Genomic DNA, 1,049,724 nt, shown 5'->3' with positions numbered 1-1,049,724 from the left:
TGAGTGCTGTTTACTGAGTACTTACTTGGGGCCTGGCTGTGTACCCGCTAACACTGCAGCCTGTGGACCACTGTGGAGTCAACAGGGAAAGGTGCTGTGGGGATGGTGAGGGACTGGAGTACGGACAGTGACCACCTGGGTGGGCACTCCCTGGCACCGGGTGCGAGGATCCTGGGGGCCAGACGCCTCAGCACTGCAGAAATAACGTCGCATTGACTGTGCATACCCCCCAGTAAGCTCGTTTGCTCCTGCCTGCTACCTCCCTGCTCTCACAAACCAGAAACGAACCAAGCAGCACATTTTGTGGTCCTTACACACTTTCTTTGTAATAAGTACCATGCAATTTTTCCTATCTCCTGTTTGATAAAAATAGATATTTTTTGCCTAGGGGCTGCCTGAGTGAGAGGATCATTAACCACCATTGGTTATCAGATGAATGTTGACTTCAGACATTAAAAAATAAAGGATGTGCGCATCTTAGAACTGATGAACTAAGACAATTTCCTCTTTGGTATTGTATCCGCACTTTGGTATTTCCATTGAAAACTTTTTAAATGACTTAAAAGGAGCTTTGTTGGGTAAAATTTATATATGATAAATTTACAAATGTAGAGAGTATGATTCAGCGCAGCTTTTGGTACATTTATGGACTTGATGACTTTCCTATAATCAGATTTTAGAAAATATTTATTTCCCCTTGAAAACTCTTATATATCTTGGTAGTCTTCCCACATCCCCTGATTTGCCTTCATTCATTTGATAACACCATTTACTTATTTTTTTTTACCCATTGATTTGTTTATATCTTATTATAGCCTATTTTTACCTTATAATTTGTTGCTTAAAATATTTTTAGCTATAGAAATAGTTTTGGGGGCCAGGAGTTGTAATACAGTGGGTAGGGAGCTTGCCTTGCATAGAGCTAACTGGGGTTGGACCCCTGGCATTCCATATTGTCTCCCAAACACCTCCAGCAGTGATTTCTGAGTGCAGAGCCAAGAGTTACCCCTGATCATCGCCACAGTGGGCCCAACCACTCCCCATCACAGAGTTTTTGAAATCTGAAAAAATATTCATCCCTTCTCACTACTTTCTAAATCAAATATCAACTAGCTTGCTGGGATCGGAACAATAGTACAGTGGGAAGGGTGTTGCAACAAACTGACCCAACTTCAATCTCTCAGACTTCATATGGTCACCTCAGCCCACCAGGAATGATGTCTGAGTATGCAACGAGCAGTGAGCTCTGAGCATCACTGGGTCTGCCACCACCAGCTCCCCAGGTGGGGAAAAACCCCACAAAACAATTATCAACTAATTTGCTTGATAATTTCTCTATCAGATCAAGGATTCATATTGTATTCCAACTTCTATTATGCTGCATCCTTTCCTTAAAAAAAAATATTGCTTAGTTTTTTGTGGGAGAGGCGGAGGGAGCACACACCCAGCTGTATTCAAGGTTTACTTCTGGTTCTGCATTCAGGGATCACCCCTGGTGGGGATGCGGAACCCAGGTCAGTCAAGTGCAAGGCAAGTGCCTTACCCCTCTACTATCTTTTCTACTATTTTTATTTAGGGCATACTGTTTTAATAAAAATAGAAAGCCACTGTGTACATGATTTCCAATTCCACAAGGTTCTAGACTCCTTCCCCTGAAACTGGCATGTTCCTTTTGTTTGTTTTTTTATTATTATATTTTATTGAATCACCACGAGATGTAGTTATAATGTTTTATGATTGGGTTTCAGTCATACAATGTTCCAACACCCATCCCTCCACCAGTATACATTTCCCACCACCAATATCCCCCATAGCACAGCGGGTAGGATGTTTGCCTTGCACACGGCCGACCTGGCCGACCCTGGTTCGATTCCTCCGCCCCTCTCAGAGAGCCCAGCAAGGTACCGAGAGTATCTCGCTCTCACGGCAAAACCTGGCAAGCCCCCCCGTGACGTATTTGATATGCCAAACACAGTAACAAGTGTCACATTGGAGACGTTACTGGGCCCGCTCGAGCAAATTGATGAACAAAGGGAGAACAGTGACAGTGACAGTGAATATCCCCCATCCCTTGTGTCACCCCACCCCTACCACTACTTCAGCCTGCCTCAATGGCAGGCAGTTTTCTTCTTTATCTCTCTCTCTGTCTCTCTGTCTCTCTGTCTCTCTCTCTCTTTCTCTCTCTCTCCTCTTGAACATTACAGTTTGCAGTACAGATACTGAGAGGGCTATTATGTTTGGTCCATTACCCACGTTCAGCACACATCTCCCATCCAGAACTATCCCTTCCAGTCATCATTGCCATAATTGTCCCTTCTCTATACCAACTGTCCTCTCCCCCAGCCCTTGAGGCAGACTTCCAACTGTGGACCATTTGTACTTAGCCTTGTTTCTACTGTCCTTGGGTGTTAATCCCATACAATGGTTTGTTTTTTTTTTAATATCCCACACAGGAGTGCAGACATTCTATGTCTGTTACTCTCCTTTTTAAAATTGAATATAGTCTTATTTGTTTGTTTTTGGTTTTGTTATCCTTACAACTGGAATCATCTCATTGAAAATACCACTGAGGGCCATTTCCTCTAGACTTTTACTTATGTTTTCCTAAGTATATTGTATGGACTCTGATCTAATTTTTAAGTCTTTATTTAATTCACTCTGAATTAACTTTAACTCTGAATTAACTTTTGTAAATGGTGTGAGATACAATTTGAGTTTTCATTTCTTTTTTTCAAGTAACTATCCAGTTTTTCCTACCACCAATTTTGTTTGTTTGTTTTTATTTTTGGCCCACACCCAGCAATGCTCGCTCAGTGGTTACTTGTTTCAACATTCAGGAATCACTTCTGGTGTTGTTGGGGAATCATTTGGGATACTGGGGATCGGACTTAAACAGGCTTGTGACGGCAAACGTCCTACCCTCCTATCGTCTTCCCCACCACCACCACCACCACCATTTTTTAAAAGAGATTTCTTGCTCCACTTCACTCATTCGGCTCCTTTATCATACATAGATTAACTCTCCATGACTTTGAGGATTTTATTTTGTTTTGTTTTGGAGTCACACTTAGCTATGCCTAGAGCTTACTCTTGACTCTGGGTACAGGGATTACTCCTACCAGGGTTCAGAGGACCACATGGGGTACCAGGGATCAAACCCAGGTTGGCAGCACATAAGGCAAGCATTTTACAGACTGTATTCTCTAACCCCTAATGTGAGAATTTATCACTGGGCTCTCAATTTTGTTCCATTAATCTAGTAGTCAGACTTTATTCCAGTAAAGCTTTGATTATAGTAACTTTATAGCATAAAATGACTATTCAGAAAACACAATATTTCCCATCTTTTCCTCCAAATTGCTTTGATTACTTCGGTTTTACTGATTCCAAACAATTTTTCTGTGTGTGCGTCTGTGTGTAGGTGTGTGTGTCTGCGTGTAGAATTTTGTGTGTGTGTGTGTGTGTGTGTGTGTGAGTGTGTATTTTGGGGCAGGCACAATCAGCTGCGCTCGTGGTTTACTCTTGTTTCTGCACTCAGGGATCACTCCTGCGTGGTGTCACGAGACTCTATATGGTGCTTCTGGGGCCAAATCAAGGTCGGCTGCTCGCAAGGCAAGTGCCCTACCCACTTTGCCAACTCTTCAGCTCTTCCATACAAATTTTAGTAGAGTTCTTGAAGAGTGTTCCTTAAATTTGGATGGATTTTACTGAATTTCTATAATGCTTTAGATAATGTGGTTCTTTTAACCTTTTAAATTCTGCTAATCCAGGTACATGGAATATTTTCCCATTCCTTTGTGTTCTCTTCTACTTCTTTCAATTGTGACTTATAGTTTTTGATGTATAAATCTTTTCTATGTTTTGCTGATTCCAAGTATTTGTAGTTTGGGGACACTTATTTAATTTTAAATTTTTGCCTGTTTTAGGGCTACATCTAGTGGTGCTGATGAGCTACTGCCACTATGTTCAAAGTTCTTTCCCAGTAGTGCTCAGGAGATATAGATATAGATATATATAGAGATATAGATATAGATATAGATATAGATATAGATATAGTACCAGGATCACTCTCATCTAAAATCATTTTCCAATTTAGATTCTTTCATTTCCTTCTCTTGTCTAATTGCTGTGACAAGTAATTTCTAACTTGGCTTCACCAAAGTAGAAAAAGTGGACAACCTTGACTTGTACTTGATCTTAGATATTTTTTCCCCATTGAATATGATGTTGGCTATGGTTTGCTGTGAATGACCATTACTAACTATCTTGAAGTCCATTCCTTCTATCTCCATTTCATTGAGACTTTTTTTTCCCTTTTATTTTCTTTGGTCACACCCAGCAATGCACAGGAGTTACTCCTGGCTCATGCACTTGGGAATTACTCCTGACAGTGCTTGGGGGACCATTTGGGATGCTGGGAATTAAACCTGGGTAGGCCGAGTGCAAGGCAAATGCCCTACCCACTGTGCTATTGTTACAGTCCTGCTCATTGAGACTTTTTTTTTTTTATCATGAATCTATCTTGAGTCTTGTCAAAAGGTCTCTCTGTATCTATCTAAAAAGATATGGTTCTTATCTTTCCTTTTATTAAGAGGATCATATGAAAATATTGAGTCACCATTTACTTAACTTAGCTGAGGATTTGTTGTGCTGCAGCCCTGTTCCGGGTACCCGAAAATACGAAGAGCAATGTTTCTTCAGCTTTTCCTATAGTTCATGGAAGAGTCAAACTGTTTCAAAACGTGCCACGAGAGTAAGCTGAAAGTGTTTTAGACCTGAGAGATGCTCCTATTCCTGCTTTGGGGGTGTGGTAAAGAAAGGAATCCTGGGAGAGGAGGACCAACAGAGGCATATTTGGAGGATAAATTTTATAGTCCACTAATCATGGGGTGAAAGGCATTCCCAGTGTCGACAACTGCAAAGGCAGAGGCAGAAGAGAATTTCAATTCAGGGAGATTTGGTAATCCTGAATATCTAGAGTTGAGCAGTGATTGTGGAGGGAAAAAGATAAGTGCTGGAAAAAATAGGCAAGAGCAGAGTCATTCAGGCTTTGTGGAGTTCTCTGTTCTTGATTTGGGCAACAATAAGCAGTGATCCCTGCTCTATGTTTGGGTCCTTCTGAGTGATACTGACACTCAGAGGACCATTCAGTGTCAGGGATCAAACCCAGGTCTCCTGCATGCAAAGCACGCTCTCAACTTATTGAGCTGTCTCTCAGCTGCCTTTTGTGGAGTCTTAACTAAAGAACTGACAAGTTAGATTTGCATTTCTGATAGAACATAGGCAGCAGCAAAGAAGTAGATTAGACTCAGTGTGGCCAGACTGGAGGAAGATTAGTTGAAAGTCATCTCAGCCATAACAATGAGATTCTGTGTGAGACTGTCAGCAATGTTTTAACCTTTCCTGAGGAGAATCTCAAAGTGAACCTGAATAAGTTTGGTGCAGTAGCTTTCTCTGGGTTACTGATGTCTCATATGAGACTATTTAAAATGAAATTATCCACATTTTTGGAAATGAAGTAATATCAGTCAGTGTACAGTGCTGTGCTTGTCTTTGGAGCACTGGTTTATATTTCTCTTAGGGGAGTGCTAAAATTCTTGTCTACCATGAGTTTCAATTCTCTGTCAAACTAAGAATCTCACTGAAAGGAAAACTTACTCTTTTTGCTACCAAGCTCAGTCCAGAATGGATTCCAAGGTTTCAAGACTTCTAGGGTGTTTCCAGAAGGAAAGTCATGCTGGCCAGGGTGGGAGTTAGATGGCAATAAGGCTCCTGTGTTGACTTTTCATGTAGTCTGGAATTTCTGTAGGGTCTAGATAACTGCTTTGTCCTCTCTCTGTCCAATACTAAACATATGCGTGGAGTTTTTGTCAAGGTTATAGTCTGGGCTTGGTTGTACTGGAGGGAATTAAAAAAAGGTTTGTCTTGGACTGCAGAAAGATTTGTAAAGAAGTGAGCAGTGCCCTTGCCATCAGCATCAGTAGCAGCAGTTCTCTGACACTGACAGCCAGTGTCATCTTATAGAAGACTCTGCAGCATCCACATGCCAGACCCTGGGCGCTCTCAGAAGGTGGCAGGTTAATTGAAAAGAGCCAATTTCCGTGAATAAATTCAGACATAAAGTACTATATTTATTCAGTAAGATAACGGTATTTTATTTGCTAGCCACAAGTTCGCATCAGCAAAAATGAGGGCAGATGTAAGCAAAGGCCAACGAGAATAAAAACCAGCATGATGTAAGAAATAGTATAAAAAGTATTTCACTTAGGGTAGAAAGAAAGATCTGAAAGTCATAAACATAGATATGAAATTTGAGGCTATTAGTATAGATTATATTGTCAGGGAGAAAATGTCAAGAAATTGTTTTATGGGCATAAAGAAAACCATGAAGTGTTAGACATTAATTTCACGTGCTGAAAAGATGTGTTTTACAGAGGCATCATATACGTGTATATTCAGTGTGATTGTATCTACTATATGTCATGCTGGCCCTTGGAAGGCTTACCCCTGGTTCTGTGCTTGGGATCATTCCTGGTAGGGCCTGGAAAAATATATGAAGTGACAGGGATTGAACAGGGGTCATCTGTGTGCAAAGCAAGTGCCTTAAACCCTTAACTCTCTCTCCAACCCAGCATATTAACTTGGGTTTCCAAAATTTGCTTAGAGCCTGTAGTTGAGTGGAAGTCTTACCAGTGACCTAGATAGCTGATAAATGCATATTTTAAAGTTATTTCGTATTCCATATTGCACTGTTAAAGCAAGATAGAGGAAAGGAAATATTTTTTTTTAAAAAATAGCAAGGTGATCAGTAGCTTGAAGAATTTGCCTGGCCACGCCATATAGGCCATTAACGGCCATGATCCAGAGGCCCAGAAATAAATCTCTTGGAAGAGAGAACATGAGCAACACACTGCAGAGATGCTCCTGGACTGCACCAGACTTTCTCAACCAGAGGAGGGCGGGTGAGTGCCAACCCCACCTGCCCCACCTAGTCCGAGAAGCCAAAAACCTCCAGAACTCAATTGCCACCATGCTCATGACTGATTTCCAGTCTTGGATGAGCCTCATCCATGTGAGTGAATCTGCTGAAAATTCCAGGTATGCAGGACTTGTGACTGAAGTCTCCAGGCTCGTTGGGAGTTAGGAATGGGTGACCCACCCCATCTTTCTGTCCTTCTGGGATCCTGGCAGTCACACCCATGCACTGCCTCTGTGTCATATCAGTTCATCAATGGCCATGATCCAGAGACTTCAGAAATAAATCTCTTGGAAGTGATGAACACAAGAGTAACATGCTACAGAGATGCCTCAGATCCCAAAGTCACCATATTGTTAAAAATATTAATTAACAATATCATTAATAATTTTTTAATTTTTTTATCATTAATAATTTTTTTTTTAGGATACATTCCTTTTTATTTTTTTTCTCTTTCAAGATTTTTTTATGGGTCTCTGAACTTAAGACGTACATGGTGGAAGAGCGTACATTGTGTTGCTGGAGTTGGTTTGTGAGGGTGACTACCAGTGCTTCCAGGAATGGGGGGAGAAGTAACCCATCCCAGCTCCAAGAAAGCCTGGAGATTTCAGTCACAAAATCTGCATACCCGAATTTTCAGCAGATTATATCTCGGTGAATTCCATCCAGAGACAGTGGAGTCAGGTCAGGGACATGGCGGTGCTTTGGATTGTGGAAGCACCGCTTTTTAGTTTTTGTGAATAACGTTATGCTAAATGTTCACACACATGTCTTGGGACATATGCTTTCACTGGCTCATCATCCTGATTCCTAGGAGTGCAGTTACTGGTTTGTGTTTTGGTTTCTTGTTTGGGGTCACACCCAGCAGTGCTCTCTCACTTCTAAGGCGGCGTTGGGGTTCAAGCCAGGCCTCTAGCATGCCGAGCATGTGGCCCATTCCTGAGCCTGGGAATGTTTGTTTTCTAGAACTCTCCAGCTGTTTCCCAGCATGGCTGTACCATCTCCATTCTACAACAGATCATTTTATTTGCTTTCCACTCTCACTCACACTCGTTATTTTGTCCTTTTTATAAAAAGCCAAGTTAGAGGTGTGCATTGATGATCTCATGATGCTTTAAATTTGCATGTTCCTCTTTTTGGGGACGGGGTGGGGGGGTGTGTGAATGGGGCGGTGACACCACACCGGCTGTGCTCCTGGCGTTGTGCTCAGGGATCGCTCCTGGCAAGGCTTGGGAACTAAATGCGGTCCTGAGAATCAAACCCAGGTTGGCCATGTGCAAGGCAAGTACCCTACCTGCTGTATTATCTCTCCTGCCTCTTGATTAATGATATTGAACATCATTTTATAGGCTTAGTTTGCCAAGCATACATCCTTAGTGAAATGCTTTTTCTAATCTTTGCCCATTTTATTTATGTATTTATTTATTTAATAAGAGACTATAAAAACCAGCTCCTGGAACCTTATTATGACATCTTATTATGACATCTCATTCCTACTTTGACAAACTGGCAGGCTACCGAATGTAGCCTGCCCACATGGTAGAGTCTGGCAAACTCCCCGTGGTGTACCCAATATGCCAAATACCAGTAACAATGATGGGTCTCATTCTCCTAAAGAACCTTGAATATAATCTCAGGGCTAGGATGAAGGAGACGTTACTGGGGCCTGCTCGAGGCAATCAACGAATAACAGGATGATCTGTGATCTTAATAATTAATGTTAATTATTAATGATATTAATAATACTAATAATGAGATGTGTGCTGAAAGTAGACTATAGACTGAACTCGATGGCCACTCAATATCTCTATTGCAAACCACAACACCCTAAAGGAAAGAGAGAACAAAAGGGAATTCCCTGCCACAGGGGTGGGGTGGGATGGGGGGAGGATGGGATGGGGGTGGGAGGGAAACTGGTTTCATTGGTGGTGGAGAATGGGCACTGGTGGAGGGATGGGTACTCGATTATCGTATAACTGATACCCAAGCATGAAAGAATTATTTAATCAGACTTAAATACCTGGAAAGTTGTTTTTATTTTATTTATTTATTTATTTATTTATTTGGGCTGGAGCAATAGCACAGCGGGTAGGGCGTCTGCTTTGCACGCAGCCAACATGGCAGACCCGAGTTCGATTCCTCCGCCCCTCTCGGAGAGCCCAGCAAGCTACCGAGAGTATTCGATATGCCAGACACAGTAACAACAAAGTCTCCAATGGAGACGTTACTGGGCCCGCTCGAGCAAATCGATTTATTTATTTATTTTGCTTTGTGGGTCACACCTGGCAATGCACAGGGGTTATTCCTGGCTCTGCACTCAGGAATTACTCCTGGCGATGCTCAGGGGACCATATGGGATGTTGGTAATCGAACCTGGGTCAGCCATGTGCAAGGCAAACGCCCTACCCGCTGTGCCATCGCTCCAGCTCTGGAAAGTTTGTTTTTAATGTAATGATTTAAGCTTAGTGTATGAGTTGTTAAAATATAAATGCTAATTCAAAAATACTAAAGAGTTCTTTTAAAATTATTTCTTAAAGGTTAAAAAATTATTTTACTGTTTAAACTCTCAATTTATTGGAAAAGGAAAACTTACCACTATGTAATAACTGACCTACTTCAGTTTGGGTTCAACCTGAATATTGACAGATTTTCAAATCAGTTTGAAGCAGTTCTGTGCTACTGATACTAAGCTTTATTTGCTCTATAGGAAATGTAGTTCTGTTCGTATAGATGCTTGAGCATTGTATATAGAATGCAGGCAATTAGAAATAATTTTAGTAATAAAAATAATCTCATTAAAGAATCTCACAACGAGTTTAATGAATGTACATGGTAATACAGAGGTTCTAATGCAGGACTGTTTTTTTCACTATGGACTACCTGACAATGTCTTGAGACATTTTTGTTTGTTACACTATTGCGCAGAGGTGAAGGCTACCAGCATTTAGTGGGTGGAGAAGCTAGGGATGCTTCTTAACAGTTTACACAGCACAGACCATCTTTCACAACTAAGAATTATCTGGCTCCTAACAAAATATTAAAAATGCTACGATTGAAAAGCCATCCTGTAGCAGAAACTAAAGATAAAACAGTTTTTGTGAACTTATTAAAGGTTTTATAAAGTTTAGAATATAAAAATCTCCCTCTAATACACACATATAGAGATATATGTATATTTGTACATATTTGTACACACACATATATGGTGTTGACACTTAACATGAGTTTGAGTTTCAGCCAGGCACTTAATGTGTATATTCTTTTATAGAAACAGGTAATATAAATTTACCATATTTAACAGCACATCAGAAAAAGAGAAATAAAAATCATCTAGGTAGGGCGGGAGTGATAGCACAGCCGGTAGGACATTTGCCTTGCACGCGGCCCGAAACGGCTGACCCAAGTTCGACCCAAGTTCGAGTCCTCCGCCCCTCTCGGAGATCCCGGCAAGCTACCGAGAGTATCTCGCCCGCAGGGCAAAGTCTGGCAAGCTCTCTGTGACATATTCGATATGCCAAACACAGTAACAAGTCTCACAATGTTACTGGGCCTGCTAAAGCCAATCGATGAACAACTGGAGGACAGTGACAGTGACAGGCATAGAACAAAACATTCGTCAAGATTCAACAGCCTTTTGGGGTGAAACTGTCAACAGGATGAGTATAGAAACAATGTACCTCAAAATAAAGTCAGACATTTTTTTCTAGATTTTTAACCTTTTTGTATCCGAAGACTGGCAGTTACCTTTTAATCATCTGTGACAAAACCACAGCAAACATCATTCTCAAAAAACAAGTCTAGGTTGTGTACTCTTACCACTAAGATTGAATACAATGTAGAAAATCCTCAGAAGAGGAATTAGACAAGGAAAGGACATAAAAGGAAAATCCAAATGGGAAGAAGTAAAAATTGTCAGTCTCTGCTAATGGCATGTTTATCTACATAAAAAAAAAATCACAGGCTCCAGTTAAAAAGAAATAGTTATTAGAGATAATAAATACAGTAAAGTATCAAATTATAAAGTTAATATACAAAAATGTGTTAAACTTCTATATCTAAATAATGAGCCAGTAGAAAGAGAAATCAGAAAAATAATCTCATTTTCAATCACAACAAATATAAATTCCTTGAATAAATTTAACCAAAGAAGTGAAAGATCAGTATAAGGATAACCGTAAGAGATTGTTGAAATAGAAAACACAAAGAAAGGAGTACATATTCCATGCTAAGAGACTCGAAGAATTAACATTAAAATGGCTTTATTACTGTCACTGTCACTGTCCTCTCATTGTTCATCGATTTGCTCGAGCGGGCTCAGTAACGTCTCCATTTTGAGACTTGTTACTGTGTTTGGCATATCAAATATGTCACCGGTAGCTTGGCAGGCTTTGCGGTGCGGGTGAGATACTCTTGGTAGCCTGCCGGGCTCTCCGAGAGATACAGAGGAATTGAACTCGGGTCGGCCGCATGGAAGGCAAATGCCTTACCAGCTGTACAAACTTCGTTCAATTCCCATCAAAATCTCAAGGGCAGTCTTCACATAAATAGAACAAAAACACATGACACTTGGAAATAAGGAAGATTTTGAGAAAAAATCCTCTTGAGAAAACGGAACAAAGGTGAAAATATCCTTTGCAACTTCAATCTATACTACAAAATCAATAGTATTTACAACAGCATGATTTTGGAATAAGAACAGAAACACAGACTGATGTAACAAAATTGAGAAATAAAATCACAAAGACATGGACGGCAGTTTGACAACAAAGAAACCAAGAGCTTATAATGGCATAATTAAAGTCTTTTCAATACATGGTGCAGGCAAAAATGGAGAGCCACATAGAAATGAATGAAATGAGACCACTCTCTAACATCAGGCTCCTAAAAGATTTCAAATGGATTAGAGATTGGATGATTCAAGAACTGGAGCCACAAAATAAAGACAAAAAGAAAAACTTAGATGAGTTTCTTAAATATTAGCCCTAAATATGTCTTAAGGACTCATTCCAGTGGCAAGGGAAATGAAGCATAAGCAAACAGACAAATGACTCTGCATCAAATTAAAAACTTCTGCACAACGAAAGAGATGCATTAAAGGAAAAGGTAGCCTGGTGAAGATAAGGAGAAGATATGTATCTCCATCCATCCAGTACCAGGAATGATTCTTGAGCACAGAGCCAGGAGTAAGACCAGAGCATCGCTATGTGTGGCCCCCAAACCAAACAAAAGGAACAAAATTTGCAGATGAACAATAAGCACATGAAAATGTGTTTATAATTTATTAAAGAAATAGCACTGTAGCACTGTCTTAACATTGTTCATCGATTTGCTCAAGCAGGCACCAGTAACGTCTCCACTGTGAGACTTGTTATTATTTTTGGCATATCAAATTCGCTCCAGGGAGCTTTCCAGGCTTTGCTGTGAGGGCGGGATGCTCTCGTAGCTTGTCAGGCTCTCTGAGAGGGGCAGAGGAATTGAATCCCGGTCGGCTGCATGCAAGGCAACTGCCCTACCCGCTGTGCTATTGCTCCAGGGAAAAGCAATGAGACAATACATCAGCCTGTGGAAATGGCTGTTATCCAAAAGAGAAGAAGGAAGTGGGAGAGAATATAAAGAGAAGTGAACTACTGATGATCAAATGCAAATTTGCATAGCCATTCTGGAAAGTAGTGTGAAGATTCTCCCAAAGCTCTGAAAAGTCTCACATTAATTTGAGAAAATATGTGCACTCTCATGATTATTGCAGCATTTAAAATCGCCCCCAAAGGGGAAACATCCTAGGTACAGATCAACTGAGAAATAAATAAAGAAGATGGGATGTATTACACAACAGGATACAAATCAATTATAAGGAAAGATGAAATATTGTCATTTACAACAGTATTGATGGATTTAGAGAGTATCAGGTCTAGTGAAATAGGACAGATAGAGGGAAAAAAAAAAACAATATGTAGTTTAATTCCTATGTAGCATACAGGGGGAAAAGATCACTTAATTAAAACAAACAAAGAAAATGAGATATCTGTTGTTATTGAAAGGTAGTAGTAGGGAATGGGGGGAATTGCAGCTGAAGGGGAAGGGCCTGTGATTTTTCAGTGTTATACACCTGAAACTACATGGTGTTATAATACAGTATTACTAAATAAGACTTACTGTGCTGATAATTATAATACAGTTCTCGAAAGGTGTCTTCTCTTCTGAATTTAATTGCTTCCCTTTCAAGATCACCTTGGTACATGCAGGCACCAGAGTTAAAGTTTACAGCCCCACAATTGCTCTGGGCACTACTTAAGTTACTGAGTCTTCTTGATCCATTCCACCCAGGGTTGCAAACTGGACTACTGCAGTCATCCTGGTCACACAATGTGAGTTATGAACTCACAGCCTCACATTTGCCAAAGAAGTACTTTAAGCTACTGAATCAACAGTCTTTCAGAAAAAAAAATTCTGTCCACTAGCTTGCTTTAAGAATACAGTATAGAACACAAAATAACTTAGAAATATGTGTTCATCAACTATTTATGTCATTGGTAAAGCTCCCACTCAACTTCAGGTTCTAAGTAAACTTGCAGTCAAAATCAATACGCTGAAGCTAGAAAGATAGTTTAGAGGTTAAGGCACTTGCCTGGTACACAGCAGACTGTTGAATCCCAGCACCCTGAATGTTTGGTACTGATGGATCCAACCAGGGCTACATGCAAGGAAGGGACTTAACTATCTCCCCAGCCACTGTAGGCCTGTTGTTCAAATTACAAAATAAAACATCAGTTTTTGAAAACTTCTTTTTGGTTTTGAGTAAACATATTTCTTTCCTTCACCTTAGAGATAATTTCTCTATTTTTATGATATTATGTTCTATTTTTTATCCATACAACCTATGCATTCATCCCCAATAACAAACTGTTTTTTCTTTTTTTGAATTGTATATGACAGAATCATATTACAAAAAATTTATTTTTACTTGCTTCTGTGAATCAGTATTTTGTGAGATTCACTCACATTGCTGTGTGTTTTCATTTCTATATGGTACTGCATCATACGGAAAATTGCAGTTAATTTACTCTACTATAAATATTTTGAATTATTAAATTGTCATTGCTATTATATATGATTCTTAATGTATATGTGCAAGAATTTTATTTATTATATTGGCTTATATTTATTTCTTTAGTCTCTGCATTAGATGTTTGTCAGTATATGTATTATAATTTTTTCCAAGTTGTGATTTGTCTTAATTATTTATCATGTCTATTAATAAACAGTTCTTAATTTTAATGTAAAGATAAATTTTGCCTTCATGTTTTCTACATTTTGCGACTTGTTTCAAGAATTGATCTCCCTTATTACAGGAAACATTTTTTGCATAGTCAAAAAATTCCTTTTTTTTGCCAATATCACAAGATTTCAAAAAAATTTACTTACATTTGTATGTTTTTCTCACATTTAAGTAAAAATCACTTAAAGTTACCTTTGACATATTTGTGGGTGGGAAGTTAAAAATATTTTGTCCTCATGAGATCATTATTTTTCCCAGAAGCATTTATTAACTTTATTTTAGCCATCATATATTTTTATTTATGTGATCTGTTATATATTAGGTCTATTTATACATGCAGATCTATTTCTGGATTTTTCTGTTCTAGTCATATGATCTTGTAGAAAGTGTGGTCTTCTTTCTTGTAGAAGACCACACTTTCTATAAGATCATTGTTGGTGATTTTAATGCCAAGATAGGACCAAGAAGATCAGCCGAAGAACTCCACATCAGGACCCACGGCCTAGAATGGAATGAACAGGGTCAGAGACTGTCTGAGTTCATCATGTTGACCAAGGCCATCCATGGTAACTCACAGTTTCAGAAGGCCGAATCTAAACGGTGGACATGGGAGTCTCCCAGTGGATGGCTCCACAATAAAATTGATCACAACATATTCAATCCACAGTTTTGCCTGACCGATGCCACTATAAAACCCAGCTCCCGGAAGAGAACAGCGCAGAGTCTCCTGCCCCCGCACCTAGCTGTCCTCACCAGGGCCCCTTGGAGGGGAGCAGGGTGAGTTTCCCCCGTGTCCCAACCAGGGCTCCGGCAGCCGAAGACCTCCAGAATCAGCCACCACCATGCTGAGACCACTCTCCACAGGCATGAAGGTACCTGCAGAAGAACAAAAGCATGCGGGTCCCGGGGCTGAGATCTCCAAGCCTGCTCGGATCGGGGCTGAGCATCCTCCACCCAGATCCTCCACATTCCAGTAGGCAGGGGTCACACCCACCAACTGGCCCCCCAGCGCCGTGTAATCCCATCAACGGCCAAGACCTAGAGACTATAAAACTCAGCTCCTAGACGTGAATGTGGCCGCATGACATATTATTATCTCATTCTTACTTTGGACAAACCAGCAGGCTACCGAATGTAACCTGCCCACAAGGCAGAGTCTGGCAAACTCCCTGTGGTGTACCCAATATGCCAAATACCAGTAACAATGATGGGTCTCATTCTCCTAACCCTGAAATATCCTTTTTTTTTTTTATTTATTTATTGAATCACTGTGGGAAAGGTTACAAAGCTTTCAGGTTTATGTCTCAGTCATGCAAATATCAAACACATTTCCCTTTACCAATACTTATTTTTTACCATGAAGAACCCCAATAAAACCCCACCCCCCACCCCTCCCCGTCCCTGTGAGGCAGATGAATTCTAGTTAACACTCTATCTGCTTTGATTAGATTCATTGTTTCAATAAAAGATTCACCACTATTATTTAGAGTTTACCCCCCCCCCCCCAAATCAGACATGCTGAAAAAGCATTGTGAAGTGATTTGCTTTCTACGTCTGGGTTCAAGAATTAAATGTTGGTTTTGGATTTCTGCTATTTTACCTATTGACCCTGGAAGTATTTCTACTGAAAGTCAGATAGTTAAGAAATTGGTTTCTGTGTTCTGGAGTTCTGGCCGTGCTGGAGAGCCGCTCGCGGGGGGCAACCGGTGGCCTCGGTAGGGCGTGAAGGGCGGAGCGAAACGCCCCCCTTCCCATGAGGTTTTAGTCGCCCCCACACTCCCGGCTCATACCTGCTGTCCACAAGGCTCCCATGTGGCCGCCATCTTTCTTTCCAGAGAGGAGAGGGTGAACGGGGCAACACCCTTTCCCCTCCGGCAGACTTGATGGGTTGGATCAACGCATAGTCCGTTCACTTTTCTGCTCCAAGCTGCTGGGTTCTGCATTAAGTCCTTGTGCTTCTGGGGCCGTGGCCGTGCTGGAGAGCCGCTCGTGAGGGGTGACTGGTGACCTCGGTAGGGCATGAAGGACGGACTGGAACGCCCCCCTTCCCATGAGGTTTTAGTCGCCCCCACACCCCCGGCTCATACCTGCTGTCCACAAGGCTCCCATGCGGCCGCCATCCTTCTTTCCAGAGAAGAGAGGGTGAATGGGGCAACACCCTTTCCCCTCCGGCAGACTTGATGGCCTGGATTAACGCATAGTCCTTTCACTTTTCTGCTCCAAGCTGCCGGGTTCTGCATTAAGTCCTTGTGCTTCTGGGACTGTGGCCGTGCTGGGGAGCCGCTCGTGGGGGGCAACTGGTGACCTCGGTAGGGCGTGAAGGACAGACCAGAACGCCCCTCTTCCCATGAGGTTTTAGTCGCCCCCACACCCCCGGCTCATACCTGCTGTCCACAAGGCTCCCATGTGGCCGCCATCTTTCTTTCCAGAGGGAGGAGGGCGGAAGGGACCAACACCCTTTCCCCTCTGGGCAGAAATGATTGCCTGGATTAACGCATAGTCCTTTCACTTTTCTGCTCCAAGCTGCTGGGTTCTGCATTAAGCCCTTGTGCTTCTGGGGCTGTGGCCGTGCTGGAGAGCCGCTCGTGGGGGGCAACTGGTGACCTCAGTAGGGCGTGAAGGATGGACCGGAACGCCCCCCTTCCCATGAGGTTTTAGTCGCCCCCACACCCCCGGCTCATATCTGCTGTCCACATGGCTCCCATGCGGCCACCATCCTTCTTTCCAGAGAAGAGAGGGCGAATGGGGCAACACCCTTTCCCCTCCGGCAGACTTGATGGCCTGGATTAACGCATAGTCCTTTCACTTTTCTGCTCCAAGCTGCCGGGTTCTGCATTAAGTCCTTGTGCTTCTGGGACTGTGGCCGTGCTGGGGAGCCGCTCGTGGGGGGCAACTGTTGACCTCGGTAGGGCGTGAAGGACGGACCGGAATGCCCCCCTTCTCGTGAAGTTTTAGTCGCCCCCCACACCCCCGGCTCATACCTGCTGTCCACATGGCTCCCATGCGGCCGCCATCCTTCTTTCCAGAGAAGAGAGGGCGAATGGGGCAACACCCTTTCCCCTCTGGGCAGAAATGATGGTCTGGGTTAACTCATCGTCCGTTCACTTTTCTGCTCTAAACTGCTGGTTTCTACATTAAGTCCTTGTGTTTCTGGGCTGTGGCCATGCTCCAAACTTAACTCTGATTTTCAGGGAGAAAGATTGGGTGGTTTACTTCTCACTGATCACTTTGTATATAGAGAGATGTCCGCGGCCGCGCGGTTTTGAGAAAAAGTCCTCGTTCCCGCATACTCGAGCTGTGTTTGTAGAGGCTTCTGGTCACCAGGGTTCCATCTGGGGGAGGCTGGATGCGGCGCCTACTCCATCTGGAACTTGCCGGTGCTCTCGGCTCTTTTTGGAACCTGTTTTTTCTTTTTTCTTTTCCTCCGGGATCCCGCACCCTCCATGTGTTCCTTCTCTTATTCTGAACGCTTCAAAGATGGCGCTGGGGGGGCGGGCTGTGGGCGTGACTTCCGGAATCAGAGGTTACCTGGGAGGTGTAGTCCGGCAGATTTGAGAAAAAGTCCTCGTTCCCGCATACTCGAGCTGTGTTTGTAGAGGCTTCTGGTCACCAGGGTTCCATCTGGGGGAGGCAGGATGCGGCGCCTACTCCATCTGGAACTTGCCGGTGCTCTCGGCTCTTTTTGGAACCTGTTTTTTCTTTTTTCTTTTCCTCCGGGATCCCGCACCCTCCATGTGTTCCTTCTCTTATTCTGAACGCTTCAAAGATGGCGCTGGGGGGCGGGCTGTGGGCGTGACTTCCGGAATCAGAGGTTACCTGGGAGGTGTAGTCCGGCAGATTTGAGAAAAAGTCCTTGTTCCCGCATACTCGAGCTGTGTTTGTAGAGGCTTCTGGTCACCAGGGTTCCATCTGGGGGAGGCGGGATGCGGCGCCTACTCCATCTGGAACTTGCCGGTGCTCTCGGCTCTTTTTGGAACCTGTTTTTTCTTTTTTCTTTTCCTCCGGGATCCTGCACCCTCCATGTGTTCCTTCTCTTATTCTGAACGCTTCCTGAAATATCCTTTAATATGGCACTTTTTAAAAAAATCTCAGGGCTAGGATGAAGGAGACGTTACTGGGGCCTGCTCAAGGCAATCAATGAACAACAGGATGGTCGCGATCATGATCAGTCATATGATAATGTCCTAATTACCATAGGTTTGGGCTGGAGCGATAGCACAGCGGGTAGGGCGTTCGCCTTACACGCGGCCAATATGGCCAACCCGAGTTCGATTCCTCCGCCCCTCTCGGAGAGCCCGGCAAGCTACCGAGAGTATTTGATATGCCAGACACAGTAACAACAAAGTCTCCAATGGAGACGTTACTGGGCCCGCTCGAGCAAATCGACGATCAACGGGAGGGCCTTTACTTTACTTTTTTACCATAGGTTTATAATTATTTTCAGGAGTTCTAGGTTAACTGTCCTGTATTTTTATCTCCAGTTTGTCTTAGCATTGTACATTTCTTTTGTTTTGGTTTTGCTTACCTTTAAATTTTATTTTACCACTGTGGTTTACAATACTGTTAATTATAGGGTTTCATGCATAAACAGTCCTTCATTACACCCTTCCCCAAGTTTCAACCTTCACCCAAAATTATCCCAGTGTCCCCCCCTCCACTTTGATTCCCGCCCTTCCTTCCCCCTGTGGTATCTTCCAACCAGAGACAAATTCTCAGATTCTGTTATCTTTGGGCATTTGTCGTACCCCTAATATGTTACTTTATCTGCTACATATGAGAGAGATCATTCTGTGTCCGTCCCTCTTCTACTGACTAACTTCACTCAGTATGACACCCTCTAGATCCCCACATATATCAGCAAATTTCGTCATTTCATCATTTCTTTTATTCCACTGGGTATATGTTTCTTATATTCCACTGGGTAATGTATATCATGGGTTCTTTTCAATCCTCTCTTTTAAACCCTGGGCTGTTTCCACCAGATTTTGGCTAATGTGAATAGTGCTGCAATAATCACAGGAATTGATTTTTTTTTGCTCTTGGGATAGATATCAAGAAGTAGAATTGCTGGTTTATATGGGAATTCAATTTTTAGCTTTTTTTGCAGAGTATTCATATGGTTTTCAAAACAGCAAGGCCAGTCGCATTCCTACCAGCAGTGAATAAGGATCCCTTTCCTCACCTCCCCACCAACATTGTTTGTTTTACTCTTTGTGGTGTGCGACAGTCTCACTGGTGTGAGCTTACTATTTGCCTTTTCCTGATAATAAGTGATGAAGACTATTTTATCCATATACCTTTTGGCTATCTGATTGTCTTCTTCTTTTTTTTTGTAATTTTATTGAATCACCGTGAGACAGTTACAAGCTTTGATATTTGGGTTACAATCACACAATGATCAAACATCAAACATCAAACACCCATCCCTGCACCAGTGCACATTCCCCACCACCAATCTCCCCAGTATACCTCCCCTTCCCTACCTGGAAGCCTGTCTCATGAGTGGAGGGGAGAAGGCAGATTGAATAGGGAAGGGATCAATAAGAAAATGATGGCTGGAGGAGTTTTCAGGAGTTCTAGGTTAACTGTCCTGTATTTTTGTCTCAGTCGGGATGGGAGCTGTATGCCAAAAGTAGATAATGGACACACATGATGGCCTGTCAGTGTCTGTATTGCTAACCTGATTATCTTCTTTGAGGAAGTTTCTGTTCATCTCTCCCTCCTCAACGTGATTTTTTTTTTTGATGGAGTTGGTTGTTTTTCTTGAAAAGTCCTACAAATGCTTTATATTTCGAGTTTGGATATTAACCCTCACTCTTATTATTAACTCTTAAAATTGATACTAAAATTGGTAAGGATCTATGCTGGATGAGCTGTAGATCCTTACAGATTTTAGAATAAACTTTAGAAGTTTTTTTTGACTACTCTCAGTATTTTAATATTTTTTAATGTATCTTTTCTTTTTTTCTGGGAGTCCCAAATATGTCTCTCAATGTCTTTTTTAAAGTTCATTACATTTATGAATTTGTGGGAAAATGACATTTAATATTATTGAACTCTACTTATCCAAAAGTGTGGTTGAGTTCTCTGCTTAGAAAAATTTTTATTTATTTTTTCATAAAAATCTCACACATATTCTTTGAGGGGTGCCACTCCAGCAGTGCATGCAGTCTAAAATATGTGATCTGCTCCTTGAGTCAAGTCCTTGAAACCCTTTCCATGTATTTATTCCATGCTTTATTCTAATGCAGCTGTGCCAGATAAACCTATTCGCCACTCCATGTCGATCCTGTGCTCTTCTCCACTTTGCTTTCTACTCTAAAAAGCCTGACCTGTATAGACTATATCCAAGGCTTTCTATGGTCTCTGGTTCTATTCGATCCTAGCAATAGAATACCTCAGGAGTAGATAAAGGAGCAGGAAATCAAGGTGTCACCAACTGCTTCTCAACAAGGTTGCCCTGAGTTGACTAAGATCTACTAGGGATTAATTCCCAAAGTGCTATTGCTCTTTTCTAAGTCCCTCTTTTTATCCCTTTAAATAAAGAACGGTAATAATTTCTTATGGAATAAAGAATAGTAGTAGGAAGATTGGATACTAGGGTTATTTTGGTTTGTGACTGGAAAAAGAAAACATTTAAGTTTGAAGTGAAGTTTTTTTTTTTATATCTTTTAGTTATGCTATGAGAAATAAGGACTGAAAATTGTTACACACATTTATGTTGATCTTTATAAAAATTGAATGAAATAACTTATTATCCTGATTTCACAGACAATTTACATGTTTTCTCAAGATTAGAGAATTAGTTATAAGCAGAATAAAGATAAAAATATTTAAGTGTTTGGGCCACACTCAGCTATGCTCAGATACTATGATTCTGCTTTCAGGCATCACCCCTGTTGGGGTCTATGATCATATGAGATACTAGGGATCAAAACTGGGTCAGCAACATGCAAGACAAAGGCCTACCTACTATTCTATCTCTCTAGCCCCTAGAATCAATATCTTATTCAGGTGTGCTTGATTCCAAAGCTGTTTTATTACTTCCTCCCACATCTATTCCCTTTGTTGTTATTGTCATGACCGGAGTTTTCACATACTTGGCTGCAGTGTTAACATATTTGGTTCTGCTGTTCATACACAATTTGGTTGCAGAACTTCTCAGGCATCACACATGTGATTGCAATACTTGCACATTTAGTTGTGGTGCTCACCTGAGACTACAAACTTGAATGAAGTGGTCGTGCACTTTGTTAGGGCCTTTGGGCATTCCAAAGAACAATACTTCTGGGATTGTATTCAGTGATAAAGGGGCATGCTGGGTATCCAACTCGCAGCTTGGGACCAATTCTATTTACTACCTTGTTGTTATGTCTGCACAACATGAATTATGTCTTTGAAATGTATTTTCAGTGAAATTTTCAGAATATTTTGGAGGAGTGATCAGTCTAGGTGATCTCAAGGTTAAGGAACAAAGGATGAGAAAATAAAGACCACAGTGTCAGGTTAGCTCCTGGGTGAATCTAGTATCAAAAATATGAATATGTATAGTGTTTGTTGCTGAAAGTTCTGTTAAAAATATTCTGTCATGCAAAGTCTCACCTTCCTTACTGTAGGATAACATTGGTTTGCTCCCTGGCCGCTGGGAGCTTGTGTTTGTTGGTTGCTCCCTCAACCTGTCAGTTCCCTTTGTCTCCTGATCAGACTCTGACTTGCAAATATTGTCTTCTCTTCTCCTTGAGGGCTGGAGCAATAGCACAGCGGTAGGGTGTTTGCCTTGCACGCAGCCAACATGGCCGACCCAAGTTTGATTCCTCCGCCCCTCTCGGAGAGCCTGGCAAGCTACCGAGAGTATCTCGCCCGCACGGCAGAGCCTGGCAAGCTCCCCGTGATGTATTCGATATGCCAAACACAGTAACAACAAAAATCTCCAATGGAGACGTTACTGGGCCCGCTCGAGCAAATCGATGAACAACAGGAGGGCCTTTACCTTTACCTTTACCTTCTCCTTAATGTCCTTTGCATGGTTAGTTATTTTAGAGCAATTGCTTTTTGTATGGATACAGGAAGACAGTGAAAAGCACAAGCCTGTGGCTTGGGAGTTGATTAATTCCAGATAATATTACCTCCTGGACATCTACTCTCTTGACTTAAGCCTCAGTTGCCCTTACTTCCTAGATCCCCAAAAGCAGGGTCCCACTTCCCCTGGTGAGCTAGATACCCTGGCATCGAAACGGGCCTGGCCAAGGTACCATAAAGCTTAACTATAAGTTAAGAGCATGGTCATGGACAAATTCTGTCATGATCCAAAATATAATAACTGGATTTGGACCCCACTGGGGTTGGGAATGATTGATCCACCTGAGCACTGTAGTCTGAGTCCTTGGTGAGATGTCCCCAAGAGAGTCACCCTTCAAGCCTAAAAGTGTCTATTACTGTGCCCATACAGAATGGTAAATATTAGGAAGTAGAATTAAAGATTTTAATTAAGTTGCTGGTCTGGTCTAAGGAGAGGAGAAACATACCCTAAGGGCTATTTTGCCCTTGTGGCCTGCAGGTGGTCAGGAAGACTAGAAAAAATCATTTTGATTTGGCTTCCTATGGGGAGGTGTGGTGGGAGAAGATAAAAGAGCAGCTGGGGGGAGAGATGAGATGGTGACAGATGGACGAGTAGACTGAGTGAGACAGGGAGTTTGAGAAAGATTGAGGGAGAGACAGAGACACAGAGAAGAAGAGACACAAAGTTAGAGGAGAAGGTTGCAAGTTAGAGAGATGACTGAGAGCTAAGAGTAAGAGTGGCTGGGGAGATTGGAGAGAAGTCACGGAAAGAGTTGTAAAGCGAGTTAGAGAGAGCGTTGGAGAGAACTGGGAGAGACGAGAGATTGAATAAACAGCAACTAATCAGCAACCGGCTTGGCACTTGTTCTTCCATCGTCTGTGCAACAGTCATCCTGGGTGGGGAAGCAGTTCGAGAGCACTGAACGTGGGTGACAAGAGAGAGTCACCTGGAGAGCCCACGAACATCCTTTAATATGTATTCCTTGAACAAAGGGGTTTACACAGCTCTACGATAGAGGGGGGTTGTCACACCTTACCCTAATGGGTCCTCTTTAGGAGTTCTGCTAAACTATTCTAACAGTGATGCCCCAATTCTATTGGAGTTTTCCAATCCTGTAGGAAAAAAGATTGGAAACAGCATGATTAGTTCATCTCTGACTGCAGAGTTGATATATTTCCAGTCGAACATCGTGATTTGGGAGTCACTATCTGAGTCTCGCTGGTCTCTTGTGTCCTCTCATTAACAAGAATGGAATGACTGTCTTCTAGGTCACCTTGTACAGCAGCACAGGAGATATTTATGTCTGCCGTCCTTCTGGCTTTGCTTCCTAATAGCACTGCTACCGAACATTTAAGCACAGACATGTACCATTTAAAACAACACTTAGAAGAAGGTTGGGAAAATATTCAGTTTTAACCTTGGGCCAGCAACACTCAAAAGAGAAACCATTGCTATAACAGGAAAGAAAGAGGTACTTTGTGAATGGTAGTCACAATAGAAAATGGAAATGAATCCCCAGATTCCTCGTGAATATAATACAGCACTTACCCAAAAGCAATTTTTCCTTTCCATTATACATAGGCAAAGATCAAGAAAGACCTAGATCAACATCTTTCACTTAGGACGAGTCTTATAAGAAAGGTATAGGGCCTGCTTAAAAAAAAAAAGACTCCAGTTCAGCTAACTAAAACTGGCATCTTTCCTTTTTATATGTCTTTCTCATTTTAGTGCATATTTTATTCCCTTTAGTTCCTATATTTTATGCTCTTAGCATTTCTGATAGAAAGTCTTCACTAGAAATAACAATAACAGTTTAGTATCAAATACGACTTCATGGGAACCAATAATATTTAAATTGTTGGGGAAAGTAGCACTGTAGCACTGGCCTATAGCACTGTCCTCCCATTGTTCATCAATTTGCTTGAGTGGGCACCAGTAATGTCTCCATTGTGAGGCTTGTTACTGTTTTTGGCATATCCAATACACCACAGGTACCTAGCTTGCCAGGTTCTGCCGTATGGGCGGGATACTCTTGGTAGCTTGGGGGGCTCCCCGAGAGGGATGGAGGAATTAGATGCTGTCAACCGTGTGCAAGGCAAATACCCACTGTATTATAGCTCCAGCCTTGGGGAAAGTAACTATAAAAAAGAAGTGTGATCGTAACCCAAACATGAAAGCTTGTAACTATCTCATGGTGATTCAATGAAATTAAAAAAATAAGGTGTGAAGATTATAGTACAGGTTTATTAAGAATGTTCACATACGTTAACCTTGTAAGAGGGAAGGAATTAGCACAGCCTAAGTTGTACTTAGAAACACTGATAATAGTTATAATAATGATAACAATTTTAGGCAAAGCTTCTTTTGAGAATTGAAGTAAATAAGAAACCAAGAAAGATTGCCATGGATCGAAAAAATATCCCTCCCATGTAGCACTGTCCTTCCTTTGTTCATCTATTTGCTCGAGCGGGCCGAGTAACATCTCCAATGTGAGACTTCTTGTTACTGTGTTTGGCATATCGAATACGTCATGGGTAGCTTGCCAGATTTTGCTGTTTGGGCAAGATACTCTCAGTAGCTTGCCGGGCTCTCTGAGAGGGGCAGAGGAATCGAACCCGGGTGGGCCACGTGCAAGGCAAACGTCCTATAACTCCAGCCCTTCCCTCCCCTCCATGTATCTGATTTAAATCCTTAGAAAGTGAATTAAAAATATATTTAGAAAAGAGTAATTTTCTATAGTATAGACAAGGAAAAGGGATGTTTTGAACAAAAGTTCTGGCTTCTCATTTAAGTCTTCATAATCAGATAACATGCTTGAAAATAGTGCTTGAAAGTATCTAAGTGATCTAAGTGATGTTTGGGCAGTTTTTGCAAGACTTGAAGAAGAGTAGTATAAAAGTTCAAGATAAAATTGGATCCATGTACATTCCAGAGAAAACAAAATAGTTTTCTCAAATTATTTGTGACTAAGGTCTCCTTCAGACTTTGTTTCCTGATCCCCTGTTTTCACCTATAGCTCCATCAGAATATCCTGGGACCTACAGGGAGCTATACAACCTCCAGTCAAGATGCACAGTCAAGATGCATTGAACCATTTTTTAAATTTAAGAGAGATATTCTGAAAGTTAAACATGTGATGTTTTATTTCAGCAAATTAATTACATTTCAAATAAGCAAAATATCAGATAATTTGCAATGTATTCTTGTTATAGCATTTCTTCTGCTTAAAAAATAGTTTATCACCCTAAAGGGAAATAATATTTTTCCTAAATAATGGATAACAAACCTTTAAAATGTATTGTTTCTTATGTAAAAGACTAGTTGGTAGAAGTTTGCTTGCAACTTATTGTAAAACAAATTATAATTTTAAATTATCATTATAAAATATAATTGTATATTTATATCTATGATGTTATAAATATAATTTATAATTTCATTTCATTCATTTCATTTCATCATCCTGTTATTCGTCGATTGCCTCGAGCAGGCCCCAGTAACGTCTCTTTCATCCTAGCCCTGAGATTATATTCAAGGCTCTTTAGGAGAATGAGACCCATCATTGTTACTGGTATTTGGCATATTTGGTACGCCACGGGGAGTTTGCCAGACTCTGCCCTGTGGGCAGGCTACATTCTATAGCCTGCAAGTTTGTCCAAAGTAGGAATGAGATAATAAGATGTCATAAAAAGATGTCCTGATAAGACAGAACTATCCATGCTATCCCCTGTGGGACTCTGGAACACTTGAACACTTGTGAGAGGGGAGAGTAACCTTGGGTGCAACTGGTGGCTGCTTCCTATAGATTTCCAAGGGGTTACTGAAGAATATTCCTTTCTGAAAAAGAACAGTAGACCAAGTAAGTTTGAGGATCTTTGATCTAAAATGCTACTCTATTATCAGGATAATTTTGAATTATGACAGTAGCACATGAATAATTTACCATAAATTATTATAAATAATTTATTATTATTTTTTTTGTGTTTGGGGCCACATCTGGCAGAACTCAGGATTTACTTCTGGCTGTGCACTCAGGGATCACTCCTGGCAGTCCTCAGGAAACTATATGGGTTTCCAAGTCAGCCATGTAGCAACTGCCTTACCCTCTGTACTACCACTCTGGAATCAAGAATAAAATTATTTTAACAAAATTACCACGATAAGTGAATTCACACTGTGCATTGTTTTATATTAACTTAATCTGCTCCTCAATTTTGGTGGGTGAAAGTTAAAATCAGATCTCTGTTCTATGATTGGGTTAGAATAATAAATCTAAGTTGTATAGAAAATCATTAGCTACTATATGTGTGTGTATGCATGTTTGTGTGTGTATTTGTGTTATTTGTGTGTCTTATATAATGTCTGATGATAACAAATGACTATTATTACAAGCTCTGTAGAACAAAAATATCACAATTTATGCTTCCTTTCTCAGACATTGCAGCCCTCAGCATCTCATAAATCCTAGCTAATTACATGTCAAGAGAAAAGGTTAATTATAAGTTTAATATGCTTCCCTTTTCTATCTAATGAATCAAAATCACAAATGGAGAATTCTAGGGACATAGGAGAGAAATGCAAACACCTGAAGATAGCTATCTCAGTTGATTCTATATGTATGAGAAACTTCCTAAACCATGATGCTGCTGGTGGGGGAGGGCCTGGAAGGCAAAGGCTCCTGAGATCCCTCATGACTGAGCACAAACTCTGTTCCAGACATACAAAGAATAAGCACCTATAAAACATGGTTTCCTCTCTTTCATTTGTAAAAATTGAGTTACAGTGAATTTCAAAAGTACAGTTATTGATGACTGAGATTCATGCTGTGTTCCAGCATGTTAGTGGTCTCTTATAGAAGGGCTTAATAGTCCTTGGGTGAAATACAAGAATCTTCACTCTCTTTCCTCTGAGGATACTTTTTTGTAAGCATTTTCAGCGGTTTTTCATAACAAAAAATATAAAACATATTATTTCAGTTCTGCTTTGGGGCAGGGAATGGGGTTTGGGATGGAAAAATTTAAAATATGGTTGTGGGAAGGTGTAATGGTGGTGGGATTAGTGTTTGAATATTAAATGTAATGAAGTATTGTGAACTACTTTATAAAATAAAAAGTATATAAAAACAAAACAAAAAAGACATTCATATATATATGAATCACTGTGAGCTACAGATACAAAACTTTCGTGTTTGAGTTTCAATCATACAATGATCGAACACCCATCCCTCCATCAGAGTACATTTTTTTTTCAGGTGGCTGTCCAGTTTTCCCAGCACCACTTGCTGAAGAGACTTTCCTTGTTCCACTTCACATTTTTTCTCCTTATCAAAGATGAAGTGATCATATACTTGAGAGTCTGTGACAGAATATTCAACTGTGCTTCATTGGTCTGCGGGCCTGTTTCTAGCCCAATACCATACTGTTTTAATTACTACTGCTTTGTAGTATAGTTTGAAGTTGCGGCAGGTGATGCCACCCATCTTCTTTTCCCCAAAAATTGCTTTAGCCATCTGTGGGGGTTTATTCCTTCATATGAATTTCAGGAGTGTTTTTTCTATTTCTTGAAAAAAATGACATGGGTATCCTGATAGGTACCACATTAAGTCTTTATATTGCTTTGGGGAGTATTGGTATTTTTATAATTTTATCCTTTCAACTCATGTGCAGGGGGATATGGCTTCATTTCCTAGTGTCCTCTTTTCTTTCTTAAAGTAGTGCTTTGTAATTTTCTTTGTGTAGGTCCTTTATCTCTTTAGCTAAGCTGATTCTGAGGTACTTGATTTTCTGAGTCACTATTGTGAAAGGAATTGTTATTTTTTTTGGGGGGGGGTCATATCCAGCAATGCACAGGAGTCACTCCTGGTTCATGCACTCAGGAATTACTCCTGGCCGTGCTCGGGGGATCATAAGGAATGCTGGGAATCGAACCCGGGTTGGGCCATGTGCAAGGCAAATGCCCCACCTGCTAGGCCAGCCCCAGGAATTGTTTTATCACTTTTTTTCTTTCATTATTTGTATATAGAAAGCCGTGAACTTTTTGGTATTGATTTTGTAGTCTGCCAGAGCCTATATATATATATACTGCTAGGCCGGGTTGGGCCATGTGCAAGGCAAATGCCCCACCTGCTAGGCCAGCCCCAGGAATTGTTTTATCACTTTTTTTTCTTTCATTATTTGTATATAGAAAGCCGTGAACTTTTTGGTATTGATTTTGTAGTCTGCCAGAGCCTATATATATATATATATATGGATATATATGGATATATATCCATATATATGGGCTGGAGCGATAGCACAGCGGGTAGGGCATTTGCCTTGCAGGCAGCCAACATGGCCGACCCAAGTTCGATTCCTCTGCCCCTCTTGGAGAGCCCGACAAGCTACCGAGAGTATCTCGCCCACACGGCAGAGCCTGGCAAGCTACCCATGATGCATTTGATATGCCAAACACAGTAACAACAAAGTCTCCAATGGAGATGTTACTGGGCCCGCTCGAGCAAATCGATGAACAACGGGAGGACAGTGATATATATATATATATATGTATATATATATATATATATATTTGCTTTTTGGGTCACACCCAGAAATACACTGGGTTTACTCCTGGTTCTGAACTCAGGAGTTATTTACTCCTGGAAGTGCTTGGGGGACCTTATGGGATGCTGGGAATCTAACCCGGGCCAGCCGTGCGCAAGGCAAACACCCTACCCACTGTGCTATCACTCCAGACCCCAAGAACCTTTATATTTTTAAACTCAATATTACTCAAATACTAAAAGACTTTTCATACACAGGATTATAATTTTGTTTTACAACATGAAAGAGAATAACATGTCTTATTTGGTGTTTCTTTCTCTGCTAAATTATTTCAACATCGCTCCTGGATCAAAATTGTCAGTGACCAAATACCATTAGCTGGTATGCTAATTGCATCATCCTTTATTCAACTGTATGTTGCCCTAAAAACATCAATGAATTTGTCATCTTATTTACTTAATTTGAAAGGTCATAGTATCTAAGCCAAGTGTACTCCGTAATGTGCTGTGTATAACAACTCATTCATTTCAAGTACCTATACCATTAAAAGTAGACTCAAAAGTTACTGCTCACTCCAAGAAGCCTGGTTTCACAGTGAGGTGAAGGAGAAGGAGTATGTATGCTTCCCTAAAGGATTTTTCACCAAGTGGTTCAGGGTTTGGGACTGCTTATGAAAGCAAATAACATTAGTGTTAGGGTAACACATGGTACCCACTGATGCTTAGTGGCATCCAGGCAATGAACAGGTTTCATTGATTGTTCTACCGCCCAAATATTTGTAAGGTTATCTGTTTACAAAAGACAATACTTTCTAAAGTTAGCTATATTGCTCAATATTACAGGAAATAAAGGAACTAGAGCCAGCATTCAAACCAAACCCAGTCTGAATTTATATTTCCTTTTTTCATAAAGAACTGCCTTGCCAGCAAGTCTTTTGTGTAGGAATGGTAGTTCCACATTCAAACAAACCAGCTGAATACAGCAACCCTCGTACATCCAACAAAACTATGTCAAAAATCTTCATAAAGTATCATTATTAATGACATATTTATCAAAATATTTGCAGTCTCTTGGTTCTACTTGCTAAGTTTTGAAGGCAAAGTGAGCCTACCTTCTTCTGTTTAGTGGAGTGGTACATACACAACATAGAACCTGCCAATTGGACAATAAGTCACATCCTCTTTTGTCTTCTTTTCAAACCAGTTTAAAGAACATAAAAAGTGTTTATTACCAACTAGAGATAAATAGTCTCTCTTGATTTGAGTATGTTTAATTTCTAAATAAAATGCAATTAGTTGTTAATATTCACAACCGATTATTACTCTATTATTGTAATCTTAGAGCACTAGGGAGGCCAACATGTTTTGACCAATCATAAAGAAGGGGGTACAAGTGGCCCTACACCAATTTGATTTTGGACTTCTTGCTTCTAGAATTGTGAGAGCATAAGTTTAAGTTATTTTAATTCACAAAATGTGTGATGATTTGTTAGGGTCACTGTCACTGTCCTCCCATTGTTCATTGATTTGCTCAAGCAGGCCCGGTAACATCTCCATTGTGAGACTTGTTACTGTTTTTGGCATATCGAATATGTCATGGGTAGCTTGCCAGGCTTTGGCATGAGGGCGAGATACTCTTGGTAGCTTGCCGGGCTGTCTGAGAGGGGCGGAGGAATCAAACCTGGGTCGGCCATGTGCAAGGCAAATGCCCTACCCACTGTGCTAGCCACAATAAACAAATATAGCACTTAAAGATAATAAAGTAGATGGAGCCAGAGAGATAGTACAGCAAGTTGTAAGACACTTGCTTTGCACACAGCTGGCACAGATTAAATGCCCATCTCAGGCCATGCCAGAAGTGGTTCCTGAGCACAGATTTGGGAAAAAGTCCCGAGTACAGCTGGGTGGACGCTAGCACTGCAGCACTGTTATTGCATTGTTCATCGATTTTCTCAAGCAGGCACAAGTAATGTCTCCATTGTGAGACTTGTTACTGTTTTTGGCATATCAAGTACGTCACGGGTAGATTTCCAGGCTCTACCATGCTGCTTTATAGCTCCTGTCTTTCTCCAAATTTCTAAATAAGTCTTGTTTTTATGTGAAAAAATATTTAAGTTCTCAGCAGATAGTGCAAGGTGCTGAAATACATGCTTTATCTTTGGGAACCACCTGGAGCCTTCAGCACCACTGTGTGGCCCCAAACGAAGCAATAAAATCCCCACAAAATATATATGTCCTTATGCACTAAGAAAAGTTATACATTTGAATGTTAATTGCATAGTTATGAAATGATAGAAAAATCCAGCACAGTCTAATTAAACACAATTTGATAATGGTTCACTGAATTCTGATTTGTCCTTTTGATGGAATATTAAGCAACCATATTTATTAGGTAGCTACAAACATGCATTTTAGAAAAACAACATAACATAACTTCATGTTTCAGACCCTGAAAATTGAAACAAAACTGTATCTTTAGTAAACTTGCTTTTTAAATAACTTTGCACCTTAATAACAAGTTTGTTTCTCTATGTTCTCATTTGAGAAATAATTGGCTTAAAGCTTTATTTGTGGATCAAATGAATACCATCTTTCTTATAGTTTAAGAATATCTTTTCACATTTTAAAATTCTGATATTGGATTATGACTTAAAATGAACAATATCTTACTTTTTTGAGCTGCCAGTGTCCACACACAAGCTTGGCTATTGCTATTGATGTGACTATCATGTGGATCGATTAAATTAGATACAATGGGATACTTCACAGTTTATACTTAACTGTCATTTAAAATGCCTTAAATTTAATTTACAATTCAGCATAGAAATAAAAGTTACTGTGTAAGGACAAAGGAAGAAGTAGAGCAGAAAGAACTAAAATTGATGCTAGAAAAGCAAACATTTGTCTGGGAAGAAAAGATTAATTTGACTAGTTCTACACATTTATGCAAAACAATCTTAAAAAGGAAGGTGTGATATGTTTTGAGACTGAGAGATATGAGTATGGCACATCTGCCAATTTCATGCAGTGCAAAAGAAACTGAAATCCCTTGAACTAGATCAAAGACATTTCAAGGCAATAAAAGGCTGTTATGCCCAATTCATGTCTGACACAAACAATGTGTCAAAAATATCCTGTTGGCTTTACGAACTGATTTACTGCTGGAGATTTGTGGATCAGTAGAGGGAAAAGGGCTATGTGTTGTTTGTGTGAAAGTATTGTGAGCAGTTTTTCTTTCTAAATTCTTTCTTAATAATATACACTAATGAATATTACAGTCAATAACATCTAAGTTCCAATGAAATATGTTGAATAAAAGCATTAACCACCTTATCCGCCATGTGATAAGTGCTTTTTGTTAGTCATAGATATTCAGAAAAAAATCAAGTACTAAAAATAAATAAAGCAAGATGATAAAGCTATATGTAAAAAAATCTTAGCGTAAAATCTAACCAATAAAGATTTAAAAGGACTATCGTAAAACAGCTGTCATGTTATATTAGTGGGTTAACGCATTTTTTATCTGAAAAGTGTTACATAAACTCCATTTTCTTATAAGTTAAAGTTCTTTCATTAAAGATAATGTATTTCATGAGCACAGTGAAAAGAAAACGAATCCAAGGGAGATATAAACAAAAATTAACTCTCCTATTCCAGTCCCCATTTTGTTCCCCCAGAAGATACTACTGACTTAAATTTTTTTACTTTAATAAAAAAGTAATTCAAGAATACTTGGCCTATCAAGTAATTCAAGAAAATCTTGAATTCCTTTATTCATATATAAGCATACATGTGTGCATATGTACTAACACTCTCTATTCCTCCACATGAAAGTATTCATACTATTATTTATTTTCATGTTTTACTCCAGTGCTCTCACCTGGTTAAAACCCATATAAATGCTAATTCTCCTTGCCATCTACATAGCATTTGTGTGTCAGGATTTAGTGCAATAAACATAAATAACAAGATGTTCAAGTGAAGAGGACTATAAAGCTGGGCGTTAGGTACTTACACAATTGTAGGATGGGCTCAGGGGGCAGATGCTAGTGATCTGTGATAGGTCTGGATTTCCAGGGCACACCACTGTAATCCAGACGGCAACAAGATGCTGCTGCTTTACTGCTCCAGCTTCACAGCTGTCTCAGTTTCCCCTCAAGGTACTGGCCAGAAACTGTGGCTATTCCTTAGCTGCTGCCTGTGCAAAATGACAAAGCACATTGAGAGGACACTGGAATGCTGAGCCTTGCTGCAAACACCCATGAGTTGACAGCGCACTACGAAGAATGAGGCCACTGTTTACTTCAGACTTCACACCCCACACATACTCCTCAGGGGTGAGGCAATGTTCATTCAGAATCCAGCTGCAAGAGAACTAGAGAAAATTAGTTTTTCACTATGGGCAAGAATATGGTATGACCACAAATTAATTAATCAGAAAAAAAGACTAATCAATTGGCATGCACGTGAGAGTGTATTTGTGTGTGTGTGTATGTGAGCACTTATAGAAGGTACTATGTAGACACAACATTTTATGTTGTAAAGCATGTGCCAGTAGATTTCAGAATGTCTTTGCACATCCCTGAGACTTTTGCATTCTAAGAAATAAAAATTCATATTGTTGTTTGTGTATATCTTGACCTAAGTATGGATATCCCACATTGAGTAAAATTCAAAATGGCGTTAGTAGCTCAAATGTGGCATCAGGCAGCTGGACCAATAGTACAGTGAGGTGGGTGCTTTCCTGGAACCAGAAGACCCAGGTTCTTCTCCTCTGGCAACCCCCACCCCTGCACACACACACACACACACACACACACACACACACACACAATTTAAAAACCGTGGTTTACAAAGTTGTTCATGATTATTTGTTATAGGTATTCAATGTTACAACCCCAACCTCACCAGTGCTGTCACCTTCCCTCCACCATTGTCTCCATTTTCCCAACTACCCCTTAAACCCACTCTTGTGGCAGACCCACAATATTTTATTTTACATGCTTTGCTCGATTTGCTCGAGCGGGCCCAGTAACGTCTCCATTGGAGACTTTGTTGTTACTGTGTTTGGCATATCGAATACATCACAGGTAGCTTGCTAGGCTCTGCCGTGCTGCGAGATACTCTCGGTAGCTTGCCGGACTCTCCCGGACTTTCCGAGAGGGGCGGAGGAATCGAACTCGGGTCGGCCATGTTGGCTGCTTGCAAGGCAAACGCCCTACCGCTGATCAAAAAAATATTTTCATAAAAGAAAATTTGTGAAAATTGTATCTCACTGGGGGACATTAAGTCCTGTCTGAGGGCTTACTAAGCTGTTGTTGCAAGTTAATCCTTCTGTGTTAATGCTTATATTAATGAAGATGTGTTGGCTTCTATGCTACATCCCATCCAATCTAGCGTGTTACTGGGATGTCAGTGTTGGAGAGTGTGGAGAAGACTAGATAGTCTAGAATATTTAATAGGGCGGTTCGCTGGAGGCATGGTGGTGCCTTTGGTGTGTGGAAGATAATGGCAGTTTTGGTGTGTGGGAGCAGCTGCTGGGGCTTTTGTAGGGCAGGACTGGCCCACCCTCTTCAAGAGCACCCTGGGGTCTCAGCTGGGAGCAGTGCCTGAGAAATTTTTTTGTGGCTTGCTAGTTGATCTCTTGAAATGTGTTTATGAGTCTCTGGAAATAGGCCGGTAGAGGTAGATGAGCTTAGTTGGTGGCCGTGGTCATGATGAGGAGTGGATGTGGCTGCAGGTTTTCCAGAAGTATGGGGAGGTAGGGGAGGTTGCCCATCCCAACTCTGAGAAGGCCTGGAGTTTTTAGTCACAAAGACTGGTACCTAAAGTTTTCTGCATATTAAGTTCTATTTGGAGTCAGTCCTGAGGTGGCGGGGTCAGGCAAAGGGTTCCCGGTGTGGGAATGTTGCTGGGGCTCATTTGGGTGGAGCTGGCTCAGCTTTGCTGTGAGAGTGCCCTTGAGCTGTCAGCCTAGACCCTGGTTCTATTCCTGTGATCCCATATGGCCCCTTGAGACATCCAGGAATGAACCCTGAATGCAGAGCCAGGAATAAGCCCTGAGCACTGCCAGTTATGATTCCCACTCCTTTATAAAAAGTGGCACCAAGGATAATATTTAAGATTAAATGTCAATTATGTAACATTTTAATGGTATGGGTGGATATTCCCTGGTTCCCATTTGTTCCTTTGTCTCTGTTTTAGGGACACTATCATTCCTTTGTATTGAAACTTAGTAAAGGGACTGGAGAAACAGAGCATGGCCAACCCAGATTTTATTTCCAGCATCTCATTTGGTGCCCCCCAAGTCCATCAGGAGTGACCCATGAGCACAAAGCCAGGAGTAAGCCCTGAGCACTGTCAGGTGCGGTATCAAAACAAAATAAACCAAAAACCCTAGTAGAGACGGGTTTACAGATTCATCCCTCCCACCCCAATCTCTGCACTTGTTGACTTCATTGTGCTCTCAGCACTCCCCTCAGGATGGCGTAAGAAAGGGTGTGGTAAAGAAATTCAGAACAGAAATAACTGGGCCATCAGGGTTGGGCCCTATGAGTTCACTGGGGCAGCATTCTTACCACCTACTCAGGCACAGACAGAAATAATTACAATGATTAGCATCCTTGGAGTGCTCTTATGTAGGAGGTCAGGCATTGTTCCTTTACTTAATCCTTAGGATGAAACGATGGGGACACTATTAGGATCTTCTCTCACATGAATGAGGAGACTTGCTCAGCAGGTGAAGAGCTTGTTCTAACTGACAAGACTTCTTTCTGCAGGAGTCTGGATTTGAGTCTCAGTAGAGCCCCAGAGGCTTCTCTCACTACTCTCCTAAGGCTTGAATCTGTGTTCTCCCTCACAGCTAACAGGAGTTAATGGATCATGACTCAAGCTGAGATAAGGGAATGAATACTTGGTGAGCCAAACCTGGATGGAACCCCAACCTAGGAAAACCCAGAGTGTACCTCATGTTGATGTTTTCATTATAGAAAAAAATGAGAGCAAGAATTGTATGGTGTATTTGAATAAACTTATTACTGGAAAAGCAATGCATACAGTGTGTATATATCATTTAGACAGCTGGTCAGCCAGAGTCATTCATTAACTGGTATTTTTCTCAGAGTACTGAACGTCTGTCAGGACTAAGAAAACAATACTAAACATTGCCTCTTTTTTGCTTTCAAGGAATTTATAATTGCTTTGGAAGTAGTAGATAGATACACACCTAACATTTGAATAACAATTGAAGTACAAGATGACACAGCATCTTCGTAATGTCCTTGCAAAATTTATACTTTTTTTATTTCTAAGTGTATTTTTCCCAATTAAAAATTTTGTTGAAAAAAATCTTTTTATTTTAGGCACTGTGACTTACATTGAATTTAATGATAGGGTTTCAAGCATACAATATTCCAGTACCATACCCACCACCAATGTTTCCACTCTCAAACTAACTCTTTCATCCCTCATACTGGTAAGTGTAGTTTTAAATATGATTTGCTACTATGATATAATCATATCAGTATTATAGTTATTGCACTATTAATGTACCAATATTCATTGTATAATACAGAAAATATTAGAAAGGAATCCTGACATTGAATATACATTAAATGTGGCTTTAGCACAACTAGAGTAACTGGCAATTTATCATTACATGCTCAATTGAATTTTCAACATCATGAAAATTATGTGCACTTTTATTCTAATTCTGATTCTGATTATTAACTAATAATAAGGAGTTTTCAAAATAACACTAATAAAAAAAAATCCCTAAGCCCACAAACCACCTCCAGCGACATGTAAGCTCATCTACCAGCCTTCCTCCAGAGACTCATAAATAAATCTCAAAAGAGATCAACTTGCCATGAAAAATTTTCTCAGACACCAGCTCAAGATGATCCCTGAGGGGTTGGGTAAGCCCTTGGTCTGCCCAAACAGAGCCCTGAATCCACGTCTACACCCCAAAGCCTCAATCCAGTTAAAAATTCACCTTTGGCTATATCACCCAATTAAAAATTCTGATCTTCCTGGAGTGACATCTCCAAAGTCTACAACAGTGATTATCCAGTAGTAGCACACCAGATTCTATCATATGTAACATAGAAGGCAACAAACTGGACTAACCAAACAGTAATACATAAGTTTTAATAATACAGAAGTTTTAATAACAACATCTTATTAGTCCTTCGTACAGGACTTAATGTCTCCATGGTGAGATGCAACATAAAATGCAGGGAGAAACATTTACATAAGTAGAGGTCTTACCCGTTTCATGTAAACTCCAAAATATATTATCACAGAAAGTTTTTCTAATGACAGGTAAGGCATGATTATTACCATAATGAGATACAAATATAAAATAAAATTTTAATGCAACTTATATTCCAGAGTTGAAAACTTATATAAATAGAAGAAGCCTTTTATCATATTATATTAAATAGTTTTACTTTTCTTGTTTATGTTAAAATCATAGAGCAATCACAAATTGACTTATTGATTTATTTTCTGATCATTCTATTTGCCATTACTTTTGTTGGAACAAGTAATATAAAGTAAATTTGTTACATGCCTACTGGATCCATACTGTTTTCCAAAAGGGCTGAACCAGTCAGCATTCCCACCATTCCCACCAGCAGTGAAGGAGGGTTCCTTTCTTGCCATATCCTCACCAACACTGGTTGCTTTTGTTCTTTTGGATATGGGCCAATCTCTGTGGTATGAGATGATATCTCATTGCTGTTTTGATCTGCATCTTCACTCCTGTCTCTCCTCTCCTCTCTCTCCAACCCTCTTATCTTACCCAGGCTGACACTGCCCCCAGTCAGGTAGCCAAATCAACATAAGAAAGCCCTTCCTGAGGGCCCACCAGGTTCAAAGAGAACACCACCTAGGATATTCCAAAGCCTTTCCTGACTGCCCACGGGCAAAATATCCCTTAAAGTGTTTTTCTCTTTTCCCTAGTCCAATAACTATCAACATCTCACTACTAGTTACTTTTGTATGGACACAGTAAAAGATAACATTGAGGCTTGTAGGGCAGCTCTCCTGGGAACATCTTGCCACAGACTCAGACTACAGCGCTCAGGCCAGATTAATCTTTCCTAACCCTAGCATGGTCCAAATCTAGTTATTACTTTTTGGATCATGACAGCATTTTTCCATGCCCCAGCTCTTAACTTATAGTTAAGCATTACGGCACTTTGGCCAGGCCCATCTCGATGCCAGAGTAGCACATAGCTTACTGCTTGCCCTGGTTCCATCCAGTCCCTCGTCAGGACCTTGCTTTTGGGGATGCTAGGAAGTAAAGGCAGCTGAGGCTTAGATGAGAGAACAGATGCCCAGGAGGAAAATATCACTGACAGTCACATTTAAAAAGCATGTCTTCTTGTGTCTATACAAAAAGGACATTGCTCTGAATAAACTATGCAAAGGACTTAGGGAGAAGAGAAAAACAATATTTACAAGTCAACAGAGCACAAAGAAAGAAGTTACAGATAAACACAGAGGAATGGGAGCACTGTGATGGGAGCAACCCAATATACCTAAACTGCCTGAGGCTATGCAGGAAGGACAAAACAGTGTTATCCTACAGGTGAGTAGCACCTACTGAGGCTTCTGGACTCTTTACATCATTCTCCACTCATGGTGGGGATTTGTGTTGTTTCTTCACTTGCTGTGGAGTATGGAGACTGAGATGTTACACAAGATTGCTGGGTATGGATAAACTACCTGTGGCTGACCCAAAATTAGGCCATGCCCACTTCTGAAGAGGCCACGCCCACTTCTACAGAGGCCATGCCCCCTATGGGTACCTGGTGTCTGTCGGGGATACAACCTGGGGGTGGAAGAAGACCGGGAAAAGCGTTGGGGAAGAACAGGAAGAGACTCAGGATGTGTGAGCATCTCAGGGTCCTAGAGGACGCCTGGGGCATGTTCGCGGGGAAAGCCAAGTCCTGGGTTCAAGTCACTGACCTGGGGATGGAAGTCTTCATCCTCTTAACAACTTCTTTGACGCTCTTGAAGGCATTCCATGCCACTCTTTTCCTCCTGTGCAGATCAGATGCCAGGTCGTTCGTCATGTTGAGTTCTCAACCTAGGTACGCATAACTGCTGCATTCGGAGATTTTTGTTCTGTTGAGAGCAAATGGAATGCCAGGAACGAGTCTGTCACTCATGAACATTGTCTTTTTGAGATTCAGCTGCAGTCTGACCTTTCCACACTCACGTTCGAAGTTGGCCAGCATTCATGCTGCTTGGCTAATGTTTGGTGTTATTAGAACGATGTCATCAGCGAAGCAGAGGAAGTGTAGTTGCCAACCATCTATCTTCATTCCCATTCCAGTCATTGCATGACATTCTTGAGGGTGGCACTGAAGAGTTTCGGTGAAAGGGTATCACCCTATCGAACCCCTCTCTTTATGTCGATGATCACATCCTTGTAGAATGGTGAGATCCTGGTAGTGAATTCGTAACACAGCTCACGAAGGATCCTGATGTATTAAGTTTGAACGCCCTGTTTGGATAGGGCTTTGATGACCACTTCAGTCTCGAAAGAATCAAAGGCCTTCTTTAAATCAATGAATATTAGACAGAGCGGCATCTTGAACTCCTGAGAAACCTCAGTGAGCTTGGTTTCCATATGGATATGGTCAATCATTATGAATCCTGTTCAGAACCTGGCTTGCTTGCATGGTTGTCCTTCATCAAGTTTTCTGCAAATCTTATTCAGAATGACTCGAGTGAACAGCTTGTAGATGAAAGACCACAGGGGGATCAGGCGATAGTTGCCAATGTTGTGGATCTCTCCCTTCTTGTACAGTAGAACAGTCCTGCTGGTTTTCCTTTGGGACAGAACCTTGCATTCAGACAGGTAGCGTGTGAAAAGCCAAGTCAGGGTATTGATGAGTACTGACGGCAGATTCTTCAAGTGCTTGGGTCTGACCTTGTCTGGGCTGGGTGCTGTTCGCTTCTTTACCAACAAAATGACGTGTGGGATTTCTGAAGGGAGAACGTTGGGAACAACATATCCATCCTGCGGAATTTGATATGTTGGCAGTTGGACGTGGCTTCGAAGAGAACTGAGTAGAAGTTGTGGATAATCTTCTCTATTACCCTTCTGGAAGATGTGATAGATCCATCAAGACATCGGAGGGCAGTCATCTTGGTCTTGTAGTTGGTGAAGGTCAGGCGGGCGTAATGAAAGCTTTTCCCAGTTTCTGCTGCATTGGCCAGCATTGCTGCTCTTCTCTCTTTAAGGTCTTCTTTTATTGCTTCTCTTCACTGTTTTGCAAGCTCAGACATTAGCTATGGTTGCCAGAGGCTCGTGCCAAGCCACGTTGGCGAATGAGTTTGACAGTTTCTGACAACAGGCATCTTTTTTTTGTGGCTCTCTCTCTCGGCGTTCTTCGAACAATCATGGAGGTGCTGAACCAGTCGATTGTATTCTTCATTAATGTCATCAACGATGCCATCTTCTCATGTTGCTGCAATAGTGTCAAAGAGTTCCCAGTTGGTGGTCGTTCTGGGAGTTCTCTTCTTAAACTTTGCTGCCATTTCTCCTCACTCCATGAAGTAGAATTTTGCATGAGGGAGACGGTGGGCTGATTCTGTTTCGAATTTTGGGATCAAAATCATCAACCATGATTACAGACCTTGTTATAGATGGTCATTATTATTTTGGGAAAGGTTCCTTCTACCCTTATTTTGTTGAATGGATGTTGGATCTTGTCAAAGGCTTTCTCTTCATCAATTGACGTGATATGATTTGTCTTTCCTTTTATTAATGTTGTATATTATGTCAATTTATTTGTTTATATTGAGCCATCCTTGCATCCATGGGATGAATCACACTTGAGCCTGGTGTATGATTTTCATGAGTATTTTTGTTGATCTTTGTGATCAATTTCTGTTTCAATTTCATTACGATTGATAGGCCTATTTAGGCATTATATATCCTCCTCATTCATCTCTGTAAGATTACATGATGCTAAGAATCTGTCCATTTCTTCTAGGTTCCCTAGCTCTCTCTCTCTCTCTTTCTCTCTCTCTCTATATATATAACCAGGAAATAAATATATACATATATATATATACATATATCCTGGATATCAAACCCTTAGCTGATGTTTTGAATGCAAATATTTTGGTAGGGTTTCCTTAAGGATTTTTGTGTTCATGGAGATTGATCTTAAATTTTCTTTTCTGGAAGTGTCTATGTCTGCTTTGGGTATTAGTGTAATGTTAACTTCATAGAAAGTGTTAGGAAGGATTCCTGTGTCTTTAATATTTTGGAAAGTCTTTAAGGAGTATAGTCATTAAATCTTTTGTGAAGGTTTGATATGACCCACCAGTGAACTCATCTGTGGACTGGGACTTTTGTTCTTGGGGAGATTCTTAATTACTATTTAAATTTCCTTACTATTGGTGGGATTGTTTAAGTATTATATATCCTCTTCATTCAGCTCTGTAAGATTACATGATTCTAAGAATCTGTCTATTTCTTCTAAATTGTCAAGCTCAAGAGAATACTTTTTTTTATAGTAAACTTATTATATTTTGAATTTCTATTGGATTTGTTGTAATTTCTCTCATTTCATCTCTTATAAGTTTATTTGAACATTTTCTCTTTTTTTACCTCATGAGTCTAGATGGAGGCTTGCTTATCTATTGTGTAAACTCAAAAAAGGGGCACAGCACAGTGGAGGTGGCTCTATCTCTCCTGCCGCCCACATTCGGTAGTCTCACCCTTCTTCCCCCACCCTGGGGAGGTCGATGGCGACGGGCAGGCAAGGGAAGGAACGAGGGTCAGACTGGTTGGTCTTAGTCGCAGTTTATTCCAATTCACTCTCCATCCACTCCAGTCTCTCTCCTCTGCCTCTGCCTCTCGCTTCTTCCTCCCCCCCTGCTATTGCATTCTCCTTCTCCATCCCCCTTCATCCTCCTTCTCTGGAGTCTGAATTCTGATCCTGATCCCCTTTCTCCTCTTGCTCTGGAGTCTGGATTCTGATCCCCCTTTCTCTTCCTTCTGATCCCCCAGCCCACTCTTACAATCTAGTTAAATCCCAAAGAATGAGGGGTTGGGGTAATAATTACACATAGGTGCGATCACAATCAATAGGGGTAGAATTCTTTCCCTCAGGGAAAGCTGCTCCTAGGACAGATCCTCTCTCAGCAGGACGACCCACCCAAGAGTGGAATCCCATGGGTGTGTTTCTCCTCTCCTTGTCAGACAAGCATATAAGCATATATAATATAAATCATTTTGTATGGATACAGTAAGAAATATCTTAAACTTATAGAATTGCCCTCCTAGGGCCATCTCGATTTCAGACTACAGTGCTCAGGTCAGATAGTCTTTCCCACCCCTAGCAGGATCCTAGTCTCGTCGTTACTTTTGGATCATGACAGCATTTGTCTATATTCAAGCTCTTAACTTATAGTTAAAAATCGTGGCACTTTGGCCTGGCCCATTTCGATGCCAGGATAGCTCACTGCTTGCCCTGGGTCCATTCAGTCCCTCATCGGGACCCTGCTTTTGGGGTGTTAGGAACTAAGGGCAACTGAGGCTTAAGTCGAGAAAGCAGATGCCCAGGAGTGAATAATATTCAAAGCCAATTAAGTCCTAAGTTATAAAGCATAATGTTAACGGTCTTCCTGTATCTATACAAAAAGGGCATTGCTTTAAAGTAAACTGTTCACAAGGCATAAGGAGAGGAGAAAGGCAATATTTCACTCATACATATAAAATCATAGATTTCTGAGGAATCTAACCTTACAAGTTAACAGAGTCTGATTGGGGGAAAGTTGATTAACTGGTTGGGGAGGAGAGTATAGGGAAGAATTTACAGATAAACACAATGGAATGGAAATGCCTCAGGAGCACTGTGATGAGTGTAACCAGATAAACCTAAGCTCCTTGTGGAAGAAGGACAAAGCAATGTCATCCTATAATCTATCTTGTTAATTTTTTTAAAAAAAACACCTTCTGGTTTTATTGATTATTTGAATTGCTTTCTTGGTTTCTATGTTGTTGATTTCTGCTCTAATTTTTTTTATTATTTCTCTCCTTCTACTACTTTTGGATTTGTTTGTTGTTCTTTACCCAGATTTTTTATTTATTTTTTTTTTTTATTAATTCACCATGAGATACAGTAAAAAATTTCATGTTTGAACTTCGATCATATGGTCATCAAACACTCATCCCTTTACCAGTGCATATTTTCCACCACCAAAATCCCCAGTATTCCCCCACCCCACCCCACCCCACCCCCCATTCCACACCTCCCCTGCCTGTGTGGCAGACAGTTTGCAAAGTATTCATCTTTTACTTTAGTTACCTTCAATATTTCGAGACCAGTCCTACCACCCCTCATGCCTGCCAAAAATACAATGTCTAGACAGTGTGTTTTGTATTGCTTGTTATGGATATAATATAATGTTGCAGGACTGTGAAAATGGCTACGCACTCTAGGAATTCTAAGATTTTAATAATTAGGGTCTGAGGAAATCAGTGCCACAAGTAGATTGTGTCTGAGATTCTTGTGTGTGTCTCTGGATCGTGGCCACGTGGGAGCTGGTGCTTCCTGCTGGCTTTTAGAAAATGGTAACGACTAGAGGGCAGGTGGTGGGACAACGCCTGCACCCATCCGGAGTGGCTCAGTGGAGAAGGCCTATTGCAAAATCCTGGACCATCTCTGCAGCAAGTTGCTTGGGCTGAAGATTTCTGTGTGTGTCCCTTCCCCGGATTTTTGAGATGTGTGCTTAGGTTGCTGATTTAGGTTTTTCAATCTTTTTTAATGTAAACCTGCATTGCTCTGAATTTCCCCCTTAACTTTTGCTGTATCCCCTAGATTCTGGTAGCTTTTACCTTAGTTTCAAGGAATCCTTTTATTTCTTCTTTGATTTTACCTTTGATCCATTTTTGTTTATCAGTATTTTGTTCAACTTTCAACTGTTGGAAGTTTTTCCCATCTTCTTTCTGTGGTTAATTTCTATTTTCATGGCATTATGGTTTAAGAAGATAGTTTTTACCATTTCTTTTCTTATAAATTTATGTAATTTTGAGTTCTGTACTAATATGTGATTCATCCTGGCGAATGTTTTGTGTGAATTAGAGAATAATGTGAATTATTGTTTTGGAGGGATGCAGAGCCCTGCATATGTCCAATAATCCCAGTTCTTTCAGTTCCTTGTTTAGGGCTTTTGTCTCTGCTGATGTTCTGTCTAGTTAATCTGTCTAGTGGGTAAAGTGGTGTGTTGAAGTCTCCCACTACTATTGTGTTTCTATCAATGTGTTTCTTGAGGTTGAAGATTTCTTGTCACTAGAATTTTGTCTTCAGTATCACTGATAAGGTCCTCTGCATGTTGAATTCTGTTGTTGTGACTTGTATTTTTTAACTTCTTCATTTCCATTTGCATGGATTCTTTGATTTCCTGGATCTGTTTATCTTTAAATTGGTTGAATTTTTCTTCCAGAGATTTCTTTAGTTCCATGATAATTGTATGGAGCATTGACTTGAGTTCCTCATCAATGAAGTTTGAGGGTTTATTTGAGCTCAATGATTTGCCATGACTTCAGGCCCTCTCTGCCAGAGCAAGTGAAATCCTTTGTTTCACCATTGTTCCTTAAGATTTGTAGGTGGTAGGATTTGAATTTCAAATGCCAGATATCTGAGATTTGATCTATCTTGTTCTTTTTCATCAAGCTGTACTCATAATAATCTGTTATTCTAACAATGTCTGTGTCCATAGCATGTTATTTCACTGGTCATGCAGTTCAGTGTCTAATATTTCCATTTGCATATAAGCGTTAAAATAGACATATTTTAGGGATTATATAAGACTTAAGAACCTTTGAAATTGGAGATGAAGGGGTAATCCCTTGAAATTGGGGATGAAGTTTGGAGTTAAAGAGGGGTTTTGAAGGAGCTTTCTTTTTATTTATTTATTTATTTTATATATATATATATATATTTAAACACCATGAGGTACAGTTGTAGATTTACAATTTTTTGTGCTTGGGTTTAGATTATACAATGATCAAATACCCATCCCTCCACCAGTGCCCATTTTCCACCACCATGGATAATATCCCTCCCGCCCCCATCCCTCCCATCCCACCCTGCCTCTGTGGCAGGGCGATCCCTTGTGTTCTCTCTCTCCTTTTGGGTGTTGTGGTCTGCAAAAGAGGCTTTGAGTGGCAAACATGTTCAGTCCATAGTCTACTTTCAACATGCATCTCCCCTCCTGGGAGGATCCTCCAAACATCCTTTATTTAGTGCTCCTGAAGGAGCTTTCTTGATCCAGGGTCAAATTAAATTTGTATCAAATTTAAATGAAGAGGTCAAATTTAAATGAAGAGGTCAAATTTAAATGAAGAGGTCAAATTAAATTTGTATCAAATTTAAAATAACATACTAGAACTGGCTATAGTTCACATATATTGAAATGTTTATAGGTTAACCTAGCATTGCTCTGGGGAAGAACCCTCCATTGTTAACTGAGTAACTGCCTTTACTCATGCTGGAGATACTTACTCATGTGTACCTGTGATTGGGCAAATTTCAACATCTGAAGTTGTGCCAGGGGATACTTTTTCTGTCTATCAGAAGTACCATCCTAGCAGCCTCAGTCAGAATTGTGTGCACGTTCATGTAACCCATTTTTCTAAATCAGATCATCCCAAACGTATTCAACTAATTTGGTGGAAATATTGTTATTATCAAGATGGAGCAATAGCCAACAGAGACTTCACTTTATAGAGATTCAATTTTCTTTAATAAAGGTTTCTCTCTTTGCTTTGTTTTTGAGTGACACCAGTACGGTTCAGGGCTTACTCCTGGCTCTGTGCTTAGGGATAATTCCTGATGGTTTTCAGACTACCATTCGAGGTGCTAGGGATAGAACATTGGCCTTCCAAGTAAAACTGAACATCTGTACTATCTCTCTGGCCCTGTGAGGATTTATTTTGGAAAGGGCCATACTCTGGCAGTATTGGAGCCATCAGGGTTATACTCAGTCAGGTTTGGGAAGCCATGTATTGCCAGGGATTGAATCTGTGCATTCTGCATGCAAGGCTCCAGCCCTTTGAGCCATTACCCTGGTTGAGAGCCCTTTTCTATATATAGTTCACGAACTGATTTCAAAATGAAATAAGCTTAGGCAGTCAAGTCACAATTTCTTAAAGGACAGAGTTTAGGTTTATTTTATTTATTTTAATTTTTTTTGCTTTTTGGGTCACACCCAGCCGATGCTCAAAGGTTACTCTGGACTCTGCACTCAGGAATCACTCCTGGCGGTGCTTGGGGAACCATATGGGATGCTGGGAATCGAACCCAGGTCAGCCGCATGCAAGGCAAATGCCCTACCTGCTGTGCTATTGCTCCAGCCCCTAGGTTTATTTTCAAATCATTCATTTATCACCCCATGATAGTTTTGAATGAATTCTTAATCCCAGATTCAAACTAGTGTTATTCCAGACACACAGATGAATCTTGGACCTGAGCAACTTGCTGCAGAGATGGCTCTGAACTTTGCAATAGGCCTTTTTTGCCGGGCCACTCTAGTTGGGGGTAGGTGCTGTCTCTCCGCCTGCCCCCTAGGAATCCCAGTGGCCTCCATCTTCTAGAACTCAGCGAAAAGCTACAGGTGTGAGGGGCAGTGGTGGCAAATGCCAGGCCTCATGGGACAGGGAAGGAGTTGGCCCTTCTCCTTCCAGCTGCCCAATGGGACTTTGAGAATACGCCCACAGCTGGCCACCATCTACTTAAGCTCCCACACAGTCATGATCCAGAAACAACACAAATGAATCTCCGATCTGAGCAACTTGCTGCAGCTATCTCTCCAGACCTTAATTATTAAAATATTAGAATTCCTAAAGCATACGCCGCTCTCACAGCTGTGCAACATTATATTATATCCATAGCAAGCAATACAAACAAGTTATCTAGCATTGTATTTTTGGCAGGTATGATTGGTGGTGGAACTGGGATCAAATATCAAAAGTAACTAAAGTAGAGAAAAAGAATATTGTGTAAATTGCCTGCCACACAGGCAGGGGAAGGTGTGGAATGGGGAGGCATGGGGATACTGGGGACTTTGGTGGTAGAAAACATGCACTGGTGAAGGGATGGGTGTTTGATGATTGTATGATTAAAGCTCAAACATGAAAGCTCTGTTATTGTACCTCATGGTAAATCAATAAAAAGGGGGAAGGGAACAACAACAACAACAACAACAACAACAGAAAAAAATCAAATGAGTATTATACCTCTGCTTTTGTAACAGAAAGGGAAACGTTGGCACTTTCTATTTGATCACTTGATCACTTGATAACTTGACTTTCCATTAATCGTCGATTTGCTCGAGCAGGCGCAAGTAATGTCTCCATTTGTCCCTGTCCCATGCTACTGTAGCCCAATGGCGTCTGTTCGCTCTAGGAACACGAAGAGCCTCAAACCGATCGTTCATGATCTTGATGAAGAAGTCTGACCATCTGGTAGGTGGACGGCCACGTGGTCTTTTGACATCCCATGGAATCCAGTCGGTAACAGCTCTAATCCAGTGGTTGTCTTTATATCTCATTACATGACCAGCCCATCAGATGTTTGATGCCTTGGCAAATGAGACAGTGTCCCTGATTCTTGATTGTCTACAGAGGTCGGAACTCCGGATTCTTTCTCTCCTTTGAGTGAAACGTGATATTCCAAGCATAGCTCTTTCAATTCCTCTTTGGGAGACCTGAATACTGTTCTCATCCTGTTTCCGTAGGAACCAGGTCGCTGAGGCGTATGTTAATTCAAGAAGAACAGTGGAATCAAAGAGATGTGCCCAGAGCTGGAGGTTCTTCGTTCTTTTAGCTATTTCTTCGACGCTCTTGAAGGCATTCCAAGATGCTCTCTTCCTCCTGCGCAGCTCGGGTGCCAGGTCATTTGTCATGTTGACTTCTCGACGTAGGTACACATAGCTGTTGCATTCAGGGATGGTCATTAAGTTGAGAGCAAATGGGGCATCAGGAACGAGGCTGTTTCTCATAAACATTGTCTTCGTAAGATTCACCTGTAGTCCGACCTTTCCAAACTCACAGTCGAAGTCGGCCAGCATTTGTGCCACTTGGCTAATGTTTGGTGTCATTAAAACAATGTCATCAGCAAAGCGGAGGTGGTGTAGTTGCCGACCATCTATCTTCACTCCCATTCCTTCCCATTCCAGTCATCACATGATGTTTTCGAGGGTGGCACTGAAGAGTTTTGGTGAAACGATATCACCCTGCCGAACCCATCTCTTGATATCAATGATTACTTCTTTGTAGAATGGTGAGATCCTGGTAGTGAATCAGCAATACAGCTCATGGAGGATCTTGATGTATTGAGCTTGAATGCCCTGATTGGCTAGGGCTTCAATGACTGCTTCTGTCTCAACAGAATCAAAGGCCTTCTTTAAATCAATGAATGTTAGACAGAGCGGCATCTTGAACTCCCGAGAAACCTCAATGAGCTTGGTTATTGTGGGGATATGGTCGATGGTGCTGAATCCTTTGCGGAACCTGGCTTGCTCGCATGGTTGTCCTTCATCTAGTGTTCTGCCAATCCTATTTAGGATGACTCGAGTGAACAACTTATAGATGACAGGCAATAGACAGCTCCTTGCATTCAGACAGGTAGTGTGTGAAGAGCCAAGCCAGTGTATTGATGAGTACTGACAGCAGGTTCTTCAGGTGTTCAGGTCTGACCTTGTCTGTTCGTTTCTTTACTGATGAAATAGCGTGTTGGATTTTGGAAGGGAGAACATTGGGAACGACATATCCATCCTGTGGAATTTGGTATGTCAGTAAGTGGACATGGCTATCGAAGACATTTGAGTAGAAGTCATGGATAATCTTCTCCACTGCCATTCTGGAAGATGTGATAGATCCATCAGGACATCGGAGGGCAGTCATCTTGGTCTTGTAGTTGGCGAAGGACAGGCGGGCATTACGAATACTTTTCCCGGCTTCTGCCGCATCTACCAGCACTTCTGCTCTTCTCTCTTTGAGGTCTTCCTTGATCACATCTCTGCACTGCTTTGCAAGATCGGACGTTTGCTTGTGGTTGCCTGAGGCATGCACCAAACCACGTTGGCGAATAACCTCAAGAGTTTTTGAAGACAGGTGTTTTTTTGTGGCGATCTCTCTCTTGGCATTCCTTGCACAATCATGAAGGTGCTGAACCAGTCGATCATATTCCTCGTCAATGTTGTCAACAATGGCATCTTCCCATGTTGCCGCAATAGTGCCAAAGAGCTCCCAGTTGGTGGTCTTTCTGGGAGTTCTCTTTTTAAACTTTGCAGCCCTTTCTCCCCGCTCTGTGAAGTAGAATTTTGCATGAAGGAGACGGTGGTCCGATCCTGTTCTGTATTTTGGGACAACAGCAACATCGGTCAGGCAAAACCGTTGATTGAAAATGATGTGGTCTATTTCGTTGTGGATTCGTCCACTGGGAGATTCCCATGTCCAACGTTTTGATTCGGCCTTCTGGAACTGTGAGTTACCATGGATGGTCTTGGTCGACATGATGAACTCAGACAGTCTCTCACCCTGTTCGTTCCATTCTAGGCCATGGGTCCCGATGTGAAATTCTTCAGCTGATCTTCTTGGTCCTATCTTGGCATTAAAATCACCCACAATGATCTTGTAGAAGGTGTGGTCTTCTTTATAGAACTTCTCCAACTCCATGTAGAACTTCTCAATTTCTACTTTATCATAATTAGATGTTGGTGCATAGACAATGAAGATAGAAACTGCCGGCAGTGAGCCACATCTATTCAAATGTAAATGTCCGATTTGGGTTGTTAGGCATTCGAATGAATCAATGCTCATGGCTAAGTTTGTGTTGACAAGGACACCGACGCCTCCTGCACCTCTTTTATCACATGTTCCGAGGAACAATTCTTCTTCAGTATCCAAAACAGCATGATGAGATTGGTGCCTTCTTGTCTTGGTCAGACCAATGATGTCATACTTGTTCTTTCGCGCTCATACCATCAGGTACTTGATGGATGCATCTGATGCTAGCGTGCGTGCATTGAAAATACAGACGATCACTTTTGTCTTCCTTCGTTGTGGCAGCCTAGTTCGACCTTGAGATTTTATCGACCTCTCCTTTCTCATCCTTCTCAATGCTGCCTTATTGGTGAAGGCTTCAGGGTCAGGGGAATGAGATCCATTGTAATTACTGGTTTTGGCATATCGAATACACAATGGATAGATTGTGAGGCTCTGCCATGCGGGCGGAATACTCTCGGTAGCTTTCCAGGCTTTCCGAGAGGGACTGAGGTTTTTGGGGTGACCTCTAATCGCCCTTTTTGGTGTTACCATATTTTACCCCTATCAAATATGGTACGGCAATTCTGGAAGATGGGTATTTAATGTCTTATAATGTGTCGCATGGCTGCGGATCCGGAAAGCATCCTAGAGTGTGGCGGCAGCTGGGTAGTGGAGGTAGTGTCGGTAGTGGAGGTCTTCCAGTGAGGTACTTATCTGGTCCCGGTACGGGTAGGGTGGGTCTTCTGTGCGCAATCCAATCTCTTGGTCTCTGGTGGTTGTTGGAAGCAGACAGGGCAAGGTAGGGTGGGGCTCCTGATTTTAGTCCCTTCGTTACCTGTGGTTGTTGGGAGCAAGCAGAAAATCTCTGTCCCTGGGTCCATTGAGCCTGGAGTCCAAGGTCTCAGAGTTCAGCTTAACTTGTTCTGTGGGGCTTCAGTCGTGTGTGAGTCTCGGCTAGAGTGGCCGCATGGGTCTGGAAAGCATCCTATTCAAATAGGTATTCTATTTGAATATTGAATATTGTGTGACTTTATTATTATTGAGTTGAGCTCACAGGAGAGTTCAAAAAGACAATATGAAAAAATAAGACATTTTTTTAAGGAGAAAATGAGACAATTTCACAGCACTTTAGAAGTGTCTTCAAAATATGGAGTGAGCTAATAGAGATCTTGAGGAAAGATAAAAAGGTGAAGAGATGCCCACTCAGCATTTCTGTGTTCACCTGAGATTGTACTCCTGGAAATTCTCAATTATCATCATATCCTAGACTAAAAAATCTTTTAGCTTTTTAGCCTTGAGTTTATTTTCTATAAATAATCTCAGCCACTGAGTTTATTTAGTAGAGACTTCAGTTATTGCCTCATAAAAAGGAAAGCACCCACAATCTAGCTCTTTAAAGAGAGAGATTGATATTTAATTCAGCAATGGGTTTAGAGGACTAAAATCTTCAGAGTTGAAAAATTGAAAAATATAACTGATACGAGAAATACATGTTCCTCATGAAATTCTTTTTGTCTTCTAGCAAAAACAACAAACAGATTAAAATATGTCTTAGGGTGTGATTTTTATTTAATATGCAATTGTCACTAGAAATATTTCACTTAAATGTAAAAAAGTGCCTCAAAGCATAATTATATTGAATAATAAATTAGGAATGTATAAAAGAAGACTAGATCCTTTTCCCATTATTCTAAAGTCACACTTCTAATTTAACATTCAATGTTTAGAACATTCAGGTGGCCAAATTGGGGCTTGTTTTTTGTTTGTTTGCTTTACTAAAGTTCATTTGTCAAAAACTAAATCTAAAACCACAGGCTTTGTACCCTGTAAATATGAAGTTATTCTCTGTTGTGTTGTCTGTATTGATTTCTTAGGCCTCAGCTGTGTCTTATTTTAGTAATATAGTTACATTAAGACTCTAAAAATGAAGAAGCATTTTAACTTATATCATCTTAACTTATATCAGTGATTTAGAATATTGTTAATGATGGTTTCCAGTGCACATAATTCCAACACCATACCCCTCGCCAGTGTACCCACCTCCCTCCCTCAAGGACCCTATGTTCCTGCCTTTCACCCCAGCCCATAAACTCAGATGTATGCATTTGTTCTACCACTGTAGATAAGTATATTTTTGTATTTCTATCTTATATTCTTCTTCATTTCTTTCTTTCTTTTAAAAAACATTTCTTTTTTTTTAACCATTTTACTTAGGTGCCAGGATTTACAATACTACTATGCATGCTTTTAATTGGGATGCCCTTGAGGTATTCAGTGTGTTTTTGTAACTTTGGAAAGCTAGGGATGCTCTCCAAATGTGCTCATGTCTTTGAGGTAGTCCAGACCCTGCTTTGCAAAATATCATGCTTTGAAATTTCCACTTTTGTACTCTCCTGCCAGCAAGTGTTCCAAATCCCATAACACATTCTATAAAATTGTTCTTTTGCCATTGTTTTAAAACCCAGTTCTTCTGAAACATTAAAGATGGGTTGGGATCAGAAGCAAAGTTGTTCAAGGATAGACCTAGTGTGTGGGTCTATAGACTGGTCAGTGTGTGGAGAGCACAGAAGTGTGTGCTTGGTGACTTTGATGACCCAGCCCGCTTGGACCACAATTGGCTGAAAGCGTAAAAACAGGTAACTGAGAAACTCTCACTCTAAATTTCTTACTGAGAACATTTCTAATGGATTAAAGAGATCAAGAAATAGCACAAAATGTATTCCAGCACCAAACTTCTCTTGAGACATAAAGCCAAACTTTTAAAAATTAGTACAGATCTAAGGAAAAAGAAAAAAAATGGGCTAATTTAAAAAGAGAAAAGAGATGTCTATAAACCTATTACAAGTTTTATCTTACTGGCATAACTCAATTCCAGTAGAAATCAGGCTGCTTTATACTGGTATCTAAAGGTTTACTGAAAACAAAAGGGTTCTTATGATGTTTGTTTTTCCTCTGCATGGAATAACAAGGAAACAGGCCTAGAAAACTTGTGGTTAGAATTAATTGTAGTAAATAAAACTGTTTCAAAGAGAAATGGTTTTATTTAAAACATGCAGACCTCTAAAATCATAAAAATTGGGTGCCCAGCTTTGATCTTATCAATGTTTCATTGTCAGAATTGTATCAAGTTTCATTAAGGGAAATTGGACCCGATCTCAAGATATTTGACTAGCCAAAAGAGAAAAATTAAATTATTAATACTAGTAATTTTCAAGTCAGGCTCACTTGATTGAGAGGTAAATAAATAGACTGAAATGCTAAAATATTTAAGAAAGTATTTCATCTCTGGAATTATTGTTAAACTAAATATCACTTGATCACTTGACATCCCATTACTCATCGATTTGCTCAAGCAGGCTCCAGTAATGTCTCCATCCATCCCTGTCACGTGCTAGTGTAGCCCAGTGTAGTCAATGGAGTCATAGTTGGCTCGCTCCAGGACACGAAGAGCCTCAAACCTATCGTTCAGGGTCTTGATGAAGAAGTCTGACAATCTCATAGGTGGTCGGCCATGCAATCTTTTGACGTCCTGGAATCCAGTCAGTAATGGCTCTAGTTCAGCAGTCATCTCCAAATCTCATTATGTGTCCAGTCCATCAGATTTTTGATGCCTTGGCAAATGAGACAGCATCCCTGATTCTCGATCATCGACGGAGGTTTCTCATATCTGCCCTCAGACTTTCTTGTACTTTGCTGATTAACTGTGCCACAGTTTTTGAAAGCTCATTGAACACCCTTACCATGATGTCATTAAAGTATTCCTCTGAAAATTCGCAGGGATGATCTAACCTTCCTTGTTACTGTTTTTGCTCATTGACATTGGTGAGTTTCTGTGCATCTTCCTAATTGGGTTTCCTGTGTTCCTGCTGTGAATCCTGAGGTGAATCATCTCATAACTACAAAATTGTAGTTAGTGTCCCTTCACATATCATCTCCCAACATGCTGAGGAATTAGGCTGGAAATTTATCTTTTCCTTTCTTTCCTGTCTTCACCAAGTGATAGGATGCATATCTGTGAGCAGTGAAATTTGATGAGGACCTGTCATGCAGTTGCATATGTGACCACATATTTCAGAAGCTGTGGAGCTGGGCCCATTGCAATGGCAGCAGTCTAGAGTAGAGTCTGCCAGGCCTAGTGAGAAGGAAATATTTCCTGCCCATCCCTGTTCCCAAAAGGTCTCAGAGTTGTTAGCCAGGAGACCCATCTACCTCATAGAGTGTGCCGTCGAGCAGAGTTCCTCCTCCAAGTCTCTAGATTAATGCTGTTTCTTTCTTCTCTTGTGTGTTATTGTCAAATTTTCATCACTATTAATGTTGCACCTTATAATTTTTATAATACAACTGCTACCATCTTTCATATCAGTATCTTATAAAATATTTTGATTATTTCTCATTATCATTATTATTGATTGGGGGGTCACACCAGGTGGTTTTCAGGGCTAACTCATGGCTCTGGTCAAGAAGCACTCTTGGCAATGCTCAGGGATCATATGTGGTGTGGGAGAGAGTGTCAAGAACAATGCCTTAAATGTCTTCTATCTCTCAGGCCCTACAAGATTTTTTTCCTCTTTATTTATTTATTTATTTATTTATTAGTGAAACATCATGAGGTACAGTTACAGACCTACAAATTTTTGTGCTTGGGTTTCAGTTATACAATGATCAAATACCCATCCCTCCACCAGTGCCCATTTTCCACCACCACGGGTCCCAGCATCCCTCCCAGCTCCCACCCCCCCATCTCACCCTGCCTCCGTGGCAGTGCATTCCCTTTTGTCCTCTCTCTCTCTCTCTCTCTCTCTCTCTCTCTCTCTCTCTCTCTCTCCTTTTGGGTGCTGTGGTTTGCAAGAGAGGCATTGAGTGGCAATCATGTTTGGTCTATAGTCTACTTTCATTCTTTCATCCTGGGAGAATCCTCCCAACACCCTTTTTTTGGTGCTCCCTTCTCTATCTGAGCTTCCTTTTCCCCTAGCACGTGTGGCTGGCCTCCAAGTCATGGAGGAAAATTCCTGGTACTAATCTCGGCCACTCTTGGGTGTTAGTCTCCTATTTTGTTACTTTATGTTCCCCAGATGAATGCAATCTTTCTGTGTCTATCCCGCTCTTTCTGACTCATTCTGCTTAACATGATACTTTCCGTGTAGTACCACTTGTATGTAAATTTCATGACTTCATCTTTTCTAACAGCTACATAGTACTCCATTGTGTAAATGTACCAAAGTTTCTTTAACCAGTCATCTGTTCTCGGGCACTCAGATTTTTTCAGATTCTGGCTATTGTAAAGAGTGCTGCAATAAACAGGCAATTGCAGATGTCACTTCGAGTATACTTTTTTGCCTCTCTGGGATATATTCCCAGGAGTGGTATTGCTGGGTCAAATGGGAGCTCAATTTCTAATTTTTTGAGAGTTGTCCATACTGTTTTCCAAAAGGGCTGAACCAGTTGGCATTCCCACCAGCAGTGAAGGAGGGTCCCTTTCTCGCCACATCCGCACCAGCACTGGTTGCTTTTGTTCTTTTGGATGTGGGCCAGTCTCTGTTCTGTGAAATGATATCTCATTGTTGTTTTTATCTGCATCTCCCTGATGATTAATGATTTGGAGCATTTTATCATGTGCCTTTTAGCCATTCAGATTCCTTCTTTGAGAAATTTTCTGTTCATTTCATCGCCCCATTTCTTGATGGGGTTGGATGTTTTCTTCTTGTGGAGTTCAACCAGTCTTTTGCATATCCTTGATATCAACCCCTTGTTGGATGTGTATTCGGTGAATATCGTTTCCCATTCTGTAGACTGTCTTGCTACAAGATTTTTAAAGGAAAATAATAACTTATGAACGCACATATTTATCAATTATGCTGGTCTTGAGTTCTCCATCTGTATTCAGACTTCTGTCTCTGAGTTCCTTCTCAACATTGGCTTGCTCCACAGATTGTAATCTTTAACTTTTGAGACTGCTGGATTCTATTTTGGGTACACTTAACCAGACCACTCCCATGCAGTGAATTAGAGAATTGATAGGGTTTTTTTCCTATAGGTCACATTTCTGGACTACCCACTGTATGATGTGGAAAAGCATTGTCTTACATGCTTTGTCTGGTTTTTCAACTGTTGAATTGAGGACAGAGGAGATACAGGTTTGTGTAAACACAAAAGGGGCTGTGGTGCTCTATCTCTCTCGCCGCCTGCATTCGGTAGTCTCACACTGCTTCCCCCACCCCAGGGATGTCGATGGCGATGGGCAGGCAAAGGAGGAAATGAGGGCCAGGCTGGTTGGTGTCAGTTGCAGTTTATTCCATTCCCTTCTCCATTCTCCTCTGATTTCCTCCTGCTTCTTCTCCCAGCCAAGATATTTCATTATCCTTCTTGATCCCACTTCAATCTCTTTTTGCCTCTCTCATTCTCCCCCTGGCTCTGGAATCTGCTTCACTGTCTAGCTCTGGATCTCCAGCCCCCTCTTACAGCCTAGTTAAGTCCCAAAGCATGAGGGATTGGGGCTTACACATAGGTGTGATCACAATCAATAGGGGTAAAGTTTTTTTTCCCTCAGGGAAAGCTGCTTCTAGGACAGATTCTCTTTCAGCAGGACAACCAACCCAAGAGCAGAATCCCATGGGTGTGTTTCTTCTCTCCTTGTCCAAGAAACATATAAGCATTCATAATATTAATCATTTTGTATAGACACAGTAAGAGATACATTAAGCATATAGAATTGCTCTCCTGGGGTCATCTCGATCTCAGACTAGATTGCTCAGGCCAGATTAGTCTTTCCTATCCCTAGCAGGATCCTAATCTCATCATTACTTTTGTATCATGACAGTATTTGTCCATGACCATGCTCTCAACTTATAGTTGAGTGTCGTGGCACTTTGGCCCGGCCCATTTTGATGCCAGGGTAGCTCACAGCTTTCGTGGTTCCGTTCAGTCCATTGTTGGGACCCAACTTTTGGGGTGCTAGGAACTAAGGACTCCTGAGGCTTAAGTTGAGAAAGCAGATACCCGGGAATGAATAATATTCAAAGCCAATTAAATCCCAAGTTATAAAAGCATAATGGGCTGGAGCGATAGCACAGCGGGTAGGGCGTTCATCTTACAAGCGGCCAACATGGCCGACCAGAGTTTGATTCCTCCGCCCCTCTCAGAGAGCCCGGCAAGCTACCGAGTGTATTCGATATGCCAAACACAGTAACAACAAAGTCTCCAATGGAGATGTTACTGGGCCCGCTCGAGCAAATCGACGATCAACGGGAGGGCCTTTTTTTATTTTTAAAAGCATAATATTAATTGTCTTCCTGTGTCTATACAAAAAGAATATTGTTTTAAAGTAAACTATCCAAAAGACATAAGGAGAGGAGAAAGGCAATATTAACTTACAATACAAGTTCAGTGTCCTAGAAGGATCTGTCCTTACAAATTAACAGAAGCTGATTATGGGGAAAAGCTGATTAACTGGTTGTGGAGGAGAACATAGAGAAGAGCTTACAGATAAACACAATGGAATGGAAGTGTGTCAGGAGCACTGTGATAAATCTGAGCTCCTTGTGGCAAGTGAAACAGGACGTACCCATGTTATCCTACACAGGTTCTGCTCTTCTATCATGGCTACACTTTTTTCTCAACTCAACAAAAGCACTATTCATACATCAAAGGCAAATCTCAACATAGAGGAGATAGATTATTTGTTTTTCCTCTCCAACGTAAAAATATTTAGAATTTGAGCTAGAGAAATACAGTACAGTTAATAAGGTATTTGCCTTCCATTAGGCTGACCCTGGTTTGATTCACAGCACTAAATATGATGATCCCCTGAGCACCACCAGGAATGATCCCTGAGCGCAGAGACAGCAGTAAGCCCTGAGAACAGCAGGGAGTGACTCCAAAATCAAGAAAATGAAAATTGAGCATTTGAAATATTACCAATAACCGTTAACAATTATTTTTAAGTAAGTTGTTTGGGTTTTTTCAAATGATTGAGATTCTGTGATTTTCAAACTGTAAATAGTGGCTTTCATGTATATAACTCCAACATACATTTATCCCATTGATTTCTTAATCACCTGTCCCACTACCCTTGGCATTCCACGTTGCAGTTCCCAGGGCTGAGTTTCTCTCTCTCTCTCTCTCTCTCTCTCTCTCTCTCTCTCTCTCTTCTCTCTCTCTCTTTATCTTTCTCATCCTTTTCTCCTTCCTTCCTTCCTTCCTTCCTTCCTTCCTTCCTTCCTTCCTTCCTTCCTTTCCTTCCTTCTCCACATCAAACTTTGCTCATGGGACTGTACTTGATTCTGCACTCAGGATTGATTTCTGCTGCTGTTCCGGGGACTATGCATGGTTTTGGGGATTAAAATCTAGGTTTGTAGAATGCGAGGTATATCTCATAAACCCTTTACTATCTCTATAGTTTAATTAACAGGATTGAATTTCCTGGTCCTACTTCTTCTCTGTGATCTATGTGCCATGAACTCACTGACTGAGCTAGATATGGGTCAAATAGAAAATAGCTATCATGTATCTACTAGAAAAGTTTGCCATAGATTGAGGAAAATAGATTATGACCCCATGTCGCTGAACTACAATGTAAATTCATAGATTGGGAGCTACCACATTCTTTGTGGACCAAGGCAGGTTACCTATGGGCATTTAGAGAGAAGAATGTAGCAGATAGACACTAAGGAGCAGAGATTGCAGGACAGAGCTTTGGTTTACAATCATTTTCCTGTTCTTGAGTGTAATTAATGGCTTCTTGAATTTCTGCTATTGGGTCCTACTCAAGCTAGAACCTGAATCACCTGGAGCTAATTGTCAGGACTCTACGTTTCTGAGTCACATTTGCTGATGATCAAAGCAGAAGACTTCTGGTCTTCAGACTGAAGCTCTTCCCACCACATTGTGTACTGATTCCTGGAATTTGACTTTTCTCTCTGGTGCTGTTTCCCTTCTTCCCTTGTCAGTTTCTCTTGGGTAACTAAGTTCTTCAAACTCAGTGATTACAACCCTTCTATTTGGTCTGCAGTCTGCGTTCTACTATAGACCCATCAGAAGCAAAGATCATTGCCTGAAAGAGACTTACCTATTGCATTAAAAGGGCCATCATTCGTTCCACGTGTCAGACTTAAAGTCGCATAACTTTTAGGACACAGAAGTCTGCTGCATTTTGGAATGTATTTCCCAATCCAGCCTACATCATGAAAGCAGTTTGCAATGAAGAAAAAAGTATCATTTTTCACTTATTCTTCTTTCCTTCAAGAACACTCCTAGATAATGCCAACCTATATTCACAGGTATAATCATTGAACTCATGAACAATAGTTTCCATAATGCCGTTTCCATGGTTGCAGATGCACTTAAAAAATGGAACTTCCAGAATTTAAGTGGGAAAGATTTCCTGCTGCATCGTATTATTATTCAAACTTACCTTTTCTTCATACATCCATGTTTCTCTCCAGTTTTTTGTAAGAGAGCACATGAGGGAAGTTGTGAGTTATTAAAGCAGTCAAGAGAAACCTAAGTATTGTTGAAGAAGTAATAAATGAAACTTTAGAATAAGCAGTTAGGGACTGTAAATATATACGGAGGGCAAGATGCTTGCTTTTCAAGCGGTCAAATTGGCACTGATTCCTGGCACTACTTGATCCCTTGAGTCCTGCCAGGATGATTCCTGAACACTGTCAGGTGTGGCTCAAAGACCAGGAAGAAAGGAAGGGAAGAAGGAAGGAAGGAAGGAAGGAAGGAAGGAAGGAAGGAAGGAAGGAAGGAAAAAAGGGGAAAGAGAGGGAGGGAGGGAGGGAGGAAGGAAGGAAGGAAGGAAGGAAGGAAGGAAGGAAAAAAGGGGAAAGAGAAGGAGGGAGGGAGAGAGGTAGGGAGGGAGGGAGGGAGGAAGGAAGGGAGGGAGGGAGGGAGGAAGGGAGGGAGGAGGGAGGAAGGACGAAGGAAGGAAAGAAAGAAGGGAAGGAAGGAAGGAAGGAAGGAAGGAAGGAAGGAAGGAAGGAAGGGGAAAGAGAAGGAGGGAGTCAGGAAGGAAGGAAGGAAGGAAGGAAGGAAGGAAGGAAGGAAGGGAGGGAGGAAGGGAGGGAGGAGGGAGGAAGGACGAAGGAAGGAAAGAAAGAAGAAGGGAAGGATGGAAGGAAGGAAGGGAGGGAGGGAGGGAGGGAGGGAGGGAGGAAGGAAGGAAGGAAGGAAGGAAGGAAGGAAGGAAGGAAGGAAGGAAGGGGAAAGAGAAGGAGGGAGTCAGGAAGGAAGGAAGGAAGGAAGGAAGGGGAAAGAGAGGGAGGGAGTCAGGAAGGAAGGAAGGAAGGAAGGAAGGAAGGAAGGAAGGAAGGAAGGAAGGAAGGAAGGGAGAAAGGAAGGTAGGGGGGAGGGAGGAAGGAAGGAAGAAAGAAGGGAAAGAAGGAAGGAGGGAAGGAAGGAAGGAAGGAAAGGAGGAAGGGATGGAGGGAGGGAGGGAGGGAAGGAGGGAGGGAGGAAGGAAGAGGGAGGGAGGAGAGAGGAAGTGAGGAAGGGAGGTAGGGAGGGAGGAAGGGTTGAAAAAAGGGGGAAGGAAGGGAGGAAGAGAGGGAGGAAGGAAGGGAGAAAGGAAGGAACCTTACCAAGTAAATGTATTTGAATAATTTTAGCTGCAGGCACTAGAAATCTGGACACTGGCTGATTTAAGAGGAAATTATCTGATACACATTAAGTACAAAGAAGGCTTCAAAGTTATAATTTGTTGGTATTAACATCATAAAAAAAAGTAGGTTTCATTCATCTCTTCTGACATTTCCGGAGTTGGCAGAAAGATGACTATAATGGTACAATTCACAAAATCTGAAAGAGAAGTTTCTCTCACAACACTGTCTTCCATGCAGGAAAACACCAAATCTCTCCACTGAACTTCACTTTATACACTATTGGCTAGACGTGGCCACATCACATTTCTAACCAATCATTGAGATAGATATTGTATTAGTTTTTGACCAACCTGTTTCACTCCTGAAGCAGATTATGTCTAGTGGAATTATTTCTCTTTGATTAACACAGGTATGTAAAGTAAAGTAAGTAAAGGCCCTCCCGTTGATCGTCAATTTGCTCGAGCGGGCCCAGTAACGTCTCCATTGGAGACTTTGTTGTTACTGTGTTTGGCATATCGAATACTCTCGGAGAGGGGCGGAGGAATCGAACTCGGGTCGGCCATGTTGGCTGCTTTGTAAGGCGAACGCCCTACCCACTGTGCTATCGCTCCAGCCCCGTGAAGGACTATATTCTTGAACAAAATCATTGATATTTTTGGAAAATAAAAAGCAGCCCAAAGTGTACATTACAGAGAAAGTTTGCATTACTAAATTGTATTAGACATTTTAAAGAAATTTTATAGTTCAAAAGGCAAGAGGGCATGTTTTGCATTCGGGAAGCTCTTGGTTCATCCCTACCATGACATATTCCCCTGATGATTGTCAGGAAGGATTCTGAAGCCTAGCCCCAGAACACTGCTATTTGGAGTCCAAAAACTGAGAAAAAGTAATTGATTAGTGGTTTGGGAAAGTAAAGTTTAGTACATTTGTACAATATAGTAGAGGTTTGGTCATTATAAAGGTCATGTTTGAATAATACTTACCACTGGACAACAAGTGTTATTTTAGTCTTCATGGGATGCCATAGAAAATACCATAATCAGGGTAATTTGAGAAAAACATATACTTTTTCTTTTAAATCACAGCTCTGGAGTTTGTGAAGTTCAAGATTGAGGTGCTGGCTGATTCAGGTTCTGGTGAGCTCTCTTCCTTCCTGTCTTGTACATGGTTGCCTCTGTGTCCTGGGAGCCCAGGCTTCTGTGGCTGTGTCCTTCTTAGTTGGGCCATGAAACCAACTTTCAAAGCTATCTGTCATGTAATTTCTTTGCGCCTGGAGCAAGAATCCACTAGCTGGAAAATCATTCAGTTAACACGAACACCCCTGTTCGTTTAAGACAAGAAGTTGAAATATCCAGTTTGAAATGCAGTGAAGTCCTGAGAAAGCTCGGAAGTTGGTCTGTCTTGTCATGACTAGTTCCGTGAATGACTCAAGGCAAGAACACCACAGTGAAGCATCACTGAAAAGCTAGGCAACTTAAAAATGTAATAGCTTTTCATTTCCTGGTTCTCTTATTAAGATTTATTTTAGAGGTATAGTATTAAGATTTATTTTAGAGGTATAGTACACTTTTATTTTAGAGGTAACTTAAAAATGTATTTTAGAGGTAACTTAAAAATGTATTTTTAATGTATTTTAGAGGTAACTTAAAAATGTAAAAGTACACTTTTTATTTTAGAGGTAACTTAAAAATGTAATAGCTTTTCATTTCCTGGGTCTCTTACTAAGATTTATTTTAGAGGTATAGTACACTTTTTCTTGAACGCAGGTGATTATGGTTCAATTAGTGGCACCCAGTATGGTTCTCTGTGACCACCATGGGTGGTGACTTCAGAGTGCAGAGCCAGGAATAATTCCTGAGCACCTCCAGATGTGCCCCAACCTCCCCAAAAGACTCTGAAAGTACTTCAAGTTTTTTTCTATTATGTAACTTCTCACTAAAATAAAATATCACCACTATATGGAGGATAGGAAGAAGATTCTTTTTCTGAGTTTAAGTTGATGTCGCCTTATTCATTTCCGCCTAAATGAATAAGCTACCACAGAGAACATTCTGATTAGTTGCTTCCATGCCCATTTTAAGGCAGGTTCAAGTAATATTGGTTGAGACCAGAAGGGGCTATTCTCAATAAAGAAATAAATTACATTAATCACTAAAGTAATAAACAATTTTACACTATTTTTAATTAATCATTTTTATTTAGTCACTATGAAATGACAAAGTTATTCATGATCAGGTTTCAGGCATACAACGTTTTCACACCAGTCCCCTCACCAATATTCATTGTTAGAGGGATGTGTTCATGTCCCTCTAACAATGCCCCCCACCCCAATTTCCTCCCATCCACCTTCTACAAGAAGAAGTCTGCTTCTACAAGAGAAGCTTTATTCATACCTGAATTTTGCACTGTGAGTTACAGTAATGAGTTACTTATAGGAAGAGTTCCATGTATCACACCTTCCCACTTTTCAGCACCACCTCCTCCTCCAGCTGACTGCTTCTCTTCACCACAGACCTGACCCTCCCTATTCTACCCTCCCTCAAGCCGCATGTTTCCTACTGAGCACCACTTCTCATGGTCTTTGTTTCTGTTGTCTTTTAAACCCACTTTTTTATGAACATTTAGCAAGTTCCACATTGGGTGAATAAGAAAATGCATATTTTGAATTAGAGCGTATTGTTTCTGAGACAGAAAGCATTCTTGATTTATAGAAACGCAAATTCAGAGATCAGAGATCCTGTTCCAGAAGCCTGAGAATGCGGCTCAGTGGCAGATGCTTACCTCTCACACGGAGGTCCAGAGTTCTGTCCCGGGTACCCCATCACCTCACTGAGTGAGATGCTCCACTGTGCCAGTGTGATTTCCAGGCCACAGCAAATGTGCAGCCCTCAGGGAACGAGACTCTGGCAGACAAAAAGAAACATCAGCACCACCAGCGACAATGACACTAATAAAGGAAAGGAAAGAGGGAGAGAGGGAAATTTAGTGTGAGATCTGTGGCTAGGCTGTGGCTTCACCTGATCTCAGCTCGGCTCCTGTGGTGACTTGGCTTCTTACTTAGCCACAGCGGGGACTGGGAAGTGGGTGGGCTCTTGTCCGTGGACCTTTAACAATCCCAAAGGGGAGGGCCACCTGTCTCTAGTGTTGACTGAAAAAAATTCTGTTAATATGCTACCCTGTACTCAGCTTTATACTACGCTATTAAAAATGGAATTTTAAAATAATATTTTAATCTTTAGTCAAGGGAAACAGACTTAGAGGTGGGATGGTGATATTGGGAAACCTTTAGGAGGCAAACACAGAAAAGGGAGGAGTTATACTTACCCAAGGATCTCCGACAGAAAACTCATCCTGTAAAAATGTCTATAAAATTATAATATTTTATATATTTAGAGTAATCTAATATATTATATTTAATACATTATAAAATATAATAAAATTATTAAATAACATAAACAATATTTTATTTCTATATGTTCATATTATACTATTGTTATTATAGTTATATTACATTATTATATTTTATAATATAAAATTGTAGTACATTATAATATAAACATAATAAAACGTATGAAGTATGATGTTTTATATAAAATATAATAAAATTCAATAAAATGATATTCTATTAAATATAATATTTTCACCTATTATTAGGCTTACTGACCAAATTTTACTCTTTTTCACCACTTTCAGGTTTTAAGATTTTTTTTTTTGCTTTTTGGGTCACACCCGGCAATGCACAGGGGTTAGAAAACAAATTTTAAAAGAACTAGAAAACGAATTTTAAAAGAAATTCAGTCAGGGGATGGAGCGATAGTACTGTGGGTAAGGCGATTGCCTTGCATGCAGCCAATTTGGGTTCGATCCCTGGCATTGTCTGTGTTTTTTCCTGTACCACCAGGAGTAATTCTTGTGTGCAGAGAGAGGAGTAACTCCAGAGCACTGCCTGTTGTGGCTCCCAAGCAAACAAGCAAAAAACAAACCAAGAAATTAAAAGACAATGAGAGGAAAGAAATAATAAAAAAACTATGGGCTAGGAGATGGCTAAAACAGCTAGAGTGAATGCATGCCTTGAATTTGGGATTCCTGAGTTGAGCCCTGGAACCTCATAGTTTCCCAGCACCACCAAGAACATCTCTGAGCACTGCACTAGCACTGCACATAACCATCAAGAACCTAAAGGTAGGGAGTAGGAAGTAATTTTACAGGAATTTTTTTTTATTCTTTTCTTCAATTAATTGATTTATGAATTGTTAGACAAATGCTATTTTAGTCTCCACATGCTTGGTATTTTTCCTTTGTGTGTGCAGATGCTTTCCACTTTCATAGATTGTGGCTAGAAAAAAATCTTGATTTGATTGCAATCTATGTGTATTTTGTGATATTTTCCTTGTGCTCTACCATCTGCTTTATCCTTGTGAATGTCACATGTAGACTTAAAATATATACATCCATTCCATTTGCAAGGCAGAAACTAACTCACCATTATAAAACCAATACTCACTATTCATTTCCTTCAGGATGGAAATTTCTTTATGTTAAGCATACCTGATCAATTATTTCACTTCAAATAATAAATTCATGTTAATTTTTGTACAGATGATCCATTTTAAGACTTGTTAATAGCTGTTTTACATATTTATATGCACTTGTCCTTTGTGCATAGATACTAATTTTTTCATACTTTGAATATCAGAATCCATCTTCTATTATCAGCTGAAAAAATGTAACCACTTTTAGGACTTCACATGGTTACATTGGATAATCTAGAATACTCTTATTAAATATCACGTTTTTGGTAATCAAAGTTACATCTCTAGAACCCATTGTATCATGTAATCTAACATATTCACAGTAATAGCAACAGGGAAAAGAGATCCTGGAAACAAAAAATCTGCCTACCCTAGACAACTTTGAATATATTTTGGAGGTAGAGATGAAAAGACTTACTTCAAAAATGTAAGGTATACCTGTATACCTGACAAGACACTGTCACTGTCACTGTCCTCCCGTTGTTCATCGATTTGCTCGAGTGGGCCAAATAACGTCTCCATTGGAGACTTTGTTGTTACTGTGTCTGGCATATCGAATACGTCATGGGGAGCTTGCCAGGCTCTGCCGCGTGGGCGAGATACTCTCGGTAGCTTGCCGGGCTCTCCGAGAGGGGCGGAGGAATCGAACTCGGGTCAGCCATGTTGGCTGCGTGCAAGGCAAATGCCCTACCGCTGTGCTATCGCTCCTGACAAGACATGCTTTTCTTATTTAGGAACTTCTGAGAGCCACCTACCATTTCCTTGAGCACTTGTTTTATTAGTCCACAATGAAAAATTCTCATTTTTATTAGACACTATGATTTACAAGATTGATAGTGATATATTCATGCATGCTTCACCCCAACACTATACCCACCAGTAGAGTGCCCACTTCCCATCATACGAAGTCTTTGTGTGTGTATAAAAAGGAGCAAAAGCTTCTACCCAAGTAAAATTTTGGCCCATTCTGGTCCCATCCCCAGTGAACTTCATAAGGACTTTCTGCAGAACCAGCTGACACCCCCAATATATGTTCAGAAAGTGAATAGAATTTAGTCCTGCTCATGCTAGTCCCAACCCATGGTTGGATAGATTAAGAAACAAAAATTGAACTTTCTCCTACTGACAAAAAATGCATTTGAATTCTTTCACTAAACACAGTCTTGAAGAAAAGACTGAAAACAATCACATAGGCTAAAATAGAATTAAAAAGTTAGATGTGGACATATACATATCAGGCCAAATAGCATTCAAGCTAAAAAATAAGGGAGTAAGAAATAAGGATAATCACTGCAGGATGCTTAAGAAATCAAGAGGAGTTAACTCTGATCTTGCAAATATGCATTTTGCAAATTGTTAGCAACTTTATAAGACAACTGCTAATAGACCATAGAAGATGTATTGACAGCAATATGTTACTAGTGGGAGATGTTAACACTCCACTCCCATTGTTTGTTTTGATTTGGGAGCCACACTCAGAGGTGCTCTTGTGTTACTCCTGGTCTTGTGTTCAGGGATCACTCCTGATGGGGCTCAGGGAACCCTATGGGGTTCTGATCATTAAATTTAGGTTGACAGCAAGTAAGGCAAGCTCCTTACCTGCTGTTTCATCAAGTTATCATTAATTTACAATTTAATGAAATTCTAAGTAGCTCAATTTATCTGAATGTGTCACTTTCTATGTGTTGTCATCTCCACAATTTAAAAAAGAGAGAGATTTCTCCCATACATGGAATTCATAAAAAGAAACATAATAACAGAATAGCAAAGTCATAGATTGAAGATTTTGTCTATAAAACTGAGCTTTATGAGAAGAGGTGGTATAGGAGGGTTCCTTGGAATACTGGTAGAGGGAGCAAACCCTCTGTGGATATGGTGTTGGAATAACAACAAGAACGTGAATTTAAGGAAGGAAATAAAAATGTAAACAACACACAGATTACAGTAACAATTGAAATAAAAATAACATAACAGACAATAATAAAAATTGAATAAAAATTCAAGCAGAAAAAATATATAGAAATCTAGAAAAAAAACAAGAAGTGTCAGTAAAACCACAAGTTGATTTAAAAATATATAAACAAGATGGATAAACTTTAGCAAGGTTAAAAGTAAAAAAATAGAAAGAAAGCTCAAATTACTTGGCTCCAGATATGAAGGGGGAAAAATTAAAACAATACTCTCAAAAGTACAAATAGTATGGACGATTCTCAAAAAATTAGAAATTGAGCTCCCATTTGACCCAGCAATACCACTCCTGGGAATATACCCCAGAGAGGCAAAAATGTGTAGTCGAAGTGACATCTGCACTTGTTTGTTCATTGCAGCACTCTTTACACTAGCCAGAAACTGGAAGAAACCTGAATGCCCAAGAACAGATGACTGGTTAAAGAAACTTTGGTACATCTACACAATGGAGTACTATGCAGCTGTTAGAAAAGATGAAGTCATGAAATTTACATACAAGTGGTACAACATGGAAAGTATCATGCTAAGCGAAATGAGTCAGAAAGAGAGGGATAGACATAGAAAGATTGCATTCATCTGGGGGATATAAAGTAACAAAATATGAGATTAATACCCAAGAATAGCTGAGATCAGCACCAGGAGGATTACTCCATAGCTTAGTGGCCAGTCGGGCATTCTAGAGGAAAGGGCAGCTCAGATAGAGAAGGGAACACCAAATAAAGGGTGTTTGGAGGATCCTCCCAGGAAGGGAGATGCATGTCGAAAGTAGACTATGGACTGAACATGTTTGCCACTCAATGCCTCTTTTGCAGACCACAACACCCAAAAGGAGAGAGAGAACACAGGGGATTGCCCTGCCACAGAGGCAGGGGGGGATGGGGGCGGGAGGGATATTATCCATGGTGGTGGAAAATGGGCACTGGTGAAGGGATGGGTATCTTATCATTGTATAATCAAACCCAAGCACAAAAAATTGTAAATCTACAACTGTACCTCATGGTGTTTCACTAATAAAAAAAAATTTAAAAAAAAATTAAAAAAAATCAATGTGAAAAAAAAAAGTTCATAGGATGTTACTATGAATAAATCTATGCTACTTAGAAGGAGAATCTAGAAAAAGCAGATGAATTCTTAGAATTAGACAGCCACCCAAAATTGAATTAGTATAAAGTAGAAAGCTTGAACAGAATAATCACCTATAAGGAAATTGAAGGAGTAATTTTTTTTTTTTGCTTTTTTTGCGTCATACCCGGTGGTGCACAGGGATTATTCCTGGCTCTGAACTCAGGAATTACTCCTGTCAGTGCTCGAGGGATCATATGGGATGCTGGGAATCAAACCCGGGTCAGTCGCGTGACAGGCAAACGCCCTACCCACTGTGCTATTGCTCCATCCCCAAGAGTAATTAATATCTCTCCAAAAACAGAAGCTCATTCCTGGGTAACGGAGGAACTGTAGTAGTTGCAGAGGGCTCTTGCTTGTTACTCAGGATCATCATTTTGTGCCCATGTCAGGATCCCCATCAGCCATGAAGAGGAAAAGGAGGGGAAGGCTGCTTGTCACCCTGGAATGTGTCCACCCAACCCTCTTGCCTGAACACTGAGGAAGCACAGCAGCACTGGGGCCCTGCTGGTTACTTACATTTGCCATTTTGCCCTCAGGTCAGTATGCTCCTCTCCTGGGGGCAAAATGGCAAATATAAGTAACATTTGTGACTTACATGTGAGCAGAAATAGGAAACTAAAAACAGAAACGAAAGAACAGAAAAACCTGATAGACAAAATAAAAATCTCACTGGAAGGTCTCAGCAGCAGAGTAACAGCTACTAAGGGCAGAATTAGTGAACTCCAAAACGAGGTGCAGAAAATCTCCAGACAGGACAGCAGAAGATTGGAATAAAGTCTCAAAATAAACCAACAGGTGACAAGAGAACTTTGGAATGAATTCAAGAGCAATAACATAAGAATCCTCAAGGTCCTAGAAGGTCAGGAAGGCAGTTCTAATGAAGAAGTCAAAAAAGTCAAAGTCACCATTGCTGAGAAGTTCTTAGAGCTGGAGAGTGCAGGCACCCAGATCCAGGAGGCCCAAGGGTAGCAGCTAAAATAGATCTTATTTGATCTATTCTAGATTTCTTATTTGATCTATTCTTATTTGAATATTCTGAGACAAATTTTAATCAGAATTATGGAAACCACATAGAATACTGAAAGCAGCAAGATCAAAGAAAGAAATTATACAAAGGAGGGTCCTTAAGATTTATAGCAGATTTACCAAATGAAACCTCCAAACCTTAATACAATGGTGGGATACAGTGAAAAATCTCAATGAAATGAAAGCCTCACCAAGAATATTTTACCCAAAGCATGAAGAAGAAAGTAAGTAATGATATTTAGAACATAAAATAAAGAATTGGAATTCAAAGCAATCCAAAAGATCAATAAAACCAAGAGCTGATTCTTTGAAAAAATAAACAAGATAAATAAACCACTACCAATATTCACAAAGAAAGAGAGAGCCATAGTAAACTGAATCAGAAATGAAAGATGGGACATCACAACTGTCACCACAGAAATTCAAATGACCGTTAGATGAGTTTGAGAATCTTATTGACAAGGAAAGAGAGAACCTAGAGGAAACAGACAAATGCCTGGACTCCTATAACTTTCCAAAGCTGAAAAAAGATGATTTAGAATAACTTAACAGACCTATCAATATAGAAAGAATTGAAATTGCAATAAAAAAGTTTCCCCAGAAACAAAAATCTAGGCACAGTTAGATTCACTAGTGAATTCTTTCAAACCTACTGTCAATCCTTTTCATGTTCTTTCAGGAAATTGAAGAAACAGAAACACTACCAAACAGTTTCTATGAAGCAAACATTGTCCTGATACTAAAAGCAGATAGAGACAACACTAAAAAAAATCATTACAGGCCAATATTTCTGATGAACATAGATGCAAAGATTCTCAACAATATACCAGAAAATTGAATCAAAAAGATCATGCACCATGATTAAGTATTGTTCATTCCAGGAAAGCAAGGGTGGCTTAATATTCACTAGTTAGTTAACATAATACACCATATCAATAAAAGAGAAAATAAAACCATATGATCATACCAATAGGTACAGAGGAAGCACTTGACAAGATCCAGCACCATTTATGATTAAAAAAAACTCTTAATAAGATGGAAGTTGAAGGACCTTCAATCAATATAGACAAAGCCATCTACCATAAGCCCATAGGAAGCATTATTTTAACTGGGAAAAACTAAAAGCCTTTCCTCTAAAATCAGGGACAAGACGAAGTTGTCAACTCTGACCACTCTTATTCAATATAGTACTGGAAGTACTTGCCATAGCGGTTAGGTAAAAGGTATTAAGGGCATCCAGATAGGAAAGGAAAAGTCAAGCTTTCACACTTTGCATGTGACATGATACTATATTTAGAAAATCCTAAAGACTACCAAAAAGCACCTAGAGACAATAGATTTGTATGGTAAAGTGGCATGTTACAAAATCAATGCACAGAAGTTTATGTTTTTCCTATATAAAAACAATAAAAGAGATATTTTTAAAAAAATCCTGTTCACAATTGTGCCTCAGAGTATCAAGTAGCTTGGAGTCAGTTTAATTAAAGATATGAAGAACCCATACAAGCAAAATTTCAAAATACTACTTCAAGTTGTAAAAGGGGACATGAGGAAATGGAAACAAATCCCCTGCTCATGGATTTGGAAGATTAACATAGACAAAAATGGCAACACTCCCCAAGGCATTATACAGATTCAATGCAGTTTCTATAAAGATACTCATGAGATGTTTTAAAGAAAATGATCAAACACTCCTGAAATTTATATGTAATAACAACCGTATTCCCACCCCTGAATAGGTAAAGCAGTCCTTGTGGAAAAGAAGATGGAAGCCATCATCAACTTCAAACTGTACTACAAAGCTGTAATAATTAAAATAGAGTTATATTTGAATAATGACAAGTCTACAGATCAATGGAATAGAGATAAATATCCTGACACAGACCCTCAAATATATTATCATTTAATCTTTGATAAAGGAGCAAGAAATATAACATGTAACAAGGAAAGCCTCTTCAAGAATGGTTTTGGGAAAATTGGGCAGCTACATGCAAAAAAAGAGAAAAAAGGAACTCAGAACTATTTCTAACACCAAGAACAGAAGTCATATCATAATAGATTAAAGACCTCAATATCAGGCCTGAATCTATAAGGTACATAGAGGAAAACCTAGGCAAAATTCATGACATGGAAGCTAAAAGCATCTTCAATGATGAAATACCACTGACCAACCAAGTGGAAGCAAAGATAAACAAAAGGACTGCTTTATAACAAGAAGCTTTTGCACTTCTAATGAAACAGTAGTGACCAGGATACAAAAACACCCCTTGAAATGAGAAAAATTGTTTACCCAACACCAACCTGATAAGAGGTTAATATTCAAGATATATAATGCACTGGTAGAACTTTATAATTAAAAAAATCGTACAACCCCATCATAAAACTGGGGAGAAGAGATAAACAGATACTTCCCCAAAGAAGAAATACAAATGGCCAAAGGGCACATGAATAAAATGCTCTGCATCACTAATCACCAGGGAGATAGAAATCAAACAACGAATACGAGTTATCATCTCACACCACAAAGACTGGCACACATCAAAAAGTACAAGAACAGCTAGTGCTGGCAGGGATGCTGGGAGAAAGGGACTCTCATTTATTGTTAGTGGGAATGCCCACTAGTCCAGCCTTTTTGGGAAAGCAATATTGGCATTCCTCAAAAATCTAGAAATTGAGTTTTCATACAACCCAGCATTACCATTGCTGGGAATATACCCTAGAGGCCCCAAAACACAATGCAGAAAAGCCATCTGAACTCCCATGCTCATTGCAGCTCTACTCACAATAGCCACAATCTGAAAACAATGCAAATGCCCAAGAACAGATGAGGAATAAAGAAACTATGGTACATCTACACAATGAAGCCACCAGGACAAATGAAATCATGAAATTTTTTTATACATGAATGGATGTGGAGAGTGTCATGCTGAGTGAAATGAGCCAGAGGATAGAGGAACAGACATAGAGTGATTGCACTCATTTGTGGAATATATAAAAAAACAGTATGAGATTAACAACCAAGAACAATAGAAACAAGGGCCAGGAGTACTGAAGTGATGGGATCCCAGGATAAATTTAGAAATCCTCTTTTGCTACTGTTCTCCTTCCACTGGGTATCCTGGTTCAAGTGGGAGCAGAGGAAACGAGTGAAGCAGAAGGTGATCTGGTGCTTAGAATAATTTTTTCTTTGTATACGAGGAGATATGAGGAGGGGATAGACACTAACAAGGTAAAGAAGATTCAGAAAGTCCTAGATAAGAAGAGGGCAAAGGAAGGTGGAAAAGCATGAAGTCACACATCATTGATAAGTTAACCTAGTTGGAAAAAAATTGTGATTAATACATTATAAAAAAAACAGTTTTCATATAAAAATGATCTCACCATCCAGAGTCATCCCTGTCATTTCCTAATAACATTCAGCTACTTATGGAGACCTTTGTCAAGAACATCGTTATATGCTCAATACATTTATATACTTACATGTGTATATGTAAACCTATAGATAATATTAATATTATGCATGTAACTGTAGATATTTAAAAATATATGTGTAAATTATATCTAATATTATATATTTATCTTATAAATAATATATAAATATATGTATATATAAATTTGTGGGGAGCTCTGATGCTTAAGAGAGAAAAAAGTCCAAGTGAAGAACATGTAGATAGCTTGATAATCCTAAAGCAAAATAATCTGAACCAGGATCAATGATGTAGTTTAGTGATAGAGCACTTGACTTGCATGTGTGAGCCCCTGGGTTCAATCCCTAGCATTGCCAACAAGAACCCAAGCTGAATTAAATGTACTCTATTTTTGGAATGTACTCTATTTTTTGGTCACAAACTCAAGGTTTTTGCACAAAAATCATCGAACACTGTAGAAAATGCACATTTTTGTTCTGTTGCTTTTTCCAGAGGACACTAAGACTCTTGATAAAAAACAGACTTGCATCATGTTCCGCATTTTAAAACCTCTAGGTCACTGTGTAAGAAACAGACTAATAGATTTTGCTTCTCATCATCTTGGATCAGCTAAAACAATTATGCCCTCTAGCCTCTGAAATCTGTACTGCAAAGGCCAATTTAGCATTTGATTCAGTTTTATCCTTCTCAGCGTCTGTTCTTAAAGTCACACATCAGCAAGAATGTTCCTCTGGCTCACAAAGATTCCTCCAGGTGTAAGAAAGAGATTAGTTTCATTTTGCACATAAACATGTTATTATGAGGTTTATTTGCCCTCTCAGCTCTATTAGGAAAAGAGAATTTTAGATTACATCTTTTATGCTACCCTTTGTGCTCATAGTTTAAATTTTTACACATTATAGGAAACAACACCATAAAATATAGCTAAACAGGAGGTTATCTATCATTTCCTAATAAAGGCACACAATTAAACTCATAATGACAAAGTATGGAATTTGCCTGCCTGACCTTTATTAACCATCTGGCATTTAAACGAGTGATCTGTAAAATGCCACGTAGGTATATTTTAAAAATGCTTCGATGTGATCTATTTCTGCTTCCTTTTTTTGAGGCAATCAGGCCCAGAGTTCTGCAAGCACATTCTGTTTATTTGTTCCTTTGATCCCTTTCTATCCTGTTTGTATGCAGTGACATACCTCCCCTTAAAAGAACTCATCAGCAGTCCTCAGGCATGTGTAATTTTTTATTCTCTCCTGACCTCCCTTTGTTTTTGTCATTGTGATAACTGGGCACTGCACACATGCCTGATTATGGTGCTCACTGAGGGCTGTGCATCTAATTTCAGTACAGGCCCAGTTGGCCCCACTGCTCACCAAGATTTGTACTCCATTTGGGGCTTGTACATGTGTTTGCAAGGAGCCACATTTTCTTGTGGTGGCACACACGTTATGGTTGTAGTGCCTCCCAGGTGTTCACACATGTGCTTTCCAAGGCTCACACTTCCTGACTATGTGGTCATACACCTCTTCTAGTTGCAGTGTTTACTGGAGTTGCAGTTTAGTTATACAGACACTAGACTGCACTGACTGGCAGTAGAGATTACAAGCAGCAGAGCCATGAGACTGAAACAGGAAAGCTGGCAGGATCACAACTGGTATGCGTGGTGGCGTCATGGATTGAACTCTCGACCACATACCTGCAAGGTGCGTCCTCTGAACCACTGTGCCTCTGGACCCCAGGACTGTGAATTGTTAATGCTTATGATCTTGGATCCTCTTCATGGGTGTTTCATTTTTGTCATTTTGATTTTGAATGGGCTAGAGTGATAGCACAGTAGGTAGGGCGTTTGCCTTGCACGCAGTCAACATGGCCGACTTAGGTTCGACTCCTCTGCCCCTCTTGGAGAGCCCAGCAAGCTACGGAGAGTATCTCGCCTACACAGCAGAGCCTGGCAAGCTACTCGTGACATATTCGATATGCCGAACACAGTAACAAGTCTCACGATGGAGGTGTTACTGGGCCCGCTCGAGCAAATCGATGAGTAACAGGAGGAACGTGACCATGACCGTGATTTTGAATGATGAATCTGTTTAGACTTTACTGCAATATCTTGGTGAAATTTCCTTCTTGGAATTGGAATTCGGGAAAGGTTGTTAGATCACAGCTGCAGCGATAGCACAGCGGGGTAGGACATTTGCCTTGCACGAGGCCGACCTGGCCGACCTGAGTTTCATTCCTCCGCCCCTCTCAGAGAGCCCGGCAAGCTACCGAGAGTATCTCACCGGGTCCGCAAAGCCTAGCAAGCTACCGGTGACATATTCGATATGCCAAACACAGTAACAACAAGTCTCACAATAGAGATGTTACTGGGCCTGCTCGAGCAAATCAATAAACAGGAGGACAGTGCTACAGTGCTACCTTCCTACCACCTTTGGATCACTGCTAATTGTTCTGGTCAACTGTATTACATATTTATAAGGACAAAATATCAAAAAGAGACCCCTGTCAATGTACTTTTCAAGAAAAGTATATTGACAGGGGTCTCTTTTTGATCTTTCTTTCTTTCTTTCTTTCTTTCTTTCTTTCTTTCTTTCTTTCTTTCTTTCCTTCCTTCCTTCCTTTCTTTCTTTCTTTCTTTCTTTCTTTCTTTCTTTCTTTCTTTCTTTCTTTCTTTCTGTTCACTCTGGTTTCTCTTCAGATCATACAAATCTTTCGCCTTTTAGTTTTATTTCTTGAATGAAGGAAGATGGTTTCTTTCAGTTAGGGAGAGAAAGGAAAAAAGAAAATGAAAGTTTAAGGATGAAATGCTTTCAATGATCTGTTTTTGGGCCTTTAGACCCAAATGACTGATCTCCTCTGTTATTTCTAGGGATAGTATTGGGCCAGAGAAACAATACAAGGGTATGGCTATTGTCTTGCACATGGCGACCCTGGTTCTCTTCCCAATACTGAATATTGTTCCCTGAGCACCACTAGTAATCCATGAACACAGTCAAAAGCAATCCCCAAGCACCTCAAGATGTGGCCCAGCCTCCCCTACCTCCCAAAAAGAGCTAACCGGAAGTAAAATGGGAACCATTGAGAGATTGTCCTGGGTTTACAGAACATCTTATATTTTGTGGGATATAAGTTTTTACCTTTGACAACTCCACCAAGAGAAGAAACAAAAATCACCTTGAAGCTTTACAAACTTAAACCATCTTGGAGCTTTGAGACATCTTGTCTTTTCAGAAATGTGGAAGCGTGAATGGTCTGAGGGCATTTTAATGACTCTCCCTAAACCCCCAGATATCTGTCTCGCACTGACTTAATTATTCTTAAATTATTCATTTTCACCTTGCCTAAATTCTCATCAGTGAGAAATCAATTTTTAAATTTTAATGTCAAATTTTTATTTAATAGGATAGCAAACATCTTTGTCATTCAGCAAACATCTTTGTCATTCATACACTTAATAATATAATTAGGCAGAATGGACAAGAAAGGATCTATATGTCTCAATTTTTCAAAATCACATGGTGAAAAAAGAATATTTGTAGTGTTTCAGCACTTCTCCTCCTGTTTAGAATTTGTTATATGAGAATCCCAAATAGCTTGCATTGGTGGAAGACCCTGGGGAAGAAAGCTTGGTGTTGAGAATGTCACAGCTGTATTCTAGACTCATTGTTTGTACTTCTGTTGTTCTCTGCTTACATAGCATCTGTGGCATCTGTACCCAAGTTATCCACCAGCACAACTGTCAGCCTCTACACTCAGCAGCCCTTCACCTCTTGAATGGAAACATTTCTTTGAGGGGAAGGCTAAGTAACAAATCACACCAGTCTGGCTCCAAACAAAAGCTATACTTCATTTTTTATTCAAATGTGAGATTGGTATGACTCCACTATGGGTATGCAGTTTCCCTGGGGCCTGGTATACAGTTAAATAAGAACGTGTCTGGGTCCATGGTCTCACAATTGGCTTTTATGCTCATAACTGATACTTGTTCACAAGGTACAGTCTATCCTAAGCTCTGACACTTGTTCACAAGGTACAGTCTATCCTAAGCTCTGAATCACCCACCTGCAAAATAAACTGAAACATAAACCTAGTATAAATCAGATGTTGACTGTAATATCAAAGGTCTTTCTACATTAATAGTGATTAAGAAACAACTTAGAGCACAAATTATTTGTGGCACTTCTATTTAATGATTTTTAACTACAGTTCACAAAATCATGACAGATGTGATTCTTTTCAAGTTTAAAATTTTATAGCAATAAAATTTTTCCTCAAAGAAGCACTTATTCATTATATATAATTCAGTGAATTGTTTCAGCTCCAATAGGAAAAGCACCAGGAAAGCAATCTATTTTATCTTTCCACATTTCCACATATGAATCTCTTCACATTTCTTCTAGTTATTTTCTTAAAAGATAAAAAGGAAATGTAGCCTCAGCCAAGCCTCTCTTATTTGCCTGCAATATTGTGTGGTTAATAGCCCAGTCTCATATTTGCATGGGGCCAGCTGTCAAGGATGGCACCCTGGGGAATCCACTATAGTTTTAAGACATGTTGCAGAGTCACTTATACTCATAAATCTAAATTTGCTAGAATGCTTATGGGAACACAGTCATCATCAGATTTGAAAATAAATCCTTTATTGCTTTCATTTTGAACTTCACCCTTTACTTGACTCAAATTATCTTTATCAGATAATGAATGAGGGGCCTCATAATGAATGAATAACTTTTCAGGAGCAATCTCATTTGCAGAACTTCTTAAAATTCTTGTCAGATTCTTTTTTGAACTCAGTTAGGGCAATTTATGCTGTTCTCCTTAAGAAAATCTCCTTGACCTAGCTAATATCTATGACATATGACATATTAAAGTTAACATATAGGAAAACAACAGTTGGGCCCATAAATTCTCTTAATATGAATTAATAAATTTGAAACTCATATAGAATGCCAACAATACCATAAAAATGTGGTATCTCATTGCACATAGAGCAAATCTTGGCTTGCTGACTACAAAACCGGTCTCTTCTTGATTGGCAAAAATAATTCTTATTTATTTGTCAAATACCTCTGGTGTTTGGAAAAATAGAATTAATGCTAATCACATTCTCATCTGTTCTTGAAAAGTCAATGCAGAAACAATTAATTTAGACTTTTAACAATATAAGTTTCTTCTTGAATATTCATAAGAACCAGTTTAAAAGTTAAATAAGTATACATTCTTTATATATAAATGCTGCGGCTGGAGCAATAGCACAGCGGGTAGGGCATTTGCCTTGCACGCGATCAACCCAGGTTCGATTCCCAGCATCCCATATGGTCCCCCGAGCACCACCAGGAGTAATTCCTGAGTGCATGAGCCAGGAGTAAACCCTGTGCAATGCCAGGTGTGACCCAAAAATTAAAAAAAAATGCTATTTAGAAGGCATTTAAATATCTTCTTCCCCACAAATTCTAAGCTTTAACAAGGCTTAGCTCTTTTGAGGGGTTGGGGAGCAATAAGGATTTGGATCATGCCCATGGTTCTCTGGATTTACTCTTGGCTCTGCACCCATATGTCACTCCTACAGGTTCGTGGGGAAACATGTGGTTCTGGGGGCCAAATCCTGGTCAGTTGCAAGCAAGAAGCTTATCACCTAATCACTTAAGTCACTTAACTTCCCGTTAGTAGTCGATTTGCTCGAGCGGGCGCCAGTAACGTCTCCATTTGTCCCTGTCGCATGCTAGTGTAGCCCAATGGCATCTGTTCGCTCTGGGAACATGAAGAGCCTCAAACTGATCGTTCATGATCTTGATGAAGAAGTCTGACCATCTGGTAGGTGGGCGGCCACGCAGTCTTTTGACATCCCGTGGAATCCAGTCGGTAACAGCTCTAGTCCAGCGGTCATCTTTAAATCTCATTACGTGACCAGCCCATCTGATTTTTGACACCTTGGCAAACGAGACAGTGTCCCTGATTCTTAATCGTCGACGGATGTCGGAACTCTGGATTCTTTCTCTCACTTGAGTGAAACGTGATATTCCAAGCATAGCTCTTTCAATTCCTCTTTGGGAGACCCGAATAGCGTTCTCATCCTGTTTACGTAGGGCCCAGGTCTCTGAGGCATATGTTAATGCAGGAAGAACAGTGGGATCAAAGAGATGTGCCCGGAGCCGGAGGTTCTTTGTCCTCTTAGTTACTTCTTCGACCTTCTTGAAGGCGTTCCAAGCCGCTCTCTTATTCCTGCGAAGCTTGGGTGCCAGGTCATTTGTCATGTTGACTTCTCGACCTAGGTACACATAGCTGTTGCATTCGGAGATGGTCGTTCCGTTGAGAGCAAATGGGGCATCAGGAACGAGGCTTTTTCTCATAAACATTGTCTTCGTAAGATTCAGCTGTAGTCCTACCTTTCCACACTCACGGTCAAAGTCGGCCAGCATTTGTGCCGCTTGGCTGATGTTTGGTGTTATTAAAACAATGTCATCAGCAAAGCAGAGGTGGTGTAGTTGCCGACCATCTATCCTCACTCCCATTCCTTCCCATTCCAGTCTTCCCATGATGTTCTTGAGGGTGTCACGTAAGAGTTTCAGTGAAATGGTATCACCCTGCCGAACCCCTCTCTTGACATCAATGATTACTTCTTTGTAGAATGGTGAGATCCTGGTAGTGAATCCGCAATACAGCTCATGGAGGATCTTGATATATTTGGCTTGAATGCTCTGATTGGCTAGGGCTTCATTGACTGCTTCCGTCTCAACAGAATCGAAGGCCTTCTTTAAATCAATGAATGTTAAACAGAGCGGCATCTTGGACTCCCGAGAAACCTCAATGAGCTTGGTTATCGTGTGGATATGGTCAATGGTGCTGAATCCTTTGCGGAACCCAGGTTGCTCGCATGGTTGTCCTTCATCTAGTATTCTGCCAATCCTATTTAGGATGACTCGAGTGAACAACTTGTAGATGACAGACAATAGGCATATCGGGCGATAGTTGCCAATGTCATGGATGTCTCCCTTCTTGAACAGTAGTACGGTCCTGCTGGTTTTCCATTGGGACGGAACCTTGCATTCAGATAGGTAACGTGTGAAGAGCCGAGCCAGTGTATTGATGAGTACTGACGGCAGGTTCTTCAGGTGTTCAGTCTGACCTTGTCTGGGCCGGGTGCCGTTCGTTTCCTTACCAGCGAAATGGCGTGTCGGATTTCAGAAGGGAGAACGTTGGGAACGACATATCCATCCTGTGGAATTTGGTATGTTGGCAAGTGGACATGGCTATCGAAGAGATTTGAGTAGAAGTCATGGATAATCTTCTCCATTGCCGTTCTGGAGGATGTGATGGATCCATCAGGACGTCAGAGGGCTGTCATCTTGGTCTTGTAGTTGGCAAAGGACAGGTGGGCGTTACGAATACTTTTCCTGGCTTCTGCCGCATCTACCAGCACTTCTGCTCTTCTCTCTTTGAGGTCTTCCTTGATCGCATCTCTGCACTGCTTTGCGAGCTCGGACGTTAGCTTGTGGTTGCCTGAGGCATGCGCCAAAACATGCTGGCGTATAAGCTCAAGGGTTTTCGAAGACAGGCGTTTTTTTGTGGCTATCTCTCTCTTGGCATTCCTCGCACATTTATGGAGGTGCTGTACCAGTCGATCGTATTCCTCGTCAATGTTGTCAACAATGGCATCTTCCCATGTTGCTGAAATAGTGCCAAAGAGCTCCCAGTTGGTTGTTGTTCTGGGAGTTCTCTTTTTAAACTTTACAGCCCTTTCTCTTTGCTGTGTGAAGTAGAAAGGAGAGGCCGATAAAATCTCAAGGCCGAACTAGGCTGCCACAACAAAGGAAGACAAAAATGATCGTATGTACTTTCAATGCACGTACGCTAGCATCAGATGCATCCATCGAGGACCTGATGGTACAAGTGAGAATGATCAAGTACGACATCATTGGTCTGACCGAGACATGAAGTCACGAATCTCACCATGCAGTTTTCGACACTGGAGAAGAATTGTTCCTCGGAACATGCGATAAAAGAGGTGTCGGAGGCGTTGGTGTTCTTGTCAACACAAACTTGGCCATGAGCATTGATTCATTCGAATGCCTAACAACCCGAATCGGACGTTTACATTTGAATAGATGTGGCTCACTGCCGGCAGTTTCTATCTTCGTTGTCTTCGCACCAACATCTCATTATGATGAAACAGAAATCGAGAAGTTCTACATGGAGCTGGAGAAGCTCTATAAAGAAGACCCCACCTTCTACAAGATCATTGTGGGTGATTTTAATGCCAAGATAGGACCGAGTAGATCAGCTGAAGAATTTCACATCGGGACCCATGGCCTAGAATGGAACGAACAGGGTGAGAGACTGTCTGAGTTCATCATGTCGACCAAGACCATCCATGGTAACTCACAGTTCCAAAAGGCAGAATCTAAATGTTGGACATGGGAGTCTCCCGGTGGACGATTCCACAACGAAATAGACCACATCATATTCAATCGACAGTTTTGCCTGACCGATGTCGCTGTTGTCCCAAAATTCAGAACAGGATTGGACCACCGTCTCCTTCGTGCAAAAATCCCTAATACGTTTATTTAAAACATATTTTATTCACTTTATTTTTCATTGAAGTAACACTAGTTTATAACATTGTTTATGTTTTTGGTACAGAATGTCACTCTTTAGCGGATGTATGCCACATCACAATAACCTCCAAAAGTCTAGTGACCATTCTCCACCATCTAATCAACTCTTTCCTGTTCTATGCCTCCATTCCCACTTTTTTCTTCTTATTTGTTGATTTTCTTTTCATGCTTTATGCTGGGTACTGATCTGTGAAATAAATGTCATTGTATTTTGTAGCTCTACCATATGCTCTCCTTTTGCCTTTTTGCCCCAGTACTTCTTGTTTGTGATCTTCTATTGCTTTTCCTTATAGGTTCAAGACTGGCTGACCAGGATTCTTTACATAATTTTGCCATGCACCATTCACTCTTGATTGCAAAGTGGGTAATAATGTTGTAGATAACTTGCACATTGGTAGATTTTCCTTCTTTACCTTGTGTCAAGGCTATTCCCAAGCACAGCTATGTACATTTACTATTCCTTTTTAGTTTTTACTTACATACTTAACTGCTCAATAGCTAAATTTGACTTTTTTCTATAAATGGCAAGTCATGGATCACTTGATCACTTGACATCCCGTTACTCATCGATTTGCTTGAGCGGGCGCCAGTAACATCTCCATTCCTCCCTGTCAGGTGCTAGTGTAGCCCAATGGCATTTGCTCCTTCAGGTACACGAAGAACCTCAAACTGATCGTTCAGGACCTTGACGAAGAAGTCTGACCATCTCGTAGGTGGGTGGCCATGCAATCTTTTGACGCCCCATGGAATCCAGTTGGTAATGGCTCTAGTTCAGCAGTTGTCTCCAACATGTCCAGTCCATCTGATTTTTGACACCTTGGCAAAAAGGTGTCCCTGATTCTTGACCATCGATGGAGGTTGGAACTCCGGATTCTTTCTCTCATTTGAGTGAAGTGTGATACTCCAAGCATAGCTCTTTCAATTCCTCTTTAGGAGACCCGAATAGTGTTCTCATCCTGTTTTCGTAGGGCTCAGGTCTCTGAGGCGTATGTTAATGCAGGAAGAACAGTGGAATCGAAGAGATGTGCCCAGAGCTGGAGGTTCGTCGTTCTCTTAGCTATTTCTTTGATGCTCTTGAAGACGTTCCAAGCCACTCTCTTCCTCCTGTGAAACTCAAATGCCAGATCATTCGTCATGTTCATTTCTCGACCTAGGTACACATAACTGTTGCATTTGGAGATGTTCGTTCCATTGAGAGTGAATGAATGGAATGTCAGGAACGAGACCATTTCTCATAAACATTGTCTTTGTGAGATTCAGCTGTAGTCCGACATTTCCACACTCACGGTCGAAGTTGGCCAGCATTTGTGCTGCTTGGCTGATGTTTGGTGTTATTAGAACAATGTCATCAGCGAAGCGGAGGTGGTGTAGTTGCTGACCGTCTATCTTCACTCTCATTCCTTCCCATTCCAGTCTTCACACAACGTTCTTGATGGTGGCACTGAAGAGTTTCGGTGAAATGATATTACCCTGCCTAACCCCTCTCTTGACTTGGATGATCACTTCCTTGTAGTATGGTGAGATCCTGGTAGTGAATCTGTAATACATCTCACGGAGGATCCTGATGTATTGAGTTTGAACACTCTGTTTGGCTAGGGCTTTGATGACCACTTCAGTATCAATAGAATCAAAGGCCTTCTTTATGGATAGAGTCATAAATGCAATTTAAGTGATGATTCCAGTGCAAGTGTACTAGAGGTATTGGCTACTAGCTCACACAACTTAATTTGCCTTTTGGTCTTTCTTCTGGTTATAAGTGTTATTCAACAGGGGCTGGAGTTATAGTATAGTGGGTAGGGCATTTACCTTGCATGCAACCAACCCGGGTTCAATTCCCAACATCCCAATGGTCCCCTAAACACAGCCAGAAGTAATTCCTGAGTGCAAAGCCAGGAGTAACCCCTGTGCATCGCCGGGTGGGACCCCAAAAGCCAAAAAAAAAATAAGCAACACCAGCAAGTTTGGCTTTGTGGGATAATTAAATACACAATATTCTGTTGATTTGATGAACAATCTCTGAATTTAACATCCTTAACTGTCCCCTAAAGTTTGCTGGTTACTATGATAATGGAGTGGCTTAGGGACTGAATGTCACTCCACCTCTATTACTTCCCATCCCCAGTGAGACTCTACCTCTGTGCATACCTCTTAGTGTCATCCTGATCTGCAGAAGAGGCTACCCCTGTGAACAGTCTTCATGACCTTGGTTCATGTGTATCTTCTGGGTTCCTCCATGGAGCTTATTACTCTTCAGTGAATCTCTTAGCTTCACATAATATATCCACTCCAGTCTCCCACTTCCTTCAATCTATTTATTCTGGCTCCTACTTTGTGTATGGTAGTTTGGACATTTCCAGCTTGTCCAGGATAGGAAATAACTTTTTTCAGTCTTCTAAGTGTCTCCTTAGCTGGAGTTTGTCTATTTTCTGTTAGAATAGTAAATATCATACAGTGAGAAACTGTAAGAAGTCACAGATTAATTGCTTATTCAGTTTTATGCTTTGACCCTTTTTCTCAAGTGCCCTTGAAATTTAGTCCCTGGAGCATTCCCTCATCTCATGTATATACAAGGTATTAAAGTCTGAATGTCCTTACATATAACTACCTTTCTTTCCTTTGTAGGCCCAACATGTCGCTGGCTTAGTCTGGGGATTTAACTAAATTAATTATCCAGATGGCCAAGAATATAAGATGAAATAACTCTTTTTTGTTGTTGTTTTGTTTTGGGGCCACAGCTGGAGGTGGTCAGGGCTTACTTCTGGCTCTGTGTTCAATGATCACTCCTGATAAGCTTGGGAGATCAGCCTCTGGAGTTAACTCTTGATCTTATCTTTTAATTTTTGGGGAGAGGAATGAAGAATGATCTTTCTTCTTGGGATTTCCAACTCTTTCTCCGAGAGGTGAGCCACATCTCAAAGACCTGACCTTCAGATTTCTGGGCTTATGGACACTCTCAGCAGTAGTTTTCAACCTTCCTACACCTAAGGACCAACAACTGTAAGATCAGCAGACTAGTGGTTTAAAGCCACTGCTCTACAAAGCCAAAACTCAAAAAACTACCATCCAAATATTCTTTCCTGGTGGGGGCATGGGGGTAGAGGAAGAAATGGGGAGGATTTTCAATGCCTTCAAGTCATTTTATATAATATACTACGTCAACAAAAGGAAGAATAAAAATTACATTACAAGATCGAGGGTATGGTGCCACCAACAGGTCAACCTGTACCTGCAGGGCGAGTGCATCAGCAGCCTGATGGTTCCTTCAGGCTTCATGCTACCCAAAATTGCTTCTGTGCCTTTGGCCAGACCCCAACAACTTGGGACCAAGTTTACCAAGAAATTAAACAGTCAAAGGTTAGGTATGTGGGAGCCATGCCCACAAATCACCTCTGGCTCAGTTATACAAGCTCATTTATTGACCCTATTTTAGAGACCCATAGATAAATCTCAGAAGAGATCAAAAGCCACAATTAATCTCGAACCCACGCATGGCTCAACAGACTGGGGTAAATCAGAGTGGGTGGGTTGGCCTGTGCCTGCCCAAGTGGAGACCCCAGCAACTGCTTGTTTCCACAATCCAGAACCACCGCCATATCCCTGGCCTGACTCCACCATTTCAGGACGAACCTCACCAAGATAAAATCTGCTGAAAATTCTGGCATGCAGGTTTTGTGACTGAAATCTCCAGGCTTTCTTGGAGTTGGGATGAACTACCTTCCCCCACCTCCTTTTATTTTTAAAAGTCTCAGCAGTCATCTCCACAGCCTGAAACTGCCACCCAATTGAAAATCTACTCCAGTCTTACTGTCAAAATACCGAATGCCCTCAACAAACACCATGACCTCTTATCACCTGTGTTGCAAACCATAATGCATAAAAGAAAAATAGAGAGAGGAAGAAGGAAAGTGCCTCCCATAGAGGAATGCTGGAGTAGGGGTGGGAGGGGTACCAACCCCTCCATTTCTCCAATGGTGATGGGGAAATGGGGGACATCAGAGGTGGGAAATATGCACTGGTGGAGAGATGGGTGCTGGATCATTGTATGACTGAAACCCAATTATGAACAGCTTTGTAATAATCTATATCACAGATATCCAATTAATTTTTTTAAAAAGTGAAAAAAGACCCGACCCCAATGCTGCTCCGCCGGTCTCTTCCCCACCCACGTCAGTCCGCCTGCCAGCATTGGAAGCCTGGACTTGGCTTTCGCCCTGCAAAGAACCAGGCATCCTCTCAGATCCTGGAACAAAAGCGGACCTGAGCCCCTTCCTCCTGGTCCGCCCCCAATACTGCTCCACCGGTCTTCTCCCCAAAACAGCCTTCACCCCTCACACACACACCTCGTTGCCATGGGGGCGTGGCCTCTTCAGAAGCGATGTAGCTTCAGTAGAAGTGGGCTTGACTTAATTTTGGGTGGGCGGCCGTTCACGCTGCTGCAGGTATGCCAAGACATCTAGTCTGACACCATAGTTCCTATACCTACACACCAACATGAAGAAACAACGCAAATCCCTACCACATGGAGAGGATGATATAAAGAGTCCAGAAGCCTCTGTAGGTGCTACTCACCGAAGGAACCTCTCTGACAAAGAATTAAGATATGAAGTCATGAGGGTGTTCGATGAAGTCAATGAAACAGTCAGACAGATATCCAGTAAATTGAAAGAGGACATGAAAGAAACAATGGATCACACAACCGAGAAAATACAGGAAGAAATGAGAGCAGGAACTGGAAAGCTACGCACAGAAATGTCACGAATCATAGATTCCATAGATGAAATAAAAAACTCGGTTTGTGCCCTCCAAAGTAGAATGACCACAGCTGAAGAAAGAATCAGTGAGCTGGAAGATCAGCTGCATCAGCCAACAGGCAACAACAAACAATGGCATGAGACCTCAAAATAGCTCAAGAGCGAATCAGAGTCCTAGGAGATGATTCCAAGAGGAACAACATTAGAATCATAGGAGTCCCAGAAGCTCAGGGAAACAATCCCAATGAAAAAGCCATGGTCAAACAAATCATTGCTGAAAAATTCCCAGAATTAGACAATGCAGCATTCAGATTAAAGGAGCCCTAAGGTTGAGAGCTAAAAAAGACCCTAACAAAAACACTCCAAGACATATCATAGTTAGAATGATGGATGCCGACTATAGAGACACAATACTGCAAGCAGCAAGGGCAAAGAAGGAAAAGACATACAAAGAAGCACCCCGTAGATTCACTGCAGACCTATCAGAGGAAACCCTCCAAGCCCGAAAGCAATGGTGGGATATAGTGAAAAAACTCACTGAAATGAATGCTTCACCAAGAATACTCTATCCGGGTAAACCCTCCTCAAACTTGAAGGAACGGTACACTATTTTCTAGATACACAGCAGCTCAGGAACTTCATAGACTCAAAACCAAATCTAAAACAAGGGCTAAAGGGGCTACTATAAGATAAGACAAACCCTACAGGCACAACTGACCATTACAGAAAGATGACACAGAACCCAATAACAATAATATCTCTCAATATCAATGGCCTAAATTCACCAATTAAAAGACACAGAGTAGCAAAATGGATTCAGAAACAGAACCCAACATTGTGCTGCCTACAAGAAACTCACCTCAACAGTCAGAGCAAACACAGACTCAAAGTCAAAGGATGGAAAACAATCCTGCAAGCAAACAGCTCCCTCAAAAAAGCTGGGGTGGCCATACTAGTATCAGACAACATTGATTTCAGGTTGGAAAAGATTAGAAGGGACAGTGAAGGCCATTTTCTCTTCATCAAGGGATATGTACAACAGGAAGAAATCACACTCTTAAATGTATACGCACATAATAAGGAACAGCTAAATATTTAAAACAACTACTAACAAATTTTAAGGAGGACATTGCTAACAACACAATAGTATCTGGAGACTTCAACATCGCCTTATCACCTCTGGATAGATCAACAAGAACGAAACTCAACAAGGAAACATTGGCTTTGAAAGAAGAAATAGAAAAGAAAGGGCTTATAGACCTATACAGAGCTTTACATCGCAAAAAGAAAGAATACACATTCTTCTCCAGTGTGCACGGAACATTTTCCAAAATAGACCATGTGGTAGGCCACAAAAAATACCTCAATAGAATCAGGAAGATAGAAATAGTATCAACCATCTTTTCAGACCACGATGCACTGAGGAGAGCAGTGAATCACACACAGACACGGAGAACCAAATCAAACACCTGGAAATTAAACAACTCAATGCTGAACAACGAGTGAGTCAGGAAGGAAGTCAAGGACGAAATCAAAAGATACCTGGAAACAAATGAGAATGAAGACATGAGCTACCAGATCTTATGGGATGCAGCGAAAGCCATATTAAGGGGAAAATTTATAGATCTGCAAGCATTTCTCAGGACGGAAGAAAGGATGCACTTAAACAACTTGACTTTACAGCTCAAGACCTTAGAAAAGGATCAATAGAAAGAGACCAAATCAGGCAGAAAGAAAGAGATCATGAAACTTAGAACAGAAATCAATGACATGGAAACCAAAGAAACAATCCGAAAGATCAATGAAACCAAGAGTTGGTTCTTCGAGAAAATAAACAAGATAGATAGCTAGCAACACTCACAAAGAAACAGAGAGAGAGAGAGAAACTTAATATACCGAATCAGAAATGAGAAGGGAGATATCACAACAGAAATTCAAAATATCGTCAGAGACTACTTTGAAAGTCTGTATGCCACGAAACAAGAGAACCAAGAAGAAATGGATAAATTCCTGGATTCTTATAATCTCTCAAGGCCGAATCAAGAAGATCTAGAGTACCTAAATAGACCTATTAACATCAAGGAAATTGAAACTGTAATCAAAAGTCTTCCCCAAAAACAAAAGCCCAGGTCCAGATGGATTCACTAGCGATTTTTTCCAAACATTTAAAGAGGACCTACTGCGAGTCTTTCTCAAGCTTTTCCTGGAAATTGAAAAAAACAGAAACTCTCCCAAACAGTTTCTAGGAAGCCCATATCTCTCTATTACCAAAAGGAAACAAAGACACCACAAGAAAAGAAAACTACAGGCCTATATACCTGATGAACACAGATGTGAAGATTATCAACAAAATACTAGCAAATAGAATTCAGCAACAAAAGAAAAAAACCATATGATCATATCAATAGAAATACAGAGAAAACATTTGGCATGATCCACCACCATTTTATGGTGAAAACCCTCTCCAAAATGGGGATAGAGGGGACTTTCCTCAATATAGTTAAAGCCATCTACCACAAGCCTAGAGCAAGCATCATCCTCAATGTAGAAAAACTGAGATCCTTCCCTCTAAGATAAGGGACGAGACGAGATGAGGATGTCCACTCTCTACACTGCTGTTCAATATAGTACTGGAAGTACTTGCAATAGCGATTAGGCAAGAAAAAGATATTAAGGGCATTCAGGTAGGAAAGGAAGAAATTGAACTCTCACTATTTGCAGATGATATGATACTATACTTAGAGAACCCTAAAACCTCTACCAAGAAACTCCTAGAAACAATAGATCTGTATACTTTCTGGCTATAAAATCAATACCCAAATGTCCATGGCTTTCCTACACACAAAAGGTGAGAGAGAAGAAAGTGTCATGAAGAAAACAATCCCATTCACAATTGTGCCCAAGAAAATCAAGTACCTAGGAATCAGCTTAACTAAGCAAGTAAACGACCTGTACAAAGAAAGCTACAAAACACTACTTCAGGAAATAAAAGAGGACACCAGGAAATGGAAAAATATTCCCTGTTCGGAGATGGAACGGGAGAGTTAACATTGTCAAAACGGCAATACTTTCCAAAGCACTGTACAAATTCAATGCAATCTCTATTACGATACCCATGACATTCTTCAAAGAAATGGAGTAAACACTCCTGAAATTTACATGGAACAATAAGCCCTCACGAATAACTAAAGCAATTCTGGGGGAAAAGAAAATGGGAGGAATCAACCTCCCTTCTTCAAACTCTACTACAAAGCAGTAATAATTAAAACAGCATGGTATTGGAATAAAAGCAGAGCTACAGACCAATGAACAGGGTCGAATATACTGACATCTCCCTACAAGCTTATGATCATCTAATCTTCGATAAGGGGGCAAGAAATGTGAAGTGGAGCAAGGAAAACCTCCTTAACAAATTGTGCTGGCACAACTGGACAGCTACATGCAAAAAAGTGGGCTCAGATCTATCCCTAACACCAAGTACAAAAGTAAGATCAAAATGGATTAAAGACCTCAACATCAGACCAGAATCCATAAAATACATTGAAGACAAAGTTGGCAAAACCCTCCATGACATTGAAGCTAATGGTATCTTCAAAGATGTCATGCCACTGGCCAAGCAAGTGAAAACAGAGGTAGACAATGGGCCTATCTTAAACTAAGAAGCTTCTACACCTCAAAAGAAACAGTGACCAAAATACAAAGACAGTCTACAGAATGGGAAAGGATATTCACCGAATACACATCTGACAAGGGGTTGATATCAAGGATATACAAAATACTGGTTGAACTCCACAAGAAGAAAACAACCAACCCCGTCAAAAAATGGGGCAATGAAATGAACAGAAACTTTCTCAAAGAAGAAATCCGAATGGCAAAAAAGCACATGAGAAAATGCTCTACATCGTTAATCATCAGGGAGATGCAGATCAAAACCACACCTCAGAAACTGGCCCACACCCAAAAGAACAAAAGCAACCGGTGCTGGCGTGGATGTGGTGAGAAATGGACTCTCCTTCACTGCTGGTGGGAATGCCGACTGGTTCAGCTCTTTTGTAAAACAGTATGGAAGATCCTCAAAAAATTAGAATTTGATCTACCATTTGATCTAGCAATACCACTCCTAGGAATATATCCCAGAGAGGCAAAAAAGTATGGTCGAAGTGACATCTGCACTTGTTCATTCATTGCAGCACTCTTTAAAATAGCTAGAATCTGGAAAAAACCTGAGTGCCCGAGAACAGTTGACTGGTTAAAGAAACTTTGGTACATATACACAATGGAGTACTATGCAGCTGTTAGAAAAGATCAAGTCATGAAATTCATATACAAGTGGTACTACATGGAAAGTATCATGCTAAGCAAAATGAGTCAGAAAGAAAGGGACAGACATAGAAAGATTGCATTCATCTGGGGAACATAAAGTAACAAAATAGGAGACTAACACCCAAAAATAACCGAGATAGGTACCAGGAGGATTACTCCATGGCTTTGAGGACAGCCGCACACACTAGGGGAAAAGGTAGCTCAGATAGAGAAGGGAGCACCATATAAAGGGTGTTGGGAGGTTCCTCTCAGGATGGGAAATGCGTGACGAGAGTAAACTATAGACCAACAAGATTGCCACTCAATGTCTCTTTTGCAAACCACAGTACTCAAAAGGAGAAAGATAACAAAAGGGAATGCCCTGCCACAGAGGTAGGGGAGATGGCGTGATGGGGGGAGGGAGGGATACTGGGACTGGTGGTGGTGGAGAATGGGCACTGGTGGAGGGTTGGATATTCAATCATTGTATAACTGAAACCCAAGCACAAAAATTTGTAAGCCTACAACTGTACCCCATGGTGTTTCACTAATAAAAATTTAAGAAAAAAAAGTGAAAAAAGTACATGATCATATCAATCAGATAGAAAAGCACTTGATAAAATACAACATCATCGGTAGTAAAAATTCTCAACAAAGCCATAGACAACCTCATACTTTATGGTGAAAAAAAGTGAGGGGTGATCAAAGACAAGTATTTCAAGTTTGTTCCTTCTACCTGGTAGTGTTCTTCTTTGTCTGTTGTGGACTGTATGGTGAACTTGAATTTTTCTATTCCTGTTAATTGAAATCTACTTTATGAATGCTGCTCCTAAGACCTTTGGCTTTTAGCCTTGTCTCATCATTTATTAAATAAGATAACCATGCCTCCTCATATGGCCCTTGTAAAGCTCAAGTGAGTTAATTCCTACACGTTTTTATCAGTTCAAATAAAATATAGGAGAGAGAGGAAACTTATCTCTATTCTCTCTCTGAAGAGGAATGGCAAAGTGACATTGTGAAAAAGTGGGTGGGATGGGAGATACTATGGCCAAATCTTCTGAAACACAATCTGCCACAGAAGGAATCCATAAAAAAATTATAGCAGTGGTTACCAGACAGAGCAGGCAAGCAAAGTAGGTATTGACATCTAGCTATTCTTATTTTATGTTGCAAATTTTTCTATCTCAGCCCTTAGTATGGTGAACTCCAATTTTTCTTTTCCTGTTAATTGAAATCTACTTTATGAATGCTGCTCCTAAGACCTTTGGCTTTTAGCCTTGTCTTGTCATTTATTAAATAAGATAACCATGTAAACTGCTTTGCCTGAGGAATTAACTATCACCGAATTTCACCAACCTCAATATCACATTTTGATTTTGCTCTTTAGTTGTGATACTCTAAAGGCAAGAGATTAAGACATCTTTGTAAATTACTAGGTAAACCATCACCTGTAATCTTTAATTTTTGACTGTTTTGTTTCCTAATTATCCCTCAGTAGTAGCAATCATGAGTTTCACCGTAGGCTTTCCTCTCCTTAGATTTTTCAGATCTTTGTGTCAACTTAAAGATGAGTGCATGTAAGTAGATAAAGGACCAAATGTGATAGCCTCTCAGTTTCTGTATTGAAAACCATAATGGCCAAAAGTAGAGAGAGAATATGGGGAAATTTGTCTTCCATAGATGCTGGGGAAGGGTTGGGATGGAATGGACGGGATATTGGGGACATTAGCACTGTCCTCCTGTTGTTCATTGATTTGCTCGAGCAGGCCCAGTAACATTGTGAGACTTGTTACTGTGTTTGGCATATCGAATATGTCATGAGTAGCTTGCCAGGCTTTGCCATGCAGGCAAGATACTCTCGGTAGCTTGCCAGGCTCTCTGAGAGGTGCAGAGGAATCAAACCTGGGCCGACTGGTTCAGCTGCATGCAAAGCAAATGCCTTACCCACTGTGCTACTGGGGACATCGGTGGTGGAAAATGTGCACTGGTGGAGGGATGGGTGTTCGATTATTGTTTGACTGAACTCAAACATGTGTAACTGAAATATGTGTAACTGTATCTTACAGTGATTCAATAAATTTTTTTTAAATTATGAGTGCCTTTCTCTCCATTGTACATTTTCCAGGTCTCTTCTCTTCAATTACGACGAATCATGACCATCCTGTTATTCGTCGATTGCCTTGAGCAGGCTTGGAGATCTCAGCCCCAGGCGGGACCCGCTTACCTTTGTTCCTCTGCCAGTACCTTCAGGTATGTGGAGAGTGGTCTCAGCATGGTGGTGGCTGGTTCTGGAGGTCTTTGGCTGCCGGAGCCCTGGTCAGGGCGGGGAGGAAAGCTCAACCTGCTCCGCTCCAAGGGGCCCCGGCGAGGACAGCCAGGCATGGGGGCAGGAGGCTGCACTGTTCTCTTCCGGGAGCTGGTTTTTATAGTCTCTGAATCTTGGCCGTTGATGGGATTACACGGCGCAAGGGGGCCAATTGGTGGGTGTGACCCCCGCCTACTGGAATTTGGAGGATCTGGGTGGAGGATGCTCAGCAATACCATCTCTTCAATACCATCTCAAATTGCATTTCCAAGTTTCCAGTTTTCTCCTGCTCCCATCCTCTCACTCATGCCCCTTATGCTTCTCATTAATCTCTAAGTATTTTTCCCTATATCATGCCTAATATTCCATTGCCTGTAATATTGTATTTGTCTACAGTTATTGTTCTTCTTCACTTTTATAGACCATACTTCGAGCTTAACTCAAACATGAGCTTCTGGGAGATTCAGAGAGTAGACATGCACTTGACTTAAGATCAAACAGACCTGGGTTGTAATCTCAGCTCCATGACTGACTTCTGCAAGACTCCAACAGTTTCCTGAGGAGGAAATCTCTTCTGTTAGTGCTCAAATAGCAGGAATAATGGAAAGTCCCAGAGTGCCACTGTAGAGTATGGTAGGGATGTCCTAAAGTGGCCAATCTGGGTAAAAATAGGTGTTGAACTGGGGTTCAGGCCTTTTCACTTTTCAAGATGCTTCCATAATAACAAAAATGGATTACACTAAGTGAAGTAAGTTAGATGTAGAAAGACAAACACTGTGATTTTGTTCACATGTTGAAGATAAAGAAATAAAGCCGATGATGACACAGAATGGTGTCTCTATTATGAGGGGTATAAAAAAACACAGTTTGAGAAACAAATGCCCAAAGACAATAAAACAAAACTGAGAACTTGTCTTCAGTAATAAATTTGTCATGGGTGAAGAAGGGCACAAGGAAAGGAGGGATGGGAGAGAGATGAGGGAAGGAAACACTAGAGCAGTGGTGGAGGGAAGTGCTTACTTGGGGAAGGGGTGCTGAAAGGCGGTAAAATTGTATACATGATATCCTGATACACCGTGGTGACATTATAAACCACAGTGCTCAAAAGAAAAGAGGGGGAAAGAAAGTGCTTGACATAGAGGTAGACTGGAACAGCAAGAAGGAATCTGGGGGCATTGGCGGAGGGAAGTGGACACAGGTGAAGGATTGGTGTTGGAGCATTGTATGCTTGAAATTCAATCATGAACAGCTCTGTAATTCAAGGTGATTCAAATTAAAAAAGAAATATTTTTAAAAGCTAATGAATGAAAAAAACAGCAAAAATAAATTCATAAGAACAAATTAGTGGTTATAAGAAGAAAAGAGGGAAAGGGGGTGGATAACTTAGCTTAAAAGGGTCATTTGTCTCAGGCCCAAGAGACAGTACAGTGGATAGGATGCTTGATTTGTTTGCAACTGACCCAGATTTAATCCTTAGCACCCGTTGTTCCGCTGAGTACCTCTAGAAGTGATCCCTGACTGCAGAAACAGAAGCAAACCCCGAACACTGCCAGGTGTGACTCTGAAACAAGACAAAACAAAACAAAATGGGTCATTTGTGACTCAGAGAGATAATACAGTATATAAGGCTCTTGCCTTGCTTGTAGTTAACCTGGGTTTGATCCCCAGTTCTGCACATGGTCCCCCGAGCACAGAGCCAGGAGTAAGCCCTGAGCACTGCAAGATGTGACCCCAAAACAAAAATAAAAGGGTGGCTCTTATAGTATAAGATGGCAATGACACATTTGGTGCCTAAAGTATGTGTTATATAATATACATAAATGTTGATTTATAGTACTATATCCCTGAAACCTATATAATGCTATACACCAGTATGGCTTCAATAAAACATTTTTAAAAATTCTAGTAAGAGAAAATACACAGCTCAGGACTCCCAAAAGTCAAATGAGCTCTGTGGGCCTTGGAAACCTGGACCCAGAGCTGAGATGGTGATGGCTAAACATAAAGCAGGTGAATCACAATTTTGGAGTCTAATGGATCTAGACTCAGATCCAGACTCTGCAACTCAGATGAATGACTGGGCTATTTGCTTAAATTCTGAGTCAGCTTCCTCCTGGGAAAACCAGAAGCAGCAATCACAGTCGGTTTGCCACTGTCGTCGTGTCGTGGAGAGACAGAGGTCTAACAGTCTTGGAGCATTTTAGATCCTCAGGATTGCTGAGCCGCTGGCAGGCGCATTGCTGGAGCATTACTGAGCCCCAGGCCTTTTGCTGGAGCATTGCTGAGCCCCAGGCCCTTTGCTGGAGCATTGCTGCAGACGGGGGTCTGGCAGGCCTGACAGGCCTGGAGGTACGTTGCTGGAGACACTGGGCCGTTTCTCAGTGTCAGGCGGAGTGCCTGCCTTCCACGGGAACGGGAGGCATCCTTGCTGCCTCCTCTGTCTCTGTGGCTCTGCCCCTCTCTGCTCTTTCCTGTGTGTGTGTGTGTGGCACTCCATTTCTGCTTAGGTTGCTGAGCAGTTCTCCTCCGCTTGTACTCACTGTCTCGGATCTCATTTCCTCCCTCGTTTCATCAGCGTTTATCAGTCCCACTCACCCCACCCCCACCTTGATTAGGTCTTCGCTGGGAAACCACCTAATTAATCCGGTGCAGCTCTAAAGAGCCGCGCATTAGTGGCTAATAATGCTGCTTTCCTCCTGGGGACCCACTCTCCTTTAGCAGGCATCTCCTTAGCCCGATGCCAAGCGGTGACTAATGGGCTCATTCTGGGACATTTGCAAGGGCAACATCACTGGGGCAATGACCTACATAAAACCCCGTTGGAGAAACAAACTGGCGTGTGCTGGACGCTGAAAGGTGCAGGGCTGGCTCCCTCCGCCGAGGGCAGCCCAGCTAAGCAGCGCTGGGCACAGGCCCAGACAAGTGCGTCTCTGAGCCTTGGCTGGGACCCTACACTCTGGGTGCCGCTCCCGGCCGCCTAAGAAGGTTTCTCCCCCGTCTTTCTCGCATTGATGGGGAGACTGCAGAGGATACTATCCTGGGAAGTCGTCTCCTTGCTTACAGTCTCTGCAGGGTCTCCAGTACCTCTAACTCGGACACAGCCCCTGGCTGCGTCTCCTTCTGGAAGCTTACCTTCATAACACACTCCACACTAATGGAATGACCTGCTGCTCCCCAAACCCCAAACAATCCTGACCCCCACACTGTCCTCTCCCCCAGCCACTCCATCTTGGCTCATCCCTTCCTTCTCCTTAGGTATTTCACAGCCATCACCTCGTTTTCTTCAAGACTTTTCATTGCTTTTTGCGTTTGGGCCGCACCTTGCTGTGCTCAGGGTTTGCTTCTGATTCTGTGCTTGGGGATCGCTCCTGGCAGGTTCGGGAGCCACACAGGGTGCCAGCGAACAAAGCCAGTGTGTGGTCCCCTGCATAGGAGTCAAGCACCCAACTTGCGGTTCTCTCTCCAGCTCAAAACGTCTCATTTCTTTCCAGACTAAACTGTGGTTATAAGCCAGTGGGGTCTTTCCATCCTTCAGTCTCAGTCTGCCATAGTTGGCCCTTGGTTCTCGTGCCCTGTCGAGCAAACCTCTGTTGTAATATTATCACTTTTGAAATGCTATTTATTTAAAGTTTCATCCACACTAGGTGAAAGATTTTCAGGTATTTGGAGCATGTTCTATTTTGTTGAATCTTCAGCTTTAGTAATTTCACCTGATCTATAAGTATGTTCAGAATGAAATACATATGACTTTGACTAGCCAGAATTTAATTTTTATTCTATATCTACTGGGAAATTAGTTGGAAATTCATTTAGTCTTTCAATGCCTCTATTTCCTTTTCTGTTAATTGAGAATAAAACACTACCTGTGAGGATGGAAATGAGACTCTGTGTCCCAGTGTCCCATCTCGGTGTACTACTCCCCCCCCCCCCCCTACCATTCCCCACTTGGGCATATGTCTGAGCTGAGGTGAGTAATAGAACCTTTAAAGATACATGCCTAGGACCACAGGAAGCCACAAAATGGAAGGGAAAGCTATTGTTTGTGGAGAAGCTTCAGAAGACCTTGTCTTGTGTTTCACATTTTATACATGATCCCCAAGGGTCTGGTTTGCTGACTGCTTATAAGGAAAAATAATTGCTGCTCATTAAATGTATTCTTCTAAATTAGTTAACAGAATATTCTTTTCACTTAGCCTGAAAGTCTGAGGATCATTTTCTTCTACTGTATCTTCTCAGAAATTATGTTACGCATTTTCCTTGAATAACTACTATTATGCGGACATGTTGATTTGCTGTTTGTTACTGCTCATACATGGAAGGGATGAGTTCTTCAAATTGGAATAAATTTATTTGTCTCCTAGTTTTTTCCAGCTTTGCAAGTCAAGAATTTAAAAAATTAATATCTATTGCAAATTGACATTTTCTTTACCCACAACAAGCAGAAAGTATCTTACTAACCTGGTATTCAGGAATAGCTTATTTGTTAAATGTCAGGAGAATAAAGTGACTGAGAAAGAATTCAGATTGCTCTAAATTTATATCTTTGAGGCTGAAATTCTCTTTTACATTAAACTGACAAGGAAATATTTCAGATACTAGAACCAGAGTTTCTGAATATTAAAGTAAAAATATTAAAGTAAAATCAACACTTGGTTACAGAACACCTTTAAGCAAAGGGGGTGATAATAAAACACAGTTTCCTTGACTTCATGCAAAGTTAATGTTAGTATAGGGGCAATATTTATTTAGCCTTCACTACCAGATATAAAATGATATGTTACTATTGGGTCCAGAATGTCTTATCTTAGTAAATATATACCCAAAGAGCTCTTGTATAATATATTCCTCTAAAGTTAAATTTGTTTGCGTATTTATAATTAAGAAATTCTTCATGAAGTGCCTATGTTTCCCTAATAATGCTTAAGACATTGAGTATGTAGCAGAGAATAAGACAATGGAGTCTATTCTTGTGGAGTTTACATTCTGCAGGTTGGACCAGGGAATTGAAGGAGAAAGCATGGCTGGTAAATGAATCAATGAGTAAGAAAAATATCAGAGAAACTCGGTGTTATTTGTGGGAACATAAAGGTCTTGATAACAGGGATGGAATTGGCAATTGGAAGGCACAGACTTGGAAATGCAATGGAGAGGAGTGATGCGTAATATTACAGATGAGGAGGAATATTAGACTTGCAGTGTCTGTGTATAAAGTTTGAATTTTATTCTCAAAATGAGGTATTTGAACCAGATGATAAAACCTGACAAATGTTTATAAATACTGGCAAAGAACATTTCCACATTGAGGCAAAAGTGAAAGCAACAGTTACAGTTAGATGAGAAAAGAGGGCCCAAGAAATAGTACAGGGGGTAGGGCGTTTTTCTTGTTTAGGCCCAGGTAGGTTGGATCCCCAGCATCCCATATATTCCCTGAGCACCTCTAGGAGTCATTCCTGAGTGCAGAGTCAGGAGAAATCCCTGAGCATCACCGGGTATGACTCAAAAAAACAAAACAAAAAATAGCGTAGAAAGGATTGACATTAATGACAGAGGAGTCACATTTAACTTCTGCCTATGAATTGTTTGTAAAACTGTTTTGGACAAAAGTTTGGGCATGAGGATAAGTTCCCATGAGAGAATATTACATTGATGCTAAGGAGATGGCAAAGTGATTATCAATCTTCCTCATTTTGACATATAAATGCTAAATGTAAGCCAGACATTTAATCTATGCTTTTTTTCATGTCATCTTCACAAACCTAGGAATAAGAAATAATCATTATATTTGTATATTATGGGCTGGAGCGATAGCACAGCAGTAGGGCGTTTGCCTTGCACACAGCCAACATGGCCGACCCGAGTTCAATTCTTCCGCCCCTCTCGGAGAGCTCAGCAAGCTACTGAGAGTATCTCGCTCTCACGGCAGAACCTGGCAAGCTACCCGTGACGTATTCGATATGCCAAACACAGTAACAACAAAGTCTCCAATGGAGATGTTACTGGGCCCGCTCGAGCAAATCGATGAACAAAGGGAGGACAGTGAAAGTGACTTTATATATTATGAAATCAGAAAACTAATATCAAGAGGGTCAGGGTCACAGCTAATAAAAGCATAGTTAGGATCTGCAATCTAGGTCCAAATAAGTGAATTTAAAATTTAACTACTAACTTAAATGCTGCTATTCAAGAATGAAATATACAAATAACTTATTCTATGTATTTTCTTTCCTTCCATCATAATTTTCCTACAGATTATCAATTTTTACTGTGTAAATCTAACATGGGTTCAGATAACTTACCAACCATATACTGGACAGTCTTTTTTGGTGGTAACTTGCTGAATAACTTGTTTCTATTCAACTTTTAAAATCCTGATTACTCTATTTAGGCCTTATAATCTTGTAGTTATTTTCTATGACTTGTTAATATCCCTCTATTTTAGATCATATTATCTGGATATAATCAGAAAAATATTGGTATTCATTTATAGTTTATAAAACTTCTTTCTACATTGTTATTTCAACTCTCACAAAATTGTGAAGCAGATATATTATATTGGTTTTTAATGCATATGTATTTCTACATTTGAAATTGTAATGAGTTTTGTATTTCATGGCAGCTCAGATACTATTGGCTGCAGAGCAGTTGTCGTGGATTTATCATCACCTAAGCATACTCAGTCTGACATATTTTCCCCCTGGCATGAATGAAATTCACTGTTCTTAGTTGCTAGTTCATAATAGACTGTTTGAGGAATGTATTTGAGACTTGGTTAATGTTTTAAAAATCTTATATTTAACAGTCTGGGATATTTTTCAGTATCAAAAGTTTCAGAAAAAATGTGGTTTGAAAAGAACTGCAGAGATAGAAACCAAACTCTAAGACAAAGAAAATGATGCTGCAATGAACAAGGAGTACAGATTTCTTTTCTAAATGTGTTTTTGAGACCTTGGGAGTATTTTCCCGGGAATGGAATTGCTGAGTTGCATAAAAGCTCAATCCCTTTAATTTTATGAGGGATTTCATACTGTCTTTCAAAAAATCTGGACCAGTCGACAATCCCACTAGCAGTGAATGATCACTTGATCACTTGAGTTCCCGTTAATCGTCGATTTGCTCGAGCTGGTGCCAGTAATGTCTCCATTAGTCCCTGTAACGTACTAGTGTAGCCCAATGGTGTCTGTTCGCTCTAGGAACATGAAAAGCCTCAAAGTGATCGTTCATGATCTTGATGAAGAAGTCTGACCATCTGGTAAGTGGGCGGCCATGCGGTCTTTTGACATCCCATGGAATCCAGTCGGTAACAGCTCTAGTCCAGCGGTCGTCTTTAAATCTGATTACGTGACCAGCCCATCTGATTTTTGACACCTTGGCAAACGAAACAGCGTCCCTGATTCTTGATCGTCAACGGATGTCAGAACTCCGGATTCTTTCTCTCATTTGAGTGAAACGTGATAATCCAAGCATAGCTATTTCAATTCCTCTTTGGGAGACCCGAATAGCATTCTCATCCTGTTTGTGTAGGGCCCAGGTCTCTGAGACACATGTTAATGCAGGAAGAACAGTGGAATCAAAGAGATGTGCCCGGAGCTGGAGGTTCTTCGTCCTCTTAGCTATTTCTTCGATGCTCTTGAAGACATTCCAAGCTACTCTCTTCCTCCTGCGCAGCTCGGGTGCCAGGTCATTTGTCATATTGACTTCTCGACCTAGGTACACATAGCTGTTGCATTCGGAGATGGTCGTTCCATTGAGAGCGAATGGAGCGTCAGGAACAAGGCTATTTCTCATAAACATTGTCTTCGTAAGATTCAGCTATAGTCGGACCTTTCCATACTCACGGGCAAAGTCGGCCAGCATTTGTGCCACTTGGCTAGTGTTTGGTGTCATTAAAACAATATCATCAGCAAAGTGGAGGTGGTGTAGTTGTTGACCATCTATCTTCACTCCCATTCCTTCCCATTCCAGTCGTCGCATGATGTTCTTGAGGGTGGCACTGAAGAGTTTCGGCGAAATGGTATCACCCTGCCGAACCCCTCTCTTCACATCGATGATTACTTCTTTGTAGAATGGTGAGATCCTGGTAGTGAATCAGTAATACAGCTCATGAAAGATCTTGATGTATTGAGCTTGAATGCCCTGATTGGCTAGGGCTTCAATGACCGCTTCCGTCTCAACAGAATCAAAGGCCTTCTTTAAATCAGTGAACGTTAGACAGAGCAGCATCTTGAACTCCCGAGGAACCTCAATGAGCTTGGTTATCGTATGGATATGGTCGATGGTGCGGAATCCTTTGCGGAACCCGGCTTGCTCGCATGGTTGTCCTTCATCTAGTGTTCTGCCAATCCTATTTAGGATGACTCGAGTGAACAACTTGTAGATGACAGACAATAGGCAGATCGGGCTATAGTTGCCAATGTCATGGATGTCTCCCTTCTTGAACAGTAGTACGGTCCTACTGGTTTTCCATTGGGACGGAATCTTGCATTCAGACAGGTAGCATGTGAAGAGCCGAGCCAGCGTATTGACAGCAGGTTCTTCAGGTGTTCAGGTCTGACCTTGTCTGGGCCAGGTGCTGTTCATTTCTTTACTGACAAAATGGCGTGTCGGATTTTGAAAGGAGAACATTGGGAACGACATATACATCCTGTGGAATTTTGTGTGTCGGCAAGTGGACATGGCTATCGAAGAGATTTGAGTAGAAGTCATGGATAATCTTCTCCATTGCCATTCTGGAGGATGTGATGGATCCATCAGGACGTTGGAGGGCAGTCATCTTGGTCTTGTAGTTGGCGAAGGATAGGTGGGCATTATGAATACTTTTCCCGGCTTCTGCCACATATGCCAGCACTTCTTCCCTTCTCTCTTTGAGGTCTTCCTTGATCCCAGCTCTGCACTGCTTTGCGAGCTCTCACAGGCTTTTGTGTGTGTGTGTGTGTGTGTGTGTGTGGCTATCTCTCTCTTGACGTTCCTCGCACAATCATGGAGGTGCTGAACCAGTCGATCGTATTCCTCATCAATGTTGTCAACAATGGCATCTTGCCATGTTGCCACAATGGTGCCAAAGAGCTCCCAGTTGGTGGTCTTTCTGGGAGTTCTCTTTTTAAACTTTGCAGCCCTATCTCCCCGCTCTGTGAAGTAGGATTTTGCACGAAGGAGATGATGGTCCAATCCCGTTTGGAATTTTGGAACAACAGCGACATTGGTCAGGCAAAACCGTCCATTGAAAATGATGTGGTCTATTTCATTGTGGAATCGTCCACCGGGAGACTCCCATGTCCAACATTTAGATTCGGCCTTCTGGAACTGTGAGTTACCATGGATGGTCTTGGTTGACATGATGAATTCAGACAGTCTCTCACTCGTTCCATTGCAGGCCATGGGTCCCGATGTGAAGTTCTTCAGCTGATCTTCTCTGTCCTATCTTGGAATTAAAATCACCCACAATGATCTTGTAGAAGGTGTGGTCTTCTTTATCGAACTTCTCCAGCTCCATGTAGAACTTCTCAATTTCTCCTTCATCGTAATTAGATGTTGGTGCGTAGACAACGAAGATAGAAACTGCTGGCAGTGAGCCACATCTATTCAAATGTAAGCATCCGATTCGGGTTGTTAGGCATTCGAATGAATCAATGCTCATGGCCAAGTTTGTGTTGACAATGACACCAATGCCTCCGACACCTCTTTTATCACATGTTCCGAGGAACAATTCTTCTCCAGTGTCGAAAATGGCATGATGAGATTTGTGCCTTCTTGTTTCGGTCAGACCAATGATGTCGTACTTGATCTTTCACACTTGTACCATCAGGTCCTCGATGGATGCATTGGATGCTAACGTACGTGCTTTGAAATTACAGGTGGTCATTTTTGTCTTCCTTCGTTGTGGAAGCCTAGTTCGCCCTTGAGATTTTATCGGCCTCTCCTTTCTCATCCTTCTCAATGCTGCCATATTGGTGAATGAGGGTCCCTTTCTTTCCCCACAACTTTGGGGTCAGGGGAGGTGGGAGAGGTCATGGAAGGGTCCACTACAACAATTATAGAAGGAAGTTGTCACTCTGGACCCGGACTAGGTGCTGAAAGTAGGTAAAGTGGCATGCATGATACCTTATCTAAAATAACAGTATTATAAACCACAGTGCCTAAAAAGGGGTGGAGCGAGAAAAACAAAAGAAAGATAAAATTGCCTGTCAGACGAAGTGGGGGTGTGGGAGGGAAACTGGGTACATTGGTAGAGGTAAGAAGACCTTGGTGAAGGGACTGGAACATGGTATTCATGAAAACCAATCATGAATACCTTTGTAGCTCTGTAATTCATGCTAGTTTAACAAAAATAAATTTTAAATAACAAAAATGATGCAATACAATAGATCTATGGCACAGAGTATAGTCCATAGATTAAGCATAGATACAGACAACAACTAATCAGTGATCCTGAAGAACTGTATTATGAAAGTTAAGTTTTAGAACTATATAAAACCAGAGATCTCTCAAATTACTAGGTACATGGCATTTCTAAGATTTTAATACATTTTTCACTCTGAAAAGCTTAATATATTTTCACTTCTATTTTAAAAGAATTATTTAATTGTTCTAATTATCAAATAGATTCAATAGCTTAGGAGGTACTTAAAATATTCACTCTTAACAAACTGAAATTACTAATTAATGGAGTAAATATATTTTGGGGTGTCTGTTTGTGGCTTTCCCACTCTTGGCATTCCTTGAGCAGTCATGGAGGTGCTGAATCACTTGATCATATTCCTCATCAATGTTATCAACTGCGGCATCTTTCCACATTGCCGCAATAGTGCCAAAGGGCTCCCAGTTGGTGGTCGTTCTGGGAGTTCTCTTCTTAAACTTTGCAACCTTTCTCCCCACTCCGTGAAGTAGAATTTTGCATGAATGAGATGGTCCTATCCCGTTTGGAATTTCAGGACAATAGTGACTTCGGTAAGGCAAAACCATCAATTGAATATGATGTAGTCAATTTCGTTGTGGAACTGTCCACCAGGAAACTCCCATATCCAACATTTAGATTCAACCTTCTGTAACTGTGAGTTACCATGGATGGCCTTGGTCGACATGATGAACTCAGACAGTCTCTCACGCTGTTAGTTCCACTCTAGGCCATGGGTCCCAATGTGGGGTTCTTGGGGCGACCTTCTCGGTCCTATCTTCAAATTAAAATCACCAACAATGATCTTGTAGAAGGTGTGGTATTCTTTACAGAACTTCTCCAGCTCCATGTAGGACTTCTTCTTCATCATAGTTGTATGTTGGTGCCTAGACAAGGAAGATAGAAACTGCCGGCAGTGAGCCACATCTATTTAAGCATAATCGTCCAATTTGGGTTGTTGGGCTTGAATGAATCAATGCTCATGGCCAAGGTCATGTTGACAAGGACACCTGCCTTCAGAAACTCTCGAGCTCATTTGCCAACGTGGTTTGGTGCAAGCCTCAGGCAATCATAAGGTAACATCCGAGTTCACAAAGCCATGAAGAGAAGCGATAAAGCAAGACCTCAAAGAGAGAAGAGCAGCAGTGTTGGCCAATATGGCAGAAGGTGGGAAAAGTATTCACAATGCTCGCCTGTCCTTCACCAACTACAAGACCAAAATGACTGCCCTCTGATATCCTGATGGCTCTATCAGATCTTCCAGAAGGGCAATGGAGAAGAATATCCACTACTTCTACTCAGATATCTTTCATAGCCACGTCCACCTGCCCACATATCAAATTCCACAGGATGGCTATGTCATTCCCAACGTTCTCCCTTCTGAAATATGACATGCCATTTTGTTCATAAAGAAGCATACAGCACCTAGTCCAGTCAAGGTCAGACCCAAACACCTGAAGAATCTGCCACCAGTACTCATCAATACACTGGTTTGGCTCTTCACACACTACCTGTCTGAATGCAAGGTTCCGTCCCAGTGAAAAATCAGCAGGACCGTTCTGTTGTACAAGAAGGAAGACATCCATGACATCGGAAACTATCGCCCGATCTGCCTGTTGTCCATTGCCTACAGGTTGTTCACTCAAGTCTTCCTGAATAGAACAGGTAGAACACTAGATGAAGGACATTCATGCAAACAGGCTGGGTTCCAAAAAGTATTCAGCATGATCAACCATATCCACACAGTGAACAAGCTCATTGAGGTTTCTCGGGAGTTCGGGATACAGCTCTGTCTAAGTTTCATCAATTTAAAGAAGGCCTTTGATTCTGTTGAGACTGAAGTGGTCATCGAGGCCCTAGCCAAACAGGGTGTTCAAACTCAACACATCAGGGTCCTCTGCGAGCTGTATTATGGATTTACCATTATACAGCTAGGATCTCACCATTCTGCAAGGAAGTGATCATCCAAGTTGGGTTCAGCAGGGTGACACCATTTCACTGAAACTCTTCAATACCACCCTTCAGAATGTCATGTGACAACTGGAATGAAAAGAAATGGGAGTGAAGATAGATGGTCGGCAACTGTACCACCTCTGATTCACTGATGACATCATTCTAATAACACCAAACATTAGCCAAGCAGCCGACTTAGCTGGCCAACTTTGACCATGAGTGTGGAAAGATCGGGCTGCAGCTGAATTTCACAAAGACAATGTTCATGAAAAATGAACTAGCCCCTGATATTCCATTTGCTCTCAATGGAACGAACATCTCCAAATGCACCAACTATGTGTACTTGGGTCGAGAACTCAACATGAGGAAAGACTTGACTCCAGAATTGGGCAGGAGGAAGAGAGCTGCATGGAATGCTTTCAAGAGTGTCAAAGAAGTTGTTAAGAGGATGAAGAACCTCTGGCTTTGGGCACATCTTTTTAACTACACCGTTCTTACTGCAATAACATACACCTCAAAGACCTGGGCTCTACAAAAACAGGACAAGAATGCTATTTGGGTATCCCAAAGAGGAATTGAAAGAGCTATGCTTGGAGTATCACGCTTCACTCAAGTGAGAGAAGGAATCTCGATTTCCTACCTCCATCATTCATTGAAGATCAGGGACACTGCCTCGTTTGCCAAGATGTCAAAAAATCAGATGGGCCAGACCCGTAACATGACTTAGAGACTACCGCTGGACTAGAGCTGTTAGCAACTGGATTCCATGGGACGTCAAAAGAACGCATGGCTGCTCACCTACAAGATGGTCAGACTTCTTCATCAAAGCCCTGAACTAACGGTTTGAGACTATTCATGTTCCTGGAGCAAGCAGACACCATTGAGCTACACTAGCACGCGACAGGGATGAATGGAGATGTTACTGGCGTCTGCTTGAGCAAATTAATGATTAATGGGATGACAAGTGATACAAGTGGTATTTTGGGGTGGCATTGCACAACTTTCCAAACCTGGAAATCACTGTAGAAGTAGTCAAACTGATATTCTATTCTACATTATTTTTTATTTACATTATTTTTTATAGAACTGAGTTCTAAGAAGTCACAGCAATTGCCAGTAACCCAGATTCACAATATGATATTATCATAAGGAATGTATCCCCTTAATTGTTAAATTATAAATTATGAAACTGGAATTTATGTTTTTCACAAAGTTTTACAGTGTCAAGCATCATTATGTGTCCCTTGAATATATCAACTGTCCCATGACGCCCCTGCAACTTTATTGTGAATTCTTGTATGACCCAATATATGTTTAGGACATGGCCATAACAAATCCACTTGGCTCACTAGTTGGTTTTATGATTGCATTTAATTGGTAGGTAATAGTTATTAAATGTCTGAAGTATACAAGAGCAATTGAACATGTATTACATAAAATTTTATAGTTGATAAACAATTTTATTTAATTGTTTGAATAGTTGAATTGACAGGATTTTGGTGGTTGTGATACATAAGTACTTATAACTAAATATATTTTAGGTTCTGTTTTAGAGATAAGGATTATAAGATTCTGAATTGATCTCTTTGCCTTATGCCCTGCCTTGCTCTGTTGCCACATCTTTTGGACTAATTCATAATTTTTATTGTGTCATTTTCTTAAATAAAAATAGTCAATAATCTTCTTTTCCTGGTAAGATCAATTCTGAGTTTCTCAATGTGACAAGTTATGCCCTCTACATTTCTACTACTGAGTCTTGTAACTCAGTTGCATCTTTTGTTAATTCATAAGCCACTTCATTGTGCTCTAGCCCCTTTTCCCTGTTTATGCAATGATAGAATACATTAGATAAATGAATCCTAGAATTTGGGGGGAAATTGTAAACTGATGTAGTAGGATTACCTAGAGTTTTAGTCTGGTCAAATCTTACCTTTGTAGAGTTAATGCATCTTAATACTATTGTGTTTAAAATAAAGTAACTAATAATAAACTTACACAATATTGTATGATGATTATACCTTGATTTAAAAATTGCCCTACTAGTACTAGTGGTGGGTGTGGAAATGACATGCGCATGAAACCATCATTAACAGTATTACAAATACTAGTATCTTCATAAAGATTTTTTAAAATTGCTCCTATCATTAACAGAATTACATATAATAGTACCTAAAAAATTTTAAACTATACTAAATTGAAATTAAATTAAATCATAAGCATTTTAAAACTGTTACACCTTATTAAGATACTACTATGTTATGCATAATATGCCACATACTATTATAAAGTTTCCAAATAACAGTTCATTCAATCTTTACAACAGCCTTATAAAAATATAATTATCCCCCATTTTATGAGGCTATTGTGACATAAGTTGGAAAATCAACTGGTCACATATGAGGGAGATAATTCTTTATCTGTCCCTTGCCTTCTGATTAACTTCACTCAGCATGATTCTATTTTGATCTATCCACACAGCAGTAAAGTGCATGATTTTATTTTTATAGTCAAGTTGAATTCCCATTGTGTATATGTACCAGCATTTTTTTCATCTAACCATCTTTCTTGGACATTTGGATTTTTGGCTGCTGTGAATAGTGCTGAAAATGCACAGAAGTCAAATCAAAATGTATTAAAGACCTCAATATCAGACTCACACTGGAGTCCACAAATTGTATTGGGGAAAACCTTAGCAAAACCCTTTGTACTTTTGAATCTAGAGACATCTTCAATCATTCAATCGCATTGGCCAAACAAACAGAAGCAAAGATAAACAAATGGAATATACCAAGCTAAGAAGCTTCTGCACTTAAAGAAACCAGAATAAAAATATACCCCACAGATTAGGAATGTATATTTGCCCACTGTTCATCTGGCAAAGGGTTAATATCCAAGATATATAAGGCACAGGTAAAATTTTACAACTTCACATTTTTACTCTTTACCTCCTTCATCCATTTCACCTACCCACCAACCTCTCTCTGATAATCTGTTCATGAATTTTTATTTTTATTTGATTTATTTTGCTTCTTAGATTCCATACATAAGTAAAATCCTAACAGATTGGTCTTTCTATGCTGGACTGAGTTCACTTGATAGTGAATTTTGTGACCACCATAACCTTTTTGTTCTTACTGTAACAGTAACACAACAGTGTGAAAAAAAATAAAATTTTAAAAGTAAATGCTTTTGTGCACTGTAGTAATGTTTTAATTTGCAAGGCAATCACTCTGGGACTAGTGAGTGCACTAGAGTGAAAACTGGTGAAAGTCCTGCATAGTTCACGTATATTTATTTACACATAATGCCTTATGGCTATTTATGCATGTATTTTTCTGCTTATCAATCTCTAAATGCCTTTCTTCTATGTATACTCCCTTGGCACATGATATACAGTTGATATGCTGAAAGGGTAAAAGAATTTCCAGAAGTTGCTTTTTCAAGTTCTTTGCTCTCTCCTGTGAGGCTGATTTGCTGAAAGACATTTAAGCAGCCAGCTTAGATGAAGGTGTTCTCTGTTCCAATCTGGCACTGATGTCTCTGAATTACTCAGCTTGTCCCAGTTGTGGATACCTGCATTTCTAGTCTCACTATCTAAGTTTAGGTTTTCAGAAAGTTTACTGCTGAAAAAGTTAGATTGGTGCTGTTAGCACAGACTTCCCTTTTCCATGACAGTCAATACAACACCCATCCATTCTCTCTGACTTTCCGGTAAGACTTCTCTTGTAGCACCAGAAGACCAATCTTAAAAATAGCACAGAAATGTTTGTTTAAATATAAAAATATTTCTAGGACTGGAGAGATAGTATAGAGGGTAAGGCACTTGCCTAGCACATGGATGACCCAAATTCAATCCCTGGCACTTGCCTAGCACATGGCTGACCCAAATTCAATCCCTGGTCTCCCAAATCCTGTAAGGAGTGATTCTTGAGAACAGAGCCAGTTGTAAGCCCTGAGTACAACCAGGTGTGACCCAAAAACAAACAAAAAAGTATTTCTAGGGGATAGATAACTAGTTGAACAAATGGACGGTATAGGTTGTATTTTAGAAGTCTGGATTTGATCCCCAGCACCACATGGACCCCCATGCACATTAACGTGACCTCCAGGTATTGATTCAGGATTAACCACTGAGCACTACCAGGCATGACTCTGAAACATATTACAATATAAACAAAATGTTATTATATAATATAGTATTAATATTATTATATATAGTAAATAATATATTATGTTATTATAGAATATATAAATTTACATCATATATGAAAAATTACCATTATGTAGTTTTAGGAGGGTGATTTTCTGCCCTGTGATATAATTATGTAATTGATGCCCATTATCTTTCCATTACGTCACCAGGTTTGCTTTGGTGAAGCTAAGATAAATGCACTCTGAACTCTAACTCTGATTTGGTCAGAGCTTCCATGGCTCAATCTCCTAAAACCAGCTCAGTATGAGCAGAGAGGACTTGGGAAACAAGATTGTCTGGTTTACTAGATCAGCTTAAACTTAAACCTCCCCCAAAACTGTGTTTGCCCTTTCTCACTGGAGCCTTATCACCAATTTGCTGATTAGCTTCTCTTCCTATAAAGCTGCATCTCTCAGTAAAAAACATTCATGTTCTCTACAGTATCAAATCTGCCATCTAAATCCAAGATGCTTAGGGAGATCATTAATTCAGACATTTCACTGAACTGAGCCCTTTATCCTTTTATTCCCTCAAGTAGTAAGTTATACTATGTGCAGGGCAGGAAAACTCAATAACTCATGGCAAAGGCATTCATTTTACTTTAAAATTTCAGTCATCAGGGTAAAGGGTCAGGAAAGGCCATGCCAGAAATTCTTGCAGAGGAAAATCCCCCAGTTGCCCACAGCCAGTCATCTTCCTATTGCATAAATCATGACATTCTGTGGAGTGTCAGCTCCAGCTGTAATCAGAGTGCGGAAGAGAAAGGCTTTCTTCAGGGATTCCAACTGTGACAGTTGTATTTATTTTGGATCGCCCAGACAGATGAATGGCCCTTTCAAAACAGCAAGATTCATTAAAGAGTCTTTGCTATGCATGTGCTTGGAGCTTGCCTGGCTCCATGGAGAAAATGAGGACTCCATGGAAATCCACGTTGAAATCCACGTTGCTGCCTGGTCTCCTGCAACATACAGGCTGTGTTGCACTCTGAGGCCACCTCTGCTGGCTGTCCATGTCTTTCTTTCAATAAGATACTGCCAGACTTCAGAGAAGAAGAGGTGGGGCCCAAATGATAGTACAGTGGGTACGGCATTTTCCTTGCACGCGGCCGACCTGGGTTCGATTACCAGCATCCCATATGGTCCCCCAAGCACTGCCAGGAGTAATTCCTGAGTGCAGAGCCAGGAGTAACCCCTGAGCATCGCTGGGTGTAACCCAAAAATAAAAGTAAAAAAAATCAAAGAAGAGCAGGAATTTGACTCTTTTAACTAATATGGATGGAATGAACAAAGCAGAAAGTCTACTAAAGGTTGGTTTTCTTTTAGCTTGTTTTTGGTAAATACACATAGAGTTCCTTAACCCTTTTTATTATTTTCTGTTCTCATTGTCAGGAGTAAGATGAAAAGCCAGACTGGATGTCAGTCTCTGTTATCTAGAGAAGCAGCTCTGCGAACTTTGTCTGGCCTTTTCCTCTCTCCCCAATGGCACCATTTTCTACTCATCACCTCTTACCCCATCTCATTTGCTCCCCTGAACTTATAACCCCTTCTTTATTACTCACACTTCCATATCTACCTCTTTAATAGCATCTGGCATATTCTCATCTTTGTCATCTCCAAGGACAATATATGATTCCACAAACATTCCCTTCAGGAACGAAGATTGTTCATGGGAATCTCACACTGAGTTGCTCACTATATTCTTGCAAGATAAGACTATATATGCCTACATTTCTCCAAAGAAAGAAGTTAAAGGGGCAGGCTCAAGGGTAGAACTCATACCTCGCATGAGTGAGGTTCTGAGTCTGACTCAATACTTTGTGCCCCCCCTAAACAATTCAGGTGTGGTCCTGGAAGCCCACATCCTGATAACTACAAATGCAAAATATAAAAAACTTAAATGAGAAGATAGGAATATGTTTGGCTACAGATTCTCTATTATTGAGGTTCTCACAAGTGTACCAGAGAAGATCTTACTTCTATGGCATGTTGACTAGAAGGTTTTGTTCTAACTTTTCTAGCTGTGTTTCCTAAATCTTTGAAGTTGTTCATCTTTGGTCACTATAAGCATCTGTTACAGGCAGCCAGACCAGAGAGTTGCTAGTATGATAGAATTTGATAGAATCTATTATCTGTGACCCTCAGTGCTGCAAGCTATATCCAGTTGTACCACTGTGTATCACGAGTGTGCAGGCACCACAGCTAAGAAGTGTGAACCATACTGAACACTGCATCCAGGATTTGTGCAAACACTACAAATGAGCAGTATGAGATCCAGTGACCATCAGAGCCAAGTGTGTGAGCAACATCACCTGATGTGTGACCCTATGCTGATGCCACAACTGAAAATGAGAAAGCACCACTGCCAGGCATAGAGAGAAAAGGGGCAGGGAATACAAAAAGCAGTGTTGGTGAGGACACAGAGAAAAGAAAACACTTGCACACTATTGGAGGAAACATAAATTGTTACAGCTATAATGGGAAGGAGTATGGATATGCTTCAAAAGAACACGGTAGAAATGCCATATGATCCAGCTGGAAGAAAAGAAAACTTAAAATCCAAAGAAATGAATACACTAGAAACAACCTTCATGCCCACCTATAGAAATCTGATTGAATAAAGAAATTGTAGTATATGTATACATGAAATATTATTCAACTGTAAAGAAACAATGAAGTCCTATCATTTGCCCCAGTATGAAAGAGGTACAAAGTATCATGCTAAAATGAAATAAATCAGAGAGTAATAAGACACCTTATGCTTTCATTCACCTGTGATAGATGGAGGCCCTCCCATTGTTCGTCGATTTGCTTGAGCGGTCCCAGTAACGTCTCCATTGGAGACTTTGTTGTTACTGTGTTTGGCATATCGAATACGTCACGGGGAGCTTGCCAGGCTCTGCCGTGCGGGCGAGATACTCTCGGTAGCTTGCCGGGCTCTCCGAGAGGGTCGGAGAAATCGAACTCGGGTTGGCCATGTTGTCTGCGTGCAAGGATAGATGGAGATAGATAGATGGAGAAAAAAAAAAGCCCGATAGATGGAGAAACAAAGATAAGTTAATAAGTCAAACAAAATGAAGACAAACTCTTGGACTATCAGAACAATTAATGATTACTGGACAGGAAACGAGAACCCAGAGTCAGGAAAGCGGGTAAATGCAGTCAATTATATGGTGATAGATGAAAATAAGAAATTTGGAGACAATACCATGTGGTATATACAAATGATGACTCATACATTGGGAGTATAACTGTACCCCTGAAACCCTCATAATATTATTCATCAAAGTTTCTTCAATCAATAAAACAAAATGCCAGTCACTGGCCCCACCTCTAGTTTTGCTGACTGAGGGGGTCTGAGAAGGAGTCTGACTCTCTCTTTTTTTTCTGAGTTCCCAGAGGGTGCGGATGCTCTTGGAACTGAAACTACAACTATGCTATGAGAACAACTACTTCAGGTAAACACTGTTGACTAACACATGGTGAGGTGCTAGCCTGCCAGAGGTGAAAGAATCAGATATTGAGTTTGAGCATAAGACTGTTTCCTGGCCTTTGTCAGCCCAGACATTTGCTTTTGCTCCTTATAAAAGTGGGCAAAGCACACGGATACAGTAAATTTATTCCCTGTCCCCTTCCTCTGTATATACTTCCTTTTAAATTTCCCCTTTTCCCCACTTGTTCTTCATGATTGCACTCGTTCTTTTATAGTCATGTTTATATGGGACTGTAGTGATACGTGGTAATTTACTTGCCTTGCACACAGCCAGATCAGGTTTCATCACCAGCACTATATATGCTCCTCATAGATAGAAATGATCCCTAAGCACAGAACAAGGAGTAATCCCAGAGCACTGCTGGATATAGCCTCCAAACAAACAAACAAACATCATGTTGTCTCTGATAGGTTGGAAAAAGAGATCATTTCAAAACTAGATTTACAACTGAAGTTAGAATGAAATTTTCTGCAACAAATTTCAATTAAGATTGGAACACTAAAGGGTAATAATGAAGGAGGTTCTATAAGTAGAAAGGGGAAATTCAACAATAATGAAGATTGTCCACCTCTCCATATTCAAAATCTTCCCTCACAAATTGGTTTTGACTTGAAGTCACAATAGGGCAAAATAAATAGCAGCATTTACATGTATCTTACTAAACTTCACACCCAAGCCTGTGATGTGAGGTTTTTTTGGACAAAGAAAGTACTTTTGAAAGGCCACAGTCACACAGTGATCTCACAAGAGCTATAGAATGTGACAAAGACATGTATAATGGTCTCCCAAAGAACTATTTTGACAATGATTCAAGGTAAGCCAGGGGGAACACTAAGAAAAAAGTTGATCATACAAATAATCTGCCTTCTACTCATTCCTTATCTTAGTTACCTGCCTTTGTACAGCACACCTATAGAACTCCATGTGCAATGTCTGAAAAGGGACACTGAAATCAGCTACACTGGTATTTTCTGCCTATTCTATATTTGCTCTTTTCATACTGCCATCATTTAGTGTCTTGAGATTATCTGAATGTTTCTGCTATTATTTGTTTGGAAGATATTATTTTTGGATTTTACTCACACTTCATTTCCCAACTACTAATAAAAATTTCTTCTAAGAGCCTATTCATCATTCCAAACTAAACTCATACTTTAAACACTTTCCTTCATGAGCTCTGTGTTTCTCTTATCAGCCCAGGCAGGAAAGCAAAAACCATCTTCAATGCCTTATTTGGTCTTCCTTAGAATTCGGCCTGCCTGATCCCCTTCTTGGCTGACGAGGAGTGGACACGTGACACTTCCTCCTTGGCACACCTGCTGACTCAGGAATAGGCAAAAATTACTTAGCTCTAACTGAGTATCCACGGCTCAGTTTCTAGGATTGAGAAAAAACCTACTTTTCTTTTGTGGCTAATAGAAGAAACGATGAACAAGTAGAAAGCCAATGGAGAGAAGGAGGACATGTGGAAGTCTGGGAGGGAATCCCTGGGCCCAGCTAAGGGAGAAGACTGGATGTCCTCCTCGACTCACTAGGAAGTGAGACACCGGGATTCACTTTATCTAATTCTCTCTCTGCGACACACTTAGTCTGAAACCTCATGATCAATAATTTTTATCTTTTGTTTTCAACATCTCTTACACCTCCTACCATGATGCTGAATTTTTGCTTTCGTCTCAGAGCACAAATTTGCATATACCTGCTTTTTCCTGACTGAAACACAATCCTTAACCATGTCATCAGCCCAATCTTCTAAGGTCTTTTAGTTCTCTTCTATGGAGTCTTTTCTGCCTTTCAGCACATCAGCTCCTGTTCCCATTTGAATCACCTCCACTGGCATTTAATCTTCTTTGTCGTGAAATATTCCATGTCTATCAACAATAGTTCATATTAAGCAATTGTTTAATAAAATGATGTTAATTGACTATATAAAGGAGAAATGAAAGAAAAGCATGGGACTTTTCATGTAGAAATGAAGCTTACATTTGGTGGGTCAACATTGACATGAAGTCTTAAGGGGAAAGACAGTAAATGACTTGTTATCCTCCCTACATCAGACCTTGCTTTTATTTCTTCCAGCAGGTAGGCATTTTCACTGCTGCTTTCTAAATCACACATGCCACCATAAACGATAATTTTGCAGCATAAAAGCACATCAGTTTGAATCTGTAGGAAGCAACAGTACTTCTGGTTACAGGAAGGACTTTACTTTAATATTGATTGCTTCCTTTTACATATTCTTTGTTGTTATTATTCTTGCTTGATTATTTTTTCCTAAAAGTCAATAGCCTAAATTTATTTCACTAACAATATTTATATTTCTGAAGCTGTTGTATTGGTTTCTTCTTTAAAGCACTGCAAACTCTTTGAGCTTTGTTGGCTTAACTCTGACACTATTTGAAAGGAATGTTCAATTGTTTTCAGTGTTTATATAACACCTGCCAGTTTCTCCTCAGAATGATTTACAGCTCCGCTGTGGAAGAGGAAAGGAACAACACAGCAATCTAACAGGGGCTCATTCTAAAACAGCTAACCTGACTGGTTAAATATAAGAAACCCAGTCCAGCACCCTGAGTCTCTGTCTGTCTGATGCCAATGATCTTCTTTGTCCCTAAGTTAAAACAGTAGCTTTGATGATACTTACAAAGCATGGAATCAGGCATGAATTCAAAAGGAATTCTAAGACTAAAGTCTAGACCTTTCCCCCTTTACTGCTATCATTTACGTCGATTTTAAACGTTTATATCTTAGTAGAAAAAATAAATTTGAGTTATGCTTCTCTTCTTGAGTGACCTAGAAAAGGAACTCAAGGTTGCTTATGCTTTTCTTTCACATTCAGTTTATAACTCTTATCAGCAGGGGGGAGCTTGTGGATTTGGTTTTTGCGTGTGTGTGTGTGTGTGTGTGTGTGTGTGTGTGTGTTTCTGGATTCAAATATTTACTGTATCTATCTGATTTTATAATTCTATTAAAAGAATGAAATGTCTTTTGTAGCCACTTTGCTGCCAATGCTCGGGACTTGTTCTCCAAAGTGTTAGAGAAAATGTATATCTGCAGTGTCTTTCATATTGCAAATAAGAGTAAAATAATTCGAGCACTTTGGAGAACAACTTGACATTATCCTATAAAAGCGGGCACTACCTTGTGACTCAAACTCTATTTTTTAGTATGAATCTAAAGAAATTTGCACCAAGAATTATGTACAAAAATATTTGTGGTAAAATATAACAGCCGCAAAGAAGCAAAACCTGGAAACAACCAAAACTTGAGGCAACAAGTGAGATAATTGTTGAATATTATACAACAGTCAGAATGAATGAATTGTAACTATATAGAGCTGTTATATATGAATCTTGGTAATATATTATTAACTGAGAAAAAACATGTCTCAGATGATTACATATAACATAATAAAGTTAATAAGACAATTCCACTAAACAACATCTTAAAAGTTTATGATCCTGTGATAAATAAAAAGAAATCCGGATGGCAAAAAGGCACATGAGAAAATGCTCTACATCACAATCATCAGAGAGATGCAGCTTAAAACAACAATGAGATATCATTTCACACTACAGAAACTGGCCCACTTCCACAAGAACAAAAGCAACAGGTGCTGGCGCGGATGTGGCGAGAAAGGGACCCTCCTTCACTGCTGGTGGGAATGCCGGCAGGTCCAACCCTTTTGGAAAACAGTATGGACGATTCTCAAAAAATTAGAATTTGATCTCCCATTTGACCCAGCAATACCACTCCTGGGAATATATCCCAGAGAGGCAAAAAAGTATAGTCGAAGTGACATCTGCATTTGTTTATTCATTGCAGCACTCTTTACAATAGCCAGAATCTGGAAAAAACCTGAGTGCCCGAGAACAGATGACTGGTTAAAGAAACTTTGGTACATCTACACAATGGAGTACTATGTAGCAGTTAGAAAAGATGAAGTTAAGAAATTTACATACAAGTGGTATTACATGGAAAGTATCATGTTAAGCAAAATGAGTTGGAAAGAGCGGGATAGATCCAGAAAGATTGCATTCATCTGGGGAACATAAAGCAACAAAATGGAGACTAACACCCAAGAATGACTGAGATTAGTACCAGGAATTTTGCTCTATGACTTGGAGGCCAGCCACACGTGCTAGGGGAAAAAGAAGCTCAGATAGAGAAGAGAGCACCAAACAAAGGGTGTTGTGAGGATCCTCCCAGGGTGGGAAAGGCATGCTGAAAGTAGACTATAGACCAAACATGATTGCCACTCAATGCCTCTCTTGCAAAACACAGTACCCAAAAGAAGAGAGAGAACAAGGGGGAATGCCCTGCCACAGAGGCAGGGTGGGATGGGGGGATGGGGGGTGGGAGGGATGCTGAGACCCGTAGTGGTAGAGGATGGGCACTGGTGGAGGGATGGGTACTTGATCATTGTATAACTGAAACCCAAGCACAAAAATTTATAAGTCTATAACTGTACCTCATGGTGTTTCACTAATAAAAAAATAAAAAATAAATAAAAAAAAAGAAAAGCAAGAGAACAAGAAACCTTTAGCTTAGAAATGGGGTGTGACAGGGAAGTGAGGGCATATGGTAATTGGGGAGAGCATAAGGTAAATTATTGTAAATGTTCTTATCCTCAGATTGCACATATTTTTGGGGTACGCAATATTATTCTTGAACCAGGTTATAGTTTGTGGATATTTGTGGATATTTGCCATATTGATAAGAAATAGAATAAAACAGTTATTAATGAACCAATGTTGTTAATGTGCTACTAATAAGATTTACGATAAATTTAATTTTGTGCACTGGAAGTTCAGAGTTAAAATGTATATGTATATATGTATATATGTGAGTATGTATGTAACATTTATACTCTTGTAAACAACATTGTCTCAATAAACTAGTAATTAATAAATAAAAATCTAAATAAGGATAAAATGGATAACATGGAGAGAAACCTGGGTGTCAGTGCCTGCCTGCATCTTCATCAAGTCATCTCCAGTGTTTCCAATCTTCCCCTCATGAACTCCAAAGGACCAGACTGCTGGCAAAATCAGGACCACAGCCTAAAACCCCAGCTCAATACTTGCCCCAGAGAATTCCAGGCTGTCAGAACCTGCCTTCAGCTTCCTCCCGTGGTCCACAACAAAGCTGAAGGGTACAGAATTAGCCATAACTGCACCTTTCACTCATCAAATTCTGAACCATGCAGCCACAGTCACACAGTCACAAACACAGGAGAATTCTACTCCTGCAACTCCACACTGTAGACACCAATATCCTAGGGAAAGTTCACAGCCCTTCAGGACTCCCTACTGCATCTAGGAACTGAATGACTAAGGTCATCCTCACAGAGAACAGTAGATATGATGGGGAAACTGCTTAAAAGCCCACCAAGCCCAGCCTCAATACAGAGTGACAAGAACTGAGGGAAAACATAGTGACCTCCATGATAGAATGCAGGAAGCATCCATAAACCAACAGAAAATGAAAAAGACTGGAAATCAATGAACTGTACACCAGGGAACTAGGGGATGAGTTCGAGAATAATTTAAAAGTAATTGAAGTCCCCTAGCAACAGGAAGTAGAAATTGATGAAGACGAATTAGTCCCAGAAATCATATAAAAGATCTGCCCAGAGTTGAGGGATAAATGCACCCAGATTCAAGAGGTCCAAAAGGTCCCAGCATAGAGAGATTCAATTTTTAAAATATAATATATGTTGTAATCAAGATGGCAAAAGCTAAAGACAGAGACAGAATAATTCAAGCAGCAAGATCAAGAGAGATCTCATAGTCCACACACTGTGAGATTGAGAAGTTAGATTTGTGTGTTGGGAGCAATACCTGAGAGGGGTAAGATGCTGGAGGTCTAGGCTTCCCTTTGTGTGTGTGGGGGAGAGGGGGCTGAATTTCTCAAGAAACTTTATATACTTTATATAACCTTATAAAAAAAGATCTCCAACCCCATCAAAAGTGAGGAGAATAAATGAACAAAAATTTCCGGAAAAAAGAAATACAAATGGTCAAAAGGCACATAGAAAATGCTCTACATCGCTAATCATCAGGCAGATGCAAATCAAAGCAATGAGATATCATCTCACACCATAGAGACTAGCACACATCCAATTGAACAAGAACAACCAGTGTTGGTGTGGATGAATGGAGAAAAGGACCCTTTATTCATGGCTGGGATGGTGGGAAGGCCTACTGGTCCAGCCTTCTTTGGAAAACAATATGGCCATTTCTCAAAAAACTAGACTTTTATCTCCCATTTGACCCAGCAATATCATTTCTGGGAATATATCCCGAGGGTCCAAAAACACACAGCAGAAACACCACCTGTGTTTCTATGTTCATTGCAGCACTATTCACAATAGCCAGAATCTGTAAACAACCTGAGTGCTCAAGAACAGAAGAATGGATAAAGAAGCTATGGCACATCTACACAATGGAATACTACACAGCTGTTAGGAAAAATGGGGTCACAAAGTTTGCCTGTAAATGAATGGACCTGGAGAGTATAATACTGAGTGAAATTGTCAGAAAAAGATGATCAGCTATAGAATGGCTGCATTTATTTGTGAGACAGAATATATAATGAAATTATATATAATGAAACTAATACCCAATGCCAGGGAAATGGCTAGAAAGCACCACAAAGGATGGAGGATGGAGTGTAGTTAAGATTGAGGAGGTCCATAATGACATTAGTAGGAAATGATCACTTTGGACAGGAACTGAGTGTTAAAAGTAGGTAATGACATATTCATGATAACCTTTTAGCATCTATATTGCAAACCATAATGCCTAAAATGAGAGAGAAAGAGAAAGAGAGAGAGAGACAGAAGAGAAGTGCCTGTTATAAAGGCAGGCTGGGGCGGTGGCTTTTAGAGGGGTGGGAGGGAAACTGGGGTTACTAGTGCTGGGAAATTATATTGGTAGAGGGATGGGTGTCAAAACATTGTATGACTGAAACCTAATCCTGAACATGTTTATAAAAATTAATAAAAATTAATTAAAAACAATTTTTCAAAGATTCTGGACCAGAAAAGAATGAAGAAAGACAGTAAAAAAGGTAAATTAAATGAACACCTCACCAAGAATACTTTATCCAGCTAGATTATCACTCATGCTGAACAATCAGGGTAAACACAGGCCAAACCAAAGGCTGAAAAACAATCTTAGAGGCAAACAACTCCTTTAAAATGGCTGGGGTAGCCAAACATATCAGGCAACATGGACTTCAGATTCAAAAATGTCATCAGGGACAAAGATGGCCATTTCTTAATGATCAAGTGATCAACACATCAAGAAAAACAAACAACAAAGTATAATTGTCAGATACTCCAGCACTACTCTTTCACCAATGTAGGATAACATTGGTATGTCCTTTCTCCATTGCTGCAGGGAACTTAGGTTTATTGAGTTACAATGATGCATGCAGGTAAGTTAGGGAAGGATCCCCAAATGATGGAATGAAATTTTTGGAAAGGAAAGTTCTAAGGTTCACCCACCTTATGAATACAGAAAGAAAGACCTGAGATAAGACCTTCAGAGACCCTGAGAACATTAGACCCCTCCTTATGAAGGAAATTTCTCGAATACCCTCAGACCTCTCCCTTAATCTGATTAACTTTAGTGATTCTGCCAAGAGAAGACTTTATAACATTCCAGACCAAGACATCCCAAGATAATACCCAATTAAAGCCACCTTGGACAAAAGAGGGGTGTGCTTATGTTGCCTGAGCCATGTGCTTTTGTGCCCATGTGGCGGAGGACCTGTGTTGCCCGCATCTCCCTTCTTGAGATGTGGACTTTCATGCTTTCTTATCTATTTCTGGGATGTGTGTAGGGGTTCTCTCTCTGCCCTTTGAGAAACCCACGTTACTCTTTCTGTCTCTCTCTTCTCCTCCACACGTTCAAAAACCCTCCTAATAAAATCTGTTTTTACTTCACTGCTTGTCTACTCCTGAAATTCTTTTCTGCGAATGAGACAAGAGCCCCCAAAACCATGGGTAAAGCCTGAGTTTGGTTTCTCCATTCCTGCAAAGAGCAAATCCTCACTCTAGCCTGAGTCTGTGAGTCCCCAGGTTGGTGGCGATCAACCAACTCCTTAGCCTGGCAGACCAAGCAGACTTCAGATGTGGCCTGACAGCCCCCTGGTGCAGCTGGAGGGGCTCAAGCCCGTGTCAAGCAGTCCTAGACTTCTCAGCGGCACCCAGGTGGCAGAGGTAGAGTGGGAGGAAGTGCCTGTCTTTCTCCCCTCCCTGACTCACTTGAACCATGCATCAGGTCCACCAACATCAAGGCCATTCACAATGCTCCTGAAGCACTCCCATTTCCTTGGTATTCATCTTTAACTTCTCTGTGTGTTCTGCTTTCTCTACCTTTAAGTAGGTGTACTTCCCCTAAATAGTACCTGTGGCTTGTAAAGTCAAATTCCTCAGAAATCTCTGGATTTGTATTTGTAAGTGAAATATTGCTTTTCTCTTTCCCTTATGTCCTTTGCATAGTTTAATTCAGAGTAATGTCCTTTTTGTATAGACACAGAAAGACAGTTAATGTTATGCTTTTGTCACTTGAGAGTTAATTGACTCTGAATAATAGTCACTCCTGGGCATCTGTTTGCCTAACTTAAGCCTCAGTTGTCCTTAGTTCCTAGCACCCCAAAGCAGGATCCTGACAAATGGACTGGATGGATCCAGCTGTGAGCTACCCTGGCATCGAAATGGGACAGGCCAAGCACCATAATACTTAACTATAAGTTAAGAGCATGGTCATGGACAAATTCTGTCATGATTCAGGAGAAAAAAATGGACAAGGACCTGCTAGGGTTAGGAAAGACTAATCTGGCCTGAGCACTGTAGTCAAGGCTATATAGCAAGATGTCCCCAGGAGAGCCTCGCTACAAACTTAATATATCGCTTTCTGTGTCCATATAAAATGATTAATATTATTAAGAAGTAAGTCAGTCTAAGATTGTAGACTAAGGGAAGTGTTCTAGGATTGATCACTTGATCACTTGACTTCCCATTAATCATGGATTTGCTCGAGTGGGAACAAGTAACATCTCCATTTGTCCCTGTCGCATGCTAGTGTAGCCCAATGGTGTCTGTTCGTTCTAGGAACTTGGAGAGCCTCAAACTGATCGTTCATGATCTTGATGAAGAAGTCTGACCATCTGGTAGGTGGGAGGTCACACGGTATTTGACATCCCTGGAATCCAGTTGGTAACAGCTCTAGTCCAGCGGTCATTTCTAAATCTCATTACGTGACCAGCCCATCTGATTTTTGATGCCTTGGCAAACGAGACAGCATCCCTGATTCTTGATCGTCTACAGAGGTCGAAACTCCGGATTCTTTCTCTCATTTGAGTGAAACATGATACTTCAAGCATAGCTATTTCAATTCCTCTTTGCAAGACCCAAATAGCGTTCTCATCCTGTTTTCGTAGGGCCCAAGTCTCTGAGTCGTATGTTAATGCAGGAAGAACAATGGAATCAAAGAGATGTGCCCTGAGCTGGAGGTTCTTCGTCCTCTTAGCTCTTTCTTCAATGCTCTTGAAGGCATTCCAAGCCTCTCTCTTCCTCTTGCACAGCTCAGGAGCCAGGTCATTTGTCATGTTGACTTCTCGACCTAGGTACACATAACTGTTGCATTTGAAGATGGTCGCTTCATTGAGAGCGAATGGAGAGTCAGGAGAAGGCTGTTTCTCATAAACATTGTCTTCGTAAAATTCAGCTGTAGTCTGACCTTTCAACACTCATGGTTGAAGTTGGCCAGCATTTGTGCCACTTGGCTATTGTTTGGTGTTATTCAAACAATGTCATCAGCAAAGCGGAGGTGGTGTAATTGCCGACCATCTATCTTCACTCCCATTCCTTCCCATTCCAGTCGTCTCATGATGTTCTCAAGTGTGGCACTGAAGAGTTTCAGTGAAATGGTATCACCCTGTCGAACCCCTCTCTTGACATCAATGATTACTTCTTTGTAAATGGTGAGATCCTGGTAGTGAATCCATAATACAGTTCACGGAAGATCCTGATGTATTGAGTTTGAATGCCCTGATTGGCTAGGGCTTCAATGACCGCTTCTGTCTCAACAGAATCAAAGACCTTCTTTAAATCAGTGAATGTTAGACAGAAGGGCATCTTGAACTCCCAATCTTCTCCATTGCCCTTCTGGAAGATGTGATAGATCCATCAAGACGTTGGAGGGCAGTCATCTTGGTCTTGTAGTTGGTGAAGGTCAGGCGGGCGTAATGAATACTTTTCTCAGCTTCTGCCGCATCTACCAGCACTTCTGCTCTTCTCTCTTTGAGAGAGATTGCGCACAGAAGACCCATCCTACCCCTACCAGTACCAGATAAATACCTCACCAGCAGACTTCCACTATCTCCACTGCCTCCACTACCCAGCAGCTGCCACGCTCCAGGACACTTTCCAGATGCTCAGGCCGAGACACACTTACGACTGAAGCCCCACAGAACAAGATAAGCAGAACTCTGAGACCTTGGACTCCAGGCCCAACAGACCTGGGGACAGAGATTCTCTGCATGCTCCCACCAACCACAGGTGTCGAAGGGTTTAAAATCAGGAGCCCCACCCTACCCTGCCCTCTCTGCTTCCACCAACCACCAGAGACCCAGGGATTGGATTGTGCACGGAAGACCCACCCTACCCCTATCAGTGCCAGATAAATATCTCACCCGCAGACCTCCACTACCTCCACTACCTCCATTACTCAGACGCCGCCATGCTCCTGGACGCTTTCTGGGCACATTATAAGACACTAAATAACCTTCTTCCAGAATTGCTGTACCATATTCGATAAAGTTCATATATGGTTTGAACCATGGGAAAACCTACAAGGGCGATTAGAGGCCGTCCCAAAAGCCTCTATCCCTCTAGGAGAGCCTGGTAACCTACAGAGAGTATGCTGCCCGCAGGGCAGAGCCTCGCAAGCTCTCCGTTGTGTATTCAATATGCCAAAACCAGTAATTACAATGGGTCTCATTCCCCTGACCCTGAAGGCATCACCAATATGGCAGCATTGAGAAGGATGAGAAAGGAGAGGCCGATAAAATCTCAAGGCCGAACTAGGCTGCCACAACGAAGTAAGACAGAAATGATCACCTGTACTTTCAATGCACATACGCTAGCATCAGATGCAACCATCGAGGACCTGATGGTACAAGCACGAAAGATCAAGTACGACATCATTGGTCTGATGGAGACAAGAAGGCATCAATCTCATGACGCCATTTTCGACACTGGAGAAGAATTGTTCCTCGGAAACAATAAATGTCAGAGGTGTCGGTGTCCTTGTCAACACGAACTTGGCCGTGAGCATTGATTCATTCAAATGCCTAACAACCCGAATTGGACGCTTACATTTGAATAGATGTGGCTCACTGCTGGCAGTTTCTATCTTCATTGTCTATGCACCAACATCCAATTACAATGAAGAAGAAATTGAGAAGTTCTACATGGAGCTGGAGAAGTTCTATAAAGAAGACCACACCTTCTACAAGATCATTGTCTGTGATTTTAATGCCAAGATAGGACCAAGAAGAACAGCTGAAGAACTCCACATTGAGATCCATGGCCTAGAATGGAATGAACAGGGTGAGAGACTGTCTGAGTTTATCATGTCGACCAAGACCATTCATGGTAACTCAAGGTTCCAGAAGGCTGAATCTAAACGTTGGACATGGGAGTCTCCCAGTGGACGGTTCCACAACAAAATATACCACATCATATTCAATCGATGATTTTGCCTGACCAATGTCGCTGTTGTCCCAAAATTCCAAGTGGGATTGGACCACCGTCTCTTTCGTGCAAAATTCTACTTCACAGAGTGGGGAGAAAGGGCTGCAAAATCTAAGAAGAGAACTCTCAGAACGACCACCAACTGGGAGCTCTTTGGCACTATTGTGGCAACAAGGGAAGATGCCATTGTCGACAACATTGACAAGGAATACAATCGACTGGTTCAGCACCTCCATGATTGTGCAAGGAACGCAAAGAGAGAGATAGCCACAAAAAAACGCCTGTCTTCAAAAACTCTTGAGCTTATTCACCAATAATGATTTGGCGCATGCCTCAGGCAACCACAAGGGAATGTCTGAGCTTGCAAAGCAGTGCAGAGATGCGATCAAGGAAGTTCTAGGATTAAAATAAAGAAAAGCCCTTGAATGGATCTCCTGGACGAAGATTTTTGTCTTAGAAGAGCTTCCCGGAAGGAAGGATTTTACATATGTTGATTGTGCTACCTCACCTGGGGGTAGTTTCTCCCCCAACTTTTGGAAGGTTGAGCTCTAGACTAAGGCTGTGTGATGGCGTGGAGAGATGAGCATGGGGGACAGGAGGAATATGGGAGTGGGTGAGACTAGAAGGAGGCAGAGGGAGATGAGATTGAAATAAACTGCAACTTTTCACCAATCAGCCTGGTGTCCCTGTTCCCTCCTTCATGATTCTCTTGGTGGTAGCTGTAGGCCAGGGTGGGGAAATTGCTCATGGCCACCAAACACACATGGTGGGCAAGAGACCATGCCACCACTCACTCATTTATTTTGTGAACACACACACCAATACATGGATCATTTAGGCAAAATCTCAACTAAGAATTAATAGCCCTTAATGAAGAAATAGAAGACACAACAGACAAATATAGTTCACTCCACCTGCAAAAAATGAGTACACATTTTTTCCTCCAGTGCACATGGGACATTCTTCAAGAGAGGCCACACACTGAAGCATAAACATATTTCTGTAAAATCAAGAAGATAAAACTCAGACTACAAGGCTTTGTAAATGGAAATCAACTTGACACAGAAATGGAGGAAAATCTCTAATGCTTGGAAATTAAACAATTCTCTACTGAACAATGTGTAGACCAGCATCCTGAACAATTTACAGCCCTGAACACAGTCAGGGCCGAGTTATAAAGGCAAATATCACATCTTAGTCATACAACGCATACAACGTGCAGAAAGCTGCAGGAACCTGGATCCACCAAGCAAGTTGTAGAAGCAAAATGAGCTAGTCAATAGTTAAGCTTGGTCACTGGCTGGAGGAACAATTGGCTTGTAGTTATGGGGGACAATCATTATATAGGGTGATTCCAGAAGCTGATCAGTTTGTTTATGGGTTGTCCTTGTTAGTGGGTTACACCTGACCCTTGGAACAATAAAGAGGAGTTCTTTACTGTTGACAGGCTAGGACAGGAACAAAAATGGAGTCCCTTATGTCAGGAGCCTTTAGCCCACCTGAAGAGTTTCCAAACCAGTGGTTTTATTGATTAACTGCCATGAGTCAGCCACCTGGAGTCATATAAAAACACTTCGGGGAATATTTCTCTGTAAAGGGCTATGGACAGTCTCACATTGTAAATGGCCATAAATACAGCTAGAAAAGCAAAGAAATGATTGAGGGGGAGGAATTTTACTTCGTTCTGTTTCTCTCTCTCTCTCTCTCTCTCTCTCTCTCTCTGTGTTTAAATATGTAAAGGATTCTTGAGGGATATTCCTCTTTGAAAGATAAAAAGAAAGATGGATTTCATATCATTATGGATTTTTTCCTCTTCCTATATCTTTGCCATAATTTCTATGGGACATGCAGAATAAGACATAAATATAAATTTTCAGTTAACTTCCTGCACCAGAACAGAGCTCCTTCATTCTGATTATACTTATTCATCATCACTTGTATCCTTGAAAGCAGTACATTTCCACACAATAAGTCTCTCATTTTACGACATTGTAATTCACAGGAATTTTTTTAAGGTGAATTTTGGGAAAGACAGGGTTCAGACATTCCAGAGGACAGTAAGTCAATCAAATGCTATAATTAAATGGAGTTTTCAGGGTGTGGAGTTCCTCCTCCCCAGATGTTGAAACCAGCAATTAGTCCATTGGATTACTGTCCTCTGGAATGTCTGAACCCTGTCTTTCCCAAAATTCACCTTAAAAAATGCCTGATATGCATTATTTCTGGATACTTTTAGGATGGGCTAAAGTTAGTAAGAGGGAAAAAAAACAACAGAAGCAGCTCAGGTGGCCAGCAAGCAGTATTTGTTTTCTGGTTAATTACCATAGTGTTGTATTTTTTTATTTTTTACGTCTTCAAGTGGTACTGATGCCATTGTAGCACAACCAACAACAAGCAGAAAACTTCTCAAAACAAAAAGATTTAGTGATAATGCAAGTACCCTTTCCCTCATCTCTTACTACATTTTTCTTATTCTCAATGGTATCACAGGCTGTACTAAATCATCTCTAAATGATCTCTATGGGATCAGTTTAGTTCTTGCTCTAAAAGGCAGAAAACATTATTTGCAGGGCAGGGAGCTTGACCAATTCAACAATTCCTTTCCTGGCTACAGTCAAGGTTTCATCTTGGCGGGGGTGAGGGAGGGGGGAGGGGAATGAAAAAGGAAGCCTCAGTTTCTCTTCGCCAGTTGCTGTGAGCAGCCCCAGAACTATCTCTGTTCTGTACTTTCACTATTCCTGCAAAACCTGCACTCTTTCTGAGGAAGGGAAATTAGCAGTTTCTCAAGACCATGAATTCTTCTTCAGAGCTTATCAGAATCTGAGATGATGGCAATGCCTAAAGTAAATGGTCAAATAGAGAACCCCAAAGATCTAAATCAGCCAAACCTGTAAGATCCTTGCTTTCTCTATAACACTCTAGTAACTTGACAAGTAACACAAGACCCAGTTTTCCTATAAACCCCCCACAAAATGCACCATATTTGACTTAGTTCTATTCTTAGTTCCCCCTTACATGGGGAATTTCTTTTGCTTTCTCTTCTACTTGCCAATAAACTTTTCTGTTTTCTCACTCTGAGTGTGAGCATCTTTATCACTTAATATATTCTTTCTTTTATTGATTAATCTGGGAAACATAGACGACCACAGAGACCCACCTCACCACTCCCACATCAAAAGACAAAAATATGCAACTTGCTGCTACATGGATGAGACCCATATTTTAGAGAAATTCACAATGTTGTAGGTAAATACATAAGAAGCTGTCAGGTGAACTAAAGAAAGTGACTGTGTTTCCAAACCAGCCCAAAGACATGGAGGTCTGTGAGATGCAGAAACCCTCCTGAGAAGCTCGGAGACAATGTGAAATCCAAAAACTTGGCCAAAAACATTGGCTGGATCTCATGAGAAGAGAGGCTGTGAGAATAATTGTACAGGTTTAACGTGTCCCTTATAAGGTTACCCATGATATTTTTCAAATAAATAGACAAAACACTCCTGAAATTCATTTAGAACAGTAAAACCCCACGAATAGCTAAAGCAATCCGTGGGGAAAAGAAGATGGGTGGCATCACCTTCCCCAGCTTCAAGCTGTACTACAAACCAGTAGTAATTAAAACAACAGGTATTGGAATAGAAACAGATCTGCAGACCAATGGAACAGAGTTGAGTATTCTTTTACAGACTTTCAAATATATAATCACTTAATTTTTGATAAAGGACCAAGAAAAGTGAAGCAGAGCAAGGAAAGCCTCTAAAACAAGTGGTGCTCAGAAAACTGGGCCACTACTTGCAAAAACATGAACTCAGACCTCTGTCTAATGCCAGAAACAAAAATCAAATCAAAGTGGATTAAAGACCACAATATAATACCTGGATCCATAAGGTACATGGAGGAAAATGCAGGCAAGAACCCTCTATGAAATTGACACTAGAGGCATCTCTAAGGATGAAACACCACTGACCAAGCAAGTGGAAACAAACAGAAACCAAAGGGACTACATTAAGCTAAGAAGATATTGTGCCTCAAAAGAAACAGTGACCAAAATACAGAGAGAGCCCACTGAATGGGAAAAATTATTTACCCAATACCAATCAGATAAGGGATAAATATCAGGATATACAAAACATTAGTAGAACTGCACAAGAAAAAACAAACTTCCAACTCCATCAAAAAATGGGAAGAAGAAATACACAGAAACTTCCTCAAAAAGAAATACAAATGGCCAAAAGGCACATGAAAAAATGATTTATGTAGCTAATCATCAGGGAGATGCAAATTAAAGCAACAATGAGATATCATCTTATACCACAGAGACTGGCAGACATCAAAAAGAACAAGAACAACCAGTGCTGGCACAGATGTGGGGAGAAATGGACTCTCTTTCATTGTTGGTGGGAATGGTGACTGGTCCAACCTTTTTGGAAAACGATATGGGCATTCCTCAAAAAAACTATAAATTGAACTTCCATATGACTCAGAAAAATCACTTCTGGAACTATATTCTGGGAGTGCATAAAGGCATGATAGAAATGACATCTGCACCTGTATATTCATTACAGAACTGTTCACAATAGCCAGAATCTGTAAACTACCTATGTGCCTGAGAATAGATGATGGTTAAAGAAATTTTGGTACATCTACACAATGGAATACTATGCAGCTGTTAGGAAAGATGAAGGCATGAAATTTGCTTATAAGTGGATTAACATGTAGAGTTTCATGATAAGTGAATTGAGTCAGAAAGAGAGAAACAGACATAGAATAACAGCACTCTTTTGTGGAATATAAAAAAAAACATAATATTACACTAACACCCAAGGACAGTAGAGACAAAGGCCAGAAAGATTGTTGGACAATTGGAAGCCTGCCTCATGAGCTGGGGGAGAAGGCAGCTGGGATAGAGAAATGATCATTAAGTTAATGATAATGAAAGGGACCACTCGGGATGGGAGATGTATGCTGAAAGTAGATACAGTACTAAACATGATGACCTTTCAGTATCTATATTGCAAACCATTGCAAACCATAATGCCCAAAATTAGAGAGAGAGTAAGAAGCAAATTGCCTTCCATAGAGGCAGGGGGAGGGGTGGTGGTGGTGGTGGTCGAAGGGATACTGGAGACATTGGTGGTGAAAAATGTGCACTGTGGAGAGATGGGTGTTCAATCACTTTATGATTGAAAATCAATCATGGAAGCTTTGTAACTATATTTCATGGTGATTCAATAAAAAATAAAATAAAAGACTGAATATCTATTAGAAAGACAAGAGATAAAAACACTGCTACCTCCCACAGCACAGTGGCTGCTGTGTTGACTCTCACGCTGCCCCTCCTATACCCTATCCCAACTAAATCTCCCAGGAGATGCATGCCAGCAGCTTCAATTTTTGGAATGACCGGTTCCATGGCTGAAAACTCTTAGGTGTGCTTGGAAGGCAGGTGGGCTGAATATCCACCCAGCCAAACCCTGAGCAGCTGCACCCTCACCCCGCCACTGAGGCCATGCCAAGGGCTCAACTCCAACACTTTTAGAATACTCTCTGTAGAGACACCAAACTGTGAATACCATCAGGTGGACCAACAGTGAAAGATAGCTAGGCAACACGGCATGGGATGCACATTAGGAAAACATTGCTAAGGTTCTTCCATTGAGTTTCTAACGTGTGCATTCCTATAGCAGCCCAGAGAAGAGAAGCTCTCAAACAAGAACACTCAAGAACTCTCAGATTATCAATTCATAAGAATAAATGGAGGAATTCATAACACATCCTTTAAATTGAAGAAACTAATCTGAAAAATGCTATTGGTGCATAATTTTGAATATTCTGAATAAAACAAAAGCAGTGGATACCAAAAGAAAGAAAAAAGTAAGGAAGGAAGAAAGGAAGGAAGGAAAGAAGGAAGGAAGGAAGGAAGGAAGGAAGGAAGGAAGGAAGGAAGGAAGAAAGAAAGGGTATGGTGCTGCCAGCAGGTCAACCTGTACCTGTGGGGTGAATACATCAGCAGCCTGATGGTGCCTTCAGACTTCCAGATACCCCAAAATTGATGCTGTGCCTTTGGCCAGACTCCAACAACTTGGGGCCAAGTTTACCAAGAAACTAAATAGCCAAAAGTTAGGTATGTGGGAGACACACCCACAAACCACCTCTGGCTCAGCTATATAAGCTCATTTATTGGCTTTATTTCAGAGACCCATAAATCTCGAAAGAGATCAAAACCTACAGCTTGGGCCTGTAGCACAGAGGTAGACAGGAACCCTTGGCTGAGAGCTCCAGGCCTGCTTGGATTGGAACTGGGCCTCCCCCCAAGTCCCTAGTTTTCCAGTAGCTTGGCAGCCACACCCACAAACTGCCCCAGTGCCAAGTAATCCTATCGATGGCCAAGACCCAGGGATTATAAACTCCTGAAAGAGTGCACCGCAGAATGTCCTGGTCCATGCCAAGCTGTCTTCACTGGGGCGCCCCAGTGGGGGGGGGGGGGTGAGAGCTCTCTCTGCCCCAAGGGACCCAGCTCAGGCAGCAAAAATTTCCACAACCCAACTGCACCACGCTCAAGGCCGCTCCCCACACGCTCAGGCCGAATCTCATGCATGAGTGAAGTCCTACAGAACCCAGGTAATGTGGAACTTAGACTCTGGGCTCAACAAGACCAGGAGTGGAGATCCTCTGGCCACTTTCCCCAGTCTCTGGCAACCTAGGGATCATGCCCACAAGGCACCTTCTGTCGGTGCCAGATAATCTCGTCATCAGCCACCCTCCGGATCACATTGCTCCGGAGAGGGAGCATAACATGAGGCCCCCATAACCATGCCACCAGACTCCATGCCAGGCTCTTTCACATAGGGCGCCCCGGGGGGGGGGTGGTGAGAGCCCTCTCCACCCCAAGGGACCCAGCTCCAGCAGCCAAAAACCTCCACACAAAAACCTCCACAACCCAACCACCACCACACTCAAGACTGCTCCTCACTCACTGGGGCCGAGCCTCACATATGAGTAAACATATTCTTGGACCGCAAAAGCGGCCGAGTGACGCATCATAAAACACTCCATACCCATTCTCCATAATTACCACACCACATTTGATGGGGTTCAGATAGTAGGCAACAAATCATAGGGGGAAATATATATATGCATATATACATATTTTCAGATATGTATACCAAAACTCACATCACCCAAACTTTAACAACATGTTAGTAATATCCTATAGAATGTCTTAATGGCTCCTGCCAAAATAGAACAATCTTCACACTGTTTCCTATATGAACACTTTTTGTAAGCATGTTCAGCAGTTCTTCATAACAGACAATAACACACTATAACACCATAACACTGACCTCCCATTGTTCATTGATTTGCTGGAGTGGGCACCAATAATGTCTCCATTGTGAGACTTGTTGTTACTGTTTTTAGCGTATCAAATACACCACGGGGAGCTTACCAGGCTCTGCTGTGCAGGCGGGATACTCTTTATAGCTTGCTGGGCTCTCCGAGAGGGACGAAGGAATTGAATCCGGGTTGGCCATGTGCAAGGCAAATGCCCTACCTGCTGTGCTATCATTCCAGCCTCATAACAGACAATATGAAATATATTGTTTCGGTTGTGTTTTGGGACAGGGATTAGGGTTTGGGATGGAAACATACCGAATTTAGAGGTGGGAAGGTGTAATGGTGGTGGGATTGGTGTTTGAATATTGAATGTAATCAAATATTGTGAACTAACTTATAAAATTTTAAGAATTATAAAACAAAAGTAATGTAGAGTTCATGCCCAATTCAATCAGTTTAATAAATGGCGGAATAAATAGCAGTGCTCCTACCTGAATAAGTAACAGTGCTTCCTAAAGAAAGAAAGAAAGAAAGAAAGAAAGAAAGAAAGAAAGAAAGAAAGAAAGATGAAGGAAGGAAGAAATAAAGGAAGAAAAGAAAGAAAGAAAAAAGAAAGGAAGGAAGGAAGGAAGGAAGGAAGGAAGGAAGGAAGGAAGGAAACATTGGCAAGCTACTGGCAAGTATGTAGAATAACAAGAATTCATTCGGGGCTGGTGGGAATGTGGAACAGTGCAGATACTTTGCAAGACAACTGGGAAGTTTTTTCTCAAAACTAAACATGTTCTTATTAAATAGTATACCAGCTGTCCTCTTTGGGATTTACTCAAATAAGATAAAATCTTATGTCTATACAAAAACCTGTGTGCAGACATTTATAACAGCTTTATTCAGAGTTGTCAAAACTTGGAAGCAACCACGATGCTCTTCACTAGGTCAGTAGGTGAAAGAATTAAATAAAATATAGTACACCCTTATACACGAATAGTAGCCAGTGTTATAAAGAATAAAAAGACATGGAGGATACTTGAGTGAATGTTTCTCTATCAAAAAGTAAAGAAAACATTTGAAAAGATAGCACTATAGATGATTTCAACAGTATAATATTTTGGAAAAGCAAAACTGTGGAAACAATAAAAGAGTAGTGGTGGCCAGGAGTTAGCTAGGAAGGATGATGAATGGATAAAGCACAGAGCAATTTTGGCAGTGAAATTATTCTGTACTTGCCATGATGGTGGTACATGTCACTGTATATTTATTAAAACCAAACAGTACATCACACCAAGAGTGAACACTAAAACTATGAACTTTGGGTAATAATAAGGTGGGACTGTAGGTCCACCAATAATAACAAAAGGGGGTCAAAAATACTGCATTTGTTGTGGCAGATGCTTCATATGAGCCTGACCTGGGTTTGATCCCTGACACCACATAGTTCTCAGAGCATGACTGGAGGTAGCCACAAAAGTCAACAGCATCATTGGGATGGCCCAGGTCATTGGGGTGGCTGAGCCCTGGAACTCAGGCTCAGCATCTCTGCACCCTCAGGTTCATGCATTGAACTGCTGGGCCAGTTGGTGGAGAGCTGTTGGTGGGGATCCTTGTCACTGAGCAGTGCTTGGGAGCCAACCCTCACAGTAATAACTGTACCACTCTGCTGTGAACGGTTGATGGTGGGGAAGGGAAAGAGAGTGGAGGATAGAAGATTTATACTCTCTGCTCAGTTTTGCTACTCTTAAAAGAAGGTTGCTTTTTTTTAATAGGAGGAGAAAAGCCAAGATGAGGAGCTGAACATTTGGCCTGGAATCAGAGAGTGCTCTTATTTTTGAGTTGAACATAATGTGGGTAGGAGCAGTGTTTTCAGAAGAATCCATTGGCCAGGTCCAAAATGGCAGGAAGCCATGGCACAGTATAGAAAGAGGATCAGAAAAGAATGAAGGACTCAGTGATGAGCCATGAATCCCCGGGACAGAGACCTTGATGACTGACATTTCCTCATCTTGAGTCTTATGGTTCTCTTTTCAATATTCTCATGAATAAAAGTAGTGCTGAAGCTATCCAAAAGGGAAGGGAGAAAGTATAAAAGAGTTGAAATGTGTCCTAGAAACTGAAAGTCTGTGCTTCAGAATTAGACTACATGGTAGCATATGGGAAACACTTGAGTACATTAAAAAGCCACCATGTGAACTATTTAAAAAATTTAATTTGCAAAGGCCACTGGCATTGCTTGGGTGCATTTGTAAATCACCCAGTCGCTTATGTCATCTTGAACAGCTAGAGCTATAATTTTCATGAAAAAGCTTGAAGTATTAAAACATTAATTGAAAAAAAGCACTTTGAAAATTCTGTTTGCAGAGTTCATTTAACTGGGCAGGAAAGGGTCAGACTAGTATTTCATCTGCAGGATATGTTAAGCCTTTTTGCACGATTGCCCTGGAAAACAAATCCTTCATATGGTAAATGAATGACTCCTTGGTCTGTTTGCTTTATTAAAGGCTAGCACAATCCTTTTTATTTATTACGCTCTCCATTTCTACTGAACTCTCAAACTTGAATATAAAATGTCCTGTGTTATTTAATCTGCTAGCTATTGTTTATCCTCTTGTCTCCTGAAGCCAGGGCTGGCAGAATCAGCTTCAGTATAATAGCTGTAAAGTATCCCCAGCATCTGTGATAAGGATCAGTCTGGCAGGAGAGAGGTCTGTTGTTTCCTGCTCTTTGGGGTAGGCAAAGATGGTTCTCCAAGTTATTCTTCATCCCCTCATCCCTACCATTCCTGCCATTCCTTGGATCACCCACCTTTATAGCACAGAGGGTCACTCAATGTGAGATGCTCACATAGGCAGGTGACAGACAGGAAGGCAGAGGACACAAGAGTGAATGTGAGGTCCCTTTAGAAAGGTAGGCTGACTTCAAGGTCACTCTATTTCATGTGCACAGTGTCAAGAGCATTCACTATAGTACCTGGAAGGGAATAGATGGAAAGGAGGAAGAGAACTAATGTGCTCTATTCGATGGGTTGGCATATCTCCTACCATCTTGGGATAGAAGAAAAAGGTCCCTCATATTATAATGTGAAAAAAGAAAAAAAATGAAAAAGAAAATAGAGAAATCCAAAATCCCCGCAGGCAGGCAGACAGGCATCCAGAAATGTTATTAGTAAGTGACAGGATTGGATGTTAACTAGGTCTGCCCAACTCCAGAGGATTCTACAGACGCTTTCTCTGGTGTCCTCCTGAGTCCCCCAGGACTCCACACACCCCTGTCTGTGTGACCTTTCTGCATTGTTTCTGAGGTCCTTGCTGGAACAGTGAAGCGTAGGGGCTCACTCATAAAGGTGTGTCTCTGTGACTCAGACTGCAGGTCAGCTAGGCAGCCCTTCTTGCCACATCTAATCAGATATAGGATTAATTTAGTCATTTTTACTCTTCTTATTAGGCCAGATGCTAAGTGAGGTGCCAAAACTGGATGGTCAATATTTTTTGAATTTCGTTGATGTGTAGCTTCTTAGATCCTGTTCATAGCCCATGTTATAAGCAACTGGACACCTCCTTCTCTTGGAATTTATTTGCATAACAGCCAAAAACAGGTACAGAATGCTGACCAGATCAATATAGTTAAGCGCATTACCATAATCCACAGACATTAAATCATCAATACCTCATTCCCCTGGCAAAGCTTATATCAAACAGGAGACTCAAGGCATAATAGATCAATTCATTAAGTATTTACTTGTAGAACTGAGTTTAACAAAGCTTAGGTCACCTGAATAGATGGGTCGAATGGTATTAACTTTGCAAATTTTGTTTATTGGCATTTGGGCTCCAATCATAATTCAGTCAGGAGAGCATCTACTGCATACAAACGGGACACTCTGCATTTACCCCAATAAGCACATGATGTAAACAAATAACTGATTTGAACTTTGTGTGGCTGTTTTTCTGTTAAATTCTAAACTACCTACAAACATCGACTAAAAAACATGAATGACCTCATGAAGATATGAAGAATTAAAAACTCAGTGACTATTTCCCCAGCACTACTACTGCTTGCTTGGCACTATTCTGGGCCATTGGATAAATAGTAAGATTGCACATTAGACTTGAGTCAGAATAGCAAATACTGTTAAGGTAATTTTCAGGTAATTGTGGCTGATATGAAAAACAGGGACATGTATGAAGGGAATGAGATGGTGAGAGCAGAACTTTCTGAGGAGCTAGATCCAATATGTGATTTTAAAAAATGACCACACTTAAGTTAGAAAATTAGAGGATACAGATCTCCCTCTGACATAGCACTCCTTGCCCCAAGGAACCCAGCCCTGACAGCTGACCTCCACTACCCAATGGCCGCCACGCTCCAGGCCGCTTTCCACATGCTCGGGCCGAGCCTCACATATGAGTGAACATACTCTTGGACATCATAAGACACTCCCTACCCATTTTCCATAATTGCCACACCATATTTGATGGGGTTCAGACATTAGACAACAAATCATAAATGGAAATATATTTATATGCATGTATACATAGTTAAAGACATAAATACCAAAGCTCACATCACCCAAACTTTAACAACATGTTAGTGATATCCTATAGAATGTCTTAATGACTCCTGCCAAAATAGAACAATCTTTACACTGTTTTCTATCACTGTCACTGTCACTGTCCTCCCATTGTTCATCGATTTTCTCGAGCTGGCCCAGTAACATTGTGAGATTTTTACTGTGTTTGGCATATCGAATACATCACAGGCAGCTTGCCAGGCTTTGCTGTGCATGTGAGATACTCTCAGTAGCTTGCTGGGCTCTCTGAGAGGGGTGGAGGAATCGAACTCTGGTCGACTGTGTTGGCCGCATGCAAGGCAAATGCCCTACCTGCTGTGCTATTGCCCTAGCCCACACTGTTTTCTACATGAACACTTTTTTGTAAGCACGTTCAGCAGTTCTTCATAACAGACAATACAAACTATACTCTTTTGTTTGTGTTTTAGGACAGGGATTGGGGATTGGGATGTAAACGTCCTGAATTTGGTGGTGAAAAGGTGTAATGGTGGTGGGATTGGTGTTTTAATATTAAATGCAATCAAATATTGTGAAGTAACTTATAAAATTTTTAAAAATTTAAAAAAAGAAAATTAGGGGAGAGGGATCAAGATAGAAAAATCTCAAGTGCATGCCCTAACGTGAGTATGAGCTCATTTTCTAATGGGGAACAGAAATAAGGTCAATAGAGGTCTTCATATCAGAGAAGCTGGCGGAATCTGGATCACATGGGTTCCCTAGGATAATAAGTTTTAGGGAGCCACTGTATGTATTAATATAGGAAAATGACATGATCTTAATATTTATCATTTCTATTAAATAAGATTCACTAGAAATTGCTTTGGGTCTGGCTCAACATTAGTTCTCAACATGGGGTAATTTTACTTTCCAGGGATATTTCCTCAAATCTGGATGCATTTTTGGTTGTCAAAACTAGAGAGTGTTACTGACATCTAGTGGGTATGCACCAAGGATGCTTTGAATCTCCCTACATTGCCCAACAGCACTAGACAACTAATGGAAGTTGGCCTCTGTGGCTGAAAATCTTGGACCTGTGATCTGGCATGGCTCATTAGGGAAAGGGTCAATGGAAACAGTAAGCTAGTCAGCAACCCGAACAGCTGGGAAGAAGGGAGGTTCAGGAATCAAGCTATTGTCTATTTTGAACATTTCTGAGAGGTAACATAAAATGAGAACAAAAGAAATTCAGAAAAAAATAATGACCCAGAATTTGGCTGATGCAGTGGTGACATTTATTAGAGTCATTTCTCTGACATGACCAGACTGAACCCTGGCTGGGCTGAAGAGGCTACGAGAGTTAATGAAATGTAACCAATATTATTTAATTCAATAAATATGGCTACAAAGGGAGACAGAGAACTGGAATGATGACAGAATTTTGATTGCAGAACAACTTTTTTTTTCTTTATAGAATTTCTTTTTTTGGATAAATCCCAATGTGCTACACTCACTCATGAAACTAACTAAATAATTTAAATAAATGATTTCATGACTTCCTGGGCATATAATGCATGTGTTTTATTAAAAATCAGGACTCTTAAGAATGGAATTAAACAAAAATATTCTGTAATTACTAGACTAACTAAACCTCCAGAATAAAGATTATCATAAGAATATACTTGGAAAACAACAATACAAAATTAATTCAGTTCTGGAGGGAAGGGGGGTTGGGCCACACCAATCAGTGCTCAGGGCTTACTCCTGACTCTGTGCTCAGAAGTTATTCCTGGTGGGCCTCTGGAGACCAGATGAGGTCTCAGAAATTGGACACAGGTCAACTGCATATAAGGCAAATGCCTTACCCTTGTGCTGTACTATCTCTGTCCCCAATTAATTTCTTTTTAACAACGAAATTTACTCACCAATCAGTAGGACAATAAAATTTTCTTCCTTATAAGTTCTTTTTCTGGACAACAAAAATTTAATTTTGTTTCTGTCCCTTAACCTTTTGGGCAAATTGTTTCATCTCTTTATGCATTAGATTCCTCATTTATAAACCAATGTGAAGATTAAAGGAAAGAATATGTGCAGATTTTATGTGTACTACAAAGGGCCAATTTACCTTGCTCTTTTTCCAGGATTCTCCAGTCCAGGACTAAGACAAGCCTTGTAGCAATGTGATGCTCAATTATTATATGTGACAATACTGTTCAAAGTGGGGATCTCCCCTTCCTCCCAGCACCCCCTCTTTTGGTCCCAACCTTTACCTAATATCCCTGGTGCCCTCTCCTCTCAGCCACTGCATATCTCAGAAAGGAGCACATTTTGCAAAGGATAGCTATTGAATTCTCTGGAACTATCTAAGTGATGCTTAAACAAAATCAATATTTGTCTTTGTGGTTTCTAGATATAAGTATATGATTTACTGTGGAAAACTGAATATGTAAGTTGTGATGATTTTCAAGGTTTTTATCCACTAAATTTTTAGTTCATAGACCACAAGCAGATACTCATTCTTAGTCCCCAACAACAAATAAAAGATATCTTTAGGAAAGGAAAACAAAGTACTGCCCCCAATACAATAACTCTTGAAATATTTATACAAATGAGAAAAGACTCTTCAAGTTTTAAAAAATGTTGACCAGCCTAACACTTGAAGAGAAAAAGAAATTATTTGTTGACGTGTAGTGTCTTGTCAAAAAATGGGAATTGCTAACAGGAAATTTGAGGTGAAGATGTTGTGGTAATGACATCTTTGTATAATTTTTTTTAAAATTTTTATTAGTGAGACACCATGAGGTACAGATGTAGACTTACAAATTTTTGTGCTTGGGTTTCAACAAAGCAATTGACACTATATACCAAACCACTGGTCTCCTGGGTTCAGCAGCCGAGAAGAATGATATATTCACACATGAATATATTCACACATTAATATATCTATTAAAAGAGGTTGACCGATTCAGAATTTGGTTTTTCTTTGTTTTGGCTTTAAATGGCATGGACGAATAGTCACCAAGCAGTGTTTATCTTTCTGTAATTTAGACAAATGGATGCTGATAAGCTTATTCCAAATTATTTTCTGACCACAAGTGATTAGGGAATATCTTCTTACAAATCTGTGTTGCCTACTCTTTTCCATTTCTATGGATACACCTTAAAGGATAGAATTAATATGGCTATCTAATTAACTATATTTATTTTAAATATCTGCTAAATGTTACCTTCAATGTCTTAGATTGACAAAAGACATAGAAAAGTCTTAGGCTAGCGCTGAAAGGAAGCTGATAAAGTGAAAGACCTCTCCTTTCCTGGTGATTGTTTCCAACCGGTAGTCACCTGGAGCCCCTTTGCACCCTTTAGACATCTAGAAGCCTAGGACTTCTACAACCAGGAAGGACTGATTGCACACTTAGGACTGTACACCAAGCTTTATTCCCGGCTCTACACTCAGGAATTACTCTTGCTGGTGCTTGGGGAACTGTATGGGATGCTGGGGATCAAACCCAGGTCCACCATGCAAGTCAAAATGCCCTATCTGCTATACTATACTTTGTCCTCAGTATCTAATTAAAAAAATTAATGAATAACTGTGAGATACAGTTACAGACTTACAAACTTTCGTGATTACGTTTCAGTCATACATACAATGGTCGAGTACCCATCCCTCCACCAGTGCCCATTCTCCACCACCAATGTTCCCAGTATCCCTCCAACCACCCTCCACACCTCCCTCCTGCCTCTGTGGCAGGCACATTCCTTTTTACTCTCTCTCTCCGTTTGGGTGTTATGGTTCGCAGTATGGTAATAAGTGGTCTTCATTTTCAGCCCATAGTCTACTTTCAGCACGCATCTCCCATCCTGAGCGACCCCTTCACACATCATTTACTTGGTGGTCCCTTCTCTACCTTAGCTGCAGTATCTATATTTTTTATTACAGATTTGAAGCTGCTTTTATGGCTTTTAATTTCTTGAGATGTTGGAGATCAAACCAAGGGCCTTACACATCTGAAAAGTATGTACTTGCCCACTGAGCTACATCACTGTCCTTTGTGAATCTTTTTCTTTTTTTTTTAATGACAAAAAATAAAAAAATTAGAAATGAGAATGAAAGCTATGCTTCTCTTTCCAGGGGCAAGCCCCTCAAAGATGTGCCTGCGGCAGTAATAAGTAGAAACATTTTTCACCTGTATGTGGTTTTCAGCCATAAAGAACTGGGCAGACACTGGAACGGTGGGCAAATTCCTCCACTCAACTTAGTTGCCTGCCTGGAAGGGAGGGACCCAAGGGACGTCTCTTCCTGGGAACCATGCAGCATCACTTACTCCTGCTGTCTCGTCCTGGTCTCCCTTTCCACCACAGCTGTGATAACCTGCATAAAGCCAGAACTTCTACTACGTTTCTGTTCTGGCTCTTGCTTTGGTCACATCCATCATCTTTCTAACACTGTTGGCAGTTCAAGGTCACTTTCTTCTTCTATCTGTAGTTTTCATCCCTGTCTATATTCTGAATGTGAACTGTCTGAGGAAATGGCACTGCTCGTTGCTGCCATCTTTAGTCAAAAATCTTGGAATTCTCACCCATCCCTTAAAACAGCATCAATACAGTCTGAGTGCGCATATGATCCGAATTCTTTTGCAAAGAATGTCTTTATTTTTCATAAGTGAGTAGTTAATTTTGGTAATCTTTCAAACGATCTAGTTTTTATTTTTCATGATTTTTGCATGAACTATGTTTTGTTTTTAAAATAACATGTACTGTGTTCTGAATATCACCCGATATAGCCTCAGAGACTCCCAGCTTTCCTGGTACAACCCTGGTATCCCCCAGCATCACAGAACCTTGGTTCTGAACCTCCACCTGATTGGCCAAGTACTACTGGGGATCCTAGTACCCTGAGCATTGCTTGGGTGTAACCCCAAAAGCACATTGATTAAAAATTAGTGTTTGAAATGAGCTCTAAAAACTCATTATTATTATTATTATTTTAACTTTTTGGGTCACACCCGCCATTGCACAGGGGTTACTCCTGGCTCTGCAATGAGAAGTTACTCCTGGCGATGCTCAGAGGACCATATGGGATGCTGGGAATTGAACCCGGGTCGGCCACGTGCAAGACAAATGCCCTACCCGCTGTGCTATTGCTCTAGCCCTAAAAACTCATTATTAAATTTATAAGAGAAGTTATATATTTTCAGTGATAAACTAGATATTAACAGCATGAAAGGTTCCAATATTTTTGGATATGTCAATTTGAGTTAGATCCTGCAGTTTTTGGTGGACACTCTCAGGAAGGTTTTTAGGGTTCACTCCTCAGAGTTCTATGAGGAGGACCGTGTGGTTCTGGGGATCAAGACCAGGACTACTGTTTATGAAGCATGATCTCTAGCCCTTTAGCTAACTCCCAACCCCTGTCAGTTGTTCATAATATTATAAGGTTTCTTTTTATCCTCTCCTGTTTTCCTTTTAAATAAAGTAGCTAGCTATATTCATAGAACATCACAAATTGCCTACAAGCTGTTTTAATTTACATTTTTCTCAATGACTAATCTGGCAAGCCAGAGAGGATATTCTTGATTTTTTATTCCATTCTTATTTTTTTGTTTTTAAAATGCTAACGAAATATTTTGTTTCATTTCTGTAATTTGGGGGAAATACAGCAATGATAAGCAAGAAATAAAGAGCCCAATGTCTGCCTCTTCTCATTTTCAAGATGGTCATATTTTTCAGATTATCCATTTTGCAAAATGGCAGCCCACGTTTCCACTTCAGTAACTTTGCTGTAATGAAAAGTCATACAAGTCTTGCCAGAATCAATATTTTAGATTCTTGTGTCTGTCCAAGACGGCGGGATTTATGATGGTAATGTTGTATACCATGTGTTTCTATTGGAAACAGACTTTCTCATTTGTAGCTATGTTTCAAGATGGGGTGATTCCAGTTTACTCTTCTCCCCAAATGATACATGATTTTATTGCCTTGTTTTATTTTTCAGAAGAATGGATTTTCTTACTTTGAACAAAATGAGAAATTATTTCATTTCTCTGTATTTGTACCAAGAAGGAAGCCATTATCCACTTCCATTTCTTCTCCATCAACCTATTTCCCAGTTAGTCTTCCTTTGTGCCATTTGTCTCAACATTATTCATAGTCAACTTATGACCACATTTTAGCCTCTCATGTTTATGGCCTACATGTTTGATTATAATAAGCTGGCAAAACAATACAGTGAGGAACCATCTCACAAACTGACTTTAGGATTTCTACGTTTATTGTGCGTTGGAGATTGGATTCTGGCAAGATTTATTTTTGCAATTGTCATAACTCCAAGCACAGCAGGGAGTTATGGTAAATGAAGACATCTCCATGTCGATGGTAGTCTTGGTTCCAACAAGTACACTGTGTTTATAATTATGTGTTCTTACTGGGTGCTGCTGTACAGTAAGTAAATCTTGCTTTTGGATGAGAGGATTATCTTTCTAGGAACCTCTCATAATTGTGAGGAGTGGAACTCACAGAGTTCAAAGGGAAGTTATTGAGGTGAGGAGTAGTAAAAGGTAAAGGTAAAGGCCCTCCCGTTGATCGTCGATTTGCTCGAGCGGGCCCAGTAACGTCTCCATTGGAGACTTTGTTGTTACTGTGTCTGGCATATCGAATACTCTCGGTAGCTTGCCGGGCTCTCCGAGAGGGGCGGAGGAATCGAACTCGGGTCGGCCATGTTGGCCGCGTGTAAGGCGAACGCCCTACCCGCTGTGCTATCGCTCCAGGGCTGGAGCGATAGCACAGCGGGTAGGGCGTTCGCCTTACAAGCGGCCAACATGGCCGACCCGAGTTCGATTCCTCCGCCCCTCTCGGAGAGCCTGGCAAGCTACCGAGAGTATTTGATATGCCAGACACAGTAACAACAAAGTCTCCAATGGAGACGTTACTGGGCCCGAGGTGAGGAGTAGTAAAGATTGATAATGTAAACATTTCAATTTGGAAATACAGAAGTATTACAATATACAAGTGTGATAATTTAGTGTTTTTATTTTTTGTCTGTTTGGGGGGGCCACATGTGGAGAAGCTCAGAATTACTTCTGACTCTGCACTCAGGGCTCTCTTCCAGTGGTACTAAAGGGACCATATGGGGTGTGAGGAATCGAACCCAGATTGGTCACATGCAGAGAAAGCATTCTACCTAGTGCACGATTTCTCCAGCCCCAGTAGCTTTATTTGTAGGGTTTACTTGGCAAATTACGCAGAAGAGTCCAATCTGAGAATAGGAGAATGAGAGGTTAAACAGGCCCTTCAGACTGAGAAATAAAAGAACACCATTTCTAAAGTGGGAGAACTCGACTGTGTAACTCTACAGAAATATTTCTTAAGGATCTATTGTATGTGAACCATCAATAATATCACTGACCACCTATAATTTACTTCTAACGGAATTGTTCCTCCATGGATATAGCTATCTTTGGAGAACAGCATTCACTTCCCCTTTCCATAGGAATATTTCCTGTTTCCTTATGGTTTTATGTCTTCTATAAATGTCTTTGGTCCATTTGTACTCATTTTGTTGGAATGTACTGAATTTAATACCAAATATTTTTTTCATGTGTCTTTCCAATTTTCTCAATGTCATTGTTGTTTTCTATTTTAGTTTGGAGGCCAAGCCCAGTGGTGCTCAGGACTTATGCCTGGCTCTTTGCTTAGGAATCTTTCCTATTAGAGCTCTGGGGACCATATGTCATCCTAGGGATACAAGGAAAACTCCTTATCCCCTATCTCTTCAGACCCCCAATATCATTTGTTTTTTAAGAGGCATGCACTTCTCCATTGTATGCTCTTGGCTTCTAGGTCATAAGTTGTGTGTGTGCATTGTGCGTGTGTGTGTGTATGTGTGAAGAGGTGTTTGTGTGTATTTTGAACATCTCTTCTATTTTATACATTTGAGTGCCTTTCTTCCAATTCCATCTTATTTGGTTACTATTATCTTATAATATAATTTAAAGTCAGGGAGAAGAATTTCTTTAGCTCTGCTTGGTCTATGTTCCTAAAAAATGCCACTAGGACTTTAATAGAAATTGCATTAAAGTTGTGCATTATAAATACCTAATATGGTCATTTTAACACAATTTTCTAGTCATTAAACATGAGATAATTTTAACTTTTTTCGTATCTTCTTTTATTTCTTTTCTAAAATTCGATCACAATCACAATCATGATCATCACAATCACAATCAAGTTGTTCGTCGATTGCCTTGAGCAGGCACCAGTAACATCTCCTTCGTCCTAGCCCTGAGATTATAAAGTGCATATTCAAGGCTCTTTCCGGGTTAGGAGAATGAGACCCACCATTGTTACTGGTATTTGGCATATTGGGTACACCACGGGGAGTTTGCCAGACTCTGCTGTGTGGGCAGGTTACATTCGGTAGCCTGCCAGGTAACTTGTCCAACGTGAGAATGAATAATAAGATGTCACATGGCCGACATCTTTTCTAATCTTTTCTAAAATTTCTAATCTTTTCTAAAATTAAGCTTAGTTATTATAGTTTAGGTAACATATTTACAATAATGTTAATATTTGTGGTTTTGATGTACACTACCAAGCTTGGAGCTTCACAATAAAAGGCATGATTAGGGCCCAAGGAACAACAACCTAATTATGTGATTTTTACTTTTCTTTTTATTGATGTGATTTACATATTAATTGATTTGCAAATACTATTTTCATTTGGATGGGGAAGTCATACTTGGCTGTGCTCAGGTGCTATTCTTGACTCTGTGCTCAGGAATTACTGCTGGTGATACTCTGGGGGGTCCGTCCTGTGGTGTTCTGGGGACTATGTGATGCCAGGGATGCTGCATGCAAGGCAAGAGCCTTAACCTCAGTACTATCTCTCCAGCACTGATTGGCAACTATTAAACTATTCTGGAACTATTCTGGTACCCTGGAACAAATCCCACTTGGTATGGTATACAGTTATTTTGATGTGCTAATTTAACTCATTGAGATTTTGCTGAGAATTTTCACATATGTAATCATCAAGGATAAAATTTCACAGTTATATTTGTGCATACTGTACTCGTCAGGGTAAACTTGACCTTGCAAAATGTGTTAGGGAACATTTCTACCTCTTTAATTGTTTGGAAAAGTATGAGAAAGGTAATTATTTGTACTCTTTGAAAGTCTGGTAGAACGTACCGGTGAGACCATCTATTTGTATTTTTGTTTTAAAGAAAATTTTTTATTGTGTATTAATTTATGTATTGTATTTGGCCTATTCATGCTATTTCTTTCTGGTTCACTATGGGAAGGCTTTATGATTCTAAGAATTTGTCCATTGCATCTAAGCTGCCCAATGTTTGCATGTGGATGTTCAAGTATTCTCTTATCCTCATTTAGATATCTATAATATCTGTAGTACTTTTGCTCTTATTTCTGATTATTTAAATTAGGATTTCTCTCCTCTTTTTCTTGGTCAGCCTAGTAATTTTTTATGTTCCTTCAAGAATTCACTCCTTTGTTTTGTGGATCGTTTACATCTGTTGTCATTCAATTTCATTTTTCTTTCCTTTTACTAACTTTTGATAGATTTATTCTTTTCCTAGTTGACTTAGATGTTAGATCAGAGTGTTTGTTTGAGTCTTCTCTTGTTTATTGATGATGTGTGCCCATACTGCTATTAATTTATCTCTTAACATCACACCACTTTGGCGGATTTACATCATATTTGATAGTTTCTTTCATTTTTTTGTTTTGCATAGTATTTTCTCATTGGATAAATTATTTATTCGTTTATACAAGAATTTCTCTCAGAAATATGATTTTTCTTCATATATTTGAGTTTTTCTTACTTCTCCCAGGGTGTGTGTGTGTGTGTGTGTGTGTGTTTTCCAGTTTCACACTAGTATGGTCGTGAGAGATGCTTCAGAGTATTTTATTTGAGCTTTTTTTTATTAATCAAACTCTGAAAACCATGTTCATTTTCCTCCATAGAGCAATTCTCTCTTATCTAGGCTGACACCTGAGAGAAAGGGGGTGCACAGTTGTTAGTGAAGATGGGGAGCGTGGGAAGGGGGGATTCCAGGAAAGAACATGATTGTACAACTTCCTCCTATGCATTGTCTTCCTGCCTTTATAGGTGTAAGAAAGAACAGATTATCCTTCAAATACAAAATGGCTGTTGGATGATGTTACCACACAACTGACAGGCATCCCCTCATTCAAAGAGTCCCCACATCAAGGAAGTCTCCTTTGGCATGCCAACTCTACAGACAGACCCTAACCACCACTTTTGTGACCCAGCATAGTTGTCATTCCAACTCATTACGTTACTTCCTCTATTATTTTTCTAAGACATAAGCAAATAAGATATTTTCAAATTAAATCCAAAACAGGCCTTTAAGAATGAAGTAATGTATTAGGATAGTTCATTGTAAATCTGGGTTTACTTAGACTGTCTGGCCACATGCTCAGCTAAAAATAAAAAGTTTAAGAGGCACTGAGCTAGAAGAGTTTCTAAATTAGAAATTTCCCTAGGCACAGGTCCAATTCATTGACTCTAAGACTATAAAATTGGCAGAGGTGCACAGATGTCCTAGGGCATGTCAGGGGAAAATGTTCCTCCATATACTGGGAAGTTCCAAAACGGAAAGACAAGAAGAAAGGAAATCTGGAAAAGACAGTACAAATAGCTAAAAAATCATGACAAAAGTATGTTATATTTGGTAGCTCAAGTTTATAATTTTTTCCCCAAATGCCATTCCTTGGGACTATACATAGGACTATGCTTTAAATACAATCTTAAAAAATAAAATTACAATTCCAAAAGCAAACATAGTTCCTAAAGTTACTTCCTTTTTATTGTGATGCAGCATGTGGTACAAGGATTGGAATTAACACTTCACACATGCAAAGCAGGCACTCAACCATTTGAACCACATCCCTGTCCCAAAAGCCTCACCCTTTCCCCATCACAATACACACTGGAATTCTGGTGTCACAGCTTATATAACCTGAGTACCTTCCAGCTCTGGCAGGCTATCCCCTGTTACCTGTGGCTGGAGTGCAATAAGTGCCTCATCTAACCTGTTCCAAGCTCTGGGGCAATAGCACCTGGTGTCTTCAAGTGCCTCTCATTCCCCACCCAGGCAGCTTCCCCAAGGGGCTAAGTTGCCCAGGGATTTGATCCTGTGAGAAATATGTCAAACTTTGGGGCAACCCTCTTCTTCTTTATGATGAGCACTGGATGGGACAAACTTAAGGGAATAAACACTCAAAGGAAGAAATAGTTAATTGCTTATCACTGTGACAAAAAGCAGGTGGATACTAATCTGCACACTTCACTGCTTCATTTGGTTTCCTTCCTTTCCTTCGTGCAAGAATGTCTCTCTCTCTCTTCCATAATCTGCTTTGTATTCTGCTGGTAGATTTAAATACTTCCCCCACCCAAAGGGAAACTAAACTGTTTTTAGATAAAAATGTCATCTGCCTTCCTCAAAGTGGGAAATTCAATCATACAAATGATGCTGCAAATGATTTTGGAGGCTGGTTCCCAATTTGCAATGTGGTGTCACTTAGAACGAGATGTTCTTCAGCAGCTGTTGTACATTATCATAGAAGCTGAAAGCCCTTTCCACCAATCACCACAAAGGACACCCAAAACTGTGCTCCTTCCTACAAACAAATTACTTCAGCTGTAAAATCTTAATTGTCAGCAGCCACCAAGGGAACAAGCTGCATTTGCAAAGTCCAGTGCACCAAACTTGGAGAAATATGAAATAAGAAGGGGGGAGGGGTTGCTGTGTGGCCTGGGAGAAAATAAATAAGTACTTCTCCCAGCTATGACTTTTGCTTAAAATTGGAAAACTGTGAAAGGGAAGGATTACAAAGCCTGGTGACATTTCCACTGGCATCAAACCTTTGCCTCCTCTTTACACCAGGGTATTACCCTTATACTACTGTTCTTCTGTTTGGAATTTTTAAGGTCAAACTGATGTTTTTGTTCTTGCATGTGTGATGCCAGGATTAATGCCAAGAAAGTGTTCTATTGCAGAGATACCTATTGTGGAAGCAATGTTTTCAAGGTCAATTCGAAATATATCTTTAAATTCATCCCTTTTAGGAGGTGCAGTTTATAGACAACTTTAGTTTATGAAAGATCTATCTGGTATAGCCTCATGACAAGAGGAGAAAGGGCTAATCATTAAAACATCTACAAGGCAGCAATTCATTCTACAGTGCTCAGATAACTGTTGTTCCCCACAGAAATATGGGAATAATAATTTAAAGTGCATTAGCCTTATTATTTAGCATCCATCAAGATAGAAGAAGGAAGAGAAACATATTTAATAAGTGACTATATGGGGCTAGGTCTCATTGCAAGGAACTTGTATATCATTTCATACAGTTCTATGAAATCCTATTAGATCGGAATTATAATTTTCATTTTTTGCAGGTAACAGTATTGAGACTGGCAAGATTGAAATTGCCTGTTTTTTCACACAGAGAGAGAGTGAACTAGAATTTGGCCTGTCTGACTTTATTATCTTTTCATCTTATTTCAGTTTGGGGTATAAAACTTGAAAAGAGTAGATTTTCGTAAACCTTTCCCACGTTGTATCACTCAATTTTTAGAGCATGTCCTACAAGGGAGGAAATCTTTGGAGAGCAAATTATAAAGGGCTCAATTCATGAAATGTTCTCTTTTATACTTCCACTTCCACATCACTTTCCTCCCTCTTCCTAATTGCATTAATATAGAAATTCTAATATATAATTATTATAATTTATATAATAATTTTTATAAATATAAATTCTAGTATATAATTTCCTAGAGAAAATATTATGTGACTCCTCTAAGAAACAATGTATGATATTCCATGTATTTTCTGAAGGCAGCTTCAGAAAATGAGTACATTCCCACCCACCCTCCACATACAAAATAACAAGTAACTCAAGGAAGATGTACTCCCTCAACACACACACAAACACATACACAGTGATAAGCTCTTTATAAAAAAAAGAGAAATCACTGGGCTTAGGACTCTTCATGAACTAAGGATCAACTAGGGAAGGGAATGGAGATTCGGCTGCTGTCCTACCAGTATGATCTGAAGAAATAGAGCGGCATAGGCAGAGACATGACAGGCTCATAAAGAAGTCAGAAGAAGCTAGGCCTAGGTTTTGGTTCCAGAATTCCTGGAATTAAGCACAGATACCTGGAATTTAGTCATAATTTCCCCAAAGTGAGATAGCCATGGTAAGGTCAACTAAGGCTTACCAGTCAGATGCAGGTAGGGAAGCCCCCCACCCCTCCCATACAACCCTTATGTAATTTTATGCAACCCTTATGTAACTCTGACTTATAACCAATCAGCCAAGCACAAGTAGTGGAAAACCCCTCAGACTGCAGCCAAAAGGGTGATCTGCAAAAAGTAACTGTTTTGTTATGGTATAAAAGTCCCTCCCTTTTGAGACTCAGGGCTGCTCATTCTGAGAAGGCTGCCACTGTTGGTGAGCCTGATGAGAGCCCTAGCTCAAGCTAGCCAAGCAAGCCAATAAAGACCCTTTGCTTATTGCATTGCAAGTTGTCTTGGTGTGATTCCTCTGGGGAAATCTCGGCCCAGTTTTATAGCTTCAGGAATTTATTTTGTTTTTATTTGGGAGACACACCCAGCTGTGCTTAGGGCTTAGTCCTGGGTCTGTGCTTAGGATTCACTTTGTACTTGTGGGAGATCACATGTGATGCTAGGGATCAAACTGGGATGGGCTTTAACCCCAGTACCATCTCTCTGTCCCTGGTCTGAGAGTTTGTCATGAGGCATCTCAGAGATTAGAGACCTGGGAGACAAAGTTAGCCATGTGATAGTCTGAAAAAAAAAGGATTGGGCAAAGTGTCAGAAGCAGAACTGAAGTTGAAAGTCCAGGGTTAGAGTTTGGGAGAAGCAGAGATCTAGGCATAAGGATACCATGTATCACAAACAGCTAGCCCTCTTCTTCTCTACCTTTTGTTGTTGCAACAGCCATGAGTTTCACACATGTGGAGCTCCCAAAAAGCAGAGCAACTGGAGCCAGCGGATGGGGAAAGGAGTGCACAGCACCTGGGCACACAGTCACACACATTCAGGCAGTTTCTCCAGCACGGAGCATTTCTAGGTACTGACCTGAACAGTCTGAAGATCTTGTAAACCTCTCCACTTTGGGACTGCTCAGTTTGAAATTATCACATATTGGGTGGTAAGTAGCCGAGCAGGTGGTATGCAGTAGAATAGCTACCAAGATGGAGACACATCAATAACGTTCAGACTTGACAGAGCGTTGGTGCAGTGTTTCACATCAGCTCTAGCCATTCCTAATTAACAAGCCCTCCTTCCTCTGCAGGAAACATTGCGGTCTTCTCCTTTGTCAGCACATCTGATTGGATTCCCTCTGATACACACAGGCTGTAGTACTTCTATTTTGCATATCTCTTATCCCCCATTTCCTTCATGTTTTTCATTATCTCTATTATTCCAAGTGTGAATTGTGCATTATCCTAATTCTTATGTAGTTCTCTAGTCATTCATCTGCCTCCTTTTTACAAGATTTTCTGTAAAAACATTGTGTTCTATGGAAGCAAAACATTATTTCCTGAAAGGAAAAGACACCGGACCATCAGCATGCAGATAACCTTCTAGCTAATAAGCCCAGGAGAAACCAGTCCTTACACAATCACCTTCCATTCTTTTTGTTACACAAACAAGATACTTGTACGGAAAGAGTCCCCCTGGTAAATAAAGAAGCACTGACAGAAACTTGCTTTATAATACCTGTTGTAATTCAATCTTGAATAATAAAATGCCAAAGTACAAAATAGTCTCCAGCCTGATTTTATGCTCAAAGTAAACTTGATGCTGCTCTCAAGGTGAAACTCAGAGAGCAGGCTACTATAATTCATGAACAATGTGAATCTCTCTGGGAGTTTTCACTGATTCTCCATCCCTCCCTAGAGAACAGTGGCTTCTGGAATGGTCTTTTCTTGCCCAGCGCACTTATACTCTGTGAAGATAAATATATATATGTATATATATACACACATATATATTTGTGTGTATGTATATCTATGTGTGTGTATGTATGTATATATATATATAAATATATGCATGTCCCCTGAAGGAAATGTCCTGGAAGCAAACAGAGGCACAGCTTCTCAATCCTTCTCTTTGCACTTCTTCGGAGAATCAGGAGATACTAAAACTCATATACTAACAGGTCAGTTTCAGAAACTCTCTGAACCAACTCTGAATCTCACTGGAGACAGAAAGCCAGGGGTTGATATTTTATTTCTTTTGCAGTTCTGGACTTGCTTTTCTACAAGATCTAAAGATCATACAAGGTAGTCGCCTTCTCCTCTCTGGAAAGAAAGATGGCGGCCGCATGGGAGCCTTGTGGACAGCAGGTATGAGCCGGGGGAGTGGGGGTGACTAAAACCTCATGGGAACGGGGGCGTTCCAATCCATCCTTCACACCCTACCGAGGTCACCAGTTGCCCCCCACGAGCGGCTCTCCAGCACGGCCACAGCCCCAGAAGCACAAGGACTTAATGCAGAACCCAGCAGCTTGGAGCAGAAAAGTGAAAGGACTATGCGTTAATCCAGGCCATCATGTCTGCCCGGAGGGGAAAGGGTGTTGGTCCCTTCCGCCCTCCTCCCTCTGGAAAGAAGGATGGCGGCCACATGGGAGCCTTGTGGACAGCAGGTATGAGCCGGGGGTGTGGGGGCGACTAAAACCTCATGGGAAGGGGGGCGTCCCGGTCCGTCCTTCACGCCCTACCGAGGTTACCAGTTGCCCCCCGCGAGCGGCTCTCCAGCACGGCCACAGCCCCAGAAGCACAAGGACTTAATGCAGAACCCGGCAGCTTGGAGCAGAAAAGTGAACGGACTATGCGTTAATCCAGGCCATCAGGTCTGTCCGGAGGGGAAAGGGTGTTGCCCCAGTCGCCTTCTCCTCTCTGGAAAGAAAGATGGCGGCCGCATGGGAGCCTTGTGGACAGCAGATATGAGCTGGGGGAGTGGGGGCGACTAAAACCTCATGGGAAGGGGGGCGTTTCGGTCCGTCCTTCACGCCCTACCGAGGTCACCAGTTGCCCCCCACGAGCGGCTCTCCAGCATGGCCACGGCACCAGAAGCACAAGGACTTAATGCAGAACCCGGAAGCTTGGAGCAGAAAAGTGAACGGACCATGCGTTAATCCAGGCCATCAAGTCTGCCGGAGGAGAAAGGGTGTTGCCCCATTCGCCCTCTCTTCTCTAGAAAGAAGGATGGCGGCTGCATGGGAGCCTTGGGGACAGCAGGTATGAGCCGGGGGAGTGGGGGCGACTAAAACCTCATGGGAAGGGGGGCGTTCCGGTCCATCCTTCATGCCCTACCGAGGTCACCAGTTGCCCCCTACGAGCGGCTCTCCAGCACGGCCACAGCCCCAGAAGCACGAGGACTTAATGCAGAACCCAGCAGCTTGGAGCAGAAAAGTGAAAGGACTATGCATTAATCCAGGCCATCATGTCTGCCCGGAGGGGAAAGGGTGTTGGTCCCTTCCGCCCTCCTCCCTCTGGAAAGAAAGATGGCGGCCACATGGGAGCCTTGTGGACAGCAGGTATGAGCCGGGGGTGTGGGGGCGACTAAAACCTCATGGGAAGGGGGGTGTCCCGGTCCGTCCTTCACGCCCTACCGAGGTCACCAGTTGCCCCCAACGAGCGGCTCTCCAGCACGGCCACGGCCCCAGAAGCACAAGGACTTAATGCAGAACCCGGCAGCTTGGAGCAGAAAAGTGAACGGACTATGCGTTAATCCAGGCCATCAGGTCTGTCCGAAGGGGAAAGGGTGTTGCCCCAGTCGCCTTCTCCTCTCTGGAAAGAAAGATGGCGGCCGCATGGGAGCCTTGTGGACAGCAGGTATGAGCCGGGGGACTGGGGGGCGACTAAAACCTCATGGGAAGGGGGGCGTTTCGGTCCGCCCTTCACGCCCTACCGAGGCCACCAGTTGCCCCCCACTAGCAGCTCTCCAGTACGGCCACGACTCCAGAGCACAGAAACCAATTTCTTAACTATCTGACTTTCAGTAGAAATACTTCCAGGGTCAATAAGTTAAATAGCAGAAATCCAAAACCAACATATAATTCTTGAACCCAGCTGTAGAAAGCAAATCACTTCACAATGCTTTATCAGCATGTCTGATTCGGGGGGGGGGGCGGTAAACTCTAAATAATAGTGGTGAATCTTTTATTGAAACAATGAATCTAATCAAAGCAGATAGAGTGTTAATTAGAATTCATCTGCCCCACAGGGACTGGGAGGGGTGGGGGGTGGGGTTTTATTGGGGTTCTTCATGGTAAAAAATAAGTTTTGGTAAAGGGAAATGTGCTTGATATTTGCATGACTGAGACCTAAACCTGAAAGCTTTGTAACCTTTCCCATGGTGATTCAATAAATAAATAAATAAATAAAAAATAAAAAAAATAAAGACCATACAAGGTAGGATCAGATTATAGAATTCAATTTTAATAAAATTTGAGTAGGGCTAAATGTGCTTAAAAGCAGGTAGTCAGCATATTGTGAAGCAGAGTTTAAAAACTCCCTTTTCTTTTAAAAGTCCAGGAAGCCTGCTGAGGCTTTTGCACTGCTTCCTATCCAATGCCATTAGTGGGGTCACGCTTTGACTGGTTAAAGCAAACCTGAGTGCTACTGCTCCTGCTCTAGGATGTGTGAGCATGTGTGTGTGTGTATGTGTATGTGTGTGTGAGTGACTGTGTGTGTGTGCATGTGACTGATAGTGTCAGAGATCAAATGCAGTGTCACACATGCCCAGCGTGCAGGCTATACCACTGATCCATGTCTCAAGCCCTTAGGTTGACAAACTCATCATATTTATTGGTATTCTGAAACTCTTGGGTCTCATAGGATTGGAAATGAGAGTGCACAGCTGCAATATAGCAATCAAAGTGGGGGAGGTGATCGTTTATATTTTAACATAAGAGATTTCCTAATCAAAGTTACTTATGAATCAAATAGATGTCATTTCATAAATACCCCCAAACAACTGTACTCCATTACTGAAATGGGGGACTGTACTGCTAATGGGTATCTAAGGGCTAGAATCAATTTAACTTACCGGCACTCAGCTGCTGCTACAGTTGTGAACATGTCTGAATGTTAATAAACACTGATTAGAATTAATATCGTGCAAGATTCTATATGTGCTTGGCTTAAAATTCACCATCTAATGGACAGAGAAGCCTGTTGACAGAGATTCATTTTCTCTCTTCATTTGTCTAAATAAATTTTCCATAAGTCTGACAGGATTGCCATTAGCTTCACAAAAATATTATGGCACTTTCTGAGTTTTAGAGACTTTAATAGCCTCATGAAAAGAAAATAAAGTTGGGCATTCATTTGTACTCAGAAATGACTCAGAAATGATACAAACCCAGAAGCAGCACATAGACAGTGTAAATGAGGAGGAAAGATGGAGTGGAGAAATGCGGACTGGGACAATACAAAACAGCAGTGAGGAGTGAGGGCCATTCTAAGGAGAAGCTGGTAGCAGACTTGGCTGCAAATGACGGTAACACTGAGACATGGCTTTTCTCTGCTCCCTTTCATAAGTGTAACAAAGGAGAAGTCACTATCACTGTCACTGCCCTCCAGTTGTTCATTGATTTGCTTGAGTGGTCCCAGTAATATTGTGAGACTCGTTACTGTGTTTTGGCATATCAAATACGTCTTGGGGAGCTTGCCAGGCTTTTACGTGCGGGCAAGACACCCTTGGTAGCTTGCCGGGCTCTCTGAGAGGGGCCGAGGAATCAAACCCAGCTTGGCCGGGCTGGCTGCGCACAAGGCAAATGCCCTACCTCTGTGCTATCAACTCCAGACCGACAAAGGAGAAGAGAAAAGTAAAATAAAATTGTTTGGGATTGCAATGCTGACTGATTTTAGCAATTGAATCCAATGAGTTGATTGGATTCAAGTGGTGAATTAAGGTTCAGTTTACTGTAGATGGGTGGGCCTCACCTCAATAGTATCTGCTATCTTGATAATTATATTGAGAGCAGAGGCCCATCTGGCAGTGCTCAGTGGCTACTCCTGACTTAGGTGTTGCTTCTGCCCATGCTTAGATGACCACACGGTGCCAGGGATTCCTCTCACATTGAAAACATGTGCTAGTTAACTAAGCCTTCTAGTTAAGGCTCCAACCTGATTAGTTGTATGTTTTAAAGATTCTGTTGGGGTACATTGACAAAGATTGTTTATGTTTTAGGACTATAACTTAAGATTTCTCATTCATGCCCATATACATTATGAAATGATTACTTGAATCAAACTAATTAACATGTCTACCATTTCCTCCAAACTTGTCTAACATGTCTACCAAAATTAGATTTATCCTTTTTTTCTTTTTATATAGTACAATGTGATAAATTATAGCCACCACACTATATATTAGGTTTTCTGAACCCAGAATTTCTATACCAATTTATTGGAGGGCATTGGTGGAGGGAAATGGATATTGATGAATAGATTGGTGTTGAAACATTGTATTACTGAAACCCAATAATGAATAACTTTGTGATTGTGTGACTTAATTTTTGAATTATTTTTGAAAAGAAATAAGTTTGACTATTGAATCACATGAAAGAATTAGTTAAACCCTTAAGAAAACAACATGGACAGTTCACAGTAAACTTAGAATTGAGCCTCCATATGATCCAGCAATTCCACTTTTGGGTATCTATCACCAGGACAGAAAAGCTCTCATTCAAAAAAGGCTTATGCCACTGGTGGAGGGATGGGTATTTGATCATTGTATAATTAAAACCCAAGCACAAAAATTTGTAAGTCTATCAAGACACCTCATGGTGTCTCACTAATAAAAATTAAAATTAAAAAAAGGCTTATGCACACCATTATTCATTGTAGTACCAGTATAATAGCTAAGATATGGAATCAATCCCAATGTCAAATTATAGATAAGCGAATAGTGAAGATCTGAGATATATATATATACACACACAATGAAATATTATGCAGAACAATGAAATGATGCAATTTGGCTGCAACATGGATGGAATTTGAAGATAGGTTAAATAAAGTAAGCAGGAATAAGAAATACTAATACAAGGTGATCTCATGTGTATGTGACATTCAAAATGTTAAGTATTTCCACTACTCAGCTGAATAGAAGTAGAGTGGCAAGAGTGGGCAACCTTATTTTGTGCCTGATCTTAGAGGGAAGGCGTTTAATTTTTTCCTACTGGTGAGGACAATGTTTGGTGTGGGCTTGTGGTGGATGGCTTTCACTAAATGAGGGGAATGAAAGTTGAGAGTTTCTTTAGCTCTCTTTTTGTTAAGAGTGTTTAGGCATGAATGTGTGTTGGATCTTGTCAAGTGCTTTCTTTGCCTCTGTTATCATATGCTTTTATTTTTCTTTTGTTGATATGGTGTATTATGTTAATTGACTTTTGAATATTAAACCATCCTTACACACCCAAGATGAATCCTACTAGGTAACGTTGTATATCAAATACATTGAATATACCACAGGTAGCTTTCCAGGCTCTGCCATTTGGTGGGACACTCTAGGCAGCTTGCCAGGCTCTCCGAGAGAGATAGAGAGTTTTAGGGCGGCCTCTAAACATCCTTACAGGTGTTCCCATGATTCAAACCATATTTGAACTCCATCAAATATGGTGTGGTAATCTTGTACTAAGTGTTTTATGATGTGTCGCACGGCTGCAAAACGCGGTTAGAAAACAGTCCTGGGGTATGGCGGTGACTGGGTAGTGGAGGTAGTGGAGGCAAGAGGCCTGCTGGGCTGCTGGGAGCAGGCAGAGTATCTCTGCTGCCAGGACCTCCATCACCTCCACCATCCCCACCACCCCATATTCGATATGCCAAAACCAGTAAATACAATGTGTCTCATTCCCCTGACCCTGTAAGAGTCACCAATATGGCAGTGCTAAGAAGGATGAGGAAGGAAAGGCTGATAAAATCTCAAAGGCTGTTAAAAAAGGCTGATAAAAATCTAGACTGCGAAAATGAAGAAGGACAAAAAAACTGTCTGTACTTTTAATGCATATATGCAGGCATTTGATGCATCCATCAAGGACCTGATGGTGCAAGCACAAAAGATCAAGTACGACATCATTGGTCTGACTGAGACGAGAAGGCATCAATCACATCACGCCATTTTTGACACTGGGGAAGAACTGTTCCTCGGAACATGTGACAAAAGAGACGTCAGTGGTGTCAGTGTCCTTGTCAACATGAAATTGGCCATAAACATTGATTCATTCAAATGCCTAAAAACTCAAATCAGATGATTACACATGAATAGATGTGGCTCACTGCTGGCAGTTTCTATCTTCATTGTCTACGCACCAACATCCAATTATGATGAAGGAGAAATTGAGAAGTACTACATGGAGCTGGAGAAGTTCTATAAAGAAGACCACACCTTCTACACGATCATTGTCGGTGATTTTAATGCCAAGATAGGACTGAGAAAGTCGCCTGAAGAACCCCACATCGGGACCCATGACCTAGAATGAAACGAACTGGGTGAGAGACTGTCTGAGTTCATTATGTCAACCAAGACCATTCATGATAACTCACAGTTCCAGAAGGCCGAATCTAAACGCTGGATGTGGGAGTCTCCTGGGGGATGGTTCCAAAACAAAATTGACCACATCATATTCAATCGATGGTCTTGCCTGACGAATGTAACTATTGTCCCAAAATTCCAAATGGGATCAGATCACCATCTCCTTTGTGCAAAATTCTACTTCAAAGAGCGGGGAGAAAGGGCTGCAAAGTTTAAGAAGAGAACTCCCAGAACAACCACCAACTGGGAGCTCTTTGGCACTATTGCAGCAACATGGGAAGATGCCATCCTTGACAACAATGACGAGGAATATGATCAACTGATTCAGCACCTCCATGATTGTGTGAAGAATGCCGAGAGAGATAGCCACAAAAAGATGCCTATCTTCAAAAACTCTCAAACTCATTCGCCAATGTGGCTTGGTGCAAACCTTAGGCAACCACAAACAAACATCCAAGATTGCAAAGCAGTGCAGAGAAGTGATCAAGGAAGACCTCAAAGAGAGAAGAGCAGCAGTGCTGGCAGATGTGGTAAAAGCTAGGAAAAGCATTTGCAATGCCCTCCTGTCCTTCACCAACTACGAGACCAAGATGACTGCCCTCCGATGTCCTGATGGATCTATTACATCTCCCAGAAGGGCAATGGAGAAGATTATCCATGACTTCTACTTGCATCTTTTCGATAGCCACGTCCATCTGCCCACACACCAAATTCCACAGGATGGATATGTTATTCCCAGAATTCTCCCTTCTGAAATCTGACACGCCATTTTGTCAGTAAAAAAGTGAACATCACCCAGCCCAGACAAGGTCAGACCCAAACTTCTGAAGAACCTGCCATCAGTACTCATCAATACACTGGCTCAGCTCTTCACATGCTACCTGTCTGAATGCAAGGTTCCATCCCAATAGAAAACCATCAGGACTGTCCTACTGTAGAAGGAGGGAGATATCCACGACATTGGCAACTATTGCCTGATATGCCTGTTGTCTGTCATCTACAAGCTGTTCACTAGAGTCATCCTGAATGGATTGGCAGAACACTAGATGAAGGACAACTATGCAAGCAAGCCGGATTTCAAAAAGGATTCAGCACAATTGACCATATCCACACGATAACCAAGCTCATTGAGGCTTCTCAGGAGTTCAAGATGCTGCTCTGTCTAATGTTCATTGATTTAAAGAAGGCCTTTAATTCTGTTGAGACTGAAGCAGTCATCGAAGACCTAGCCAAACAGGGTGTTCAAACGCAATACATCAGGATCCTCCATGAGCTGTATTATGGATTCACTATCAGGATCTCATCATTCTACAGGGAGGTGATCATTGATGTCAAGAGAGGGTTTTGGCAGGGTGATACTATTTCACCAAAACTCTTCAGTGCCACCCTCGAAAACGTCATGCAATGACTGGAATGGGAAGTAATGGGAGTAAAGATAGACAGTTGACAACTACACCACCTCTGTTTCACTGATGACATTATTCTAATAATTCCAAACATCACCCAAGTGGCATAAATGCTGGCCAACTTTGACAGTGAGTGTGGAAAGGTTGGACCACAACTGAATCTCACAAAGACAATGTTTATGAGGAATGGTCTTGTTCCTGATTTTCCATTCAATTTCAATGGGATGGACATCTCTGAATGCAACAGTTATGTACCAAGGTCGAGAAGTCAACATGACGAATGACCTGGCACCTGAGTTTCACAGGAGGAAGAGAGCCACTTGGAATGCCTTCTAGAGCATCGAAGAAATAACTAAGAGGACAAAGAACCTCCAGCTCTAGGCACATCTCTTTGATTCCACTGTTATTCCTGCATTAACATATGCCTCAAAGAATATTCATATGCCTATGAATACAGGATGAGAATGCTATTTTGGTCTCCCAAAGAGAAATTGAAAGAGCTATGCTTGGAGTATCACGATTCACTCAAATGAGAGAAAGAATCCGGAGTTCCGACCTCCATCAATGGTCAAGAATCAGGGACGCTGTCTCGTTTGCCAAGGCATCGAAAATCAGATGGGCTGGACATGTAATGAGATTTGGAGACAACCGCTGGTCTAGAGCCGTTACCAATTGGATTCCACAGGACATCAAAAGATCACGTGGTCGCCCACCTATAAGATGGTCAGACTTCTTTGTCAAGACCCTGAAAGATCGGTTTGAGGCTGTTTGTGTTCCTAGAACAAGCAGACGCATTGGGCTACACTAGCATGCAACAGGGATGAATGGAGACATTACTGGTGCCTGCTCAAGCAAATATATGAGTAACAGGATGTCAAGTGATCAAGTGATCAAGTGAATGTTGTATATTTTGATGAATCATTGAATTCTATTTGCCAGTATTGTGTTGGGGATCTTTGCATCTATGATGATTCAACTGAAAAAAAAAAAAAAGAACATAGCAAGTTGTGGCGTCCCCGTGCCAGAAAAAAACAGGTTCTTCTTTGAGGAGCTTTCTGTTCATTCTTCTCCCCATTTTTTGGATAGGGGTTGTATGTTTTCTTCTTGTAGAGTTCTACCAGTACTTTATATATCTTGAACAGTACCCATTATTGAACGAGTGGTGGGCAAATAATTTCTCCCAGTTTGTGGGCTCTCATTTTATTCTTGTCATTTCCTTTGAGGTGCAGAAACTTTTTAATTTAACGTAGTCCCTTTTGTTTATCTGTGTTTCCACTTGGTCAGTGGCATTTCTTCCTTAAAGATGCCTCTAGCTTCAATGTCATGAAAAGTTCTGCCTATATTTTTCTTTATGTGCCTATGGATTCAGGTGTGAAATGGACATCTTTAACCCATTTTGATTTGACCTTTGTGCATGGCATTAGAGAGAGAGGTCTAAGTTCACTTTTTTCCCGAATGTGGCTGAATAGTTTTCCCAACAACACTTGTCAAAGAGGTTTTTCTTGCTCCACTCAGCAGTTTTTCTTTTTTAATCAAATAATACACCTAAGAATCTATTTCTAAGTTTTATTGTGTATTTCTTCCAGTATCTTCTGTTTTAATTACTATTGCCTTATAGGACAATGATGGAGGGAACAGTGCCTGCACAGAGGCAGGAGATGGGGGGCTGTTGGGTGCAGAGGAAAACTAGGAACACTGGTGGAGGGGAGGGGACATTGGTGAAGGGATTGGTGTTGGAATTTAATCATGAGTGTCTTTGTAACTTTGTAATTTATGATGATACAATAAAAAGAGTAAAAATAATTTAAAGGTACAGGTTCTTAGGTTGAAGAGAGTGTTCAATGTTCAGAGAATGTGCTTTATGTGTGGGAAGCTGCTTTCAATTCCCAGCATGACAGTCCTCTGAGCGCCACTGAAGCATCCTGGAGCAGAGAGCTAGTAGCAGCGACTGAGTACCACTAGGAATGGTCTCCAAATCAAGACCAACCAAACAAAAAGATAGTTTCTTAACAACTATCAATTCTCTTGTGTGGTGGCTGTTCTCTTCCCATGCTGGCTTAGAGAGGGACTTTCTTTAACTCCTGCACTGTGTACCTAACCTTTACAAACACCCATGGAGCCTGTGAGAGGAAGTGGTCTGACAATCCTGTGTTTGAGGCTTCCAGAGTGCTGTGTTCTTATCTGGGTCACTCTTAACTTTTAGCAACTCATTAAAACTTTGACATGCAATCTTACTTGCCATAGTGACCTCATCTTCCTCTGGATTCATATATTGTCTCTCCCTGGAGGTGGCCATTTTTCATTACTTTTCTCATTAGCTGGACACATTGAAAAAAATTAGCTTTTAGATGAATTCAATAAAATAGTGATTTATATGATACACAATATTTGCCTGAAATGGGGTTGGAATGACTCTCTTTCTTCCCAATATTTTATATATCCTAAGAGGAAGCAAAATAAATGCTCCTTTTAAAAATTAAATATGAAATTTTTCACAATTATTCATTTTTTTGAGGCTCGAATTGTCTGAGAATTCTAATTTAGCCAGTCACAATGTCTTCTAGCTGCTCTTGCAACCTTTTGACCTATTACCATTTGTCCTTGAGCATTTTCCTTCTAGTAAAAGATTCTTCAGGCTTGCCTAGTGTTTTTCCTGCCTCAGGCCTGAAATCAGTCATTTCTCTGTGGATATTGGGTTCCTTTTATAGCAGAGTAGCAATGAGAAACCTAAGCCCTAAATGTGCTCAGTGTCATCAGGGTGCCATTATTTCTGTTAGTGACAAAGTGAAAAAAATCCATGAATTTTATTTTTAATCACAAGTTCATAGAGATATTGCCTATTCCATTTCAATACCACATCCATTCCTTATTGCATTTTCCCTCCTACCATCAGAACTCTGCTTCTAACCATTGATATATTTAATGATTTGTCTATTTTATAATAAAAACAATTTTCTTCAGAATCGGTATACTTGTTATATTTGTCTATTGCCAATACTAACCAATTAAACCTAATCTCATATTTCTTTGCAGTTCTTAGGCCATATACTGCACACTGTGTCCAAATGCTGCTTTTATGGTGTAGGAAAAATTATATTAAAGGTATACTCAAGAGATGTCACTCTCTTCCCTTTTTCTTCATAGTTTTCATCCATCACTCTGAGGTAGTTGTTACCATTAGTTTCTGATTTAGAGATTTGCTTGGTTTGATGTGAACACATATTTTCTTTCTTTCATTTGAACTGAAACCCAACAAAATATCCAGAGGCTTTTCTAGTTACCTTGATTTGAACGCAAATTTGTTTATGAGAGGAAAACTTCAATTTTCTTTCAGAATGACAATTAACTTGAAAGGTTAAAAGCATGTGTTGAAAATAAAATGTGCAATGAATCACATTCTCTGTCAAAATATTTGATTTGATTCTATAAAACACAATAGAAAATTATTGATAGATAAAAACCTTTATCATTTTTTAAACTTTAAATTATATTATACAATTCTCCTATTTTTCCTCCTTTTTCTTTCTTTTCTCCTTCCTTTATTCTTTTATTACATAAATACTGGACTTTCCTCTATGCCTTGGGGTATAGAAATGAAAACTGTAGGCATAATTCCTGCCTTTAAGAAACTTTTTTGAGGAGGCAAATAGCAAATGAATGACAATATAACACTTTAGAAAGGAAAATTACCATTTTTCACCTTAAGTTTGAATGGTGACAGCAGTTAAGGTGATGAACAGTCCATGTTGACCTTGGTATCCATTTACCTAACTCTTCTTTTCCAAATTCCATATGAAGTCAGGAAAATTAACTAATATAATGAAGTTAATTTCCTTTCCTTTTTTTTAACAGACTATATTTCCATTGACATTATACATTAGAGATTGAAGCACTGGGAATAAGATTGCAGAAAAGAAATTTTTCAACAACCAGACAGATTTACTATTTAGGAATTTGGAGGACATGAACTACAGTTCCTGCTGGTGTGTTGCCTCAGGCCCCACTGCAGAGATAAGATTAGCAATTGTGTGGTGGTAATTGGGTCTTGGTTGCCAGCCCACAGCACTTTGTCACATTTCTACTTTATTTGCAGATCTGTTACAGACCATATACAATCCCACTAGTGCAAAATCATTGTTTTGTGGGTGTGTTCAGAAAAAGAGGTACATGATTATGAAGTCAAGGTAGTGTTAGCTGTACACAGATACTCATGTACTATGTATACAGCTATATTGTTCTCACCTAAGAAGTCGATGAGATTAGATTTCAGAATCTAACGTACGCATAACTATAAGAGGCTCTGAATTTTAAAACATGGGCATCAATTTTATCTTGAACGTTTATACATCTAGGCATACAGCAGCATAGGATTTTCAAGTGCTTTGTGGACGTTAGAAATCCTTTGTAGTCAAACCATTTGAAAAACAATTAAATGGTGTTTGTAAATGTCTATAAATAATACTTCTAGGGTCTGTGGAGTAAGCTCTAATGGAAGAGCACATGACTACTATTCATAAGGCCCTGAGTTTGATCTCGACCACCATCTGAGATGGCTCTGGTGACACCTACACGCTCCGCTATACCACTGAGTCCTAGTGACAGTGTTTTGCTGGACCGAGCTCTGGACCTTCACCCACATCACTGAGCTGAGTATCCCCAGGGGGAAGACCTAGATCCCCTAAACTCTGCTGGGGGTGGCACCTATAAAGAAAGGGAGAGTGAGTCCAAAGTTTGGGGACTATTGAGTCAGTCTTTAAAAAATTGGAGGGAGGAGGGACAAAACAAGCTCTAAGTGTAGGTGTACTGGCATTAAAATCATTCAGCCTTAAAGATGATTATCAAATCTCTAATTGAAGATGAGAAGAATGAGGATTCTAAATTGCCTTTTCTTATCTTTTAGATTGACTTTGTCTTTTAATAGCTGGAAGCAGAGTTATTTTTCACACTTGTTAATTTGTGTGTTCTTTTGAGGAGTAAATGGGGTATATTTAGAGAAGAAAGCAATTAGCCCAGGGCCTGCTGCATAGCATGTCCCCCGTGAAAAATAGAAACATAGTTGGAGTCTAAAATTTTCTCAGTCAGATACACATACACATTTAGCTTTTTTTAAATAATAGAGAAATCCGCAGCCTCCTGCTGCCTGTCATTTCAGATACACTGCTTCTGCCTCCACGCTGCTAATCTGCTGTCACACTCACACTTCAGGAAGTAAGTCTCAGGTGCCTTCAGTGAACTCACCCGGGGTTTTGTTGCCAAGAACGCATGGGAAATAAATGCATTTGGACAACCTGACTGAAGTACAGTAGTGTCCTTATCTGCAGTTCCAGGCATAATTAATCTTCTCTATCATTTCCAAATAAACGAGTTCCCCTTGGTTCTTCCCTACCTCTCCTGCAGAGTGTTTTTTGCTTAGTTTGCCATTGTTTTTTCTCAGGAAGGGAATATTCCATCTCTCAAAGGGTAAATACTTTGGAAATTATTTTCATTTCTAGTGATGAGATAGAGAATTAAAAACAAGAATAACACTCATTCTTAATTTTACTCACTCAAGTAAAAATTAATTTGGAAGTAGTGTATGCTTTTTCACTAAGCATGTGGGGAGCTAATTAAAGTGAACCCCTAAGAGAAGGGCTCTTTTGAAAATATTTTTATTATCAATTTTACAATTGAAGTGTGAATTTATTCTCTTTAATAGAAACATACAATATGAAATAGTGGAAAGATCATAATTCTTACCAGTTCTCCCAAGATCCTGTCTATTAGTCACAAACAACACAGTCTTTTTAACAGCTTTGTGTGTATTTTTTCAGACATATACCATTTTTTTTTTCATTCTTAGAGTCACACCTGGTGTGGTACTTGGATGTCATTCCTGCAAGTACCAGGAAACTATGTAAAAGATTCGCGGTCTACATGGGCTGGAGCGATAGCACAGCAGTAGGGCGTTTGCCTTGCACGCAGCCAACATGGCCGACCCGAGTTCAATTCCTCCACCCCTCTCGGAGAGCCCAGCAAGCTACCGAGAGTATCTCGCCTGCACGGCAGAGCCTGGCAAGCTACCAGTGATGTATTCGATATGCCAAACACAGTAACAAGTCTCACGATGTTACTGGGCCCGCTCGAGCAAATCGATGAACAACGGGAGGACCATATGTAAATTATTTACATGTAGGAATTTGTGTGTTGACTTTGTTATTTTTATGTATTGGTTTATTGTTTCTAGGAACTTTATCTTGAACTTTTTAGGGTCTTCTATGTATAATATAATGTCATCTGAACATAGTGATAATTTGACTTCTTTTCCTATTTGGAGTTTTGGATTTCTTTTTCTTGCCTGATTGCTGTAGCTAGAACTTCCAATATTATATTAAATAAAGTAGAGATGGTGGAGAAAAAAAAAAGATTCGCGGTCTATCTTTATTCTCGCATGTGTATGGTCATATAAATAGTATTTTTCTTTGCTTTTGTATCACAATACTAAAGTTATATAACAATACTATAGCTATATCATAATTTATGTTTTTAATTTTTTATTTAATGATGTCTTAGTAAAATTTATCTATGAAATACTCTGTGTTTTTCAAAATTATTTCACACAACATTTCATAGTAATTCATATGCTATATGCTCTAATATTAACTAATAGATTTTCAGCTATTTCTTATTTCTCATTATAAATAATGCATCAAATTTTATGATTTTGTCTCTTTATACACATATGTGTATTTTTCTACTGCGTAGATAAGTAAAATCCAAAGGTCTTTTTAGATACAAAATTGCTCCCAGAATTTACTTGATGGTAGAGTAAAATCTTCATGTATGAGAGGTTTTGTATTCAATTTTTGTACTAAAACCAAAACTTAAAGGATGTGGACACTACATAGTTCTCTCACATACTGGCTCTCAGCTTATTTGGCCTCCACTTTATGTTTTGGTGAATAAGACTGAAAATAAGTTATATCTCTAATTTTAATATGCATTATTCTTACATCACTGTGTCACTGTATCACTGTCATTCTGTTCTTCATCAATTTCCTCAAGCAGGCACCAGTAACATCTCCATTCGTCCTAGCCCTGAGATTTTAGCAAGTGCCACATTGGAGGCTCTTTCGGGATCAGGGGAATGAGACTCATCATTGTTACTGGGTTTTGGCATATTGAATACGACACGGGGAGATTGCCAGACTCTGCCGTGCAGGCAGGATACTCTTGGTAGCCTGCCGGGTTCTCTGAAGTGAGAACTAGACAATAAGAGGTCCGGGAGCTTAGTTTTATAGTCTCTGGATCTTGGCCATTGATGGGATTACATGGCACCAGGGATAGTTGGTGGGTGTAACTGTCTAGCTACTGGAAGATGGGGGATCTGGGTGGAGCAGACCCAGTCCCAATTCGAGCAGGCTTGGAGATCTCAGACCCGGGTCCTGCACATCTGGGTTCCTCTGCCAGTTTCTTCATGCGTGAGGCTTATCTGAGTGCATGGAAAGAGATTTTGAGCATGGCTATGGCTGGGTTTTGGAGGTCTTCAGCTGCCAGAGTGGGGAGGGAAACTCAACCTGCCCCCCTCGAAGGGGCCCCGGTAAAGACAGCCAAGCAGGGGGGGCAGGAGACTCTAAGTTGTTCTCTTGCAGGAGCTAGGTTTTATAGTTTACATATAAAAATTAATAATTAAAATTGCATTTACCTGCTCTTCATATATGTACATATATGTATATTTGCATTATTTTGTGTTCTTATAAGCTTGGATGTTTGCCTTTTCATTTCCTGAGGGACCACACCCAGCAGTGCTCAGAAACTGTTCCTGGTCCTCGGTTCAAGAGTGAGTCCCAACAGTATTCAGTGACCATGGAGTTATTTCACCAGAATCAGCTGCCAAACATTTACCTTTTTCTTAAAAATTCTTTTATAACTTGTTATCATTTTGATATTGTTTGAGGTTTATGTTACTCATATTTTAACTCTAAGATGTCTTTAGAAGTTTCTATATTTTATATAGGCAAGCCATTATGGCTTCTGGATTTAGGATGTTTAGAAAATCTTTACTCCAATGTTATAAAATATTACATATTTTTTCTAATACTTTGTAGCTATTTAATATGCACAATTCCTTAATCAATTAGAATTTCTATTGAATATCAAGTAGTTTAACCTTTTTATTTTTTCCAAATAGTTGATGCAACAGTCACTAAATGAAATATTCTTTCATTAGCCACTTAAACATTTTTCTTATTTTGCACCAATCACTTTTTTCAGTGCTTTATATATCTTGGATCTTAACCCTTTATCTGATGAGACAAATATCCTCCCCAGTCTACCAGATATATTTTTATTTTGGTATTGCTTCTTTTGCAGTGCAGAAACGTCTTAGTTTGATATAGTCCCATTTGTTTATTTTATTTCAGTTTACTTGGTCAATGAACAGTATTACCTCTAGCTTCAAACAAATGTTCTACCTATATTTTCTTCTGTTATTTATGGACTAATGCCTATTTTGGAGGTCTTTATTTCATTTTGATTTAACTTTTGAGTAGAATGTTAAAAAAATCTGAATTTTTTTTCTTGTATGTGACCAACTGATGTTGGTGGGCCCCGCGGGTGACTTATATGAAGTGGGGAGGAGAAAGACAGTCACTTTCTCCCCATCTGCGTCTTGTCACCCAGGACCCAGGGTTACTAGGTTCTTGTCTCACCTCACAGAAAGGAATTTCAGGAGTAGACAAGAAGTGAAGTAAATAGATGTTATTTGGAGGGTTTTTGAAGGTATAGAGAGGAGAGAGAGAGAGAGAGAGAGAGAGAGAGAGAGAGAGAAAGAGAGAGAGGAGAGAGAGATGCTCAAGGGCTTCTCCAGGGATGGAGAGAATTCCTACACACATTCCAACATTAAACATCAAAGTACACATCTCAAGAGGGGAGATGCAGGCACATGACATATGTGCCCAGGCAGTGCATGTGCTCAGCCACATGGGCACAAGCAGCACATGGACTCGGGCAGCATATGCCCTTCCTTTGTTCAAGATGGCTTTTATAGGCTTTTTTTGAGTTATCTTGATCCTGAACATTCTGGAGTCTTCTCAGGGCTGAATCACTAAAGTTAATCAGATTAAGAGAAAAGTCCGAGGATTTGAGGAACTTTATGGAAAAGGGTCTAATCTCCTTAGGATAGCTGCTGAAGGTTTTATCAGGTAATTTTCTGTATTCACAGGGTGGATCAGTCTTAGAAGTTTTGTAGTCCTAAGTTTCATTGCCGAGGGCCTTTCCCTGTTTATCTGCCTACACCACAATCAGTTTCCCAGGACCATTTGTTGAATAGTATTTGCTTGCCCCTCTTCATATTTTTCACTTCATTAATGAGGATTTACTTACTGTCCATATACCTGGGAGTTCTCTTTCTAGACTCTCTTTTCCATTAGTTTGAGAATTTGTACTTATTCCAGTACCACATTGCTTTGAAGATCACAACTTTTGCAAGATGGTTTGCAGTTGGGTAGAAAGGACTCCCAATTTCTCTGTCCCTAGGATTGTTTTGGCTCATCGGTCAAACTTCACTACCTCCACGACACAGCCGCCACTATGCTCCAGGCTGTTTTCTGGACTGCTTGGCCGATACTCACGCATGAGCGAAGCCCCACAGAACTAGATAAAGCAGAACTCTGTGACAATGGACTCCAGGCTCAACAGGACTGGAAACAGACATCCTCTGCCTGCTTCCACCAATCTTCGGTGACTCAGGGACCACACTCAGAAGAGCCACTCTGCCGGTGCCAGATAAATACCTCGGCTGACCTCCACTACCTCCACTACCCAGCTGCTGCCACGCTCCAGGCTGCTTACCAGACCACGTGGCTGCAAAGCACATCATAAGACACTTAATACCCATAATTACTGCACCATATTTGATCGGGTTCGAATATGGTCTGAACCATGGGAACACCTGTAAGGACGATTAGAGGCCTCTCTAAAAGCATCCATCCCTCTTGGAGAGCCCGGCAAGCTACCAAGAGTAACCCGCCATCACGACAGAGCCTGGAAAGCTACCCGTGGTGTATTCGATATGCCAAAAACAATAAAAACAATTAGCCTCGTTCCCCTGACCCTGATAAAATCCCCAATATGGCAGCGTTTAGAAGGACGAGGAAGAAAAGGCTGATAAAATATCAGGGACGAACTAGGCTGCCAAAATGAAGAAGGACTAAAATGACTGTCTGTACTTTCAACGCATGTATGCTGGCATCGGATGCATCCATCCAGGACCTGATGGTGCCAGCGCAGAAGATCAAGTACGACATCATTGGTCTGACCGAGACTACAAGGCATCGATCACATCACGCCATTTTTGCACTGGAAATTGTTTTATTTAATTTGTATAAAAATTTCTTAGCAAGCTAGAAGTAAACAGACCTTTTTCAGTCTAGTAGAGTACAATTACACATACCATGAGTGAATGCCATGCTCAATGCCAAGTGCTGGGAATTCTATTCTGTGTTTTAATGAAACTTCTCTAATGGTTCATGCAAAACAGATCTCAAAGCTATAAATTCCCCAAACTGTTGTTTATTCTTGGAGCTCTGTATTATTCATTCAAACAGGAATGGTAATCTAACCGTATATGTATCAAACCCAAACTCACTTTATTGAGTTTGGGTTTGAACATATCCCTATGTTCCATTGGTGCATAGAATCTCATTTGAGAGATCTGCTGTGACTCTTTCAATCTTTCTTTAGTATGTAAGTTTCTTTTTTGATCTTGCAACTCTCAATATTGTTTATTTGGTTTCTGTCATTCTGTCATTCTAAGCCTACTATGTCTTGGAGTTTTACTATTTTCTCTTGTATTTAGATGCTTGTCTTCCTCAACTTCAGGAAATTATTATCTATGATATTTTTAACTATTTGTTCTTCATCAAAAAAATTTTTTTTGTTACTCAGGAATTTTGATGATGATTCTTTGCAGGATAACATTGGTTTATCCTTTTTCCCTTGGTGCAGGGAGCTTAGGTTTATTGGGTTACACCCATCACAGTGCTCTCAATGCCTCTGTGTTTATCTTTAACTTCTCATCTGTGCTCTGCTTCCCCCATCTATTGATCACTCATTTCCCCTAATCAGAACCTGTGACATGTGAGGTTGGATCTTTCTAAGGACTCTGTCTTTTGTGTTTGTAAGTAAGATATTGTTTTTCTCTTTCTCTTATGTCCTTTGCATTGTTTACTTTAGAGCAATGTCCTTTTTGTATAGACACAGGAAGACAGTTAATGCTATACTTTTGTAACCTGGGAGTTATTTGACTCTGAACAATATTTACTCCTGGGCATCTGTTGACTTAAGTCTCAGTTGCCTTTAGATTCTAGTACCCTAGAAGCAGGGTCCAGATAAAGGAACTGAATGGACTCAGGGCAAGCTGTGAGCTATCCAGGCATCTAAACAGCACAGGCTAAGTGCCATAAAATTTATAATAAACTAAGAGCATTGTTGTGGACAAATTCTGTCATGACCCAAAGAGAAGTGACTGGACAGGGACCCTGCTAGGGTTAGGAAGGACTTATCTAGCCTGAGAACTGTAGTCTGAGATCTTTAGAAGATGTCCCCAGGAAAGCCAACCTTTAAGCTTAATGTATCTCTTACTGTGTCCATACAAGTTGACCAGAGAGATTATTAGGAAGTCAATTTAAGGTGACTGTTTAATGTTTATGGACTAAAAAGAGGAGAAATGCACCCTTTAGATGAAATTCTTCCCTTGAGCAGATCTCCTAGCTGGATGAGATCTTTGTCTTAGAAGAGCTTTCCAGGAAGAAAGGGTTTTCTTATGTTGATTGTGCTACCTCCCCTATGTGTAATTGCTATCCCCAACACTTGGTAATTGTTCTCCATAACTAGGATGTGAGAGAGAGCTAGAAGAGGAGGAATTTAGGCAGTGATTGAGACTGGAAGGAGGCAGAGGAAGACTAGGATTGGAATAAACAGCAACTGATCACCAACTAGCCTGGCCCCCATTTTCATCTTCTTTTGCCCAATGCCATTGGCCTATCAGGGTGGTAAAGCAGCCTAATCACTGAACACAAATGGTGAGAGAGTGTCTACACACATTTTTGGAACAATTCTTATATTGTTCCTCTTGAACTCACCCCATAGTTCTCTGGTGTGTTTTTCATTTCTTTTCAGACTTTGCCCCCCATCTTTTGTTTGAAACAGTTTGAGGTGAAGACATTTCCTTCATCTCATCTTGAACTTCCTTTATCTTTTCCTCAATTTCTGTTATTCTGTTGCTCAGAGCTTCTATTGAGTTATTTTGTATCACCTACCATTCTGCCATTTCTGATTTTAGTAGTATTTATTATTGTTATTATTATTTCTGCTTTATACTTTATTTTTTTCTATTTCAGAAAACCTTTTGCAAGTTGTTTTTATTTACAATGCCAACTTTTGATAGGTAACTGAAGTAAAGTAAAGTAAAGTAAAGGCCCTCCCGTTGATCATCGATTTGCTCGAGTGCCATTGGAGACTTTGTTGTTACTGTGTTTGGCATATCGAATATGTCACGGGTAGCTTGCCAGGCTCTGCCGTGCGGGCGAGATACTCTTGGTAGCTTGCCGGGCTCTCCGAGAGGGGTGGAGGAATCGAACTCGGGTCGGCCATGTTGGCTGCGTGCAAGGCAAACGCCCTACCGCTGTGCTATCGCTCCAATTCAACTAGAAAATAAACTAGGCATAAATCACTTTACAAAAGAGGGAAAGCCCAAAGTGTCACGTTTTAGAGAGAACCCATAGTTCAGTTTTATTTTGAGCTAAAAGAAAAAAGAAAAAAAAACTTTTGATCACATGAGAAGAAACTGAGGCTTTAGATCTGGAATCTGTATTCAAACTACAAATGCAATGAGTACACTATGCTGCTAATACAGTTGATTTGCTGCTGCATTTACCTACAGTTTGTCTAATATTAACAATTATTAACAGAGCAGTGCAACTAGTATTTGTAGCAATCCTTACAGTGTTACAGTGTCAGGCAGAACATTTCACTTCTCTTCACATCACTGGTTCTCTTTGAAAACCTGGGATTCCTCTTCTTCAGTAAAGCCATTTTTGATGTTGAAGGTCTTACAAATCTCCTCAGGTGTTTTCCCCTTAATCATATTGATAGCAGTCTTGCCTGTAACATCAAGAAAACCTTTGATGTCTAAGTAGTTTGCAGCCAGGATAAATTCAAAAAGTGTTGCTTGGTCCACTTTCAGGAATTCTTGGTTCCAAACAGGGATATCATCAGTTTGCTTTTCTCTGTTGTCATCATCCTCAGGAGGGGGCTCATCTTTGTGGTGGGTGCATCACTCAAGAACCTTTTTCAATATTGCTGCATTAACATTTTGGAGAGAAACTGGTCATCATCTCCATCATTCATTCCCAAATTTTTCAATATGGTTTTGATACTTACAGACTATTTGGCAATTTCCACATAAACTTCAAATATCTCTACATTGGAACTCTGCAACTTAAAAGAAGGCATGATGTTCGGTCAGGAAAGTGGTCTGGAGCAGGGCGGCAGCTGGGTAAGTGGAGGTAGTGGAGGTCGGCCAATGAGGTATTTATCTGGCTCCGTCAGGGTGGGTCTGCTGGGTGTGATCCCTGGGTGGCCCGAGATTGGTGGAAGCCAGCAGAGGAACTCTGTTTCCATGTCCCATTGAGCCTGGAGTCCAAGGTCACAAAGCTCCACTTTACCTGGTAGAATGAAGTCTCACAGAACCAGGTAAAGCAGAGCTTTGTGACCTTAGACTCCAGGCTCAACGAGACCCAGAAACAGAGATCCTCTACCTGCTTCCACCAATCTCCGTTGACCCGGGGACCACACCCATCGACCAGCCTCTACTACCCACTACCCAGTCGCCACAACGCTCCAGGCCACTTATCTGACCACATGTCTACAAACATCATAAGACATTTAATACATATTTCCATAATTACTACACCATATTTGATGGGGTTCAAATATGGTGTGAGCCATGGAAACACTTGTAAGGACACTTAGAGGCCACTCTAAAAACCTCCATCTCTCTGGGAGAGCCTGGCAAGCTACCGAGAATATCCCACCCGCATGGCAGAGCCTGGCAAGCTACCCATGGTTGTATTTGATATGCCAAAAACAGTAAAAACAATGGGCCTCATTCCCCTGACCCTGAAAGTGTCCTCAGTATGGCAGCATTAAGAAGGATGAGCAAGGAGAGGTTGATAAAAATCTCAGGGCTGAACTGGGCAGCCAAAACGAAGAAGGACTAAAAAGACTATCTGTACTTTCAATGCACATACCCTGGCATGGGAAGCATTCATCGAGAACCTGATGGTGCTATCGCAGAAGATCAAGTATGACATCATTGGTCTGACTGAGATGAGAAGGCATCAACCACACCACGCCACTTTTGATACTGGATAAGAACTGTTCTTCAGAACATGTGACAGTAGAGACATCAGTGGTATTGGTGTCCTTCTCAACAAGAACTTGGCCATGAGCATTGATTCATTCAAACTCCTAAAAACCCGATCAGATGATTACGCTTGAATAGATGTGGCTCACTGCCGGCAGTTTCTATCTTTGTTGTCTACGCACCAACATCCAAGTATGATGAAGAAATTGAGAAGTTCTACATGGAGCTGGAGAAATTCTATAAAGAAGACCACACCTTCTTGTCGGTGATTATAATGCCAGATAGGACTGAGAAGGTCACCCAATGAACTCCACATCGGGACCAATGATCTAGAATGGAACGAACAAGATGAGAGACTGTCTTAGTTCATCATGTTGACCAAGACCATCCATGGTAACTCACAGTTTCAGAAGGCTGAATCTAAACATTGGACATGGGAGTCTCCCGTGGACAGTTCCACAATGAAATTGACCACATGTGATATTCAATCATCGGTTTTGCCTGACAAATATCACTGTTGTCCCCAAATTCCAAACGGGATCGGACCACCATCTCTTTTGTGCAAAATTCTACTTCATGGAGCAAGGAGAGAGGGCTGCAAAGTTTAAGAAGAGAATTTCAAGAATGACCACCAACTGGGAGCTCTTTGGCACTATTGCAGCAATGTGGGAAGAGGCCATCATTGACATCGACAAAGAATGCGAATGACTGGTTTAGCACCTCCATGACTGCATGAGGAATGCCAAGAGTGGGAAAGCCACAAACAGAAGCCCGTCTTCAGAAACTCTAGCTCCTTCACCAACATGGTTTGACGTAAGCTTCAGGCAATCACAAGCTAACTTCTGAGCCTGCAAAGCTGTGCAGAGAAGCAATAAAGGAAGACCTCAAAGAGAGAAGAGCTGCAGGATTGGCTGATGCAGCAGAAGCTGGGAAAAGTGTTTGCTCTGCTCAGCTGTCCTTCGCCAACTACAAGACCAAGATGACTGCCCTCAGACATCCTGATGGATCTATCACATCTTCCAGAAGGGCAATGGAGAAGGTTATCTATGATTTCTACTCAGATCTCTTTGACAGCCAGGTCCACATGCCCACATACCAAATTCCACAGGATGGATATATCATTCCCAACATTCTCCCTTCCAAAATCCTACATGCCATTTTGTTGGTAAAGAAGAATACAGCACTCAGTCCAGACAAGGTCAGACCGGAACACCTAAAGAATCTGCCACCAGTACTCTTCAATACACTGGCTTGGCTCTTCGCACACTACCTATCTGAATGCAAGGTTCCATCCCAATGGAAAACCAGCAGGACTGTTCTGTTGTACAAGAAGGGAGAAATCCACAACATGAGTCACTATCACCCAATCTTCCTATTGTCTCTCGTCTACAAGCTGTTCACTCGAGTCATCCTGAATAGTATAGGCAGAACACTAGATGAAGGGCAACCACGAGAGCAAACCAGGTTCTGAAAAGGATTCAGCACGATCGACCATATCCACATGGTGACCAAGCTCATTGAGGTTTTGCAAGAGTTCAAGAAGCCACTCTGTCTAATTTCATGGATTTAAAGAAGGCCTTTGATTCTGTTGAGATGGAAGTGGTCATTGAAGCCCTAACCAAACAGGGCGTTCAAACTCAATACATCAGGATCCTCCACGAGCTTTATTATGGATTCACCATCAGGATCTCACCATTGTACAAGGAAGTGATCATACAGGTCAAGAGAGGGGTTCGGCATGGTGATGTCATTTCACCAAAACTCTACAGTGCCACCCTCCAGAACGTTCTGCAATGACTGGAATGATAAAAAATGGGAGTGAAATAGAAGGTCGGCAACTACGTCATCTCTGCTTCACTGATAACATTGTTCTAATAACACCAAATATTAGCCAAGCAGCACAAATGCTGGCTGACTTAGACCATGAGTGTGGAAAGGTTGGACTGCAACTGAATCTCACCAAGAAATGTTCATGAAAAACAAACTAGTTCCTGACATTCCTTTTGCTCTCAACGGAACAAACATATTCAAATGCGGCAGTTATGTGTACCTGGGTTGAGAACTCAACATGAGGAACGACTTGGCACCAGAACTGCACAGGAGGAAGAGAGTGGTGTGGAACACCTTCAAGAGCATTGAAGAAGTTGTTAAGAGGATGAAGAACCTCCAGCTCCGGGTACATCTTTTCGACTCCACCAATCTTCTTGCACTAACATATGCCTCAGAGACCTGGGCTCTATGAAAATAGGACGAGAAAGCTATTCAGGTATCCCAAAAAGGAATAGAAAGAACTATGCTTGAAATATCACATTTCACTCAAGTGAGAGAAGGAATCTGGAACTCTGACCTCTGTCGACGATCAAGAATCAGGGACACTGTCTCGTTTGTCAAGACGCTGAAAATCAGATGGGCTGGACACATAATGCAATTTAGAGATGACCGCTAGACTAGAACTATTACCAACTGGATTCCACGGGACATCAAAAGAACACGTGGCCACTCACCTAAGAGGTGGTCAGGCTTCTTCATCAAAACCCTGAACAAATGGTTTGAGGCTTTTCGTATTCCTGGAGTGAGCAGATGCCACTGGGATACACTAGCACACGACATGGACAAATGGAGATGTTACTGGCACACAGTCCAACAAATCAAAGATCAACTCGATGACAAGTGATACAAGTGATGATGTTTGCTTGGAGATGGTGGACTGGAGATTGGTGAGAGCCAGGTTGCATCAGCACAGGGGAGAGAAAGGTGGAGAACAAGGTCACTACCTGCTTTATACTTTCTTGTGTTTTGTCTACTATCTGTGCCACTGTTTCTGTGAGCTCGTCTTCAGCATGATGTCACTGAACTCACTCTCTGAGTATTTACAGAGCCTTTATTTTGAGTGTTTGGTTTAGAGAAGTGGTCCTCTCTCTCTTTTTTTTTTATTAGTGAAACACCATGAGGTACAGTTGTAGACTTACAAGTTGTTGTGCTTGGGTTTCAGTTATACAATGATCGAGACCCATCCCACCACCAGTGCTCATTCTCCACCCCCACCAATCCCATTATCCCTCCCCCCCACTCCCCATCCTATCATGCCTCTGTGTCAGGGCACTCCCTTTTGTTCTATCTCTCCTTTTGGGTGCTGTGGTCTGCAGAAGAGAATTGGGTGGCAATCATGTTCAGCCCATAGACTACTTTCAGCAGGCATCTCCCATCCTGGACAGATCTTCCCAGCACCCTTTATTTGGTGCTCCCTTTTCTATCTGAGCTACCTTTACCCCTAGAGTGTGCGGCTGGCCTCTAAGCCATGGAGTGATCAACCTGGTATTTATCACAGCTGTTCTTGGGTGTCAGTCTCTTATCTTGTTACTTTATGTTACCCAGATGAATGCAATCTTTCTATGTCTGTACCTCTCTTTCTGACTCATTTCGCTTAGCATAATATTTTCCATGTAGTACCACTTGTATGTAAATTTCATGACTTCATTTTTTCTAACTGCTACATAGTACTCCGTTGTGTAAAGTAAAGGGCGTTCGCCTTACAAGCGACCAACATGGCCGACCCGAGTTCGATTCCTCCGCCCCTCTCGGAGAGCCCGGCAAGCTACCGAGAGTATTCGATATGCCAGACACAGTAACAACAAAGTCTCCAATGGAGACGTTACTGGGCCCGCTCGAGCAAATCGACGATCAACGGGAGGGCCTTATTTTTTCTAACTGCTACATAGTACTCCATTGTGTAGATGTACCAAAGTTTCTTTAACCAGTCATCTGTTCTCGGGCACTCAGGTTTTTTCCATATTCTAGCTATTGTAAACAGTGCTGCAATGAACAAACAAGTGCAGATGTCACTTCGACTATACTTTTTGGCCTCTGCGGGGTATATTCCCAGGAGTGGTATTGCTGGGTCAAATGGGAGCTCAATTTCTAATTTTTTGAGAATCGTCCATACTGTTTTCCAAAAGGGTTGAACCAGTCGGCATTCCCATAAGCAGTAAATAGGGGTCCCTTTCTCGACACATCTGCGCCAACACAAGTTGCTTTTTTCTTTTGAATGTGGGTCAGTTGTTGTGGTGTGAAATGATAACTCATTGTTGTTTTGATCTGCATCTCCCTGATGATTAATGAGATAGAGTATTTTATCATGTGCCTAATAGCCATTCGGATTTCTTCTTTGAAAAAGTCTCTGTTCATTTCGTTGCCCCACTTTTGATGGGGTTGGATGTTTTCTTCTTGTGGAGCTCAACCAGTACTTTGTATATCCTTGATATCAACCCCTTGTCAGATGTGTATTTGGAGAATATCCTTTCCCATTCTGTAGACTGTCTTTGTATTTTGGTCACTGTTTCTTTTGAGGTGCAGGAGCTTCTTAGTTTAAGATAGTTTGAGGTTCGGGAGGTTAATTCCTGCCATTTTCTTTTTCCAAGAACTGCTTTAGCTATTCAAGGGGGCTTATTGTTCCATATAAATTTCAGGAGTGTTTGCTCCATTTCTTTGAAGAATGTCATGGGTATCCTAATAGGGATCGCATTGAATTTGTACAGTGATTTGGGAAGTATTGCCATTTTGACAATATTAATTCTCACGATCCATGAGCAGGGGATATTTTTCCATTTCCTGGTGTCCTCTTTTATTTCAAGAAGGAGCGTTTTGTAGTTTTCTTTGTACAAATCCTTTACTTCCTTAGTTAAACTAATTCCTAGGTAGTTGATTTTCTGGTGTACAATTGTGAATGGGATTGTTTTCTTCATGTCATTTTCCTCTCTCTCACTATTTGTGTATAGGAAAGTCATGGACTTTTGGGTATTGATTTTATAGCCTGCAACTTTACTATACAAGTCTATTGTTTCTTGGAGTTTCTCGGCAGAGGTTTTAGGGTTCTCTAAGTATAGTATCATATCATCTGCGAATAGTGAGAGCTTGATTTCTTCCTTTCCTACCTGGATGCCCTTAATATCTTTTTCTTGCCTAATCGCTATTGCAAGTACTTCCAGTACTATATTGAACAGCAGTGGAGAGAGTGGGCATCCTTGTCTTGTCCCTGACCTTAGGGGGAAGGCTCTCAGTTTTTCCCCATTGAGGATGATGTTTGCTGTAGGTTTGTGGTAGATGGCTTTAACTATGTTGAGGAAAGTCCCCTCTATCCCCATTTTGGCGAGGGTTTTCATCATAAACGGGTGCTGGATCTTGTCAAATGCGTTCTCTGTGTCTATTGATATGATCATATGATTTTTATCTTTTCTTTTGTTGATATGATGGATTATGTTGATTGATTTCTGAATGTTAAACCATACTTGCATCCCTGGGATGAATCCCACTTGGTCATGGTGTATGATCTTTTTGATGAGTTGTTGAATTCTATTTGCTAGTATTTTGTTGAGAATCTTCACATCCGTGTTCATCAGGGATATTGGCCTGTAGTTTTCTTTCTTTTTTTTTGTGGTGTCTTTGTTTCCTTTTGGTATTAGAGAGATATAGGCTTCATAGAAACTGTGGGAGAGTTTCTGTTTTTTTCAATTTCCTGGAAAAGCTTGAGAAGGAGTGGCAGTAGGTCCTCTTTAAATGTTTGGAAGAATTTTGCTAGTGAATCCATCTGGACCTGGGCTTTTGATTTTGGGAAGACTTTTGATTACTGTTTCAATTTCCTTGATAGCAATAGGCTTATTCAGGTATTCCATATCTTCTTGACTCAGCTTTGGGAGATTATAGGAATCCAGGAATTTATCCATTTCTTCTTGGTTCTCTTGTTTTGTGGCATACAGACTTTCAAAGTAGTATCTGATGATAGTTTGAATTTCTTTGGTTTCTGTTGTGATATCCCCATTCTTATTTCTGATTCGGTTTATTAGGGTTTTCTCTCTCTGTTTCTTTGTGAGTGTTGCTAATGGTTTGTCTATCTTGTTTATTTTCTTGAAGAACCAGCTCTTGGTTTCATTGATCTTTCAGATTGTTTCTGTGGTTTTGATATCGTTGATTTCTGCTCTAAGTTTTATGATCTCTTTCCTTCTGCCTGATTTGGGCTCCTTCTGTTGATCCTTTTCTAAGATCTTTAGCTGTGAAGTCAAGTTGCTTATGTGCATCCTTTCTTCTGTCCTGAGATATGCTTGCAGAGCTATAAATTTTCCCCTTAATACAGCTTTAGCTGCATCCCATAAATTCTGGTAGCTCGTGTCTTCATTCTCATTTGTTTCCAGGTAACTTTTGATTTCGTCCTTGACTTCCTTCCTGACCCACTCATTGTTCATCAGTGAGTTGTTTACTTTCCAGATGTTTGATTTGTTTCTCAGTGTCTGTGTGTGATTCACTTCTATCCACAGTGCATCGTGGTCTGAAAAGATTGTTGATACTATTTCTATCTTCCTGGTCTATTTTGGAAAATGTTCCGTGCGCACTGGAGAAGAATGTGTACTCTTTCTTTTTGGGGTGTAAAGCCTTGTATAGGTCTATAAGCCCTTTTTATTCTATTTCTTCATTCAAAGCCAATGTTTCCTTGTTGAGTTTTGTTCTTGTTGATATATCCAGAGGTGATAAGGTGATGTTGAAGTCTCCAACTACTATCGTGTTGCTAGCAATGTCCTCCTTAAAATCTGTTAGCAGTTGTTTTAAGTATCTAGCTGTTCCTTGATTAGGTGCGTATACATTTAAGAGTGTGATTTCTTCCTGTCGTACGTATCCCTTGATGAAGAGAAAATGGCCTTCACAGTCCCTTCTAATATTTTTCAGCCTGAAATTAATGTTGTCGGATACTAGTATGGCCACCCCAGCTTTTTTGAGGGAGCTGTTTGCTTGCAGGACTGTTTTTCATCCTTTAACTTTGAGTCTGTGTTTGTACAGAGCCTTTTTGGGTTGAATTTTTCTGTTACAGTTTTCATTCACTTAAGTTTGTGTTATTGTTTCATTATATTTTAAAAATGATTTTATTTTAATGCACAAGTCTTCCATTGGTTTTGTAGAGTATCTGCTTTGCTTTGTAGTTAGTCATGCTGGGACACTTAGGAATATTTTGGGGAATACACATTGCCTTCCCTGTCAGCGTTCACCCAATGACAGGAGGTATGACTGTGAGCACTGTAAAAATTAATGAATAGAGCTTTTGTACAGCTGCATATGTGTCTACCTGCATCAGAAGATGTGTTGCTGGGTCAGTCAATTTGGAGCCTTTCAGATTTTCTTTTTTTTATTTTAATTTTGATGTAGTTTTAAAATTTTATTTATTTTAATTGAATCACTGTAAGATACAGTTACAAATCTTTCATGTTTGAGTTTTAGTCATACAATGATCAACCTTTCAGATTTTCTAAATATAGTATCATGTCATCTACATATGGTGGGAGTTTTACATATTTTCGTATCTGGATGCTCCAATATCTCTTTCTCGTTAATTGCTATAGCAAGTACTTTACCATGACCATAGTCAATTCCAGTACCATACTTAGCAGTAGCAGTGGGAAACTTAGTTTTGTGCCTGGTCTTAGAGGGAAGGCTTTCAGTTTTTCACCACTGAGCATGATGTTTGCTGTTGGTTTCTGGCAAATAGCTTTAAATGCGTTGAGGAAAGTTTCGTCAACCATTTTACTGAGAGCTTTGACCACGAATGGGTATTTAATCTAGTCAAATGTTTTCTGTGCATTTATTGGTATGATCACATGATTTTTACTTTTCTTTGGATTCATATTATATAATACATTGATTAATTTAATTATATTAAACCATTATTACATTCCCAGGACAAATTTTATTAGGTCAAGATATATGATCTTTTTGATGTATCGTTGAATTGTATCATTGGTTCATTAGTATTTTGGTGAGTATATTTGCATCTATGGTCATCAGATATATGGGTATACTGTTTTCCTTTTTTGTGATGTCTCTGCTTCAGTAATGTTTCAGGGTCATACATGCCTCACAGAAACTGTTCAGGAAGAATTCTGTTTCTTCAGCTTTCTGAATGAGCATCAAAAGGATTGGCATTGTGGTTCCTTCTCTATCCTAACTGCCCTTCCCCATTAGCACTTGTGTCAAGTATCCAATTGTTGACCAGTCCTCCTAGCCCTTGTTTCTACTGTCCTTGGGTATTGTCTCATACTATGTTTTTTTAAATGCCCTGCAAAAAGAGTGCAATCATTTTCTGTCTGTCCCTTTCTCTCTGACTCATTTTACTCAGCATGATACTCTCCACATCCATCCATTTATAAATGATTTTCATGACTTCATTTTTTGTGGTGACTGCATAGTATTATATTGTGCAGATGTATAATAGTTTCTTTATCCATCATCTGTTCTAGGGCACTTTTGTTATTTCCAGATTTAATTAAAAATAAAATAAAAAAAAACTTGAACTCTGAAAAAAAAAGATAAGTATTGGGAGTAGGTCTTTAAAGATTTGGAAAAACTCAGTAGTAACTCCATCTGGACTGAACTTTTGTTTTGGAGGAGATTTTTTTTATTATCTTTTTGTTTTCCTTGGTAGTAAATGTCCTGTTCAGATACTTCCAAGGATGAAGTTCCTCGTTTCATCCTTAGAAAGTTATAGGAATAGAAAATTTATTGATTTCTTCTGGATTTTCCATTTTTTGGCATAAAGATTTTCTAAGATGCCTGATGATCCTTTGAAATTTCTGTGGTATTTGTTGTGGCATCTCCCTTTTCACTTCTGATTCAGTTTACTAGGGTTTTCTTCCTTCTTTCCTTCCTTAGTCTTGCAAATGCTTTGTCAACCTTGTTTATTCTTTCAAAGAACCAGCTCTTTATTGGATTATTTTTCTAGTTTCTTTTAATTAATTTGTGCTTTTAATTTTATTATTTACTTCCTTCTGATTACTTTGGTTTATTTCATTAATTTTGATTTTAACTGTGCATGAGCTGTACTGTTAGGTCATTTATGGCATTTTTTCTGGCTTCTTACCTTGCATTGCTGTAAACTTTCCTCTTAACACCATGATTGCTGTGTCCCACATATTCAGGTTGTATGTTTGTTCTCATTTGTTTCCAGGAAGCTTTAAATTTCCTCTCTTACTGTTTGTTCAGTACTGAACTGTTTGTTTAATGTTTCTCTCCTTTCTCTATGTGCTGACCTTCTATTTTCTATGCATCATGGTCTGAAAGTATTGTTGATATAATTTCTATCACCTTGATTTTATGTATGTTTGTGATCTAGTTAGATAAATGTCCCAATGTTCCCCTGGGGAAGAATGTGTATTCAACTTTTTGCATGTGTAGTGCTAAATATATGTCTGCTAAGCCCATGGGCTTCCTTGAAAGCCAATGCTTCTTGTTGAAATCTACTTGACATATTCAGAGGCTATAAGCCAGTGTTTAAGTCTACAACTACTATTTATAAGGCAGAACTGAAAAGCCACCACTTAGACATCTGGTGGATGAGATATAAAGTGACTTGGACATATAGCCAGAAGTAGCAAGCTCAGAAAAGCATGTTTCTTGAGAACAAAGAGCCCAGAGTTCCTAGAAATGTTACCCTCATTGAACTTAGATATCTGGTTGTTGGTCTGATTACACAAGAAGACCCCTTCCCCCAGTGACCTATACACAGAGCACATGACTATACAAAGAAAGTTCCCTGTCCTTTCCAACAAGGCATCCTACTCCAGGGGGCTGCCCAACAGCCTTTTCTATTGAAGTTTTGTCACTCACAGTGGAGTCTCGTCTGGTTTCTGGAGTCTGTTCGGGTTTCTAACACCATTGTGTCTATGTTTTCCTTCAGGCAAACTAGTGATTGTTATAAGAATTTTGATGATTCCTCCATAGTTGCATAATTATTTGAGTATGATTTCTTCATGGTAAATACATTATTGTATCATTAATAAATGACCAACCTGTCCCTTATAACTATTTAAAACTTTAAGTCTGTGTTGTCTGATATAAGTACATTCACCAGAGCTATTTTAAGGGAACTGTCTGTTTCGAATATTGCTTTCCAATTTGAAATATGAGCCTGTGCTCCAGCTGTTCAAATGTGTCTCATGTATAGGGTATAAAGTTTTGCTCAGTTTTCTGATCTACTCTCTGTGTCTTAGTTGGCGCATTTGGGCCACTGACATTGAGTGAGATTATTGACATAAAAGAGTTGGGTTTTATTTGGTGGGAGTGTTTTTTTAACTGTCATTCTGGAAAGTTAGGCAAAAGCATAAAATCAGATTATTAGTGACCTAATCACAGGAATGGAATAATATACATAGGTTCTGCCCAAGGGAAGGAGCTGATTCAGGATGTATACACTAGGGAGTGAGTCTAGGTTACTGACACAGAATTCTACTTACCCTGAGTGACAAAAGTTTCTGTGAATCAAGAATAATTTTCACCAGCTGATTAGGAGAGTGAACAAAAATCTTGGGCAAAATACAAAGGATCCACATTGATTGGTTCAGTCATTTGGTATACGGGAAAACTCTCCTTAAAACATTTTATTCCATTATTCAGGGGATTTTTCTATTCAATTCCAAGATTCATGGAGTCTATTCTGTGCCTCTAAATTTACTGCATTCAACCAAGACCTACCTTTCTTTCTTTCTTTCTTTCTTTCTTTCTTTCTTTCTTTCTTTCTTTCTTTCTTTCCTTCTTTCTTTCTAGGTTCAAATTGAATTCTTGAAGGTTATCAGGTCCATATTGCCAGTACCAAGGATTGAACTCAGGGCCTTACAATGTGCTTGTCTCTATCACTTGAGCTATCTCCACAGTCCTTGACCAGGACTGTTTTAGGTAGAAAATTCACTTTGGGTTTTATTGTGCATATTTTGGGTTTAACCTATGATCAAGAGTCCTGAGACCTGCTGCTGATAGTTTGTGTTGGGTAGGGTATCTACCTAGAGTCTCACTGACTTGCTTTTAGTGTCTGTATTTAAAACAATTTCCTAACAGTTGTCCCCAAACTCCCTCCATATTCACCATATTTTCAACCTGTGATGTCAGGTCTATCATTGCCTCTGAAGTTCCTATTGTGCTGAGGAGGTTCCGGTGATGCTGCTGCTGTGTGGAAGGATATTTAAGACTAGTTCTTCATTTTGTTCTCATCTGCTTTGTCTATTGCAAGAATTTCTCACAATTTTGTATCACTTGTTAGCACATGAAATTATTTTTCCTTGTTCTACTATAGGTTTCTTCAGTGTAAAATGTCTTTTCCATTGTGAAAGATCTCCTAAACTGGCCATTCCTCATAATTCTTGATCAGCTGGGCTGGTAGTTCAATCTGAAAAACTGAAGATGCACCGATGCTCACGTCCTTAAGCACCCGGGATTACTCAGGACATCACAGAGATGCTTGGGGGCCTCAAGGGTCACTCCCAGCAGGGCTCAGAGGCCACGTGCTGCCACGGATCAAGCCAGAGTAAGCTACATGTAAAGCATAATCCTTTTCCCCAACACTATCTGTTCAATACCTTGATTTCAATTTCTTAAAGGTTTTGAAGTAGGTATGGAGGTAATTGTTTATATTCATCATTTTGCTCAAATTTCTAATTTTGCTTATTTTAACTTTATAATATAAATTTTTCTTACATTTGGGTTTAATGCTCTATTAATAGAAAATTTGATCAGCTGTGAAGTTAGTTACCACCCCTCTACTTACCTAATCTTTAACTATCTCTTCTTTGTTTCCTAAAGAGGACATAAATAATGAAAATATGAAAATTAAATATCCTCTTACTTCTATGGTCATCAAATATAAAAAATTATTTTAAACAGATTTTGTTAAAATTTCTGACTGAAATGAAGTACTTATATTATTCATGATTTCCTGTGGTTTTGAGTTACCAATATGTGAATAGCAAAGATTTTTCCCTTTTATCTTAAAATTTCTGGGCATTTTGATGAAATAGATTCTTCAATATGCAATCAAAAGTTAAAAGAAATGGAATCAAATTAGTAACCTGTCTTAGGAATTAATAATATGAAAGGAAAAATCAAAGTGCAGATGTCCTATCAGATAATACATGACAAAGGTTATCCTATGTAAAGGGAGAGAGTTTAAAGTGAAAAATTAGTAAGACTTATAAATTCTATTCATTCCCTTTTCCAGATCATTAAAGGCATTACTGGGTCTGGACCAGACCCAATATAGACCCTTGCAACACACTAGTACACATAGTCCTAGAATTAATTATGCTGTCATTAATCACTTGTCCATTGTTTATAATTACCCAAATGTCTAATATAATTTGATTTGAATTCAGTCTGCTATAAATTAATTTTTCAAATAGAGGACTCATTCTCAACTCATATTCAACTGGCACCTCTATCCATTGGTTCTGCAACATTCTACCCTCTTTCTTAGGAGTTTTTCTATGGAGGGTGTGTCCCGTTTGTATTACAAAGCTCTGTGTTAGACCTCTATACTCACATTTCTCGTGTTTCTCATTGGATGACTGCGCCATTTTATTTTGCTGACATATGAAAAACCGGTGATGTTGATCCAAATTACAATCATTTTTTAAATTGGTTGCACATAGTTTTATTCCTTTTCCTACCTTTCGTCCTATCATGCTCCCGACTTTGATTTTAGCACATGTGCTCATTCTCCATTTGAAGTAACTTGATTTAATTTTCGTGATTTTTTTCAATACCACTTTAATGTTTAAGTGTTTGTTATATAAAAGCACACAATTTGTTTGTATCAAACGTCTTCTAACTTTCTCAGACAAAATTTTATTTTTATTTGTTTATGGATTAATGTGGAGTTTCAAGACAGTATATGTTTTAGGGATATAGGCTCACACCTCATCAAATATTCATCTTATGTGCCCATTATCAGAACACCAATGTTCTTTCATTGTAGTCCATTGGACCCTCTCTACCTCCTCATCCCTTCTCTCCTTCCCCTTTCATAAAATCAGTTCTTATCAGAATCCAGGGATTTGTTTTTATTTGGCTTTGTCGGTTTCTTGTTTCTTTTTTTGTATGCTATACTGGGTGCCACATCCAGTATCTGTCTGTCTCCCATCTTACTATCATCTCCTCCAGTTCCCATTGTGTTGTCAATATGACAAGATTTTATTTTTAATAGCTGAGTTGTATTCATCATGTGTATATGATATATCTTTACCCATTCATTGGGCGCTTGTATTATTTCTAATTCTGGGTACTACAAAAAGAGTTGCGATGAACACAAAATTTGTGTTTTGTATTACTCAGTAGATGCCTAGGCATAGAATTTCTGGATCATATGGCATCTTCAATCCTCATTTTTTAAAAATTTTTACTTTTCATTTTCAAGTTGCTATGATTTACATTATTCCTAGATGAGTTTTAGGCTACTATTATTTCGGTATCAGTCCCACCACCAGGATCCCCAGGCTTCCTCCTCCCTCTCAAGCTTCCAGTGTCTAGTTTTCTTTGCTTAACTCTTTTACCTCTTTTATGCAGCTGATTCCCGGGTACTTAAATTTCTCAGTCACAGTTGTGAGTGGTATTTTTCATATTTCTCTCTCTTTTGTTTCTATATTCGTTATTTGAATATAGAAAAACCACGTTCCTTGATTTTATAGACTGTCACTTGGCTCTACAAGTCTATTGTTCCTAGGATGCAATTTGTTTTGTAGAGTCTTTATGTTTTTCTAAGTACAATAAATGTCATCTATAAATAGTGAGAATTTGACTTCTTTTGTGATGGACCTAATATATCTTTCTTGCTTTATTACTATGGCAAGGGATTCCAATATTGTAGTGAACAGGGCTGGAGCGATAGCACAGCGGGTAGGGCGTTCGCCTTACAAGCGGCCAACATGGCCGACCCGAGTTCGATTCCTCCGCCCCTCTCGGAGAGCCTGGCAAGCTACCGAGAGTATTTGATATGCCAGACACAGTAACAACAAAGTCTCCAATGGAGACGTTACTGGGCCCGCTCGAGCAAATCGACGATCAACGGGAGGGCCTTTACCTTTTACCTTAGTAGTGGTGAGAGTGTGAGAGTAAACAACTTTGACTTGGTATTGGAGGGTTGGCTTTTCATTTTCCACAATTGAGTGCAATGTTTGCATGGTAACAGGCTTTAAATGCCTGCATTGAGGAAAGTTCTCTCAATTCTGATTTACTTAGTATTTTTATCACGAATATGTGCTGAATCTTGCAAATGCTTTCTTTTCATATATTGATGTGGATTTTATTATTTTTCTTGGTACATTATTTTGTTTTTCCTTGGTGAATTACATTGGTTGACAAGTATATTAAACCATCCTTGCATCCCAGGATGAATCCTACTTGGTTGTGGTATATGTTCTCTCTGGTATTGCTGGATTCAGTTTGCTAACATTTTTTTGTGGATCTTCACATTTATGCTCATCAGTCATAGAGGTCTATAGTTTGCTTTTTTGGTGATGTTTTTGTCTGTTTTCGGTATCAGGATAATGTTTAACTCACAGAAACTATTTTGGAGTATTCCTTTTTCTTCAGTTTCCTGAAAAGCCTGTGAAGGATTGGAGTAGGTCTTCTTTAGAGGTTTATAAGAAAGGGTATGGTGCTGCCCAGCAGGTACCTACAGTGTGAGTGCATCAGCAGCTTGATGGTGCCTTCAGGCTTCCTAATACCCCAAAATTGCCATTGTGCCTCTGGCTGGACCCAAATAACTCGAGATCACATTTACCAAGAAATTAAATGACTAAAAGTTAGGTATGTGGGAGCCATACCCACAAATCACCTCAAAAATAAACCTCAAAAGAGATCAAAAGCCACCCATTTAAGTGCATTAATGGCCATGATTCAGAGCCTCACAAATGAATCTCGGAGGAGAGCAGCATGCCCAGAGATGTCTCCCCACACCATACCAGGCTAATTTCAGCGGGCCACCTTGCACCCTGGAGGAAAGCAGGCGTGTCCCTCCGCCTGCCCCGAATGTATCCCAGCAGCAGCAAAACTCCAGAATCCAATCACTGGCAAGCTTATGGTTGAAATTCACAGGCTTGAGCCTCCATGCATGAGAATGAATCCGCTGAAAAACCCAGGTATGTGGGACCAGTGACTGAAAACTCCAGGTCTCTTGGAGTGCGGGTGGGCAACCTTCCCCCCCATCCCTCCCCCTTCCGAGTTCCTGGCAGTAATGCGCAAGAACTGCCCCTGCGTGCCATTTAAGCGCATTAATGGCCATGATCCAGAGACTCACAAATGAATCTCAAAAGAGAACATCATGCCGCAGAGATACCTCTGTACCCCAAATATTTAAAAATTTTAGAATTCCAGGAGTGCATGTCCACTTCAGTCACTTTCAAAGCCACGTGACACTTCATGCTAATCATGGGAAGCTGTACAAAATAAATTATTTAGCAACTGTCTAAGGGGCAGGCTGGTATGGTGGTGGGAAGATTCAAAGTAATGGTGGTGGGAAGTTGCAATTGTGGTGGGATTGGTGTTGAAATATTAAATGTAAACAATTATTGTAAATAACTTATGAAAAATTTTTAAAAATTTATTGAAAAGAAAGTAATGCAAAGTTCATGCCTGCTTCAATCAGCTTAATCAGTGACTGAATAAATAACAGTACTCATATTTTAAAAAATTTTCTTTTAATAAAGGTTTATAAGAGCTCACTAGCAAACCATATGGATCTGGGCTTTGATAATCCTTTGAATTTCTGTGGCATTTCCCTTTTTGTTTCTAATTCAGCTTAGTAGGGTTCTCTTTGTTTGTTTTTGAAACTTTTTAATGGTTTGTTGATCCTGTTTATTTTTCCAGAGAACCAACTTTTGGTTTCATTAATCTTTTAAATTTTGAAGAGATTTTGGGGGTAGGGGGTCTATTTTATTAAAACCTATTGAAGTTTTATTATTTCCTTCCGTTTGTTTGCTTTGGGTTTCTTTTGTTGTAAGCTGTGCTGCTTGATTTGTTTGAGAGCAAACTCTCAGTCCAAGAGTCCACGTGTGTTCTCCTTGGGATATGAAGGAGGGAAGTATCATGTGGTTGCTAGTGCAACTGTGTGCTTCTAGGAAACCTGAGAATGGTCCTTTATTTCTAGGGTCCTTCTGTGGACTGTCCACATTGTATGGGGAGCACAGGGTCAAATGAAGTCCAGAGCATGCATGTGGCACAGGACTAACATATGCTGTGGGCAAGATTGTTTGTCAGGATCTTGGGAGGGATGTTCTGATTTAAGGAGAAAAAACATTTTGTAACTAAAGAAAAATATTTTATTATTTATTTGGGGGTTTCAGTTCTGGATAAAGTATTCCTTATTAGTTTTTCATTTCATTGAATTTTTATTCCTTCTTCTCTTTCCACTATTCTTTTCTAAATCTTAGAGTCTCATTTGATAGGTCTGCTGTGAATCTTATGAACCTTTGTATGCAAGTTCCTTTTTGTGATCTTGCTGATTTCTATATTCTGTCACTGTCTTTGGTTATTTTCATTCTGATTACAATGTATTTTGGACTTTACAAAATGGGTCTATTTTTACTGGAACTATTCGGGCTTCTTGAAACTGGGTGCATGCAATCCTCAGCTTTGGAAAAATGTTTGTTCATTTGTTTGTGGGCCACACCTGGCTGTGCTCAGGGTTACTCCTAGCTCTTCACCAAGGGAACATGCCTGTTGGGCTTGTGGGACCATATGTAGTGCCGAGGATCAAATCCTTGTTGGCCTTAGGAAAGCTCCCTACCAGTCCACTGTTTATCTTCCTGGATGATGGGAAATTCTTTTATAAACTTTTCTAGTGAAGTAAAATGGTTAAAGACATTTTCTTAGAGAAATGTGACAGGGAGAAATAAATGCATTCAAGAGAGAATAAGGGCTACTTCAGAGAGGGGAAAAACAAAGAATGGCTTTTGGGAGAAGTTATATACAATTTTCCAGATTGTCTAGGCCTCCAAGCCTACTCGGATTGGGGCTGAGCATCCTCCACCCAGATCCTCCGAATGCCATTAGGCGGGGGTCACACCCACCAACTGGCCCCCTGGCGCCGTGTATTCCCATCAGCGGCCAAGACTCAGAGACTATAAAAACCAGCTCCCGCAAGAGAACAGTGCAGTCTCCTGCCCCGCCCCAACCAGGGCTCCGGCAGCCGAAGACCTCCAGGACCAGCCACCACCATGCTGAGACCACTCTCTGCACACCTGAAGGTACCAGCAGAGGAACCAAGGCAAGCGGGCCCTGGGGGGGGGGGGGGGCTGAGATCTCCAAGCCTACTCGGATTGGGGCTGAGCATCCTCCACCCAGATCCTCCGAATGCCAGTAGGCGGGGGTCACACCCACCAACTGGCCCCCTGGCGCCATGTAATTCCATCAGTAGCTAAGACTCAGAGACTATAAAAACCAGCTCCCAGAATCTTATTATGACATCTTATTATCTCATTCCTACTTTAGACAAACTGGCAGGTTACCGAATGTAACCTGCCCACAAGGCAGAGTCTGGCAGACTCCCCGTGGTGTACCCAATATGCCAAATACCAGTAACAATGATGGGTCTCATTCTCCTAAAGAGCCTTGAATATAGCACTAATCTCAGGGCTAGGATGAAGGAGACGTTACTGGGGCCTGCTCGAGGTAATCGAGGAATAACAGGATGGTCGTGATTTGTGATTCGTCTTGGCCTGGATTTCTTTGCAGATGTAAGTTTACCTGGTTGTTGTCAAAAAGAAAAAAAAAACCTTGAACTTTTGTTGACCTTTCTATTTTTATTACAACCTTTAGATTCTTTTATAGCTTCTCCTTTCCTAAGAGGGTCCACTCTTTGTGGTGCCTCTTTTTAATGCATTGGGGTGCTGCCTCAGTTTCTCCATTTCCTAAAATCTTCTTAGTTTTATTATTTCCCAAAAAACTCATTATCAGGGACCCTATTTGTCTGAATCATTCTCCCTAAAGATTTTGTCCTCCTGAAAATCTTCAAGGTCCACATAGGTGAAGCTCTGTCTTCTATAGCTGTTTCCTGCCGGTGAAGGCATGAAACGGTCTGTGTAAGGGAGTGAAACCCTGTCTAATTTAGCATGATAAACTAGGCAATGGCTTATTGGGCTTTAGGATTCTTAGTTTGGAAGGGAAATCAAATAGATTAGACAACTCTTTATTTTTAAGTATTATGCCCTAGAGGAGAAAAGCTTTCCCAAGCCAGGGAGGCCAGAGTGTTCAAGGACACCAGAGAATAATGGCAGCGCATAAGCTTTGTTCCTTTCTTTTGCATTCTGATGACTTTGCTATAAAAGAATATGTTAGTTTCTATTTCTGCTGAACTTTCAAAAAACTCCCTCTCTTCTCATCTGTGCAGTTTTAAATATCTGCTGATTCTTTTTAAAAGTCAATGAATTGGTTTAGTTGAAATAAGATGATGTTATGACATCAAACAAGTTTCAGGTGTGCATTATTAGAAATCAATATTTATTACATTATGTTGAAAGTTCAAGTCTTATTCTTTACCTTTACCATATAGTAGACTTTATTGTTATGTTTTCTTTCCCTTCCTGCCTTCTCTTCTGGAAACCTCGAAGTTGTTCTATAATCTAATTTTTTTTAATTTAGTTCATCTGTTTCCCTTTTCTCTATGCCACATGTGAGTAAAATTGTAGATATTTTGACATTCTCTCTCATTTATTTGACTATTCATGGTAATCTCTAAGTTCGTCTATGTTATTTGAAATTGTCAGGATTTTTTTTAAATAGCTGCAATTGAGTATTTTTATCACATATTCTTAATCCCACCAACTGTTCATTGGCTCTTTGGTTGTCTACCACTCTTGGTTATTGTCAATAATTCTGTAAAAAAAAGGTGGATATATCCATTAAATTACTGTTTTTGTATTTTTTGTCAAGTACCAAGAAGTGAGATAGTTTGATCATGTGGAATTTTTATTCTTTTTTTTTTTTTGAGAAATCTCTATACTGATTTCTGTCGTGGACAATATCAATTTACCAACAGTTTAACAATGTATAAATGTTCCTTTTTATCCACATCCTTGTCCTTTGGATAATAGCCCTTCATGTGGGTGTGAATTCTTTAATACTTCCTTTTTCAAAGACTAAATTTAGTGCCCTTTGCCACGATGTGTCTGATAAAATGTGTCAGACAAGCTTTGTGACTTCTGCCTGGTCTCTCAGTTTAAAGCGTAACATTGGCACACAGCCACCATATCATGGAAGCTCTAACCATATAAACAGGCCTGTGTGGGTGTTTCAATTTATAACTTCTGCTAGGTCCTTAGCCAATCACCAGCATCAATCATCAGACATATGAATAAATAAACATTTAGATCATTCTTTTGCCGCAGATTTCAAATCTTGTTTCAGAAACTCTGAACAATGTTGTTGAGAGACATAGTCCTCAGAAGGATAGCAGATGATTGCTGTTATTTTATGGCAAGCCTCTTCAGTGAGTCTGAAGCTGGAAACAATTAGCTTCCCTTATGAGTTGTGTATTGACTTTTCAAAAATGTGCTGTTAATTTTTTCAGGATTTGGCCTTTTATTTTTTAACAGATCTTGCTGTTTACTTGATCATTCATAAATCTCTCCATCAAATCAACCAAAAACAACTTAAGCAAGCAAAGGGATGTATTCCTTCATCTCTTAGTGAAAGGCCCGTTATGAGACGGAATCAGAGCTAGCTAAGGGGAGGTTGCCAGTCTGACCCTCTCTGCTTCCCTCATGCTAGGATGCTGAGTCTTGCCTCCTGTATAGATAGATAAACAATGCCGTCAGAACTCGCGCCTCTGAAGCTATCTGGGACTCTAATTTTTTCTTTTTACCTGTTCCTTTATTTCTAGTTTTTGAGTAGAGGCAAAATGCAGATTACCAATAATTTCAGGTCAAAGTTTGTTTAAATCTGGCAGGAAAAGTATATGGAGGGTACACAGTGTACTAATTTTATTATTTTTATATATACTGGCAACTGTTTCACATCAAGACATTACACTGCAAGATTAAAACTCATTTGTACACAATATAAACTACATACTCAAAAAGTTAAAATATACATCTTATAGACATAATTTTATCAGAAAAAGGGTTAAATATGGACACATCACAATATTACTTTTTATAATTATTTTCCTCCAATATCCTCCAAAGTCTGTTAAGTACAGAAAATATTTTGTTCACGTCGGTAATTCAGCAATTCCATTTCTAAAATAGTTTTCCTAAATAACAAACAGGTATTTACAAAGTAATCTTTTTTGTACCAAGTACTTCTACATTTTGCATATGCCAGGCAGTTTTAAACATCTAGATATTTCAAATAAGTATTTGATTTGTCTAATATATATATATATATATATATATATATATATATATATATATGGCTGGAGCAATAGCACAGCGGTAGGGCGTTCGCCTTACAAGCGGCCAACATGGCCGAAACGAGTTCGATTCCTCCGCCCCTCTCAGAGAGCCCAGCAAGCTACCGAGAGTATTCGATATGCCAGACACAGTAACAACAAAGTCTCCAATGGAGATGTTACTGGACCCACTCGAGCAAATCGACGATCAACGGGAGGGCCTTTACCTTTACCTTTACATATATATATATATATATATATATATATATATCAGTCTTGAAAATACTGAATATAAATCACACCGATAATCTGAGAGTATCTTAAAAACAAATGCACTTTAATCTAAAATCCTACTCTCTCCTTTCACTAAACCAGTGACCTATAATGTTCAAATTTTCAGAAGATAATCTTTTCCAGGAATTAATGGCACAAAAGTTACAAAATGTATTAGTTTAACTCTACCTCTGCCACATACCGGGAACCTTATTAACTTCTTAAAAGACTAGTTGCTGTAAATTAGGACTCATTTGTTTATTATTAACAATATACAATCAGTACAGGAAAGCAAAATGCACCAAGGGAAGAAGCAGTGGTTAGTCTTTTTCTCTCTTTTTCTTTTGGGGGCTGCAGGGCTCAGATCTTACAACTGTCTCTAGGCTATCAGATGCTGGGCATCAAACATAAGTCAGACGCGTGTGAGGCAAGTACTCTCCCCACTATACTCCAGCCCACAATGGCTCTTTCTTCCAACTTGTCTTTCCTCCTTGTTCTCCTTCTCCTCTCTTCTCCCCTGAATCAGTGCACAAACATAACGGGCACTGCTTAAAGAGATAATTTGATTGTCTCCCTAATGCATCAAACTTTTCACATAAATTTTAATAAAAAGTAATTTTTTTCTACTACTTCTATCTTCAACATATCTTTGAAATGTTATCCGTTCTTTTAATATATTAAGCTTCAGGACACACCCACAAAAATGGTCATAATATAAAAATGTCATCCAAATGTGATCTGAATGGCATAGAACCATTTATTCCTTGTCAATCAAGAAAACAGCATAAACATTATCTTTTCTATCATACTTCTCTTTGAGAAGTCTAGCCTTAACTTGCAGCTTGTGACATTAGCAGGTCTCAGCTGGTGGGTTTACTGCCTAATTTTCCAGTTCTTGACTTTACTTGATTATCTACCATTAATCAAGTGACTCTTCCTCTATATTTTACTTTTGGGGCTCCAAGCTAAATTTCAATTTTGGGTATATCGACACAATAGAAATCCCTACACAGTTTAAATTTCCTTAAATCTCAGCCAACAAGTTGGTTAGTTGACACGTATACAAGTTGAGAATGACTTCAGTGTAAATATAGAATTTACTTCAAGGTTAGTCTTTGAAGGTCTCCCTAATTGGATTTGGCTTGAAGATTCTTATTATAAAACTCACTAAACCAGACCTTTCAGTCTTTGGAATTCTTAACCCCATAAAAAGATAAGAGGGGGCCTGGAGTGATAACACAGCAGGAAGGGTGTTTGCCTTGCACAAGGCCAACCCGGGTTCGATTCACAGCATGCCATATGGTTCCCTGAGCACTGCAGGAGTAATTCCTGAGTGCAAAGCCAGGAGTAACCTCTGTACATTGCCGGGTGTGACCCCCCCCAATAAAGGAAGACAAATGTATAAATTTATGACATTTTTAATTTTAACAGCAAAAAATTAAAATGTAAACCGAAAATTGGTGCTCTATTATCTTCATGACAAGCTTTTGCTTAAGCCTCTACTGCATAATATTACATTATTCTTTGTGAAATTATATACTTCAAGTCACTTGAGTGAAAGCAGAGTGGCTTAAAAATAATTTTCACTAATTTATAATGAAGAAATTTCCATATTCTGACTTTGTGACTTAAAAAAAATCCATAATTCTGTTTCACTCAGTGTTCCTCAGAGAGGGGCAGGTGAGAGCCCTCCCCACCCCAAAGGACCCAGCCCCGGCAGCCAAAAACCTCCAGAACTCAACCACTGCCATGCTCAAGGCCACTCTCCACACACTCAGGCCAAGCCTCACGCACGAGTGAACCTATTCCTGGATACACCCTACCCATTCTCCAATAGTACCACACCACATTTGATGGGGTTCAAATAGTAGGCAACCAATCATAGAGAGAAATATATATACTATGCATATATATTTACAGATATATACATATATATTTACAGATATATACAAAAGTTTACAAGGCTCAATCTTTAACATCATGTTAGTGATATTGCCCCTGCCAAAATAGAACAGTCCTCACATTATTTCCTCTATGGACACTTTTTTGTAGCATTTTCAGTGGTTTTTCATAATAAACAATACAAATTATATTATTTTGTTTCTGCTTTGGGACAGGGTTTGGGATGGAAACATCACAAATATTGTGGTGGGAAGGTGCCATGGTGGAGGGATTGGTGTTTGAATATTAAATGTAATCAAATATTGTGAGCTTCCATATAAAATTTTAAAAATTTTTAAAAAATAAAGCAACAAAAAATCATGAATAAAAAATGTCATAATTTTTTTCATTACTTTGAAGACTTATTCTGTAATGACACTAAGAATTTTTTTCTTACATTTATCTTCGTCTGCCATATTTGGAGTTGTTTACTAAATAGATCACAAAAGGATTTATCATACAAAGAAGAACTAGCCACAGAATCTCTTATGTATCACTGGAAGTGGAATAATAGCTAAAAATACCTACAGACACAGACCCTGGTCACATTATCAGTCTCACCCCAGTCTCCTGGCCTTCTGCTTGCTACTCTGCCCTCCCGGTGAGATTACTCTCTGACTACCATCTCCTGGCCTTATTGGGAATGGGAGGCAGGTCTCCTCCCTTCCGGCTAAGGCCTGGCAGCCTTCACACCAGAGCACCACTATATTAACGGACTCACCCCTAGAGTTCCTGAAGCATGTGGCTGTGTGACAGCTCCACTCAGCAAATTTCACTTTACTTACTAGTATATTTCTTGTCACTCCAGGCATAGAGGGAAAAAATTGACTAAAAAATTGACCCCCTAATGCTTAGTCTTTGGGGAGATATAACTACAAAAATTCCGCCCTCAGCACAGAAGAAACACTGGAAACCCAATGAAGAATATATATATAGAAATCCACCAAGTTCAATGAGCAAAAGCAATAACAAGGAAGGCACAACCAACATCAACCATCTCTGTAAAACCTTAGAAAATGACTTTTCTGACACCATAATGATGATGTTTAATGAGTGCAAAGAAACAATTGTACAGGTAGTCAGCAAAGTACAAGAAAGTATGAGAGACAAAATGAGAAAATTACAAGTATAAATGACATAAATGAAGAGTATGTAGGCAATGTAAAAAAATTCATTTGAAGCTCTGAGCAGCAGAATAATAGTAGTTGAGGAAAAGATTAAGAAGTTTCAAGAGGGGGTGCTGCCAACAGGTCAACTTGTACCTGTGGGGCGAGTGCATCAGCAGCCTGATGTTGCCTTCAGGCTTCCTGATACCCCAAAATTGCTGCTGTGCCTTTGGACAGACCCCAACAACTCGGAAACAAGCTTACCAAAAAATTAAACAGCCAAAAGTTAGGTAGGTGGGAGTCACAGCCACAAACCACCTCCGGCTCAGCTATATAAGCTCGCTCAAAGTTGTGATGGGCTACCTCCCCCACTTCCCAATATACATGGAAGAACTGTCAGTCACCCCCATGAACAAACTCCAGTGCTACCCTGTAAGCTTTACTGTTGACCTTGCATCAGAGACCCCTAAATAAATCTCGAAAGAGATCAAAAGCCGCAGTTAAGCTCAGACCCATACATGGCTGAACAGTCCAGAGTAAATTGGAGGGAGCGGGTTGGCCTGTGCCCACCCAAGCAGAGTCCACGGCAGCCACTTGCTTCCACAATCCAAAATTGCCACCATACCCTAAGCATGACTCCACCATCTCAGGATGGACCTCACCAACATATAATATGCTGAAAATTTTGTAATGTGTATCTTAGCGCACCAACATCCCTGGTCCAGAGACAAGAGATGCAAGTCCCGAAAGACACCGCAGCACCAGGGATCTCTCTGTACCCCATATCGAGGCAATATCACTGGGACACCCCAGATGGAGCAGGTGCAGTCTTCCCACGTACTCCAGATGGAATCCCAGTGACCAAGAGCTTCCACAAGCAAGGCCCAGGTATGTGGGTTCCAGGACTACATCTCCAGGACGCATGGTGGCAAAGGACCTGGACTGTCCCTCCCCAGGTCACCACTTACCCAGAAGACTGGCTGTCACACCCACAATTTGCCTCCAGATGCCATCTTAGTGCAACAACAGACATGGCCCAGAGGCTCCCAATTGAATCCCAAAATGGATTAGTGCCATACAGAGATGTCTCTCTGGAACCCAACCCTTTACAACCTATAAATTTAAATTTACAATCACACCTATGTGAGCTCTCGTGATATTCAAAATGAGCTATGGAAAATATATTATCTAGTGTCTACCCCTGTCAGGTAGGCTTGACTTGTGGTGGGAAAATTTAAGCAAAATTAATGCCGCAAATTAAAGAGAGTGAGTTGGAGAAATTGTCTGCCATAGAGGCAGGGTGAGAACTGCGATGTGTGTGTATGGGGGGGGGGGCGGCTGATACTTGGGACTTTGGTGGTAGAAAATGTTTCATTATTGTATGACTGAATCTCAAACATGAAAGCTCTGTAATTCTATCTCACAGTGATACAATACAATTAAAAAGTAACGTGGAGTTTATGCCCAATTCAATCAGCTTAATCAATGGCTAAACAAATAGCAATACTCCTACATTATTTTTTTAAAAAGAAGTTTTAAGATGAGATGGATGAAATTTCTAGAAAATCACAGAAGATGGGAAAAATATCTGAAAAGAAGTATATATTTATTTTACCAGAGAGCCATGGGATGAGCTCAAGGAAGACAAAATAAAATTATTCAGGTCCCTGAAGACCAGGAAAGTGAATTTAATGAAGAATCAATTTGTCAAAGGAATTATCACTTGATCACTTGCTATCCCATTACTCATCGGTTTGCTCGAGCGGGTGCCAGTAACGTCTCCATTTGTCCCTGTCACAGGCTAGTGTAGCCCAATGGTGTCTGCTCGCTGCAGGAACATGAAGAGTCTCAAACCATTCATTCAGGGTCTTGACAAGAAGTTTGACCATCTCATAGATGGGCGGCCACGCGTTCTTTTGCTGTCCCATGGAATCCAGTCGGTAACAGCTCTAGTCCAGTGGTCATCTTCAAATTGCTTTATGTGTCTAGCCTATCTGATTTTCGATGCCTTGGCAAACGAGACAGCTTCCCTGATTCTCAATCGTCTATGGAGGTCAGAACTCCAGATTCCTCCTCTCACTTGAGTGAAGCATGATACTCCAAGCATAGCTCTTTCAATTCCTTTTTGGGTGACCCGAATAGCATTCTCATCCTTTTTTCATAGGGCCCAAGTCTCTGAGGTGTATGTTAGTGCAGGGAGAACAGTGGAGTCTAAGAGATGTGCCCAGAGCCGTAGGTTCTTCATCCTCTTAGCTATTTCTTCAACACTCTTGCTGGCGGTCCATGCTGCTCTCTTCCTTCTGCGCAGCTCAGGTGCCAGGTCGCTCGTCATGTTGAGTTCTCGACCTAGGTACACATAGCTGCTGCATTCGGAGATGTTTGTCCGGTTAAGAGTGAATGGAACATCAGGAACTAGTCCGTTTTTCATGAGCATTGTCTTGGTGAGATTCAGCTGCAGTCTGACCTTTCCACACTCATGGTTGAAGTCAGCCAGCATTTGTGTCGCTTGGCAAATGTTTGGTGTTATAAGAACAATGTCATCAATGAAGGAGAGGTGCTATATTTGCCGACTGTCTATCTTCACTCCTATTCCTTCCCATTCCAGTCGTATTTAAATAAAGGAATCATAAGTAAGAATTTCTCAGAGTTAAGTTCTAAGAATGACAAAAACTAAAGACTAAGAGAGAATATCTAAAGTAGCAAGATCAAAACAGGAACTTCCATATGTAGGAAAGCCTATAAGATTCACAGCAGACCTACCAACTGAGACTCTATGAGACAGAAGAGAAAGGAGGGATATCTGGCAAAAACTCAATGAGATGAACACATCCCCAAGAAGAGTTCACCTAGATTATCCAGCTAGATTATCCTTCAGATTTGAAAAACTAGATGGAGCTTCAAGAGCAAGCAACATTTTAGGAATTCATAGTCTGAAACAAGTTTTACTAAAAGCATTAAGAAGTTCCTTTATAGGACAGGACAAACTTCCCAGCACATGACACGTGTATGACTCACTCATGGTGCTTACGGGTGCTTTCTACTAAACTAAGAAACGTTTGTTTACTCCTAACATACTAAGGGATTTTATACAATTTTAATAGTGAATTAATATCTCATTTACACTAAATGCTCTTTGATAAAGTTTTATTCACATTCGTAGAGTTATGTATTACAATCTTTTACTTAAATTAATGCAGACATTTAAAGTGTATTATAATATGCTGTTTTCTAATATAAAGCAAATATTCCCTTTTAAGGATAAAACACACTTTTTACTTTTATAGTCCTATTCAAATTTTTCTTTTAAATTTTTAATTCTCTTCACTCTTACTAAATTTTACATTTGAGGATTTGCCTATTTCACATAAGCTCTAAAATGTATTTAGAACAAAACTATCCACAATATTAATTTTTTAATTGGATTGGCCTGAGAACTTTGGGGACTTCTCGGATTGGGCAAGCAGCCTCTCCCTAACTTCCCATATGTCCCCACCTCTGAAAGCTATACCTATGTTGACTCACCCACCAGCCCTGCTCCTCAGATTAACAAACTAAATCTCCAAGTAGATGCATGCCAAACAGCTTAAATTCATGGCACATTGGTCCCCCAGCTGAAAAATCTTAGTATCCTTGAGAGAGGGATGGGATAAGTCCCCACCCTGCTGAAGCCCTGACAGCTGCCACCACATCAACGGTCTATAGCTTCACCGAGAATCTCTGCAGATTCATGCCAGTTCTACAGATCCTGAAATTTTTGTACATTTCCAAATTCCACATTCTGGTAGTATCACACCAAATTAGATGAGAAAGTAACATAGAAGCCAACTAAACTCAACAGAAGTTTAGAAGGCTAAACTATCTCCAAATAGTTTTGTAAATCTTAACCCATGTTAAAATATAAGAATTTTCACAAATTTTCTTTTACTACAGCAATTTTGATAATTTCTTTAACTATTGGTTATAACAATCAACATAAAACAAATTGTGTGCCTGCTAAGTAGGCAGGCTTGGGGGTGGTTAAGAAAGTGGGGACAAGAGTGGAGGGAAGGTCACTCAGATGGTGGGATTGGTATCGGAAAACAGAAAGTGAATAATAACTGTATTATGAGCAACTTGTAAATCATGATGTTTAAATAAAATTAAATATATAAAGGAATTCAGTTCAAAAGCAGTAAAAGTATTTCATTTATTAGTTAGTAAAACAAAAGGCATATTCTAAATTGATTATAACTGCATACTTGATGAAGACACTCATATTCAAAATCTTTTGTTCATTTATTGTTGATAATGCTGATGCATTCTGGGTTAATCCTTCAGATTGATGTCTAGTTATCTCCTTCTTCTCCACATTTTTTTCTCCAAAAGTTCGATTATATAGCGTTCATTTTCTCTACCTTGGATTCAAGGTCTCTAGCTGGACCAATGACAATAATATTGGACAGAAAGTCCAACAAATTTAGCAGTACCGTGACAGATCTGCGTAGCCTTGTGTTTTATGCTCCCTATAACTGATACTTTATTTGGTGGGGCCAATGACTCCAAAACTTTATATTCAGTTAGACAGAAACCTGAAATGTGTCTAACTTTGAACATCAAACATTTCTAGATATACATGTGAGAAAGGAACTGTCACCCAAATGTGGATGACCTCTCCTGGCTGTCCTACTGGATATGCTTCTTTCCTCAGTCTGATCTAGTTAGCACTGAAAGGAATTTAGCAAATACTACTAATTATCCATGAAGGACACTCTCCTTTTTCACTCGTGTCTGTCAGATCCTTGGATGAAAACACAATAGATGTGCACTCCTGGTCATATCTACAAGAACGGCTATTTTCTATAGGTTACTTTGTTCCCCCTTCCCACTTTGGGAAGTTTGCAACAAGAGACCTAGAGTTGGAAGCAACGATTAGGATGGTTGAGCCAACTCAATAGCCTGTGCTTTGTATAAATTCGTGATATAGCCGTTTCTTTAATCATATAGATCTCTTCTTGTTTATGATATTAAAAAAGAAAGAAATATTTTTCTACTTTAGCCTGGGTAGTTTTGGGCCACACCTGTTAGTACTCAGGGTTTACACCGTTTACACCTTCTCTATGCTCAGAGATCAATCCTAGCCATGCTTTGTGGATCATATGGGATGTCAGGGATCAATTCTGAGTCAGTCTCACATAAAGAAAACACCTTACCCATCATACTAACTATCCATACTCTATTACTATAGCTTAGCCTAAATCTTAATAAGAAATTCAGAACATCTTATTATTATAAAAATCAGCATATTCATTTAATGTATAATTTAATATTTGTAGCACGTGATATATGTCCTAATAAAACTGCTCTTGTCAGGATTACTAAATCTAAAAAAAATCAATGGTGACCACATGCAATGCAATGAACACTTCACAACACATGCATGTATTATAATGAGGAAAATATATCTTGAGTCATATTTTTGAGCTGACTAATGTGTAATTGTAGACTTTCCTATCTTTACCAGGGCTGACTATTCTATTAGACACAATGGAATGTTTCTCACTTACAAGAAAAGATGAATTCTTGCAGTTCCTTGAAACTTACATGGCACTAGAAGATATCTTTCCAGCAAAGTAGTTAGAAAGAGAAGGACAAGTACAGAACAATCCCACTCATGTGTTGTTTCTAAAGAAACACAGTAAATGAACAGACAACAGCCAGTGAAACAAACCCTGAGAGTCTGTGGAGGGAACTGATTATGTTAAACTAGACAAGGGTGGGGGTGGGGGTTTGGTAGTGGGGATCAGAGGGACCTGGGGGAAGTGTTGGAGGGTCATTAGCATTCTGGTGGCACAAATAGCACATATGCCAAATTGATCACTTGATATCCTGTTACTCATCGATTTGCTCAAGCAGGTGCCAGTAATGTCTCCATTCATCCCTGTCACGTGCTGGTGTAGCCCAAAGGTGTCTGCTTGTTCTAGGAACACGAACAGCCTCAAACCAATCATTCAGGTCTTGACGAAGAAGTCTGACCATCTCATGGTGGGGGGGGGGCATACGGTCTTTTGATGTCCCATAGAATCCAGTCGGTAATGGCTCTAGTCCAGCGATCGTCTCGAAATCTCATTATGGGTCCAGCCCATCTGACTTTCGGCGCCTTGGCAAATGAGACAGTGTCCCTGATTCTTGAGCGTCGACGGAGGTCAGAACTCTGGATTTTTTCTCTCATTTGAGTGAAACGTGATACTCCAAGCATAGCTCTTTTGATTCCTCTTTGGGAGATCTGAATAGCGTTCTAATAGCTCATATGCCTAAATTGTTCACTTGATCACTTGACATCCCTTTAGTCATCATAGGGCCCATGTCTCTGAGTCATATGTTAATGCAGGAAGAACAGTGGAATCGAAGAGATGTTCCTAGACCCGGAGGTACTTTGTCCTATTAGCTATTTTTTTGATGCTCTTGAAGGCATTCCAAGCCACTCTCTTCCTCCTATATAACTCAGGTGCCAGATCATTTGTCATGTTGACTTCTTAACCTAGGTACACATAACTGTTGCATTCGGAGATGTTTGCCCCATTGAGAATGAATGGAACATCAGGAATGAGACCGTTTCTCATAAACATTGTCTTCATGAGATTTAACTGTAGTTCAACCTTTCCACACTCATGGTGGAAGTCGGCCAGCATTTGTGCCACTTGGCTGATGTTTGGTGTTATTAGAATGATGTCATCAGTGAAGCAGAGGTGGTGTAGTTGCCGACCGTCTATCTTCACTCCCCTTTCTTCCCATTCCAGTCATTGCATGATGTTCTCGAGGATGGCACTGAAAAGTTTCAGTGAAATGGTATCACCCTGCCGAAGCCCTCTCTTGACTTTAATGATCACCTCCCTGTAGGATGGTGAGATCCTGGTAGTGAATCTGCAATACAGCTCACAGAAGATCGTGATGTATTGTGTTTGAATGCCCTGTTTGGCTAGGTCTTTGATGACCGCTTCAGTCTCAACAGAATTAAAAACCTTCTTTAAATCAATGAACGTTAGACATAGCAGCATCTTGAACTCCCGAGAAACCTCAATGAGCTTGGTTATCATGTGAATATGGTCGATTGTGCTGAATCCTTTTCGGAAACCAGCTTGCTCGCATTGTTGTCCTTCATCTAGTGTTCTGCTAATCCTATTCAAGATGTCTAGAGTGAACAGTTTGTAGACAACAGACAACAGGCAGATGGGGTGGTAGTTGCCAATGTTGTGCATGTCTCCCTTCTTGTTCAGTAGTACAGTCCTGCTGGTTTTCCACTGGGACGAAACCTTGCATTCAGACAGGTAGCGTGTGAAGAGCCAAGCCAGTGTATTGATGAGTACTGACAGCAGATTCTTCAGCTGTTTGGGTCTGACCTTGTCTGTGTCAGGTGCTGTTCGCTTCTTTACCAACGAAATGGCATGTTGGATTTTGGAAGGGAGAACGTTGGGAACGACATGTCCATCCTGCAGAATTTCATATGTGGGCAGGTGGACATTGCTATCAAAGAGATCCGAGTAGAAGTCATGGATAATGCCTAAATTATTACTATGAATATTATAGTAATAAAATAAATAAATAAAGGCCCTCCCGTTGATCGTCGATTTGCTCGAGCGGGCCATGTAACGTCTCCATTGGAGACTTTGTTGTTACTGTGTCTGGCATATCGAATACTCTCCGTAGCTTGCCAGGCTCTCCGAGAGGGGCGGAGGAATCAAACTCGGGTCGGCCATGTTGACCGTGTGTAAGGCGAACGCCCTACCGCTGTGCTATTGCTCCAGCCCCTGATATCTCAATTCTTTAAAAATAAATTAATTAATTAAGATGATTAATAAGAAAAGTTCCTGCTATTGAGTCAGTTTGGGAGGTTGCGGGGTGACAGGAAAGAAACTGGGGATGTTGGCGAGAGGAAGTGTACACTGGTGGAGGGACGGCCATGGAACATTGTATGACTAGAACCAAACCATGAACAACTTTGTAACTGTGTACCTTATAGTGACTCAATTAAAAGTAAAATTTGCTTTTTGAACCTAAAAAAACAAAAATAAAGATGAGTATAAGGGAGGAAGTGAGAATCTACAGATCCGTCAGGAAAGGCAAGACTCTGATCAAGGAATGCAAAGACAAAAGCAGGGAAGTGCAAATTGCATTTTTTTCTTGGAAATACATCTGTTGCTAAGTAACTTGTGGTAAATTATATTTGAAATTAAAATAGAAAATTTCAGTGAAACGATGGCAAATATTTTACCCAGAGTGGGTAAAAGGCAGAGGAACAATGCTCATCTTCTATTTGTGCTTTTAGCAAAATCCATCACTATTTTAGACTTCTGGGGATCCAGTCTGTTTTCTACCACTTCTCTCCTCTATCCTCAAAGGAGATGGTAGGACGAGCAAGAACTGTGACTGCTGAAGGATGACAGGAATTTCTGGAAGCTAAGATTTCTTTAGGTCTGTGCACTGCTAGAATTCTATTTCTGATAATTTCTAATGTAGCAATAGAAATGTTTTTGAATACTTGTATTCTCCACTTGTACTCCTTTTTTTTTAGTGAATCACCGTGAGGTACAATTACAGAGTTACAAACTTCTGGCTTGCATTTCAGTCATACAATGGTCGAGTATCCATCCCTCCACCAGTGCACATTTTCCACCACCAATGGTCCCACCGTCCTACCCCGTCCTCCCTCCCCCCACCCCGCCTCTGTGGCAGGGCATTCCCTTTTTAAAATTTTTTTTTAATATTTTTATTAGTGAAATACCATGAGGTACAGTTGTAGACTTACAATTTTTTGTGCTTGGGTTTCGATTATAAAATGATCAAATACCCATCCCTCCACCAGTGCCCATTTTCCATCACCATGGATCCCAGTATCCCTCCCACCCCCATCCCTCCATCCCACCCTGCCTCTATGGCAGGGCATTCCCTTTAGTTTTCTCTCTCCTTTTGGGTGTTATGGTCTGCAAAAGAGGCATTGAGTGGCAATCATGTTCAGTCCATAGTCTACTTTCAACATGCATCTCCCACCCTGGGAGTATCCTCCAAACACCCTTTATTTGGTGCTCCCTTCTCTATTTGAGCTGCCCTTTTCCCTAGAATTCCCGGCTGGCCTCTAAGCCATGGAGTAATCCTCCTGGTACTGATCTCGGCTATTCTTGGGTATTAATCTCCTATTTTGTTACTTTATGTCCCCCAGATGAATGCGATCTTTTTATGTCAGTCACTCTCTTTCTGACTCATTTCGCTTATCATGATACTTTCTATGTAGTAGCACTTGTATTTAAATTCCATGACTTCATCTTTTCTAACAGCTACATAGAACTCCATTGTGTAGATGTACCAAAGTTTCTTTAACCAGTCATCTGTTCTTGGGCACTCAGGTTTTTTCCAGATTCTGGCTACTATAAAGAGTGCTGCAATGACATATTTAAAGCCATCTAACACAAGCCTACAGCATCATCATCCTCAATGGGGAAAAACAGAGACCCTTCCTTCTAAGATCAGGGACGAGACAAGGATGCCCACTCTCTCCACTGCTGTTCAATATAGTACTGGAAGTACTTGCAATAGCGATTAGGCAAGAAAAAGATATTAAGGGCATTCAGGTAGGAAAGGAAGAAATCAAGTTCTCACTATTCACAGATGATATGATACTATACATAGAGAACCCTATAGCCTCCACCAAGAAACTCCTAGAAACGATAGACTTGTATAGCAAAGTTGCAGGCTATAAAGTCAATACCCAAAAGTCCGTGGCTTTCCTATACACAAACAATGAGAGAGAAGAAAGCGACATGAAAAAAACAATCCCATTCACAATTGTGCCCCCAGAAAATCAAGTACCTAGAAATCCTCTTAACTGTGGAAATAAAGGACCTGTACAAAGAAAACTACAAAACGCTACTTCAGGAAATAAAAGAGGACATGAGAAAATGGAAAGATATCCCCTATTCATGGGTCGGGAGAGTTAATGTTGTCAAAATGGCAATACTTCCAAAGCATTATACAGATTCAATGCAATCCCTATAAGGATACCCATGACATCCTTCAAAGGGCATTCCCTTTTGCTCTCTCTTTCCTTTTGGGTGTTGTGGTTTGCAATAGAGGTATGAAGTGGCCATCATGTTCGGTCTATATTCTGCTTTCAGGGTGTGTCTCCCATCCTGAGCGGATTCTCCTAGTACCATTTACCTGGTGATCCCTTCTCTTACTGAGCTGCCTTCCCCCCCAGTATGTGAGTCCAGCTTCTAAGGTTTGGAGTAATCCTTCCAGTACTTATCTTTAATAATCTTGGGTGTTAATCTCCCATTCTGTTACTTTATATTCCACAAATGTCCACTTGTACTCCTTAGCTACACACAAAACTTTATCCTAGACTACGGGCAATACTTCTGAGAAGTTTCACAGAAACTTATACATAGAAAATATATATATATATTCCTTTACATAGGATCCTTGAAAAGAGGTGGATGAGAGAATTTCTCCTTGGAAGAGAAAGCTGCCTCCAGTATCTGAAAACATTTTGCCACAAATTTGTATCCTCTCCTGTATGGCTCCTACCTCATCTCCATATTCATAAATATATAAAGAGAGTCTTGTTATGTATTCATGTCTGAATACATGGGACATGCACGGCTAAAAATCTCTGAAAACTAGACTTAATACATGAATGTGTCTAAAAGCATTCATATTGGATGGCGTGGGGCAAGTCAAAGAATTTTAACTTGATTATGTCTTGCTAACTGAATATTTCTTGCATAGAAATACAAGAAATTTTATTTGTGTGTATGTGTGTGTGTTTGTGTGTGTGTGACACATGGAAGTGTTCAAGGCTTGCTCTATACTCAAGGATTACTCCTGGAAATGCTCAGAAGACCATATATGGTACTGAGATCTAATCCAGAATGACCGCATGTATGGCAAGTGTACTCCCTACTGTATTACTGCTCCAACTCTATTGTATTTCTTTAAAAATACAAGCTATTATTTTTAATATTCATATTTATATTTCACACTAGTGAACATTATTGTATTCCAGCAATTTAATAAAATTACCATAATGACATTTCTACTATGTTTTTTATTTAATGAATGATGTTAAGTTGGTTGGCAAGACATTGTGTATAAGCATTGAGAATGCCTTCACCGTTTACACCATAAAACCAAGGGCTGGGGTCAAGCACATGCCTCAGTGGTTGAGTGAATGTCTTAGAAGTGTGAGACCCTGAGTTGAGCTTCAGAACCGCAACCTTCCAATAAAGCAAAACAAGAAATCTGTTGCTGTGTGTCAGGTGTTTGGTGGAATGTAAAGAATAATGCTAATTACAGTGCCAGAGCTTTGTAAGCTCATTTCTCTGCCCTGTTCTGGAGTCCCAGAATAAAATAAAATCTCCAGAGATCCAGTTCCCGACACTCATAATAGAATTAGAATACAAAGAAAGTGATAGGATAGAGTGAAAACATTCAATAAAATTAACGCCTCACCAATAATTACTGACCCAATTGGACTCTCAGATTTGAAAAAGCGTTAAATTTCTGACATAAAAAATAAAGAAGTCAGAAACTTCATAGACTCAAATCCATTATTACATGAAGTACTAAACGGGTTACTTTAGACAAGAATAGCCCCACATACACACTAAACTCCTGCAGTAAGATGGCACAGAATTTCGTGATAATAATCTCTTTCAATGTTAATGGTTAAATGCACTAACTAAGAGACAAAAGAAATTTAGGACAGATTATAAATTTGCAGCCCAAAACACTCTGCTATGTGGAAGAAACATTTGAACACTCAAAGCAAACAAAGACTCAAAGTCATAGATTGGAAGACAACTCTTAAAGCAAACAATCCCCCTCAAAGAGCCTTCAGAATTATCAGAATCATTAAAATCTCTTGTCCTACCCAGGGCAAAATCCTTCAGGTGAAAAGAGAGGGAGTGCCCCTTTTTAATTTTAGCACCAAATCCAACCATACCATAGTGACGTGTTTAGTGATGTCCCAGTCAACTACCTTTGGTTGCCTTAGTGAGGAAAGTGACTGCCGGCTTGAGCCTCAAAGGATACTGAGGCTTCCTGGGTAGAACAGCATCCTTGGGACACAAAGGGATTCAACACATTCAGAGAAGACAGGATCTCTAAAACATCTATGAAAACAAAGGTACAGTTATTTACTGAAGCTTATTATGGACACGTGCAGAAGTTTTATAAGAAGAACCAGGATGAAGTATCTTTAGAGATTAGGTAGCTGTGGAATCAGGATGGGGAAGTACATAGCAAGGGATTGGAGAAGCAGAGATTCTCAGGTCCATTCTAGGCAGTGAGCAAGGGAAGGGTGAAGTGGTTTTGTGTAAGGAAAAAAACCAGGGTTGGTATTAAGTTCTCTAAAATCTCAGTTGTCTGCTATAGTGTTCTTTTCTTTCTCAGAGACAGAACTGAGTACACCACCATCTTTGTTATTTCCTTCTATCTGTCTTCATTTCCCTCTAATACTACCAGTCTTTCATTTTTCAATGCGAGCAAAGGTGAGAAGAATCTCTGCTGAGACTGAGGGCACAAATACCTTATGGAAAGAACCTGACTTGTCGGGTCTCTTTTGATTATAAGTAAGATCCATTTGTGAAAGAAACATTTTATCTCCTTTAGAATCCAGCCATTGGCCTCTTAAATTATGCATCTAGCAAATGAAAGGAGTTTTGCTTTCACAAGAATGAAAATAACACTCACCGGGCTCTCCAAGAGGGGCGGAGGAATTGAACCTGAGTTGGCCCAGCTGGCCACGTGCAAGGCAAATACCCTACCACTGTACTATAGCTCCAGCTCCTCTGTGAGAATATTCTCCCATATTTCATTGGACTGAGTGTTTATTTCAATACCATTCTGATGGTGCTACCACTTTTTATTAGTACTAAGTCAAAGAAGGTGATGCATCCCATCTCTTTGCTTCAGGGATTGTTTAGCTATTCATGGGTGTTTATTGTTCCATATGAATTTCAGGAGTGTTTAAACAATTTCTTTGAAAAATGGCATTGGTATCCATATAAAATAACAAGTGAATCTGTATAATGCTTGGGGAATATTGCAATTTTGACAATGTCAGTCCTTCCAATCCCCAAGTAGGGATTTTTGTCTCCATTTTCTGTGTCCTGTTTTATCTCTTGAAGAAGTGTTTGCAGGGTGCTTGCCTTGTGCACGGCGAACACGACTGACCCGGGTTCAATTCCTCCGCCCCTCTCAGAGAGACTTGCAAGCTACTGAGAGTATCTCACCTGCACAGCAAAACCTGGCAAGCTACCCATGACGTATTCGATATGCCAAACACAGTAACAACAAGTCTCACAATGGAGACATTACTGATCCCACTCAAGCAAATCGATGAACAACAGGAGAACAGTGCTACAGCGCTATGGTGCCAGACAGACAGTACAATGTATAAGTTATTTGCCTCCTGTGCATCTGACCCATGATCAATCCCTGGCATGCTCCATGGGGGTCTCGAGTCAACCAGAAATTATCTCTGATCTAAGAGACAGAAGTAAGCCCTGAGCACTGCTGTTGTGCCCCAGAACTAAAGATGAATGGTAATCATGGTGCCAGAGAGATAGCACAGGGGGTAAGATCCTTACCTTGCAAGTTGCAAGCACAGTTGGATCTCTGATGCCTCTTGGTCTCCCAAGCATTGCCAGGTATAGCTCTGGAGGACCCTGAGCACTGCCATAACAACAGAGACTCACCTTATCTTTCAGATTCCCAGTTGGTGATGAACTGCAGCTTGCCCCCACCAACCTCCCACTCCTTCTCTCCACCCCACCTCAAGAGAAAGAATGCCAATTACTCTTTCTGTTCCAGAGACTTACAAACTAGCTGAAGAGCAAAACACAAAAATGACTTGTTTAACATTTTTTGAAATCTTTCAAGGTCAAGCATAATTAGAATAAGTGATATCAAAGCAGAATTCTATTCTAAATAAGAACTACTCAAAGGAAAACAAATTCTTAACCAAATGTCTGTGCCTGAGTCGAAGGCTTAGAAGCTCGTTTTATCGCCTCAACCTCTGAGGCATTAACTCTGTTTGGGGAAACTAAATTTTAGAAAATGAGGTAATTGCATGAGATTTATGCAATAAATAGGTATCTGGCAATACAATCCAGAATTAATAACGAGAGTTCATTGAGAGGCCCAAGAGTGATTTGGGGGTGCAGAGGCCTGAGTTTTAGAGAGGGCTATGTGACTCTCCCCATCTTGAGAAGACACTCCTTTGTGAGGACTTTGACTTTCTGTCATTCCCTAATATGCTCTTTTACAGCATGCTAGTAAGATCTCCTTTACCTCCCCATTCTTGACCATAAATTTTTATCAAAGCACACAAAGCTTGTCAAAATTCAGAAATAACTTGGGCTGGTAGTGCCCTCTGCCATAGGGCACTGTGCAGCTGCACTGCCAGACAGCTCCTGTTGGGGAGGAGGAACTTGTTTTTGATTGGTCAAGTAAGCCAGGAAAGAACCCTATTGTTCCAACAAAGTAGACTATGCACCCTTCCTTGCATCTGCCCCCTTAAAACCATTGTTCTTGCTCCCTTTGAAAGGAAACTTGGAAGTTTCTCTTCACACACAGCCCCCTCCTCATGCTCCAACTTATCAGCCCCTTACCTAAATAAACTTTATTTAGGAAACCAATTTTGGTTGGTTGGTTTGAGGCCCGCACCCCACTGTGCTCTAGCTCTACACTCAGGAATCACTCCAGGCGGCTCACAGCACCATAAGGGATGCCGCTGATGAAATCCAGGTCTGCCTCATGCAAGATGGTCCCTACTCAACTGGAGTATCTCACTGGCTCCAGGGAAACAGTTTTAAACTTAAGTAAAATTCTGTTTTTCCATAGCCAAAGAACCTTGGGTCTATATTAACTTGAGCTTAAATGCAAAAGTGGGGTGATTAGCTCACATTTAGGACAAATTTTTTGTTGGAACCAAGAGAAGAAGCAGTTAGTGGTCTCCATAGTTTTCATGTTTAGAGGTACTATGTATTTCACAGGTGATATAACTGAGTGAATTAGTTTGAAGACAAAAAAAAAAACCCTGCATTCTATAACGCAAATAAAATGCTTTCTCTTTCTTAGGAAAGGCATATGGATAGTATCATTTCCAATTGTGCTTAGGAGCCAAGACGCAGATAAACACATTGGAGACTTTTCATTATGTCCTTGAGCAGCTCCTTGCAGTGGAAACTTTAGTCCAATTAGGGCTGATGCCACAGACGTCAGGCTCCAAATAAAACGAGCAGATTTGTAAAGAAGGTTCTGTTTTAAACCTGCTGAACACTTCAAGCTGCTGTCTCCTGGGTTTCTAAGATACGGCTCTCCAAATTGGCCCTCTGTGCTGCGCCCTAGGGCAGCGCAGCAGTGTTGTGATTGTGTCTAATTAACCTCCTGCTAATGCGAAATGTCAGAAAGGCAAATCACCAAAGTAAAGAAAGGGGCTGGATTGTTATTTTCAACAAGGATGGAAAGAACTCTTTTAGATTTTGAGGCAAGTACTCTGAAATTTGGCAGCATATTAGTACACCAGAATTGGGATAGTTGCATGTCAAAAATGAGATTTTAATAGATCTTAGGTCCTTGGAAGAGTTCACATTTAAAAACCAGAAGCTCCCCTCTCCTTATCCCACCAGGTAACCGCCTGCTCTCCAGGGCTCTTTCCCAGAGCCTCGCGTCTAAGCATTCCTAGGCTAGCCAGTTTTCATCCTTGATCTGTGGGGGATGGGATCTGAGGAACACAGTGCGCACCCAAAGCTGCAACGTTCCAGGAACCTCCTCTCCTCATCCCACCAGGTACCCACCCACTCTCCAGGGCTCTTTCCCAGAGCCATGGCTACAAATGCGGCCACAAGTTATTCTCCCCCTCCATATCCCATCAGAACCATAAGTTACCCTCTTAGGCGGAACTTTCACTAGGTTAGCTAACCTCCAGAAACACATTAGCCAATAATTCATTAAGCACACCTCAATTAATACTGCACCAAAAGCAGAATAGTAACAGTGAGCAAGAAGGGCTAAACCACACAGGCCACAATGGTAAAGCAATGCTGTAGCCCACCAAGGTTACTTTTTTTTTTAAGTGAAACACCATGAGATACAATTGTAGACTTACAAACTTTCATGCTTGTTATACAGTTATACAATGATTAGGTACCTATCCTCCACCAGTGCCCATTCTCCACCACCAATGATCCCAGTAGCCCTCCTACCCCCACCCCACCCAATTCCCGCCCCTGAGGCATGGCATTCCCTTTTGCTCACACTTTCCTTTAGGGTGTTGTAGTTTGCAATAGAGGTATTGAGTGGGACCAAGGTTACTTATCGAAGAGGCTAGCGCAGAAGACTCCAACAGTAATGAAGTGCCAGACAATCTCTCTGACAAGGAATTTAGAAGGGAGCTACTGAGGATGCACAGGGACCTAAAAGAAGCAATGGAAAGCACTGCCAATAAAATACAAGATTTCAAAGTAGAAAGGTGGAACATGCAAACAAAATTACAAACGCATATGTCAGATCTGAAAAACCTGGTTGGCAAATTGAAAAACTCAGTGGAAGGTCTCAGCAGCAGAGTAACAGCTGCTGAGGACAGAATCAGTGAGCCTGAAGATGAAGTGCAGAGACTCTCCAGACAATAGGAGAAAATGGAAACAAGACTCACAATCTGAAACAGATGTCAAGAGAAGATTGGGATGAAACCAAGAGAAGTAACATAAGAATTATTGGAGTCCCAGAGAGACAGGAAGAAAACCCTGATGAAGAAGAAATCATCATAGACATCATTGCTACAACATTCCCAGAGCTAAAGAAAACATGTGACCACATTCAGGAGGCCCGAAGGGTACCAGCTAGGAAAAATCCAAATAAAAATACCCCAATACACATCCTGATCAAAATGACCAAAACCTTAGATACAGACTAAATTCTGAAAGCAGCAAGATCAAAGAATGAAATTGCCTATAAAGGAGCATCCTTAAGATTCAGAGCCAACTTATCTGATGAAACTCTCAGCCCAAAAACAGTGGTGGGAAATAGTGAAAAACTCAACAAATAAATGCCTCACCAAAAATACTTTACCCAGCCAGACTCTCATTTATAACAGTAGGAATAACACACAGTTTCACAGACAAACAACAGTTCAGGAACTTCATAGACTCAAAACCATGGTTATAACAACTAAATGAACTACTTTAAGACAAGACAAGTTCCTTAAATACACCAAATTTCAGCAGGAAGATGGGACAAAACTCCATAACAATAATCTCTCTCAACATCAATGGGCTAAATGCACCAATTAAAAGACAAAAAATGGCAGGATGGATCAGGAAATTGAACCCAACATTCTACTGACTGCAAGAAACACATCTTAATATTCATCACAAACACAGGCTCAAAGTCAAAGGCTGGAAAACAATCCTACAGGCAAACAACTCCCATAAAAAAGATGGGGTAGCCATCCTGGTATCAGACCACATTGATTTCAGACTTAGGAAGGCCAGTGAAAGTCATTTCTTAATGATCAAGGGATCTGTACAACAGGAAGAACTTACAATACTAAATGAATATGCACCTAATGAGGGACCAGCAAAGTACTTAAAACAACTACTCATAGACTTGAAGAAAGATATCGATAGCAACACAATACTAGTGGGAGACTTCAACATCACTTTATCCCCTCTTGATAGATCAACCAGACTCAAGCTTAGCAAGGACATATTTCAACTGAGGGAAGAAATGGGACAAAGGGGCTTAGTATATATATACAGGACACTTCATCCTCAAAAAGTTGAATACACATTCTTCTCAAGTGTGCACAGAACACTTCAAGATACATCATATGCTGAGCCACAAAACATGCCACCATAAAATTTGGAAGATAGAAATTGTATCAATGATCTTCTCAGACCATGATGCGCTGAAATTAGAAGTAAATCGTACACACAAACAGAAAATAAAATCAAACACCTGGAAATTAAACAGTGGCTTTGGACAACAAGTGGCTTAGAATGGAAATCAAAGGGGAAATAAAAAGATTCCTGGAAACAAACCAAAATGAGGACACAAGTTACCAAAACTTATGGGACAGGGAAAAGTTGTGTTAAGAGGAAAATTTATAGCTCTACAAGCATTCCTCGGGAAGGAAAAGCTGGCCCACATAAGTAATCTAACCTCAAAGTTTAATAGCTTCAAGAATGACCAACAAAAGGAACCCAGTCCGAACAGGAAGAAGGAAATAATAAAACTCAGAGTAGCAATTAACGAAATGGAAACCAAAAAAAAAAATCCGAAAGATCTAATGAAACTAAAGCTGGTTCTTCAAGAAAACAAACAAGATCGATAAGTCTGTAGCAAGACTCACAAAGAAAAAGAGAGAAAAAACCCTAATAAACTGAATCAGAAATGAAAAGCGGACATCACAAACAGAAACTACAGAAATTCAAAGGATCCTCAGGGGTTACTTTGAGAAGCTTTATGCCATGAAACAAAAAAACCTTGAGGAAATGGATAAATTCCTGGATTCCTATAGCCTCCTACTTAACCAAGAAGGACTGGAATACCTCAACTGACCTATCACGATCAAGGAAATTGAAACGGTAATAAAAAGTCTCCCCGAGCACAAATCCTAGCCCTGATGGATTCACTACCGAATTCTTCCAAATCTTTAAAGAGGACTTACTCTCAATCCTCTTTAAGTTTTTCCACAAAATGGAAGTATCAGAAACACCTTCGAACAGTTTCTATGAAGCAAATATAACCCTGATACCAAAAGCAGGCAGAGACACCACAATGAAAGAGAATTACAGATCCCTAATGAACATAGATACAAAGATCCTCAACAAAATATTAGCAAATAGAATCCAAGAACTCATCAAAAAAAAATACACCATGATTATGTGGGATTCATCCCAGGCATGCAAGGATGGTTTAACATTCTGAAATCAATCAACATAATCCATCATATCAACAAAAGGAAAGATAAAAACCATATGATCATATCAATAGATGCAGATAAAGCATTTGACAAGATCGAGCACTCGTTTATGATGAAAACTCTCAGCAAAATGGACTTCAAAGGAACTTTCCTCAATACAGTCAAAACCTACGGCACACAGTCCAAAGAAAGTATCATTCTCAATGGGGAAAAACTAAAAGCCTTCCTTCTAAGATAAGACATAAGACAAGGTTGCCCACTTTCACCACTCCTGTTCAATATAGTACTAGAAGTACTGGCCATAGCAGTTTGGCAAGAAAAATATATCAAGGAAGGGCTACAGATAGGAAAAGAAGAGGTCAAGCTATCACCATTTGCAGACGATATGATACTATACTTAGAAAATCCTAAGGACTCTACAAAAAAAGCTCCTAGAAACAATAACTCTGTATAGTAAAGTGGCAGGCTACAAAATCAACATCTAAATGTCCATTGATTTTTATATACAAACAATGGAGACATTAAAAAATAATCCTATTCACAATAGTATCTCAGAAAATCACTTGAATCACTCGGAATCAGCTTAACCAGAGAGGCGAAGGATTTATACAAGGAAAATTACAAAAAACTACTTTAAGAAATAAAAGAGGACACTAGGAAATGGAGACACATCCCCTGTTCATGGATAGGGAGAATTAACATTATCAAGATGGCAATGCTGTCCAAAGCAGCATACACATTTAATGTGGTCCCTATCAGGATACCCATGATATTTTTCAAAGAAATAGACATAATACTCCTGAAATTTATATGGAACAATAAACCCCCACAAGTAACAAAAGAAATTCTTAGGAAAAAGTAGATGGGTGCATGTGCAAAGCAAAAGTAATTAAAACAGCATGGTATTGGGCTAGAAACATAACTGGAGACCAGTGGAACAGAGTTGAATATTCTGTCACAGACCGCCAAATATATGACCACTAAATCTTTGACAAAGAAGCAAGAAATGTGAAGTGGAACAAGGAAAGCCTCTTCAAGAAGTTGTGCTGGGAAAACTGGATAGCTACCTGCAAAAAATGAACTCTGACCCCTGTCTAGTGCCAGGCACAAAAGTCAGATCAAAGTCAATTAAGTACATCAATATCAGACATGAATTCATAAGGTACACAGAGGAAAATGTAGGTAGAACCCTCCATGGCATTGAAGCTAAAAGTATCTTTAAGAATGAAACAACACTGACCAAGCAAGTGGAAACAAATATAAATAAAAGGGACTACATCAAACTAAGAAGCTTCTATACTTCAGAAGAAACAGTGACCAAAATACAGAAAGAGTCCACATAATGGGAAAGAATACTTAACCAATACCCATCTTATAAGGGATTTTAATATCCAGGATATACAAGACACTAGTAGAATTATATAAGAAAAAACCTTCAGCCCCATAAAAAATGGGGAGAAGAAATGAACAGAAGCTTCCTCAGAAAAGAAATACAAATAGCCAAACGGCACATGAAAAAATACTCCACATAGCTAGCCTTGAGGTAGATGCAAATCAAAGCAACAATGAGATATCATCTCACACCACAGATACTGGCACAAGTTCAAAAGAACAAAAGCAGCCGGTGCTGGTGTGAATGTGGGGGGAAAGGGACACTCTTTCACTGTTGGTGGGAATACTGACTGGTCCAGCTTTTTTAAAAAACACTATGGACAGTCCTTCAAAAACGAGATATTGAGCTTCCATATGACCCTGCAATACCACTTCTGGGAATATATCCCGAGGATGCAAAAAAAGCACAATAGAAATGACATCTGTACCTATATGTTCATTACAGCACTGTTCACAATAGCCAAATCTGGAAACAACCCAAGTGCCCAAGAACAGACGACTGGTTAAAGAAACTTTGGTACATCTACACAATGGAGTACTATGCAGCTGTTAGGAGAGATGAAGTCATGAAAATTGCTAATAAGTGAATAGACGTGAAAAGTATCATGCTATGTGAAATGAGTCAGAAAGAAAGGACATCTATAGAAGGACTGCACTCATTTGTGGAGTATAAAATAACATAACACAAGACCGACACCCAAGGACAGTAGATAGCATGGTCAGGAGATTGCTCCATAGTTGGAAGCCTGCCTCATGAGCGGTCAGGGAGAAGACAGCTGGAATATACAAGGGATCACTAAGAAAATGATGGTTGGAGGAATCGGTTAGGATGAGAGATGTGTGCCGAAAGTAGATAAAGGATCAAACATGATAACCTTTCAGTATCTGCATTGCAAACCATAATGCCCCAAAATATGGAGAGAGTGTGGAGAATATTGTCTGCCGTGGAGGCAGTGGGAGGGTGAGAAAGATGGGGGTATACTGGGGATATTGGTGGTGGGGAATGTGTACTGGTGGAGGGATGGGTGTTTGAACATTGTGTGATTGTAACTCAGACATGAAAGCTTGTAACTATATCTCATGATGAATCAATAAAATTAAAATAAATAAATAAATAATAAAAATAAAAACCAGAATCTGAGAAACAGAAATTGCCGTAGGTAACTATTAATTTAAATGGAAGACTTCTCTATATCAAGTACACTAATTTTTGGGTTCTTTTTGACAAAAAAAAAATTGGATTTTCTTTCTTTTACTTCTTTCTGTCATTGACTGAGTATTATTCCCAGGGCTTTGACTTTTAGACATTTCTATTCTGCCCTTAATTAAACTAAGAATAAAACACTCTGGCAAGGAGTTTTCAGAGCATTGTTGTGGTAAGAAATGAAGATTTTTATGGGACATGCCAAGTAGCATCTAATACATTAGATTTGTCCTAGGTTTAGGGTCAAGGGTGCCGGATTTCCCTACTACCTAGTAATTTAATATCCACAGCATTGAAAGACAAACTGTTCTCATACCCTGAAATAAATTCACAACTATGCTAAGATAAATCATAATAAAAATAAACAAAAATTGTTTATTTAAAAACTGTTTCTTAGTTTTAATCAATATTATTCTACTACTACTATTAGCAACAAGATTTAGGTATGCCTATTGAAAATATCGACAGGTGCTGTAGGCAAGAGGGACCAGAAAGGTGGGGCTTGAGCAGTAGCAGGCAGGCAGTATGCTTGCTGGGAGCAGTGAGTCTGTATTGGGCTCCCAAAGGACCACCAAGAATGATCCCTGAGTCCAGAGCCAGGAGGAACCTCTGAGAATCATGGGGTGTACCCCACTCAAAAGTAATGAAAGAAAAAAGAAGAGGAGGGAGGCAGTTTGATACTACCAGATAGATTACTGGTTTATTTTTCTATAAGAGATGCCATGGAGAGAGGAATAGAACATGCCCTGTACAGAAACACTCAGGGAGAAGTGAAGGGACAGGGGCAGGATCGTGAACACCTTCTGGCTGTGTGTACAAGTTTGTTAGGACTTGGATAATATAGTATCTCAAAGTAGGTAGCTCCACCAACAGATATTTACTGTCTCACAGTTCTGGGGGACTAGAAACCTGAGACTGAGACTGGTTTCTTCTGAAGGTTATGAGGAAGGTTTGGTTTTATGCTTCTTTTCTATCAGTTTGCCGACAGCATTTGTCACTCCTTGCTTGACCCATAAAAACATCAGTCTAGGACCTAGAGCAATAATACAGCAAGTAGGGCATTTGCTGTATTATTGCAGCATATACATGCTGATTGGATCCTCAGTATCTCACATGGTCCCCCAAATCCCATCAAGAGTGATCCCTGAGTGCAAAGCCAGGAATCAGCCCTGAGCACTACCTGGCATGGTCCAAAAACTCTGCAGGGGCCGAGGGCAAGAGAAAGAAAAGTGTTACTCTACTCTGACGTCTTTCTTCATCTTTGCAGGATGGTCTCACTTCATGCAATCTCATGTCTAAATTTTCTCGTTAGTTCACAAGTAATTTTTGATTGAATTGCCTCATCTTGACAAATTCTGTTGTGAAAATTTTATTCCAAAAAGTGAAAGTAATTGGAGTCAAGAATTAAGCATAATAAGATTGTAGTGCACAAATCAATCCATAATATTTACTGTTAAATTCAAAATATATTGCTTTAAAGGTAACTTTAATGAAGGAAATGAAAGACCTTACACTGAAAACATTAAATCACAGTTGAAAAACTATTAAGTAAGTCAGAAAGGAGTGGAGAAGTATTCTGTGCCTTTGGATCAGAAGAATTAATATTGCTAGTTGATTGTTTTACCTAAAGCAATATACAAATTCAATGCAATTCCCATCAAAATTCCTTGGTAAAGAACTGATACTTTTTCCAAAAGCATGCATTGTAGCACTGTCCTCCTGTTGTTCATCGATTTGCTAGAGTGGGAACAAGTAATGTCTGCATTGTGAGACTTATTGCTACTTTTTTTTGCATATTGAATACACCACTGGGAGCTTTCCAGGTTTTGTCATGTGGGTGGGATACTCTCGGTAGCTTGCCGGGCTCTTCGGGAGGGACAGAGGAATCGAACCTGGGTTGGCCGCATGCAAGGCAAATGCCCTACCCACTGTGCAATCGCTCCAGTCCTTCCAAAAGCATACAATATTATAAACCCATGCTATCTCAATTTACAAAAAATAATAAATAAAATGTTTATTTATTTATTTATTTTGCTTTTTGGGTCACACCTGGTGATGCTCAGGGGTTACTCCTGGCTTTGCACTCAGGAATCATTCCTGGCGGTGCTCGGGGGACCATATGGGATGCTGGGAATCGAACTCGGGTCGGCCACATGCAAGGCAAATGCCCTACCCGCTGTGCTATTGCTCAAGTCCCAAATGTTTAAATTCTAATAACTTTCTACCAGAAATAGAACAAACAATTACAAGCTTTTTGTGAAACTACAAAAGACATTTCAGAGCCAAAGTAATCCTGAGGGTTGAAAAAATATATATAAATGGATGTGTCATTCTTCCTGGCTTAAAATTATATTATAAAACTAATATCAACCAGCTTGGAGACCAGTAATGTAGCTCAGTTGTAGAGCCCTTGCCTTACACAGGCAAGGCCCTGGATTTCATATTACATTACAAAATAAAACAAGCAATAATAGCAATAAAACACATTAATTTCCTTCTTTTTCCCTCTCCCGGCCTGTAATAAGTAAAACAAACAAGCAAATAAAAATAGTTTGCTACTGGAATAAAAGAGACACAAACACATCATTAGAACAGAATTTAAAACACAGAGATCAGACGTTTATAGACAATTTATTTAAGACAAAGGAGTCGGTATGATGGTACTGGGAAAATAGGACAGCCACATGCAAGAATGAAATTAAAGCAGTATCTTAAACTATATACAAATATAAATTAAATGCGCAATAAAAATTTAAATATCTTATACCACGAAATACAGAATTGGGAACACAGATGGTTTGTTCTTTGACATTAGCAACCTTTGTGGAGTCATCTCCAATGACCAGGGAAAGAAAAGCAAAAATAATCAATGGAGCTACATCAAAATAAATATTCCTGCAAAGCAAAAGAAATCACTGTGAAAATGAAAAGACACCTTGATGAATGGAAGAAGTTATTTGTGAATCATATGTCAAAAAAGATGTTAATAATCAAAACACATAAACAAAAACAAAAGCCCACAACAGCATGGTTATAAAATGGGCAAAAAGTTTAAATAGATATTTTACCAAAGAAGACAAACAAATGGCAAATAGGCTCAAGGAAAAATGTTGATCATTCGTTATCATTAGGGAAATGGGAATGAAAATAACAATCAGATATCACCTCATTCCCATAAGGATGTTTATCATCCAAAGTATAAGGCTCAAATGCTGGCGGTAAGGAATCGGAGAAAAGGGAGCCTCATGCACAGTTGGTGGAAATGTAGATGCAGGCTACCATGGAAAATAATATGGCGAGTCCTAAAAAAGTAAAATTAGTAGAAGTAGTATATAAATCATCAATATAACTTCTGGGTATTTTTCCAAAGGTCATGAAAAAACACATGCAAAAATATATATCTATGCCTGCATTCATTACAGAATAATTTACAATAATCAATTTAGTAAAACAATCTCTAAATTCCTTTTAATATATTGATGGTAAATATGTTGTCTATATACACAATGAAATATAAGTTGTAAAACAACATGAGGGCAAAAGAGATAGGGAGTGAGGCACTTGTTTTGCATGCAGCCAATCCTAGTTTGTTCCCAAGCACCAAATATGGATCTTCGAGTATTGCCAGGAGAGATACCTGAGCACGGAGCCAGGAGTAAACCCTGAGTGCCGTCAGGTATGGGCCCAAACAGACAAACAAAAAGGATGGAATCCTGTTATTTGCAATAACACAGATGAGCTTTGAGTGGCTTGTGTGAATTAAGTCAATAACTCAGAGGAAGACATGCCATGTGATTTTCCTCGTAAGTAGAAGATAAAGAAATGAAACTAATGAACAAATAAAACAAAGTATCATAAATTCTTACAACAGACTTGTGTTCACCAGAGGGAAGGAAAATGGGAATGTAAGTAAAATAGGTTAAGAATATCAATTTCATTAGACTTTTGATGATCATAATGAAGTAATCATAATGTAATGTGCTAAGTACAGATGTCGACATAAGCTGGATTTGAAACTTATTCAATACTAAAAAGTAATACAACTTTGATTCAAAATAGACATTACTTTGGTAAAAAACAATTTCTAGTGATTCAATTACTAATAAAAAATTCAAAATTAATATTTTTATGTTAGTTAATCCACCAGTATTTGAACCCGGGACTTGGATTTCTTCAGAAAGCATTCTAGGAGGCCTCTAGGACCCTTAGTCGCCCACCATACCTCAGCCTCTTCCTGTTTGTCCCCAATGCTGCCGGTCTTCCTCCCCTCCCAGCTGGTACCCCTCACACACATCAGGTACCTGTGGGGGCGTGGCTTCATAAGATCAATGAAACCAAGAGCTGGGTCTTCGATAAAATAAGCAAGATAGATAAAACATTAGCAAGACTCACAAAGAAAGAGAGAGAACCCTAATAAACTGAATCAGAAATGAGAAGGGGGATATTCATAACAGAAACCAAAGAAATTCAAAAGATCATCAGAGACTACTTTGAAATTCTGTATGCAATGAAACAAGAGAACCTAGAAGAAATGGATAAATTCCTGGATTCCTATAATCTCTCAAGGCTGAATCAAGAAGATCTAGAGTACCTGAATGACCTATTAACATCAAGGAAATTGAAAGTGTAATCAAAAGTCCTCCCCAAAACAAAAGCCCAGGTCTAGCTGGATTCACTAGCAAATTTTTCCAAATATTTAAAGACGACCTATTGCCAGTTCTTCTCAAGCTTTTCCAGGAAATTGAAGAAACAGAAACTCTCCCAAACATAATCTCTCTAATATCAAAAGAAAACAAAGACACCACAAGAAAAGAAAACTACAGGCCAATATCCCTGATGAAAACGGATGTGAAGATTCTCAACAAAATACTAGCAAATAGAATTCAACAACTCATCAAAAAGATCATACACCATGACCAAGTGGGATTCATCCGAGGGATGCAAGGGTGGTTTAACTTTCAAAAATCAATCAACATAATCCATCATATCAACAAAAGAAAAGATAAAAACCATATGATCATATCAATAGATGCAGAGAAAGCATTTGACAAGATCCAGCACTTGTTTATGATGAAAATCCTCGCCAAAATGGGGATAGAAGGGACTTTCCTCAATATATTTAAAGCCATCTACCACAAGCCTACAGCAAGCATCATATTCAATGGAGAAAAACAGCCTTGCCTCTAAGATCAGGGACGAGACAGGGATGCCTACTCTCTCCACTGCTATTCAATATAGTACTGGAAGTACTTGCAATAGCGATTAGGCAAGAAAAAGATATTAAGGGCATTCAGGTAGGAAAGGAAGTAATCAAGCGCTCACTATTTGAGATGATATAATACTATACTTAGAGAACCCTAAAACCTCTACCAAGAAACTCCTAGAAACAATATACTTGTAGAGTAAATTTGCAGGCTATAAAAGCAATACCCAAATCTTCATGGCTTTCTTATATGCCAATAGTGAGAGAGAAGAAAGTGACATGAAGAAAACAATCCCGTTCACAATTGTGTCCCAGAAAATCAAGCACCTGGATTCAGCTTAACTCAGGAAGTAAAGGGCCTATACAAAGAAAACTACAAAACGCTACTTCAGGAAATAAAAGAGAACATGAGAAAATGGAAAGATAACCCCTGCTCATGGATCGGGAGAATTAACATTGTCATAATGGCAATACTTCCCAAAGCATTCTACAAATTCAATGCAACCCTACAATGATACCCATGACATTCTTCAAAGAAATGGAGCAAATACTCCTGAAATTCATATGGAACAATAAGCCCCCACGAATAGCTAAAGCAATTCTTGGGAGAAGAAAATGGGAGGAATCAACCTCCCTAACTTCAAACTCTACTACAAAGCAGTAATAATTAAAACAGCATTGTATTGGAACAAAGGCAGAGCTGCAGACCATTAGAACAGGGTTGAATATACTGACATCTTCCCCCAAACACACGATCATCTAATCTTTGATAAGGGAGCAAGAAATGTGAAGTGGAGCAAGGAAAGCCTCTTTAACAAATTGTGCTGGCAAAACTGGACAGGGATATGCAAAAAATGGGCTCAGAACTCTGCATAACACCATGTACAAAAGTAAGATCAAAATGGATTAAAGACCTCAACATCAGACTAGAATCCATAAGGTACATTGAAGCCAAAGTTGGTAAAACGCTCCATGACATTGAAGCTAATCGTAGATTCAAATGCCACTTGTGAAGCAAGTGAAAACAGAGATAGACAAATGGGACTATCTTAAACTAAGAAGTTTTGCACCTCAAAAGAAACAGTAACCAAAATACAAAGACAATCTACAGAATGGAAAAGGATATTCGCCCAATACCCATCCAACAAGGGGTTGATATCAAGGAGATGCAAAGCACTGGTTGAACTCCACAAGAAGAAAACATCCAATTCCATCAAAAATGGGGTGATGAAATGAGCAGAACCTTTCTCAAAGAAGAAATCCAAATGGCAAAAAGACACATGAGAAAATGCTCTACATCATTATTCATCAGGGAGATGCAGATCAAAACCACAATGAGATATCATCTCATGCCACAAAGACTGGCCCATATGCAAAAGAACAAAAGCAACTGGTGTTGGTGCGGATGTGGCGAGAAAGGGACCCTCCTTCACGGCTGGTGGGAATGCCTTTTTGGAAAAATAGTACAGACGATTCTCAAAAAATTAGAAACTGAGTTCCCATTTGATCTAGCAATACCACTCCTGGGAATATATCCCCGAGAGGCAAAAAAATATAGTTGAAGTAACATCTACACTTGTTTGTTCATTGCAACACTGTTTACAATAGCCAGAATCTGGAAATAACCTGAGTGCCCAAGAACATATTACTGGTTAAAGAAACGTTGGTACTTCTACACAGTGGAGTACTATGTAGCTGTTAGAAAAGATGAAGTCAAGAAATTTACATATAGGTGTTACTACATGGAAAGTATCATGCTACGCGAAATGAGTCAGAAAGAGAGATTAGAGATAGAAAGATTGCATTGCATTCATCTGGGGAACATAAAGTAACAAAATAGGAGACTAACTCCCACGAATAGCCAAGATAAGTACCAGGAGGTTCACTCCATGTTTTGGAGGCCACTCGCACATGCTAGGGGAAAAGGCAGCTCTGATAGAGAAGGGAGCACCAAATAAAGGGTGTTAGGGGGATCCTCCCAGAAAGGGAGATGCAGGCTGAATGTAGACTATAGACCTAACATGATTGCCACTCAATACCTCTTTTGAAAACCACAGCACCCAAAATGAGAGAGAGAACAAAGAGGCACAGTGGGAGGGGGGGATGTGGAGTGGGAGGGATACCAGGGTCACTGGTGGTGGAAAATGGGCACTGGTGGAGGGATGGGTACTCGTTCATTTTATAATTGAAATCAAGCACAAAATTTTGTAAGTCTACAATGGTACCTCATGGTGTTTCATTAATAAAATTTTTTTTAAAGTTTTGATGTTTTCTTTCTAATTCCTCATATGTAGTCTCAGAAAACAACTGATAAGTTGATTTGTAATATATGTGCCTTTTCTCCCCAAATTTTAAATTATTTTGAAAATGTTGTAAATATTTGCTAAATGATCTGTTCCAGTGTCTCTCTGTCTCCTTCATAGCATGAAAAACTGTAATTGATATTTCCTCTAAATGTCAAATGATGTATTTTGTCCGTGAAAACTTCTTTAAGGTCTGGGATCCCAGAAGCACAAATCTGGATAGCACAAGATCTATACTAACCTAATAAGTATTCAAAATACATCACTCCATCAACTTTTTCCATTTTTCCAGATTAGGTTCTAGAATGACTGTAGTTCACAGACATACAGAACTTTATAACTACCCATTCCTGGCGTCTGACAGATTGGAGAATATATAACACAAAATATATGCATGTGAAACTATGAAGTTTCAGTTAGTGATTTGGTGTAGCTGGACACAGGCTGGGCATCTCTTGGGAACAACTGTTTACTTTCCATTGATTCTCTGGCCACTGCTTGCCAAGCCCAGGATCATGTTTTATATATTTCTAGGTTTTTTTTTTCCGGAACAGTATGGTGAACAGTATTGCTTCTTAAAGATCCTAGGCATATGTTAATCATAATGGCATAAGTTCATAATAAAAATATGTTTGGGAAATGATGAGTTACAGTGAAAACCTTTCTGTAAGACTTTTCAGAAGAATTGATGGGCTAATAATATATATAGTGTTTAGGAGTAGGAATACACAACATACCACATTCTTACTTTATTAGAGAAACTTCTTTACCCTAGAGTCCCTCTCAAAACCATTCTTTAGAAAACATATTTTGGGAAATGAAACAAGGTCTTGAGACATTGCTAGAAGACCTGACTGCCCAACTCGTGTCTCCAAAGACATACACCTCTCTGACATTCTTATTGTCCTCTATAAAACTGAGGAAATTTGCCCCAAGATAGTTTTAAGTATTGTACAAATTATTTATTTAATTCACTCTTTCTCATCTAAGTTGTGATGCTATTTAATGTGGAATTCTCTTTCTCTGATGCCTTTTTTCCCCATCATTGAGAAACTGAGTGTTCCACTGTTGCAAGGCATAATGTGATGCCCCTTTGAATGAGGTATAATATAAAGAATTATGACAGCCATACTCAGGAGAACTTTCCACCATGGAGAGACTTAGTACCTCTTTTATATATTTGTATACTTATCTCCGGGCTGGAGCGATAGCACAGTGGTAGGGCGTTTGCCTTGCACGCAGCCAACATGGCCGACCCGAGTTCGATTCCTCCGCCCCTCTCGGAAAGCCTGGCAAGCTACCGAGGGTATCTCGCCCGCACGGCAGAGCCTGGCAAGCTCACTGTGACGTATTCGATATGCCAGACACAGTAACAACAAAGTCTCCAATGGAGACGTTACTGGGCCCGCTCGAGCAAATCAATGATCAACGGGCGGGCCTTTACCTTACCTTACCTTATACTTATCTCCTCTTCTGTCACTCTCACTCAATCTGTCTTTGATATTTAGAAGAAATATATGCACAAAAGACTCAATAGTGTACTATTATTTCCTCTTTCTGTTATCTACAGAAGAAGACACCTAAAAATCAATGAGAGGCTACTGTCCCTTTTCCTTACAAAGGAAATATTTTAAATGGCTTCTAAGAAAAACCTGGCTTTAGTTCCCATTGTTATTTTCTTTAAAATTAGCATAAGAATGAATCAAATTAACATAGAGTCATGAAGGTCAAGTAAATTCATTGCTATTGGCAAGTTTGGACTGACCCTCAAGCAAGTTTTTAGTATTGGAGAATTAGTGCTCACAATAAGCTGCAAAGAGTTCCTGAATCCTTTTCTCTCTGCAGTGTTATTCTCAGCCATGGTTCCAGGCATGTAAGTTTGGTTTGAGGGCTTGGAAGAAACCTGCTGAGCAAGGTCTCAAAAGATTGGTACCTCCCAGTAGGGTGTGTTTGCCAGATTTAGCAAATAAAAAGAAAGGGTCCCAAGAAAAGACATGAATTTCAGAAAACAACTGTTTTTTTTTGTTTTGGAGCCATGCTTAGAAGTGCTCAGGGACTATCCGATGTCCACATAGCTGCTGAAGATCAAACTCAGGTCTCCTATATGCAAGGTCGAGCCCATGAACTGTTACTCCAGCTCTAGAAAAATAACATTTTTTTTTTGTAAAATATATACCAAACATTGCATGGTACATTAAAACACTTGATTCTTTTCTTATTTTTGTAGGATTATTCAGTTCAAATTCTTAAACGTTGTATTATATTTTCATGTACTTCTCTTTTTACATTAGGTTAGTTGCATTATCTATTTTGCTCAGAGAGCTTATGCAGATAGATTACATTACTTGTAAATAGCAGCTTAGCACAGATAGAGCAGCACCAGATGATATTGATGCCCCATACTAGCAGTTCCAAGAAACTCAGGTCAGTGCACCATAAGACATAAGTGGACTCAGTCTAGGGACAGGACAGTGAGAAACAAAATTTTTTAATTTTAGGAGTAAAACTCAAAATAGCTTGACTGCTCTCACACCTTGAAACCCTTTCAGCTCTTCCTTTCCTGTCTCTCCAAATACCTCTGAGAAGCAACAGAAATTCAATCTTGATTCTGCTTTGAATGTTTTAAAAATGTTATTTTCTTGTTCCAAAGCTTTGGGACACTAATTATATAATTGTAAGCTGGGCAAACTTCTTTGCATTAATCAAAGTGTTTTGTATAAATCCTGACGGATCTAAGTGGGAAAGAAATTCAAACCCTGAGGCTGCTTAGAGTTTATTAATACAAGTACTTCTATCAGCATAAATAATGGTAATGTTGAATAAAGCTTTCAAAAAATACTTCTGAGTGAATTAATTGTCTTGCCAAATAAGACAGACCTATATCCTGAAGATAATCAAACACAATGATTATAATTGACATTCTAGGTTGTTAAGCAATTTATCTTGCAATTAACATGCTATATGGTTCCTTGGACCATGGTTACATGAAACGGTATTTAGTAAACTCAATGGTAGGGGTGCTCTAAAACTGTTCTGTGGGGAAGGGCTAGTGACAAAGTGCTAAGAAGAAGGACAAGCAATGAGCTTGGGTGTTCTGGTTATCAATTGTTGAGGAATAACAGTCTCCCACCCAGCCCCACCTTAAATAAGTGGCTTAGAAGAGGTAACTTTCATTGTATCATAATTTTAAGGGTTAGAAATTCCAGTATGATTCAGCCAGCTGGTCTGGTAGTGTCAAGATCATCTTGTCACAGGTTCAGTTACTGTAAGGAGAGTTCAAAGTTGGGGCTTGGCTGAGCAATCTGTCCTCTCTTTGTGCTCTTTTATCAAGACTCATCAGACTGCTTATATGAAAATTCAGAGCTGCAAGTATGTTTCTAAGAAGAGGAAGCAGTTGGTGTCCTAGGGCACTGGCCCAGAAACAAGGACAAGGTCCTTTGTCCTGTATTCTATTGACCACTCACTTGGATGTACCTGGGTTCTGAAGAAAGGCATATTGATATCCCCTCTAAATCGAGAAGAAGATAAAAGGATTTGTGTCCATTTAAACCACTAGGTTTGAAAGAAGGAGAGAAATAAGCTGGTGGATGGACACCACCCTAAGATGAAAAGCAGCTTGGCCCACAGAAAAGAGCATGAAAACAGACAGAGATAAATGACTGGTACAAAAAGAGCAAGGCCAGCGGAAGTACCACTTGGGTAGTACTAAAGATACCTGAGTATGAGTGAAATTTTCAATGATACCATATATTGAAGCAAAGTGTAGCATGTAATGCCATGCTCGCTATCACTGTATCACTGTATCACTGTTATCCTATTGTTCATTGATTTACTCGAGCACGTGCCAGTAATGTCTCCATTCGTCTCAATCCTGAGATTTTAGCAGCCTCTCCTTACTCGTCTTTCCCAATGCTGCTGTATTGGAGGCCCTTTCAGGGTCAGGGGAATGAGATACATTATTATTACTGTTTTTTTGACATATTGAATACACCACAGGTAGCTTGCCAGGCTCTGCTGTGTGGGTGGATACTCTTGGTAGCTTGCCGGGCACTCCAAGAAGGATATATATATTTTCCTCTATGATTTATTGCCTACTGTCTGAACCCTATCAAATATGGTGTGGTTTGCTTGATAATGTTTGCTGCCATGCTTGCTAATACTCAAAAAAGTAAAAAAGGTAAATTACATTTTGAAATATTATACAATTATTTTCCAGCATAGTTTTTCTGGTAAAATAGGATTACTTCTCTTCAAACATTGTATGACTGAAATCCAATCATGAACAACTTTGTAACCATGAAAAAAAAACACAATGAAGATAATTGAACTTAAATAAATAAATCATCTAAACCACCATTTTTAAAAAGTATTACTTTTCTTTGAGACAATGAAAGAAAACAACCAAAGAGTAAATGTTCCTAACTGTACTTTCATGTTAAGTTTATGAATTTCATTTCACACGGGAACTAGAACAACATGAAATCGTCAAGTTTCTTTGAGCCCATAGGACTTGCAATATTAAATTAATCTGAACTTAGAAGCATCAAAGAATACAGGTTATACAATGAGCCAAATAATGAAGTTAAAGATATTATTATATGGATCAAGCCAGGAATGTGACTCAATGATATCACAGATGCCTAGCATCTAAGGCCCCAGCACAGTCAAAAAAAGAAAAGACGATATAATCATTAGCCAAGAGCTGAGCTATGGCTATTTGGGCTATATCACTCACACAGGTACACGTCATTCATTCTGTAAATACCATAGGAATGCAGCATCTGGGCCAGGGAAAAGAATTCTTTACTTACAGAATATTGTACCAACACAGTTCCCCATGCTTAAACTTCTGGGTGATGTGATAAAATCCATGAATGCTTTTCACTTAAGCCATTGGAGATGAAGAATAATGGATTTTTTCTATTTATATCCACGAAACTCTTCTCTTCCCAAATGAGATGAGAAAAAAAAATGCTTTAAGAAGGAAAGAAAGAAGACGCTGATTTCACTCTAACTGTTTGGATCATAAAAATTTCAAGTCATGTATCTCCAAATCTTCAGGTCTAGAGAAATTCTGTATTTATCTTTTTCCTCATAAATTCCTCAGAGTTAACCTAGGTGCCTATTTCAGGATGCTGGACTTTGAGGAAGATAAAAGAAGTTTTATTATCCTTTCAGATCAGTAAACTTAGCTATATCATTAGAGAAACAACTATCTATTGATTCAATTCTTATAGTATGTGGAAATGTGTCCAGGAAAGGTGTAAGCCAACATTCTCTATCTTAGTATTTATTACACTTCTGTGTTGCTAAGGCTTTTTATGATAATGCTGAGGAATCCAATAAAGATTTATTTCTATTTAATGATATCACAGAAGTTTCCTAACAAATGCAATGGTCATAAAATTTCTTGTTAGTCTGGAGGATGCAGGTAGATGTTGGGAGATCAAATATATTTTTGAGGTGGATTTATATATATATATGTTATATATATATATATATATAGAGAGAGAGAGAGAGAGAGAGAGAGAGAGAGTGCCCAAGTTGAACTATTTTCATTAATTTGGGCTGCATGTGGAAACTCATACCAAATGATACCTTAATTTTCCCCCTCTCACAAAAAGTGAGTGATAAGCAACTTGGATCTCTACCCAAATCCATCAGTGATAAGATCCCTCCTAGCTTTCTATTGTTCCCTTAGTATCTGGCTTGCTGGTTTAAAAGATGACTGCTCTATGCACTCTTTTTTAAAAAAATTTTTATTAGTTAAACACCATGAGGTGCAGTTGTAGACTTACAAATTTTTGTGCTTGTGTTTCAGTTATACAATGATCGAGTACCCATCCCTCCACCAGTGCCCATTCTCCACCACCACTAATCCCAGTATCCCTCCCACTCCCATCCCCCCATCCCACCCTGCCTCTGTTCTCTCTCTCCTTTTGGGTGCTGTGGTTTGCAAAAGAGGGATTCGGTAGCAATCATGTTCCATCTAGAGTCTGCTTTCAGCATGCATCTTCCATCCTGGGAGGATCTTCCCAACACCCTTTATGCTGTGCACTTTAATCTATGCACTTTTATGAGCAAGAAGGAGAACGTCAAAGGCCAAAGGTACAATTGGCTTTAAAAAAAAACCTGAAATACATCCAGAGAGAAAGTGCAAAGGGCTAAGCACATACTTTTCCTTCAGGATGCCGAGCTTTGATCCCAGTCCTATATTAATCCCTGAGCTACACTGGAAAGAAGCAACCCATAAGCACCAGCAAGGAGTAACTCCTGAGGACCTCAAGTTGTGCTTGCCTCGAAGTCCTGCAATAATAGCTTCTTTTCAGTCTATTCAGACCTTTTATTTATATATGGTTTCTCATTACGAACAAAATCAGTAAAGACTCCATAAAGGTGAATATTGATGCCAATCACATGGGTATTATGAACAAAATTGCATTTCTTTTAGAATGGGAGACAAGAGAAAACACTATCAGAACAACACCTAACAACATCTCCCTTGCTGGGGCTTCTGTGTAAGGGACCAGCTGCTTCAGAAGAAGATTGAACATGGCTACTTATTTTCCTGACCTACTTCTCATCTGAGAATGTGTTGTTGTTATTATTATAGGGTGGGTGGGGAGTTTAGGAAGGATAGAGATATATGAGTAGCACACATGGTACCTGACCATGGTTTCCCTCAATGATACTCAAAGGACTGTAGGAGCCAGAAAAGGTCTCAGTCAGATATGAAGATGGAGAAGACACTTTCAGGAATGGCAAACATCAGCCTCATCAACAACAGATGTAGACCTACACAGGTCAATTTCTGGAGAGCCAGTGGAGGGCTGAGAACAGCCTTTAGGCCAGATACACTGTCCTAACAACCTAATAGAACAGCAGCTCTCTCTGTATTCAACTTTTGTGGAGCGGAAAGAAATGCTATGGAATTTGAATGTATGGCTATAAGCCTTGAACTTAATAAGAGACTAAATTTTTTAAATGTATGTGACTATATTAGACTATATTACTTTTATTCTGTAAAATCAAGATGATTTTTCACCGCCATCTGGAGTAATGATGAGCAAGGATAGGGCAGAGTCCCAAATAAGTTCAATTCAATCATAAGAAGATCATTTTTGCACATTGAGTAGTAATAAATTTTAAATGGTCTAGTATCTAGATATATAAAGTGCTCTGAAAGCTGAAAAACGTTGAAATGGGAAGGGGATGAACAGACTTTCCCTAAAGATGACATAAAGATGGCCTGCAGGTATAAGGAAATAGTTTTATTATCACTGATTATAGGGAACTGCAAATCAAAACAACAATAATATATCACCTCACACCAGTAAGAATGTCTAGATAAAAATGTCTGGAAACAATAAGTGATTGTTTATTGGAGGGATGTGTCAAAAAGGAAAAAAGGAATGCTCATTCATTCTCTGTGGTAGGAGTAATGCCTGGCATCATTTCTGAAAAATGGTTTGGATATGTCTAAAAAATTAAGAATAACTCATCTATACAATCTAGAAATTCATAGATAAAATTTTGATACGACCCAAAAATTATATAAAGAATAAGAACACAAAGAATAAGAAACAAAGAAATAACACAAAGACAATAATCCAGAAGCATATATGCACACCTATGTTTAGGATCTGAAAAGAACCCAAATGCCAAACAATTAGTAAAAAAGAAATTTTTGGTAACAGGTAACAATGAAATGTTGCTGGTTATGAAAGAAAAATTATACCTAGCACTCTGATGCAACTTGCATGGAACTGGCGAAGTAATGTGGAATGAAGGATTCAGAAAGCAAAAGATAAATGCCAGATGATCTCATTCATTTTCAGAGTAAATTAATAAAGTAAGGGATTAAAAAATCCCTAATGGAAACAAACCTGAGTTCTATTGATCAATAAAACTGCAATCTCAGGCAGGGAGGCGGGAGGACAGAGGCTGGGTATGGTGCAGGATCTTGGCACTCTTGGTAGAGGGCTCAGGGTGGCAGCATCACACATAGAGGATAATATTGGTGCTATTTCAAATACATAATAAACTGTTATAGCAGAAAAGTTACAGAAATTAGACATTAAAAGCCATTAGTAACACATAAGCAAAGTATGTAAGTTAATTTTTTATTCATGCCACAAATATTGGCCATCCATGGTGATCAGTTTTTAGCAGGAAAAGATAAGGTGCCTGTGATCTCTGGGCTCTGTGTGGACAGAGGAACTCACAAAGGTGAACAAAGCCAGTTCTTGCTTATTTATTTCTTCCTAAACAGTCTCTGTAGGACATCCAGTCACCTGAGGAATTCTCATCAGATTGGGATTAATTTGGAGAGGAGATTAGAGACATTAGCTCTGCCTTTATTCCTACTCCCCCCTAAGAGAAAGGAAGAAATAGAATGTTCTTGATGAGAAGTATAGAACAGAGGTTAAGAACCTCTACAACTAACCCTGATTCAATCCCAGGCTCCACATGATTCCCTGAACATTGCTGGGTACAGTTCCAGATGATCCTAAACACTGCTGGGTGACCCGATCATCTCCAGCACTGTTGGGCCCACGCAGCTTGGCATCTTTGGAGCCTCACACTGAACTGCCAGTCCAGTTGGACAAAGTAGCTAGGAATGGTCCCCCGGCCTCCTGGGCACTGTTTAGGAAATTCACAACTCCCCCCCACACACACACACATCAAAACATGAATAGAAAATTTCTTAGTATGTACTTGTCACTGGGAAATTAGAAATAAATTCTTGGAGAAAGATATAGGAGGGGGGATATAAAGACAGCAATAATGATAGTACTGATAATAATCACAAACGCGGCAGCTATTGTTGGCTGTGGATTTCTACCAGGGAAAATATGAAAATCATATGTGTTACCTTCAGTGCTGACAGTGATTCTTGCCAGATTGTTTTTTTCCCTCCCTCCTTTTTGCATGGAAGGAAACCAAGATTCCAGGAGATAAAGACATTCTCATAGACCATCCAGCCCGCAATGGTCAGTGGAGGCAGGGCACTTGTTAATGCTGTGTGCTCTGGTCCAGGGCAGACTGTACAGAGCCCAAGAGATAGACCTTAAACATTTTAGTAATTTCTCTTATTCTGAAAGTGTAAAGAATGCCTTAGACATGAGAGATTAGGTTTTACCTTTTATTCACAAAACCATTCATTTCAAAATGGCTAAAATTGAGGGTTGAGGTTCCTAACAACAAAATCTGGGGCTAAACAGAAGGGATGTTATCTTCAGCAATTTTGTGGTAACAGCAAGTACAGTTGATTCCTGAAAAATTCAGTTTATCTTCCTGGTATAAAACTGATCTTTCTGGAATTCATAACTACTTACATATGCATCTGTGATTTTCCCATTACATTCCCGAGATACTCGCTCTCCACCTTATATCAAGTGATTTCACCCTGGAAGAGCACCAAGGAGCACAAGGATTTCATGTGTCTTAAATCTATGTTTATATTACAATGATTTAATTAAGTCATATAATAGTATTCACAAGTATTTTACTCATTATCTTCTTTTAATCAGTAAAGTAGAGCAGTAAAAATTCCAAATGTCAATTTTTGGTTTATTTCCCAGAATAGAATTCACTTGTATCCAAAGTATTATGAGAACTTTAAAGGAAGATAAGAACAAATCACACTGAAAGCAGCCATTCAAGATACCATGGATTACATCTCCTTTATCTAACTTCCTGCTTTTGTCCAAATATCTGAGTGTTCTATGGGATAAAACAAGTAAGGGAGCTGGGCAGATAGGGAAGAATGGCAGTGCAGAAAATGTTTATGGCTAGTCAGTTCAATTAAAAAACCTGATGCGGGGCTGGAGCGATAGTATAGCGAGTAGAGCATTTGTCTTGCACGAGGCCAGCCCGGATTCGATTCCCAGCATCCCATAAAATCCCCCAAGCACTGCCAAGAATAATTCCTGAGTGCATGAGCCAGGAATAACCCCTGTGCATCACCGGATATGACCTAAAAAGAAAAAAATCTGAGGCTTAAAAATTTTTCTGCAATTTTTTAAACTTGTCATATACAATAAAAAACAACATATTATTCATTGACATGTTTCTTGAATTAAAGTTTAAAATTTTGCTGTCAGAGACTAGTGATTAAAGTAATTTATAGCTTCTCCCTCACTAACGAGGCCAGTGGTAATGATTTTGGAGTGAGAGAGTTTTCTTTTCTGTCTTACCCACTGCAGGAAACAATGAGGGAAGAGAAAGACTCCTGAAGGCAGCAAGAGAGAAAAGCCTCATAATACATGGGAAGATATATAAAATTCACAGCAGCTTTCTCTGACAAAACTGCAAGCAAAAGAGAATAGAATGACTGGTCTTCAGTGGGAATACATGGGAGCTTGCCACTGGGTCAGGGTCGGGGAGTAGGCTAGGAGAACACCAAAGGTAGTTGTGGAAGGAAGGGACCCTCTGGAAGCACAGGGGACTGAAAGATGGTCAGGTGATACCCTCTCAGTAACTACTGTACACTACAGTGCTGAAAGGAAAAACATTGCCTACCACAGAGGCTGGAATGGGGTGGGAGGGAAACTGGTCAATTGATGGAAGTAGATGGACACTAATAAAGGAATTTGTGATGAAACATCATATGCCTGAAACATATTCATGAATAACTTTGGGATCCACAGTGACTCAATAGAAAACCTTTTGTAAGAGAGAATGGAATGACATATGTAAAGTATTGAGTGAAATATTCCAACCAAGTGCCCTCTATCCAGCAAGCTTATTATTCAGGGTTGGAAGAGGGTTAAAAATATTCACATACAAATGCAGCTGAGAATATTTTAAGAACATAAACCTGCTCCAGCAAGGATGCCAAATGGCCTCATGTCAAAAACAAATATCAAAAAACATAAGCAACCAAACTCTTCTTAGACACAGGTCACACAAATTCCTTCATATCAATAATTTCTCTAAATTCCAATTGTCTCAATTTCCCAATAAAATAGCACAGAGTAGCTGGATTAATCAGGAAATAAGATGATCCAACCTTCCGCTGCTCTGGAGTTAAATTGCTGAAGTTCCAATTCTGGAGGATTCCAATTCCTGGAGAGTTCTGCCTATATTTTCTTAATGTATTTTTGTATTCTGATTTAATCTTGAGGTGTTTTTTTATCTTCTTTAAGTTAAGTTTTGTGAATGGAATGAAATGTGGTTCCAGTTTCAATTTTTCACCCAACACCATTTGTTGAAGAAATATTCCTTGGTACACTTCATGCATCCATCTCCTTTGTCATAGATTAACTGTCCAGGAGATAGACCACAAAGATGTCTTCAATGGTTCAACACCAATGAAAAAGAGAACAGAGCAAAATATAAATAAATGGGACTATATCAAATGAAAAGGAGTTTGCATATGAAAGGAAATGGGTTAAAATAAAAAGATACTCTACTGAATGGGAGTAAATATTTGCACACAATACATCAGATAAAGGGCTAATATTCAAGTTATATTAAGCTCTCACAAAAACTCAACGACATAGAAGCCAGTAGTTTCATCAGAAAATGGAGAAAGGAGATGAATAGATGCTTCCCCAAAGAAGACATATGCATGGCTAGTAGGAACATGAAAAATTTATTTTTGGGGAAGTGCAAATCAAACAACAGAGATTCATCTCACACCAATAAGAATGGAGTACTGAAAAAAAGATGGAGACAACCACTGTTGGTGGAAATGTCTGGTTCAACCTCTAATGAAAATGGTATAGCTACTTCTCCAAAAATTATGAATGGAATTCTCACACAACTCAACAATGTCACTTTTTGGCATCTACCCCCCAAACACAAAAGAATTAATTTTAAAAGATATACATGTACCTATCTTCATTGAATCACTTGGTATAATCATCATGATTTGGGAGCAACCCAAACATCCAACAAAAGATGAATAAATCAAGAAGTTATGATATATATACACATATATGTGGAATACTCTGCAGCTGCCAAAAAGATAAATAATACAGTCCACTAAATATTGATGGTATTGCTTAAGCAAAATAAGCTGGAGTCAAAAGTAAGAGAGAAGTATAGAAGGCAAGGTTTGATCCTCAGCATCCCATAGGGTCCCCCCAAGCACCACCAGGAGTAATCCCTGACCTTAGAGCCAGCAGTATTCCCCGAGCACTGTCAGGTATGGCCCAAATAACAACAGCCCCCTACAAAAAAAAGGCAGAAGGAGAGGGTAAATACTGAATGATCTTGCTCATCTCTGGAATATAGAGAGATCAAACAATAGAATAGATCACTGTATCACTGTCATCCCATTGTTCATCGATTTACTCGAGTGGGCACCAGTAACATCTCTATTCGTTCCAGCCCTGAGATTTTAGCAGCCTTTCCTTACTCACCTTTCCCAACGACTGGAGGCTCTTTCAGGGTCAGGGGATTGAGATCTGTTATTGTTACTGGTTTTAGTATATTGAATACACCATGGGGAGTTTGCCAGTCTCTGCCCTTGTGGGCAGAATACTCTCGGTAGCTTGCCAGGCTCTCCAAGAGGCATATATATATAAACATATATAAATATATATATTTCTCTCTATGATTTCCTTCCTACTGTCTGAACCACATCAAATAAATATTACTGAACAATAATGAAACCTTGATTTTAGAATACTAAATCAGCCAGTGAATAATGGGGGAAGGAATGAGAGAAGACTGTAGACTAGAGGCAACATATGAACTGTGGTGCAGGTTTGTTGGCAATCTGGTGCTGGGGGAAGGTATAGTGATTTCATGTAATGATATTGTAAACTTGAATACTATTATAACTACATAAACTACAATGATCACGATCATCCTGTTGTTCATTGATTGCCTCGAGCAGGCACCAATAACGTCTCCTTCCTAGCCCTGAGCTTTTAGAAGAGCCATATTCAATGCTCTTTCAGGCTAGGAGAATGAGACCTATCATTGTTACTGGTATTTGGCATATTGAGTACAACACGGGAAGTTTGCCAGACTCTGCCTTGCGGACAGGATACTTTCGGTAGCCTGCTGGGTTCTCCAAAGTAAAAACAAGATAATAAGATGTTGCCCCGCTGCCAATGAGGCCGCGTGCTTCTGGGAGCTGGGTTTTATAGTTTCTGGGTCTTGGCTGTTGATGTGACCACCTGGTGCCAGCAGCAGTTGGTGGGTGTAACGCCTACCTACTGGAAGATTGGGGATCTGGGTGGAGAAGGCCCAGTCACAATCCGAGCAGGCTTGGAGATCTCAGCCCTGGGATCCACATGCCTGGGTTCCTAGGCTGGTTCCTTCATGCATGAGGCTTGTCCGGACATGTGGAGAGTGGTCTCTGCATGGCTGTGGCTGGTTCTGGTGGTCTTTGGCTGTTGGGGCTCTGCTCGGGTCTAGGAGAGAAACTCAACCCGCCCCCCTCCAAGGGGCCCCAGTGAAGACAGTCAGGTGCAGGGGCAGGAGACTCTGCAATAATTTTTTAAAATAAAATTAAAAGTGATATTTTGAATATTGGGCTGGAGCTATAGCACAGCAAATAGTGCATTTGCCTTGCAAGTGGCCAACGTGGCTGACCCGAGTTCGATTCCTCTGCCCCTCTCAGAGAGCTCGGCAAGCTACCAAGAGTATCTCACCCGCATGGCAGAGCCTGGCAAGCTACCCGTGATGTATTTGATATGCCAAATACAGTAACAAGTTTCAAAATGGAGACGTTACTGGGCCAGCTCGAGCAAATCAATGAACAACAGCAGGACAGTGTCTGTTTGTTTGATTTTGAATATTATTTTTTTGAGAGGGGTGTGGAATGTGATGTGTCACATTCAGCAGTGCCTGGGGCTGACTCCTGGCTGTACACTCAAGGATCACTCCTGGCAGAGCTCAAGGACCATATGCGGTGAAAGGTGTCAAATCCAGGTCAGCTACATGCAAGGCAAGTGCCTTATCTGAATTTTTAAAAATGAATTTCTGTTGTAAATGGAAGCAACTTATTATTGGTGGTATTAGACCATAGCCCAAGTATTGAGGTAGAGCTGAAGGGTAGGTGCAGAATACAAATTCCAGACCCCTAAAGGGGAGAATGAAAAGCACTCCGATGGGGTTTGGGACACCGATATAATAGATTAGGATGAAATTTTTTAAGTAGCCAAAGTCAAAGCCAATTACAAGTTGTATGCAGTATCAGGGTGAAGGAGAAAGTCTGCAACCTGGTAAGCCCAAGAAAGCCTGAAGACTTGCTTCACACGCATTAGGCAGTGCCACAGCTGGGAAAGAAATATTTAACAGGCTCCAGAAGTTGGATAACTGGTCAATAAATAATAGGAGTCCTTGGTTCTTAATTCCCAAAGTTTATGGAATAGGACTCCCTTGGCACTCTCCAGGGAACTCAGGAATTGCCCCATGAATGAAGTTTGCCAGAGCTGTCTCATGCAATGGCTCTTGTGGGAGGTATTCAATCCTTACAACTTAAAGCTTGGTGCCAATTTAGCAGAGAGCACTGACAGTAATTTCCATTTATTTGTGCACATTTAAGACTGATTTAGAAATAATTTGTATATATCTTCCTTGAAGTTGAGCATAGCATGCTAATGAATGTGAAGAGTGACAGGAAAGCAATTCAGCTGAAGCAAAATTTGCAAGTCAGGGGTAAGGATAAAAGATTTTTGAATATAGTACTGCTTTTATTCTAATCCTTGATATCTTTGCATAAGTTTTGCCCAGGAGCCTGTAAATTTTTATAAAATTAAGATTAATAATCAGAAAAGAAGTGAAGATAGGTGGGTTCTTGGACTTTGAATCCATGGTATTTCCTTGGCAAGATGAAAACATCTAAGTCAGAGCATGCGTCTTTCCATCCGTGGCTTAGGCGGATGTCACTCCTCGAGATAAACTCCTTTCTCATTCTGCTGTCCAAACTCACCTGCTATTCAGACTGGGATGATAAACTGCAGTCTGATGAGTTGTAAAGGTTTGCCCAGAAAATAATTCTCACTCCCATTTTCTCTGCCATGCTGCTTGACCCGGTGTATAGAGCAGTGATTGATTAAGGTCAGTGATGACAACACAGAGGTGGGACTGTAATCACTCAATGTCCCTTCTTCTGAGAAAATAAATTAAAAGAAGCAACCCAAGTGCAGGAAAATGAAGGCCCCCAGAGATATTTCCTAGCAGGCAAAGAGAACAAGTCAAAGTCCCCAGAGCTTGAGTCTCTCCATTCTCATTTCATGATCCAGTTGGAAGCTTTCTAAAGATGCGTCATGACACCAATGAGAGGAAGATTCTGTTACTTGATTCAGCTTAATAGGCAGAAACTGAAAGATGTAGAAAGGTATTTGCCCCATGTTTTGCCATTAGTAAATTGAAAGGCACTTTGAAAATATAATCTTTGAAGATTTCTGGACACAACACTGGTAGCATTCACAGAAGCCACGTGGGGAGAGAAGTGTTATTTACAAGTGCAACCTGATGGAGTGAAAATAATGATCTAAATATTCCATCCAAGGCTAAGTGAAAGCTCAGGTGTAGATTCTAGTTACCAAACTCAAACATTCCCCAGAAGCCTTACTGTCCCTCAGTATTGCTTCCAAACTATCAGCAGGCCTTAGTGATGCTGCTTCCTAAATATCTCTTGAGCCATCTACTGCTCCCACCCACCTCTAGTTCTGCCTTCTGCTCTCGCTGAGACACACACCTCCACTCCCCATCCTCCATGTTTGCTCTCTTCCCAGTTCAGTTCCCACACCATAGTGGAGAACTTTCTTTTTTTTCTTTTTTTTTAAATTTTATTGAATCACCGTGAGATACTTACAAGCTTTCATGTTTGGATTACAATCATACAATGATCAAACATCTATCCCTCCACCAGTGCACATTCCCCATCACCAATGTCCCCAGTATACCCCCTCTTCCCCAGCCTTCCCCTACCTCCATTGCAGATTTTATTCTCCATAGTCTCTCTCTACTTATGGGCATTATGGTTTGCAATACAGACACTGAGATGTCATCGTGTTCAGTCCATTATCTACCTTCAGCACACATCTCCCATCCCGATCTGTTCCTCAAGCCATCATTTTCTTAGTGATCCCTTCTCTATTCCATCTGCCTTCTCCACTCCACCCATGAGGCAGGCTTCCAGCCATGGAGCAATCCTCCTGGCCCTTGTATCTACTGTCCTTGGGTGTCAGCCTCATGTTATGTTGATCTATACTCCACAAATGAGTGCAGTCCTTCTATGTCTGTCCCTCTCTTTCTGACTCATTTCACTTAGCATGATACTCTCCATGTTTATCCATTTATAAACAAATTTCATGATCTCATCTCTCCTAACAGTTGCATAGTATTCCGTTGTATAGATGTACCAAGGTTTAACCAGTCATCTGTTCTAGGTTATTTGGGTTGTTTCCAGATTTTGGCTATTGTGAACAGTGCTGCAATGAACATTTAAGTACAGATGTTCATTCCAACTGTGCTTTTTGCATCCTTGGGGATGTGGATGCACCCTCGGGGTTGTGGATATTCCCAGAAGTGGTATTGCAGAGTCATATGGAAGCTCAATTTCTAGTTTTTGGAGAACTTTCTATAACACCAGTGCATGATGCTTCTCTCAAGAAAGGATTAAGCAAAGGATCAAATCGCTTTCCTGGCTGTGTTTCATATACCAAATAAAATCCAAACTCCCTACCATGCCTTTCAAAGTCATAAACAGTCTGATTTTCTTTCTTTCCCTTTTATTTTATCCAACTCTCGGTACCTCACACACACTAGCCTTCACCAATCCTCCTTCATAGTACTCATTCTCTTTCTAGATCAGTGGTCTGCAACCACTGAGATAGATCAGTGCCAGACTGCACATATGAAAAAAGGTTGATAACTATTGTTCTCCTGCCTTGGTTGTGGCTGCCTGCCAGTGCCAGGACAGATGCCAGCCTGCACGGTGACAGGGGAAAGAACACAGCATTGCTCTCATCTTGGCATTTTGGTAACAGACTAAATGTCCACTCCATAGTTTTTCCTGACCACTAAAAGATTTTTATTTCTGCCAAATATATATTTTGTAGAATGGTTCGTCTTTTAACCCACTTATTATTAAATCCCCATTTGGTCATAGGACTTATAGGAACAAGTATCTAGTGCCTGTTAGTAACAAGCACATTTACTGGGTAAATATTTAGTAAATGGAATGAAGTGACTGGGTAAAGGAATCACTCCCATTGTTCTATTTTCACATAAATTTGCTTCCCTATGGATTAAGGAAGGCACCACAGGAGCAAGTTTGATATTTTGTTCATCTTCTGACTTGTTCTCTTTTTTTCAGTCGAATCTTATTTATGCACCATTATTTTCAATATTATTGAGTTTCTTGCATATAATGTTCCAACTTAGCATTGTCCCCATGCCTCCACCCATATCTCAAGGTCTTCCCACCCTATTTTTTAATTATTATTTGAATCACATGTTTACAATAGTACTAATGCCTATGATTTTGATGTATACAATTACGTCATCTCACAGTCACCAAAGTGAATGTCCGAGACCCTCCACTAAAGTAAGGGATACACCCAGCTGTGTCCATTTTGAATTTAACTTTTATGTAGGTGTGAGATATGATACAATTTCATTTTTTGTATGAGACTGTTTAAATTTCTCAACATCATTATCTTCAGAGATTTTCCTGCTCCACTTCACATTTTCAAATCTTTTGTCATGATTAGTGTTTGTATGTCTGAGGTTTTTGTTCTGAGATCTTTATTCTATTCCATCATTGGTCTGAAAGTCTATATTTCAGCTAATACCACACTGCTTTGATTACTAAGGATTTATAATAAAATTTGAAGCTAGAGATTACAATATTTCCCAACTTCTTTGTAAAAATGACTTTGACTATTTGGGAAGTCTCATGAATTTACACAAATTTTAGTAAAGTTTGTTCTAAGTCTTTGAAGAATGTCACTGAAATTTTGATGGGGATTGCATTGAATCTGTATGATAAAATGGTAGGATGGCAATTTTTACAATGTAAATTCTTCCAATTCATGAACATGAACATTTTGCCATTTTCCTTTTTCTTCTAATTTCTTCAATAGTGATTTATAGTTTTTAATGCATAAATATTTTACATCTTTTGCTAAGATGATTCTTACATATTTTATGATTTGGGGCACTATTTCATTTTGTGAAATAAAGTAATTTCATTTTGAAAAATGGATGAAGAGTCAGAGAGTGAGGAGTGAGAAAGTACACATCACAGGCTGTGATTCAGGTAGTACAGAATGGAGTAATTGTATGCATTTCTGTCACTACTGGTTCATTACTTGCATAGAGAAATGCGACTGCTTTTTTTGTACATCGATTTTATAGCTTACAATGTTTTTGAATTAGGTTATTGTTTCTAAGAATTTTCTCAGTGGACTTTTTAGGGTCTTCAATGTATATTGTCATGCCATTTTTAAAGAGTAAGATTAAGTTCTTTTTTAATTTGGATTCCTTTGTTTTCTTTTTCTTTCTTACCTGCTACACTGAGGACATCCCAGTCTATTTTGAATAGCAGTACAGAAAGTGGACATCTTTCCTCGTTCCTAATTTCAAGGGAAAGACTTTCAGTTTTTAATTATTAAGTATGGTGTTGACTGTGTGTTTGTTGTAAATAGTTTTTACTCTCTTAAGCTAAGTTCTTTCTGTCTCTATTGTGTTGAGAGTTTTATCAAGAATACATATTGGATTTTGTCAAAAGCTTTCTCTGCATAGATGTATATAATCATATCAATTTTACCTTTCCTTTTTTTATATTCTATATCGCATTAATTGGTTTATGTTTATTGAACCATTTTTTCATCCCTAGAATGAATTTCTCTTATTATGGTGTATTATCGTTTTCATATATTGTTATATTCTATTCACTACGATTTTGTTAAGGATCATTGAGTTAATGTTTATCATGAATATATATATATGAAATTTTCTTTTTTAATAATATATTTACTTTTGAAATTAGGTAATGTTGCCTTCGTGGAAACCACTTGAAATCATTCCTTGTTCTTTGATATTTGAAAGTGTCTAAGGACTATAGGCAGTAAGTCTTCTTTGAAGTTTTTGGTGTATTTACATCTGTTCCAGACCTTTTGTTCTTAGGAAGCTTTTTAAATTACTGTTCAAATTTTCTACTTCCTCCTTGTTCTTGGGAAGTTACCACCTTGAGAGGTTATATCATTCTAATGATTCATTCAGTTCTTACAGGTCTTCAGCTTAGTTGCTTAGAGTCATTCATAGTAGCCTCTTATGATCTTCTCTATCTTTAGGTGTTTGTTGTACTTTCTCCCCTTTCATTTCTTATTATGTTGATTCAAGTTTTCTCATGCTTCCCCTCAAGAGTTTAGCAAAGACTATGTACATCTTGTTTATTCTTTTAAAAAAAATTTTATTCCTAGATTTGTTGACTTTTTGTATTGTTTTCTTGATTTCTATGTTATTTCTTTATTTGCCAGAACTTTCTATTTTTATTTCGTATTTATGATATTAGAAAGTTATCAATTATTTAGTTTCAGGCATGCACTGTTTTCAGTAACAATCGGCCAACATGGCCGACCCGAGTTCGATTCCTCCGCCCCTCTCGGAGAGCCCGGCAAGCTACCGAGAGTATTCGATATGCCAGACACAGTAACAACAAAGTCTCCAATGGAGACGTTACTGGGCCCGCTCGAGCAAATCGACGATCAACGGGAGGGCCTTTACCTTTACCTTTACCCTCTACCACCAACCTCACTTCCCTCAGTTTACCTCCCATCTTCGAGGGTCCTTTTTAAATATTTGATTTTGTACTGTGGTTTACAGTGCTGTTGTTGACAAGCTTTCATACCTAACACTTTCTTCCACTTGTTACCATCTCTTCCTCACAGTTGAGCGCTTCCCTCCACATAGACATTGCCCCTCCCTGTCCTATCCCCCAGCCCCTCCCCCCAGGTGGCATGTTTCCTACTGACTACCATGTCTCATGTTCTTTGTTCTCATTGTCTCAGGAGTTCAATATTACACAAATATGTTTCCTTATACCCCACATGTAAGAAATCATTCTGTGTCTCTCCCTCTGACAAACTTCCAGCATGATATTTTCCAAGTACCCCCAAATTTCATGACTTTATCTTTTCTTATGGCTGAGTAATATTCCAATGTGTATATGTATTATAATTTCTTTATTAAGACCTCTATTCTTGGACACTTGGGATATTTCTAGATTCTGGATATTGTGCACAATGCTGAAAGGAACACAGGGGTACAAATGTCCTATTGGGCCCTTGGGGTATATTCAAAGAAGTAGATTTTCTGCTCCAAATGAGAGTTCAATTCCCAGATTTTTAAGGAATTTCCATATTCTTTTCGAAAAAGTCTATACCAGTCAACATTTCCACCCTTTCTCCCCACATCCACATCAGCACTGTTTGTTCTTGTTCTTTTTGATGTATGTCAGTCTCTGTGACATAAAAGGATATCTCATTCTTGTTTTCATTTGCATCTTCCCAATTATTGGTGATACAGAGCATTTTTTAATCTACCTTTGGTCATTTGTATTTCTTCTTTGAGGAAGGTTCTGTTCATTTCTAGTCCTCATTTAAAATGGAATTGAATTTTTTAAAAAGATTTCTTTATTGAATCACTGTGAGATATACCCTTACTAAGCTGTTCATGATTAAGTTTCAGTCATACAGTTTTCCAGCACCCATCCCTCCACCAGTGTACATTTCCCAGCACCAGTGTCCACAGGTTCCCTCACTCACCCCCACCCACAGCCTATCTCTATGACATGCACTTTCTCTCTCTCTCTCTCTCTCTCTCTCTCTCTCTCTCTCTCTCTCTCTCTTTCTCTCTCATTTTAAGTATTGTGGTTTGCAAATAAGATACTGAAAAGTTATCATGTATATCCCTTTACCTACTTTTAACACTCAGTTCTTGGATCATTTTCAACTATTATGGTCATACTAGTCCCTTCTCTATCTTACCTACCCTTCACCCCACACACACTTGTGTTAGATTCCAACCACTGACCAGTCCTACTAGCCCCTGTTTTCCCTGGCCTTGGATATTAGTATTCTGCTATATATACAATCATTATTCAGAAAATTATGACACAAAATAATGTATTTAAAACGTTTTAAAATTGGGCACCAGAGTGATAATACAGTAGGTAAGGTATTTACCTTACACATGGCTGACCCAGGCTCGATCCCTGGCATCCCAGATGGTCTGCCAAGCCTGTCTATACCTAGGCACAAAGCCAGAATTAAGCCCGGAGCACTACCAGAACTGCAAGATGTGACCCAAAATAATTTAAGTATAGTTTTTGCCATTTGACAAATGAAATGGGGGAATAAGGAAAAACATAACTTCCATCTCTGTGCTATCCCTAGCCTACAAAACAATAAGCTGTCAACAGTGTTCAGTTTACCTCATTCTGCCACCACCAAGTAACTTCCCTACACTGTTCTGCAACATAAGCATGTACTGAACCTGCTGTTTACCAAGCTTATCTATATATTGATTGCATGAATATGCAGTCTTCTGCCCCTGTGCCTGGCTGTCCTCACCTGGGCCCTTAGAGGGAGGTGGGTTGAGTTTCCCTCCGCACCCCCACCCCAAGCAGAGCCCAAGCAGTTGAAGACCTCCAGAACCAGCCATAGCCATGCTGAGACCACTCTCCACACGTTCGGACAAGCCTCGTGCATGAAGGAACCAGCAGAGGAACCCAGGCATGTGGGTCCCAGGGCTGAGATCTCCAAGCCTGCTCGGATTGGGACTGGACCTTCTCCACCCAGATCCCCCATCTTTCAGTAGGTAGGCGTCACACCCACCAGCTGCTGCTAGCGCCAGGTTGGTCCCAACAATGGCCAAGATGCAGAGACTATAAAACCCAGCTCCCAGAAACGCGCGGCAGCATTTGCGGACACATGACATCTTATTATCTCATTTTTTCCTTTGGAGAACTACTGAAAGTATCCTGCCCACGCGGCAGAGTCTGGCAAACTTCCCGTGTCGTACTCAATGTGCCAAATACCAGTAACAATGATGAGTCTCATTCTCCTAAACCTGAAAGAGCATTGAATATGGCTCTTTTAAAATCTCAGGGCTGGGAAGAAGGAGACGTTACTGGTGACTGCTCGAGGCAATCAATGAACAACAGGATGATCATGATCATGATCGTGAATATGCATTGGGGGTGGGCCACACCCAGCAATGCTCAGTATTGACACCTGCCTCTGTGCTCAGGAATCACTCCTGATGCAGTTGGGGGGGTCATATGGGGTGCTGGGGATGGAACCTGGTTTGCTGAATGCAAGAAACCTTCCTACTGGACACAGACACGAATCTCAGAATCAAGCAATTCCCTGAAGAGATCTCTCCAGACCCTAATTATTAAAATTTTAGAATTCCTAGAGTGTGTAGATGATCTTGCGACCACGCAGCATTTTATTTTATCCATAACAAGCAATATAAAACAAATTGTCTAGCATTGCCTTTTCGGCAGGTTTGAGTGGTAGTGGGACTGGTGTCGACATATCGAATGTAACCAAATTAGAGAGAGTATTGGGCAAATTGTCTGCCACACAGGCAGGGGAAGAAGTGGAATGGGGGAGGCAGGAATACTGGGGATTTTGGTGGTGGAAAATGTGCACTGGTGAAGGTATGAGTGTTTGATGATTACATGATCAAAGTTCAAACATGAAAGCTTTGTAATTGTATCTCTCGGTGAATCAATAAAAAGGGAGCGAAACTAACACACTTTTACCATAAAAAAAAAAAAGAAACCTACCTACTGTACTCTCTCTTCTGCCCCCGCAGTAGTATTGTTCCATATTTCCCCCTCTGCCCCGCTGTTGTGATGACTAGGACGTCATAATCTTGTGTACAGTGTCCTCACATTGGGCCACAGAGCTCACTGTAGGGACACACTCACTAGCTGTGGTTCTCACACAGGTTCTAGTTTCAGAATTTGTTGAGTGTTACACCTTCCCTGTGATATGTGTAACAACTAGTGTACCTCAACTGATCCAATGGTTTACACAACTGATTTATTTCCAGATAATACCTTGTGGTGCTAGAGATCCCAGACAGCAGAGCTGCCAGCATCATGCTCAGTGCTTGTTGGACACCGAAAATCAAATCCACAGGGAAGACTGACCTGCAGAACCATATCCAAGCTTCCTGGGCTTGAAAATATTCCTATGTTTGAATTCCTACCTGGTATCTCATTGCATGAATTTGAAGGTCTTCAAAACCAGGCCATCCCAAGACCTTCAGAACATGTCTGCCAGATGTGTCACTTGTAGATTGTATCAACTGAGGCCCTGTACGTTCTTGAGAAAATATTGCTACCCCATTAACTGTCTGAATAGTGGGGCAGGAGAGAGTCTTGCTAGAATGAGGGTCATCTCCAAAACTTCCCTTTCTGTCAAAGAACCTGTAGTAAAAAGAGTAAGGATCTCTCCTGAGCCAGGTAACTCACTGTCCCTATGTCCTGTGAGTGCCTCTTCTCTCTCCCCATGTCCCAACTTTATTTTCTGGTTTATGTCTGTCGGGGGGGGGGGGGGATAGCACAGCGATAGGCTGGAGCGATAGCACAGCGGGTAGGGCGTTTGCCTTACAAGCGGCCAACATGGCCGACCCGAGTTCGATTCCTCCGCCCCTCTCGGAGAGCCCGGCAAGCTACCGAGAGTATTCGATATGCCAGACACAGTAACAACAAAGTCTCCAATGGAGATGTTACTGGGCCCGCTCGAGCGAATCGACGATCAACGGGAGGGCCTTTACCTTACCTTTACCTTTATGTCTGTCAGGGGGTGGTGGGAGGGGGGTAAATTGCCAGGGAGAGTGAGTTCAGGAGTTCCTGTGGGAAGCATGCACTGCCACAGACCCACTCCCAGTCCCAGGTACTCAGGGTCTATATCAACATATGATTGATGAAGACTAATTTTCTATCAGAGGTTCAAGTTTTATTTTTTTAATAGGTGCTGTGAAGTGGTTTTATTTTTTATTTTTATTTATTTGTTTATTTTTGCTTTTTGGGTCACACCTGGAGATGCACAGGGGTTACTCCTGGCTCATGTACTCAGGAACTACTCCTGGCAGTGCTCAGAGGACCATATGGGATGCTGGGAATCAAACCCAGGTTGGCCACGTGCAAGGCAAACACCCTACCCACTGTGTTATCGCTCCAGTCCCTGAAGTGGTTTTAGTCTGTAGTGATATTCTTTCTGTTTTCAAAACTTCCTCTGGTTTAGTATGTTTCCTGAATGACTTCTCTTTTGCCTACCCCCACTGTCCAGCTTTCATTTCTCTGACACCGAGAAGTTTATGCATTGTCACAGTAGTCACTTTTGAATTCAGACTTTCAGGTCCCTGGAAGGGACTAGAGGGGAGAAAGGGAATGAGTTGCTCCCTTTCCTTGCCCACCCCTCCTATATCTGTGTTAGTTCTTCCTATTCAGAATATTTTCTCATTAAACCTATCTAACCAATCGGGAGATTGGTTAACTGCTTAACTGCTTAACTGCTTAACCGATAATTCTTTAACTGCTTTCCTAATAGTCTCCGAAAGTTTTCCATTTTTTTCCCCTCCCTGACAAGGAGTCACCTTCATAGCTCCATCCAGTCCACAGTCCCCAACAGTAATGTTTCCGTACAATAGTCTTCTCCTGGTTAAGGAAATATGTTCCTTCCTGCTCTTTTGCACTTTGTTGACATTTTTCCTTGGTTATTTTGGTTGTTTTTGCCATAACCCATTTGTTATTTTGTACAGGGCCATTAAGATTTCCTTACAAGTTGATTTGGATGACATATATCAAATATTTCCAATTTCTATTTGTCTGGAAATGTTTTTATTCTCCTCCCTCAACTCTGAATGACAGTGTTGCAGGATACAGGACTCTCAGTTCCAGATTTTTCTCATGCAGTGTGTTGAAATACTGTTCCATTCTTTCTTGTCTTGTAGGGCTTCATATGAGGTATTTGCTTCCCTATATTTGAGGTTTTGCTTCATTAGAGCTTTGTCTCGTTAGTTATTACCCTTTGATTACAGTGTGTCTTGGTGTTGTTCTGCTTGGGTTTCTTTTGTTTGGTTTTCAATGGGGTTCCCGAGGCTGTGAACAGCTCTTCCTCTGCTAACTTGGGGACTTCAGTTATTATGTCTTCCTCTACTCGTCCTTCCATTCTGTCTTCTTTCCTCTCCTTCTAGTATTCCCATCACTTATAGATTATTTCTCTTGCTATCATCAATAAATCACTTGACATCCCATTACTCATCAATTTGCTCAAGCGGGCATCATATCCCCAGTATGGACAGTAACGTCTCACTCATCCCTGTCACGTGCTAATGTAGCACAATGGCATCTGCTCATTCTAGGAACACGAACAGCCTCAAACCAATCGTTCAGGGTCTTGACGAAGAAATATGATCATCTCATAGGTGGGTGGCCACACAATCTTTTGACGTCCTGTGGAATCCAGTTGGCAACGGCTCTAGTCCAGCGGTCATCTCCAAATCTCATTAAATTTCGAGCCCATCTGATTTTCGATGCCTTGGCAAATGAGACAGTTTCCCTGATTCTTGACCTTCAATAGAGGTTGGAACTCCAGATTCTTTCTCTCACTTGAGTGAAGCGTGATACTCCAAGCATAGCTCTTTTGATTCCTCTTTGGGAGACCTGAATAGCGTTCTCATCCTGTTTTCGTAGGGCCCAGGTCTCTGAGGCGTATGTTAATGCAGGAAGAACAGTGGAAACCAAGAGATTTGCCCAGATCCAGAGGTTCTTCATCCTCTTAGCTATTTTTTCAACATTCTTGAAGGCATTCCAAGCCACTCTCTTCCTCCTGTGCAACTCAGATATCAGGTCATTAGTCATGTTGACTTCTTGACCTAGGTACACATAACTGTTGCATTCGGAGATGTTCGTTCAGTTGAGAGTGAATGGAACGTCAGGAACGAGACCGTTTCTCATAAATATTGTCTTTGTGAGATTCAGCTGCAGTTCGACCTTTCCACACTCACAGTCGAATTCGAGCAGCATTTGTGCCGCTTGGCTGATATTTGGTGGTATTAAAATGATGTCATCAGCAAAGCGGAGGTGCTGTAGTTGCCAACTGTCTGTCTTCACTCCCATTTCTTCCCATTCCAGTCGTCTCATGATGTTCTCGAGGGTGGCACTAAAGAGTTTCAGTGAAATGGTATCGCCCTGCCGAACCCCTCTCTTGATGTCAATGATCACCTCCCTGTAGAATGGTGAGATCCTGGTAGTGGTAGTGAATCCATAATACTGCTCACGGAGGATCCTGATGTATTGAGTTTGAACACCTTGTTTGGCTAGGGCTTTGAAGACCACTTCAGTCTCAACAGAATCAAAGGCTTTCTTTAGATCAATGAACATTAGACAGAGTGGCATCTTGAACTCCCGAGAAACTTCAATGAGCTTGATTATCCTGTGGATATGGTCGATTGTGCTGAATCCTTTTTGGAAACCGGCTTGATTACATGGTTGTCCTTCATCTAGTGTTCTGCCCATCCTATTCAGGATGACTCGAGTGAACAGCTTGTAGATGACAGACAACAGGCAGATTGGGCGATTGTTGCCAATGTCGTGGATGTCTCCATTCTTGTAGAGTAGTACAGTCCTGTTGGTTTTCCACTGGGACAAAACCTTGCATTCAGACAGGTAGCGTGTGAAGAGCCGAGCGAGTGTATTGATGAGTACGACAGGCTCTTCAAGTGTTTGGCTCTGACTTTGTCTGGGCCGGGTGCTGTCACTTCTTTACCTATAAAATGGTATATCAGATTTCAAAAGGAAGAATGTTGGGAATGACATATCTATCCTGCGGAATTTGGTATGTGGGCAGGTGGACGTGGCTATCGAAGAGATCCGAGTAGAAGTCGTGGATAATCTTCTGCATTGCCCTTCTGAAACATATGATAGATTCATCAGGATGTTGGAGGGCAGTCATCTTGGTCTTGTAGTTGGCGAAGGACAGGCGGGCATTGTGAATGCTTTTCCCAGCTTCTGCCGCATCTGCCAGCACTGCTGCTCTTCTCTCTTTGAGGTCTTCCTTGATCGCTTTTCTGCACAGCTTTCAGAGCTCAGATTTTCGTCTGTGGTTGCCTGAGGCTTGTGCCAAGCCACGTTGGCAAATGAGCTCAAGAGTTTTTGAAGACAGGCATCTTTTTTGGCTATTTCTCACTTGGCGATCTTTGCAAAGTCATGGAGGTGCTGAACCAGTTGATCGTATTCCTCATCAATGTTGTCAAGGATAGCATCTTCCCATGTTGCCACAATAATGCCAAAGAGCTCTCAGTTGGTGGTCATTCTGGGAGTTCTATTCTTAAAGTGTGCAGCCCTTTCTCCCTGCTCTGTGAAGTAAAATTTTGCACAAAGGAGATGGTAGTCCAATCCCATTTGGAATTTTGGGACAACAGTGACATCAGTCAGGCAAGACTGCCAATGAATATGATGTGGTCAATTTCGTTGTGGAACTGTCCATCAGAAGACTCCCATGTCCAACGTTTAAACTTGGCCTTCTGGAATTGTGAGTTACCAGGATGGTCTTGGTCGACATGATGAACTCAGATAGTCTCTCACCCTATTCGTTCCATTCTAGGCCACGGGTCCCAATGTGGAGTTCTTTGGCTAATCTTCTTGGTCCTATCTTGGCATTAAAATCATCAACAATGATCTTGTAGGAGGTGTGGTCTTCTTTATAGAACTTCTCCAGCTCCATGTAGAACTTCTCAAATTCTCCATCATCACAATTGGATGTTGGTGCATAGACAAAGAAGATAGAAACTGCCGGCAGTGATCCACATCTATTCAAGTGTAATCATCCGATTCAAGTTGTTAGGCATTTGAATGAATCAATGTTCATGGCCACGTTCATGTTGACAAGGACACCGACACCACCGATGCCTCTTTTGTTGCATGTTCTGAGGAAGAGTTCTTCCCCAGTGTCGAAAATGGCATGATATGATTGATGCCTTCTCATCTCGGTCAGACCAATGATGTCAACTTGATCTTTTGTGCTTGTACCATCAGGTCCTCGATGGATGCATCAGATGCCAGCATACATGAATTGAAAGCACAGACAGTCATTTTTGTCTTTCTTCATTTTGGCAGCCTATGTCGGCCCTGAGATTTTATCAGCCTCTCCTTTCTCATACTTCTTAATGCTGCCATATTGGTAACTTTTTCAGGGTCAGGGGAATGAGACCCATTGTATTTACTGGTTTTGGCATATCGAATACACCACAGATAGCTTGCCAGGCTCGACTGTGTGGGCGGAACACTCTCGGTAGCTTGTAAGACTTTTCGAGAGGGATAGAGGCCTCTAATCATCCTTGCAGGTGTTCCCACGGTTCAACTATATTTCAACGCATTCAAATATGGTGCAGTAATCTTGTATTAATTGTTTTATGATGTGTCAATAAGATCAATAAATACCTTACATTTTCTTCCATATCTCTCTGTTCCAGCATCTCCTCTTTTTTTGTTGGTGTCTTGCGCTTTGTCTTAAAGATTGCTGATTGTTTTTGGAGTGCTAAATTCTGCTAATATGGCAGTTGTTTACATTCTTTATTTCCTTCATTTCCATTTTGATGAAATATTTAATATTTGCATCAAATTTTCTTTAATATCATTGATTTTCTTCTTCAGTAACTTCTTTCATTTCTGCTGCCATCATGAAGACCATTATTTTAAGGCCACCCTCTAACTGCTTCAAGGTTTACATGAACTTGAGCACTTACCTATACTTCTGTGCCTGTCTGCTTAAGATGATTTTCTTGATCTTTTTCCCTATTGTTCTTAGTGTTGTGTGCATGCTAACAATGAAGCGTCAGAGTAAAGAAGATCATACCACTGATCCAATATGTTGATCACACTATCGAATTGCGATTTGTGTCTCTTTTGCTTCTGACGTTCTTCATTGCTTTGTGAGGTACTTCAGCAGGACGGGCAATCATAACACTGGATCCCACATTTCAATGACGGGGTAGGCTAGGTCTCTGTGAGGGTCTGTGGATTTCCAAAAGGCTTAATGTATAAAGCTGGTGGAGTGTAGCTAATGGGGCTATAGGGAAGGAGCATGCCCAGTGGCTACAGAGCAAATGAGCAGAGTCTGTCAGCCCTGAACCAGTAAAGTTGCTCCCCCATGGCTGAGAGTGTGCTAATGGGGCGGGGGAGGGGACACAGGGCAAGGGGGTTGAGGCCCAGGCTGGTGGTGCATTGCTGCCCTTCTAGGACCTAGGAGTGGCACGTGGGGGAGGCTAAATTTATCGTCATTTTATAGTTTTAGGACATAATGTGCTTGTAAATGTTAAACAAATGACTCTTGGGAAAACGATTTTCGTTTGTCATATTTGCCCATTGTGTGACGCACACTTCAAGCAGCCAGTGTGACACTGATTGCAGAGTTGACAATAGGGGGATATAATCCTTTGTTTGTTTATTTATGTGAGCCAAAAGAGGTGGTACACTTTGTACCACTAACTTTAGGTTTTCAAGGGGTATAAAAAACTTTACAGCCATTTGTCTCTTAATAATTTGAATATGTTGAGAAGCTATTTCATTAATACCAAAATTCATAGGCTGCACTTTGACAGGATGAGATAAAATAGTCTCTATTTAGGGAATGACTTAGGGAAGAGCACACCTATGCTATAGAGAGACACTGCTGTACGTGTATGTGCTATTCATTGGAAAATTGTCACTATTAAGCCCTGACTACAATATTTCCTCTTACAAGTGAGGAAACTTTTTTTAATTAGTTAATTTTTTAGAGTATTACAAAGCCGTTCATGATTGGATTTCAGTCATAAAGTATTTCAACACCCATCCCTCCACCAGTGTAGATTTCCCAACACCAGTGTCCCCAAGTTTCCTCCCATCATCCATCACCCCCTACCCCCTGCCTGCCTCTATGGCAGGTACTTTTCTTCTCCCTCCCTCCCTCCCTCCCTCCCTCCCTCCCTCCCTCCCTTCTTCTCTCTCTCTCGCTGTCTCTCTCCTCTCTCTTTCTTGCTCTCTCCTTTCGGGCATTGTAGTTTTCAATACTGATACTGAAAAGTTATCAAGAATATCCCTCATCTACTTTCAACTCTCAGATCTTGTCCATTATGATCATTCCCAGCTATTATTGTCATAGCAGTCTCTTCACAGTTGAGGAAACTCAATCCTGTTTATACTTTCAGAAATATAAAGAAATTTGGATCATGAAGTTTTTAGTTTCCAAGTTTACCAAGCAAAATCCAAAAGTGTAAACTCTCAACTATGTATTAGAATTTCTAAATTATATAGACATATTTAATTTGTGTAATGGCTCAGAGGACCCCCGTGTCACTCCTGATAATACTCGAGAACCATAAAGTTCAATATTTAGTCTGGCAATGAGGTGCTGTTTGTTTGGATTCATTGCTACAGAGGGCCACCAGGGCCACTCCAGGGTGTCTGGGGCAAGAAATGTGCCAAGGATTAAACTTGGGTCCTCAAGCATTCTCCCAGTTCCTTAATGTTTTCCTTAAGAGGCAGATAGGATATTGGGTAACACTGTCAGAGTCCAAATTGTAATCCAGGCTATTCTCCCTCTCTAGTACTATGATTTAGAGTTAGTTATTTTATCTGAGTCATTGTAAAGTGTAAAAAAAGAAAGGATCAATTGCCACATTCACTAATAGAGTTATTGTGAGTCAAATAAGAAGTACAGATAAAATGTTTTTGCAACAATGTAAAGCACGTAGTGAGAATTTGTGTTAATATTATTAGTGTCATGACTGCTTCCGGTGAAAATAACACACCAGGTTGTTACTTGCTTTTATCATCTGCAGCATCTGAAGGAAATGTAGGTCTATGGAAGAGTTAATTGGGGACAGGCAAAGCTCTGTTGCTTGCTGAGCAAGCAATAATGTCTCCTAGCTCTGCACTCACTGATCACCTCTAAAAGTCTGAATTTCTCACGTGCCAAACAGATATATTAATTGTACCTAACTCACAGTGCTGTTGTGAAGGTAAGCTTCAATATACATAAACCTAAGAACAGTGTGCTTGGCCAGAAGACTTGGGTGGGATCACACTACGGGGCAGACCTGGAGACTCCCAGTACCAGTGGGGTGGTCCAGATGTCACTGGCACTGTAGAGCCTAAGAAGCATCTCGTTCTCCAGCCCTCAAGTTGAACCTACAATCAGTTTGGCAAAGATTCGATGGTAGGCCCCCCTGGACCTCATGAACAGTGCTTGGGAGTCCCTCCCCCACTTCCAGCCTGCAGAAAGAACAGCACCATCATATACAGTAAAAACAAATTAGACAGTGACTATAATTATGTATTTTTGACAAGCTGTGTAGGAGAAGGATTAAGTTCTGGCTTTAATTTAGCCAAAAGTGCAGGTGTCACCAAGAGGTGGGAGAGGGCTTAAAATGCTGTTACGTTGTTTCCCACTGGTATGACTCAGAAAATGGGGCAGAACTGCATATGAGAACCAGATATATATAAGAACCGCAGATGTGAGGGCCACGTGGTTGCAACATGTTACCCCATCAGCTCACCTGGCTGGCGAAGTGGGTGTGCCCTTCCCTCCTCAGTACTCAAGTGTGTCCTCCCTAAGCTGCACCCTCAATCCAAGAGAATGGCAAGGACGCTCTGCCCTGAGAGAGATGGACGGTCATCGGGTCAAGGGTAAGGAATGGCTGTGCTCTCCTGCTGGAACTTCCAAAAAACACTCCCAAGAATTCTGCATAGAAGGTCATATCACTCATCAGAGAAACAGCAAAGAAAGAAGAAATATTTTGAGTTTCCTTTTCAATAACTATTCCCAAACTATTATGATATCACTGTACTGTCACTGTCCTCCCATTGTTCATCGACTTGCTCAAGCGGGCCCAGTAATGTCTCCATTGTGAGACTTGTTGTTACTGTGTTTGGCATATCAAATACGTCATGGGTAGCTTGCCAGGCTTTGCCCTGCAGGTGAGATACTCTTGGTAGTTTGCCAGGCTCTCTGAAAGGGATGGAAGAATCAAACCCGGGTCAGCTGCATGCAAGGCAAATGCCCTACCCGCTGTGTTATTTTTCTGGCTAATCATTCCTTCATGTTGATTTTTAATTTGTTTTAAATAATCCCTGGAAGATATACTGCTTCTCACATGATTAGAAATATCTGTAATCGCTTCCCACCCCAACCGAGGCCACAAGCTGCCCCCCACGAGCGGCTCTCCAGCACGGCCATGGCCCCAGAGTCACATGGACCTAATTCTGCTTTCAGCAGAAATGTGAATGGACTATGCATTAAGCTACCACGCTGTGATCCGCCCCCCCACACCCAGAAGGGAAAGGGTGTCTGTGTCTTCCTTCTTTTTCCCCCGTGACAGCACGGTGGCCACCGCCTCAGAGCTTATTGGGTAGCCAGGTATGAGCCAATGGAGATGGGGCAACTGTGGCCTCATGGGATGGAAGATGGAACCAGCATGTCCTTCCCGCCCCACTGAGGCTGAGAGTTGGAGTTGCCCCTAACGAGTGGCTATCCAGCACAACCATGGCTCAGAGGGAACACAAACCAGTCTCGTAACTATGAGGCTTTGGGCAGAAATCCCTCCAGATTTAATTGGTAAAATATCAGAAATCCAAAATCACATGGCTGCTATTGTGGCTGCACAACATCATATGGTCTTCATAACCAGCACTGTACTCCCATTGTTCATCAATTTGCTCGAGTGGGCCCAGTAATGTCTCCATTGTGAGACTTGTTGTTACTGTGATTGGCGTATCAAATACATCACGGGTAGCTTGCCAGGGTTTGCCGTGCGGGTGAGATACTCTCAGTAGCTTGCCAGGCTCTCCAAGAGGGGTGGAGGAATCAAACCCAGCTTGGCCAGGCCGGCCGCGCGCAAGGCAAACACCCTACCACTGTGCTATCACTCCAGCCCTAGAAAACAATTTATTTTACAATGCCTTTTTAGCAGGTATGATTGTTGGGGGAAAACTCCAAGTAATAATGGTGCATCCTTTGTCGAAGTAATGAATGTAATCAAAGTAGAGATAGAGTTAAGTGAAAATCATCTGCTTCACAGGCATCGGGAGGGGTAGGATGGGACGTATATTGGGGTTCTTGGTGGTGGAAAACGTGCACTGGTGAAGGGATGGGTGTTTGATCATTGTATGACCGAGACTCAAATCTGAAAGCTTTGTAACTTTTCTCACGGTGATTCAATAAATTTAAAAAAAAAGAATTATCTGTAATCATTACAAAACATGCCCATGTAGAGAAACCTACTCAATTATTCTCATGTAGAATCTGCACTTCTTCACTTTTTCCAAGTAGCCTAGAATATTTCTTAGTATAGCAAGGACTGAGAACTTCTATTCTGAAAAAAAAGTGTCAGAATCAAGTCAGTGGGGATCCAATTCCTTTCTTCTACAGTTGCTGTTCTTCAGTATGGTGTATAATTATTTCCTAACAGCAATGAAATCACATTATAATTTCTTATTAAGTCACAGCAAAAGGAAAAAGAAAAAACCTTCAACCAGCATTTTATTGTCATTTAATTATTAATTTATATGCATATACTAGAGGACACGTGTGTAATATATTCTAAGGTTCCAGTGATAAATTCATGTAAATTTTACAGCTTGTTGCTGGTAACCAACAAGCAAGCAAACTGATTTGGAAAGCAGTTATCTATTTCCAGGTTTTGAACCATCCATGGGGTTAGGTAAATTAAGCTTAGTAGTTAATCTTCCATACTTTAGTGTAAATGAAGAATGTGGATACTCCCCAATACTTAGAGACCAAGGTGCTGGGGAAAGACTGCTCTGAGATCATCTGCATTGCAGAGTGGGCTATAAGCATGAAGACACCCACTCACTGTTTCTTTCATTCTTTTGCTCATGGTGGAGTCTAGAGCAAGTGTTTTCTTGGGAGGAGGTGATGAATCCGTTTGCTTTGGCTGGGTTGGGAGTGGGAACACTATAGAGAAGAGTGCTAAGGAAGGAAGAGAGAGTTCAAGTGTCCCCTACTCGTGTGTGCTGCAAGTTCTAGTCCTTTGTCAAAACTGACTAAAAGACACCAGATGTGTATTCTGAAGTACTGGGTTAGCCTCAGAAAAACTGTGCACCATTTTTACCAAAGCTTACAGACTTCTCTGAGATCTGCAAGGCATACATGCAGAGAACATAGCTGAATATTGATGCTGAGGCTGAGATCTGTGCCCTGGGGTCAAGCAGAGGATTTCTGAGTCTCACTCTTTCACATTTTGCCTGTTATAAAAAGAGAGGTGAAATTCTCCACAGCAGACTAGGAATTCTCAGAAACATTGTGTTTTCTTAGGCAACCTTTTAAACTCTGTAACCTTGATTTTTCTGGTTTTATTATACTTTTAAAGAAGGCTTCTAGATAAAAGATATCACCTATAATGATAATTTTTTAAATTTTGTTATATAATTTGGTACCATGAGTGCAGAGCCAGGCAGGAGTAAACCCTGAGCACAGTTGAGTGTTGCCCAAACCCTCTCCCCTGTCCCCCCACCACACACACAAATCATGAAGTCTATGAGTGTATTACTATGGAAATCATTCAAAAGTAAAATTGAATGTAAGAATTAACACATCTTATTCAAGGTGCCCCTGATGTTCCACCAAATTTTTTTTTAAATGGGAAAATCAACACTGTTGCACTGTCTGTCCTCCCGTTGCTCATCGATTTTCCTGAGCGAGCATCAGTAAAGTCTCTATTGTGAGACTTGTTACTGTTTTTGGCATATTGAATACATCACGGGTAGCTTGCCAGGCATTGCCAGGCGGGCACAATACTCTTGGTAATTTGCCGGGCTCTCTAAAGGGGTGGAGGAATCGAACCCAGGTCAGCCCGGTCGACAGTGTGCAAGGCAAACTGCCCTACCCTCTGTGCTATGGCTGGATCTCAGCAGAGCTGAAATTCAGGCTGGAGCCCACGCCCCGAGAACTCACGTGCACTGCCTGACTTCCGCTTCCGTCTGTCACGTGGAATAGTGAGAGACCTACTACTCCGTTATGAATTTAGTTATTTCCAAAATCTGACAGCTCTGGGACCTCAAACAGTGCAGACAGAGAGACAGAGACAAGTAGAGGAATAGGAGAAATTTATTGTGATGTGCTCCCAGGCGGGTCTACTGACATCTGGTGAGGTTGGAGTAGAGCTGCACCCACCAGTGGGCCCAGGGTACTTGGGCTGGCCTTCTGCTATCTGTAGGGGGTGAATGGAAGGAAGCCTGGAATGCAGCTTGGTAACTACCAGGCACCAGATGGGACATGGGTTAGATAATCCTGTCTTCCGGGCGGTGGTGGGGGAGGGGAAAGGGCACGATGATCATTGATTCTGGAAATGTGTCACTATCATCAGATGTCCTTTTGGTCCCAAGCAAATCTACATCCAATTTGGATTTTGTAAAAGATTTCTAATTACGAATGAAGTTATAACAAAACAACATTTCTAATTTGAGGTTATGACTCTGTTGTATTTATTCAGAGTTCTTCTGTCTTTTGACAACCTATTAATCATGTGTTAGAGTCAAATTTATGCATGCCATTTACAATCAAGATATTTAAAAGGGACTTTTTCCCTTTGTTTCCAGGGATCAAACCTAGGACCTCACATATGCAATGCCAGTGCTTGACCACTGAGCTATCTCCCTGACCCTTGAAAGAGACTTTGGATGCTGTGTGTTTAGCCCGGAAATTATTTGCTTCAGTATTGCTCTGCAACAGGCTCACAGTGTTGAAATTTCAGAGACCTTTTTTCTTTGACCTTGATTTTGTTTGGGGGCCACACCTACCGATGCTCACAGGTTACTCCTGGCTCTGGCTCCCCACTGAGGAATTACTCCTTGTGGTACTCGGGGGACCATATGGGATGCCAATGATCAAACCCACATCTACCAGGTACAAAGAAAGCACACTTTTTGCTATACTATCTACCAGTCCTTTGCAGAGTCATTTTAATGGACAATGGTGTAGAATGCCAAAAATGCTCAGAGGAAAAAGAGCATTTCAATTAATCTTTGACCCAAATAAGAACAATTTCCATATCATTTTAAAAAAAGAAGAAACCATAAAATAAGATAATCAGCAGAATATTTGAGTACAATGAAACACTCCTAGATTTTTGCTCCAAGAGTGAAGTAGTGATTCACCCCACTGGGACCCATATAAAGTTCTCATTCTTCAAGGTTCCTTTATAGCATTACTGCCAGATGTTTTCCTTCAGAGAAAGAAATGAGTAGGGTGGTGTTAAAATAGTCAGTCTAGCCTGAAAGAAAATAATTCCTTATAATTTTCTGCCTTTCTCCAAAATACAATATATATATGTATATATATATATAAATATATATATATCTTACTATCAGACCATCCTTGGCTGTATAAACTGTCATTAGCCTTGTTAACTAAGTGCAGTGTAAGCTGTTATCATTTTTGTGTAGGACAAATAGACAGTGTCCATAATGTCTGTAAGTGAGTATCCTTTAACAGCAATTCAGCTTCTACAGATTTAATATTCAGACACTCACACAAGCAAGTGCAAAATAACACCTATACTCAATTTTTATAGTAACATTGCTTGTGAGACCAGAGGATGAAAAACAATCTATCTAACATAGATAGTTAAATAAAGGTCTTTATAGAACAAAATTAAATCATAATCTTGGTGTATGAGAGTTGAAAACCATGGCATTCTATAAATACACGGGTAAAAATCATGAAATTTATTTTCTCACTGAACACAATACAGCAAATTGACATCAGTCTATTATTACTAGTGAGGCTCTTTAGTTTGAAACAAGGAACAGAGGAATTCCTTTTTAAAATTTTGTCTGTATTCTTTACCAGATGGTTAGCCTAAATAAAATATATGGCATAAAGAAAAAACTATGGTTAAAGTAAGAATAATTATTGTAAAATGCTATTTAAAAGTTTGGGTCATAGTTTCTTTTTTCCCCTCTATTTGGAATTTTTTTTATTTTTATTTTTTAATTTTAATTAGTGAGACTTTTAATTAGTGAGACCATGAGGTACAGTTGTAGACTTACAAATTTTTGTGCTTGGTTTCAATTATACAATGATCAAATACCCATCCCTCCACCAGTGCCCATTTCCCACCACCACGGATCCCAGTATCCCTCCCACCACCCATACCCCACAATCCCACTCTGCCTCTGTGGCAGGGCATTCCCTTTTGTTCTCTCTCTCCTATTGGGTGTTGTGGTTTGCAAAAGAGGCATTGAGTGGCAATCATGTTTGGTCTATAGTCTACTTTCAGCATGCTTCTCCCATCCTGGGAGGATCCTTCCAACACCTTTTATTTGGTGCTCCCTTCTCTATCTGAGCTCCCTTTTCCCCTAGCATGTACGGCTGGCCTCTAAGCCATGGAGCAAAATTTCTGGTACTAATCTCGGCCATTCTTGGGTGTTAGTCTCCTATTTTGTTACTTTATTTTCCCCAGATGAATGCAATCTTCCTATGTCTGTCCCTCTTTGAGTCATTTTGATTAACATGATACTTTCCATGTAGTACCACTTGTATGTAAATTTCATGACTTCATGTTTTCTAACAGCTACATAGTCCTCAATTGTGTAAATGTAACAAAGTTTCTTTAACCAGTCATCTCTTCTCCGGCACTTATTTTTTTCCACATTCTGTCTATTGTAAAGAGTGCTGCAATGAACAAAAAAGTGCAGATGTCACTTCGACTATACTTTTTGCCTCTCTGGGATATATTCCCAGGAGTGGTATTGCTGGGTCAAATGAGAGCTCAATTTCTAATTTTTTGAGAATCGTCCATACTTTTTTCAAAAAGGGCTGAACCAGTCAGCATTCCCACCAGCAGTGAAGGAGTGTCCCTTTCTCGCCACATCCACGCCAGCATTGGTTGCTTTTGTTCTTGTGGATGTGGGCCAGTCTCTGAGGTGTGAGATGGTATCTCATTGTGGTTTTGATCTGCATCTCCCTGATGATTAATGATGTGGAGCATTTTCTCATGTGTGTTTTAGCCATTCAGATTTCTTCTTTGAGAAAGTTTCTATTCATTTCATTGCCCCATTTTTTTATGGGGTTGGATGTTTTCTTCTTGTGGAGTTCAACAAGTACTTTGTATATCCTTGATATCAATCCCTTGTCGGATGTGTATTTGGCGAATATCCTTTCCCATTCTGTAGACTATCTTTGTATTTTGGTCACAGTTTCTTTTGAGGTGCAGAAGCTTCTTAGTTTAATATAGTCCCATTTGTCTATCTCTGTTTTCACTTGCTCAGCCAGTGGCGTAACATCTTTGAAGATACCATTAGCTTCAATGTCATAGAGGGTTTTGCCAACTTTTCTTCAATGTACCTTATGGATTCCGGTCTGATGTTGAGGTATTTAATCCACTTTGATCTTACTTTTATACATGGCGTTAGGCAAAGATCTGAGCCCAGTTTTTTGCATGTAGCTGTCCAGTTTTGCTTACACAATTTGTTAAAAAGGCTTTCTTTGCTCTACTTCACTTTTCTTGCCCCATTATCAAAGATTAGATGATCGTATGCTTGTGGGGAGATGTCAGTATATTCAACCCTGTTCCATTGGTCTACAGCTCTACCTTTGTTCCAATACAATGCTGTTTTAATTATTACTGCTTTGTAGTAGAGTTTGAAGTTAGGGAGTTTGATTTCTCCCATTTTCTTTTTCCCAAGAATTGCGTTAGCTATTCGTGGGGGATTATCGTTCCATATAAATTTCAGGAGAATTTGCTCCATTTCTTTGAAGAATGTCATGGGTATCCTAATAGGAATCGCGTTGAATTTGTACAATGCTTTGGGAAGTATTACAATTTTGACAATGTTAATTCTCCCGATCCATGAACAGGGGATATTTTTCCATTTCCTCGTGTCCTCTTTTATTTCCTGAAGTAGCGTTTGTAGTTTTCTTTGTACAGGTCCTTTACTTCCTTAGTTAAGCTGACTCCTAGGTACTTGATTTTCTGAGGCACAATTGTGAATGGGATTGTTTTCTTCATGTCACTTTCTTCTCTTTCACTATTTGCATATAGGAAAGCCATGGACTTTTGGGTATTGATTTTATAGCCTGCAACTTTACTATACAAGTCTATTGCTTCTAGGAGTTCCTTGGTAGAGGTTTTAGGGTTCTCTAAGTATAGTATCATATCATCTCAAATAGTGAGAGCTTGATTTCTTCCTTTCCTACCTGAATGCCCTTAATATCTTTTCCTTGCCTAACCGCTATTGCAAGTACTTCCAGTACTATATTGAACAGCAGTGGAGAGAGTGGACATCCTTGTCTCGAATCTGATCTTAGGGGGAAGGCTCTCAGTTTTTCCCCATTGAGGATGATGGTCGCTGTATTTTTGTGGTAGATGGCTTTAACTATATTGAGGAAAGTCCCCTCTATCCCCATTTTGGCTAGGGTTTTCATCATAAACGGGTGCTGGATCTTGTCAAATGCTTTCTCTGCATCTATTGATATGATCATATGAATTTTATCTTTCCTTTTGTTTATACGATGGATTATGTTGTTTGATTTCCGAGTGTAAAACCATCCTTGCATCCTCGGGATGAATCCCACTTGGTCATGGTGTATGATCTTTTTGATGAGTTGTTGAATTCTATTTGCTAGTATTTTGTTGAGAATCTTCACATCCGTGTTCATCAGGGATATCAGCCTCTAGTTTTCTTTTCTTGTGGCGTCTTTGTTTCCTTTTGGTATTAGAGAGATATGGGCTTCATAGAAACTGTTTGGGAGAGTTTCTGTTTTTTCATTTTCTTGGAAAAGCTTGAGAAGGACTGGCAGTAGGTCTTCTTTAAATGTTTGGAAAAATTTGCTAGTGAATCCATCTGACCTGGGATTTTGTTTTGGGGAAGACTTTTGATTACACTTTCAATTTCCTTGATGTCAATAGGTCTATTCAGGTACTATATATCTTCTTGATTCAGCTTTGGGAGATGATAGGAATCCAGGAACTTATCCATTTCTTCTAGGTTCTCTTGTTTCGTGGCTTACAGTCTTTCAAAATAATCTCTGATGATCTTTTGGATTTCTTTGGTTTCTTTTGTGATATCCCCCTTCTCATTTCTGATTCGGTATATTAGGGATCTCTCTCTCTGTTTTTTTTTGTGAGTGTTGCTAGTTATCTATCTTGTTTATTTTCTCGAAGAACCAGCTCTTGGTTTCATTGATCTTTCAGATTGTTTCTTTGGTTTCCATGTCATTGATTTCTGCTCTAAGTTTTATGATCTCTTTCCTTCTGCCTGATTTAGGCTCTTTCTGTTGATCCTTTACTAAGGTCTTGAGCTGTAAGTTCAAGTTGTTTATGTACATCCTTTCTGCAGTCCTGAGATATGCTTGCAGAGTTATAAATTTTCCCCTTAATATGGCTTTTGCTGCATCCCATAAGTTCTGGTAGCTCGTGTCTTCATTCTAATTGTTTCCTTGTATCTTTTGATTTCGTCCTTGACTTCCTCCCTGACCCACTCGTTGTTCAGCATTGAGTTGTTTAATTTCCAGATGTTTGATTTGGTTCTCCATGTCTGTGTGTGATTCACTTCTATCCTCAGTGCATCGTGGTCTGAAAACATGGTTGATACTATTTCTATCTTCCTGATTCTGTTGAGGTATGTTTTGTGGCCTAGCTCATGGTCTATTTTGGAAAATGTTCCGTGCGCACTGGGGAAGAATGTGTATTCTTTCTTTTTGGGGTGTAAAGCACTGTATAGTTCTATAAGTCCTTTCTCTTCTATTTCTTCTTTCAAAGCCAATGATTCGTTGCTGAGTTTTGTTCTTGTTGATCTATCCAGAGGTGATAAGGCAAAGTTGAAGTCTCCAACTACTATTGTGTTGCTAGCAATGCCCTCCTTGAAATCTGTTAGGAGTTGTTTTAAATATTTAGATGTTCCCTCATTAGGTGCTTATACATTTAAGAGTGTAGTGTGGTTTCTTCCTGTTGTACATATCGCTTGATGAAGAGAAAATAGCCTTCACTGTCCCTTCTAATCTTTTTCAACGTGAAATTAATGTTGTCGTATACTAGTATGGCCACCCCAGCTTTCTTGAAGGAGCCGTTTGCTTGTAGGATTGTTTTTCATCCTTTCACTTTGAGTCTGTGTTTGATCTGACTGTTGAGGTGCGTTTCTTGTAGGCAGCAGAATGTTGGGTTCTGTCTCTCACTCTGTGTCTATTAAAAGATGTATTTAGACTGTTGACATTGAGAGAGATTACTGTTATGGGGTTTTGTGTCATCTTTTTGTAAGGGTCTGTTGTGGTTGTAGGGTTTGTCTTGTCTTATAGTAGCCCCTTTAGCCCTTGTTTTAGGTTTGGTTTTGAGTCTATGAAGTTCCTGAGCTGCTGTTTATCTAGAAAATAGTGTACCATTCCTTTTATTTTGAGTGAGAGTTTAGCCGGATAGAGTATTCTTGGTAAAGCATTCATTCCAGTAAGTTTTTTCACTATATCTCGCCACTGCCTTCGGGCTTGGAGGGTTTCCTCTGATATATCTGCTGTGAATCTCAGGGGTGCTCCTTTGTATGTGATTTCCTTCTTTGACCTTGCTGCTTGCAGTATTGTGTCTCTATCAGCAGCATCGAGTATTCTAACTATGATACATCTTGGAGTGTTTTGGTTAGGGTCTCTTTTAGTTGACACCCTTTGGGCTCCTTGAGTCTGAATGGCTGCATTGTGGAGCTCTGGTAATTTTTCTACGATGATTTGTTAAACCGTGTCTTTTTCATTGGGATTGTTTCCCTGAGCTTCTGGTAGTCCAATGATTCTAATGTTGTTCCTCTTGGAATCATCTCCTAGGACTCTGATTCTCTGTAGAGCTATTTTGAGGTCCCTTGCCACTGTTTGTTGTTGCCTGTTGGCTTGGTTCAGCTGATCTTCTGGCTCACTGATTCTTTCCTCAGCTGTGTCATTCTATTTTTGAGGGCGCAGACTGAGTTTTTTTATTTCATCTATGGAATCTATGATTCGTGACATTTCTGTGTGTATCTTTCCAATTTCTGCTCTAATTTCTTCCTGTATTTTCTTGATTGTGCGATCCATTGTTTCTTTCATGTCCTCTTTTTATTTACTAGATATCTGTCTGACTGTTTCATTGAGTTGATTGAACATCTTCATGACTTCATATCTAAATTCTTTGTCAGAGAGGTACCTTAGATGAATAGCACCTACTGAGGCTTCTGGACTCTTTTCATCATCCTCTCCCTGTGATGGGGATTTGCATTGTTTCTTCATGTTGGTGTATATGTGTGGGGACTAGATTTCTTGGTATGAGTAAACTACCTGCAGCTGCGTGAGCATTGGCCCACCGAAAATTAAGCCACGCCCACTTCTACTGAAGCCATGCCCACTTCTAAAGCAGCCACACCCCCACGGGAACCTGGGGTGTGTGGGGGGAGTAAAGACTGAGTGGGGAGAAGACCAGCTCAGCTTTGGGGAGGAAAAGGAAGAGGTAGAGGCTCAGAGCTGCTTTGTCTCCCAAAGTCCAAGAGGATGCCTGGGGGGCTTGCAGGGTGAAATCCAAGTTCCGAGTTCGAGAAGCAGCGGATAAACTGACCTGGGTGGGGAGAAGACAGCTCAGCTTGGGGGCCGAAAAGGAAGAGCTGGGTCATAGTTTCTTTAAAAAAAAGATACATTCATACAATAAAATATTTTTTCCCAGTTTTTGTTTAGGCACCATATTATTTCAGGCATAGAATGAGCTACACCGATGTCATCATCCCTCCATAGGTAACTCCTGGTACTCTTCTCTACACTATCCCTTGGCTAATTCATTTTACTTTAACTTAATTGTCGTAGTTTGGATCACATGCTTATAATAGTGGCAATGCTTATGATTTTGATGTACAGTATCTCACCATCAAATGCCCAAATTCCTTGACAATATTTTTATGTTATTTCAAGCCTACCTCATCGTTATTTCCCCACCCACTTCCCTCTATTACTTTACATTCTCAGGTCTATAATTTAGGGCCAAGTATACACCTTTGATAATGTCTATTCCTTTATCTTGTTTTTCTACCTGGCACAAATGAGGTTATCCAGAATTTTTCTTTGCTTCTGTGATATATTTTATTATTAAATTCACCAGTTCCATCCATATTGCAACAAACCACATAATTTCATCTTTTTCTTACCGTTGTATGTGTGTGTGTATATACCATGACTTCTTTTTTTAATCTCTTTTGGCTTTGGGGGTCACACCCGGAGATGCACAGGGGTTACTCCTGGCTCTGCACTCAGGAATTACTCCTGGTGGTGCTCAGAGGACCATATTGGATGCTAGAAATTGAAACTGGGTTGACCACATGCAAGGCAAACGCTCTACCTGCTGTGCTATTGCTCCAGCCCAGTATACCATGACTTCTTGATCCATTCATCTGTCATTCAATATTTGGATTTGTTTCTATATCCTGGCTCTGCAATAACCACTACAATCACCATAGGCATGGATAGGTATTATGAATTACAAAGTAATTCATAGCTGAGTTTCAGGCACACAATGTCCAACACTCATTCCACCTTTTATTCTCTTTTTCTTGCTTAATTGCTTCAGTAAGGACTTCCAAGACTCTATTAAAAAAAAGTGATCATATGTGCCGTGGGTGATCATATGTGCCATGGGCCTTGATCTCAGAGGGCAGACTTTTCAGTGTTTCACCATTGCAAATGATGCTGTCCTAGGGTTTGTTGTAAACAGACATTAGTATTTTGAGGAATGTTTTTCTATCTCTGTTTTGTGGCAGTTTTTGATCATGAATGGATTTGAATTTTGTCAGGATATATCTCTGCATCAGTTGGTCTGGTAATAATGACTTTATGTTCCTTTTGTTCATATTGTATATTTCATTTATTGATTCACATACATTGAACAATCTTCACATTCTATGCAATAAATCCCACTTTATCATGGTATGACAGTTCACTAAGATCTTGTCAAGGTTTTGTGTGGAAGTTCGTTAGGAATACTGATCTGTATTCTTGTTTAGTACCATCTCTGCCTACTTTAAATGCTAGGGTCATGTTGTATTTATAGAAACAATTAAAAAGGATTCTTGGTTTTTGTTTTCTTGTTATATTTTGGAATAGTTTGGGCATATAGACTGTAATTCTTTTCTGGAAATTTAATAGATCTCACTAATGAAACTTCCTGGACCTCTATTTTTGTACTTCTGGAGATTTTTAATTACTGTTTCAATATTTTATTGCCATAGATCTTTTAGGGTTTTCTAATTCTTTCTAATTTAACCTTGTGTGTTTATATTGATTCTAAGAATTTGTTTCTTCTACGTTCAACAGCTTAGTGGCACCCACTTATTTGTAGCTACCTCTTCTGATCTTTTTTATTTCTGAGGTAGAAATGTTTTAATTTCTCCCCTTCCAGTGCTCATCTTATTTACTTGGGGGTTTTTCCTCTCTTATTTTATTTATTCTTTGAGAATAACCATTGACTTGATTTCAATAATTTTTTATTGTTTTCTTGATTCCTGTACTATTGATTTCTACTCAAATTTTCATTATTCCCTTTATTCTGCTTACTTGTCATCCCTTTGCTTTTTTTCATTATTCCTGATTCTTTGTGTCTGCTAAGCGTGGAGCTCTGAGTTTCAGGTTTTCTGAGCAGTGACCCAGGGCTCCCATTTACAAGATCCAGCCACTGCTATTGTCACTACTGATTTCTGGCCACCACCACTGCCTCTGAAGCTTTCTCTGAGTGACCAGCAGGCACACAGCTGGGCTCAAACTCTAACTGTTGGGGATGAGGGAAGGTCAAGTCTTCAGAAGATCCCACATGCACACAGCAGTGGGAGGGAGCATGAGAGGAGGAGGGAGCAAAGCTGACCCTGGGGAAGCAGAAACCTAGACTCAGGGCGAGGTGTGGTTCAAGGTGGGACTGGTGTTGGAGACAGGAGGTGGGTCTCACCTTCAGACACGTGGGTCTGAAGGCAAGCTTGTTGGCAGAGGGCTGGGAGCAGAATCAGGAGGTGCGCTCCCCTCTGGGACTGCTCTCTCCTGTGATACCCAGAGGCAAGGGGGAGCTCAGTTCTTACATTCACAACCAATATGTCAAGTGACAAAGTGTATTTCAAAATGATTTTTCATATTTCTCTGATTCTGAGTGACTCTAGGGAAAAAGGAAATGTGTTTGCATTCTCCCTAAATTAGTATGGTTGTCCTTCAGACTGAAGAGGCAACAAGCCTCACAGTTAATCTGGGAGGTCCGTTTACAGGTTGCTTCTGAAGGGAAACTCTTTAAAAGCCTAGGGTGGGCTAGATTCCTTCTCATGGGCTCAAAATTGACTGTGGTAGACCAAATGTCCCACACTGATAAAGTGACCACAATCCAGAGACTGCATTAATGTGGACTAAATGATTAATGATCAAGGGACAGTTTTGCTTTTTTTTTTTGCATTCTTTCAGTCTTTTCATGAGGAGGGAGATTTTGGTATTTTTAAATTCATTATATATTTGGACATTAATCTTTAGACATATGATGAAAATTATTTTCCCAATTGTTTTTTTCTTTATTTTGCTATTTTTTGAAAATCCAGGATTAAAACTATGGTCTTACATATGTGGGGCAGGTTACTACTGAGTCATATCCCTGACCTCTTGATTGCATTTGTAGTTGATTATAGTGCTTTGTGCCACGCACAATTTTTAAAAATTGTATCCAGTCTATCAGTATTTTCCTTTTATAGCTTTTGGGTTCTAAATGCTACTTAAATGAAATATTTTTCACCAAAAACAATTCATGTTTTAGAAACTTTGTTGTTTTGCTTTTAGTTTATTTACTTAAGACCACACCAGAGGTGCTCAAGGCTTCCTCCTGGATTTGTGCTCAGGGATCTCTCATTGTGGGGTTCAGAGGGCTACATGCAGTGACAGAGATTGAACTCAGGTTCATCAAGTACAAGAAAGCTTTGTTGTCATTCTAGAAAAATGGCTTATCTGACTGTGATTTTCTCTCTAAGAAGTGTTATTTTTTTACTCGTTTATTTTTATATCCTTTAATTTTTTATATGAACGTTGAAATCATTTTGTGCATCTTCATTAAAAATTTTTTGTTAGAATTTTCATTTGGATAGTATTGCATTATATACATTTAGTAGAGAGCTGACTTCTTGATAACCTTGAGAATTTTTACAGAAGAATGGGAATTTTTCTTAAAAAATATTGATAGAATTCAGTCTCTCTTGTCATGAAACTGAAGACCTTGGCTGCAAGAAACTATCCCACTTTATTGACAGTTTATAAGATGATTGCTTCATTCTTCAGATCATCAGGAAAATTACTGTTTTTAGCTTCTTGTTTTTTCAGAACTCAATCGATCAGATCAGTTCTAATGCATGTAGGGCAATTGCTCTTTTGATGAAGTCACCACTGGGGACCTTAGTTGCTTAGCAATTGTTTTGTCATTGACATGACTCAGTTATGAGAGTGACAACACTTATGCTTGCAGGCCAGGCCGCTCAGGAGGGGAATGTAAAGGATGCACGGGAGAAGCTGGAGATCAGGGGGCACCATACAGTTCTGCCACAGATAAAGAAAAAAACCCAAAATATTCTAATTTTTGTGTGACACAGTGAAGTGGAAAAAGAAGTGTTACAAGTTACAGAAATGAGGAACCTGAGTCAGGCTAACAACTCGTCAAGATCTCTTTTCCAAGGTGGGGTAGTTACTCACTCCAGCAATCAAAAAAACCTCTATTGTCAGATGTTTATCTCTTCTCCTCGTTTTTTGATGGGGCTGGATGTCTTTTGTTCTTTTTTTTGTAAAATGCTATGTGTGCTTTACGTATCTTGGATATCAATCATTTAGCAGATAAGTGATGAACAATTTCTCCCAAGGTGTGGGCTGTCTTTGTACTCTGATCATTGTTTCCTTTGAGGTGCAGAAGCTTCTCAGTTTAATGTAGTTCCATTTGTTTATCTTTGTTCCACTTGCTTGTCAGTGTTGTTTCATCCTTAAAGATGACTTTAGCTTCAATGTCATAGAGAGATCTGCTGTGTTTTCTTCTATGTATCTTATGGATTCAGATCTTTATTAAAAATAAAGACCTTAATAAGTCTTTAATTCATTTTTATTTAACCTTAAATGTCATTGGAAGGATGACTGAGGAAACTTTCTAAAAGAAGAAATACAAATGGCCAAGAGGCATACAAAACATTCTCTATATCACTCATCGTCAAGGAAATGCAAATCAAAACAACCATGAGATATCACCCCACACCACAGAAACTGGCACTCATAAAGAACAACACCAATGTTGGCATGGGTGGGGGAATGGCAGGGGAAGGGAACCTCACTCATTTCTAGTGGAAATGTTGACTGGTCCAGACTGTTTTTGGAAAACAACATGGAAATTTCTTCAAGAATCAGGAATTGAGCTTCCAAACAACCCAGCAACCCCACTCCTAGAAATATAACCAAGGGTACAAAAACACAATGTAGAACAGATGATTAGATAAAGAAGCTATGGTACATATTCACAATGGAATACTACTCTGTCATAAGAAAAGATAAAGACATGAAATTTGCTGATATATAGATGAATTTGGAGACTATCTGGATGACTGGAATGACTCAGAGGGAGGGGGACATATCCAGAATAATTTCAGTCATACGAAGGATATAAAAAGGAAAAACTCATGCCCGAAGGCAATGGAAGTGAAGAGTAGGAGAACTCCTAAGTAGGAGGCTTGCACTGTGGGGGGTTGTGGGGAGGAGGGATGGATCAGGAAAGGGTCACAACAAAAATGATAGAGGTAAGCAGTCACTTAGGAGGATGGATAGGTGCTGACAATTGGTAAAGAGACTTATGATACCCTATCAGTAACAGTATGGTAAATCAATGTGTCTAACAGAAGAAAGGAAATAATACCTACCATAGAAGCAGGTTGGAGGCAGAGGAAACAGAACATTGATGGAGAGTACCAGACACTAGTGAAGTGATGGGTGTCAGAACACTATATACGTAAAACTGAATCAGGAATAACCTTCTAACTTTGAAATTCATAGTGCTTCAGTTTAAGAAAAATGACTTGATATGCATATATATGTATACTTATACATATAATCAACCACATTTTGAAATGTTAGAAGGTAAAGGTAAAGGTAAAGGCCCTCCCGTTGATCGTCGATTTGCTCGAGCGGGCCCAGTAACGTCTCCATTGGAGACTTTGTTGTTACTGTGTCTGGCATATCGGATACTCTCGGTAGCTTGCCGGGCTCTCCGAGAGGGGCGGAGGAATCGAACTCGGGTCGGCCATGTTGGCCACTTGTAAGGCGAACGCCCTACCCGCTGTGCTAGAATTAAAAAGGGTTTTTAATTAATCAGTCTAGATATAGTATGAGAGATAAGGACATGCCTTGCATGTAGGTGACCCTGGTTTGATTGACCCCCAGTACTGTATATCCCCAGCCACTGCCAGGTGTGGTCCTGAAGGTCTCCACTCACTGCTGGGATGGTCCAGGTATTATTCCATCCTGGGTCCCTTGCCTGGAAGGGCTGTAAGTTTTTCGAGCACTGATTGGAAGGTCCCCCACCACAAAATCTATTGTTAACCCTATGGTACACATAGCCAGGCTATGTGTATATCCAGGAATGACTTCTAGGTTCACTGAGTTCTGTGTAAGAGATGCTCCCCATATTTTGTCAAATAATGAAGGTTTGTACAGCATTCAGAGTTTTAAAAACTGACCTAAGTTTTTAAAACTCACCTACTATATCTCCATGGTTCTATGAGTATAATGAAGGAGGCTATAATACCTGCTCACACATCACAAATATACTTAATGTTAAGATTTAGATTAGCACTCAATTCTTCTGATTTCTAGAACTCTGTTTATAAAACATAATCATCAGACTTGTTCCATAATTATTTAGTACCAAAACCCACTTGAAATTAAAAGCGCTTTAAATAATTTAGTCATTTCTCAAGACATTTGTATTTCCAACTAAAAGAAATTGCATTATTTTCCCTTCTTTTTATTTAGAAATCAAATGCCATAGGGCAGATTTTATTCATGATTCCTCTACCAAAACAAGGTATAATTTATCAAATTTTAAAAACATTTTGATGTATTGCTTTTGAAAGAAAAATATCTGACAAGCGATGAATAATAAGGTACCTAGATAAGCAGTTTGCTGCAAGTTGGAAAGCAATGACTCTTCCCAATTAACTTTTACCACATTAAGCTTTTATGTCAAGTAGTTGCTTCATAGAGTTTGACACCAGGAAAGATATTATAATACTAAATCTATCTTTCAGGTATGTTACAAAGTAAAATTAATTACTATCGGAAGAATGCTTTGTATGTGGAAATTGCTTTACAAACTCCAAAAATGATTTCTCATTAATAACCTTGAATGCATTTGACAGTCAAATGTGAGTTAATTTGACATGAACCAAAATTGCTCATGACCCATATGTGATACAATTATAAGACTCAACAATTCTAACCAAGGAAACAATGAATGGTTGAAAGAGATATAAGTATTTAAGTAAAAGTCAAAAACTAATTCAAAACAATTCTTTTTAACTGAGGACTGGTCGGGGCTGAAGTTTTGCCTGTGTGAGTACAGGTCTATGCCCCAGCATCTGCATGTTCCCCTGAGCACAGTCAGACACAAGCCCTCCACACGCTGTACTGGGAGCAGCCCCAAGAACTCTGGGTGTGCCCCCAGAGGAAAATACACAAGTGAAAAATATTATCACTGCATAAGGAAATAGTATCATTGTAAGAGAAAACAAGAAGATACGTAAGATTCTTTTCTTTAGAATTGATCTTTTGACCTCAGGGGAGAATCCCAAAGGAATAAAGTAAAGGAACAAATTATTTTGCATAAATTTCTGAAGATTTTAAAGCTCATTAAAATAATATAGGGATTGTAGACAGCTATACTTTTATTATTGGGATGAAGACTCCCTTTTCAAGCATTGCCAGTAGCTTAGAATTAAAACTATTGCTGGTAGAACTCTAAACGTTTCATAATCAAAAAGACAAATTGGGCAATTAAAAATGGGCAACGGATCTGGATAGATATTTTTCTAAAGAGCTGCCTAATAAATTTATGAAAAGAGGCTCAACACCACTAGTTATTAAGGAAATGCAAACTTAAATATCAAGAGATGCTACTTTTTACCCTCTCAGAAAGCTAGAATCAAAAAGCCAGACAATAATAATAAGCAATGCATTGTAGAGATAATATTGGAGTAAGGCATTTACCACACATGTAGCCTATCTGGTTTGATCCTTGGTACTACATGATCACCAAGCACCACCAGATGAGATTCCTGAGCACAGAGCCAGGAGTAAACCCTAAGTACAATAAGGTATGACACTAATAGTTCCCTCCGGCAGAGTAATAATAAATACTAGTTAAGACATGAATAAACTGGAAACTTCATACACTACTGCTGGAACGTCAAATGGTATGTTCATTTTTTAAAAAATTTGGATAATTTACTCAAAAGTTAGAAATGGGAGGCTGGAGAGATATTACAGCAGGTAGGGTACTTGCCTTGCATGCAGTCAACCCAGGTTTAATTCTCCTGCATCTCAGATGGTCTCCTGAGAACCTCTAGGAATTATTCCTGTGTACAAAGGCAGGAGTTACCCCTGAGCATTGCCAAGTGCGGCTTCAAAATAAAAAACAAACAAAAGTTAGAAATAAGATATAATTTTCATATCTACAAAGATAATATCTTTTAATGATAATAACAAGTATTATCAAAGATGGGGAGAAATAGAATTCTTCATATTATATGGACAATACTATAAAATAATTCAGTCAGTAAGGAAAACTTTTGTGTTTCTCAAAACTTAAACATAAAATTACTATATGATCCAGCAAGTTCATTATTACATGTAAATTTCAAAGAACTTAAAGCAGAAAATCAAACAGATACTTCTATACTAATGTTTATTGCACCATTATTTAAAATAACCAAGAGGTAGAAATGACTCTAGAATGTATCAGATGAACTGATAGAAATTTGGGGTGTATACAAATACAATAAAATATTATTCAGCTATACAACTGGAATCCTGATACATGATTGAACATTAATGGACACATGTTTTCAATAAAATTAGTCAAACATACAAATAAAATATACTTTCACGTACATGAGATAGCTAGGACAAGTAATTCACAGAGACAAAAAGTAAAAAATAGGTTACTCGAAATTGGGTGAAGGAAAATTGGGATTTTTAGCTTAACAGTTTCAGTATGGACTAATAAAAGGTTTTATTAAAAAAACTGTATTGGTAAAATAAATTTTAAATGTAATTAATGGCTCTGAATTTTGCATTTAAAAATAATTAAAGGGTAAATTTTGAATGTAAGTATATATTACCGCAATTTCTGACAATGAATGATAATACTGAATTAAGCCTTTGGAATTAAATAGGTAAATTGTTTGTTATGTGAATAATACTTCAATTAAGCTAATTTTTTAAGGCCTGCTGTGGATATCCTATATAATTCTTGAAATTCAGAAGTACATTTACACAAATACACAGTTGACCCTGGAACAGCACAGATTAAAGTTTGTGGGGGACCACTTACTGCAGGATAGAGTTCCTTATTCGAGCATTCAACCAAGAAAGGAAGTTGTTTGAATCCTTTGGTGAGAAACCCACACAGAGAACAGATCATAATTTAAATGCAACTGTTTGGGGCCAGCACTCCTAATTTCCCTGAAATATCAAGGGTCAACCAAATGTCTATGTGGTATTTCTGCTCTCAGGCAAGCTTTCCAGAGCACCTCTTGCTCCAATGGTAACCCAGACTTTCCTTCATAGACCTTACCAGATGAAAAAATTTCCCCTACTTGATTTTTAGCTTCAAAGGAGCAGAGGCCAAGTTTGAGATTGGTTTGTTAGTTTCTGGCCACTCTTGGTGCTCAGGGGTGACAGCTGGCAGACACTCAGAAGTTGCTCTGGTGCTCTGGGGACCAGGCAGCACCAGGATCTAACCTGGGCTCCTCAAACAAAGCACACATACAGCCCTTTCAGCTACTTCCCAACCCCACAATTTGCTTTTAATTTGCTTTGTCTTTAAACTCCTTAAATAGAATTTGACACAATTAATGTTGAATGATTGAATGAATGACAAGGCTCAGAGACTGGATGCATATGATTCTAAAAACTGACTGTCATCCCCCCCTCCATATATCTAAAAGCATATTTTATATAGTGTTGTACATTTGTAAATTTCATCTGATTTTGATTTGAAAGGTGATGTAAGGTTAGGGTGCTATCTTTTTTTTTTAATTGAGCATCTTCCACCCAGATCCTCCAAATTCCAGTAGGCAGGGGTCACACCCACCAACTGGCCCCCTGGTGCCATGTAATCCCATCAAAGGCCAAGACTCAGAGACTATAAAAATCAGCTCGTGGAAGAGAACAGCTCAGAGTCTCCTGCCCCCGAGCCTGGCTGTCCTCGCTGGGGACCTTTGGAGGGGAGCGGGTTGAGTTTTCCTCCCTGCCCTGACCAGGGCTCCAGCAGCTGAAGACCTCCAGAACCAGCCACCACCATGCTGAGACCACTTTCCGCACGCATCAAAGTACCGGCAGAGGAACAAAGGCATGCGGGTCCCAGGGCTGAGATCCCCAAGCCTACTCGGATCTGGGCTGAGCATCTTCCACCCAGATCCTCCAAATTCCAGTAGGCGGGGGTCACACCCACCAACTGGCTCCCTGGTGCCGTGTAATCCCATCAATGGTCAAGACTCAGAGACTATAAAACCCAGCTCCCAGAAGCGCGCGGCCGCATTCACAGCCATGCGACATCTTATTATGACATCTTATTATCTCATTCCTTCTTTAGACAAACTCCAGGCTACCAAATGTAACCTGCCCACACGGCAGAGTCTGGCAAACTCCCCGTGGCATACCCAATATGCCAAATACCAGTAACAATGATGGGTCTCATTCTCCTAAAGAGCCTTGAATATAGCACTTTCTTAAAAATCTCAGGGCTAGGATGAAGGAGACGTTACTGGGGCCTGCTCGAGGCAATCGATGAATAACAGGAAGGTCGTGTCTCGTGTCGTGTAAGGTTAGGGTGCTATCTTTTTTTTTTTAATTGAACTACCATGAGATACACAGGTACAAAGCTGTTCATGGTCATGTTTCAGTCATATAATATTACAACACCCATCCCTCTGCCAGTGCACATTTCCAACCACCAATGTCCCCAGTTTCCCTCCCATCTACCTCTGCCTGACTCTATGGCAGGTGCTTTGCTTCTCTCTCTCTCTCTCTCTCTCTCTCTCTCTCTCTCTCTCTCTCTCTCTCTCTCTCCATTTTGGAGGTTTACAATATAGATACTGGGAGATTATCATAAACATAATAATGTTCCTTTACCTTCTTTCAGCATGCAGTTCTTATCCAGACTGATCTTCTTCCCCAGCACTTGAGGCAGGCTTCTAATTGTGAACCAATCCTTCTCAGCTTCTACTGTCTTTGGGTAGTAGTCTAATGTTATGGCTTTTTTTATATCTCACAGATGAGTGTAATCATTCTTTGTCTATCTCTCTCGTTCTGACTCATTTTACTCAGCATGATACTCTCTATGTCTATCCATTTATAAGCAAATTTCATAACTTCATTTTTCTTAACTGAGTTGTATTCCATTATGTAAATGTACCATAGTTTCTTTAACTAGTCATCTGTTCTTGGGCACTTGGATTGCTTCCAGATTTTGAGTATTGTGAATAGAGCTGCAATGAACATAAATGTGCAAATGGCATTTCTACTGTGTGTCTTTTTGTGACCCCCAGGATATAGTCCAGGAAGTGGTACTGCTTTGTCATGTAGAAGCTCAATTTCTATTTTGTATTTGTATAAAAATTTACCACACATTTATGTGAAAATTAAATTTAGATCATTTAATATTAAGGTAAACCTTAAATTCTATGACCAAATTCCCAAAACCTGCTAGTATGAAAACTAACCCACCCAAACCAGGTCGTGATATGATTTATTTAGATTAAAGAAATAATGTTTCATGTTAGTCAGGGGATGCAGTTCGAAGATAGAGCACTTGCCTTACACATGTGATATTCTGGATTGGATCTCCTGCGTTGCAAATAATAATAAGGTAAAAACAAATGAACTGGACCATGTGCTTTTGTTTGCTGACAACCCACATTCAGTTCCCAGCACCTCATGGTCCCCAGCCAATAGCAGGAGGCCAGAGCCGGCAAGGAGTAGACCCAGAGCGTTACCAGGCATTACTCCAAAGCAACCCAAAATTAATACCAATAAATTGTATTTCAGATCATACCAAAAGAGCACTGACTAGAGAGGGAAGCAAAGTAGAATGGAAAAGTCTAAAGAACCATTACCGCTTGGACATTTGGGGACTTGCAGATTTCTCCAGCATTCTTCCTGTCTACACCTGCCCAGTCCTGCCCCCCAGTCTGCTTCACAAGCTCCAGGTCAGCCAACCTCATGAAGCTAGAGAACCAATGAAACACATTCCCCCCAAAAGAAAACCCCAACTCAGGAACTCTAAGCTGGCTTTCAGTAGCAATCAATACAGAAAAGAAAAACCATAGTCATGTGAAGAAAACGTGGGAACAAAGGAGACAGAAAAAGAAAATACTGGGAAGATAAAACAAAAACCCATGATAATGGAACCATCATAAATATCCTTGGGCAAAACAGAATGAATCCAATGCAACTAACAGCAAGAGGAAAATAGATATTTATACTTTCAACATAATAAAAAATAGTTACTTTTAAGAAGAGAAGATTTAAGTGGCTGAAGAGATAGAGCAGAGGCTATCGCTCTTCCATTGCTTGCTCAAAGCCAACGTGGTTCCATCCCTGGCATCTGGGAAGGTCTCCTGATCCCTGATGATCCCTGAGCACAGAGCCAGGAGCAAACCATGAGCACTGCCAACTGCCAGGTGTGCCCCCAAAATGAAATAAGAGAGAGAAACAGAGAAGAATTGAATTAGAAACTAGGAAAACTGTAAAAGCCATTCTCCAGATATGCAAAATAAGCTACATTTTATGCAAATTACAAAAGGAACATTCAGGTAGGAATATCCATAATAAGAATAGTAATTAAAGGTCGTGGTTTTGGGATCTGAAAGATCTCTTCCCTGTTCAATGAACCGTACTTACATAATGACAGTCTAGAAGGAATCAACAAAAACTCAGTTGAAAGAGGAGCAAACAAGAAATGGTGGCTAAATTAACTGTTTAAAGTTAAAATACAATTAAAAGAGGAACTAAAATAATAGCACCTCCAAACTCAAAGTACTAGAAAATAAACTAACAAAAATAAGTGACATAAACTCTCATCTTTTCGCACAGTGTAAAAGACACAGTACTGCTTATTTGACCAAACAAGAAAGAGCACCATGAGCATATCTGTGACGTGGAAAAAATCAGCTATAAAAAAAGATTATTTACTTGGCTGCTGCTGTAGGAGAAAATTGGCTGGAAAATTCTTCTTTTTCTTTGAAAGCTCTTGTGCACCCCTTTTGTTGTTCCTATTGCTAGGTACATATATTACTACAGAATCAATTCTAAACTGCATTTCTGAAAGTCAGGTGAGGAAGTACTAGACAGGAGCCATCATCTTGTTCACATAAACATTAGTCACCAGCTGCTAACCTGGAGAAAATGATATAACAGACCTTGTTCACTAAGGCTTGTCTCAATCCTCTCAGATGAAACCTGATCTTAGGATATGCGGGGTTCAGAAATCACCCAAGACAACAGTGGCTTCTAAAAGAAAGTACAACCTGTCAGTACAACTTGTTTCAGAGCAAGTTAATGTTGTCGGTGGGGAATTGGGATTCTGAGAAGAAAATGGTTTCCTGAACGTCTCAAAGATGTTCCTAAATCAGCACTCCAAATGATTCTACTTCCTCTCAAACCATTCCACCCAGAGACTCTTAAGCTATTTGGTCAATCATCCTTTCAGTAAATTGTTTTTTAAAATCTCAGCATTCCCTGGAAATACACTGTCTTTAAATGAACAAACTGAAAGCACCTTCCCCCAAGGCTCCAACCACCCCTCTCCCTGGATCATTCCAGTGCCCCTCGTGAGGGTAACATGCCCTGTGCTGGCAAAGACTGTCAGTGAGAACCCCAATGAATGGCACAAGCTCCAAGTCTCTAAGTCAAACCAGGCATCAGGGTGGCCTGACTTAGGAGTTTCCTGCATCTGCTGCATGTCAGTGACATCTCACCCAGTACAACTGCCAAGCAGGGCACCAGCTGCTCCCGAGGCTTCAATATCTGATGCCACTGCCCGTGAGAGCCTGAGACATCTCCATTGCAGGTCAGCGCAGGTCATCACATCACCATGGCACAGAGAAAGGAGTGAGCCCTGAGCACAGCCAGATGTGGCCCCCAAACAAATAAGTTCCAAGATGTGGAGTGGTCAGGAGAAATAGTAAAAGAGGAGGACTCAGTTTACCCTTGCTGTAAGCAGTCCCACTTTTTGCTGGCCCACCCTACATTTTTTACTCCCTGCTAATTTCTGAGCTTTTCTAATAAACAGGGAACTAACAACTGTTACTTGTTCATCATAAAATCCTGTCCCAGAGCTTAGGTTCACAGAGAGAACTAAGATGATAGACAATACCTGCGGCAGATGGCCAGAAAAACAAACCAGCCCAACTGCCCTGTAGATTCCCTGCATTCTCTGTAACACAAAGACCTGGTTTCCTATAAAAAATATCACAAAAAGAGCCATAGTTAACTTACTCCTATACTAAGTTCCTCTGCACTTGGGGAGCTCCTTTTCTTTTCTCTTTTACTTTCCAATAAACTTTTCTATTCTCCAACTCTTGAGTCTGAGCATCAGAGTCGGCTAAGTCGGCTTCTGCCTCACCAGCATCAATAGTACAATGGCACAATGAGCAAGGTACTTGCTTTGTAAGTGGCTGACCCAGATTTGATCCCCAGCATCCCAAATTGTTCTCCAAAACCTTCATGAGTGATCCTTGAGCCCAGAAACAGAGGGAAGGGACCTTGAGCACAGCTGGGTGTGGCCCAAAATCCCACCAAACAAGTAAAAATCATGGGGGTTATAGACACACTGGATTACTCTTCAGTTATGTAATTTTACCATTTTCAGAAATATTTAAGGAACATAAAGGAAGTGTGCAAAACAAAATAAGTCAAAAGGAAAATGGAAAATGATAATTCCAATTTATGTGTACAATATAGTTAAGGGAAGTGTAGGATAAGAGTGCATGTGAATTTAAGGGAGACTGGTGAGCATTTTTTCGTAGCAGGTTTTGTTTTAAAGGGGTAGTTGTGGACAAGGGAGAGGGCCATGCCTATTGGTGCTTGGAATTATTTCTGGCTTCGTCCTCAGGGAACACCCTGACACACTAGGAGATTATGTAGTGCCAGGAATCAAATTAGGGTCAGCCTCAGGCAGAGCAAATGCCTTAACACCTGTACGTAACTCCTATAACCTTTTTGTTTTTAGCAGGGAAAAAGTATACACTGTTAACTAATCACTGTTAAAAGTATACCCTGTTGATGTATAGTCGAAGTGACATCTGCACTTGTTTGTTCATTGCAGCACTCTTTACAATAGCCAGAAACTGGAAGAAACCCAAATGCCCAAGAACAGATGACTGGTTAAAGAAACTTTGGTACATCTACACAATGGAGTACTATGTAGCTATTAGAAAAGATGAAGTCATGAAACTTACATACAAGTGGTACAACATGGAAAGTATCATGCTAAGCGAAATGAGTCAGAAAGAGAGGGATAGACATAGAAAGATTGCATTCATCTGGGGTATATAAAGTAACAAAATATGAGATTAATACCCAAGAATAGCTGAGATCAGCACCAGGAGGATTACTCCATAGCTTAGTGGCCAGTCGGGCATTCTAGAGGAAAGGGCAGCTCAGATAGAGAAGGGAACACCAAATAAAGGGTGTTTGGAGGATCCTCCCAGGAGGGGAGATGCATGTCGAAAGAGGACTATGGACTGAACATGTTTGCCACTCAATGCCTCTTTTGCAGACCACAACACCCAAAAGGAGAGAGAGAACACAGGGGATTGCCCTGCCACAGAGGCAGGGGGGGATGGGGGGATGGGGGTGGGGGGGATATTATCCATGGTGGTGGAAAATGGGCACTGGTGGAGGGATGGGTATCTGATCATTGTATAATCAAACCCAAGCACAAAAAATTGTAAATCTACAACTGTACCTCATGGTGTTTCACTAATAAAAAAAATTTTAAAAAAGTATACGCTGTTAACAAAACATCATATATATGTATGACTAAATCCCTTCTTCAGGAAAAGTAATATTTAACTCTTAGCAAAAATGCCCTAAGGATCCAGAGGATAAATTGAAATTAGCAGTATTACTGACTGGTCATAAGAAATTACTCTAGTGTTTAGACACTATGAAATACATTTGAAATACTTTTGAAAATTCTGAACGCTTCCTGTCATGTAATGTCTGAATATAAACTATTATGAAAAAAAAAACTTACCTTGTTTTATAAATGAGAGTAAAACGTCCTGAACACACGTATCAAGCAAGATCCGACATTAGGTTTTTCTTCCAACCCGAAGAATGAAAACGTCCTTCATAAGTGAGCACACCTGGGTTGAAAAGCAGCTCTGCCATTTCCTCCCAAGTTGGACCAATCTATGGGTGGAGAACTCTGGGGTATTCCCAGAATAGGGGCCGGCTGTTTCCCTCCACTACCCCACAACCCCCTGAAAATCCAGCAGCCCCTGCCCATACCCAACATCTTGCCAGTAGAGAAACAGCCCAGAGCCAACTCTCCAAAGGAACAGGATACCGCCAAGCCTTACCAGGTAGACAGGTCTGGACTGAGAACTCTGGGCCTTCTCGGAATGGGGCAGACAGGTTCCCCTTTCTGCCTGGAGGCCCAACACCTGCAGCCACACCCCAACCCTTGACGTAAATAATTGTTAGGGCTCAGATCGTGATCTCCCTTTAACGACAAAAAGACTCCAGAGACTGCAAACAGCAAGCAAGGTTTATTGTAAGACTGGCTAGCCAGGGTCAAGCCGCCTACACAGACACGCAGGTCAGTTAGGTGAGGCAAGACCCCGAACCTCTTCAAAGGGGATCTTATATAGGCCTTCACTGGCCGTTACAGCAAAGCCCGCGCATTTCATAGCCAATAGATTTGTAACAACATATGCTTTCCTAACCGATCCAATTAAGGGTACATCACTTCTTAGCCTATAGTTTAAAGATCAGCATTTTGCGTCGGTGCTTAGGAACTGACAGGTTTTTAAGGCAGTCCTGGGTCTTGCAACATGGGTCTTATAAGAGACATCCGGTTATCTGGTCTGACCCCCACCCTTCGAGTACCTGTATCTGAATTCCTTGCTCAGGGGTAGAAAAACCAGTTATTTTGCAGTGCAGGTTCCTATAAAGCGAATCTGAAAAAGCTTATCTAGACCTGTTCCTTGAAAAACAAGTTATTTTGCAATGCAGGTTCCTATTAAGCTAAGCTAAATTAATTCTGGTGGTAGTCCATTTTGGGTCTGTCCCTTACACCCTCAACATAGAAATGACCCAATTCTACAACTGATCCTCATCAGACTGCAAAGTCACCAAATTGTTCCAGATCTGTAGCTCCTGACCACTTGTTCACTTATCTGGCCACAAGATACCTCAAAATTTCATTGTACTGTCAGCCCAGTAGGATCACAGCAAATGTGATGGGAAAGTTGCATAGAAGACCACAAGTTCAGTAAGCCTAAATGATAACACAGTAGTCCAACTAGTGCTAACCAGCACAGTAGAGCCTCAGAAATTACTTCAGAAACATCACTGTGAGACATAACAATTATCACAAATTGACTCATAGTGATCTAAGTCTTGATAATTCCTTTTTCACTTGCATTGACGTAAATAATATGAAGTCAACGTGGCAGGCTGAAGTGATACATGAGAAATGGGAGACATTGGTGGATGGAAGGTCACAGTGGTGCTGGGATAGGGTTCAAACATTTGAGGCCTGAAACAACTCTATAATGAATAGCTTGATAAATCACTCTATTGTTGTTGTTTTTAATGAAGATAAATTTTTTAAAAGCAATTCTGCCATTTACTCAGTGATCTTAGGTCTGTGCCACAAGAAAGAAATCACCTACACTGCTTACTTCACACACTGTTGTGTTGTTCCATAAGGCACTCAGCATAGGCCTTGGGACTGTAGTAAGTACTCAATAGATGACAACCATTACTGTGAAGATGACAATGATGTAAATTATGATTTACTTTTCCACAAAGAGTGAACGAGGCACACTAGCCCTAATCAATGTCTACTTAGTGGGAACAAGATCTTATCCTTGGGACTGTTATGCACGTAGTAAACTAAGACTAATTGCCTTATTATGTCAATGAGGCAATTACCAAAGCTTTCAAATACACAAGATCGATCTGAAGATGGTAAAGGTAAAGGTAAAGGCCCTCCCGTTGATCGTCGATTTGCTCGAGCGGGCCCAGTAACATCTCCATTGGAGACTTTGTTGTTACTGTGTCTGGCATATCGAATACTCTCGGTAGCTTGCCGGGCTCTCCGAGAAGGGTGGAGGAATCGAACTCGTGTTGGCCATGTTGGCCGCTTGTAAGGCGAACGCCCTACCCGCTGTGCTATCGCTCCAGCCAATTTTTTTAAATTTGGGGCTCACACCTGGCAGTTGCTTGAGGATTACTCCTGATTCTGCACTCAGATATCACTCCTGGTGGGCACAAGGACCATATGGAATGCCAGGGATTGAACCCAAGTTGGCTGTATGCAAGGCAAGTGCCCTACCTGCTATACTATTGCTCCAGTCCCATAAATGTTTTTAACCATTTACTTCTATCAGAAATAAATATTGAGAAAGTGTGTTTCCAATATGTGTTTTTCTGTATAAACACATGTCTTTTAACATATACTTTTTAGTGTAACATGATGTATTAGGTATAATGTAAAAGATTGTATTTTGAAATAAAAATGAAACAATACATTAATGTTTTATTCTATTTCCATGTGCCAAGGAATAGTTTTATAAAATTCTAATGTGTCACCCTGGTGAAGACTACAGTTCTAGAGGATCCTAATGGAGGCCCTTCCCAGTGAGTCAGCTTCAAATTCAAGCTTGTGCTTGTACTCTAGGAACCTTTCCTTTCCCTTTCTTCACTTTTCTTTTGCTCCAAATGTAAGTCCCACAGCAGTGTGCCATGCTTGCTTTTTCTGGTGTGTGTGACTGATACATCTGATAGTGTTTGGGAGCTACTCTGAAGGAGCTTGGGAGCCTGAAGGGGGTGATGTCCCTTTATTCCATCTCGTTCTCACTCTGCACACACAAGATATCACCCATGCTTTATGCTGCCCCCAGACAGGAGACCCTTTCACGGTGATCTTCTTGTGCCTGTTATCAGCGCCACTTGAACATGGTTGCTCGGATTTTGCTTGATTTATGTTTCATCTGTCTTGTCCTTACTACAAGTCCATACCCCTGGCTTTCAGTAAGTTCTGTCCTGATTCTGAGATCTTCAAAAAATACTGATCAAAAACACTTGTTTGCAATCTATTTCTATTTTTAAAAGCCTGTCTTTATGGATTCCAGATCTAAAAGTTTTTCTTAGGGGCCTGAAAGATATTACCGGATATGGCTGACACTGGTTCATTCCCCAAGCACAACCAGGAGAAATCTCTGAGCACAGAGTCAGAGCACTACCTGAGCACAAACCCTGAGCACTACCAAATGTTGATTCAACAAAAATTTATTTTTATTTCCATAACATTTACTGTTTTCCACTGCAAAAGCCATAAAAATTAAAGCTTCTTGCCACACATCTCTTTCTTAGAAACCAACCGAGGTGAGGTTTTATTTTGTTTGTTTTGTTTTTTTCCAGAGGTGAGAAGAACTTTCTTATTTTTCAGTCATGAAGCCCAAAAGAGATGGATGACATTGGAGAGAATAAAGCCAATTTGCCTTTTCAAATTTTATTTTATACTATTTTTTTTCTTTTTTTCTTTTTGGGTCACACCAGGCTATGCACAGGGGTTACTCCTGGCTCTGCACTCAGGAATTACTCCTGACAGTGCTCGGGGGACCCTAAGGGATGACGGGAATCAACCTAGATTGGGCACATGCAAGGCAAACGCCCTAGCCACAGTGCTATTGTTCCAGCCCCTATACTATTACTTCTAATTATAGGGGCCACTCTGGAAAATCCTGGCCAAGAGTGGCCAACAGTGCTCAAGAGAACACCAATATCATCCCCTGGGGTTCCTGCACAGCCCGTGGTAGTGGAGCAGACTCGGGGCCTCGTCCACAACAGTCAGAGGCCTGCCAGTTGAGCTATTTCCCCAGCCCAGAGTAAGTTTGCTTTTTAAAAATCATTTTTTAAAAGATACTTTCAGAATGTAAAAGAGTTTCTGAGTCACTAGAATCCAAATGTTAGGGGATTTGGAGAAAAGAGACATTTCTTTTTGGAGGCTGATTCTCATTTGTGGATCTTTCGAACAAGGAACTTCTCTATCTTCCTTTCTTCTGTGCCTCATTTGTCAGCTCTAGGTGTCTGCAACTATGAGCTAAGGCAGAGATTTTTAAAATGTCCCATCCCCAAATTAACTGCCCTTGCTATATAAGGCGCCCTGAGAATTGAACAGATGTAGTGCCAGGCAGTTAGATGACCTAAGTATAAGAGGATGACTATCAAATAGAAAAGGAAAAATCAATTGCCTCTTTTTTTTTCTCCCCAGAAAGTGGCCTGAAGGGGACAGATAAGTGCAGGCTGTAAATAGTTTATTACTTGGTAGTTTTTCCTAATGGCAGGCAGCAAGGAAGCTGACAAGGTAACAAGTACTCACTCAGCCAAAGGTCACTTTCTTTGGCTCCACAGCCTTTCAGTTGGAAATACAATCTGGGTCTCATTTTGATTTGAAAGGAGAGGTCATTATACCACCCTGCTCCAGGCATCAACTTCCTAAAGGTTTTTAAATTGCACTTCTCTTAAAAATGAACTCAAACCTGTGATATTTGTGCTTTATTGCTAGTGAAAAGAACTGATTACTGTGGTTAGCGTAACTGCTTTTATTGAGAAGTGGAAGCCAAGTCGTGGGAAATAAATCTTGTGGCTCTGTGTAGGAAGTCTGAAATAAAATTCACCGCTTCAGTTGGCTTCCAGAAATAAAAGAGATGCAGATGGGGCTCTGGTTTCTTGGGAACACGGTGAAAATGAAGCAGCCAGTGGAGAGACTGCCAGGGGTCTGACGGGTCCTGGCGAGGGTCTTGGGCGGCAAAGCAGAGGCGGGTGCCTGGGACAGCAGAAGTTTCTAGCAAAAGCTAAAGATAAATCCTGAGTTCCCCTCTCTGTCTTCCTTTCTTCTCTGCCTCATTTATCAGCTTTGGGTGTCTGTTTTGGTTTGCAGAGACCCTGGACTTTTAAAACGCCCCATCCCCAAATTAACTGCATAAAGGTCTAAAGCCACAAGCCGTTGACTTTATATTTCCCAAGACAAATCTATTCATAAGGATAAATTTAAGCAATTCTAATGGGCACGGGAAAGTGGAACATATGCTTAAAGACACTCCATCTTCCTTAGAAATAACTCTTTCTGCTTTCACTTCTCTAATAATTTTAGAGTATATACCACAGTCAATTTCATTCCAGATAGCTGGCTCTGATTTAGGTTTGGCCTTTTGGGGGTCAATTCTCTTCAACTTTAATAAGGCTGGTAATTATACATGATATTTTCTTATTTATCCTGCCTGTTTAATCTCTGAGACCATCTATACTCACAGATTTTATAACACTTGCTTGAATCTATCTCCCCTATCTCTGAGTCTTCATCTCAGAATGGAGCTAGGCTAACTTCTTCATAATTCAGTCTGGATTATTTAGGAAGGAGAATGATAGCCTCAATATATGTGCATTTTCTCAGTTCACATTCAGAAACCTAATTATGAACAGATGATTCAGCATGTTCAGTTCCTTGGAGAGTTTCCTTTGATTATGTGAAAACACTTCAGAGTGAGTTATTAAGGCCTGCTTGGGTTGGTGAACTGCTCCCGTAATAACTCCACAATACATTAGCCATAATTCCTTCTGCTGGGCGTGCCCCACACAGCAATAAAGCTCAGAGGCCTCCTTGGGCACGGTGCTCAGCATTCCTTAGAGCTAGGCAGTGCAGCTATTTTGGCCATACTTGCTATATTTGCTAAAAATCTGAGCAACGGTTTCTACATCTCCATTTAAAAAGTATGTTCTTTATTTTGGGTATGTTTTTCCACTTTATTTAAACACCATGGTTTACAAAGTTGCTCACGATGATTTGTTACAGGCATTCAATATTCCAACCCCAATCCCACCACCACTGTCACCTTCCCTCCACCGTTGTCCCCATTTTACAACCACCTCTCAAGGCTGTCCCTGTGGCAAGCCCAAAATATTTTATATTGCTTGACATCTCCAAACTCTAAAATACTACCATCAAGTAGGAGTACAACAGATTTAATGGGAAAGTAACAAAAGCTTTATTAACAGAAACATTAACACAAAAGGTTCAACAAGAGCTTAGTAAACACTCAGACAAGCAGTTAATGGCTCCATGTTGAGATACAACAATTTCCATAATTTTTTTTACTGAAGTATTTTTTGATAACCCCATTAGCCATTTAGTGTTGTTCCTCAGTTTTGAGGTGACCAGAATGGGCAAAAGATTGGTTTTGCTTTAAGGAGAATAAATGCATTTACAGCAACTTATAGATTAGTTTAACAGTGCACTGGGAGGAAAATAACCACAAATATGACTATGGGTTAGTATTTGTATCACGATCACGATCACGATCACGACCACCCTGTTGTTCGTCGATTGCCTCGAGCAGGTGCCAGTAACGTCTTCTTCGTCCTAGCCCTGAGATTTTTTTTTTAAGTGCCATATTCAAGGCTTTTTCAGGGTTAGTATTTGTATAACAAAGAATAATCAACACAAGAGCATCTAGAAGAACAGTGAGATTCTAACAAAGTGAAATGTGCACAAAGCACAAAGGGACAGTCCTCAAGAGTAAAGGGAGGTGGAGAGACAGCACAGAGGTTAGGCTTCTGCTTTCTTTGATACCACGCTCCTGGTTCCCTCTGCTTCTGGTTTGATTTCCAGCACAGCCCGCCGAGAAGCCTGAAAGGACCTGGGAACCTTTTGAAAAACACCCAAATAAAGAGGAAACACAGCTAGTAAACAAGACTAGAGAAGTGTTCACTACTGTACTGCTAATTCAATAAGTACAATTTTTAGGTAGAAGATATTAAACCAACACTGTGGCACTGTAGCACTGTCCTCCCATTGTTCATTTATTTCCTCGAGCAGGCACCAATAACGTCTCCATTGTGAGACTTGTTGTTACTGTTTTTGGCATATCGAATACAACAGGGGGAGCTTGCCAGGCTCTGCCGTGTGTGCGGGATACTCTCTGTAGCTTGCCAGGCTCTCCGAGAGGGATGGAGGAATCAAACCCAGGTCAACCTCGTGTAAGGCAAATGCCCCACCCTCTGTGCTATAAACCAGCAAATAAATTAAATGATGCGGTTGGGTCTATCACACAATGTAGATTGATAATCATTTTAATTGATTTATCTCTAGAAAATTTTTAATAACAAGTATTAGGAAAGTTTAAAGTGTGAACACTTAGTTCAGTAGTTCTTAAATAACATAAAAAATCTCTTGTGCATAAAAATATTAATTAATAATTTATTCGGATTAAGACATTTGGAAAGGGCCGGAGCGATAGCACAGCGGGTAGGGCGTTTGCCTTACAAGCGGCCAACATGGCCGACCCGAGTTCGATTCCTCCGCCCCTCTCGGAGAGCCCGGCAAGCTACCCGAGAGTATTTGATATGCCAGACACAGTAACAACAAAGTCTCCAATGGAGACGTTACTGGGCCCGCTCGAGCAAATCCACGATCAACGGGAGGGTCTTTACCTTTACCTTTAAGACATTTGGAACTTACAGAGGAGAGAACAGGGCTTAAGGCATTGGTCTTGCTGGTGACTGACACCAACTAGACCCCTAGCACCACAAATGGTTTACTGAGCCCTGTTAGGACTGACCCTCAGCACAGAGCCAAGCAAAAGCTTTGAGCAACACCAGATGTGTCCTCAAAAATAATTTTTTGAACTCAAAAGTTGGAAATAACACCAGTAATCCAAAATAGGAAACTATTAAACAAATGACATATTAGCCACAAAAAAAATTGGAAATCCCTAGGGAATATTGGAAAATCCCTAAACCAATGTTCAGTACAACAGTTTGAACTGTGGGAAACATTCCTTCTTCTCTTCAAATAAATTTATTAAGTCGTCACTTAAAATATATTTTACATTCTTTAAATTTATAAGTTCAACTAAAAGTCTTAAGTTCCAGTGTACAAGCTGAACAGTAGACTAACTACAAAAAGTATTGGATTGAGAGACAGATATTAGCAATCTATTGAGACTCTTAAAACAAGACTCAAAAATAGTATAGTAATTGAGACAATAAAATAAACACAGGGATAGTGGAGCTGGAGCAATAGAACACCGGGTAGGGTGTTTGCCTTGCGCACGGCCGGCCCGGGTTCAATTCCCAGCATCACATATGATCCCCCCAAGCACTATCAGGCGTAATTCCTGAGTGGAGAGCCAAGAGTAACCCCTGTGCATCGCCGTGTGTGACCCTAAAAACTAACAAAAAAAACTGCGATAGCACAGCGGTAGGGCGTTTGCCTTGCACGCAACCAGCCCGGCGGAGCTGGGTTTGATTCCTCCGCCCCTCTCAGAGGGCCCTGAAAGCTATTGAGAGTATCTCACCCACACGGCAAAGCCTGGCAAGCTCCCTGAGTGACATATTTGATATGCCAAACACAGTAAAAACAAGTCTCAAAATGGAGATATTACTGGACCCGCTCGAGCAAATAGATGAATAAGGGGAGGACAGGACAGATCTACAAAAGATACAGCTCTGAATCGTATTCCATTTTCTTGGTGACAAAATCTCTTTACTTTCCATCAATGTGTCTGGAGACTCATTCTTTCAGTTACTTTTATAATCTCAGGACTTTAAACTGTATTTTAATGATCACATGGCTGCTTCTCCCCGAAGGGAGCATAAAATGAGGCCCCTATAGCCATGCCACTGAACTCTGCGCCAGGCTGTTTTCACTCGGGGCACCCCAGAAGGGGGCAGGTGAGAGCCCTCCCCTCCCCAAGGGACCCAGCCCTGGTAGCTGACCTCCACAACCCAATTGCTGCCACGCTCCAGGCCGCTACCCACATGCTTGGGCCGAGCCTCACATATGAGTGAACATATTCCTGGACCATGCGGCCACTTCTGCCATTGTGTGACACATCATAAGACACTCCCTACCCATTCTCCATAATTACCACACCATATTTGATGGGGTTCAGACAGTAGGCAACAAATCATAGAGGGAAGCACTATCCTCCCAATCTTCATCTATTTGTTCAAGTGGGCCCAGTAATGTCTCCATTGTGAAACTCGTTGTTACTGTGTTTGGCATATCAAATATGTGACGGATAACTTGTCAGGCTTTGCCGTGTGGGAGAGATACTCTCGGTAGCTTGCTGGGCTCTCCAAGAGGGGTGGAGGAATCGAACTCAGGTTGACCAGGTCGGCCGCGTACAAGGTAAATGCCGTATCTGTTGTGCTATTGCTCCAGCCCCATAGAGGGAAATATATATATGTATATATATGTATATATATGCATATATACGTATTTTCAGACATATATCCTATAGAATGTCTTAATGGTTCCTGCCAAAATAGAACAATCTTCACACTGTTTCCTATATGAACACTTTTTTTAAGCATGATCAGTAGTTCTTCATAACAGACAATACAAAATATATTCTTTCGGTTGTGTTTTGGGACAGGGATCAGGACTTGGGATGGAAACATCCCAAATTTGGTGGTGGAAAAGTGTAATGGTGGTGGGATTGGTGTTTGAATATTAAATGTAATCAAATATTGTGAACTAACTTATAAAATAAAAAAATTTTAAAATATATATGTATTTTAACATTTTTTTGTAGGATGCCAGAGGAATAGTGAGCTAGTAGGGTGCTTCTTTGCACATAGCCAACCCAGGTTTGATCCCCAACACCCCATATTTTCCTCTGAGCACCAACAAAAGTGGTCCTGAGGGCAAAACCAGGAGTAAGCCCTGAGCACTACCGAGTTTGTTGCAAAACAAAACAAAATTTGTAAGATGCCCCTCAATTTAGATTTGTCTAACATTTCCCTTTTATTAGATTCAGATCAACTTTGGCAGAAATATTACATTAAATAATGGGAATTTGGGTTCCCTCCCAGGTGGTAGTCAGGCTTCTCTTAGCTATATTCAGCCAAGCAGGTGAGTGGTTCAAAGGAGGGCCAAAGTGCCAGGGATTGAACCAGGATTTTTCTCATGTAAGACAAGTACTTTAACCTCTATGCGATCACTCCAGTTGATGATGGGAATTTTAAAATGTATGTTCAAGTTTATCACTTTTTTATTGTCTTTGAATTTTTCTGTCTTTTCAAAACTAAAATTAAGGCCATGAGATTAAATGTCATCATTATCTTATTACTGAAGTCAGGGATTTTTAATACTGTTCTGTTGGTAACTTAGTTAACTGTAACATAAGTCACTCAATTACCTTTTAAACAATTGCAGCCATTATTCTGTCTCTCCTATAACGATGGAATTTATGCTACCACAGGAAGATCATTTTACTTTGGGGGCTACCCCTGGCAGTTGCCAAGCTCCAGCTCCTCCTTCCTTGTTGCTGGGGGTCACCCCTGCCAGTGCTCAGGGACCATGTACCACCCCAGGGTTCAATCAGGTGATTCCCGCAAGCAAAGCAGGTGCTCTAGCCCATTAAGTCATGACTCTGGCTCTGTGTTTTGCTTTCAATAAGCTATTTTAGTACTGAATAGTAATATAAATGAGTCTAGTTTAATATATATTAAAGTCAAAGAACATAAAAATAAGATTTACAAGGGATTTATAACTTTTCCCTGATAACTTGAAAACAATCCAAATATGTTAACTAAACAAAGAAATTCTAGGTCTCAAACCTCAACAACAGGTGGCAACAGCTGGTAACTAGCAGCAAAAATTGAACAGATAAAATTCATGCGGTGATTATCGTCAACAACTGTATATTAAATTCTTTCTATTCACCATCAACTAGTTTATGTTCTCTCTTGGTTCTGGGAAAATAGGACCACTTTTGTGAAGTTTAGAGACCCAACTTGTACATTTTTGTGGGAGTGTGGGGTTTCCCAGTGTGATCAGGGGCTCAGGGGTCCCACCATTGACCCACAATTATCCGCCCACTTCAGCAAGTCTCTGACCATGAGGTGCTGCCCCAGCCCTGACCTCCAGGTCACACCCTCGTGCATACAGGCCTCTGTTTGGCTCCCAGCAGTTTCCCAGACCACATAGTGAAAGAGATTGAAACAGGCAGAGCACATGCTAAGCATGCCTCCTATCCACTGTGTGGTCCTGGCGTCATCTTGCAACTGAAGCTCAATTCATCTGGAAATGCATAGCTAGAACTTTTCACATTAACGGAACAATACAAGAATGTTCTCTTGTGATAGCTATTAGCAAAGGGCGTGTATATTTCTATTTTTGGAAGACTATTCACTTAATCTAATTTTAGTTCAAATGTCCATCTATCTCTGGTTCTGCATCAGAGACAAAAATTACTTTATTTGATTAACTGTGAAGACAAAGAAGAAGGTTTCTATATATCTTATTATTCAATTCTAATGCGTTCATTAGGAAAAAACAATTTCCTGACTTCAAGCAAATCATTTCAAATTGGAATGGTCAAAACAAAAATGTTAATATCCAAATCAAATTGACTGTGTTACATAACCATATGCAATCACCTAAAATAAAACTAATCACTTTGAATCAGAAGTTAAAGTTTTCCCTCATTGTTTCTCAATGAAGCATGAATAATTCATATTCAGGTAAGCTTTCTATCTCTCCCGCATCTTCGACAAGATTTTTACCAATATCATTATTCAATTTCTCTTCAAACACTGTTGCTGTTCTAGACCAGAAGTGATACAAGACATCATGGTATTTGTAGGTCTGTCCTTCAGGCCCTATGTAGAGCAAATAATGACCAGATTTTTCAGGATAAAGCAAGATGTCAGGGTTTCCTACTCACCCTAAGTCTGTCCTTGTTCCTCCTCATATTCTCCAATTCTGTCTCTGGATTCCAATATTTTCTAGTTCAGAAATATCTAGGTCTAATTAGGTATAAAACCTGAGCATCACTGGGTGTGACCTAAAAGCAAAAGAAAAAAAGAAAAAAACAAATGAATAAAAGAACTGAATTATTTATATATAAAACTTTATTATTTTGTCTTAATATAAACTTTTGGACTGTAGCACTGTAGCACTGTCCTCTGTTGTTCATTGATTTGCTGGAGCAGGCACGAGGAATGTCTTCATTGTGAGACTTGTTACTGTTTTTGGCATATTGAATATGCCACGGGGAGATTGCCAGGCTCTGCCATGTGGGCATACTCTCGGTAGCTTCCCGGGCTCTCCAAGAAAGATTGAGGAATTGAACCCGGGTCGGCCACGTGTAAGGCAAATGCCCTACCTGCTGTGCTATCGCTCCAGCCCAAACTTGGACTATCAAAAAAATCACTCCCCATAAGGGAATGGAGAAGGAAGGTGGAGAAATTATTTCAATTGTATAATGAAGGCTAGAACTGAACTTTTATCCTGACCCCATGCCAGGCTGTCTTCACCAGGGCACCTCAGAGGGGGACAGGTTGAGTTTCCCTCCCCATGCCAGCAAAAACCCGGCAACCGTAAACCTCCAGAACCCAACCGCCACCATGCTCAAAGCCACTTTCCACACACTCAGAGAAGCCTCATCCAAGACAGGAAGAGTCTCACCCAAGAGGGCACAAGTAGGAAAACCCAGGTACGCGGGAACCCGTGACTGAGATCTCCAAGCCTGCTCTGATGGGAACTGGGCCTCCTTCTACCAGCTCCCCAGTTTTCCAGTGGCTTGGGAGTCACACCCACAAACTGCCCCCAGAGCCATGTAATCTCATCAACAGTCAAGACTCAGAGACTAAAAAGATCCCGGAAGAGAATGACGCAGAATTTCCTGAGTGCTCAACTCCAAATGGCCACATGACTTCTTACACTCTATCTCATTTATTTATCAAAAGTAGCACACATTTGTTTGGTTTTAACATACTTGCTTGTATTCTCTATCTATGGTCTAAGGTCAGACCTGAACACCTGAAGAACCTGCCGTCAGTACTCATCAATACACTGGCTCGGCTCTTCACTCGCTACCTGTCTGAATGCAAGGTTCCGTCCCAATGGAAAACCAGCAGGACCGTACTACTGTTCAAGAAGGGAGACATCCATGACATTGGCAACTATCGCCCGATCTGCCTATTGTCTGTCATCTACAAGTTGTTCACTCGAGTCATCCTGAATAGGATTGGCAGAACATTAGATGAAGGACAACCATGCGAGCAAGCAGGGTTCCGCAAAGGATTCAGCACCATCGACCATATCCACACGATAACCAAGCTCATTGAGGTTTCTCGGGAGTTCAAGATGCCGCTCTGCTTAACGTTCATTGATTTAAAGAAGGCCTTTGATTCTGTTGAGACGGAAGCGGTCATTGAAGCCCTAGCCAATCAGGGCATTCAAGCCCAATACATCAGGATCCTCCGTGAGCTGTATTGCGGATTCACTACCAGGATCTCACCATTCTACAAAGAAGTGATCATTGATGTCAAGAGAGGGGTGCGGCAGGGTGATACCATTTCACCGAAACTCTTCAGTGCCACCCTCGAGAACATCATGCGACGACTGGAATGGGAAGGAATGGGAGTGAAGATAGATGGTCGGCAACTACACCACCTCCGCTTTGCTGATGACATTGTTTTAATAACACCAAACATCAGCCAAGCGGCACAAATGCTGGCCGACTTTGACCGTGAGTGTGGAAAGGTAGGACTACAGCTGAATCTTACGAAGACAATGTTTATGAGAAACAGCCTTGTTCCTGACGCCCCATTCGCTCTCAATGGAACGACCATCTCCGAATGCAACAGCTATGTCTACCTAGGTCGAGAGGTCAACATGACAAATGACCTGGCACCCGAGCTGCGCAGGAGGAAGAGAGCGGCTTGGAACGCCTTCAAGAACGTCGAAGAAATAGCTAAGAGGACGAAGAACCTCCGGCTCCGGGCACATCTCTTTGATTCCACTGTTCTTCCTGCATTAACATATGCCTCAGAGACCTGGGCCCTACGCAAACAAGATGAGAACGCTATTCAGGTCTCCCAAAGAAGAATAGAAAGAGCTATGCTTGGAATATCACGTTTCACTCAAATGAGAGAACGAATCCGGAGTTCTGACATCCGTCGACGATCAAGGATCAGGGACGCTGTCTCATTTGCCAAGGTGTCGAAAATCAGATGGGCTGGTCATGTAATGAGATTTAAAGACGACCGTTGGACTAGAGCTGTTACTGATTGGATTCCACGGGATGTCAAAAGACCGCGTGGCCGCCCACCTACCAGATGGTCAGACTTCTTCGTCAAGATCATGAACGATCGGTTTGAGGCCCTTCATGTTCCCAGAGCGAACAGATGCCATTGGGCTACACTAGCACGCGACAGGGACAAATGGAGACGTTACTGGCGCCCGCTCGAGCAAATCGACGACTAACGGGAAGTTAAGTGATTAAGTGATGGTCTGAAGTGGCTCCAGAATAAAATTGGCGTTTGAATATTATCTGTAATGAACTATTGTGAACTACTTTATGAAAATAATATATATATAAAGAAAAGAATTAAGCAGTGGAATTTATTTATTAAAGTTACTTCAATAAAAGTTTTTTCAGAAAGCAAGAAAAAATAGAACTGAACTTTTAGTGGTGAATTTAATGTAGTATTTAACAGAATATAGATGATGATGAACACTTATAAGCTATAATCCATGTTTCTTCAATAAAATTTTACTGATACAAGTGAAAATCTAAAAATAAAATTATCATCTTTATACTCAAAAGTTTTTAATGGCATTTTTCACTTACAATAAATGCTCCATCAATAGTGTCACAGCTTTCATCTCACATATATACATTTATCAGACATTTGTTAAGCTTTAACACATCACATGTGTGGGTGATTTGTTAATGGCAGAAAAAGAGAAAGAGGAAGAATTAACTCTGTTCCAGGGAGGTGACGGCAGTCCACAGGCTAAGGCTGGGGTTTTGAAAAAGAGGTGAAGACCCAAAGAATGAGGGAGTATCTTTAAATGGAAACAGCAAATAAATGGATCCATCCCTAGACTCTCACAGGAGCCAAGAGACCCGCTAACAACTTGTAAGTTAGTTTCAAAACGTGTGACTTCCAAAACTAGTGTGAGAGAAAGAGAGAGAGAAAGAAAGAGAGAGAGAGAGAGAGAGAGAAAGAGAGAGAGAGAAAGAGAGAGAGAGAATAAATCTATGTTGCTTTTAAGTCAACAAATTCATGGTTGTTTATTACTTTGCTCTAGGAAACAAACTCATCCTTTGACCTGATTCAGGTCTGTGAGTTGCCCTATCCTTGTGGGATTTGCGAAGAACTGTGCATGACTGAACTAGAGAGATGAACCTGAAGTCAGCTCCTGACTTCTTCCTGCTACCCTGATACTCCTTTTTCAGTAAAAATAAAGTTGAGATCTTCTCTTAAGAGTAATAACAGGTTAAACAGCAGAATCAATCCAAACAATTGAGTTGGAGTGGGGGGTTGTTGAAAGAGACAAACATTGGAGTTCTTGGGGAAAGGAGGTGGATACACTAGTGATTGGTTATGATGTTGGGATTGTAAGCTTAGGAAATCACCTATAACAGTGTTATCAATCACACAAACTCAATTAATAAAAATTAATTTAAATAAATAAAATTTATTAACAACAACCAAAAATAAGAGTGGTGGATTAAGAGATATGAAGAGCATAATGAAGGTTTTGAATAGTCACCAAAATAATGAAGAGGACTTAACTAAGAGAACTTGGATAAATTTCAGGGTAACACAGAAGACAAGCATACCTTGGAGACCTACCGTATAATTTCCCCATGGCTGGTTTAGTGAAAACAAGGACTCATATAATTATGTATCATGGGTTTCTGCCAAGAGAATGTGGCAACAAGGCTATTTGCCTGAGAGGAGATGATTTAGTTCATAAAATTACATATCCAACATGAAATGAAATTTCCTACATTTCAGTTAGAGATAATCTGGTTAAAGGATAAGCTTTGAAACAGGTGACTAAGTAGGTATTGGAGAAAGTCCTTAGAGCCAAGGAGGATAGGAGTCATAAGACAAAAGTGATACTTGAGTAATAAGTGCTGATATTTCAAAGAAAGTCTTCATGTGGGGAGAATACAACAGACCAATGAACTTTTAAAAGCTTTATTTTATAGCAAATATTATGTTAAATGATGAGCTATACTGTGTGCAAAGTAAAGGAATGTACATTGTTCTTCAGAGTAAATCTGTTAATAAACATATTCTGTGTGATAAATAACTATTGACACAAAACACCTAGCTAGAGTGGGCATAGAAAGTCCAGTCAACAACTTTGCAAGCACAGACAAGTTTTATTCTTGGAGATAGTATTTGCCAGAGCTACTAAAGGGAAGTTTTAAGAAGTAGATATATCAGTAATGAAAAGTTATAAGAAGCTACTTTTTATGATGAGTAAGGCTACAAGTACCAAAACCATTTAAGAATGAAATGACATCTGCTCTAACATCTACCCAAATCCCATCTAAGTCACTTTGCTCTTTATTGCTATACCTACAGCCCTTAAATTATACTCTCAAAGGTCACAATTCCTGATGAAGTTTTTCTACTTCTTTCCAGTTTCTTCACAGTTAAGAATGAAAGCCTCAACTCTCACAAAACAAAGAAAGAGTGTTACAAAAGTCATTCGTTTTATTTGTCTCACATGCTATGTCCAATAGTAATTCCTTCCACTTTCTCTCTGTGTACTTCTATGTAGTATGACATTTATCTGCTTTCTTCTCCCTGCTTTATAAATGTTCCTACTCATTCTCACATTTGCCCCTGTGTTCTCCTCGCCTGCACTTTTTCCTTCAAATATGTTGTTCTGGATGAGGCAATCCAGTATGCTGATTGCAGTCTCATGAGCCTCATAGAATTTTTTCTTAACTTTCTTTGAATTTATTTACTTCCTATCACACCCTTAGAACAGTGCTATTTCCTGGTACTCCCTGACAGCTCGTGTATGCTAAACTTGTTTTTTCAAAGAAGATCCCAGAGGGCAGAGACCTGACCTCATATTTTTGAATAGAGAAGCCAAGGTACATGATCATTTAGATGTGTTTTACCTGCTATGATCTGATCCTAGTAACTAATATTATTTTGTTTATTTAACCAGAAGCTATGATAATATACACAATATATGAGTAAAGCACAAATCTGGGCTCTATAAGTCATAGTGAGGAAACAAGCAAAGTCTTTGCTGTCTAGGAGCTTAGATTCTAAGTGAAACAGATAGACTATAAACTATGCACAATGCAATGTCAGGTACACTGTGTTGATTAAAGCAATGAATGCTATAAAAAAAAAACTAAGGTAGAGGCAGAGCTATATTACAATAGGCAGGGCACTTGCCTTGCTAACCTGGGTTCTATCCCTGACATTCCACATCGTCCCCTGAGCACCACCAGGAGTGATTCCTGAGTGCAGAGTCAGTAGTAACCCCTGAGTACTGCCAGGTGTGGCCCAAAAATGAGAAAGCAAAACAAGGCAAAAAAGGAAAACTAAAACATAGACAAGGGATAATCAGGTAGTAGTGATAAGGTTGCCATTTTTATTTCAATTTAGTTTTACAATTCTATAGAGAGAAAATACTTTTTCATTTGTCTTGGTTTGGGTTTTGTTGGGTGTTTTGGTTTTGGGTTTCCTGAAGGTTTTGTGTGCACTCCCTATATGTGGAGGCTGCTACTGGCTCTGTGCTTAGAGGATGCTCCCCATGGAGCCCAAAGGAAGGACATTGAGAAATGAAGGACATTGAGAACACGTCTTCAGTTGGTAGCTTGCCCCTGGGGTGAGGGTGGGATGGGGGGCATTGGACAGGCTAGGGTACTGTTTGCAATAAGTCAATGTTTACTTTTCTTTTTCCCTATGCTATGCTTACAAGGTTATTTATGATTGGGTTTCAGGCATGCAGTGTTACAACACCAGTTCCTTCACCAGTGTCCACTTTGCTCCAGCACCGTTCCCCTCCTTTGCCTCCCATCCACCTACTCACTTCTGCAAAAAGGTACTTTTTTAAAAATAAGTTTCCGCACTGTGGTTTACAGTGCTATTGCTATAAGGTGCCATACAGAATACATTATCACCTTTCAGCACCACCTCTTCTGCCTGAGGTGGTGTAAGAGAATTTTTTGATCCTTTTGTTAGCAAGGTACACATATTTTTCATGCAAAAATTTTTATTAATGTGTAGTTAAACTGCATAAAATTGTTATCCTTCAGTTTTGATCTTCTGTAACCAAAAAATTAAATAAAATGAATAACTGGATAATACCTGGAGAACAGGAAATTACAACATAAACAGTCTACACAGGAATTCAGGAATTTGGGCCAGAGCAATAGTACAGTGGGGAGGATGTCTGCCTTGCACGCGACCAGCCCAGTTTCGATCTCCAGCACCTCATATGGTCCCCTGATCACCGACAGAAGTAATTCTTGAGTGCAGAACCAGAAGTAACCACTGAGCATCACTGCATGTGACTCAAAAAGATGGAAGATAGGAAGGCAGGAAGGCAGGAAGGCAGGTGGGAAGACAGGAAGGAGGGAGGGAGGGAGAAAGGGAGGGAGGGAGGGAGGGGAGAGAGATAAGGGAATTCCTATATCTAGGCAATTCCTAAAACAGATACCTAAAGAATGATAGGGTGCCAAAAGGTTCTTAGAAGTATGCAGAACAAAAAAAATTGGAATGGTTAGTGCTGTCATCATGGGTTTGCTAAAGACTATTTGTCTGTGGGACCTATGAGAATCCAAACAAGAGATTAAGAATTTTGTACACAGATTACTGATGTTCTTGAGAAAATGCCTAGAAATGCAATCTATAATGTATACAGAGCAAGACTTATGATTAGATATCAAAAAAGATCAGTTAGCAGCAAAATATTCTCAGATACACAGATCCTCAGCTGACACCTTGGGTGTGACCTGAAAGCGGGGGGGGGGGGGGGGGGGGTTGTCAGGTGATGCCTCAGCCAAGCCTGCGCAGCCACCCTCATGCCCCAGTTGCTGCCTCAAGCCTACACCTGGACCCACCCACCTCACGTCTGAGTCCTACAGAGATGCCAAACTGCCAAAATTTCAGGTACACAGGTCTTTAGTTTATTTTTGGCTGAAAACACAAGGACTTATGGGAGTTGGGTTGGGGCAACCTCACCCCACCTGCCTGTGCTTCCGGAAGTCTGGGCAGCTAGACCCATTTCCACCACCACCAATGTGCAAGTTCAAAGCCAGTTAAATATTCTGGAATTTTCAGAGTGACATCTCCAAACTCTACAACACACAACAGAGTATGAGCACAGCAGATTGGATGGGAGTGTAATGTAGACGTCAACCAAGCTCAATTAACAAGAGCATTAACACAGAGCATAGTAAACCCTCAGACAGGACTTAATGTCCCCATGGTAGAATATAACAATTTTCATAAATTTTCTTTAACTGGAATATTTTTGATAATTCCATTAGCCATTGAGTAGTAACAAGCAATATAAAATAAATTATTTTGGACTGCATTGGAGACAGGTTTGAGAGGTGGTTGGGAAAATGGGGACAATGGTGGAGGGAAGGTGACAGTGGTGATAGGATTGGGGTTGGGATATTGAATGCCTGTAACAAATGCGTCATAAACAAGTTTGTAAACCATGTTTTTAATTAAGTGGAAAAGTTATAGACATGACTGCCCCCGTGCATGGCTCTCCTCGCCAGGGACCCTTGGAGGGGGGCCGGTTGAATTTCCCTCCCCGCCCCGAGCAGAGTTCCGGCAGCCGAAAACCTTCAGAACCAGTCACAACCATGCTGAGACCACTCTCCACATGCATGAAGGTACCGGCAGAGGAATAAAAGCATGCGGGTCCCGGGATTGAGATCTCCAAGCCTGCTTGGACTGGGACTGAGCATCCTCCACTCAGATCCTTCATCTTTCAGTAGGCAGTTCATACCCACCAACTGGCCCCCTGGCACCATGTAATCCCATAAACAGCCAAGACCCAGAGACTATAAAACCCAATTCCCGGAAGAGAACAGTGCAGAGTCTCCTGCCCCCGCGCCTGGTTGTCCTCAATGGGGCCCCTTGGAGTGGGGTGGGTTGAGTTTCCCTCCCTGCCCCAAGCAGAGTTCCGGCAGCCGAAGACCTCCAGAACCAGCCACAACCATGCTGAGACCACTCTCCACATGCATGAAGGTACCAGCAGAGGAATAAAGGCATGTGTGTCCCAGGGCTGAGATCTCCAAGCCTGCTTGAATCGGGGCTGAGCATCCTCTACCCAGATCCTCCATCTTCCAGTAGGCAGGGGTCATACCCACCCCTGGCACTGTGTAATCCCATCAATGGTCAAGACCCAGAGACTATAAAACCCAGCTCCCAGAGATGACATCTTATTATCTCATTCTAACTTTGGACAACCTGGCAGGCTACCAAATGTAACCTGCCCACATGGCAGAGTCTGGCAAATTCCCAGTGGCGTACCCAATATGCCAAATACCAATAACAATGGTGGGTCTCATTCTCCTAACCCTCAAAGAGTCTTGAATATGGCACTTTTTAAAATCTCTTGGCTAGGATGAAGGAGACGTTACTGGTGCCTGCTCGAGGCAATCCACTAACAACAGGATGATCATTATTGTGATCATGATTGGAAAAGTTAAATTTGATTTTTAAAAGAAAATATAGAGAACATATTACAAAGGTGACAGGTATGGCTAAAGCAAAAATTCAAAAACTAGAAGATCAACTTAAAAAGGCAATTCTTCGTGCTGAAAGTGAAGTAAGTCTGGTGAAAAAAAAAAAAAAACAATATAAGTCACTGGAACCTTTACCAGAGGAGCATCCTGTCAACCAGTGGAAATGATGGACATTATCATTAAACAATAAATATTTTGTGTGTTGATGGAAAACTGATTTAATTAATGTTCTGTTGTATTTTAAATGTTTCCCATGTTTTTGATATTCTATAACCACAATACTGACACAGACTGTATTTAGGAAATTTGTTAAAACTGAATTTTAAGTAATAAGGAATGTGAGCAGTCTTTAACTTGTAAAGCATTCAATTTATTTCAGAGATGATATTCTTTAAATAGGTTAAAGGAGAATAAAAACTTTAGATGGATAAATTGCTATCGATTTTATATCTAATGGTTAAGTTCAAAAGGAGTATCTTTAGGTCATTTTAAAATTCTGAATAAAACATAAACTTTTTAAAATGTGTATTTTTTCAAATCTTCACTCCTACATGACATTTTCCCTCCTAACTTTTAAATTTCCACCAAGAAACTATGAAGGAACACATTTTTCACATGGAGTAATGAGAAATTTTTAGATATTCCTTTGTATGCAAATATAAGAATCCAAAATGCCAGTGTTATCATTTTCTTCAGTGTGTTTTAAATATAAATTATAATTTATACTAAGAAATTTTCCTGTTTGTCATAAAATATATATATAATGAATATGGAAACAAATTTTATTTAATTCAAATTCATTTTCTTCCCTAAGCACAGAATCAGGAATAAGCCCTGATTACCCCCCAATGTGACCCCAAAACCAAAAAGGAAAATAAAAAGAGTGATGACAGAGAAATAATACAGTATACAGTGGTAGGGCACTTGTCTTGCACACTACTGACCATGTTTCAATCCTGGGTACCACATATGAACCTTGAGCCTTGTCAAAAGTGATCCCTGAGCACAAAACTGGGTAACCACTAAGCACCACTGGGTGTGTCCCTCCATGCTCCAGAATTTATTTTTCTTCATTGAAATAAGAGATAGAGCCAAGGGTACAGTCTCCGTATAATCAAGTGAGAGTTAAGATCTGTAAGTGCCATCCTTTGAGATTCCTACACACTAATCAATATGATCGCAACTGAGAAAGCATTTATCTGGCAATAAAAACTTTATACATTCTTTGTGTCGGCATTGTGTGATTCAACAGATCTGTAATTAACTCTTCTTTAGAACAGAAGAAGGATGTGGGAGGGCATATAATACAGACATGACAGGTCTGCGTTGTTTTTGTAGGCTAGTAGTGCTAGAAAGAGAAAGGCACGAACGGAAACACAGCATCCTGCAGGTCTTTGTTTTCAGACTCTACTTAGAAATTAGTAACTGTGGCTTGACACACACTGACCCAGAATCTATAGAAATGTGGCTGAAACTAATTCTCTGTAGTGAAATTTTCCTCATTTTGAGGGGGGTAGAAAATTGCTGAGGTTGCTGCCTGCATTGACAAAGCATTGTACATATTTAGAGAACAATAGCCTCAACTTAAATCTTGGACTGAACTGAAGCTTTTCTAACCTTAATGTCATTAGCATCTGCTATAACCAAAGTACCCACATATCTTTAGATCTTTGCCTAGATTCTATGAATTACTAAATTAAGGATGACTTACTCAGTTAACAATAGCTATTTTAATTCCAGAATTATTTTATTCATCTCTAATATGCATTAACCATAAAACCAATAATATTTGTTTTTTAAAAACTTGGAATTTGTATCAGGAAAACATAACAGATTTGCATATCTCGTTAACAAATGTTAGAATAACAGTAAAACATTAGGGCCAGAGCAATAGTACAGCAGGCAGAGCACTCTCTTTGCATGAAGTTGACTGGGATTTCATGGCTCCAGGGAGCATATGGCTCTTGAGTCCCCTCATGAGTGACCCCTGAATGCTGAGCCAGGAATAAGCCCCGAGCACTTCTGGGTATAACCCAAAAATTTTAAAAAGCGTAAAATAGCCTTCATGTGTTATGTACAAAAATAAAACAAAATTTTTATTAGAATGGTTTAAAAGCAAAGAAAAAACATATTAGAAAAGATTTCCTTTGACAAAACATAAAAATTGCTATAAAAATAGAATTATAAAAGATGTTCTTGTATAGTTAAATGTCTCTTACATCATTTTATGCAAAAATAAAGAGGTTTATGATTACAGAGCTACATTAGTCAAATGGCTGAACCATATGTTTGAAATAAGAAGTTTTCTATCTGAAAAATAAAATGTCTGAAATCACTTTATGTCTCAGGTGGGCATTTGGGGTACTGAAGCCTATCCTTTGAGCCTAGATTCCCTGGATGTACATTTCGCAAATGTACATGAGTGAGCAAGAATTGCTTCTTTCAGTGAAGACAAGGTGATAGGAAAAATATAAAAGGCAAACTAATAATATTCTCTTTTTTGAATAAGGTATATACATTTACACAGAACAAATAATACCATGCTTAGATAATAAGCACATATACTCCCAAAGAGATAACAAGTGACAGTATTTTATCTCTTACCAATGTACTGGAAAGACTATGCAGTTATAGGCAATTAGAATGAAGAGTGATTCATGAAGTCCAGAGTCGGAGTCATGGAATAATTAGACTGTGGGATACATGGGAAACATTTGAAGGTTGAGATAGGGGAAAACTCTGCCCGAACTCTTAACAAGGCTTTAAGAATTGCATACTGGCAAGAGCATAGCTGTTTTCACTAGGAAACAATGAGGCAAATGATAATCTTGGATAGACTAGAAAAAAGAGCAGGTAAATTTGGAAGGACAATTGACACAAAACAAATGGACTTTGAATTTTTCCTCTTGACATGAAATTCATTTGAAGGTTATGAGCACAAAGGGAATAAATTATGCATAAATGCAGAAGTTAGTTTTGTGAAAAAATCCATGAAATTTTACATCTGTTATATACTTTTTTACTTTTTTACTAAACCAAAGGTCATAGCTCATCTGGATGTGGTTGACAAAACTAGAAGCAAGCCAACAAAGAAACTTTTGAACATCCATGGAAATGAAATAACAAGCCAGGAGTAAATTCTGAGAACTGCCAGGTATGACTCCAAACCCAAAAGAACAAAAAACAAAACCTGACTCTCAGGAGCCAAAAAGATAGTTCACTAGGCTGAACCCGTAGCTCATTGGGCTGAAACATATTTTGCGTCAGGAGAACTGGTTGATCCTCAAGATCACAAGATACCACTAACAGTATCAGGAACAATCCCTGAGCACAGAACTGGGAATAGCCCCTAAAAACATCTGAACATTGTGCTTGATCATTCCAACAAAACCCAAACAAAGTGTGACGTTCACTCACAGTTTGCTCACTTTTATTTTTGAGATAATCAAATCCTTCCCAGCACAGATTAGAAGCAAGAAATTAAAAGGGGGTAACTGCTAAAAGTAGTCACAGTAGTTGTTATATTTGACAACTGACAATGGAAAAACAGAATATAGGAGTTTTGAAAGCATCCACAAATTGTGTAATACAGACCATTATTTATTTGAAAGTAAAGTCTTTCTTAAATTATTTTAATAGAAGGAGCCTCCCCTGGCTATCCTCAAAACTCATTCTGGTGGAGTTCATGCCCAATGCCCAATTCAATCAGCTAATCAGTGGCTGAATAAATAGCAGTACTCATACATAATAATAATAATAATAATAATAATAATAATAATAATAATAAAACCTCATTCTGGCTGTGTGCTTAGAGAGATCACTCCTGGCAATGCTCAGGAAAACACATGTGCTGTCTGGGGCTAAACCAGGTTCAAGACAATCACACCACTCACTGCTCTATTGATCCAACCCAATTAAATTATTTTACTTTCACTCTAATAATTTGCTCCTGTAACAGCCACTCACACTGTTTTATACAAGCCAAAAGAGAACATACTTTTTTTCATTTTTTATAATTTTATTTATTGAATCACCGTGAGAGCAGTTACAAAGCTTTCGGGTTTAAGTCTCGGTCATACAATGAAACACCCATACCTAGACCAGTGCCCATTCTCCACCACCAAAAACCCCAGTATACCCACATCCCACACCATCCCCCTACCTGCGAGGCAGATGATTTCCACATTACTCTCTCTCTCTACTTTGATTACAGTCAATATTTTGACACCAGACCCACCATTATTATTTGGGATTATACCCCAACACTCAGACCTGCTGAAAAGGCAACAGTAGACAATTCGTTTTCTATTGCTGGTTATGAATAACATAAGATGTCACGCGGCTACAGTAGTGGGGGCATGATTTTGAAATTCTGAAATTTTAACAATTAAATCTGGAGGGATTTCTACCAAAACCTGCTAGGTTCCAAGATTTGTTCCTGAGTCTCTGGGATCATGGCTGTTAAGCAACTTGATCAGGAGCCAGAAAGGTCATTCATGGGTGGCGACTCGGGGTCTTGTTGGGACGGGGAGGAAAGGGCCAGCTCCACCCCCATTGTGTGAGGCCCCACGGGTCTCATCACTGAGAGCCCAAACCTGACTGTCCAATGGCCTCTGGAGGATGGCAGTCACCGAGCCGCTAAGGGGGAACAGGTGGAGGGACAGCACCCTTTCGCCCCTGGGGTGGCCCGGCGACAGTAACCTACTGCAGGATCTGGACGCATTTCTGCCAAAAGCCGCTGGGTTTTGAGATTTGTTTCTGAATCTCTGGGATCATCACCATTAAGCGGCTTTAGTAGGAGCGAAAGAGGCCATTTGTGGTCGATGACTTGGGGTCTCATTGGGGTGGGGAGGACAGGACCGGCTCCACCCCCATCCTGTGAGGCCCCACATGTCTCGTCACTGCGGGGCCAAATCTGACTGTTCAGTGACCTCTGGAGGATGGTGGCCACCAGGCCGCCAAGGGAAACAGGCCAAGGCTCGAAACCTATTCCCACCTGGGGTGGACCAGTGCTGCAACCTACTACAGGGACTGGACACAATTTTGCCTAAAGCTGTTGAGTTCCGATATTTGTTTCTGAGTCTCTGGGATCATGGCCATTAAGCAGTTCAATCAGGAACCAGAGAGGCCATGCCTCCAATTATATAGCTGAGCTGGAGGTGGTTTGTGTGTATGTCTCCCACATACCTAACTTCTGGCCATTTACTTTCTTGGTAAACTTTGCCCCAAGTTTCTGGGGTCTGGCCAAAGGCAAAGCAGCAATTTTGGGGTATCTGGAAGTCTGAAGGAGTCATCAGGCTACTGATGCACTCGCCTCACAGGTACAGATTGACCTGCTGGCAGCACCATACCCCCAACATATTTTAAATGTACCAATAAAATCTGCCTTTGTCTATTCTTTTTTTTTTTTTTTGCTATTTTTTCGGGGCGGAGTCACACCCGGAGTCACACAATTCACAGGGCTTACTCCTGACTCTGCTCTCGGGAATTACTCCTGGCGGTGCTCAGAGAACCATATGGGATGCTGGGAATTGAACCTGGGTCAGCCGCGTGCAAGGCAAATGCTCTACCGATGTGCTATTGCTCCAGCTCCTTCCTTTGTCTATTTTTGTAACTAATTTCAAATGTTACATTTCTTTATTTAGTCTCTCAATAATAATATATGATTGCTCTTACACTAGACATCTATACTATTTGCTTACAAAGAACTGAAAGAAGGCTGTTGTATAGCTGCAATATCTTCTTGTAATGCTGTGATCACATCTTTGCAGAGAAATAACAAAGTTTAAAATAATGAATTTTAAAGGCATATGTGGTCTAGGAAAATGTCTCATTTTTCTTTAACAAGGCAGAATTCTTTCCAACACAGTTTCTTTTCATTGATCTTGTATCATACAAACTGGTCTAAGTGAACCCATTAAAATGGAAATTGCTTCAAGGCTGAATACCATCCTGATGCAGCGTCATACTTTGTTGCTTCTTTGTATTAGCCACTGATCTACAAGAAACTGGAAGCAGCATGCTCAGGCCTAGCCTAGAGTTTGTGTCGCTTCCTTGGCTGTCCGCCCTGTGTCCAAGTTCCTGTGGAGAAACTCACAGAAACAGAACGACAGTGCGCAAGCCTGGGCTCCTCTCTGGGGTCAAAGGACACGAGGCCTAAAATTCAGGGGTAATAAAACCATAACCATGCATTTTGAATGCTTATGCCCAGGCACTATTCCAATAGTACTCCCCAGATTAATCTACTGGATAAGCCACCTTCCCTGTTCCATATTAGAGGCTTGAAGTAAGCTAGAGAACACGCAGACCTGCTGGGGCCCTGGCATGGCATGTTCCCCTGGGCATGACCAGTGCAACACAGAACCGAATAGCCCTTAATAAGACCCCAAGTTTCGCCCAAAAAAGCCAAAGTCTTGCATGATGGATCATTATTTTTCCTCATCTACACTTGAGGCAACTGTTGGTTGAGAGTTCAGTAACTTGACCATAATCACAAAGTAAAAGCAAAGAGCTTAAATTCAAAACTTTTAAATTCAAAACATCCATCACACAGAATCTCTTTAAGCAATTTCAGTTGGTATTTCACTTTCAGTTTATTAATTACTATGCCTTTCAATCAAATTTTAAACTTTGTTTTAAGATTACAGCGTTAATAAGATGAGACAACAGCAGCGTTTCCCAAATTATTACTCTGTCACTCCAGTTGCAATTTCTAAAACAATGCCAGCAACCTTAGAAAGCTTATTGATCTTCAAGAATGTCAAGATTTGATTTTATAAGTCCCTCTTTCATATTAATAGAAATACTTAATGTAATAGTTATGCTCTGGTAGAGCCCCATAATAGAGCCTGAGAATGCTCCTCAGGCTTGTGATCACTCCATTGTGTTATTCAGGATTCTTTTCACTGCAAAAGGCAGCAACCAACTCAACTAACTTTAGCTGATATAATTAAGCTAGTGTAGTATTTAGGACCTATTGACCAAAACCCTTCTAAGGGTTTATTTGGCTGGTAAACTCAAGCTAGCTTGCAGCCAGCTGCTATGTTAATAAGCTATAGATCTTCAAAGTTATTTGTAATCTTCATCTCCAAACTTGGCTACCCCCAAGTTGTTTTCATTGGTCCGAAGTACAGTGGGTAGGGCATTTACCTTGCATGCAGCCAACCCAGGTTTGATCCCCAACATGCCATATTGTCCCCCAAGCACCACCAGGAGTAATTCCTGAGTGAGTACAGAGCCAGGAGTAACCCCTGAGCATTGCTGGGTGTGACCCAAAAAGCCAAAATAAAATAAATTCTTTTTTAAAAAGTTGTTTTCATTGTGGCAGGTGGTGACAAGTGGCCATGATAAGGTCTGCATTCAGAAACCTCAGAAAACAAAGAGTTTCTCTTTCACTGTGGTTCCAACAGAAAGTTTCTTGTTTGTTTGTTTTGTCTTGTTTTGTTTGCTTTTTGGGTCACACCCGGTGATGCACAGGGGTTACTCCTGGTTCATGCACTCATGCACCCCCTGGCAGAGCTTGAGGGACCATATGGGATGCTGGGAATCAAACCCGGGTCGGCTGTGTGCGAGGCAAACACCCTACTCGCTGTGCTATTGCTCCAGCCCCACCAACAGAAAGTTTTAAGGAAAAGTTTGGCTGTGAATTCCTGCTTGAGACATAAAATTTTTTTCTGTTCTAGTCCTTCTGATCAAAACACATAGTGCTCTTGTTGACTTGTACCTACAACTTCTCCAGAGGAACATTTAGCTCCAGCTGAATCATAGGTTGATTCCCCAAAAGACATTATCACTTCAATACAAGGAAATAAATCTGAGCAAGGAATAAATTACAGGCATCCATTATATTCCCTGGTGCACTGAACAATATATTGCCCTCTTGTTGGACTACTTTGAGAGATTTGGAGTTTTGTTAAAATGACTTTCCTATAATGAACTAACTCACAGCAAAGGGGGCTAAAGAACATTAACAAGACTTCTGATAGGGAGAGAGCTCGAAGAACTAGAGTGTATATTTTATGTGCGGGAATTCTGAGTTCAACTTCTGAAACTGCATGGTTCCCAGAGAAACATCAGCTGTACCACTCCCTCCAAAGAAAACCAAATAAACAAAAAATGGTTTAACTGAATCATATTGTACATGTGCAGCTATTGTCTGCACATATTGTACACATGCAGACACAGTATGGTAACTCACATGATGATCATAATGATGTGGGTTTTTGAGCAAAGTCAACCTTTGACTGCCAAACCATGGTCAGTAGATGGAACTCTCAAGAATGATTCTCTGAAAGCAATTGCAATTCATGCACAACAGATTCTGTGGTTTTACAAAGATTCATTGAGCAATGTACTAAGAAGTTATTTATAAACAAAATACAGAAGAGTGTTAACATTTTCTTGTGTTTCAAAGATATTCCCATTTGGGACTGGAGCAATAGCACAGCGGGTAGGGCGTTTGCCTTGCATCCGGCCGACCTGGGTTCGATCCCCAGCATCCCATATGGTCCCCTGAGCGTGACAGGAGTAATTCCTGAGTGCAGAGCCAGGAGTAACCCCTGTGTGTAGGATAACACTGTTTTGTCCTTCCTGCATAGCCTCGGGTAGTTTAGGCTTATTGGGTTACTCTCATCACCGTGCTCCCATTCCTCTGTGTTTATTTGTAACTTCTTTCTTTGTGCTCTGTTGACTTGTAAATATTGTTTTTCTCTTCTCCCAAAGTCCTTTGGATAGTTTACTCAGAGCAATGTCCTTTTTGTGTGGACACAAGAAGACAGTATATGTCATGCTTTTGTTGTATGACTCTCAGTGATATTTTCCTACTGGGTATCTGTTCTCTCACCTAAGCCTCAGCTGCCCTTTCTTCCTAGTGACCCCAAAAGCAGAGTCCTGATGAGGGACTGGATGGAACCAGGGCAAGCAGTAAGCTATGTGCTACCCTGGCATCGAGATGGGCCTGGCCAAAGTGCCATAATGCTTAACTGTAAATTAAGAGCTTGGTCATGGACAAATGCTGTCATGATCCAAAAAGTAATAACTAGATTTGGACCCTGATAGGATTAGAAATGATGAATCTGACCTAAGTGCTGTAGTCTGAGTCCGTGGCAAAATGTTCCCAGGAGAGCTGCCCTACAAGCCTCAATGTTATCTCTTACTGTGTCCATACAAAAATAACTAGTATCAAGATGTTGATAGTTATTGGACTGAGGAAAAGGGAAAAACACCTTAGGAAGTATTTTGCCTGGGGTAGTCTTGAAGGGCTTTGGAATATCTTTTAGGTGGTGTTCCCTTTGAATTTGCTGGGCCCTCAGGAAGGGCTTTCTTATGTTGATTTCGCTACCTGACTGGGTGCAGTGTCAGCCCAGAGTGCTGGGGAGTTGGAGAGAAAGAGACTTGGAGAGAGGAGAGCACAGGGAGGCAAGATGGGCCGCAGAGAGGCTAGCAAGGGGGACAGAGAGAGAAGAATGTAGAAAAATACAGGAGCAAGCATTTGGAGAAAGAGAGTCCAAGATGTGAGATGGAGCGAGGAGAGATGAGCAGGAGAGCAGAAGTAGACGGGAATGAGGAGCAGTGTGAGACTAGGATGGGAGGCTCAGAGAGACTGGGGCAGGCATGTGGGGAGAATGGAATAAACAGCATCTAATCAATCAACCGGCTTGGCCCTCCTTTCATCTGCTGTCTGCCCCATGGCCCTGCCTGTCCCCGTCGGGGGAGCAGCTTGGGTCCACCTCGAACGCAGGTGGCTAGGGGAAGAGCTGTCGGGGCTCCCCAGGATGCCCTCAAAGATTTTTTACACCTGTGCATCCCTAGGTGTAACCCCTCTTCAAAAAAAAGTTATTCCCACTTAATTCAGTTTCTTGTGCTGCATAAGTTTCTATTCATTAAAATTGTAGTCACCTAATTCTCACGTTCTTCTTCTAAATATATCTGTAACACCGTAGCACTGTCCTCCCATTGTTCAACAATTTGCTCGAGTGGGCACCAGTAATATCTCCACTGTGAAACTTGTTACTGTTTTTGGCATATCGAATATCCCACGAGGGAACTTGCCAGGCTTTGCCGTGCGGGCAGAATACTTTTGGTAGCTTGCTTGGCTCTCTGAGAGGGACTGAGGAATAGAAACCAGGTTGGCTGCATGCAAGGCAAATGCCCTACCCTCTGTGCTATCACTTCACTTTAGGAAATTTTGTGAGTCAGTGATTTTTTTTCATTTTTTATAATTTTATTTATTGAATCACTGTGAGAGCAGTTACAAAGCTTTCGGGTTTATGTCTTGGTCATACAATGAAACACCCGTACCTTCACCAGTACCCATTCTCCACCACCAAAAACCCCAGTATACCCCCATCCCACACCCTCCCCCTACCTGAGGGGCAGATGATTTCCAAATTACTCTCTCTCTCTACTTTGATTACATTCAATATTTTGACACCTGACCCACCATTATTATTTGGGATTTTACCCCAACACTCAGATCTGCCAAAAAGGCAACAGTAGACAATTTGTTTTTTATTGCTGGTTAAGAATAACATATGATGTCATGTGGCTGCAGTAGTAGCCACGCGATTTTGAAATTCTGAAATTTTAACAATTAAATCTGGAGGAATTTCTGGCAAAACCTGCTGGGTTCCGAGATTTGTTCCTGAGTCTCTGGGATCATGGCCATTAAGCAGCTTGATCAGGAGCCAGAGAGGCCGTTTGTGGGCAGTGACTCGGGGTCTTGTTGGGAAGGGAAGGAGAGGGCCAGTTTCACCCCCATCATGTGAGGCCCCACGTGTCTCATCACTGAGGGCCCAAACCTGACTGTCCAGTAACCTCTGGAGGATGGTGGCCACCGAGCCACCAAGGGGAAACAGGCAGAGGAACAGCACCCTTTCCCCCTTGGGGTGGCCCAGCAACAGTAATCTACTGTGGGGTCTGGACGCATTTCTGCCAAAAGCCACTGGGTTTTGAAATTTGTTTCTGAGTCTCTGGGATCATGGCATTTAAGCAGTTCGATCAGGAACCAGGGAGGTCATGCCTCCAATTATATAGGTGGTTTGTGGGTGTGTCTCCCACATACCTAACTTTTGGCTGTTTGCTTTCTTGGTAATCTTTGCCCCAAGTTTTTGGGGTCTGGCCAAAGGCACAGCAGTAATTTTGAGGTATCTGGAAGTCTGAGGGCGCCATCAGGCTCCTGATGCACTCACCTCACAGGTACAGATTGACCTGCTGGAGGCACCAAACCCCCGAGAGTCAGTGATTTTAAAATTAAAATTAATTTTCCTATTGAAAATACGGAGATATAGAGATAGTAAAGAGTTTAAGGTGCTTGCATGTGGCCTACCCCAGTTTGATACTCGGCACTATACATTGTCCCCTAAGTCCTGTCAGGAGTGATCCCTGAGCACAGAGCCAGAAATAAACCCTGAGCACCATTGAGTGTACTTCCAAACCCCCCCAAAAAGAAAATTTATAATAAGGACTAAAGACCACGGCTCAGTGGTAGAACACCTGAAATACATATATAACAATACAATCCCTGGCACTAAAAAAAAGAGAAGAAAGAAAATGAATTATAATAAATGATAACAGGGTTCTATGGCTAGCCATGAATATTAATCAATAAATTTGAATATCCTTAGCTCAGTTTCTAGCACGTTGTAAATACTGAATAAATTATAAGTATTATTAAATGATAAGCATACACAAAATAATAAATAATTTTAAATGCAAAATATAAGAATAAGCTAGCGATCATTTAGAAAGTCTCATATAGGGATAGTCAATGCGTCATTATAAAAAATGAACCAACTTGTTTTAATTCTAAATTCAAAGGAAGTATTAATTGTATTTTGGTTTGTGTACTAAAATATGTAATATATTAATTGTTACTAAAAACTAATCTAGGAAATTATCTTTCAAGAACATTATACTACTCTAATATTATAACTGTATTTTATCATTCTATATAAGTGCAAGATTAAACCAAATATTATCAAATGCACCCATAAATAATAGGATAATATTTAGTGATTTATTTTTATTTACCAAGAACAGTTTAGAATATCTCCTACCCCATGCTAACAGTGGTTGAAATTTCATTTATAAATTGAGGGTAGAGTACACTGCTATTACCAAAAAAAGAACTGTAATGGGGACACAGTCATAATTGAATCTACATATTAATTATTTACACTCCTCTTCGAAGCTTGATTATTCCAGGCCTCAGAACTGCTCTGCAGGCAAATATCATCCAGGATTAGTAATGCAGATTTTCTTTGATATAAGTGACAAGTTCTCTTTGGAAATGTGCATAACTGCTCAGTAAAACTAATTTCGTTTAAGAACTTATTTTAGAGGTCTATTTTGGAATATTCTGATTCTAATTTTGATTTTTTTTTCATTAAGTAAGTGCTATAGACATCTAACTGCCATTGTTTATCTGAACACGATTGTTTCAGTGACAATTTGGGAGAGACTTTTTAAAATCATGTCTATTTAAGAAATAAGTAAATGTTTGAGTGCCTTAATTCTACAAGGACTCGGCGTGAAGAAGATGCCCTCAGCCATGTCTGGGCTGCTCAGTGCTCACCAAGGGTCGGACTGTGATGCTGTCAAAAGGTCGACGTCAGATTGACTGAGCTTTGCTCATCTTTCGTTCAGGTAGTACCTAGTTATCGAGCACTAGTCAGTGCTGGGCACTTTCCTAGGGAGACCAAAGTCCTTTTCCTCCCAGATTATGCTTGGAAAAGACGTCGGACTGGAGAAGCTGTGTGGAGTGAAGGTGCTTTCTTTGCAAACAGCAGCCCTGGTTAGCCCTCCAAGCAACTCCAGTGAGTGTGGCCCAACCCTTTCTCCCCACCAAAGAGAAAAGAAAAATGCAGATAGCAAGTAGTTAGAGACTATTATCTTCCAATGAAGAGAAACAAAGCAGGTTAAGGAGAAGGTGGGGCAAAGCAGTGGTGATCAGAGAAGGCCTGACTGGAGAGTGATGGCTGAGATGAGACTAAGCCATGCAGTCCTCAGAGCTCTGGGAAGTGCAGGAGCCCAGGGCGGGGGAGAAGCAGTGTCCAGGGAGAAGCAAGACCATGGTGACTGGAACAGTGAGCAGGCTGGGGAGGGCCAGCCATGAACGGTGTCTCCACAGAAGTGGGGGAAATCTTACTCGGTCCCACCGGTCATGATTTTTTTTAAATTGGGGAGCCAAGTCTGGTGTCAGTGACAGAGAAGCTTTCTATCCAGGTGAGAGTCCATCGCTAAGGCATTGCCAAGGGGGCAGAGGTGGGAGAAGTTGATGGTCTGAAATTCCTTTTCTGCCTTTGTTCCTGCTTTTGCTTTTCTTTGAGAGGGTCCAGTCCTCTCTGGCTCTGTGTTGGCATCGTGTAAAGGTCCAATCAGGCCTCAGACTTCCGTGCCTTGGGACTAGTTGATTTTATTACTTTCAAGGAATTCTGTAGATATGAGGGGCCAGGGGAGGGAGAGGGGGGTGCTTCCCTATCTGTCTGCCTACTTCTCCAGCACCGCAGAAGAGAAAAAAAAAACAACATACAAACCTACTCTCAGGCAGCCTAGTGTACACGATGTAGCTATTAGGGAGTCCCTACAAGTGAGCCAAAGCGGGGGCTCCCCAGACTCTTTGCACGCTTCACATAGGAGGCAAAAGAGCCATCCCTGGCATCCCAGGGTGCCTGAGCATCACTAGAGTGTGGTCCTGAGTCAGGAGTAGGTCCAGAGAACCATCAGGGATGGATCAAAATAAAAGAACAAAGTTGGGATGTGTGCAAACAGTACAGTGGATAAGGAAGTTAAGATGCTCGCCTTCCCCTGGCTCAGGTCCCCTCCCAGTACTGTACGTGGTTCCCTGAGCACCCCCAGGAGTAACGCATGAGCACATATGAGTGTGATCCAAAAACCACTAAGAAAAGTAAAGTTGAGCTTGATTACAATGCAAAGAAACAGAATTATGGGGAATAGGAGAATAATCAAGTATCAAGTTTGGAGAAGGCTGTTTCTGCCATCCAGGCAAGGGCTGGTGCTATACCAATGTCACTGCATTGACTCTCTACTGCTTAATTTCCGGATGAAGAGTAAAAATTGTTTCTGCACATGAGTCACCTTAGGAACAGAAGAAGGAGCGATTTACCTGGAATGGTTCAAAAGCAGCTGGAATGTAATACCTATTTCTATTATCAACTGGTTGCCCGAACTGCCAATTTACAGCAGCTTTTTGTGGATGGGAGTTACAGAAAAGCGTGAAAGGTCAGAACATCCTGAAACGTGTCCACCACCTAGTCCCTCCTTCCTCTGCAGGCAGGCTGTCTCAGGAGTGGCCAGGAATGGCAGCCCAGCTCCTGACTGAGGGTGCTGACCACCGTCTCTGAAGGAAAATGCTGCCACCTAGAGGTTTCTAGAAGCATAGACAAACCTATTTCTGCTGGCGTTTTGTAAGCAAGGTAGACCGAGCGGTGGGACGGGGGGGGGGGGGGGGGGGGGGGGACAATTATAATGGTCACTAATTCAAAGAGAATAAAAATTAACATAACTAGGTCCGAGCAATAGTGCAGAGAGTCGGGTATTTGCCTTGCTCACTTCCGACGACCTGGGTTCAATCCCCAATATCCCAAATGGTTTCTCCAGCACCAACAGGTGTGGGAAAAGAAATCTTTTTTTTAGTCCAACCATAGAGTATCATTCTGTGGCTTTACTTGACCAATCACGCCCTATTAAATGGAAGTTGCTTAAATTTATTTTTTAATTTTGATTGAACTCTAAATTTGTTGTAGGTGATGAGTATGTGTTTGCGGACACACACCCTCCATATCAGCTAATTTCATCCTGGTACTTCCGAGGGAGACACACCCAGGGATGTTTATGAGCCACACCTGGCCTTGTTCTCAGTGGCCATAGCTGGCTGTGTTTGGGGACCATTGATTTGAACCATTGATGAATTGACAGCTGCCTGCAAGGCAAGTGCCTCAGTCTGGGTGTTCTGTCTCCAGGCCAGCCCTAGAGCTGTTTCAAATGGTAATCCTCCTGATTTTTCGTGATTATTGATGGATTCAACGCTTTTATTTCTTTAGTTAAGTATATTGTATTCTTCTAGGAAGACTCCTGGAGTTTCCAATTTATCATCATAGAGTTGTATATAATAGTCCTCAACAAAAATTTCATTCTCTCATATATCCATGGTCCAATGTAGGGGTTTTTTTTTTTCAGTATTGTATCCTTTTGTTTATCCTTTTATTGTACTACAATGAACAGAAAAATGAACTAGGAGGGCTGCATGAAGGATATCTATAGAATGGATTAAAAGACAGAAGCTTTGGGAGTGCTATTTGGGAGACCACTATATAACCTTCAGTTAACAGTGATGAGTCTGAATGAGGGATACTGATTTCTAAGGTCCTACAAAGGAAATCCAGAGGAATTGGTGACCACTGAGATGTGTTACTGAGATAAAAGAAAGGTTGACATGATTGCACTTGTAAACCATCCTTGGAATGACACAACTCAGGAATAGCCAACAGATCCGTTATTACAGGGGACAAGATGGGAAACCACTACATGTGTATTTCTACAAATGAGTGGTGCAAGGATTTTCTTTGAGGTAAACTCTGTAACTTGATTGTGGTGGTGGCCACACAAATCTGTGTGGAGGGTTAATTGCATGGAGCTTTATGCACATGTGAATAAACACCAAATAACATGCAGCCGTGCAAATGATATCATCTGATGTTAAGAGTTATATAAAATTTTGCCGCTGCTAGAAACTGAGTGAAGGATTCACTGGTCTCCATTTGTTAAGCAATCTTCTGAGAATCTATAATTGTTTTAAAATAGATTATGTTATGGGGAAATATATTGTTACTTAAAATTTTAAAAACTTTAAACCTATGTAGTATATGAATTATTTTTTGTAGTATTTAAATTTATTGGGCCGGAGCAATAGCACAGTGGGTAGGGCGTTTGCCTTGCGTGCGATTCCTCTGCCCCTCTCAGAGAGCCCGGCAAGCTACCGAGAGTATCCTGCCCATGTGATAAAGCCTGGCAAGGTACCCATGACGTATTTCATATGCCAAAAACAGTAACAACAAGTCTCACAAGGGAGACGTTACTGGTGCCCGCTCTAGCAAATGGATGAACAATGGGAGGACAGTGCTACAGTGCTATTTAAATGTATTAATTCTTGTTTTTATGCCACACCCAATAGGGCTCAGGTCTCACTCCTGGCTCTGCACTCAGGGATCTCTCCTGGCAGAGCTCATAGTTTAATATGAGGTCCCAGGAATCAAACCTGGGTTGGCTGCGTGCAAAACAAACAGCCTACCCTCTGACCTATCTCTCCAATCCGTTAAATGTATTTATTCTATTAGTAGTATGTGCAAATAGTTTTAAATAGAAAGATGGGTGAATATTATGATCTGTATAAAATGAACAAACAAATCTATTAATGAGTCAACAAGAGAAATATAAAATGGTCAATAAATGTGAATAAAAATATTTAAAGTGGAAAAACTATCAAACTAATTCCTAACTAAAGAAACACAAAGGCTCAGAGAGATTGGAAACTTTTAATCTCCAGTACCGAGTAACATGCCCCAAGTCCTGCCAAGTGATCCCCAAAAAAAGAGCCAGGAATAAGCCTTGAGCACTACTGAGAGGGGGGTTAAAAAAACTAATATTTTACCTTGCATTGCTGCTACTTCATGACAAGTACCAGAGCCTGGATCCCTTGACCACCACTCGGTTCCCCTCCCCACACCGCCAGCACCCTCAGATCACAGTCTACTGAGCATCTCAGGACTGTTTCCACAGGGGACTATTGTCTAAGCCTTTGCCTTTTCCTTCACGCTGGTCAAATGGCTGGGATCATCCTGGTGTTGGTCTTTTCCTCTTGCCTCAGTTCACTCAGCATTATTCCCTCTAGTTCCATTGAAGTTGCAGCAAACGTCATGATTTCATATTTTCTCACAGCTGAGCAGTATCCCATCTGTATATGTCACAGACAGCTTCATCCACTCATATTTCTGGGCACTTAACTTGGTCCCAGACCTTGGCTATTTCAAATAATGCCACTGTGCACATATGTCCTGCAATTCTACTCCTGGGCATCTACCCTCAAAACACACAAAAAGGCTTTTTTTTCCCTTTCTGACTATGTAACAACACACTTTTTGTGAAGAAATGTTTCAAGGAATTTGGGAAATAAATACAGCATTGCATGTGGATTTTGTTTTCCTGGTATTTAAGCCATTGTGTACAAATTAGTTCTCCTGTTTTGGGGTGTGGCATTACTTCTTTTTGGGGAAATAAAGCATCTTTTCATGTGAAAAGTTAAATTTACAGCACTGCATACTGCTATCATTAATATAGATCATTATTAATGATTTAATTCCTCATTTCCTTTTTTCACATATGGCTACAACTGCAACATCTTTTCCTGAGCAAAGAGGTATTGTACCTTTGGGATATTTAAATCCTTGATTAATAATCATAAGAAACTTAAGTGCAGATTGCTGTGGTGCTCATCCACTTAGTTTCCCCAGGCATTCCAAAACTCTGGACACTTCCTTCAATCCAAGAAATGAACTTTCTCTAAGCAAATTTGTAAGTAAAAAATTTGAAAGTATCACATCAGAGCAATCTAATGAAATAGTGAATATTTGTGTCAAAGTCCATTTAGCTAAAACTGAAATATAGCCTCAGGGATTTGTTTCCCCTAGACCTCTTGGCTCACATGCTCTTGACTTAAATAGTATTACATGCAAATGTTCTGTAAAGTTAACTTTCCTTTTTCACCCAAATTGTATTTTTTTAAAGCACCATGAGTTACAAAGTTATTCATAGTTGATTTTTTGGCATGCAATGTCCTATCACTGATCCCAGCACCAGTGTCAACTTCTCTCCACCAATGTTCCCAGGGTGATCTAGGCATCCCCCTTTTAAACCATTGCATTTCCTCACCCAGTGACTCTAAATACCCCTTATAAGTGGTACCATCATGTGATTTGTCCTTTTTTCTAGCTTATTTCATTTAATATGATGTCTTCTAATTTCATCCATGTTGCAGCAAATTGCATAATTTCATCATTCCTTAGAGCTGTGTAGTATCCATTGTGCATCTATACCACTTCTTCATGATCGACTGATCTGGGTTGGACATCTAGGTTGATTCCAAATCTAGCTACTGTAGTGAGTGCTGCAATGATAACAGTGCACATATGTCCTTTTGAATAAGCAGTTTTTTTCTGTCACGGGAATACCCAAAAGTGGAATTGTTGGGCCTTATGGTAACTCAATCTATGGAAATTCTCCATATTGATTTCCATAAGGTTTGAACCAGACAACATTCACACCAGCAGAAAATAAGTTCATTTTTGTATTCAGGATATATAAAGTACTCACAAAGATCAGCAACAAAAAAAAATCCAAGACTCTATTAAAAAAAATGAGGAGAGGAAATGGACAGGGACTTTTCAGAGAAGACCCACTTCTTTTTAAAACACCCTTTATCTAATCATTTACTTCTTTTTTTTTTCCTTTTTGGGTCACACCGGTGATGCACAGGGTTTACTCCTGGCTCTGCACTCAGGAACGGTTCCTGATAGTGTTCAGGGTACCAAATGGGATGCTGGGAATCAAACCTGGGTCTGCTAAGTGAAAGGCAAATGCCCTACCCACTGTGCTATCGCTCCAGCCCTAATCATTTACTTCTTTGTTGGTACTTCCTCCTGCTTCTCTTCATTGCTGTTGCTGGCACCATTGCCCCTGAGCACAGTTCACTAGAGGGTCTCGCAGCAGTGCTCCCCAGGGGCTGCATATCAGGTGGAGGTGCCAGGCGCTCGGCTGTTGAGCTCAGGAGGTTGCATTCTCCACGGCTCAGTGCATGCACATGCTCAGCAGGACTTCAACTCTTAGTTGGGGAACACAAGTACACCAGTGTTGGTGCTCATGGGGCGTCACATCTCTTTTTATGGTGCTCACACACACCTGACTGCAGTGCCAGAGATGACTGTGGCTCACAGACTACCATGCTGCCAGGCATAGACTTCATGGATGTGGTGATACCAGGTATTTGAACTCATGACCAAATGCTTGCCAGGCAGGCATTCCAAAACTCTGGACATTTCCTTCAGTCCCAGAAATGATTTTCTCTAAGCAAATTTGTAAGTAAAAAATTTGAAAGTATCACATCAGAGCAATCTAATGAAATAGTGAATATTTGTGTCAAAGTCCATTTAGCTAAAACTGAAATATAGCCTCAGGGATTGTTGCCCAAAGCATATCTTTGCCAGAAACTTTAAAGGAGATCTTAATCTAGAAAGATGTGGTTTGAGATTTTGTTGTAACAAGCTACGTGAAGTAAATTTGCTATGTGCCTGCACGGCAGAGCCTGGCAAGCTACCCGTGATGTATTCGATATGCCAAACACAGTAACAACAAAGTCTCCAATGGAGACGTTACTGGGCCCACTCGAGCAAATCGATGAACAACTGGAGGACAGTGACAGTGACAGTGACAGTTTAAAAAACTTAAAGAAAAAGTTACTAAACACACCTGAGTATATTTCTAATTATTTTCTCTTGTATCTTTTCTCTAATTTGTCATTATCAGTAGTTTTTCCTTTTTAGTGACCTACCACTCTGTGTAATAAATGCTATTGTCCTGGCAGAGGTCTTCTAACAAGGAGTGTTTAAATTTGAAATTATAAAATATTAAATATGAAATTTGAATTTGAAATTATTAAGCTTTTTTTTTTAGTCTCTGCCCCCGCGCCTGGGTGTTCCTTCCCGGAGTCCCTTGGAGGGGAGCGGGTTGAGCTTTCCTCCCCGCCCCGACCAGGGCTACGGCAACCGAAGACCTCCAGGACCAGCCACCACCATGCTGAGACCACTCTCCGCACACATGAAGGTACTGGCAGAGGGACAAAGCCACGCGGGTTCCGGGGCCGAGACCTCCAAGCCTACTCGAATTGGAGTCGAGCATCTTCCACCCAGATCCTCCAAATTCCAGTAGGCGGGGGTCACACCCACCACCTGGCCCCCTGGCGCCGTGTAATCCCATCAGCGGCCAAGACACAGAGACTATAAAATCCAGATCCCGGAACCGCGCGGCCGCGACATCTTAACAGAACTTTTTTTTATGACATCTTATTGTCTTATTTCTACTTTGGACAAACTTGCAGGCTATCGAATGTAGCCTGCCCACAGTGCAGAGTCTGGCAAACTCCCCGTGGCGTACCAAATATGCCAAATACCAGTAACAATGATGGGTCTCACTCTCCTAAATAGCCTTGAATATAATCTCAGGGCTAGGATGAAAGAGACGTTACTGGGGCCTGCTCGAGGCAATCGACGAATAACTCTCGGAGATCCTGGCAAGCTACTGAGAGCATCTCGCCCACACGGCAAAGCCTGGCAAGCTCGCCATGACTTATTCAAAATGCAAAAAAAAAGTAACAACAAATCTCACAGTGAAGACATTACTGGTGCTCGCTTGAGCAAATTGAAGAATGGGAGGACAGTGCTACAGTACTACAGTGCTACTGAGATGATTAATTTTAATTATCAAATTCGCTAAGCCAAATTCAGTGTTTGGTCAAATACCAATATAGAGGTATAGAGATTACTGTAAAGGTTTTTCAAAGGTATGATTAACATTCAGATCAGTAGACTTCAAGTAAAACAAATTACACATCCACCCTTCTACCCCCATCCCGTACCCCCACATAATGATCCCAGATGAATGTATTGAAGATAAATGTATTGAGATAAATGTATTGAGATAAATGACTGAGTTCTCCCAAAGAAGGAATTCCGCCAGCTCTTCTCAGACATGGAATTGTAACATCAACCCTTTCCTCAGTCTGCAGTCTGCCCTGCAAATTCCTGACCTGTGACACCCAACTTGCACAAGGCAAGTCATTAAAATAAATCTCTCCCTTTATATACATAAATACATACAACACCCTCAAGCTGAAGAATAAAGTTGACAAGCAGAAGTTAATTGTTGTTTTAATGTCTTTTAAAGTCTTTACTACATAATTACATTGTCTTAATGATAGCCATTTATAGCTAGAGTTGTTTAGGGGAAAAGTCTACTTGAATTTGACAAAAATCAAGAAACAAACCATTTTTTTTCAGTGTGAGTTAATTGACCAATGATTGAAGCAATTTTTTTGTTGTGTTTTTATTTTTAACTGGTGCCACTGGTATATCTTAGTTATTACATTTTTGAATTCTTATTGAGAGGAACCTCAGTACTAAAAACACCAATGGGGTCAATACCAGGATTTCTCAGTCACAGTAAAAGTCTGACACATTTTTAGGGATGCACAGAGGTAGGGCATTTGCCTTGCGTGCAGCCAGCTGGGTGAGCCAGGTTCGATTCCTCTGCTCCTCTCAGAGAGCTGGGCAAGCTACCGAGAGTATCTCTCCTGCATGGAAAAGCCTGGCAAGCTCCCCATGACGTATTCAATATGCCAAATACAGTAACAAGTCTCACGGTGGAGACGTTACTGGGCCTGCTCGAGCAAATCGATGAACGACGGGAGGATAGTGCTACAGTGCTACAGTGATGAAACCATGTCTATGTATGAGTCATGGAAAACCCTGAAACAGCCACTTCATAGACTGGATCATGCACATTATCAACATACCTGTGAGCCCTCACAGTTCCTCACATGGATCCTGCACTAGCAAGGCCTTTGGCTTTTCCCAGGCAATAGGGTTACTTCCATGAGTACTTTATATTTTACTAGCTTCCCCCTTCATCTGAAACTTACAGCTATAAAATCTTTCATAAACCAAAACAGCATATAACAAAAAAGAAATTCCCATTAATTTACATTTTTTATATGAGAACTGCCACATTGATGAGCCCAACTCCAAGTGAATGTCTATTGCTCCCTCCACTTCCCAGCAAGGTTGATTTCCAGTCTGGCATTTCTACTCATCAGCTCTCACCCTGCACGCAGTTATATTTCCTATCTCTGGGTGAAGATGAGCAGAAAAGGAAAAGAGAAATTCTCAGCCTAATGCCTCAGAGATTTCCAGGGGGGCTTACTACAAAGATTTGCCTTCAGCGCAGTAAACCCAAGAAGAAGATGCAAAGAAGTGCACCAAGCTCAATGAGTGAAAACAGTATCACAAAAGACTCAACCAGGGGCCTGAGGAGTAGCACCATGCCTAAGGCACTTGCCTTCCATATAGTCAATCTGGGTTCAATCCCCGGCATCCCACCTGGTTCCCCCGAGCACCACCAGGATTAATTCCTGAGTGCAGAAACAAGAGCAAGCACCTCCAAGTGTGGCCCCAAACAAAACAAAACTATATACATATATATAGCATAAGCATATACAATATATGTATATATTACATACATGTCACTGGGAAGATATTTCTTCCCATATCCAAGAAAAGTACAATTAAGTGTTCTTAAATATAACACATTTTCTTTAAAATAAATTTAAAAGGACAGTATCCCCCCCTGAGCTGTATTACGGATTCACTACCAGGATCTCACCATTCTACAAGGAAGTGATCATCCATGTCAAGAGAGGGGTTCGGCAGGGTGATACCATTTCACTGAAACTCTCAGTGCCATCCTCAAGAACATCATGAGACAACTGGAATGGGAAGGAATGGGAGTGAAGACTGATGGTCAGCAACTACACCACCTCTGCTTCGCTGATGACATCGTTCTAATAACACCAAACATCAGCCAAGCGGCACAAATGCTGGCCGACTTCGACCATGAGTGTGGAAAGGTCGGACTACAGCTGAATCTCATGAAGACAATGTTTATGAGAAATGGTCTCATTCCTGACATTCCGTTCTTTCTCAGTTGAACAAATATCTCTGAATGCAACAGTTATGTGTACCTAGGTTGAGAAGTCAACACGACGAATAACCTGGCACCTGAGTTGCACAGGAGGAAGAGAGCTGCTTGGAACACCTTCAAGAGCATCAAAAAAAATATCTAAGAGGACGAAGTTCCTCCAGCTCTGAGCACATCTCTTCGATTCCACTGTTCTTCCTGCATTAACATATGCCTCAGAGACCTGAGCCCTATGAAAACAGGATGAGAACACTATTCTTGTCTCCCAAAGAGGAATTGAAAGACCTATGCTTAGAGTGTTACGCTTCACTCAAATGAGAGAAAGAATCCAGAGTTCCGACCTCCATCAACGGTCAAGAATCAGAGATGCTGTCTCATTTGCCAAGGTGTGGAAAATCAGATGGGCTGGACACGTAATGAGCTTTGGAGATGACCACTGGAGTAGAGCCGTTACCTGCTGGATCCCACGAGACGTCAAAAGACCATGAGGCTGCCCACCTATGAGATGGTCAGACTTCTTCATCAAGAACCTGAACGATCAGTTTGAGGCCTTCGTGTTCCTAGACCGAGCAGATGCCATTGAGCTACACTAGCACGCAATAGGGATGGAGACATTACTGGCTCCCACTTGAGCAACACGATGAGTAACAGGATGTCAAGTGATCAAGCATATAAATCAGATTATGGCAGGTGCCTGCTTGTCAGATCTTTTTGAATAATAGGACCTCAGACTCGAGTGCTTACAGTGATCATGCAAGAGATGTAAGTGAATGAACCAGACAGGATTTAAAGAATAGAATAGAGTGGCATCTTCCATAACCTGAGACATACATACCCCATATAAACTCATCTCATATTCTGTGTATCAGCTCTGGCTGGGGCCCAGCCACATGGGGTCTTCCATGATAGGCAACACACCTACTAATATAAATATGCATATTTGTTACCTGGACCATATGGACTGATCAAACTATCAAGCTGTGTATCATAGCACCATATTTTTTTGTATGTCTCCCCACAGAGAGTTGTTCCAAAGGCAGAAGCAGTGTCCTGTTTGTCCTGTTTCTATTTCCAGCCAACATGCTCACACACAGTAAGCCTGCAGCAAATGCTAGTGGTGGAAGAACAGCAGATGAATGAGCAGTGACCAGAGGCCCAGAGCACGACTCATCCACATCAGGACATTAATTGAAAGATGCTGCGAGGAATCAGATTCTGAGTGAGTGCAGGCAGAGTTCTGCCTCATTAATGGGATGTGCTAACAGCTGACCACTCTGCTTAAGGACAGTCAATAGCCGAGATGCAAAAACCTTCATTTTTGGAAAAGGCACTAATTTCTTTCATTTTTAATTAGATGGTCAGTGATTAGGTTATTATTGCTAGTGACAGGCTGATTAAGAAGTCACTGATGACTCATTTGTCCTCTTCCAGAGCTGTCACCCGGCTGCCATGTATGCCCTGACAGCTTCCCAGCTGGGTGCGCATGCCCGGCTGGTCGCATTCAGCAGATGAATGCTGCTCTCACTCTATCTGGGACCTTGGTCCAGGTCTCCAAGCACAAAGCTTTTAGAGGAAATTTTCATCAAAATATCTTAGACACACATATACCCATGAAGTGAGTTTACTGGAGTTCCCAGTTCTCTCTCACTAGAAAGTAATTGATTTTTGTGCTTATTTTTATTTGCATTTGGTTTGTGGACCATGCCTAGCAGTGTTCGGGGCTTATTCCTTCTATTGTGCTCAGGGGCCAGTCCTGTCTATAGTGCTCAGGGAACCATGTGCAGCCATGGATCAAACCAGAGTCAAAGTCTAAGCTGCCCCACAAAAGGCCAGTGCCTCACCCCACCCCCAACACCCGTGCTATTTCTCTCGCCCCTGAAATCAAGTTTTTTGGGTGGAAGTAGAGTAGCAGGGGAAACAGTAGGGGTCTCACCAGGCTCCTATTGAAAGGAAAGATTTAGGGAATTGGTACAAAGAGCTACATCTTAGGGGAGTGGAGAGGTAGTATAAGGACCTTGCATGTAGCTGACCCCATTTCGATTCCTGGTACTATATATGGTCCCCTGAACACCACCAGGAATGACCCATGAGCACAGAGCCCCTGAGCACTGTTAAATGTAGCCCCAAAACAAAACATAATAACTAAATAAAGACATTAGCATTATATTAGAGACAGGGGTAACTAAAGGGGTGTGTCTATGTGGATGAAAGAGAGAGAGAGAGAGTGTGTGTGTGTGTGTGTATGTTCATGTATGGAAGCATGAGTGTGTGTCTACATTTGCATGTGAGACCGTGTATGTGTATAGGTGAGTGTGTGCATGAGTGAAAGTATGTGTGTGCTTGTGTGGAAGAGTATGAGTTTGCATGCTTATATGAGTGTGTTTATTAGTGTGAGCATGTCTATGTGTATTATAGAGTGTGCATGATCTTGAGTATGTCTTTGTGTGTATGGTAGAGTATGTGTGTGTGTGCCTAAGTGTGAGTGTGAGAGGGAGTGTATGCAAGAGTCTATGTGTGTGAATTTGAGAGCTTGTGTGTGTGCATGAGTGTGTCTATATGTGTGTTACAGAGTACATGTGAGTGTGAACATGAATGTGAATGTGCGTATATGTGTGAGTCTGACAGAGAGTATGTGTGTGTGTGCAAGAGTTTGTATATGTGAGTTGAGAGGGAGTATGTGTGTGCAGGAAAATATGTAAGTGTGAGTCTGAGAGAGAGTATGTGTGTGCGGGAGTGTATGCATATGTGAGTATGAGAGAAAGTATGTGTGTGCATGAGTGTATGTATGTGTGAATCTGACAGAGATTATGTGTGTGTGAGTGTTTGTGTATGTGAGTCTGATAGAGAGTATGTGTGTGCGTGAGTGTGTGTATGTGTGAGTCTGATAGAGAGTATGTGTGTGTGTGAGTGTGTGTATATGTGTGAGGTTGATGGTGGTCTGATGATGAGAATGTGGATGTGGGCATGAGAGTGTAGCTGGCAAAGGAGTTAGAGTTGGGGTAGTTGGGAGATGCTTTCCCAAATATTGTTGTAACCAAAAAGCAGAAAAGCATCTTTTCACTTGATAAATTTTTCAAATTAGGGCAGCCCAAAACCTTTAGGCTGCCTTGTTACTTTTTTTTTCTTATTTTTCATTTTCAAAAGACTTTCAAGCCTCATTGTGTTTCTCTATTTTTACATAAACAGTTGATTACATTCATTAAATGAAACATTCAGTGAGATAAGACAAAGAGAGAAAAAGAGCGCAGGAGAATTCTGCCTCTGATTATTTCAGATTAGTGAAGCCTCAGTTATTTTCTAAATAGAATGCCATTAATCAAATCCCTAAGTTGAATCATAAAAAGACAAAAAAAAGCGGAAGTTCAAAGACAACCTTCAAAATAGCCAAAAAAGTATATTAGACCAACTCACTTGGATTAAATAATTTAAATAAAAGGAAAGTCTAATTATGTAAAATAAAGAAAACAGACTCTGAATATTGTCAACCAGTCTTCTTGACTGCCTTTACCCAGAGGCTTGAATTTCATTCTGAATAAGCAAAGATTTTATTCATGCATTTTTACTATTATCAGATTGCTTGGTAACTATGTTTTTCCTTAAGTGATCAAGGCGTTACTCAGTGCAGCATCCAATTGTGAGAGTACATTAGGATTTTTTCCAAGTGTTTTGGGCCAGGGCTGGAGGGATGGTTCAAAGGGTGGAGCACATATCTTGTACATACAAGGCCTCACATTGGATCCTGGCATCACATGATCCCTAGGCACCATTGACCCTGCTGGCTGTCAGCTCTGCTGGACCTGAACAGTTCCACATTCCAGGCCAGCTTTGAACCATCTGGTTCATGAGGCAGGAGTAACCGCTGGCAATGCTTGTAAGCCAAATAAATAATAGGGTTTATGCTAAGAATACACGAAATTCAACATCAAAAGCCCAATGATGCAACTGACCATCTCAAATATCAGCATCAATCATTTCTTCTTCTCACAAGTTGAGCAATTTGTTCACAACTTGCCATTTGGGCAAGATTTGCTAGACAGTTGGTTTCTCCTTCACATGGTTGGAAAAACTCAACTAAATTCTATTCAATTACTTAAAAAATAAAATCCACTCACAAAGCCAGCAAGTTGGTATTAGCTCTTGACTGGAAGCCCAGCTGGAATTTTGTCTTAATGGGAGGCGCTGCATTCCTTTCTCCAGTCCTACCTGTGCCTTTGAGCATACAAGGGCAAGTGCAAGGAAACTTAGGATTTGCCATAAAAGTTACAGAAAGTCATGCCCACTGTCTCTTAAACTAACCTAGATAAGGAGAGGGGGCTGCGAGTCTGGTCTGAAGGGTCAGCTTCTGCACAAGCTATATGAGACCATCAGCTGCATGTACTAGGACTGTAAGTCTTTGGGAAGAAAGTCACTGTTCCATTGGAAGCAGAACCTGATGCAGCTTCTCTCCTTGTCAGAGGAGTTATTCTGGGCCCCATGGGCCTGCTGCTTGGAGGACGCAGGTGAGCTAGCTCCACACCTCTCCCTGCATACCACGTCAATCTGTGCAGACATAGTGCTGCATGCTTCCTGGACCCTTCATGGGTAGGCTGCTCTTTGGGGGGATTTTGTAGATATTTTCATACATTTAGACTTCTTATTTATATTATTATTTTAGTTTGGGGCCACACCCAGCAGGGCTCAAAGATTACTCCTGGATCTGTGCTCAGGGCTCACTCCTGGCATGGCTTGGGGACCTTACATGGTGCTGCCGATGGAACACAGTTTAGAAGCATGTGGGCGAGCTTCCTACTGCTGCACTATCTCTCTGGCCTCTAGATCTCTTTTGTGTTTGTTTTGGAATTACTATTATTTGAGCATTGAGGACCCTGAATAGCTTTTTCCCCCCAAACCTGTAAATGTATAAATGTATTTATTCATTACTTTGGGGAGGGGTAGAACGAAAGCATAGCAGGTTAGGGCGTTGTTTGCCTTGCACGCAGCCGACCTGGGTTCAATTCCTCCGCCACTCTGGGAGAGCCCCGTAAGCTGCTGAGAGTATTCCGCCCACACGGAAAAGCCTGGGAAGCTAGTCTTGAGGCACTCCATATGCCAAAAACAGTAACAACAAATCTCACAATGGAGGCTTTACTGGTGCCCGCTCAAGAAAATCGATGAACAACGGGAGGACAGTGCTAAAGTGCTACTTTGGGGAATTCACATCTGGAGATGCGCAGGGATTACCTCTGACAATATTGGGGATAAAGTTGGTCGTTAGCTGTATGGAAGGCTGATGCATTATTCTGTATACTATCTCTTTGGCCTCTCCTCTCATTTGTTTTCTGTTAACATTTTGTTTTGGCTTTTGGTTTGGTGGGTTGCCTCTGGCAGTGCTCAGCGATTACTCCTGATTCTGTTCTCAGGGATCCACTTTGGCAGTGCTCAAAAGATCATATGGAATACCTGGAGCCAAATCTGGCTCAGCCACGTGCAAGGCAAAAGCCTTCCTCCCTTCCCATCTCTGTAGTACTCCTCTGATTTTCTTCTCTTATCATTTCTGTTTTCCTTTCCTTCCTATGTCTATCCACTATGCTAGATGGGACATTTACTCTCTTGTATTTACCAATGTTATATTGAGCTTATTTCACAGCTAAAATGATTTGAATTTCCAAAACTTTTTGGTTTGTTTTATTTGAGAGTCACACTGGTGGTATCCAGGGGCTGATCTTGAGTCATGCTTAGAGTTCACCCGAGCAGTTCTCAAGGGACCATGTGGTGCTGGGGATTGAAATCTCACCTCCCACCCCCTTGACTGCCCTGTATGGGAGCCCACGAGCGCAGATGCTGGGCTTTAGGGTGGCTTTCTCTCTTACTGCCCGCATTCAGTGCTCTTGAGCCACTTCTCCACCTGGGACAGCCATTGCCAAGAGCAGACGAAGGAGGAACGAGGGCCAGGCTGGTTGGTGATCAGTGACCGTTTATTCCATTCTCCCCACGTGCCTGTTTCACTAAGCTCCCTATTCAAGTCTCACACTACCCTTCATTCCTCTCTCCTCCTGATCCCTTTGCCAAGTCTCCCACGCTCCATCTTTCCACCTTGCTCGCTCTCTAGTTCCTTACCAACTCCCCCATTAGGAGTAGACATCAAACCCCATCTGCTAGCACAATCAACATATCAAAAGCTTATAGGGTGGCTCTCCTGGGGAAATGTCACTATCGATCTAAGACTACAGTGCTCAGGCCAGATTAATCTTTCCTAACCCTAGCAGGGTGCTAATTTAGATGTTACTTTTTGGATCATGACAGAATTTTTTTGCCCATGACCATGCTCTTAACCTATAGTTAAGTATTATGGCCAAGACCCACACATGAGTGAAGCCCCACAGAAACAGGGAAGAGGAACTCTGTGACCTTGGACTCCAGGCTTAACGGACCCGGGAACAGAGATGCTCTGCCTGCTCTCAGCAGCCCAGCACACCTCCACTACCTCCACTACTTAGCCGCTGCCAGGCTCCAGGATGCTTTCTGGACACTCGGGTCAAGACTCACACACGAGTGAAGCCCCACAGAACCAGGGAAGAGAACTCTGTGACCTTGGACTCCAGGCTCAACGGACCCGGGAACAGAGATCCTCTGCCTGCTCCCAGCAGCCCAGCAGACCTAGACTACCTACATTACCCAGCCGCTGCCATGCTCCAGAACACTCTCCGGACCACACGACACATCATAAAATACTTAATACAAGATTACTACACCAAATTTGGTTTGAACCATGGGAACACCTGCAAGGACAATTAGAGGCCATCATAAAAGCCTCTATCCCTCTCGGAGAGCCTGGAAATCTACCGAGAGTGTACCGCCCACACGGCAGAGCCTGACAAGCTCTCTGTGGTGTATTCAATATGCCAAAACCAGTAATTACAATGGGTCTTATTCCCCTGACCCTGAAGGCATCACCAATATGGCAGCCTTAAGAAGGATGAGGAAGTAGAGGCTGATAAAATTTCAAGGCTGAACTAGGCTGCCAAAAGGAAGAAAGAAAAAAATGTTTGTCTGTACTTTCAATACTCATATGCTAGCATCGGGTGCATCCATCGAGGACCTGATGGTACAAGCACGAAAGATCAAGTACGACATTATTGGTCTGACTGAGACAAGAAGGCAACAATCACATCACGCCGTTTTCAACACTGGAGAAGAACTCTTCCTTGGAACATGAGATAAAAGAGGCATCAGAGGCATCGGTGTCCTTGTCAACACAAACTTGGCCATGAGCATTGATTCATTCGAATGCCTCACAACCCGAATCGGATGATTACACTTGAATGGATGTGGCTCACTGCAGGCAGTTTCTATCTTCGTTGTTTATGCACCAACATCCAATTATGATGAAGGAGAAATTGAGAAGTTCTAAATGGAGCTGGAGAAGTTCTATAAAGAAGACCACACCTTCTACAAGATCACTGTCTGTGATTTTAATGCCAAGATAGGACCAAGAAGATCAGCCAAAGAACTGCACATTGGGACCCATGGCCTAGAATGGAACGAACAGGGTGATTGACTGTCTGAGTTCATCATGTCAACCAACACCATCCATGGTAACTCATAATTCCAGAAGATCAAATCTAAACGTTGGACATGGGAGTCTCCCAGTGGACAGTTCCACAATGAAATTGACCACATCATATTCAATCGACAGTTTTGCCTGACCAATGTCGCTGTTGTCCCAAAATTCCAAACTGGATTGGACCACCATCTCCTTCATGCAAAATTCTACTTCACAGAGCGGGGAGAAAGGGCTGCAAAGTTTAAGAAGAGAACTCCCAGAACCACTAACTGGGAGCTCTTTGGCACTAGGTGGCAATATGGGAAGACGCTATTGTTGACTGTATAAAACTAAGCAAGCTTAGGGTTGTGTGTTTGTGGGCTCTCTGGACAGCTCTATCTCACCGCCTGCATTCGGTGCCCTAGAGACGCTGTGTGTGGCCTGGATCAGGACAGGTGTTGGCCAAGGGCAGACAAAAGAAGAGACGAGGGCCAGGCTGGCTGATATTAGTAGCAGTTTATTACAAGGAAGTTTATCCCATAGAAGAAATTTATGTTATGAAGGGCCTAGGTTCTCTCAAGCACATGGTCCCCTTGCTAGTCTCTTCATGGTCCATCTTGCAGCCCTGCTCTCTCTCTCTCTCTCCAGCTCTCTTGTCTCTCTCACTCGCTCACAGTCTGGGCTGACACTCCACCCAGTCAGGTAGCCAAATCAACATAAGAAAACCCTTCCTGAGGGCCCACCTAAAAGATATTCTAAAGCCCTTCCTGACTGCCCCAAATAGCTCCTTAAGGTGTTTTTCTCTTTTCCTCAGTCCAATAAACTATCAATAAACTATCACCTATCAACTATTCCTGAGGCTATGCAGGAAGGACAGAACAGTGTTATCCTACAGTTGACAACATTGACAAGGAATACAATCAACTGCTTCAACACCTCCATGATTGTGTGAAAATCTCTGAGAGAGAGATGCCTGTCTTTGAAAACTCACAACAAGATGCCTGTCTTTGAAAACTCTCAAGCTTATTTGCCAACATGGTTTGGCGCAAGCCTCAGGCAACTGCTAGCGAACATCTGAGCTCACAAAGCAGTGCAGATAAGTGATAAAGACCTCAAAGAGAGAAGAGCATCAGTGCTGGAAGATGTGGCAGAAGCTGGGAAAAGCTTTCGCAATGCCCACCTGTCCTTGGACAACTACAAGACCAAGATGGCTGCCCTCCGATGTCCTAATGGATCTATCACATTTTCCAGAAGGGTAATGGAGAAGATTATCCATGACTTCTACTCGGATCTCTTCAATAGCCACGTCCACCTGCCCACATACCAAATTCCACAGGATGGATGTCATTTTCAACATTCTCCCTTTTGAAATCCAACAGGCCATTTCATTGGTAAAGAAGTGAACAGAACAGGGGGGAATGCCCTGCCACAGTGGCGGGGGGGATGGGGGGATGGGAGGATGGGGGGGAGGGATATTATCCTGGTGGTGGAAAATGGGCACTGGTGGAGGGATGGGTATTTGATCGTGGTATGACCGAGATCCAAGCACAAAAATTTGTAAATCTACAACTGTACCTCATGTTGTTTCACTAATAAAAAAGAAAAAAAAAAAACCAAAACAAAAACTGAAAAAAAAAAAAAAAAGAAGTGAACAGCACCTGGCCCAGACAAGGTCAGACCTGAGCACCTAAAGAACCTGACATCAGTACTCATCAATATACTGGCTCGGCTCTTCACACCCCACCTGTCTGAGTGCAAGGTTCCATTCCAATGGAAAACCAGCAGGACTGTACTACTCTACAAGAAGGAAGATATCCATGATATTGGCAACTATTGCCCGATTTGCCTGTTGTCTATCGTCTACAAGCTGTTCACTCGAGCCATCCTGAATAGGATTGGCAGAACACTAGATGAAGGACAACCATGCAAGCAAGCCAGTTTCCGAAAAGGAATCAGCACCATTGACCATATCCACACAATAACCAAGCTCATTTATGTTTCTCAGGAGTTCAAGATGGCTCTGTGTCTAATGTTCATTGATTTAAAGAAGGCCTTTGATTCTGTTGGGACTGAAGTGGTCATCGAAGCCCTAGCCAAACAGGGCATTCAAACTCTATACATCAGGATCCTCTGTGAGATGTATTATGGATTCACTACCAGGATCTCACCATTCTACAAAGAAGTGATCATCCATGTCAAGAGAGAGGTTCGGCAGGGTGATACCATTTCACCAAAACTCTTTAGTGCCATCCTCGAGAACATCATGAGAAGACTGGAATGGGAAGGAATGGGAGTGAAGATAGAGGGTTGGCAACTACACCACCTCTGCTTCATTGATGACATCATCCTAATAACACAAAACATTAGCCAAGCAGCACAAATGCTGGCCTAATTCAACCATGGGTGTGGAAAGGTCAGACTACAGCTGAATCTCACGAAGACAATGTTTATGAGAAACAGTCTCTTCCCTGACATTCCATTCGCTCTCAATGGAATGAACATCTCTGAATGCAACATTTATGTGTACCTATGTTGAGAACTCAACATGACGAATGATCTGGCACCTTAGTTGCACAGGAGGAAGAGAGCGGCTTTGAACGCCTTCAAGAGCATCAAAGAAATAGCTAAGAGGATGAAGAAACTCCATCTCTGGGCACATCTCTTTGATTCCACTGTTCTTCCTGCATTAGCATATGCCTCAGAGACCTGGGCCCTACAAAAACAGGATGAGAACGTTATTCGAGTCTCCCAAAGAGGAATGGAAAGAGCTATGCTTGGAGTATCATGCTTCACTCAAATGAGAGAAAGAATCCGGAGTTCTGACCTCCATCGATGGTCAAGAATCAGGAATGCTGTCTCATTTGCCAAGGCGTCGAAAATCAGATGGTCTGGACACGTAATGAGATTTGGAGACAACCGCTGGACTAGAGCCACTACCGACTGGATTCCATGGGACATCAAAAGATCGCATGGCCACCCATCTATGAGATGGTCGGACTTCTTCGTCAAGACCCTGAGCGATCAGTCTGAGGCTGTTAGTGTTCCTAGACGATTAGACACCATTGGGCTACACTAGCACACGACAGGGAAAAATGGAGACGTTACTGGCACCCGCTCAAGCAAATTGATGAGTAACAAATGAGTAACAAACAAGGATGTCAAGTGATCAAGTGATTATGGCACTATGGTCTCGCCCATTTCGATGCCAGGACTCATAGTTTACAGCTTTCCCTGACTCCATCCAGTCCCTCGTCGGGCCCCTGCTTTTTGGGTGCTAAGAAGTAGGGCAAATGAGGCTTTAGTTGAGAGAACAGATGCCCAGGAGTGAATATCGTTCAGAGTCAATTAAATCCCGAGTTACAAAAGTATAGCATTAACTGCATTCCTGCATCAATACAAAAAGGACATTGACATGAATTAACTATGCAAAGGACTTGAGGAGAAGAGAAAAGCAATATTTACAAGTTAACAGAATCTGGTTAGGAGATAAAGGTGATTGACCAGTTGGGGAAACAGCACAAAGAACGAGGTTACAAATACACACAGAGGCGGGCCAGAGCAATAGCACAGCAGGTAGAGAATTTGCCCTGTACCTGGCAGATCTGGGTTGGATGCCCAGCATCCCATATGGTCCCCTGAGACCACCAGGAATGATTCCTGAGTGCAGAGCCAGGAGTAACCCCTGAGCATCACTAGGTGTGATCTAAAAAGCAAATAAGTAAATAAATAAATAAACACACACAGAGGAATCAGAGCACTGTGTTGGGTGAAACCCAATAAATCTAAGCTCCCTGAGGCAAGGTTGAAAGGACAAACCAATGTTATTCTATAGCCCTGTCTCTAAAACTTGCATTATTTATTTATTTTTTAGTAATAACTTTTTATTCCAAGCACAATTCCACATCGGGACCCATGGTCTAGAATGGAACGAACGGGGTGGGAGACTGTCTGAGTTCATCATGTTAACCAACACCATCCATGGTAACTCACAGTTCCAGAAGGACAAATCTAAACCTTGGACGTGGGAGGCTCCCCATGAATGGTTCCACAATGAAATTGACCACATCATATTCAATTGACGGTTTTGTCTGACAGATGTCGCTGTTGTCCCAAAATTCCAAACAGGATCAGACCACCATCTCCTCAGACAAAATTCTACTTCATGGAGTGGAAGAACGGGCTGCAAAGTTTAAGAGGAGAACTCCCAGAACGACCACCAACTGGGAGCTCTTTGGCACTGTTGCGGCAACATGGGAAGATGCCGTCATTGACAACACTGATGAAGAATACAATTGACTGGATCAGCACCTCCATGATTGTGTGCAGAATGCTGAGAGAGATAGCCACAAAAAGGTGCCTGTCTTTGAAAACTCTCAAGCTCATTCGCCAACATGGCTTGGCGCAAGCCTCAGGCAACCACAAGTGAACATCCGAGCTCGCAAAGCAGTGCAGAGAAGCGATAAAAGAAAACCTCAAAGAGAGAAGAGCATCAGTGCTGGAAGATGTGGCAGAAGCTGGGAAAAGCATTCCAACACCCACCTGTCCTTCGCCAACTACAAGACCAAGATGGCTGCCCTCCGATGTCCTGATGGATCTATCACATTTTCCAGAAGGGTAATGGAGAAGATTATCCATGACTTCTACTCGGATCTCTTCAATAGCCACGTCCACCTGCCCACATACCAAATTCCGCAGGATGGATATGTCATTCCCAATGTTCTCCCTTCCGAAATCCTACATGCCATTTCATTGGTAAAGAAGCAAACAGCACCCAACCCAGACAAGGTCACACCTGAACACCTGAAGAACCTGCCATCAGTACTCATCAATACACTGGCTTGGCTCTTCACACACTACCTGTCTGAATGCAAAGTTCCATCCCAATGGAATACCAGCAGGACTGTTTTACTCTACAAGAAGGAAGATATCCACGACATTGGCAATTATCACCTGATTTGCCTGTTGTCTATCGTCTACAAGCTGTTCACTCGAGCCATCCTAAGTAGAATTGGCAGAACACTAGATGAAGGACAACCATGCAAGCAAGCCTTGTTCTGAAAAGGACTCAGCATGATTGACCATATCTACATGGTGAGCAAGCTCATTTATGTTTCTCAGGAGTTCAAGATGCCGCTCTGTCTAACGTTCATTGATTTAAAGAAGGCTTTTGAGGGGCTGGAGCAATAGCATAGCGGGTAGGGTGTTTGCCTTGCACGCGGCCAACCCAGGTTCGATTCCCAGCATCCCATATGGTCCTCCGAGCACCGCCAGGAGTGATTCCTGAGTGCAAAGCCAGGAGTAACCCCTGAGCATCGCCGGGTGTGACCGAAAAAGCAAAAAAAAAGTAAATAAATCTAAAAAAAATAAAGAAGGCTTTCGATTCTGTTGAGACTGAAGCAGTCATCGAAGCCCTAGCCAAACAGAGGATTCAAATTCAATACATCAGGATCCTCCGTGAGTTGTATTATGGATTCACTACCAGGATTTCACCATTCTACAAGGAAATGATCATCCATGTCAAAAGAAGGGTTCAGCAGGGTGACACAACTTCACTGAGACTCTTCAGTGCCATCCTCAAGAATGTCATGCGATGACTGGAATGGGAAGGAATGGGAGTGAAGGTAGACGGTCGGCAACTATACCACCTCCACTTCAGTTGATGACATCGTTCTAATAACACCAAACATTAGCCAAGCAGCACAAATGCTGGCCTAATTTAACCGTGAGTGTGGAAAGGTCGGATTAGAGCTGAATATCACGAAGACAATGTTTATGAGAAATGTCTCATTCCTGACATTTCATTTGCTCTCAATTGAATAAACATCGCTGAATGCAACAGTTATGTGTACCTAGCTTGAGAAGTCAACATGGCGAATGACCTGGCACCTGAGTTGTGCATGAACGCCTTCAAAAGCATCGAAGAAATAGCTAAGAGGACGAAGTTCCTCTGACTCGGGGCGCATCTCTTCGATTCCACTGTTCTTCCTGCATTAATATACGCCTCAGAGACCTGGGCCCTACAGAAACAAGATGAGAACGCGATTCAGGTCTCCCAAAGAGGAATGGAAAGGTTATGCTTGGAGTATCATGCTTCACTCAAGTGAGAGAAAGAATACAGAGTTCCGACTTCCATCGACAATCGAGAATCAGGGATGCTGTATCATTTGCCAGGGCTCCAAAAATCAGATGGGCTGGACACATAATGAGATTTGGAGACTACCACTGAACTAGAGCCATTACTGACTGGATACCATGGTATGTTAAAATATCGCATGGCCACCCGCCTATGAGATGGTCAGACTTCTTCGTCAAGATCCTGAATGATGGGTTTGAGGCTCTTCGTGTTCCTGGAGTGACAGACGCCATTTGACTACACTAGCACTCGACAGGGGTGAATAGAGATGTTACTGGTGCCCACTTGAGCAAATCAATGAGTAATGGGATGCCAAGTGATCAAGTGATCAAATGATCCAAGCACAATATGCAATCTCTCTGGGGATATTAGAGAAAGTTCTGTGGTTGTTTGTTGTTTGTGTGTGTGTGTGTGTGTGTGTGTTTTTTACTTTTCCAGTTTCACTAATAGCTTTTGTCCTCATTTCCTTTGTTTTCTTTACTGTCCTAGAAATCCTTTATTTTCTGGCCTTGATGAGGGGTAGGGAACTAAAAGCCTAATCAGATGATGTAGATTGAACACATCATCCAGTTTCTTTTTCTGTTGTTTTTTGTTTGTTTGGGGTCCACACCTAGTGACACTAGGGTTTACTTCACTCTGGTCCCAATGTTTCTCTGGTCCAGTTTCTCTTGATATTTCTCTGGATAGCCTTTTGTTTTAAGTTATTTCCTTTCAGACTGGTTATTTTTCAAGTTTGTTACATGAAGTGAAAGCACTGCACCCCACAGTAACTTAGACCACCCACACCCTGTTTTAGGAATGGTTTCCACCCCTCCTCTAAAGATGGAGTCTCCTATCCCACTCCTATGGGGAGATCTACTCTCTCCTAGAACTGGAGAAGGGCTGGCTCTTTTTTCTTTTCTTAAATTTTTTTAAATTATTTTTTTATTGAATCACCATGAGATACACATTTACATAGCTTTCTCTTGGACAAAGGAGGCCCAAGAAATCCCGTGACCTGAACTTGTAACCACACAGAACAGACACCTAGTCATATGCCTGTATTGTATGGTTTCAAATGATGTTTTAAATTATACAGATAGCCCTTGACAGGAAAAAGTTTCTTACGCATTCTAGAGATAAACCTCCAGTTTTCTGCCTCAATAAAAAGTGGGCATTTCCTCAGAGGCATGGAGGAGAGCAGGAGGGAATTTCAGAATTAAACCATTTTCAGGCAGCATTTACCCTGCACTCGTTAGAGCATGGCCCTAGAACCCAGGCCCACGTATCTAGAGATGCTCAGGGCTGCACAGAGACGTCCAAAAGTTCTGGAGACCAGTGGCTGAGCCTTCCATGTGTCAGCTGTAGACTCTGCATTGTATTATTCTAGTCTTTCTGGCTTGAGTTGAGCCTGTCAGTCAACTTGGTTTCAAACATCTGCTTTCCACCTTACAATACTTGTTGCTAACTTTGTACACCAGTAACACTAACCTTAACACTATTACAAACATGTTGCTAAAATAACAATAAAAAAGAAAAAATAATAGTAAGCTGATCAAGACATAAAATATTAAACATTTGCTGCTATTTTCTCTTCTTGGGTTACTACCTTGCAGAGAGACCTAAGCTATTGAAAACGATAGGGATAGTACTCTGAGGAGTTAGAGGGCTCCAAGACACAAAACCCCATTGTGGACTTCCCCCAAGGTATCAGAGATGGGAAATTCTACCCTGCCCACCTCTGTGTGTCCAATTACACCATAATGCGAGGAACGAGGCCCTGAACCAGATGAACACTGACCAACTTGCTTTTCCTAGATTAAGAATGTGAGCAACAGGTCTAGATAGCTTTTTCAGATCCTCTTTACAGGAAAATAACTTGTTTTTCTGTTTCTGAGCAAGAAACTCAGATACAGGTGCCCCAAGTTGCAAGTCACGAGAATGGTGGTGGTTAGACCAGATAACTAGATGTCTCTTACAAGACCCATGTCACAAGACACATGACTGCCCTAAAAAACAGGATGTTCCTAAGCACTGACACAAATGCTGACATTTAAACTATAGGCTAAGGAGTGATGTACTTTTAAATGGATTGGTTAGGAAAGTATGTGTTGTTACAAATCTATTGGCTATGAAATGCACGAACTTTACTGTAACGACCGGTGAAGGCCTATATAAGATCTCCTTTGGAGAAGTTCTGGGTCTTGCCCAACCTGCTGTACTTGCATGTTCGTGTAGGTGGCTCGACCCTGGCTAGCCAGTTTTACAATAAACCCTGCTTGCTGTTTGCAGTTTCTGGAGTCTCTTTGTCGTTAAAGAGAGATTTCGATCCGCACCCTAACAATATAACCTCAGACTCTTGTGGAGCCACACAACAGCTAGACTCCAGTCATCCCATACACTCAACATCCTATTGGAAGACCTCAGACTTTACTAGTGCACACACACACACACACACACACACACACACACACACACACCATCACCACCACCATCATCATCATCATTACCACAATCACCACCACCACCATTAAAGCATGGAGCCTAAGCACACCTACCTTAATTGCAAAGGTCCTTGGATCTTCCACACTTCTGCCCACTACCAACTTGGGCACAAGAACATCATCTGGACATAAACGCACCAACCTTGCTTAATCCTCATTGATGGTGAATATAATATCTAATACAATGAGAAAATGAAAGAATACAGATATGCCAACAGAAGACAATAAAAACCCAAGGGGGGTAGCCAGTGACATCAGGTGGAATCTGCTGGAAGAAGTCTTTAGAACAATGATCATATTAATGTGCAATAATCTATAAAGTATATTTGAACAAAGAGCCAATAAACTTAAAGAGATCTTGATAGCAAAAAATTAAAGAAATTATTCAAATGGAGGTAATGGAAATAAGGAATGAAGTAGCAAGCCTCAGAAGCAGCAGGAATGAAGCTGAAAAGTGATACATTAAAAGATTCATAAATAAATTCAGCAGGAAAGAAGAGTAAATATATAAAAGAATGAGAAAATATGGAGAATTAAAGGGAAATTATTAATAATGCCAGCGGGAACAACTTCAGATTGATAGGCATTCCAGAAGAGAAAGAAAGAGGAAGAGAAGAAAAAGTTGTTGAGGAAATAATTGAGGAGAATTTTTCCCTAACCTGGAGCATGAGATGAAAGCATCCTTCTAGGAGGCCTAGGCGTACCAAGCAAACAACATCAAGACATTTTGTAATCAAATGGCTACAGACAGAAACAGGCTCTTTAAAGCCCTCACACACTGGGGGAAAGCATTAAATTCACAGAAGATTTTTCTAGTGAAACTCTGCAAGCAAAAAAGAATGGAATAATGTCTAAGTCAGCATCACCATCCCTCTCTGACAGGGGTCCCTGATGCATCCAGGTCCATTACACAAGGCCAGCCATCCACAAGGGACAGGTTGCCAGATAATAACCAACAACCTTCATTCCTAATACCGTGGGCCAGATATAAGGAGAGTAACTTCTAAAGAGTGGGAGTCTGGGAAACAATGCAGGGGAAGTATAGCACAAAGGATCCTTTTATCAGGATTATAGGGATTTGTGAGTCTCCCTGGGAGGTCCATGAGCCTCGCAGCACTGCTACCCATGGAAAAAAAAAAAGGTGGAAGGTAACTCAGTTAACATAACTCCTAAGAAGGGGAACAGACCAGCACTCAACCAAACTGCTTGTAATAGAGAAGCAATGATCACAATTATGGGAGGGGCTGGTACCCCTTTTGACACTGTCCTTTGACTCTGAGGCAATGTCACCAAGCTCTAGTCTCAAGGAGAAACACCTGGGGTGTATAATCAACAGGGCAGCATGATCCAGGTGGTTGGGAGCAGTGCCAGCAGGGGATCCAACAGAATAACATACACAAAGTATTGAATGAAAAGAACTTCCAACCAAGAGTTTCCTGCTCAGCAAGATTGTCCCTCAGAATGGAAGAAAGGATAAAAACATTCTCAAACAAACAGCAGTTGAGAGCATGTTTTGGGTCTAACCCAGCCTTGCAAGGACACTGGAAAGTCACACATAAAAGAGAAATAGCATAAGCATAAGCAACAAAACTCCATATATATAGACATGGCAAAAAATCCCTACATATTAATAATTTCTGCAAGTGCCAATGGACTAAACTCTCCATAAAATGACAGAGATTAGTAGAATACATCAAACCCCAACCTTGTCTTGTTTAAACTCTCACGATAAATACAGGCTCAGAGTGAATGGTTGGAAGACAGTCATGCAGGCTAATGGCATACTGATTTCAGACCAAGAAGCATTCAAACTAGAGAAGATAATAAGAGATAGGGAAAGACATTACATATAGTTGAGATAGTATATCATGAGGACTTAACTCTAATCAATATATGTGCCACAAATGAAGGTTTGAAACAGGCCCGAGAGTCATAAAATAAACCTCAGGTTTATGGTCAGTTACTCTATGACAAAGGAGCAAAGTATATAAAGTAGACCCAAAGAAGTCTTTTCAACAAATAAATAGTGTTGGAAAAACTGGATAGCCAATTGTTAAAAATTTTAGTTAGAACTATATCTCACACCATTCACAAAAGTAAACTCAAAGTGGATTAAAGCTCTTCAGAGATTAGACCAGAATCCATAACCTACATTGAGGAAAATATCAGCAGAGCTCTCCATGATACCCTGACCACAGAGTCAAGGATAATAGAAATAAACAAATGGGACTATATAAAATTAAAAGACTTCTGCACAGCAAAAGATATTTAAATAAAGTTGGAGGGATAGTACAGTGAGTAGGGATTTGCCAGGCATTCAGCAGACCTGGGCTTGATGCCAGAAATCCCATGTGGTCACACAAGACTGCCAGGAGTGATCCTTGAGAGCAGAGACCGGAGTGAGCACTGATCATTACTGGGTGTGGCCATAAGACTGTCAATATAAAAGACACGCTACTAAATGGGAAAAATATTTGCACACAATAAATTAGATAAAGGGCTAATATCCAAGATCAAGCACTCACAACAACAACAACAAAAAATCCACATCCCTATCCAAAAACTAGAAGAACAAATGAATAGACACTTTCCCAAAGGAGACATACACTTACCCAACAGGCATAAAAGAAAGTGCTCACCAGCACTTAGTGGGGAAATGGAAAACAAAACATTGAAATCTCATCTCACACAAGTGAGAATGGCATATATCAAAGTGTCTAGAAACAGCTAGTGTTGACAGGGTTGTGGTGACAAATGAAGAGCCCTCATTCACTGTCAGTAGGAATGCCATCTGGCTTAATCTCTATGAAAAGCAGCATGGGGATGAGCTCCCATATGATCCAGCTATCCCACTGCTTGACATAGATCCCCAAACCACAAAAATATTTGTTTGAAAGGATATGTACATACTTAAGTTAATTGCAACACTTAGTATAGTAGCCAAGGCTTATAAACAACTGAAATCCCTAACTACAGGTAAATGGATCAAGAAGTTGTGACATACATATTAAATTGAACACTATGCAACTCTTAGATCAACTTGATCACTTGACTTCCCGTTAATCATTGATTTGCTAGAGCGGGCACCAGTAACGTCTCCATTTGTCCCTGTCGCATGCTAGTATAGCCCAATGGTGTCTGTTCGTTCTAGGAACACGAAGAGCCTCAAACCGATCGCTCAGGGTCTTGAAGAACTCTGACCATCTGGTAGGTGGGTGGCCATGCGGTCTTTTGACGTCCCGTGGAATCCAGTTGGTAACAGCTCTAATCCAGCGGTCATCTCCAAATCTCAACATGTCCTGCCCATCTGATTTTCGACGCCCTGGCAAACGAGTCAGCATCCCTGATTCTTGACCGTCAACGGAAGTCGGAACTCTGTATTCTCTCTCTCACTTGGGTGAAGCGTGATACTCCAAGTATAGCTCTTTCCATTCCTCTTTGAGAGACCTAAATAGCATTCTCATCCTGTTTGCGTAGGGCCCAGGTCTCTGAGGCATATATTAATGCAGGAAGAACAGTGGAATCGAAGAGATGTGCCCAGAGCCAGAGGAACTTCGTCCTCTTAGCTATTTTGTCAACGCTCTTGAAAACGTTCCAAGCCACTCTTTTCCTCCAGCACATCTCAGGTGCCAAGTCATTTGTCATGTTGATTTCTCAAGCTAGGAACACATAACTGTTGCATTCAGAGATGGTCGTTTTGTTCAGAGCGAATGGAGCATCAAGAACAAGACTGTTTCTCATGAACATTGTCTTCGTGAGATTCAGCTATAACCCGACCTTTCCACACTCATGGTCAAAGTCGGTCAGCATTTGTGCTGCTTTGCTAATGTTTGGTGTTATTAGAATGATGTCATCAGCAAAGCAGAGGTGGTGTAGTTGCCAACCATCTATCTTCACTCCCATTCTTTCCCATTCCAGTCATCGCATGATGTTCTTGAGGGTGGCACTGAAGAGTCTTGGTGAAATAGTATCACCCTGCTGAACCACTGTCTTGACATTGATGATCACTTCTTTGTAGAATAGTGAGATCCTGGTAGTGAATCCCTAATACAGCTCACAGAGGATCCTGATGTATTGAGTTTGAATACCATGATTGGCTAGGGCTTCAATGACCGCTTTCATCTGAACAGAATCAAAGGCCTTCTTTAAATCAATGAATGTTAGACAGAGTGGCATCTTGAACTCCCGAGAAACCTCAATGAGCTTGGTTATTGCGTGGATATGGTCGATGGTGCTGAATCCTTTTCGGAACCTGGCTTGCTCACATGGTTGTACTTCATCTAGTGTTGTGCCAATCCTATTCAGGATGATTCGAGTGAACAGCTTGTAGATGACAAACAATAGGCAGATCGGGCGATAGTTACCAATGTCGTGGATGTCTCCCTTCCTGTAGAGTAGTACAGTTCAGTTTTCCATTGGGATGGAACCTTGCATTCAGACAGGTAGCATGTGAAGAGCCGAGCCAGTGTATTGATGAGTACTGATGGCAGGTTCTTCAGGTGTTCAGGTCTAATCTTGTCTGGGCCGGATGCTGTTCATTTCTTTACCGATGAAATGGTATGTCGGATTTCGGAAGGGAGAACATTGGGAATGACATATCCATCCTGCGGAATTTGGTATGTCGGCAAGTGAACGTGCCTATCGAAGAGATCTGAGTAGAAGTCATGAATAATCTTCTCCATTGCACTTCTGGAAGATGTGATAGATCCAACAGGACGTTGGTCTTGTAATTGGCGAAGGACAGGCGGGCATTACGAATGCTTTTCCTGGTTTCTGCCACATCTACCAGCACTTCTGCTCTTCTCTCTTTGAGGTCTTCCTTTATCGCTTCTCTGCACTGCTTTGCGAGCTCAGACGTTCTCTTGTGGTTGCCTGAGGCATGCGCCAATCCACATTGGTGAATAAGCTCAAGAGTTTTCAAAGACAGGCGTTTTTTTTGTGTGTGTGTGGCTATTTCTCTCTTGGCTTTTCTTGCACAATCATGGAGGTGCTGAACAGGTCAATCATATTCCTCATCAATGTTGTCAACAACGGCATCTTCCCATGTTTCGGCAATAGTGCCAAAGAGTTCCCAGTTGGTGGTCGTTCTGGGAGTTCTCTTCTTAAACTTTGCAGCCCTTTCTCCCCACTCTGTGAAGTAGAATTTTGCACGAAGGAGATGGTGGTCCAATCCCGTTTGGAATTTTGGGACAACAGTGACATCAGTCAGGCAAAATCGTCGATTGAATATGATGTGTTCTGTTTCGTTTTGGAAGCATCCACTGGGAGACTCCCATGTCCAACATTTAGATTCGGCCTTCTGGAACTGTGAGTACCATGGATAGTCTTGGTCTACATGATGAACTCAGAAAGTCAATCACCCTGTTCGTTCCATTCTAGGCCATGGGTCCCAATGTGCAGTTCTTTGGCTGATCTTCTTGGTCCTATCTTGGCATTAAAATCACAGACAGTGATCTTGTAGAAGGTGTGGTCTTCTTTATAGAACTTCTCCAGCTCCATATAGAACTTCTCAATTTCTCCTTCATCATAATTGGATGTTGGTGCATAAACAACGAAGATAGAAACTGCCTGCAGTGAGCCACATCCATTCAAGTGTAATCATCCGATTCGGGTTGTGAGGCATTCGAATGAATCAATGCTCATGGCCAAGTTTGTGTTGACAAGGACACCGATGCCTCTGATGCCTCTTTTATCTCATGTTCCGAGGAAGAGTTCTTCTCCAGTGTTGAAAACGGCGTGATGTGATTGTTGCCTTCTTGTCTCAGTCAGACCAATAATGTCGTACTTGATCTTTCGTGCTTGTACCATCAGGTCCTCGATGGATGCACCCGATGGTAGCATACGAGTATTGAAAGCACAGACAAACATTTTTTTCTTTCTTCCTTTTGGCAGCCTAGTTCAGCCTTGAAATTTTATCAGCCTCTACTTCCTCATCCTTCTCAAGGCTGCCATATTGGTGATGCCTTCAGGGTCAGGGGAATGAGACCCATTGTAATTACTGGTTTTGGCATATCGAATACACAATGGATGTATGGCAGAGCTTGCCAGGCTCTGCAGTGCAGGCGGAATACTCTCGGTAGCTTGCCAGGCTCTCCGAGAGGGATAGAGCCTTTTGGGGTGGCCTCTAATTGCCCTCGTAGGTGTTCCCATGGTTCAAACCATATTTGAACCCTATCAAATATGGTGCGGCAATTCTGGAAGATGGGTATTAAGTGTCTTATAATGTGTCCGGAAAGTGTCCTGGAGAGTGGCGGCAGCTGGGTAGTGGAGGTAGGGGAGAAAGGAAAAAGAAAAAAAAAAGATAGAAAAGAAAATCACACAATTTGCTAGGACATAGTTGAAACTAGAGGATATCATTCTGAGTGGTCATTCAGAAAGAAAGGAATAAATACAAAATGATCTCTCTTCTGTGTGGGACTTAATGATACACAGCAAGATAGCAACAGGGTGTCAAAGGCAACGCAGTGGGAGAAATGATCCACTGAATAGTTTGTGGCGATGGGAAGGACTTGAAAAGGAGGGACTTTGAGGGAGAGAGGCAAGCCCTTTGGTGATAGGTGTAGTGTTGGACTCATGTACAGCAACCATCATTACCAGTATTGTAAACCACAGTGCCTCAACAATGCAGAACAAAAAAATTAACTACTTAAATAAATAAAATATAACTTGACTGTAGCTTTAGTGTAGTTTGAGAAAAGATAAAAAATGTTTGTAAATGTGTATATCACATGTATTATAAACATATTTTATAGTATGTATATTATAGTAACCAAGCTCCTGGAAGCTTATTGTCTAGTTCTCGCTCTCAGAGAACCCGGCAGGCTACCAAGAGTATCCTGCCCGCATGGCAGAGTCTGGCAAACTCTCCATGGTGTATTCTATATTCCAAAACCCAGTAACAATAACGGATCTCATTCCCCTGTCCCTGAAAGTCCCTCCAATTGTGGCACTTGCTAAAGTCTCAGGGCTAGGACGAATTGAGATGTTACTGGTGCCTGCTTGAGGAAATCGAGGAACAACAGGATGACAGTGATACAGTGATTATAGTATACATAAAACATAAAATATAAGTTAAATGAATTAAATAAAATAAATAAAATATAAATAAATATTTTCTACTCAATATAATTTACATAATATATAAATAGATTTTTTTTGCAGATATAAAAGTTTCTCTAGCCTCTAAGCCATGTCTAAGTCCATTCTCTGATGGAAGCTTTAGCCTCTAAGAAATTATTAAAAACTAACACACACAGGAAAAAAATCTAGTTTGAAACCTGGAGCTTTCAGATAAATAACCATTCTTGTACAAAACCACTCTAACATGGTTAAACTACTATGTATATGGTAGTTTAATATCCACTATCACTGTCACTGTCCTCCCTTTGTTCATCCACAAACATTTTTATAAATTTTTTAAATTTTAAAATTAATATTTTTAAGTTTATACTTTTAGATGCATAAAAGTTTAATCAGGTGGTACTGCAATAGTCATAGAGGCTGCCTGGGATTGAAAACCAAATCCTGGGTTGTTGATTCAGCTCTTCTTCAGTTTAGTTTATCTGACTCTGAAAAAAAGGAAATGAAGGGTAGTGACTTCAAAGATTCACTGAAAAAAATTTAATCAGGAGAAAATATAAAAAGGATTTGAATTGTGCCTAAATGACTAATAAGTATACAATAAATGTTAGGAATTGAAACTGAGATGCAGTGTAACATCTTGGCATTTGATGTGCTTAATCACTTAATCACTTAATACCCCTGTTATTCGTCGATTGCCTCGAGCAGGCCCTAGTAACGTCTCTTTCATCCTAACCCTGATATTATATTCAAGGCTCTTTAGGAGAATGAGACCCATCATTGTTACTGGTATTTGGCATATTTGGTACGCCAGGGGGAGTTTGCCAGACTCTGCCCTGTGGGCAGGCTACATTCGATAGCCTGCAAGTTTGTCCAAAGTAGGAATGAGATAATAAGATGTCATAAAAGATGTCCTGATAAGATGTCCCGCTCCCCTCCAATGGGCCTGGGCGAGGAACAGCCAGGCTCGGGGGCAGACTGCACTGTTCTCGTCCGGGAGCTGGATTTTATAGTCTCTGAGTCTTGGCCGTTGATGGGATTACACGGCGCCAGGGGGCCAGATGGTGGGTGTGAACCCCGCCTACTGGAATTTGGAGGATCTGGGTGGAGGATGCTCGACTCCAATCCGAGTAGGCTTATATATACAAAATTCTTGCAGAAGTTTTGAAAAGTAGTTATGAAATCAAAGCCAAAGCACATTTAAAACATTTTTAAAAAGTGAACTTGATAAATGTTAACACTTGTTTCTTCAACAAAAAAACTTACGATACTGTGCAAACTCAAGAAAGGGGCACAGCACACAGTGGCAGTAGCTCTATCTCTCCCGCCGCCCTTGTTCGGTAGTCTCACACCAGTTTCCCCACCCTGGGGATGGGCAGGCAAAGGAAGGAAAGGAGGGCCAGGCTGGTTGGTCTTAGTCGCAGCTTATTCCAATCACACCAGTCTCCCTTCTCTGCCTCTGCCTCCTGCTTCTTCCTCCCCCATGCTACTTCATTCTCCTTCTCCACCCCCCTTCATCCTCCTTCTCTGGGGTCTAGGTTCTGATCCTTCTTTCTCTTCCTTCTGATCCCCCAGTCCACTCTTACAGTACAGTTAAATCCCAAAGCATGAGGGGTTGGGGTAATAATTACACATAGGTGTGGTCACAATCAATTGGGGTAGAATTCTTTCCCTCAGGGAAAGCTACTCCTAGGACAGGTTGTCATTATCAAATCAATCCACCCTAGAGCAGACTCCCCTGGGTGTGTTTCTCCTCTCCTTGTCTGACAAGCATATAAGCATATATAATATAAATCATTTTGTATGGTTACAGTAAGAAATATCTTAAACTTATAGAATTGCCCTCCTAGGGCCATCTCGATCTCAGACTACAGTGCTCAGGCCAGATAGTCTTTTCCACCCCTAGCAGGATCCTAGTCTCGTCGTTTCTTTTGGATCATGACAGCATTTGTCTATGATAAAGCTCTTAACTTATAGTTAAGAATTGTGGCACTTTGGCCTGGCCCATTTTGATGCCAGGGTAGCTCACCGCTTGCCCTGGGTCCATTCAGTCCCTCGTTGGGACCCTGCTTTTGGGGTTTTAGGAACTAAGGGCAATTGAGGTTTAAGTCGAGAAAGCAGATGCCGGGGAGTAATAATATTCAAAGCCAATCAAATCCTAAGTTACAAAGCATAATGTTAACGGTCTTCCTGTATCTATACAAAAAGGGCATTGCTTTAAAGTAAACTGTTCATAAGGCATAAGGAGAGGAGAAAGGCAATATTTCACTCATACATATAAAATCATAGATTTCTGAGGAATCTAACCTTACAAGTTAACAGAGTCTGATTCGGGGGGTGGGGGGAAGCTGATTAACTGGTTGGGGAGGAGAGCATAGGGAAGAATGTTTACAGATAAACACAATGGAATGGAAGTGCCCCAGGAGCACTGTGATGGGTGTAACCAGATAAACCTAAGCTCCTTGTGGAGGAAGGACAAAGCAATGTCATCCTACAAGATATGTCTAGCATTTATAATTTTCACTTACCTTACTTTATCAGCCCTGCCAAAACTTAGAAACTAATACTTCAAATTTCTATTCTAATTGTAATTTTAATGAAAATTATGAAATAACTGTTGGGCATGTCAATTTAATATGTAATTAATAGCACATTAAGCTATATACAATAAGCCCTTCTTCCTTATGTGAGGTATGTTAACAAATCACCTTTCTTTTGATAATTTCAAAATTTTGAGATTTTGCTTTTTTTGGTCTTTCTACCACAAAAATTAACTTCCCTTAAGTCCTACTTTCTTATTTAGAGGATAGAAGGCTTGCATTCTGATAAGTATATTTCATCACTTAAAATTCAGTATTGTATTATCTTTCTTGTAAATTGGTTGAAAGAATGCATAAAACAAGAGTGACATCTGGTGATCATATAAGTCCATCACATACCACTGAAAGTATTTCATTTGGGCTTTTAGGTTTATTTCCATCAAATGAATAAAATTAAAACAAACTTATTTAAGCATGTATTTTCGTATATTGAAAATTTCTAAAGCTTTTATTAGATTTCAAAAGCAATAGGATTTGTTACATAAGGAAAACACAAGTAGGCAATATTGAATATTTTCAAAATTTTGAGATTAAAATTTTGATTATCATTACTATAATGATAATCACACATCATTTTAATACTAGGAGGGATCCAAAGCAGGTTTTTAATGTTATGCTCAGTAATTTAATAATCTGAAAATATTTGAGAATATTTCAGAAAATTCCTTCCACAAACAGATTTAATAAAACTCAAGAGCTGGACTCCCCTAACCCCTTCTGCTGAACACACCAGAAGCCACACCTACAGCCTCTGGCATATAAATGGCCTAGCGCCAGAGCTCCACAACTGATCTCATGAGATGCCGGGGTTCACAGCTTCATAAATATTCTCAAAAGAGTCACCAAGACGATGCAACTCACAAGTACACAGGTCTTCAGGATGAAAACTCTGGGCCTCCTCTCAAAGAGGGGAGGGCTGAGTTACTACCCTGCTACACCCCAGCATCACACTCAAACCCCACAGCCTCTGACCTACAAATGGCCTAGTGCCAGAACTTCACAACTGATCTCAAGATATGCTTTCTTTCCAACAGTGTACAGAAAAGATAATGCAGTGCTGAATTTCAAGTGGCGAGATATTTTTTTTGTCAGAAGGAAAGTCTTATATTACTAATCCCAAAAGATGCCAAGGCTAAGAATCATCCCAGTTCTATAGCTCCAAATTCCACAATACTGACAGCCCAGTAGAAGCACAGCAAATTAGACAGGAAAGTAGTATGAAATCTCAATAAACAGAAACAATAATTTAAAAGGCTCAACTAGCAACAAACATCTCAGTAAACCCCAGAAAGTATCTTAATAACATCATTGAGATATATATATATCAATTTTCACTTATTTTATTTTACAGAACTATTTTTAATAATTATATTTGCCATTTTATTGTAACAAGCAATATAAAATAAATTATTTTTTGGCTGCTAGAGGGGCAAGCGTGGGGTATGGATGGAAATTGGGGACACTGGTGGAGGAAAGGACACACGAGCGGTGGGACTGGTGTTGGAACACTGAATGTCCAAAACAACTATGTTATGAGCAACTTTGTAAACCACACTGTTCAAATAAAGTAGTAGAAAAATAAATCAAGGGCTGGAGATGAAGTACCAGAGTTTAACCATTTACTTGCTGCAACTGGTTCAATCCCTAGCACCACACACCTCCCCTGAGCACAGTGAGATCCCTTGCAGAGAGCCAGGAGTTAGTTCTGAGCACAGCCAGGTGTGATTCAAAAGATGAAACAGGAGGAGGAGAAGGAAGAGGAGGAGGAAGAGGAGGAAGAGAAGGAGGAGGAGGAGGGGGAGAAGGAAGAAGATAAGGAAGAGGAGGAAGAGAAGGTAGAGGAGGAGGAGGAGGAGAAAAAGAAAAAGGAGAAAGAAGAAGAGAAGGAGTACAAGGAAGAGAAGGAGAAGAAGGAAGAGGAGGAAAAGGAGGAGGAGGAAAAGGAGAAAGAAGAAGAGAAGAAGGAGTATGAGGAAGAGAAGGAGTAGCAGGAAGAGGAGGAAAAGGAGGAGGAGAAATCAAAAACAAAAATTACAACCAAAAGCAAAGTATAAAGACAATACTGTAAACACTGGATTAATGGTACATGTTTAATCTTGTATACAAACTTCAGCTTGCAACAATGAAGAGTAATTCTATTTAGAACATGACAATTGTAAATGCAAGAGTCAAAAGGAATTTCCTGACTAATTTTACTCCTAATTCTCTCCCAAGAACACAAAACCCTTAATTTATAATGACATATGTTCATTTGTATTCATTATGGCCCTCAGGCCCAACAACAGACAAATGGGTAAAGAAACTGGCAAATATTCATAATAGAATACCACTCATCTCTAAGAAAAGATTAAATCTTCATTTGACTATGACTTGGATGGAACCAGAGGGTAACAATGTGAGCAATGTGAGTCAGGATGATCCCAGTCCTGTGTAGAATATAAAGAAACAAAGCAAGGGAATAGACGATGCTCAATGAAAAAAAAACTCTGAGAAACACTCAACAGATTTGGGGTTGCAAATTAGGGAGTACAGGGACAAGAAAGAAGTTAGGACAGTCATGAAGTGGTATGGGCACTCTGACAGTCAATATGGTACAGTAACATTGTTTGTTAGACATAAACATCAGTATCAATACTATTGTAAATCACGAAACCTCAATAAATGAAGAAAAAATTAAAAATAAAGGAACTTTCATTTTAGAACTTTCTCTTTAGAATTTGACTCAAGGTGGGAGGGCAAGACATTATTAAAAAGGGGGTATGGTGCCGCCAGCAGGTCAATCTGTACCTGTGAGGCGAGTACATCAGCAGCCTTATGGCGCCTTCAGACTTCCAGATACCCCAAAATTGCTGCTGTGCCTTTGGCCAGACCCCAAAAACTTGGGGCAAAGTTTACCAAGAAAGTAAAGGTAAAGGTAAAGGTAAAGGCCCTCCCGTTAATCGTCGATTTGCTCGAGTGGGCCCAGTAACGTCTCCATTGGAGACTTTGTTGTTACTGTGTCTGGCATATCGAATACTCTCGGTAGCTTGCCGGGCTCTCCGAGAGGGGCGGAGGAATCGAACTCGGGTCGGCCATGTTGGCCGCGTGTAAGGCGAACGCCCTACCCGCTGTGCTATCGCTCCAGCCCCAAGAAAGTAAAAGGCCAAAAATTAGGTATGTGGGAAACACACCCACAAACCACCTCCGGCTCAGCTATATAATTGGAGGCAAGGCCTCTTTGGTTCCTGATTGAACTGCTTAATGGACATGATCTCAGAGACTCAGAAACGAATCTCAGAACCCAGTGGCTTTAGGTAGAAATGCGTCTGGTCTCTGCAGTAGGCTACCGGTGCTGGGCCAACCCAGGTGGGAATAGGTTTCGTGCCTTGGCCTATTCCCCCTGGCGGCCCAGTGGCCGCCATCCGTCTGAGGCCACTGGAGAGTCACATTTGGGCCCCCAGTGATGAGACACACAGGGCCTCACGGGATGAGGGTGGAGCCGGGCTTGTCCTCCCCACCCCAACGAGACCCCAAGTCATCGCCCACGAATGGCCTCTCTGGCTCCTGATCAAGCTGCTTAATGGCCATGATCTCAGAGACTCAGAAACAAATCTCAAAACCCAGTGGCGTTTGGCAGAAATGCATCCGGACTCCACAGTATGTTACTGTCGCCGGGCCACCCCAGGGAAGAAAAGGTGTTGTCCCTCCACCTGCTCCCTCTTGGCGACTTGGTGGCTGTCATCTTCCAGAGGCCATTGGACAGTCAGGCTTGGGCCCGCAGTGACGAAATTTGTTGGGTCTCACGGGATGCGGGGGGGGGGGGGGGGGGAGGTGGAGCCGGGCCTGTCCTCCCCACCCAAACCAGACCCCAAGTCATCGCCCACAAACAGCCTCTCTGGCTCCTCATCAAGCTGCTCAATGGCCTTGATCCCAGAGACTCAGAAACAAATCTCGAAACCCAGTGGCTTTTGTCAGAAATGTGTCCGGACCCCGCAGTAGGTTACTGTCGCCGGGCCACCCCAGGGGGGAATGGGTGCTGTCCCTCCACCTGCTCCCTCTTGGCGACTTGGTGGCTGTCATCCTCCAGAGGCCATTGGACAGTCAGGCTTGGGCCTGCAGTGAAGAAACTTGTTGGGCCTCACGGGATGGGGTGGAGCCGGGCCTGTCCTCCCCACCCCAACGAGACCCCAAGTCATCACCCACGAATGGCCTCTCTGGCTCCTCATCAAACTGCTCAATGGCCATGATCCCAGAGACTCAGGAGCAGATCTCTAAACCCAGTGGCTTTTGGCAGAAATCCCTCCAAATTTAAGTGTTAAAATTTCATAATTTCAAAACCACATGGCCCTACTGCAGCCACGTGACATCATATGTTATTCATAACCAGCAATACAACACAATTGTCTATTGTTGCCTTTTCAGCAGATCTGAGTGTTGGGGTAAAATCTTAAATAATGGTGGGTCTGGTGTCGAAATAGTGAATGTGATCAAAGTAGAGAGAGAGTAATGTAGAAATCATCTACCCCACAGGCAGGGGGAGGGTGCGGGATGGGGGTTTACTGGGATTTTTGGTGGTGGAGAATGGGCACTGGTGAAGTATGGGTGTTTCATTGTATGACTGAGACTTAGACCCAAAAGCTTTGTAACTGCTCTCATGGTGATTCAATAAATAAAATTATAAAAAATGGAAAAAGAAAAAAAAGACATTATTAAAAATCTTTTGTACTATCCAGTTTGGAGGTAACAGAACAGTTGATAGGAGCATACTCAGAAAAAGACATGGAATATATTAACTGGAGCTATCTATTCAATATTCCAAGGCTGGAGCCAGATGGTACAGTGGGTAAGGCACTTGCCTTGCATGCAGCCAACTCAGGTTCAATCCTCGTAATTGCATATGATCCCTCAGTACCGCCAGGAGTGATCTCTGACCCCAGAATTGGGAGAAAACCCTGGGAAAGTCACTGGGAGTGGTCCAAAAACAAAATAAATAAAGGAAAACACGTAAGGCAGAAGACAGAACTAATGCCAAGCACAAGAGGTTGTCACCTTGATACTTTACAAAATAGAGAGAAACAAATCAGAACAAAAAAAAAACCATTTTGTTCTAGAGTATAGTGTCATAAGTACAGAACAAGCAGAGTTACACATATAAACACCACAAAAAATATAATCACCAGTCATTAATATGGTTCATTTAGCCTAAAAAGAAGAGCAAAACACACAAGTAATTTGTCTTCACAGATATAACATAAAATAGTATCTACTCAACTCATCTAGCCTGGGGTGCAGAAGCTGTGCAAAATTTATAAAGGAAGAGCTAGCAGATGTAAATTTCCCCAAATATAATTACCCATAGAAATGGTTTTTCTAGAATTGGAGAGATAGTATATAGGATAGTACACTTGTCTTGCACACAGCTGACTTAGTTTGATTTCCAGTACCTCAGACAGACTCCCAGAACTGCCAGGAGTGATCCCTGAATGAAGAGCCAGGAGTAAGCCCTGAGGCGTGGCCAAAAAGAAAAACAAACAGAGAAAGCTTTTTAGTTGAGAAATAGTACAATGGGTAAAGCAATTGCCTTGCATATACCTAACTGAGTTCCATATGTGGTCCCCTAAGAATCACCAAGAGTCATCCCTGAGCACAGAACCAGAAGTAAGCCCTAAATACAGCCAGAGTCCCCCGCAAAAAAAAGAAAAGAAAAAAGAAAAAAATGAAGAAAAATATAGTTTTTCTCCCATCCATTTTCTGCAGCTACATAATTGAACAAAGAACACAAACCAGTAACCATCAAAGTATTCTACCTCAAGGTGAAAACTCAAATCACACCCAGAGAAATAAGAAAAGAATACAATTACAAACTATATATAGTATTTGGGTAGGGGTGGGGGTGGGGGCGAACCTTACATTTTGCTTCAAAGTTGAGAAAAAGAGACAATCTAATGATATGAATCCAAAATATAGAAAGAGAATGACAAATTAACACTGGCATAGAAATATCATATCCTGGAAGAAGTTTATTCCAGTAAATGGGGATAAGACATGTAATAATATCAGAGAAAATGATATTTTTAGGGTCCGCAATTTGAACACAAGGCACCCCAGAGAAATTCAAAGATTTTAAAGAGATTCATTACAGATACAGAGAAAGAGAAGGAGGGAGGGAGGGAGGGAGAGAAAGAGAGAGAGAGAGAGTTACAAACTGATGGGTCAGGGCTGCACCCCATAGAGAAATGGCCAGGGTATGACTCACACCAACTGCAGGGAAGGGGTTAAGTACCCTAAAACCACATTATTGTTCTTTCTCCCTAGCTGACCTGTAAGCTGATTGGCTAGTGCCACTTGTGGGTGCCCCTTTGGTCTATTCTTTCCATTCTGACTCACCAGCAGATTACTGATTGGCTGGCAAGTATTGTAAATTTTGTTCGTTCTATTCCGTTTCAGGTTCATACCCAATTCAACTGTCAGTTGTATAATCATACAGAATAACAAAATGGCTACTAACAACTAAAATGACTGCATTTTGGTTCTAACAATATAATAGAATATAATAAAATGGCAGAGAACAGAGTGCTCCTTCTGTCTGAGGATCCTTCCTTCCAAATGGAGGGTGTTAGGGGCACACCTTTGCTTTCCAGGGCCCTCAGTGAGACAACAGCAGGGAGAGACTCGAACACTTCAGGTCCTAGAGTCCAATCCAAGGAGGAGTGGGATGCAACGGACTGGAGTGATTTAGAAAATCCTGGTCTTGTCTGGAACAAGAGCAACAAATTATTCTGATTATAGGAAGTAGAAAGGATACCTATAAGCTGAAGTTCCCAAAATAATGAATGTGCACATAATAAAGTATTATAGAATTATGGCATGCAAGACCTGAAATGCCTTTGAAAATCTATTAACCCTAGAGAATAATGATACCAAAAAATTATACAAAATAATGTCCTAACAATACCCATGTATTGCAGAGGACAGAGAAAATGTAATTTAGAAAAAAAAACCAGTAGAGACTGAGGAAATGTAACAGAAAGTCAAAATATAAATGATTTCAATAAAAACATTTTTTTTCAAAAGTGGAGAAATACTTAAAGCTGCATACGTAAAAGGATCACAATATTCTAAGAAAAATGAATAGAGCTTGACTAAACCTCTCTACAAAATCATGTATTAATATACATGCTCTTTATTTAGTCCTCTGACTGCTTTATGAGGAGGAGATCAGTATCTCCCTCTTCAACCACCATCTTCTTAAACTGAAAAAATTTTCTGGACCTTAGAAATTCCGAAGAAGGCATCATCTTGCCAGCAGAGAAATGGCCCAGCTTCACCTCTCTGGAAAAACATGATGTCAGCAAATTTTCTGAGTTGGGGCTGAGCTACTCTTTTTACTGTTGACTTGTTGACTTGTAAATATTGTTTTTCTCTTCTCCCTAAGTCCTTTGCATAGTTTATTCAGAGCAATGTCCTTTTTGTATGGATACAAGAAGACAGTATATGCTAAGCTTTTGTAATGTGACTCTCAGTGATATTTCCCTCCTGGGCATCTGTTCTCTCACCTAAGCCTCAGATGCCTTTACTTCCTAGAGCCCACAAAAGCAGGGTCCCAATGAGGGACTGGATGGAACCAGGGCAAGCAGTAAGCTATGTGCTACCCTGACATCGAGGTGGGCCTGGCCAAAGTGCCATAATGCTTAACTATAAGTTAAGAGCTTGGTCATGGACAAATGCTGTCATGATCCAAAAAGTAATAGCTAGATTTGGACCCTGCTAGGGTTAGGAATGATTAATCTGGCCTGAGTGCTGTAGTCTGAGTCTGTGGCAAGATGTTCCCAGGAGAGCTGCCCTACAAACCTCAATGGTATCTCTTCCTGTGTATATACAAAAATAACTAGTATTAAGATGTTGATAGTTATTGGACTGAGGAAAGGAGAAAAACACCTTAAGAGGTATTTTGCCTGGGGCAGTCAGGAAGGGCTTTAGAATACCTTTTAGGTGGGCCCTCAGGAAGGGCTTTTTTATGTTGATTTTACTACCATACTGGGTGCAGCAGTGTCAGCCCAGAGTGCAGGGGACTTGAAGAAACACGAGAGCTGGAGAGAGAGCAGGGCTGCATGATGGACCATGGAGAGACTAGCAAGGGGGACAGAGAGAGAAGAATGTAGAAGAAGAATACAGGAGCAAGCACAAGGAGAGAGAGAGAGCCCAGGCTGCAAGATAGAGCGTGGAGAGATGAACAGGAGAGACAGAGGGAGACGGGAATGAGAGTCAGTGGAGACTAGAATGGGAGGCTCAGGGAGACTGGGGCCGGTGCGTGGAAAGAATGGAATAAACGGCATCTGATTAATCAACCGGCTTGGCCCTCATTTCATCCACCGTCTGCCCCAGGAACCAGACCACCCCGGCTGGGTGAGCGGCCTGGGGCACCCCGAAGGCAGGCAGCTACGGGAAGAACCATTGGGGTCTCCCCCTGGCCGCCCTCAAAGAGTTTATACAGTAGATGACAGACAACAGGCTGATCGGTGATAATTCCTGCTGTTTTGGATGTCTCCCTTCTTGTACAACAGAATGGTTCTGCTGGTTTTACATTGGGATGGAAGTTTGCATTCGGATGGGTAGCATGTGAAGAGCCGAGCCATTGTATTGACGACTACTGGCAACAGATTCTTCAGATGTTTGGGTCTGACCTTGTCTGGACTGGGTACTGTGTGCTTCTTTACTGATGACATGGCCTGTCGAATTTCGGAAGGGAAAATGTTAGGAATGGCATATCCATCCTGTGGAATTTGGTATGTGGGCAGGTGGACATGGCTATAGAAGATATTTGAGTAGAATCCATGGATAACCTTTTTCATTGCCCTTCTGGAAGATGTGGTAGATCCATCAGGATGTCAGAGGGCAGTCATCTTGGTCTTGTAGTCAGTGAAAAACAGGCAGGCATTGAGAATACTTTTACTGGCTTCTGCTGTATCAGCCAACACTGCTGCTCTTCTCTCTTTGAGGTCTTCCTTTATCACTTCTCTGCACAGCTTTGCAAGCTCAGATGTTAGCTTGTGATTGCTTGAACTTGAGAGTTTCCGAAGACAGGCATCTTTTTGTGGCTTTCTCTTTCTCCCTGCATTTCTCGCACAATCATGGAGGTGCTGAACCAGTCGATTGTACTCTTTGTCGATGTTGTCAATGGTGGCATCTTCCCATATTGCCATAATAGTGTCAAAAGCTCCCAGTTGGTGGTCGTTTTGGGAGTTTTCTTCTTAAACTTTGCAGCCCTTTCTCCCCACTCTGTCTGTGACATAGATTTTGTTTGGAATTTTGGGACAACAGTGACATCGGTCAGGCAAAACCATCAATTGAATATGATGTGATAAGTTTCATTGTGGAACCGTCCACCAGGAAACTCCCATGTCCAACATTTAGATTTGGCCTTCTGGAACTGTGTGTTACCATGGATGATCTTGGTTAACATGATGACTCAGTCTCTCACCCTGTTTGTTCCATTCTAGGCTGTGAGTTCCAATGTGGAGTTCTTTGGGTGACCTTGTCGATCCTATCTTGGCATTAAAATCACTAACAATGACCTTGTAGAAGGTGTGGTCTTCTTTATAGAACTTCTCTAGCTCCATGTAGAACTTCTCAATTTCTTCTTCATCCTAGTTGGATGTTGGTGTGTAGATGATGAAGATAGAAACTGCCAGCAATGAGCCACATCTATTCAAATGTAAGCATCAGATTCAAGTTGTTAAGCATTCAAATGAATCAATGCTCATGGCCAAGTTCATGTTGACCAGGACACCGACACCACCAACGCCTCTACTGTCGCACGTTCTGAGAGGAATAGCTCTTCTCCAATGTCAAAAACAGCATGATGTGATTGATGCCTTCTCCTCTCATTCTTCTGTGCTTGCACCATCAGGTCCTCGATGGATGCTTCTGATGCCAGCATGCCTTCATTAAATGTGCAGATAGTCATTTTAGTCCTACTTCATTTTGGCAGCCCAGTTCGGCCCTGAGATTTTAGCAGCCTTTCCTTATTTACCCTTCTCAACGTATTGGAGGCTCTTCCTGGATCAGAGCAATGAGGCCCATTTTTGTTACTGTTTTTGGCATATTGAATACTCCATAGGTAGCTTGCCAGGTTCTGCTGTGCAGGTGGCATGTTGTAACAATCTGAATGCTGATGAACATACCACACACCTTGTGCATGGACGTGCTGCTCACGTATAGAAAGTGCTGGCCAGATCAACACAGTTGATGCAAGGAGTCCAGCCCTGCACTTGCCTGCATCTCTGGCAGCACCTATTGGTTCACTCTTTGCCAGTTGGCACCATTGTCGACCCCTTGCCACGACGAAGCAGTGAACCATCGAGGTCAGTGGACCTGCCTACTCCTCACTTATCTACAATAGCTGGCCCCCTCCCTGCTCCTCCCTTATCTACAGATATATGTTTATCTGTATACATATATATATATATGAATGTCAGCCACTAAAACACATTTTTACATATGTGAATTTTGTGTATTAATTTTATATTTTGCCCAAAGCATAATTTCTGTCTGGTCATGCATGATAAAATACCAGACAAATCCCAATTGAAGGACATTCTAAAATAAATAACAACATTAAGCACACTTTATTTTGGGGGGGGTCTTGAACAAAGTTTTATTTTTTTACATTTTTTTAATTAGTGAAACACCATGAGGTACAGTTGTAAACTTACAAATTTTTGTGCTTGGATTTCAATTATACAATGATCAAATAAAATCTCATCCCTCCACCAGTGCCCATTTTCCACCACCATGTGTCCCAGTATTCCTCCCACCCCCCATCCCCCCCATCCCACCCTACCTCTGTGGCAGGGCATTCTCTTTTGTTCTCTCTCTCCTTTTGAGTGTTGTGGTTTACAAAAAAGGCATTGAGTGGCAATCCTGTTTGGTCTATTGTCTACTTTCAGCATGCTTCTCCCATCCTGGGAGGATCCTCTCAAAATCCTTTATTTGGTGCTCCCTTCTCTATCTGAGCTCCCTTTTCCCCTAGCATGTGCATTAAGCACACTTTAAAAACGTCAATGGTTGGAGAAGAACTCAGCTGGGAAAGTGAGGAAACGCCCCCTGAGAACTGCTAATTCCTTTGTGAAACAATGGATGAGGTCATTGCTTATAGCAAAAGAATTTGAGGGATGAGACAAAAGGGAAGTTTGAGAAATAATCTAGAGAAGACAAGACTGAACTTCCCAGACAAACTCAGTTTGCCTTCCTACAGCCCTAGAGCTACAATGCACAACTCACATTAGACTTAGCTGTGCCAGTGCAGACAAAACCTGACAGGAGGATTTCTCCAAGGTTTTGCCAGATTTGGGGGGGGGGGGGGGGGGGCTGAGATTAAAAATGGCCTGAAAATTTAGAAAATATTGAATTTTTTTAATATAAAAAGCATGCATTTAGGGCCAGAGTGACATTATAGTGAGGAGGGATTTTGCCTTGCATGCAGCTCACCCGTATTCTATCCCAAGTACTACATACGGTGCCCTAGGCCCCTCCAGGAGTGATCCCTGAGCACAGAGTCAGGAGTAAGCCCTGGGCTCCTACAGGTGTGACCCCAATACGAAAGCATACAAACAAAAATATGGAGAATGAGAACTGTGGACATAAATGGAATTTTATTTTTATACCTTTTATCTTTATATGGATTGCCTAGAGCTTGCATGTTGAACAAAGCACCGTTTTACAAAAATGTCCCTTATTTAATTATTTATACTTTACATGTGTTATATACTTTGTTGTTGCTGTTTTTAGAACCACACTCTGGTGGTCTTTAGGGCTTACTCCTGGCTCTGCACTCAAGAATCATCACTCCTGGCAGGGCTTGGGGGATCATGCGGGATGCTGGCGATGTAAGAAGGTGGCAGCGTGCAAAGCAAGTGCCTTATCCACTCTACTGTCTCTCTGGTCCCATGTTATATGCTCTTATACAGTTTTAATTACCAAATATGAGCATGTAAACATTAAACTTATTTTTAAATCTCTCTGTAGTGTAAATCAATATAGTAAAAGCTTTTATCTAACAATTGATAAAGGATATGTTTTAATTTTCAAATAAGGGTTATCCCTTCCTTCTGTTTCCTTCTGGAAAAAAACAGGCATTTTTAGTAGATAATAGTTTAGAAGTTCTAACTTTAAGAGCCTGTATTTCAGGGGCATTAGTTGAGACAAAAATGTAGTTGCAGGCAGAAGTGACAAAATGAATGTGACATCTCTGAAAAAGGTTCACTGACTGCACAGACATCCTGTACCAGGTTCCTTTCCTCATCCATGCCATGTGTAACCTGAGCCAAGATGCCCAACCCTTCGGTGTCTCTGGTCAATGGAGCAAGGCAAGGTGGATTAACAACAGTCCAGATGAGGTCAAAGTGGTAGCGACCATGTGCCACAAGACTACAGAGCAAATGCCATAGAGATTCCCAAATTCCACACATGGGCTCACCTTAGTTGCAGTCAGTGCAGCAGCATCTGTCAAGGAGTTAACAATGTCTGAAGACGCACATCATTTATGCAGATTTAACCTTCTGATTGGTGTCCTCTGCTGTCACCTAGTGTCCACTATTAAAACTGCAGACCGCAAATGGAAGGACCGGAGGACAATGTCACTGATCTCCTTAGTGAGGCAAAGGAGAAGTGTGGCCACAGTCTTTGCTTTCTGAAGTCACCGTGGGTCCAAACAGTGAGAGGCAGACACAGGTGCCTGCTGGAGGGATCTGGTCATTCTAGACCCCCAGTTGGCTGTGTCAGCCAGCAGTAATGGGCCTGTCCCCATATCCAGATTCACATCAAACAGATTAGAAAGAACACATTCAATTCCAGGTATATGGGAAGCAGACATGAATGTGGACTCTGAGGTCAGTAGCTATGCCGAGCTAAGACGTGGGATGGTGGGGCTGGGCGGTGGGGGGTGGGTAGGGGGGAGGCAATGCAGCTTCAGGGAGAGAGGAAGGGGTCCACATCAGAATGCGAATAGCAGCAAACGCCAAAGCTGACAGGGGGACAGGCTGCTCTCGGCACTCTGAACAGCTGATGGGTCACGAAATTTCCGTGTGAGTGGATGTGGCTGCCCCTGGGGTATTCTGTCCCAGGGAGAGCGCCCTTAAATGAACCCAGCCAGTCCCTGCAGAGGAGTGCCTGTCCAAGTGATGCTTGAGAGGACGGTGGCAGCACTGCTCCAGCAGGCTGAGAGCTCTCGGCACTGTGCGAGGTGGCAGTTTTTTTTTTTTTTTTTAGGATTTATTTATTTATTTATTTATTTACAGTTGTAGATTTACATTTTTTTTTTGTGCTTGGGTTTCAATTATACAATGATCAGATACCCATCCCTCCACCAGTGCCCGTTTTTCACCACCATGGATAATATCCCTCCCACCCCCATCCCCCCATCCCCCCCTGCCTCTGTGGCAGGACAATCCCCTGTGTTCTCTCTCTCCTTTTGGGTGTTGTGGTCTGCAAAAGAGGCATTGAGTGGCAAACATGTTCAGTCCATAGTCTACTTTCGACCTGCATCTCCCCTCCTGGGAGGATCCTCCAAACATCCTTTATTTGGTGCTCCCTTCTCTATCTGAACTGCCCTTTCCTCTAGGATACCCAGCTGGCCTCTAAGTTATGGAGTAATCCTCCTGGTGCTGATCTCAGCTATTCTTGGGTATTAATCTCATACTTTGTTACTTTATATCCCCCAGATGAATGCAATCTTTCTATGTCTATCCCTCTCTTTCTGACTCATTTTGCTTAGCATGATACTTTCCATATTGTACCACTTGTATGTAAATTTCATGACTTCATCTTTTCTAAGAGCTACATAGTACTCCATTGTGTAGATGTACCAAAGTTTCTTTAACCAGTCATCTGTTCTTGGGCATTCAGGTTTCTTCCAGTTTCTGGCTATTGTAAAGAGTGCTGCAATGAACAAACAAGTGCAGATGTCACTTCGACTATACATTTTTGCTTCTCTGGGATATATTCCCAGGAGTGGTATTGATGGGTCAAATGGGAGCTCAATTTCTAATTTTTTGAGAATCGTCCATACTGTTGTCCAGAAGGGCTGAACCAGTCGACATTCCCGAGGTGGCAGTTTTAACGTGTCTGAACAGGACTCCTGGGGTCCAACTCGGCAGAACCACGGAGCGTGGGTCCATGAGGTGGGGGGAATCTCCCCTTCCTACCTCCGACCCAGTGGTTTGCTGCCAGCAGGACGGCCCCACTGGTTTCTTCCCTGGACTAGCCCATACCACCCGCAGCAGATGACGGAGGAAAACCTTTAGCACCAACTGGCTGGAGACCCAGGATGAGGACGTGTCCCCCAGGTTAGGCTCTGCTGGACTGGTGGCTGTAGCTGCCCAGAGAGCCCAGGATGTGACCGGTAGCAGCTTTGGCCTTGGTCCTGCTCCCGGCCACGGCTGCTGCTACCATCATCACCGAACCCGGGGGCCGCAGCGCCACCTGCAGGTCAAACTGGACCCGTAGGGCGAGTGCATCCGCAGCCTGAATGTGCCTTCAGGCTTCCTGAGTCTCAAAATCACTGCTGTGTCTTCAGTTGGACTCCAACAACTCGGGACCAAGTTTCCAGAGAAATAAAACAGTCAGAAATTAGGTATGTGGGCGCCACACCCACAAGCCACCTCCGGCTCTGTCATGCAACCTCATTCACTGGCCTTGCTTCAGAGACCATAAATAAATCTCAAAAGAGATTAAAAACCTCAATTTATTCGGGATCCATGCAAGGCTGAACAGACTGGGGGTGCATTGGAGGAGAAGCAGGTTAGTCCAGTGCCCACCCAAACAAAGCCCCAGCAGCCGACTGCTCCCACAATCCAAAATTTCTGCCATGACCCCAGTCAGACTCCATCATGTCGGGACAGACCTCATTGAGATATTAACCAGATGAAAATTGGGGTATGTGGGCTTTGTGACTGAAATCTCCAGACTTTCTCAAGTTCGGAATGGGCTAACCCTCCCCCACTTTCCTATACTCCTGGAAACATATGTACCTCCCTGAACCAAATCCAGCACCACCATGTAAGCTCTTTAACCAGCCTCATTTAAGAGACCCATAAATAAATCTCGAAAGAGATCAAAAGCTGAAGTTAATCGCAGACCTACACAAGGCTGAACAGACTGGGGTACATCAACAGGGGAAGGGAGATTAGTCCAGTGTCCACCCAAACAGAGCTCCTGGCAACCACTTGCTTCCATAATCCAAAATCACCACCATGACCCTGACCAGACTCCACTGTCTTAGAATAAACCTTATCAAGATATTAATCTGAAGAAAACTCAGTTGCAAGGATTTTGTGATTGAAATCTCCATACTTTCTTGGAGTTTGGGATAGGCTACCTCTCCTCACTTCCCCGTACTTCCAGAAGCCCTTACAGTCACATCCACACCCTAAAGCCACTGCCTAATGGAAAAAGCTACTCCAGCTGTACCTTCCCGATAAAAATACTGAACACTCTGAACACACATGATGGCCTCTAATACCTGTATTGCAAGCCAAAATTCAAAAAAGGGGAGGGAGAGAGAGAGAGAGAAGAAAGGTGCCTGCCATAGAGGTGGAGTGGGGTGAGTGGTGGCAGGCATGGTAGGGAAAGTGGGGACATTGTTGATGGGAAACGTACCCTGGTGGAGGGATAGGTGTTGAAACATTGTATGACTGAAATCCAATCATGAATAACTTTGTGATGGTCTATCTCAATGATGATTTAATTAAAAAAATAAAAGGAAGAAAAGTGTGTGATGAGGATCAAATTTTATTTGTAGTATATATTTGCCCTGCCATAATTTTCTCCAATAAAAATGTTATTTATGATAAAAATCTTGATTTGGGATGATACTTCCAAAGGAAATAAGAAAAATTTCTTGTGAAACTGAAAGATTTCAGTTGACTTCAGCTGTAAATAGTTTTCACTCTAAAGCACAAGTCCTGGGGCTGTATTTCCTGTCTGACCTGTATGTCACCACAGAGTTTAGGGAAAGTAGAGAGTGGCAAAGAAAGGGAATGTACCACAGCCAGAGAGAAAGGGATAAAGAGAATGTCTGAGGGGCCTGGAGCCTCCATGCATATACGGAGATTACCAACTTCTACCTATTAGAGACACAAATCCTGACCTCCTTTGCTTCTGTTGAGCCTTCTCTAGCAGCCTCAGGATCTTTGCACATACTGAGGTCAACATGTCTCACTGCTGTTTCTTTCTTGCCACATTTCCATTATGACAATTAACAGTCATTAATTTTTTTTATAAAGAAAAAAAACAATTTTCCCTTTCCACTAAAAGGAGGACTTTTCTGCACTTTGTGGTAAATTTTTCTGTCTAATGTAAGCCAAAAGACAATTTTTCAATATACCCAAATGGATGCAGATGTGTAAATATGACAAATGGGTGTACACATGCATATAAACAAACTTCCAAAAATGATGCTAGCATATATGCAAGGAAAACACATAAAATTATATATATATATATATATATATATATAAACCCTACTATTCTAACCATGTTAGAATAGTAAAACAGAAAAAAAGAAGTAATCATTCTATTGATCATTGGGTTCTGATCTTGTTGAATAACTTAATAACACTAGATCATTTCCTATGTTATGGTAGTTTTTAAGTATAGCATTATTCATGAATAATGACAATGACGTTTGATTCTTTATTTGTGGCCCACACCCAGCAGTATTCAGGACTTGACTCCTGGCTCTATGCTCAGAAATTACTCCTGGTGGTGCTCAGGAGACCGAAGGTGGTGGCAGGGATTAGAACCAGGTTAGCTGCATGTTGGATTACAGTCCTAAGCATTTTAAGAAGTAACATTGGTTTCTCCTTTCTCCTCCCACAGGGTGGGTGCAAGATGCTTCCCGAGGCACAACCAATTCCATCAGGCACTCCCAATCCTCTGTGTTTATCTTTAACCTCTTCTTTGGTTAAAGAAGAGTTAAAGCTATTCAACAAGATCAGGACCCTCTTCTTCCCTTACCTATTTAATCACAAATATCCCCTGTAAGGGGCTGGAGCAATAGCACAGCGGGTAGTGTGTTTGCCTTGCAAGCAGCCAACATGGCTGACCCGAGATTGATTCCTCCACCCCTCTCGGAGACCCCGGCAAGCTACCGAGAGTATCTCGCCCACACGGCAAAGCCTGGCAAGCTGCCCATGACATATTTGATATGCCAAACACAGTGACAACAAAGTCTCACAATGGAGATGTTACTGGGCCCGCTGAAGAAAATTGATGAACAACGGGAGAACAGTGATCGCCTGTAATCTGCAAGTCAAATCTTCTGAGGGCAATACTCTATCCGGCTAAGCTATCACTCAAAATAGACAGGACGCTACATTATTTTCTAGATAAACAGCAGCTCAGGAACTTCATAGACTCAAAACCAAACCTAAAACAAGGACTAAAGGAGCTACTATAAGACAAGACAAACCCTACAACCACAACACACCCGCACAGAAACATGACACAAAACCCCAAACTCTCTCTCGATGTCAATGATCTCAATTCACCATTGAAGAGACACAGAGTGGCAAAATGGATACAGAGACAGAACCCAACATTCTGCTGCCTACAAGAAACTCATCTCCACACTCAGAGCAAACACAGACTCAAAGTCAAAAGATGGAATACAATCCTGCAAGCAAACAGCTCCTGTAAAAAAGCTGGGGTGGCCATACTAGTATGCGACAACATTAATTTCACCTTGAAAAAGACTAGAAGGGACAGTGAAGGCCATTTTCTATTCATCAAGGGATACGTACAACAGGAAGAAATCACACTCTTAAATGTATATGCACCTGATGAGGGAACAGCTAAATATTTAAAACAACTGCTAACAGATATTAAGGAGGACATTGCAAGCAACACAATAGTACTTGGAGACTTCAACATTGCCCTATCACCTCTGTACAGATCAACAAGAACAAAACCCAGCAAGGAATCATTGCCTTTGAAAGAAGAAATAGAAGAGAGAGGGCTTACAGACCTATACAGGGCTTTACACCCCAAAAAGAAAGAATACACATTCTTCTTCAGTGCACACGGAACATTTTCCAAAATAGACCATGTGCTAGGACACAAAACATACCTCAGCAGAATAAGGAAGATAGAAATAGTATCAGCCATCTTTTCAGACCATGATGCACTGAGGATAGAAGTGAATCACACACAGACACGGAGAACCAAATCAAACACCTGGAAATTAAACAACTCGATGCTGAACAACGAGTGGGTCAGGAACGAAGTAAAGGACAAAACCAAAAGATATTTGGAAACAAACGAAAATGAAGACACGAGCTACCAAAACCTATGGGATGCAGCGAAAGCTGTATTAAGGGGAAAATTTATAGCTCTGCAAGCATATCTTAGGTCTATAGAAACGATGCAAATAAACAACTTGACCTCACAGCTCAAGTCCTTAGAAAAGGATCAACAGAAAGAGCCTAAATCAGGCAGAAGGAGAGAGATCATAAAACTTAGAGCAGAAATCAATGACATGGAAACCAAAGAAACAATCCGAAAGATCAATGAAACCAAGAGCTGATTCTTCAAGAAAATAAACAAGATAAATAAGCCACTCGCAACACTCACAAAGAAACAGAGAGAGAGAGAACCCTAATAAACCGATTCAGAAATGAGAAGGGGGATATCACAACAGAAACCAAAGAAATCCAAAAGATCATCAGAGACTACTTTGAAAGTCTGTACGCCACGAAACAAGAGAACCTAGAAGAAATGGACAAATTCCTGGACTCCTATAATCTCCCAAAGCTGAATCAAGAAGACCTGGAGTATCTGAATAGACCTATTAACATCAACGAAATAGAAACTGCAATCAAAAGTCTTCCCAAAAACAAAAGCCCAGGCCCAGATGGATTCACTAGCGAATTTTTCCAAACATTTAAAGAGGACCTGCTGTCAGTCCTTCTCAAGCTCTTTCAGGAAATTGAAAAAACAGAAACTCTGCCAAACAGTTTCTATGAAGCCCATATCTCTCTAATACCAAAAGGAAACAAAGATACCATGAGAAAAGAAAACTACAGGCCGATATCCCTGATTAACACAGATGCGAAGATTCTCAACAAAATACTAGCAAATAGAATTCAACTATTCATCAAAAAGATCATACACCATGACCAAGAAGGATTCATCCCGGGGATGCAAGGCTGGTTTAACACTCGGAAATTAATCAACATAATCCACCATATCAACAAAAGAAAAGATAAAAAGCATATGATCATATCAATAGATGCAGAGAAAGCATTTGACAAGATCCAGCACCCACTTATGATGAAAACCCTAGCCAAAATGGGGATAGAGGGGACTTTTCTCAATATAGTTAAAGCCATCTACCACAAGCCTACAGCAAGCATCGTCCTCAATGGGGAGAAACTGAGAGCCTTTCCTCTAAGATCAGGGACGAGACAGGATGTCCACTCTCTCCACTGCTGTTCAATACAGTACTGGAAGTACTTGCAATAGCGATTAGACAAGAAAAAGATATTAGGGGCATCCAGGTAGGAAAGGAAGAAATCAAGCTCTCACTATTCGCAGATGATATGATACTATACTTAGAAAACCCTAAAACCTCTATCAAGAAACTTCTAGAAACAATAGGCTTGTATAGTAAAGTGACAGGCTATAAAATCAATACTCAAAAGTCCATGGCTTTCCTATATGCAAATAGTGAAAGAGAAGAAAGAGACATAAAGAAAACAATCTCATTCACAATTGTGCCGCAGAAAATCAAGTACCTAGAAATCACCTTAACTAAGGAAGTAAAGGACCTGTACAAAGAAAACTACAAAACTCTACTTCAGGAAATAAAAAAGGATACGAGGAAATGGAAAAATATCCCCTGTTCATGGATCGGGAGAATTAACATTGTCAAAATGGCAATACTTCCCAAAGCACTGTATAAATTCAACACAATTCCTATTAGGATACCCATGACATTCTCCAAAGAATTGGAGCAAACACTCCTGAAATTTATATGGAACAATAAGCCCCCACGAATAGCTAAAGCAATTCTTGGGAAAAAGAAAATGGGAGGAATCAACCTCCCTAACTTCAAACTCTACTACAAGGCAGTAATAATTAAAACAGACCTATTAAAACGTTGATGTTAATAGGTCTATGGTACTGGAACAAAGGCAGAGCTGTAGACCAATGGAACAGGGTTGAATATACTGACGTCCCCCCCCCCCCCAAGCATACGAGCATCTAATCTTCGATAAGGGGGCAAGAAAAGTGAAGTGGATCAGGGAAAGCCTCTTTAACAAATTATGCTGGCAAAACTGGATGGCTACATGCAAAAAAATGGGCTGAGATCTCTGCCTAACTCCATGTACAAAAGTAAGATCTAAGTGGATTAAAGACCTCAACATCAGACCAGAATCTATAAGACAAATTGAGGAAAATGTTGGCAAAACCCTTCATGACATAGAAGCTAATGGTGTCTTCAAAGATGTCACACCACTGGCCAAGCAAGTGAAAGCTGAGATAGACAAATAGGACTATCTTAAACTAAGAAGCTTCTGCACCTCAAAAGAAACAGTGACCAAAATACAAAGACAGTCTACAGAATGGGAAAGGATATTCACCAACTATACATCTGATAAGGGGTTAATTTCAAGGATATACAAAGTACTGGTTCAAATCCACAAAAAGAAAACATTCAACCCCATCAAAAAATGGGGAGATGAAATGAATAGAAAATTTGACAAAGAAGAAATCCGAATGGCTAAAAGACACATGAGAAAATGTTCTACATCATTGATCATCAGGGAAATGCATATCAAAACCACAATGAGATATCACTTCACACCACAGAGACTGGCCCATATCCACAAGAACAAAAGCAACCGGTGCTGGTGTGGATGTGGTGAGAAAGAGACACTCCTTCACTGTTGGTGGGAATGCTGATTGGTTCAGCCCTTTTGGAAAACAGTATGGATGATTCTTAAAAAATTAGAAATTGAGATCCCATTTGACCCAGCAATACCACTCCTGGGAATATATCCCAGAGAGGCAAAAAAGTATAGCCGAAGTGACATCTGCAATTGTCTGTTTATTGCAGCACTCTTTACAATAGCCAGAATCTGGAAAAAACCTGAGTGCCCAAGAACAGATGACTGGTTAAAGAAACTTTGGTATATTTACACAAGGGAATACTATGTAGCTGTTAGAAAAGACGAAGTCATGAAATTTACATACAAGTGGTACTACATGGAAAGTATCATGTTAAGCAAAATGACTCAGAAAGAAAGGGATAGACATAGAAAGATTGCATTCATCTGGGGAACATAAAGTAACAAAATAGGAAACTAACACCCAAGAATGGCAGAGATTAGTACCAGAAATTTTACTCAATGACCAGGAGGCCAACCACACATGTTAGGGGAAAAGGGAGCTCAGAGAGAGAAGGGAACACCAAATAAAGGTGTTGAGACGATCCTCCCAGGATGGGAGAAGCATGCTGAAAGTAGACTATCGACCAAGCATGATTGCCACTCAATGCCTCTTTTGCAAACCACAGCACTCAAAAGGAGAGATAGGGAAATGCCCTGCCACAGAGGCAGGGTGGGATGGGGGCTGCTTTGCCTTTGGCCAGATCCCAACAACTTGGGGTCTTGTTTACCAAGAAAATAAATGGAAAAAAATTAGGTATGTGGGAGATACACCCACAAACCACCTCCGGCTCAGCTATATAAGCTCATTTGTTGGCCTCATTTCAGAGACCCATAGATCTTGAAAGAGATCAAAAGATGCAGTTAGGGTCTGTAGCACAGAGGTAGGTGGGAACCCGACTGAGATCTCCAATCCTGCTCTGATAGGGACTGGGCCGTCTCCCCTCAGGTTCGCAGTTTTTCAGTGGGTATTGCTGGGTCAAATGGGATCTCAATTTCTAATTTTTTAAGAATCATCCATACAGTTTTCCAGAAGGGCTGAACCAGTCGACATTCCCACCAACAGTGAAGGAGTGTCCCTTTCTCGCCACATCCGCACCAGCATCGGTTGCTTTTGTTCTTTTGAATGTGGGCCAGTCTCTGAGGTGTGAGATGGTATCTCATTGTGGTTTTGATCTGCATCTCCCTGATGATTAATGATGTAGAGCATTTTCTCATGTGCTTTTTTGCCATTCAGATTTCTTCTTTGAGAAAGTTTCTGTTCATTTCATTGCCCCATTTTTGGATGGGGTTGGATGTTTTCTTCTTGTGGAGTTTAACCAGTAATTTGTATATCCTGGATATCAACCCCTTGTCACATGTGTATTCGGCGAATATCCTTTCCCATTCTGTAGATTGTCTTTGTATTTTGGTCACTGTTTCTTTGGAGGTGCAGAAGCTTCTTAGTTTAAGATAGTCCCATTTATCTATCTCTGTTTTCACTTGCTCGGCCAGTGGCGTGGCATCTTTGAAGATACCATTAGCTCCAATGTCATGGAGGGTTTTGCCAACTTTGTCTTCAATGTACCTTATGGTGTCTGGTCTGATGTTGAGGTCTTTAATACATTTTGATCTTACTTTTGTACATGGTGTTAGGCAGAGTTCTGAGCCCACTTTTTTGCATTTAGCCGTCCAGTGATGCCAGCACAATTTGTTAAAGAGGCTTCCCTTACTCCATTTCACATTACTTGCACCTTTATCAAAGATTTGATGATCATATGATTGAGGGGAGATGTCAGTGTATTCAACCCTGTTCCATTGGTCTGCAGTTCTGCCTTTGTTCCAGTACCATGCTGTTTTAATTATTATTGCTTTGTAGTACAGTTTGAAGTTTGGGAGGTTGATTCCTCCCATTTTCTTTTTCCCAAGAATTGCTTTAGCTATTCGTGGGGGCTTATTGTTCCATATAAATTTCAGGAGCGTTTGCTCCATTTCTTTGAAGAATGTCATGGGTATCCTTATAGGGATTGCATTGAATTTATACAATGCTTTCGGTAGTATTGCCATTTTGACAATGTTAAGTCTCCCGACCCATGAGCAGGGGATATCTTTCCATTTCCTCATGTCCTCTTTTATTTCCTGAAGTAGCGTTTTGTAGTTTTCTTTGTACAGGTCCTTTACTTCCTTAGTTAAGCTGATTCCTAGGTACTTGATTTTCTGGGGCACAATTGTGAACGGGATTGTGTTTTTCATGTTGCTTTCTTCTCTCTCACTGTTTGCATATAGGAAAGCCATGAACTTTTGGGTATTGATTTTATAGCCTGCAACTTTACTATACGAGTCTATTGTTTCTAGGAGTTTTTTGGTGGAGGTTATTGGGTTCTCTAAGTATAGTATCATATCATCTGCGAATAGTGAGAGCTTGATTTCTTCCTTTCCTACCTGAAAGCGCTTAATATCTTTTTCTTGCCTAATCGCTATTGCAAGTACTTCCAGTACTATATTGAACAGCAGTGGAGATAGTGGGCATCCTTGTCTCGTCCCTGATCTTTGAGGGAAGGCTCTCAGTTTTTCCGCATTGAGGATGATGCTTGCTGTAGGCTTGTGATAGATGGCTTTAATTATGTTGAGGAAGGTCCCCTCTACCCATTTTGGCTAGGGTTTTCATCATAACTGGGTGCTGGATCTTGTCAAATGCTTTCTCTGCATCTATTGATATAATCATATGCTTTTTATCTTTTCTTTTGTTGAGATGATGGATTATGTTGATTGATTTCTGAATGTTAAACCATCCTTGCATCCCTGGGATGAATCCTACTTGGTCATGGTGTATGATCTTTTTGATGAGTAGTTGGATTCTATTTGCTAGTAGTTTGTTGAGGATCTTTGCATATGTGTTCATCAGGGATATCGGTCTGTAATTCTCTTTCTTTGTGGTTTCTCTGTCTGCTTTTGGTATCAGTGTGATATTTGCTTCATAGAAACTGTTCGGAAGTGTCTTTGATATTTCAATTTCGTGGAAAAGCTTAAAGAGGATTGGGAGTAAGTCCTCTTTAAAGATTTGGAAGAATTCACTAGTGAATCCATCCGGGCCAGGACTTTTATGCTTGGGGAGACTTTTTATTACCATTTCAATTCCCTTGATGGTGATAGGTCTGTTCAGGTATTCCAGGTCTTCTTGGTTCAGCCTTGGAAGTCTGTAGGAGTCTAGGAATTTATCCATTTCCTCGAGGTTTTGATGTTCCGTGGCATAAAGCTTCTCAAAGTACTCCCTGAGGATCCTTTGAATTTCTGTAGTTTCTGTTGTAATGATCCCCTTTTCATTTCTGTTCTGTTTATTAGGGTTTTCTCTCTCCCTTTCTTTGTGAGTTTTGCTAGGGGCTTATCGATCTTGTTAATTTTCTCAAAGAACCAGCTCTTGGTTTCATTGATCTTTCGGATTGTTTTTTGGGTTTCCATCTCGTTAATCTCTGCTCTGAGTTTTATTATTTCCTTCCTCCTGTTAGGGTTGTGCTACTTTTTTTGGTCCTTCTCCAAGCTCTTAAGCTGTGAGGTTAGGTTACTTATGTGTGCTCGCTCCTCCTTCCTGAGGAATGCTTGTAGAGCTATCAACTTTCCTCTTAACACAGCTTTTGCTGTGTCCCATAAGTTTTGGTAACTCGTTCTCATTTTCATTCGTTTCTAGGAATCTTTTGATTTCCTCTTTGATTTCCTGTCTAATCCACTCGTTGTTCAATAGCGCACTGTTTAATTTCCAGGTGTTTGATTTAGTTTTCTGTTTTTGTGTGTGATTTACTTCTAATTTCAGCGCATTATGGTCTGAGAAGATTGTTGATACAATCTCTATATTCTTAATTTTATGGAGGCATGTTTTGTGGCTCAGCATGTGGTCTATCTTGGTCAATGTTCCATGTATGCTTGAGAAGAATGTGTATTCAGCTTTTTGTGGATAAAGTGTCCTGTATATATCTACTAAGTCCCTTTCTTCCATTGTTTCCCTCAGATGAAGTATGTCCTTGCTAAGCTTGAGTCTGGTTGATCTATCAAGAGGTGACAAAGCGGTGTTGAAGTCTCCCACTAGTATTGTGTTGCTATTGATGTCTTTTTCCAAATCTATGAGTAGTTGTTTTAAGTACTTTGCTGGTCTCTCATTAGGGGCATATACATTTATTATTGTAAGTTCTTCCTGTTGTACAGATCCTTTGATCAATAAGAAATGGCCTTCACTGTCTCTTATGACCTTCTTCACTCTGAAATTGATGTGGTCTGATATTAAGATGGGTACCCCAGCTTTTTTCTGGGAGCTGTTTGCCTGTAGGATTGTTTTCCAGCCTTTGACTCTGAGTCTGTGTTTGCTTTGACTATTGGGATGTGTTTCTTGCAGGCAGCAGAATGTTGGGTTCAATTTTCTAATGCATCCTGCCACTTTATGTCTTTTAATTGGTGCGTTTAGCCCATTGACATTGAGAGATATTATAGTTATGGGATTTTGTCCCATTGTTCTGTTGAAATTTGGTGTATTTGAGGGGCCTTTCTTGCCTTAAAGTAGCCCATTTAGTTGTTCTTGTAACCATGGTTTTGAGTCTATGAAGTTCCTGAGCTGTTGTTTGTCTGTGAAACTGTGTGTTGTTCCTTCAATTATGAATGAGAGTCTCGCTGGGTAAAGTATTTTTGGGGATGCATTTATTTCATTGAGTTTTTTCACTATGTCCCACCACTGTTTTCGGGCCATGAGGGTTTCATCAGAAAAATCAGCTGTGAATTTTAAGGATGCTCCTTTGTAAGAGATTTCTTTCTTCGATCTTGCTGCTTTCAGAATTTTGTCTCTGTCTAAGGTTTTGGTCATTTTGATGAGAATGTGTCGGGGTATTTTTATTCGGATTTCTTCTAGCTGGTACCCTTCGGGCCTCCTGAATGTGGTCACAAGTTTTCTTCAGCTCTGGAAACGTTGTAGCAATGATGTCTTTGACAGTTTCTTCTTCATCAAGGTTTTCTTCCTGTCCCTCTGGGACTCCAATAATTCTTATGTTACCCCTCTTGGCTTCATCACGATCTTCTCCTGCCATCTGTTCCCGAATTGTGAGTCTCTTTTCCATTTTCTGCTCTTTTCTGGAGAGTCTCTGAACTTCATCTTCGAACTCACTGATTCTGTTCTCAGCAGCTCTTACTCTGCTGCTGAGGCCTTCCACTGAGTTTTTCAGTTCGCCTACCAGATTTTTCAGGTCTGACATTTCCGATTGTATTTTCCTCATTTCTGCCTTCAAATCCTCTTGTCTTCTATTGGCGTTGTTTTCCATTGTTTCTTTTAGTTCCCTAGCATCCTAAGTAGCTCCCTTCTGAATTCCTTGTCAGAGAGATTGTCTAACACTACAGTACTGTTGGTGTCATCTGGGCTAGACTCTTCAATAAGAAAGTTTGGTGGACTTTTGCGTTGCTTTACCATTGTGACAAGTATGGTTTAGTCCTTCACGTTCACTGTTACTATTCTGCTTGATATGTAGTGTGAGTTAAGATAGGCTTATGAGTTATTGGCTACTGTGTTTCTAGTGGCTGAGCTAAACTAGAGAAGTTTCCATCTAAGAAGGTAGCTTATGGTTCCTATGGCATATGTAGTGGGAAAATATTTCGCGGCCGTTAATGCGGCCGCGGCTCCGGAACGAGTCCCTGGCACTGAGCGTGGAGTTGGGAACGTCTCCTGGTTGGAATGAGGAGCCGTTCAGCTTTGTTGCCCAGAGCTGGGCCTCCGTGCCCGTCCCGCGCAGATCAGGGGAGAAAACCAGCTTTCTAGGAGATGGAGCTAGCTGCACATGCCCAGAGAGGGTTCCAGGCCCTTGGGGGTGGGCTGTACCTGGTTGGAATAGGAGCCATTTTGCTTTGTTGCCCAGAGCTGGGCCTCCGTGCCTGTCCCACACAGATCAGGGGAGACGTCCCGCACAGATCAGGGGAGAAAACCGCTCAAAACATTCTTAATTAATATTCTCATTTCTGTTCCACCAGTGACTCTTTAACCTGATAACACTCATTGTTGGGGAAGTTTTCCCCAACGGTGCCCAGACACCTTGCACACCGGGTCAGGCAGAGGTGCAGTGAAGGATGACTGGTGTGTGGAGAAAACACCCTCTGAGAACAGCTGGTGGCACCAGTGCCTGTAGCCAAGCTCCAAAACTCATAAATTTCTTGGGAAGATTTTCTTTTTTTTTTTTTTTGCTTTTTGGGTCACACCCAGCGATGAACAGGGGTGCTCGGGGAACCATATGGGATGCTGGGAATCGAATCCGGGTCAGCCACTTGCAAGCAAATGCCCCACCCACCATGCTATCGCTCTAACCCCATTGTGAAGATTTTTTAAACCATCCTTGTTGACTCTCTCCTCCAGACCAGCAAATCAAAATCTCTGGAAGTTGAGGTGTGGAACATCTATCTTTTTTTTTTTTTAATACCCAAGTGATTCTCACACTAGACCATGATCACATCAGTTATCCAAAGGCAGCATAGAATATGGTCCTCTGGACAACACCCTGGAGTGAACCTTGAACATAGAGTCAAGAGGAATCCCTGAGCACTGCTGGGTGTGGTCCCAAATATAAAAGCTAAACATTATTTTTTGTTGTTTTGGAGGTCATGCCTGGTGATGCTCAGAGGTTGCTCCTGGCTCTGCACTCAGGAATCATTCCTGGCAGTGCTCATGGAACCATATAGAATGCCAGGGATCTAACCTGGGTCAGCCATGTGCAAGGCAAATATACTACCCACTTTGCTATTGCTCTATCTACCCCCAAAATTAAAAACCATGAATAGTGTTCACTGTATCACCATATCACTGTCATTCCATTGTTCATCAATTTGCTCGAGCAGGCACCAGTAACATCTCCACTCGTCCTAGTCCTAAGATTTTAGCAAGTGCCACATTGGAGGCTCTTTCAGGATCAGGGGAATGAGACCCATCATTGTTACTGGGTTTTAGCATATCGAATACGCCACAAGGAGCTTGCCAGACTCTGCCATACAGGCAGGATACTCTCGGTAGCCTGTCGGGTTCTCTGAGAGCGAGAAGTAGGCAATAAGAGGTCACACAGCTGCGCGGCAGTTGGTGGGTGTAACCGCCCAGCTACTGGAAGATGGGGGAATCTGAGTGGAGGAGGCCCAGACCCGATCCGAGCAGGATTGGAGATCTAAGCCCCGCGTCCCGCACACCTGGGTTCCTCTGTAGGTTTCTTCATGCATGAGGCATGTCTGAGCTTGTGGAGAGTGGTCTAAAGCATGGGTGTGGCTGGGTTCCAGAGGGTCTTCAGCTTCTTCTGAAGATTAGTAATATTTAGAAGAAAATATCTTAAAAATCAGAAAAGTCCCAGGGAAAACCACCCAAATGAAAAAACAAATAGAAAGAATGGAAAACTAAATAGCAGAAATATAAAAACAACTAGAAAAGCAAAATACAGAGTGGCAGTAATTAAATTTTATATATCAATAATCTCAAAAGGTCTAGATAGTTTAAAGGGGTAGATTACATGCATTGGGTGTGAGTGTCCTAGGTTTGATCTCCCAAACCACATGGTCTCCCAAGTATCACAGGACATCGCCCCCAAGCTCTCTACAGGGAGCAGCACCTCTGGTGGACCATTCTCATTAATGTGAGATGCTGTTTCTAACGTTACTGATTTGCATTTTTCTAACATCACTGATGGTAAACACTTTTCATTTGCCTGTATATGTCTTTGGGGAAATATCTGTTCAGTTCCTCTTCCCACTTTTTGGCAGGGTTGTTTTCTTGTTGGTGAGTTTCATCAGTGCTTTATATATCTTAGATATTCACCATTTGTCAAATAGTGCAAATATTTTCTACCAGAACTAGATTTCTTTTTATTTTAGCTGTAGTGGCTTTCACAGTACAAAACACTTTTGGTTTGTTGTATTTCTTCGCTAATATTTTTTTTTTTGCTTCTTTTCTTTTCCAATGTCATTGAGTCATTGAAGTCAGTATCATGGAAAAGACAGCTTATGTTTTCCTTGATGTATTGCACGAATTTGAGTTTAATATCATAGCCTTTGGTCCATTTTTATTAAAACACCGTGACTCTAATGAATTTGTTTACAACACAGTTGTCTCTGTCATTCAATGTTCCAACACCACCAGTGTGATCTTCCCTTCACCAATATCCCCAGCCGCCTCTCAACCCCAACCTGCCCCCTCAGTCACATTGCAAATTTAGTTTATATTCTTACTCCAACAAAACTAAAGAAATGGCAAATAGAATGTACAAGAAATAAATCAGTGAATGTCAATTTATATATAATTTTAACCTATACAAATAAGGAAATTAAAGTCATTTAATATAATATAAAAAGATACTTATTCTCATTGACATAAAAGTTTTCAACTCTGGAATCTAAAACACGTTGCATTAAATTTATTTTATACTTTGATCTCATTTATGGTAATAATCATATCTTACCTGTCTTAATAAATCTTAAAAAAAATTTGTGCTAATATATTGTGAAGTTTACATGAAATAGATAAGGCTTATATATAATTTTATTCTTCCCCATACTATATTTAAATAGTGCGGTTTACAAAGTTGTTCATGATGATTTGTTACACGCATTCAATGTTCCAATACCAATCCCACCACTATTACCTTTTCTCCCCACCACTGTCTCCAATTTTCCCAACCACCCTTCAAGCCTGTCCCTATAGCAAACACACAATCATTTATTTTGTATTCCTTTTATCAATAAAATGGTAATGGAATTCTCAAAATATATTTTCTTAGAAAAAAAATTAGTGTAAATTGCTGTACCTCACCATGGAGACATTAAGTCTTTGTATGAGGAATCACTGAAATGTTGCTACAAGTTAATCCTTCTGTATTAATGTTTTTGTTAGCTGAGATTAGTTGGCTTCTACATTACACCCCATCCGATCTGGTATGCTCCTACTGGATTATCAATGTTGTAGAGTTTGGATGTGTCTCATGGCCATGAATGTGGCTACATACTCCAGAAAATCCAAAATATTTAATTGTGCTGTACAGCTGGAGTTAAATTTTCAGCTGGGTGGCGACTTTGAGGTATGGATATGATTGCCTGGACTTCCAGAAGTACAGGGAGGTTGGGGGAGGTAGCCAATTCTGACTCCAAAAAAGAAAAAGCCTGGAAATTTCAACCATAGGACCCGCTGTGTATCTGATTAGTTTTTCTATGAGGCTCCATCCCAAGCCAGTGGGGTCTGGCTGAAACCATGGCTGCAATTTTGGAGAGTTGGAAAAAGCAACTCCCTGGGCTTAGTTTGGGCAGGAGCTGTCCTCTCCTCTCTCAGGTGCTCTGGAAGCTCTGGTTGTCTCAGCCAAGAACAGTATCTGAGATATTAAGCAGCTAATTGATCTCTTCTGAGGTTTGTGATTCTCTAGGGCAAGGCCAGTTGTTGAGCTTACATAGGACGAAAAGTGGTTCATCTTTGGTCCATTTTAAATTAACTTTTGTGTGGACTATGAAAGAGGTATCCTGATTCATTTCTCCTTTTTTTCTAATGTGACTGTATTTAGCTTAGCATCTTGTCCTCAGACCACCATGTTACTTTTTTATTTTCTGCCATAGAGCAGACTCCAGAACTAGCCCCTTACAGGCACATCTTGAGATTGTGGTCAGTGACTGCCACTTGTCAAGGACTGTCACACTTAAACACTCAAACTGCAACACCTAAATCAACCTTAAAGCCTGTGTCAGGGATTTCCTGAGATAATAGATTGCAGAAATAATCTTATTTCCTAAGAGTAAGACCAAAGGCAGAAATTATCAAAATGTTTCCCACAGAAAATAACCATGCCAATTGTGAGAAATTGTGACCAGGCTGGTCAACAGTAATGTTGACCAAATCACTAATCTGCTTCTGTCCATCTGTTACCCTGGCTTCCTGACAGAAATATACATGAAACTCTTTAAAAGGTGGGGAAAACTGTGACTGGGGCTGCATAATTTACATCTGGGGTCCTTTGCATCTCTGGCTAATAAACTGCTCAAAATTTCTCTGGTTCCAAGTCTCTGATCTGATGAACCCACCACATGACTATGACTAACCAGTTTTCCCAGTACCCTCTATTTAGGAGTCTGTCGTTATTCCACTTCACTCACCCAGCTTTTTTTTTTATTATTAGTGAAGCACCGTGAGGTACAGTTGTAGATTTACAAATCTTTGTGCTTGGGTTTCGGTCATACAATGATCAAATACCCATCCCTCCACCAGTGCCCATTTTCCACCACCATGGATAATATCCCCGCCAACCCCCTCCCACCCTGCCTCTGTGGCAGGGCATTCCCCTTTGTTCTCTCTCACCTTTTGGGTGTTGTGGTCTGCAAAAGAGGCATTGAGTGGCAAACATGTTCAGTCCATAGTCTACTTTCAACATGCATTTCCCCTCCTGGGAGGATCCTCCAAACACCCTTTATTTGGTGCTCCCTTCTCTATCTGAACTGCCCTTTCCCCTAGAATACCCGGCTGGCCTCTAAGCTATCAAGTAATCCTTCTGGTGTTGATCTCAGCTATTCTTAGGTATTAATCTCATATTTTGTTGCTTTATATCCCCCAGATGAATGCAATCTTTCTATGTCTATCCCTCTCTTTCTGACTCATTTCGCTTAGCATGATACTTTCCAGGTTGTACCACTTGTATGTAAAGTTCTTGACTTCATCTTTCTAACAGCTACATAGTACTCCATTGTGTAGATGTAACAAAGTTTCTTTAACCAGTCATCTGTTCTTGGGCAATCAGGTTTCTTCCAGTTTCTGGCTATTGTAAAGAGTGCTGCAATGAACAAACAAGTGCAGATGTCACTTCGACTACACATTTTTGCCTCTCTGGGGTATATTCCCAGGAGTGGTATCGCTGGGTCAAATGAGAGCTCAATTTCTAATTTTTTGAGAAATGTCCATACTGTTTTCCAGAAGGGCTGAACCAGTCGACATTCCCACCAACAGTGAAGGAGTGTCCCTTTCTCGCCACATCCACGCCAGCATCGGTTGCTTTTGTTCTTTTGAATGTGGGCCAGTCTCTGAGGTGTGAGATGGTATCTCATTGTGGTTTTGATCTGCATCTCCCTGATGATTAATGATGTAGAGCATTTTCTCATGTGCTTTTTTGCCATTCGGATTTCTTCTTTGAGAAAGTTTCTGTTCATTTCATTGCCCCATTTTTGGATGGGGTTGGATGTTTTCTTCTTGTGGAGTTCACCCAGTACTTTGTATATCCTTGATATCAACCCCTTGTCAGATGTGTATTCGGTGAATATCCTTTCCCATTCTGTAGACTGTCTTTGTATTTTGGTCACTGTTTCTTTGGAGGTGCAGAAGCTTCTTAGTTTAAGATAGTCCCATTTATCTATCTCTGTTTTCACTTGCTCGGCCAGTGGCGTGGCATCTTTGAAGATACCATTAGCTCCAATGTCATGGAGGGTTTTGCCAACTTTGTCTTCAATGTACCTTATGGTGTCTGGTCTGATGTTGAGGTCTTTAATCCATTTTGATCTTACTTTTGTACATGGTGTTAGGCAGAGTTCTGAGCCCATTTTTTTGCATGTAGCCGTCCAGTGATGCCAGCACAATTTGTTAAAGAGGCTTTCCTTACTCCACTTCACATTTCTTGTACGTTTATCAAAGATTCGATGATCATATGATTGAGGGGAGATGTCAGTGTATTCAACCCTGTTCCATTGGTCTGCAGTTCTGCTTTTGTTCCAGTACCACGCTGTTTTAATTATTACTGCTTTGTAGTAGAGTTTGAAGTTAGGGAAGTTGATTCCTCCCATTTTCTTTTTCCCAAGAATTGCTTTAGCTATTCGTGGGGGCTTATTGTTCCATATAAATTTCAGGAGTTTTTGCTCCATTTCTTTGAAGAATGTCATGGGTATCCTTATAGGGATTGCATTGAATTTATACAATGCTTTCGGTAGTATTGCCATTTTGACAATGTTAAGTCTCCCGACCCATGAGCAGGGGATATCTTTCCATTTCCTCATGTCCTCTTTTATTTCCTGAAGCAGCGTTTTGTAGTTTTCTTTGTACAGGTCCTTTACTTCCTTAGTTAAGCTGATTTCTAGGTACTTGATTTTCTGGGGCACAATTGTGAACGGGATTGTTTTTTTCATGTTGCTTTCTTCTCTCTCACTGTTTGCGTATAGGAAAGCCATGGATTTTTGGGTATTGATTTTATAGCCTGCCACTTTACTATACAAGCCAATTGTTTCTAAGAGTTTCTTGGTAGAGGTTTTAGCGTTCTCTAAGTATAGTATCATATCATCTGCAAATAGTGAGAGCTAGACTTCATCCTTCCCTACCTGGATGCCCTTAATATCTTTTTCTTGTCTAATCGCTATTGCAAGTACTTCCAGCACTATACTGAACAGCAGTGGAGAGAGTGGGCATCCTTGTCTGTCCCTGATCTTAGAGGGAAGGCTCTTAGTTTTTCCCCATTGAGGATGATGCTTGCTGTAGGCTTGTGGTAGATGGCTTTAACTATGTTGAGGAAAGTCCCCTCTATACCCATTTTGGCTAGGGTTTTCATCATAACTGGGTGCTGGATCTTGTCAAATGCTTTCTCTGCATCTATTGATATGATCACATGCTTTTTATCTTTTCTTTTGTTGATATGGTGGATTATGTTGATTGATTTCCGAGTGTTAAACCAGCCTTGCATCCCTGGGATGAATCCTACTTGGTCATGGTGTATGATCTTTTTGATGAGTAGTTGGATTCTATTTGCTAGTAGTTTGTTGAGGATCTTTGCATCTGTGTTCATCAGGGATATCGGCCTGTAATTCTCTTTCTTTGACTCACCCAGCTTTGTAATAAAGTAACTGCCCATAATCTGAGAGTTTATTTCTGGTCTCTCAATTCTATTTCGTTGGAGTCTATCTTTATTTTGGTACCACACCACTTTGACTTCTATAGCTTCATATTATAATGCCACGGAATGCTATGCCTTCCACTGTCCCACTCCCACAATCCCTCTCAGAATTGTTTTAGCTATTTGGAGAGTATTTTGTCTCCATTCAAATTTCAACAATATGTTTGTATGTCTCAAAAAATGTTCCGGGGGCCAAAAGCAATATGAAAAAATGCTCTATATCACTAATCATCAGTATATGTTAGTCAAAACAACAATGAGATATCACCTCACACCACAGAAATTGGCGCACATCACAAATAACAAAAACAAGCAGGGTTGGTGCAGATGCAAGGGGAAAAAAGGAACCTTCATTCACTGTTGGTGGGAATGTTGGCTGGACCAGCCTTCCGGAGGACAAAACAGACATTGCTCAAAAAACTAGGTATTGAGCTTCAGTAAGACCAGATAATCCCACTCCTAGGAATGGACCCAAAAACACAAAGCAGAAAAGCTGTTTTCACTCCTATGTTCATCGCAGCACTGTTCACAATAGCAGAATCTGCAAACAATACAAGTGCGCAAGAACAGAGAAATGGATAAAGAAGTGTTGGTACATGTGCAATACTATGTACATATGTAATATTGTAGTATTACAATACTAAAAAATACTACAAATCAGAATACTTCAAATGCTGCTAGAAAAGATGTTTGTGCCGGAATGATAGTACAGCAGGTAGGGCATCCCAGATTTGATCCCCAACATTCCTTATGGTTCCCTGAGCACCGCCAGAAGTAATTCTTGAGTGCTGAGCCAGGAGGAACTTTTGAACATCACCAGGTGTTTCCCAAAAAGCCAAAGGAGAAAAGAAAAGAAAAGAAAAGAAAGGAAAGGAAAGGAAAGGAAAGGAAAGGAAAGGAAAGGAAAGGAAAGGAAAGGAAAAGGAAAGAAAAGAAAAACAGAAAAGAGGAAGTCATGCAATTTGTTGATACTTGTATAAATCCAGAGAGTATTATACTAAGTGAAATAAGTCAGAGGAAGAGGGACAGACACAAAATGATTGAACTCATTTGTGGGATATAAAAGAAACATAGTAGGGGAATAACTAATGCCCAAAGACGATAGAAACAAAGGACAAGAGAACTGGCTCTTGGTAGGAATCTTACCACAGTGGAGAGAGGGAAGAGACCACTGTGACAGAGTGTTGGAAGTAGTCCCCTGGATGGGAACTGGGCCCTGAAAGGAGGTAAAGCAATATATGTGTTATACCTTCAGTAACAGTACTGCAAACCACAGTGCCTAAAAGGAAAAAGGAAATAATGTTTGCTGAGGCAGACTGGAGTGCAGGAGGAAAACAGTGGACATTGGTGGAGGGGAGTGGACACTAGTAAAGGGACTGGTGATTGAGCATTGTATGCCTGAAACTCAATCATAAATAACTCTGATAACTGTGATCCAAAATAAACATTTTTTAGAAAAGAATGTCCTGAAAATTATGATGGGGATTGCATTGACTGTATAATACTTTAGGTATGATGGTCATTTTAACAATGTTAATTCTTCCAACGAACATTGATTTTAGAGAAATCAAGCACCTGATTTTAGAGAAAAAATTTCCCCATTAAATATGATGTAAGCTGTAGGTTGGTTATAGATTAACTTCACTATATTGAGGTAAGTTCCTTCCATCCACATTATGCTAAGACTTTTTACCACAAGTGGGTCTTGGATTTCTGCAGTTATTTAATAATTATCTGTTTTTTTTAAAAAAAGTTCTGTTTATTTATGTGATGTAACAATTAATTGACTTGCATATGTTGAACCACTCTTGCATCCTCTTGCATCCCTGTAATAAATTTAATTTTATCATGAAATATTAGAATTTTAATGTGTTATTGAGTTTGGTTCAATAAAATTTTGTTGAGGATCTTTATATCTATGTTTTTAAGGATATTGGTCTGTAATTTTCTTTTTCATTTTTGTTTTTGTGGCTTACAACTAGCTGTGCGAGGGAGTCTTCTGGCTCAGGGGATCCTCCTAGTAGTGCTCAGGAAAACATGGGGGTCAGTGATCAAAACCAGGGAACCTACATGCAAAACATGCTCTCCACCCATTGTGCTATCTCTCTGGCCCCTGTCATTTTATTGTTCAGTGATAAAATGACTGTCTTCTCTGGGTGTCAGGATAATGTTGGCTTCAAAGAAACTGGGAGAACTCCTGTTTCTTCAACTTTATGGTAGAGCTGTAATTCAAGTCATTGAAAGATAATTTGTTGAAATAAGAAAATTACTACTATCTTTTCCTATTGACTCTGTGTGTCTGTGAAATTTGTTCTTTCACCTTCATTTATTTATTTCCCTTTACTTAGACATCTGTCTTTTATGGAGCAGTCATTTTCCAATGGCCTCTTTGTGGTTGTGTCTCCTATGCTCACCTAGATACTATCTATTATCCTATGTATAGACTCTTATGCTCTTGAGATTACCTAGTAACCTATGTCTGAATTTTTATGTTCTAAGTCAATATCCCCTCAGAAGTTCAGAACAAGAGAGGCTTAGATACATTGTACAAAATTTCTTTCTTTTCTCATCTCTCACATTTTATATTTTCTAGTCTTATAACATCCATACATGCTTTATTTGCTTTCAGAGGGAGTCTAGTCACCATGAATTTCTACAGCTGTTTGTCTGAAGCTTTCTGTCACTCCTTTAAATGTGGATAATAACACAGTTGGAGAGAGGATTCTTGCTTGGATATTCATTTCATTCAACATGTTGGCCAAGTCATACCATTCCCTTCTCTTTTTTTGCAGGTGGGTGGAGGGACACACAACTGATGATGCTCAGGAGTTAGTCCTGAATCTCCACTGAGGAATTACTTCTGTCTGTGCTCAGGGGACTATATGGAATGTGGTGGGAGAGTAAGTTGGGGGTGAGGTGAGGAATAGAAACTGGTTTGGCTGCCTGCAAGGCAAAGTCTCCTACCCACCATTCCCTTTGCACCTGCAGGGTTTCATTTGACAGATCTACTGTGAGTCTTATGAGGGTAGGGTTGTCCCTTATATCAATGATTTTGTCTTTGGTCTTGCTGCTCTAAGGAAATTATTCCTTCAGGTTTGCCATTTTAATTACAATGCTTGAGTATTTTTCTATATGTGTTTATTTTATTTAGAACTCGTTGAGCTTCTTTTGTCTGTATATATGACTTACTCCTCAGTTTGGGAATTTTCTCAGCTATAATTTCATCAACTAATAATTCTAACCTCTATTCCTTTTCTGGGCTGGAGCGATAGCACAGCGGGTAGGGTGTTTGCCTCGCACGCAACCAACATGGCCAACCTGAGTTTGATTCCTCCGCCCCTCTCAGAGAGCCTGGCAAGCTACTGAGAGTATCTCGCCCACACGGTAAAGCCTGGCAAGCTCCCCGTGACGTATTCAATATGCCAAACACAGTAACAGCAAGTCTCACAATTTGTTGTGAGTTGTTACTGGTGCCCGCTCGAGTAAATCAATGAACAACGGGAGGACAGTGCTACAGTGCTACTCCTTTTCTAGGGCTGGAGCGATAGCACAGTGGTAGGGCATTTGCCTTGCATGCAGCCAGCCTGTCCGAGCCGGGTTCGATTCCTCCGCCCCTCTCCGAGAGCCCGGAAAGCTGCGAGAGTATCTCACCCGCGCGGCAAAGCCTGGCAAGCTATTCATGACGTATTCAATGCCAAACACAGTAACAACAAGTTTCAAAATGGAGACGTTATTGGGCCCACTCAAGCAAAATTGATGAACAACGGGAGGACAGGCAGACAGACAGACTCCTTTTCTAGAGAAATAATAATTCTCTCTATTCTTTTTCCTGAAGTCCTATAAATGCCAATCCTTTTGAAGTTGTGCCATAGTTCCCATATATTATTCAATCTTTTAAATACATTTTTTTCTTCTTGTGTTTGCTGCTGATGCTTTCATGCCTCTTGCTTGTCCTCAAGCATACTGATTTATTACTTGGCTACGGTCATTCTCCCACAGAGCCCATCTATTGTATTTTCAGTTCAATAGATGCTCCTCAGTTCAGTGACTTCTGATTACACTTTCCCTCTCACACTTCTTTCCTTGTGTGTTAATTCCATTTGTTTTCCTCAATTCAGTGAACATCCTTATCTTTGTCACTTTGAAAACTTTGTCCAGGAGACTAGAGAACTCTGGTGTGCTTGGTGGGGAATTTCTTGGGGTTTTCTTCTTCACCCATTATTGCAGCGGAGTTCTTCCTGTTCTTCATGTCTGCTGCTGGGCATCTGCAATGCAGATTTACTGCCTCCCACTGTTTGCAGTTACTGGTATGTTTCAAAAGCATTAATTAGTATTATAGATTTCCAGAAGGTTTACAATGCCTGCAATTAAAGATCTTATGATAAAACAACATGCCATGGCCATGGTGTCCAACCCTGCACCAAGTTGTTTCATTTGGGGGAACCCAGAGGGAGGGAGTGAAACCCCACCTTGCCCCCAGGGATCCATCCCTGGCAGCTGAAAACCCCCAAGAACTCAACCACCGCCATGCTCATGGCCAATCCACACACTCAGGCTGAACCTCACCCATGAGTAAACCTATTCCTGGACATCTCATACCTCACACCACTCATACTCCAAGAGTAGAGCACCATATTTGATGGGGTTTAAAGTAGAAGGCAACCAATCTTAGAGGGAAATATGTTTTTACTTGTATGTAAAATTTTACATATATGTAAAAACATATTTCCTTCTAAGATTGTTATATAGGACTGGAGCAATAGCACAGTGGGTAGGGCGTTTGCCTTGCATGTGACAGACCTGGGTTTGATTCCTTTGTCCCTCTCAGAGAACACGGCAAGCTACCAAGAGCATCCCGCCCACATGGCAGAGCCTGGCAAGCTCCCTGTGGTGTATTCGATATGCCAAAAAACAGTAATAAGTCTTACAATGGAGATATAACTGGTGCCCACTCGAGCAAATCGATGAATAACAGGAGGAGAGTGCTATAGTGCTATGTGTGTGTATATTTATACATATATGTGTGTATATATATTTATGTAAATACATATATATGTGCACACAAAGCTCAACCCTTAACAATGTATTAGTAATCTCTTATAGAAGGGCTTTAATGGCCTCTGGGTAAACTACAACAATCTTCACACACTCTCCTCTAAGAAAAGTTTTTTGGAGCATTTTCAGCATTTTATTCATAACGAACAATACAAAATAAATTGTTTCAGTTTGCTTTGGGGAAGGGGTTGAAATTTGGGACGGAAACATCCAAAATATCGTGGTGGGAAGGTGTAATGGTGGTGGGATTGGTGTTTGAATGTTAAATCTAATCAAATATTGCAGACTATTTTATAAAAAATAAATTAAATTTTTAAAAAATATTTTAACATATATTACACTTAGTAAAAGTTTACTTCAGCATTAGGAATAAACCAGAAAACATCAAAAAGTTTCATCTTTAGAATTCCAATTTCTAGAAAAACACAGATATTACAGGGTTAAAAACAATCAAAAGATTACCAGGAAGCAGTAAGGATCTCACACTTGTGAATAAAACTCTCTTAAAGGAAAACCTGGAAAGCTTTGACAGCAAACAAAGTCATCCAACTAGTAGCATGCGTTTTCATGGGCTGTGGAGACTCATTAAGAATAAAGATTGAAAAAGCTGATTAGTTATTAGATTACATTTTTCATGCAACTCTCCATCCTCAGAAACCACTAAAGGTTAAGTGTTCCTTGTAGCAGTGGGTGAGTTTCAAAACAACATTTCCCCCCTCCCCACAGTCTACCATCATTAACCTCCAATTTTATAACATTTCATCTCTTATTTCAAATCTTAAGCATTCTAGGACAGATATTTTAACAATTTCACACCGAAAAAAATGTTTTCAAGACACAGAAAAAGGCCCTTAGTACTTACCAAACTTTTAGATACCAGCATAAAAAAAACACTTGAACTGTCAATGTTTATGAAAAAATGAGAAAACTTTATAATTTCATTATGTTGGCTTCTGTACCTCAGTTATTTGTACAACAGCCTAATTTCTCATTAAAATTAGCTAAGGCCTACACTGTCTCATAAAACTCTTATCTCATTTCTGCTTTTGGCTCTAGCTCCCCACCCTTGCTAAGTACAGGAATTTCAGAAGTCAGAAACCTTTAACCTTTTACAGTAAGAGATACAGATTGAGCATTTCAATGTCTCTGTAGCCTCAACATTCCAATTAGAAACCTTTGTTAAATCCTGGTCTAGCAAGTCTCAAGAGCACCTAAACTTTTTAAATTGTTGGGTTGCATAGCACTCTGACTCTACTGAAGATGCAGCTTGCCCAGGTCTAAGGATTTCTAATTCTGATTTCAATCTGGCTCTAACATTCCAGTGTTCCACACACAGAATCAAACAGAGGAATTAACTATAGACAGGGGGTGGCACACACACTCATACATGCACATACATGGACAGTTGAGTGGAGGATCTGTTCCAGTTGTTATCTGACCCTAGCAGGGAAAAAACAGATATGGGGTGAGAAGGAAAGGACCAGTCCCAAGGGTAAAATAACCCTGTCTGCTGATTTGGAACTTCACCCCACATTTTTTCAGCCTGCATCAGCCTTTATTCCCTACAAGTTTTTATGTAAAAATGGGTCAAGAAGTCACTTTTGTTTACATAAAATCCAGCAAAGTAAATTTGTGCCAATTTAGTTGCTAAACCTATCTATGGTTGTGAAAAGTGACCATCTTCAGCTTTCCTACTTCTGAGGTAGAGATCTGCCTCAGTGGCTGTCACTAGATGGATACTCAAGGAAGTTTAAGTCAGTTATGGCATCTGGTCTCTGGGATGACATGCTAGCAAGGGCAGGCTTGGCTGTAAAGAACTAAAAAAAAAAAAATCCCGAAAGTTAAATTCTTGTATTCATCCCGTTTGAAATCAGTCAGCGTTCTCCATATTCCCATTTTCTTCAAGATTGACCTTGAGGAGAAATGGGCAGTGGTGCATGACAGAGAGAGCCTGGACATAAGGAGAGGACAGGAGCATGGAGTGAGGGGGAGGGAGAGAGAGACAGAGAGAGAAAGGGAGACAGAGAGAGAGAGGGGGAGAGAGAGGGAGGAAAAAGGAGAGAGAGAGAGAGAGAGAGAGAGGAAGAGTGTGAGATCGAGGTGAGAAATAGAGAGAGCAATGAGCCAGGGATCTTACTGTTCTCACCTTTTGGAGTATAACATATTAACTCCCATGGTAAAACCATTTGGAGCTTTCAAGCACTGTTTATGACTAAGAGAAACATGTTCAAAGATAGAAGAGGGTGTATGTTTAACATGTTTAAGGACAGGCTATAATACCTACAACTCCTACAAAATCAAAGACATTTGCCTAAGGAATAATGGAATGTTGCTGTTGATAAGTTTTGCGATGTCTGCACAGAGGGGTACTTTTCCTTCAGAGGAAAAGTTTTCTGATTCCTTCCCGTATAGATCAGCTGTTTATCCCATTTACCACCTGCAGCTCTCTAGTCCTGAGGGGCCCTTTTTATAAGAAAGGGAAGTAATTACCCTTTCTCTCACTATTTGGGAGAGAGGGCAACACCCAGCTGTGCTCATGGCTTACTCCTGACTCTGTGCTCATGCATCACTTCTGGGAATGCTCATAAGTGGTGCAAGAGATCAAATAAGGTTGGGTGAGTCCAAGGTAAGTGCTTTTCCTGCTGTATTAACTTTATGGCCTCTCTAACTTTCTACATAACTGAGCTAGTGGATCCCTAAGTGCTAATACTAAGGCAGACAGGTAGATAGGAGAGGGTTCATGACAATGGAATTTATCAGAAGCAATAAATCCAGTAACACTGAAGCTGCAAGAATTAGGACCTAGGCCTGATAAGATCTTCCTGGCACCAGTGACAGACCTTGGAGACCAGACCCCACAGAGACACAAATTTCAGCAGAGACAGATACTGCAATTAAGGACCTGAAGGAGATTTATGACACCTGAACAACTCCCACCTCTGCCAGACCAAGGCAACTCCCCTTGGCTACCACCCCAGCAACAAACTCTTATCTTGCTAGAAAGCCCCACGTGGGGGCAGGTTGGAGAAACCATATATAAGCCATCTTGAACAAAGGAAGGGCAAGCATATGCTGCCCGAATCCATGTGCTACTTGTGGTTACATCACCAACCACATGTTGTGCCCAAGCACATTTGTCACCCGCATATTCCTGAGATGTGTAGTGAGGCTCTCTCCACCTTTGGAGAAGCCCACCTTCTTCCTTAAGCACATTACTCTCTCTTATTTTCTTTCCCTCCTTCCTCTTCCTGTAAACATCCAAATAAAACCTGTCTTTACTTCACTGCTTGTCTACTCCTGAAATTCCTTTCTGAGAGGAAGACAAGCACCTATAAACCATGGGTAAGGTCTAGGACTGACTCTCCTTTTTTGCAAAGAGCAAATCCTCACTCCATCCTGAGTCCTACTCTTTCCAGCCAGGCCGAGAGAAAGTGATCCTTTCTCTCTCTTCCCCGCCACACAGAAGCCACATGGGGGCCCACCAACTTCAGTACCACCAAACAAAAGATAACAATACACTGAGGGTGTTTTAAAATATAAAATTATATTATATTTGGGCACTGTGAAGCAAAAAAAAACAATGTAAGTAAAAGAGACTAGAAGCCACATGGGAGTATTTTCTAACAATTTACTATAGAAATAAAACTAGAAAACAGGTATGAGGGTTGTCCAAAATCCAATGTTAATCTTGAATTTTGCTTCCTCATTAGGCGGCAAATGAGGAAGATTAAAGAAAAGTGCAGATGGTTGTGTGTTCGTGTGTGTGTGTGTGTGTGTGTTTTAATGAAAGAAATACCCACTAACTGAAGTACCAAAGGTGGGCTCAAACTAAAGGTGGGAATTTTTAGAAGGCATTTGGCAAGAAGAATTTTGAGATTAAAATAACTAATATTTTCTTAAGAAAACATGGAAATTTCCTATAGGAAATTCTGACACTACTAATATCAACAACCACAGAAATAACAAAAGCAAAAACACTTTCATGATACTTTTCCACTCTGGAGAAGCCCCTGTTCTCTCTTGAACATGTATCGCTCTTTTTCCCTCCTCTTACTTCCCAAATAAACTTGCTTATTTCTAAAGGGGGAAAAAACAACAAAATTGTCTTCCTCTTACATAAAATTGTGAGATTGGGGACTGGAGAGATAGTACAAGGTTTAGGATGCTTGCCTTGCATTCTGTTGATACTTGGTTTGATCCCGGCTCCACACATCACTCAAGTACTATCAAGAATGACTCCTGAGCACAGAACCAGGAGTAGCCCCAAGGACTATAGGGTGTGACCCAACTTCTCAAAATGTGAGGTTGATATAAACGAAATATTGTGAGTTTTTGTTGCTGTATTTGTGAAAATGAGCATTTTGAAGGACAAGTAAACTCACTGGGATGATATGGGTAGGAAACAGCTGCTTATAGGAGCCAGGAGAGAATAAAAATACCAGTTTGAGAAGAATAAAGGAATACAGGAGAGAAAGTTAAACCACAGTGATTTTTGTCTGGTAATTTGTTAATTGAGTTCAGCATTGGGGCCATAGAGATGGTACAGCAGGTAAGGTACTAACTAACCTTGCAAACAATAGTTCTGTATCACATACGATCCCTGGGCACAGAGCCAGGAGTTAAGTCCTGAGCACTCAACAAACAAAAAACCAGCATTATTTTTATGTACATTACTGGTTCTCTGACATAAATCAAGATTTATAGAACCTGGATTCAAGTTACCTGCACATAAATCATATCATTCCAGCTTCAGACCACCTGGTAGCACTAACAAATGTTAATTGTTGTCTTGTTACTCTAACTCTAATCAAACAGCTCCATTCAGTGAAGCCTTCAGCAAAGATGTCTTCCTTTTCATCAGGATTAGCTGACCTTTCTTCTTCTGGCTCTTCCAAGAACTTGTTTCCTTAGCACTTGTTTCATTCTGCCTTATTCCACTGTGATTTGGTTCCATGCCCTCTGGCCATTATTATCAAGTTTGGAAACCTTTAGTACATTTGGTTTCAAAATGTGCTGTGTATTGCTTTAAAATTTTTCCCAGTATTTTGAAATAAATACATATGTTCAATGTTTTTATAAGCTATAATTGATTTCTTAAAATATTTAAGAATTATATAAACGACTAGGGTGGGTTGTATACTGTTTGCAACTTATTGATGTAACCTGTGTGAGTTTTTCATTCCTGTCAGAGAAAATCATTGAAATGTGATAAAAACATGCTATGCTATGCTTTAATATGTTCTTTGGGTATTTCCAATATTTTTAGAAATTCAACTTGAAGAATGGAAATAAGAGCTCTAAATGGATTCCAGCTGCTTGAAGTTAGTATCGCATATTTGACTAAAATAAAAGGTCTCAATGAAAGTGAAAGAGGAAGCCTCAGTTTACCCTTGCCAGCTACTGTGAGCTGTCCTGCTTCTGGCTGGCCTGTTCTTCGTTTTTTTACTCCTTGCAAGTTCCTGGATTTTTTCTGATAAATAGGAATTAACAATTGTTCATCCTAAAATCCTGCCCCAGAGTTTAGGCTCACAGGGAGACTAAAATAATGGATAATACCTGAGGCAGATGGCCAGAAAGACTCAAACCAACCCAACTACCCTGTAGTTACCGGCATTCTTTGTAATGCAGACCTTGTTTTTCCTATAAAAATCTCACAAAAAGAGCTGTAGTTAACTTAGTCCTATGCTAAATTCTTCCCCTCATGGGGAGTTCTTTTTCCTTTCTCTTCTACTTTCAAATAAAATTTTCTACTTTCCAACTCTGAGTCAGAGCATCTTTATCATTCAATATTTTCATTCTTGAAAATATTTCAGACTGAAGAACCTGGGACATGAACGAACACAGCAACCCACCGCTGGTTCTGCTTCACCTGCATCAAAAGACATAGTGTTTAGTAGATAATTAAACTGAAGATTCAAAACACAGCAGTCTTGGCAGGCTTTATTGTGAAGGAGGTGGCATATATGGCTTCTGAGGCAAAAAAGGGAATAACTATTTGCTTAAACTAAGCAGTAGAGTAATTAACAGCTGTATGACAATTTCAAAGAGGGTGGTGGTGAGTTTTGCTGGTGAGTATGAAATACTAAATTCCACACCCCCCACCCACCGCTCCTCCACCCCCCAACCCACAATGTTCTGCTGTAGTATTGCTATTGTACTTGTACACCAAGTATGGCAAAACAACAGGAGGGTTAAAACTGTATCCAATCTTGGTTTAGGGTCACTTGGACAGTAGCTGTTTGATTTTGTAACTGCCTTTTGGTCAGCAAGAGAGGTAAAGAAGCTGATTTCCGGGCCTGGAGCAATAGCACAGGGAGTAGGGCATTTGCCTTGCACATGGCTGACCCAGGTTCAATTCCCAGCATCTGATATGGTCCCCTGAGCAACACCAGGAATAATTCCTGAGTGCAAAGCCAGGAGTAAACCCTGTGCATTGCCAGGTGTGACCCAAAAAGAAAAAAAAAAGCTGATTTCCTTTACATTCAGACAAATGGATTTTTCTACATAATTTGTTGGCAAAACCAGACAAGCCTAATATTGACTCTGTTCCATATAAGAGTCTTCAACATTTTTTTGACTTATAAGACCAGAGAGATAAGTCCCAAAATGAAAATTTCATCATCAAATAAAAGTTGAGATTGAAGAATTAATATAATACTTTGTGGGGATTTCTAAAAACTTTTATAGATTGCTATCAAAAATGAAAACAATGAAGATGCTTTCTAACATACTGCTTGTCATCATATTGGCTAATTACTTTTTTATCTTTCCTTAATTAGTAAAATGTATTAAATATTTTCTTCCTAGAGGTTGCTCTAAAATCATTACTAAGGAAAAAATTCAATTACACATTCTAGGAAGGGTAAGGAAGACTTTGATCTTGACCATTATATTAGGTACAGGATTACTGCCTGAGATTTTATAACAGGGAAGAGAGATTGGGCTTAACTTGGAACATGTCATGGCAAGTAAGATTGTACTCTCTTTTTCGAGGAAGTTTCTATTCATCTCTTCTCCCCATTTTTGTTGGGGTTGGATGTGTTTTTCTTGTGAAGTCCTACCAGTGCCTCATATATCTTAGATATGAACACTTTATAAGATTTGAGGCAGACAAATAATTTCTCTCAGTCTGTGGGCTGTCCTTGTACTCTATTCATTTTTCCTTTAAAAATGTTTCTTTTCATTTCATTTGTTTCCTTTTTCCACAAATTTTAATAAAAATATTCTTTGAGAAATCCATCTCTATGACAAGACAAATCATGAAACTCCAATCTTTATCAATTACCTGCTCCTTCACCATGTCAGTTGCCCACTGGTTTCCTTGAAGTCTGAGATCTCTCTGCCATTCCTTAGCTATATGCCATCATTTCTCCCCATTGAATTTAGAATTTATATGTAGCTAGATTCTCATAAGTACAGAATAAAAATTGTTCTTCATTTTCTGCTACTTTTTCTGATATTCTGCTGACAGCTCAACCAGTCCAAGAAGAACACAGAGAGATCAGAGTAAAATTCCAGACCATCTCTACATGCTCATTTTGCATTTGATTGAAAATTAGGTAAAGGTAAAGGTAAAGGCCCTCCCGTTGATCGTCGATTTGCTCGAGCAGGCCCAGTAACGTCTCCATTGGAGATTTTTTTTGTTGTTGTTACTGTGTCTGGCATATCAAATACTCTCGGTAGCTTGCCGGGCTCTCCGAGAGGGGCGGAGGAATCGAACTCGGGTCGGCCATGTTGGCCGCTTGTAAGGCGAACGCCCTACCGCTGTGCTATCGCTCCAGCCCTGTGCTATCGCTCCAGCCCTACTTTAAAAAATTCAATGTAATACCTGGATGTACTGTATTGATAATCGCAGGGTTTCATGTTTGAAACATTAGAACAAACACTCTCCAGCATTGGCTTCCCTCACCTATTGCCCAAGTCCCGCATTCTCCTGTTATGTCCTATTGCCTACTGAAGACCTCTTCTCAGGTTCTGTTGCCTTTGGGCTGACATTGTTTTTTTCCGTCTGATTTTTTTCTATCCTGCATAGAAGGAATATCATTCTGTATCTCTCTCTCCCTATGACTAGTTTCACTCAGCATGACACTCCAAGACCCATTCATATATAACATCAAATTTCATAATGTTGTCTTTCCTTATAGCTGAGTTATATTCTGTTGTATACATGTACCACAGTTTCTTTATTTAGTCATCTGTTCTTGAGAACTTGGGCTGTTTTCAGATTTGGGCTTTGACTAGTGCTATAACAAACATAGGAGAGCAAATACATTTTCTGAATAGATGTTTTGGAACCCTGGGGTAGACGTCAAGAAGTGGAACTGCTGCATCATATGTAAGAACAACTCCTAGTGGGTTTTGTTTTCACAAGTGTCCATATAGTTTTCCAAACGAGCTGAAGGAGTTCACTTTCCTTCAGCAGTGAGTGAGGGTCTTTATTCCCCATTTGCAGAGCAGGACTGGTTGTGTTTGTTCATTGTGATGTGTAGCAGTCTCACTAATGTGAGTTGATATCTAATTTTTGTTTTGATTTGCATTTCTCTGATGATAATAGAGCATTTCTGTTTGCTTGTTTTGGAACCATACCTAGTAGTGCTCAGGGCTTATTCCTGGCTCTACACTCACCCACTCCTGGTGGGCTGGGAGGACTTTATGGGCTGTCGGGTATGAAATCTGGGCAGGTGCTTGCAAGATAAGTGCCCTCCCCACTGTGCTATCAATCTAGCCTGGTTTTATAGTATAATTTAAAATTGGAGAAAGAAAAATCTCTCATCTTATCCCTTAGGACTGTTTTAACTGTTCTTGGGGGATTTATAGCTTCATATAAATTTCAACAACACTTGTTCTAAGTCTAATTTTGTTTTGGGGTAGGATCAGTAAGTCCAGAATTCTCAAGGCTTACTCCTGGATCACTCCTGACAGTATCAAGGAGATTATTGATCTACATCTTTAAAAAGTGTCGTGTGTATTTTTTAGGGACTGCAATGAGTATGTATAAGGCTTTGGGAAAGACTGTCATTTTCATAATATTAATAGCTTCCATTCCATGAACAGAGGATGTTTATATTTCTTTGTTTACCATTTTTTAAGTAGTGATTTATAGTTTTCTTTGTATAAGTCTTTCACCTCTTTTGTTAAGCTTGTTCTTAGATACTTGATTTTCTGAGGCATGTTGTGACTGGTATTATTATTATTATTATTATTATTTTGCTTCCTGGATCACACCCGGCGATACACAGGGGTTACTCCTGGCTCTGCACTCAGGAATCACCCCTGGCAGTGCTCAGGGGACCATATGGGATGCTGGGAATCAAACCTGGGTCGGCTGCGTGCAAGGCAAACGCCCTACCCACTGTGCTATCTCTCCAGCCCCAGAATGGTATTATTTTTTTTTAATTTCTCTGTCTTCTATTTTATTTTGTAACCTGACACTTTACTGTATAAGTCCTAGGAGCATTTTTTTTGGTATAGCTTTTGGGGATTTCTAGGTATAATATCATGTCATCTGAAAAAGGTAAGAGTTTGAGGGCTGGAGAAATACTATAGCAGGTCAGGTGCTTGCCTTATATATAGCTAAACTTCAGTTCAACCCCAGTACCATATATGGTCCACCAAGTCCTGCCAGGAGTAATCCCTGACTACAGAGCCAGGAGGAAGTCCTGAGCACCACTGGGTGGATTAAAGAGTTTGACTTTGTCCTTTCTCATCTGAAAGTCCTTAAGCTATCTTTCTTGCCCAATTGTTATGGGAAGGACATAACAATCCATAACATATCCAGTAGCACAGTGAATAGTAGTGATGAGCATAGGTAGCTTTACCTTGTGTCTGGGAGGAGAGGAAAGGCTTTCAGTTCTTTCCCATTGAGCATGATATTTGCTGTGCACTTGTCGTAAAAGGAATGAACTATGATGAAGAAAGTTACTTCCACACTCATTTATTGAGAATCTTGTTTTGTTCTCTTGTAGGTGGCACACCTGGCGAGGCTCAGGGGTTACTCACGAATCACTCCTGCAGTAATCAGGGGACCATATGGGAAATTAGGGATTGAATCTGGGTTGGCCATGTGCAAGCTAGCACCCTACCCACTGTACTATCATTCCAGCACCCTTACTGAAAGTTTTTAATCATTAATGGGTGTTGGATCTTGTCAAATGCTTTTTCTGTGTCTATTGATAAGATATTTTTTGTTTTATTTTTGTTTTTGGTTATACCTGACAGTGCTCAGGGCTTACTCCTGACTCTGTGCTCAGGGACCACTCCCTAGTAGGCTTGGGGGACTATATAGGGTGCTGAGGATTGAACTCAAGTACAATGGGTAGGGTGTTTACCTTGTACACAGTAGACTTGGTTTGATTCTCAGCATCCCATAAGGGTCCCCAAACTTCCAAGAATGAACCTTGAGCACAGAAGCAGAAGCCCTAAGCATCACTTGATTTGGCCCCCAAACAAAAACAAAAACAAAGAAGTGGCCATGCCTATACCTCACGGTCTTTCTTAATTTGAAGTCTATGTTGTCTGATATGTTGTCTATGTTGCATGGCCACCTGGTCTTTTATTTATTTTTTCAGTTTGGCTTGGGGGCCACACCCAGCAGTGCTCAGGGTTGATTCCTGACACTGTGCTTAGGAATCACTCTTGGCAAGGTTCTGGGGACCCTATGGGGTGGTGAGGATCAAACCAGAGTCAGTAGCATGCAAGTCAAGTACCCTACCTGGAACATTGTACTCTCACTCCAGTTCACGCTCGTCTTTTTTTTTTTTTTTTTTGCTTTTTGGGTCACACCCGGCGATGCTCAGGGGTTACTCCTGGCTCATGCACTCAGGAATTGCTCCTGGAGGTGCTCAGGGGACCATATGGGGTTCTGGGAATCGAACCTGTGTCGGCCATGTTGGCTTCGTGCAAGGCAAACGCCCTACCCGCTGTGCTATCGCTCCAGCCCCCACCCTCGTCTTTTTAAAGGTTTTGTTTGCCTATTAGATTATGTTACAGCCTTTGGACTTTGAGCTGGTGTTTACCCTTTTCATTCACATGTGTCAATATAGGCAGCAGAATATTGGTTTCATCTTTCTGATCCATCAAACCACTCAGTGTCTCTGGATTGGTGAGTTCAACTTATTGACATTGAGTGAGATTATTGATATGAAGGGATTTACTGCTATCATTTTTGAGGAGTTACATGTTAATTGTGAGGACTGTCTTGCTTTTTAGAGAAGTACCTTTCTCCCCGCCCCGACCAGGGCTACGGCAGCCGAAGACCTCCAGGACCAGCCACCACCATGCTGAGACCACTCTCCGCACACATGAAGGTACTGGCAGAGGGACAAAGCCACGCGGGTTCCGGGGCCGAGACCTCCAAGCCTACTCGAATTGGAGTCGAGCATCTTCCACCCAGATCCTCCAAATTCCAGTAGGCGGGGGTCACACCCACCACCTGGCCCCCTGGCGCCGTGTAATCCCATCAGCGGCCAAGACTCAGAGACTATAAAATCCAGATCCCGGACGAGAACAGTGCAGTCTCTGCCCCCGCGCCTGGGTGTTCCTTCCCGGAGTCCCTTGGAGGGGAGAGGGTTGAGCTTTCCTCCCCGCCCCGACCAGGGCTACGGCAGCCAAAGACCTCCAGGACCAGCCACCACCATGCTGAGACCACTCTCCGCACACATGAAGGTACTGGCAGAGGGACAAAGCCACGCGGGTTCCGGGGCCGAGACCTCCAAGCCTACTCGAATTGGAGTCGAGCATCTTCCACCCAGATCCTCCAAATTCCAGTAGGCGGGGGTCACACCCACCACCTGGCCCCCTGGCGCCGTGTAATCCCATCAGCGGCCAAGACTCAGAGACTATAAAATCCAGATCCCGGAACCGCGCGGCCGCATTTGCGGCCGCACGACATCTTAACAGAACTTTTTTTTATGACATCTTATTGTCTTATTCCTACTTTGGACAAACTTGCAGGCTATCGAATGTAGCCTGCCCACAGGGCAGAGTCTGGCAAACTCCCCGTGGCGTACCAAATATGCCAAATACCAGTAACAATGATGGGTCTCATTCTCCTAAATAACCTTGAATATAATCTCAGGGCTAGGATGAAAGAGACGTTACTGGGGCCTGCTCGAGGCAATCGACGAATAACAGGATGATGAAATGAAATGAAAAATGAAAACCTTTTTCCCTGCATGTGTGTCAGCACTGATTCATCTTCTTCTTTGGCGTGTGCTCCAGTCTCTGTGATGTGAGATGATACATCATTGTTGTTTTGATTTGCCTCTCCCTGATTATTAGTGAATAAACTCTGTATTCTCAATAGAGTCACATTAAAACTCACAATAAATTTGGGGAGGATGATGAGATGTATTTTATTTATGATTACAGAGGCAACTCAAAAAATAGCAATTTATTCCTAGTTGTGCTTGGAGGAGCACATGTGGTGTGGGGGATTGAACTGGGGTCTTCCACATGCAAGTGTCTTTCCTCCTGTACTATCTCCTGAGTCCAAAAAAAATCTTTGAAACATTTTTAATGAATTTTCATGTCTAGCATCAGAGACACCGGTCAAGTTTCATTCTTTTATCTGTCACTACGAGTATTCCCAAGAGCATTACTTTGGGTCACACCTAACAGTGTTTGGGGGTCATTCAGTGCCAGGAATCAAACTTGAGGTTTGATATAGTCTATTGTACAGTTTTTTTTCCATCTCCCCTGGTCCCCAGCACCAAGAAAGACAAGAAAGAGCCTTTCTTCTCTCCACAAAGGAGACTTGTCGCTTCTTTGTCATAGTTTAATGATAATAAATTTGTGTAGTTACTTATGGATTCTCAATTCTATTCTACTGATTTGTGTGTCTGTTGTTACACAGTACTGCTTGATTGCTATTGCTTTGTAATGTAGTTTAAAGTCAGGGATGGTGATAATTCCATTTTCCCCCTCAGGATTTTTTGTCATTGAAATCTTTTATTGTTCCAGACACATTTTAGTAGTGTTTGCTCTATTTCATGAATAATGCAAAGGGAGACAGGTAGATAATATAGGGGTTGGGTCACATGCTAAAGGATTTAACCCTGTTCAATGCCTGGCATTACATGGGCTCCTGATAGTACTAGACATAAGTTGTAGAGGCCCCCAAACATCACCAGGTGTGACCTACTGGTTTCCAGCACTGCCAGGCCTAAACAGACTGGCAGACTCATGTCCTAGCACTGAACAGTCAGGTGCTTTGGTTTGATATTGCCAGGAATGACCCCTGCGGCCCCTGAAGTCTTCTTGGGAAGCACCCTCAAATTAAAAAGAATGCGAATGCAAATTTTGGTAGAGATTGTTATTAAGTATATTGCCTTCTTAATAATATTTATTCTGCTGTGTGGTAAAATCTTTCCATTCCTTTGCATCTTTTATTTATTTTGTTATCTTTGTACACGTGTTTTGCTTCCTTCGTTTAGTTGATTCCAAGACACTTAATTCTTCTGTTGTATTGTTGTGGTTTTCTGAGCCACACCTGGTGCTGTTCTGAGGCTTGGGCCATTCCAAAAAGTACTTGAGGCCACTGGTGCCACACTCAGCAGAGTTTTAGACTAATTCTTTTTGACATAATTGTAAATGGGATGGTTTCCTTGACTTTTTCTCTTCTACTTTATAAGAAAAATTATGTAGAAATGAAGCAAAATTTGCCACTTTACTATAAATATTTATTAGTATTAACAATTTGTTTCATTGAGGTCTTTAGGGTTCTTTAAGTATTTTATTATACCATCTATAAATTATAATAGTTTTACTTGTTTTCTAATTTGGATTCATTTTATTCATTTTTCTTGTCCAATTGCTCTGGTTAGTACTTCTAAAAACAGTGCCAAATAATAGTGAGGTACATATCCTTAGTATTTACCTAATCCTAGAGGAAAATCTTTTAGTTTCTTAATAGTCAGTATGATATTAGCAATTAGGTTTTTTTAAAATTTTTTGGCCTTTATTATTGAGGTCCGGGTAGGGCGTTCACCTTACAAGCGGCCAACATGGCCGACCCGAGTTCGATTCCTCCGCCCCTCTCGGAGAGCCCGGCAAGCTACCGAGAGTATTGGATATGCCAGACACAGTAACAACAAAGTCTCCAATGGAGACGTTACTGGGCCCGCTCTAGCAAATCGACGATCAACGGGAGGGCTTATGTTCCTTCTATTCAAAATTTATTGATTTTTTTAACGTATAAATGTGTGTTGAATCTTAATCGCTTTTTAGATCTCTATTGGTATTATCAAGTGACTTTTACTTTTCTCTTTCCTTTTTGTTCACTTGATCACTTGACATCCCAATACTCATCGATTTGCTCAAGCGGGTGCCAGCAACATCTCCATTCGTCCCTGCCGCGTACTAGTGTAGCCCAATGGCGTCTGCTTGTTTTAGGAACACAAAGAGCCTCAAATTGATCATTCAGGGTCTTCCCATCTCATAGGTGGGCAGCCACACCATCTTTTGACATCCCCTGGAATCAAGTCAGTAATGGCTCTAGTCCAACGGTCATCTCCAAATCTCATTACGTGTCCAGCCCATCTGATTTTTGACGCCTTGACAAATGAGACAGCATCCCTGATTCTTGACCGTCAATGGAGGTTGGAACTCTGGATTCTTTCTCTCATTTGAGTGAGTGTAATACTCCAAGCATAGCTTTTTCAATTCCTCTTTGGGAGACCTGAATAACATTCTCATCCTGTTTTCATAGGGCCCAGGTCTCTGAGGCATAAGTTAATGCAGGAAGAACAGTGGAATCAAAGACATGTGCCTGTAGCCGTAGGTTCTTCGTCCTCTTAGTTATTTCTTCGATGCTCTTGAAGGTGTTCCAAGCTGCTCTCTTCCTCCTGTGCAATTCAGGTGCCAGGTCGCTCATCATGTTGACTTCTAGACCTAGGTATACATAACTGTTGCATTCGGAGATGTTCATCCTTTTTGTTACATCAAGTTATTTTGTTATGAGTATTAATTTATTTATATTGAGCTATCTTTACATCCCTGTCATGACTCCTATTTGGTCGTGAAGTATAATTTTTCTAATGTGTTGATTGGTTTACTAAGATTTTGTTGAGGATCTCTGCATCAATGTTCATCAAGGACATTGGCAAACAGACCTCAGTCTTGTCTCCAGCTGTCAGCTGTCATAATGAGGTTTCCAAGTGAGTGGTTGAATGCAGCAACCTGATTCATAAATTCACTTGCTTTTTTCTTTGTAACTTCTATGAAAGAAACAGTAAATCATTTGCTGATTATTATATAGACCCCACATTACAGTCTTTTATCAAAGGTTCTGGACAAACCAATCATAAAAAATGGGTTTAAGAACCAATTTAAATATTCCACCCAAGTGCTAAGACCACTTTTATTCTTAGTCCTTTAATTTTTTCCTATCTTCTATACTGGATAACACCCCAAATTTTCTATGTCCTCACCTTGGGTAACACCACTAATAAGGTCACTCTGAGAGATTTCTCTGTTTAGGAGAGAACTAAATCTTAGCACCATCAAGTATGGATTTAGCCACTTGTAAGTATCATAATACCCAAAAGAGTCTTCCATACTTTCTAACTGAATCACTAATTTTACCTCTTTTTTGTTGATAAATTGATACTTAATCCTTTCCCAACTTAACAATGATAGAAGAAAATCTGGATACAGCCAACCTGCCCCCCCCACGTACCATAGGGAAACAAAAAACAGGAACAAAAAATTGTATGTATCAAAGATGACCTAAAATCATATAACATATACAAGTAAACTTATGCAATACACTCCACGTGCTCACCTTCGATGATGCCTTTGAATTCATTACCCTAAAGGTACATGTAGGGGCTGGAGAGATGATACAGTGGGTAAGTTGCTTGCTGCATCCTATACGCTCTTCCTCAGCCCACCTAGGGTGCTCCCTGAGCAAAGTCTGGAGTAAGCCTTGAGCACTTCCAAGTGTACACCCTTCCATATTTAAATAATGACACATGAGTGGGGAAGCAAACATCAACAGATAGTACTACATAAAGCTAAAGTTCTTCTGCAAAGCAAAATAAAGTAGCCTTAAAATGAAAAAACGTTCTACTGAAAGGGCGAAAACATCTGTGCATCATACATCCACCACATGTGTTAATATCCAAGATATATGAACAATAAATACAGCTCAAGAACAAAGAAAAAGAAGGAACCCAATTAAAAAACAATAGACAGTGGGGCTACAGTGCTGCCTGAAGGTCAGCCTGTACCTGTGGGGCAAGTTGCATCAGCAACCTGATGGTGCCTTCAGGCTTTCTGCTACCCCAAAATTGCCCCCATGCTTCTGGTTGGATCCCAACAACTTGGGACAAGCTTTCCTGAAAAATAAAATGGCCAAAAGTTAGGCATGTGGGAGTCACGCCCACAGACCACCTCTGATTCAGATATACAAGCTCATTTGTTGGTCTTGCTAAAGAGACCCATAAATAAATCTCAAAAGAGATTAAAAAAAACAGCAGTTAATTTTGAACCCGCACAAGGCTGAACAGATGGGGATAAATAGGAGGAGGGTGGGTTCGCCCGGTGCCTGTCCAAGCAGAGTCCCAGCAGCCGCTTGCTTCCACAATCCAAAATTGTTGTCGTGCCCCTGGACGACTCCACCGTCTCAGGACAGACCTTACTGAGACATTAACCTGTTGAAAATTTGGATATGCGATTTTTATCAATTTTTACATTTTATAAGGTGGTTCACAACATTTGATAACAGTTAATATTCAAACATCAAACCCACCACCATTATTACACCTTCCCACTACCAAATTTGGGATGTTTCCATCCCAAGCCCCAATATTGTCCCAAAGCACAACCGAAATAATATATTTTGTATTGTCTGTTATGGAAAACTGCTGGAAATGCAACTAAAATGTATCCATAGATGAGATAGTGTGAAGATTGTTCTATTTTGGCAGGGGCCAGTAAGACCTTCTTTGGAATATCACTGACATGTTTTTGAAGGCTGAGTGTTGTGAGCTTTCGTATATATAACTAAAACTATGTATATATATGCATATATATGTATATATATATATGTTTCCCTTTATGATTTGTTGCTTACTATTTGAACCCCATCAAGTGTGGTGTGGTACTTATTGAGAATGGGTAGGGAGTGTCTTATGATGTGATCTAGGAATAGGTTCACTCATACGTGAGACTAGGTCCAAGCATGTGTGGAACAGCTTTGAGCATAGCGGTGGTTGGGTTCTGGAGATTTTCTGCTGCCAGGGCTGGGTCCCTTGGGGCGGGAGGTCTTTCTCCCGCACCCCTCTGGGGTGTCCCGAGTGAAACAGCTTGGCACAGAGTCCGGTGGTATGGCTATGGTGGGAATCATGTTGCTCCCTTCTAGGAGAAAAAGCCATGTGATCTGGATGGTGGCCGATTAGGAGATTATCTTTCACTGGCAGGAGGTGGCTTCCTTATGGGTATGATCCCAGGTTCGTCAGAGACAGGGGAGGAGGGTAGGAAATGGTCAGAGATCTTTGCTCCCGGTCCCATTGAGCACAGAGTCCAAGGTCACAAAGTTCTGCATTGTCTGGGTTTTATCAGACTTCACTCACGGATATGTGGGTTTTGTGACTGAAATCTCCAGGCTTCCTTGGGGTTGGGATGGGCTACCTCTCCCCACTTCCCTTTATTTTGTAAGTCTCGGCAGTCACGTCTACACTCCAAGGCTGCCACCCAGTTTAAAACCTACTCCAGCCTAACTGTACTATAAAAATACTGAATGTCCTGACAAACACGATGGCCTTTTAGTACCAGTATTGCAAACCATAGCACTGTAGTACTGCACTGTCCTCCCATTGTTCATCGATTTGCTCAAGTGGGCACCAGTAACATCTCTATTGTGAGACTTATTGTTACTGTTTAAGGCATATCGAATGCATCATGGGTAGTTTGCCAGGCTCTGCCGTGTGGGGGGGATACTGTCAGTACCTTGCCGGGCTCTATGAGAGGGATGGAGGAATTGAACCAGGGTCAGCCTTGTGCAAGAAAAACACCCTACCCACTGTGCTATTGCTCTGCCTATATATGCATATAGATCATATCTATATGCATGGATATATATATTTCCCTCTATAATTTGTTGCCTACCATCTGAACCTCATCAAATATGTTGTGGTAATTATGGAGAATAAGTAAGGAGTGTTTTATGATGTGTCACAGTCCAGAAGTATGTTTACTCATATGTGAGTCTTGGCCTGAGCATGTGGGGAGTGGACTTGTGCATGGCCTCCATGGGTTGTGGAGGTTTTTGGCTGCCGTAGCTGGGTCCCTCAGGGAGGACTCCCTCAGGGAGTCTGGTGGCATGGTTATGAGGGCCTCATGTTATGCTCCCTTTTAGGAGAAGCAGTCGTCTGATCTGGACAGTGGCTGATGACGAGATTATCTGGTGCTGGCAGGAGGTGGCTTATGGGCATCACCCCTGGGTGGCTGGAAACTAGGGAAAGTGGGCAGAGGATCTCTGCTCCTGGTCCCATTGAGCGCAGAGTCCAAGAGTTCCGCGTTACCTAGGTTCTGTAGGACTTCACTCATGTATGAGGCTCGGCCCAAGTGTGTGGGGGGTGGGGGGCAGCCTTGAGTGTGGTGGCGATTGGGTTGTGGAGGTTTTTGGCGACTCTCACCCACCTCCCTCTGGGGAGTCCTGGTGAAAACAGTCTGGCACAGGGTCAGGACATTCTGCATCACTCTCTTTCAGGAGTTTTAGTTTATAGTCCCTGGGTCTTGGCCGTTGATGAGATTACCTGGTGCCAGGGGCAGTTTGTGGGTGTGACTGCCAAGCTACTGGAAAACTGGGAACCTGGGGGGAGGAGGCTCAGTCCCTATCCAAGCAGACCTGGAGCTCTCAGTCATGGGTTCCCGCCTACCTTTGTGCTACAGCATTAACTGCGTCTTTTGATCTCTTTAGAGATCTATGGGTCTCTGAAATAAGACCAATAAATAAGCTTATATAGCTGAGCTGGAGGTGATTTGTGGGTGTGTCTCCCACATACCTAACTTTTGGTTGTTTAATTTCTTGGTAAACTTGGCCTTTTGTTGCAAACCATAATGCACAAAAATAGAGGGAAGCTATGTGTGGGAAGGGGGGCAGTTTGGGAATGGTGGGTGGGAAACTGGGGACATTTGTTGTGGGAAATGTGCACTGGTGGAGGGATGGGTGTTAAACCATTGTATGACTGAAACCCAATCATGAACAGCTTTGTAATGGTCTATCTCACAGATGTTCAACAAAAGTTTTTAGAAATGATTGGCAGAAGAGACAAATAGACAATTCCCCCCAAAAGGTGTATAGATAAACATGGCGCATTTTAAAAATGCTCATCATCACTTACTAGTGGGGAAATGCAAATCTAAACCATAGTATGTAACCTTTCACATCTGTGAAGTGCCTTATTTCAAAATAAACAGAAATAATAGTTTTGGTGAAAGTTGGGAAAATGACATTATACACAATTGGTGGGACTGTAAATTGGCTTTACCTTTGTGAAAACCAGGATGGTTTTTCTCTAACTTCTAAATCTATCATATAGCTCAACAATTCTATTACAAGGTATCTGTATAAGAGCATACAAACATTGATATGAGAGGCTGGAGAGATAGTAGAGCTAGTAGAGCATTTGTTTTGCATGTGGCTCACCCACATTTGATCTCTGGCACCCCATATGGTCCCCTGAGTACCACTTAGAATGATTATGGGCCAGGAGTAAGCACCACGGGGGTAGCACCAAACCAAAATAAATAATAAATAAATAAAAAGCACAAAAATTGACCCCAGGGAGGTCCCTTGCCCCTCCCATCCCTGTGAGGTGAGGACACAGGAGAGTTGGCCCCTCCCATCCCTGAGAGTTGAGGACAGAGGAGTCAGTCTTCCATAACCCAGAAGCAGGTCCTCAGCAGGCAGTTAGCCAACTCGTGTGGTGATCTTGGACTTTGTGACTTGCAGTGCTAGGAGAAAAAAAAGTTTGTTGTTAAACTGCTAAGTCTATGGAATTTTGTTACAGAAGTGCTAATTAAGATAGTCCTTAGACCTGAAAGATAGTATAGCAGGCAGGACACTTGCTTTGCATACAGCAGAGCCAGGAGCAAGCCCTGAGCATCGCCTGGTGTGGCCCAACCACTCCCCTCCAAAAGAAAAAAAAGAGACAGTCCCTAAGGTATGTGGAAATAGGCTCAAGAGCTGGAGTACATGCTTTGTAAGTTGGCATTTGGGGTTCAAACCCTGGTACCAAGTGACCCCAAAGCACCAAGCTGGGTATAGCCTCAACACTGCTGGGTGTGGGTGTCAGAGTCATTGTATAGTGAGTAGGGTGCTTACCAAACATACAGCTGACCTGGATTCCATCTCTAGCACCCCATACGGTCCTGAGTTTGCCAGGAGTGATGCTTGGTAGAGAGCCAGCTGTAAGTCCTGAGCATAGATGGGTGTGGTCCCCCAAATAAAATAAAACAGAATCACTGCTGGGTGTGTCCCCAAAACAAAAAAGAAGCAGTGCTTATGAAAATTCAGTTATTCTAGCAGATGGCATGATGGAAATGAAAAACTATATAATGTAATAAACTAATTCTTAAAAGGAAAAATTAATATCCATATCTGATCTAAGATAAGTCCAGCTGTCTAAAAACTTTATTAAATTAGAAAATAATATGAAACAAAAGAGTATAATGGAGAACTCTTAGAAAGTGGTTTTGTTTTTTTTTTAGTTTCATAATGCCTCTTTGCAGAGAGATTATCAAATATGATAGACTAGGAAAGATTGCTTCCTTGATTGACTTATATGAATGTTTATTCTCTACCTCTTTTCTTAGGTACATTGCAGAGGTGCTATTGCTTGTCAGAATAATTTTGTTTGTGTTTTGTTTTGTTTTGTTTTTTTGAGGGGGAGGTTTAGGCTTTTGGGTCACACCCCGGCGATGCTCAGGGGCTACTTCTGGCTCTGCGATCAGGAATCACTCCTGGCAGTGCTCAGGGGACCATATGGAATGCTGGGAATTGAACCCAGGTCAGCCGCATCCAAGGCAAATGCCCTACCCGTTGAACTATCTCTCCGGCCCCCAATTTTATTTTTTGTTTTTACATTGTTTTTATGATGTTCTTGTTTATTTTGGTGTAGGGGGTTTTGTGCCACTCCCAGCTCTGTGATTGAAGGTCATTACTGATGGTACTTGGGGGACTTGTGGTGCCAAGGATTGAAATGAGATAAGCTGCATATAAGGCAAGTGAGTTAATACCTGTACAATCTCTTTGTCTCTGATACTCTTTTTCCTTGGTTGGCTGCACCCAAGTGTTCTCAGGCCTGTCTTCTGACTTGGGGAAGACTATGATGCAGAGAATCAAACCCAGGTTTGCTGTGTGCAAGGCAAGTGTTCTCCCTACTGTATTGCCCCTCTAGCCCTTTGATTCTTGCTTGTGACAAAGCTAAGTTTCTTTGTAATCCTGTTCCCTTCTGTGTTGAAAAATCTTTCAGTTAAGGGGCTAGAGAACATGCAGCAGGGCCATGTGTCGGCCCTGGGTGCAGTGGAGCCAGTCTAGCACCAGACCCTATCACCGCACTATTTGCACGGGTTGGGGGAGAATCACTGGGAGTGATCAAAGGCTCCTGGGCCCTCTGAATGTTGCGTGGGAGAACCGCTTCCCCCCCACACGCCCTCTCCAAAACGTATCCTTCAACTATCCTTTAGACTGGTAATGCCTAGGTCCAGTTTCATCCCCTGGGAAGCGAAGAGAGCGCTTGAATTATTCATTCAACATTCTTTGAGCTCCAACTCCGTGCCAGGGTGTGAGGTACGAGCAGGAAGCAGGCTGCCCTGGGCCTTCCTGCAGAGTAACGAACCTCCTGTTCTTTCCTATTGATTCACTCTCTGACGCTGCAGATAATTTTGGAGACACTGTTAGTACTAAAGCTCAATCACATTTGGGTTGAATAAACTTTTCCAATCTGGCCTTCATGTTTTACCAACATGTTTAATAATGTTGCTGTGGAGAAAATGTGTTATGCATTCCAGCAACTTTTGTTGATTAAAAAAGGAACGAAATAGTAATACTTTTACAGCTTTCTCAAATAGCGGCAGGAAAAATAAGAATTTCATAAGTTCTTATCACTGCAAGATTCACAACACTTGACAAATGATTTTTTAAACCACTTCTGTTGCACTGAATGCTGCCTATATTTCTTCATAGATTGCATACGCTTTCCCAGTGATGTTACTGATAAATTTTTCTAAATTCTTCTATGTAATCACCTTCAAAACTAAAAGCACGCTGGTGTGAATACCTCAGCATAGCTATTTATGCATTTAAGGAGCACTTTCTTTAGAAAGAGGCAAAATATTTTTGGAAATAATTTTAGACTCACTTTCCAGTCCAAGTAACAATGATATTTTAGATTAGAGTATTGAGACCACAGTTAACTGATACTATCTGGTGAGTACTACCCATATCAACATATTTTTTGTTTGATTTTGAGCCACACCTGTGGTGCTCAGGAATCACTCCTAGTGGTCCTCAAGGGACTACATGGGTTTCCCAGAATGGAACCCAAGTTGGCTGCATGGAAGATAAGTGCTGTGCCCGCTATATTATTGCACAGGCCCCATATCAACAGATTTTTAAAATATACTTTCATAAAACATTTATCATATCTTTCTCCTCCTTTTGTATATAGTACCATAAAAAAGCTGCAAATAACAAAATTTACCTTAAATATTGTAGTGTATATCTCCTAATAAAAAATTTATTCTTCTTTCCTCCTATACTTAGGTTATTTTATCTTTATTGAGATTCTATGGTTCACGGTGCTATTAATAATGGTTTCTCATGCACATAATTCTAACACCACGCTCATTACCAGTCTACTCCCTCCCTCTCCCAAGCCCCCAACCTTCCTCCCTCCCAATCTCCTTCCCCAATTCAATTTTGTGGCTCAGTTCTCCCATTATGTAGCGTTTGTCCTTTTGTTGCTGCCTTGCTGTGCATCATTAGGTCCCACACAGAAGAGATTATTCTGTATCTGTCCATCTCCTTCTCACTGACTTCACTCAGCATGATATCTTCTAGTTCTATGCAGATTACAGCTGCAAATAACAACTCAAATGCAGGTGAGTGGAATAAGTTGTGGTATATGAATACAATGAAATACTATGCAGCTCTAAGAAGGAACAAACAAGTCATTCTATATAATATTATTATTTATGGCTTTGAGGTCGTACCCAGGGGTGGTCAGGGGCTATTCCTAGCTCTGTATGGAGAAATGAGCAATGCTCAAAGGGACCCTGTGCAGTGCTGGGGATCAAACTAGGGTTTGCAGAATGCAAGGAAATTACTTTTACCCCTGTATTTGCTCTCTGGCACCCATATCATTCTTTTTCATTATTGTTTTAGTTGTTCTGTTTTATCTGAAGCACCACTATTTATACTGCTGTTAATGACAAAGTTTCATGCACTAAAAGTTCCAACACCACATTCTCCTCCAGTGTTTCTCCCCTCTCCCTTTGTCTTGGGGTCCCCTCTTAACTGCCTTCTCCCCTGAACCCCTGCCAACCCGTGGAAAGTGTAATTCTGTAGACCAGTTCTCAGGTTCTCTTGCCTTGGACCGTTTGTTATTCCCATATCATGCTTTTCTATGTACCACATGGAAGAGATCATAGTGCCCAAAAGTTAGTAATTGGGTCAGGAAATAGTTGAGGGGCCAGGGATGGATGCTTTGCATGCATAAGGACCCACGTTTCATCAGTATACTGAGTGGTCTCTGAGTGGTACTGGCGGCTTCCAGCGCTTGGGGTCTAAGCAGAAAGACAACTGAGATGCAAGCATGGCACTGTCCTGCCTGGTGGGCTAAGTATCACTGGGAGTAACCCTGGCCCCCTGAGAACTGCTTGGAAGCCCAGAAGATAAAGAACATGAATAACTTTTCACAGAACACGTTTTATCCTCTTTTTTTTCTTTTCTTTTCCTTTTCTTTCTTTCTTTTTTTTTTTTTAAGCACTCCCCTCCCCATACTGCCAGCTCCCGGAAGCCGCTGCCTTTTATGTTCGTTTTTGGATTTGGGCCAGACCTGGTGGTGATCAGGACTTACTTAGGCCTCTGCAGTCAGGATCACTCCTGGAGAGTTTGGTAATTCCAATGCAAATGGAATGTCATGCCTATAAAATCATATAGTTTGTGATCTTTTGAGTCTGATATCTTTCACTTAGTATTATGTATCAGCAGTATGCAGACTCGGATAAGGCCACATAAATATTTGTAGACTTTCCTGTCAACATGTTTTCATTTCTGTTTAAACACCGAAGATTTATATCACTGGGTCATATGGTAAATGGTGTGTTCAAGTTTCAAGAGAACATGGAAGTGTTATTTCTAAAGTCGCTGTACTTACTATTTTACACCTCATCATCAGTATATAAGAATTAAAGTTGTTCTACAACCTACTGATACTGTCACTATGTTTATTTTGGTGATGGTGTGTGCTGGGGAAAACAGGGATGCCAGGGATTCAACTCTGGGCCTACTAACAAATGAGACAAGTTCTCCATTACAAGTGCTGTCTCCAGTGCCCTACTGTGGTTTTAGTAATTATACTAAATATGTTGTATTATATCATAATGAATGGATTTCCATATTAATGGAAAAATGTTAAGCTCCGTTTCTGGGGAAGGAAGCAGTAGTTTCTTGAATGAAGCTATTAGAAGGGCCCTACTTGAGGGTGAGGTGGGAGGGAAACTGGGGACATTGGTCATGGGAAATGTATACTGGTAGAGGGATGGGTGTTAAAACCTGATCAGGAACAGCTTTGTAACTGTGTATCTTGTAGTGATTCAATTAAAAAAAGAAAGAAAGAAAGCAAATGAAAGATCCTACCTCATCAAAATAGTATCCCTTTTTCGCTTCTTCTTTTCAAACTCTTTTTCTTCTTTCTGAAACTATAAACCAAACCCTGACACCCAAAATCTAGTCAGAAGGTTGTTAAAAATTTTCCATCCGTAATAATTACTTTATTTTGATTTTTTTTTTTTGCCACACCTAGTGACGCTCAGGGCTTTCTCCTGACTGTACTTTCTCCTGGCAAACTTTGGGAGACCATCTGAGGTGCTGAGGATTGAACCAGGGTCAACTGCCTGCAAGGCAAGCACCTTAATCCATTGAACATCCATCAGGCCCCAGAAATGATTATTTTTTTGTTAACTTCTTTGTGTGGGTTGTAGTTTCTCTGATAAAAAGAATGAATAAGGTTATGTTTTTATTAAGTAAAGGCCCTCCCGTTGATCGTCGATTTGCTCGAGCGGGCCCAGTAACGTCTCCATTGGAGACTTTGTTGTTACTGTGTCTGGCATATCGAATACTCTCGGTAGCTTGCCGGGCTCTCCGAGAGGGGCGGAGGAATCGAACCTGGGTTAGCCATGTTGGCCGCTTGTAAGGCGAACGCCCTACCGCTGTGCTATCGCTCCAGCGCCCATGTTTTTATTATTTCTTGAAAATCATTATCATTGTAGAAACAAGAAGTTTTATTTATTTCTCTTTCTTATACATACATTTCACATAGTGTAAAAAGTGAGGGTGTGCAAGAAAATATATTTCATACTGTTTATTTTAGAAACTATTATTTCAACATTAGTTCACTCTTCAAAGTTTCTATTCAAAATAATAATTCTCAAACTTGATCTTAGAAAGTATTTCCTTTACTGTTCCTGAAAAGGACTATTAATTTTTTTCATTGACTTTCCCTTAAAACTACATCTGTAAGAAGACACTATGAAGCATATCTCAATACTCTTGAGGTGTAGTCTGGAATAATCATAAATGAGACATTTCAGGGGTGAGAGGAGGCTGATTGGTACAAAAGGCGATGAAACAGCATAAAATAGGCAATAAAACTTAAAGTAGGTTTTAGGGTTCATTTCCCCTAGAACTAAAGTTCAGTTTGAAATAACTTTTCTTGCAGTTCTCTATAGATTCTTGTCACTTTCCAATGACTATATGCTCTTTAAATCTTTTTTAGTGAAGATTCTTCTGACACAGTTTAGTGCCTTTAGAACTTTCAAAGTAAATTTTCAAAAAGAAAAAAATTTTTTGAGTGATGGGACAATTTATCCATTTATGGTTGACATGGAAAACAACGATACTGATTTTAGAAGCAAAGTTTTTATACATGAGAACTAGCTACAGTTATGTTTTCGGCCATTAAGTCTTCAGAGAATAAAGTTGATTTGTAGTTCAATAAAGATTCAAATTTTTAAATTAGATTGAAGCAATGTTTAGGGATGTCAAAATTATAAATATGGAGGAGACATGCTTGTTAGGGAAAATGATGGAAAACAGGAATTGGGAAGCCTTAGTTTCCCCAAGTTTTCTCCCAAGACATACATCATTTCCCGAATAAGACAGCAGCGAAATGAAGTCTCAAAGGACAGCATAATTTCTATAATTTCCAAGAGACACAGTGGTGAATCCCAGAAGACAGCAGCTCACCAGAGATCTCGCTGGACCCCGTACTGAGCCAGTTCCACAGGGGCACCTCAGATGGAGCAGGTGTGCTCTCTCCACCAGCTCCAGACAAAACCCTGGCGGCCATGTTTCCAGAAGCAAAACCCAGTGTGTGGGTTCTAGGACTAAGACTCCAGGCCTCATGGTGGCAGCAGGGATGGGCCGTCCCTCCTCAACTCCCTGTCTGCTTGGGGTCCTGCTTGTCATGCCCACAATCTGTGTCCAGGCACTATCTCAGTGCATCAACAGCCTTGATCCAGAGACTTCCAAATGAATCTTAAAATGGACTAGCTCCCTACAGAGATGTCTCTGGACCCCGGATATTTGCAATTTTATAATTCCAGAAGCACACGCCACTTTTTAAAAATTATTTACTTATTGAATCACTGTGAGAACAGTTACAAAGCCTTTCAGTTCAAGTCTCGGTCGGTCATATAATGATCAAACACCCGTCCCTTCACCATTGCACATTTTCCACCACCAAGAACCCCAGTATACCCCCTCCCACCCACCTCCTGCCTGTGTGGCAGATTTCCACTTTCTCTCTCTCTCTCTCTCTCTCTCTCTCTCTCTCTCTCTCTCTCTCTCTCCGTTGATCACATTCAATATTACGACAAAAGATCCAACATTGTTATTTGGAATTTTCCCCAACATTCAGACCTGCCACAAAGACATCATTAGACAATTTGTTTTCTATTGCTGATTATAAAGAGCATATGATGTTGTGTGGTCACAATAGCGGCCACACAAATTTGGATTTCTAATATTTTAGTAATAAACCTAGAGGAATATTGCCAGAGCCCCTGGGTTCTGAGATTGGTATGTGTGCTTCTGGGTTCATGGTCAGTCAGAAGCCAGAGGAGGCATCTGAGGGTGGCAACACGGAGCATTTTCATGGCGGGGAGCAGAGCTGATTCCACCCCCCATTATATGAAGCCCCACATGCCTCGTCAATGCAGTCTCATACCTAGCTGTTCATTAGGGTCTAAAAGATGCAGGTCACCGCAAAGGGGGACAGGCAGAGGGACAGACACCCTTCCCCTCCCGGGGTGGCATAGCACCATAGTTAAATACACAGTCCAGATGCATTTCGGTTGGACATTATATTTTGCTCAGATTTCCCCAAAACGATTCAAGCCTGTTTTTCAGGGATAAATGCTAGATCATTTACTTTCCATTGATCACTCTGCATACCAGGAAATGTCGGCTTACGCTGCTGAATGGTTCAGAAAATAGTCCTGGTACCCGCATGCCAGAGCCATGCTTGTAGAAGCTCATGGTCACCAGGATTCCATCTGGAGAAGGCGAGGAGACAGCACCTACCCCATCTGGGTCCTGCTGGTGATATCGGCTCTGGATGGGGCCCGGAGAATTCTCCGGGAGTTGTGGAGCCCTCCAGCCATTTTTTTCTTTGCTGCTGTCACATGGCCACTTTTGGGGCCTCGTGGCCTCTCTTGATATTCATAATAAGCAATAGAAACTAAATTATCTAGCATCTGCCCCTGGCAGGCAGGCTTGAATGGTGGTGGGAAAATTCAAGCAAACCAGTGCCCCAAAGTAGAGAGAGAGAGTATGGGGGAAATTGTCTGCCATAGTCAGGAGCGATAGCACAGCGGTAGGGCGTTCGCCTTACAAGCAGTCAACATGGCCAACCCGAGTTCGATTCCTCCGCCCCTCTCGGAGAGCCCGGCAAGCTACCGAGAGTATTCGATATGCCAGACACAGTAACAACAAAGTCTCCAATGGAGACTGTTACTGGGCCCGCTCGAGCAAATCGACGATCAACGGGAGGGCCTTTTAGTCAGGGGAAGAGCTTTCAATGGGGTGGTGGGGATACTGGGGACATTAGTGGTGGAAAATGTGCACTTATGGAGGAATGGGTGTTCAATCATTGTATGACTGAAACTCAAACATTAAAGTTTTGTAACTGCATCTCACGGTAATTCAATGAAAATAAAAAGAAGTAACAGAGCTTAAGGATGCAATTTTAAGCCTTAGAAGCAATATGGATAAAGCCAAAGAGTAAACCAGTACACTCAAAGACAGTGAGCAAATCTAGCAAGTTAGAGGAGGAAATGGAAAAGAGACTGAAAGAAATGAAGAGGGTATAAGGACATTATTAAAAATACCAAGAGGTCTCTCAGTACTTTTGGAAGCCCCAGCAGTCATGCCCACAAACCACTTCCGGCACCACCCCCATGTAAGTTCATCTACTCGCCTTGCTCCAGAGACCCATGAATAAAACTTGAGAGAGATCAACAAACTGAAAAATTTCTCCAGATACCCATGCATGGCTGAGATATCATGTGTATGTGGGGCAGATCATCCCTGTGCCTGCCTAAACAGAGCCCTGGCAGCCAATTGCTTCCACACTCCAAAATCGCTGCCATGGCCCTGGCCCAACTCCATTGACTCAAGATAGAGCTTCACCTAGAAATTAATTTGCTGAAAAATTCAAGTAGGTGGGTTTTGGGACTGAATTCTCCAGGCTTTTCTTGAAGTTGAGATGAGCTACCTTCCCCTACCTCCCAGCATTTCCAAAAGCCCCAGTAGTCACACCCATACCCAAAAGTCACCACCCAATTAAAATTTAACTCCAGCTGTACTACCCCCATAAAAATTCTGGACTTCCTGGGTCATTCAGCCATGCAAAATCTCAATGTCTACAACACTGATAAACAAGTAACAGCACAACATATTGGATGGGATGTAATGTAGAAGGCTACCAATGTCAACTAACAAAACAAAAACACAAAAGGTTTAGCCTGTAACAACATCTTAATAATTTCCCATACAAGGACTTACTGTCTCCATGGTGACATACAATTTACATTAATTTCTTTCTAAGGAAATGTTTTTGATCATTCTATTAGGAAATTACTGATAACAAGCAATAGAAATTATTGAGGGCCTGCTATGGGGGCAGGTTTAAGGATGGTTGGGAAGATTGGAGACAATGGTGGGGGGAAGGTGTAATGGTGGTGGGATTGGTGATGGAATACTGAATGTCTATAACAAACATGTTTATATAAAGTGTAGGAGGGAAAGTTACATATGTAGCCTTACTTATTCAATAAAAGTAAAAAAAAAGGTAAAGGCCCTTCCTTTGTTTGTCGATTTGCTCGAGTGGGCCCAGTAACGTCTCCATTGGAGATTTTGTTGTTACTGTGTTTGGCATATTGAATACATCACGGGTAGCTTGCCAGGCTCTGCCGTGCGGGCGAGATACTCTCGGTAGCTTGCCGGGCTCTCCAAGAGGGGCGGAGGAATCGAACTCGGGTTGGCCATGTTGGCTGCGTGCAAGGCAAACACCCTACCGCTGTGCTATTGCTCTGGCGATAATAATAAAAAACAAATTTTAAAATATATTAATATAGAATATATTAATATAAAATATATTTAAATAAAATATAAAAAATATAAATAAAATATATAAAATATAAAATATAAATATAAAATATATTAATATAAAATATATTTAAATAAAATATAAAAAATAAAATATAAATAAAATATAGAAAATATAAAATATATTAATATAAAATATATTAATATAGAATTGCTTGAAAAGGTTTATTAATGACAGATGAGATACAATTATTACCATAATGAGATTCAAGTATAAAATTTAATATAGTATACTTTACATTCTCCCGGCAAGCTATGGAGAGTATTCGATATGCCACGTTACTGGGCCCGCTCGAGCAAATCGACGATCAACGGGAGGGCCTTTACCTTTACCTTTACCTTTACATTCTAGAGTTGAAAACTTACATATGTAAATGACAATAAACATTTTATTATATTGTATTTCTGTAAAATGGGTTTGCGCGCGAGAGAGAGAGACAAATAGTGTTAAGGCCTTGAATGTGGGTGATGGACTTTTACGAGTGACACCTGAATGCAGAGCCAAGGGTAACAGCTGGATGTGACCTTCCCTCAAAAAAAGAGAACCTAACATCTATATTTTACATATTTTTTTTTGGTACTTGGGGCTGGGAGAGGTGATTTTTAATAAAAACCATAGGTGAAATACCAGGTATAGAGATATGGCTTACAAATGGGTCGGATACATTTTAATCATTGTACTCCAATATTTACATGTCATTATAGAGAAATAACTGACCCCCAAATAGGGTTGACATATTTGTATCATTAAGTACTGCAGATGAAACTGAACAAACAAAATTAAAATGATACTAATGTACAATTTAAAAAGCAAATGAAACATTAAAACTCAAAGCTACTGAAGTTACATTTTGATAAAATATCCTTCCAGAAAGTTGAGGCATATCTAAAAAATCTAATCAAACAATGATATTTCATTTTTAGATTTTGAACCACACCTGTAGATGTTCAGGGCTTATTCTTGGTAAGCTTGAGGGACCATATGGATGTCAGAGATTGAACCCAGGTTGAACAAGTGCAAGGCAAATGCCCTACCCAATGGACTATCACTCAGGCCCCAAATAAAAACTTTTAAAATAAATTTTAATTAAAAAACTTAAAATACATTTTTTAATATTATAGAGAACAACTTTCCAAATCAGTTGTATTTATTTCGCACTCAGGTATAACTATTAACTTTTTATTTTTAGAGAGGAAAAATAGCTTTAAAAAGGTACCATAAGGGGGTTGCAGAGGGCGTACAGGGGTTGAGGGCTTGCCCTGCGCATGGCAAATCTGAATAGATCCCCAGCATTGCATACGGTCCCCAAGCACGGTTAGGAGGGATTCTTAAGCAGTTCCCAGTGTGGCCCCAAAACTAAATACTCTGAAAAATAAAAAGATACTATAGGGTTGGAGCGATAGCACAGCGGGTAGGGCCTTTGCCTTGCATGTGGCCAACATGGCCGACCTGAATTTGATTCCTCTGCCCCCCTCGGAAAGCCCAGCAAGCGACCGAGAGTATCTTGCCCACACGACAAAGGCTGGCAAACTCCTCGTGACATATTCAATATGCCAAACACAGTAACAAGGCTCACATGGAGGAACAACAGAGACAGGATTGGAGAAAAAATATGTGTCATGGCATTTGCTTTGCATGCAGCTGACACCTGCTTAATCATGTACATGATCCCTTAAACACTGCCAAGTGTAGCCCCTGAGCATGGCTGGGTGTGGCCCAAATCCTCCCCAGCCCCCAAAGGTACTTTAGCATCCCTTCTACATACCAGAATTCTCCACCCTGAGTAGCAACAGTGAACAATGTTTCATCACGTGGGCAAATAGGCAACATAAGGTTCAGCTGATGCAGGAATTTGTGTTATTGGAGAGGACCAGAAGAGAGGGGAGAACCACAGGCAGTCACTGAGATGGATTTCCCCCACACCGCACCCCCTGCCACCTGCCTCCTGACCTCTATTTGTCCCAAAAGGGACGATTACAAGTGTAATTTGAGTGGGTTTTTTTTTAAACAACTATCCCAGATTTATTTATTTCCATAAGTGGCCATGGAGTATGGACAGCTGGAGCTAAATTCCTATGCATTATAAAAAGAGAAACCTAAATATATGAGGAAAAACGCAAGAGTTAGGGAGATGCAAGCAACATCTTTTTACCATCTGAAAATGAGAACAAAAGTTCTTACTAGGATATAGCTGGCACTCACTTGAGGGAATAGAAATGGTAGAATGGCTTCCTGTTGTATTAATTCAAGTATAGAAATAGATAAATGACTCTCAAGTAACTAGCTACATTAGTCGCCCTGACCCCTACCTCCATTATCCCATTAATCGAAATATAAAAGTGGGAGGATAATGAATTGTTATTCAGAAGAGTTGAATGAATCATTTGGTTGAATTAACCAATAATCAATTCTGTTATTCAAAATGGTTGAATCTTAACTGTTTTCTTTTTTTTTTTTTTGGTCTTGAATTACTCTTGGGAGAGTTGTTTTAATTTCTCCTATTAAACTGCATTAAGTGCTCTGGTTGCTGCGGCCACAACGCAGAGTACTAACCACTATATGATCACGGCGAGCTACCGGGCTGGAGCGATAGCACAGTGGTAGGGCGTTCGCCTTACAAGCAGCCAACGTGGCCGACCCGAGTTCGATTCCTCCGCCCCTCTCGGAGAGCCCGGCAAGCTACCGAGAGTATTCGATATGCCAAACACAGTAACAACAAAGTCTCCAATGGAGACGTTACTGGGCCCGCTTGAGCAAATCGACGATCAACGGGAGGGCCTTTACCTTACCTTTACCTAAGTGCTCTGGTGACTGAATACATTTCCTATTTCTGCAACAACATATACCATAAATACAGTGATTAAAAACAATACCTATATATTGCTTGGTGGTTTTCAAGTCAAGAGTAAAGGTATAGGCTTAAGGAAATTATCTGCTGGGTCGAAATCAGTGTCAACAGGACTGTCCTCTTTTGGCTGGCAGAATTCAGAACTCTGTAGTATTGTGGACTGACTCTATAGCATCTGCAAGGGGTGACTGAGTTTTAGATGTCACCTGATGCTTCCCAGGAACTTTGGAGTTTGCTTCTTTTTCACGGTCAACAGCAGAGCACTGGCTGCTGTCTGAACCTCTGATTTCTACTAGGCTCACTACAAGATTTCTTTCAGGGCCACGTAGAACAGGGGCCATGGTGTGCCTCGGACCCCAGCAGCTCTGGTTTGACCCCCAACCCTGCGCATCATCCGTTCAACCCCTATCCCCATATTTTCCTTCTTTTAGAGTTCTGCCCTACACACTACAAGATCTGGCCTATCTCACTGGCACAAGATCTTTCAGTTTTATTTACATTTGACTTTTGGGCCACACCTGGCAATGCTCAGGGGTTACTTCTAGCTCTGCACTCAGGAATTACTCCCGTGGTACTAGGAATATCGAACCTGGGTCCATACCATATTTGGTCCCCAGAGCCTTACCAGAAGAGGTCCCATAGCCCAGTTAAGAGTAAATGAACCAATCTTGTTTATTTTCTGAAAGAACCAGCTCTTGGTTTCATTGATCTTTCGAATTGTTTTTTGTGTTTTCATCTAGTTAATTTCTGCCCTGAGTCTTATTATTTCCTTCCTCCTGCTGGAATTGGGCTTCTTTTGTTGGTCATTCTCCAAGCTCTTAAGCTGTGATGTTAGGTTACTTATGTGGGCTCGCACTTCCTTCCTGAGGAATGCTTGTAGAGCTATAAACTTTCCTCTTAAAACAGCTTTTGCTATGTCCCATAAGTTTTGGTAATTTATGTCCTCATTTTCATTTGTTTCCAGCAATCATTTGATTTTCTCTTTGATTTCCTTCCTAAGCCACTCGTTGTTCAATAGTGAGCTGTTTACTACCCAATACCCATCTGTTAAGGGATTAATATCCAGGATATTCAAGACACTAGTAAAATTGTACAAGAAAAAAAACTCCAACCCCATAAAAAAGAGGGGAGAAAAAATGAACAAAAGCTTTCTCAAAAAAGAAATGCAAATGGTCAAAAGACACATGAAAAAATGCTCCACGTCACTAATCATTAGGTCGATGTAAATCATAACAACAATGCGATATCATCTCACACCACAGAGACTGGAACACATTCAAAAGAACAAAAGCAACCAGTGCTAGCATGGATGTGGGAAAAAGGGATGCTCTTTCACTGTTGGTGGGAAAGCCGACTGGTCCAGCCTTTCTTGAAAACAATATGGACATTCCTTTAAAAACTAGAAATTGAGCTTCCATATGACCCTGCAATATAACTTCTGGGAATATTTCCCAAGTGCAAAAAAAGCACAGTAGAAATGACATCTGTACCTATATGTTCATTGCAGCACTGTTCACAATAGCCAAAATCTGCAAACAACCTGAGTGCCCGAGAACAGACAACTGGTTAAGGAAACGTTGGTACATCTACACAATGGAATACTATGCAGCTGTTAGGCGAGATGAAGTCATGAATTTCATCAGCTGGAATAGAAAAGGGATCACAAAGAAAATGCTGGTTGGAGGGATCGTTCGGGGAGATGTGTGCTAAAAGCAGATAAAAGACCAAACCTGATAACCTCTCAGTATCTGTATTGCAAACCATAATGCCCAAAAGTAGAGAGAATGGGGGAAATTGTCTGCTACGGAGGCAGTGGGAGGGTGGGAAAGGTGGGGATTTTGGTGATGGGGAATGTGCACTGGTGAAGGGATGGGTGTTTGATCATTGTGATTGTAAATCAAACATGAAAGATTATAATCATATCTCATGGTGATCCAATAAATAAAACATTTAAAAAACAGGAGTAAATGAACCCTGAGCACCAAGCAAAACAAATCAAAACCGCATCTGATTACATCCAGCCCACCCAGGATAATCTCCCTTTAAAATATAATCGATAAACAGCATTAGATGCTGTGGCTCAACATCTAATAGAATTGAAGTGATTGAGGTATACTCAAGAATCTGAAATCACACAAGTGTGGGCTATGGTAACTGCTGGGAGAGAAATCAACTGGGCTGAATTAGAGTATACCTGGGTACAAATTAAAGTGACTGGGTGTTATCCAAGATGTGGAAAGTGAACTTGAATCTGTCACGAGAAGAGCTTTGATGGAGAAAAAGTCCGGACAGCAACCAAACATTCAGACTGTGCCTGAAACAAATTATTTAAGATTATAGATATCTTGATGGAAATTCTCAGAACTTTTTGGTTGCCTTGAGTTTTCAACAAAACCACAATTCAGTACGGAATTGTGGCACTATGTGATTTCTGGATGCTTCTGTATGGCGGGAAGTGCCATGTGAAACCATCCATCATTCCTTCTTCAGCTGTGGAATCAATGTTAGACTAAGTATGGTCTCATATCCCAGGCATAAGACCTCTGCTCAGCTGCCACCATGTCTTTAAATATGGGTGTCATTTACTTTTGTTTGGTTGGTGGGGTTGAGGACTCACTTCTGGTGGTGCTGGGAGTGTAAACACAGCTTCAACTGCAAAAGGGAGAGAGAGATTAAGAGAGAGAGAGAGAGAGAGAGAGAGAGAATGAGAGTGAATGAGAGCAAAAACAAGAGTGAGCAAGAGCAAGAGAGAGAGACTTTCTTTGGTCAGTATTTTAAAAATAAATTTAGGAAGTTTATATATAAATTTAGTACGTTTATATACTGCCTTCCTGTATTTCGGCTTACCGAGTAACAAATGTCTACCATGGTACCACCGGTGGTAAAGTATTCAAATACACAAATATTTTATATTATAGAATCCATTATTTTACAATGAATTTAGAATTGAATCCATGATTGCACACGCTGGTATTCAGGGATAATTTCTTCTTTTTTGGGGGGGGGTCACATCTCCCGACACACAGGAGTTACACCTGGTTCATGCACTCAGGAATTACTCTTGGCGGTGCTGGGGGGACCATATGGGATGCTGGGAATTGAACCTAGGTCGGCTGCAAGCAAGGCAAACGCCCTACCCGCTGTGCTATTGCTCCAGCCCTCAGGGATTATTTCTTTCCTATCCATCACTCCTAGGTCTCTAGCTAATTCATAAACACAAGTGCCTAAAATTCCAGTAAGTGTTCCTGCGGAGGTGGTGGTGATGGGGAGCTTGTCCGCACCAGCTATGCTCAGGATCACTCTTGGCAAAGCTTTAGCCCTGTACTATCTCTCCAGACCCCAGTCAAGGCTTCTCAGCCCCTACTCCAACTTCCTTTTCCCTACTTAACACTGGATTAATGGCCTAAATTCAAGATTTTATGCCTCTCCATTTGGATGTATCTTTCCCACTCTCCTTATCTCTTCCTTTGGGCAAGATCCTTCCCACCGTTATCTAATCCGTTTCCGATTTCCCCAGGTGACAGTTCTCCAGCCCAGGTAGGGACGCGTCTGCCCTGCACTAGCCCCATTCGTCACTGCCCACATGGAAAAGCCCTTTGCTCCCGGACTCCCGCACTGCTCAGAAAGGTGGCAGGACCACTCGAGAGAGTGCCTGATCCCCGACGGGAGGGCCTGCAGCCAGGCCCCACGGGAGGGCCTGCAGCCTGTGCCCGTGGATCGCGGGACCCCCGACGGGAGGGCCTGCAGTCTGTGCCCGTGGACCCCGGGACCCCCGACGGGAGGGCCTGCAGCCTGTGCCCGTGGACCGCGGGACCCCCGACGGGAGGGCCTGCAGCCTGTGCCCGTGGACCCCGGGACCCCCGACGGGAGGGCCTGCAGCCTGTGCCCGTGGACCCCGGGACCCCCGACGGGAGGGCCTGCAGCCTGTGCCCGTGGACCCCGGGACCCCCGACGGGAGGGCCTGCAGCCTGTGCCCGTGGACCCCGGGACCCCCGACGGGAGGGCCTGCAGCCGGGCCCGCGGTGCGTGCGGCGACGGGAGCTCGCCTAATCCGGGATGAAGTCGGGAAAGCCGGGGTCGCGTGCGTCCGCGGGCCTGAGAGCGGCGAGGCCTGAGGCGGGCCGGACCGCCCTTCCGGCGGAACCGGGCCAAGCTCGGCGGCGGGTCCGCGCGCCGCGGCTCCGGCCAATGGCTCTGGGCTCACAGCTCCGACGTCAGCCCGGCCGGCGCGGGAACGCCCCTGCCTCTGCCGCCTCCGCGGGCCGTGCCACGCCGCTGCCGTGAACCTGCCCCGCAGCCCCGCAGCCTCCCGGCACCCGGGCCGGCGTCGGGCTCGGGGCAGCGTCCGGCTGCACGCCCAGCCCCGCCCCGTCCCCGTCCCCGCCCCGTCCCCGCCGCCCGCTCCGCCCCGCCCCGTCCCGCGCGCCCCGTCCCCGCCCCGCCCCGTCCCGCGCGCCCCTGGCCCCGTCCCCGCCGCCCGCGCGCCCCGCCCCGCCCCGTCCCGCGCGCCCCGGCCCCGTCCCCGCCGCCCGCGCGCCCCGCCCCGTCCCGCGCGCCCCTGGCCCCCGGCGCGGTCGCGGGCGCGCGCCGGCGGAGCCGCAGTGAAAATGGTCCGAGCGGGCCCCGGCGCCGGCCCGCGCCGCCCGGCCCGCGCCCCGGCCCGCAGGTAGCCGGGCCTCCCTATGGGCCACCTGCTGTCGCGGGAGCCGCGCCGCCGCCCGCGCCGCCCGAGGCCGCGCTGCTGCGCCGGGCGCCGCGACTGCCTGCTCCGCGGGCCCTGCATGCTCTGCTTCGTCGTGCACGGCGCGCCCGCCCCCGCCGGCCCGGAGGAGGAGCCGCCGCTCGCGGCCCTGGCGGCCGAGCACTGCGCCGCCGCCGCCCGCCGCTTCCTGCTGTCGCCCGCCGCCGCCGCCTGGGAGCAGCAGGGCCGCGGCCTGGTGCTGGCGGCCGTGGGGCCCGTGCGCCTCGCGGGGCCGCCCCCCGACATGGTGTGCAAGCGCAAGGGCGCGGGGCTCCCTGCCTGCACCCCCTGCAAGCAGCCCCGCTGCGGGGGCGGCGGCGGCGGCGGCGGCGGCGGGGGCGGCGGCCCGGCGGGGGGAGGCGCCTCCCCGCCGCGACCCCCCGCCGCCGGCCGCTGCCCCTCGCCCGCGCAGGGCGCCCCCGCCGCCCCCTCGGCCTCGCCGCCGCCGCCGCAGCGCGACGGCGGCGACGCGGGCTGGCAGGAGCCCCCCGGGAGCCCCTGCGACTGCGCCCGGGAGCCGCCCCCCGACACCCCCGACATCAACCAGCTGCCGCCGTCCATCCTGCTCAAGGTGGGTGGGCGCGGGCGCGGCGCGGGGCCGGGGGCCGGGGCGCGCGGGCCGGGCCGCCCGCGGGCCGCCGAGGCCGCGGGTCGGCCCGAGCGTCCACCGGGCGGGGTGGGCGGGGTGCCGCGACTCGGCCAAGGTCACTCGCACCCGGCCGCGGCTCGGAGCGCCCGGGCTGGGGCGCCCTGGGGCCGCTGCGGGGAGACGCGGCCCGGGAGCGCCCGAGTCGGCGGCAGGCGGGCGGGCGGGCGGGGACAGGCCTCGGCGCCGTCTCCGGGCGGCGGGTGCCGGGGGGTGTGGCTGCCCCTCCGGAGCGCTGCCACACTTTCAGCGGCTTCCAAAATCCTCGGATTTTGTCGGCGCTGGTCGCGAAAGGAGCACGCACTCAGAGTTATTATTAACACGTTCTTCTTTTTCTCCGTTTCCCCACCCCCTTCCTTCCAACTCACACTTTGCGCCAGCTCGAGAAGTAGAAACCCAGAGGCCCGGGGAGATACTGTAGATGTTAGGGCGCTCCCGCCCCGGTTCCATCCTCGGCATCCCGCGTGGTCCTCCGAACCCTAACAGGAGTAGACCAGAGCACAGAGTCGGGAGTCAGCTGTGAGCACCGACGGGTGTGGCCCCAGGCCCCGCACCAGTCTATCACTTGCCTTTTTGTAAGACCAGCTTCCATCTAAGTTGGTTACTTTTATCTTCCTGAAATAACTGACCGGTTGCAGTTGGGACTGTCAGCAATGTAACTGACAATATAGCATAAAACGCTTTGTGTATTCATGATCCTTCTCATGTTACTAATTTGCTTCTAAATATGACAAAATAATAGGAACTTTTCCTTGTGTCGAAATATAAACAGATAACTTTTTTCTTACGGGACTGGAATCCAGCCACGGTGCTCAGGGCTTACTCTTGGCTCTGTGCTCAGGGATCACTCCTGGCCAGGCTCAGGGAACCACATGTGGATGGAACCTACCTGCTATACTGTATCTGTTGGTAAATATTTAACTTACGGAGTATATTTTGTGGCAGAGTAGTGACCTTCTCTGTGTCATCAGGATTGTGTGTATTCCCGCAACAGGAGTGCCTAGGCCCTTTAAATTAGTGGATGGTATGGGTGAATCAAATACAGTAGCTCAGGCTTGACTGATGATTTATTGAAAACAAGTCCCATGCTTTTTACTTTATTCTGCGTACCTAAACCATTTGGTAGTGGATGTTTTAGTATATATGAAAAAGAAAACATATTAAAGAGAAACTCTACAAAATACATTTATACTATTTGTTGCACTTTTCACAGATTTTGCTATGTACCTTTGAAGATTTTGGTCTAATGACCTTTGGGAATTACCCACCGGACTTACTCTGTTATATTGGGTTATTTGAACATTGTGTAAACTTCGATTTTTTTTCTTTTTACTTGAAATTTGTAGAAAGATTCTTTGTGAGGGGCCAGAGAGATAGTACAGTAAGCAGGGCGCTGGACTGGTCCCCACCATCTTCTGACCTCCCACGCCCACAAGGTGGGCCCTGAGCCGAGCTGGTGGACATGCACACCAAAGCCAGCCAGCCAACCAAGGAACACCAACAAAAAACCTGGAATGATTTCCTTATGGTGGTCTCATAGTTCTAGGTGGTATTCAGTTAGGGTATCCAGCATGGATTAATTTGTGCCTGGAATGAATTGAAACAGGTTTGTCATGGTTATTGATGCAGGTAGAACTTTGAGCGACAAGGCCTTTGGTTTGGGGACAGACTGTTGGCCTGGGTCCTGTTTGTTACTCTTCCCTTGTGCTTGCCTGGCTTTGTTTGGTAGCTCTCCTAGATACTCTTGGGGGTCTGGGTGGAGACCCGATGACTCTGCCCTGCCCCTCAGAAGTGCTCAGATGCTTGCCCTGATTCTGCCTGTTTGCAACCACCATGGAGTCCTTGAGCACTAGTGAAAGAGCCTTTTCTGACTAGGGTCAGGGTTTGGCTCAGAGGAGAAAACCTTAAGACCCTGTGATAATTTTTTAAAATAGTCTCGGGAAGGTTGTTGCACAGAGAGGTCGCAGACCATCACCTCTGCTCCAGTGAGCATATTCTGCTTCCTTCACACCTGGTCACTCATCCACCAGCAAGTTATAGCTGTATAAAAAAGTGCGGGTGGAGGAGTCGTTGGGAAGGATGCATGAGGAAATGTGGAGTAAAAGAAACTGTTAGGAAAAGCTGCCAGTTTTTCCCAGAAAGGGCAGAAACAAGAGAAAATATAGTTTCTCCTATAATGCTCCGTTGGCAGATTTCTGGCTTAGTATCAACAAGGTAATACATTCTTCTATGCAGAGTAAAAGATTTTACTTTCATTAAAAATTGAAGTGATGCAGGTGAGGCAGTTAACCTCCAGGTGCATCTTCGTGAGGAACTTGGCCGTTGTCACCAGTTTGCACTGTGCTTCCAGACCAGGTTGTGGAGTGTTGTAGCAGCGTACGACACGTGGCTATTGAAAATGGTTCAATAAAATTTAAAGTTTAGTTTCTGCCCTAGGAGCCAGTCTAGAGATGAGGAGGCACACACATCTCTATAGTATTGGACAGATCCCACAGTCTTTTCCCTACTGTACAGTGCTCTTACGTCTTTGTACATAAATGACATAAACATTAATGTTCTGTTAATTTTTTTTTTTTGCGGGGATGGGGAGGGTTGGGGGATATCAGTATAAGTCTTTCCTGGCAAATGAATACATGATTTCCTTTATTCTGAATTGTTGCAAAGTATCTTATAGGACCATGTCATGTTGTATTTACTTCTCCATAATAGGTGTTTCCAGTTTGTTACTACATATGATGTTAGTGGCTGTGTTCTGAAGCAGAGATGAGGATTTGTAGAGTACGAGCATTGCAGTGTGAGACCCGAAGTTTAATCTTTGGCACCAAAAATGTCTTCTGAGCATGTGTTTTTTCAGGGCAGATTTCATCCCTGGAATTTCAGGGTTGAAGAATGTATATATGGTTTTGTTGTTGTTGTTGTTTGTTTTTGGGTTATACCCAGCAGTGTTCAGGGCTTACTCCTGGCTCTGTGCTCAGGGATCACTCCTGGCGGGCCTTGGCACCATCTGGGGTGCTGGGGGTGGAATTCGGGTCGGCCTGGTGCAAGGTGAGCCTCCTCTCCACTCTTGCTATTCCTCTGGCGCCAGATGGGTGTAGTTAGAAGGTACTTTCTAATTGTATATTCTGTGTGAGAATGTGGATAAATTCTTTCCTGAAATATTGACCTCTGTGGGTATGGTAGTTGTGTAAGTTGAGAACCGGAAGAGCCCTCTGAGGCCAGCTAGGCACCCTTCCCTGATTGGTGCAGCAGCTTTGCTGGGAACCTCAGTTCTGTGTATGCTGGAGAACAGAGCTTGCAGACATGGCAGGACTGAAGAGCAGCCCCTGGCTGGGACACTGTCCCCGCGTTCGCAGAGTGGAAGTCTGTTCAATAGACTGTGTTGGGCCAGGGCCGGGGAGGCAGCAGCCTCCTGAGATCTTATGAAAGAGATTTCTGAACTGCAAATGCAGTGGGAAGCGGCGGGCAGCTTACAGGACAAGACTTCTAGATCGTCATGCGTCAGAGGCTAATTTTATAAGTGAGTCGTAGGGTTGAATTGTAGTCTTTAAATATAAGAAATTTGAGAAGCAGGGAATAGCTCTTCAAAGGTCAGCTGCGAGAATAGCATTTTCGGCACTGCTGAAGCCTGTTGCTACTGTGGCTGGTGTTTATAAGCCCCGTCAGCCTTTGTAACCTGTTGCCTTTCTAACCTGAAGCGGTTCTTCCTGTTCATAGCGTAGATTTTTATATCGTGAATCAAGTGTGCGGCAGTTGTACAAACGATAGCAGCAGGATATTTCAGAGAGTTCCTTTCAGAGCATTTGTGTATTATAGAATGTGTGCATAAAGGTCGAAAACTTTGCTGTTTGTTTAGATTCCTTGCTGTCTGTCAGCAGACCTATTTTCAAAGCGCAGTAGATGAGAAATCCAAAGTCTGTTGTCTTTGTTAGAAAACTGTTTCACCGTGTATGTATCCCTGGTAGTATGTCAGTAGTTATCAAATCTTTATTTTTATAGTTTCATTACTAACAGGTTGTTTTAGTGATCAAGAAAGACGCGTGTGTGTGCGTGCATGTGTGTGTGTGTGTGCGTGCGTGTGTGTGTGTGTGTGTGTGTGTGTGGTTTTGAGCCACACCCAGTACTCTGTGTTCAGGGGTCACTTCTGTAGGTGCTTGACCATTCGGAGTGCTGGGGATTGAACCCAGGTCAACCTTGTTTATGGCAGGTACTCCGTCTGCTGTATCATCTTTCCTGACCTGAAGAAAGATCTTTTTAAGGGAAATATACTTTGGGGCAAAGCTAATGTACTTGATTTGTGGGTAATTATTTATTGGTGGTGCTAGGGAAATCCTGATGTGTTTTTCAGGAATAAAATGAAGGATGAAAGCATATGAATTAGGGAGTCAGAGGAAAAAAAGACTTTAGTTTTGATGGTAGGTACAGTAGTCAGAGGAACTAAGTTAGATATAGTGGCTCACGAATTCTTGAGTTGGGGTTCCAGCACTAGGTAACTTTGGGGCGGGGCTGTCTCTGGAATCCCAGTTTTGGTTTTAGTGTTAAAAGAGTGTCCTTAGGAAACCACGTTCAAGGTTTCTCTCTGAAGGATGGTGAGTAATTTCAGTTAACTTAATTAGTTTTACTAGAAGATGAAATACGTTTTCTTTTCCTTTTAAGAAGTCTATAAATTTTGATGCTTTATAATGAGCATCTGTCAAGAGGTTCCTCAAGCTCTTTGGGAAGGGAAGGGAAGACCATTATGAAAGCACTTAATATGAGTGTAATCATTTGTTTATAAGTGTAGGGGATGTGACTCCACAGTAAGGTACTTACCTAGTACCTGTAAGACCCTGGGTTTTATCCCTGGCAGAACCATATAAAATTTATAATTGCAGTTGCTTATTGTTGGCAGAAGATCCTATTTTATGCCTTTTGGTAGTTTACCCAGGCTTTGGTTGGTTTGGATCCCCAGTGATGTGTTAAAGGCATCTGTGCTGAGGAAGGAGCGAACTGCTATGTTGAGATTGTTTAAAGGGCACACACACCAACATACATGCATACGTATGTTTATTCTCTAGCCCTGAAGAGAGGAACTTGGGGCAGCAGTACCAAGTATCAATGAAGATACGTAATATCCATGTCCTAAATGCTGTTTTCTGCATTAGGGGTCAGTATGTCTTGGTGTTTCCAGAAAGGAAACACAAAAGGAAAGAACGAGCTAAATGCCTGGGTACAAGAAAGTGCTCAGACAGCCGCTCTCTGCCATTGGCCTACGAAGAGTAGCGCACCACATTTGATGGGTGCAAGGTAGAAGGCAGCCCATAAATTAGCACACAAGGCTCAACCGTCACAGCATGTTCGTTGTCTCTTATACAGGGGCTTAATGGCTCCAGGGTGAGATACAACAATCTTCACACAGGTTTCCTCTAAGGAAACCTTTTATGGATCATTTTTAGTTGATTATTCATAACAAGCAATACAAAATACGTTTTTTTAGCATCTGCCTTTGGGTCAGACTTGGGTGGTGGTAGTGGTGGTGGGGAAATCCGAAATAATGGTGGTCAGAAGGTGTAATGGTGGTGGGGTTGGTGCTGGAATACTGAGTGTAATAAATCACAGTGAACAACAGCAACAACAACAAAAAAGCAGTTGCTCCTAGTAACGGATCTGTGCCAGAATGCAAAGAACTGTATGGTGCCCCTTCCCAAATCCTTGATTCTTGTGATTTCTACTCGAATTCTGCTCTGTTAAATTCATAATTGGACTAGTGTTGTCGGATAATTACATGGTAATTCTTTGGGGTTTATTAGTTTGTGTTCTGGGTTGGCTTCCCAGGTCGAGCTCAGGAGACCCCCCAGGACCCCTTGTGATTCTTGGCCCACCTGCCAGGTGGCTCAGTGCGAGGGTCTGTGGTGCTGGGGAGACAGGCCACCCACATGTGGCATGTGTGGGGACCTCTAGGCCTGCATCTGCTTGTGTGCGTTGATTATGTGTGCCAGGATCAGCGACGGCACTGGAGCCATCACTACATTTTACATTTTAATTAAGTATATCAAATGATCGTAAGTGATAGACAAAATGCTTTAGAGTCCATGACTTCTCTATGGCAATCTTAGGAAAGGATCAGAAACAAGGTTGGTGCCTTTGTTTTTTTTTTTAAAATACCTCTTATCCAATACATAAGGCTGAGCAGGGTTCGATTCCTCCTCCAATCTCAGAGAGCCCGGCAAGCTACCGAGAGTATCTCGCTCACACGGCAGAGCCTGGCAAGCTACCTGTGACGTATTCAATATGCCAAACACAGTAACAACAAGTCTCACGATGGAGACGTTACTGGGCCCGCTCGAGCAAATCGATGAACAATGGGAGGGCCGTCACCGTGACCATGACCATGATCAATACATGAGCAGATTTTACTTTTCCACTATTTGCAGGCAATATGAGCAATAAGAAGAGGAACGACATGGTGTGCGTGGGATGAATTGAAAAGACTAGAAAAGTTGAACTTGGATGAAATAAAAGAGTTTTGAGAGGTTATCTGTTGAATTTTTAGGCTATTACTTAGTGTCGCAGTAAAATACATGTGTTTGATGTGTGTCTTCTCAGAAATTCAGAGCATGATGATAGAAATAGACTTTGTGATCTAAAAAAACTTAGCTTTATTCATATATAATTTGCCCATTTTAAGTGTGCAGATACTGTTAGTATCTGTCATTTAAAAATACCTCCATGACTGGGCCGGAGCGATAGTACAGCAGGGAGGGAGGGCATTTGCTTTGCATGTGGCCAACCTGGGTTCGATCCCCAGCATCCCATATGGTCGCCAGAGCACCATCAGGAGAAATTCCAGAGTGCAGAGCCAGAAGTAACCTCTTAGCTTCACTGGGTGTGACCCAAAAAGCCAAGAACAACCAAAAAAAAAAGAAAGAAAGAAAAAGAAACCTTCATCACTTAACCTTTTGCCCTTTTCTAATGCAGTTTTTGCTCCCAGTCTTAGCCCCAGACAATCACTGATATGTTATCCACTTTTATAGTTTTGGCTTTCCTAGAAATTTTATGCAAATGGTACCATACAGTACGTAGTCAGGAATATTGAGTTGTATCTTTGATACTTCTCGCTTATGATACCTAGCACAAATCCTGACACACAGAAATAGTCATGTAAAATCACCGAACAGATTAAGTTTTGTGAATGTTCCTATAATTTGGATATAGCCTTCTTATAAACTTCTTACTCATAAAATTTAACTTTTTTTTTAACAGTGATATCTGTAGCAGATAAGATTTTTAAATTTAGAAATGAGCCATTGCTCTATGTCTGTGCTGATTTGCTTGATTTCCCCTTCCCTTCCCCGTCCCCCCCACCCCCCCTTAATTTGTCCCTTTTCTGTGCTGCTAAGGGTGAACTGAGGGCTTGTACCTGCAGGGTATGCAGCACTGCACCATGGTTTTCTTGGTCCTCAGTTTGGTTGTTTTGTTCTTGTGTTTTTTCCTTTATTTATTTATTTATTTATTTTTGCATTTTGTCTTGGCGGTGTTAGGGGCTATTCCTTGCTCTGTGCTCAGGACTGGCCCTGACTGGTGCTTGGGGCTCATCCAAGGTCAGTCACATGCAAGCCGCTGCCTTGGTACAGTAGGGTAGGGCACTCGCCCTGCATGCTGTCCGCTGGGTTCAACTCTGCCATTCCTGTGGTCTTGTGAGCCCGGCCAGGAGTGATAGAGGGCGCAGGGGCAGCTGGAAGCCCTGCACGCTGCTGGAGATGGCCCCAAAACAAAAATAAAAGGCTTGAGTTAAAGTGATTTTTCTGGCCTTGGTGCAAGAGATATAGGAGCTGTTTTTTCTTTTTTTCCCCTTTCTTGGTGTCTGCATCTCCACCCCCTCCCCCGCACCACCCCTCCCTCCCTTGACATTTTTTCAATCTTTGTTTTGTTCATTCAACAAATATGTTCTAGGTCAGTTCTTTATAGATAAAGTTTCCTTTTTCCAAGTGATCTTTGGGATATTCTTCTTTCTGGAGTCTCTCCCTTTCACCCTAGGATCTTTCCACCTGTTCCTCTGTGTGAGTACATACCCTGTGCTGGGCTGGTGTCTGCCACACCAGCAGAGCCTCAGGGTCACTCCCTGGTGCAGGGGACTGTGGGCTGTGGTGAGCCCCCCTGGCCTCTCTTCTTTCTTGGATCTGGGATTATCCAGAGAACATTTTGAAATGCCTTTCACTATGTACTCTTTAAAAACCAACAATCACCTCATGTCCCAGTGCCTCACAGAAGCCTGTACGTGTGTACAGATCTTTATTAAATGAGGCAAGAAAATGAGGAGAATGGTTATTTTCTGAGGAGCTAGGCTGTGGACATTTTAGCATCTCAATGACAAAATGCAGGACTATTTAAACATAAATTAGGTTCGTATTTCTTTTGGGGGGTGGTTGGTTTTATTTTCAGCCACACCCAGTGGCACTCAGGGGTTATCCTTGGCTCTGCACTCAGGAATCACTCCTGGTGGGCTCGGGGGGCCGTGTGGGATGCCACAAATCGAACCTGGGTTGGCTGTGTCTAGGCAAGCACCCTGCCTGCTGTAGTATGGCTCCAGCCCCTTTATTTGTAACAAATTATGTCAACAGTAGGTAAAATCACAGACACTTAGTATTTTGTCCTTTCTGAGGCTTTCTAATCCTGGTTTAGCTAAGTCCTTCTGATCTCGAATCTCTGTGCTGCTCTAATAGGCATAGGCTGGCCTCAAGAATTCCTGTCCAAGCTTACTGATGGGGTTGTTGGCTGCCGGCCAGATGCTTAAGTACGTGCCATCCCCGTGGGCTGCTTCTGACATGGCAGCGGTCCCTTCCCTCTCCTCCTAGGGTAGGTATTAGAATACCCAAACTGAAAGGGACATTTTAAAATCTGCCATCTGATGTACCATCCTGGCACTTCTGTCCTACTTTACTTGCTCCGGGAAGAGTTAGGTGAAGCTCTCAACAAGAACAGGTTCCAACTCTGGGCTGGGTGATGGCCAGAAGCAGACGGGTGAAGCTGTGTGTGCTCCTCGCTCCTGCTCTCAGGCTGAGCAGTGGGAACCTGCCATTGACTGGTGTGAGCCATCTCGCCCCTCGCTACAGCAGGAATCAGGGTTGGAATCAGCTATTCTGCTAGGGAGGCTGAGTCAGTTTGGGGCAGTGAGCTAAAGCATATGATTGTTGCTGGCAGTGCGTTGTTGGTGGGAAACCAGCAGGAGAAATTCCCCTATGGGTGAGTCTTGGCTGGAGGTGTTAGGCCCGCAAGGCCGTCTAGGAACTCTGATACTGGAAATGAGAATCCTACATGAGGAAGATGAGATTTCATTTTGGTGTACCGTGAAACCGCTTCCATGCAGGTGAGAGGTGAAGTGTGTGTGGCAGAAAGCAGGGACCATTGCAGGCAGGAGCCTTGAGTGTGCTCCTGCCTTACCACCAGACCCCATCCCAGAGTCTTCCGGTGGGCTTGAGATGTTTGCACATACTTTCTGGGTAAGGTGCTAGTTGGAAACTACAGCTGTTGAATTGTAGGGTGATCTACTTGGGAAACCAGAGGCAATAGTTCAGTGGTTAAGGGTACATGCCTTGCATGTGTAGAGACTTGTACCTCAGGACTCCATGAGCACTGCAAAGCAGTACCCTGTGAGTTTCCCAAGAAAGGCGTGGTGAGGGCATACCATGTGGGACTCGAGCTGCCTCCCCAGGCCTGACCACAGTGATGGATGGACAAAGGACCAGGGAACGGAGAAACTGGGACTGGGCCCCTGGCTTGTTGGTAGTCAGTTTATTTCTCTCTCCTCCTCAGTGTATTCTGATCTCTCCCCTTACAACACAGATATAGTCTTTGTTTTGGTCATAGTCCCAGTCATCATAGTTCCATCATCCTAGTCTCCTCCTATACCTCAAAGTCCTCTTCTAGTCTAGTTCCCTCTTTCCCCTTACAGCATAGTTTTATAGAAACCATGAAGGGTGGGGTACACATAGGTGGGGTTGAACATTGTCATAACAACAGAGATAAAGCCACTCCTTCAGGGGAAGTTCTAGGGGATTACCTCAAGGACAAAATCTCATCTGAGGGTTCATTACTCTAGATTACTGGGAGATCCGCTCAAGGGTGGGACTCCATTTAGGGTGTGTTGCTTTCTCCTTTCCTCAGCTAGTAATCCATTTAAACAATTATAGTAAATTTACTTCTTATAATATTTCTAGTCATTTTGTATGAGCACAGTAAGAGATATGTTAAGCTTAAAGTTTGGCTCCACATGGGGACATCTCGCTATATATCCCAGACCATAGTCCTCAGGCCAGGTTAGTCTTTCCTAACCCCAGCAGAGTCCTTATTCAGTTATTTCTTTTTTGGGTCATGACAGAGTTTGTTTCATGACCGTGCTCTTAATTTATTATACTTACGGTGTTTAACTTGTCCTCTTTCGATGCCAGGGTAGCTTACAGCTTGCCCTGGGTCCATCCAGTCCCTTTGTTGGAGTGCTCCTTTTGGAGTGCTAGGAACTAAGGGTAACTGAGGCTTAAGCCAAGTAAATATGGATGTCCAGGAGTAAATATTATTTTGGAGTCAGTTAATTCCCACGTTACAAAGCATAGCATGAACTGTCTTCCTGTGTCTGTACAAAAAGGACATTGGCAAATCATGCAAGTGACATAAAGGAGAGAGAAAGCAATATAGGATTATTAGTGCTTAATGGAATTCGGTGTGCCTCAGGGGCATTGTTGTTGGAGTAGCTCAATTAACTAAGCTCCCTGTGGGAGGTGCAAGGACAACCCAATGTTATCCAACGGGACTCTGGCAGTCTCCAGCATGGTGGACCCAAGTATTGAGCATGGACAAGCACTTACATTTTTAGATGAATGATTGTATGTTACAGTCGATGGCAAGGAGTGCAGTTGTTGGGTCATTTGGTAGTTCAGTTTTTTATTTTTTATTTTTTTTTCCCTTTCGTAAGTCTCCATGCCATTTTCTGTAGAAGTGACTCAGAGCACGGCCCAAGGTTTTGAATGGGGGTACCCTTTTACCATGTACCCATCGGTACTGAGGTTTTTGATATAGCCATTTTCCACGGTGTGAGCTGATAGCGCTATTTTGATTTGCGTTTCCCTGATAGTGATGATGTTTTTGTACACCTGCATGTTCTTTGAGGAAGTGACTGTTCAACTCCCTACCTCTGCACCAGTTTTGGGAGTAGTTTGGAGCCACACTCAGCAGTGCTCAGGAGTAACCGTGGAAGTCCATGGGGGACCCTAAGGGTAACTTAGTTGGGTGTGGCCTGGGCGTGGTCAGCAAACTCCCTGTATAAACTCTCCTGCCTGTCTCCCCAGTTAGATCCCCACATACTTTATGCGTCTTGGATATTAGCCCTTTACCAGATATATGGTGTATGAGTATGTCCTTCCATTCAGTAGGGTGCTTTCTTCTTTCATAGTAAGGTTCTTTTTAGTGAGATGTTAGTCATTTATTTTTCTTCTGTTTCCTTTGCCACTTGAGTTTAGTAATAAGTCGTTTTTGAAGACTGTTATGGGAGTTCTGCCAGTTTTTTTCCTTGAAGTATCAACTTTTGTATGTATCAACTTGGTGTGTCAAGTTGATTCTGTCAACTTTTTCCTTTTTCATAGATTCAGGTCTAGTATCTCTAATTTTGAATTAGCGTTTGTGTAGAGTGTAAAATAGGGGCCCATTTTCTTTTTTTTCTTCTTATTTTATTTGCATATATCTAGCCGATTTTTTTCAGCACAATTTGTTGAATTCTGTCAAGCATCTTTGTCAGTGAATTAATTGTTCTTTCCTCCTGTCTCTGTGCTCAAGCACCACCCCTGCAGGCTTGGGTGACTCTATATGGGATCAAATCTGGGATAGCCACAGGAATGCAAGTGTCATAGCCACTGTCCCATCGCTCTGGCGCCTGGAGAGTCATTTTTACAATGTTAATTCTTCCAATCCATGAACATGGAATATTTTCACTGCTGTGCTCTGTAGGTTCTCAAGGGTAAAAGGTCTTAGCTTGTAATTAAGAGATAACTAAGGAGCCAGTCTAGAGAGGCATTCTTTTTCAGAGTGGCTCACACCCAGTGGTGCCTGGCTTAGGGGTTATGTGGTGTGAACCCCAGGTTTCTTCATGCAGACATGCTTACTAGCCCTGTTTTTTGAGTTGTGTTCTCACTCCATAAAGGCCACCAGTGACTCATTTATAGGACACTTTGATCTGTTCTATACTCATTGAACTTCTTTCTTCTTTTTTTTGTTTATTTGAGCCACACCCAGTGTGCTCAGGTCTTTCTCTTGGCTCTGTGGTCAGGGATCACTCCTGGTGGACTCAGGCAGGGGCCAGGTGGGATGCTGGGGCTTGAACCTGGGTTGGTAGCATGCAGGGCAAACACCTTACCTGCTGTACCCTCTCTGGCCTGATTCCTTCTGAGTTTCTGCAGTGAGTTTCTATTTCAATTATTGTATAGATCAACTCTAGATATTATTCTATTTTATCTTTTCCGTATATACACTTTTTTTTTTCACTGTCACTTTCCTCCCGTTGCTGCTCGAGCGGGCCCACTAACATCTCCATCATGAGACTTGTTACTATGTTTGGCATATCAAATATGTCATGGGTAGCTTGCCAATCTTTGGCATGCAGGCAAGATACTCTTCGGTAGCTTACTCTCCGAGAGGGGCAGAGGAATTGAACCAGGGTTGGCTGGCCTGGCTGTGCGCAAGGCAAACGTCTTACCTCTGTGCTATCACTCCAGCCCTTTGTGTGTGTGTGTGTGTGTGTGTGTGTGTGTGTGTGTGTGGCGGGGGACCGGGGCGGGGGTGGGGGTAGATGAAAATGCACATCCTCCCAGAAGCGCAGATAGTGGCAGGTCGGAGCCTCCCGGGCACAGGGGACATAGTTGCAAGGTGCCACCGGCGACGCTTGCTTGGGGCAGAGAGCAGGCCAGGGCGTTCGGCCGGGAAAGCACATGCGGAGTAATACCCCCCCCCCCAGAAGCCCCCCTCTGCCCCCTGAGAAGCCGCGTCCTCAGATACTTATGATGCTAAAATTTTTTTCCAAAAATATTTTGATTTGTTTGGGGCCATAATCAGCTGTGCCCAGTTCTTAGTTCTGCCTCTGTGTTCAGGTGTCACTCTTGGTGGTGTTCAGGAAACGTATCTGAAGTGCCGGGGATTGAGCTGGGTCGGCTATGTAGATGCAAGTCCAGTGCTTTGTGTGTCTCTTTGGCTCCTCTCATGGTTTTCTTTGGTTCTTTGTACAGTTTTTTAGCTCTTGGCCTGTTGTTCTGTATTATGCTCTCTCTTTCTCTCCCCTTCTCTTCATTCCCTTTCTCTTCCCCTCCCCTTCTCTCCCTACTCTCTTTCCCCTCCCCTCCCCTCCCAGCTTGCTCTTAGGGCCATCCTCATGTCCCAGTGGGGGACAGAGGCAGTGGAAGGAGACATGGTTCATTATTGGCTGTTCTTTGGGGTGTGACTGAGCTCTTCAGTCAGTCTGTTACTTACCTTCCTTGGAGCCATAGCACAATGGGTAGGGTGTTTGCCTTGCACGCGGCCAACATGGCCAACCAGAGTTTGATTTCTCCGCCCCTCTTGGAGAGCCTGGCAAGCAACCAAGAGTAGCACGGCAAAGCCTGGCAAGCTACCCGTGACGTATTCGATATGCTAAACACAGTAAAATAAGTCTCACGGTGGAGACGTTACTGGGCCCGCTTGAGCAAATCGATAAACAATGGGAGGACAGTGACAGTGACAGTTTTTGGGTTCCACCCTGTGATACTTAGGCCTTACACCTGGCTGTGCACAGGGAGCGAATGGGATGGTGGGGAGCGACTCCTGGCTCAGCCCCATGCGCGGCTGGTGTCCTGCCTGCTGTCCTGTCGCTGACCCTCAGTCTGTTCTTATATTTCTAGAGTTCAGCTGCTCCAAGGCAGTGTTGGCTGGTTGTCTTTGCTAGTCTTTGTGTCTCTTCACTTCTCACTGGACCTTGCAAGAGAACTGTAGCTGTAAAGATAGGGCAGTTTCCCCCATAAGCTTAAGATTACAAAATAGTAAAACATTCTAGTGTAGATGTCTACCACCTTTAACTGCACAGAGGGGGAATAACCATAGACCATTTTATGGTAGGAACGCTTTATGTTCTGCTTACTCCGTTGGAGACACTAAAAATTGTTTATGCCTTTTGTTCTCAGAATAGTCTGATCAGTTAACAAGGGTATCATCATTTTAAAGAGAAGGACATTAAAGTGTAAAAATTGGTTAACATGCTTAAGGTTACATGAATATTAGAATAGATGGTAGAGCCACGAATCAAAACAGGATGATTTTGTGTTGGAGTATATGTTCTAAAGCTTTCATTTCTGTATTGTGGAAATTTCCAAATATAGAAATGGTGTAATGAATGCCCTGCCTGTATATATTCCTCCTTCAAGATTCTGCCTCTCTTGTTTTCTCTTTCCTCAAATTTGTGTATGATTTAGATAGTTGAACGCTCTTTCTCAGTGTTTCATGTGTTTAAAAAGAGTAAGTTTAAAAATATAACCAACACATGACTATAGCAACTATATAACCAAAAATTTTAAGAAGAAAAATCATTTGAAACATCACCACTTATCTGTATGTTCACAGATAAGACTATTATATATTGTAATAGTCGAGGAACTGTATGGTAGCGGAGGAACTATATAGTAGTTTCTCTTCCAAGGGTTCAGTGAGAAGTAAAGAGGAGACACAGTAAATAAAGCCATTATCTAATAGTTTCAGAAATTTATTATGTGATTCAATTCAGGATCTCAAGATGGTTGACATATTTATTGATGTTTCTCTTAATTAAAACAAAACTTATATGGGTTCCAATAATCTTAAGTTTAACTTTTAAAACTTTTTTAAAAATAAGTTGTTCATGTTGGGATAATTTTAGAGAGAAAGCTTGCACAGATATTACCGAGTCTGTGCACTCCATCTCTCCCTGCTCCAAGAGTCTTCTCCTGCCATCCAGAGTCTGTGTTCCAGCGTTGCTATCTCTTCCTTTCTCTTACTCAGGGTTCCATTAGTCTGTGTCTCTCTCCTTTTCTGTTACCTGTGATCATCTCAGTGCCCTGGAACTTCTCTCTTTTCTGGAGTCAGAGCCCAGTCCGTGGCCTCACGTGCAGTGAGTTCCACCTCCGAGCTTCATCCCTCACCCTCACAACCTGGGATATATTTTCCAGCTTGAGAATTGTCGTTTCACTGTGTAAGTTTAAGGTATATAGCATGGTTTGATTTATGTATTACAAAATGATCACTGTAATAGGTTTGGCTAACCATCTTTTGATAGAGATAAAAGAAAAAAGAAGACATTGCTTTTTGTGAAGAACTCAGGCTTGGGGGCTGGAGTGATAGTACAGTGGAAAGGGTGCTAGCCTTGCACACAGCCAAACTGGTGACATCCCATATGGTCCCGTCAGTACTGCCAGGAGTGATCCCTGAGTGCAGAGCCAGGATAATACCTGAGCATCACTGGTTGTGGCCCCAAAACAACATTACAAAAAACCTCAAAACCAAAACCCCCAAGGACCCCAGAGTGAGGATTTATTACCTTAGCAATTTTCCGGTGTCCCCTGGACTCGTGATCATGGAGGCCATTGTGCTGCATGATGTGCCTCGTCTCACAGCTGGGCGGGTAACTTGACTACCTTTCTCCAATTCCCCTTCTACCCAGAACCTTGAATTTTTGTTTGTTTCATTTTGGGGCCACACCCAGCAGTGCACAGAGCTTACTCCTGACTCTGTGCTCAGGGATCACTTTGGCCGTGCTCAGGGGACCATACGGCTTGCCTGGGATCGAACTCTGGGCAAGTGAGTGCAAGTAAGCACCCTGCCTGTTGTAGCGTTGCTCTGGCTCCAAACCTTGACAGTTTTTTAGGAGTCTTGATTATTAGGTAGTTTGTAGAATGTCCTAAGCTGTGAATTTCTGGAAAACAATACCATAGGGGTAATTGTTTTGGGTTGTTTTTGTTCTGAGGCATCTTCTGGCTCTGTTTCCGAGTGGCCGCTGGCGTGCCTGCCACTGGGAATGGTGCTGTGGAAGCACAGGAGATTGGCCGTATGGGGGCGAGCTCGGGCGTCTTGCTTCTTCAAGTCTTGAAACTCTATTCATTATTATTACTGTTAATGTTTGTCACACCCAGCGCTGCTTAGGGCTCTGCATTCAGGGATCACTTCTGTTGGGCCCGGACACCAAATGGGATGCTGGGGACAACCCAGGTTGGCCCCAGCTGGCACCTTACGTGCTGTGCTAGCTCTCCGGCCTCTGCTTATTATTGCTTTTAATTACATATAACTCTTAAGTCCTAAAAGTTGGCATCTATTGAATTCACCCTTTCAGTGTTTTTCTTTTATCCTGGTAGCACTCACAGGCCCTTCACTGTTCTTTCTTTGTTTTGGGACTGCATCTGCAGTTCTCTGGCTTTCTCCTGGCTCTGAGTTCAGGGATCACTCCTGGTGGTGCTTGCAAACAACCCAGGTGGGCTGCATTCCAGGCAAGCAGCCCCCTTGCATACTGCCATTCCAGCCCTCTCATCTTGGCACACACCACGCACCTCACCCTGAACACACACACTCAACATTAATATCCCTGTTTCAGTCCTACTATTTTTTTTAATTTAGTCACAAGAAATTAAAAAATTATTTATGTTTAGGCTTCAGGCATATGGTATTAACACTCAACCCTTCATCAGTGTCCACTTACCCTCACTCCCATGCTCTTCCCACCCACCAGTCTGCTTCTGTCATAGGCACTGTTTTTGTTAACACCTTTTTTCACCATGTTATAAGCCCCACTCTTCCAGGAAGGGCAGCTGAGCTCCTGTTCCGACGCCAGTGTTAATAAACCGGGTCTTTAGGGCAGCCCCCAGCAGGGAGCTACTAGTGCTCAAGTTGGCTTAATGTTCTTAAGAGTTACTTGTTCTGCTATTTGGGACTTAAAGATTCACAGCAAGTAGCCGCAAAGGGCTAGACATAACACCAGGAATGCCCCACATGAGTGTGTGCGTGGGCTGGGGTGGGAGTTGAGAGAGGCTATTGGTCCTGGGCGGGGTGGAGGAGCGCACTGCCGAGGGCTGTGGTGTTGATGTAATGGTGGTCATAGGGAGCCACCGTTAATGGTACTGCAAAATCACAGACAATAAGAAAAGGTTTTTTTTTTTAAAGTTACTTTTTAAAAACTAATAGAAACATTGCTTTTGTGCTTTAAAAATGTTAGCATATGTAACTCCTTTTTTTAAATTCACAGATCTTTTCCAATTTGTCCCTGGATGAGCGCTGTCTTTCCGCATCGTTGGTTTGCAAATACTGGCGGGATCTCTGTTTAGATTTCCAGTTCTGGAAGCAGCTGGATCTTAGTAGTCGTCAGCAGGTATGGAATCTGTTCTAAGAAACAGCCTTTTAGAAAATATTTTTAGCCCACATCACACATCACTTCTTTGATCCTGTAGTAGTTTTCGAGACAGTTTAAAGTGAATCTGACTTATATTTATATGCTTTATTTGTTTTTCGGTGAATCAAGTTAAACTAGCTTCTAATGATGTAAAAGGTGATTTTTAGTGTCATTTTGGCTACTTTTTATTTCCCTGTTGTCCATTTATCTGTCATTTCTTTTATTATTTAAAGATATTAATAGGTTTTTGGTTTGGCGGGGTCACATTATGAATATTAGCTTAAATGGTAGAAAGTGATGGCACACATTTATGTAGTACTGATTTGTCATGTATTATTCTATAACTTTATACTATTCTATAACTTTATACATATTAATATATTATTTGATCCACCTGCCAATCTTATGGGTTGATGCTATCATTATTCCTGCTAATAACATGGCACATTACTTCATGTATTGCAATATAGTGCATATATGCCTTCTTACAGGTTTTCTTCAGAGATGAAGAAATGAAAACAAAATTAACTAAGTTTACCTGTAACACTGTAACATCGTCCTCCCATTGTTCATCACTCAAGCGGGTACCAGTAAAGTCTCACAGCAAACTGTGAGACTTGCTGTTACTGTTTTTGGCATATCGAATATGTCACGGGGAGCTTGCCAGGCTTTGCCCTGTGGGCAAGATACTCTCAGTACCTTGCCAGGCTCTCCGAGAGGGGCGAACCAGGGTCGGCTGCATGCAAGGCAAATGCCTTACCTGCTGTGCTATTGCTCCAGCCCTATTTTGTGTTATTTATTCGTTTCTTGGTTTTTGGGCCATACCGGGCAATGCTCAGGGATTACTCCCTGTAGTGCTTGGGGCACCATGTTGGATTCCCGGGACTGAACCCAAGTTTCCTGTGTGCAATGCAAGTGCTTTACCCACTCTGCTATCGCTTTGGCCCAGATAACCTATTTTAATACTTCTTTTGGGGAATCGTGTATTCGTGATCAGCTGCAAATATGTTTTTTTTTTTTGTGGAATAATTTTGGAAACAGAGTTGAGAGTACTTACTGCAGTCATTTTGTTAGACTTGTTGGATTCATTTAAAAAATTTGATTGTCAGTACTTGGCATTGAAAGCACATCAGATAAGAATGTGATTTTATTGGAGAACTCGACCTGTTCCAAATCCTTCCATCTGTTGTTGCTAGTGATGTTCCAGTAAAGATTCACCAGATGTTTTGGTTTCAAAAACAAATGAAAACCTTTGCTGTGTGCTGTTTGCCAGTTTTGGGCATGGCCGGTCTGCGCCGCTGTGAGCTTCCTGAGTGCTGCAGACTGCCTGGCCCGCGTGTAGGTACACACGAAGCCCTGCAGGTCCCTGAGCGTTTGTGTGGTCTTCCTTTTGGACTTTCTCTGTCGTTGCTATGATGTTAAAACTGTTAGAGAATTAGAAATTTATCTTCCCGCTTTCAGAGTTTCTTTTTCCTGCACAAATGGTGTTTAGTCGGTTGTGCCTGGTGGAGTGAGAGAATAAAATGAGTAATTCATTTGCTCTAGCGCTTGCTGCTTACTGTAAAATAACAAAGTGATTCCCTTTAACTGTGAAGGGAATTGTATAAACAAAGATAGTTTTAGCCTCAGCTTTTCTGGCGAGCATCGCTGAGCACAGTTCTCTCCTTTGCCTGTTTTCATTCCCTCATGTATGTTCCATCCCTCCACCTCAGCCTCCCCTCTGTGTTTCTCCTGAGGTCTTGAAAAGTGTCCATACTAGTCTCCTTGTGTCCCCATGTGGTTCTTGGGTAGGGGGTGTATAGATGCAGATTTTAAAACATTCACACACTGAGCACTGCCCAGCGGTTACTTCTGAACACCAGAAGCACTGTAGCACTATCCTCCCGTTGTTCATCGATTTGCTCGAGCGGGCACCAGTAACGTCTCCATTGTGTGACTTGTTGTTACTTTTTTTGGCGTATCGGATATGCCATGGGGAGTTTATCAGGCTCTGCTGAGCGAGTGGGATACTCTCAGTAGCTTGCCGGGCTCTCTGAGAGGGGCAGAAGAATCGGACCGGCTCATCCGCTTGCAAGGCAAACGCCCTACCTGCTGTGCTATTCACTCCAGCCCGAGCACCAGAAGAAAAAAAAATTCAGAAGCCCTGTGAGATTTTCCCCGACAGTTTCCTGCTCCTTCCCGCTCTTGGTCCTTCGTGCTGGTGGTCATCGCACACGCCACTGCTGGGCTTGCAGGGACTTGCCCGCGGGTCACTGGGCGTCAGAGTCCTTTTGTGGCACAATTTGGCTGTAGTGCTCATCGGGGTTGCTTTGGTATTGGGTTGGCATGTGCTGGCCTGCGGTGCTCCGGAACTGACAGGGCCCTGGCCAGGGTCTCGCCTCGTGCATGCAGCCCCCTCCCGGCCTGGCATCACTGTCGGAGCACCAGCTGTGACTTCACCATAGATGAGTCCTCTGAGAAAAGTTCCTCAGTCATTCAAGGTGGACATTTATATCACTGGAGTATTGGTAGCCAAATGATCGCATAATTCCTTTCTTTCCTTTCCCCACTTTTGCCCAAAGTTTGCTTAGGGCCTATTCCTGGCTCCGAGCCCAGGGTCACTCTGGGATGCTCCTCAGCTGCCCACATGGCCAGAGAGCACGGCTGGGGTTGGCCTGAGGCCACTGTCGGTGACGCAGGCGCCTTCCTCTGGGCTGGTCTGTTTCTCGTGTGGGCGGATCACAGGTCAGGCAGCATTCAGACAGAAGTAGTGACGGGTTACACGTGTCTTCATCTCCTGCTCTTTGTTAGGGTCAGAGGGACAGTGAGGGGTGAGGGAGGAGTGCTCTGAGCGCCGGGCACGCAGCTGCCTCAGTTCAGTCCCCGGCACCGGCTCCTCCAGCTGTGGGGACCCCTCGCCTCAAATGAGAATAAAACATTGACTGTTCTGTACAGTTTTGTTTCTTGTGAGTTTTGTTTTGTTTTAGGGCTTAATTAAGGGAAGTTTCCAATAAGGATATATTTTTAGATTTTTCATGTTAAGTAATAGGTACTCTTCTTGCTTGGCAGTTTTTAACACTATTTCTGATACCAAAGGTATGGAATTTTTCTGTTCTGGTGACAAATATATGACACATGTCCAGCAGTACATTTCTGCCTGAAACTGACCTCATGAGTTGACGCCTCATTCCCAGACTCTGTGCCCCAGTCAGAGGCCTGTCACAAGGCCAGAAGCCCCCATACTTTGGACCCACCAACTGTGTTTTTAGGTGTTCCTACAGTCCTCTTTATAGGTTCTCTACTTTGCTTGAAATACTGTCAGAACTTAGGGGAAAATATTTATGTTTATAAAACAAACTGGTTTCATGAAGAATGGCACTCCGGCCTCACCAAATGAAAAAGATGCCAAAGACAAGGTAAGAGCTTCCCTACCTTCACCCCCCACCCCCATTTTAATTTTTAATAGAATCATTGTGAGATACATAGTTACAAAATCTTTCAGACATAGTGTTGGTTTTCAGTCATACAGTGTTCCAACACACTTCCCTTCACCAGTGTGCAGTTCCAGCCACCAGTGTCCCCACCATCCTTTTTGGGCTTTCCCAGCACTTGGATTGTCACCAGCCTGGAAGCTCTTCACACCTCCTGTGGAGGAATTTTATCGTCCTTTTCTTTGCTTCTGCTCCCTGGATGTCAGAGTCTGGAGTCAAAGTAATATATTTCTTAATACACTGAATTCTTGCTATGCTTTATATTTCTTTTTATTCTGTTATATATATGTGCTGTGAGCTATGTGTGCAATAGTCTAATTTCTGTTACTGGGGAAAGGTTAATGGAAGAATAGAAAGTAAATCCATAGTTTAGCAAAAGTTTAAATATGTTGCTTTATTTTTTTTTCCTCTCATAGGTCACTGATGAACTATTGGAAAAAATTGCATCAAGAAGTCAGAATATAATTGAAATCAACATTTCTGATTGCCGCAGCATGTCTGACAGTGGCGTGTGCGTACTGGCATTCAAGTGTCCCGGGCTGCTCCGGTACACGGCCTACCGGTGTAAGCAGCTCTCAGACACGTCCATCATCGCCGTGGCGTCGCACTGCCCCCTGCTGCAGAAGGTCCATGTGGGCAACCAGGACAAGCTGACTGATGAGGGGCTCAAGCAGGTACGATTCTCCACTTAGAAAGTGATTTTACTCTCATTAACCCAGGGTTTTCTTGAAGCAACACTTTTATTTTTTAATTTAATTTTTTGGGGGGTGCCATACCCTGTGGCGGCCCTCAGCATTTGCTCTGGCTCTGTGTTCAGGGATTGTTCCTGGCGGGGCTCGGGTACTGGTGCTCAGCACCAGACATCTGCCCTGCCTCTAGCCTGTTGCAGCACCCTGACAGACGTCATATTAGAAATGCTTAAAGAATAGAGAAAGTCATTTTATGGATGTAGAAATGACAGAAAGTCATTAATGGATGTAGCAGAAAATTGCATGAATTCACCCTTCCTTATAGTTGAGTAATATTCTGATATATATGCACAGCACGTTTTCTGTGTCCACTCATCTGTTCTCTGGCCCTTGGATTGTTTCTATGTCTTGGCTGCTGTGAATAGCTCTGAACAGTGAACAAGGGCGTCCAATTGTCTTTTCGAAATAATGTTTTTGGGCCCTTGGGATAGATTTTATGAAGTGGAGTTGCTTGACCATGTTTTTGAGAGGTCTCTGTATATTTTCCGTGGAGGCTAAACGAGACGATTTTCCCACCAGCAGTGGAAGAGGATGAGGGTCCTTTTGCCTCTTTGCCCCGCCAGTATTGGTTGTTCCCACTTTTGATGCACGCTGTTCTTCCTGGAATGAGTTGGTGACTTGTTTGCTTTCCATTTTCCTGATGAGTGATGAAGTGGGCTTCTTATCTGACTGTCTCTATCTTATTGTATATCTTCTCTGAGGGAGTATCTGTAGTGCTCTCCCCCACACTCCCCTTTTATTTTTTACTATTAATTCTTTGTCATATGTGTGATGAGCAAACATTTCCCTCCAGTCTGTAGGGTATCTTTTAGTCTAGTCATCATTTCTTTTGTAGTGGAGAAGCTTCTTTCTTAACTGGATGGAATCCCATTTATTTATTTTTGCTTTTGTTTCCTTTTCCAGTGCATTGAGTCATTGAAGATGCCTTTAGAATCCATGTGACAGAGTTCCTATGTTTTTTCCACAATGTATTTTATGGATTCAGGTCTACTATTGAGGTCTTGAATCCATTTTGAGTTAACTGTTTCGTATGGTATGAGATAAGGGCCCTGAGTTTATTAATTTTTTTTGCTTGTGGCTAACCATTTTCTTTTTCTTTTTTTATTATGTAGGAGTACTGCTATTTATTCAGCCACTGATTAGCTGATTGAATTGTGCATGAACTCCACCTTACTTTTTTTTTTCATTTTTTATAATTTTATTTATCGAATCACCGTGAGAGCAGTTACAAAGCTTTCGGGTCTAAGTCTCGGTCATACAATGAAACACCCGTACCTTCATCAGTGCCCATTCTCCACCAAAAACCCCAGTGTACCGCCATCCCACACCCTCCCCCTACCTGTGGGGCAGATGATTTCCACATTACTCTCTCTCTACTTTGATCACATTGAATATTTCGACACCAGACCCACCATTATTATTTGAGATTTTACCCCAACACTCAGATCTGCTGAAAAGGCAACAGTAGACAATTTGTGTTCTATTGCTGGTTATGAATAACATATGATGTAGTGTGGCTGCAGTAAGGCCATGTGATTTTGAAATTCTGAAATTTTAACACTTAAAACTGGAGGGATTTTTGCCAAAAGCCACTGGGTTTTGAGATTTTCTCCTGAGTCTCTGGGATCATGGCCATTGAGCAGCTTGATCAGGAGCCAGAGAGGCCGTTCGGGGCAAAGACTTGGGGTCTCGTTAAGACAGGGAGACCAGGACTGGCTCCACCCCCATCCTGTGAAGCCCAACAAGTTTCGTCACTACGGGCCCAGATCTGACTGTCCAATGGCCTCTGGAGGATGACGGCCACCGAGCCGCCAAGAGGGAGCAGGTGGAGGGACAACACCCTTTCGCCCCTGGGGTGACCCGGCGACAGTAACCTACTGCAGGTTCCGGACGCATTTCTGCCAAAAGCCGCTGGGTTTTGAGATTTGTTTCTGAGTCTCTGGGATCATGGCCATTAAACAGCTTGATCAGGAGCCAGAGAGGCCGTTTGTGGGTAATGACTTGGGGTCTTGTTGGGGTGGGGAGGACAGGTCCGGCTCCACCCCCATCCTGTGAGGCCCTGCGTGTCTCCTCACTGGGGGGCCCAAACCTGACTGTCCAGTGGCCTCTGAAGGATGGCGGCCACTGGGCCGCCAAGGGGAACAGGCCAAGGCATGAAACCTATTCCCACCTTGGTTGGCACAGCACCGGTAACCTACTGCAGGGACCGGACGCATTTCTGCCAAAAGCCGCTGGGTTTTGAGATTTGTTTCTGAGTCTCTGGGATTGTGGCCATTAAGCAGTTCAATCAGACCATGCCTCCAATTATATAGCTGAGCTGGAGGTGGTTTGTGGGTGTGTCTCCCACATACCTAACTTTTGGCCGTTTACTTTCTTGGTGAACTTTGCCCAAAGTTTTTGGGGACTGGCCAAAGGCACAGCAGCAATTTTGGGGTATCAGGAAGTCTAAAGGCGCCATCAGTCTGCTGATGCACTCGCCTCACAGGTACAGATTAACCTGCTGGTGGCACAATACCCCCATGGCTAACCATTTTCCCAGTACCATTTATTGAAGTACACTTTTCTTCCTCCACATCACACAACTTGTTTTTTCATTGAAAATTTATTATCTACATATATCAGAGCTATTCCCTGGACTCTTAATTCTATTCAGTTTGTCTGATAATCTTCCTTTAGTCCAGTACCACAAAGTCTTGGTTGTTTGTAAAGCAGCTGTACTATCAGACCTGAGGAAAGGTCTGATATTGAAACAACACAATAGTAGTAGGAGATTTTTAATACTTCTCACTGCTAGATTGATATCTAGGCAAAAAATCAATATGGAAACATTGACCTTAAAGGAAGAAATGAGAGTTGGACTTAATAGACATATGAAGGACTCAATCTCCATCCCAAAAAGTACATGTTCTTCTCCATTCCATGGAACACTTTCCATGATAAAAGATTTGTCTCCACATGGTCAAGAAGATAGTAGTCACACCAAACTGTTTTCTCAGACCACAGTGCTTTAAATGTTGAAATTAATCACAAACACAGAAAGTGGGGAAAATCTTAAACAACCAAACAACTTGGTCAACAGCAAAGAGAAAACCAAAGAAAAAATTTTTAAATTGCAGGAAACAAATGAAAATGAAGTCATGAGTTATCAGAACATATATGAGACAGCAAAAGATTTTGTAAGAGGGAATCTCATAGCAATATAAATATTCATCAGGAGGATGGAATGTCCTGACTCCGTGCCAGACTGTCTTCACCGGGCAACTCGGAGTAGGGGCCGGGTTGAGTTTCCCTGCAGCCAAAACCCTCTAGAACCCATCCACACAGCCATGCTCAAGGCCACTCTCCATAGGCTCAGAGGAGCTTTACGTATGGGGGAACCTGCAGAAAAACCCAGGTATGCGGGACCCATAACTGAGATCTCCAAGCCTGTTCAGAATGGGACTGGACCTCCTCCCCCAGCTCCCCAGTTTCCCAGTACCTTGACCGTCACACCCACAAACTGCCTCCAGCGCCATGTAATCTCATCAATGGCCAAGATCCAGAGACTGTGAAATGAAGCTCCCAGAAGGGAGTGACACAGAACGTCCTGGAACATGCTGCTGCAAATGCGGCCTCGCGGCCTCTCATACTCTAGCCCACTGATGTACCAAAAGTAGCACACATTTGTTTGGGTTTAACATACATGCTTGTAATCTCTTATAGAAGGGCTTAAGTGGCTCCGGGATGAAATACAACAATCTTCACACACTTTTCTCTTATGGTGATGGAGAGATGCACGGTGGTGGTATTGGTGTTTGAATATTATCTGCAATGAACTATATGAACAACTTTATAAAAGTAAAATAAAATTAAAAAAATATTCATTAAGAAACAAGGCCCAAATAAAAACTTATTGCTTAGCTTAAGTCAGTATAAAAAAGACCAATAGAGGGAGCCCAAAATATTCCCCAAAGAAGGAAAGTAGTAAAACTTAAGAGTGAAAATCAAGGAGATAGAAACCCAAAAACAGAATATAAAAGATCAGTGAAACCAAGAACTTTTTTTTTTCAAGAATAAGCGAAATCTTCAAAACATTGGCTAAACTCACAAAGGAAAAGAGAAAACTCTGAAAATCCAGATCATAAGTAAAAGGAGAGACCTTTTAACAGACACCATAGAAATCCAAAGGCTTTTTCGGAGATTTCTCTGAATAACTTTATGCTGTGGATTTGGAGAACCTGAAAGAAATTGGCAACTTTTTGGAATCCTATAACCACCAAAACTGAGCCAGGAGGAAGCAGAATATGTGAACAGAGCAGTAACAGGGATATTGAAATGGTACTGAAATTTTTCCACAATAGAAAAAAACCCAGGCCCAAATGAATTTATTAGTGCGTTCCAAACCTTCAGATAAAATCTACTTCCTTTCCTTCTCAGGAACTTCCAGGAAATTGAAAACATAGGGATCCTCCTGAACAGTTTCTGTGAGGCCCAAAGCAAACCTGCATCACCAAAAAAGAAAATTATAGGCTAAAATTTATTTGCGAAATAAAATTATTTCATCTGATAAGCATAGATGAAAGAGCCTTGAGAGAAATATTAGCAAACTGAACCCAACAACACATTGCTTACTCTGTGGTCAGGTGGGATTTATCCCAGGGATGCAAGGATGATTTAATATGATTTAACATATGCAAGTCAACCCATGTAATATACCATATCAGTATAGGGAAAGAGTAACAAAACCAAGTGTGTTAGTAGATGTAAGAAAGCACTTGATAAGATCCAACACTCATTTATGATAAAAATTCTAAAGAAAAAAATGGGGATAGAAGGAACTTGCCTCAGTATAGTTGAAGCCAGTTCAGTTTAAGGCATGAAGCTGCTCAGATCCTGTGGTGGGCCACCAGGACCACCCCAGAATTGATTCTCCATCCTTCCTGCTCACTTCTCTAACCTCTCCTTCTCCCCCCCCCCCCCCCCCCCCACACACACACACACACACACACAGGAGGACCATGCTGGGCATTGCTGTGGGGATTCAGTGTTCAGTGCTGGGAATCATGCTGAGTGTCCACCCAACTTCAGTACTGAGTACCCGGCCCCTAAAATGAACTCTACCTCATTATTCTAAGATATAAATGGAAGTCCAAAGTAAAGATTATAGAATGAAGTAAAGGTGGTAATAAATCTGTAGTTGCCATAATCGTTTGATTAAAGATAGTTTTCTCAGGGTGAGAGAGAGAACAGTGGGCAAGGTGATTGCCTGGCACACAGCAGATCTAGATTTGGTTCCCTAGTACCCAGTATACCCAGTATGTTTCGTCAAACACTGCCAGGAGTGATCCCTGAGTGCAAAGGTAGGAGTAAACCCGAACACTGCTGGGTATGGCACACGCATCACCTTTCAAAAAAAAAAGCATTTTTTGTACTTTGTATTCTGTGCACTATCTTTGGAAATGACCATTTAGTTTTCTTGACTAGGTTATATAATGAATAAGAATTGAGTTCCACATCTGTGACTATTTTGAGTATAGGTGGATTTTAAGCCTGGAGTTTCCGGAGCCTCTGTCATCTTTCTTTCCATTTTTCCAGGCCAGTAGACTGTACTCTTTCAAAAGCACCTTCTCCATTTGGGTAGAGGACTTGTGCATTTGTCATTCCATCTATAGTGCTGTTAGCAAATGTTTATTGAAAGAAACTAATTCCATTCAAGAACTTTGTCAGGATTACTTATGTTCCGTTTTGGGGTGGTAACTCTACCTGCCAATGAAGCAAAGTATCAGTAAATTTGATGGAGTTGAAGTCAGATGAAATGAAGAACCCTAAATTTAAATCCTACATAGGAATTAAATCAAAGCTCAATATTGGGAGAAATTTAGAAAGACTCTATCCTGGGACTGGAGAGAGAGTACAGTTCAAGGACGCTTGCCTTGAACACTGCAGACCTGGGTTTGAAGCTTAACACCCTGTATGGTCTCTGAACAGCTTCAGGAATGATCCTAGAGTGCAGAACCAGGAGTGAATCCAGAGTACTGCTGCATGTGACACCCCGCAAGAACCTTTAAAAAAAATCATCAGCTATGTTAATCCAACTTTCTGTTGAGAATGATACAGTTGTAAGGTAGCCTCTTTTGTGGGCAGTAGTCAATCATACAATAATCGTCTTGTTTTGATGTTTATATTGATTTATTCCAGTACAAGTATGGGATTTCCTAATGGTATTTATAAATCGTTAATGTAGAAATGGCATGAATTTTTTGATGAAAATTTCCCAGAGATACATGCTTCATAATGAAACATTTTTTTGTTTTGTTTTTAATTTTTATTTAGTCACCGTGAAGTAAACCATTACAAAGCTCTTCATGATTGGGTTTCAGTCATACAATGATCCAACACCCACCCCTCCACCAGTGTACATTTCCCACCACCAATGTCCCTGTTTCTCTCCCATCATCCCCCAACTCCCCCACCCCCACCCCCCAGCCAGGCACTTTTCTTCTCTCTCTCTCTCTCTCTCTCTCTCTCTCTCTGTCTCTCTCTCTCTCTCTGTCCTTTTGTGCAATATGATTTGCAATACAGATACTAAGAAGTCATCATGTTTGTTCAGGGTGTTCAGTATTTTTACCTGAAAGGTATAGCTGGAGTAACTTTTTTTTACTGGGTAACAGCTTTGTGGTAAATGTGACTGCTGAAGCTCCCAAATGTATAGGGAGTTGGGGTGAAGTAACCCAACCCAAAACTGAGAAAGCTTGATATTTCAGTCACAAAACGTGCACACCTGAATTTTCAGCAGATTATATATCAGTGAGGTCTGTCCTGAGATGATGGAGTCTGGCAGGGACATGGTGGCTAGTTTGGATTGAGCAAGTGGCTGCAGGGGCTCTGCTTGGGCAGGCACCAGACTGACCTGTCCCCCTCTGACTTACTGTGTCTTTTCAGCCACGTGCAGGTCTGAGATTAACTGTGGCTTTTGATCTTTTTCAAGATTTATTTATGAGTCTCTGAATCAAGGCCGATAAATGGGCTTGTACAGCTGAGTCAGAGCTGATTTGTGGGCGTGGCTCCCACATACCAAACTTTTATTTCTCAAAAAACTTGATCCTGAGTTATTGGGGTTCAGACAGAGGTATACTGGCAGTTTTATAACTTTAATAACTTAATATCAGAAAGCTGAAGATGCCATTAGGTGGCTGATGCACTCGCCCTGTGGGTATAGGTTGACTACTGGTTCGCACTGTACCCTTGTATAAGGAAACATTTTTGAAGGACATATATATATATAATATAGATATATATCTATATCTATATTATATATAGATATATAGATATATTGGTTTTTAGGGCAGTGCTCAGGGTTAGTCCTGATAACTGATAATTTGGATGCCTTTTCCATGTAGATTTCCCCTGGGAGTTGGGGGGTGTGGGCCGTATCCCATAGAGCTCAGGGCGATACTTGGCCTTGTCTTAGGAGTGGGCCCCGGCAGTGCTCAGGAGATTTTCTGCAGTTTTGGATATCAGCCTGGCTTAGCTGCACACCAGACTCAGCGTTTCCTGCTGCTCCCCAGAGCCTGTCCTGGGAATGGCCTTGACGTTCTCTTACAGAGTTACAGAGGCTTGTTTCCTAACATATCTAAAATTGAGTGTTCTAAATATTAGCTTCTACTTAACATTTATCAAATTTGAATGATGAAACACCTAAAATTCAGGTTGTTTTTGGATAGCACAATATGTTCTTTGTGAAAACTACCTTGAAATACTGATATCTCTATTTCCAAAACTTGAGAGATATGATCTTGAAATACCGATGTTTATTTCTATAAAATAACTCCAAAGAAGTTTATCAGTGGGATGTATTTCTCTTACATGCATCTTACAAAACTGTAATTGGAAAGACAGTTGAACCCAGAGAGAGACAAAGGTCAAGGCTCTGCCCTGGTCCAGGGTCAGGTCTGACTGTGGGTACCCAGCGCCGCCAGCAGTGAGCCCTGAGCAGCCCCGGTAGCCTCAGAACCACTGGCTGTGGGCTGACTCAGAAACAAGGACTACTGCCAGGGGTAAGGGCCCAGTCGCTAGAAACAGTGTAGTTATCTTACACACTTTCTCCCCCTTTCCCCCCCCTTACCAGTCATGATTGTAATATCCAAGGAATCCCACGAAATTTAATAAATTGTGTCCATTAAGCCAATACTTTATGTATTTGTTTTATTTGATTTCTGTAGTTTAATACTTCAATCTAGTATATAGGTATCAGTCAAAATTCCTGGAAGTAGTTATACCTCGGGGTAAAATGATACAAATCTATGTTGCATTGGTGCATATCAGTCTGGCCGCATTTTTAGTTTCTTGGTCTTTAAAAATGAGACGATTCCCATCTCTCTAAAGAGCATCGAAAAACAGCAAATTACTGTTAGGAGTGACTTTGCCGCAGCCTGGGAAAATAGTCTAAACTTCCCAGTGTCTGGTATATGCTGTACCGAGAAAAAGACAGCTAGAAAATTGTAGGGGAAAAAAAAAGTCTGTGGCATTTCCCCTTATCTGAATCCCACACGCTTCACAGTTTTGGTAACAGTTTCTGAGAATGTGCTCCCGGAGGGGGCCCAGAGCTCCAGTTCCAAAGGGGCAGAGCAGAGTCTATTCACAACCCACTACTCATCCCTCTGCGTTCTCCGGGGCATCCCGAACAACCTTGGGCAGCACTGAGCTTTCCTTTCCTTAAGTTAGAATGTACAGGTTGGAAGGACGGGGGAATGGGCCGAAACCCCTACTAGGCAAATGGAAAAGCCCACAGGAGCTGGGTTCCCGAGGAGGGGGGTGCATGGGAGGCAGACCTCCTGCTCCTTAAAACAGGTGAGGTCCAGTGACTGTGGGAGCTGCATAAAGTAAACTTCCTTTGGCTTTATTACCAGAAAGTGTTTGACTTACTTACCTTTATATATCTGGGAGTGTAAAACAGTTCTGCAGGCAACAAGCGAAAAAATTTAAGAAGCCTTGCATAGATTATCTAAGTCCTGAGAAGGAAAGCCAAGGAGATAATTTCTTTGGGAAACTGGGGCAAACACAAGCTCCATTATTAGAGCAAGGGAATTTAGAAAGTCTTTACATATATATTCAACCTTAAACTTTCATCCCTGGTTCTGCATAAGATCATGTGGTGGTGGTGAAGAGCGGAGCCAGATTCCATGTGGCTGGGGTCTAGAGTGGCTGGCATGCTGGCATACATGGAGTTTCATTATTTATCTATTTATTTATTTATTTATAAATAAATATCGATAGTACAGTGGGTAGGGTGTTTGCGTTGCACACGGCCAACCCGGGTTCAATTCCTCTGTCCCTCTTGGAGAGACTGACAAGAGTATCCATCCCGCCCAGGGGCTGGAGTGATAGCACAGTGGGTAGGGTATTTGCCTTGCATGCGGCCAACCCGGGTTCGATTATCAGCATCCCATATGGTCCCCTGAGCACTTCCAGGAGCGATTCCTGAGTGCATGAACCAGGAGTAAGCCCTGTGCATTGCCGGGTATGATTCAAAAAGAAAAAAAAGAAAAGAGTATCCTGCTCACATGGCAGAGCCTGGCAAGCTTCCTATGGCGTATTCGATATGCCAAAAACATTAACAAGTCTCACAATAGAGACATTACTGGTGCCTGCTCGAGTAAATCGATGAAGAATGGGAGAACAGCACTACAGTGCTATTTATTTTTTAGCACAGCAGGTAGGGCATTTGCCTTTCATGCGGCTGACCGGGGTTTGATTCCTCTGTCCCTCTCGGAGAGCCTTGCAAGCTACTGAGAGTATACCGCCTGCATGGCAGAGCCTGGCAAGCTCCCCCTGGCGTATTCAGTATGCCAAAAACAGCAACAACAAGTCTCACAATGGTGATGTTACTGGTGCCCACTTGAGCAAATTGATGAACTATGGGAGGACAGTACTACAGTGCTATTTATTTATTTTTTTGGCTTTTCAGGGAGTGGCCTCTCAAGCAGTGCCAGGCACCACTCCTGGAGAGTCTTGATCAGCTGAGCCCAGATGCTTCAGCACCCAGGGCCGGCTGCCCGCACTATTCCGAGAGGCCTGCTGGCCCCCTGTGGGGCTGGGATGGAACTCTGGTCCCTGTGTGTGCAGGACAGGTCCTCTGGCATCAGAAGTTCTCTCTCAGGCCCTATTTGTTTCATCTTGTTCATATTTAAGCTTTTGATACTCACGAAAATAACTCTTGAAACCGTGGCTGAACACAGGCTAGACCTTCAGTTAATGAAGGAAGTAAATTCCAGGGAAGGGGAAGAATTGGCTCCCTCAGTTCATGTCCCAGGCTATGGTATGCTGCAGTGTGGGGATATGCAGTTTACAGCAGCAGCAGCACTCAGCTGTAATGCATGCTCAGGAGCTGTGGGCTAGGGTGCATTCAGTCTAGAACACATGGACAGAAGCCATTCTTAGGGAGTCCCTGGCTTTAGACTCAATAGCCAAAGATTTTAAATCAATTTTTTTTTCTTTTTGGGTCACACGGCGATGCTCAGGGGTTACTCCTGGCTTTGCACTCAGGAATGACTCCTGGCAGTGCTCGGGGGACCATATGGGATGCTGGGAATCGAACTTGGGTCGGCTGCGTGCAAGGCAAATGCCCTACCCGCTGTGCTATCACTCTAGCCCCCTAAATCAGTTTTCTTAAACAGTGCTTCTCAGCGTAGAAACTTTCAACAAAGAACTTAAGGAATGGAGAGTATTGTTTTTAAGAGATAGAAATTACAAAAAGGAAATACATTTGAATTCTTGAAGTTAAAAATACAATAGCATGATGAACTTCCTACTCACATCAACATGTGAGCAGGTAGCAGTTAACTAGTGAAACAAAACAAAAAAGTGACACGTTGGAAATTTTTGAGCTGTTATAAACTAATCATAGCATTATAAACATGCAGTTAAATAATATGAAGCAAAATAATTCAAAGTTTTTTTTTTTTTGGGACACCCATGATACTCAGGACTTAGTCCTGACTCTGCGTTCAGAGGTCACTCCCAAAAGGCTTATGGTAACAAATGTCATGCTGGGGATCAAACCCAGGTATGCCGTGTGTGAGTATGTCATCTCTCTGGCTCCAAATACAGAATCTGGAGGTGAGAAATAGTTCTACATTAATATATTTTAATCAAAAATGATTTATTTACTGCTTTTTATCACCTGGCAGTGATCCGGAGTTATTCTGATTCTGTATTCAGCAATAACTCCTGGCAGTGTTTGGGGACCATATGAGATGCCAGGAATTGAACCTGGTCAGCCGCATGCAAGGTAAATGCTCTACCCACTATGCTATAACACCGACCCCTAATAGAGATTTAAAAATCTTAGTTTTGGTAATGGCTAGAAGAAGCAGAAGAGATCAGCAAGGGAGTCGGAAGCTTGAGCACTACCATAAATAAATGATGTGAAACAGACACTGTACTACAGAATAGTAATAGACACGGTGTACTATATAATAGTAATAGACACAGTGTACTGTATAATAGTAATAGACACAGTGTACTGTATAATAGTAATGGACATGGTGTACTGTATAATAGTAATGGACATGGTGTACTGTATAATAGTAATAGACACGGTAAGTAAGTAAGTAAAGTAAAGGCCCTCCCGTTGATCATCAATTTGCTCGAGCGGGCCCAGTAACATCTCCATTGGAGACTTTGGTGTTACTATGTCTGGCATATCGAATACCCTCGGTAGCTTGCCGGGTTCTCCGAAGTACTGTATAATAGTAATAGACACAGTAATAGTAGTAGACACTGTGTACTGTAATAGTGTACTATATAATAGTGTACTATATAATAGTGACTGCATGTTATTTAACACAGTACAGTGTGCTCTGTAGTAGAATGACATTCTTTTGGGGGCTCCCCAGAAAGGCTCAGGGAGACCTGGGGTATGCCTCTGGTCAGTTCTTGGGTAGCTGGTGTGGGTGGTTCAGTGTAGAGTGGTTTGGGCCCTGTGGTGCTGGGTTCCACCAGGACCACCTGAGGCTTTACACCCAGAGAAACTTGGGCCTCCAGGGCCCCCAGTGGTGCTCAGGGTCTGGGGGTTTGTGGGCCAGAGTGCTCATCAGGTTCCAGTTCATGCACATGTGCTCCTGCCTGCTGTGCTGCCTCCTCCATTTTTTTGTGCTGCCCCCCAAAATGGGCAAGACCCATTTTTAAGTGCACATGGAACAGTCTCGAAATTATGACAGACTTCGGTTTCAGGTTTATAAATAAGTTTTAACTTTAAAGGATTGAAAGCATGTAAGAATCTTGTGAATGAAAGTAGAAATTGGCAGCAGAAGGAAATCACTTAAACAGTCAGTGACCTGAAAATTACACATTTGAAGGTGTTGGAGCGGTCGTACAGCGGGGGAGTGTTTGCCTTGCTCACAGCCAACCTGGGTTCAATCCTCAGCATCCCACATGGTCCCCAAGCACCACCAGGATTCCTGAGTGCAGAGCCAGGAGTAGCCCTTGAGCATCACTGGGTGTGACCCAAAAAGTGAAAAATAAATGACACATTTGAAATTATTGAGCTGTTATAAACAAATCATTGCATTATAAACATGCTGTTCATAATATGAAGCAAAAAAAATCAGTTAACAATCAGTGAACTAAAACGACAGAATATAGCAGCATTTCGAAGGAAATTCAGTGATACTTCCCCCTCTTCCCTGCCTTTTGCTTCTCTTGTGAGGATGGTGGGGGTGTTCCATTCATTGGTGTCGTGTTCCGTGTTCCCCTGGCTTTGCATGGCTGGCCACTTGCACAGACTGTTGTTTGCATGGATGAATGGAGCTTGTATTGTCCTTGCCAGGCCACGCCTTGGTGCTGGTGCCCCGCACATTCTGGCTCCAGTGCTCGACGCACAGAGGCGGCCTCCATGCTCTTGTCCACAGTGTTTGCACATCAGTGGTGCTCCCTGGGAATCCCACTGGTAGCCGTGCTCATGCACTCTGGCTGTGCTCCCTGCTTGCACACTCTGGGGTGCTCAGGCTCTCGGGTGCTGGAGTTGCCTGAGAACGTTTCAGCTCTCACAGGGGTACCTGGGACTAAACCTGCAGTCTCAGGCTTGCAGGTCAGGCACTGTGTGTAACCGACTTACCATTAAATATCATGTTTTTATGCAACCATTGTGTTAAGGAAGAACTGACAAGAAAAATTAGAAAATATTTTGAAATAAATGCAAATGGAAATGCACACTATATCAAAAATTAGCCTAACAGGAAAATTCTGGGCTTTCAAAACTTACATCTGGTGCTGGAGTGATAGTGCACTGAGTAGGGCATTTGCTTTGCGTGTTACTAACCCGGGCTTGATCCTGGGCATTTGGAGTGTTCCCTTGGTCTGCCCGGAGTAATCTCTGTGTTCAGGGGCAGGAATAAGCCCTGAGCATCATGGGTGTAGCCCGAAAGCCAAACAAAAACAACAGACAAAATGGAAATTTTCATTGCGAGGGAAGGAAGTTCTGAAATTAGTAATCTAAGTTATACCATAAAGAACTTGAAAAGAGACACAAAAGAGACCTATTAACTAGGCCAAACCTTGTCCTGGAAGTGCTAGTCAGAGCAGTTAGGCAAGTAGAGGAAATGAGATTTGCAAAATAGAAAGGAAAAAATATTTGTAGATGCATGGCTTGACACAAAAAGATTTGGGAGGGGCAGAGTGATAGTAGAATGGGTGTAGTTGACCTTGCACGTGGACAGCGCAGTATGCTCAAAACTAAGAACAAATCTTTATTTTCATTTACAAGTCTGGACTATCTCTTTAGCAAATTGTTATCTTCAGAGTTTAAAGATGCCAGTAAGAAATTGCACATGTAATGGGACAAATCTGCCAGTCTCAGAAGACAGCCTGCAGCTCTGCTGGTGTGCTGGCCGCACACTGGCTCCTCCTCTGGCAGTTCTCGTCCCTGCAGTTCATCTGATTACTCATCATGGGGGTGGGTTTCTGACCAGATCACTTATGTAGGTCAGAATTGGTCTCCGGTGATCTACTGCAGAACATGAGAGTCAGGATCTGTGTTAACATGCGGCCCTTGTCCCCTCCCCCTCCCCCACACTGCACATGCCCGCTAGACGTGCGTTCAGGGAGGTGCTTCTCCATCCTCTGACCACATTTGTTACCCACATAATGTGGCCTACCCCACATCAAAAGTTATGTAATTCAGTTTTGCTTTACAAAATCCAGCACTTTAAAAGTGTATGTTTTCTGGTCTTTGACAGAAGAATGGAGTCATTTGATATAGTTGTCCTATAAGAATAATCAAGTTACCACCTCATCCTCTAATTGTTTCTTGTGAAGAAGCTCCCTGGTCGTTTTGATTTTTGGGGTTTCTTGAGTTCTTTGTCATGGGAACTGGCCCTCCTCAGCTATGTGTGTGTGACTGTGTTTTCCCGTTCTGGAGGCTTCTTTCCCATTAGAGTGGGAGTGTCTCTCTGGCTCTGCTCTTTCTGCTGTGCGGGGCAGAGAGCTGGGCCTCCCTGCGGGGCAGGTGCCCTGTGGCCAGCCGCCCGCGGGCCTGTGGTCAGTCCTTGCACTTGGCAGAGGTCGCTTTGACTCTGGTGTCATCACACATGTTCATTTTTGCTTTTATTTCCTGGGCGATGGAGTTAAGTCATTGAGGATGCGACTGAAGCCAGTATCACGGAGAGCATGGCCTTTCTGAGGTGCATCTTACGTATTCAGGTCTGACTCTTCAGTCTCAATCCCTGTGAGCTACTTGCTCATAGTAGCGTGAGAGTGATTAGAAGGGGCCCAGTTCTGTTCTTCTCCATGAGGCCAACCGGTTTTTCTAACACCATTGTTGAAGAGGATTTTTTTTTTAAATGGCATGCTCTTGATTTATTTATACTTTGTAATAAATTAATTGTCCATATCTGAGGATTTTTTTTTCTTTTTTCTTTTTTTGGTGGTGTCACACGTGACTGTGATCAGGCTTATTCCTGGCTCTGCACTCAAGGATCATTTCTGGCAGACTCAGGACATCGTGGGGCACCAGGGACCTAATTTGGGTCAGCTGCATGCAGTCCAAACCCCTTATCCATTGGACTGTCTCCAGCTTCATTTGAGGATTTATTTTTGATTTTTGTTTTCTTCCAAGTTCAGCTTGTTTTATTTCAGCTTAATACAGTCCGCCACATAAACAAAAATATAGTTAAAGATGGACCCCTGGAAGTCACTGCAGGCCCAGCAGCACCTCATCCTGGGGCCAAGCCTGGTACTGAAACCTTTGTCCCAGTTCCGAGTGTCACTGGCTGACTCTTGGGCCCTTTGAATATTGCTGGGGAACAGTAGAAACCAGCAAAAATGAATGCCGCTGGTATAGGGAGTACATGGAGAATTAAGGAAATGGAAAATATTCTTTGCTCAGAGATTGAAAAAAATTAGCACCATTAAAATGCTCTTTCTACTCAAAGTATCTTACAAATTTCTTTTTTCTTTTTGGCTGTACCCAGCAGTGCTCAGGGCTTACTACTGGCTCTGTATTCAGGGGTCACTCCCAGTGGGCTTGGGGGACCATATGGGATGCTGGGGATCAAATCCAGGTCAGCTGCATACCAGGCAGGCGCCCTCCTGCTATACTGTGTCTCTGGCCCAGCATTTTACATCTTTAGTTCAGTAGTATCAAAATCCTAAAGGCATTCTTCAAGGCCACACACTGCTCAATTACTTCTGTGGTATGTGGGCAACCACAGAGCACCCTAATGTCCAGAGCAACCCTGAAGAAAAGAAATGAGAGGCACAGCACTAATCCGCATTGTTTGCTTTGCCTCGCCTGGGTCGTCAGGCCGTGTGCCGCGCAGGGATTGAGCTAGCAGCTGAGGCTTGTTCTGGGGCATTGTGAGTTGCTGAGCATCTGAGCCCAGCAGTACGAATTTTGCTGTGGCGCTATTGCAGTCAGAGCGGTGAGACGCTGGGAGCTGCAGAGACATATAATGTGCAGCACGTTTACCTTGTACGCGACTGACCTGGATCCAGTCCCTGGCACCCCATATGGTCTCCCGAGCACCACCAGGAGTGATCCCTGAACGCAGAACCAGAAGCAAACCCTGAGCACCACTAGTGTAGCCCAGAAACCAAAAAAAAAAAATGCCGCAAAACAAACACGAAAGAAACCAGTGAGGCACTGGAGCAGTAGCAGACATGGAAGCCTGGGATCGACTCGAGAGCCAGGAAACCCTTTTCCGAGTAGCTTACAGCAGTATTGAAGGGTTGTTAGGAAAAACAAGCCTAACTCTATGACTGTCTGGACTCACTGGAGAATCAGATCTTTGCCGTCAGGCATCTTTGTAATTATATAATTAATTTTACTTATCTATAGGTATGCTGATAAACTCTGTGGACAGAAAATGAATGTTTTTATTCTTATTTTTGGGTCACACTTGTCTGTGCTTTCCCTCTCGTCTTGGGAGTACTCGGGACCGTGTGCAATGCCGGGGACCAAGCACAGCCACCTAGATGCACTCAGCTCCTGGGATTCTCTCTCTACTTCGAGAAGACAGCATTTTAAACTCTTTTTTTCTGTGTGTGCATTTGTGTGTGTGTGGTGCTGGGCGTTGAACACCGAGACTCACACATGCAAAGAAAGCAGAGTTCCTGCCACTGAACCAGCCACACCCAGGCCCTGAGAAATCTTTCTCTTTGTATTTGTTGCATTTGTCCATTTGTGTGATGAGAGTCAGTGGTTTGAAATCTTTTATTTTTTATTTTCTTGGTTTTAGGGCCACACCTGGCAGTGCTCGGGGCTTATTCCTGGCTTTGTGCTCAGGGATCATTACTGAGGTGATTAGTGCATCAGATATGGTGCCCGGGACTGAACCTGGGTCTTCTATGTGCAAGCCGGAGCCCTGCCTGCGGTCCTCTTGCCTCAGCCCACCCCTGTTTTCTGGTGTCTCTGAAGTATCCCGGACCTGTAGTTTACTGCCAAGTACCCAAGGATGTGGCGCTTCTTGGCCCTGCTATGCCAGCGATGACCTGGGCCACCCCAGTAGTGCTCAAGGCCCTTCAGGCAATTCTTGGGGACCATGTCGCGTCTCTGGGTGAAACTGGCGATGCTGAATGTCAGGGCTTGTGCTTCAGCCACTCTGTCCATCTTTCTGCTCCCTCGGCAATTTCCTGCCTATGGGTCAGATCTGGGCTGGGCATGTCTAGCCTAAACTCCCACTCTGACTGCAGAGCTGCCTTGGTGGAGTTACTTCACAAAGGATATTTACACACAGTATAATCCCATTTATCTGCATTCACTGATTTGTACAAATGTATATTGCATTTGCCTCTCACTGCTCAAAAGGGCTGGGGAGGAAGTTTCTCTTCTGGGGTGACACAAAACAACCTCTTTGTAACAGTACCTCCTAGAGAAAATGCAGTCTCCAATCACTGACCCTCACTTGGAGGAGAGATTGAGCTTGAAACATCACCCTTTTTGAGGATGTGTGTTTGGGGGCCACACCCGGCTTTTCTCAGGGCTTACTTCTGACTCTGCACTCAGGAATCACTACTGGGAGTGCCTGTGGGGTGCATATGGGATGCTTGGGAGGGAACATGGGTTGCAATGCTAGTGCCTTACTTGTAGGCTCTGCGCTCGGGGCACATTCCTGGCCGGGTCCTTATAGGAGCTGGAGGGACAGCCGTGCTGGCCCTGGCCTCTGGACCCTTAAGTGCTGAGTGTCCACAGCGGTCTTGACATCAGGTTCTGCCCTGCAGGGTTGGACGGCAGGGCTGTCTGTTCTCAGAGGAGAGAAGGTCCCGTGGCTGCTGAAGGCCACATAGACGCAGTGTGGCAGAGGCCCCACGACAGTCAGGCCTTCAGTCTGCATCCAGCCTCCCTAGAGTTGGGGTCCTGTCTCACTGGACATCCGAGGTGGACTTACAGAGGAGGACACTCACTCAGCACCCTGCCCAGACTCTGAGCCCAGAGGAGTCAGTTATGGGGGGCATGAGGCAGCAGGCCTTCAGAGTCACTCTGCTCTTGGTTCCTGGCAGCAGTTGCAGGAAACCCCGACACACACACCCTCTCCCCAGCCTGCCCAGGGCCCTGGGAAGCAAGCAAGCGCCTGTAAGCTGAGGTCACAGCTCATCCTACCGAAAACCTAAGCAGTGCCCCACCCTCCAAGTGGTAAATCCTGTGACAGAAAGAAAGTGCTTGGAAATCTGTTATAATGTCATGGAAATGGGCTGTCTGAAAGGCATTTGGACAGTTCCTGTTAGGAAGAAAAGGAGACATGGCCAATGCCAATGCACACTAACATAGAAGAAGCTATTAATCAAATGAATTTAGTAGGAAAAAGGGATCTTTACCAAAGGAATTGAAACTATAACAAATTTACAAATAGGGATGCTGGATAAATTTAAAAAAAAAAACAAAGAATGAAAATCTCCATGGGAAGCATAAAAGTAAAGGCTCACGTCTTGCAGGTAAGTCGAGGATGAAATTCCATTAATGAGGAACCCCGGGTGTAACTTAGTGGCAAAGCACATGTATCACACGTGAGTCCCTGTGATTGCTGGCTCTGGGAAAACTCTAGTAATGACTCAAATGTAACTGGAGAGAGAAGTAAGAGAGAGGAAAGGCTGAAAAATCTTTTGAGAACTTTCAGAATCCATTCAAAGGATAAGCATAAGATGTATTCTTATCCCAGGAAGTAGAGAGAGGGAGCAGAGTATTCCTCAGAGAAGCAGACACCAGGGCCTTCCACACCTAAGGAGGCTCCTAAACGGAGAAATACATCTGACTCCTTAAATGCAAAGTATACTGCACGAAGACACATAACTTATCAAAAATCAATGACAAAAGATATTAAAGGTTGCTAATGAAAAACAAAAATGATTGTCTGTACTTTTAATGCTCGTACGCTGGCATCTACTGCATCCATTGAAGACCTTATGGTACAAGCACGAAAGATCAAGTACGACATCATTGGTCTGACTGAAACGAGAAGACATCAATCCCATCATGCTGTTTTCGACACTGGAGAAGAACTGTTCCTTGGAACATGTGATAAAAGAGGTGTCGGTGGTGTTGGTATCCTTGTCAACACAAACTTAGTCACGAGCATTGATTCATTCGAATGCCTAACAACCCGAATCGGACGATTACACTTGAATAAATGTGGCTCACTACCGGCAGTTTCTATCTTTGTTGTCTATGCACCAACATCCAGTTATGGTGAAAGAGAAACTGAGAAATTCTACATGGAGCTGGAGAAGTTCTATAAAGATCACACCTTCTACAAGATCATTGTCGGTGATTTTAATACCAAGATAGGACCAAGAAGATCAGTCGATGAACTCCACATCGGAACCCATGGCCTGGAATGGAACGAACAGGGTGACAGACTGTCTGAGTTCATCATGTCAACCAAAACCTTCCATGGTAACTCACAATTCCAAAAGGCTGAATCTAAACGTTGGACATGGGAGTCTCCCGATGGACGGTTCCACAATGAAATAGACCACATCATATTCAATCGGCGGTTTTGCCTAACCGATGTTGCTGTTGTCCCAAAATTCCAAACGGGATCAGACCACCGTCTTCTTCGTGCAAAATTCTACCTCACAGAACGAGGAGAAAAGAATGCAAGGTGTAAGAAGAGGACTCCCAGAACAACCACCAACTGGGAACTCTTTGGCTCTATTGCGGCAACATGGGAAGATGCCGTCATTGACAACATTGATGAGGAATACGATCGAATGATTCAGCACCTCCATGATTGTGCAAGGAATGCCAAGAGAGAGATAACCACAAAAAACCGTCTTTCTTCGAACACTCTTGAACTTATTCGCCAACGTGGCTTGGCACATGCCTCAGGCAACCACAAGCGAACATCCAAACTGGCAAAACAGTGCAGAGAAGCCATCAAGGATGATCTCAAAAACAGGAGAGCAGCAGTACTGGTAGATGCAGCAGAAGCTCGGAAAAACATTCGTAATGCCCGCCTGTCCTTCACCAACTACAAGACCAAGATGACTGCCCTCCGACATCATGATGGATCTATCACATCTTCCAGAAGGGCAATGGAGAAGATTATTCATGACTTCTACTCAAATCTCTTCGATAGCCACGTCCACTTGCCGACATACCACATACCACATGATGGATATGTCATTTCCAATGTTCTCCCTTCCGAAATCCAACATGCTATCTCGTCGATAAAGAAAGAAAGAGCACCTGGCCCAGACAAGATCAGACCTGAACACCTGAAGAACTTACCATCAGTACTCATCAATACATTGGCTCGACTCTTCACACGCTACCTGTCTGAATGCAAGGTTCCATCCCAATGGAAAACCAGCAGGACTGTACTACTATACAAAAAAGGAGACATCCACGACATTGGCAACTATCGCCCAATCTGCCTATTGTCTGTCATCTACAAACTATTCACTCGAGTCATCCTGAATAGGATTAGCAGGACACTAGATGAAGGACAACCATGTGAACAAGCTGGATTCCGAAAAGGATTCAGTACCATCGACCATATCCACACAATAACCAAGCTCATTGAGGTATCTCGGGAGTTCAAGATGCCGCTCTGTCTAACGTTCATTGATTTAAAGAAGGCCTTTGATTCTGTTGAGACGGAAGCGATCATGGAAGCCCTAGCCAATCAGGGCGTACAAACTCAATACATCAGGATCCTTCGTGAGCTCTATTGCGGATTCACTACCAAAATCTCACCATTCTACAAAGAAGTAATCATCCATATCAAGAGAGGGGTTCAGCAGGGTGATACCATTTCACCAAAACTCTTCAGTGCCACCCTCGAGAACATCATGCGACGACTGGAATGGGAAAACATGGGAGTGAAGATAGATGGTCGGCAACTACACCACCTCCGCTTTGCTGATGACATCATTCTAATAACACCAAACATCAGCCAAGCGGCACAAATGCTGAACGACTTTGACCGTGAATGTGGAAAGGTCGGACTACAGCTGAATCTTACGAAGACAATGTTTATGAGAAACAGCCTTGTTCCTGACGCTCCATTCGCTCTCAACGGAACCACCATCTCCGAATGCAACAGTTATATATACCTAGGTCGAGAAATCAACATGATGAATGACCTGGCACCTGAGTTGCGCAGGAGAAAGAGAGCGACTTGGAATGCCTTCAAGAGCATTGAAGAAATAACTAAAAGGACAAAGAACCTCCAGCTACGAGCACATCTCTTTGATTCCACTATTCTTCCTGCATTAACATATGCCTCAGAGACCTGGACCCTACGAAAACAGGATGAGAACGCTATTCGGGTCTCTCAAAGAGGAATCGAAAGAACTATGCTTGGAATATCACGATTCACTCAAATGAGAGATAGAATCCGGAGTTCTGATCTTCGTCAACGCTCAAGAATCAAGGACGCTGTCTCATTTGCCAAAACATCAAAAATCAGATGGGCTGGACACGTAATGAGGTTTACAGACAACCGCTGGACTAGAGCCATTACTGATTGGATTCCACGGGACATCAAAAGATCACTTGGATGCCCACCTATAAGATGGTCAGACTTCTTCGTCAAGACCCTAAATGATCGGTTTGAGGCTCTGCATGTTCCTAGAACGAACAGATACCATTGGGCTACGCTAGCACGCAACCGGGATGAATGGAGACGTTACTGGCACCCGCTCGAATAAATTGATGAATAACAGGGATTAAGTGATTAAGTGATGATTAATATAGCTACCAGACAGTGTATTCATGCCTTCGATACATTTCTTAGTAAAACTACAGGCAAGGAGAGTATGGATGCTATGCGTATTTCTTTCCTTCCCCCCACCCCTTAAATTTAAAAAAAAAACCTGTTTTTATTTATCTGGGACCACACCTGGGGCTGCAGAACTTGACCAGCCATGTGGGCATTGGTGGTGTCAACCCTCTATGTGAAACATATGCTCCAGTCCACTGAACCATCACCCAGGCACACACTTTTTTTTTCTTTCTTTTTTTTTAGCACCTGTCCTTGTTTGCAGCTGCTGCTGAGTAGGCATTTTGGGCCAAAGGATGTCATGCCAGCTGCTAAATTTTTAATTGGATGCTGACTTTGGGGTCCAGAGGCATCTCTGCAGATTGTGGCTCTCTTCTGAGATTTGTTTGTGAGTCTCAGGATCATGGCCATTAATGAGCTTATATGTCACTAGAGGCAGTTCCTGGGCATGAATACCAGGCTCCCGAAAGAACAAGGGGATGGGGGAGGTTACCCATTCCTGTCCCCCTGAGAGCCTGGAGATTCAGTCACAAAACCTGCATACCTGGGTTTTTCAGCAGACTCATTCTCATGCGTGAAGCTTGTCATGGAGTCTGGCCGTGAACTTGGCGGCAGTTGAGTTCTGGAGGTTTTCAGCTGCCAGGGCTCTTTTTGGGGGTGTGAAGAGGCTTACCTGCTCCGCCTTTGGGTTGCCTCAGGTGAAACTCAGCCTGGAACGGGGTGAGGAGGCATCTCTGAGGCACATGTTTTTGCCTTCTCATGATCCGAGTCAGATTTTGAGTCAGAATATGCCAAACCAAACAAATCTGGGTGAGCATCCTCAGGAACCAACATTTTTCTTATGATGAGTGAGGAAAACCCCTTTGTACTAAATTCTTACTCCTTCAAATGTCTTCTCACAGGACACTTTGGTTCTCATGCTGCATGATGCTGTTGATACTGTGGGCAAGAGCATGCTGCCTTTTGCACACCCGTATTTCTCTCTCCCCAGCCCTCACAGAGTCCTGCAGGAGCCTCAAGGCCCTGTCATTGGGGGAGCTGAAGTTGCCCCATCTGGATCAGAACTGCAGACTCAGGTGGCCCCTGGCTCAGATCCTTGGGGTGGAAGCCCCTCCAGAATGACTCTCTGTTTCCCCTGCTACTTTCTTCTGCTCTCCTATTCCCTGTAGAATAAGGGAAAATAACTTGCCCGGCTCTGCCAACGTATCTGCTGCCAATTCGTCCATCTCGCAAGATACCATGCTCCATGCTGCAAGGCCCTGGGCCCACCAGCCGGGACTCACACAGGCCGAGTCACATGTCCTGTTTGCAGCTGTTCTGAGTAGGCATCTTGGGCCAGAGGATGGCTTTTCAGAGTTTGTCTCAAGTGGGTGGTGCACAGATGAAGAGCTGGAAGCCCTGCTGTCCCTTGTCCGCTTGTCTCCCCTGGGCTCCTGGCCAGCCCAGGCCAACGAGGTCCTGTAGCTCAGCTCCTGCTGGTGGGCTCCAGTCAGTGGCCGGTTGGTGCCTCCTGTGCTTGTTCCCTTACTGGCCTTGTCCCTGCCTTCCTCCTGCTTAGACAATCCGAGGTACCCACGGAACCATCACCTCAGTGGGGCCCTTGGAGGCCCAGCACCATCCCATGTGCTACCTGCTTGATTTCTGAGCAACCTGTATTCTAAAAGATAAAAGAAGTTTCATCCTAGAATACCTTTATTGGAGAAATAAAGGCTCTCTCTGGCAAAAAGAAACGAATGGAATTTAGTTATGGTTACTAGACCTGTACTGGAAGTGTTAATTTGCAAAGGGAAAAAAAAAAGTGTAAAGCTTTGGTAACAGTTAAGAAGCCAAAACACAGATAAGATGAGACAATGAAACAACTGGGAAGAAGAGAAGGACAGAGTTTGAGTCCAGAGAATGTTCTGAGAGCAGCATGAGAAAAACCTACTTGGATGTGGGAAAATGCATTCAAACCGCAGGACAAACCTTATCCCAACCTTATTTTGAATCATAATTCATAAACAGGAAGCAGTGCTGCTTAGAAGGAAAAAAGGAAGGAACTGAGAGCCGCACTTGGGAAAGCCACCGAAAGAAAGTGTGGATAGAAACATAGACAAGGGGCCAATATGACAGTGATAGCTGGAAATGATCACACTGGGCAAGAACGGAGTGTTAAGAGTGGGTGAAGGGGTATACATGATAACCTTTCAGTATCTGTACTGCAAACAACAATGCCCAAAAGGAGAGAGAGGGAGGGAGGGAAAGGAAGAGGGAGGGAAGGAAAGAAGGAGGGAGGGAGAGAGGGGGAGAGCGAGAGCGAGAGAGCGAGAGAGCGAGAGAGAGAGAGAGAGGAGAGAAGTAAAGTGCCTGACTTTGAGCCAGGTTGTGGGGGGTGATCGAACCTGTGGACACTGGTGCTCGGAAATGTACACTAGTGGTGGGATGGGTATTGGACTACTGTATGACTGAAACCTAATCATAAACAGTTTGGTAAGGGTCTGTCTCACAGTGATACATAAAAGTCTTTTAAAAAATAAACATTTTATCATGGTCATTTTATTGGGGTCTCTTTTACATCATTTGGTAGTTATTATACTCCTGGGGGGGGAGCTTATGCATCAGGGGTCTGGAAGAGGTACAGAACAGGCCTGTGTGGCAGCCTGTGGGACCCTGCGTGGGACTGCAGAGCCCAGAGCTCTGTCCCTGTCGCTGTGAGCATCTGCTGGAGTGATGCAGAAGAGGCTCTGACAGAGCAGACTGCCAGGTGTGGGCCAGTTGGAGCAGTACAATTTTTGTTTTATCACTATCATCCCATTGTTCATCAATTTGCTCAAGTGGGCGCCAATAATGTCTCTATTCGTCCCTGTCATGTGCTAGTGTAGCTTGATGGCATAATGGGGGCTCTTTCAGAGTCAGGGGAATCAGAACCATCATTGTTACTGTTTTTGGCATATCGAGTATGCAATGGGTAGCTTGCCAGGTTCTGCCGTGCAGGCGGGATACTCTCGGTAGCTTACTGGGCTCTCCGAGAGGGATGGAGGCTTTTAGGGCAGCCTCTAATCACCTTTACAGGTGTTCCCAGTCAGGCATATATGCGGGCAGAATACACTTGATAGCCTGCCAGGTTCTCTGAAAGCAAGAACTAGAGAATGAGAGGTTGTGTGGCCACAATTGCGATTGTGTGCTACTGAGAGGTTGGTTTTATAGTCTCTGAATCTTGGCCGTTGATGGGGTTACATGGCAGTTGGTGGGTGTAACTGTCTAGCTACTAGAAGATGGGGGATCTGGGTGGAGGAGGCCCAGGCCCGATCTGAGCAGGCTTGGAGATCTCAGCCCTAGTTCCTGCACACCTGAGTTCCTCTGCCAGTTCCTTCACACATGAGGCTCGTCTGAGCATTTATAATTGTTTTATAAACACAGTTAATAGAGTTGGATGACGTTATGAAGAGATACGGACTGAGATTTTTCTTTCTGTTAAAGAAAACAAAATTTTTGATTGGGCCATACCCAGCAGTGCTCAGGACTTACTCCAGGCTCTATGCTCAAGGATCACTTCCGGTGGGCTCTGGGGATCATATGGGGTGCCGGGAATTGACCCAGCTGGACTACTTCTCTGGACCCTGGATTGGGATTTTTCACAGTCTCCTTTAGCCTGTATGTTTTAATTTTAAATAGTGACAGATTAAGAATGCAAAGTAGAGAGAACAGCTTCCCTCTTTGGAAGGCAGCACATCTTTTATTTTAAAATATTTTAGTATTTAATGCCTCGGTATTGTTAATAGCAAATTTCATGTGACATTGGAAGACGTAATCTTGTTTGGGGGCTTGGTTTCTTCCTGTTCAGTGTTCAGGGATCACTTCTGGCAGTGCCTGAAGCCCTAGTGCCAGGCTGGTGATGTGCACAGCCAGCGCCCTGCCCCCTACACTGTCTCACCCCCATCCCCCATCTTGTTTTTATCCCAGGGACTCAGGTATGTTTTCAGTTGTCTGCCTTCATTGTCAATGGAAGTGTATGTTTTTCCTAAGGTGCTTTTTCCTTTATCATAAAAATTATTCCAGTGAAAACAGAGAATTCCTGTTTGGGGGTGGGTTTGGGGAGACTCCCAGCTTCTGTGCTTAGAGGTTGTTGCAGACCTAGCAGTCTCTCCAGTCTGTCCACTCTTGCTCTGCCCACCTCCTGACCCCTGGAATTAGAGGCTGGCAGTAATTGCCTTCAGAATTCCCTGTTCTTTTTCTTTCTGTATAAACCAAATTTTATGCCTTTCACGGTCCTTACTTCTTTTTATGAATTCTGTCTTTTTTCCAAGTCTGCACAATACTTTAATATACATAATTCTGAAATATTCAATATTCTAATATGCATAATATATCCGAAAGATATATACTTGTCGAAAGTATTGGATATACCAAACACAGTAACAACAAGTCTCACAATGGAGACGTTACTGGACCCGCTTGAGCAAATCGATGAATAACGGGAGGACAGTGCTACAGTGCTATCATAATTTGGCTTTCATGGATGTGTTTTTCCTCATGAGTGTGGATGAACGGATGAAGCGTGTCTGAGAGCTTGGCTGCTTTGTGGAACTGTTCCACCCCATGTGCACTCGCTCACGCCTTCTTGGCACTCCCACCCCAGCCCTGTGTCCTGCCTCGCACAGCCCCACGCTGTCTCCGGTTGGTCAGGCCATACGGTAGCGGCAGTGGCCAGCGTGTGTGCCATGTGGTTTTGGCATGAGGAGAGGCCAGGGTGCGCACTGTGTGGAGCAGAGTTTAGATGAAGATGGGCATGCTCTTCCTCATGCACTGCTCTTCTGTGACTCTCCCCTGTGGGTCCTGTTTTCATCTTCCCTTTTCATTCTGTGTAGAAATTCTGAATTTGCTGAAGCATGGGGAGCTGTGCTATATGGCTCCCTCTGTTTGCAGCACTAGGAGTAATTCCTGCATGTAGAGCCCTGAGCATCACTGGGTGTGACCCTCAAAAGTTCCCAAAGTGTTTTTTTCTTTAAAAAAAAAGAAAATAACCACTTTAACATCCTGTTGGCATTTCTGTATCTTTTTTATCTGTGCGTGTCTATTACGTTACAAAATTTTTGTAAAAAAAATTAGCTAGATTATATCACACAATCTTAACTTTTTTCACTATTTGTCAAGTATTTACCTACAGTTTAAAAACTAATGACAGTTTTATAAAAACATTGTAATCTCTCCTCCAAGTCATTTCCTAGCTTATTAAAGTGCTTCTGGGGACTGGAGAGAGAGAGGGGCGAAGGTAGAGCACTTTTCCTGCAAGGGCCTTGGAGTGGGGGGTGTGATGGCCAGCATCTGCAGGGTTCCTGAGCGCAGCAGGTAGTGTCCCCCAGACCCAAAACAGAACAAAAGAAAGGAAAAAAAAAGCCGATCTGTCAGTTCCTTCTAGCTACCTTTTACCAGATACTTTAGCTTATTATTCCCAACTACCAATTATAAAAAAATAAATATATGGAACATTTAAAAAATTATACGGTGAATATCTAATATGCCCATACCTTGGTTGTGTAATTAGTGTTCTAGTGTGCTGGTTTTGCCACATGTCCATTCCTTTATACAAATTCAGTTTATACTTGAAGTGCTGGCACACATTTTCGGTGCATGTTTTATAAAAAAATTTTCATTTGTGCTGAGTAGCTCTTCAAGAAGATTTTTTAGTACTAATTCACTCTTTGAGTGAATACAGAAGTTCTGGTACTTCCATGTTTTTAAAAGGACTGAATTTTACTTTGTTTAATGTAACCTTTAAGGAAATAATATTGGAATATAGGTTGTTACTAAGGTAAGCTTAATTTTATTTCTAAGATGACTCTTTTCAAATATGATGCTCATAAAGCAATGTTCATTCATAGCTTGCTTTGTTCTTTAACCCTGCTATAGATTTTGAAAAGAAATGTATATGATTTGTTTTTTGTTATATTAAGTGTTTTTTTTTAATGGGAACATTATACCTGTTTAGTAGCTATTTAAAGTTAGAGTTTAGATTTTAGATTTCATTCAGATAATCTCTAGTTTTTGTTTCTAGTGTAACTTGTAAGTGTCTAATAAAATTAATTAACATTTCTACATTATGATTTTTTCTTTTCCATAGAGTAAATGAGCCAGTGGGGACAAATTTTTCATTGAGGAATCTGAATCTCATGAACTAAATATTCTCTGTCTCCTTTGTCTCACTTCTTGAACTTTTGTTTTATTACTTGAAATTTTGTTACTACTATTATAACATTGTAGTTGATAGAAAGACTCTGGAGAAACAGTTTTTCTAGGCTTGCAAATGGACATACAGCACCAAGGTGTTGGAACCAGGAAAGTAGACCAGAAGGTGGAAAAATTTATGCAGTGCTTCTCTAAATTCTAATTCCTTATGCTGTACTTTAAAGGTAATTTTTAAAAGTTATTAACTTCAAAAAATTCTAGGATCCCACTAAAGATGAGTTACTTTCAGTATCTGCGCACTCATCCAGGTCTCTCTGTTCACAGCTGGGCTCCAAATGCAGAGAACTCAAAGACATTCATTTCGGCCAGTGCTACAAGATCTCGGATGAAGGCATGATCGTCATTGCTAAGGGTTGCCTGAAATTGCAAAGGATATACATGCAGGAAAACAAACTAGTAAGTACTGTTCATCCTGTGTCTTTTGTCTCAGATTCTTTGATTCCTTCAAACTCACCTTACGAATTTTCTTTTGCTGATTTTGCTTTGGGGCTTTAGAGCTTTCTCCATTGGTAGCCATATGGCCTCCTGAGGTCCCAGGACACTCTAGGGGGATCACAGGTGAAAACTGTGTAAATGGGGAGAAAACAAGTAGACCAGAGGTAGGGGTGACACTGGAGGGAAAAGGGTCAGAGAGGACCAACATCAGAAAAAGGTTGGGAAGGAGATGAAGTGGAAAATATTGTGTTAGGGAGCAAGAACGCTCTCTAACAGGGATCTTACAAATGGATTATATGGCTAGACATGTTTGTATGTGGCGTTTGGACTTTTAAAATTTCACATTAGCATGTGATGTATGTTTTAAATTCTGATTGTGAAAAAAATTGAAAAAAAAATTTTAGTTGCTCACTGTATGGTGCCCTAGTTTGGGATTGTGCTTTGGATTCTCCTGGATAATGATAGACAGGAGTTTTTAATGTTCAGGGAGATACAGGCTTGTGAAATAGGTTCTTTCTCGAATATGGGGGAAAATGGGACCCAGGAAATTGAGGCAGATAATCTTGGTGATTACACAGTTTTGAACACATGTGTGTGTAACTCATTCACACCTAGGTGTATCATCTACTCATTTAAAACTGGATAATTTCCTTTCATTGAGGTGTAATTCAATAAAATAAGGTGAAACTCACATAAATTATGATTTTCTACTTTAAAGTGAGCCATGAAGTGTTTCTTAAGTGTATTTACAAAGTTGTGCAGTCATAATGATTAATCTGGAACCTGTTTTATTGTGCCCTCCTGGGAACCCTGCGTCTCCATGCACCTTTTCTCACTGCCTCCTCCCTGCAGTCCCGTCCTCCGGAGTTTTGATTTGTCCTGTCTGTTCACGACACTTAACATGAATGGAATTGCAGTGTGTGGTCTGACACTTAGCAAAATGTTTTAGGATTCCTTCATATTGTAACGTGTCAGAATTTAATTTCTTTTCGTGGCTGAATAACATTCTAGATTCATTAATTCTGTATTGCCAGACACATAGTACAAGTTAACAGAACAAGTTACTGGGGAGGAATTAGTAGAATTATCAATGTTGGAAAATAAAATATTCTAAAGTATGTGGAGGTGGTCCCGAGAATTTAGTTATTTAAAAAAAAAATAAAACAGGACTGCTTTTTAACTGTATCCCTAAAATAAAGGGCTCTTTTGTTGATACTTAGAGCTTAGAAAATTTAACTAATTCATTTCATATTAGTATAAGTTTTGAAAAGTTTTAAGGGAGATAATGCTCATTCTTTTATTTATTTTATAGCCTGGGAATTGAACTCTGTCTAACATGTGCAAAACATGTGTCTCTATACCACATTCCTTATCCTGATAATGCTCTTAGAAAAAGATTCTTGGTGGAAAAATTGAAGCTGAGTTAAAAGGAAATGCTTTTATGGCCACATAAAATTGCATTTTTCTCTTATCTGATTCTCCATGAAAAAAATAATTTCTTTGAAATTATGTAGTAAAATGAGTATAACATTTTATAGTAAAGTATTTCATATGCTTCTTTACATTAAACACTGATCATTCTTGAGGTAAAGTGCTAAGGTCTTGTAATAAAGGGAATAGGTTTTCTTGTGTCAGAAAGACTGAACTTTTCATTTAAAAATTTTATTTAGTGGGAAAAGTCTTTCCTGTGGCATTGCTGGAGGACTGGGTGCTCCTGCCAGCCCCTGAAGACGGCCAGGGCACGCGAGGTCACCTTAGGGCCCTGCCGTGCCAGCAGACTGACCCAGGCCTTCACTGCAGGTCAAGTGCTGCCTGAGCTACATCTATGGCCAGGATCTTTGAATTCCGGTTTCAGTCTTTGCATTCTCAGGCTGGGAAAGTTACTTAAGCTCTCTGAAGAAAGAGATTTCTTGGTGCAGGTTATTAGTTGATGTCATTGTTCAGGCTGTGGTGTTGCAGATTAAATTACAGTATTTGAAAATGATGTAATGCAAATCATATTTTCTTACGTTTCATTCCTTATTCAAGTTAAATTACTGATATGAAAAACAGTCCTCATGAAAACACAGCTCCTGCCTGTTCTGTTGGCTTCTACTCTGTGCTAAAGATAAAGAGTAGTAAGTAGGCCCGGCTTAAATTTTTTTTGTATCCTCACAAAATTGGAGATCTATTGAGCAGTGATTATTATCTTTTTGGTTAAACACAGAGGAACAGTTTTGATTTAAAAAATTTTGGTCATTTCTTAAATGAACAAAATATACATTTTGAAGGTTCTAGTTATGTTCATGGCTCTTTTCTTTGTACTTAATGAGAAGATGTTCTGCTAAGGGGGTCTGTTTTCTATGTGGTATTATGCAATGAATATTTTGATTTCATTGGGAATTTGAAGTAATCTTGCTAAATTTAAAGTTCACTGAGTTTCCTTCAGTTAAACTTATTAGAAAGGAAAATTTAGAATTTGACTTTTATATTTTGCAACAATTATATTTTGAGCACAGAGCCAGATGGACTACAGGGATCACAATTTAAATAACTAATCTTCGTTAGGAACTCTGTTTTATGTTTTTAGAACTTAAGAAATAATGATAAAGACTTGTGTACTTACAAAGGTACACTTTTAAATACTTAGCATATTTTCAGTCTAAGAATTAATATTAGTCACTTAAATATTTTAAATAATGTAATTAGAAATAGCACTGTAGCACGGTCCTCTTGTTGTTCATCGATTTACTCCATCAGGCACTAGTAACATCTCCATTGTGAGACTTGTTACTGTTTTTGGCATATCGAATATACCACGAGGAGCTGAGGGCAGGATACTCTCTCGGCAGCTTGCCGGGCTCTTCAGGAAGGATGGAGGAATTGAACCAGGGTGGCCACATGCAAGGCAAACACCCCACCTGCTGCGCTGTCGCTCCAGTCCAAGTAGAAATAGATTACATGAAAATTATGCATATGTATAAAATTGTGCTTCATATGTAATCTCAGACAGGTAATATGAATATAAGAACTGTTAATTTAATATCTACTAGAGATTCTTAGAATGATTAATCAAAAGATTGCCAACAGAACATGTGCAAATACTATTCATTAGCCAGTTATCTTGCTAATAATCTCACTAAGTTGATCTTCTTTAAAAAGTCTTAAGGCTTCCGCTTGGAGCAGAAAAGCAAATGGACTTGTGTTGATCCGCGCCACCAAGCCTGCCCGGAGGGGGAAGGGCGTTGACCAGCCCGCCCGCTCCTCTCTGGAAAGAAAGATGGCGGCCGCACGGGAGCCTTGTGGAAAGCGGGTTTGAGCCGGGCTCGGGGGAGCGGCGGGGACCTCATGGGAAGGGGGGCTTTGTGGGCCGTCCCCCACGCCCCACCGAGGTCGCCAGCTGCCCCCCACGAGCGGCTCTCCGGCACGGCCACGGCCCCGGAGGCACAAGGACTTAGCACAGAGAACCAGCCGCTTGGAGCAGAAAAGCAAATGGACTTGTGTTGATCCGCGCCACCAAGCCTGCCCGGAGGGGGAAGGGCGTTGACCAGCCCGCCCGCTCCTCTCTGGAAAGAAAGATGGCGGCCGCACGGGAGCCTTGTGGAAAGCGGGTTTGAGCCGGGCTCGGGGGAGCGGCGGGGACCTCATGGGAAGGGGGGCTTTGTGGGCCGTCCCCCACGCCCCACCGAGGTCGCCAGCTGCCCCCCACGAGCGGCTCTCCGGCACGGCCACGGCCCCGGAGGTACAAGGACTTAGCACAGAGAACCAGCTGCTTGGAGCAGAAAAGCAAATGGACTTGTGTTGATCCGCGCCACCAAGCCTGCCCGGAGGGGGAAGGGCGTTGACCAGCCCGCCCGCTCCTCTCTGGAAAGAAAGATGGCGGCCGCACGGGAGCCTTGTGGAAAGCGGGTTTGAGCCGGGCTCGGGGGAGCGGCGGGGACCTCATGGGAAGGGGGGCTTTGTGGGCCGTCCCCCACGCCCCACCGAGGTCGCCAGCTGCCCCCCACGAGCGGCTCTCCGGCACGGCCACGACTCCATGGCACAGAAACCAATCTCTTAACTAGCTAACTTTTAATAGAAATTCTTCCAGGGTCAATAAGTAAGATAGCAGAAATTCAAAACCGCGCGGCCGCAATAGCGGCTGCGCGACATCATTTTATTCTTAAACCAAGTTGTAGAAAGCAAATCATTTCACAACGCTGTTTCAGCATGTCTGATTGGGGGGGGGGGGGTCGTAAACTCTAAACAATAATTGTGCATCTTCTATCGAAATAATCTATCTAGTCAAAGTAGATAGAGTATTAACTAGAACTCATCTGCCTCACAAAGAATTGGGAGGGGTGGGAGGTGGGGGTCTATTGGGGTTCGGGGTTAAAAATGAGTATTGATAAAGGGAAATGTGTTTGGTATCTACATGACTGAGACCTAAACCCGAAAGCTCTGTAACTTTTCCCACAGTGATTCAATAAATAAATAAATTATAAAAAAAAAAAAAAAAGTCTTAAGGCTTCAAGATGGGAGAATAGCACAGAGGTTCAGGGACTTGCCTTGCTGTGCTGTGGCCCACCGTGGTTTGAGTTGTGGCACTACTTATTGTTCTTCAGACACACAACACAGAACACCAGTGGCTGTGGTATAAAACAAACAGAAGCCATTTTATTTATTTAAATATTTATTTCTGCTTTTTTTTTTCTTTTTTTTTTTTTGTTTGGTCACACCTGGCAATGCTCAGGGGTTACTCCTGGTTCTGCACTCAGGAATTACTCCAGGCGGTGCTTGGAGGACCATATGGGATCCTGGGAATCAAACCCGGGTTGGCCATGTGCAAGGCAAAATGCCTTACCCACTGTGCTATGACGCCAGCCCCTAGAAAAATCATGGTAAAGCATCATTGAATACTCGAAAAAATCATGATGTAGTTTTTTTTTCAATTATTAGTTTGGGGTCCACACCCAGTGATGCTCAGGGAATACTTGCTTCGGGCTCTGTGCTCAAAGATTACTCCTGGAGATGCTGGGGGGACCCTATGGGGTTCCAGAAATTGAACAGGGTTTAGCCACATGCAAGGCAGGTGGCTTAGCTGCTGTACTATTTCTTCAGTCCCCATAGTATGGTGGGTTTTTTAAATGATAAACATTGTTGACTTTAATTTTTAAACTTTTCTGGTTTTGGGTCACACCCAGCGATACTGAGGACTCACTCCTGAACTGCTCTTGAGGAGTCGCTCCTGGTGGGCGGCCATAGGGTGTTTTGGGGATTGAATCCAGCTGCATCCAGGCAAGCGCCTGATGGCTGTACTATATTACTCCAGCCCCAATTTGTTGACTTAAAAAATGTTAAACTGTCTCAATGCTTTAGAAAATCCACATGTTATACATATCTTAGTTTTCATATTATTCCTTGGCCTTTAGATGGCAGCATTGTCTTTGTAGATGTCAGTGACAGTTTTTTGTGTCCTTGATAACTATAAAGATCTAAAACTCTTTATATAGAATCTATAGATATTATGGTTTATTTCATTTTTTGTCTTTTAACTTTAGTGGGAACATTTCTTCTGAAAATAATTGCAAAATAAGTTGCATCTAGAGTGTTAGAAAATGAACTTGCTATTTTGTACATACCAAGATATTAAAACATTCTTTTCTTTTTTTCTTTTTATTTTGGGTCACACCCAACGATGCTCAGGAATTACTCCTCCCGGTGCTTGGGGGACCATATGGGATGCCGGGGATTAGAACTCAGGTTGGCCGCGTGCAAGGCATACACCCTACCCGCTGTACTGTCATTCTGGCCCCGCAAGATACTAAAACATTCTTAACTGTGACACTGGTTTAACTGAAACCAACTCTTGTAGAGGAAATGTTTCCTATGTTATTCCGGTGGAAAATGAATTTCCACAGAGAATGAATTTCTGTTTGAGCAATTTGTAACTATTGTGTGAGAAGTTGTTTGTACCTACATTGATACATTTTGTATTCGCTGTAAAACTCTTATATCAGCTTTGGAGGTAGATGGGAGTAATGCAGTCTCCCGTAAGTCCTGTGTTTCTTACTCTAGTGGTAGTTTTTGTATTACTCTGGGCAGTGCTGACTATAAAGTTATTTATTGATTTGTTTTTGAAGCTCCTCAGCAGTGCTCAGGAGGCCTCTCAGCCCACTAGTCCGGGCAGGACAGTGCACAGGGCATCAGGCAGCATCGGGCTTGTGTGCCGGGCTCTGTGCGTAGGGCATGCTCTTCTAAGTGGCTCTTCAATCCAGCTGTCGCCCTGGTCCCTTCCACAGTCATTTGGAAGTCATGTTAGTGGCTTTGGGTATCGTGTTGATGATCTTTAGAGCTAGCAAGCCAGTAGGCAGCGGCCACCGCAAGCACACTCTTGATTAGGTGTATTCTCTCCGCTCTGTTCTCTGCTTCCGCATCCTGCTTCTCTGCACTCTGCACAGAAAGCTCATTGGTCAGCCGATGCCTCAGGTTCAGGTGACAGGGGCAGCCAAAAAGATACTCTGTTGTTTTTTTGTCCTGATGATTTTGTGTGTTAGGACTTTATGATGAGTTTTGAAAGTAACTTCTGTACTAATCTGAGGATCAGCATATTTGATGTAGATTGGTGTATGGGGTGTGGACAGATCTTTTTAAAATTATCCTTTACTTAACAGATTTGAGTTGTGAACCAGTATAAATTTCTGAATGATGTGGAAAGTAGTGCTGCATTATAATAGATATTATAAAGTCTTTGGAAATTAACTAAAGTCTGTTTATGTCTTAATTTTTTTTTCCCTGAAAGTTAATTATGATCCTTCCCTTCAACTTCAGGGTGATCTAGCTTTGCGATATTCTATGATATAGTTCTTGGACTGCTGCTGTAGTACCCTTTGTAAGACTGCTTTATGTTGTTTATACTTGATTATCTTTAGGCTGTATATATCCGGTTATCAGTGAAGTGGGTTCTGAAATCACTCATCGGGCTTCTATCTTTTCAGCTGGAAATGTCTTAAGGCATGATTGAGGCTAGCTTCATGCCAGGTTAGACTTTGATTCTGCTTTTTCATACTCTTTTGTTCCTTGGGTTAGTTATCTGAACTTTTGTGTTTCCATTTTCTTGTTTACGGAAAGAAAATAATAGCTCACTCAGAAAATGTTCTTCTGAGGATCACACTCAGTGAGGTTAAGACCTTACTGAATGCCGGGAAGTTTTTGATGTCAAAACTCCCTTCCTTTTTCTTTCTGCCACTGATGATTTTTTTGACTTTCTGGAGTGTGACAGTTCGAAGTGGGTGTGTCAGGCCTCTCTCACACTGGGGCCTTGCTTCACATATCTAAGACCTGTGGCTCCTCTGGCCTCTGGATGTCTAGTTGGAGGCTGTGGCAGTAGCTGAGTGAGTAGGCTGGTAGGCGTGTGTCCACTGAGTCATGCAGTGTTGGCATCTGAGCCTCAGCACAGCTCTGGGAGTCAGGTAGACCCTTTCTGATCTTCCCGCCTGCCATTCAGTCTAAAATGGTAAGGGACTCGGCCTTCCATCAGTTCCTGCATGGCTTATCTAGCTCTCAGACACTCCTTGTGGAGTGATTTTCCTTAAAATTCTTAACATAAATTGTATTTGTGAGGAAGTTCTTATTCTAGGTATTTCATCAAAAAATAGCAAAATCTCTGTGTTTTAGGTATTTGTCTGCTTTGCTCTTTCCCCTTGCAGTGAGTGAAACATTGCCTTACCCAGATTTGTGGTGTTTACTAAATGGTTCTGCCTGAATGGGTGTTTTAATGCAGGTGACTCAACATACTGAACTCCATCTTTCTATATATTACATTGTAGGATAGTACCATCATTTTTGTTTTTATTTAAAATATTTAATAATAATTACCTTTTACTGAATATAATATACCAGTTGCTGTGCACTTTTGTATAGTTACATCTCGCAACAACCAGATAGGGTAGCTTTTTAAAAAATCCCAGTTATAGATGAAGACATTTAGACTTTGAGACTAAGCAGTATTTAAGTGTTAGAATCAGTTTGTGCTGCAGACCTGTTAGACTCTTCAATTTTGTTTTACAGATTTTGAGTGAAGTGGTACATTACAGATGGTGTTAATCTATAACTTATTTGATAATATGAATAAACAGTAATTTTCAAAACACATTACTCCCCTTTTAAACACTTACTGACACTTGCAATGAGACAGCAGAAGTTAATCATAAGTCGAAGATGGGGCTGGAGCGATAGCACAGTAGGTAGGGCGTTTGCCTTGCACTCAGCCAATATGGCCGACCCGAGTTCGATTCCTCCGCCCCTCTCGGAGAGCCCGGCAAGCTACTGAGAGGATCTCACCCGCACGGCAGAGTCTGCAGAGTCTGGCAAGCTCCCTGTGACGTATTCGATATGCCAAAACACAGTAACAACAAGTCTCACTATGGAGATGTTACTGGGCCCGCTCGAGCAAATCGATGAACAACGGGAGGACCGTGATCTGTGATCTATCAGCAGAAGATCATTACAAAAGGACTTTCGGGCTGGAGAGAGAGTCCTGCAGGTTGGGTGCTTGCTTTGCCTGTGACTGATTCAGCTTTGTTCCCTGGCATCTCATGTGGTTCCCTGAAGCCCCCCAGGAGAGATCCCTGAGCAGAGCGAAATGTTACCTGGCAGCATTTTTGAGGGATAACTAGAATTTTCTTGAGAGGGCACACACTTAGCAGTGCTCAGAGATTCCTCCTGGTTCTATGCTCAGGAATCATGCCTGGCTTTGCTGGGTGGGGGGAGCATGGAGGCACCAGGGATTGAGCCTGAGAAGCCGTGTACAGGCAGCATACTATTTTGTTGTACTATTTTTTCTGGCCTCTTTTTTAAAAAACTTATTATATAGTCTTTGCTAGGCTTCCCCTCCTACTTTCATTCTTCTCTTGATAGCTGTCATATTTGGAAGATGGTAGGGATAACATTTCTATTCTGTCATTTTAAAACCTATAGAAAATACATGAAATCTGTGTGTATGTGTCATATCCTGTGTCTTATATGGTATAGACAGCAATTAATGACTTGAATAATGTCCAACTATTTTTTCTTTGTAATGAATAAAATTTTTTTAGGGGGGGTTAGAGGGGTCCACACCTGGCAGTGCCTAGGTATTACTCCTGGCTCTGTGCTCAGAATTCACTCCTGGTGGGCTAGAGAGATCATGTGTGGTGCCAAAAATTGAACCAGGTTAGCTGTGTGCAAAGCAGGTGCCTTGCTGTACTAGTCTCCAGCCTTACTACTGCATATTTAAACTTTATGGACTTTTTGGGCTGGAGCGATAGCACAGCGGGTAGGGCGTCTGCCTTGCACGCAGCCAACATGGCCGACCCGCGTTCGCTTTCTCCGCCCCTCTCGGAGAGCCCGGCAAGCTACCGAGAGTATTCGATATGCCAGACACAGTAACAACAAAGTCTCCAACGGAGATGTTACTGGGCCCGCTCGAGCAAATCGACAATCAACGGGAGGGCCTTTACTTTACTTTACTTATGGACTTTTTGAGCAAGTCAGATGATCTTCCTTCGTATATAATGTCAGTCTTGTCTAGGTCATTGTACACATATGTTGGCAACAGGAGACAGTAGGTTGTGGTAAAAACCTACCAAGACATTAGACTTAGCAGATAGAAATTTTTATAAGGTTAGAGGACAGTGGGATGCTGGACTTCCATTAGACCTGTCATTTTCGATCATGTGTTCTTCAGTACCACTTCAGGCAGCCAGCAAGTGAGGATCATTGTTTGGATCTAAGGAGAAGTTTTGGCCTATGATTTTCTAATCTGCAGTAATGGAGCACTACAGTTTTAGAATAGCAAAGACTTAATCCCAGGCTCTGTGCTCAGGGGTCACTTCTGCTGATGCTTGGGGTACCATGTGTGGAGCTTGGAATCAAATCCAAGTTTGTCACATGCATGACAGGTGTCTCATCTCTATACTCTCCTTATCTTAGTGCTAAGGTTTAAGTGGAGCTGAATTAGCTGAGCTTAGAATGAACACGTGTGTGTGTGTGTGTGTGTGTGTGTGTGTGTTTCTATTTAAAGAATTCTATTTTCTGAATGCTATTTAAAAACTGTAGTAAAATCAGGTTTCAGGTGATAGAATGCTGCTTCTACAACATTTTTATGCATCACCTTTTTTTCTAGAAAGATAGCCGCATTGCTGTGGGAATGCCATCCCTTGGCTTCGCCAGGTGAGCTGTCTGTCGCAGACAGCCTGTGTGGACAGCTGGTGTGGTGAGCACTTTCCTGCTCCTGAGCAGGGATGTTTCTTCATCACCTGTTGTCTTCTATGCTGTTTTTGTTGGCATTCTTGTTTAAGGGTGAGCTTGAGGTTTTCTCCGATAGAAAAGTGTGGTGGTGGGCTTGGTGCTGGGACATAGTTTGCCAAATACTCAACTACAAATCACGGTTTTTTTTTTCATTTTGGGTCATACCCGGCGATGTACAGGGGTTATTTCTGACTCTTCACTCAGGAATTACTCCTGGCGGTGCTCAGGGGACCATAAGGGATGCTGGGAATTGAACCCGGGTTGGCCGTGTGTAAGGCAAACGCCCTACCTGCTGTGCTATTGCTCCAGCCCCCAAATCACGGTATTTTAATTAAAATTAATAAGAAAGAAAAGTGTTAGGTGGAGGGCCAGAGCTGCGTTTCAGTGGCAGGCACATGTCTCACAGTGAGGTCCTGAGAAAGAGAGATTTCATTGCACATGGTCATGTACCTTCTCGGCATCCATGCACTTGTCCAGCAGATGGGAGTTGCTTCCTTTTTTCTCCCGGGGCATTTCCACCCTCCCTGCCCTTTGGTTCTAGATATTCCCAGCAAAAATCTTTCAGGACTTCTGAGTTGTAATTTGTTCACTACTTGATCTTGGAAAAGAAGAGAGTTGACAAGTTGCTTGTATGGTTGTGTTGGTTTAGAAGAACTGAACTTTATTGTGGTAGTTAAAACAGATTAAATGTAACATTTAGTATGTACCTTGTTTGGTATGATAAAATGAACTTAGTTAACTTGGCATTAAATTTAGTTAGACACTAATATTGTGATTTTTGAGAGTGCAGTTTGAGACCATACTATGTAGAAATTATACAAATGTATTATTTTAATACAATGCATAAAATGCTTAGGTTTTTACATCATTAATTAGTTCATTAATTAGCTTATTTTTGTTATTTAAGCGTGTTTTAATTTCTTTATAAAGTAAAAAATTGGGGAAAGAATACCCTGAAAGAGATATAAATAGATGTCCAATTAGAATAAGTAGCATGGTTTGTTTTTTAGTTTTCTTGAGGATTAAATAGCATTTGGGCCACTTAAGGAACAAGTTGGATAAATGTAAATTGCATTTTCCCCTGCCCCCCCAATATAGGAATTATGTATTTTTTCTAGAATATCTAAAATGGCTTCTTTTCTAAACAGGTTTGTAGGACTCATCTTTTTTTTATATTCAAGTCTATTTAAGGAGCCAAAGAGATAGTATAGCAGGCAAGACTCTTGTCTTGCTTCTGGCCACCCTGAGTCCTGGCCCTAGAAGTGGTTCCTGTGGCACTGGCAGGGATGGTGGCTGAGCAAAGAGTCTGGAGCAAACCCGGAGCACTGGCAGGGGTAGTGGCTGAGCACAGAGCCCGGAGCAAGTCCTGAGCATTGGCTGGGTGATGATTAACAACTTCCTCCCGGTCTAGTCATGCTCTTGCTGATCAGTGTAAGGCTGGTGGTGCTTTCCATGGCGCCTCTCCGTGGTGATGACCCACTGTCAGTTTCAAGCAGAAGTGACCCACCATCACAGTTAATCCTTTAGATGGGGGGATTTTCACTTTCTTCCCATCAAGACATCTCCATCATTTGTTCCAGAAACTAACTTTGTTTACTGGAAATCAGGTTGTGATAACCCTCCATGTTTGGGGTTCTGTATCTGTGTACGTCTAAGTTTACATGTTTCTATGCATTATAACATTAAAGGTACATTAAATTAGCATGTGTGTCTTATGTGTGCTTTTCTTTCCTCTGATCTTTTAAAAATGTTCAGGAAAGTATTATTTAAAAGAATTAATCATTCCTTAAGCTTTGAAAATGATTCTAAATTTAAAAACCTCTAAACCTCCTTCTGCAAATTCTTTCATTCCTTGCATTTTTGATAATGAGCTCTTAATCGTGTGTGTTTATATGTTTGTTTATACAGGAATATTGATAATAACTTTTATTTTTTGTTTATGCATGATTTTAATGACATTTGAAAAATTACTAGTAAAATGACATTGGACTAAATTTCCTAATTTTTTTTATTAGAAACTAGAAAGGCTTATTGGAAAGTAGAAAAGGAAACTCCCCACATGGGGAGGAACCTAGTATAGGACTAAGTTCAAATATGTCTAATTTGTAGCATTATAACTGTTAGATTCTGGAATAACCTTTTGAAAAATTCTGCATGTTCTTTATTATTTAAACAAAAGTAGGTGAGCTTATTTTTAATATGAATTCTGACCCACTTCATGTGAGGATATGTAATTAGAAGTTGAAATGTTCATCTTTTGTAAACATGTGACTCCTTTTAGGAAAATTTTAAACAGTGTAATGCAATACCTACTAAGTATCTGGCTCTGGTAGAACTTTTGTGGCTCCCTTTGCTGTTAAGGGGCTGTGGAGAGCTGGTCTTTACTAATCTCACCTCATGGGCTTGAAAGTTTTGCCTGAAAGCTTTATAGTGGAGTTACAATACTTTGTGTCCTTTGTTTTCCCCTCAAGAATTATTTAAACAAATTTGCAATTGCACTCGCTGAATATATATTTCATAGTAACTGCCATGAAGCTTGCAGCGTCTAAGACCATGGAGAAGCAAAGATAAAAGATACACATTCAAGAAAGCTTGGTTTCACAGTTTCTGCATAATCCTTTCTGCTGTCATTGCAACCCTAACCCTGTCCCTACCAGAACAAAAGAAGCGGAATTGGCAATGGTGGGAGCTGGGGAGCATTCACTTGGCAGCCCCATCGCATGGCCCATGGGCGTTGTCAGCGCTCAGTTTGATGCCCTTTATTCTTCCTGACAGATGTGAGGTAGGGTCTGCGAGGGGAAAGTCATTACTAGAGAGAGGGCAGTGTCAGATCAAAAGTAAGCAGTGATCAAACAAGGTAAAGGGCTGTGGAAAATAGGCTCTCGCCCTGGCCTCGCACCTGCCTCATCACTGAAGGGAATAGTCCTGATGTGTCAGGCCAAGTTGATTTTCTTTGATGTACAGTGAATTAGAAGTCAGAATAGAAACTTAACTGGAGTACAGAAGATTTTTACTTCCTAGTTCTTGGGCAGTTTGGTTATTTAATTTTATTACTTGAAGTATCTAGAAGCTATAGAATTTTTTTTTCTATTTTGAACCAAATATTCTCGCTTACCTATACTAGCTATGTCACCACAGTGTATTTAGAGAAAATACTTGTAAATACATTTCTTGCAGTGCTAAAGAGACTTTGAAAGTCATCACTCTCCATTTCTCTTAGGTTTCTTATTATAATAACTTTAGTCAGAGTATTTGGATAATTGTAATAGTAATAATGCTGAGCTTGCCACATAGTAGGATTTTTATGATAGGATCCTGTGCGATGCATGGGAAATTTCAATAACGCTTACTTGAATGAACTCTTTTGCTCCTAATTGATTTTATACTTCTCTTGAAAGATAACCTTTTCTAATAGGAAAAGTCTATTTTTCTCCCTCAAATTAAATGCAAAAGATATGATCAATCCTGGTCACTCTGTCTCAGCATTGGGTACTATAAATACTGCTGAACCTAGTTCAGATTCAGTTTTGTCTTCAGATTTTGAAAATGAAAATTTACTTAAAATCACCAATTTTCTGGTCGGAGCTGTAGTGTAGCAGGAAGGGTGCTTGTTAAGCATGCGGCCGACTTACTTCTATTCCCAGCACGAACTACATTCCTCCATGTGCCACCAGGAGTAATCCCTGAGCACTGCCAAGTGTGCCCCTCCCCCAGACCATGAATTTTCCCATCAAGAGTCTTACAGAGCCTTGGCACTGGAGTGATAGCACAGTGGGTAAGGCATTTGCCTTGTACGCAGCCTACCTGGGTTCAATTTCCAGCATCCCATATGCCCCTCTGAGCACCGCCAGGAGTAATTCCTGAGTGCATGAGCCAGGAGTAACCCCTGAGCATCACAAGGTGTGACCCCGAAACCAAAAAAAAAAAAAAAGAGTCTGTCCCTCTTGTTCTGACTGACTCCACTCAGCACAAATCCTCTGGTTCTGTCTGTCCACAGAGTGGTAAATAGCCTGGTTCATCTTTCTTATGGCTGAGTAGTACTCCACTGTGTATGTGCCCTCCAGTCTCTCTGCCCTGTCTCTGTCCTTGGACACTCAGTTGTTTCCAGATCTGGGCCATTGTAAATGATACTGCAGTGAACCGAGGAGCCAAGAGCCTAACCATTCCACTCCTTGGCATCTGTTCCACAGGCTGAAAAACACTACTTTGGTAAAATTTTCACCTTTTTATGTTTAGATACATGAAAGGCTATAAAACATTTATACGAAGCTATATATATTTTTCAGAATAATTTATTTGTGCACTCATATAAATACTGTTATTTCTATTTTATTCTATTTTACTTTGGTTTTTGGGCAACACCTGGTGGTGATTAGGGCTTACTTCTCACTCTGCACTCCGGGATCTTGGTGGACTTGGGGGACTGTGTGGAACGCTAGGGATTGACCCCGGTCAGCCACACACAAGGTGACACCTCAATTGCAGTATTGTCTCTCTGACCCCCAGTACTGGTATTTATGATTTGGTGTTTATGTATTTCTGTTTCGGAGCTACATCTGGTGGTTTTCATTGGCTGCTTTGATTTGGTGCTCAGGAGCCACTCCTGGTGGTACTCCTGGGAACTCTGCAGTGCTGGGGATTAGTTCTGGGGCTCCTACATGAGCTGTCCTGGAGCTGTCATCCTGACCTCTTACTGACTCATTTTATTTTATTTACTTTTCATTTTGGAGCCAGGCTGGCAGTCATCAAGGCTTATCTCCGGCTCTGTGCTCTGTGCTCTGTTCACTTCTGGCAGTGCTCATGACGCACCCCAGATTGAATATATGACAGGTACTTTACCACTGAACTAAGTTCCATTTAAGTTTCATTCCTTAAGTTCTCATCAGCTTTTGTTGTTTGGGCCTCCTTTCAGTTTATTATTCTGTCAGTTTTGAGACATCTAGAGCTTAATACCTGTGTCTGCGTATAGAATGTTTTGTACTCATACCAAAAGTTAAGTACCATCCAAAAAGACTGCGTATTTCTACCACTCACCCACTTTTCTCTCTAGTAATTAATCAGATTTTTCACCAAGTATAGGAATTAGTTTTCTTGCTTTTCTAGATTTGTTTCCATGTTTATTATATTCCATATGTGACTGATACCATCTATTAATTGTCCTTTACTCCTCTACTTATTTTTGTATTTTTAGCTATTTTGTACAGATGATTGCAATTTCGTCTTTTTAATGGCATAGTAATATTCTATTGGAGATATATATATATATATACACACACACATATATATACACACTATTGTTTCTTTACCTAGCCATCTGTTGGTAAGCATTTATGTTTTTATTGTAAATAAGGTGGCCTTAAATATTGTTGTGCAAATATACTTTTGAATTACTGTTTTCATTTAGATTTAATAATATTTTATTAGAATAAAATATCTTATAATTACATCTATTTTGAAGTGTGTTATGATCTAAGAAATCAGGGGCTGGAGCAGTAGTACAGTGAGCAGGACATTTGTACAGGGCCAACCTGAGTACAATCCCCAGCACCCCGTATTTCCCCTGAGTTCCAGTAGCAGTGTCACCTGAGTGCAGAGCCCAGAGGAAGCCCTGAGCACTGCTTTGTGTGTAGTCCAAAATCAATCAGTCGATCACAAAAATCATTGCAGATTCATGATTCATAATACTGTGTTATGTAACTGCAACTAGATTTTTTTTGTTTGTTTTGAACAATTTTGCCCTAATTTCCTCTAAAAGACTAAAAATTGAAATAAGTGTATTAACATTACTTGAATTTATGAAAGATTTTGGCTTGGGTTTGGGTCTTAGTTCTTTGCAGATATGTTTGTAGATATCATTCAACTCTGTATTTCTAAATAAGAGCATTTACAGAAAGAATATGCTGATTTTGAAGTTAGGAAGAAACATTTGTGAAAGATAGATTTCTGAGAAATGTCAGTTATTTTTTTCAGAATAGACTTCAGCAGAATAAAATTCTGCTCACCATAATCTTTTCATGACATCTGTGATTTTCTTTTAAGTATTTACTCAGTAAATTACTTAGTAAATTACTTCTAAATTTAGCTTCTAAGTACTACTTAACATTGACTCAAGATGCTCAGTCTAAATCAATAACTAGAGCACGACTAGTTATCTTTCTGTTTCTTTGGGGGCCACACTCAGCAACAGGTGGGACCCTGGCTCTGCTGTCTGGAATCACTTCTGGCGGGCTGGGGCCCATGTGGAATGGTGGCTGTCTCTCCGGGCTGGCTGGACACAAGGCAGGCGCCTTCCCTGCTGTGGTCACTCCAGCCCCAGCTACTTCCATCTCCTCTCTCAAGCGTCTCACTTTGCCTAGCACCAGGCACTGACCCAGAGGCCTGACTCTGTAAGCAGTGCTCCCCACCTCCTGGGCCTGGGTTGTACTGCTTCTTTGATTCATCTTTGACTCACTTAAGAGCTCATCAGAGGTAATTAAAAGTAACTGCTGTGCTGAGACTTATCATTCCTCCCATTTTCCACCATGTATATGATTGTATAGATGCGTGTGTATATGTAACCATATAAATAACAATATTTGTAGATATACTTTATTCCTAGTCCGCCTGGAGTGATAGCACAGCAGGTATATCGTTTGTCTTGTACGTGGTCAACCTGGGTTCGATTTCTCCGTCCCTCTCGGAGAGCCCGGCAAGCTACTGAGAGTATCCTGCACGCAGAGCAGAGCCTGGCAAGCTCCCCATGGTGTATTCGATATGACAAAAACAGTAACAAGTCTCACAGTGGAGATGTTACTGGTGCCTGCGCTCAAGCAAATCAATGAACAACGGGAGGACAGTGCTGCTTAATTCATTTGTAAAGAGATCATTGATGAGTGGATAAAAGGACTGGCTTAGTACTTGGAATGTCTTGTGGTATATACAGACACACAGACAGACAGACAGACAGACAGACAGACACACACACACACAGAGTCATTGTGAGGTTTCAGTTATTCCTGATTGGGTTCCAGGCCTCCAGGGTTCCAGCACCAACCCCTTCACCAGTGTCTGCTTCCTCCCACTGTGCCACTTCCCCTCTCCCAACCCTGGCTTGTCTCCTAGATTCTCATGTAGAACTTCAGAGTGACAGCTCTTAATAAATTCATCATTGCTAATATTTTTCTCTACTTAAATTTGATAATGTACAGTATTTGTCTGTTGGTCTCTTTATAGTTTATAGTTTGTATGTTCCATTTATATTGTATACGTATGGAGAATGAAGTCTTCATAATTTTAATTTGTGTAATTGGAGAAATTCTTATTACTTGATCTATAGGTAATAACATTTTTTATTTCACAGAAGATTGAATGTGCATGCACTTACATGTCTAGGACCCAGAGTTTCAATTCCTCGCACCTGAAAAATAAAAGTGATAAACCAAATAATGAGCTTCTTTTTTTCTCCTCTGGAAAAGCTTTTTATCTCTTAAACGTATATCTCTCTTTCTTCCTTCATATTTCTCCGAGTAAATTTCTTTAAATCTGTTTTGCTTCACACACAGAAAATGATTTAATTTCCAGTTTGATATGTAAATAAGTAAATTTTAAGCTTTACAAATGATGTTCATGGTTATCAGATTTTAAAGTGCAGTTAGTTATTTTTTAAATTCAGTAGTTTTCATTACATTTTGTTGATTGAGGATTGGTCTGCTGCCTCTGCTCTGTGCCCCGTAAAGTTAGGTACCGTGTTTCATGATCCCGCTAATCGTGACACTTCAGGCACACGCTCTGCTGTCCCATGGCCAGCACTGGGCTCTGGGCTCCCGGCCCTGTTCTCCGTGATGGTTCCTTCTCTCCCTCCGACCCCTGAGCAAGTTCAGTTCTGTATCCTGATGTTTAGGATCAATTATCATTGGACGTTTCTTATTCCCATCCTGTGTTTCTTTATGTTCCATGTATGAGAAAGATCGCTTGTCATTCTTCCTTTGCTTCACTTTGCTCACACAAAGCCTTTCATTACCGCCCACGTAGCAGTGACTGTCTTATAGCGAGTATACAAGCTCCAGTTTCTTTATTCACTCACTCCTCACTTCTGCGGCACTTGAGAAGTTTGTGTCCAAGAACTTGGTTACTGCAATAAGCACAAATGTCTGCAAATGTCTTTGTGAACTAATGTATTTGTGCTCCTGGGGAAGATGCCAAGAAGTGGAGTCTGTATCATATAGAAACTGAATTCTTACCTTGTGAGTTGTGATATACAATTGTTATTAAAGCAAAATAAAAAATGACATACTTGGATACAGGAGATTTTTGTCATTCTTTTAAGCTTGTTAAGAAAAAGTAAAAAATACATTTTTGGGATTGGAGAAGTAGTACAGTGGGCAGGGCACTTGCCTTAGATGTGTGGCTAACCAGGACTCAGTCCCTGGCACCTTATCTGACTTCTGAGCCCTGCCAGGATGACCCTTGGGCGCAGAGCCAAGAGTAAACCCTGCCCTGAGTACCTCTGGGGGTGACTTCAAAACCAGTAAGTAAACGAAATTTTCATGCTTGCCCTCATGTTTACACTTTTGTTAATGTGGTTGATTATAATTATGTTAATGATTTGTGAATACTGAATGAGGTAATTGATGCTATTGGTGATCAAATGAGAACATTTCAGCTTTGTAGCATATCTTTTTTTTTTTCCATTTTGGACAAGTTATGATTAATAGCTTTTGTGAGAATGTGGTTGCAGAATAAAGTTTCTTTTTTGAAACCATTCTGCAGCATTAATCTAGTACAATCTAGGACATCAATTATGTGTGTATGTAAATACATAACTTCTATGTGACATAATATGAGGATGAGACTTGATTTCCAGTGAATGTAGGCAGTGGGTGTTTTTCATTCGCTTCCTTCCATGTGCTTCTTTACTCTGCACAGAGTGTTGATTTATCTTTCCTTCCTGGAGCAGATCATGGGCGCTGCCCACCGCCAGCTGGGGTGCCGGCCTCTAGCTCTGTGGGGCACTGGCAGTACCTCATCCTTGCACCCTCGCACTAAGCTTCTGGCCCGGTTGGCCAGGAATTGCTGAGCACTGCTTGAGAGCACTCATTCCCAGAAATAGTAAATCAGATAAAATGTATCTTGATTAGATCACTCATGAGTGATTAATGTAGTTATCAAAATATTTGAAACTTCACCTAGTTCATTCCATTGAGGTTTACCTGTGGGTGCGGAGTATAGTGGGGAGGGCACTTGCCTTGCACACGACTGACCTCAGTTCAGTCTCTCGCACACCCTATGATCGATCCCCTGAGCCCTGGCAGGACTGATTCTTGAGTGCAGAGCTAGGAGTAAACCCTGAGAACTGAGTGTGGGCCCAAAAATCAGTCAAACAAAACAAGCCCCAGAGACTGCATTGAGGCTTATCCTGTAGTTTTTTTTTTATATATTTTTTTCCCTTTATTTTATTTTATTTTATTTTTTTTTACAGTTGTAAATCCTGTAGTTTATAGTGTGAGGCACCCCCTGAAAAGATAAAACTGCAATTCCTTGCATGTCTTTTAAAGTGTCACATAGTAGTATAAAGATACAGTGGGATGTTGCTCTTTTATTTTCACCACCTAGGCCAATCATTTGGACAGCTTAATGGAAAAAACATTTGATTTAATGACTTGGCTGACAGCAGTCAGAGATTGATTTATGACATGAATGGCTTATGATTTGTGGTGGTTTGACATTATGATGATTTGAATGTGACATGCATTCAGTAGACACTGTATTTTGAATTTTGAATCTTGGTCTTTTACCAGGGGGCTAGTGATATGTTGTATGATCCTCTCTTGTGACCTGGGGTGGTGTTTAAGTAGGCTCATTAAACTTTTGTATTTCTTCTGTTAGATATGTTAACCGGATTTTTGAGTTAATGTTCAATTTTTGATGGGTTTATTGGGTTGTAACCCCCTTAGAAGTCATGGAAGATCTGGTATCTGAGAGAAAATCTTGGCTTTTGAGGCGGAGTTTAGAGAGTGGACATGGGATTTTACATCCTCTGAAACAGTGCTGAATACTTAGAAATAAATGATGTTGTAGTTACAGATGGTGTCATTCAGGAAAAAACTTCTTTTTTTAGCTCCCTTATAACTTGCTACATGAATTAATTTTTTATAAATTCATTCTCTTGCCATTCGCATATCCATTCATTATTTATGAGTACAGCCTAGACACGCAGCACTAAGCCACTTGGCCAGTTTTTCTCTGAATAATGTTAGCCTACTTAACCATGTAACTTCTTGGTCTTTGACCACACCCAATGGTGCTCAGGGATCACTTCTGGAAGGGTTTGAGGACCATGTGGGGTATCAGGGATCGATCCTGAGTCAGCTGTACAAAGCAAGTGTCTTACCCAATGTGCTATCTCTCTGGCCTGTTAGATAACCCTTAACTAAAACTACTAACTTCTTTGTATCCTTGAATTGCCTTTGGTAGGATCTACAGGGAGTACTGTAACACATCCCTGTCAGACTGTTGCTCCCACAGATCTACCCAAGCCTATTTGGCCTACCGCCTTCTTTCAAAAAAAAAAAAAAACAGATGAGTTGGCAGTGCCCAGAGGATGGCTTCTTTTAAGCAGATAAGCGCATGCCCCAGTGGCGTCTCAGCACTGCTCTACCTACGCTCGCTGGGGGATGGTGGCACCCAATATAGATATGAGGGTCAGAACCTCTGCACTTGGAGTCATTCGCACACTAAAAAAGCAGGAGTGCATTTTAATTTTGTTAGACTTGATTCAGACACCGTGGTTTACAGTATTTATATTACAGATGTTTTATGTGTTATAAGCATAGAGCCACCACCACACCCCACCACCGCTGTGACCTTTCGTCACCCGTGTCCCCAATTTCTCAGCCACCCCCAAGTCTCTATGCAGGCACAAAATAATTTGTTTTATGTTTCTTGTTACAGCTAAATGAAGATGGAATTATCAAAAATAGGTCAGTAGAAGAAAATCTGTGCAAACTGTTACATCTCACAAAGGCGTTATTAAAGTCATTGTCTGAGGATTAATGAGCTCGTTGTTGCTAGCTGAGCCTTTCGTGTTACTGTTTTTGTTTATTGAGCTCAGTGGGCTTCTGTGCTACTTTTCCATGAAATTTGCTTTCTCCTACTGGGCTGTCAGTGTTACAGAATTTGGAGCCCCAGGATCTGTAGAACTGGGATGATTCTTGGCCTTCTCTGCTCTGGAAGGGTTCCCAGGGTTTTCAACCTGAAGACCAGTGTACATGACTTGCATCTGTTCCGAGATGAACTGTGAAAGCTAGTGAAGCTGGGCCATTGTTCACATGGTGGCTGCTGGGGCTTCTGGCAGCAAAGTGGGTAGACGGAATTACCTGTGCCCACTCTGAGAAGACCCCAGGGTTCTCAGCCTGAAACCTGGTGCGCCTGGGAATTTCTTCAGCTTAGCATCTCAGCAGAGAGGCCGGGCTGTTTGTGGCAGCTGTGGGGTGTGGGTGTGACTCTCAGGCCCCAGCAGAGCATTTCTCAGGGCACATCTCGCTCCCATTGGCACCACGGAGAGTTGCAGCCCAAAGACCACTGTCCCTGTGAGTTCTGTCATCTTGTCTGCATCTCTTCTGAGACTCTCATGATGCTGGACTATTGTTTACATGGCGGTGCTGTGCGATATGAGCCGAGTACACTTTAACTTTGAGAGTAAGAATTGGAGGGCTGGAGCTATAGTACACTGGGCAGGGCATTTGCCTCGCAAGCGGCTGACCTTGATTCGAGCCCCAGCACTGCACATGATCCCTGAGCCCCCACCAGCAGTGATCCCTGAGAGCAGAGCCAGGAGTAAGTCCTGAGCATCACTGGGTGTGGCGCCCCCCCCAAAAAAAAGAACTTGAAAATGATGGCATGAAAATATTTTATTTGCTAATGATGATAATTTCTCAGTCATTTCACCTTAATTGCCTAATTAAGATGAAATATTTTGGAGATTATAATTAAAGAAGCTGTTATGGGTACTGCATATTTATTAAAGTGGCTTACTGGTTTTTTTTTTGTATGATGATTCTTTGCTATTAAAGCTCCATTCCACTGAGTGATAGTAATATTTGGTAGTTTATGGGCAGCGGCAGCTGTATTGAAAAATTAAACGTTATGAATTGGCTTAGGCAGTGTAGTGCTGGGTCGATGTTTTTGTCATTGTTATGAGACATTGTCAGGCCATAGTATCACAACCCTCACCGAACATGGCTTCTTGCTGTAGTCCTTGGGAGAGACGGTGACCTGAATAGTTGTTTTCCCTTATTGGTTATATACTTTGAATTTTATAAAAGATGTTTCATCTTAGAAATTAAGAAACACATTTGTCATTTATCTAGGGCAAAGCATTAGGATCATTTGTTTTAGCTTCTCTTTTTTTAAATGCTCTTCCTTTCTCTCTAGGTTGTTTCTTTCTTAGAGTAATGATTTACACATGCCACTTCTTTGGTAAGTTTTAGTCTGGAGGTGATGCTTCGTGGTTCATTATTTCTTTCTTATTTGACTAAATTTTTTGTAGTGGCACTACAGGAGAAGGCAGTGGCTTTATATTACTTTTTCCAAGTCGTGAAAAAGTTTTAAATTGTGGTAAATCATGCATAACATGAAATTTATCGTCTTAACCACTTTTAAGTGTATGCAGAGGCAGTGATTAAGACCTTTATGGCGTTGTCCAGCCAAGCCTGGAGCTCTCTGGCTTATAAAATCAGAATTCTACCATTATACAGCAGGGGGCAGCACTGCTCCTAACCCCATGCGGCCATGGACAAGGGCTTATATTTCTCTGGACTCTCCTTTCTGCTTGGGAAAATGGAAGTAAAAACGGGTTTGTTGGATCATAAGGTATCTTAGCTTGAGTCTTTTAGGAACTGTCCTGCTGTTTTACAGGGTGGCTGAGCATTTTCAGTTCCTTGCAGTAGGCCCACGGGTTCTGATTTCTCACTGGTATGCAGTAATGTCCATAGGTTTCTGGGTCACCTGCCTAGTCATCGCTAATGTTGAGCATATTTTCTTAAGGTTGTTGTTCTTTGATCTTTGGACAAATGTCTGTTCAGGTTCTTTGTCCATTTTTCAATCAATTTCTTTTGTTGACTTTATTGAATTATTGGAGGTGCTTATGCATTCTAGATATTAATCTCTTACAAAATATGTAACACTGTAGAAGTGTCCTTCCGTTGTCCCAGTAACATCTCCATTGTGAGAGTTGTTGTTACTGTTTTTGGCATATTGAATACGTCACAGGTAGCTTGCCAGGCTTTGTTGTGTGGGCGAGATACTCTCAGTAGCTTGCTGGGCTCTCTCAGAGGGGCAGAGGAATTGAACTCAGGTAGGCGGGGTTCGGCCGCGTGCAAGGCAAATGCACAAATATTTCCTCCCGTTATTTAGGTGGGCTTTCACTCTGTGCTTGGTGACCTTTTATGAACAGACATTTAAAACTTTGATGTCTAGCTAATCTGCTTTTACTTAGATTGACTGTGCATTTGGTATCATAGTCAAGAAAACCATTGACATGAAATCTTCATATTTCAGTAAGACTTTCAGATAGTCACGTTCCAACTGGAAACTCACCACCAGAGTCAGCACCCTGCCATCAGGGAGCAGATGTTCATCTCCCCACTTGATCTCCTTAACAAGCTTCTTAAAACCTGTTTTTGTGCTTGTCCTGTGTTTTGTTTTGTGGCCACACCCATGCACGCAATGCTCAGGGATCACTCCTGGCAGGACCTGCAGAACCGTAAGTGGTTCTGGGCTCGGACCTTGGATGAGCTCTGTGTAAGGCTGTACTCTCTTTTTTGGCCCCCACATGTTTTTTTTTTTCCTCCAATAAATTTTGGAATTTGGAGGTAGAATGATAGTATAGTAGGTAGGGCGCTTGCCTTGCGCATGGCTGATCTGGGTTCAATCCCTGGCATCCCATATGGTCCCCTGAGCACCACCAGGTTTTTACCCAAAAACCAAAACAGACCAAAATTTTGGAATCAGGAGACTGTTGTTATTTAAAGAAAGTTTGAGATCTTACATGTAGTCTAGAATAATTTGTTTTTTCCCCATTTCTACTGAAAATACCATGGAAGGGCGCCCACTGTATCTGTAGTCTGCTTTGGGCGGTCTTGAGTCTCAGCACTGTCAGACTGAGATGAGTCAGGGCTGGAGTGTGTGCTTCGGGTGCAGAAGCCTTGGTCGCGTCCCTGACACTGTGCGGACCCCAGAGCACTTCTGGGATCACTCCTGAGCACCGAGCTGCGAGTAGCTCCTGCAACACTTGGTGTGGCCCCAGAGTAAAAGCAAAAAACTGAGGAACAGTTTAAAACTTTTGAGTCGATGTAGCACCGTAGCACTGTTCTCCCACTGTTCATTGATTTGCTTGAGCAGGCACCAGTAACATCTCCATTGTGAGACTTGTTACTGATTTTTGTATATCGAATACACCACGGGAGCTTGCCAGGCTCTGCCGTGTGTGCGGGATTCTCTCGGTAGCTTGCCAGGCTCTCTGAGAGGGACGGAGGAATCAAACCCGGTTTGACCACATACATGACAAACGATGTACAGCCCTGGAGTCAGTATATGCAGAGTATCCTACATTTATTTGTGTCTTTGCTTTTTCACCACTTAGCCTATAGCCTTTACCTTTTGGTTTTTGGTTAAGTTTATTATCAAATAGTTTATTTCTTCGATGCTAATATAAAATGGCTTATTTTCTTATTTTCTGTTTCAAATGATTTATTGCTAGTGTAGATAAATAACAACTGAGTGTTGTGTGTTCTGCAATTTTGTATTCTGCAACTACATTAAGTTCAGTTACTTTAATGACTTTTGGGTGTAATTTTGGGTATTCTATATAAGAGATCATAGTCTATACAAGCTATAAGTTTGTTTCCTTTTGAGTTTTGATGGTTTTTACTGCTATTCTTTTCTGGGGGGTGGGGGACACACCTGTCCAACCTTGGTGTTTCCTGGGGGTCCCAGGATGGGAGCAGGAATCTTGGCCACTCCCAGCTGTGGTGTCTCCCCTCTGCCGCTCGCTCTTCACCTCATTTCTGTTTTCTGCCTCATTGCCCTGGCTGCAGCTTCCAGCAGTTTGTTAAGTAGAAGTGGCTCAACGTGGTCATCCTTGCCTTTTAATCTTTAGAGACAGACAGAAAGACTTTCATCTTTCACCTCAGTTTTTCTTGAATAAAAGTGGCCGCCTTCCTTGAACACAGCACCTTGGTCAGGCAATGTTGGTATTCAATCTAGTTTTTGAAGTTTCTAGTTTTAAAACTCTGGGAGTTTTACAGTTTGTTTCTGAGATGATTTTTGTCTGTTTGATTTTGGGGCCACATCCAGCAGTGCACAGAGCTTTCTCATGGCTCTGCGTTTGGAAATTACTCCTGGCAATGCTTGTGGGACCAGGGGGAATGCTGGGAAATGAACTGGAATTGGCTGAGTAAAGGCAATGGCCTGCCCACTGTGGCATTGTCGGCCTCATCTGAGCGATGCTTTAAAAGGCTGTTATAGCCCCTCTCATGGTTCTGATCCCTCATTTCCTGTTTGGAGATGTCAAATAACTGATAGCAAGCAGTATTACAGATTAATTAAATGACGTAAAGTAATAGTTTCCCCCACTGATTTCTGATAAAATCAATGATTTTTTTGGAAGGGCTGCTAGTTCAAAAAGAAAAAATTTTAAAAAGGATAGATACAAAATCGTATTTCAGGTATTTTCTGTCTTCCATTACATTTGTAGTAGTCAGCATTTGTGGAATACATGAATAAATATAATCACATATTCTTTTCTTCAATAAAAAGGTAGGCTTGCACAAAGAGTGGTATCTTTTTACGCAAAAGCTAATATACATGTATATATTTTTATTTTTTTTCCAATTCAGAGAAATAAATGAATGTCACAATCTGAAGACCTTCCTCTCTCCTCACTCTTCCCCTCCCTCATATCCCTCTCAGTTTACTTCCTGATGGAAGCGTATTTCATTCAGCATTTGATTTTTGGACACTTTAGATGTACCCGTTGTTTATGTTACTGGAATTGTCATCTTTGCTGGACATGCATTATTCAGTTTGGATTTACATATATTTGTAGGGGAGATTCCCAAAATTAGGGCGCACATTTCCTATGATTTTGAGTGCTTTTCCCTCCCAAATGATAGGGGTTACATCATTATGCGTTCCTAAAAAAACAAGGGAAACGGATTCAGAAGCCTTGTTCCCTGTAGGCTCAGTCTGCTAGACAGCTCGTGATAGACAGAAAGTGTACCAATGTGCCTTTAACTTGTATTTTTCTATGAATTTGGGTTGCCCCTCTTTAGATGTTTAAAATGATTTGGATTCCTATGTGATTACTCATCCTAGATTCATCTTGTTTTCAAGTTGTTGCTTTTTCTCTTCTATATGAGGCACTTTTTAATTTATTAGAGTTGATAGTTCCTTGTGTGCAGTTTTAAATATTTTTTTTTAGTTTATAATTTGGATTTATTCTTTTCCTATTAACACTTTGTATATATGGAAGTTTTATTTAAAATTAAAAAATAGTGTTTACGTTTTTGTGTTTACTTTTTGACCTTTGAATTTTAAACTTTTGTTTGAAAGGTAGGAGCAGCACTTCCTGGACTCAGACATTCCCGGGTAATAGGGTCCTGGGCAGCTGGTTCACACAGCGTCGTGTATGACAGACACTGAACATTCTCAGTGCAGACAGTAGCGTTCAACACTAATCTATATCTCTACAAACCAGAGTTCTGAGTTGATGAAAGTAGAGAAAGACAATCAGACCTTTCAAATCTGCACCAGTTAAGACTTGCATTTAATTTATTTAGCATTTGGCACAGAGCCTTTTTCTCTACTTTTTTTCTCAAGAAGAAGCAGAGTAAATATTTTTATGCCAATACACATATAGTTTAAATGCCATTTCAACTATACATTTATAGTTCATACATTTATACATTTATAGTATAAATGCCATTTAGATACAATTTTTGCCATGTCAAAATCTTATACTCAGTAAAGATTTCAGTGTGTATTGTTATTGAACACCCTATATCAAGTTCATATATGTCATATGACAGATCTGTAGCAATAATGTATCAGTAATATTTTTTATTTGCAGCATTGCACAACATAAAATTACTAGATTATTGAATACAAACTCAGGATGTGGCTACTATAGTGAACAGGCCTGGTGATCATTTATTTTATTTTGGATTTAATAGTTTATTTGCAGGTAGACATTAAACCCGTACTTAAATAGTAAGTTTGTATGATTGTTCTGAAAAAAAAATCCCCATTATCTATAAATCACTTGCTTTTTAAAAATTTTATGACTGAAAATAGCCTACTCAAGTTGCTAATATGCATCTTTACAAAATTGTGAAGAGGAATGGAATTGCTTACCTTTTTCAGTTGTTAAATATAAGGCTTTTATTTGTGGATAATTCAGCAATTAGACACTTAGTAATAGAGAGTATTAGTTGGAGCAAAACTGTGGGTAGCAGAAAACATTTTATATTTGCCCAGATTTGTGTTTAAATGAAATAAAAAATTGTCAAAAAATTGAAGTTCATATTATAAAGATTTTATGTAAGGTATTTTCATGTCCAATTGACTTGTAAAAGCGATCAAATCATTATAGATCAACCTGACTCTTTTTCTCTAGACAAGAGAAGAAATCTAAAAAAAAAAGCTTTTTTGGATGCTTTCCAAGAACTTTATGCGTGCAGGAGAAGGTATAATCACTTGATTCCTGTCTGAGTTTTATTGGACAGACTTGTCTGATGGGTTTACAAACCCCTCATCCTCTCCCGGATGATAACTGGTCTGTTTTTCTCCCCTTAAAAATACTAAGAATTTACTTTTTATCTCAGGCCTGGACACTTAGGCCACTTTGACTTCATATTCAGCTGACTTAAAAGACAGAATGAAATATGAAAAGACAGAAACAAAGAAGACCAGGAAAGAGAAGCCCAGGAAAGGAACAAAATTCAAGGTAAAAGAAGAGAAAGTTTAGGATAAAAAATGATGAAACCAACTATTTTTAATTTCAAATAAAAATTTAAAAATCAGAATAGCAAGGAGACACAAGTATATAATCCTAAGTACTTTTTACAGGAGGATATCATTATGGAGGAAAATACATTTTTGAGTAAGAGGTCTTTTTTTAAGAGAAGAAATAGCAAAAATACATAATTTTTTCTTATGTTGAAATAATATGTAAAGCCAGTGATTAGAAAACTATTTTTTACTATATTTGATATTTATTTTTTATTCACACAGTCAGAAAAAAATATTGCTGTTCTTTTTTCCCCCTAGCTTAATAGAGGAGCTACTGTACACTTATTGTTCCGCAGATTTTGAATTATTTTTTTGAGATAATTTTACTGATTTAAAATAATTCTAGATAGCTTCTTTTTTATCAAAGCATATTATTGATGCTTATAAATAGTACCAGAATTATTTTGCTTTAACTTTAAATTATTTAAAATGGTTAGGAAATGTTAAACAGGATTTTTAAATTCTTCACATTATTTCAGTTGTTTTATAAAACAAATTGTTTTTCAAAATACTAATTAATTGAATAATTTTCTTTGTGGCTTTAGGTACACGTTGAAATTTATCTGGTACAACTTTTTCCTAATAGTAGTTCTTGTCCTAAACAAATGACTATTGTTGAGTCAAGAAACAGGGGATTTTACTGTAACATGGTGATAATTTTGTATTCCCTCAATTTTTTAAAGTTCATATTAATGATTTAAAAATGTCTTAATGGAAATGGTTTTTATTTACTTATCCAGTAGAATAACTTTTCTTTCTGTTGCTAGTTATGCTTATTCCTCAATTTGAATCAATTAAAAAAACTAGGTTGGCTATATAATTTTCACACTAGTAGGTAGAAAAATATTTTCGTTAACTTGATTACTTAGAAATATTTCCTTGTGCATGTAAGAGAAACCCCCTGGGAAGAAAGTCTACACCTGTGTCTCAGGGCAAGGAGGCAAAGCTGACAGTCTCAACTCCCAGCCACCCAGGATTAGTCACGCTTCGATTTGACCTTGATTTTGGCATTTCCAATAACTGATTTTTTTAAGTGGGTGTGTTCTTTTCACTGTGATTTCAAAACTGCAGTTCAGACAGAGCTCTTTAAATTTGTTAGTTTTAGTTTACCTATCATGACTGTAATGTTTTGTCCTCATAACAGTTGTTTTGATGTAAATTTTGGAATGCCATGTCTGGTAATGCTGCACAGTTCACTCTCTGGGAACAGCCGTATTGTGTCTTTGTCTTCCATGCTGTGGATTTTGTGGACTCAAATCTTAAATTTCTCAAGCTTATAAAATTGAACTGTTCCATGGTGGAGGGACACGTTCGAGTGAGAGGAGTATATGGTGCTCATTGATGGTCAAGGGTTGTGTATCCAGTCCTGGAAACCATATTGCAGAAACGTATATAAAAACTTCAAAAAAAATTTTTGTTTTAAAAAGTGCCTGATAAAACCAGGCTGGGAATCCGGTGGGGGTTGGGAAGCATGGCAAGAGGGAAGGGGACTCTGGTGAAGGGATTATTGAGGAAACATTGTGTGCCTGAAACCCAGGCGTACAAAAACTTTGTAATTTCATGAGGACTAAATTTTAAAAATTAAAAATAACGTTGAACTGCTCTGTCTCCTGCTTTTGATTGCAAATAGTACCAGAAAAAGTTTCAGTGAACACTGTTTGAAGACCAATAATGAAAATGTTTCATATTTGAAAATGCCATATTCAAGTGATGAAAGACTTGTATGCTCTCAATCTTTAAAATTAATCTCACTTCTTGGATCAACATTTTAGGGTCTGTTTGCTTGCTAATTACCGAGGAACGTTTGCGTTGGTATACATAATTTTTAGCAGTATATTATGTGTTTTTTATTTAAAATAAAAATGCAATTGATTGCAGATACAGTAAGGGTGCACAACGGAAGGTGTATGATAAGAAGTGATTAAATAATTTTTGTTGTATCAGTTTCACTAAAGCCCCAGGAAGGGTGACATTCTGCTGATGAGGCAGGAAGTTACAGGGTGTGATGAAGTTCTACTTGAGGTGTGATGTGATGGGTAGGACACATCACTTAAAAAAATTAATTCAGTCTCAACAGTAGTTTAGTTAGGGTGGTCATTTTGGCAATGTTTATTTTCAGTTAATGAGTGTGGAATGATTTTCCATCCCCTGAGGTCTTACTTGCTGGTGACTTAAAGCTTTCCTGGTGTTGTCTCCTGCCGCTTTTGTTAACTTGATTCCTATGTACTTGGATGCGTTTGGACACTATTTTGAATGTGATAGATTCTTTGATCTCTCCCTCTGATTCATTATTTGCACAAACTTCAACAAACAAACTTATAAGTGTGCCTGTCAAGGTGGTTGACAGGGGGTTGGGAGGGAACCTGGGCACACTGGCCGTGACAGGTTGACACCAGAGGTGGGGCCGATGCTAGGGTGATGTAGCTTAACACTCAGCTGTCAGAAACTTTGCAAATCAAAGTTCTTTAATAAAATAATGACGAACCAAATAAAATTATTAAGAATATAGTATAGCATTATTGAGTGATGTTTCACCCTCTCCTAGGATTCATTTATTAGGAGAGGAAGATGTATAGTTTTATACCTACTAGTCTATTATGTATAGGCATTGAAATCTTTTGTGAATTTCTTTATAAAAGTCATTATTGGCCAGGATCATGCATTTCATTTTATTATTGATTAATGATCTATCAGCACTTACTTTCATAAGTATGATTAATGAAACACTAAGTCTGAATTTCAGATAGATAAGATACAATCATTAATAACTTCTACATTTAAATTGATAGATTTGTAATGCACACATGCTTTTTAAAAATAGTTTTATAGTAAATTAGATTGCTATATTTCACAAATAGCTAAAATTCTATACAGGTCTTTTTGGTTATATTTTAAAATACAACTTACGTGCACAGTGCTACAATTATATGTAACATGTGTCTGGTATATTAAGATGTATGAAAATGTTGTCTTATTCTTAAAGTGGTTAAACTTAAGGGTGACATTCTAATGTTATATCAAAATACTTAGTATATTTTCTTCATCAAGTTGTGGAAAAATTACAGTCATCATTAAAAGTTCTGTTTATAATGAATTCTTTTAAAAGTATGACCAAGGTTCTGGAACTATGATTTTAACAAATGAGTATACATAGGCTTAAATTTTGGAGAAACAGTGTTTTTTACATATATCTTTAAACTTTAAATTGCAATAAAAATGTTAACATTTAGCAAGTGTATCTGGTTAACTTGATTATTATCTGATGGATTTGTTATAAGCATAACTTACTATTAGAAAATAAGACCTGATAGCTAAAAATTATAAAGAAATTTAAAATGTGATGAATAAGCCACAAACGTCTGTTAAAAATTGTAAAGTGCAGAAAATTAAGTTAAAACTAGAACAGAAATTTTATGAAGTATGTTGGATTTATAAGAACTTAAAGATTCTAATAGTTTAATTGTTGTGATTTAGTGATTAATGCCATCTAAAATGTTGGCCACATAATTTTCTACATGTACCATTTATTTTGTGTCTTCTGGTATGTTATTACCTAGTATATTTACTGTATTATTACTATCACTGTGCTGTTTTAAAATGCCTGCTATATTGACAAGGTTAAATTGAATTTAGAGCCCGGCAAGCTATTGAGAGTATCTTGCCCACACGGCAAAGCCTGGCAAGCTACCCGTGACGTATTCGATATGGCAAAACATAGTGATGGCCCGTCTCACAATGGAGACATTACTGGGCCCGCTGGAGCAAACCGATAAACAACAGGAGGACAGTGCAGTGCTACAGTGCTACCTATGAATAGGCATCCTAGAACACAGGAAATCAGTGCCATCTTCGTATGTGAGCTCTACTTGTTTTTATTTTAATATTATCATGTTCAAAATTCTGCAGCTATTATTTCTATCTATGAGCTATTGAATGTCTGCTCCATGGAGTTTGTATAATGAAAATTAGTTCTTGAGTTTTGAAATATAATTTTATCAGTCATTTGTTAATCTGCTAAGTGTCTTTGAGATTTAATTTGTAACCCGTGGCAGAATTAACTTACGTAGGTAGTTATGAACAATTTGGATTTAGAATTGATATTAATGTGAAACTTGCCTTACACTTCAAATATAATTCTTCTATTGTTGGCAATTCGTTAAAAACAAATTTGTCTAGCAAGTGTTTTCTGTCATCATGATTTTCTCCTTTAAATGCTTTTGAGTATCTGGGAAGCAGAAAAGGTTTTAGTGAAAGTCTTGATTCTTCTTAAGCATGGTTTCATTGGATTCCTAAAACGTCATTTTTTCCGGAGTCCTCATTCCTTATGTTGGTATAGATGTTCTGTGGGCGTTACGTGAAGAGGCGCAGTCCTAGAAACCCACATAACACAGTTGTCACGAGGCAGCCTTGTCATCCCACTGTGTGTGGAGGCAGGCCCGGATTGATGGCAGGCCCAAACTATGTTTTGTCCCTGTTTTCTTGTGTTTTAAAATGGAAACTTTATTGGGTATACTCTATACATTCTGTTTGCTCTGAATTGTTTTAAATCTAGCAAAATCTATCAATATTTTCTACCATTACCAATCTAAAGTACTCTTTAGTGTTTGAAGATGTATTAAGGTATTCTTTAGATATTTTAAAATATTTGGAGAGCATGTATATCTCTTTACCTACTTTCAGCACTCAGTTCTTTTTTTGCAAACCATAATGCGCAAAAGGAAGGAGAGAGAAGTGCCTGCTATAGAGCCAGGTGGGGGTTTGGCTGGGGGTGGGAGGGAAACTGGGACATTAGTGCCTGGTGAAGAGGTGTTAGAACATTATTTGACTGAAACCCAATCACGAACAACTTTGTAATTGCATATCTCATGATAGTGCAATTTAAAGTGAATAAATATTTAAAAAAAACAAATAGAAAATACTATTTAAAAGGTATTTGGAGAGCATTAAACAGCTTCAGTCACCAAATAATTTACAGATTTAACTAAAATTAAATAACCTTGGGGTAGTTTGTAGTATGTTATTTTAGTTTACTGACATGAATATATTTTGAAATTTAGTACGTTTAGCATAACTGCAGTTCATAAAAATTACATGTCTAGTCTGAGAACTATCTATTAAAAACAAGGACTAGCAGACTTTTTTTTGGGTTGATCATTTATCATGGCAGTGAACCAAAGTTCATTATGAAGGGAGAAAGTAAGAATTTATGAAAATAGGGGCTGGCCCCAGTCTTTTTGCGTTTGAGGCCGGCTGGCGGTGCTGAAGAAGCCAAGTCATTACTGTCGCCGTTAGTGTGCCTGTGGTGTGGGACTGGGTCCCGGAAGATAGCCTACAATGGCTGAAAATGGTGATAATGAAAAAATGGCTGCCCTGGAAGCGAAAATCTGGCATCAGATTGAGTATTATTTTGGTGACTTCAGTTTGCTTCGGGACAAATTTTTAAAGGAACAGATCAAACTAGACGTGCCTTTGGAGATAATGATAAAATTCAACAGGTTAAATCCTCTAACAACAGATTTTAAGGTAATAGTTGAAGCATTGAGCAAATCTAAGGCAGAACTCATGGAAATAAGTGAAGACAGAAGTAAAATCCGAGATCCCCAAACCCCTCCCCGAAGTAACTGATGAATATAAAAATGATGTAAAAAACATCTGTTCACATTAGAGGTTTCCCAACTGATGCAACCCTTGACAACATAAAAGAATGGTTAGAAAGTAAAGGTCAAGTATTAAATATTCAAATGAGAAGAACATTGCATAAAGCATTTAAGGGATCAATATTTGCTGTTTGATTGCATTGAATCTGCCAAGAAGTTTGTTGAGATGCCCGGCCAGCAACACAAAGATACAGACCCGCTAATACTTTTCAAGGAAGATTGCTTTTCAAAAAAAAAAAAAAGTAAGAAGAAAGCAAAATAAAGTAGAAGCCAAATTACGAGCTAAACAAGAGCAAGAAGAAAAAAGAAAGATAGCAGAAAATGCTGAGATGAAATCACTTGGAGAAAAGATTGGATGTTTGCTGAAATTTTCAGGGATTTGGATGATCAGACCTGTAGAGAAGATTTGCATATTCTTTTCTCAAATCATGGTGAAATAAAATGGGTAGACTTTGTCAAAGGAGCAAAAGAGGGAATAATTCTGGATAAAGCCAAAGATGAAGATAATGGTAACCTACAATTAAGGAACAAAGAAGTGACATGGGAAGTTCTTGGAGGAGATGTGGAAAAAGAAGCACTGAAAAAAATCATAGAAGATCAGCACGAATTCCTAAATAAATGGAAATCAAAAGGTCAAAGATTTAAAGGAAAGGGAAAGGGAAATAAAGCCCAAGCTATATTAAGGAAAAGTACAATTCCAGGGCAAGAAAACTAAATTTGACAGTGATGATGAACATGATGAAAATGGTGCAACTGGACCGGCAAAAAAAGCAAGAGAGACACAAAGATGAACCCACATTACAACAAAAGAAGACAGAAAATGGTACTGGGGACCAGTAGTTTTAATAACCAAATATTTTTAAAAAATTGCTTTTATTAGTAATTATGTGGCTTCTGTTTAAAGACATTTAGAAAGAAAACCGAATTAAGTCCACTTCAATGTCCACCTGTAAGAAAAAAATTGTTCAACTCTTTTGTTATATAAATTTTTTATGTATAGTTCTGTTTGTGTTATTTCTGATATTCAGCATCAGAAGTTTCACTAAATTGCTTTTGTAATATGAAAATTACTACACACTAACAAAAATATATACTGTAAATAAAGAATTTATGAAAATAATGTGAATGAGGTCACTTTGTTACTGACATAAATAATAAAAACATATTCAAGAAAAGGAATCCTAGAGAGGGCAAGAAAATAAATTGAGCAGTCTATATGCACTTTTGTATTTTTTGAATTGATAAAAGAAATGTCTCAAGAAAATTATAAAGATTCTCCAATTTATACTTCAATAAATTGCATTAGAAATGTGTCCTAAAAGGGATTAATTTTAGTGAATTGCAGCTGTCTCCTTTAAAATATTTTCATGTCAGTAAACAGAAATAGACTTAATATATGTAAATGATTGAAGCTAGATACCAAGTCATCCTGACCCATCTTTACTGTTTTCCACTTCTTACTGAAATGTAAATGAGCAGGATTATTTGCTATGCCTTCTAAGAGTGTATTTTGCAGTTGCTGGTTTGTTACACATGAATGACAGGACTGGGTCTATTTCTTCCCTCCCCAGTATATTGGTGGACTTCCATGTGGTAGGGTTAAAATTAAATGGCCTTAAGCCTTTGCTTCAAAATGATTGTCCTATTATTTTCCAAGTGAAATACCTGCTCCCAAAGGATGTATCTATTCCCAAAGCCCAAGGCTGGAAATAAATGTAAGTTGGAGATCAAATTTATTTTGGAGTATTTGTGATAGAAAGGCTTATTATGTACTTTATTGTTCAGGTTATTCTTCATATAGAAAGTTGAATTGGTGAACTTGTCTAAATCAGAATTACTTACATATGCACATATATACATGTATACATATGTATATACATGCATATATACATTTATACATATACTCATATCTGTATGTATGTGGTCTGGAGCAATAGCACAGTGGGTCAGGCATTTGCCTTTCACTCGGCCATCCTGGGTTCTATTCCTCTGCTCCTCTCGCAGAGCCTGGCGAGCTACTGAGAGTATCTCGCCCGAACGGCAAGGCCTGGCAAGCTACCTGTGACGTATTCATATGCCAAAAACAGTAATAACAAGTCTTTAAATATGTTGTGAGACTTCACTGGTGTCCACTTAAGCAAATGGATGAACAACGGAAGGACAGTGCTACAGTGCTATATGTATGTATATATGCACACACATATGTGCATGTTTCTGTTTTGGGGCTACACTGGAGATGCTGAGACCTGTCTGCGTTGGCTGCATGCAAGGCAAGCACCTTACCCACTGTACTCTGTTCTGCTTCGTAATTTATTGGTACACTTATATGATATATATATATATATGTTTATATTTCGCCAAATTCCTTTCTGTCTAATAAGTGTGAAGAAGACCCAAGAGTGGAAATAAGAGGAAATATGAGTTTTTATAGTATTATTCATATTTATAGTAACTGTAGTCTGATCTATAGTAACTGGAAAGTGGTTATATGTGAAATGTTAACCTTTATCTAAAGGTATCACATACAAGAGCCAAGATATAGTGCAGTGGATAAGGTATTTGCTTTGCATGCGGCTGACCCGATTTAATCCTTACTACCCCATAGAGTTTCTCAAGTCCTTCCAGGAGTGATCCCTAAGTACAAGGCCAAGATAAGCCCTGGGCATCCCCAGGTCTGACTGCACCTCCCACCCTAGAAGTGTCACAGAGAAGGGTGAGAATGTAGTTTAGTGGTAGAGTACTAGCCTTGAGACTCTAGATGTGACCCCCTGACTGTCCCCCCACCCCCAAGTCATTAAAAATTAAATTTTGGATTCATTTCATATGTCTTTGAAACTTAAATCAGGAAAACAATAAGTTACATTATTGACTTATTGTAGTAAAATGTGATAAGGATATGTTTTAACTTCTGAAATTATTACGCACTTAGACATTGTTAGTACTGGAACATATGAATGAAGAAGACAGATTTGAAAAAGGGAATGACTTTATGTGGACATGTAATATGGAATATATAGAGAACATATAGAATCTCTTATACAGAATAATCAAGTTGGTCCACAAATATAGTAGAATTCATTGTTTTGGATTTCTCAAAGTTGTAAGAAATTATATATATATGTATATAGTTTTTTTTTATTTTTGGGCCACACCTGGTGATGTGGGTGCTACTCCTGACTCTGCACTCAGGAATTACCCCTGGCTGTGCTCAGGGGACCATATGGGATTCTGGGAATCGAACCTGGGTCGGTCATGTGCAAGGCAAATGCCCTACCTGCTGTGCTATTGCTCCAGCCCTATAGTTGTATTTTTAAGGATCAATTTTTACTGTGCTATCTGTACTTTCAATGCATAACAAAATTCAGACTTGGAATAGAAGGCTTTTCTTATGTTTTAAGGGGCTCAGATAAAAATTAGGTTTATGAAAGTTTGTTTCTGTGCCCACTGTTTTGCATTTGGGTAGTGTCATAATGTTGATGGCTTAAATAGAAGCTTCATGTGAAATCCCTCTTAGCCCGCTGCTGGGCTGTCTTCTACCTGTGCTTTGGACTGCTGGAAATGGGCAGCCGGCTTCTCTGGATATTTAAGCTTAGAAAGAGATTCAGTCTTTACTCAGCAAAGGGGAAATTGCTTTGTAAATGGTAATGTTGCTATGCTAGCCATGCCTGTCTCTAATGTATAGATTGGTAATTCTTGAGAAACAATGATAGTTTTTTATTTTGTTTTATTTGGGACCACACTTGGTGATGCTCAGGGGTTGCTTCCAGCTCTACACTCGGGGATCACTCCTGACAGTGCTCTGGGGACCATATGGGATGCCGGGGATCAAACCCGGGTTGTCTTGTTCAAGGCAAATTCCCCACCTGCTGTCCTAACTCTTCAGCCCCAAAGGGACTATAGTTGGAGAGTTGATTTTGTTTTTCAAAATTGATGTGGTACTGTGATCTGCAATGCTATTAATCATGGTTTATCATATACATGTATCAAGAACACATAACACCAGTGTACCCATCTCCCTCCTCTAAGCTTACCACTCTGCCCCCCCCCCCCCCCGCCCCTCCTGCCAACCCTCCTCACCCCCACCCAAATGAGCCAAGACTCAGTTTTGTGGCTCAGTTAGGAGTCAGTTTCTGTTTTTCCTTTTTTAAGTTATACTCTTTTAGGAGTACTAAGTGGAAGCAGGGACATGTTTTATGTTTTTTTTTTTTTTTGGGGTCATTCCTAGCTCTGCACTCAGTAATCACTCCTGGTGGTACTTGGGGTACTTGGGGGACCATCTGGGATGCAGGGAATCCAATCTGAGTTGCCTGCATGCAAGGCACATGCCCTCCCCACTGTTCTGTCGCTCAAGCCCCAGGAACACCTTTTCTTTCTAGGAATGTTTTGGCTCATTAATGCTTTTATGTGAACTGTATTCAATATGGGGCTTTGAATCCAGTTCAGAGCCCCATAGCTTTGAATAGCACAGCAGGTAGGGTATTTGCCTTGCATGTGGCTGACCTGGCCGACCCGGGTTCAGTTCCTCTGCCCCTCTCGTGACGTATTCGGTATGCCAAACACAGTAACAACAAGTCTGACAATGGAGACATTACTGGTGCCCGCTGGAGCAAATCGATGAACAATGGGAAGACAGTGCTACATTGCCGTATTCAATATGATATGATGATTTCTAGGCCGCTCTGATTAGAAGTCTTCGAACAGAGAGCTGCCATTGGAGAACATAGGAGACTGAAAGGACGAAGCTCAGTCTTTGCTGGCGAGGCCCGGGATGTGATGGGACCTGCAGCAGTGTCGTTGGGTGCTTAGGAGGGCTGTGGCGGTAGCTGGTTCCCCGTAAGGAATACTTGAGTTGCAAGGGCCTAGAGCATGTGCAGTGTTCTCCGGCGCTGGGCTTCATCTCTTTTTGCCCCACTCCTTTTATAACTAGATTTTTTTTCCCTCTTCAGCTAAAAATAAATACATAGTATTTCTTTACCTTTTCTGTCATTAGAGTAAGTCTTTGATCTTTTTTGAGATTTGCTAAGTTTACACTATACTAGATGAGGATTTGGAGAAATAATAGTAAGACTTCTGTCCAAGGAAGGCTACGAGTGGTGGTTTCTGGGAACTCAGAAACTAAAAGTAATTTTATACATACCTTCCCTGGAGCGTTTCCAAGAAAGAATATGAAAATAATTAGTGATAAAAATTATATGAGGAAGAGTAGGTAAGTTAACTTTTCATCAGTCGGGAACTGAGGATGCAGAGCATTGATTATTAGTGGTGCTTCCTCCTCTATTCCTTTGTCTCCTTCATCTCCAGAACCCCGTTCTATTGCCCGTGTCCTGAGTAGGTCCCTACGGGAAGCCAGTGAGTGATTAAGAACTTGCTAACCATTTTGCTAGGAAAAAAAAAAAATCAAGGTGGTCCTGTCTGAACTGGCTGCAGTGCATGTAGGGAAGGGAAGTTATCCGTGGGCATGTGAAAGAAAGGGGCTGATTCCAGCTCAGATTGTTGCTTTTTCTGTAAAACAAGATATGTTTTGATTCCAGCACAAAGCAGTGCAATGGTGGCTATCTAACATCAGTTGGAGAAGGATCTACAATATAATGGAACAAATTTGCAAATGCAAATTTTCGAGTCATTTTTTTGAAATTAAAAAAATGACTCAAGTCTTAATGGGTAGAATTTTTAAAATACAAGTTTCTAGTATTCATTTTATCGAATATGCCGCTATTGCTTATTACTGTTACTAATTCTCTTGCTTCTATTATTTTTATTTATACTACCATCATTGGGGCTGGAGCAATAGCACAGTGGTAGGGCGTTTGCCTTGCACTAGCATCTGAGATGTGTGCTCTGCCTATTTGTTTTATTCTTTTTATTTAGGGTTATTAGGGTTGGAGCGATAGCACAGTGGTAGGGTGTTTGCCTTGCACGCGGCCAACGTGGCTGACCTGAGTTCGATTCCTCCGCCCCTCTCGGAGAGCCCGGCAAGCTACCGAGAGTATTTGATATGCCAGACACAGTAACAACAAAGTCTCCAATGGAGACGTTACTGGGCCCGCTCGAGCAAATCGATGAACAACGGGAGGGCCTTTACTTTTTACTTACTGTTACTACCATCATTATTTTTCAATTAATATAGACTTAATTTCTCATTCTTTAATTTTAGTTAATGAAAAAAATTTAATGAAAAATTTTAAAGAATGAGAAACAGCATTTGGGCAGATGGAGTGAAAATGAGACAAGGGGAGGCCGTTTGGGGGTCTTGCATGTGGCCAAGTCGGGTTTGATCCATGGCACCCTGTATGGTCCCTGGCATGATCCCTGGCACCCACTATGTCCCCTGAGCATTGCTAGGAATGATCCCTGAGTGCAGAGTCAGGAGTAAGCCCTGAGTACTTCCGGATATGACCCGAGGACTAAAAAATAAAGAAAATGAGATAAGGTTGCAAATTCAAAGAAACAAGTAGAGCAGAACACTAGCGAGAACATCCGTGATGGAGGGTGTCTGGCTTACTGTATTGCTCATGTAGCACACTACTTAAATGACTTAGTTATGAATCTCCTACAAATTAGATACATCGGTAGCAAATTAGAATACTAATAAACTTCTCATGGGTCTTCTTTTCTTTATTCCTCAATAATTTATAACAATATTATCTCTAGAGAAGTCACTTTTCCCCAGTATTCCCCCCCCCCAATTTTAAAGTTAGATTCTTGTTTTCATACTATTGTAGAATCTTAGGAATATAGTTTTTGTATACTGTTTCAATGTGTATAGGATTTATCCCACTCACTAGTTTTAATGCCACCTCATCATTCCTTCCTCCCTTCCCCTCCCTCTTCCCTCTTTTCCCTCCCTCTTTTGTTTTTATTATATTACACACATTCGTGAAGCTCCTACTAATTTTCTTTCGCTCCCTTATTTCAGTCTGCAAATCTCAGGTTCTCTCTATTTTGTCTGCGATGGCAGAAGGTCTTCTTTCCCCAGTGAGCATTATACCCAGAGTGGTATTCCTCTGGGTATAAATACCACAGAGAAGCAATTTTCATTATAGCAAAGATGCTTCTATAGTTTAAGAAAAAGGTGATTCTTTACATAGAATATTTTGTCTGACAGAACTTGCTTTTAGAATATCCGCTTGTTATAAGCTTCATGTTAAGGATCGCCTTTCAGCAAGTTGTAATATTTGTTTCAGTGTAAAGAGGTTGGTATGATGTATAAAGTAAGTAAATGGAATTTTACGTATACGATGGAAAAAAAATAGTATCCTGACTGGATAACTAAATTCACTTATTTAAATATAAACCTTTTGGGGTTGCAGTGATAGTCCAGCAGGTAGGGCATTTGCCTTGCATGCAGCTGACCTGGGTTCAATCCCCAGCATCCCATATGGTCTCTGAACCCTGCCAGGAGTATCCCTGAGTATTGAGCCAGGAGTAAGCCCTAAGCGTCTCTACGTGTGCACCCCCCACCCCCACCCCCAACAACAACTGGAAAATACGGAAAGAAAAGACTGATAAATCTTTTCTGAAAGCCAACTTTCAAAACATTGTATTAGGGCGACAGGTTCTGGGAACTAAACCCCATCTGTTGCATGCACGTTAGGTCAGGGGTTTCGACTCTGGCATGGCTTGCAGCTGATTCTGTTTGTGTGCTTGCATCTCGCCTTGTGGCTGCTGTAGCGCTCACTGCCAGGACTGGCCCTTGGGCACAGAGCCAGAGGAAGCCTCGAGAATCACCTTGTGTGTGTGTGTATATACATGTCACGTATCATGCTAAGAGAATAGCACTGCACTGTAGCACTGCCCTTCCGTTGTTCACCGATTTGCTCGAGCGGGCCTGGTAACGTCTCCATCGTGAGACTTGTTACTGTGTTTGGCTAAGAGAATATATTAAGATGATTAATTTTTTCTTGGTGGCCCATGGGCAAGAGTATATCACCAGTCAGATTGCTGGCTGATGTATGTAGGGACTGTGGCAAGTCGAGGAGTGCTTGAGCGGACAGCCAGAGGTTTCAGATTACTGCGTCATTTGGTTTCCTGAAGGAGAGGGCTGGAGAAACAGCTTCTAAGACTGGAGTTCATGCTTTGCATGCATGAGGCCTGGGTTGGTCCTTAAGTATTGCCCAGCGCAGCCCTGGAGTCTAGAGCCTTCAGGGGTTCTGGGAACTAGACCCCAGCCTGTTGCTTGCAGGGCAGACGACTCACCCACTGTGCCATCACCCCACCCTCCCTTTCTTTATACTTTTATTTTTAATTATTTATAACGTTTTTTTTATTTGGGGGCCACGCCCAGCAGTACTCAGGGATATATTTAACGTTTGAACCACCCACCCTGTGAAACATTTTTTTTTTGTATTTTAACTAATTAGAAATGCTCTTAATTCCTAAGAGATAGGCGTTATTAACTCTGTTTCTGAATGATGAGACTTGAGTCAGAGCGATGGCTGCTAGTGAATTTCAGAACCAGTGTTGGAATCTGAGCATGAAAATCTGTGCTAGTAGCCACTGTTCTGTATATTGCAGCAAACTGTGGGACCAAAGTGCTAAAAAGATCTAGAGTGGTGAAAATTAGACTCGGCCTTCCATAACTTATTGCAGAACATAATAATTATTATTCTTATTCCTGTTACAACACTGTAGCACTGTCTGTAGCACTGTCATCCCGTTGTTCGTTGATTTGCTCGAGTGGGCACCAGTAACGTCTCCATTGTGAGACTTGTTACTGTTTTTGGCATATCGAATACACCATGGGGAGCTTGCCAGGCTCTGCCGTGTGGGCGGGATACTCTCGGTAACTGGGTTGGGCTCTCCAAGAGGGACGGAGGAATTGAACCTGCGTCGGCCATGTACAAGGCAAATGCTCTACCTGCTTTGCTATTGATCCGGCCTGTTACAGCATCACAGATTAATTTTGTTTCGTTTTGGGTCCATCCTCCAAGATCAGGGCTGGAGCGATAGCACAGTGGTAGGGCGTTCGCCTTACAAGCGGCCAACACGGCCAACCCGAGTTCGATTCCTCCGCCCCTCTCGGAGAGCCCGGCAAGCTACCGAGAGTATTTGATATGCCAAACACAGTAACAACAAAGTCTCCAATGGAGACGTTACTGGGCCCGCTCGAGCAAATCGATGATCAACGGGAGGGCCTTTACCTTTACCTTTACCTCCAAGATCAGGGCTTCTCCTGACTGCTCTTGGGTGCCCCTCCTGGTGGGGCCTGGGAGACCATCTGGGAGCCGGGCGTGGCCTGCTCAGAGGGCACACACACTCTGCTGTCTGCTGGCCACAACAGATTCATTCTAAAGGCCCACCCGAGGCTCTTCAAAGGATTTACCTGAATGCCATAGAACATAACAGTAAGTTTGCTTACATATTTTCCAAGGAGATGTATGCAAATACCCTCTAATATATTTGAAGCAGAAAGATCTTCTGAAAATACGTTCTCTACTCCTCCACAACTGTAAACAATTGTGGATAAGATTGAAAAATTCCAGCGTAATGGCTCCTGGATATTGAAATCTCTTCTGACTACTACAGTATATCCTTAGCTCAGTATTATTCTGTCATTTAAGGCTCCCAATAGTGAGCCTTTGATTTTGATACAAACTTGTTGGACCCAAACTGACAGTTTTTAAAAGTAGGCGTGAAAGCAGTCAGATTCATTACATAGCAAAGGACAATATTGTTTTTAGGAACTTTGTTTTCAAAATTGGATGGGTAACTGTATGGCTGTTTCTTTGGATATCAATCAGAAGCAGTTGGAAAAAGATGATCTAACATCTGCTTGCGTCTGACTCAACTATTCCCTAGACTGCTTAATAATTCTCTTGGTCTTATTACCCACTCAGACTGAGCATGCCCCAAATGCCACTGTACAAGGCTTGTAATCTTACCTACCTGCTTTCCTCAATTCATTTTCATCTTGTACTCACTCTTGTGGAAAGCTTTTCGGTGTTTTGTTTTTTCCTCTCGGAGCAGAGAATCCCGCTTCTGAACTCAGGACGGGTGTCTGCATTCCTGCTGCGACTTCTGTTTAGCAAGCTTTGCTTTGCCCCTGCAAGTCTGCTCTGAGCTGAATCCACGTATGGTTTTCCCAACCTGCCTGCCATCATTCTCCCTTTTTTGCCCCAAGTTCTTTTCTCTGTTTTTGCACCAGGCTCATTTTTATGGACTTGTTGATTTCTGACATCTTTATGAGGTTGGCATTGTGTTCTCATTTTTGAGACAGAAAATTACAGCTTAGAAAGTTGAGTTTTTCCAACAGCTGATCAAATTTCTTGCCTAGGAATTACAAGGAGAAAATTAATCAGTTAAAAATAGAAAAGATTTATTTTAGACATGCAACAATCGGTTCCTGATATAAAATTTTTACTTTCATTATAGGAGAAGATGAGAGACTCAGGGCTCTCCTAAGGGGCAATGGACCGGTAATCTGAGTTGTGTTTGTGTAAGGCTCAGGTGTGCGGTTAAAGGACAGCATAGAGTGTGTGAGAGGGACCAGGGTCGCAGAACCAGCTGCCTGAGTTAGTTACTTCTGTGTTGGTTATAAGAGATTTCCCTTTCTAGGAGCTCATTTGAATTGCTCTTTTGTTCTTGGCAAGATAAAAGGGCAAAATTAAAGCAGATATTCATATTTGTACATATATATTTGTTAAGAGATTTAATGAAGTTGCAGGAAATCGTCACTGAACGTGATTTTTTTATTGGTTTATTAATATGTTTGGAGTCTAGTTAAATTGTTTCTCAGGAAAGTAATTATAATTGATAACTTACATTCTTTAGTGGTCTGATAACTACTAAGTTAATGTATCAGGTTGAACTGCTGAGTACAGTAATGAAATAAAAGTAGATAACATTAAATTGTGACTCAGAAAGCAAAATCTTTAACTCAGATTTTAAGAGTAAGATAGTAATGCTCAACTGTTAATTGAAGAAAAACATTTTATCTTAAAAGTATATGGTAGATATAACTTACATGGAAAATTTGCATATTTCCTACTAATTTACAATTACTACAAAATGTTTAATGTGAAAAATAAAAAAATTGATCTGTGTCTCTGTTTTATGGGAAAAAAGGGGAAAGGAATAAATGATCTTTCCATAAAAACCAGTAAACAACAATCAAGTTCTCTCTGGCCATTTTCTCTTAAAATTATCTAGGACTTCAAAATCTTTTGTTTATATTGTTACGTTTTTGGCATATTTTTCATTTGATGGCCAAAAATGAGAAATTTTGAATTTGCAAACATACATATAATTACTCTTCAGAGTGATTATGCTATCCCAAGTTAAATAGTTTTTGACAAACTTCACCGTATATCCAGAGAATGAAAGTGGAAATGGCAATAATGTGGATTAGTACTGAAATGTTTTTGACCTTTCAGATAGATACCCTGGATATATTCTGGTTGAGAATTCCGGAAAAAATTTTGAACATTGCCTCTGTAGTTCAAACATGTCTTGAAACCATTTCAAGTGGGAAAAGTCTGTATTTGAGATAAAATGTAAAAAGTCTCTACAATACATGTATTTTATTTTGACAAATATACCCCTCTTAAATTTAGAGTTATTTTCCTCAAGTGGAAGTAGTTTAGTTGTATTTGTTTGCGTCTTGTCTAAAATTGGAACATCAGTATATGAGAAATCAATGGATTTTCCAGAGGGTGTGTCATCTAGTAAAATAGAATTGAGCTGGGATTAGAAACATGCTGTAGTTGTGTTTTCAGTCACACATCATGATTCAGTATATGATTATTTAAATCGTGGAATTTAAAAACCATGGTTGGTGAAAGGGACTATGTCTGGAAGGATTCTGAGAGAATCTCATGATCTTTTTGTGCTTCAGGAAGAGTATTTATGTTAATGCTTAATCATTTAGTGTTGTTGCTAACAGTAACTGGATCTGAAATGTTTAATTTCATGCTTAGTATTGATATTGTCTTAAATTCTGTGAAAGAAAGTGAAAAATTGATTTTATGAATTATTAATGATATCAGCGATATCTTAAATGATATCAGTTATGTCTTAAAATATAAATTTTTAGTCTAAAAATTGAAATCTAAATATTGAAGCTCATCTGTAGGTTAAAAATGGAGTTTGTCTACTGGATAGAGAAATAGTACAGCCTATGATAAGAGCTATTATATTGATGTCTGAATGGAGGTTTATCCCATAAAGTACAGATATCTTTTTCCTTAAAGTTTTGTCTCAGTAGACTTAAATATAAGATGGGATATAACCGAGTTTTATTAGTAACAGATTTAAAAATTGTGATAGGTAGGGTTAATTTTACAGTGATTAATTTCTTAGGCTAAAGACTTCTTGGAGAGGTCTCAGGGCACCTTAGTGGAATCAAGAAGCATTGTATTATTTTTAACTTAATTTTGGGTTTCTTGAGAGTTATTCCTTGAATTAAAACTGAATACCCTGACAACATTTTGAGATAAATTATTCTTCAATTACAGTATTCTGAAGCATTCTTGGAAAAGTTTTTTGACTTGTGATGACTGCATTTATACAGGAATAATTATAACATTTTTATATTTTATTTTTATTTTTTGTTATTTTGTTACAAGCATTTGTTTTTCTGTGAAGGGATCATTGTAGTTACATTGATGACATCTGAATATTCAGCTAAGTTATACTTGACCAGCTGGCTTATTGATTGGCCCAAATTTGGGCATGTTTTTCAGAAAGTCTTATGAAAGGAACGGTTGGCACCCAGAAATGTCATATTCTAATCCCAGCGTGAGAAATGGTTCGATTGCCCTTCTTGCTAGGAGGTATTCTTAAAATTAGCTACCTGTTACAGCAATACTCATATCTCATTAAGAATGAGAAATAACTGAATGTTTTTTATTGGCAGAATTGTTAAAAGTCATGATAGATATATATAAATTCACAGATGTTATTCTGGAAATATATAGAGCTATTTTAGATTTCAAATTTTTGACAGTTCTCCTAAATTGAAAAAAAATCATGTCACTTAATAAATAATTGCTAACTTACTTGTTGATAACTTACTCATTTTCTAGGAAAAATTAAGTTGTACCCATTTAAAAATAAGCATTACTTCTCCAGTGCTTGACTTTTTCTTAAGAATAGATCTCTCACATAATAGTTAATTAAAAAAAAAAGAATAAGTAAGGCTTATTTTAATTCTCTTTCTGTTCTGATAGAAGTTAACATTGTGCTTTATGGAATCATGGTTTAGTTTAAACATTTTTCCATTAGAAATGTAGCTGTAGGTGTTGTATAAGAAATACATGAGAAATCTTGAAGTGTATATAGTCATATGTAAAAAAATTTAGTAAAATTACTAGCTTAAAACTTTCACAATTCAAATAATACCAATAGCCCTACAAAAAGAACTTGTAACTTTAAAATTTCCTTTATTAATTTGTTTTTTTCATTTTATTTTACTTCATTATTTCTATTAATTTGTTTTAAAGGTCTTAAACTCATCTTTGATTTTTTTTTAAATTAGTCATTTATTTAAATAGGTGCCCAGTTACTTTTAATCTGGATGGTAGAAAACTGAACACCAAAGTAAAGCCAGTGATCACAGAATTAATAGCACTGTCCTCCTGTTGTTCATCAATTTGCTCGAGCAGGCACCAGTGATGTCTCCATTGTGAGACTTGTTGTTACTGTTTTTGGCATATTGAATATGCCACGGGGAGCTTGCCAGGCTCTGCTGTGTGGGCAGGATACTCTTGGTAGCTTGCCGGACTCTCTCAGAGGGGCAGAGGAATCGAACCCGGGTTGGCCACGTGCAAGGCAAACGCCCTACCCGCTGTGCTATCACTCCAGCCCACACAGAATTAGTAGCACTGTAGCACTGTCCTCCCATTGTTCATCGATTTGCTCAAGTGGGCCCAGTAATGTCTCCATTGTGAGACTTGCTGTTACTGTGTTTGGCTTGTCGAATATGCCACGGGTAGCTTGCCAGGCTTTGCTGTACAGGCGAGATACTCTCAGAATTAGTAAGTGATGGAAATGTCAGAATTTGGAGACTTTGAGTTTCACATGTAATTTTTCTTAAGTTTAGTGAATACAAAAATAAAGTTAAAAAGTTACAGTTAAAATTCAAGTGGCTACATAATTATTCAATGGTTATTTCATAGAAAAATTTAGTAGATCTTTTACTTTTTCTTATATTCAAGTATATGCATTTTCTATTAATTACTCTATAATCTAACTATAGGTTGTATCTTAAGCTGTTATTTTAATGTATAACACTAAAGTATATCTTTAATGTTTTATAAACTAATTTTTAATTTTAAACAATCTTGAGTCACAGTTATTTTTAACTATCAGAACTTTGCCTCATATATACAGAACAATTCCATGTACACCAGTCATTGTCCAAATTTTATATAATCGAAAGGTAGCCAGTACCTTTCAGAAATATTGATCTTTCTTGTTCTCCTATTCTTTTTATTGCCCTTTTTATGTGTAAACTAAAAAAAAAAAAGAAAAAAAAGATGACTTATCTCATAGTAATGAATAATTTGTAGTGCTAGGAACTGTCCTTCACATTTTCTCAAATTGCAGTTGTAGTAAAATAAAAATAAACGTGGAGGGTGAATACAGATCTTCAGTGTATGGGGCGTTGTTAAGCATTTATATCAAAGATCTCTATATGGAGATGATATAAAAGGAACAGATCTTTTGGAATGAATTTTTAACTACTGTCCTTAGAGAGTGGATTATTTAGTCCACACATTTAAAGTTACTGTGTTTCTTTTTGAAGTATTTATTGTATTATTCCAGGAATGTTGCATGAAGAAAAAAATCACAAATCTGTCTCTGAATTGGGCCACGTTTAGTAATAGAGAGTATGTACTTTTTATTTGTTTAGAATTCTACATTTGTAGATTTTTGACTAAATGGAATATTAACTGCGAAACATACAGATATACATATGTTTGTGATTTTTTTTAAATCAAGCAGAGGATTTAGTATCATTGACTGAAAGTTTTGGAAACACCTTGAAGGACATGAAAATTTTTAATCAGAGATGCAAATATTAAATCATATCACTGGCAGAACCAGTTGTCAGTTTAAAATGTTTTAAAACCTTTTCAAGTGAAACACAACACATGACCGTTGCCTTCTGGTTTTAAAAATCAGGTAATAGAAACTCAAAATTATCATCAGAGTTTGCTAAATATGGACAAATTGCTTTTGAGCTGAAAAGTCTGCTGTAGGAGCCAACCTTGGACATTTAGTTTCATTTGCCCATCATTTCAGACATTTTGGGAAGAAGTATCTAATGACTTTTCCATGGCATCTACCTTTTTTTTTCAGGTTCTCAACTGCCATTTTATCATGTTCTTGTGTCCACACACTTTAGTTCCTCCCGGACCCCCCGAGTCTCGTGCCTTCCTGGACCAGCCCCGCCCCGAGTGGATGACCCGCCCAGAGCCCAGGCCGGGCAGCCGCCGCGCAAGGGGCACACTGGTCTTGTTGCCATGAAACAATTTTTATATATTTTGCATTTCAAAGTATAGATACCCATTTTATTAATTATTGAAAAGCAAATGCCAGTGAGTGTCTCTTTTTTCCTTTTTTATAGAAAATTCTACCCTGAATATTTGTAAGGATAGGTTTGAGAAAACCAACTGGCTATTTGCTTCGGTTCCTTTTCATTGTGACTTCATTCTTTTCCTTTTCCTAATTCTGTGTCTCTCTGCAATGTAAACCTGCTTGTGTAGATGCAAAACAGCAACAAAAAGCCAATTTACAAGTATTCTGTATAAACACAAAGTATACATTTATGTTATCTTGCGTGGCAGTAGGAGCCTCACGTGTATTTAGGACGAAGGAGGAGGAATTTGCCGACGGAGCTGCAGATTGTCCAGTTTGCCAGAAAGCTATGACCTGCATCAGTTGAAATGAAAAACAAAAATTTTGGTAGGATTGACTAAATAAACTTTTAGAAAAGCAACAAACTTTTGGGCTTTTTGTGGGGGGGGGGATGTGTAATTGTATCTCAAGTCAAGAGTCACTGTTGGGGGTTACGTACAGAAGAAAAAGCTATATTGCAGTCTAATGAAATTTCTCTTGACATGAAGCAAATTTAAGTTTAAAAGTCAGTATTTTTTGTCCGGTGTGTCAAAATGTCAGTGTAGATGTGCAAAGTGACTCATCTTATAAACTGAGAATAACCATGAGTTTATTAATGTTGAACCATTCAAGTTTTAAATTATGTTTTATTTTGAAAAAAGTAAGAATTTGGATGATTAACAATTGTATCAGTTTTAAAAGATTGCACCGAGAATTTTAAGACTCATTCTTTAAATTTGTTCTGCTTGAGGCAGTTTTCCTTTCATTTTAGTTGAGAGCTTTGCTTTTTGTAAAAAATTTCCCCCATTGCAACATTGCTTCTCATTTCTTAGAATGAATTTGAGTTGATCTCTTTTAATCATAATTAAGCAAATTAGTAATCAGTTGCATTTAATTTTTGTAAAGTAAAACAGGATTTCCTTTAGATTTGAGTTGATATCCACATCTATCCTCCTTTTACTGCTTTCCTTTTACTAACAGAACTAGCTTTTTATACACAGATTTTATAAAAAACATTACTTTTTTTGATAGTGTAGCTAAATACCATTTTAAGTTGCCTGAAGACTCTAACTTAGCCAAATTATATTGCTTGATATTTTCTCTATCATTCTGCATTTTGCAGAATTTCTTTTTTTTTTCTTTTGAAAAGCATTTTAAATTGCATCACTGAGATACACAGTTACAAGGTTGTTCATGATTGGGCTTCATACAATGTTCCAACACCCATCCCTTCACCAGTGTACTTTTCCCACCACCAGTGTCCAGTTTCACTTCCCTTTCCCCGCTCCCTCAGCCCCCTGCAGAATTGTTATAAAAATCTGTGTCTCTTTTTCCCAAGGAAAAAAAATCATTATATATAAGAGGTAAATAGAATATGAGCTTTGCTTATATTACATGCAGGGCTTATATTATATGCAGTGACTATAAAATTTCTAACCATGCTAATAAAAACGTGAAAATACTGCTGCTTTAGAGAATGGCTAACATTTAGGATTCAGCAAGATAACTGGGTCTTAAAGTATTTATATAAATGTCTTGTAAAAACTAGAATTATCAAAAATATATTGATTTTATTTTTAAAACTAGCAAAGGAATAAAATGGAAGAAATACTTTTCTGATATTGTAGTGAACACTGTGATTTTAATGTTATTTGTAAATTGCTTTATATTTATTTTGGAATAAATGTTGAGCTTAAAAATATTTCAGCAGCTTAAAACATTTTAAACTACACCTTTCTTTGATGTGTGAATGGGCCTTTTAAGTATTACAATTCTTCTGTAGAATAACCAAAATGATGTTGCTTCTAAACAAATATGTAGTTTATTTCTGACGTTTGATTTTTAAGAGTTGATAGAAACGGATTCTATGGTACTGCAAATTCTTGTGAGACATTTATTTTCTTTATCAGTGGAGAATGAGCACCACCTGTTGGTCAGACTCAATGGGTTTAATTCGTGAATTTTGCAAAAAAATTTTCTTTTATGTTTTGAACTACTGACATTCTTTAACAACTGAGATCTTAAATAATTCTGTCAAAGTATAGATTTATGTCTGAAAACTATACTTCGTAAAATTGACAGATTGCTTTTATTGTAAATCTGTTTGTTCCTATTTAGCTGTATGCTGCAGAATTATAAATTAACTTTCTTAATTTAATGATTTTAACCTTGTATTTATTTATGGTATTATTTAAAAAAGATATTTTGTCTTATGTGAAAATTAAGTGTTTGAAGAACAGTTGGGTATTTGATTCCTGTTACTGCTATCTGTACAGTACCTAAATGATGCAAGATTTTTTTTTTCTTTTTGAGTCACACCTAGCGATGCTCAGAAGTTACTCCTGGCTCTGTACCCAGGAGTCGCTCCTGGTGGTGCTTGGGAAACCATATGGGGTGCCGGAGATTGAACCTGGGTCAGCCCATGCAAGGCAAACGCTCTACCCGCTGTGCTATCACTCCACCCCTAGATTCAATTTTTTAATAAAATGGAATCCTTGTTTTGTTCTTAAAAACTTGAAGTAAAAAGGTAGCCATGAATTCTTGACAGCAGCAACTGCTGTTTTCATTGTAGTTATATTTTTATAATTTTTGGCTAATATTGAAAGTTTTGTTTTTTGCAATAGTTGAACAAATAGCATTAACAAAACAAATTGCTGACTGCAGAATCTGCTGATCTTGACATAGGTACTAATAAAAATATTTATAACTTTATTTTTAATGTAAACTAGTTTTCTCAGAGCCAGGATAAAACGTCTGAAGTGACATTTCGTGCTCAGATGATTCTGTGTGTGTGGACTGTAGATGGCAGCTGTGGTACTCACTGCCGATGTGAAGGTGAGCTGGAACTGTGCCAGTTACTTGGAGATGAGCCCCATCTCTAAGTCATACATGGAGAACCAGGCAGGACCGTGGGGTCTGAGTGAGCTTGGTCTTTGAGGTCATACTTTCTAAGTAGAATTTGTTCCATGTTTGTCATATATATACATATATATATATATACATACATACATATATCTACACACATATATATACAAAAATAGTATTATAAAACAGAAACAAAAAATCCCACCAAACTTAAGAAAATAACATTGCTATTTTTTATTTCATAATAATTTATGTATGAAAATTAGTACATGTAGTGTCAGCTCTGCTACAGATTCTCAGATCATGAGTTGCGTGGCTACTTCCCTTCTAGTACCATAGAATCCATTTCTATTCTATCAACTCTAAAAAGTGCTGTTGCTTTTTCATAGATTGCAGTTTCCAAGTCTCGAAAATGACTCTTCATGCTTTAATCTTCTTTATCTCTCTGAGTAGTAGCTTCCTAACTAATGCTATCTTAATTTATTTTGTTGTTGTTGCTTTTTATAAAGTAGTTCACAATATTTGATTACATTTAATATTTGAACACCAATACCACCACCATGACACCTTCCCACCACCAGATTTCGGATGTTTCCATCCCGAGCCCCAGCCTCTGCCCCAAAGCAGAACTGAAATAATTTATTTTATATTGTTTATGAATAAACTGCTGAAAATGCTCCAAAAAAGTTTTCTTAGAGGAAAGTGTGTGAAGATTGTTGTATATCACCCAGGGTCCATCAAGCCCTTCTATTAGAGATCACTAACATGTTGTTGAAGGTTGAGCATTTTGTGCTTATATATATTACATATGTATGTAATATGTGGACTGGAGTAGTAGCACAGCGGATGGTGCGTTTGCCTTGCATACAGCCAACATGGCCAACCCAAGTTCGATTCCTCCGCCCCTCTTGGAGAGTCCGGCAAGCTACCGAGTATATCTTGCCCACACAGCAAAGCCTAGCAAGCTACCCATAATGTATTCGATATGCCAAACACAATAACAAGTCTCACAATGTTGCTGGGCCCCCTTAAGCAAATCGATGAACGGGAGGACAGTGACAGATATAATATATGATATATAATATATATCACATGTATAATATGTAAGTATATATATTTTACATCTTATTATCTTATTCTTAACTTTGGACAAACTGGCAGGCTACTGAATGTAACCTGCCCACGTGGCAGAGTCTGGCAAACTCCCCTGGCGTACCTAATATGCCAAATACCAGTAACAATGATGGGTCTCATTCTCCTAACCCTGAAAGAGCCTTGAATATGGCACTTTTTAAAAAATCAGGGCTAGGATGAAGGAGACGTTACTGGGACCTGCTTGAGGCAATCGACGAACAGCAGGATGATCGTGATCGTGATATCCGTAAAAATGTATTTCCTTCTAAGAATGGTTACCTTCTACTTTGAACCCCATTGAATGTGGTATGCTACTATTGGTGTATGAGTGGTGTGAGGTGTGAGATGTCCAGGAATAGGTTCACTCAGGGGGGAGGCTTGGCCTGAGCATGTGGAGAACCGCAGTGAGCATGGCGATGGTTGAGTTCTGGAGGTTTAGTTTCCCAGGGCTGGGTCCCTTGGGGTGGGGAGGGGCCTCATCCTCCTCCCTCTTCCTGGGTGCCTCTAATGAAACAGCCTGGCGTGGGTTCTGGCAGCATGTTAAACTTCTTTTTTACCCTTTCTTTAACAGCACTGACTAGTTGGTTTTGTTTATTACCAAGCTGTGTCCTGATCATATCAACTATTTCCTTTGTCTTTCAATTACCCATTTAGTCAGTTCTAAATTTCATAAGATGGCATCCTTTCACTTTGCCCTGATAACCTGACTCCAGTCTACCTTTCTCTGCTTTCCCCCAACTCCCTACCCTCCCCCCCCACACACACCACACACACACACCACAATGGGTTTTAAAAAAGAAATAGGCACTGTGATTTACAGTATTGCTAACGGCAGGGTTTCCTTAGTGATTTACAGTATTGCTAAGGGCAGGGATTCCTCCAACCCCCTACAGCCACATCACACCATACCACACCCACACACCACACCACACCCACACCCATACCACACACCACACCACACCACACCACACCACACCACACCACACCACACCACACCACACCACACCACACACTTTTAGAACCAAACGTCATTACTTTATGAGAAGTCTTGTGAGGAATGAATCGCACTGACTTGAACTTGATCAGCATTTAGATCATGCCAAGTTCCAGCCCGCACCCACCACCAGAGTGTACATGCCCCTCCACCAGTTTCCCAGTGCACCTCCTGACCTGTTCCCTTCCTGATCCCAGTTCTGTAGACCAGCTTTCAGGCTACAGTTTTCGTGGCCATTTGTTACCTCCCAGGGTGTTTCTTCTGTCCTTCCTATGAGAGGATCATTCTGCAACAGTCCTCTGGCTGCAATGTTCTTAAAGGTTTTTTGTTTTGTCTCGCAATGAAATATCATTTGGAACTAATATCTGGAAAGAAATTATTTAGTTCAAAATTTTTGTAGTTGATGATAGAATTCTGTAAATCTTTAACAAGTCAGTTCTAAATAGATAAGTATACATATATAACCAAAATATAACCAAAATGTTCTTTGAGGGTATGGTGCAATATTGGCAAAAAATAAAATAGAAATTAGCACCTTATGTTTTCAGGTAAACTTTTAAATTAAAAAATAAAGAACTAGCATGGGCTTAAAGAAATAGACTGGATATAAATGGGAGTCGAAGGTTTAAAAGGATAGCTGGGATGTCTGAAGTTAGTTCACTGCGTGCAGAGCTGATGACAGCAGAGGACTTGCATAGGACTGTGTGTTATACTTGTCTATGTACATATGCATATAGAATTTCTGCTATCCTGAAGAATTTTTATGTATCTTTTGGGTAAGTTCAAGATCATGTTTTTGGAATTTTGGAATGAGGTAGGTAGGATGAAGAGGAATTTTCAAGAGAATATCCACACAGGTAGAAAAAGTATGTACAAAAATGTGTACATTGTTACAGTTAAATTTTCAGTTTTTTAAACTTATTATTTGGAATTGAGCGATAAAGATAAAAAGTGTTCATTGGGATATTTGCTTCTGAAAGTAGACAGGTGGCAAAAACTCTTAAAACATAATGACAGGGCCAGAGCGATAATACAGTGGATAGGGTGTTTGCCTTGCATGCAACCAACCCGGGTTCCATCCCCAGCATCCTGCATGGTCCCTGAGCAAAGCCAGAAGTAATTCCTGAGTGCAGAGCAGGAGTAACCGTTGAACATCTCAGGTATGACCCAAAAGCCAAAAACAAAACAGAACAACCCCCCCCGCCCCCCCAAAAAAACCCAAAACCAAAACCCGTAACGAGAATCATTGAATAATGTTAATACTACATTAAAATATAAGCATAAATAGTTTTTTAAAGAGCTTACAATCTCTTGAAATTATAAAAAGTATGTTTTTCAGGTAAGGTACAAGACATATGATCCTTTGTTGGATTAATCTTCTATTTTGTACTTAATTGTCATTGAGTTGCATTATTACATAACTGAAAAATACTGATATGCATTGTATTTCTATAATTGAATATCTAGTGTCAGAAATAAGTAATGATTTGGCAGTTTGCTTAATATTAAGTATTTGCTTGAATTTTTTTTTAATGATTGAGATCTATCACTCCTGAGTAAGGACTTACTGTGGATAGTATTCTGAATTTGTGTGATTTGCAGTCATCATTTAAGTGCAGGGTTATTTTATTTTATTTATTTATTTTTTAAAGATTTAGTTGCTAAAGTCTAGATCACAAGGTAACAGTAGTGTTAACACTTCTGGCTTTTTTGGATTTTGTTTTGTTTTGTTTTTGCCACATCCAGTAATACCCTGGTGCTGTTCTTGGCTCTGTACTCAGGAACTACTCCTGGCAGTACTTGGGGGGCCATATGGGATGCTGGCGGGTCGAACTTAGGGGGCCGCGTGCATGTGGCTCAAGTTCTTCCTGCTGTACTATTGTTCCAGCCCAGCACTTAGGGCTTTGCTGTATATGGTTAGTCTCACCTTGCCATCCCATTTCCAAGCCCCTCTGTTATGTCCTTATGTTTACTTCCAGAGTTTCTTCCAGTGTGTCATTTCACCTTCTTCCTATAAAATCTACTGATCCAACAAATATAACCTATTGGGGTATTTGGTTAAATATTCAAGGATGAATTTAACCTATGAATCAGTTAAGAGTTGTATTTTGGTTGTATTTTATTGTTCAGTAAATTGTATATTACTCTTAAAATTTATTTGCTCAGAATTGTCTAATTTAAATTAATTTAGAGAATAAAATTATGTTTATCCTCATTTTAGATGGGCTGGAGCGATAGCACAGCGGTAGGGTGTTTGCCTTGCACGCAGCCAACATGGCTGACCCGAGTTCGATTCCTCCGCCCCTCTCGGAGAGCCCGGCAAGCTACCGAGAGTATCTCGCCCCCACGGCAGAGCCTGGCAAGCTCCCCGTGATGTATTCGATATGCCAGACACAGTAACAACAAAGTCTCCAATGGAGACGTTACTGGGCCCGCTCGAGCAAATCGATGATCAACGGGAGGGCTTTACCTTTACCTTTACCATTTTAGATAACATCTTTTAAGTATGATTTGCACCGAAAAATTTCAATCACTTATTTCTTATATTGTCAATTTTTCAGCCCCGTTCGGTGGTGATCAGGGCTTTGCTCAAGGCCGTGCTCAAGTTTCACTCCTGGCGGGTCTCAGGGAACATATGCTGTGTGTGATGCTGGTATCAAATTGGGGTTGGCCAAGTGCAGGGCAAGTGCCCTACCTCTGTCCCCTTTATCATTTCTTAAATGGTAAAGCCTTCATTTTAATCTTCTGAAAATGACTGTAAAATCACATAAATATAAAAATTTACTTTATAACAAAAATCCTTGCTGTAAGATGGTCATCTTTACTAAAAAATTACTTTTTTGTTTTTGGACTACACCTGGCAGTGCTAAAGATATCCTCTAGCGCTGAGCTCAGGGATGGCTCCTGGCAGGCTTGGGGGACCATATGAAATGCCATGGATTGAACCCGTATTGGCTGCATGCAAAGCAAGTTCCTTAGCCACTGTACTGTCTCTCTTAAATAATTTAGTTTCTGTGAGAACATATTTTTATATGAAGCTAATTGAAACACACTGTGCCCGCTTAACACAGACATTTTTTTCTTCTTTGGTGTAATTCTGGCACTAGACTAATCAAGTCTAGATATTTCCTAATAAATATTTAGGAAGAGGAAGGCATTTTAGCAGATTTATAATGCTATTTTATATGTGTCATATAAAATAAGTCATGATTCAGAGGAAACTTAGAGTAGTGCTTAGGTCTTAGGAATTCAAAGAAGGTTTTTGTTAGGTGATAGTGCTCCAGCTTGTTACAGGGACTCCAGAAATATTTACAGGAGGTGATAGAAGTAAGGGACTTCAGCTGAACAGATAAGAGTGCAGTGGGGAGGGGTATGGGCGCATAGATCAGGGCCGTTGAGGGGATTCAGTACTGTGGGTATGTGGGCTACAGGAGTGCTCCAGGTGGTGTGCTAGGGTCATATGTTCCTCCTTTAAGTATTGGCAAGGCGTTAGATAATTTGCATCAGGGAGTCACGTGGCCCTTTGAAGGATACTTTTGTTTGTACAGTAGACAGTGTGGTAGAAAGATGGATTAAAGCTGTTATTGCAGTAGTACAGAAATTGATGATGAGTACCTGAGCAGAGGCTGTGGCAGCAAGAGTGGACATGGGCATTACTGAGGGGGAACAAATTGCTCTTGTCTAATATGATGGGGGTTAGAACCCAGCGACTAAAGAAAGGGAAGAACTGACGTAGGGACTAATGGAAAGAACATGGTGTGAGGAGTGGGTGGGCTTCTAGTCACTGCGACATGTTTGCACTGGGAATGTCGGAGAAGGAGAAGGATGGTGGGTGTCTCAGATCCAGAGTCCACACATTAGAGATCCGTACAGTATCCTAATGCAAATCATATCATCATGTCATTAGTTCATTGTTTAATTTATACTGACCTCAGAGAAAAGGGAAAAAAGAAAATAAAAGTAAGGGTTATTTAGAACTCAGAGAGCTTTTGAGAAAAATGAATACCTTTTTCTAGTCTTTCAGATAGGCGGTTCTGTCAGGGCCACATCCGGGAGCCCAGTGGCTGCTCCTGACTCTGGTGGTCCCTGGCAGAGCTCAGGGGACCATGTGGTGCTAGGGATGGGGCCTGCACTCCGGCGTGAGAACTGCTCCATCTCTGCGCTCATTCCCACACCTCATAAAGAGCGATCTGCAATTCATTTCTGTTGTCTGGAAAGCTTCTCTGTTCTCAATCACTGATTCTTTTACCTCATCACCCTCGTAAGAGAAGTTGTCTTTAGAGTACAGGAGAGCAGAAGTTTGGGGTACTTATGAATTTGGGGGATGTCTAACTTCTTGTTATGTTTATTTATATTATCTCCCTAATTCACGTGCACAGATTTTAATTTTCTCTCCTATGCGTCAGTGGTTTCTCTGTTGGTGTGGACCTCTGAGAGTTGACAGAAAACAGACATGAAAATGAGTGTAATAATTTTTTTATTTTATTAATCACAGTTTTTCAGGGTGCAGAAAAGTAGTTCTCAATATTTAATCAGCATATTTTGTGTATTATATCACATCTATAATTATGGGTTTTTGAGATTCTGTTATTACCAGGACAATTTAAGTCTAGTTAAGATGATTTCAGTGAAGTGCTTTATATGTTTTGAATCTTGTCTTTGGCCTTTCAAGTTTTAATATTCCATGCAGGATATCAAAGTATTGTACAATTTTTTATATATTTTGTGTTAAAATTAGTGTAATATGAATACAAGAACTGTTAACATGTGTGGTATTGATGGGCAGAGTTACCTCTCCCCTGCCCCCCACCACACACACATACACACACACAGACACACACACATGCAGTGCCTGAGAGCTGTCACCACTGCAGCAGTATTATTCTTAATTATCGTGCATAAGTATACATAGGGCTGGAGCGATAGCACAGTGGGTAGGGCATTTGCCTTGCACGTGGCTGACCCGGGTTCTATTCCTCTATCCCTCTCGGAGAGTCCGGCAAGCTACCAAGAGTATCCAGCCCGCATGGCAAAACCTGGCAAGCTCCCTGTGGTGTATTCGATATGCCAAAAACAGTAACAATAAGTCTCACAATGGAGACATTACTGGTGCTCGCTTGAGCAAATCGATGAACAGCGGGAGGACAGTACTACAGTGCTATGCATAGATGATGCGAGACTAAACATACTGGCATTACATCTATGTAAATTCCAGTGATTAAATCTATCAAAGGTCTGCCAATTTTTATGAAAAATGGGCTGGAGCGATAGCACAGCGGGGACTGGAGCGATAGCATAGCGGGTAGGGCGTTCGCCTTACAAGCGGCCAACATGGCCGACCCGAGTTCGATTCCTCCGCCCCTCTCGGAGAGCCCGGCAAGCTACCGAGAGTATTCGATATGCCAGACACAGTAACAACAAAATCTCCAATGGAGACGTTACTGGGCCCACTCGAGCAAATCGACGATCAACGGGAGGGCCTTTACCTTTACCTTTATTACACTTTATTGAAAGACATAACTCAATAAATGGAGAGATAGACATAGAATTAGAAATTCTCCCCAAATAAAACATTTAAGATCAACCTAATTTTGATTAAAATCTCTAAGTTTTTTTTTTTCAGTATCCAATAATCTTTTTTTCCCTTTTTGGGTCACACCCAGCGATGCTCAGGGGTTATTCTTGACTCTGCACTCAGGAATTCCTCCTGGTGGTGCTTGGGGGACCATATGGGATGCCGGAGATTGAACCCAGGTCGGCTGCATGCAAGGCAAACGCCGTACCCGCTGTGCTGTTGCTCCGGCCCAGTAATCTGATTTTTAAAATTCACATGGAAAAGCCAGTTTTGAAGAACACTAAGATATTGATCTATATACTAAAATCGGTACCGTGATATAAAGCAATACTTAACTGTTACTTAATTTCACATTGGGTAATTGGTTTTCATTAATGACAAGAGTAGACAAACTCATGGAATAGTCCCCGTTTTCAACCTGTTTATTCTGCTCTGTGTGCACACCTGCAGATCAACTCAGCCATACTTGTCAAAACTCCTTGCTTGGAAATTTCAGTTTCTTTGCCTTTACTCTTGCCACTTTAAAGAGAGTTTCTTCCATGTCTGTTGTATGTTATATAAATGGAAAATGTCTTATCCTATGTACCCCCAAGAAAGACATTGCCAATTAAATCAACATACCATTATTTCTAGATAAATCGTGTTTTGGAGATGTTAAGAAAAAACAAAGAAAGAAAATGCATATCTTAATATGTGTAGAACATGGCATTGGAAGTCTCTCTTTAGAAAATGTATTTTTTTGTTCTTATTATTTCTTGTTATCTCTTACGTGAAAATAAATTCTTTGCCTAAAAATTCGCAGAGTTCACTCGTATGTCTTTGTTGAGGTGTTAGTGTTACATTGTGCACTAACAAGTCTACCAAGGCTTCCTTGGGATGTTCTTTCAGCAGGGACTGAGGGTGGCATGCGGGAGCTGTGCTGTGCATTTTTGCCTTGATCCTCAGGCAACTCTGCAATGCCTTTTCTGTTACCAAAGTTTGACACAGGCAACTGGATCATGGCGTTGAAGAAACTGTCCCTAAACAAATCAGGATTGGAACACGGACTGCCTGACTTCAGACCTTTCCACGTCATATCATGCAACATTTGTCAAACTCTGCTGTGCAGTGCTGAGTCTAATGATTGAGTACATATGTGTTTTTCCTGTGTGTGTGTGTGTGTGTGTGTGTGTGTGTGTGTGTGTGTGTTTCTGGACGGGGCACAGTGGCACTCAGGGCTTATGCCTGTGCTCAGAGATCACTCTAGATGGGACTTGGGAACCATTTGGGGTGCTGGGGGCAGAATCCGGGGCAGCTGAGTGCAAGGCAGGCACTTTGCCTGTCGAAAAATCTCTGGCCCCACTTCCTGTGGAGCTGCACCAGGCAGTGCTTGGGGGAGGAAGTGTTGGGTGGTGAGGTCGCACTGGGGTGCTGTGTGTGAGAGACCCACACTCCACCTCTGCGTGCACCTGACTCACTGTGTGTGTCTCAGCCTTCACTCCACTGCAGGACCTTACAGTATAATTAGGTAAAGGTAAGGTAAAGGCCCTCCCGTTGATCATCGATTTGCTCGAGTGGGCCCAGTAATGTCTCCATTGGAGACTTTGTTGTTACTGTGTCTGGCATATCGAATACTCTCGGTAGCTTGCCGGGCTCTTCGAGAGGGGCGGAGGAATCGAACTCGGGTCGGCCATGTTGGCCGCTTGTAAGGCGAACGCCCTACCCGCTGTGCTATCGCTCCAGCCCCAACAGTATAATTAAGTGAATAATATAATTAATGATCTATTTTCCCCTGAGAAACTCCTGCCTCGATGCTGATTTCTTTGATGTCTTCTGATTTGATGCCTTCCTGCTTTCCCTGGTTTACATATCTTTTCTCTTGCCTTGTTAATAATATAATTTCTTTCGGTACTTTATTGTGTGTGTGTGTTGGGTGGGGAGTTCACTAGGAGGTGGGGAGCCTGCAGTGCTCAGATCAGGGCCGCCCACATTCCACTCGAGTGCTCCGGCCCTGGAGTTTCCGATGAAGAGTGTGTGCAGCCTTTCTCCAGCACACCCAGGCATGGCCCTCGTGGTCCCCCAGCACTGTGGGGCTGTGGAATCAAGTACTTGTGTATGTTAGAGCCCGGGATTGTGGCTCAGTGGCGGGATGCATGCAGTCACATGTTTCGTGCCTGGGTTTGATCCCCATAAAATCCAAACAGCTTTTCTGTGATGGGCTATCCTTTATGGACGTCCTTTATTTCCTTATGGGTCTTTTTTTTTTTTAAAAAAAAAGTGTTAATAAAGTAACAAAATAGGAGACTAACACCCAAGAATGGCCGAGATTAGTACCAGGAATTTTACTCCATGACTTGGAGGCCAACCACACATACTAGGGGAAAAGGGAGCTCAGATAAATAAGGGAACACCAAATAGGGGTGTTGGGAGGATCCTCCCAGGATGGGAGAAGCATGCGGAAAGTAGACTATAGACTAAACATGATTGTCACCCATTGCCTCTTTTGCAAACCATAACACCCAATAAGAGAGAGAGAACAAACGGGAATGCCCTGACACAGAGGCAGGGTGGGATGGGGGGATCGGGGGTGGGAGGGATACTGGGATCCGTGGTGGTGGGAAATGGGCACCGGTGGAGGGATGGGTATTTGATCATTGTATAATTGAAACCCAAGCACAAAAATTTGTAAGTCTGCAACTGTACCTCATGATGTCTCGCTATTAAAAATTTTTTTAATAAAAAAAGTGTTAAAAGACTGTGTGTAAGATTCAATACGTCATAAGCAACAAAAAACACCCACAAAAACCAAGACAAGCCAGCCACTTGCACCTGACCCTGATGCTTAAAGTGATGTTGTGCATCCAGTAAAACCTTATTTTTAAACTTCCCAATTCTGTGGTAAATCAGGGAGGAAAAGTAATAGTTTGGGAGGAATTGCTATCTTGTTGAAACTTTTCTCCTCTAGTTTAGTGCTGTCAAAGTTTTAAGGTTAGCTGAATTTGATAAATGATGATGCACATGGGAATTTAGAAAAGGCATTGTTAATACCCTTCTGTGAAGAGACAGTGTCAGCTGTGAAGCACCCTGGCACGGATCTGCTCATTGATATTGCTGCATTTATTTTAAATAATTCTTGGTTTAAATGAAAACATCTCAACTGGGGCATTTAAAGACAATTATAATTAATTTCCATATAGAGATAACCATGATACAATTTAAAGAGAGGTTAAATTAAAAATCACTTTAATTGCCTATAGAGAGGCGTTAACAGAAGTATGCTTGTTGGCTTATTTTTTATGGTTTTTAAGTGGAAGCTTTCTGTTCCTGACATTGCAGAGAAGCCTTTTCACATAAATAACCTCCTATAAATCATTTCAAAATGTCTAAGTAAGGGCCTGAATAATAATTTTTTTCTTGAATAGTCTGCAAATGACATCTCAGTCATTAACAGCTTTTGGATAAAAGCATTTGCTAACCTTGAAATTCACTCAAAATTCTCAACTTGTTTAGATTGGCATATGCTGTTTATAGTATTGTATTTGACTGGTTTGTTAGATGTCTGTTTTTTTTTCCCCCTTAGTAAGAAATTTCCCTGTTAGGTAGCTTGTCAGAGATCATTATAAATAAGGGATAAAAATCTTGGTGGTAGATTGCAGTGTTTTATACTGAACATTATTATTGATCCATAAAGACTTGGAATATGTTATTTTAAGGTTGTCATTGCTATAAAGGACTGAGGAAGGATTAAGAAACTACATTGACAGAAGTCATCATTTTAATGACAGGCAATTTAGTTTGAGGTAACTGAAGCAAGGAGAAATGCAATCAATCATCACAGCAAGGATTTTTAGCATGTTTACCAGTCTATAATGAACGTGGTGTAGATCACTGTGGTCATTTGATCGCTTCTCTGAACGTAGGTGTTTTCAGATTCTAGCAATTCAGGTACCTTAGATAAACTACTAGGAGCATTTCCTAGATTTCTGTGGTACAGTAAATGAGTTAAATATAAGGGATTAGGTTTTGGAAGCCAGAACCAGAGAGAGATTAGAGAGGTGAAGGTGCTTGTGTTGCACGTGACAAATCCAGGTCTGTTCCCCAGCATCGCAGGAGTGATCCTCCAGCTTTGTCAGGTGTGGCCCCCAAACAGCAGTGACAACAAAAAGTGGAAACACAGAATACCCAGAAATTTTGTTTCCTCTATTATTTTTAGGAGTGATAGCACAGAGGTAGGGTGTTTGCCTTGCATGCAGCTGGCCTGGCCGAGCCGGGTTTGATTCCTCTGCCCCTCTCTGAGAGCCCAGCAAGCTACCCAGAGTATCTTACCTGCACGGCAAAGCCTGGCAAGTTACCCGTGACCTATTCAGTATGCCAAACACAGTAACAACAAGTCTCACAATGGAGACGTTACTGGGCTCGTTCCAGCAAATGGATGAACAGTGGGAGGACAGTGCTACAGTTCTTTATTGTTGTTGTTGTTGTTGTTGTTGTTGTTGTTGTTACTGTTATGGTTATTAGATTTTGAGCTAAATGCAGTGGTGGTCAGGGGGGTGGTCAGGGGTGCTCTGAAGACCATCCAGCACCAGGCCGCAAAGCTGTGCTCCGACCCCTGATTTTCTCCCTTGCCCCTCAGTGTTTTAGACCATTTTGCATCTGACCGGTTTCTTCCCCATGGACAAAATTCTCAGTCTGGCTAAAGGATTTATTTATAGGCTAATTTAATGCTGGATCACATTTATTTCCTTCAGATTTTAATATCAAAATTCATTGTTAAATATCTATACTTACTGTCTCTTCAAATTACCTTTTAGTTTTGAAAACTGTCTAGGAAGGAAGGTCCACATGCTTTGTATGAATTCTTTCCTGCCCAGACTCCCTGACCATGCTGCTTCCTGCCTAGTAATGAGAAGGATCACTCAGTAGGAGATCCAGCCAGTGACCAGACTAGTTTTCTGTTGTTCATGAGAATTGTCAAAGTTGCTTTCATTTGGGAAGGTGTGTGCCTTCGGGGTTCAAATTTAAAATGCCACGTCATTTCCTGAAGGGGCATCTAACCCAGAAAGAAACCTTTGTTTCCGTTTCCTTTTTTGTGCAAAACAGGAATTAAGAAAACCTTGTGAGATATGGCTTAATTTCACAATCTATTTCTGGGCTTTACAGTGTTTGGCGCTATTTTAATTTTTCTTCCTCATTTCGCCTACTGAAGGCTCAGGCAATAGAATGGTCAATTTATTTGGTGGAAGCAGTGATGGGTAGAAGTGGTGCAAGATTAATATTTTACAATTCGATTAAGAGAACATACTTGGGACAAGTTATAGTCAGCTTACCCATGCAACCTAGAAGATGAAAATTAGGGCTTTAAGAAATCGATTTTAATGAATTTGTGTAGCTTTCACTTAAATTGCTGACACCTTTATCCTCCAGTATACACTTGAGCTGGTTATTTTACCAGGTGGTTTGCTGAAGTCTTGCATTGTTACAGTCTCTATCTGAATTATCAGAGATTCATTCTATCTGCACAGGAGGAAGTCCCCTTGTCACCAACGTTGTGAATATCAGTTTCGTTGAGCAGTCATGATCATTTTAAGGGAATTTCAGATTAAAAGTCATTACATTATGCACAAATACAGTTTACATACATGTATAAATATTTTTGGTCTTTTGGGCCACACTTGCTGGTGCTCAGGGATTACTCCTGGCTCTGTGCTGAGGGATCATTTCTGATGGTGCCTGGGGACCCATACATGGTGCTGGGGATCAAACTGGGATCTGATGTATGCAGTGCAAATGCCCAATTCGTTGTATCTTCAGTCCAGCACTACTCTTATGTCAGTAGAATTATATGTTGCATATGTATATACATATATGTATATGTATAGATGTATGTATTTGAGTGGATTGATAGATATTTATGGACACAGTTCATACTGATGGGGAATCTGGTTTGGGGATTACACAGACCAGGTCTTAAATCATGAGTCATTATTTTTCCTCTTTAGACTTCAGAATTAATTCACTTTCCTGCTTCTGTTTCCTTATATATTTAAAGGGGATGATGATAGTACTTAATTTGTGGTTCTGTTTTTTTATCTATGTTCGGGCTATACCCAGCGTTGGTCAGGGGTTTCTCCTGGCCCTTGCAGTTAGGAATCACTTCTGGTGGGCACGGGGGACCATGTGGGCTGCTGGGGATAGAGCCTGTGGCTGCGTGCGAGGCTGATGCTGTCTGTTGTACTATTGCCCCGGCCCCTTGTGATTCTAGTTTTAACTTAATTATGTAACATTCTTGTATACAGATGCTGCTTAATGTCCACTACTCTGTAGGATAGCTTTTTCTCCTTTGAAATGAACCTCCTTAGCAGTGGCCAGCAGGCCCTGAGGCCATGCCTCTGGTGCCTGGAGGCCTGGAGGACTATAGCATGCGGTGTGGGGTCTCAGTGTGGGCCTTCCCTGGCTCGACAAGAACTGCTTTCTTACCACACGACGTAGGGATTATTTTACTTTTAATTTCTCATTTTATTTATTTATTTATTTATTTGCTTTTTGGGTCACACCCAGCAATGCTCAGGGGTTACTCCTGGCTCTGCACTCAGGAATTACTCCTGGCGGTGCTCGGGGGACCATATGGGATGCCAGGGATCTAACCCAGGTCGGCTGCATGCAAGGCAAATGCCCTACCCGGTGTGCTATTGCTCCAGCCCCTAATTTCTCATTCTAAAGCTCATAATTTACGTTTAAGTTATGAGCTCTCACTCACATTCTATCTAAGTAAGCAGTGGAAGGTTTCTCCCCCTTTCTCCCCCCAGGTTGGATGGGACTCTGTGAAATATTAAGATGTCACAGATAGATCCATGCCAGACTCGGACACCTACCACTGAGTCTTTTATTATGGACTTGTTTTATAAGTTATGATTTCGGGGGTTCTCCAGCAGTGCTGTGGGAACGGGTCATCCCTGGCAGTCCTCAGCCAGGTGATGTGACCTTGACAGCTCAGTGCTTGACCCTGAAGGGCTGGGTTCCTCAGGACAACACTTAGCATTGCGTGTGTGCTGAGGCCGTGTCGTGGCCCTGCCGTGTAACTTACTCATATGTAAATCTTCATCATAGATCACGAATGGACAACATATATGCATGAGAACATTGGTTATAGAATGGTTTTGATGGGTCCTGACTTCACTGTCTCTGGGTTGAGTATTCCCAACATTTCCCAAGAGTTCTATGTGCTGTGATGTATAAAGGGAATGCCTGCTGCTGTGACCGTGTTTGGATGCACAGTTTTAATATATCTTGTGTGTCTATGTGTTTCTCTGTGTGTGTATGTGTTTGTGTGTGTGTTTCTGTGTGTATGTGTCTGTGTGTATATGTGTATGTGTGTGTCTGTGTGTATCTATATGTGTGTGTCTGTGTGTGTCTATGTTTCTCTGTGTGTGTGTGTCAGTGTGTGTCTGTGTGTATGCATTCTCTCGCCTCCTACCAGGTTCATGAGTGGTTAGAGTGGAAAAAGGGACAAATACATAAAAATCAAACAACCCCCGCCCCCTGTGGTTGTAGATGTTTTTTGGTGGGGGGTCAGGGACTGGACCACATAGACTACTGTGCTCAGGGGTCCCTCCTGGCAGTGCTTAAGGCACCATATGTGGTGCCTGGGGTTTAACCAGGTTTGACTCCATGCACTGCGAGTGCCTTACCCCTTGTGCTACCTCTCCAGACTTAGTTAGAATTCTTCTAAAACTAAGTATAGTTTTTAAAGACACGATGGCAAAGCTGACATGAAACATACGAAGTTATATCTTGATTTCCTAGGCAGACCACTGGAACAATTTATAATCTAATATTATAGCTGATTGTGGTCTTAGTAATGCCTTTGTCTCTTAGGAAAAGGAAGTTCAAGTGTGGTCCGTTACAGGCATAAAACTTAATCTGAAGTCCTTGTAACACTAATCCCACCACCAGCGACAGCTTCCCTCCACTTGTGTTTTCATGGCCCCTACCCCACCCCCTGTCGGTGCCCTTGACAGACACATTTGAAGATTTGGTGTTTAGTTTAGATCTGCATTCAGTGTTGGTGAGCCTGGACTTTGGCCATACAGCATATAGCTATGCAAGTTTCACATCACCAATGTAGCCGAGGCCTCTGACCCCGTCTTCATCCTCCTCACTTCCTTTTCCTTCCTCCCTCCTTTCCTCCCTTCCCCCCATCATTTCCTCCTGCAGGTAAGTGGGGTCATCCTGTTTGTCCATATTCTGGCTTATTTCACTCAACATAATATCTTCCAGTTTCAAGTCAAGAAAATAGGAGCAGGAGAGATAGGACCACGGGTAAGGCATTTGCCAGGCACGTGGTCCCTCTGAATTCAGAGCCAGGAATAACCCCTAGTGTGGCGCACCAAACAAACAAAAGTCCAGTGAAGATCACAGTGAAGTACCATCTCACAAGTGAGAATGGCACATATCAAAAATTCTAGGAACAGTCTGTTGGGGGTGGTGGTGAGAAGGAACTCTGATCTCCTGCAGGTGGGAATGTTGTCTGGCCCAACCCCCGTGGAAAACAGTATGGAGTTCTCAGTAAACTTGGAATTAGGCTGTCAGATGACCCAGCAACTCAGTGTGCATCTGTTCCAAGACCCCCCCCCCAAATCATTCAGAAGCTCATATGCAAGCTATTATTTACTATAACTTTCTTATTTCTTCATCTCTGACTGGGCTTTTGTGGCTAGTCAGTTTGCCACATTCAACTCTGTAGGGTTTTGCTTTGTCCAGATGCAAATAAGTTGAAAATTATTATTTTTATACATGCTTTAAAGATTTTTAAGAGGTTCTTCTGTTTAAAAATCTAACAAAAACTAAAACTAACTAAAAAAAACTAAGAGGTTTTCTTGTTTAGTCTTATATACAGTCAAAAGGAAGTCATTCTTATATTTTAAGTTTGTAATTTTATTTATTTTTCTTCTTTTTTTTTTTTTTTACTTTTTGTTTCACAACTGGTCATCCACAGGGGTTACTCCTGGCTCTGCACTCAGGAATCACTCCTGGCGGTGCTCAGGGGACCATATGGGATGCTGGGAATCAAACCCGGGGTTGGCCGCATGCAAGGCAAATGCCCTACCCACTGTGCTATCGCTCCAGCTCCAAGTTTATTATTTTAAAACAACATAAAAACACTGTTTAGAGGACAAGAGAGGTCTTAACGAGTTTTGTTTGAAGGTCAGATCTTCCCAGAATTGTCTCTCCAAACTTTCTATTTATTCTTCTCATTTAAGACATAGGTGGTTTTACTTTGACAGAACTGTGCAAGCAAACTGTTTTCATTTCTGTGCCCCTTACCAGGAACTCATTTTGTTCTCTGTGTATTCATTTATTTTCCTTATTTTTGTTGATTTTTATTCGTTAGAACATTTAGAAATTTTTAACACTTGAAACCTCGATTTTCTAAGTTTAAAGGTGTAAGCAATGTAAAAAGCCCTGGTCCATCAGCGTCCCAACTTCCTTGGTCCTGCTTTTCGGTTAGTAGCACCTCATCGAGCAGCTGGTGGAGAGTTACTCAGGGAGCAACTGCTGTCACACCAGTGTGTGCTGATGTCTTATTCGGGGGGGGGGGGGGCGGGGCGGACGGCGGGGGGACATGTCAGGGCAGCACACATCCCCTCGCCCAGCACTAAAGCACCTTGGTGGTAACAACAATCATCTAAAGATTTCACTTAGCAGTTCTTACTCTTTCTGGGCATTCAAAGATAAGTGTTCAGTGGGCAGAGCTCTGGGTGTTGAAAGAGGGGAGGGTGGATGAGAAGGAGACTCAGTTCCTGGACCTTCACCCTTGGCTTTCCCAACTGGGGGAGGCAGGGTTGTCTGTGTGAGATGCTTGGGAACTGTGCTGCCTGGGAGTGTCAGAGGGAGGAACCGTGGTGAGGGGTGGACAGAGCACAGAGGACATGAGGGCCGGTGAACTCGGTGCCTTGTTGGCAGTTACCAAACTAAGAACTGAATTAGTTGGGGATTTTCTTGTCCAGTAGCTGATTATGCCAACCCCATTTATCATCATGATAAATGAAAGTTTATGTATAGCTTATGTAGAAATAAAAATTTTATGTTAAGATGAAAGTTCGTTATATGCAATACATATTTTATATCCATATGATTTGGATATAAACATATGTTTTCTATTGTATGCATCTTTTTCTTGTATGTTATATGCATGTTGATTGTTTTATGATCATTTAAGCCTATGGTCAGGGGGCAGCCATGGGGATTTAGGCAGTTTTTTGGTTTCCTGTGCTGGGGATTGAACTCATGGCCTTATGCAGGCAATGTCCACTCTGCCACTGAGCCACGTCACTGACCTAAGTGTCAAAACAAAACTAAACAAGCCAAAAAGGTAAAAGGGCGACGGAAACAACAACAACAACAACAGCAATAACAATAACCAAAACAAAACTAAGCTGGGGCTTTCTCCTATATGCTGAGGGCTAGGGGTTGTTCCTGTTGGAGTGGGGTGAGGCTTCAGCGCTCGGAGCAGACCCTGGCTTGGGGCAGCCTGGGCAGGCGTGGCCCTGTGGCAGTGTTCTGAATGACCCTGGCAGCATGGAACAGGGCTGCCCCCTGCAAGGGAAAAAGCCTGTGCTCTCTCCACAGCCCCTGGAGTTGATTTTAAGATAAAGATGATTTTAAAATAAAATTCAGAAACTAGAATTGAAACCCCCCAAATACAATCATTTTCCCCCGAAAATCCTAGAAACATGAATTGTTACTTCCTGGCGTAGACCTTCTGTAATAGGACCTTGTGTGAAAGAGAAATCCTGGTCAGGTAGGCATATTTCGGCAGCTTTGTCCTTGCAGTCCTAACTTGGAGCAACTGCTGCATTGCCTGTGGCTGAAGTGCCTAGTCGTGGCACAGTTCCTGCCCAGGGCACTTGTTGGCAAGGGGAGTAGCTTTCTGTATTCTGGAGAAATCAGAATAAATGTATAGTGAGAATGACCCTTTACTCAGTTAAATGACAGCCAGTAGGGGTAAGTTGAAGTTATTCCAAGCCTTGAAATGCGTATGTTTTGCTTTTCTTTGACGTTTCCATTGCATATAATTAAGCACTGTTTAGATTTATTACTATCTATAGACACTAAACTTGGAATTTACATTGTTGGGATATGTATAATTTTATGTTGTGATTTAAAAAAGTTTCTATTATTAAAATATCAATCTGGGGCCTGAGCAGTAGGTGGGGTATCTGCCTTGTCTGCAGCTGACCTGGCCTCTCGGATAGCCTGTATGGCCTCTCGCGCCCCACCGGGAGTGACCCTGAGCACAGAGGCAGGAGTAAGTCCTGAGCACTCCGGATATGTCCCCCCAAACAAAGCAATTGGTCTGTTTCAAAGTCTTTTCCAAAGTGGGTCTTGGAAATAACACTTTCTTTTTTTTTCTTAAATTCATAAAGAATTCTGTGTGCAGCTGTATAAAAAATGCTACCTTTTCTGTTACATTGAAAGTTAATTGGAAAAAAATTAAGGTCAAATATTTGTGTATTTGTTAATGCTTGGGAATACCCATAAAAGTAAATATTGTATGAAATGTACAAGCTTAAAATTGTTTTCAAGGTGGCACTTTATGCCAACTGAATTTTTAATAATACCTTAAGTAATTTCTACCAATATTTCTCATTGGAAAATGCTAAAAATAGGATGCTCATCTTTTAAAGTCTGTACTAATATTCTAATGGTAAAGTTAAAGAAAAACTGCTTCTAAATATTTCTGTAAGATTCTCCAATAGCTGTAGCTTATGCTGTAGGATACATAAATTTTTTTTCTCAATCAATGGTTATTAAAATTGTTTCCTAGTATTTAAACATTAAATTTAGTAATAGAGTTATGTTAATATTGGCATCGTAAATCAGCATTGGGAGCTTTCAAGCATATTTGGGTTTTAAATCTGGAGAGAATTCTTGTGCTTGTGTTTGCTGTAACTGCCGTGCCCAGGCTGGCACTGTGGTGGTAGTTTCAGCCTGTCTGCAGAACGAGGAAAGGCTGAATGTGCTGCTCTCTTCAGTCAGTTTCACGCCGTGATTTGCAACCACTTTTCCCCCCTTATTGAATCCCCATGGGATACAGAGTTGGAAGCTGATCATGGTTGCGTTTCATACAGTGTTCCAACAGCCATCCCTCCACCAGTGCATATTTCCCACCCCCAATGTCCCCAGTTTCTCTCCTGCCACCCTCCCCCCAGCCTGTCTCTGTGGCAGACACTTTCCTTCTCTCTCTGTCTCTCTGTCTCTGTCTCTGTCTCTCCCCTTTGGGACATTGTTGTTTGTAATACAGGTACTGAGAAGTTACCATGTTTGCCCTTTTACCTGTTTTCAGCACACAGTTATTATCCAGAGTGATCATTTCCAACTGTCTTTGTCTTGGTGTCCCTTCTCTGTCCCATCTGCCTTCTCCCCCAGCACTTGAGGCAGGTTTCTCACCGTGGACCAATCCTCCTGACCCGTGTTTCTACTGTCCTTGGGTATGTCATATATACATATATAATATCCCGTAAATGAGTCCAAACACTCTATGTCCATCCCTCTACTTCTGACTCATTTCACTCAGCATGGTATATTTTCTGTCTAATCCCCCCCCCACCCATCCTGCCTATTGGCCCTAGTCTCAATCTATTCCCTCCCTCATTTATGTGAATTTTATTTGTGGCCTTCTCGGATTATCCCGGGGACTTTAAGGGGGTGTCATTTGGCCCCCAGTTGAGAAATACTGGTTTAGACGACCATCTCTTAGTAAAGTGTTATTAATGAAGTATTGAGTATACAAAGAGAATTGGATTGCACATCTGTAGAAATTAAATTTATAGTTGTGAACCTTGCTCCATAAAGTATCATCCGAGGGCCCATTGCATGCCAGCTTCACTTAGTTTGTTTGAAAATGTACAATCTTAGGTCCCTACCCCAGAGTCACTGGATCATACTGGCATTTCATTTTTATTTTGTTTTTTGAGCCATACCTGTCTGTGCTTAGGGTTTATTTCTGGCTCTGCATATGGGGATCACTCCTGGCATACCTGGGGAATTATGTGTGGTATTAGGATCGAACCCTGATTGGCTGTGTGCAGGGCAAGCTCCTCACACGCTGTACTATCATCAGTCTGGCCTCAGAACCTGCATTTGAACAGAAAGTGATATTTGTGCATTATACAGTTTGAAAATGCCTGATCAGAATTAGTTGTTCAAAGAAAGGAAGTAGGACCCAGCATTAATATGAGTAGATAGTGTTTTTTGGGGACTGTTAAGGGGTTTTGTAATAGTATAATGTCTTAATGTCTCGGTGGGAGTATTTTACTATAGATGTGAAATCATGGCAGTGGTTAATTTAGTGACTTCTTAAAAATGGACAGAACACAGTTTTAGCAAGTCACATAGAATATTTTTGATATGTGTTGATTTTAATCAGGTTACCATGAAGTGACATTGGGATGAACATATCTTGGATTAAATAAATGTGAATATTGGAAAAAATATTGACTATGATGACTTTTGGTTTTTAATCATTTAAAAATTAATGTGGTTATTTGAGTCTTTTGTGTAGGCTTAATTTTGTTTTTTAATACCTGTTTGTTTTGTTTTGGGGCTACATGCAATAATTATTCCTGGCTCTGCACTCAGGAGTTGCTCCGGGCGGGTGTGGGGGGCGCGCGCAGGAGACCTTATATGATGCCACGTATAGCAACTGGGTCTTCCGAGTGTCAGGCAAGGCCTCATCTGCTGTACTATTGCTCTGGCCCTAGGATTTTTTTTTGGGGGGGGGGGTCACAGTTATTAATGCTCAGGAGTTACTCCTGGCTCTACACTCAGGAATCGTTCCTGGCAGTACTTGGGGGACCACAGGGTATGCTTGGGATCGAGCCTGGGCTGGCCACAAGCAAGACAAGTGCCCACCTGTTGCACCATCTCTCTGGCCCACAAATACTGTGTTTATATCTTTAAATAAAGCTCATTAAATAAAGCTTTAAATAAAGCTACAGAAAGCTGAGCAGAATTAATTTTTTCTTTTTTTTTTTGCCGGATTAGGTAGAATGCTAAAACAGTATTTCAAAAAATAAGGAACGAGCTGCTTTTGATTAATGAAATGATGAGTCCAAACATGAAACCAAAAAAAAAAAAGATCTTTCAATGTAGACAAATCATTGATCAAAATAACTTGCAAATTGTTCTATTATTCTCACACAAAATTAATGCATAAAGTATTTTAAAATACAGAAAAAGTGAATTATGTTTAAGAAGTTGAAATATAATTCACAACTGTTGTGAAAGTTCTTTACATTTTTTATGTTTAGTGATGCTGCATAGAATTAGGAAATGAAAACTAGTCAAGTAGCAAATAATCGACTGGCTTATCCATCTGTCATTGAAATTTAAGAGGAGTTACACTTGATGCTTTCATGCTAACCTTCTCTTGAGGGCCAGGAATGCAGGCAAGGCTGATGTCTGATCTCATCTCGACTCAAAAGTGGACCCTGAAAAAAAATTAAGTTCTTTGGTACATCCACACAATGGAGTACTATGTAGCAGTTAGAAAAAATGAAGTCATGAAATTTACATACAAGTGGTACTACTTGGAAAATATTATGCTAAGTGAAATGAGTCAGAAAGAGAGGGACAGACATAGAAAGATTGCATTCATCTGGGTAACGTAAAGTAACAAAATAAGAGACTAACACCTGAGAACAGCTGTGATAAATACCAGGTTGTTCACTCCATAGCTTAGAGGCCAGTCGCACACTCCAGGGGTAAAGGCAGCTCAGATAGGAAAGGGAGCACCAAATAAAGGGTGCTGGGAAGATCTGCCCAGGATGGAAGATGCCTGCTGAAAGTAATCTATGGACCGAACATGATTGCCACCCAATGTCTCTTCTGCAGACCAAAGCACCCAAAAGGAGAGATCGAACAAAAGGGAGTGCCCTGACACAGAGGCATGGTAGGAAGGGGGATTGGGGGGGTGGGAGGGATACTGGGATTGGTGGGGGTGGAGAATGGGCACCGGTGGTGGGATGGGTACTCGATCATTGCATAACTGAAACCCAAGCACAACAACTTGTAATTCTACAACTGTACCTCATGATGTTTCACTAATAAAAAAAAATTTAAAACATAGAGGAATGGGAGCACTGTGATGGGAGTAACCAAAAAAACCTATGCTCCCTGTGGCAAGGCAGAAAGGACAAACCAATGTTATCCTACACTTGCCACTATTCTGAACAAAAAGGTCATATTCAATAAGAATTTAATATTTTTTTCTAAAAAAAAATTTAGGCACCATGATTTACAATACTGATAATGGTAGGGCTTCCTGTTTAAAACATTCCAGGGTGGGATGTGGGGGATGGTTTTGGGAGGGTTACTGGCATCCATGGTGGTGGAAAATGACACTGGTGGAGGGATGGGTATTTGATCATTGTATAATCGAAACCCAGGCACAAAAATTTGTAAATCTACAACTGGTGTTTTACTAATAAAAATTTAAAAAAAAATTAAGTTCTATTTAGAGAGACTTCCAGATAAAATTTGGAATATCTCAGCATTTTTAATGTACAAATAAGGCTTTTGTATATTTTTTCACAGAAATTATGTTAAATATATCTTTTGAAGTTCTTAAAATTGGGAAACTCTGCTTAGAATATATATATGTATATATACACACACGCATATATATATAATATATTCATATACATATATATTCCAAGTTTCAAAGACCAAAGCTTGTTTTGGAATTAAAAATGTCAGGAATATAATAGGCACCCTGTCTGGGCAAAAATTGTAAATTTTAAATATATTAAGCACTTGTTAAATTTAAAGCTGCTTTGATTGACTGAAATTCCCCTAAATGTATTTGTCTTTTATAAATGTTTACCTAAACTCTAACTTATGCTAAAATAAAATCTCATCTTTTTATTTACTGTGTCTCACTTATTTTGACCTGACCATCCTTTATTTTTATTATAAGGTTATTCCTGTAAATTCACAAGCATCAGATAAGGAGCTAGCACAGAAATGGGGTCCACATAGTTTTGTTACACTGTGGTATAATTCAAGTCACGTATTTTCTGTATTGCCTCTTCCCAGTTAAATGTCGTTCCTGTATTCTTGTCCTTACTCACTTGGGCCAGACCTTTGGGCCTTTGGATGTACTGGTCCTCACGCTGCAGAGACACAACTGGGAGAGAAGGACCTTTGCTTTTCTGACTCATGACCAAATAAGTTAATTCAAAGAAGGTGTCAATTTTTAAAAATGCCACAGAGATTCTTTAAACAAATATTCCATGCTCAGTATTGGAATTTCATGTTTCGCTGTTGAGCCACGCGTGCTGGACTTGGGCTTCTTTCTGGCCTGGTGCTTCGGGGTCTTTGAGAAGGGTTTGGGGTGCCTGCTGGTGCAGGGACTCCTTTAAGTCTCCTGAGTGCAGATGCGCATTCACCCTGTGAATGCTCTGCCTGGCCTCAGTGGTACTGAAATGTTTTCACTTGCCTTGTTGCTTCTTTTTTTCTTTTCTTCTTTTTTTCCTTTTATTTTATAAAGTAGTTCACAATGATGATTCCAATTGTAAATTTTGAAAAATTATTTGTTATGGGCAATTTGTTGGAATCTATTGAAACTTTCTAAAGGTAATGTTTAAATCCATAAATATAGCTCTTTCTTTTGAATGTCAATGGTATTGACTAATAATTCATAATTTTGTAATAGTAATAAACATGCTATCTTAAGATAGCTAATAACTAATGACATGAGGAAATTGCTACAATTTTTATTGGTGACCACTATTGTGGGGAATTGTGTTTTTTCGAAACTGAAGTAAATGTGAAGTAGTGGGGCATGAAAATAAAATGACATTGTTTAGGGAAAATAAAGGTATTGAATGTTGAAAGTGCAAATTATCTTCACGATCAAATTGATGAATTTATTGACAAACATGGACACTAAGAGCTCATTATTGCTAATTCATTTTACTTGAAATTTTCTTTTATTGTAGTAACATTGTATCACAACATTATAGGATTATAATTGTGGCACGATTAGTGAAGCCTCTGGTCTGGCTTTCTGCCTTGGGAGACTTTCCCCCCTGTTTTGATTTCTGAACCTTATTTCGTTTGGTTCAAGCTCTGTCTTCCTGGGTCAGTTTTTGGGGATTTATGCTTTTATCCTTTCTTCTAAGTTGCCCAACTTACTGTGAAGTAGATATTCACAGTTCCCCGTGAGCCGTTTTATTTCTACAGTTGCCAGTTGAGTCTTTCATAATAGAGGGGCCGCATGTTGAGATGCTCAGACTCGGGGCCACCTGGCTCTCCTTGGCAGAGCTCCGCGTGGCTTGTGATGCTGGAGATGCAGCTCGGACCTTGCCCGGCGGAGGTGGTGCTGGCGTGGGCAGCCTCTGCGTCTTCTGTGAAAGGGGTTTCCTCTGGGCGCGGGGTGCCGGAGAGATGACTGCCAGCCGCATGTGCAGCAGCGAATGCCCTAAGATCCGTGCCACTCCCTTACCCCTTTCTGATTCTGGGTCCCCCACACCCCCTTAGGGCCATACCCTGTTTTGCTCAGGCCTTACCCCTGCTCTTTGCTCACGGGTCATGTCCAGCAGTGCTCAGGGTCCCTTTGTGGTGCCTGAATAGAATAGACTCAGGTCATGTGCAAGCCTTGCACGATGTCTCATCTCTTCGTTCTTCTTCCGATCTTTTTAATGAACATTTTTTGTTCTTTCGTTCTTTGTCTTAGTGAGCCTAGATAAGGCTTGTCAGTTATATCTATCTTTCAAAGAAGTAATTCTTGGATTTATTGATCTTCCATTATTTTTTTGATTTTGTTGCATTTATTTCTGCTTCGATTTTTATTATTTTTTTCTTCCTCCTGACTTTGGGTTTTGTTCTCTTTCTATGTCTTTCAGATACATAAAAGGTTCAGTTATTCAAGGCTTTCCATGTTTATTGATGTGGTCTGTACTGCAATTAGGAATGTTTTCCTTACGACACTGATGCCGCAACCTGGAGAATCTGATCTTGTCTCTTCATTTTGTCTCCAGGGAATTTTTCATTTTTCCTCTGATTTCTTCATTGATCCAAGGATTGATTATTCTGAAGCATGAGTTTGATTTTTGTTCCCATTTTCTTTTTAGGTTAGATTTCTAGCTTCATAGCGTTGTAGTCGGAAAAAATTTTTGATCTGATTATAATCTTCACATATGTATTGAGGCTTGGTTTTTGTGCCAGTATATTATATATCCTTGAGAACATTTTATGTGCACTGGAGAAGGATGTGTGTTTATTTCTTTTGGAGTTAAAATTTCTCTCAAATTCATCTGTTACTTCACTGAAGCCCAGTATTTCCTTAGTGTTTTGTTTGGATGATACCCATGATGTAAATGGTGTATTGATATCCCTTCCTATTGTGTTACTGTCAGTGTCTTGCTACTATTAATAGTTGTTTTATATGTTTAGGTATATCTGTGTTGGCTGCATGTGTATTAATAATAGTTATGGATCGTGTATAGTGGTTGTCATTGTGACTACTTTTGTGCCTTTTTAAATTTTTTCTTTTTGGGTCACACTCAGCGATGCTCAGAGGTTGCTCCTGGCTCTGCACTCAGGAATTATTCCTGGCGGTGCCTGGGGGACCATATGGGATGCCGGGGATTGAACCCGGGTCAGCAGTCTGCCAGGAAACGCTGTCCCTGCTGTATCACTCCAGCCCCTGTGACTACTTTTTCAGTTGAAAGTTTTATTAGTTACAGAATCTAGCAACTCCTGACCCTTTGCCTCTTCTACTGGTTTAAGCCCTTACTCCACCTCTGCACCCTGAGCCAATTGTCTCTGCGTGACAGGGGTTTCCTGTGTGCGAGAGTCGGTGGGTGCTGCTGTTACCCTGCCACTCCGTGCCCAGGGCCCGCTGAGTTCCTAGTGGGCAGTCAGGGAGACTCTGCATGGGTGCGGCTTGGCGGCTTCTGATTGTGTTAAATTTCTGTTTCTTCTTTTTGAATCTTTTTTATTTGGATTGTATTTACTGGCTTTTGTTTCTTCATCTTTTCTCCTGTGTTTCTGTAGATTTTGTTTTGGTAATTACCACGAGGCTGTGTGTTTTGTGTGTGTGTATGTCTGTGTGTGTGTGGAGGGGGCACTCTTGGTGATGCTCACAGTCTTCTGTTGCCTCTGTGTGGCTGGGGGTGGGGCCTGGCTCACCTTGTACAAGACCAGTGCCTGCCTGCAGTACTCTCGGGCCCCATCCTGGGCTATCATGAAAATTTCTCTATCTAAGTCTTTATTTTTTTTTACTTTTTGGGTCACACCCAGTGATGCACAGGGGTTACTCCTGGCTCTGCACTCAGGAATTACTCCTGACCATATGGGATGCTGGGAATCGAACCCAGGTTGGCCACATGCACGGCAAACGCCCCACCTGTTGTGCTATCACTCTAGCCCCTACAATAGTTTCTTTTGTGCTGGTGGCGACCCCTTGTCCGTAGGCTGCATAGATACTGTACTGCCTCTCACCCTCTAGTGGTTTGTTTCTGATTCTCTATTACTCTCATCTTCTTCCAGGTTTGAGGTTCTAAAGTTTTATCTTTTTCCTATAGAACTTTCAACATTTCTTGTATGGCAGGTCCTGTGGGGCAGCTCCGTTAGCTTCTGTTGGCGGGGAATGCTGCATTCCTTTATGATGTTTGAATGACAAGTTTGGAGTTTATATTTGAGATACACTAACTTTGTTAAGTTTCAGAATAATAGCTTTAAACCCTCCAGTTGAGCCTTTAAAAATCATCTCAGGAGGTTTATTATTCTCTATCTCCAAGTATTTTCATCTTGTTATTTAAAAAATTTTTAAATTGAATCACTGTGAGATACACAGTTACAAAGCTGTTGGTGATTGGGTTTCATCTTTTTATTCTAAAAGGGTTTCTGTGACGTCTGCGGGTTGGCTTGCCTTGTTTTCCTGTAGGTGGCGCTGTGGCCTTAAGATGTTGGGGTTTTCTTTCTTTCTTTCTTTTTTTTTTTTTACAGCTACTGGGGAGAGAAAAATGAATAGGAGGCAGTCAGCCAGCAGTCTGCAGGTTGGGGTTGGGGGACAGTACATGCGGTGGGGGGGAGGGGTGGGAAGAGTGGCTCCGTACAGCTGCTCCTCCCAGGTCAAAAACGCTTCTCTCCCTGGTCTCCACTTTCCTCTCTCCCCCGCCCCCATTTTCTCCCGAGACTGAGTGTCTGAGTATTTATACACCTGCTTTTCCTCCGTCTTTCTTGATAAATATGAAAAAATGATAAATATGATGCTATTTATTTATTATTTTCTTTTTGTTGTTGCTACTTGGTTTGGTTTCAGGGCCACAGCTGACTGTGCTCAGGGCCTCCTGGCTCTGCGGTCAGGGATCTTTCCCGGCAGTGCTCAGCAGCTGCTGAGGTGGCCAGACCGCCCACTGAACTGTCTCTCCCGCCCCTGTAATTTTTGTGTGTGTGTGTGTGTGTGTGGGTTTTTTTGCTTTTGTTTCTTTTTGGGTCACACCCGGTCGGGGGTTCCTCCTGGCTCTGCACTCAGGACTCACTCCTGGCGGTACTCGGGATGCCGGGCATGGAAGCCGGGTTGGCAGTGTGCAAGGCAAATGCCCTACCCGCTGTGCTATTGCCCAGGCCCCCATGTTGCTGCTTGTCTTTGATGCTGCCATTCTTTCCAGAAATGTACCCAGTTTGATTTTATCGTTTGTTTTCAGGCCTCACCCAGTGGTGCCCAGGGCTTTCTTACTCTTGGTTTTGTACTCCAGGATCATTCTTGAAGGTGGGGGGCCGTGTGGGATCCTGGGTACAAGGCAAACACCCTGCTCATGGTAGTATTGCTCTGGCTTCTCCAGCTTGATTTTTAAAACGGCGATTAATCCTTTATAGCTGTGTTCAGCCTGCCGTTTTATCTCTTTCATTGCACTGCTATTATAGCTGTTGTATTTCATCCCAGTATTTTAAATGATCACGTTTTGGTTTGGGGCCCACATTCCGTGCAGGTCTGGCTCCTGTCTGTGCTGAACGCGAGTGGGTGTGTGCAAGGCAGATGCTTGAGCCGCCCTTCCTGTCTCAGGTCCCTCATCACTGGTTTTACTAGGCCCTCCCAGCACACACCCCACCCCCCTCCATGCAGTGATGCTCAGGCCAGCAGCCTGTGGGCACTTACTGCCAGGGCTGCTGTCCTCAAGGCCGCTGGGGGCGGCAGGGGGCTTTATGTTTGGGGATGAGATCAGGGTTGTATCCTTGGCCCTAACTTTAAAAATCAGACTTTACTGGTGCTTCAAAGTGCTGAGCTGACTTTCGGGGGGAAGGTTTGGGCCACATCCTGGCACTGCTCAGGGCTGACTCCTGGTTCTGTGCTCAGGGGTCACTCCTGGTGGCCTCATGAGACCATATGGGGTGCTGGGGATCAGACCTGGGCCGGTGCATGCAAGGCAAGCTCCCTGCAGACTCTGCTGTCTCTCTGGTCCTGTTTTTTGTTTGTTCGTTTGCCTCGCTTGGCAGTGCTTGGGGCTTACTTCAGGCAGCTGCTCTCAGGGATCACTCCTGGTGGGGCTCAGGGAGTTTGTGGGGTGCTGGGAGTGAACTTGGGCCAGCCGCGTGCATGACAAGCACTGCATTCAGTAGTGCTGATGTAGTTTTCCTTTATTGCTGTACCTCTATCAGTCAAGGTATTAGTCTATGCGTTCCAGTAATCCTGACTCAGTAGATACACCAACCTCTCAAAAATACAATGAAGGAAGTGCACATTTTCACCTGTGCAAGTGTTAGTGTGTGTGATATTTCTGGGAATGAGCTGGTCACAGTAAGTCCATGCAGCTGCGGAACCACAATGCTCCAACTGGTTTCACAGCCAGCGCCTCGTCCTGGCCATGCTTTGGCGCCACCTAGTGGATACTTCCGCCTGTTGGCATTCCAGGGCCAAGGGGAGTTTCACCTCTCTCTCTCTCTTTTCTCTTTCTTTTCTTCTTTCCTTTCTTTCTTTCTTTCTTTCTTTCTTTCTTTCTTTCTTTCTTTCTTTCTTCCTTTCTTTTTTTCTTTCTCTTCCTTCCTTTCTCCCTCTCCCTCCTTTCCTTTCCTTTCCTTTCCTTTCCTTTCCTTTCCTTTCCTTTCCTTTCCTTTCCTTTCTTTCCCATACCCGGTGATGCTCAGGGGTTACTCCTGGCTCTGCACTCAGGATTCACTTCTGGCAGTGCTCATGGGATCATATGAGTGCTGGGGACTGAGTCTGGGTGGCTGCTTGCAAGGCCTTCCCCGCTGTACTCTTTCTCCTGCTCCTCAGCAGTTCCCATCTGGCCTGAGTCTGTGGCACTGTCTGGAATGGCTAGTCCAGGGCACAGGGAGCCCTTCTCTCCTTCCCTGCTTCACTATGCCCTGTAGCCGGGCTTTGCTCTGTTCTTCACTTCTTGTCCACTGCCTTTCTTCAGCCCTGCCCTCAGGCAAGCCCTTATCATTTGTTTAGGCTTGTGGATTAGTTAGTGATCACTCTATACTTGCTCAGGTGTCTAGATTTCTCAGTCTGTTCCTTCTCTCCCAGGCTCTCACTGTGTGGAACTAGGCTGGGGAGGTGCTGAGGGTCTGCTATGAGCACTGTTACCTCGGTCCCAGGGAATCTACCCCCCCCAGCTCCTGCTGTCCCTCCTCTCCCAGTGAACCACTTTCCGGGCTCCTGCTGTCTCTGCCTGGAGGCCCCCCCCCACCCCCGCTTTGCCCTCGGGCAGTGACACCTTGGCTGCTCCTCTATGGTGGCTGTACAAAGTCCATGACCTGGTGCCACATGCCACATGTCTTTCCCAAGCTGCTCCAGGACAGGCTCTAGCATAGAGACCTTTTTTTTTTTTCTTGCTCAAAAAAACCCGAGTGCCCTAGAACAGGTGACTGGTTAAAGAAAACTTGGTACATCTACACAATCCCACTTGACCATATGCAAGGCAGGGCCATTGCTCTATACTTAACAGCTCGCCTTAGCAGGTGTTGGGACTGAGGAACTGAATATACCTTCATCTTCTTCGACATCCTCATGTTTTAGCTACGACTCTTTACAAAGTCTTTTCAGATATGTTTATGGACTCTGATGTCTGTTACTTGGGAAGGCTGATGGGCTCAGAGGGACGGGTCTGTTCAGACACATGGCTCAGTCCTGAAAAGAGGCCCCGGATTCAGCCTCAGGGCTTAGCCTTTTAGTCCAGAGGTTTTGTTTGTTTGTTTGTTTGCTTGTTTTCTTTTGAGGGCCACACCCACTGGCACTTAAGGATCATCCCTGGCTCTGTGCTCAGGAGTCACTCCTGCTGGGCTCAGGAAACCAGTTGGGGGAAGGCCAGGCAGTGGACCAGGTCAGCAGTGTGCAAGGAGATAGCTCTGTGTGTTGGCTGCTCTCTCCAGCCCCTCTTCCCAGACCTTTCTGCCTCCCACACTGCAGCTGCACTGCGAGGGTTCTTGCCCATCGGGGTTCTCTGTTTTCTTTGAAATCATTTCGAATTCTAGTGTTTCTTACAGTGCAGTAAGTGCCAACTTTTCCTTTCAGGAGCTTCTGTCTTTATTTATGTTGCTCCCTTTGCCACTTACTCTCGGGGTGAGTGGGGGTGTCACCCTGCTCTCAGTGGTGAGTGGGCCACACACACTTGCCCTTGTGTTTCCTGTGAGCCGACTCAAGGTTCCACTCCTGTATCTGTCCTCATTGCACACGTGCTCATCCTTGGGTCGCATCTGCTATGCTCAGGTACCTGCAGGAACAACCCTTGACTTGCAGGTGGTGCGCTGGCTGCCCTGGCCGTGGTTCCGGGACCCAAGACAGTCTTGCTCTGGGCTCACGGCAGCAGCTGGGCTCCGGGTGTGGATTCCCGACCTCCTGCTCGAGGCACACCCTGGCCCCTCAGGGATTCCCACAGCCCTCCACGGTGATGGGCAGCTTTTAACGAACCATGTTGGGTTTCCTAGTCCTGCAACTTCACTCTTGTCTGGACCATCCTAGATCAGACCCCCTCAGGTCCTGATCCTCGACGGTGTTGCTCTGTTTTATTTTCTCCAGTTCAAACCCTGCTGTGAAAATAACTGATAACACCCGGGGAATTATCATTGGTGGAGGGGGTAGCTTTAAAATCACTTTGCAGTCACAGAAATATGTTATTTAAATGGAAATTGTGTAATTGCTTTTGCTCTGATCTATAGACAGTCTTGGAAATGTGTAAACTTCTGATACAGGGATCTGAGTTTTGTTCTGTTTGCTTTTTATTGTGGCTACTAGAATCCTCTTTGTGTCATTGATTTCTTTCCAGTTTTTTTGCATAACCCTTGGAGGAGTATTCACTGAGTACACTCCTCATGGATCAGTTTTCTACTACCAAGATTATTGGGCGCTGGAATGATATTAGCAAAAAGAAGTCAAGTGTCACCTAAGCCAACTTCCTTGATTCTTCTTAACAAATGGGTGCAGACTGCGCCCACCCACCCCCCACCCCACCCCTAGCAGGCTGCCTGGCTTTGGCTCTGCTTCTTTGTTCCATACTGCATCATCTTCTTCTTACCCGAAAGATTATCTCTTTCCATTTGAATTTATCATTCAAGGAAGGTCGCGGTCCTTTCTTTGCTACCTCTTGCTTGCACTACAGAAAGAGGAAGAAAAGAGCAAACATTCAGTCCCTCCTAAATTCATGCCCTGTACTAGTCTAATTGGGGCATTGCGATAAAAGAGCAAGACCAGGTGGTCTCTAGCCGCGTTCTTCACTCCTTGTCCCACTGTGGCCAGCCCTGGCCTGCATGCAGGGACGCAGCTCAGCAGCTGGGACCGAGGTCGAGACCAGTGGTTTCTAGCCCTTCGGAGCCTGTGGCCTGAAAGAGCTCTGGGACCCTAGGCTTGAACAACAGGAATGCTCCAGGCTGGAGGCCTGTGAGACTGGGCTTGTGAGAATGCCTTTTTGGTGGGCTGTGTGCTTTCGGAGAGATAAGGTGGATTGGGGGTGCGGTGGGCGGGAGGAAGGCCTGTCTTTCTGCCGGGGTCCTGGCCACTGCTGTTTCTGATGGGGTCTTCCAGCACTCTCCAGCATGTGTGTCATCACTATTTAAAATCATTGTTACTTAAAGTCTCTGTGGTCGGCACTACTCGGTCACACCTGAGTGTCCCTGTCTACAAATAAATACTGGCATGGCATTTCCCGGATGCGTGCTGCCAACTATCCATGAGTTTGGCTCAAGGGTCTCTCCCTTTGCCTCAGCTTCTCATCTGTAAAGGGAACACAGTTACAGTTGTGGGCAGTAAGAATGAGAGGGAAAATAGTGCCTGCTAAGTCCTGAGTATCCCATTATTGATAATGGCTATGATCTTCTAATCTTTGGCCTCCAGTGACTACCGAATTTACCCCAAGGACCTCAGAATTCTTCCTTGCTATTGAAATCTTTAGTTCAGTTCATTCTGTCATGCAGAGAGATCTTGTGGCAGTTTTATCCAAGTTTTTTGATATTTTTGAATTATTTCTAGTGGGTTGAGAAATCACAGCCTCTACTTTATAGATAAGGGAAGTACTCAGGAGAACCAGATTCTTTTACTGGGCCTATCTGTCTGTCTCTGTATCTTTAGCTGCTTCTCTTTTACCACATGTAAAATAAGCAAAGGAAATACAGAATAGTGACAAAAGACATTTGGTAACTGTCGGTAAACAAGAAGACATTTGGAAACTGTCAGTAAACAAGTTCTGCAGCAAAGGAGAAGTATTAGTATCTCACTGTGTAGCTCAGCTCTGGCTATTATTCATCTATTCATAATGATATAAACAATAAATGGCCATCTGACCAAACAGGTAGGAGAGATTACCTTTGTGTCCTGGTACTGGGAAAAGGAAATAAAGTTCAGTTTTCACTCTAAGATTAAAACTTTTCATATTGAAACATCAACAGATAATTCCCTGAATTTGAAATCAAGGAGTGACAGCATAACCGTGACATTTAGAGATGTGGAAGTAATTCAGAACAATCATCTGAAAAACTGAAAATTCTCTTGCATGGAGGTGACAGGGGAACAGGGTAGAGGATTTTCCTGTTTTTCAAGCCCTTCTGAGATTATTTGTTGATTCAATTCAGATGCATACATAAATTTAACATAATGAAAACTAAGAATCAATATAGTTTGACTTCAGCTTAGTGAATGTTTTACTTGAATGTCAAGATAAACATGGGTATTTTTTAAGAAGACATCATAATTACATTGCCTTGCATTAGCCAGGTATCTATAATGTGCTAAGCATCATAGCAGAGTGTAAATGTAGATTATAGTAATCTTTGCGTTTAAAGAATTTTGGATCTAGTCAGGAGATGAGACAGACAAGTAGCCTGTGTGGAGGTGTGCAGATGCCTTTTGGGAGAGGACTTTCCCCTGCTCTCCTCCGAGCCTGGCCTCAGGCCTGGGGTTCATTGCATTAATCAGATACGAAGAGATCCTGGCCTTGTTGGTGATATTCAAAGTTGACAGTGTTTTGGATCCTAGTCTGTTTCTGCTCTTAACCTTCTTCTCATGATTTGCTCTGCTCAGCATTTTGGGCGGTGACCTGTGTTAGGGAGAGATTGACTTGTCCAGTTAATGAATCTACTAGGTAAGAACAAAATGTCTCCATCAGTCATTCTTTTATCATTTTAAGTGTACTTAAATTTTTCTGTTTATATCAGAACAAATATTTCTACATTTGTGGAAAAAAATAAGTGTTTTTTTTTTTTTGCCACACCTGGGAGTGCTAAGGGGTTACTCGTGGCTTCTCTCTCAGTTTCAGAATCACTCCTAGTGGGCTCAGGCGACCATATGATATGGGATGCTGGGCACCAGACCTGGGTCAGCCATGTGCAGGGCAAGTGCCCTACCTACTGTGCTATTGCTCCAACCCCTAAGTTAAAAAAAAAATGAAATTCTATTGTTGACATGACATGATTTACAGTGCTTACAATAATAAAATATATTAAGCTTTTGGTATTTACAGCAGTACTACTCCGCAGCCACCACCAAAATGCTAAGGACTTTGCACCACTGAGCCTTCTAGGCTGTTAGGTCCCTCCCACTGCCCCACCCCACCCCTTTAGGTGCCCTCTGTTCTGTTCTTGGAGTCGGCCGGCTCCCTCTCCGTGGACACGCTTCTCTTGCGGGTTTCTTTCCGTACCCTCGTGAGTACGGGTGTCTTACATTTGTTCTCTTCAGGTCTTGACTTAGCCCGGCAGTCTTCAGTTCCATTCATGTAGCAGAAGGCAAGATTCATCATTTTCTGTAGCATTCCAGATTTGGGTATTATAAACAGTGCCGCAGTGAACCTCATGTGTATATCTTTCCAGATATAGATACATGTTTTTGTGTTCTTGCAATAGACTCCACCGAGTGGAATCATTGGGTTCTATGGCAGTTCTGTTCTTAAGCTTTTGAGAAGTCTTAATGTTTTCCGCAGAGACTGAACCACTCAGCAGTCCAACTGGCAGTGAATTGAGGGCTTGTTTTTTTTTTGTTTTTTTTTTTTTGTGTGTGTGTGTGTGTGTGTGTGTGTTAAATACTTACTTTGGAAACTTGCAGTTTGGCAGAGGTAAAGGTACTGAAGATGGCTTACAACAGTCCTATTGTGGACCAATCCTTTGAGTCGAAGGAGTAAGAGTTGACAGCAAGGCCCATATTTAACAGTCCTGCTAAGATTTGCAGGTTTGTTATATGTCCATTCCCCCACCCTTATCCCAACTTCTTTTGAATATGCAGCGTAGTATCTCATTTTAACACAACTCTGTATTTTAGGTGTTGTTTCTTGCCCATCTCCCAAAACAGAAAAAGAAATTGGAATCTGTTTTTGTAACATCTTTAAATTTAAGTTTTTCCAAGTGATTTGTCTAAGGTTGTCAGAAAGAGGCTTAAACAGTAATTTTATTTAAGACCCCCCACTATTTAATTTTCAACCAGGTGAAACAGTGTACAGAATAAAATCTAAATATGGGCCCAGACACTGCCCTGCCTTAGTTTCACATACTAGAAAGACCTGTTGTTACTGAATTGTCAGCCGTTCATTTGCTAATAAAAGAGAAAACAATTAGCCAGAAATGGGAGAGAGACAGTGCATGTGGTAAGACTCTGTGTGGCATGCAGGGACTCAGGGTCAGTGCTCAGCACCACACATTCCCCTGGACCCACCAGGAGTGGCCTGAGCACAGGGCCAGGAGTGAGCCAGAAGCATCTCCAGGTAATGGCCCCCAAACAGAACCAAATCGGAAATCACTATGTTTCCTCTTTTATGAATTTATCTTCGAATCTACTCATTAAATGTAAAAATTAATGAGCAAACATTGAAAATTTTACCAGTCTCTGAATTCGTAATGTTGTAAAATACTGCACAAAGATTGTAGGGCAAACTATTACTGAATCCAACTTTGTATCTTCCTGTGCTGAGACTAACTATTCAGGAGACCAAGAGTTGATGTGGATTGGTTTCTTTCAGGAGCTAGGCACTGAGAACAGCCCTATTTCCCAAATCCATCTGATTCTCAGATTGGGACAAAAAGATTTTTAAGGGGGTGGTTTGGAAAGGAAGTTTGAAGGAATGTGTGCCTGGAAGAGTGTGAAGGAGGAGTTCTGCTCTGAGATTGCCCAGGCTGGCGTCAGTGTTGAACACTCCTGGGGCCGCTTGTCTGTTCCTTGTGAAACGTTGAGATAACTTGGTTAAATAACATCCATTTCCGGGGTCTGCATGATGATCTTTCCATCTTTCCAGCGTGCTTTTCCCCACTTCAGCACACCAGGACTTCATTTAATGTTAAACCATACAACATCGCTTGGGATTGAGAGACCCTGCCAAGGCCAAGGGGCAATGGGAGATTATAAGAGTTACCTCCGTGAGGAGCAGAAATGAGTCTCTTTGCTAGCTTCTTTACAGAATGAACAAGATAAAGTCCACATTATGAGATAGATGTGTATCTCATTTATATGTGTATATGTATATACACACACAGCATGTTAAGCCTTACGATTATGGAACACAGTTCTTTATATTACCCAGTGCCTTCTGCCATAGGTGTGTTCTGTCTTAATGTTCTTCAGGTTCTTGAAAAAAACATATTTCAGTATTAAAATATTAGTTTCTCAGCTTTTCTTCAAGACTCACGTGTCTCTTTGGCAGCGTTAGGAATCAAGACTTTCCTAGTCAGCTGTTCAGGTCCTTTGTATGCTTATGAAGATTAGGGTCAATTATTTCTAGTAATGTTGTTAAGCCATATGACAGTGAAGCAACCATTAAGTGAAAAGATGATTTTCAGGAATCCAAAGGACTTTGGGAAGATGAACTTTGTTCTGTGTTTTAACAAATATAAAAATGTTTATGTAACTAGAATTTGAGACTTTTCCCACAAGATTATAAAGAATTGTAATCGTACTTATTACACAGCTTTGTGGATTAAATAGTATTTGCCTTGCTATTGCCAGAGAAATTCAATATCTGTAAAGCTCTCTTGTGGACTTAGAGTGATTTCTTTGACTTTTAACCCTCATGTTCAAGTAATGCATAGGTTATAGGAAATTTCATGTGTCTATTTGTTGTATTATGTACTTAAATAGTATTACATTATAGCAAATATAGTACTATGTTTTTACCTGGTTTTAGGGATTTCATATGTTCTAGAAATTGTAGATGTAAATTGAAAATGACGTTGTTTCAGAATTCTGCTTTTTGTTGTTTTCCCCTCATAGTTTGATGTCAACATGAGAGCTGTCTTAAAAAGTTTACTGGCTTGACTTCATACATATGATGGTTTTTAATCCTGTCGAGTACTCTTCTATATTTCTGTTTTACTTTGTTTCCTGTAGTTTCTTAATTAGACTGAATTCACTTAAAGATAGTCATTGAAGAATTGTTCCTGACACTTAAATATAAAGATGTATGTCCTCTGTTATATCTGATAACAAGAGGACACTTTCTTAAGTGACATATCAATAGTACATTCTTTTTGGAAGACTGCATAGCACATTTAAGAGGAAGACAAATTTTACAGATGTGCCACACAACCTTTGACCCAAGAATCACACTGTAAGGAGTTACTGCAGAAAACTTGCACATTTACAAAATGTATAGGATTGTCCATGAAGTTTCGTTTGCAGTAGTAAAGCAAAATAAATTAAAAAAACCAGAAAATTACTTATTATCATTTAGGAAATGTTTAAATAAACCTGCATTTTCACATGATAAAAATACTGCATGGCTATTAAATAATTGAGGAAAGTCTATGCTTATTAGTCTCTAAGAAACTATAAGCAGAAAAGAAAAGGAAACTATGAAACATTGTTCCAAATCTGAAACTTTTATGTGAAACATAAGGTAGAGTGTACATATATGCAAACATTTGCATAGAACATCTTTGTAAGTCATGCTAAGAAAAAGATTTAATTTCTTCTGGGAAAAACCAGACGATGGTCTTTATCTTTAATTTTTTACCTTTTAACGCTTGTTTTCCAAATGAATACATGTCTGATTTATTTTAATCCATTCATTTTATCTCTCAAGTTTTCCCTCTCTTCTATCCTTATTCCTACTTTTCTTATAAAACACGGCCAGCTATTACAAGGAAATAGCAGAAGTAATCGAGTGACTGAGTGATTATCTAAAACACAACAATTATGTTTTCAGTGAGAAAGTTGATCACTAAAAAATAGCCTTCAAAATAGGTCATTTTTAAAAGTTATTTATTGTCTTGTTTAAAACGTGAAGTAAAGGTCAGGACAATAATGGCTAAAGCCAATTGTTTATTAACTCTGGTAATCATTGACCTTAAAAAAGGAGATTTGGTCTTCTAAATGATTTTCTGAAGTTGTTAATAACTGTGTTTGAAGATTAGCAGTTATATTGTGGTAGTGACAAGCGTGCCAAAAGACATTGGCCTCATTCGTATGAAAAATTATGTTTTTAGTGTGTAATTTGCAATAGCATTTATCAAAATTATTCATTCTTTTTGAAGGAAAAAAATTGATTGGTAGCAGTCACAGTGCCAAGGTTAGCATTAATGGTGCTGAAACATCTAAATTTCCTGGTTTCTAAACGTTTTAAAATCCTTTGAAGACATTTATATGGCTTCTTGGATTTGAACAGTTCTAAAAAAAAAAGTTCCTTTTTTTTTGCATGAAAAATGTTTTTCCTGGATGTCTATTATAGTTGTTAGCTTTTCCCAACTATTTTAAAATTCTCTTCACTCTTTAGGGTTTACTATGCGGTGAGGGGCGAGTCATTTCGCTTCTCTGCCCTTGTGGGATAGCCTGCATTGGGGTTTCCCCGCATCATATTTTATTTGTAAAAGAATGTGTCTGAGTGTGTACAGATGACCTCTAAGAACATGTTCCAGAAAATATCGGCCATATATGTATTGTCTTTTTCAGCTCTACACTGCTCCTTAGGGTAGTGGATTATAACCCGAGGCTAGAGTAAATAGGAAATAACAGTTCAGGAGCATTGTAGCTCTGCATTTAAAAAATGCAGCGTTGTCTTACTCCTTTTTTAATTGATAGGTTTGCTTTCTTATGCTAGTCCATGGCCTTAAAAAGGTCACACACCAGCCAGTCTCACTGTTTGAATAAGTAAATGTAGAATTTTCCCAGTATACAATAAAATATGTTACACTATTTGTAACACTTGTTACATAGTTTCTATAAATTAGCAAGTTGCAACATTCTCTGTTTTGGAGATTTTCCCACATCTTAACCTGAGTTGTGTGATTTCTCTCACATTTCTTCAGTTGAAGCTGTTTTACTTTTGGGGCCTGAGTACAGCAGGTAGGGCATTTGCTTGTATGCAGCTGACCCGAGTTCAGTCCCCGAAATCCCATATGGTCCCCTGAGTTCCGCCCAGAGTAATTCCTGAGTGCAGAGCCAGGTGTAACCCCTAAGCATCACTGGAAGTGCCCCCCCCAAAAAAAAAGCAAAAAAAAAAAAAGCAGAAAAAAAGAGAAAGTATTTTACTTTTAAGAAATTAGCTTGTTACAGAATAAAATAGTATATTTAATTATATTTGCCCAAAGTATAAGAATGACCCTCCATCAATTAAAAAAAAAAAGAAAGAAAAAACTTTTGGGACACACATGGCAATGCTCAGGGGTTACTCCTGCCTCTGCACTCAGTAATTTCTTCTGGCAGTGCTCAGGGGACCATAGGTTATGCCGGGGATTGAACCCAGGTCAGCCAAATGCAAATTAAGTGTTACACCTGTTGTACTATTGCTCTAGCCCCTGATCCTTCACTTTTAGTGATTCTTTTCCTTTTCTGTGTCACGGTTAAAATTTCCATTCTGTGATCTTTGTCAGTTGCATCTTTGGTTCCTCCCTAACCTTTCCCTAGGAGGGAAAGAGACTTCTCTTCCTTCCTTAAAGCAGATATATGATGAGACATCTGTCACTACAGAGTAGGGTAAGTGAGTTAATGGGGCTCCAGGCCAAAGCAGAGCATCTATTTGTTGAGGGAGCGAAGGAATGGGAAGGAGAACAAGATTTACTGTGGACTGAACCAGACTTTGAATTCTTTTCAAATTGTCACTTTTTGACTATATGTCAGATATAATTGAGAAAATTCAGGAGAAGGAAATTCTATTATTTTAGTCCATATTTATGCTTCTTTTCTTGCTTGTCCTTCCTGGTATGCCAAGATTTTTTTCTTTTATCATTTCCTTTCAATTTCAGCAACATTGTATTTTTATCCACTTTGGGTAGATTTGCTGATCGTCAGTTATGTGAGGTTTCTCTTCATTTGTGAAGATGAAGGAAGTGTGTTGGTTTCTTATTTGTTTATTAAATTTGTTTATGTTCTTGCTGGATATAGAGTTTTAGCTTGACAACTCTTTACTTTCAGCACATGATAAAACACTGTCTTATTTCTACCTGGTGCCTCTGCTTTCTGATGAAAAAACTACTATAATTATTTTTCAAAATTCCATTTGTAGTATTTTTTTTTCTTTACTTTTAGGAGTCTAATTATGGTATCTATTTCATTGGGACCATTGAGTTTGGAGTTTCCTTGTCTTCTTGATTAAGTAGGTTTATTTATTTGGGGAAAATCTCCATTATTTATCTTAATTACAGTTTCAATTCCATTTGCTTTCTCCCCTTCCCTGGAATTCTGATGACATGGATATGATGTCTTGACACAGGTGTCCCAGAGTTGTCATTGCTTTCTGCTTGCCTTCTCTACTTTCAGACTGGATACGTGGCACTGGAATGTCTCGATTCTCACTAATGTTTTCTTTCCTTTCTTCTTTCTGTGGTTGTGACCATCCAGTGACTTTTTTCTTTTGGTTGTTTTACTTTTCATAAACCTTCTACTTAATTCTTCTTTATAGCCTTTTTTTGACTGGGACTTTCCATTTCTACGTTTGCTTATACTCTGTTTCCTGAGTTTCTCCCCTGAAGCTGAGAGCCACACACATGGATTCCCTGCATTGTCCTCCCTTGTCATCTCTCTCTGACAGGGTACAAGAGAAGTCAGCCACCGAGAACATTACCAAACACTGTGTGGTAAGAAGCCACAGGAATAACCTGAAGTTTACTATGATTTTCTTGTTTTCTTACTTTTTTTTTTTTGGTAGCAGGCGGGGACCTATCCCCAACGGTGCTCCAGGTGGTATACTGGGACAGTAAGTGGTGTTGGGGGGATAGTCTAGGTTTGGCTGCAATCAAGGGAAATAATCCCATCTCTCCCTCTTGCCCACTTTGTCCCCTTTAATCTTCACTGCAGCTCGGTGAGAATAGGAATTGTACGGTGGCTGTGCCTAAGATGAATGAGACTCTTGGCATTTCGATCAGTTAAGTATGGGTTGTGGCAAAAAAAAAAAAATGACTTACACCCAGACCTTGTGACTTCAGACTCAAATCTTAACCATTTAAAATTATTTGGATGTCTATCCACTCATTTTTTTTGGCGAATATATTAATACACATAGTGTTTTCCAGTTTCTGATTGGTATGGTATGTGATAGGTCGTTCTATAATCTAAGGTCCAGGATAACCCCCACTTGATTTCTTGCATTCCCTCATCCTATTACTCTATATACCAAAGAAAAGTGAGATTATGTGGCACTTTTTTTCTTCTTTTGATTTACTTATCATAATGTGATGTTATAATCTCTTTTTAGTGAAGTAACATAACTTTTATTGAATGAAGCTTAAGTAGAAAGAAGTGAGGGGAAGGAGAGGAAATGCATGTTCAAGGCAGAACATGAACTCCAGAATGGAAATGGAAGCAACGAGACAGGGACAAGCACGCAAGTTGTGTGTTTAAGTGGGAACACAGTGACGCCTTTGATTCTAGAATGAAACGGGGTGAAGAGGTAGTACATAGGCTCTGGTGCTTTTTGCTGACTTTGGTATGATCCCAGCCGCTACATACGGTCCCCTGCTTGGTGCCAGGGGTGATCCCTGAGCACAGAGCCAGAAATAGCCCCCAGAGAAGCATTTTAGTATGACTCCCAAACCAGAAAAATACAAAAAGGAAGGTCATTGGTAGTAATGTGAATGATTATTTGGGCCAGGGATGTAGTGTAGGGGTGAGGCCACTTGCCTAACACCCAAGTACTTCCAGGAGTCATTCCTGAACAAAGAGCCAGGATTAGCCTCTGATCACCCTGAGATTACGCTCCAAAACAACAACAAGAAAAATTTGCGTACTGCATTTTTTTTTTGCTCAGCCAGAATTAATTTCAAAAAATGGCTTACTTACTTTGATATTGCTTTGAATGTTTCCCTTTGTGAAGGTCAAGTGTGTATACCTAGCTTACTAGACCAGGGTATAAGCAAACCTCTTACTGTGGGGACCTTGTGGAAGGGGCGGGGCCTTACAGGCTATTGGAGTTGTAAGAAAGAACATTTAGGGAGCGGTGAATGTATTTGTTTGACATGATGAAAAATGTATAACCTAATTTTAGGCTTTGTTTTTTGATGATAGGTTTCCTTGTTTAAAGAATGTTAGCATGAATATGTAAGAAATGTTCTATATTCATACATCAGGGTGTTTGTACTCTCCCTTTTTATAAAACAAGTGATTATTGTCTTTCATTATGATTAAAACACAGTCTGTTAGAGCTTCACTCCTTGGTTAGATTTTATTCATCCTTGGAAGCATTTTCTCCTGTTAAAATATTAAAGCCTAATTTGAAATATTTTCACAAGCACAAGTGACTTTTTGAAGGTTGTACTCTTGCTTCTGTGCATTTTCTTTTTGCATATTATATATCGGCCTCTCCAGGATGGATGTGTTCTTTGTTGTTTTGAAATATTACACATTTAAATCGAGTTTTCTCCTTATATTCATGGGTTTTAACTCCTTGGTGTAAACCTGACCTTACAATCACAGATAACAAACTTGGCTCTCTTTATTACCCTAGACCTTGTATATTTAAGAGTATTGCAAAGCCTAATTTGCAGTATGTGTGTATATTTATATACATAGATACACATAGATATGTTTTGTTGTACTTTTCAAAGCTTTTTGACAGCATATGAATTCAATGCCATATCCAGGTACTGTTAGAGTGAGGTAACTACTGTGAAGATATAGTATGGAAAATAAAATCTCGAGAACATATTTTTAATGACAAATTTAATCTAGTATATACACATGTTGTCTTTCAAGGTTTCAAACTGGAAACGTATATAATGTTCTCATGCCTATTTCAAAAGCAATTGTGAATGGAGGAAAAAAAGCACAGTGCTCGCTCCCCACCTCGGTGTTGTCATTTCTGTTGCCATTACCAGCACAGGGCAGGGAGGTAGGGCATACTATAATAAAGTTATCATTAAATGTTGATTTATATTCTATCAGGTATACTGATAGGAATAAAATTCACCCTTGTTTGGGTTTTGGGCCCCATCCAGGAGTGCTCAGGCATTCCTCCTGCTGATGCTTTGCTCAGGAAACAGGATGGAACCTGATGTGCCGTGCGCAGGCCAGCCCTTTATTCTTCATGCTGTGTTTCTCTCTCTGCCCCTCAAGTTACCTTTGTACAAAATATTTATAATGCCAATTTTAAGAAACTGGAGGAAGGGCATGCACACATTGAATAGTGGCTAAGATGTTACTGAGCACTGTGCAGAGTGCGCCCCCTAAGCCATTGTGTTGTTTTGTGTGCTGGGTAGTTGGCGCGAGGTTGTGCTCAGGCTCCCTCTCCATGCTACATCCTGGGTGACTCAGAACTTGGTGACGTCCCGCAGAGGCTGGATGCCCGCCACCTGCTCTGAGCCGAGTGACTTGATTGAGACTGCTAACCTTATATTTTTTGATTTTTTTTTGAAGAAAACAAACCTCGTATCACTGATATTAAAACTAGTACCATATTTGATAGTGGGATGTGAGCGGCCTAAGAATGACATCATAAAACTAAGGGTAGACTTTTTCAAAAACAGCAAAGCGGTATTTTGTTTGGAGCAAGCTCATGGGAGAAATTGCAGCTTCCTAGTCTGACCCAGGACTCAGGGCCAGTTCAAGTCCTTTTTACTTTTAGTGAAAAAGAATGAATTAGAACAATCGACATAAAAAAATATGTAGATGTATGCATTTAAATTAAATTGAAATTATATGTTTAAAATGCTTTTGTTCTCTGTGTTGAACAGCCAGTTACGCATTTGGGCTAGAGGGATAGCACAGTGGGGAGGGCACTCTGTCCTGCGTGTGGCTGGCTCTGGCTTAGCCAGGAGGCCCAGAGAGTCCCCAGAGCCCCACCAGGATGGATCCTGAGTGCAGAGCCAGGAGGGAGCTCTAATCACCACCACATGCGGTCCCAACCCTGGCTCCCCCCCCAAAAAAAAAATAAAGGGGAGAAGGAAGGAAAGAAGGAAGGGCGCAAGGGCACCAAGATTAGAGAAGATGTATAGGAAGAAGACGCAAGACAGGAGATCAAGTGTTCGATGGAAATGAAGGAGAAGACGGCAAACGGAATAAAGAAGAGTGTGCCGGGAGAGGTGGAAGGAGCAGGCTTTGAACATCTGAGTGGCTTACGCTTCCGCAGCTGCCTTTTCACTGGTTCTGGAATTAGAATACCTTCATATACCCTCTGGAATTAGTATACCTCTGGAACGAGTATGTAGCACTGCACTGTGGCCCTGTCCTCCGGTTGTTCATCGATTTGCTTGAGCGGGCACCAGTAATGTCTCCATTGTGAGACTTGTTACTGTTTTGGGCATATCGAATATGCCACGGGGAGATTGCCAGGCTCTGCCATGTGAGCGGGATACTCTTGGTAGCTTGCCAGACTCTCCGAGAGGGATGAAGAAATTGAACCCGAGTCAGCCGCCCTACCCACTGTGCTGTCACTCTAGCCCTAGAGTTAGTATAAGATAAAGATAAAGGCCCTCCCGTTGATGGTCGATTTGCTCGAGCGGGCCCAGTAACGTCTCCATTGGAGACTTTGTTGTTACTGTGTCTGGCATATCGAATACTCTCGGTAGCTTGCCGGGCTCTCCGAGAGGGGCGGAGGAATCGAACTCGGGTCGGCCATGTTGGCCGCTTGTAAGGCAGACGCCCTACCGCTATGCTATTAGAATTAGTATACCTCAGGAAATAGTAGACCTCTGAAAATTGTATACCTTTGGAATTAGCATACCTCTGGAATTAGTATAACTCTGGAAACGGCATACCTCTGGAATTTAGTGTACCTCCGGAAGTCATATACCTTTGGAAAGACTAAGCAGCTCTGCTGGTCAGATTCTCCCACTCTTCGTTGTTTGTAGGTTCGTTCCATCCTTTATGGTAAAATGTCATTTAGAGTTAGATGCTTCAGGATTCAAGTTGTATTTGCCACTTCCCTTCCTTCTTGCCCCGCGGGCTCCCCTCATTTTCTCACATACCACTTCCACAGAATCAGACTTTGTTAAATCTTCTGTCTGGAGGATTTAATTTAGCATTCAGTTATACTCTTGGGAATTTCTCTTTGATATCCTCAGAAATAAGTTACCTCACTAACCATATCGGCTAATTGCAAGGTTGTATTGGGAAACTGAAGTTTAACCGAAAAAAAGGAATTTTACTACTAGGGAATTTTAAACCTTTCTCCTGTGATAGGACCAAAGAAGTAGTCATATGTTTATGAAATTACTTTATCACTTAAGTTTTAATATTAGTTTCAAATTTAATAATTCAAATGGATTCTCTGGTTGTATTTTATCAGTGTCTCTGTTACTGTCCTTCCGTTGTTCATTGATTTGCTCGAGTAGGCCCAGTAACGTCTCCATTGTGACAGTTGTTACTGTGTTTGGCATATTGAATATGTCACGGGTAGCTTGCCAAGCTTTGCTGTTTGGACGAGATACTCTCGGTAGCTTGCTGGACTCTCTGAGAGGGGCGGAGGAATCGAACTCGGGTCGACCATGTTGGCTGCGTGCAAGGCAAATGCCCTACCCGCTATGCTATCGCTCCAGCCCATTTTATCAATGAAATTGTTATAATAAGTGACCATTGGGCTCACACCTAACCTTAAAACAAGTTTTGTACTGCTTCAGTTTTAAAATAGAATTTCCACTTGTCAATCTCTGTATGTGAGTATATGTTGTATATGTGTACTACACAATACTTAGTGAAAATTGCTTAATACATGTATGGCTATGTTCATCATTTGATTAGCTTTTAGATGCTAGCATTTATTAAGGGATGAGCAAATTTACAATAAATTAATTCTCCTGTTTCTTTTACATTATCTAAATATTGAATTTCAATAAACTAAAGCAATGATATATCTAAAAAAAAAGGGAGAAAATGGAAGTAAAGTGGTTAAGTCATACCTAACGTATCATAGATCTTTTTAATAGGAACAAAAATGTAAGCCATTACTTCTATCTTTTCCTTTCATAATATTTTTATGAATAATTTATAAATCTTTTTTCCCCCAAGTCTGACTTTTCCAAATCCAGACTAAGACTAAGTAAGATAGAAGAATAAAAATTATGGAAGGTCAAATAAGCATTTAAGTGATCTGATTCTCACTGGACACTAATGGAATTTTAGACTTTTAGAAAATGATTAGTTATGAATTTCAGTGTCCTTGTTGACAAAAGGTCAGTTTTTGTAAAATTGTGATAAATTTTTTATGAGATTAAAAAAGTCACTGTGTTAGATTCTTATCACCATAAAACCTCACAGGAACGTTTCTGCTAAAATGATAACAGTATTGTGGCTGGGATCTTTTTTTTACAGTCTGTCATATGTATACAAATATTTAAAATATATACTTAAGTATTTACTGATTAATGTGATGTTTTAGGACTTCATGTGGCTATTGCCAAAACAAGGTTCACAGTAAATAGTCATTTTTGAATTTAGGCCTTTGGTAAATGGAAGTTTGTCTTTGCATTTTGCTACTTGTACATATTTTTAAAATTTTTTTCACACAGAAATTCAGTTTTATTTCTTTGTGCTTCTGATTTGCTTAATGAAATAATTGTATCATGATGCAAAATAAACCCACTGCTGTATTAATATGTTTTCTTAAATAATCCTATTTTTTCATAATATGGAAAAATAATATTTGTTACAGTTCTCTGTGGAATTGAAATCAGGTGTGCAATTAGGGTTAGCTTGAAGTATTTGATCAGCGTTATAATTAGTATAATTTTAGTCATAGGTTTGGTCCCTTTTCATGTGAAGTATATACTTATAGCATATTATCACTTAATCACTTAATCACTTAACTTCCCGTTAGTCGTCGATTTGCTCAAGCGGGCGCCAGTAATGTCTCCATTTGTCCCTGTCGCATGCTAGTGTAGCCCAATGGCATCTGTTCGCTCTGGGAACATGAAGAGCCTCAAACCGATCGTTCATGATCTTGATGAAGAGGTCTGACCATCTGGTAGGTGGGCGGCCACGCGGTCTTTTGACATCCCGTGGAATCCAGTCGGTAACAGCTTTAGTCCACGTAATAGCATATTATAAAAAGTAATAATTGATAATGACTGCAAGTGACAGTGTAAGTATAGCAGCCATACTTGCTTTAGTTGTTTAACGTGTTCTTGGTCCACCAGGGCAGGCATGTCTGCCGTAATAATTGTACTAGCTCTTTCCTTAGCGCATGGTTGTCCGATCATGGTTTTAAAGAAAACCATTTAAGCCTAAATCATCTGCGTTATGAGTTCATTTTAAAATTACTGAGGGCGGGGCAGAGTGATGGTACAGTGGGTAGGACGCTTGCCTTATATGCAGCCAACCTGGGTTCATTCCCTGACATCCTGTTTGTATGGTCCCTTGAGAAAACACGGAGTAAATCCTAGTAACCCCTGAGCACTACTGGGTGCGGTACCAACCACCCCAAAACCAACTAAATAAAAAATTACTAAAGATAAATTGTTTATAGTGCCTGAGGAACACAAAATGCGGATTTTACTGAAATTACTTAATCCATACCAAGTATTTTGACTTTGTATTTAGCAATTTTTCTTTTCTGTAGCTTATATTAATTAGTGTGTGGTTTTAAAAGTAAAGAAGGGATACTTCTATTTCAAAGGATAAGACTTTGTGGTATATTAATGGTGAGTGTACATCCTCCATCCTGTGAAGGATATAATACAGAAAAACAAAGAAGGTGAAAATGAAAAAGAATTTTTGTGTAGATTTTGAAGAATTGAACAGACAAAGCAATTTAATTCCATCCAGGTATTTAGATAACATTTCTTCCACTTAAGATTTTTATAGTTAGAGTACTTCACACACTATTTGCCAGTTGTCAGATGTGTGTGGCCAGGCCTTACCACGGCACCCCGTGGGGAAGTATATTACTTTCTTGTCGGGGACAGAGGCTCACGTGGCCATAGCCATGTCTGTCTGAGACTAGAATATCCTCTGAGCCATTCCTGTTTGTACCTGTTGGACTTTGAAGTGCAGTTTTCCCATTATCTTCCTTCCTTTAGATCCTTAAATGAATGGCTCCATCAGTCCTGGGCCTGCTGTCTATTGTAATTCTAGGGATGCCTAGTCCTTAAGTCTTACATTCCTTATATAACCAATAAAATGGATTTTCTCAATATCAAGTCATATCTATTCTGTCCAGCTTTCAGCCTCCATAATTCAGTGACCTATTTCCCCTTGGTTTCCAGTCTCGTTTGAAGGCTGAACTACTCAACTGGGGTCTGAAGTACAAATCGAAATGTTCCCAGGGTCTTGCTGTGACTTCTATGAGTTATTTCACCTGTAATCGTGGCTTGATGGGCAGGATCTGCCTTTATCTTCATGCTGCATTATTACTTAGTAGAACTTGAGGTTGCGCATATGCCAGCTACTGAGATAGCTCTGGTGTTGAAGGACTTTAGAGACTGGGAAGGCCGAATGATAGAAGCCCGTGGACACTCTGTAAATGTTCCTTTTTTGTTGTTGTTTTCTAGGCTATTGATGATTTAGTGGACTGGGGTAGCCTTCACTATTTGGGTCATTTCTCTAATGCTTTGCAAAGTCAGGGATGCATTCAGCTGATTATTGTCTCCTGCATGGTGGCAGGATATTGCTGTGGTACTACCCCTTGCCTAGAATCCATATGGCTCTTTGGCTGAACTTTTTAGAATTGAAACACATGGAAATATTTTGCTTTTTTGATCTAAAGCTCATTTAGGAGCTACCTATGTATATTGCATCATGAAGCTTTTGCATTTGGAAGATGAAGGCATTGTCACAACTCTGACTGCACACTGTGGAGAAAATAATCAAAGAATGATGTTCCTCCTGGAAAACTGGGAAGTAGACAACCTGTGTCCTTGATTCATGTTCTTTTGTTGTTTAGCATGTTCTTGGTCCACAAGAGCAGGCACTACCCACTGTACTTTTGTTTAGCTGGTTTTGGGGTAGTTGGTGCCACACCTGGTGGTGCTCAGGGGTTACTAGGAATTACCCCTTGTTTTCTCAAGGGACCATACAAACAGGATGTCGGGGAATGAACCCAGGTTGGCTACACGTAAGGCAAGTGCCCTACCCACTGTATTCTTTTTTTCGTTTAGTTTTGGGGGCCATTCCTGGCAGTGCTCAGAGTTACTTCTGACTCTGTACTCAGTGAGCACTCCTATAAGTGTTTGGCGGGGTTGGAAGGTGGTGAGGAGGCATATGGGATGCCAGGGCTTGAGTCCTGGTTGGTTGTTTGCAAGGCAGTTCCCTTACTGCTGTACTATATCTCCAGCCCCAGTAAGAAGACTGTAAATTGGTCCATGTGTCCGAAGTGAGATGAAGTTGTTATGTCGCAAATTTCCAATTTTTATTAACTATGGAAGCAAAATTTTGCAGTTGCTTTAGTTGAAAATCATGTCTTTAGCTTTGTAAAATAGCACTGAGCTCCTGTTGTTCGATTTGCTCAAGTGGGCCTAGAAATGTCTCCATTGTGAGACTTGTTGTTACTGTATTTGGCATGTTGAATACGTCACAGGTAGCTTGCCAGGCTTTGCCATGCGGGCGGGATACTCTTGGTAGCTTGCTGGGCTCTTCAAGAGGGGCAGAGGAATCGAACCCGGGTTGTTCACATGCAAGGCAAATGCCCTACCTGCTGTGCTAATGCTCCAGTCCAACTTTGTAAAGTACTTTTTCTTAATTTTAGCCATTGCCTCTTTGTGCCACCTAGAAAGAACATTTAAGTTTAAAATTTCTTGTCATTAATGAGATATCTTCTTACACCAGTGAGAATGGGACATATAAAAAATACTGGGAACTGTCTGCGTTGGTGGGGATGTGGTGAAAAGGAACTCTCTCCACAGCTGGTGGGAATGTTGTCTTGTTCAACCCTTGTGGAAAGCAGCATGGAATGTTCTCAGTAAAGTAAAAATTGAACTGCCATCTGACCCAGCAATTCTGGTGGTCTACCCCCAGAACACAGAAAACATTCAAAAGCACATATGCACACCATTGTTCATTCCAGCTAAGCAGCTAAGATGTAGGTGTCTGTGATAAATGAATGGATTATGGATTATGAAGATGTGATATGTATACGGTGGAATACTATGCAGCTGCAAGGAGTGGTGAAATCATGCAGTTCCCTGCAATGTGAATAGAGCTGGATAATATCATGTGAAGTGAAATAAGCCAAAAGGACAAACTCAGGACTGTCTCAGTTGCATGCAGCATATAGAATAACTGAGTGAGGGATTGCAGTGTGTTCATAGAGACTATCTGGATCACCACTGACCCGGAAGTACAGGGAAGAGAAGGACGAGATGGAAACCAGGACAGTTGAGCGGAGGAAGTCAGAAGACATGGATGGGGAGTAACGGGAAAGTGCCAAGGGCTTTGGGTGCATCAGTAATGTGTGTGTGTGTGTGTGGTGGGGGGGGTGGTCTAGCTAGCTATCCCAACTACAGAGGCAAAGCCCTGGGAACACAAGTGTTTTAAGTTTGTTTTAACCAAATTTAAAAATGTGCTCTCAAGATGGCTGGTGGGGGGCATTGCAAGGGATCCTGGGGACAGTAGTGGAGGGAACTTGACACTGGTGGTGGGACTTGTGCTAGGGCATTGGCTGTTTAAAATTAACTACAAATAAGTCTGTAAATCAGAGTGATTTAATAAAATTTTTTTAAAAAATCCCATAAACTATAATACTGCAACTGTATAATAGAACCCAGCCCAAGAGAACAGTGATTTAATGTTGTTAAGAATGTCATGTTCTTGAGCTGATTTGTCTGCTGTTGGTTGTTGTAATCATGTTTTCATGTTGGCTTCCACAGTACTTTCAAATAAACTTGTTCTCAACTTAATTGCTCTCTATAGAAAAAAGTTCTTTTTATAAAAAATGATTTTGTTTCAACACTGAGCCAAATGAACACTCACACACACACATGATTATGACAATGCCTCATTCACTCATTCATTTTTATTTTTGGAATTTCGGTTCTGTGCCAGGTCCTCTGCCAAGAATTAAGGTAGTGAATGGGATAGATGGGGATCATTGCAGTGTGAACTTGGAGAGAGGGTGGTGGGATGAAATTAGAACCAGAAAGGGAAAAGTCATTTAGGCAGTGCCGTACAGGTTGGAGTAGAGTTTGCGTTCCAGGGTGATTGGTAACGGAATTTTCAGTAGTGGACAGGTATCAATGTTACCTGATGGGTGGAGAGTAGCTTGGAGTAAAGAGTGGCAGGAAGATGTCCAATGGTACACTGCTGAAAATGCCTAGTTTTTATGAGAGAGATTTGCTCTGTACCAAAGATATAACTTCACGGTCGTCTTGGACTTGTAGCTGGAGGGTCTGCTTGTAAGATTTAATTGTGAGCTGTTTCTGAGATGATTCAATAATAATCATTAAGGGAACTTATTAAACGTATATATTTCTGGGTTCCGAGTAAGTATTGATTTAAGTATAGGAAAAAAGTTAGTTTTAGAAGTGTTCTGAGCAAGTATACTATTATATTATTTAGCAGGCTTAAACAGAATAATTCTACAATTATTCTGTAAAAGGCATTTTTTAAAAGGTAATTTACAGAAAGTAATTTCAGAAAGGTAAACATTTACTTTACCATTTTAGAACTAATACTATAAATTGTCTTCCTCTAGAAATGCTAGTAATCATTACCAGAAGTTGATTTTTCAACATAGATTACAAAACCCTTTTGGTTGAATCTCTCGTATTCTGAAACCTATCTCTTATCTGCAGTGTTTCAGGAAACTTTTAAGCTTTAAAACAAATGTGAATTTTGTCATCAAATTTACATACAAGTGATACTACATGGAAAGTATCATGTTAAGCGAAATGAGTCAGAAAGAGAGGGATAGACATAAAAAGATTGCATTCACCTGGGGGACATAAAGTAACAAAATAGGAGACTAACACCCAAGAATAGCCGAAATAAGTATCAGGAGGTTTACTCCATGGCTTTGACGCCAGCCACACACTCCAGGGGAAAAGGGAGCTCAGATAGAGAAAGGAGCACCAAATAAATCGTGTTGGGAGGATCCTCCCAGGATGGGAGGAGCATGCTGAAAGTAGACTACAGACCAAACATGATTGCCACTCAAGGCCTCTTTTGCAGACCACAACACCCCAAAGGAGAGAGAGAACAAAAGGGAATACCCTGCCACAAAGGCAGGGGGGGATGGGGGCATGGGGGGTGGGAGGGATACTGGGACCCGTAGTGGTGGAAAATGGGCACTGGTGGAGGGATGGGTGTTTGATCATTGTACAATTGAAACCCAAGCACAAAAATTTGAATATCTACAACTGTACCTCATGGTGTTTCACTAACAAAAATTAAAAAAAAAATAAATGTGAGTTTTGTCTCTTTGTATTACCAGAATTTATGTGAAAGTGTCTCCCCAGCTTCCCTTTCTCTTTATTTTTTCTTTAATTTTAATCCTCCCTCTATACATTCTTGGGTTACAAGGCTCCGCTTCTTTTGTTTTATAATTTATGACTGTCAATCCAGCTTCTTCAACACCTACCCTTCTCTACATTTCTCTCTTGGGAGAGTTCTTAAGATGCACAATATTATAATTGTTCTGGTACCATAGACTGGCCATCCAAAGGAGATGAAAAATCATTGATGATGCTACTCTTCATAATTTCATCGCCATCTAGAACTGTTTCTTAATCAGTTTTAAATTTCATTTGAGGCATCGTGATAGGGTTTCCTATGTACAACTGTCTGAACTTCACACCCTCCAGTGTTCACTTACCCCACCATTGACTCAGAGTACTGGCCTGCCCGGATGGGTAGAAAGCTTAGTTCGGCAGATAGAACTGTTGATCCTTCCTTGCTACTCTGCTTCTCTGAGGCTGCAGATCTCATTCAAATGCAAGATCTGATGCATGAAACTAGTCAAAGCCTAGTTTTTATGAGAGACTGAATCTAAGACTGAAGTTTAGTACTCCACTTTGCTATAAGGTAGTGGTTTGATTTCTGGGAAGTTAAACATTAATTGATTTATGTTAGCCACTCTTTTGGCCTATGATGAGGCTTTATGACAAGGAGGATCATCCCAGTTGGTAGGCAGAGAGCATGCAGTGTGACACACTGTATGGCCTTAGTAAATAAATGCTGCCGTTTTCAGTATACTGATCTTATTTGATACTCTTGTGAGCTCTTGGATTTTTATTGTTGTCATTGTTTGGAGGTTTGGGGCTGTACCTGGTGGTGCTTGGATCGCCATCAGCTCCTTGCTCAGAGATCACTTTGGGGACTGCCCAGGGAATCACACGTGCATCTAGAGGTTGATCCAGGGTTGATCACATGCTGGGCAAATGCTGGCCTGTCTGTATTGTCTCTGATACCTTTCTTCTCCTCTTTGACTATTAGAGACTCTTGGACTCCACCAAGTGTGAGATGATGTGGTCAAATTGAATTTCTAGATTCAGAAATTACAGAATCAAAAACTTGCATTTATAAATAGTAACTCTGCAAGTAAAATCAAGGGTCCTTAATCTCCTTTTCTTCTAGCCAGTATACATTTAGTCACTTATGGTCATTTATATCACACTGGTCATTTATATCACACTGGTCATTTATATCACACTTTCTCAGCCTCTTATCCGACCTCTTGCAAAGAGGAATTTCTATTGTTCCACTCTGATCTTAAAATAAACCCTCCTTAAGAGTTATGAGTGAGTGAAATTCCAGAATGTTTATGAGAACCAATATCCTCTTCCTTTTGCTTTGCGTCCCAGATTTCTGTTTTTTATTTGCCTGTTTGCCCTCAGAAGATTTCTGATGGAGTGCAGCTCTGAGGAGCTGATGAGAACCTACATGTTCTTACCTTTCCCTTTGGCCTTCTGCACTGCTGCTTTTTATTTGCTTCAGGTTTAGCAGCTAGAAAAAACTTCCTTCAGATTTATAAACAAAAGCACCACTGAATCTTTGTGCATATTTATATTATTCAGGCTTTTCATGGTCCTCTTGACTCTTAAGGCACAACAGACATTCTTTATTACCGATGCTTTTCTTTGTTGCAGCACTAAATGCACCCGCGTCTTTCTCATACAGATATAAAAATATACCTTAGCTTTTAGAGTGATGCCTTAGGGAGATGCTATTTTACTTGTGCCATGTGAAGAGATGGCATCGTTAAGTCAGAAGTTCATCTTCCTCTTCATCTCTCACATCCTAAAGATTGAAATCTGTTTTGCAAGTTGATGTCATTTCCCCATAATTTTCTAATGTTTTCTCCCACTCCAAATCCTCAGCTGTTTTTATTTGCACATAAACTCTTACTGTTCTCAAACTTCTCTGGTTTTCCCACAGTCCTGGAGTTAAACGTTAGGTTCCAGTAGAGTCTTTTCCATGGTGGAGCTTTAGATCTTTTGGTAGTATGTAGTCTTTCCAAGTCTTCAGTGATGCTAGGGCAATGAATAGTTCATGAAAAATAAATAAATCATTTTCCTTACTTCATGGTCTTCACTAAAATCAAGTTCCAAAGCACCCAGGATCTAAAGTTAGATCATGAAGAAATGGAAGATGAACCCAGGGAGATAGCTGACTGGCCTGGGGAATGTGGCTTGCAGGAGGCCCAGGTTGATCCCTGTACTGCATTAGTACCTTGAGCCCCACTGGGTGTATGACCCTAAGTACTACCAGGTATGATTCCCCAGGCTCATTTCCCAAAGAGATAAAAAAAAAAAATCAAGACCAGTCCAGAAATGGAGGAAAATATCTGTGAAGCAAATACAAATAAAAAATGTGTCCAGAATTTACAGTGGATTTGTTATCATTGCAAGCTAATAAGAAGAAAAGTAATCTATTTTAAAAAATTGGAAATAGGAAAACTCATATTTATGCATCTCAAAAGTTACTCTTAGATATGATCCAAGCAAGATGAAAATGGATGTTCTTTCAAAGAATGTTTTGTAAATGATCATAGTGAGGTTTTGAAAGAACGTTTTTAATTTGGTGAGCAAACATAAAGTAGTATGATTTTGCAATGGAATTCTGCTTAGGAGTCGAATCAGCTCACATAATAGCATGATGACCCTTGAAAACATAGTGCTGAAGAAAAAATATGGAAGGAAGAACTACATCTGCAATTTCGTATTCAGTCTTGTCTTTCCTAGGTAAATATAGGAAACAGAGAGATAGAAAGCAGATCAGTCTTTGTCTAAAGGTAGGGGTTGTGATTGCTTCCAGGCAGATGATGGCAGACTCCTAACACTGGATTGTGATGGTTGCATTATTGTATCACCTTACTAAAGCTCAGTGACATGATGCCCTTCAAATGGGTGAATTTTATGCTATATAAATTATGACCCAATAAAGGTGCTTTAAAATCTTCACTGTAGGAGCTAAAGAGATGGCTTCCACCCCCCACTCCCCCCCCAAAAAAAACCCAAAACCCCACAAATGAAATAATTCAATGCAGATGAAAATTCCTTGGGTCTGGGCAGGGTCTGAAAGTTTGCATTTTTGTTTGTTGCTCTTGACTGATCTTTTAAAATCAGCTCTTAGTTGTTTTTAAGTATTAGGATCTTTCAATACTGGTGAAGTACTGCTGGGTGAGGACTCCTTTGACTCTCTTCTGGGGTCCAGGGGTTTGCTGGGTCACACCTAACATGCCTAGGGGCTACTCCTGGCTCTGTGCTCAGAAATCCCTCCTGGCAGGGCTCCGGGGATCATCTATGGTGCTGTGACCAAACTAGAATTGTGTTGCCACAGTCATCGGCACTGTCTTGCTGGCTCCTGAGAACCCAGCTTGAATAGAAGGTGACTTTCAGCTCATCCCTGGCAGGGCTTTCAGAATCACAGCCTGTCCCTAGAAACTAAGCTGGAAAGCCCTTTAGGGAACTTGATGTACCTTCAGATTGAGAACCTACATCAAATGGGACCTTTTTCATAGAACATAGTGTGGGGTTGGAGAGATAGTACAGTGGGTAAGGCACTCGCCCTCTGTGAATGTGGTTTGTATTTCATCCCTGCATGGTCCCCTGATCCCTACCAGGAGTGACCCTGAGCACAGAGCCAGGAGTAAATCCCAAGCACTGCCAGGGATGACCCCCAAACCAAACAACAAACACCCAGTGAGTGGGAGGTAAGCTTCTGTCTGTCTCCCTTATTTGCATCCTGAAGGCCCCAAATTATGATCAGCATTTCATGGAAGAACCAGGAATGACTTGTTTGGGATTATTTTCTTGCACATACCTAACATGACTCCTGACTAAGAATGAGAGCAGAAGGTGGAGAACTTGAGCAAGAGCAGTAATAGCTGCAGTATTCTGAACAATTCCAGTGTGCCATGCACTTCACAGCACTTCATTTGTGTTCTTTATTCTCTTGTTTGACACTGAAAGGTCTGTCCTGTGACTTCCTTCTCATCAGAGAACCAGTGTCATCTCTAGAGGTGACAGAAGCTACTCAGAAATCTCACAATCATAGAGGCAGGCTGTGGGAGTGGGTCAGAGGGTGGGGGGTGGCGGGAGGGAAACTAGGGACATTGGTGGTGGGAAATGTGCACTGGTGAAGGGACGGGTGTTGGGACATTGTGTGACTGAAACCCAATGATGAACAACTTTGTAACTGTGTATCTCATGGTGATTCACTGTCACTGTCACTGTCACTGTCCTCCTGTTGTTCATTGATTTTCTCGAGTGGGCCCAGTAATGTCTCCATTGTGACACTTGTTACTGTGTTTGGCATATCGAATACCGTGTGGGTGAGATACTCTCAGTAGCTTGCTGGGCTCTCCAAGAGGGACTGAGGAGTTGAAACTGGGTCGGCCAGTGATTCAATTAAAAAAATGAAAAATCTCAGCTAGGAAGTACATGCCTGGGATTGAAAATGAGGTCATTGGACTCCAGAGTCTAGAGAACCTGACACCAGCACACATCTCCTATAATCCCCCCTTTCTTGTCTCTTGACCTTGAGCCTCACAATCATGACTGATGTCCTGTCCTTGAAAATGGAGCCAGTCCCCACCCAAATTTTAGACTCCTATTTTATTAGTCTATTGTAACCCACCCAAGCCTAGTAAAGATTGTTTTTGTGCCACAGAGACGTAGAGCTGTTTGGGGGCTGGGGTGATAGTACATGCAGCAGGTAGGGTGCTTGCTTTGCATGCTGCCGAACCCGTACGGTTCCCTCCTCAAACCCTGCTAGCGTGATCCTTGAGCACCCCTGATTCCCCCCACCTCCCCCAAACAAAACAGAAAGCCTAGTGGTCCTCTGGAGCTTACTTATTTGGATTGCTTGAGCTAAAGGAGGAAGATAAGACACACCAAGAAAGTTTTTAATTCCCGTTTTCTTCTCTTGAGGGCCCTAACCTCCTTCAATCTGATCTTGAGTCCTTAATCCTTCTGTTCCTCTTCCCTCTTGAAAGATAGAGGAAATTCTTGATGCTCCAGTGAGATTAAGCAGGGTGTTTAACCAGTTAACCACATGTATTTAACCTCTGTTATCTCCCTCACCTATTTAAAATGGAGATTGGGTTTTATTAAAGCTGCAGGCAATGTTAATGCCTTAAATATTCTTTGTGAACATAATGTTTTTCAAAGTCCAGTGTCAGGAAGGTGCATTGTTAATTTATCACCGGTACTCTTAGTCTTAATATGCTGAGGCATACTTTCCAGGGCAGAATTAATCTTTGTTCAGATCTGTATCAGCGATACCATTGGTTTTTATTACTTTATAAAAATGTTCGTGTGATTGTTTCCGAGCAGTGCTCCCCACCTACCTTTATTTTCAAGTATCTCTTCAGGATAAATGAGGAGGATACGAAGTACTGAGTGCTAGTATTAAAGCAAATGCGAAGGGAGATGTAAGCCACTGCTGTTTGGAAACTAACATGTTTGGAAACTAACAAAGATGTTTAATTTGATTTCTTTTTGGTTCTGAGTGAAGTGAATTTAAAGGAAAGCTCAGTACAGAGAATATTATTTGGACCTTCTTTTAAAAGTGCAACTTTGTGGAGCAGTGAAGAAAACCTTAGCCTCCAGATAATTTGATGTCCTGGTGACTTTTGTGATAGGTGGGAAGTCTGATGAGAGTGCAGTCAGAGGAGAAAAATGTGTGCACTAGTTTGCTGAAGTTGCTGTAACAAAACACCCCTTACTTCATGGCTTACACCACACACTGACTCTCACAGGTCCCATCAGAGGCTGGCAGTCTGAGATCCCAGCACTGCTGCGAGTGCCCTGTTTGCCCTGTGTCACCTCAGAGATTCTGCCCCAGCCCCCAGCCCCTGCATTTCTCTGATTTTACAGACAGTCTGGAGTTCCTTGTCCTGGGCAGTATAATGTTATACTCAAGTCATTTCCCGGTCTATGCATCTGGGTGTCAGTTTCTGTTTTTTCCTGAGGGTTCCAGTACAGTTCTAATCTACTCCCTGCTTATACTGAAATGGCCCTGTTTCCACATAGTGTCACCCTGAGACGCTCCAGAGTTAGAACTTTGAGATGTGAGTTGTAGGGAGATGCGGTTCAGTTATTTGGTAATAAAAGAAAAAGCAGAGGTAGGAATGTGTGCTCAATAGAACTGGACCTAGAGTGACTATTCCATGAAAGTAGCCAGTTATAAAAAACCCTAAAATAGGCAGTTTCAGTTACAAACGTATCCAGGATAGGAAGATTCAGAGTGATATCAGGGTGGGACCAGGAAGTGACCGATAATTTCTGTGATGGTGATGAATGTGTTCTGGAGGTAGGTATTGGTTTGTTGTAGATTCCTTTGAAAATACTAAAAACTAAGAACTGTACTTTCCCTGTAAAGAGCTGTATTTTACAGTCCGTGAAATACTTTCAACTCTGTGTGCGCTGAGGTGCTGAGAGGGGGGTGGGGGGGGAATGGAGGTAGCTGGAGGTAACTGCAACGGTTTCTTTGAGGCATTTTCTTTGGAGATGTAAAACAAGATGGCATTATAGAAGGAAGAGAATGAGGGGTCAAGCAGAATTATTTCAGTAAATGACAGAAGATATTACAGCATTTTAACATATTGATTCATGTAACCCAGTGAAAGTGGCAACACAACTATTATGGGGAGGCTGGAGGGGGTTTTCAGGAGCCCAACCCTTGTCCCCAGAGCACCAGCTGAATGGAGCTTTCCTTGTCTCTTTCTCTAGGTGACAGACCAGTCAGTGAAAGCATTTGCTGACCATTGTCCTGAGCTTCAGTATGTTGGTTTCATGGGCTGTTCAGTTACTTCCAAAGGCGTCATCCACCTAACCAAGGTAAGTGCTCTCGCTGCGTCTGCGTCTCATTTGTAAGCCCCGTTCCCATCATATCATGCCCTTGCATCGTTAAACACACTGAAGGGGGGAGGGGCCAAGAGATGATAAGACATGGTGGGATAAGCAGCTTGTCTGGGGTTGGCTGACCCCTCGTTCATTCTATTCCAGCATCACATATGGTCCCCTGAGCTCTGTCAGGGTCACTCCTAAACACAGAGCCAGGAAAGGTCCCTGAGCACTGGACGTGGTTCCCCACACAATGCTGTGAATGAGGAAATACTTGAAGTGTATTAGCTTGTGATAAAAAAAAAAATTGAGATTGGTTTAAGGCAACCAAAACCAAACCTTTCTGACATGGCACGCCTAAGCCACGGCACGGCAAACCTAAGTCAAAGCCTCCTAAACACTTGACCCACGGTCTCTGTTTCAGGAAAACAAACAAGAAAACCATCATCATCCCTTGACAATCTACTCTGCTGAAGGAGCAAACAGCGGGGCACCCTCCGTTGCATCCTCACTGCTGCTGTCTGTCCCACTCATCCTAGCGCCCCTTGGGGGCCATGTCTCCCACTTTGGGAAATAGGCTGTTAGCAAATACCTTTTCTTTGCTGATGGGCGTGAAAGATATGAACGAAACAAATACACGGGACAAGAATTGCTCAACGTCGAGTTAATACGTTGTATTTAAAAAATCTTTTTAATTGGCTTTTTTAAAAGAAGAATTTTGGCTCACACCCAGCTGTGCTCAGGACTTACTCCTGGCTCTGTGTTCAGGGATCACAACTGGAAATGCTCAGGGGACCATATGAAGTCTTGGGGATTAAATCCGGGTCAGCTGCGTGCAGGATAAGGTCATTACCCATTCCACGATCTTGAAACTCTCGATTGATGTTTTAACTGCTCATGTAACACTAGTTTCTTTGAACATTTTACTTTTGGTGGGTGGAGGGAGTTCGGGCCATATCCAGCAGTGCTTGGTGGCTACTCTCACCTCTGCTTAGGGGCCACCCCTGATAGTCTTGGTGGTGGCCAGGCAAGCACATGGTCCTGTGGATCAAATGGGGGTCAGCTGCATTCAAGGCAATTAACAGTATTTCTTGATTATGAAGTGAAGATGCCCTGTGCAGTGCATTTAGTTAAGCATAGGTGAGGCGAGGAGAGGTGATTGTCTCTGAAAAATTAACCTTTAAGCTAAGAGTTTTCTTACATGTCAAATACATAAAATTTTAGCAAAGATGAAAATGTTGATTCTTTTGTAATATCTCACTGTGTCATCACCACTTTTCAAGGTATCAATTAATTTGTAGGAGCAACTTCTTTCTTGCCTTTAATGGAAAAACTGGCTCATAAGCTTTAAACTGTGTAGTATCTGAGTTTGCAACTCCCCATGCACGGCTTAGGAGGGTGGATTTGAGCCTTGCCTCTTCGGTCTAAGCTCTGAGGTTTGTTTTCTTCTAACCCGCTTCATTTCTTAGGACCATGCTATGTTCGTAGCACACTGCTGAATAAAACAGGTATGATCCCAGGTCTCTCCACCTTGTCCCTTCAGGTCTCTTAAAGCTTATAGTTTAGTGGAAAGTAACACTTTTCAGTCTTTCCTAGGAAAAGAATACATGTTTGTGAATTCCCCAGGACTATGGCCAGAGGCCTCAGGGAGGGCTAGAGCTCTGCTGTCAGCTTACTTGTGATCTTGGCTCTGCACTTAGTAGCTAGATGGGCCAAGTATTTTTCAGTATATAATTAAGTGATATATGCAAAGTATTTGCCTCAATTTTAAGATCACAGTGAATGCTAAGTAAATACTCCCTACTAATATTAAAATTGATACTATGCTATCAAAATTGCGGAAAGTCAGAGCAAGCTTTGAGAAAACATGGAATCACTGCTGTAGTGTATCTGAAAAAGAGCCTGTGATTTTCTTATGTCTGATTAGCTTTAATTATCATCTGAGGATCACAGCCTAAGCTAGTGGAGAGGATCAGCCCGTTATTCTCAATTATTCCTCTATCAGAAAATTTCAGGCTAACCAAGACCATATGTGGCCATCCTTTTTTAAATTCATTTTCTATAACCTTGGCCTGAAATCTTGGTATAAGGATGTTTTTCTAGTTACATCTAATGCTTTTATGGGGTAGAGTAGAAATGCCTTTGGAGGAACAGATTGTGCACGACAAGTGTTATGACCATATGTGGGATTTTACGATCACTTGAAATTGTACTCATTAAGGACAAAACAAGACTTATTAGATCAGTAAGTGCTTCCCTGAGCATTTTGAAATAGCCAAAAATTATGGTACACTGGTACTTAAAAAGATCAGAATTATTCTCTGTGAAAAAATAGCAGCTACAGCAAATGTCTATGTTGGAAGGCTCAATTTTGCTGAGGAGGTTCTTAAGATCACAGGCCAAGATTGCTGGTTTGGCCTGTCAGCACTCAGAGTCTATTGGCCTCGTATCATAGCTGATCCACAAAGTTTTGAAGATCATCTTTGTTGCTCAGGAAAGTCTTTGATGAGAGGATTGGTCTATGGCAAAACGTTTCACTTCCCAAATTCAGGGAAAGTCAAGATGGCATTTTAAACGTGCCTAGGTTTTCTAAGTATGTTAATTGCTTTATCTCTTAAGAACAATGGCAGGTCTTATGTTTCAACAAAACAAAAACTTTTTGCGTAAAATGTTTGTGTTTTGCCAGTGTTCCATACTAAGGGTTATAGCAAATGTCATTTACATAGATTTTATATAAGTGCTTCTAGAAAGTTATCCTACTCTTTTTAGCATCATGCTGATAATTTGAAAACAAATGGGAAATGTGAGAGCCTGTTTGTTGAGCGCTTTTGATTTAAATATGTTTAATGTTCTATGTTCTATGTTTAATGTTTAATGTTCTATGGCTGGAGCGATAGCACAGCGGGTATGGGGTTCGCCTTACAAGCGGCCAACATGGCCGACCCGAGTTCAATTCCTCCGCCCCTCTCGGAGAGCCCGGCAAGCTACCGAGAGTATCTCGCCCGCAAGGCAGAGCCTGGCAAGCTCCCCGTGACGTATTCGATATGCCAAACACAGTAACAACAAAGTCTCCAATGGAGACGTTACTGGGCCCACTCGAGCAAGTCGACGATCACGGGAGGGCCTTTACCTTTACCTTTAATGTTATATGATTTAGAAATATCTACGTTATTACTTTATTAAGTGTCCCATGTGACAGGTGGCATAGAAATCTGTGTACCTGGAAATAAAAACTGTGCCTTAGTTTCCTGTGCATTTTCCAGGATTTAGTTCTCTCTCATTAGGGTTTGTTATTCCCAGAAGAATAAATGAATTTCGGAGTTGTTGGCCTAGTAGGGATTTTACAGTATTCTTGCTGAAATTAAGAAATGTCATGACTTTAGTATGATGCAGTCTGGGTTGGGCTTTGGTGAAAGAGTGTTCAGCCAAAGCTCAGAAGGACAGAAGACAGGGAATATTTGGGAGAATAGTATGATCCTGTCACTGCGGTCCTTTGAGCTAAATTTTACTTTGAATTTCTCAGCCTTAGTTAGACGCATAGATATTTTTATTATTTACTGACTTCACACCCTTTGTCTTCAGTTGGTATTAGGAGAAGAAATCTTTGTTTTTAGGTGTTAAACTCTATGAATATGAGTACAGGAGTAGGTAAGACAGAAAACAATGGTTGAGAAGATCAAGTCAAGTTTATCGACTGTTTTTGGTGCATGTCTGGGTATTTTAGTTGTTTTCTAAGAACCAATGTCGAGGACTTCCCTTCACCAGTGCACATTTTCCACCACCAAGAACCCCAGTCAACCCCTCCCCCAATCGCAAGCCTACCCCTCTACCCCTGCCTGCCTTCCTGTATGGAAGATAATTTCCACATACTCTCTCCTTACTTTGGTTACATTCAACATTTCAACACCAGTCCCACCATTATTATTTGGAATTTTCCCCCACCATCAGACCTGCCGAAAAGGCAAGGCTAGACAATTTGTTTTGTATTGCTGGGTATGAATATCATATGATGTTGTGGCCACGCAGTCTTGGAATTCTAAACTTTTAATAATTAGGGTCTGGAGAGATCTCTGCCAAGAACCGCTTGGTTCCGAGATTTGTTTGTGTGTCTCTGGGGTCATGGCCATCAAGGAGCTTAATAAGTAGCTGAAGGGGGGGGGGGGGGCATTCATGGGCAGGAAAGGAGAAGGGCCAGCTCCTCCCCTATCCCCTGAGGGCTGGTGTTTGCTGTTATTGCTGGCCCGTACCTGGGTTTTCCAATGAGTTCTGGAAGATGGTGGCTGCCGGGATTCCCGGGGAACAGGAGGAGGGATGGCACCTGCTCCCATCTGGAGTGACCCAGAGAAAGTGGCCTAATGCAAAGTCCAGAGGCATTTCTGACAAGAACTGTTCAGTGCTGAGATTCATTTGGTTGTCAGAAGTAATTCTTAATATTTAGTGGTTAGTCCTTAAATATCATTTAGGACGTGTCAGAATGACCCATAAACCTAATGTGAATCACAAAGGCCAAAACTGGGATATTTTGAGCATCAAAAAGGAAAAATTACTCCAAGGCATTAAAACAATCCCAATATATAAAAAGTTAAGAATGTATAATAATATCTAGAAACCAAAACAAAGATGTGCTTCTTTGCCTGACTATAAAGAAGTAACAAGGATTCAATTTATTCTTCCCAAACCAACATAAAAACTAAGATAGATATTAATATTAAACAAATATTAGGCAATCAACCAAATATTCTGTATTTTTGGAGAATGGTGGGCAGTCACACGTGGACCCAGCTTTGTGATCTGTGCTCTCTCCCTGGGGTGCCAGTAACGTGTGGTGTCGGGAGCAAATCCAGGCCTCCCACATGCAAAATATGCTCCCAGGCCTTCAAGCTCTCGGTCTAAGCTTATTTTAAAAACATTATCAGTAGAGATACATATTTGAATATTTACTGAGAAAATAGTACAATGTTTGGGATTTGGTTCAAAATATTAGAAAATGGATTAAAAAAGTGGGTAGAAAAAAGTGGGTAAAGGAGACAATAAGATTGGCAAAATTTAGATAATGGCTCAGAGTTTTAGGGCATGGGAGTTTCGTATACTAGACACATTACTTTTGCTTATTTTTGAAAATTTCCATAAAATAAAACATTAGGATGTCAAAAAGTTAAAAATATTAACACAAGAAAATCATACTTCTAAAGAATGTATAACAAGGAAGATTATGATTACTATATGTTAACTCAGTTGAACAAATAGACCTACTGAATTGGAAATGTCAACGTGCTGATTTATTTTTACTTGAGGTTGGAGAACAAGCCTCAGAATTGTTGTAGGTTCAGAAATATAATACCTCAGATATATATGAATTAATATCAGGTCCGCTCAGATCAGTATGACTGCTGTTCTGATATAAATTAATTCATTTTAACAACTTAAAATAACTTTTTATTTTAATAACAAGACATTATTTTAAATTACTCTTAAGATGGTGAAGAATTTTTGAACAAAAGTCATTTTATTATGTGAAAGTGCTATTTCATACACATTACATTACCTAACGTTATATAGCATGTGAAATTATTTACTATTTTCTGAATATAGATGTTTTCCCTTTTTAGATTATTGATATACTTTAAAGTATATGTAATTAAACTAGCAATATTACAAATTCTTTATAATTTCTTTATAATTACCAATGTTACTTGACAATTGTTGCTTTAATTATCTTGTGTGTAACCTGATTTGAATTCCTGTTACATGTTAGGGTTAGGTTTGATTGAGGTGTTCATCTAATTTTGTTTTAAAACAGGGATTATTTCTGGGTGAGAGGGTTGACCAACATTCAAACATTGCTCAGGACTTACTCTTGGCTCTGTGCTTCATACTCTCCTGGCAAGAGATGGAGAACTATATGTGGTACCAGGGATTGAACTTGCGTTGGCTACATGTGAGGCTTGTGCCTTAATCCCTCTACTCTCTTTCCAGCTCAAAGTCTTTTAGGAAGGGAACCCAGAAACAAAATGCCCAAAATTCTCATATTTTCTGGGACCATGATCACTTTTAAATAACTTGCTTAAAAAAACTTATTTTAAAAGTGCTTATGGCTGAAAATATGAAATATTTTCTAAAGGAGAACAAAATTGATTTTTTTCAGTCAATTTAACATAAGTAACCTAAAGAATGTTCATTCATGCAACTAACTCAATTTTCATCTTCCTTTTCTTGTTTATTCAGAGACCAGAAATGAAAGATGAACTTTCTTACCTTTCAAATTTCCAAATAGCTAATCAATTAGAATACCTTATTCAAAGGAAGACAACAGTAATTTTCTTCTATAGGGGTACTATTGTTGTTTGGCCATAGATTATAATTTCATTTGTTTCTAATTAATTATGGGTAGCTTACTGAATTTGAATTGACAGACTACCAATTTGAGGTGTGGAAAATATTTGCTTTTAAGTTTATCTAGTTTTGAACTATTTCCTATTGAATAGGATGCAGTTAGTGTTTGGGGAGGGATATTTGTGGGGTGACTGTGTATTTGATTGCTTTTAGCTTTTCAGTAGTTATGAGTTGATCAATATCAGAGTATGGACAGCTCAAAATTGAATACATGGCCTTGGTGACACCCATTGATAGATTTCCGCCTGGGCATTTTAGCAAAACCTTTACTTGCTGTTATTAGAGCTTTTGATTGACTTTAGGCAAATCACCATATTTCCTTTCCTCGGTTTCCTATTTCCTAACATGATGTTAATGGCATCTATGGATGTCTAGGGTTATGGAGAAGTTTGGTATAGAGCCAAAATCTGTTGAAAAGGAATTAAAGGATAAAAGTACTTGTCATAAAATAGAAAGTTTTAGCTCTTTTTAGGTTTTTGTGTTCACTTTATATTTTAATTGAAATAGTTCTGTGGTTTTATTTATTTATTTTACATATCAATGTTGGCTGGAGCAATTTCACAGTGGGTAGGGCGTTTGCCTTGTACGCAGCCAACCCGGGTTCGATTCCTCTGCTTCTCTTGGAGAGCCCAGCAAGTTACCGAGAGTATCTTGCCCACACAGCAAAGCCTGGCAAGCTACCTATATTTGATATGCCAAAAACAGTAACCACAAGTCTCACAGTTTGTTGTGAGACGTTACTGGTACCGCTCGAGCAAATCGATGAACAGCTGGAGGACAGTACCATAGTGCTACATATCAAGTTATAATTTAATGCACATGAACAGCTATCCAAATAAAGACTTAGGGGAACACTAAGCAAAATTTGCAGGTAAATTGATCCTAAAAGGAGATCTTTTTGGAAGGCTGTTGTGGGTAGTGAGTTGTGAGCAGATGGCTAATGAAATGAGGTGGTGCAGTTGGAGAGAACTGCGTCCTGCTTTCTTACACAGTTATTAGGAACATGTTTTTTTTTTTTTCCCTTTATTTTATTTTGTTTTTTTTATAGTTGTAGATTTACAATTTTTTGTGCTTTGGTTTCAATTATACAATGATCAGATACCCATCCCTCCACCAGTGCCCATTTTCCACCACCATGGATAATATCCCTCCCACCCCCATCCCCCCAACCCCCCTGTCTCTGTGGCAGGGCAATCCCCTGTGTTCTCTCTCTCCTTTTGGGTGTTGTGGTCTGCAAAAGAGGCATTGAGTGGCAAACATGTTCAGTCCATAGTCTACTTTCTACATGCATCTCCCCTCCTGGGAGGATCCTCCAAACATCCTTTATTTGGTGCTCACTTCTCTATCTGAACAGCCCTTTCCTCTAGGATACCCGGCTGGCCTCTAAGTTATGGAGTAATCCTCCTGGTGCTGATCTCAGCTATTCTTGGGTATTAATCTCATACTTTGTTACTTTATATCCCCCAGATGAATGCAATCTTTCTATGTCTATCCCTCTCTTTCTGACTCATTTCGCTTAGCATGATACTTTCCATATTGTACCACTTGTATGTAAATTTCATGACTTCATCTTTTCTAAGAGCTACATAGTACTCCATTGTGTAGATGTACCAAAGTTTCTTTAACCAGTCATCTGTTCTTGGGCATTCAGGTTTCTTCCAGTTTCTGGCTATTGTAAAGAGTGCTGCAATGAACAAACAAGTGCAGATGTCGCTTCGACTATACATTTTTGCCTCTCTGGGATATATTCCCAGGAGTGGTATTGCTGGGTCAAATGGGAGCTCAATTTCTAATTTTTTGAGAATCGTCCATACTGTTTTCCAGAAGGGCTGAACCAGTGGACATTCCCACCAACAGTGAAGGAGTGTCCCTTTCTCGCCACATCCACGCCAGCATCGGTTGCTTTTGTTCTTTTGAATGTGGGCCAGTCTCTGAGGTGTGAGATGGTATCTCATTGTGGTTTTGATCTGCATCTCCCTGATGATTAATGATGTAGAGCATTTTCTCATGTGCTTTTTTGCCATTCGGATTTCTTCTTTGAGAAAGTTTCTGTTCATTTCATTGCCCCATTTTTTGATGGGGTTGGATGTTTTCTTCTTGTGGAGTTTAACCAGTATTTTGTATATCCTGGATATCAACCCCTTGTCAGATGTGTATTCGGTGAATATCCTTTCCCATTCTGTAGACTGTCTTTGTATTTTGGTCACTGTTTCTTTGGAGGTGCAGAAGCTTCTTAGTTTAAGATAGTCCCATTTATCTATCTCTGTTTTCACTTGCTCGGCCAGTGGCGTGGCATCTTTGAAGATACCATTAGCTTCAATGTCATGGAGGGTTTTGCCAACTTTATCTTCAATGTACCTTATGGTTTCTGGTCTGATGTTGAGGTCTTTAATCCATTTTGATCTTACTTTTGTACATGGTGTTAGGCAGAGTTCTGAGCCTATTTTTTTGCATGTAGCCGTCCAGTGATGCCAACACAATTTATTAAAGAGGCTTTCCTTACTCCACTTCACATTACTTGCACCTTTATCAAAGATTAGATGAGCATATGATTGAGGAGAGATGTCAGTGTATTCAACCCTGTTCCATTGGTCTGCAGTTCTGCCTTTGTTCCAGTACCATGCTGTTTTAATTATTACTGCTTTGTAGTACAGTTTGAAGTTCGGGAGGTTGATTCCTCCCATTTTCTTTTTCCCAAGAATTGCTTTAGCTATTCGTGGGGGCTTATTGAGGAACATGTTTTTAAAGTGAGATAGAACACTTCCATGTTGAAGTGATTTCTGTAGCATTAATACTCTGACCGAACGACCAGAACCTGGGAAAACATTTATGCGAAACAAGACATGCAGGCAGATTTGGAGAAAGATTTGAAGACTTAGAAGAGAAAAATTGTAGCTTTAAAATGGTTTTTAAGTTTCTGGTCTTAGGACAGGATATACTCAGCAATAAAGGGGCAGGTCACTTTGAGGAATAGAGGCTAAAACTCCAGCAGGAACCTTGACACATTCCTGGCCTTTGAAAGTCAGTGTGAAACAGTGAATGTGATCATTTTAGGGTAGTGCTTAAGTAAGAACTTGGAGACAGTGGTCGTAGCTTATAACCGGTTATGCTTATAAACTATCCAGGTTATCATATTGATCTCTAAATTACATAGATAGAGTTCAGGGTGAAATAGTCCAGTGAGGGAATAAAAGAACTAAGCAGAGATTGGAGCTTCTACCCAAGACAGAGACTTCTCACAGTCAGTCTAATTTAGTTAAAATAAGAAAATAAAGAAAAACCAAGAATTTTAGAGAACTAACAAAGAACCCAGAGGCTGAGGACAAAAACTACCTATATATAGTCAGACTTATTCAACAAAAGAATTAGGACACCATGGCCTACTCTTAAAAACAATCAGTAAGATCAGCCAGTTTTGTTGAAATGAGCAAAATTATCTCAGACAACTATTAAGACTACATCCATTAGGGTTTATTCCCTGGTACCACATATGGTCCCCTAGGCCCCGCCAGTACTGATTCCTCAGCACAGAGCCTGGAGTAAGCCCTGAGCACTGCCAGGTATGACCCAAAGATAAATAAATAAAAAAGAACTACATCCAGTGATCCAATACACACATCAATTTTCTCCAGGAAACAAATTTTAGAACTGAGAAATAAAATACCAGAGGTTTCACATTCTCTAAATGTAACAGAATGGCAATAGCAAGGAAAGAATTGGTTAATTTGGAAATTCAGTCTTTATCATTCTCCTTCTCTCCCATATTTTTGGGCTTTATAATAAATATAGAAACCTCACTTTTTTACTTCTTTTTTATTTTTCTCTATTTTTATTTATATATATTTTATTTATTTTTTTTATTAGTGAAACACCATGAGGTACAGTTATAGACTTATAAATTTTTGTGCTTGGGTTTCAGTTATACAATGATCAAGTACCCATCCCTCCACCAGTGCCCATCCTCCCCCACCACGGGTCCCAGCATCCCTCCCCCCATCCCCCCCCCCCCCCGTCCCACCCTGCCGCTGTAGCAGGGCATTCCCCCCTGTTCTCTCTCTCTTCTTTTGGGTACTGTGCTCTGCAAGAGAGGCATTGAGTGGCTATCATGTTTGGTCCACAGACCACTTTCAGCATATCTCTCCCACCCTGGAAGGGGTTTCACAACACCCTTTATTTGGTGCTCTCTTCTCTATCTGAGCTTCCTTTTCACCTAGCACATGTGGCTGGCCTTCAAGTCATGGAGCAAAATTCCTGGTACTAATCTCAGCCATTCCTGTTGCTTTATGTTACCCAGATGAATGCAATCTTTCTGTGTCTATCCCGCTCTTTCTGACTCATTTTGCTTAACATGATACTTTCCATGTAGTACCACTTGTATGTAAATTTCATAACTTCATCTTTTCTAATGGCTACATAGTACTCCATTGTGTAAATGTACCAAAGTTTCTTTGACCAGTCATCTGTTCTCGGGCACTCAGGTTTTTTCCAGATTCTGGCTATTGTAAAGAGTGCTGCAATGAACAAACAATTGCAGATGTCACTTCGACTATACCTTTTTGCCTCTCTGGGATATATTCCCAGGAGTGCTATAGCTGGGTCTAATGGGAGATCAAATTCTAATTTTTTGAGAATCGTCCATACTGTTTTCCAAAAGGGTTGGACCAGCCGGCATTCCCACCAGCAGTGAAGGAGGGTCCCTTTCTCGCCACATCCGAGCCAGCACCTGTTGCTTTTGTGGATGTGGGCCAGTCTCTGTGGTGTGAAATGATATCTCATTGTGGTTTTGATCTGCATCTCTCTGATGATTAGTGATGTAGAGCATTTTCTCATGTGCCTTTTTGCCATTCGGATTTCTTCTTTGCGAAAGTTTCTGTTCATTTCCTCGCCCCATTTTTTGATGGGGTTGGGTGATTTCTTCTTGTGTAGTTTAACCAGTACCTTGTATATCCTTTATATCAACCCCTTGTCGGATGTGTTTTTGGTGAATATTCTTTCCCATTCTGTAGGCTGTCTTTGTATTTTGGTCACTGTTTCTTTTGAGGTGCAGAAGCTTCTTAGTTTAAGATAGTCCCATTTGTATATCTCTGTTTTCACTTGCTCGGCCAGTGGCGTGACATCTTTGAAGATTCCATTAACTTCAATATCATGGAGAGTTTTGCCAACTTTGTCTTCAATAAACGTTATGGATTCCGGTCTGATGTTGAGGTCATAAATCCATTTCGATCTTACTTTTGTGCATGGCGTTAGGCAGAGATCTGAGCCCACTTTTTTGCATGTAGCCGTCCAGTTTTGCCAGCACAATTTATTAAAGAGGCTTTCCCTGCTCCATTTCACTTTTCTTGCCCCCTTATCGAAGATTAGATGATTATATATTTGGGAGGAGGTGTCAGTATATTCAACTCTGTTCCATTGGTCTGCAACTCTGCCTTTGTTCCAGTACCATGCTGTTTTGATTTTTACTGCTTTGTAGTAGAGCTTGAAGTTAGGTAGGTTGATTCCTCCCATTTTCTTTTTCCCGAGAATTGCTTTAGCTATTCGTGGGGACTTATGGTTCCATATAAATTTCAGGAGTGTTTGCTCCATTTCTTTGAAGAATGTCATGGGTATCCTTATAGGGATTGCATTGAATTTGTACAGTGCCTTGGGAAGTATTGCCATTTTGACAATGTTGGTTCTCCCCATCCATGAACAGGGGATATTTTTCCATTTCCTCGTGTCCTCTTTTATATCCTGAAGTAGCATTTTGTAGTTTTCTTTGTACAGATCCTTTACTTCCTTAGTTAAGGCGATTCCTAGGTACTTGATTTTCTGGGGCACAATTGTGAATGGAATTGTTTTCTTCATGTCACTTTCTTCTCTTTCACTATTTGCATACAGGAAAGCCATGGATTTTGGGGTATTGATTTTATAGCCTGCCACTTTACTATACAAGCCTATTGTTTCTAGGAGTTTCTTGGTAGAGGTTTTAGGGTTCTCTAAGTATAGTATCATATCATCTGTGAATAGTGAGAGCTTGATTTCTTCCTTTCCTACCTGGATGCCCTTAATATCTTTTTCTTGCCTAATCGCTATTGCAAGTACTTCCAGTACTATATTGAACAGCAGTGGAGAGAGTGGGCATCCTTGTCTCGTCCCTGACCTTAGGGGGAAGGCTCTCAGTTTTTCCCCATTGAGGATGATGTTTGCTGTAGGTTTGTGGTAGATGGCTTTAACTATATTGAGGAAAGTCCCCTCTATCCACATTTTGGCAAGGGTTTTCATCATGAATGGGTGCTGGATCTTGTCAAATGCTTTCTCTGCATCTATTGATATGATCATATGATTTTTATCTTTTCTTTTGTTGATATGATGGATTATGTTGATTGATTTCCGAATGTTGAACCATCCTTGCACCCCTGGGATGAATCCTTCTTGGTCATGATGCATGATCTTTTTGATGAGTTGTTGAATTCTATTGGCTAGTATTTCGTTGAGAATCTTCGCATCCGTGTTCATCAGGGATATCGGCCTGTAGTTTTCTTTTCTTATGGTGTCTTTGTTTCCTTTTGGTAATAAAGAGATATGGACTTCATAGAAACTGTTTGGGAGAGTTTCCGTTTTTTTCAATTTCCTGGGAATGCTTGAGAAGAACTGGCAATAGGTCCGCTTTAAATGTTTGGAAAAATTCGCTAGTAAATCCATCTGGACCTGGGCTTTTGTTTTTGGGAAGATTTTTGATTACAGTTTCAATTTCCTTGATGTGTATAGGTCTATTCAGGTACTCTATATCTTCTAGATTCAGCTTTGGGAGATGATAGGAATCCAGGAATTTATCCATTTCTTCTAGGTTCTCTTGTTTCGTGGCATACATACTTTCGAAGTAGTCTCTGATGATCTCTTGACTTTCTTTAGTTTCTGTTGTGATATCCCCATTCTTATTTCTGATTCGATTTATTAAGGCTCTCTCTCTCTCTGTTTCTTTGTGAGTGTTGCTAGTGGTTTATCTATCTTATTTATTTTCTCGAAGAACCAGCTCTTGGTTTCATTGATCTTTCGGATTGTTTCTTTGTTTTCCATGTCGTTGATTTCTGCTCTAAGTTTTATGATCTCTTTCCTTCTGCCTGATTTAGGCTCTTTCTGTTGATCCTTGTCTAAGGTCTTGAGCTGTGAGGTCAAGTTGTTTATGTGCATCGTTTCTACAGTCCTAAGATATGCTTGCAAAGCTATAAATTTTCCCCTTAATACAGCTTTCGCTGCATCCCATAGGTTTTGGTAGCTCGTGTCTTCATTTTTGTTTGTTTCCAAGTATCTTTTGATTTTGTCCTTTACTTCGTTACTGACCCACTCGTTGTTCAGCATCGAGTTGTTTAATTTCCAGGTGTTTGATTTTGTTCTCCGTGTCAGTGTGTGATTCACTTCTATCCTCAGTGCATCATGGTCTGAAAAGATGGCTGATACTATTTCTATCTTCCTGATTCTGTTGAGGTATGTTTTGTGTCCTAGGACATGGTCTATTTTGGAAAATGTTCCGTGCGCACTGGAGAAGAATGTGTATTCTTTCTTTTTGGGGTGTAAAGCCCTGTATAGGTCTATAAGCCCTTTCTCTTCTATTTCTTCTTTCAAAGCCAATGATTCCTTGCTGGGTTTTGTTCTTGTTGATCTATCCAGAGTTGATAAGGTGATGTTGAAGTCTCCAAGTACTATTGTGTTGGTAGTGATGTCCTCCTTAAAATCTGTTAGCAGTTGTTTTAGATATTTAGCTGTTCCCTCATTAGGTGCGTATACATTTAAGAGTGTGATTTCTTCCTGCTGTACGTATCCCTTGATGAGGAGAAAATGGCCTTCAGTGTCCCTTCTAATCTTTTTCAAGGTGAAATTAATGTTGTCGGATACTAGTATGGCCACCCCAGCTTTTTTGAAGGAGCTGTTTGCTTGCAGGATTGTTTTCCATCCTTTGACTTTGAGTCTGTGTTTGCTCTGAGTGTTGAGGTGAGTTTCTTGTAGCAGCAGAATGTTGGGTTCTGTCTCTGTATCCATTTTGCCACTCTGTGTCTCTTAAATGGTGAATTTAGACCATTGACATTGAGAGTGAGTATGGTTATGGGGTTTTGTGTCATTTTCTGTGCGGGTGTTTTGTGGTTGTAGGGTTTGTCTTGTCTTATAGTAGCCCCTTTAGCCCTTGCTTTAGGTTTGGTTTTGAGTCTATGAAGTTCCTGAGCTGCTGTTTATCTAGAAAATAGTGTACTGTTCCTTCGATTTTGAGGGAGAGTTTAGCCGGATAGAGTATTCTTGGTGAAGCATTCATTTCAGTGAGTTTTTTGACTATATCTCGCCACTGCCTTCGGGCTTGCAGGGTTTCCTCTGATAGGTCTGCTGTGAATCTAAGGGGTGTTCCTTTGTATGTGATTTCCTTCTTTGCCCTTGCTGCTTGCAGTATTGTGTCTCTATTGGCAGCATCGATCATTCTAACTATGATATGTCTTGGAGTGTTTTTGTTGGGGTCTCTTTTAGCTGGCACCCTTCGGGCTTCTTGAACCTGAATGGCTGCATTGCGGAGCTCTGGGAATTTTTCAGCAATGATTTGTTTGACGGTGTTTTTTTCGTTGGGATTGTTTCCCTGAGCTTCAGGTAGTCCCATTATTCTAATGTTGTTCCTCTTGGAATCATCTGCTAGGACTCTGATTTTCTGTAAAGCTATTTTGAAGTCCCTTGCCACTGTTTGTTGTAGCGTGTTGGCTTGGCGCAGCTGATCTTCCAGCTCACTGATTCTCTCTTCAGCTGCGGTCATTCTATTTTTAAGAGAAGAAACTGAGTTTCTCATTTCATCTACGGAATCTTCTAATTGTGACATTTCTGCTCTCATTTCTTCGCGTAATTTGTCGATTTTTTCTGTGGTGTTACTGGCTGTCTGTCTGATTGTTTCATTGAGTTGATTGAACATCTTGATGACTTTGTATCTGAATTCTATGTCAGAGAGGTCCCTTAGGTGAGCTGTATCGACAGAATGTTCTGGATTGTTTTTGTTGTCCTCCACTTGTGGTGGGGATTTTCTTTGTTTCTTCATATTGCTGAGTAGGTTGGGGACTAAATTCCTTGGGAACTAGGTTCCTTGGAATGGGTAAACAACCTGCGGCCAGAAAATAGGCCACGCCCACTTCTGAAGCCACGCCCACTTCTGAAGAGGCCACACTTCTACGGAAAACTGGGTTTGAGATGAGATGGGCGCAGTGTGAGGAGTGAAGAGGGGACGGCAGACACTCACAGCTGTGTTTCTCCAGGCGTCTCTGAGGATGCCTGAGGTCCCGAAGGGAGAGATGGAAGTCCTGGGGCCACACACCAGGGGCTGAGCTGACCTGGGTTTGAGATGAGATGGGCGCTGCGTAAACCTCACTTTTTACTTCTAAGTGGGGTGTTGTTTCTCTCTTAGATGCCCTTGGGTTGAAGTGATCACAGAGCAGATAGGGCACTTCCTTTGCACACGGCTGGCATGGGTTTGATTTCCAAAGTTCCCCTGAGCCTAAGCAGGAGTGATCCCTGAACACAGAGTCAGGAGTAAGCTTCGAACAGATGTGTCTGCACCAGCGAGGGGTAGCCCCAAAACAAAAATAAAAAGTGCTTTATAATGTAGCAGAAGACTGATATCCAAGGACAGTAGAGACAAGAGCCAGGAGGACTGGTGCATGGTAGGAAGCTTGCTCTGGGGAGGGGAGTGCAGTTAGGACTAGAAGGGTGACAGAGACAGAAATGTTCACTCTGGACAAGGACTGCTGGAAGGAGGAAGAGGGACAAATATGGTAGCCTTTCAGTAACAGTATTGCAGCTGCAGTGCCAAAAAAGAAAAGTAGAGGGAAAGGGAGAAAGAAGAAGAGGCAAGAGGAAGAGAGGGAGGGAAGGAGAGAAGAAGAGGGCAATGGAGAGAAGTTTGTCTGGTTGGTTTACCAGAGTCAGGCTGGGTGGGGGTGGTAGAAAGGAAACTGGATACTGAGGGTGGGAAATGTGCACTGGTGAAGGGACAGGTGTTGGAACTCTGTATGACTGAAACCCAGTCATGAACAACTTTATTACTGTGTATCTCACAGGGATTCAATAATAAATGGGAGAACACACTTCATAGACATCCTGCCATAACCCATTTATTTTTTCCCTTGGAGATCTGGGTTAGTGGTGATGACTCCTGTTCTGGTGGTTTGGCTGGAAGCCCTTACTTTTGCCTTGGAGTGATTACCTGGCTGGGTTGAGTATTCCAGGCTGGGGCCTTTTCCATAGCACTGTGTGTAGCTTAGGGCTCTCCCTTCTGGGGTGAAATCTCCGATTCTCTTCTGGTGGTTCCCTTGTAGGTAACTCTTGACTTTTCTTTTATTGTGTTAAGATTCTCTTTTCATCTTTGACAGTCTTCTATTTTTTACCCTGTTCATTGCTTGGGGCCCCAGGCCGATCCCCATGGTGCTCGGCCTGGCCATGTGCTGCTATAATCAGTCTTGGGGTCTTGTGCATGAGAGACAAGTCCTCTGGCCCCTTGAGCTGACTCTCCAACCCTGCTATTTTGCCAGTATAATTGTAATGTGTTTCTGGGTCTGTCTCCCTGGGTTCATTTTGAATTGAAACTTAATTTCTTAGCTTGACTCTCTCTGCAGTGTGGGAAAGTTTTATCTCTTCAAAAAAGAATTGCTCCTTTCTCTCTTTCAATGGCACCTCTGTGATGTATATGTCACTTAGGTTACTGTCATTGTCTGTAATTATTTCTTCTGGGTTCCTGTCCTCAGAGCGAGAGCTCTGGGCCTTTCTGAGAGCAGGGGCTGGCTGGGACACTCCTTGCCAGTGAGGCCCACTTGGAGACCGGCTGTGCTGTGGGGATCCTTCAGGGTGCCTTCTCTCTGTCACGGTGCGACTTGCTTGCTAGGCCTCTGGTGTTGACTGGAGGGTCTGTCTGTCCTCTGTCTGCCAGAAGAAATAACTCGATGATTTTCTTTCAGTCTATTGGCTCTGAGTGGGTGGAGCTCTCCCCAGGGATTTGTTTTCAGGGTCAGTAGCTATGGAGAGTGAGTTGCAATGTGACGACCACCAGCCTCTCCATGCGAGGAAAGCACTAGCCTGTGACACTGGGTTCTCATGTCAGAGTTGTGGGTGTGGTGTCATGGAGTCCTGAGGCCTGCTGTCTGCACAACCTTAGAAATCGCTTCCTGGCTGGAGTGGATACTCTGCGGTGGGAATTCTTTCTGTCTGCGATTCATCTGGATTTTGCCCTTTTGTCGGTTTTTGTGTAAATTAGTACAGGTTTCAGTGTGGACTTGCTGTGAATGCAGGAGGCAAACACACCTCCCCTCCCTATGGGCAACTTCACTACGCCCCTCCTTTGACTCTAGTCCTAACCCATTCGCTCATTATGATAAAATGTGCAATGGTGTTTTCTATGATAAATCTCAATTTTATTACTTGATTTGGGCTGGAGCGATAGTACAGTGTTGGCCTTGCACGCGGCTGACTTGACCGGCCTGAGTTTGATTCTTCCAGCCCTTTTGGAGAGCCCGGCAAGCTACGGAGAGTATCTTGCCCTCAGGGCAAAGCCTGGCAAGCTCCCCGTGATGTATTCGATACGCCAAACACAGTAACAACAAGTCTCACAATGGAGACATTACTGGGCCCGCTGGAGCAAATCGATGAACAACGGGAGGACAGTGCAGTGCAGTGCAGTGCATGGTCTGTGGGATTATTTCTTGGTTTAGTACAAATTCTGTTGAGATTAATAACTGTTATCTACACTTCACTCCCACCTGCCCCCCCACCTTTTCTCTGCAGTCTCAAGGGTTATTTAGTGATTTGTTTTACACACTGAAAACTCAACTATTATTTTAATAAAACAATTTTAGAATCAGGAGGATTTGCTCTTGTATCCTACTATTATTGTCCCAGTTAGTGACTGTGATTTTATTTTTCTCAGTTAGTACAGACCATGTCTGCAAAGCGATAATGCACAACTTTTTACTGTTGTGCCAGTAATATCCATTCAACAGCAGTTCTATTTTTGTAAATTATACTTCTATTGATGCATAGATTAGTTCTAGTGTGTATCTTAGTGACATTCACCAGGTGTGTTAGCAGAATAGATCAGCAAAACTGAGCCTACGATTATGTGGACCCTCGAATAACATAATGACGGTTTTTGTATACCAAGCACCAGGTGTTCCTGAAGTTATAGTTGAGGTTGTTCTAGGTCCTTCCCCGATGGCCAGACCTTTCTCTCTTGCCCACCTCCCAGTGCCCAGTGGCCAGCTCCCCACTTGGCTGCACCCGCTCTGCAGAGCTGGAGCCCTGGCGCCCCCCTGAGCTGGTCCCCACGCTCTGCTGCCATCCCTCAAGGAGCCTGCGCCTCTTATTCCAGTGGCTTTTCTTTATCCCCGGGGTAAGATGCTGCCTTCCTGCTGTCTGCTGGGGCACAGGGAAGGGTTAAGGAAATCTTTCTATGCCCCCCAGCCCCCAACTCTGTTTTGTTGCTTCTTTTTGTGCAGGCAAGATTTAAAGGGACCACACAAATTAACTCGATTATCCGGCACCCTTCCCCTCCCCTCCACTTCCACCTGAACACCAGTCACAGTCTTTTTGAAATAGCCTTTGCTGCATATTGACTTTACATATTTATTTATTTATTTATTTATTTATTTATTATCATTTTGGGAAGCAAGGTTTTGGGCCACACATGGTGATTTCTCAGCCATTGAACTGGGTGGGGTCTATCCCATGCAAGGCAAGCACCTTATTTCCAGTACTATCTCTCTTGCTCCATTGGCTGTAAGTATTATCTTTGGGTCGGGCGAAAGGCATAGCGTAGAGGAGGTGGCCACAATTGGCTGTTCCCAGGGCTGGCCTCCTGGCTCTGTGCTCAGGGGTCATTCCTAGCCATGCTGGGATAGTGCTTGGGAATACGGCTGTGGGCCGGTATGCAAGGCAAGTGTGCCCACCCCGCTGTGCCTTCTCACTGCCCTTTACTTTCAATATCTTCAATTCACTATTCCTTGAATTTTCATCAGACATTTTTATGTATTGTGCTTTTTGTTGCAAGTGTTTATGTAATAAAGATTTTGATTTTATCTGGTCTCTAACACATGAGGTCAGTCTAAGCCAGAAAGATATTAGCAGATTGTGCTGTGTCCTTCTTTATTTGACTTACAAATTCAGTCATACTGTTTGGGTTTTGACAGAAATGATATTAAATATCTATGTGAATTTACTTCGCTCAGACTTGTGGCTTATAAGTAAATAATGTATTGGACATGGATGGGGTTTCTTCTCTAAATTCCCAGAAGATGGCCTATATTAGAAAACGCAGGCTTGGGGCTTAATGAGAAGAAGTTAACATGTAACTGCATGAGAAATATACTGCCAAGTATGAAAATAGAAATCAGACCTAATTCATCAATGTAAAAGAAACATTTTTTTAATTCTCAGATATCGAGAATTAGAGTCAAATAAAATTCACTTTATGTGGAAACATTCAATTGATTTAAAACATTGACAGTTCTGTTCACGTAATAATTTTGAACATGTATTAAATCCATAACAGTATTTTATTTTTAATTCATTCTGCTTTGTAAAGTTCTACTTTGCCTGAATGTAGGCAGTAATCTGTCACATACTCAGCACACACCGAGCTGTGTCACTTGTCAATAGGAGAATCCAAATGACCTGAGTTTCCTTTCCAGTTTTTGCTTAATGACTGTGATTAAGATTACTCCATTCCATATCAGACCTCCTGGATACTGAAAGGAAGGTCCATTATGTTGTATCTTTCATAGCGACTGCTATGGTCAGGTTCTGTGGAAGTGGGAGTTCATTCCCATCGTATGTCTCGTGTTGTTGGGAGTTATTTCAGAGACACATTGGGAGTATGTGTTCTGAAATTTTAGCACAGAACCTTAAATTTTAGCCAGAATTTGGGCTATCTGCTTATTTATTTTTGTATTTATTACCTTCTTGTTACTTATGAGAATAATTTTTGGAATAAATTTGGTTTTAATCGCCTCCTTTCCCTAACCCTCTGGCCCAGTACTCGGGTCTAGTAAGGTTTCCTAACTACAAGCAATTGAACTCCACAAATGTTTGCTTGCCAACTCCAAGGTATCACCAGCATTTACACTAAGGCTGTTGATGGCAGTGTCTTTATCTGGAACATAACTGCTTTCTCTTCTGTTTCTCACTTGATTGCATCCCAGTGAGATGATTAGCCATCAGCTTTCTCCCCCAAGTAAAAGCCTCCCACGGCAATTCTTCCTGTTATAGGAAATGCTTGGTTAGAGGAAATGCTTGATTCTTATGTTTGATCAAAGGCATTATTTCTTTCAACGTGCAATTGGCTGTCAATCTAAAGTCTTTAAAAATGAAACAATGTCCTGTGCCTAAGAAAGCAATCCCACAAGATATGACTTCTACAGATTTCATCGTTCTTGAAGAATAAAGGGGGTTGGTGAGCACTCTGGGTGCTTCTGCCCTGGGTTGCTTGGCAGGGTGTTGGCCTAGACCAGTGATGGCTAGAAGGAGCTCTGCTAGAGTTTGCATCTTCTCACTGTTGGAAGCGGGCACCTTTTTCCTTTCTTTCCTTTTGGCTAGTTCTTTTTGCTCTTGGTTTCTCTAGGAGCACTTTTCTGGGGGCAAAGAAGGCCTCATTGTCTGTCTACAGGCTGCATGGTTTGGGAGGCAGGAAAGTCAACGGCAGATAGAAACCAGCATCTCTTTGTCTCTCTTGCGTATGGTATTTTGGCAATGCCTTTATTTCCTCCATGGGAAGGCAATGCTTTTATTTTGGTAGTGCTGTTATATCCAGTCTTGGGAAGATCCTTCGCCACCTCAGCCTGTTTTGGATGACTGGAATCTGAACTGTAGTAACTGAGATGCTGCTACTTTCCTTGGGGGGTGGGAGGGAGAGCACACCCAAAGTGCTCAGGGCTTAATCCTGACTCTAAAGTCAGGGATTCCTCCTGGAGTCTGATGTTGGTGGTGCTGGGGATTGAACAGGGTCTGACACGTGCAAGCTCTTACCTGCTGTTCTATTTCTCCAGCTCCTGAGATGCTGCCTTTGGCCCTGTGCTGGTGCTGGTGGCCTTCGGCTGTTCCTGCTCTCAGCTCACCACTGCCATCTCTGTTTGTCCTTGGAGTTTATGCTTCTCTAGAACTCCCACTTGCCTTAGTGAATTTTCTTCATGTGGTTTTACAAGTACTTGTAGCGGTTTCTGGTTTTCTGGTTATTTCCAGAATGCTAATTTTTTTGTGTGTGTGTGTGTGTGTGTGTGTGTGTGTGTGTGTGTGTGTGTGTTTGATTGGGTTTTGGAGTATATTTCAGAGGCTAAACCTGATTATTCTTTCCTCTCAGAGAATTTTGCAACATTGGTGACCAAAGGAAAGAATTGCATATTGTTAGATTTAAATTAGACTTAACCCTTCTTGAGGCCCTGAGTCTAACCTGAGTCTAGATAAGATCTAACTCAAGACTGGGTAGCTAGCTATTTGACAGTTAAAAATATTGAAGTCATAAAGCCACGACGAAAGCCCCAAGATTGGACAGAGGGCTAGATAATTATAAAGAAGATAGTTTTTACTTTTGCTCCTAGCAAAATTAACTTTAAAATTTTCAGTGCTACATCTATAATACTAACTCACATAAATGTGTGTAAAGAAAAATATTTGACTAAATTGTGAACTAATTATTTGAGTTATTAGTTATGTGGCCAAGTTATATTTTGTACAAGTATAAAATTATTAAAATTTTTTTTGAGAATCTTAGTTATACTTTTGAAAGATGTGAGGAAGTATGTGTTGCATAGAACATAATGTTAAATTGTAAGTTGACACTTAAAACTTTCTCTTAATTGTATTCCAGATATTGTCATTTAAACCTTACCTCTTCAGTTTTATATTAGATTTTGTCATTTTAAATTCTGCTAGGGTCAGGGGAATGAGACCATTGTAATTACATGAGCATTGATTCATTAAAATGCCTAACAACCCAAATCTGATGATTACACTTGAATAGATGTGGCTCACTGCCAGCAGTTTCTATCTTCATTGTCTACGCACCAACATCCAATTATGATGAAGGAGAAATTGAGAAGTTCTATATGGAGCTGGAGAAGTTCTATAAAGAAGACCACACCTTCTACAAGATCATTGTCGGGTGATTTTAATGCCAAGATAGGACCGAGAAGATCAGCCGAAGAACTTCATATCAGAACCCTTGGCCTAGAATGGAACGAACAGGGTGACATACTGTCTGAGTTCATCATGTCGACCAAGACCGTCCATGGTAACTCACAGTTCCAGAAGGCCAAATCTAAACGATGGACATGGGAGTCTCCTGGTGGACGGTTCTACAATGAAATAGACTACATCATATTCAATCGACGGATGTGGCTGTTGTCCCAAAATTCCAGACAGGATTGGACCACCGTCTCCTTCGTGCAAAATTCTACTTCACAGAGCAGGGAGAAAGGGCTGCAAAGTTTGAGAAGAGAACTCCCACCAACTGGGAGCTCTTTGGCACTATTGCTGCAACATGGGAAGATGTTGTTGACAACGTTGATGAGGAATATGATCGATTTGTTTAGCACCCCCATGATTGTGCGAGGATCGCCAAGACAGAGAAAGCCACAAAAAATCGCCTGTCTTTGAAAACTCTTGAGCTTAATCGCCAACGTGGTTTGGTGCATGCCTCAGGCAACCACAAGCGAACATCCGAGCTTGAAAAGCAGTGCAGAGATGCCATAAAGGAAGACCTCAAAGAGAGAAGAGCAGAAGTGCTGGTAGATGGGGCAAAGCCAGGAAAAGCATTCGTAATGCCCCCCTGTCCTTTGCCAACTACAAGGTCAAGATGACTGCCCTCTGACGTCCTGATGGATCTATCAGATCTTCCAGAAGGGCAATGGAGAAGATTATCTATGACTGCTACTCAGATCTCTTCCATAGCCACGTCCACCTGCTCACATATCAAATTCCGCAGGATGGATACCTTGTTCCCAACGTTCTCCCTTCCGAAATCCAACACGTCATTTCATCGGTAAAGAAACGAACAGCACCAGGTGCAGACAAGGTCAGACCCAAACACCTGAAGAACCTGCCGTCAGTACTCATCAATATGCTGGCTCGGCTCTTCACACGCTACCTGTCTGAATGCAAGGTTCCATTCCAATGGAAAACCAGCAGGACTGTACTACTGTACAAGAAGGGAGACATCCACTACATTGGCAACTATCGCCCGATCTGCCTATTGTCTGTCATCTACAAGCTGTTCACTTGAGTCTAACTGAATAGGATTGGCAGAACACTAGATGAAGGACAACCATGTGAGCAAGCTGGTTCTCGAAAAGGATTCAGCATGACTGACCATATCCACACGATAACCAAGCTCATTGAGGTTTCTTGGGAGTTCAGGATGCAGCTCTGTCTAATGTTCATTGATTTAAAGAAGGCCTTTGGATTCTGTTGGAAGTGGTCATCAAAGCCCTAGCCAATCAGGGTGTTCAAACTCAATACATCAGAATCCTCTGTGAGCTGTATTACGGATTCATTACCAGGATCTCACCATTCTACAAAGAAATGATCATTGATGTCAAGAGAGTGGTTCAGCAGGGTGTTACTATTTCACCAAAACTCTTTAGTGCCACCCTCGAGAATATCATGCTGCGAATGGAATGGGAAGGAATAGGAGTGAAGATGGATGGTCAGCAACTACACCACCTCTACTTTGCTGATGAGGTTTTAATAACACCAAACATCAGCCAAGCGGCACAAATGCTGGCCAACTTCGACCATGAATGTGGAAAGGTCGGACTACAGCTGAATTTCACGAAGACAATGTTCATGAGAAACAGTCTTGTTCCTGATACTCCATTTGCTCTCAACAGAATGACCATCTCTGAATGCAACAGTTATATGTATCTAAGTCGAGAAGTCAGCATGACAAATGACCTGGCACCTGAGTTGTGCAGGAGGAAGAGAGCGGCTTGGAACGCCTTCAAGAGTGTCGAAGAAATAGCTAAGAGGACAAAGAACCTCCGACTGTGGGCACATCTCTTTGATTCCACTGTTCTTCCTGCATTAACATATGCCTCTGAGACCTGGGCCCTACGCAAACAGGGTGAGAACGCTATTCTGGTCTCCCAAAGAGGAATCAAAAGAACTATGCTTGGAGTAACCTGCTTCACTCAAATGAGAGAAAGAATCCAGAGTTCTGACCTCCATTGAAGATCAAAATCAGGGACGCTGTCTCGTTTGCCAAGGCATCAAAAATTAGATGGGCTGGACATGTAATGAGATTTGGAGACGACCCCTGGACTAGAGCTGTTACTGATTGGATTCCACGGGACATCAAAAGACCGCGTAACCTCCCACCTACCAGATGGTCAGACTTCTTCCTCAAGACCCTGAATGATTGGTTTGAGGCTCTTCATGTTCCTAGAACGAACAGACGCCATTGAGCTACACTAGCACGCAACAGGGACAAATGGAGGCGTTACTGGTGCCCGCTCCAGCAGATCAATGATTAACGGGAAGTCAAGTGATCAAGTGAAATTCTGCTAGTAGTAGAATTTTCAACTGGTTCAAATGGAAAACAAATTGCTTGATGGAAGAGTATAACAGGATGAGATTTTGTGTCAGTGCTTTAATATCTATATCAGTGTTAAAAGAATTTTTTTCAGTTTACTTTGGAAAATTTTATATCATTTTATTTTGATAATGTTATTCATATTGTGTTATTTATTGAAAGGAAAACTCTACCTGGACCTTTATTCTGATTGCCAATTTTAAAAATAACTGACATTTAATACTATCATTAATCTAGAATTTTATTTTTTGTTTTCTGCTTTTTGGGTCACACCTGGCGATGCACAGGGGTTACTCCTGGCGGCACTCAGGGGACCATATGGGATGCTGGGAATTGAACCTGGGTCAGCCGCGTGCAAGGCAAATGCCCTACCCGCTGTGCTGTCTCTCCAGCCCCAATCTAGAATTTTAGATAATAATTTCTAGCTTTTAACATTACGCATGCTGAGGGTAATCAGGAATTCCAGTTTAGCAATTGCAAAGTTAAATATATTTAACTTTGTAAACTGAATGTTGTTGCCCCTTCTAACTCTTACTATAGAATAAAGTTAAAACTGAGTGAAAGACCTGGGCTCAGTTCCCAGCACCCATAGTCCTCTGAGCTCACCAGGAGTGATTCCTGAGCACAGAGCCATGAGTCAGCCCTGAGCACACCGGATGTGGGCCCTGCTCCACCGCTCAAAATAAAAGAAATGGCATTTGATAGAGTTCCTGATTAGGATTTTGAGTACGAATCTTTAAGTTTCCTATAAAATATCTGAATTGTCTAAGGTTGTTTTTTATTCAGAAAACTTTATTATTTCATTACCAAGAGTGATTGGGCCGCTGTGCTAATACTCGGAGGACTGGAGAGAGAGTGGGGGGTTGAGGTGCTTACCTTGCACAAAGCCAACCCCTTTCAATCTCTCTTACTGCATCTGTTCCTTGAGGCACTGCCAGAATGGACCCCTGGGCATTGGGCAAGCGATATAGCCCTATATCCCCAACCCCCAGGGCTACTTGAACAATGAAAGCAGTTTGAAGTGCCAGAAGTGAAAATTGTGGAAGAAATAGTATTTTGCCCCCAAACCTGCATTCTTCCTGATTTAGGATGAGACTTTGTTACTTTTCTCACTATACCATTAGAGGTCATCTGATATTTTTGGTTCAGCCTGGTTTAATTAATGCATGGAAACAGAAGTTAGAGCAGATTTACTTATTTATTTTTGTCTCTTAGTATCAGATCTGTCTTCTGTATAGAAGGGAGACTTGAGGCCTTTTCAAAGGAACTTCCAGCGAAAAGTGGAAAGAAGTGTGAGATAGATGTTTTGTCAGTGTTTCTTCTGATAAAATGACTGAGCTGTTGGGGGTTCGGGAAATGGCTGATGGATGCCCTGGTTTGGTGTGTTCTTTCTGGGCCACGTAGGGTGGTCCAGATCTGTGGACTGACCCCAGAGAGCATCCTCAGGTGCCGTGGATGGGGTATCATGGTGTCGGTGCACATGTAGCATCTCTTCCTGGGGAGGCTGGAGGCAGGGCTGACACGTGTTGTGCAGAGTGTCCCCCTGTGCTCCAGGCCCCCATGACTCAAAGTCTCACAGCAGCAGATGGGCACAGACGATGGAGTTAGGTGGTTTTTAGTCTGAGGCTTAGAAATGAAAATTTAAGGCTGAAAGATTTGGGGGGTTGGAGGGAATGGAGGTGTGGTGGGCCACTTTTAGCAGTGCTCAGAGCTTAATCCGGACTCTGTGCTCCGGTATCATTCCTAGCAGTACTGAGGGATTGTTTATGAAGCTGGAATTCAAACCTAGGTCAACGGTCTTTAAGGCAAGTGTTGGACTTTGTCTTATCTCTGTCCTGACTTTCTGTGCTATGGTTAAAAGGTTGTTGATGTGAAGATGAATCCTAGTTACGTATTCTAAACTAAGAAGCAAGCAAGGATGGAAAGAGATGTTTTAGTGTAAGGTACAATTCTGTAATTCCAAAAGCAAGGAAATGAAAGTACGTACCAGACTGTTTACCTTCAAAGTCATGCTACTTCTTCCTGGTGCATCTTCGTCTGGGCGTTTTATTGTACTGACTATGAAGACTCAAACAGAGGTGATGAGCAGGTCACTTGGCCCCAGTTTGACGTTCTTTTCTCTTGGGCTAGGGCATGTCAGTTACTTTATTGCTTCTGCAAATAATGCTGTAACACTCATCTAGACTCTATTTATGAAATTTTTGCCACATGAAAGTGAGTTATATAGATGTAAGAGACTGAAATGGGTTCAAACTCCAGGAGCTGTTTCTTTTTCAGTTCATCTCTGAACTTGGAAGGAGAAAGTGAGGAATAGGTGGGACCAATTCAGTTAGATGCAGATAGTTTTCCTTGCTTACACTCAGTTTTGACTTAATTTATCCTTCATTTATTTATTTAATTTGTTTTTCACTTATTTAAGTGAAACATTGTGAATATTTTCATTTTTAATTGATTGGAAGTTCTGTTTCTTAGCTCCTGCCTATAAAAAGTGACAAAGCCTCTTAGTGTTGCAAACTTCAAGTGCTGTGTTTATAATTTGATACAAGTTCTAGAGCTCTTGTATAGAGAAAAGAAGGGTGTTTGGGAGAAGGAAGAAGCTTAGAAAAAGTCAATTAAACACTGTGCTGTCTGCCAGAGTGGAGGAGGAGCCGAGCACCCATTCTCGCTGGTTTACTCAGAAGCAGAAATCCAATTAACAAATTCACATTTCTGCAGCACAAGACAGTGATTGAAATTTGGGTGTAGTACTCAGAATTCCTGCCACACATATCAAAACTCTTGACAACTACAGAGGTTTTTCAAAACTGTTCATTTTACTTAAAACAATATAAATAGAGATTTATGTATCCTGCTCTAAAATGACCTCTAATTGCATGGAATGAATGGATTAAAATTATTTAATATTTTTTAATAGTAGCGAAGTTTGTATGTGGAGGCATCATCATTAAAAACATATGATTTGGTATAATTTGCATTTGGTACAGCTCATGGGATTGAGACTTGATTTGTGGACGTTGCTGTGAAATGGTCTTTAAAGGATTCATCCTGGTTCCACATGTGCTCACTCCCCGTTAAAGATCTGAGAGCTGCAGCCGGTGTTCCAGCACAGTGCTGGACGCGGTGACTTAGAAGTGAGTCTGTGTCATCTCTCTCTTGCAGCTCCCCCCGTGGACTCCAGTGGGAGGAACATATACTTAATTAGAAAAAATGGGAAATTCCCTGTGGGGGAGTGAGTGCCAGGAGTGAGGGTCCAGAAGGTAAGGTTCTGATGTGGCACCCTTGAGGCTGTCCTGAGAGCGCCTCATGAGGTCAGGGCCAGGGCCCTGCCCTGTTCTCCTCTCCAAGGAGCCAGAGCTGCCGATGCCCCCGGTGTCTCATGACACTGTGCTGTGAATGCTTTTGGGGCTTTTGAATCATGCTACCCTGGAGCGATAGCACAGCGGTAGGGCATTTGCCTTGCACGCAGCCAACATGGCCGACCCGAGTTCGATTCCTCCGCCCCTCTCGGAGAGCCCGGCAAGCTACCGAGAGTATCTCGCCCGCACGGCAGAGCCTGGCAAGCTCCCCGTGACGTATTCGATATGCCAGACACAGTAACAACAAAGTCTCCAATGGAGACGTTACATGCTACCCTACTCTGTTTTATTATAGATATGCATGCTTGTATATCAACCAAAGAATAATTACTTTCATTCACAATATGGATTATAAGGGTACTTTTATTGTATCTATAATACATTTATTTATAGTTCTTTCATGCATTAAATGTCTAAATATAAGTGTTGTTCATGTGCTGATGCCCCCAAAGTAACTGGGCACCCCTCCTCCTTAGATAGCCAGGATATTCATAATTAAATATCTCCTAGGATATTCTTAACTAAACTCACAGTTTACCCTCCCAAACCATCCTAGTTCACTGTGGCACTAAGGCAAGGAAAGTTCCCTCTGGTTATGCAGGAAGAGAAAGTTGGCCCCTTAGCAGCCATGAAGTGGCAATTCCTGTCCAGTGGGTATCTTGTGTTGGGAACTGCCTGGGTGAAACTCTGTGTGAAGCCGGTATGTTGCATGTTAAGACTCATGAATTTCCCCTCTCTTTAGAGTAATCTAGCAGTGAGGGCGTTTGCTGGAGAATGAGCTGTTTCCACAGCCCAGTGAGGAAAGTTTGTGCACATGTGGCAGAACCAGATTTGAGCTAACCTAACAGATTTCAGGGAATGGTGGCGATGGACACTGAAGGACTCTGGGTGATAAGCTCTGAATTCTTTTTTTTTTTTTTTTGCTGCAGAACCAGTTTTAATTTTGAAATGGTTTCATTCCTAATGGTGGGAGGTAGGGCCAGTATTATTTATTATTTATTTTAGATTTTATTTTTTATAAAGTTGTCCATAATGATTAATTATATTCAATATTCCAAATATTACACCACCATTATTTCAAATCTTCCCACCACCACCCAAGCCTGTTTCAAAAGCAAGCCCTAAATAATTTATTTTGTATTGCTTGTTGTGACTGATCTGCTAAAGATGATCCCAGAAAGTTTCCTTAGAGGAAAGTGTGTGAAGATTGTTATATCTCACCCTGGAGTCATTAAGCCCTGTGCAAAAGATAACTAACACGTCTCTCTCTCTCTCTCTCTCTCTCTCTCTCTCTCACACACACACACACACACACACACACACACACACACACACACACACACTTCCTCTGATTGAGATCGGTTGCCTTCTACTTTACATACCATCCAATGTGATGTGCTTATCCTGGTTACCTCAGTGGCACAGACTCTGGGATGTCATGCTTCAGTAATTCTAAAATTTTAAATAGTGTGATAGAGCTGGAGTTAACTTTTTGACTGAATGGTGACTCGGGTCAGGAGGCATCTCTGCAGCTTCTTGATCTCTTCTGAGATTTATCTCTGGGTCTCTGGGTCATGGCCTTTAATGAGCTTATAGGGCGCCAGAGGCAGTTTGTGGACATGACCGTCAGTCTCCCAGAAGAACAGGGGAGGAGGGGGTTGCCCATCCCAGACTGTGCGAGCCTGGAGATTTTGGTCACCAAACCTGTATACCTGGGTTTTTCAGTAGATCCGTTCTCATGTGAGAATCCTCCCGAGCACCCGGGTCTTCTGGCTCACTGCTACCGCTAACTGGGCTTATTGTCTCTGACACATCTTGGGCTTTTCAAAACTTTGAGTTCTCTGTGACTCATCCAGCCTTTATGGCCACTTCCACACTCAGGCGGTAGCACGCACCAGGCTGAGGTTCAGCCCCCTGGTGACAACTTGTCCAGCCGAGTTCTGTTCTCAGTGTAGAGGCCAGAGCGGGCCAAGGCTGGGGCTGCCTCTTTCCTCTCCATCTCTGCAGTCTTAGCTCATGGTCTTTTCCCTTTTCCTTCCTCCCCCTGGGAAGCCGGTGCTCCAGTGCCCTTCTCCCTCTCCCTATTCTCCGGAGGAGCAGGAGTCTTCCTGCTGGCTTGGGAAGAGGCACTTGGAAGTCTTTGTGTCCTCCTTGACTATTGTTCCTTTTTGCTTAGGGGATGTTTTCTCCGGGTACATTGCTCATCTCAATCCCCACCCTGCGAACATAGGGGCAAAGTTGGGAGCATAAACAGATTGCAAAACAGGTAACCAATGGGCAGGAGCTCTGAGTGACCTACTCTGGGAAAAGGCCAACAATGAATGAGCCTTAAATCATAAGTTAGGATGCAGGACAGAACTGAAGGACCCAGACCAACCTTTACCTATGCAGGAAGGGGGGCAGGGCTGTGGAAACACTTAGTAAATTCATGAATGTCTGTGTGGGACCTAAACAGAATGAGCTTGCTTGCCATAATGATTTCTCATTCCAAGGAGCCTCCCATAGGCTGAATTGTGAGGGAACGAGTCAAAAAACTTCGTGCTTTGGCATTTCTTCTCTTTCTCTCACTGCCATGGTTGCCAGAAAAACTGCTGTGGTTGGCTAGCTCCAGTTCTTTCAGGCCTGCTTAACTGAAGCTCCTTGCTTTCTCGCCTAAGGAGGGTTTTGGTGCAGTGATTTAACAAACCCCACTACGATGCTGGAGGATGCAAGGAACCATGTGCTGCTGGGATGTAAACTAGGAAGCAAGTGCGGTATCTCTTCCTTTTCTCCTGCTGCTTTCTCTGATCCCCTGTCTTCCTTTGCCTTTGCTCCCTCTGTGAGTCTCTCCTGGCAAGCTGATAGGTGTTTGCAGACTGACAGATGTGGTGCCGGTCGATTGTCCCCAAGATTATCACTGTCTTCAGCAGGACCCTTATCTCAGTTTGTGACTTCACTCTGTTTCCGAAAGATAACGACTGATTACTCAGAACCCAGTCTCTCCCCCAAAGCAGGACTCACAGGAAGTAATTTAGTGCTAATTGACATTTGAACATATTTAACTAGACAGAAGTTTTTATTCTTTTCAAAAATTATTACCTCCAACTGGCTTCACAGAAATTGTCATCTTTAGTCTGAAATGGTGGCACTTCCCTCCTGCCTTTACCAAGGTACTGGGGTTCTCTTATGTTGCTTCGTGCCCTGTAATAAATCTGCCTAATTGAGGATTTTTGTATCATATCTTAATTTCTGGGGCCTGAAGAAAATGTGGAAGCTGTTTGAGGTCTTTTTTTGTATTCTTCCAAGTTTGTTTCCTAGGTAACATTTTAGTGCCTCACTTTATGCTTAAATTAATACACAGCAATGCTACTCATAGACTAAGTTTAAGTCTTTAACATGAACTGTATATAAGTAGTATTTTTCTCCAATAAAAGCTTTATCAAAGTGAAACTTGGTTATCTCCAATCCACATTTTGATTTGAGTTTCTTTAAAAATGCCTCGCTGAATGCTTAAGAATTGGAATAAAGTATTTAGAAGATCATGATTGCATGGCTTTGCTAATTCAAATCTTCTGTGACTTGTATGGCCCAAGAATATTAGTGAATTTACAAGCAAAGTCAGTTTAATTAAAATGTCAGTTTCCCAGATTCATTTCAGACCATGAAGAATTAGTTTAGGCAGCTTTTTATGAAACACTGGAGGGCACTATTATGAAATTTTCATAGCAGGGAGAGGAAGGTGATGGATTTGACAGAGCTGTTGTTTGAGTAAAAATACCCCATCGCTCAGAGGTGGCCCGTGTGTTGCGGTGATGCCAGTTCTGATAATTAGCTTCCTCGAAGTGCCTGTGGATACTGTCATATTTCTGAACTTGCCAGAATGGTCCGGGAGAGGCTACATAATCATTGCCAGTGGCACTCAGTCAACCTGTGAAAGAAGGAGCCCTGATTGAGTTGGAGGCATTAGTGTTCCTCAGACCAGTGGCTTGTGGGTGGGCGGTAGCTGCATGGACTTCCCCAGCCATGAGTGTGTGTGCCACTGGGAGAGTCAGAAATGTTCTTCCTGCAGACAGAAATAGAGGGCAGGATCTGCCACAAATGCTAGCGTCATCATCTGGTCCTCCTTTTAGGAGTAGGTCGGAATGGAGGATTTTCAAAGCTCCAGTCAATTTACAGGAATTAGATTTTTATCACATGTGCATAGTTACTGCAATGGCTGCTTCTTGCATTCTTCCAACAGATCTGTAAGATATATTTGGGTTTTCCAAATAATGAAATAGTCTTAACAGTAAAATTTGCCAATATCTCTCTCCCTGTTGATTGCACTCGAATAAATTAGAGCTGTTTTAAAAAATTTTATTTTTATAAAGTTGCTCGTGATTTATTACATTCAGTATTCCAACACCAATTCCACCACCATTGCACTCTCACCACCACTGTTTCCAGTTTCCTCAATACTCCTCAATCCTGCCCGCATAGCGGACCCTCAGAAATTTATTATTTTATATTTTTTGTTATGATTCACTAAAAATGATTAAAACTTTGATTCATGTTAGCTCCTTTAATAGGAGGGAACAGAATTGGCTTAAACTTTGTATATTTTATTATGCCCTCTCATTATTGCTTGAAGTGATTTAAAAAATTTTTTTTTTAATTCTGCGAAACTGTACTTACATAAAGGAGCCCAGTGAGCTACTGAACTTTTGCAGTTGAGAGGCTGCTGGCTTCTTGTCTGCCCCAGAGAGCATATTTCCAACACTGATGAGAACGCTTGGGGGCTGAGGGTCAAAAGTGTCCTGTAAAGATAACTGTAAACATTCTATATGTTTTAAGAAACTTGATGTATATTTTTAATGTGGAGAACAAGATAGGGCACATTACTAGGGACAAGCATTAATAACTGGAAATTGAATAGTGGTGGGTCTGGGCACACACAGCCAAGTTCATCTTCACTTAGTCTTGAATAGGAGGACTTGAGTTGTGAAACTGTTTTGTACCTTTTTTCATCCCCAGTGGAAAATAGTGTGTTTGTATTTTATTTTGGGTTTTTGGCCCATACCCAGCTGTGCTCACAGACCCCAAAGCAAAGTGTTACAGAAAGTACAACTTCAGTGAAAGAAATGACAGTAAACTTAGGATGATATGTGTGGGAAACTCATGAGTGTTGACAAAATATGAATTTAATAAAAGCCATGGGCTGTGTAAGTATCTTCAGGAATTGTTGCTATGAAATCCGTTTTCCCAAGACACCCTCCCCACTTCCACCCTGCCAGTGACATGAAGGTAACGAGAGCAGATGGGGTGTCATGAGGATGGGCTGGTTTCCTCAGTAGCACTTCCTGCCCACTGAAATTGCACCGAGAGGAGAAGGCAGAGTGGACTGTTCATCTTTATCAGCGGATTCAGCCAGAGAGGGGCCACCAGCCATGGGGGTTATGGTGGCTAAGAGGGACCCGGGTGCTAGTATAGCAGACAGGCTGTTTGACCTGGCTTCATCCCCAGCACCCCATCTGGTCCCCCAATCCCCTCCATGAGTGATCCCTGAGTGCAGAGACAACAGTAAGCCCTGAGCACCACCAGGGATCCCCGAAACTTAAAGGAGAGAGAGTGAGAAAGAGAGTTCCGGGGGCTGAGAATATTCCCTTGTATTGCGGGCATGCTGGCTTCTCTCGGGAAGTAACCCTCTCTAGCTCTCTGGGTTGGCTTCCAGTCGCTGCATGCAGCCTGCCCCAGTTTAGACTAACACTCAGGACCAGTGTGTATTTCTTATTTGACCCTGTGAACTGCTCCCAGGGGTCAGGTGCCAGATTCTTCCCTTCGGTTCCTGCAGCCCCAATGCTCACTGCCTTCCTTTCTGCAGCTTCCAGCCTCCTTATATTCGTGCTCACTGATGGAAGAACCTGAGCCCTCAGAGTTGGAAGTCTGGGCCCCCATTTTCCTTCATTCAGGAGAGCACTGCTCTCTCTCTGTTGGAGCCCCGGGAGGTCTCCGAGGCCATCTCCCAGTGTGGCCAGCTTAGATCTCTGACCCAGGCGCTCAATTGATAAGATCAGGTGTGTCGCTTTTGATTAATCCCAACGTCAGCTGCACAGGACCTTAATTCCAGCTGCAGTCTCCTCCCCCCTCAGGCCTGGAAAGGGGGCTGGCCCCTCTCCACAACTCCACACTGATGGGCACGAACTCTGCTCAGACGGAGCACCCTAGTGTCATCCTGGGATTCCACTCATCACACCTGTGCATCTGCTCATTGGGTCCCTCCGAATGGCCAGCAGGGTGTGGGAATTCTGGGTCCCCACAGCTGCTTCTGCATTCATGTCAAGCAACAGCAGCTGTTGCTAATGGGACACCGAGACGGGCAGAGTTGGCCATCGTAGCCATCGTACACGGCCCCTCTCCGTGGCCGTCCTCTATTCCTGGGTGCTTCCTCATCCGTCTTACCTACAGCTGTGGGGACTTGACTCCTGGTCTCACTCTCCGCCAACTCAGGCTACTCTTGAGGACTTTAGGTTCTCCTCCCACACAGGAGATTCGCCAGCAGCTAGTGGGGAGGGAATTTAGCAAGGTGCCCTTGACAGGGTACCTCTGTCAGCCCTTTGTTTCTTCAGTTGAATAATAGAGATACCTGAAAGACGACAGAAACTTACTTTGCTATTTATTTTTACTTCACGTGTTTTTTTTTTTTTCTTTTTTTCTGTTCTGTTCCTTGGGTTACTTCAGAAACGGTTGTCTTGTTTAAGGCCAGCCTGGCTTAGTGTGGTGAGCAGGGAAGGAGAAAGGTGAGAGACACCTTGGGGTCCTTGTTTGAAACTGGGCAGCTGAGCTCGGTACCCCGGGCCTGCTGCTGACTCTGATATAGGAGGAGGAGTGAGGGGGGTCCTGAAGGAGGCAGGCAGCTGGCCCTGGATTCGGATCCCCAGCTCTGGAGGTGCTGAGATAACTCACTGTGAGCCCACAGAGTGCTTCAGAGGCTGAGGACCAGTCACGTTCCCATCCCATTACTGGCGTGGTTTCATCTTTTCTTCGATCTTCAGTGGGTTCCCATTGACCTGAGCTGAGGCCCGTTCCACCTTCTAGAGGCCAAGAGGATTTTCTGACTCCTTTGTGTTCACTTTTTCCTTTCTTTTCTTGTCACTTTTTGTTTGTACTCAGAGCCCGCCAGCGTAGGCTGACTCTAGTTTACTCATTTAAATGTCTCCTGCATCTTCTCTCACAAGTCCAGGGTTTAGCTTCCTCATTGAGGAAGGCCCTCTGCTTCTCAGGGTTCCTGGGACTATATTGGGCTAACCTTGATAATCCAGGATAATATCCTGATCTCACAATCTGCAACTTTCATCGTATCAGTCTTCTCTAATGCCATATGTGGTGACATTAGCCATAGACATCTTTAGGGAAAGTGTAATTTTCTCTGCATGCCCCCAGATTAATTCTTTGCATGTTACTAAGTAAAAATAGCCTACTTGAAATGTAACTTATTTGAGGAAGATAATTAAGATCCTATCACCATTCTGTAAATGACATTATTAATTTTCTTTGGAGACTAAACATCAGGGAGAAGACAGGAAACATCAGGAAAGGAACAGAGAAATTGAAGAAATGAGGCAGGTGGTAACTGGAGAAAATCTTTGCTTATTAAACAATATTTTGTTTTGATTTTGACAAGGTGGCATATATAATCCATAATGGTACAATTTGGAGTACAGTGTATATATATAATATATATATTATATATATATTTTATATATAGTATATATATAAAAATGTCACCAACATATCTCTCTCAATTATCCAGAGCTTTTTAGGTTTTCGTGTTTTAAAAATTGTGAATCTGTAAGAAAATGGCAGAATAATAATGAAGATAAAGTTTAAAACTGAACAGTGAGAGGGAAATTAACTTATTAAATTATGGATATTAAGTAGCTACCCCACATTTTCTGTTGATAACTTTTTATTATTATGCTGCTCAGGAAGATGTTTAAATTTCATGTTTATTGCCATTTATATAGTCACCACATATTTCTGTACTAATTTTCGATTGAGTATGTAAAATCTCAATCTGGTAATCTGGATCACTCAATTTGGAGCAATAGCACAGCAGGTAAGGAATTTGCCTTGCGCGAGGCCGACCCGGGTTTGATTCCTCCATCCCTCTTGGAGAGCCTGGCTAGCTACCGAGAGCATCCCGCCCCTGCAGCAGAGCCTGGCAAGCTCCCCATGGTGTATTCAATATGCCAAAAATAGTAACAAGAAGTCTCACGATGGAGACATTACTGGTGCCTACTCGAGCAAATCCATGAACAATGGGAGGACAGTGCTACAGACAGTGCTATGTAAAATATTAAGTAAGGAGTTTAATTTCCACTCAGGCTTAAGTGACATTCTATCTTGTGATGTTATGTTTAATAGTTTTTCAGATTAAATGTGGCATTTACTATTGTTTCCTTTCCTTCGTTTCATTAGCTAAGGAACCTTTCCAGCTTAGACCTACGTCATATCACTGAACTGGATAATGAAACCGTGATGGAAATTGTCAAGAGGTGCAAGAATCTGAGCTCTCTCAATCTCTGTCTGAACTGGATCATAAATGACAGGTAATGACTGTTAACATCTCAAAAACGCTTTCCAGAGAAAAGCATGTAATATTTATATCAAATATTAATCATCATTGTAAAAAGGCATTCCAGCTTTAAGGAATATTGATAGGATAGGTTAGTTTGAGTTTGGAAGCTATCTAGATGTATACTTTTATACTTGCAATGAGATTTTTTTGTGTAAGATTTAGATGATTATCCAAAGAATTATATCAGTCTGCTGAATATTGCTTTGTCATTCATTCAAGATATATTGCTTATTTGCCACTTCAATATTTTTTAACTTGTAGTCGACTTTTCTATTCACTTATCAAGAAAAAAATGACTCTGAGAGACTATTTCAAATATTTTGTGTTCTTATTCTTTTTGAAGATGATATTTTGCTCTCCATATAAAGATAACTGTTTTTGGAATTTTAGTTTATGTGTTAGATTATTAAATATATAGTGAGAATATGCGTACAATGGGCATTTTCTTATAAACAGTAATAAATTTCCCCTTTAAAACTTTTTGCAAGAAGACAGTTATACACATTTAACAATGTTGCAAACCACAATGTCTAGAAGTGTGGGGGAGGGAGAATAGTGAGAAAGGGGGGAGAAAGATGGAGAGAGGGCTCTCAAGAGAGGACGGGAGAGGGAGAGAGAGAGGGGAGAGGGAGACAGAGAGAGACAGAGGAAGAAAGGTGTCTGCTATGCAGGCAGGGTGTGGGGTGAGACTGCAGGGGATGTTAGTGATGGGTGCTGTGCACTGGTGAAAGGATGTGTGTTGGAACTTTGTGTGACAACAACTTGGTGACTTTGTATCTCATGGCCATTCAATAACCAAAAAGAAATGTTATAAATGTAAAAATATTGCATGAAGAAAGGTGCAAGAAACTTAGACTTTTTATAAGGAGACAACTGCAGAATAACATGGTGCTTTGTAGCTGTTTGGGTGAGAGAAGATTCTTGTTCTGTAATTTGTCAAGACTTGTCTTTTTTGAAGATAGGCCACCAAAAATATTTTGATTTTCCGATTGTAAGCTCTGTTTCAGCTAAAATTAGAACCTATTTAGACTTAAATATTTTTTAACACTGAATCAACAATTTATTGTTTGTGTTAAACAATGTTTTGAATTCACAGAAGTTCTCTATGTTTAATTTTCATTTTTATTTAAAAATTAAATTAGCTACAGTCACTTTTCTCCAGTTTTGATTAATTATAGTGAAATTCTCTTAAAATACCCCATATTAGTTTTTGAATTGTGTAATAGCTTTTTCATTGGCTTGTCGTTAAAACTTTTCTAGAAAAATTAATTAATCTACACTGGAGCGGTAATCATTTATAAAAGATACTTGTTATTTGGGGCTGGAGCAATAGCACAGCGGGTAGGGCTTTTGCCTTGCACTCGGCCAACCCGGCTTCTATTCCTCCACGTCTCTTGGAGAGCCCAGCAAGCTACCTGCACGGCAAAGCCTGGCAAGCTCCCCGTGGCGTATTCGATATGCCAAAAACAATAACAACAAGTCTCACAATGGAGACATTACTGGGCCAGCTCAAGCAAAATCGATGAACAATGGGAGGGCAGTGCTACTTGTTGTTTGAGCCTTATTCACAATATAAAGTGTATAAGTATATAAAGACTATTGGTAAAATTTTTGAAAATTTATTTCTTATGATTATCTTTCTTCACAGCCTCAGTTTGTGTGAACTTAAAAAGTGTTTTGAGTGTTTTTCATAACTAAGAAACAAAAGTTTTTCTCTCATTTTCACATTTCACTCTGGTCAATGTTGAAATAAACTTAGTAATGCATCAAATTTAAAAGGAGAAAACTTTTTGCGACAAATATTTTGAAAGAGTGATTGTTTCTATTCTGGTTTTCTGTGCACCTATAGTAGTGTACTTGTGTAGAAGAACCTGTTGTTGGTGGCGACAGGTAAAGGCCAGGGAGCTCCTCTCTGATTATAAGGGCTCTCACCTAAGCAAACCTTTCTACTTTGGTACCATTTAAAAGCCAAAAATATTTAGGGATTTTTAAATCTTAAAATCTTCAGTTGTTTATGCAGCAACGGGATCTGCCACTGAGAAGGGGAATTTCTCACGTGTTTTGTCTCCCTTTTGATACGTCTACCTACTCAATTCTCTTTCAATCATTTGCCTCCTCTCCCCCATTAAGCATAATAGCCATTTGAACTGAATATATTTAATATGGAGATTTATTTGCAAAGAATCAAAGTGTATTTTTATGTATTTAATGGAAAAGTTTGGATTAATTGAGAAAACATGCATTTTAATGAGATTCAGCAAGAGTTTTAAAGCTCAGGCTCTTTCAGGTTTTAATTACACAACGTGCACTTATCCTGTGTACTGTAATAGTAGTTTCAAACATTAAAACCCACTTTGCAGTATCATCTAAATTACTCCTCTCATTGTTCTTGCCATGCTCTATCACTAAGCTAAGTAATATTTGTAATTATATTGGTATAAATCTAGAACTTCCCGTCAGACTTAATTATAATTTCAGCACTTAGCTGAGGTGGGTTAGTAACCTTTCATATACCAGGCCCTGGAATGCACTAATGCATTTAGCCTATCAATTAGTGTCTGTTTTACATTTGCTCATTATTATTATCCTCTAGTAAATCAGGAAGCATTTATTAACCCCCTACTAAATACTTGGTACTGTGTCCCAGACTGTGTTCCTGCTGCTCTCAAGGGTTGATCCTTTAGGTGACATAAGACTTAATGAGTGAGATAATCGTGAGCCTTGTTAGGATAGAAGGGAGGAGAGTAACCTTTATTACCCGGGTAATTGATAGGCACTTTACATGTGTTCTCATTTATTCCTTTCAGCATCTTTTGTTCGGTAGAAGGTCACACTATCCCTGTGAAATTTAGGGCATTTATTTAACTTTTCTATAACGTTTCTAGTGCATCTATTGTTCCGCCATTGCTGTAGTCAAGACTGTGTGAGGGTAAACAGCAGCACGGACAAGAAAACTGTCTGGTCGTGTGGAATTTCCCGTTTCAGAGCTGGGAGTCATACACAGTTGACATTCACGTGTAATTAAAAGTTTTCTAAACCAGTCTCATACAGTTTCTCACAACAAAAGTATAATGGAATCTTTAAATATTATTTTACGTTAATGCCTATGAGAAAGTTCGTGTTTCATGCTGTGACCTCTAATAAAGGACTTATGACATCAAGATAATCTTTAGTACTCTTCTCCTAGCTTTAAATCTTTAAATACAAGCTATCTCTGGGTTTGAAAGGTTCTTGCCTCTAAATATTTTTTGAACTTTAAAAAATAAAAATGTGACGTGAATGAAGGTCTTTATGTTCATAGTACCTCTTAGCACTCTGTGATTTTTGGATTGATCTCTGTGACTGCCACGTGCTGCTCCTTCTCTTTGTTTTTCTAGAAGCACCGTTTGTATTTGGAGAGTTAAACAGCATGGTATTTTCTCGTATTCAGAAGGATGGTCTAGTAGTCATTTGACATTTACCATTGCTTTTGAACGGGAATAAATCCCAGTGGTTCATGGAAAGAGGACACTCTTTCGAGCGGTGATTTAAATTCAACACCTGGTTGTTTTGTGCCCTCCGTTCTATGATTCCAAGTTTATTAAAATGTTTATTTGTACTTGATTTTTAAGCCTTAGGTTATTTCCTACCCAATTTTGCCTTCTTGTTGGCATGGAGTCTGGAAGTCCTGGCTGTAGAGCTCATGATGCGCTGGAGACAGAAGCTCCGAGACCCTTTCCAGAGACGAGCTTTTGGGGGCGCAGGGCTAGGGTGGCGGGGAGGGCAGCTTCCTTCCACTCTGCTAATCCAGGCTCCGTCTCAGGCATCCCATGTGGTACCCTCTGTCCTCCAGAAGTAGCCCCTGAATGCAGAGCCAGGAGTCAGCCCTGACCACTGCTAGGTGTCACCCAAAACCACCACCAAAAAAGAAAAAAAAGTGTAGTGATATGCTACTTAATCGTGACTTGTGTTTTCCCCTCAAGGAGAATGAAATGATATATACTGATTTCAATTGACCTTTGTCAAAACTTCATAAATTTTAAATCGACCATCAAAGACCACCACTTGTATCTTCATTTTCATTGTATTAATGCTAATACTGAAAAAAAATTAATCGTATGATTTATAGACCCACAGTCTGATGTATGATTTTTTTTTCAGTGGCTTAGGATAGAGGCAGTGCAGTGGGCAAAGTGCTGGCCTCGCTTGCAGATTCAATCCCATTAGGACATATGGTCCCCCAAGCACTGCCAGGAGTGACCCCTGAGTGTGGAGCTAGGAGTAAGCCCTGAGAACTGCTGGCCGTGAACCCCTCTACCCCACAAAAAATAGGATTAATACTGTTTGCTTGTTATGAATTAGAATAAACAGGGAAAAAATACGAGAGTCGTAGTATTCTCTACTGTCCGTTAGTAAAAGTTGCAGAACACTTAAAAAGTCAGGCTGGTTGTGAAGTTAGGTACCTTTGGCTGCTAACTTGTTTATCTTGCCCCAGCTGGAGATTTCACTCTTTGGGTTGACAGTTTTAGAAGAAAGAGCATGTTCAGGTTTGACCCTCAGCACCCAGTGGATTGGGTGTCACTCCCAAATCTCCTAGATATGATACATTTGTTGAGCATTGACATCAAAGCATACCTTAAGGCATCGATATGCTGTCTTGATTTTATGTGTAAAAGGCTATTATATGAACAAATACAGAATATTTAAAATTTTTAGATTATGTGACTCGTAACTTGTTTCAGGTAAAAATTGTATTTACACTTTATGTGCATTGATTTTTTTAAAAAAATATTTTCTTTTTTAATACAACTTTTTGGGGGAGGCATCAGATAGTACAACAGTGGAACATTTGCTTTGTGTGTAGCCCAACTGGGTTCAATCCCTGGCACCCCATATGATCCCTTGAGCCTGCCAGGAAAGACCCCTGTTGGCAGAGCTAAGACTATTGGCTGAGCACTACTTGGGTGTGTCCCCAAAACACACAAAAAAACTAAAGTACAGTTTGTTTTCTCTCACTTATTGAGGCCCCGTGCTTTCCATCCTGTACCCGGTAGGGTTTTCTGCCTGCCAGTTCCGAGCACCGAGTCCTTCCGGAGGGTCTGCCTCATCCCGCAGTGTCTCAGCCCTCTTTCCACCCTGCACCCTCTGCCCCTGCGAAGCTCACTTGGATTCTGTTGCCTTTGCCCACCAGTTGTTTTCATACTGTCTCATTTTGTCCCACATCTAAGAGTTTCTGCTCTGTCTGTCCGCCCCCTTGCTGCTCTCTGCATGACACCCTTCATAGCTGTCCACAGAGTGCCAAATTGCGTGACTTTATGACTCAGTTTGTTAAATAGCTGAGTAATATTCCACTCTCTGAGTGTGTATACACTCACACACACACATGCACACCCTTTTTTTAAAAAATCTATTCATCTGTTCTTGAACACTTGATTGTTTCTAGATTTTGGCTACATGCAAACTTCTTTTCGGACCAGTGCTTCGTGCCATTGGGGTAGATGCCAAGAAGTAGAATTGCTAGCTTATATGGGAGTTCTCGGGCTGGAGCTGTAGCACAGCCAGTAGGGCATTTGCCTTGCACGCGGCCGACCCGGGTTCTACTCCTCCCCCCTCTCGGGGAGCCTGACAAGCTACTTAGAGTATCTTGCCTGCACGGCAGAACCTGACAAGCTCCCTGTGGTGTATTCAATATGCCAAAAACAGTAATAACAAGTCTCACAATGGAGACATTACTGGTGCCCACTCGAGCAAATCGATGAACAATGGGAGTACAGTGCTACTATAGGAGCTTAGTTTTTGGGTCTCTCAGGCCACATCCAGTGGTGTTCATGAGTCACTTTCAGCTCTGCACTCAGGTATTACCCCTGGTGGTACTCAAGGGACCATCCGAGGGGCCAGCGATTAAACCTGGGTTGGTCACGTGCAAGGTAAGTGACCTAGTAGCTGCCCTACTGCTCTGGCTCCAGTCGACTCTTAGTTTTAAAGAGGCTGAACCAGTAAGATGTTGCCACCAACAGTGGACGGGGGTTCCTTTGTGCTCACATCCTTGACAGCTTTGGTTGTAGTTGCTCTTTGTGATGTGTGCTGGTCTTGTTGGGGTGTGATGCTGTCATGTTGTTTTGTTGGGCATTTCCCTGATGATCGGTGATGGGTCACATCTTTCCATACACCTATTGGCCGTTGGTGTGTCTTCTTTAGTGAAGTGTCTGCTCATCTTGTCTTCCCATTTTTTTTGATGGCATTGCTTGGGTTTTTGTTGTTGGCCTTTACAAGAACATTATATTTTTTGTATATTAACCCTTTGTCAGATGACTGTTTAAATTCATTTGAAAATAAGTTTACTGAAAACTCTCATACTGTTTTCCGTAGGGGTTATACCTGACAACATTCTCACCCGCAGTGGATGAGAGTTCTTTTTTCACTACACCCCCACCAACACAGATTGTTCCTGCTATTTTTGGTATGTGCCATTTTCTCTGGTGTGAGATGGTATCTCATTGTTGTCTTGATTTAAAATTGTATACCAGTGAAGGCGTATCTTCAAAATATTGCATTAAACTCTCAACACTTTAAGATTGGTACAGATCGCATAAAAATTCTTAATTTGGGCCTTTTCTTGGAAATATAGATCTCCAACTCTAGGCCCCCGGTGATTTTTTTTTTATGTCAACAATCTGTTCTGGGTGACCATTTCCAGCCCCTCTCTTCCCTATAGACATGGCCCATCCTTTATATTTTTTGCCTGTTGCTTACCCAGTTTCCTCCTTTATGAAAACCCAGATGTAGCTGTTTTAAAATATCTCACTTGAAAAAGAATAGTACGAATGGAGTCTGATAAAATATATGAATAATAGAAAATGAATTGGTCATTTTACATTAGCATTATTTAGACTTTAAAACTTCCACCAACAGGTAGGAATTACAGTGGAGGTCGTAATTCAGCTTAAAATAATCTAAAATGCTAATTTTTATTGGATATTTTCAGAAATGGAGACTTTGTACGTTCACTTTGTATTCAAACCAGAGTACTATTTTAAAAGTTTACTGGCCTCTAGAAAGAATTGAACTTGTTTAATAAATTCCCTCCATCTTTTAAAATAATCTTTTTATTCTTTTATTTGGGCCCATCCCTGGTGGTGCTCAGGACTTTCCCTTGGCTCTGTACTCAGGGGTGCCTCTGGCTGGCCTTGGGGAACTGTGTGCTGCTGGGGCTTCAGCCTGGTGGGTGCAGGGCATGCACCCCTCTCATGGTGCTATTTCTCTACCCCAAAATATAGTTTACTTGCAGCGTTTAGTATCCTGATTCCATTGTTTATAATATTGTGAAAAATCTTACTCCATTTTTTGTTTCCTTTTTTCAGTGTATAACACTTTAAACGTCATCTCTAATATATTTTAAGTCTACTTGGGTTGAAGTTGTAGAGTGACAGATCACTCTACCCCACCTTCCAGAGAGACTGACAGCACCTTGGCTAATGTAAAACTCAATGAGGCTTTCTATAAAGATTTTTCTAACTCCCTTGATCTTCTTTGGATATTTATTCTGTTTCTTCTTTCAAATTTCCATTGATTCAATAATAAAAAAATGGTGACATTTAGAAATAAAGTTCAGAGAGGATTTGAGCAGGTGTTGGTGGTATAAAATATTTGCTGAGTGCCTATTGTGTTTTATTTCGAAGAATTGTTTTGTGAACATATGCTATATATTGTATTTGTAAGTGTTCAAGGACTGGGTGGATAATCTACCATATTCCTGTGAATATCATGTCACAGTGGACTTAGAATTTTATTTCATTTCAATCCCTTAATATTACTTAATTCTCCTAGAGATTTGGTTTAAAGATTGCCCAGGGGGATAAACCTACCATTGAATCCAGCAGGCATAGTTGAATTTGAGTTTGAGAATATTTTGTTTTCTATTCCACCTAAGTGGTGTGGAGGTGAGGAATACTGTTCACCTTAAATCACTGAGAAGTTTGAACAGTTTTCTCTTACAAGAGCTGAAAATTTGGAAATAAAGAGGCACAAAAATAATGCTCACAGTTGAAATCACTCCAGGTAGCTATTTCGAGCAGTTCCATCCTGCCTCTAGAGAATTTGGAGCTGTCTGCATACTTCCCGTGTCTAACTGTGTAGATGAACTGGTGAGGGACTTAGTACATCTGAATTTCAGCTTAGTTCCATAATTTGCCACATACTTTTATGCGTGTTCTATCATATTCATACAGATGCAAAAATGATAATGAAATATATTTGATTGTTTTCAGGAGGTTTAGGGATCAGAGTGGATTATTTCTGAGCTGGTGGCAATTTGTTTGAGGTTGGTATATGTTTTGATGCTAACTTTTTAGATTTATATTTTGATATTTATTCGTAAGGCTATCCCTAGGAAGTCTGGTACTAGAATAACAGCAATTAATGCCTTAAAAATCACTGAAAATATGAGTTTTAAACTCACTGTGCTCAGGAGCTATTGAAACTTTTCTTCAGAACCACGACTAAACTTTGTAGTGTGAGTGAGATCAGAGTCCAGAATCCTTTCTCCTTCGTTGGCGTTCCTGTTCTCCCAGGCCTTATTCTCAGGCCAAGAGATGGCCCTAAGTCATGGTCGGCTCAGGACGATTCAACCTTTGACTGCAGACCTGGCTTGGCTTCTGCTTGTCTCAGTGTTGGGGCTGGCGCCCCCATTCTGTGTTCCCAAGTCCAGGTTCGAATGGTAATTCCACGGGGATCCAAGTGCAGAGATCATTCTCTTCCTGTGTCCTGAACCACACTGGGGTATGCTACCTTCTCTTTCCTTATGGGGCATCTGTAAGATGATAATGTTTTTGTCTCTGACCAAAAGCAGAGCTACAGATTTTCTGAATAGCTCATTTTATAATAAAAAGCAAATTTACCCAACAACCCCACTTACAAGTATTCTCTTTTCCTTTAGCTAAATCACTTGAGGGGAGTAGAAACTCTTGCCTGTTTTAATTTTTATTTATTTTTTATCTTGTACACCAGAGATTTGTAGTTTTATCAGTGGAATTTCATAGAAAGCTCAGTATGCTGAATGCATGCTTTGCACACCCCGGGTTCAGTTACCCGTACCTCATGGTCCCCTGAGCCAAGAGGAACCCACAAACAAGAAAGCAAAAGAGAATTTTCCATGAATTTTGAATATTTATTTAGGCATGCAGTGATATATATTTTATTTTTTTAATAAAATATTTTACAAATATTTTACCTATAAATAATGTGTGTCATATATATACATATATGACATCTGCTGATTAAAGGAGAAAATTGGGTAATATATGAAATCATATATTATAATTTATAATTATTAAGAAGGGCTGGAGCAATAGCACAGCCGTAGGGCCTTTGCCTTGCAAACAGCCAGCCTGGCCGAGCTGGGTTCGATTTCTTCACCCCTCTCAGAGAGCCCGGCAAGCTACTGAGAGTATCTCGCCCGCATGGCAAAGCCTGGCAAGCTACCCATGACATATTCAATATGCCAAACACAGTAACAACAAGTCTCAAAATGGAAATGTTACTGGGCCCAATCGAGCAATTCAATGGACAACGGGAGGACAGTGACAGTGACAATTATTAATAAATAACTGCCATAACAAATCTGTACATTTTCCCCTGGTATTTGTGAGTTTTCCGATTGCTAATAGTATTTTTCTGCAGAGGGCAAAGGATGTATTTTTCTCTTTCTTTGATAAAAGGATTTGTGTGTGCATTGGTCCAAAGTTAAACTTCATAATTTATTCACAATAAAGGATGTTTTTAGTTGTTGGTAGGTACTGATACCCTGTATTGGTTCTGATATGGGCTCTTTCATTGCCTCTAGTTACTAAGTAATATTTTAAATATATACCTAACTGAGATACATCACTGGAGTGTTGAGCTCAGTTTGGTCACTTGATAAAGAATCTGAGGTGTATTTTTCCTCCTAGCTTTGCTTTTGAGCTTCAGTTCTGTAGCAGGGCTGGATACTGGGTTGAGTATGGTTGGTTGGACTTGCTGATTCTCCCTATTAACGTTATTTTGTCTTACAGAGTAATGTAAATTTTTATGATAGGCCAGAATTTAGTAAAATTTTAAATTTCTACTTTGTCTTTTGCTCCTAAATAACTATAATGCTGCAAGCAACACTAATGGAAGGAGTTTCTATCAGGTCATATCATGGGTACCCATGGGTGCGCAGCTCTATGTGTTACTCCTGCTTTTGTATTTTGCCTACAACATAAGCATCAGCAGACAGGGTGTGGAGCTGATACTTATGTGGTAGAACAGAGCACATGCCTTATGTGAGGCCCTGGGTTTGACTCGAGGCCCCATATACCTTCTGCAGTATTTTCACTCCCTGACACCACCCGCCCCCCCACCCCCCCACACACACCAGAGAAAGATCAATACGTAGCTTTATAAAAATTGTAGCTCATGGGATTAAAATCACATGTTTTATGTGGCATGAACTCAGAATTTGTGATCAAATTATAGGAAAGATTAGAACACATTTGATTTGATAATGAATGCAGTGCTGGTGATTTGGAGATTTTCCTGATTTTCCTTTAAATTTGCCAACAATGAAGAAAATACTCACTGTTGACACTGATGATCGCTTACTGGCTGCTCAGACAAATCTGTGACCACCCCTCCTGCCCTCCAACTTGGTGCTTTTTACAGCCAGTGCGGTTTGGTAATTCAGATAACTCACTGTTTGTCAGGATTTTAAAATGTATGATAAATGAAGCCAGTAAATAGTGAAAATATGAGAAAGGTGATTAAATCTGACAATTTTCTTGTAAAAGACTTGAGATGATAAATATCTCCTGTGATTAGTTATTAATTTAGTGCAATGAATTTTGCCTCAGCTCGAACTATTTTATGAGCAGTGGCATCAAGAAATCTTTCGAAAGATAGGTATACACATGTTTAACCAGAGAAGCAATTGCTGGAATTTGATTGGTGATAATTAGAAATGGCAGCCTTGACACCTTTGTGCCCGAGCTACTCTCCATGTGACTGTCCTTTCAGAAATTAAGACCGAAGACATAAAGACATGAAGAATAACAGTGCTTTCAAAGGTGCTTTGCCTTGGGGAAACGGGCTTTATGTAGATCATTTCCCAAGTGATAAAATGTTTAATTTGAGGTTGGATAAAATAACTCTTTGCTTACTGTAGTTGGGAAAAACACTTGTTTCAACGACTGTGATAGTCACTGCAAATAATTTACCACAAAATGAATGAGTTCCTGGACAAGAGTCATAGTACAGCAGATAGGGTGTTTGCCTTGCACATGCCGACCTGGGTTCGAGCCCCAGCACCTTATCTGGTCCCCTGAGCCCTACCATGAGTGACCTCTGAGTGCAGAGACAGGAGTAAGCCCTGAGCATAGCTGGGAATGGCCCAGAAGACCAAAAACGATGATGATGATGATGATGATGATGATGATGATGATGATAATGTTTTAAAATGAATGAGTTTCTTTATATGTAAAGAAATTGTAAGGATGGCAGTGACTGCTGCCTGCTAGTGTGAATTGATGCCACGGCATGTCCCTGTGTTGGTGGCACAGACCCTCACAAAACTGACCCTTGCAAAACTGCATGGTGTTTGTTTCTGCATCTTTCTGCATGGTAGGGGCCCCTGCCTTGCTCGTCCATGGTCCACGTGCTCCTCTATCTCAGTGGCTCGTGGAAGGCTCATAGCAGAAAAGGCATTCAGTCCACATGTGCTGAGAATTGTAAATGCTGCTTTGGTAGGATGAATAAATCTGTTTTTAAATTTGCCTTGAACTCTGGCTGAAATCCAGGCAATTGGCTCAACTGCTCTCTTACTTCCAGATTTATTTATTTCTGAATATAGTTGATACCTAATAAAGTGAGGATTTAAGGTCATTGTCTGAATTCAGAAAATGTTCTCTTTTATGTATTGCAGGCTATTTATCTAAAAATCAGAGGCTCATTTTTGGAATAATAAATTTTATTTTAATGTTGCTCTTTTGATAGGGTCTCTGGAATATTCTAAATGAGGAACTAGACAATTCACTTGCTCTCCAGGTGGATTACTGCTAGTATTAATTGAAAAGAGGCAGTTACATCATTTTTTCCCCTCCCTTCTGCCTTTTGGTGGGAAAAATATGACAAAGGTTACATATTTCCCCTTACTCTTCCTGTGTCACTTCTCAGCTCTGCTCTTTAAATGCATATTTAATATTTGGCTGATCACTGCTGTGACCCCAAACATGCTGATTAAGGCCAGGTTCACATTAGAACAATTATCTGGTTAATTGCTCTGGTGCAAAAATAGGCTAAAAATCATCAGAACATCAAGTTGTGAAGGAACTGGCAGGAATTTCCAAACCACCAAGCATACCTGCTGCACATCACATCAGCAAAGCAATTAATTTAGGCTAATTGCTTTTCTGTTTGTTCAAGATGCACTTTGGAACTGTCTTTGGAATTTGTAGCAATTAAGATTAGTAAGCAATATGATTACAGAATTTTAGAGTAGTCACTATTTTAAAAAGTGGTAACTATTCCATTTAAACCTTTATAGTGTACTTAGGACTTTTGTTGAAGTTTTGAAGTGATTAAAATGGAGCAAGAGTAGTGTAGGAATTTACAACTTCACTTTAAAAATAAATAGAGAATTTAGATGGCCTATAAAAGAATTATAGTCAGAGGTCCGTTTTTTTAAAATACTTTATATAAACACCATTATTTACAAAATTGTTCATAATACAGTTGTTACAGGCTTTTGGTGTCTTATCACCAATCCCACCACCAGAGTATTTTTCCTTCTGCCACTGTCCTTCCCAACCATCTTCCAAGCCTGTCCTGTTGGCGGGCACACAACAATTTCTTTTCACCACCCCATCCCCACAATAATTTGTTTTATATTGCTTGTTGCAACTAGATGGCTAAAGGAATGATCGAAAACACCTAAGTAAAAGAAATTTTGTGGAAATTGTTATATTTCTCTAAGGGTTGTTAAATCTTCGAGGAATTATCAAGCTGTTTGTTGCTAGTTGAACCTCCTGTGTTATTATTTTGTTGTTGTTGAATTCGGTTGGCTTCCATTGTTACTTTCCATCTAATTTGGTGTGCTCCTACTGGAATTTCAGTATTGTGGAATTTGGAAGATTCAGAAACTTCAGGATCTGTGGGACTGTGCTGACTCATTGACATGGCAGTAGCTGTGGGGACTTCCTGAAGTTCAGGGATTGGGGGGAGGCTGCCCATCCCTAGCTGAGAAGACTCTAGATTTCTCAGCCTGGACTCCCAGGTACCTGGAATTTGCGCAGTTTGGTGTTTGCAGAAATCATTAGTGGAGCAAGGGAGTTTGACCTTTGGAATGACAGCAGCAGTGGGTGTGGCTGGGGGTGTGGCTGGTGGATGAAGGCAGTTGGGCAGGGCAGGGACTGACCATTTCCTCCCTGAGGGCGTTGCCTGGGGTCATTTTTAATCTCTAAATGTCAGAAAGAATCTGAGTTAAGTAGTACAACATGCAAGCGTGTTTTTCCAGAGAAGCAGAAGTACCTACCCACCTCAGAGAACATTGCCTGGCACCATTATCCACCACTATCTGTGTAGCCAAGTCTGTGTTTGGTTTCTCATAAGATAATCAATCAGGATTTCTAAATGTCTTTAGAACCAGCTCTTGAAGTTCTGTGGTATGGAGGATTAAACTTTTGGCAACACCAATTTATCTAAAATTGAAAACTCCTCTAGTTTCCAACTGACTTTTTTTTTTTCATGAAGCAATTTTGCAACAGATCCTCAGCTGAAAAAAAATAAAGGCAGGTTGTGGAATATGTTCTTTATGGGAAGAGTAGAAATGTCATTAATGGAAGTCAGATACAGTCTTCTCTGTCTGCCATTTTGTCAAGTACTGGGTAGCTCTTTCTCTCCCGTTTTTCCTTCTGTATGGAGCAGGTCTATTCATGCATTAAGTTCAGCGGGCTATTCCCAGCTCCTAGCTAATCTGGAGAAAATGTCCACCTTTAGCATCTAATTTTTAATGGATTAAATTTTTCTTTATTTTTGTCTACTCAGTTTAGCATGAATAGGTCTCTGGTAGCTAATGAACTGCATGACAGAAATAAATTTTTCTGTACTAAACATTTACATGGAGGGAAAAAAATATTTTTTATGATGGCCTTCCCTCCCTCCCTCCCTCCCTCCCTCCCTCCCTCCCTCCGTCCCCCTCCCTCCTATCCTCCCGTCCCTCTTCTGCTGCTTCTTCCTCCCCCTCTCCCCCCTCCTCCTCTTCTGCCTCTTCCTCCTTCTCCCTCCTCTTCCTCCCAAACTTCATGGTTTCTAGAAGTTTTCTGCTGTGTACTGGATGCAGATTTGTTGTGAAATGTTCAGTTAGAAAGCTCCTTGTTGAAAGTACAGATGAAAATAAATTTATTGATTAGATTAAATAGAAATGTGTTGAGAACTCTTAGAACACAGAAAAAATAAAGAAATCTAGATAATGGCAGGAAGATTTTGGACTGGATGTTGATCTTTTGAAATTTGTCATTGAAGAAACAGCAGAGTGTTACTCAAATTGGAGGAAAATCCAAGCTGTCTTTGGCCTCCAGACCTAGTGTTGTGAAATCTTCTAAAATTAAAAGATAGGATTTATTATGACTTGTGGGCTTAGAAGATTGCACAGTATTATAGCTACAAGTTTTTCTCATCCCTTTATACATGTTTGTTTTTCCATCAAGAAGTGGCATCTGTTTCTCTACCCTCTTGCTTCTGAGTTTCCTTTTTGGGGGGGGGGGATGGTGGAAGGGACTGTTGGGGCCACACTCAGTGGTACTCAGGACTTACTCCAGGCTCTGTGCTCATGGATTACTCCTGACGGTGCTTCCAGGGCCCATGTTGGATGCGGGGATGAAACCTGTTTGACTGCCATGTGGGCCAGCACACTGCCCTCTGAACTATCATCCTGTCCTGGGACTGCTTTTTTAATTAGCTTGGACTGATAAAATATTATGGAAATTGTTGTGGGACGTCTAAATATTCCCCCCAAGAGGCTTTGCAGCTTTTCCTCTTGCCTTTCTGCAATGCTCCCAACACAAGAAGCCCTGAGGACCAGAGGCTGCATCGAGAGACAAGTCTAGCTGGAACCAGGACCAGACACAGGGTGAGGCCCCCAAAGGCCGTACTGCCTCAGTGCCACTTGCAGTTTCCGGCAGTCTAGAGAGAGACAGCAGAGCAGCTCTGCTGAGCTCTGTCACGACTGCTCACCCAGGACATTGCGAGCAAAGAGGTGTTTCGTCAGAGTTGGTGTTGAGAATTTGTTGCAGCTAAGTTCTGCTGTGGCTTGTTATATGGCAGTCAATAACTGTGCTTCCCTCCTTGGAGACAGTTTTATCAGGCAGGGTGTCAGGAGTTTTTATTCATTATCTTGATTCTTTTCAGGTCTGTGCCACAAGAATCATCATGTTCTATTTTATAGATGAGGTAAAATGAGGCCAGGAGAGGTAAAGTAGATTGCAGGTGCCCATAGCTAATAAGTGTAGAGTCATATTGAATGGGAATATGCCTGACCTCTGACTTCAGTCCCATCTGTCAAGTGGTTACAGCAGCTTATTCTGAATTAAAAAAAAATAGTCAATTGCAATAATAGCATACCCATAGCATTTACTCACTAACTAGTATTAAAATTAAATATTAAAATAAACATTACAGTCAAGTACTCAGTTCACAGTGTTGGCGTTAATCTTGAGCATTTGGCGAGCACATCACAGACCTGGTTCTGGAGGACCTGGAGTCTGGAAGTAATGCTATGAATGCCAGTGTTTAAATGCTTGAAAATTAGACCTTGGCTTTGTATAGCCTAGAAATAGTTTTTGGTTTCACAAGTATTAAGAATCTGTCTCTTTTTACTGGGTGGGCATGTTACAGAGACGTGGGGAGGAAGGGAGTTGTGAGCGAGGTGGAGATCCAAGCGCTCAGGGATCAGGGTGCTTGTCCTGCATGTGGCTGGCCCTGTTAAGCCCCTGGCTCTCCCCAACCCTCCTAAGACTGCCAGGAGTAATCCCCAAGTGCACAGCTAGGTGTGTGCCACCCCGCCCCACCCCCAAAGATGTTGTGGGTAAGATTTGGTCATTATTGTGTTATATTACTGCCTTCAACACCTGTGTCATCTTTTAAGGATATAGCTTCTATGGCACACTGATGACAATGGTACACCCTCCAGAAAAATTCCCCAAATAGAAAATAAAGTCTTTCATTTCATGAAATGCTTTTAATTTTAACTGTCACCTTATTAACCAAACATCAGAGTATCAGTTAATACTATTAGGTGATTCTGACGTATTTATCATCACTCATCTTGCCATACTGGCACACAATAATCAGAGCTGCCCCTGGGTTTTATTGCCTGTTAAATAAAGCCTGGGAGCATTTCTCCATGATTTATTAGAGTATCTTGAAAACTAGTTTCATTTGGGAAATACAATTTCTACTTATTTTTCTTTTAACCTGAACTTAAACTGAATCCCTATTTTTGGCTTTGATTAATCTTTTTCCATTAATAAATTACCAATATATTTTTCTGTCTTGATCTTTTATTATTATACATGGACACAAATATTTTCCTTTGTGTGAATATATATGTGGAGAATATTAATTTATATTTGTGGCTGGAAGAAAGAGCAACTTGCGTTTTTTTCTTGTAGTTTCAGTGTGTGTTCAAATGGGTTGTAATTTTATTAGAATGTTTAATTTGATAACAACGTAGGACTTAAAACTATAACTGTAAACTGACTTTTCTTCAGTCATCCCCCCACCCCTAGCAGTCTACTAAATGCTTGTTGATTGATTACATAACAATCAAACCTAGTACATGTAAGCTTGTGTTCAAGAGAGGAAGGGGAAAGAAAAAACTTTTTGAGTGGTAAAATAGGACAATTCAAAATAAGTCATTCAAGGTAGTCAAGTTCATTTAATGGCTGTAAATTAGCCCTTAAAGATGTCGTATAAATGTGATTGAGGAATTAAAGGGGTGTTGGCTGAATTCTTTAATGTAGGGTGGTGGTTTATGTGTAGATACAGCCATGCTGTATGTTACATGTTACATGCTGTAACTGAAATCATATTAACCTCACTAGAAAGACAAAATTGACTGAAAGTGGGGTAGAAAATCCCTACGAGATCTCTTCTTGCCACAATAATTTCAGAAAGGGTATGATGGAATATCTGAAGACACTGTCTCGGGTTTCTTTAATAAATTTAATAAGAAATTGGAGGGAAAATGACTTTTCCTTGACATCTCTTTCTTATAGACACTTATGGTATTGTTTTCAAAGAAATCTGTCACTTTATGTATAGGTAGTGTTTAGGGTAGTATTGGTATCAGTAGCATTTAATAGTCTATATGATTAAACATAGGTCCATCATTCTGTTCCTGAAATTTTCCTTTCACAAGGTTATCCTGGGACATCCTGACATTGCTGAGGTCTTGGGGATTTCTCTTTTTGTTGGTGACTGTGGCCACAGTCCATCTCTACTGAATGTAATCCTGCTGCTTGGTAGCTGAGGTTAAGGGGTCTGACACATGTGTGGCCAGCCACCTGGGCTGTGGCGACCTGGTGATCACCTCTCATTTGGAAAACAAAGCTTTGTAGAAGGGGAGAGGGCACAATAATTTTACTAAATTATCTCCGGTCACTTATGTATGCACATGTCTTTCACTTGTAATGTTTGGTTTGGTTTGGCCATGCCCACCAGTGCTCAGACCTTCCTTGCTGACTCTGTGCTCCGGGGTCATTCCTGGCGGTGCCCAGGGGACCATGAGCAGTGCTGGGGATTGAACCATGGTCTTCCTCATGCACGACAAGTGCCTTACCCGATGGACTATTGCTCTGACCCTTCCTTGTGATTTTTCTAATGTTTACTTTGAATTGTTTTGTTTATTTGTTACAGCTTGTCAGTGTGAGTTGTTCAAGGCTTTTTAGTTCTCTGAATTTCAGTTGACTGGAGGTGGCTGCATGTCCTGTTTCTCTTGCTTCTGAATCATTTCTGTATGAGAACTCTGCCCTTGGGGGAAGCAATTAGAATTGTTGAGCTGGGGAGATAACACAGGGTCTAAGGGTCAGGGTTGACCACTTACCCTGATGTGGCTGAGCCAGGTTTGGACCCTAGTCCCCCATATGGACCCCTGAGCACTGCCAGGAGACTTTTTGAGCACAGAGGCAGGAGGAAGCCCTGAGCAGTGCTGGGTGTGGCCAAAACCCTTCCCCCAAAAAAGATATTTAGAATTTGTGGGCAAGCATGCTAGTGTGTTTTGTATGTGTGGAGGAGAATGCAGGATAGAATATAAGGTAGTCAGAACTCCCGGTGTGTATCTCTCTGCATTTCACTAACACTCGTGTGTTGTTATTTTATTGTCAGTATGGGGTCCTAGAAGCATTTTGGTGGAACATGCTCCTAGCATAGACCTGGACTGTGGTTAATACTGAAAACAGTTTATCTTCATAAAGATGACATGGATTCTTAATAATCACACCTGTAAGCCCCAGTCCTACATCTTCAAAGAATTTTTTTTTCAGTGAAATGACTGTAACTTTATTTCAAATAGTAGACATATTCGTTTCTTTTTTTTTCCTTCTAATTTTAAGATTTATTTTCCAACTGCAATCTATTTATAAAGATCTCATGGTAGGATATCAACAACTTTTGACTTTGAAAGGACAGCAAGGAGGTGATTTTTGTTGTTCTTTAATTTTCTGTGTCTAGTTCAAAAATGTAAACATCCGATTCGGGTTTTTAGGCATTCGAATGAATCAGTGCTCATGGCCAAGTTCGTGTTGACAAGGACACCAATGCCTCCGACGCCTCTTTTATCCCATGTTCCGAGGAACAATTCTTCTCCAGTGTCGAAAATGGCGTGTGTGATTGGTGCTGTCTTGTCTGGGTCAAACCAATGATGTCGTACTTGATCTTTCGCACTTGTACCATCAGGTCCTCAATTGATGCATCTGATGCTAGCGTACATGCATTGAAAGTATCAGCGATCATTTTTGTCTTCCTTCGTTTTGGCAGCCTAGTTCGGCCCTGAGATTTTATCAGCCTCTCCTTTCTCATCCTTCTCAATGCTGCCATATTGGTGATGCCTTCAGGGTCAGGGGAATGAGACCCATTGTAATTACTGGTTTTGGCATATTGAATACACAATGGATAGCTTGTGAGGCTCAGCTGTGCGGGCGGAATACTCTCGGTAGCTTGCCAGGCTCTCCAAGAGGGATAGAGGCTTTTAGGGCGGCCTCTAATCACCCTTGTAGGTGTTCCCTTGGTTCAAACCGTATTTGAACCCTATCAAATATGGTACGGCAATTCTGGAAGATGGATATTAAGTGTCTTATAAAAGCGTCCTGGAGCGTGGCGGTGGCTGGGTAGTGGAGATAGATGGGCTGGACAAGTAATGAGATTTAGAGACGACCGCTGGACTAGGGCTGTTACCAACTAGATTCCACGGGAATCAAAAGACCACGTGGCCGCCCACCTACCAGATGGTCAGACTTCTTCATCAAGATCATGAACGATTGGGTTGAGGCTCTTCATGTACCTAGAACGAACAGATGCCATTGGGCTACACTAGCACGTGACAGGGACAAATGGAGACGTTACTGGCACCTGCTCGAGCAAATCGACGATTAACGGGAAGTCAAGTGATCAAGTGTCTAGTTCAAGAATTCATAAACCTAGTCATCATTTAGACATGCAAGTAAAGACAGATTTGGGGCTTCCCTTGGAAGTGCCACCCCGGGAAGAGGGTTGTTCTCTCTCTCTCTCTCTCTCTCTCTCTCTCCCCAGAACTACACGTGATCTCTGGATGTGAGCTAAACAGGCCATTAGAAGCCTTTCACCCCTTCTGACCTGTTCCTGGCAGAGCCTGATCTCAGGAATCCCACTTTCTCCGTACTCCCTATCTTCTTCCCTTACTTCAGATGTGTCCCATTTATCTGCTGGATTTTTTCTTTTTTCTTTTAATATAGTCACTGATGGCATTTTTTTTCAGGCAATTTTCCGCTTTTAGCAGGGAACTTTCCCCATTTTCTTAAATGTGTAGACTATTTTCTTTGTTGTCCGTGTCACTGATGACATTTTCATCAGATTCTTGACATATTCATTTTATAATACACAGTATTACGGACCTTTTTTTGGCCAGTGACATTTTGGCAAACACTTGCCAGTGGCCAGTAGAGAAGGTCATTTGGATTCAGAACAATGAAATAAATTGTCCTGAAAGGTTTCTCCTCCATCCTAATGACTCAGGCTTATTAGAGTAGTCGAGAGTCTGGAATCTTGTGTGTGTGTGTGTGTGTCTGTCTTGTTTTTTTTTTCTTCAAAACTTTTTTACTTATAGTCTCTGTAATTCTGGGGTAGAATTTTTGCAGCTTAATCAAGTTTTAAAAGCAACTTCATTGCGAATTATGAATCCATAGTATCTGAATAGTATCTGGGTTGGCTATACTACCCATTTTCAATGCTTTAATCCCATTGAAGCCTCAGAGTTTCTTATACACTGACATTGAACGTCTGAAATTATAGTGACTCACAGCTTCTCAGAGATTGTTTTATTGTATTTGAGAACTAACACTTAAATGTTCACAGTTATGTGTTGAAAATGAGACAGCATAGACTCATTATTGTGTATTTTCATAAATGTCTTTCCAGATTAAATTGATGAAACTGGGTTCAGATTCATAACTAGAGGTTAAAAAAATTGCAGATGCACTGTTCCTTATATTGTGACACGCCCCTTACTTAACATAGAACAACTTAATTTTTGTAAAACATTTGTCATCTGTGGTTTTATTCAAATATAATTTCATGAATTGTACTTGAAGAAATAGACCTTATTTTATCTTTACACACGATACACATGGTGAATCGAGTCAGTGAAATTCAAAGCATTCCAAGAAGCAGTATTTCTAATGTCTAGCTCAGTTGAAAAAAATGTACTGATTTTCTAAAAAGAGAGAGAGAGAGAGAGAGAGAGAGAGAAATAGAAAATGTACTGATTCAAAACTAAGGAAAATTAACTATTTACTTTGGCTGTATGCAATTCTGACTCTTATAAATTCCAAGCATTATAGGATTTAACTGGAATGAATTCCAAAGGACACGTAATTCAGCCTTCTAACACTATAGTTTCAGATTCTTCATCAGTTGTGTACTTTTTTTCTCCTTTTTTTCATCTTTTTGTGACTTTTTTATCTGTCATCTGCATTCATTAGGTATATTAGATCACATCATGGATGTCTGACTCTCAAATTCTTACAACTAAAGATCAGTGCTTCCTTATTATTTTTTTTTAATCAGGTAATTTGAGCTTAGTTTTTTTGGAAGGACACAATTTAAAAGTCTTCTCTTTAGAATTTGGATGCAGCTGAGAACTTTGCAAGTTCAGGCCTGTCTCTGGCCTCTGCTTAGCTTTGTGCGGGGAGCAAGGGCCACAGTGGACAGCCAGAGGGGCAGTTGCACTTGCGGGCCATCCTCACTCTCACTGGCTGGCTCTGCTTTCCCTGCCTCCTGGCTTTCGGGTTGATTAAAATGCTAATGACATTTACTCTGTTTTCACTGGCAGCTCTCCAGATTCGATTATTGATATATCTGAGTAAAGGCAGAGTGCAGCTTCAGAATCTACCGTGGCTCTTTCCCTGAGATTTTGTCAGTGGAAATCCAAATGCCACTATGTCAAGTAGATCATATGGAATTCTTAAAAAATCCGTATAAAGTAAAATGTTATAAGAGAGTTGTCATTTGTTTGGAAATGAGTTTTTATTGGGTTAGTGATGGGATAATTTTATTTTCGTAAGGGGTGAAGTTAACAAAATGTTTCATTTCTGGTCATAATTTCTTTACTTATGCTGAATCTGTGATGCCTTTTAAAGTTTAAAATCCTTAAGTAGGGCCATAGAGGTAGCTCAGCAATATAGCATTATTTACTTGACATATGTGAGACCGTATCTTCAATCCCTGACATTACATGCACACACAGGCACACAGACACAGACACACACATATTGTGAATTTTGTCCAGAACAGAATGAAAAAGTGAAGGTAGCAATGATAAAAAAAAAAAAAAAGAAAAAAAACCTCTGAACTCTGGGTTATTCTTCACTGGGATCATTTAGAACTGTAGGTTTTTTTTACTTGTAAGATGAAGCATATATAGAATGAGAAATAGTATAGCCTTAGACCGCTTGGCCATCCTGACGGTAGGGCATTTGCCTTGCAAGCCGCCGACCCTACTGACCCAGGTTCAATTCCTTGGCCCCTCCTGGAGAGCCCAGCAAGCTACCAAGAGTATCTCACCTGAACGGCAAAGCCTGGCAAGCTACCCATGATATATTCGATATGTCAAACACAGTAACAACAAGTCTGACATTGGAGACGTTACTGGGCCCACTCCAGCAAGTCGATGAGCAAAGGGAGGACAGTGACCGTGACAGTATATATAGCCTTGTCAGTCACTGAATAATAATAATAAAAAAGAAAACCTAAATCTCAACAGGCAATTTTTTACTGTGGCAGAGACTTAAATATGAAAGGGTCAGCCAGTAATTTTTTATAGCATCTATTTCGACTCATTATGGAATCCAGTTTTTTAAAACCCAGATCCTAAGAATTCCTGATGAGACATCATGAAAGGATGTATGATTATGTGAGTTGCTTGCAATAATCTCCCCTCTGCAGCATCAGAGCCTGGTAATGGGGTGAGTGTACTTTAATACCAAGATCAGATTTATATATCTTAGCAAACGGCCTACACTCTGATGAACAGCATTAAATTGACATAATGACTCTTAGTGGTTATAAATGTAGCTTTTTCCTACTTTAATTGGCTATGACTAGACTGACCTTTTCTCTGTAATTGTAACTATCGTACAGTAATTAGACAAACCACTATTCCTTCTGAAAGAAAGAGTAGAGGAAGAATGCTCTCAGTCACTAGCTTGGAGAATACAGAGTAAAATTGGGTTGGCATTCTGTTGGGGGAAATGAGCTATCAAAGAAGAAATATACTTTTCCCCAATTATATTCTGCGATGATCTTAGTATCTGAATTAAGGATAAAAGTCCCAGCGGGAAAATGCCTTTCATGTTCTCAGAATCAGTGCTCCTAGTTGAGGAAGAAATCCAGTCCTGGAAAGAAATTGAAATCAAAAAAAGAAAATTGATTAAGATGTTACTTTTGATGGTTGGCGGAAATACAGGGGTAGAGAGGTTCACTCACCTTGTCTAATAGTTTTTACACTCCCCCTGCTGTGCAGGAAGATCTTCCTTCCTGAGCCCACGGGCCTCCCGGGGTGCTGAGAGCCATGATGGGGCCACGGAGATGCTCAGCTGCCTCTCAGCCTGAGGACTGTGATTGTGAGGGGGGCTGTTGCCTTCACCCACCGCAGAGCCTGTTTCCCAGCCCGTTTCTGGCCTCAGGGGAAGGCCAGTCAGTTTCCCATTCTTTAAGCTTCTAGGGGGGGGGGGGGGGGGGGGAGAAATACTAGGATTCTGGTAGAGACTGGGAGAAAGGAATTTCTTTTTCAGCCACCAAAATTATACATAAACCATCAGCCTGTCAGGAGGATGTTGGGGAAAGTAATTGTAACAAGTTGAAAGGAGTACAGGAACTGAAGTGACATAAATAGGCACAGTGCTGGCCTTGCATATGGCTGATCCCACTCCATTCCAGCTCTGCATATGGTCCTCCCAGCACCACTAGGAGTGATCCCTGAGCACAGAGCCAGGAGTAAGCCCAGAACATAGCTGGGTGTGGCCCCAGAACAAGGAAGTGAGAAAGGGAGGGAGGAACAAGGGAGAATGGGAGGGAGGAAAGAAAGGTAGCAGGAGGAGGACAATAGAATAAACTAATGGGCCTGTTTTTGTTACCCAAGTTCTACTTCCTAGAGTCCCACATCTTCACAGAAGCCCGCTGTTCCCCCCCACCCCCCACTCCATGGAGTTGTTCATGAGTAGTCTGTATCGCTGACCAATGCTAAATCAATTTAGCACCCTATTTCCCCCTCATTAGAACAGTTAAAGCTTTTTCCTTATTATCAAAGCAAACATAATTGGCGTCAAAATTTTACTTCTGGAGGAGAGTTGCCCTGTATGTCAGTCAGAAACACAAGTTAAGTTAGCTAGAGCAATGAAATTGGCATTTGAAAGACAGTTGAAAGATGCTGTACAATACATTGATAATGCTAGTTTTGTTAAAAGTGGTGTGCCATAATTAAACAACATATTCACACCTGGCTGGGGAGCTCCCACTGGGTTTTGTGCACTTCCTTGTATGTTGCTGGTACTGGTTTGATCCCAGTCACCACATGCCCCCAACAAGCATCACCAGGAGAGATCCTTGAGCACAGAGCCAAGAGTCCCCCCGAGTGCATTAGTCATGGCCCAACTCCCTTCTTCCTCCTCAACAGAACCACAAACCATCTACACATGCAGATTGGAGACCATAAACTCCAAATACATGGACATCAAACCTGGGTTTCAGAATGTGCAGAGTTGAAAGGTTGGAGAGAAGTAATGAAAATGGAAATTGGGAATGTCATGTGCATCATCCGAAACCCTTTGACTCTGTCAAAGGCCAGTATTGCTAAGCAAAGAACTTTGTGAAATCCTGGAACACAGATGTTCTACTCACTGCCTGTCACAGATGCACAGGCACGATAGATGCTTAATAACTATCTGCTGAGTAAAGAGAGGAAATGATACACAGTCATTTCCTCCTGTGTCTTCTCAAATCACACAGACAACAGCTTCTAACACTACTTAGCAACAGTACAGCACAGGGCAAGAGCTGCTTTCAAGAAGTCACTTGGGAATGGAAAATGTGACATTGGACAAGTTGGTTTAATCTCTTGTTATTCTTGGCTTCCCGATTTGAAAAAAAAAAGGGGGAATAAATACCTTGCAGAGTCGTTAGGCATTTAACAACTTAGAACAGCTCTTAGATCAGTAGGTGTATATTAGTGGTCTGGTGTTGTTCTTTAATGATATGCAGATTGAGAGTATGTGTGTGTATGTCTGTGTGTGTTTCAAGGAGAGTGTGGGGCGCCGGGACCTTCGTCCAGCTCTTGTGACTTCTATCGATAAGAATCATATTAAGCTATAGATATTCATTCCCGAAATCTCTCTCCCCAACTCTGATGTCTAAAAGGCTCTTCAAGTCAGGAATCTTGAATTTAACTTTTATGCTCAGCATCTACAGCAGTATTAAGATAAATTAAATACTCAAAAATCACATATATTTGATACATAAAAAGGAAATAACAAATTCCTCTATGGATATATTAAACCTAAGAACTAGATACCAATCAATAACTATCGGAGACATGTACTTTATATGGTCCATTACAAAACACAACTTTGCATATCTTATCCATATCACACTGCTTCATAAAAGAATAAAGAGTCTCCTTTTCCATGGGAACTTAAGCATTTCTGGAGTTGGAGAAAATGTTACAGCTTACTGAGATTTTTAGCATAATGCTATGAATTAAACACTATTTTTTTTCTGACTAAGGAAACTATGTAAAATTTCTAGCAGCTTTCATAAAAAGCAAGTTTTGGAAATCATAGTATGACTTTATGTAGAAAAGTATTTTTCTTAACCTATATTTCCAGCTTGATATGTCAGACATAAAATGTGCTGTTTTAATATGAAGTACCAAGAATAATGACTTACTTCCATCTACATATTAGCTCTTTTGCATGGTAGACAACCCCCCAAAAAAATAAACAAGATAATGTGGGTCAGCAGTACAATCAGTTATACAAAATAGAATATACTAAACTTTTAAATTTAATTTTAAAATGAAATATTAAATTAGAATCTAATTCAAATTAAAATTAAGTTTCTAGTTAGAATTTGAATTAAAATTAAATTTCAAATCAATTAAAAGTAAATTACAAATTGAATTTAATTAAAATTAAACTTCAAGCAGTAGGGCGTTTGCCTTGCACAAAGCCAGCCCAGCTGAGCTGGGATTGATTCCTCCGCCTCTCTCGGAGAGCCCAGCAAATTACCTAGAGTATTGGAGCCGCACGGCAAAGCCTTGCAAGCTACCTGTGACATATTCAGTATGCCAAATACAGTAACAAGTCTCAAAATGGAGACGTTACTGGGCCCGCTCGAGCAAGTTGGTGAACAATGGGAGGACAACAACAAAAATAAACTTCAAGATCTATCTTAATCACTCTAGCTGGGGGCTCTTCCAAGTGGTTCTCAGGAGGCAACTGCCCCTGAGTGATGGTCAGCAGAGACCAAGGTTCAGGGCCCGGGTCTGTGGGTGCTGCAGCCATACCAAGGGGCTCGGCGGGGGGGGGGGGTGGGGGGGGGAGGAGCACACGGTGAGCCAGACCCTTTCGGGCACATGCCTGGCACTGCGCTATCTCCTAGCCAGGCCTGTGTCATTATAGATGTCACTTACTCAAATTAATAGACAAGACTGTAAGTAAACATTTTACTCCTAGCTTAGTGACTCCTAATGGTGCTCAGGGGCCATATGGGATTCCAGGGATCGAACCTAGGTTGGCTGCCTGCAAGACAGATGCCCTACCTGTAATACTGTCAATCTGGCCCCAGTTTGAAATGTTTTGGTGTTTCACTTGTTGAAAGAATGAATCCTTAAATCCAGTGGCGTAATGATTGCTTTAGAGCTGAGATAAAACTATTATATAACATGTAATGTTACATAGTCTTCTCAAATTGTCTTCCCATCTTTTATATCAGATGGAAAAGGCAATCAGAATACTGCAATCAAAATGTGTAACAATATCTAAAGCACATTGACCAGCCTCTGTCCATTGGCTGACAGATTCAACTCTCTAGAAATGATGGTTCTGTTGTGCAATAAATATTACAAGGTCATAAAAAAATAACCACTACATATCTTTATATAAAATTTTAAACTCGGGGCTAGAGAGTGATAGTACAGTGGGTAGGGTGTTTGCCTTGCATGTGCCCGACCCAGGTTCGATTTCCAGCATCCCATATGGTCCTCTGAGCACTGCCAGAAGTAATTCTTCAATTCCTGAGTGCATGAGCCAGGAGTAACCCCTGTGCATTGCCAGGTGTGACCCAAAAAGAAAAAAAAACATAACTATTTTGTTGAACGTAGGGTTTTTCACTATTTTTATTTTTAAAAATATATGTATACATGTTGTATCAAACTATTAATTATCTCGATTACAGTCTATTTTTTCTATCTCCTAATATTATATGATTCTGGTTAAATATTTGGGAGCCTTTAAGAAGTTACATGTAGTGTTCACTTGTGTTTTTATCTGGGAGGTTTGTGTTTTGGCTCTGCCCAGCAGTGCTCACGAATTCCTCAGGCTCTGCCCAGGGCTCACTCATGGCCTTGCTCAAGGCTCCTTATGCAGTGCTGGAAACTGAACCAGCTTTTCCCACCAGCAGTGTGAGTGCCTTAGCCCCTGCTGTCTCTTCAGCCCCATTCTCCTTGTGTCTTTTTATATCTAAGTCTCGCTTTTGATCAGTTTCATCGATGACTGGATATAAAATCTTTAGCATTCTAATCTTTAAAAAGAGTAGATGTTGAAATGTATCAGTGGCAAACTCGAGAATCTAATTCCTTGCTCCCCGTGTTTTCTGCTTGCCATTGGGCTTTCTTGTGGAAGAATATATCATTTAAGCAATTATTTTTTAGCCCTTGATATTACAGTTTTTTTGAGTGAGCATGACATTGGAACACATTATATTCATTACTCTAAGCATTAAGGCAGATTGTTCATCCCTAGGTCACTTACTTTAAATGCCTGCCAGGTTTTTCACAGGGGAAAGAATTTAAGCAAAAACATAGGTGTTCGTATTTAAATTGCTTTTTTATTTTTCATAACAGAAAGATCAATTTTGATTTTTATGGGTAATATTTCAGCCTAGGTCAGAGTTACTTTCCTGAAAAGTTTCACTGCCGTAATTATCTGTCTTAGCCAAAGTTTCTTTCGGCGGTATTTGGGTGGCTCTACTCCTCGTAGGAGTGCTCTCTTGACTCCTGATTTGGGAATTAAGATTTTGATCGAAACCTTATCTCACCTTTCTATGTAGCTTGCTTCATTAGAGCTGATCAAGTAAGCGCCGCAGCAAATACAGGACATGGAAGCTGTGACAGCCTCCCCAGTCCAAATCTTTTAGGAGACAAGCTCTGAGTTTGATTGACAGATTGTCCTGTAATTTTGTGAGTGAAGCAAAAGAGAATTTTCTTTATTAACTGATAAGACAGATGGGCCCAAGTTTGATGGGCTTAGTTTAGTTCTGCTTATGTTTGGATGACTTCTTCTTATTCTTTTTATGGAAAGTAAGATAAGCAGATACAATATGCACATTGAGGCAGCTACTATGTAAAATACTATATTTGAAGCTCTTATTCAAAGAAAGTTATGAAAGACTTAGTGGGGGGAGGGGAGGCCGTAACGACTGAATTGAGGACTTCAGCAGCCTGTTAATGCTAAAAGTGTAGGCCTCACCAGAGCCGTATGGCGTGTTACTTAAGCTGGCTCCCTGAGGACAGATTGGTTAATATAGCAACCATAAGGAGCGAGGGGCCCGCAGGAGAACTAAAGTTGTCGGATTCATCAATGATGCTGAAATCATTGTGTGGAAAGTTGATGAGAAAAAGATACTTTTATAGCCTCCCAAGATGACTGTGAAGGGCAAAAGGTATACCTGTAACAATGGCAAAATTCAGCAGACATTACCTTAATCAAATCATCAGTCCTCACCACCAGTATTGGAAGAAAGGTCGTTCTATACCTGCTGATGTGATCCTGTGCAATGCAGCCCCTTCTGTGCTGTTCTTGCCAGAAAAGCTTCATTTGAACTTAATCACCAAGCAGTAATCAGGTGAATTAAGGTTACAGGACATTCTGCAAGAACTGCTGTGGACTCCTAAAAATGTCAGTGTGATTAGAAGACAAGGCTAAAAGTTGAGGGAAGATGGCAGTTAAATGTCTGATCCTTTATTAAATCCTGGATTGAAAAAAAAATAGAATGTTGATAGGGCAGGTGAAGATAAACTGTATAAGAGAAAAACAACTGGACCAGACATTTCATTTGTTGGGTATAATTATGATGTTATGACTTAGCAGGAGACTGCCCTAGTTCTTAAAAACATGTGTTGTAGTATTTATAGATAAAATGTTATGGTTTCAAAACTTACTTACAAATGATTCTGCAAAGAGGAAACTGTGTTTATCATGCAGTAAACATGAAATGTTAACTCCAAACCTAGCCGAAGAGTTCATGGGCTCATAGTTTACTCTGTGTTCTTCTTGATAAGGTTGAAAATGTCCAAAATTAAAATAAAAATTGGCTCTTTTATTTGAAGCAAATAAATGAGCAGCAGATTCCTAACCACACAGATGGTTAAAGTTAAGGGGGGTAGAATCAGGAAAAACCTCCCAAGACATTTCTGCCTGCAGGATGCTTTGCCGAATGCAGTAGACTTAGGAACAGGAAGATAATCCAGGGAAATGGGTAACATATATATATTAGAACCCAACAGTGATCCTCTGGACTGGATTTTGGACTACAGTCCTGGCAGGAGACAACACTCCCTTCATATTCCCATGGGAGAAAGGCCATACTGGGCATATTTGAATGCATTTCTTTTTCTTGGAGCCACTTCAGTGATGCTTGGCATGAGGGGTGGGGTCCAGAGGTGCAGATTGTGGGGCTTGGGGCTCTGCTGAAAGGGCCATGCTCTGTGGGAATCCCATGCAGGTCCTCACACATGTCCAGCCTGAGCTTCACCCCATTGGCCTTTCATTTCCCTCCAGCCCCTAAGAAGAAGCATTCTTTTTTTTTTTGGAGGAGGGGGGGCACTCCTAGCAATGCCCAGGGCTTACTCCTGGCATTGCTCAGTGGGCCATATGTGGTGCCAAGAATCAAACCAGGTTCAGCCACATATGAGGGAAGAGCCTTATTTGCCACACTATCTCTCCTACCCTGAGAAGGAGTATTCTTAAATTGCAGGCCATGCGGTACATGAGAAAATACGTAGAACGGGGGTGTATCTTAAATTCACGGTGGAGTTTTTTTTTAATGACTTATTTGAGTTCATTTGAACATGGATGAACAAAGAACGATGTGCCATCCTGGATGTATGGTGCATGGGCTGTGAGCGCAGATTCATGTCAGGAAGACTCATCTGCCCCACCCTGCAATTCCAGGAGCTCCTGTGTTGTGAGTATTAAATGCCAGCAGAGTCAGAATCCAGCCCTGTTATGCTCCAAATGTGTTTGACACACTTCAGGATAGAGAAGCTGAATCGGAAAAAGTACTTGCACTTAAGTGAAATAGACAGGAGAGACAGCAGAGTCACAGTGAGGCCGAACCAGTGGTCAGCTGTGCTGTTCTGTCCACTGGTCAGAACAGTGCTCAGGACCGCTGAGGCTACACCTGACAGTGCTTGATTCTGTTTTTGCTGTTTTGCTTGATTTATTCTTACTCCATGTATGAATAACCACTTAAAAACTGCCACTTGCTTCCTTACTTATCATACTAGCATATTCATTCAGATTCTGTGTCATCATTTTTGTTTGTAGAGTAATATTCCATTGAGGATAATGACTGCAGTTTCTTGATCAGTTTTGAAGGTTTATCAATTGATTCCATGCTTTAATGTGAAGAATAATGCTGCTCCCACTGCTCTGATTGGCTTGATATGGTTCAGAATTCTGGATCCACAAGTGATGGCATCAACTTCCCCCTAGTGGCAGCAATCAGCATTACGAGATTTAGCCGATAAAATTTATTATGTGTTATGGCTTTTGCAATCGGTCTGATTTAGCTGTTATCTTAGAAGGTGAATGTTTAACTTTTATCATGCCATGTTGCTTACATTTGTAACTCTACTTGAATAATTTAGTTTTGCCTGCTTTTTTATTATATGAATAGAATTATACTGTTTTTCTCCATAATTCGCTTCTTTTACTCAGAATCATTCTTTGCATTTCATTCTTGTATGAAGTAGGAGTTTATTGTTGTCGAGTTCTTAAGTGAATGGACGTGCCATAGTTATTTACTTTATTTTGTATATTTGGGTATTTTCCAGTTTGGCTACTATGAGCAGTGTTGCTTATATTAATGTTCTTATGTAGGTCTCCCAAGCACATGTGTGAAAGTTTCTTTGTATAGCTCTGTGGGAGGACTGTGGTGTTTGTAGGGTTGTGAGTTTTTCTTTTTCCAGTGGGAGGCCAGACTCTTTCAATAGAAGTTCTATAAATTTATGTCCACAACGGCAGGGAATGAGGGCCATATCTCTTCACCATGTTTTTACAATATGTATTGTAGCCTGGGCTGGAGCGATAGCACAGCGGTAGGGCGTTTGCCTTGCACGCGGCCAACATGGCAGACCCAAGTTCGATTCCTCCGCCCCTCTCGGAGAGCCCGGCAAGCTACCGAGAGTATCTCGCCCGCACCGCAGAGCCTGGCAAGCTCCCTGTGACGTATTCAATATGCCAAACACAGTAACAACAAAGTCTCCAATGGAGACGTTACTGGGCCCGCTCAAGCAAATCGATGAACAAAGTGAGGACAGTGACAGTGACAGTATTATATCCTAATTATTGATTTCATAATGGGCTGAGTGATAGTATAGCGGGGAGGGCACTTGCCTTGCACATGGCCAACAGGGTTCAATCCCCTGTACCATCTCTGGTTCCCCAAGCACTTCCAGGAATAATTAATTCCTGACTGTGGAGCTAGGAGTAACCCCTGAGCATTGCTGGAAGTGACCCAAAGAACAAAACTAAAACAATTTTATAATTTTTTTCACTAGGAGCTAGAATATACTTTGTTAATCTCTCCTGTGAATTATGTCTTGTTTGTATTGGAGGAGGCACAGCTCACAATGCTCAGGGGCTATTTCTGTGCACTGTGCTCCCAGCAAATGCGGTGCCTGGATTTGAACTGGGGTCGGATAGGGCAGGGTGTGTGCCTTATCTTCTCCTTACTTTAAGTTTTATCCTTCTTGAAAGTAGAAATGCATATACTTTTAAATGCTGATTTTAACATTCGACGATCTCTTCTTATTATCTATGGATTCTTTGGCACTTTCTAAATAGACAATTCCATTTGTAAATAATGAAACTTTTGTTTCTTTTCTGTTGCTCTGGAACTTCTTTTGCTTTACTTTCTCCTAAGGCTATAAGATTCTTACAAATATAGAACTTCTGTGTTTTGCTCTTGAGGATGATGCTTTATTATTTTATCATGAACCCCCTTTTTTTCCCCCTTGAATGCTTTCTGACTTTCCATACCTTTGTCGAGTACTAAGGAACACACTGGCTTTGATTTAGGAAGATAGTTTAATTTTAAATGCAGAGTGCAATCAGTTGCATATATGTGACATTTTAAAAGATGATTTTTTATTTCTAAAAAAAATGTATTTGAAGTGATGTGATTCACAGGGCTGTTTCCTGCACACAGTGTTCCACCGCACCCCCTCTCCCTGTTTCTCCCCATGTGCTCCCCCAGTCCCCACTGCCTGTGTCCACTCTACTCCCACTCCCTCCCTTGGTCCTCTTCTGCGCCCCCACTCAGCTCTGCCGTCCAGCTCTCCAGTTTGCTGCCTTTGGCCACTGGACATTCCCTTTGCTGTTTCTTCATTGAATTTTTGACCAAGTTACTGTTGTTCTTCTAATTCCCCATCATTCCTTTTACCTTCTGTCTTGTTTCTAGTCCTGGTCCAGCGTGGCCACTTCTCTCTGTCACTGTCCCAGTGGTCCCTGCCCTGCCCTGCCCTCCCTCCCCACCCAGTGGCAAGCTTCCTGCCAAGGACTAGTTCTTTGTTTCTCTTGCCTTTTGTCTTTTTGCTTACTATTTCTTCTTGGAACTCTAAGCTTCCATCTGGGATCATTTTTCTCCCATCTCCCTGGAGTTCTTTAGAATTTCCTTTAATGGGAGACCCTTCCAGTTTCTGTTCTTTTGATTATGCCTTTGTCTTTGTTCTTTTGGAAGATAGTTTGCTTGAGTACGAAATTCTAGTTTACAAGTTATTTCCTTTCAGCTCAATGAAAATGCTTGACTGTATTCTGGTATTCTTGGTTGCTATTATAAATCTGATATTCCTTTATAGATGATCAGCCTTTATGGCAGGTTTTAAAATACCTTTTAATAGCGTGACGTTTCATGATGATGTATTGCGGTGTAGATTTCTTTATTGCTCGGCAAGTAATTTACTGGACTCTTGGATCTCAGGATTGGTTGTTTATGAGAGAAATCCTTGCCATTGTCTCATTGAAAGTTTTGACTTTTTCCATATGTTGTGTGTTTTGGAATTGTGATTACATTTTCACCCTGCTACATGTCTTACAGTCAGTATCTCCATATATCCCCCTCATGTTTCATCTCTTTATCTTTTTGCTACATTCTCCTTAATTACTCCACACCTGTCTTCAACTTCTTGGTCTTGATATTGTCTCTTACTTTAGAAAAGAGTGAAGACAACTGAGACCAAGTGCTACATTTTGTAAGAATTTGGGATATGGAAGTAAAAAAATGAAATTAATTTGCTGTTTTCTTTATGACATATGCTGGTAGAATAATCATACAGAAACATGAGTAAAACAATTTATTACATAATTATGTTGATTAAGATATTAGTTTGACCTAAAATTATTTTCCTAAAATAGTTTGTCTCACTTTCTGTGAAGTAAAGCAAATAAAATATTTATCTTCTAAGATTTATATTAATTTCGGATAGAATTGGGAGTGACATGAAGATTTTGTTTTTATCGTTTGACTTTGGCTCCTTGATTATCTATATCAAATTCTTCTCATGTGTGTTTGAAAAAGAATCTCTTACTTTTAACCTTTATTTTTGTTATTATTTCTCTGGAGACTTGTCCTGACGCACGTGACTCATTGGCCCTCATCCCTGACTTTCAGTGTTTATCTAACAGAATGAGGGAATTGATACTCTTTTTTTTCTCCATCACCTTTCTTCTTAAGTTTAATTGGAATTCTTAGTGATTTATTAATAGAAAAATGGCACTATGCTAGATAATTTTTAAGTGTTTTCTTTTAAATAAAAGTAAATATCTTATGCTTATCTGTTTGGTTTGCTATCATTACTGCAATAAACTTGAACCATTTTATTAAAATTAAAGGCTTGATGTTTATTTGATTTGAGTTGTTGAATTATTTACTATTCCTTTTAAAAATTCAAATAATTCTCAGGAAGGCGTGTGATAAAACAGAAAGGGTTTTTAAAAGGAAAGTTCTTTAAAAAGTGAGAACATGAAAATGATGGTACTAAAAATGCTGATAAAATTAAGAAATGGACTCTATAAAATATGAACAGAATTTGATAAATTATGGATGTTTAGATTTTGTTTTTAGAAGGCACGTATATAATTTTTTTCTGCAAACAATATCATCAAGATTATGTTCTTGTCCCTTTTCTGTATGTGCAGTACTTTCAATGGCTGTAGCAGGGCTAAGAGGGCGTGGCTGTTAGAGGGACTTGTGAAGGCAAGTGAATATCTGCTAAGACATTCACTTGCTAAGACATTCACTTCACAAACCCTGGGGTTCTCATCTTTGCTAGTAAGATTTTCACAGATTCTCGAAGAACTTGAAAATCTGTCCTTGGGTTTCTAACCTGCCTCACCAGCACGCATAGCCCTTCTGATTGACATCTTTCTTCTTGCTGGGAAAAGTACTGTCATCCTTGGCTGGGACTGCCTTTCCTTGTAGTGTTCCAGATCTGTGCCTAATGGCATAAATTATCTGGAGTGTTAGTCTTTTCGGGCTTTTAAAACTAGAAAGCTAGTTTATTGCAGCTTAGAAGCCTGCATTTATAAGCCTCAGAGGGGTTCGTTTTTTGTTTCCCTACAGTTTCTTTAAGGCAGGGCGTTTGGTTGTGTCAGCCACTTGGTCTCAGGGCACCCAGCATAGCAAGACCTGGCCGGAAACAACTCCTCTGTTGGATAAGCGTGATCCTCAACTAGAAACGACCCCCAGAATTCTTTCAGAACCCAGGAAGAAAACAGTCCTCAAAACTTGAGGATGTGTACCCAGAGAGACAGCTCACAGGCCTGGCTCTTGGCCCCAGATGGCCTCCCAGTCACTGCTCCCATGGCCCTGTTGACCCTCAGAACCACAGGAGAGCCTCCACAGCCCCTGGTAACAACAAAGTAAATACGGAATCTGGAAATCACCTCTTTTGGCCCTATGGAGTTGAGCCGAGATTCCCAACCATTAGCCTGTTTGACCTGTTCTCCTGGCCCATTTTCCTTGACCTTAGATATTAGTTTCATACTGGTTACATATATATATATATATATATATATATATATATATATTATATATGTGTGTGTGTGTGTGTGTGTATCTCCCACAAACACAGTCATTCTATATCTGTCCCTCTCCTTCTGACTCATTTTACTCAGCATGATGCTGTCCAAGTCTATCCATTTATAGACATATTTCATGACCTCATTTTTCCTAACAGCTGTATAGTATTCCACTGTGTGGATGTGCCATAGTTTCTTTATCAATTCATCTATTCCCAGGCACTCCGTTTTTTTTCCAGATTCTGGCTATTGTGAATAGTGGTGCAATGAACATAGAATGGTGTTTCTGCTGTGTTTTTGGATCCACAGGGTATGTTCCCAGAAGTGGTATTGTTGGATCAAATGGAGCTCAGTTTCTAGTTTCTTGAGGAATGCCCATATTGTTTGCCAAAAAGGCTGAACCAGTCGGCATTCCCACCAGCACTGGTGGTTCTTGTTCATTTGGATGTGTGCCTGTTTCAGTGATGTGAGATGATATCTCATTTATTTTGATTTGCATCTCCTTGATGATTAGTGATGTAGAGCATTTTTTAATATGCCTTTTAGCTGTTCAGATTTTTTACTTTGGAATTACCACAGGGTTGTGAGGGATGGAGAGCAGTTAAGATAGAAGAGGATCCATTATGAAAATGTTAGTTGGAAATGATCACCCTGCACAAGAACTGAATGTTGATAGCAGGTAAAGGGATATACTTGGTAACCTTTCAGCATCTGTATTGCATAATGCCTAAAATGAGAGAGAAAGAGAAAGAGAGAAAATAGAGGTGCCTGCCCTAGAGACCCGCTGGGCTGGAGGGTGGCTTGAAGGGGTGAGAGGCATACTGGGGGTACTGGTGCTGAGGAATTATATTTGGGTAAGGATGGGGGTTGGAACATTATATGGACCATTTATATCTGAACTGCAATCATGAACAATTTTGTTATGCTCTATCTCATGGTGATTCAGTAAAAAAAAAAATAATAATAATAATAAGTAGGTGAGCTTTTAATTCAGATTCAAACAATCTTGCTGCTTTGATTATACAAAACTTAATAATTGACTTGGTAATTTGTCTCTCAGTCTTGGTATGTTATAAGTTGTAAAGATGATTTAAAACAAAACAAAACCCTGCAGTTTGGTCCTGCACTTGACAAAACTTTCTTCTTTGTTCTTTATAAAACCCTTTGTAAGCTAACTGAGATACCTTAAAGTTCTAATTTCAAAGAACTCTTTCAAACAGATCTTCTGTTGTTTAGAAGAGCCCCTCATCTGCTAAGTCACTTTATTTACAGAATTTCAGACTAAAGATATAACCTTTTTGGTACCCTTGACTTTCCCACCATAACGAATATTATGAGACATATCTTAACATTTGTGAAATTTGCATGTAAAAGGAAGCAAAGGGAAGGAATGGTGAGTTAGTGTATAGTTAGTGTAGCCAAGAAGTATTTAAAGAGGGAGATTCTTTTTTTTTTAATTTTATTGAATCACCATGAGATAGTTACAAACTTTCATGTTTGGGTTAAATAAAATAACACAATGATCAAACACCCATTGCTCTACCAGTGCATATTTCCCACCACCAATAGCCCCGTTATGCTCCCCCTTTCCCACCCTGCCCCTGCCTTCATGACAGACATGATTCCTCATAATCTCTCTCTACTTTTGGGCATTATGGTTTGCAATACAGACCCTGAGAGGTTATCATGTTTGGTCCCTTATCTACTTTCTGCACGCATCTCCCATCCCGACCGATTCCTCCAGCCATCTTTTTCTTAGTGATCCCTTCTCTATTCCAACTGCCTTCTCCCCTTTGCTCATAAGGCAGGCTTCCAGCTATGGAACAGTATATCTGTCCCATGTGTCTACTCTCCTTAGATGTCAGCCTCATATTATGTTGTTTTATACTCCACAAATGAGTGCAGTCCTTCTATGTCTGTCCAAAGAGGGAGATTCTTAAGCATGTTGTTTAGGTGTGACTATAAGATGGAACATGACCCTATGGTATAAGTGTTCACGAACCTTCAAATTCTGTCCAGCTCCGAGTGTTCTGAGAGGATGTGAGATGCTAAAAAGAATCAGATCCCCGAAGACTAGCATTCTTGCCAGGTGATTCCTTGCTTTTTATTTGACTACAGTTAATCTTTTGTTTCTGATATAATCATCCTACATCTTAAAGCGCAATATAAGAAGTAGAAAATGATCTGACAAATAAAATGTTATGTACTCTCATAAAACATACATTTATAAGCTGAAACTATGTTACTCAGTTCACCATTTGCTATTAGTATAAACTAGGAAAATCTAAGTAAGTGGAAAATTGTCTTCTTTTTGACCATAAATAAAAACTTTTCTAAAATTCTGATAATAAAGCAACTGCTTTCTGAAGTTCCATTGATTTCTTCGTTCTGTTAAGTTTGGATTGAAGCAGCTTAATTCCAAAAACACATATTTAAAATGTTACTATGTTTCTCTGTCAGATTTGCATTTTTAAATGTAGGGGGAAAATCTGAGTCTAGCTAAATTACTTGAATATTAAACGAGTTTGTTTCAATATATATGGAGATTCAGAGTCATAAGTTCTATATTACTAGTTTCTCCAGGTAAAATATACTGGCTAGAAGATTTTGTCAGTTTTCTTCATATTATCATTTAATTTAGTTTGAGACTTTCAGTAGATTATATGTGTTAAAGAAGTTTTTGATAAGAGAAAGTATGCAAAATCTATTAGACATACTGTATGAGCAGTGTTTATGGAATGGTTTAAAATATATTGGCAGTACAGAATTACTCAGTACAGGTTATTTTGTTGCCTACAGCAGTGACTATCAAATGATTAGAAATGTTGGAAAGCTTGGTGTATCTTTGAAAGAGAAATCTGCAAAAGTCTGTATCTACCTTTGGCTAGTTGCCAAGTATGCCATATAGTATGACATTTTAATATAATTTTATTTTTATGTCAGAGTTTTAAGATGTTTTTATCCATGGGAAATTGCTTTCTGCCGTTGACAAATTATTCAGCGATGGCCATTTTATGTTAGACGTTATCCTCGTATGTGTCTGTGAGTACATTGCATGTGTGTTGGGCCATGAGAGTACATAAAATTCAACCTTAGTGATTTACAGTTTGTCACATTATTTTGAGCTTATGCAGGATTAACACCTTTTAAGAATCAACATCTAATTGCATCTGCATTAACACTTTGATGACATTAGAGTAAAATCTACACTGCATACTAGATTATAATGACCCGATGAAGTAGACATTTTTTCTTTGTTTGAAAAATGTGTAAATACAGATATTTTATTTGACTTTTCATTCCTTTTCATTTGATCTAAGTATGTTGAAAATGCTAATGAATTTTAGGTCTGAAAATCAAAGAGAGGTTTCTAATGTATCAAATGTTTTGGTGTAATCTATCATCTTAGAATTACAAAATGCTAATCTAATTTTTGAAACCTTTATTAAAATTTTTTAATTGAATCACTGTGAGATCACTATCACTATCACTGTCAGTGCACATTTCCCACGCCAGTGTCCCCAGTTTCCTACCCTTCCAGACCCTCCCTTGCAGCCTTTACTTCTCTCTCTCTCTGTCTCTGTCTCTCTGTCTCTGTCTCTGTCTCTCTGTCTCTGTCTCGCTCTCATTTTTCTGTTAGACACTGGTTTGCAGTACTGTTACTGAAAGGGTATCATGCATATCACTTTACCTCTTTTCAGCATGAAGTCCTAGTCATACTGACCATTTCCAGTTATCATTGTCATAGTGGACCCTTCTCTGTCCTAACTGCACTCTTTCTTCCCTTTCGTGACGAGTTTCCTATTATGGACCAGACCTCCTTGCTTCTAGTGACTTTGAGTAATATTCACATACTATGTGTGTATATACAGTGCATTATTCTTGCAGTATCACATACTATGTGTGTATATACAGTGCATTATTCTTGCAGTAAGAGTCTTCTCCCAAATTTATTTATTTATTTGGGAGGAGACTCTTACTGCAAGAATGATGCAATTTAAATTTTCTAATTCTTTAATGTCCCACAGGCTGTAAAGAGATCTTAATTTAAAGACTAATAATAATAATAATAATAATAATAATAATAATAAAAAGAAAGCCCTAAGCTGGTTGGGGAAAATGTGACTGAAAAATTACAGAGACAGATTGTAGAAGCATTCGCAGGCATGATGGGTATTTTGGATTACATTCATCTGTGGAATGTGTGAAAAAACAAGGGAATTGACAGTACAAATGATAACAAATTGTTGGCCTTTGGGGGGAAACTCAGAAGATCAGCAGTGTGGGGAGTTGGAGGTGGGGAAGGGAGTTTTGAACATTTGGGTGATGGTCAGGTGTGATAGCATTGTTATGTCCGGATCATAAATGTTAACACTATTGTGTGTCCATGACCTCCATTAGACTGATACAGTTCTTTCACATGCAAAGTTGCAAACACCAAGAAAAAGCATAAAAACACCTGTACTGTGGGAAAGTGCACAAAGGTGGCTCTTGGATGGGACTTTATATTGCTTTTAGACTTCATAGTGTACTTTGGCATCAACAGGTACAAGTGAGGGTTTATTTGCTGATATTGGGGAAAGCAAAGGTGAGAACAGTGGACCCTTCTCTGTCCTAACTGCACTCTTTCTTCCCTTTCGTGACAAGTTTCCTATCATGGACCAGACCTCCTTGCTTCTATTGACTTTGAGTATTGTTCACATACTATGTGTGTATATAAACTGCATTATTCTTGCAGTAAGAGTAGTATTTTTTCCCTTGTTTTTTTTTTTTTTTTTTTTTTTTTGGTTATACCCAGCAGTGCTCAGAGTTTATTCCCGCTCAACACTCAGGGAATAAACTCAGGAACTTCTGGCCGATTCGGAGGACCATATCAGATGCCCGGGATGAAACCAGGTTGGCCACATGAGAAGCAACTACCTTCCCTATTGCCCTACCGCTCTGGCCCCAAGGCTGAGAATTCTGTTGGGACAGATTATCTGCTGTAGGAGAGTTTGAGCATGAAGAGATGACCAGCAGTGAGTTTCATATTCTTTAGAAGAATTTGCTGCAGCCAGAGAGATGGCCCCTAGGGCTGTGGGCTGGGCTTCATATGCGGGAATTCCGGGTTTGATGCTTCCCCCTGACACAACTCAGATACTGTGCTCGCGGGAGCCCTGACCACCACCAGGTACAGCCCCAAACAGAAAGAACCAAAAAACGCTGCTGCGGTGAAATATGCATGAATTGCATGTTCTGTTTATGTCTAGGTGAATGCTGTTCTTAAGGTAAAACATGTCAACAGTCTGTGCATTTGTTATATGGTTTAAATATCAAATAAATCTACACTGTGCTATCTGTGATGCCATATATTCTTTTTTGATAATTGCTTTCAAGTCAAGATTCTTTTAGTTTAAAAATAAACATTGTCCAGTGTTCTCAACCTTTAAAAAAGTTCTTTTTCAATTAGTGTTTTAAAAAGTGATTATTATTACTTATGTAAACTCCACAGGGAGAAATCAATTAACAAATTGATATTTATTTCTAAACAGATAGCATTTCTAAACAGAGGCGCTCCGACGATTGCCAGAACGCTGCTGCTTGGAGCTAATTTAAGGAAATAATGAGCATCTGGAAATTTAAGCCCAACTGATTTACCATTCACCATATCATTTTGGGTCTGCATAGACTTAGCTCATTAAACACCTTTTGAGAATCTCCTTTAGCTGGAAATAGAGTGGGAAAAAAATTCCCAGAACAGTCTTTGAAAAATTATTGTTTGCAAAAAAGATTACAGTGGAAGCAAAACATTGAATTCAAAATAATTGTACCTAGAGTGTAGCCTTTTACACTTTCTAAAGTGCCAGAGCAAAAAATGATAAAAAATAGAGTATTTTAAGTGTAGAGAAATTAATGCTGACTAAAGTGAGTTAGAATGTATGTGTGTGTGTGTGTGTGTGTGTGTGTGTGTGTGTGTGTGTTTGCACATGCATATCTACTTACCCTGCTATACTTCAAACAAAGTCTTCAAATAATAACTCCTGGTCTGAAGGAGAAGACAGTCTAGTAGACAAGCCAGGGTTGGAACCAGTAGTTGGAATTTTGGGAGGTGCTGGAGCATATGGAGCTCTGTTGGAGGGGAGATGGAAAGCAAGTGACATCCGGGCCTGGAAGGGGCGCTGTGGTGCACTTCACAGAGGGCAGTGCTAACTCACTGAGTGCTTCATGGATGACCAGACCTTGCAGGATGAGGGGATTCTCCCAACTGGGCCAGGGAGGAGTCCAGCTCCAGGCCTGCTGGTCTGGAAACAGAGAATAATACAGAGCCTGGTATTGCTGGAATGTCTCATTGGAATCTAAAGGGGTAGATGATGTTGCGGAGATGCAGAGAAGCTTCAGTGGGTCATTTTATGACTCGGAGACCAAGGTTAGACATTTGGACATTGCTTTAAAGGTTCTTCATTGCTCGCAGATTAATTGGGCAAGTTATCTGATCATGCTTGCTGTGTTTGGGGCCCGGACTCCCGTGTGGACGTCTGCTAGTGTGCAGAAGACAACAAATGTCTGTGGCCTTTGTTCATTGAAATGATATTAATTGGTTCCTACAGTGACTTGAAGGTCACTGGAGACTGGTTGCAAATCAGAGAAAACCTGGCCTGGCCCTGCTCACAGAACAGCAGGCAGACAGCTGGAGGCCAGTCTGAGCTTGAGGCAGGGGATGCTCATAGGCACAGAGTTGTACAAGGAAAGGGAACATGGAGAAACTACCAGGTCTGGCATTTGCTTGACGGGCAGGAAGTAGAATGTGAGAGGTACACAGAGGTCTCCCACAAAGAAACCTCGGAAGAGCAGGCTGATGTCATGATCTTTCCATGTTAAGATACAAAAAGAAAGTTTAGGTTCAAGATTTAGGAAAGTTGATATATAGAGAAATTTGGGTGAGGTAGGCAAGAGATGGTGAGGCATAGGCATAGGGAGATGGAGAAAGAACTATGGAAATTAATCCAAAAATTAGGAGATAGGATTAATGCATTATACCAGTTTGGTATAATCATGAGAGTGGGGCATGACCCAGATTCCCTCTCTCCCTGTCTCCCTCCCTCCCTCATTTCTAGGCACCAGCCCTATGACTCCTGCATGCGAGGCAAGTCCTCTCGTGAGCCACAATTCCCCTCCTTAATTTTTTGTGGATGTAATTACGTGGTGTCATTCACCAAATGATGTCAGTTGTGTGTGTTTGTGTGTGTGTGTGTGTGTGTGTGTGTTAGATGCCTTGGATAGTTATGCCACTGAGGGCTGAGGAAAGGTCTTTAAGATTTAGCATTTGGGTGGATGTTTTTGAAGTTCAAGTTTTGTGAGACTATATTTGAAGTATTCATTGAATTCAAGCTAGAACTATGACTTCAGCAATGGCATGTTGCAGAGCTTCAGTGATCAGTTTATATGATCTGTGCAGTTTAACAGTTTGTAAGTTACACCATTATTTTCTGTTATTTTTTATGAAAGTAAAATTGGATTATGACTTATGTTATTTATATGTGCATCTTTGTCTATCAGTTTGCATATATGCTACAATAAGTTCATTACTAATAGCCCAAGTACCTTTTAAGGATCTTGGATCTTGCTGACATTAGTGAGAGCTGTTTTGGTAGAGAAGTGGTCATGGGCAGAATCCAGATCATCTGCTTAGTTAACTCTTTTAAGATGGTAAAGAGTTGATGAATGTATTTAGAGGCCAAAATAAAGGGATCAGAGATGGGCATAAGTGAAAGATGTCTAAGAAGAATACAAGGGATTTGGTTAGAGATAGGGGAACTAAAGGTGGAAGTAACCTTGAAGAGAGAGAGAGAGATGGTGAGAGAGAGCAGCTATGTGTGATGGTCCCTGGAGACACGTTGCTGATGGTATAGGCTTTACGGGGTTGGGGACTCGAGGAAAGCAGGCATGGTGGCTTCTAATTATTCTTTGAAGCCTAATGAGTTCTCAGAGAAGAGCTGGAGGCAAGAAAAGAATTGGGGAGACCCCTGGGACAGGAGCTAAACGTTGCAAGTGTTGCTGTGGGAAGTGGCAGAGAGCGCTGACCGGCAGAAAGTGGAGATGCTGAGTGGTGCTGAGAGCTTGGGAGCCGTAAATTTGGAGTGGCACCCATCCGCACGATGGTTGTATTTCCTCCAGCAGAACTCAGCAGCCAACTCATAAAAACTTGAAGACTCTGCATTGGAACTGAATTGGGCAGCCTGGGAACACAGCATGGGCTGTGACAGCTATCACGTCCCATAAATTCTACATGTAGATGACAGAATCAGCTGGAGATTCTGTGAGCTCTACGGGTAGCAAATTCTGTGTCTCAGGTGCTGGATGCACATGATTTGTGTCCAGTTCTGGCATGTCTCAGTTAAATGCTGTGCAAGGTCCCTGCGTGTACTCTGCTTCCACCCTACATGCATTCACAGTGATTAAAATAAAATAGCAAATAAGGATGTGAATAGAAAAATACTTTGTTATCTTTCAATTAACTGTGACATTGCATAATCATTTTATTTTCTGTGTGATGGTTCTGATTGAGAGGAAGGAGGAATAAATCTTTTGTACTCTGACTTCTCTTTGCCTCTTCTCCCCATTGCTAAACCTTTTATCAAACCAAGAGGAATTGTTTACTTGTTTTTTGGCGATCTGGCCCATTATTCTGGGCATTGGAATAGGAGAAAAGTATGAAATCTACATACAGCACAATAGACTCTGCAAGAAATTTTACCAACATTCCTGAGAGATGGAATTGTTTGAATTATTCGCTTTGTGCTCTGTTATTCAGTTTTGTGCCTAGTGCAGTCCGAGACAGTCTCTTGTTTTCCAAAAGTGACTCTTTCCCCCGATCTGGCTGGGGTCTGTTTAAAAAATAACTTCGGGTACTTTATGGAATAATGATACCCCAGCTTGTCATTATCTTCATTGTCCTTTACATTTAAGATTTTGAAGTTGTCTCTATTATAAATAGCTTCATCCTGAGAACTTTTATTGAAAGTTACAAAAATATTGAGGTTTTGGAAGAATAAAACAAAGTAATTCAAAAACTAAACAGCAAGTAGCTCTCATTTTAATAAGCAGCTTCTGTTTCCAGAGGTGCTGTGTGCAGACAATCGATATCTAGGCACAAATGCTGTGCTTCTTAGCGAGTCATCTGGCTCTCGCTCCACAGAAGTTCAGTAGCATGGTCTTTTTTCTCTCATCTTTTAAAATTTTACACTGTTCAGTAGCTATTGTATGAAATAAATGGATAATTGGTCCTGTTAGATTATTATTAGGAAAAAGGTTACTACTGAGATACCTGCCCAGACAATTTGGTTATCAAATTGATTTTCTGTCTTTCTCCAGGAACAGATAATTCCTAAGTATGGCTCATTTTCCGCAGCAGATAATTGCTGGGCAGCGATAAGCTCGGCAGTAATTAACTGCTCCCACCCGTGCACACTTATCATCTCTAGCAGCTCTGTCAAGAGTGGCGTGCCACTTCCCTCCTGGGCATGGCGACCAGCAGGTGATCATGCCACGTTTCACAAACACGAGGTGAGGGGTGAGCTCGCGACTGTGAGTGGCTGGTGGCGAGATAAGGAGCAGCCCGTGGCACACGGGAGCCAAGCAAAGAGGGAGTGCGGTCGAGCCTGCACCACCGCGCTGGGTTGGTGTGCTCCCCATTGTAGGACGAGGCTGAAGTGAAGACGCTTGCTGTGAAAACCAACAGGTGTCCAAGGGGGTCTTCTGGGGGTGTCCACGTCTCCTGGGCTTCGCTCAGAAGACCCGGGGCCCTCCAGAAATGCATTGTGGAAGGGAGGGGCCACGGGCCCAGCGTGAAGCCAGAGGCTGCAGTGCTCGAGGGCAGGCCAGCAACCCACTCAGGGCACTGCCTGCACAGTGCAGGGGTTCAGACTAGGCCTGCCCGCGTGAGGTGCGCACCTCACCCCTGCGCTCTGTCCTGCTGTCATGGTTTCCTCCCTTTGTGCTGACTTTCACCAGAGTCGAATGTTGACAGTGTAAAGGGAATTTCAGCTCATGCAAACTCTTAAAATCTCACAGAGACATTGTGATGGTTCTAGGTTTTATTTATTTTTTTATCATCTTTTATTTAAAGACTGTGCTACTCATTATCAGAAGAGAATGTTTTGACTCCAAACCAAGTATTGTCAAGCCAGCACCAGGTGTAGCCCTGAGCCCCCCGCACTGCCAGGGGGACCCGGTCTCTCCTCCTTTCCTTGGTCCTTCACTCGGAACTGCTGGCCTAATTGGGTTAGGATCATCAGGGATCTGCTGGATCTCCTGAGCATTGCTTGAAAGCCCCCTGCTTCCCCTCCAAGAAAATGAAATTTAAAAAATAGTCAAAAGTAGACCTTTTGTGCCTTGGCTGTCTCAAAATTCTATGTGTAGTTTACTTTCTGCTGTTTAATCAAGTGTAAAAAACTGTAGAATAGACACTAGGATTTAACTGATGATTCCAGGAGACTTGATTGGGGCTCGCTTACAAATATGATTTGCACCTGAAGAATTTATTTTTGTTTATCTGAATTGTTTTCATGTTGGAGCCACAACCAGCGATGCTCGGGTTACTCCTGTCTCTGGCCCCAGGAATTACTCCTGGAGGTGTTCAGCGGACCATATGGAGTGCTGGGAATCGAATCTTGGTTGGCCGTATGCAAGGCAAATGCCCTACGCTCTGTACTATCTCTCTGGCCCCACATCTGAAGAATTTGTGATGATAGCCAAGCCCTGGACTGTTACCCACCTTTGAACCTTAATTGTTCACCTGAATACCAATTTCTCACCTACTCATTGAAACATCTCCTTTTGAGTTGAAGGGAACTGTAAGAAGTTCCTTTTAGGAGGGTCTTTGCTCTCTCAGAACCACCTCTAAGCATTTGGAAAATGAATGAAACATTTGGTCTGTAAAAGCTGTGCCCTGCGGCCATTGGTAATATGGAGTGCTTAGCCTTCTTCCTTCCATCTCCAGGACGCTAAGACTCACATGCTGAGAGATTCAGACACTGCCACTATGAAAAATACACGGCAGGGAAGCCAGTAATATCTCTCATTATAACATGATCAGAAAGAATGAATCAGGCCAAGAATGAATCTATTCCAGGAACAGCTTTTGTTATTTCTCAGTTCACTTAAAGATGCATTAACCAAGAACCTATTGACAAATGAGCTGTATTTAACAGGTGCTTTCTGTCTTTTAAAGTTTGTGGGTTTCTACTTACAGAGCATCATTTTGGATTATGAGAGACTAGAAATACTCTTTATATGATGGCCAAAGGTGTATTTCTGTGATGTAGTGACTATTAAAATACAAGTATATTAAGTGTGTTACCAAATCCATAGCAATGTTTTTTGACAATAAAGGAGAGTCTGGGGAGATAGTGAAACACATCAGGCACCTTTTTTTTGTATGTGGCTGACCCAAGTTCGATCCCCAGAACCCCACAGGATCCTCTGAGCACACCCAGGAGTGATCCCTGTTCACAGCCAGGACTCAACCCTGGGCACTGCTGGGTGTGGTCCAAATCGCACACATCTGAAGATTAAAAAAAAAAGAAGAGAAAGAAAAGGAAATGCAATAGAAGCTTATTAAGTAGCAGAAGTGGAGGGTAATGGTTCATGATCTGAGGATTTCTACAGAATAAGCTACTGGCTCTGGGATCTGGGCTTTCCTTACCTTAAGGATTGAGTCAGTAAGTACTTCAAAACAGCTTCTGGCTGCCATGATACTATCATGATTGACTTTTCTTCATTGTACTGTTCTAGGCTCCCCTGGGGACATATGTCCCAAAAGAGTGGGGGCGTTTGCAGTAGCATTAACATTAATATCTTGCTTGTACAATTGCCACAACTAAGCACCACCAGAGTGGCCAAGACTCACTGCTTTCCCCGTGTTGCTTCTAGGCCGTCACTGCTCCCTGCTCCCTTGGGAATCTCAGCTCTGTAATCATCAAGTGTTTGTTGTTAGTTATTGTGTATTTGTTTGTTTGACTCTTACTATAATATATGTATTTGTCTGTTTGTGTATTGTATGCAAATATGTACGTGTTTATGCACCCTTCAAAAGGTTTTGAGGCATCAGAGGACAGCCAGTCCTGAGAATAAACTTTGTGTTGATTCTGCAAGATCTTTTATGGATGCCTGAGAAAGAAGTTTTCTTTGAACTGTTTAGAAAAACAGCATAAACTTTAAATACATCCAAGATTTTCAACTTGTGAGAATAAACAGATTGTCAGAACCAGGAGTAAGTCCTGAGCACTGATGGGTGTGGGCACCTCCCCCCAACTAAGGGATGGGATCATGATGCAGTTCACTTTCCTGTGACATCATGGTGCATTAAGTCAGTTGCAAGGAGAAACACAGAATGTTCTTTCCCTTTATAGGGTGAAGAGACACCATGAGGGAGGAATAGTTGGTCAAAAGCAGCAGGACCTAAGAATTGTCCTACAGAACTATGGAGACCAGCAGAGTGGGAGGGGACCTTGGGACATTGATGACAGGACTGTCGCCATGAAACTCCCATTATTAAGAGGATTGTAAATCCTGGTTCCTAAATAAAAATTGGAGAAGAAAAGAATAGATCGTTTTCCTTTCCCACTTCCTCTCCTTGTCTGCTCCGTAGGGACAGCCTTCCTTTCCTTCCGTGGCCTCCATCATTTTCTTTTTTCTTCCTCTCTTTAAACAGGACTCTGCATGCTCTCAGTGCTGCACAAGGTTTGGCTCTGGCACTTGGCATTGCCCTCAGAGTGCTCAAATTTCAATTTCCAGAATAGGTTGTTCTTTGTGTTCTGAATAAATGAAAGCATAAATAAATGTAAAAAGTAATATAGAAGTTTAAAAATTTCTCATAATTTTTATAGCTTATTAGAGCGCTCAGTAAATAAAACTAAAATATTTTGGCTGATAAGATGCAAGTGCATATACAATTAGGAAATATTTGATTATGACAGTACTAAAATTTCAGTGGTAACTGCTTCTCTTTGGCATTGTAATACTTAGTGATCCCTCAAATAGTCAGACTTACTTTTTTTTAAAAATGTGGACATTAAAGAGGCAAAAAGATAAATATTTTTGAGGCAGAAAATAGTTTACAGGGAGCCGGAAAGTTAAGGTGCATGCAGCCAACCCCTGCTGGAACCCCTGCGCCACCAGCGTTTCCCAGCTAACACCTCGGGGGTGGCGGGCTGGCCTAGTCTTTCTGGGCCAGAGTGGGGTGGCTTCTCAGGCCCTTGCTGGTTGAGAATCACCTCCTGCCTGCTGAAACATCTCTCCCATCCCCACCCCCTGAACTCCAAGTAAACAGTCAATGAAAGTTTACGTATACTATGTGCATTCTATGCTTTATGTTTTGCCTTCCACCCTTCTGTTCACAAAGTTTTTTATATTGTAATGGTAGTGCTTGTAATTTTCCCTAAATGTGGGCGCCACATTCCTCAGATCCTTCAGATGCTGGATGCTAGGACAGCACCCAGCTGGTGCTGATGTATTGGCCTTGATGGGACCATTTCCCTCTTGGCAGTGAAGTCATTCCAATAATTTCTGGTTTTGACCACTGCTTATCAGTCTGCAGGTAACTTTTTATGCCTATAATATTTTTGCCTATATTTTTATTCATGTTTATATGCTAACTTTGAGGTAAACTGATACAGTACAGTAAATGAGATACTCTCTTCACCTTAGGAAAAGTGCAGTGTGGCTGAAGACTAGCAAAGTCGACACAGAGGTTGATGGTGATGAATATAATCATGGGAACTCCAAGTCTCTGATTACTTTTTTTTTTTTTTGCTTTTTTTGGGTCACATCTGGTGATGCACAGGGGTCACTCCTGGCTCTTCACTCAGGAATTATCCCTGGCGGTGCTCAGGGGACCATATGGGATGCTGGGAATCGAACCCAGGTCGGCCACATGCAAGGCAAATGCCCTACCTACTGTGCTATCCCTCTAGTTCAACTGTGATTACCTTTCTTACCATCAGGTTACCACTATTAAATAGTGACATCAAAATGGCTGGCTTTTTTTTCTTTCATTTTGATTTGGGGGCCACATTCGGTGGTGATCAGGCCTTACTAGTAGCTCTTTGTGTAGGAATCACCCCTGGAGTTGTGTGGGTGTCATGTGCAGTGCCAGGGAGAGAACCCAGGTCAGCTGCAACAAGACAAGTGCCCTACCTGCTCTACTATCTCCCTTGCCCAAGTGTAAATAAAAGTTGGTAATAACAAGGTAAATCTATCTTGTAGATCACTGTTTACTTGAATGAAAGACAAGTGACATGTAAATATTTTTAAATGTGTCAGGTACCCTAGATTATAGAAATGAGAAGGGCAGCCTCTGGCATGGCATGCTGGTGGAGTAGAGCTGTGGCATGTATGTGCATCTGAACCACGGAGCCTTCAACACTGAGAACAGGAGACCATGCAGCACCCAGACCTTAAAGTGTGCCCATCAAGGAGGCAGGCTGGGCACTGATGTTGGGATTGGTGTCAGAACATTGTATGCCTGAAACTCGACTGTGAATAACTATGTAAATCATGATACTTTAATATTAAAATTCAAAAAATAAAAAATAATTTTCTAAAAGATAAAAGTAAAAAAGAAAGTTAAAATCACAATAAATGAAGGTCCACTGAAGTTATTCTTAAGGAGAAAACATGCTAGTCATTTTGAATGTTTGTTGACTAGGTAACATATTGAATGGAGCAGATATGTTTTTCCACTTAGAAGAAAAATACAAGAATGTAGTTCCTAGGTTATAGGGTTTACTTTGGCTAATATTCATTAATTATAAGTAAACAATATATTAAGATTTGCCACTGTTTTCTATGTGACATTAATAATAGCACATAATTACAGTCTACTATGGTCATTTTATCTATATGCAATAATTTAAAAATTTTAGGTATTTTTGGAAGTCATGCTTTTGTAGCACTGCACTGTTGCACTGTCCTCGCATTGTTCATCGATTTGTTCGAGCAAGCCCAGTAATGTCTCCACCGTGAAACTTGTTGTTACTGTGTTTGGCATATAGAATACATCACGGGTAGCTTGCCAGGCTTTGTCGTGCTGGGGAGATACTCTCGGTAGCTTGCTGGGCTCTCTGAGAGGGGCAGAGGAATCAAACTCAGGTCAGCCACGTGGGCCGTGTGCAAGGCAAATGACCTTCCCACTGTGCTATCGCTCCAGCCCATGCTTTTGTATTTTCTAAAATACAAAACTTTATGACTAAGCACTTTTGTGTAGAGGGAAACACACCTGGTGGTGCTCAGGGATTTTTTCCTGGCTCTTAGCTCAGGGTAATCTTTGCTCCTGGTAATCTTTGGGAACCGTAAGTGGTACCCATGATTGACCACCTTCACCAGTGTATGAACTCTCCATCAACTACTGTTGTTTTTTTTTGGGGGGGGGTGCTCAGGGCTTACTCCTGACTGACTCTTTGTTCAGGGATCATGTCCACATGAGTAAGCCACATGCTAGACAAGCGTCCTGCCTGCTGTGCTCTTGCTCTGGCCCCTGCTTTTATATTTTAAAAAGATTACCTTCAGTCAAAGTTAAAATAAATTTTTTGAAAAATCTTATGCTTATCTTTTTAGTAGAATACTAGTTTGATTGTGATTGTATATTTGTATTCTTTATTCTAAATAACAAATGCTTTCATGAAAAACATTGTTAAATTTCAGTCTTGACATTTATTCAATATTAAAACTTGAAAAGAAAACCAAAAAATTTTAATGGAATTATAATTATTATAACCTTATAACAATGATTGTTATAATGCTATTATCACAAATACTATAATAATTATTTCTTACTTGCTAACCTGTGTTCTGAATTCCCTCTCTAGTAAGGATTTATATTTTGATGAAAATGTGGTCTCTTGCTGCTCTGAGAATAGAAGTGAATTCACAGAGGTGATTAGCTTATAAGGAGTATATCCTCTTCCTTCACTTTTTTCCTAATGGAATGTTTTATTAGGATTTTCCTTCAGAGGTGAAGGGTTCTCATTATTAAAACCAATAATGTTGTCTTTCCATAGAAGCATTTTCTTTACCACAATTTTGAATCATTTATAGTCATCCTATTAATGAGTACTCTAGGGGTATCCTCATTTGTGATTTTGTTACCTGAATTCTTGGGAAGCTTGCAAGTCTTTCACAAATCCCTCTTAGAGCAAACCACTATGACCAAATAGTCAAGGTTTTCATTTATAATAGAATTTGGCACTTCTTATGGTGGCAGTTAAGGAAACACACTTAAATTATTTAAGATTCATTAGTTCTTTAAAGAACCTCTTCAGGTAACCAAGAAGTAATATTTAGCTAGCATCTGAAATAACTTGAATCCAGTTTATGTCAGAATAGCATAAAACAGGAATAGATCTAAACCTATAAAAATTGTTTCTATTCCTGTTTGAAATCTGTTATTTCAGAAGCAGAGTTAAAAAATTGCAGAGATTTCTGTGGACAGTATGTTTCTTGAGTCTTCGCCGGTGCCCTAAAATTTGAAAATGCTCGAATATTTGAAAATGATTGAAAGATTTGAAAAATCTGGATTAATGCTGGATATTTTCAGTTATTTCTATTTTAAAAATAATCTAAATTAAAGTATATTTTAAAAAATAACAACTGTATATTTAAAGGGCTGGAGCGATAGCACAGTGGGTAGGGATTTTGCCTTGCACACGGCTGACCCGGGTTCCATTTCTTCATTCCTCTCAGAGAGCCGGGCAAGCAACTGAGGGTATCCCGCCCGCACGGCAGAGCCTGGCAAGCTCCCCTGATGTATTCGATATGCCAAAAAAATTAACAAGTCTCACAATGGAGACTTTATTGATGCCTGCTGGAGCAAATCCATGAACAATGGGAGGACAGTGCTACAGTGCTACAGTGTATATTTAAAGTCCTTAGACACTAGGAGAGTTTTCAAAAGTTAAAAATAGAAAGATTATATTACCCTCCACTCCTGATTGTCTCTCCTGGCTAGCTACAAAAAGCTAATTTGTGAAGTAATGTGTACATCTCAGTTCTTTGTAGCACTAGAGGCAATAACCGAGATCTAAAGTAACCCAGTTGCCCGACCACAGATGAGTGGGTAAAGAACCTGGTACCTCTACATCTAGGGATGCTGCTTAGCTATTAAAAAATTAAACCTTGTCTTTCACCGCAACACAGAGGGAACTGAAAAATGCAAAATATTCTAGGAGGATAAAGACAATTAGATGTAATCATTTACATGTGGTATAGAAAGAAACTAAGGGAAGAGACAGTATCCACTGAAAACAGACCCTTAGAATCTGAAAAAGAATTGAGGCATGTGTGGTTCTAATCAGACCTACTAGGGGTTAAGGAGGAACCAAGGATGGGGAAACAAGTGGGCTTTAAAAGGCCCTGTGGACAGTGGTGGACAGATAGTGGCATTTTGAGTAGTTTTGGTGCAGTAGCATTGTGTCCCTGAAAAATGTTCACACTATTTATAAATAAATTTTTAAGAAATTAAATACTTTTTTTTCAGGTACGGTTGCAACAATATGGGATTAGTTAAATGCATAATATCACCTCAGCAATGGTTAATGTATTTATGTTTATATATGATTAACCAATATTATCATGTGGGTAGAACAAAAGTGTCAGTCTATATAGAGTTAAAAAATATAGTGTGATATTAAGACTGACTTTGTTTCACACTTTGAACCTTAGAGGTTGATAATTGTGCCTATAAAATAGCAGAAGAAAATAATTGGTTTTATAAATTTTCAGCAGGCAGAAAAACAGTCTTTACAAATGAACTTGTCCTTGGTTTTCACATTTTACCACCTGGAGTAAAATCTTGAACAGATAGCCTTTTTAAAAAATCCATATAAATTGATTCTACATATAATAGCCCTTGATATTCCATTCATAGACCTAATAATTACACTGACACATAATCATTTCATTGTATTTTAAGAGTGTCTTCCAGAAGTACATGGCTTTATCCAGATATTATGAATATATTTTTCTTTTCCACTCCCACCCACAGCTTGTTGATTACAAAGATATGTGATGTGCTGCTAATTTTAAGGTCTGTGAAGTTTTAGTGTATATAAGAGGAATTTTCTTATTTTTTTCTAAGTTATTTTTATACTTTGTAAAACCTATCATATTTTCTTGCTTATAAAATTTTTGTATATTAAAATTTAATTACATAAATTATGCTCAGTTTATATTATATGTGTGAAAAATCTGGATGCAATCATGAACAATAAAAATATGTTATATATAATTATCTTTCCTTTAAGATGTTTTTCACTAAAATTTTACTGTTGACATAAATCATGCTAAACTTATTTACCGTGACTTATTCGTATCAGTATTGAGTCTTATATTGCCTATGGTCATTTTTATTAGATTATTAAGTATATGTGATCAAAAGACATAGTTTATGTAAATAGAAGTCTATGCAAAATACTCTTTATAGAAACCTTACTAAAAATTGACTTCACAGTACTTTTAAAGATTTATAATACAAACCAATGATTATTTTTTATTTCTTTTGAAAAATATTCTAGTAGAATTTTAGAATAGATCTTAGCAATCTATCATGGTAATGAATTACTACTTTAAGGAATGCTATTTGATATATTCTCAGGAGTTATGTAACTACCATGACATATTTTTACTCAGTAATTTTCATCTCAGTAGAGACATATTTAAATAAGTAATGTTATTCAAAATTGTTCCTCAAGTCTTTTGACTTCTTTTCACTGTATAGAAAATATTAAGGTTAAAACTGCAAAGTGATTGAAGCTAAGTGGGAGCTTACTCTGATTATAAAGGAAAATGATATTCAATTAGCAATTTCAGACCTGTGAGACTTTTCAACAGATAGTGGTAGGTTGTCTATTTTAAGAGCATAAATCAGACTGCAAATGGATTCCTTAGAAATATGTGTATGCAACTCTGCTTGAAGATGCATTCCTTTAATTTACCATACTGCCATCCTGTGAGTGACAACTAGTGAATACATTGCATTGATTTCATAATGCCTGACAGCCTATACAAACGCAGAACAAATTGGTAAAATCCTGCTTCATGAAAAGATAGTGCTAAAAAAGCCTTTCTTTTGGTTTTCTCTTTCTTAACTCATGCATTCTGTCAGGATGCTATATAGGTAGATTGATTGCTTACAGTTGAAAGAAAATACTGAATTCAAATTTTCTGCTAACAATAATCAAGACTTGAGTGCATTTTAAAGGCAATCTATTCGATGCAATTCTCTGAGAATGCAATCCTCAGTAGCAATTGGTATCACATCTACTTAAAAATCACATCAACCAGAAAATTCCATTTAAATAGCGAGATGGGGAAATGAGTTCCTACATACTATGAACATAAATGTAATAACTGAACTTGGTGAAGCTTGTTTTTATAGTGCAGATATTTAAATATCCAGATGTTCCAGCTAATAGTGTCTATGATTGTGGAGTTTATTTTCCTTACAATTAATATAGTCTACAGAGTTAAACATTGTTAGTACAGTCGGTTTGTCCCAGTTCTTTTCTTTAGCTTGCCGCGTGATCTCTCTCTCATTAAAATCTTAAAGTGCTTGAAAAAAATTGAGCAAATATCTTCACATAAGTCGTAACTGTGCTTTGTACACCCTTATTTTTATATTTTAATCCAGCTATCATCACTAGTTGTCAGAAGTGTTATGTGAAGGAAAGCTTTCCTGGTTGTTGTTTTTTTTCTTTTTGGGTCACACCCAGCGATGCTCAGGGGTTACTCCCGGCTCATGCACTCAGGAATTGCTCCTGGCGGTGCTCAGGGGACCATATGGGGTGCTGGGATCGAACTTGTGTCATGTTGGCCGCATGCAAGGCAAATGCCCTACCTGCTGTGCTATCGCTCCAGCCCCCTCCTGGTTGTTTTTGTCAATGCATTTCTCTATGATACAGCCAGGTTATGGTAAGGTAGTAAATTTTTGTCTGTGTGTTAGCCCTTTCATTTTTCAGCGAGCTCATGATCTTCTGTCATGTTATAGTTTTTAGCACGAAGTTGAGTTCACTGATTAGACTAAGACACCCCATAGCACGGCTGACTTGTTAACCTTAGAGGAAACCATGCTGAAAAGGATGAGTGTGAAATATTGGTCCCCATCACAGTGAAAGTAAATAATGTGACTAGATAATGATGAGTTTTGGTTAGTGGAGGGTTATGGGAAAATTCTCAGTAATTGTTAAGTGGAGAAAGCAGGGGTAAAAATAATACTGTTCCAAGAAAACTTAAAACTTGTAATTATAATTCCCCTTTGGCATTGAATGAATTTGCAATTAGATATTTAATAATCAATCTTTGTTTGGGTGCCACACCCAGGGGTGTGCAGTGGCATCTCAGGCTTCATGCTCAGCGACTGCTCCTGCACTGGGCAGACAGTTCTGGGGAGCAGACTCTGCTGCAGCCCTCTGAGCCATCTTGCTGCACCCTGATAATCAACTTTCAACTCCTGCCTTTTTTGTTTGATTGATTTCATTAAAAGAATTTTAAATTAGGCAAGATACTTTTCTTAAAATTTATTTTTGTCTATATATTTTGATTTGGGCCCACAATCAGCCTTGCTCAAGGCTTCCCTCTAACTGCTCTAAGGGACCCCTCCGGCGGGTTTCGGGGACCAGGTACCGTAGGCATCATACTGACTCCACTTCGTAAAGGAGAGCACCCGGCCCACGGCACCATTGCTCTGATTCCCAGCAAGGTTTTGGGTTTTGATTTTGTTTTTAGTGCCAAAAGCTGTGATCTCTCATCATGTCATCTTAACCATAGTTTTTTGAGACAGAATTTGAAAACTCAAGTAAAAGATCATGCAGCAGGTAGGGCACTTGTTTTGCATGCAGCTGACCAAGGCAATTCCCAGAACCACATATGGTCCCTGAGCCCTGCAAGGAGTGATCCCGAGCACAGAGCCAGGAGTAAGCCCTGAACATTGCTAGGTGTGAAAAAAACTCAATTTTTTTTCTTTAATTGAAAGTAATAACCTGCTAAACAATTTTTCTTAATCTTTTGTATTTCCTAAGCACTTCTTTTCTTCTTCTAACTCTGTACACTTTCCTATCTCTAAGAAAATAACCTTATATATCAATAGCTTTTGAAATCCAAAGTCCTGTTAGTTATGCTGACTCTGCATTTTCCTTACTAAAATAGCATTTATTGATGGAACTTTCAAAAAGGGAATAAAGATGCATAATCCCCTTGTTGCTTTATAGCTTTTTAATACTGTTTTCTGTATTATTATGATTTGGATAGTGGTCTGGGGTTTTTTCTTTTTGAGGGGGGGATTGTTGTTTGTTTGATTTTGTTTATCACTGTGGCCTCAATTTGTAATACAATATTGCTTTCTTGGAGAAAATTTTAAAAAATTATATTTATAACTTTATCCTTGTTTCTCTTGTCACAGCAAAGCAACAAAGCAATGCAAAAAGGCAAAGATAAGATTGAAATGGTATTGATTTGTGCATTTGAGCTACCCAGAGGCTTCTGTTGACTTTAAGTGGATTCTGTGTGGTGGTCGCAACTCTCCTCAGTGACCACTGAGGTGTTTATTTTTCTGTTTCTGATTCCTGATGATTCTCCTCTCTTTTCTCTGAATGTGTCTTTCAGAGAACTAAGGAATAGGCTAAACTTGGAAACATCTCCAAAGTTATTGTAAGCATTTTCCTCTGACTAGACTTAGCAGATTCGTGCTATTTATTTTCTTTTAGAATTAATGATATGCTGTATTGCAAACCATAATGCACAAAAGGAAAAGGAGAAAGAGAGCAAGAAGGAAAGTGTCTCCCTTAGAGGGAGACTGGGGGTGGGAATAGGGTTTTGGGGGATGGTGGAAGGGAAACAGAGGACATTGGTGGTGGGAAATGTATACTGGTGAAGGGATTGGTGCTGGATCATTGTATGATTGAAACCCAATTATGAACAGCTTTGTAATGGTCTATCCCATGTCTATTTCATTAAATTTTTTAAAAGTAATATGGAGTTCATGCCAGCTTAATCAATTCAGTCAGCTTAATCAATGGCTGAGTAAATAGCGGTATTCCTACATTAAAAAAGGAGTTAATGGTATGTATGCACGTATTTTTAAGTATGTATAATTTTATATTTCATAGGCTTTGGTTATTGTAATGTAAACTGGAAGTTTCTCCTAGGACCTTAGCTATCTTGAAGGCTATTAAAATAATTTTTAATCTGAAATAAAATTAGTCTTACTTGAACTGAATGAAATTTCCCAAACTTACTGCTTTAGCAGAAAATTAAAAATGCTTAGTGGATTGATTAACAAAGGAACAGAATCTTAAAGAGAAAAGTGAGCAAACCTTATCTCCTTTTACCCCCAAGACCTCCAAAATGGTGTCTAAGAAAATATGGCCTTGGGCTGATATCTCCTGTTCCAGGGTCTAGCCTACGGTCCAATTTTTATCCTTCCTGATTTTGAAACTGATCAAATTAGGGTCTAAATGATGCTCTCTATTTTTGTTAAGCTGTGTGCCGTGCATTGGGTTTCCTGGGACTATCTCTGTCCCACAGCTGACAGGAAGCCACTTGCTCTGCACATCTCCGGACTCCACATGATTGCTCTAAAGAACATTCTCGGGTGCCCCATTCCATCAGCCTAATCTAAAATGAAGAGGCTGGGAAATAGGATTTTTTACACTTGTGGACTTTCCAAATTTTTGTTGACTCTTGGCCCTTTGGACTGTGGGAAGATACAAGTGTTTCCACTTGGTTTATAGTTTTAGGAAAATAGTGGAGTGCTTATGTTCCAAGGCAAGGAGAAGGTGGCATTTCTCAGTGGGGGGCCATATGGGCCCCTGTTGCCCCCAGAATAGTCCACAAGTCCACAAGGAGCACAGATGGAAAACCACATAACTGGAGGTAGGCCGCGTGCCTGGCCTGGGACTTGGGGCCAGCTAGTAAAATGGGGGGACACAGGAAGGAAATGAAGTTGGAAGGCCATGTTTGGAGGAGAAACAGTGGGCTCAGGAAATGTTTACTCCCTTTTTTTCCTGGGTGCTACATAGTATTGGGGTAGCTTACTATCAGGAAAGGAACTTCCTAACCTGCCACATACAAATTGCAACATAAGTCTAGCAACAGTGTAAGTTATATGCTATTAATCATCAGAATTTCTAGTACTATGGCCAACCAAGGCTGTTCTGTCAACTAAAAGAATCTGCCCGTTTTTAAGAGCCCGGGAGGTATTCTGGAGGCCGTGCAGGAGGTCCAGGCCCATTGCTGGCACTACACGGCCCCTGAGCACAAGCTAGGAGTCTCCTCTGAGGACCCAGGTGTGGCCTGGGACAAACACAGAGGTCTGAGGAAATTCCATTCCCTGTCCTTCTCTAAACACTCAGAGTAAGTCAGAGATACGGCTCACATTCTGAGCTGCTCATTCAGGAAGCTTATTCTAACTTCAATTCTAATTGATTCTTGCAAGGCTTACTCTGTTTATTTCATTTTCTCCCTGACCTGTTTTTGTTGATGTACCCAAAACATTTTACAAAACTTAGAAATTTGTAGTTTATTTTTCCTAGGATTTTGATTACTCCTGGCTGCGTGAGGAGCTAGTTCTGGCTCTTTTTTCAGTGTTTGCTCATGGTACTCCTCGGGTGATGATGCAGTGCTGGGTGTGGAACAAGGCTCTGCTGCATGTAGGGCCAGCGCTCTCAACTCTGTGTTCTCTCTCTTACTTCTTAATCTTTATTTTATGTACATTTCTTTTTCTGCAGAGTACACTTAAAGTAGGTTCTAATATTTTAGATCCCTTAGTTCTGTTGCTATGTGTGTGTGTGTGTGTGTGTGTGTTGCATGTTACTTGGCTATGTCTGTCCATGATTTCAAATGAATTCCTTTTGAAAAAATTAAATTATAGAATCTCATGGATTTTATTTCTTTGATAACAAGGAGGAATTATTACCCACTTTCCAACCTGCAACCGTTTTCCTTGAGTAATTAGGTAATTTGGAGGCTAGTTTGGTTGGACATGGAGTTTCATACTTAGAATATTGCCCTAGTCATTTTCCTTTCTTGAAAAGGGGATATTTGATTGCAGTTAAATCGTGAAGTTCTAAAGCTATGTTAGCTAAATTTTTTACTATGTCAGCAAGCAGAATATTGTTTGCACTTCTTTGCTTTTTAAATGCTGCTCAGGGAGCTGCGTAAGTTATAATTGATGCACAGAAGAGATTTCGAATTTTATATGCCTATAAATTGGCACTGCTACATAGACTAGAAAGATGAGATTGGAGAAGTTATTTTCCCGTGAGAATGATACAAATTACTGTCAAACTGTTTATGCTTGCTGTAAAAATATTTTCTATGTACAGGTATTTGCTTACTAGCTGGGTAGCATGCTTATTAAAGTAGAATAACGTTTTGAGCCAAAGTGAAATGTTTTCAGTACACTGCATATTGTTGTAATAGGCTTACTTAGTCATTCCAGAACTTAAATACTGTTAATTATATAGTTTCTTTAAACCACAGATATTTTTTCTGAAGTTCAGAACTTTAAAAAAAAATTAAGAAAATATACTGAATTCAACCTTTCAATTTTGTTTATGAAAAAACCTGAGTCCATAGAATAGGCCATTGTCAAAAATTGACATTTGCATGAATGGAACTAAAATAGAATTTTTCTGCATAACTTTGCTTATTTTTAACTTTTGGGTCATGTTTAATGAAATTGCAATGTTTAATGTGCATTTATTCCAGGAATATAAATTCTTTCTTTATCAGCTTCATCTTAATCTCTAGATGACCTGAAATTGCAGGCTGTGAAATAAATCTGTAGGGTTTATTTGGTGAAAATGGCCAAAACTTTATAATTATACACCTAATGAAGCGTAATCACAAACATTATCCAGTGCTTATCTTACTTGTCAAGGCAATTTAAGGATGTCAAATTGTCATGGGAAGTAATTCTTTGCTCCAAATAAATTGACCGTCACTGTTCATACTTAGGGCATCCTTTAATATATTTTCAGAAAGATCGATGGTGGACAGGCACTCTCTCTCTTATTTGAACTCGGGAAAAGGAGTCACAGCCCCAAGATTACAGAGGAATTTCTGTTCTCATACTGTTGGTGACTTTTCCTGGTCATTTGTGTTATATACAAGATGTTGACTTGAACATTTAGGAGTGTAATTTCTTGGGGGTTTTCTGGTTCCCTTTTGCCTGATAGCAAAACCTTGGAGACTAACCTGATTCCAGTGGTTTTCTTTGTTGTCTTTTGTAGTTGTATAGAGAAGATAGAGAAGAATAGGGATCCTCAGTTAATGAAAGTTGATAAAAGACAACAGCGAACTAGGACCAAAGTTGTACTCACCAAGTACTGTCCCACCCACCCCACTACCCCCTTTCTGGGAAAAAATTGAGCTCTAAGGAAAAAGATTTGATGATGTATTTACTGAAAATACAAAAACACCAGACATTAAGGTGTACTAGTGGAAATGAAAACATTAGTCATGTTTATTTTTAAGATGTATATGTAGATGATTGCTGATCTATGGGGAGCTTCCTTCAGTTGTTTTAAGAGTCCATTGATATTATTTTCTGAGTTTTATGCTGACCGGAGGAAAACAGTTGAGGTTGAAGGAAATTAACAGGCGAATGATCACAAAAAAGAATTTAGCAAAACTTGAAATTTTTTTACACAATTTCGACCTTCCCAAAAGATCTTTTTCCTGAGGTGACGAGGGAAGTATAGGGGGGGAAATACTTGAAAGGATTCCTTTTCTAACATTCCTTTTTAGCCTCTTTAAAAAAATAAAAATAAAGCCAACCTCCAGCCTTGTGTAGATGCTCTGTGGACACTTTGTTTGCTGTGACTGTATACACCCAAACCACTGGCAGTATTGTAGCTTTGTCATCCTATAACGAGAGTAAAGGAGGCATGTGCTTTAAAATTCAGCATGATCACTAGAAAGTCTTTTGTGCAGCAAAAGAATTGAGAGTGAAAAGTCAGTCTCGAAGACGAGAGGCAGGGATATGTCTCTCAGCCCAGATTAAGGTCATATTCTGGCAGAATCAGAAGCACATGCTCTAGTGAACAGAACATTAGGCTAATGAATGTCCCTGCCCCACCGGTAATCAGGCTGATGCCATTTCCTTGCACATGTTTTTCTGGGAAGCTGGAGCGAGGAGATCGTGAGTGGAGCAGTCTGGATGCAGCTCTGTGCGGCTCCTCGTGGGCACTTCCTGCCCGCCAAGAATGCAGCAGCGGTGACTGAGTCATTTGCATGTGCCGCTCTGATTGCCAGAACCTAGGCAAAGGTCTGGCTTTTATCTGATACAGAATTGGCATAGAGTTTAAATGCCTGTGCTGTTTATTTCTTAAATACAGGGCTTGCTCCCCAGAGCAGTTGCCTCCTGTGTGTATGGGCCTCCTTACGGTCGTTGCATGTTTGGGGGAGTGTAGAAGTGAGTTCACAGAAGGCACTGTGAGTGCTTGTCTCTAGGTTTGCTGTCAGTGTACTTAACTCATAGGAAGTTGGATTTCATTTCTCTATGAAATGCAGCATAAGGGTCTTTTTGTGTGTGTGAGGGCGATAGGTGTACATGTATACATTTTATATGCATATATAATGTGTTCTTACTTTATATATTATGCAGAATATATTAAAAGGATATATTCTAGCTAGCATTTACTTTACACCTGATTAGTCTTCTGTAATAATTAGTTGTTGTTCTTGTTGATAGTTCCATTCTGAAAAGCCAGTATATTTTCAAATTTTAGAATTTGAGTCTAGAGAATAATATTTTGATGCCTTTTAAGGATAACTTTAGTATTATTTTAATTGCTGCCCCTTCCAGTATAGAAAATTCGAGATTAAATATCCAAATAATGGTAAAATGTTGGAATATAAAAATGCAGAGTACAGTGTCAGTTTTCAGTATCTTTAAAAAGATGAAGAAAGCATTCAAATTATCACTGTTTATTACCCAGTAGATTTATATGCCTATTTTGTATAATAGTTAATGATATTAAGTATTAATATGATCAATCTAGAGAACTTAGAAATATCTCTTTCATTCTTTTTTATTTTTGTCATTTTTTGTGCATATGGGAATGTGAATCAGCATCTACCACCAGTGTTGCTTTTTCAGTATTGTGGCCTAGCTTGCTTAAAAATTAGCAGATGGTGAGAAGACTAAATCTAAACCCTTTAGAACAATGGACACAATATCATGATGATAAAGATAAGCACATTCATTCATTAATTTAGTCAGTTGATATCTGGTTGCCTACTCAGCTGGCTGAGTCGTTCTAGGTACTTAGAATAGTCAGTGAAATCTTTGCCTAAGCCAGTAAACCTGTAACTTCTTTTCTGCATGTAAAGAAACTGTCTTGTCCCAGTTGTAACATTCAGGTGTCACTGAGTGCACACGCTCTACATGCCTGGAAATGCAGGTAAAATATTACAACAGTTGTTAAATCTGAAACTCCCCGATAGAAAGGTGAGCCCAAATACAGTGGATTGTGCAATGAACTACTCTCTTAAAATAAGCCATCATCAATTTTTTTAGAAACACAACTCCATTAACTTTAACTTCAGAAACTAAATTTACACACTTAGTAAAACTTACTAGGAATGACCCTTACAGATGTGTGGAAGTATACAGTGAATAAGAAGAATTGCATTCATGATTTTAGTAGCAGTCAGAAATCTTGATGAAGGCTTAAGGTATCTTTTTAATCTTTCAAATTTGGATAGTATATGGTGCTTTGGGGATTACTTTAGCCCGATTAATTTTTATTTAGTTTCTGGATCAGTCTCTCTGTTACAGAAGGCTGAGTGAACTATTTTCCCTCCCCCTTTCCAATGATAAAGTTAAGGCGTGGTTTTCGGGTAAATTTTCTCCACCTAAAACCAAGTTTTTAGAGCACTGTAAAGGGCAAGTGAGTTGTAAGTATAAGCTGACGTGAACACTACAATATGTGTAGTATATCTAGTATGTCACCATTCTCGCAGCTTACTGGTGAATACAGAAGCAGCAGTAGGGCTAATACAAGTCTGCTTTAGTAGTATTGGAGCTCACCAGTAACTCACCAGACGCCACTCCCTGTATGTTTCTGTTTGTTCTTTGGGGCCATACCCACAGGGTAGACAGGAGCCCACTCCCAGCTCTGAACTCAGGGTTTGCTTCTCAAAATGCATGGGAAACCAAGTGGTGCCAGGAATCACACCTCCGCCTCTGCGGCTTGCACCCAGCCTGTTGTGCTCTCTCCTGCCCATGTACTTCATTTGTTTTGCAGTGCATTGAGCCCAGGACCGTGTCCATGCAGGGCAGACCTCTGGCTCTGAGCCAGGTCTCATGACCCTGCTCTCATGTCCGTAAACAATCCTGTGTTGCATGAAGCTCTGTCCCATACAAATCTAGTCTAATTTAATCTGTGTTAAATCTTGCTCTCTGGAACTATTTGAAGATACAAAGGAGTGATCAGGAATTGTTGTTATTGTTTTAATATAGGGGAACAGGTCAATTGCTATAGACTGTGAAGGCCTGTGTTCTCATTATCTAGACACTACTGCAAAATATCTCATTCATGGAAGAAGTTTCCACTCGGTGTTGGAATTATGTTCACGAGAAAGCATTATTCATAGTATTGTAGGCCCTAGAATCTCAATTTTAAAATTATTTTTTAAAAAGAAGTTACCACTCTCCAACCAACTCCTCATTAGAGTATTAGATGTCCTGACTGAATTTTCTGTCAAAAATATAAATGCCACACTTTGATTGGTCCTTTCAGTCTGCATCCCAGAACTTTCTTCATTGAGTTTAGAGAGAGATGGAAAAGACATTATTTCTAAAGTTGAGCTTCTGATTTTCTCTGCGTTAACAATGGGCCCTATTATGCTGCTTCCAACTGAGCAAGGCTGGGCAGAGCTTCACAGCTGGCTGGGCACCTGACATGCCCAAGGCAGGTGCTCTGACCTGCTCATGCAGCCTGGTTCCTCCTGGGGAGAGGGGCAGTTTCCAGTCCCTGAAGTGCCTAATTTATTCCAGGCTAGGAATAGAATGAGCATGTTGATATGGGGCTCGTGGCATCCCCCCTGCATCACTTCAGGACATGATTAGCCACGCCAGGGTCAGGTGGGCCCTTCCCATCTGACCCTGCATTCGTCCTTACCCAGGGCATTGAGCATGTCACTTATGGTCACATTTATTTATATTTTAATAAGCTTCTGACATCCTCTTTTGCTGTTATTGGAGCCAAACTTTGTAGAAACTTTGATTTTTAAAAAGTACGTTAGCTCAGTGAGTAATTTAATGAAAGATAAGGATCCATGACTAAGAAAGATCATACCTGCGGGTGCTGCTTTTCAGAACACAAATGTTTTTTCGTGTTTGTAGTGTACACAGTGCGTTGTCCTAGTTTCTATCAGTGACAATAAAGGGAAACCTGGAAATAAGGTTCCTGCTTCTGAAATGAGACAGAATCTAGAGGTACAGCAAGTTTAAGAATAACTAGAAGGGCCAGAGATATAGTAGAGGCATTGGGCATTTGTGTTCTATGTAGTCACCTCCAGTTCGATCCCCAGCACTACCATACCCAGTGCTACGGTCGCCCAAGCAACACTGGTAGCTATCTCAGAGCACAGAGCTAGGAGTGGCCCCTGAACACTGCCAGATTCAAGAAAGGAAATACTCAAATCACAAACTTTAGAATAAAATTAAATTTCTTAAGCAATATTGATAAATTCGTGGACTTACTGTACTAGATATTTTTGAAATACCATGCTGAGCCTTAAAGGGAAAGCAGGTACGGAAAGCAAAGAATTGAGAAATTAATGAGCACATAAAGGGAACTGCCGAAAGAACTGGAGGTTTCCTGGAGGAAGTGACTCTTACTTGAATTCTACAAGATAAATTGGGAGCTTGTTGTCTGAATAGTAAGTGCATTCAGAAGTAAGTGCATAGTTAACCACCTTTATAGAGACAGATCTTAGCTGTCATGGCGTGTCATTGATTGGAAGAACAAAAAGTTGAATTTATCTAGAACACAAGTTAAGTATGGACCATGGTTGGGGAGAGTTCCAGAGATATACAACCCAGAGCTTGGGGCTGACTGTGGGTGTCTTACTAAGAATCGAGAGTTTTCAAATGCAGATAATGGGAAGACAGAGAATCAATTGTAATAAGGGCAAATGAAAAACTGAAACAAAAATAACGCTGTCCAGTGAGTTAGAGGGAAGATGACTGATGGAAGACAACTTCGTCATCCAGACTAGGAAGAAACAGTGTCCTGAATGTCAAGCATGAGGCAGACTGTTGAGGAAAGGGGCTCAGCAAAGAAGTTGGTCTCTGGTCGGGAGTGAAGGAGATGAAAATTTTGGGTTTGTGCATCTAAAAGGCGAAATGCTATCATTCAAATTATGTGAAGATAGTACAAACAGATTGTGGGTGGAAAGAAGAAACTCAGCTCTGGACATATAGGAGAGAAGTTAGCATGAGTCAACCCAACCAGAGAGGTTTTTAGGTATCTATGTGCAAAGTTGGATCTGAATCAGAAGGTGGAAGTCAGTAATGGAAATAAAAATTTAGAGCCTCAGGACATGGATCCCAATGAGAATTGTGTAGAGGGCTGGGTTGTAAAGAAAAGAAGGGCCCAGGTGTAATACTTGAGAAAGCACAGAGCATTTAGATCAGGATGAGCCATGGAGATGTCCTGCAGTAGCCATGCCATTTCATTAAAATAGGCTACCTGTAAGCTGCTGTATGATGCTACCAAATAATGGGAACTTTGATCCCTTGTAACTGCTTTCTTGCTTCTCACGGTGCCAACATGCTGACCGAGGAGAAAGGAATTTTAGGAGGAGTTTTTTAGAACTCTTCTGTGGAGTTTCCCATATCAAATAGCATTTGCAATTCTACATGGTCTTACTCAATAAAATGAACTCTTGTGTCCAGTAAAAGAATGGGGGGGGGGCTTTCTTTATTGTAGGACTCCTAGAAATCTTTATTAATATGTACAACAAATTTCCAAGTCTCAGGGATAGTTAATAAATGCTTCCAAGATTTTCTTTTGTACGGTGGCAGATTTCTTTTCTTTCTGGAATGCCTACTGATGTATTTCAAGAGATGGAAAAGCAGTTCACCTCTTAGTTATAGAAATTAGTGTCATCTTTATAGAACCATTTGATTTTTAATATTTAAGAATCTCTTACATACTAAAGAAAGAATCTTTGCTGTAATTATTTTTAAAGATTTCAAGTCTGAAAGCTGCTTTTTATGAACCTTCAAATTCAATGTATGTATTTTTTATTTTTAAATCTAGTAATTTAAATACTAAGAATTTATTATAATAATGCAAGTCATATTTAAATACTCAGGGATTTTTTTGTTTTCTTGATCAATTAACAGTTAGCTGATAATTTTTCCTAAGTGTCTTACACCAAATTTGATTAAGACTTGATTAAACTCCTTCAGATATTTCACATTGTAAACTTCAGTATATTTAATTTCCCCGAGTACATATGAACTTACAGCAAGACAGTCTTATCTTAGGCTTTTTGAGCCCTTCAGCACAACTTATAACCAAAAAAATCTAGTGTATGTGAATCATTTTCAAATACGTGTAAACTTAATTACCATTAAATATTCTATATTAAGATTAAAGTTTTTATAGTTTCAGATACCCAAAGTATACTTGACAAATATCCTAACTCTAATAGAAGTCTAAAAAACTAATTTTTTATGTACAGTTTTATACAGTTTCTTTCCGCTTTGACATTGCAAGGTCACGTATCTGACAAATGAGAGAAAATTGCCACATCACCCTTCTGGCGTATTAACTATTCAGGGGTTAGCAACACTGGAAGATAAAAATCTGGTATTCATTCCAAGATGGATCTTTTTGAATAATGAGAATGTTTTTGTGCCTGTAACTTTTTTGTGTGTTTAAGGGAAAAAACTGTGTCATGTATTCTTCATTCCAGTTTTCTTTATCTAAGTCTCTTACTATTTTAATTGTCCAGTTTGAATTGATGATATTTTCTACCCCACCCGGGTTACTAGAATTTCCCATTATGTGACTTGGTTCTGTCCCTACTTGCTATTTTCATTTCCCTTTTTTCTCCTACGTGTCCCATCTGGAGTTATTTTACTGACACTGACTTTTACTGCATTTATATTTCATATTTTCTTCAACTTTTAGATTTCTCTTATTTCTGTTTTACGACATTTCTTTTAAGGAGATTTTGTTCACTGTCATCTTCACTTAGATGATTCTGTTATATCTTTTAATCTTTCTTAAAGACATGACGTTTTCAGTAAAAATCCTAGGCCCATGGTTATTTACGTTAAAAAACAAAGACTCAGAAGACAGATCTCCTACGGCAGCCAGTCTGTTTCTGTGTGATTTCAGTGTGCCTTTGAACAGGTTCAGTTAAACATTCTAATCTCTTGGTGCCTTGGTTGTCTCCAGCTTAAACTCTCCAGTTATCTCTTTTGTTTTGTTTTGCTTTTTTTTCTTTTTTTGCTCTTTTTTTTTCTGGCAATGCTCCTGACTCTGCATGCCCTCAGCTGACTTACTCATCTCAAGTCAAGCCTCCCCTGGAGGGGGATCTAAGGGCCTTGCAATTATCTCCTGGTGACCCCAGTCTTTATTCCTTGTCTTGTTCAGTTGCTCATTACTAATATGATCTACATGGGTGGGTTAATTTGTAGAATTACTCAGAGATGCCATTTTTCACTTGAAATTAGTTGTGAAGACTGGAATTGGGATATTTAAATTTTTTCAATCTTTTTTCCCCAAAAATGAGAGGATCCAGAAATATTGCATCTGCATTTCTCCTCCTCTCCCCGGCAGAGTAAACTGAAGATTGACAGGCAGCTCTGGATAAGCCCCTGTGCTTGGGCCTCTGTTTTATAACAAATGGGCTTCTAGCATCTTTCTAGAATCAATCTCCAGGAGACTAGTGCTGGAAGTGAAGGACTAATGTCTGTCTGTATACAGTAGAATGAGTCTTTTAAAGAAGAATATTTGTCTTATTTTGTTTTTCCATTTATTGAACCACCATGAATTAAAAGGTTATTCTTGATTTGGGCTGGAGCAATAACACAGCATGTAGGGTGTTTGCCTTGCACGTGGCTGACCCGGGTTCGATTCCCAGCATCTCATATGGTCCCCCGCCCACCACCAGGAGTAATTCCTGAGTGGAGAGCCAGGAGTAACCTCTGTGCATCGCTGGGGGTGTGACCCAAAAAGCAAAAAAAAAAAAGAGTTATTTGTGATTAAGTTTCAGGCATGCAGTGTTTCAACACCAGTCCTTTTCACCAGAAGTCTGCTTCTCTCCACTAGTGTCCCCAGTGTCCATCGCACCCCTATCCCTCAGTCTGCCTCTATGACAGACACTTGTTTCTTTTTCCTCCCCCTACCCTCTCTTAGGCACTATGCTTTATACTACTGCTACTGACAAGGTACACACAAGTCACTTCCTCTCCTTATCAGCACCTACACCTGGTCCAGAGTGACCAGTTCCCTCTGTCATGGGCATCGGGGTCCCACTTCCTCTGTCCCCACAGTGACAGGCTTCCTACTAAAGACTCTTCTAGTATCATTGGGCTTTAGTTATTCCTCACAATTCGCCTATTTTTATATCCTGCATATGCGTGGGATCATTCCATGTCTGTCCCTCTCCCTCTGAGTCGTTTGCTCAGAATACTTTCCAGAGCCATCCGTGTACCAACAAATTGAATGACAGCTTTGTTGTTGTTGTTGTTGTTGTTTTATGACAGAATACTATTCCATTGTATGTATGTACGATATTTTCTTTATATAGTTATCTGTTCTTGGGCCTTGAGGGTATATATCCAGGAGTGGAGTAGCTGGTCATATCTAAACTTAGTTACTAGTTTTTTGAGGAATCTTCTTATTTTTTCTCAAACAGCCTGGACCAGTCTACATTCCTCTCAGTGTGAAGGTGCCAACTGCCCTCATCCATGCTGCACTGAATGTTGTTGTTGTTCTTTGTGATAAGCTCCAGTCTCTGTGCTGTGAGGTGATGTCTCATTGTTGTTATGATTTGAAGAAAAATATTTTTTAAACTTGTTACCAATCTATTCTGTGAAACAGGTTTATTGTACATATACACTAAATTCCCACTTTACAAAACAAATAGATTGGAGAGATAGTTTAGCAGGTAGGGACCCTTCTTTATAGGTGGCAGATCTGGGTTTGATTCCAGACACCACATGGGGTCCTTCAGGTCCCTCCAGAAATAATCATTGAGCAAGAACCAGGAGGAAGCCTTGAGCACTGCGATTGGTGTGGTGTGTCCACCCCTCCTACCAACCCAGACATAGCATTTTTGAAAAGCAATGAACAAATAAAGCTTACAATTCTTCTGATTCAATTTGTTTTTTGGTTATGCATTTTTTGCTAGTAAGAACTTTCTGGTTTTGTCATAGTTACTTGGAGGAAACCAATTCTTTTGTTGCGTAATTTGAGTCTTTACATTGAGTCAGGTTATTGCACCTGGTTATTTATATCCCAATGATGTATCTTTATCTCTTTCTCTTTTTCTCTCTCCCCTCCCTTCTTCTCTCCTCTCTTGAATTTTCTCAACTGTCAGTTGATTGATGTAGTCGTTTAAAACATTGCTGGGGGACTGTGTTCTTGTATGCTTGTAAAAGGATGTACTTTATATGAGAATGGCTGTGTTTGGGGACTATATTTCTGTATAAAATTAGAGGCACTCTGTTAATATTCTGAATAAGAAAAGAAATTTGCCACATGTTCATCATTTACCTTGGTTCTCTGAACTTAGGACATGAAATTCTATCCAGCAGTTTCAGTGCAATATTAAAAAATGATGTAGCATCACAAGTCAATGATAAATATGTTCGCCCCAGGAATTTCAATGTGATGAATAGATGCAGCCTGTGATTAGCATTCAGTGGCCTGTGTCTGATACCCTTTTCAGGCGTTGGAAAGCCAACCAAGCTTGAAACATTTTGCAGTGTGCCAGGCATCTGTGTGTTCCATTCACCATCTGAGTAAATTTTGCCTATTTGAATGTCTTTTTGATAAATACGTAGTTTGAAGAACAAGTTGCCACAGGTAAGGATCTGAAAGTCCCAGTATTGTCCACCACCTCAGGGAATGTGAGGCTGCTGAACAGGAAACAACTTCATTTTTCATTATCTGTCACAAAATTACTTTCTTGACTTGCTACAATCAGACATTTAGTGGTGTGAACTTAATTATCTTTCAATAACAATAACAGTCAGTTAATGTAAATAATTTATGCTTGTTGTCATGCTGAATTTATAGCAACTTGGAAACCAGAAACAGCAGTTTATGGAAAACCAAATGAAGCAAATGCATTGATCTCTGAGCACATGGCCCTGTGCTTGGGGATCACTCCTGGCAGAGCTTGGGGGACCATAAGAGGTACTGGGGATAGATTCTAGGTCAGCTACATGCAATCAAATGCCTAACTACTGTACTAACTCTCTAACCCAATTTTTGGAAATGCTTTTATTTATTTACTTACTTTATTTTTGGAGTTGGAATGTGGTTTGGGCCCTGGTTGTGCTCAGGACTTATTTCTGACTCTACAGGGCTGGAGCGATAGCACAGTGGGTAGGGCGTCTGCCTTGTATGCAGCCGACCTGGGTTCGATTACTCTGCCCCTCTCAGAGAGCCCAGAAAGCTACCGAGAGTATCTCGCCCGCAGGGCAAAGCCTGACAAGCTACCCATGAACTTATTCTATATGCCAAAAACAGTAACAATAAGTCTCACAGTTTGTTGTGAGATGTTACTGATGCCCGCTCGAGCAAATCGATGAACAATGGGAAGACAGTGCAGTGCTACTCAGAAATTACTCTTGAAGGTACTGAAGAAACTGTATGTGATCAAAGAATCGAGTCCAGGTTGGCTGCATGCAATGCACATGCCTGACCCGCTGTATTATTTCTCCAGCCCCTAAAATGTGCTTTAATCACAAATAAATTGTTACATTGCAGGCAAATCTATAAACAATAGTGAAGTTCTTGAGATTGGTGATGGAAAATCAATGCATGTTCTATTTCATTTTTTTTGTAATGTAGACACTGATGACCCAAATTAAGCTTTATGATTTACATATTTAGCAGTGCTGTGTAATTCAAATAATAAGTACCATAAGTCAGTTTCTCTAATAGAAGAAGACATGCAAAGGTTTATTTAAATAACTCATAAAATTAAAAATATATGGAAAAGTCTTAAATAAGAAGAAACTTAAATGCATTAATATGCCTTAATACTTTTGTGCCTTTTTTTAAAAAATACAGTTCTCTTAAGAAATTGTTACACTGTTACATTCCTGGGAGGGTCATTTCACACAAAGTAAGTAATCAGGAGTTATTGTGGGCTAAAAGCCTGTACTGTATAGGGCCGTTCTCCTAGTGCTCTCAGGGCATAGGCTGTCAGTGTCCAGCAAGAGTAGGATTGGAAGATAGACATCTCCAGAAATGAGTCATCTGAATGTGAGGAGTTTGAATTCTAAGGAAACACTTCTTAGGGAGTCATCAGTACTTGATGGCGTCCTGGTGTCAATTATGTAAGATTCTTAAGGATGATATCTCAGAAGTCCTCATTTTGTTCTTTTCACAATTCAAAAATCTCTCATTTTTTTTTCTGCTGAGATGACTTGCATATATTCCTCCCCCCTTTGTATTTCCTCTTATCCATGATACAGAGAAAGCAAATTTAAGAGAATAGAAGTTTCCTTAGCCACAATTTTATATTCCCTGCTGAGGCTGTGGAGGCTGTTCTAGATTCTCTGACATCAGCTTTAGTTGTTCTTTGGTTTGGCTTTTGTTTGGGAGCTACATCTAATGTTTTTCAGTGCTTACTCCTGGGCTCTGTGCTCGGGAACCACTGGGGGCGGGGGTGGTGCTTGGGTGCTCCTTGAAACCAGGGTTACCACGTGTAAGGAACAAACCTCCCTGCATCGTCTCTGTCTCCTGTAGTTGCTATTGTTACTAGGAACGGATGCTCTCTGTGGAGCTTTGATTTTGTTAGCAGTTAGTGACCTACATAAAAGGCCTTGACTGGGGCAATGAAGTGCTTTTTTCTCATTATCAGTGATATAGCATGTATTCCTATTTGATACTAATAAACTCTATTAATTCTCCTACTCCTGCCCCCTAATATATACGATAGTTACTCTTTTCTAACTCCAAAGTCATGTAGCATTTACCTATCCTGCTCTCAGGCTTAGAGGACTCAGTAGTCTAATGTTGAGCTGTCCAATGTGCCTCTTCTACATTCCCCTCAGGTCTTCAGACAGAGCTCCTAGGTGGGGTTCCCATCGAGGAAAAGGTCCCCATGGGGCTGAGAGCAGATCAGGGGCTCACCCTGCAGGAGGCTGACCCCAGTTGGTTCCCCAACACACACGTGGTCCCTTGAGCACTGTTACGAATAGCTCCTGAACACTCATGGTTTGGCCTTAATCTTGTGCACTGTCTCCCTGCTCCAGAAACACACACACACACACACACACACACACACACACACACACACTCACACACTCACACAAAGGAGGTCTCTGTCAAGCACAAGTAAAATAAAAAGGTGTCAACAAAACCTAGATTCCTTTCAACGTAGTTCCTGTGATCTTTGTAATGTTAGAGGCTAGAGGAGTAGCTTTCTTCTCATACAGTGATTGAATAGTTAAATACTAGAAAGATAAAATATTGCAAAGATAATTTGGCATAATGAGTAGGACATAATTCCCTGCCCTAACTTTGCCTACACTTTAGGGGTAAAATATCAGAGAGGCTCTGGAGAGATAGTGGCAGTCAGGGCACTTGCCTTGAGTATGCAACTGAGGTTGGTTCTATACCCAGCTCTACCTGTGTCCCTTGAGCATGCCAGGAGTCAGTTCTGAGCACCATACCAGGAGTCATCCCTGAGCGCTGTGCCAGGAGTCAGCCCTGAGCACCACAGGGTGTCCCTCCCTCTTCAAAGCAAATAAAAGGAAGCAGTTAAGGGTTTTATGCAAAGAGTATTTGTTAAATACATACTTCTTTTTCTCATGGGTATGTTTTGGGGGGCACATCTGCTCCCAGCTTTGTGCTCTGGAGGCACTCGCAGCATTGGTTAGGGAACCATATGTGGTACAGGGGATCGAATGAGAGTCAGCTTCATGCCAGGCAAGCGCCTTACCCAGGACTAGCTCTTTGGCCCGAAGTTTAGGCTGTTTTGGCTTTGAAGGATGTCAGCGTGCGCTTTCTCCTCTAGAACTTGGGTTTGTCTTTCCTTCATCTCCTTCTCATGCTCCTACTTTCCTTCTGTCTTTCTCAGACAAGTCAGTGTTAATGACAATTAAATTTCCTTGTTCACTTCCTTTTTCATCCAGTCCATTTCTGTGTCTTTTTTAAAATTATTTTTTCCCTCCTGGGTGTGGGGTGCATTTGGCTGCTTCCCTTTTTATGCCTCATTAGTTTGATTGCGATAAATGTGGTAAGTAGTAGGTGGTCGGGTGCTGAGTTTTTCATTCTGCTTTGAGATCTTTCTGGGCTTTGGTTTGGGCTGTAGTTGTTACTTGGACACAGTCTGATCATCTCTGGCTTGCTTTTAAGTGTGGGGAGGTGGGTACAGAGCAGCTTTTGTGCAAGTACCAATTTGGCCACACCAGTGCCCCATTGTCCCGGCGCCCTGTGGCTTAGGTCTTTCTCTCGGGCAGCACAGGCCTTGTGAGCTTCAGAGGGATGTCCTACTTACCCCTGAAGGGTGTATTTTTCCTCTGGCCTGTGAATAGCCCATCAGTATTCATTCACCCCAAAACTCATCTGGACTCTTGTGACTATCGCCCAGCACTTCCTTTTTTTTTTAAGTCACTGCTTCCTTTCTGCCACTGTGCCCTCCTGGGGTTCCACACCCCCCCTTCCCCACCCCCTTGGTTTTCTAATATTCGAAACTCTGTCTCCCTAAGACTGTGAAGCTCTGTTTGGGATCTCCTTTCCCTCGCTGTGGTCTGGAAGTGTCCCAGGCAGTAAGGGGAAGCTCATCCATTCACTTGTTTCACTCCTGGGAGGTGATTTTCTTGCATGACCTGTTATTTAGTGTCTGAATGCCCACTTTTTATTTTTTTCCTCAAATTTGTTCTTTAGCTTGGTGATTGTCTGTGATAGGAGGACAAACTTCATCCTGTTTTCTTCACCTCTAATAGCAAGAATTCCAGATTTCATTGAAACTATTGCTGTGAAGATTTTATGGTGCCAGAGAAAGAGTCTAGGGGTTAAGGCACTTGCTCGCAGCCAATGTTGGTGGGATCCCTGGCATCCCATCTGGTCCCTAGACCCACTGGGAGTAATCCCTTAGCAGAGAGCCAGGAGTAAGCCCTGAGCAAAGTCAGGTGTGGCCCCAAATTATAAAAAATGATTTCACCTTGATTTACTTAATTGAACTTGCTAGCTCTTTTAAGCAGAACCTGAAATGAGAATCCTTTGCTCTGTTCAAGGTATCTGTGTAGCCCTTGATGTAGCCACTAGCAGTAACTCATGTGAAAAGTCTGGGCTCTCCTGTGTGGTGGGCGGGCGGAAGCAGTCAGTTCACAGAGTGATACTCGTCAGCAGTTTATTCTGTGAGAGAATTTTGTTAAGTCATCGGAATGAAGGCCTGGATGAAACGACCTCAAACCCAGTGGAGAAGTGTGCAGTTTACCTGGGCCGAGACGCTGGAGAGTGTGCAGGACTCTGAGTGCTCTTAGGGCTTCAGAACAGGCCCAGGAAGGCCAATGCGGCTGATTTATTCAAATCTCCCGCTTAGAACCATTTCTTTGCTTAGCACTCTTGAAGAGATGGCTTAAGTAAATAGACAGTAGGAGTATGTTGATCTATGTTTCAAGTAAAATTCTCACTTGGTGTAGCTTGCACTATCATGACTATTTTTATTGACAATTTCAAAGACCTGAAATAGAGCATTGAAATCGAAGTTGTGTAGACCTGCTTAGTTCCTAATTACCATATCAAACAGTTCAAAAGTACCAATTCAATCAAACCTTCATTTTAAGTACTGCTCCCTCCCCCCATTTTTTTTTTGCTTATTCCTGTTCATATTTTCAAAAGCAGTGTCTGCAGATAGTTATTTATATGTATGAATTCACTGGTTCATTCTAGTGCGAAATAGGTCATTCTGGAACAGTGAGAAATGTGATTGCTGAATTTCAAGCAGTTTTGGCTGCTCAGCTGGATCTGTAGAAGAAGAAAAGGGGTCAGGCCAGCACTTGTTGAAGATTTTTTTGTGGCCATAGTCCTGTGAAAGAGACTCGCTGCTGGTGGACGAGACCCTTTAGTGGACTGGAGAGAGAGAGAGAGAGAGAGAGAGAGAGAGAGAGAGAGAGAGAGAGAGAGAGGACAGATTATGCATTTCATCCCTACACCAGGATTTTATTTGAACCGTTAATTAGAGCGATGAAACACACAAAATGCCATTCTAATTAAAATATGTGGGGCGGTTTTCTCCACAGAGGAAATAAAGTTACAGCAAATAGCAGTATGATTCTTTTCAGGCTCAAATCTGCTTTATTTTTTATTAAAATTTTCTAACTTACAAAAAAAATAGAAAACCACAGTAGGATTGGCAAGCAGTGAGTTCCATCAGAATAACCAGTTCTTCAATATGAAGATACAGTACTTGGAAAATATTCCACACTCTTCAGAATTGAAAATCGAGAGGTTCCTTACCTGTGGAATGGAGTGTGGGTCGCACCTGCTCAGGAACCGTTTTCTGACACTGTGCTCAGGGGAGACCCATGGCAGTGCTCAGGGACCTTGTGCAGTGCTGCGGATTGGACCAGGTCCTTGCAAGAGGCTGCATGTAAGGCAGATTACTCACCCCCTGCCCTATCTCTCTGGCCCCAGAAAATCAGAAACCTTTCCTCTGTGTGGCAATGAGGGCTCTCCATAGCAGACATTATTTTATGTCCTTGTCTACAGTCACGCCCCATCTGCCTTCCCTTCACTTGTGCTATTACTGGTCATGTTGCAGTGCCTTGCTGTCGTTGGTGTGTTGCAGTGCCTCGCAGTCGTTGATGTGTTGCTGTGCCTTGCTGTCGTTGGTGTGTTGCAGTGCTGTGCTAGCACAGATGCCTGGCTGTGGCGTCTGCATGTGGTTGTCACTGTCACTTTACTGCCATGCTTTCTGGGGTCACATGTCAGCTGACTGTGCTTGCCCGAATGTGCACTGTGTGGTGGGGCCTTATTGCTAGTGAGGCCCCCCAGGGAAGCTGGTGCGGCTCAATGAGTGCTCCCGGTGCTGTGCTCCTGCGAGGTGGGGTTGTGCATTGGCCACTGCAGCTCTAGCCGGGCCCCACACCCCTTGCCTCTCAGACACACCTGACTCGGGTGCAGCCAGACATTGCATGTGGTGCCAGGGGCTGTGGTCAGCACCGTGGTAGGCTCTGCCACAGAGCTCCCAGGGGCTGGGTGCAACACACGTTGGCCGCTGAGGACTGGAGCTCATGGCCAGACCCTTGCAGGGCAAGTGCTCTCTGCCACTTGGCTCTTTCTTAGGGCTCTGAAGAAACTACTTTGAAGCAGTAAACTTAAAAAAAAAACAGCAACAACTTGATAAAGGACTCATTAATTAAAATCCAATTTCCACAGCCAAGTGGCAATTTTGTTTATGACATATATTCATTCATTCATTTATTTTTGTTCTTTGAGTGGCTTAGCTCTAACGCACTCTAATTATGTGTACTGATAACCAATTATGAAAGAGTAGAAATTCTCTATTTGGAAAGACCTATTTTAGTCCATTTCAGTTGTTAATTTAAATAAATCATTTGTATTACCAAAGCCTTTGTTTTAGATTAAACTTTGAAAAGAAGGACTTTGGAGCGATTAATTCAGAAGTGCACTTTGCATTCTGCAAAGGTGTTCTTGAATGTACTGAGGTTTCTCAGCTTCGTCTGCAGTGAGTGAGAGTAAGAACTGCCCGGCACAAGAGGGCTGGTTAGGTGACCTCAAAGCCAGGAGATGCTCGTGGACCCAGCAGAGACCCGGGGAAGCTGGTTCTTCTCCCAGGAGCAGCCCCGGGAGCAGCAGCGCTGAAATAGCTGTAGGCTGTATTGATCACTCTATTAGCAGAAGCTGAAAGAGAATAAAGGCATTTGGCTCTGCCATGTAACAGACTTTTTAAAGTTTATTATAAAGCAAATAAATTATTTCTCCAGTGTTAAGAGGGTGAATGGACGAGCCCCTGTTCCTCCTCTTTTCACTGGGCTTGATAATGCTGATTGTGAAAGGTGATTGGGATAATATAGATATCTTGAGCATCAGTGTTCGTCTAGTCATTGTGATGAGTTTCTCTTCTATGTGCCATTCATCTGTATGTTGAGCTCAGGTAATCAGGTAACGGGAAACCCTAGTATTGAAATGACAGCGTGTGTGGGAAGCATGTCGGAAGTCACTCATGGAGGCAGCGCTGGTTCTCCGTGGCTCTTTGTCCTTCTCTGCGAATCTGAGTGTTCTTCCCGCACTCTTTTCTTCTCCCCAAAGACTAATTTTAGGAGGCGAAGGGTCAAAGATTTCCTTTGTTGTTTTTGTTCATTTGTTTTGCCTAATGGAAAGAGATCTAATAATACTTCCCTCCACTTTGTCTTGTTTTAGGTAAGGACACAGGATTATCACAAGGAGTGAAGTTCTTAGTGCTGAAAATACAGAGATTGACAGTGAGTTTTTGCAACAAGCAAGCCAATGAATCATTAAAAAACAAACTTGAGCAATAATATCTGATGTCTTTATTAAAATATATAGATGCAGCTTAAGCTGATCTTCCTTAAATATAACTATATTCATTAGTGAATTTTTTTGTTCATCCTTAAATGAATTCTTAAGTACCCAGCCCTTGGGTGCAGAGGACTCCTAGATCTGAAGACTTCATAATATTTCATAGTTTCCCAAGCATTCTCCCTGAGGTCATCTGATTGCTTATTCATTTATTCAACCAATACTTGCTGAGTTGCCCTTTCTTGGCACTAGAGGTAGAGCAGTGAGATAAACACATAAGCCCTGCCTGGGTGGAGTTTCCTTCCAGAAAGACAGGTGGATAATGAGCTAGCAAAAAGGTCTTTGCATGAGAGCAGCGGTGAGAGGGTCCTGTTGGCAGGGGTGTGGGGAGTGGGACTGTGGTGGGAGGCTGTTGTGCCGGGTGGTGAGGGTGTGCTTCCTGGAGAAAAGGTTGAGAAGCAGAGAAGGAGAGGCATCGAGGTAGTGAGCGAAGCAGGCCAGTAAGGACACGTAAAGTAGAGAGCCCAGGGGCAAGCCTGCATTTGGCTAGTTGGGAAGCAGAAAGGTCAGTAAAGCTGGTGAATGAAGGAAAGCTTAAAGAGGGTCAGAGCAGCACCTAGCAGGAAGAGTATGTCGGGTTTCCCAGATCCATGTGCAGTAGGGTGGATTTCAGGAAATGATGAGAAAGGGGCAGAAGGTTTGAGACAGTGATATGATCCCACTTACTTCTAAGAGGCATGTTGCTGGGGCCGCTGGCTTCATGCTTTCACCCTGCAAAGGGCTCTGAGTTCAAGCCCTGGGCCACCATTTGTAGTCAGTTGATCCCGACAGCTTTACCCGAAGGCATCCTCGTGGAGAAAGGTCCTGGGGAGCAGCTCTGAGGGTTAGGAAGCACGCAGGGTCAGCATTCAGGTCCTGAGCTCTGTGTGTGGATGTGGTGATCACTTGAATGTGTCTTAATGGGCACAAATTGCAGCACCAAGTCAGCAAGATCACCCCTGTGCTCTGTGGCCAGTGAAGTCATCTCCATAGCCCCATGCTCCGGGGTTTCTGCTGAGGAAAACGGAAATAAAGGGGTCCTGTTGACTGATGCTATGAACATGTTATACCAGGGGAAGGAGAGAGGCAAAGAAATCAGGGGGCATTATGATCTGATGGTGGACAAAAAGGGTGTGGGGTGATAGTGTAGGAGTGAAGATTGTGGAAAATGGTCAGATTTTGTATTTATTTCAAGGTTATTTTATTTAATTTTTTTCTTAATTTTAGGCACAATTGGTTTGCCATACCATTAATGATAAGGTTTCATGCATAGCACATTCCAGCACCACTCCTCCACCTCCACCTGTGTCCCCTCCCCTCTTCATCTTATTAACTCATCAGTTGCTGCTGAAGTATATGTAGGAACTAAAAAGACAATTCGAAAACTTATATTTGTCTTAGTCTTTATGATGACCTCCTGGTTGACGCATCAACCCTGTGATGTCCGGGGTGGGTGGGGGGAGGGGATGGAGGTTTCAGGGTGTTGAATACATTCCTGAAACTTGCTCTGTTTCAAGACCCTAAGTCTGGAGGGGGGAAAAAAGAACTTTTTTTCCAGCCCCCTGTGTTTTCCAATTTTTCTATCCAAAAATTAAAACTTTTATGTATTTTGGTGAGAAGACAATAGTCTAGATATCAGCATTCGGAATATAATGCATACTCATTTTTATCATGTTAAAGATTACAAACATCATTTCAGTTTTTTGACATACACATTCAAGTTCCTATGTCAATTTCTTTCACATCTTTTCCTCCCTTCCATTCCTTGTGCTTTTAAGGAGTCTCACAGTGAACGAATTGGCCAGAATGTGATTCTTGAAGGGTAAAGAAATACGTAGACAGGAAGAGCCAGACAGAGGAGACAGGGCGGGAAGTCAGTCGCTTAGGCAGCCTGCAGCTGGCTCTGGCTGGATACACATGATCCCCGGCACTACCTGGCATCCCTTCCAAGTGGCCAGAAGTAATCCCTGAGGACAGCACCAGGAGTAAGCCTGGAGTATAGCTGGGTATGGTCCAGGAACCAAAAACAACAAAAAGCAGGAACCAAATCGAGAGTGGAGAGAAGGAGCAAACAATACATAGGAGTAACGGAAATTCCAATAACTCGTTCACGTGAAGATTGTCTTTGTTAATATTTTTGGGGGAGAGGGAGATACACCCAGTGGTGCTCAGGGGCGATTCCTGCGTCTGTGCTTAGATGTGCCCCCTGGTGGTGCTCAGGGAAACATATTTGGTGCCAGTGGTTGAATCTGGATTGGCCACATGCCAGGCAAGCAACTTATCTGCCCTGCTATTTCTCACCCTGTACTCTTCCAGATCAGAATGTTAAAAATCGGTTCTGCAACAGACTTTCTATTAGGTATTTTTGGTTGAGTTGGGTATTTTTAATTTTTATTTCAGTATTATAAATATAGGAGAAACTTTAGAGGATTTAATGATTTTCTTGTAATGAATCTAGAAACAGCCTTTAGCAAAGCAGTTACATATAAAATTATACATAGGAGAGGGCATAGAATAATACATTTGGTAAGGAAAATTTGAGGCAGTCCAGCACTAAACATCGCTCTGGCATCATTTGCTTTGTGCAGAGTAGGAGTGAGAGGGGTATATAAAAGAAAACTAGCAAAAGTGTGACACTTGCTTGCATAGTGAAAAGTAAAGTGCAAATGATGAACTTTTTCAGTAAAAAAGAAATTTGTAGTCTGTATGAAAGTTGCAGAAAAAAACATTATATTAACTATAGAGTAAGAGCCATAATGCCTCTCAACATACCCCTCAGTCAAAAAAATAAAATAAAATAGGGGTTGGCGAGACAGTAGAGTGAGCAAGGCACTTGCCTTGCATGCAGCCAACCCAGATTTGATCCCCAGCATATGGTCCTCCAAGCTCCACCAAGAGTGAGCCCTGAGTGAAGAGTCCGAAGTAAGCCCTGAGCACTATTGGATGTGGCATTAAATTTATTTGTTTATTTAGCTTTTTGGGTCACACCTGGCATTGCACAGGGGTTATTCCTGGCTCTGCACTCAGGAATTACTCCTGGCGGTGCTCAGGGGACCATATGGGATGCTGGAAATCGAACGCGGTTCGGCCGAGTGCAAGGCAAACACCCTACCTGTGCTATTGCTCCAGTCCCAGGCTTAAGATTTTTTAAAAAATATCTAAACATATATATGTATATGTATGTAGATTAGCAAATAAAAATGATAATATTTGTGTTGAAAGAGTGGAAAAAATTTTATTTCATGAGAGCATGAGATTGCCTAATAAAATAATGATAGCACCTGTAAGCATTTCATTAATCTTCCACTCATATCATTGTACTCATTATGCTTATAAACCTCTGCAGACCAATGCCATATATTATATGATTGCATTGTTCAGTGTATATCAAAGGTTTTCATTGACAGTGTTAGTGATTGAACTTATTGATCAGGTGATCATGTCAAAAATGAAAACAAGAACAACAAATGCATTATTTGGAAGCAGAGGCAATGTTCTAGCCTTGTGCTAAGAAATGCATTTCGGATCTGAATTACTCCATGTCAGTGGGAAGCAGAATGCCACGCTTAAAATTTTAAGCTGCAAGAACTTTGGGGGAAGTTAGAATTCCTATATTGTTATATAAACCTGATGAAATGAGTCTCTTTCTCTCTGATTACTTTCTAGGTTTCATCTAAGTCTGTTCAAGCTGATTGTTTTAAACTGAGTCAGGGCAAAATTGGATCCCATAGAACAGAATCTTTAAAGACAAATAAATTAAATAGTCCTACAGCTTCAAAAAATGTTATACATATTTGCTAAGTTTCCATAATTCCAATAGCAAATATATTTTCCCCTCTCTGATTGTCTTTATTGTGGTATTATTTTGACCTTTTCCTATTAGTCAATATTGTCTCTTTTATTTAGTCTGACTTTACAGTGCTTACAATAGTAAATGTTACTGGTAGGGAGGAAATGTCATAAGAAATTGCTTTGTCATAGTATTCTCAGCATTATAAAAGGTATGATTTACTATTGTGTCTGAAATTCTTGAGACTGTTAAGTGTTAATTGTGCTATACAGTGAAAGATATTCCTGTGTTTCTTTTGCAGAGGTGTCTTCTCATGAAGGTTTGATTCTGCACTTTTCATTGTTTATCATATGTAGAGTGGCAACCTTAGTGGACTTGGAACCACGGGAGGGGAAGGGAGAAAGGGCTGTGTGGCTTTGGGTTTGATTTGGGGGCCACGCCTAATTGTGCTCTAGGTTCACCCCTGCCTCTGCACTCAGGGATTGCTCCTAGCAGTCCTCAGGGCTACTCTGCGGGGTGCTGGCTGGGGATTGAACTTGGGTCTGCTACCAGCCAAGCAAGTGCCCTACCACTGAACCGTCTCTCTGGCTCTTCTTGAAAGTTTGGGAGCAGATGTTTCTGCTCAGCTGGGTGGACTCAATGGAGACGGACTCTCCCCTCTACCCACAGTCACATTCAGAACCACAGTGAAGGCATTATTTGCATCTTCCAAATAAGCAGCTTCTGGTTAGGAAAGATGCAGTAATTTGTGCCACGCCCCCAGTTGGTGTGAAATCCAAGTTGGAACTCAGGTTTTTCCGGTGCAAGAGTCCCAGAAGGCACCACGCTTAGCAAGCCAGCCAGCTTTAGACCCAAGAAAGGAAAGCATCAACTAGTTTTCTAACTGGAGACTGAAAATGGATTGATTTGTGATTGAAATGTTCTTTGCTCTCTGCAAACAGTGCCTGCTGCTTTCCAGTTTGTTCTGCTGGGGGATTAGAACGGCTGACCCTCTCCGTGCATCTCCTTTTTCCATTTCTCTGCGCCTCATTTCCAGGATTCAGTAACCCTTTCCTTTTTGGAATGGCCATCATTTTCAGTGTACAAGAAGCTGCCTGTAATTCTCATTTCTTAAAGATGAGCACACACTGATTTAACTCTCTACTCACTGGCGTCCTGGCCACACGCACCCCAGCTGGCTGGAGTACGCTCAGCTCCAGGGACTGATGCTCTGGAAACCCATGAACTCATTTGCACATGGCTCTGGCAGTTGCATCATTCTTTGCCCAGATGCCCTGTGCATGTGTCATTGCAAGGCACGGGAGAAGATGGCTTGGAAAATTACCATCACATAGTATATTTTTAAAATGACAAATTCTAAACATTTTCTCCCTTTTTTGGTGTCAGTTAATGTTAACATACAGCGGAGAAGTAACTCAGTTTAGTTCAAAAGCCATTTTCTAAATGAGAAGAATTAACTGGGAACAGTGTTACATTAATAGGCACTGCCAGCAGCTGGATTCCGCATACAAAACACTTGTTCATGTTTTCCTTGAACTCCTTTGATTGGGCCCAGCATTAAGTTTAGACTGAATGGGCTCAGTCTGGTCCCTGGCAAGCACCAGGGAATAATGAATAGTGGAACATCGAAAGGCTTAAATGTCCTGGCACAAGCCCTGTGTTGGTATGATGAGCTAACCATGGAGTTGTTCAATGAGACGGCCCTGTGTCCCTTTGCAAATAAAATCTTGGCCTGTGGACAGAGGTCTATGTGCACACATTGAAATTCGCTGTCTCTCTGCTATGCTGTCCCATTCATAATTAAACTTTGAAAGCAAAGTTCTGAAGAGGTTCTTGAATGCCTTTCCTCCTAGCATGCCCAGAAACAAGTGGCCGATGTAAAAATGGCATAGCCCTACCCTTTCTTTGGTTGGTCTCAGAAATTCACATCAAAGGCCTGAGGAGGAAACTCTCAAAACTCCAGCGCAGGCTATAGACATTCACAACTGCCCGACTTCACCCGTGTCTTCATTCCGAAGGCTGTAGTAATTTATCACAGACTTTCCCTATGGAAAACTCCTGATGTTCAAATCTTTTCTACTTTTTTTTTGTTTGTTTACAGCTGCATCTCTGCTTGTAGTAAAATGTTTAAATTTGTTTCAGTGCATCTACATTCCAAGAATGAATTCATCTTCTTATGTGTCGTTTTGTCTTTAAAGTTAAAGGAGGGATAAAAAGTAAGCTTTACTAATGACCAAAACTACTATAACTTATTTTTCCTTTCTAAACTTAATTTTTTTAACTTAAAAAAATCAATTTGTAAAAAGTTTGTTTTCTTCATTTTGGAGTATTCAAAGTAACCAGAGCAGTAGTATAGGTGGCATTGGAGCCTTGGCAGTACATTTGGTTCCCCAAGCCCTGCCAGGAGCTGTCCCAGTGCACAGAGCCAGGAGTGGGTAAAGGTAAAGGTAAAGGCCCTCCCGTTGATCATCGATTTGCTCGAGCGGGCCCAGTAATGTCTCCATTGGAGACTTTGTTGTTACTGTGTCTGGCATATCCCACCGCTGCCAGGAGTGGGTATGTCCCCCAAACCAACAAGGAAGCAAAAAGAATATTTGACAGATGGGGTTGGAGAGAGAGCAGAGTGGGCAAGACACTGACTTGCTTTGCACATCCCAAAGGTCGTTCGATCCCAGTCACCCTGAGCATCACTGGTGCAATCCAGAACACAGAGAGGGGGGGGGAGGGAGGGAGAGAGGGAGGGAGGGAGGGAGGAGGGAGGGTGTTAGATTTTTATGGAGAAATAATGAAAATCTTATGTGTAGTGATTATCTGGATTACATTTCTGGTCTGTGAACATAAATAATTAAACATTTATTGAGGATCTTTTGGAGTAACTTCTCATGCATCTGAGTATACATTTGTCTCTTCACACGACAAATTGTCATTTGGTGTCTTCTGAAAATCTCTTGAGTCTCCTGGGAATCCAGAGGTGGTTTAGACTGGAGTGTCTCCTGCTCTCGTGGAGCTTTCCTTGGAAGGGCTGTGGGGAGATGATGTGTTGGGAATTTGCTGTCTAGCATTCAGGGTCATTGGAAGAAGGAGTAGCATGAAGAGCTTTTACAGAGGGGTTCAGGAAGGACACCACTTTCCTTGTGTTGTCTGGGGATAGTGTCCCGAAGCTTGATGTTAAATCATGAACTGCCACGAAAGCCATATAATGCCACAGAGGGTCTATGTATGACTGTCTGAGTTAAGAACTCTGTGCTCATGTTTGAAGAACACTCAGTTTTACATTTGCAAAGGAGTGTTGTTATTGATGATGAATTAATGTTACCGGTGATGAATTTAAACTTCTTACTGAGCTGTAAAATCATTTTGCTAGTGTGAGGTTTCCATGTCTAAGTATATTGTTGTTTCAGTGGATTGTGAAGAATAAGAATATTTCCTGTATTAGTAATCACTCTTACAGTTTGGATTCTTTGACTTTCTAAACCTGTAGACAAACACAGCCATTTAGGAAACAGTGGTCTCTCCATGGGAAGAGAACTCAATTGATCTGATAACAATGCTGTTTAAACAGACAGATTGAGAGCTTTTTCAGCTTTTTCTAATTTCAGACTTTTAAAGGCTCATTTTATCTAAATATTTTAAAGTTCTCTTTTGGCATTGTTAACAGCAAGTTCCTGCTTAGCATTGATTTTCACCTGTCTAGAAAATTGATTTATCAGTTTTCCTTATTTCTAAGAAGATAATTCTCTCCATAAAATTTCCTGGTTCTTTTCAAGCAATTGAATTTGTGTCATTCTATTGTGGCAGGACTTAAAGGTGAAAATGCTATGAGTGATGTTACTTAACTCACATCTATCCTTATTGTAAATAAAGTGTAACTATAGTTGTCACTTATTACCTCAGGATTAATATTAAAAGTGATAAATTGTGTGTAAAAGTTTTTAACATATTTTCAGGAGAGCAAATGTTATTACAGACTATTGAAACAATAGAAAAATGATCTCAGTTGTCAGAAAATGATCAAATCAGCTGGATGGTAAATATCATTTTATTAATTTGAATACCTACTTGATTATTTTTATGTAGTGCACATGAGTAAGGCAAGAGGAATTCTTGTTCTTAATTTCTTAAGAGTGTGTTAAAAGAATTCATTTCAATATTATGTAGTTTAAATTTTTCCAAATAATGGGCATAAATACCACCTGCTTGCCTTCTAACAGTGTGTTAAGTTTAAATAAATACCACCTTTCAAATGAGAAAACATCTGAGGTGACCACAATTTCTGTTCCTAGTTCTTTCTTCATTTTCATTCATAAGTAAACAATTTTGCCATCTGATGGTATTTATAAAAAGTTGCTTAGAGCTCTTCAAAAATAAGGTTCTGAGCACATGTAGGACACTTGCTTCTAATAGGAAGAAGAATGTATATCCCCTTGTTCCGCAAATATAAACAAATGGCATGTCATGGTATTTAAATGAATATCATAACTGAAACATTTTCTTTCTGAAAAGACTCTCTTATAGATAAAGTCAGAAAACTAAATATATTACCATATTTGCCCAAAGAAGTAAGTTTTTTTCAATTTTATTTCCTCCAAGTTGTGATGATTGGTAGCATTGCTTTCTCTCAAATTTTGAAATGCTCTGGTAAAATGCATAAAAAATAAGCATGATAATCAACATAAAGTTGAGTTTTCATAGGAGGTCCCCCACTCACTTTTTTTTTTTTGAACCTTGCTCCTATCGATTTTGATAGGGGCCTTTGAAATCTAGGCTTTTTTTTGTTGTTGTTCACTTAGTCTCCATCAGGTTCCCAGTCATAGAACAATCAGGCAGGATCAATCCCCAGGAACGCTTTAGATCGTAACACGTGTAGAGTAGAATATGAGCCCATTACATACCTTGAAAGTAATACATTTTCAATTACCAAAAGACCTTTCTCCCACAAAACAGTAGTAGCAGCTTGGTGTGATGTAACCATGGACGCTTTTTATAAATGAATGAGAAATTTCAAAATATTTGTTGTCTGTGTGAATGAACAGGAGATCAGAAATAGTTTTATTAGTCTCTGAAGATACTGAGTAGACATGAAACGAGTGAAGGCCAAGAGGCCTCCTAGATTTCTTTCCTCCAGATGACACGTACTGTTTGCTCAGGTTTGTACACTGGCCTGCTGACATTTGTATTAGGGGAACTTGCACATAAAGTAGCTGTCTCTCTCAGAGGAGCACCAAGTTTCCCGAGGCTCATATGGACTTTTGGATGTGAGACTCACATCACCGATGTTGTCCATGTTGTCAGAAAGCTGGTTTTGTGACTGTTGGCATTCCCCTTGCAGTTGGGCCTGGCTGCCTGATTAACGGGATAGTCAGAGAGATCGTCACTTGCATAGTCATAGATAAAGCTCGCACTTTTGAAGCGCCAAGGATTGTATTTTGCAACTGTGCTCATGATCGTTTGACTCTTAAGGGTCCTACCTGTCTCCTACCTGTGTGGCCTTATGCTGGCAGACTCTGGACAGCTGAAGGGTGGAGTCACACAGCGAAGAGCAGAGCACTGGAGAAGTAGTACTGAGCGCAGGTGATCTCCTGGCATACAAAGACCCAGCTTGGATTCCCGGCCCCACTCACGGTCCCCTAGGCACTGATTGCTGAGCGCAGGAGGAAGCACTGAGGACAGGGACAGTCAGGTATGACCCAGCAAAGGGAAACAAGGATTTATTTAGTAGCTGGAAGTGCAGAGTGTAAGACAGAGCTGACTGGGCAGTGACTGGCGACCCAAGGATGTGTTTCTGTGTCTCTAGAAGGGTGGTGTCAGGGTGCTGCCAGGGTGACTGGGTCCTTGGTGGGTATTAATTGTGTGACAGGACTCCTGAAGCTATTGTCTGTCTCAGGTTCTTTACCTTTGGACTCTCTCTTCCTGGAAGGACCGGGGTGGGAGGGAGGGGGAGGTGAATGACTGTCCCAGTTATAATCAGCTAAAAAGTCTGGTGGTGCTCTATGGGGTTTTCCCATTGTCTTCATTCCCTGCCAACATTTTAGCTACATATTTTGATCCTTCAACTATCAACTTTGGGCTGTTACTTTGCAATACCCGGTAATAGAGGCATTGTGGAGGGGAACCCGGACATCTAAAATGAAGGATTGATAGTTCATGCAAATGTGTTCTGACTCCAGGATCTTGAATCTGTGGCTTTGATTTTTTTTTTTAAGTTATGCTCCATTCCTTTCCAGATTATCATACATTTACATCTACTTCTTGAAATAAAGTTAGGCATTCGAATAAACCGCAGACACCCGGAGAGCAAACGATTTTAAATCTTACTCTGTTGTACTTCCCCTTAACACATTCTCCCACTAAACTCTCAGGTCTGCATATAATCTTTGCAAATACACACATGTGTTGAAATTACCAAATCAAAAGATGTTCAGAAACTGTCAATGTAAGATTGTGAGCCTAAATGAATAGTAAAGAAAATTCTTCTAAGATGTTTCGATGCTAAACTTTGTATGATACAGTGTTTTTTTTCATTGGTGACCCTTAGGGAATAGTTGTATAAACTGCCTTCTCAAATTTTGGATGTATTTCACGATTTTTTTTATTTAGAAATTCAAAGGAAATCTTTTTTAGTAACCAGTTTAATGTTCCCCATCGATGGATTTGACTTTGCCTCACCAGAAAGTTTTTCTTTTGCTTAGTAAATTACTGGGCCGACGCCCCTCACCCCAACCCCGGGCAAAGGGAAAGGGCACACTAAGGCTGGATTAGTGTGTGCCCGTGTGTATGTATATGTATGTGTGTGTGGCGTGGAGGGTGCCAGGGGACTCTACCCACCTCCTCAACGTCCTCATGTTCACGATCTTCCCCTGAGCTACACTCCTTGCCTTAGGATTGAGCCTTCCTATAGAGTCAAGTAAGAGGCCTCCCGGGGAGAGAGGCTGATGGACTCCAGGCCTGGGCTTTCCAGTTCCTCAAGCGGATTTGGATTTCTAGTGGAGTAATGATCGTGAGTTGGTTATTTCATGCTAAATGCGGGCAGAGAACTTTTTTCAAGTGAGATGCTATACACAAACACTACTTCCGTATAAGTAAAACCAGCAACAGAATAGTAGAATATTTACTGCTTTTGATAAATTATAAAAATTGGGGTATAATTGGCTCTCCCCTTGAAGGATTCTAGAAGGGATGTTCGCTGCTTGGCAAGGGGATGGCAGTGAGGTCTGGGCCTGTGTCAGAATGAGGATTCTGTTATTGAATATTTTATTATTTGTCCAAGGAAATGGTGTAGAAACAGTTGACTCTTCTCCAGTCCTGATTTCTCTGGATAATCTCACAGATTGATTATATATTTATATAATTTGGGAATTGAAGAGAAACACTCTAATTAGTCCCTCAATACTTACTTCTTTCTTCAAAATAACAACAATAATTAAATTTTCTAAAATATATAATGCATCTTAGTCATGTCCGTAGACTATTCTTTAACTGCTAATTTTCATTCTGTTCCTTTGGGATGCTTTTTCCCTCTGGTGTGTAATTGAAAATACCTTATTGTAGTCTATTGGGGGTGCATGGAGCATTTAATGAAACCTTTACAGTTTCTTAGCAATGAGAAGGTCACAACTGCAAGTTTTCTCACTCTCCCTCCCTCTCCCTGTGCCCAAACCAGAATTGCTCAGGAGTGACTTCTTGTTCTGTGATCAGAGTCATTCCTGGTTGCATTTGGTAGAGGTTTTGTCAGTTTTTTATTGACATAATTATGGACCCACTCAGAGTCAACCTCTCTAATTTTTCAAGACCAAGTTACGGTCTCGTTTCAGTTGCTGTCACTCTAGTCACCTTCCTCTGGTGTAGACAAGTGTTAAATATGGCCCGGGTATGAACTGATCTGAGTGTTGAGGGCTCATAGACAGAGAGTCTCTGATCTTTAATTGCAGCCAAGATAGCAGTTCATTTCTCTTGTCACGTTTAAATAAATTTTAGCTTTTAAGGGAGTGATATATGGTGCTAAATACAAGACTTAATACTAAAAGCTGAAATTTTCTCAGCCTAACAGATTGCTGCATGTTGCCAAAGCTAATTCCAGAATAGCAACACAGGAGGGTATTGTGTTTTCCTGACAGTCGTTTGACAGATGAATCAGCAGAAGAAATATGTTGTTATAGATTGTTTGACAATTCCTAAAACTAAATATTTTATCTTGCTACCCATTTTTATCTAATCCGCAATACAATGTGAGGATTAGTTGGTGAAAGTTTTATAGGCATTCTTAGATGCACTTCAATTGAACTGAAATACACTTAGGTAAAATGTTGATTTAAAAAAAAAATCATAGAATGCAATTGGAGAGAGCTCTTCAGGCCAGAGTGTAGGCATTGCATACAAGGGGCCCAGGTTTAATCCCATATGGTCCCCAAAACATATAAACTTGTCCTAAGAAAACCGTTCATTGACCCAAGGACAGTAAACATATACAAAGGGATCATACAAAGCATATTCAAGAGCTGAAGGCCGAGTTCAGCCTCAGGAGAGAGACAGGGTCTCTTATGGCATGTGTGGGAGCTGGTGAGCTCTCAGCAAGAGGGCCATAGTGTGTGTAAATGACCCCACAGCTTGAATGCCTGGCGCATGTCACTGATATGCACAAGTCCCCAAGTTCAGTCCCTGGCCACTGTATACTCTTTGGTGGTCCTAAGTGACCCTAGCCAGCCTGGACATAGGATACTATAACCCTCACATCCCCGTAAACTTTCCGTTGTGAGTCCCCACACCAAAACAAAACAAAGTCAAAAGGTTGTGTAGTTGGAATAAGAGTGAAAGTTCATTCATGGCAGGAATAGCTGGGGAGAAAGAACTTAGTGGGGCTAAGACTGTCGAGGGGAAGGTACAGGGCTACGGAGTTGGTAACACTTTCTTTTTCCTCATTGAAGTGGGATCAGTTAGGATGCTATAGCAGCCCCAGTGAGAGATGGTGCCACCAGTCAGGGTGGAGGGAAGGCAGCAGACTCAGTGTTTGGTTTGGAGACAGACTTGATGATGGGTTTGGACTGCAAAGAAGGCATCACCTTAGACGCTGGGGTTTGTTTTTTATTATGGACCATATAATAGTAGGACCATTCTCTGAGACAGACACCCCGAAGAAGGCGTGTCAAGCGTTCATTCAGGCTTCAGCCCGTGAACTGTGAGGTGCCTGGGATGCATTAATTTGAACTCTCCGAGCACCTCTGTGGGTGAATTGTGTGGCACACAGCACGGCGTTGGCACCCTGACTGTTCGAAGAGTGGAGAGAAAGGCACCTTGGGCAAGTTCTGAGGGAGGCCCTTAGAATAGAAGCTCGTGAACAGAGGAGAGTGAAGCCGAGTATTGTGTGATAGAAGTTAAAAAGAAGTACCAGGGGACTGATTATGCCTCAGAGAAGTCAACAAAAAGAGATTGATGAGTGGATTTGGGGATATGAGTGTCCTCAGTGACTAGATCTTGAAGTGTTTTGATGAGGCAATGAGAATAGAGCCCTTAAATTACTGTTTTATTGAAGTTATTTATACCTTTAACTATATTAGTTTTAAAGAAAACCTGCATTCCCAGGTGTGATCTTTTTTATTGTTCAATTGATCCCCCACTTTACAGTGGCAGTTAATTAAAAAATGGGATGCACTTGAAAGAAATTTGCTTCTCAGCAAATTTTTATTGAAAACGACTATTTTTCATCGTCTAAATGCTTAAGTCTTACCTAGATTATACATTAAATCCCCCTTTAATAAAAAAAAGGAAAATAATGAGAAAATGGTTGTTACAGCAAAGTGACTTGACAAAAAAAAGTCAAACTGATGGCTCAGGAGAACCTTCTCATTGCTCACTGGTCTTGTCAATTTCAAGCAGGTTCTCCGTCAGCTTAATTGTATTAAATCAAGGCTTCCTCCCCTTCCCAGTATTTCTTCTACACACGACTATATAGAAGAAAACCCTTCTGTGTAGGAAAGAGTTTATCAGAGGAAGGGTGGAACAAGGGAGGAGGATGAGATGGGGCAGGAAAGCAATCTATTGTGTATTTGGTTGATGGGGAATTGGTAAAGTTTTCATCAAAACGAATTATTTTGCTTCTTCCTATTTTGTTATACTATGAAAGTGAACAGACCCTGGAGCTGTTACTCTGGTGTTCTTTGTTTCCTTGGCTCCGGTGGTGGCCGAGTGTCTCTGCAGTGCTTTGGGAACCATGGTCCTGAGGGTCAGTTCCTGGACCACAGCCAACAGCCCTGAGCTCGATGATGCGGCACCCAGCTTCAGTGGCATGCACCGCATCAAGATGAGATGCATGTCAGGTTTAAGAAGCTTGTCTTCAATGGGGATCCCCGGCCAGGGTGCCAGGACAGACCCTGAGACCTGCCCTCTTGCATGCAGAGCATGCGCCCCTCTCCATGTCCTCTCTGTGGCTCTCTGCCGTGTTTACTAAGGTGAAGCTCCTGGAGAGGAAGATGTGAAGAAAGGAACATTGAGCAGAGAGAAGCTTTCGATGAGGACACAGCACCTCGGAGATGTGGCCGTCCTTGCAGGGGCCCTCCCGCTTAGCCTGGGTGAGGTGGCTCAGGATTCAGATGATCCACGACTATAAACTCACCTTAAATCTCTGAGTTCAGGATCTGAATAGAACTCCAAAAAGAACAGGAAAACTCACCCCTAAGGAATTGAAAGATTTAACATATTTATCCACTGAGCAGTGGGCCATATGGGCTGGCCCATTGTATAGAGAGGGAGGAAGAAGATTCTATCAAAAATCCCATTTTCCTGAAGATTTTTATTGGCATTTATATAAAACACAAACTTTTGCTTTCTCTGCCTTTTCTAAGTGGTTGAGATTGCAGACTGACACTTATTAATTATACCAGATTTCTAGATTTAATTAGAGAATCTCTTCTGAGACTAAACCTTTTTACCATTAGACTGTTTGAAACCTATGAGTAAAAAAGAAGAGTTCTTTCAGAAAATTATTTACATGATTTTAATTAATGATTATAATCTCCATGGTCATTTTTGCAAAAGAGCATTTAATCCCTTAACCAGTTTTCATGATTTGCATTTTGCAGAAACATGTCAGGCGTCCGGCTTATTACGAGTCATGTTTTTTTGAATATTTTTTTCTTCCCCAGATGAACTTATTTTTGGGTGAGTTTTATTTTGCTACTTCCTAAACCCGTGTCCTACCTTAACACCTGTTTCTCATGCAGAGCAAACCGATTGGTAGAAAAGTAAAGTTTGCTTCCTTTAGCCAAGACAGAACATCGCCCTTGGCAAGGTTACCTTTGAAAACGTTTTTTCATGCAGAGACCGTGTACAAGCAGCATTGCTGTTGCCAGCTCCTCTGACTAATGAAGGGTCTGAGCGATAGTGTATTTTTTTCATTGCTCCCGGCACGTATATGTAGCATTTCTTCTGAGAAAAGGCACTCTAGCGTTTCAAACACAAGCTAGAAGTTTAACCTTCCAGGAGGAAGGTCACTGTTAGTTTTTATTGATAACGCAGAAGAAAGCTACTTTATAAGAATATGAAAGATAGAGTCTTGGCTAAGTAGAAACGATTAAACCCTAAGCTTTCCACCTTTCTTATGAAAATCAGTCTGGAACTCTTTTTCATTTTCAAAGATGCCTTCCCTCTTGGTGCTTGCAACCCTTGGCACTGGGGCACCTTCACACCCAGCTGGCAAGGCTTGCTCGGGGTTCCCCGGGCCTTGGCCTGGCACAGTCTTGGTGCCGTGATGCCTGATATTTTTATACTGGCGTTTTATCATTTTATGAGAACATTTTCATTCCCATTATGTTTCAAGCTAGCTATAGTTGAAGGGTTTCACAAACTCTGAGCCTGGTGCTGCATTTCACCAGGGAAAGAGTTCCAGAGAGCAGTGTTGTATGTCTAGGAGCTGGGGGGGGGGGGGGGGGGGGACCGGGAAAGCTTTGACTGGTTAGTGATGAAGGGACTTGCTCTCTGGATCTGAGTACTGTGACCCAGACCTCAGAAGGAAAACCCTGGGGGCAGCTAAGTGTTTCTTGCTTCATTTTTCTTTACCAAATCCAGTCACTAGGTGAGTGGTTTTATGCCAGTTCACTTTTTTTTAATGTTCTTAAACATTGAAAAATATTTTTTACTTTCTTTATATTTTCATTTTTTTCTTATTGTTCACTTTTCATGGTCATCAAGGACAAAGAGTCACAAAATTATAAAATTTTACAAAATTTCAGCAATAATGGGTGCAGTGTTGCCTTCTTGAACAAATGCAAATAGCTGGTTGACCATGGTAATCAGTACTAAAGTTACTTAAGAAACACAAAGTTTCTTATCCTCGTACAGTCCTTATCCCCAGATGTTACAGGAATTCATGTATTTTCTCCTTAGTGAAAATTGACTTTTCTTATTATGGTCAGAAGTGATTTGATCATAGCAAGTTCAGTCAGTTTTTACTTTTTCTTGGGGGGGATGGGTAGGTTGAGCCATGCTTGGCTCTTCTCAAATAATAATCTGTATGCTAGTAAATTAATGTGTTTCCTTCAGTTCCTCTTTATATTACATAGCATCATGCATTAGATAATATGTAAAATTGCATAATATACATATTACCTATATATGCAATAATAACATATACATTATTATTATTATATTGATGTTTTAAATGTTGTTTGTAGGAGGTCCCTCTAGACTCCTTTGGAGTTTATATTTTCACCTCTGGCATACTTTGCATATTACAAAGGAAGATTTGTAGGACCTTCCATTGTTTTCAATTATATATTTCCTTCTCGGTAAGATAAGCTGAAATTAGCGGAAAAGATTGCTACTAAAATTGTGTCAACTGTGAGACAGAGCTGGCTTGTCAGGTGGTTCTTCTGTGGTTGGGAAATTCTAGAATGACAAAGAGATGAGCTTGCTATGTGTCAGGTGTTTATTTTAGGGCTTATTGATAATGCTGAGTTATTCCACTTTTGTAACAATGTGATGAGGTGGATCATCATTTTATTTTTTTTTCTGTGAAAGAGAAATAGCCTTTTTTCTGTGAAAGAGAAATAACTTATACACACACACATAACAGATTCGCAAACTTTCATGATCACGTTTCAATCATACAGTGATAGAGTACCCCTTCCTCCACCATTGTCCATTCTCCACCATCAATGTTCCCAGTATCCCTCCTCCCACTCCCCCATCCCCCCCCCCCCCACCTGTTGGCAGGCACATTCTTTTACTCTTTCCTTTTGGGTGTTATGGTTCACAATATGGGTACAAAGTGGCCATCATGTTCAGTACATCATCTACTTTCAGCACACATCTCCCATCCTGAGCGAGCCCTCCAAACATCATTTATCTGGTGGCCCCTTCTCTGTCTCAACTGCCTTTTCCCCAACATGTGAGGCCAGCTTCTAAGCCGTGGAGCTGTCCTCCTGGCCCTTATCTCTACTATTTTTGTGTGTTAATCTCCCTTTATGTTACTTTATATGCCACAAATGAATGCAGTCATTCTAGTTCTGTTCCTCACTCTCTGAATCATTTCACTTAGTATGATACTCTCAATGTCGATCCATTTATATGAAAATTCCATGACTTCATTTTTTTTCTAACAGCTGCATAGTATTCCATTGTGTAGATGTACCAGAGTTTCTTTAACTAGTCATCTGTTCTCAGGCACTCAGATTTTTTTTTCAGATTCTGTCTGTTGTAAATCACTTTATCACTGTCATCCTGTTGATTGTCCAGTTACTCGTGAGGGCACCAGTAACATCTCTATTGCCCCCAACCCTGAGATTTTAGCAGCCTCTTCTTACTCGACTTTTCCCAATGATTGGGGGCTCTTTCACCGTCAGGTGAATGAAACCTGTTGTCATTACTGTATTTGGCATATCAACTATGCCACAGGGAGCTTGCCAGGCTCTGCGTGTGTGGGCGGGATATTCTCCGTAGCTTGGCAGGCTCTCCCAGAGGCATATATTTATTTATTTTTCTTTGATTTGTTGCTTACTAGAGCGGGCCCAGTAACGTCTCCATTGTGACAATTGTTACTGTGTCTGGCATATCGAATACACCACGGGGAGCTTGCCAGGCTTTGTCATGCTGGCGAGATACTCTCGGTAGCTTGCCAGGCTCTTTGAGAGGGGCAGAGGAATAGAACTCGGGTCGGCCATGTTGACCACTTGCAAGGCTCCAGCCGATAGCACAGCGGGTAGGGCGTTCGCCTTACAAGCAGCCAACATGGCCGACCCGAGTTCGATTCCTCCGCCCCTCTCGGAGAGCCCGGCAAGCTACCGAGAGTATTCGATATGCCAGACACAGTAACAACAAAGTCTCCAATGGAGACGTTACTGGGCCCGCTCGAGCAAATCGACGATCAACGGGAGGGCCTTTACCTTTACCTTTACCTTGTTGCTTACTGTCTGGATCCCATCAGATATGGTGTAGTAATTGTGGAAGATGGGTAGAAGTGTCGTATAATGGGTAAATAGTGCTGAAATAAATATACAAATGCAGATGTCATTTCTACTGTATTTTTTTTTGTATCTCTGGGATATATTACCGGAAGTTGTATTACTGGGTCAGATGGGAGCTCAGTTTCTTGTTTTCTGAGAAATGTCAATATTGTTTTCCAAAAAGGCTGGACCGGTTGTTATTCCCACTGGCAGTGAAGAAGAGTTTCCTTCTCCCCACATCCACACGAACACCAGTTGCTTTTGTTCTTTTGGATGTGGGCCAGTCTCTGTGGTATGAGATGATATCTCATTGTAGTTTTAATTTGCATCTCCCTGATGATTAGTGATGAAGAGCATTAGTTCATGTGCCTTTTGGCCTTTTGGATTTCTTCTTTGAGAAAGTTTTTGTTCATTTAATCACCCCATTTTCTGATGGGATTGGATGTTTTCTGCTTGTAGAGTTCAATGAGTGCCTTGTATATCCTTGATATTAACCCCTTATCAGATGAGAATTGGGTGAATATCCTTTCCCATTCTGTAGACTTTGTATTCTGGTCTTTGTTTCTTTTGAGAATCATCATTTTAGAGGGATGGAACCCTCTAAAGTTATTGTCAGGAAGTGAAGGGACAGCGAGGTGAGCCCAGGTGCTCTGAGTTGATGGTTCATGGTTGAACCGCAGCTCTTCCATATTAATATTTGGGTACTGGGATCCTGAAGGGACTTTGAGAAATCTTCTACAACTCTTCATTCTGTCCACTTGTCAGTGAGTATGTAACTGTGTTAGAGGAGAGGGAGAGAGTTGAGCTTGGGTCTTTCATGTCAGCCTTTTGGAGATCTGTTCGGGAGGAAGCCTTACCTCATATTGGATGGGGGACTGAAAGGCAAACCTCCTCTTAATGCCCTTACAGGGTAAAGGTTACTGGAGATTAGCTGAATAGATACCACAGTAAGATACTTGCAGAGGAAGGCGGGATGGGAGGCAAAGGAAGCCAGGTGAGTACTACTGGGGCAAGATCTGAGGAACAGAGGGAGTGGAACATCCCTTGAATGGAACAACCCAACAAAGAAAAGTTCCTTGGGGCTGGAGCAATAGCACAGGGGGTAGGGTGTTTGTCTTGCACGCGGCTGACCTGGGTTCAATTTCCAGCATCCCATATGGTTACCTGAGCACTGCCAGGAGTGATTCCTGAGTGCAAAGCCAGGAGTAACCCCTGAGCATAGCCAGGTGTGACCCCCCCCCCCCAAAAAAAAAAAGAAGAAAAAAGGAAAAGTTCCTTAACAATGAAAATGGTTGTTTTCCTTATAGCTTTTATGTGGCACCAAAGAACTACATATTCAGTAAAAATCATACTTTAAATTTTCAATTGGTGATCCTCTTGAATTTTTAATACAGTATTTGATCAGTTGCATGAGATAGTAAATGTTTCCTTCCCTTCTTCCTACCTTCCTCCTTTCCTTCCTTTTTTCTTTTTTTTTTTTACCCAAATTTTGGGGCCACATTTAGCTGTGCTCAGGGACTGATCACTCCTGGCAACCATGTTTGGTGCCAGGGACCAAAGCCTAGCAAGTGTTTTACTTCTGTGCTATCTCTTTGGCCCCTGAGATAGCAACATTTTCTAGTATAGTAAGCATTGTGTTCAGTGATTCATGCAAATGAGAGCTAATGCGAGTGTTCAAAACTTGTTTATACCATAAGGTTTTCACTCTGAAAACTCAAGCTCCTACTTGCTAATGCTGCCTTTCTATGATAAAAAATATGTGGTAGTCACAAAGTCACCTTGAAGTCATCTGTTCAGATCACAGACACAGTCCTTAGTTTCTACAGGCTTACAGCCCCACACCAAGAGTTGAAAGTATCTTGTCAAAAATGCACTTAATCCACTAAACCCACAGCACCTTATGGTATAAACAAGAGTTGACAGGGTGGAACAGTAGTACAGTGGGCCAGGTGCCTGCCTTGCATGCTGCTTACAGGGTTCAATTCCCAAAAGCCCATATGGCCCCTAAGCACCGCCAGGAATGATTCCTGAGTGCAGAGCATGGAGTCAGTTCTGAGAACAGTTGGGTGTGGCAACAAAACAAAATAAACAAAAATAATAATTGTTTTCTCAATGCCAAGTTTGGTTGGAAAAACTAACTGAAGAGGAAAACTCTTATCACTGTAGACAGGAGCTATCTGTCATATGCCTAAGACTTAACTATAGTGCGGCTCTTTGTTTTAAAAAAATACCCTTGGAGAGTGGTGGGAGAGATATACAGTGGGTAGGGTGCTGGCCTTGCATGTGCCTGACTTGGGTAAGATCCCAGCACCATATATGGTCCTCTTGAGTATCCCTGATCTATGATATGAGCAAGGCATGAGCCCTGAGCACCGCTGACGAGCATGGCCCCAAACCAAAAAGCAAGGGAAATTATCCTTTGGGGTTGGAAAAATTAAGACTCTTGCCTTGTATGTAGCCTACTCCAACTCATTTACCTGCACTGCATCTGATCCCCTGCACACCAAGCATGAGGAGTTGGTCCCTTAGCGCAGTCCGGAGGAAGCTCCAGCACATCTGGGTGTGACCCCCAAAACAAAACATACCCTTTAATGAGTTAAATTTATCTGATTTTGGTTTTTCTCTAATACAATCCTCTCTGTTCCTTCCCATCAGCAATACCCAGTAACCCAAGACACACTGCAGCAACCAAGGATCTGCAGACGACAGGGGTGGTGGTCAGTGCCCCCTACAAATACCACATAATAGCAAATTCTGAGCCTTAATATCTGCTCCCTGCATTGTCTCTTAATTGGATCTGTGCTCCAGGGGGACTTTAGGTTGAATGTAAAAACAATATTGCATTCCTGAAGCCAAGCCAATTAATCACTCAATGCATTTCAAAGGAGTTACTTTTAAATAATTGTACAAATTAGGCCCTTTGCAATTGCTGGGTAGTAAATAAGAGATCTGTCTGCTGTTTGCAGCCTCAAATAATACACCACAATTTTACAACTTCTTAGTCCCTTGTGAAGGAATTCTTGAAACCTCATTGCTTGCACCCATGAAATAGCCATCTGGATTTTTATAACTGCATTCCCAGTGAGCCTGTGATTACACATTTAACTCTGTCAGGAAGATTTTAGAATTTGAGGCGTGATCTCTTTCTCTGATCACTTTCTTGAACAGGTAGAGAATGACTTGTCTCCCAGAACATTGAAACTTGTGACTTCCCTTACATCAAAAAAGCCATCAAATATATTTTTTTAATCAAGGGGCAGATTATATCTTGAAACTTCTGATCTGCGGAATGCATCAAAAATTTTATAAAGGGCCCTGGTAGAGAGTTTCTGGATCACTTTGCCCATCATTAGACAAATTGTTTTTCAGCAGCATACCTAAAGGTGCCCCACTGGACTCATTAGGCAGCACCCAGCTTTCTGGTGAGTGGTCCAGAAGTTCAATTCCTGCTGACCCAGGGCTAACCACTCACATCTCCATCTCCTCAGATTTTAACTGTGTTGGGCTTCAGATCTCTAAGGGGGTGTTCCTGGAAGGGCTTGTTGAGTGATGGTTCTGGCCGTGTAAGCACAGCCCCAGCCTGTCAGTTCAGTGCCAAGGATAAGGGCTGAGCCCACAGCTCTGTGGGCTGGGATTCTGAGTTGTAGAGAAAGTAAATCTGGAGTCAGAAACAATAGTACAGTGGTTATTGTGTTTGCCTTGCATGTGGCCGACCCGGATTCGATTTCCATTATCCCATATGGTCACCCTAGCACCGCCAGGAGTAATTCCTGAGTGCAAAGCCAGCATTAACCTCTGTACATCACTAGGTGTTACCTAAGAGGCCAAAAAATAAATAAAAAGAAAGTGAATCTGAGAGAATAAAGCCCCATATTAAAGAGGAAAAAGACAGAAAGTAGGAGGACTGCACTATTCTTGCTTCTGGTCACCCCTCCATGCAACTTCTCTTCCCTATCTCACTTCTCCAGCTCTACTGGACATGTGTCTCCAAGTGGGAGGAGCGGGGTCCCCTGAGCACTGCTTGAGAAGGCCCCCCACACCCACTCAAAAAAGAAAGGGAAAAGGAAAGTGCCACTAGTGGTTAGATCAAGAGATTGCTGAGGTCTTCTTGCCATACTTGCTTAGAAAGTATCTGCAAATGGTGACATTGTAACTGTTGTTCATATCTGAACTTGTAGTGATGAGGCATGGACATATTGTGAAGACCTGGGAGTACTAGCAGGTGTTCAGAGGCTGCTGCTGACTCTGTGCTCAGGAGTCCATATACAGTGACCAATTTGAACCAGTCTCAACTGTGAGCTAGATAGGACTCTTGACTTTGAACTGTTTCTCCAGACTGTGTATTCTTTTGTAAAACATTTCTTTATTTTATAAAATAATTCACAATATTTGATTACATTTAATATTCAAACACCACTGCACCACATTTATTCCTTTCCCGCCACCATACTTCAGATACTTCCATCCCATACCCAATTCCTGCCTCAAAGTAGAAACGATATAATATATTTCGTATTGTTTGTTATGAAAAAATCAAGAGAACTCACAGAACAGCCACCAACTGGGAGCTCTTTGGCACTGTTGCAGCAACATGGGAAGATGCCGTCGTTGACAACATTGATGAAGAATACAATCGACTGGTTCAGCACCTCCGTGATTGTACAAGGAATGCCGAGAGAGAGAAAGCCACAAAAAGATGCCTGTCTTCTGAAACTCTCAAGCTCATTCTCCAGTGTGGCTTGGTGTGAGCCTCAGGCAACCAGAAGCTAATGTCTGAGCTCTCAAAGCACTGCAGAGAAGCGATAAAAGGAAGATCTCAAAGAGAGAAGAGCAGCAGTGCTGGCCAATGCGGCAGAAGCCGGGAAAAGCATTTGCAATGCACCCTGTCCTTCACCAACTACAAGACCAAGATGACTGCCCTCCAACGTCCTGATGGATCTATCACATCATCCAGAAGGGCAGTGGAGAAGATTATCCATGGCTTCTACTCGGATCTCTTGGATAGCCACATACACCTGCCCACATACCAAATTCTGCAGGATGGATATGTCATTCCCTATGTTCTCCCTTCCGAAATCCGATATGCCATTTCATCGGTAAAGAAGTGAATGGCACCCGGCGCAGACAAGGTCAGACCCGAACACCTGAAGAACCTGCCGTCAGTACTCATCAATACTCTGGCTCAGCCTTCACATGCTACCTGTCTGAATGCAAGTTTCCGTCCCAGTGGGAAACCAGCAGAACCGTTCTACTGTACAAGAAGAGAGACATCCATGACATTGGCAACTATCATCTGATCTGCCTGTTGTCCATCATCTACAAGCTGTTCACTTGAGTCATCCTGAATAGGATTGGCAGAATACTAGATGAAGGACAACCATGCGAGCAAGCTGGGTTCTGAAAAGGATTCAGCACGATTGACTATACACATGGTAACCAAGCTCATTGAGGTTTCTCAGGAGTTCAAGATCCCGCTCTGTCTAATGTTCATGGATTTAAAGTAGGCCTTTGATTCTGTTGAGACGGAAGTGGTCATCAAAGCCCTAGCCAAACAGAGTGTTCCAACTCAATATATCATGATCCTCCATGACCTGTATTATGCATTCACTACCAGAATCTCACCATTCTACAAGGAAGTCATCATCGATTTAAAGAAAGAGGTTCAACAGGGTAATACCATTTCACTGATACTCTTCAGTGCCACCCTCAAGAACATCAAGTAACTACTGGAATTAGAAGGAATGGGGAGTGAAGATAGACAGTCAGCAACTACACCACCTCCACTTCGTTGATGACATCATTGTAATAATTCCAAGTGGCACAAATTCTGGCCTACTTCGACTGTGAGTGTGGAAAGGTCAGACTGCAGCTGAATCTCACGAAGATAATGTTCATGAGAAACAGACTCATTCCTGATGTTCCATTCACTCTCAACAGAACGAACATCTCTGAATACAGCAGTTATGTGTCCCTAGGTATAGAACTCAACATGACAAACGACCTGGCACCTGAGTTGTGCAGGAGGAAGAGAGCGGCATGGAACACCTTCAAGAGTGTTGAAGAAATAGCTAAGAGGATGAAGAACCTCTAGCTTCGGGCACATTTCTTTGACTCCACCATTCTTCCTCCATTAACATACTCTTCAGAGACCTAGGCCCTACAAAACAGGATGAGAATGCTATTCGGGTCTCCCAAAGAGGAATTGAAAGAGCTGTGCTTGGAGTATCACGCTTCACTCAAGTGAGATAAGGGATCCAGAATTCCAACCTCTGCCGATAATCGAGAATCAGCGACACTGTCTCGTTTGCCAAGGTGTCGAAAATCAGATGGACTGGACACATAATGCGATTTTTTTTCTTTTTTTGCTTTTTGGGTCACACCTGGCGACGATGCACAGGGGTTACTCCTGGATATTCACTCAGGAATTACTCCTGGTGATGTTCAGGGAACCATATGGGTTGCTGGAAATCGAACCCTGGTTGGTCGCGTCCAAGGCAAATGCCCTACCTGCTGTGTTGTTGCTCCAGTCAACCGCTGGACTAGAGCCATTACCGACTGGATTCCACGTGATGTTAAAAGATTGTGTGACCACCCACCTACGAGATGGTTAGACTTCGTCGTCAAGATCCTGACTGAACTATTTGAGGCTTTCCGTGTTCCTGGAGCGAGCAGAAGGCAGTTGGCTACAATAGCACGTGATATGGGGCAAATGGAGATGTTACTGGCGTCAAATTGATGAATAACGGGATGTCAAGTGATCAAGTATTATGAAAAACTCTGAAAATGCTTCAAAAAGGTATTCTTAGAGGAAAGAATGTGGAGATGGTTGCACTTCACCCAGGGGCTGTTGGGCCATTCTATAAGAGATCACTGTCATGTTGTTAAAGGTTGAGTCTTGTGTGCTTTTTATATATATACCTGTAAAAAAATGTATATTTTCCTCTAAGATTGGTTGCTTCCTACTTTGAACCCTATCAAATGTGGTGCAGTACTCTTAAGTGTGCAGTTTGTGCAGGGTGTGTAGTTCCACAAATGTGGCCAGGCTGTCCAGGAATAGATTCACTCATATGTGAGGCTCGGCCTGAGCCTGTGGAGAGTGGCCATGAGCATGGTGGTGGCTGGTATCTGGAGGCTTTCAGCTGCTGAGGCTGGGTCTCTTGGGGCGTGGAGGGCTCTGACCCTCTCCCCTCTGGGGTGCCCCAAGTGAAACTTTCTGGCGTGGGGTCTGGTGGCATGATTATGGCCAGTATCATGTTATGTTCCTGTCCAAGAGTGAAGGACATGTGATCTAGATGGTGGCTGATGACAAGATTATCTGGCGTCAGCCAGAGATGGCTTATAGGCATGACTGCTGAGTTGCCAGAGACAGGGGCTACAGGCAAAGGATCTCCGCTCCCTGTTCCATTGAAACCAGAGTTCTCAGTTACTATAATTTGCTAGTCACAAACCAAGATTGTCACCTGTACTTCCAACCTACTTGCGATAAATTACAGATTCTCACAGGCCCTTTGATTAATTTGCTAGAGTGGCTTTTAAAACTCAGGTAACTCAATTATTCAGTAGATTAGCAATTTATACAATAAGATACAACTCAAGAAACGCCAGATAGAAGAGAAGAATAGACAAAGACATAGGGAAAGGGTATGCATGGAACATCCTTGATTCCCTAGATAACCAACCCGGAAACTGTTCAGAGCTGTTCTTCAGAACCTTTATGGATGTTTCATTATTTAAACAATATTGATTAAGTAATTCTCTCCCCTCAAGTTGTATGTGGGTAGGTTCCAGAGTTCCAACTCTGTAATCATATCCTTGATTCCTCTGTCAGCCATCCTTAAGTGCTTCATAATTACCATAATAAGAGATACTACGTATCTCAAAACTAGGAAATTACAAGAATTGAGATCTATAAAAGATAAAGGTAAAGGCTCTCCCGTTGATCGTCGATTTGCTCAAGCGGGCCCAGTAACGTCTCCATTGGAGACTTTGTTGTTACTGTGTCTGGCATATCGAATACTCTCGGTAGCTGAACACTAAATGTGCCTAACAAATGTATTTTAAACATTAGAATGACTAAACTGGTAATATATGTATGTGTGCATAAATATGTATATATGTATATATACATATGTATATGTATGTGTATATATATATATATATATATAAAACAATGTGACAATACTCCATTCTAAAGACCCTAGAAGACACTTCCAGAACCCTGTTAGAAAGTGAAGTAGTAAGACTGAAGAGATAGTTTAGCAGGTATCGCACTTGCCTTGACTGTGGCTGACCTTGGTTCAGTCCCCAGCACTTGATACAGTCCCCTGAACCCATTTAGTGTTGTCCCTGAGTGCAGAGCCTAGGAGTACGCATTGCCTGGTGTGGTCCAGTAATGAAAAGAAAGCATCAGAAGAAAAAGTGAGCAGTCAGGGTGATAAAGGAAAATGTGGAGAAAAAGAATTCATAAAGATGTTTTTTATTGACTAAATCTAGATGTTATATAAGCTGTCTAGGATCCGATCCCAGACTGGACTTTGATTTAGGAAGGCTGGTGAATGCTGTGTGAATGCCATGTGAGATTAGCATGCCGACTACCAGGTGGCTTCACTGTTGCTGCTCTGTTGTCTTAATGCATTGCAGACTGACTCAGATGTAGTTGTTGGCTACCACAGATGGCTCCTTCTTGTTGCTCTTCTCCGCAACCCATGTCTTGATGCTTACTGCCCCAACAGTCCCTACGTTGTGGTCTAATCACGTTCCATCTGCCTGTCTGCATTGTCTGTATCCAGCTGCAGTTGTTTTTTTTTTAATTTTTATTAGTGAAACACCATGAAGTACAGTTGTAGACTTACAAATTTTTGTGCTTGGGTTTTGATTATACAATGATCAAGTACCCAATCTCTCCACCAGTGCCCATTTTCCACTACCATGGATCCCAGTATCCCTCCCACACCCATCCCCCTCATCCCACACTGCCTCTGTGGCAGGGCATTCCCTTTTGTTCTCTCTCTCCTTTTTACTACCATTTCAGTTTCCTTGATGGTTATAGGTCTGTTCAGGTATTCCAGATCTTCTTGGTTCAGCCTTGGGAGTCTGTAGGAGTCTAGAAATTTATCCATTTCCTCAAGGTTTTGATGTTCCATGGGATAAAGCTTCTCAAAGTACTCCGTAAGGATCCTTTGAATTTCTGTAGTTTCTGTTGTAATGACACCCTTTTCATTTCTGATTAGGTTTATTAAGGTTTTCTCTCTCCCTTTCTTTGTGAGTTTTGCTAGGGGCTTTTCGAACTTGTTAATTTTCTCAAAGAACCAGCTCTTGGTTTCATTGATCTTTCAGATTGTTTTTTGGATTTCTATCTCGTTAATCTCTGAGTTTTATTATTTCCTTCCTCCTGTTCGGGTTGTGCTCCTTTTGGTGGTCCTTCTCCAAGCTCTTAAGCTTATGTGGGCTCGCTCCTCCTTTCTGAGGAATGCTTGTAGAGCTATAAACTTTCCTCTTAACACAGCTTTTGCTGTGTCCCATAAATTTTGGTAACTCGTGTCCTCATTTTCATTCATTTCTAGGAATCTTTTGATTTCCTCTTTGATTTCCTTTCTAAGCCACTCGTTGTTCAATAGTGCACTGTTTAATTTCCAGGTGTTTGATTTAGTTTTCTTTTTTTGTGTGTGATTTACTTCTAATTTCAGTGCATTATGGTCTGAGAAGATTGTTGATACAATCTCTATCTTCTTAATTTTATAGAGGTATGTTTTGTGGCTCAGCATGTGGTCTATCTTCGAAAATGTTCCATGTACGCTTGAGAAGAATGTGTATTCAGCTTTTTGAGGATGAAGTGCCCTGTATATATCTACTGACTCCCTTTCTTCCATTGTTTCCCTCAGATGAAGTATGTACTTATTAAGCTTGAGTCTGGTTGATCTATCAAGAGGTAATAAAGCGGTGTTGAAGTCGCCCACTAGTATTGTGTTGCTATTGATGTCTTTCTCCAAATCTATGAGTAGCTGTTTTAAGTACTTTGCTGGTCCCTCATTAGGTGCATATACATTTAGTATTATAAGTTCTTCCTGTTGTACAGAACCTTTGATCAGTAAGAAATGGCCTTCACTGTCTCTTGTGACCTTCTTCACTGTGAAATCAATGTCACCCGATGTTAGGATGGCTACCCCAGCTTTTTTATGGGAGCTGTTTGCCTGTGGGATTGTTTTCCAGCCTTTGACTCTGAGTCTGTGTTTGCTTTGACTATTGAGATGTGTTTCTTGCAGGCAGCAGAATGGTGGGTTCAATTTTCTAATCCATCCTGCCACTCTGTCTTTTAATTGGTGTGTTTAGTCCATTGACATTGAGAGAGATTATTGTTATGGGGTTTTGTCCCATTGTTCTGTTGAAATTTGGCGTATTTGAGGGGCCTGTCTTGCTTTACAGTAGCCCATTTTGTTGTTCTTGTAACCATGGTTTTGAGTCTATGAAGTTTCTGAGCTGTTGTTTGTCTGTGAAAGTGTGTTGTTCCTTCTGTTATATAAATGAGAGTCTCGCTGGATAAAGTATTTTGGAGAGGCATTTATTTCATTGAGTTTTTTCACTATGTCCCACCACTGTTTTCGGGCCATGAGGATTTCATCAGAAAAATCAGCTGTGAATTTTAAGGATGCTCCTTTGTAGGAGATTTCTTTCTTCAATCTCGCTGCTTTCAGAGTTTTGTCTCTATCTAAGGTTTTGGTCATTTTGATCAGGATATGTCTTGGGTTATTTTTATTCGGATTTCTTCTAGTTGGTACCCTTCTGGCCTCCTGAATGTGGTCACAAGTTTTCTTCAGCTCTGGAAACGTAGCAATGATGTCTTTGACAGTTTCTTCTTCATCGAGGTTTTCTTCCTGTCCCTCTGGGACTCCAATAATTCTTATGTTACCCCTCTTGGCTTCATCACGATCTTCTCTTGCCATCTGTTCCCGAATTGTGAGTCTCTTTTCCATTTTCTGCTCTTTCCTGGAGAGTCTCTGAACTTCATCTTTGAGCTCACTGATTCTGTTCTCAGCAGCTGTTACTCTGCTGCTGAGGCCTTACATTTAGTGTTTCAATTCGCCTACCAGGTTTTTCAGGTCTGACATTTCCGTTTGCATTTTCCTCATTTCTGCCTTCAAATCCTCTTGTCTTTTATTGGCATTGCTTTCCATTGTTTCTTTTAGTTCCCTAAGCATCCTAAGTAGCTCCCTTCTGAATTCCTTGTCAGAGAGGTTGTCTAACACTACAGTACTGTTGGTGTCTTCTGGGCTAGGCTCTTCAATAAGAAAGTTTGGTGGGCTTTTGCGTTGCTTTACCACTGTGACCAGTGTGGTTTAGTCCTTCACGTCCACTGTTACTATTCTCCTTTCTATGCAGAGTGAGTTGAGATAGGTAGTTGTGTTTTTTGTAAAATGACCAATGGGATCACATATATGCCCGATACAGCTGAGGTTTTGTGGACTGACCAATCAGATGGCTCGATTATTTGACCCTTATTCTGCACTTCATAACTGAGGCACTTTTGATGAAGTTGTCCACCAAAATGTGAACCTTAGAAGCTACAGTATAATGTATCTGTCAGCAAATGGACAATCATACGGAAGGAACAGTGAGTCTTTCATCTGTACTCATAAAGGTAACAGGAGAGCATGATGAAGACTTCAAAGGACACGTGGGAAATTATTTAAATTACTAAGCTTGAACCAGTAGGAACCTGAAGGGATAGAGACAAGAGAGGGGTCCAGCTGAGGTGCAATGAAGAAATGAGAGAACAAAAAAAGGCGGGTCTGGAGTGAGGGTAAACTGACGGGAATTTAACCTGGGAAGGAGCAGAGCTGTTCCTCCAGAAAGTAGGACAAAGTCAGGAGGACAGAGTGACTCATCTACTCTACTCACAGGTGCTGTGGATGAAGATGACTTCTTAGAAAGTTGTTGTCACTTTGTATCTGCATTATGTTGAGTCTGAAGAGAAGAGGAACCTCTGCATTGCTGGGATGTTGTCCTTCCCACAGGAGATGCCAGTGATGAGATGATGTTTTCTGTTTCCAAACTTGGCATAAAATGTGTGACGTAAAAGGAGCTTTGCTTTGCACCTGTCATTCAGTTCTGAATCAGGTAGTGCCTATTTTAGAATTTACTCCATTGCCTTTTATCTGAAAACTTCAGAGGTAATTGCTGTATAGTACTTCATGAGAATCTCAGTACCTACATTCCTACCTTTGAACCAGCATATTCGAATGTCTGTTGAACAGCCACTCTGAGGGTTACACTTAGGGAAGTTCAATGCTGCGACTGAGTTTGTCCCCAGAGGGCCACCTGCAGATGGCAGTTCCATTTGTTTCTTGTTACATTAAATTTTCAAATAGATGAGAAATTTTATTGTGAGAAATTTTATCTTAGGGTGTATTGGATTTTTAATTTGCTGAAATAGCTCCTCTTTCAACAAAAAATTGCATCTGGATAGATTTTAAAAGTAGGACGAGAGTGAAAGCTCTCGATGATCGGGGAGTGCACTGTGTGAGTGGGAGGCCTTGAGATTGATATTCATTGCCTAGTGCCTCCGCCCTCCCCCCAGCGCCACTGTTGCTGACTCTGAGCAGTCAGGCTTATGACTCTCTCTGGGAGTGTTGCTGGGAGTGGACCCTGTAAAATAAAGTGAAAAAAACTTAAGATATGACAGTACCTTACTGACTTTATTTGTACAATTACAGAATTCCTTTTTAAAAAGATTCACTTCTATTTACACCAAATATTTTCCTTAGAATCTTGCTGCAAATTAAAATTGCATTTCCCAGTGGTACTTGCATAGCAGTATGTATCCTGGGCTTGGAACAGATATTTCAGAGGGCCTTTATGGAAGGCTGTACTCGGAACTGTTCAGCCCTAAATTACCTCAATCTCACTAGTTCCAGTAATAAGAACCAAGGCTAGCAAAAATTGTCTGAAGAAAACTATATTTTTAATTAAGTGACATTAACTTCGATATCTGTGCTTTCAGAAATGCTGAGATTTTTGCAATTGAGGTTTGGCTTACTCTAATGAGTTTACACTAATGAGTACTGTTTTGATTTATGCTGTAGAAGCGACAGGAAAAGCAAATGCATCTTGTGAGATGGGTTCAAAGTATTTGCAGTGAGAAAGTATATCCTTGTTAAACAAGTTCTGTTGGTGACTTAGAAAAACATCTAATTTTTCAGTTTCCATTTTTTAAGCAATTTCCTTCATATGATTATGAAAATATTTCATTTGCTAACATGAAGGATGACATTGTTAGTAATAGGAGGGACTATTAAAAGGATCTTTAAAAGTTAATATCCCTAAACCTTACAGTGGCTTTTATAAAGATCACCACCCTTCCTGAAGATTAATGCTGTCCCGAAGAACATCTTCACCCACTGATCAGGCATACCCCCAGTTTCATATGTGAAGGCATGGGCTCTACCCCTGAGCCATATCCCTGGCACTCATACTTTTGTGTTAATGCAAACATTTCTTTTGATATGGAAGCCCTCTGCCCAAAAAAGTCTCTTCAGACAGAAATAGAGGACAATGAAAACATGTAATGTAGATAGGTAATTCTCTTGTATGAATATTCTCCAGATTAGTTTTGTACTTTGACCACCAGAGTGTTGTGCAGCTTCAAAATAATTAGAGTTAGTAGACTGGAACAAAGAGGGAAAAGTCAGTTCTCAGCACTTAAACAAGTTGGTTCCAGGCATTTGCATGAGGATGGTTTTGAAATGAGAAAGATATGAGTTGTCAGCTCTTGTCTTCCGCCAGCTGTGTGGGGCATGACACCCTTTGAAACCAAGAAAAGTAAGAGAGTGTTCTTGACTGCCTCAAACCAATCTAGTAGGGAAGCCAAGGGAAGTTGGGAGAAATAACCATCCTCTTCTCCATGCATCAGCAGGAAGTTGAGTCTGTCTCTATGATTTTCTTCCTTAAAAGTTACAGGATTTAGCTGTCCGTGAAGAATAAGTTTATTGTGACTTTTTCTTACCAGTTCTTATTTCTTATTTTCTTTTTATGCTCTCTCTCTCTTTCTCTCTTTCTCTCTCTCTCTCTCTCTCTCTCTCTCTCTCTCTCTCTCTTTCTCTCTCTCTCACACGCACACACACACTGAGGTAAAATAAAAGTAAGCTTTAAAAAGTATTTTTCTTGTTTTTCTTTCTACACGTGTCTCACTCATAGCCCTTACCTTCTTTAATTTATAATGGGCATCTTTCCCCTGTGTACCGATTTTTAAAATAACACTTATAGGAGAGTTTCACTATAAGCAAAATAGTTAAATTAACTCCTGTTCTTTGAGCTCTGTAATATCCCCTTTAAAAATATAAACATTGTTAAACACAGGAGGGGAGTATAGATGGTGTTATATCAGTAAACAAGATTCAATTGTAAAGTTTAGGGCATTTCTCTGTGTTCGTCTTCTCTTCGCTTCTGCCTCTAAAATAGCAAGCTGTGCTATGAATAGGATGACAATATTTTTTGACATAGACGTAGTGTTTTGTGTGTGTGTGTGTGTGTGTGTGTGTGTGTGTGTGTGTGATGCCATGCTCGCACCTACAGGCATTCATCTTAACAAAGGATGTTGACATCTCAGCAAAACCAGAGATTCTTTAGCTGTTCTCTCACACCACTGCAAGACCAAGGGTGTTCAGCTGCTCCAGCCAGCAGTGATAGATGAATTTTCTTGTTGTTTTGGTTTAAACTGTGTCAGTGTCTGCATTGTAAATGCTGTTCGCCAGCCACTCATTGCTCAGCAAAGACTACACATTCATTCAGTCTAACACTTGTCAAGAAAATATAGTCTGTTAGCAATTAGGAATATTTATATTTTATTGGCATAAAAGGGCCTTATTTTTTGCTAACTGTATTGAACAAAAACATCTTTGACTCAAAGTATTTCATAGTACTGTCATGGTAGTTGACTTCTGTTATTCTGGTAGTATGTCAAAATATTTAACTGAGAATTAAATGTTACGTGTGTATTTTTAATTATGGCACATTTTTTACAAGACTTCATAGAGGCAAAAATCAACTTTGTGAAATCCTCACATGCTAAATAAGCTGTAAATAATCTAAAAAGTAATATCAAAGTGCCTGTTTTCTTCAAGTACCTTCTATCAGAAAATATGAGTAAATGTAAAATAGCAACACATGAAGTTAAAATAAGTAAAGCAGTAAAGCAGCTGTTAACTGCTAGTCAATAAACGTCCAAGTCTAATTACCAGGAAAGAAAACTGCAATTTGAGAAAATTTGCTGGTACATAATTGAAATCTCACCACATGATTTAGATGATGAAGTCTATTTTGGAATATTATGCTAGCTCATACCTTCAGATTGGCCTTATTTTTTTTTAACTTATCAACAGTAAATGATGGATTCTTATGAATATGAACTAAATCTTTGTTCCCTGACTATGTGATGGTTGAGGTTGACTTCTCAAGTTAAGGTGTCCTCAGTTTAAGTATGGAGGAATACATCTTCATTTGTGGAATCTGTCTCTTTTATAATTTTCCCTCTACCCTTGGTCCTAAATGGGAAATATTCTTAATCATAGTTAAACTCCCTTATGAAAACAATGTGAAAATACATAACCATCAAATATAATGATAGGATCTAATTCAAGCCTTGTTGGGGGGGTGTGCATATAATTAATCTAAAGGACCTGAAGCTCTTGGATGGAATAAAATCACATTACTGTAAATATCATTTTTCCTTTTTTTTTGTTTTTTTAGTGTATAGTAGAAATTTTATGTGTAGTAGGATTTTTTCTCATTTTTTTTTTGCTTTAGGAGAAATACACATATTTTAACAGAAATTCAAACACTAGTAAATTTATTAGTTAAACATTATTTACTGAGCTCAATAGTTTTGAGATTCTGTACCTATTAACAGGAATACAACAGTATATTGTATAATAATTATATTCCTGAAAAAAGATAAAAGAACTGTAAATATAGCTATAAAATTATATGATTAGAATTATTCTATTTCATGTAAGTAAAATATACCATAGTTCATTAAATAATTCATATACATGGGACCACAGAAATAATACAGCAGGTAGGGCATTTGCTTTGCATGGCTGACCCAGGTTTGATCTCTGGTCACCGTCTAGTCCCCCAAGCCTGTCAGGTGTGACCCTGAGCACAGAGCCAGGAGTAAACTTTGAACATTGCAAGGTGTGGCTTAAAAACAAAAATCAAATCCATATATTTAAGATGAGCTTTTCTCTTTTATATAAATTACTAACTTGTTAATTTTATTTTTATTTATTTTTTTACTACTTACTGTTCATGAAATTTTTAAGGGCTTTTAATTAAAGTATAGTATGGGTTCATAATTATGATACTGTGACCTTGCTTTTTAGAAGTATAAGAAAATTACTCATTCTTTAGAAGATGAATAAAATTATGTCATTTGTACAATATATTTTTACCTTGATTCATTAATCTGTTTTTTATGTTTACATGTTCTGTGCTCATTTTAAAGATCCAAATGCTTTATTTAATTTCAAATATAATTACCTCATTTATTTTCATATACTAATCAAAATTATACCCTAAAGGCATGGTTCAGGAACTGAGAATAAAAGTGAGTCATTCATTTGTCTCACATGAGGTAAACATTGTAATTATAAGACAGACATTAGCTTTGTGAAAATATGCAAATTTTTTGAAAAAAGATAATAGAGACTAAAATCATGAGGGCTAACCTTCAGTAATGCCTAATGAAAAGAACCTATCTTGATACTAATTTCAGATGCAAATTATATACTTGACTTTGATTTTATATACTTCTTATTTGATTTTATATACTTCTTATTTGAGAAAATGCATATTTTGTTAATGAAGATTTTATTGTAGTTGATAAGAAATCCCTAGATGTTTGGAGTTATTTTTGGTGGAACTATAACTATTATGATTAATTCTTTTATAAAAAATCCTGCTGTAGGCATCAAGATTATATACTTTTATTACTCTAAGGCAAATTCGTAGAGCCAGATTGGTGACAGAGAGCTCTCCCAAGTAGTGCTCAGGAGGTCTAGAGTCCTCTCCTGACAATTCTCAGCCAGGTGGGCCAGAGATTCCATGAATGTGGTATTCCTCCACCCCACCGTGCCAGGGATTACCCAGATTACTGCAGTGGTGCTCTCGGCCAGTGCAGGGTGAGGGGGTTCATATACCTCCAGGGACCCAAGCTAGGCCGACCACATCCAGGACATGTGCCTTGATCACTGTGCCTATATTCCACATTGCTTCAGTCAGGTATGTCAGGATCTTCTGTGTACTTTGTGTATTGGTTATATGAATTTTCACTGATGGTCTTGTGCCTTGGATGTTTTGAGTTTGTGTTGGTGTTTAAGCCAACATGGTCGCTTCATTGCTAATGGTACTAATTAGCAAATTTCTCCCTATGATTTGATCCCTTTCTTACACAAGATCTTTTTGCTTTTCTATTTTAAATTTTGCTGTTTTTTCCTTTTGTTTTTGGCCACACTGACTTTGCTCAGGGAATATTTTCAGCTCCGAGCTCAGGGACCATTCCTGGCAGGGCAGGAGATACCAAGGATTAAGCCTTGCTGGCCTCATTCAAGACAAGAGCCCTACCCACTGTACTATCTTTCCAGCCCCCTGCTCAATGGTTTGATCTCTCTTGCTCCCAGTAAGATGTTTTGAGTTGAAATTTGAAGTACCAGAGCCTAATTCTACTTCTCTTTCTACCTTGACCTTTTGTTTAGCATTTGGATGTTCTTACCAGGATGGATGTCAGGAAAAATCCCTGCCAAATGCCTAATCAATGGCCCTCTCTCCTTAGGAATCAGATTCACCTGCATTCCCATTGGCAGCCATCTCTTCTTACTCATTCAATTCAGATGTGATTGATTTATTTTACTTTTCTTATTTTTGACAGTGGTGGTGGTGGTGGTGGTGGCGGAGAGACTCAGGGCTGACACATGGCAGCGTTTGGGTACCCGGAGTTCGGCCTGGATGGTACACGTCCAAGCCCTGCCCACCATGCTCTCTCTTCAGCCCTTACTTTCCTTTTTCTCATCACCTCTTGCTTGGCGGATGGGCAGCAGGGATTTTGCTCCCAAACCCCAAGGTTACTTCAAGCCTGCGCCCTGAACTATATAAGCCTGAACCCAGGTTACGATCTGTGTTTGATCCGTTTGATCAGCTCTGCATCTCTCAGGCAGAGTATTCCATTTGATCGATGGGCTTATTTTCTGGGGTTTTGTAATCAACCATATACTTCCAAGGGTTGGATTTGAGTATAAGAATGTAACTAGAAGCAGAAATAATTTATTTTGAGGTATCTTCCCCTTCTTCAAAGATTCATAACAGATCATTCTGTAGCTTTAACATATAAGGGGTTAATTGCTGTGCATTTTTTAAATTGTGTGGTCTTACCATTATAAAATTTTAGAAACAATTTGACTGTACTTTTCCAATGAAAATGTGCATACCCTTTAACTCAGTATTCTACTTATAAGTGTTTTTCTAACAGACGCAGTCCTGTGTTTGTGAAATAATATTGAAGGATATATACTGTATAGGTGTTACTTGTATAATATAGTATACATTTTAAAGTCAGAATGGGCTCACGATGCTGTTTAAAATAAAAAATGTAGGGACAGCACGTGTAATCTCCACTTTGTATGGGGGAATATCATATACCCTATGTATATCATATAGAACAAACATACAAGTGTACATGTATACGTGAGATCTGTTTGTAAATATGCTGATAATATCTGGAAGGTGACTCAAGGAATTGTTACTAGAAAAGTCTCCAGGAAGAGAAATCTAGAATAAAAAGAGGGTGGATGTAAACTCCATTTTTCCTCTTACTGTCGAACCATTTAAATGTGATGCCTGTTTCAAAACAAATTAATGGTTTGAGATTAAATGAAGGGTACTTTCCATGTAAAAACACTTGTTTGTAAATTTCATGACTTCATCATTTCTAACAGCTGCATAGTATTCCATTGTGTAGATGTACCAAAATTTCTTTAACCAGTCATCTGTTCTTGGGCACTTGGGTTTTTTTTTTTTCCAGATTTTGGCTATTGTGAACAGTGCAGCAATTAACATAAAAGTGCAGATGTCATTTCGACTATACTTTTTTGCCTCTCTGGAATGTATTCCTAGGAGTGGTATTGCAGGGTCTAATGGGAGCTCAATTTCTAATTTTTTGAGAATGGTCCATACTGTTTTCCAAAAGGGCTGAACCAGTCGGCATTCCCACCAGCACTGAAGGAGAGTCCTTGTCTCCCCATATCCGCACCAACACCAGTTGCTTTTGTTCTTTTGGATGTGGGCCAGTCTCTCTGGTATGAAATGATATCACATTGTTGCTTTGAGCTCCATCTCCCTGACAATTAGTATGGAGAGCATTTTCTCATATGCCTTTTAGCCATTCAGATTTCTTCTTTGAGAAAATTTCTGTTCATTTCATCACCCCATTTTTTGATGGGGTTGGATGTTTTCTTGTGGAGTTCAACCAGTGCTTTGTGTATCCTTGATATCAACCCCTTATTGGATTGGTATTGGGTGAATATCCTTTCCCATTCTGTAGATTGACTTTGTATTTTGATCACTGTATCTTTTGTGGTGCAGAAGCTTCTTAGTTTAATATAGTCCCATTTGTTTGTTTCCACTTGGTTGGTTAGTGTTGTGTCATCTTTGAAGATACCATTAGCCTCAGTATCGTGTAGGGTTTCGCCAACCTTGTCTTCAATGTGCCTTATGGATTCTGGATGTTGAGGTCTTTAATCCATTTTGATCAGACTTTTGTGCATGGTGGTTGTCCAGTTATGCCAGCACCATTTGTTAAAGAGGCTTTCCTTGCTCCACTTTACATTTCTTACTCCCTAATCAAAGATTAGATGTTCATACATTTGGGGTTGTGTGTAGGGATATTCCACCCTGTTCCATTGGTCTGTGGCTTTGCCTTTGTTCCAGTACCATGCTAAGTGAAATGAGTCAGAAAAAGAGGGACAGACATAGAAAGACTGCACTCATCTGGGGAATATAAAGTAACCCAAGGGGAGACCAACACCCAAGAATAGTCGAGATAAGTACCAGGAGGTCTGTCCCACGGTGAAGAAGCTGGCAGCACATGCTGGGGGAAAAGGCAGCTCAGATAGAGAAGGAAACACCAGTAAATAGTGTTTGGAGGACTCCTGGGATGTGAGATGTGTGCTGAAAGTAGACTATAAACTGAACACGATGGGCACTCAATACCTCTGTTGCAAACCACAACACCCAAAGGAAAGAGAGAGCAAAAGGGAATGCCCTGCCACAGAGGTGGGGCGAGGTAGGGAAATGGGGTGTGGGGGTGGGAGGGCTACTGGGTTCATTGGTGGTGGAGAATGGGCACCAGTGGAGGGATGGGTACTTGATCATTGTATAACTGAAATCCAAGCATGAAAGTTTGTATGTCTACAACTGTACCTATGGTGTTTCACTTAAAAAAAAAGTTAAAAAAGATTAAATGAAGGGTCCAGAGAGGCAGCGGGGGTGATGCTGTTTGCCTTACCTGCAGCTGCATCAGCTGAAGAAGCCCTGATTAACACCCCAGCACTGATGGCCCTTGTCGGTTCTCTGGGCCTCTCCTGAGTACAGAGCCAGGAATACTTCTTGCACCCATGGTGTTGCAACCTGCCTCCTTAATAAATAAATTTTTAATTAACATTAAGTCTAAAGCACTAAATTTTAAAATTTGCCCCATTGACATCCTCTAACTGGACTGCATCAGCCAAAGAACTGTGAAATCCAACCCCAAGACTAGCTGCAGTCCAAGGGAGAGGGTGATGCAGGTGTCCATCCAGGCAAACACCCAGAAACACCCAGTTTGTCATTGCACAGTGACATTCTAATCTGGTGCTCTGTGTGTGTGTGTGTGTGTGTGTGTGTGTGTGTGTGTGTGTGTGTGTGTAGTTGGTAAGAGATCATCCCCGAGAGATTTCTCAATTGCCTTATTAGCACAGAGGCTCTCCTTGGGTGCTAAGATGTTTGAACTGAGCTGCTGTGGTGAGCAGAGGAAGTCCAGCCCTTTAGACACCGTGCCTGGCACACCTTAGCATCCCTGATCCACCTCACTAGGACATTCACCACACAGACTGACTGGCTTGAGTTGCCTTGGATTTTAGCTTCATCGGGTGCTTCGATTTTTATTTCATAGACAAAAATGTACTCATCTCCCAAGAGAGGTGGGAAATGAGCGCTCATTATCGGCATTAAAAATTGTGAAATTATTTCTCAGAAAGTGAAACTTGATGGCCTCATAAAAGAATATTCTCTCTGTGCATGACAGCTCTGAATCAACCCAAAAGCCCGTCAATGATTGACAAATATAGGTGTGCCTGCAATTTATGTTAATAAGCAGGACCATAATATTGGAGGCCCAGAGTGATACATTTCATATTTAAAATATTACGGAAAAGTTATTTTCACAAATATGAATATTTAAACATTATTGCTTCTCAATATATAAAACGTGAACATGCCACATCATTTTTATTACCAAAAAGGGAAAAAAATAATTAAAACTATAAAAAGCTGTTCTTAGTGTCATTTTAATGTGTCTTTGTTATTGCCATTTATCTCGGAGCAATAATATGAAGAAGAAATTGAGGCATAACGCATCAGTAACACATCGGCTTATTCATAGCCTACTTTGAGAGTCCCTATTGTTTTTCATCTCCGAGAACAACAGAGCAAACAAAGCGCACTTAATATAAATGTCTGTTTTGTATTACATCATTTTAAAGGTAAAGATTTGCTTCGCCTCCCCCTCCAGTTTTCAATTCAGTGTTCCTCTTTGTCTGGTTTCCCTCTTACTCTCATAAGAAATTCTTATAAGAATTCCCTTAATATTCTTAAGCATAGGAAGACTTTTGTTCATTTTAACAAGTGAATCTCTGCATCACAAATATAAATTCCGAGTATGCCCAGCAGTCCAATAGTTGGGGGTCTGATAAATTAGAAATCCTACTTCTCACACAGATCTGTTCTTTTTCCCTCGAGTCAGTGAGTAGTAGCTGAGGGGTCTGAGAAAGTGCTGGAAGTGAGAGGGTTATAGTTCAGGTTAAATAGTTCACTAGATAGGCCTTACCTCATCTTTAACCTCACCTTAGGTTTGCTGAGAGAGGAGGCTTCATTTCTTGAATAGATGTCACTATCATTGTCCTCCTGTTCATCAATTTGCTAGAGTGGGCCCAGTAACATCTCCATTATGTTACTGTGTTAGGCATATCGAATACAGCACGGGTAGCTTGCCAGGCTTTGCCGAGAGGAGCGGAGGAATTGAACCCAGCTTGGCAGGGCCGGCTGCATGCAAGGCAAATGCCCTACTGCTGTGAAATGAGTTTCCTCTCTGAGTTTACATACCAGAGCATTCTGGTACCTCCTTTCCTCAGAGTTGTCTGAAGGAGATTCTCAGCATGTTTTTGGTTCTCGGGGAAGGAGTGCCTCCTCTTAAGGACACTGGAGAGCGTCAGCTTCCTCTTGGGATAGAGAAAGGGAAGATGAACTTTGAGTGAAAAAGAAACACACGTGCTCTGAACCTAAAATGCTTCTTGATATATTAACTAAAAAAAAATAATGTTGCATTATGTCTCTCCATAAAAGTATGGATAAAACTTGAGAAGAAACCAGTAAAAATATGTTGGAAAACCTGGACAGAAATACATAAGAAGAGAACAGGGCTGAAGATAGAGACCTGGGTGAAGATAGACACCGTGCCTTGGAAATTTGACAATTTAATGTTGCTTTTGCAGTTAGTTTTGAATCACTGTCACTGTCACTGTCCTCCTGTTGTTCATCGATTTTTCTTGAGTGGGCCCCATAATGTCTCCATTGTAACAATTGTTACTGTGTTTGGTATATCTAATATGTCACGGGTAACTTGCCAGGCTTTGCCGTGCGGGCAATATACTCTCAGTAGCTTGTGGGGCTCTCTGAGAGGGGCAGAGGAATCAAACTCAGGTTGGCCATGTTGGCTGCGTGCAAGGCAAACACCTTACCCGCTGTGCTATCGCTCCAGCCCTAGTTCTGTGTGCATTCTCTTAATACATTAGTGTCTATAGCCAAACCACCCTGAATGTGCCTGATCTCATTTCTTAATAAGTTCGAAACATAGATATCCAAAAGAAAGTGAGAAAAGGGGGAAAGGAAACCACACAAAGTAATTAACACAAGAAAGCATTTTGTAAATTATTATCCCACCACTACCAAAAAATGCTGGTGTGCAGACTGTGTTGGTCTTAAAAATCTTAGGGTGAGAATATGAAGTCTGACTGTGCCAAGGGAGTTGATCCCTTGAACATGTTTCTTTTAAGAGAATACCCCTCACTCCCAGCTACTGAATAGCTTGTGATTGTTGTTTGTAGTTCCCATTATTCTCTCCACTCTTTTTCTATTCCTAATAGCTGATTGTTATAAAATTAGTATTTTTAACTGATATCTATACTATTAAAACTTTGTATTTTGTATAGGAGGGTTTCTGACTTGCTGTTGGATAGCCCTTGTCTCTGGCCACGTATGTTCCATGTCTGTATGCTAATGTGCTTACTTAATCTTTAATACATTTTATTTTAATAATATAGGAATGCCAAGCTACGGAAGAGCAAATGAAAAGGTCATTTTTTATTCATGTTCTACTGAATGTACCTTCTGCTAGTAACTCATTATACATGCAGTTGAGCCTGATTTTTTTCAAAGTGGAAGGCATACCAAATTAAACCCCAAGTTTCACAACTAATGTTTCTTTTGTAAAATGAGTGCTCTCCACCTTTTCAATTTTATTTATTCCGACAGCTTGCTACTCATTTGTGTTCCTCGCCTCTCTGTGATCGTCAGAATTTCAAATCCTATTTCAAGCAGAAGGCTGCCACATTTCGTCAGAGCAGAGGCAGTAATCCCTATCGCCACTTGTATAGATGTGGACTTTCATCTGGGGAGCTCAAACTGTTTTCTTCAAAAGTAACATTTGCTCTGTATTTTTCTTTTTTTTAAGTAGAGAAAATGAAGCATCGAGGGTTGAACTGAAAGAAAGCCACACCTCCAACCATGAAAATCATAATTCTCATTGATTCCATACCTGTAAAAATATTCAGGATTCCTTGACATGGCTATCAGCTTATAAGCTGTACTTGAAGAATTACAGAACTTTGAAGTAAAAATTGAAATTGGTTCGTTGGTGTGATAGCCCAGTTAGAGAAACAGTAGCATAAGGCAAGTGAGCTCAGGTCCAGAGAAACTTCACCAATGAGACATTCACTTAGTACCCTTAAACATCAAAGTTCTAAAAAAGGAATTCAGCTGGGAAGAAAATGTATTTTTAGGGTCATACTTTTGAATGTTTTGTGACTGATTGACAGGACCAAGAGAAAGGAAATTCCCGAAATCTAATGTTAGGGAAGACTGAAAAGCATTTATATTAAGAGTTTTATTATTGCCTCAACTCTAAATCAGTTTCATTTCCATTTAACTGAAAAATGGTGTGAAGCAGGACTTCATGCTTATACCAGCTATTGTGTTTCTTTAGCTGTGATATAAATGCACATATATAGGTTGTGAAATATTTAGGTGAAATGTGGGTCTATGCAGTGAGCATAATGTTACTACAGATAGGGACACTTAAATTTGCCTACTGAATTATCAATGATATAAAAGTATTTATTTCTCCCCTAGAAAATCACTTTGAAACCTCTCAAGGAAGGTATAATGAAACATAGTTTGTTTTTCCTCAAAATTAATCACACACACACACACACACACACACATACACACACATCAGTAATCCCGTTGTGAATTGTCAATGCCTTCAGCACATTAACGGGGGTGGGTGGGTGGTATTGTGGGTATTTTAGCCTGAATACACGGTTCAGGATGTCTGTGACCTACTTGATAACCCACTATGAACATTTCGTGCTTAAAATTGCCACCTGAATCTGATGCTGGGAAGCTCCTCTGAGGGAAATCAGTTAGTAGAGCAAGAGGGCAGAGCAGCTTCCTGAGGTGATGTTCTAAGGTGTGCCCAGTACCCCGTTAACCCTTCTCACCCATGGCCCTAGACTTGGCTGGGAAAGCAGCACATCTGAGCCCCCCGTGAGCCCTCATTAGCACTGCAGTCTGGATTCCAGGCCCTGTGATCTTCCTGGGGTTGAGTCCCTCCTGGCTTTGGCTTTGGCTCGGTCCTGTGTAAATGAGGAGTGAGAAGGCCCTCTGGGCCCTGCTGGACTTCCATTCAGAGATCTTTGCCATTTAGTCTCAAATGCCTCGAGCCATTCTGTCTGTGCTTTTGGATAATGCACATTTAGGTCTGTACCTGGTGGGTAATATACCAACGGTTCTACTGCATAGTAATTCTTGTAAGAGAGACTCACATTGTGCTTCCATCTCAAATTTTTGAGAATATTTTCCGTATCAAAATCTGAAAAATCTGGAATATTAATGTATTAGACTTGGAAAAACTTGGTCAGACATATCCAGCAAGTCCTGTTCAAAGATTTGTCTCTGTTTCTCTACTTTACAATTGAGGGCTTCAAATGTGTGTGTGTTTTGGGGGGCGGGGGAAGGAACGCTACCAGATGATTTGAATGATGTATTTGTGTGTGTGGAAAGTTTCTATAAACTCTGTGCTGTAGGAGAAACAGTGGATGTTTTTGTGTTTTCAATCCATTCATTCAGAGACCACCAGATTTTGTGAGATCTTCTGAAAAATCTCTTCTCCTTGTTTTTGTTTGATGTTTTCTGGGTTTTGGCTTTTGGACCACACCTGCAGTGCTGGAGCAATAGCACAACAGGTAGCGCAGAGGGCAGGGCACTTGTCTTGCATGCAGCTGACGTGGGTTCAATTCCTCCGCCCCTCTAAGAGAGCCTGGGAATCTACCGAGAGTATAGCACCCGCATGGCAAAGCCTGCAAGCTAACCGTGACGTATTTGATATGCCAAAAACAGTAACAAGTCTCTCAATGGAGATGTTACTGGTGCCCGCTCAAGGAAATTTATGAACAATGGGAGGACAGTGCTACAGTGCTACCTGCACAGCTTAGGGTGTATTTCCAGCTCTGTGCTCAGACATAACTTTTGGGGGTGCTCTGGGGACCATAGATGGTGCTAGCATTGAACTGAGGCACTCGTGCAAAGCAAGAACCTTCCCTGCTGTCTCTCTGGCCACTCTCTTGGTTTATTTTAGAAAGCTCTCTTGGGCCAGCTTCCACAGAAGCACCTGCACGCACAGAGTATGAATTGAGGGCTAGAGTAAGTGTAGGAGACTCACTTAGAACACTAAGAATCTATTCACCTCACCCATATTTTACTTGGTATTTTGAATGTATTCCCTTCTTAGCTCACAGAAGAAAGCATCTGTAGACAAGCAATAGGTAAAGTGTATATCTATATTACTAGTTTCTGAATTATTTTTCTAACTTAAAAATTTTTCCCTTAAGCAACAAACAAGAAATTTGTTATCATAATCACATTGAGCTCAGTTAAAAACCTGCCACTTACCACAGAAAATGATGAGCCTGAACATTTCTCATTTCTGCATTTGTAAAATGGAAAAAAATGGTAGAATTTTATAGAATGAAATAAGTAGATTTCGGGGCTGGAGCCATAGTACACGTAAGGCATTAGCCTTTCATGCAGTCAACTTAGGTTCAGTCCCGCCACCCCATAAATCTTCCCAGTTATCCAGTTGTGATACTTGAGCACAGGGCCAGGAGTAACTCCTGAGTACTGCAGGTGTGATACAGAAACAACAACCAAAAAAAAAAAGTGGATATTTAGCAAATCATCAGCTATTGCACACTCATTGATACTGCCATTCACAGTCTTGTTGGCAACAGTAGTGTTATAAAGATTGTTATTACTGTGTTTGTAGCAAAGCGCCTGGTTTGTCAAATGAAGATAAAACTACCACAGAAGGTTTTATAAAGTATAAGCTGAGATGATGGATGTGTAATTAATTGTAAGAGATTTTTTAAGATACCAATTAATACTTAGTAGTATTCAGAGTAGCAATTTTTCAAAGTCTTGATAGTGGAAATATTCTGTTTCCATTGAAGTATCTGTTGAAATGTGATTGCTGAAAGAGCATATACTGTTTTAACGAAATCCCTTAGGACAGACTTAAAAAGTTCTGAGCTTCTTGCTGCCATGCTACATAGGAGGATTTATATAATTTAAAGTTTGTGTACGAATTCTTTCCTCTTCAATTGTACAACTGTAAAAGATACGGAGTTTGGCAGCATTGTGGATTTAAACTTTAGCTGAATTACATACAGATAGAATTCATGTATCAAAAAATCTCTGAAAAGAAAATTTTATATGGGAAGTTGCATTTCAAAATGTACAAGTTTTGGGGATCCTTAAGTGAGAAATATGTGAAAAACTTGTTGGTTAGATTTTAAAATTCTTATTTGAGTACTATGGGAAAATATGGCAGATTCTGATGTGAAATTCCTATTTATTTTCAAGACATTTCAGATTTAATTTTTATTATTTTTTAATTTTTTGACCACTCCCAAGTGCGGCTCAGGGGCCTCTCCTCACTGGCCTCAGGAACCAGAGCTGGGCCAGGTTCAGCCGTGTGCCAGACAAATGCCTTCCCCACTCTGTCTTTCTAATCCCTAAGATATTCCACATAAAGTTAAATATCAATTACATAAAGCAAAGATGCTATTGGCATCGAAATTTTGTTCCGTTTATCTCAAAACAATTTCTCTTGAAATTTATTTCTGATGTGAAATTTAACTGGATTGGTTCAGAAGGTTCAGACTGTCTTTTGGGAGAGGACTCCGAAGGGCCCGCGGGAATCCTGAGCCCGAACAGTGTCCTAGTGGGCTGTACTGCGCCAGGCCGTGCTTACCAGCTGCTGCTGCTGGCGATGGCACTGGGGCATTTGCACATGCAAATCCTGTTGCACTTCCAGCCCTTTGAGCAATCTCCATAGCACTAAAAGTGTAGGTCTTTTTATTTATTTATTTATTTTAATTTTTTTTAGTGAAACGCCATGAGGTATAGTTGTAGACTTAAAAAATTTTGTGCTTGGGTTTCAGTTATACAGTGATTGAGTACCCATCCCTCCACCAGTTCCCATTCTCCACCACCAGTGATCCTAGTGTCCCTCCCACCCAGCCACACACACCCCCAATCCCACCCCGCCTCTGTGGCAGGGCATTCCCATTTGTTCTCTCTCCTTTTGGGTGTTGTGGTTTGCAAAAGAAGCATTGAGTGGCAATCATGTTCGGGCTATAGTCTACTTCCAGGATGCATCTCCCATCCTGGGTGGATCCTCCCAACACCCTTTACTTGGTGTTAGTCTCCTATTTTGTTACTTTATATTCCCCAGATAGATGCAACCTTTCTATGTCTGTCCCTCTCTTTCTGACTCATTTCGCTTAGCGTGATACTTTCCATGTAGTACCACTTGTATGTAAATTTCATGACTTCATCTTTTCTAACAGCTGCATAGTATTCCATTGTTTAGATGTACCAAAGTTTCTTTAACCAGTCATCTGTTCTCAGGCACTCGAGTTTTTTTTCCAGTGTTGGCTATTGTGAACAGTGCAGCAATGAACATACAAGTGCAGATGCCATTTCAACTATACTTTTTTGCCTCTCCGGAATATATTCCCAGGAGTGGTATTGCAGGGTCTAATGGGAGCTCAATTTCTAATTTTTTGAGAATGGTCCATACTGTTTTCCAAAAGGGCTGAGCCAGTCGGCATTCCCACCAGCACTGAAGGAGGGTCCCTTTCTCGCAACATTCGTGCTAGCACCTGTTGCTTTTGTTCTTGTGGATGTGGGCCAGTCTCTGTGGTGTGAAATGATATCTCATTGTTGTTTTGATCTGCATCTCCCTGATGATTAGTGATGTAGAGCATTTTCTCATGTGCCTTTTAGCCATTTGGATTTCTTTTTTGAAAAAGCTACTGTTTATTTCATCACCCCATTTTTTAATGGGGTTGGATGTTTTCTTCTTGTGGAGTTCAGCCAGTGCTTTGTATATCCTTGATATCAACCCCTTGTTGGATGGGTATTGGGTGAACATCCTTTCCCATTCTGTAAATTGCCTTTGTATTCTGCATTGCATCTTTTGAGGTGCAGAAGCTTCTTAGGTTAATATAGTCCCATTTGTTTGTTTCCACTTGGTTGCGCAGTGGCGTGTCATCTTTGAAGGTACTGTTAGCCTTAATGTCGTGGAGGATTTTGCTGACCTTGTCTTCAGTGAACCTTATGGATTTTGCCCTGCTGTTGAGATCTTTAATCCATTTTGATCTGACTTGTGTGCACGGTGTTAGGTCGAGGTCTAAGCTCATTTTTATACATGTGGTTGTCCAGTTATGCCAGCACCATTTGCTGTTCATACATTTGAAGTTCCTGCGACAGGTTGGTGAAGGACCCCAGATGGCTCCCAGCGCCTGCACCCTTGAGCCAGAGCCCTCCCCATCCCCGCTTCCCAGTGTGCGCCATGCTGCAGCGCAGTGACTTTCGTTCTTGCGACAGGTTTGTCGGTGAGCGTATCCCTGCCCAGAGTGCCCCTAGAGCTCTTCCTCCTGTGGTGCCACCACTGCTAGGCAGCAGGAGGAGGCTTTGGGGAACACCTGCCTGAGTTCAGCTGGAGCTCCCGCCCACCTCGTTCCAGGGCCACCCTCCTCTCCGGTTCACAGGTCAGCGTGGCAGTGGAACTGGGTGGGGCCGTGGCCTCCACTGTAGGGGCGTGGCCTCCTCCAAAGTGGGCGTGGTCACAGTTACAGTTCCTACGCCCAGCACTCTCGACTCGCATCCCAACCTTTATCACCTGTTCTATGGGAAAAGTCCTGGCCACCTCCAGCACAATATTACAGTTCCAACAAAAGATCAGTGCGTAAGAAGCTGTACAAGCCCAATATAAAAGAGCACCTCCTCCAACGCTTCACTAGATGCCTGTCATCAGCCAAAGAATAATGTCTGAGAGGAAGGACATATTCTAGAAGGGGAGAAGGGTGACCACCACTGACCGACCTTATTCAGAATCCTTTCTCACAGTAAGAGGAACAGTGCTATTGAACTTGAAGATTTTACTTCTATACAACCATAACAGCATGAGGAAACAGCGCAAATCTCCACTACAAGGAGAGCACAGAGAAAAGAGTCTCGAATTCTCAACAGGGGTTACCCACAATACCATCTCTCCCATAAAGAATTCCAAAGTGTACGTCTTTTTAAACACTACATTTTTTATTTATTCTGAGACACTGTTATATTACATATCAAAACTTCATTTGTCTGCCTGTATTTGAAAGACCTTACAGTTTTGAGGGTTTAAGTTAAATTCTGTCTCTTCGGATGAATCCCCATTTTCTTACTAGCATACTGGGATAGATCTCTAAAGCCTGTTTGCCAGATCTTTTCATAATTCACTTGCCAACTACCAGCAGTTAGGTGAATATTTTGTGATCTGCTGTGAAAGTGCACAGACAGGAAAAATCCATTTTTGTTGTTTGAATTTGAGGGTGGGCACAACTGGCTGTGGTCAGGATTTTCTCTTCTGACTTAGGGCTCAGCCTGGCCATCTCAGAGGCCCTTGTGGGGTGCCAGGGAGCAATCCTGGGTCAGATGTGTGCGAGACAAGCACCTGACCTCCTTGATGCCTCTCCAGCCCAACTGAAAAGGTCTTACTATTTATAGTTGAGAAAAATCTTCAGAGTGCGGGCTGAGAAGACAGGTTTCCAGAGTAACCACCCTGGCACACTCTGTCCTCTGACTTCTGCAGGCTGTGGGCCCCAAACAAGCCAAAGGAATGTAGCGTGTGAATTAGTGATGTCATCTTTCACCTGAATCTATGTGTTCAGATTATTGACATTTCCAGGATCTGTAGTCAAGATATCTATTTTCATGCTATCAATGACAGTTTTCTGAAAGTTCACGGTTGCATGAATTTCTATAAACTTAATTTTTGTTTCTGGCAACAGCCCTGTACCAACACCATGTCTCAAAATATTATGTTCAATAACCAATTATTGATTTTTAATTAATCTCCTTTGAAAATAGGAACAGTCTCTTGTTGAGAATTTCAGTACAAAAACTGAAATTATGAAGCCTCTTAAATAGTTGAAAATACACTTTTCTAATGAGAATTATTTAGTAATAATTGCTGATTAAAGTCATTGCTTAATCATGAATGTTATTCATTGACATATTTTATCATTTCATTATCACAGTAACTCTAGAAAATCATTATTCCCAATTTATATTATACCAGGGCAGTACACCAGGTTAAACAACCTGGCTTTTGGGTCATATATCATGAAGTGAAACCAAATTCAGAACACATTTTCTGCTCAATCCTGGGCTATCGTTTGCTTTCAAATTGACTTCCTTTTTAAAGTATCAGTTTCTCGGAAACTGTATTGAAAGTGATATGTATTATGTGTTATCCTTTTATAATTCCAGTATTCAGATACTATAACTTATTTAAGATACTGTGTTTGTAGTGACCATATTGTGACACTCATTGACCATTTCCTTCCTTTGATTCATCCTGTATCTTGGAATCACATCCCTGGGCCAGCTACTGTGGACCACAAGTGGATAAATGAAGGGATGCGTCATCCCAGACAGCATCCAGGATTGTGTTGCTAATTCCTCCCACTTCCCCTGCCACTGGTGTATCTTTTGCTCCATATCCATCTCATTGCGGGATGACAACTGACAACTAAGTCCATCATGCCTTTTTTTTAAACAAATAAACTGCTGCTTCCCAAGTGAGAGTAGAAATATCAAGTAATCAGATGCACAGTTGTGACTGTGACAGCATCTCGATAGCACACAGTTCACTGCATTTTTAAGTGGCACTGTCTGGTTTTTAAATGCTTATCTATAATTCAAGATTTTATTATGCCTAAATATTTAATTCTTGTAATTTTGAAAGTTTGGTTTAGAGAAATTATACTATGAAATTTTTTATTTTGTTTCCCATGGTAGAGTAATGTGCTTCAGAGATTTTTGCATAATGTGCTTTGGCATTTTTAAATAAACAAGCATTGTCATTTTAAATAAACAACCTATGTCATCTTAATCAATGTCAATTTAAACTTTATGATGACAGAGAATTCTGGAATGGAAGTTGGGTTCATTATGTATTAAATTAATGCTAATTTGCTACTTTGTTATATTTTCCAGTAGCTTTAAGACGGAGGCTATAATTAAATATATAGCAAAATCTGTTTTATTAAAGTCAGTTTTTTAAGCTTCTGTTTTTATCAGGACCTACATATTAGGATTTTGGATGACTTTCCTAAAGTAGTAGTCACAGTCACGGTCCTCCCGTTGTTCATCGATTTGCTCGAGCGGGCCCAGTAACATCTCCATCATGAGACTTGTTATTACTGTGTTTGGCATATCGAATGCATCACGGGTAGCTTGCCAGGCTCTGCCGTGTGGGCGAGGTACTCTCAGTAGCTTGCCAGGCTCTCCGAGATGGGCGGAGGAATCGAACTCGGGTCGGCCATGTTGGCCGCTTGTAAACGCCCTACCGCTGTGCTATCGCTCCAGCCCAAAGTAGTAGTAAAACTCAGAATTATGCTCTTGCTGAGGTTCATCTGTTTATTTTGAATATTGTTCATTTTGGAGCTGGAGTGAGGCTTGGGCTTCACCTGGCATGCTCAGGGCACACTTGTGGCTTTGAGATCAGAAGCCATTCCTGGAGGTGCTTGGGAACCAGATTTCATGCCAGGGATCAAACTTGTGATCGAACAAGAGTTAGTTAACCTTGTGCAAAGCAAATGCTGTAGCCCCTGTACTCTCTCTCTCTCTCTCTCTCTCTCTCTCTCTCTCTCTCTCTCTCTCTCTCTCTCTCTCTCTCCTCTCTCTCTCTGGCCCCAAGATTGAGAATTTTTTTGTGTGCTTTATAATATTGATTTAAATATTTTCCTTAGGGCTGGAGATATGACTCAGTAGTGAAGCACATATGAAGCACCTATGAAACCAGGCTTTAATTCCCAGAACCAGAAGCAAATACCTTATTAACATGGCTTTGAGAAGAAAACTTGTATTTCCTTTTTTTAAAAATTAAAAAAGAGAGATTCTGTGGTTTACAATACTATAAATAATGGTTTCTCTCATGCACATAATTCCAATACCACAGCCATCCATCACCAGTGTCCCTACATTCCTCCCCCAAAGACCTCAAAATGCCTTCCTCTCAACACACCTGCCCCACCCCCCAATTGTGTGGTGAGTTCTCCTGTAGAGTTGCCTTAGGACATTTGCTGCTGCCTCGCTATGTCTAAGTGTGTATATGAGACTTACATGTTCTTTCCTTTTAGAGCAAAGTTCAAGATCATATCATTTTATTTTATCTAGTAAATATAAACATTTTCTGTGATTTTAAGATATGTCATTAAATAGGGAGAATATGAATAACTTGTTATAGCTAATGCATCTACCAGTAAATCTAGGTGGTCTTCGTAGATTTTAGCATATATTTAGTTTGCTGTCAAATGCAAAGCACAGCTTTTTGCAATCCAGAAAGGTCTCTAGCATCAAGATTTTATATATGAAAGATCTATTTGTGATTAAATGACCTTCCCTCCTAAAATTGCAAAGTATCATATTATTTTCTCCATTTATATTTCTTTAATCTTGTGTTAAAAGTTATTAATTAAAATAATTGAAATCATGTTTTAAGCAAAATTTTAGAGTGGAGACAATCTTTGTTCTTTATTTACTTAAAAAAGGCAGTTCAAAATTTCTATTACAGAGCGGGAGAGATAGTACAGCAGGTAGGACACTTACCTTGCATGCAGTTGACCTGGTTTTAACCCCTAGTATCCCATATAGTCCTCTGAGTACCACCAGGAGTGATCCCTGAGCACAGCCAGAAGTAAGCCCTAAGCATAGCTGGGTGCAACTCCCCCAAAAATTAGCAAGCAAACAAAAATTGTATTAAAGGGCACAAAAAAATTAGGCTATAGCTTAGCAGTAGGGCACCTGCCTAACATGTATGAGGTCCTGAGTTCAATCTCTGGTGTATCAAAAAAGCAAAACTAACTAAATAAAAGAAGAACACAAAACAAACCCGTCACATAGCAGAGTCCTTCTACACTCTGATAGGGTTTAATACTTATTTCTAAAGATTTCAAAGGAACGGGGTAGAAAATAAAAAGATGGAGAATTCTTTAAAAATTGATGAGTCTTCTCTTGTAGCTTCAAGACCTGTCATTTGTGTAGAAAACGATGCTGATGGGAGCTTTATGTCATTTTTCTCGCATAAGTCACACCGCAGTTATATCATCAGTGATTTCTATATTTTCATACATTAACATGAATTCTAAGACATTGTGGAACAATGTAAGTAGAAACCTTCTAAATGTTATAAATGCCCATTAAACTCTTAAATTATGTCACACCAAAATTCAGAAGTGTATTCTTTTCTTTTAGTTTGGTTTTGGGGCTACACTTCTGGTACAGGAGCTCCACTTCCAGCTCAGGACTCATTCTGGCAGTTCTCCGGGAACCCTAGGTACTGGGGTCTAGACAGGGTCAGCCACATGCAAGGCAAGTACCTGAATTCTGTACGCTGTGTCCAGCCCTCAACAGTGTTTTTCGTGAGATTCATCAGATACAGGTAATGCATTCATGTAGTTAAAAGTCAGAAATCTCCTCTTCACTCTCACTTTCAGGAAGAAAGGTTGGGGCCTCTCAGTAGTGTGCCAGGGGTCAGAGGATCAGCCAGCCGGGCAGGGATGCCCGATGCATGGTTTCTGCCACAGTGGGGACCCTCAGGGTCACCCCATGGTACTTGGGGTTTCCAGGGCTACACTCCGCAGAGCTCAAAGGGGCCTTTGATGTCAGGATGGAAATAGGATCAGACTCAAGCAAAGCATGGGCATGCACACTTTCACTTCTTAGTTCTAATGTGGAAGTCACAGGATTAAGATAACAAATACAATGGGTAGAAACAGATTGAGGCCAAGCATGTTTAATTCCCCAGATAAGAGTTTTTCAAATTTGATGTCCATCATGGAAAGCCTTAAATACATAACACGGAGCGTCTAATGATGGCCAGGCATACCCTTACTCAGAGCCCTCAGCTCCTCTTTCTTAGTTTCCCTTGGAGCCTCTGACTTTGTCTCTTGGCAGCTGTTTAAAAAGTTTAGTCTTTACCAAACTGCCACTTGCAGAGATTTTGATTATCCCAAGAGATGAATATTTATGTTTATTTGGGGATTTCGGGCCACACCTGATTGCCCTTAGGAACTGCCCCCAGCTCCGTGCTTTAGAGGTGTTCCTGGGGGTCCCTGGGGGTCCAGGGGTGCTGGGAGCTAGTCTGGGCCCTGCTGCTTGCAGGGCAGACCCATGCTGCTGCACTCTCTCCAGGATGTATTACTCCAGTACTACTATCACACTAACAGAGCAATAGTTTCTTGATTTTTTTTTCAGTATTCAAAATAGATAAAAATGAAGTTACTTGTCCTCAGTTGATGGATCTCGAGTCTCTGTTACTGTATCTCTGCATGCCTCCCTCTTAACCTTCTCTACCTCCATTACCTTTTTATGCCATTTAGTTCTTTGAATTGTTAGGCTTGCAAAATTTCTTAAGTTCTGATTTTATCTCGATTTGCTCGAGCGGGCCCAGTAACGTCTCCATTGGAGACTTTGTTGTTACTGTGTCTGGCATATCGAATACTCTCTAATTATCTTTTATGGTTCCATTCAGTGTATCTGGCAATTTGCCTAACCCTCCTAAATTGCCTATAATTTGCTAGGTTCTTGGATTTGGCACTGTATATTTCCTAGGTGGTTCTTGACATGCTCATTATATTCTGTCAGGAGCTATATAATGTCTGGGGATAATGAAAATTTAAATGCGTAAGAATAGCCCAGACATGTATCATTTAATATGTACAAAGCAATATTATAAACATTTTTACCTGTGCCAATCATTCATTTTCTTTTAATTTTTATTTTTTGCTTTCTGGGCCACAACTAATGATGCTCAGGGGTTTTTCCGGACTCTTCACTCAGGAATCACTCCTGGCAGTGCTTAGGGGATCATATAGGATGCTGGGGATCCAACCCCAGTCGGCCATGTGCAAGGCAGATGCCATACTGGCTGTGCTGTCGCTCTGGCCCCTGTGCCTTTCCTTTTAATACTCCCCCAAATTCCTTGGAGTAGCTGTGAGAAATTGAGACACAGGAAGGAGGAGTGGAAGACCCAGCGCTGAGGTTTGTTCCTGGCATCAGCTGTGCATGCAGCACTTATGTTCTGGCTCTGACATTCCCCACTTCCCTCAGGGTTGTTCCAGATCTGTCCAGCAAATACACGGTCTCAATGACTGAGCAGGTCATAGTGAAGAGTGAGTGTTTGTGTATGTGTGTGTGTGTGTGTGTGTGTGTGTCCCCAGATCACCCCTACTAGTGTGTAGGGCTTCCTCCTGGCTCTGTCTCTGGGGTCACTCTTGAAAGGTCACAGGGATCATACGCTGTGCCAGCGATTGAACCTGGGTCAGCCGAATGCAAGGCCTTAATCCCTTGTCTGTATTTCTAGCCCCACTGTATTTATTTTACGAAATGGATTTTTATATGTTTATATACAATATTTATATAATACAGAATTTATGTTTACCATGTTTTATATAATATACTTATAAATTTTGTGTATATTTCATATGAAATACATAAAACCTATATAATTTGTTATATGATATGTATAAGCAGTGAGCTTTAATTTGAGGGTGCCATCCTAGGCAGTGCTGGTGGAGGATGGGCGCTGGTGGAGGGATGGGCACCTTTAGTTCATGGTCTCTTTGCTCCAACTCTGCCTCCAGAGTAATAATAATAATAGGCCTTTCTCCTCTGTGCGAATCACCACCTGCTGCTCTTCTAAGTACGCTTATGTCTGCTTGTAGGGCTCACTGAAATGACCTGTGACCACCACTCTATCTGCAACTCCATAATCTGTTCACATCATCAAAGCTCCTTTTTCTATATAAAGTAATATTTATAAATTCCATGGATTACAAACTCATCTGTTGTAGCCACTAGACTATATTGATATTGTGCCAAGTTACGTGATTGGGCCTAAAAAACAATCATTAACATTTCATTGCTTTAAATCTCTGCTGGACACTGTCCTCTGTGACTGCCTGCCTCTCTATTGTCTACCCCTTCTCCTTCCCTCCCTCCCTCCCTCCCTCCCGCTCACCCACCTTCCTTCCTTCCTTCCTTCCTTCCTTCCTTCCTTCCTTCCTTCCTCCCCCCTCCCTCCCTCCCTCCCTTCCTCCCTCCATCCCTCCCTCCCTCCTTTCCTTCTTCCCTCTTTTCTTTCTGCCTGCCTTCCTTGTCTTGTTTCCCTCTCTCCCTCCCTTCCTCCTTTTCTTCTTTCCTCCTTTTCTCATTTTCTCCCTTTCCTTTCTTCCTTCCCTACCTCTTTTTTTTAGGTGGGTAAATTTTTTGTTTTTTGTGTAAGCATGTTGAACAGTGCCACCCTCGAGAACATCATGCGACGGCTGGAATGGGAAAACATGGGAGTGAAGATAGATGGTTGGCAACTACACCACCTCCGCTTTGCTGATGACATCGTTCTAATAACACCAAACATCAACCAAGCGGCACAAATGCTGAACGACTTTGACCGTGAATGTGGAAAGGTCGGACTACAGCTGAATCTTGCGAAGACAATGTTTATGAGAAACAGCCTTGTTCCTGACGCTCCATTCGCTCTCAACGGAACCACCATCTCCGAATGCAACAGTTATATATACCTAAGTCGAGAAATCAACATGATGAATGACCTGGCACCTGAGTTGCGCAGGAGGAAGAGAGCGGCTTGGAATGCCTTCAAGAGCATTGAAGAAATAACTAAAAGGACAAAGAACCTCCAGCTACGAGCACATCTCTTTGATTCCACTATTCTTCCTGCATTAACATATGCCTCAGAGACCTGGACCCTACGAAAACAGGATGAGAACACTATTCGGGTCTCTCAAAGAGGAATCGAAAGAACTATGCTTGGAATATCACGATTCACTCAAATGAGAGATAGAATCCGGAGTTCTGATCTTCGTCAACGCTCAAGAATCAGGGACGCTGTCTCATTTGCCAAGACATCAAAAATCAGATGGGCTGGACACGTAATGAGGTTTACAGACAACCGCTGGACTAGAGCCATTACTGATTGGATTCCACGAGACATCAAAAGATCACGTGGACGCCCACCTATAAGATGGTCAGACTTCTTCGTCAAGACCCTAAATGATCGGTTTGAGGCTCTACATGTTCCTAAAACGAACAGATACCATTGGGCTACGCTAGCACGCAACCGGGATGAATGGAGACGTTACTGGCACCCGCTCGAATAAATCGATGAATAACGGGGATTAAGTGATTAAGTGATGTTGAACAGTACTTCTTTTTTGCATCTATCAATATTAAAGCCCCAGAGTGCTAGTTTTTTGAGAAATATACTTTAGTTAATTCTATTCTGTTCTAATTAACCCCATCTTATTTGGGTGGAGGATGTTAAAGTTGACAAGATTGTAAATTCCTTCTAGGAGAAAAATGTCTTATCCATCTTCTTATTCATATAGTTAGGGGAAGGGTAGGGGTTAGTAAATATTTGTTGAATAACTAACAGTGACTTGGCAAACATGAGATGTGACCTTTATGGAACTCTTGGAGGTATACATTGTGATTTCCATTCTATAGAAAAAGCCTGGAGACCTTGAATTGCATTCCAACTTCAGGACTCTATATTACACATGAGTACAACACACGAATTTTATAGTCTGAGCATCGAGACATGTGTATCTTCTAGATCGCTTATTGATTTTCTCTGTGTTGTATTATAGTCTAATGATGTTTTGATATAGCCAAATCCATTTTTATTATATTAATAATTATCTGCAATATACTTAATGGGTTTTTTACTTTTATTGAGAACATAGTTTCTTATGAATTAAGGCCTCAGTAGTATTAAGAATGAACGTAAATGATACAGAATATTTTACTTTCTATTAAAATGTCAGTTTCTGGGACTGGAGCAATAGCACAACGGGCAGGGTGTTTGCCTAGCACGCGGCCGACCCGGGTTCGATTCCCAGCATCCCATATGGTCCCCTGAGCAGCGCTAGGGGTAATTCCTGAACGCAGAGCCAGGAGTAACCCCTGTGCATTGCGGGTGTGACCCAAGAAGCAAAAAATAATATAAAATATCAGTTTCCTTGCAGAAATCCCTCAAACATAAACCTTGTCTTTTCTGTGGCTTCTTTTGAATATCAGACTTTAAAATCCATTGATGTTATGAACCTTGTAAATAATCATACATACCATTCTTGTATTATTTCCTTGAAACTTTATTCCATGACCTTATCCCTCTTATAAAAGTTTATGAGAACAGAATCATTTGAATTCTTTCAGAATAAGTATATCCTGACTTTATTCTTACATTACCATCATATTTCCTATCTCTCAGATATTTCTTTTATAGTTTTATATAATTCTATTAAAACAAGGCTAGATGTAAATAAAGTGCTAAAATAAATTTAGGCCTGTATAAATTATCATGATCATGATCATCCTGTTGTTCGTCGATTTCCTCGAGCAGGCACCAGTAACGTCTCCGTCTTCCTTGCCCTGAGATTTTAAAATAACCATTTCAGTGCTCTTTCAGGATTAGGAGAATGAGACCCATCATTGTTACTGGTATTTGGCATATTGAGTACGACACCAGAAGTTTACCAGATTCAGTGTGCCAGGTTCTCCAAAAGAAAAAATAAGATGTCGCGTGGCCGCGAATGCGGCTGCGTGCTTCCAGGAGCTGGGTTTTATAGTCTCTGCGTCTTGGCTGTTGATGGGACCAACCTGGTGCTGGCAGCAGCTGGTGGGTGTGACACCTACCTACTGGAAGATGTGAGGGGGGTCTGGGTAGAGAAGGCCCAGTCCCAATCCGAGTAGGCTTGGAGACCTCAGCCCCAGGACCCGCATGCCTGGGTTCCTCTGCCACTTCTTTCATGCATGAGGCCCATCCAGACGTGTGGAGAGTGGTCCCAGCATGGCCGTGGCTGGCTCTGGAGGACCTCAGCTGCTGATGCTCTGCTCGGGGCGGGGTGGAGGGGTGAGAAACTCAACCCTCCCCCCTCCAAGGGGCCCCGTGAGGACAGCCAGGCGCGGGGGCAGGAGACTCTGTATAAATTATTTTATTATTATTATTACGGTCCTCCCGTTGTTCATCGATTTGCTCGAGCGGGCCCAGTAACGTCTCTATCATGAGACTTCTTGTTACTGTGTTTGGCATATTGAGTACATCACGGGTAGCTTGCCAGGCTCTGCCGTGAGGGCGAGATACACTCAGTAGCTCTCTGAGAGGGGCAGGCTTCCTGAGAGGGGCAGGCTCTCCAAGAGGGGCAAAGGAATCGAACTCACATTGGCCATGTTGACTGCATGCAAGGCAAACGCCTTACCCGCTGTGCTATTGCTCCAGCCCCTGTATAAATTATAAATTAAATAAATTTATTTTATATATATTTTATGTAATGATATGTTCTATGTTTATATGGCTGTATATCTTATATATTGTTTTTTATCCTGTTCCTCTCTTTACAATATTCTTTTCACAATCTTAAGTCAAACTAGTGATGCAGTTATTCAAATATTGTATCCCTGCATATAGATCATGACCCCCAAACTAAATAATTAAATGAAATAAAATAAATAAAATTCTGTCATTGCCAGAGTAGAATTTACAGCATACTCAGGACCCATAGAAGCAGAGGTTGACCAGTTGGCTTCAAGTACATTCCCAAGACAGCACTTTCAAATGCTATTCTTAATTTTCTCCTCTTTATTTCACTAATGACTTTTAAAATAATATGCCATTTCTCCTCAACTCTCAATCTTTCCTCTTCCTAGGAATTGCAGAATGTGGTTCTTTATTTAGAGGAGTACTTGAGAAAATTAAGTGTCTTCTGGGGAGAGCAGAAGTGTTCATGCTGTTGATGCATTTTGCTCCATGGTTTGCTGGTAGAACAGCACCTACAATAACAATAGAACATTTAGAAACATGCTAGACATGCACGGTTGCTCTGTTCCTTTTCTTTTTCTTTTTTAGATGACAGAAAGCTGAGTATGGGGTTCAAAGAGTTGCTTTTCCTTGCTGACTCTTGGATATGAGGTTGCCTACAAGGTGCTCACTGTCAGAAAGAAATTGTGAAACGTGCTTCTTCCTTCCCCATGTTTACTTACTCTCTTGCTTTTGCAGTTTTCTGCAAGGAGAAAGGGATAACAATTCCCTGCTCCCATAGTTTCTGTCAATCTTGCACAGAGTTTTATTCACTTTTTGCCACTCTTTCTGACAACAGAGATGCAGATTCCTTCACTGGGAATAGATTAATGACTAGTTCAAACAAAGCGATTGGGATTTAATTCATTATAGCATTTCAGGGGTAGACTTCCAAAATTCCCTTACTGAGTAGTTTATATCAGCTATGTGTTTGTTGATTTAATGACAGAATTGTTAAGGGGAAATGTACGAATTGTATATGTACAAAAGAATTTTTTGATAGTGTATTTTACAAAGAAATAGACTGGTTATTTTTGCCCCCCCCCCCCCCAGCCTCAGACTGGGTCATGCTCAGAAATGACTTTCAGCTCTTCACTAGGGAGGAAACGCAGGGGTTCCGTTGACTGTGCTCAGGTACTGCAGGCAAAAATGTGCTTCAGCCTGCTGACCTATCTCTCTGGACCCTAAAACACAAAGATGTGCTTTTTTGGGGTGGGGGGTGGGAGTAGATAGTTTGGCCACACACAGTGTGATCAGGAGTTATTTCTGATTCTTTACTGGGAATGAAATTGGGGTCTGAGATATGCAAGCACCTTAACCCCTATGCTAATTCTCTTTCTCTCAGAAATGAACTTTAAGGAAATGGATTGAAATGACCTGATAAGATTGTTCAGTAGATTTCCTCTGGAATTTCTAAGTATCATTCTATTGTTTTTAATGTGTTTTTTTTTTTAAGAAGAACATGAGGAAGATTTGATTTCTCTATTCTTTTGAGTAATAAAAAGAGCATTTAGAATAAGTTATCATTCTTCTGTGAGGATTAAAAATGTGTAAACTGGTCACTGGTTGTAAGAGAATGATTGGAATATACCCGCATGGACTGCTTTTATTTCTTAAACAGTGGAAATGTTACTGTTCTCTCTTCAAGCACAAAGGGTTATCTCTGCGTACACGTTATGTACCAGAGCAGCCGGACATGCTGTTGCCTCTCTTTCCTATAAAAAGCATTTCACTTCTGATGTGAACATTTATACATAAAGTGATATGGAAGAAAATAGAAATAAAGCTACTGCAGTCCAGGAGCTTTGGAAGTAAGGTGTTTTTGTTGACAGTGTTCGTTTTTAGTTCAGCAATGATGATCCTGAAGACTCAGTGGGTTCAGTTCAATCTAGTTTAGCTGCACTAAGGTCAGATTTATTGAGTATCCCTCCCTTTTCCGAGCTTGTGTGTTGTCTCCTTTCTTCCTTCCGAATAAGGGGGTTTACTTGTTTCTCACTGCCTAGACTTTTCCCACTCCCTAACCTAGAATTGCATCCTCATTTCTTTTTTATTTAAGAAGCTTCCACTATTTATTTTTCCCAGTTAGTAGATTGCTTTATTTTTTGTTGAATGCTATTTAAAAATCACCGACAAAACATTTTCTGTTAGCTTTGATCAGGTGAAAAAGTTACCAAACTTTAAAAAAATGAAGCACAAATCTTCAAACTTCCGGAATATGAGTGCTTGAAGCATGTGGGAAACATTTGGAATGGAAATTATTGACCTGTTTTCTTTGTGTTTTATTTCACCTACCTAATTACAAGCTTCAGCGTATCAAATTACTCCCCTCTCTGTATTTTAAATACATACTTATTAAAAATTACCATTTACAACCATTTTGTCAAACAAAAATTTGAGTTAGTACCTCTGGTGTTTAGAATAATCAGAGCTAAAGTGAAGTCATTCTTTTGAGTTTTTAAGTAGTCTTTGCCGTCTATGTTCTATATACTTTGGAGAAATTGAGTGATCCAAGAGCCAAGAGATTCTGCGCTTTCCCAAGCTCACTTGGGAATCCTTTTGTCAGCATATTGTCTGAGTTAACTGCTGGGCTCCATAGGTCACAGAAGGTCTATGTCAAACATCAGTCTTTGGCTCTGTCACAAAACTGGTATTGAGGCACAGACCAACTCCCAGAGTACAGAGGTTAAAGAGGCAATTAGTCACTGCAAAGCTGAATTGTGGACTCTTCTGGTATAAGAGAGTCCTTCCTTCTCGGTTGATGGCTGAAATCTCCTCTTCTGGGTGCCTGTATATTTCAGTAAAATAATTAAGCCACCTTAAATGTGAGTTTTAAGTATGCAATGTTGGTTGAATTGTCAGTTCTGACAATAACATCAATGTTATGTCGAATAAGTAGTCCACCTGATTTTCATTTTAGTTGTTTGGAAATTAAAGTAGTTTCTTTAAAATATTTCTAAGTTTGCAGTCAGTGTATTTTTTTTTTAAATCATTAGTTGTAGGAATTTGGAGCTTTTCAGATTTTTTTTTCTAATTATTTTTCAGTGAAGATTGGTCTCTAATGAATTAGAATTCACTATATTGGACTGTACTTCCCTGTGTTTTATTTTTCTGTTTCTTTTAAAGTCCTGGGATCACGCTTCCACACAGTAAATCTTTGTTACATGTGAGATAATAAAATTTTCTCTTCTGCCCTCTAGCTTGCTAAAATATGCCAGACTGCATAAAGATATCACCAGTCTTAACTAGACCAGCATTGTGCCCTTCCTGGATTCCCCCAGAGTTAATTGCTATGAATTTGTGGATCCTGGAAAGCTTAAATGAAGACTATTTCTGAACTTGCCTTATTTCCAAATAGCTACCTGTGGGGCAGGAACAATAATACGGTGGGTAAGGCACTTGCCATGCATGTGACCAACTGGGCTTTGATCCCTGGCATTGCATATGGTCCCCCAAGCACTGTTGGAGTAATTCCTGAATGGAGAGCCAGGAATTATCCCTGAGCATTGCTGGGTGTGACCCAAAACAAAACTACAACTACAACAACAAACCCTAAGTGGCTACCTTTTTCTTCCATTGAAGAACGAACAAACTGTTGAATTAAGAAGCCCTGTCATTAAATATCTTTCTTCTTTTTCTTACTAGCATTTCCTTCTGTTCGGAAATGTAATGATTTGTTAGAGAATTTTAGCAGATATATAGATAGCGATCTTATTTTTCAGTCCCTAAGTATAAATGTTAGTTTGAATAATAACAGCAAAATTAAAGAGTAGTTGATATATCAGGGTTTAAGTTTTATGTCCATCATTGCACAGTAATGTGGTTTTCTGATTATATCTTTTTTTAATTTTGAATACACAGTGTTCATTCAACATTGTTCAATTAAATTAATAAGTAATCAAAATTTTGGATTCCCTCTTGCCTCTTGCACATTCTGAGTAATCTTAAGTAAGGACTCAGCCAGAAACTCATCTGCCTTGCCTTCCTCAAAGCTCTAGTGCTGATGTCTAAGATACTTATTTGATTTTTTGTTGTTGCTGTTTTATGTATTAACCTTTAATAGCATTTCTGTTTCTAGACCCCTTAGTGTGGCGTGTCTCATTTAGAAATTCACTCTTCTCCTTTTGAAAGGTTTTGGTATCTCTGTTTGATCAAATGGACTTCCATTCTTCACTATGTAGGTAGAAAATGCCTCAGTAAGTCCTAATCAGATACTGATTTTTTAGAGAATAACGTGGTAAGTGAAAACATAATGAGTGTCCCAAAGATGATGACTGGTGACTGATAGAGCTGGTGACATTTCACATGCATTTACCCCTGTGGTATATTGAAAATGTGTCTTAAGCAAACACTTTAGAGTTTTAATTGCATGCCAGTGCTTAAAAAATGCATCTCGGGGGCTGGAGCGATAGCACAGCGGGTAGGGCATTTGCCTTGCACGCAGCCAATGTGACCGACACAGGTTCGATTCCCAGCATCCCATATGGTCCCCCGAGCACCACCAGGAGTGATTCCTGAGTGCATGAGCCAGGAGTAACCCCTGAGCATCGCCGGGTGTGACCCAAAAAGCAAAAAAAAAAAATGCATCTCTTGGAGCAAATATTGCTTCTTTGAGAATATCTGCATGAAAATGTACTTGTGTATATTTTGGGCCCTGTGTTGTTAGTGGACTAAAAAGGAACATTTATAAGAACGTGTGCCACAGAGTACAAAGGACACCAGTACAGGACTTTGATGCCTCCTGTCACTTTCTGAAATAGTCCTTTTTATATTTTTATTTTTTGCTTTTTGGGCCATACACAACTGTGTTCAGGGTTTACTCCTGGCTCTGTACTCAGGGATCAGTCCCAGCAAGCTCAGGGGACCATACTGGGTGTCAGGGATCTAGTTGACCACATGCAAGGCAAGCACCCTATGTGCTGTACTATTTCACTAGCCCCTGAAATAACATTTTATTTGTCATATATGCACTTGTTTAAGAGAAAGACAAAATAACTGCACGAATGCTATTTCTGTAACATTAAGGTGTCATGTTAAAAGTACCTATGAATAAATTTGTTTTAAATATAATAAAGGAAAACATTATCAATAGATTCTTGAGTTGACTCCTCTTATGAAAATTTATCTTTGTGCACAGAAATATTTTATACAGTGCATTCTCTAAAACAAAAGTAGAAAAATCATGGAAATCATGCCTATACTTGGAAATCATCCCTATGCTATGCTGTGATTGAATTATTCTTTCGTAAATCTTGATTTGAGACTGGAAAAATCAGTTAACTATTGTTATTCTTTCTGTAAGATGCCAAATTGTCTTTTGATGACTTCTGCTACTATTTAAATGCCCTATATATGATTTAGGATGAACTTTTATAATATAGAACTGGACTGAGTTTCTACTACTTTGTTGCTCTGTATAGATCTTGAAATGTCATATTCTCTCTCTCTCTCTCTCTCTCTCTCTCTCTCTCTCTCTCTCTCTCTCTCTCTCTCTCTCTTCCCTCCCCTCCTCTCCCCCAATCCCCCCATGCTTTTATTCAAGTTCGAATCTGAGAAGGCTTTGTTAGGTTTTTCAGCTTTGAGAAGTAGGAAAATGAAGTTCCATTTTTAAAACCCCTTGAATTGATCCACTTTTGTCATGTTTGCATTTTAGGAAGTTTCAGGTGGGATCCACATGTTTATTCAACCTTAAACATTCCTACTTTCCCATGGCACTTACTTGCCAATTTCTTTATAACTCTCTGTATACTTCTGTTTGAACTCTTATGAGGTGGTTTTTGTCTTGCTCCATGATTTCCCCTCTGCTTGAAGATAGATCTGTTATTCAAATATAGATGTGAATAATGAAAGAACTTCCCAAGAAATTCACCAAGCCACATTCTAATGCATCTGTAATGGGGACATTTCTTTTCACACCTCTGAGGTGATTGAACCTGTCCTTTAAAGGGAGATTTGCAAACCAGGACCTGGCAGTTCCAATTAGCTTCTTTGGTTTTGAAGCACATCACAAACAGTAACAAGGTCTCCTAGGACACTCCTCTTGCAAGCAGTGTAGTCATATTTCCTCATTAGTTCTTTACAATTGTCACTAATGCCACGCTCCAGCTCTTGAGTAGGAGACAAAAAACATTAAAATGTGGTATGTATATAGAATGTGCCATTGTTTTCCATAATTCAAGGTTCTTTTGAATTCCTTTGATAGTTTTGAAGCTTACACAACTTAATTCATTAACCTTTCCCCTTCCATAAATCAGGTAATTAGGAATTTATTGCTAAGGAAACAGATTTTTCCCTCCACTGAATCTTAATCCTGTCTTCTCTTTAAAAAACAAAACCAAGGCTCACAAAAGTAACCTTTTCTGTTGCTTTTCATCAAAGTTTCATCAAATGGTTCAGCTGCCTTTTAGAACATTATCAAAGGCAAATGAGCATAATATTCTGTTATTATGAAAAATCATTCTTGATGCTTTCGATACTTTGGAGGTTTTCTGGCCATTTTCAGTATTCTAAGGCATTTTTATATATGTTCTCCACAGTTGTTATTCACGAAATTTACAATAGTTGCAATTTTAAAAATTTCTCTTCAGAATCCTGCCACAACATAAAAGCAAGAAAATATCATGAGGAGAGTAAACTCAGAAAAAAAGGAAAATGTTTAAATGAAACTTTGGATATTTTATTAGAGAAAATTTTTATATAAGCCGTTGTTTAATAGAGAATAATGATATGGGACTTCAAAGAACGTAGGTGAGTCTTCTGTGGCTCCAGAGAGGTAGGGTAGAATGTATGTTGTCTGATTATTCCCTCCTGTTAAGTAAGACAAGGCTCCCCTTATATTTCTGAACTTGGAAAGATTAATATGCTTGTGTTTTATATTCAAGGACCCTTTTAATCATATTAAATGTTCTCTGTGTTTTCTGACTCTGCCATTTTTCCTGTATTACAAAGTTTTCCTTCAAGTTTTAAAATCTCTTACATAGTCCTGCTTGAAATTGGAAATCTTTGATATGACCTGAAGGAAATGTTGTTCCTGTGGAACTCTGAGCTTTCTCTTCAGAAACGGTGAGAAATAAATAGGAAAATTCTGAATTGTTGATTCAGAGTTTAGAACATTTATAAGACTTCCCCCACCTCTGCCCTTCTGCCCAACCCACAGCAAACTTGTTTAATCACTGAACCTAAATGAATCCTGGGCTGAAGCAATAGTTCAGTTGCTTGGGGGTTGCCTGACACACAGCAGATCTTAGGTCAGTCTCAAGCACTGCACAGGGTGCCCCGAACACCACCATGAGTGATCCCTAAGCCCAGAACCAGGAGTCAGCCCTGTGCACCACTGGGTGTGGCCCCAGACCAAACCCAAACAAATTTATCCTATCTTCAAATCAGAAAGAATAGGAGGTAAAGGTTTACAGTATGGTTACTGGTTGTCTCATCCTGGGTTTTCCTCTTTCAACTGGTGCTGTTTCCCACTCATTTCTTTACACTCTCCCACTAGTGCGTGCTCTCGGGAGCTTGGATAGTTGCGAGCATTCTTCGTTTGTTGCGTGCATGTCTTCAGCGAGCCAACAAGCTCTGGTGTTTACACACTGCAAGTCTGTCTGCAGCCAAAAACGCTTTTAAAACAGGCTAGAACTACCTCAAAGAAATGGGTCCCAGGGTACCTCCTGTAAGTAGATTCTAGAATGGTCTTTAACTATTTCAGGAGAAAAGGCCAGGCTACCGGGAAGCCTAGAACCAACTCATTCCCAATTCTAATGCTAACCAGGGACCGACAGTAGCTCCGTCTCTCTCACTGTGCACCACCGTGAGACACAAGCCACTTCCATTCTCATCTTCCAAAGCAGTAGCTTGTTTTGCTGTTCACTTGAGCCACTCCGTCATCTGCTTTGATATCATGTTGAGAATTTCAGTTTGCATTCACAGAACTTCATGTTTCTTCTATCTTATCTATGAAGAATATGATAATTAAACCAAAATTAAATTTTGCTGTGGATCTTCCCAGGAAAAAGCTGTTTTTCCCCTTCAAGGATTCTTATTTGAATAATAGTTCTGTGTTGTGCATGACACATGACTTCACATACTGACTGTGATTACAGGGTTATTAAAGTATTTGGAAACCCTTATGCAACTGAACTTTAACAAACAGAACAGAATCCTAGCTGATGCTTTGTGAAAGCAAGGCGCTTTTCTCTTGCAAATTTTCTTTTCTGTTTATTAAAATATGAAATGTAAAGGTGTGGCTGGGGATACAGTACAGCAAGTAAGGCACTTGCCTTTTATATGTTGGCCTTGGTTCGATCCCGAGCTCCACATATGGTCCCTGAGCACTCAGGAGTGATCCCTGAGTCTAGAGACAGAAGTAAGCCCTAAGAACGTGGGGTGTGGCCCCCAAAATAAAAAAAAAATAGGATTGTACTCTTGTTTTGAAAAAAATATTTTTTTGGTTTGAAAGACATTGTTTCCTTCTTAATTATGTGTTATCTCTGGGCTCATTCCTCTTGAGTAAGTAATTATATTTTGTATCTGTTCACAGGGATTTGGTGTCTGTGGTTAGGTAGGAAACCTAGTGCTCATTGTCTTTCAGCATTTTTGACATGGTTTCCATCCAAAGATCATGTTCATTTAAATGAATACCAGTTCCTGTTGCTTGTGCAATAGCATTTGATGGAATGTACAGTGAAATCAACATACTGTCTGCTGCTTATAGGGAATGCCTGGTGTATCTTTAATGTCCATGTATGTGTGTATCATATCTAATATGAAACCAAGTGTCAGGAACACAAATTTTCTCAGAATTTTCTTCATAATCTAATATAAAATCATACATTTTGAGCTGTTTGAATAGAGCATGACAACAATGTGCAATTAATTATAGGAACATAACCTCTGATGAATCTGTTGCATTTTGTAATGATCATATCAATTAATGGATCTGCTTGCCTTTTTTGGTAGTTAATAGAGGATGGTGGTAAGTGTATTTTTGTTATTTTTTGTTGGGTTTTTTTTTGTCTTTGTTTTGGCACCAAATCTGACATTGATCAGGGACAGTTCGCGCATACCTTACCTGCTGTATTAATCTCTTCAGTCCGAGGATAAGACCAAGACTTCCATTTTTTTTTAACTCTTTAGAAATATTTTCAGCACTTTGTTTTTTTTCCTTAGCGTGTGAAAATTAAGTATTCTAAAATGCAAATCAAGCATGGCTGTTGCCTATAGTGTTTTATTTCTGGTCTTTTCCTTTTTATGGGTTTATTAAAATGTTACATTAAAACTAGATGGCATGGAATTACATTTTTCAATTTCCCTTCATAATAGTTCTTATGATTTATAATTACATTGTTATTGTTGGGTTTTGTTGACTCACAGAAATGCTTGTTTTTGTATCATAATTTTTTAATTAGGTTTTGTTTGGGGGCCACACCTAACAGTGCTTAGGAGTTGCTCCATGGTGGGGCTTGAACCAGGGTCTGCCATGTACAAGGCAAGCACCTTCCCCTGTACCATCCTCCCAGACCCGTACAGTCTCAAAACTAGCCCAGCTGAATGTTTATACATTTATCCTGAGGAACTTTGAAATGTTAATCAATTAAAACAATATTCTATAAAAATATTTTAAAGAAAAAATGTTTTCTCTGTAACTAATTTAACCTTCAATAATGAATTATGTGAAATAAAATTGTACAAAATCTCCTGACATTTTATTAAGATACCTATAAGGAAGCCAGACAGCAAATAAAATAGATGACAGACAGAGACAGATACTCTGTAATTTCTTGATGGATTATACACAAAGGTATCAAATTACTTGATCCTTACTTCCTAGAAAAGGTTAATGATTCTTTTTGCTTTTACCCTTTTACTTAACTGTTATTTATAAAGATTAAAACAGGGACTGCACTGAAGGACGCATATACCTTTGTCAGTTATGACTGTACAGGTTTTTTTGATATTACAGGGGACTAAGCCACATAATAGACGGTGTAGCTGATCATTATTTTTAAAGTTCATTCAGTTGTGTAGTATAGGTTCTGCTCGGGCTATTAGAACAGATTGCACCATTCAGGGTCTTTTAAAACTTACACAAACCAGCAAAGACTTCAAATCTTTGTTTATTTGAAGACCTATACCTATGAATAAATTTATTTAAAACATTAAGAACAGGGGCTGGAGAGATATTACAGTGGATAGTGAGAGAAGTGCTTAGTGAGAGAAACAGATTTCTTTTATGTCTTCATATGGTATGACATTAGAACTTTTTGTTTTAATCTTGGTGAATGGTTTTATCAAAACATGTATTTTGAGGCAGGGATAAGACACTTCATTGCATTTAGCTGCCTGGGGTTCGATCCCCAGCATCAATAAGGTTTCCAGAGCCCCAGAAGTTATCCCTAAGCACAAAGCCAGAAATAAGCCCTGAGCACAGTTAGTTAAGGCCCAAAAACCAATTAAAACAAAAAACATAAACAAATGTTTAGTTCAAGGGTCATACGTTGCATGTAGCCAGCCTTGGTTTGATCCCTGAAACAATGTATGGTTCCCTGAATACAGCAAGAAGTGATCTCTGGACACAGAGCCCAGAGTATCTCCCCAGTGTCACTGGTTGTGACCCAAATCTCCCCCTAAACACTGCAAAAGTGTTGCAGTGTTAACAAACCACCAATAGTGATGATCAGTAATTGAAATAAGCAAGATTATCATCCATCTGCAATCACCTGTAGTCTACAGTTTAATAATAATTAATTTCATATTATTTTATTATGTACAATATGCGTTCATTATGTGGATATGTACACCAGTGTTTTATTATCATCAGTACCATTACCCTTATAGAGGTATTGATTTTCGTTTTAGCTTTAAAATATGCACTAGTTCCAAATGTACTTAATTAACGTCATTTAGGTATTAGAGCACTTGAGTTAAAAGCAGGGAATATAATATCTTTTCCAGAAACACCTTGAAAGAGGCTTGTTGAAAGAAGAGGGCTGTGGCATTCATCAAAAGCTGACCTCTCTCTGTTAAGCTCTTGGCCAAACTCTTGCTAATTTCACTTGAAATGCATTAGTGTAACTCACCACTTCCTGTGTGTGTTGCAGGTGTGTGGAGGTCATTGCAAAGGAAGGGCAGAACCTGAAAGAGCTGTATTTGGTGTCCTGTAAGATCACAGATTATGGTATGTAATGAGTCATTGTCCTGGTCCTTTTCAAGAATCAAATGTTAAAAAATCGTTGAAAGCTTTTGAAAAAAGTCAAGAGCTACTGTCTCATGGAGAGTATTTATTTTTATATGTGCTAAATCTTGCTCAACCAAAAAAAAATAAAAAAGAAATGGTGAGCCAGAGTAAAATAAACATGCAGATCAATGTATCTCCATGTGTGCCATGTTACATCAGATGCATTTCCGTTGAATGTACGTCAAAGATATACATCTGTGTGCAAGATACACATTTGTACGTCAAAGGTAAATGTTTGTATGCAGAGTTTTAAATTCTCTAATTTTTCAATATTCCTTAAAAGAGAAAAGCAATTTGTTTATAAAAATGTTAATAAAAATTATCAAGTAATCTTTTTGGAGTAATTACAAAAACCTAGCCCTTCATTTTTATTTTTCTTGTTAGTTTGTATATTTAATTTAAATATAGTTTTAACCAGTTATTTGATTTTATAGGAGACTAAAATGCTCTTCTTTTCCCCTTACTTATTTTTTTGTTAATTTACATTTGAGACAATGCTTTCTATTTTGAGTGAAATTAATACTTCATTCATATTTTTTTGGCTTGTTTGTTTGCTTTTGCTAACCTTTATATTTGCTAATAAATGACTTCAATTCTAGCCAATCTTGCTGACCATCTGCTCTGGATGAGAAAGTTGGATTTTATGAGCTACTGAATTATCCTTTGGAAAAACTTTAATAGAGGTTTAATATATTATATTTTTCAATATGGGTAATAGGCCATATGTGTATTTACTGAAAGAGTTTCTGGTTGTTGGGTTTTTTTTTCTAATCACACTATTCAAGGGGAATTATTTTACTATGCTTTTCTTTGTAGTTTGTTTTCTGGTATTGTATGTTAGATTTCCATTTATAATCAGTAAATTTAAAACTTGCAGTATCTCCTTAGTGTTTAGACCTCAGGATGTTTTCTCTGCCCAACTATGAGCATATATATATATGTATATATATATATGTCAATTTATTATTAGCAATTACATTAATTCGTTCCAGGCTCTTCCCTTGGCATTTGGGTTTTATACCTGTAGTCTCCATCTCTCCCTCTCTAATCTTTTCTTATATTCTCCCGTTTATCGCTTTGCTGCCAACAAGAGATTGCTAAAGTCATTATCTCTAGATTACGTTGCTTAGTACGGAATCTTCAAGGTCTTCCTATGAAAAATGTCTCTGAATTCATGCTGCATTCTAGCACTAATTCATTAAGTCAGATAATCCAAAGAAATATTCCAGAGGATACAAGGAAAAGAAAGGCTTTGAACTTGGAATAGATTGGCAATCAGGTTCTCTATGAGTTCTTTGGGCTTTGGGAAATTTCTACTCATCTCTGAATCTGTTTCCTCATTTTTAAATGGGGAGTTAATGTCTAGTTTCATGCCTTTGTGCTCCAGTTAGCCCAGCATCTACTGGTGAGAAATGTTGCTTTCGTATAGAGAGAGGCAGAGAAGATTCAAGCAAAATCCTTTTTGTATACCTTTGATTTTCTTGATCTTTCAAGAGGTTCTTGAAAGTGTTAGTATTGTCATTGTTTATTGTTATGGCAACTATTGTTCAGTGATTCTCATCCATTTGATGTTTTAAGACACCAGGATTTTTTTCTAGTAATGTAGAAAACCATATTAAAACCTTGTCAATATTGTTTACACTTATGTTCGAATTATTTTAGTTGAAGATTTTCAGCACATTGATCTATCGATGCCTTCGCCTGACTCAAGATTCATTAAATCAGTTTCCGAAAGACACGTCCCGGGAAGTAATTTTAGACCTGCCTAAATACAGTCCCTGTCTGCCAAAGCTGACATACATGATCTAATTCACTTAAAAGGGACCCAAAGTGAGTCTTTTGGTTATTCCTCTCATGCCTGTTGATGAAGGTTCAACCCTAATTTCTCTCCTACCTCAGCTTCCAGATCCCCTGTCCACCTCTCACCCTTCCCACCTGAACTCTGTGACATTCAGAAGCCTTGTGGAGAAATTGTCTACGCACCTGTTGATTCTACAAGATGAGGGGTGGGGTGCTGTTAAGAGTGAGAAAGGTTGATAGTTCATGAGACGCACTCTCATTGCTCTCTGATTATACAGTAAAACAAATTACTGAATTCTCCACTCAGCTCTTTACCTGGTACTCTGCCAGGAGGAATTTTTGTCAGAAAGACAGCAAACAAGGATTATTCATCGTAACCAGAGAAACAGCAAGTTTTTAGAGGTAACTACTCTTCTCATGAGGCTGTTTGTGACCTTGCCGATGTTAATTATCAGTCCTAAGAAGAAAAAAACAGATGCTATGTTCCTTCTTTAAATACATAAGTAGGAACCTATTTAGGAGAACTTTTCCGTTGTTGAGATTTCTTAGAAATTGTAAATTTTGAGGTAAACGTAACACTGGGGTAGTTTATAATTGAGGATACTGTTCCATAATTCCTATTGCTGCTGCTTTACTCGTAGCCAAGCTATGCGCATCCCTGCCTTCAGTCTAGTAATACATGAGCATTTGAAACGCTGCGGGCTGCATTCATGCAGGAACAACAGCTTGCCTAGCACCTATATGCCTTCGCATTTGTATTTGTATTTTTTGTCAAGATTCTCACAGGTGTTGAATTCAACACTTAGTAACACCTGGCCAGGCTGTTTGAAAATTATGTTCATCTTAACTGATATATGATACAGTCGTAAGAAGAAAAACCGTCATTCTGATAGGCTTCTTATTTCCCAAATTGAACATAGAGCTTTATGGTAAAGGGTAGCAATTATAAACAAATCAATAATTCAGGCATAACTAAGTGGAAAATACAGCCTTGGGAAATTGCTCCCTGAAGAGAAATTTAGTCTTGTCACTCTTTTCTCACTAACAGATATGTGTTACAGGTAATATTGTGGGGAAAATTCAAACATTCGAGTCGGAGAATCAGATGAAATTTCTAGCTTTGCCATTCCTTCTTTTTGACCCTAGGCAAATGATCTAACCTCCTCATTTTGTCCTGTGTTAAGCACATCAAAGGTGCTGGGAACCAATATACAACATCTGTGGCTTGCCTCGTGGATATCCCATAATTGGTGTTTCTTATAACAATAGGATTTATCTTTCATGGAAGAAGAATCATCCCCTCCCTCCACCTTCTCCAGGCGAAGCTTCTGTGTGGGGTGTCATCAGCTAGGAGTTTGCCCTGTATTTGTCTGTACCGGCCAATTTTATACCCTTCCCTGACCTCTCCCTTCATATCTTCATGTTAGGGAATGAGACAAAGACACCATCCAAGTTTCAGGGCTGTCATGTGTCTCACTAACCCAGGCATTCTCCGTGACACCACCATTTCTGTCAGGTCATTTTCCCTCTCGACTTTCCTGCTTCTCTTTCTCCCTCCCTGGAATCATTTGTCAGCAGAGTTTTCAGCCTTCCTCCTTGCTTACCTACATGCACTTTTTGTTCAAAAATTCATATCTTTTGGGAAAGTACTTCCTTAGGAGCCAGAGATGAGAGGTCAGGCCTCCTTGGGAGTCGGTGCTGCTCTTCCTGTCGGGTTAACTGGCGATTAACTGGCACAGCACATGTTACACATACGTGAGGCAGAGGAGGGTGACTGCTGTTTTGGTCTCCAGGACCAATTACTCTGGACAGCGGGGGAAAGGGTCCGGGACATTTGGAGGTCACCACGCCCAGGAGCCCTGGGACTGCGCTCGAGAGCAGCATGTCTCTAAAGTTTTCTGCCCATGGACCTCTCATGCCTCCCTGCTGCCCCTGGACTCGTGCACACGCCCCTGTTCATGCACTTTTCACCCATGACCCCCTTGTAGTATGAGAAACATTGCGCTAGATGATGTATTTGTGGCACCCTTCTCAAGCTGTCAAAAAAGCTTTTCATAAAAGAGAATCTGAAAGCTCTCAAATGTTGACATCAGTGCTGGGACCCCACAAGGTCACTCCCAGCCCTCAGACTCCTTCTGTGACCCCCTCGCTTTGTGTGACTCCCCCAAGGCTCCCCCAGGCTCTGCTTGACCCCAGTGTTCTTTGGCCTGACGGGAGATCTCAAACCTCATCCCAAGATTTACCACAGGAGTGTTTGGATTCCTCAGGGGGAAGTGTCTCTTAGTTAAGGAAACCATTGCTTCTTTGGTCTTTTTTTATGGTGGCACTTATAATCCACATTTGTTTGGGCAACAAATGATGCTAAGTTCCTGCTGTATGCAGAGTTCTGTGTTAGATGCAGAGTTCGTACAGTTCCTCCATTCCTAGAATGTTCATCTGTTGTCATCCACAGGGAAGGGCTTTCCTGCTTTATTAACGAAAAAAAAGTCACACTTTTCCTTTTAGACAAGAAGGATGGGATGGAGCAGCCTTCTGACATTAATCTTTGCTTTAGTGTAACCCAACCTCCCCTCAGTCCTGTTGACCTTCCAACACTACTGAAAGATTAATAGTTCGTGCCTTCCCTCCCTCTTCATGGGATACCAGACGTTTTTAGATGTCAGTTAACCCAAATTGGGATCCGGGATACATTATCAAAGTAAACACACTGAAGCAACAAAAAGAAATCCCAGCAAACTGAGATTTAGGACTCCACCATGATCTAAAGATGTTATTCATTTTTTGTCAAATTTTTAAAAATCATATTGCAAAAATAATTTTGCTCTTTATTGTATCATTTTGTTTTTCATACTATTAGGTGTGAGTTACATAAATTGATGTTTCATTGAAAATTAAATTCATATAATTTCCTTTCTATGTTTTCTTTTATTTTCAAATTGTTTTTCCAAGTATACTAAGATTAATGTGTTAGGTTCGACTTCTTTTGTCAGTAGGAATAACTCTAATACTTGTAAAGTGACAGGAATTTAGAGAATACATTTGCAAGCCAAAAAAGAAGACATTCTACTGTTGATTATTCACCACTTTCTCTCCATTCTATCATTTAAATATAGATAGTTTTTATTGTTTCTAACAAAATAGTACTAAATTACTGAGCCCTCTGTTGTTGCAAATTGCCCTCTTTCTGTGTCCATCTTAAATGTTATTTCTTTTTCACTTACAATTCTTTATTTTTATCATGCAGTTGCTCACTACTGCACTTAAGGTTCTTAATGTTTACTTTCTACTTATATTTTTCTCAGTAGTAGGCATACTGGTAGGCATACTGGTATTTAGTCACATTTTTCTGATGCTTCTCTTTGCTAACAAGCTAAGAAATCATAGACCTCCCCCGCTACCCCTTCCTGCCTCATTTTTTTCTTTGTCATTTTTAAGACTGCAGCTATGTAGCCTTGAAATAGAGACTGAATAATAACAATTCAGACGTATTTTGTGATAGTTAAGTATGAATCTATTGACAAGAACTTGCTAAGACATTTCTTTAAGAAAATATTCTTGTAATCAATTCAGATGTTTAACTCTGGCTTAGTGGAGGTGATTTTTAAAGAATTAAATCTTCAAACCCACTTGAAGATTGGCAGGCCAGACCAGAAAGAGCTCAACATGCTGGGCCTGGGCTTTGCAAGCTAGAGGCCTGGCTTCTCTCCCCGACACCACGTGGTCTCTTTTCAATAAAATAAATCTGTCCCAAATCAGTCATTTTTCACAATTCTCTTTAACCTTTATTGCTTGAAATTCTTAAAAATCTACTGAATATTTGTTTTTCTTCTACTGTACTATAGTAGAAATAGAATAATTATTGATAATTATTAATACTGTGATCAAAAACTTGGTCAACATCAACAGCTGTCAGCAGTTCAACAGTAATGAGATCTAAAGTGGACTAAAATGAATATCAAGGTAATTGCTGTAATATCACATTTCCAGTATTTCACATAAGAAATAATTTTCTGGGAATTGGAGAGATAGTAGAGGGTTTAAGATGCTTGCATTAGCATGAAAGTTTGTAAGTCTGTAACTGTACCCTGTAAATTTTAAAAATAATAATAATAATAATAATAACAATAATAATAAATCCTCTGACAAACCTAAAAAAAATGCTTGCATTGCACAGAGCTGACCTTAGTTTGGTCTCCTAAAAACTGTCAAGTGTGACTCTTGAGCCCAAAACCAGGGATAGCCCCTGAGCACTGTTGGGTGTGACCTCCCTTTTCCTAAGGAAGAAGAGGATTATTTTTTCGTATTTAAACTTTCTTGAAAGTAAAAGTCTTACGTAGGAGTGCGTTCTCAATTACAAGAGTTACTCAAGCCAAGATAATTTTATAAAGATGTGGAAGATGGAAGTACTGAGTAAGGGGATAAACCTACATGATGTTTAAATATCCTTCTAATCCTGGAATTTAATTATTGGTTGTATTTCATCCAGCAGATGTTTACTTGTATGCATGCTGGCTGAATGCAGTGAATTTTATCGTAGGTGAGAAGGATATACTCTTATATTAAGAAAGAAGATAATAGCAACTTTAAAATTTTATAACATAATAAGCTGTCAAAAATATGTCAGGATTCAAGAAGACAGAATTATTAGACATTGAAATTGTTGGGGAAGGATTTACAGTAGAACAGGTATGGAGAGACAGATGAAAAGGAGGGCGTTTAAGGTAGGAAAGCCCTAAAACGGCACAGAACAAGAACAGGTTTCTGCAGGATAAGTTTGTGTGCATTGGTGAATCTAAAGAAGGAACAGATATTATCCAAAGTGATTAGATGTATACACCGGCAAATTTCAAACACATCTTAGGAAAATATTCTACTTGAAAATTCAGGTTAAGTTCCAATTTTGATCTCAACTTTTCCTGTCTTATTCACTATCCCCGTGGCAACAACTTTAACACATATAAAATGAAACATATCTGGGTTTTAGCTATTAATCAAGAATCCAGTTCAGTTGAAAGATGTCCAGTGAAAACTATTATAACAGCAATAATAATTATAGAATAATTGACACTTATTGTTTTCTGATTACATGGTTTCCATGTCTTGATAACCAAGCTTACAAGTGTGGAATCAGAGGCGGGATGGCTCAGGTTCATATGGTGTTTGAATACAGTATCATATGGATTCAATATTAAGTCAGTGTCTTGCATAGTTACTCATAGGTCAGTGGTGTTCTTAGGAGTATTTATTAGAAAGCTTTGTGGATTTTCCCAGTTGTCAAAGTATAAAAAATATTATTGATCCCATGCGACCATGTGTGCCCATCTGTGTATTTTTTTTAAAATGTCACGTAGCAGCTGTCCTTTGAGATCTAATTATATAGTTATAGAACTTAATTGGTTTAATGTGCTTATTCATTACAAGTTTGTTTCATCTGACACCAAAAATCAGTTGCATGCTATGATTAAACATTCCCTAGCCAGAGGTGGAGATTTTCATTTATGTTTAGATTGTATTCAAATGTTCAAATTTGTTTCCTTTTTTTTCTTTCGGATATTAGATTTTGGGCCCCACCAAACAGTGCTCAGGGCTTGCTCCTGGCTCTGTGCTCCTGTTGGTGCTGAGGGGACCATATTCAGTGCCAGGGATTGAACCTGTGTCAACTGTGTGCAAGGCACGCACCTTACTTGCTGTACTATTTCTTTGGGCTCTTCAAATTGGATTACTGGTTTACATGTAGATAGTAGCTTCTCTAATGTTTCTACTTTTTGTACAGAAATGATTTTATTTTATAAATTTTGCATTTGTTCTCCACCTGACTGTGCTCAGGGATCACTGCTGACAGGGTCAGGGGACAATTTAGGGTATTGGGGATCTAACCAGGGTCAGCATCGTACAAGGCAAGCATCCTGCCCATTGTATTACCACTCCAGACCAGGAAAGATTTTCATTTTCATGGCCAAGGAATTAGCACAAACGGCTGGAGTTCATGTCTACATGCTATAGGCACCTCTGCCCACCTTCTTCCACCAAACCAGAGTTCACAGAAACAAGTTTATGTAATTCTATATAACATAATTATAGTATCTTAAAGAGCAGAAATTCCTACAGATAAGCAATTGTGCCATTCTCAAAACTATAAACAGTTGTTCTGTTCTTCATCGTCCCTAAAATTGAGCTCATAGCCACGGTCTGCCTATGTTGCCCATTCATTTGTTTCACCTGGAACAGTCTCACCTAACAATGTTTCCTAACTTGTCAGAATTGAATTTGGTTTCATTATAGATTTGTCCTTTGACTTCTCTGTGTTCCTTTGTTTTAGTTCTCCTCAGTTTCTAATAAAAAGTTGACATGGAAAGGTATGAAAAACCCAAGAAGTGCGTTTCTCCCTTTTTAAACTTCACATCATAAAGTTCACTTAGAGGTTTTAAACTTCACTTAGAAGTTCTCTTAAGGGGCCAGAATCATAGTACCTTGCACTAAACCTTGCACTAAACCTTGCACTCTCTCAAACTGGTTTCAATCCCTTATTCCCATATATGGTCCCCCAAGTCCCGCCAGGAGTGATCCCTGAGCACAGAGCTAGGAATGATCCCTGAGTACTACCAGGTTTGACCTCAAAAGCTAATAATAATAATAATAACAATAATAATTTTTAAAACCTATTTCTAAATGCTCTCATGGTTTTACCTATTCTTTGAGATATTTTTGCCCAATCCAGCTGATACTGAACTAACTCTTCTCTACAGTTTATTGGTTATTACTCTTAATATGCTTGGTAACTGATTTATTTTAAAACAATTATCCAAGATTACCATTAAAAAATGGTAGCATTCAAAACATAATAGAATCAAGCATTAAAACAATTGGTTATACTGTATGCCTATAACTATTAGACTCACATTATTATATTTACTAAAATATAAGATTAACTCTTAGTAGATGCTCTATTTCTTTTTTTTATAGTTTATATAGTATATGATTTTATTACAAATGTTTTGGTTGATTAAATACAAATGTTCATTATTGATTGTGGTTGTGCTGCACAGTTAGCTTCTCATTCTTAAGTAGTTTTTATTTTTTTTAATTTTTTTATTAGTGAAACACCATGAGGTGCAGTTATAGACTTACAAATTTTTGTGCTTGGGTTTCAGTTATACAGGAATTACTCCTGGCGGTGCTCAGGGAAACATATAGGATGCTGGGAATTGAACCCGGGTTGGCTGCATGCAAGGCAAATGCCCTACCCGCTGTGCTATCGCTCCAGCCCCTGTTAGGGCTTTTTAATATTAAGAATAACTTGTTTTTCTCAACCTTTTGGTTTACCTTGGTTCAGCATATATAAGGAATGATAAAATAATACAAAGTTCTTTTTCTTTGCCAGTTTTCCGAATACTACTTGCGTTTCTCTCTTTTTTTCACCAAAGTGGTGATGTTGAATCATCATTTTAAGAGTAACAAACATTCAAATTATTTTTCTCCTTGAGTGTTCAGATTCTCCTCTGATAGTAACAACTGCTTCAAGTTACTTCCACTGCCTTTCTTGACATATAGTGATGTTGTTAAAATTTTCCCTTTCAGGGCTGGAGTAATAGCACAGTGGCTAGGATTTTTGCCTTGCATGCGGCTGACCTGGATTCAGTTCCCAACATCCCATATGGTCCTCTGAGCACCGCCAGCGGTAATTCCTGAGTGCAGAGCCAGGAGTAACCCCTGTGCATCGCCGGGTGTGACCCAAAAAGCAAAAAAAAAAATGTCCCTTTCAGTGTGCTTTCTTTTCTTTGCTGAATTGCTTCAGCTGTTAATCTAAAGAACATTTTTAAAATTTTACTTTACTTTTATAAAGTTGTCCATGATGATTTATTATATTCGGTATTCCAACACCTTCCTACCACATTATTTCCAATTTTCCCAACAACCACCCATGCCTGCCCTAATAGCAGTTCCTAAATAATTTATTTTGTATTGCTTGTTATGGATAATTTGCCAAAAATGATCAAAAACAATTTCTTTAGAAGAAAGTGTGTGAAGATTGTTGTCTCTCACCCTGGAGCCATTAAGCTCTTATATAAGAGATTACTGACATGTTGATACAGGTCTTAATATTTTGTGTCTTAATATTTTCTTTCTACTTTACATCCCATCCAATGTGGACTGCTACTACAGGTATATCAGTGGTGAAGAATATGAGATGCCATGCCACGTGCTCCAGGAATCCTAAAATTTTGAATGGGGTGGTTCAGATGGAGTTAAATTTTGAACTGGAGGGTGGTAGTTTGAGGTCTGGAAGTGTCTTTATAGTTTGCTGTTCTCTTTCAACATTTATTTGTGAGTCTCTGACTGGTTAATGAGCTTACGTGGTGCCACTGGCAGTTAAAGAACTTTTTTTTAAAGGTAGGGAGAAAGGACTATTAACAGTTAGGTCTTGAGGCTGGAGCAGTAGCACAGCAGGTAGGGTGTTTGCCTTGCACGTGGCCGACCCAGGTTCCATTCCCAGCATCCCATATGGTCCCCTGAGTACCGCCAGGGGTAATTCCTGAGTGCAGAGCCAGGAGTAACCCCTGTGCATCACAAGTTGTGACCCAAAAAGAACCAAAAAAAATTAGGTCTTATTTGGAAATGCTCATTCTGGATAGGAACTGCATGCTCAAAGTAAATAAAGGAACACACATAACCTCTCAGTATCTGTGTTGCAGACCGTAGTCCCAGAAGGGGGCAGGAACGGAAGGAGGGAGTGGGGGCTTGGACAGAGGAGAGAGGGAGGAGAAAGAAAGAGAGAAGGAAAGTGCCTGCCATAGAGCCATAGATGCAGACTTGGGGATGGGGGTGGCAGGAGGAAAATTGGGGTCATTGGTGTAGGGATGGTGTTTGATCAGATTGTGACTGAAACCTGATCATGAATAGCTTTGTATCGCATGGTGACTCAATTAGAATTAGGTCTTAGCAGGAAGTTTATTTTCTAAGATGGCTACACTCTACTATTAATGTGTTTTCTACCTTTCATTTCCCCATCTGAAAACCGTAGCCCCTCACACACCCAACTGTACAGCAGTATCAGCATCCAGAAGTTTTAAAGCCTTGAGTCTGGCTTCCCAACACACCAGAACCTTCATTACTCAACCCTCTTCATTCTCTCTCCTACCCCCCAGTTTTATTCTTTGTGAAGACTGCAAGTTGGAGCTTGAGAAAGAAATGTAGTTCCACATTTTAGCTCATCACATCAACTTCCTTGGGGTTTCTAACTGATTCTGCTTGTCTGAAAATTTCCTTATTTGTTTTAAGTATGTGTGGACATCAAACTTTTGAGGTCTGGCCATTTAGAAACAAGAAAAAGGTTTCTAACTTTATGGTCTTAGTCTTGTTCAGATCCATTTAGTGTCCTTTGTCCTGTAGTGAAAAGTGTATTTGATTTTACTTCCTAAGAGAAACAACAGTTTGAAAAACACATTGATCTTATGATCTCTGAAATTAATGATTGTTATTCTTCCATCTCTTACTTTGGGGAGTAATAGATTCGAAAAGATTCTCTTGATGATTTTATTTTAGGCTAGATATTAAATGAAACTTTCTCCAGAGATTCACCCCCCCCACCCAGAATAATCTCATTTATTTTTGTTTCACGATTAAGGTAAAGGTAAAGGCCCTCCCATTAATCGTCGATTTGCTCGAGCGGGCCCAGTAACGTCTCCATTGGAGACTTTGTTGTTACTGTGTTTGGCATATCGAATACTCTCGGTAGCTTGCCGGGATCTCTGAGAGGGGCGGAGGAATCGAACTCGGGTTGGCCATGTTGGCCGCTTGTAAGGCGAACGCCCTACCACTGTGCTATCGCTCCAGCCCTACAATTAATTAAATCAAACTTTATATTACCTTTAATATTAAAGTATTCACTTTAACTCTTATCTGAAAACATCCCTTTGGTTTTTGTAGGATTCAATCACTTAGAATTTTTCTGTCAAGTGTGTTTCTTTTCTTGGGTTTATCTGACATTAAATAAATAGTTTGAACTTTTCAACTTTTCAAACAATTGTGTGGAGTTGACGTGGCAGCCCCAGCTGATGCGCCTCTGTGCAGTGTGTCGAACCCTGAAAGAAGCTTGTCTTTTATTGACAGTGACGGGGGGGGGGGGGGGTGGCAGGGAAAAGGAGATTTTACAAGTTAGATGGAGTAAACAAAAAACAGTGTTCTCTGTCTTCAGAGGGTTGTGTTAGTTTTCTGTGTTATATCAAAAGCCTTTCGTGATGAGCTGCTGCGTACTTCGGAGAGATATGCTGTGAATTTTGCTTGTCTTGGAACTTTTATAGGGTAAATAATTCTTCGAAGCAAGGGGAAAATGTCTGCAGAAAGTACTGTTTTGTGATCGATACTTACAGTATAGTTTTCATCATCTCTATCACTTTCTGGACTTAGAAAGTGCCCTTTCCTTACATTCTGCTCTAGGAACACCTACAAAAAAGCAAATTTGCTTTGAAGATAATTTTCTTTTTCTCTTATAATTCTTCTGTTCTGCTAGATTTTAAGTTACAATCAGACCTTTGCATAAACCAAGCCCCTTATCTGCCCTCTGTGTGTTTGTGAGTCACTCCAGAGTCAATCTTGAAAGGTCAGATTTGGAGATTTGGAGTCTAGAAATACTTCTCAGATATATGAAGAATTAGACTGCCAAATCAGAAACTGCTTCTGACCAGAGCTGAAATTACCCAGATTAACACTTTCTGAATGTGCTTGAAGAGAATATAGCTGAAATTGTCAATCGTATCTGATGGTAACTCCAAACTTCTTTTAAATGAATGAGAATAACGTATATAAAAATACATCTGTTATAATACCATACACATATATTATGTATATGGGTATATATCATAGTAAATAACATTCAAGCCAATTTGAACAGCAGTAAGGAACTTAACATTTCAGCTCTTCAAAATAAATGAAGTCTTTGAAATTCAATCAGTTCTGTCTTATGTTGCTGCAAATGTACTTGGCTTTTTTTGAGATATGTACCTTCTGCTCTGGTTTACATAAGAAATTAGGTGAAATCCTCTAAAACATTCCTTTTCAACTTTGCATTACAACACACCTTGCAATCAAGGTTTGCAAATGATTTGCTTTCTTAAAAAGTTTAAAAATTAGAATATATTCAGTGATGTTGCCCTTTAACTGAAAGAACTTTCTCTAATGGCAGAAAAGGGTAGGTTTTGTGACCAGTGGCAAAATTCACACATAATTTGTGGCCTTTTGTAGACACAGACTTTTCACGTGTTATACTTGTCAGTATAACATTCAGGGCTTATAGTTGTGTCAGTTCTATTGTTATAAAATCTCCAACTGCCCACTTCGGTGTTTGCTCCAGATTTTCAGCCATGCTCTTTCACTCCTATGGTGTCTGGTGGCGTTAGTAAGTTCAGGGAATGCCCACAGGTGAGATCTGATGTTAATATGCATTCATCCTTTGGACGAATCCATCATTCTTTGGAGGAAACAGTGATTTTAGATCCCCAAGCACATATGATCTATCAGTATACAACCTGAAGAAGAAATCCTCCCCTCAGATTTGAAAAGGCACAGTCTTCTAGAGTTACACTGCTTTTTCCTTGCAGCTCATCATCATCATTTTGCTAATTAGACTACTGATTGGAAATATGCTCTTTCAGATTTATGAAAAAAAAATTTCATTTTTCATCCAAGATAATTGTCTGTGTTTTAATCACGTACACAGCCCATGTTTTTGCGGTGCTGGGCCCTGAACCCAGGCCTCCTGCACACAGGGTTTGTGATTTGCCACCAAGCCACACTCCCAGCGTCAATGTGTTATTTTAATGTACATTTCAACTACAATTTCTTAAAATTTCCTGGTACATGACAAGGCTCTTTAAAACATTTTATACATGTAGTGGACTCAAAATATTTATCTTTCTTTTTCAACTTTACGAAATCAATTCACATTCATAGAATTAGACTTTGGAGCAGTGTGGTGTATTTTGGGGCTATTACAAATCTATCTAAATCTACAGCCTGTTAGGAGAGAAGGAATCCCTTCCAACCCATGGTTGTACTATAGGATTTGTGCAGACTTGAGTCTGTCTCACAAACACACTTAGTATTTTCTGAACTAAACATCTGTTCTGTGCCAGGCAGGCTTCTGGCTGTTCAGGTCCAGTCCGCTGATTGACTGGCTGAAAGTCAAATTATTCTCACTAACACATACTCAGTTCCCAGCCACTATGGAAACGATGGGCTCCAGGTTCAAAATTGGACCCTGCCTAACAAAACTTGCTTTCTGCCAGTACTAATACACAAGTGAATGAAAATTCAGTGGCCTATATTCTTCTATTTAAATCCTTAAAAATTTAAATTAAAACTTTGTCAACAATTCTAACCATACTGAGGCAAAAAGAGCGTTCCCTGCAATCTGGCAGCACTAAATGTAATTCATAACTATCAAAAATCCGTTTTCTCTGCATAACTTTTAAGAACACTCCTGATGTCTTCAAAATTCCATGCAATTTTCTTTAAAAGTTGGTTTGGAATGCCACTGTGCATCTTGAAGCCCACATACAGTGAGTTAAATTACAGCAATAGCATATTTCTCAAGCACCATATAGTTGCAAATCCTTTATCCTGAAGTACATAGTAAAGGATTTTCTCCTTGAACGATGAGGGAAGTTGAACTTTGAGGTTGTTTCAATTTAACACATGATGTGCTGCACACTTAAAGCTGTGTTGTGCCTTTCCTTCATTTTCTTCTTTATTCATCCCGGTTCCTGTAAAAGGGAATTAAGTATGTAATACTGCTTATAAAACTGGATTGGTATTATCATGACTCTCAAAGCATCATTTCCTTACCCTGACTTATAGAAGTACCTACTTTTCAGCAGGCTTATCTAAATGCAGAAGAGACTGTTTCTTTTTCACCACCATACCAACCTTGTCTCTTTATATAACTACCACTGGTCTTCTCTGACGCGGTAAATGGCATCACTGTTTGCCTTGTCTCAGTGGTCAGAGATTGGGTGTTCTAAAGGCGAATGCCACACTTTTCTTCATACCTTTCATCATATCCATTAACTCACCAGACCGACTCTATCCTGGAATTACACCTCAGATAGAACCAGCCATCGGGGTAATTGTACTCCTAACTTAATTTTGTTCCCTATTTCTCTTCCTTCCCCATTTACGTTCTGTGTAACTCCAAAGCAGCTACAAACAATCAAATGAACTTTCTTGTTTAACTTCAGATATTATTAATTTTAAAGTGCTAAGAAATGCCGATAATCAAACTCTCAGATACTGTGTCTGCTGAAATCACTTGTTTGGTTTCAACTCAACATTTCGGCAGTCAGCCATACTAGCCACTGTTGTCTCAGTGTACTAAGAAAAGTGAAGGGGAGCCCCCCCCCCACATGCCAGGGGCCAGAGCCACTCAATCCTGGCCTAAAGGAGCAGCCCATATATCACCTGAATCGCTATCAGTGGGGAGGAGATTCCTTCCCAACTTCATGAGGGGTCAAATGCAAGGAGATGAGATCCAAAGGGTCCCTGGTTCTGGCCTTTTAACCGCTTGGTCTCAAAGTGCTTTGGGACCGATCAGGAGTTTGGGAGACAGCTAGCCTCACGCGTCATCCCAGGCCAGTCAGAGCCGTGAGTGTATTCATGGTAGCTAAAGCAGGGGTTCCAGTCCTCAGTGCTGATTTCTCTCCAACCACAATCATCACAATTACTGTGAAAGGTGTTGCCTCAGATCCTGGTTAATGGACTATTCTAAGGAAATGGGTCTGAGAAGTTCAAGGTCAAATTCTCACTGAAAATTTGACAGGATAGACAAGCCAGTAGACTAGACCTAAGAAGCATATCTCCTAACCAGCACTACGTGAAAGTTGGAGTTTCTGTAATTAAATCTCTCGGACTGTGGGATAAGAAATCAATATTAGAAGCACCCTAGCTGATATTAGTGAGGAAATATTGCAAGATTATTTTTATAGCATGCTACATGTTCTATCTGGAACTGTCTTCGTTTTGGTGGACTTGTCTGACAAGTTGAACTTGAGAGTGGATGAGCTGTTAGAAATCCTGCTGCCTGTTCCAGAAGGGAAAGGAGGCTCAGTTTCTCAGTGTCAGAAACCAGAACCTTATTGTCCTCCTTCCCAGCTTGGGATACTTTCACCTCCCTTCCCAGCACCAGCCTTCTTGAGCCGGCCTGACTCAGGTTCCCTTAGTGGATTTGTGAGGGTCAGAAAGTAGATGAAAGGGCCGAGACATAGTACAGCAGGCAGGGCACTTGCCTCTCATGTAGCCGACCCATGTTCGATCCCCCACCCCCTCCAGGAGTGATCCCTGAGTGCAGAGCCAGGAATACGCCCTGAAAACCCCTGGGGGTGGCCTAGAAAAAAAGAGAAAGAAACTAGTTTTATTGATTACTTAAATGTCATGTAATAATTGAACATTTTTTCTTTGAGAAGTGTTTTTTGTTTACTTGTTATACATATAAATTACCCTCAGAAATAATATGTAATTACCTGATGACTAGATTAAGTGGGATTACAGCATTAAAGTGGGGCAAATTGTGCTCATTAAGCAAAAATGTATGAAGCTTTTAGAAACTGGTTTTATCGATTTCGGGTGATAGGTGATATAGTTTAATCATGTTCTTGAATGATATTTAGCAGAGTACACACTTTTGGGAATCAAAGTACTTTGCTTTTTTGAAGGTTTTATGCCTTTGTTTATGACTTTTCTCTGCACTGACAAATTGAGAGTCATCATTCCTTTTTAGTAATTATCTCCTTTTTCTTGGACTGCTGGTAGCATCTTATTTTTCTTTTGTAGTTTTCCTATGATGATTCTCCTTATGCATATCTTTTGATTTATTTATGATGCATAGAATCTGTAGAGTATCCTAAACCTGAAAATATAGTCCTTTAATTAGAAAATTTTGGAAAAGATGTTTTAAAACTTTTGGGAAAGTTTTCATTTTTTCCCTCAAACATTATCCCCTACCCCCCCGAATTTTTTCTATTCCTTTCTTCTTTACATTTAGTTACTCCTATATTGGGCCTTTTCATGCTGTATGTGTTTAACTGTTTTATATTATCCTGTTGGTGCAATATCAGATCTCTCAATTTGCTAATATATTCTTCAGCTGTAGATTGATCTTTATGCTACCTATTACATTTGAAGTTCAGTTATTATATTTTTAATTTATAGAAATTTTTATTATTTCTATTCATTTGGTAGCTCATTGTTTCAATTTCACTTATACTTCTTGAACAGTTTAAATGTACATTTACTACATTTTGTCGGATAGTTTGGGTCCTTTGGATCTTTCCCTCTTGATTTTGTGTAGTTGGTTTTCATTTACAGTGGGTTGTGTTTTTTGATTTGTTTTTATGTGAGCTCCTATTTGGGTGCATCTGTGGGACACCCATGGCAGCTGAGACTGGGGTAGTAAATGTGCCTTCAGGGAAGATCTGTGTTTTCTTCTAGCAGGGACTCTGGGTTAGTGCAGGATTGTGCAAGTGTTGTATTAATTTCGTGAATAGGTGTTTGTAAGAGCAGGAAAGGTGATGCATATTTTAGATTCAAATAAGTGATAAGCCGTGACTATAATTCTCAGGGGAGAAATCTTCCATCCCTCACTGCACCATTCCCAGGGCCCATTAAATGCAGGCTTCAAAAATTAACAATTTTCCTCAATAAAAATGGCATTATTTCTTCATTTGGGGGTTTCTTGATTGTATTTTTTGCTTCCTCATTTTAAAAGGTACTTATATGTCATAATTTTTTTTATTTTCAGTTCACCAATATGATTATTTTAGTAACTTAACAGAATTCATCCTCTTCTTCTATCAGGCTGGAGCAATAGCACAGCGGGTAGGGCCTTGCAAGCAGCCTACACGGGTTCGATTCCTCCGCCCCTCTCAGAGAGCCCGGCAAGCTCCCTAGAGTATCCCACCTGCACGGCAAAGCCTGGCAAGCTACCCTTCACATATTTGATATGCCAAAAACAGTAACCACAAGTCAATTGCATGTTTTAGCTGTAACCAGGTATCCATTATCATTGCTGAAATACTACAGTTGTACTTCTGAGTTTTAGTCTAAAGAATAGACCCAGTAGACTTTTCTTGGAAGACTTTATAGAGATAAACAGAGGCGAAGGGTGACTCACAAACACTTGTGACTTGCATTCTGCCTTCATAGACCTGCTGGGGAGACCTTGTTCTCTCTCCTCCCATGACACTCCCTCCTGTTCCATTATGAGTATATCCTTTCTCTGTTTTCACTTCAAACTGGTGAAATATTGGCATTAAGCATTTAAGACTCTTCTGGTCAGATAAGAAATCAGTCTCATCCTTAAAGTTTCCAGGTGGTGATTCTCGTGTTGTTATTCCCATGTGTCTACACTAGGATGCTAAAGCAGCTTTCCGTGACAGAGCATGACACACACAGGAAACCGGGAGGCAGGGAGCATTATCACTATAGTACAATTACGGAAACCGAAGTCAGAGTAAATTCTGTAATTTTATTCAAGGGCATTCACACCGTCTCTTTGTCCCGGATACCCCAGCTTCTAATGTGGCCTTCTGGCTTCTGCCCACCCTGCTCCACCCTCGCTATTTGCCCCCTCCTCAGCCTTGTCAGTACATCACTTTACCTTGTTTCCCTGACTCGACTGTGATATATGAACTTGTCTCCATTCAGGCTGTTCATTAGTTTGTTCAAAGGCACCAACGATTATGGATATTCAGTTCTTCATTCATATCATGAGCCAAGAGCCTGAGGATGTCTTCGAACAGTAGAAATGGAGCTAGAACCTCCTTCTTCTGGAGTGGGATGAAGGGGTTTGGTCGTACCGGTTCTGGCTGCCCACGGGTCCCACACTTGCCTGTTTATGCCTTTGTACTAACCATGAGCAAGAGGAATGAAAGAGTGAATAAGAAAAGAGAGACAGTTCAAGGACTTGGAAGGTTTTAAGTTTAGAAGGGAAGGACTGAGAATGAGGAAATAGAGAGCTCTAGGTCTTTGGCTCTCATAAACATACATTTCTGATAAAAGCGAAAACAAAAGTGCCAAATAGAAAAACAGACAAACAGAAAAGCATTCTAGGCTTCAGTGGAATGGGAAGGATAAAGAGCAGAGGAGCAGGAAAACATAATGCATCAGAATGGTGAAACCCATGAAATTTTGGGACTTCCTGGGTTCAGGAACGGCAGTCCCCAGCTCCCCGTATCTGTGGAAACCCTGACAGCCATACCCATGAACCACCCTGATCACCATGGAAGCTCAACTACCAGCCTTATTCCAGAGACCCAGAAATAAATCTTGAAAGAAATCTTGAAACCGGATACCAAAATTTCTCAGAAATGCATTCCTAGCTGAGACCACTGGCAATCTTGGGAGGGGTGGCAGGATTGCCCTTCCCCCTATTTCCCATCCACCAAAACCCCTACAGCTATTTCCAGACCCAGAATCCCCATCATGTTTCCAGTCAGATTCAGCTGTCTCAGGACAGACCCTCCAGACTGCCAGTGAAATATTTTGGATTTTCTGGAGCAACATCTCCAGTGTCTCCAACACTGCCATCCCAGTAGGAGCACACCAGATGGATGAATGGGATGTAGAAGCCAACCAATCTTGACTCACAAAAACATTAACACAGGAGGCTTAACTTACAACAGCAGTTTAGTAAACCCTCAGACAAGGACTTAATATTCTCATGGTGAGTTGCAACAACTTTCACAAATTTTGTTATCTATGGAAATATTTTTTAATCATTTCATTAAACTAGTTAGTGGTAACAAGCAATATAAAATAAATTGTTGTGGGCTTCTTACAGGGGCAGGCTTGAGGGACAGTTGGGAAAATGGAGACATTAGTGGAATAAAGGTGACAGTGCTGGTGGGTTGTGTTTGGAAGATGAATGCCTGTAAGACATCAACGCGAGCAATTTTATAAATCATGGTGTTTAAAAAAGGGGGGGGGGGTAGTGGGAAGAAAAATGAAAACCTTAACAGGCTAGCGCAGTAATAGAGGAAAAAATATTTGTTTCAATTAGTAAATATTTATTAAAACCGATTTCATGCCTACCACTGTACAAGATACACAGTTATAATGGCAGGATTCCTATTTTCATCCAACTTTCAAATGGATCTTGAGTGGGTGGTTGATTGGTCCAATCATAATGTGACATAAGACATAGAAAGATAACCATTTCCAGATACTTGTGGCATAGAAGAAGACTATCCCAAATCACTGGGGGTATGACTGAAGGCAAGAACTTGCCAGCAGCCAAAGAGGGGGACAGCACGGAGGCTGTGAGTCAGATGGGCGTGGCTGGAAAGGGCAAGCATCTGTCAGTAGTCGAAGCATCTCAGAGAGTGCAGTGGCCAGCTCAGGTGTAATCCTGGCATGCTTTCAAGAGTTTAAACATTAGGTTACAAATGTTGGGAATTACTCTAAGCATTTGAGGAGAAAAGTGATAGAGTCCATCTTCTCTTCTGAAGCAGGAGTCAAGCAGAGTTGTCGGTGAAGAGTGGCAAAGAGGATAGTTCAGTGAGGAGATGGATAACAAGGAAGGTACAGAAAGAGTTTAAGAAAGATGCCGAGGTTCAGGCTTCCCAGGATGGAGGCTGCTCCTTTTTCTGCCCCAATGGTTCCAGCTACCCTGCACTGCACTCTGAGAATCTACTGACCTCATAGTTACCGTTGCATTGTTATGTTTGTATATATTTAGCAATCTGCTTAGTATATACACCTGCTGTATATATATATGTATGTATGATAATGTTCCTTGGATCTTTTCTCTGTGTAGTGTAACTTGACCTGTAACTGCTATACATAAACCTGTTTACACAGACATCTGTGACTCAAAAATGGTTCGTAAATGGATTCATAACAAAGTTCAGTTGTTTCATTTCATTTGCAATCAAGCTCCTAGTGGAATAGAGAATTTCTCATATCTTGTCACTTTCTTGCATATCAAATAGCTTTTATTATCATTTTGGGCCGGTGCGCTCCAAAAGATGTACCATGTATGTAAGCAAGCTCCAACTGTGAATTAGATCTGTAATCTAAAATTTTTGATCATGACCTGAAAAAAGGGGGGAAAGCTATTGGTGAAATTCATTTTAGAATGAAATGTAAATAATAGTTACATGTTATGTTACATATTATCCATCTATAGATACAGTTGGATGCAATTTAAAAAAAAAACATTTCTACTGGTTTTTTTTATAGAAAGTCTTTCAAGCCTGATGTGTTAACATACTGACAGTACATCTCCATTCAGACTAACACTTAAAAAACTATTGGTTGGAAAAGAAACATTATTGATTGAGATTCTGTGATTTACAATACTTGTAATAATAGTCTCCCATGCCTTTAATTCCAACGCCACATGTTACCCCACTGTGCCCACCTCTCTCCCCTGAAGATGCCCACATGCCCATCCTTTCACCCCTTCACCAGAACCTCTGTGTGTGGGTCAGTTGCCCCATTGTATTGCATTAGGTGCTTTGTTGCTACCTTGCTGCGTATTTTTAGTTACCACATATGAGAGATTATGTTGTGTTTGTCTGGTTTGTTTACTTGTTTTGATTCATTTGGGGGCAGGGGAGAGGCCATACCTAGCAATGCTCATATTCACTCCTGCATATGTGCTCAGGTTTCACTCTTGGCTGATGTGGGGGTCTTGTTGGGGTACCAGGGATTAAACCTGGGTTGGCCACATTGAGAGCAAGAGCTCTGTCACCGTACTGTTGTTCTGGCCTCTATCCTTTTTCTTCTGACTTTACCCAGCAGAATATTCTCTAGTTTCATCCAAATTGCAGCAACTTGCATGGTTTCATTATTTCTTAGACCTTCATAACAGTCTATTCTGCGTAGTATTCCGTCATGCATATGTACCACATTGTTTTTAACCATACCCGACTGAGCTTAGTGCTTACTCCTGGCTTTGTGCTTAGGGATTACTTCTACCAGTGCATGTGAGGCTGTAGGTTGTGCTGGAGATCCAACCCAGATCCGCTGCATGCAAATCAAGCACCCTACCACTATACTTTCTCTCTGGCCCTCTACAACTGTTATAGTCCTGGAGCTGGAAAGGTAATACAGGCAATAAGCCACTTGCCTCACCTGTGGCTGAAGTGGCCAGAAGCTTCATTTGAATCCGCAGCACCACACACAGTCTGGGAAGTTCTGATCCGGGTTACTTGTAAACACAGATCCCAGGAATAGTGCCTGAGCGCCACGAGTGTGGACTTAAAACCAAACATATGTCTGGCGTGTACATGTGTGAGAGACTCCCACATTTCAAGCTGTGCAGTAATGTCTGTTGCTAGTAACTACTAGAGTGGAGCGTACCATCTACACTCATCATCTTTAGGGCAAAATTCCATGTCAGAATTCATTCTAATTTTAACAAAATGGGGGGAAAGCGGTCACAAAAGAAATTTGATTTGTCAACTGTTCTGATGACTTGGTGTGTATGCTAATCCATTCAGCTAGTTAGGAGACCTGAAGTCTGCCCCCTGATTCATCTTGCTGAGGCTTTTTTCTTTATATGGTACATCTTTTTTGCTCTCAGCTGTAGGACCATTTATAAATAAAACACTGATTATGTGACATTTAGGGAAAGACAGGAAAAAAGTGAACCAGAAATAAGGAAATCCTGTTGTTTCTTAACTCTTCGCCGCCCTCCTCTGAAACCTGTGTTATTTGATATGATAATGAATTCTTCCAATTGTTTCCAAGATGCCATCTGTCTCCATAATATTCTTGGGTAATGAGTAGAGAGAATCACTGTTCTATTGTTCACTTGCCTGGAGAGTTGAAAGCCCCATGTGAAGTGGGCATTCTGTGGAGGGCAGACACCTCATTTCTGGACTGTGCTTTAAGACAAACCTTTGCAAATGATGATATATCTATGAAATAAGTACCCCAGTTTTTCATTCCAGTATTCCTTCTAAGTTGGGAGACTATAGAGATACTGACACTGAGTATTTTACTCACTTAACATCTGTTAGATCCCTTGGTCTTGAGCATTTTAGAATGTCAGTGTTTATAGTTTTGCTGTTGCATTATTGAGAAAAATAAGTGCAGGGTACTGGCAGGCAGTTGACTAAGGATACTTTGAAATAATAGTGTATGCCTCTTCACTGGATGGCTACATGCAAAAAAATAGGCTCAGAACTCTGCCTAACACCATGTACAAAAGTAAGATCAAAATGGATTAAAGACCTCAACATCAGACCAGAAACCATAAGGTACATTGAAAATAAAGTTGGCAAAACCCTCCATGACATTGAAGCTAATGGTATCTTCAAAGATGCGACGCCACTGGCCGAGCAAGTGAAAACAGAGATAGATAAATGGGACTATCTTAAACTAAGAAGCTTCTGCACCTCCAAAGAAACAGTGACCAAAATACAAAGACAGTCTACAGAATGGGAAAGGATATTCACCGAATACACATCTGACAAGGGGTTGATATCCAGGATATACAAAATACTGGTTAAACTCCACAAGAAGAAAACATCCAACCCCATCCAAAAATGGGGCAATGAAATGAACAGAAACTTTCTCAAAGAAGAAATCCGAATGGCAAAAAAGCACATGAGAAAATGCTCTACATCATTAATCATCAGGGAGATGCAGATCAAAACCACAATGAGATACCATCTCACACCTCAGAGACTGGCCCAAATTCAAAAGAACAAAAGCAACCGATGCTGGCGTGGATGTGGCGAGAAAGGGACACTCCTTCACTGTTGGTGGGAATGTCCACTGGTTCAGCCCTTCTGGAAAACAGTATGGACGATTCTCAAAAAATTAGAAATTGAGCTCCCATTTGACCCAGCAATACCACTCTTGGGAATATATCCCAGAGAGGCAAAAATGTATAGTCGAAGTGACATCTGCACTTGTTTGTTCATTGCAGCACTCTTTACAATAGCCAGAAACTGGAAGAAACCTGAATGCCCAAGAACAGATGACTGGTTAAAGAAACTTTGGTACATCTACACAATGGAGTACTATGTAGCTCTTAGAAAAGATGAAGTCATGAAATTTACATACAAGTGGTACAATATGGAAAGTAACATGCTAAGCGAAATGAGTCAGAAAGAGAGGGATAGACATAGAAAGATTGCATTCATCTGGGGGATATAAAGTAACAAAGTATGAGATTAATACCCAAGAATAGCTGAGATCAGCACCAGGAGGATTACTCCATAACTTAGAGGCCAGCCGGGTATCCTAGAGGAAAGGGCTATTCAGATAGAGAAGGGAGCACCAAATAAAGGATGTTTGGAGGATCCTCCCAGGAGGGGAGATGCATGTCGAAAGTAGACTATGGACTGAACATGTTTGCCACTCAATGCCTCTTTTGCAGACCACAACACCCAAAAGGAGAGAGAGAACACAGGGGATTGCCCTGCCACAGAGACGGGGGGATGGGGGTATGGGGGTGGGAGGGATATTATCCATGGTGGTGGAAAATGGGCACTGGTGGAGGGATGGGTATCTGATCATTGTATAATTGAAACCAAAGCACAAAAAATTGTAAATCTACAACTTTAAAAAAAATAAAATAAAATAAAGGGGAAAAAAAAAAAGAAATAATAGTGTATGCCTCTCTGACTACAACATATTTCCTTGTAATTTCCTGGGTGAGGTCAGTGTATTTCGTGTTATTGAGGCAGCACTGGGCAGGGTACTGCCGAATAGCCCCTGGTGGAGAGTGTGGCCATCTCAGAGACCAAACCAGAACTTCAAGCATGGAATTTTCAACTCTTCATTTTGTTTTCCTTAAGAGAAAAGGACTGAAAATGAAGCTAGTGGTCACTCATGTTCACCTGATGAAAATTTAATGTCAGTCCTAATAGGAATTTTGTATAGCTTCCCTGTTGGCCAGCATCAGGAGGGCCCCAGAAAAGATGGTGTGGGAGCGCTGCACTTTGCCCCGCTCTTGTCTTCGTGCTTCTCTTTATCTCCTACTCTCATCTTTTGGAGAGGGATGCTCCACTGGCTGTGCTCAGCAGCAACATGATTCTGTGCTCAGGGACCACTCCTGTTCCTGCTCAGGGGCTCATATGCAGTTCTGGGATCAAACCAGGTGGCAGCCCCACGCTAAGCAGGTGTCTTAACCTTTGTGCTTTCTCTGTCCTCCTTGCCATATACTTCACTGAACAGTTACATCATTGTTTCCTGAAGTTTTGTGAGCTATTCTAACAAATGAGTTGGATGCAGGAAGGAGTTGTTGAACACCCTCTCTGTCTCTCCCCTGCTTTCTTCCATTGTGTTTGGACTTGTGACTCTGGATTACATACAGGATTTGTGGGACTGGGTCTTTAATCTATGAGATGAGGTGCTACCTCCTGGTGGACAGGACCAGTATGGCTTAGTATATTTGTAGAACTGCTAAATGGTTTCTCAGAGAATTGATTGGTATGAAGAAAAATATCAACTCAGTTGGTAAATGTAAACATCAGAAGTGAAGGGTGCCAGGTTGGAAGATAAAGGAAACTCAGAGTAAAGCAATATGTTGAGTGAACTGAGTCAGGAATGGGCACACGCAGAATGATTTCTATCTTATGTGTGATATTAAAAAACATAGTAGGGTGATAACAGATTCCCAAAGACAACAGAAAATGAGAACTGGTCTTCAGTAGGAAGTAGACCACAGGGATGGGGTGGGGAGATTGGTTGGGGCAGTTGCGGGGAGGAAAGTGGACAGTCTGGTGGAGGGTGTGGTACTGTACTGTGTTATGCAGTAAACCGTGTCATTGACAGTACTATGAACCGCCATGCCTAAAATAAAATATTAAAAATATGTTACAAAGAAACACATAGAAATACATATAAAAATATATTCATAAAATATTTTTATGAAGATCCAGAAGAACTGGATCTTTCTCTGTACAGGAAGAAAAACTCTGTAGTTAATTTAAGCCCAGAACTCTCTGACCCAGAGTCAGCTACCCTTTTCACTAAACTACATTGCATGTTTCTTGATTGCTCTGTGCTCTGAATCTTCAATAGGCTATATGCAAATGAACCAAAAGATAGTCAAATTTTTACCTTGCAGATAAGCAGGTAGGTGGACAGGTGTAAAATCTTATCATCTCGGGATGACAGCAGTAGTATAACTAGTAGAGCACTTGCCTTGCATGAGGCTGGCCCAGGTTGATCCCAGCACTCTGAGCTCAGCCAGTTCTAACTCCTGAATGCCATGGTGTGACCCAAAAGCCAAAATAAATAAATAAACTCTTTATGTTCTTTGGAGTGTTTTATTCTACACCTATCTGTCAGTGTCCCATGAGGAGTGAAGTTGGAAATACAGTGCATATCTAAGAGAACTGCAATGGTTGAATAAGTTTACTTAGCTCCCAGATGATCATCTCCTTGAATTTGCTTTTTTTCTAAAATTATTTTTTAATTTATTTATTTTTTGCTTTTTGGGTCACAACCAGCATTGCTTAGGGATAACTTACTCCTGGCTCTGCACTCAGGAATTACTCCTGACGATGCTTGGGTGACCATATATGGTGCCAGGGATTGAACCCAGGTCGGCCGTGTGCAAGGCAAATGCCCTACCCGGTGTGCTATCACTCCAGCCCTCTCATTTCCTTGAATTTGGAGATTTTATTATTATTTATTTATTTATTTATTGAATCACCGTGGGAAAGGTTACAAAGCTTTCAGGTTTAGGTCTCAGTCATGCAAATATCAAACACATTTCCCTTTACCAATACTTATTTTTTACCATGAAGAACCCCAATAAAACCCCACCCCCACCCCTCCCAGTCCCTGTGGGGCAGATGAATTCTAGTTAACACTCTATCTGCTTTGATTAGATTCTGCTTTGATTAGTTTATTTATTTATTTTGGCTTTTGGGTCACACCATGGCATTCCGGAGTTAGAACTGGCTGAGCTCAAAGTGCTGGGATCAACCTGGGCCAGCCTCATGCAAGGCAAGTGCTCTACTAGTTATACTACTGCTGTCATCCCGAGATGATTGTTTCAATAAAAGATTCACCACTATTATTTAGAGTTTACCCCCCCGCCCAAATCAGACCTGTTGAAAAAGCATTGTGAAGTGATTTGCTTTCTACAGCTGGGTTCAAGAATTAAATGTTGGTTTTGGATTTCTGCTATTTTACCTATTGACCCTGGAAGTATTTCTACTGAAAGTCAGATAGTTAAGAAATTGGTTTCTGTGCTCTGGAGTCGTGGCCGTGCTGGAGAGCCGCTTGTGGGGGGCAACTGAAATGCCCCCCTTCCCATGAGGTTTTAGTCGCCCCCACTCCCCCGGCTCATACCTGCTGTCCACAAGGCTCCCATGCGGCCGCCATCTTTCTTTCCAGAGAGGAGAAGGCGACTGGGGCAACACCCTTTCCCCTCCGGACAGACCTGATGGCCTGGATTGACGCATAGTCCGTTCACTTTTCTGCTCCAAGCTGCCGGGTTCTGCATTAAGTCCTTGTGCTTCTGGGGCCGTGGCCGTGCTGGAGAGCCGCTCGCGAGGGCAACTGGTGACCTCGGTAGGGCGTGAAGGACGGACTGTAATGCCCCCCTTCCCATGAGGTTTTAGTCGCCCCCACACCCCCGGCTCATACCTGCTGTCCACAAGGCTCCCATGTGGCCGCCATCTTTCTTTCCAGAGGGAGGAGGGCGGAAGGGACCAACACCCTTTCCCCTCCGGGCAGACATGATGGCCTGGATTAACGCATAGTTCTTTCACTTTTCTGCTCCAAGCTGCTGGGTTCTGCATTAAGTTTGGGGCTTGCCTTGTATGCCTTGTGGACAGCAGGTATGAGCCGGGGGAGTGGGGGCGACTAAAACCTCATGGGAAGGGGGGCGTTTCGGTCCGCCCTTCACGTCCTACCGAGGTCACCAGTTGCCCCCCATGAGTGGCTCTCCAGCACGAATTTGGAGATTTTAATACTTCAAGTCTAGTTGCCCCAGGTTCAGAACCCAATCCTGCTTCTTAGTGTTTGTGAACAGACAGATATTAGTTACTTAGACTCATTGAATCTTAGTGTCTTAGGTTATGATTTAGATTGCTTAAAAGATATCCAATAAATAAACTTAGATTTATTATGAGGGGAAAAAAAACAATGTCGTTCATAAAATGCTTCTTACAAAAGAGTTACATTTTCAGTGTCAGAGAAATACAAAGAAAGTCAAAGAAAATTGAGAACTGGGATTTAGTCAAGAAAGATTTCAGAAAGGATAAAGATTTCAGTTTAGTGGGGCTGGAGCAATAGCACAGCGGGTAGGGCATTTGCCTTGCATGCGGCCAACCCGGGTTCGAATCCCAGCATCCCACATGGTCCCCTGAGCACCGCCAGGAGTAATTCCTGAGTTCAGAGCCAGGAGTAACCCCTGTGCATCGTTGGGTGTGACCAAAAAAAGCGAAAAGCAAAAAAAGATTTCAGTTTGGTGAAAGGAGAGATAATTTGGACAGGAAAACTGAAGTGATCGGTATCAGGAGATGAGGTGGAATACAGGCATGTGTGTGTGGAAACTTTAAGGATATGTAATTCTTTTTAACATTTGGATTTGGCTCAGGTTGTTGACTCTGATCAAAGCAAGCCATAGAATCGGATAGCTTCTTCTGTCCGAGGTCTGGCTGCAGCTGGAGAATAGCCCTGTTGTGGCGGCCGGCTCCGAGGCGCGACTCCAGCACGTTGCTCGTCAGCTGCAGATTTCAGTTTTCCAACTCCTTCAATGTCTGCATTTTCTTATGTCTACAGTTTTTCATTTTCCATGTTCCATGTCTAACACGTTCGCCTTCTTTTAGAATAGCAGTTTTATGCCTTTTATTAGGTTTCACAGAACTAATTTAAATGCTTATTGATTTAATATTATTTATTTTTATTTGATAATATTATTGAGTTAAACTTTGAATAAGACCAGACTACTTGAATTTCGTACTAGACATCTCATATTATTTTTCAAAAATAATTAAAGAACTTGAATAATTTATAAAAGCCCTAAGAAATTTGAGTTTCTGAGGTTTTTGGTTACATTGATTCACATACTCAAATTCTTATGGGACATTTGGGGTCCCTCCGCCTTAAAAAAGAAATGTGGTAGCCTTTACAACAAGTCCTACTGAAATTGATGAGGAGATAGTCTTGTTTGGGGTTCTTTTTGTTTACTTAAAAAGATTTTATTCAACCAGTCCAACTCTTAATGAAAGTAGCCTCAGTTTTTTTCTTCAAAAGAGTATACATCTTAGATTAATTAGGTTAAGTTATAAATAATTGTCCTAAAATGAGAAGAATAATTTCTGTATTCTATATTTTTGAATGTGAGAATATTTGTTAACAGAAAAATGTAAGAAGAGCGTCATGTTATAACTGATATGCTATAAAACTGACCTAATTTCATTTTATTTCTTTAATACCTTTCAAAAAAGGCATTTAGTATAATAAACATAGAAGTATAATATACATCATAGCACTGTTGTAGCACTGTCCTCCCGTTGTTCATTGATTTGCTCGAATGGGCACCAGTAATGTCTCCATTGTGAGACTTCTTAATATTGTTTTGGCATATCAGAATTGCCAGGGAGCTTGCCAGGCTTTGCCATGCGGGTGGGATGCACTTGTTAGCTTGCCGGGCTTTCCGAGAGGGATGGAGGAATTGAACCCAGGTCAGCCACGTGCAAGGGAAACGCCATACCCACTGTGCTATTACTCCAGCCAATATATAACATACATATCATAAAAACAAAGCTTAGTGAATTTCTCCACACTGACATCCAGATCAAGAAATATTTCTAGTAGCCACATGGCTCGCCCTTGCCTCTACATCACCTGCCCCAGGGCTAAGAAATCTTACTTCTTTTTTTCCAGCGGGTAGGGCGTTCGCCTTACAAGCGGCCAACATGGCCGACCCGAGTTCGATTCCTCCGCCCCTCTCGGAGAGCCCGGCAAGCTACCGAGAGTATTCGATATGCCAGACACAGTAACAACAAAGTCTCCAATGGAGACGTTACTGGGCCCGCTCGAGCAAATCGACGATCAGCGGGAGGGCCTTTACCTTTACCTTTTACCTTTTATAAATAGTTTCTTCCACTTGGCATATTTACTTTTTAGATTATTAAATTGTTCATTATTCTGCTGTTGGTCAATTGTTCATTTCTTCTTGTTCTATAGTGCTCAATATGGGATTGTGCCAAAACTTGTTTTTCTACTCACATATTAAGTCATTTCCAGTTTTTGCCCAATTGCAAGTAGGCTTCTTGTGAGTATTCTTCTGCAAGTCTTTGTATTAACATTGCTTTTCAATTCTCTTGGGTAAGAATATCCAGGAATGGAATGACCCAGTCTTACTCTAGGTGATATTTAATGTTAAGAACCAACCTTAAGGGCCAGGAAAAGAGTATCAGGGTCGAGGTGCTTGCCCTGCATGCTGAGGACCTTTGTTTGGACTCTGTAATAGCCAGGATTAAACCCTGAGCACAGAGATAGGAACAGCCACTCCGATGAGGTGAGATAGAAAACAGGCATGTGTGTGTGGAAACTTTAAGAATATGTAATTAAAGAGTAAAAATAAAACATGTAAAAATCACTTGATCACTTGATATCCCGTTACTCATCGATTTGCTTGAGCGGGTGCCAGTAACGTCTCCATTCATCCCTGTTGCATGCTAGCGTAGCCCAGCAGCATCTGCTCATTCTAGGAACATGAAGAGCCTCAAACCGATTGTTCAGGGTCTTGACGAAGAAGTCTGACCATCTCATAGGTGGGCGTCCACACAATCTTTTGATGTCCCGTGGAATCCAGTGGGTAATGGCTCTAGTCCAGCGGTCATGTCTAAATTTTATTATGTGTTCAGCCCATCTGATTTTCGATGCATTGGCAGACGAGACAGCGTCCCTAATTCTTGACTGTCGATGGAGGTTGGAACTCTGGATTCTTTCTCTCATTTGAGTGAAGCGTAATACTCCAAGCATAGCTCTTTCGATTCCTCTTTGAAAGACCCAAATAGCGTTCTCATCCTGTTTTCGTGGGGCCCCGCTCTCTGAGGCGTATGTTAATGCAGGAAGAACAGTGGAATCGAAGAGATGTGCTTGGAGCTGTTTTATTTTTACATTTAAATAAAAATTTAAAAATAAAACATGTACAAATAAAACACCTTAAAAGAACCACAGCTCTGTAAAACAGAACAAAATGCATGGACCAGAGCATCTCCAGCATTGCATGTGCTATTTCATGTTCCTTCCGGTGGTGTGTGATGGTTCCTATTACACGGCATCTTTGACAGTGCTAGATCTACTCATTCTTTCAACGAGTAAATTCGGTAACGTGCTGGGGTTTGTTATCACATATCAATGTGGCTATGTACAATTCTACCATATATGACTTTTTATCATTATTGCTAATAACTTAGATTAATATTGCCTCCTATTCTACTTAAAATCTTTTTTGGACATGTAGTATTTTAGAAGTAGCAAAAAGATTTATAATATACTTATTTTTATGTTTACTATTTTTACCTATGTAATTTTAACATGTCATCAGCCTGAACTTAAACTGTTCATGAGTTAATTACCTGGAACCTTAAAGAGAGGAAGAAGAACTTATACAACTGAATTTGCCCCGTCACAGATTGTTCTTATTCAGAGCAACACAATAGTAAGAAAACAAGTTGTTTTGTTGTTTTCTTCTTTAACATTTGGAATGATTTCACATCAAAAGGAAGAATTTTGTTTTTCAAAATAATTTTTTGTTACCAAGTCACGAGTCTCTGTTGGAACTAATTTTGAAACCTCCTAGAATAGTCAGAAAAAACAACTCAGGTTTATGAATCAGTGTTTATTCATGAATCAGTATATTCTCTCTCTACCAAGCCTACCTGATTAATAAGACACAGTTTACTTCCAAATTTCATTTAAAAAGATATCAAATTAACCATTGTGGTTTCATAATTTAGGAAAAGTAGAAAATAATTTAGAAAAACTAGACTAGCCAACCTCTGCACCCCAGCCACAGCTAGAAATCTCTGAGGAGAAACTTTTTTTTTAATTGCTTTTTTCTTGGGTAACACCCAGCGTTGCACAGGGGTTACTCCTGTCTCATGCACTCAGGGATTACCCCTGGCGGTGCTCAGGGGACCATATGAGATGCTGGGAATCGGACCCGGTTGGCCGTGTGCAAGACAAATGCCCTACCCACTGTGCTATTGCTCGAGCTCTGAGAAATTCTTTTCTTGAGCACAAGATTGGTATCTTGAATGAGTTTGTTATGGTCTGTTGGGTCTTATTCCAAATTGGACTGTGATGTCATCCTCCAGATTGAAGTTTTCACTATATTACCACCGTTGTTATTAACATTCCCATGGATTAACTATTTGGGATAGTACCAAGACACCTAGGGGTATTCTTTAAGGAAGATTCCTTAAGAATAGTAACACAGGGGTTGAACACTGGCTTTGCGTTTGACTCACCCTGGTTTGATCACTGGCATTGCATATGGCCCCCTGAGCACAGAGCCAGGAGTAAGCCCTGAGTGCCAATAAGGGTAGCCCAACCTTTCCTCCTTCCCCTACAAAAAGAATAGTAACATATATCTTCATTTTCAACATAAACTTTTATCAAGACAATATTTTACATGTAAAACTAAAACACCTAGGAGAAAATACATATTAAATAAAATAGTTGGATGAAAATTTAAAATTTCTCTATTATACCATGCCTTGTACTTGCCCATTAAATTTACTGCTTAGTCATATTATGGTGAAAATGGTACTTCAGTGACACTGAGCTTTTCTGATATATCAAAAGTGTTATATTCAGGGACCAGAGATATAATACAGAAGGTAAAGTACTTGCCTGACACATGGCCAACCTGGGTTTGATCCCCAGTTTCCCATATTGTGCCGTGAGCACTGCCAGGAGTAATTCCTGAGTACTGAACTAGGAGTAAAACCTGAGCATCACTGGGTGTGGCCTCCAAAATCCCCCCCCCCGAAAAAAAAAGGAAAAAAAAAAAGAAAGGTACATTTAGTATTTACTGGTTTGGGTCAGAATGTATTTGCAAACAGAAGTTTAATAAATCCCCACATATCTCATTTCTTACTGATTGCCTGTCAGTAAAGAACGAATGAGTACTCATCGCTTTACCATGCAAATTTAAGAGACGTTTCCCATCAAAGAGAATGCTCATTAAAAATATTACTATAAGCTATGAGTATACATATTATGACTATTCTTGGTGACTTAAATGAACTGGGAGGAGTCTGTCACTTCCCTCTCTACACACCTTGGTCACCCAGGAAGTGGCTGAGAAATCCCGGACTGATGGATGTCGGCTATGAGCTTCTGTGTGCACAGACATCCTGGTACAGTCTCACAGCCCCACAGGCAGCTGTCGAACTATGCGGAGACCACTCGTTCCGCATGGTGTAGGAGATGGACCCTGCCACTGGTTTGCTTGTAGCTGTGGACACAGACCGAGGAAGTGCTCTCTGCAGGAAAGGAAGTCGGTTATAAATCTCTCGGCTTTTGCATCTATCATCTTTCTCTCGCAGCAAAGAATTTTGGGAAGAAACAAATAAAGAAATAATACACTTTTATTTAGAGACTATGCAGTGAGGTGGGGGGAGCACACATTCAGGTGTGACGTGGCCACCCCCAGAATGAGGAGATTTGCATTGCCTTGGCAGAGCTGGGCATACAGGTTTTCTCCCAAGCTGCCCCACCATGGGGCTGTCTGCCTAGATAAGAATCCATTCTGGGCATTGTCAAGGAGAAGAGCCCAAAACTTTTGGTGTCCTCCTTCATGTCCTTAACCCAGCCCATTGTTTCTGATCCAGCCCTCTCTGGGCCTTTGCTGAGCTAGTTAAAGACTGACAGACCTCAGTTCTTGTCCACAAAGTGGGCCCAGCAATAATACCTTTAATTGTTTTAGGGCTAGAGACAGAGTACTGTCTTCAAATCCCATTTTGGTTTTATTAGGTCTCAAGAAGTCATTGCCAGGCCCACCTTCATCCTCCCCTCCTGTCTACCCACCCACTTCGAAAGAATAATCAGAACACACCAGTACAGTCAGTGTGTTCATTAGCAGGGGGAGGTGGTTAGTTATTTTGGGGTCACACCCAGTGGTGTTTAGAACTGACTCCTGGCTCAGAGATGATAGCTGGTGGAACTCAACAGACCTTATGGGTGAAGGGGTTGATCAGGTCTGGGCTCGCTGGACACAAGCAACTACCTTGTTGCCTGTGCTCTCTCCCTGATGTCTGCCCAGTCAGGAAGGTTAGAGGTTTTTGTTGAAGCTCGGTGGTAGATATATAAAAGTGTACTAAACTTTTCTCTACTTTTGTGTATGTTGGAAATTTTCCACGCTAAAATGTTTTAAAAATTTGTCCCCCAAAGCACACTCATAACTAACGTGAATAATTATACTTGTCTTAATGGTATAAGTGCCACTAGTTACCTATTTCATCATATAGACGGACAGAAAAAAAAATCTTTTTAGTTAAAGAAACAAGGTTTTTGACATCATGAAAAGTAATGCCAGAAACTGGAAGAGTCATAGCCTTGTTTATGTATCTTTCTCAAGTTCAACAGTTTTGGATTCTAGTCCTAGTCTCAGAGAGAAAAAGGTTTTGTTGTTGAATGTACAGCAGTGTCTCTTGGTTCTGTATTTAAGTCTACGCTTTTCATGCTAGTGTGGAGTGATGTGATATGTCATACTTTTCTAATAATGATTTCTGTCCTAGTCTGACTAAATAAATTGCTCATTAAGCTTTACAATTAAAGAAAGGAGGTGCAGACCTGATGCTTAGATTTTATTTGTTCCAATGAAAATCTGAGCATGAGATCATCATATTTATGCTTAGACCTGACTCAGTTTTGTATCACCAAAAATCATTATGTGTGTACAATTTCCATTGCAGTATTTTAGATGCAAATGGAAGAAATTATATTCCATCAGTACCCTCTATTTGTGAAAATCATGATTTAGGCAATTAGTTTTAATTTCATTAAACACTGTGTTAATCAGTTTCCTTACCCTATCAGTTAGGAGCTCTTTGCTCTCTGCAGTGAAATGATATGCTTAGATATGTTAAACAGTGTTTTATTTAGGATACCCCTGAAAATAAATCATATTGGCTTCTCACTTTTCAAGCTGATGAAGGGATAAGAAACCATGCAGAATAGTTTTACTCACAGTAAAAGCAGTATCCAAATGCTGAAGACAAACAAAACAATGAAAATATCTGAAATAAAAAAGGGACCCTATGAACATTACTTAGCCCATTGTCACCTTGAAGTTTATTTTTTTCAGTCTTTCCTATAATTTGAACTTATTGGTATCGTATCTGGAGTTTCATTTCCAGCCATGGCAGATGCTCTTCCACTGAGCCACCCATCCCAGGACCACAATGTACTGTGTAATTTATCTTTATGAAGTCTTTCTTTCAAGTACCTATTAATAATACCACTTTGAAAATTCTTTGGCTGGAGCAATAACACAGGGGGTAGGGTGTTTGCCTTGCACGCGGCCGACCCGGGTTCGACTTTCAGCATCCCATATGGTCCCCCAAGCACTGTCAGGAGTAATTCCTGAGTGCAAAAGACAGGAGTAATCCCTGTGCAACACCAAGTGTGACCCAAAAAGCAAAATAATAATAATAAGTCAAGCTTGAATTATAAAATTAGGTCACTTCAGATAGAAACAGAAGATTTTAGCCAAAGACCTTTTGAGCCGGTCCCATATTCTGAAAGTAGATGTTTGCTGTAAGAGCAAAAATAAGGAGCTGTAGAGATAGCGCAGTGGGTAGAGCAGTTGTCTTTCTTGCAGCAAACCCAGGTTTCAATCCCCAGCACCTCATGCCATGCCCCGGAGCACCACTGGTTGTGCCTCCCCTTAAAACAGTAAAGTTAGGATGTTATGTCACCTCAGGAATCCTAAAGCAAAGAAACCCTAGCTGTGCCTTAGTAGATACACACAGTTCACACAGAACAGCTTCCCTCAGACTTTCATGTTGTACATAAACAGTGTCTTGCATGTTCATTTATGACCTCTTCTGCTTAGCTGATTAGCAAACAAGACTAACATTATCAACATTATTATCTACAATAGTTCATTAATTTATTTTAATGTAGACAAAAGCCAAAACTGTTGATACCATTCTAGTGTTGAAATTTGTTAGATAATAAAACTCCAATATTAAAATTGATGTTTTTTAAAAAATCAATTTTTAATGTAAAAAGTGTTATGTCTTGGGGCTGGAGCAATAGCATAGTGGGTAGGGAGGTTGCATTGCATGCGGCCGACCCGGGTTTGATTCCCAGTATCCCATATGGTCCCCTGACCACCGCCAGGAGTAATTTCTGAGTGCATGAGCCAGGAGGTAACCCCTGTGCATAGCCGGGTGTGACCCAAAAAACAAAAACAAAACAAAACAAAAATTTGTTATGTCTCATCACAGGGTTGCTCTTGTCTAAGGATTTACTAAGTTTTTTGTTGTTAGTTGAGTCTTCTGTGTTATTGTTGTGTTTTTTGAGTTTAGTTGATTTTTGATCTTACTTTCCCAACTAATTCCCTACTAGAATATCAATATTGAGGAATTAGGGATTGTGCGACCACATATGTGGCCACACAGTCCAGAGGCTTCAGGATCAGTGGTCTGGGCCAGTGAGTTGCATTGTGGTGGCTGTGGGAGGTGTGCGTGGCTGCTGGGTCTTCCAGAGGTGTGGAGGGGGACAGCCATCCATCCCCACTCCAAGAGGACCCTAGAGTTCTCAGCCTGGGAACCAGGGTACCTGAAATTTCTCACAGTTTGGTGTCTCAGAGAATATTAGTGAAGTGGTGGAGTTGTGTCCTTGGTGTGGCTGCAATGTTGAAGTGTGGATACGGCTGCCAGGGCAGTGGGGGGAGCATGGCCTGGCCCCCTCCTGAGGGGTATCCCAGAGAATTATAGTTCAGACTTTTTAGTTTTTAATAATATGTCAGGGTAAGTCTATTTTACAGGTTTCTACATTTATTAATGAAATCTCACAGCAGCACTTCTTGGAAATAAGTGCTGTTATTACTGTATTTCCCAAATTACACATAAGAAAACTAAGAGACAGAGAAAGTAAATAACTCAAACAAATAAAGACAGTTTTTAGAGGCTGGAGCTAAAATACAAGTTTATGGAAACTGACCCTAGAGTGTCTATACTCTTACCCACTGCATGAGGATTGTCAAGTCAATAAAAAGTATTAGGAATCTTTGACCCCAAACCTACCACAAACTCCCCAAGAAAAACAAAATACACCCAGTCCTCCTTTTGTCTCACAACCCTATCAAGCTAATACCTATTCCAGTTCAGCTCTCGTGCCCTTTCTCCAGAGGACAATAGTTCGACCTCTTTGGGACTCGAAGGGAAAGGGTGAGCAGGAGAGAACTGGGCTTAGTTATTATAAAAAGAAGTGAGAAAAAAAGTAACCACCACAGGGGGTCAAGAAAGCCTTTTTCTCTTGAAATATCCATTCCTCCAATGTGTTGCTCAGTTACCATTCAGTAATTCAACCATGGAGGAGTTTTAAAACTAATAGCAGAGGAAGAGAAAGGCACCTCGGAGCAACCAGTAGTCGCTCCTGCAGAGGAGTTTTAGGAAGGTGCAACAGGGAGAAACTAACTGGATTCAGGGAGTCAGAGTCTGCTGTTACTTACTTACACATATCTCAGACTGCATATACAGCAGATCAACTGTTAGATGTCAGTACAGATTGCAAATGAGGTTAAATTGAAATTTAGCTATGTAAGTAGATACTTGGCACTTGCTTGAGGTACTTTACAGATCTGGCGTCTTGGCACAAAATTCTTTCTTTGCCAGATCTTCTTATTGTCCAACAAAATTTAGCTTGGGGTTAAATTTCAAGTAGGAAGTTCCCTGTAGCACTGTAGCACTGTCCTCCCATTGTTCATGGACCTGCTCGAGCAGTAACGTCTCCATTGTGAGACTTGTTGTTACTGTTTTTGACATATCGAATATGCCACCGGGAGCTTGCCAGGCTCTGCTGTGAGGGTGGGATACTCTCGATAGCTTGCCAGGCTCTCCGAGTGGGATGGAGGAATCGAAGTCGGGTCTGCGACATGCCAGGCAAATGCCCTACTCGCTGTGCTATTGTTTCAATCCATTGACACCATATCCAAAAGAATTATTTTAAGTTTTCAAATATTTTTAGCAAAATGTTCACATTTTAAAACATCCCAATTTGGCCAGTTATCAGTATTACATGTTATTTGTGTGTGTGTGATGTTCCATTCATTTGTAATAATAATATTTAATTACTCGACCTTTTTATAAAATCATTTCTTTAGGAAAATACCTCCTGAAACTAAATACATATACGACGGATATGTTAGTAGCAGCCTGTGTATTTGGCACATACCTATTTTTCAGTACTCCAAAGGTGTTGATTGTGCTTATAAAAGCATTAGCTCCCTATACAGCATCTTCAAGAGAAAAAATGATTTAAGTTTCTAAGTTGCAAGAGTCTAGTGACAGTGGTTGGCAAGTTCTTTTTTTTTTTTAATTGAATCACTGTGAGATACAATTACAAGCTTTCATGTTTGAGTTACAGTCATACAACGATCAAATACCCTTCCCTCACCAGTGCATATTCCCCATCACCAATCTCCCCATTATCCCCCACCCCTTGCCAGCCCTCCCCTTGCTTCCCTGGCAGACAATTTCCCCTGTACTTTCTCCGTACTTTTGGGCAGTAAGTTCTTTGATTAGTCTGTTTCTTCAGTTGGAAAAGGTGGTAATGAGTAGAAAGGTGAGATCTTGGTCCGACTTCCCGTATGGAATTACTTGGTTTCAGATTACTCACAGGATTCAGAATATTGAAATATTATATACAGCAAGTACTGTGAAGAGGATTTCAACATTTTTTGACATTTAAACCTTATTTAATTATTTATAATAAGGAAAAACATAAAAATTAGCACTTTCTATTATAAAAACCCAGTTGTACTCTTATACTGATTTTATGTTAGTAGTTGTTTTTGTTTTCAAACATAAAAATGTGCAAAAATGAAATCCAGCAGTGTTTTTTTTTCCTTTTTGCCAAATTAATGTCAGTGGACCTTACTGCTTTTAAAGTAAAGCAGGGCCAGAAAAACTGAATATAGGAATTAGGCATTTGCCATGATCTGGTCAACCACAGTTTAAATTCCTTGGCACCACATATGGTCCCTTGAGTGCCACGAGAGATGTCCTGAGACTCAGGAGTTGCCCCTGAACAGCCCTGGGTATGCCTCAATTCCTCCCCACAAAGAATTTAAAGATTCTACTTCATTTTAGAGCTACATAAAAGTTGGTTCTTACAGTCATTAAAACAGGCATGGATTGTGCCTTTGACCTACCTGCATCTTCTCATTTAGTATTTCGATACCCAGAACCCAGTTTCCAATTTTCCACTTAGCTGGATGCACCACATACATTCAACATGTGCCAAATTATTCTGACTTTTAAAATTTAAGTGTCATTATACATTGTTGAAAAGCAAAATACCCACTTATGGCATGTTCTGTTTTCTGGACATACAAACAGAGATCGCATCTCTCCAGCCCTAGATGTCCATTTTGAGCTGCAAAATTTAGATGATCCTTTTTTTCTCACATTAGAAAAAAGGAGTGAGTTAGGAAAAGAGATTAAGAGAATTCACTTTAAATAAAACATCAGCCTTAAAAATTCATTTTATTTTGCAATATATTGTTATTTTAAAATAGAAATATATTTTTCAGGATAGATTTTAGTACCTAAGGGTAAATCCCTGCCTAACATATATCTGTAGTTAGAAAAATTTAAAAAGCAGTAGCTATCATTTAGTAGATATGAGTAGCTTAAAATACATACAAATGTGGGTTTTGGCATTTTCATATCCTTTAGGAAGTCAGTCTCTCTCTCTCTCTCTCTCTCTCTCTCTTTCTCTTTCTAAGTCAGTCTCTCTCTCTCTGTATATACTAAACCATGATAACCACCAAGAGTCTAGATTTCATCTTCTGCATCGTAATTTATTCTCTTTCCTTAGCTCACCCATCTACCAGCTCCCTTCTCTACTGGTGACTGCCTGTATTTTAAATTCCTTCTCTTAGGTTATACTTTATCTTCTCAAAGGAACTAGATCATTTCCAACTATTCTTTTATAAATATGGTTGTTCCAAAATGTCTTATGTGTGACATTTCAACCTGAGCTTATCAGTATTTTTATTTTAGGGTGCCATAGACTTTGGAAAATTTGGTTGCATTAGAAATAGAACAACTAGATCACTCATTCATCTAAACATTATTTTTACACATTTTGCCTTGTAGATTAAAATTATATTCTTTGTTTGATCATTTTCATCATTAAATCTGATTTCTGAAACATGTTGTTAAATTTTGAGTCACTGATAGTTTGCAAGATTATCATTTGAATAAGGCTGTACATTCATAAATGTATCATTTAGTTAATAGAATTTAATGTTAATGCATACTATGCATAGTATATATTTTAAATGAAAATAACAAGCTGTTGTCAAGAAAAATTCCAATTAAATATCATTTAAAAGACCACTTAGGGGCTAGAGTGATAGCACAGTGTGCATGGTGTTTTCCTTGCATGTGGGCAACCTGGGTTCGATCCCTGGCATCCCACAGGGTCCCCCAAGCACTACCAGGAGCAATTCCTGAGTGCAGAGCCAGGAGTGACCCCTGAGCATCTCTGGGTATGACCCAGAATTGAAAAAAAAAAAAGACTATTTAGCCCATATTTTTAAATGATACGGTTTAACTTTGTTTTAAACATTCTGCTTGATTTCAAGAAATACCTATTAAACCTAAAAAACTACCTATATATGCTATATTTCTTGTGAACTATTCTTAGTACAATAAAACAGATCTACATAACTAATATTGTTTGTTATGTTGCTCTAAAACTTGAGTAAACTATTTTTCTTTCTTTTTATTTGATAACCTCAAAAAAGTTAATTTAAAGCATTAAAATCATTTATAACTGGAAGTCAAACATGACCAAAAAAATGTCTATTAAAGTAATTGTTTACTTCAGGTTTCTTTATATTCTCTTCCAGTTGATTTGACAAGACAGTAAATTTATTAGAATGAAAGTCACCCATCAGTATTAGACATTGAAATATTTATACCAGCTACAGATACATTTGTTCTCATAAATTTAATATGGTCATTTTGTAAAGTAGTTTAGCACTAGTGATTCAATAAATTATATTTCTACTCTTAAAAGAACATTTATTTCACTCACATTAGATAATATTATAGCCTTCTAAAATTGCTAGGTTTTATGTTCTTAAATGTTTATGTCATGGAAAGTTTAAAACACTTACCCTTCACTGCAAAACAAAATCAGGAAATCTTCTGTACATATTATTACTTAACTTCAGCACTTACCAAAAGGCATCTGATTTGTGTCATGTGTGCTCCTCTCTTTCCACACACTGAAGGAAATCCAAGAGAAACTATGTATACAATTAGAAATCGGGATGGTATTTAATCATTTAATTAGCAGTGTTTTGGTTATGCTTATTATTCAGCTGTTTTTAGCTAGCTGCGAGGTTACAGATGTTCGACTGTTGGCCTCTTACTGTTTTCAGACAAATGGAAAGCATTAGCGTTTTCCTCAGGACTCGTTGCCGTAGCTTAATAGCGATCATTCTGACATGTGTAAGCCATAATAAAGGTGGGGAAAGTGATGTGGATATAGATTTTCTGATACAGGCCTTTGGTTACTTTATGTTACGTTTCTAGCAGTATGGCAAAAATGGAGAAACTAATGTAACAAAGGTACTCTTTTAGGAAGGTCCGCTCAGGACAGTCTGAAAAGCACACATCACAGACACCAAGAGGAGGGCTCTCTCCCTCTGACAAGCTTCCAACAGAAAAGCCAGGATGTTCTCAGAGGTAATCCTGGAATAGGTATGCATTCTGCACCACCTCCTCTGAACTTTTCGCTCTCTCCTGAGACACCTGGCTCCATGCCATATCAACCTGATGCCAGCAGTACAAGGACTAATCATCCTTAGACGTGGCATGCTCCGAAGGTGCATATAATTCTTTCAAACACTAAAATAGGATCACAGGACTGAGGCATCTATTTCCAATTAATTTGGTCACAGGAGTTTATCTGTCATCTTTGTTCTGTCACAGCAGTTTGTGGTAAACCTGCTTCACATGGATTATCAAATATTAAGAACAGTGGATTGCAGAATTTTTCCCCCCAGTCAGTTCTTATTTTGTCACTTTTGGTTTAAAGTAGATGAAACTAGCCATGGGTTTAAAAATGAACTTGACATTTTCAAACTTCCATGAAAAAGAATTGGTCAAACTTCTGGCACTTTGACATAGTAGGTTATCATACATACCACATTAATTCATTCTGATTTTCAACAAAAGGTTTAACTCTAAAAAAGTATAGATAACTTCTAGCAAAAACAATCCTTTCTTTGCCAAAAATGGAGACGTGAGAATCCCCTATAAGACTTCTTTATTGTATAGTAAAATGAATGTTAAAAAAATTAAAATTAATTTTCTGAATAGTAAAAGGTAAAGGTAAAGGCCCTCCCGTTGATCGTCGATTTGCTCGAGCGGGCCCAGTAACGTCTCCATTGGAGACTTTGTTGTTACTGTGTCTGGCATATCGAATACTCTCGGTAGCTTGCCGGGCTCTCCGAGAGGGGCAGAGGAATCGAACTCGGGTCGGCCATGTTGGCCGCTTGTAAGGCGAACGCCCTACCCGCTGTGCTATCGTACCTTTCAATATTAAATAACTCTCTCACTTTACTTACATGATCATTTATTTTTTTCTCTCTCGTGAGAAAGAGACAAGAACTTAGATATCAAAATAGCCATTTTTAAAAATTTTTATTTGACTTTGATTTAGATGCTTTAGACGCTTTGCTTTTGATGGCAAGAAACAAACCCTGGCTGTACTTTGAGCAGAGGGAGAGGTCATGGGGAAATGCAGCCTGTGTTATGGTGAGGGGCCCAGGAACTCGCCTGCAGCTGAACTCCCGGAAGGGAAATTGACTGAGGAACTTTCCTGATCTTGGGACTAGATCTGATAGCTCTAGGACCTCATGGTATGATGGATGACATTTGTCACACTGTCTTTGTAACAGTCTGTGTTCACTGGTTAATAGTTACATACTGCGTCGGAATTTGCTTTTCCGTTTTGGACCACACCGTGCATACATTCCTCGTCAGCTCTCCCTGAGTCTGTGCTCAGGAGTGACCTCTCATGGTCCTGAGGGATCATATGTGTGTGATGCTGGGATTTGAACCATTTCACTCAGAATGGCCTCTGGTGCTGCCTCTCCAGCATCAAACTGAATTTTATTTACTTGTTTTTGATTGTTCGGGACCTACAGTTGGCTGGGCTTGGGGCTTATTTCTGGCTCTGTACTAGGGGAGCAGTCTTGACAGGGCCCAGGGAACCGTAAGGGATGCTGGGGAATCAAATTCAGGGAAGCCTCATGCAAGGCAAATGCCATACCCACTGCACTATCACCTGGGCCAGCTGTCTGAGTTTTATAAAATTAAAATAGAGTTTGATTTTCCTTAGGAATTTATATTAGGAAAATAGAAATAGCCTGACATTTACAAACACCGTGTTTGGGGGGTCAGGACTGGCTGCACAATTCTTTCTCTTTTGTTAACTCATGCTTTTTGTTCATTTGTAGCAGAATTATAAATCTAGAAGTCAATCTAGAACTCTCTCCCGTATCTTCCTCATCCCCCCTTCCTCTTTTGTCCTGTCTATCCCTCTGCTGTTCTTCCCCACCTTTCACACCCAGCTCTGATGAGTGTTAGACAAAGGTGGTTACGATGCCTTCACCCAAAGGTACCTGGGGTAGCACAGCCATGGGCTTCTCACTTATCTCTTTTATATCCTTATTAAAATCCCTGCTGTGGAACCAACTCATAGACTGGAGTTTCATCCCCTGACTTTTCTGGCAAATTCTTGCTTTATTTAGTTTTGTAAAAGAACTTTTCTTATCTGCCTTTGCCATCTGTATATTGGCTTCCTCTGTGAAGCTTAGCTATTCCTTCTCAGAGAGGCTAGGGTGGTGGGCCTCTGCGGCTCAGCCAGCTTTCCAGCAGAAAGAACAGAGCAGACACACAAGAGGCACTAAGTTCACTCCCTCCAGAGGATAGATAAAAGGACTTTTAAGATAAATTATGACACTGTGATTTACAGAGTTGCTTCAGGCATGATACAGTTGTTTTTAAGGCATTCACTGTTCCAGCACCAGCCCCCAAGCCCATCCCCTAAGCAGGTGCAAACAAATTACTCCATATATAGTTTTACAACCCAATGGCCAATCAATTATCAGAAAATATATCAATAAAACTCATTTTGTGATAATTGCTATATCTCACAATGGTGTTACTAAAGTTATTGTCTAAGGATTTACTGAGCTGCTTTACATGCTAGTTGAGCCTTCTGTGTTACTGTTTTCACTCATTGGGCTTGATCTCCCCTCAGATTTGTTGTACACCTACCGTGCTGTTAATACTGTGATACTTGGAGGAGATGTCATGCAGTCGCATATGCAGCCAGGTGCTTCAGGAGCTGTCTGTCGAGCTAGGCTGTTTATATGGCGGAAGAGGTAGTGTGTGGATGAGGCTGCTGGACTTTTCCCAAAGGAAGGGGAATCGGCCCACTCCCATTCCTAGGAGGCCACAGAGTTCGTGGCCTGGGGAGCGTTCCTCTGGAACAGTTTGGGGGCTTGATCTTTGTTGAGCTTCACTTGTGAAGAAAAAAGACTTTTATGGGACTGGGGACTAAAAGAAACAGAAGCTGATGGCTAGGGCAGAGGCCAGGAAGAGAAAGGGAATGGTGCAATACAGATGCAGGTGCTGAAAACCAAGCAACTCTCCAAACATCTCTCAGAAACTAACTCAGAACTAGATTTCTTTCTGCTGTGGGTCAGCAGGGGACATGGGAGCAATAGACAAGGCTGGAAACCTGGAAACCCTTCCCTCCCTTTGTTCTCACTTCAATTCTTGATCATAAAGGAAGTGGTGCAGACCCTTAATTATGAAAGTACAACGGGCCATGCATATAATTCATTGCCTGATAAAAGGAGCGCTTGTGGGCTATTTACGAGAAATCTATTAAATATGACAGGAAGACAGATTGCACTCCATTTCTTAACATGACATTATTACCAGGACGTATGCTCAGTAAAATGGTTTATAGAACCCTTGTCTGTGAGTCCTATCAATTAATTGAAACTCTGCATAAATAAAATGCAGCAGCGGTACCCTGAGCCAGTGGACATGTTTCTCCCCTTTCTGGTTCTCACCAAAGTTTCATTTGAAAATAGTGGTGGTGTTTTCCTAGCAAGTTCATTGTCATGTCTTATACTCATCAGTGCATTGAATGAGAGGATTATAAAACAGAATAGTCCATAACTATTTCTGAATGGTTTATTTTTATATGAACCTTGAACATTTCCTTGACATCCTAATACAATTTCTTTTATATAGATAACGTCAAGATCTGTGGCCCACTACTCCAATCCTGCAAAGTATACCCTTGTATATCTTAAAGTACAAATATTCTTAACCTCTTCTATTTACAAATGAAAGAATTAGTTTATCTATTACCTGCTTACCAGTGAAAAACTACAATTCATTTGACTTTAAGTAGAGATTCCTATATTTTTAATATATTTGTCCTTTGTATTTACGGTTTATCCTTGTCTTTTTAAATGATGTAAAATTCTTCTCATTAAAGTTAGTCTTATAGTCAGAATCCTGCATTCTCTTACTGCAGAACTTCATGAGAAACAGGGCATAGTCAAACATTGATGTTCAGCATTGTCATGATAAATGGTACTTCAGATCTCCTTGTACTTTTTTCCCTAATAAAACTTGTTCAAGTGCATCTTTCTCCAGAGGGAGGAGTTGAATTTGGTACTGCAGTGAAGAAAAGCATAGGTGAAAGCAGCCAAACTGCTAGAGAAGTCATTTTGGATGACTCTAGAACAATATTTGTTTTTACCTCTTGGGATCATTCACTGGTTCCCCACCCCTTGCCCCTGTCTTTATAGTGAAAGATGTCAGAAAGATCATCTGGGAAATGTCCACGCAAGAATGCCAAGGGAATATTTCTGCACTGACCCTGCCCTTGTTTCATTCTGTACTCACATTTAAAGTAGGAGCTGCCTCTGTCAGCTGAGATTTCTATAAAGTGAATGCATCGTCTTCCAGTCACAGTGAAGCAAGTGTTCACAGACCCGTGGGGTATACGAAGCTAGGTGTGGGAAGCCAACCTGACCTGGTTGGTCCCTCCCTTCCCCCACCCCTACTCTGCTCCTAGTGAGGAGTGCCCTGGACATCAAAGCTCAGTGCCCATGATTCTCCGAGGAGTGCTCAGGGGCCCTGGCTCACACTGGGATCCTTCCTTGTAAAATCTCCTGAGGTCTGTTTATGTCCGGCACAGAGGTTCAAACATGAAAGAAAAATAAAATATTAACATGTTACCAAGAGTCAAGTTATTAGCCACTGAGCGGGGTGATGAGGCTCACCAGTGTTAAGAATTTCTCCTCAGATGCTTCCTTTCCCCCTTGTTACTCCCTCGCATGAGTACCTCTCAGGCTGCAGTAACAGCCTACATTCTGCCCTAAGGATTGAACTCTCGGTCCACTCTCTGCCTTTGTTTCTCTTCCTCTCATGTCCTGGTCTCGTGCTCTCCATGACTTATCAGCTCTGTAATAATAATCGAACACTTACTCACTTTTCTATCTCCCATAAGATGCAGTACAGGAAATTCATCATGGACAGGTCGTGTATCTCTGAGTGTTTTAAATTAGCTTATTGGGGCTGGAATGATAGTATAGTGGGTAGGGCGTTTGTCTTGCATAAGGCCAACCTGGACTCAATTCCCAGCATTCCCTATGGTTCCCTGAGATACTACCAAGAATAATTCCTGAGTGTAGAGCCAGGAGTAACTGCTGAGCATGGGTGGGCATGACCCAAAAATTTTAAAAAAATAGCTAATTAAATTTATTTGTATTTTCAAATCTGAAATACTTCTTAAACTAAGGTTAAGGATTTCTGAGCATGTGAAGATGAATTTGTTCTTAAAGTTGTTCTTCAAAAGAGTTTGATTTTTAATTTTCAATTTTCTTTGTACATCATAAAGGTAAATAAGTGGGATACATTTTTAAAATCTTAAGTCATAAAAATAGTCCTTTCATTGGGTTGTAGTTTTATCACTCGCCTTTAAAACGAATGTTCTCTAAAGGGTTGAGGGTTTGTGGTGAATGCTTACTAAAATGAACAGTTTTAAGTCCTGGTTAGCTGCTAGTCTCAAAATAGAAATGGTCGTTATCGATAATCAAGTCCCTGTGATGGATTCTTCCTCTCTGAAAGGAAACCTCCATGTTCCCTCATTTCCAGAGGGGCTCTTGAGAGAATTAGCCCCTGAAAGCACAGCTGACTCTGGGCCTCAGCAAGGCACGCTGGGGTGGACAAGCCGCTTTCCAAAGGGCCAAGGAAGCAGAAACTGATTTCTCACACATCATTACACGGTTTAACTAACATAACAAATGCCAAATTATTGCCGGCTCTAATGGGTGGGTGGATGCTTATTCTCTGTAGTTAGCATGGGTTCCCCTAGCATTGGTGCGTCTGTCTTGATTGAAATGCTAGAAATTTAAGGAAATGGCAGTGATATGATTAGCATGACTCCATAGTTTGAAATGGGTTTATTTATCTGAAAGGCAATTAAAATCATATTGTGACTAATTTGCTTTCATTTGATCAATTATCCCAATGGGGGTTGCTTCAGCATTATGTAGTTTTGTTTAAGCCGAGTATATGTTATACACATTATGTGTGTTTTGAGTATCTCGCCCTGTGTAAAGTGTGCTGAACTCTTAATGAGCTGCCATAAGTGCTTCACATGACTTATTCAGTCTAGGCTTCACTGGACATAATCATTCCCATTTTACAGATTAGAAAATTGAGGCATGAGAGGTGTTAAATAACTTGTCAGCTATGCCACATCTCTAAGTAGCAAACCAAGGATTTAACCCCCCCCCCCCCCCCACCACCACCACCAACCCGGAGCCCAGAACCCTTTCCTCAGCCCTTACCCATGCTTTCCTATCGTAGGGATTTAGTTTTGCCTGGTAACTTGCTAGAAAGGTAAAGTTTTAGGTTCCAACACAGATTAACTAAATTAGATACACAGATGCTGGGACTTAGCAGTCCAAGGGCCTTGAAGCCTGGCCTGGCCTATGGCTCTCCCCTCCCTGGTCTAACGGGCTCTGCCAGTTTTTCTGACCTCGAGTCTGAGAAGCATGTGGTACTGCACTGAGTCCTTCCCTCCCTTCTGCTCCCCCCCCCACCCCGACCTGGCTTCCCTAGCCACCGCTGGTCCATTATACATCTCAGCCTCCTCTCCGTCAGCTCCTTTTATTCACTTGCTGTCTGGAATGACTTTGCCACACTACTATTTATTACTGCTTGGGCTGGAGCGATAGCACAGCGGTAGGGTGTTCGCCTTACAAGCGGCCAACATGGCCGACCCGAGTTCGATTCCGCCGCCCCTCTCGGAGAGCCCGGCAAGCTACCGAGAGTATTGGATATGCCAGACACAGTAACAACAAAGTCTCCAATGGAGACGTTACTGGGCCCACCCGAGCAAATCGACGATCAACCGGAGGGCCTTTACCTTTACCTTTATTTATTGAAAGCACAAGCTATGTGGCTTCTGTCTTGATCCAGCACTTTATCTGATCAGCAAAGTTAAAAGCCTCTTCTTTTGAAATGCAGATATATCTGATCATGTAAGCTCTGTTTGTTTTGATAAGGGGGGGGGGGGGTTGTGAGAGGGGTTATGAGCCACACCCAGCACTGCTCAGGGCTTTCTCCTGGCACTGTGCTCAGGGATCACTCCTGGTGGGGCTCAGAGGTTGTATGTGTGCCAAGAATTGAATCCAAGCTGACAGAGTGCAAGGTAGGCGCCCTCCCCACCGTCCACAAGCTCTAGAGCTGTGGCGTAAGTTTTGCCAAACCATGGATGTCTGAGGGGTCCAAGGAAAGACTCAGGAGCAGCTATGACAAAATGTCCGGCTTGTATCCAGAGGCCACAATGTGCCTCCCAACAGTAATGAGCCATGCGTCTCTTAGTGCTTTGACTTTCCTCTTTAAAAGAACAGGATGTGAACTCTGATATGTAATTATTTATGCGGGAACTTAAGCAAGACTCCTCTACTTGGATCTTCTAATGTTCTTTATAAAACTAGAATAATACTACCCACTTAGGAGAACTACAGGAAATTTCTCAGTGATAGTTGGGGAGGCACTGAAATGTGTGCATTTTATTCTTCATCCATTGGAAAATGCAGAAAATTAAAAGGGAAATGAATGATAACCCACAAATTCATGACCGTGCAGAGATAAAAATAGTAGACGGTCATTTAAAAGGCACGTTTTGTTTTAATAAACCCAGTTTTTACAGTGCAGTATATTATGATTCTTTGTAAACCTGCTTAGGAAGAACTGTTACCAATTAGATTTTTTAGTACAATCCTGGAATAAGTTTTAGTACCTGCCCACCTACAATTAACTCTGTATTCTTTGCCTGTTATAGTGGTGAGGGCTAAACATTTAATGTTTTCAATTTGGTGCTTAACTAGCAAACACCCTTGAAATTTCCATCGACACCTTCATTAGTACACAATGCCAAGCTTGGAAGAAAGGGAGAGAAGGTGAATATGAATTTAACGTGTCTTCTGTCGTATAAGTGTATGCTAATACTTATTATTCTACCCTGCCCCCAAGAATCTAGAATTGGTTGTTTTTTAATCTGAACAAGGTACAGCTTGAGATCTTAAGTATATAGACTATGTTGAAATCTGTTCATGATTTTTTTTTTAATCTTGCCTGTTTTTCCTCCTGTTGCATGCCATAACATGAAATGTTCACAAAATGCAAAGGAAGAAAATGCCATAGATATTTTTATAAAACAAAAGATTTTTTTTTCTAGTTATCTCATTTTTTTAGGGGGGGACTGGTGGCGGGGGCGGAGGGGGGCACTTGGGCCTCACTCCAGTGAGCTGCTCAGGGCTTAGTCCTGGGCCTGGGCTCAGAGTCACTCCTGGCAGGCTCTGAGCCACCCAGGAATTGAACCCATGTAGACTGCATAGAAAGCAAATGCCTTACCTGCTGTACTCTCATTCCAGCCCTTCCAGCTACTTTATTGTTTGTCCACTCCCTTTTTGTTTTTGTTTTGTTTTGTTTTGCAGCCACACCCAGCAATGCCCAGGGGTTAGTCCTGGTTCTGCACTTAGGAATTACTCCTGGCACTGCTCAGTGAACGATATGGGATGCCAGGGATCGAAACCCCGGGTAGCTGCGTGCAAGGAACGCGCTTCTCGTGCCGGGCTCTCTCTGGCCCCTGTTCGTCTGCTCTTTCGGAACAGGCAGCCCCAGACAGAGTGAAAGCAAAATCTCCCCATAGTGGGAAGCCTTGAGCAGACGCCTCCTGCTCTCATGCCCCATCAAATACCAACACTGTTTGCTGTCTGGGCTTAGCCACCAGGACGGAAGGAGCAACATCTTCCTTTGTACAGTATCTAGTGCTGGGTAAAAGAACAATTTTTCCAGTTTCTTTTTGTTGACTGAATGTAAGCTCCTTAGAAGTGTGACCAAGTAATATTTTTGCCTCCTCTATCAGGCATTCTGTAGAATTCATTTTGTTGATGTTGTTTGTTTGTTTGGTGACCACTCCTCATGATGATCAGTGCTTACTCATGACTTCAGAGTGACGGGACCATATGGGGTGCTGTGGAATCAAACCCAAGTCAGCCCCAGGCGAACTAAGGACCCTGCCAGCTGTGCCATCACTCTAGCCCAGCTGTGCATTTTTAGTTTGAGGAAAATTAGAAGAAATGATTTTTACGGAATTCTAACTTCTACTTCCTAACACTTAAGATGTCCCCTATCTTTGCAAGCAGTGGAGAGAACAGAGATTTGTGAAATGAAGTCCTACGTTCTGGCAGTGGCCAGGCACAGCCGTGGGAGAAGCCACTGGGCTCTTGGTTAGCATCTGGAGATCGGAAGTTGCCTGGGAGTATAGCAGGAATCTTCAGTTTCCCTAGGGTTGTTTCCAGCTGTCAAACTCCTTCATATTAAAACTTTGATCTCTGTAGAAGAGTACAGTGCAGTATATTATGATTCGACTACCTTCTCATAGTCAAATATTTGAGAAAAATTATAAAGGAAGGAAAAATAATAACTATTGCCAGCATTCAAACATACAAGTAAACCCTTTCTACCTTTTATTCACTTTTTATTCGTGTCCACACTTGTTAAATATAGCATAAGACATAGGGGGACCAGAGACATTGTACTGGACAGTTCTGCTTGCCTGGAATCTCATGTAGTCCATAGAGCCCCTCCAGGACTGAGGCCTGAGAGCAAGGCCAGGAATAAGTTCTGAGCATTGCCTTGTTTGTCCCCAAAAGAAACAAACATATGGGAAAAAATTAGAAGATTAAGCGTTGCGGTAAACCAGTGATTATATTTACTCTTATGTTGTACAACCATTTTATATCAGATCTGCCATAAGATGGGATATTAAACATTCCCCATAGAACATTGCTATCTATATTGTGTCGGATATCTTCAAGTGTCTTTTCTAAAAAAAAAAATATCAGATTTAACTAAGATAGACAACCCAGAGCACCCCCTCATAGACACTTACCAATGGAATTTCGTTCTTTTTGGCTTTGGAGATCAAGCGAGGGGTATTCAGAGCCTCACAGTGCCAAGAATCCAGCCCAGGCCTCGTGTGCAAGCCTGTGCTCAGCCCATTGGGCTGTCTCTCTGGCACCACAAATGGAATTTTTGGTATTATTTATGTGTGTTATTTCAAGAACTCCAGTTATCATGGTCAAAAAGATGACGCTCAGATTTACATCCAAATTGATTCATATTCATGTGCTCTTTTTTTGTTTGATTTATAGAATACATTTGTGTATTATTGAAGAAACGTTTCCTTCCAATTCACAATCTTCAAACCCCGATACTATTACAGTGAAAAGCATGACAATAAATTAACCAAATCTCAATTAATGAGACTTTTCTTTTATATAAGGTAGTATTCACGTGTGTGACCCAAAAAAGAAAAAAAAAACGGTTTGCTCTGCATGTTTAATGTTAACTATCAAGTAAATAAGTATCGAATAGGATTAGTAAGAAAACTTTGTAAATTGATGCCATATTAGAGTTGTAATGATATAGTATGATATCATTTTTGTATGTGATAAGTTTACTTGGTCTTGGACCTAATTGTATTAATTAAACATATTTCAAAGGCTGTAATAAAAATAATACTGCTTCAGGGAAGTGAATTCCCACAACTTTTTGGCAAGCCTGCTAATAGATTTGTGTCACCTAGACAGTCTTGTGCTGGCCATGCTAATGCTTATTGAGAGACAGTACATGAAGAAAAGGAAGGGTGAGGAAAAATATTTGAGCATATTTATAGGTAATTCATAGCTCAATGACTAGACACTGAATATCTGAGAATTGATTGTATAAAATAGCATATTTTAAGGATGAGAGCTTTTCTTTTATTCCCAGAACACCAGGTAATCTTGCTATATTTTTAGGACACTTGTCTAGGGCATTCTGTTGATCTAAATAAATGATGCATTAACATTATGTGCAGACAGGATGTATATGCCAGCAGAAAACTAACTGGTACAGAATTGTATATTTATACAATACAATTCCAAGGTCAGTTCAGTAACTCTCAACTGAACACCACAGCTCAGAGTTTGTTCTTCTTTTGGTAGATGTTCTTTTTTCCATTAATTTGCAGATTTCCCTTTATCAAACATTTCATCAGTCAGAATCTAGAGGGATTTATTGTTTTATAATTCTCCCTCCACCCATTTCTGTGCCTTTTTTTAAATAGTCTAACAAAGAGATGCACAAAACATGTTGGTAAATGGAAATAACTGAACTGAAATAAAAGTAATTAGGAAATAAGAAACTGTATAGCAATCAGATTGCTGTTAGTAAAAATATCTGTGATTACCTGAATACCATTCTTTAAAGGCCAGTGTTCATTTTTTTATATTTATTGTTTATATCCTTTGAATATCATAGCCATGTGAGAGATAAGCTAATCTTCAGAAAAATTCTGTTTAAAAATTTAAAATTTCAATGTTTTAATAGAAATTTAGTGTATTTAACTATTTGGAATGATTGACAAAACCCTAGCAGTTCAGACATAATTGCTTTACTGTTTTTTGCTTAACTGTATAGAGTATTGGAGTTTGGAGTCTTAGTAATTGGAATCTTTGTAGCTAACTGCATTTGATTTTAAAGTAATTTTTTACAAGCGTTTCTCTTTTTGGGTAGTTACTCCATAAGGATTCTGTTAAATTCATCCAGCAATTTGATCTCATGACAATACCAAATCCCTATCTTTAGCTTCTTATATTGATTTAGTAATCTTTCAACTTATAAATTCTAGATAAGACTCTGGGCAGGAAAGATAATCCAGTGGGTTGGGTGCTTGCCTGTGTGTAGCTAACCCAGGTTTGTTCATCAGCATCACTGTGGCCTCCCCACGCCCTCTCTGTCCTGCCAGGAGCACAGTCAGGTGTGGCTGGAAAACAACACCAAAACAAAATCTAAAGAATTGATTTCCTTCCTTCCTTCCTTCCTTCCTTCCTTCCTTCCTTCCTTCCTTCCTCCCTTTCCTCCCTCCCTCCCTTCCTGTCTGTTGTTGTTGCCACACTTAGTGGTACTGGGGGCTGCTCCCATCTCTGGCAGTTTCAGGAGCTGTGTCGCTGGGCCTTACCCCCGCCCCTGCAGGCTGCATGCGCCCCACTGCCTTGCGCTCTCTCTCCGCCCCCGGGGGGTCTTTCAGTTTCTCTAGTGACAGCGACCAGTTTAAGAAGAGCCACATTGCAGAACTTTGGTTACAGTTCCACCCTTCTGCTCTGCAAATGGCAAATCTACCACAGCAGTGGCAGGGCTCTCAGACAGTGACCCCCAGGCCTGGAAGAACAGTGATGGATAGTGTCATTGTCTCCTGTCATCTTTCATTCCAGCCCAGAAACCGCTGCCCTTTGTCAATAACTAAGAAGAATGTGTTCAGCTAGATCTAGTTGATATTTGGTAAATGTGCATTTCTGTTGATGTGTTTGTTTTGGAGCCACACCCAGGTTTGCTCTAGCCGTTCTCCTGGCTCTGATCAGGGCTCGCTGCAGGCGCATTCCTGGGCCACAGTGAGTGCTGCGGATCGACCCGGGATGGCCGCATGTAAGGCTCTGTCCTGTCCTCCAGACTATGCTCTGGCCCCTCACAAATCACAAATCACAAATCATCCTGTTATTCGTCGATTGCCTCGAGCAGGCCCCAGGAAAGTCTCCTTCATCCTGGCCCTGAGGTTATATTCAAGGCTCTTTAGGAGAATGAGACCCATCATTGTTACTGGCATTTGGCATATTGGGTACGCCACGGGGAGTTTGCCAGACTCTGCCGTGTGGGCAGGCTACATTCGGTAGCCTGCCAGTTTGTCAAAGTAGGAATGAGATGTCATAATAAGATGTCGCGCGGCCGTGAATGCTGGTTTGTATAGTCTCAGAGTCTTGGCCGCTGATGGGATTACACAGCGCCAGGGGGCCAGTTGGTGGGTGTGACCCCCGCCTACTGGAATTTGGAGGATCTGGGTGGAGGATGCTTGACTCCAATCCGAGTAGGCTTGGAGATCTCGGCCCCGGAACCCACGTGGCTTTGTCCCTCTGCCGGTACCTTCAGGTGTGCGGAGAGTAGTCTCAGCATGGTGGTGGCTGGTCCTGGAGGTCTTCGGCTGCCAGGGCCCTGGTCAGGGCGGGGAAGAAAGCTCAACCCGCTCCCCTCCAAGGGGCCCCGGCGAGGAATAGCCAGGCGTGGGGCCAGGAGACTGCACTCTTCTCCTCCGGGAGCTGGTTTTTATAGTCTCAGAGTCTTGGCCGCTGATGGGATTACACGGCGCCAGGTCCCTAAACATGGATTATTTAAGGAAGTTTCCCCTTAAAATTCCTTTTCAAAAAGCGTAGGGCCTATTAATTCGAGGTCTCCAGGATTCTGCCCTGTCACCCGGTTAGAGTTCCTCTTGCATTTTCTTTTTGTCTGGTGACAGCATAAAAGGCATGCTGATTAAATTCTGAGATTACACTAAGCTAACAGGAGTTACAAACACTTGGAAAGCTGGAACTTGAATTCAAAATGATCTTAATAAATTATATAAATCACACTTCAAAAACGGAGAACAAACCCAAGGTTATATCCTGAGAGACAGGAAACAGGCAAAGCAGACTGCAGAGGGGAAGCTCGTCTCGGCTAGAAAAGGCCTCCGCGGCTCCAGGCCCAGTCACGGAAGTGCCACAGTGCCAGACTACAGACACCAGCTTTTCTGTGACAAGGCCCCCCTCCCCCAACTCCATCCTCACAGTGCAGATGAACTGCATCTAGGAACACGTTCCATGCCCCTAGAGCCCAAGCAGGCACAGGCAGGCGTGTCCACAGAGACTGTGGGTGCAGCACCCTACCCACCCCATCTCCACTCTGCGCAGTCAGCGATGGTGAACACTTGCTGACTTGGAGCAAAGTTTGCTATGAGCACAGACAGATGGGGTTTAAGGAGTTAGAGCCTCATCTTTCGTTATGTTTGGCTTGTGTAAGCTATTACTAAAATGTTTTGTTGGTTTTGAACGTCCAGATTTTCAAAGGAAGTGTGAATATTTGAAAAGTTCTATAGAAATTCTTAAGAGGGTAAAAACTAGGTCATGTGTGAAAGTTAAGGAGGTTTGGCCACTTAGCCAGGAAACTAGGATACTCCAAGGCGACTACATAACCCTGTTGGAGCATGAGCAGCTCCAAGAATGTAGACCAGTGTCCCAGACCAGCACAGGAAAGAGCAAAAGCAACTTAGCTTCAAGGAGCCAGGGAGAGCTTTTCTCGGTGACCGACTCTCATAAGCGTTGTCTAAGGTTACCAGGAGACAATCTTTGAAGATGTTTTAAAGGGACAGAGGTTCTGGGGAGATAAGTTTAAGGGTTCCAGCCCTGAATCTGACCCCAGGCCCCACCGAATGATCCCCCAAACACTCTCCAGGTTGAGTCCCCCTGGTCAGCTTCTGCAGCCTCTTTGTTAGTCCCTGATCGTTCCTGGACAGCCCTAGTGGCCCTCTGCATCCAGTGTTCCCCACCGAGTACCTCTGTCACATGACACCTCCAGTCACACACATATTGCTAGGGGTTGCCTCTAGCTCTCAAGTACAGCTCGGGGACCTCTCCCTGCCACAGGTTAAAATGCAGTGTTGGAGGCCTTGAAAGTGCTGAGCTGCTTCAGTAGTAGCCAGGAACTTCGTGAGGTGTTCAAGTTTTCCATCCAGGTCACAGAAATGAGAGCTCTTTCTCCCTTCTTCATTCGTATAGAAATATAAATTTGCCTCATAGCTTCTCCCAGGATTTGACTTGGAAAGTTCAGGATGCCTCTCACTTCTCCCTGCCCCGTCTCTGAGGCGGCTGTTCCATGCCTCCTGTCAGCAGCTGCGGAGCCTGTTCTATACACAGCACCGTGCATGCTCCAGAGTCTGCAGGTGACAGCAAACAGCGGGGCTTGCGGTCATTCATCTCTCACAGACATTCGCTGAGCAGCCCCCCTGTGTGGGCTCTGTGCTGCCTGAGCAGAATGCAGAGACGCCCAAGCCAACTCCAGCTCCTCACAGCCCGGGAAGGGACACGGTGCCAGGCAGAGAAGGTCCAAGGTTCCCAGTGGGGCTGAGTCCAGGTGGGCCAGGGAGCTCTGAAGTCACTGCTGAACCTCAGAGTCTGGGACACGGAAGGGGGTCACCGTAGCAGATTTGGGGTGTAGCGAGAAGAACCTATGACGACTCTCCTAGGTCCTGATTGTTTCTACCTAACAAGATGCTGAAGAGCATTTGTTTCATTCTAGTGACGGAAATGTTATTGATTCTGTCCTCTGCCCTTTCTTTGATCTTTCAGTGAAGCACTAAAACCTGATTTATAGTCAGCTCTGTGCCAAGGTGCCATACATGTTTCTAAATTCATCATGCCACACACGAAACCAGAGCTTCAGGGGAAAGGGGACTGGAACAAACTCGCAAAACCTGATGGTAACATACTAAATTTTTTAAAGATGAGGACCTCGTAGCATGGTTCCTTACAGGAAGGCGCTAAGAAGCACACCCTCATGCTCCTAGTAGAGCATGACCAGACCCTGAGTATAGCTATGAGTCTGGATTGGAGGTCTGTGATGAGAAATCTGATGAAGAACTGTGACGGTAGATGGGCCCGAGCATGAGTCAGCAGTGAGGAGGTGAAACGAGAAGTTGGAGCTCAGTGTTTGCGGTTGCTCCTGAATTCCCCCAGCCCCTGCATCCGGGGAGTTTGCTCTCTCACCTAGTGTTCCTCGCTGAGAACTTGGCAGAAGCAGACCTGACACTATGCTCAGATTGTTCCCTGAAATATCAGTTCAGCTGGATCAGAATTGCAGTTTCAAAAAATATATATTGTATATATATTTATTGTATATTGTTGCCCATTAAAATCAGAATTTCCCCCTACTTTGTCCCTGTAATTTTGTATAGAGGAGTTTCACTTCGATTGGACATTTGAGACTCCTTGTAGATGCACTCTTCTCCCTCCTCACTGCTGCTTCCACTTCCTTTAGCATCCCGTTAGCATCTCATCCTGCAGGGCTCCTCAACCAGGGGAGCCTGTGGAGGGGAAGACCACGCCAGGGCAAGTCTATCCCACAGCTTTCTTGGTTTGTTTCATTTTCTCTTTGGGGGGGGCCTACGCCCGGCCATTTGCATCAGTTACTCCTGGCTCTGCTCAGAGTTTGTGCCTGGCAGTGCTCAAAGGGATGGGACCTGGGCAAACTGATGCAAGACCTCACCTGCTGTCCTATCTTTCTGCCTCCTGTTGTACTATTTTGACTCTCAATATCTGCAGTGAGAGGGTGCAGTAACAAACAGCAGTCTAGTTGAGATATTCCCACCACTCTCTATCAAGATGACTATGGCAGAAGATGCAAAAAACAAGAAAAAGGAAAACAAATAAGCACAAATTATTGGGACCCACTACCAGAAGCTTCCACAGAAAGCAGCTGCTCTAGGAGCTCCTCATGTCACCTTTACAGAGGGAGCCAGTACATGAGTGGAAGTGGCCTTTTTTTTTTTTTCTGTTCTCTCCTTTGGGCAGTAACCTGGCTTCTGGCCATGTAGAAGAAAACCCCACTGAAGAAGCCACAGTTAAGAGCCGAGGAGGAGGCAGGAGCCAGAAAGACTAGTCAGGCCGTCTCCCCTCCTGGTTCTCCTCCAGATCAGAAGGGTGTTCTTTCTCCGCAGTAATAGGATGGTGGTTTTTATCTCCTAATGCTAGTGTTCCAATGAGGAAAGTGCCTCTTGGTTGCATTAGCTACAGTTGGTGAGCAGAGACAGTTCTAGATTTGTATCCGGTAGCAGCAGCAGCTTGTGAGAAGCATTTCAGTAGTGTTCTAGAAGTCACTGGAATCTTCTTACTCGCACTGAGCTGCAGAGACACAGGCAGCGGGGTGAGGGAACGCAGGGAGCAGGCAAAGTCTCATCTGGCCATGTGTAGCTCCCAGATTAGTCCCTGTCTCAGGATTGGGAGGTAAAAGGTTAAATTGTTCCTAATGTTTGAAAACTTTTCACCTTCTCAGCCAGATATTCAGCTGACCAAACAATGCTCTCTTGATAACCTTAAGATAGGTCTGGGTTCACTAAATTTCCAAATATGCAAATAGACCCTAGTGAGGCTCTTCAGAAAAATACCAGTTTAAGATTATGTGTCACGGCATCGGTGTTTAAAATACTGAACAGTAAAGCATGGCCTGAATAGCTTACTAACATATAGGAATTCATAATTGATCAAACCCATTTATTCCCCACTGTCCACATTATACTGTTCAAATTGGGTTAGAAAATTTTATGGAAATGTGTTCCTCCAGCATGCTTCAGGGAAAGATCAAGGAGTAGTTTAAATTTCAGTGGTACTTCTTCAAAAACTGCCAATTCACTTGTCTGATAGTCAGTGTTTCCAACCTATTCAGTTTAGGGAACACGAGGTTTCCAGAGCCCAGAAACTGGAACTGAACTTTGATCTGAAGGGGGAAATACATTAGCAAGGGCATCTGAAATGATTTTTGTCTTACTCGTCTGCTTATATTGCTGCATAATTTCAAGACTCAAGCTCCAGAATAGTTTTTCTTAGAATTGTTCCAGGAGAAACATAACACTTATTTGCATATTCCAGTTAACTGAAGTGTTACACTATGCGTCAGTTAAAAAAAATAATTATCTTCTGAAAACATTTCTGAAATGCACTACAGCCTCCAGTGATTTATGGGAACAGCGTGTATTGAAGTGCATTAAACATAAGCCAACATTTTCTGGAGAGCTCAGTTGCGCTGGTCCCACAGGAACCAGTGAGGTTTAGAAAGCTATTTATCCACACTTTTAATGACCCAAGATCACAGGTTTGGCAAACTCTCTGTAAAGAGCCAGAAAGTAAATATTTTAAGTTTTGCAGACCACATGGTTCCTTTTGCCCACACTCAACCTTCCCTCTGCTATGCAGAACCCATAGATAGTATATTGTGAAATGAACAGAGCTGATTTCCAGTAAAACTTTGTTATTAAACAGACAGCAGGTTAAATTGACTTTCAGGCTCTGGTTTGACAACCTCCAAATCAGATACATCTTTTTCCAGTTATTTTTTTAAGTTACCCATGGTCATTTCTTGATGTTTTGATGTTAGCATGTTCCTTCTTTTAGCAATATCTCACTCCTTTACATTGATAGCTTTTGATGTACTTTGAAGTATAAGAAAAAATAAACTACCTTGTTAGGATTGTCTCTAAAATAAGAGTCATTTTACTCCAAAGGAGGTCAAAAATATTTCTAGTAAAGAGAGTACATAGTATATTTACTGTTGCTTTTTCTTCCTGATGTCTGCTGACACCTTTTCTCTTGATTTCCAGATATTGACCAAGTTGTGGATGTATTAAATTAGATTTTGTATTAAATATTTTTGTTGTGGTTCAGTGTTGTCGCGTTTGCTTAAAATACAAGAATAAAATCCTCCTCTATATTTTCGCGGCCATATGCCAGTGTGGCTTGTCCATTTTTTCCCATGTTTAAAAATAGTCTATCAAGAGTAACATATATGTAAGCTCTAAAAGAAATTAAAATTTGTCTTTGATTCAATGGGACCTCTAGTCTGTGTAGCTAAGTTGTTAAGAACACTAGATCTTGGTTCAGATCTTAGCTCTGTCTCTCCTAGCTGTTTGGCAAATAGCTGAATTTTTCACAGTCCCAGAGTCTTTCTTTTATGAAGGGGCTAAGTGTTGCTGTCTGAGGGAAGAGTCAGTGTGTCTTTGATGTTGTGACTCTTAAAGTTCCTCCTCCACTTCCTTCTCTTTTCCTCTTGTGATGCTCAAATTACCTGTAGGCTTGGCATGTTATTTTCAGTTAAAGTATTCTGTTAGGATTCTTTTACCAGTTCATCATAGAAGATAATGCTTGAGATTAAAGAAAATAGTGGATGTTACTTTAAAGTAGGTGGCCACAACAAAACACGAAATGTAGGAAGTGAGGATTTCTATGAAGCTGCAGCCTAAGGCCAGAGAGTGGAGGGGTTGGAGCTCACCTGGCATGTGGCCTTTGAGTCCTAATATCATGTGGTCACCAAGCATCTTAGATGCAAGCCCGAGATCCCTTGAGCACTGTAGGGTAACCCAGGTAGTCCCTGGCCCCAGAGAGCTTCAGCAGCACCACATTCTCAAGTTCTTGTATTGAACCTCGAGTCTCTTCTGCCAGGAATTGCTGAGAGGTACCCCAAGGGCCTCCTGAGCACTGCTTGGGAAAACCACCACCCCAAGAAGAAAGGAGAATCAGAGTAAACTTTTAAAAATAACTTTTAAAAAACTGCATCCAAGCACAGAAAAATTTTATCATCTTAACTCTTGTAGATGTTTATGGTACTATTTACATCCAATTTGGGGTGCACACTAGGAAAAATATTGAAAATCATATATTTAACAGGTCCTAATTTAAGGCTTGCTAGCTTTAGGAATAGGTGATAAATTCAGCTGTCAACATTGGTCAGCAACTTCTCCCAGGCTGGCACATCCTAAGAGTTCCAGGCCTTTAATTCTCTTATTCAATTTCCTGGTTGCTGTTACCATAATGGAATTCGGAAGATTCAGCTTTCAATGCAGCTACTCTCCAGCAGTTATGGTCTAGTAATTCCTACGGAGACATTATTCTAAATCTATTTGTTATACACAATTTAAAATGTCGACCGGGAAAAAAAAATTATCCAACTGACGTAGACCCCAATATGGTGCAGATACTATGGTTGATGTGGAAAATTCCCAGCTGAGTAATTAGACAAATCTCATCAGTAGCCAAAATAAATTGCTTGATCTTTCTAGGCAAGAGTTATCCTATCTTTAATATGAGGACTTGGGACTTGAGGTTTTACAATGGCAGAATAAAACACTTGTGCATCCTTTTGAAAGTCATCCCCAAACTAGGAAAAAGGAAACAAAAACAGAACACTAAGTTGCAATTAAAGTAAGATATCACCATCACCCAAAAATATACCCTGAGAAGCTGAGAAAATACACAATTGGGATCATGAAAAGCCTCTGGAAGCAGTGGAGGTGCTTGTATGTGAGCAATTTCTTGCCAGCAAGTAAATGGAAAGCTATCCCATGTGCCTGGGTTGGAAAAATTAGTAATGTTCAATGTCTGTTTTACACAGTCAGAAGACTCATTGCAGTCATTATCAAAAAGTCTGTAGCAAATTTTAGAGAGCTAGAATAAACTAAAAACCATATGAGCCCACAAACAACCCTGACTAGCTAAAGCAAACTTTCCATTGCTTCTTTTTGTGTTTGAACCATGCCTCCAGTGTTCAGGGCTTACTCCTGGCTCTGTGCTCGGGGATCACTCCTGGTGGCACTCAGGGGACCATATGAGGTGCTAGGAATCAGACCTTGGTCAGTCACATGCAAGGCAAGTGCCCCACCCACTATAACCACTGATTTTTGTAACTTGAGACCTAAACCAGAAATAACCTATTGACACTTGTCTTGCACATGGATGACCCTGGTTCCACTTATGCCCCCACATACAGTCTACTAAGCCTTCCAGAAGTAAGCCCTGAGCACCACCAGGTGTGTTTCCCGTCACCCCCAAACAAAAACTTAACTGGGATTATTGATACCTAAAGAGTCTTTTGGCAATAATGTAAATCATCAATAAAATGAAAAGCAACCCATTGAGAAAATATTTGCAAAACATATTTCCAGTAAAGGGTTAATGTTTAAAATATATAAATAACTTACACAACTTGACAGAAAAAAAAATCATTTTGAAGTAGGCCGAAGATCTAAATAGACACATTTCTGAGGGAAACAGCCAGTGTGCAAAGGAAATGGTGCTCAGTATCTCAAATGATTAGAAAATTACAAATCAAAATCACTGTAAAATATCACCTCACACTTGGTTTGATAACTATAGTTTTTTTTAAATGTTTAAGGATGATAATATTGAAGAGAATATGGAGAGCCCTATAACTATACATGATGATGAATGTTGATAAAAAAATATTACAGGGATTACATAAACATATTGAGTCAAGATATAGATCTGAAACTAATGTAATGTCTTATGTCAATTATATTTCTATAAAAGTCATTGCCAGTGAACTATAAGCTTGTAGTTAAGACGCCATACTTTATATACATATATAAACTTTACATATATTAGCACCAACAATTTTTTTAACAAGCAACTTAATAGAAAGAGAGGAAGTCAAAATTAAAGCGCTTGCAGATGAGAATGCTGAAGAACAGTAAGCCATTTGCCTCTTAGAAAGGTCTCGGAAATTGGAGACCAGATAATGAGAGGAGAGTTAGTAAATGTGCCTTGGAAGTGTGTGCAAGTTGAGGCTAGACCTCCCAGCCACTGCCCCTGGGCCCCTCACCTTTTCCATCCAGGCTTGAGATGCTCCCAGGAACAGAGACAGAAAATTCTGGACTAGGAGAGCCAGGGAGTGGAGAGGTGGGGGACCATTGGAAACACTAGGTTGAAGTAACTGTGAGGCTCTGCCCTTCCTTTAAGAGCCCCAGACAGCAGGGTTTCTGGCCGGACCTGGGACGTTTGCTAACAGAGGAGCTGTGGATAGAGCACACCAGGGAAGGTGTTTTGTGTGTATGCGGCACACCCAGGTTTGAGTCCCAGCACTGCATGGTATCCCCCAAGCCCAGCTAGGAGTGATTCCTGAGCGCTGCAGGGTGTGAATCCCCATGAGACAAAAGTGAAGGGAAAGAGGGAAACATTGACTGAAAGAATGAAAAATTTTCCTGGGGGTGAAAGAAGGGAAAAGATGGGACAAATAGCTATGCCTAATATTATTGTTTGATTTCTAAACTACATGATTTTAATACTCTGAGTTCTTTTCAATGATTGAAAATAAATTTAAAGTCATAAATAAGAGACGAATGTTTTCTGTTTATGTTTTGGGGACACATCCAGTGGTGTTCACAGCTTACTCCTGGCTCTGCACTCAGGAAATCACTCTTGGTGGGCTCCAAGGGCTACATGAGATACTGGGATTGCACCCAGGTCAGCCGTGTGTGTGGCAAAGGCCCAACCTGTACTTTTGCTCCAGCCCCCCAGAAAATACCTAAATTTCTAAACTCTCAACTTGATCTTTTCTGGGGAGAGAAAAAAAATCAAAATAGTTGTTTCAAAGGAGTCAATGGAGTTGTTGTGTCATTCTTAAATAACACACAGAAACACAGTTTCTGTGAGTATTTAGGTATGTATTTTCCCTTTAGAAATTATATGTCTCTACACTGGACTGTGTCTTTTTCACAAGCACTAAATTGCTCTTAATTCAGAATCTCTAATAGTACAAATTGGGCTAGGTATAGCCTCATTTATACATTTTCCTGTTTTAAATAGAAGATGTTTGAAAACGTACTTGAGGAACAAATGTCCTACCTTACATTCATCTCCTTTATGTTTGCATAGAAAATGTGTGTTAATTTCAAAGGGAATTATCTAGATCTCAGACAAGATCTGGGATTTTGCATTTTCAGCATCTTTTTTTCCACGTATAGACATCTCTTTGGCCTCCTCTCTAACAGACTTGTGTTTAAATTCATTTTTATGAATCTGAACAATGATTTAACAGACGTTGTCAGAGGCATTTTTTCAGCAGACCACTGCAGTTGATTTATGCAGTTCTTTATGTTTGCTCCTTTGAAAAGACCATTTTCCTCTTTTGTTTTTATTTTCCAAACATACAAGGGTCACTAAACCTCTTTAGAAATTGCTTTTCAATAGTCACTCTTTGTGTAGAAAAACTACAGTATATTCCTTAAGTGAAATTCAATCAACTACTTTTATGGTGACTGGACTTAAAAGACATCAGGGAAAATACCCACACAAGCTCTTAAGATCAAGGCGTTTGTTTCAGCTGACTTTAGTATGTACTTATCCATTGTGCATCAAATAATGAGCAAAATAGGCAGACTTCTAATAAGCAAGTACAATATAGACAAAAGAGAACACTGATTTAAGGTCCTAGTGTCAAATGCGGTAAAACACTCTGTTTATAGCAGGTCAGGCTTGGGTTTACAATTAGCACTAATTACTGAGAAAAAAATCAAAACCACAGCTTTCAGGGAGGACATTTTTCAGTGCAAGATCAAAGCTGGTCTCTGCAGAATAGGGAAGCCTCTACCACTTAATTGCACTGAAGTGCTAATTGGATTGTAAGGAACTTTCATGAGTTCTTCCAATTAGCAAGCCATCCCTGACTGGAGCTAGCAAAGAAGAGATTATGAGTTCTTAGAGCTTTTGTCTGTGTGGGTACCATTTGTGTACCTGTGTGAATGTAGTCCTGCCTTCTTTTTATGCAAATGGAGGTCTTTGGGGTCTAGGTTTTTAGCCTCCTATAAATAGCCTTGAAGGCAAAGCTATCCATTCTCTACAAAGCCTTAACTGTGCACTAATGATTATGGAGCAACATTTAATGGGAACTTGTATTTTTATCAAGTTTCTTCACTCAAAATATTAGAAATGGATGTTGCTTCTTGACTCAGGATTTTCCTCTCAAGCAATTAGGAAGCAGTGGGGTTATTTGTATTACATTTTGATATTCGTATTACATTTAAATACTCTTCACTTTGGTAATTTTTTCAAAGGAGTTAAGACCACCAGTAATTTCATGGTGTTTATTCTCAAAGCAACAGTTCTCATTTCCTAGAATTCTTCTTAACTGTATTTGTGCTTTTTCCATAGATTGCATCCCCAGTGATTTTTATTGTTGTTTGATCATATAAATCGCAACAAATCCACCAGCTTTACCACATGAAAGCTCATATTATGGTGTCATCTGTTTGAGCAAAATTATTCATTTGGATTAAAAAAAATGGAAACCTTTGCTTGGTGCCAGGTCATCCTGACATGAAGTGAAGTGAGAAGGTGAATTCACCTGTCTATATTAGATTGGGAGTATAATAAATCTTTTTTAAAAACTCTTACTGACATTAAAAAAAAAACTGTTCTGCTTTATTCATCGTCTTCAAACTTCGCTAATTTGGACATTGGCCTGAGTGTGTTTTGTACTGGCAAGGAAAAAACAAATACTGAAATGCTTATAAAAATGTAAGAGTTTGATGTGTTCTGAATTATCTGCTGATTAGTTTCATTAGCTAGAAAAGAAACTGTTTTCCACCCTTCTCTTTCTATTATACACAGCCAGAGTTGAGTTTCCAAACAATAAAATTGTAGATTTGCATCTCCAAAATTTGAATATTCTAAATACGTCAAAACAAAGATTGTTACAGAAAAGGAAAATGAGTTTCTGCACTCCTAGAGTTGAATGCAAAATTATATTTCATGATCTTTTTAAAAAATGTAAATGTTATATGAAGGTACTAGGACAATAATGGCATCTACTGCGCATCAGCCATTTTACACACTTTCCATCTACACAGGGACTCTCTGCCCAAAAGTAGGGATGACCTGATCTTACAGGTGAGAAAACTTACGCTTAGAAATATTTGTATGTCCCAGCTGTTGAGTAACACAAAAGTAAAGGTTAAAATCAAGGTTTTCCCACTTCTAAGATAGCTAGCACCTCGGGTCACTAAAGTAGTGGAATTCAAGCCCTCCTTCTTCCTGCTCTGGGTCTCAGCACTGCACACAGGTCTCATGTAGGGCTTAGGATCACTTATATCATAAATACAGTACTCACGGTCCTCCTGTTGTTCGTCGATTTGCCCAAGCGGGCCCAGTAACGTCTCCATCATGAGACTTGTTGTTACTGTGTTTGGCATATCGATTACATCACGGGGAGCTTGCCAGGCCCTGCCGTGCAGGCGAGATACTCTCGGTAGCTTGCCAGGCTCTCCGAGAGGGGCGGAGGAATCGAACTCGGGTTGGCCATGTTGGCCGCTTGTAAGGCGAACGCCCTACCGCTGTGCTATTGCTCCAGCCCAAATACAGTACTAATATATGTTATTTACTTAAATTTCTCATTGCCATTTTGGGAACAAGGGATTTTCTTGTTTTCATTGCCTAATAAAAGTTCCTGACTTACAATAGCCCTTGATTAATTAATATATAGATGGGTGAGTCAGAAGCAGAGCCAGGAGTTTTTGACTCACAAGTGAATTATTTAACTATTATGGTACAGTTCTGTAAAATTTAAATATCTGCAGTGTGAAAGGGTTTTTAAAAATACTAGAAAGAGTAGCAGAAAATATTATATTTTTTAATAGTTTGTGATTGCCTCATCCTAATGCTTTAAGCGTTTTTGTGTTGTAGCTTTTCTCATCATGAGTATATTTTCCTGTTATAGGAAGGTAGGATGGATTTTGTGCAATCCTACCAGTTATTCAAATGACTTCTTAAAATAAAGTTATTACATTGATTAAAATAACTGTCTTCTTATTAAAATCCTTTACCAAGTTTAGGAAGAACCCTTTATAGATATTGAGATTACTGATCATTAAAGGAAATTTATCAGTTATATAATTTTATTACTATCCACTTCCCAGCTACAATTTATTAAGAAAATTAATTTCTGGTTAGACAAGTTTCCTTTAAATGGAAAATTTTTTTAATTAAAAAATTGTTTTTACTTAGTTTCAGAATCACCCTAAATAAATTGTTTTTTAGTTCCAAAGTTCTAAAATGCATTTAAGAATGTAAGAAACACAAAAGAAAATTATGTGCTTCACATACAAGGTATTAGCAGTAACATCTCTAACGTTTCTTCCATTTTTGCATCAAATCCTATTTTCTGTCCTGAGTGTTTATTCCTTCTCTGCAGCATGCTAATAGTGTCCGTCTTCAGGGCTGCTGTTCTTCCGGAGGCCTGGCAGAGGAGTTGAGCTTTTCTAAAGATGCTTCATCACACTCCAGGGTGCTGGACCATCCAGAGGGGCTACCGTGACCTCAGCCGTTCTGTTTATTTTCTTAATGAAGCTGGATTTTTCATGTGGTGCTGAATTGGTTTTTGTCGGAAAATGGGTGGTGGTGGGCACCTCTGGAGTAGACTGTCTGTAACTGGAAGTTATTTATATTGTGGGATTTGAGTAGTCACAGTGAAAGCAGTTTATTAAATAAAAATAGTGTAAATAAGGGACAGCAGGTAGGGCACTTGCCTTGCACACAACTGACCCGGGATTGATCCACCGCACCCCTCTGGTCTCCCAAGCTCTGCCAAGACTGATCACTGAGTGCAGAGCCAGGGGTAAGACCTTAGCACCTCTGAGTGTGCGCCCCCAAACAAACACCCCCCCCACACACACACACACAAACTTTCCTCTCTATGTTCATCGATTTGCTCAAGCAGGCACCAGTAACGTCTCCATTGTGAGACTTGTTTTTCTGTTTTTGGCATTTTGGCATATTGAATACATCATGGGTAGCTTGCCAGGCTTTGCCGTGCGGGTAAGATACTCTCGGTAGCTTGCTGGGCTCTGCAAGAGGGACGGAGGAATCGAACCTGGGTTGGCTGTGTGCAAGGCAAACACCCTACCCGCTGTGCTATTGCTTCAGCACAAACACACAAAATAAATGTGGATACTTTTTTCTTCCTACCAAAATATTTGAACTATATATTCTAGCCTTATACATATGTATTTATTAAGGTATTTTATGTCATACATAAAGCTTTGTGTCATACATAGCTATATTTAAAACACTTATGGTATGCCTAACCTGAAATTTACCATTTTTAAATATATAATGCAGTCGCATTAAGCAATTCACAGTGCTGTGCAGTGATCACCATTCTCCTCTCCCTGAACTTTCACATAATCCCAATCAAAACCTGTATATATTTCATTTACAATTCTAAATTACAGTCTATTTTTAAAGACTTAAACAACAAAAACATATTTAACCAGAGCTATATAATAGAACATACATTGCCTTGTCTTTATTATTCCAAGGACATTTCTTATGAGTCAAATTGACTATAAGAAATTAATGAATAAAATTTAACATAGAAGTGATTTTAAACTTCCCAAACTCCAAAAACCCACCTCCTCTTCTATGCATCATCCTACTGTTCCTACTATATAAATCCTAATCCAGCAACTTCATTAACTTTGCGGTTTTGCTTTTTATCTTGTGATTTCACCTAGTATTGCTCAGGGCATACTTTTTGGCTTTGTGCTGAGATCACTTTTGGCAATGATCAAGGGACCTTCGGTGCCAGGGATTAAACGTGGGTCTGCTGCATGCAAAGCAAATGCCCTCCCCACTGCACTGTCTCTCCAGCCCCAATCAAGACTCTTTGGAAAAAACATTGAGGCTGGGGAGATGGCATAGGAATTTAGGGCGCACGAGCCCTTTTTCAGTTCCTGGCACTGCATGTTCACTCCCCAGCAACCCCCCCTCAAAAAACAAGTGAGTAGAGAAAAACATTTTACATTAGTTACATTTTCCTCACACTGTGCCCGGGGTGGAGGGGTGGACACACATGGTGGGTGTTGTTTGGTGGGCTGTGGGGACAGAGAACCACACCGCCAGCTGTGTTCCCGGAAGTGCTCAGGGTTGGGGAAGCAGCACACCGCTCCTCCATGCTGCTCATGAGCTCTAGTCCTTAAAGGAACTTGGCCAGGTTTGAACTCATTTTTTCTGGGAATTCAAACTGTACGTCTGCATTCCCTGTGACAGTCTCCACTGTCCATGTGTCACTAGGGGCACTCACCTCTCTCCCCATTTCCTTGGTTAACCAGAAGCTGACTGCTGTTGCTGCTTCTGTGTTGGTGTGCCTCCCTTACCTCATATCTTCTTGGCCAGGAAAATTCTTCACGTGACTTCTTCCTTCTTTGGCATGAAATCTACCTGCCTGTTGGTGTCTGTCCATAACTTCCTGCACACCCCTGCTATTTGCTTGCCTCCCACTGACACTGGGAACGAATACTCACTTCTTCCCCTGAGACTGGGAACTCCCTTGAGTGTGTTACTGGGCCTTCTTGGTATTGGTATCTGACTTTCTGAGCAGAGAAAAGGCAGCCAGTAGTTACAAAATTCCTGTTTGCAGGGTTATAATTTTTTCAATTGATTTAGGTACAGTAGATTGCCCCATGTTGTATTTCAGTCCAGTAGAAACCGGTAGTGATTCCTCTTAAGAGGCGAATAGGTGACTGAGCAGCTGTGTGTGGCAAGAGACACAGTCAGGAGGAGTGGAGCCCAGGACCATGGAGATAAACGAGGGGCTTTGGGCCACGTGAGAAGCAGGGTACAGCGGAGCAAATGAAAAGGAATTGAGACCGGCAAGCGCAAAGCTTTCTGCATTTGCCTTCCACCCATGTAATTTCTGTTCTTGATTAATCTAAATATCAGTTTCCATGAAAAAATAAGGCCCTGGGACTCGAGTCACAAGAGAAGGAAGGTACACAGATTAATTGTCGTCATTCAGAACAGGCCTACTGAAACATCCCCTACAGAAAGTATGGATTAGATTATAAAGTGTGGAATAAATGGCCTAGTTTTTCTTGCTTTTGTAGGCCATATTATTTCCAAGGATCAAAAAAGGAAAAAAAAAACACATATGAAAGAATTCAGAGGCCTTTTCTAGCCACAGCTGCCTAAAACCACTTTAAGTTCTGTTCCATGGCAATTCTGACCACATTCGGAGAAACCTGGAGCAACGGTCTTATAAGGAGCAGCAAAATCTCCCATGTCTGAAGAATCATTAGAGCAAAAGTTTGTCTACTGGGGGCTGTGTGGGTTTTTTGTACAACAAAGCTAGTGCCACTAAAATAGAACATAAAATGGAATGACAATTAGTATGTGCTCTCCAGCGTGGCCATAGAAATGTATGCAGCAAATAAGTGGATAGTGGTAAAAGAGTGATTGGAACCAGGAGAAAGGCAATGAGGCACATCACAAAATATCTACAGATATAAAGTCAGTATCAGTAACAGTGGCCTTTGTTTGTATTTGTGAGTGTGTGTGACTGTATAGCAGCCATGTCTGTTAAATAATCATTGTGACTTGAAGTTTTAAGTTTCTGTGTACTGAGGTAAAAGTTGAAAATACACAAGATTCTATTAAATCCTGAGCACTTTTTTTTATTTAATAAAATGCAGTCTTTGTAGCCTACTACGGGTTCTGTGATTGATAATTTCCATTGTCAGTGCTAAATGAAGGTGAGTGGCTGGCCCTAATGCAGAGGGCTCCTACCTCTAAGAGCAGTTCCACAGTCCAGGCACTCATCAGAAACATCATAGGCTATTGTGCATGGAGGGGAAGGTCCTTTGATGTAAGCACCAAGGCTGTTACCATGGAGACTACATGATTCAAGTCACTTCCTGATGCTAAAGCACCTGATCTTCATGTCGCCACTAATTTCCACGGAACCTTGACCATACTTGACATTTTAAACTCTAATACGACGATTTATTTTAAGACTCGGGGTGAGCTCTCCACCATTCATTCGGCTGGAAACGCGGGCTTTTGAAAGACCTGCCATCATCCCTCTAAATGTGGACCCTAATGTGGTTTCACTTTCATTGTCTTGTTTCTTATTCTTATCAAAGGTTGGTATTTTGGGTTTGTTTTTGTTTTTGCTTTTTTTTTTTTAATGGAATTTTGAATGCTATTTTCTTAAGAAGACACAGGCCTGTCTTATGCAAGGGAAATGAGTCACGGGGTATTTGCCAGCAACTGCCTCATCTCAGAGGAGACTGCCCACAAGAGTGTTTGTACAGACGTGTTTCTACAGAGCCAGGGTGCCATCCCACTGGAAAGCGAGGCTGTGGGCTGAGTGGTTCCCAGACGTCCATTATCATTGTGCCATGCAGGCTACTGCTGAATGGGTCATGGTTTGAGCCTGTCTGGTCACAGAAGGGGTGGCTGCCGAGAAATGGAGGACGCGAGTGAATTTTCACAGGGAGGTGGCAAAGGGCTCTTTGTGATATGATCTCCTAGGTGTGCAGAATCCAAGCATACAGCAGGTGACATTTGAAAATAAAACAAAGAGTAGACGGTTCCTTGCAGGTTGTTTCTACCATGTCATTGGTTTTTTTCTGAGCTCTAATTGTGCAACATCAAGTTAAAATGAAATTAAAGAAGAAATACATGGGGAAAATAAGGATGGCATAGGACAAAGGAGCACAAAATAAATGTCTCCCGTTAAACAGCAGAAACATGTGTTTTGCTGAATATTTTGAAGTTTACTTCTGCTAGTATAGCTATAGTTGTGGTTAAAGTTCAGTTAGAGAAGGTATTGATGGACAATGAATAGAACAGAGATATAAACTTATCCCCCCAAAGCCCCCAAAATCATAAAGGAACAGTACTCATTTCTCTGTACTGAGAGCAACTGGGGGAAAGTAGGCCAACTTTTCTCTTATTTTCACTCCAGATTCCTTTTTTTTGAAGTCTCTTCATATCTGTGTAACAGTTGACTCCTAATCATAGGGAGACAATCCTGTCTTCACCTGTGCTGCAGTTAGTGTCTTCCTAAATGGGGATTGTTCTCTGCCTTGTTAGTATTCAGGAATCCATCATGTGGGCACCGAGACCTGGGCGGAAGCTGCTGTTCAGATACCGTTTCTCACGTCCATGTCCCTCAGCCCAGTGAATGGATGAGGTCATCTTTAAACCACTCAGGGAAAATGGACGGCAGGGATTCATTCTAAAACAGTCTTGTCTTCTCAGTCCAGTCGGCCACTCACAAGTTTCTACCATGGTTATATACTAAACGTTTGTTATTGCAGAAAAAGAAGATTACAACATTGTGGTTTGGAGTCATGCATCATTGCAAATTAACATCCAGATACTACATGTCATTCATCACTAAGAATGTGTAGACTATGTCCTCTACAGACAAAATAGAATCAAAAGTGCTTTTGTAATACGTGCTTGTGCTCTGTTTGGACTTGCAAAGGTGCTGTGTAGAGAAGTATGCAGTTATATTAGTTGAAGAAATTAAATGTGCCTCATTTAAGAAATTAAAAGTGTCATCAGGGAGTTAAAAATCTGTAAGAAGCTCTGAAAGATCACCATGGATATTTCCTTCCTTCCTTCTTTCCTTCCTTCCTTCCTTCCTCCCTTCCTTCCTTCCTTCCCTCCTACCCTTTCTTTATTTTCTTTCTTTCCTTTCTTTCCTTTCTTTCCTTTCTTTTTTTCCCTACACATTGGACCATGCATGTTTTCTTCATTAATGTTTTTAAATAGATACTAAAGTGATGTATTTCTAAATATATAATCTAAATAAAACAAAAGGTTATTTTTGTGTGATACATATGCATGTATACATATATATATTTTTAATTTGGCCTGAAGCCATTTTTCTGACTGATGAAGAAATCTAACTTCCTCTCACTCTTTTTCAGTGTTAGAACTGTTTATTAGCATGTTACTTCCTGATCCACTAATTGGCTGAGGACATGGAACAGTCAGCGGTAGCAGATGTTATTTACACCCACCCTTCCCAGGTCTCTTCCCCCATTAGCCTCACCTGGATTACTTAGAATTCCTGTGCCCTGTATACTATTAGCAAGATGCTTCCCATACAAGGACTCTTAATCAGGACATAGGAGATGGAGAAAGCACAAAGGGAAGAAAGGAATAATCAAGAAGTGACTATATTAAGCTCTATTAAGCAAAGTAGCAGAACCAAGAAAATATAAAATGAGGAAATCACCCTCCAAGTTCTGGAGGTGGCAATGTTCGGTTCTGATGCTGACTGGGAAACCTATCCCAATAGATCAGCTACCTTCCCCATCACTGTGGGGACCTCGCTTGAGCACCAAAAAGGTTTTATATGTATTTTCCATTGGTGCCACTTCTCAGTGCTTTTCTTGACTTCTCTTAAACTATCAGATAAGCAGCCCCACTCTTGTCCTCTCCACCAAAATTAATTCCTCAAGACTTAACAGCTCACCTGGCCTTGGGGGCTTGTTTCTGGTGTCCTTCCTTTGTTCTCTCTGAAGCCCAAGTCGCCAGTACTGTGGGTGTTGACCTAACAGTGACATATTTGGAAGCCTCCTGTGCTAAAATCTTAACATGCATTTTCCTTTGGCACACAAGTCCTCTGTGAAGTATGAAAACACCCCTTTTAGGAATGAACCCAAGTCTTAAAGAGTTTGTGATTGTGGAAAGAAGTACAGGATTTGGAACATCCTATGTACCAGACTTCTGACGACACTGTACCTGTGCCTTTCAGAGAAAGCTGGACACTGACAGCACTAAACAGTTCACTAGCATACTAGAAGCAGCAGAGATTTGCAAACCGTGGTTTGCAAAATAATTTCTCCAGGGAAGCATCATCAAATTTCAGGTTTCAAGCTCTGCCAGTAGAAACTCTGGTTAACTAGTATCAGATCATTCTAAGTACAGTTCCACTCTGAGATTCTTCATAACAATGGTCAGTTTTTCTGTATCCATCTATCACAGTTTTGACTGAAAGGAAAAAGATGTGACTTCTGTTGCCATGTGGTGGGTAACTTTTTAATGGTTTCTCTTTCACTCCCTTTATTATATAAGAATTCCTCCTTTGTCTACTTTCTCCCTCCCAGGAAAGCTAGAGGGTAAGTTTTTCTTTCTCTAGATTAATCATGGTCATTGTTTTTCTCTTTTAAATTAAGGTATAATTGGCGTATAATATATTGGTTTTAAGTATGAATCAATATTTATGTATATTATGATCACCAACACAATCTAAATAACATCCATCTTATGCAGAGTGACAGTTTTTTTTTTCTTGTAATGAGAAGAGGTCATTGATCTTTTGAGTTAAGTCATTTCAAATATTGTTAAAGATTTTGTGGGGGATGTGTTATAAGCATCATTGCTGATATCTCTTGGTATGTTTGACAGACCTTTCGGTAAGTACTTTCAACCATAAACTTTCATTATAATTAGTGAACACAATTTATTTTAAATGATTTTCTGGAGGTAGGCTATACTGAGACCAAATTTTAAAAAAAGGGAAAAAAAGCAGACTACTTTGAGAATATGTCTCTAAAATAATAATGAATCGAGGAAAAGTAGGTGTAGCAAAACACTTCTTTTTTGTTAGGAAACAAATTTTTAGTTTAAAGTATTAGTTTTCCATAAGCCAGTGCATTTTTCATGGAGAAGAGCTGTTGGTGACACTTTGTAAAGTGCCGCAGCATTTTGCTAATTTCAAAAAGGTCTGCTTCAGATCGATTGCGACCTTATCAATAGGAAGATCTCATTCATCTCCTTTGGAGACTCTTGTCACATTGAGCTGCACCAAATTCTGAGCTGCCTCTGCTCTGATTGCAAAACTCCACATTAAAGAGGGTTTCAGAATCAGCTTATGGTAAAGCAAGCATCTTTGTGATCTTTCTTAGTTATTAGTTTTTAAAAAGCAAAACATCTTTGTAATTTTTCTTAGTTACTTCTGGTTTTTAAAACGATCACACACTCATGCTACTGATATAAATCATGATATTTTTAAGACTAAGTGCTGTGTGAAAAGAATGATTATCGTGCTGTGTATAGAATTTTTTTGTGATTCTTTAGGAGCAGTATGTCCTCCTGTTTTAAACCATTAATATGTTTATTTATGTTATTCTATTATTTGTTGCAAACGTGTTCAAATAGCAGTGAAAATATAAATACAGTGAAATTTCCTGTAATCTTACTAGCTTTAACAACTTCTAAGACAGGATTTTATAATTTAAACAGATAATTCTTCCTTTGAAAACTTGAGAGCCATTTTCTCAAATGCATTACATGTTCCATATGCAACATATCTAAAGTATGGCAGTAAAATTCCTGAGACTGAATTTCCTGGGTAGCTTGTGGGATAAATACCAGCATTTAAACATCAGATTTCACATCAGAGAAGTAATTGTGCAATCTATAGTTACTTGAGCCTCATTTTATAGATAATAAAAACATGAGAAATTAATTTCTAGCCCATAATTAGCTACCTACTTCCATTTCTTTCTGATTTCTACATTTATTAATTTTCTTCTAACCATTTTAACTTTCTAATACTAATTCACCTTAATTTTCCTTCATTTCAAAATCTGTGATCAAAATCACTTTCTTTCCATCTGCTATCTTTTCATTTATCTCTCCTTTTAAAATCTGTTTCCTTTCCTGTCTCCTCATGAATATGCCATGGTATGTCAGCTTTCTTTGACTAATTAAGGAGAGGGAAAAGATTTCTTTGCTTTTGAGATTGTCATTCTCCCTGCGTACCAGTCTAAACAATTAAAATCAACTGTCTCTACCGACTAATGATTCCCCAAGTTGGATGTGGGAAATTGCATTAGGATGTTTTTCTTTTAAGGACCCCTGCATTCTTTAGCAGCCAGCCTGCTGCTGTTCTCCAAGCCTATCGACTGCGAGTCAGTCAGTGCACGGTTCAGCCCACCTTCCAGACTGATCCTTCCTAATGAGACAGAACTCTCTTCTTAAAGTTGTTGCTCTTTAAAATTTTGTGTATTTCAAATATGTGTCAAGAAAATATTTAATTGGCCTCATTGGAGCAATATTCATAATACGTAATAGGGATATCACTTATGTTATTTTGTGCATCACTATTACTTAACCTTTCTCTTTGTTTGGAAATATTATATTAAAACAGGTACTCTCAATATGGAAAGTATCATGCTAAGCGAAATGAGTCAGAAAGAGAGGGATAGACATAGAAAGATTGCATTCATCTGGGGGATATAAAGTAACAAAGTATGAGATTAATACCCAAGAATAGCTGAGATCAGCACCAGGAGGATTACTCCATAACTTAGAAGCCAGCCGGGTATCCTAGAGGAAAGGGCAGTTCAGATAGAGAAGGGAGCACCAAATAAAGGATGTTTGGAGGATCCTCCCAGGAGGGGAGATGCATGTCGAAAGTAGACTATGGACTGAACATGTTTGCCAGTCAATGCCTCTTTTGCAGACCACAACACCCAAAAGGAGAGAGAGAACACAGGGGATTACCCTGCCACAGAGACAGGGGGGATGGGGGGATGGGGGTGGGAGGGATATTATCCATGGTGGTGGAAAATGGGCACTGGTGGAGGGATGGGTATCTGATCATTGTATAATTGAAACCAAAGCACAAAAAATTGTAAATCTACAACTGTAAAAAAAATAAAATAAAATAAAGGGAAAAAAAAAGTAAAACAGGTACTCTTCTTAGAAACACATATGTTCAGAACTCATTTTTAGTGCAGTATTCAAAATTTATCAGAAGCACATTTGAGGATCCTGCCCATGTTTTGGAGCTGTGCCAGACAATCACAAGTTACACAGACAAAGAACTCAATGCATTGAGTTTGTATTTACTCTTGGCAGAAACTTTTCCCGGACCTGTGAGGATTTAAAAAAGAAGTTAAAGTTTAGTAATTAGTGACTCAGTGCAAAATATGATTAAGTATCAAAATAATTGGGGGACTCAATCAATCCTCAGTGGTTTCCAAGGAAAGGGAAATCAATATAAATTGATGACCTCGGAAGGCTTCATTGAAGAGCTCAAATTTGCATGTGTCCTTGAAAGATGGATCTGTTTCTATATACTCTCCATACCAAAGACCTTTTATTGATTATATTCAGAAGATAAACGCTGGAGCCAAAGGTGCATTTAGGATTTCATGTTAGGATAACCTAGAGAGGGACATGTCATTTTTGGAATAAAAGACTTAAAAGAGTTGTTTTGGAAGGTTGGGTTTACAAGGTAAAAGGTAAAGGCCCTCCCGTTGATCGTCGATTTGCTCGAGCGGGCCCAGTAAAAGGTAAAGGTAAAGACCCTCCCGTTGATCGTCGATTTGCTCGAGCGGGCCCAGTAACGTCTCCATTGGAGACTTTGTAGTTACTGTGTCTGGCATATCGAATACTCTCGGCAGCTTGCCGGGCTCTTCGAGAGGGGCCGAGGAATCGAACTCGGGTCGGCCATGTTGGCCGCTTGTAAGGCGAACACCCTACCGCTGTACAAGAAACTAGAGATACAGGAGACCAGATGACATCCCAATGCGAGCTGCGGGTCAGTATTGGGTGGTAGAGCAGATGCGGCAGAGGCCTTTGTTCTGCTGCCCCTCCCCCGCCCCATGACACCAGTTAGGTGGGCAGATTTAGTTGTGTGGCTTCATAGCTTCACCTTCCTCCACTTATCTATCAAAAAGAGACTCTGGGAGTGCTTGAGCTGTAACATCTCACAAAGAATCACCTCCAGGGTTCTCCACAGAGACGCCATGATTGAGCCACATGGTATGTCTGACCTCTGCATAGAGAGAGAAAATATTTGGTGAGAGTAGAGGAGGAAGACCAGCCTCAAAGGACATGGAAGCTTCTGATTGAAAGGAAACAAAGGTGAAGGAATGTGTGGCTTCAGGCAGGTGACAGTGTCAGGAGAAGAGATTACTAGCAGATGGGATGACAGAGGAGTCTCAAGTTTTAATCACAAATCAGAGCTACACTTGTAGATTTTACCTTTTTCTAAGCATTGGATATTTATTGATTAGGCACCAGTGAACAAAGTTGGCTCACTGATTGTTCTGAGAAAAGCTGAACTCTTTTAGGCAGATAATCACATAGAATAGTTAGTCAAAATAGGTAAATGTTTTAATGTACCATTCTGGACAGATAATTCAAAGAAGTAATCTCTGATTAGTTTTTCTGCAAAGATTATCTGGGAACATGACATTATTTGAAGACTTGAGACCACTGAAAACATCATTTGGTTGTCTAAGCGATCTCATTAAGTGATCTCATGGTATATTGAAATAATACAAGCACATCTGTGAGCCACAAAGAGATAAATCAGAAAACCTGGTTTTTTTTGAAGAGGTCCTCGAAGTTCTAGCGGTGCTTTCCTCCACCTTAATTTTCCAATCAGAAGCAACTATACTGGGCCAGAGCAATAGTACAGCAGGTAAGGCAGTTGCCTTGCTTGTGGCCAACACAGATTTGAGTCCCAAAGCCCCTTGTGATCCCCCAGGCTCTGCAGTGAGTGATCGTTAAGTTCAGAGTGGGGAGGAGTAAGCCCTGAGCACTGCTGAGTGTGGTCCAAAAGCAAAGGCAGGAGGAACAATCATATTAAAACACTAATTTCTAACCAGTTATGTGGCAGTATTCTACATATAACTTCTAAGTTTCATCTCTGGGAATGACATCAAGATGGCTTCAGCAGCACTGGGGGCAAACACAGAAATTTGCCAGCATCTGAGCTTATCATCCTAATATATCAAGACTTAAGAAATGAGAGAAAATCAAGTTTTATTCTAGCTGAAGAGAAAACTTTCAAAAGATCATTATAGAGGAATATAATGTATAAATGTTTGAAAGAAATGGGCCATCTATTATTTTTGCATCATTACATTGGCAAAACTAAACTGAATCAGAGAATTCATTCATTCATTCATCATCCTGTTATTCGTCGATTGCCTCGAGCAGGCCCCAGTAACGTCTCTTTCATCCTAGCCCTGAGATTATATTCAAGGCTCTTTAGGAGAATGAGACCCATCATTGTTACTGGTATTTGGCATATTGGGTACTCCACGGGGAGTTTGCCAGACTCTGCCCTGTGGGCAGGCTACATTCGATAGCCTGCAAGTTTGTTCAAAGTAGGAATGAGATAAAAAGATGTCATAAAAAGATGTCCTGATAAGATGTCGCGCGGCAAGGAATGCGGCTGCGCGGTTCCGGGAGCTGGATTTTATAGTCTCTGAGTCTTGGCCGTTGATGGGATTACATGGCGCCAGGGGTCCAGTTGGTGGGTGTGACCCCCGCCTTCTGGAATTTGGAGGATCTCGGTGGAGGATGCTCGACTCCAATCCGAGTAGGCTTGGAGATCTCGGCCCCGGAACCCGCGTGGCTTTGTCCCTCTGCCAGTACCTTCATGTGTGCGGAGAGTGGTCTCAGCATGGTGGTGGCTGGTTCTGGAGAATCAGAATCAGAGAATAAGTGGGTTGTTTTAGTTATTGTAATAGTTTGTGTAGTTCTTGAGGTTCGGTTGAATATAATTAAGATTTTTAAGTTTGTTGAGCTAAAATGTTATCAGCAAGCAGAGGTGGTGTAATTGCCGACCATCTATCTTCACTCCCATTCCTTCCCATTCCAGTCTTCACATGATGTTCTCAAGGGTGGCACTGAAGAGTTTTGGTGAAATGGTATCACCCTGCTGAACCCGTCTCTTGACATCAACGATCACTTCTTTGTAGAATGGTGAGATCCTGGTAGTGAATCCGCAATACAGCTCATGGAGGATCTTGATGTATTGGGCTTGAATGCCCTGATTGGTTAGGGCTTCAGTGACCGCTTCCGTCTCAACAGAATCAAAGCCCTTCTTTAAATCAATGAACGTTAAACAGAGTGGCACCTTGAACTCCCGAGAAACCTCAATGAATTTGGTTATTGTGTGGATATGGTCGATGGTGCTGAATCCTTTGCGGAACCTGGCTTGTTCGCATGGTTGTCCTTCATCTAGTGTTTTGCCAATCCTATTTAGGATGACTCGATTGAACAACTTGTAGATGACAGACAATAGGCAGATAGGGCGATAGTTGCCAATGTCATGGATGTCTCCCTTCTTGAACAGTGGTACGGTCCTGCTGGTTTTCCGTTGCATTCAGACAGGTAGCGAGTGAAGAGCCGAGCCAGTGTATTGATGAGTACTGATGGCAGGTTCTTCAGGTGTTCAGGTCTGACCTTGTCTGGGCTGGGTGCTGTTTGTTTCTTTACCGACGACATTGTTTTAATAACACCAAACATCAGCCAAGCGGCACAAATGCTGGCCGACTTTGACCGTGAGTGTGGAAAGGTAGGACTACAGCTGAATCTTATGAAGACAATGTTCATGAGAAACAGCCTCGTTCCTGATGCCCCATTCGCTCTCAACTGAACGACCATCTCTGAATGCAACAGCTATGTGTACCTAGGTCGAGAAGTCAACATGACAAATGACCTGGCACCCGAGCTGCGCAGGAGGAAGAGAGCAGCTTGGAACGCCTTTAAGAACGTCGAAGAAATAGCTAAGAGGACGAAGAACCTCCGGCTCCGGGCACATCTTTTTGATTCCACTGTTCTTCCTGCATTAACATACGCCTCAGAGACCTGGGCCCTACGCAAACAGGATGAGAACGCTATTCGGGTCTCCCAAAGAAGAATAGAAAGAGCTATGCTTGGAATATCACATTTCACTCAAATGAGAGAAAAAATCTGGAGTTCCGACATCCTTCGACCACCAAGAATCAGGGACGCTGTCTCATTTGCCAAGGTGTCAAAAATCAGATGGGCTGGTCACGTAATGAGATTTAAAGGCGACCGCTGGACTAGAGCTGTTACTGACTGGATTCCACAGGATGTCAAAAGACCGCGTGGCTGCCCACCTACCAGATGGTCAGTCTTCTTCTTGAAGATCATGAACGATCGGTTTGAGGCTCTTCATGTTCCCAGAGCGAACAGATGCCATTGGGCTACACTAGCACATGACAGGGACAAATGGAGACGTTACTGGTGCCCGCTCAAGCAAATCGACGACTAACGGGAAGTTAAGCGATTAAATGAGCTAAAATGAGACCCCCCCCAAAAAATATTAACTTAAGTATTTATCTTCATGAGAATTTCCTTTTTTTTTCTTTGCAACAGATTGTATGATAGTGCAATAGAAATTGTAATTTTTTTCCTTTGAAGAAATGCTTTGGACAAGCAGATATTGTATTCATCTCATAAAGTTCTATGAAGAGTTTTTTATTGCTGTGGACCTGTGGAAATTGCCTCTCTGGGCTTCATCTTCCCTATCTCATCCCTCATTATTATTGTTTTTTAATTTTTTAATGTAGACAAAAGCCACAGCTGTCAATACAGTTCTAGAGTTGAAATTTATTATAACAAAGCTCCAGTGTTAAAATCAATAAGCTTAATCAATTTTTTACACGAAAATAGTTATATCTCATTATAGAGTTAAGTCCTATTTCAGTATTTACTGAGTTTGTTGCTACTTAAGATTTCTGTTATTGTTTTGTTTGTTGAGTTTAGTTGACTTCTGTGTTACTTCCCCATCTAATTTGGAGTGCTCTTACTGGAATTTCAGTAGAGGTATTGCATAACTGCATACATGGCCACACTTTCCAGACTTAAGGATCTGTGTCTGTGCCAGGGAGTTGAAATGGCAGCTGCTGTGGAAGGTGGGCGTGGCTGCCAGGGCTTCTGTCATTATCAGGAGGGGGGAGGCTGCCGGCCCCTACTCCGAGAAGACCCCAGAGTTCTCAGCCTAGACACCAGGGTACCTGAAACTTTTCATGGTTTGGCATCTGCAGAGATTGTTGGTGAAGTGGTGGAGTTGGGGCATTGGCACAGTTGCAGCAGTGGGGCATGGGTATGACTGCAGGGTTTCGTCAGAACAGGACTCAGCATGCCTTTCACCTGAAGGTATCCCAGAATTTTCTTCTGAGAGGATTAATGTGTCCATGAATTTTAGCTCCTTGACTTGCATCTCCTGAGAGATGTTGTGGTGAGTCGGTAAGGAGGGCCAGTGAATGATTCAGCATTGTGGGAGGGGGCTGGCAGCTCTCATTATCCAAGCATCACATTCAAGTCCATGTGATATAATAAGCTACCAATTTTTTTAGCACAGCTATGTACTGCTTTAATATGTTATTTAATTTCTTCCTCAACTGTTTTTTTTTAAAATTGTTGCAAGGAGGGGCTGGAGCAATAGCACAGCAGTAGGGCATTTGCCTTGCGCGCAGCCAGCCTGGCCGAGCCAGGTTTGATTCCTCCACCCCTCTCGGAGAGCCCAGCAAGCTACGGAGAGTATCTCGCCCGCATATATTCAATATGCCAAACACAGTTACAACAAGTCTCAAAAATGGAGATGTCACTGGACCCACTCGAGCAAATCGATGAACAAGGGGGAACAGTTTGTTGCAAGGAGGATCAGAAAAGTAGAGAATCCGAAGTAAGTTGCCCAGAATGTGAGCCAGGATCCCAAGCCTGTTGCTTAGTTTCAGCTCTTTGTATTGACTTCTTGATTCTGCCATCTTCTCTTCAGTGCCAGGGATAAGCTGATGATCACTTGCTAGTGATCATCAGTCTAGTGGGGTAGAGCCACTGCTTTCTTTGTGTGGTTCACTTGCCAGTACCAAGATGCCAGAGTGGGTGCAGCCCCCCTCCCCCATGTACCTGCTGACAGGAGCTTAAGTTCCTGTTCTCCCCAAATCTGCAGTGTTCTGAATGGCAAAGCTGCCAACAAGCAAAAGCTCTCTGCATATACATGGGATGATTTTATGGCGGTGCCACTACCAAGCATCTCCCAAGTGTTCTGGCTGTCTTTCCATTATAGGTAAGGAACCATGTTACGCAGGACCAGGATAAGGCCGAACTCCTATCCTCTATGCATTGAGGTGTTTGTGCAATATAAATCAGAGCTCATAGGCACTCTGCGCCCTGAGTGCTAGCCAGTAATGAAAGTCACTTTTCTGCTAGCTTCCTGTGACCTGCTGCCTGGCCAGGCCATTATGACAGCAACAGCAGGGAGGGTCTGCGTGCAGCTTCCGTGGGATGACAGCTTGGTCACTGTGAGCCTGCCATTGATTAGGACATTAGTGGGAGCCACCTCCCCGCGCTGGCCGTGACTATCACACAAAGCAAACATTCACTCTCTTGGATGTTGCTATTATAATTTGAAAATTAGTTTTGCCTTCATGGCTGCATCATATTTGGAATCTCTCTTTGATGTTGTTATTAGTTGGGGCTCCTGGTACTCATGATAACTGTCACACATTAATCATGACCATCATGCGATTCTTAATTTGCTCGATTATGACAAATGGATTTAGACACAAACTTGCAATTACCTATTTTGAGGTTAATAGCATATTGGGGGGGTATAATTGGTTCCCAGATATTCAATTTAGGGAAATTATTTTTCACCCAGCTCTAAAACATGCTCTAAATGAACATTTTGTATTTTTTTACTATCACTGCAGAACTGTGCCAGCTGAGGCCATGGAGACTATCTTATCTGAACAGAGTAAGACACCCCAAATTCTTACCTGAACAGAATAGCATTGCACTGGATGGCATGATAAATAAAGACATATACCCATCCCCTTTTTATCTGTATCTGCAAATTAGTCCAGACTATTTCACTTCGTGAATGTGCTCCTTGGGTAATGGGGAGTTTTACTTAGTGATTATTCTATTTTTAAGAATTTTAATCTTAACCTCCTGCATTTCTTTTTTTAATCCATTGGCATTCAGATATGTGTATAGGTTGCTGTGAAGTATTATTTTTCCAGTGGATCTCTACTATTATTAACTGCATGTGTCAAGTGATTGGATGTTTAAAATCAGATCAGAGATCATTCTTTTGTCTGAGCAGAGACGTCTCATCAGTTTCTTTCTGGGAACAGATTCCTGCCCTTTTTTCTGGAGGGTTTGCACAGACTGATATGCCCCTTCTCTCACCACAGTTGTCTCCCTCCACATGGGCTCCTGTTCACATCTAGGGGAAGTACGTAGTCACCTAGCCCAGATCCTTCCAGGCTATGTACATATTCACCTCATTGAAATCTTTCCTTTCTTTTCTAAAAAGCATTAGTAGCAGAACAGAATACTAACCAGCATGTGACTGCAGATAATCGTGTGAATGGAACACGGACAGTCATGGAGGACACTCAGAAATCTACCAGCATGGAAGTCATATCCCACAGAGGCTGAGAGTTCAGGCTCTAAATTCAGCTGGCCAGGATTTGGTTCCTCTTTCCATGTTTCCGTGTTTGTCCTGTTGGATTGTAGGCAAGTCATTTGCAGTGGTTCTTAAACTTTTCCACCTGCAGACCAGCACTGGCCCACAAAAAAGCAGTTGAAACCACTGACTTAACCTATATCAATTTTCTCATCAGCAAAATTGCAGTATCTATCTCATAGAGTTGCTATGGGGATTAAGTAAGTAATTTTGTAAGGCTCTTAGCACATCAAGTGCTTAGTAAATGTTAGTCTTTAATACTAAAGCCTTGCTCTCATCCCAAAAGGAAATTATTTCCACATGGTTCCTTGAGGAGAATCATTTACCCTGTATTTAACTTTTTCAATGAAGAACGATTCGTTATTCTCCCAAGCATTCAGACCCTCCTATTTTTGAATAGTTCTAGTAATTATAATTGATGTCTTCATCCTGGGGGCTGCTATCGTGCAGTCCCAGCTCTGTTATTAGAATATATGTAATGTGTTTTCTGTAAAAAGGTTTCCGAGTATTTGAAATAACCTGCCTTGCCCATCAGTTCTTTCAGGTTTTTCCTTCCCAAAGTGAAGCCTCCTAGTTCCTTTCATTATTTCATATAAGACATTGTTAGAATGCTCTGAATCCACAGGTCTTTCGTGCTATTTAAATAAAACCACATCTCATCTGACATGTCCTGAAATCAACGTCTCATCTTTCAGATATACGAAGAATATCTTGCTCTAAGGTTCTTAAGTTTTCTCTGAATTCATTAGGGCGGGGAAGCGACCTGGTGATCACTGTGGTCTTTCTGTTAAATGATTGAATTCACCTAAAATCCTTGAACTGTTTTCATATTAGCCATGAAAATCTCAATAGCCATTTTTGATGCTGTGATTATTTTAACCCTAGTCCGAGACTTTCTGTAGTAAAGTTAAGTGTAGTACTCCTGTTATGGGCACGGCAGAAAGGAAGGGGCATGTCAGAAGGGGGCTCACTAGATTTTGTTGGTTTGGTTTCTTTGGCCACCCAGTGGTGCTCAGGGGCGACGTCTGGCTCAGGGCTTGTTGCTGGCAGTACTTGGGGGAACATAGGGTGCCAGGGATCAAACATGGGTCTCCTACATGCAAAACATGTCCTCAGCTTTCTCTCTGACCCCGGATTTACTGGTATTGTCTCTTGTGTTTTGTTTTTGAAGGACCTTGTTAAGCAGGTTTTGGTTTGGTTGGTTTGGGTTTTTTTAGGGGGAGGGAGTGTGGGAAGGGAGATTTTCAGGGTCATGCTCAACTGTCCTCAGGACTTATTTCTGAGTCTGTATTTAGGTATCACTCCTGGCAGGGTTTGGGGCCCATGTGCAGATGAAATGCTTAGTTTATCATTCTACAGAGAGTGCGTGCTCCATCTTATCCAGACAGCACTCATTGCATCCTCCCTGTGTACAAAGGACTAAAGAATAAGCACTTCACAGCCACATTCCACTTCTTAGCTTAGTGTCCTGGGATTCTGTCACTGTCTTGGTCTTGGAGCCACATCCGTTGGTGCTCAGGGCTTACTACTGGCTCTGTGCTCAGAGGCCTATCCTGGCAGTGCTTGGGGGATCCAAATTAATACCAGGGATGTAACTGGGGACTGTCTCATACAAAACAAGTACCTTAACCCCTGTACTGTCTGTCATGCCTTAGCTGAATTTAATAGCCTAAAATTATCATGAGAAAGGAGACTTTATAACATGTTCAACCCAATTATAGGTGGATGAATATCAGAGGTAACTTTGCTGGTCGCCCTGCTGAGGGGAGCCTGGGGGCACTAAAGCACAGGCCCACCTTGTGCCAGGCAGCTGCAGGAGGGAGGGGCTGCCAGTCTGCTCTGGAATCTGGGTCCCCAGGGCTGAGGGTTGGTCAGGAGTGGGCAGGACCTCAGGCTGACTCTGAGTGTCGAACTTCAGCCACAAGATGACAGTGAGGAATAAAATTGCGAAGTTTGTTAGGAAAACTAATTCCTACAGGACAAGTGCTTAGAAATATTTAAGGGAGTAGCTGAATGAATTGATAACATGAGTGAAAATAAGATGCTCCCTTCAAAAAATTTATATTTTTAAGGAAAATAGTTCATGACAATACCAATTCATTTTTAGCCATAATACCTTGATATATTTGGATTTTTTTCCAGTAGAAGAAAATACCTTTTTCTATGATAAAAGTTGCCAGGCCGCAGTTCTTATTTGTTCTTCCATGTTGCCAAGCACTTTTGTTTCTCTTGACATACTTCTGTGAGATTAAATCATGGGCACATATATCTAAACACATCTGTTCTGTGCAGAGTATATTTTAAATGCTTAGGTGGAAAAGAAAATAGAGCTAGAAAAGGCAGGCGTGGATAACCAAAAGGAGAGTCGTAGAAGTTTACCTCTCTCAGAACCTACATGTCAGCTAGATGACTTTAATTTCTTATTTTTGGATCACACCTGGCAATGCTCAGAGGTTATTCCTGGCTCTGTACTCAGGAGTTACTCCTGGTGGTGCTTGGGGGATTATATGGGATGCTGGGAATCGAACACGGGTTGGCCACGTACAGGACAACCTCCCTACGCGCTGTGCTATCACTCTCGCCCTGATTACTCATTTTTAAGGAAAGGAAATATTAGATTAAAACATTCAAGACCTTGTTTAATCCAGCCAGTTGCCTTAGTTTTGGAGACTCAGTTTTTCTCCACTGCCCTGACTTTCCTTGAAATTATTTTCTAGAACACTGTTCCTTACAAAACAGCCACAGGGGGTGGCTAAAATGGAGTGGGGTTGGGGGAATCAAATTATAAATGAGGAAGAAATAACTCCCACCTTATTAATAGGAACAATTACAGAAAGATTTATAAAAGGAAGACACATATTTTCCAGGTAGGCAGATGAGAAGAGGGAGAAAACTTAGAGGAGAAACTCTAAGATCAGTTGCACAGGATTGAAGGCGGCTAACCCAGACCTGTAGGATGAGAACCAGCAAGCTTTCAGAAGCTAGGGGTCAGGCAGCCAAGCAGGGCACCAGCCAGAGCTGAGAACCACCTCAGAGCCAAAAAAGACCCGCCCACCCACCCTCTGGAGCGCTCCAGGCAGAAAGCAATAGGCGTATGGGGTCTCAGCACTCACTTGGAGCTGAGCCCTGGAAATTGGGGTCACGGTCATGGTTTTGAGCTCCTCTGTCAGACTCTCCCTCAGAGCCATCACTTTCTGATCACCCATGGGGGGAAAGGGGGAGGGTGAAGCCAAATGGTCAGCATAAGATGCAGGAGTTTATTAAGAGGGAAAAAATGAGGAAACATCATTTCTTTTGAGTCTGGGGTGTGGCTCGGGCAGCAGAGTATTCTTCCGTGTAGAAGGCCTTGAGTTTGATCCTAGACAGGATAAGGCCCAGGGCATTGCTGGGCATGGCCCACACTTCGCCAGAGCATAGTCAAACAAGGTTCCCACAACCCTGAGGTCTCTTTAATAATAGAGGAGCTAGGTCAGTACATGCAATGGGAACTTTCTTTTTAAATTCTTTTGTTTCCCTTTGAATACATATAATGCTTTCTTCACTATCAATTCTACTAACATCTATTACCCTCATTACTTTTATGGATATTTTTCTGTGTGTAGAAACCAAGAAACTACAGTATTGTTTTCCTTAAATTGCCAAAGTGATGATGTCTCATATACACTATTCTGCAGCTTACTTCCTTAGTACTGAATTTAGCGCTGCACTGTATCACACTGTCCTTCTGTTGTTTATTGATTTGCTCAAGTGGGCCCAATAACGTCTCCATTGTGAGACTTGTTGTTACTCTGTTTTGCATATCAAATATGTCACAGGTAGCTTGCCAGACTTTGCCATGCGGGCAGGATACTCTTGGTAGCTTGCTGGGCTCTCCAAGAGGGACAGAGGAAGCAAACCTGGGTTAGTCGTGTCAGCCACGTGCAGGGCAAATGCCCTACCTGCTGTGATATCACTCCAGCCCAATACTGAACTTAATCCATTTCAAATTCAGAATGTGTGCAGGGTCTTCTATCACTGATGACAGTTTCGAAGTATACATTTGTGTTCAGATTAAAAGAAGACTCATAAAAAGCAAGGGCACTTAGGATGTGGAACATCATGCTTAGAAATGTCTTTTGTGTTTTGTTTCTGTTTGGGGGCCACAGCTGTCCATGCTCAGGGCTTACTCCTGGCTCTGCATACAGGGATCGTCTCTGGCAGGGCTCAGGTGCTGGGGGTTGGCTCGCGTGGTCTATGTGCAGGGCACACTGTGCTGTTGTCCCATCTCTCTGGCCCCGGGCAGGTGCCTGTGTGATACGGGCTTCGGCAGCTCAGGCACAGCCCCAACTAGCCTGCTTCCTAACTAACCTCTCTGGCAATGCTGGAAAGACTGGATTATCCTTGCCATAATAGTCTCACTTGCAAACGGGAAAAAGTCGAACTGGTCAGACGTTAAGCTACAATTCTAAAGTTGGTAGTACAAAATTAGCCAGTTGGTTGTAAGGGACTGGAATTGCTGCTGATGACAACTTCCTTTAAGAATTGTACTCAGAAGTGATTTACTCATTTGCTTGTGATTGATTTTGTTTTGTGGTACCCAGGGCTCCCCCGGCTTTGTTCTGGGGGGGTCTCTCCTGGTGGCGAGTGATAAGGTTCTGAATTAGAACTTGGAAAGGAGGAATTTAGAGCCAGAGATGAGCAGGAGATGCGGCAGGGGTCCGCGTGGCAGCCTGGGCCGTGTTCCAGACTGGATTGGGGCTGGGCGGGAGGGGTGGTCCTGCAGGGGCTGCAGGTTTCCCCTCAGCCCTGCACTTGCCCACAAGACTCGGTGGGGGAAAGGGTGGCAGAGCAGGTCCTCACAAGAACACGTCAGGCATTCTGAGGACAGTCCCGGGAGTGAGGAAATTCCAGGCTGTGCCGATAGGAAGAAGCTGCACATGCCAGTCCTCTCAGCGTGGCCTTCCCAAGCCAGTGGCTATGCTGGCACCACTTTGTGCGCAACACACAGCTCACCTGCAACTGCCCCCTGGCCTCAGTAGGCAGAGCCGGCCAGGGCAGAGCCTATAGTGATGGTCGTCACTGCCCCGCCAGCATCCGCCTCTCTTGATTGAAACAGCTTAGTGCCCATGCTGTTAGAGCCCTCCTGGGCAAGGGCTGCAAGCAACATGCTGCATTTGGCACCACTTGAATCCTTCCCTCCTCTCAGCTCTGAAAGGCTTCTCTTATCTTTTGAAATGTGAGTGCTAACTTGAAGACAGTGGAGAGTTTCGCCTCTATCTCTAAAGTGGGATCAGGATTATATCCATCCTGGACCACCAAGCCTTGCATTAATGGAACTGAAACTCTCTGGGGGAAAATCCCAAACCTCTTTAATGTTCCAGGCACTTACGTTTGCATTAAGACTTTTACATTAGTTGAGGTGTCTATAAAAATACATGTGCCAAGCCCCTAAGTGGCTGAGAGTTTCTTCTTGGTGAGAGAGCTGAAGCGTCAGTCTTCCTACCCAGGAACTGGAATAACTTTCACTGCTGCAGAAAGGCCCATTGATGTTCCTCAGGCAGGAGTGTTCTGCAATTGTCACGGCAGAGTTTAGCTATAATGCAGTAAAATAGCTTCACTATACGCTTGGATTTTTAATTATTTGCTCGAGCGGGCCCAGTAACGTCTCCATCATGAGACTTGTTGTTACTGTGTTTGGCATATTGAGTACGTCACGGGTAGCTTGCCAGGCTCTGCCGTGTGGGCAAGATACTCTCAGTAGCTTGCCGGCCTCTCCGAGAGGGGCGGAGGAATCGAACTCGGGTCGGCCATGTTGGCTGCGTGCAAGGCAAGTGCACTATCCACTGTGCTATCGCTCCAGCCCTTTTAATTATTGTTTTTAATAATTGTCACTCAAAATACATTGATAATCTTTGCATTATAGAAACAGGTTGGTTGTTCTTTTTTAAAAGATAAATGGTTGGTTTTCTTTTGATTCCCTTAGTAGTCTCTTTTCCATATGATTTCATCATCTAGTGCCATAGCTTAACCCCTCGCATTCTTACATCTCACCTGCAAACATTTGCTTTACACTCACAATCACTACCCAAAGAGTTTAAGTCTGTACTTAACCTATTGATGCTGTTTTGGGTTTGTTTGCATTTTTGTTGTTTTGTTTTTGGTCCCATCCTATGGTATGTAGGAATTTGTTTCAACTTGATGCTCATTCCTGCTGATGCTTCGGGGACCATACAGTGCTGACAGTTAACACTGGGCCTCCTACATGTAGTGCATGTGCTCAGTTCTCTGAATTGTCTCTCAGCCCTCTTGGTAAAACTTTTTAACCCAGAGTTACCAGTGTACTAATATCAATAGCTGTTGCATTCTCCCCGTGTTTGTTCTCAAAGCTCCCTGTGCAGTTCATTAGCATTGGCCTCGTTGTTACCCTGTTCCCGGTCCAGGCCCACACCTCACAGTGTTGAGGACCCATGGAGTACTGGGCATCACGTCATGCATGCCAGACATGTGCTCTGCCACCATGGCCATATTATCAGCGAGATTTAGCAATCACTTTCCGTAAGGCGTTTTTAGAATATATCTGGGCAAAATCTTCTTCATTGACTACATGTTTTGCTATTCTTGTGCTATCTGGCTAATAAGAGACAGTGACTAAAATTGCACCTATGATAATGTGTTGGAGAGCAGGGCACGCACAACTGGATTTACATGGTAGAAAGTGAGGTCCTCAAACCCAGCTGCACCTGAGAAGCACAGGGCAGTCAAGTAAAGAAATCCTGCAACCACCAACCCTTCTCCCAGAGAATCGAATTTAGCTACTTCAAGAAAGGGCCAACACACCAGTCTTTAAAAGAACTCAGTGTATCCAGATCTGCAGGTGAGAACCACAGTTCTGTGCCTCCCCACCACCAGCACACACACACATTCTCTCCTCTCTGTCACTCTCTCTCTCCCCCTTTGTCAGTGGGGAGCAGGCCAATGTCTTGGTCTTCTATTCCTTCTATTCCTTCCCAGGACTCTGCAGAGAAGGTTGTACACCAGCTGTAGACAGCCTCCAGTTGCTCCATTCCTTAAACTGGGTGTCTTTCCCACGGTCCTAAGTTAGTAAATACTCACCTTATCCTTGCCTAGCAGAGGCTTGCTTGCCTGCCTCTCTGCCTCTTCCCTGTCCCCTCCCTCCCTCTTCCTTCCTTCCTTCCTTCCTTCCTTCCTTCCTTCCTTCCTTCCTTCCTTCCTTCCTTCTTTCCTTCCCTCCCCTCCCCTTCCCTTCCCTTCCCTTCCTTCTCTTCCTTCCTCTCTTTCTCTTCCTTCCTCCCTCCACCCCTCTTCCCCCCTCCCTCCCCCCCTCCCTTGAAATGTCAGCACCCTCCCTTCAGTGTCTTCCCTGCTTTGTTGAGGGAGTGTGTGGTCCTCCTGCCAGGCACTCTTCATATTTGCTTGGTTGTTTCACTTGCCGCTACTTGTCTGAGCCCCTCTTCCAAAGTGCTGAGTTACTTAAGAGTTGTGTCCAGGTCTTACAGTTCTCAATATTACAGCTCAGTGCCTAAATTGTGGCATTCCTTGTAGAGATGAGTGAGATGTATTATAAAATGGCATTTCACAGGAAGCAGTAGAGTGGTTTTGGAGTCAGATGTCCTGGCTTCAGATAGAAGCTCTGTCATTTGTATCTTAGCCTTAATTTCATTATGCGTGAAGTGTAATAATACTATTTCCTGCTTCATGGGCTTGTGAAAATTAAAGGATAGACTCTGTAAGTAGTTCTAGGGTACTGTAACACATCACCGGCGCTGCATAAATGTCTGCTGCATCAGCCTGCTCTAGGTTGAGTGAGTCTCACCCTCCCATCCCCTTCTTCATCTTTCCATTCAAATATTTTTACCTTCTGGCCTTGAGAAAGGTTTATACTCAACCCCATCAGAAGAAATGCTAGTAGACTGAGATGACAGTGGGCCCAGAGATAGCACATGCTTTATATGTAATAGACCCAGACTTGATTCCCCAACACTGTATACAGTCCTCTTAGCTCTGCCAGCAGTGACCCCAAGCACCACAAAGTATGGGTGCCTTCTGAAGGAAAAAAGAAGAAGAAGAAAGTCTATAGAGGTTTCTGAAATTTAAAGCCATATGCTATAGTAAGTGTGACATTCTTGATCATGTATATGAACAGAATTCTTGAAACCATTGTACACAGTTTTATGTGAATGGAAATAAATTCTGGAAATAGTGTGATATTTCCAAAGTTTGACTTGCAGTACCTACCAAGGACAAAAGTTGACTCTGAATTTCCTACTCTAAGGCAGTTTGAAGTTAAAAATAGCAAATAAAGTAAACCACAATGGTATGCATGCTAATACTGCATTGCTGCTGTCAGCCTCCCTGAGAGATTCATCCGGATCAGACCAGCAGTGTCTTTCCTGGTGGGCATGCTGACTGCTGAGAACCTGCTAGTTTCCAAGGGAGAAGTGAGTTCAACCCGAAAAGACTGTAGCTGTAAACATCACTAGTAAGTGTCCACCCTTAGTTTACTTGTAAGTAAATTTTTAAAATGCCATGTATCTGTAGTCAGTACCCTTTGAACCCAGTAACTGTGCACTATTGGTGATAGCTTGAGGCTGAATGATGAGTACCCATGATGCAGCCCTCACCTGGAGAAAGCCCTTGACTTCCTTGGCATATTTAGGAATGTTGTAGAGGATGATGAGTTGAAATGTTTGCCAAATTGTTTGACCCGAAATAATGTTATTTTGATGGATGAGCTTGAGAATTTCAGTCTTACAGAAGAGATGTATGTGGGTTTTATAAACGAAATAATATGAATAGTTAGGATCATGTTCTACCGATTTTAACACAGTTCTTTTCTATAATTTAATTTCTATAAATATTTCAGAATCCACAGACTAGACAATAACCAAAGGGTAAAGAAGAGCCACTATTATTCAGGTATAAAGGTACAACATATGGTTATTTTCTAGACGATATGTTTATGGTAATATAACATGTGGAGAGCATATGGAGAAAACCAGGTAGGTAGCCCTCTGGAGATGAGACGAATATCTCATCAGTAAGCAGCTGTAAATTGTACTGCCTTACTCACCTACTCACCATCTCTTAGAATTTAAGGAGTTTTTCAATAGCTGAGGGTGAAGTTATTTTTAAAGGTAAAATGTGTTTGAATACACATTTATATGAGACCTGTTTATTTTTGCCCCTGGTGTTTGCAGAGACTAGTGCTTGTTCTGACTACAGTTTGTGAGGCCTGAGGGAACTGAGGCAGATGAATGACCAATCATGCTTTTCACCCTAGAGTCATAGAAACGAGTGACTTTGATGCCGAGTTTCTTGTTTTCCCACATAGATTTTCTCAGTACAGACCGTCCCTTTTCGTGATTCCTGAGAACCAGATACATCCCAGCTCCTCTGTTTTCCCAGGATTTTTTTTTTCCTCTTTTACTCCCTGGTTATATCCTTTTGAATGGTACTTCACTGGCTTCTTTAAAGAGTTTCTAACACTCATCCGGCTTACGTTAATCCCATTTCAGGTCACCATAAAGCAGTTGTTTTCACGTCTAATTGGCATGCTTGCATAATCCACAAGAAGCCCATTGTCAAGTGAACTTCTCCAACCTGCAGCCTGCTTGGGGCTGGCCCCTGTGATTTGTGCTCCCTTCCCGTTGTTGACTATTAGCGCAGGTCTTAACTCACAGGTGATGCTGATGAAATTGTGCAGAGAATCAGCGGTGGTCAGTTCAGGTCTGTAGCCATGTACTAGAAGGTTGGACACTCGTCACTTTGATCTTGACCTTGTTGCTGCAGTGAGTGCTCACCCTGTCTGCCTGACTCAAAGGTCATGCTGGCTCTCTTGATTTGATTTTCTCCTCTGTCAGTCAGCACACCATTAGGCAGAGTGCTGCCCATGACCCCTGTAATCTCAATATTGCCAGTGAGTGTTGTGTAGGGTTCTGCTGATGGGGACAAATCCGTGATCTCATGCTGTAATTCAATTCAACATGTATTTATTGCACACTTGCAGTTTTCCCAGAAATATGCCAGGTGCCACCGGATGGAAAGAAATCCAGGCACCATTGCTCCCTACAAGGAGCTTCCGAGGCTAAACTGAAAGGGACAGACAGGAAGTACTGTTGGAGGTCCAAGTTAGCTTTTGGACATTTTAAGCCACTGAACTTACTCTACAAAAAAGAAAAAGAGAAAGAAAATCTGTAACCACTAGAGATCTTTCTCAGCGTGTATTTTGAAAGCTCCCAAGTCGGTTTACACCAAGCAGTCCTTGAATGACTGTCTCTCAGGCTTTTAATGATATTCAGAGCTGTTAAATGGAGTTTCCCAGAAGACAAAAATCAGTCTAACACTGGCTTCTGAGCCCTTTATTGCACTTGCAGAGAATCACTGCACACAATAGATTGAATAAGACAGGGCTGATTTGCATCACTGCTTCACCTATTGGTGACTGCATTTCACCCTGTTTATGTTCAGATAATTCTTGGAGCTTTCCTACAGACTGAATCAAAACTATTAACTCTAAGTTTATTCACACCTTTTTTGTGTTTATAAGTGGGAATATAGAATGTTTGCTTAATAATAGAATTTGGCTATTACTCAGGTTTTGTCTTTTTTTCTTAACTAGGAAACATGGTCTTACGTTTATATTCCTATACTTAATGTTGGTCTGTGGTTATTCCCAGTGATGAAATGTTCATCTGATTTTGGTTCCTCTGTTAGCTACTTTAGATCACTGCCCTTCTCGATATAACACAAAAATATGCAGTAAGGACAATTCCAGGGTGGGTGAAGTGGGCTAGCTTGCCTCTTGTTATACCCAGCTGGGGAGTTTGACCTCTGTACATATTTAGGGTTGTCAAACCCCACATGTTTACACCTGGGACTTACTTGCAATGTTAGGTCAAAAGTCAATATAAAACAGGAATGGAGGCTCTGATGTCTGTACCTTGGAAATGTTTCCAGAAAATTCCACAGGCAGTTCTCTGTACTGTGAAAATAATGGGCTGCTTAGCACATCTCCAGTCTTCACCTACATAGGGGCCTTTGTGTAGCACATCAGTCATTCTTCTAATGTGGAGTCATCAATAGATGTGAATTCAAGAAAAGTAGGACAAAAGAGGGCTTGTTAGATCTGCCAAGGTAGTAGGAGGTGCAGAGGGAGGAGGAATAGTTAGCCAGAAGACAAAAGGAAAATAGCAGCAAGCTTAAGAGGATTCTCAGCCTCCGGGAATCATTTTAGAAAAAAATAAATACTAACTTAGGTGACTTACAAGCTGCTTTGACCCCCATTCAACAATAAGCTGAATAATCTTGTCACACAACCCAAATAAATCCTAAGGAAAAATTGGTACTTGACTTTTTCAGCTAATAAAAATTTGGACAGATTGAAGAGTATAAAATAGTACACATTTAAGTTACAGGGTAGCGTCAATGTTAATAATAAAATACTGCACTTGGAAAAAAACAAATTTTCAGATTAATCCGATAGTACAAATTAATGTAAACTTCAAGGAAATTATCAGCGTGACTGCCCTTGGATAAACGGCTGTCGTATTTGCAGTAATAGCATGAGAAAAATTTCTTTGGAGCAGATGGCTTACAGCAAAGTGACTATTTCATAATGAACTACAGTGTTACTAATACATGAATGTTAACAATGTGACCCTGTGTTACAAGTTGAAAAGCGAATTCCCTATTAAGTTTATGTACACCATTTTGTCATTATCTGCAGAAGTATCTACAGTGGTTAGGCTCTTGCCTACACTTGGCTGGCCTGGGTTCAATCTCCAGCACTACATTTGGTCCCCTGAGCACTGCCAGGAGTGATCCCTGAGCACAAGGACAGGAGTAAGCCCTGTGGACCACCAAGTCTGACCAAAAACAAAAATAAACATTCGCAACAGTGTCTGCTGCCCGGTGGAAGCAGATTTCTTGAGCTTCCTTTCCTAATTGATTTGCAGATGGCTGGTAGCTCCTGGCCTCCTCCCTGCTTTGGCGTCTGATATGGTCTTAGCTTCCCCTCAGCTGCTTCCCCGACTCCTCAGTCTGGGCTCTGAAGTGAGATCTAATGAACCCGACTGGACAAACTGGTGCCAGCATTTCTACTTAGCTGTGTTACAAACGTTCCTCTTTGGCTTAATAAAGGGAAAATGGCCTTTTATGTCAGATGACATATTTACATTCTGCAAAATGGTTAAAGGAAAAAATGGATGTAATTCTATTTGACATACCTTTTTATTTTATCATGACTCCTAAAATATCAGGCAAAGCATACTTTTAAGTCAAAGCTTGAAAGCGCATTCATGTTCCCCTCCCCCCTTCGCCCCCACGACATGGATTCAGGGCCTCCTCTGTGAGGAAAGCTCTCTTCCTAAGTCACATCCCTAAACCTCACCTTCTGTCTGTGTGGGGGGGGAGGGAGGGATATTTTCAGTGTCTCCAGAGGCTCTAGGATCTGGGATCACTCCCAGCCCTCAACCTGTTGAACTTTCTCTCTGGCTCCCCCCATCAACCTCCTATCATATCATTTCCTCCATAATGAGGGAAGTATTCCTTTGCCACTGATTTTTTAAAAAGAATTTCATAAAATATTGCAAGACCACAGCACCCAAAAGGAGAGAGAAACAAAGGAGAATGCCCTGCCACAGAAGCAGGGGGAAATGGGGGAGGGGGATGGATGGTGGTGGGAAATGGGCTCTGGTGGAGGGATGGGTATTTGATCATTGTATAATTGAGACCCAAGCACAAAGTTTGTAAGTCTATAACTGTACCTCATGGTGTCTCACTAATAAAAATTTAAAAAATATGTATTGCAAGATAGGGTACATGTATATTCCTCTCTACATACAGAGGTATATGTGTGTAGATTTTATTCTAAAATAATTCTGAGGATCAACTGTATTATTTTTTTTGTTAAGTTTGGTTTTTATAGAACAGGTAAGGGAAGATGTAGCATTTCTATATCTTTGCTGCATTCTCCTACTGATACTTAAAAAATGACAGCAATTACTTACTAATCAACTTTTAAGGGTTCTTCGTTTTTTAAGTTTGCTATTCATACATATAAACTGAAGAGTCTAATTAAGGCATACTTTTCACCTTCTTCATAGAACAGAATTTTGAGTAATATCTAAAAACATCACTTTTTATTTAAAAACCATCTTTCACATTCAAGTCTAAAGTACAACCAAACGAAATATATTGTCCTATTGCTCTCATGCTCATTCTTCCCTGGAGAGAGATGGCAGCAATGGCAACTCAGAGCTCCCTCACAGGGAAACACTGCAGAAAACTGTATTGTTTTAGGTCAGCCTTTGGCCCCCAACTTTTCCACGTGATTTTACATACTTTACTAAGTACACCAATGATGTGATCAAATGTGTGCAATAGCAATGTTTTGAAATGCATTCCTATATTTTTATACAAAAGTAAAGGTAATGCATAGTAAGAGGTTCCAGCTTTGGAAATTTTTTAAAATATTTTAATTGAATCACTGTGATATAGACCCTTACAAAGCTGTTCATAATTAAGTTTCAGTCATACAGTATTCTAACACCCATTCCTCCACCAGTGTGCATTTCCTAGCACCAGTGTCCCTTCTTTCCCTCCCATCACCCAGCCCCAAGAGTCTGCCTCATGGCAGGTGCTTTCTCTCTCTCTCTCTCTCTCTCTCTCTCTCTCTCTCTCTCTCTCTCTCTCTCTCTCTCTCTCCTTTGAAGACTTCTCTGAAATAAAGTCAGAAAGATGGTTCTCAGCCCTCATTCTTTACACACAATAAGACACCACAGACTACACTTCATATCTAATGAGAATCTGTCTGCCCAGTGAAGGAATGAAAAGAAAATAAAATTAAGGAAACAAACTAGGAAGGAAAGAGAACAACCTTTAGCAGTAGGACCATGTACCTACAGGAGGAAGACAAAACCTTTCCTAAAGTTATCTCATTCAAAAATGGCTCAACTTAACTGAAATTTCAAATAACTTTAATGTAAGGTAGCAATTTTAAAGTAGTTGTCTCTTTATTCTGTCTATTCACATAGACTGCTTTGAAGTAACAAAAATGTTCCATCTAATTTATATACAGTGCCTTCAGTGTATTGGGATTTAATCAAAAAATGATTCATTTAAATTGTTCTCATAAAAATCTACACTGTAAGGGGCTGGAGCAATATAGCACAGCGGGTAGGGCATTTGCCTTGCACGCAGCCTACCCGGGTTTGATTCCCCGCATTCTATAGGGTTCCCCGAGCAATGCCAGAAACAGTTCCTGAGGGCATGAGCCAGGAGTAACCCCGGTGCATCGCCAGGTGTGACCCCCAAAAGCGAACAACAACAACAAAAAAATCTATAGTGTAATGTATAGAAGAGTGTCAATTTTGAGATAGTATTTTTGCTCAAACTTCATTCTTATGTTATTAGTATTCTGCAGTGAAAATAGTTCCTTTCCTAGAGTCTAAATCTGTTCATGGGAAGTAAAAGAAGTTAAAAAAATAGGGGAAAATACTTGAAATGCCACAGAAGTCCATCTTTCCTTTCTCCTAGACAGATCATCGTTGGTGCCTCGCTGGATCTGTCTACGTGGCAGCATGGTACAGATCCTTGAAGTTGTTTTGGGTTTTGTTTTGTGGCCACATCCTGTGGTACTCAGGGCTTGGCCCTGAGCCCAGGGATCCCTCCTGTCCAGCACCATGGTGGGTCCAACGTATCGAATCCCCATCAGCCTAATGCAAGACACAGAGCATTATTCGCTGTACTGTCTTATATCTCAGCCCCTAAGTCTCTTTGTAGTCAGCAGCCACTCTGCTCTTTTCACCATGAGACTTGCGGCTGCCTCCTTTACATGGGTCTAATAGGAAGCTGACTGAGCAGGTGTGAAATAAATCCACACATTTCCCCTCTCTCGTGGTGCACATCTTCCGTGTTTGCTGGTTTTTTTTTTTTTTTTGGCTTTTTGGGTCACACCTGGCGATGCACAGGGGTTACTCCTGGCTCTGCACTCAGGAATTACCCCTGACAGTGCTCAGGGGACCATATGGGATACTGGGAATCGAACCCAGGTTGGCTGCGTGCAAGGCAAACGCCCTATCCACTGTGCTATTACTCCAGCCCTGCTGGTTATGTTTTTAAGTGGAAATGGAATGGTGGAAGTTAAACAGTTAGGTAGAGATGCATCCTCGAATGAGTTACAGATTTTTTAACTTTCATTACTGTTTTGCACTTTGCAGGAGGAGGACTGGTCAGGAGAAAATTCACAAGCAGAATCAAAAGCAAATTGATAAAACAGAAAAGAACATTGGATGCATTTCAATGACTGTATTTCAGGTCCATTAGGAACAGGGTTTTGTTAAAAAAAAAACAATCTCTACAACTAATTGCAAAAAAAAGACATCAAGCTACTGAATAATCCCAGGTAAACAGGTTTTCATGCTGAGAACTCTGGGGTCCTTTAAGAATAGGGGAGGGAAATTCCCTTCCCTGCCTGAAGGTCCTGAAGCCCCCACCTGACACCCCCCAGCATGTAAACTGACCCTCACCGAGCCACCAGATTATCCCACTCCTCTTGGAGCACATGGCCACATACTCAGCCGGGCAAAGCCTCCACATTTCATAGCACTGACACCCCAGTAGGAGCATAGCAAGCTGACGGGAAAAGTTGTGTAGAAGCCCAATGAGCTCAGTGAGCAAAACAGTAACACAGAATCCTCAGACAGTGGTTTTAGTAGCACAATTGTGAGATAAAACAATTATTACAAATTCTCTCTTATTGATCTATTTTTTGATAATTCCATTTTCTGTTTTGTTGTAGCAAGCAATATGATATAAATATATGCCCACTGAGGGGGCAGACTTGAGGGTCGGGCGGGAAGTTGGGGATATTGGTGAAAGAAAGATCACACTGGTGGTGGGATCGGTGTTGGAATATTGAGTGTGTGAAACAACTATTATGAACAACTTTGCAAATACTGGTTTAAACAAAAATTTTTAAATATTTAAGCCTGTTATTACTATGAATTCTTTATATATTTACAGTAACTAAGAAAACAAGAAGGGCATTAGGCTTTCCAATTCTTTGAGTTCCAATAACCGTCATGTAAAGAATTCTTGAGAAGTAAACTCAGTTGCATAATCATAGGTGTAATTTTAGTCACTGTATCTTGTTACGTCTGTGGTTGTAATTGAACTTCTCATACTGAACATGTGGTATGCTCAGCACGGAGGTGGATTTTATGCAAACTGGTGAATTTGGATAGAATGAAAGTTCCATTCGTTATCTGTCAATTTAGTTGTCTGCCAAGTTTCATCTTATTTTTTTAACATATTGAGCCTATTCATGTGCCTCAGTAATAGTAATACAAATAATATTGATCAGCTATTTATTTATAAGATTCAGTGCTTGAATTATTGTATGTCCTCGGGATAATCTTGCATGTTAGTACAATTCTGTGTACTTCATTATTGTTTTATTCTGGGCCACACTTGGCAGTTCTCAAGACTTATTCCTGCCTCTTCGCTGAGGGATTTTATCTTGGTAGACTCACAGAATTTTATGTGGATCAAACCCAGGTCATCCACATGCAAGACAAGCATCTTACCAGTTGTACTAGAGGTCCAACCCTGTTCAGTATCATTCTATACCTAAAATAAAATAAAAACACTGACATTTTTCTGTTTTGTGTGGAGTCCCTACCCAGTAATATTTAGGGCCTACTCCTGGCTCTGCATTCAAGGAATCACTCATTTAAAAGATGGGGTGGAGGTGGCGGGGGGGGGCATCTGCAGTGATGGGGTTTGAACCTGTTTTCACTGCTTGGGCCCCTTCCCCATTGTCAGCTTCAGCTTTGTGGTCTAAGTCCACAGGTTTGTTTTCATTTGGTTTTACCTGTAACTTTGCACCATGCAAGACAAGACCTACCTGATACTGTCTCTCCTGCCAGTTCTCCTCCATTTTCATCTTTGCATAATTGCCATGACCTTAAATCTAATTCATAGAATTTCTTGTGTATATTCACCATTGAGTAAAATGTCCCTCATATCCTGGCTGTTGTTTTTCTTTGTTTGTTTGTTTCTCGCCACACCTGGCTTCCTCCTGACTCTGTGTGCAGGGATGACTCCTGGTGGTGCTCAGAGGACCATAGGGGTTGCTGGGGACTGAACTGGACCAGCTGCAATGAGGCAAGTGCCCCACCCGCTGTCCTCCCTCTGCCTCGCCCCCATTCTTCATAGACTCCTTGCTTTTGGTCACCGTCACGGTCCTCCCGTTGTTCATCGATTTGCTGGAGCGGGCCCAGTAATGTCTCCTTCCTGAGACTTGTTGTTACTGTGGTTGGCATATCAAATACGTCACGGGCAGCTTGCCAGGCTCTGCCGTGTGGGCGAGATACTCTCGGTAGCTTGCCGGGCTCTCCGAGAGGGGCGGAGGAATCGAACTCGGGTCGGCCATGTTGGCTGTGTGCAAGGCAAGTGCCCTACTCACTGTGCTATCGCTACAGCCCTTGCTTTTGGTTATTGCAGATATTTCAGGCATGAAAGTAACTTAGGTTCTAAACATTAACTGAGATAGAGTTACATGGGGTTTTTTTCCCTTTTGCTATTGCTCTAGCTATCCTTAAACTTATTTTTAACTGGTATCTCTTAGAAATAGATTACATTTCATTCAAATGCTTAAGGTTGCCTTTTATTCTTAAAAGTCTTTTAACTATATGCTAAAGGAAAAAATTTAGTTCAGCGATATAAAATATGATTTTCTTTTTAAACAAATCAGATTTATTCTATTAAAGATATTGGAATGAGAGTTTCCGTTGAGTAGAAGCACAGGACGCACACTGTGCAGTAAAGAGTGCTTTCCTGAGCAGTGCAGAGGTTGCAGCCGCCCCTCTGCCTAGGGGTGTCGCAAAGCCACGCAAATGTTTAACAAATGTGTTTGTTATAAAGAGAACGCTTTCCTATTTGCATCATAATTCCACCTGCTAGCTGCCTGCATGTAATTAAAACAGCCTGGTTTGTTGTATTTATAAAAAGTTTTCAATAAGTATTTTGCTTAAAGGTGCCTTTTTATTGCGGCGGCCTTAGTTGACATGCCTGTATTTTATTTTATATTAATTTTGTTTACTTTGTTTAAACACCATGACTTACAAAGTTGTTCATAATCCAGTTGTTATGAGCTTATGATGCTCCCAGCCTGAGGGACCATCCCTTCACCATTGTCCCCATTTTCCCAACACCCCCGCCAAGCCTGCCTTTCTGGTGGGCACACAATGAATTGTTTTGCTTTACTTGTTATAACCAAATGACTCAAGGAATTACCAAAAAATACTCCAATAAAAGAAATTCGTGAAAATTGTTGTATCTCACATGGGGCCATTGAGTGTCTGAGGATTTACTGAGCCATTTGTTGCTGGTTGAGCCCTCCCTCTGTGTGAGTATTTTTTGCTGTTGTTGAGTTTAGTTGGCTTCTACGTTACTTCCTCATCCAATTTGGTGTGCGCCTACTGGAATTTTAGTACTGTGGAATTTGGGCACATGGCCACACAGTCCAGAAACCCCAGGATCTGTAGACCTGGGATGAGTCTGCAGAGATTCTTGGTGAAGCCATGGACTTAGACTGCTGGGTCTTCAGCAGGGCATGACATGGGCGTGCGTGCCCCAGAGATTTTAGCTTGGGGGACTGGTGTGACCATGAATTAAATTGATTTTTCTCTTACTAAGGTTTCTGGGGCCGTCTGATTACTCATCTACCCTTGGGACAGTCAGAGGGTTGGCTGCCAGAGAGCGTCCAGGGGTCAGTCACCTGGATGTGCTTTAGCGGCTTGTGTGTTGTCCATCTCCTGCAAGTATATGTCACCACACTGCCGCCGCCACCGGAGTCCTTAGAGCCTCTGCTGGAATCTGCTGGGCCCCTTCCCCATTGTCGGCTTCAGCCTTGTGGTCTGAGTCCACGTAGATTTGTTTGCTTTCATTTGTTTTTATCTGTAACTTTGCTTTGCTGCTTTATACCCTGCCTATGAATGAGTTCATTCTTTTTCTGACTCACTTCACATAGCATGACCTCCTTCAATTCTGTGCATGTGTACAGAGAGGCAAGACTTCGTTTTTCCTTATGGCTGAGAAGGATTTCATTGTGTATACACGCCACCATTTCTTTATTCATTTATTTATTCCTGGGCACAGTATTTGCTTCCCGCCCTTAAATGTATAACTAGTGCTGCAGTGAATAGATCTATTCTTGTTTCTTTTCCCGGTAGAGCTTTTTTGTTCGTTTAATCGATACCTCAGAGCGAACTTTCTGGATCATATGGTAGATCCATTTCTAATATTTTGAGAAACCACATCCTGCTTTCCATAGAGGTTGAACCAGTTTACACAGCCACCACCAGAGAGTAAGGGTTCCTTTATCTCAACACCCTGAAACAATACCTCTTGTTTTGGGGAATTTTTACCTTTTTGATATAGGCCATTTTCATGATTGTGAGATTACAGCTTATATTGTCATTTTGATTTGGACTTCTGTGATAAGTGACACTGAGCATCCTTTCCTGTCCCCTGTGTCTTCTGTGCTGAAACGTCTATTCAGCTCTTCTCATTTTTATATGGGATTGTTTGCTGGGTTTGATGAGTTCCTTATGTATCTTTTATGTTATCCCTTTTCGAGATATATCATATGTGAGTAATACTAACTGTGCAAAAGTATTTTCATTTGATATAATTCCATTTGTTTTTTATATTATTTTCCTTGCTGTTGGGAGGAGAATTCTAAATCTCTGTATACTTCAAAGAAATCAACACCATAGAATGTTTTGCCTATATTTTCAATGTATTTTATGTTAAAACCATGACATCTAGTCTTGTAATATATTAATTTTGTACATGAAAGCAGATAGTTTCATTTTACTGAATGTGGCTCTCCAATTTTCAGTTTCATTTTATTGAATGTGGATCTCCAGTTTTCCCAGAACCATTTGCCAAAAAGATTTTTCCTTCTCTGTGTTATGCTTCTGCCTCCTTTTTCTTAAATTCACTATCTGTGTGTATAAGGATTTAATTCTGGACTCTAAATCAATCCCATTGGTCTGTGTGTCTGTGTTGAATTCCAAACAATACTGTTTTTGATTTGTAGTGTAATTTGAAATTGTGTTGTATGAGTTCCACTTCTCTTTTGATTCATGAATCCTGAGATTAGGTCTTTGATCTCCCGGGGTTCCATCCACTCATCACTCCACCCCCACCCTTAGTAAGCTCAGTTCTATAAACCAGTTCTCATGTTCTGGAGTGTTTTGTTTTTGTTTATTTTTTTTACTTTTTGTTTTGGGGTCATTCCCAGTGATTTTCCAGGGTTCCTTCTGCCTCTGCACTCAGGATTAATACTGGTAGTACTCGGAAGACCATGTGGCTTACTGGGGATCAAATACAGGTCTGCCACGTGCACAGCAGATGCCCAACCCAGTGCACTATGCCTCCATCCCCACGTTCTGTTGTTCTTGACCATTGTTATTCCTATACTCTGTGTCTTGATACACCACATGAGAGAAAGAAAGATCATTCTGTATCTGCCCCTCTCCTCTGACTGCAAGTTTGTCCATGCAGTGACGAATTGCGTAGCTTCATCTTTTTCTATGACTGAGTAGTATTCCATCTTGTACCTCAGTTTCTTTACCCACTCATCTGTTCTTAGACAGTCAAGTTGTTTCTAGGTCTTGGCTATTGTGACTAGTGCTGCTGTGAACAAAGGAGTGCAAATGTATTTTGAAATAGTATTTTGGGACCTGCGGATACATAGTGAGAAGTAGAACTGTAAGGTTATATGGAACCCCATTTTTTTTGAGGTATATGATTTTCCAAAGAGGTTGAACCACTTAACAGTGCTACCAAGAGTGGATGAGGATTCCTCTTTCCCCACATCACAAGGCAAGCATCTTAACCCAACACTTTCTCTTTGTCTGTGGCCCTAAATGTAAGATTTTTATCTATCCTTTGTATATTGATGTAGTACCTCAACATACAAAGGATAGATAAATTTATTTGCATATATTGAACATCCTTGCATCCCTGGAATGAATTCCATTTGGTTTTGATGGTTGGTCCTTTTAATATAATGGTTTATTCAGTTTTCTAAGATGTTGTTGAGGATATTTGTATCCGTGTTCACCAGGGGTATTATGGGTCTGGTGTGTGTGTGTGTGTGTGTGCGCGCGCGCGCGCTCGTGCACGTGCACGCATGCATGTGTGTGTGCATGCTCGTGTATGTGAAGTTCCTAACTGTTTTAGATGTCAGTAATATTGGCCTCATCCCCCCCAAAAGTCTCAATACATAAGGGAAGTTTAACACTGCCTTTGCTGTTCTGACAGCTCATATCTTTTACCTCTTTACTTAACCATCCAGTCCGTAGTCAGGAGTGTGCCTTTTAATCTCCAAATGCCAGACATTTTTTTCAGCTTTCCTTTGTGATTGGTTTCTAGCTTTGCTCCATTGTGACCTGAGAACCACTTGACACAATTTAAATATATTCTGACTTTATTGACACTTGCTTTGTGTCCTAGAATATGATTCATCCTTGGAATCTTCCATGTGAACTAAAGAGGAATTCAACTTTTGAGAGATGGAGAGAGTCTTATACGTGTTTATTAAGCCCTTCGTATACAATGCCTCAGTTATGGAAGTTACATTTTTATTTTTCCCTGGTTGCTTTTTTTCAGTAGTGAAAGTTCGCTATTAAAAGTCCCCTACTTACTTTTGTTGATATCTCTTCAGATCTGTTAAATTACTATATATATAATTGAATATATATAACTAAATTACTGTATGTAATTAAATATGACTAGATTACTATATATAGTAACTTATATATGTTATACATAAAACTTGTTGTTTGGTTTGGTTTTATTGCCACACCCAATCCAATGATGCTCGGGCTACTCCTGCTCTGCACTCAGGGATCATTGCTGGCAGGGCTAAGGAATGCTTCTGGATGCCAGGGCACAAACCCTGCTTACTGCATGCAAGGCAATTGCCCTGTATCCACTGTTCCATTCCTCTGGTGCCTACAACTTAATTAGTGTTAAGTCCCCTCTGGGATTGAGATTTGGGGTGTGGGGATGAGAAGCCCTCAAGCTGTCACTATGGAGTCCAGAGATACTTGTGGCAAACACTTTGCCCCACTGTGCAGGACTGGCAGCTCAGTGCTCAGGCCCAGCAGTTTGTTGCTGCTTACTCCCAGCAATCCTCGGGGCCCTCAGGCCACCCTGGTGATCCTTGAGATTCAACTCGGGGCCAAGTGCTCTGCAAAATCTGTGCACATACACCATCTCGTAGGCCCTTCTTGGTGCCATGATCCTTTAATCATTATATATTATCTATCGCATCTCTGATTACATTTACACTTTGAAGTTGTTTTTCCTAATATAAATATGGCTTACCCTGCCTTTCTTAAGCTGACATTTCTTGATCGTTTCTTTCCAAACTATTACTGTATTTATCTGTATTTATCATTGAGTTTTAAGGAAGTCTTCTATAAACAGTAGAACATTGTGTGTGTGTGTATTTGGGGGTTAGGTTTCTTTTGTTTTCATCAGAAGTCTAGTTGCTCTGTATTTTGATTGACCACTTAAAGCCATTTGCTATTTAGAGAAATTATTGATTTCAAAGAACTTCTTGCAATTTTTCTCTGTGAAATTCTGGGCACTACTGCAGTATGCCCCTGGCTATTTGTTTGACTTTTGGGGTCACACTCAACATTGCTTAGCAGCTGTTCCCAACTCTTTGCCCATGGCTTCCTCTGGGTAGTTCTCAGGAGACCATGCAGTGCTCGAGTCAAACCTGGTCCTGCTGCATGAAATCATTTGCTCAGCAAATGTTCTTGGACTACCTCTGATTTTTAAAAAAAAAATTGTTTCCCTTAATTTGATATCATTTTGTAGTGATTACATTCTATTTATTTCTCTCTCATTTTCTTCTTTTTTGGGTGGGGGGTGGCACACACAAATTGCTCAGGGCTTACTCATGGTCTGTGCTCAGTGGTCACTCTGGTGATGCTCAGCAGACTATATATACAGTGCCAGGGATTGAACAGGAACTGTCTGCATGCAAGACATGTGCCTTCCCTCCTATGCAAGATATGTACCTTCCCTCCTTGTCCCTTCAGCCCCTTGTATGTATCTTTTGAGGTTACCAGGGGGAACAGCTAAACTTTTAGCCAAGATGAAATGGAAAGCAACTAAACCTAGAATTCATTCTGTAAGTCCACCCTGTGGTACTGTGCTTAAGGCACAGCTATGCACACTGCCAACTCTGCCTCAATCTTCAGCACCACAGATGGTCCCTGGGCAATTCCAGGAGTGACCTGTGACCTGTGATCAACCTCCCTGGCCAAGTATTTCTGGGAGTGACCCCAAGGCCCCAGGAGCATCCTCAGAGGCCAACCTAAACAAACCAAGCAAACTAGTATTAGATAATATTACTAATTAGGAAATCAATGAGGATATTCCATGAAATGTTTAATAAAGTCATAAAATCAACTCTATTTCCATAAACGACTCATTTAGCAAAGCTAGTCTGGTGCCTGTGTAGTACCTGACAGTGGGTAAAGTGCTGAGGAGGAGTTGTTTGAATGTGTTTCTCATGTTTTTTTCTCTCCCCGATGTTCTTCAGGTGCTGAGATTCACAGTACTGTTAAGAACAGAGCTGAAGGCTACAGTGCTGCTATAAGTGTAGATGTTTTAGGTGTACTGGAAACAGCCCTTTGCTCAGGAGAAGAGCCCGGGCTGGTCTCTCTCCACCTGAATTCCTCTTTCCATCAGTACCTCAGGCGTCTGCAGAATCTGTTCAAGTTCAGGTTCCTGGGCTAGTCCAGCCTCTGGGCTCAGCATCCGCAGCTGGGATGCAGGGATTTGTGCTGCTGGTTGCCCAGTGATTCTAAGGGCCATTGATTTGAGAGGCTCCTATATACCAAGAAGACAGAACTGGCTTTGATACTTCAGTAAGATGTGTGGGGTGTTGTTTTATTTTTGTTTTCCACCTGACTGTGCTGATCACTAATTCCTGGCTCTGTCCTCAGGAATAATACCTGGCAGGGTACAGGGGGTCAAGCCTGGGTGAGCTGCTTGCAAGGCAAGCTCCCTACCCACTCTGGTCCCTTAAAAAAGTTTCTGATTAATAAAAATCATGAGATATCAACCCTCTTTTGGGAGGAACACATGGATAGATATTTTTCTAGATTCCCTAGCTTAGGTATTTCTCAGTTCTAACAAAAATTGATTGTCCGGGAAAAAAATTTTTTTTCCAAAGAGTCTCTCTGTTTTGAATAAAGAATGCCTGAATGAAATCCTGTTTGCAAGGAGTAGGAATAATGAAAGATAAAGAAAGAAAAATGATTACTCTTAAAAACTTCTCTTTAATATTAACAACTCAGCAGTGTTAAAGAGATCTTGGCTTCTCTGTACTCCGTAACAGAAGCAGCATGAAGTGACTGTACTTGGGCTTCCACAACTGCTTGTTCAGAGGTATAACTGGCAGTAGGCAAGTGCACTCACCTGGGTATTAACAATTCAGCTCACCTTAGCCAGGCGCTTGACTCTGAATTCATGTAGGCTGGCCACAAAGACAATGTACACAGCCCCAATGAAAGTGTCCTTGTTTACTTTCTACTCAGATCTACAAAATGATAAATTGAGCCAGATTCCGTAAGATGTTTGAACAATCAGTAGAAAATGTCAAGGTAGAAAATATTGAAAAACTTGTGAAATAAAGGTTTTCAACAAGAGGACATAGCTTTCTAGCATTTACTAATAAGGTAGCAGTTCCTATAAATCAGTTATAAATATGCACACTGTAACAGTTCGTATTGTGGTTCTGATTACTCCTAACTTATTAACATAATGAAGTCCAGTATAAAATCTCAAGGCCCAGACATGTAGCTCAGTGGTCGGTTACTTGCCTTATATTTGTGAGGCTCTGGGTTTGATTCCTAGCACCACACTCAAAAGGAGGAGAAAGACTACAGCAGCTCATGTGGTTCCCTGTGTGTGCCTCACCCACGTGTGATCCCCAGCACCACATAGAGTCCACCAATAGAGATCCTTGTGTGCTGGAAAAGAGGGAGGGAGGGAGGAACGGAGGGAGATGGATTGAACTCACTTTCTGTTCGAAGAATTAGTTTTATTAGCATTTAGGTAGTTACAATACTGCTAAAGTTTTGATATACAGAGTTACTTCACCCCACCACTACCAAAGTGCTCAGACCCTCCACTGCTGTCCCTGTGACCCTTCTACTCTAGTCTTCTTCTGCCCTACCACCCCACCCCTCACCCCCCCCCCCCACTTGCCCAAGGGTAGGCCTGTTCAGTACAATCCAGTCTCTTCTTTTGACTATTCCACAGATGAGTGAGATCATCCAACATTTTTCCTTTTCCCTCTGATTTGTTGTACTTTTAACATGATTTTGCCACCACCACCCCTCCCCAAATTCCATCCATGGTGCAGCCAAGTGCATGCTTTCATCTTTTCATACAGCTGCATAGTATTTTGTAGTGTATGTGCATCTACATGTATGTATGTAGACATATATACTGCAGCTCCTTTACACATTCTTCTGTAGTTGGGATTTCAGTTATTCCATGCCCTGTTCAGTGTACTAAGCGTTGCAATGAACATAGCTCTGTTATATACTTTTGAATTAATGTTTCTGTGTTTGGGGGGCAGATGCCAAGAAGTGGAATCACTGGGTAGTACAGGAGTTCTCTTTGTGCATCTTTTGAGAACTCTCCATGCTATTTTCCATAGTGGCTGAGCTTGCTTCCCCCCTGGCAGTCAGGAGGGTCCCTTTCTCACCTTGTCACTGTCAGCACTGGCTCTTCCCAAGCTTTTTGATATGGGTCACTCTCACTGGGTCAGATGATATGACATTGCCATTTGCATTTGAATTTCCATGGTAATAAGGGACAATTAGCACTGTTTCATGTCTTCTGGCCATCAGTATCTCTTCTTCAGGAATTATCAACCCTTCAGCCCAGTTTTTGAGGAGGAAACTGGATTTTTTGTTGTCAAACTTTGCACCTCACCTTCATTTCTCTTCAATTCATGTAACAAATATTGAGTGTCAGTGCAAAGCCATCTTCTTGGCACAGGGGCTGCAGCCTGGAGTGAATTAAGAATAATCCTTCCTACCACTTGGGGTTTGTTACAAGTTGGAGAATAAAGTATAAACAAGTGATAAAACAAGGCTGAGGGGAATGTATAATCTATGACAAATGAATGGGGTGGGGCCTGACTTTAAATAGAATCAGCTGTTTGGATCCCTCCACTGTCTGAAGCTTGCTTGTTCGAGAAAGGTGTCTTAAGCACTATCCTTACAATGAGCTGGGGCTCAAGAGAAACTGAATAAGGAAACTGAGGGAACAGCTCTCACAAGGGCCTCCAAAATGAAGGAGTTTGGTTAAGTTGAAGAAAACGGTTGAGCGTGACCAGTCAACCTTAATCCCAAGAGAGTGGAGAAGTCAGAGTTAGACTGCCCTTGTGGTGTATAGTGGGCAGTCGGGTTTCACTGAAAGTGTTAATGCAATGCAGCACTCTGAAATACTATATAATAAGGTGACTTCGACTGCTGTGTGTCAAAAACTAGTGAGGCAGTTAGGACCGTTATTTCCAGGAAAAGATTCTACATTTATATGCGTATTTTCCTATATATGTTATACATACGTAATACCCAGACCTATATAGGTAAAATAGAGCTATACCTGCTTATAAACGTGTGTGTGTGTCTGTGTGTGTGTGTGTGTGTGTGTGTGTGTGTGTGTGTGTGTGTGTGTTCCAACTTTATTGGGATAGGAACATGGAGCAGATGCCCGCGCCCTCTCTCCTCTGACTTTGTCCTCTTTCTTGGGGGCATGGGAGGGAGGGCCCCGAAGCCATGCCCAGGCTTTCCAGGGTCCCTCGCCAAAGAGTAGGCAGAATGGCTCAGCGTTTGCCAGGACTTGCGACTGCTCAGGCACACTGGTGCTCAGGAGCCGCAGTGCCAGGGCTCAAGGCCAGGGCCTCTTGAATGCTAGGCATGTGCCTGCCCTGTGAAGTCTCTTCCCTGGTCCAACTCATTCCTCTCTGGAGTCGTGGCTGGTGGGGGTGGGATGGTGGCGGGGCCTGCCCTGGGCTCCTCCCACAGTGCCCCTAATACTCAGCACTGGCTTGACATCGCAGGCGGGCCCCTTCTCCATACTCTTAGCTTTCGTGGGTATTAGATTTCCGCTTCCTTTTTTTCCTTTTACACAGTGCTCATATTTCCAATAGCTAAACTCATTCAGTGTTTACTTACTGGAAATCACTCATAATAACAAATAATAATTGGGGCTAGCAACTACCTGTGCTCGGGGCTTACTCCAGGCTTGTTGCCCTGGGCACACTCCTTGCAGTGCTCAGGGACCACATGGAGTGTCATGGATTGAGTCAGGGTGAGCTATGTGCAATGCAAGCACCGTATCCTCTGTACTATCTCTTCAGCCCATAAGTCAGCGTTTTAGGATTGAAGAGTAAAATCCAAAAGTAAATGCTGAAGTATTTATGAAATCTAAAAAAATCTAAAATCTGAAGTGTTTATGAAATCTTTAAACATTTAGAATTTGACCAGTGTTGGGGCAGGAGTGATAGCACAGTAAGTAGGGCATTTGCCTTGCACGCAACCGACCTGGGTTCGATTCCCGGCATCCCATATGGTCCCCTGAGCACTGCCAGGAGTGATTCCTGAGTGCAAAGCCAGGCATAACCCCTGAGCATCGCCAGATGTGACCCGAAAAGCAAAAAAAAATAGAATTTGACCAGTGTATATTTACATAATGCCCTGTCATAGCTAAATCTTTTGATAATATTTTAATATGTTTTGCTACTAAGTTGTTCTAAAAGTAATTTTAAAGCCTTTAGGCTAATTTATCAGATTTAATAATGCCAAACAAATGTGGCTAGTTTTAAGTAATAAGACTACAGGAGGAAAAGAAGCATCAGGCAAAATCAGAAGCCACAAAATAATTAGATTTAGGCTTTCAAAGTCACTTCGTTCCCTATTCTTCACTCTACCCCAAAGGAAATAAAAGGACAAGCCATTTAAAAATGAATTCTTCTCTGAAGACTTTTTCTTTTGTTTAATCTTCACAGTTTTCAGTATTGACAGTGAGTTTCTTTTCACTACCAGTATGGCAAGTTCCTTTGAGGGAGAGAGAGATTTCACCTTTCATTGCCTTCTGTTATTTCCCGTCTACTGAGCTATGTAAAGAAAGGTAAATGCTAAAATGGCAGTGCACAGATAGAGATGCTTCGATTATTCACTCCTGCACAAGGAGATTGTTTTCGCTTTCTTCTGATGTCAGTGTCTGCTTTCGCAAGAAATTCTTCTTCCGGAGAGGTAATTAGGGAATACAGAACTTGTTTTTAAGAGTGAGTTTTCTGCAGACGGCTTGCACTTCCATGGATGATGGCAGCACCGTCGACACCCCACAGCTAAGGAACAGATGAAAGCTTGGGGATAGACACCTTTCTGCTTGGATAGTAATGATGTATTTGCAGCTAATTCTGTGTTAAAACCACTGTCTCTTTCTCTTCAGCCGGTGGCCTTCCTATCCTGCCACATTCTGACACCGTTGATCTCTGCGTAAGCTCAATGTGTAAAGTCTATGTTTTCCCGACATCATACCCTAGATGGTCGTGGTTAGAAGTTGGTTGCATTGAGCTCCTGTAAATTAAGCTGTGGTAATCATTACGAAAAGCAATAGGGCCTCTTCCAAAGGAATAGCTAGTAACTATTTAGGAAAGGTCATCTTTGCGGACTTGTGAAAATTCAAAGTAGCTTTTTGTCTCTAGAACTAATCCTAGGGCCAAATTCACTTAAGTAAATAAAATTTTAAAGAATAAATGTTTCACAGTTCTGGGTGTGATGGATTGCTACTGTATATGTATTTTTCCTACAGAGCTGGGCAAAAGCTTTTTCCCCCCCACAGCCTCTTTAATCTTAGTGAAAAACATTCCTTAGAGCCTGAGAAGCCCCCCCAGGAACCCTGTTTTCTCTTTATGGATGTGTACATGCTGCTTCTCTTTATCAGATTTTAACATCTGCCCATGTCTACACCAGTATGCCAAGAACCATCATACTTGCCCATGTTAATTATTATTTAGGATTTCCTTTGTTATGGTTGAGAGAAACTATGCAAGCGCCTCTTTCCTCAACCCAGTCTTACTATTTATAAAGACTCAGTGGGCAGATGGTGAGAAATTCATCATTTCATAATATGATTGCCATCCTTAAAAATATGTAGATATTTAAGATACAAATGCCAAGTAAGATCAGTTAGAAGGACAGGTGCACTTGAACGAGGAAATGGGATGTAAACAAGGCATGTGCAACCCCTTTCATTCTTGCTCCTTACCTTCTTGGAGTTGATGTAGAATATTACACAACATATGACCAAAGAAAGAGAAAAATTGGTTAGATTGGGTGTCAATTTCTCCATTTTTAATTAGGGATACTTCTATTAAAAACACTTATTTGAAATAAAAACACTTATTTGAAATTTAAGAATCTTTATTTTTCAGAAGACAATTACTATGTTGTAGAAATTGTAAACATGTTACAATATGCTCTTTTATATGTAATTTTATTTACTTGAGGAATCATTATTTACCATTAAAGTCTCAGAAGAGGTTATTAACTAGAAAAATTGTTCTGTATGTTTCAGTTATGTAAGCTTTTATATTGGAAGAAGTGAGTGTTTGTAGCTATTGGGCAGACAGAGCGCTCAGCAATCTAAGATTTTATCTCCTTTCAGAGAGCCTTAAGTAATTGCTTGCTCCTCCACAAGAATCTCAGGTAATATAAGTCTGCAGTAAGGGTTGCCCCCATACTTTTCTCTGATATGCCTAATTGCTTATAGCATGCAATGAGCTTTTGAGCCATTTAAAAATATATATGCAGTGTAATAGAGTTTCCTTGCTTATTATTCAACTCTGTTTATCGTTTATAACATGTAGCTCTGCAGGGGTAGTTTTCTAAAATAGATTAACCTTCCACATTTTAAATATTCCAAGAGAAATTGATTCAGCATATATTTTTCTATTTTGTCTTTTTATTAAAAGTCATTGCACTTTAGGGATATCATTTTAATAACCACTAAGACCAGTCCTATAGATGACCTTAAGTTAGCATGTTTTAAATTGCTCATATCCCTCTGTGTGTTTTTATTGTTTTTATATATGCCATTATTATTTTATTTTCTTTAAATTTGACATCAGTGATTACAGTATGATTTGTTTTTAAACAAAATTCAAGTCAGCAATCCAGCAAAATAATATTTTCATTTTATGGGATATCCAGATTATTAACTTGCTACAGGTAACTAAAAGTTCTGCAGTACTAAGAATAAAAGTTCTTGACATTTCTGAATGTTTCTAAGTTATTTAGAAACAGAAAACAAATATTGCTGTTACTACACCCTTATGCTTACCTGCTCATATATTGTTACCTTTTGAATAATAATAATGATAGTAATAAAGACACTTATTTCTTTATCTAACATAGAAACTAGTTATTGCCCCTCCCAAAATCATTGTTGTTGTTGTTGTTGTTGTTGTTGTTGATTTTCCCTTTTCAAAATCTTGACTTGAGAATAACTATTAGACAACTGGGAGATTGGTCAGATATCACAAACTATTCACAAAACTAAACATGGTTTATGCTCACCATCCACAAGGGCATATACGTGCATTTACTTATTTAAAAGATGTTGGGAGAAACATTTGGAAAAATACAGGTAGCCGGGGGCTGGAGCAATAGCACTGCAGGTAGGGTGTTTCCCTTGCATGCGGCCGACCTGGGTTCTATTCCCAGCATCCCATATGGTTCCCTGAGCACTGCCAGGGGTAATTCCTGAGTGCAGAGCCAGAAGTAACCCTTGTGCATAGCCAGGTGTGACCCCCCCCCAAAAAAAAATACAAGTAGCCAAGAAATTGTTTAGTATCATTAGTAAATTATAATTAATGCAATAAGTTTTTGTGTAAAATATAGTATACGAGCAATCAGATGTTACATTTCTTACCCTAAGCCTAAAACAAATAAATTTGTCTTACGTAGACTTCCCGCTCCTCTATTCTACACCATCCTCAGGTGTAATGTGATGGTAAAAGCTTGAACTATGAAATTGCTCTGCCATTGACAGCTTCCAAATCATCAGTGTATTCCTTACCTTTCCAAGTTTCTGTTAGAGCATCTAAAATTGCAACAGATCCTGGGAAGGAATCTGTGGACATTGGTGGTAGGATTGGTGTTGAAACATTCTATACCTGAAACAACTCTATAATGAAGAGCTTTGTCAATCATGGTTTATTCGTTTTCTTAATATAAAATAAAAGAAAAAAGTAAAAGGACTCAAAAGATAAAAACGGAACAGGTACTACTGAGTACTGGGTATGTCTTAGGTATTTACATTAACTGAGGATTAAATGTGAAGTATAAAAAGTATTTCTTTGGAAGCGTTTGGCTCATAAGACTCTTGAAAGAGTCATTAGAGTATAGAATTTGCCATAGTGAGTTATACTGTGGTCATGCTTAATTGATGTTCGATGCTTTCTTCTTCGTTATTAATGCTACATTTTATGCACAAAACACCAGGTTACATGTTGTAAGAAGTTTTATATTGTACCCATCTTTCATATTTGTTGTCTCTGCATGTTTAAAATAACAGTGGTTTTAGGTAAGAATTTCCAGGAGTAGACTCAGGAAGGGATTTGAACACAGCAGTTTATGTAGATTATTCCAAGAAGCGGTGATAAGAAAGTGGGAGTGGGAAGGAAGCCACTGGTGGGCATGTCCATGAGCATATGGCCATGGTGGGCAGTCACTCCCTGAGGGGAGTCCTGTGGAGGCTTGACGCCTCTCTCAGAGCATGTCTCCCCAAGGATTAGGAGCCATGCTGTCGGGGCGGCAGTGAGGGGACAGCAGGTATGACCCTCCCCTTGCACATAGCTGACCCGGATACCATCTCAAGCATCCCGTATGGTCCCCCGGACACCACTAGGACAGATTCCTCAATGCAGAGCAGGAGTAAGCCCTTAGCACCACCAAAGGGCCCCAAAGAAAAACAGAACAAACAACAGCTAAAGAACAGTTGGGTGGCTACCAGCCTTTCCTTTCTGTCATTGGCCAGTGATGCTTAGGGCAAATCCATGCCTTGATTTTCCAGCAGTCTCCACGCTGGGCCAGAGTGCTCTCAGCAGAGTCCCGGCTGCTGAGAGACAAAAGGACCCATTGTCCTTCCCAGATACAGGTTCTTGAAAGGCCACGGGAGGCACCGGTAGCGGTGCTGCTCCATAGATCTTCACCCTGAAACTTACAACATACAGCTCTGCAAGGCAAGTGCAAAATACGCTGAAGCACAGGAGTCACGGAAATGTACAGATGCTGGATTCACAATTCTCTTTTAAATCCAAGAATGAGAATTTTTGTTTTGTTTTGTTTGTAGGCCACAACCAGCAATGCTTAGGGGTTACTCCTGGCTCTGTGGTCATGATTGATTCCTGGTGGACACCATACAGGATGCCAGGAATCTAACCTTGCTTGGGCACAGGCCATTATATACCCTTCTTTCCTGCTGTACTATCCCTTTTACCTAAAAAATATGAATATTAGGAAACACAGTACCTGACATACAAAGGAAAGGCTTTTGCTTTTTTCTTTCTTTCTTTTTAAAAACATTGCATGTAATTGTTTGCCTCAATAGAACATTTCAGAATGGTCACCAATTTTTGACGAACTCTTATGAAATTAGAACTTAATTATATGATGTGTACTTGAAAAATCAATCCTTCTTTTTCTTTCCCGTAGTTGCTGAAGTACTTGGACACTCCAAAGTAAATTGAATCTTTACATCAATTTTCTAGGAAAAGAAATGATAAAACGTTTGTCCTTGAGGTTCCAGTTGGCAGGGTCAAAAGCAATTCTTTCATTGTATTATACCATAACACAAATCAGAAAATGCAAAGATTTCAGAATTGCTCTATTTCACATATTATCTTCTTAGCTTGACTCTGCAGCTGAGCAAGGGTGTATTAGGCACAAGAAATTTTGTTGAATTCTTAAATTGGTCTTAAGAATTTTGTGATGGATGGTTTACTCAATTTAAAACAGATCATCTGGTGAAATTGCTTTGAGGTTAAAAGGAGGGTTCCTGAGATTCTTTTTAGGGCAGATCCTTTCAATTACTTAGTCAAGTCCAGAATTGCTAAACTGTAAAGTATGAAGACTCAGGGTACATTGGTCATGAATATGATAAAAAGAGGATTCTGGAAGGAGACAACAGTTTCAAATACAAACCTTGTCGCCTTGGAAGTTTTACCGAAAGTTAGTACTGGCTTGCCTGCTTGTTTATCCTTCTTCAGCCAGCTTATTCAGAATAACATAAACCTTAATTAATGATTATTAATTTGACACGAATCTCTAGGCAAATGCCTGGATACCATCTGGAGTATTTTACCCAGTTACATGCAATAAATATTTCTCTAATAAGACTCCTTGTACCCAATTAGAAATGTAAGTGGCTCTCTGCCATGAAGCTTAGCTTTTAGTCAGACTTAAGCCACATAAATGCAGACAAATGAAGATATTTTATGTACTTCCTTCACATTTTTGGCACATCCCGGTGAAGGCGACAAATGAAGGCTTAAACACACACACACACACACACACACACAGTTTTTAGAGTTGGATCTCAGGGAGCTCAGAAATCCCCCTCTCAAGTAGACCTTTTCTGCTTCCAGTCTCTAGATAGTTCCTCTCCCCAGACCTCATCTCCACTCCCCATCCCATTTAATTTCCTTAAGTACACCTTTCACTCCCTGGTGGTCTTTATTTATTCGTGCTCCTTTATTTATTTGTAAGATTGTCTGCCTGCTCCCGCTGGAATGGTACTGCCATGGAGGAAGAGAATTTATCTTATTCATTGTTATACCCCAGTGTCAAGGACGGTGCCTTCCACAGAGTAGGCGCTCAATAAATTTTTGTTGAATGAATCAATGAAAGAATGGATATTAAGAATCTCATGTCCTTGAAAATAAACGTAGCATATCAAGTACCTTGGTGTTTTGGGGAAGCACTTTTAACTCTTTCTAGCTTAAAAAAATACATTTTATTTTCATTGCAGCAAAATAAAAAATCTGGAACAAAGAGGCCAGAGTGTTAGTACAACAGGTACAGTGCTTACCTTGCACACAGCTTGCCCAAGTTCCAGCCCAATATTCCACAAGGTCCCCCAAGTCCCACCAGGAGTAATCCCTGAGCACTGCCAGGTGTGGCCCCAAAACCGCATACACAGGAAGAGACACCCTGTCAAGGCTGAAAGGCCGTGCTGTTAATTAGCTAGGACATGGGGAAATCAAAGGCCCAGTAAATCTCCACTTTCCTGTGACTCGGGCTGCTCCCAGCTCCATTTCTTGATTAGAGAGGCCTTTTCCCAAGACCAAAAGTCAGATAAAAATGTCACCAATAGGCCACCAGAGGAAAAGACAAGCTGAGTGTCTTTGAGGTAAAAACACCAAGAGCTGGAGAGCAGTCGAGCCCATTCTTGTCAGAAATTACAGGTCATTTGTTCTTTTAACAAATATTTATCCAGTACCTTTGGTGCACTACCTCTGCTTAACCCGGTCCCTCCTATTCACCTGTAACTGCATATCTGCAGATCCAGTCTACAGAACCACTTAGCTTTTGAGCATATTTATTGACCTTACATGTAGAGTTGTTTGGAGAAGGGGCTTTACCACTACAACAAGCTCCACCAGCTCTCTCGGCACCTTGTTAACACTGGTCGGGAATGCTTTAAGAGCTGGAAAGAATATGTCTATTCCAAAACACAGAATGACTGCTTTTTGTCTCCAGGAAATTCTTTTCTGCCCCTCCCCCCCACCCCCAAGAAGCTGGGATGTCTCCAAGCTTCTTCTTGATATCCCATCATGTAAGTGAAAGCCTGTTCGTTGTTTGTTTGTTTGTTTGTTTGTTTCAAAATTGGCAGATGACCCTGTGTCTTCATGTAATTGAGATAGAAAGTTAGGTTTCTGCCCATTATTAAACTGACTCTGGTTTCTTTTTTGACTGAATTGAAAGAGTCTGGGCTTTTAGGATTGCTTTCGTTGTATTTCCCAAGATGTGTGACAGGACATTTTATTTTAAAACAACACAGTGATCCAGGTGCTTACTGACAGAAGATGTTGACTTAAAAAAAAAGACATTGTCAGTCTGGGAGAAATTGGGTGCAGCTCGACTGTTACACAGACGAACCCGTTGGCAGCAGCGGAAGCTGTCTCATTCTCATTCATTGAGCTCCAGAGGAGCTTTATTAACCTACTGTGTTCTCAGGGCCTATCCATTCTTCTGCCCAGTGGGTCACTCCCCACTGGGATTGAACCGGTAGAGATCCTAGCATAGACTCAACATCTTCTTAACCCAAATGAAAACAATCTCATCTTGCTGGTTGAATCTATTTGAAGGAGAAATATTTTTAGGAACAACAACAACAAGATAATTGAAAAGCTCTGTATTCATCTTTCTGTGCTGTAGGACATTGATGGTTTTTTTTTTCAGACATCGTAATGTATTACATGGTAAAATCATCCTGCAGACTTCCATACATATTAGAGCTCTGGTGCCCACAGCACACTTGTAAACTTCCCACATTCAGCATGCCTTGTGGTACTTCTGTCTGACCTCAATCCATTCTGGAAATAAAATGTCTCATGCATTAAGGGAAAGGGGACCTTAGCAGCCACACTCCGGCTTACCTCACATCCCTCAGAGTCTGCCAAGGAAACCAAAGGCAGACATCCCTGGCCAGAGTGAGTCTCAGGTCTGCCTTCAAATCCTGCTTGTACTCTGCAATCTTGTTTTATTCTGTGTACAGAGGCAACATGAGCATTGTTTTCAGTAGTTGCTTCATAGATATTGAAATTGTATTGAATTAGAACTCAGCAAATTAGGGCCAAATCAGGTTTGAGTTAAAGGAGTATCTGTCTAGCTTCCCTAGAAAGTAAAAGGGGAAGAAAGGAGCCGCAGCTGGTAACAGAAAATAAGAGAAATCAAGTCTGTCCGTGTCAGCGTTGCAGGCCTATGATAAAGGGACGAAGCTCCTGTATATTATCATAATTGTAATTATATATTATCTATTTAATATACATATATATAATAAAACCTCTGAGCCTGTGCTTTTTATCATGGCCCTCAGAAAATGTGTGCCGACTAAACCCCCTGTAGCATAATGTATGGAAATAAAATGCAGGTGAGAGAGGTGAAAAATCAACTTGCATTTCTAAAGCAAGTAGCCCCTGACAAAATATGAAATTTTAATCAGAAATTGGAGATAAATATTTAGAATTTTCAAAAACTATCCCCAAAGTTCCTCCTAGTACTTTACACTAAAACCCTTTTAAAGGATGCTCTGTACTGAAATCCAAGCCAGCTTCCAGTCTATCATGCGTGATGGACAGCTCCCAAACCCAGGCCGTCCTCTTGAGACTCTTCATTATTAAATAGACTTGTCGTAAATAGACATCACCCTCGAAAATAAACGCTGACATCAAATAAGTGTGGAGATGTATACTGACTTGCACAGTATTTACAATTTGCTTGTTTTATTTAAAGCAGAAGAAAAGGAAAATAAGTCTTGGCCAACTGTGTCTTTATGCTTTTGAGTATTTGGCATGTAAGTACAAAAATATTCTCTGTAAATTCTACAGCATTAATTTTGACCTCTACTGTACTTAGTAAATTTAGCACATATGTTCTTTTACAACTAGCATAATGGAAATAAGTCAGAGATGTGCAGTTTTATAAAATTTCTGAAAAAACCTTATGGACTATAATGCAATAACTATACTGAGTGTATGGGGGTAATTTTTCAACTAGATTGGCAATAACAAATGTTAACAACCACGTCCCTCATTCCCATTTTAATCTGTAAATTCTGATTACAAGTTGTGTAGATAAGTAGTACAATGCTTTTATTCAATTAATTATGGTCAACCTTTTTTAAAATATTAAATATTTTATATTTTTGCATCTTCACATAGTTCCCATGGCATTGTAGTATATGTGTCTATATATATTGTGTACTACCTATTTTTTCAATGAGGAAAAAACAATGCTCTGAAAACAGAAAGGAATTGTAAACTGAAGTCCTGACGTGAACAGCTTAGCTTCTAGTGAGATAGATTGTAGAGCAATTTTCATGGCTTTTAAAGGAAAGCAGAAACTTCTAGTACTGATAAATTATACCATGGAGACCTCTTAAACACTTAGCCTTGGTGAGCATTAAACCTGTCTCTTCAACAGGTTTATTGCAGGATTAGGCACTTCCTAGAGGAAGATTCACTCTATCTTTGGCATTGATATAATTCTGGTTTCTGCTAGATTTATAAAGCGTTCAGTACAAAAGTCATTTGGTTTTCTCAGAAGTTTGCTTCAGAATTTGGTAGCATGGAGTTATTCATGTCCCAGATCTCTCTCCTTTGTCCTTCAGAGATGATCATCTAAACTACTTTATCAGGTTTATACTGCTCTGAGTTGTCCCAGTCTTTTGTAGTAATTTGTATTTACAAAAAAAAAAAAACACAAAGTGCTAACTCAACTTAAGTCATTATGAAGACTCAAACCTACAGTTCAGGCAGAAGTGTCAAAGAATGCTGTAGTCTTAGTCATGTTGGTTCTCAGTTTGTAAATTTGTCCAGAAATAATTCTTATGTTATTTTGAAGTACCTAGACTCATAGTACTAAAGAGCTTTTGCTGCTTCAGCTTAAGTTTTTAGTATGCATTTTGCAACTATGGCATGAAACTAGATTTTAAAATTTTGCATGGTTTTACTCTGTGTAGTGCTTTTTATTTCATTTACTAGCACTTCGCCTTTATTCTAACTGCTGGAGATCAAACAGTGAAGAAGAAATTACGCAAAAATACTTGAGAGTGGAGGGTTGCTGGGAAAAGAGAGGAAAGAAGCGTTCTAATGTAAGACAATAAATAAAATCAGCTAATAAGGAATCAGGAGACAATTAAGCCAGGACAGGGCGATAGGATGCATAAGAAGGAAGCAGAGGGAAGGTCTTCCTGGAACTCTACAAGATCAGAAGTGGCCTAAAGTCTGGGTGAGAAAGATTTGGAGGGGCATGTAAGCTGAATGTGTTTGAGTGAAGAGAACAAAAGCCTAGCGCTTTGAAAGTGGCTCATTGTAGCTCAGCAGTGAAGGCAAAGTGGGTGAGGTGAGCAAAAGGAAAGCAGCAAGAGAGAAGATGGGCCTGCCTGAGGGGCCAGGGCCCATGAATCTTTAGGACCTCACTCTGAGCAAGGGAGGAGCTCAGCCATGGCTCTGTAATGAGGTCGTTCTTGCACTGACTCTCTAAAGGTAGCTGCTTGCCTGTAAGCAGAACTTACTTGGTTGTAAGTTCTCGTGCAGACACAAGATGAGATGTTCAGAGGCTATTGCTCTCATCATTTTTCTGAGAGACTGCAGGACCAGGTCTGTGGACTTTAGATCACAAGCCAGGCCAAGCCCACAGAACTTTCGAAGGTCTGACAGCCCGAGCCAAGTCCTGCCAGCCAGCCTTCATGGCCCAAGTACGAAATGTCTTGTGCAGGAGCCAAAACAGAAAATTCATTTTCCATTTAATCAGGATGCTTCTTTTTTTTTCTTTCTTTCTGACTAAGTGAAAATCTGTTCTTTGGTCTATAAAAAGAAAAAGTAACCAATAGTGATTGTTGCAAAATAAGCAAAATTGTACTCCAGCGTAACATAAACTAAGAGCTGTTGCCAGGAGACTGGTGTCAAGATTCTAGACTCGATCCCCTGAACCTGAGTACAGCCAGAAGTCACAAGTACAAGCCCACAGAAGAGCATGTTTGACTTACATGTTTGAAATACAAACAAGAATTCATGGATGACTCCCCTGGCTCCGGTGATCAAATTCAGAGGGAGAACCCAGATTGGTTATTGATACAACAAATCGGCAAGACTTACTAGTGGTGATCAGCAGAGGAATACACACATTTCTGGTCCTTGAGGAGCTTACAGTCTTAACAAAAAGCTTTCAAAGCCCTCAATGTAGCTGACTTGCCGAAGCTGACTCTCACTTCACTAAAAGCCATCCTCAGCACGCTTGCTGAGGGGGACTCTAAGCAGGCAGAGTGAGAAGCAGTGATGGTGTCATCTGTCAGTCATCCATCATGAACATCAGTGATGCTTTGCTAGATAGAAAGACGTGTAAACAGTTCATCATTTGGCCAGTGAAAGACAGCGGCAGTGTATCTACTTGTGTCTCGTGTTTGGGGGTGAAGTATTGTTGCCACTTAACTCATCTAAGTTTTTCCATATATTTTTTACCCCTCTACCCTTCCTTCTAAGCTTCCTTTAACTCATTTTGGAACAAGTCAAACTGCAACAAAATCATGCATTCTAAATGGAACACTTAAAATGGAACTGAGTTCATTGATTAAATATGAAAGGGAGCATCTTTAGCAAAATGGAATCCAAGTTTTTAAATCTCCACAGAACATTGGTTAATCTCAAATCGTCTTGGCACTAGTTTTTCCAGACAATTTTGCATATCAGGTGTTTTCAGACGAAGTACTAGATGAGCGCCAAGTACACTATGCCATTTAATGTCAATGAGCTAACCCTGTTTATTCCAGCTCCACACTTAGCAATTGCAATAATCTGCATCAAAGTGCTTGGTACGCTACAATTAAGAAGCATGATTGTGGAAGGCTCACTCTTGGTTCACGCATTAAAAGGACCATCTGTTTCTTGGTATGCTACTCATGCAGGGTTTCCTTTCATCTTTCACCTTTAAAAAAATATCCTCAGCTTCCTAAAGCTTTGGATATTACTTAGTTCTGAAGTTTTATAGGCTGCTCATTCTTTGGATTTTCAGATGTGGTTTTAGCAACATCCTCACGAGGTGACGTGGACCCTCAGGAATCTTAGAAACTAGAAGAGGAGCAGAGGCAGCCTGCCCCATGCTGGGCTGCGTTCCCTTGCTTTTAGCAAGCCCAGTTTCCTGTTCACAGCCAGACTGTGAGTTCGAATAGTGCTGGGGGAGATATGCAATTTAAGGGAGTAAAATATATTTAAGGTTTATATATTCAAAAAACTCCGACTCATTTAATTAAAGTTCCCTTAGGAAAACGTATTTCAAAAAAACCCCGATAGAGAGTGCAAAATAGAAAATCCTAAACGGATTCTTAGGCCAAAAGTTGCTGTGTCCCGGTGACACACCATGGATCATACACAGGGACTAAAGTTTGAGCATGTAGAGAAAATGATTCCTTATTCCCAGTACTTTTAATTCTGAAAACAGACCTCCTTGACCACATCTGTTTGAGGCATTTTCTCTCTCCACCTGTTCTGAAGGTAAAGTATGTATGTTATTTTGTGGGAAATGAACAGGATAAAGGGAAGGGTAAGAGTCTTTAGTTAAATAGCACATTTTATGCTCAGCAGCCACAGGAAATAGGATGGCTTATTTAAGACATTTATTTTCTTATAGAAGAAGGGAGAAAGATGTTGTATAGCCTGCGCTCTGGAATAGAAATAGAACATTTTAAACTTAACGTTATTTAAAAAGATTGAACCTAATGCCTATTTACTGTTGAATTTCTTGGAGGAAAGAACACTCTTTTCAGAAATTGTATATTCCCTAATCTCTTTATTTGGTGTCATTTTTATCTCATGAAACTACATTAAAAAGATAAGCAGAAAGTGAAGCCGCTTTTTTATTGTCGTTGGGCAGAGGGTAGGGGAACATGCCTGGCACAGCTCAGGGGTTACTCTTGGTGGGCCCAGGTTGATGGTATGGAGTGGCAGGTCGAATCCGGATCAGCTGAGTGCAAGGAAAGTGCTTTCCCTGCTGCTGTTTCCAGAATTCTGGACCCTGGAGATGATGCAGCTTTAAGGAAAATTACAGTATCAAATAAGAAACTGGAGTAAGCAGGATCCCCCCACCACCCCCATCCACATGCTTACCTAGATATGGATAAAATGGTGTTCTCACACTGACTCTAGCTATAATTACAAATGCTGTTGTGCATTTGATTACAGACTTTAAAAGCATGACCCTAAGCCATGTTTAGTAGTCCTACATTTTAGGAAACCCTGTGAAAATAAGTTATTGATTAGCATAGTCCCAAACAGCATAGTATTTATGGAATGAATTGTAGCCATAATAACTGGAATCTGGAGCTTGTGTTCACTGCACCATCTACTCTGCCCAGCGACACATGGGTGCAGTCTCTGCTTGACCTAGAAGGATCTTTCAGCAACATCTTGGGTTCTTACTGGTTCATCCCATCATAAGAAGGAAAATCTGTTATCTGGCGCAAAGTATAGAGTGAACCTTTGTGTTTAAAAAAAATCTACAGGATGATGAAGTGAGAGGTCCAAGGGTGCCTGTTGCTGAGTGTGGATAACGGGCACCAGTCCTTTGTCTGCTGACAAATGTGTACAGTTTTTTGAACCCATAGGCATCAGCCTGCTGGAGCACAGTGGGAACTAACAATAATGATGAAATGTTTGGGAAGGCAAGTTTGGATTAAGGGTTTTGGTTCCAGCAGTTGAACAGGGTGGCAGGTAAGCCGACAGTAAACACAGCTCTGCTATTTAGCTATTGATTTATTACAAGCCCCAAAATTACTTTTATTTTTACATGCAAAAAGGTGCACTCGGGTTCTAAAATTATATGTCCCTCGTCTAGATTATACAAGAACAATGTGGCTCACTGTAAATTTCTTAAAAGCTGGGGGGTGGGGTGGGGGGAATCTCATTACTTTCATGCATTCTTGCAGAAAAGACTATTGTATATTTTTTTCCAGACTGTTGGTGGAAATTTTTCTTTGCATGTGAAGAATAAACCATTTCCCCCACCTCAAACCCCTACCCAATCTGGGAAACCGCTCTTATGAAATAGCAGTTCTCTAAAATAAAAGCACCAAAGACATATTAACTAGGGCTCTTTTTTTATTGTTGGCATTGAATAAAAATCAACATTAAATCTGAGACCATTTTTAGTGTCAGATTCCCAGATCTAAAATAGGGTATACAAATAAAAAAGTTGGCAAAAAATGTTTTACTTATGTTTTATGCAGCTTGTAATGGTTGAGACTCTTCATTTAGAATTCAAACATCCCCCTCCAGATTCCATATGGAATAAATTTTGGGAAGTGCCAAAAATAATGAAGAGATGCTTGGGTCTAAGAAAATAATATATTTTAAATTTTCAATTATAGTAAGAAACTAGTTTTTCTCTACACAAAAGATGGTTTATTAGCTTCTCCATCAAATACTAGAATGTAGTTCAGTGTTCTATCCATGCTTATTTTTAAAACATCAGACAAATAAGTGGATTGTTTCCAGTTAATCTTTTAGTTGTAATTAATAAAAACACCATCTTAATTGAAATGAAAAGGAGTGAATTTGAGTAGCTCATTAAAGAAAGGAGGTCATTCTGGTCACATGTGTAGACTAGCAGTTCTCAGTTCTTAGGCTCCATCTTCATTTTATTGTAGTCGTTTCACATCGCTTTCTTTAGTATATTGGTGTTGTCCTGAGAATTTGTGGGATAAGAAAGGACTGCAGTACTTCTAGACATAGTGTCTCGTAAATGTGATCCCAATTAAATTAAAGCTTGTGTCCCAGCATTTTCAGCAAAAGTTCTGGGCTTACTCTCCTTGGGTTGGCTTAAGTTCACTCGTCACTGTCTTCAGCTGGATGGCATTCACGGGGCTCCTTAAACTTTGCAAAGTCTAGAGCAGTTTAACTCCAGGGTTCACGGTGAATCCAGTCCCACCTAAGTAGAGTTAATATCCTTGGCTTTGGGTTTATTCTTACAGGAAGATTGGAGTGTTTTTCAGACAAGGATTGAAGGGTGGTGACAGAATAATTGGGAGGCAGCTGGCACGTCTCCCTTCCAGTCGGGTACCCAAGGAGGATTTAGGCAACCAGGTTTGAGGGATGGAGACAAGTCTTTCTTACCTGTTATCCCACTTATTTCTTAGCAGAGGGAATTCATTTCATCTCCCTATTTGTGATTCCCAGTAGGCCATTGTATCCTTATTTCAGAATATCAGTTCTTCATGTTTTGCACACAAACTGCTTTTCAGAAGAGGAATATCAGCAGCATATGTAGGAGGACTCTTCCACAGGGACTCAACCCCCTCATTCTTGTCCAAAAGTGGCAACACTCTCCGGTCTCCAGCCACAGAACTACTGCTTTGGTTTCAGTGCCCCCAAGTAGAGTGTAGATAAAATCACCTTCCCACAGAAAGCCCCTTGCTTTTAGATTTTGCATTGAATCTCTAATGAAGTTGTCTTATTGAGCGTTCTATATTCATAGAATGGACTGGGAGTTGGACTTTATACTCACATCAGTATATGAGGTTGCTGTTGTACAAAGGGGACAAAAACAGAGGATGAATCTGAAGTTTTTTCCTCTTAATGAATTCACCCAGATATGCCTGTTTCAGTTGTGCTTGGCAGCTGCCTTTTTTTAACCCTAAAATTGCATTGCCCTGCCTTGGCTGTAATTTGGATCTGTGTTTCTACTCACTGCTGCCAGTATTTACAAAGGCAATTTGAATACAAGTCTTTTGGATGACAAAATTGTGAGCCTTCTTTATTATTGCATTTTAATTGCATTGGTAATCTACTCTGTTGTTCGAGAGCATGTAAGATGCTGCAAATACAAGGGAGTCCCGTTCGTCTACCTTTTACTCCCCACCCCCACCCCCCGCCGTGGAAAGCATTGGGACAAGTGTAGCAGTTATTCTTCTATTTCTGTATATATTCCTACATGTGCAGTCTTCAAGAGCATATTATACTGAATTATACTGCAGATAAACTTCCCATCCGGCAGTATTCATTTGAGATTTGTCTAGATTGTTCTATGTGTAGAAATACAGTGTGTTTGAGAATCCCATGAAATGAATGATTCATATTGTATTAATCTTGTTTCCCTGCTGATGAACACGAATCTCTCCTCCATGCTTTGCTTTTAAGAATTCCTTAGAAGACACAATCTGGCTGGTTAAATTCCTGCGCTTGGCCTACAAGTTGTGGAACCTTGACTAGTCAGCTAAACTACTGATATATTTTTATGCATTTTTAAAATATATATATGGGGGGAGCATGACCACACCTAACTGTATCATGACTCCCTGCTCTATGCCAAGGATCACTATTGTTGGGTTCAGGGAATCATATGGGTGGTGGTGAGAGAAACCAGGTCAGCCACTTGCATGACAAGTGCCACTGCTATACCATCTCTTCGACCTTAAATCAGTGATTCATGACTACCAATCCACAGACCAGTGCTGGTCCAAGGTGTGGAATGGTTAAAAGTTACTGTCTCTAAATAGTCTGAGCTTTATTTCTTCCATCATAAACTGTTACAGAATTAGATGAGCTAATATGTTTAAGATGCGGACTTATAGGCTTGGTACATTGTAAATGTGCCATAAAATAAGCTGTTAATATCATAAATGTCTGTGTCCTGAGCAGTGCTCATTTTCAATTTAATTGGTACTTCTGAATTGCCACCCATAATGGGAATATTGGTTTATAATTCCCTTAGCAATATGAGAGTGTGTTTCTTTTCTTCATTCTTTCCAATCCCCATTGATTATCTAACTTTTTTATTTGCTATTCAGTCTGATAACATACTCTCTTGGTGGAATTTTAGTTTATATATATTTTACTGATTACTAGTGAATGGATTATTTTTGTGGATTTTATTTCTTCTGTAAATTACTTTTATTTCTTCTTTAAATTAGTTGCCAATTTTCTAAATTATTCGTATCCGTTATTCCTTTCTGTAGATGTTTGTCTAACTAAAAAAAAATCAATGTGGTATATATATACATATATATACATATATGTACATATATATATGCATATAGCACTGTAGCACTGTCATCCCGTTGTTCATCGATTTGCTTGAGAGGGCTCCAGTAACGTCTCCATTGTGAGACCTGTTGTTGCTATTTTTGGCATATCAAATATGCCACAGGGAGCTTGCCAGGCTCTACCGTGAGGGTGGGATACTCTCAGTAGCTTGCCAGGCTCTCCAAGAGGGGCAGAAGAATCTGACCCAGGTCGGCTGCATGTAACACAAACGCCCTACCCACTGTGCTATCGCTCCAGCCCCATATGCATATATATATATATATATGCCTCTATATACACACATATATATATACACACACATACATATATGTACATGTGTTTTGGGTGTGGGTGTGGGTATGTAGTTGATCAGTGTAGTCCAATAAAATTCAACCTTTTAAAAAACAAATATGTTTTAAGGTGTAAATTAGAGGCAGATTCAAAGAAAATATTTTCAGCAAAAAAGTAACAAAATAGTATCAAAAATCATAAAAATTATGTTAATTTTAGGAATCAGAGATGTTAAAGTGATTGACTCACATTTTGCCAACCCTGAATTCAACCCCGACACCACATCTGATGGACCTCTGGTTTAGATTTAGGGGGATACGTTCCTCGACACTGCCTTGATGATGGAACTGGGTCTCCTGCCTCTTCCCCGAGCCCTAGCTTCCCCTCTATCTACTTATGCCTCTACCCTCACTTCCTTTCCTTCTCTGTCCTTTTTCTCCCCATACTCTGGAGTCAGACATGGTCTAGGCATGCTTCCTATGATACATTGCATTCCCTCACCCACTTACTCTGAGTACCACAGATAAGTGAGATCATCCTGTGTTTGTCCTTCTTCTGACTTACTTCATTTAGTATTATCTTCCAATTTCTTAATAAGTAAAAGAGTGATCCATTTTCTAGAAAGCTATTTCAAGTTTTCATCCTGTGTATCTAATATTATTGGGTTACGGTTGTCAGTGGGCTGGAGTGATAGCACAGCAGGTAGAGCATTTGCCTTACATGCAGCCGACCCAGGATGACCCAGTTTGATTCCTCCACCCCTCTTGGAGAGCCCGGCAAGCTACCGAGAGTATCTCGCCTGCACAGCAAAGCCTGGCAAGCTACCTATGATGTATTTGATATGCCAAATAACAGTAACAACAAGTCTCACAATTTGTTTTGAGACGTTACTGGTACCCGCTCGAGCAAATCGATGAACAATAGGAGGACAGTGGAGAGTGGACAGTTGTCAGCATGATCATTTTTCTTTATTAAATCCTAATGTCTGGTTCTACCATATTAGAATGCAATTTGTTTCTTTATCTTGAACTGACAAAACACATATATACATATATACCCATATAGATACAAACAAATGTGTGTGTGTGTGTGTGTGTGTGTGTGTGTGTGTGTGTGTGTGTTGCAGTGCTCAGGACTTAATCCTGGCTCTGTGCTTAGGGACCATTTGCCATGCAAGGATCAAACCCCATCAGCTGCAATAAATCAGATGTCTTACCCTCTGAACTATCTCTCAGGCCCTATCCTTAATGTTTTTTAGATTTGAGTCTCTTGTAAGTGTATTTTAAAAATCCTGATCATTTTGCCTTATTTTGAGTTTAATGCCTCATCGTTCTTCCTGTCGTACTGTCATTATCTACTTATATTCCAGGAATGGCGGTGTCACCGCTAGATTTCCTCTTGGCTGGGACACTAAGGCATCACAAAGCCCACTCTGATGCTTGCAGCTTTGCTGGGCTCAGGTGGACCTTTATTGGAAGGTTCAGTGGAGGGCCCAAGGATGCTGGGCTGCTTTGGGCCTCTGGTGCTGGTGATATTTCTGCCAGTCTGGCAGTGCTCAGAGTCCTTATGGTTATATCTGGTGGAGCTGGGGGGCCCCCAGCACCACATGTAGTGGTTCTCAAGGATTGAACTGGGAGAGCCTTATACACTCACTCCAGGCCCCTCAGCTTGCATTTCTTGAAAACTAAAAAAATAAGATCTTAAAACTCTCGGCCTTCATCTACCAAATGGAGCTCTAGTACTTTCAGTATGCCAGTGATTAGCTGTATTTATTGGAGAGGGGCCTCATCAGCAGAACTTGGCGGCTCAACTGCCACTTTCTAGTGGTCCTCAGCCTGCTCTGTGGGCTTGGGCAGGCAGTGCTCAGGAGCCACCAGGAGTGGAGGGGGACACGCAGTGTCAGAAGTAGGACACACACATGCAGAACATGAGCTCAAGCCCTTTCGGCTGTCCCTTGGACCTCTGACCATTTTTTTTTAGGATATATATATTTATATATAATTAGAATATATATATTTTAGAATTTGCTCGAGCGGGCCCAGTAACGTCTCCAATGGAGACTTTGTTGTACTGTGTCTGGCATATCGAATACTCTCGGTAACTTGCCGGGCTCTCCGAGAGGGGCGGAGGAATCGAACTCGGGTCGGCCATGTTGGCTGCATGCAAGAATATATATTTTTATTTAGAGTATATATAAAATATATTTTTAATTAGAGCACTGTGATTTACAGTTATTCCTGATTGTGTTTCAGACACATCGCACCACTGATCCCACCATCAGTGTCAGCTTCCCTGCACTATGTTGCCAGGTTCCCTTCCATATCCACCCCCCACAAACACACACATCTCCAGCCTGCCCTCTTAATGGGCACCTTTCTACGTTTGGTTGCTCAAGTTCAGGTTTCGCTTGGCTCTATCATCCTCAACACCACCTCTGTACCTGACTCCCCTGCCCTGGCCCCATTGCTTCTCATAAGTCTCTTCTCTCTCCCCACCACTCTTTCTTTCCTTCTCCTTCCTGTACTCTGGGGCCAAGGTTGATCTGGGCACCCTCCTCCCTTTAAAACATTGCCTTCCCTCATTCAGTTATTCCAAATACCATATATAAGTTTTGTCATCCTGTGTTTAGCCTTCATCTTTCAGCTAACTTCATTTAACATGTCTTCCAGTTCCATCTATGTTGCCACAAATTGCATGATTTCATCATCCCTTATGGCTTACCCCCAATAAAGACAAAAGGCCACCTTGAAAAAACAGCTGTGTAGAGGTGAGGGTGATCTGGCTGTGATATCTGTCACCCCAGTGATCACCAGGGTTGCTGTGGCTGATCTGGCTAGTTGGACAGTTTTCCCTGTCCTCCCTCGTCACTCATGTGTGTCCCTCCCAAAGCTGTGCGCTCGGTCTGAGAGATGGCCTTGTTCCGAACAGAGACAGACCAGTCTTTGGTCGAGGATATGCAAGTAGCGGCGACCCCCCACTAGAATCTTCAAACGAGTTCTCAAGGTCCATTTGTAGGAGAACATAGAGTAGTCAAGCTTCCAAGACTCCAGACATACCGAAATGAGGTGCTGTATGTGGTAGTCTGCCTTTTTTTAAAAAAAAGAAAGAAAAAGAAAATAATACCTCTCTCTCTCACTCTCTCTCTCTCTCTCTCTCTCTCTCTCTCTATATATATATATATATATAAAATGTCTTTGGACATCTAGGTTGATTCAGAATCTTAGCTATTGCACAGAGTGCTTCAGTGAGTCATGGTGTGCAGATGTTCTTGCTGACCAACAGTTTTGATAGATCTAACTTGAGCTGTTCCCCGGTACTTCCGCTGGTTGTTGCCATTATCACTGGTGGTGCTGCTTTTGCTGCGGCTGTGTTGTTGTTGCCAGGCCCCAAGGTGCACGCTTGGCTGCAGTGCTCACATGCTTTATTCTCAGTGCTCACACATACCTGTTTACAGTGCACAGGAGATCACATGATGTGCTGAATCACACTCCATTGTGGGCGGTGCTTGACCACTGAATCATCCCAGGCCCCAAGCTGGAATGCTTAATTAGGAATGTCAGACTTTTTCAATGTACTTCTTTAGCTTCTTAGTTTCCAAATCTGTTCCATTGTTGTTTATTTCATCCTTTAATGCTTTTCTTCTTGTACGCCTTAGAGTTTCTCCTAATCCCCTCGAATGTTTGGCCTCTAATTCCACTTCATTTAGCCTCTTTCTCTCTCTCTATACCCAACCCATACTGCACTCAAATGATCTTGGAGTTCCTGAAAAGGATTTTTGAGTGAATTATTGTGGGGTCACTTTAGTTCAATGTATGTATTAATAATTTGATAATTTTAGTTTTCTAAAGGAGCTGATTCTTACAGTGCAGCCAACACAAACCCAGTGTACTAACTTTGGCACCAATAAAGTAAGGTAAACATAAATGTGTGTGTTTGCCTTCCTCTGGCTGATATTTATCTCTGAAACATTTAAACTCTCTCGAAACACAAGATCTCTCTGGACTGACTTGGTCCCTCTAGCTGAGGTTTACCCAGTTCTGTTTGGGATTCTGAGGGAAGCACCATTAACACCCATTACAGCTGCTTTATCTTTGTGCAAACCCTGTCCACTTACTTCAGTTGTCTCTGCATTTGAACTTTATTTTATTTCAAGGAAGGACTCACTGGAGTCCTTCACTGAAGGAGATGCTGTTATTTGTATTATGTTTTCTTGAACAATGTCTGGGGCAAAAAGAGCTTAATTAGTGAGAAAAGAAAGATTTTTCCCACTTAAGTTCAGGATGCAGGATAGACTGGAAAATGTTTTGTTTCAGGGAGAAAATGGCTCAGAGACTGTAGAAGTAGCTCTTTGTTGTATTTTCATCATTCACATTGTTACTTAAGGAATTTCAAGATGATGGCATTCAACCACCTTCCTAAAGCTCCATGCTTTCTCAGTAGGCCAGGCAGCTAATTACGGTTTGAAGCTCTGTTAATATAAAGAAGATGCAAGCTATGTATAGTTACTGCCACTGAGAAATAGCCGTTATTCACATACAGTAAGTATCATTATTTGAGACTAATTCGACAGTCTTGAGGCACTGTGCACAAATTGTGGTTCTTTCCATGGAAACTTGGCACAATTGTTCTTTCTGAAGTACTTAGGATCCACTTAAAGGAGTTAATAAGGAGTCTTCAAAATGGTCTGACTGGAAATACTCCCTTCATGTGTTTACTTAGTCTACATGGATTCGCAATATAGAGTTATGTTTAATTTTTTAAGCTCCCTTTCCAGAATTTCAGCATACAGTGCTTTGTACATCTATTTATGTTCATACGAGTGTGATATGAGATCATCACAGATTCAGTTAATTATACTTAATACAGGGCATTGTAAACACACACGCGCACACACACACACACACACACATTACCATTTGCTCTGTAGTAGCCAATGAAGTATGTGCCGGCATTACAGAATGCATCATTTCAGATCACTGTCACAGATCTAGGCAGCTGATGAGTGTTTTCAATATGTTCGGCTTCCCAAAGCAGCGTCTAAGGCTGGAGGGTGACCCCAGCCTATGTTACCATGGCCAGAGCCACCTGTGCTCTCCTAGATTCATACTCTCACTGCCACGCACTCTGACTCCCATTCTCCATGAGCCTTCCTGCCCACCTCTCCTCTTCCTAGAACTCATCCTTACCAGTCATTGGTCTGCTTATGCCCCAGGACCCAGCTTACCGCCCAGCTCTTCTGTTTTCCCTGACTGCTTCATCATCTGTGGGATCCTCACTCTCTATCACTTGGACCTATGATTCTTAATAGGGAATTAACTTCAGACAGATTTTTGGTCACTTGTCTAAGTCTGCATGTTTATATAAATCTCAAATATGTTCAAGATTCATTTATATTTTAATAGACTTTAAAATAAAAATTTTGTTTGCTTGGGCATCATCTCCAGTGATGCTTAGAGACTCCCCCCAGCTCTGCTAAGGAGAACCCTGTGGTCCCAAGGATAAAAACCTGCATTCAGAGTTTCAGATCCCTGGGGGAGGAGTGATGCCAACAAGTGGGGCATTGGCCTTGCACACAGCCGACCCATTAGATCTCTGGCAACCAATGTGGCCCTAGCACCACTGGGAGTGGTTCCTGAGTGCAGAGCCGGGAGTAACTCTTGAGCATCACCAGGTCTATGTTCCCCAAAAAGGAAGGGGAAAAAAGGAAAGAAGAAGAAGAAAAAAAACACATAAAAGTTCCACCCATCCCTCCCTCCAGACTACTGTTTCAAAATTTGAAACAGTTGTTTGGTTTTGACCACATCTGGCATGTTCAGGGATCATTTCTTGCAAAGCTTATAGGACCATGAAGGGCACTAGGCATTGAATACTGGCTGCCACATGCAAGGCAAGTTCCTACACACTCTGCTACTCTCCAGCCCCTAAAATGGCATATATCTGCCTCCTACACAGCTTATTGTTTCATTTTCTAGCACCTAACCAGTGTGCCTGGGAACTGTTAGGTACTTAATAATTGTTTGTTTTAAATGAATGGATTTATCTGCATGCAGAAGACAGTATTTGAACATTGGTAAAATTTTCAAATAAATATAACCCAGAACTAAGTTGCAGAAAAGCATGAGAATTCTTAGCCTATGTATAGGAAATCCCATGCATTTTATTGGTTATTTGTGTGCTTGAGTCCATTTTTTATTACTCTTTTTGTTTTGGTTTGTGCTGAAAAACTCGAGGCTCTATTAGGCCAGGCACAGGCTGTTGTACACAGGTATGGTATATATGTGTATTGTATGCATTGCGTGCACTGGGCTTTATGTTTACATTTTGGCTATTACATAGCTTCATTCATAATACAAAATGAGTATCTGAAAAAGTAGTGTGACTGATCTTTAAAGCTTGCACACACTAACTTCCCTATTTATATCACTTGTTATCTCCCGGCTGACTGAAAGTTAATTAGTCATCTTTCAAGACTATATTCCTTTTTCATTACCCTGTAGTCACACTTTATGGGTCTTTACAGGGTAAGTGTGTGAAGTGTGAAGGGTCAAGGAGAGGTAAAGTATGGCAGGTAGAAAGGTGCAAGTGAACTGGGAGTATTTCACTCCATTCATTAATGGATTATTGTACCTGTCACAGGGATTTTGTGCTTTGACCACACCCAGCAGTGCTCAGAGATCAGTCCTGGCAGTGCTTGGGGACAACATGGGTTGCTGGTGATGGAACCCAGGTCAGCCATGTGCGAGGAAGCTCCCTGCCCACTGTACTACAGCTCCAGCCCAGTCATAGGACTTTCATCTCTATTAGAAGATAGGTTCAGGGGTTGACTCTATTAGGAGTCTGAATAGCAAATGTCTGCCCTTACATTCCAGTTTTACATTGCTCTGCTGAATGGAAATGACTATAAGAGATGTGGCAAACTGAAGGAAAATTAAGTTTAACCAAAGAAGAATATTATGAGCTCTCTATTGTGTGATGTTTATCACTGTGTAGCTTCTGGTAACTTTCTCAGACTGTTTAAATGAATGACTGTCCTGCTCCTTAGCTGCTTCTGAATCTCTTTGGTTACTGTATTTAACCATTCCTAACAGTTCATGTCTTTTACCCCTATTACAGGATATGCTCTCTAGTCATTTGGGGATTTTTTTTTGGTATTTTTTCCATTATGAGTTTTATTATCCAGTGCTCTGAGAGGAGAGATAGAGCATGGAACAACTCTTTCTATTGCTCTTTAACTGGCCTTGTTGTGCATCCTCACCTGAATCAAAACCTTCTCATTAAATGATACACATAGCATTTCCACCACAAAAACGGAATGAGGATTAATTGAGCTTATATATGTAAAAGCACTTAACATGATGCTGCCAAATAATCCATTTTCATAAACTGCTGCTCCTTTTACCATTATTTTGTTCCTTGTCATATCTCCGGTGGATGCTATATCCTATTTTAACTTTATTTCCAAAAGATTTTACCCATTCATCATGCTTTAATGTGTGAAGCTTAAAGTGCTACATTATGGGTCTGTTTTATTTACCTTCAGCATGTGCTTACAGAAGATAGCATCGCTCAAATGCCTGTGATGTTTAAGAAACATACTTTCCACAACTATGTGTTAGTAAAACTATTCTCATTGTTTGACTGCCCTGTCATTGAGTTCCCAAGGAAAGGTCAAAACGTACATTTGGGTCCAGAGAATTTAACCAGATTTGCTAAACTCCCTGAGGGGGGGTGGCGGTGGGGAAAGTCTTGCTTTTAGGCATGCAGTCTGCTTCTCTTCCTTTGCAGTTCATCTGGGCATAATATTAGATTGCTTCCCAACGTGGTCATGCCCTTATATTCCTGCCGAGATTGACTGCAGGACTACGCTTCATTCTCAGGAAATGTTGCCCAAGGGCTCAAAGGTAGACTCACAAATTACCACAGGAGGCCGCCACTGCCTGAGGCAGGTGAGGCTAAGAGAAAATATGAAACATATAGAATTTATTAAAAGACAAGTCTCCACCCAAAAATATGATTTGAAATTCCATTGTGAAAATCATTCCAGATGGACAGAAACTTGAAAATGATCTTTTAGCATATTCGAGTTATGGCCTCATTTGTGTATCCAAAGAGAAAATATTTACATGTGTATGTATAGACATGAATGTGTAAATAAATGTGTATATACACATGTTGAAGTTTTATGCCCAATTTTACCTGTTGCTAGTTGTATTTAGCAACAATGTCTGCAATTTTAGAGATTTGGTATAATTTTAAGTTTCATTTTAATTTGTATACTAAAATACTATATGCTTAAGTCTGAATGGGTGTTCTAAACACCTTGTTTTACTCAATGTTCAAAAGTAGATTATAAGGGAAATCAAAACTAAAGGAATTTTTGGGAATAATATTGGGAAAAGTCTTGAATTTGGGGTGAAATCTTATAGTAACATCAAGTATTTCATAAAATAAGAGGACACAGAAGAGTTAGATATTTATGAAAGAGGGATTGGTGTCATGTTCATACTTAATTAGTTAAAAGAAATTTAGACTTAAAAATTTAGACTTATACAATCACTTGATAAGCACTGAATCACAATATTTTCATCTATTATAGAACTTCAGAACAATAAGTCTTAAATTACTAATTTAAAAATCACTTTTAAATTTAAATGTTATCTGTATTACAAAAAATTATGTAAAAGCTGCATATCATAATATGTTTAGGCAAAAAAATAATTGTTGAACTGCCTTGCTGATGTTGGAAACAAGAATTAAGGAGACAGCATAACCAGAATGTCCCTTTCCTCCTCTTCTCTACTTCTCTTCGCTTCCCTTCTCTCACCCCTTTTCTCCTTTAACCCCACCTCTGCAATTTGTGAAGTACCCAAAATTAAATCAGTAATGATTTGGAGTTCTTCAGCCATCGCCTGGAACATTGTCCTAGAGTAAAAAGTCTCATGGCAAGTTAGCTTGAGTCATAATTCTGAGAATTATAATACATAAACATTGAAGCTGTAGGGCTGGAGTGATAGCACAGCGAGTAAGGCGTTTGCCTTGCATGCAGCCAACATGGCCAACACAGGTTCGATTCCCAGCATCCCATATGGTCCCGCGAGCACCGCCAGGAGCAATTCCTGAGTGTGTGAGCCAGGAGTAACCCCTGAGCATAGCTGGGTGTGACCCAAAAAGCAAAAAAAAAAAAAAAAATTGAAGCTGTTAATGCTTTATAGCTTTGATTATTGAGTGACTTTATCTAAAGAAAATACTTTTATTTCTTTTTTAAATTGTTTTCACTTATAGGCAGGAATAAGCATTCCACTAAAAACGTCTGTGTAGGTCCAAGGAGATTGTTCGGAGGTTTGAAGCACAGGCTTTGCATGTGTCAGGTCAAGGTCCAGTCCCTGTCACAGCTTGGTTCCCTAGCAGCACCAAGGGCATCCTCCAAGCACCAAGCTGGGACTAGCCCCCAGCATTGCTGGATGAGACCAATCAAACTAACAAAAACCCAAAGAAATAACACAAAGCCTCCTGTACAAACCCAAGCAGAATGGGTTTTCTCTTCAAGCCTATTCTTCCTTGAACATGTATCTTACTTGCATGTCTCTTGGTTTCTTTTTTTTTTTTTAAATTTATTTTTTATTAGTGAAACACCATGAGGTACAGTTGTAGATTTACAAATTTTTGTGCTTGGGTTTCGGTCATACCATGATCAAATACCCATCCCTCCACCAGTGCCCATTTTCTACCACCATGGATAATATCCCTCCCCCCCATCCCCCCATCCCCCCCGCCACTGTGGCAGGGCATTCCCTTTTGTTTTCTCTCTCCTTTTGGGTGTTGTGGTCAGCAAAAGAGGCATTGAGTGCCAAACATGTTCAGTCCATAGTCTACTTTCAACATGCATCTCCCCTCCTGGGAGGATCCTCCAAACACCCTCCATTTGGTGCTCCCTTTTCTATCAGTCTCTTGGTTTCTTGACATGCTTATTTTCCCTCTGGAGAAGTCTGTGTCACAGGAACACAGAACACATGTCCCCCCTTTCTCTCAACTCACATATTTCTAAATAAATTCATTTAAAAGAAAAAGACCTACCTTGCTTCACACAAAGGAAGGTAGGAAGGGAGAAAGGGAGAGAGGGAAAGGAAGGAAGGAAAAGAAAGAAAAGAATTGTTAGTGGGTTTTACCTGTCAAAATATTATTATCTAGTGTTTATATCTAGAGCTGATCTATAATTGTCTATGAAAGCAAAGAAGGTTGTACTCTTTTATATCTTTATTCTTTTAATATGTTTTCTGTGGTTAGAAACTAATTATCAGAAATCTTCTAATCTGTGAATACTAAATTATAACGGGGCCAGTTGGAAGACGGGAAGCCATTGGTCTGTAAGAAGTAATGGAGGATCAAGGAGGCTCAGGCCCACATCCATAAACTGTGATACCCTGTGCGACAACAGGTGACTTTGAGCCCTATCTGAATGGGCAGTAACCACAGCCACTCTAAGTCAAGCCAAGAAATAGATGGATTTGCTCAAGGATAAGGTACATTAACCATCCAATAAAGAAAAAAAAAACAAGAAGCAAAAGAACCAAAGAGAATCAAACATAAAGTGAAGAAAACATAAGGGATTGATGGGTCATCTTCAAGTGGAATAACATTTACATCCTAGGAATTCCAGGGAGAATGAGAAATGTTGGTGGAAGAAATTGTAGCCAAGAATTTCCCTAATCTAAGAATCAAGAAATAAATAACCAAGATCCAGGAAGCTCCAAGAGTTCCAAATAGAAGAACACCAAGACACACTATAAATTGCAAAAGCCAAGGATAGAATTCAAAGAACAAAGCAAAACTTACACATATAAGGACCCATATGTAAATTAACTGGAGCGATAGCACAGCGGGTAGGGCGTTCGCCTTACACGCAGCCAACATGGCCGACCCGAGTTCGATTCCTCCGCCCCTCTCGGAGAGCCCGGCAAGCTACCGAGAGTATTCGATATGCCAGACACAGTAACAACAAAGTCTCCAATGGAGACGTTACTGGGCCCGCTCGAGCAAATCGACGATCAACGGGAGGGCCTTTATGTAAATTAACATATAGAGAAAATGACATATAAGATGCATAGCATATCTATCAATGAAACTCTGCAGGCCAGAAGGGAATGTTATGATTTGTTTAATGAAATACAAACCCTTTTAATGAAGTAGGCATTCAAACAGGAATACTCAGACAAGCTGGGTTATCTATGACTCGGATTTCAAAGGAATGGCACCAAGCTTTATGGACCAACAGTTAGCAGACTTTATCGCAACTAAAGCTGCTATACAAGTAGCATTAAATGATCTTCTGTAAAAGCAAAGAAACTCTACCGAGAGGTAGTCAGATACTTAGAACACAAAATGTGGAAAGGGGAGAGAGCAATAATGGGAGTCTGTGTAATAGACTTGAAGCTCACTTGCATTGGAGTAATGAGACATATAAAGTCAGAAATTCAGAAATAAATTGCATGGTGATATCAAAACACATCGATGATACAAAGAAGAAGCAGCCAGTAGAACATGGTTACAATATAAACGATATAAAAAGTACAGGGAGAGAAAATAAAATAAATCCAAAGAAACATATACAAATTTCTAGAAAGTAAATGAAAAGATGACAATAAATTCCTTTATTTTCATCACTTCACTTAATGTAAATGTCTTTAACTCACAGAATGTCACAGAATGGATGTATGGATCAGAAAACGAAACAAATCTGCTGTACTCACAAGGGACACACTTGAATTGTCATAATAAACACATGTTCGAAATGATCACTTGATCACTTGGCTTCCCATCAATCATCGATTTGCTTGAGCTGGCACCAATAATGTCTCCATTCGTCCATGTCGCATGCTAGTGTAGCCCAATGGTGTCTGTCCACTCTAGGAACGCGAAAAGCCTCAAACCGATTGTTCAGGGGCTTGATGAAGAAGTCTGACCATCTTGTAGGGGGCGGCCATGCGGTCTTTTGACGTCCTGTGGAATCCTGTTGGTAACGGCTCTAGTCCAGCAGTCATCTCCAAATCTCACTACATGTCCAACCCATCTGATTTTCGACGCCTTGGCAAATGAGACAGCGTCCCTGATAATGAAAGCTCAAAATGAAAGTCTCAAAAAGAATAATACAGGCAAAGAGTGTTTTAAAAAGACTGGACAGCCATACATATGAGACAAAATAGACTTCAAACTAAACAAGGTTGTAAGAGATAGACATTGTATAACTATCAAGGGATTTGTTATCGAGAAATCTTAACATTCACTAACAAAGATGCACCAAGTGAAGGGGCATTAAAATATATAAAACAACTATGAATAGGCGTGAAGATCAACATTGACAGCAACATGACAACAGGAGATTGTAATACCTACCTCTCACTTTTGAAAAATAAAAAAAATCAGAAAGAAACAAGCCTTAACTGAAGAAATAGAACAACTAGAGTTAATAGACACTATCCTTCAATGTTGAAAATCCATGCATCGTTCTCAAGGATAGACAACACTGTGGGACACAGAGAGACTGTTCATGAAATAAAGAAGCTAGCTACTCAGATCACAAAGTTAAGAAAATAGAAATTAATAATGAAAAGTCAGGAAAATGCAAACACTTGGAAACATCATAGGACTGAACAACTGTGTCAAAGATGTTGTTCATTTTAAAAATGAAATAAAGATTCCTGGAAATAAGTGAGAATACGGACATTCACTAACAGAACCCATAGGAATGAGCTAAAAGGACATAGTAGTGCAGTCATTCGACATAACCTTACATCTCAGGAAATTAGAAAAGAATAACAAAGCTCAAAGAGAAATAAGAATAGTTAGAGCAGAAATCAACAGTTTAGATTAAAAAAAAACACAAACAAGTGGAACCAAAATTTTGTTATGTAAAATAAGTCAGAGGAAGAAGGACAAATACTGAATGACCTCATTCAGCTGTAGAAGAGAGACAAACAAGAGAACAGACAGCACTGAGCAGTGACAAATCCTTGGCGCTGAAATATAAAACCAATAACCAACGTATGAGGGAGGAGAGGGGGAGAAAAACCAGACCAAAGGTAGCCGTGTGGGAGGCTCTGGATGGGAGTAACTTTGTTTATTGGAATAATTTCAGAAGACAAAAGTTACTAAACCGGAGGCAGAAAGAGAAGGAATAATGATGATTCCACTGATATGGACTGTTCATCGGGTGCCCTCACCTATTTGAAAACAAAGGAAGTAATCGTTTTTCCATCCAGAATGGTGACTTTAGGGGCCAGAGAGATATTTCAAAGGGCCACGTGTGCACCCCTGCAGTGCAGGCCTGGATTCAGTCAGCAACTGAATTGCAACTAAGTGGTCTGCTGAAGCATGCTGGCTGAGCACCAACTGTGGAGCAGCCCCCAGCACCATGGGTTGCAGCTCAGAGAACAAAGGAGGAAAAGGAACTGTGGTTTTATTTCTTGCATGTGTTTGCATTTGAATGTCCTGTAGCGCAGCTCAGAGGAGCACGTGCAGATGTAGAGGAATCAAGGCGCTAAGTCCTCCATAGCACAGAAGTTTGTTGTAGGGTGAATTGTGCCAATATCAGAGGTAGATTGGGGAAATAGCTTGTCATTCTTGTTTGCCATAGCCGACTCATGCCATGACACCCTGATGGCCTCAAGAAACTAGTTCTGAGGAGATGAGATGGTCAGAGAGTGAAGTTGCAACAGTCAAGCTTAACTCATAGTACTCCATTATTTTGCGCTTTCTTTTATGACTATTTATACCTAAGTTTGATTTTTTTTCTCCCCACACAAACTAAATAAATTTTTAGTTTTGTAGTAACCATCAACCCACTTTCCCCTCCTGTGCTCCAAACTGTAAATCTTCTGTAGTTTCCTGTCACCCTGCTCTGCTCTCCCCCCGGCTTCATCAGATGTACCAAGCACCCGCCTCAGGACAGCGATCCCCATCTGAGGGCTGTGAATCCCAGCCCCTCTGTTGCCCATCTTTGGACACTGGATAGATGACTTAATCTCTCTGCTCCGCTTCCTGTTCTTTAATGTAGCACTTTTGCTAGTATTACTTATTAGGCTGAATCCTTTGGAATGGATATTGTTTCTGCAGTTTTCTGTGGTTTGATTTCATGCTCTATGAGGTTACAGTGAGAATGAGATGCCTTTTTATTGGTGGTGAGTGGGCGCAACTGGCAGAGCTCGGGGCTTATTCTGGCTCTGTACTCAGGAATCACTTCTGCTGGTGCTGAGGAGACCATATAGGGTGCTGGTGACAAACCCAGGTTGGCTACATATAAGGCAAACACCCTACCCACTCTACTATATCTCCAGCCCCTCAGTGTTTCTTTTAAGCATAGAAATATCAAGCTAAATGTACTTGAAAATTCTAAAGCAGAGAAACAAATATATAGTTATCAACTATAGTGTCAGTGAAATAGAAATATTTCCCAGAAATATATTGCCTAAATCTTTTTGCTTAATCTTAGGTTACAGATTGTTACAATAACAAAGATTAAATCAAAGTGACTTAATAGTGTCTATCTTTATTACATAGAAGTTCATGAAATAAACTGGGAAAATTCTTCAATCTCATAAATTACTGAGATAAAACAAAAAAATTGTGTTCTCTTCACATTTTATTCAGTGAATGCAAGTGAATGATGGTTTTTATTAAACAAACTAAAGTAAAATTTCAATTGTCTGGAGATCAATTATCAACCAACTTCAACTGGAACACAAACCAAAAGCCTGCAGGTTATTAAAAAAAACATGCAATGTGTGTGATTAAAATAGGTACAACAAAGTACATGCACAAAATCTCTTGCTCTTTTGTTTTTAAATTTCCATAATAAGAACTTTTAAAAAATAAAGGCAGATAAGAAGAAAGTACAAAAGGATATTTTTAGATGGTCTTCTAGAGTATATCATCTTCAAGTAGCAAGCTGCTTTTCTTTATGGAAGGAGGAAAACTGTCTCCAATATAGCTGTGCTCAGCTTAGGTGCTCCAAGATAGTTCTGGTCTGAGAACTCTTCATGTTGACTATGCTCATGTTGACTATACCTCACCCTAAATTGGTTGCAGAATAACAGCGCATCGCAGCAGCTCCTCACGCCTGTCCTGCGGACACTCCTGGCTGTGCTAGTGTTATACCGGTGGTAACTTTTTTTTTTAATTTTATTGAATCACCATGAGAAAGATACAAGCTTTCATGTTTGGGTTACAGTCACACAGTGATCAAACACCCGTTCCTCCACCAGTGCACATTGCCCACCACCAATCTCCCCAGTATAACCCCCCTTCCCCACCCTCTCCCTGCTTCCATGGCAGACAATATTCCCCATACTCTCTCTCTACTTTTGAGCATTATGGTTTGCAATACAGACACTGAGAGGTCATCATGTTTGGTCCATTATCTGCTTTCGGCACATATCTCCCATCCCGACTGATTCCTCCAGCCATCATTTTCTACTGTTAAAACCCACCTTATCTCATGAGGGTATCAATACATTAAAGTATTTAAACATAAATATCTTATCTTTTGCTCTTGAAGATCCTGTTCAGCCCGACTCTGTACTATTTGACAATATTTGAGTCTATCTGGTGTCTGAGTTGTCCAGCTCTCCTAGGAGTCACTGAAAAATAGCAACCAGGGCAGAAAAATACCTTGAACAGCCTAGTGTGGGCGCAAGAGAGCAGAGATTCCCAGCTGGGTTTAAGTCAGGTCATCTCACACGTGTGTTTAACTTCCAGAATGTTGACCTCCATGGTGTTTTGTTCGGGTTTGTCTTTTTTTAGTTTCTATCACTTACGTCTTCAGGTGACTTCCAGCTTGAAAAGTTGACTTTAAATCTCTCAAAAAGAACTGAATATCTTGCAATGCTAAATTTACATTTTTAGAAGGAATTAATTCTTGCGTGTGTCGATGATTGCAGTGTATGTAGTCTCTCCTTTGCCACTGCCCCTACCTGCAGAAGATCTCAGTGTCCACAGACCCACCATCTCCACTCTCTCTCCTCTGTCAAACAGTTCAATGATGGATGCAGTTGTCCTTTGTGAGTGTGTGTGTGTGTGTGTGTGTGTGTGTGTTAAATTATGCACCTAAAAAGAAACAGAACAAGCTACTTGTTTCATCTGAGTCTCTGTCAAAAAGTAAGGAACTCCAAATGTTGTTGGACAGCTTGGGAATCAGTTAACCTTACTGGTCACAGCAGTGTGGGATGCTGGGAGGAACAGTTTCTGCCAGGAAGGGAGGACAAGTGCTATCTTAGAAAACGATTCAGTTACTTGATTCATTCCTAAATGGCATCACCGAGTGGATTTTAGAGGAATTTAAGGAATGGGAAAGCAGAATTAGTGAGTCGACAGGTAAAGAAAGAAAAGGGGAGGGGGGAGGCATCTTTTTCAGGGAGGACATTTCCGTGTGTGATACTCAAAGGGTGTTTATGTCAGAGCACTGTAAAGGAGCTTTGTGCATTCACAGTGTCTGTGTCAGTCCTTAAGCTTCTGTCACCTTATTCTGAGCACTGCTTTGTGTTACAGCACAGTGTAATCATAATCAGCAAGATGAAATTTAACTAACTCCAATAAATGTTATTAAAAATATAAAGAAGTATGCAAAACTTCCCAGAACTATTTTCAGCCAATGTAATTAAAATGAGAAATTTGGGGCTTGCAATTTGAGTCACATAAAACTGCCAATATTTCATAATTTTTGGCCCACAAAAATTGTAATCTCACATTAAGTTACAATAAAGCAGTAAGCTTCTGCTACCTGTTTATTTCACTTATACGCAGTTCCTTCTTTACCACAATAACAAATGAGACAGTGCTTTTTCTGGGATAATAAAATCCATAATATAGAGAGAATAGTTGTGGGTATTATGTGAATTTTACAAAAAAGCAATTAAAACATGCATTTCTGTGCTTCATTACAACCTGAATTATAGCTTATGTTCATGGATGTGATAATGCTGAGTGTAATGATTGAAAATATTTTTCTGTTGTTAAGCCTTTCATTATGAGCAAATCTTCAAATCCCCTTAGATATAATGCTTTTTGTGAAGAGGCTTACTCTATTGAGCATCAAGTAAATATGTTCTTAAAATTAACCAAATTAGCATTTGGTTCCTTCTTTTTTACAGATATAGCTTTTTGCTTTTATAAGATTCACTGTAAAAGCATATCATTGTGTGGCTGGGGAGATAGTGCAAACGGATGGAACACAGATGTTGCATCTGCTGGGCCCGGAGTTCAAGTCCTATTTTCCCATGACTCACTCCGCAGGACTAGGAAGAGCCCAGACAAGCCAGCACTATAGCGCCAGGCCTGAGCACTGAACTGCCTGCGCTTTACCACGTCTCCAGGAAGGTTCTCTGGGCCACCCCATCCCTGAAACCCCAACACTCCTGGAAAGCCTCCAGAAAGAGAGATAATCATCAAATTGAGTAGGTTTCATTAATGCTTCAGCAAGTCAAAATAACTTAAACACAAGTATATTTTTAACATTGTCCTCCAAGTAATATTTTGCACACACTCAAGGCAGTGAAGGATGCAGATCTTTAAAAAAAATGAAATACAATGATCAGTAGATTGAGAAGTACATTATTTAGTATTCTTTAATTGGATGTGTTCTTGTTTGAAAGCATGAAATTCTGGAGAACTGAAAAATTCTGATTTTCAGTTTTTAGAACTGTTACCATGAAGAGTTACTTGCGTTTCTTAAACTAATAATAATTTGTAACAGCAAGTAGGGTGTTTGCCTTGCATGAGGCCGACCAGGGTTCAATTCCTCCATCCCTCTCGGAGAGCCTGGTAAGCTACCAAGAGTATCTCGCTTGCACGGCAAAGCCTGGCAAGCTATCCGTGATGTATTCGATATGCCAAACACAGTAACAACAAAGTCTCCAATGGAGACATTACTGGGCCCGCTCGAGCAAATCAATGAACAATGGGAGGACAGTGACAGTGACAATTTGTTGTGAAGGAAAGATGTAGGTTAGAAAAATTATTCTTGAAAATATTTGGAGACTTTTCAAGCATATTATGGAAGTTAATTTCAAATTCACTTTACTCATTGGTAAATAATGGTATTCTAAACTATAAAATTGTTAAAGCATATACCAATATATATTTAAAGATAGTCTATTTACCCATGTAGATTAACTTAAGTTTAGAGCATAATAATAGAATAGGAACTAGTAACTAAAAATATATTATCATTTAATTGTTCACGTACCTTACATTTTCCAGAATATACTTACTACACACTATTGTTGACATATTCTTCTGCTTTTACTTTATCTTTAATATTTGCTTTTAACTAAATGGATATCTAACACACCACTTGTAAAGCGACTGAGTTTTCACTTAGTTATATATTTTACTCAAGCCCAATGGAAATAACTTCTTTATAAATAAATAAAACTGGCAACATTAGAAAGGATATTCGATTTCTCATGCCCTTTCTCAATGAGTAAAATCTTTTCACCTTCTAAATCCTGAAAAAGTGCTGTGGAAGATTTTATTTAGAGCAAATAAGATATTTACCCTTCTTTTTAGAAAGCAGAAATCAGAAGAAGGGGACTCATTGGCAAAACACTGCAGATGAGAGCGTGGGGGTGCAGGCAACATGCTTAGGTAACAGGCGTTCAAGTAAAGCTTCCAAAATAGAAAAATGAAGCCATGAGGAAATAGGCAATGCAGCAGGTAAAAGAGAACATCTCAAACCACCAGTAATCTCAGAGACAAGAAAAGCAATCGTGTTCTTGATAAAAGGATTAGTTGTTAAAAAATGAAAACTTACATTACCGGATTGGATTAACTCACTAAATTTCCAACATGATGACTGAAAATAGATTTACATTAAGGCAAATAACGATGGAATTCAAGATTGCAAAAAAATGAATCCTTCCTTCTGTCACAACAATACTTTTTCTGATTTCACCGATGCCTAAACACACTATGTAACTTTCTCTCAAAGAGCTTAAGAATAATTAAATTGACATCTGCTACTTTATACAAGATATATTTCAATAAACTACAATAGGAAAAGGAGGGGTTATTTTCAAAGTATTTTTTACTTTGTTGATTGGATTTTCACATTAAGTTGTACCATTTATAGGTAATTTATGATAGTCATTTAAAAATTAAGCATATTACCGACCGAATAAAGTTATGTTTATTTGGATGCTAACAAAGTATGGAATTTTCAGTAATTAATAAAACATGCTTATTAACTGAGCCTTATTAATTTTTTCAGCTGCTATAACTGTCATTTGAACATTGTTTAGAATCTTTTTGTGTTCTTATAGAAAATACCTGAGATGCATGCATATTCCCTCCATCAGTTGTTTCTTCAGATGCAAGTAATGGACACAGTAGCTACTTTAAGAAAACACAAAACAAAGAACAAAAGCAAAGAAATTAATGGGAGATAATGGGGTAACTGCCAGGAGCAAAATAAAACTAAATGAAGTAGCCTTGGAAAGGACTGCTGATATGAGCATATGTGTGAGTAGGCAGAGGTAGATTTGGGGTGCCCAGATGCAAGCTGCAAAAGACGTGACCCCTTTGAGGAGCTTGCTGGAGTGCATCCATGGAAAGGGAAACCAAGAGTGGGCAACAAAGAGGGCATGGACAGATGCTGGGAAGGGAGAACTCCAGCAGCCCCTTTCCTTGCCTCAGTTGAAAACTTGCAGTAAAGTGAGCCTCTCTCCCATTCTGCCTCTAAAGGAATTAGCTGATTTAGTTTCCTTATCAAATCTGTTCCTTCATTTCTTTCAAAGTAATTACAGACTACTTCTTTCCTGTCTCATGACACTGATTATTAGCTAAAGTTAATTCATCAGCTAGATATAGGTGAAACACCTTTAGCTATCTTTCAGGAAAAGCTTAGTAAATTATTTGTCATTCTCCAGCCCAAGAAATGTTCTCCCTGTAAGTAAAAGTTTATTAGATACCGTGAGAGGTCTTTGAGTTCAGCCATTCTCTGTCTTAGCTATAATTAGAAAGCCAGACAAATTATACCAACTCCTAGGGAAAAAAATCCACACACATACTCTTTTTAATAAATCCAATTTACTCTATTTGCTTGGTATTAACAACTGTTAATGTTATGTCCAAATTTTCTCCCTTCCGCGTTGAAAAGAACTAAATCGCTACAGCCAGTACATACAAATGGAGAGTTAATTACTCAGCACAGAGCGTTGTGTGATTCATCACCGCAATGTGGAAGTGAATGCTGCCAATTATTTGCTTTTTCCAAACTACCTAGTGTTGTATGGTTGATATCCCAATCAATGGTGGCAATGCTCCAAACACAAATACTACCTACATGTCAGGGACTCATTAAACTGATCAGTCTGGAGTCCTTTGTCAGTGATTTTCAAGCTTGGCTGTGTATCAGAAATCACTTGATGACATTAAAGAGAGGGCGGGAGGTGGGGGAGGGATGCCTTCAGACATTGTGCAAGAATATATTCCTAGGTGAAGACATTTCTAGGATCCAAACCCTTGTAAACTCCACATAACGTGGGAGTGACGTGTCACCTGTGTTTGCTTCAGAGTAATGGACCTTTGTTAACTCTCCTAGTAGGTTAAGGCTTCAGAGCTTCAGAGTCAGTGTCTGTGTGTGTGTGTGTGTGTGTGTCAGTGTCTGTGTGTGCACATGTGTGTGCAATGGGTCAAGCTTCCCAGTGAGACTCCAGTGTCACTGAATGGAAGAGACAGTGAGATTATTTTGGAATGAAGAGACAGGAGATTATTTTGTGCACTGTGTGTCAATCTAGTGCTCCACTAAGTGTCGAAATCTCAAACAGAACCACTGTGAATTCATTAATTCCTTGGCTTTACCTACCGTGGAAAGGCCCATAAGCACAGATCACTGCAAGTGCCAGAGCGAGTTAACTCAGGCTCCAGGAGGAACAACTGAGCTCCACTTTTGGATTTAGTTTGCAGATAACTCTGTACGAGTGTAAGAAAGGTCTGTTTGCTCCCAGCTTGCTAAGGGATTTTATACATTTTCGATAATGAATTAATGTCTCATTTATATTGAATGTTCTTTGTCTGATCACTTGTTTTACATCCATAAAGAATTTTATTGCCATCTTTTACTTATTAATTCAGACACATATTTTTAACATAAAAGCAGTATTCCCATTCTTAGGATAAACCACTTTGTACTTTCATAGGCCTACTCAGATTTTCCCCTCGAAGTGTTCTTAATTCTCTTTACTTTTATTAAATTTACATTTGTAAGTTTCATCTATTTCATGTAAACTCTAAAATATAGTAGAACAGAATTTTGTAAAAAGTTTTATTAATGATAGGGAAGACATGATAATTACCACAATGGGATCCAAGTACAAGATAAAATTTAATGCAATATATTTTATATACCAAACTTGAAAACTTATGAGAATAGGCATCGTATTATATTTATTAAATTATCTGGATTTCTTCATTATTGTAGGCTAAAATCACATAGCAGTTAATTATTACGAATTGACTTTGGAATTCTTATTGAAGGTTTTATTTGCCATTTCTCTAAGTTTTATAGGAGCAAGCAATCTGAAATAAATTTGTCATGTGCCTGCCAAAGGAGCTACATAGGGGATGAGAAGGAAACTGGGGATATTGGTGGAGGGAAGGTCACACTGGTGGCATGGTTGATGTTTGAACTTTGTAAGCCTAAAATAACTATTACGAACAACTTTGTGTGTCATGGTGTCTTAATAAAAATAAATTTGGGGGGCTGGAGAGATAGTACCATGGGTAGGGCACTTGCACACAGCTGACCCAGATGAGGTTCGATCTCCAGAATCTCATATGATCTCTGAGTGTAGAATCAGAAATAAACCCTGAGCAACACTGGATATGTCTCCAAAAACAAACAAATAATGCAATTTTAAAGAAAGCATGACTTTAGATATTAAATCTTGTTATCAATAAATGTTTACCCTAAGAATCTTGATAAAAGAGAGAAAGCTATGCAGAAAATGCTGGGTTCTCTAGGTTAATCTGGATAAATTAAGTGATCTGTCCAGAAACACGTTTGTTTTTAGATTTGTTTTATTTTGTTTGGGGGAGCCACACTTGGTGATGCTCAGAATTCCTCCTGGCTCTGTGTTCAGGGACCACGATGGAGGGTACTTAACCCTAGGTGCTGCTGGAGATCAAACCCAGGCCTGCCACATGCAAGGCAAGCATCCACCCCACTATACTGTATCTCAGACCCCTGAGGTACACAGGTTTAAATGAATGTACAGTGAGTAATAACAAGTACAGAGGCTAGTGATGGGATAAGGATGAATAAACAGTGATTTCCCCATGAAATGTATATCCACTAGAAGAAACCCCCAATTTTCTATCAATGCAAGAAGGACACACAAGGACACAAAATGCAGCCATGGAAAAACCCATGTCAAAAATTTCTTCCAAATTTTTTTCTTTTAAAAAATTTACCTTCCCCAAGGCTGGAGAAATAGCACAGCGGGTAGGGCGTTTGCCTTGCACACGGCTGACCCTGGTTCGATTCCCAGCATCCCATATGGTCCCCCAAGCCCTGTCAGGAGTAATTCCTGAGTGAAGAGCCAGGAGTAAACCCTGTGCATCACCGGGTGCGACCCAAAAAGAAAAAAAAAATTACCTCCTCCACAAAGGGCCTCCCCCCCCCCCAAAAAAAAAAAAAACAACGAAGATTTTTCTTTGGATCTTTGGAGACTAAGAGTGTCTTCTTACTCTCACCCTTTGTCCAATCCATCAAGAAGGACTGTTGGTGCCTTCTTTAAAACCTTTCCCTAATTCAGCTTCCCCCATCCCTGCAGTGTTAGACCAGCCATTCTCAACTGAAGATTTCTAATTCCTTCCTTCTGGTCTCCGTGTCTGTTCTGGCCTCCGTAAAATCTTTCCTCACCCCCAAAACCAGAAAAACCTTTGAGAACCTCACTAAAATCATATCACTCCTCTACCTCAAATTCTTTTATCAGAATTGTCACCAACCATGGTGTGTCTCTTTAATGGCATTCACTGAAGTCACATCCTGCTCTGCTTACTCTGGGGCACATGAATGTTTAGGTATATGCTTTATATTCCTGGGCATCTGGCAAGTTCCTTTCACAGGTGTGGAGAGGCAGATCTATGACAGAGATACTAATGTACTTTTTTATATCCATGAACCAACATATTTAAGCCCATAATTCACCTCTTATAAAGTGAGAAAAATCTAATATAATGTCAGGATTTTGAAAAGGATGCATAATTCTTTGAGAAGTAATATATGCATTTATGCAGCAGGAATGGAAAAGAATCATTGAACCAGGGACTTCAGGTTCTTGGCTAATGTAGAGTGGTAAGGCTTTATTTTCCCCGCTTGTTTTGAGTTTAATGCTTAATAAGGGGATTGTCAAGGAAACCTAGCATTGCACTCACTGGGCTAGTTCCCACCAACCACAGTCCCCCTGAGAAACAGAACTCAGGCCTAGTATGTGAAGGTAAGCTCTCACTATGCCCCTTGTTTGTTCCATGTTTGGAAGCCACATATTCAGAAATAGTTTCTGTGTGCCCAGTCAGATTTGTGTCTTTCTACTATTAAAAATTAGGAAGAAGTTAAGGAGAAAAAGAACCATTCTTGCTCCCAGTGCATTGAAAAATCTTCGGGGGGAATGCTCTTCTCCTTGCTTGAATTCTTACATTTTCCCCAGATTGTCTATCTCCTAGGAAGGGAAGTAATGGCAGTCCATAAGTAAATGCTTGTGTTTCTGTTCCAAGACACACAGAGCAGGAGAGGTTTTGCCCCCAAAAGATCAAGAACCAGAGCCAGATCACTCCCTACAAAAGCTGGACAATACTTTTGTGTTGCTCTACATATCTAAGCAAAAAAAAAAATTGTAAAATGAATCCCCCTACATACAGCATCTTGAAAACTCTAGCACAATTAAGAGTTTTCGCACTAACCTTACCTGCTGGTGTTAACTTTCATCATACATTTATTTTTCACTTGATTTGCAGAGTTAAGGCTTCTACATGAAACACACTGCACAGTCTGAGATTTCCACAAATAGTATTTAGAGGTTCTGTGGTCATACTTTCCCTGCCTCACCCCCAAATTTACTTGCTTATTTTTAGAAACTTTAAAATTTGTTATGTCTTCGGAGAACAAACTTAGTTTATTTTACTAGTGCTTCCCTTCAAATTTCATGAAGATTATCTGTTGCTTAGAAAACTATTCTTTGCCATAAGTACAACAATAGGAAAATTTCCTATGTGGTTTTTCCTCTTCATCAATTTAATGATAGATGTTTACAGAGCTCTCGCAAGGAAAGAGATGTAATACTAGCATTTAAAAGCAACGTTTGACACCTTAAAAAGATGCATGTCATTAGTTTTTATGGAAGAGAAAATTAAAATCCACAATGATGTGATAATCATTTCATAGCATACTGCCTTTTGAAGGTATTCCACTGTTTCCCTTAAACTTACACAGCACAGTGTGTAAATTACATCTCAGTATAACTGGGGGGAAGAGTCCAGAGGTAGGGATCACTTCACACTCCCTGCATGGCTATGACCAGAGATAGGTACCAATAAGTCATTGGCAAACGTGGCCAGAACTGTCTCACATAACTTGTGGGGCTGTAAATGACACATGCACTTTGGAAACATTTAGACAGTTGCTTTGTTGGTGTTTGGGGTCACACCCAATGGTGCTCAGGTCTTCTGGCTTCTTTACTTCTGATGCTGAGCTCAGGGATCACTTCTGGAAGTGCTCAAGGGACCATGTGTTGCCCTGGATGGAACGTGGGTCAGCCCTGTGCAAGGCAAGCATCCACCTGTTGTATTACCTCTGTGGTTCAGTTTCTCTAAACACACACTTACATCTGCCTCTGAGATATCTACTCCAGGGAAAGATGAACTCTTTTGCTGATGTTTGTAGAAGAGTACCCCATAATGGCCCCAAAGTGGGGACAAAGTTTCTCCTCCCGTAAGATGATGGGACCCACGCCACAGGAGTAAAGGCCTACCAGAGAGAATCTCACAATCCCCACCATTCCAGCAGCTCTGCCCTTCCAGTTCCCGGGAGAAAGGCTGGGCGGTGGCTAGAGGCAAAGGAGGCACCCCAAGAAAATAGAGGGAATTGATCTTAAGCCCTGGACGTAAGCTCAGCACCCCAAGCCCTGTGGTCGCCAGCAGGGGAAGAGGTCAGGAACGAACAGATGGCGCCCGGGTACCTAGCCCTGTGGAGGAATTTCCCAAAGGCAGCTTTTTAAAAGCCAAGTGTTTAATTTTATTTATGTGAAGCTTCCAGACAGGAATACTAATATGTGTGATGGAAGATTAGATAGCTGGTTATCCCTTTTTTGTGGGGAGGGGATAATAGTGACTGAATTTACGGGTGAGGGGCTTCAGAGGTGAAGGCTGTTCCTTCTCTTCACTCTGAACACTGATACACACTGTTCTGAGTCTCAAAATTCATCCATTGGCAGCGCAAAGGGTCAGCATCTCAGATGCTTGCTCTGCATGTGGCCAACCTGGGTTCGATCTTTAGCACCCCAGATGGTTCCCCAAGTCCCGCCAGAAGTGATCCCTGAGCACAGATCCAGGAGTAAGCTCTAAGCACCTCCAGGTATCGCTCAAATGACAAAAAAAAATTCACGGTTGTCATCTTTAGGACCTGTGCATTAGTATTATACTTTTAGAAAACTCATTAAGATGGAAAGATGAGAGGCACTTAATTTTCAGAGATTCAGAGGTTCTAGTCAAGTATTCTCCATTTATTGCTTTGAAGACTTCACAACCTTTGGGATGATGTGGCAAGTTGAGAAAAAATTATAATATGCAACAACGTCTGAAAAATGCTGCAACAGAAATATGAAAGAAGTGCCATGAAGACATGGGAGATAGTTAGAGCAAAGAACAGCCTGGAAAGAGTTCAGAGTGCAAGCAGACTCATACACGATAATTGGAGGGGAAGGATGTAAGTCAGAAAGAAGTGTCTGTTGAACTGTTTGCTCGATTTCACTGCTGTTTGAGAGGCAGAATGGCTCTAAAACACAAGCTGGCCATGTCTGCGAGTCAAGCTCTCTGTTCACTGCCATTGCCTGGCTGTAGGTTGGTCTTTTCTGGTGGCACTCAGCCCCTCTGCTCCTGGGAAATCAGGACAGTGTGCATCATGTCTTTCAATCTCCAGGGCTGGGAGGTGGGCTTCTGTACTTTCCTGGATGTCTGTGCTCTGCTGAAACCCTGAGGATGAGGAAGTGTTGCTCTCCTCCGGTCGGGCTGGGGCCAGCCTTCTCAGTGACTGTCACACAACAACCAAATTGTCGTTTCTTTGTTTCTGCAGCTTCTGTGGCTTCCTCAAAGTAGAGACCTTTTCAAATTTATTTCTTTGTATCTGTGCCAAGAAATTTCTCTGTGAATGGCTTTCGTCCAAGTATTACATGAAAGATGATAATTCTGTTAAATTTTGACCCTAATTCTTTTAAGCACTAGGATTTTTTTTTTCTTTGCGATTTTATTGCAGGTAGTTAGGTCCCATAGTGGACGACACAGCTGGGAAGGACACCGTGGCACATGTAGGTCACTTGTTAATGCACGCACAGGACTAATCCTTCTGTGAAGAAAATGTATTTTTAGTATTTACATTTCTCTATCAGATCTTTCAGTGCGAACCTAATCCCTGCTCCCACTAGTAATTTTTAGTTCTCTGCTTAGTTCATTCACTCATCTATTATTAGCTTTTCCCTAACTTTGCTCTTTATTTTGAAGTATTTTAGAATTGGAGAAAAGATGTGAAATGGTGGCATTCACATATATATATATCCTCGGCCGTACTACCTGCTGTGTTCATTACAATAGTTACAGTGTTCAAACTAGGAAATGAATATTGGAGCATTAAGATTGACTCAACTGCAAGTCTTATTTGAATTTTACTAGTTTGTTCCCTATTTTATTTATCTGCTCCAGGATCCTGAATTGCTTCTGGTTACCAAATCTCACTCTCCTCCAGTCTGAGACTCCTCCTCATTTTTTATTACATTACTTTGACCCTTTCCAAGAGTTTTGGTGAGATATTTTGGAGAACATTCTCAGTTTGTGTTTGAGTGATATTTTCCTAGGAGTAGATTGGGATGATTCATTTTGGTAAGAGCCCATCACAAGTGAGCAGGTGGTACATGATGTTGATCTTCATTCTTGCTGGTGATGTTGAGCCGATTGTTTGGTTAACATACAATCTGCTGGGTCTCTCGCTGGATCTCTCACTGGGTCTCTTACACAAGTGTAAAGTTACTTTTTCCCCCTTGGTAACTAATAAGTATCTTTAAGTATTGTGATAGTATCCTCTCTTCTTACACTTTTGCCCGCTGACTGAGTTGAGCATCTGTTGGCAAATCTTGCCTACCTCAGTTAGTCCTGCAAAATTGCTTGTAGAGTTTTTATATTTCTCCCCCTCCTTCCACATTTGTTCATTGTTCTTCATAAGAATTTTCAAACTTATCTTGTATTCTCCTTTCCCAATCTTACAACTATTTCTCTAATGATCTGTAACTTACTTTGTTGAAGAAAGTTATTTAGGGACCAAAATCTCATTGCTAGTAGATCACTGTTCTTGAGATGTCATTGACCCTAGGTCCTCTGAGCAGAAAAGGCTAAGAAATATATGTCTATCTACTAAACCATGGAATTACATATTTCCTCCTTTGTTATTTCTGTCTATTTATTCTCCATGGTTTATTCTGGTACCTCTGATTCCAGGTCAAGATTTATTTTAAATTTCTCCTTTCTTATTTGTAACTTCTCCAACAGCTGACAGACTGGTAGTCACTGTTATGATCCTAGATTACAAATAAAGTATATTGAATTCTAATTGATGTCCCTAAGAAGAATAGATTTACTAACTATGGTGACAGTATTTCCTGCCAGTTGGGTTTTTTGGGTTTTGTATGTTTCTCCCAATTGTTTCCAGTTTTCCCAAAGAACTTAATTCCTAATTCTTGTCAGCTTGGTTATATTAGCCTGGTTTTGTTGTTCATTTGTAATACAATTAGGTCCACTTGTCACTGTATCTATATTCCACTTTGTTTTCCCCAAATCCTGGTGTGTTTTGATTTTCTTATTTGGGGTGATATGGAAAGCATTACTACACTAACGAGTGGCAAAGTTAAAGCAGTATCCAGTGAGATATTCCCAGTGCTGCCCCGTATCACACTGCTGCCACCCTTCCCTGTCATCCTCACCCTTCCCTTTTCCTACTCATTCATCTTTAGCATTCATTTCCCATCAATGAGTAGATCTGTGCTTTTATTGAATTCCCATATGTCTTTTAAGAAAGGTGGAGTCGAGTCGCACCATATAAAAATCTTTGCACTTTGCTTTGTTTGTGTATTTGTTTTTCCTTTTAAATATTTATTTAGGCAGCATGGTTTACAACATTGTTAACAGTATCAGGCATACAGTTGGTGTTCCAAGTCCATCTCAAGCCCAGTATCATTGTACTTCCACCAGTACAAGGGTTCTCACCCCACATACTCTGCCTCCCTGTGAACCTACTTTCTGTTTTCAATTTTGAGTTGTTATAGTTTGGACAATGTGTTTGCAATAGTATTGACGCTTATAGGTTTGCTCTCACACCACTGTACCCCACACCCTGCCAAAGTGCCCAACATGCTTGGAATTACTATTGCCTAATGGATTCTTTCTTAGCTTAATAAGCACATTGTACTTATTTGCTGCATTATCAGCAGCTCCTAATTACAATAATATCACATACTGTATTTACAGTGCAGAGCCCAGCTGGAGACACAAGTGCAGATCAGTGGTGGACAACAGGCAGTTCAGAACTCTAGTGGGGACAGATGACTCGGGACTTAGATAGTGCTTTTGTTTGCCCAGAGCTTTTATTTTTCCAAAATATTTTAATTTTATGTCAACTGCACCACTGTGAAATGATGTTAGAAAATATAAAATATATCATAACACAAAACAACAGCCTTACTGTTCAGGAATGGAAACGAAAGATCAGCATCCCTGATCCTGAGGTTGGATACCTGTTAAACAGCAAGGCTGGAAATCAGACACTACACCACACTACTGGCTTTACAGCTAACAGTTAACAGCAGTGATATCAGGAAACAAAGTAGGGCATAACAGATGTCCAGAGGCAACCAAAATTGAGTCTTCAGCAGGAAGCTGACCCCAGGGGAGGGAAGAGGGGACACTGGTGGAAAAAAGTGTCCACCCCAGTGCAGGGTGCAGTGCTGGGATGGATTCTGTAGGAAGCCCGATCATTGACACTACTGTAAACCACAGTGCCTAAAATTAAAACTTTTAATTACAGAAGGACTTATAAAAATGTAAATTACTCAGCGTAGAATTTGAGGATTCTGTTGTTTGTTTGGGGTTTGGGACCACACCCTCAGTGTTTAGGGTTTACTCCTGTTCCTGTGCTTGTTGATCCTTCCTGGCAGGACACAGGGAACAAATCAGGTTGAGCTAACCAGAGTTGACTGCATATAAGGCAAACACCTTACTATCACTCCTCTCCTGGGTGTCCATTTTATGGACAAGTAGAAACACCTATTAAATGATGATAAAGCAAGATATGTCTTTGTGTAAACTCACACAAAAGGGGCGGGCGCAGCACACAGCGCAGTGGCTCTATCTCTCCCGCCGCCTGTGTTTGGTAGTCTCACCCTTCTTCCCCACCCCCGGGAGGTTGATGGCGATGTTCAGGCAGAGGAAGGAAACAAGGGCAGGCTGGTTGATATTAGTCGCATTTTATTCTGATCCTCTCTCCATCTACACCAATCTCCCTTCTCTGCCTCTGCTCCCCTTCTTCCTCCCCCATGCTACTTAATTCTCCTTCTCCATCCCTCTTCACCCTCCTTCTCTTCCTTCTGATCCTCTGCTTCTTCCTTCTGATCCCCTTCTGATTCCTTCTCCTTCTTTCTGATCCCCCAGCCCACTCTTCTAGAACAGTTAAATCCCAAAGCATGAGGGGTTGGGGTAATCATTACACATAGGTGTGGTCATAATCAGTCACCAATCAATCACAAATCATCCTGTTAATCGTCGATTGCCTCGAGCAGGCCCCAGTAACATCTCCTTCATCCTAGCCCTGAGATTATATTCAAGGCTCTTTAGGAGAATGAGACCCATCATTGTTACTGGTATTTGGCATATTGGGTACGCCACAGGGAGTTTGCCAGACTCTGCCGTGTGGGCAGGCTACATTCGGTAGCCTGCCAGTTCGTCCAAAGTAGGAATGAGATAATAAGATGTAATAATAGGATGTCGCACGGCCGCGAATGCGGCCGCGCGGTTCCGGGAGCTGGTTTTTATAGTCTCTGAGTCTTGGCCGTTGATGGGATTACACGGCGCCAGGGGGCCAGTCGGTGGGTGTGACCCCCGCCTACTGGAATTTGGAGGATCTGGGTGGAGGATGCTCAGCCCAAATCTGAGTAGGCTTGGAGATCTCAGCCCCGGAACCCGCGTGACTTTGTCCCTCTGCCAGTACCTTCCATGTTTGCGGAGAGTGGTCTCAGCATGGTGGTGGCTGGTCCTGGAGGTCTTTGACTGCCGGAGCCCTGGTCGGGACGGGGAAGAAAGCTCAACCCGCTCCCCACTAAGGGGCCCCGGCGGTGAGGACAGTCAGGTGCGGGGGCAGGAGACTGCCGTCATAATCAATAGGGGTAGAAATCTTAGCCTCAGGGAAAGCCGCTCCTAGGACAGATCCTTTCTCAGCAGGAGGACCCACCCTAGAGCAGAATCCCAAGGGTGTGTTTCTCCTCTCCTTGTCCCACAAGCATATAAGAATATATAATATAAATCATTTTGTATGGATACAGTAAGAAATATCTTAAACTTATAGAATTATTCTCCTAGGGCCATCTCGATCTCAGACTACAGTGCTCAGGCCAGATAGTCTTTCCCACCCCTAGCAGGATCCTAGTCTCGTCGTTACCTTTGGATCATGACAGCATTTGTCTATGATCAAACTCTTAACTTATAGTTAAGAATCATGGCACTTTGGCCTGGCCCATTTCGCTGCCAAGGTAGCTCACCACTTGCCCTAGGTCCGTTCAGTCCCTCGTCGGGACCCTGCTTTTGGGGTGTTAGGAACTAAGGGCAACTGAGGCTTAAGACGAGAAAGCAGATGCCTGGGAGTGAATAAAATTCAAAGCCAATCAAATCCTAAGTTACAAAGCATAATGTTAACAGTCTTCCTGTATCTATACAAAAAAGGGCATTGCTTTAAAGTAAACTGTTCATAAGGCACAAGGAGAGGAGAAAGGCAATATATCACTCGTACATATAAAATCATAGATTTCTGGGAATCCTTACAAATTAACAGAGTCTGATTAGGGGGAAAGCTGATTAACTGGGTGGAGAGGAGAGCATAGGGAAGACTGTTTACAGATAAACACAATGGAATGGAAATGCCTCAGGAGCACTGTGATGGGTGTAACAAGATAAACCTAAGCTCCTTGTGGAAGAAGGACAAAGCAATGTTACCCTACACGTCTTGAACACATGGAAATTCCACTACCCACTACCATCTGCTTCCTCTCTGGCCCTGAACACTGATTTTCAAGTAAACCAACTATCTCCATAAGCTCCTCAATTCTGCCACTGAGTGGGTGGCACAGGGAGCCCTGGTTAAGTATTTCACTTCTGTTGTCTCACCTCAAAAATGTAAATTGTATTTGCAGGGCTATTGGGAGTAGAAGTAACTTGACCAGTCTCTTTCTGAGCCCCCCATCTAAATGCCAGCCGTACAGTGATGGGTACATATTTTTAAGAACACCTGTTTCAGTTTCGAATCATTTTGCTTTTGTGTTGATTTTCACATGTCCCTGTTCCTATACAGATCCATTTCTTAGCCCTACATATCTGCCATTACTTATTTATTTTTCTAGAGAATCCTTATTCATCCCTCAAGACCTAGGTCAGCTCTTCATAAGTGTTCCTGTGATCTCATTCCTGCCCTAAAGAGAGACGGGCTAAACTCTCTGCCCTTGGCATGCCTCTGTAATGGGCCATATTACTTTAACTAACTGATATTTTTTAAAGCCTACCATCTACCAGGCATATGTTAAATGTTGTAGTAAATTGGAGCTGTCATTCTAATAGACTATGAATGAATGAATGAAACGTCCAATAATAGTTCATCAATGACAGGATGAGCTTTTCTGAGAAGCTGATTTTCACTTGAGCTCAGCAGTGTGAAAGTTAGGAATGGGAAGTGATGGGGGAATAATTTCATCATTAACTTCTTTGTTCGTCACATCTGCCTCGCCCTCCCAGTTGTTAGACACAAGGAGTCCATGAGAGTTTGGCACACCCTGATATGTCACACTGTTACTCCACATGCTGTGATTTCCAGACCCCAAAAGCTGGTCCTTCTCTGGCTTGCCACACCACAGTCACGCGGGTTGGTGGGCTGTTTGAGGATTGCTTGGACCCACGGTTCAGGTTTGGGAGATCTTATCTACAGCCTAGGAGAGCAGGCTCTGAGATTTCCTCCCACTCCGAGTCTTCCTGTATGTCAGTTACAAGGAGGAAATTTATTTAAGTAAGTTTTCTGTTACTTGACTTCCTGATCTTTAAAACTAAAAATGTCGGACAGACTTTATAAGATTGCTCCAAGGGATAAATAAGAAAATGTCACCTAAAATTCTTAGGCCAGTGTCTAGCACGATGGTAGTCAATAAGTATTGGAGAAAATGCTCTAAGAGGAGCAGTTATTTAGTCAAGAACACTGTGGCCAAAAAAAAAAAAAAAATCTCCAGTTGCCTTTCTTTGCTTTTTATTTTCATTTGACCAAGAAAGAAATGAAAAATGCCACATGCAGTGTTTTTCTCTAGCGGCTAGATTCCATGACTTCTTGGCTTGCTTATCGAGTAATTGCTAAAGATACATCAGATTTGCTTTGCCTTTTCTAGGATAACATAGGATTTTCATGTTCTTATCTCAAACCTTAGAAAGACGACACAATCTGCAGACCTAGGACCAGTCTGCAACTGATATTTTTCATCTTTGAAATCACAATTTGAGCACCTTGTCCTGAAAGGCATTTCTTTTATGTTCTTCCACAGTGTTTCTCCAGGGGAATCAAGGGACTGTCCTAAGCAGTGAAAATGATGCATCCCCCAGAGATGATGACAGTGTTTTTTTTTGGTCAGGGGTACCCACGGAATTAACATTGGTGGTTGTTACTTTGACACAAAAATGTAACACAGACCATCAGGCAAACCTTTATATAGTTATATAGTACATGCCAGGATAAGAGCATCCCCAGAGGAGTGGCCTGCAGAACTCCCAGGACAGTAAATGTGCTCTTTCCCTGTAGCATTTTCACTGGAAACCCCTGAGATTCTGGGTCGGGAAGGAACTGCTCAAAGGACCAGGGCATCTGCTTGCTGGTGGAGCCCTGGATTTCATTCCCAACACTGCCGGGTCCCTGGGCTCCGCCAGGAGGAACACTGAGCACCAAGCACTGCAGAGGTGCCCACAACACCCGCCCTTCCAGGGAAAAAAATCAAAACCAGTATCATGATTTTTTGTACTTTCTTTTATTGAATCACCATGAGATACATAGTTACAAAGTCATTCACGATTGACTTTCAGTCACACAATGTTCCAACACCCATCCCTTCACCAGTGCACATTTCCCACCGTCAGTGTCTGCAGTCTTCCTCCCACCGTCTGTTCCATAGCCTGCCTTTATGGCAGACCTCTCTCTCTCTCTCTCTCTCTCTCTCTCTCTCTCTCTCTCTCTTTCTCTCCCTCCCTCCCTCCCTCCCTCCCTCCCTCCCTCCTCCTTCTTTCTCTCTCAGGCACTGTGGTTTGTAATGCTGTTACTGAAAGGGTATCATGCATATCACTTTACCTCCTTTCAGCACTCAGTTCTTATCCAGTGTGATCATTTCCAACTGTCGTTGTCATAGTGGCCCCTTCTCTGTCTAACTGCATTCCTCCTCCTCCTTTGTGACAAGCTTCCTACCATGGACCAGTCCTCCTGGCCTTTGTTTCTACTGTTCTTGAGTATTACTCAAATACTATATTTGTTTTTATTTTTTTATATCCCACAAATGAGTGCAGTCATTCTATGTCTGTCCCCTTCTCTCTGACTCATTTCACTCAGCATGATAGTCTCCGGGTCCATCCATGTATAAGAAAATGTCATGGCATCACTTTTCCTAACAGTGCGTAGTGTTGCATTATTAAAATATAATGATTATTGTTCTTCTAAATATGTCTCAATAGGAGTTCCTTGATACTTGAATGTATTAGCATGAGTTTTCTAGTACAAATTTTTAAAAATCACTGAATTCATTAGCAAAAGAATCTTGCCAGGAGTTGTAAGAGTTAACACTTCTTTACAGGAGTAATTCTCTACTCTTATCAGTCTAGTCAATTGGAAAATAATATCTGCCTTTAATGTTGCAGAAATCAACTCATCCCTACTTTCATAGAATGGGGAAATGATTAACTATTTCTCCTTCCTTTTTAATATTTGTGCCATTGTTTTCAGAGTTTTACTTTCCAAACCAACGTTCCATAAACTTATTCTGGCTGGAGGTATTGAAATTGGTTTTTCTGCTTCAGTGTAGAGTGTAGAGGTAGGATTGTCTGTCAAATCACAGGTCCGTGGCCTGTCTCCGATTGGCTGCCCTGACAGGGATGGGTTATGGCTCAAGGGTAAATAGTCACACGGAGATTAGAGGATAAGCTTCTGCACCCCTGGTGGCACAAGGCTAAAGTGTCACAAAGATTAGAGAGACCATCATCATCGGCCTCAGTGACAGGCTGCATTTGGTATGTTAATAGAAGAAAAACTTCTGATATGGGGCACCTAGTCACCGGAGCAAGCACATTCCCATCACTGCAGTCTAACTTGACTCCAATTTAACTCCACAGTGTGTATAATGGACTTCCAATCCCTAGCAGCTCCACAAAGGACTAATGGGGAAATGTTATATACTCTCACATCTTACAGATCATGAACAGATGGGAAGAAAATGCTGTGTAACACGCTTCAGAATGGTGTTTACATGGGTTGTTCTTTTTTTTTAAAAAAAATTATGCAAGTTACCTTAGAGTTTAGCCACTCTGGCTAAACTGGTTTGCTATACCAATGTGTGTGTTTGTTGTAACATTTTCTTCTCCTTTTTTCTGTACTTCCTCGGCCAGTGTAAAAGCTTAAAAGTGCACGTGACCAAAATGAGCAAAACTGATAGAAGTTTGTAGTTCAGCAAAAAGAAATTATGGAATTATTTTCACTCTGAAATGATTTGTTATAGGGCAAGCTTCTCCAAAGCATTTCAAATTGAATTTGTTTACAAAATATTTTATTTCTACCCAACAATTGAGGAACTAATTTAGGAAGGAAATGAGAAAAATCTCTGGAATCAGAGTGTTTACTAACACTGCTAATGTGTGCTTGCTTTCTCTCCTCTCTCTGCAGCACTGATAGCCATTGGACGCTACAGCATGACCATAGAGACTGTGGATGTTGGGTGGTGTAAAGAAATCACAGACCAGGGAGCCACGCTGATTGCACAGAGCAGCAAATCTCTGAGATACCTGGGCCTGATGAGATGCGATAAAGTAAGAGATCTCCACCACATTTGTTTTCTCCACAGCAGAATAGTTAATAGCTTGAGCTCATCTTTCTCCCTCTAGAATATGCATCCATGCTCATAGCTGTACTATCAAAATCATACCTGTGAGTTATCTGGTTTTCTAAATTACTTCTCATGTCCCGGTTTAAAATTGAACAGAGAAAGTGAATTTGTTCTATGCCTCAAGAAAAAGCAATCATGTGCACATCTTTAGCTTGGATGTTGACTTGTCCATTAGTCTGTGCACCACAAGTTAGAAGGTTTCCTGTCTAACATTACTGCAACATGCATGATAATTACCGTCCAATTCTATTTGGCTTCCAAGGTTTTTGTGATGTTAAGGTAAGAAGAACAATGGCATCTAATTTTTTCACTGTTTAAACTGTATGATTTCAGTACTCTTATCTCTTCTTGCCATTTGGGGATAAGATAGGACCAGTGAGGAATATTATATATGTGAACTGACCTCTTTCTGCACTTAGGCTGACACAGCTTAAGGTGAGAAATAATCCCAGAGGTGCTATTGGGGGTCCATGGTACTCGCCAAATACATGACTGTGAACTTGGGAAAATTAGATCATTTGAACACTTAGAAGAAAGATAATAAAAATCTGTATGATTCTCTTCGTACTAGAGAGGTCATTCCTCTTTTGTCACATCCATCATTCATTTATATTGACCTGAAGGAACCCCTCTTTGCACTGTGAAGGAAAGTGGAAGCTCAGAAAGAACAGTCAGGGGTCAGAGAGACAGTGCAGTGGGGAGAGTGTTTGCCTTGCACGTGGCCCACCCAGGTTCGATTCCCAGCATTCCATAAAGTCGTCTGAGCACAGTTATATATGATCACTGAGCATAGAGCCAAGAGGAAGGCTTGAGTACCACTGGGTGTGACCCCCCACACACACACCACAGACACACACCAAAAAAAAAAAAAAAAGAAAGGAAACAAAAGAAAATAAATAGCAGTCATTGCACCATGAGTCCAGCCCAGGCCTTTGGAGTGGTTTCAATGCTGGTGGCTCTCCAGGGGCCGTTTCCCAGCAGGCCTTGCTTCCTTGATAAAGATTCACCTCAGCTGCTTGCCCAGAGCTGGCCCCTTGCAATGATTTACACGCATGTGCTACTTTTGCAAATGGTGATTACAGACAAATCTAGCCAAAGAAAATGAAACTGAATATGCATGCCTCTCAAAGGACATGAATTTCCTAAATGTAGCCATTTGGGGGCTAATGGAAGAATGGCCTGAATCCTTCATGTGCTTTGTCATTTTTGTTAATTGACCTAGTTTTTTTTTTTCTAAATGCTTTCAACTATCAACTTGGACTAGGCCTTTGCCAGTTAGTTATGTTTAGAGAGCTTTTATTATCTATTCACAGCCCAGCCTTTTTAAAAAGCTGACTCTGTTACTAAGCAACGGAACTGGGACCAAGGATTGCAAGCCTCCCTCAGATTTCAGTACTGAAATCACGACTAACCATGTTACGTTAAAATAAGTTAAAAGGTGGGGCCAGAGAGATAGTACATCGGGTAGGGCCCTATCTGGTGACCCAGTTTTGATCCCAGCACCACATAGGATTCCCCTATACCCACTGCTGGGTGTGGCTCCAATCTCCCCTTAAAAAAAAAAAGCTACATTAAATCAAAAGAATAATTGCTTTCTGTTGGTTTTGTTTTGGGCCATACCTGACTATACTCATGGCTTCTGTCTGGGTCTGTGCTCAAGAGATATGGTCCCAGGAGGGAATCCCTGAGTCCAGAGCCAGGAGTTAGCCGTGAGCACTGCTGGGTGTGGCCCCAAAACAAAACCAAAGTAAAATAGAAGGAATTAAAAGGGCCTCAATAGGCAGAGGATTCAGGAAATGCCAAGGAGAGCTCCTTGGCTTCCTCTTGAAAGGGGTGCAACATCCGTGTTCCCCAACATGAGTGCTGAGACTCTAAAATGTAGGCGTTCAGGACACACCCACACACACACATCCATTCTCAGGAATTCCCACTCTCGAGTTGTTAATGTTGGTTCTGCTTCCACGGCTAAATTAGGAGCATCAAATGCCTCTGTTGATCTGTCTCTCACTGATGTTCAGATCAGAATGAATCCTTTTCAATATAGATTGACACAGGATGATCTCACTCGTATGTGGACCTTAAAGATACACAGCAAGACAGCAGTTGAGGTCCCACAGCAGCATAATGGGAGAACTGAGCCACATAGTTGAGTTGGTGATGGGCAGGGTTCCTGGAGAGAGGGAGGTGGGTACACTGAAGATGGGTTTGGGGTTGGAATCACATGCCCGGATACCAGCGTTAACAATACTGTAAATCACAGAACCTCAGTCAAATAACAAGTCCCTTTAGAGACAGAAGAGATCATACAGTAAAGAGGTTAAGGCCCTGGTACTGCCAGGTGCGGCCCTAGAGACCTCTGAAGTCACTAGGGTGACCTTGGTGGTCTCTGGTGCCACCAGGGTTCCTCACGTTGAACCACAGGTCTGCTTAGCTAAGAAGCATGACAGTGAACCCCAGGCTTGCTGGGCCCTACTTGAGAACACCCAACCCAGCCTCGCAAAACACACAAATTCCTCTTCTACCTAAATACAGGAGTCTGAGAAAGTGAAGGAACGGTCACAAGCTCTGTCCTGAGGGTTTAGCCCTTAGCTCAGGCTGAATTCAATATCCAGTCAGTAGCCCCACAGACAGACGAGGCACTGTGCCACCTGACCCTGGTCCACTCCAGATGGAGCAGCCTAGAGCGTGCCAGACCTCCCTCTCCAGATCCTCAGCGTTAGTTAGTTCAGAGCAAAACCAAGCAGGCCACGGGGGTGGGAGCTGCCACATGGCACAGAGTGGAAGTGAAAGCCATTGGCACCTAAAAGCCAAAGGACTGATTAAAGGGAGGATAGAACCTCGAGCCACTTGGCTTTCAAGGAGTGAAGTTTTGAAAGAAATTTTAAAAAGATCCAGAGAATATTTTGAGTAGCAAGGATTAGAGGGCCTGGACTCTCAATGCAGAGTTCAGGTTCAAGGCTGGGTTCTGACAATTGTGTCATCATAGTGGATCTTAACCCTCTTCAGGCTGCATTTCCTCACCTGTAAGCTGAGTGATGGCAGAACGGCTCATGTAGAATTATGATCATCTGTCTAAGCGTATGTCTGTCGTCTCTGCCGGATGAAATGCCCTGTTCTTGAATATTCTTGCCTTTTACCATGTGATTTCATTGATGTGGTGATACACAAATGAGAAAGAATTATATTGCCTGCCATCCCATTTTGCAAGTAAACTTAAAAGAGAGGGGAGTTAACACAAAGATCTTGCCTTTTAATTTCTGTCCCCTGGAATGGAAACTGAAGATTGCGTTTTACACAAAGATAGCAAGTATTACATTTTCTATACAGTTTATAAAGGGGAACAAGACCTTCATGGGCACCCGGGGTTAGGTAGAAATCAGTCCACTGCCCAGGCATAGGGAGAAAGCAAAAGGTTAAGTTGAAGGATAAGATCATTCCAGGCAGGGAAGTAAAACAATAAGAAAAATAAAGGAAAGGAGAAAATGGAGCCGTAGTACAGTTGGGAGGGCATTTGCCTTGTACATGGCCAACTTGGGTTTGACCCCCAGCATCCCAGATGGTCCCCCAGGCACCGCCAGAAGTAATTCCTGAGTGCAGAGCCAGGAGTAGCCCCTGAGCATCACCGGTGTCACCTGAAAACAGGAAAAAATAAACAAAGAAAAAGGAGAAAAAAATAACAATAAGAATAGGAACCAACATTATAATTAGCATATACTGACAAAAATCCACTGTAACTCAACAACAACATCGGTACCATGAAAAAAACTAAAGGACAAAATGAATCAGGGCTTAGCAGGCTTAGCAATCACTTCAGCACACCACTGATAACTCATTAGCTAGACCTCTTTCTGCACGTGCACTGGGGCCAGAGAAGGAGCCATGAGCTCACCCGGCTACATAACTAACCCCTTGTCAGGAACATTGTCAGCCAGGTTCCTGCACTGGGGGAGGGAGGTTGGTGAGGTCACTATGTCAGGCTGCTTACTATCTGTTGGACTGTGACTCTGGGAAAGATTTGAAGACAGGCTGCATCTTCATTCATGTGCAGCTGTCTCGTGTGGCCTCCTCCGTTTTATTGGGAAGCGATCCCTTCCTGAGGTGAGCTTTTGAGGAGTTGAAGGAACAACAGAATGCATGGTGTTTATTGTATCTAGGAACGCTCTCTTCACCCTCCTCCCTCTTCTTTTTCTCCCCTCACTCACCCCCACACAGTAGTAAATAAAAACAGATGAGAAACACTAACCTTACTTGTAGCAGATGAAAGCAGCACAGACTTAGATGAGCAGTGTCTAAGGCAAATCGTGGTGAATTTGTTTGCCCCAACTTCTCCGCAGGAGGAGGCAATCCCTGTACACTTGCTTGTAAAGTCAGGAAGTGCATTAGGAAGCCCCTGTTTGAGCAGCTTTTCTGATTGCTGGATGGATAAGCATATTAGAGGCTTTACTTTGGGGGTTCGAAGCAGGGGCCACTTAATCCCCTAAACTTAATGCATTGTAAAAACCAAAAGAAGAAAACGCTGTGTCAGATGACTTTGATGAACTGGGTGAGCGTATATTCTTAAAGACTGTTTCAAAGGCTTCCTTGACCTTGGGAATTAGGGATGACCTGAAATCACCTATCAACTTAATGCACATTTATTGGATGGTTTAGTTAAACTGACTTGTGAAGTCAACGGAATGCTCTTAAGAGAAGTAACATGTTTTACTCTGCTTTCCACAATTTCGGTCAGTGGCTTTGGTCAGAGAAATTATTTTTTTTTGTAACTTCAGTGAATTCCAGGTTCATATAAATCTGTGTCTTCTAATAACATGTTTTCCTTATTTATTACAAGGCAGTTCAGATGCAAGACAGAACTGAAGAGAACAAAAAAAAAAGTCCTGGGAAAGCTGTAGGGCAAATGGAAATGCAGTGCTCAAGGTTAATGAGAACTCTTTGGGGTAACAAGGTTGACGAGAAGAGAGACAGCCCAGTGGTATGGCATTGACTGAGAAACCAGACCTCGCCAGAGGCACCCTGGCTGGTCTGGGAAACCTTGGTGATAAAATGTCGTGATAGAAACCTCCGCAGTGTGCTTTGCTACAGAAGTTTGGAGACAGAGGGCCCGAGTTATGAGCAGCGAGTCACATCATAAATGTAGCAATTCTCAAATGCCAAACCCTCGTGAAAAGCAGTTGGATGGAGAAATGGTGGAGCTTTTAAAAGCTCCCTTTCACTTTCTTTTTTTTTTTTAACTTCATGCAGAACTAATTTTATACACTGTTCATTTGATTTGAAAATGCCAGCGTCTGGGGTATCATTAAAGAGCGTTATTGAGGGAGCCACTCTTGGCAAAGCCTTTTGCAGAAAATGCTTATTAGTTCTTACGTCCCTGAAGAGAGTCCCAGCTAGGACTGAGAACTTGTGCCTCAATTTACCTGCTGTGTTCCTCGGCTTGTGCCCAGAGGTGGGAGCTGCCTTCTGCTGACAGGCTGCTTCTCCTTGGCTACAGAGGCACCTCAGGAGGACCTCGGGAGAGCCGCATTACTTAAGGAACAGACATAAATAGATTGTGAAAGGTCCACCCCAATGTCCTATGACTAAAGCCGCTAGGAATTTCTTTGATTTCTAGTTGACATAAATTAGAATTACACAGGCGTGAAGAGCCTGCCCAGAAAAGATCAGAGAAGCTGCCATTGGGGGGTGGGGGTGGAGAAGGGCGGGGGCAGGGGGCCTGCCTCGTGATCCTATTGATTACCCAGAGGCATTCAGGCCAGGGGCCTGAGTCCAAGCTGTTATTGATCCACACCATGGAAATAATCAAATTAATTCATTCCTCATCAAACCACCTTTGCCAAGACCTCTCTTCTCACCTGCCCCAGTTCCTGGAGTACTTGGTGGAGGAATGAAATAGGTGGTTTCTTTTCAGAAGAAATGATTTCTTTAGGTGCTGTGAAATCCTTGTTTTCATGCAGAGTTCCTCATTTCAATGGTAGAGAGGTTTGCTTTAATCAAATCAATGAGAAACCAATACAGAAAACCAGTAATAGAAACCAGTCAGAACGTTAAAGCCAGGAATCTGCTTTATAACCTTAAAATATCAAGGGCCAAGTTTTGTTGCCCAATTTAATGTAAAAATATTCAGGAAAAATTGACCACTGCATTTTTCAGGAAGTAATTATGGTAAGAGAAAGCCTCAACCACCTAAATATTTCTGGGGAGAAAATGGAGTTTTTATCAGCTTGTTTAGGACTCATGAACAGGAAAGCCCTATGGGGAAAATAATACAGGACTCTGTAACTAATATACTGAACTAAGTGGAAAAATCAGTTTAAGGGAAAAATCATTTGCGGGGCACTGTGTCCAGGACTGTTTGGGCAGCAGCTCAGCCATGAAACAAAGCGTGTACCTGCGGGGCCCCTCCTTGGCCTCTGCACAGCTGTTTCCACACCGCCCACAGCCACAATTTAAGATTGAAAATGTATGCTTTATCAAAGAAAATAAAGTGCAAAAACAAAACCCAACATTCTGTCCTAATAAGGCCAGAGCTGGCCTGACTCTGTGGGTCTGCCACGCCGAGGTCTGGGGCGGCAGCCCAGGCGCCCCCAGAGAAGGGCAGGGAAAGACGGCCAGGAACAGCAGCGGACACTCGCAAAGTCAGACCTAGCCCTTCACTTGAAGTATCAGCATCTTGTTCCTTTTGCTGATAAAACAGTTTCTCCAGGTGATTTTCGCATAGGAGCACTTTAAAACACATTTTTACAACCCTCTTCTGATTATTCCTGGTAATTGAAACAGGGAAAAACACATCAGCTGAAATTCAGAGGTTAGCCCTCAGCCTCATTTTAGCCAAGACTTCCAGCCTTGTTCTCCTGAAGCGCTACAGAGCCAGCTGAAGGCTTCTCCTGGCTTGAAATATTTAGCCAAGAAACAGTGACATGGAGCTTTGTGGCAGAGGTTACATTTACAAGCACTGTGGCACCCTGGGATTTTCAGATTCTGCCTTCATCACTTTTCTCTCTGTGGGACTTAGAACAACTTAACCCCTCAAATTCTCTGTTTTTCCATCCGAAAATTGCAGATAACAATATTTGCCCTGTAAGATTGTTGGGAGATTAAATGAGTTAGTGCAATAAATTACTTAGCCCAAAGTCATGCATGCTGTAAGCACTCAATAAATGCCAGCTATCCTTATTATCATTATTATGTATGATGCATAATACACACACACCTGCTCTGCAATCTTTTATCTGATATATTAACCATCTGGCCCAACAGGTTTGCAATATTAGAGCCATGAATATAAATTCACTTGCTGAGATCGCACATAGAAAAACTAGGCCCTTGAGACTCAGCAATGATATTTTTCCAGTGGAGGATGGAACTGGGGTTTCACACTTGCAGGTCCTGTGCTCTGACTGTTGAATTACATCCATGGCCTCAGACAGCAATTAAGGGGGAAAAAAAATAGAATCTTTGATTGTCCTAATAGGACCAAGCAAATTATAATCCTTCTTGTGCAGGAAGGTGAAACTTAGTCTCAGGGCTAAAAAGAGAGTATAAGTTCATGCGACGGGCCGGGGTTCTATCCCCAGCACCACATACAGTCCCCCAAGTACCAAGAGTGATCCCTGAGCATAGAGCCAGGAGCAAGCCCTTGTTCCCAAAAAGAAGCGAAAAGAAAATAAATAATCTTAGTCTCGGTGCTTTTTTTTAAGCCTAGAAATAAAGACTTGCCAAGTCAGCTAGCCAGGGTACAGACTGGGGCTCATTTGCTCTGTTCCTTCATGAAAATTGACATCTCCCTAGAACCCTCTCAGGGAGCAGTGCAAGCAAGAGCTGACATTTTGCTTGCATCTGTCATGGCACTGATGGAGAGTGAAAAAAAATTGTGTGTGTGTGTGTGTGTGTGTGTGTATTTATAGTGGAAAGGGCCATGTGCTCCCTGAGTGCTGGAGGGTGAATGGAACTTGGAACTTAGGATGAAGTTTGCCTGGAGGCGCCCTGCAGCTTCATTGCTGTGCAGTAAATAATCTCCTTGGAACTTTGATTTAGCTTTAAGTGATTATAGGACAGAATTAGGTTGCAGGATCCTATTTTTTTTCTCTCTCATTTAAAAAAAGAAATATATCAGCACTTCCTTAACAGAAACTCAGATTAGATCCCAGAACTGTGGACCAACTGACTCACAGAGCCCAGCAAGGGCTGATCGAGCTGGGACAGGCAGTGGGGAGAACACAGCCAGCCTGCAGGACACAGCCGCTGGAGTGCCTCCTCGGCTGGGCCCAGCAGAAGTTCTAGTTAGCAAAATGTTGATGAGCAAAGTAGTTTCCTCTGCCTGTGTTTTTTAATCCTGTGTGGGATTCCCCCCCCTCCCCAATTTACTTAAGAAATCCCTATTGAGCATCTTCATCCAGTGTTATCACTAAGATAAATAGGTAAAGCTAAAAGGTAAAGGCCCTCCCGTTGATCGTCGATTTGCTCGAGCGGGCGCAGTAACGTCTCCATTGGAGACTTTGTTGTTACTGTGTCTGGCATATCGAATACTCTCGGTAGCTTGCCGGGCTCTCCGAGAGGGGCGGAGGAATCGAACTTGGGTCGGCCATGTTGGCCACTTGTAAGGCCAACGCCCTACCCGCTGTGCTATCGCTCCAGCCCATCACTAAGATGGTTAATGATCAGAAAAAAATTAGTAACCAAAGGAGTGTTTGTACCCCAGGAGAGTGTTTGTACCCCAGGGAGCCTGCAGTTCCCTGGGAAGCAGATAAGAAAATGAGCAGCTAAAGGGCCCTAAGATTCACCCAGATTCTCTGAGAACAACAGTGCAGTGAAGACAGTCGGGGGCTCGATCCTTGCTCCTAACTTCAACCAGAAAAACCCCTCCTTAGTGCTCAACTAAGTTAATTTTCTTTATTTGGTTGACTTATCGTTTTTCGTTGTATAATACTGTATAAGGCAAACTTGGAAACCAGCCACACATGCTAGGGGAAAAGGGAGCTTAGATAGAGAAGGGAGCACCAAATAAAGGGTGTTGGGAGGATCCTCCCAGGATGGGAGAAGCATGCTGAAAGTAGACTATAGACCAAACATGATTGCCACTCAATGCCTCTTTTGCAAACCACAACACCTAAAAGGAGAGAGAGAACAGAGGGGAATGCCCTGCCACAGAGGCAGGGTGGGATGGGGGTGTGTGGGGGTGGGAGGGATACTGGGATCCGTGGTGGTGGGAAATGGGCACTGGTGGAGGGATGGGTATTTGATCATTGTATAATTGAAACCAAAGCACAAAAATTTGTAATCTACAACTGTACCTCATGGTGTCTCACTAATAAAAATTAAAAAAAAAAGAATGTGATAGGTTGGGGCTGGAGCAATAGCACAGTGGGTATGGTGTTTGCCTTGCACGCAACTGACTGGGATTTGATTCCCAGCATCCCATATGGTTCCTCGAGCACTACCAGGAGTGATTTTTGAGTGCAGAGCCAGGAGTAACCCCTGAGCATCGCCGGGTATGACCCAAAATGGAAAAAAAAAAAAAGAATGTGATAGATTGAACCAAAAAAAGAGATGGTGTGGCAGGGTAGGGTACTTGAACACGGCTGACCCAGGTTACACTCCTATATGGTTCCCTGAGCACTGCCGGTAGTGACCCCTGAGTGCAGAGCCAGGAGTAAACCTGGAGAGCTCCACGGAGTGTGGACCACACTCCCCAAATACATATACCCAAAATATGTGATAAGTTATAAAAGTTGTATGGAGTATATTTATATAGATATATTATCTTTGTAACTATACAATTACAAGTGTTATAAAGATCATCTAAAGGAAAATAAATGAAAACAATGATACCTTGAACTTCCTGAGCATGGGGCATTGAGGAAAGCCAGAGCACTGGGGTTGTGGGACCCTCACAGAATTTAGGCATCAGCCAAGTCATTGGACTCAGCGTCCTTTTGAACACCAAAAATATCACTCATCTCTGTTTGTTTGTTTGTTTCTAATCTGTAGATTTAAAGAGCACGTCACCAGAGTAAATTTGTGCTGATGTGAGTTTGTTTTTAAGAGACAGGTCAGCACCATCCATTCTCCACCTTAGAAACTGCACTTCAAAAGAGACCCGTTTCCTTCCCCTTCCCCTGGTGCCCCCCTCCGCCCCCATTCTGGTTCTCTGCTTAGCTGATCCCTCTGCTGGCCTTGTGCAGCGGCTCCAGTCATTACCTGACCGGGGTGTTCTCCACTCTCCCTCTCTCGCCGTACCGCCTCGAGCACTGCAGACGAGGCCCCGGGTGGATTCTCTGGCCCACCGGCCGACACATGTCAATTTAGGCTGTCATCCGCACGGCACAAGCACACCTATACAAAAAAAAAAAAAAAAGACTTGCCTAACAGTCAGTTCCACGGACAGCAGCTCAAGGCCTCAGGACAGCCTGTAAGGGGTCTGTGCCGAGAACTTACATTTGGCTTGAAACCACCTGGGTGCAGAATCGCTTGGTGAAACAGGAAATGAAAATGTCACTAATTTTTCTCCCTGACAGTCTGGTGGTCGGACTCCAGTCGCACTGATCTCTAATTAGAGGCTTCCAGTTGGCAGGCCCTGATTCTCACTTAACACGGCAGGCGTTTCCGTGATCCCCGTCCTCCCAGCTCCTCTCACTGTGCTAATTCAAGTGAACAGAAGCAGTGCGAGTGTTAACAGGCAGCCCGCATCTCCTGGAAGAGAGACAGCATGGAGCCAGGCCTGTTGTGATATTGACAGACAGAGCATAGCACTCCCATCATCGCAGATTCCGAAATGGAATGAGTGCATTTGACAAAGCTGACTGAATTCATGAGCCGGCTCTGTCAGCTTCATTGCGTTCTCAGTATCTGGCTCTCCATGCTTTTGGATTTTTAGATAAGTTTTTCCACCTAAAAGCCAATACATTACCCATATATGGAGGGAGGAGGGGATACCTGTTTTTAAAGGCCTTCAGCCCTTGGTCGCAGGCGCAGGCGTAAAAGCCTGAAGAGAACACTGTGGTGGCTCTGGAAGCACCAACCCATATTTGACAGGTGGTTTGAGATGCTAACAAGATGCACAGCTTTTCTTCTTTAAGTTCTATTAAATGCTTAGTCATGTGTGATGGCCTTCCTGCCTCATTCTTGGTCCACTGAGGAATTCGCGTCCACCTGAGAACTGGCTTTAGAGGTCACTTCTCGTCTGTGAGTGGTGGGGAAGGCCAGGTGGCCTCTTCAGCGTCCCCCCCACTCAGGAGCCAAGGTTGGAGGCTGCAGGTGGCTCACCTGATCTGGGTTCAGCACGTTCTGCTACTGACAGGGATACAAACTCAGGGGGAGGAAAGATTTCTCAGCCAGAGTTTTCCCTTCCAGAACGCCTCATTCTTTAGGGTAGTGAGCGAGAGACATGAATGCTTGTGAACGCGAAGTATGCCAGGCCGGAGGACACAGGGGTTAAAGTACTTGCCTCAGGTCACCCCACCCGGCTTAACCCCCTGCGACTGCACAGTCCCCCAGCATAGAGCCAGGAGTGGCCCCAAGCCTTCCCTCCAACAACAGAAAATAAATAATCCTGTTCAAATCTTCCCTTCAGCTTCTTAAATCCAAGGTGCATCGCACCTTTCAGAGCTCTGTAATCAGAGGTGTGGGAGCTCAGTAGGTCTGTTTCTGAGCTGCGTACTGAAATCTCCCAGGAGCTTTACACACAGGGCTGGAGAGACAGTCAGGGTGAGGGCATTTGCCTTGCATGCAGCCGGACCGTGTCCATCCCAGCATCCCGCTTCCTGACCATTGCTGGGCACAGCCCTGGGCCCCGGTTGGGTTCACTGAGAATCACTGGAGGCTCCCCAGGCCCCCTAAGCACCATGTGGGAGGCCTCCAAAGTCAATAATACTTAAAACTTTCAACTGCCAGTGGCGGGGGCCAGGAATATAGCTTGAGCAGTAGTGCCTATGTTTTGTATGTGTAAGTCCTGGGTGTAAAATTCAGACAGAGTCCAAAGACTGGAAAGGCATAAAACAAATCTCAGAAAGCAAACAGACACACACATTAGCAGATGCCGGGGTCACTGCATGACTGCCATGCACAGGCCAAGATACAGCTTAGGCTTCTAGAGTTCTCAGAGTTCCCCGGTGCTGACAGAGACCTGGGTGGAGTTCAGATCTCTGACTGCAAATACGGTTGAATGCATCCTGCACTCGGCAAGGGTTAGACATTTCTCCTCCAGGGTTCTATGAGGAATTAGCTGGCAAGAAATGCCTAGGCTTGAGAGAGGAAGAGGGAAGGAAGAGAATGTGAAGTTACCTGGAGACAAAAAGGTGGGGTGAGCTCACACTCACCGCTGGAGTTTACACCCCAGCCTCCTGCCACAGGGCAAGGAGATGGACAGAGGAGACAGCACAGCAGGGAGGGCGTTTGCCTTGAGTGCAGCTGATCCGGGTTCAATCCCCAGCATCCCATATGGTCCTGAGCACCACCAGAAGTGATTCCTGAGTGCAGAGCCAGGAGTAATACCTGAGCACAGCCAGGTGAGGCCCAAAAAACCTTTTCAACAAAAGGGGCTAGGAGACAAGAGCCTTTCTCCAGGAGATTGTAAATGTGCTAAATTCCTGCTCCCCCAGACCTCTCTTTTTTCTAACCGTAGGGGTCAGCATTATGTGTGACAACACCCTAAAGGAACTGAAAATCATGCTGCAAAGCAAGGTAAAAAGAGTCATACAAATCTCCCCAGATCCATAGAGAGTTGGTGTATATCGTTGGCTGTGCTGGGCTTGGGTAGTGCAGAGTATCAGTTATTCTTTGCTCCGTGTCTTATTTAAATATTCTCCACTATGCTTAAGTGGTGCACCTCCTTTTCATGCAACCCTGAGGTATTCCTTAAATTAAAATTACTCATATTTGACCCATCTTGGGGGCCTGTGGGCATGCAGGGAAAGGCAATTAGGTCTGATTTGAATAGGTTTTTGCCAGCATTGGCGAATGCCAGTTTCCCTGGAGAAGCAAACTCTAGGAGAAGCAGAAAGCCTATTGCCTGAGAGACAGCACTCAGCCCCAGGACAGACAAGAGTCAGCCTCTAGGGCTGTTCTCCTTGAGTGACATCACCAGGGAGCATGAGGAATGCCAGATCAGGGAGGCAGGAGTGGAATGTGCTGTGAACCCTCTCCCCTCCCACCCATTTCCTCTGCCTACCCCACACCCCCGCCTCCTCCTTAGGGCAGGCCAAGAGCTTAGTCCGGCCATTCACTTGAATGTGTTGATGAGCCTGAAGCCCATGCTGCAAAGGTTGGATGGGCTGTTTGATCAAAGTCCACGGGCAGTTTCGCCTGCTGCCCTGAGTAATGTGTCAGTGCTTGTAGTACCCAGACTGATGCCTCCATATCCCGCGAAAGCTAACTCTAGTATTACTTCTACCGCAAGGCCCTTCCTAGCTGTCCTGGCAAAGGCTGGGTTCCTATTAAGTGTTTCTGCCCCGCCCCTACCCACCTCCCAGAAAGCATTTCTCGGGCTGTGCTGCTGCCATCCATATCTGGAAGAGGCACCTGTCCATCAGCCAAGCTGGCCATGCTGCCCCTGGGGGGGTGGAAACATAGTGACGGCAAAAGGGAGGAGACAAAGCTGGTGGCAGGCCATGGAGCCTGCATTTCCCAATCTCCCTGTGAAATTCTCTGTCACTTACGTTTCACCCGGTAGCCATTTGGGAGAGAGGGTCTGCTCCCAGTGCCTGTGGGACCTGCACTCATTCTCCTTTGAGTGTTCCACAGAAAATGAGTGGCTGAGCATTTTGTGGTCAGGGAGTCCTAGGCCCCATGGTGCCCAGATAGCCTCGCTGCCGTGAACTAGACCTGGACCCTACCCCACCTGCAGCAAGGGGCTGTTGTTTCTCAGAATTCCTCCCATCGAGTGGCTGGAAAGATCGTAGATGCTCAGTGATGAAATAGTTTTTCATGTCTTCCTCTGTCATTCGCCTTGGCAGAACTATGTACTCTGATTTTTGCCTAAATAAATATTTTGCCACTATGAAAAGCTAACAAATTACTTTGTTTTTTTTGGCCCAAAATCCCGAAGAGAAAATATGAGTTGGATTTCTCCCTTACTGCAGAAGATACAAATTTTGATGAGTCCTTTGTTACTAAGAGGAAAAAACTGTGCTTGGAAAACCCTTCCTTGCAGGGACAGTAGCTTCTCTGCAGTGTTAACTGCATGCGCCCCCTGGGCAACAGATGCCAGACTACAGTAAGGACATCAGAACCAAAGAGCAAGCCTGGTGAATTTCCTTTCGCCCCTATCAACCCATTGAATTCCTGATGCTCAGAAAATCAGAGGAGGGAAATTGCATTGGTCTGAGTCAGGAGATCTGTCCAAGATTCCCTCTCTGCCACCGCAAAACTGTGGCATCGGAAGGGACTGTAAGAGCCGTTGAAAGTCTTGGGGCCAGAGCAGTAGTACAGCAAGCAGTGTGTTTGCCTTGCACATGGCTGACCCCGTCCAATCTCTGGTCTCTCAAACACCGCCAGAAGTAATACTGGAGTGCAGAGCCAGGAGTAACCCCTGAGCATCTCAGCATTTGATCCCTCCCATTCCCCGCCCGTGTCAAAAAAAAATGAAAAAAGAAAGTCAGTATTTGTATGAGACACTCCTGAGCAGGACGCTAATGCTGCCAATGAAATATTCAATCTTCTGAATCACGTGGGGTTTTGCAAAGTGTTGGAAGCTGATTCATGTCCAGTGCCTGCTAGCAGGTCCCTCCATTGAGGAACAACCAGTGCAGTGGGTCATTGATCTTCAGTTAAGAAGGAAGCTATCAGTTCTTTTGAAGTCATTTCAGAGTGTACCTGACATTCACGTGGCTCAGCACCACTTCCAGAATGACCATAATGAACCACTCTAGTCTCTTGTGCAGTATGACGGGAAACACCAGGAAAGGTGTAACATACCAGAACCTCTCTGGATTTGAATGTCAGAGACTTGAGAGCAGGGCAGTCTGTAAAATTAAGACTTGAAAGCCTGCTGCCACTGCCATCAGACAGCCCAAGTGCCAAGCGAGCCCAGGGCCACACAGCTGATGCAGCTTTCCTTATGCATTCACTATGTATTAGTTGAACAGCTACTATATGAATAGCCAAAAATATTTCTGAGTACTTAGTGCTGAGCATTCTTTGGGGGCTAGAAATTTGTCAGTGAATGGAATTAAAGTTGTCTAAGAATATGCCAGATGATGTGTGTAGGTTTGAAACCAAAGAAATAACTAAAAATACTCTTTGTTTCAAGACACATAAAGTCTGGGAATAATGTAATTTATTTTTTATTGGAATTTAAAATATAGTGTTCAGGTGTTTTGTGGAAATAATATTCATGCAAACTTTTTGCTGTATAAAAACTGATTTTAAGTGTTTTATTATGTTCTTGAACGTGAGTTTACTATACGAAGTGCCATATACTTCCCCCAACAAGGAGCATGTCTGAGTAACTTGAATAGTTTATAACATACCCGCAAGAGTAAATGAAAATCACTTAACTGTTTTCTTCAACTCTTATCAGAAATTTAATACTTTTGAGCAGGCATCCTTGTGGAGATCATTGCAGGTGGGTTTATATCCATCTGGAGCTTTGTGGGAAAGTCTTGTTTTGGTGGTGATTGAAACAATGTGATGGGATGGAAAATTGATTGAACTGAACCTTGAAAGTGCTGAGGGTTCTCTCCTCGCGGTCCATCCTGCTGGCTGCAGTAGGATAAAACTCTGATGCAGTTCACCTTAATAAGCATAGCAGTTTACCTCACAATTTCAAAAAGTGCTGTCACTGTCCTCCCTTTGTTCATCAATTTGCTCGAGCAGGCCCAGTAACATTGTGAGACTTGTAACTGTGTCTGGCATATCGAATACGTCACGGGGAGCTTGCCAGGCTTTGCCCTGCGTGCGAGATCCTCTCAGTATCTTACCGGGCTCTCCAAGAGTGGCGGAGAAATCGAACTCGGGTCGGCCACGTTGGCTGCATACAAGGCAAATGCTGTGCTATCACTCCATCCCCTAATAGATGTTAATTTGAAATAGATTAAATTATCAAATTGTACTACCTTAGAGTTCTAGAGGAAGCTGGGGTAGAGAAGGATCACTAAGTCAGTGATGATAGAAAGGATTGCTCGGGATGGGAGATGTGTGCTGAAAGTAGATTAAGGACCATATATGATGGCCTCTCAGTATCTGTATTGCAAACCATAATGCCCAAGAGTAGAGAGAAAGTAAAAGGGAAATTGTCTGCATCTAGGCAGGGAGTAGGGTGGGAGTGATGGGAGGGATACTGATGATATTGGTGGTGGAAAATGTACACTGATGGAGGGATGGATGTTAGATCATTTTATGGGAAAAAAATGAAGAAGAGTTCTAATGGCCAGAGTGATAGTATAACAGAAGGGATCTTACCTTGCATGTAGTTGACTTGGGCTCAGTCCCCAGCATCACATATGGTCCCCCCGAGCATTGCCAGGAGTAATTCCTGAGTGAAGAGTCAGGAGTGACCCCTGAGCATCACCAGGCATGACCCAAAAAGCCAAAAGCAAAAAAAAAAAAAGAGTTCTAATAGTGTGAAAATTTAAATTACAGTATTACAGTTATGCAGTCTTTGGAGAGAACTATATAATTCAATCGTGTGTGTGTGTGTGTGTGTGTGTGTGTGTGTGTGTGTGTGTGTGTGTGTAACCTATGTTACGTCCTTTTCCCCTTTAAACAGTAAATTCTTCTGTAGATACGGTTGCCTGTTTCCATAGCACGATGCACTCACTGCATTTTCCAGATCTTCTGTGGTAGAGAAGTTGCAGTGATAGTTTTCAGCAAGGGGGAAATTGAATGCAGAAAACCAGAAATCATGGAGGATTTTTTTTCAGCCTCATCTTTAGTTCCTTTCTCATATCATATATGTTTTATAAGTTGGAGCCGAGAATGGTTCTTTTCATTCAAGGGGGCAAAGTTGTGCGTGACAAAATGTGTGTGTAGGAAAGAGGGTTCCAGATGCCTCGGCCCTCCTGATATCTCATACCAAATTTCTTTTCTCAGACACCAGAATGTTTAGGGAATCCACACAAGGCGGTGAGCTTGTCTTCTGAGAAGTCATTGAAAATAGTGTTGGTATATCATTTCCTCTCTGTATTGCCAGTAGACACTATAACCTTCCCTAGTGGGAGCACATGTATTTTCATCTGAATAACTTCTACCCAACATGCTCAAAAATGAAATATTTGCATTGCCCCTGCTTTGTTTTCAAGAATTATAGAGCACAGTTAGCTAAAAGATTGTTTAGAAGATACATCGTATCTATAAAGGAGTACTGGTATACTTTATGCAAAAGAAAAATGGCAAATAAAATTTTGGTATCTCAAAGGATCTTTAAAACACATTAGGAGAGCAAGAAAAAAGGTAATTCCCGCTTGAATGTCTTAACTGATATAAACATTAGGGGCTGGAGAGATAGTACAGGAGTTCAGCCCCTTGACTTGCACAGAGCTGGCCCAGGTTTGGTCTCAGCCCTACAGACGGTCATTCTCTTGAGTACTTCTAGGAGTGGTCCCTGAGTGCAGAGCCAGCATTAAGACCTGGTGTGCCCTCTACCAAAAAAAAAAACCCATTAAAATGAACAATTATTCCCTAATTTATACCTAAAGCATGAATATTTAATTATGAACAATTCCAAATTTTCATGCATCAAGTTTGTTTAAAGCGGATGGTATGATAAAAATTAAAATAAAGTGAATGCCATATCTTTCTGCATAATAGTTTTAATATCGGGACTTTTTTATTAGTGAAACACCATGAGGTACAGTTATACACTTACAAATTTTTGTGCTTGGGTTTCAGTTATACAATGATCAAGTACCCATCCCTCCACCAGCACCCATCCTTCACCACCACGGGTCATAGCATCCCTCCCACCTCCCATCTCCCCCATCCCATCCTGCCTCTGCGACAGGGCATTCCCTTTTGTTCTCTCTCTCTCTCTCTCTCTCTCTCTCTCTCTCTCTCTCTCTCTCTCTCTCTCTCCTTTTGGGTTCTGTGGTTTGCAAGGAGGCATTGAGTGGAAGTCATGTTTGGTCTATAGTCTACTTTCAGCATGCTTCTCCCACCCTGGGAGGATCCTCACAACATCCTTTATTTGGTGCTCTCTTCTCTATCTGTGCTTCCTTTTCAAACCCTAGCAAAATTTGACCTCTAATTTTTATCTCCAAAAGAGACAGTAAAGGTGATCGGGCACTGACCAGGGTTCTGTTCTGGCAGCCACTATATTCCTCTGAACCCCAAAAGGAGTGTTGCTTGAGTGTAAAGCCCCAAGTTATCCCTGAGCACCACCAGGCGTGGCTACAAAATGAACAAAAACAAAATTGGGTCTCTAGTAACAAATTCCCTTTCAACCTTGGTATAAAACATTACACCAGTAGATTAGAAAAGCTGTCCCATAGAAGACAGTACTCTGTCTTTTTGGTGGGATTAAGTGTTTTCTCTTCATTATTTTTTCATCAGTTTTCAATTGTTCATGAAATAAGCCAGTCTCAGCTGCTTCTCCTTTTTGTTAAAAAATCCTCAATATATAATCTAGATTTTCTGGGTTCTCTTTGACCAAATGGTTTCCCCCTTACACTTTGTGAGCCCTGCGTTCATTGATGGCAGGAGGAGGAAGAAAATAGAACAGCATAGGGGGCATCCGGTAAAGAAAAGAAGGGTTTCCTGAGAATGAGAACTTACATCCTCTTGGGCATCATTCTCCTGGAAAGTTCTGGCATCTCCTCCAGAGAGTGGGAAAATAGAGTGTATTCTCCTTGAAATGTGTTGTAAGGCTTCTGTCTACACCTGTGATGAGTTTATTCTGAACAATGCAACTAGTTTTAACAAGGTTTGTTTCTGAAATAGCTCTCAAGTAGAAAAACATTAAACATCAATAGAGAGAGCTTGTCACCTTAACATACTGTTAAAAATAAAGATGTGCTAACAGGAAACTGAAAAATACAAGAACCAAAAAGTACAGGACTACACAATTAGAAGCAGTTCTGTCTGATGTCCTTGTGGGTCCTGAAGATATGAGTATACAATGAGCATCCACGATGTTACTAATATTGTATAGCTCCGTATCATACTTCTTCATGCACCTGAAATTTTCTTCTAAATTTCTTTCTCTCTGCATCTTTTCTTTCCCTTTCCTTCTTCCTCCCTTCCTTTCTTTCCTTTTTCCTCTTTATTGGGAGGTGGGGGTAAGTGATATGTGTCTTCTTCGTTTCGGGTCCACATCCTGTGGTACTCAGAGCTGACTCCTGGTTCTGCACTCAGGGATTACCCCTGGAGCAAGCCAGAGAACTGTGTGTGATGCCAAGGATTGAACCCAGGTCAGCTGTCTGTAAATCAAATGCCCTTCTACTGTACTATCTCCAGCCCCCCTTAAGCATCTCTTTATGTGCCTGGATACCATGCTGCATCACACACATGAATATTTACCACTTCAAAGTAGGGACCGCAGGTTCTTTATTACAATTCATCCTCGCAACAATTACTGGACATAATTCTCTTACTCTGTTCACACAGGTGAGGACCCAGATCTTAAAGCACTGAGACCGGGAATCCCGTGTTTCTGGTTAATTGCATGTGAGTCTGTGATAGGACGAAAACATGTTTATTCCTCTGATTTTGTGTAGTTTTAAAGCTTTCCAGAAAAAAAGGGTAGTTTCTAGTCATCAGAGACTTGTTCTGATGGGAGACAGAAAAATAAGATGACTACAGTGTGGTATGGGTGTGTGGAAAGATACCAAGCTTTCAGGTGGCCAATGGAAATGTTGAGCTACTCAGCCCAGCCTAGTGGGGAGTGACTGAGTGAGGGAAGCTTCCAGAAGGAGGGAATTCCTTAGCTGAGTATCAGTTCCCTGTGAAGTCACTGGTTTTCCTGGCTCTATCTTGCTCTGGGACTTCTCTTTGTATTTGCAGTGAATAAATCATTTATTCACTAAAAACTACTCCTACTTGGTGAATACCAAAACAATCATAGTCTTGTGGATCTTAAGTTGGACTAGAGGAGACAGACATTAAACCAAACAATGAGAAAGTATGTTTATAGTCTGATGATTGTAAGTACTGTTGAGGATGATGTGAATTAACTTGGACTCTTTACCTGATTTGGCTGTGTGAGATGAGGGAGGAGGTGCACGGGGTGGGGGGGGGGAATGGTGGTGTTAGGGGTAGGGGAGTTTTGTAAGTTCCCTGGAGAAATGACATTAAAGCTAAGAAACCAGAAATGGATTCAAAAGTAGACATAATAAGAAGGTCAGGGGGGAATGAGATTAAAAAGTGTTCCAGGCAAAGGAAGCTAATGATGTGGACAAAGCCCACCAGCCTGCAGGAACTTAGAGCTTGGTAAACTGAAACTATATCAGGTGACTGGAGAGTATCAAAACCAGAACTAGACTAGACCATGCATCACCTTCCATGTCCTTGCTGTTGTGACTCAATCAAGACTGGAATATAAATATAAATTTTAAAAGTTTAAACTACATTGTTTCAAATTTCCCTTGACTATCCATTAATATTCTCAACTGTATTTTGTATATTAGCTTTACAAAAGCTATTTTAAAATATTGATTTAAAACAATCAATTTTAAAATATGTTCTTATAGTTGAGGGTCTCCTGTCTATATCACAGATTGAACTTCCTAGCTGGCTTGCTATTTGAATGAAAGTCAATTTTCATACAAACAAGGCCTCAATAGATAAATATTCTGACAGAGATTAAACACTGTCAACACAGTTTTGAAATATCAACTCTCATTTTTTTAATGAAAGGTTATATATAAAGTAGTTTTCCAAATCATCCACAAAATACTGTTATTTCAGAAAAGTACAGAAGACAGAGTGCATCATGTCCTCATGCTTCTGGGTAAACTTTCAAAGCATAAGATGTTTGGACGTTTTGGAGGGTAGATTTTTTTGGTTTTTCCTGGTGATTCTGATCTTCTTCAATAATAGACTCAGAAAGAAAATCACAAAAATGTCTCTCACATGCACCTTCTCTTAGATCAGCTTACTCAGTATAAATGAAATATTGATGTGTTTGGAAATGCCCAAGTGTTCAATAAAGATTTTAAATAAAGCTACCTTAAAGTTGTGGTTCTTAGGTTAATCATTTATTTATCTAAAGGATGAAGGAAACTGTCTACTTCTGTGATATGAGCTGCAATCAGCTTAAAAATAATTGACAAATTAATCCCTTCACACACAGCAATTGTAAAGGTGTTAGTTTTAATTAGGCCTGTCTGATTGCCTTGTCTAATCAAGAATCAAGGTGGTATCTTTGATGGTTAAGGTCCATTGGGGCCATCCCTGACCTGCCAACCATGTATGTTTTAATTATTGATTCCCCACATTTCAGCCCTTTTTCACAAAAGAACCAGGAGTTGGCTATACTTAAACATTTAAAGGAAAAAAATTATTTTGCTGAACACTTCCACCTAGATATCTATGAATCTTCTCCACCAATCAAGAGTTTTGCCCTAAAGAAGTAGTGAGGTGGGGTGGAGCAATAGTACAACACTTGCCTTGCACATACAACCCAGGTTCCATCCCTGGCACCATGTATGATCCCCTGAGCTCACCAGGAGTGATCCTTGGGCACGGAACAGGAGTAAGCTCTGAGCACCATTGGGTGTGCCCCCCAAACCAAAATAAATAAAAGAAAAAGAAAACCCTGTGCAATTGATGATGAAGTCAACTGTATATTGGAATGCTATCTTATGCCTTCCCACCTATCTCCCACACACTAGATCTTAGCAAGGTGGGACTGGAGAGATACCTCAAAGGGCTGGAGTGCATGCTCTGTGTACACAATGCCCATGTTTGACCCCTGCACTGCAGAGTGCCCTGAGCATCTCTGGGAGTGAGCCCTGAGCACTGAATCAGGACCCATATGACCACCCAAAATAAAAACAAAAATGATCCTAACAGGTCACTTATGTTTCTGGGAATGGGAGTAGTTGATTCGGGACCATACTTTCATGTGTTCTCAGGGATCACTCCTGCAGCGCTCAGGAGACCATCTGAGCTGACGGGCATCCATTGCGGATCAGCTGCGTGCACTTGTCTTACTAACTCTATCTCTCCACCCCCACATTTCGTCTTGTGATATCCTATGGTATTTTTAATGTTTTAGTTGAGAGTCTGTGGTTTACGATGCTATTAATAATGGTTTCTCATGCACATAATTGCAACCCCATACTTATCACCAGCGTGGTCCCTACCTCATGTATTCTTAAGAAATACCCGAGGATAAATGCAGTTATCTGTGCAAACAGAACCATGAAACAAAACAAGACAAAGATCTCATCACCCACCACGGAGCAGGGTGGAGACGTGGGCACCATTATCAGCAGTCCATGCACAGGTGAGTGGTTCCCATGGTCCCCATGTCTGACGACCGCTCTTGTCCACCTGCAGGTCAACGAAGTGACCGTGGAGCAGCTGGTGCAGCAGTACCCGCACATCACTTTCAGCACCGTCCTGCAGGACTGCAAGAGGACCTTGGAGAGAGCCTACCAGATGGGCTGGACCCCCAGCATGTCCACAGCCTCCTCCTAAGGCTCCCGCCCTCACCTGGGCCCTGGGGCCGGCATGGGGCAGGTGGGAGTTGTAGATTTGGGTTGGGTGATCTGTTGGAAAGATTTTAACTGTCACATGTCTGCGTATGTATCTGCGTGTGTATATTTGTGTCTCGTTTGCATATTGCATAGCATAAGCGCAAATGCTATTTGTTCTCAGGCGAGCTGTTCTGTTCTTTAAAAGGAAAGCTTGGAAAGCTTGGCGTTTTTAAGTTCAAAGGCTTCTTTCTCTATAAAAAGAGAAAAAAAATCTTTTTTGTTGTTTTACTATAGAATAAGACAATTGGATGGATTGTTTTGACATTCTAATAACTGCCACTTGTAGAGACCTCCAAAATGAAGGCAGCTGTCTCCTTTTTGGAAGGGCAGATTTGTGCATGTCTGCTGTGTCAGCCAGAACAGAAGGATGTTGTACTAATTAAAAGTCTGGAAACCAGAGCTTTGCAAGGTTTTAAACACACACAGATGTTCTCATGCTCTCTCGTACCTATGAGCCTTCACGACACTGTAACCTTCTCCCAGGCCACGGCAGAAGCTCGTCCTCCACTGTGGATCTACCAAACTCATCCACAAGTGGCCAACTTCCTCTATGGTGGATGACTTAGAGACTAAAGGCTTTTGTTGATTTTTATGGAGGCAGCCATTAGAACTCTCCGGTCATCAGACAAAAGTTAATTATTCATCCTTCCTAAAATGTGTTCTGTTGAGTACTAAATATTTTAGTTGAGTTTCATGTTATTGGTGTGTTGGTGTTAGCTTTTGTTTCATGGATAGTAACTGGTCAGGATATATTTTAATGATACTTAGAGCTAATCTTAGCATTATTCACATTAAAACCACCAATGTAATTAAATAGTGTGCGGTTATTAAGAAACTCACAGATCATTTAATTATTTTTTGTTAATTTTGGTAATTATGAAAGTATATTTCTGAAATTTGGGGGTAGTCATGTAGATAGAAGATTAATGAGTGAGATACAAGTAGACAATCTTCCTATTGATTTTTTTTGCTTTGCTTTGGACTTTAGAACAGGTTTTTGGGATATATGCATGTTATTTTTTGAATAGTTTTTATGCGACTGCAAAGATCTGTTTTTGGTTAGTGTATGAGTTAAGAAGAAAAATTAGAAAATCTTTTCATTAAGATTCTGTTTACACTTGTCAAAAATAAGCATTTGTTTGTTTAAAGTTTTCCAGATTTCAGTTAAGACAGTATCTATCAGTAAATGAATATATGTTTTGATTTCACACATCTTTACGATGAATTCAGAGTAGGGACTCAGGCTCAAATAATCTTTCCTGCATCTAGATTTATAATCAAGACAGCAGGGAGCCTTTTTAAGCTAAAGAGTGATTGATTATCTTTTACAGTAGACCTAGATATGAAAGCCTGACTTGTGAATTTCCTATTTATTCTTCCTCAATGTGGACATACTGTTTTTTTTAATCTTTGCCAGATATGCTGATTTTACTTTCACCTTATAAGTCCCAGTATTGCTAAACTGATACTAGTCCTAAGGAAAAACAGCTTTCCATTTCAGTGTCATTCATTTATTTATGATGACTCCATGTTTTGTGAACAGTTGTTGCCTTTGATTATGTCAACGTGTTTCTGGTATTTTTAATTTTTGACTTTGAACCCAAATCAGTTAGGAAAATCTAGTCATAGGAACCCAGGGTCTCTTTTCCCTATACTAAATACATTACTAAATACATTACTAATTTAATTTGAAGGAATGAAATTGGAATAAGACAAAAAAAGCCTGCTGTTAATAAATTCTAGGTCTTCTTATGCATCATTTTCATATTTCTTTCCCCACCATGGGAAAAAATTAATTCACAATCTTTTGACTAGTTTTTAATCCAAAACTAATTTATAAGACCATATGTATAGTAAAGTAGCTTGAGTGAATAAGCAAAAGTTTAATTTTTATATATGTCACATTATATTTTAAATAGTTTAAAAAGGCCAAAAAAAAGAGCCATCAATGATATAGATGGCACCATTTCAGTTCAAAGTTGTGATAATCTCTTGAGTGTTCCAGTTTGGTTGTCAAATGGTTTCAGAAGTGTATAACTGATTTTTAAAAATGTTGCATTGTTTTGATCTAAAGTACAGCACTATAACATGCTTTAGCTTGGGGGGAGGGTGGGCTGGGAGGGTCTCGCACTTACCTTTAAAATGTTGACTAATCCAGAAAGCCTGATGCAACATAACCCAGAAAACCGCTTTGGTATATTTGTAGAAATCTGTAGAAATATCATACCTGGCCTCAAAGCATTAATCTCAAAAACACCTCACAAAAGCATCACCTTGAGTGATCCAGTGATGGTTGTTAAATGTGTTCTCATTAGATGCTTGGAAATGGGGCTTCAAATGATTTTTCTGGGCAATATAGAGTTTCTTTTTTTGCTTAGACTGTCATAAATATATGTGAACACATTTGATGCAGGGCTTTTTATCCTCTCCAAAATGTCAACAGTATTTTCAGAATAAAGACTATGAAATATATTGCTGTAGTGGAAAATTCTGGTCCTTTGTCTTTAATGTCTTTTTGAGTGGATAAAGGAAATTCACCCAGTTTGTAGTTTCTATATTTCTGTGAATCTTTTGACCTTGCAATGGGTTGCAATAAAAGAGAAACAAAACACTGTATCTGTTGTTTTATTTTATATACAATAAATGCCAGGCTGATGCCGGCTGTTGTGAAGCGGGTTGGGGGGTGGGCTGTGTCCTTGTGTGATTCATTACTGATTTTATGTAGGTTCGACTAAGCCAGAATAATAAACAAGACTAGGTTTAGGAGCTTCTAATTTGGCCAGTGATTATCGCGAGAAGATTGAAGCCTCAAAGATGGAAACGAGTGCTGTTTAAAATCCCACTCTCTAAACACTCATTTACTTAGCCTGTTATCTGATTTTTCAATAGTAAATAAAATGAAACATTATTGAGTAAAAGACACGTGCCAGACACTGGGAACTTGATGATAAATAAAATCCATTCCCCTCCAGTTGCTCAGAGCCTGGCGAGAGGACATTTTTAAGAATTAGCAGTGGCAGTGGAGTCCGACAGATGTTACTAATGGATGTGATTACAGGGAGGTCTCCTAAGAGGCTGCAGAAAGGAGAGCTTCAGGGGAGGAGGTTTAATGAGGCTGAAGGAGTTTCAGGAATTTACCAAACTTACTGTGCAGAGGCAAAAGAGGCAACCTGGAAAATGGTGAATGTCTGGAGTCTGAGAAGGTGAGGTGTGGGAGCTAGGGGAGGCTGACATAACTGAGCAGAATGCCTCTACTGAAGATTTGCACAGTAGAGGCAAGTTCTCCCTAATGTCATTCATCAAGCAGAAATTTCAGTGCACCATCCTGGCACTTTGGTGGAATACAGAGTTTGAATGATTCCTATGTAACATATACTTTTAAAAAACTATATTTACAACACCCAAAAGGAGAGAGAGAACAGAGTGGAATGCCCTGCCACAGAGGCAGGGGGGGATGGGGGGGATAAGGGGTGGGAGGGATACTGGGATCTGTGGTGGTGGAAAATGGGCACTAGTGGAGGGATGAGTATTTGATCATTGTATAATTGAAACCCAAGCACAAAATATGTAAGTCTACAACTGTACCTCATGGTGTCTCACTAATAAAAATTTTTTTAAAAAACTACATTTAAAGCCTTATGTATTAATGTACCTTCAAGAAAGCAAAGCAGCCTTTTTTTTTGTCCAGGAAAAGAGTAATAAATGAGTGTCCAGCAGAGATCATCAAACTGTTCCCATGCCAAATCTGGACAGATAGACATGTTTGTAAATAAATTTTTATCGAATCATTTCCATATGCATTTGTTATTTTCTTGGTTATGGTTGCTTTCTTGCTGCAGAGCAGGATGAAGAGGTTTCTATAACAATATTTACTGCCTGGCACTTTACAGAAAATGTATGCTGGCCCTTTGCTTCAATGTGTGTCTTTTCTGATCAAAGCACCTGAAAATTTGTTAGAACTACAAATTCAGATTCACCCCAGACCTATTACACCAGAAAATCAAGAAATAAGTCCTATCAATCTGTTTTAGAAACCCTCCCAGTGATTCTAATTTGTGTTAAACTTTCTTCTCAAAAATTTTTGTTACTGTGAAATCACAAAGTTACTCATGATTGGGTTTTAGGCATCCACTGATCTCTCACCAGTGTCTACGTCCCTTCACCAATGTCCCCTATCCCTGTGACCCACCAGACAACCTCCGTGAGGGCCGTGTACACACACACACACACACACACACACACACACACACACACATATAGTAATTTACAAAACTGGTGCTGGTAGGGTTTCACTCAACACTTTACCACTTTCAGCACCACCCCTTCCTCCCTGTTGAACATTCCCTCTACCAAGTTATTGCCCTTCCTAGTCCTTATCCTCATCTCCCTCTGGTGACACATTCCCTACTGAATACCTGTTCTCATGTTCTTTGCTTCCCTTGTATTTAGGCATTCATTACTCCCCCACTTTTTCCTTATATCCAAATATGAAACTATCATCTCTGCAGAAAGAAGCTTAGAAATTATTAGAATATGGGAGACTGCATCGATCACATACCTAGAGAATGTGCACAGAACATTGGTCCTGTGAATAGTGGAGAGTCAAATCAGAGTGCCTCACATAAAGTCGGGTTCCCTAAAAGCTTTTATAATCCCTTTTGCGAAGTGAAACAAAGACATACAGTTAAGACATTTGGTCTACACATGACTGAGCTGATTTGATCCCCAGCACTCCATATGGTCCCTGAGCACTGCCTGGAGTGATCCCTGAGCACAGACAAGGAAAGCCTTTGTCTCAGTAGGGTGTGGTCTATCTTGCACAGATACACAGGACAGGAGTAGTAGAATTACATCATTGATAGTTCTAGTTTTAATTTTTTGAGAAATTTTCATTACTGTTTATTTTGGAGGACTCTTTATAATTCCAGAAACAGATTGGTGTTGCTTTTCTCCACATCTCCATCAACACTTGTTTCTTGGCGTTTTTATGTTGGCCACTCACAGTAAACAACTCTTCATGAGCTTGATGCTAACCTATGTGTCTTCTTTGGAGAAGTGTCTGTTGAACTCAAGTTCACATATTTCTTTTTAATTAGTTTTAGTTGGGCTGGAGCGACAGCACAGCAAGTAGGGCATTTGCCTTGCACGCAGCCAACCCGGGTTTGATTCCTCTATCCCTCTCCGAGAGTCTGGCAAGCTACCAAGAGTATCCCGCCCACACGGCAGAGCCTGGCAAGCTTCCCGTGGTGTATTCGGTATGCCAAAAACAGTAACAAGAAGTCTCACAATGGAGATATTACTGGTGCTCACTCAAGCAAATCGATGAACAACAGGAGGACAGTGCTACAGTTTGGGGACCACACCCAGCAGTGCTCCAGTATTCTTGGTGGTGCTTAGGCAATAATTTGGGGTGGCGGGGTTTGAACCTGAGTCAGTCACATGGAAGGTAAATGCCCTGCCCATTGGGCTATCACTTGGGTCCTTCATCTACACATTTTTTATAGGATTGTTTGTTGTTGAATTTTATAGCTATGCATGTATGTATATAAATATGTTACCAACCCTTTGTCAAATGTATAGTATACAAATATTTTCTCCCAATCACGAGGATGTTTTTGTTTTAATGATTTATATTTAAATCATTTTGATTTAATGATTTTGTTTCACAGTGCCAGTTTTTTAGTCTGATATAATATTATTTTTACTATTTCCATTGAGATTTGCAACTGAATTTCTGAATAAACCACAGACATCAATATGCCTGTGTACTGTTTAGTGCACAAACTATAGGGGCATAGGGCTTTAATCTATTTGAGTTAAGTTTTGTACATGGTGTGAGCTAAAGGTACTCAACTTTGGGGATGAAGAGCCCTTCATATATCTGCCTTATATATGTCATCTCTTCCTTTCCTTCCTTCAAGGCCAGTATTTCCTGCTTGAGTTTTTGTCTAGTTAATGTTTCCAACCATGATAGAGGTATTAAAGTCTCCTACTAATATTGTGTTGCTGTCAGTATCTTCTGTTATGTCTGTTAACAATTTTTAAAATATTTTGATGGTCCATCATTAGATGCATATACAATGTGAGTTCTTCTAGATGTATTGATCCCTTGGTCATAAGTGACCATTACTGTTCCTTAGAGCCTTAAATTTGAAGTCTTTGTTGTCTCATCCATATATGGCCACCTCAGTCTTTTTAAGAAAATTGTTACTTATGAGATTATATTCCAGCCTTTGGTTTTGAGTGTTTATCCCCATTTTTCAGCTGTATTTTAGAGGCAGTAGAATGTTGGGTTTGGTTTTCTGATCTGTATTACCACTCTCTATCTCTTGATTGGTGAGTGCAGGCCATTTACATTGAGTGATATTATCAAAATGAAGGAATTTATTGCCATCATTTTATTGAAGTTATGACTATGTAGTTTATCTTATCTACTAAAGAAGTTCCTTTATTACTCCTCAATATGCAGTCACAAAAGGCTATAGCTTCCTAATCTGTTGCTTGTCCTTGAAGCATTGTATAATTCCTTCAACTTTGAATCATAATCAAGACAGTACAGAAGTTAAGGCAGTGGGCTTGCACTAGACCAACCCAGGTTCCATCCAGCATAACATAAGGTCCCTTGGGTAGTGATAGGAGTATTTCCTGAGCATTGAGTTAGGGCTGGAGCAATAGCACAGCAGTAGGGTGTTTGCCTTGCACGCAGCCAATATGGCCGACCCGAGTTCGATTCCTCCGCCCCTCTCAGAGAGCTCGGCAAGCTACTGAAAGTATCTCGCCTGCATGGCAGAGCCTGGCAAGCTACCCGTGATGTATTCGATATGCCAAACACAGTAACAACGATTCTCACTATGGAGACATTACTGGGCCCACTCGAGCAAATCGATGAACAACGGGAGGACTGTGACCATGAGTTAGGAGTAAGCCCTGAGCTCAGCTGGGTGTGACCCAGAAAACAATAGAAAAAAAACTTGAACGTTAATTGAGTTGGAAAGAGTAATCTTGTCGAGGTGTTCATTTCATTAAGTTTGAATGTTGTTGTTTTCAGTGTCTCCCACCATTCTATTCTGGCCTGTCAGATATCATTTGATAGGTCCAGAGTAAATCTAAGGGCAGTTCCTCTGGATGTGAGTTCTTTCTCTTGCTACTTTCCTTGTTGCTTTCAGTATTTCACAACTCTCTTTGACTTTGGTCATCTTGATTACAGAGTGTCTGGATGTTTTTCTATTTGTTTTCACTAGGATCCTTTAGGTTTCTTGAATCTGGGTGCCTGCATTCCTCATCTCTGGGAAGTTCTTTCTGTGATTTCTTTGATTGGGATCCTTTGTTGAATTCACCTTCCTGTTCAGGGAAAACAATGAATTTTATATTGTTCATCTCGAACTTACCCCATTGTCTCTGCAAAAGACTGAAAATTCTTTTCAGACTCTTTCTTATCTCCTGCTGCTTTCTAGAAGTATTCTGTACCCATATTGAAGCTCACTAGTTTTTATTTCCTCAACTACTGTCACTCTGCTATTGAGGCATTACATTGAGTTTTCATTTTCTCTATCATCCAGTTCTGTCTCTTCTGGTTGTACTTTTATTTTTTCTGCTTGCATAATTTCTTTTAAAAATTTTTATTGATTGAGATTCTGTGGTTTACAATACTGTAATTATTGGTTTTCATGAACATGATTGGTTTTCGTTTGGTTTTCAACACCACACGCATCACCATTTTACTCCCCTCCCCTCCTTCAAGGACTCCAACAAGTCTTCTCAAACACCCCACCCCAACCAACCTAATTGTGGACCAATTCTCCCATTATGTTGCCTTTGGACCTTTGTTGCTACCTTGCAGTTACATACATGTCAGAGATCATTCTGTATATATCCCTTTCCTTCCGATGGACTTGTTCTACTATCTGTACCATCATTTCTTTGCCTAATTTAACATCCTCATCATACTGTCTAAAGTCGTTTTCTGAGAGGTTCTAGAGTTAATGCTGGTAGAACCCTTCGTGCTTTTATTTTCATTTCTCAAGTATGGCAGACTTCTTCTAGGTGCCAGCGATGTATCTGCTGTGCTCTGGGTGTGGATCTGTAATTCCTCCCTTGAAGCTCACTGATGAGTTAGGATGGGTGTTGCTATTCTTCTTTTCTGCTTGTCCTCTCCCAGTGACTTTTTTGCTGTTGTGATTTTTGAGGCTCAGTGTGAATTATGGGGCTGCTTTGAATGCCTTCTTGTCCCTGCCTCTCCTCTGGCTACTATTTCAGGCATATAGTCCCCTGAACCTGGCAGGAATGAACTCTTGAGTTCAGAGCCAGGAGCAATTCCTGAGCACAGGTGAGGCCCCAAAACAAAATTACACATTCTTTAGGGTACCTCCTCACAAGGTTAGATGGTGACCAGGGACACCACAACATCGTGTGGTGTCCCTGGTCACCATCTAACCTTGTGAGGAGGTACCCTAAAGAATGTTAGATGGTGGACAGTCACAAATGCCCAGTGACAGCTGCCCGCCAACTTTGAGCAGACCTGGAGGTTGGCTGAGGGATCAAGAGCTCCAAGATCAAGAGACTCTGAGCTGTAGCAAGAGGTTGAAGGTCACAGCACCTTCAGCTCCCGGGCTGCTCTGCTTTGGTTGTACTTGTCCACACCTGACGGTAATCTGTGTGTGTTTGTGGCAGGGTAGTTGGATCAGGCCTTCAGAAGGAAAAGGGACCTTAATGGAGGACGTTAGGCAATGTCTTTTTCAAGGTTCCCAGAGTTCTTCCTGACTATCGGAGAAATGCTGCTTCACTAAGAGTACTTCCACAGTCAGCTGTGGACCAAAAGAAACTGCATCTCTGTCTTCTAGAAATACAGTGAGAGAACTGATCCAGACAGTTGGCTTGGGATTGGAGTGGGTATTGAGAGTAAGAAGGATGGGGGTCCTCTGGGGAGGAAGCTGGGTACACTGGTAATGGATGTGGTGTTAGAACTGCGTGTATGAGAAACCATTATGAACACTATTGTAAACCACAGAGTCTTAATAGATTACATAAAAACTTTAAATAAAGTATGTAAATGTCAGAGCAATAGTACAAGAAGTAAGGGGCTTGCCTTGCAAGCAGTCAGCACAGGTTCAATCCCCGGCATCACATATGGACACCCAAGCCCACCAGAAGTGATTCTTGAGTGCAGAGCCAGGAGTAATCTCTGAGCATTTCCTGGTATGGCAAAAAAAATTAGTAAAGAAAATAAAAGTATGTGAACAGAAATGAGAAAACTACAATCAGAAGTGACAGAACTAAAGAGTATGGCAGATAAAATTTAAAGACGAGAATGGCCCCTGACAGCAATGCTATGAGAGGTCACCTAAATGCTGCTTTTGGTGACCCTATTTTTATGACAAGCAGAGTAAAATATGGCATTCACCATGGTTGTATGAAGTCAACAAGATACTTGCTGGGGACTGTGTCCTGTCTTGCTCCTTTAATAACTTTCAGGGTTATATCAGGGGCTTGGGGATTGAGGAACGGGGATTGGGAGTTCCTTGTTCTGAGAAGTTTTTCTCCGTGAGGGCATCCATCTGCCTCTATTATATCTAGGATCTCGCCTTCTAACCCTACTGGGTACCTACTGGGTTCAGGTATGCTTCTGGATGAATTGCACCTTCACTGTAGCTGATGACTTTTTGTATTTATATGCACGAGTTCAGCCAGAGGAGAGGGATAAACAAGGTGGATGGATGACATTTAAAACTACAAGTCTATCTAAACTCATCTTCTGTCATTTATGAGCTGAGATAGAAGTCAAAGGAATGTGTATCGAGGTACCTGACATTTGGAAGGCAGAAGAAGGAACCTCTTCAGAAGAAACAGAATAAGAGATTTATTACCTAAAATTAAGTGAAGGCAAGCAAAATAATTTATTATCTGGGACCCTACTGTCAACACCACAAGTATTTTTAAAGGGAAAAGAAAAAGAGAACAGTTGTAAAAATTCAAGATCAAGGTATATTCTGGACATTCTTACAGTAGGCTGGGACTGTTAGGCTACGCGGAAGACTTTGGTTGGACCTAGGCCTCTGCTTCATAAGGCAGAGCATAGTTTCACTAGAATTTGCTTTATTAATATGCTTTACTATCTATATGTAACAAATTGTTTTTGAATTAACTATTAAATATTTTTAAATACACAAACTTTATGTACCTGGAGCAATAACACAGCAAGTAGGACATTTGTCTTGCACATGGCTGACCCGGGTTCAATTCTTCCATCCCTCTCGGAGAGCCCAGCAAGCTACTGAGAGTATTCCGCCCACATAGCAGAGGCTGGCAAGCTCCCCGTGGCATATTCGATATGCCAAGAGCAGTAACAATCTCACGATGGAGACGTTACTGGTGCCCGCTCGAGCAAATTGATGAACAACAGGAGGACAGTGCTATGTAGCTGCACATCAATAATCACTAAGCCTAGATGTGCGGTTTCCTGCTTCTTTATTCATGGAGCTTTGTTCTTTTTGAAGCAGCATTTGCACGCTCCCATCTCTAAGGAGGTGGCGCAATTATGAGAACCTTCTAGTCTCAACCTTCTCTTCTTCAATGCTGGGATCATAGCATTGCATCTCTTTCTGGTTTCTGTCAGGCCAATAATGGAATTTTAGGGGGAGTAGCACTGTGGGAAGTTCAGTGGTTACTCCTGACTCTATTCAGAAATCACTCCTGCCAGTGCTTGGGGCCCCATATGAGGTAGCAAGGATCAATCCCAAGTCGGACATAATGTGCAAGACAAGGACCCTACCTGCTGTGCTATCACTCCAGCCTCCATCATTGAAATTCTAAGCAGGGCCTTAAAACACAAAGCCCCAAGAACACAAAATCTTCCGTCTGAAAGAACATGAGAACACCTATCATTGCTGCATTATTTACAATAGCCTATATATATACAACGGAATACGACTCAGCTATGGGAGAAGATGAAAGCTTGCCATTTGCTGCAGGGTGGCGGGGACAGGAGAAAATCATGCTGAGTGATGTGAGTCAAAAAGAAAAAGACAAATACCAGATTATCTCACTCAAATGCAAGTATACAAAGAAAAAGCAAGGGATTGAACTACTCCCAGTGGAAACAACCCGGAGATACAGTCAATAGAACTGTGATCTGAGAGTACTAGAGCAGGCAGGGGTAGAGAATGGGAGTCTGGAATAATGTGGAGGGTTCCTGGCACCTGGCGGTGGAGGACATGGGGTAGCAGCACTCAAATATAAAAGCAATAGTATGGTGTCGTTGCAAAAAAAAAAGCAAGAATTATTTGTTTTGGGGCACCACACCTACTTACTCTCATTTTGCTCAGGAATCACTCCTGACAGTGCTCAGGGGACCATATAAAGTGCCAGGAATCAAGTCTGGCTGTGCTACATCCAAGGCAAGGCCTTTGCTCACTGTTATGTCTTTCAGGCCATAAAATTATTTCTAAATCCCAGCCAGACAACTATCCTTATGATATGGAGACAGTTGTGAGAATTCTTGTGGCAATCTCTCATATCATTCTCATAGGAATCAAAGAACTATTACACTGTTTCATAAGCAATTGTTTCATTATCCCCTTGTTTTTAATTACACAAAACATCTGTTATAAAACCTTTGAATAATACAGATTTGCTTAGTATGTGATCACCTATCCTTGGGCAATCCGTTTGAGTCAATTTTATCCATTTTGTCATATGAATAAATCACAACTTGTTTACCCATACTACCGTTGGTAGACATTAGAGTGTTTTTGATTTTGAGTGTTAATCTTATATTAAAATTAACCACAGGGCCCAGAGAAATAGGACAGAGAGTAGAACATTTGCCTTGCATGTGACCGACATGAGTTCAGTTCCTAGCACCACATATAGTCCCTGGAACCTGCCAGGAGTGATTCCTGAGCATAGAGTCAAGGGTAAGCACTGACACTCAGGAGTGTCCTGAGCATTGCTGAGTGTATTCCCCCTGCCAAAAAAAAAAGTTAAAATTGAGTATAATTTCTTGAGATATTCAATAGAAAGAAGCACCAATGTTGTCTTGTGTGCTGCAGATCTGGGTCTAATTCCCGGCACCTCCCTGGCCCAGATTGATTCCTGGGCTCAGAGACAGGAGTGAGTCTTGAGCACAGCTGGATGTGGCTCAAAAAGCAAAATAATAATAATACTAATATTAGCAATAATAAAAGAACTTCTATAATAAAAAATAATAAAAGGAGTGCCAGATAAAAGGTATGACCTTAGTGGGCATACTGGGAGAAGGACTTTTTAAAAATAAATAACCTTAAGATGACTGGAGAAAACTCAGCAGCTTTGAATTTGTCAACAGAAATGCTTTTACTGTATTGCAACCATCTTACAACTGACTCAACTTACAGTGACTCAACTGGAATAAAAAAACAACTTGATCATTGGATTTATAGAAATTTTTATTAATTGGTCTTTTATTCCAAAAAGTGGTTGAAATACTATAACAAACTCATAGATACAGAGAAGAGGAAAACATTGGTAAGAACACTAATCAAAAACATAAATATCAGATTGAATGTGAAAATTAATTACCTGGGGCCACCTCTGATGTCTAAATATGCTCCAGTACACATGGCTGTGTGCTTAGTCTGCTTCCAAAGCACCATAATACTTAACTATAAGTTAAGAGCATGGTCATGGACAAATTCTGTCATGATCCAAAAAGTAACATCTAGATTAAGACCCTGCTAGGGTTAGGAAAGATTAATCTGACCTATGCACTGTAGTCTCAGATCTATAGCGAGATGTCCCTAGGAGAGTCACCCGACAAACTCAATGTATCTCTTACCATGTCCATACAAAATAACTAATAATAAGAAGTAGAATTAAGATTTTTTAATGCATATGCCACTTTAATCACATAAAGGACAAGTATGATCATTTCGATAGAAACAGAAAAAGCATTAGACAAAGCCAACTCATTATAGAAACACTCAACAAACTTAATAGAATAAAACTTTCTCAGTAAGATCAAGGGCGTCTATGAAAAAGCAAAATATCGTTTTTTTTAATTACTGAAGTTTATTACTATAATGTTGGGGGAGGATTCAGGGTACAGAAAATATTTAGGTATCACACATGACAGCTGCAACATGGAAAGTGATCGATGAAATTGGACACTGCTGTTATGGCAGCTTTTCTTTGTGTTTTTTTTTTTTTTTAATTTTAAATGAATCCCTGTGAGGTACAGTTACAGACTTAGAAACTTTCATGCTTACGTTTCAGTTATACAATGATCCAGTACTCTTCCCTCCACCAGTGCCCATTCTCTACCACCAATGATCCCAGTATCCCTCCCACCACCCCCACCCCATTCCCCCAATCCCACACCACCTCTGTGGCAGGGCATTCTTTCTTTCTCTCTCTCTCTCTCTCTCTCTCTCTCTCTCTCTCTCTCTCTCTCTCTCTCTCTATCCCCTTTTGGGTGTTGTGGTTTGCAATATAGGTATTGAGTGGCCATCATGTTTGATCTATAGTCTACTTCCAGCTCACATCTCCCATCCCAAGCAGGCTCTCTAAGCACCCTTTACTTGGTGGTCCCTTCTCTATCTGAGCTGCCTTTTCCCCCAACGTGTGAGGCCGGCTTCCAAGCCGTGGAGCAATCCTCCTGGTACTCATCTCTACTATTCTTGAATGTAAGGCTCCCATACTGTTAATTTATATTCCACAAATGAGTGCAATACTTCTATGTCTGTCCCTCTCTTTCTGACTCATTTCACTTTAACCTGATACTTTGCAAGTTGATCCACTTATATGCAAATTTCATAACTTCATCTTCTCTAACAGCTCCATAGTATTCCATTGTGTAGATGTACCAAAGTTTCTTTAACCAGTCATCTGTTCTTGGGCACTCAGGTTTTTTCTAGAGTAGAATTAAGATGTTAATTAAGATGTTAATCAAGTTATTGTACTAGGGAGAGGAGAAACACCTGTAGGTGGTATTTCTACCCTTGAGTCTAATGGGCAATCAGGAAGGGCTTTTGATATGTTGAATCTGCTATCAACATTATCAACAGTAATTTAAAAAGAAGTGTGCTGTCTTCCTCCAATGAAGCTGTTGGTGAGAGACTAGAGAGAGACCAGGGAAGCAAGATGGAGCACAGAGAGACTAGCAAGGGCACAGAGGGAGAAGAATGTAGGGGAAGGATGCAGGAGCAGGCGCATGGAGAGATGAGAGACACGGCTGTGAGAAGGAGCACGGAGAGATTAGCGGGAGAGTCAGGAGGCGATGGAAATGAGGGGCAGTGTGAGACTAAAATGAGGGGCTCAGTGAGACTGGAACAGGTACATGGGGAGAATGGAATAAATGGGAACTGATCACCAACCAGCTTGACCCTTGTTATCTCCTTTGTTCACCCATGGCATCAGCCGTCCCAGGTAGGGGAGCGGCTCTAGACCACCGAACGCAGGAAGCAAGAGAGAGAGCGGTGGGGTCTCCCTAGCCGCCTGGAGATTACACATATCACAGGCTGTGCAGCAAGGAGTGGGATGTTCGTGTTAGAGAACAGGGCATGCCCGCACCCCGACGTCTCTCCAGGCCCACTAATCTTTCTCCTCCACATGCAACCACTCTCCTAGTCTCCAAGGAAATCCATGTCTTTCTTCCCTTTTCCTTCTCTCTGCTGCTTTGGAGAGGACCTGGCTTCATGCACACGTGACGGTGGTGCATTGGAGACAGGCCCTGTGTCCTGGCACTGGGAGTCACAGTGCACAGGGCCTCAGTCCCATGCTCCAACTCAGCCTCATGCCCAGAAAGCAGCATTCTACCACCTCACTCTCCCCAGACCCAATTTTCTCATTTTTATTTTGTGATTACAACCCGTATGCATCTTCTAAGATGTAATTGATTGTGAACTTTATACGGAAGCATCAGACATGTGCATGGTGTAATGACATTTTCTTGGCACCTCAGAGCTTTTGTCAGATCTATTGCTTCTGCTGTGTCCTCTAGTTTCTAGTGTTTTTTTTGCTGCATGAATCTCTATGGAGTAAGAATGTGATGCCACTGTTTACCTATTTCTACTACTGAAAGGCATTTGGTTTGTGTCTAGTTTGGGGTGCTTGCAAATGTTGTCTGGTGCCACACCATTTTCTTAAATGACCAAACTAATTCACGTTTTGACCAGCAAGTATGAAAATTCTTAGTGATCACCTATTTGGTTCTTATACAATGTTCTCTTGTTTGCATTCTCTTGAACAATAAAATTTGGGGCTATCATTTTATGTTCATTGATCATTTAGGACAGAATGATTTTGGAAACTTTAATATTTTCTTCCCATTTAGAGAAAAAAGTATAGATAGGAAAGAGTTTAACAGATTGCCATAGTTTCACTGTGAATAATAGTTGTTGAGGTAGAAGTTCTGCAAAGCAGATCACAAGGCCTTGGATGAGGTTTGTATATTTAAAAGAAGAAGCTTGGGTTTGAGTGAGAAATTATAGAAATCTAAGCAGTGCCTCACTATAAGGTTTTATGGTTATTGTGATGATGTAATGAAATTCAATATCATGTAAAATGATGAATTAGAGTGGGGGGAGGACTAAGGTCCACCCTCTGCTCTGGAAGCAAGCAGAGTGCTTTGGAAATACAGAATGAAGGGAGTGTCCCAATAACTCCTCCCAGTTCATTGGACAGCACACAAAATATAGAAAAGAAAAATTATATATTCCCGGAAGGATTTTGCATTTAGATTGCTTCAAATGCATCTTATTTGTATTCCTTTGTAAATAAATTGAAGCTAGAAGTCATAGACATTGAGGTGTATTTGGGATTTGGTTTTGTTTCCCCACTGAGCATGTTGCTTATGGGAGGTTCAGCCTAATACTAGCATCTATGTCACTGGCAGAACTGTGACTGCTGATGTTTTGGATATGAAGAAGTCATATTTGCCAGAGCAGTGCTTTTAAGACTAAGTATATGTTATGTGCAGTGATAGAGAGAACCCAATGTCCCTAAACACCTGTAATCTCTTTTTTTCCCCCAGAATTGAATCCAATTCAATTTAGAGTCATAATGGACATTTCTCAGCTTCCTTTGTGTAATATTCATTTGTATCAATGTAAGTTCATTTGTATCACTTGTCATCCCGTTGATCGTTAGTTTGCTCGAGCCGGTGCCAGTAACAACTCCATTCGTCTCTGTCATGTGCTAGTGTAGCCCAATGGCATCTGCTCGCTCCAGGAACACGAAGAGCCTCAAACTGTTTGTTCAGGGTTTTGACGAGGAAGTCTGACCATATCATAGGTGGGCGGCCATGTGTCCTTTTGACATCCCGTGGAATCCAGTTGGTAACAGCTCTAGTCCAGCGGTTGTCTCCAAATCTCTTTACATGCCCAGCCCATCTGATTTTCGACGCCATGTCAAATGAGACAACATTCCTGATTCTTGATTGTCAATGGAGGTCAGAACTCCGGATTCCTTCTCTCACTTGAGATACTCCAAGCATTCCTCTTTGGGATACCAGAATAGCATTCTTGTCCTGTTTTTGTAGGGCCCAGGTCTCTGAGGCATATGTTAGTGCAGGAAGAACAGTAGAGTCAAAAATATGTCTGAGGCTGGAGGTTCTTCATCCTCTTAGCAACCTCTTCGACGCTCCTGAAGGCACTCCGCACCACTCTCTTCCTCCTGCACAGTTCTGGCACCAAGTCATTCCTCATGTTGAGTTCTCGACCCAAGTACACATAGCTGCTGCATTTGGAGATGTTCATTCCATTGAGAGTAAATGGAATGTCAAGGACTAGTTCATTTTTCATGACATTATCTTGGTGAGGTTCAGCTGCAGTCCAACCTTTCCGCACTCACGGTCAAAGTCAGCCAGCATTTGTGCTGCTTGGATAATGTTTGGTGTTATTAGAATGATGTCATCAGTGAAGCGGAGGTGGTGTAGTTGCCGACCATCTATCTTCACTCCCATTTCTTTGCATTCCAGTCATCGCATAATGTTCTCGAGGGTGGCACTGAAGACTTTTGGTGAAATGGTATCACCCTGCCGAACCACTCTCTTTATGTCGATGATCATTTCCGTGTAGAATGGTGAGATCCTGGTGGTGAATCTGTAATACAGCTTGATGAGGATCCTGATACACTGAGTTTGAATGCCCTGTTTGTCTAGGACTTTGATGACTGCTTCTGTCTCAACAGAATCAAAGGCCTTCTTTAAATGGATGAACATTAGACAGAGTGGCATCTTGAACTCTCGTGAAACCTCAGTGGGCTTGGTTATCGTATGGATATGGTCGATTGTGCTGAATTATTTTCAGAATCCTGCTTGCTCACATGATTGTCCTTTGTCTAGTGTTCTGCCTATTCTATTCAGGATGACTCGAGTGAACAACTTGTAGAAGACAGAACACAGGCAGATTGGATGATAATTGCTGATGTTGTGGATGTCTCCCTTCTTGTATAACAGAACAGTCCTGCTGGTTTTCCCTTGGGACAGAACCTTGCATTCAGACAAGGTAGCATGTCTAGTCGAGCCAGTGAATTGACAAGTACTGACAGCAGATTCTTCAGGTGTTCGGGTCTGACCTTGTCTGGGTTGGGTGCTGTTTGCTTCTTTACTGATGAAATGGCATGTCGGATTTCTGAAACTAGAAAGTTGGGAATTACATATCCATCCTGTGAAATTTGATATGTGGGCAGGTGGACATGGCAATCTAAGAATCCGAGTACAAGTCGTGGATAATCTTCTCCATTGCCCTTCTGGACGATGTGGTCCAGAAAGTGACCTGGAGCTTGGCAGCGGCTGGGTAGTGGAAGTTGTGGAGGTCAGCCAATGAGGTATTTATCTGGCACCAGCAGGGTGGGTCTTATGAGAGTGTTCTCTGGGTAACCAGGGATTGGTGGAAGCAGGCAGTGTAAGTTAAGTCACTAAAATAATCACAGAAATTTTTGGACACCCCATTAAAAGAGAAAACAACTATACCTCATTGCCCTCCATCTCTCTTCTCATCTTCCAGCATGTGGTATGCATGGAAGCTTGGATTGTCAGCCTCCACTTGGATCTCTTGAATTGACAGTAGAGAAATGGAATAAGAAGAAAAAAAGGTTTGTGGTTCCATAATATCTGCAGAGTCACACACAAGCTCCCTCTACCCCTGGAATTTTTTTAAATGAATAATTTTTTTAACTTGTTTAAGGCACTTGTAGTACTATGTACTATAGTAGTAATAGTTGATGCAAATCTTATAAGATGTGATTAATGCAAAACATTAACAAATATGCACAATAATTTGGGGTGGAAGTTTGGGAGAATGTTGGACCACATCTGGTGTTGTTCAGGGCTTACTCTTTGTTCTGTACTCAGGGATCACTCCTATCGGCCTCAGGGAACCATATAGTGTGCTAGGGGTAGAACCTTAGTTGGATGTTTGCAAAGCTAGTGCCTTACCTATCATACTATTGCTCCAGTCCACACAGAATGATTTTATACATCCATTATACAGGAATGTTATCAAGGAGAAGTAATATGGAGAAGTCATTAGCCTGCAAACCCAGGGTACTGTCTTTTTCAGTTGTTATCCAGTCTCCCTCTAAGTACCATCACTTCTTCACCCCAAACAAGTTCAATGAGACTAGTTCAATCGTTTCTTTTTTCTTACTCTATTCCTTTGAAACACTCCATGACATACACCACATTATTACTACCTGAAAGAATTCTGGGCCTTTACTATTTAAAAAAAGTTAATTTGATCATGAATCTTTGCTAGTAAAAAGCCCTTTCTCCCTCTATTTCCAGAAATTTTTTGCAAGCAAAAAATCAAAGACCACATATTCTCGTTGATCTTAACCCACTGGCTTTACGTGTTGAATGTAAAGAGCAAATTTGTACAGGATACCTCTCTGCCCACAAATGTGTCCCTTACGTTTGAAGAGGCTAGAACCAGTCAGTGGTACAAATCAAACAAATAAAACACATTTCAGCAGTGCCGAGACTCAGAACTGTGGCTGAGGCAATGAAATGGTTTTATTTTCCAGATGACTATTTTTCAAACTAGAAATATGTTTTGCATCAGTGATGTGTTAAGGTCAAGTCAAGAAAAGAGACAATATGTCCCATGTCACGGAGACCGGGATAATGAGAGTGTTCTCTGGGACTGGTGCAGAGGCTGTTCATTTCACCAGCAAAAGGTTACATCAGACAGATTGTTTCTCATTTGATGCCTTAAATTAAACTGCTGACATGACTTGCCTCAAAGTAAGAAACATACGTGTTTGCCAAACAGACCCTGAAGAAAATCTCTGCTTAGGAGACTTGGTTCTTTAGCAGCAGTCTTGGAGGCTGCTTTGCTCTTAAGGTAAGTTTAGGGGTGGCCCCCTAGTCTCAGCTGCAATGCAATTGTCAATGGACAGCTTGTCAGTGGCCCTGGTGCACTCTCAGAGAGCTAGGGACAAAAGTTACAGACTCTCTAGCTGTTTTTGTTTTGTTTTGTATGGAGGTCACACCCAATAGTGCTCAGGAATTATTCCTGCCTCTACAATCAGGGATTACTCCCGGTGGAATTCTGGGATCATATGTGGTGCTGGAGATTGAACCTGAGTTGACTGCCTGCAAGGCAAGTGCCTTACCTTTTGTGTCTCCAGGTCCGCTACCTAGCTCTTAAGTAAGGTTATCTTAGAATGTAATAATACTGATATTCAATATGCACAGGACAGCAAAGGAGAGTTATGAGGAAAGCAATGTACCTACTTTCGGGAGAATTCCTTCCGCTCTGCTCCTGCCTGCACATCTCTACAGTGGCTCCACTCACAACCAAAACACCTCCCAGAGGACTCAGTGCCCGACTGAAAGCCCCCAGACCAGCAGGTCCTGTCTGTGGCATCAAAATTCAGATTTGAGCCAGATGCACAGCTGATTTTGAAGTCCTGGTCACATCTGAAATTGGAGTAAACGGGAATTAATGCACCGGCACCATTCCTGGTTTGAAGGCTATAGGAAAGTTCTGCTCTCGCTGAGTGGACAGGACAAAGGGACAGAGAGCGTTATGTCAGTAAGCACAAGGGCTCCAGTCTCTCATAATGGGAAGCATTGGGCAAAGGAGGGCCAGGGAGGGGGCGGAAGCTGATGTGGAGTGATCTGGACATGGCTGGAAGGGAGAGAGACCTGAGCAGAGATGGTTGCGTGGGTGTGCGCCTGAGGACCTGAACTGCAGCCTGGTCTCTCTGCGGAGAGCAACACCTTGGCAGCTCCTCACATCTCTTGGCCCTTGATCCCCTCATCTATCACCTGAAAATGAAAATACCCATAGTGACTAATTTGCAGAGGGTTTCAAGAATCAGATAGAGTGCAGGAGAGCTCTTGGCCCCATTGGCCAGCCTCTAAGCTACTCAAGTCCCAGGTTGACTGTGGCTCTGCAAATCAGAGTTGCAAGCGGAAGTGGAGAGTTGAGTTTTGTGCACACTTTTAAGGGTTCCTGAAAGACACATGCCAGCCAGGCACAGGGGGTGCTCACATGCTCTGATCTCCTACCTGACATCCTCCCCAACAGCCCTCCAATTCTGTCACCTCCACGCTGACAGATTTTGTTCACAGTCCTCTGATTTCTCCCTGTTGCCTTGTCCCAAGTATCGATGGGAGCCTTGCTAAATCTGCAGATTAGATTCATAAGCTTTCGCTCATTCATTTGGGCCTGAACAATGTGTAGAATCAATCTGCATTGTGACTCCTTGAACTAGAACACAAGCCCTCTGCTATGGACTTGGAGTGGGTTGGTCTGCCTCTCTGTCCTGATTGATAGGCAGCAGGTCAGTATGGTTGGCCACACAGAGAGAGATCCCAGTGTACCTTTTGATAAAAGAGATGTCTGCCCTCCTCACCCCCACTGCACCCTCCACACAAGCCTTGCAGTCAGAGGCTGTCTGCAGTTTACTTCATAGAGTTTGTTCCTCACCAACTTTCAGTTCTTTCTGGTTAATTTGAGAGAATGTCTGTATTTGGTGTTTCTGTAATTTTATTTTGTGTTTCAGTTGAGTAAGTGTTGCTGAATATCTGTAGAATGTGTGATAATTTTTTGTAAAAAGCTCAATAAAAGAAACATTAACATAGGAAAATATTTTATGTTGTGTAAAACACTTGGCTGAGAAAATGTTTTAATGCATTATATCAAAATGCTACAGACGCTGAGCAGCTAGATTATCTGAGCGAGCTGGGTTTAGCTCTCAAGGAGTCGCAGCTCAGCCTTGCTGCAGTGGGAGGACACCAGGAGGCCTGGACAGAGAAGGAATGAGATATCAGAGGCTTCTCCTCAAGGAAACAAGCAGCTGTTCAGCACCTTCATGCAAAGCACTGTGCTAGGCTCCTTGGATGACACATAGATGGATACTACATACTGTTCTCTGTGTCTGACAAGCTAGAACGGTCGAGATGTAAACATTATTCATTTGTGTGAGTCACTCTGCACCAAGCACTGTACAGCATGCTGGGAAAGAAGGATGAAATAGATGCAGGCCTTGTCCTCAGTTCTAACATAGGCAAGAAAACATGTTCCTGAGTGCTTAGAGAAATTGTCAAATGTGATGCGTGTTAGATTTTTCATTAATGATTTTAAATCCTTTTTTAAGGCCCAGGGTCTTGTCACACTTCACAGCTCCTTTGTAGGCCTTTTTTTTCATAGCGTTTGATGACTTACAGCATTGCAAGGCTTCCCTTTTACCCCGAATGCTCCGACTCACCTGGAAATGCCTCCTTCCCCCTGACACCCGTCTTCATTCATCGCATCTCTGGGCTGAAGGAACAGACCCTGCCCTCTGCTTGCCGGTCTGCAATCCAAGACTCTCTGTTCTTAATATACATGTTTCTGACCTTAATCACAACTTCAGTTATGATAGCACTCATTCTGTCTAGGAGGACATGCAGTCCTATGCTCATTTGTAACTTCCAAGTTTGAGGGTGCTGCAGAATTCAGGGCCTGGCATCAGGTGTGTTTTACTCCTGGGAAAATGTTTAGTAGTGAGAGGCTAAGGCAGTTACCATATGGACTTCTAGCCTCCTCTCCTCCTTCAGATTCCCTACCGGAAACTACAGACATGACAGTCTACCCCAGCCCTGCAAGCCTCCTTTCAACCCATCCAGAAGCCACATTTGAGCATTTGGGGGCCTGTATACTTAGCCTATGCTCCAAGTCTGTGCAATTCCTGCCCCATAAAATTTAGTGCTGCATTACTGCTTCTCATGACTCACTGGAGACAAAAGCTGAACTTCTTAGCCCACTTCTAAAGGGTTGTTGATCCCCTGACCCTCACGAGTGCAATGGTCGTTGAGACAGTGTTGGAAGAGGTAGTTTATAGGAGGCTTTAGGACACGAATGTGCTGCGATCGAAGCCTTCATAAAAGTTCTGTGACTTAAAAGCACCAGAATTTTTTCTTTTACATAAAAATAATCTAACATTGGAGTAAAAGAAATAGGAAGTATATCAATTTTTAATAAATACAAGCCACAAAATAAATTTAATAAATTATAAATGATAAAATTATTGAAAAATTAAATATTAAACATCCCTACATAAAAATGTAGAACATTTATTAATTAGGGAGCATTCTCAGAGTAATACTTGCACTTTAAATGGCTCTTAACTTTGTTACCATTCCCTATGTAGACCTATAGGAAATGGTCTCACTAGAGTTGTGTGGGGGCTGCACCATTGCCACATTGCACTTCCGTTTCCTGCAGAGGAATCTCGCCATGGGCCAGGGCAAGACTGATGGAAAGAGGTCAGGGAGTGGGGCCAGCAGTGGGGTTCCCAAGGTTGGTGTTCAGGGCACTGACTGAGAGAGTTTTAATTTCTAGTTTATATTTCCAAATAAGAAAAGAACAATCCTTCATTTGGCTGAACATTTTGGCAGGAATCTAAAGAAAGATTCCCACAAAAATGGCTACTTCCTCAATGGATGCTTTGAGGGCAATTCCAAACCGAGTTTCTCCAGGTTGGGTCTCCACCTGGGAAAGATGGGGAAAGAAGAACATGAGAGAATGGAGAGATGTAAAGGCTGTCTTTTTTTCTGCTTCTGAAATTGTGGTGCTGCTGTTTCTTTTGTTTGACACCCACAATTTGAGTAAATTCCTTTTGCAAATCTTCTGTCATTTTCCCTCTTCCTGACCAAGAACTCAAGGAGTAGAACTTATATACCAGGAATCACAGTGTGATTTGTGTGAAGTGACCACTCTGCTCAAGAACGCAATGCCCAAGTCTTGTTTTCCAGGACTCCTGAAAAGCAGGGGGTGGGAGATGATTCCTGGGCATGGGGGATTCCTGCCTTTGAGGAGAGAAAACAATTAGCAGCCTACCTTAGCTGTCTTCTACTTCAGCACCAGCCTCAGCTGCAGAACACACCAGCCTTCATCCTCCTCAGGGCAGCTTCAATAGGACTGTGAGCAACACCCACAGTAGTGAAAGGGTATCATGCATATCGTTCATACGTCCTTTCAGCACTCAGTTCTTGTTCACCACGATAATTTTCAACCATGATTGTCATAGTGATCTCTCTTATTTCCTAACTCCACTTCCCCTGCCCCAAAACTTGTGTTAAATCCTACCATGGGCCAGAACTGGTCCTCATTTTTACTGTCTGTGGATATTAGTTTCATACTATGTTTTTTTAAATATCAAGCAAATGAGTGTGATCATTCTATATCTGTCCATAACTCATGATATTCTCAATGTCCATCCATGCATAAACAAATGTCATAATTTCATTTTTTCTAATGACTGTGTAGTATTCTGTTGTGCAGATGTACCATAGTCTCCTCTCCTCCCCATTTCCTTTAAAGGCAATTAATCTCTATACATCTCTTGCTTCTGAAACTGGCTTAGTGCCTCTGGAGACTCAGTCTTGCAACAATTGGTACTGAGATACCCAAGGCAGCAATGGTGGGAAGAAGGAGTTTTAAAAGCCAAATACTCACCACCTTGGTGGCAATTAGTCCTGTTCTTTGAGACCATATCATGATCAAATTGTTAAAATGTTCCTCCATGGTGAATTGTGATGAAATATTAGCTGCAGGAAATGTACTTTTTAGTAACAAGAAGACATCTATAACACACAAAGATATAAGCACAAACATAGTGGGATTGGATAGCTATGACACCATTATTCAGCAGGAAAATCACCAAGAACAAAAGATGAGTGACAGAAAGACAGACATAAAATGCTGAGAGCTGCTTCCCCTGCACACATGAATGAGTCTCTTTATTAGCCTGAGGGGACTGTAAGTCAAGTGTGAGCCCGGGACTGAGAGGATGAAACCACCAATACAAGTCTCTTAGCCTAAGTCCAGAGCCTTGAGTGAAAAACCTGGGACCTTGAGACATTAAACAAATATCCCGGTGGGCCAAGGATGAATATCCCAAAAGAATTTATGACAATTCCAGGGAAGAAGCCAGCAAATATAACTACTGAGATTCTGATTGAAACCATGTTATTTGAAGTGGATATTTTTCAAATTTTCAACCAGTTTTATTGGTGGAAAATTGACATATGTCCTTTTGTAAGATTATGTATATACCATGATGGTTCATTTGCACATGCAGATTACCCATCTACCTGACAGTAAATTTCTAGTTGGCACAAATTGTTACACTATTTAGGAAGCTTTGGAAATCTTATAGCCATTAATTTATATAGAAAAAAGACCTAATTATTCTCAGACACAAAGATAATCTACGTAATACTACTAAATTGGAATATTATTGTTTGGGATTGCAAGGCAAACATATTGTGACATGATTGCCACAATAGGTTTAGTTAGCATCCATCATGTTGAACACATACACTAAAAAGAAAAAAAATGTTTTCTCTTTGCACGAATAATTCTTTTTTTACATTAGAGGATTTTTTATTGAACCACCATGAGATACAGTTACATAGCTTTCATGATTTTCAGTCATACAATGATCAAATATCCAGCCTCCACCAGTGTACATTTTCTACCACCAGTGTTCCTTCCACCACCACACCCCACCCCAACATACCCCTGCCTCTACAGCAGACAATTTCCTTCTTATTCTCTCTCTACTTTTGGGTATTATGGTTTGCAATACAGATAATGAGAGGCCATCATGTTTGGTCCTTAGTCTACTTTCAGCACACATCTCCCATCCCAAGTGATCCCTCCAACCATCATTGACATGATCCTTCTCTATCCTACCTTCTCCCCAACTCATGAAGTAGGATTCCAACTGTGGAGCAATATTCCTGACCCTTGTCTCTACTGTCCTTGGGTGCTAGTCTCATGTTATGTTATTTTATTTTATATTCCACAAATGAGTGCTATCATTCTATGTCTGTCCCTCTCTTTCTGACTCATTTCACTTAGCATGATACTCTCCATGTTCATTCACTTACAAGCAAATTTCACGACTTCATCTTTTCTAACAGCTTCATAGTATTTTATTGTGTAGATATACCAAAGTTTTTTTACCCAGTTGTCTGTGCCTGAGGGCACTTGGGTTGTTTTCAGATTCTGGCTATTATGAACAGTGCTGCAATGAACATACAGATGCAGATGTCATTTCTACTGTGCATTTTTGTACTCCCAGGATATATTCCCAGAAGTGGTATGGTGGGGTCATATGGAAGCCCAATTTCTTTTTTTTTCATTTTTTATAATTTTATTTATTGAATCACCGTGAAAGCAGTTACAAAGCTTTCGGGTCTAAGTCTCAGTCATACAATGAAATACCCGTACCTTCAGTAGTGCCCATTCTCCACCCCCAACAACCCCAATATACCCCCATCCCACACCCTTCCCCTACCTGTGGGGCAGATGATTTCCACATTACTTTCTCTCTACCTTTGATCACATTCAATATTTTGACACCAGACTCACCATTATTATTTGAGATTTTACCCCAACACTCAGATCTGCTGAAAAGGCAACCGTTTGAAAGTAGACTATAGACCAAACAGGATTGCCACTCAATGCCTCTTGCAAAACAGAGGACCCAAAAGAAGAGAGAGAGAACAAGGGGGAATGCCCTGCCACAGAGGCAGAGTGGGATGGGGGGGGATGGGGGGTGAGAGGGATGCTGGGACCCGTGGTGGTGGAGGATGGGCGCTGGTGGAGGGATGGGTACTTGATCATTGTATAAGTGAAACCCAAGCACAAAAATTTGTAAGTCTATAACTGTACCTCATGGTGTTTCACTAATAAAAAAATAAATTAATTTTAAAAAAAGACTTAAATCAGCTTCTCAGCAGAAATTTTGAAGGGCAGAAGAGATTGTAATTAAATATTTGAAATATTCAAAGATTAAAAACTTTCAGCCAAGAATGTGAAAAAAAAAAACAAAAAAAAGAAAAGGAAACCGTAGACAATTTGTTTTCTATTGCTGGTTATAAATAACATATGATGTCACATGGCTGCAGTAGTGGCCACGTGATTTTGAAATTCTGAAACTTTAACACTTAAATCTGGAGGGATTTCTGCCAAAATCTGCTGGGTTCCGAGATTTGCTCCTGAGTCTCTGAGATCATGGCCGTTAAGCAGCTTGATCAGGAGCCAAAAAGGCTGTTCATGGGCAGCGACTCGGGGTCTCATTGGTATGGGGAGGAAAGGCCGGCTCTACCCCCATCCCACGAGGCCCTGCATGTCTCCTCACTGAGGGCCCAAACCTCACTGTCCAGCGGCCTCTGAAGGATGGTGGCAAATGAGCCGCCCAGGGGGAGCAGGCGGAGGGACAACACCCTTTCCCCCCCTGGGGTGGCCTGGCGACAGAAACCTACTGCGGGGTCCGGATGCATTTCTGCCAAAAGCCGCTGGGTTTCGAGATTTGTTTTTGAGTCTCTGGGATCATGGTCATTAAGCACCTTGATCAGGAGCCAGACAGGCCATTCGTAGGCGAAGACTTAGGGTCTCATTGGGGTGGGGAGGACAGGATCGGCTCCACCCCCATCCTGTGTGGCCCAAAACGTCTCGTCACTGTGGGCCCAAACCTGACTGTCGATTGGCCTCTGGAGGATGACGGCCACTGAGCCGCCAGGGGGAAGCAGGTGGAGGGACAACACCCTTCCCCCCCTGAGGTGGCCCAGAGACAGTAACCTACTGTGTGGTCCGGACGCATTTCTGCCAAAAGCCACTGGGTTTTGAGATTTGTTTCTGAGTCTCTGGGATCATGGCCGTTAAGCAGCTTGATCAGGAGCCAGAGAGGCCGTTCGTGGGCAATGACCTGGGGTCTCGTTGGGGTGGGGAGGACAGGACCAGCTCCAACCCTATCCCGTGAGGCCCTGTGTGTCTCATCACTGCAGGACCAAATCTGACTGTCCAGTGGCCTCTGGAGGATGGTGGCCACTGGGCCACCAGGGGGAACAGGCACGAAACCTATTCCCACTTGGGTTGGCCCAGCACTGGTAACCTACTGCAGGAACAGGATGCATTTCTGCCAAAAGCCGCTGGGTTTCGAGATTTGTTTCTGAGTCTCTGGGATCATTGCCATTAAGCAGTTTGATCAGGAACCAGAGAGGCAATGCCTCCAATTATATCGCTGAGCTGGAGGTAATTTGTGGGTGTGTTTCCCTCACACCTAACTTTTGGCTGTTTACTTTCTTGGCAAACTTTGCCCCAAGTTTTTGGGGCCTGGACAAAGGCACAGCAGCAATTTTGGGGTATCTGGAAGTCTGAAGGCGCCATCAGTCTGCTGATGCACTCGCCTCACAGGTACAGATTGACCTGCTGTCGGCACCATACCCCCCAGAAGCTCAATTTCCAGTGTTTTGAGGAATGCCCATATTTTTTTCCAGAAAGGCTGGTCCAGTCGGCTTTCCACCAACAATGAAAGAGAGTCCCTTTCTTCTTTCATTCGTGCCAGCACTAGTTGTTCTTGTTCTTTTTGATGTGTACTAGTCCTGTGGTATAAGATGATATCTCATTATTGTTTTTATTTGCATCTCCCTGATGATTAGTGATGTAGAGCATTTTTTATGTGCCTTTTGGCCACACATATTTCTTTTTTGAGGAACTTTCTGTTCATTTCTTCTACCCATTTTTTCCTGGGGTTGGAGGTTTTTTCTTGTAAAGTCTTATTAATGTCTTATATATCCTTGATATTAACTGCTTCTTTGATGGGTATTGGGAAAATACTTTTTCCCATTCTGTGGGATTTCCCTGTATTTTGGCCACTGCTTCTTTTAAGCTGCAGAAGCTTCTCAGTTTAATGTAGTCCCATTTGTTTATGTTTGTTTCCACTTGCTTGGTCAGTGGTGTTCCATCCTTAAAGATGCCGTTAGCTTCAATGTCATGGAGGGTTCTGTGTATATTGTTCTCCATGTAGCCTATGGATTCAGGCCCTTTATATTAATCTTCTTTAATCTGACTTTTCTGCCTGGTGTTAGACAGAGGTCTGAGTTCATTTTTTTTTGCAAGTAGCTGTCCAGTTTTCCCATCACCACTTGTGCACTAGCAATTCTTAATTTCTACTTTCTTGATGACATTCCTCTAATCCTCAAGTAGTGTTGTCTATAGTCATCGTGTTGTATAGTACTTCCCCAGTACTTTATCTTACAATTTCTCTAACTTTTCTACTCCTCTTTCACCACCCCCCCTCTCCAGCAATAAAAATCTTAACTCTTTTGATATGAATTTGATTTAAAAAAATTAGATTTCACATATAGTGAGATCTGTCTTTGACTCGCCTCATTGAGAGCCAGCACACTTTCAAGGACCAGCCTCTTGTTGCAAATGGCAAACTCTTCTTTCTTGCTTTTATGAGTGAACAGTTATTGTGTTTGTGTGTGTTTGTGTATCTGTGTGTCTGTGTGTCTATCTATTCTTATTCATTCATCTGTTAATGGGTGCTTAGTTTGTTTCTATGACCTGAAATTTTAAATATTCTACTTTGAACATGAAGCTGCTGACATCTTTTAAAATCAGAGTTTTCATTTTCTTTGTATATTTTCCTAGAAGTAGGATTGCTGGATCATACAGTGGCCCTATTCTTATAGCTCTGAGGCTGCTCCAAACTATTTTCCTCATGAATCTTCTTAGTTCACTTGCCCACCCACAGTGCACAGGGCTCCTTTCAATATATACCCACACCAACAATATTTTCTCTTGTGTTTTGATGATGATCATTCAAACTGTGGAGAAGTAACATCTCATTGTGGTTTTAATTTGCTTTCCCTCATGACCTGTAACATTGAACATCATGTGCTGGTTGGTTATTCATATATCTTCTTCAGAAAAATGTCTATTCAGATCCTTGCCTATTTTAAACTTGGTTTATTTTTATATGCCTTTTGAAATATATCTCCTGACACACTAAGGATGTTTAGTAGAGTCAAGTATCTGATCATTGGTAGGATAACGAAGATATTCCCGTTTGCAAAAGGCTTTCCCAATTTTTTGGTTTTAACACGAAAAGACCTTCACGAAGAGAAACCCCTTTAGTACTGTTAAGAGGAGTCGGGTGCTGGAGCACATGTTTTGTATGTGGGGTCTCTGGGTTCAATCCTGATACTACACAAAACAAAAGCACCCACCTGCTCACATACATTTGATCACTTGATCACTTGATATCCCGTTACTCATCGATTTGCTCGAGTAGGCACCAATAACGTCTCCATTTGTCCCTGTCACATGCTAATGTAGCCCAATGTCATGTGCTCAAGACGAAGAGCCTCAAACTGATCATTCAGAGTCTTGACAAAGAAGTTTGACCATCTCATAGGTGGGCGGCCACACGGTGTTTTGACATCCCGTGGAATCCAGTCGGTAATGACTCTAGTCCAGCAGTCATCTCCAAACGCATTAGGTGTCCAGCCCATCTGATTTTCGATGCCTTGGCAAACGAGACAGCATCCCTGATTCTTGACTGTCAATGGAGGTCGGAACTCCAGATTCTTTCTCTCATTTGAGTGAAACGTGATACGCCAAGCATAGCTCTTTCAATTCCTCTTTGGGAGACCTGAATAGCATTCTTATTCTGTTTTCGTAGGGTCCAGGTCTTTGAGGAGTACGTTAATGCAGGAAGAACAGTGGAATTGAAGAGATGTGCCTGGAGTCGGAGGATTTTTATCCTCTTAGCTATTGCTTTGATGTTCTTTTTTTTTTTTTTTTTGGTGGTGGAGTGTGAATTGTTGTCTTTTTATTGAATTTTGTTGAATTTTATTTCATTTTTTTCAACGTTCTTGAAGGTGTTCCAAGCTGTTCTCTTCCTCTTGTGCAGTTCAGGTGCCAGGTCATTCGTCATGTTGACTTCGTAACCTAGGTACACATACCTGTTGCATTCGGAGATGTTCATCCCGTTGAGAGTCAATGGACAGTCAGGAATGAGACTGTTTCTCATAAACATTGTATTTGTGAGATTCAGCTGTAGTCTAACCTTTCCACACTCACGGACAAAGTCGGCCAGCATTTGTGCCGCTTGGCTGATGTTATAAGCTGGTGTTATAAGAATGATGTCATCAGCAAAGCGGAGGTGGTGTAATTGCCAACCATCTAACTTCATTCCCATTCCAGTTGTCACGTGACGTTCTTGAGGGTGGCACTGAAGAGTTTCAGTGAAATGGTATCACCCTGCCGAACCCCTCTCCATGATTGATCACCTCCCTGTAGAATGGTGAAATCCTGGTAGTGAATCCGCAATACAACTCACGGAGGATCCTGATGTATTGACATTGAACGCCCTGTTTGACTAGGGCCTCGATGACCACTTCAGTCTCAACAGAATCAAAGGCCTTCTTTAAATCAATGAATGTTAGACAGAGCAGCATCTTGAACTCCAGAGAAACCTCAATGAGCTTGGTTATCATGTGGATTTGGTCAATTATGCTGAATCCTTTTCAGAACTCAGCTTGCTCTCATGGTTGTCCTTAATCTAGTGTTCTACCAATCCTATTCAGGATGACCCGAGTGAACAGCTTGTAGATGACAGACAACAGGCACATCGGGTGATAGTTGCCAATGTCATGGATGTCTCCCTTCTTATACAGTAGTACAGTCCTGCTGGTTTTCCTTTGGGATGGAAACTTGCTTTCAAACAGGTAGCGTGTGAAGAGCCTAGCCAAGTGTATTGATGAATACTGATGGCAGGTTCTTCAGGTGTTCGGGTCTGACCTTGTCTGGGCCGGGTGCTCTTCACTTCTTTACTGAGGAAATGGTGTGTCAGATTTTGCAAGGGAGAACTTTGGGAATGACATATTCATCCTGCGGAATTTGGTATGTGGGCAGGTGGATGTGGCTATCAAAGAGATCCAAGTAGAAGTCATGCATAATCTTCTCCATTGCCATTCTGGAAGATGTGATAGATCCATCAAGATGTCGAAGGGCAGTCATCTTGGTCTTGTGGCTGGCAAATGACAGGTGGGCTTTGCAAATGCTTTTCCAGGCTTCTGCCGCATCTGCCAGCACTGCTACTCTCCTCTCTTTGAGGTCTTCCTTTATCGCTTCTCTGCATTGCTTTGCAAACTTGGAAATTCGCGTGCGGTTGCCTGAGACTTGCGCCAAGCCACGTTGGTGAATGAGCTTGAGAGTTTTCAAAGACAGGCGTCTTTTTGTGACTATCTCTCTCTCTTGGCCTTCTTTGCACAATCATGGAGGTGCTGAACCAGTCGATCATATTCCTCCTCAATGTTGTCGATGACGGCATCGTCCCATGTTGCCACAACAGTGCCAAAGAGCTCCCAGTTGGTGGTCATTCTGAGAGTTCTATTCTTAAACTTTGCAGCCCTCTCTCCCCGCTCTGTGAAGTAGAATTTTCCATGAAGGAGATGGTGGTCTGATCCCATTTGGAATTTTGGGGCAACAGCAACATCAGTCAGGCAAGACCATCAATTGAATATGATGTGGTCAATTTCATTGTGGAACCATTCACTGGGAGACTCCCATGTCCAACATTTAGATTCTGCCTTCTGGAATTGTGAGTTACCATGGATAGTCTTGGTTGATATGATAAACTCAGACAGTCTCTCATCCTGTTCGTTCCATTCTAGGCCATGGGTCCCAATGTAGAGTTCTTCGGCTGATCTTCTCGGTCCTATCTCGGCATTAAAATCACCAACAGTGATCTTGTAGAAGGTGGGTCTTCTTTATATAGCTTCTTCAGCTCCAAGTAGAACTTCTCAATTTCTCCTTCATCATAATTGGTATGTAGACAACGAAGATAGAAGAAGATGTGCCGACAGTGAGCCACATCTATTCAAGTGTAATGGTCTGATTTGGGTTGTTTATGGCTAAGTTTGTTTTGGCAAGGACACTGACACCACCGACACTCACATACACACCAAGAAGAAAATAGGAAAATAGAAGTCCTTCTTATTGGTAGGTGTATTATTGCAAAATATCTTTAGAATCAGGTTGAAATTGTACCCCTAGAACATGTTTGGTATCATAAACCAACATTATCTTAAGTAAATACAAAGATGTTTCCCAGTCCAGAAACTGAGACCATTTGTCACCCTAAGCATAGTGAGGCCAAACTAAGTCACTGTGCAACCTGCATTGAGTACAGGGTTTGCTTCCCCCAAGCCCACTCTAGCGGGTTCAGTAGGTCCAGCAACATGCCATATACCAGGACCTGCCACACCAAACTTAAAACATAACCACATGAACATGTACCCCACTCCCACAGCTGCCCCCTTTGGCACACATGAACCTGTCTCCATTCTTGCTTATTAATGTGTAAGATACTTGTGAAGGGATGGGTGTTGGAACACTGCATGTCTGAAACCCAATCAGGAACAATCTTGTAACTATGTATTTCGTGGTGATATAATTAAAATGATAGATGTGTAAGATATTTTCTATAACCAATTTAAAAATGGAGGACAAAACATGAGTTTAAGGTATAAATGTGTTGGCTTTAACATGATATGCGTGTTAGTCAAATATGAATTGCAACTTCAGACAGCCTGTAAGCAATGGCCTGAAGAGACAGATCAAGGGAAAAGTCCTCCCAACAGGCAGTTTCAAGTGGCTCATGTGGTCATCAAATTGTGGGAAGAGAAATAGTGTGATACTGAAGTAAGTACTGAATCATGAACTATAGTTAATGTTTTTACTTGCTGGCCAGGGGTGTGGGTGAAGAAAAACCAGAGATTGGAGATTAGGTGTCTGGGGTGGAAGCAAGTAGATAGGCATATCAGAAGGAGTGTGACGAGTAAAGATCATTGTGTAGCATGCTAAAAATGCTCACTATCAAGAAAGCACTAAGTGACCAAATAGACAGACCCCCTCATGGGACATTATCAGCTGTATCACTGCTGGAATAATGGACACATGAATAAGCAGGGCATAATGTCAAACAACAGCATTAGGGCATTTAGCACTGATGATCTAACTTCTATACTGTTGGTTACCCACTTTTTAGCCACCGTGACTGACAATTGATACCCAGTATGGCATCCTTCTTCAAGGAGAACTGCAGTTCACTTTGTGTTTTGTTCACTGAACTGAGTCTTCTCCATCTTCCAAGGCATACTGGGTGTTCTCATTAGAGTAGACACCTGTTCTAGAGATGTGTTCACCTTTTGTGCCCACAGGGCCTTGACCAGCACTCTTCAAGAACTTGCATGGCATTTGATCTCTTGGCATAAGGTCCAATATAACATTGAATAAAGCCAAGTCAGGGAAGACACACTTCAAAGATTTGAAGACAGGGCAGATGTCCCTGGGAGCGACAAGCTGATCATGTGATATTTCTTGTTGTTCAGAAGGATGAAATCTCTGCATTGACCTGAAAACCTTGGCATGACACTGTGCTCTCAAGCACTCCACTGTTAACAGGAGCAGGACCAGGGTAGGCCAAAGCTGCCCTATTCCCAATGGCTAACCGAAAGCTTTCCCAGGGTTGGCCAAAATGGACACAATTTTCTCAGATAAAATCTAACTATAGCTGGGTGCTGCCTCAACTTTTTATGGTCCTCAGCCCCAGGAACAAGTAGGTTAGAATAGTGGCAGGGTTGTCTGGTCATCTGGGGCAATTTTTACTGAGCAGACATCAACAAGCCTGATCAGAAAATGACCTGGTGACCCCAGAGGAGGATGTCCTGGGCCCAGTAGAGTGAAGAAGAGATGGACACTGAGGGTGTGTGGAATCTAGACTGAGCGTGGAAGAGGACCCCATGAGACTCAGCTGTGGATTCTCTCTCTCTCTCTCTCTCTCTCTCTCTCTCTCTCTCTCTCTATATATATATATATATATATATATATATATATTTCTTCTTTGTAAGCTCTTGCAAGGGACTCTCTCTAAACACTGATTTTTCTTTTTCTATGAGACCCACAGGACTCTTGGAAGAACTGCTCCCTGAATAATCCATGAAGATTATTAAGACCCAAGAAACTTAAAGGGTTGACTGTGGGGACACTGAGAGGTGTTCTCTAGGGCCCTTCCAGGAGGTTCTGCTGTCAGCCATGGGGAAAGCAAAGCAGTAGATACAGAGCTGCAGTGGTCAGCTTTGCTATGGCCAGCCTCAGCTGCAGAGGGAGCTCTGATATTCCCAGGGCAGCGCTGTCAGGAACTGAGTGAGCACAGCAGTGCTCATGCCTGAGAGTCCCAGCATGGTCTGATGGGCTGCATTCATTCTGTGGCAGCTGCAGCTGGACAGTCCTGCAAATCATTTCACTTCTTCCTCTTTCCTGTTTCCTGTCACAGCCACTATTCTCTGCATGATTTTACATGTTGTAGCCCAATACCATCTCAGCATCTGCTTCTGGAGAACTTATTCCATTCAAAGTCTTGAAAAGATCTTTCATCTCTGAGCCAGATGGCAAGGAACAAAAAAGAAAATGATTCCAATCTGGGGATGGAAGCTGTAGTAGCTACCTGTCATGCTGTCAGGGTGGCCCTGACAGCATTAAAGGTGAGCAGATTAAAGGTGAGCAAAGCAGCTTCCTTGTGGCAAGTAAAGAGTTAAATATTTTGATCTCACTTCTGGGCATCAGGCTAGGCCTCAAAGAACAAAGCCACCATTAAGACTGGAAGGATGGTTGGATATGAAGGCCTGGGTGTGATGGGATAGGTCCACTGATGTGGGTGATCAGCATTGGGTGTGGATGGGGCGGGGGTGGGGTGGGGTAGAGAGACACAGAGATAGAGACAGAGACAGACAGAGAGATAGAGAGATAGAGATAGAGAGGCAGAGATAGAGAGAGACAGAGAGGTACAGAGAGACAGAGAGGTGGCAGATGAGTACCTGGTGGCCCATGGATTGCTCTGACATTCCTGTCCAAACACATATCTCTTCTCCCTTGCAGTGGTCATGCCATTGCCCATGATCACTGCAGGGCTGAGTATAGGGTCAAATGAAAAAATGTATTTGCAGAACTAATAAATAAGAGTTGGGGAAAGTGATGGAAATATCCACCAAACATATCCTAAGGTTCATATGATGTTTATTTTTTAGCACTGTATAGGAGAGTTGGTGAGAACTCCTAGAAGTGACCAGAAGAAGCTTAAGTGATGACTGGGCTGATTTGGTGCAGCCGTTGTCTGTCTATGGCTTCAATTCAAATTATAAACAGTCTTATTACGTTTTTTTCCTATGGTGGGATGGCCCAAAAAGTGATATCCTTGAGTGTTGCCTGGGTAGATGAATAGATGAGTGAATGATTGGACGGCTCAATGGACTGACGGACAAATGGTCTGATGGGAAGAGGATCATGCATGCATAGAAAATGAAAAGAAAAGGAGAAAAGTAGTAACTTTTTATGCAGTATATCAGGATGCTTGCGAGCTGCAAATAAGAGATAATCTGACTTTAAGTAGCACAAAAATACTGTATTTATTATTTCACACAAGAAATCTGGTTAGATTTCTGGAAGGGTAGTACCAGCATGAAATCCAAGATCCTTGCCTGATGTGCAGCTGAGCCAGAAATAGCCCCTGTGAGCTTCTGGGTGTGGCTCCAGTCTTCTTCGCTCCTGAGAGAAGTCTGTCAACAAAAACCCTCAGGTTTAATTCTATAGTTTAATACACGATCAAAGACCCAGTGGCTTGCTATGGTTTGTTTGCTGGTATCCTCTTCTGAAGTGGCTTCATATCTGTCTTCTCATGGTTGTAAGATACATGAGCAGTCACTACTGTCAACATCTCAAAAAAGTCTCCAAGGCAGTCACAGAGGCTGTTCCTCCTTTCTTCAGGGGAGAAAAACTGTTGTCCATCAAGACTGAATGCATTCAATTGTAGTAACAGGTAAGCCTCATGTCATAGTGACATAAAACAATAAAAGTGCATGACTTGCACAGTTGCCATATCGCATGCAACAATACCCACGACGCAGATTAGCTTGGTTGAGGCATTCATCTTAAATAGAATTCGTCTTAAGTAGAAAAGCATGTTTTCTGCTTTTAAGGGGGTAAAGACTCAGAAAATGGAGCTTCAGCTGCTAACAAATTATAGGTAACTTTGGGGCATTTCAGCCATTGCGACTCTCTGACTCTCTATGGCCTTGCCTCACTGCAAGAGGAGAGGAGGCACAACTTCTCATGGATGTACAGGTTGTGAAGATCCGGCTATTGGCCAGCGTCAGCGATACCTTCCAATCAGCTTTACCCAGGTGTCCCGAGCCTCTTATACTTTTTTGTACAGAGTTGGTGCACATGTCCTGGGGCTAAATACAAACCCTGTCCAGGGGAAACGTTTCCACTTTTAACCTTGGGGCAAAGAAACATCTGTGCCAGCAAGTCAGAGAGAAGGTCAATGTTGGTAGAAAAACAACAGCACCCACTGTTTTCTATCAAAGGACTTATTTGGCCATATCTCTGATTCAATTCTAAAGGTCTTCACAAAGGTTCCCTGTTAGATGTGGAAAGTAATGGTGCTCATAGGTTAGCACCTTGCTCTCAGACAGTGCCTTAATCACCATGGTAGGACAGACCAAAATAGATTCTGTAATGGGTACCATTAAGGATTTTACCTTCATTCCTAACAGCTTTGAGTGATGAATGATGAACTTTAGACAATAAGAAAAGCTCTGGCTTGCTAGCATTTTTCAGAAAAAAATTAAATGCAAGCAAGCACCCAACTAAAAAGACTTTGTCTTTGAAAAAGGTCTTTTATTTGTCAGTTACCTGGAGCTGATGAGGTAAAGGGGAGTGAAGAAGTTTCTTCCAAGTCTCCTTCTCCCAACCCAGTCATCCCACTTACAAAATAAAAATCCTAAATAAAGTGCTGTTGCCTTATTTTGCCAAAGTTTGGGGTCCCAGATGTTTGTGATTCTGTGGCAGCATGGGGGCATTTTAAGTGAAGAGTTGAAAGGAGAGAGGGAGGGTGTCAGCAGATGTTTGAAATTCCAGAAAAGTCCACTCTAGCACCCCGCTAAGATGAAAATTGCTCCTTTTCTGGGTTGGTACAAATCTGGAAACTTTTTTTTTTTACCTATAACCTTATTGAAAAAAAAGAAACAGTGGTTAAGAAAAAGGATCAAAAATCTTCAGTAAGTTCATAGCGCCAAATTGATCCCAGCTCCAAAGAGGTGTGTGTAAGTGTGGTTGGTTGGGGGGGGGGGGCAGAGGTGTGTGTATGTATGGTTGGTTGGGGGAGAAGGGGCGGGGTGTGCCCATGCACTCATGCACGCACGTATGCACACACACGCGTGTGAGATATATGGCAATTTGAAACAGTTAAACACACAAACATTGTTTTTTCTTCACAGATGGTATAAAGAAAGGAGGCATTTATTTTTCCATGCAGCACATTCTCTGTGTTGAGAGCCAACCCTACAGGGCAAGTCAGCGCCCCTGGAGGCAGGTTGCCTCCTGGGAGAGGGGTACAGCTGTGTCAGGGCAGCGCTTCCCCAGCGACCCAGACAGCAGTGAGCAGGGGTTGTTTCAACAAGGCTGTATGAAAAAGTCCAACTCGTAACATTTGCTTCAGCCCTATCCACCTGTTGGAGACAGCCATAGGGACAGCAGACTAAACCCTTCCGTGGCGCTTAGCCAATGCTGGCATGCCATCTCTCCTGGGGTGGCTTCTGGGGCTTTCGGGAGGAGGAAGGGCCAGTTGGCCCAGGGCAGCCACCTCCTGCCACAGACTGTCCTTTTCTTCAGTGAATCAAACTCTGCTGCTTTCCAAGGATTTTCCTGCAGCTAGGAAAACACATAGGGTATCCAGAATGTCCAATCAGGGTACCACAACTCTTCATAGCTTACAGACAATGATTCCATTGGGGCTTTTGACAGTAGGAAGGGAGAGTTAATTAAATCTCATTGTAAAATTAAGTAGCATAGCTATATAGTTCAGAACAAGTACAATTAAGCCTTATCTTGGAGTGTTGTAAGTTCTTTGTGATGGTGATGTATTATCAGAAATTTTCTTCGACTTCTAGAACTCAATGAAGCTTTAGAAATCACTTGCTTGAGCACCTTCCTTTCAGATGAGAAAAAAAAAATCCAGAGGTGATGTGACAGATTAAAGTCTACACATTTCCTGACTCAAAATCCAGTACATTGTCATTTCATTTTATTAGCATTTTGCGTAAAGTCTATGCCAGGTGATCAAAACAGCCTCTAAAAGATCTCTTGAAAAGGTGCCGTACTGGACACTGACAGGTTTCCCTCTGGGTCCAAAACAAGCAGGTTTCCATCAGAGTAGATTATCATTTCTCGAGTAGAACGAAATGAAGCCGTGTGCTGGGGCTTAGAAATGCTCTTGAAGAGAGCAAGGACCTGTGAGTTCTCACCTCCCTGGTACTTTGCCTGGTGAAGTCTAGCCCTCCTCACTTCTGTGATTTTATATTTGTTTCCTGACCTTAGAAAGAATATGCGTTAGCAAGGACTTAGTAAAGGACTGCTATCGTTCGGGACGAACTTCCCTAGTCTGGAACCTGGAGACCATCCTTGAGGTAGCAGATTATGGCTCTCATGGGTTCACTTGGGGACTTTTCATACATACTAAAGGAACAGAATGTATTTAACATCTGGAAGAGATATAGTTGTGGGGACCTAATGAGTCTCAAGTTTTGTAGCTAGCACTCTGGAGACCCAGGGAAGCAGGAGGTCACTGCTAGTCTGTCCCACAGACTCCAAGAAAAGCCAGAGTTTCTGTGGAATCTGAAAGCAAGAAAACAACAACAGTCAAATATTAAAACTTGAAAAATGGGAGAGCCTTGGGTCCCACAGCAAGCAAGGAGAATTCCCTGGGGTCAGTATTTCTGTTCTCAGATTTTCAACGGCTAGATGAGACCCATCCATGCCATGATAAAGAGACGTTTATCTCAGATTCAAATGTTGCTTTCATCCAGAACAGCCCCACAAACAGAACATTGCTTATGCAAATATCCAGGCATCTCATGGTGCTGTCTCATTGATCCCTAAAATCAATCCTTGCAACTCTCCAGTGTTGCTTGTTATGAGAGAGCAAAGCATATTTTGCATAAAATAGTCCATCTTTTATTTTGCTGATATTTTAGGCGAGAGAATAAATCGCACCGTGGCTAAAAGGAGGAGCAGGGGTGCTGGCAGGAGGGAGGCTGGGGACATTGAGGGTGAGAAATGCGCACTGGTGAAGGGAAGGGTGTTAGCCATTGTGTGACTGAGACCCAATCATGAACAACTTTGTAACAGTGTATCTCACGGTGATTCAACTTTTAAAAATAAAACAAATAAAAGAAGAGGGCTGACAGATGTTAATATTTTAGAGGATACGAATGAATGATCTGTGAGGTCACCACGTTGCACAGAGAGGAAGGGTCCTCAGTCCCTGCCTCGGCAGCAGAAACTTGGTCTGGTTGTTAGCTTGGGTCACACAGGGACTAATGCATCTCTCCATCCTCATCATATTTTCCTCTCTTCGTAATGAAAGACCATGATCATCTCAAAACACATTTGCCACTTGGGTTTCCTTTTTCTGAACTTTACTTGTGTCTTTTGTTCATTTTTTGTTCTTTTTATTTTTGTATTTTTTGGACTTTGTCTTCTCCAAGAAAAAATATAAGAAAAAATGAGAATGTTTTCCTATGTAAGAGCTACGTGTTTTCCCTTTCTTTTTCCTTTATGCTACTTCTGCACGGCAAAGGGGTTTTTCTTTATACTATACATGAATCTATCAAGCTTTTTTAATGGGTTCTAAATGTTTAGTTAAAGCTAGAAAGAAATTTTTCTATACAAAAATTATAAAACCATTCTCCCAAGTTTCCTCCTAGTATCTTTATGACCTTATTTTTCCTCACGTTTAAATTATTATTACTTTTGGTGATGTAAAGTTATGGATCCAATTTCATCCTTAGCATCGGATGCTATTGTCTCAATAATCAATACAAAAACGTCCATCTTTATCATATACTCAACTCTATAGGCATGTTATTTTTTTATTGTAAGTTCTAGCCTGTTCCAAAGGGATTTCATTTTTTTTTTGTGGACTCCCCACACTGTTTATGTATTGAGGCATTTATTTTTGTTATGTTACAATATATACTTGCATTGGTCTCTGCACTTCACTGGCCAATTGTTCTGCAGAAGATTTCAGGCTATTTTGATTGTTTATTTTTCCATATGGACTTTGAAATCAATTTATTTGAATTCAGGCAAGGACCATTCATACTTTCTCAGAGGGCGTGTTAAATTCAAACTGCCCGTAGGAAGACCTGAGTGGGGTCTGATGAGGAGCCTTAATGGGGAACACTTGGGGATCCTGCTGTCGGGGAAGCTCCCAGGAGGTTCAGGTGACTTCTGACCAGAGCTCTGCAGATGTGGCAGTCAGCTCTGCAGGATATGTACTAAGACTATATTTTATTGGAAAACTAAATAGCCCAGAAGTCCACAATTAGAGAAGACCTTGTGTTTATAGGGTTTTCTCAGAGGTGTTCTACCTACATCGTTATTACTAATGCAGAACTCAAAAGACCCTGGGCTGGTAAAATGACCCTCCACAAGTCTCACAAAAATATTGCATTACTTTTGCATAAAGTTGGCCCTATGGAAAATGATGAAGTTGGTAATTTAGACCTTCCCCATTTTCCACCATTTCTCCCAACACAGTTATATTCTGTTCTATTCCAGTTATCAGTACTAACTCTATCCTCTTCTATTTTCACTTTATCAAAACCTATTCTTGGGAGGAAATCTGATGCCAGTCATTTATGCTTTTTTTTTTGCTTTTTTTGGGGTCACACCTGGCGATGCACAAGGGTTACTCCTGGCTCTGCACTCAGGAATTACTCCTGGCAGTTTCAGGGGATCATATGGGATGCTGGGAATCGAAACTGGGTTACCTGAGTGCAAGGAAAATGCCCTATCCGCTGTGCCATGACTCCAGCGCCTCATTTATACTTTTATATGAAATGCTTTTTCTTTAGCAGTGGAAGGAGGAGTTAGATTTTATTTCTGATCTTGAGCTCCCGAGAACAATTGGAAGAAGCTGGAGACTTTTAGGGCATAACGATGTCCCTCGAGTTTTCCAGGCCATCCTGCTTCTCCACCCCCTTTCCAGGCTGAAGAGGACCCTCCAGAGCACAGGGTCTACTCTTCCCACTTTTCTCCTCATGCTGTGAGAGGCATCATGAGATCATACACATGATTTCAATGAAGCACAGAAGCTTCCAGAAGGAATACAGGTGTCGTGATCTGCTGGGGCTTGGCAATTACATTCAGGATCAGACTCGTCTTTGGATAAGCCAAAAACAGTGTGATTATAAGCAAATGCATGAAGTGCATTACATGCAACTTCTCTCTTAACACACACAAAGCCATCCATCTCCACCTCTGACAAGCACACAGGGGAGTCTATCTTTCCCATTTTATTTATTGACTTGCCCTTGGCCAGCCCTTCACATATTTGTTTTTGTCATTCCAAGGTTTTTGCTTAAAGTTTTGCCAGTTCTATTTCCTTCCCAAGGTACAGAGAGCTCATCCATCAGCTTCTCTCAGGCATGGTGACCGACTTGCATGCCACAGCGTACAATGCAGTGGCTTTATTGGGATTCTCTGGTGTGGAGTGTTTGGAGCTCAGCTGCTGACTATTTTAATGAGCAGAGTCTTTACTTTGTACTGAGGTGATTTCTGGCGCTGTTTGGAGGGTCTGAGTCCATAGTGACTCAGAACCAACCTTGGTGTGCCTCTGGTGTCCTGCTCCACTGCTACTGCATGGGGATGGAAATTTTGTCTGTCTCCAAACACATTTGAACAGTTAGAAAACCAAGACTTCACCCTCCAGTGTAAGAGGAGCCTTTGGAACAAATCTGAATGGAATGTGAGCTCACTGAAGGTCTGAAACCTGCACTTCATTTGTGAAGACTACAGAGCAACTCCACTTCAATATCTAACTGCAGTGTATGCTATTCCTCTGACAGGCCAGCTGTGTTTCTCTCTGCATCAAAACTTCCACAGGACTGAAGTAATCCTCCTGGCCCTTGTATCTACTGTCCTTGGGTGTCAGCCTCACTTCACTTAATCACTTAATCCCCGTTATTCATCGATTTATTCGAGCGGGTGCCAGTAACGTCTCCATTCATCCCGGTTGCGTGCTAGCGTAGCCCAATGGTATCTGTTCATTTTAGGAACATGTAGAGCCTCAAACCGATCATTTAGGGTCTTGACGAAGAAGTCTGACCATCTTATAGGTGGGCGTCCACGTGATCTTTTGATGTCCCGTGGAATCCAATCAGTAATGGCTCTAGTCCAGCGGTTGTCTGTAAACCTCATTACGTGTCCAGCCCATCTGATTTTTGATGTCTTGGCAAATGAGACAGCGTCCCTGATTCTTGAGCGTTGACGAAGATCAGAACTCCGGATTCTACCTCTCATTTGAGTGAATCGTGATATTCCAAGCATAGTTCTTTCAATTCCTCTTTGAGAGACCCGAATAGTGTTCTCATCCTGTTTTCGTAGGGTCCAGGTCTCTGAGGCATATGTTAATGCAGGAAGAATAGTGGAATCAAAGAGATGTGCTCGTAGCTGGAGGTTCTTTGTCCTTTTAGTTATTTCTTCAATGCTCTTGAAGGCATTCCAAGCCGCTCTCTTCCTCCTGCGCAACTCAGGTGCCAGGTCATTCATCATGTTGATTTCTCGACCTAGGTATATATAACTGTTGCATTCGGAGATGGTGGTTCCGTTGAGAGCGAATGGAGTGTCAGGAACAAGGCTGTTTCTCATAAACATTGTCTTCGCAAGATTCAGCTGTAGTCCGACCTTTCCACATTCACGGTCAAAGTCGTTCAGCATTTGTGCCGCTTGGTTGATGTTTGGTGTTATTAGAACGATGTCATCAGCAAAGCGGAGGTGGTGTAGTTGCCGACCATCTATCTTCACTCCCATGTTTTCCCATTCCAGTCGTCGCATGATGTTCTCGAGGGTGGCACTGAAGAGTTTTGGTGAAATGGTATCACCCTGCCAAACCCCTCTCTTGATATGGATGATTACTTCTTTGTAGAATGGTGAGATCTTGGTAGTGAATCCGCAATAGAGCTCACGAAGGATCCTGATGTATTAAGTTTGTACGCCCTGATTGGCTAGGGCTTCTATGACCGCTTCCGTCTCAACAGAATCAAAGGCCTTCTTTAAATCAATGAACGTTAGACAGAGTGGCATCTTGAACTCCCGAGATACCTCAATGAGCTTGGTTACTGTGTGAATATGGTCGATGGTACTGAATCCTTTTCGGAATCCAGCTTGTTCACATGGTTGTCCTTCATCTAGTGTTCTGCTAATCCTATTCAGGATGACTCGAGTGAATAGTTTGTAGATGACAGACAATAGGCAGATTGGGTGATAGTTGCCAATGTCGTGGATGTCTCCTTTCTTGTATAGTAGTACAGTCTTGCTGGTTTTCCATTGGGATGGAACCTTGCATTCAGACAGGTAGCGTGTGAAGAGTCAAGCCAATGTATTGATGAGTACTGATGGTAAGTTCTTCAGGTGTTCAGGTCTGATCTTGTCTGGGCCAGGTGCTCTTTGTTTCTTTACCGACGAGATGGCATGTTGGATTTCGGAAGGGAGAACATTGGGAACGACATATCCATCATGTGGTATGTGGTATGTGGGCAAGTGGATGTGGCTATTAAAGAGATCTGAGTAGAAGTCATGAATAATCTTCTCCATTGCCCTTCTGGAAGATGTGATAGATCCATCATGATGTCGGAGGGCAGTCATCTTGGTTTTGTAGTTGGTGAAGGACAGGCGGGCATTACGAATGTTTTTCCCAGCTTCTGCTGCATCTACCAGTACTGCTGCTCTCCTGTTTTTGAGGTCATCCTTGATGGCTTCTCTGCACTGTTTAGCCAGTTCGGACGTTTGCTTGTGGTTGCCTGAGGCACTTGCCAAGCCACGTTGGCGAATAAGTTCAAGAGTGTTCGAAGAAAGACGGTTTTTTGTGGTTATCTCTCTCTTGGCATTCCTTGCACAATCATGGAGGTGCTGAATCATTCGATCGTATTCCTCATCAATGTTGTCAATGACGGCATCTTCCCATGTTGCCGCAACAGAGCCAAAGAGTTCCCAGTTGGTGGTTGTTCTGGGAGTCCTCTTCTTAAACCTTGCATTCTTTTCTCCTCGTTCTGTGAGGTAGAATTTTGCACGAAGAAGACGGTGGTCTGATCCCGTTTGGAATTTTGGGACAACAGCAACATCGGTTAGGCAAAACCGCCGATTGAATATGATGTGGTCTATTTCATTGTGGAACCGTCCATCGGGAGACTCCCATGTCCAACGTTTAGATTCAGCCTTTTGGAATTGTGAGTTACCATGGAAGGTTTTGGTTGACATGATGAACTCAGACAGTCTGTCACCCTGTTCGTTCCATTCCAGGCCATGGGTTCCGATGTGGAGTTCATCGACTGATCTTCTTGGTCCTATCTTGGCATTAAAATCACCGACAATGATCTTGTAGAAGGTGTGATCTTCTTTATAGAATTTCTCCAGCTCCATGTAGAATTTCTCAGTTTCTCTTTCACCATAACTGGATGTTGGTGCATAGACAACAAAGATAGAAACTGCCGGTAGTGAGCCACATTTATTCAAGTGTAATCGTCCGATTCGGGTTGTTAGGCATTCAAATGAATCAATGCTCGTGACTAAGTTTGTGTTGACAAGGATACCGACACCACCGACGCCTCTTTTATCACATGTTCCAAGGAACAGTTCTTCTCCAGTGTCGAAAACAGCATGATGGAATTGATGTCTTCTCGTTTCGGTCAGACCAATGATGTCGTACTTGATCTTTCGTGCTTGTACCATAAGGTATTCAATGGATGCAGCAGATGCCAGGGTACGAGCATTAAAAGTACAGACAATCATTTTTGTTTTTCTGCGTTTTGGTAGCCTATGTCTGCCTTGGTGTTTTATCAGCCTCTCCTTCCATATCCTTCTCGAGTCTGCATATTCAAGGTTAGGGAAATGAGATCCATTTATTACTGGATTTGGCATATCAATTTGGTCTATTTGGTGTCAGCCTCATGTTATGTTATTCTGTACTCCACAAATGAGTGCGGTTCTTCTATGTCTGTCCCTCTCTTTCTGACTCATTTCACTTAGCATGATACTTTCTATGTCTATCCATTTATAAGCAAATTTCATGACTTCATCTCTCCTAACAGCTGCATAGTATTCAATTGTGTAGATGTACCAAAGTTTCTTTAACAAGTCATCTGTTGTAGGGCACTTGGGTTGTTTCCAGATTTTGGCTATAGCTGGATGCCTGCATCATGAGCAGAGGGGAGAAGGCAGATGGAATAAATGGAGAAGAGATCACTAAGAAAATGATGGCTGGAGGAATCATTTGGGATGGGAGATGTGTGCTAAAAGTAGATAAAGGACCAAACATGATGATCTCTCAGTGTCTGTATTGCAAACCATAATGCCCAAAAGTAGAGAGAGAGTATGGGGAATATTGTCTACCGTGGAGGCAGGGAGAGGGTGGGGAAGGGGAGATTGGTGGTGGGGCGTGTGCACTGGTGGAGGGATGGGTGTTTGATCATTGTTTGATTGTAACCCAAACATGAAAACTTGTAACTATCTCACAGTGATTCAATACATTTTTTTTAAATTAAAAAAACAAAAAACTTCCACAGGACTGAGAGTGATAGCAAGGAGGAAGCGTTTCCATGTCAGATACAAGCCTGATGTGGGACCCATGCTCAGCCATTCCTGCTATAGAGCTGCTACTCTCTCCAGGCATCAAGCCTAGGCTTTTGCTTAGCCTTCCAGAAAATTACACGTCACAGAGCAGGTGGACAAAACCTGTATGGCTTATTTTCATGAACACTGGATAATTTTCAGTGACATGTGGATTCAGCTAAAAATATCCCCCCTTTTTATATTGAATCCCAAGACAAACAAACTTGTTCATGTTTATTAGTCATGCATTGTTCCAACAACCATCCTTCCACCAGTGTATATTTTCCACCACCAATGTCCTCAGTTTCCCTCCCATCACCCAACCCAATCTGCCTCACAGGCACTTTTGGCACTTCTCTCTCTCTCTCTCTCTCTCTCTCTCTCTTCTCTCTCTCTTTCTCTCTGGTTTTTTTTTTTTGTGGGGGCGACATTATGGTTTGCAGTGCAGGTTCTGAAAGCTTATCATGATGATCCCTTTACCTCTTTTCACCACTCAGTTCTTGAGTGCTGGTTTTCAACTATCATTGTCGTGGTGGTCCCTTCTCTATCCTAATTGCCCTTCCCCACCTCCACTTGTGGCAGGCTTCCAACCTGTCCTTCTGGCCCTTATTTCTACTGTCCTTGGGTATTAGTCTCATACTATGTATTTTGATATCCATAAATGAATGTAACCAATTTGTTTGTTCCTCTCCTTCTGCCTCATTTGACTCAGCATGATACTCTCCGTTCCCATCCATTTATAAGATCATTTTATAACCATTTTTCCTGGTGGTTGCATAGTGTTCCATTGTACCATAGTTGGTACCATAGTTTCTTTATCTAATTGTCTGTATTTGGGCACTGGTTTTGTTTTCAGCTTTGGGCTACATTTCTATTCTACCTTTCCCTCTGGAGTGGTGCCTATAAGCACAGGAGCAACAGAGAAACCCAGAGGTGAAAGGTAGGGCAGTGGAACACTGTTTTTCTTTAGTTCTTTGCTCCAGGTCAGCCACACACCTCTCTGCTTCCCCATGCTATTGTTGACATTGGAGCATCATCTTGCTGTTGGGGTCTTTTTGCTATTTGTGCCATTTTGCACACTGTCTGCTACATTCTGCAAGACCATTATTGTTCCTGCCTTGTCTAGCTAGATTCACTATCATTTCCGTTCCTTGGGGAGTGAAATACCAGGTACTCTCTATTCTCAGATTTTGGAAAGCACCTTGGATGTGACTAACTATTTCTAGAGGACCAAACATGCTTTTCTCCAGAAGCTTTTGATACTGTTAGGGTTCTTCTTCTTCTTTTTTTTTTATAATTTATTTCTTTATTGAATCACTGTGGGAAAAGTTACAGAGCTTTCGGGTTTAGGTCTCAGTCATGTAAATATCAAACACATTTCCCTTTACCAAAATACTTATTTTTAACCGCGAACCCCAATAGAACCCCACCTCCCACCCCTCCCAATTCCTGTGAGGCAGATGAGTTCTAGTTAATACTCTATCTACTTTGACTACATACATTGTTTTGATAGAAGATGCACCATTATTGTTTAGAGTTTACGACCCCCTCTCCCCCAATCAGACATGCTGAACCAGCGTTGTGAAATGATTTGCTTTCTACAGCTGGGTTTAAGAATAAAATGACGTCGTGCAGTTTTGGATTTCTGCTATTTTACTTATTAACCCTGGAAGTATTTCTATTAAAAGTTAGATAGTTAAGAGATTGGTTTCTGTGCTCTGGGGTCGTGGCCGTGCCGGAGAGCCGCTCGTGGGGGGCAGCTGGTGACCTCGGTCGGGCGTGAAGGACAGCCCAGAGCGCCCCCCTTCCCATGAGGTCCCTGCCGCCCCCACCCCCGGCTCAAACCTGCTGTCCACACAAGGCTCCCGTGCGGCCGCCATCTTTCTTTCCAGAAAGGATTGGGCGAATGGGGCAACACCCTTTCCCCTCCAGGCAGGCATGCTGGCACGGTTTAACACATAGTCCATTTGCTTTTCTGCTCCAAGTGGGTGGTTTTCTGTGCTAAGTCCTTGTGCTTCCGGGGCCGTGGCCGTGCCGGAGAGCCGCTCATGGGGGGCAGCTGGTGACCTCGGTCGGGCGTGAAGGACGGCCCAGAATGCCCTCCTTCCCATGAGGTCCCTGCCGCCCCCACCCCCGGTCCTTCTTATCTCTCCTCTCTGTTCCTCAGCCCAGGTAATTTGTTCTAGTCTGAGGAATGACATGTCGAGAAGAATGCATTTCAATATTTCTCACTCATGTTCACTATTTACATGCACAAACCTTCCATTATTTCTCTGCTAAGGACCCCGCTGGGGTCAGGTTTTTTTTTCTTTTTGGGTCACACCTGGCGATGCACAGGGGTTACTCCTGGCTCTGCACTCAGGAATTACTCCTGGCAGTGCTCGGGGGACCATATGGGATGCTGGGAATCAAACCCGGGTCCGCAGTGTGTGAGGCAAACGCACTCCCCACTATGCTATCTCTCCAGCCCCCAAGGGGTGGGGAGAGGTCAGGCTTTTGGAAAACAAAAACCAGGAAAGAGTTTTCACTTGCTCTCAGTGGATTATTTCCCTGCCTGAAAGCGATAAACCTAAAGTGACCCTAATGTTTGAATGGGTATAAAATAGTGTGATTATTATTGTTAAAATGTTCTTCTGTTGAAGGACAAAAAATAAATTAATTCTCTCCTTAGATGGTTGTTCTTCTGAGCTCCTTAAATCCACTGGCAAAAGGGTGATGCAGGGGTATATGTGGATGGAAGCTCTGAGCAGCGTCTTTGCATACAGCATTACTTTTTCAAAGATGCCTGTTCTGGGGGCACTTTATGTTTGTGCCTACATTTTGAAGGGCTTTCTTTTAATTACAGGCTTAAGCAAAAGACTGCAAATTCTCTAAGACTAAACATCAGGGCTTCTTCTAGCGTGATATTGTCCTGGGTCTGCCTTTGTTATACTGACATATTCTTAGGTGAAATTTATATAAAATTTAAACTCTCTGGAGCTGGAGAGATAGCATAGTGGGTAGACTGCTTGCATTACATGTGCCAGGTTCAATCCCTGGCACAACATGTGGTCCTTGAATTCCTACCAGGAGTGTTTCCTGAGCACTAGGGCCAAAAGTAAGCCCTATGCTCTCCTGGGTGTGGCATCAAAATGCAACAATCAAGCACTCACATCTCTTCTAAGTATTTTCTTTAGTTTTTTCTCATTTACAATTCAGTATTTTCTTTAACATGTGAATTTGTAGTAGATATAGATAATTTTTGGGATATGCTTAAGTTCTCAGTGTATCGTCAGGGAAATTTTAAGTAAGTGAATCTCACTTAGACTTTGTTTTTTTTTCACAACAAATCCCTTTGATATATTTTGTGATTAGTAATTTCATTTTAAAAGGAATATTTCTTTTTTAATGAACACACCAATTGAAAAAAATAACTATTAAATGTAACTTTAATGTGAAAGATGGAGTTATTTTGAAATTCTTAAAGGCAGTGCTAGAAAATTTCTATTAGACTCACTATCAATATTTAGTGGTATGCATTTAAGTGCATACATACACAGAAACATGGATATATGCATGGATATACTCAGAGTCAAATAATATAATAAAGGGGGCTGGAGCAATAGCACAGCGGGTAGGCATTTGCCTTGCAAGCAGCTGATACTGGTTCAGTTTGATTCCCAACATCCCATAGGGTACCCCGAGCACTGCCAGGAGTAATTCCTGAGTGCATGAGCCAGGAGTAACCCCTGTGCATCACCGGGTGTGACCCAAAAAGAAAAAAAAATAATATGGAGAGGAGACATACCATAGAGAAAGCAAAGAGAGTGAGTGAAAGCATCAGGATCAATATCTGTGCCTGGGTGCTCAAGCCAGTGATGAATAAACATTTATCTCCATTTTGCCTAAGTAAGTTAAGGTTCAGAAGCATCAGAAATTTGTCCAGGGTTGCATGTCTACTAATCTACTAAGATCAGCTTTGAATCACAATCTGTAAGATACCACATCTCCTCATATGTCTCATACATGAAACAGCACTACTCAACTATGGTTAGTTTAATGCCCACAGAATGCCATTTACTTGCCTTGAGTTTTTTTGAACTTATAAATACCCAGGCAGGAGGGTTACCTAGCAGGGATACAAGAGGAGGAGATAACCGCTTCTATCCCCTTCAACATCTGAAATCCAGTTTATACACAGGAATGAGGTTGGCTACAACAAATCTCATGGAAGATACTGATTTGATCAGCACAATCTTTCAAGATAAGATCCAAGTTTTTTGCAAGCCCCACACTGTTTTTTTTGCGATCCATTGAGTGATGGCAGGAATTTGCCTTGCACCATCACAAATTTCCCACAAGAGCTAACAAAAGTTCGCAGCATGGTAACATGTAGGAGCATGCAGTATCCCATTCACAGTGTAAAAGTCATATGTTATCATTACCTGATATGGTACTAAAGTCTTTGTGGATTGGAAGTGAAGAGAAGAGGCCTTGCGTGGGCAGCCTTCCACACAGAGAATGGATTAGAAAGAGCAGCTATGCTACATTTCTCACAAGAGTTTCACTTGACACTGCCTAGCTATTTGTGAGCTAAATGCCTTTGCTTCCTTATCTTCAGCACAGGACTGCATTTCAGACATTTTCATGTGAAAGTCAGTTTTTACATGTGTCACTCATTTGCTGGCACTTTAGGTCCCTGAGGAAAAAAATGAAATCAACTTAAGTTTGATTTTCTTGAAGATATAATCTTTTGCATAAAATTCTTGATAAATATGCAGTTCTTGTATAATTGACACCTCAATAACTGATTTTATACTTTTAAAAAACTGTTTCATTTAAGAAATAAAAATTTATATATTTTTTTATAAAACAAAACGGGACTAGCTCCTAACAAGCGTTTTCTTTAATTTTCATTTTATAGGGTCAGTTTCTCCCTCTTTTTTTTCTAATTAATCCCATGCTGATTTTCAGCACTGCAAATTGAATGGGGACCTTTTACAAAGTTTGTCGTTATCTAGAAGTGGAACCAGGAACAAGTTAACCTAGTACTCTGTGGTTAACCAGTTACTCATCCTTTTCCAGGAAAAATGCTCTAAGGTACATTTATTCTTCGAAGTTACATGGAAAAAAAATACTCCAAGGATATTGGAAAATAACATTTTATTTCTAATTTTAAATTAAATCCAGTGCTTTGAAGCTATAGCTTGTTATTTCCCCAGCCAGGTGCTGAGATTGTCTCAGGTAAAAAAGGGGTACAGTCTCTTGCATTGAGGGCTGCCAGTTGGGGTCACCACTCTCTTAACCAGTTTGACCCTGACAAATTGCTGGGTCTAAGATCTCATGACATAAAAACAGAAATCAGTGAGCCCCCGATCTCCTGGAGTAAAACTGGGAATTTTTTCATAGTATTTTCTAAATATTGGAAGTGAGGCCAGAAGGTTTTCTTTTTTAATATGAAATTGATATCTGAAATGTTCCATTTTTACAACAACAGGGCAAGTTCTTAAATTGCACTTTTCTTTGCCTTCATGCGGGAATTTCAACCACAGTTGGAGCTACACAACTTTGAGATTCCGAGCTGTGTAACTGCCATAGGAGGTGTGAATATTGTTTTCCAGAGTGGAAAAAATGTGGATTGGTTTCCAATGAAACTGAGTCCAACCTTTTTTTTTTTTTTTCAGTTTTTTAAAACTGAGTCTATTTGTAGTTGACGCATCACCTATTATACTTTTATTCTGCACCTTGCACCCTGAAATCCAGGATTCTTCTCTGAAGGAACTGTGAATTCTGTGAGCTGGTATTATGTTTGCATCTTTAAGCACATTCCCAGTGCTGGACACAGTGGGCACTCAGAAATAATGGTTGAACTAAATGAAATTCAGGCAGCAGATTTATAGGACAGTGTAGTAAAGTGAAGGACCAAGAGGGAGCAGCCATTACTCACAGGGGTCAAGAGCGAAGATGATTGGAGGTGTTTGCTGTAGTGTGTAAGGTACTATTGTGCCCTCCCTTTAAGGTTGTTATAATCTTTTATTTCTGTAACCATGTGGCTATATCTGGGTGCCAGTCAGAATTTCAATGATTGGCTACACAGGCAAGTTCATTTATATATGTGATATTATTGCTTAAAACAAATTAAGGCCCTTTTCTTGCTCTCATTGGAAAAATTAATATACTTTTTTTTCTGTTCTGACTTTCCAATTTGGCTTTTCAAATCAAAATCTGATTTTACTTTTTTTTTTATCTTACCATAAATTAAAGAAAGGAAGAAGTTATAGATGAAGTGGATGAAGTGGGGGGGAAAATCAGCCTATAATCACTCCATAAACACATTAATGTGTTTCATTTCACTCCAATGCCTCCTTGTTCTGAATCTGACTGTTATGGGGCCAGTGGTGAACATGGCAGTGGTTTTGTGGGGAGAAAGCCAAGTAATCCATTTTAATGACTCGTTGCCATATCCTTAAACAATGCACCAAGCATGGAGATGTTTAAAATATCTTTCCTTCTGTCTGATTTCACTTGAGTCAATCCAAATTTGGCATCACCACTTTCTGAAATATTTTTGATTGTAGAGCAGTTGGTGATTTTAATAATTGAGTGTGGAGTAGAGAATGAAGAGAAAGAAATTGGAATTTAAAACACAATGGCAAAAAAAGTTAATTTAAAGTGATGTTTGGTTTTCCCAAAAAAAGGTCCCCTATGTGATGCTTTTGTGTAATTGAATGGATTAAGAGAACTTCACTGGTGTCTCCATGGAGGTCTCGGGGTCAGCCTTGAGCCCTGGTTCCTCACATTAAACAAGTCTGTCAATTTCCCATCAGATTGATTTTTTCTCACAGGTCTGAAGGCCTTGTCTTATTTCGCCTTATTTCCACAGGGGTTCTTAACATTGCAAACTTCCATTTACTTTTGTTTCAAATTGTGAACAGTAATAATTTTTTCCTCTGCGAGAGATAACCAAAGTAGAAACCTCTGAAATGAAAAGTCTCATTTTAAAATGTAGACCATGTAGGCGGTCAACTGAGTTTTCATTATTTTTTTCTTCTCAATTGGAATGAGTCACCCTTTAAGGATCATCAGTTTTCTCTAGTTTACCTAGAGTTGTCTTCTGCATTTCACTTTTTTTCAAATATCAACTTACAAAATAAACTCAAGACATCAGAAAAGTGATTAATAACCTATGGGTAGATTCCAAAGAGGCTTCTAGAAAATACAAAGGCTAACTAAGTTTTAGAAATTGATCTACCTAACCAAACGTTATCTGAGAGAACTCTGGTTCTTAGTGAAGAATCTAACCTTAGGCTTTTACTCTTTAGTTCCTTTGTGTTAAATATTGGATCTCTCAAATTTTCTTTTTCTTTAAATTTTAGTCATGTTCTGTTAGTTCCAAAAAAGAAAAATCACTTTTATTCCAATTTTTTTTAAAAGAAAGTTCCTTAAAATGACTTTTAGTCTTATGACTTCCTTTTGAGTTTTTTGGAAAGCATATAAGGAAAAGCACATTTGCATAAGCAGAATCAATTATGTCTTCCATTGCTGTCCTTACACGTGCTTGTCTATTTCTTATTTAAATAGGAAGCCATAAAAATAGACACATCGTGCACTTTTTGTTTTCTTAAACTTTCACATATTGTCTTTACCAATACTATCTTGTTTTCTCTGACCTTCAGGTCTGTGACTGGGGGGTGAGGGAACTGAAACGAGACCTGTTTGGAGACTTCCTGGCCAGCCCACATGCAGGTGGATCTAGAACCCAAGCCAGGGCTCCTTCTACAGTGCCTCAGTTCTTGAAAGGCTACTGACTCCAGGAGGATTCCCAGGTGATTTTCTCTTTAGAAAGTGGAAATGGTTTCTTTCTTCTCAAGATCACAATCACTTCATCCCATGAATGTGGACAATTTTCTCATATTCATGTTCTTGATATTTGCCAGTGAGTAAATAATCCCTGCTGCCTTTCCAACCCGCTAGATTCCTTGTTGTTTCCACATGCAGACATAAGACATACCTTGAGAGAAATTAAAGCATATCTACAGCGATAGGACCTGATTGTGCCCCATCTCTTCTGATCTTGAAAGTGAGACAAGGATGGGCCTGCTTGATGCTTGAATAGGAAATCACACTATTGTCACTTTCATTTCCTTGCCTACATTTGTTCCTGATCATAATGCAAAGAATTCTTAGAGACTTGAGTATTACTAGCCAAAATTTTTACTATGTGCTAGTCTCTGTAGTTATTGATGCAAATCAGAGTGTCAACAAGAGCTCATATATTGAACTCTTCGTTGCACCAAGAGCTAGACTAAAGACTTCAGCTCTCACCCAATGTTTTTCTTATGAATCTTATTTTAAAAATTTGGATATTGATACCTAAGTGGTTACAAAAACTTGACCAAGAGTCATGTTGTAAGAGGTAGTAAGAGGTAGGCCAGGATTTTTAACTCAGAAAGTTTGGGTCTGAGACCTTTCAATAATCATGCTCTAGGAATAGCTTTTTGTCCCAGTGAAGGCTGCATTACTGTAAGAGAGCAGAAGAAGAAGGTTATGGAAGCAGAGAATTCTGAGCACATAAACGAGAAGATCTGCACTGTGCTTAGAGCAGAGAAGGCTCCACAGGAAGGGGGATGGGGGATGCGTGCTGGAGGAGGCTTGAGGTGGAGCGTCCAGCAACAGCTAGAACAAAACAGAAAACCATGAGTACATGTGGTATGCCTGAGAACTGCTGAATTTGGTGAAGAGATCCTGAGGAATAGGAACATGAATTAAAAATAGAGGACTGGGGGTTGTGATTCTGAGGTAGCATGTTTGTGCTGTATGTGTGAAGCCTATTTTGTGCCCAAAACCACATAAAGAAAAATGTTGAAAAGCAGCAGGTAATGCCAGATTACAAAGGATCCAGAATATTCTGCGCTGGTTTTAAGTTTTTCTTTGGGAGCAATGAAAACTTATAAAGTTAAATTTTTTTTTTGTAAGATGAATATGATTGGACTTGTGGTGAGGAAAATTTGAGTAAAGAAAGAGAAAGAATACCATTTGTCAGACTATTGGAATAACCTAGAAAAGGCAGGAATGACAGTATCAATTATATATCCTGTCTAACAAATGACTTCAAAATATAATGGCTAAAACAATCAACATTTATCATCTTACAGTTTCGAGAAATCAGGAATGCAGGCACAGGGCTTCTCAGCTGAGGCTGTCATCACCTCAGGGTGTGTAGTGAATGAGCCTCTCTCCTCTCTCCTGCGGCACCGGACAAGTCTCGAGCTTCACTGAGAGTTGGCTAAGCCGACATCACGGTCTCTGATGTAGAGTCTCGTGTAGCATTCTTACAAACTGGCACCTGTATTCTCCAAGAGCAAAGCTTGGGAGAATAGTGGGGAAGGGATAGACGGAGAAACAGAGAGAGAGAGAAAGAGAGAGAGAGAGAGAGACAGAGACAGAAAGATACAAAAGAGATGTAGGAGAAAAAGCTAGATGTAATAGCCTTTCAGGAACCCACACTCACCTTTTGTATCCTTACTTTTAGTCTATATTTAGAAGTGAATCATCAATCCAGGCTCCTCAGGATGGCTTATTTACAGTGTATGATACCACAAGAAAGATCCTATCATTGGAGTTATTTTAAAGGCTGACTACCACTATGGTCTTCATAATATTTGGGGTAGAAACTTTCCAAAAGATTCCCAGAGACCCAGGAGCCCCTCCTGGCAATTCTCAGCCCAGCAGGCCTGAGTTCAATACTAGAGTTGGAAAATACAGTGGTACTTGGGCCCTGTGGTGCTGGGTATGAACTCGGCCACACTGAAGCTACTCAAGGGCCTCCAGGACTTTACAGGACAGTGCTAAAGAAAAAGGTGTGGGCTCATCTCACCCAGGTACCCACCTGGCGGCAGGGCTCCTTCCCAGAGCTGCATGTCTAAGTAGGCCCCCCAGAGAGTGGCCAGTTTTCATCCTTGATCTGCTGGGGATGGGAATTGAGGCATACCAGATCTGAACCATTCCAGGCACCCTCTGTCCATCTCACCCAGCGGCAGGGCTCCTTTCCAGGGTTGCATGTCTAAATAGACCCCCAGAGAATGGCTGGTATTCATCCTTGATCTGCGGGGGATGGGAATTGAGGCACACCACGTGCAACCAAAGATGAACCATTCCGGGCAACTTCTGCTCATCTCACCCAGGTATCCACCTGGCAGGAGGGCTCCTTCCCGGAGACGTGGTCAGTAACACAACTGCAAGTTATTCTCCCCCTACATATCCCATAGAACCCATAAGTTACCCTCTTAGATGGAACTTTCACTATGTTAGCTTAACCACCAGAAACATATTAGCCAATAATTCATTAAACCCACCTCAATTAAAAATGCATCATAATGGATGCTGAAAGTAGACTATAGAACAAACATGATTGCCACTCAATTCCTCTTTGGAAACCACAGCACCCAAAAGGAGAGAGAGAACAAAAGGGAATGCCCTGCCCCAGAGGTAGGGTGGGACTGGGGAGATGGGGGGGTGGTAGGGATACTGGGATTAGTGGTGGTGGAGAATGGGCACTGGTGGAGGGATGGGTACTCGATCATTGTATAAGAGAAACCAAGCACAAAGATTTGTAATTCTACAACTGTACCTATGGTGTTTCACTAATAAAAAATTTTTTTAAAAATGCATCATAAGCAGAATAGTAATAGTGAGAGTGAAGCTCTAAATCACACAGGTCACAATGGAAAAGCAATGCAGAAGCCTCAAAAATGAAGAGACTAGCCCAGAAGACCCCAAAAATAATGAAGTGCTGGGCAACCTCTCTGACAAAAAATTTAGAAGGGAGCTACTGAGGATTCTTAGGGAGCTAAAAGAAACAATGGAAAGCAATGCCAATAAAAGACAAGAGGATTTGAAGGTAGAAATGAGGAAAATGCAAACAAAATTACAAATGGAAATGTCGAATGGGAAAAACCTGGTAGGCGAATTGAAACACTAAATGTAAGGCCTCAGCAGCAAAGTAACAGCTGCTGAGGACAGGATCAGTGAGCTGGAGGATGAAGTCCAGAGACTCTCCAGAAAAGAGCAGAAAATGGAAAAGAGACTCACAATCTGGGATCGGATGGCAAGAGAAGATCATGATGAAGCCAAGAGGAGTAACATAAGAATTACTGGAGTCACAGAGGGACAGGAAGAAAATCCTGATGAAGAAGAAACTGTCAAAGACATCATTGCTACGAAGTTCCCAGAGCTGAAGAAACCATGTGACCACATTCAGGAGGCCCAAAGGATACCAGCTAGAAGAAATCCGAATAAAAATACCCCAAGACACATCCTGATCAAAATGACCAAAACCTTAGACAGAGACAAAATTCTGAAAGCAGCAAGATCAAAGAAAGAAATTGCCTATAAACGAGCATCCTTAAGATTCACAGCCGATTTGTCTGATGAAACCTTCAGGGTCCAAAAACAGTGGTGGGATATAGTGAAAAAACTCAATGAAATAAATCTCACCAAAAATACCTTACCAGCGAGACTCTCATTCATAACAGAAGGAACAAAACACAGTTTCACAGACAAACAACAACTCAGGAATTTCCTAAACTCAAAACCATGATTACAAGAACAACTAAATGGGCTACTTTAAGACAATACAGGTCCTTCAAATACACCAAACTTCAACAGAAAAATGGGACAAAGCCCCATTACAATAATCTCCTCTCAAAGTCAATGGACTAAACACACTAATTAAAAGATATAGAGTGGCAGGATAGATTAGAAAATTGAACCCAACATTCTGCTGTCTGCAAGAAACACATCTCAATAGTCAGAGCAAACACAGGTTCCAAGTCAAAGGCCTGAAAATAATCCTACAGGCCAACAACTCACCCCAAAAAAGCTGAGGTAGCCTCCCTGGTACCAAACCACATTGATTTAAGACTTAAGAAGGTCATAAGAGACAGTGAAGGTCATTTCTTATTGATCAAGGTATCTGTACAACAGGAAGATCTTACAGTACTAAATGTATATGCACCTAATGAGGAACCAGCAAAGTATTTAAAACAACTACTCATAGACTTGGAGAAAGATATCAATGGCAACACAATACTCTTGGGAGACTTCAATACCACTTTATCACCTCTTGATAGATCAAACACTTGGAAAACAAACAGCTCACTATTGACAAAGAGTGACTCAGAAAGGAAATCAAAGAGGAAATCAAAAGATTCCTCGAAACGAACGAAAATGAGGACACGAGTTACCAAAACTTATGGAACACAGCAAAAGCTGTATTAAGAGGATAGTTTATAGCTCTAGAAGCATTCCTCAGGAAGGAAGAGCGAGCCCACATAAGTAACCTAACTCACAGCTAAAGAGCTTGGAGAATGACCAACAAAAGGAGCCTAATCCGAAGAGGAGGAAGGAAATAATAAAACTCAGAGGAGAAATTAACAAGATGGAAACCCAAAGAACAATCCAAAAGACCAATGAAACCAAGAGCTGGTTCATCAAGAAAATAAACAAGATCGATAAGCCTTTAGCAAGACTCACAAAGAAAGGGAGAGAGAAAACCCTAATAAACCAAATCAGAAATGAAAAAGAGACATTACAATGAAACTACAGAAATTCAAAGGATTCTCAGGGAGTACTTCGAAAAGCTTTATGCCATGGAAAACGAAAATCTGGAGGAAATGGATAAATTCCTAGATTCCTATAGCCTCCTAAGGCTTAACCCAGAAGTCCTGGAATACCTGAACAGACTTATCACCATCAAGGATATTGAAATGGTAATAAAATGTCTCCCCAAGCATAAAATTCCTGACCCAGATGGATTCACTAGTGAATTCTTCCAAATCTTTAAAGAGAATTTACTCCCAATCCTCTTTAACCTTTTCCATGACATTGACGTATCAAAATTTTCCAAACAGTTTCTATGAAGCAAATATTATCCTGATACCAAAAGCATACAGAGATACCACAAAGAAAGAGAATTACAGGCCGATATCTGATGAACACAGATGCAAAGATCCTCAACAAACTATTAACAAATAGAATCCAACGACTCGTCAAAAAGATCATACACCATGATCAAGTAGGATTCATCCCAGGGATGCAAGTATAGTTTAAATTTGGAAATTGATCAACATAATCCATCATATCAACAAAAGATAAGATAAAACAATATGATCATATCAGTAGGCGCAGTGAAAGTATTTGACAAGATCCAGCACATGTTTATTATGAAAACTTTCAGCAAAATAGGCATTGAAGGAACTTTCCGATATATAGTCAAAGGCATCTACCACAAGCCCACGGCAAATATCATTCTCAATGGGGAAAATCTAAAACCCTCCCCTCTATGATCAGGCACAAGACAAGCTTGCCCACTTTTGCTACTCCTATTCAATATATTACTGGAAGTCCTGGCAATTGCAGTTAGACAAGAAAAAGGTATCAAGGGCATACAGATAGGAAAGGAAGAGGTCAAGCTATCACTATTTGCAGATGATATGATACTATACTTAGAAAACTATATAGACTCTACTGAAAAGCTCCTAGAAACAATAGGTCGGTTTAATAAAGTGGCAGGTACAAAATCAGTACCCAAAAGTCCATGGCTTTCTTATATACAAATAATGAAAGAGAAGAAAGGTACATTAAAAAAAAATCCTGTTCACAATAGTACCACAGAAAACCAAGTACCTCAGAATCAGCTTAACCAAAGAGGTGAAGGACCTATACAAAGAAAATTACAAAACACTACTTCAAGAAATAAAAAAGGATACTAAAAAATGGAGAACATCTCCTGCTTATGGATAGGAAGGATTAACATGATCAAAAGGTAATATTTCCCAAAGCACTATACGAATTCAATTTGGTCCCCGTCTGGATACCCATGGCATTTTTTAAATAAATAGACAAAACAATCCTGAAATTCACATGGAACAATAAACCCCCACAAATATCTAAAGCAATCCTTTGGGAAAAGAAGATAGGTGGCATCACCCTCCCCAACTTCAAATTGTACTATAAAGCAATATTAATTAAGACAGCATGGTACTGGGCTAGAAACAGACATGTAAACGAATGGAACAGGGGTGAATATTCTGTCACAGACCCCCAAATATATGACCACTTAATCTTTGACAAAGGAGCAAGAAATAAATGTGAAGTGGAACAAGGAAGGCCTCTTCAACAAGTGGTGCTGGGAAAACTGGATAACTACCTGCAAAAAAAATGAACTCTGACCTCTGTCTAATGCCAGGCACAAAAGTCAGATCAAAGTGGATTAAAGACTCAATGTCAGACATGAATCCATAAGGTACATAGAGAAAAATGTAGGTAGAACTCCCTACGACATTGAAGCTAAAAATATTTTTAAGGATTAAATAGCACTGACCATGCAAGTGGAAGCAAACATAAACAAATGGCACTACATCAAACTAAGAAGCCTCTGCACTTCAAAAGAAACAGTGAGCAAAATACAGAGAGACCAAGAATGGGAAAGATTATTTATCCGCTAGCCGTCTGATAAGGGATTTGTATCCAGGATATACAAGACACTAGTAGAATTGTACAAGAAAAAAAAAAAAAACTCCAACCCAATCAAAAAATGAGGAGAAGAAGTGAACAGAAGTTTCCTCAAAAAGAAATGCAAATGGCCAAAAGGCACATGAAAAAATGCTCCACATCGCTAGCCATCAGGGAGATGGAAATCAAAACAACAATGAGATATCATCTCACACCAGAGATACTGGCACACATTCAAAAGAACAAAAGCAACCAGTGCTGGCATGCATGTGGGGAAAAAGGGACACTCTTTCACTGTTGATGGGAATGCCCACTAGTCCAGCCTTTCTGGAGAACAATATGGACAGTCCTTCAAAAACTAGAAATTGAGCTTCTGTATGACCCTGAAATACCACTTCTGAGAATATAATCCGAGGATGCAAAAAAGCAGAGTAGAAATGACATCTGTACCTATATGTTCATTGCAGCACTGTTCACAATAGCCAAAATATGAAAACAATCCAAGTGCTCTAGAACAGATGACTGGTTAAAGAAACTTTGGTACATCTACACAATGGAATACTATGCAGCTATCAGTAGAGATGAAGTCATGAACTTTGCTTATAGATAGATAGACATGGAGAGTATCATGCTAAGTGAAATGAGTGAAAGAGAGGGACAGACATAGAACTGCACTCATTTGTGGAATATAAAACAACATAACATGAAGCTGACACCTAAGGATAGCAGATACATGGGACAGGCAGATTGCTCCACAGCTGGAAACCTACTTTATGAGCAAAGGGGAGAAGGCAGCTGGAATAGAGAAGGAATCACTAAGAAAATGATGGCTGGACGAATCAGTCGTAATGGGAGATGTGTGCAAAAAGTAGATAATGTACTAAACATGATAACCTCTCAGTATCTGCATTGCAAAACATAATGCCTAAAAATAGAGAGAGATTATGGGGAATATTGTCTGCCATGGGGGCAGGGGGAGGGTGAGGAAGGGGGGATATACCAGGGATATTGGTGGTAGGAAATGTGAACTGGTGTGGGGATGGGTGTTTGATCACTGTGCGATTGTAACTCAAACATGAAAGCTTGTAACTATCTCACAGTGATTCAATAAAATTAAAAAATAAATTAATAAATAAAATAAAAGTGATTAGATGAAGGAAAAAAAAGGACCAGGTGTGGCCAGGCAACAAACAGACTTGAGCCTAGTACTATCTCTCTGAGTACTATTTATAATTTTTTTTCATTTTAAAAATAATTTTACTTATCACTGTGAGAGTAGTTACAAGGCTTTTGCTTTTATGTTTCGGTCATACAATGAAACACCCGTACCTTCACCAGTGCCCATTCTCCACCACCAAAAATCCCAGTATATTCCTATCCCACACCCTCCTCCTACCTGTGGGGCAAATGATTTCCACATTACTCTCTCTCTACTTTGATTACATTCAATATTTCAACACCAGGCCCACCATTATTATTATTTGGGATTTTATGCTAACACTCAGATTTGCCAAAAAAAGGCAATAGTAGACAATTTGTTTTCTATTGCTGGTTATGAATAACATATGATGTCGCATGGCTGCAGTAGTGGCCATGCGATTTTGAAATTCCAAAATGTAACAATTAAATCTGGAGGGATTTCTGCCAAAAGCTTCTGGGTTTTGAGATTTATTTCTGAGTCTCTGGGATAATGGCATTAAGCAGCTTGACCAGGAGCCAGAGAGGCCATTCGTGGGCAGTGACTTGGGGTCTCCTTTGGGTGGGGAGGAAAGGGCTGGATCCACCCCCATCCCATGAGGCTCCACGTGTCTTCGTCACTGCGGGCCCAAACCTTACTGTCCAATGACCTCTGGAGGATGGCGGCCACCGAGCCGCTTAGGGGGAGCAGGTGGAGGGACAGCATCCTTTTCCCCCTGGGGTAGCCCAGGGACAGTAAACTACTGTGGGGTCCAGACACATTTTTGCCAAAAGCGGCTGGGTTTTGAGATTTGTTTCTGAGGCTCTGGGATCATGGCCATTAAGCAGCTTGATCAGGAGCCAGAGAGGTCATTTGTGGGCGAAGACTTGGGGTCTCATTGGGGTGGGGAGGACAGGATTGGCTCCACCCCCACCCTGTAGGGCCCAAAACGTCTCGTCACTGTGGGCCCAAACCTGACTGTCCAGTGGTCTCTGGAAGATTATGGCCACCCAGCCACCATGGGGGAGCAGGCAGAGGGACAGCACCCTTTCCCCCGTGGGGTGGTCTGGCGCTGGTAACCCACTGAGAGGACCAGACTCATCTCTGCCAAAAGCCATTGGGTTTCGAGATTTGTTTGTGAGTCTCTGGGATCATGGTCGTTAAGTAGTTCCATCAGGAACCAGAGAGTCCTTGCCTCCAATTATATAGCTGAGCAGGAGGTGGTTTGTGGGTGTGTCGCCCACATACCTAACTTTTGTCCATTTACTTTCTTGGTAAACTTTGCCCCAAGTTTTTGGGTTCTGGCCAAAGGCGCAGCAGCAATTTGGGGGTGTCTGGAAATCTGAAGGCGTCATCAAACACCCTGTACCTGTTGCACGCACCTCACAGGTACAGGGAGACCTGCTGGCGGCACCATACCCCCGCCGATTTATAATTTAAATATAATAATATGTGTATACTTATAAATCAGTAATGGCCCAATGGTTTGGTGACTAATATCAGGAGATGAAAGCCAAGCCTCTAAAACTCATAGGTACACAAAGCTTAAAGTCAAAACCCTGGGGCACCCTTGGGAGTAGGGCGGGCCTGGTCATTATTTTGCCAAAACCCTGACAGCTGCACATACACCACTCAGCCACAGTCACACAAACAGCCCAAATTCACTTCCTCACAACTAATCTCTGCCAAGCTGATGAAAATTCCAGGCACGCTGGTTTGGGGGCTGAAAAATTTTAAGGTTTCTCAGAGTTGAGGTGGGCTGCCTCCCCTCATCCTCCCATACTGACAGAAGCCCCAGCAGTCACACCATGTAAACAATTACCCAGCTTCACAAATTCATGACTAATCTCAGGAGATGCAAGCCAAGCTGATGAAACTCACAAGTATACCAGCTTGGGGGCTGAAAACTCTGGGGCTCCCTTGAGAGGGGGGCAGATGAGAATCATCCCAGTTCTAAAGATCCTGGAGCTCCTGAGGTATGCAAATGCATATAAGGTCATGCAACACCCTCGAATTTCACAACACTAATGTCCCAGTAGGAGCACATCAAACTAGATGGGAAAGTAACACAGAAGCCAAATAAGCTCAAGAAACAAAAAACACAGAAGCTCAAACAGCAATAAATAGCTCTGTAAACCCTCAGACTTTCATGAGGCCATTGCGAGATATAACAATTTCCACAAATTTTCCTTTACTGAAGTAATTTTTTATAATTCCACTAGCCATTTTGTTGTAACAATCCATATAAAATAAATTATTTTGTGCCTGATATGGGGAAGATTTGGGGGGTGGGTGGGAAACTGGAGACATTGGTGGGGGAAAGGTCACACTGTTGGTGGGATTGGCGTTGAAACATTGAATAGCTGTTTAGAACAGCTATGTTATGAGTAACTTTCTAAACCACAGTGTTTAAACAAAGTTTATATATATGGATGTATTTGTGTATATATACGTATATACATATATATGTGTACATATATATACACATATGTAGTCTTCACCACTAAAAATGCAGTTCTACTCTACCATACAATGATCCCTCCTAGCCAATTTTCTACAATCCTTCAGTGCCCTAGCATTGAACTGCTGGCCTAGTTGATTGACAATCTCTGAGAAGGTTCCCTTGGATTATGGAATCTTCAAAAAGGAAAGATTTAAATGTAATGTTGAAGGTAAACTAAACTTAATCCATAACTATAAGATTACTTTTTTAGATAGCTTATGGGAACTGCATTTAAAATAAGGACCACACAACATATGTATTCTCATTTGCCTAAGAAATATTCAAGTACCTTCTGTATACAAGACACTACACTAAACCTTAACTAATACTTTGCTGTATTATTCTTGTCTCTTTACGGGCTCAACCTCTTGTGACCTTGTAGTAAGAACACCTCCCTAATGGTGTAGAAATGTACAGCCCGAAGTCCTGATAATTTTTTGTGACATTGCCTGAGCATGCAAGAAGACTAAGGAAAGTCTATTCCTAATCATAATTAAATAATTGATCCATGTTCAAGCTGATCTAAACAAGCAGCCTAGAATATAAAAGTGACCAGGATAAAGAATCCAAATTCCATGCTGCCTTCAGTCCAGTAACTCAAAGTAAATTGCTTTGCAAGAACTATCATTTGAGTTTATGGTCTGGAAACCCAAATGTTATAGACAGGGGCCCTTTTTGTTTGTCTCTTCTCAAGGTGGATTCCATACTTTAATAAATAAATGAAGTGATCATTTAAGGCCATTTTCTAGGTAATTCAAGCAGATTAAATTTGATTATAATAGACACCAATACAACAATAGCAATTTATCTACAAAGGTTTAATGTCCAAATGATGGCTCAATTTTTACAAAAAATATTTAAAGTAATTAGGACAGTGTCTTCAAGTTTGTTGAAATTAGATTTTACTCATATCCAGATAATTAAGATGAGTCAGTACTTTTTCTAAACTCTCCAGATAATTGCTTTACTGCCCCCTCAGGATCTCTGTGAAGAGCCGAATCCCCATACAATTCAAGGAAGAGTCCCTGGTGTCTCAGAGAAGCAAGCAGCACCTTGCAGTTGTGCTCAGAAACCAGCGTATTACTCAAGTTGCAGAGAAATTACAACCCTCAGATAATTAGATGCTCTGACTGTCAACACTCAGTGTGCTACATTAACCCAGGAGAAATTACAGTGGATTACAACTTTCAGGAGAGATGTAAGATTAAATCTGAACCAACTCAAATTTTGCAGGGTGCTGGGGGGAAAGAATATATTTGGAACTGGGGAAATAATATCATTATTTTACCCAAATATAGTTCAGGTCCTTCCATGTTGTAATATAATTTATATCCTGCTGATTTATTGTTTGTTTCTCCATTCAAGATCACCGAGTTGTGAGGGTGCTATAGACCCTGGCTCCAGTGGGGAAGAGGAACCATTCTAGGGGTTCTCTTCTCTAATACACTCATTCTTTGACTCTCTGAAACCATCATATTGATGACCTATTTCTAACCTGTTATCTTCCCTCTTTATGTAACTATTCATCTTGACTTGTGACATGGCAGCAGTCGAATTTATTGTAAAGACCTATCCTCTGAACAACGGGTGTCTCACAAAAACTCAGTGAGCAATAAAGATGGTGTCCCACAAGTCTCTACATCTTTATAAAATATCTGTGTTTGAAATATTTGATCTGGAACGAACCCAGTCTAACTTGATATAGGATTGCAATAATCATACCCTGTATTTTTAATCACATTACATGTCTGGCCCATCTGACTTTCGATGCCTTGGCAAATGAGACAGCATCTCTGATTCTTGATCGTCGACAGAGGTCAGAACTCCAGATTTCTGCTCTCACTTGAGTTAAGCCTGATTCTCCAAGCATAGCTCTTTCGATTCCTCTTTGGGTGACCTGGATAGCGTTCTTATCCTCTTTTTGTAGGACCCAGGTCTCTGAGGCATGTGTTAGTGCAGGGAGAACGGTGTAGTCAAAGAGATGTGCCTGAAGCCAGAGGTTATTCATCCTCTTAGCTATATCTTCAATGCTCTTGAAGGGATTCCAAGCTGCTCTCTTCCTTCTGCACAGCTCAGGTGCCAGGTCGTTTGTCATTTTGAGTTCTCGACCTAAGTACACATAACTGCTGCATTTGGAGATGTTCATTCCATTGAGAGCAAATGAACGTCAGGAACTAGTCTGTTTTTCATAAACATTGTCTTCATGAGATTCAGCTGAAGTTCAATCTTTCCACACTCATGGTCAAAGTCGGCCAACATTTTTGCCACTTGGCTAATGTTTGGTGTTATTAGAATGATGTCATCAGCGAAGCGGAGGTGGTGTAGTTGCCGACATCTATCTTCACTCCCATTCCTTCCCATTTCAGTCGTTGCATAACATTTTCAAGTGTGGCACTGAAGAGTTTCGGTGAAATGGTATTGCCTTGCTGAACCCCTCTCTTGACGTCGATGATCACTTCCTTGTAGAATGGCGAGATCCGTATTCACCATCTGTAATACAGCTCACAGATGATCCTGATGTACTGAGTTTGAACAACTGCTGGACTTAGAGCTGTTACCGACTGGATTCCACGTGACATAAAAGGAATGCGTGGCCTCCCCCTACAAGATGGTCAGACCTCTTCGTCAAAACCCTGAAAAAATGGTTTGAGGCTCTTTGTGTTCCTGTAGCAAGCAGATGCCATTGGGCTATGCTAGCATGTGACAAGGACAAATGGAGACATTACTGGTGCCTGCCAGAGCAAATAGATGAATAACGGGATATCAACTGATCAAGTATTTTCAAATATATATTTTATATGCTTTATATCCTGCATTTTTAATGTTTTCAAGCCTCCAGAGCTGTATGTATTTGAGGGTAGGGAGAATATGGAAGACACCAGGCAGTGCTCAGAGGCTATTCCTGGGTCTGTGCTCAGAGGCAATCACTGACGGGTACTCTAAGAACGGTATGTAGTTTTGAGCCAAAGTCAGCTGCATTGCAGAGCAAGAGTCTTAACACTATGTAATCTCTCTCTCTCTGGCCCTCTGTATGTATTTTTTAAAGTTTTCATTGGTACACAAGGGATATATCATGGGCCTTCTATTTGTAATGAAGAGATGAACATAGTAAGTTGAATCACTTATCTAAATTCATATACCTGGGGTGACAGTGCTAGGATGATAGATTATTCCTTTCCAAGGAAACTGTTAAAAATAAATTCACAAACATTCTCCTCACTATTTTCATCTGTCAGGGCAGCAAGCGTGAATCCTATGAAGGACAGATTCCCAGCAAACTCAGAACTTCCCTCTGTAAAAAGCAAACAGCTCCATCATTTGTTTATTATTTTGCTCTTGACCCAGATCTGACTACTACTATCGATACCTGTATCTTCTGCTTAAAATTGTATCCCAGAAAACTAGGCCAATAAGCTTTGCTTTAAGTAGCTCTCTTAATTGGCACTTGGTTCTTTCCCATGGATTTTGTGGCACCTGTGGTCCTTTCAAGAGGTGGCCAATAATTCTCTCCCATGAAGTGTGTCTACAGGTGTCAGGAGATTCAGGTTTCAGTTTGGTCCTTGGAGTTTCCTGTTACTGCTCCCTGACTGTGCCCCCCTCTCTTTCCCTGAAGTCCATGACCCCCCACTTCTTTCCCTATAAGTTGTGTTATTGTGAGCAACAGCATTTAGCCCTATCACCCCATCTTTTTCCATTTGTTCTCATCTGTTCATCTCAATTCTACTTTTCTTCACTTTACTTTTCTTTAATTGTTTTTTTAAACCCAATTAATATTGACCTAGCTTTCAAAACTATGCTTTGAAATATCCTCAACTCTTGCATGCCTGTGTGCATTCCTTCACGATGCCTTTTAGAATAATCTAAGGCTTTGAACGCAGAATCTTGGCCTCCATTGTCACTATTTGTGCCCCCACCACTACCCCTGACGACTACTATTCCCATCTCGTCTGCACCAGTCTGGACTGAGTGCTTCCGAAGAATTTGATTTCCTCATATTTATAACAGTATTTCCAGGGAGGTACTATTATTATCCATACATGAAAAATGGAGACAAGAGGAGCTGGAGTGATAGAGCAGTCTTACCCAGGACACTTGCCTTGCACTGAGGCAACCTGGGTTTGATCCCCAGCATCTCATATTGTCCTATGAGCACTGCCACGAGGGAAGGAAGGAAGGAAGGAAGGAAGGAAGGAAGGAAGGAAGGAAGGAAGGAAGGAGGAAGGGAAAGAAAAAGAAAGAGGGAGAGAGGGAGGGAGAAAAAAAGGAAGGAAGAAAGGAAGGAAGGGAGGAAGGAAGGGAGGAAGGGAGGGAGGGAGGAAGGAAGGAAGGAAGGAAGGAAGGAAGGAAGGAAGGAAGGAAGAAAAGAAATGGAGACAAGGATTTAGTCAATACTTACAATTTCTAGCATTTAGAATGTACTGGGAACTTTTGATAGAGGCCCGTATTCAGTAACCCAGGTGTGATCAGTGAAGGTAGTTTCAAAGAAATTTAGGACTTTTCTAGGAATATCAATGCATACTGCATTTATACCAAACACTGAAAATAAAATAATAAAAAAAATGTGCTCTTCAAGATTTCTGGTAACATAGTAAAGAATGACAAATAACTAGACTTAAAATTATAATTAGGCAAGTTCATATTTTGGGGGACAAAAGATCAAATAGACTCCCACATGCCATATGCATAACTATTAAAAGGTAATAAACTATTAAAATATGTTTTCTCTTCCGTCCTTGACAAATATATTTCTGGGATAAAATTAATAGGTATGAGTAAAATTACAGCCTTTATATGGCTTATGTCTGGCACAATGTCAAAAAGTGATTGAATTAATTATTATTGCATATGTCTTGGTATTCTGTTGATAAGTGGAAATGTTTGAATGAATAGCCAAATAAAGACATATATAATTTATCATATATTCCACAAAATTTTTTCTTGATATTATTTCAACTAGATCACTAATTAATATGTTATATAATCAATGTTTTTTCATAAAATTTGTGCTCTGTGGAGAGTACTGGCAAGAGAATGAAAATATTACAATATATACAAATTTGAATTTATTTTCATAAATTAAATGTGAAAATAAAATATAAAAATAATTAAAATTCCATATATTTTGAGAATTAAATTTCTTTTAATAGAAAGTAGAATTGTAGTTACCAATAACTGGAGGGGCCTAGGAAAAGTGACAGATTTAGTGCAGTGAATATAAAGATTCAATTCATAAGATCTACAGATCTATTCAACCAAATGCATTTAGTAATAGCACCAGGGCTGGAGCGATAGCACAGCTGTAGGGCGTTCGCCTTACAAGCGGCCAACATGGCCGACCCGAGTTCGATTCCTCCGCCCCTCTCGGAGAGCCTGGCAAGCTACCGAGAGTATTCGATATGCCAGACACAGTAACAACAAAGTCTCCAATGGAGACGTTACTGGGCCCGCTCGAGCAAATTTCTTAAATGTGATTAATATAAAATTTTTACTATGTTTTTAAACAATATGCTCTTTTGAATCATTATAACAATTCTCTTAAATATAAAAGGAAAGTGAAAATTTTAATTGCCATACTTTTCTTTCATTGTGAGGCCACACCTGACAGTGCTGAGGAGCCCCTAGGCGACAGGGATCAAACACATGAGCCCTGAGCCTCTGTAATTTTCAAATTCTAAATCAATATTTAAATACTAGGTTTTTTCTTAACATTTAAATACAAATATTACATTTAAAAAACATTATTTGTCGCTCTACTCTTAACTTTCCATCTAGCTGTCAATACAAAGAAAGACCCTGTGTGATTCTTCACTTATGTCACATATTGATCCATATTTGTATACAAATTTCACAATGATACACAGCAGCCATTGGGGTAATTTTGAGAATGATTGGAATGTCTGAGTACTTTTAAGGCCCACAAATGGAGTAAGAAGCAAGCAAATGGACAATTGGCGCTACTGGGAAATGAAACTTGGTGTTGTAAAAATTGATTAAATTCAAGCCTTGTAAGAGGAAGAATTTGAAAGTTAATTAATTTGACATTTTTCTTATCAAGTACTTCCACTGATGAAATCCTCATATAAACTCTGCGACAGGATCCACCTGCTGATTCTCCCAACTTAGCCATAGACCTGATAGCCTTTGGATATGGTCGTTGTTTGTTTTGAGAGATTGGACAGAAAGACTTGGAGCAGTGTCCTCCTGCAGCTTAGAGGTGCTGTGTTTATCGTGGGTTACGATGTGGCTCATGTGGCAGGGTTTGAGCTTAACATGTCTCTGCATGTGGATAGCCCCGGATTCAATCTCTGGTACTACATACCCCCAGCACAAGCACTAGTAGATGATAGTCCTGATTCCTTCCAGTCTCTCTGGAAAAATAAAAAAATAAATAAATAAAGGTTTTAAAGGAGTGAATGGATTGCAGAGAGCTAGTATCAAGTTCTCAAATAACTGAGGCACTCAGAACTGCACTCAATGAACTGGTCAGCACTTACCTTTGCCCATCTCTGGAACTCTGTCCATTCCTTGTCAAAGCTTTTGGGTTCATGTTCACCACTCATTACTCACTGTGCTGTTCCTCTTGCTAAGGCCACATGTTTTCTCCCTTTCCCATTGCTTTCCCCTCTTTCTGCAAAGAATTTCTGCTACTTCTGGCACGAAGTTTGAAATTCACCTGTGAATTATTCCTTACTATACACTGTAAAAGCACACCTTTCCTAAGAGTACACAAATTTCTTCCCAGACAGCACTCTCACATTTGATTGGTGTTCTCTGGATCCAGTGACTTTTCCTCCAGAAGAGCAATGTCAATATTCAGAATTTGAACCACTGGAGCCCAAAATTGTGAGACATATTTTGAAAAAGACAGGTATGCTATAGTACCTCAACACAACCTTTCTAAAAATGTCACAGCTGTGAATTACTTTTTTTCGATTTAAATATTTTAATTTGGTCAATGAATTTCATCTCCAATAATCCTTTATCATCATTTTTGGTCTAATTCTCAGAGGCAGGTTTTGTTTTTAACATCCTACTAGGATGTGCCCTGTGTCTGTTGTTCCTTTATGCACAAGAATTGATATTTCATTGGACTACAAGTGACAAGTGGAAAAGTGAAGGGTCGTGGACATTTTTAAATGGTGGGGTGTAGTAACTTCACACAATACCATAAATTTTTAACATTTTTGAAACCTAACCTATAATAAAACACAAACCAAAAGCAACTGATCTCTCAAAAATAAAAAGGAAGTTAGGATACAAGATATATCTTTGACTTGCCCAATTCTGATAAGTAGATTTGATAACTATATCTTGGACAAGCCTAAAGCATCACCTGCTACCCATTTTTCAAAGTCAAGCTTTGTGAGAAATCCTTCCTTATAAACCAGCAATTTAGTGACTGTCGAAAATGCCATTTAAGGAGAGCAAAAAACCGAAAAAATCTTTATGAAAGGTAATGAAAGTCAATTTCCATAGACGCTTTTCAAAATTAACTAGTTGAGACACCTTACAATTTTTGCATAATTCTAAAAATAATTAGATCACAATGTGGATTAATTTCTTGTCACATTCAATTTTTTAAACAAAATCTGTTGTTCAGTTAAACACCAAAAAAAAAATTCCCAAATGAAACCATTCAGATATTGTTACTTCCGCTACCCCCCACCCCTCTTGAATCTTGTCCTAAAAAGATTTAGTTTAGGCCTCTTAGAAGACTACATTAAAATGGAATTTTTAGTCTGGTTCTTATTTTTTTTAAGTCATTAAATAATCAAATTGTTTGAGAAAAGAGTCTCACATTGACTTCTTAAGATATTAGAAGTAATGTTCAAACACCTCATTTTCCAGGGACCAATTTGAGAAAGTTACACATTCTCATAATGGCTATTAACTCAAAATGCACCTGTTGCTAAAATCTTTGAATCCAGTTGAGAAAGATTCAGGTCCTGACCCCAGCGCTCCATTCGCTCTCTGCTGACATGCCTTCCCCTTTCACCAGACAACTGCTAGAGGTGAAGGGGTGTCAACAGCCTCTTGGTCTGTTTCTCTTTCCTCTGCAAATGGAAGTTACTAAGACCTTCTCAGTGATGAAATGAAAATCAATGCAGAGCACTTATCACAGGTCAGGGTTCAGTTTAAGAAAACTACTTGGAGGAAACAACTTTCAGGACATGACAAAACACTGTTCACTTAAAATCAAGTGAAGACTTACAGATAATGAAATGGCTCTGAAACTGAGAATGTGCACAGGGATCATTTAACCTTAACTCAGAGAAGTAATCATTGAAGACCTTCAGATTTAGGGGTGTGGTAATTTCATGGTGTCGCCAATATTTCCCTGGAGCTATGTGACCTTTGAGCTGCCTCAACCTGATCTCTGACCTATTGTGCAGAAACTCCCCCAGACAGGATGTGGGTCAGGGGTGTCAGCTAGGAGGTCTGTCTGAGGAGTTTGTGTAGCCTTTTGCTGAAGGACATCTGTGGAAACATTCAACAGCTTGAACTCTGGGGAGTTCAGCCCCTGGGAGAGGCCACTTCAAGCAGGTGGGCCACGTGTTATTAAGGATACATGGCCTAAACTGTTCTCTGAGAAACCAGAGAGGTGGGCCAGCAGTCAAGACAGGAGTCTGGTCTCTGAAACCTGAACGGAGGAGAGGGTTTCCGTGTGGCCTGCTCCCTAACCCACCAATCTCTCTGTCTCCCTTCCCTGGGCCACTCTGCTCTCCTCTGATGTAGAATTCCTGAACTCACATCCCAGCCCTGTCACTTGGATCACCTATCTTTAAGTCGGGAATGATTGATACCGATTACTTCACAGAGGCTACTGAAGTTTAAATGGTATAATAAAACTTCTCCATGAGCATTAGCTTTCATAATTCTAGAAGTTGTCTATTGAGTGTCCAGTGTGTGCCAGTGCAAGTTAGGAGTGGGGAGGAAAGCCAGTCATTGATGGTCCTCCAGAAGGGAAGCAAAGACAATAAAAAAGTGTGCGGAGGCCTCAGCACTATGAAGAGTAGCACTTGGTACCAAGCAAACAAAGAGAGAAATCCAGGGAGGCTTGCGGAGAATGGGATGGCTTGCCTGGCTGTTGTCCATCCCTGGTTCCTGATTAGACCCCACCAGTCCTCCTGCATGTCTCTTTTTACTTCCTGATCATCTGTGTCCTCCCTGCCCTGGACTTTTTAAAAAATTTTTATTAGTGAGACACCATGAGGTACAGTTGTAGACTTACAAATTTTGTGCTTGGGTTTCAATTATACAATGATCAAATACCCATCTCTCTACCAGTGCCCATTTCCCACCACCACGGATCCCAGTATCCCTCCCACCCCCTACCCCCCCCCATCCCACCCTGCCTCTGTGGCAGGGCATTCCCCTCTGTTCTCTCTTTCCTTTTAGGTGTTGTGGTTTGCAAAAGAGGCATTGAGCGGCAATCATGTTTGGTCTATAGTCTACTTTCAGCATGCTTCTCCCATCCTGGGAGGATCCTCCCAATACCCTTTATTTGGTGCTCCCTTCTCTATCTGAGCTGCCTTTTCCCCTAGCATGTGTGACTGCCCTGGACTTTTATCCACCAGTCTCTAGAGATGTCTTAGATTCCTGTGGTCATCTGCCTATGCATTCCAAGAAAGATGTGTAGCTTCTTTGAAAAATGATTTTGATGTTCAGGGATAACTTCTTGATAGGAGAGTTTATATAGGAGAGATTTAAACATTTAATCTGTCTTTGAGAACTGTACCAAAAAGTAGGATTTTTCAGATAGAACCACCAACTCCTGTCATTTCAGCCTTCTTTTATGGTGACTTCATTTTGTCCAAAGGTTTCATTTTATTTTTCATTTATATGCCTCCTCTCATTGTATCAGTCTCTGATCCAGTCCCCAGGGGCTCTTGGAATCCATTCACTGCTTCTCAACCTCTTCCTTCCTCATCTCCTGGCTCTACACTATGATCAGAGTCACCTCTGCATATGTCCTCAGTTCTCCTTCCCCTAAGCAAGATTGACCACTTCACCATAAATAGTATCTATGGGGCCCCTGTTTTACCAGCAATCTTGACATTTCAGAGATCAAGGTTTGGGGATATTTCTTTGAATCCCTTGCTTGTTCCTAGAACATATTGGCACCCAATTCTTGTATTATTTCCTGAAGCTCCTGACCTGGGTCATAGAGATAGTATTGTGCCCAAGATGTTTACCTTGAATCTCCTTGACTTCCTACAGCTCTATGACCCTTAAGAGTAGAACCTGAGTTTTTTTTGGGTCACCTCTGGTGATGCATAGGGGTTACTCTTGGCTCTGCACTCAGGAATTACTCCTGGCATGCTCGGGGGATTGTATGGGATGCTGGGAATTGAACCTGGGTTGTCCACATGCAAGGCAAATGCCCTACCTGGTGCGCTATCACTCCAACCCTTAGAACCTGAGTTTTTGTAAAAATAACTTTATTTAGGAAGAACACACCCCTCCCATGATATCAGTTTTTATTATATAGTTTAAACTTTGAATTCTTTCATATTTTTATTATTCTAAATCCTACCCTCATTGAACTCTGAATATATTTGTCAAAATTACTAACAAAGCCTTTCATATTATATGATTTATTTCCCAATGATTCTCTAGTATGTAAAATGTAGATAGGAGGCATTACAGAACTCCACAGATGCTTGTAATATTTGACTCACTCTTGAATGAATTCTGGGAGTTGTGCTGGGTCAGCCATCTGGCCCCTGTATGCTGGGCTGTCTGATGGCTCACTATGGTGTCTCCCAACCTTCCATCCCTTCATTGAGTGGGTGACAGCTTGTTTTGGTGGCCAAGTCCAGTCCCCAACCTCCTGAGCCCTTCTCTCACACAAGTCAATCTCTGAATCATTCCAGTGGGCCTTGCCAGAGTGGTGGCCACATGTCAGAGATGGAGGGTGGAGAGGGGGAACGAAGGGGGTGGGGAGCTCTCAGCTGCATGACTGCCAGGGGCTTCTGGGGAGCAAATCTGACAGAGTCAGGAGGTGAGAGGAGGCCCAGCTGCTGCGCAGCTATTTATAAGACTGTCAGATGGGGAAGTGGGCCTGGCCAGCAGAAGCAAACGGGGAGCGTGGACTGAACTGGCGCCTTATTTAGCTTTCTGACACACACGGCAGTCCAACTGTGAGAATCCACTCTGTGTGGAGACACCTGGTCAGACCTGCCTCAGCCAGACGGTGGGAAAGAACATTGACATTTTTCAATGGAACTGAAAAATGGCAATGCAATGGAGTTTTCAGCAGGAACAATAAACTTTTTTTTCCTACCTACTTTTCCTTCCTTGCAGCGATATCACATTGGGTAGGACGTTTGCCTTGTGTGCGGCCGACCCGGCTCTTGGAGAGCCCTGCAAGCTACCGAGAGTATCCCGCCCGCACAGCAGAGCCTGGAAAGCTCCCCGTGGTGTATTCGGTATGCCAAAAACAGTAGCAAGTCTCACAATAGAGACATTACTGGTGCCTGCTCAAGCAAATAGATAAACAACTGCAGTTCATCTATTTGCTCCTAGTTCTTCCTAGTTCAATATCTTTGGTCTCCCATCATCTGGACCCATCCATTGAGCCTCTGTCCCCACAAGTCCAGGAGGCCAACCTGGTATTCACGTCATATTAAGAATGAGAGGAGGAAAGAGAGGAGAGGAGCTGGGTAAGAGTTGTCAAAGACTGGAGGCTGCAAATCCAGCCATGCAGCAGGAAAACTGAGTGTCAGTTGCTTTCTTGGAGTGGAGGGAGGTTAATAGTGTGGTGCATTTGGGGTTTGTTTGGGGACCAATGTTATTTAATGCACTTATTATTGATCTGGAGGAACGAGTGGATAGTAAGTTAGTAAAGGCTGTGGAGGGCACTAAGTTATTTCACTTAGTAAACACCATGGAGGCTTGGGAAGAATTCAGATAGGATTTTCCATGGAGTTAAAGAAATTAGAAATGAAAACATCTTGTTAGATGATGTATTCCATCCCACTGGGCCAGCACAGGATTGTTGCCGACTGTAGAAAATATTTCCCAGAGTTTAATTCAACCTCAATTTTCAAATGCCTTAAATGTACTCACTGTCCCCTGGGACTGGGGAAGTTTCATCTCTTCCCTATTGCCTGTCGCAGATTTTCCTTTTTAAGTTCTTCCTATTATGCCTCACAGTTGGTTATGCCATAGGAGTAAGTGTTCTTTGTGATTTTTCAGAATTTCACAAAAAAGATAGATTATTAATGTTACCGTACTCCTGGCCAATTCTGTTTCTCTTTTATCTTTCATTAAGCCATTTTGCTATTATTCATTTTTCTCTGTACCCAAATCCTGCCCCATCATTTTGGGTTTCCTTTTGGGTTTCAAATGTAGTATGGTTCCAGCCCATTAGGGCCTTGGCTTCAAGAAGAAAGTCAGTTAGCAAAATGTTATACAAATATGTTTTCATCTGCACCAGTGTCCTGTATTTGAAACTCAAAGTTCTGAAAACCATGCATCCAAGTGTGGTGGAAATTCACCTCTGTCTTGCCAACCAGATTCACTTCCCAGCATTCTTGACTCCCAAGAATCCTTAGAGCTGAAACTATTTGTGTTTCAGCTTACTATTGTCTGGCAAACTGGTTTGCAATTTTCAATTCCCAGAACAGAGATTTCTAGGCTCCAGTGAAGCTCCACGTAGCTTTGCTTGTTGTTTATATTCTTGAACATGCTGAGAGATGCAGCAGCCTAATGAGAAATGATTTTTAAATCTGTGTCAATTGTTTTTAAACTGATCCTTTACATCCCAACTACAATAGGATCGTGGTAAAAATGATTAGAAAATCAAGTGCAGTATGTGCCCAGTTAAGCTAATGGAAGAGACTTCAGACTCAATTTTAATGTCATCTTCCCATTCTAATAGGATCTTATGTGCACTCTCCCACCATTGTATATTGTCACTTACTCACCTCTATACTCTGTAAACTAAGAAGATATAGCACCATGTTCTTCCAGTTTTGTTAGTATATTAGAGTAGTTTTATAATGCATCCAATCTAGGAAAAACACATTCTTCATGCTTTTCTTCCATTGCCTTCTCTTTATAGAAGGAAATCTGGTACTCTCATCTCAAGATAAATACTCAGGGAATCACAGAACCATGGATTGTTAGAGCCAGGAAAATCTGAAAGATCATAAAAATAACTCCCTTATTTCTAGATAATGGGATGGAGAAGCACAGGGTTTAGCTCCTTAGCTAAACACACACAAGAAGTCTAGAAACTCATCCTTAAGTAGAGAATCAAGAAAAATATTTAATGTATATAAGTAAAACAACATACCATGTTTAGCAATTGCAAGATGGCTACAAGTTAATTGAGTGCATTACAGAAGAGCTCAGCTCTGTTTATGTCTCTTAGCATACAGCAATTATTCTGAGAACCAGATCAAAACTATAGCCAGCAGGTTGCTTGCCTTGACCACAGCCAAATGGGTCTTGATTCCCTGAGTCCCACCAAGACTGATCTCTGAGCACAGAGAGAGGAGTAAGCCCTGAGGTCAGCTGGATATGACCCCAAAACAAACTAACAAAGAGTAATTATTTTCTTGATGTAAAGTATTTTCTTTTTAATTTTTTTGTTGTTCATTTGAGGGGTCAAAACAAATAGTGATGAGGGTTTATTCTTGGCTCTGTGCTAAGGGATCACACTTGGAAGCATTCGGGGGGCCCAATGTGGTACCTGGGATAGAATCTGTGTTAACCACCTATAAGATGCATGCCTTGCGGTATGTTATATCTCCACAACCCCTGGAAAGTACCTTCTTAAGCCAATTGTGCAGATTCCAGAGTTTTGTAGGGGAATAAAGAGTCTCGGGGTTCCTATCCTGTACAGCCTGCTCAATCTAATCAAACACTGATAATCAGGGATTCACAGATATTGTAAATATCATTCTCACAAATAAAAATAAGTAAAATTCAAAAGTCATTATCAAAAGTAAATTTATTTATGGGTCAACTATTAGAAAAAGACTATCTTATCTTATGTACTTTCCAATCATCATCACAAGATCTCTTTCTATATCAGGGCTTCTTAAACTTTTTCCACTTGTGACTCCCTGTTTGGTTTTGTTTGGGAACTACACTCAGCTGTTCTTAGACTTACTCCTTTCTCTGTGCTCAGGGGTCACTCCTGGCCATTGCTCAGGGACCATTTGGATGTGAGAATTGACTCCATCTAACCTAGGTTGTTTGCATGAAGGACAGGTGCCCTATCCACTATACTATCTCTTGAGACCCAAGAGACATTTTTTGGGGGGGAATTTTTTTATGTGATCCAAGGTTTACAGGTAGATATAAAAGCTATGTAAACTTATCAGTTACTAGGGGCTGGAGTAATAGCACAGAGGGTAGGGCGTTTGTCTTGCATGCAGCCAACCCGGGTTTGATTCCCAGCATCCCATATGGTTCCCTGAGCACCGCCAGGAGTAATTTCTGAGTGCAGATCCAGGAGTAACCCCTGAGCATCGCCAGGTATGACCCCCAAAAAAGCAAAAAAAAATCTGATCAGTTACTGATAATAAATCATAAAAATGTTTCTTCTGAGGGGCTGTAAAGATATTCAGTGGGTAGGGTTCTTGTGTTGCTTGAGGCCAAACTACGTTCGATCCCCAGTGTCACATATAGTCCCCTGAGTCATGTCAAAAGGATCCCTGAGCACAGAGCCAGGAGCTAGCTCTGGCCCCTGCCATGTATGTCCCAAAAACAAAAGAAAAGGAAAAATAATATTTTGAATTCAAGGACATGACTCAAGATGCCAAGTTCATACATTGCATGCAGGAAACCTAGGTAGAGATCCCTGAGCACAGAACTGAAGTAGAACTTAGCAACTTAGCACTGCCTGTTCAACCCCCAGCCCTTCACTCACTGTTTAAAACAGATATTGTAAAACAGAATTTTTTTTTAAATGACATGACCTCAGGAGATACTGAGTCCTAGTTTGAGAAGCCGTGTTCTCTAGGATATTGCAGTGAATGCCAGCCTAGACCCCTGACCGCGTGTCCAGTTCTTCCAAATGTGGACTGTGGGTGGAGGCATGGACTGCAGAGATGAGTTTTGCCCAGTTTTGCCCAGCATACTTCACCACTAGCAGGGGTTAATCCTGAGAAAACCTTTCAGTGATCTTCTTTATCCTTTAACCAATTTTATTGAATAACTGGGATTGACAATATTGTTTCTTTTACTTTTCATAGACACATTATTCCAATACCATCCCCAGCACTAAAGGGCCCACTTCCCTCCACCAGTGTCCCAAAACCCCCCTCCCCAACCCCCCCAACTCAGTTCTAGAAAAAAATATCTTCAGTTATGATGACATTGACCATTTGTTCTTTTCTTACTCTGGGGTAGTCTCTCTCTCTCTCTCTCTCTCTCATATAACAATTAGGCACATAAGTGAATAGAGCTAAAAACCTGAAATTCCACGAAATTGTGAATCAATGATGAATTGATAAAAAAAAATATGTCACTGTCACTGTCCTCCCATTGTTCATTCATTTGCTCGAGCGGGCCCAGTAACATCACCATTGTGAGACTTTTATTGTTACTGTGTTTGGCATATTGAATACATCATGGGTAGTTTGCCAGGCTTTGCCATGCAGGCGAGATACTCTCAGTAGCTTGGTAGGCTCTCTGAGAGAGGTGGAGGAATCAAACCTGGGTCAACCAGTCGGGCCTCATGCAAGGTGAACACCTTACCACTGTGCTATTGCTCCTATCAAAACATTTATTGTGGGCATATAACTTTAACATTTTAAAATGATTTCTTAAAAAAATTATGCAGATGTGCTTAAGAAACTGTGAATCTGGGTCCTTTGAAATGGGCAAGACCCCCTGTAAACTTCTTACATGCCTCCAGGGAGGAAGTGACCTAAGCTCTGCAGGCCAGGCTTCATTAGCTCCTTTAAGAACACCACGGCTGGCGGCTCAGTGAGCTACTTACAGCCATCACTGGATGCTATTGTTTTATTATATCATTGTCCCACTGAGTCAGAGGCCCCCAGAGTCACTGAAGACCCTGTTCAAAACTCCTGTCCCCAGGTTAGGCCCTTGGGATATTACCCAGACATGAAGTGTTGCAGAGGTGACTCAGAAGAATATCCTTGAGGACACCAGTTTGAAAAAGGATTCAGTGTAACTTATCATTGTCCTCCAGCATCTCAACAGTGCCAGGCATACGGCTGCACTCCATAAATGTTAAAGGAATGAATGAATTCCCAAAAGTCATGGCTGGGTTCACAGCAAAGCCCTGCAACTCTTGGCCCATAGCTTTCGCTGCTGGAAGTATAAAAAATAATAATAAAAGCAACTTTCTTAGCTGTATCCTCATTATCACTCCTTTGCCAATTGTTTATTTAACATCCTAAAATCTTTCTCAGTGATGGCAACAAAAATGAAAATACCCCAAAAAGCTGTGTCCTAATGGACGCTCTTAATAATTGTATCACCAAATTAAATTGCACAGTTTCACCGCCAGCCCCCACTACAGAATTGTCTGTGCTAGAAAGATGATGGATACGCATATTAGTTTCTGACTGTAATGAACACATCCATTATAAAAGCAATCGCAACTGCAACGGGGATTCTGAGCTTGGTGAAACATCTCCAGTGCCTTGTAAACACCTCAGCCTTCTGGCAGCCCCCCTGTGGGGCTATTTACTGCCTCCACGATGCAAGGTAGCTACTGTCTAATTATACACAACTGGCTTGGTTAATCCTGTATAATAATAATTAAAAACAATTCATAGTTTTTTTTCTTTTACTCTCTTTATTAACTTTAAACTTTTAAAAGCCTCAGCGGTCCCTGTAGAATCAAAAGCTTATTAAAATATCAAGACATGAGAGCCTTTTCAAGCGCATATTATTACATTTGTTTTGGTTAACATGACAAGGCCCAAAAGAAACTCAGCAGACTTTCGGAGATCAAAACAAAGGCGTTGGGAAAGAAATGGGAGTGCCTGTGCAATGTCACCCAGCTCGAGAAGAAAACAGCGGCCCCCAAGGGGCTTCCCTCTGCTGCAGGCCAGATGGGCAGGGTGGTCCGGGGAGAGGGTACACCGCTGGGGGAGCAGCCCCACCTCTCCCGGGGCCTTTGCTGCCTTGACTACTCAGAGCCCCGCAGGAGATGGAGCCTTGCAGTCAGGATCAGGCCTGAAGCTGCTAAGATACTCCAGGTGAAAACCTGGACCTGGTGTCTGGCGCATGGGCAAAGCAAGTCTTGCTTCCACTCACATAAGCCCTGCGTGTATTCTTGGGATGCATGAGCCCTCTGTTTCCACACGGGGGGCCTAAGACTGTGCGTGCCTTAGCTCACCTTGATTCTGCCTCTTTTACAAACTGCCCTTGGCCTTATTTCACCTTCTTCTATCCTGGGAAGGGGGTTACTGGGACAAAGTCGTGTGCATGGTTGAATTGGGCCCCTGGCTTACCTGGGAGTGGGCTCTTAGTTCAGCCCAGGTAATGTCAGCAATTGATTCCCAAAGCAGATTATACTTACTCCCTTACTGAAGAAACCCACAGGTTCTATGGCGTTTCAGAGCATTGTGGTTGTAGTGGCGAGGAAAGGAGAGATTCCCTTGCTTACCCACAGTGATTAATGAGCATTAAGGTTTTTAATTGGCCTCCAGAACAAGAGAATGTGAACCCACACAGACAATTACTACTCTGAGCAGACAAGTAACATTCTCCTTGGAGCACTGACTGGGGTCAGGTACCAAGTAAAATGTCTGCACGCACAGAACCTCCTACTTTAGGTAGCACTGTAGCACTGTCACTGTCATCCCATTGTTAATTGATTTGCTCCAGCGGGCACCAGTAATATCTCCATTATGAGACTTGTTGTTACTGTGCATATCGAATACGTCGTAGGGAACATGCAGGCTCTGCCATGTGGGCGGGATACTCTCGGTAGTTTGCCGGGCTGTCCAAGAAGGACGGAGGAATCAAACCCGGGTTGGCTGCATGCAAGGCAAACGGCCTACCCACTGTGCTATAGGAAACTAAAAGGCACAAATCAAGTACCTAGAGCAATGGCACGCATAGGACACAGAGAGTATTGACTGGATTAACTCACTCATGGTCTCACAGTAGCCACACTGGGACATTGATATTCCCATCCAGCTTTTACAAAAACTGTGCTTTGACGCTCCAGGAGGCCTGACTCCTGCCCTGGGCTCTCCCCTAGGCTCTTAGGGCAATGCCTTCCACCCTGTATCTCCCTCTCTTCCTGGGCCCTTTTCCCAACCTCTTCCTTTTGGAACACTTTCATTTTTATGGAATTTCATAAACGAAAGTCCTGACAACTCTCTCATGTTCTCTTTCTAGCCTCAACATCTCTTCCCACTGCAGACATGGCATCTCCCAGCCTCACTCTTCTCTCCACTGGAAGGTCTGTGACGTGATCCAGACTCAACATGTTCACCATGGCCAATCCCAGTCCCTGTGACGCCCTCTCCAGCTCAGGCCTTCCTGGTGCTCCTAGATTCTCCTTTGACTCCTGCACCCTCTCCACACTCCACAACCACATCTGTGCCTGGACTCCTGTCACTCCTCCAGCACTGACACATGAGCTCTGGCCAATGATCACAGAAACTGATGTAATATGGAAGGCTTAAAGTGCAAGTCTGCTCTGCGCCCCAGGTGTGCCGTTGGCTTTGAAAATGACTTACCTTGCTGTACTGTAGGAGTAGGAGAGTGGGTAACTAAGTAGCACAGGTAATCAGGAGGCAGAAGAGGGTCCGATCATAAATTTAAGACTATGAAGACAGAAGAGCCAGATCAGTCTGGCCAAGGCAGGCAACTGGGCCCACAGGAACAATCAATACTATTAGTAACAGAATGCCTCCACCCCCAAAGATTCATAGGACGAAGAACCCCACTCTATTCCACCCAATCATGTTCCTTTGGTGGGAATATATCTCTAAGTATTGTCATGAAGCGGCCAATGGAAAAACTCTATCCTATGTCTATTTCCTTTGTCCTGGCTAAATTGCCAGGAATCTTTCTATATAAGGTGCTCTATACCTCTGCTCTGGGCTGAAATTTCAAGGGATTACTGGGTAGCTATCCATCTGGGTGTTAAATAATTAAATCTCATTTCTTTCTCACCTAAAGATGGTCTAGTGATTGATTAAGAGAGCTTCCTTACAGTCCTAACCAGTCCCCCTTTCTTCAGCGTTTCCACTTTGCTCTGCAGCTAGAACTTCACCCACCATCTGAAAACATGTCAGCTTTTTGCTCAGAGTTTTAGGTTTTAATTGGCCTGTAGATCCGGTATGAACTTCCACCCCTATCTTACCTCCCAGGCTCATCTGTTTAGCCATTCTTCTCCCTCAGTTCCTCAACACTAGTTTGTTCCATCTCCAATCCTTGTTTTTTTAATTGTATTTAAGTCTTTATTTTTTTAATGGTTTATCAGGTAAGTCATAAACATTTACAAGGAGGAATAGTGATTAGCAAGAGAACTTGAGGAACATAAGGTTGACATTCATCACATGTTTTAAAAAATTGAAAAATATTTTGGCACATGTTTTTAGTAGTCATGAGGAAAAAGCACCATGAATGTTAGTTAAGGAGGGTTCTATTGTTCTGTCCCCACTAACCAGACAGGAATCTAGTATCTTTAACAAGAAAAAAAAAGGTTTCCATATGACTCTAAATTGGTACAATAAAAGCCAAAAGAATGTAGAAAACTCACTCACCCAGGTACCCGACCAGTGGCATGGCCCATACCTGGGCTGCGCATCTAACTAGACCCCCAGAGAGCAGCCGGTTTTCACCCTTGATCTGCGGGGGATGGGAATTGAGGGACACCACATGCAACCAAAGCTGAACTGTTCCTGGCACCCTCTGCTCACTCACCCAGGTACATGCCCAGCTGCAGGGCTCCTTCCTGGAGCCGTGGCCACTAACACGACCATGAGTTATTCTCCCCCTACATATCCCATAGGAACCATAAGTTACACTCTTAGATGGAATTTTCACTAGGTTAGCTTAACCACCAGAAACACATTAGCTAATAATTCATTAAGCACATCTCAATTAATTCTGCATCATAAGCAGAATAGTAACAGTGAGTGTGAAGGTCTAAACCATACAGGTTACAATGGTAAAGCAACAAAGAAGCCCATCAAACTTACTTATTG

At 41.1% G+C, this 1,049,724-nt stretch overlaps 1 protein-coding gene and 2 pseudogenes across 1 annotated transcript; 2 read left to right on the top strand and 1 right to left on the bottom strand.

Annotated features, from left to right (window-relative positions):
- Positions 1 to 171,965: 171,965 nt before the first annotated feature.
- On the bottom strand, positions 171,966 to 172,450 carry LOC130015783 (S-phase kinase-associated protein 1-like; annotated as a pseudogene).
- A 257,382-nt stretch (positions 172,451 to 429,832) lies between these two features.
- Positions 429,833 to 968,002, top strand: FBXL17 (F-box and leucine rich repeat protein 17). The gene is made up of 9 exons (XM_056139026.1): positions 429,833 to 430,538; positions 447,865 to 447,987; positions 451,895 to 452,152; positions 480,415 to 480,546; positions 592,595 to 592,702; positions 629,462 to 629,592; positions 777,610 to 777,686; positions 942,541 to 942,683; positions 965,189 to 968,002. The coding sequence occupies exons 1-9, from the start codon at positions 429,909 to 429,911 to the stop codon at positions 965,327 to 965,329; spliced, it is 1,743 nt and encodes a 580-aa protein (XP_055995001.1). The 5' UTR covers positions 429,833 to 429,908; the 3' UTR covers positions 965,330 to 968,002.
- On the top strand, positions 514,171 to 515,630 carry LOC130046127 (lupus La protein homolog; annotated as a pseudogene).
- Positions 968,003 to 1,049,724: the final 81,722 nt, after the last annotated feature.

Source organism: Sorex fumeus, unplaced genomic scaffold (assembly GCF_029834395.1).
Source record: "Sorex fumeus unplaced genomic scaffold, SorFum_2.1 ptg000131l, whole genome shotgun sequence".
Classification (NCBI taxonomy): domain Eukaryota; kingdom Metazoa; phylum Chordata; class Mammalia; order Eulipotyphla; family Soricidae; genus Sorex; species Sorex fumeus.
This window is presented reverse-complemented; position numbering and strand designations above follow the sequence as displayed.

Excerpts from the sequence above, each read along its gene's own strand:
- FBXL17 (XM_056139026.1), top strand. The coding sequence starts at position 429,909 with ATGGGCCACCTGCTGTCGCGGGAGCCGCGCCGCCGCCCGCGCCGCCCG. Across the intron at positions 430,539-447,864 it reads CGCCGTCCATCCTGCTCAAG|ATCTTTTCCAATTTGTCCCT; the intron begins GTGGGTGGGCGC and ends TTAAATTCACAG. Across the intron at positions 592,703-629,461 it reads GCGTCATCCACCTAACCAAG|CTAAGGAACCTTTCCAGCTT; the intron begins GTAAGTGCTCTC and ends TCGTTTCATTAG.